Here is a 1109574-nt window from a genome sequence, read left to right as displayed (position 1 = left end):
TAGTACTCTTAATTCCTGATTTGTTTATTACATTTTGTGGTTTTATAAAATGATACTCGGGTCATTTTCGTAAATAGCTTTTCTACTCATTTAATGCTTCCTCAGTCACTTTTTCTACTATTGCATAGCGCAGTCTAACAGTTGAAATGCCTAAGCCTTACTGAATAATGACTGATATTCTCTCTGAGAGTTAAAGCTGTGCTACACATTTACCTGTGCGAAGTATGCCTTCAGGGGCTATGCCCCATAACCTTAGCAAAATTTTAAAATATTCTTATGGCTAGCAATTTTACCTATTGTCATGACTTACAATTTCCTGCTTACCACCCCCATTTGTCTCTCAACCTTGTTGCTGCATTAGCTGTCCATCACTTAAAACTGTTTATTTCTGTTTTTCTTCCATCATTCTCTTTGCAACTACATGTCTTAGACTTTTTATAACCATAATCAACCATAACCAGATTCTTTTTATTTGTGGTTAATGAGTTGACAAACAATAGTGCATTTTATGTAATAATCAGGTGTTTTGCTATTTTTGTCTGGTTCAGCTTAAAATCTCCCTGCTCCCCACTCCCTTTTTTTGTGGGTTTTTAAAATATTATTACTATTTTTTTCTGGTTTTGTTTTGCTTTTTAACTTCTGGGATTGCAGTGGTTCCAGATGGTTGACATCACTAGTAGTGATTTACTTGACGCATTCATGTATTACTGGCATATTCAACTATAATGGAGGGAAATTGGTCAAAGAATTAGGGTTAAAGAGCTCCTATAAAAAGGAGATTTGTAGAATTCTAAAATGTGATTCCAATTCATATGGTCATGACTCTTAGAAATTAGCTACAGGGAGAGAGAGTAACATTGCTATAGTTGTCTTTGCCCTAAGTTTGGAGTTTTATAGTGTAAAATATATATAATAGCTCTAATTATAAATACACTTTTACTCTGGAAAAAACATAGACATTGACATGAGACATTTAAAAACCATTATTTTCTCATCTGTAAAATGGAGAGAATCACTTCATATGTTCACTTATAAGGATTGTATACTGTTCTATTAGTAGTGTTTATTTTCCTCTAATTAGGGGTGGGGGCAGTTTTTGGCATTTTATTTATGGAAGGTTTTTTTTTCCCTAAAATCATTTTGACCTCTCAAAAGACATTTGCTATGTACGTTGGACATTTGCTATGTACATTATAGAGAATACAAAGATAAACAGACACTGAAAATACAAATTTGTTCTAGCATATTAAATATATTAGGGAACAATTTAAGCATAATGTGAATTTCATGTTTACTTAAGATTTCATCCTGAGAAACAAAGGAAAGCAGGAAATTACAACCATTTTGAACCAGCTGTGTAAGAAAATATATATTAGGTGTGCACACATGTACGTTCTTCAGACATCTATTAGTCTCAGTTTTCCACAAGTTAAGAACCACGCTCATCCATATCTGGTGCTAATAACTTCCCATCCAATTTCAGATAGCTGTTTTCAACACATCTGACACCCTCATTTTTTCAAGCAAACTTCAGGTCTTTTTCAAGATAAAGTCATTTATAGTAGTATTTATATATTTCTTAACCATTTAACATGTAAAACTGTGCTGCCTTTTAAGAAATTACTTCTGTCCTTTTTAGTGTCACGGATGAAGATTTTGAGTGTTGTACCCTAACCTTATCATTTTCCTCATAAGTCCTGTGGGGTTTTTTTGTATGATTTTGCATAGTGTGGTAATTCTTGGAAATGCTTACGTTGTGTTATAGTGTAACTGACTTACTGCTTTTTTTTTTTTTTTTTTTTTTTTTTTTTTTGAGACGGAGTCTTGCTCTGTCGCCCAGGCTGGAGTGCAGTGGCCGGATCTCAGCTCACTGCAAGCTCCGCCTCCCGGGTTTACGCCATTCTCCTGCCTCAGCCTCCCGAGTAGCTGGGACTACAGGCGCCCGCCATCTCGCCCGGCTAGTTTTTTTGTATTTTTTAGTAGAGACGGGGTTTCACCGTGTTAGCCAGGATGGTCTGGATCTCCTGACCTCGTGATCCGCCCGTCTCGGCCTCCCAAAGTGCTGGGATTACAGGCTTGAGCCACCGCGCCCGGCAACTTACTTACTGCTTTCAAATAGCTTCTAGTCTGATTCACGCTATGACAGTATACAGTATAGCAAAATAAGGACGTCAGGGAACAGGAGGCTGAGCATATCACCGTTTACCCATGGTAGCTTCAGCAAGGCCCTTCATTTATCTAAGTCCTTTTTCTCATCTGTAAAATGGAGGTGATGATAGTACATGTCTTTTCTGTCTTGTGTTATTTGTAGTTTCAATTTATACAGCATGAAATACGGGGTTGGGAATATCTAGTGGTACAAAAATCACCTTTTGGCCCAATTTTAAGGTGAGATAATTATGAGAGATTTTTCAACCTCAAAGTCTTTGTTCTTTTCTCTCTACACCATTGTGAATAACAGAGTGTACATATGAGATTAATTTATTACCTCGACTTTCCATTTTTGTTTTGTAAAGTAGTTGTTTAATTTTTGGTATCTATAAAGTTAACTGCAGAAGTCTACCTACATTTAACTTTATACAGTTAAGAGGTTGGTTTCAGTTTTAAAGATTGTATGTCAGTGTAAAACATCCATTATTACGCTTTCAAGTAAAATAGCCCCTAAAAACATGGATTACTACCAACTTTCAAGGAAAATAGCTCCTAGAAATACGGATTACTAGCCACATAAGTTGCTAACATTTGCTTTTTTTATTTTTATTTTTTTAGACAGAGTCTTGCTCTGTCGCCCAGGCTGGAGTGTGGTGGAGTGATCTCGGCTCACTGCAACCTCCGCCTCCCGGGTTCAAGCTATTCTCCTGCCTCAGCCTTCCGAGTAGCTGGGATTACAGACACCCACCACCACACCCAGCTAATTTTTCTATTTTTAGTAGAGGCGGGATTTTACCATGTTGACCAGGCTGGTTTTGAACTCCTGACCTCAAGTGATCCACTTGCCTCAGCCTCCCAAACTGCTGGGATTACAGGCGTGAGCCAACGCGCCCAGCCTATTTGCTAACATTTAGCCTCTTGAGACTCATCTTTAATTATTTTGTTCAACAAGTGTTCATTACCTGCTAACTATGTGCCAGCTTAGATGCTGTGGATGAAATATAGGTTGTTGCAAAAGTAATTGTGATTTTTGCCATTAAAATTAAAAAACCACAATTACTTTTGCACCAACCTAAATTACTAAAACTTCCTAACATGGGGCTTTCAGTTCAGTGTGAGATAAGTAAAGAATTATATGGGTTGATAAATTTTCTGGAGGAACTATTGTGTGTTATTACAGCGTACTTAATCTTTAGCAGTTAGGAAAGGATTCTTGAAGGTAGTTGTATTACCTGGATTGGAGGTTAAGTGTTCGGGACACAAGCGTTGGAAACAGAACCGTTTGTTTAAGAGGGTGGGAGGCAGGGGGGAAGGACCAGAATCAAGATTACAGCACCCTGGAGAAAGTTCAGCATGGCTAGGTCATAAAATAGGAGACAACAAATAGAGAAATATGTTTGGATAGAAAAGTCAGATTATGGGCTGTGCTAAGTTGCTTGGGCTCCACTGGGGTTTCTAAATGCAGTTATTGGTAAAATGGACTTAGGAGAGGACAGGGTTGACATGACAAATCTAGTGAATTTATGTACATTAAAATATCCCTTTTGAATTGATTTAGTTTTTGTATGTTTCTTTTTTATAACTCCAAAAACTCATACAAATAAGTTTACTTAAACTTATCCATCTAAAAGCTGCACACAAAACTTGATATTAAATTCTTTTAAAATTACAAAATTAAGACTTCCAAAAGAATCTTGTTGAATAAGAGTAAAAGGAAGACCCTTACTCAGTAAAGCTGCATTATACTTTGCCAGTTTGAACCCATGGCCATGCCTCTCTGTGTGATAAGGATTAGGCAAAACCATGAAGAAACATGCATGTTTTTGAATTGTCTTTCCATGGTAATTTAAAACATTTTTTCATGAAACATGGATATATATCATTAGAAAACTGCAAAACATAAAGCTTGCAAGTTGTAAGACTTGAAATGAGATTTATCTTTGTCGCCCAGGCTGGAGTGCAACAATGTGATCTCTGCCTACTGGGTTCAAGCGATTCTCCTGCCTCAGCCTCCTGAGTAGCTGGGACTACAGGCGTATGCCACCATGTCTGGCTAATTTTTTTGTATTTTTAGTAGACACGGTTTCACCATGTTGGCCAGGCTGGTCTCAAACTCCTGACCTCAAGTGATCTACCTGCCTCAGCCTCCTAAAGTGTTGGGATTAGAGGCGTGAGCCACAGCACCTGGCCAAGATGAAATTTCAAGGCCATTTTAGCCACTATGCTTTTAAGACTACTTAAAGCTGTGCTTTCAGGTCTCCCCAGGAATACTGGTTCACTTTATGCTATTGTTGCTGTTCTGGCTTGAGAATTTTGAGAATCACTACTCTAAGATACAATTTTGAGTTTTGACATGTAAATTATTTTGTTGAGTAGAAAGAATTAATGTAGATAAGGAAAAACCCCTTTATAAAAAATGCTTACCCTTTAAAAAATGTTGAATCCTCACAGTACTATTAAATACTACTTGGAAAAGTGTTTGTTAACCATGATATATTTTTTTAGATAATTTCAGTAGAATTATACATGCAATGTATTCTTGAGTTTGTGACGAACAAAGAAACAGATTAATGATTGAAAATTCACCATACATTACTACCTATGTACCTGCTATCTACTTCAATTTTTTTAATATATAAAAGTCATTTGTAATTGAGTTTATTTTTTTTTTTCTTGAGACAGGGTCTCACTCTGTCACCCAGGCTGGTGTGCAAATGGCATGATCACAGCTCACTGCAGCCTCAACCTCCCAGGTTCAATAGATCCTCCCACCTCAGTCCCCCACAGGCATGCATCACCATGCCTGACTAGTTTTTGTATTTTTTTGTAGAGACAGGATTTTGCCATGTTGCCCAGGCTGGTCTCAAACTTGTGCCCAAGCCATCCGCCTGTCTCGGCTTCCCAAAGTGCTGGGATTACATGTGTGAGCCACCACACCCAGTCATGAGAATTATTTTAAATCAAGTAAACAAAATGTCTTTGGGAATATTGAGCTTTATGATAGATACCTAAGTTTTCCCCAAAATAATTGTGTTAGCATTTCACTGAATCACTATACTTAACCTAGAAATCTAGGTTACTAATAACATAGTCTCTTTCAGGTTTTTTCTTTTCCTGTGTTTTTCCTTTTACTAAAATCATAACTGGGATGACTTATGGAGTTGATATCTTAGGTCTAATCCCAATTTAGAAACTCCCAAAAGCCTGTCAAATTTTGACACACACTTTAAATGAACTGTTATTGAGTAGATAAAGTTTAGTTGTAATTAGTTTAACAAGGTTTGACCTATCAAAACAGATAAAAAGAACTCTCATTTTATTCAATCTGTATTTAATATATTTACTGCATAAATCTCAGACCCTCTTCGTCTAGCACATGGCCCTAATAAATGAAAAATAAGTGGCAAAATTAGTCCAAATTTTGTCTTCACTTGTCATCTATTTTCACTAAGTTTTATATCTAAACACAATATACACAAGTACTAATCTGCCATTAACAAGGTTTTCCTTTTTTTTTTTTTTCTTTTTTAAGAATAGCTAGGATTTTGCTTTCTGCTGGGGCTGGAAAGCTGAAGTATGTGGTTCCTTGTAGAATTGTTGAGGCAAACTATAGGAAGCAATTGAGATTATAAAACAAGACACACAAGAACATAGCAACAGTATTTAACATGTAAGAAGATGATTGAAAGAACGCGAAACTGGTTACGTATGTCCTTTTCCATCTGCACTACTCTCAACAATCAACTTCATGCATTGGGATCTGGAATCATGGTGAATTTTTTTCTTTTCCGCTTCCTTAAAAAAATATATTTTCTAAGGAGCCAATAACAGCTATTTGACAATTTGCTGAAAATTCGAGGTTCAGTTTAAAAAATAAATTTATACTGTTTGATTTGCTGTGATGAAGACATGGCAAAATCAAAATGGTATTCCTGCCCATGGACTTAATCTAGCTTTGTTAGATTTGCAGTGCAAGAAGAGGACATACGCCTTTAACTTGTATATACAACCAACACTAAAAGTAAACCGTCCATCTGGTAGTCCTTCAGTGAAAAAGAGGATGGAGAAAAGAATGTTTTTTGAATTGTATCCTTCTTGGTTCTGGCCCCTTATCTAGCTGTCTTATTTCTGACACAATTTTATATTAACATTTCTTCTGTCTTTTAGATATAAGTCTTACACATTTTTATCATAAGATCTAAATGCATTTTTGCACTAAAGAGCCAGAACTTTCAGCTGTCCCCCATCTTTGTCCTGAAGTACCAGCATCAGAACATCTGTTTTCCTTTTTCAGATAACAAGGGCTTAGTAAAGCTTCAGGAAATGACACTCCTGTTGGAGCAGTGGCAGCAGGAAAACAAATCTGATGTCCAGTAGGTCTGGATTTAAAGGCGTGGTCTTGTAATAAGTAATAGCTAGAGCTTAGAGAATATTTTCTGGCAACATTCACTAGGCCGAACTCTATATGCATTTGCTGATCTAATTCCTGTGGCAAATATTACTTCTATATTAGAGAAAACAGGTTCAGTTGGCGTTAACTATCAAGGTCATAGAGCAGATGGTAAAGCCTGAACCTATATTTTAAACACTGATTCTCCCACTGTCATCCCAGGCCACAAGCTTTTAGTGATAACACTTTATCATATGCCTCCATAAATATGCAGAATTTTCTTTTGACACATTTATTTATCCTGTCTCATTGCCCTGCCTACTTCAGGCTCTAGGGTAGGGGCAAATAAATACAAAGCTGGGCTCACTTTCCAGTGGAGGTGAACCAGTTGCAGAGACCAGGTGATAGTATTCTTTGCTATTTACTCTTCAAGTTGGGTAGGTACACCAGAATCTCGACTCTGCCTAAAAAGCATGTATGTGTGTTCATATATATGTGTGTGTGTGTGTGTGTGTGTATAAAATATAGTCTGCTTCAGTCACGCTAGCTGCTTTCTAACAATATATACACATTGTTTTTCTTGGAGTTAGGTTTTCGCGTTTCTCCCCTCAGCTTGCTTTCTTCTAGCTCTCTGATCTCCACATATCTTTCCAGAGTCATTAAATTTCCCCTCCTTTGTAGAGCACTCTCTGATGTCTAGAGACTGCATGGCTCTCTATACTAAAGCTGATCACTATTCATTCAAAATGGACTTTTTATTAATGACCTCTGATAACCAGGAATACATTTGTAATTAGGGCCTGAATATATGATTCTCTTATTTGTGGCCCTTGGACCAGTATCAGCATTACTTGAGAACTTAGTAGAAATGCATATTCTCAAGACTCACCCTAGATCTACTGAAATACAAATTAGGAGGGGCTCAGCAATTTGTTTTTTTAACAAACCTTGCAGATGACTGATGGATACCAAAGATTGAGAATCACTGGCTTATATAACAAGGCCACTGATTTTCCAACACTTAATGCCTGTGCTGGCTGTGAGGCTCTGATGACCTAGCATGTCTGTTACTTACCCCAGTGTAGTGAAGCCTCAGTCTACTCTCGAGTTTTGCAATACGTTCACCTCCACTTCCACTCGGAACCTATTTGTACTAACTTCAACATCTACACACCTCTGATTTCTCAAGGCGTCAGCCTACACTAGCTTATAAAACAGGCCTTCAGTGACTAGTTCCTTTCAACACTTCCTTTGGCTTTAGCACATTAATAATAGCTTCCATTTAAGAATTGCGGCTGGGTGCGGTGGCTCACGCCTGTAATCTCAGCACTTTTGGAGGCTGAGGCGGGCGGATCACGAGGTCAGGAGATCGAGACCGTCCTGGCTAACACGGTAAAATCCCGTCTCTACTAAAAAAAAAAAAAAGAAAGAAATTAGCCAGGCGCCTGTAGTCCCAGCTACTGGGGAGGCTGAGGCAAGAGAATGGCGTGAACCCAGGAGGCGGAGCTTGCAGTGAGCCGAGATTATGCCACTGCACTCAGTGCAGTGAATGGGCAACAGAGCGAGACTCCGTCTTAAAAAAAAAAAAAAAAAAAAAAAATTTGCTTTGGGTAAGCTCTACATAAAGTACTTTATACGGTTTCCAAAGTCACAGCGTCTATACGCGGTAAAGCTATAATTATTATTTTTTTTTTTTTGAGATGGAGTCTCGCTCTGTCGCCCAGGCTGGAGTGCAGTGGCCGGATCTCAGCTCACTGCAAGCTCCGCCTCCCGGGTTTACGCCATTCTCCTCCCTCAGCCTCCCGAGTAGCTGGGATTACAGGCGCCCTCCACCTCACCCAGCTAGTTTTTTGTACTTTTTAGTAGAGACAGGGTTTCACCATGTTAGCCAGGAAGGTCTCGATCTCCTGACCTCGTGATCCGCCTGTCTCGGCCTCCCAAAGTGCTGGGATTACAGGCTTGAGCCACCGCGCACGGCCTAAAGCTGTAATTCTAACAGGAATTCTGTCTCTAGAACTTGCACTCATCTGCTGCACTATGCTCTGTAACACTTGAGTCAGCTAAGTGCACTCTTAGATCACTGCCCACAATGTGCGTTCCTCAAATCATTTCTCATCTACCTCACACCCATATACTTTTCTGTGCCTTTTTTTCTGAACCAACTTCACCACTGCCACTATCTCCTTGACCTTTTTAGTGGGCCTGTGGGACCCTCGTTCCTCATGCCATGGTAACAAAATGTATCCTCAATGTTCATAAAATGTGTCTTCCTTGGTCTTGCCTTAACCAATACTAACCTAGTTCTTCTCATTTTGTGTGCATCCCACAGTATCAGAAAGTAGTGCATGTTCTTTTCTCTCAATGGCTGTTTCTCTTCGTACTCTACTTTCAAGTAAAAATTCTTACTTCAATGAAACATTTACATCTGACTATGCTCTCTTCTACCCATTTTCATCTTTACAATCCAGCAACTTCCTGTTCACTTCACATTCATTGAAGACTTTTGCACCTAGCCTTTTGTCCCATATCATCCAAGTCCTGATGTCCTGATTATTCTGATTTCCTGTTTATCACTTAAACATATTTTATGGAATATGTTCTCCTTAGAGTTCCTTGTTCTCCTAAACTCCAGGGACCCAGACCTCCACCACACTTGAGTCGTGTGTGGTCATGATGTTTTCCAGAACTAGTTTACCTCTGAAAACTTGAAGGTTAACAAACATCTTGGGGATTTTTGTCTTTCTTTCATTGTCGTGTCCCCAGTGCCTAAAACAGTGCTTGGGACATAGGGAGTGCTTAGTAAATAACCTGTTGGATCCATGAATTAGAACTTTCAATTTTTCAATTCCAGCATATCTGATTTTTGAAAACAGTCTGTGTTCCTTGATTCCTCTCAGTTTTTCTACATAGTCTGGACCCAGTGACAGGTTATCTGAACAATTCACTAAAATCTTCATTATCTTTATACTTATCTGCTTAGGCCACACCTGCCCCATAAATCCCAACCCAGATCAGTATCAAACTCTATATTCTTTGAATTGCTAGGTACAGTTGAACAAAATCTTACATCCTTGCAGATTAGCTCATCTGAGTCTTTAGCAACATCATTTAAACATTTGAAGGATCAGATTCAATTCCCTTTTCCTATTCCCCTTAGCTTATATATACATATTCCCAGCTTTACCACTAGCAAGTACTTATGGATTACTGAACATGACATTTTGTACATGTTTGTCCTTCTGCTGAAATGTCCTCCCCCTTTCCTAGCTTAGTGATTTATATGTACTCCTAAGACTGAATTATTTTACGTGAGTCCTTCCTGATTTCACATCCTAGCCTTGGTAATTTGTACTCTACTAACAAACTCTGCTTATTTGTATCACTGTACTATCCAAATTCATTCAAGTAAAAATTACAAAAATGACCTATAGTCTAGCAAAGAAAACATAAACCATACCAATATATGTAACCATGGTAGTATGATTTATGGTTATAAATATATGATATGTATGTATATAAATATATAGAGATATATATCTATATAAATTGTGCTATGAGAGCACATGGGAAGGATAATGCTACAGAGGAAGTGACATTCAATTAGGGTACTGAAGGTTAGGGAAGCATTTGCCAGAGGAGAAAAGGACAACGTGCACATCTTGTTGTTAGATACAATAAAAAATATGTGCAGTGTAGTAGAAAAACATATGTTTAGTTCATATGAATAGTTCAATATTGATGGCAGGTGGGAAGTGGCAAGAGATAAAAGTGGGAAAGCTGATAGGTCTTGTTTCTATAGATAGAAATAGTCAATATTTAAGCAAGGGCTTTATCTCATCAGATTTATATTAGAAAGGGAACTGGTAGGAATAATGAGGATGAATTACAGTGAAGAGAACCTGCAGTAATTGAGATCAGTCAGAGAAACTCTTGGAGTAGTGCAGGCCAAAGATAATGCTATCAGCTCGGGCAGTGGGAATGGAGAGAATTTGAGAAATACTTCATAGATGGGTTGAAGGATTGACTAAATGAGAAAATGTGAAGGAGAAAGAAGAGCTGGTGACCAGAAGGTTAAACTATTATTTTTTAAGGAAAAAATTAGAACAAGTAGTTCTTGTCTAAGAGTGTGAAAGCTAGTGAATTGCACATTAGTTTAAAGAACTGTTGAAACATTATTGAATTATAAAAGCATAATATGAATCACAGAGAATAGGTGAGAGTGAAGATAATATTTAGAGAGGCTTTGGCATACCATGTAGATAATAGTTTAAGCAGTGGGAGTGGATAAGACAAAACTATCTCAAGAGAGTAGGTAGATATTTATATTTTTATCTATTTCATGTTCTATCAGTTATCTCTGTCCAAGTAGACTGTGTGCACCTTGAGGGCTGAGATTGAGTCAAATTTTGTATGCCTCTAAAAGTGCAGCAGCAGAAAATGATACTTTCAACATGAATGAACATTTGCTTATGAAGTTTTTTTCCCTCTTTGCTCCTTTATGTTTAAAGCTCTTTTCTTTCTTTGCTTATGTACTCTCTGTTCAATTCAGCACAGAGAGTAATTTAGAAAGTAATTTCTGGCAAGGTACAGAATATAATGAAATTCCACCACAGGGAAACATTTGAATGCTCTGTGGAACCTACTCTGGGCAGAGTTTCTTTTCACCTTAGAGATTTTTCAAGAACATAAAAAAAGTCATGTTTTTGGTAAAGTGATGATGATCTAACTTCTATTATTCTGCTTTGAAGCTAAAATATATGCTAACTGGAACGGATACAGTATATAAATAGGGTACTGTGTGGTTTTCACCAAATATATGAAAAGGGGCTTAGACTATCACTGCTTATTCTATAATGATATAAATTACTTATAGATATGCTGTCATAGAAAAATTGCACAATTCTACATCTATACATCTATACTCTATGTCCATAGGCTGACTCTATACTTGTAGATACTTGTTACAATTTTATTCCTTTATATTTGGCATTTTTTCCTTCATATTTTCCTCTAACTGGCTTAGGTGAAGTGGGGGTTTTTTTTCCTTCTTTTCTTTTTTTCCCCACACTCTTTTTGTTCCATTAAAATCTCAGAGTTAAATAAGCAATTTTCTAAGGTGTCCTTGTCAGGCGACATTATGGAAATTATTTGAATATCATTGCTAAGCCAGGTGAGCCTTTAAAAATGTAAATAATTTGCAATACCATGAATCTAGCTGATGAAGAGCAACCTTAACGCTGATTGATTTATTAGAATCTTATCCTGATTAGTAATTGCTTCAAAATCTCTTTTCTATGGTTCAGTTTATAATTTTATTCCCAGATCTTAATATATAGCTGTATAACTATCACATTTGTAATAAGCATTTTACGTCATTAGTTACCCCATACTTTTCAAGCCAGTCATAGATGGCCAATAACTGTACAGTTTTTACATTGATTGACTGCTCACACGTAGTGCTTGGTTGATATTATTAATGATCTGATTCATAAATATTTGAAATCTTTGCATTGGTCCTACTCAGCACTGTTTTCCTTGTGGTATTCTATTTAAAAATATATAGTATAGCAACAAAACAACATTCAGGTCACAGACTTTCAGGCTTACAATCATTCTTTAATATTACTTTAAAAGGTATAATCATGACCTTGAAGCATATTGAATTTGAGCTTTGCCTGAAATTCACAAACATGATTATAATTTCAAGAAGCACTGTCTTAAAGTTGCCTTATTCCTGTAATTAAGCTACTGAAAATTTCATTTATTCTCAAGTTAAATCTCAGGAAACCTATTTTATCATAGGAAATCAGTCAGTACTAAAATACTGCTTTGATTCTATAGGTCAATCTTATTCATGTACCTCCTGAGAAAAGCCTTTCAGTCAATCACAGAAATTGTATTGCCTATTATATTTATTTTTAATATACATTTAAATTTAGCATTCTCTGAGGGTAAGTACCCTGTGTGTTGCTACTTTTATCATGTGTGTGTCTTCTTTCATTTAACTATAGATACATCACGAAGTTTGCCATATTCTACATGTCACAGACTTTGACTGTATAGTGATAGTAGGATTTAAGGACAATACATGTTAACTCAAAAATCTGTGGTTATGGCTGCTCGGTAGTCATCTATTTAATGGTTAAGAGATATACTGTGTGCGCTACAAGAATGTTTTGCACTTTGGAATTAACATGACTGATGTTATTTTGGCAGTTATGATTATCCTAGGAACCATGATTTACTGATGCCAAGTTTAATACTTGCTATGTTCCTGAAAATGTTAGGACAGATCATTTATTTAAATGAGAACAAATGCATATCTCTTTTAAAATGTTCACTTGTAGCTCCAAATCTTATGCATTGATTGTCCCAAAAATGTCCTTTCATGAAAACAAAAGGCATTAATTTTTATCAATTTCTCAAAATGTAACTACTTTTCTTTAAAAAAGCATAGTTATATAAACAATTTTTGTGCTAGTATCTATTTAAAAGTAACTTATCTTTTTTTTTTTTTTTTTGAGACGGAGTCTCGCTCTGTCGCCCAGGCTGGAGTGCAGTGGCCGGATCTCAGCTCATTGCAAGCTCCGCCTCCTGGGTTTACTCCATTCTCCTGCCTCAGCCTCCTGAGTAGCTGGGACTACAGGCGCCCGCCACCTCGCCCGGCTAGTTTTTTGTATTTTTTAGTAGAGACGGGGTTTCACCAGGTTAGCCAGGATGGTCTCGATCTCCTGACCTCGTGATCCGCCCGTCTCGGCCTCCCAAAGTGCTGGGATTACAGGCTTGAGCCACCGCGCCCGGCCACTTATCTGATTCTTAAATTGATACATTCTTATTTCAAAAATCAGGATATAATATTTCAAAAACCAGGAGATAATATACACCACAGAATTGCAGATAAAATATGATTTCTCTTTGTGTATTCTTCTAAAAATTGTTTTTATACCTAGAAGCATGTAGAAGTTTATTTGTTCAATGCTGTACCTTTTCTTCTGAAGTGCAGGCTAGTTTCATTCTATTTATGTTTTATTTAGCAAGAATTTGTGAGGCCTAAATAGACTACTTATTTGAAATAATAGAGTACTAGAGTATAAAATGAACATGTCATTTCTGAAGTCAATAGGGAAGAAATGACAAACTGAAAGGATCCTAGCTAGAGTGAAAAATTAAGCATCTTTTCCCACCAGATAGCTGTATTAAACTGTTTTTCTTTTAGTTGGTTACATAAGATATAGTTCAAAAATGCTACACTGGCTACACTGGAACTTAAAAGTAAATAAGCACTTCTTAAATAAAAATAAGAATTTATCTTTTTGTTGATAGGGAAGCCTATTTGTACAACCTAAAGACTGTGTCGCCTCTGATCCACTATACCTATTTAGTACAATTGTATTTTTTCATCTCGAAAATGCCCATTTTATCATGAAAAATGTTTTGTTTTAAAGCCAAAACTTAATACATAAGAGAACACATTTAAAAGTTTAGGAGAATGAGCCAGTATTGAGAGTGATTTAAATCTGACCTTGAATAAATCATTTAACTATTTAATGGATACATTTTCTCATGAATAGATTTACTATATTGAATTGATAGTTTTAGAGAAACTAAAATATATTTCCACATAGAAAAAAAATCTTTTTTCTATCTTTCCATTTCTGCAGGAAATGCTACACATTTTTTAAAGGATGCTGACAACAAATAATGTTTTTAATTATAAAATAAGTGAAGATTTTATCTCTAGTGGAAGACAAAAATCACAGGATACTTGAAAAAAATCATACTGTGATGTAGTTGAAAAGAGCTAGGCTCCTAAGTAGGATCTGATCTTAACTAGTTTAAGGACTCTGAATAGCAGTGCCTCTATCCTGAAAATCGTGGTTGCCTGGAAGATCTCTACAGGACTTAAAAAATCTAATGTCTTTCGTTAAGATCATCACAGACTGAGAATGTGTTTAATATAAAATGATTAAGGAGAACTCCTTGGAACATTACCACAGTTGTTTCAAAGAGATGGAATCCGTTAAAGAGTACATCAGGCAGGATCCAAATGGCAAGTTTCTCCAAAAGTTACTGCAAATAACAGTTGTTTGGTAGCATGTTTTATCTATACAGTCTATGTAGTCTCATAATCAGACTTCTTCATTTACATATCTGGGCTATGGATCCAAAGATGAAGATAGGCTCACAACTATTATATTGAGGCCATCACTTACTTGGTCCTTAATGCCCCATATCAGTCATTTTACTTGACCTTGATAAACGCCTACTCCCCTCCTCCTCATCACATTTACTCAAGCCTACTGTCTAATAAACATGCACACACACACATAATATGTATGTACACATGTGGTTCTACTCGGTAAAGGATCCTGTGACACCCTTCCTCTCTCCCCACCCCAAATTTGTAATCTAAATAGGAAACATCGAGTGAGACTCCCAAATTCTGTCTGCCAACATCACTGTCACGTATGCACTTCTCTGCAGGCTCAGAGAATGAGCCCATTCCATACAAGGACAATTCCTCTCAAAGCCCTCTTCCTACCCTTTTAAGAATGTTTCTGTGAATCACCCTCTTTCATCCATCTCTAAATTGTTCCTTTGTATTCTGTCTCAGCCTATAAACATGTTCAAATTGCACAGAACAATCACACACACATGCACACCTTCTTTGGTCTTGTTTCTCTTTCTAAATACAATTTAATTGCACCTTCCCGTCTCATTCAAACTGCTTATAGGTATAATCTCTACTCAATATTTCAATGCCTTATTCCTTTTTTAGTCAACTGCAGTCTGACTTCTGCCACCAACATTCCACAGATACTGCTCTCCCTAAATTATTAATGATCTTCTAATTGCCAAATGTACTATGCAAGTGGTTTACATGTATCAATGCGTGTAATCCTCTACCATCCTATTACGTGTATATTCTTATCCTAGTATTGCCTAGGACAGGAGTCATCAAACACTGGCTGGTCCACAGACCAACCTTCCTTTTTTTGTAATACACATTTATTTCTGTACCGTCTATGGCTTCTTTTATGTCACAATGGCAGAGCTGAATGTTGCAACAGAGACCTTACGGTTTGCACGGCCCAAAATATTTACTATCTAGTCCTTTACAGAAATACTTGTCAGCCCCTGGCCTAGGGAGTTAAGCCTGGCTGGTCTTGTGTGAGAGTAGAAGAAATGGCTGCTGTGCTTAGGTTGACGGACGGGATACAACCACTAAGCACATACTAAGCAAATGATTTCCCATGCATTCAGAGTGGCAAAAGAGTGGAGGAAAGCCTAAGACAGACAGGTGAGTTTTTCACAACTTATGTATGGCGCGGATGCAGCAGAACAATGACTATACAGAAATAACTAAGAATACCACCAGGGCTTGGGGGAGCCAGCACAGAAATGAACAAAGGATGGCCCCTCAGTATGCCGCATGATCCAGTGGCCAGGGACCCAAAGGGATGACTAATGTTATAACAGATGCTAGTCTGGACTAAGAACCTACAGCACAGACCAGGTATTCTCAACTTGCCATGCCAATGCACAAAGCCCCTTTAAAGAACTGCAGAGATGGGAGAGTGGAGACCTTATATCCAGTGCTTTATTCATTCATTCATTCATCCATTCATTCATTCAGCCATTTGCCAAATACTCATAAAACCCATATTATCTTCCTAGAATGGATCTAAGAACGGGAAGCACAACATTAAAAAAAAAGAAAAAAAGAAAAAAAAAAAAATTTTTGCTTAATCGTTTTCACTATGAAAGACAGTGTAAGAAGTCTAAACAATGTTGAACTTCCCCAAAATATCCCCAGACAACCTGTTAACGAAACAAAGATAAATTCATTAGAACTTACCGCAATAAAGGAGAACATCACCTTGACAGAGTTTTAAGAATGTCTCAGAAAGAAGAAGTCAAAAGTTAAGCATTGTATGACTTTGAGTTTGAGCTCAAGTAGTTTCAGGCAGGCCTTTCAAAGTGGGCACCTGAAATTGTCCACTTTGAAATTATTATAAAATTGTTCAGGATTAGTGAACACGGGAAATTGAGAATTTTGAATTGAGCTTTGATAACTAAGCTGTGGTTGATGAGTGAACAGTTCATTGTCTCTGATAAATTGTTCTCAGGGGATTTCCTAAAGAAAACAATACAATTATTTATTGGCTAACAGCCTTGCCTTTTCCTCACAAACATTTTCTGTAACAGTTCATGCTGACTGACATAGTAGGTCTGCAGTCATCCACATCACATTACAATCACAGATGCCCTCGATGCTCATCAAAGTCCTCATGGAGCTTCCATTTAGTAAGGGATGTCAGACAGTGAACAAATTATACCTACATCTGTCTATCTAAATCTGTCTATCATCTATCTGCTATATCATCTCAAATAGTGGCAAATGCAATGGACATGAAAACACACACAAACAAAAAGTGGAAAGAGATTGGAATAGAGTTAGGGAGTGCTATTCTGTATCATGTGATTAAGAGAGGCTTCATTGATAGAGGAACATTTGAACAGCATCCTGAAGGGTGTGTGAGGGAGCCACAAAGACTGGGCTAGGAATTGCCTGAGGGTATCTTCACCACTTTAGAAGCAAAGGCTCCACAATTAGTTCAATCAGAGAAAAATACAGTTACATTTCTTTCTCACCTGAGATTGAAATTTGTACCTGCTCTTCCAATAAAACAGCCAGTCCACATTTTTCCTCTTTTTCTGGCCTTCCTGCTTTAGCGGGCCACCATCCTGTCTCAACTGTCGATCTATTTTTCTGAGTATATCTCACCTCCCCCAGGTCTGCGGCAGGCAAAAGCAGCTTTGGCCTTTCAGATCTCCAAGTTTCGCTTCCACATTTCATCATGCTTCACTCCCTTCTTCCACTTGCTGAACTTCCCACACACTCTGCTGCTCAGGAAACGCTCCTTTCCTCCTCTCCCCCTAGGCACAAATAGCCTCCTGGCCTGGGCAGACCACCAGCGGATGCTGGAGGAGCCATGGCACTTGATACTGAGGCACAGATGGGTGAGAGTGTCCCTAGCAGACAACATTAGGACTGAAAGACTCAGCTGAGCTTTCCTGACACCTAGTTCTTACCTGTTGAGCCAAGAAGACTGTCTCAAGTCATGTGTGAAATGTAAGGCTTTAATCTCAGACTCTTAGGTCTAAATTTTTAATTTAATGTAATTATAACTTACACTCCTGTAGCAGTTTGCAATACATTCCTATATTCATTTAGGCTTGATACAAAACTTTCAGAGGTAGCCCAGCCAATGCGGAGGAGGATAATGATGATGACAACGCCTTCAACGATGATAGCAGCTAAACTTTAATCAATCACTAACTGTGGCCCCCTGTCAGAGCTAGGTGGTTTACATATGTTATCATTTTGTTCTCACAAAGTCCCCTATGATTACCATTCCTGCTTATTGGTTAAAATACTGAGTTAAATAACTCATCCCAGTTATTTAGCTGTAGGTGACTGAGTCAGGAGTTAATCCCAATGGTCTGATCAGAGTCTGCACACTCACTACTCTACTGTATACCCCTAGAATATCCCTATTATTTAGGTAGGAGACAGGTTTCGATATCACTGTTCAAGGATGAAACCAGAAGTATAACCCATAGTTTTGTCATCTTTCCACCTCATAAAATCTCCCTTTTAAAACCTAGCTGTTTTTAGCTAAACTCAAAATGGAAGCCATAAGAAGCAGCTTTGTTTAACCTGAAGGAGGGGATAAAAATGGATTTAGCATGAAGATAGTTTTTCACTGTTCAAGACAGTGTAAGAAGTTCCAGACTTCACAATCTACCCCCTTTCATCTTCCCATAGCCTGTGGTAATATAAACTACTGCATTATATGAGCTCAATGTAAGGGTCAGAAGTTCCTTAAAGAAAGACCAATCTCCATGCAATCTTGTCAAAATATTTAAAAACTCTATTCTCATAGACGGAACATGAACAATAATGTTTTCCCTTGAGGACTGTTTGCTCTCTGACACTGAAGATTCTTATTTTCTGCAGTTTCTCTTCTCCTGACTTGTAAACAGTTTGCAGCTAAACTTACAACAAAAAAAGCCAAGATGGATCTATTTAATAGGATCCATCTGGGCATTAGTGGCAGTTTGAAATACACAGCTTCTCCACAAACAACTTTATTTTTAGAGCATTCTGGTTTATTCTCTTGAATATTCTGTTTCTCCCTGTGGTCTGCATGTACTTAATATGCAGCACCCTGAGCAGCTAAAGCAGGGTGAATGCAAAGTATGTAGAATAATGTCAGTATATAGTTCCATGTCTCTTCATGTTCTCTCTCTGCTGAGTCCTTTTGTTCACAGGTAGAATACTATATTTGCCCATTTTCATCCTCAAAGAATTTTTCTGGACAGTCGATGATTAATCTTTATAACCCTCTTTAGAACTGTTTTCATTATCTCTCTTTTATGGGGGAAGAAACTGAGGTAGAAAAGTCAGGAAGTTAAGACACTTGCCAAAAGCTACGGAGTGTGTTTTATGAGAGCTGCGATTAAGATGAGGCCAGATCTTTGCCTCAAGTTCTGCGCTCACAGTTCTGCTTCATGAAAAATACATGCCATTTAAATATTTACATTTTGCTAACAGTAGCAGAAATAATGCCGACAAATGTTAATTAAGCAGCCACAAGATGATTAAAACACTGGTACTGGCCTCCCCAGCAAGAGTAAATCTATTAACATTTTCTTATTGACTCTCAAATGCCTTACTGTGATCTGTCTCCATGAGCTGAAACAAAACAAAATTTCTGATCAAAGGGATTTGTCTCATGGGGGATCAACTTTGTCAGTAGATAGCTCATCACTTGGCTGGTAGGAAGTTGTTGCTTATCTGAGGACAGCCAGAAATGGCAGCATGGCTCTCAGAAAGGATTTGTAGTCAAAACCAGTAACTCTCTGGGTGTCGGATGTGAACAAGGGCTGCTCAGTCCCGACCGTTACTTGCTTCTACTATTTCTTGAACAAAGGGCTATCTCTGCTTCCTGCTTCAATAGATGAGGTCCCTATCACTACAAGCAGTGTTGTGTTCCTCACCCTGCCCAAGGGCCTGCAGACACAAGATGCCAGGTGAGCATGAGGTTGTGTGTCAGGGTGGGGGTGGGTCAGCTTTACCTTTTTCCTCTCATCCAGCAAGTTCTTTCTCCAAAGCTGGGCACTGTCTTCATCACCTTCACTAAGCACAGAGGCAGGCTGGGTACACTTGATTTCCTGGCCCTTTTCTTTGCATTCCAGTAGATTCATATTGACCTCTTTACTGTCCTGCTCTTTCCTGCACTCCTTGGCGAAGCAGCCGTGGGAAGTCTTCCTTTTCTCTTTCAGGCAACTCTTGTGAACATGGCTGGATGAGGGCCCTCTTTATTGGCCACACTTTTCCCCAACTCCGATCTCTCTCTGTCTCTATTTCTCTCTCTCTCAATTTTCTTTTTTCACTAGAGTTCCTTCTTTGTGGACCTGACACTGCCACTGAGAATTGAGGGCTGTGTTTGGTAGACTGGCCACCTCCAGTGTGCATGCTCAGAGCTGACTTCAGCCTGGCTTTGTAGTATCCCCTGAAGCCATAGACACCTGTCCTTGAAGGAAGGGGAGTTTTTCTAACAGAATAGATGTCAGTTACAAACAAGAATTTATAGAAGAAGAATTTAAAAACAAGAAACACCTCATTTATTCAGTCTGAAAATATTCTTAAGGGTTTTCCCCTAAAGGAACTCATGAAATAACAGGAGACATAAGGTAATTAGTGTTCAAAAAGTGAGAGAAGTACTCTGATAAACCTATTCATATGGAGCTTATATAAGGGGCACCAAAATTAGACTGTTGGGTTAAGGATGCCAGCATGGAGGAAGTAATTCTAAAGTTCTAGTTATGGAGGATCAAGGGTAAGTGGAGATAAGACTGTACCTAGGAGGTTGTGACAGTTATCAGGTAATCCAAGTGGACAGATTTTGGCAATTAAGTAGAGGGAATATACAAGATCTGGTGAGTCATTGGCCTTGAGAAGAAGCAGGGTTGCTACTGAGAGAAATGGGAAAATTAGGAAGAGCTCTCTGACTTCTCTTTTGAGTGTCTTGGTTTTTGGAGGTGCCAGTCATTGAGATGGGAATGCAGGAAGCAGACTGTGCTTGTCAGGGAAGAAATATGAGTGGTTTTGGACATGTTGCCTTTGAGGTGCCTGTAGGTCACCCAAGTGAAGATGACATTCTACTTGCCTGTGTGTTTCACAGACCCATCTGCAGACTCGAAGCAACAGACACATTGCCAGGCCCTAGCAGGGCCATTTCCAATTAGCAAGGAGTCTTAGGATATCCTGAGGAGCAGAAAACTTTTCAACATTCTTTATTAATGCATAGATGGTTAGAACTGGAAACACCCTTAGACAACAACAACTCACCTTATTTTGAAGATTGTCTAACCTTAGCAACGTGTGTTGGGCACCATTGGAAAAAAGTGCCACAGTTGGCTGCTATAGGAAGGATGAAAAAGTCCAAAGAAACATTTCTGCTGCCTCTAACACAGAGTGCTAGGAATGATGAGACCTTTCTCTGAACAAGCCTACTTTATTCACTGACGAATAAGAATACAGAAGACATGTACTTACTGAACCATGTCAAGACCAGACAACTTCACCGGGATAGAGACCCTCTCTTCATCAGTACTCTGAGTTGGAAATCCTCATTAGCCTAAGACATCTTTGTTTTTTAAAATCCTCCTGGACAATGTTTGGGAGAACTGGAATCAGAATCTGAATAACAAGGACAATCTCCCTTGACATTTGCTGCTTACACTCAATTCTATAAAATAGATACATTCAAGGCTTATTGAGTTTTCTGTACCAAGTACTACTAAGTACCATGAGTCAGAGACAGAAAGAAAAATTACAAGCTATGGTCTCAACCTTCAGATTGCTTATGGCCTAGAAGAAGAAATACACATTTAAATAAAACATTACAACACAAATTCTTGACTTGTTCTATTGATAGTTTTCTCTCTCAGAAGGTTAAGAAAGCAATGAGAGGAACCAATGCATTGAGTCTATCTGTGAGAGACATACAGGAAAGAAGCATTAAACTCACATTTTACTTTCCTATCAAAGAAAATTATTATTAGCAGAAATACTAGATTTGACATTAGCAAGAGGGAATTAAGGCTGGAGAGAGGGCGACGTTCAAGTGTCCTGGTGTGGATGAACTTCTTCATGCCAGGTTACTCTCAGAATTTACAGGTGCAACTTTCAAATGCTAGTTACTGATTTTTGAGGAAATGAGAAGTCCTGGAGAGGTACCCCCAAACTGAAGGCAACAGTGCAGCTTTTCAAATAAAAAAAGAGAAGCATATGCTTTTCAAACCACAAGCATATGAGTTTTATGACACTGCAGGACAACATTCTAGACTAAATTTGTGTTTTAAAAAACACAAATACTTAGAAAAGGAAACATAATGAACATAAACCACCCTTGTTGAGAATGAATTGTGCCAAACTCACCCTATTTGCCTTTCAATTCGGCCACCATCCTGGCACATCATGAAAACTCAGTCAACATTGTGTATCCAATTTATTTGGGGACACCACATGTGGTTTTAGAGTCAGAATTCCAAAGATACTGCAAGAACATTAAAAATTCTCAGAACATAGCATTTTAGTTCTTACTTTAGGTGTAATTAAATTCCCCTGTATTTGCAGTGTCCTCATGACCAATCAGCTGAAAGCCATCGAACAGCCCAGGAGGCTATTAGAGAGCACCCAGCGGTTACATTTTAGTTATTTATTCACTTTATCTCATGCTATTCTCTCTCAACTCTTCAACCTTTCCATTAATCTGTTAGCCTGTCTTCAGACTCTGTTTGCTTTAAGTTGCTTTTCTCAGGCCCTGGGACTTGATTAAGGAAAATATCTATGCAATTCATCAAAGCCAAAGGAAAACCCAGCAGCCTTTCAAGTTTCAAGTATAATGTAACCTTTTGCTTTGCCTCCATATTTATTAACTAGGTCAAGTAGTGGACATGAGCCCCTGAGGGTCTCTATTTGACCCTGATTTGGGTCAGGCTGCCTTGAGAAAAACAAAATGAACTCAGAGTATAGGTTGCTTTTTATTTTGATGACACTAGATCAATGGCTTTCCAGTTTTTTGGGCTACGACTCATATCACTTATGGCCTTTATATCTGCACCACACTTTCATGGTTATAGCCAGATTATAGGGTGTGGCAAGGATTCGATTGTGGCAGTTTACCTGTAGTTCCTGACAGTTTAGTTTTAAATCCACCTTTTCCTTTATCACTCAAGAGAACATGAGTGAAATTCATGTTATTACAGGGACAATCTTTTTTTTTTTTTTTTTTTTTTTTTTTGAGGCGGAGTTTCGCTTTTGTTGCCCAGGCTGGAGTGCAATGGCTCAATCTCGGCTCACTGCAACCTCCGCCTTCCAGGTTCCAGTGATTCTTCTGCTTCAGTCTCTCGAGTAGCTAGGGTTACAGGCGTGTGCCACCATGCCCAGCTAATTCTGTATTTTAGTAGAGACAGGGTTTCTCCATGTTTGTCAGGCTGGTCTCAAACTCCTGACCTCAGGTGATCCACCCGCCTCGGCCTCCTAAAGTGCTGGGATTATAGACGTGAGCCACTGCGCCCAGCACAGGGACAATCTTGATTCTGCTCCATGTTTATGAAAAATGTGTTTGTTCCTATATCTTAGTATTATTATTAAAGGTTACAAGTTACTTACAACATCTTGTAATTGATTGTTCAGTGCTAGTGGGTTGTGACTCCAGTACCAAGAACTGCGCTAGATAATAGTGACACAGTCAATGGCTTACACTTCAACATAAACTACTTACTATGTTGGGGAAAATTCAGTTTGGGAAGACCTTTGTGTTTCTAATAATTAAGCCTGTTTCAGGCAGATTGGTGAAAAAGGTCAGTCTTTCATGTTTCAGTTAATTATTTCTCAGATTATCACAAAGAAACAAAAAAAACTTTGTCAATAGACTTTCTCTACTTTCAGTAACCAATATCTTTGCTTTCCTTTTCCCCCTCCTATCAAAATCTGCCCTCATCAAAAGGACACCAGTCATTAACACTATAGTATAAATTCAAGTCAATGTACATTGTATTTCCAGAAAAAGTGTATTGCTTGCATTTTTTTGCCTTATTTCAGCTGTAGAGTTAAGAGCATTTCTATCCAGTAGATGTAATTTTAAGTAACTGCTCTAACACCAGATAGCTTGATGCTGAAATCTAGTGGGGAGATGCGTTACCCTTTTCTGAAATCATTAAAACTAAAAAAAGGAAATTGCAAAGCAAGGCAGTGTTGATTTACAGCCTCCTCTGCTGGTACTTTGCAAAATTTGCTGGCTGAGATCAGTGATTCCTCTCCGCTGCTGTAATAATTTCTCTATAAAGGGCCCATTTCCCTGAAATTTAAAAATTATCCTTCTTTACAGGAAAAACAGTTTGATTCAGCCCATTTTCACGAACTAACTTTTTCACGCAGGAGTGTTATGAATTGGATAATAAAACCAGATGCCAAAGAGAAGGGGAAAAAAAGAAAATCAAGGCTTTATATCAACTATAACCCATACATAGTATAGGATCCCTCCTCAGTAATTCTTTTGTAATTTCATCTATACCTTTTCTGATTTAGTTAAGTACACATGGTGGGCAGGTAATCAGGGTTTTGTTTTTTTAATTAAAAATTAGGGCTCGATACTGGGGGCGGGGGGAAATCTCCCATTGACTAATTTAAGTACTCACGCATTTAAATTTCCTTTGAAACAAATCTCATCCCAGATTAGGTATTTGCTACATTTTAATTTCTCTAATTTGAAAAGTCAAATTGGGGGTAATAACAGCCATTTGAAATAAAAGGTCTAAAAGACACCACAGACATTTGTGAAGAAGACAGACACAGCATGGAGTTTGAGGGAGTCGGTAGCAAAGTTTCCCTTCTGGAGTGTTACTCGGGCCCATAGGCCTGCGTTACTTTTGAGGAATCGAGTTAAAGTAAATAACAGCATTGTTTTACTGGCAGGGTTTCTAACCTGTGAAACTCTACTCTCTCTTTAATTTATTGACCAAATATCTTCACACTTCAGCACTGAGGCTGTGGGGAACCCACAAGAGGGTACAGTCCCACAGCTTCTGTTCATATGGTGCCAGTACGAGCTTCCCCAAAATACAAATTCATTCACTGCTTCTGTTAAACCCTCTAGCAAACCTGAGCTGCTCAAAAAACAAAACAGCCATAGACTGGGTGGCTTATGCAACAGGCATTCATTTCTCACAGTTCTGGAGGCTGCAAGTCTGAGATCAGGGTATCAGCAAGGTCAGGCTCTGATGAGTCCCACTTCCTGGCTTGCAGACAGCTGCTTCTTCATTGTATCCTCACATGGCAGAGAGACAAAGCTCCGGTGTCTCTTCTTCCTCTTCTGAGGGCACTCATCCCATCATGAGAGCCCCACCATCCCTACGTTATCTACACCTAATCATTTCCCAAAGGCCCCACTTCGTAGTACCATTTACATTAGGGGTTAGGGTTCAAAATATGAATTTTAGTGGGGGACACAAACATTCAGTCCAGAACAACCTCCTTCCTTCCTTCCTATCCCCACCTGGAATTAGAAACCCTTTCACACACTGCTCCCTGCCTGTCTCTCCCCCGCTACATCTCTCGTCCCTCCCCTTACAGGCTGACCCACGTCTATTCCAAACCACTTGCCATGTACTTTCTTATGGCTTTTTACACCTTGTGTTACAGGCCTGGAATCTCTTCCTTAACATTTTCGACCTGAGCAATTCTTATTCTTTTAAGAGTAGCCAATATAGCTTCTCTCCTCTCCACCATTTTAGCCTGTAGCTTTCCATCATTTAGTCAACTGGGGTATTTATTCTGCTCATTGGCTCAGGAAAAGCAGAAAGCAGAAGACAAGGACATCTATCCTTGACTTTTGAGTTTTTAAAAACCTTAGGCCCTCAGGGAAAGGGAGGCCATGGATTTGAGAAAATAATGAGACATAAAAGCTGCTTTTCCCCTACCACAGATGAAAGCACCAAAGATGAGTTCTCTACTGGTTTAAGGAAGGAGGAGTTGGTGGAGGAGCCAAGAGGAATGAGAAAGCAAGGGCAGTGGGTTGGGGTTGGAACGGGGAGAGGCAGATCTCTTAGAGAGGTGTGTGTTATTGGAGAGCACAGAAGGTTGTGTCTCCACACTAGGAGAAGCAGCCCCATCTCTTATTATTCAAATTAGAATGAGATGTACAACCAGCTTCCCTACCATCTTGAGTTACCTGCAGGAGAGGGAATGGGTTCGTGGTCCATCCAAGCAGACGGGCCTAGAGCTCCAGCCAGGAGACCCCGGTTCAGAGAGCTGTGGCATCTCAGAAGGATCTCATGAAGACAAGTGCCATAGATTTTAGCACCCTTGGTTTTGAACGTGCAGCTGCAGCAGCAGAGAGGAAATTGTTGACTGGAGTTGCTAGATTTGAATGGGCCTTTTGCTGGATGTGAGGGATAACTTGAGTGTGATCTGTGTGGACCACCCCAAGAGGCAGGTGGGATGATGGATGTGCTTGTAGATGCCAGGCCCTCAAATGCTACCATACACACAACACCTGGGCACTATAAACACCCCCAGAATGTAGATACAACCCCAAACTGACTGAGGTGAAAATTCAACCACCTGGCAGAATAGGCACACAAGATAGAAATTGATTAAAATCAATTACAATCAATTCTAATTGCACATCAGAGTTTTTAGACAGGGATTCAAACCCATACAAAATTAGGGCTCAATACGGAGATCATCAATGCAGATTCAATGCAGAGATCATCCTTACAGACCTTCTAATAAACCTTCATGAGAAAGTTAGGGGCTCTTTCATCCTTATAGAGTTAATATAAGGATTAATGATAGCATGTTTGTAAAAGACTCAGCATAGTGCTTCATTTGTAGAAAACCCTCAATAATTTGTGGATTTGATTCCAGTTCATCTTGCTCACCTTTGTTTGCATGATGCCTGACAAAAAGCAGACACTCGTATATGCTCACTGAATTGAACCATGATCTATAATCTAGTTAATAGAAAAGACTGGCACATGTAAAATATGAAAGTTTATAAATTATGTACCTACCACTCTATATTTGTAGAGTAGTATATAACCTATCAGAGCAGTAACTGTACAGAAGGGAGGAAGAGATCATTTTTGTTAGTAGTCTAACTTCCTAAAATCTGAACCACAAAGAAACAAGAAAGTTTGTTTCCCAAATAAATCAAATCACCCCACCTGGAATATGAGAAAAAGTATCTACCATCCACTGGACCACTGCAAATTTAAGCTCTGATTCTAGCTTAAAGAATGTACAATAACTTCCAGTATGACTCTGTCCACACATGGATCTAAACACCCATCAAAATTCTTTTTCTTTACAGCATTTGGTTAAATTTGAAAATCATATTTAGAGAGGCCGCAGAGAAATGCAAGCTACATCACAGTTGGACATGTGAGAGGCTGTTACCAGATGACAGAAAGCAAAAGTTATGTTTCCATAGGAGAAAGGTAAGGGAAGACTGTGGGTCGAAGGAGTCAGGGTGGGGCAGGAAACAGCACCCCTGCTGGCTCTGATTTGCAGAGGCCACCCCACCTCTGGGCATGCGGTGGGAGCATCAAAGCACAGTGCAGGATGTTTGACTCCTTGGAGAGGTCTGTGGCTGTGACTGCTTGGCGGCATTAGGGAAGGTAACACCAGCATTACTAATCAGATACCTGGCAAATGTCTTTATCTGTACGAGGTAGAAAATTAATTGGAGAACAGACCCATCATGAAGATATGAGACAACGAAGAGGGTGACTTGGTATATGCTGTGCTTGGCTGGAAAGAAGTTCTGTAAATTAATTGCCAGCTAAGAATGAAATGAAATGTTTTGTCAGATACAGCAGTCTTCCATTTCCTTTCTCCCCACACCCCACTTTCCTCTCCTCCCGCTCTCCTTCTTTTCTCTTTCTCTCCACCCACCTCCACCCCTTACTAGACATTCATCTGCTGAACAGCCTTGGGATAGCCACAGGTTTGAGAACATTCTTCCAAGTAAGATGTAAAAACCCCAAACCTAGGCTGGGCGCGGTGGCTCACGCCTGTAATCCCAGCAGTTTGGGAGGCTGAGACGAGCAGATCACCTGAGGTCAGGAGCTCAAGACCAGCCTGGCCAACATGGTGAAACCCTGTCTCTATTAAAAATACAAAAATTAGCCAGGCGTGGTGGCGGGCACCTGTAATCCCAGCTACTCAGGAGGCTGAGGTAGGAGAATCGCTTGAACCCAGGAGGTGGAGGTTGCAGTGAGCTGAGATCGTGCCGTTAGACTCCAGTCTGGGTGACAAGAGTGAAACTCCATCTCAAACAAACAAACAAACAAACAACAACAAAACACCCAAGTCTTTAATGGGATCTAGAAGGGAGAAAGGGGAAATAAACTATTTGTGTCAGAGGTCCTGTTCTCAAAGAAATGGAAATAGAGGCGCTCTTAGTAAGGTGTTAGTACTAGGAAAGCTTGTGAATATGTGGAGTGGTGGCTTCTGCTTTCTTCCACTGAGGTCAGAATGAGGATTAATAGACAAACTGGAATAGGGATGGCGAGGGAAGTATTGGGGAAAGAGGCTTAAGTTTATTGTGAGGCACTGAAACCTATGGAGCCAAAGTACAGACTCACTTCAATTGGTTTAATGGGGGCATTTTGGGTTTTTTTTCTTTTCTTTCTTTCTTTCTTTCTTTCTTTCTTTCTTTCTTTCTTTCTTTCTTTCTTTCTTTCTTTCTTTCTTTCTTTCTTTCTTTCTTTCTTTCTTTCTTCTTCTTTCTTTCTTTCTTTCTTTCTTCTTCTTCTTCTTTTTTTTTTTGACTAGTGTAATGTTGAAAAGATATTAGACCAAAGTTTCTTATCACTGGTGTTATAGATATTTGGGGCTGGAGGGCTGCCCTGGGTATTGTAGGATATTCAGAGCATCCCTGGCCTCTACCTGCTAACCACAGGAAGCACTCTCCCATGTTTTGACAACCAAAATGTCTCCAGACATTGTCAAATGTTCCCTTGGTGGCACAATCAATCCTAGTTGAGAACCATTGCATTAGGGAGTAAAACACCGAGACATTCACTGATGCTGGTAGCACTGTGATTCTGGGGTCTAAATCAAAGTAGAAAACTTCTTGATAGAGAACCGATGATGATTCCATGCTGCTCCAAGTTCAGGATAGAATGATCTGAAAATTTGTAACACGTGTTGAGAAGTTTCTTGACAAATTTGGGCATAACACGGATAATAGCATTCACTTGGAGATGCATTTCTGTCTAAAACAATTATTTTAAAAACCTAAGGACAAACAGTGTTTGCGGAGATGCCAGAGATGTGGATATTAAGGGAGAAATAATCATAGAAATAAGAGCAGTTTCATTACTGTTGTCCAAAATTATAAATCAGTCCACAGAGATTAAAAACACCACACAATCCACCTTAATGGCAAACTATACCAAGTACTCCATGGCAGAAAAGTAAGAATGAAAATGATGAAATGCAATGCAGCCACAGCAATACCCAGTCTCAGCCCATTAACTTTCAACCATCCAGCCCTCCATCCAGGGTGAGAGCTCTGCTTTCCACACAGGGAATTCAGAATTGCACATTCACTGCTACCCTCTTTGGAGTCCAAACGCAAAGGGGAAGAGCATTTGAACTGGATTTGAAAACTTAATAAACAATTTGAAATCTGTGATAAAGTGGTGAAACCAGACAGGTGAACACGTTTCAGGAGCAAGACATAGATGAGCATTCACCTGCAAGTAAATCCCATGATGGGCTCTAGGAGAAGCTTAAGTATGGACTTTGGGTTAAAAAAGCAGAAGAGTAGGGTTAAAACACCCAACCCCTGAAGTGGTAGACAAAGAAATCTTCAGATCACAACTAAATGATGTGTGTTCCTATAATACCTGCATCTGAGAGGCTAAAAAATATTTGGACACTGTGTAACACTTTGCACCTTTCCACTTGGTGCTTATGGTAATCCTGATGCATTTCTATTTTCTCTAGGACACTGGACTCCAATCACACATGATATGATTTGACTCTGTGTCACCACCCAAATCTCATCTTGAATTGTACTCTCTTAATTCCCACATGTTGTGGGAGGGACCCAGTGGGAGATAATTTGAATCATGGAGGCGGTTTCCCCCATACTGTTCTCATGGTAGTCAATAAGTCTCACGAGATCTGATGGGTTTATTAGGGGCTTCCGCTTTTGCTTCTTCCTCATTTTCTTTTGCTGATGCCATGTAAGAAGTGCCTTTGCCTCCTTCCATGATTCTGAGGCCTCCCCAGACATGTGGAACTGTAAGTCCTATTCCTCTTTTTCTTCCCAGTCTCAGGTATGTCTTTATCAGCAGTGTGAAAATGGACTAAAACAGTAAATTGGTACCAGTAAAGTGGGATGTTGCTGAAAAGATACCTGAAAATGTGGAAGCGACTTTGGAACTGGGTATCAGGCAGAGGTTGGAACAGTTTGAAGGGCTCAGAAGAAGACAGGAACATGTGGGAAAATTTGGAACCTCCTAGAGACTTGTTTAATGGCTTTGACAAAATTGCTGATAGTGACATAAACAATAAGGTCCAGGCTGAGGTGGTCTCAGATGGAGATGAGGAACTTGTTGGGAATGGAGTAAAGGTGGCTCTTGTTATGTTTTAGCAAAAAGACTGGTGACATTTTGCCCCTGCCCTAGAGATTCGTGGAACTTTGAACTTGAGAGAGATGATTTAGGGTACCTGGTGGAAGAAATTTCTAAGCAGCAAAGCATTGAAGAAGTAACTTGGGTGCTGTTAAAAGCATTCCATTTTAGAAGGGAAACAGAGTATAAAAGTTCACAAAATTTGCAGCCTGACAATGCAGTAGAAAAGAAAAATCCATTTTTTTGTGTGGAGAAATTCAAGCTGGCTGCAGAAATTAGCATAAGCAACAAGGAGCCGAATGTTAATCACCAAGACAATGGAGAAAATGTCTCCAGAGCATGTCATAAGTCTTCACGGAAGCTCCTCCCATCACAGACCTGGAAGCCTAGGAGGAAAAAAATGGTTTCATGGACCAGGCCCAGGGTCCCCATGCTGTGTGCAGCCTAGGGACTTGATGCCCTGCATCCCAGCTGCTCCAGTCATTGCTAAAGGGGGCCAAGGTATAGCTCGGCCCATGGTTTTAGAGGATGCAAGCCCCAAACCTTGGCAGCTTCCATGTGGTGTTGAGTCTGTGGGTGCACAGAAGTCAAGAATTGAGGTTTGGGAACCTCCACCTAGATTTCAGAAGATGTATGGAAATACCTGGATGCCTAGGCAAAAGTTTGCTGCAGGGGTGCAGCCCTCACGGAGAACCTCTGCTAGGGCAGCGTGAAAGGGAAATGTGAGTCAGAGCCCCCATGCAGAGTCCCTACTGGGACACTGCCTAGTGGAGCTGTGAGAAGAGGGCAACCATTCTCTAGACCCCAGAATGGTAGATCCCCTGACAGCTTCACCATGTGCCTGGAAAAGCCACAGACACTCAACACCAGCCTGTAAAAGCAATCAGGAGTGGGGCTATACTCTGCAAAGCCACAGGGTTGGAGCTGTCCAAGGCTATGGGAACCTACCTCTTGATCAGCATGACCTGGATGTGAGACATGGAGTCAAAGGAGGTCATTTTGGAGCTTTAGAATTTGACTGCCATGCTAGATTTTGGATTTGCATGGGCCCTGTAACCCCTTAGTTTTGGTCAATTTCTCCCATTTGGAACAGCTGTATTTACCCAATACCTGTACCCGCATTGTATCTAGGAAATAACTAGCTTGCTTTTGATTTTCCAGGCTCATAAGTGGAAGGGACTTGCCTTGTCTCAGATGAGACTTCGGACTGTGGACTTTTGGGTTAATGTTACAATGAGTTAAAACTTTGGGGGACTGTTGGGAAGGCATGATTGGTTTTGAAATGTGAGGACATGAGATTTGGAGTGTCCAGGGGTGGGATGATATGGTTTGGCTCTGTGTCCCCACCCAAATCTCATCTTGAATTATACTCCCATAATTCCCAGGTGTTGTGGGAGGGACCCAGTGGGAGATAATTTGAATCATGGGAGTGGTTTCCTCCATACTGTTCTCATGGTAGTGAATAAAAATCATGAGATCTGATGGTTTTATCAGATCTTTCTTCATCTTCAGATCTTTTTGCATCTTTCTCATTTTCTCTTGTTGCAACCATGTAGGAAGTGCCTTTCACCTCCTGCCATGATTCTAAGGCCCCCTCCAGCCATGTGCAACTGTAAGTCCAATTACACCTCTTTTTTCTTTCCAGTCTCGGGTGTGTCTTTATCAGCAGCATGAAAATGGACTAATACAACACACAACTCACTGAGAGATTAGAAAAGCATTGTCTGGAGAATATGAGAGTTGGTGGATAAACTTGGATGGCTTACAAAGAGTGGTTATGGTCAGGATAGTACAGGGCTGGGATATGGGTCCTGTGTGCTCCATCAGGATATGGCCTGAGCCCACCACTTCCATGCAATCCTTCTCACCTTGAAAAGGTTAATGCAATACTGACTAAATTTGCAACTAGCACAAAGCTTGCAAGGAGGGGAGATAAAGAAGATGACATATTACAACCCCAGCAGGATATAGATAATTCAGGGCATTGGTTGAACAAATGTGAAATGAGGTTTAATACAAAGCCATGCAAGAAAATATATGCACCTGAGAGAAAATAATGCTCAGCACAGATTCAAATTATGGGGGTATTACTCAGGAAGCTGTCGTGCTGAGTGAGACTTGGGGAGGATGGCGGATAACAAATTGAATAGGAGTTCATAGTGCAATGCGATGTCAAAGAAGGGCAGTGCTATTTTGAGATGTGTAGACAATATAAAGTGATCTTTGAAAATACAAGAGGGGATGCCATGTTGCTTTACACCATGTCGGTAAAATCTCACCTTGAACTCCCTGGTGCCCTGACTTTAACAAAGACACAGTTAGATGGGAGATTTAGCAAAGATAGTCGTTTGAATGCTATTCAACATGATGCACAGGTCTCACTAGGAAAAGCAGAATTGTCTTCTCGTGCTAGGCAAACATATTTATAAAAAGTTTTCTCATGATAAAGTCCTCCTGCCATTATATTTTCTTTAATGTCTTTTTGATTTTCAGGAAGGGAAAAATAACAATTTAGGCAGGAAAAAAGACAGAAATAAGGAAACATCCGTATCAATTCTTTTAGGAAGCAGAAAAATCAGAATAGAATTAAGATAGAATAAAATTAGAAAACATATTCAGCAATAAGCATTGGGATTAAATTCCTGCCTGCTAAAATCTTTGACTCTAACAAGAGATGACAAAATAATCATACAAGAGTAAAGGTGACAAGAACAATGTTAGTTTTCAAAGAATATATGCTATAAAGTTTCAAAAGGAGAGATCTTGTCCTGTGAGCCAGTTAGGGAATTTTTCAAAGAGCTCTCTCTCCCATTCATACTCTTGATCAGTAATGTGGGAGTGGGCAGTGGTTGAATAGGGAGGAACTGGAGCCCAAGAGGCTTGTGAAGGGGATAGATGATAGGCACCTAAGCTGACTGGCAGGAGTATTAGGAATGGAAAAAAAACAGAAGATTCAAGAATTTGTATGAAGGAAAAATAGCAATACTTGGGAAAATGGCTTTAGAATCAAACATACTGGATTTTAATCTGGACTCCAGTACTTAGTAGATCTATACATGTAATTTATTTAATCTCTCTGAGCCTAAGATTTTTTATCAACTGAATTTTAAGAACTCTTTGCAAGATTACTATGAATTAGAAATAATATGTCAGAAGCACTTAGAAGTTAAAATCTGTAGTAAGTTCATGAAAAATGTTTATGATTTTAGTGACTGATTAGTTGCTGAGGGCATAGGGAAAAAAAAAAAAAAACCATGAGATTTTATTCCTGGAAAGGATTTTGGTACTAATTTTAGAAATGCGTAAAACAGGAGGAGGAGTTATTTTCTTGCCAAGGTACTAGAACTGGGTTTTACCTATGTTGAATTTGAAGAGATGATAGAACACCCTGGCTTTGAACTTTGCCAGAAATTACCTCTTTAGGTATTTTATGCACACTCCTGAATATAGTGATAGCGGAGTCTCTAAAGCTATACAGTTTTGTAAAAATTCTGAACCCAGTTTTCTACACCTAGAGAGAGAAATAGAAATGGGTTAGAATTTCTATGGAACAGATTTTTGAATATTTTGATGGGCCTAGGTCAAACTGAAAAAGAACTCAGGGCTAAGAATGCTCAGATCATTTAATTACATGTGTTATTTTTTAAAAACCTAAGTATCTAGCTAAAATATAGGAATTGTTTTTGCTCAGTTTCTAATTCAGACAAATAATTGGCAATTAAAATATCATTTTTATTAAAACAGTATTTTCTATAATTATGGGGTACATGTGAGTGTTTGTCACATGCATAGAATGTGTGATGATCAAGTCAGAGTATTTGGGTATCCATCACCACAAGTATTTATCATTTCTATGTATTGGTATCATTTAAAGTCATGCCTTCTAGTTATTTTGAAATATACAAAATATTGTTGCTAAGTATAGTCACCCTAGTCTGCTATCAAACATTAGAACTTATTTGTTATATCTAATTGTATTTTTGTACCCATTAATCAACTTCTCTTTATCTGTCCCTCACCCACACCCACACTTCTCAGTCTCTGATATCTATCAATCTATTTTCTATTTCCAATTCATGAGAACGACTGTTTTATTTTCCATATATGAGTGAGAATATGCAGTACTTCTCTTTCTTTGCCTGGCTTACTTTACTTAACATAATGACCTCCAGTTCCATCCATGTTGCTGGAAATGACATGATTTCATTCTTTTTTATGACTGAATGGTATTCCATTACATATGTGTGTGTGTGTGTGTGTATATATGTGTGTGTGTGTGTATATATAGTATTCCATTGCATACACACACACACACACACACACACACACACATTTTCTTTTTTCCATTCATCTGTTGATGGACACTTGGGTTAATTACATATCTTTACTATTGTGTATAGTGCTGTGATAAACATGAGAGTGAGTGGTGTTAGCATATAGTTGTTCCTAATAATCTCTGATGATTTTTGTATTTCTGTGGTATCAGTTGTAACGTTCCCTTTTTCATTTGTGATTTTGTTTATTTGGGTCTTCTCTCTTTTCTTGGTTAGTCTAGCTAGAAGTTTAGCAATTATGTTTATCTTTTTAAAGAACCAACTTTTCATTTTGTTGTTCCTTTGTATTTTTACTTTAGACTATATTTTGTTTAGTTCTGCTTTATTATTTTGTTTCTTCTGCTAATTTTGGATTTGGTTTGTTCTTGCTTTTTTAGTTCCTTTATGTGCATTGTAAAATTGTAGCTTTGAAATATTTCTGTGTTTTTGATGTAGGTGCTTATTGCTATAAAATTCCATCTTAGCACTACTTTAGCTGTATCCCACAGGTTTTCTTATGTTGTTTTCATTTTCATTTTTTTCAAGAAATTTTTAAATTTCTGTCTTAATTTCATTGACCCAGTGGTTGTTCAGCAGCATGCTATTTGGTTTCCATATATTTGTATAGTTTCCAAAGTTCCTCTTGGTATTGATTTCTAGTTTTATTCCATTGCAGTCTAAGAAGATTCTTGATATGATTTTGATTTTTAAAAATTTGTTGAGATTTGTTTTGTGGCCTAACTTGTAGTCTATCCTGGAGAATGTTCCATGTGCTGATGAGAAGAGTGTATTCTGCAGTTGTTGGATACAATGTTCTTTAAATATCTGTTAGGTCCATTTGGTCTAAAGTCCAACTTTAAATCTAATGTTTCTTTGTTGATTTTCGTCTAGATGATCTGTTAAATGCCAAAAGTGAGGTATTGAAGTCCCCCACTATTATTGTATGGAGTCTATCTCTCTCTTTAGATCTGATATATCTGCTTTATTAATCTGGGTGAGTCCATATGTATTTAAGCTCATTATATCCTCTTGCTGGACTGATGCCTTTATCATTATTTAATAACCTTCTTTTTTGCCCCGTTTTTGACTTAAAGTCTGTCTTATCTAATATAAGTATAGCTATTCCTGCTTGATTTTTGTTTCCATTTGTATGGAATATCTTTTTTTCCATCCCTTTCAATAAATATGTGTCTTTATGGGTAAAGTGTGTTTCTAGTAGGCAGCATATAGTTGGATAATGATTCTTTATCCCTTCAGCCAGTCTACATATTTTTAGTGATAAATTTAATCTGTTTACATTCAAAGTTATTATTGATATGTGAGGTTTCATCATTTCATTATATTGTTAATTGTTTTCTGGTTGTTGTGTATATTCTTTTTTTCCTTTCCATTTCTCTTATTGTTTGTCCTTGTGGTTTAGTGGTTTTCTGTAGTGATACCATTTGAATCATTTCTCTTCTCCATTAATGTGTTTGCTTTGCCAGTGAGCTTTATACTTTTTTGTGTTTTCATGATGGTAACAATTGTCCTTTTGCTTCCAGGTTCAGGAGTCCCCTGAGCATTTCTTGTAGGACCAGTCTAGTGGTGATGAATTCCTATAGCATTTGCTTATCTGGGAAAGACTTTATTTTTTCCTTCATTTTATAAATTAGTCTTTAAAAGGCTAATTTTGCTGGATATAGTAAAATAGTATCCTTGGTGGTGACAACTTCTTTCTTTCAGTATTTTAAATATATCATCCCATTCTCTCCTGGCTTGTGAGGTTCTTCTTGAGAAGTCCACTGTTGGTCTGATGGGGATTCCTTCATAGGTGACTAGATGCTTTTCTCTTCCTGTTTATAGAATTCTCTCCTTATCTTTGACTTTAGAGAGTATGATTTTTGTAGACATAGTACTATAATGTACTATGGAAAAAACCCTTTTTGCATTGTATCTGGGAATCACTGGGCCTCCAATATCTGAATGTCTTAATCTTTTACTAGACTTGGGAGTTTTCATCTATTATTTTTTTAAATAGGTTTTCAAGCTCTTTTGTTCTCTCTTTGCCTTCTGGAATACTGATAATTCATGTATTTGATCATTTTATGGTATCCCATATATCACAAAGTCTTTATTCATTCTTTTTTCTCTGTTTTTGTCTGACTAGATTATTTCAAGAGACCTGTCTTCAAGTTTCGAGATTTTTTTTCTTCTGTTTTATCTAGTCAATTGCTGAAGTTTCCAAATATATTTTGTGGTTTATTCAATAAATTCCTCACTTCCAGAATTTCTATTTGATTTGTTTTTATAATATCCATTCCTTTGGTAAGTCTCTCATTCATGCCATTAATTATTTTTCTGATTTCTTTGTATTGTTCTTTCAGAACTTTGTTGGATTTCACTGAGCTTCTTTAAAAATCAATATCTTATTTTTTTTCTGGAATTTTGTGAATTTCTTTTGGATTAGGATCTGTTGCTAGGGAATTATTGTGTTCCTTTGGTGTTGTCATATTTCCCTGCTTGTTCAAGTTTCCTGTTTCCTTACATTGATATCCACACATCATGTGTGATAGTCACTTCTTCCAATTTTTTAAATTTACTTTTGTAGGAGAGGGTTTTTTCCTAAAGATGTATCTATGATATTGGTTGAGTAGGGGCCTACTTTGGCTTTGATTCTGGGTGTATTCAGTAGTGTAGTTTCTGTATCGTTTCTTCATCTATAAACAGCATCAGTGGAATCTGTAATTTCCTTAGGGGCTCAGAATGCAGTTATTAGTAGAGGTTGTAATGAAGTTTTTCTGGTGACAGGGATGCCAGGTAGACAAGTCTTCAGGCCTCACAGGTGTCAGGGATAAACTGACTCTGCCTGTCATTGGGGCCCAGGGTGGCATATGCTGGCACTAGTGTTAATGGGTTCAGATAGGTCATTTCTTGGGCCACCAGGTGGCTTTCTCAGATGGCTCTAGTGGCAGCAGTGGGCTGGGCACGTGGACAGGTTTTTTGGCTCCTGGGCAGTTGGTGTGGCATGGGCAATGGCAGTAGCAGTGGCAGGACGCTCTGGTTCCTGAGCAGTGTGTTCTGGTGTTAGTGGTGGCTATGATGGGATGTGAAGCCAGTCTCCAGACTCCCAGGTGGTACATGTGGGTGGGTATGAGTGGTGTTGGTAGCAGATTAACTGGACCCGTCTTCAAGTTCCCAGTGGCAAATGCACAGATGCCAGAGGTGGTAGAATGGGTGGAGTGATGCCCAGATCCTTGGGCAGCATTATCAGGCTCCGAAGGGTAGTACCAGCCTAGGTGGATCTGACCTCAGGTCCCTGGTCATGTGCAGTGGCATAGGCTGTAGTAAACAGAATGGGCAATCTGTGGTGGTGGGTGTGGAGAACCTGACTTCAGGACTTGTGCTAAAGCATAGCGGTCCTGCTGTTGATGTAGGTGGGGTTACTATCAACAGTCTCCTGCAGGCAGCATTAAGTCTCTGGGGAGTTCACACTTTGCCTCTGACAGCAGTAGCGGCTGCCTTGGTATGCCTGGGTAGCCTACATTTGGGATGGCACTAGAGCATAGAGGCCATGATCCTGGAGTGGGTGAGGTTGGCTATCGCAACCCCCGATGGTAGCTCTCAAGTTGTGAGTTGTGCTTGCTTTGGCCCCTCGCAGCTGTGGTGTGCAGAGGCAGGGAGGGATCTTGCCCTCTGTACATGGGCCAGGCACAGAGACCAAGCAGCCAGTGGGGATGTGGTTGTGACACACAGCCCCAGACACACTGCCCTCAGGCTCACCCACCCCTACTCTTGGTGGCAGCAACAGTGGCTGCAGCAGTGTGCAGAATGGGGAAGAAATCTTTCTGTATGACAACCCTGAGCATAGAGGTCACTCCCTCAGTGGGGGCAGGGTTGCTACTCCCAGACCAGACAGACAGCCTTGCCTACCTCAGCTCCCAGTGTCAGCAACTGCTGTGCAACGTGTGGAGTAATGGAAGGGGTTCCAGTCTCTGATAGTTGACCTGAGCATAGAGTCTGTGCAGCTGCTGGAGCGTGGTCGCTCTTCACAGTCCCAGACAGGGAGCTCTCAAGTTCTGGAAAGGCATGTCTTGGTTTCTGTTGTACTAGGTGCCACCTTCTTGGTATGTTGCACCATCCTTTCACTTAGGAGTAGTATTCCATGTGGCCTAGAGTACAAGGGACCCTCAGCACCTTTGGGTTTAGCCAGCACTGTGCCATTGTAGGCTGTGGTATGAACACTGGGGAATGTCAGTGGGGGCTCCTGGGATGTAGATATATGGAGGCTGTGGTTCCCAGGGAAGGATGATGTCCCATGATGACTGGGCTCTCACAACAGTGCCATGCTGCAGTTGCGTGGGTCTCATGGTTGTGTGTGATCCAGCACTGTCACTGTTCCTTATTTAGTGCAATGACCTCTAGAGTGTTCAGATCACTGCCCACACTAGTCTCAGGGCTCATGCGGGTAGAGGAGCTCTCCTATAGCTAGGATTGCGGCAGCTTATTGTGGAGATGTGGACTGCTTAGGGTTTCTCACTTACCCTCTCCCTGCAAGAGAGAGTCCCTTGGGCTCCCAGTTGATCTCGGCTGACCTGGCCGCTCACTTCCTTCTCTTTCTGTAACTCAGATGTTTTCTGTGACTTCTCTGTTGAATTCCAGTGTTCTCACTGAGATGTTCTATTTGATGAGCGATTATCTATTCACAATTTTGGTTCTTCTCTGAAGTGGGTGCCTGTCTGATGTCTCTATTCAACCATCTTGAAGCTATGCCCCAGTAATATTTTTTATGAAAATCAAGAGTATGTGTGATGGGGAAGTTTTCATATGGGGGTATCCAGATAAATAAATAAGTAAAACACTAAATTTAAAATAATCTAAATAGAGGATGTGGCCAGCATATCTACCTTGGGTCTGTGATGCCTTGCTTTAAGGCTTATCTTGTTTTTTTATGTCAGTAGAGTTCTATCAGTTATTCCATTGCCCATAGGCACAAAACAAAATATGATCATCTGATTAAAAGAGTCACTGATGATGCTTCTTTGCACATGTATCTATTCTGTTTTGTCTTCATTCAGAAGTATTTTTATTTCTGTCATTCAAACAATAATTCCTTTTAAACTTAAAATAATATGTTAAAATTAAAAATGCAAGTAACAGCATAATGGGTGAAGTATCTAATTTTATTGATGAAAACTTGCTAATAAAGAAGAGAACGTTAATATTAATGTTTGCAATCACCTTTCTAATTACCCACATTTATTCTTACACTTTAATATTCTACAGCAAGGGTCGGCAAACTTTTTCTATAAAGGAGGAGGTAGTTAGTATTTTAGATTTTGTGGGCCAACAGGCAAAATCTAGGATATTATGCAGGTACATATATGAAAGAGAAAAAACAAATGTACACAAATATTTGAAGTACTGTAATAATAATAACCGAATGTTATTAACCAATATAACTCAGTTAATATATTAATAATTGAATACTTTTTTTGGAATAAAGGTCTATGACTGAGAAGAATAGGATTCTTTTTGGGGGAATAACATTTCACTTAATTGTGGTTCAGTTAGTGTTCCCTGTCATCAGGGTGGAAATGTGGCCTCGTTCCCCTACAAAGCCTTCATGTACTTCTCTGAAACAGAGTGATTTTTTTCAGGGGTTGGGGGAAACACAGCAGAATGTATTGCCCAAGCCCCTCTTTTGGCATTTATGTACTACCCTGATAGTGTTGGATTTTTTTCAGTATGCGGAGACACATTAAGAGCACAGGCTCTGGGGTAAGACTTTATGGTATGAGTTCTAGCAGAACTGAAATTATTAGCCATGTTATCTTTGACTACTTACTTCAATTTGCTTATCTATAAAATGAATAAGAGTATCTACTTCACACAGTTGTTGTAAAGATTAAATGAATGAGTAAATGCCAAGATTTAGAAGAGTGCAAAGTACTCTTCTGAATCTTATAAAAATGTAAAACTATCCATAGCTCATGGGTGGTACAAAAGGAGGCAGTGGCTGGATTTGGATCATGAACTATATTTTGCGGACATTTTCATCTTCCCTTAAATTACCATTATCTTTGTATCAGAATCAAAATGTAAGAGCCAGTCTGGGAGCAGTGGCTCATGCCTGTAATCCTAGCACTTTGGGAGGATGAGGTGGGTGCATCATCTGAGGAGTTCAAGACCTGCCTGGTCAACATGGTGAAACCCCACCTTTACTAAAAATACAAAAAAATTAGCCAGCATGGTGGCACATGCTTGTAGTCCCAGCTACTTGGGAGACTGAGGCAGTAGAAATGCTCAAGCCCGGGAGGAGGAGAGGTTGCAAGGAGCCGAGATCATGCTACTGTACTCTAGCGTGGGCAACAGAGGTAGACTCTCATTAAAAAGAAAAAAAAGAAAAAAAAAGTGGGAACCAGAATGAAGTTTGAGCTATCCCTGTCCTGTCAAAACTATCTCACTCATTATACAGATTAAAAAACTGAGACACAGTGAGGAACTGACTTTGTCTCATCACTTAATTAGTGACAGGTCCTATATTGGAACTCGAGTTTCTGAGACTTCCTACAGTTACAAGCCAAAGGACTGAGATGATGCTTGAGACAGCATGGCAGGAGTCGACCTGAGTTAGAATTGGTGAGTTCAGACATTTAGGTCTTAGTGATCACTTAATAGGAGATCCAGTATTCTGGTCTGCTGCCTGACTCATAGCAGTTGCAAGAGTTTAAGAATTATTCCTATAGGAAGGCAGGATTTGCAATATGTAACTCTTTCTGTTCTAGGATCCAAACTCTCATAGGTTCTGTATTAGGTTGCTAAGGCTGTCTAAACAAACAACCATGGACCAGATAGCATACACAAGAAAAATGTATTTCTTCACAGTTCTGACGGCTAGAAGTCAGAGATCAAGATGTTAGGAGGATTGGTTTCTTCTGGGCCTCTTTCCTTGGAAGACAGCCATCTTCCCTCTGAGTATGTTTGTGTCCTAATCTCTAAGTACTTTGGATTAGGGCCCATCTTAATGATCTCATTTTAGCTGAATTACCCCATCTCCAAATAGTCACATTCTGAAGTCATGTGGGTTAGGATTTCAACATGTGAATTTTAGGGGAACATAATTCAGCTCATAACAGGATACAAATGCTAATACTTAAGTATCTTGTACCTACCTAATTCTGTTACACACCGAGCACTGGAGAGTATATTGGGAGGAAATGGATGGCAATTCACTTCATATAATCTTTTGCCTTTCAGTGTTAGAAGTAAGATGGGCTTTCATGAGCAAGTCTCCCAGATACTCCATGGGTCTTAATTTTCTCACCCATAAAACAAAAATCCTGACCTAACTCACAGAGGCACAGTAGAAGTGAATAGATGTTTGCCAAGTACCTCAGGGTTCTAGAGGAAAGTAATTCCATCTGCCCAAAGCATTCGGTTATGTATTGTTGTTTCAGAATTATATTTTTAACCAAGTAATATTTCACAGGGATAACATAATCACCTAATGAAGTCCCCTTGAATGTTAATTATAGAGAGAAATTGAAATGTACCAACATGATTTATTTTGTCTGAAATATCTTTTACTTTTTTTTTTTACAATATAATTTAGAGCGTATTTTGCCTTCAGCACTCCATTCAAAGTCATCTTGGTCCTTCATAAACTTTTGTCCTGCTAGAAATGCATGTACATTAGTGCATGGTATACAGATTTTTATCTTACGGAAATTTGTGAGCATTTGTGATTAAAAATCAGGGTTAGAATAACTGTTTCTAGGAAAAGCGTCCAAAGGCAAAGCTTTGTCTACATTACTCTATACTTCTGTTTTAATAAGAATCTCTTACTTTTGGTAAAGCACATTTACCTTCATTTGAAGTAGGAGGGTATCTTATAGATGAGGAGATAGATGTTTAGTAATCTGCCCAAGGTCACAGTTTGTAGGTGGTCAAGACTAACTTCCACATTTGTTTGACTCTATTCTAACTCTGTCATTAAAACATATTGCTTTCTCTTTCAGAATCCTTTTCACTGGAAGAACCTTAGTAACCTGAAGTACAAAGAGTTTTATATAATGTATGTTGTATGTCTGTAAGTCTTGAAGTACCCCAAAGACTCTCCACTCAATGATCCTTACTTTAGTAGTTAATCCTCCTGATCATCTTCTCATATTTTCTTCCTTCATCTAATAACCTGCGTTTCCTGCTTATTAATAAGAGCCAACACTTGAGTAGCATTTGATGGTTTACCAAGCACGTTCATGTAATATTAACATCGAAATTGTGAAGTGGATTTCATTTATGTCCCCATTTTGCAGAACAGAAGCTGATGTTCAGAGAGGTAAATATCCTTCAGCAAGGAGGTCCAAGGTCCTTCAGCAAGGAGGAGATAGAGACAAGTCTGTACTCAAGTCTTTTATTTTTTCCTACTTTATGATAATGCTTTTACTCCAGCATCAGAACATATTCTTCAATAGAGAAGAGAATTGTCCTCTGGGCTATTATGGTTGAAAGATATGGAGTGGAGCAAATGTCATGGAAATTTGAAATCAAAGGAAGCTATGCCTGAAAGGTGGTTCATGCCCTCTTGTGGCCTTTTCAGTCTTCTCATGGGAACTCCAGGCTGCATTTAGGCATCCTCAGGAGCCAGGAGAAGAGGATGAACTGGAGAGCCCGCAGGCTTTCCCATCAACCAGCGGAGGTGCACTCTCATCTCTTTTACACATTGAACTTTGGCTGCATGTTATTTTAGATGCTGGAGTCTCCAGCTTAAAAGCTGCTGCTAAAGCAAATAAGCAAAAGAAAAAAAAGCAGAATGAAAAAGTTCTGGTTGTCTTCTAAACTTCAGACAGGTAAATAATTTTCCCCAAATCACACCGCTCATAGCAACATAGAACCAGCAAGGCCATAACCCAGTCCTCCCAAGTTCCATCCCAGGGCTCTTCTACCGCACCATGATAAATGCTACCTTCCTGAAGAAAAGAGTCATTTAAAAATCCATTACAGAAATGACAAACTGGGAGCCAGGAACAAAATCTTAAGAAAAAAGTAGGCCAAGTGCTGTATTGAGGTCTGAGAAGGCCATTTTAGCCTACTCACGCATGATTCAATTTTTCATTTTGGCATGATTTGAGCTTTCTTCTTTCTCATGTTCAGGTACAACTCTTTTTCAGGAAATTCTCTATGGATAATTATCTACTTGGGGAAATAAATGAGACTCTTTTTAATGGTGCTTCTTGCCCTGCTATGCAGAAGGATAAATCAGAATTTATCCCAAAAACAAATTACCAAAGACATGAAAAATATACTTTAATATTTACACACATCCCTGGGTAAATGTAAAATAAAACATATACATAATATGCATGGAAAATACAAGTGATCAAAATTTTAATAAAAATATCATAAAATGCTTACTTTACTAGAATACTCAGGTAATGAAATAGGCATATTAATATAATTTTCTAGTGAACTGAAATAACTAAAAAGTGATTATTTCAGCCCTCACAAAAGTTTTTAATGTAATTTTCCTCATTCTTAAAAATAACTATAATACTCCTAATGTAGATTATTTGACAATTTAGAATATTACAGTGCTTTTGGATCATCATTCTGAATATGAATTCTCATTGAGTCCTTATAAGGTGAAGGAAACTGGACTTAATGAAGCTGACTCCAAAAGGATATTTTAATTTTAAAAATTTCTAAAATTTTATCCTCAAAAGTTTTACTTACTTTTCTATCTGGCTATGACACAAAAACTGATACCTGAAGTGCTCCCTGCTCTGCAACCCCCACAGTAAAAAAACTAGAAAAGTGGACAAAACATATTGAACAACTCTTTTCAGACATTGAGTAACAGGCAGAGCAAGATTGTGACCCCCTAAGAAAAGGAAAACAAATGAGATTATTTCTATAATTGCCCTAGATTTCTGGCTGGAGGCATTTTTCATATGGTGGCAAAAGTAAGATGGACCCAAACAGAGCACAGAGGTGTCACTGAATCATGCAACCAGAAATCAGAGTTCAAGAAAGATGAAGCAGTTGGAATTTGGGGGTCACTGCAGGAGAAGAAAGAGTTTCCCAGAGTAATAGCTGCAGAAATTTGCATAGGAATCCACCGTGTCTTTTTAAAAAAATACTATGCTACATAATCATATGATGGAATTATACTGTAATAATCAGAGACTATAGGCACTATAAACAGATAATTCTGAGACCTGAAACAGGGCTGGGAAATGTTCAAGCTCTGACTAGCTTGATAGAGAGATCTCTGAGCAACTGAAACATTCAGTAGAGAACCTAGAAGGATCACTTTTTAACAGTAGGACTAAACCAAAACTAGAGTAAATGCTGCTCCAGTACTATGTTGAATAGGAGATGTAAGAATGGACACCTTGTTTTATTCCAGTTCTTAGGGGGAATTCTTTCAACTTTTCCCCATTCAGTATAATGTTGGCTATAGGATTGTCATATATTGCTCTTGTTATTTTGAGTTATGTTCCTTCAATGCCTAGTTTGTTGCAAGTTTTTATTATGAAGGGAGGTTGTATTTTATTGAATGCTTTCTCTGCGTCTATTGAGATGATCATATTTTTGTTTTTAATTGTGTTTACATGGTAAATGACAATTATCGGTTTACATATGTGGAGCCATCCTTGCATCCCTGGAAGAGAACCCATTTGATCACGATGTATTCTTTTGATGTACTATTGAATTTGGTTCGCTAGTATTGTTTTTGATAATTTTAGTACCTATGTTCATCAGGGATATTGGCCTGCAGTTATATTTTCTTGTTTGTCTTTGCCTGATTTTTGGTATCAGGGTGACCCTGGTTTTGCAGAATGAGTTAGAAAGGAATCCCTTTTTTTCTAATTTTTTGGAATAGTTTCAGTAAGTGGTACCAGCTCTTCTTTGCAACATCTGGTGAAATTCTGCTGTGAATTCTTCTGGTCCTGAGGTTTTTATGTTGGAAGATTTTTTATTATTGATTCAATCTTATTACTTCTTATTGGTCTGTTCAGGATTTTTATTTCTTCCTCATCCTATCTTGGGAGGTTATATGTTTCCAGGAATTTATCCATTTCCTCTACGTTTTCTAGAGAATTTCATAGTAGTCTCTGATAATCTTTTGAATTCTGCTCCAATCTTTGTTATTTCTTTTCTTCTGCTAGTTTTGGGTTTGGTTTGTCCTTATTTTTCTATGTCATTGAGGTGTGATGTTAGGTAGTGAATTTGAGATCTTTCTTTTTGATGTGGGCATTTAATGCTATAAACTTTCGTTTTAGCATTGCTTTTGCTGTGTCCCAGAGGTTTTGGTGTATTGTGTCTCTATTTTCATTTGTTTAACATAAAATTTTAACTTTTGCCTTAATTTTGTTGTTTACTGAAAAGTCAAGAGCAAGTTGTTTAGCTTCCATGTACTTGTGTAGTTTTGAGAGTTTTTCTTGGTATTGATTTCTAGTTTTAGTCCACTGTGGTCTAAGGAGAGACTTGATATGATTTTGACATTTTTGAATTTGATTAGACTTACTTTATGGTCAAGCATCTGGTCAATTTTGGGGAATATTCCAGGCACATATGATAAAAGTGTTTGGGGGTACAATATTCTGTAGGTATCTATCGGCTCCATTTGGTTTGGAGTCCCTTTAAGTCTAGAGTTTCTTTGTTGATTTTCTGCCTGGATGATCTCTCTAGTGCTATCAGTTGGGTGCTAGCACCCTCCACTATTATTGTATTGCTGTCTGTCTCATTTCTTCGATCTGTAGTATTTGTTTTAAGAATATAGGTGCTCCAGTGTTGGGTCGTATATATATTTAGGTAGTTAAATCTTCTTGTTGTATTGAACTCCTTATTATTAAGTAATATCTTTCTTTGCCTTTTTAAAATTGTTGTTGGTTTAAAGTCTCTTTTATCTGATATCAGAATAGCTACTCTTGCTCACTTTGGTTTTCTATTTGTGTGATGTATTTTTTTCTATCCCTTTTCTCTGAGTCAGTAGGTGTCTTTACCTGTTAGGTAAGTCTCCTGTAGTCAACAGATGGTTTCATCTCGGTTTTTTTTCAAATCCGTTTGGCCATTGTGTCTCTTTTACATAGGCCATTTAGGCCATTTACATTGAAAGTTAATATTTGGTATGTGAGGATTTTTTCTGGTCATAATGTTTTTAGCCAGTTTCTTTGTCTTCTCAATTGTGTGATTACTTTGTAGGATCTGTGAGTTTTGTACTTACATGTGCTTCTATGATGGTGAGTTTCATCCTGTCATTTCCATGTTTAGAACTCCTTTAACCATTTCTTATAGTGTCAGTCTAGTGGTTGTGAATGCATTCATTTATCTAGAAAATGCTTCTTCATTTATGAAGCTTAGTTTGGGAGGATATAAAATTCTTGGCTGACTTTTTTTTCTTTTTGTTTTCTTTAAGAAAGCTAAACATCAATTCCTATCTCTTCTGGGTTATAAGGTGTCTGCTAAGAAGTCTGCTTTTAGTCTGATGAGATTTTCTTTATAGGTGATTTGACACCTCTCTCTAACTGCCTTTAAGACTTTTTTCTTTCAGATTGACCTTAGATAGTCTGATAACTATATGCCTTGGTGATGTTCATCTTACATAGTATCTTCCAGGTGTTCTTTGAATTTCTTGTATCTGGGTGTCTACACGTGTAGCAAGATCAGAGAAATTTTTCTGAATTATTTCTGCAAATACACTTTCCAAATTTTTTACTTATTCTCCCCCAGGAATGCCTATTAGTTGTAGGGTTAGTTGCCTCACATAATCCTGTATTTCTCAAAGGGTTTATTCAGTTTTTAAAATTCTTTTTAAAATCTTTTTATTTAACTGAGTTAATTTGAAAGACTGGTCTTTAAGCTTTGAAATTCTCTCTTCTGCTTTGTGTAGTCTATTGTTAAAGCTTTTGACTATATTTTGAAATTCCTTCAGTGAATTTTTTATTTCTAGAAGTTCTTAAAAAAAAAAAAGCACATCTATCTTGTCTTTCATATCCTGAATTGTTTTTCTAATCTGTGTTTGTTTTCAACTTTCTCTTAGTACTCATTAAGCTTTTTTACAATCCATATTTTGAATTATTTGAATTCTATCATCTCAGAATTTTTATTATTTTTGGTTAGGATTCATTGCCATAGAGCTAGTGTGATCCTTTGGGGGTGTTGAAACATTATATCCTTTGGTACTGCCAGAAAACTTGTGCTGATTCCTTCTTATCTGTAAAAGCTGTCACTTTTTCTTTTTGAAATTTCTATCATTTGGATAAGACTTGTAAATTTTTTATTCTTTTCTCTCTCAGGGGTGTGACTGTAGTGTAGGTTGTGTAAGACCATTTGGCTACTGTTTTGGATGCTGTCAGGGGGCCAAGCTCTGTATGGATTCCTTGGATATAGATAGTTTTTTTATGGTAGCAGATCATATGATCTGACTCACTATCTTCTGTGGGGCTGGAAGTGCAGAGGTCTCAGAAAGCTTATCTTGTATGCTGGTAGGTTTTTATTTGGTGATGCAGCTTGGTATCTAATCCAGTAGGTGGTGCTTAAGAGGAAAAGCTGGCTCACTCTTGAGCACCCTGATGAAGAGGGGAAGCACCCACACTGATGAAGGTGGCAGGGGGAATTTGTGGTGGGATGCACTAAGGTCTTGGGGGCAATGGGAAGGAGGCTGCACCAGCTCCCCATCCTAGGCAGTCAGGGATACTATCCAGTTCCCTATCACCTCCCTGTCACAGAGTTTGTGACCTTCAGTTCACATAGTCAGTGTCCTTTATCTCCAGGCTGCATTATGACTGAGGTTCACAAGAAATTCCCATCTGGCAGCTTACTGCAGAAATGATCTCTGGGCAGAACCTCTTCCCCCAGCCCAAAACAGACAGCTCTGTGGCTGGTCCACTTTCTATTCCAGGGACATTGCAACTGTATGTGGGGAGGGGAAGATGAGCCCTACCCTTGTGTGAGCATGTGCAGGAGGCACACTTTCAGCAGGGATGCAGATGCTGAGAATAGCACTGGAAAGGCTGTCTCTAAGTACACGTACGACAGCCCCCAGTTGTGTGGCAGATGGGGGGTGGACAGTAGGAGGTGACCCTCTCTCTACATTTGTTCCTAGCCACTGATGCTGCCTATCAACTGAGCTGCCACTGTCCCCTACCTTCAGAGAGCAGCACCGTGACTGCATTTCCTTTGTTCCAAGGGGTGTTTTGGTGCCCCTTCTCCTAGAGGCAGCTTATGCTGAGGTCTAGATCACCAGGGATCCTGTAGTTCACCAACAACCTACTGATCCTCTGTGGCTGCCAAAATCAGACCAGATTTTGGGGTATGTTTGTGGGCTATTTGGTGATGCAGCAATTCAAGGGCTGAGATTCCCTGGGCAGGGTAATTGTCCACAATAGATGCACAACCACTTTGGTACCTGTTGCCTCTGTTTGGATCTGGGGTGAGTGTGAATACACCTGCACAAATTTGCTTCCCAGTGCTCTGTCCCCAGGAAGTTCCTAAATTGCCACCAACAGGGTTGCCCAGACTGACAATGGCAGAGGGGCTCTCCAACAATTCCAGCAGTCAGCGGTTTGTTGCAGGGGTGAGGGGAATAAAGAAATACCCCCACATGCCCTTTTCATGGGACTCCAAGTTCCTTGGGGGTCATCTCTGCCAGACTTTTGCTGCCTTCATTCTCTGCACTCCAGCTTCTTCTCATGAGTTCTCCGATAGGTTTCAGCATTCTTCCCTTAGAGTCCTGATAGGTTTCAGTTCTCTTTCCACATGGGCCATGACCATACACCTGTAACTTTTATCTTCTTTCTGAGGAGAGCTGGCATTCAATGTCTTTAGTCAGTCATCTCGAAAAACAAAATAAGAAACAAAACAAAACAAAAATCCAGTAGTAGTTCTTGAATTTTCATTAAAAATAATGCAAACCAGAAGACAATGAAACAATATAAAGTTCTGAAAAAAAATCTGGCAACCCGAAGCTCTACTTATAGTAAAAATATTCATCAGAAATAAAGTGAAATAATGATATCTCAGGTAAACAAAATCTGAGAGAATTTAATTATTAACACATCTGAACTATAATGTGAAGTCTTTCAGGTAGGAGAAAAATGATAAAAGCTGGCAACATGAATCTGTAAAAAAGGAATTGAAGTCCTAGAAATGGTAAATGTTTAAGAAAATAAAAATGACATGTTTTTTCTTAATTAAAAAACATAATTGACTTAGAATAAGAGTTAGAGCAAGACTAATGTTTTCTGGGGTTTATAGCATATGTAAGATAAAATGTATGACAATAGCACAAAGAACTGGAACACTTGTGCATTGTGAGTGTGAATATAAAATGATACAACCACTTTGGAAATTTGTTTAGCAGTAACTTATGATGTTAAACATGTATTTTGCTCCTTATTATTTACCTGAAAGAAATGAAAACATGTGCTTCACAAAGACTTTAATGCACAAATGTTCACAGATGCCTTTTTCATTTAGAACAAATGTGCATAGTAGCCATACAATGGAAACAAACCAAAGGTATATCAACTGTTGAATGATAAACATATTGTATTATATTCATGCAATGAAATACTACTCAGGCCTAAAGGAATAAACTACTCATACATGAAACGACCTGGGTAAATCTCCAAAATACTATGCTGAGTGGAATAAGCTAGAGACAAAAGAGTAAATTCTGTAACTTCCATTTATGTGAAATTTTGGAAGAGAAAAAAACTAATCAATATTGACAGAAAGTAGATTAGAGTTACATGAGGCCAAAGTTTGTAGATTAACTACAAAGGGATCATGGATGAACTTTTGGGGTAATGGAAATATTGTATATCTTGATTGTTGTAGTGGTTAAATGGGTATATACAGTTGTCAAAACTCACCAAACTGTATAGTTAAAATGAGTTCTTTTTACGGCATGCAAATTATAATCAATGAAGTTTATTTTTTTAAAAAACTAACATATAACAATAGAAAAATCAGACACTTCTATTTAATGAACAATTTTCTTTAGAACAAGTTAATGTTATAAAATAGTTGAAATAGAAGCTTTACATTTAGGTTAAATGAGAAACTTTGTGTTCCATCAGCGTTCTTGTCTTTTTCATTAATAGATTTGTCTGAAATGACTCATATTCTGACCTGGTTGTATACCTCTGATTTTCTCATTTGATATACGATTTTCTGATTTATAAAGGAATATTTAAGTCAAAGCAGCAAAATAAATTTAATTATTACATTTTCCTTTTTTGATTGATGTGAACTTTATTCATTCATTCACTTTCTAAACGTTTGAATAAGACAGTATAACCTAGGCTTTGGAGTCAGCCAATCAGACTTGGGTTCTAATCCTGGCCAGTTATTACTTGCATGACGTTGGGTGCCTCAGTCTTTTGTTGCTGTTGTTCTAACACTATGGAGTCAATAGGTAGCAGAATAAGTCATAAAGAAAAAGGCACAGTTATTTCCTTTAAAAAGGTTACGCTTGGAGAGAAAGGCAAAGAAACAATTGTGAAATACTTTGGTCATTGTCAGGATGAAAGAATACATGTGGGCAATGGAAGCTCAGTGAAGGGCCATTTTAATCTTAAGGTATTGGAGAAGGTATCAGAAGTTCATATTTAAGTTCAGAGTGGAAGAATGACTAGTAATTGAATGAAGTTGACTAGTAAAAGAATGACTAGTTGACAAGCAGGCAGAGGCCATTTTAGGTAACGGAAACTAAAGTGCAAATGGAGCAAGCCTTGAGAGGCATGATGTTTTCATGTTGTAGAGGTATAAATGTAAGGGTTGTGGGTAAAAGCCGGGGGAGATGAAGCAGCACAGGCAAACACATACCATATCACAGACGTCATTGCATTCTATCTGTTTACACACACCATATCATAGACGTCATTGCATTCTATCTGTTTGAGGGCTTTATGGGATATGGGGCTAATTCTTAGAAATTTTATCCTCCTTATCTGGATGCAGAGATAATCAGACAGGAATCACAATGCTGACCAGCACAGTAGGCTATTTTTCCTTTGTGTAAATCTGCCAATTCTAGTAAAAGCTTCTACTAGGTTGTTTAAAGTTGTAGTTAATTGTTATAATTTATATTAAATGGTGCTAATATTTTATCCACATATCTACTTTGCCTTTCAATGTGTGATTTTAGAATTTTCTATATTGTTGGATGAACTGATTCCATTTTTCACTTCATTGAGAATAAAGTTTGCCAATTTTGAAATGATAGTTCATGGAAAAAAATGCAGTCTTATAAATGGAAATATAATTTATAAATAATATATGTACATAATAAAATCAAGTTCATGTTTAAAGTAGCTTTGAAGCACCACCTTCCTCATATTTTCCCCAAATATTTTAGAATTTAGTGACCAATAAAAGAAGGTTAAATTAGGCCCATTTTATCTAATGTCCCAAATAAACAATAGGCTTAAAACTCTGTTTTAAGACAAAACTCAGAAGGACAAGAAACCATTGATCAGGGCCATATCTAGAAACAAATAGTATTCACCAAAGTTCAGTGCAGGAAGTAGAACACTATGTATTTCAAACAGTAAGGGGTACAATATAGGGTATTAGAAACTTACATACATTATTGGAAAGGTTGGAGAAGTAGGAGTTGGGAAGTGACTATTCAATTAATGGGTTTAAGGATATATCACCATAACTTCAATCCAGGAGTCAGAAGGATGCTGCTATCTCACCCCCCACCACTGCAACTAATGCTGCCACCTGACTCACATAAAGCCAAAGACCAGACACGGAGAAGTTGAGTCCAGCCACCATAACTGCCTCTGCCCCATAATCATGATTGTCAGCACCCATTAACAGGAAGTTGCTCTCTAATTCTCTTCCACCTTCCAGACCCCAGAGAGTGCACCTAATTAGTACCTAATTGGCAGAAATTAATTTGCATTTATAGTTCTAGTTACAAAGATATCTAAGGAATGAAGATTGTAGTTTTCCTTCCTCAAAGTGCATAAAAAGGAAAACAGATAAAAATGAATGCTGAGGACCTATTAGACCATAGCCAACACCTCCTTTAATCCTTAGAATGTTATATCATTATGAGAAAATGTGATGATTTAATACTGAAATGGAACATAATACAAAGAAGCATGGTATTGGAGACTGATGTCCTACAATGTGAACTACAAAGTAATATCTCCATTAAGACTGTACATGAGCTCCTTGGGGGCAGGGTTACTATCTTATTGATCTCTGTATTTTTAATCTGATTAAAAAATACTTGATGTAAGATGTATTTATTCAATAAGAATTTATTGAATAAATAAGTAGAATAAAATACATTACTCCAACACAGCTGACCAAGGCTGTTCATTTATTTATTAACATTAGTATTTCAACTACTCAGGCTAAGTGCAGTGGCTCACACCTGTAATCTTAGCATTTTGGGACACTGAGACAGGAGGATTGTTTGAAGCCAGGAGTTTGAGACAAGTCTGTGTAACATAGTGAGACCCCATCTCTAGAAAAATAAAAAAATTTATCCAGGCATGGTGGCATGCCTCCCAAGTAGCTGGTGTCATCTCAGCTACTGGGAGACTGAGGCAGGAGTTTTACTTGAGCCCAGGAGTTTGAGGCTGCAGTGAGCTATGATCATGCCACTGCACTCCAGTCTGGGCAACAGAGAAAAACAGAAAAAGAACTTCAAATATCATAGTTCAAGTAAAAAACTTTTTTTTTGTCATTTTCCCTCCAACTTACATATATGTAATCTATACATATGTATATGTATTTATATGCATACACATACATACACCATTGGACAGTTAGTTACTAATATTTTGCTATATTTATCTTCTAAGAATAGAATATTCTTCAGCATAAATAAATTTCAGTTATCAAATTTAGGAAATTGAACTTTGATATAGCACTATTGTTTAATATACAGTCTATATTCAGATTTCCCCTTTTGTTTTAAAATCTAGGATTTGATAAAAGGATCATATATTGTATTTAGTTGTCACTTCCCTTTAGTGTCCTTTAATTTAGAAGATCTCCAGTTATTACCTATCTATCTATCTATCTATCTATCCATATCCATTTATTTTCATCTTTCATAACATGGTCAATTTTTTAGCCTAGGTTAGATATTTTGCAAAATGTCCTTTGGTTTGCATTAGTTTGACTGTTTCTTCATAATTAGAGTCAGGTTTACATTTTTTACATTATGATCAGTAGTACTTTGTGGGTGATGTTGTATTTTCAGTGCATAACATAACATAAGAGGCATTAATGTCAGTTTGTCCTGTTATCAGTCATGTTATGTTTGATCATTTAGTTAATGATTATTAGTAATTTTATTTCGAGGCCTGCATATGTCCTTAATATAGGTGTACTGTCCTTGTGCCAAATGCCTCCTAGCTTCTAGGGACTTACCTACACAAAGGGATATGTTTTAAATTATTTCTCAGCAATATTAGAAAGTGTTAGGGAAAAAACTTCATAAAAGATAATTTTGACAATTTTTATTTGAGCAAAAAATAGCTCATGAATTGGGCAGCACTCAAAACCATAAGAGGTACCAAGAGCTCTGCTCTAGCAGCACGACCAGCAAGATTTTACAAGTTGAACATGGAAGTAAAATGTAATTACCTGATTTGGCTGGAGCTAGATGTTTGCCTTATTTGAGCATGGTGTGATGGAGATCCCTAGTTACATAGCCAATGGCTGATTAGCTGTCTGTGATTGACTAAAGATCAATGCAAAATTAATCAGTTACAAGGAGTGCCTCTAAATTAAGTTTCTGTTTGCTTGTGGAAGAGTTCCGGTTACAGAAACAACCCCAGGCTAACAGCATCCTGCTTATCTTGCTTTAACAGAGATAAATAGAGAATGTTTCTCATCAGCTATTTTCTCTAAGGTGTTTGGCACCCACTTATTACACTACTATAACTTATAAATTCAACAGATAGGAGATTGAATAAAGCAGAAAACACTAATGTGAGTATGAAAGTTCCGAGCAATGCCATGAAAATTATCTCTGTAAACAGATTCTCAAGTAGAGGTGAGTCTTCCTGGAAGCTTGTTTCTTTACTTCGGATTCTGTTCTTTGCCTCAATATTTAAACTGAAATGGTGATCTGCACAGAATTTCCAGACCCAAGCCAGGAAATAGCCAAGGTCTGCAGCATTTCCCACTCACAGGACTTTTCTCTAAATACTCTGATTGTCTTAATCTAGAACTCAGTTTGGATTAGTATTTTTTCCTTTTTTTTTTTTTTTTAACATTTTTGGAAAATAGGTCTCTTTACTAGTAGGAAAAAGACGCTTCTCTGAGATTTACTGTCATACATATAACCCAGTGAACTAGAAGCATTTATGGAATGTTTAGAGCTAGAAACTAGCTTTGTCACAGATGGAAATTTCACTTCAAAGAGGAAGATAGATATAAATTTTTCTTTTTCTCAGATACACTAGTCAGATTTTCTGACTGTGTTTACAGAATGACTTTAAGAATACAGTTTGTGAGGAAAACTTAAATATATAAAGCAAATATTAGCAGAAGTGAAGGGAGAAATAGACAGCCATATCATAATAGTAGGAGACTTCAGTACTCCACTCTCAACAATCGATAGATCATCCAAACAGAAAATCAATAACAGAACAATGGGCTTGAACAACACTATAGACCCAAATGGACCCAAAAGACAAACATAGAACATTCCATCAGTAGCAGATACGCATTCTATTCAAGCTCACATGGAACATTCTCCAGTACAGATTATAGGTTAGTTCACAAAACATGTCTTAACAAATTTAAGATTGAAATCATATCAAGTATCTTTTCCAACCACAGTGATATAAAGATAGAAGCCAATAATAGGAGAAAAATTGGGAAATTCACAAATATGTGTAAATTAAACAACACACTCCTGAACAATCAAGAAGAAATCAAAAGAGATATTTTAAATATTTTCAGATAAATGAAAATGGAAACACAACTTAGCAAAACGTATCAGATACAGCAAAAGTAGTTCTAAGAGGTAAGTTTATAGTTATAAACACCTACATCAAGAATGAAGAAATATCTCAAATAACCTAATTGTGCACCTCAACAAAATAGATGAGATTGGATGTGTCCAGCATGTATGACTATATACCAACAAAATAGAAAAGAAAGAACAAACTAAACCCAGGGTTAGTAGAAGGAAGAAAATAATAAAAATAGAAATCAGAGCAGAAATAAAGATTAGAAAAATAATAGAAAGGATCAATGAAACTAAGACTTGATGCTTTGAAAAGATTAAAAAATGGACAAATATTTAGCTAGACTAAGAAAAAACAGAGAAAACTCAAATAAATTTTATAAATGAGAAAATAGGCATACAACTGACACCACAAAAATACCAAGGATCATAAGATACTACTAAGAACAATTACATACCAACAAATTGTATAACCTAGAAGAAATGAATAATTCATAGAAATATACAGACTACCAAGACTGAAACATACATTAAAAAAATAGAAAATCTGAATAGGACAATAATGACTACAGAGATTGAATCAGTAATCAAAAACCTTCCAACAAAGAATTGTTAGGGTAATGCTGACCTCATAAATAAGTTTGGAAGTTATCCTCTTCAATTTTTTGGAAAAGTTTGAGAAGGATTGGTGTTAATTTTATAAATATTTGGTAGGATCTGATGAACTTTAGGTTACCAGCATTACCTTGTGTATTAGATCGTTCTCAGGCTGCTATGAAGAAGTACCTAAGACTGGGTAATTTATAAGGAAAAGAGGTTTAATTGACTCATAGTTCTGCATGAATGGTGTATTAGTCAGTTATCATGCTGCCAATAAAGACATACCTAATACCAGGTAATTTATAAATGAAAGAAGTTTAATGGACTCACATTTCCACATGGCTGGGGAGGCCTCACAATCATGGCAGAAGGCAAAAGAGGAGCAAAAGCACGTCTTACATGGCAGCAGACAAGAGGGCTTGTGCAGGGGAAGTCCCATTTATAAAACCATCAGCTCTCGTAAGACTTATTCACTATCACGAGAACAGTATGGGAAAGACCCATCCCATGATTCAATTACCTCTTATCAGGTCCCTACCACTACACGTGGGAATTAGGGGAGTTACAATTCACATCTCATGGTGAGATTTGGGTGGGGAACATAGCCAAACTATATCAGCTGAGAAGGCCTCAGGAAATTTACAATCATGGCAGAAGGCATCTATCTCTGAGCAGCAGGGGAGAGAAAGAGTGAAAGCAGAGGAAATGCCAGATGCTTATAAAACCATCATATCTCATGAGGCTCACTCATTATCGTGAGAACAGCATGAGGGAACCACCTCCATGCTCCAATTACCTCCACCTGGCCCCGCCTTTGATGCATGGGGATTATTACAATGTAAGGTGAGATCCGGGTGGGGACACAGAGCCAAAGCCAGACAAAGAAACTGCAAGAAGCGAAAATTACAGGCTAACATTTCTGATAAATATAGATGCAAAAATCTCCAACAAAATACTGGCAAACTGATTTCAACAGCACATTAAAAGGATCATACACCATAATCAAGTGAGATTTATCCCTAGGATGCAAGGATGATTCAACATATGTAAATCAATGAATATAATACATTACATTAATAGAATGAAGGGTAAAAATTATATGATTATCTCAATAAATGCAGAAAAAGCATTTGACAAAATTTAACATCCTTTCATAATAACAATTCTCAACAAAATAGTAGGAAAGTACTTCAGTGCAATAAAGCCATATATGACAAATCCAAAACTAACAGGTTTGTGGGAACATGAATGTACCTGCAAGATGTTATGCTAAGCGAAATAAGCCAGGCACAGAAAGACAAATACTGCATGGTCTCACTTTTAAATGGAATCTAAAAAACGTGAAATTCATAGAAGCAGACTGTAAAATGGTGATTGCCAGGGGCTGTGGGGTGGGGAAAATGAGGAGATGTTGGTCAAAGAGTGCAAAGTTTCAGTTAGGCAGGATTAATACGTTTTAAGATCTAATGTTCCTGTTGGTGATGATAGTTAATAATCTGCTATATAACTGCACTTTAAATTTGCCAGGAAAGCAGATCTTAAATGTTCTCAGCACACACACACACACACACACACACACACACACACACACAACCATTTGAGGTACTGGGTATGTCAATTAGCTTGATTGTGGTAATCATTTTGCAATGTATACACATATCAAAACATCACATTGTGCATAATAAATATATACAATTTTAGTCTGTCAATGGTTCCTAAACAAAGCTGGGGGAAAAGATAGTGAGACTAGTGGACTACATAGAAATTTCTAGCTTTCCATCTTACTAGTGGTGAGCCTGAGTTCCTCATCTGTAAAATGGTGATAATATATACTTTCCTCATGGATTATGAAGATTAATTAGATGATGTTCTTAAGGTGTGAAGACACTTCTAGTAATAGTGTCAGGCACGTGGATACCAAGAATACAGTAAGAATATTATCATAATCACCTTCAATTTAGATATCATTTCCCAAGAATGTGGATGGGGTCATGTCCAGGCTTTGATAACTCAAGCTTCTAATTTGAAGATGTTACTGGTGATGTTAAGCATTAGAAAAGCCAATGATTTGGCAGAAACGGAATGTGATTGTTTAGGGGAAAGATTAGTGGGCTGTGAAGTCTGACAATGTGAGGTGTGATCTTTACCAGTGATGTCTGTGGGCATGTTATGTAACTCTCACCCTCAGTTTCCTAATATCTATAATTTGTAGGCTTGTTATGAATATTTGAACTAACGCATAAAAAGGTAAGAAGGACAACCTCTATGGCTCTGGGTTTTTCTCTTCACAGGGTAATAAAACTTAAGAACCTCCAGTCTCCTGACTCTTCAGACTCTCATGTTTTCCCTGGAAAAGGATTATACAGGGCTGCTCACCACCTCTGTCTTATACTCAGCCCTGTGACAACTCTGGAAAGACAAACAAATAACTTACATAGGGCAGCACTGAACAGATCTTTAGATCTTTCTGTTTTGCTTGATTTCCTATGAAATAATTGTCTTCTCTTGTTACTGTTTATTTATTTAGAGACAGAATCTCACTCTGTTGCCCAGGTTGGATTGCAATGGAACCATCTTGGCTCACTGTGCCTCAGCCTCCCAAGTAGCTGGGACTACAGGTGCACACCACCACGCCCGGCTAATTCTATTTCGTGTTTTTGGTAGAGATGGGGTTTCACTATATTGGCCAGGCTGGTCTCAAACTCCTGACCTCAGGTGATCCACCCGCCTTGGCCTCCCAAAGTGCTGGGATTGCAGGCATGAACCACTGCACCCAGTCTCTTGTTACCTTTCAATGAGGGGAGAAACTTTGCTGAAATATATTGCCTTTTTTCAGTGAATAAAAGTTAATTAAAATAGTGCTTACAAGAAATATTCAAGAGGAAAACAAGATTCCAGGTTTGTTTCTCTGATTTCTGGGTCTGTGGCCAGCTCCTAGTTGTTCAGTGATCTCAGAATACACACACACACACACACACACACACACACACACACACACACACACGTTTTTATTAGTTTTGTGAAAGTTATATTACAGATCTAAATATTTAAATATTAGGATTCCTAGATGTTCAAGGATCTTTGTATATGAAGAATTATTTATAAGCAGATCCCTAATAAAATCTTTTTCTGGATTTTTACTGAAGATGTAGATAGAAATCTACCATCTAAGTATTTATTAAGCGTTTATGTATTACAAATGAATATTCTAAATTCTAAGGGGTAAGAAAGAGTAATGAGACATGAACTCTCTTCTGAAAGAGCATGTAATACAACTTAAAAGAGAAAGCAAACACAGGCAGATAAAATGATAACTGACAAGAGTTCTTGGAAGATAGCCCGATAGATATTCACTACGTTTCATCACCAAGCTTTCCAATCCCCCTCTTTCTGTATATCCAGTTCCAAAAATGGATAACTTACTGTAATCTTTATGATTTCATAATTTATAGACTAAATAAAAACTCCAGTGGCTAAGTTGGATGTAATTAAAATTAAAAACTTCTGCACTGTGAAGTACAATATCAAGTGAATGGGAGAACAAGTCACAGAATGAGAGAAAATATTTGCCAAAGACACACCTGATATAAGACAAAATATACAAAGAACTCTTAAAATTCAACAAAAAAACCACAAGACTACCCAATTTAAAAAATGGGCCAAGACCTTAACAGACATCTCATCAAGGAAGACATACAAATGGAAAATAAGCATCTGAAAAGATGCTCCACATCTTATGTTGTCAGGGAAATACAAATTAAAACAACAATGCGGCACCACTACACACCTACTAGAAAGGCCATAATCTGGAACACTGACAACACCTAATGCTAGCAAGAAGGTGGAGCAATAGGAATTCTCGTTTCTTGCTGGTGGGAATGCAAACTGGTGCAACCACCTTGGAAGACAATTTGGGAGTTTCTTACAAAACTAAACATATTCTTACCTAAGATCGAGTAACTGCACTTCTTGGTATTTACCCAAAGCAGTCACAAATTTGTGTTCACACAAAACTCAGCACATACATGTTTACAGAGGCTCCATTTATAATTGTTCAAACCTGGAAGCAACCAAGATGTCCTTTAGTAGGTGAATGGATAAATATACTGTAATTCATCTAAACAGTGGAATATTATTCAGCACTAAAAGAAATGAACTATCCAGCCACAAAATGCCATGAAGGAATCTTAAATGCATAATACTAGGTAAAAGAATCCAAACTGAGAAGGCTACATACTGTATGATTCCAACTACATGACATTCTTGAAAAGACAAAACTATAGTGACGATGAAAAGATCAGTGGCTGCCACGGGATGGGGAAGGAATGAATAGCAAAACGAGAGGATTCTCAGGGCACTGAAAATACTCTGCAAAATGCTGTAATGGTGGATACATGCCATTATACATTTTCCCAAATGCACTGAATCTACAAAACCAAGTGTGGACCCTAATGTAAAATGGATTTAGGGTGGTTATGACACATGTGTAAATGTAGGTTCATCAATTATAATAAGCGTACCACTCTGGGGTAATGGTGATAATGGGGGAGGCAATGCATGTTTAGAAGCAGGGAGAATACGGGAAATCTCTATACCTTCCTCCAAGGCTGCTCTAGAAAAAGAAAGAAAAAAGAACAACAACCATGGAGGAGTTAAAAGGATGATTAGCAAATTGGAAAAATGTAGTCATATATGTTCAGTGGGGGTGAAGTACTAAAGTATTATTAAAACTGAGATGGCAGCCATGTTAAAAAATATATATGTTCGGAAAACTTGGCAATAAACACAACGCATTCACACACACACACACACACACACACACACACATACCCCACACCCAAATATACCCCAGCTAATATTCAATAGCAGTTGAAAAACAAAACAATTAAACAAAAATCTCACTAAAGGGAGAAAAGATAAGGAAACTTCAGGTAAATACCATATACTAGTCATCTTCTGCATCCTCTGGATCGGATGATAAAGTGTATTACGGGAAAAGAGACATCCACGGGAGATAGTTTATCAGATCCCTTTCTTGGCATTCGAGTGCATTCCCTGGCAGGAAATCTTGACTCCCTGCTCCAGGCTGGCTAGGTAGTTTTCTCTAGCACAGTATTTTCTATAGGTCCCTTCTTAATACGGCACTAGGAATAATTTTAACCATGTATGTATGTGTCTGAATTGCCATAGTAGTTCAGCTGTTGTTGGTGGCAATATCCATTGTACTCTGTCTTAGTTTTAGCGTAAATGACAGATTCATCAGTCAGATGAATCAGTTATAAGCCACTACTCTCTAAGCTTGGGGTTTTTACTGATGTTTCAACCTCTTGAAACCTCCCCATTCACTTTAGAAACTCCATTTAATTTATTAAAAGCCACTTCTAGGGATCTCTGCCTCTCAAGTCATCCTTCCCAAATTCTGTTTACCAAGTTAATTTGTTTGCTTATTTTGAGGATCAAGCCCACTTTCATGGGATTAATCTTTGCTATTTGGGATCTGTCATCCACATTACATGTTGTTCTGTGCTTAATGGCCCTTGTCTCAGGGCAGGGATGAAGGAAAATGGATTGGGAAGAAACAGATGGAGCTTTTTTTGCTTAATTTGGCTTTATCATATTACCAGTCACTGCACTGAAAATCCCAAATCTAGTAGTAGAATAAGGTGGTAGAAGATTACTGCCTATCCACAATTTTCTCTTTCCTGCAGGAAAGGCAAATTGGGTAGAAGGAGAAGATAAATTTAATTTTGCTGGTTTGAATTTGAGCCTGTCAGCAAATTTCCAAGAGAAAATGTTTTGAAGATAGTTTGAAATAAGAAACCATAGTAGATGTAGGAGATTTGAATTTCAGAAATAGTTTTGGAATCTACTTTCAGCAGTTTTACAGTTGGAATTCTGAGTGCACTTAACTTCAGAGAGGAAGTAAATCAATGGTGAGAAAGAGTTTTGGGGAATCAAAGAGGTTAAGTAAGCTAGCATGTATCGTATACACTAAAGTGCAATGAAATATCGGTTTTGGTTTTATGATAATAGCTATTCTTATTAAAAGGAGGAAGAGGATACAGAAATGGATTACTTATAGGGAATGAGGAGAATAATGACAGTTAAAAAGCCAAGGGAGGATACTAGAGACTTCCAATACTGTCTCTAGTATCGAATGTGCCAGAAAGGTCAGTGTCACTGACTGACAGAAATTAATGAGATTTGGTAAACGAGAGAGTCATCAGAGATGATGTTAGGGGTAAGAGTAAGAGTACATGAAATTACAATGAGAATTAAGGCCAGCAATGGAGCATTTGTTTAGATTGTTGGCATAAAAACGGAGGGTGCTGTGGACTGGTAAGTAGAAAGGGCATTAAAATGAGTGAAAAAGTATTATCAATCAGGAGGCATGAATATATTTCAAGATGGAAAGGCAGGGGAGAGAAGGGGGGATGCAGCTTGTAGTGAGGAAAAGATTGAACTGTTCTAGGGTAGGTAATCTTACAAAAAAATAGGAAGCAATGTGGGGGTTCTCTCAAGAATTGCTTCATTCGGAACTCAGCCAGAGATGGTGTGGAGCTTGTTCCACATGAGAGCTTGTTCTCTTTCCACTCTCACTAGGTGATCGATATTCTCTATCTATTTCATAGATTTTGTTTTCTTTCAACATCAATTGAAACTTTCCACCTTGCTTTGGCATTGTATTTATATTCTATTTGCCTACACATCTCACAATATGGCTTGCTTATGCTATACCACATAGAATTGTGTCATAGACACATAAGAAGGGTGAAATAACTGTGCACTTCATGCCCAGTAATGCAAGTGTTTGCAGGAATTGAATGACTACTCTTACTCAATACTCAAATATATATTAAAAAAACAATTCTTTTCATAGCCATCCAGAAAGTCTTCATGATGAATAACTTCAGAATTATGAGTGGATACAAGAAAAAACATATTTTATTCTTTTTAATGTAAGGGTTTTAAAAACAGAATTATTTTTCAGAATTGTATTATCATGTGAAGATTTTTTTGTTTGCGTGTGTGTGTGTGTGTGTGTGTGTGTGTTTTGACTCAGGTTCAATAGACTTCACAAAATCAACTTCAAATTCTGTTATTGCCCTTCTTCACTCACCTCCTAGTGTCAAAATATGTGCAAAGGCTGTGATTTAGGTTTAAAAACATGGATATGCACTTGAAACATCTATAGAGATTATCAGAGGAGAGTGTATTTTCCTAACCCTCTCTGATTTTCGCATACAGTGTGGACATAGGCGATTTAAAGTTGGTGCAAGTACTTTTTCAATTATAATTAGAACTGAACAAAAACAAAAGTCAATAGTTGTTTTTTTTTTTTTTTTTCCTCCTTGGAGCTATAAGAAGTCTGCAACAGGAATTACATTTTGGGACAGCAATGGGAGGAAGTTATTTAGGAAAAAAATAATTAATTATAGCCATTATGATGATTTGATCTGAGCGAAAGAAAAACTTTTAGATAAACTTCTTATTTAATCCACCTGACTCCAGTCTTCTTTTGTACAAGCCCCAGAGGGATATTTTCATGTGGTTTATGTTATTCTCTCATGTTTGTTACTTCACAACTTTGTGGTATTTACGTCAGTGCCAATGACCAGAGAGAATTTGTTCACTCCATTCTTTCTCACACTCTGGATTGATTCACACAAATTGAGGCAGCATGTAGAAAAGGTTTCAGTAATTTCAGACAGGTCATGGATTGAAGAAACATATAGAGTATTAATTGAAAATACTAGATTGTATGCTGTTTTCTTCCTAATTTTCTAGTTTAAAAGCTGGCTGGAGTTTTCTTTTTTGTCACATAATGTATGTCTACTCTTTTTTTACATTGGCTTTGGGTTGTTGCATGATTGAAACATCATATTGAAACTTGTTCTAAGCCAAATTATTATAAAGCATTTGATTGTGTGTCTCATGTGTCTACCACTTCTTTTGTCTCGATTATTTACTTTGAAAAGATAAATTCAAGTTCACCTGGATGTAAGATAATTCTGGAGTAATATACCTAACAGAATGTCACAATCTGTTTAAAAAATATTTTGTTGTACAGTTTTATGAGAAAATATGTCTACAATTTTTCATTTTATAGAACTATGACCTATATTTCTCAAAGATAGCATTGGAAAATCTAAGGCTTCTTGATCAAATGGCTGTCATATTCATGGACCTTATAAATAATCCTGAATATGAGTATGTATAGGGTAATTTTAAACATATCTGTGTAAAAAGCTATAAATGTGAATTTTAAAAAATTATCTATTTTGTTTTTAATTAACACATACTAGTACATAATTGTACATATGTATGATGTTTCTATACATGTATATGTTGTGCAAAAATAAAAGGTATTTAGCATATCCATCACCTCATACATTTATCCTTTCTTTGTGCTGAGAACATTCAAACTTACTCTTCTAGCTATTTTGAAATATGCAATGCAACATTGTTAACCATGGTCACTATACTGTGCAATAGAACACCAGAACTTGTTCCTCCTACCTATCTATAACCTTTGTATCTGTTGACCAGTTTTTCCCTATCCTCTTTTCTTTCTTCCCTCCTAGCCTCTGTTAACTACTATTCTACTCTCTACTTCAGTGAGATCAATTTCTTCAGATTTCACATTTTCGTGAGATCATGCCATATTTGTCTTTCTGCGCCTGACGTACTTCATTTAACATGATTTTCTACAGGTTCATTCATATTGCTGCAAAGGACAGGGTTTCTTACTTTTTTAATGTATGACTGAATAGTATTACATTATGTATATATGTCACTTTTTTTTGTCCATTCATCTGTGGATGGACACTTAGGTTAATTCTATATCTTGGTTATTGTGAATAGCAAGCAGTGTAATAAACATGGCAGTGCAGATATTTCTTGAACATGCTTATTTCATTTCCTTTAGTTATATGCCTAGTAATGAGATTACTGGATCACAAGATAGCTCTACTTTTAATTTTTTTTTGAGGAGTCTGCATACTGTTTTCCATAATGGATATAGTAGCTGACATTCCCAACCAAAGCATATGAGTTCCCCTATCACCACATCCACACTAGCTTTTGTTATTATTATTATTTTTTATAATAGCCCTTCTATTTGGAATGAAGTGATATCTCATTGAGGTTTCAATTTGCATTTTCCTGATGATTAATGATCCTGAGGATTTTTTACAATATATCTGTTGATCATCTTATAAACAGATATGTCTTCTTTGGAGAAATGTATATTGAGGTTTTTTGCTCATTTTAAAATTGGATAATTTAGTGTTTTTGTTGTTGAGTTGTTTGAGTTTCTTATATATTGTGGCTATTAACCACTTGTCAGGTGCATAGTTTGCAAATATTTTCTTCCATTCTGTAAGCTGTCTTTTCACTCTTTGATTATTTACATTGCTGTGCATAAGATTTTTAGTTTGATGAAATCACATTTTTCTGTTTTCTTCTGTTGCCTGTGCTTTTGGGGTCTTATCCAAAACATTTTTGCTCAGATCAATGTTTTGAAGCATTTCCCCTGTTTTCTTCTAGTAGTTTTATTGTTTGAGGTCTCACATTTAAGGCTTTTTGAGTTGATTTTTGTATTTGGTGAGAGATAAGGATCTAATTTCATTCTTCAGCTGTGGATATCCAGTTTTCCCAGCACTGATTATTGAAGAGACTGTTCTTTCTCCATTGTGTATTCTTGGCAACTTTGTCAAAAATCAGTTGGCTATAAATGAATGAATTTATTTCTGTGTTCTCTATTCTGTCCTATTTTTCTATGTATCCATTTTTATGCTGGTACCATGCTGTTTTGGTTACTACAGCTTTGTAGCATATTTTGAAATCAGTGTAATGTTGTCATCTTTGTTCATTTTTCTCAAGATTGCTTTGGCTTTTCAGGTCTTTTGTCATTCCATAAACATTTTAGGATTGTTTTTTCTATTTCTGTGAAGAATGTCATTGGTGTTGTGATAAGAATTGCTTTGAATCTGCAGAGTGCTTTGGGTAGAAGGGTCATTTTAACCATATTAATTCTTCCAATATATGAGCATGGAATATTTTTCCATTTATTTTTATCACCCTGAGTTTTTTTATTCAATGTTTTATAGTTTTCAGTGTAGAAATATTTCACTTATTGGTTAAATTTATGCCTAATATTTTATTTTTTGTAGCTATTGTAAATGGAGTGTTTTCTTAATTTCATTTTCAAATAATTAACTATTAGTGTATAGAAACACTATTGATTTTTGTATGTTGACTTTATTTTCTGCAACGTTTTGAATGTATTAGTTCTAAGTTTTTAGTGGAGTCTCTAGGGTTTCTATATATAAGATCATGTCATTTGCAAACAATTTACCTTCTCCCTTTCCAATTTGGATATCTTTTATTTCTTTCCTTTGCCTAATTGCTCTAAGTAGGACTTTCAGTACTATCCTGAAGAGAAGGATTATAGATATTCCCAATTTAATAACGAGGAGGTTATTAGAGGTTTCAGCATTTCCCCATTCAATATGATACTGGGTGTGGGTTTGTCATGGGTTATCTCTATTGTGTTGAGGTATATTTCTTCTATATTTAATTTATTGAGATTTTTTATCATGAAGTTATTTTGAATTTTATCAAATTATTGTTGTGCATCTATTGAAATGATTATAAAAAAACCATTTTTGTTTTTGGTTCTGTTAATGTGATGTATCATGTTTATTGATTTGCATATGTTGAACCATTCATCCCTTGAATGAATCCCACTTGATCCCGGTGAATGATCTTTTTAATGTGTTGTTGAATTTGGTTTGCTTATATTTTCTTGAGGATGTTTGCATCTATGTTCAGCAGGAATGTTGGCTTGTAGTTTTCTTTTTTATTGTGTCTTTGTCTGATTTTGGTATCAGGGTAATGCTGGATTTGTTGAATAAATTTGGAAATATTTCCTCCTCTTTAATTTTCTAGAATAGTTTGAGTAGAACTGATATTGGGTTGGTGCAAAAGTAATTGCTGTTTTCGCATTAAAAGTAATACAAAAAACTCCAATTACTTTTGTACCAATCTAATATTCTTTCTTCTCTTAATGTTTGGTAGAATTTAGCAGTGAAACCATCAGGTCCTGGACTTTTATTTGATGGGAGACTTTTTATTACTGATTTCATTCTGTTGCTTATTATTAGTCTGCTCAGATTTTCTCTTTTTTCATGATTCAATTTTGTAGGTTGTATGAGCCCATGAATTCACCCATTCCTTTTAGATTAACCAATTTATTGGTATGTAATTGTCTCTTATGCTACTTTGTATTTCTGTGTTATCAGTGGTAATGTCTCCTTTTTCATCTCTGATTTTTCTTATTTGAGTCTTTTTTTTTCTTACTCTGGCTAATGATTTGTCAATTTTGCTTATCTCTTCAAAAAATCATCCCTTTGTTTTATTGATCTTCTGTATTTTTATACTCTATTTTATTTATTTCTGTTTTGATCTTTATTATTTTCTTTTTTCTATAACTTTTAGGTTTAGTTTACTCTTTCTTGTCTAGTTCCTTGAGGTGCAATGTTAGGTTGTTTACGATCTTTCTTTTTTTTTGATGTATAAGTCTTTATTGCCTTAAAACTTCACTTTTAAAACTGCTTTTGCTGTATCCTATAGGCTTGGCAAGTTATATTTCCATTTTCAATTGTCTCAAGAAAATTTAAAATTTTATTTTTAGTTTCTTTATTCACCCAGTGGTTGTTTAGGAGCATATTGTTTAATTTCCGTGTGTTTGTAAAATTTTCAAAGTTCAAGACTCTTAGTAGGTATATTACATATTTCTCAGAAAGTAAAAATTTTAATAAATGTTGTGATTACTTGAACTATAAAATACACAGTTTACTCATTTTTTATCTTCTGAAAATGAATAATTGAAACTGCTACATATTCAATGCTACTTGAATTAAATTGAACCCCTAGGGAACTTAGGTGCTTGCACCTGAAAAATCTATTTGCATTCTAGTTTGTAATACTGTAGTCATTTCAACTAAATAGAGATTACTAATTCATAGAAGACTGATAGAATCTTCTAATCTCCTCAGTCATTTGTCTCATTCAGGGTTGTGAACTTCTAGAAACGATGTTCTTCCATAATCTCTTCTGGCAATGCAAACACACAGAAAAGTATCCCCTCTCCCCTCTTTCTTTGTTCCTTCCCTCAACTTCCTCCTCTTCGCTGGATCTTTGTTAGTACTAGTGGAAATAGTTCTACTTTTTCATTTCCCTTTTCGTATCTACTTTAGATCTAAGTCTCTACTAGAACTTTCTTTAGGGGAAAGGGAGCCCCTAGGGTGACCTTGTTTCCCACTTATGCAACCTACCTTCTTAAGGATTTCTCATGTGGCTGCCACTTTGTTTATTTTCGAAATGAAAACAGCTTTATGTTTTGTTTTAATTATTAAAATAATACATACTCATGAAAAACACATAATGTGAATCAGAAAAAATAAAATTTGCAAAACAAAATGTAATAAAAATCAAAATAGAAAAAAATAAAATGTAAATTACCCAAAGATAAATACTGTTAACATTTTTATAAAAATCCTTAAAAAGCGTGTAACCCAATAACATAATCCCTTTTCTGTAGGAGTGTGTGCCTGCACATATGTATCTCTAGGCATGTACAGACACACATATCTATAGAAGAGGGATTATGTTATTGGGTTACTTGCTTTATCCACTTGACGGTAGGTTATAGACATCTCTCTTTATCAATAAATGTCACTCCATATAATTGCTTTAGATTTCTACTTAGTATTCAAGAGTCCTGATGCACCATAATTTGTTTAACTGAGAAAGATTAAGATTGTTTTCAATTTTCTCCTATTATAGACAATGCTACTGGTATATCCTTGCATAGATATCACTGCATGCATGTGTGATCATCTCCACAAAATACATTTCTACAAAGGGGATTGTTGTGCATAGGGTGTATTTTAGGATCACATTCAGTTTGTGTGTATGAGAAAATATAAGTAACTATAGTTTATCTGAGTACATTATTTGCTTGTCTTTCATAACGAAGTATGGAAGATGAAGTTCAGACTTGGAGCAGATATCCAAAGAGCCAGGTTCATTTTTCTCTTCCTGTTCCACCAATTTAACATATAACTTTTTTCTTGCAATTGCAAAAAGGCTGCCTCATCTCTGAGCATTGCATTCCCATTTTAAACAGGAAAATAGTGGGAGGCAGTGACAAGGAGGAAAGGGAAGGATTTCTGTCTATATCGGGAAAACAAAACTCACAGAATCTCCCATGGATTTCTGTTTATGCTTCATTGACCAAAATAGTCTCACAAGACAAACTCTAACAGCAATGGAGACTGGCATACACACACACACACACACACACACACACACACACACACACACACACAGAGTCTGGGCACATTGCCATTGAGAACATTGCCACTGAAAGAACATTGGGGGTTCTGTTAGTTTGGAGGATGGATATAGACAGGTAGTTAGCGGCATCTGTTACAAAGGCTCTCTGTGTTAAACATTTCCAACACACAATAGTCAACTATCGTGACTCTCGAAAGATGTCCCAATTTACCACTCTCAGGTATTAGAGTGTGCTTCTGCTATGTCTGAAAGTATAGGAGTAGGAACAGAGTTCTTTAGTGAACTTTGTTCTTGAACTTTCATGGGAGGAAACGTTTGCCGCTTGGGGAGGATGATCATTGGTCGCCAGACATGAGGGCAGGTCAGTTTTTACATTGTGTAAATTTTTTCTTCTTAAAGTTTTGGTTATTTATATTAGAAACAATGGCACTGTGTACTCCTGCTTCTAATCATCAGTATCCTTGGTGCAGGCTGCAGTGGAAACCTAAAATGGAACTGAAGCAGAATCAAGGTGGTATGAGCTGCCAAAAACAGGACTTTCTGGGCATATTGGTAAGAAGTTGATGATGGGGAAGGCTATGTGGTAACATTTGGAAAAGTGTTCTAGGGATCAAAAAGGTTGCCCTTCTCACCGATTCTAGACACTGTATTTAGGATTGCATTTCTTTCCAACCATTAAAGAAGCTTACACTTATTTTTTGATTTACTTATACAATCATTTCTGTGTTGCATATAAAGGAATAAATGTGCATGAGAGAAACTATAAAAATTGTAACCACTTTAACATTTTGGTACATTTTTTCACATGTATAAAAACTTATCTGTGCACACACACATATAAACATGCTGAATCACGTTGTATATTTAATTTGGCATCTTACATTTTATACTTCACATTATTATAATAAGAATTTCCCCCAATTCTTATAATTATACTCTAAAAACATGATTTTAATGATTATATATTATTAGTTTATTTCATTATTCTCGTATTGTTTGATTTTTAGTTTTTTCCCCTAATTTTTCTATGTTATTTAAATTTTAATATTAAGCATCATTAAATTACAAAAGCCATTTAGTAGACTATTGGGTCAAAAGATAGAAAACATTCTGAAGCTGTATGTGGATACATTTATAAAATGTTGCATATACATAAACGTTACCAAATCTTTCAGAAACTTTGTGCCAGTTTACTTTTTTGCTAGTAATGCAAGTACCTCTCTTTTTGCACTTTTGCACCCAAATATATCAATTTTAAACCTTGCTAAATTTGGTGTCATTATTTTTCAAATTATAAATTCTGTTGTTACCATTGAGTAGAAGTTTTTTCATTGTTCAACTCCCACTTAAGAGTGAGAACATATGGTGTTGGTTTTCTGTTCTTGTGTTAGTTTATTGAGAATGTTGGTTTCCAGCTTCATCCATTTACTTATTGTGTGAAGTTCAAATGACATATCTAAATTGGGACAATTTTTTTTTTTTTTTTACTTTAAGAAACTGAACACATTTAAATTGTTTATTTGAGTGTAGTTTTATTATTATCATTATACTTTAAGTTCTGGGACACATGTGCGGAACATGCAGGTTTGTTACATGGTATACACGTGCCATGGTGGTTTGCTGCATCCATCAACCTGTCATCTGCATTAGCTATTTCTCTTAATGCTATCCCTCCCCTAGCCCCCCACCCTCTAACAGGCCCCGGTGTGTGATGTTCCCCTCCCTGTGTCCATGTGTTCTCATTGTTCAACTCCCACTTATGAGTGAGAACATGCAGTGTTTGGTTTTCAGTTCTTGTGTTAGTTTTCTGAGAATGATGGTTTCCAGCTTCATCCATGTCCCTGCAAAGGACATGAACACATCCTTTTTCATGGCCACATAGTATTCCATGGTGTATATGTGCCACATTTTCTCTTTTTTTTTTTTTTTATTATACTTTAAGTTCTAGGGTACATGTGCACAATGTGCAGGTTTGTTACATATGTATACATGTGCCATGTTGGTGTGCTGCACCCATTAACTCATCATTTACATTAGGTATATCTCCTAATGCTATCCCTCCCCCCTACCCCCTCCCCACAACAGGCCCCGGTGTGTGATGTTCCCCTTCCCGAGTCCAAGTGATCTCATTGTTCAGTTCCCACCTATGAGTGAGAACATGCGGTATTTGGTTTTCTGTTCTTGCGATAGTTTGCTGAGAATGATAGTTTCCAGCTGCATCCATGTCCCTACAAAGGACACGAACTCATCCTTTTTTATGGCTGCATAGTATTCCATGGTGTATATGTGCCACATTTTCTTAATCCAGTCTGTCACTGATGGACATTTGGGTTGATTCCAAGTCTTTGCTATTGTGAATAGTGCCGCAATAAACATACGTGTGCATGTGTCTTTATAGTAGAATGATTTGTAATCCTTTGGGTATATACCCAGTATGGGATTGCTGGGTCAAAGGGTATTTCTGGTTCTAGGTCCTTGAGGAATTGCCACACCGTCTTCCACGATGTTCGAACTAATTTACACTCCCACCAACAGTGTAAAAGCGTTCCTAGTTCTCCACATACTCTCCAGCATCTGTTGTTTCCTGACTTTTTATTGATAGCCATTCTAACTGGCGTGAGATGGAATCTCATTGTGGTTTTGATTTGCATTTCCCTAATGACCAGTGATGATGAGCCTTTTTTTTTTAATATGTTTGTTGGCCACATAAATGTCCTCTTTTGAGAAGTGTCTATATCTTTCATCTACTTTTTCATGGGCTTGTTCATTTTTCTTTTCTTGTAAATTTGTTTAAGTTCTTCGTAGATTCTGGATATTAGCCCCTTGTCAGATGGATAGACTGCCATAAATTTTTCTCCCATTCTGTAGGCTGCCTGTTCACTCCAACGATAGTTTCTTTTGCTATGCAGAAGCTCTTTAGTTTAATTAGGTCCTATTTGTTAATTTTGGCTTCTGTTGTTATTGCTTTTGGTGTTTTGTCATGAAGTCTTGCCCATGCCTATGTCCTAAAGGGTATTGCTTATGTTTTCTTCTAGGGTTTTTATGCTTTTAGGTCTTATGTTTAAATCTTTGTTCCATCCTGAGTTAATTTTTGTATAAGGTGTAAGGAAGAGGTCCAGTTTCAGTTTTCTGCATACAGCTAGCCAGTTTTCTCAACACCATTTATAAAATAGGGAATCCTTTCCCATTGCGTGTTTTTGTCAGGTTTGTCAATGTTCAGATGGTTGTAGATTTGCGGTGTTATTTCTGAGGCCTCTGTTCTTTTCCATTGGTCTGTATCTCTATTTTGGTACCAATATTATACTGTTTGGTTACTGGAGACTTGTAGTATAGTTTGAAGTCAGGTAGCGTGATGCCTCCAGCTTTGTTCTTTTTGCTTAGTATTGTCTTGGATATACAGGCTCTTTTTTGGTTCCATATGAAATTTAAAGTAGTTTTTTTTCTAATTCTGAGAAGAAAGTCAATGGTAACTTTATGGGGATAGCATTGAATCTATAAATTATTTTGGGCATTATGACCATTTTCACGATATTCATTCTTCCTATCCATGAGTATGGAATGTTTTCCCATTTGTCTGTGTCCTCTCTTACTTTCTTATGAAGCAGTTTGTAGTTCTCCTTGAAGAGGTCCTTCACATCCCTTGTAAGTTGGATTCCTAGGTATTTTATTATCTTTGAAGCAATTGTGAATGGGAGTTCACTCATGATTTGGCTCTCTGTTTGTCTATTATTGTATATAGGAATGCTTGTGACTTTTGCACATTGATTTTGTATCCTGAGACTTTACTGAATTTGCTTATCAGCTTAAGGAGATTTTGGGCCGAGATGATGGGGTTTTCTAAACATACAATCATGTCATCTGCAAACAGAGACAATTTGACATCCTCTTTTCTTATCTGAATACCCTTTATTTCTTTCTCTTGCCTGATTGCCCCGGCCAGAACTTCCAACACTATGTTGAATAGGAGTGGTGAGAGAGGGTATCCTCGTCTTGTGCCAGTTTTCAAAGGGAATGCTTCCAGTTTTTGCCCAGTCAGTATGATACTGACATTGGCTGTGGGTTTGTCATATATAGCTCTTATTATTTTGAGATACCTTCCATTAATACCTAGTTTATTGAGAGTTTTTAGGATAAAGGGGTGTTGAATTTTGTTGAAGGCCTTTTCTGCATCTATTGAGAGAATCAGGTGGTTTTTGTCATTGGTTCTGTTTATGTGATGGATTACATTTATTGATTTGCATATGTTGAACCAGCCTTGCATGTTTCCCAGAGATTCTGGTATGTTGTGTCTTTGTTGTCCTTGGTTTCAAATAACTTATTTATTTCTGCCTTAATTTAGTTATTTACCCAGTAGTCATTCCAGACACTTTTTTGAGAGTCAATGACAGTTAACTATTGTGTTGCTTTGAAAATTGCTTGGCCCATATAATGGGTTTACTTAATTATTACTCACCCACATGCACAGAACCACATCGCCAACACCCTCCAAAACACACACACACAGAGTACCCTTTGGATTGAAATCTAATTTTTTTAATATTTAATTTTATAGTAGCTATATGATATTCTCTTACCTGAATGTTTTTACGAATCTCCTTTGTAATATATTTGGGTTGTTTCAAGTTTTTTCAAATTCTATATGTTACAAATACTGAAGAAAGGAAGATTCTTGTGGTTACAGCTTTGACAGATTTTTAGTTATTTTCTTATGATAAGTTCACAGAATTGTTGAAATCACTTATTTTTAAAATATGCAAAATTTAACCATTTTATATGTACTTCCAGTTATAATACTACAATGATTTTTTTTATAATGTTAGTCACGTCTTTTTCCAGGTAATTATTTATTACATTGAGATTTTACAATGTATTCACATTCTTTTATAATAATAATTATAATAAACACTCTATATTTGTTTCAGTGTCCTCTTTCTCATTTGTCATTCTTATTTCTTTCCTTCTGTTGTTCTACATTGAATTTTTAATAACTTGATTTGGTTTATTCATTTATTATACAGCAGAAAAACTTTTAAGGTTTATTAATTCATTTTTTATGTTTTTAAAATAATTCATTTATACTATTATTTGTGTTTATTTGTATTTTTACTTTCCATGGTGTTAACTTCATGATTTTTAAAAAAATTTTTGTTAAAGCTTGAGTTTTTAGATTTACATATTAATTACTATTTTTCTATTTTAAAAATCATTCATTTATGGCATTATGTTATTTTCTTTTATCTTATATTTTTTATTTCCTTGGGGCTTATTTGATGTTTGTGGTAATGTTGCTTATTCTTATTCCTTGAGTTGAAAACCAACAAATCAGGATTTAATGACCATTAGGTATATGAAATTAGCTAGAAATTAGTAGGGATTCAGTTGCCTCTCATACTTTTGTGTATTTATGTATAAGGTTTTTATTTTTATTTTTTAAAATATTTAATTCTGTATCTTTATTTTCTGCTTGTTCCATTCACTGTTTATGGAGTATGTTTCAAATTCAGTTGTTTAGGATTTACATTAAAACTTTTATATTAATTGTTTAACTTCACTGTAATTGGAGAAAATTGTCATTAGGGTTTCCATACGGGCGAGGTGACATCAGCAAGTTGGTAGACTAGGAAGCCCCAGGCCCTGCTTCCCCCATGGAAACACTGATTCAACAACAATTCACGGGCCCATCTCCTTTTTGAGAAATCCAGACACCAGTTAAGAGGTTCTTGTATACCCAGGAGAGCACCAAAACAGTTGCATTCAGGTTGGTGGAAAAATTCATAGCACTCATTCTCCAGAGCCCCTGTCTCTGGCATAATATGGTGACTAGGAGGAACCTTCCGTCTCTCAGCTTCTCCTGGGAATGGAAAAAAAAAGACTGGAATGTACATCTAATATGAAACTTTTCTGTCTTACCTGAATCTAAGTGGTGACAGAAATGAATGTCAGGTTGAGGGCCACTGAGAACAAAGGTGATATGAACTGGCTACATACTCATTCCCTATTGCCCCTTCCCCTAGCTCAGCGCAAAGTCAACAGGAGAAAACCCCCAACTCGTGGCTTCTTCCTGGTTAGAGAAAGAGTTGGAGCACGTGTCCAACATTCCAACTTTTTGTTGGGGTAAGGGAGTGGCTGCCTGAGGACTGCTTACTATTTTGCCTTACTAGGAGAGCTTATAGGACTTTACATGCCTGGGGCACTCTAAGAACAAAAAAAGAGCTGGAAAGCTTGCTGCTGCTTCAAAAGACTTGTAGTATAATATACAGGCTGATACAGCTTGGTAGCTTCTCCCTTACTTTCCAGCTTCTGAAGGGCATTGCCTGAGGGATAGTATCTTACCTGACTGGTGGCATGACAAAACCGCATACTCTAGATGCCAGGTGGCCAGTGAGAGAGAGAGAGAGAGAGAGAGAGAGAGAGAGAGAGAAAGATCTTACAGTAGCCCCAGGGAACCCAAGAGAGATACTAGGGGGTGCAAGAGATTGCAAGCTGCTAAAAAAGCAACTCTGCAAAACCACTCTAATTTGGAATTTACACATGTAAGTCAGAGAAGAATTATCCACAGAAAAGATTTGAGAGGCTGTCAGAATCTCTAATGGGGCTTATTGGTGAAAGTCTTTCCTTACATAAAGCCAGTTTGTAAACACTGGGAGAGGTGCCTGTTTTTTCAAATGTCTATATACCAACACAAAGTAATACAGCACATAAAGAAACAGGGAAACATGGTCCAAACGAAGGAACAAACTAACTAAATCTCCAGAAGCCAACCCTAACAAAACAGAAGTATACAAATCACCTGGCAACTAATTGAAAATAATTATCATAAAGATAGTAAACAAGCTTAGGAAAATGATGTATGAACAAAATGAAACTATTAACAAAGAAATGGAAAATATCTAAAAGGGGTTAAGAAAATTAAGTTGGGGAATATTAGGGGAGACAATTATTCTTTCCCTGTTTCCCAACTTTACTCATACATAAATAAACTTCCTCTAACAATTAAGGTCTCTTGAGGAAGTTATGGGGAGGGAGATATATAAGTAGTTAGAGTTCTCCAGGGAGAAAGAACCAATAGGAAATAGACATATATATATATTATGTCTAATATATATATATTTGTATTGTGATTATACAGAACAAGACCTTTCAAGATCTACTGTCAACAACGTGTAGAAGTAGGAAAGCAGGTGGTACAATTCAATACTAATACGAAGGCCCGAGAACCAGGAGCACTGACCTCTGATGGTGGGAAAAGAGGAATATCCTAGCTCAAACAGTGAGAGACCAAATTCATTCTTTCTTTGCCTTTTTATTCTATTGAGACCTTCCATGGATTGGATGATCCCCAACCACATTGATGAGCTTAGATCTTCTTTACTCAGTCCACTGATTCAAATACCAGTCTCTTCCAGAAACACATTCACAGACACACCAGAAATAATGTTTTACCACTCCTCAGCTAGTCAAGCTGACATCAGAAATTGCCATTATAGAAGCCTCTCCCTTCTCTATTCTCTCAACTGAATTAACTCATTACTGAGATTGGTAAGAACCTGACATTCTCTGGGTCTCACTTTTCCACTTGGCATTGATAAACTGTTTATGTATGATGCAGACACTTGATTTCTACAACTGGTTTCTTTGGAAGACACATACTTTCCTTATAATTTCCAGGGGGTCAGATTCTCAGTAGATCAAGCTCTGGGAAAGGATGAGGGAGATGACTCTTCTGTCTTTTTGTCTGTCACTAGTGTGTGTGCTTGAATGTGTCTGGGTAGCCAGTGGTTACGAGGCTCTACTCAATTCCCCAATCCAGCCTTACCACTAATAACTGAACATTTCAAGCCCTATTTTCACTCATGTGTCTAATACCTATTGTTTTGAATTAAAAATGTAATTGGCATCCTTAAACTCTAATACGTTGACTGTCAGGACAGGCTTTATAGAGGCAGAGATCTTTAGACTAAGTTTTGCAGGTAAGACAGAGAATGGCAAGGGTGGAAGACAGGTACATATTTCAGGCATAAGGGTACTGGAGTATTTGGAAGTGGCCAATTATAGCATCATTCTTCTCTATCTGGGATTTGGAACAAATCATTAAAAAAGACAATGGAGTAGCAGATAGAGAAAAGAAATATATTTTTTAAACCAATGCATGCCAAGTTGGAGAATGTAGCTTAATATAGGCCTGCTGACCAATCTCCAGAATTATACAGACTTACCCCCATGGTCATAGACAGTGATGAATTGGGGCAAGCCTCCTAACATGGATGTATGTATGTATATTGTGTGTGTGCGTGTCTGTGTGTGTGTGTTTGAAGCAATAGAATGTGTGACTAGAAAGGACAATTGAAAGAGACTTAGCTCCTTAGTATATAGCCTGTATACTATTTTAGATCACTCTTGTGTGTGAGGGATGCTTCGGTAGGAGGGGAGACAGAAAGAAGACAGTAAATTCAATTCTCCTTTTATTGAACTAATTTAGAAATGAAATGATTAGCTTATGAACCAATACAATGGAAGTGAGGGTACAGTGGACAGAATAGGTTCAAGACAAGAGTTTAATAGAATAGGCCTGCTTGGTGAACAGTTAGATATGGAAATATGGGAGACATAAGCAGCCTCAATTCCTTCTTCAAAATTAACTGAAGTCTGATCAGATTTTACTGGAAAGTTTTTGTTTGGAATCTATGACATATTTTCAAAGGAAGAACACTCTTCATAATTATGTTTACTAGCCTCCTGGCGTAGGACCCAAATCTGTTCTGTGATTGCTATGCCGTCTCTGCTTGACAGCAGCATTGATCTTGAGTTTAGACAAACTCAGAAGACACTGTAGGCTTCATCCAGCATTATTTATTTGGTTTTCAGAAAGGCTACAGGATGCAATCACGGCATGAATGGAGTTAGAATTATAATCCTGAGGAGTCTAAGAGACTAACTAGTCTATACAAGCTAAGAGGACCCAGAATTTATGGCTTTCCTAAACTGAGGTTGTCTGCATCTACTACTTCTTAAATAAAGTATCAGAGCAACAATAACATATTTCCTTAGCACTCCTAGAGTAACTTTGGCAACATTCTTATTTAGCTGTAATTCCTTTATAAGCAAATCTTCTGGAAATCAGCTTTCAGAAAGGGAGATCAATTAGGGAGTCCCTTCTAAATTCATCTAACTTTAGGATTAGACTTGGAGGTGAGTAGGGTGCTTTTGGTGAGGTAGATTAGAGATGATTCACTTTATTTGTTCACCACTTGCTGTATATTTCTCTATGTGTGAGCTAAGGTTTTTTCATGTTCATCAGTAGGAATGAGCCCACCAAAGCCGATTAACTCACACCAAGGGTTTAAATGGAATGGAATAAAGATGGCTTATTTAAATCACACGCATTTTGAGGATCATTAGAGCTCTGTGTCCTATGAATAAGGACGATTAAAATTTAGCAGAGTTTTGTGTATTCTTAACATGCATTTAGTTTACACCACAACGTTGTCTTTAACATACCATTATGCGGTGTGCTATGACTACTATTCATAATGGCACACACTTGGTAATATGCATGATGATACAGAATAAGTTTAAGTGTCTTTACATTATTCTTAATATAATAATGATTCCTAGGGCTACATGCAGCTGTGAGTGCATATTAACGGGGTAGCCCACTGAGAATTATGAATCTATAACAAAATTTTCAGAAAAAGTACTTACTGTGTATGCAAAATAGTGACTCTTTAAAGCTTGAAACTTGGGCTGGTTAAAATTGCTCCTAGAAATATTCTTTAAAAGAAAATATTCCAGAGGTAATAAGTGAACTGAATGGATTTGTGGATGATTGCTATAAAGTCTTCTTTTTAAGGTAATAACTCACAAAACTGCAAAAGGAATAGAAAATTATCTTTTTATGCATGTGCAATATGAAATCAATTCAAATGAATTTCAGTAATAAATGTTCTTGATGTTTTTGCCATCTAATGGATCTCACTATTTACCTTTTATTCTTGTTGACTGACTGATAGTGAGACATAAATAATCCTATTTCTTTGCTAATTTGATCTCAATTTCTACAAATGTAGACAGTATTAAGAAGTATTTTTTAAATGGTCATTTTTGACCTTATTTTAGTAATGTCCACTGTTACTTCCACTCCTCCCTAAAACCTCTCTAAATTCTCATCATCCTATAAATCAGGTCAAACACTTGAACATTATACACGAAGCTCATTGTGAACTATCCACTACTCTCCCCCTACTCAACTTTCTTTACCTCCCATAATCTCACACAGTATACATCAGCATTTTGCAATTATTCATTATCTTTTGGTTCTGCACACACTGTTCCTTTATTCTGGAATGTTTGTCTTGCCCTTCTGGACACCATTTTTTAGTTTCAAGACACAGTTAGTTAAAGCCCTATCTTCTCTATAAAATGGTCCTTGACCCTGTGTGTGTTGTACCTCCTACCCTAGCCCACCTCAATCATGCACTTAGTGACTCCCTTTATAATGCCATTGCTGGACTGGATAGACTGACCTCCATCAGTATACTTATTGGACAGCACGGTCACAAAATAGATAAAATAATACTCTTCCCATGGGATTGACACCTGCTTGAAAACATGTGTAATTGACAGTATCTAGTACATAGCATATACAGTACATATTAGCTATATTCCTATTGCTGCTAAACTGAATTTTAATTATTTTAACATATTAGTCTCTTCTACTACTCTGTGAATTTCTTGAGGGCAAGGACTATGTTCTATTCTCATTTTACTTTCAGGACCAAACATAATACTAAGCATAAAAGAGGTGATTAATGAATGCATGTTGAAGAAATACAGTGAATATTTCACTAAAGAATTTCATATTTTATCGAAGTATTTTACATGTAAATTGTTGTATTTCATCTATTTCATTAGTTCTAAGATTCACTTTTTTTGCACATTTAAGTTCTCAGAAATTAGAATGGATTGTCACAGCTTGATTAGCAGCACTCTTCTTTTTATTTTGTGAAACATAAAATGATGATGTGTCTTACATTTGATGATGTCTTAAATTCGAAGAAATATGGTACTTCTGTTTCTTACTAGAGTTAATAAAATCAGTTAAAAACATCTAAATGTCTGTATTAGTCAGAGTATTTTAGTACCACAATAAATAACCAGAATGCCTCAGTGGCTGCTTACCAGAGGTTTAGGTGTCACTCATGTTCCAATCTAATATGGGTCAGAGAAGGGATGAGGGGAGCCCGTTGCCATGCAGCCTTTCAGGGAGCTATGTTTGTTGCATCTGGGGGCTCCCCCATCCTCTGGGGGGGGGGGATATCCTCTGCTAGATTTTCTGAATGAAGGGAAAAGTGAGAGCACAGACAACTTCGCAGCACACTTACCAACCAGTCCTACAAGTGGTACACATCACTTGCTTTCACATTCCACTAGCCACATTCAGTCACATGGCCCAACCTAACTGCAAGAAAGACATGACATGGAATCCAGATATGTGCCAGGGGGGAAAGGAAACTGGGTGTGGTGAGTGCATAAAAATTTCTGCCACGTGTCCAGTGTTGCACAAGACAATGTTGAGAACCCACCTAGAAGTTACCACAGCTCCTACCTACAAAGAGCAGACAATTCAATCTCTATGCTTATTTAGTCAATAAATGTCCATCAAATACCTCCTACAAGCCATACCATGTGCTACATGATGTGAGACATACAGAGCTCAAGGAGATTTGGATCCTGCTGCTGAGGATTTTTATTATCTAAGATAAAATAGGCACATAAATAATTATAATACAAGATAGGAAGTGAAAAGGACCATAAAACAGAAGATGCATCTGACTGGAGAAATCAAGGAATGGTTTTGGAAGAGAGATGTGTAGACCTAGACTAACAGAAGGCTTTGAGCATGGATATTACTAGAAAGGATCCCAGGAAGAAGGATAGTCTTAGACTCAAACTGTGGAAGAGGATGAGGGTGCAGGCTTGATAAGAAGCTTCCAGAAATTCTCTTGGAATAAGAAATGGTGTCAAAGGACAGAAACAAATCTTACTGAATAGAAGCCATCTAGAGAGATGAATTTGAGGAGCAGAGAGTATTTCGTTAGGTAAAGCTCAGGGAGGAAAGAACACAAAAAGTAAATACTCAGAGGCAAAATCTCCATATTGCCCCTTGGTTTTGTCATTTTAGTAGCTGTGTGAACACATATCCTCCTTGGTCCACATCAGTACCACCCAACAAATTTACAAGAAAAAACAAAGACCCCCATCAGAAAAGTGGGCAAATGATATGAACACACACTTCTAAAAGAAGACATTTAAATGGTCAACAAACATATGAAAAAAAAACCCAACTTCACTGATCATTATAAATGCAAATCAAAACCACAATGAACCTCATGCAGTCAGAATGGTGATTATTAAAAAGTCAAGAAACAATAGATGCTGGCGAGGCTGTAAAGAAATAGGAAAGCTTTTACGCTGTTGGTGGGAATGTAAAATAGTTCAACCATTGTGGAAGACAGTGTGGTGATTCCTCAAGGATCTAGAACCAGAAATACCATTTGACCCAGCAATCCCATTACTGGGTATATACCCAAAGGAATTTAAATCATTCTACTATAAAGACACATGCACACGTATGTTTACTGCAGCACAATTTACAATAGCAAAGTCATGGAACCAACCCAAATGCCCATCAATCATAGACTGGAAAAAGAAAACGTGGCACATATACACCATGGTATATGATGCAGCAATAAAAAGGAATGTGATCATGTCATTTGCAGGGACATGGATGAAGCTGGAACCCATCATCCTCAGCAAATTAACACAGGACAGAAAATCAAGCACTGCATGTTCTTACTTATAAGTGGGAGTTGAACAGTGAGAACATACAGACACTAGGTGGGGAACAATACATACCAGGGCTTGTTGGGGAGTGGGGGGCGAGGGAGGGAACTTAGAGGACAGGTTAATAGGTGCAGCAAACCACCATGGCACACGTATACCTATGTAACAAAATGACATATTCAGCACATGTATCCCAGAACTTAAAGTAAAATTAAAAAAAAGAAAAGAATTACTATAACTGGATTAAGAAAATGTGGCACATATACACCATGGAATACTATGCAGCCATAAAAAAGGATGAGTTCATGTCCTTTGCAGGGACATGGATGAAGCTGGAAACCATCATTTTCAGCAAACCATCACAAGGACAGAAAACAAAACACAGCATGTTCTCACTCACAGGTGAGAATTGAACAATGAGAACACTTGGACACAGGGTGGGGAACATTACACACCAAGGCCTGTCGGAGGGGTGGGGGGCCAGGGAGCATTAGGGGAAACACCTAATGTAAATGATGAGTTGATGGGTGCAGCAAACCAACATGGTACATGTATACATATGTATCAAACCTGCACGTTGTGCACATGTACCCTATAACTTAAAGTATAATAAAAAAATTTAAAAAAGAATTACTATAAAGCAATAGTCATCAAGACTATATGGTATTAGGAAAGGATAGACATATGAATCAATGGAACAGAATGAAGTGTTCACAAAATAGACCCACACATATATGCTCAATGGATATTCAGAAAAGGTGCAAAGACAATTCAACAGAAAAAAAAGGATAGTCTTAATAATGTTGAAACAATTAGACAATCATGAAAAAAAGAGAACGCTCAATAGTCTAAATATGGAATAAATGTCATGTTCATTGATAAATGAATAAAGAAAATTTGTTATATATACACAATGGAATATTGTTCAGCCTTTAAAAAAAGGAAATTAGGCCGGGCACGGTGGCTCACGCCTGTAATCCCAGCACTTCGGGAAACTGAGGTGGGCGAATCACAAGGTCAGGAGTTTGAGATCAGCCTGGTCAACATGGTGAAACCTCATCTCTACTAAAAATACAAAAAATTAGCTGGGAGTGGTGGCGGGCGCCTGTAATCCCAGCTACTCAGGAGGCTGAGGCATGACAATCGCTTGACCTGGGAGCAGAGGTTGCAGTGAGCCAAGATCATGCTACTGCACTCTAGCCCGGGTGACAGTGTGAGACTCCATCTCAAAAAATAAATAAATTAATTAATTAAATAAATGAATGAATAAATAATAAAAAAAAGGAAATCCTGTCATTTGCAACAACATGATGAACCTGGAGGACATCACGTTAAGTGAAATAAGCCAAGCACAGAAAGATAAGCACTGCATTACAGTACTTACATGTGAAATCTAAAAAAGTTGAACTAGAAGCAGAAAGTAGAATGGTGGCAGCAGGTGGGTGGTGAGGAGGCCGGTGAAATGGAGATATATGGGTCAAAGGCTACAAAGTTTCAATTAGACAGGATAAAAATCTTTTGGAGATCTATTGTATAGCATGGTGACTCTACTTAATAATAACATATTGTATACTTGAAAATTGCTAAGATATTAGATGTTAAATGTTCTTATTACAAAAAATAATATGTATGTGAAGTGATTGAAAAAAATTCTTTGAGAAAAATAATGTTTTCCTATCGATTGCTGGCAAAAGGAAAGAAATATTGAAGGTGCTTCAGGAATGGAGGAAACATTCTCCAGAATCATAGATTAAGAAACTTCTTACCAATGAATAAAGAAATTGTGATATATATACACAATGGAGTACTATTCAGCCTTAAAAAGGAGGGAAATCCTGTCATCTGACACAATATGGATGAATCTGGAGGACATTATGCTAAGTGAAATAATTCAGGCACAGGAATACAAATACTGCATAATTTCACTTATATGTGTAGTATAAACATGTCAAACTCATAGAAGCAGAGAGTAAAATAAATGGTGGTTACCAAAGACAGTGGGGGAAGGGGAATTGGGGCATTGTTGGCCAAAAAACACATTTCAATTAGACAGGAGGAATAAGCACAAGAGATCTATCACACATAATGGTGACCACAATTAATAATATTTTGTATATTTGAAAATTGATAAGTGTTCTTACCACAAAAAAGTGTGTGAAGTAATGCATGTGTTAACTTGATTGATTGAGCCATTTCACGATGTATACATATATCAAAATATCATGTTATACACAATAAACATATATAGTTTTTACTTGTCAATTAAAGGAAAAACACACTCTTTGTTATGGAATTTATGTCCTTTTGGAGATCTGGAATGATCAGATATCTTCCAGGGTGTTTGGATTTTTATTGGGTGACTGTTCTTTTACCTAAATAAATGCTGACTCTGTAAGTCTTCCTTTAAATATAAAAGATAACCCTTCTTTGTCTTACAGCTATAAAAGCTTATCAGCACCTTAGTAACCTTTACAGGTTTATTTCTATTTAACTCCCTTAATCTGATTTGCATTAGTCTTTTTAAAAGAAGCAATATTTTCTTGTGCTAGACACACTTTGAAATTGATGTGGTTTAAATCTTCCCACACATAACTGAGTGGTGACTTACTGCTTTCCTTAGTTGCCAGCAGACTGAAGAGATGCCAATAATAATGAAAGAAAACACAGGCTTCCCTGCCTCTCCGTCACCTCAAAATTCTATAACTCTGAACGGCTAAAATAAGAAAATATGATAGGAATACCATCTGGGCTCTTATTATAAAAGTTAGCTGCAGAAAAAATTATTAGATGTACACACCTCTCCCTTGACTTGCTTAGAGGTTTCCTGAAGCTCTGATGTTGGTTGATAGAATGCAGTTCACAATTTTAATATACCACATTTTGATATGGATGACAGCAATGATAAGAATATCAAAAAAGTTATACAGACTGAGTGTTTACTATCTGCTAAAAAGTATGATACATGTTTATATGCAATTCACTTGTTCCTCAAAACAACCCAATGAGGTAGGTACTATTATCCACATTTTATAAATGAAACATTAAGCCTTAGAGAAAGACTAAGTAATTTTCCTTAAAGTTACATGCTAGTAAATGGCAAGTCCTTTCAAAGCAGATCTGTTTGATTTAGACTGCATCGATCCCACTTGGTTGAAATGACAAGCTGGCTCGTTCCTTCCCCTCCTTATTCTTTCCTTCCTTCTGTCCGTCCATCCGTGTGATTTCTCTTATTCTTGTATAGATCCATATCGAATACCTTTTCTGCCCTGGATTCTGGCTTATAAACTTTTATAGGCTTATCAAATGCATCCATTGGATAAAATCACTGAGGTATAACGAACCTAAAATGGTATATAAGTGGTTACACTTCCCTCCAGATGCAGTAAAAAAAAAAATCTACATCATTCCAAACAGTTCTAGTTCCACTTGAAACCTTCCAAGCTCCACCTCCCAGGTTCACGCCATTCTCCTGCCTCAGCCTCCCGAATAGCTGGGACTACAGGAGCCCGCCACCACGCCCAGCTAATTTTTTGTATTTTTTAGTAGAGACGGAGTATTACCGTGTTAGCCAGGATGGTCTCGATCTCCTGACCTTGTGATCCGCTCACCTTGGCCTCCCAAAGTGCTGGGATTACAGGCGTGAGCCACCGCGCTAGGCCAGGAATTTAGTTCTTTTATAACAGGCCAGTCTTCAAATTTCAGCCTTAATCCTTTTCTTTAAGTGCCCGTGGTACCGAGGTTTTATCCCCGTGCTCTTGTAGAGCTGCCTGCAGGGGAAGAGCAAGCTCCTCTCCAGAGAAAACAGAGTTGCTAGACTGCTTTGGCTCCCAATCAAGTGGAAAAATGGGTTTAGAAGGGTCAATTCTAGTTGCCTTGATCAGTTTCCAAATCAAGACAGTTTGACTGCCAGTGTCTCCTTTTTCATGTAGAGAACAGATATTTAAAATTTCTGATCTGCCGCCTGAATTTCCAAATTGATTGGGAGGGTATTTCTTTCTCTCCCTCTCCTTTTCTTCACCTCCTCCTCCATTTTCTCTTTGTTATCATCAGAAACCAACATAAAGTTTCCATCCAACTATTTGCCTATTTTATCCACAGTTTCTCTTAGGTATGTTTCTATCTGAAGCTTGTACTCTAGCACAACCTCCAGTGAAGGTAACTCTATATATTCTGATTTATTCAAATCCAATCAGCTAGAGTTAATGAATTCCTAAGGGCAGGAGATCAATCATGTGCTATTTATATTTAATTAAATTCGTGTTACCTCACTTGTTTTTTTAAAACAACTTTAAAGTGTTTGAGAAAAGTATATTTGTGATACACTCTTAGAATAATTTTTCTTATATTTTGATGGATTTTACTGTACCAAATTCATAAAAATCTTACTTTCTTCAGGACTTTTAGGACATGCACACTAATAATACTTTTATTAGCACAAGAGGCCTCCTCACAAATTTTCTCATTTCCTCCAAGGTGGAATTGATCTCATCCCTGTATTTTGGTCTCAAATTAAACTCAATTGTAACAGTTTATTGCATGTGCTTGTTGATCTGTTTGCCTCTCTTTCTGGGCCATGAACTCCTTTGTCTCCCTATGTTTTTGTGTAATATGCTGGTTACACATAATACAAAGGGATATGTCAGATGAAAGAAATTATGGCACAATATAGTTAACTGTGAATAAAATGAAAGTGTGCTATATAATCTATGTTCTTAGGCACTAAGGTTTTAGTATAGAGAAAAAGAAGGGCTCAGTTGGAGGAAGGAAACAGTTTGGTGGAAAAGTGGGTATACCTGTGTATAGAGGGAAGATTGAGAAAACAGAACCAGGGCATGAGAGACTCATGTCTTTGAGAAGTTGGTATAACATGGACACAGGTTCTTTTTTTCATCAAAGACTCTCAGACTTCCCTTTGGTTGCTGCGCCAGTTGCTAATTTTCCTTCTCAACAAAGTAGGGAGACCATCTAGGGCAGGGGACTGCAAACTTTTTCTATAAAGAGCCATATAGCAATTATTTTCAGCTTTGCAGGCCATATTGTCTCTGCAGAAAATTCTCAGCTCTGCTGCTGTGAAAACAGCCATAGACCGAGGCCATGTGTAAGGGGTTTGATTAAACTTTACATACAAACTCAGGCATTGGGCTGGATTTGGCCCACAGGCATCATCTGTCGACTCCCGATCTAGCGTAGCGAGATCATAGTCTGTGCCTTCTGGTTCTCCCTCTGCTCTGTTGTGTTTTCATGGTTTGTCCAACAAATTGGTCTAATGTGAAATTAAGAGCTTTCTTCGTGGAATGAACAAATCACATTTTGCTTGCTTACTAACTAAAATTCCTTAACAGAAAACAAAATATTTAATTTCCAATTGGCTATAAACTATTCACTATTCAAATAACACAATGTCTGAAATTTACTCACTAAAACATGCTATATTAATAAACCAAAAAATTCCAATGGCTGTTATTAAATCTTTTCTAGTATTCCAAAAGAAAAGAGACAAAGCAGAAATGATAGCTTGATATATCTGAGGTTGGGGAAGTGGTAGACATGGAAGTGGTAGGTGAATAAAAGTGGCAGAAAAGATTAATTGGAGGGGAAGAAAATCAACTTTGCTGTCCTCATTATTTGATTGAAATTTGGTCCAGTTTGCCTTAAACTCATCATAGAAAAACAGATGCTGAGTAGGAGGCATTTTTTTGGTCAGCCATGCTCTTAAGACTCTATGACTTTGTTTTTCAAGATTTCTTGAGGGGTGTATAGGGCGATGGGGATTGTTTAAACAATTCGTTTGTCCACAGAAAAAGATAATTGTATTTCTAAGGATTCTAACTGTGGTGCCACTCCATTCTTTGGATTTAAAACTCAGACTAGAGAGGCAGTGATCTGATTGAGGTGGGGTTGAAAGTTTATGTATGAAACTACCTCCCTGCAACTATAAACGTATAGCAATGATAGCTATAAATAATATTTATGGAACCATTGTTGCTCTGGAAAAAATATATAAATGTTTCTTATATAAAAACAGGAAAACAAAACCAAACTGCAGTAAGTTAGGCTAAAGCTGGAGATCTACTGCACTACTGGGAGGCTGAAGCTAGAGATCTACTGTACAAAGAGGCAGTTAAGATTTCAATTTCTGTGGGGAAGTAGAACCTAAGTCTTCCACACTCCAGTCAGAAGCTGGAGTAGGAAAAAAGCCAAAATCATTCTCAGGGACTATAGCCTATATTGTAGTGCTGGATGGCATGGCAGGAGGAAGCAGAGACAGCTGAATATGGCTCAAGCCATATGTTGACTTGGACCCTCAATTTGTTACAGCTCCCAGAATGGTAATTCTGAGCTGCCAATACAAGACTTGTTTCTGACTGGAGACTTGGGTAACCCAAATAGAGGCAACTATAAAAAGACCAGACATATAGAAGTGAGTGCCGAGAGAGAAATAGAAAAAAAAAAAGTTAAAATAAAACACAAGGAAATTGTTAACTTGGTCTTGCAACTAAAATTCTATGAATGAAAACTAAACTCATAATAGCCAACAAATTTCATAAATGGTAAAATTCATTACCCAGAAAATTACAATCTTCTGAACAGGACATTAAAATGTACATGGTTAAAATCCTCAAAATCATATAGGAAAAATATACAGCAAGAGCAAGATGTGAACAAATATAGATGATTCTGAATCAATTACAGGGGATGATTTTTTAAATGTATAGGTTTGAGAAATAAAAAAATGTAATCACTGTAACAAACTCAGTAGATTGAATATAGCCAAAAAAGAAAGAGTTAACTGGAGGAAATATCTGAAAGTTTGACCTGTTATTCAGGAGAGATAGACAAAGAGATGGAAAATATCTAAGTAAAATTAAGAAGCACAGAGGATAGACTGAGGAGCCCAAAATTACACATAACAGTTCCAGAAGTAGGAAAAAGAGGGAATAGCAAAGAAGTAGCATTTCAAGAGATAATAGTTTAGTGTTTTTCTGAACTGAAGGCAAGAAACTTATTGTCACAAAATACACACTGCAAGCTGAAAGGGAAAAATAAAAGTAAATACAATTAAACTCAGAACCAAAAAAAAACCTGTAAACAATGAAAAGGAAATAGAAAATTTTAAATGCTGACATAGGATAAATGACATACTACCTAAAAAAGAGTAAAATTAAATTTACAATAGACTTCTAAGGAGCAACAATAGATGTTATAAGTTGTCAGAGAGGGAAAATAACTCTCAACGTGTAACTATAACTAGCTAAACTATCATTCAATAGTAAAGGCAAAATACCATTTTCAGGTCCTAGGATTAGATGAATTTATTGCCCATATGTAATTGCTGAATGAAGAAATAATGAACTAGTGAATTCATGAATCTCTAGGAAGATATCATTGGAATATGATGCAGCCTAATTACTGACTCTAAAAGGAATATTAATAGTCACTAATTATCTTAAGATTATTGGGAATAACAATATCCTAGAAAAAAGTGTTTGGAGGATAAAACAAAAAAAAAATTTTAGGAGTAAGAGAGAAATAGCAAAACTTTAGGTTTTGTTAGAAAAATATGAAATTAAGTAGGATTGCAAAAAATTTTAATGTTGCCCCTAAAAGAATAGAAATACAAATGATAATTTCTAAGTTAACATAGAAAGAACAAATAAATTTATCAATCAAACAACAGGCTGAAAATGTGTAAAAGGAAACAGTGGAAAAAATATGGTATACAGAAAACATAAAAGAAAGTAGCATAAATAAGTCTAAAGAAATCAGTAATCACAATAAATATAAATGGATTAAATATACCAATTAAAAAGAGATGATCCAATTGCATATGAAAAATAAAAGCAAAACCTAGAATTATAGATGTATCGTTAGAGAGGGTGGTTTGAAAGAGGGTCCAAAGTAAGGCATTTTGGTGCAATTTGTGTTCATTGGAATTTAAATGACTTCAAAGTGATTTAGTTTACACAGAAAATCAAAAATAATGAAAGAAGTTAATACCACTGAATTTGTCAGCACATTATTAAAGCAACTCTGCTTTTCAGGGGTTTTGGAATGAGAGATGCTTAAGCTTAAATTCTTTTTGTACCACTTGGCTTTGTGACCCGGAATAATTATCTAAGATTTTTGTGACTATGTTCACATCTATAATATGTTTTATTGAATCCACCTCACAGGTTTGTGCTTAACATTAAAATGCATGATGATTTAAAGTGTTTATTACAGTTCAGTAAATGTTAGTACCCTTCTTTCTCTTTCCCTGGTACTCTTTAATGTGCTTTAATTTTGAATCAGATGAAATGAAACATTTGGCTTGATTTGTTTCTATAAAGAAAACTTAGAGGCAGCAAAGGCTCATTTAATCTCAGTCTCCAAATATAGATGGTGTTGTACTTGGAAGCTCTACAGGAAATTCAAGATGATACAATATCTAAGAAATGGGGTTTTCCAGCTTGCATTTGCTATAAGTTATAAATTGTGGACAAGATCTTAGTGAACACTTAGTGCATCACCTTCATTTTACCAGTAAGAAAAATGGAACACAAAAGATTAGTGTGCTGAAGCTACATAGAAGAATGCCTCTCAAGCTTTAATAATGTACACATTAATTTCTCAGTATCTTCTTAAAATGCAGATTCTGATTTACTATGTCTGGATGGAGCCTGAGTTTATACATTTCTCACTGGCTCCCAGGTAATATTGATGCTGCTGCTCTCTGGGCCACACTTAGAGTTGTAAGGACAGATACAGATGACAGAACAAACATTAGAACCTAAATCTACTAGATACACATATGCTTTACACTGTGTCACACTTTAGGAAGTTTTTCAGGGAAGCAAACAAGAGGTTGTTTCTGACATTTAAAAAAAACACACAATGCAGTGATTTGTAGTACAGGAAGAATATAATGTATATAGATATATGCTATTCTTGGTTTGTTATTGGGAATCAGGTGGCAACCCTATCTGTACAAATCCAAGTTGAATTGATCAAAAGACTTGTTAGAGGAGAGAAATCTGAATAATGCCACTTAAGAGTTCCCCCTTTGTGCTTTTTTGCTAACTTTTATGGGAAATTTTAAAATCAATCTCTATAAGTGTTTCCATTGAAAACTAAGTGAATTTCAAAGAATCTCCTTCTTGTCATGACTATTACTAGGTCTTTAAAACAGATAGGTGACCAAAATCCAAACCAAAATTCCCTGAAACAAAAGGCATTGAACTGTTGAGTTTGGATTCAGGTATTTTCTTATTTAGGCAATGTTTGTTTCACAAATACTTCTTCCTTCTGAGATTTGAATAAGGTTCTCACACTCTTGGGCTCTATTTCCCTGCCTGTTCTAACACTAATTACTTAAAAAAAAAAAAAAGAAAGAAAGAAAGAAAGAAAGAAAGAAAGAAAGAAAGAAAGAAAGAAAGAAAGAAAGAAAGAAACAAGGAAACATTTAAAACAGTTCTTTAAGTGCTAAGTTCTTAGATTTATGGATTCAATAAAAAACAGTGCCTCTTCATTTTTCAGGGCTTGTGCTGATTTACATAGGCTTTACAGGCACAAAAATTAGATTAAAATTTTTTATTGAATCTTGTCTGAAATGCTGAAACTTGAAGGGAGACTTCAAGAAAGAAAATTCATTTCCCCAATTCTCTCATTAGATTTGGCTTTGGGAAAACAGAATGTGTAAGCATATTAGGCTGCTGGTTTATCTCTGGATGCACCCCAGTCTGCCCAACCCACCAGGGAAGAGGTTTCTTATCCTGTTCAGAACCTCACAAATTACATATTCTGCTTAGTACTTCAAGGTGTGGCACACTAATTACCATCTATGTAGACAGGGGTTTGAATTTTTACAGAATCCCAGCAGTTGAGTAGAACTCCTTTTGACTTGCTCATGGATGAAAAAATTTCAGGAGATTTCTTTAGTGAATTTGAAGGAACTTGTTTGTCAGAACTCAAAATTCAAATTTCTGTGTTGCAGCTTCCTGCAGATCTAATCATAGCTTTTCTCTGCTTGGTCATGATTTTCTTCATTTGAGCTCAGTTTGGTCTCCAGATGTCCAGTAGTGCTTCATGCACCTGGATGAACATTGAATCAGGAGGACAATTAAATAGCTGAGAACAATGAACTCAGGGATATCTGCCTTTCTTCTTTGTTTAAATTCAGGAATTCTTCTGGGCTTCACTTTCAGAAAGTCAAAATTCTTTGGTTTTTACCCATCAGTTGCAGACTACCAGCAAAGTGTGGAATTGGTTTCATTACCTTGTGAGATTGCTGGCAACAGTGACTCATGCAGGGATGGTTATTTGCTTCCTGTGATTTTCCTGCCATGCAGGTGGTTGGTTATAAAAAAAAAGAAAGTTATTTTCAGATATGTCTTGAAATAATATCACCTCTGTCGGGTTGCTTAAGGTAATAGGACACTGAAGGACGAGGGGTACTGGGGAATTGGGACTTGGTCTTATATCAGTGCATCAGAAAGGTGCTGAAATGACAAGGTACCTATTAGAATATCTACATGGAGAATGTAGTGCTATAATTGCTTATGGCTAAAAAAAATTAAAAAACACTGCAATAACATAATTATCTAGTTGGGTGAATTGGTTGACTGTGGTAGTTTTATTAATGTGTTTTTGAGTAATATTTTATTATGAAAGAAATTTTTACCATAAAAATAATTAAGCAGGAATTATGATACCTAGTCTTTGCTTTTTCCATGGTCACTCCACCATCCATCTGATCCCAAGAAGAACCCTCCTCCACCCAGTGTTTCCATTCTCTCATCTAGAACAGTAAAGACTAGGTTTTTGAGACATTTATTTTTAGCACATGAATTGTACATAATGCTTTTGAGGTGTAGGTGTTAAATGGATTTTAAATATTAGAACATTCCTGGAGCATTGGTGTATCCATACTACTAGTGAGTCAGAAATATTAAAAAAAAAATCTACTGTCATCCATGAAATACATAGGTTTCTCATCCTGGCACAGTTAATACTTCATTTCTTAATTTTCCAACTTGTGAATTTAGTAAGTGCACACTAAGCTCAGTTGTCCCTGTAAATTTAACCAATCAACAAATGCTCCTTAAGTACACTTCCTCCGAACTACCATGAGGTCGTGTGGGGATGTTGGCTTCTGTGGTGACAGCAAGGTCTTTGGATGCTATTTCTGTTTGCTAAGATCTCACTCTCTCTCCACCCAGCTTGAAGCCACCCAGGTTCTACATGAAGGGTTTGGAGGCCATTATAAGTCAGGCAACAGCTTTCTCATTGACATGGTCAATGGGATTCTTCTGAGAAACAATGAAGCAATGGCCCTGGCTGCAACCAACAGAACGCCTGCTGCCTTAGAGTTGCCGTTTTTCAAAGCTAATCTTTTTTTCAGCTCATTTTTACACTTAGACTTTATTACTATGTAAAAATACAAATATCAGAAGAAGCATAAATTTACTCTGAGAGGATATGACTGACTTAATCTCATGAGATATCTTGACTCCATACATTTATGTTCAGGTGTTATCAATTGAATATTTCATATTAATCAAGGAGGATATGATTTTACTGGAGGAACCAATTGGTGCTGCTGTCAGTTTTTTCTGTGTATGGTTCTATCATCTTTTTCATTTGAAGGTAGGAGAATTTCTTCAGACTCTGAGCCAAAATAAGATCTACGAAAAGGTGACATGATCTATATTCTTAATTTAAGAACCTGTTTCTAATGATCAATATCTGCATCAAAAGTGCAGTTTTTATGCTTTCACTTTAAATATAGATCAAGCAGCACTTCTCACTCGTGTATTTTCTTCATTAAGCATTTAATTTATTATACTTTTTATTTAAGGCTTGGGATGAAGAAACTATTAGTTTATAAAATAAAATAACTTTTTGACTGAGTTTGAATTCTGCTGAGAGGAGGCAGCAAATTGGAGCTGAAATTGGACAATATGGGCACTTTGGTGGATTTTAGGTGAATAATAAGGTATGCATGTTTGTTTAAATAATCACTAGATCAAATTTCCAAAGAATAACTTGCTTCTAAAGGGATAATTATTTGTTCACTTACAGTAAAAACACAGGGGAAGCAAGGTTAAGCACTCAGTGAAAGTTTCAAATCTATACTGGTGTTAGGACAGCGGTCCTCAACCCCCAGCGTGTTAGGAACTGGGCTGCACAGCAGGAGGGAGCAGCAGGCAAGTGAGTGAAGCCGAGCTCCACCTCCTGTCAGATCAGCTGCAGCATTAGATTCTCATAGGAACATGAACCCTGTTGTGAACTGTGCATGTGAGGGTTCTAGGTTGCATGCACCTTATGATAATCTAATTCCTGATGATCAGTCACTGTCTCCCATTACCCCTAGATGGGACCTTCTAATTGCAGGAAAACAAGCTCAAGTCTCCCACTGATTCTCCATTATGGTGATTATGTAATAATAATAGAAATAAAGTTTGCAATAAAGGTAATGTGCTTGAATCATCCTGAAACCATCTCCCACCACCCCTGCCACCCACCCCCCCGACCTGTAAAAAAAATTGTCTTCCACAAAACCAGCCCCTGGTGCAAAAAGATTGGGGACCATTGCATTAAGGCATAGATAAAAGCCACCCACAGACTGAGTTAAGGTAGGTGTTTCGTGTTCACCTTGTCCTTAGGAATTTAAGCAAGGTTACCATGCACCAAACAAATGGTACTTAAAAAAAGAATGGGAAAGAAAGACACTTTTACTCGTGTCTTTCTCAATAAAAACAGCCCAGTTCCTAACACACTGGGGGTTGAGGACCCCTGTCCTAACGCCAGTATAGATTTGAAACTTTCACTGAGTGCTTAAACTCGCTTCCCCTGTGTTTTTACATAGTTCCTCAATAAAAATAATAGTTCCTCAATATTTATTACACAATTTCTACATCCTAGACACTGTGCTAAGTGAAGGAGCTCTGACTCATTTTGGTAATTGCCCGATACGATCTAGCATGACCCCAACCTTCCTCCTTACTGCTGGTCTACAATGACCAAGTTCCAGGCTCTGGAAAATGTCTTTTGGACGAATTCAGCTTTCCTTGTTTTGAACATCTGGGGGATGTTTTTTGCACTAGCTGTCTGGGTCTTCCTGCTCTTTTTTCTAGTTAGCCATCCATCTGATCAGCCCAGGACCCTAGTGTAGCTTGTCTAAATGGTGCTCTGATAATGGCTGTGTCCCAATAGTTTTGGCAGTGGGATTGTATTTTTCTGGGTGTGGTTGTTCTGCTTCTACAGGACATAATAGAACCTGTGATTCATCAGAACTGTCAGGATAATCAACAAAAACAGATTTCCTCTAGCACTGTATACTTTTTAAAATTTTTTCATTATTTTCAGGCAGAGTTTTGCTCTTGTTGCCCAGGCTGGAGGCCAGTGGCAAGATCTCTGCTCACTGTAACCTCTACCTCATGGGTTCAAGAGATTCTCCTGCCTCAGCGTCCTCAGTAGCTGGGATTATAGGCATGCACTACCACATCCAGCTAATTTTTATTTTTATTTTTAATAGAGACAGGGTTTCATCATGTTGGCCAGGATGGTCTCAAAGTCCTAACCCCAGGCGATCCACCTGCCTCAGCTTCCAAAAGTGCAGGGATTACAGGCATGAATCACCGTGCCCAGACACTCTGTACTTTTTAAACAAATTAACTTGTTAAATAAATACTTGTTAAACAAATTTTAAATTAAAAAAATTTAACTTGTTAAACTTTTTTTCTGAAACAAGCACTTTGCATTTGTTGAACAATACTTTTAGTATCAAAGGCTTATTTCTTCAAGGAATTTCCTAGAGGAAGAGAGACAATGCCTACCTTGATGCAATTTGCTTTTCAGTGAAGATCTTTGCCTTAGACTGTCCCGAGCATAAGTGGACACTAAGCAGGAAAGAATTGTAAGATTTTTTTCCTTAATCCCAGTTTTTTTTCCAACCATTTGTTTGGCAGTGTTCAGAGAAATATGGCCACTCATCATTGCCAAAATGGATACTTTTTTTCTTTTTAGCAGCAAATATTTTTTGAGGATTCTCAGAAACTTTTATGGTTTTTGGTTAAATTTAAAAAAAGATTATAACAATGAATTTTCAACTGTTTACCCTGAACTGTGATAATTAAAAGGAATAAAAGGAATTCAAAATCTGACTATAATATATCAATTATTTATATCTGATATGTGTCTGAGATAAGAAGGAAAAGAGGGAAAAAAAAAGAAAATATTTTTTACTCTTTATTAAGCCACTCCTAAGTAAGTAACTCCTGTGTGTTGGTGTGTTAGTCTGTTCTTGAACTGTTACAAAAAATACCTGAGACTGGGTAATTTATAAAGTAAAGAGATTTAATTGACTCACAGTTCCATCGGCAGTATAGGAAGCATGACTGGGGAGGCCTTGGGAAATTTTCAATCATGGTGGAAGGTGAAGGGGAAGCAGACATGTCCTATGTAGCTACAGCAGGATGAGGGCAGGGGAAGGTGCTACACCCTTTTAAACAACTAGATCTTGTTAAACAACCAGATCTTGCGAGCACTTACTCACTATCATGAGAGCAGCACCAAAGGGGAAATCCGTCCCCAAGATCCAGTCACCTTCCACCAGGCCCCACCTCCAACACTGGGGATTACAATTCAACATGGGATTTGGTGAGGACACAGATCCAAACCATATCAGCCGGGAAAATATAATTAAAACCAAAATTTTCTCCCAGCCCAGGAAACCGCTCCACAAAGGTAGTTTAAAGAGAAAACAGTTTTACAGTTTTATTATTAAACAAGCATAAAAGCAGAATGTGACGTACCTCACAGACAATCCACTAAGAGGCTGCAAAGACAGAAAGAAATCTCATCCCCTTAAGCCAAGTATATACAACTCATTACATATACGTTTTCAAGATAAACAATAGCTATACTCAAGTAAGAGGACTCAACAGTATGAATTGTCAGATTAGTTAATCCTAATTTTACCTGATAACTGAGGTGATCATATGTGTTAGTTAGTTTGCTTTATCCAGAGGAAAAACACATTTCTTCTATTCTTATGACAGGAGGTAGATTTGTAACTTGGAGCAAGGCGCCTACTGAAGTTAGGCACTTACATTTCCACAAAAGCTAAAAGATACATGCCATTTCCCTTGAGGTTTACATTTCAAAGAGAAGCATTTTAAATGTTCCAAGGAAAAGAAGGGGAGAGAAATCTGTTTCCCCATTTTCCACGGGAAGAACTGAGTGGCTTATTTTAAAATTGTATTTGTTCTTATGTGTGTAACCTTGCAGATAAATCATTATTTGGTTTCACAATTGTCTGCTATTAAAATCTACTATGTAAATGTTTATCTCTGAGTATTGAGACCATGTGCAATATTTATAATTTTAACTTTGATGAATGTAACCAGTCTACAAGCTGAGTTCCCTGGAAATTTGGAATCTCTTCCATAGCACAGTCTTTCTCTGCATATTCTAAGGAAATGGAGTTGCTTTGGAAACAAAAGATCTGGCTTATGTGTTTTCTTAAGTGCTATGACCCTTGGTCATAATTCTGTGGCATGCCCAACTTTTGAGATCTTTAATTTGTGTAGAATTAATAATTCTTCTTTTGATCTTCTTCTCAATTTAGTTACTGTTAATGTAGATATTTTTGCCTCATACAATCCCTTTCTTGCTTTCATCTCCAACAATGGCTCTCAACACTAGCTTGATGTTATACTCACCAACAGACTTTCTATAAAATGACAGTGTCCAAAGACTCCACCTTCAGAGATTCTAATTCAGTTGATTTGTGGTGGGACCCAGGCATCAATATTTTTGAAGAATTCTATTTTGCAGCTGAAGTTCAGAACCTCTGATCCAGAACAACAGATTGGTCCAATAAGCCACTAACCAACAATAATAATTACTCTTTGTAAGCTGACCCCATGCTAATCTTTTTGGAATGCTAGGAGCTTTCACTTTACTGGACCTTTCATATAATGGCAGACACCTTATAGAGGAGACCCCATTATCTTCTACACTGTCATCACCACCACCAATAACTATAAATATAAACTATACATTGGAATCCTTGGTACCTTGCACAGAGCCTAATAGGCACTAGATATATCTTTGTTTTTTTTTTTTTTTTTTTTTGAGACAGAGTTTTGCTCTTTTTGCCCAGACTGGAGTGCAATGGCACGATCTCGGCTCACCGCAACCTTTGCCTCCCGGGTTCAAGCGATTCTCCTGCCTCAGCCTCCCGAGTAGCTGGGATTACAGGCATGCGCCACCACCCCGGCTAATTTTGTAATTTTAGTAGAGATGGGTTTTCTCCATGTTGGTCAGGCTGGTCTTGAACTCCCGACCTCAGGTGATCCACCTGTCTCAGCCTCCCAAAGTGCTGGGATTACAGGCGTGAGCCACTGTGCCCGGCAGGCACTAGATACATCTTTATTAAATAAATAACAACTGCCTAGTTATTGAGCAGTATGTAAGAATCAAAGAGGCAGAATATGTACTTCTTAAATGTAAAGAAGATCTCTTCTGACATTCCAATCTTAGCTCTAGGGACATAGGATCATAGTAAAATTCAAGTACATGATTATTTGCTGTTGAGAATAAGGTGTGATCATGGTAAGCTTTAGGCTTTAGAAAAAGGACAAAAACTCAAAGCCAGAATAATTTGAATGGTAATTGATTCCTGATTATTTAAATATTTTAGTTATAAAAGATCAATAAAAAGTTTTCTGCTATAACCTATTTATCTCTCCACTGAGGAAAAAACAAAAACTACATCTGGATGCTTTGTAAAGTTATCTCTATGTCTTCCCATCTTGACTTGGGTGGAAGGGTAATAGAAAGAAGAAAATAGATAAAGGAGAAAAATTAAGGAAATACATCTCCTCCTTTAGGAAGGAAGGGAAAAGAAAAATAAGTGAGTGAGCAGAAAAGGAAATTAATTAAGTGGACTTTTTTCCTCTAGAGAAAGGGATTAGAATAGGGCTTTTTTTTTTTTTTTCTTTAATGCAGCACAATATTGTGTTAGCCTAAAAGACACCTAAACAATATTTTAGAACTTTCTGTCTTGGCATGCACCTCGTGCCATTAGCAAATGTGCTTCCTACCCCCTCCTTCCAGCCCCCAGCAGATATTTAACCTGGATTTTACCTATGAGTGATCCAGAGAACTCTAGTTTTCCCAAATATTTCACATTTTAAAAAAGAACTCCTGGGCAGGCAAGTCTGAAACACTAGGTACTACAGTCCAATGTATACTAGCATATTAAAGGCCCAGAGAAGCCTGCAATAAAGAAATCTGGTGCACATTAACCTAGCATTCTCCCTGAAAGCAGGAACCCTAGAGTTACATAACACTAGCAGCCGTGGAGCAAGAGGTCTGTATTAGACATGTTGGGGATACATTGTTAACCCATTCCACCACATTTTCCATCCTATTACCTTAGTTTTATTATTGTGGGCCTCTATTCGTTTGCATCACAGAATACCTAAGAAAGAGAGGAAAGAGGTTGAATTTAGGAAAACAAGTGGGAAAAAGAGGAAGGTGAATAAATAATAATAATAATAGTAATAATGGTAATAAAAGACTGAGAAAGATCTAGAACAACAATGGTGTTAAAGTGGAAACCCAACCGAGGTATATTACAGCTAATCGAGGACTTTTCACACGTAACATCTGATTAAGGGAGAAGGGAAGAGAAAATGAGGGACCAAGTTGCCTGGGTCACTGCATTTGTGATGACAGGATTCCTACTCTATGCGAAAACAGATGTGATCTAGTCTTCAGACACTCAGCCTGTTCAAAAGAATTGTGATGAAGGTGAGCTGAGCTTAAGATAAGCATTTTTCAAGAAGAGTCAATACAGAGAAAGAAATGTCACATTGCTTATGGTGATTTTAGAAAAATTTCTCTGATTCTTCTCTGGGACATAGTTATGACCCACATTACATTTAAAGGAAAATCTTGTTTGGCTAATATCATCTCTCAACGACCTTGTTATCTAGTGAAAAAATGATCACAACCAAAACTCAACTAACTATAACCTTGCAATAGCTAGAGAACCTTTCTTCATTATGCCACACTTACAAAACCAAATATCAACAAAAGAAGCTGAAAGGAAGGATTTACAAGATGTGCAAAAATTCCTGCAGCATGAGTTTGAGTTCCAAAGTGCTTTCATTTTGAGCACCTAATTTGGTATAGACTGGGCAGTTATGATTATCTCATTTTGCAGATGGAGAAGGTTAAATGGTTTGTCCAAGATCACATCGCTATGATAGCTTTCTTCCAACTCCAAATTTTATTCTTGTTCCAATACATATGCAGTTTACTTTACTATACCCTTGACTTCTATGGTAAATTTATACTTAAAATTCAAAGAAAATGATCAGTTAAAAGCTAAAAGCTAATGATTATTGAGAACTTGCCTTGTTCTAGGCCCTGTTTTAACTTCTTTACACCATCATAGTTAATCCTAACGCTATTCCTAGGGAGAAGGCACTATCATGATTCTCATTTTACTGATGAGGAAGAAAGGCTGGCAGGGGTTGGTGGGTCTGGAACTAAGACTCAAGTCTGTTTAGTATGGGAGCCTATGCTTTGCCACATTGTTGTCTTCATCTTCTATTGCTCTTGTAAAAAATTACCACAAACTCAGTGCTTAAAACAATGCAAATGTATTATCTTACAGTTCTGGAGGTCAAAAATCCAACACCAGTATCACTGGGCTGAAATCAAGGTGTAAGGAGGGCTGCATTCCTTCTGCAGGCTCTAGGGGAGAATCCACTTCTTTGCCTTTTCTGGTTTTTTTAAGGCCAGTCACATTCCTCGGCTCCTGGCCCCCTTCCATCTTCAAAGCCTGCAACGTTTCCCAGGTTTCATGTCACTATCTCTGTTGGGTCTCTCTGATGTCCCCTTATAATGACCTTTGTAGTTATATCGAGCACATTTGATCCAGGCTAATCTCCCTGTTTTAAGGTCTGCTAATTAGCAATGTTAATTCCATCTGCAACTTTAATTTCCCTTGGCCAGGTAACCTGACATATTCACAGGTTACAGGGATTAGGACATGGACATCTTTGGTAGTTAGGAAGGGTGGGGGCATCGCTCCGCCTACCACACTGTTCTTTCTCTTTTTATAGAAGACAAGATTTAGAATGCAGTACTATATCTACTTAGGGAGAAAGTGTTACCCGAATATTTTAGAAAGGCTTTAAAAAATAGATCTGTAAACAAAAATGACTTGGTTGAAAATGAAACAAGAAAATATGATTTTAATTAAACAACCTGGGTTTGCAGTACTGTGCAGTTTACAAAGTGTTTTCACACACATCTGATCCTCGTAGATAACCTTTGCAGTAACTAGGAAAGATCTGACAGTTAACTAACCCCCTCCCGCCCTCCTTTTCTTGCTTTCTTTTTCTTTTTCTTTTTTTTCCCTCCTTTGGTTCACAAATGTTTTTCCTAAAATAAATCATGCTGTGCAGGCCTAGTAAAAATTATAATTTTAACCTAAAATAAATATATTAAAATTTTCCACAGCTTTCTATTACTTTTTGGTTTAGTTTTCAAGGAACTCTGTCTGTGGGAGGAATTCTAAGTATCATTTGCAGATGGCAGTTTCTTGATCTGGTTTAATCACGTCAATGAGAGGAAAATGAGAAGAAGGTATTGTTGGGAGAAGTAAGAATGAAGTTGCTAAAAAGGGGGCACTTATTCATTTGAGAAAACCATATTGAGCACTTACTATAGGCCAGGTACTGTTCTGGGATCTAGGAATATAGTAATGAATAAAACAGTCAAGAGTCCCTGTCTAGGGAGCATAGGCATCAATTTCTAGAAGAAGAGATTGATAATGAACAAATTAACAAGAGAGTGTGTATGTGTGTGTGTGTGTATATATATATACACACATATAATATTTAGCAATGATAGGTGTTGGGAATTCTGGCGGCAGAATTGTTATTTAATATGGGATGGCCAGAAAAGACCTCCCTGGCAAAGTACCATGTGAACAGAGACCTGAAGAAAATAAAAGATACAACCATGTGTTTATGTGGGGAAGAGTGTTTCAAACACAGGGAGTAGCCAGCCCAAAGACGCTTAGGTGAGAATGTGTTTACAATATTGGAAGAAGAGCAAATAAAATGGAGCAGAGGAAGCAAACTGGAGAGAAATAGGAGATGAGTTCAGAGATGTGATGCGGACCAAACCATAAGCAAACATTTGAGGAATTTGGTTTTTAATCTAAGTGTGATAAGGATCCACTGGAGGATTTGGGAGCAGAGGCGTGATGTGATCTGACTTTAGTTTTGAAAGGATTGCTCTGCCTGTTGAGGATGGGGAAGGAAACAAGGGATAGGGAAGAGAGACCAGTTAAGAGGCTATTAAAATATCCTACCTGATGGTAGCAGCCGAGGTGGAGAAGGGGTCAGATTGTGAGTACATTTTGAACGTCTACCTGTGAAGATGACTGATGAAGGGGAAACTGGGTATGAGAGAAAAGGAAGACCCATATATGACATCAAGATTTTTAACCTGAGCAGCTGAAAGACTGGAGTTGATATTTACGTAGATGAGTAAGACTGGGGACAGAGTAAGTTCAAAGAAGCGAATAAGGATGATATCTTTGGACATGTTAGGATTGAGTGGCCTATTGGGCACTTGAGTATCAATATAAAAAAGAGAGTTGGATACACAAGTTTGGACTTCAAAACTGGAAATACAAGTTGGGAGTCATCAAAAGATTGGTTCTTGGTGTGCATTGGTATTTAGACATCGGAGAACAGAGGAAAAGATCAGCTGAGGAGGGACCAGTGGAGACAGGAAGTCAAGTGAAGAAAGTACTTCCAGAAACAGAGAATGAAAATGTAACTGGTAGGGGGAAAAACATAGGGCTGAAAATGAACCATTGAATTTTTAATATAGAGATTTTGATAACTTTGGCAAGAGTTTTTGCAGCACGTGGCATGGTGAAGATGAAACTGATTGGGGTAAGCTCAAGAGTGATGTGGGGGAGGAAGTAAAGACAGCAAGTATAGACATCTTTTAGGAATGATTTCTATCAAGGAGGCAATACAATGGTATAGTAATGGACATCATCATATTTCAAGGGAAATCTTTTCTAAAAATGGGAGGCTGATAGGAAAGAATGAATAGAGAGGAGAAACTGATGATGCACGTGGAGGACAGTTGAGCAGGTGAGATTGCATGGAGGGGCAGCCCAGGGAAGCATTGACCATCCCTAGGACCATGGAAAGCGACCAGAGGGAAGGCATAGGATGCCAGCACAGAGGCAGGTAGATTGGTGGATATGGTAGGGGCATGTGGTACTTCTGAGAACTTCTGATAACTCAGTGAAATAAGATTTAAGGTCATCGGCTGGCAATGAAAAGAGGAAATGGGATGTGGGGTGTTTAAGTAAAGAAAAGCTATCATGTAAGAGAGTAGGAAAGTGAGTACACTAGGAAAAATGTGATTTCCGCTAGCATTGCTGGTTAGATTTCAGCATGAGTCTATTTTTCTTTAGCTTTTCCTGGTAAAGGAGGTTAAAAATCAATCGTAATAACTGGTGCTATAACATTTTTAAATTTTTAAAAATCCCTCTCTCTGGATCCTGATAAAATATTATGAGGGAAGTCTTTAATGTGGACCAATTTCTAGGGGTGTTTGCATTTTCCACAGTAGGAGAAAGCCTTACCTAATACCTGGTGACTTAATAATGGAATTTCAGACTTTGGAAATAAGGTGGTTGGGGAAATATTTTTGGGGAGTGGGTCCAATTCCTGTTCCTCAAATACCAGCATATTGTTATCAAATGGTACACAAATTTGGAGCTTTACAGAAAAGCAGTTATAATTTCTGATATTTTTGATAGAGGCTATTAGTTAATGGTAGCGTGAGCATGCCACTCAACTGCTCTAGAAGCAAAATAATAGGAACAAGGAAAGGTTTAAGGGGGTAGGATGATGGTAAATCTTTGTTATTGTCTCGTGGTTGCCTTTTAAAGCTGTGATTCTTTCCCAGGGTTTCTCACCAAAGAAAATGATAAACATCTCAATGATTCCCAATATTTTCTCTTTGTAGTCCTTTGGCTCATTATTAGGATGCCAAACTTCTAACACCTTTGTAAAATGAGAATATAGTGGTATCCTCATAGCACAAGACACTAATTCTGGTTACTGCTTCCATTTAATAAAGACAAGGAGATGTCTTTCTCTCTCTTAAATGGCAGAGCTAACCTTATAATCTGTCATAGCTTTGCTAAAGCAAGAGAAATCTGAAAAAATCTTCTGACACATTTTTCAAGACTTCTGGAAAAATAGTATATAAAGAACCAAGAGAGGCTGACATAAAATGAAGACAGCTTACTGTTCTGTCTTTTTCCTTAATTGGATATGCTGTTTTATAAGAAGCTCTATTTTATTTTCATGTACTGCAAGGAAGAGCAGCATAGTTTGATTAAACTAGAAAGATCTTCATTGGTGCTTTAACACAGTTATTCTATGTTAGAGCTCATGATGTGGACATAGAAGTCCAGAGAGGTTGAGGGGCATGATAGTGTTTTCTGATCCAGGCTACAATAGGAGTCTTGGATCCTGACTGGACTGTTCCCAAACAGAAACCTAAAGGTAAATAGCATAAAATATAATGCAATACAAAGCGACATTCGTTGTTTTTAACATTTATAATTTATTGGTTTTTCATCACTGAGTCATTATCTCATTTCTTATTTATTTATCCATCTACCCTATTAAACAAACATTTATTAAGTATCTACATGGTACTTAGACTTCATGCTAGATGCTGAGGATACAGAGGTTAGTCAGCGATAGTCCTTACTCTCATGTAGCACACAATCTAATCATCCAAAGTAGCCAACAGTACTGGGATGAATCATGTCCCTGCCAAAGTTCACAACAACTCAGAATCTCAAAGTGTGACCTTATTTGCAAATAAAGTTTTGCAGATATAATCAAGTCAATGTAAGGTCAAACTGCATTAGGGTGGGTCCTAATCCAATGGCTGGTGTCCTCAAAAGAAGAGGAAAATTTGGACACAGATACATACAGAAGGAAGGTGGTTATGTGACGTCCAAGCAGAGATTGGAGTTAAGCTCCACAGACCTCTTGCCAAGGATTGCTGACAACGACCACTAGCTAGGCAGAGGCAAAGAAGGATGATCCTCTAGAGCCTTCAGAGAGAGAGTGGCACTTCCTACACCTTGATTTCAGATTTCCAGCCTCCAGAGCTGCAAGACAGTAATTTCTGTTGTTTTAAACTACTGAGTTTGTGGTCATTTGCTATGGAAGCCTTAGCAAACTAATATAGATACTTATATTTTGATACATTTACACTGATCTCCAAACATCTTCTTCCTTCCCTTCTTCTTTTGTGAAATCATTCCATTTAAATAGAAAAACTTGCAAACAAGTGCTTTGTTACAAGTTGATTTGAGATGCTCTGTGGAGACCCATCCTCTTTTTTCCACTCATCTTCATCAGTACTTTTGTCTTCATTCAGAGTGGATGCTTTTTTTTTCTTTCTTTCTTTTTTTTTTTTAAAGTACATCTATTTGACAGTTTGCTTTGATAGTGAAAGTATTTTTGTGGTGGAAATAAAGGCTGTTAGTAGAAGACTTACTAGAAGCTAAAGGCTTTTTTTTTTTTTTTTTTTTCCAAACAGCATGTGAATGGTTTCAAATTCTTTCCCGAATTTCAAATAACTTTTTGTGAGAAGCAAAGATGGAAGGAAAATGATATCATGGCTTCTTAAAATTAAATGAAATTTCGACTTGGCCACATCTTAATAAACAGAAGCCAGCTAAGCCATATTTCTTTTATCTGCACAAAATGAATGGCATTTCAATCAATAGATCCAACAGCAAAGAGCAAGCCATGGTACTTACAGCTGCCAATGTCAAATATAGTAAGTACTAAAGAATACATTGGCAGGGACAAGTTTTGTGCAAATGCTGTTTCGTGAAAAGCAAATTCTCATAGGAATTGTTGGTGACCATGGAGATCATGTTCTAAATTAACGTTGTACAATTATTGATTTGGAGGTAGGAAATGCACTTATTCCAAAAGCTCACTACCTAGCAACCACTAAGGCAGAGTCACCCAATCAGAAATAATCTTTCTCATAGAACTATGGAGGTCAAATTGTATGTACAATATGTGTGTGTGTGTGTGTGTGTATGTTCAAAAATGGCCATGAATATTCTGTTACATGCAGGTATATTACTTTTCAAACCTGTTCAAAACTAGATTGTTTTATAAAAATAAGAAAAAGCATTAAAAGATCTATTAGGTGCTTGGGAAATGGAAAAAGTATAAATTACTTGCATAGGTTAGATAATTTTTATGTTTTCTTCAGGGACAAACTTCATTCAACTTGTCTTTCCTACTTCCTCTCTTCTATTGTACACATACTCTCTTTTTTTTCTCTCTTTTCTCTCAAGGCTAACCAGGTATAACATCTCAGAACTTAAATATACAGAACTATATGGCCAACACAACCTCGTTTCATGTGGTATTTCTTTTAGAATACTTCTTTGTATGATAGTTTCCTGAGATAATGATACTCAAAATTAATCAGAAAATCTCAACTTGATGTAAAACAAAATGTAACTGGTTTTCCCTGAGGTGAATGATTTCATGAGGTACAGCCATTGTGAGGTGCCAAGTCTAAGTTTACTTGTTTAACTCATGGAATTAAATATTAACCACAAGAAAATAATGTTCTTCAATGATGATAAATGTTTGTGCATCTACTTTAAGGTTCTTCTAATTTTTCTCTTAGATTTTAATGTAGTGGAAAAAATTTGATGTCACTGTATAAAAGTGGATTTTTTTGTTTTGTTTTGGAGATCACAGGGACACGTATCTTAAAAAATATGTTATAATAGACTACCACATGTAAGCCCTGGTCATTTTTTAACCAAATTTTTTTTTGAATATTTGATAAAACATAAGAATAAACTGAGCTTCCACAGTATAACTGTGAGGGTAAAATACTAAAAGATCTTGACCTCCTTTACATAGTACACTCATAGAATTCTTATTGATGTCTGGTTAGTTTTGATCATATCTCAGAAAAGAAAATGGCTACTCACTAGAAAATAATTTAATTCTACCCTAATGCTTTGCAGAGGAATAGTTATGTGAACCACATGTGTAACTATATTCCGAACCCCTAGGAATTGGTCATAAATTTCTCAAAAGTTTATTTTTTAATCTGTTTAGATAACCTTAGCACACCTTTCATCATGTTTAATGTTAAAATCTCTTAGTTACCTGTTGAGTGCCTACATGAATGGTGAAACGCTTGGAGAATTTGGGCTGACAATTTTAGCTATTAGTTATTAAGCTGGTTACGTTTATAACCACTGAAGTAACCACTGAATTAATTCTTTTTTTTTTTTTTTTTTTTTTGAGATGGAGTCTCGCTCTGCCGCCCAGGCTGGAGTGCAGTAGTGCCCTCTCTGCTCACTGCAGGCTCCGCCTCCCGGGTTCATGCCATTCTCCTGCCTCACCCTCCCGAGTAGCTGGGACTTCAGACGCCCGCCATCACGTCCGGCTAATTTTTTGTAGTTTTCAGTAGAGACGGGTTTCACCGTGTTAGCCAGGATGGTCTTGATCTTCTGACGTCATGATCTGCCCGCCTCCGCCTCCGCCTCCGCCTCCCAAAGTGCTGGGATTACAGGCGAGACCCACCGTGTCCAGCCTGAATTCTTTACTCAATTTCTATCTTCTGTTTTAGGCACACTACAATTTGAGATGCTCTATTTAGTTTAAATAATATATCTCTATAAATACATAACTGGAAACACAAGAATATATATAACTTGAGGTTAAGATCCTTAGCTGACATTAGTAATGTGTTCTATAACTCATCCATTAACAAATATTTATTTGTTATTGGCAAATATAGAGGACCAGGCATTGAGAATTTAGTAGTTAAAAAAAAATATTCCTGCCTTTGTGTAGTGCACGTTTCATGATGACTTTAATTGCATTGTAAACTAAATATTTAGTGAAAGGTGTATATAAGTTTGAGCAATGTAACTAGACTTCTTATTGAAGTGAAATTTATATATAGTGTAATGTACAGATAGGAAGTGAACACTTCAGTGAGTTTTGATAAATATATACACCTGTGTTAAGCACAACTGTTGTCAAACTACGGGACATTTCCAGAATTTTTCCTTGTGCACTTTACCACTGAGTTTATACCTCACAGGAGAGATTACCGTTCTAATTTCTATCGCCACAGATTGCTTTGGCTTGTTCTTACACTTCATATAAATGAAATTATAGAGTACACATTCTTTCATGTCTTGCTTCTTTCACTCAGCATGAGGTTTTTGAGATTCATTCATGTTATATCAGTAGTTCATTCCTTTTTATTGCTGAGCGTTATTTCATTGTATGAATATATCACAATTTGTTTATCCATTCAAATGTTGATGGACATTCGGGTTGTTTCCAGTTTTTGGTTCTTATGAATAAAGCTGCTATAAACAATCTGGTATAATTTTTTTTCCATACAAGTCTGTTGTCAGATATATGCACTGTGAATCTTTTCTCCCAGACTGTAGCTTGCATTTTCATTTCTTAACCATGTCTTTTGATGATGAGCAGAAGTTTCTCATTTTGATGAAGTCAATTGTCAATTTTTTTTTTATGATCAGTGTTTTTTGTCTCATCTTTATGAAAGCTTTGCCTCCTTGAACCACAAAGGCATTCTGTTTTCCTCTAGATTTAGAGTTTCAGCTTTTGCTTTTAGGTCTATAAGCCAGTTCGAGTTAATATTTCTGTGAAGTGGAAGTTAAACTTAATTTCTCCCCCATCTAATTACTGCATCATTTTTGGAAGCAATTATTCTTTTCTCATTGAACTGCTGTGGGACATTTGTAAAAAATCCACATACTTGATCATATGTTTCCAGACTCTCTATTCTGTTTCACTGATCTTTTAAAAAATTTTATGCAATACCATACTTTTCATAGTAAACATTGAAATCAGGCAGTGTGAGCTGAAATTTTTTCTTCTTTTTTTTTTCAATAATGTTTTGGCTATTATAGGATATTTTCACATAGATTTAAGAAACAACTTTGTGGGATCTACTTTAAAATGCTCACTGGAAGTTTTATTGAAATCGTGTTGATCAAATTAAGGAGAATTGACATTGTAATAATATTTAGTCTTCCAACCCATAAACGTGGTATATCTCTTGGTTTATGTAGGTCTTCTTTTATTTCTGTCAGAAATGATGTATACTTTTAGATATCTTTTGGTAAATTTATTCCTATTTTCTATTTCTTGGTGCTATTTTAAATGGAATGAATCAGTTTAAATTTCACTTAAGTATTTGCTGTTGATATATGAAAATTTAATTAACTTTGCATATTAATGTTGTATCCTTTGAACTTGGTCAATGTACTTACTAGCTTTGTTTTATAAATCCCTTAGGATTTTCTATGTAAAGATGATATTGTCTGCAAATAAGGACAGTTATAACTAAATTTTCAAAATCTTATTAGGAACTAAAATGTTATTGAGGTACAAAAAATTAGTGATGTAGTTATAAAAATGAGCCACTAAGCCTTCACCATTTCAAGGTTATGTGATGAATTTGAGACAGAGTTTATTTATATCCTTATTTACCTACATAAATTGAGTACTATCCATTAAAAATACAATGTATGGCCAGGTGTGATGGCTCACATCTGTACTTCCAGCAGTTTGGGAGGCCAAGGTGGGAGGATTGCTTGAGGCCAGGAGTTTGAGATCAGCCTGGGCAACATAGTAAGACCCCATCTATACAAAACATTAAAAAAATAGCTAGCCATGGCAACACACACCTATAGTCCCTGCAACTTGGAGATTGAGGAGGAGAATAGTTTGAGCCCAGGAGTTCAAGGTTACCATGAGCTATGATCATAGCACTGCACTCCAGCCTGGGTGACAGTGAGGCCCTGTCTCTAAAACAGAAGAAAAACTACAATATGAACCATATATGGAATTAAAAATTTTCTAGTAGCCACATTTAAAAAAGTAAACAGAAATGAATATCATTTACATTGGTATTGTATTTAACTCAAGATATCCACAATTATCATTTCAACATATAACCAGATGCAAATTATTAACGAAGTATTTTATGGTCTCAGTTTTGGTACTCAGTCTTTGAAATTCAGCATGGCTTTCGTATTGTACAATATAGATCTAGAGGATAAAAAATATATAGAAACAAAGAACTTTTAGTTAAATGACTCTATATTTTGTCTTTTTACAAATGCACAGAACCTGATAAAATAACTTTAAAATTTACTTTCTTAAGGCACATGTTGTGATATTGTGGACACTTTTCGTTGTTAAGTACTATTTTAGGAAGACAATTATGGTAATTAAGAGCCCAAACTCTAAAGCTAGACTAATTGTTTTTCTAAGTTTCCTCCATTACTTACTATTTGAGCTTGGACCAGTTACTTATTTCCTCTTTGCATTCATTTAGAAAATGTTACTTCATCTCTAAAATGGGGACAATAATATTACCTATCACACAGAACTTCTGAGAGTTAAATAAGCTAAAACTTAGAGAAGTTAAAAGAGATCAAACAGTGCCAGTTTGCACTGGCACATAGTAAGCAGTCAAGAAATATTAGCTATATTGAGTATTCACTGTGTGTGTGTGTGTGTATGTGTGTGTGTGTAAACACCTTGTGTATGAGCTGGGTGACAAATGAATCCAGTGGAAATATGTGTTCACTTATGTCCCTTTTGGTTGATCTTATGGTTAAACTGAGCTGCATATATCAGATTGATATATTAAAGTGGAATAATTAGGAACATGACACTTACGAAGAATGTGTCTGTGGAACCGAGCAAAGAAGTAGCTGCCTAGTCTGGTCAGCCAGGAGAGGTTCCATCTAGGGATCTCAAAATCACTCCAAATGGACTTTTCAGACATTTTCTATGGATACATTTGCTCTAATTTCTATTTCTGGTCCCTAGCTGCTAGTAACCTCTGCTGCCTCTGTTGACATCTGGCAGCTCTCTGGATCAGTAACTTAAGTCAAATTACCTTTTTCTCTTTGTTTTAATAACTATTCCCTCTCTTGAAGCCAGAGACAGGACAGAATTTTAAAAAAGAAGCCCCTCTGAGGCAAAGTCTTAGATTTTTGAAAGAATCTATTTTGGACTCACTTTAAAATCCATTCATTTTGATAAATATAATCTAGCATGTGTCTGGAGCCAGACCAGTAAATTTGTGAAGATTCTCAGCTTCATCTCCGTACTCTCAGAGAGACAATAATTCTGTACTTAGGCAGCATAATGAGATTTATTTGCACAACTTCCATGAGTGTATCTATAGAATGTTCTTGTGGGGGAGAAGGGTTATTCAAGTGCTATCATCTGACTTTCCTGCTTTCAGTAAATGTTTGCTATATGAGATATTTTTCTATGTATGTGTCTCTTAGAGTTTCTTTGCTTTGTGATGTGTTCTCCTCTTGGGAGGCTGGCAGTGTAAGTGGTTGACAAAAAAAAGCTAATAAATCTGAGGTTAATAGGGCTCTAGACAGCAAAGTACATAGAATAAGGAGTCTCAATAGCTGCGGAGTGTTGGTGAAGAAGGAGCTGTCAACACAAAGCCTGATTATTGTGAAGGGCAGGACAAAGCTCAGAAAAATTCCAGATCAGTTTTCAATGTGCTGAAGTAGTGCCTCACATCAGCATATATTTCTCCATGGGGTGTAAAGTTGGAGCAAAAGGAGTCAAACAAAGATAAACTCTCTGTGTGATTTCAGAAATCTTCGCTTGGATTTTAAGGTAGTATATGTATGTGGGATACCTTGAGAGGGCAAAATATACAGAAATGAAGAGTGTTCAGACTCAGGTGAACAATACACTTTAAACGTTGTGTAAAGAACTAGTGTATTAGTCGGGGTTCTCTTAGAGTGACAGAACTAATAGGATAGTGTATACATATAAAGGGGAGTTTATTAAGTATTGACTTAATGATCACAAGGTCCCACAATAGGCTGCCTACAAGCTGAGGAGCAAGGAGAGCCAGTCCAAGTCCCCAAACGGAAGAACTTGGAGTTTGATGTTTGAGGGCAGGAAGCATCCAGCATGGGAGAATGATGTAGACTGGGAGGCTAGGCCCCTCTCTCCTTTTCACGTTTTTCTGCGTGCTTTATATTCACTGGAAACTGCTTAGATTGTGCCACCAGATTAAGGGTGGATCTGCCTTCCATAGCCCAATGACCCAAATGTTAATCTCTTTTGGCAACAGCCATACAAACATACCCAGGATTAATACTTTGTATCCCTCAGTCCAATCAAGTTGACACTCAGTATTAACCAAGGCAACTAGCATGGTGAAACCTGCATTTTGTAAGAGTTTGCCATCTGTGTTGCTTTTGATGGTACAGTTTCTCTCTGTACCTGCAGGGAAATTAGGTACATTTAAATATTGACTGCTCGTGGTTGCACAGGCCAGGTGAACCCGCCCATTCAGCTGGATCTTCTGGCAGGAACTTGGCTGAATGTGCAGACAGTGACTGCTGACATCTGACTGTCATGGTGGCCACCTCAATATTGCTTCAGTCACTTCCTCAGGCAGCATGAGGGAAATGTGTTACTGTGGCGGTAGATGTGACTTGCTAGTGGGAAGAGGGTTTCTTTTCTTTAAAATCTGAGCATAGAATCTGTGATGGGGATAAAGAAAAGATCTCACAGCTTCTAATATGGACTATGTAAGAACAGTAAGTGGTTGAAACATTGTATATCTGAGGAGTGGAATCAGGAAAGAGTGCCTACAGTGTACCTCTGACATAGGGGCATACTTCCTGAAGAAGTTAGCTATCTCCGACTTATAACACAGGTGTTGGTTTCCCTTAAACTCAAGAAAACTACCTCTTCAAACATATACATTTCTCATATTGAAGAAAGAAAAGCATCCCATTTAAAGATTGCATGTCAAGAATTGGAGTAAACCAAGGCTTCCATATAAATTGTAAGTCTCTCAACATTTACTGAGTAGGCAATTTATGCCAAGTTTATTTCTAGATACAAGGTGGAAGCAGGGAAGCATTCTAAACAAGCAGGGGCCAAATCCTGCAGTGATCTCCTCCAGCAACAACTCCTGGTCTACTGGGTGTCCAGCTTTGTACAAGGCTCTGGATGGAGAAGAACAGATGGGTAGACCTTACGGAATCCATGGGGGTGACTGACCAGTCCACATACACCTTCTCTGGAGACTGCCATCTCACTCTGAGAGAGAGAGGGAAGAAAGGGAAGTATAATTGAGAGAATAAGTGAGCACGCTTAGCCCCCGATAGCACTTCACCTTCTGCAGCCTGGCAGCACTGCTTGCCATTGGAGTCATTGGATTACAATTCTTTTCTAAGAATCAACTTTCCCTTTTGGCTTATACTGGTTTGAATGTTATCTTTATTTATTTCTTTTTTTTGAGACGGAGTCTTGCTCTGTTGCCCAAGCTGGAATGTAATGACATGATCTCTGCCTTCCAGGTTCAAACAATTCTCGTGCCTCAGCCTCCGAAGTAGCTGGGATTACAGGGGTGTGCCACCATGCGCAGCTAATTTTTGTATTTTTAGTAGAGACGAGGTTTCACCATGTTGGCCAGGCTGGTCTCACGTTCCTGACCTGAATGTCCGCCTCGACCTCCCAAAGTGCTGGGATTACAGGCATGAGCCACTGCGCCCAGCCTGGATATCTGTTATCTTTTGATGGAAGTTGGACATTTATTATTAAACAAAGGAAAAATGAATAAGTATAAAATTGAAATAGAAATAATCCTTTCTACTCTAATTTCCATCTTCTTGCTATACATGCGCGCATGCGTGCGTGTGTGTGTGTGTGTGTGTGTGTGTGTGTGTGTGTGTGTCTTTTTCTGAGCTGCTCAGGGTACCCCTTCTCTTTTCTTTACCCTTTTTCTCTTTTTAATTTTCCTTGATTTCCAGGCCCTCATAATGATGTCCATGTAAATGAGTCCTTATTTTTGTCTTTCATTTCTGTCTTTTTTTTAATATACTTTAAGTTCTAGGCTACATGTGCACAACGTGCAAGTTTGTTACATAGGTATACATGTGCCATGTTGGTTTGCTGCACCCATCAACTCGTCATTTACATTAGGTATTTCTCCTAACGTTATTCCTCCCCCAGTCCCCCAACCCCCAACAGGCCCTGGTGTGTCATTTCTATCTTTTATGGACATTATGATGCGGTAAAATTGGACTATTCAGTGATATGACAGAAATCTATTTTACACGTTAGTGTATTTGTTATTACTAAACAAATATAGCATTTATGTAAACCACAGCCTTTGTCTATCTCAATCTCTGCATGTCCAAGTCCTACCTATTTGAGTCAGCTTAAATGCTGCATCTTCAACATGTCTTTCTTATTCTTCTTGCTTACTTCATCCTTCTTCTCCTCCTCCCTTTCAAAAATATCTACCATGGCAAGTAATGTCTCTCCTTGAATTTCCCACACTATTCTAAGTGTTTTACATGTGATAACTCATTTAATACTAACCATACCCTATCATGTTCATAACCTTGTCATCACCACTATTTGACAGATGAGGAAATTAAACAGCAACAGTCATAAAACTTTCCAAAGTTCATGCTATTAGTAAATAACAGATCCAGGGTTCACACCTAGATGTTCTGGTTCAAGGGTCCAAGTTTTTAACCTTATTCTATAATGCCTAACTATCTCCAGGGCCTTATGCCTAGTAGTGTTGATGAACACTGCCTTTCCTGCTACTTGCTAATCATCTTGAATGTAGAGCAGCTGTCTGACTTTCTTTGTCTCCCACACATTGCCTAGCAGGGTGCCTTGTACATTCCAGAAACTCAATAAATATTGGGCGAAGGATTGATTCTCTTATTTGTTACCGTATCACTTTCTGTGGTTTGGTTGTCCCTAAATTTAACCAAACAACATATTAGTTGTTGGTCAATATGTTGATTTGTCCAAAGCCTTATTAAGAATAGAGTAAACCATCTCCTTTGCATCTTTCATGCCACCTCTCACCTCCCCCGGCTGAAGAAGAAAATGGAATTGGTTTGACATGACAAATTTTGCGGACTGCTTCCAAAGAAGTTAATAACCTCCAGGATTTTACAAATTGATCTTTTTCTTAATGAATTGCCCCAGAAACTTTCAGTTTTGAGAGTTGGACTAACTGCTCCATAATTCATGAGCTAGTACTGATGCTCTTCTTATAGTGTAGGATGAACTGATTAATTTTTTGGACATTTTGGAAAATGTGATATGGATGACTAAGTCCCTGGCCTGTTTTAAATCTTATTTCTTAAGTCCTCTGGTAGGAATTATATTATGTCTCTGACAATAGTAGCCTTTGTAATGAGAACTGAAACAAAACAGGCATTAAACATGTCTGTGTTAGCCAAGGGCTTCATGTGATTTTTTTTAAAAGGATGAAATTATATTCTGAAGACTCAGACCTAATGGAGAGAGGTATTTTATATTTAATGATCATGTATTGATAATAAATAATGATTTATTTGCCCTATGGCAAAAGATTTAGCTATGGCATGCCTTTCCTGCTCTCAGAATCACTGTACAGAATCACTGCTTTTTTCCCCTATTCATTGCCCATTTTTGAAATTCAACCCCAACTCTTGATATTTAAGCAAGTTCATGTTCATTTGTGAGCTGTTTGCACAGCAAAATTTAAACAAATCTTTAATGCACATTTGTCAAGAAAATGGCATTAAAAGTGATTGTGGAGCCCAAACTCTCTCTGCTGATTATGATTAAAGTAGAATTGTGTTCTATTTAAGAGGTCCTGAGACTGATTATGGGGCTTGGGATACTGTAGAGAGGATAGTGGTGGTGGCTGCAAGCAATACGCAGAGCCTCACACCAAGTGAATGGCCAAAATGTTAATGGATGGTAATTCTGACAGTTATGATTCACTAATATGAATGGCCTTTGGGAAAAGTAGCTGTCTTGGACATTTGGATCATGTCTTTGTTTGAGCTGCTATAATAAACTACCACAGACTGGGTGGTAATAAACAACAGAAATTTATTTCTCACAGTTCCAGAGGCTGGGAAGTTCAAGATCAAGGCACTGGCAGATTTGCTGTCTAGTGAGGACCCATTCCTGATTCATAGGCAGCTGTCTTCTTGCTGTCACCTCAGGTGGCAAAAGGAAGGAGAGAACACTCTAGGGCAACTTTTATAAGGGCACTCATTCCATTCATAAAGGTTCTGCCCTCATAACCTAATCCACGTCTACAATCGCCACCTCCAAATACCATCACATTCAGGTTAGGCTTCAACATTTGAATGTAGGGGGAACATAAGTATTCAATCTATAGCAGCTTGGAATACTGGTGTGTTTTTGTTTCATTGGTTTTAAATTTGTTCATAGAATTTGAAAAGTTATTTCACTAGTAAAAAAAAAAAAAAAAAGTCCATGGAAGCAAAAATTTCCTCTAGTCATGAAAAACTGTAATTTTTTACACAAGTCTCAGATCTCATATTTATAAAAGGAGAATCTTGTCATGCAAGGTGTCTTTGAATAGCCTGCTGGGTGGATTTGAGAATTGCAGTATATTATAGGGTGAGGAAAAGAGTAAAACACACAAAGAGAAAAATAGACACAGAGTCTATCTTTAAGGACTTATATCCTAGTTGGTTTTTAAATGTTGAAAAGTAATGAACATATATAGCAGAAACACAAATGCGTCTACAATGAATTACAACTCTAGAAAAGTATCATGATGTCATAATGTTTGGCTTGAAGTGGAAGGAATTTTGTAAGTAGAAGCTATGATCATTTTGCTATCGAGGGATGGCAGGGGGATGACAAATCAAGGCCACAGCTACTACAGATATGATAAAGTAAGAGTCCACCTTTTGAGTCTTGTCCAAAGACCTGAGTTCAAGACCAGGTTCTTCCACATATTGGTTCTGGGATTGTGGGAGGTTTGTTTAAGCTCTGCGCCTGTTTTCTCATATGTAAGATGAGGAAGTCCAATTATTTGTCCCCCGAGGTGCCTCCTAGTTTTAATATTCTTTAACTCTACAAACTGATGGGACTGCCTGAAGGCCCACAGTTTCAGTAGTTTCATGAATCTGACCAAGTGGTTGGCTTACCAGATTCTGTTGGTTGGTTCTGGCGACCATGGTGCTAAGCAGGAATGTAGGTGAGGCAGGGAAAGGAAGGACTTTCTCTATATTTCTTTGTCATTGGAGCTGATTTCCATCTCTACCTCAGTCTTTGCAAACCGATTATGAATGTAGAGTTTCTGAAGCAAGGCTACAGCTATTCATAGGACTGCATCCACCTTAGGTAACAGAGAAAGAAACAAGGCTAGAGTATTCTGGCACCTTTTTGCCATAGAGTCAATGTAGCGCGGTAGGTAAAGCATTGACTGGCTCAGTGAGTTAGATAAATTGCTTACCCTCTTTGAGCCACATTTTCCTCAATGGTAAAACCTGCCTAATAATAGCATCTATCTCACAGAGTAGGCTTAAGGATTTAAGAAAATAATCTGAAAAATGGTATTTATTGAGTGGTACTAAAGCCAGGCACTTTGTATGAGTTTTGAACTCTTACTTAATCTTACTTATTTCTCCAAAAAAGTAATGAGAATGTTGAGTAGAGTCTGAGGTATGCTAAAATAATTAGTTGAAAGACCATTAGACTGGGGCAGCTCTAGTGCCCTGTGTTAAGTAAGCAACGTGAAACCCAAATCAATATAAGCTTTCATATTCTAGGTCAATTAGAACCACCAATTACCCCTAACTAGTGACTTTCCACTATTTAGGCTTAACCAATCAAAAGGTGCCAACTAACCTCTGACTAGAGACTTTCCACTGGAATGATCCCAATAAGGCAACTGCTCCACTTCAACCAATCAAATATTTTCTTTGCCTTGCTTTAGTTTATAAGAGCCTACCCCTCATGCTGCTTCTTCAGTAGAGCTCAAAATGGCCCACAGTCTGGAGCTGCCTGATTCATGAATTGCTGTCTGCTCAAATAAACTCTCTAAAATTTTAATGTGTCTTAGTTTATCTTTTAACAGGTGGTAGAGAGGGAGGAAAGAGAAGCACTAGAAACAATGTTTTTATAGTGTTGTAGCTTCTCCTAGATCTGGCCTCTGTCCCACATATTTGCCTCAGTTTTCTCATAATTCATAGGAAAATTGCTGTCAAATGTGTGACCCCCCCCACCTTTAAATTTCCAGAGGAAAATAAAGAAGCAAGAGAAAGTTAGTGGACATGGATTAGTGGCTAAATATGAATGTGGTTCTATCATTTTATGTTCCAATATATGCTTTTTTAACATTCTCTAATTCTTCTCCACATTTCAACTTGATAAAAATCATTTGCTGTCCTTATGTTCAGTTAGTGGATTTCTTCTGGGAGAAAAAGAGCTTTTAAAAAACCTACTGTAATGACCACAGCACAAGTGAATCCTCTCTGTAAATTCACTTGTATTTTTTCCTTGAATATTGTAATGAAATGTAGGAATGAATTTAACATCCCCGAGAGAAGCAATAGTCTCCTATTCTATTACTTTCAGGCCCACTCTTATATTGTTAATTTGTTTTTGGTCTCCATAGAGGGCAGCCTAAGATAAATTGCATTTAAAGTGAAACAGGAGTGATTTGGAAGACATAGGGTAAAACTGGCTCAGATGAAGATTTTGAAACACTGCGGTGTATTATCTAGAATGACTGAGATTCCCTCCCTTGAGAACTTCGTAAGTAGACTGGCTTCCTCCTTGTTTATATTATTTCAGGGCAGTGATAGCTGAAAAAGTGTGTGTGTGTGTGTGTGTGTGTGTGTGTGTGTGTGTGTTGGGGGTGGGTGGGTATTCAAAGGCCCTTCCAGTCCAATTCTTCACAGTTTAATACCAAAGGGGAAGGGACCTTCACAAAGAGCCTTTATCATTAGAGCCAACTTAATGACAAAGAGCAATTAAGCATTTCTATGGTGGGTAGTATTCTGTGTCTGTTAGCTATTATTAAAACTTATTGAGTTTTTGAAGGGATTTATCTCTTGTTGCCTCTCTTTGCCTTTGGCTCAATAGGGCAATGAAATCGGAATTGCATGCCTGCAACAACATGGGGGCGTTGCCACAGGATGAAAGATGTTACCAATTTAGCCTGACGACCACTTCAAAGTCAAGAGGAGGAACAGATGGGTTGGCATTGGAAAATTCTCCCACTTGCTTAAATAAAAATAACTCGTAAAATACTAAAGATGGAAAATTGATTTTAAAAATTAAGTAAATACAATTCAATTTTTTGTTTCTATTGGTTTTTTTTGGACAATAAAATTGTGTCTGATCTAGGATCAATCAAAAAATAGTTGTTGAGGGCCTAATATCTATGTTATCAACTATGTAATACAAAATTAATGGGTGTTAAAGATGTGGACTGCTTCTGAAGAGAGTATGTATGATTACCTGGACAAGCTACACTCACATGTTTGTATGTGTATATGTGTGTGTATCTACATGTAAAAATATGTGTATATCTATCTATCTATACAATTATATTAGCAGCAGATTTTATATTGGAATTATATGTATATCACATGCAGATAAAACTAAATGTTAAATTGTGAGGTACTATCATGAAAAGAACTATAATCTGTGCAATATGCCATGCAGACACCGTAAAAGAAATTTTTAAAAGGAGATTAATATGAATGGAGGCATCAGGCATGACTTGATCGTGGCATTCAGGTGCATGGAGATTGATGGGTAGATGGGAGGAACAAGACAATCAATCAAATATGACAAAGAGCTTAAGCCAAAGTAGAGGCTAGACTTGGGGAGGCAGTAAAAGGACTTGCTTAATAGAGGTTAATATTTCTTGATTTGAAATTGTAAGAGATAAAATAAACTAAGCACATGGGCTGAGAGAGCCAGACAGAGCTGGAATTAATGTGGTTTCCATTATAGGGTCCTAAATTGGAGATGGCATAAGATTTAGAGGTTGGATGAATTTGGAATTGAAGATAACATCCACCTTCATCACTGTATTGTAAGGTTAGGGACTCACTTAATGGAATTAATTTGGAATGATGGGAACCAAACAATTGTGTAAAATGCTATAATGGAGACAAGTAGAGTTCTAAGGGTGGGAAGGAATGTAATTTGACATAGAAATTGCCACAAGCTTGGTGACAACATTCATTTAAAAACATTTGTTAACACCAACTTTGTGCTAGGTACATCCAAAAGATAGGCTTCCCATTCTTCTGGAGTTTATAACCAGAATGACGTCCACATTTAATACTGTCCAAATTTAATACACACTACTGTTCTTGTGTAGAGGAAAGAGCAGCTTCTTTTTCTGTAACTTATTGCGCATTGATTGTATTCCAGGTACTATATTAAATACTTTACAAATATATCTGTAATCTTACAACAGACCTGTAAGGAGATACTATTATCTTCCTCTTACAAATAACAGAACACAGGCTCAGAGTGATTAAGTGATGATTAAGGTTAAGTGGCTGAACTGATGTGCAAACCCAAGTTATACAATCACATTATTCTATAGTATAGGCATGTAGTGCATTTACACGGAAAAAGGACCAAAAAGTGGTAATGATAGAGAAATCAAGATAAACAAGAAAGATATAATTTGAGGAAAGCCTCTAAACACTTGTTGAACTCTCATCCCAGCTGAATTCAAGACCAGTCAGTACAGTTCATTTGTTACTGGGCTTATCTACCTCACAAGCTCCCCATTAAGTCTTCTTGTGTTCATGCCATGTGTATTCCTAGGGTTGCCACAGCAAATAACCACAAACTTTATAGCTTACACCAAGAGAAATTTATTCTCTCACAGTTCTGGAGGCCAGAAGTCCAAAATCAAGGTGTCAAGTGGGCCGCATTTCCTCTGTAGGCTCTGGGGGAAATCTTTCCTTGCCTCCTCCACTGGTAGCTCCAGGCATGGCTTGGTTTGTGGCTGCATAACTCCAGCCTCTGTCTTTGTCTTCACACGACCTTCTCCTCTTTCTCCCTGGGTGCGTCTACCCTGTGTGACTCCTATGCGGACATTTATCATGGGATTTAGGGCCCACCTGGATAATCCAGGATGATCTTATCTCATGGTCTTTAACTTAATTACATCTGCAAAGACCCTTTTTTCCAAATAAGGTCACATTCACAGGTTCTGGAATGAGGACAAAGTCTTTCCCCACTTAACCATGTGTTTCATTTCAGGAAGCTCCTACTTATGTTTTGGACCAATACAACCGAGAAAATTCAGCTTATTACCAATCTAGTTGTGGCCTCTTTACTCCTAGAGGCAGAAGACCTGCTCAGGGTTCAGCTCTGTTGTAGTTAATGCTTCTGGTCAAGTGTGGGCAGGTGAAAGGTACACAGAAGCCCATGGGTTTTCCCCCTTTCTTAATTGGGGCTTTTGTAATATTACACAATTGATCAAGATCATACAATTTCCCCCTTCCTCCTTGGTAGGGAGAGATATACAAAATTCTCTTTTATGTTCTAGTTTGTACATAGGGCATCAGAATTTGCATTGTTATTGTACCTAAGAGTAAAAAGTCTGTCTGGAACACAAATAATGGTTATGACTTGAAGATTATTTCTTTCTTAATTTGTCAGTGTTACTCCAATAAACCAAAGTGAAAAAGATCTTCACACAGCCCTGAGTTACCATATTCTGTTCTACTCATTCATACGTCAAGGCATAAATGATAAGGTATGATAGTATGTGTCTGGAATGAAGCCCTGTAATCTGACCTGCAGATCAAAAAAGTGCTAATAAGTGGCAATCAATCCATCAGCCAACAAATGGTTTTATTTTCACTCAGTATGGGTTTCACGCTTAAAGGGGAGATAGATAATTAAGACTTCATGTTTCAAAATATTAAATATTGATTTGTAGACATTTAGCAGCAGGCATAAAGCTCTCCTGAGGGATGACAACAACTGTCTAAAAGATTATAAAAGATTTTATTTCTCTTGGTAGAATTTAGCATTTATTTCTTATTTAAAAGATGTGAAATGAGAGTTAGTAAAATATTATATCAAGGAGATAGCTCAGAGCTCTGCAAATGGATGTCATGTCTGTGGTGTGTGGCTAGCCAGAGTTAAAATAAAACCATTTTGCTAGTTTCATATCGGCTTTTGGTTTATTGAAGTGTCAGAAGGTTTATAAGCTCTTCAACTCAAGTTTTGATTGTTTTATCCAACTACTGTCACTTCTTATCAGTATTAAAGGCAAAAATCAAAGAAAAGGCCCAAGGGAGGAGCACTTCCAAATGTTGCTTTTTGCTGTCACTGTTGTAGCACTGATACTCTCTTGACAGGCCCTTTTTCTTGACACCACAGAGTAATTAGGGGGATTTTTATAATAGGCTTCACCAATTAGTTAATACATTTTCTGATTAAACACTCCTTTGTCTCAGCCTAGAGAAACTGCCTAAATGAGTAAGAGCTGGAGATTGGACCTATTGTCAGGGCGAGAAGGGAGACAGCATGGGGAGTGCAAGTGTCACCAGGGCTTTGATCTTCCCAAGACCTTGAGTCAGGAATACTTGTCAGTGCAGGCAATTGGGACATTAGGGCCCGGCACAATATTCAGACCTCACAGAGTAATTTTGCAATCAATAGACTCACGTTATGTGTGGTTTTCTAGCACCTTGAGGAAATTTAGTGTCTTTCAAAAGGTTTATTCTACTAATAAGCTCTTTTGGTTGAGGGACTTTGCAAGGTAGAGAAAATGTCACCAAATTGAATGAATGTGGAGAGGCTGACAAAACAGTCTCAAGGTTCTGGGAACACCCAAGATAAAAGATTTACAAAGCTTGCAGAACTTCCCCATGTTGCCATAGCATTCTCACAGAAGCAATTTGAGTTTCAAACTTATTTGTACTATTTAATATACCTCAATAAAAACAACAATGCTCCCCCAAGTCTTATGCCATTTGGTTGGTTGAATCAAGTTTTTATAGTTGATAAAAGTAAAATGCACACCTGTGGTCCCAGCTACTCAGGAGGCTGAGGCAAGAGGAAGGTTTGGGCACGGGCATTTGTGGATGTAGTGAGCCATGATTGTGCTACTGCACTTCAGCCTGGGTGTCGGAGTGAGATCCAGCCTACAAAAAAAAAAAAAAAAAAAAAAAAAAAGAGTAAAATGCTGAAGTCCCAATTCTTTTGGCCACTTAACGCTGGGGGTTTGTCCGGTGGATCTGAGGATGTGGTGGATGTTGGGTCTTCTCTTTTCCTGGGTTTGCAAGTGGAATTTGGGTTGAAGTTTTTATAAAACCTCTTTTCCATTGAAGATAATCTAATGTTTGAGCATGCAGCTTTAAGCAGTTCCCTCTGTTTACTAAGATTTAGGTAGGTAACATTTCTACGGGCATAAACTATGCAGAGAAATGGGCAGGAGTTTAAAGCTTCCAAATTGTAGCCACAATCTCCCCAGTGGAAGGTGTCCTTGGATCTCCATGCCCAGTGGTCTGCTTCCTGTTGTTGTTGTTGTTGTTTTTGTTTTTAAATCAATTGCTCCATGGGCTTTAGAATTGCTCATTAAGGAGGTTGAGAAAGAAACAAATTTGGTTCAAGTTTTTGTGCTGAAAATTTGTGCTCTCTAAGTCTGAAGTGCCCAGAGCTAAGGCTCTGCAGCTCTTATCTCATGCTTTGATAGCTCCATTGCATACAATCTATGGCAAAGTGGAAAATATTTAATGAACAGCCTTGTTGTATATGAAATTGATTTCTTTAGCAAATATTTGTTTGGGAGTTCCATGTGTGAAACTGACAAGCAATGTCACAGTCCATTTTATTTTGTTTATTGTACAGGTATATTCAATTTTCAAATAAAATATATTTGAAGTTTTCATTTAAAAGTTTGAAGTTCTTATGATGCATTTCAGAGCTATCTTTTTCTGTAATGAAATATTTAGAATTAAAATGCATTCTTTTAAAGGCACATCCTTTTTTTATTAGACATTTGAATGCATCACACCGTTTTATCAGCAGTAGTAAGTAGAGGATAGAATAGGGAAGTGACAGAAAATCCATCTGACAGAGAAAATAGACTCTGTTCATATGTGTATGTGATTGCATGTGTGTGAGTAACATTACAGCAATCGTAATATGGGGATAGATATCTTTTGGCATCATAATGTTGAATCATAAAATAAGATACAATTTTTAAAATGTGGTCTGTTTTGATCACTTGATTATTTCATACTAGCAGTAAATAGAAAATAGACTAAGACAAGAGAATCTACTGTAGTCGATTCTAAATTAAGTCCTAGGCTATATCTCTTTTACAAGTCAAAGGGAATTGGAAAGGCAAGTCATCTTTTTGGGAAAGAAAAATAGACAATATATTTAGAAATACACACTCATATTTTGTTTTAAACATATATTTTATAAAACAAAGAAGCAGCTGTGGTTTCCATAAGAGAATCATAGAGCATACACTAAATGGAAAATTGAGAGCTGTAAAGTTGAAGTGGGAGTTCATACCAATTATCATTGCCTCTAATAATTTAGGTAGTATTTCCTAGTATGCAAGAAAATCTCTAAAGTATATGATCATGTTCATATTTATATTTAGCTTTGGAGAAACAGAAGAAAACAAAGAAAAAATTGTCTTTTTTTTTTTTTTTCTGAGAACTTCCAGGACATTTGTATTAGACATGCAAATTTTTCCTAATTATCAGGTGATCGAGGAAGTATTTGCCATTTCTAAAATAGAAAACGTTAGATTCCGAATATAATGCACCCTGAAGAGGGAAAATCCTGGCACACTTAATAATGTATACTTCATTTACAGTTCTGAGAATACGCATTTTTCTGGCTATGACATTTCCCCCAGTCGTGGTTCTGATGTATTTGGATCTCCAAGTACATTATAACTAGAACAACAACTGAAGGATATACTCAACAGAATTCATGGAGAGGAAATAGACATATTTCAGCATGAGAGAATATTTATGCATTATTTAACAGCAATAATGTTTGAATTCATACATTATGCAAATGCAGTTATAATCAGGAAAATGAAAGAACTTGGACTGCTGCAACATCCTTAAACCCACCATTAGGTACCTATTTGTACATAACATTTGATACTGCGCAACGCCTTATGATGCTACACCATGTCACTTGAGAAAAGTTATCAGAGATTAACCAGATATAAAATGAAAAGGTGATGAACCCCTGATCACTACCTGATATTGACTTCTATAAATTTATCATCAAACATGTGTAAAAGTGTGAATGATAATTAAAATGATTTTGGAAAAAAATGCACTTTACTCACATGTTGCCTACCTCTAAAGATTCTTCATATTTAGTCAGATATGAATGACTTCATCTTCTTTACCAAGAGAGGCCTACCTATGTGTAGGTACTGTTCTAAGAATTTTATAAGAATTACCTCTTTTATTCTCATAAAAATTACCTCCGAACAATGCTATGAGGGAGACACTATTATTTTTCCTACTTTACAGATGAGGAAACTGATTCACAGAGAGGAAGAATAGTTTGTCCAAGGTCACTAAAGTATTAAGTGGCAGAACTTCGGCTTGGAATCCAGGAGATCCAAATCTAGATTCTATACTCTAAGCCAATATGACACATTGTTTACATTACTATGATAGTTATTTGTGTTCTGCTTCCTTCTTTCCATCTGTAAACGAACAGCATAAAAAAAGATAATAATTGAGCATTTCTTATATCCCAGGCACTGTGCCAGTCACAGTGGATGCCAAGATGAGTAGGCATAGCTCCTGTTCTCCAGGGACTCACAGTCCAGCAGGGAAGATAATCATGAACTTATGCTGCATCATAGGATGTGCAGAGAGGGCATTAGAGAAACAAAAGGAAAGGTATCCGATCTATCTGGAAAAAAGGCGGTAGGAAAGTGAGGAAAGCTAAAGGAAGAGTTACTATGATTGGAGCTTCATCCTATCCACCTCATCCCTTCCTTACGCTCTGGCTCTTGGATGGAGTACTGTGCATAGTATGAACAAGTAAATCAATTTAGTATTTAATTTTATTGAATTAAGTCACTCTTTTGTAACACCAGAGAACCCAGTGACTTCCATACTGTTTGTCCCCAGGTGCCATGGAGTCTAGGCAGAGTTTGGAGAAGATACACTCACTCCCTGACTTTAGCTAAAAGCAGTGATTCCTCATGACTTAGAGAACTTTATAAAATTCATGACTCTTGCCCTAGAAAAAAATATACCTGAGTGAAATTCTGTGAAGTTTCATGGTTTTGTGAACTTTCTAAAATTCACTCAGGACCCCACATTAAGGACCCTGTGTCTAAAAGAAAACAAGGTAGCGGAATAATGAGCCTACTAGTATACAATGACAATGAATGGGTGTACAGCAGCAGTTCTCAAACCTTTTAATCTCAGGACCTCTATATACTTTCTAAAATTATTGAGAACTCTCCTGATTTTTTGTTTATGTGGATTAAATCAATCTACACTTACCATACTAGAAATTAGAACTGATAAATCTAAACACATTTATTAATTCAAAAATTACAATAACAAACCCCATTACATGCTAACATAAATGTTGTTATAAAACATAAACAGGCCAGGCATGGTGACTGACGCCTGTAATCCCAGCACTTTGGGAGGCCAAGGCGGGAGGATCACCTGAGGTCAGGAGTTCGAGACCAGCCTGGCCAACATGGTGAAACCCTGCCTCTACTAAAAATACAAACATTAGCCAGGCATGGTGGCAGGCGACTGTAATCCCAGTGGCTCAGGAGGCTGAGTCAGGAGAATCTCTTGAACCCAGGAGGCGGAAGTTGCAGTGAACTGAGATTGCACCACTGCACTCCAGCCTGGCCGACAAAGTGAGATTTTGTCTCAAAAAAAAAAAAACAAAACAAAAAACAAAGCAAAACACAGCACATTTTCAAAGACAAGAAAAGTTAAAGACTAGTGGTATTATATTACATTTTTTTGTAAGTATCTTTTACATCTGGCTCCATAGAAGACAACTGGATTGTCAGGTCTGATTCTGCTTTTAATCTGTTTGTATATGTTACTCCTGTTAAAGCATATGAGGAAAATCTGTTCTCAGCTATGTAGTGGAAACGGGGGCGTACTTTAATGGTCTGCTAAGATCATCATCTGTGTATATTCCTCTTTGATACTTCACCAAAAGTTAGCAAGTGGTTATTTATTCAAGGTTACTTACAATGTCAAAGCTGAAATCATATTTCATACTTTGTTAATTAAAATCTCTTGGTCTGCTTTCAATTTTGAGTAACTGTTTTGCCTTCGCATGACTTTTGTAACATTTTTCAATGGTCATTTGAAAATATAAATTCAGGGAGTTATGCAGATCTTCCAAATGTTGTCGTATTTCATTATACAATATAGAGAATGCACTCATTGATATCACCATCAACCTCATTAAACAATTTTCAAGTACTGGGAAGCAGCAAGCTTATCATTTAGATACAAGTTTCCAAAATTTCCATTTTCATTCAAAACTTTGAGTTTTATCAATGGCAGCAAACATTGTCAGTTGCTTTTCTTGACGTGCTAGGCTTATTTTATTTCTTTTTGGGAAAATGTCCGCCAAATACACAAGATTGAGTAATCATGGCTTGTCGGTTATTCTTTCAAGTAAAAACAGTGTTCCACAAAGTGTCTTGTTGAGCTTGCAACTCAAACAATCACACAAATGCTTTTCCTCGACACGAAACTTGTATCTCTACATGCAGCAAAAGTGCTGCATGTCTTCTTCCTATTTTGTCATCTAAATTATTAAATACTGAGAGTTCAAGACCAGCCTGGGTAACATAGTGAGACCCCATTTCTCAAAAACGGAAAGAAAAGATTTAGCCTGGCGTGGTGGCACATGCCTGTAGTTCTAGCTTGTCAGGAGTGTAAAGCAAGAGGATCCCTTAAGCCCAGGAGTTCTAGGCTGCAGTAAGCTATGATCACATCATTGCACTCCAGCCTATGTGACATAGTGAGATCCTGTCTCTAATAAAAAATAAATAATAATATTATTAAATATTGTACTCAAGGATTCAGTTTTAATAAAATTAATGATTTTTACTCTTTTATCAGGATATTTCTAAGTGAAACGGGATTTTGCGAAAACTGTGTGAGGCAACTGAAAAGCACAATAACTATGTAATACAGTGGATGTCACTGCCTTGATTTTGCTAAGGCACCGGAAGTCTTACCCACCATTGCTTTTGCACAGTCCATGCAAACAGTCAACAAAATGAAAAAGGTAAATGCTTTAGTATTACTGTGAAAAAAGTTTTGACTTTGCAGATGCCCTGAAACCATTACAGGTTCTTAGGAACCCTTAAGATTCTGCATTTCACACTTTGAGAACCACTGGTGTAGATGATACAAAGAGAGAACCAATGAGGGAAGGTCGGAATGTTGGGAAACAGATTTGCAGAGAGAGAAGCAGGCTAATCAAGTCATAGTATGTGCCTTAAGTAGTTTCAGTGCAATGAAAGGCTGCAGACATCTTGGATACCCAATACACCAATTTTAACGTTGGATTTCCCTAGGATAAGGATGTGCGTTTCCTTCGAGAGTCATTTTTCTAACTGCAATTTTTGAACTTAGTGTTTTGAACACAGTGATATCTATTTCTCTGGGCAGAATTTAAAGAAAGAGTGAATAGGAAATGGTGGGAGGGAATTACAGTCATCCAGCTGAAAATAGAGATTTAAAAAGAATCTCGCAAAACAAAGCCTTCTTAAAGAGCGAGCTTGTATTATGAACACAGAAGCTTCAGAGAATCCAGGTTCAGAGTGGAGTGTTGACAGAGGCAGGACTAGAGAAGCAGAAGAAGGCTGTTCTGCAGTAATTAAAACTAAACTGAAGAAGCTGAAAGATGCTTGTAATTCTGTGTTTTCATAGCAGTGGGTTCAAGCTGCCACGGAAGAGGTTCTATTAGCATTTACATTACAAATCTCATTTCTTCGGAGGTCATAGCTCAAGCTGAAAATTCACTTCTAGTGAAAACTCTTTACCTTTTTGTTGGCCAGTGTCACAAATGGAATGCTGCTTAGGTTTATTTTAGTTGTCTAAATGTTGTAGGGTTGCCTGGTAATAAATAAACTTTATGCAATGTTTTTCTGCTATTTATCCGTAATCATCTTGAAACACTAGGGTTTCTTGCATTTGGGTAGAATCCTGTAATATACACAGATCACTGATAAAAAGATAATTTCATGTTGTGAAACAGGTTAATAAGAAAGAATATTACTAACCATTCATCTTTCTGCCTCCAAGGCAAAGCATATCTTCCAGAGAGATAGCCGTTGATGTCTTTTTTAAATGCAGTGGTAATTTCCCCCCCAAGATTATTGCCATATGGATAGAAACTTATGGCAGAAAGTTATCCTAAGCTTCAAATTTCATTCATACTTTGCGATTTTCCTGGCATCACCATTTCTTTAAGCACAGTTAAAGTATATTGTGTAGAATCTTTCATATGGTCCAATATGCAGTTATTTCTGGGACAAAGTTAGCATTTGGTAGTATTTCCTGCCAAGGAATTTTGCAAAGGAAATTGCTATGCTGTGGTATTGCATGAAGGATGTAATTTGCTGGGGTACTGAATACCTACCACAATGAATAAAAATACGTACTCACAGCAGAAAAAAAAGCCTGGACTAGAAAAACCTGCCTTGTTCTTCTTCCCTCTGTGAGTCACAGTCAGGCTGGAAAGAGGACAAGTACACAGCTCTGGAGAGAAAAGTAAACGAGATCAGGTGCTCAGGTCATGATTACACTCGGTTGGAAGAAAATACTTTTCAGGTCTGGAATGTTCTAGACACCCACATGTGGCTTTGTAATTAATATGGTAATTGAACACATTTATAAAATTCCGGGCAAGGAATAGAAGATAGATTAATGGAAGAACTTTCCATTAGTGTAGTCTGCTAAGAAAACCCCAGAGATTTCTCAAAGTTCTTTTTGGAATATCTCATTTAGAAGCTTACATAAGAAGAATCATAGAAAGAAAACATCATAGTGATAAGGGATCTTGGAAATGGTTGATATCCAACCCTTCATTTCTTAGGCAAAGTGTATTTTCAGCATTTTAGAATCATATCAAATGAGAGTGAACCTCTAGGTGAAAAATGGGCCAGAGAACTTGAATTCCTTTTGAGCCCTAAGTTTTCATGTTTTAATAAAAATAGATACAAAAGTACTTTCATTGAAATAAAAGCCCTCCATAAATTCTAGAGATTTTAGTTATCTTAACTGTTGGTTAGATGCTATAGAATGAGATAGTGACAATAAAACCAGATCTACACTGGCTGAAAAAAGGTTGTCTGTCTATGGAGCCTTTCAAGGGAAGTGAAAGCAGATCTGGCCTGCTGATTGGTCTTAACAGGGAGCAGTTGAAAAGAGCTTAGAATTTCCAAATCGACACAAAAGCAGTATAGGTGTCACTTCAATCTCATATAACCTTAAAAAAACCCTTGTTCTCTTTTTGAGTCTGAATGAATATGGCCTAAAAAGAGGCCATGGGAAAGAAGGATGATATTTGCGTACTCACCATGAAGACTGTACTTGTAATATATTCTTAATATTGAAGCCTTTGTTTTTAGAGAGGTGAAATACACCTCCCCCTCCCCTAATACATTCCAAGCTGAAACAGGGAACCAAGAGCTTCATCCTGCACAGTTTCATTATTAATAGTGCTATCATTAATGCAAATGTTGACACATTATCTGCACAACCATTTTCTAGTAAGGAAATCCACAAATAATATTTGACATCTTGTTTACATAGCAGCTACAGTGCGTATTTTTCACTCTTCTTTATATCTTTACTGCATATTGGAGCTCCACATCATTTTGGCCTAGTTCAAAATCTTTTAATATGCAAACCTGAATCAACATCAAAGGACAAATCATATTCAGAATGATTTTCCCCACTAACGGTCTTGTGCATCTACACCAAATATTATCACATTGATTACTACGCAGTTTTAAGATTCCATGGTTTCATAATGCTTTTTTTGGACCATTAATATGATGTGTGGACTTTCACAATATGTTTCTTGGGCATAATTTTTAAATAAGTTTTCATTTTATTTTTTAAAATACAAACCCTTAAATGTACATTTTTTCATCATAATCTAGGCTTTCTAAGATCAGGGTGTTAATGATACTTCAATTATTTTAAACCATTGTTTGCAATGCAATTAAACAAGACATCGTGAATCTTTAACATTAAGATTTACTCTATATGAAGAAATTATATAACCATAAAAGTGCTATCAATTCTGCAGGATTTTAATCAGAAACAATCTTTTAAGAGCTATACTTCACCATAGGATGCAAACATCTTGTCTCCTAAGAAAAGCATTGTAGAGAGGGTTTGCTAATTGATTTTTCCTTAAGAACAATCTGTTTCTTTTCCAGTTTATTATAGGAAACACTGGCATTTGTCATTTTTCCAATATTTGGAGCTTGCTGCCTTAATAAATGCACATATCAGATGATGCTCTCTCCCTGTCTGATGGGCGGATGGTGTTGGGCAGAAGAAGGTCACAATGATGCTAAATTTGTTGCTGAGCAAAGGATCAAAGTGTAAATGGAATCCTGAAAGCTGGGAAATGTGAGTGTGCCAGTGTAAATAATCTATTAATTATTGACAGCTAAGAGACTGAAAATTCCTATTTAGTCATGACATCTTTATTTTCATACTGACTGAATCATTTCTGGCATTTTTAAAATTAAAGGTTTTTTTACTGTAGATATAAACTATTTCAATTTATAGTACATCTCTGCCAGTGCTTTCTTCTTCTTTTGACATTTTTGTCTGATTTCCACATATTAAAACAATATCAGATATGACAAAAGACAAGAAGAGATCCAAGTATGAAAAATAGAACAATGGTATTAGCGTTGCCTATACATTAGAAAAAAATCTGTTCCAACATAGAGGGGAAACAAACCCCCAGGAACAAAGTAAGTGATGTTTGAGAAGCTTCAGGCATGTTAGCTATTTATAGAAAGCAAGTGACATTGAAGGTGCTGACACTTACGAGACCATTTAGCAGATGCTACAGGATTATAAGCCATTTTTCAAACATTTTCAAATATATCTAAGAAAAATACAAAGCAAACATGAAATACGTTAGTGTCCTTGCTGTAAGTTTTTGAAATTATTTTTATAAAGTGAACAATGATAGAATACCTTAGTATGTTCAATTTTTATATCTATAACCTTATCAAAGTTAATTTTATTTTCAGAATTAGCTATTTGTTTAACTGAAGTAACTGACACTCTGCTCGTCACAGTTTAACTGGATAGAGTATAAATTTAGCCTAAAAAAAAAAAAAGGTTGGTACCACGCCAGACATTTGGGGACTTCTGAGGCACAGTGGGTTGGTGCCCCCGACACGTGGGGGAGCAGCTTTTATTAACAGCACACTTCCATTGGCGAGGTAACGTGCAGACCTTTGATAACTATAAAGGCCCTCTCTTCTGGGTTTCTTAACAAACTAAAAGGTTGAATCAGGTTCCCTGAAGTTTGTGAACCCCTTTTTGTACATTTGAGTCAAGTTTGAAGCCCAAATGGGCCAATTTATGTTTTCAGGTTAGTTTTGCTTTGAGTTGAGGAAATATGTTTCAACCTTCCATTCAACAACCAAACTCAAGGGGTGTGAATAACGGTGAACTGTTCACACAAGCCTCTGCACACCTCCACTGCTGTGTTTCCTACTGCTGGACTGCTGGTCCGAACTGGCCTCAAAGGACTTGACACCAGAAGGAGGTCTTTCATGTTTCTCTAGCTTTGATTTCACACTCTCGGCTACTGATCATTTATGATAAACTGGAGCCTTTTGAGGTGAGCAATGTCATGGTTACTGCGTAGATTTGAAATGACACTATATTGATGCATTTTACAACTAGAAAATATATTAAATATATATATATAGAGAGAGAGAATATGTATAAGATACATTCTTTTAAAAAGAAAGGTTTTAGATAATATGTCCAAGATAGAGAGTAAAAGAAAAAGAATAGGAAGAGTTCCCATGGAATACATTTCAGTGTAAGGAGTTTTATATGGTTTGTTTAAAAGAAGGCAGGAAGGGTAAGTAAAAAGAAAATATTATCAGAGGTTATGCAAATTGAAAACCGTTATTCCTAATAGAATCACATAGTAAGAATGAGTCTCTGTATCTTGTCTGTAGTTTGGATTTTTTTTCCTTAGGGAGATGCTGTGTGCTGTGTGTCCTACAACAAAAGCATCTGAATTGGAAAAATACGGATCTATCCCTACTGCCAGTAACAAGGGAGACAGCCCAGCCACAGCCCTCCTGGTGAAATGCTCATTCTGTCCAGCAGAGGGCAATAGCAACTAGTGCACACCAGTCAACACATTACGGTCTTTCCCGTATGATAAATAACCATATTTTCTTTTTTTAAAATTTAACTTAATTTAATTTTAAGTTCCAGGATACATGTACAGGACGTGCAGGTTTGTTACATAGGTAAACGTGTGCCATGGTGGTGAATTACCATGTTTTCATTACATCACAAGCCACAGTAGTGAGAAACACCATTTCCTTTTTTTTTTCTTTTTTTGAGACAGAGTCTCTCTCTGTCACCCAGGCTGGAGTGCAGTGGCACCATCTCAGCTCACTGCAACCTCCGCCTCCCGGGTTCAAGCGATTCTCCTGCCTCAGACTCCCGAGTAGCTGGGATTACAGGCGCCCGCCACTACGCCTGGCTAATATTTGTATTTTTAGTAGAGACGGGGTTTCATCATATTGGTCAGGCTGGTCTCGAACTCCTGATCAGATAATCCGCCCCCCTCAGCGTCCCAAAGTGCTGGGATTATAGGCGTGAGTCACCTTGCCCGGCTGAGAAACCGCTTCTTATTTTTGTTGTTGTTGTTGCTATCACAACATAATCTCTTTCCTTTACCCCAGTGAGCATTTCAGATTCCTCTAGCTTCAATGAAAATATCAATATCCAATTCAAAGCACTCTCTCAATGTCCAGGATGGGTCTATTAAAACAAATCCGCATAGACCTTTCCACACTTCTGAATAAGATGAACTTTCCTGACTTTCCTCACATGAACACTTATGTTCATTTAAGCAGGATTCCAAAGCAGAGAGACAGTATCCGGAATGCCTGAGATCTTCGAGTGAACGGAAGAGGTGCTTCAGAATGTTTAAGGCCCTTGGCTCTGCTACTGCCACTGCCGTAGGAACTTCTTAGGAGGAGACCTGAGCAATGTTAAACAAACCTTGATTTTACAGGAACACTGCAAGGTTTTTAAGTGGCCATATCTTTACATATTTAAATATTATTTAAGTAACCATCATGAACATATTCAAATAATTAGATTTATTTGAAAGTCTGCTGTATGTTGATCAGTATAATTCCTTAGAGAGTGACAAATATTTCAAATATATTGCCACAATATCATTGTAAAAGTTTAAAGGAATTTGGCCTTTTTTATTGCCCTGAATAAGAATGTTCAAAACAAAGATGCAATGGACTGTATATATACTAACCGTTATATTACAGTCTATATTACAGAGGAAACTTACCAATAAAAGCCAATAGCAATATCTCCAGATCATTGGCAAGAAAGAGTTCCTTGCAATATTTTTATACATTAGCATTATTGAATGATGGTTACATAAATATAAATTGTGAGAATGTTTTTATGGAAAGGAAAACTTACAGGGCATTTAATTATATTTAATTTTTATATATTGATATATACACATCTTTAACTTTGGATGTTTGTGATTTTTCTCTATCTTTTTCTTGTGGGGGAGTGGGGACTTAGACCCTATGGAAATGGATGGTGATTTAAAAAAATAAAAGCATGAATGTAAACTGCGTATCCCTGAAATGACAGATTTTACTACAGAATTATACCTTCTATGGCTTCCACTAAAAATATAGAATACATTGGTTGATCGGTCAGAATTTTGAATTTTTTTTTTTTCAATCATTGGTTTATAAATAGCATCCATCTTGCTTTCCATCACAATCATGCCTGAGTGAGTGTAGAAAAAGTTGCATTCAGGAATATAGGAAACTATTACAGGAAGATTTATGCCATTTTGAATGGATTGTTTCAGGTTGCCTGAATTTTTAATACCCCTTTCTTGTCACAGAGAAGAGAACTTTGTTATTTTTGGCTTTCATTAGAGTTCTCACTTCAGAGTTGGTTAGTATGGGTTTCTGCTTTCCAAGCTGACATCTCTTTTCTATTTAGCATCTGTTACATAAACAGGGTGAATAGCTACAGGGTTCCAAAATTGTGAGTGAAGCAGCTAACCCCCTTCTTCCTCACTAGCCAACATAACTGACAGCACTTAGCTCTCTCCATCCCTGCTGTCTTAGCTCTGAAGGGACTCTGTAGCGCTGCCTGCCTGACTCCGTGCCACTGACGGCAGGCAGTGTTGTTGGGAAGAGAGCAAAGGAAGGGAGTCTGGTGGTGTGACGACGAAGATAATAAAGGAAATTATTAATGAGGCTACAGTATTTTCGCATATTTATCTTACTGATCCTCACACCATCCCTCTGAGAAACATGTTATTATTACCTCACATTTTTAGTATTCTGTGTACATATTTTTAAATTCTATGTACATACTTGTAAACAAAATTTAAGTAGAGGCAGGAGAGAAGAAATACTCTAGATAGGAGAATTTTTTTTTCTACTCTTTTGCAGACAGTGTTAAGGCAGGGGTTGGGCAAATCCAAATGCCTTAAACACAAAGGAAAATATTTATCTCACGCAACAAGAAGCTTAACATAGGCGGCTCCGGGGCACAATGATGTCCTCAGTATAAGCACTAGCTGTCATATTTCTGCTCTGCTGTCCTTATAGGGCACTGATTCATCCTCAGCTTGGGTCTTCATAGTCATAAGTTAACTGCGGCAGTTTGGGGGTCGCAGTCACGTTGTCATACAACACAGGGTCTAGCACAGGCTCTTGAAGAGAGCAAAGACTAAAGAAGTCTGGTGTGTCAAATTGAACTGCGCCACCTCTGAGTTCCAGGGTTGGTTTAATTCTCTGGCTCCACATGAGAGCAAGATGGCTCTAGTCTTTCTGCCACTCAGATGCAAGCACATCATAAAACAAACAAACAAATCAAAAATTCCATGAGGCTCAGAGAGTTTAAGTAATTTGTTCCTGGATTTTGAGGCATGTATGGAATATGGTGCCCATTGTTCTGTCTCCAAGTCCGATCCTCTGCCCTGAAAGGTGTTTGGGTTAAGAGAAGACAGCTCTCTCAGGTATCTGTCAGTTTGCACAGGCTTCTTTGTACACAGTAGGCACTCGGCATCAGCTGATTTGATTTTAGGCTTAAAAATGAAATTAAAATGGAGCTACCTTGGGCTGTTTGGCTTTGTTCTCTCTCTGGCATTTTCCTGTGTTAAGTTTAATTGAATTTGAACCAGACTCCACTGTTCTGGTTCAGGACAATGTCCAGAACCCAGATAGCTTTTTCTGATCTGTTTAACTCTCTGCTAACATCCACACAGATGGAGAAAATCAGAATCAGTGGACTCATTCTATTGTTTCAGGATCCTGGACCCACTCTGTAATCAGCCAATTAATCTACCCTTTTTGAGCACCTCCACAGTACTACTCCATTTTAGCTGCTTCAAAGTATACAAGATGTAGTGCTTTTTGTCCATGTACTCACAATGTATTTGGAGAAACATGTCAAGTACATATGAACGATTGGCTAACACTTTTAAGGTGCATTATATGCATCAGATAAATAAGCTCTATGGGAGGTCCAGTGCACAAATAGACATAAGATATGAGCTGGCCCTTGGAAGATGAAATGGTCACAAGGAGAAGCTCTACTCAAATTTTATGATCATGGGAGTTTCTCAGATACTTGCCCACTGCACCATTTGGCAAGACTGGGATTGAGGCAAACCCAGGTGGCCTGGAAAATTGGAGCAATTGCTTAGAGCTATGAACTCTATGCAGTGGGATAGCGATTCAGAGAGTCAGCCTTGAGGGGCAAAAGAGGATTTCTATTTAGGTAAATTTAACTAAGACATAAAGTTTGAGGGATATTTCCAAACAAAGAATCAACCAATATGTGTACTCATTATGCCCATCCCAGAGCCCCCCACAAGCGACACAGCCCTCTTTATGACTTACTTAATGAACCTGATTTTACTTGCCTATAAATCTTATCAGGAGTAGGGGGTCATTGGACTTGACAGCAAGAATTTTCTGTTTTGTTACTGTTTCTGCACAGCCTCTGAAGCTTGGATTAGAAAGAGAGGTGCCGATTTGGAAGTCAACAACACAGAGGTGGCTATTAACACCAGAAGAGTGGATGAGCCATGAAGGCAAGAAATTCCATACAGAGGGGAAGGCTGGAGATAGAACCTAGAGTATCACCAATTTACAGTTCCTCTTAACCACAGATGTGACTCTGGTCTTTGATGCTTCATTTGTAGCGTGAGGACAATGATAGTATCTATCCCATAGAGCCTTTTGAAGGTTTAGTGAGTCAATAGATGCAAAGCACTGGACAATTGCATCATAGATAGACAACACTCAATACTGTTATCAAGATGAATCAAACTCTCACTCCCTTTCTCCCATTCTCTTCTCTCTGCACATTTGTCCTGTGCCCAGGAAGCTGCCCTCCTGCCTGTAAACCCTCGCTGGATGTTTAGAACCCTCTGCCAAACATTTCTTGAGTGATGGGTGGACCTCCAGGCCTCTCTCTTTGCTTTCCACAGTCAGAATTTAACTGTTTCATTTTAAATTCCTCTAACTCTACCATGGGTGTTTGCATTTTAACCAGACAATGCCTTCATGTGAAAGAATGTCTATATTGCTGAGATTTTGGTCTCTAACAGTGATTTCTAGATACAGGATTCTCTCTGTACACCTTCCTCAAAACACACTTGTAAGCAACCTCCTACTCATGAGACCTCGAACGTGGGAAAGGAGACAGCAGTAAGGATGATAAAGAAATAGGCACAGAGAAACCAGCAGGTGTCAAGGATGTCATCAAGTGATTTCCACAGAAGCAAGCATGGATTAAAAGAGAGAAGCCAACAAATTTGTGGTCATTTGAAGCCTAAAGACACATTTTAAAACGCCTCTTAATTTCTTTAAGTTTCTATCTTTTTTCCCACTATGGAAGAAATCTGCCTGATACAACATAAACTACTAATATTGTGCTCTAGGCAGAACATGGTTCCGTGAGCCAATGCAGGCTGGTTTCAGGGAAACTAACAACATTATTGATTTTAGTCAGGCTTATTAGAATCAGTGTTACATGCCCTTTTCCTCTACCAGATTGTATTTGGACTTCATTATGAAATCTCATTACATTAAGAGGAGGCTGCGATGAGTTCTGTAAATAAAAAATTTCCAGAGATGGATTTGTTAAAATTAGTATATCTGTGAAATCTGCTTTGGGTATCAATCTGTCAAGAAAGGGAATCATATATTTTCTGATTATACCTTGCTTTAAAAAAATATTGGGAATACTCACCAATTCTAGCAGCATACAGGAAAGCTTCACTTGTTTTCCTGTTAGGAACTCCTGTGCAACATATTGTTACACAACCTGGGTGAGACATCACATCACATAACGACTACAGACAGCTTGAAGGGATGAACATGGCTTTTTCCTCTCCATGCAGCTCAGTAACACAATAGGCTTGTGAATCCCAAACTGAGAGCTATGAAAATGGAGTCAAGTCTGTAGCTGGCAATGCCTGGGATTTTCAGTGCAGGAATATGGAGGACTGAAAGAGATTTGAAACACTCGACCCTTCCCATTTCTGCTTCAATATGTGGCATATCATTTGGATTAGGCGACTTAAGTGAATTGATAAAATTGATGAAAATGAACTGATAGAGGAAATTACTTTTCCAAAACAAACAATTGCAATATGTACTTTTCTCTTAGACAGTCACTCCTGTGTCTGTTTGTTCAGTATCTGCATGCACAACCTTATAAATACTGAAGAAAATGATGAAAGCTATTTAGTCAGAGAGCTTAGTGCTTTCTTGTCCAAAATTATAACCACAAACTCAACACAAAACCATGTAGTGTGGCTTCACTGAGTACTGAGAGAGCAGGTCTGGGATTTTCATTTAAGAGGCAGGGAATGATGAGGCATCAGAGGTGCTCCTGAACAAGTGCTGTCGCAAACCTCTTCCCTGCATCTCTCTATCTGCTGCCCTGGTAGAACCCTGTACCCCCTGGAGCCCAGAATGTTTCCCTTCCTTCCTCCCACCCCGGTGACATTTAAGACCTCTCTTGCTTGCCCGGCGCTGTGGCTCATGCTTGTAATCTCAGCACTTTGGGAGGCTGAGGCAGGTGGATCACCTCAGGTCAGGAGTTTGAGACCAGCCTGACCAACATGGCGAAACCCTGTCTCTATTAAAAATACAAAAAAATTGGCTGGGCATGGTGGTTCACGCCTGTAATCCCAGAACTTTGGGAGGCTGAGGCAGGTGGATTACCTGAGGTCAGGAGTTCAAGACCAGTCTGACTTGCATGGTGAAACCCCATCTCTACTATTTAAAAAAAAAAAAAAAAAAAAAATTAGCTGGGCGCGGCAGCAGATGCCTGTAATCCCAGCTACTCAGGAGACTAAGTCAGGAGAATCACTTTATCCCAGGGGGCAGAGGTTGCAGTGAGCCGAGATCGCGCCACTGAACTCCAGCAGGGGCAACAAAAGCAAAACTCCGTCTCAAAAATAAAAAAAAAAAAATTAGCCCTGTGTGATGGTAGGTGCCTATAATCTCAGCTACTTGGGATGCTGAGGCAGGAGAATTGCTTGAATCCTGCAGAGGGTGCAGTGAGCTGATCACATCACTGCACTCCAGCCTGGGCAACAGAGCAAGGCTCTGTCTCTAAAAAATATATATATATATCTCTTGTTCAGGGCATTGTTACAATTTATTGGATTCATGCTGATATGGGAGAAAGACCTAAGCATGGAGATGCAGAGTAGAATATTACAGTGTGGGAGAGTCACACAGACAAGTTGGGAGAACTCTAAGGACTCAGATCTCCTGGTGTAGCGTAGGCGTTGCAGTGACAGGTTGATATCTCCCATCTCTTCTGACATGGATTTCCCCATGTGCCACTCCCTGTAGATGAGTAGTGGGGTCACGAATGTACTCAAACCACACTAGCATGCTGGGACAATGTGTGTCTTTGTATTCTATAATTGGTCTGAGTCTCCTTTATGAGCCCCCTCTCTCCTGAATACTTCGAGTTGCCAGTTAACTAGATAGCAGCCCCCTCTGCTTTAACCAGTCTCACTTCAGCCTCTGGTTCATCCATCTGGCCTCTTTCCTGGGGCTGCCTTTGTGCTACTGATCCTGCACCATGGGGACTTGGTTTGGTTTCAAAGGCTGAGGATGTCCTAGAGACCTGGAGTCTCGAATAGCATGCTGGCACTTGTCCCATTGTTCCTGAGTTCCCTTATAACTGTAAGTTTTAAGTTATCATCCCCTCTTGGGATGTGACTCCATGACAGAAAGGGGGCAGAGGAGGAGAGTTGTCTGCATATCTAGATGCACTTGCACTCTCTACTTCTTTTCTTCCTGCTACGCCTCAATGCTGGCAAGATTGGGCTTTTATTTTACTTATTCATACTATTCGATAGGGACTTTTCCTATATCTTGCATTCTCCTAGTAGACCCCAGCATCATAACCTCATTCCCAGTGATATTGTTTGGATATTTGTCCCCTTTATATCTCACCTTGAATTATAATCCTCAGTGCTGGAGGTGGGGCCTCGTGGGAGATGTTTGGATCATGGGAGCAGATCCCTCATAGCTTGGTGGTGTCTTTGTGATCCAGAACTCTGGATCATGAAGATAGTGAGTTCTGACAATCTGGTCATTTGAAAGTGTGTGATATCTCTCCCTACACTCTCTCTCTCACTTGTTCCTCCTTTGGTCATGTAAAGTACTTGCTATTGTTTCACCTTCCGCTTTGATTGCAAGCTCCCTGAGGCTTTGCCAGAAGCTGAACTAATGCCAGCACTATGTTTCCTTTAAAGCTTGCAGAACAGTGAGCCAATTAAATCTCTTTTCTTTATAAATTACCCAGTCTCAGGCATTTCTTTATAACAATGCAAGAACAGCCTAATACATCCGGACATCATTAAGATTTAAAGAGAGAAACCAATTCACCTGTAGAAGATTACAATTCAACAGGTATTTCAAGGACATTAAACACATTGTACACTTATGATTTTCGTAAGGGTGAAACTTTAATGGAATTATAAAATATAGGGGCTTTGTCTTTCCCATACAAGCCTTCTTCAGGATACAGTTGGCCCCTATATCTGCAGGTTCTGAATCAAAATTGGTGAATAATAAGGGCCAACTAAGGAACTTGAGCATCTTCATGGATCCTGGAACCAATTCTCCATGAATACCAAGGGACTGTGGTATTCATTTTCCAAGACAGAATGGAGATGTCCATTGCCCTAGATCTCATATTGTTCAGCTAGATATCCTGACATCATTAGAATGTCTTAAAATTCTTTAAGCCACATGGGCATTTACTTTCATTTAAGTCATTACAGTATACTTGAAAAAGTGTGAATGAAACGGTAACATGAACTATAAAAGGTTATCAATTCGATTGTCATCAGTGCACATTTATATTTATAAAATTTTCTTGCAGTGGTTCATTATAGCCCTTCAAAGCAAGGAAGTTCCTCATTACTAGTTTATAGAGTTATAGGCACAGAGGCATGAGGCTATGAAATTAGTTATCTAAGCTTCTACAAAAGGGAGAAATCTCCTTCTACTTAATACCAGTCAAACATTCTCTGGAGAATATGATATGATTCTGGATACAAGACAACACAAATTACTGCACATCCTCAGAGGGCAACTGGGATTCAATCACTCAACATATATGTATTCAAAAACCATTTCTTGCACTCTAAGTGCTAGCCCATTTTTTAGGTGCTGGGGATGCAACAGTGTGTGTTAAGGTAAGCAAACTCTCTGCTTTGAGGGAGCTTGCATTTTGGCAAGCAAACTAAGAAACAGGAATACAGGCAAGTATGAAGAATCTCTAAAGACCTTCAAGAGTGACTTATCAGAAGAAGAGAAACCTTGGGGAAGGGAAACTATTTGATGATTGCAACTAGTAGAAGGTCTGAATTTTAGAAGAGGAAGGAACTTATGTTTCTACTGGATGTTGCTCTCTAAGACAAAACTAGGACCCATGGGGAAAGTTAGGGAGGCAGAGCTTGCTCAGTATAGAAGAGGACTTACTAACAACTAGAGTTCTACTACATCTGAAAGTTACAAGTTCTTGAGAAAGTGTTCCAGATAAGGCTGGGTAGCCATCTGTCAGAGGCAGTCACAGGAGGTTGCCTGCTTTGGGAGAAGAGTTTGAAGATGGTCTGTGTGGAACCATTCAAATCTATATCCTTGTGATTCTACTCACTTAGGTAACTAATTTTCAAATGTATCATGCTGAACTCATGGCATTTTGAAAAACAAAATATTTCAAAACAAAGACACACACCTAAGCACACAAAGTAATCACAGGTATTTTGGACAGCAGGCTAACACAAGGAGATCACATGGGCCTATCATAAAATCTGGGGTCTAAATGGATCCCGGGGGCTTACAAGAATGGATGAGAAGTAGAATTAGAACCTGTGGAGGATGGAGCAGGGGAGAGGAAACAGTGTCAAAGGGTTGACAGGTCAGGGCCAGGGACATGGGTTCTGTCACTAAATGGCTGAAGCAGGTCACTTTAACTCCCTAGTCCTCAGTTTTCTTATGTCTAAAAGAACATTTTGCATCGATGGCTTCAACTAGATCTGATATTCTGAGATGGGAAGAGAAGTATACATCCCTTTTCCTTGCCACAAAAGTCTCTTGACTAGCAAAGCTGATAGTGAGTTCAGTAGGGAAGTATCCTATGCTATTGCTTTCACACAAGTTTACTCACATATTCATTTACTCTTATCCACAGCTCAGTGTTCAGATCTTTGGGCAGTATTAATAAACTTCTCCTTTTATGGCCATTTGCTAATAAGGTATTACAGTTAGTTATTTGATTCTAAAGTCTACTCACTTCGATGTTACCTTATAATAATGATTAAGATTAAGATATGGTCAACAAGAACAGGAAAAGATGTATGGCATCGCTAGTCATCAGAGAAATGCAAATCAAAACCACAAGATGCCACTTTGAACTGACTAGGATGGCTAGAAACAAAAAGTTAGATAACAGTAAGTATTGGCAAAGACAGGGAGAAATCAGAACCTTTATTCTTGCTGGTAGGAATGTGAATGGTGCAACTGTTTTGGAAAATAGCATGGCAATTCCTCACGTGATTAAACAATTATCACATGGTCAGCAATTCCGCTCCAAAGTATACACTGTGGCGGGCCAAGATGGGCAGATCACTTGAGGTCAGGAGTTTGAGACCAGTCTGGCCAACATGGTGAAACCCCGTCTCTACTAAAAACATACAAAAAATTAGCCAGATGTGGTGGTGTGCACCTGTAATCCCAGGTACGCAGGAGGGTGAGGTGGGAGGATCACTTGAACCCAGGAGGAAAAGGCTGCAGTGAGCTGAGATAGTACCACTGCACTCCAGCCTGGGTAACAGAGCAAGACTCCATCTTAAAAATAAAAATAAAAATATAAAAAATAAAGAAAAGAAAATCTATGTTTCTGCAAAAACTTGTATATGAATGCTTATAGCAGCATTATTCATAAGACAAAAGAGGAAAACAATCCAAATGTCCATGAACTGACAACCAGATAAACAACAGACAATGGAATATTATTTGGCCACGAAAAGGAATGAAGTATTGATATCTGCTGCAATATGGGTAAACCTTGAAAACATTATGCTAAGTGAGAAAAACATGTTGTATGATTCTATTCACATGAAAACACAGAATAGGGGCATTTATAAGACAAAAAGTAGATTAGTGGTTGCTTAGGGCTTGGGGGAAGGGATAGCAGAGTTTTAATACTGAGTTTCTTTTTAAGGTGACAAGAATGTTCTAATATTGTTTGTGTTGATTGTTGCACATATCTGCAAATATGCAAGAAGCCATTGAACTGTACACTTTAAATAGATGAATGTTATGGTTATTTGAATTATATCTCAAGAAAGCTCTTTTCAAAAAGTAATATTTGAATCCATGGTTTGACAATAGTCTCTAATAAAATACTTGACTCCCCAAACCAGGTTGTGGGACAACCCAAATTATAGCTTTAGTTCAAATAAGAAGAGAGAGTCCATTTCAGATTCCATTTGAGCCTTTAAAATCTGTATTTTAGTAAGTGAGGAACTCAGACCTTCAGTCTCTGATGATTTGGGGAAACTGGGTTTGCAGAAAAATAATTCCTATCCTTTTAATGTTTTCTGTGTCATTTGTCCTAGGTTCTCCCTCCTAAAGATGCAATTATAAGATGCAGAAGAGTGAAATATCTAGAAGAGCCCCAAAAATCAGTTGTTACTATACACCCTCCAGTAAGCTATCAAAAAGGAAAAAGTTTTAAAGAAAAATGTTATTTTTCTTTTATTATTTTTAATACTATATTCTTGCAATTTAAAATAAGGAAAAAATATAAAGAGCTTCAAAATGGTATTGTCTCTTGTTACATGACATGACCAAAGTTTTACTTACTGGCGTTAACGAGTACTCTTGTGCCTTAGGTGCTTTTACATGCCTTTAATCATAATCCTGTTTAGGGTTACAGAAGCAGAGTTTAGAGAGACTGCAATGTGCCTCAAATTACACTGTTTTTGGTAAGCGGTAGGACCAGGATTTGAATCTGTATCTTTCAGTCATCAGAGTCTTTTGGTCTAAACTGCCCTTGAAGAAAATAGACCAACACCACAGCTTGACTCCTCCTATTGCTAAGGACAATAAAATAATACAAGACGTAAATAGGAAAGCTGGCTACTCGGAAGATCCATCCACAAAGTTTTCTAACATAAAGCCACCTCCTGAAGTAAGTTATCTTTACTAATTTCTAAAAGGGTAGCATCATTGCCAAAAATCCTCACAATCCAAACTTTCTTACTTTTGTGCTAGCTGAATTCGGATGGCAGCACCTTCCCTCTCTTGTCATTTTCTCTTGCTTTCACCCTACACAAATTGCTAGTGGTTGAACTGCCAGCACACTAGAGCTCCCCTAGTGCTTCTCACACATCTCCAGAAATGATATCAGACCAGCTCGGCTCATGTTCATATTCTCCTTGGCTGATGAAATATTTAAGCCATGCTGATAGCCTCAGATGGCATTTTAGATGCAGAATACACCAGCCTGTTGTGCCTCTTTCCAGAGGAACAGTAGGCTGCAGCGCCCTGCCTCCATTTCTCTCCTATGTTTATGCTAAGAATGATACTTCTTCCTAATGGTATTTTAATCAAAAACAGCTCATCACCAATAATTTTTTTTTTTTTTTTTTTTTAACAAAAAGAAGCCATTTCTAGTAGACTTGGCCGACAGAGTGTATACAATTAGTAAGACCTTTTGGAAAAAGAATGTACAGAAAATGCTCCTTTCGTTGACTTTCAATTAAAAGAAGAGCAACAGATCAACTGAAAGGAAACCTGTTGCCATTCTGTCAACCCTGTGGCAGGCGTGTGGTGGGACAGCGAGGCTGTCTTTGCAAGCACAAGTGAGCAGGTCATTCTGACTGCAGCTTTCACACCCAAGCTAATTGATAAAGACATTCTCATTTTGACCCGATCCCATGGAAAACAGGCAAACAAACCAAAAGCACTTGTCAAACAGCTATGTTAACACAGGTAAGGTTAATAGGTGTGAGAGATTAGACTTTCCTTAATATTAATCAAAAATAATTTAGGCTTTAACACAACGCCCTTGCTCTTTAATTTTGATGGTAAAAATCAGAACGCTTCCCTTCAATGCCATTAATGGGGTCAGCCTCCAAGTCTGAGCTAGTAGCCATGTCGTCAGTCCCATGGAATCCTAAAACCATCATCATTTGTTTCTAAACAGATCATGAGCTATTTACCATCTCAGTGTTTTGTGCACAGCTGGGTGTCTGGCAAGTGTCCAATATCCATTAACATTTAAAAATTAGTCCCATAATGCATCTTTTCTGGGGTTTGAGAAGTATACACAGTGACACATGGTGGGAACCAATTACACTTGCACTACCATTAGTCTGGCTGCATTCAACTTCCCAGTAAATGCGGGCTAATTTAGTTTCCAGAATGGTGTGTCTAAATTCATACAATAATCTTAGGGAAGGCTGTATATCTAAAGATTTATAGTGGAACAAACTGCTCAGCAAGAATATTACTTCTCACAGTGAAACATAAGAGCACATCACAGGACGATTCACTGAATTTCTGCAAGTTTTCTTCCAATATGTCCTTTCTAAAACTTCCAGTCAGGGGATGAGTCGGAGGGCATGAACGGACTAACAGATTTCAGTAACCATTTCTGTTGCCTTGGTCTGCAGAGCTACAATCACTTTGTATGCTAACAGATAACTTTAAATGTGTCTTTCTCATCTTTGGAGTTGTAACTGGGTTACCTTAATCCATTTTTCCAGTGAATGGACAAATTATGCCTTTGAAATACAGTACTTTGAACTCTTTTTGGGCATCATATTACCTTATTGCCCAAGGTGAGCAAAGCAAACCCTATAATTGGTGGTTTGGTAAAAGGTTGAATACAGAGAAATTCAGAAATAAATGCTGTCTAGAAAGTGCAATTCTCCAAACTTCCACTGTCTGGGACAATTTCTCTAATAATATCCAAGGCGAACTAGGGAGTCAGGTCTATTTGGAGAGCAGCCCAAAGAGAACCCCCTTCCTTGCTGGGTATCCATTCCACTCTCAAAATCAGGATGGAGACTGATTAGCTTCTCTGGCTAATGATTCTGGGGCACATACTGTACCAAGCTTATCTTAGCTCGCTCAGTCTATGTCATGCTGCTTAATAAAGCTAAATTGCTCACATAAACAGAACACTGTGCCATGGGCTTTTAGGATTCAGAGGTGGTTTAAAAATATAATTTTTCACTAACATTCAACAGAACAATTTAGCAATAGCTTACAGAAAATTGCAGGAAAGCAGTAATTTTCCAAATGTGCACAAACTGATTCAGCAATTTACAAATTAGAGACTTTGGGGGTGGTTAGGATGTGCAGTGAGCTAGCAAAGTTGTCCTCTCTGAGGGCAGACTTCCCATGCCTCAGGCTGTGCTGGGGAACACCATTTCCTTTTTCTCTAGCACCTTGAAATATTTTATGTCAAAACTTTGTTTGGAGGTTATAACTGTTAAGTTAAAATTACGTTGACCGAATTGATTTAAATTGGAATTGATTCTAGGAAATGCCAAGGCCTCTGTAATTGAAGAGTAATTTTTAATGAGTTTGGGGCAAATACCAGGTCTCTTTCAGTGTGCTCTTATTTTGAGACCGTATATTATGTTTTTTGCTGAGATGCTTGTAAACAGCATCAAAAGTACAAATGCCTCATCAGGACTGTTGATTTGTGCACTTACTGAATTAGGAGTTTGTGGATAGCATTGTTTTCTTATTGTTTGGGAAGTATGAATCACTGCCACTGCTGCAAATGTATAGGATAGGCACTTAGGCACAGTATATTAAAATAATATAAACGTGCCAGTTGAGGAAAACAATGAAACCTATTATGTATTAAAACTGTCTATATTGTATGTTTCCAGATCGTTTTGTAGTGTGATTTTAGTGTAAGGATTAACCCAATTGGTGCAGATTAGATGAGGAGAGGCCTGATTTGAGTGATAATATTTTGTTTCAATAACCTTAAAAGGTATAGATTTTATCTATAATAGTTATTTGGATATGTGTCCTGCTTAAAATAGTTAGTTCAATCAGACTGGGGAAACACGTGCACTTATCTTTTGTATAAAATGCATGCAGGGTTATGATCTCATCACAGATACCAAAAACCCTTTACAACTGGAATCATGAACAAGAAATGTATTTCCTTCAACTTAATTATTTAGTTTCCTACTAAGAAGTTGCTCTGCAGAGGTCAATTATCCTTCAGGGATATCCTGGAAGAAATGAACAATTAGCTTGATTTTCTGTTGAATTTGGAGCTTGAGACTCAGTATGTGATCTATTAAAAAAAGGAGATAATTCCTCTTAAACCATGTCCTAATCTACATGGGAGTCTTACACTGCAGGTAAGAAATCAGCAAAGTAATCCAATCCACCACCATGGGGCCAAGACTGAGTATCTTGATATACAACAATCATGGCTTCAAAACATTAATGGAAAAATCTCTCATGGGGAGCTATGAAGAATAACAGAATTCACTCCTCTTATGAAGTGCAAAGCCTTATGAAAGGGAAATGCCATTTGATTTTTTTTAACTAAACAGAATTGCTCAAATCTGATTAAAGAGAGTAGCAGCAAACATTGTAATTTGGGGTAATCAGAAGAGTGTACAGTTTTATGGAGAGATGAAAGGCATGAGTACGACTTTCATAAGCTTCAGACGATCTAGGAGGCTGACTGTTACCTGGCTCTGCTCTAAAAAAGCTTTCTTGCCCTGAGAAACAGAATTTAAAGTGGGGACTAAATTGAGTTAAAAAGCATCCTGCACAGAGCTTTTCAGAAAAGCACTGAATTCGCCTATGTAATCTAGAGAAATCTAGAGAAAAAATTATTTTCTCTCTAGAAATGTCTTTCTCTTTTTGAGTTATTTTAACATGGGAGTTGTGGTAATACAACATTCTTTTTTATTTTATTTTTTAAATTTGAGGATGCTAGTTTCAGCTGGCTCTATTTCCTCGGAAGTCAGGGCTATGCTTTAAGCTTAATACTATTGGATGACCCTCAAGACCTTTAAATCACCTTCATGTCACTGATTTAGCATTTCCCCTGAGGATGCATTCGTTTGTTCTGTCTCCGTCCTGGGAGTCTGGCTTTAACAAACACGTAAACACACATGCACACACACACACACACACACAGAGGAAAGAGACGAGAATATGCAAAGGGTTAAAGGAAGAGCTCAAAAGTATATTATGGAGTGGGAACTTGCTAGAGTTGTGTCATTTAAAAGATCATCCCAAACAAATAGTTTTATAGCCAGCTGCTGGTTTTCTTTACAACAGAAAGATCTGTTTTATCAAAAACCACTGAGTGGGTGGCAGAAAAAGGTCTCTGCATGGAGATAGGGTAGAGCTCTCTTAAATGGTTGATACTTATGATACCAATGATAATTTGTAATAATGCATAACAAAGAGCTCCCTGAATTCACTTAAACAATTTCAATAAGATTTAAACACTTTTCACACATTTTCAGTTACTTTTTTTTTTTTTTTTTTTTTTTTTTTGCGACAGAGTTTCATTCTTGTCACTCAGGCTGGAGTGCAATGGTGCGGCCTCGGCTCTGAGGTTGCAATAAGCCGAGATCACGCCACTGCACTCCAGCCTGGTGACAGAGTAAGAAGACCCTGTCTCAGTAAATAAATAAATAAATAAATAAATAATATCAGTAATCCTCTGCCTCTCGGGTTCAAGTGATTTTCCTGCCTCAGCCTCCTAAGTAGCTGGGATTATAGGCATGTGCAACCACACCCCGCTAATTTTGTATTTTTAGTAGAGACAGGGTTTCACCATGTTGGCCAGGCTGGTCTTGAACTCCTGACCTCAGGTGATCCACCCGCCTCGGCCTCCCAAAGTGCTGGGATTACAGGCATGAGCCTTCACGCCCGGCCTCATTTACTTTTACAGCATGCTGGAGAGGCAGAGTGGGCAGATCTTACTTCTCCCTCTGCAGTGAAGAGATGTGAAGACCAGAGCTGAGAATATGTGAAGGCGTGTCTGGTGAGATAAGATTAGGTGCTTCTGATTGAACCCCTTTGAGTTATTTTTTTCTAATATATATCCCTTTCAACATTTTTTCTGTGTTCAATTTCACACTGTTTCCCATCTGTCCTAAGTGGATGGGAGGGAAGTCTCAGGATTTCAACTCAATCTGAAAGATATGCTCTTTGATTTTAATCTTCCTTTTTCCTTAAACTCAACTTCTGCATACTACCTCGACATGACCTAGTAACCCCAAGCCATCAGACTGGCATCCAATGTGACCACAAGAGATTTTATGAGGAAATGTATGGTCTGACCACTCAGTATGGACCTGTATCTCCAAAACTAAGCACCAGCCTACTTGGCAGCTGAATGTGTCTAAAAGATTGGGTAAAGCTTTTGGTGTCAGACACACCTGGGTTTAAGCAATGGCTGATGCATGGTCTGAGTCCTCATTTCACCATCTGCAAAATGGAGATAAGATCCGTAATCACCTCAGAGGGTTATTTATTTATTTTAGTAAAGAGGAATGAGATAATGCAAGTAAAACATGTCTGTAATGATAGTAGGCTCTCATCACAGACCCAGCCTGAACCAAGCAACTTATATCTTCATGATCCATATTTGCCTTCAACTCAGTGTTTTCTCCAGCCTGGTCTTTCCTGTGTACACTTTCTTAGTCAAAGCCCCCAAGTTCTAACTTTGTGTTATTCCATGTTGAATGTCACAAAGGAACTTTCCCAAGTATACTCTTTGTTTTGAAAATATATTACCTAACTCCTAAAGTCAGAAAGTTTTATTTGGCTATATAGCTTCTGAGGTTTTTCTGCCCAATTGCCCTCCAGAATGTGTAGGTTGAATTAGGTCAAGCTCACTGAGGAAACCAATTACTAATTTCTTTCCTATGGAGAAGTGAATTGTGCCACGAGTAGGTCTCATATCTCATAAAACTTCCTGTGACGGTGTAAAATGCATCATGGGAGTTTCCAAATGCATTTCTCTGCTTTACTACCAGAATTGAAGCATCAGAGAATATTAACAGCAACTTGGAGCCCCAAAGTCACTGCTCAGCCCATTTTCCAGATGATGACACCGAAACATAAAAAGTCTCGTAGTTCTTCAGTTACCAAAAAGGAGAAGAGCCTTGAACTACTGACCTCTAGTGTTGTACCTTTTGTATCTCAGAATAAAGCACAATCTTCAATAAATTATTTGTGAATTCAAGTTTGAAGGCAGTGTCTATTCATAAAACAACTGACCTAGTTAATCTACGCAATCAAGTTAATTAAACAATTAATTCCTTGGCAGGTGAAAGGAGGGCAAGTTGCTAACAAGCAAAGGACTGCTAAATTGGCTGTTTGGCCAATTGTCTGATGAAATCATTCTCAAGTCAGTCCAATGGTCATTTCAATAGCCTTCTAGATACAAGACAGATCAGGGGGTGATCTGTCTCCACTGCTGTGCTGAGTGAATGGGCAGTGGTGGGCCATCCAATTTAATAGAATGAGATGGTTTTCATTCTTTGGGATTTACAGGATGCATAATTGTGGCTAGTCATTAATTTTAGCTTATTCAAATGGAGGTTAGTTCTTGATGAGCCATCACACCTTTCTTTCCCTTGCACAGTGATTTATTTCCTCTATTCATTTTTCCTTCAGTGACACTTTTATTTCGTATTTTGTTTTTAACTTTAAGTTCCAGGATACATGTGCAGAACATGCAGGTTTGTTACATATGTATATGTGTGCCATAGCAGTTTTTTGCACCTATTGACCTGTCCTTTAAGTTCCCTCCCCTCACCCCCTACCCCCTAACAGGCCTTATTCCCCACCCTGTGTCCACATGTTCTCATTGTTCAACTCCTACTTTTGAGTGAGAACATGCAGTATTTGGTTTTCTGTTCTATGTTAGTTTGCTGAGGATGATGGCTTCCAGTTTCATCCATGTCCCTCCATAGGACATGATCTCATTCCTTTTTATGGCTGTGTAGTAGTTAATGGTGTATATGTACCACATTTTCTTTATCCAGTCTATGATTAATGGGCATTTGGGTTGGTTCTATGACTTTACTATTGTAAACTGTGCTGCAGTAAATACATGTGTGCATGTATCTTTACAGTAGAATGATTTAAATTCTTTTGGGTATATACTTGGTAATGGGATTGCTGGGTCAAATGGTATTTCCGGTTCTAGATCCTTGAGGAATCACCATACTGTCTTCCACAATGGTTGAACTAATTTACATTCCCACCAACAGTGTAAAAGCTTTCCTATTTCTCCACAGCCTCACCAGTACCCATTGTTTCTCCACTTTTTAATAACTGCCTTTCTGACTAGAGGGAGATGATATCTCATTTTGGTTTGCATTTCTCTAATGATCGGTAAAAGTGATGCATTTTCACAAGGCCTAACTATATTAGTCCATTTTGATGCTGCTGATAAAGACATACCTAAGACTGGGCAATTACAAAAGAAAGAGGTTTAATGGACTTACATTTCCACATGGCTGGGGAGGTTTCACAATCATGGCGGAAGGCAAGGGGGAGCAAGTCACATCTTACAAGGATGGCAGCAGGGCAAAGAGAGAGCTTGTGCAGAGAAACTCCCATTTTTAAAACCATCAGATCTCATGAGACTCATTCAATATCATGACAACAGCACAGGAAAGACCCACCCCATAATTCAATCACCTCCCACCAGATTCATCCCATGACACATGGGAATTGTGGGAGTTACAATTCAAGATGAGATTTGGGTGGGGACACAGCCAAACCATATTACCAACAAAAGATGGGCAACTAACTCAAGCGAAAAGTTAAATACAACTGTTCAAAGGCCCTTCTCCAGAAATTAAGCAGTCATTTAAATGACAACCAGAATGACAGGTGAAATCAACAAAAGGTGATTTTAATTTTTTTCCTTTCTCTTTGCTTCTGGAATCATTCATTTTTCCTAATGAACTGAGAGAGGTGAAGCTGCCTCTCTGATAGTAAGTTTTACAACACTCAGAAACACAAGATGGATTTGACTCCCATTTCTGATTTCATCCTGGCATTCCTTTTCTTTTACAGCCCTGTTTTTTTTCTCATCGGTCTCTGAGAGTTAGGAAATGTTTCAAAGGCTATGGCATCCATTCCATATATCTTAGTTGTCCCTATCTTAGTTATCTTAGATGGGCTCTGCAGAATTATCTTCACTAATGTAGAGCCAGCAGTGAGCTCTGTGACAACTACTTATGCACCACATTTCTGGGTGCCTAACTACTCATATCACATGAAAGCCCTAGATCATCCACATGATGGCACATAAACAAGACTACTACCTGAACGTCACCAGCTCAGAGGCACCTCTTGCTCATTTGGGAATCCCAGTTACCCTCCCCCCGCCAACTTGATTCTCTAATTATGTGTGCAGGCCCACCCTGAGATACAGACACGTAGGATTTAGTCTTTCAAATTATTTGCAAGGTGTTTCCCTAGCTTTGGCTGTGTCCTGAGGAGGAAGACTGCTCAGCTCAGCAGTAGTCTTGTAGTTTGGTAGCCTTTAGGGGGCTTGAGCTGCCCAATAATGGGGGTGGAGTGGGGCTGGAGACTCACTAGTGGAGAAAGAAAAGGCCTTCTCCCCAAATCTCTGTTGTGCTTTGTCACCTGGGTTCCAGAGTAACTTAATTTCGGCCCTGTGATGGTTAATATTGAGTGTCAACTTGACTGGATTGAAGGATGCAAAGTATTGTTCCTGGGTGTGTCTGTAAGGATGTTGCCAAAGAAGATTAACATTTGAGTCGGTGGACTGGGAGAAGCAGACCCACCTTCAATCTGAGTGGGCATCATCTAATCAGCTGCTGGGAGGCTAGAATAAAGCAGGCAGGAGAAGATGGAAGAGCAGACCTGCTGAGTCTTCTGGCCTTCATCTTTCTCCTGTGCTGGATGCTTCCTGCTCTCAAACATCAGACTCCGATTTACTTGGCTTTTGGACTCTTAGACTTCCACAAGTGATTTATCAGGGGCTCTCGGGCCTTTGGCCACAGAAGGCTGCACTGTCGGCTTCCCTATCTTTGAGGTTTTGGGACTCAGACTGATCCACCATTGGCTTCCTTGCTCCGCAGCTTGCAAGATGGCCTATTGTGGGACTTTACCTTGTGATAGTGTGAGTCAGTTCTCCATAATAAACTCCCTTTCATATATACATCTAACCTACTAGTCAGGGTCCCTTTAGAGAACCCTGACTAATACAGGCCCAGAATTGCATAACATATCTATGAATAAAGCTCTTTTTGTCCTAAAGTCTCCCTCTCTTTGTGTTCCAGACTGATGTCCACCAGATTAGTGGTGAGAGGAAAATGAGTGGGAGACCCAAAGACTACCATGCCACCACTTCTGCTTTCTCTTTTTCTATCCCAACACCCTTCAAATATACAATAACAACAGCCACACTGCCATCCCCCCAAATGCCTCTTTGAGTAAAAATTCAAGCCTCCTTGAATTAACTCATGGAAATGTATATACATGTGTTGGGGTAGGATGGAGAGGCAGATGGATGGAAACATTCTTACCTTGAAGTGCGTGAGCTCCGTAAGAGACAGGAAGAAAATGAAATGTTGGAGACAGCTGGTTAGGCCCTTCCTATACGGGTGTTCAGCTCTCTCCATCCAATGGACCAGGCTGTTTCCTAGGTTGTCAGAGGGTAGATCCTTTTCCTCATCGGCCAGTCCACAGTGTGGCTGACTCAATGTCTGCTTCATTGACTTCCAGAACAAATACGCTGATGAACGTTTTCAGCAGCTCTTTGTTGAAGCATTCGTGTAATTGCTCTCTAACCACAGAGTCACGAGATGAGGGCAGTGAAATCGTGGCGCTTCTGCACTGCACATAGGCCTTCAAGATATTCCAAGTGTACGTCTTATTGTTCACTAATTCACCCCATTCTCTGTACCCATCCCTTTAAAGCCCTTCTCCATCTGTGTTCCCAGCATCATTCCTATCCCCTTCCATTTTCCTCCAATAGGCCTTGAAATTCAACACCCTGGCCAGAATAATGGAGCCATAGTATCCCTGATACTATGTGTCCAGCAAATTCTAAAACGTTGGGTCTCAGGTCTCTCCTGCCTATCATGGCTTTCTCCTTCTCTCCAGTCTTTCCCAACCTACAGAATAAACTTTCATGTAGAGCCTGCTGGTTCTACTGAAAGCACTTCCCCCTCCCCTCACTGCCTGCCTTCCTTACCCTTCTCAGATGCTTTCCTTTGTAAGACACCGTGCCTAATCTTTGTGGCAGGTTTATATTTCTCTTTCTCAACATACTTTTTATTTTTGAGACAGAGTCTTGCTCTGTTGCTCAGACTAGAGGGCAGTGGCGGGATGTTGACTCACTACAGCCTCTGTCTCCAGGGTTTAAGCCATTCTACCGCCTCAGCCTAATGTAGCTGGGATTACAGGTATGCATCACCATGCCCAGCTAATTTTTGTCTTTTTAGTAGAGATGGGGTTTTACCATATTGGCAAGGCTAGTCTCAAACTCCTGACCTCAAGTGATCCTCCTGACTTGGCTTCCCAAAGGGCTGGGATTACAGGTGTGAGCCCAGCCTCAACATACCTTTGACCCTGGTATATTGTTTTGTTTTTGAGAATGTTCCTGGCCTTATTTGTTAAAGACACACTTGATCCCTTCCTGCCTGGATTATATTCTGAAGTTCTAAATTTCCTTAGATTAATTCACATAAATAGCACCAACTCCAAATTTCTTTTTTCTAGTCCCCAAATTTCTTTCTGACACAGGACTGTGGGTGGAGGAGGGAGGAGGACTCACAGGTCAGTTTTCACCAGATAGCAGTAGAGGCCGTGCTACTGAAGGAGGGTGGGGTGGGATCTGTGACTTGAGAGTGCATGTGAAGTTTAACACATGTTCTTTTGTCTTACGAAAAAAATTACTGAAGACACTAAACCTTAGTCTTAGGTTGAGTCCCTCAGAAGCAGCCCCTGAGACAAAGATCGGAGCATAACTCATTCACTTGGAAGGTGGTCTCAGGAAACACTAACAGGGGAATGAGGAAGTGAGTCTGGAAGAGGATGAAAGGAAGCCACGAAGTGCGCAGGGCTCCCTCTCCTCCCAAACCCTGGGAGACTGAGGAAATTACCACAGAGGTGTCACCCAAGGGCTGGGAAAGGTGGCCATTTTTCTCCTCCTCTATTATTGAGTGCTGTTCCAGGAAGGATTAACTCCCCCAGCATTTCTGGCAGACCCTGCCCTCTGTTAGAAACCAGACCTTGGGGCAGAGCCCTACGTAGTTGAGGTTAGGCGCCAATAGCTTCTATTAGGGCAGTCACAGCCCCAGCGGAGGGGAATGTGCAGGACACTCGCTTCCCCATCTGCTGTGCCCCTATTCAAAGACATGAATAGAAATGCACTTTTATACTTTACTGGTCAGTGACCCAGAATGGCAGAGAACCCTCCTTCCCTTTGGTCAGAAACTACTCCACGCAGCTTGCTGGTGTGATTTTCAAAATGAAAGTGCTTCCCACACCCCCTCCACAGAGAAGGGTCCAGTGAGGAGGGAGGAAGGCTGCTGGAGTTTTGCATCACCTAGTCACTGGTCTTGATAACTCCTAAGAAAGTGGTTAGTGTCAGATTAATGAAAATAAATATTTATTAAATTGAAGAATAAATAAAGAAATTGGGATTGAAGCCAAGAACACCTGATCCCAAGAGCTGTGTTCTTTTCATTTAATTCAGTCTTTACCTTGTTAGGGAGTCCCTGAGCTAGGGAGACTGGCAACAGTAGCTGCCACCAGTGGTGGCAACGAAGTGTCCCTCATTGGGAATTTGCAGCCTTGGCTGATAATGGCTTTTGTGTCTCTATGACTGGGACCTGTGAATTGACCTGCTAACCTCACCAGAATGCAAAAAACTCTGCTCTATTAAGGGCTGTTGAAAAATCAACCAAAATGTCAACACACTTAATAACAGATCTATTAATAATTCAAATGTTTTAGTAACAATATAAGCATTTCCTCACATTATATCAGAAAATTTGACAATGTTTGCCCATATTTATAATTGTGATAGCTTTATTTTTCAGAAATGGTATGATTATTAAGCACAAATGCATTTGTTTCTGCACTGAATAGCCTGGCTTGATGAAAATCTTCCAAAGTCAATAGCTCTTATTTAAATAGATAAAATTTGTCTGGAAAACTTCTGAATTCATTCCAAGAAAAGGGAAGCTGTGTTTAGCATAGAGCTAGTGGTGCTTATGTGTTTTTGTTTCTTATAATTCTTTCGTAATTGGTTATGGATGGTAACATTCTATGCGGGATGCATTCTATTCCACTGGCTGTACTAGGTAAGAGAGTTTCCATGGTGTAAATTTGCATACATGTTATGTAGTTCACATGCATGCACATTTACACACTTACTACGTTTGTTTATTCAACAACTACTTATTTGCTTATTAATGCTTTTGTCATTAAATGTACAAACTTATTTGAGGGCCACAATAAGATAATTGCTCTGTTAAAAAGGAAAATACAGTCTTTGTCTCAAGAAAGACCTAATTCATGAGCTGCTTAACATTAAGTGACTTAAACCCTTCAACTCTCAGTTTCTACATCTGTCAGATTGTGATAGATAATCCTTACTGCATGATTGATGAAGGTTAAATTAGATAATACCTGTCAGTAAGTTAATACTTAATTCTATGAATGACTCTATAAGGTTGATATTACTATGCATATTTTTTATAGAGAAGGCAATCAAGATTCTCCCAAATATCAGTCCTCCAATGTGCACAGAACGGCACCTAGGTAGCTAACACACTGAGGGCACATTCTGATTTTGCCCTCAGTGTGTTATTTAGTGGGTTACTGAGTGAGATCTGACATCTCACTTTAAAGTTTTCAGGGTTATATAGAAGTAGCAAGAAGATTCCTCTTATCTCAGGTGATGCCATAATTGTTCTTATCAGGGAAGAGACATAGAATCTCTTTTTTATCAATTAGATACTCATTAAGGTTAGCAAACTTTTATTGATTAATGAAGGAGTGTGTGGCTGGTTAAAGGCATAGTAGCAGCTTAACTGTTAACTGCAAAGCAGGGGACGCCTAACCACTTCTCTGAAAGTATTTTTATATATTTCTGCTGGGTTTTGTTAAACATCCAGCAGCAAGGCCTAAGAAGGCTGTTTAAATATTTGAAAGAGGATTGATTGTATGTTTTGACATAGTTGTGCTTTTACAGGAGTAGCAATGATCGTATGGATTGATTGTCGGTTTGATGTACTTCTTGCATGAGTGGTGTTGACAAAGTCAGAATATTCCTGAAAGTACATGTTTGGTTTCACCAGCATCATTCTGTAATATTGGGGTAAATATTTTTCTTTGTGTGTGGGAACACATTTCTAAAATCACAAAGGAAGGCAGTGAGCCTACATGATTTTTGTATACAAATATTTATCTTATAGACAACTTTTCAGGAACATTTAGTGCATAAAGCCAAGTAGATCTATATATCGATCAGGCTGGCTGGTTTCCAGAGCAGGAGAACTTGATTCATCTCCCATAAATTCACTATTCTCTTTACGTTTTCAGGATTTTCACTGACAGCATTTCTCCCAAGGCTACAAGGCCTTTGCCACCTACTTGGGCATGGGCGAAGAAGAAGAAAAAAATAATAAAGGAAGAAGGAGGCATGTATAGAATATTTACAAAGCAAAAAAAGTTTACCTTTGATATCTTTTTTATAAGACACCTAGAAGAAATAATCTTCGTATATTTTTCTTTGATTTTTGACCTGCTTTTGGCAAAAGAAAGAGGATAAGGCAGTGATGAGGCGAGTTTGGAGCTTGTCCCACCTGCACTCTCCTCTACCCTTTACTTGTCATCGACGTGGCCTGAAGGAGTTCTCTCCAGTTCTGAGTGCAGGCTCATCCCCTCAAAACTGGGTACAATTATATGCCACGTGGGGTTGTTGTAAAGATTAAAGAAAAGTACTTCGCGAACAGTAAGTAATTAATAATTTTTGGCTATTTTTAACTTTTAACAAGAGTATGATCACCTCTGGAAAGGCAGAATATCTACTAGTTAGAATATAGTATTAGAAGTGGGCAAGTTCCTACATTTTGTTTTTAACCTGACTATTGACTTACCGCATACTTGGCATTAATAATGCAGTTGTTTAAGTTACATAGAAAATTTGATGTTGCAATTTGGTGATGATAACAGGCCCTAAAGTGTTTTCAGAAAGGGATTTGGAGGTAATGAGGGAGGTAACAGGTCACTCAGAGCCTTGTGGACCGTTGTAGGACGTTAGCTTTGATTTTTACCACTTCAAGGCTATAAGAAGAGGTGTAAAATGATCTGAATTAATTTTTTAATGGACTGTTCTGGTTGCTGTGTTGATAGTAGCCTGTGACTGGTGGGAAGGGAAAAGTAAGGGAGAAGCAGAAAGACCTTTCGGGCAGAAAGTACAGTAAGTAACACAGTTGAGGGTTGACGATGGCTTGCATCAGGATGGTTGCAGTGGAACGTTTGAGAAGTAATCACATTCTCGATATATATTCAAAGTAGAGACAATAGCATTGCAGACGGACTTGCTGTAGGGTGCAAGAGAAAGAAAGGAGTCAAAAGTCACTTCAAAGTTTTTAGCCTATGCCACTGGAAGAATCCAGTTGCCCTCAGCAGGGATGGGAACTGAAGTAGAGTAGATTCAGGGTGGAAGATCAGGCGTTCATTTGGTACATACTATATTTTAAAATGTTTATTTAATTCGAGGTAGAGATGTCAAGTAGGCAGTCAGAGATGTGAAACTGCAGTCTGAAAACAAGGTCAGACTGGAGATATAAATGTGGAAATAGCTTGCATACAGATGGCATTTGAAGCTACAGACTGGATGAAATCACCAAGAAATTTGTGTGGCAGGGAAGACAGCACCAAGGGCTGAGCCCTGGAAGAGTTTACTTTCATTAAATGATGTCTCCTGAAGATTAAAGGAAAAGCAGCATTATTCAAAAGAGCCCATATCTATATTTGATCACTTTCTTGCCTTGTGATTGCAAAAGGTATAAGTCCTCCTGCTTTTGCCAGGGTTCTGCTGAAAGAGAGTCTGTAATGGGACTCAGAACACAATACCCCAAAGTATGGCATTTTGATATGCTGAGTACTTTAAACTTAAGGACATTAGAAGGCCTTATGAGCAGGTCACTGTGACCTTCTCTTGCCCTTCTGTCTCCTGCCCCTCCTTCTCCCCAAAAAGGGAGACATAGAAACCAGAATTCCTTTTCCCCAGTGCAGGTCATAGAAATTAGGATTCCTCTCCTTCAAAGCAAACCATAATGTCTACAAAGGTTACCCTCTCCCTCCTCCCTCGAAGCTCTGTATTCCAGAGGCATCCTGCCCCACACCTGAGAGGAAGGAATGCTATGCAAAGAGGTCAAGGAGAATCTGAACAGACAGGTCTTGCTGGATTTTCCTCCTCAGTCTATTAGCACTAGATCATACCTTTATGTGCAATCACATCTCTACACAGCTGTTCATTCTTCATTGAATCTAAGCGTAAGAATCGACAGCTTTCCCTTCAGAAATGAAGATCTAAAAGCCCTATCTTCATTTCTGAAACTCTAAAAGATCCTAGGTCACATAACACTTTGATTAACTACATCTGTTATGTTTTTCTCTTGTTAACTTGCTTTTTGCTACAGGAGTTTTGGCTATGACCCTTACGATGGGTGAGGAAAAGTATTAAACCTTTTGGCCCTTACAACAGTAAACACCAGATATAATTTAATCTCTTTGAATGTCTCTTAACTGTCTTGGACTTGTATCTGGAATATATAAAGAACCATAACAATTTGATAATGATAAAACCAACTCTCAAGTAAAAGATGGGCCAAAGATTTGAACTGAAACTTTTCCAAAGATGGTATGAAGATGGCAAATAAGCACATGAAAAGATGCACATCATTAGTCTTTATGGAAATGCAAATAAAAATCACAATGAGACATCATCAACTAAAATGGTTAAAAACTAAACACGCCCCTCCCCTGCCAAGAAAAGCCAGCAAAAACTGATAGTACCCAATGCCAGGGTGGATAAAGAACAACCAGGACTCACATATTGTTGGTTAGGAATGACAAAAGGCACAGCCATTTACACAGGCAGTTTCTTTTTTTTTTTTTATAAAGTTAAACACATACCATATGTGTGTAGCTTTATAGAGTTAAACAGCAATCCATATTTAAACAGCAATCCATATTTACCCAAAGTGGGGGTAGAAACATGATCATACAGAAACCTGTACACACATGTTAATAGTGGCTTTATTCATATTTGCCAAAAACTGGAAACCACTCAATTATCCTTCCACTGGTGAATGGTTAAACTGTGATACATCCTTACGATGGAAGACTACTTAACAAGAAATAGAACAAATTACAAATACACACAGCAATGTAGATGAACTCAAATGCATTATGGTAAGTGAAAAAAATCAGACTTAAACAGCTATATAGTGTATAATTGCATAAGGATAATCTAAAAAGACAGAGATGTGGCTGTTGAGGACTGAGGTTGTGGAGAGGAGTTGATTACAAAGGGCACAAGTGAATACTTGCAGGAAAGGGAACCGTTCTACACCTTGATTGCAGTAGTTATATTATTGCATACCTTTGTCAAAACTCATGGAATGATACACCAAAAAGGGTGAATTTTACTATATATAAATTATATCTTGGCCAGGTGCGGTGGCTCACACTTGTAATCCCAGCACTTCGGGAGGCCAAGGCGGGCAGATCGCCTGAGTTCAGGAGTTTGAGACCAGCCTGGTCAACATGGTAAAACCTTGTCTCTACTAAAAATACAAAAAAATTAGCCCAGCGTGGTGGCCTGTGCCTGTAGTCCCAGCTACTTGGGAGGCTGAGGCAGGAGAACCTCTTGAACCCAGGAGGTGGAGGTTGCAGTGAGCCAAGATCACGCCACTGCACTCTGGCCTGGGAGACAGAGCCAGACTCTGTCTCAAAAAAATAAAAAAATTATATCTCCATAAAGCTGATTTTTAAAAAATCAATAGCTTTTTTTTCTAAAACAATAAACAGCTACAAAAATATAATAAAATATCAGAACAAACAAAAAGCCACATGGCTTTTAGTGCTGAACTTTTTGAGTTAACTACGTCAAAAAGTCAAGAGAAAGCGAGTTACCATGCTGAAGTCTTTCCCAAAGGATGGGCAAGAGGTGGAGAGTTATTGTCCTCTTTCATTTGCAGCATCCAGGAACACTTTGAACAAAGCCAGTGATACACTTGCTGTGGACCTGTTGGATAGCACATTCGCCTCAGTGAAAAATGACCCCGCCTAATGTACTATAAAGTGTCAGCATACAACAAGCTTGTTGTATTTTTAGATCCCAGACTCAGAGACTCCATGTATGGTATTTTCACACGGGGTGAGGTTGACCCAAAACACCACAGGCAGATTCTCTGGAGTAAAAGATTTTTAACTACATGTCAGCAATGATTAGTTACAAAGGGAAAGAGAACTTGCCCCACTTGACACTAAATGACAGAACAATTTGACAAAAGCTAAAAACAGGAAAAAAATCAGTCCTTAAGACAAGAGGCTCATCCCCAGTAGTGTTAGGGACAAGTCTTTTGATGACATCTTTTGTTCCACGAATAATAAATCCCTACCCTCGAAAGGCTTTCTAGGCTGGTCTCCTAGATTTTGGCCCGGTGACCTCCAAAGTATAATTTGCAGAGTTAAAGGAATCTGACCTGCATTTAATATTTAGTTCCTATATATCTCCACAAAGTGTATTCTGGAGAGGGAGCCACAGAATTTCATTATCCCTCTACAAATCAGGTACAGCACAGACAACACGTTCTACAGTTTTTTAAAGACCTGGGTAACCAGTTAAAGCCACGAATACTGAAGATGCTCTTTAAAACCTCTTGACTTAGTCTTCTAGCCTGGTTGTTATTAATAATTGTGATGCTGACTTTCTATGAAAGCTCAATCACAATATTTAGTGATAGTGTGCAGAGGACATCAGACAGGCCCCTGTCATCAGGGCTGGCATTGGGGAGGGAAGAAGAAGGACTTAAGAATAAAATGATAATCCTCATAATGATAGTAATTCGAAGTAGCATATGCCAAATTTCAAATGTGTGGTAGGAAGAGCAAACACAGTAGAGAAGCAGCACATCATAAACAGAGGTTTGAGAATCAAATGGCTCTGCCCTTGAGTCCAGGTTCCATTCCTTTTTAGCTGAAACACTGGACAACTCACATAACCTCTCTAAGCCTTTGTCTCTTTATCTGTAAAAAACAGATACATAAATTTCACTGCTTAAACCTGTAAGAACTAAAGGGGATCATGCCTGTAAATGTTTAAGGACAGTGCCTGGCGTGGAAAGCACTCAGGAAATGTTAACTCTTGGTGGTAGAAGAAGCAGTAATAGGATTTGAAATAAGCAGTGAGTTCTGCAGTGGTACATGGTGTGCACTTCCGAGGAGGTCTTAGGTGGAGCTATACATTTGGGAGTATAAATAGTACTTAAAATGATGGGCTGGAGGGAGATTATTCAAGGAGAGAAAGTAGATGAAAAGGAGGATAAGGTCTCATCTGCAGCCCTTCAGCATTCCAAAGTTCAGCATTTTGGAACTGGAATTTTTTCCTCCTTTTTCCTTTTCATTCATTTTAGAATATACTTCTACAACATTTTATGAATTCCCCACAAATATCACAATCGTGGAATTAGAGCTCTCTACCTAAATCCTGACAGGCTTCTCCACTCACTTTCATTTCTGTCACTATTAGTGGAACGTGAAAAAATAAGTTACATAAACTTCCTTTGGTTTATGTCATTTTCGTCCAGGTCTCCATTGTCAGGTTAAAGGTTGAAGCAATTATCTGGATAATTCAGGCAGAACTTACCAGGCCTTTGGGACCCCTTTCTCTTTCTGCTACTTTTGCCTGAGTAACCAGGGAATCACTTCAATCCTTTTTCTGCTCATGTAACTCTGGTCTGACTATGTCTTTACCCACAGGACCTTGTCACTGAAATAAATATATCATATTGGAAACAAATACCAATGAGGGTAGGCACGCTCATTTCAAATGTGGGTGTATTTAATTTCCATATGGACTATGCTGTGAGCCAGTGCAAAAGGCAGATCTAAAGCGTAAGGGATAAATGAAGGCAGACAATCAGGAACGGAGTCCTTGTCGGAATAAAAGGAAATCAAGCTCACAAAAGGTAAAGGAGATGAATTTTCTTGACAAGAGCCTGTATTATCATTTATTGTTATTTATGGCTCTTTGGGAGAATAGCTAGAATACTAACATAAAGAACATTTTGACCCATGTCACAAAACAGCATGTGAATTTATAGCCTCCTCGTTAGAGATATTTTTCTAATCAAGAGGCAGCACATCACCCTCATGAAAAAGGATGTGGCGGGGAGGAGGGCAGAAAAGAGATTTTTGATGGAAAAGTCTGGAAAATGTTACTTGTTTAAATGCTTGGGTTGGGATAAATAACAGCAGAGTAAATGAAAATCGCACCAGCAAAGGATACCCTCCCGTTTGTGTGACTGAACATAAGTCCATGAAACTTACAGTGGTGCCCAAATAAAGAGAAGCCACCAGCCCTAACTCAGCATTGACCGAGCCTGTCAGATCTTATCTTAATGAGCTACAGATCCTAGGACAGGAGAGGAACAAAACGAAGCTGTGTGATAAGGTACACAGTGCCGTAATTGGATCAAGCTGAGGCAGCGGTGGTCCTCAACAGCAGCTGTGGGTACAAATGAAAGGGCTGTCACTCGCAAATAATTTGCTATGTTTCAGTTTTCACTTTTGTCCATAGAGTTGTGTGTCAGAAGCAAAGTCTAAGAGCATAGCTTTCCCTTCTCCATTTGCCTGCCAGAATATTCTATCTACACTTCAGCAAATTTAACAACATGACAAATCTCGAGATGTTTGAAATCCTTTATTTACATGAATCCAATATACGTCCTCAGATCTTACAACCTCACTCTGCATCCAGTAAATTCCCTGTGTTGCTAGTGCAGTGTTGCAATTTGCATTGCATTTTCCACGATATGCCAGTGTTCCCAAGAAATACTCGGTAAATACTGATCCTGGGCGCTGTGAAATGAGCCCTTCAGAGTAAACTGAGGTTTTGTTACAAATGAACAAGCATTTAGCCTCCCATGATCCACAGCAATTTTATGACAATTCCATGGGCATTGTTTTAGTAATCTAATGTTGCGTAACAAACTACCCCCAAATTCAATGGCTTAAAACAACAGTTGATTATTTCTCATCATTCTGTAATCTGGATTGGGCTTAGTGATGCTGTTCTTCTGCACTCTGTGGTGTCTGCTGGGGCTGGAACCTGTAAGATGGCTTCTTTACTCACACGTCTGGCACTTCAGCTGTGATGCTGGGAACAGGGGGTGGCTGGGCAGGCATTCCTCTCCACATGCCTTCTTCATGTGGAGAGCGTGGTCTCAGAGAGTTCTGATGTGTTACATGGTGGTGGCTTACAGGAAGGAGGAGGCAGAAGCTTCCAGTACTCTTAAGGCCAGGGCTTGTCCCAGTATATCACTTCTGACATATTGTACTGATTCAAGCGAGTGATGGGGTCAGCCCCGATTCAAGGGAGGGGAGATAGGTAGCGGTAGGGATAGATCCCCACCATTAAGGGGACGAATGAGCAGGGTGTGTGTACAGGGAAGGAAAGAACTGATGGTGGCCATTTTTAGAGGCCTCATAGATGCCTCTTGGACTGCTCGGTGGGGACTGAGGAGGACTGGAATTGGATTTGTTGCTTGTAACCGGTTTGTTTCTTGTTTTGAGCATATTATCTCAGAGGTATGAGGAACTCTAGACATTTACACAGGGATTCTCAAACAATTTTGTGGTAATCCACACTGGAAGTTTTATGAAACAATGTTGACTCTTAATCTGTGCGTTGAATTCTGAAGTCCTTTATTCTGTTTCATTTTAAAGAAAGTTTGTCTTGACCCATGACATTGATTTCATTACTTACCAATGGCATAACACTGTGATTTGAAAAATACCAGTCTAATCCTCTCTACTCATTTTACAGATGAGGTGGCTAAGGATTAATGAGGTTGGGTGACTTTTTAGAGGCAGAACTAGTATGCAGGTCTCCTGACTCAGAGGTGATTAAATGCCCTATCAGTTTTCCATACTGCATTTATAAATACAGAGTCAGCAGTCATCTAATGTGAGTTACTAATTTTGTTTAATCTATACTTACTCATTATGGTCGTCACAAAAGTATAAATGAGGGATTGTTGGTTTTTTTAAATGTATTTTTTTCTTATTCCCCTACAACTTTACTGTGCTTAATGTAATTTTTCAAGCATGAGCATTAACTCACAGCATTTCTGAGCAAGTGTATAATGTATAACCTATTCTCTGCCCTCAGACTGTTTTTTTTTTTTCTTTCCTTTTTGAGGTGGGGAGTGTCATTTGCCTACTTCACAACCCCAGGAGATATAAAAGAAATAAAAACCTGTAAATATAATCATATTTAACATTACAGTCAAGGGGAAAAATTTTCTGACTTTCATATCATGAAAAATTGGAGTAGTTTTCTAAGGAAGATGGTGGAAATGTCCACAGGAGATTTTGAGGAGCAGGACTGTCTTCCAGGAAAAGTTTTAGTGTATTTCTGCCTGGAGTCATAGATTGACTGGAGGACCTACAAATCCATTTTGGTTTAGTGGTGTTATGGGGCTTCATTAACTGATGGTTCCATTAGATTTCCAACAACAAAACTGCTTTGTAGGTAAACTAAACTACCTTTAAACTTGGGGCTGCAATTGATAGTGAAGAATTGGATGGATGTTACTTTGGTTCTTACTGCAGTTTGATGGTCTCGTATAGCACTATTCAATAGGAATATAATACGAGCAACACACATGGCATTTCTAAACATTCTAGAAGACTCATTTTAAAAAGTAGAAAGAAATAAGTGGAAGTACTTTTTTTAAGTTTGTATTTTGAAGTAAGTTTAGACATTAAAAAGTTGCAAAAATAGTATGGTATTCTAGTATATCTTTCACCTAGCTTCTTTTAATGTTAGCATTTTGCATAATCACGGCAAAGTTAACACTAAGAAATCATCATAGATCCATTATTCTTAACTAAATTACAGACTTTATTTGGACTAGTGAAATAATTAACTCAATAGATCCAAAATATTATCATTTCAACATGTGATCAAAACAAAAAATTATTAAGATACTTTACATCCCCTGTCTTGCACCAAACATTTAAAATCTGGTGTGTGTTTTACTCTCACAGCACATCTCAGTTTAGCCAGCCACATTTCAAACCCTCAATCACCACATGTGGTTGGTGGCTACTGTATAGGACAGTGCAGTCCTACTGTCACAACTCAGAGAAGAGTAGTCTCAACAATCTACTTATTATGCATGTGAATTATCTGTAGGGAACCTGAGCACACGCAATGCTGATGGGGCCTGAGAGCCAGGCAGAGTGGAATTCCAACTCTGCAATTTATCATTGGTTGTGTGACCTTGACATGTAACTCAAATTTTCTGGACCTCCTTTTCTTCATCTGTCAAAAGAAAAAAAAAAAAGGAAATAGAAAATAAAGAAGATAGCACCAACTCATGGGGTAATCAGATGGACTGAATGAGATAACACATGTTAAATGTGAACACAGCACCTTACCTGGAGTCGGTACACATCAAATGTTAGCTTCTAGTGGTCATCTATGTCACTACCAATAGATCAATTTATGTGCACTTTCTTTGGGTTAAGTGATATGAACAGACCAATTAGGGCTCCGGTTAATATTTTAGAAAGGCTCAACAGATGCTTATTGCCAGACACTGGGCTGACTGCTAGGAGTATAAAGATGGGTAAAAAGCACTTCAGGAGTTTACTATTTAGTAAAAGACAGATAGCATTTAAATAAGAATTCTGCATTTTCTGTGTATATGTGTTTGTGTATCTGTGATGGGGTGGAGGATAGAAATTGTTGTGGCAATTTAATTAATTTTTAAAATTATAAAACAAATATACCTTTAAGAGTTATGAAAACCGTTAAAAATATTAAATATTGGTGAGACACGGTGGGTCACACCTGTAATCCCAGTACTTTGGGAAGCCGAGGTTGTGCATCACAAGGTCAAGAGATCAAGATCATCCTGGCCAACGTGGTGAAATCCCGTCTTTACTAAAAACACAAAAATTAGCTGGGCATGGTGGCACATGCGTGTAGTCCCAGCTACTTGGGAGGCTGAGGCAGGAGAATCGCTCGAACCTCGGAGGCAGAGGTTGCAATGAGCTGAGATCACGCCACTGCACTCCAGCCTGGTGACAGAGTGAGATTCTGTCTCAGTAAATAAATAAATAAATAAATAAATAAATAAATAATATCAGTAATCCTGTCATCTTCACAATTGGCTTTTTCTGTCTTTTAAGATATTTATTTTAGAGTTTTTTCATTTGATTAACATTGTGTGTTTGTAATCATAGTGTAGGTATAGTCACTTAACTTCTATATTGCTAGATACTTGCTGCAGAATCTGAAAGACTATTTGTAAAGAGACAGTTACCTAAGGCATTTTTAAATAAATGATTTAAGTGGCATTCATTAGCAGGAATAATTTTTATTTATTTCTTATTACAGAAAGAGGTGGTGAACTCATGGAGGTGGTTAGATGTGTTTAAGAAAGCTATCAGTGATAATGATAAGGAGAGCTAATTTTTCCTGAGCACAAGTATTGTGCAAACCCAGCAGTATGACTCCAGAGCCCTGTCTTGTCTAACAACCTATACTGTCTTCAAAAAAACTTGTGTGTTTGTTTTAATCTAAGTGTAACATATGTTGATTTCTTGAAGTCTGGATATATGTAGAGAACTAGAAAATCACAATAATGACTACCAAATGTGTAATTGTCTTTGGGAGGTTACACAATGGACTATGCACTTTCCTTCCTCCCTCCCTCCTGCCTTCCCTTCCTTCCTTCCTTTTCTATTCTGCATTTACTTTGTATTATGTGATCAATAATTTTAACTAAATTTTCCTTTTCTGTTATAGATACAATTTGAGAAATGAAATATCTTGAACTTTCAGAACGAGAATGAAAATCTCATTGATTTTTTTTTTTTTTTTTTTTTGAGACGGAGTCGCGCTCTGTCTTCCAGCCTGGAGTGCAGTGGCACCATCTCAGCTCACTCAAACTCTGCCTCCGGATTCACACCATTCTCCTGCCTCAGCCTCCCAAGTAGCTAGGACTACAGGCGCTCACCACCACGCCTGGCTAAGTTTTTGTATTTTTTAGCAGAGACGGGGTTTCACTGCATTAGCCAGGATGGTCTTGATCTCCTGACCTCGTGATCCGCCTGCCTTGGCCTCCCAAAGTCCTGGGATTACAGGCGTGAGCCACCACACCTGGCCTCACCGATGTATTTTTAAATATTCTATTCATTGTGTACTGGTCACAAGACACACAGATCTAGGTCTGAATTCTGGCTCTTATATTTGCTAAATATATTCCTTTTGGGCAGCTTATCTTCTTTGAGACTCAGTTTCCTTACTTGTGAAATGAGAACAAGAAAAATGCCTTTCTTCCAGGGTAGTTTTGAGGTTTAAAAAAGATAATGTATGTAAAGCTTGTACTATTACAAAATACACTTCACACACATTGACCACAGAAAGTGTTATAAATGGTTGCATAACAGTCAGTCCAAGATACCATAGTTAACTAAATGTGATCTTTATCTCACAGCAGTCATTTTGAAATCCAGGCTTTTTTTTTTTTTTTTTTTTTAAGATAAAACTGCTTTGTTTTGCCTCCATTCTCTTATTTCTCATTTATCTTTTCAAGAATCAAATATAGAGGATTTTAATCAGGATGTTTCTTTTATTACTTAAAGAGGACTGCTCTTCTAACTCTAACAGTGAGGCCATGAGGCTTGCGGCCCTGGCATGGAAGGAAACCATGAGGAAATGGAAATGGAAAGCCAGAAGTTGGTCCCTTCTGTTCCAGGAGGATGTGGGGAAGAGGCAGACAGAGAAAGAGTGGTGAGATCTATCTGCCCTTTGGTTTGGTCAGCATCTCATTGGCACACAGGAACTTTAGAATCATCCACATAATTTTGGGATTCTGAGAATGTGAGTGCTAGTGGTGTGGTATGTGGGGTGCAGAGTCCAGGCTCTTACAACAATTCCAATCTTTGCTATAGCCCAAATTGGTTTAGGAGTGATAGTGCTGTGGCTCTGAGGAATAAGCTTGAGTGAGCACTCCTGGCTCTCCTTGGCCTGTGGAAGGCCTGGAGGAATTGGCCTGGTGAGGAACTACAGAGGCCACAGGATCCCAAGATGGGAATCAAGGAAATGAATTTAAATGGTTGGGATTATGAACTTTAGCAATAAACACCAGAATCTCACTTTCAGCAAAATGTGGGATAGAAACATTATACCTCTACAGCACAAGCTCACCACACCATTTGTAGCAGAAAATACTGGGTGAATTTTTAGACTCTGCTTCCCCAGTGCCAGCATTAGGTCACATTAGCTACGTTCTTCCACATGACAACATTTTGACAAGTAGCAAGGAAAGGATAAGGTTGTTCAAAATCCTGAAAAGACACTGTTAGATCAGAAGAGGTTGCGCTATCTAAAGAGAATAAGTAAACTATTGGATCTGACTAAGTTTATCAGATTGGGTTAAAATTTATTTTTTCCCCTATCAACTGGAGGTGTGAGTGTATATGTTTGCATAGTTAAAAAGGATGGGAAGTTCCTTTTAATGAGATGGGTAAGATTCTGAGAGCCCATTTGGTGACAGGGAGATCAAAGGTTCCATTTCGAACGTACTAAATTTGAGATGCCTGTTAGATATCTAAATGGAGAGAATGGGTAGGATTTTAGGTATGTTAGCCTGATATTCAGAAAAGAAGGCTGTGGTGAAGATAAAGATGGAGTTACAGCAAATAGATGGTGCTTTTGTGCCAGGTCATGGCTGGCCCTTGGCAACTTAAGTGTTTGGAGAACATATACCTCCCATTTGTTTCTTTTGGAAACCACTGCATGAACAGCTGGGGCTGGGAGGATGGAAGCTTAACTTATTGTCCCTTCATCTTCATCATAATCCTAAGGAAAATGGAAAAGTGGCCATGGACTGCACTGGCCTGGAGGGTGTGTAATGCTGCTGAGTATGAAATTCTTAGTCATATGCAGGGTTGTCCGTACAGAGGGGACTAAGGCAGGCCTGCCGACACTCCCATGTACTTCATGAAAGTAGTAGTGAGGACACTATTTGCACATCATCCAGGTTGATATTTTTAAAGGAAAGTCCCATTCTTTCGTCACTTCATGGTTTAACATGAATGCATGAGAAGGGATGACATTACGGGTCCTTTGCCTCTGACTGAACACTAACAAAAGCCACTTACTTTCTACTGTTTCTTCCCAATAACTTATGATCCGGGCCTGAATATCCTTCCATCTGTCTATTGGGGTTTTCACCATCCTTGTGCCATGTTCATGCTTTATGATATGGCGACATTTAAGGCATGTAACTCTCATTTCCTTCCTTCCATTTGTACTATCCATGTTTACCTCTACTTCACATATCCATCTTCTCTAAGTGTGTTCAGATATGACGGTGTGAATACGTGCTCTATTTCACGTCACTGGAGAGGGATGCTGTCTTTCCAAGCAGATGGATTTGAACCAATCTTCTCGCCATCACTGGCATAATATACAACTCCTACTCTGTTGAGGTGTCAACAGGTCCACTGTCATACTTGACTTGTTTTGAGTTGCTGATTCTGTGGAGTCCATCTTCTTCTTGAAACAAATGAAGTCTCCTTTTCTGAGTATCCCAAACAAAGTATAAGACAAAGGCTAATAATTACCATGGTATTAATAACATTAATTATAATATTGATAGATAACACTTGTTAAATATTTTTTTACATACTGGGTTACTGGGTTCATTTTTTCACAAGCGCTATCTTAGACACAGGTGAGGTAGGGTATGGGAGGCCATGTACAGAGTGGTTAGGACCCAGGATCTGAAGCCAAACTGTGTGGGTTGAGATTTTGGCAGTATCACTTATAAGTGTGTGATCTGGACCCCCTTTTGCCTTGAATTTTTAATATGGAATAATAATAGTGAGGAAAACAAGAATACCTACTGCACAGAGTTGTTTCATGGACTACATTTGGAAACACAGCCAAAAAAAAAAAAAAAAAATCAGAAAAAACACTTGGCACATAGGGATCCATAAATATCAGCTTTATAAGTATGAGAATGACATGTCCTCCTGTCAAAAATGAGAAAAATAAATATAAGCGATCGTAAACTGTACCATGATAGGTGGAATATTCAGACTTAAAGCCAGGTTTGTGTAAGGTGATACATCATCCAGTAATCTAGGGGCCAAGAGGCCCCCGCTAAGATACTTCTGATACTTGTATATAACTAATGAACATTGCATTCTAATGTGAGCTAGTGGTAAACCTGTCACATGCTGTATCACATGAGTACCTGTTATATCACCTTCAAGACAAGAACACAGTACTTCCATTTTACTGGACTTTCTCACCAGTTGGGATAACTCTGATCCATATGCAAACTACAAAAATAAAAATTACAAAAACAGCAGTTGTGTGGATATACCTGACTACTACCACATCAGTTCTTGGCCTATATATGTAAAAGCATTTTCTAAACTTTAAAGCTCTTATGATTATTATCCCAGGATGCCTATTGTGTGGGTACCAATACCTAGGAATATTTGTGCCATCTGGATAGAAATAAAAAGGCCCTGAAAGTTGATGCTATAACTCTCAATGCATTTTTTTCCCTCTATTTTTTTTTTTCTAATGTTGACAACCACCCACATGGTATCCACTGGTTCTCAGTGCAGCCCACAGAAATGCCAGCTGGTTGCATGCCAGTGTCAGGGGGATGAGATTGTTGAGCGCTTCCTCATAGCAAAACCCTGTCAATGACAAGCATTGTTTCTGAATCTGAAATATTTTTCTTTTTCTGTCCCTTTGGTTTCTCTTCCCACTGGGGAATGGGACTCAGAATGGGTAACTAATTATATCATGGTAGCTGTGATGCCTAACAACACCAGTTCTCATATTTATGCAGCATCACTCACTTGGCTGTACCAGCTAATGTGTGGAGATTGGGTGAAGCTGTCAGCATCCACGTGCAGCGTCGCCGGCAGCTCTGGTGTGCCTCCTTGTAGTTCCATGCTTGCTTTTAAAAATATGATTTGTTTCCTCCAGGCCTGTCCAATGCACCACATTTAGAGAGAAACACGATGAAAACACAATTATAACAATCTTTTTCTTACATGAATAGAAATACCAAATTTTCCTGTTTGAGAACAAATGATCACCAAAATTCAATCACAAGCATTTGTAAACCAAAAATCTTTCTTCCATCCAGATAACAACTTCTCAAGTAGCATCACAGGTTCACTCTAAGGAATATTCTTTATTTGGAATCTGGTCTTGTGCACATTGGATTGCTGATTAGAGCAATAAATGAAGGAAGCTTGGAGAGCTTCACAGTACTTCCTAGACTGTATAAAAACACATTACCTTTTACTCAACAAGCATAATGCTTTAAAAATTGATCCTCAGTGGCTTAAGGACTTTTGTTGGCCTCTGAAATCTCTCATGCAAAATCTAAAGGATTCAGACCGTATGTATTATGCACACAATGAAAATTGGCGAGCCTTCAACAAGTGTATGATTTCTGCATACCATTTTAATAACTTTATATGTTACTGTGCTTATATTAGTCTGCCAGGAATGAGATCAGTTCACCAACTCGAGGTTTCTTTAGATCATGATGGAGCTAGGATTCACAGGCTTATCATTCAAGATACTCCTGTTTTACATTAGGCACTGTGACAGTTCAGAATATTGTGTTATCTCTTATGGAGGACAATCTCCTACCAAGGCTCCTAGAGACTGCCAAACTGGATTTCAAGTAACTCTAGATTTGAGTATAACAATAGAAGAGAATGATTGATTGATGATTCTCTTCTGCCATAAACATGAGGTTTCTTTGTGTCTGCAACTTCTGACCAAGTGATGTCCAGTAATTATGTACAATGCAGCTATGGTTTGGGATATTTCAGTTGTCCTTCTACGTATGTGCATATTGTGCATTTCTTTGGTAGAACAATAGATGAATTAGGGTTTACTGAGCACTATGACTAAGCATGTTCTAAGGGCTTTACATGTGTTAGTCCATTTAATCATCATGCAGTCCTATGAAGTGACATTACTGTTTTTTAATTTTTAGACAAGGACACTAAAACACAGCAAGGTTAAGTGATTTTCCTAGGGTCACACAGTTGGTAAGTGGTGGGAGGAAAACAGACCCAGGCACTCCTATTCCAGGCATAGTGCTTTTAGCCTCTCTGTGCCTATAGACTTTGAGAGACAGCCTTTTTTTTTTTTTTTTTTTTTTTTTTTTTTGTAGAAGTAGCAGTAAGGGAATTTTTCAATATTAGGTGAATCCAGAAGAGAAGCAAGGACCCTCTGATTTCTGATGCATAAACTTCCTGGCTTGTTAGGTTTCTTTGCCTGATTAGTAACAGCTTGCAGGATTCCTTAATTTGGGGAAAATTCTAAGTCTACTGTAGCTACACAATTTCCCCTTAGCAAAAAAATTATTCTGAATGGGTAACATACTGAGAGCACATGAAGGAACTGCAAATTGTAAATGGTATGAGCATAAAGATTTCCTCAACACGTGGCTGTGGTAGGATAGGCATTTCCAAAACAGGTACATCCACAGTTCCAAGATTTCCCTAAGAAAGAAATAGGGTTCCACCCAAAAGGAATGTAGTGCTCCCAATAGTCAAAGTATCTGGTCATGTGCCCTCCTATCAGAGGAAGTGTGAGCATCACATTTTCAAGCTACATACAAAGTTATAAGACATTTTCTTTAAATGCACTGCGTGGTGCATTTGATTAAGGACTGGACTTTCAAGGGATTCCTTTAAGTAGAGTGTTTTGATTCACTCCTATCAGGCCTAGCCCTGCCTCATAAGTAATGGAACAACTCTTCTATGCCCCTGAATTCTGAGCTGTGGCAAGCATTTGAGGAAATACTGAGTCACTGAGATTCTCAAGAGTCCTAATGAAATGAGGACCAGTTGAAATTCTACCCTTGGGAACCTTTGCAAAGACTTTACTTTGGTCCGTGGCTAGGACACAAGAGGGAGGTGACCCATTGGTTCATTTGTTTTCAATCCATACCATATTATTCCGTATAACACAAGCCACTTCACTCTGGTGTAGTATCAACTGCATTCTCTCCTTCTTGGCCTTAACCAGACCATGAGTCCTTTAGTGTCCCCTCCTGATTATATTCTCTGTTGCTCCATACAAAATCATTAGCAGCACTTGTGCATGATTTAGTTGATTCTCTTGCCTGTTTGGCTGCACTTAGAATCCTAGAGCAGTTCTGCAAATGAAAAAGTGTCCAAGTAAAGGCTCTACATGTTAGGATAATTCAGTAACTAATGGTTGCACTGTTAATTTGATTTTGCTGCTGATCAGAGATAGGAAGAGAATTGTAATTGAAATGCATTGCAACCGATTTGTAAATGTTGGTACACATTATCCGTCATTGTTATGCTATTATGCTATTAACATAAATTATCACATGGAGGTAATTTGAAATTGTGAACTGACACAGGTATATCTCATTTCTGGCAATAATTACACATAAAGGAAGGAGGTCAGGCTAAATGTTGCATAGTATTATTGTGTGAACTACTGATGGACAGTAGTGATGAAGTGATGTTAGCATTGAAAAATTAATTTGTTCATAGCATTTCTATTTTTTGTCATACATAAATTTTATGTATCACATTCAAATGAGTAATAGATTTTTTTTAAGAACACACTTTTAGGGCTAACTTTACTTTTTCTTTTTTCTTTTTTTTTTTTTTGAGATGGATTCTTGCTCTGTCACCCAGGCTGGAGTGCAGTGGCGCGATCTCAGCTCACTGCAACCTCCACCTCCCGGGTTTAAGCCATTCTCCTGCCTCAGCCTCCCGAGTAGCTGGGATTATAGGAGTGTGCCACCACACCCGGCTAATTTTCTTTGTATTTTCAGTAGAGACAGGGTTTCACTATGTTGGCTAAGCTGGTCTCCAATTCCTGACCTTTTAATCCACCCACCTCAGCCTCCCAAAGTGCTAGGATTCCACCCAGCCACCAAGCCTGGACAGGAGTAACTTTTCTAAAGTCACTTCTGCTTTACGCTGATATTGATTTTAGTGAGTTTTTGTTTCACATTTTTTTTTTTTTTTAGTTTTATACATAGTGATAGGACATTTTCTTTAAAGAATTAGAGGACACAAGAAGACACTGTTAAAAAGAGAAGTTCTTTAACAGTGAATTCTTGGTTGACTATATGAACCACCAATTCATTTGTGTATTGATCAAGTGCCTTCCCTATTCTTAAAGCAAGTTAGGACAAAAACAATAAGCATATGCTTCAGGAGACGAGTATTCATTTTGACTAAAGGAACTGTGTATGCAGGCAGATTCCATGTTGACTCTATACTGTGGAGAAATACTTTCCGTTTTCCAGTGTAGTCTATCAGATTACATACTATATTTGGTCTTTGGGATCGACTAATGAAAAGAAAACTAAGATCGATTATATGATGGGAGACAAAGCCAGATGAGAAACATTGCATTCCTCAGATTTAGGCTTTGAAAATCTCACATGCTCGAAGCCTCTCTGCCAGAGGTTAAGTTGTCAATGGATACTGCAATGAAAACAGTAGACAGGTGTCACTGTGAGATCTTGCCACAGCCAGATGTCAAGAAAAAAAAAAGTAAAATGACAAATGGACCCTTCACAGAATAACGTGCTATCATCACATCCCCTCCCAAAGAGTCCCATCAGTTCTAGGACTGTTGAGTCTATGAGAGTCATACAATACAACTATTTATGAGATGGAGATGACACAACACCACCTGTGACATTCTGGAGCTGTGAAATGAGAGGCCTAAATGGGTTCCTTGAGGCTCAGGTGTGGAAGTAGCTGCACATAAACTTATAGAGAACATGCCACAACAATTCTTGGTTATTCTCAAATGTGGCATGCTAAATGCAGAGTCAGGACACAGGAGTTTTTTTTCTAAGCGATAAGTTCTACAATAATCATGAAGGATGAAAGACATATGCCATCAAAATTACCCTTGGAAATCTCAAGAAGATGCCATATTGAAGACTGAGACAGTCTCTCAGTGAATCCTACACTGCCAGTTTTATTCCCAGGTTTGATAAATCAGTACATATTTCTGTGCACCAGTTGTAGTAGGTGCCTTTCCTTTAGGGCCGTAAAGTATGAGAAATATATATATTTTTAAACACTAGAATCTGAGTCAACATAGCACCGACACTTGCCTGATGAGGGGCACGTGAGAACTGGGACTGGCTTGAGGAACAAATTTTCATATTCTCACATTCCACCTTCAATTCTCTCTGGGACATACACACATTGAGTGAAATGACCAAAATTGCGGTCTGTATTGCTTTCGTGAAATTTTTCCCTTTCACTCTCTTCCTCTCTTTGCACTGCCTCTTGTTCTTTTCCTCTCCTATCCCCTTTCTTCCTTCCCGTCCCCTGTGAACTCTCAGCAGTTAGTATTATTTATATTTCCCCCACTAACTCTTTGAGATGGGGTAGAAACATTAAGCCTTAAAAAAAAAAAAAGAAAAAAAACCAAAAACTTATATATGGTCTTTTCACAGCTCTAAGTTTTCTAGTTTCAATTTCTAGTTTAAAACCTGTATGTCTTATTTTCTGTTAGCAGGATTTCTTAACTTTTTATAGGCCAGGATTTTTGAGTAGTTGATGAAAGCAAAGGGCCCTTCCCCAGAAAAATGTACTATTTGTATTCAAATTCAATTTTTCAAAAATCAAGGTAAACTCATGGTCCTATAATCCTTAACTAAGATTCTCTAGAGTTTCTCTTTCACCACAAGTTTCTTTTTGTAATAGCAAGTGTCCCATGTTCTTGTAATCTAATATTCTATGTTTTAGAGGGAGACTATAATGATAATAATGATGATTATACTAGGAATAAATAGGTAACATTCATTAAGAGCTTAAATCTGTATAGGCATTAGGCCAAGTTAACTCATTTACCCTTTACCAAAACCCAGTGATGAATGTGTTGCTGTTCTCATTTACTGTTAAGAAAACTTAGGGAAGCTAAGGAGTTTGCTCAAGATCACACAATTAGTGAGCAGCTGAGTTATAATTTGAGCCCATTTGCAGTCTGGTTTGAGAGGCCAGTCTATGAACCATTCGGCAATACTGCTTTGCTATATATTAAAAGACACTGGGTTTCTTTCCTACCTGGTTTGGTAAAAAAGAGAAGAGAAGATGAGCATGGCCATATTGTACCATCAGATCGTGACTCTCTAACACTGGTCCTTTCTAATCAGGAGAGCATCCCTCTTTAAGGAGAGGATGTGCCTTCTCTTAGTATTTGATGCTTGCTCTTGACCTACAACTACATCTATCCAGTCTTAACGATCAGACCTCCTGGTAAGCACTGGAGTCATTTCAGCAGTTTGATAGCCTGATTTTGGATTCTTAAAAATATTATGCCTACTTTCCAGAATAACTTAATCTCATATTGTAATTTCAGAGAATGTTTAATTAAAAAATATATTATTGAGGCTTCAAGCATGTAATGACTTTTCATACATATCAGAAATCTAACCTGCAGTATCTTAAGGAAGAAAACAAATTTATTGGATTGTGGTGTCCAAAGAACTACTGAACAGTGAAGTCGTGGGAGGAGTAGGGAGGCCACAAGGCCTCAGGAACAACTCAGAGAAGGAAGCAAGCACTGATAGGCCCCTCTGGTTCTAATCTGCTGTTCTTTGCATTTATTTTCTCTTACTGCCAACTCACTTTTTTCAAATGGCAGGAAACATGAATGACCATAGCTTACAAGTTTTATATTTTACATCTTATCACAAAAGGGTGAGAGTTTTGTCATTGTCTTGACGTCAAGTTAAAAAATCCAAGCAATTTATTTTATTGACCTAACTTGGGTTAATTTCCCACCCCTAGAATAAATCAAATGTGACTTAAGATGGAGAAATAGGATCATTTGTGAAAACATGTCAGTCTCATAGAAATATGTGAATGGAATAGAAATGGAGAAGTTCCCAGGAGAAGGGACAGGGTGATGAATAGACAATACTGGTTTGCTGAAAGTAAAACTCAACTAAATTTATTTGTTTGAAGTTAGCATTAAATTATAGAGGTAACTATTAGACAGGGGGCTTGAAAACGTATTTCTTGCTTTATACAATTAGAATAATATACTGGGAAAATGGTGTGCAAATTGAATTTTGTTAATTTAATAAATAGGTAATTATATGGAAAAATTTCATTATGTCTTTCAGGAAAAGTAACATTATTGTGAAGTAAATAATATTATCGTTAATTTGGATTTTTAGATGAGTTCATTTAAAGTGAGATAAACTTGCAATGAGGAGCCAATGGGAATAAGAAGCATCTATCTTAGAATAGCTAGGACCTTCGACTGAATGACTTCTGGAAGAATCTAGGACTATGATTAAGATAGCTTTAAGCAGAGAATGAAAGCATACATGCAGAGTTCAGTGACTAAATTGTCAAAGTTTTTGATGCTGTACCTGTCACCTGGTGCATTTTAACAAAAGGAGAAAAATAGAATTAGTATGCACAGGACATTGTGTAAAACAATTCTAAGATGTAGACCTGGGTCAGCTCTTAGAGGAATCTGAAATTTGCAACTGGGAAATATCACTGGTCTAGCTACAGTTGCCTTACATTGCTATAGTTCTGCTGAGTAAAAGATCGTTCTGGATAAGCGTCTATTTAGGAATTATGTCATTGAAAAAGGTTTGCATTTTGTAGAGATCACATTTTCAGCGTTGAACTAGAACCAAGATGGGAAGGAGAAATTTCTTTCTCATTCTTTTTTATCTGCATTAAGTGAGAAAAATACATTTACATTTGGGACTTCACATATTTGAAAATATGTGGAAGTCAGGTTGAAGATTTTCTTCTTGACTAGCTTCAGTGAGTGTGAGAAATAGTGTTGTGCTGGGGATGGGTACATGGGCAACAAACCCCATTATTTGGAAAAATGAACATCAACAATTTTAGCTCAAATACTTCTTTTTAAAAGATGCTTTACATATAGATTTATATTTGATATTAACAAATCTCTTTTGTCTAGCATGAACTCTGGGAACGTGATGATAATACTAGGGCTAATTTGTAGTAATGCTTCTTGCACCTGGGAATAAATGTGCATTTGTACAGAAAGTTGAAAAAACAATTTAATGTTGAATAAATATAATCTCTAATTTATGGTGATAGTAGGCTATCCTAGTAGCTTGAAAGGACAAGCTGGCATATATGGGGAAAACAAGGAGCAGAAGGATAAGACAGGGTGGGACAAATGCAAGAAGGGGGCAAAATTGACAAGAAATGAAGTGTGCTTACACGGAATGTAATTGATCTAAATATATGCTCTAGCTGATAGACACCCTCCTAAAGTTGCCACCCTGGATAAAAAAAACACTCTTCGTTAGTTTTATCCTTGTCCCACTTTCCTTCCAAGTCCTTCAGGAAGAACTTTCAGGCTCCCTTTCTTCTGTGCTCTAGACACTAGGACAGGGGCAGGAAATCTAGAAGCAATGAATCATGTGTTATTTGGAACTGATTTGAACGTAGAGTCTGACCCTTTGCATCTTTTGGAAATATTTCAAGAAATACATAGCCAACTCCAAGGAAAACACATTTTTACCAAATCCCTCAGTAATAGGACAGAAAAGAACTTTAGGAAGAACTTAAGTGCAGTTCTAATTTTTATTATGTCAAGAACATAGGAGATGAGGTGGAGCCTCCAGACTGTCTTTATAACGGAGATAAAAATTCCCAAAAACATACCTTTTTACCTCCTGCAAATAATGACTTAGGGTTCAGCTAGAAACTTATGTCCAAACTAAAGGTTTTCTATCCATTGTGGAATAGTTTATTTCTTTTGGAAAACTTGAAAACCATCTCTCCATATGCAAAAGAGTGGCACAATGGTAGACAGAAGGGAATAGAAAAACAAGGAACACTTTGTCTTCAAAATAACACATGGTTATTGGAGTACTGGCAAAGGGATAAGAAGATGCAAAGGACAGGGTGTGTGAAGAGAAAGAAGAGAACCACAGAAGGGTCAGACTGCCAGCTGTCTACCCCCTACAAACCTGTTAGGGCAGAGAGAGATTGGGAGAGGACTCTCTTCTTCATCCTAGCCCAAACACTCCAGAGAAAAAGGCAGGTCTATTAGTCTTCTAGGGCTCCCATAACAAAATACCATAGATTGGGTAGCTTAAACACCAGAAATCAGTTTCTCACAGTTCTGGAGGCTAGAAGTCCAAAACCAAGGTGTTAGCAGGGTTGGTTTGATTCTGAGGTCTCTCTCTTTGGCTCGCAGATGGCCACCTTCCCATTGAGTCCTCAAATGGTCTTTCCTCTGTTGGCCCACACCCCTGGTATCTCTCTGTGTGTCCAAATTTCTCTTCTTATAAGGACACAACTCAGATTGGATTAGGGTCTAGTCCAATGGCCTCATTTTAACTTAATCCTCTCTTTAAATCCCCTATCTCCAAATGCGGTCACACTCTGAGGTACTGGAGGTTAAAGCTTCAACATACGAATTTAGTATGGGTTAGGGGGACACATTTCTGCCCATAACAGCAAGATAAATCATCAGCCTGTCAGTCTTATAAATAGGCATCATTACAGAGATGAGCAGAAGATTTTTGTTGTTGTTGTTTAATTGGAGCAATATTTCTGTAAGGTAGGGTAATGCAAAGTGTGGTCATCATTTACTTTCAGCTATCAAGACTCTGGAGACATAAGGTAGACAGTGAGTAAACCGGCTCTTTGACCCAGGTGTGGCCTGACTTTTGCCTCAGCTCTTTTCATAGGAGACTGAAGTATTTAGGGACAAAATATTATCTGTTTGCCTGAGAATGGATTTCCTAAAAGGCTACCAATCCTGCTACAAAGGCTTTGCTACCATATACCTCTCATTGCTGTGTTTACTCACCACGGTGGAGCGTCTCCAATCCTGTCAACTTGCCTTTGATTTTACATTTTTTATCGTAACTTTCTAGCCAAATATCAATGCTGCTGTCTATCTTTTATATGTTCAAAATAAAAAATTGCGCAGTGGTTATGTTTTTATTTTATTTAAAGATTATTTCTATTTTTGGCAATCTTTCACAACTCTTTTCAGCACTGATGCTACAATAAACCTTTTGAAACTCTGGCTTTTATGAAGAACAAAACAAGCCAGAGAATTATTTCACCCCACAAAGTTGGGAGACAGATTTTATTTGTACCCTTTAGTGTTCATAAATCCTATATATCTCCATTATAGGTTTACCTTAAGAATGGAATTTTGTGTCTTGCTTGCATTTTATAAATTTTGGAGTCTTTCACATAAGGAAGTACTTTCATATTTTTTATTTAAAACCAAGACATCTTCTGGGCTAAAGAGGTGACTTTTAGAAATGGAGTTAGGACATGATAGTCTGCCCCAAATGAGAGACAAATCTAAAGTATGCTGAGCTAAGAAGCAAGACAGGTTTCAAAAACCTCTTACCATATTTATTTTTATACGTACATTTTATCTTGTGTTTATTTCCATATGATCTGCCATCAATTACCCAATAGTAATGAAAACCTCTATGTTTCTACAAGGTAGAGACACAATAAAACTAACTGGAGGCTGGCAAGGCCGCCACTTCAGCTTCTTGTCATATTACCTGTCCCTGCATACCCCTGACTCCTTTCCTGTGACTTTCTTTCAAGTTTCTATATATATATATATTTTTTTCCTTTTCATCTTTTAAAGTTTTTTTCTCTCATTTATTTTATTGGGAAAAGCATAATGTTGTATATCAAAGCACCTTGGACTCAGACTAACCAGAAATTGAAATCTCGGCTCTATACTTGCTGCATACACTTGGACAAGTTACTTACCCTTTCTCTGCCTTAGTTTCCTCATTTCTAAATTGGTGCAAATATGAAAAATAAATGAGACTGTACTTATAGGGCACTGAGTCTAGTGCTACATAGAATAGGTAGTCTTGGCTACATAGTGTGAATGAAAGCTATTTTAGTATTTCTTATTCCCTCTCCTTATTGTCCTCTTCAAGTCTTTTCCTTTCTTTCCTTCCGTCCCCCTATCTCCTACTCTTCTTTATTTTCTTTTTGGTTCTTTATTGTCTCCAGTCTTTTCTTTCTTTCTCTAACAATGACAGAGTATACACACTTACATATATACAGATATATATGTAATCAGATTATCATGTCCTAATCCATTTCTAAAAGTCACTTATTTGGCCCAGAAGATGTCCTGACTTTAAATAAAATGCATGAAATTATTTCCTTATTTTATGTGAAATACTCCAGAAAAATTCATAAAATGCAAGCAAGACAGAAAATTCCATATATACATGTAATTTCCTGTGACCTAATCCAATGAGTTTCAAATAATTAACTATATTGGGAATCCTTATGGATTTTTAATTATTTCAAGAGCCTGAGGGAAGCCTTAAATTGATCTGCAATAGCACTTCATTGTTTCTTTTCTTTTGGTTCCAATTAGGTCAACTCAGTATAGAGAAACTGTCTGGTTCATGCTGATCAGAACCTCTGATGAGGAGTTATAAATGTCTTTGGTTTTAAAGAAGAGAGAAAGTGGGGGAAATGATCAACTTATACTTTTTCTGGTAATAACATCTTTCAACATGTGACGTTCATGGGTACTGGAGAAGCAAATGAACAAATTAAACTCCTTATAGCTCTCTTTTCTTATGTCTAAAATTAAAGAGGTGGACTAGATACTTTTATCTTTTCTGAATAATAGTGGTAGAATCATGTCAGAGTGATTCTTTAATTGAAACATGCTTTGGTGTTTAGGCCCTCAGCCTTTTCATTATGGTAAGACTATAAGAAAAGGTTTATAAATCCTATCATTGTATTAGTTATTTAGGAATATTATTGAGGACATTTTCTAACCACATTATTCAATGTGGCTCTGGTGTGAAACCCATTTCACTATTTCACACTGGAATCCAGAAAGCTCAGAGTCAAATTCAAATCTTAACCACAGGCATTGAAGAGGTCATTTTAGGCTAACTGTACTCTAATATCTCTGGTCCTGGAGTTTAAAAAACAATTCATTGATTTCCAGTTTCTGGTTTCATACATACAAAACTTAGAGTTGCCACTCTATCCTAAAAACAAGTAAAAAACTGAACAGACTGACAAATCAACTTTTCTTAGGTCCGTCAGAGAGGTGAGGACACAAGGCAAACTGCTAAACCCAAGACTAGAGAGACAGGCAAATGCAGGCAGTCAAGGCCTGTCAGAAAAGAGACTCGGGAGAGGAAACAGACATGGGAACAAGATCTAGAGTAAGAAAATCTGAACTGTAATTTGTGAATTGCTAGAGGCTTAATGTGGACAAATTTGAGTCAAAAACTCCAAGGACCCCCCCCGACGTTTTTGTGTTTCACCTCTAGGAGTTTAACTAGGTTTTCACAGTAAATATCAGGGAAAATGTCCTTGTGCTTCTCGAAGGGAAGGGGAAAAGAAGCCATTTTGAAATATGCCAGAGCACTCCATTCTTCTGAATAAGGCCCACATGGGAAACTAGTTAATCAGAGCCCAACCTGCTGGGCTATTATCAGAGCCTAACTGACCTGGGGGAAGGCACGTACTCGACTCCAGTCAGCTTTAACTTTTCACATTAGAAAGGAAAATACCCAAATTTAGCCCACTTTAGCCATCCTGTCCCACCTAAGGGAGATGGGAAATGAAGAATCACTAGTAAAGTGCCTAGACCAGAGACACAGACTTATAAAATACTGAGACTTGATTATAAAACTATAGAATGCTTCCCCTTGCCCATACCTTATCACTACATTACTAAAGGCCTATGTACAATGGTTTCTGTTGCCTGGTTCATCATGCTTAGCTATCAATAAAAAATTACAAGAGAAGGGAAATAAAGCCTAGCACCACAAAAAAAAAAAAAAAAAAAAAAAAAAAAATCGCCAAACCACAGATGTAAATAATGACAGAGGATCTAAAGACAGATCCTTTAAAAACCAGAAAAGGATTAACAAAGTTATAACCTCAATAATAACCTTTATTGCAAATGAATCAAGTTATTCAATTAAAAGTTAAACAGTGGCTGAATGGATTTTTAAAGAAGACCCAACTATATGGTGCCTACAAAGGAATCATCTCACTATTAAAGACAAACAGACTGAGAGTGAAGAGATGGAAAAAGATATTGCATGCGAATGGAAATCAGAAGCGAACAGGAGTATTCATACTTAGATAAAATAGACTCTAAGGTAAAAACTATAAAAAAAGACAAAGGAGACTATTATATAATGATAAAGGGCTCAACTCAACAAGAGAATATAATAATTATAAATATATATGCACAAATATTGGAGCACCCAGATACATAAAGTGAATATTATTAGATCTAAAAGGAAGAATAGAGTGAAATACCATAATATTAGGAAACTTCAACACCCCACTTTCAACAATGGACAGATCATTTAATCAGAAAATCAACAAAGAAACATCAGACATAAGCTTCAAAACAGACAAAATAGACTTAACAGAGATTTATAGAGCATTCTATCCAAAAGCTTCAGAATACACAATCTTCTCAACTGTATATGGAACATTCTACAGGATAGATCACAGCAGAAATAAACAAAATAGGGACAAAAAATCATTCACAAAAATGGAAAAATCAATCCTAAAATTCAAATGGAACCACAAAAATACTGAATAGCCAAAGCAAACCTGAGTAAAAAACAAAAAGTTTGAGACATCGTACAACCTGATTTCAAAATATGCTACGAAGATGTAGTAACCAAACAACATGGTATTTGTGTAAAAACAAGCATGTAACTTAATGGAATAGAATAAAGAGCCCATAAATAAATGCATGCACCTACAGTCAACTGATTTTCAACAAAGGTGCCAAGAACACAAATTGAGGCAAACACAGTCCCTGAAACAAATGGTGCTGAGAAAGTTAAATATCCACATGCAGAAGAATGAGACTAGACCTCTACCTCTCACCAAATACAAACATCAACTCAAAATGGATTGAAGACTTAAATGTAAACCCCAAATTATTAAACTACTAGAAAAAAACATAGGGAAACACTTTATGACTTGGACTGGACAGGGATTTTTTTTAAATAAGATCTAAAGACCACCGGCAACAAAAACAAAAATAGACAAATGGGATTAAATCAAACTGAAACATCTTTGCGCAGCAAAGGAAATGACACAGTGATGATACAGCCTACAGAATGGAAGAAAATATTTGCAAACTATATACCTAACAAGGGGTTAACACCCAGAATTCCAAAGTATTTAGGGGACTTAACTGCAGAAAAATAAACAACCAAATTTTAAAAATGGCTAAAATACCCCAATAGATACTTATCAAAAGAAGACATTCAAATGGCCAACAGGTACATGAAAAAATGCTCACCATGACTATTCATCAGGAAAATGCAAATCCAAACTATAATGACATACTACTTCACTTCACTGAGAATGGCTATCATAAAAATGACAATAGAAACAAGTGTTGGTGAGCATGTGAAAGACAAGGGAACACATACACGTTGTTGGTGGAATTGTAAATTAGTACAGTCACTATGGAAGACTGTATGGAGATTCCTAAAAAATTAAAAACAGAAATACCATATGACCCAGCCATCCCACTACTGGGTATATATTCAAAGGAAAAGAAATTAGTATGTCAAAGAGGTATCTGCACTCCCATGTTTACTGCAGTGCTATTAACAATATGCAAGATATGAAATCAACACAAGTGTCCAGCAATCCAACAATGGATAAAGAAAATGTGGTGTATGTATACACAACGGAATGCTATTCCATCATATCGTGATTGAAATTCTGTTATTTGCAACGACATGAATGAACACAGAGGATAACATGTTAATTAAAATAATCCAGACTTAGAAAGACAAATACTGCATGATCTTACTCATATGTGGAATGTAAAAAAACAAAACAAAACAGAAAACCCAAAACTAGATATCATAGAGAGCAGAACAGTGGTTGCTGGAGAAATGATAAATACATGGATTTAATAGATATGCTAATGCTCATGCTAATACATGAGCTTTCTGGATCTATGGGTAGATGTCTGACATTAATTTGTTAAAATCCTCTGTTATTTTTTCAATGAATGTCAGACACTTACCCATAGATCCAAGAAGCTCAAAGAATGCCAAAAGGATAAATACCAGAAAATCTATACCCAGGCATATATCTTTCAAACTACAGAATATCAAAGATAAGGAAAAATACTGAAAAAAGCCAGAGGAAAAAATATCTTATTTATTTATTTATTTATTTATTATTATTATACTTTAAGTTCTAGGGTACATGTGCATAACATGCAGGTTTGTTACATATGTATACTTGTGCCATGTTGGTGTGCTGCACCCATCAACTCATCAGCACCCATCAACTCGTCATTTACATCAGGTATAACTCCCAATGCAATCCCTCCCTCCTCCCCCCTCCCCATGATAGGCCCCGGTGTGTGATGTTCCCCTTCTCGAGTCCAAGTGATCTCATTGTTCAGTTCCCACCTATGAGTGAGAACATGCGGTGTTTAGTTTTCTGTTCTTGTGATAGTTTGCTAAGAATGATGGTTTCCAGCTGCATCCATGTCCCTACAAAGGACATAAACTCATCCTTTTTTATGGCTGCATAGTATTCCATGGTGTATATGTGCCACATTTTCTTAATCCAGTCTGTCACTGATGGACATTTGGGTTGATTCTAAGTCTTTGCTCTTGTGAATAGTGCCACAATAAACATACGTGTGTATGTGTCTTTATAGCAGCATGATTTATAATCCTTTGGGTATATACCCGGTAATGGGATGGCTGGGTCATATGGTACTTCTAGTTCTAGATCCTTGAGGAATCACCATACTGTTTTCCATAATGGTTGAACTAGTTTACAATCCCACCAACAGTGTAAAAGTGTTCCTATTTCTCCACATCCTCTCCAGCACCTGTTGTTTCCTGACTTTTTAAAGATTGCCATTCTAACTGGTGTGAGATGGTATCTCAGTGTGGTTTTGATTTGCATTTCTCTGATGGCCAGTGATGATGAGCATTTTTTCATGTGTCTGTTGGCTGTATGAATGTCTTCTTTTGAGAAATGTCTGTTTGTTCTGGATATTAGCCCTTTGTCAGATGACTAGATTGCAAAATTTTCTCCCATTCTGTAGGTTGCCTGTTCGCTCTGATGGTAGTTTCTTTTGCTGTGCAGAAGCTCTTTAGTTTAATGAGATCCCATTTGTCAATTTTGGCTTTTGCTGCTGTTGCTTTTGGTGTTTTAGACATGAAGTCTTTGCCCATGCCTATGTCCTGAATGGTACTACCTAGGTTTTCTTCTAGGGTTTTTATGGTATTAGGTCTAACGTTTAAGTCTCTAATCCATCTTGAATTAATTTTCGTATAAGGAGTAAGGAAAGGATCCAGTTTCAGCTTTCTACTTGTGGCTAGCCAATTTTCCCAGCACCATTTATTAAATAGGGAATCCTTTCCCCATTTCTTGTTTCTCTCAGGTTTGTCAAAGATCAGATGGCTGTAGATGTGTGGTATTATTTCTGAGGACTCTGTTCTGTTCCATTGGTCTATATCTCTGTTTTGGTACCAGTACCATGCTGTTTTGGTTACTGTAGCCTTGTAGTATAGTTTGAAGTCAGGTAGCGTGACGCCTCCAGCTTTGTTCTTTTGACTTAGGATTGTCTTGGAGATGCGGGCTCTTTTTTGGTTCCATATGAACTTTAAAGCAGTTTTTTCCAATTCTGTGAAGAAACTCATTGGTAGCTTGATGGGGATGGCATTGAATCTATAAATTACCTTGGGCAGTATGGCCATTTTCACGATATTGATTCTTCCTATCCATGAGCATGGAATGTTCTTCCATTTGTTTGTGTCCTCTTTTATTTCACTGAGCAGTGGTTTGTAGTTCTCCTTGAAGAGGTCCTTTACATCCCTTGTAAGTTGGATTCCTAGGTATTTTATTCTCTTTGAAGCAATTGTGAATGGAAGTTCATTCATGATTTGGCTCTCTGTTTGTCTGTTACTGGTGTATAAGAATGCTTGTGATTTTTGCACATTAATTTTGTATCCTGAGACTTTGCTGAAGTTGCTTATCAGCTTAAGGAGACTTTGGGCTGAGACAATGGGGTTTTCTAAATATACAATCATGTCATCTGCAAAGAGGGACAATTTGACTTCTTCTTAGGAAAAAATATCTTACCTTTAGAGGAGAAAAAACAGGAATTACATTTGACTTCTCCTCAAAATCATGTGAAGAAGAAGATATAGAACAAGCTATTTTAAATAATCTTGACCGAGAATTCTGTCTCCTGCAAAATTATCTTTCAAAACTGAAGGAGAAATTAAAACTTTCTCAGACAACCAAAAATTGAGGAAAGTTGTTACCTAGTAGATCTGCCTTGAAGGAAATGTTAAAAGCTCTTTAGAGAGAAAGAAAAGTAATATAAGTCAGAAATAAGTCTACATAAAGAAAAAAATCATATCAAAAAAGGGATGAATGAGAGTAAAATGAAAACTTTCATTTTTCTTATTCTCAATTGATCTTACAGATGACTGTTCAAAATGATAATAGCAACAATGTATTTGAATATGTATGCTTACATATATATCTTGAGTGTGTATATATTAATATAATATACACACATATATATGTGCTCACATAGAAGTGAAATAATTGACAAATGACAGCAGTGATGCAAGGGATGGGAGGGAGGAATTAGGATTATTTTATTATTACAAAGTATTCACACTACCCTACCTGTGAAGTGGTATGTTATTTGAAGGTAGATTTAAATTAGTTGTAAACGTATAGTGCAAACTTTAGGGCAACCAACAAAAAAAAGTAAAATATGAAGAAGAAGAAGAAGAAGAAGAAGAAGAAGAAGAAGAAGAAGAAGAAGAAGAAGAAGAAGAAGAAGAAGAAGAAGATGATTAAGAAGAAGAAGAAGGAGGAGAGGAGGAGGAGGAGGAGGAGGAGGAGGAGGAGGAACTAATATGTAAGAAAAAATAGAAAATGGAAAAAATGCTCGAATCACAAAAGGCAGAAAAAGAGTGGAAGATAAAACTAGGAACAAAGAATAAGATCAATAAATAGAACATAGTAATAAATATGGTAGATATTAATCAAACTATATCAATAATAATTTATAGTGGCAATGATATAAATGCAGCAATTAAAAGACAAGGATTGTCAGAGTGGATTAAAAAACAAGACCCAGCTATATGTTGTCTATAAGAAACACACTTTCAATATAAACTCACATACTAATTAAAAAGTAAATGAATGGAGAAAAATATACCATGCTAACATGAATAAAAATGAAATAAGAGAAGACACATTAATTTCAGACAAAGCAGCTTTCAAAGCAAAAAAGTTATTAGGGATAAAGAAGGGCATTACATAATGAAAAATTGGCCAACTCTCTAAGAAACATAATTATTCTTAGTGTGCATGCGCCAAACAACAGAGCATCAAACTAGATAAAGCAAAAATTGCTAGAAATGCAAGGAGAAATAGCTGAATCCATTATCATAGTTGGATAGCTCAACACCCCTCTATCAGAAATGGACAGATCTAGCAAGCAGAAAATAGGTAAAAACTGAGTTTAATTCAATAACACCATCAATCAACTGAATATAATTCGATTTCCATAGACTATTTATTTCAACAACTGTAGAATATATATTCTTCTCAAGCTCACATGGAAAATTCACCAAAGTAGAACATACTCTGGACCATTAAATCCACCTGAATAAATTTAAAAGCATAAAAATTAATGTCTGCTTCTGACGACAATGGAATTAAATAATAATCAATAGCAAAAGTATAATTAAAAAATTTCAAAATATGTGGAGATTAAGCAATATGCTTCTAAATAATACATGAGTCAAAGAAGAACTCACTAGAGAAAAAAATGTTTTGAATGAAATAAAAATAAAATCACAATTTATCAAAATTTGGAATTCAATGAAAGTGCTTAGAGGGAAATGTGTAGTCTTGTGTGAATATATTAGAAAAGAAAAAAAGATCTAAAATCAATTACCTAAGCTTCCACCTTAAGACACTAGGAAAAAAGGAGCATATTATGGTCAAATTAAGCAGAAGAAAGAAAGAATAAGAATTGAAGAAGAAATCAATGAAATTGAAAATGGGAAATCAATAGAGAAAATCAACAAAACCAAAACCTGACACTTTCAAAAAGTCCATAAAATTTATAAGCCCGTAACCAAGAAAACTAAGAAAAAAAGGAGGATACACATTAATAGTATCAGAAATGAAAGAGTGGATATCACAACAGGCCCTATGACCATTAAACGGATAGTAAAGAAATGATAAGAGCAACTCTATGCCTACAAATGTGACAATTTAGATCCATCAGACCAATTTCTCAAAAGATACAATCTGCCAGAACTCACACTCACACAGAAATGAACAATCTTAGTAGACCTATAGCTATTAAAGAAATTGAGTCAATAATTAATATGCTTCCAAAACAGGAAGTACCAGGACCACGTGACTCCACTGGTGAATTCTACCAAACATTCAACGAAAAAACATGTCAATTACTACAACCTTTTTCAGAGAATGGTGTTTTTTCCTAATTCATTCTACGAAGCCAGCATTACCCCAATACCAAAATTAGGCGAAGACATTCCAAAAAAACAAAACTACAGAGAGAGGCAGATCAACATGGTGAAATATAAGGTTCCGCCAACTATCTCCTCTGCAAGGACACCAATTTAACAACTTTCTGCACACAAAAATAAACACCTTCATAAGAACCAAAAAAATCGGGTGAGCACTCACAGTACCTGATTTTAACTTCACATCACTGAAAGAGACACTGAAGAGGTTGGAAAAACAGTGTTGAATCGCCAATGCCACCCCTCCCCGCATCCTCTGGCAGTGGCAACGGTGGTGCAGAGACAATTTCTGGGAAGCAGGAGAGGGAGCGCAGAGCAATTGAGAAGCACTGAACTCAGTGCTGCCCCATTATAGCAGAAAGGAAAACCAGAACAACTCAGCTGATGCCCACTCACAGAGGGAGAATTTAAACCAGCTGTAGTCAGAGGAGTCACTGATCCCAGCAGTTTTTTTTTTTTCTTTTTTTTTTTTTTTTTTTTTCAATCTGTAGCCTAGGCTGGTGTGCAGTGGCATGATCCCAGCTCACTGCAACCTCTGTCTTCCAGGTTCAAGCGATTCTCCTGCATCAGCCTCCTGAGTAGCTGGAATTACAGGCACCTGCCACCATGCCCAGCTGATACTTTTATTTTTTGGTAGAGGTGGGGTTGCTCCATGTTGGCCAGGCTGGTCTTGAACTCCTGAACTCAGGTGATCTGCCCACCTTGGCCTCCCAAAGTGCTGGGATTACAGGCATGAGCCACCGTGCCCAGCTGATCCCAGTAGTCTTAACTTGAGTTCCCACAAACCTTGTCACCTTGGGCTAATAAACTGGAAAGGCAGTCTAGGGGACAACGACTGCAACTCCTATGTGAATCCTAGTGCTGAACTGGGCCCAGAACCAGTGAACTTGCGGGGACACATGACCTATTGAGATATCAGCTGGGGCAGCTCAGGGAGTGCAGGTATCACCCCTTTGCAACCCCCAGGCTGCACAGCTTGTGCCTCCAAAAGAGACCTCTTCCTTCTGCTTGAGGAGAGGAGAGGGGAGAAGTTTGTTTTGCATCTTGGATACCAGCTCAGTCACAGCATGATAGGGCACTGGTCAGAGTCATGAGGCCCCCTTTCCAGACTCTAGCTCCCAGACAACATTTCTAGACATGCCCTAGGCCAGAAATAAACACACTGTCTTGAATAGAAGGACTCTGTCATGGCAAGATTCATCACCTGCTAACTGAAGAGCCCTTGGGCCCTGAATAAGTAGCAGTAATACTAACAGACTGCACTGAGGGCCTTGAATGAGACTCTGAGAATTGCTGGCTTCAAGTGAGATTCAGCACATTCTCAGCTGTGGTGGCTATGGGGCAAGATTCCTTCTGCTTGAGAAAAGGGAAAAGTAAAGGGGACTTCATCTTGCACCTTAGATACTAGCACCTTAGATACTACCCACTGAGGGTAGAGCACTAAGCAGACCCTTGAGGTCCCCGATTCCAGAACTTGGCTCTTGGCTGGCATTTCTGGACCTGCCCTGGGCCAGAGTGGAGCCCACTCCCCTGGGATTCCCTGAAGGGTGAATCCCAGGCCAGGCAGCGCTCACCGGAAGCTGACTTAGCTCTTGGACCTTAAGGGAAGATCAGCAGTAGTCTGGCAGTGCTCCCCTGTGTTCTGGTGGTGGCAGTGGCCATGGGGTGAGGCTCCTCTGACTTTGGAAAGGGGAAGGAATAGTAGGAAGAACTGTGTCTTGTGATTTGAGTGTCAGCTCAGCCACAGTACAATAGAATGCCAGGTCAGCTTCTAAGGTTTTTTACTTTAGTTCTTAGCTCCTGGATGGCAGTTCTGAACCTGCCTGGGCACTGAGGGAACTTGCTGCCCTGAAGGAAAAGGCACAGACATGGCTGGGTTTGCCACCTGCTACTTGTAGAGCCCCAGGCCTTAAGTGAACATAGGTGGTAACCAGGGAGTGGTTACAGTAGGCCTTGGGTGAGACCCAGTGCTGTGCTGGCTTCAAGTCTGATCCAGCACAGTCCTAGTGGTGGTGGCCCCAGAAGTACTTGTGTCACTTTATCCCCAGCTCCAGATGGCTCAGAACAGAGTGAGAGATTTTGGTTCTTAAGAGAAAATGAAGAGAGCAAAAGTCTCTGCCTAGTAATCCAGAGAATTCATCCATATCTTGTCCAAGACCACCAAGTTGGGACCTCTATTAGTCTACAAGAACCATAGTGTTACTGGCCTTGGGACACCCCCTAAAGCAGATACAGTTTAGATCACAACACCTAAGTCCTTTTGAATATCTGGAAGGTCTTCACAGGAAGGCTAAGTACAAACAAGCACAGACTGTGAAGACCAGACAGACACAGACAAACATCTACAAGTATCAAGTCCATCCAGGAAAAAATGACCTCACCAAATGAACTAAATAAGGCACCAAGGACCAATTTTGGAGAAACAGAAATATGTGTCCTTTCACACAGAGAATTCAAAATAGCTGTTTTGAGGAAACTCAAATAAATTCAAGATAACACAGAGAAGGAATTCAGAATTCCATCAGATAAATTTAACAAAGAGGCTGAAATAATTAAAAAGAATTACACAGAAATTCTGGAGCTGAAAAATACAACTGGCATAGCGAATGAATTAGAGTGTTTTAATGGCAGAATTGATCAAGCAGAAGAGAGAATTAGTGAGCTTGAAGACATGCTATTTGAAAATACACACTCAGAGAAGACAAAGGAAAAAAAGAAAAAACAGTGAAGCATGCCTACACGATCTAGAAAATAGCATCAAAAGGGAAAATCTAAGCATTATTAACCTTAAAGGGGAGGTACAGAAACAGATATCAGTAGAAAGTTTACTTGAAGGGATAATAACAGAGAACTTCTAAAACCTAGAGAAATATATTAATATCAAAGTATAAGAAAAATATAGAATACCAAGCAGATTTAACTCAAAGAAGACTACCTCAAAAGTTTTGATTCAACAAGAACAGCTCACTATCCTAAATATTTATGCACCCAATACAGGAGCACCCAGATTCATAAAGCAAACTCTTTGAGACCTACAAAGAGACTTAGACTCCCACACAATAAGAATGGGAGGCTTTAACATTCCTCTGACAATATTAGACAGATCATCGAGACAAAAAATTAACAGATATATTCAGGACCTGAGCTCAGCTCTGGATCAAGGGGACCTGATAGATATTTACAGAACTCTCCAACCTAAAACAATGGAATATACATTCTTCTCATTGCCACACAACACTTTCTCTAAAATTGATCACATCATAAGAAGTAAAACACTGCTCAGCAAATGCAAAAGAGCTGAAATAATAACAAACAGTCTCTCGGACCACAGTGCAATCAAATTAGAACTCAAGATTAAGAAATTCACTCAAAACCACACAACTACATGGAAATTGAACAATTTGCTCCTGAATGACTCTTGGGTAAATAATGAAATTTAGGCAGAAATCAAGAAGTTCTTTGAAACTGAAGAAAACAAAGAGACAACATACCAGGATTTCTAGGATGCAGCTAAAGCAGTGTTAAGAGGGAAATTTATAACAAGAAATGCCCACATAAAAAATCTAGAAAGATCTCAAGTTAACAACCTAACATCTCAAGTAAAAGAATTAGAGAATCAAAAGCAAACAAATCCCAAAGCTAGTAGAAGACAAGAAATAACAAAGATCAGAGCCAAACTGAAGGAGATAGAGACATGAAAAACTCTTCAAAAAGTCAACAAATCCAGGAGCTAGTGTTTTGAAGAAATTAATAAAAAAAGACCACTAGCTGAGCTAATAAAGAAGAAAAGAGAGAAAAATCAAATAAACAAAACACAATCAGAAATGAAAACAGAGATATCACCACTGACCCTACAGAAATACAAACAACCATCAAAGAATATTATAAACACCTCTATGCACATAAACTAGAAAATCTAGAAGAAATGAACAATATCCTGGACAAATACACCCTACCAAGACTGAGGCAGGAAGAAATTGAATCCCTAAATAGACCAATAATGTGTTCTGAAATTGAGGCAATAATAGCCTACCAACCAAAAAAAACCTCAGACCCAGACAAATTCACAGCTGAATTCTACCAAAGGTAGAATTCAAAGAGACGGTGGTACCATTTCTACTGAAACTATTCCAAAATATTGAAAGGGAAAGGAATAGAAGGAATCTTTTGGAAAAATTCCAAAAAATTGAGGTGGAGGGACTCTTCCCTAACTCATTCTATGAGGCCAGCATCATCCTGATACCAAAAGGTGACGGAGATACAACAAAAAAGAAAAACCTCAGGCCAATATCCTTGATGAACATAATGCAAAAATTCTGAAGAAAATACCGGCAAACTGAATCCAGCAGCACATCAAATAGTTTATCCACCATGATCAAGTTGGCTTGATCCCTGGGATGCAAGTTTGGTTTGACACACAAAAATCAGTAAATGTGTTTCATCTCAAAAACAGAAATAAAGACAAAAACCACATGATTATCTCAATAGATGCAGAAAAGCCCTTTGATAAAATTCAGTATCCCTTTATGTTAAAAACTCTCAATAAACTTGGTATTGAAGGGACATATCTCAAAATAATAAGAGCCATATATGATAAACCCACAGCCAATATCATACTGAATAGGCAAAGCTGGCAGCATTCCTTTTGAAAACTGGCACAAGATAAGGATGCCCTCTCTCACCACTCCTATTCAACATAGTATTGGAAGTCTTGCCCAGGGCAATCAGGCAAGAAGAAGAAGTAAAATGTATTCAAATAGAAAGAGAAGTCAAATTATATTTGTTTGTAGATTACATGATTCTATACCTAGAAATCCCCATAGTCTCAGCCCCAAAGCATCTTAAGCTGATAAACAACTTCAGCTGATAAACATCTTAAGCTGATAAACAACAAAATCAACGTGTAAAAATCTCTAGCATTCCTATACACCACCAACGAGCAAGCAGAGAGCCAAATCATAAATGAACTCCCATTCACAATTGCTACAGAAAGAATAAAATCCTAGGAATACATCTAACAAGGGAAGTGAAGGACCTCTTCAAGGGGAACTACAAACCACTACTCAGAGAAATCAGAGAGTATACAACAAATGGAGAAACATTCCATGCTCATGGACAGGAGGAAACAATATGATAAAAATAGCCATACTGCCCAAAGCAATGTATGGATTCAACGGTATTCCCATTAAGTTACCATTGACATTCTTCACAGAATTAGAAACAACTATTTTAAAATTCATTTGTAACTGAAGAAAAGCCAGAATAGACAAGTCAATCCTAAGCAAAAAGAACAAAGCTGGAGGCATCATGCTATCTGACTTCAAACTTTACTACAAGGCTGCAGTAAACAAACCAGCATGGTACAGGTACAAAAATGGACACATAGACCAATGGAACAGAATAGAAAACTAAAAAATAAGACCACATACCTACAACCATCTGATCTTCTACAAACCTGACAAAAACAAGCAATGGGGAAAGGGTTTCCTGTTTAATAAATGGTGCTAGGAGAATTGGCTAGCCATAGGCAGAAAATTGAAACTGATTTCATTTTTATATAGGGTGAGAGATGGAGGTCTAGTTTCATTCTCCTGCATACGGACACCCAGTTTTCACTGCACCATTTATTGAAGAGATTCTCTTTTCCCTAGTAATTGTTCTCAGCAGCTTTGTCAAAAAATTAGTTGGCTGTAAATATGTAGATTAATTTCTGGGTTCTCTATTCTGTTCCACTAGTCTTTGCATCTGTTTTCATGCCAGTACCATGCTGTTTAGGTTATTACAGCTTTATAGTGTATTTTGAGGTTTGGTAGTGTGATGCCTCAAGCTTTGTTCTTTTCGCTCAGGATTGATTTGGCTCTTCAGGGTCTTTTGTGGTTCCATTTGAATTTTATGATTTTTTTTTTTTCTATTACTGTGAAGAATGTCATTGGTATTTTGAAAAAGATTGCATCAAATCTGTAGATTGCTTTGGATAGTATTGTCATTTTAACAATATTAATTTTTCTGATCCATTAGCATGGGATGTCTTTACATTTGTTTGTATTCTCTTCAATTTCTTTCATCAGTGTTTTGTAGTTTTCCTTGTAGAGGTCTTTCACTTCTTTAGTTAAATTTGTTCCTAGGTATTTTGTTTTATTTCATTTCATTTTTTGTAGCTATTGTAAATGAGATTGCCTTTTTAATTTCTTTTTCAGCTAGTTTATTGTTAGTGAATAAAAATACTACTGATTTTTGTATATTAATTTTGTATCCTGCAACTTTACTGAATATCAGTTCTAAGAGGTTTTCTGCTAGAGTCTTTTGGTTTTGCTACCTATATAGTTGACTTTCTTATTTCCAGTTTGTATACCAGAAGAAAACATAGGAAAACACTTCAGGATATTGGTCTAGGAAAAGATTTTATGAATACAACCTCGAAAGCACAGGCTGAAATAAACAAATGGGATTATGTCAAACTAAAAAGCTTCCACAGAGCAAAGAAAACGATCATTAACCGAGTGAAAAGACAGCCTACTGAATGGGAGAAAAATATTTGCAAGCTACTCATTCAACAGGGGATTAATATTCAGAATATGCAAGGAACTCAAACATCTATTTCTTTTTTCCTTGACAGAGTCTTGGTCTGTCGCCCAGGCTAGGGTGCAGCAGTGGCACAATCTCGACTCACTGCAACCTCCGCCTTCTGTGTTCAAATGATTCCCATGCCTCAGCCTCCTAGATAGCTGGGATTACAAGCGTGCACCACCTGGCCCAGCTAATTTTGTATTTGTAGTAGAGATGGTGTTTCACCATGTTGGCCAGGCTGGTCTTGAGCTCTTGACTTCAGGTGATCCACCTGCTTTAGCCTCCCAAAGTGCTGGGTTTACAGGCTTGAGCCACTGCACCTGGCCATGGAACTCAAACATCACAACAACAAAAAAACAAACAATCTGGTTTTAAAATAGTCAAATGATCTGAAGAGACATTTCTCAAAAGAAGACATACAAATGATCAAAATACATGAAAAAATTATCAACATCATTGATGTTTCAGGGAAATGCAAATCAAAACCATAATGAGATGTTATCTCACCATATGCAGGATGGCTATTATCAAAAAGACAAAAAAAGTGCTGCTGGGGATGTAGAGTAAAGGGAACTCTTATACACTGTTGACGGAAATGTAAACTAGTGTGGTCACTATGGTGAATAGTATGGAGGTGCCTCAAAGAACTACAAATATTGTTACCATAGGATCCAACAATCCCACTACTGGGCATTTATAAGAAAAGGAAAACATTATATCAAAGAAATACCTGTGCCCACAAACTTTATTGCAGCACTACTCACAATATCCCAATAACGAATCAATCTAGGTGTCCAACAACAAACAGACAAATGGATAACAAAAATGTGATATGTATACACAATGGAATACTATTCAACTGTAAAAAAGAATGAAATCCTATTATTCATGGCAACATGGGTGGAACTGGAGGACATTATGTTAGGTGAAACAAGCCAGGAATAGAAAGTAAACACTGCATATTCTCATTCATATGTGGAAGTGAAAAAATATTGATCTCAAAGAAATAAAAAGCAGAACAGGGGATACTAAAGGCTGGGAAGAGCAAGAAGAAGGGAGAGATAGAGATTAAAGGACATAAAATTGCAGCTAGATAGGAGGAATAAGTTCTAGTGTTCTATAACACTGCAGGATGATGATAACATATTCTGTAGACTCAAATAGCTAGGAACAGAATATCGAATGTTCCTAACACAAATAAATGATAAATGTTTGAGATGGAAGATATAATTACTTTGATCTTTTCATTATATATTATATGTGTTGAAGCATCACTACATACCCCATGAATATGTACAATTGTTATTTTTCAATTAAAAATAAAAATAAAAAGACATGCAAAAAATAAATGAAAAAAGAATAGCTGAAATCCAGGACAACACCAAAAGCAGGCAAATATATGGAACAAGATATATGGAACAAAATGAACTCTCATTCATTGCTTATAAGAATGCAACATTGTATAGACATTTGGAAGACACTTTGGCATTGTTTTACAAAACTAATCCTACCATACAGTCCAGCAATGATACTCCTTTGTATTTTACCCAAAGGAGTTGAAAGCTTCTGTTTCACTCCTTTACACAAAAACCTGCACACAACATTTGTAGCAGGTTTATTCATAATTGCCAAAACTTGGAATCAAAAAGTGTCCTTCAATAGGTCAACAGGTAGATAAACTGTGGTTAATCCAGACAATGGAATACTATTGAGAACAAAAAAGAAGTGAACAACCAAAACTTGAAATGATATAGAGGAAACTTAAAAGCATGTTATTCAGTGAAAGAAGCCAAACTGGAGAAGCTACATACAGCATGATTCTAACTATATATGACATTCTGGAAAAGGCAACACTATGGAGAGAGTAATAATATCAGTGGTTTCTAGGAGTGAGGGTAGGGCAAGGGATGAATAGATGGAGCACAGAGAATTTTTAAGGCAATAATCATTATGGTACTATAATGAAGGATATATATCATTATACATTTGCCCAAACTCATGGAATGTCCCATATCAACAGTGAATCCTAATGTAAACTACGGAACTTGGGCGATTATGATGTGTCAGTGTAGGTTCATCAGTTATAACAAATATACCACCCTGTGGGGGATGTTGATCACAGGGGAGGCTATCTATGCATGTGTGGGGGCAGAGGCATATGGGAAATCTCTATACCTTCCTTTCAATTTTGCTATGTACCTAAAATTGTTCTTTAAAAAATCCTTTAAGGCAATAAATAAATAAATAAATAAATAAATAAATAAATAAATAAAAATAGAACCAAAAAACTCCAAAACCAAATTTATTCAGATTTTGATTTTATAATATCTACCTTAAATCCTCTGTAGAAAAACTAAGAATATACATTAATAAATAATTCTCATCTCTTCCTCTGATTTCTCTAACTGCTTAGCACTCAGATATTTCCTTCAGATGTCATTTTATTCACATCCCTTCTTAGGCTCTGTTTATCTCTCATGGCAAAATCGTTGATTAATAATTTGTGCACATATATAGAAGGGAAGGGAGGTCTTTTCTTCTTCCTCCTATCATGACCTCTAATTTTTGCATGTAGATTTTGTTTGGCTTGTAGATGTTATTTAAGAAGAGCAAATCTACTGTGGTAACTCGTACCCCACATCATACATTATTTCTTTCTATTCATGGTCTTCACTTTGCTGGTGAGAACTCTATTTTATGTTTTCTGTATTTCTCTTTTCTTTTGTCTGCTTTACTCTGGAATGTGCCATATTTTACCTTGTGGACATGAGTTCCAAACAGAATTCTTCCTGGAGGACTGTGTGTGTGCCCTACCTAAAAGCAATTAGTTATTGCAATCCAAATTACCAACTGGATCATGCTAATTTTTGGTTTAGTAATTTACTGTTGGTTATTGAAATTGTTTGGCATTTTAATTTTTCAAAATGCTTCAGGAGGATTTTGATCACTTTATAATAATACTTTATTAAGCAAGATACACATATAGTATTATTTTATAGAAGAGCTGAGACACTGGCATGTGGTTTAGTATAACAGTGAAGGCCATGGACTCTGAAATGGGACTACTTGGGTTTGAGCTCTAGCTTTTCCACTTAACTACTATGTGAGTTTGAACAAATTACTTAATCCTTCTGTATTTCAGTTATTGATCTTGTTTTGTAATCTGTAAAATGGGCATTAAAATAGTATTTTTAGCTCACAGATTGATGCAGATGTATTATTGCTTTGGTGATTTTTAACTGTCAGAATAAAACAGTCAAAACTAGCCTGTAATAAACTTGTACATAATTACATGTAATTGCTGTATCTTCTTGCCTCATGGCTCTTTGTTGTTGAATTTCCATTATCCAGAGAGAGCTGTCCCTTGCTCCCCAGCTCTTTACTTGGACTTTAGAGAACAACAACAAAAAGTTAGCATGTATAAAATGAAGCTAAAAAGAAGTTGATGATTTAAATAAATGAGCATGTTTCTTATAAAATTCAGGAAGGAGAAAGAACTCCACTCAGTTCATTAACCAGTTACTAAATGGTGTTTGCATTATCCACATGAATACTAAATGAATTCATTATGATATGTGCTATTACAGTGAATAGCAAATGAACTCATAACTATGGGCTCCATAAAAATATTCCTAATGGAGAAGTTATGCATTGTCAAGCTGCTTTCTAGAGTAACTGGGGCTTATATTGAAATGGGTGAAATAAATAATACTAGGCACAACATTGGTTAGTTGGAGTTATTTTAATAGGTTCTTTAGAACTGAAAATACAGTTTATGTCTTGATAAAATGTCAGCGGCCTCAGATGACTCCATTATTTGTTTCTGTCCTTTATTACTGATGGCTGATGTCTAGCTTTGTCTTTGATTCAAAGAGAAAGATATAATTATATGCAGTTGGTCAACAGGAAAGCTTTGGTCTGTGATTAGATAGACTATGTGAAAAAGTCTTGAAGAGTCTGCAACCTTTTCTGCTCAGAGACTATCCAAAGAAATGGTTATCACACTTCATCAATCTCAGGTCAGTTGCTACACATAAAATCCAGTGAACCCCCTCATCTGCCAACTTTTTCTCAGTATAAGAATAAAATATATTTTAGAATTAACAGCATGATTGGTGTACCCTTGAAGTAATATTTGGATTTTATTGACCATCATAAATAGATTATGAAATCATGGCAGCAACAAAAGCACAGATGGTGTCTTATAAACCTGCAAACTACACGTGATGAGCCTGAAGACCAGTCTGAGGGCACTCTTGGGCCATCAGTGGTCTAGAAACCACACTACACACTATGATAACCTCTCATTTAAATGCAGAATTAATTTCTTAGGACAAAAAATGACACAACTTCTTGGTTTCATGGTAAAATTAAAATACTTCCTGTGCTGAATTTTCAAGAATCACCAGTTTTATAGGTAATACTAATCTATGGATTACATTTGAGCCTATGAGAGTAAAATTTAGCAAGAAGTATAAACAGTAGAAATAGAAAACAAAACTTCACCAGTTTAACAATCCAGATGACATTACTTGCAGGCCTACAATGCCCAAGGCATTATGGGGAATGCACAAATAAGACACTGTATTAGTCTTCAAGAAATTTTTAATGTAGTCTATCATGTACCTATTTAACCATGATATAAATTAAACTGGAATAAGACTTAGAACCAATATACACATATGCAGTGTGAATAATAGCAGCAAAATAATAGCAAACACGTATATAGCACTTTCTATGTGCTGGGAGCTGTTCTAAGTAAGCACTGTACATAAATTTACTCATTTATGATACACAATAAGCCTGTGCTGTGGGCACTATTATTATCCCCAATTTACATGAGAGGATACTGAGCCGCAGATGGTTAAGTAACTCAGAGGTAAGTAACTGACCACAGCATTGTCATGCTTTACTTCCATGATGGAGGATTGTTGCTGAAAAGTAGCTGCTGCATGTAAGAATGATGAGGTTGTAGAAGAGGGGAGAGCCACAAAACTCATGATACCATGAGAAAGAATTTTTGCAGATTAGAGAGATCATGGAGTCTAGAGACGGATTTTCCAAAAAGGGTTTTTTTTTTTTTTTTTTTTAATAATTAGAACATCGTGGTGTTATTAAGTAAGTGGTAAATGGAAGTAGTAGGACATGGAAGTTATTTCCAGATTGTTTCTAGTTAAGGAAATACTAGGGCATAAAAAATTAAAGATGGTCTTCGAAGCCTTTTTTTTTTTTTTTAAAGAAGTTTGATCTTGAGGGCCAAGGGAGTAGGGATGAAATTAGTTTTTGGGTATTAAAAAAGTAGAAGGAGGCCGGGCGCGGTGGCTCAAGCCTGTAATCCCAGCACTTTGGGAGGCCGAGACGGGTGGATCACGAGGTCAGGAGATCGAGACCATCCTGGCTAACACGGTGAAACCCCGTCTCTACTAAGAAATACAAAAAACTAGCCGGGCGAGGTGGCGGGGGCCTGTAGTCCCAGCTACTCGGGAGGCTGAGGCCGGAGAATGGCGTGAACCCGGGAGGCGGAGCTTGCAGTGAGCTGAGATCTGGCCACTGCACTCCAGCCTGGGCTACAGAGCGAGACTCCGTCTCAAAAAAAAAAAAAAAAAAAAAAAAAGTAGAAGGAGAGCTTTACAAAATAAGCATGAAGTAGATTTAAGAGTTATCATCAGAGAAGAGTCAGTGGAGGGAGAGAGATTGAAGATAAAATCATCCTCTATGAAATCATATGCATACCTTCTAAGCTACTGGTAGCAGAGAAAATTGATCAAAAATACTGGTTTTTGGTTAATTACATTGCTTGGATATCACCATTTTGTGAAGGTCCATATGGTGTGTGGGTCATCTTCCCAGCTCAGAGTCGTCAGGTGGCCAAAGGATCAACTTTATTTTTTATAATGATCCACAGAGGAAAGGAAAAGAGATAATGACCAAGATAGAGAAAGAAGTGAACCCAGGGAAAAGCTTCAGGGAATCTAAGAGAAGAGTTTTTTAAAGTTTTTCAATGTGTAGACCATTTTAATATCGTGTCAATGTTTCCTGAAGAAGTTGTTGGCAATCTTTAAGATTCCTGCACTTAAAAAAAAAAAAAAAAATTCCTGGACTTTCACCAAAGAGAATCTTAAAATACACACACACACACACACACACACACACACACACACACACACACACACTCCTCCAATCAATATTATAAAACGCAAGAGTTGTAGTTTCAAACAATTTCCTCTATTACTTAAATACATTATATGTATTATGGTTCAAACACATTTGATTATTCTTAACTTTGTGAAAACATGGCATTAGAGCCCATCTAACTTAATAATGACACATTTCAGGAATGAGAAAGCTTCTAACACAGCACCTGGTAAAGTGTTGAATGAATTAAACACAATTAACTAAGATTTGACATGCATTATCTCATTTAACATTCACAAGACTCCTGTGAAGCAGATGTTATTATCCTGTCTTACAGTTGAGGAAACATGTTAAGTGGCATGCCTAAAATAACAGAGGGGTAAGAGGAAAAGCATGGTCTTGAATAGATTCTACATATCCTACTAGTATTTTCTTATGCATTATATTTGTTTCATTTGTACTTAAAATTGAAAGTGTAAGGCAAGTATAAACCTCACAGTGCTATTTAAAATTATGTTTTTTAGTGTAATGACATCTAGAAATTGTTCACAAGTATTTTACTATGGCTTACACCTCAGCAGGAATAGCTCTCAGCACTTTCGAAGTGGGACTATTTTATATAGTCTAAAAATGCTCTCCAATAAGGCTTCTTAGTAGCACCTCCACTGACAACTTCCTGAATGTAATGTTAAGTAAGACAGAATCTAGTCCAGGCACAGTGGCTCACATCTGTAATTCCAGCACTTTGGGAGGTTGAGGCGGGCAGATCATGAGGTCAGGATATCGAGACCATCCTGGCCAACATGGTGAAATCCTGTCTTTACTAAAATATATATATATATATATATATATATACACACACACACACACACACGTATACACACACACACACACAAAACTTAGCTGGGTGTGGTGGCGAGTGCCTGTAATCCCTGCTACTCAGGAGGCAGAGGCAGGAGAATCCCTTGAACCAGGGAGTTGGAGGTTACAGTGAGCAGAAACAGCACTACTGCACTCCAGCCTGGGGACAGAGCAAGACTCCATCCAAAAAAATAAAAAATAAAAAATAAAAAGGACAGAATCTAAATGGAAAGAAATGTTTTCCTGGGAGAAAAATGCGATTATCATCCTTTTAGTTATCATGTACATGCCATGGTATCTGAAGAAAAAGCAATGATGTGGTTTTATTGATACTGGTCTCTACTTCCCTCCTGGAGGTAATTGACAATCAATTGTTTAATTGTTCTCAGTATCTCTTCTATTTCTGCCATAAATGTCAAAATAACAGCACGAATGTACTAATACAATCATTCATTCATTCAACAAACTCTTTTTGAGTAATTATTAGTTGCTAGGCATTGGGATTATCATTTTTGGATACAAAGAAAAATAGAGTACAGAATCCATTACCTCAAGGCTCTTGTTCTCTAGCATGTGTGTCTTAGGTATTTAAACATATGTTCACAGGTACCAAATATTGCACATAGAATGTTAAAATGCATAACAAAAGAAATCATATTTGTGATAACTTAGTATTATGCTCCAAACTAACAGTTGTCCCAGATTATTCAAATTCTAAACCTTTCTGTGAAGAACTGCCATATACAGCACTTCTCTCCCATCTTCGCATCTCCCTTCCCACCAATACAGTGCCTTGGGCTTAATGAGTGGCCGAAAATACTAGTTAAATTATTATTTGATTGGCCTTTTGGGAAATCTTCATTTTTTTAAGGTTTATATTTGGCATTTTTCTCATGGCAATTATGAGTTTTTGATTATCAGTTAGATTGATTTATTCTTTCATCAAACTCTAATGAATGCTAGATATCTTAGGTAGTTGCCATTGAGTTCAATTTACATCTAAACAAGTCTTGATGTTCCAGGGTCACTAAAGATGATTTGACCTCATGTCAAAATTATTTCTCAAATTCAGTAAAGCAGGCAATGTGTATATGATGCTACCCACCATTAAGCGATCTAATATTTAAATTCACATGATTGCTTTATGTTTGCCAATCCAGGGGAAGAGAAAAAAATTGAGGAAACCAAAACTGTCTTGGTCATAGAAGGCAATTCATGCAGATAATGTCCTACCTCTCTAGGAAGCTGTGGCTGAAAATCAGATTGAGCGTAGCTAAGCTGATGATGTGGCTGATACTTCAAAATCAAAATGAAAGTCAGAACCCGATGAATCCCTTTATTTAAAAACAAAACCAAAGAAAGTTAAGTGACTTTAAGGGAAAAACATTTGTTTAGCAACCAGGTATGTACCACATGGAGTCTTGTGGGAAATTGGGGGTGAGAACTTGCCTTGCATAATCAATCCCCCTGTTTTAATGGATGATTATGAAATCCAGGAAAATCATATTGTTGTCTCATTTTCATCAGGGTGTAAAGTAATAGAGTGGAACAAGTGTAAACAGCTCTAGGAAAACTGATGTCTACTTTTTAAAAATTATAACTAAGCTATTATCATACAGTTTAGATGATTTTTTTGTTTATTTTGATGAAAATTACTGTATTTTGTATCCATTAGGGTTTACTCATTCCTGAGAAGTCAGAATTATGTTGCCCCCAAAGTTTATGTATATTTACAAAACAACAAAATTGGCCTGAAGAATTTAAGGTCCTTTCATGATTAATTACATTTTTAATTAGCACTTCTTATGAAGGACACATTGTGATGAATCTCACAAATAATCTTGAGTGAGTTAGAGAGACAGAGAGAGAGAATAAGAGAGAGAGAGTCTGTGTTCTCACCTTTGCCCCATTTCTTTACTGTGACTCCTTAGGTTTCTGCCCCAGGTCCCTTTTTTATCCCTCCCCATATGTTCCCTGAGTAGGCTCCATGAAGATGTAAAAGAAAAATAGACTCGGCCGGGCGCGGTGGCTCAAGCCTGTAATCCCAGCACTTTGGGAGGCCGAGACGGGCGGATCACGAGGTCAGGAGATCGAGACCATCCTGGCGAACACGGTGAAACCCCGTCTCTACTAAAAATACAAAAAACTAGCCGGGCGAGGTGGCGGGCGCCTGTAGTCCCAGCTACTCCGGAGGCTGAGGCAGGAGAATGGCGTAAACCCGGGAGGCGGAGCTTGCAGTGAGCTGAGATCCGGCCACTGCACTCCAGCCTGGGCAACAGAGCGAGACTCCGTCTCAAAAAAAAAAAAAAAAAAAAAGAAAAATAGACTCGCACGCAGGACTCCAAAGTCACTATGCGAAAGGGAAAGTTAAGCTTGGGAACTAAGTCATGCATACATGCATAAACTGCCTTCCTTTTGTTCTCAAACAAATAGCTGTAATTTCACATGCTTACTTCATCTTATGTAAAGTGTAGATTTATTGAGTGCCAGACAAATGCAAAATTGGCTTTTCCTCTGCTCCATTCTTTTACATGTAAAATGTAGATTCACAAAGCTAATCAGACCCTCACAAGAATGTAACCACTTGTCTCATTGCTTACCCACTCTCCTTTTTTTCTTCTCCTCCTGCTTGCTCTTTCCCCTTTAAATATTGAAGCTCCCAAAACCATCTTTTGAAAAAGCACTGGTCACATATCCTGCTACGACTTGCATTTCTTCTTCCCAGGAGTGTCTTCAACCTTGGCAAAATTAACCTCTAATTGATTGAAATTTGCCTCAGTCACTATTCAGTTTACAAAGTTACCCAGCTCTTCTGCTTAAATCTTTCTCTTAAGCTCTCTTTAACTGCCTTTACTGGACTTTTCTACCTTGTTGTTTCTTAGACATCTAAAGTTCAGCATATTAAAACCTAATGTCAAGGATTTTTTTTTTTTTACATAATGATGTCCCTTTATTACTTCAAAAATAAAATACATACTTTATTAAGAAAATAAAACACAGCAAAGCAGAATTGAACATTTGAGTACTCTTTGCTTTTTCTTTTTCTCTAACCAGAAACCATCTAAAGAGATAAAGAATGGTAATAGTTTTCTAGATATGTTGAAAATATTTTTTTCTTTTCTTTCTAACTTTTATTTTAGTTTCACTGGGTACATGTGCAGGTTTGTTATGGGTTTACTGCATGTCGTGGGGGTTTGGTGTGCAAATAATGTTGTTATCCAGGTAATCAGCATAGTACCCAATAGGTAGGTTTTCAGTGCTCACCCTCCTCCCAACCTCCACCCTCAAGTAGACCCTGATGTCTACTACTCCCTTCTTTGCCAAGAAACTCAAAGTTTAGCTCCCACTTGTAAGTGAGAACATGTGATATTTGATTTTCTGTTCCAGCACTAATTTGCTTAGGATAATGGCCTTCAGATCCATGCATGTTGCTGTAAAGGATATGATTTCACTATTTTTTTAAGGTTGCATAGTATTCCATGGTATATATGTATCATGTTTTCTTTATCCAGTCCACCATTGATGGGCATTTAGGTTGATTCCATGTCTTTGCTATTGTGAATAATGCTGTGATGAACATATTCATCCATATGTTTTTATGGTGGAAAGATTTATATTCCTTTGGGTATATATCCAGTAATGGGATTGCTGGGTTGAATAGTAGCTTTATTTTAAGTTCCTTGAGAAATCTCTAGACTGTTTTCTACAGTCACTGAACTAATTTACATTCCCACTAGCACTATATAACTGTTTCCTTTTCTCTGCAACCTTGCCAGCATCTGTTATTTTTTGACTTTTTAATAGTAGCCATTCTGACTGGTTCAAGATGGTATCTCATTGGGGTTTTCATTAGTGATATTGGTTTCAGTAGTGACACTGTGGGTTTCATTAGTGAAATGTGGTTTCATTAGTGATAGTAAGCATTGTTTTCAAATGCTCAATGGCCACGTGTACGTGTTCTTTTGAAAATTACCTGTTCATGTCCTTTGCCCACTTTTTTAATGGGGTTGTTAGTTTTTTGCTTGTTAATTTCCCTATAGATTCTGGATATTAGACCTTTGTTGGATGCATAGTTTGCAAATGTTCTCTCGCTTTCTGTAGGTTTTCTGTTTAGTTTGTTGATAATTTCTTTTGGTGTGCAGAAGTTCTTCAATTTAATTAGATGCTACTTGTCAATTTTTATTTTTGTTGCAGTTGCTTTTGGAATCTTCAGCATCAAGTCTCTGCCAGGGCCAATGTCCAGAATCCTAGGTTTTCTTCTAGAGTTTTTAGAGTTGTAGGCTTTGCATTTAAGTCTTTAATCCATTTTGAGTTGATTTTTGTGTATGATGAAAGGGAAGGGTCCAGTTTCAATCTTCTGCATATGGTTAGCCAGTTATCCCAGCACCATTTTTGAATAAGAAGTCCTTTCTCTATTGTTTGTTATTGTCTGCTTTGTTGAAAATCAGAGAGACATACTAAGTGTGTGTCTTTATTTCTGGGTTCTCTAAACTCTTCTATTGGCCTATATGTTTGTTTTTGTACCATATCATACTGTTTTTATTACTGTAGCTTTGTGATATAGTTTGGACTTGGGTGATGTGGTGCCTCCTGCTCTGTTCTTTTTGCTTAGGGTTGCTTTGGCTATTTGGACTCTTTTTTTCTTTCCAAATGAATTTTAGATTTTTTTTTCTAATTCTGTAAAAATGCCATTCATAATTTGACAAGAATAGCACTGAATATATAAATTGCTTTAGACAAAATGGCCATTTTAACAACATTGATTCTTCCCATCCATGAACATGGGATATTTTTCCGTTTCTTTGTGTTGTCTCTGGTTTCTTTCTGCAGTGTTTTGTGATTCTTGTTGTAGACATCTTTCACCTCCCTAGTTAGCTGTATTCCTAGGTATTTTATTCTTTTTGTCGCTATTGTGAATGGGATTGCACTCTTGATTTGGCTCTCAGCTTGGACATTATTGGTGTATAGAAATGCTAATGATTTTTGTACATTGATTTTATATCCTAAAACTTTACTGAGGTTATTTATCAGATCTAGGAGTTTTTGGGCAGAGACTATGGGGTTTTCTACGTATAGATTCATATTGTCTGCAAAGACAGATAGTTTGATTTCCTCTCTTCCTATATGGATACCTTTTATTTCTTTCTTTTGCCTGACTGCTCTGGCTAGGACTTCTAGTACTATGTTGAACAGGAGTGGTGAGAATGGGAATCCTTGTTTTGTTCTGGTTCTCAAGGTGAATACATCCAGCTTTTGCCCATTCAGTATGATGTTGTCTGTGGGTTGTCCATAGATGGCCCTTATTATTTTGAGGTATGTTTCTTTTGTGCCTAGTTTGTTGAGGGTTTTTAACATGAAAGGGTGTTGAATTATATTGAAAGCCTTCTCTGCATCTATTGAGATGACGAAGTGGTCTTTATTTTTAGTATTGTTTATGTGATGAATCACATGTTTTGATTTGTGTATGTTGAACCAATCTTGCATATCAAGGATAAAGCCTACTTGATTGTGATGGATTAGCTTTTTGATGTGCTACTGGATTCAGTTTACTTGTATTTTGTTGAAGATTTTTGCATCTATGTTCATCAGGGATATTGCCCTGAGGTTTTCTTTTTTGTTGTGTCTCTGCCAGGTTTTGATATCAGATGATGCTGGTCCATAGAATGAGTTTGGGAGGAGCTCGTCCTCTTTGAATTTTGGAATTGTTTCAGTAGGATTGGTACCAACTCTTCTTTATATATCTGGTAGAATTCAGCTATGAATCTGCCTGGTCAATGGCTTTATCTTGTCAGTAGGGTTTTTAAAAATTATTATTACTGACTCAATTTTGGAACTAGTTATCGGTCTGGACAGGTTTTAATTTCTTCCTGTTTAAATCTTGGGAAGTTTAATGTTTCTGGGAATTTATCCATTTCTTCTAGATTTTCTATTTTGTGTGCATAGAGGTGTTCATAGTAGTCTCTGTTTTTTTGTTTTGTTTTGTTTTTGTATTTCTGTGGGGTTAGTCTTAATGTCCCATTTGTAATTTATGGTTGTGTTTATTTGGATCTTCTCACCTTTTTTCTTTATTAGTCTAGCTAGCAGTCTGTCAATATTATTTATTCTTTCAAAAAAAACCCAACTTACGATTTTCTTGATTTTTTATATGTTTTTTTCTTACCTCCATTTCATTCACTTCAGTTCTGATATTGGTTATTCCTTTTCTTCTGCTAGCTTTGGAGTTGCTTTGTTTTCATTTTTCTAGTTCATCTAGGTATGATATTGGGTTGTTAATTTGAGATCTTTCTAACTTTTTCATGTGGACAGTTAGCAATGTAAACCTTCCTCTTAACATTGCTTTAGCTGCGTCCCAGAGATTCTGGTATCCTGTATCTTCGTTTTTGTTAGTTTCAAAGAATTTCTTGATATGTGCCTTTGTTTCATTGTTTACCCAAAAGTCATTTGGAAGCAGATGTTTAATTTCCATATAATTGTGTAGTTTTGAGAGATCTTCTTTGTATTGATTTCTATTTTTATTGCGCTATGGTCTGAGAGTGTGGTTGGTGTGATTTCAGTTTTTCTGAATTTGTTGAGAATTGCTTTATGGCTGAAAGCATGGTCAACTTTAAAGTATGTGCCATGTTCAGATCAGAAGAATTTATGTTCTGTGTTTTTGTGGGGGTGAAGAGCTCTGTAGATGTCTGTTGGGCATATTTGGTCAAAGGTTGAGTGTAAGTCCCAAATATCTTCGTTAATATTCTGCCTTGATGATCTGTTTATCACCATCAGTGGAGTGTTGAAGTCTCCCACTACTATTTGTGTGGTTATTTAAGCCTCTTTGTAAGTCTCTATGAACTTGTTTTATGAATCTGGGAGCTTCAGTGTTGGATCATATATATTTAGCATTGTTAAATCTTTTTGTTGAATTGAACCCTTTATCATTATGTAATGCCCTTCTTTGTCCTTTTCGATCACTGTCGGTTTAAACTCTGTTTTGTCTGAAATAAAAACAGCAACCCCTGCTCTTTTTTTGTTTTCCATTTGCTTGAAAGATCTTTTTCCATCTCTTTACTTTGAGCCTATGGGTGTCCTTGCATGTAAGATGGGTCTCTTGAAGACAGCATAGAGTTGGGTCTTGCTTTTTTATCCAACTTGCCACTATGCACCTTTTAGATGGGGAACTTAGCCCATTTATATTCAAGATTAATATTGATATGTGCAGATTTGATCCTGTCATGTTTTTAGCTGGTCACTATGTATACTTGATTGTGTAGTTGCTTTACAGTCAATCGTCTATGTACTTAAGTGTGTTTTTGTGTGGGTGGATAATGGTCTTTTATTTCCAAGTTTAGCACTCTCTTAAGGACCTCTTCTAAGGCAGGTCTGGTGGTAACAAATTCCCTTAGTATTTGCTTGTCTGAAAAGGATTTTATTTCTCCTTTGTTTGAAGCTTAGTTTGCTGGACATGAAATCCCTGATTGGAGTTTATTTTCTTTAAGGTTCCTGAGTATAGGCCCAATCTCTTTTGGCTTGTAGGGCTTCTGCTGAAAGGTCCACTGTTCCATTTGTAGGTGACCTGCCTCTTTTCTGTAGCTGCCTTTAAATTTTTTTCTTTCAAGTTTACCTTGGAGAATCTGATGACTACGTGTCTTGGGGATGGTCATCTTATACAGTATCTTGTAGGGGTTCTCTAAATTTCTGAATTTGAATGTCAATTTCTCTAAAGAGGTTGGGGAAATTTTCATGGATAGCCTTTTCAAATATGTTTTCCAAGTTGCTTGTTCTCTCTCCTTCTCTTTTAGGAATGTCAATGAGTCATAAGTTTGGTCTCTTGACATAATTCCATATTTCTTGGAGGTTTTGTTCAATTTTAAAATTCTTTTTCCTTTACTTTAGTCTGAGTTACTTCCAAGAACCAGTATTCGAGTTCTGAGATTCTTTCCTCAGCTTGATCTATTCTGCTGTTAATACTTTCAATAATACTATGAAATTCTTGTGATGAGTTTTTCAGCTCTATCAGGTCAGTTTGATTCTTTCTTAAAATGGCTATTTCATCTTTCATTTATTGAATCATCTTACTAATTCCTTACATTCCTTATATTGGGTTTTAAATTTCTCCTGAATCTTGAGGATCTTTGTTGTCATCCAGATTCTGAGTAATTTCATTCTGGTCAAGAATCATTCTGAAGCCATTTCATTCTGGTCAAGAATCATTGCTGCGGAGCTAGTGTGATCATTTGGGATTAAGAAGACATTCTGGCTTTTAGAGTTGCCAGAGTTCTTGTGCTGGTTACTTCTCATCAGAGTGGATTCATGTTCCATTAACTGTGGTGAAATCTGAGCATAGTCAGTTGGTTTAGTTTCTGGATGTTTTCAGAGGGCCACAGCTTTGTGCAGGATCTTTGTGGCTGATTTCTTGTCCTTGGTTTCACATATGCATATATTAGCAATGTATTTTTGGTGTTGAAGTTTGGACTGTGGTCCAGTGGATGGTGCTTCAGCATAAAGGCCCCTAGAAAGACTCTTACTCAGCCCCATGTCTCCTCTGTATTTTCTTGTGTTTGCATCCATGCTACCTCTAAATGCTCTGAAATTGTGGGCTCCTCTCCCACTCAAGTGCTGGCCATAGATCTAGGGTTGGCACTCCCAGGCTTCCACTACATCCCTGGGGTGAGTTAAGGCTTTATGTTTCCTCCCCAACTTGGTGGCACCAGGGTCAGGGACCTTTGCAGTGGCAATAGCAGAGGACATTTCAGTTATCTCTTGGGACGACATTTCAGTTATCTCTTGGGACACCATTTCCACCCCAGAGAAATGCAGAGCCACTGCCAATTAGAATGATCAGCTGTGGGTGGCAGCTGTCCTATGAACCCAAGCTATGGGACCCTGCCTGGTGAAGAGCAGGATGGATGGGGGTCTCATGGGGAAGACAGTCTGGCCTCTTCTCCATATGGTGACTGCAATGTGCTGGAGGTATGAGTGAAGAACCGGCGGCTCTTTGTTCCTTCCCCAGCCCAAGGGCAGCAAGAGCCAGTACCGCTGCAGCAGCAGTGGCAGAAGAGTTATCCGTTGCCTCTGGGAACTCCACTCCAGAGAGACACAGAAGGGCTGCCAATAGGAAGGTTCAGCCAGGGGTGGGCCTGCTGGAGCAGGGGGTCAGGGGCTCACAGGAAAGAGAAACTGGGCTCCTGTCTGTACGGTGGCTGCAATGTGTTGGAGGTGCAAGCAAAGCAAGCAGGTTCTCTGTTCCTCAACCCAAGGGCAGCAAGGATGGTACTATTGCAGCAACAATGGCAGAGAAAGTCTGTGGGTTTTCTCTGGGTATTCCACTCCAGAGAAATGCAGAGTTGCCACCAACTGAAGTTATCAGGTGAGGGCAGGGCAACTGGGCTGGAGGCTCAGGTGAGGAGGTCCTGCCCATTGAAGAGTAGCAGAGGCAGGAACCCTCATGGAAAACGGTCTGACCACTTTTCCATAAGGCAGTTGCAGTGTGCTGGAGGCCTAAAATAATAGTTTTTAGCCTTTCTGTTCCCTCCCCAGCCTGATGGTAGTAGGGGTGGGGCCTGCAGCAGCAACAGCAAGGGCTGCAGTCCTGTTGGTTACCTCTGGGAGCGCCAACCCACAGAAATGCTGAGCTGCAACTAGTTAGTGTGCTCTGAGGAGATAGAGTAGCTGTGCTGGGGTTCTAGGGCAGTGGCCTTCGCCTGGGGAGATGCAGTGGAGGCAAGGCCTGCAGTCTGTCCACTCCTCAGCACTGTGGATGTGGCCTCTGTCCTAAGGGTGTTCATGAGAGCCTGGCCTCCCTTGTTGGTAGGGATATGGCCACAGGTGCCAGGGTGCTAAGGGATCCAAGTTCCTTGGGGCTGTACGTGGGCCTGTGCTGCAGCTCTGCCCAGACTCTATCCGGTTCTTCGTTTCAGTCTGGAGATACCAGGGAGAGTCAGTTAGGAGGTATCTCCTGTGCCCAGGGTTGCAAAGGTCCATGGCAGAAGTGTAGGTCCCTGGGTTCTCTCGCTCACTCACCCTTTCCCTACAGTGGGGAGCCTCCATTGCCTGCACACCAATCCCAGATGGGTGGCTGTACTGTCTTGTTCCTCTTTGCTCTACATGGGTCCCTTGGCTTCCCTGATGAATCCCAATGTGTCCCTAATGTTGTTATTTCCCTCCACACTTTTCCCTTATCCTGTGCTCGTGATTATTATTGAATACTTGCTCCCCAAATATCACTAGCACAATGTGTTGATAATATAAAGTTCAGTTCATTATTTACCAAAGTAAGAGAGAACACCATCCTGATAGAACTTTGGCAGTGTCTGGGAAGTGGGAAAGCAAAATTTGAACATGTTGAGACTTTTGGTTTAAGATGGGTGTTTTAATGTGGAGACCTGATTAGGATTCGGTAAGGGTCACGATACAGCTGTTTAGGATTGGTGGAAACAGCAAGGTGAGGATTTTTGAGGGAAGGAATTTAAAGAATTCTAGGGTACAAACTGTTGATGCTTTCCATTGAAAAGTTTAGTTGCTTCCAGAAAGTTTTCTCATGCAAAATCAAGTCATTTGTCTGAACTAAATTCTCCTGGAATCGTAAAGTCTTAATAATGATGACAATAGAAAAGTCATGCTGATATTGAGCATAAGTTAGGTTTGGAGGTGGAAGTGGATAGTTTCCATCCACATTGATATGGCACTTCTAGTTTCCAGAACAGGCAGACAATAAATTTCTGTTATTTTGAACCACCCAGTTTGTAATACTTTGTTACAGCAGCCATAGGAAACTACAACTAAAGTTAATGAAACAGTTGTCTACACATTTTTTTAACAACAACAAAAAGATTACCTCTTATTAAGAATAACCACAAAATCATGAAACTGGATTCTTTCAACATGTATCTATTGAGCACACACAATGTCCAATCTGTGTGTGGAGGTACATGGTTTGTGTTCTCCTTATCTACAAACTTGCTTTAAGCAACTGGGCAGCTGATGGCTATGTGAATGTACACTTGCTTCATATATTCACTGTTTAAGCCTTAATAACATTAGACCTCTCTTGCAATTTCTTAGAAGAATTCATTCACAAATGATCATTGCTAATAAAAATTCCTTTTAAGACATATTTAATTGGATGATACTTATCTTGAACACCTAACAGTGATTTATATACAACCCCATTTGTGATCTTCTCCATGCACAACTCTTTGATCCCCCATTTACTTCAGGTACCTAACTGTATAAAACTATCCATGACACTCCAGGGCACCGCTTTACCTGTATTTCACATGGGCATTTTCCGTGATTGGCTGAATAACCTTTGAAAGCAGTTTTTAGCTTACTAGCTGCAGAACAGACAATAGGAGCTTATTAAATACATGTTGAAAGAATCCAGTTTGATGACTTTGTGGTTATTCTTAATAGGAGGTAATTTTTTTTTTGGTTAAAAAAATGTGTAGTGACCTCTTTCATTAACATTAATGGTAGTTTCCTATGGCTGCTGTAACAAAATATCACAAACTGGGTGGTTCAAAAAAACAGAAATTTATTGTCTTCCTGTTCTGGAAGCTAGAAGCCCAAAATCAAGTTGTTCGCAGGACCATACTACTTCTGAAACCTGTAGGTTTGCCTTCTCCTAGCTTTTGATAGATTGCTGGCAATCCTTGGCATTCATGAGCTTGCAGCTGCATAACTCCAATCTCTGCCTTTGTCACCACATGGCATTCTCCTTGTGTGTGTCTGTCTTCATGTGGCCATCTTCTTATATTGTCACCAGTCATATTGGATTAGAGTCCCACTCTACTCCAGTTATGACCTTGTTTTAACTTGACTGATCACATCTGCAATCAGCCTAGCTCCAAATAAGGTCACGTTCTGAGGTACTAGTATTCTGAGGTACTTTCATGCATCTATTTTTGAGAACCAATTCGACCTATAACACTGACTTATAGGATTCACTTTTGAACTAGAATGACAAATTATTGGCACCTAGTGGGTGCCACAAAATGATATTCCTTTCCTTCCTTCTTCATGCTGGGTTATAATTACAGTGACTCTTCATGACTGATTTCTGTCTATCCCGGTGCCTTTATGCTTGTCAGAAAGTGTGCACCCAAGGTGGTGAAAATTGGGTCACCCATTTACCTGTTGATCCTCATCAACTGGCAGGTGATTTCAGAGAACCTGGGCTTTTTAATGCTATTTGGCGATTTTGCTTAGAGAACCATCAGTCTGCCCCTCATGCAGTATGTAGCCACTGCTGGTTTCTTTCTTTGTCATTTTTTACAGTCTTGCTGCACTCCCTCCTACACCACACCACAATATGCTTTTGTGCAAGGAGCCAGCTCACTTCAGGGAGCGGAGAGGCGTCCAGCTGCCCATGGACCCCACCAGCACCAGCTCTGACATAGGAGGGGAAACAACCCTGAGAGGTGCGAAGTATTCTAAGTTATGGATGTTCATAGAAGGGTAGTTTGTTTTATTTGTAATTCTTTACTTTTGGCTGTGCTTGCCTCCTGCCAGATTTCTAACTCCCTTAACATTTAAGATTGCCAAATCAGGCCATCTGTAAACATGAAAAGTTGTAAAACCGGGGTCTTTCACCAAAATGATAGTTTTAATATTCTGAACAGAAGAAAAACTAGTATTTTAGGTCTGAAAGTTCCAAATAATATAGTTTGGAGTGGGCATAGCCTCGCTGTTCTCCACCCTCTGCAATTCTCAGGGTTTTCTGAATGTGGGTGGATCTTAGTTTGACGGCCATCTTTTTCTTTCTCTCTGTCAAGAATGTGCCTTGGCAACCATTGGAGAAGCCCAGCACAGCTTTTGTGAGCCAGAAAGGTTAAAACTGAGCTGACAGGACAGCCCCAGCTCTCTGCTGTTGGTGAGTTATTCTGTTTATTCTACATATGTTTCCTTTTAATTAAAATGTCATTTTTAATTAAAAATGAAATGTCAAGAAGGAAAAAAATTGGCAAAGTCTGGATTATTGCAATGAATGCAAGCAGGAAAAGTCAGTAGAGAGAAATAACTTTAAAAGGATGAGACAGTATCTTATTCACCATTTTGGTTAAAAAGAAAAAAAACAAAACAAAACAAAAACAAAGAGAGCCTTGGAGGGTTTTGAATGCTCTCCGCTGTTCATGGCAGACACACACACCCCCCCACACACATCTGCTTTATAGCTTGTTCCCATAATTAAAAAATATATATTTGATGTGTGGGCACATGCTTTAAGTTAATGAAGGATGCTGATGGGTGCCACATTTTTCATGAGTGACAGAGCCACTAATGAGATGTAGCATTGACTGCAGAGGGCACCAATAAATTGTGTAAAGCACCCCTGCTGGCCATTTATTTAATTTATTTTATGGAAGCATAATGCCTTATAGTTTAATATGGAGCTTTTATTTTGTTATAAAGACCCAAGTCTACAATGGAGTTTTCAAGAATTATGCATCATTTATGCCTCCCATTTCAGCATGGCACTGATAGAGAATATTCTACATTATGATGAAATCCTCAAAGGGATGCTTCTATAGGCAAAAGCAACTGCACTAGAGTTCACATTATCTTTTCTGCAGAGTGGGAACTGACACGTGGTTAGGAAAGTGGTGGGGTTTATAGAAATCAGTTGCGGAAGAACGACAAAAGGTCGTTTTGGGATTGAATAAAGGAAAGACCAACGGGAAGTGAGTCTCTCTCCAGCAGGTAGTGTCTTCATTGGGTCTTCCATCTTTATCTTCTTATGCCTTTTTTGCTCTTTTGATCATGCTGAGAAACTTCCTCTCCGTCTCCACATTTGACAACTTTGCCTCATTTTCTTTCCTGTATGGTGCCATTCTTTTCCCTGACTTAGGTCTTTGCTTATGTTCTGTCCTCTGAAATGTCATCATCCCACTATACTCTCCATGACCTCCCTGCCTAACTTCTCCTACTAGCTCTCTGAAGCTCTGTTTATAAAATCAATTCTGAATGTCAATGATTTCTGTCCTGTAATGGCATTCTTTTCCCTCCCATCAGTAGGTCCTGTGAATATTATTTCGTAACTCCCTGGACTTCTTCCTTGTATCACTTACAGCACCTGTATTGAAATGCTTATTTGCCAACTTAATTTGGTTACATTTTCTAGAATGGAAGCTCCAGGAAGGCAGAAGCAGTGCCTATCTTGTTTACAGCTACATCCCTAGCACCTGGCATGATGTCTTGTACCTAATAAATTTCAGATAAATGTTTGTTGTTGAATAAATATTTACTCTCAGTAAAGACTGTAAATATTTGGTTAGTATGGTTTGCTTAAAAGCAAGTGGAAAGTAGTATGGGTTCATGTCGATTGTGAAAAGGCTTTATAAACCATTATACATATCTCCAGTTTAGCTCTCTCTCCAATCCTCCTTGCAGTCTATGAAACTGAAACTAAGACTTAGAGTTTGATCCTCATAATGATACAGAAAAACTGTAATTTTATGGAAACATAATTCAATAAACCTAGACTGAAAGTCTACTATGTGCCAGACAGAGTACTTGGCACCTAATGTCCCTACAGTTAAGGAGCTTTCAGTTTAGTAAAATTTGTTGAGCAAGTAAGAGTTGAAAAACATTTTTATCTACATTGGCTGTCTTTTGTATTTCCCCACCAGTAAACGTTGTCTAAAGAAAGCCCAGTTCTTACAATATATATGACAAAGTATACTTGTGTCTATCTACAAAACAAAAACCTGAAGGAAATTGAAATGCTATTCCTTGTTTACCCTATTAGCTTATTCGTATGAAAGTATTACTTTATTGAAAAATAAAATAAAATGGTTGAAATGATATCGTGTACGCATTATTTTCTGTCTAGTACTCAATTTTGCAAATATGAGTAATAAAAGTAAAGACATCTCTTATCCATTTCACTAGATTTTTTTACATTTATCTTTAAAAATTTATTGAAAAGATTCCCCCATTTTTCTTTATCTCCATAATAGTCAAGAAGTTCTGCTTTGTGTCCAATTGAAATCTCTCCTGCTTTATTAAACCAATTTCTGCTTGTTTGCACCTCTGTGTCCATGGAGAACAACTGATCAGCATCCTTTATATAAAACCTTTTATATTCTTGGAGACAGTAATTTCCTGTGAAATGTTTTGTTGAAAGTTCCATAAACTTGAAGAGAAAAAAGGGTTGTGGTTACTTTATACGTCATGAAAATATTGTTCCAAAGCTTTGAATGTAAAGACAGTTACATTTATCTTTCTGTGTGACAAATTAACTTTAGCCCCCCTTTTAATTGCATTTTAGTTTCATCATGATACATTTAAATTATGTATTTCCTGTCAAATGTGGTTAATTGTTTTGAAAGTGTATGCATATAGCAACTCTCTTTGGCTTCTCTTAATTTCTTGGTAAATCTTTTTGACTGTATTTTACAATTTAAATTTATAATTGTACCAATATGAATTGATTTTGACAATTTGATTCTAAAACCTTGAAATCTAATAATGGATAACCACTAAGAAAACATTCTCATGAGATACAGAAAAAATAAATTTATTTTAGGGTTGAGTGATTTAATTGCATAAATAGGTTTTTTTATTTAAAAAATGTACTATCCCCATCATTAATTTCAATAGTCCATAATTGTCCACAGTAGTTTAAGAAATTCAAACAATATTTATGTAACGTTAAAGGCAAAATATCACTGAAACTGCAAACATTTGTGTGGCGATATTGAGGTCAGACATTTTCTGGGATTGACAGCACACGTGTACATGGTATTAACTATCTCATAATTTCTTCATTCTTTATGTCAAGGGAGCTCTTCGTGGAAGTTCTATGATTGGAGGGGTCTCTATATACATTAGCACAGTTCTGCCCAAGGTTTCCTTGGTTTTGGTGAAAGGCTGCCCTCTTGTGCAGAGATGAGAAGCAACTGTTAAAAAGCCTCATTTAGCCTATTAGCTGATGCAATTTCTGCTGGATTCTAAAATGGAAGTTAATGCTATGCTTGGAACCCACAAGTCATCATTAAGAAATATCAAGAATTTACTCTGAACCTTCCTCTGGACTCTTTGTACCTTAGCAGGGATTATGGTTCTCATGGTTCCTCCGTGTGATTTAGACGGAGATAAACTCTCACCTTCAATTCAAGGAAACAGCTCCCCATTAGGAACAGCCTATAGGGTTTTGCTCTCAACAAATAAATGATGTGTTTATTTCTAATTACAAAATATTCTGATCTATTACTGAATCATATAACTTAATGGAAAAAAAACCAGACCCACTCCTTTGCCATCTATTGAAGTCTAGGTCTTGGCTTTGTCACCATTGGAAGAGAAGAAACTTGAAGAATCCTTCACAATGTTAGCACTGAAAAGTGAAAAATAGAGTACCACTTGCTTCTATTGTTTTAGGTCTTATCTATCTAAGCATCTAGTTGAATTGAAGAAGTAGTATTTCAAAAATGTATATTTGATAGGTAGGTAAGATCGATTATTCTATCTGAGACTTTAATAATAAGTGTTATTTTATGTAAATGCTTTCTTGTACTTTTTAAATTTAGGGTTTTAAAGAACTTCAATAATGAGTTGAATATCCTGCGAAAGTTGTAAGAGTGGCTAAGAACCCTGAGCAATGGTGTCTGAATTAATCACTCTGTCTCTAATGTATAACTCACAGAATATAAAAGTAAAGCTCTGATGTGATTATAGTTTAGAATTCCACAAGGTCTTTAGTCACCAGAGTATGTTTGAGCCCTACCTTTTTATTAGATAAGGATAACCTAAAACCAAACAGAGTCTCAAGGAAAATGAAAACATGTGTCCCCACAAAAGCTTGTACACAAAAGTTCATAGTGGGACTGTTCGTAATAGCCATAATAGCAAAAACATGGAAAAAACCCAAATGTCCGTCAATGGACAAAATGTGATTTATACATACAATGGGTTCTTATTCAGCCGTAAACAGAAATGAAGTACTGATACATGCCATGGCATGCATGAACCCTGAAAAATATTACACTAAGTGAAAAAAGCCATACACAAATGGTGTATAATGTATGGTTCTATTTTTGTGAAATGTCCAAAATGAACAACTCTATAGAGATACGTAGATTAATGATTTCCTAGAGTTGGGGTGACGGGGAAGGGGAGGAGAGGGGAAGAGAAGAAAATGGTGACAATGAGCACAAAGGTTTTTTAGAGAGGAAGTGATAAAAAATGTTCTAAAATTGATTGTGGCAGTGGTTGTACAATTTTGTGAATATACTAAAAACCATTACCTTGTACTCTTTAGGTGAATTTTATGGTATTAGAATTATATCTCAGTCAAGCTGTTATTAAAAAAAACTAAAAAAAAAGTAAATAAAGTAAAAATAAAAACCTACTGTGTTCTGTAAAAAGTCTTTTCCTTATTTCAATGGTTGCTACAAAGTCTTTATTCAGTACTGAAAATTATTCATATGTGTGCAGTTAGCCTCACCAAACCATTCTTGGTTTAAAGATTTTATGTCTGATTCAAACCTGCATTCTTGTTTTATGAGTTTAATTATTATGAATAATCTTCTCTCAGACTTCCCCCCCCTTCCCAGGACAAAATGCCTTGGAGGGAATGTAAATATTTTAAGTGTTGTTACAATATTTATATGAGCAGAAACAAAGAGTCGAGGGTGGTACTTTTCCCTAATGAATGCCAGCACTGGCTTTGGGATCAGATCTATTAAGATTCAAATCCCACTTACTCATTGTGAAATCCTGTACAAGTTCTCTTTGAATGTCAGTTTCCTTCGCTATAAAATGAGGATAGCAGTACCTTCTTCATAAAACTGTTGTTTTGTGTATTAAATGAGATAACATATTTTAAGTACTTTGCAAATTTGCTTAAACATGATAGGTGTTCAAAAAATATAGAAATTAATAATAATAATTTTGAAGAAAATAATTCAATTTATTTAAAGATAATCCTTATTTAGCTAAAGTGCATGAACAGAAAACAGAGTTAACAGATTCCTCAAACCATTTCAATGTTAATTGGGGAATTTTTGCATGGGTCTTTAGAAGTATGAATATTTATAGAGTTCCTTATTAAGAATCATTTTTTTTCCTTCAAAAGAAAAGCTAGATACAAACAAGTAGGGAACCATTGTAGCTTTTGGGGAATGGGCAAAATTATTATCTTGAGGCATTATTTTCAAAATAATGGATTTTACTTGTCGTAGGACACTTTTTTCTGCCTTTTCATCACAATTGCAATCAGCACACTACCTGCTTTCAGCAGCAACAGAAACAGCTGGATCACCCATTTTGATGAGGGATTACTCTTCAGTATTTATAGTAACACCCATTTCACCAAGTGGGGCCGAAAAGAAGGAAAAAATAAACAACTGACTTTTCTTATAACAGGTAACTGTTTTCTTTTGTACTAAATTTTCTTTCCTATTGCTTTCACTAGCTTCAGATTCTGAAGCTCATTTCGCCACTCAGGGGACACTTAAAAGCAGCCAAACCAACGCAGCCAATAGAAATTTAATTTTAAAAATATAAGGCTTTGCTTTGAAAATCCTGTAGAAACATTAAGCAAAAGATTAAGGAATAAAAACAAGTCCAAGAGCATGCCAAAGGTCTTGAAATCTGAACAGGGACTACATTCTAAGTCAGACACGAGTAAATACGTGTCTTTTCTCACTGATATTAATGAAATGGTTAATTCTGTTGTCATGGCAACAAAGAACAGCTGTGATAAAAAGCTAAAGGTCTACACATAATGCCCAATACAAGGTCTCTAATTCTAAAGCTGATTTTCTTAGCTACAATAGAAGTGATGTGTTTTCAATATCATTCTAAGCTTTCACATCAAATCCTTCTAGTTAATCCAATAAATAGACCAGTAGCATAAAAAGGAATATATGTTTGCACATTATAAACCTTATAAAAGAAGTTTACCTATGTCCAATGTTAAGAGGGGATCTGAAAAGTAAATATATGCTCCTTCAAAATAAAAACCTACTCTGAGTGAAACCCTAAAAAATAGAATATGTTTGAATAAGATATCAAGGTAATTATCAAATGCATTATTTTCTAGCTAGTAAGTAGAAATGTTTTACATTTGAGATAACAACATCACTGCTACTATCAACAGCAACACAACAGCAAAAATAATTCAATTTTAAAAACCCACTAGAACATAGTATTGTAAGTGGCAGAGTCTGTTCTACAGGCCTATTAATGTTGTTTATAGGTCCACTGCAATTTGCCAAATGTATTATACCAGTAATCCAACCCAGGTTGTAGATGAGTTTCAGGTTCTGATAAAGACTCATGTAATATTTCAGCTTCATTGATAAACTTCTTCCTTACCTTCTTTTTGGCCCTGCAAGGTGACCTAGATTTATTTGTCTTCCTCATCTCCCTTCTGCATAGGTGTCTATGAGAACTGTCCTCTTTATTCTATATTCTTAGCTCAGGTACTCACAGTTTCTCTCCCGGATTACTGTGATCAAACAGGCCTCCGATCCATTCTCCAGCCAAATGTCAAAGTAATCTTTCTAAAACATAAGTGAAATCATGTCCTTTCTCTTAAAATCTTTTAGATTTCCTCCCTTTCCTGTCTGTGAAAAATCCAAAGTTCTTAGTATGGCTTAGAAGAGGCTTCACGTGAACCTTAGCAACTTCACCCTCATCTCCTCTGATGCCCCACTTGCTCTCTAGTCAAAAAGACCTTCTGAAGTTTTCTGAAGGGGCATTATGTTTACAATTTCTGTATCATTTTATAGTTGTCTGTCCTTTACTTTGAATGTCTCTTTTTGCTTTTCCATGTAATGATTTCCAATTTGTAGTTGTAAATTTAACTCACATTTTCAAGGGTGAGCAATATATTGCTTTATATATAATAGTTTTTAAAAAGGTCAAAATTAAAATATTCCACAAAGAAATTGTAGCACAGTCATAATATCAAGTCATTATATACCACTCTAGAGATACACATGTAGTGATATAAAAAACTATTTGTTGCTCTCTTTTAAGGTTATTATTGGGTTAAAATCAGTATATTCAAGGTGATTCAATTTTTTAAAAATTAACTTTATTGATGTGTAGTTTACATACTATAAAATACTGACATTTAAAAAGTACAGTTTGATGGTTTTTTAAAAAGTGTATACTACCATGTAACCACAATCACAATCAATATATAGAATACTTTCATTACTCAAGGTTCTGCTATTCCCTTCTGCTATTCCCTCATGTTCATCCTTGGCCCCAGGCAACCACTGATTTGACTTCTGTCACTATAGGTTGGGTTTTTTTTTTCCTGGAGTTTCATATGAATGGAACCATAAAGCATGTTTTTTTTGTGTGTCTGAATTTTTTCTTTTAGCATAATGACTTTTAGATTCACCCATGTTGTCCTGTGTACCAGTAGTCCCTTTACTTTTATTGGTGAATAGCATTCGATTTGGACATTCAGTAATTTATTCACATGTTGATGGATGCTTGGGTCACTTCCAGTTTTGGCCTATCATGAATAAAGCTTCTATAAACATTCAAGTACAAGTCTTTGCATAGACATTTGTTTTCATTTCTCCTGGATAAATATGTAAGAGTGGAATTGCTCAGTTGATTGGTGTCTTCGTCCATTTGGGCTGCTATAACAAAAATAGTATAAACTGGATAGCTTAAAAACCAAACATTTATTTCTTACAGTCCTGGAAGCTGGGACGTCGAGATCAAGACATCAATAGATTTGGTATCTGGTGAGAGCTCTCTTTTTAGTTTGTAGATGGCCATCTTCTTGCTGTGGCAAGGGACAAGGTGGTCTCTCTGGGATCTCTTTTGTTAGAGCATAAATTGCATTCATGAAGGCTGATATGGTTTTGCTGTGTACCCATTCAAATTTCATCTTGAATTGTAGTTCCCATAATCCCCATGTGTTGTGGAAGGGACCTGACGTGAGGTAATTGAATCATGGGGTGGTTACCTCCATGCTGTTCTCATGATAGTGAGTCACTTGTCATGAGACCTCATGGTTTTATAAGGGGCTTTTCCCTTTTGCTCAGCACTTCTCCTTGTTGCTGCCTTGTGAAGAAGGGCATGTTTGCTCCCCATTCTGCCATGATTGTAAGTTTCCTGAGGCCCCCCTAGCCCTAGCCCTTTGCAACTGTGGATCAATTAAACCTCTTTCCTTTTAAATTACCCTGTCTCAGGTGTTTTCTCATAGCAGCATGAGAATAAACTAATACAGTAAATTGGTACTGGGATGTGGAGTGCTGCTGTAAACATACCCCAATCTGGAAACGACTTTGGAACTGGGTAATGGGCAGAGGTTGGAACAGTTTGGAGGGTTCAGAAGATGAGAAGATTTGGGAAAGTTTGGAACTTCCTAGACACTTGTTGAGTGGCTTTGACCAAAATTGTAATAGTGATATGGACAACAAAGTCCAGGCTGAGGTGCTCTCGGATGGAGATGAGGAACTTGTTGGGAATAGGAGTAAAGGTCACTCTTGCCAGGCAAAAAGACTGGCAGCATTTTGCCCCTGTCCTACAGGTTTGTGGAACTTTGGACTTGAGAGAGATAATTTAGGGTATCTAGTGGAAGAAATTTCTAAGTGGCAAAGCATTCAAAAGCACGCAGAATATAAAAATTTAGAAAACTTGCAGTCTGATGATGCAGTAGGAAAGAAAAATCCATTTTCTGGAGAGAAATTCAAGCCAGCAGCAGAAATCTGCATAAGTATCAGGTAGCCAAATTGTAATCACCAAGACAATGGGGAAAATTCAGAGGCATGTCACAGGTCTTCATGGCAGCCCCTCCCATCACAGACCTGGAAGCCTAGGAGGAAAAAATGGTTTCATGGGCCAGGTCCAAGGCCCCCGTGCTGTGTGCAGCCTTAGGACTTGGTGGCCTCTATCCCAGTTGTTCCAGCCATGGCTAAGAGGGGCCAAAGTATGGCTCAGGCCATGGTTTCAGAGGATGCAAGCCCCAGACGTTGACATCCTCCATGTGGTGTTGAACTTGCATGCACTGAAGTCAAGAATTGCGGTTTGGGAAGCTCTGCCTAGATTTCAGAGGATGCATGGAAACACCTGGATGTCCAGGCAGAAGTTTTCTGTGATGGTGGAGCCCTCAAGGAGAACATTTGCTAGAGCAGGGTGGAAGGGAAATGTGGGATAGGAGCCCCTACACAGAATCCCCAATGGGGCACTGCCTAGTGTAGCTGTGAGATGAGGGTCACTTTCTTCCAGAGCCCAGAATGGTAGATCCACTAACAGCTTGCACTGTACACTTAGAAAAGCTGCATATACTCAATGCCAGCCCATGAAGTCAGCTGGGAGGGGGAGGTACCCTGCAAGGCCACTGAGGCAGAGCTGCCCAAGGCCATGGGAACCCACCTCTTGCATCAGTGTAAGCTGGATGTGAGACATGGAGTCAAAGGAGATCATTTCAGAGCTTTAAGATTTGACTGCCCCACTGGATTTTGGACTTACTTGAGTACTGCAGCCCCTTTGTTTTGGCCAATTTCTCCCATTTGTAATGGGTGTATTTACCCAATGCCTGCACCCCCATTGTATCTAGGAAGTAACTAACTTGCTTTTGATTTTACAGGCTCATAGTTGGAAGGGACTTTCCTTGTCTCAGATAAGACTTAGACTTTTGGGTTAATTCTGGGAAGAGTTAAGCCTTTGGGGGACTGTTGGAAAGGCATGCTCGTGTTTTGAAATATGACGACATGAGATTTGAGAGGTGTCAGGAAAGGAGTAATGTGGTTTGGCTGTGTCCCCACCCAAATCTCATCTTGAATTGTAGTTCCCATAATCCCTATGTGTCATGGGAGGGACCTGATGGGAGGAAATTGAATCATGGGGGCAGCTACCTCCATGCTGTTCTCATGACAGTGAGTGAGTTTGCACAAGATCTGATGGTCTTATAAGGAGTTTTTCCCCTTTTGCTCAGCAATTCCCTTTGCTGCCACCATGTGAAGAAGGATGTGTTTGCTTCCCCTTCCACCATAATTGTAAGCTTCCTGAGGCTTCCCCAGTCATGCAGAACTGTGAGTCAATTAAATCTTTCCTTTATAAATTACTCAGTCTGAGGTATTTCTTCATAGCAGCATGAGAACGGACTAATATAAAGGCTCTACCCTCATTACCAAATCACCTCCCAAAAGCTTCATCTCCTAATACTATCTCATTGGGGGGTTATAATTTCAACATACGAATTTTGGGAAGACACAAACATTCAGCCTATAACAATTGGAAAGTATACGATTACTTTACAGGATACTGTCAAACTGTTTTTTAAAGTGATTGAGTGATTTTATATCTTCTTTTGGTTAATGTCTGTTTAAATCTTTGGCTACTGTTAATTTTCCTTTTTCTGGAGTTGTAAGGTTTTAGAATTTTTTTTTTCTGAAAATAAGTTCTCTGTTTTATGTTTGTATCACTCAATATTATGTAATATTTTCTCCCTGTCTTTGGCTTCCTCTTTACTTTCTTAATACTTTCTTTTAAAAAATAAGAAGGTTTTATGTGATTGTATTTTTGTAAAAAGTAAAACATAGACATGCACACACCCCTTTGAAATACAGAAAAAACCTGGAAAGATGTACACATGGTACATACCTCTGGGTAATGAAAGTGATTACCTTTAGGTGGTATAATTATAGTTCATTTAAAATTTTCTTTTTTTCCCCTAACTTTCCATAATATACATTAATTCCTTTTGTAATTCAAAAAATATTATATATGATACATGAATAACATTATAATAATTATATATATATATATCATTAAGTGATACTCCTCCTCTTGTTGATATTCTTAACGTGTCTTTCTTTCATCTTTGTATTCCTGTTGACTCTCTCAGTATCTGATAGAGCTGGTGCACAATACAATTTGGTCAAACTCATTTAGCAAATATTAATTGAAAACCTACTATGTGCCAGGAATGTACTGGGTACTGGGAATGCAAATTATATATGAAACACAGATCTTGCAAATAAGTAATTTATAGTTGGATAATCTCTCTATTGTCTATTCCTACTATAATGCCTTACTAGCTACTTGAAAAATGTGTCAATGAATGAAATGAAGAGATTATAATTGAGTCTTGTATTTCTTAGCACGATATTTTTTCCCAGTCATGTAATTGATTTATTTGACAATGATTTTTTGGCTTATTTATTAGGGTTCAGCACGAACAATTCAAATAAATTGTCTGTACACAGGTTTTTGCCTGAAATGGCTGAATCATGTGGGCTATTATTCTGAGGTCTCTGAAGGGCTGATGAATTTTAAAAGGAGAGGTATAGGGTGGAGTCTGGAAGATGAAAAGTTTTTCATTATGTTTTTCTAGGTGAGCTCATCTTAAATAAAAGTAGAGTTTGAGTCACCTGCCTGGCATGGTAACATTTTCCTTTTTATTAGAAGTGGTCAGATCAGATCTCAAGTCACTTAAGATTATCTTAATTATTAACACAACTACAATCATTCTTTACATAGATGTTGCATATGTATTACTTGGTCATTAGAATCAGGACAACAGTGTCATACACATAATCAAATTGAATGATTTCATTCTCTGGCTCCAATCTCATGATACCATTAAATAATATCCTGTGAAACATAAACTTCAAAATATTGGATATATTTTTGTTGGTTACTATGTTTGGTAACTGAGTATGATATTGTCAGCTATGGTTACTGTGTTTGAACCTTTTTATAATAAGGACAAATAGAAATGGTGATTGCAAGAAGTCTCAAGACCTGTGAATAAGGAAAATAATTGTTCTTTCAGTGGATACATTCTAGTTACCTAGCCATTTGTGTGTAAATATAAGAAATGAGGGGCAGAGAAATACTCTTGGATAAATTGAACATTGTCTACCTTTTTAGTAGTGGAATGTCTTTTTTTATAAGCTAATATTTGAAGGGCAGGATTTTTGCATGTTAAGCATTTATGACTGGAGATTAAAGCACATTTACTTTAATTTTATGATAGCATTCCACAGGGTGAGAATTTTTGCAAGTGTTAGTTTCATTCTGAAGTTTACTTCTATCTTCCGTTTTGAGGATAAATCATTACCTGTAGGTGGAAATATGTATCTTAACACATTTGGTAATGACTTTGGAGCAGGAAAAAAATATTTTTTTGAGTACAAACATAAAAAATTCTCATAATGTTTAGCTTTTCTAGACAGAAACATGTTTCTAGGAAACACAAGAGAGTTGTCTAACTATTGGTGAGTTCTGAACTGTTTGTTAACTTATGTTAAATTGAACTAGGGTAATCCTTTAATCTGATCAATAAATTGCCCAATTACATTTACTAAACCTTTTTATTAGAGGTTTAGAGCTAGCTTGCTGGCTAGCTCATGATCACTGCTTTAGTCCTTTTACAGGGCAACTGATTATAAAGTTCCTTAAAGCAAGAGGACATTTCTTACACTTTCCAATTTCATCCAGTAGTTGATGGGAACAGTGAGAGAAAGTCTGTGGAGACACCAGTGAACTTTGTCTGTTTTAGATCTATATAAGAGAACTCTGAAAGGGAGACAAATGTTTTTCATATGGTTAGAAATTGCTGGAATAAGTCAATCAACCACTTGGGGAAAGGTGGCTTCTATTGTTCTGCTATAGCTTCCTCTAAAACTTAATGATTGAAGAGAGTTCTTGGAGGGAAGAAGGAGTGATGTAGATTTCTATCTTCAATAATTAAAAACCAATAAGCTGGGACCAAAGTCTAACCCAACTGTAACATTACCATCTCACCGATAAAGTCAGGATTTGTTTAAGTTTCTAAGCTTGTAAATTTGTAAATTAACTTATCACTACCTCAATATCCTTATTTATAAAATTGAGATAATCCTAGCATCTATGTCATTGACTTATTTTGCAGTTTCATGAAATCATGTAAATAAAGCTGTCAGGACAATGGCTGACACATAATGGCAGAATAAGTATTAATAATTATTATTACTATTAGTACCACTGTTACTGCTATTATTTCCCACTTTTATTATTATTACTATTACTGATATCTCACCAGTTCACCTCTGGGTCCCCATAATGTTTGGCAGTAAAATTTGTAAAATCAACAATGCTCACTCTTCATTATTGAAGAAAATCAAAAGGTAGCATTTCCCTTCTGGGAGAAAGCATCCTCAAACATTAGAGAATGTTGAATCTCACTAAATGAGTAGAGGAAAACAGTTTAAGCCTTCTGGGCCTGCGGCTTGGAGGCAACAAGTGCCGTGGGAACCTGTCTGTGCCTGAGCCAAGGTCCTGAGGCACAACAGTGTTTCCCACTGGGCTGAGATAGTACTAAAGATGAGCTAAAGTTGGTGATAATCAATTTATATATTTATTTGGAAGTATAGGTCCATGATCTCTTTTCCACAATTCTGAAATCTAACGAATCCAAAAATAAAGAGGGTTTTTGGGGATAGGGGCAGACATTTATCAGTAAAACTAACTTGACCAGCCCTCATTTGGGGGCAAAATCTGAACTGATGTGAGTGTACTGTACAGTCTTCATTAGCCTTAAAGTGAATACTATATGCAATGATTCAGAAGCATCAATGACTTTGCATATGGAGTGCTCCCCTAGACCCCACTGGAGGTATATATAACATAAAGCATATGCATTTTTTCCCCTAAAGTGTGAAAAATTCTGAAGTTGGAAACACATGTGGCCCCAAGCTTTGTGGGTAGGAATTAAGAACTATCCCTATTCACAGATTTACTTTGTTTAGTAATGTGAGCAGACCCAGTGTCACCATTATTTCCTCCTCCAGCCTCCAACTCTGAATGCCTGCTCCTTGAGAGGCTGTCCCTGATACAGGTAGAAGGCAGACAGATGCCTAGGCAGATAGGTAAGGGTCCCTGGCAAAACCCCACCTTCAAGCCTGAAACAGCCTGAAGGCTGAAAGACCAGATGAAACCTGTGACCCAGAGGAAGAACTGCCCCTGTTTGCTTGCTCTTTCCCGACTGATTCTTTATGAATAGTCCCTTTCAACCAATTGAATGTTACCTTTTTCTATACTAACTATGACTTCTCTGGGAGTGCCTGCATGCAAACTGGGAGAATAGGGTAAAGCCACCAGGAATGCACACCTTATGCTGGGGAGGAGCCTAGCCTCTTCAGCTCATATGTGAAAGTCCTAGCACTCCCCTGTGAGATGGGAGGCTGCTGGCCAGACCCCTCTCTTTGTTGAGAGCTCCCCCTTTACTTAATAAATTCCACCCTCCTCACCCTTCAATGTGTCCATGTGCCTAATTCTTCCTGGTCTTGAGACAAGATCCTGGATTTAACTGAGCTAAAGAGCAGAAAATCCTGCACTGTCTTTCACCTCTATGCAGAGCCCTGATGGGCTCCCAGAGAAAAGGAAGGCCATTGAACCAAGGTCAACAGCCATGACAGACTGTGACTTTTTTTTTTTTTTCTGCACTAGAGAAAGCAATCCCTTCCTACTTTTTCGAAGCCAGGGTCAAAATTTAGAGACTGTTTGGATGATTATGATTCAAACCGAAGGATAATCTCCCCAGTGAGATTAGACTATGAGACCATGGACCTAGCATTTTTGGTTCCAGCAGGCCTTTGCATGTTGGAGATTTGGTTTCTTCTCTCTGGTTTTCAGTTTGGTGTTCAGTTTAGCTGTCCTAGTGTGCTGACTCTACCTTGTCCTACTTCAGTTATGCAGCTAGCTTTTGGTATAGCTCTGGGGTAACTCTCTGACATTTCTTTCTGCTCATCTTGAAAATTAAATACCTCTGAGATTTAGGTTGGAAGATCAGTATTTACTGATCAAACCAGAGATATAAGGCCATGGTAAAGAGACAGAAGTTTCCTAGGCCTAATTAAGGCACGGATGCTAACAATGACATATTTTACAAAAGAAATATTACACTGGAAGGGCATTCATTTAGTAATGAAATCCCAGAAATAATTTCAAATGACAGAAATTGTTAAAATACCATGGAGGAAGGGAACCTTGGTCATGGGAGGTGACTTGCCAACCTCAGTGTTCTGTTGAAACTGATGTCAGAAAACCATCTAACCAATTTCCCTTGCTTTATTGCTGTGTTTTTTCTGCCTAGAGGAAAAAAATACACTGGTCAGAAGATGTAAGAGTCCAAGCTCCTCGGTTGTTCTAGTTCTTGTTTCACGTTCTATTTATATAACCACGTTTGTGAATTCAGGTAGTCAGAGTTTCCCCAAGGCAGGGAGCTAGTCATGGTGTGTGTGTGCTAACAAGCCCTCACAACTGAGAGGCTGAGGCTGTCACCCAGAGAGTACTTTTTGCAGGCAGACATGGCTTCTCCTGAAGCAACCTGCCCTTGCTTCCAGAGGGTAGATAGGTGGTCAGGTAAAGCAGACAACAGGTAACTCCTCTTGTTGTCATCTTCTACTAGAGTTTTTCTTTCGGAAGCAAAAACATCTATTTTAATACTCTTTATTTGTTTCTGAGGTTAGAGTACATCAGGTTGACAACAATAAGTCAAATAAAAAATATTTACTAAGTATCTACTATTTTATCCACATTGCACCAGCCTTAGGGGCATGCAAAAGAAGCAAAGAAATGTTCCTGCCCTGGAGAGACAAATCTAACAAACTTTGCACAGGAAGAAAACATTTCTGCAGCAAAACCAGGGCAGATAAATGTGGTTGTTTTGACTGACAGTGGGGAGAATCTGGGTCTAACTCGGTTAAAGGAGAGAGAAAGAAAAGCATGAGTTGACATGTTAAGAGATTCTAAAAACTGTAAACAGAGAGGAAACTTCCAGGTCTACAGGGGACAGGCAGGCAATTGGAGATATGACTAAGGCTTTGCGTAGGTGGTGGGATGGTCTGTTGACCTGGAGAACTCACGTCCTACTTAAAGGGGCAGTTGCTTCAGGCCTAGCTCAGGAGTTGGCAAATATTTCCTTGTAATGTGACAGATAGCAAATATTTATTCTTTTCAAGACTCTCCTGTCTCTGTTGCAACTCAGCTCTGCAACTCTGTTACCTACGGAAGCAGTCATTGACCACATGATTACTGGATGGGTGTGACTGTGTTCCAGTAAAATTTTATTTACAAAAACTAGAGGCCATGGTGTGGTCACCATAGTTTTCCACCCTCTGCTCTAGAGCTTATGGCTGTTGGATCTGAGTTTTCAAAGGGATGTAGAAGTCAAGATTGTGATGTGAAGTATCTTGATTTTAACATGTTGAATTAAAACATGTTTAATGTCATCTGATACAAGCAAAATCCTTTCTATGACCTCATTTGCAATTAATTTGCATACTTTGGGTAAGATTTGATATGTATTTTAAAGATAAGTAGGGTTTGATAACTGAAGAGGAGAAAGGAGGGTTTCTGAGAAGGATGAATAGCATGATATTTAAATTAGCTTAAATTCATACTGACATTGTTTGATTACCACAGCACCAATAGTTCAGCTTCTCTATCCATCTGAGCAGCCCTCACTAAAATCCAGCCCTTCTTGCAATAGCTTTAACTATGCTTTGTTATTCTTTGGATGAGGTTTTCTAAGAATCTATTGTATTAGGGAGCCCCAAATCTGTAATTTCCTTCTAATGAGGTCTGTTAATTTGATGATAGCATAATCAAATATAAACACCACCCTTCCTTGGTCTGTAGGGTGCTTCATAATGAGATGGATCCAGAGGGGCAGAGAGTTGCCAGACACATTAAAGAAACTGGTGTCCCTAACTAAGGAAGGACTTATTAATGATTTTAGTCCCAAAGGAAGAGACACACAGAAAATCTTCAGAAAAGAGAAATGGCGATGGTGAAATCAAAGCAACCCAGATGGCCTATAAACAGGCTAATTATGTGGAAGACCCAAAAGCAGCTCTGAAGTTTCTTTCCCAGCTGCCTATGGAGTCTGCCAGGTAGCCAGATGCTGGCAGGGAAAACGTCTTCCACAGGTCATCAGCAAAGTGGTGCTCCACATTAAAGCAAACGATAACCCCAGTACTTTCCTTTATGCCACAAAAGAATATTTCAGATCTTTACGAAAAAAATTTTAGAGAATTTATAAACCTCCATATTATTCAATGAATAAGAATTATGCTGATTGTTTTTGTTGCTGGAAAAACACAATTGCAGAATACCACATATGTTTTTGTGTATGTACATATACATATTATCAGAATAAAGAAAGAAAATGATTCTGAGGTATCTTGTTAATACATTGTAATTTAGAGATAAACGGCAAAATATTGACGAATAATGTCATTTCATGTCAGTATTTTCTTTATCATCTTAGAAATACCAAGCTCAAAGCTCGGGTCAGATGCTGAAATAAGATGCTGTGATTGAAAACTCTGCTCGTTCTTAAGCCTTCCTTATAGCCTTTGGGACACCTTCTGCCAGACATCTGAAGTTAGGTAGTGTGGGCCTTTGTTGCTAATTGAGTATGGTGATTTCAGCAATATCTGCGGAGAAGCCAGGTACTCAGATTCAGAATGGAAAACAAGATAGAAGAGTAAAAAAGGGCAGTGTGGTGGCTTTTTATTTAAAGCTAAAAAAATTAATTTAACTATGACCAGGATAATATCATAAAAGATAATGGGACTTGTGTTTCAAGAGTGATAGTTTCCTAGCTATTTTTTATTTTTAATAACACTTAAGATTTTCCTCTTTTTAATTGGAGGAATCTCCATCTTCCTCTGTGCTTTTATTCTTGATGTCTATTAATTATTGAGAATTGCATATGAGTGGAGACACTACAGGCATTATGCAGGTGTCATTTTAATTATATATCATAGGAAGAGAGAATCACTGTTTGTAGTAACTCTATGTTCAATATCAGGACTCTGTTTGGAAACTTGAAGAAGACATTACTAGCCAGCTCTTGCACTCTTTCAGGCTCACACATTGTTATGTTGCATTGACACTTTCTCATGTATCTACCAGTCTCCATCACAGTACTATGCATTCCCTGAAGGCAGAGGCGGGGTAGTATGGAGTTTAATTCTAAATTTCCTTATGAGGAAGATTGGTCTTTTCATCAAATGGGCTGGTATACCTGGAAATCTACATGCAAATGAATGAAGTTGGATTCCTACTCACCATCTAAAAAAAATTAACTCAAACGGATCAAAAACCTAAATGTAAAGGTAAAAATATAAACAGAGGAAAGCCTTGGTGTAAATTTTGTGAACTCTTATTAGCTAATAGTTATTTAGATAAATTATACCCAAAATAAAAGTAACACAATTTAAAAAGTAGAGACATTGGGCATCATCAAATTAAAAACTTTTGTACTTCAAAGGACACTATCAAGAAAGTGAAAAGACAACCCACAGAATGTGAAACATTTTTGCAAATCATATAGCTGATAAGGGACTCGTGTCTAGAATGTACAAAGAACTCCTGCAACTCAATAATAAGAAAATATAATTAAAAATATGCAGTCAATATGAGTAGACATTTGTCTTCAGAATGGACAGAAAAGCCAATAAACACATGAAAAGATGTTCAGCATCATAAGCTGTCAGTAAAATGCAAAACAAAGCTACAATGAGATACCACCTCAGGTCATTAGGATAGCTATGATCCAAAGTACAGATAATAATAAGTGTTGGCAAGGATGTGGATAAATCAGAACACTCATTCCCTGTTGGTGGCAATGTAAGTTGGTGTAGCTGCTTTAGAAGACAGTTTGGCACTTCCATAAAAGGTTAAAAAAAGTTACCACATGACCCAGCAATTTCACTTTTAGGTATATATTCAACAGAAATGAAAACAAATGTCCATAACAAAATTTGTACATTAATGTTCACAGCAGCTTTATTCATAACAGCCAAAAAGTAAAAACAACCCAAATATCCATCAACTGATGAATGAGTAAATAAAATATGTCATATCCATTAAATGGAATATTATACAGCCACAGCAAAAATGAACTATTGATACATGCTAATATATGAATGAGCCTTGAAAATAGTATGCTACACAAAAGAAGCCAGTCACAAAGTACAGTGGTGATATACACACTATACTGCATGATTCCATTTTTGAAATGTCCAGAATAGGCAAATCCATAGAGATCAGAAGCAGATTAGTGTTTCCCTAGGGTTGGGCAGAAAGGAATGGGGAGTGATTGCTAATTGACTTTCTTTTTTCGGTGTCATACAAATGGATTCTGGTGATGGTTGCATAACTCTAAATGCACTAAAACCTATTGAATTGTACACTTTAAATGGCTGTTACATGAATTACATCTCAATAAAGCTGTTATAAAGGATAATTTATTATGTACCTAGGCTACTACATGCCAGACTCTGCACCTGGCTCTGGGAATGCAAAGATGAATATGACAACTGCTTGTAACCTGATGCACTAATAGGCATATGCACAAGGAGTAGAGATATTACCAGGAGGAAATGATTAATTCTTGCAGTTGGGGATATCCTCAGAGAAGAGGTACCAGCTGCTTGAGGTAATATTTGAAAAAAAATTTCCTCCAAGTGTGGCATGATTAAGAGCAATGCATTATGAGGAAGTAGCACATGCTAAGACATGGAGGTATTTTATACATTTATTTTGATATAATTTAGTTTTGAAAAAATCTATGCTACAAAAAGGAAAAAAAGAAGTTTTTAAAAGCACTTTGTTGGGCAATTGCTTTAGTATTGATGAAAGGTGGCAAGGACGCGAGCTGAGGTCACACATGTGGGATGGTGTGGAGAGTTGGGAATAAGCAAAGGGCACATTTATAGAGCCCCTTCCTGTTCCTACAGGTCTTGCCTCTCTTTGTCTGCACACAACCCTATAAGATCTGCTTACTCTTCTTCATTTTATTGACAAGAGAAATGAGGCACAGAGAGGTAAGGTGACTTCCCCAAAGTCTCAAATGGCCAATTGGCAGAGTTAGTATTCAACCTGGAAAGTCTGTCTCCAGAACCTGAACTCTCAGCCACTAATCTTATTTTGAAGGCATTATTCCAGTTTTGTATTTCCTGTGAAACCTGGCCCAAGGCCTGGTCCGTTGCTGGATCTTGGAAAATGATTATTGTTTGGATAAATCCATGCTCTCCTGTCTGTTTATTTCAAAGATTCCATGCTAAGAAGCATGAAGCATAGGCATGAGCATAGGCAATCCCACTGCCTACAACTAGAGAAGCTGGAAATGGAGGTCCTGGCTTTCTGCTTCAGGACAGCTGCTTTTTTCCCTCCTTTGTACCCTTTATAATGTCTAACCAGCAGATCCTACCACTCAGTGACACCAATCTGAAGAGTCAATATTTATTAATATTTAATGTTACATTATGAGTATAAAATTAAGCTAACACTTATCAAGCAAGTTCTACATGCAGGCACTGTGCTAAGCACTTTACATGCATTATCTCCTTTATATTTCATGATAATGGTGAGCAGTCGATCCTTGGGAAAGTGTCATATTGATCAACAGCCTGGATTTGAGAGCTGAACTGCATGGGTTCAGATCTTAGCTCTGCCATTTACCAGCAGTGCAGTGTGTGAAATCTTTTTAATATATCAGTACCTCAGTTTCCTCATCTAATAACAGTACCTACTTTATAAGATTGTTGTGATGGCTAAATGAATTATTGGCTGTTGAGTATTTGGAATAGTACCTGACCTGGTGACTGCTAAGTGTTAGCTGTTATCAGTAATTTTCTTTCTACATCTGTTTACAACAGAGAAAAGTGAGGTTTAAATTATTAAGTACCTTCCACACAAAGACACAGCTAAGAGGCAGAGTCAGGATTCAAACACAGGGAATTTGATTCCAGAATCTGCATTCTGAACCACCTCCAGAAGATTCAGCTACCATGGTGTATAACCTCTGTGAAGCATCCTTTGTCTTCCCAGACGAATTTAAGTATGGCTTTATCTCTACCTTCATAGTTGCACGTTCAACATTTTATTAGAAGTATAGAACACGGTATTTCTATATTTTCCCTTTACACAGTGGCTGGCATCTAGTAGGCTCTTAATAAATATACATTGTTAGTCTAAACCCTATTGCTAAATATTTCTTCAATCCATTCCCTCCTCCCTAACCCTATTACTGCTGCCTTATTAGTCCAGGCACTCAAAATTTCTTGCTTGAGCAGACGTAGCAGCATCCCAATTAGACTTTGTGCTGCCATACCCTGCACCATACCCTGTGATATGAAATAATCTTAGTGAGTCTTTTTTCTGTGCAACCAAAAGAATCTACAGTTTCCCAGCTGATAAAATTGATCCAAAAGCTAAATGTTTATACATATAGCCCAATAATTTCATGATAATTTGGGCAGCCTTGCCACCTGAAAGTCCTTAATAATTGCTATTTGTTGAGTGTAGAACTCTCTGCTATTTAAAGCATGGTGATGAAGAGTGTTGATTTGTAAACACCAACGTAAAAATAGCTGACCTGATAGTCATATGCAAAATATGATTTGTTTGTTTTTTACTGCTGCTGTACCAAATAAGTCATCTTAAAATTTTAACTATATGACAAGTTCCATGTGGGTCTGTTTATGATCGTGAACATCCTCTTTAAGGACTCTGTCTTGGTCCATTCAGGCTACTATAACAAAGTGGCATAGACTGGATGGCTTATAAACAACAGAAAGGTATTTCTCACCATTCTGGAGGCCGAGAGGTCCAAGATCAAGTTGCCTGTAGATTCTGTCTGGTGAGGGCCTATTTCTTGGTTCGTAGATAGCAACTTCTTGCTGTGTTCTCACACCTTGTAAGGGGTGAATAAGCTCCCTAGGGCCTCTTTTATAAGGGCACTAATCCCATTCACGAGGGCTCTGCTCTTATGACCTAAGCATTTCTTAAAAGGCCCCACTTCCTAATACCATCACCTTGTTGGTTAGGATTTCACCATGCGAATTCCCCCTTGCCATGGTATTTAATATATTCACAGGTTTCAGGGATTAGGAGATAGGTAACTTTGGGGGCAGTGGGGCGGGGAGCATTATTCTGTCTACCATGCAGAACAATAAAGATAATATGAACTTTCAGCTACAGGGGTTACATGTGGCCTGAAAATAAAGCCGCATAAAGAAGAACAGAGAGATGAAGAGAAACAGTTCTGATGATGCCACTGTTTGAAATTCTGAATTCAGTTAAAACTTCAGTGAACTCTATTCCTGGGCTTTTAAGTTATGTGAGGCAATAAAATTCTTTTTTCTTTTCCTAAACCAGTTTGAGTTGGTTTTCTGTCACTTGAAATCAAACATCCTTACTGATATGGGGCAGGAAAGAAAAGGAAGAGGTAGGGGGGAAAGAGAAGAAAGAGTTCATTGCAAATTTAATGATCAATCCTAAGCAAATGCGAGAAGGCTGAAGCGGTTATACATGTAGAAGGCAGAGAAGATATGAACTTAGGAAGAGATAGAGTAAATTTTAGACATATTGAGTTTAGGGTTTGTATACGAATATACATTGTATTTGAATAAAATATGCATTTGTATTCAAATATATACATATAGGTTTGGGTTTCAGAGAAGTCAGGATGAAAGAAAGATTTGGGAACGTCTAATATTTTTCCCTTTATCTTTAATATGTATGTTTTTATCTATGGTGTTCTTGGTTTTCTAGATCCTTGGATTCCTATACTTCCACGTTCAGCAGAGGAGAACATAAAGATATCATATTCTTGTCTTTAAGAAACTTTCAAAGTTTTAAGGGTTAGCTCATATTTATACCGTGATGGAAAGCATTGTTATTGGCCATAATTGTTGGCAAGACTTTGTAGTGTGATAAAAATTACTCATGCTCGTAGTCTCAAAAGAGAAAGAGAAAATGAGGTTACTGTTTCCCCCCATTGCAACCACATATGCTGGTTGAAGTCTCATTGAAACATCCTAGCCAATAAAAAAGAAAAGCAAGATGTGGTCTCTCAAATGTTGCAAAACTGAAGTGGAGTGTAAAAATATTATGATTTGTTTTCTACAGTCCTATCCCAAATCCCTAACCCCTTTCTACCTATTTTCCTCAAAAGCTGCTCTTCTAAAATTGAGGAAATAAGCATCTTTGAGTTTCCTGCCTGAAGACATAAATCAAATTGAAAGGTTCTTATCTTCCACTCAGGTTCTTATGCTTCCAAGAAAAAATATGCAGACTTAACCTTTTCATTCATCTTAAATTTTAACATACATGTATGTATGCACACTCATGGATGTGTATATGCATATATATTAACATATTTGGTTTTTTATTATTGACCAAATACCTAGATTTCATAGAGATGGCTACCATAGAAGGCAGGAAAGATGAATAAGCCAACACAATTAATAGGCAGGTAGATCTCATTTTCAGTAGAAACACATAAAGGAAAATTACTGGTGAGAGAGGAGGTCTTGACCCATATGTTGATTAATGCAAATCTTTGAAAACTGCCAGCAGCGTATAAAGTTGAATGCATCAATGGTAGTGGAATAAGGAAGGCAGGGCCACAGAAAGACAGAAACAGACAGAAACAAACACCAAGGCTCTTGGTGCTTGCAGAATACAGCATATGAAAAAGCACGATATAAATTCTGTAAACAAACAACTGCACAGATTCATAAATCAATATGACTCACTACTATAGACTATTTGCCAGTGACAAAATAACTTGGATTCTTTTATCATGTAGAAGTTTATAGTGCATACTAGAAGAATAGTAAATGAAAGACAGCATCAAAGTTTATAAATGCTCTAGATAAGCTAATGAAAGGTTAACACCCTCAACAAGACAGTCAGCCATGCTTGTTTCCAATGCAAATAGCACTATCCAATTTAAAGACGTCATCTGTAATTTTAAAAATTTAAGCAGAAAGTCCATAGTAATTAATAAAAGATGTGTCATATTAATTAATGCTACCATATTAATTAATAAAGGGGAAAACTACAGACTACAGGAACTTCCCAGAACCATTAAGGGTCCAGTCCAAATTTTCACCCAGCAGGCAGTTTGCTGAATTGTGTGCATATGAGAGTAAGTGGAAAATGTTGCAGCTTTGGGTAGATAATAGTGTGTCTAATGGCTTTCCTATTAATTGGATTAACTTCATAGGATAGAAGCAGAGCAGATCCTGCCAGGTAACATACTCATTCCTAAGGGCAGTACCTTTCAGACAATATTATTACATGATTTTGCCAGCCCATTTGCTGGTAACCTAAGACCATGCAAAAGTGAAAAATGCATCTCCAAATATCCATGTTACAGCAAAATATCTAATGCTCAGAAAGATTATCTGACAAAGGGCATTGCCTGAAAATCAAGTCAACTTAGCTTCATTTCCAAATACAGTTCCAATTAAACATGCCGATTTATGTAAGTCATTTATTTGCTTTGTCTTTTAATATCCTTTTCTAAAAATATAGAAATAACCAGCTTATAGAATTATGGAGGTAAAATGAGATCATTTAATATTTATATATTTTCATATTTGTATACAAATATATAAATAAATATGTTCATTTTAATCACAATCACCTTTTCAATTATATGTATGTTATATTTTATTACTAAGCTCTTTTATTTTTGACAGAACTGGTTAACTTACTCGCTTTTTTTTTTTTTTTTTGAAGCAGAGTCTCACTCTGTTGCCCAAGCTGGAGTGCAGTGGCTCAATCTTGGCTTGCTGCAATCTCCGCCTCCCAGGTTGAAGCAATTCTCTTGTCTCAGCCTCCCAGGTAGCTGGGATTACAGGCATGTGCCACCACGCCCAGCTAATTTTTGTATTTTTAGGGGTTTCACTATGTTGGGGTGAAACATACTATGTTTCACTATGATGGCGTTTCACTATGTTGGCCGGGCTGGCCTCGAGTGCCTGACCTCGTGATCCACCCGCCTTGGCCTCCCAAAGTGCTAGGATTACAAGTGTGAGCCACCGCGCCTGGCCAGTTAACTTACTCTTAGAAAAAGTCTTGATCTTTTCATTGCATGGAATGAAAATCTTTTTTTCATGGAATGAAAATCTTTTTTTTCCAGATTGCCATTACAAATGTTAGTCTAGGAAGTCATACTATCAGTTACTACTATGACCATCTGACTTTGAGTCTAGCAAATGTAGATTTTAGTTAGTGGCCTTTTATCTTTTAAAATTGTATTTGAAATTTCTATGTTCCTGAACAACAGTAATTATATCTAACTTATTAAGTGTATGGCTATTATCTTCTCCATTTTATAGATGAGGAAATTGAGCCTGAGCACTGTAGTTAATGTATCCAAGGTCAGCAAGTGACAGATATGGATTCTACTCTCCTGTGTGTAAGGTGAATAACTATTTTCATATTAGTAGGAAGTTTTAAGAGACTCCAGTGAAGACAGGGATTATGTACTGTGGACTGTATAGTGAGTGATTGGAGTAACAGGTTTAAGTATAAACTCTGCCCTTGGCAATGTATAGTTTTGGGAAAATCACAGAAATTCCTAAGCCTTGTTTTTTCATCTGTGAAATGGGGCTAATAACCTCTACCTGACTACATTTCTGTGCAGTTAAATGAACTGTTTCATTACATTTCAATTTCGGCATTTTTTTTTTTTTGGTCAATGAAGTTTTAAAACAAAGCTAGACGATTTTTTTTCCTGCATTATAAACATAGGATTTATATAAAAATTCTCAAGTATCTACAAGTAATTTATTTCTTGACATTATACAAAGTCAGCATAACATTTTAAGCCATTTCATCGTGTTGACAAAGCTCTACCATAAGTATTTTATAAGATAAACTTGTGATGGTGTCATAGGACAATATAACATCTTAGTTACTGTTTTCTTATTATTGAAACTATCTATTTGTTATAAAGTATAACTTGATTAGATGAGTTCTGATATAAATATTTTTTAACTGAATACATATTAAAAATTGTATTTAACTCATTATTAATGAAGGAACCGTTAAGATTTACAAATAGTCCCAGTATGAACATTTTAATCTTAAAAATACATGGGACAAAATATGAAATATATTCAAAACTTTTTTTTAAAGTGTTTCACTATAGGATGTTTTTAAATAAGAAAAATAGTAATTGAATACTTATTCATTGAGAGTCACTATTTCATTTTATCCGCACAATAACCTTAACTTTAGGTGGTACAAACTATTTTAATATCCACTTTACAGATTAGGAATTTGAGGTTTGGATGTCTGAGGTGACAAGCAATTAAGTGGAAGCAGGGTATCAAACTCCAAGTAGATACTAATCCTCAAACTTTGGGGGTAAGAAAGGTCACATATAGTTGGAATAGTAGTGAGAGGCCTTCCTAGGAGGGTCTTGAATTCCATTTTAATTTGTTAAAACATGGAGAAATCTCGAGGGTTTTATATCATGGAGAAATATGATAGGATATGCATGTTGGCAAGCAATCTAGGAGAGTGCTGGCATGAGTGGGAGTGAGATATTACTACAAGAGCTGGATAATGCATAATGGAAGAATGAATCATGGCAGTGTGTACAATGGAAAACTGGAGAAAGCCTTAGGAGATGTTTTAGAGGTAAAATTGTTAGACATGGTAACTAAATGGATGTGGGTATGGAACAGAAAAAGTAGGGAAATAACTATTTTGATATTGGAATTAAGCTAAAAATATTTAAATACAGCAAGTGCTCAGGTACTCAGAAGTCTAACTTAAAGGTATAGATGTTGGCATTAACTGTACAGAAAAGGTGATAACACCAGTCAGAGTGGGAGGGGGGAAGACATCTTAAGGAACATCTTGCAGATTGCTTCTGGCTCATGGTTTCTATAGATTTTAACTATTGTCTTTTACTATCCTACCTCAGTTTACCTTTGTAGTCATTTAAGTAACTCAGGCTCTCCAATCTCTTGACCTTTGCAATTGCTGTTTCATCTCTGGAACACACTCTCTATTTTTCACGTGATTGGTTCCTTCCCATCCATCAGGACTTACCTGCCCATGCTAGGAGGAATAAGTGCCTTCCTCAGCTCCATCTCAGGAGCTGTTGTTACTGTCAGAGCACTTACCATAGTTTGCAGTTAATTTATTTGCTTGACTTTTGTATCATCCACTAAGACGCACTCCCAGTAAGGCAGGAGCCACGTTTGTCTTGTCCATAGTTGAATCACTATCAACTAGGAAGTGCTTGGCATAAGGAAGATACTTAATATTTTTGAATGAGTGAACAAAGTGCTGATTCTGATTTCCTGAGGGATTCTAGTGTGATCCAAACCTATCTCTCTGTCTCCGCCTTACTTCCAACCACATGTTCCTTTTGTCCCAGCTAAGTCAAGCTTTTGTGGTTTTCCGAACATTCCAGACTTTTCAAATCTCTGTGCTCTCTCTTGTTTTCACTGCTTGAGGTGTCCTTCTCTTGTTACCTATTTAGGAAATTCCTTTACGAGCTCAAAACTTGGCTTGTCACCTGGTTAAGAGAGTATGCCTTTGATGCCCCTGCTCTCGGGATTGCTTTCCTAGCATTCAACACATGTTACATACTATTTCCCCTGTACATTGTAAGCACCTTGAAGCTAGGGAGTGCCATGGTCTGAATGTCTGTCTCCTCAAAATTCATATGCTGAAATTTCAATATCCAAGGTGATAGTATTAAGAGATGGAGCTTTTGAGAGGTGATTAAATGAGGGTGGAACCCTCCTTAATGAGATTAGTGCCCTCATAAATAGGCCCAAGGGAGCCTGTTCACCCCTCTACCATGTGAGGACACAGCCATAAGGTCCAATCTCTGTACCATAAAGCAGGCCCTCACCAGACCTCAAATCTACTGGCAACTTGATCTTGGAATTCCCAGCCTCTGGAACTGTGAGACATATTTGTTGTTGTTGTTGTTCGTTTGTTTTTTTGCTGTTTATAAGCTACATAATTTATGATAATTTGTTACAGCAGTCTTAACAGATTAAGACAAGGAGCATTCATCATTCGAGTTCACATCCTCAGTCCTTAGTCCTGTGCTTGGTTCATTGTATAACAGTTGCTTCATAAATATTTGTTGAATGAATAAATGGTTCCTTGAAGAAAAGAATGAAGGCACATAGCATATTAGACATAACCAAGGGCATCTACAAACATATCTAAACAGTTATATGACCTGACACAAGTTAGACTCTTTAAGCCCCTATGTCTTCATTTTTAAATGGAAAAAAAAATAGCACTTACCTGTGATCCTTACAACATTCAAATATAATAGTATTAGTCATGTTGTATTAGTCATGATTGTCCAGAGAAACATGACTGATACATTTTATTTATTTAGTTAGTTTAAAAATTCATTTATTATTTTAAGGAATGAACACACATAAGTTTGGAAGCTTGATGAGTCCCAACTTTGATAGGGGAGGCCTGCAAGCTGGCCTCTTAGAAAAGAGCTATAGTTCAAGTCCAAAGGCAGTCTGATATACAACCAGAAAGAGCCAGTGTTGTAGATGAAGGCTGAAGGCAGTCTGCTGAAGAATTCCTTCCTGAACGAGGGAGGTCAGCCTTTGTTCTAGCCAGGCCTTCCAATGGTTGGATAAGGCCCACACACATTATGGAGGGCAATTTACTTTACTCAGAGTTCACTAATTTACATGTAAATCTAACCCCAAAACACACACCCTCACAGAAACATGAAGAATAATGCTTGATCGCTTGATCAAGTGTCTGGGTACTGCGGCCCAGCCAAGCTGACACATACAATTAATTATCATATATGTAGAACATTTAGTACAGCTTCTCAGACATTCGTTAGGAAGTGCTCACTAACCACACTCTCTGGTCTGGTCTTATGTCCCCAGTCATGTCTGCAGGTAAAGTGCCATGAGAATAATGTGTGTGCTAGGGTCAATGGCTCCTGGTGTCTTGCTGGATGGGAATCATATGGTTTTCATTCTTCCTTATTCTGAGTCTCTCTGTAAACAACACATGTAAAATTGAGTTCTGTTTTCTACAAACAACATGGATAAGAAACACTTCTTGGTATGAAGTAGAAAGTGAATACAACAGAAAGAAATGTGTGTAAGGAAGAAACTTGTATAAAATCATGGATTGCCATGGCCTAACACTGGTCATTTGTAGTTCCCCAAAGTAGTTAAAGAAAACAGCTAAAGCATTTTGCCCTTTCTTTCTCAGAAAAAAATGCAAAGGTCACAATTATTTCTTTAATCTCAATCAAGGAAATTTCTGCCTGGCATTTGGCATTCAGTATCTTGAAGAGGATTCAGGTGTGTACATGCATGGGTTAGCTTTCATAATATTCCCAGAAGGCTACTAAACTCCCAGAGTGAAAAACTCTCATCAGATTGAGGTAGGGGGTAAGACATTATGGCATCCACGTACCCCTGGCAAATCTCTTTTCTAGATTACTGGAACTGTTTTCTAAGTGTTGCCAACTCTAAAAGTTAAAATCTCCCACCATGACAAGAATGCAAAGAGAGTAAGTTTATATGAGTCAATAATATCACATAACTATCTAAGCAGTAATATTAAGTGAGATGTGTACTTCCTATAGTGAGACTGGCACTTTCAGGCAGGCAGACAGGCTTCCACTTTCCATTTGTCCCTGCCCATGGGCCATTGCAAGAATCCTGGCCTGTTCCCAGTAAAAGATGCCTTTTGGCAGAGTAAAATCTAATTCAGTAGGTAAAGCTGGGTAAGAAGGACAGGAAGTGAAACATTTGAGTAATTACACTGTCTTCACCCTCATTTTACTTAAACTATCATGGGTTTTATATTTGGATGGAATGCTCTATAGGACTAACCCAAAACTGCTCTATTTCAAAATCAAAATTGTTTATATGAAATTGCATTTGCAAAAGAGGCAGCAAAAGACCATGTTTAAAATGCTTTATGATATTTTATTTGATATTATTCAATCACACAGGTTTTGTGGCAAATATGCATCTCTAAAAGTGCATAATCAAACATTTATTTTTCCAGCTCTTGAATTTGTCATAGAAATAAGCCATAGATTGTTACTTTCTGATTTACTACTTATAGATTCATATTGAAGTATGCCATGAAGAGGAGATAAATGAATTTATATGACACTATTTACTGATTACGAAAATAGAGAAATACAAAAATGTTATCTAATAATAACAGAAAATATATTTCTTTTTTATTTCATTACTTTTGAAATTAAACATAAACACTAAAATAGAGAGTAGTCAAACTGATTTGGCACATTTAATATATATTACCAATATTATATTTTTCATTCTTGAATAATGAAGCACATGATTCAGCATTGCATACTTTGGGCTTTGTTCAAACAGTAGTCGCTATAATCATGAAGGTGACTATTAAAACCAGTCAGGGCAGGTGTGCGCACAGCAAAAGAGTGGCTTTCACCAGGCTCTATCCTATAATCTCATTTTGTTAGGAACATAGTTTAAAGAGAAATGCCATTAAAAGAGGATGAGTTTGGACACCCATCTCACGCATGAGTAGTGAATGGTATTTAGTTAGTAAATATTCTCACTATCCTCTATCCAACACCAAAAAGAAGCAATTTCAGCGAAGGGGATTTTACTCAATAAAGTTCTACAAACCCAATCTGAGGCTTTCTTTTCCTGTCATAGCAAATAATTTTTTGACTTTCTTCCTTTGTACTTTATGGAGCTAATAACATTTTCCTGGAAACAGCATTAAAATTAAAGGTAATTTTTAATGATAAAATGTTTCCTTGGATAGATTTTCTTCTATGCTAAAGTGTACTTTGTTTCAAAATGCTTAATTTCATTTACAATTAGAAGTCAAACATGGAGCACAGCATAGGGCAATTTGGAAATTGTCACACTAATTGCCACAAAAAAGTTAATTTTTCACATAAGACAACTGGCGGTGAACATCCAATTAACTGCCACACAGTTATTTAAATACTATCCTCAGAAAAGAATTATTCTATTTTATGACCATTAATTGAATGGTCACTTACATGAGACATTTTTTACACTTACAGATGTATTTTGAAATTACATATTTTTATTTAGAAAATATATATTTGTTTTAATTTGGAAAGAGCTGAACACAAGGATCATGATTTTAAAAGATCAGCGTATGTAGGTGACATGGAAGTTCACGGCAACTGTTTCACAAATCACCTTAACACACCGGATCCACAGATAAGGGTACGCCTCTCTTTGGTTCATAAGGTGTTGTCCTGGAAACCATTTTGATGCAGTCGACAATAGGGCAGACACTGAGACACAGAGTACAGCCTGTACAAGTGTCAGTAATGGTGGGCAGGTGGGTTTCTGGATCAAACCGTATAGCCTGCAAACAGAAGTAGAGGGTATTGATGTCACTGACCACAAAGGTCAAGAATGTCCCCATTTTAGCATCAACATTTTTCTCTGCCGCAGTGGAGCTGCACTGAGACAACGACGTCCAGCTCTGTGGTGCAACTATAGCAACAGTTGAGCTGACAGAGGAGCAAAAAAAGAGCCAGAAAAGAAATCCTTTTAAATTAAAAACGCAATGTTTAAAATTCCTTAGGGGTATTTTTCTTCATTGTGTGAGGAAAATATGTCATAACATAGTCACTCTCTAGTTTTCTTTGTTCTGTGCAAAGTTCAGGTCTTTCCAGTTCTACCAGGATGGGGCGTCTTCTACCTGTGGATTTTGGGGGACTTTCACACGTCCTCCTCTTCCTCTTCACACTCTTTTTTCTTGACAGCGGAAAAGTGTTACTGTCAGATATGAGGCAATGAATACATTTGTTTGGATTTCAAATAATGCATGTAGTTCTTAGAAGAAAGCAGCAGAAAAAAATTAGCTTAACAGTCAGCTTTGAGTTTTGAAGATTTCCAAGCTGACTAGTCATTGTCCACCACGAAGGGGAAAAAGCACTGAATGGAGAGCCAGTAAAACTGGTGTCCAGTCCTGGCCCTGACACTACTGAGCCCAGATTACCACAGCCAGGCCTCCAGCTCTGAAACGGCTTAGGATTTTGAGAAATTTTACAATTTTCCTTCCCCCGTCTTCCTCTATTCCCTCCCTCCCTTCCTCACTCCCTTCCTCTCTCTTTCTTTCCATGAAGCAATGTAGAATCAGCAATTAAAAATACCCAGTGTGAAATTCAAGATTGAGATTTTTTTTTAAAAAAGATATGATGATTATTTTCCCATTAAAGAGACACATATCAATAGTGAAAAACGACATGTAAGACCTCAGCGGAAGTTACAGAATTTCTATCTAAGACAGATTTCAGGGCAGCTATGTAGGGGTGGATCATGGTGTTGGAGGGGATTTAGGAAACTTGCCTGGCAGTCTCACTTGCAAAAAAAAAAAAAAAAAAAGTTTTACTCAGACTGTGTACTACTTTGAGGTGACTAAGTTGGGCCTGAGGAAATTATAAGGGATATTAAGTGTCTCTCCACCCCCAAGGTACCCCTTGAGGCCAGGTCTACAAATCTTACATTTTCAAGTAATTGCATTACTCTGATTTTTTTTCCTGTCTCATTCCTAATGTTGTAATTCAATTATATGTGTGTGTGTGTGTATATATATATATAATATATACAGTTGTTTAAAAAATTCCCTCCTCCAAATGAAGCTACATGCAACTATATTTTTTCCTCTTTTATGCACATATAAATGAAAATAATATTTTCACAGTAAATCATGATAGTTGCTTAATATTTTTTAAAAGTCTGATCTTTAAGGAAATAAACATATATTTCAATAAGAACTATAGCTATAGCAAGTCATAAGAATATTTGTCCACACAAATTGGTGTTATGTTTTGCAAAACAACATTTTAAGGTATTGTTTGGATGAGTAAAAACGATTTCTCTTTCTTATGTACTCTTTCATATAAATGGAAACTCAATGAAGTAACATAAAAATTAAGACTAATGCTTAGAAATACAGTTTGAAAATCTGCAAACATATAAAACTTTATGTTCAATTAAAAATTTTGGTTTTCTATTTTTATCTTCTGAGACAGAAGAATCAAAGAACTAAGTCTTTTAACATCCATAATTGTGATTTTCTTTCTCATTACTAAGAAGGTTTTTACTAAAGTTGTACCAACTCTAGAATTCCACGGTGGGAGCCATAAGTTCTAAGATTTAAGACATTAGAGAGCTGATGCTATGATAGTTATAGGACCTTCTGATTGATCTCTGATTGGTTAATTAGAAAGATGACATGAAAGTAAATGTGATATGGTTAGCACTTTCAAAATAACTGTTAAGACACCTTTTAGCTAGAAAAAAAAGTGATGAATTGAGTAAAAATTTGGTGCAGAACTGCGAAACTAGGAAGAAAAATTAATAGTTTTTTAAAAATTAAAATATGTCTGTCATAAGAATATGCAAAATACCACCATGAGCAGTATGAGATCTGCCCCTCAGTTGAATAAGGTACATAAACTTCTCTTTTTTAAAATGGGGACATTTCATTATGAATTTAGAACATTCCATTGGTCATTTCTTAAAAAGATCTGTTTTTACTTATAGCTTGAAAAATACAATGAAAATAATATTGTATAGTTTTTAACAACTTTTAACAGTTTAGTAGTTTTCCAAAACTTTAAAATTTGCTTTCTCCAAACTCTTTATCGTAAGACATTCTTTTACTTTCACAATAAGTCAGGGTTTTGAGAAGAAACTTGTGTTTAAAAGCATTGTTACGATCATTTTTTTCATCCATTTCTAAAATTCAACTAGTTAAAAGTCATAGTTGTGGCAAACTCTTTAAAAAATAGCAGGTTATAAATATATAGGAAGTAAATGAAGAAGCAAATTATAAGTCAAAGAGAAATTCACAGAATGTGTTTTCAAGAGAATAGCCCACTAGAAGGAGTCAAATCCCCAATTTCTTTTCTTTTCTTGTTTTTTTCCCCTCCATGGTAGACGCTCTGCTGAGGACTGAGGAGTTGGAAAGTAGCTATGGCTCTCTTCATGAGGGAAGAATACATCTCTTTGGCTTTTCTAGCTTCACAGGAATTCCTGGGACAAACCACACAACTAGTTGGTGGGAAAGTGCTTCTTTCTGACTGTAGTAAAAGCCTAATCAATACTGAATGGAAGAGAACTCTCTTTTGGCAAAAGGAATCATAGCCTTTCAGAGTAATGGCCATAAGTGGTCATTCTTTTCCCTTTCCTCTGTGTTAAAGCATAATGCTTTCCTAGTATTCATAATTTTGTGTGCATTTCTCTTTTCAGTTGGATTTTTCTCTCTAATGTTTCTCTCTAATTTTTCTCTCTAATGTTTTCTCTCTAATGATGATGAAATGATATAAAAATAATTCTGTGCATTAAATGCTGGCATAGTTAGTAAAAATTACAACTTTCCTTTTAAAAAAAGACCATATTACAAGAGTGACAGGACAGAAAGATGTACTGTTGCAGAAGAGCAATATTTGGCACCACCGGTTTAAATTTCACACTTAGCAACAGAAAATGCTTTCTGCCACAAAAACCGGAAGAAACAAGTCTCATAGCATGCTAATTCCAGCAGGATTCTTACCTGGTAGCCCGAATCATTACAGGTCATGTAGCATTTACCACAGTTAATACACATTTCTTCATCGATCATAGCCACAACTTGCTCTACGTTGCTCAATTCACCAAATGTTCCAAGGTACTGCAGTGCTTTTCCTATTACATCCTAAAAATAGCCACTGAATTACTTAGCAAGCTCATTTTAAAACATTTTCATGTAATAATTAATATCACTCAGCATTTTCCTGTTTTTTTTTTTTTTTTTTTTTTTTTTTGAGACGGAGTCTCGCTCTGTCGCCCAGGCTGGAGTGCAGTGGCCGGATCTCTGCTCACTGCAAGCTCCGCCTCCCGGGTTCACGCCATTCTCCTGCCTCAGCCTCCCGAGTAGCTGGGACTACAGGCGCCCGCCACCTCGCCCGGCTAGTTTTTTGTATTTTTTTAGTAGAGACGGGGTTTCACCGAGTTAGCCAGGATGGTCTCGATCTCCTGACCTCGTGATCCGCCCGTCTCGGCCTCCCAAAGTGCTGGGATTACAGGCTTGAGCCACCGCGCCCGGCCGCATTTTCCTGTTTTTATACAATGTTGCATTATATTAACTTGGGAGACTTTGGATAGCATAATTCTCATAGATAAGCTTTTTATGATAATTATAGCTTAGATGTTTGTATTCTGAAAGATGGGCAATATGCATGCCTAGCTTAGAAATACGAGACCTAATTAACTGCATTCAATAGGTTTTTGACTGGATAATTGAAAACAGCATTTCTGTGGACAGAAAGAATAAATGACACCTGTTTGAGTTGTTATGGCTTACTTTTTTTCATTCTTGGACCTTGAAGGACTAAAAAGTAACGCAAAGTAACAAAGGGTAATACACTATGCTAGAAAATTAGACTGCTCATAATGAAGGGAATACGAGTGTGAATGTTATGTATTTATTTCACTGTATGTGGATTTTAGATTTTAATTTAAAAAGTGCTTTGATAGAATACTCACCTGTCATGTCTTGAAGAGTATATAACACTATTTAAAAATTCTAATTTATGTTAATTGATTAGGTTGATCCAATAGTTAAGTCAGATGCTCTTTTACTTTTAAAGAACTGGAATTTTCTTCATTCACCATTGAAGATCTTTCATGTGGTTACACATTGCTTTGTTCTTCATACTAATTGGGAGTGTGCTTAATATGTGAAGCACAGAATATGTTTCATCAACGATAAGAAACACTTTGCTTCATAAAACAAAACAAAAGAACGTAGCAATGTCAAATTAGCATGCTGTCAAGATTTTTGCTTTTGTTTTTAACTATTAACATGAGAATCTTCTTTGAATTCAAGGTCCATGTTCAAGGAGGTTTGACTCTTACTTAAAATCATCTTTCCATATTCTCTTTGGCATTGCATTTTCTGCTCTTCTTTTTATAATCTTGCTTACTCTTCTTTACTTTTTTTTTTCTATTTGATCTCTAAATTACAATATACTCATTATAATGGAATTTCAAACTGAGACAAAGTTTACATTTTTATACAGTTCCTTTGTGTATCTCTCAAGTGATAAGATGCTGGAAAACTTCCAATATTGTCTTCCCTATTTTCTTTATAATGTGATGAAGTCATAATTTCAACTACACTGCAGTCTGTTTGTAGGTGGGCACTTGATATCCAAATCAATATCTCCATTTTGAAATGCTCCCATAAACTCAAGATCTACATTTATCAGCTGCATAATGAGCATTGTGATTAGAGATTGGTACTTCAAATTCTCTACTCACTGAACTTATCATCAACACGAACTGGGTCTTCCTTTGTATTTCTTTAGTTTTGTGAATAGTGTTAGGATTTTTCCAATCATGGAGTCTTGGAATTTCACTACACAACTTGCTCCAGTATCTCCTATTTGTCGTCAAGTCCGGGTTCTGGATGTGCAATATCTTTTGAATCCTTTCCATGTTTACTGCCATCTTTAAACGTTATTAATGAATTTCTCATTATTTTTGATGCAATTGTAAGAGACTACTTGATAAGTTTCATCCTCACATTCTTCCTTTCCCATTCTACCCTGTGCAATGCCGCCACCTTAAACTAGAATGTAAGACACAGACTAAATTTCTCACTACCTTATTCAAAAATCTGTTGAATTAGGCACAGGCTTACCACACTGGCATTTAAGGCTTTCTGCAAACATGTCTTTTTCTGTCTTATTTCTCAGTTTCAAACACCATGCACTTCAGCTTCACTGGAGGACACACTTTTCAACTGACCCATCTGAGGTCGAACATTAGGTTAAGTCCCCTGTCTAAAATACCTTTCATTCCTAACTCCACTTTGCAAAATCCTAAGCATCCTTCAAAGACATCTCAAATGCCACTACTTCATGAAGATTTCCTTAATCCTTCCTTCTTCTTTCCTAACCAAATGTGAGGATGTGATCTCTCTTTCTTCCTCTTTCTCTCTCTTCTTTCTCACCTTTTCCCCTTTTCCTCCCTTCCTTGCCCTCTCTCCTCCACATCCTCTTTCTTAAAAATTTTTTTTGATGGCCTATGGTATTATATCTATTATGTGGAACTAATGACAGCAGATAACTTTTGAGTCCTTAATATATTTCAGGCCAGTGCCATATTTTTTACACATTTTCTCACTTAAACCTCATGCATTTAATAGTTGATGATGTGACTGAGATTTAAAGTATATAATTAAGTAAATGATGAAGCAGGGATTCAGAACCAGTGTTGCCTGACTTTAAATACCATGATCATCAGCACTCTGCTATGCTGACTCATTTGTTAGTCTCTATTTAGCAAATTCTAGTGCATGTTACGGATATTTTCTACATTTAGCTTCCTATGTTGTGGTCTCTTAGTAGGGTTTTATTCATCTTTGTATCTCATGTGGTGCATCGTGTTTCTGGAGATCACTGAAACACAACGGGTACTCAAATATTTGTAAAATAAATACAAATTTTATGTATCTATACACTAAACATATAATATGGTAGTAGGTACATAGTGGGATGAAGTAATAGCTACTTTACTGAACATTTTTATTGATATGAGTACTTTAAATACAAAATAATCATAGTCAAAGTATCTGGATATGTGTAATATTTCCCTGTACTATTTTAAAATAATAAATTCAAGAAGTCACTGTCTGGCTGTAAAAGGCCATTTATATGTGATCGAAAATAATTTTTTAAACCTAGTAAATAAATCAACCTAAAGAATTGTTTCACTGAATCAGATCATGATGACTAAAATCATCAATAAATATTCAAAAGACGATTGTACAAGAAACTCCGTAGGCAGTCAACAAGTGTATAAACCTTCTTCAAAAGAAACACTGTATACACTTGAGAAATTTTATGTGGAGCAAGTCCACATTCTGTGTACATTAAATATGCCTTTTCCTCTATATCGGAGATATGCTTTTGTCATTTATTAAAACATCATTGTTTAATGTCAAACCATTGTGGAGCCTCTAGAAGTTATTAGCCCATGGTGTTAACAATTCATCCCTTATTAATTGCAATTTTTAAAGAAAATTATATTTATTTCTTCATCTGGAAGAGCACAAAATAGTGACAACTATTTTAAATCATTTTGGGAAAGAGTAGCAAAAAAAAATTATTCCACGTGGCTAAGAATGTGGACATTTGTTTTAATCCCAAAGCCTCCAGGTAGTACTACCAGCTTATGAATACCCTTGAGTAGACACCTTGGAATCTGGAGTTGGCTGAAACATGCATAAAATCAATAAATCACATATAGCTAGTCTCCAGTCCCTCTTGGACACACATTTGTGGAGATCAGGGAACCCATATTTATCATTCCAATTCATGATTACATCCATTTGGATGTACAAAGGTTCAGCAGTATGTTGTAGCCATCCTGGATTAGTGGAAATGTTTATATGTAGATATGTATGTGGAGAAAGCAATGTTAAATCTTTTAAATTATAGATGATAACATTTAATTTTAATGTAGGTGTTCAAGGAACTGACGTTGCAAAGTACTACAGAATTCCAAGATCACATTATTATCAATTTATTACTAGTTTGAAATAATTAAAAGTTGTTGTTGTTTTGTTTTTTTTGAGACGGAGTCTCACTCTGTTGCCCAGACTAGAGTGCAGTGGTGTGATCTCGGCTCACTGCAAGCTCCACCTCCTGAGTTCAAGCGATTCTCCTCCCTCAGCCTCCCAAGTAGCTGGGGCTACAGGCGCAGGCCACCACACCCGGCTAATTTTTATTTTTAGTAGAGCCGGGTTTCACCATATTGGCCAGGCTGGTCTCAAACTCCTGACCTTGTGTCCACCCGCCTTGGCCTTCCAAAGTGCTGGGATTACAGGCATGAGCCACAGACAGCACCCTGCCAAGTTTTCTTTCTTTTTTTTTTAATAGACTAGTCAATGTTTCTGTTTGATATAAAATTTAAGGCCAAAGAGTGAGGAAGTAGGCAGCCCTGATTTCATCCCTGATGTTTCATTCTGAATTTATTATGACTAATATTAATTTATTAGTTTTGGCCTATTTTTAAGAGCTGATGGAATTATTTTCAAATTGTGATTATCTGGCATGTCAGCTGTTCTTTCTAGCTTCAAGTCTTCATATTTGATTAGCATGTATCATATCACTTTCTATTGCATGCCTATGGCTCTCACCCTATCTTAAAGTAAAAAAAAGTCATAAGATGAACCATTGTAAGTCACACTATCGTAAAGTTAAAAAAAAAAAAAATCATAAGATGAACCATTAAGTTCATAAGATGAACCACTGTAAAGTCAAAAAAAAAAAAAAAAAAAAAAAAAAGAAGAAAAACCATTGTAAGTCAGGACCATCTGCACTTTGCACAATTTCTGCAAATAAGTGTCCTTCGAAAATCAGGACCCAAGACAGCATGCTGTGGGCAGTCATTATGACTTCTAAATATTGAAAACATTCAATATTGAAAACATTCAATATTTACATTATTTGGATGTAGCTATTTAATCATTTAACTATTTCCTTATCTGTACCATTACCAGTGTCATATCTTTTTATGGTATATTCACTTCTTGCCTAATAAATCTTTCAAAATAGAAAAATGAGATAATTTAGTTTGCTCTTACTGAATTTATGCTGATTTTTAACTTCTTCCTTTACTAATGATCCCAAATCAAAAGCTGGATGACCTTTGTAGGATTCCTTTGCGGTTAAATCTCAATCTTTCTGGTTTGTTTCCATCTTCTCCCTACTACCCCTACCACATCCACCTTTTTCTTTGGTAAAGAACCTGGAGCAACATTTATTTTTCATCAGTATAGTATAGTAATCTCTTACAAAAGCAATTAAAATATAGCAGGCACTTTATTCTGGATATTCTACATATGCCCTCTGAGCAGAAGGCAGAGACAGGTACTGTACAGTAAGAAAAAGACATCTTGAGTTTAAATTTGGTAGAACTCTAATAACTAAGGACTCAGCTTGAATATGCTGAGAACAGAGGGCAGAGACAAAGTATGATCCAGAAAATGAAGTAGTAGATTGGCCAGCGAGGGTGAGAGAAGCAAGTAAATCAAGAGATGGAATAGAAGCAAGTGAGACTCCTGGAACTAAAGTAGTGAGAGAGGGTTGGGTGAGAGGGAGATTATTCATGAGAGAGTCAGATGGGTAAGGATTGGCTGGGAGCAAAGTTGGTTCAGTACATATCTGTGGCCCTGATCACTGTATTTTTTTCTATCTGGGATGAGCTCAGGCTTTAAAGTAGTAATGTCTTGCAAGACACTTTGGATTTAAATTCATTGAATGAAGGTAAGTGTGTTTTTACAATATCCTTAGGTATCTTAGGTTTTTAACTCTCAAATATATTTACTCTTTTCAGTTCTGATAACATTGTTTACCAGATTCTAGAAAGACAATAAGAGTGAAACAGTTCTCTCTAATTATAATTTAACAATGTACCACCTGCTCTAACTAGTGAGTATTAATAGACAAAATATATCTCTGTTTTTCCTAATATTTTCTCCAAACTCAGATCATTTGAGACTTTAGCACTTCTGACCCATCTTTAAATCCTGATGCCACCCTTTTATTTTCATCATTGGTAATGTGGTCTGTCTTTTCTCATATGAGCACCAAACACTGAGTTATCTAAATGCATAACCTTTTTTTCACTTCTTAGAAAACGTGGTGATCATGTCATCAAATCTATACTTGTCAGCTTCTCATTTTTCCTGATCCATCTTCAGGTTACAGTTGCTGACTATAAGATAATATCTATTGTTTTCTCTGAACTTCCTGAAATTAGGTTTACTAAAGGTGGGATACTTGCATTTCTAAGCTCAGACTTCCTTTCATTGGCCTAATAAACTCTAAGTTAACGTGGAATTGTTACTTTCCTTGAAGATTACTTTAGCTGCCATTTTCCTCAAACAGACATTTTCAGCCGGAAATAAGCCAAAGCAGCAAGTCCCCTCATTGCTTCTCTCTCTTTTGTGAGATTAAATTTCCAACAAGGCAATTCAATAATTTTTCCGATGTTTTGCCTTTAGTGGAGTGGGATTTCCATCTGAAGTTTGCAAAGGCTTTCATCGCTCCTCTGTCTTGCCTGTCCCTATTAACCATCTGGTTACAAGGGCTCTGATGCAGTCCCAGGGTAGCATTTCTGTTTTTGTTTCATTTCACTCTCCTGCAGCTGCTTCCTCCATACTCCACCCTCAGGTTTGTGAATCTCCATGCATGTGTATACTTTTTTGATAGATACTGCTTCTCCCCCAACCCTTCCATCAGACCTATTTATTCCAAACAAGATACACCTTTCCATGCCATAATCTGGTCAGGAATCACATTTCTACAAATCCCCATAAGACTTAAGGGATTATTTCACCAAATTCTCTTCAGTTTTTAAAGTTCAGTTTGATAATTTTCATCTGCTATTTGTTGGTACAGGGGACAATTGAGAATATTAACGTTGTTCCCTGCCCATTTCTCTGGTACCTTTTGGAAATTGCTGGGCAAGTCCTCCACTATTTTTCTTTCTGTTCCCTCCTGTTTATGCTCCATAGTATCTAATATGGTCTTACAGTTTTATCTGAGTACTCTTCTCCTTGCTTTCACAATTCAATTGAAATAATAAAGCACTCGATCAGGCTGACTGGTGTCCTGCCAACACTGTCTTGCCAGTCTTATGAGATGCAGTCCATCTCTTACTAGAAGCAGCAGGAAGAAGACATGAAAACATCACTAGTGCCCCTAAACCATTCATTTTCCTACCCAGAAATTCAAAGACGTTAGAGATACATTCCTGGCTTCATAAAGAGAATGAGAATTCATTCTCATATATATCAGCAGAAGTGGAAAGCATTCAGGGACTTTATAAGTCTTGGCAGACTCTCAAGTCTCTGTTATATGCTGCCTGGGAATAAAGCACGTTTCTCATTTAACTGGGCCAAATGTGCACACTGTCACTTCAGTTCTCTCGGCAAGGAAACGAAACTGCCTCCTGTAGGAGGCATTGTCTGTTTTCTTTTCTCTAGCACAGGTGAACCTGTAGAATATGTCAGGAGCTTCTTCAGAAGGTCCTTCTTCATCTTTTAGAAGGAAATCTTTATACTCATTGCAGGAGGCCAGGTTTCTTTTTCTTCTTTTATCTCATTCTTCCCCATCAGCCTTCCAGTACTTTTGATACCCTCTTCTTCCTCAGAATCTTTTTCTTTCTGCTTCCTTTATGGAATTGGTAGCTTCATAATATGGCAATACGCACGGTAAATACTATGCTCTTATGAATTGGAAATGAAGATGCGGTGTTGATAAAAACGAAATCATGCAGATGCCAGGCTGTCCCTGGGGTCCCACATCATTCCCAGGGGTAGGACGGAGGGCCTCTGAGGCCATTTTTTTTCCTTTTTCCTTTCAAGGGGTTAGGGGAATCAGGATGTACATTGTCTAGCAAAGATTTCTGGTTCTCAAGGACCCTCTAGTCCCTGGATAACACTGGGCATAACCACGCTTGATGTTCAGATGAAATTCATAGCAGTTTAATCAGTTGACCTCATTGCTTTTTATATTGTGTTACTAATACTGATTTATAAAACCCAGGTATTTTCCTCATTATTGTTTCTCAGTTCTGTGCTTTCTATGAGTTCCAATTGAACAAAAGAATGAGTTTACCATTTTGATGTCACTATCTGCTTGATCCAAGGATTGTGTATTGGATTTAAGGTCCCATGGTTGTCGGTTATTACAAGTATGTTTGAATACTGTGCTTTGCAAACATACTGATTTGCTTGAAATGCCACCTTCCTTTTCTTTTTTATTTCTATTTTTCATGAGAGACAGCAGAGGACAGTGCTTAAGGGCCACGTTTTAGAGCTACCTTTTGGAATCAAATCTTGGCTTTGATATCTTCCTAGCTGTGTGACCTTAGGAAAGTTATTTAACCTCTCTGTTTATCAGCTGCTTACTCCATAATAGCAGAGGGTTATTGTGAGGATTAAATGAGCTAATTCGCAAGCACGTAGCAATGCTTGAAACCTCATAAGTACTCAATAAATATTAGCTTTTATTATTAATTCTCTGCTTAATTAACACTAATTTATTAAACTCCACTTTAAATATCACCATCTCTGTGAAGCTTTCCACAATTACCCGAGGCAGAACTAATCCCTTTCACTCCTCTGTTTTCCCAGAGCATTTTGTACATATTTGATTGAACTGTAAATAATTTTTAACATGTGCCTTTCTCCCTTGCTAGACTATGAGCTCCATAAGGATAGACGTCTTTCTTTTTAAAATTCACGTTGTATTCCTAGTTTCTAGCACAATTTCTGGATTGCAGCAAGTGCATAATAAATATATGTTAGCACTACATCTCCATCGAGATTGCAAACATCCCTGAGCCTTGGACCATGCAGTGTCTGTTTTTTTAATCTCCTGCAGTCCTTAGCACATTGCTGGTCACATAGCAAATACTAAACACATACTTGCAATGGACTGATATTGAAACTGCCTACCTCTGAAGAAACAGAATGTTAAGTCATAGCAGGCATTTGAAAAGAAAAAAGAACAAAAGATGAGATCTACTGAGCATAGCTTGCTTAGAAATATTATTGTTGCATTACTAACCAGGGAAGATGGGGTAGATTAGAAACTTGAATGCATGACTGAAAAACTTGTTCAAACAAGAGGGGCTTAGTAAACTTTGTGGGACACTGGGGTTCTTTCTACAGCAGATGGGGAATAATGTACTGCGGAAGCTGAGAGGATAAACAAAGCAGTGTCATGGAGTTTAAACTATCGAACAGAGGAATCTATAAAGAGGCCAGCAGAGAGGAGGGAAGAAACAAGCTAAAATAAACAGATGGGTGGACAGAGAAAATATAAAGCATGAAAACAGATAACCCAGGTCCTCCAGGAAAAAGGGAAGTAGGAAAAATGGTATGTCAAGAAAGAAGAAACACTCTAGGGAAAACACTGAAGTAATCGTGTAGCAGCAATTACATGGCGTGCCTGGGTGTGTGCTAAAAAACAGCAACAACAACCACAATAAAAGGACAAGAAGCAATGTCTGATGCATGTGCAGACAGAAAACGACTCTTAAAGGGAATGTGGCCGTTAATATCAATGTGAACTGAAAAACCACACAGCCACATCATCCAGATGGGGTCTGAAATAATGGGCAAAAGGGCAAGGACTTGTATAAAAATGACAGTAACTGTGGCTCCTAGCATTTGAATAGAGCTGTGCTGTGTATAATACTTTCACACACATCTTTTCATTTAAAACAATGGAGTTGAGGCCTTCTGACATTATCCAGTATATATTTTCCCTCCTGTCAGTCCCTTGCCTGGATTGTTACAATAGCTTCTAACTGGTCTGCTTGTTTCTGCCCTTGTCCCTCTAGCATACTGTATCAACACTGTAGCCAGAAAGATCCTTTGCAAAAATAAGCCAGATCATATCAGTATTCCTTTCTAAAAGCCTTATTGGTTTCCTGCCAAGGACTTTGCTATTTCAGGGTCTTTGCGCTTTCTGTTCATTCTGAATGGAATGTTTTCCCCCCGGATACCCACATCATTCATTCCCTCACTTTTTTAGGTGTTTGCCGATATGCCATTAAATAGGCAGGTGTTCCCTGGCCAGTCTCTCTAGTAATTTGTATTCTCCTAAGCTTGTTCTATTTTCTCCATTACACTTGTCACCATCTGACATATTATGTATTCATTTGTTTATTTGTCATTGTCTGTTCCTCCCTACTAAATTGTGAGCTGCATGAGAGCTGGGATTTTCACTACTGGATTGTGCCAGTGACTGTTATAGTACTGGAACATAGTGGTTGCACATTAAAGATTATTGGATAAATGAAGAAACATACATGGATGAATTTGACAACTGTTGCCAACTAGAGGTGGAATTTCATTGATTGCATATGTGAGACAAAGTGAAACAACACAAAGTATTGGTAGAACAATCGGTGCTTTCTGATCTTGTGGACCACTTTCCTATTCTTAAGACTTCCTTTTTGGATTTCTTCCACACTATCATTTTATTTTGGTTATCCTTCTCTTTCTTTGATCACTTCTTCAGATTTGTTCCTCCAGAACTCCCTACTCCTTCACAGAGTATTAGGTTAAGTAAGAAATAAGAAAATACATGTGTAGTTTCTATCTTGGTTCTGGAACACAGTGGGCGTTGGAAATGTCAGTTCTTTCTCCTTTATATCCTCGAGCATAGGCCCATAATTCCTTTGAGTTTATCAGTTTCAATACATTCAAATCTAAGTTTTTCATGCTACACCCTAAAACCCCCTCAACCTAAAACACTAACATCAAACCCTAACTCATTATCTTTTATTTTTCTTATCTCAGCGGAACTATAAAAAAGCTGGACATCTTAGTCCTTTTATTATCAGCTGTTTACTATACCTATGCCTAATATAATGGGAATCACTGACTCTTGGAGGAAGAATTAATAAGACTTTATTAATTTCATCTCTGTTTCCATTACCATGGCCAATTACCAAATCCAGGACCCCATTATGGCATATCTGAAATACTCTCAGTTCCCCATTTCCTTCTAATCTCTACCTAGTCTGGAGGGCTCCTTAAATGTCACTTCCTCAAGGAGGCTTTCATTGGCCCCTTCCATCTAAATTAAGTCTCACTATGAAAACAGATTCTATATATCTTGCATCTTTTCTATGTAGCTCATATCAAAAAATAATTTTATCTTGTTAGTGTGATTCTTTAATATCTGTCTCTCTATATTCTGTATATTTTATGAGGACAGAAGCTGTGTATGTTTTATTTATTGCCCTGCAGATGCTCAATTCCTGGTGCATTGCTTATCTCATGGCAGGTATGCAATAAAGATTTCCTAAAAAATATATAAGCTTCTTCAAACCTTTCAACTTCGTTGGCCTCCAGAGCTTTATGTATTTCTATTTTCATTCTTCAGTTCATTTTATTGGACAAAATGGAAATGAATAGTCATCTTAACGTGGATTTCTTTCAACCTATTCATTTCAAATATTATAGCTAATAGTAACATTTATTTAGGACATATTTGGTGCAGGCACCATGCTAAAAGCACTTCACACATCATCTAATTTATAACTCTATGAGGCAGATACTTTTATTATTTCCATTTCACAGATTAGTTAGCTGAGGCAAGTTCACACAGCTATGAAATGGCAATGCCATAGTTTGAACCTAGGCAGTGTGACAGAGTAGTCCCATGCCTAATTCAGGAAATTCTTTCACCATAAATATAATCTAAAATTTTACAAACTTTGCTTTGTATTTCAATGAGGGCAATAGTTTCTGAAGACATTTTTATGGTCACTTTCTTTAAATATGTCTGCTTGCTAAAATGACACTGGGAAGTCCAAATTCAGCTTTATGACACGTCTCTCCTCTTATGCAAGATATCTTAATATATTGTTTAGACTCCTTTCCCTCTCTGCTTGCCAAAGATGTAGTTTCCTTAATCATGCCCTTTCTGGCAGCTTCAGCTATTCTCTTCCAAACATATGAAAGCATATGCAAGCCTGGATCATTCTCATATAAACAAAACAGTCTTTTCCTCTATTCCATTCCTCTTCTTATCCCTTTCTTACTGACCTTTCTCAAGTTACCGAAAGTGTATTCTGCACACTTTGTTGTTACTTTCTCAGTCTTCATTCATTCCTCAAATTATCACCTCCTGGATTCTACTTTTCATCATTCCATTGAAGTTGCTTCTTGGGACAGGGAAAGCTAAAATGTGATTGATCTGAAGGTTATGCTAAGGAGCTTACCTTAGGACTATGGTTATGATGGGAAAATTTTAAGCAAGGGCTAAAACAAACAGACCTGCATTTTTAAAAGAGTCCTTCATAATAGTTGGAGAATGGATTAGATAAGGAGGACAAAAGAAAGCAGGACAGTTAATAGAATGTTTTAGGGTTCCAGGAAAGAATACGTAAGCAACACACTGAGGCCTCAGCAGTATGTAAAGAATGTAAGAGGAGGGAGATGTAAGAGATAAGAACAATAGTCATTGCTGACTAGCTTGTGAATAGGATGAGTAATAAGATGACATCCAGGCTGAACTGCAGCTTTTTGAGTTAGGTAAGATGGGGTTCATTGAGACAGAGGACTCAGGAGGAAGAGCAGGCTTGGAAGGAATGGGAATCAGTTTAGTTCTAAATATGATGGCTACTGGGTTCTTTGTTCAGACGATGCAGGTGGAGGTGACCCTAAGATAGAGTGACACAAGTCTGAAGCACAGAAAATATGTCTGGGATGGAGAAGAGTTGAGTCATTGTGTAGGAAAAGTTTAGATTTATCATAGAGAAAGATTCTACAAAGAGAAGGAAGCAGAGAGGTGAATACAGACACTAACATCATGTTCTTTCAATCCTTTTCTACTTTCCCCAACCTGTTCCTCAGTTTCCATCATGAGGCTACACGCTGCTCTCTGAACTCAGTGATCTTCTCAAGGCCCACCTTCCCCTACCTTTTCCATGAGGTTAATATCAGAAGGAAAAAGGAATCATATTAAACATATTTCAAAGTAAAAGATCAACGCTGCAGGACAAGAAAGAATTTTGCTTTGTAGAAGTGTAAAAGGGGTATCTTAGGTTTTGGTATTAATTAAATAAGGAGTTTAGAACCCAGAATTTTGAATTTAATTAGAAGTTTCCATTTATAAATATTTAAAAATTGTTTATTATTGGACAAATAATTACTTATGGCATAAAACTTTTTTTCTAGAGATTGACCATCTTTATTGGAACCTTATCTAATTCATTTTTGATTTGCCCTTGAAAACTTTTAGAACATTTTGAGAGGCTGACAATTTGAATGTAAAGTAAATGATGCAATTTATGGTACATTTTTATCACTGAATCACAATTTGAGAGATGAAAGGGATCCCTTTAAAATGCAGATATTGAGGTCTTGGAACAACTGTCTATTTGGAAAAAAATAAAGTTATAACTGTACCTGATACTTTAGAGCAAAACAATTTTAGAGAAATTCAAGTAAAATACAAACATTAAAATCCTAAAACAACTAGATGGGGTAAACATTGATATAATCTTATCAAGGTAGAAAAGGCTAACCTAAGCAAATAAAGAAAGGGCAAAAATCACAAAATCAGCCTTTGCTAGGGATGATTACACAAATTAAAACTTCTGTATGTGTGTGTATATGTGTATATATATGTGTGTGCATATGTGTATATATATACACACATATACACAGTTTTATAATAGAATATAAATATAAATATATATACACAAAGTTTTATATTTATAATATAGTTATTTGTTATAACAAATTTAATCTCTAATTTTCCAAAGAGATATCTGCATTTATAAAAACTGAAAATGCTCCCTTCCCCCAAAACCTCACCACTATCAGTCACTATTTTGTTTTTTGACAGGGCACAGCATCTGCCTAGAAATGACAACAGGTGGAATGAGTGTGGACATTCTGGGGAGAAGGCCAAGGTAGTGGAAAATCCACCAGACATTGAGAAAATCTACCACAGCTGCCCATTAAGATGTTGACACTGATAAGGTCTAAGATGCTGGTAAGATGGTATCTACAACGTCTTGAGGCTTGTGTAACATGTAACACTAAGGACATTCCACTCTGGATAACCTCTAAAGTAAGGAACCTTAGTGGAGGAACATAAGCTTGCACTATTTTTAATAAGATGCGTTATCTCTCTTTGATACTTTTGAAATCTTTATCTACATCCAAGACTTCACATTTCTTTGGTTTATTTAATTCTGAGTTTGATTTTTTTTGATTAATTATCTACAAGCTTTCATTCAACCACAGTAGATTTTTTGTTTGTTCTGTTTTGTTTTTTGTCTAGGTTATCAGTATTTAAAATATAATCCCTGAAAGATTTGAGGGCTAGAAAAGGTCAAAATGCTTTCATAATCATCTTGTACTTCTTTTATTTCAAATATAAATAATATCTTCCTTCAGAAATTTTTACACCTAAGGAAAAGATGCCTAGAGATGGAGATCGTACATTTAATTCAAATTGATTAAGAAGAGAAAGCTGAGAAAATTCCTATTGAGAGGTGAAGTCAACTGGACTTCTTGGGTTGAGTGGTGACTTGGAGAACTTTTCTTATAAGAGGATTGTAAAATGCACTAATCAGCACTCTGTAGCTAGGATTGTAAAATGCACCAATCAGCACTCTGTAAAAATGTACCAATCAGGGCTATGTAAAATGCACCAATCTGTGCTCTGTAAAATGCACCAATCAGCAGGATCCTAAAAGTAGCCAATCGCAGGGAGAATTGAAAAAACAGCACTCTGATAGGACAAAAACAGAACAAGGGAGGGGACAATAAGGGAATAAAAGCTGGCCACTCCAGCCAGCTGTGGCAACCTGGTCGGGTCCCCTTCCATGCTGTGGAAGCTTTGTTCTTTTGCTCTTCAGAATAAATCTTGCTGTTGTTCACTCTTTGGGTCCGTGCCACCTTTAAGAGCTATAACACTCACCACGAAGGTCCACAGCTTCATTCTCGAAGTCAGCGAGACCATGAACCCACTGGCAGGAACCAATTCCGGACACACTATATCTCCAAATCATATAGTAGTCATAGCCACAGATGGGGGAAAAAGGCTCATGAAGGGTTGTAGGTTCTGGCCTTCACATTCCATCAGTGTTCAGTTTGTTCAGTTCATACTTTCAGTAGCACAAAAATAATTTAACATGAACTCAAGAGATGATTTGGGGCTTTTATGCTGTTAAAAGTCCCAAATGTTCATTTTATTTAGAATGATGGCATTGAAGTGTTGGTACGCTTTGTGGTCAGTCACTCCCTTTGCCCTTGCAGAACTCTGTATTGCTTGGAACACTGAGTCTAAACTCCACTGTTTTTAGCATGAGACACATTTTTTTTTTCTTCATAGGTAGAGGGAATTTTTAAGGGTTCCAATCTCCAGTTGACTGCTAAAGATGAATTTCAGTGACGTCTACTTGCGAGCACATAAAAGCAAGCTTTTCAGCTGATGTTTCAAACAGAAAATGGCAATGTAGGAGTAGAGTGTCATCAAATACAGAAGAATGAATTTCAGTAACTGCAAAGTACATTTTAGTGATGATTTCAGAGAGAATGCAATAACACCTCCTTTTTTTCTCATTATGACGGCCTGGAAACAATACTGTCTTGAAGAGGGGCAGAAAAAAAGAAGGTGTGGTTACAAAAGGGCTACCTGAGGCATCCTGGTGGTGATGGGACTGTTTTGCATCTTGACTGTGGTGGTGGATACATGAACCTACATACATGACAAAATTGTACAGAACTATATACAACACACACATAGAAGTAAAACTGGAAAAACTTGAATAGGATTGGTAAATTGTGTCTGTGTCAATATGCTGGTCGTGCTATCATACTACAGTTTTGCAACATGTTACCATAGGTGAAACTGGATAAAGGGTACACAAGAACTCTCTGTATTATTTCTTACAACTACATGTGAATCTACATTTCTGTCAAAATGAAAAGTTTAAGGAAAAAAATCAAGAAAGGTAACATATACTCATAATCCCATCTTAATTATAATTTTTGTTATTACCAGAAAATAATCTCCTGAGAATCAAATAAATGTCCAGGCTTTCCAGAGGCCAAACCAGAGAAAGTTTTCCCAAAACTTTCAAGGGATCACACTGATATTGATGTGCTTATTGATAACTGAGTTGTGCTACATACATGACTAACATAAGATCTGTTGGAGTTAATTATAGATTAAAATAATTTTTAAATGACCATAAGAAAACAAGGAATTTCATCTTAATATCTCCTGACACATTTAAGGTATATAAAAATTTCCAAGAAAGGCATGCTTGACAGTGTTCTAGAAAGTATAAAATATGCAAATAAAAGGGATTATTTTATAATTTAAATGCAGTTTTCACCATGGACAGATTTTTTAAAAAAACTTTCATTGTATTTCTAAAGCCAAATTAGTGATACATTTAAGCAGTAAATAAACATTTTAGCTATATTGGTATAGTAAAGTAGGCATACTTATATAGTTGGCATAATTTTTACCTTGATGGTAGGAACAGGCCATTTGGGGATAAAACAGTTTCTCTTAAGTGGTGAAAAAGCTGCATTTTGTTCTTTCAGTCTAATCTTGTTTTCTGCTATGATTTTCTTGCGCTGTTCAAGATAAGGTCCAAAACTTGGCAGTTTCTAAAAGGAAAACACACAAATAAGAAAGCATGTTAGCTCAGAGAAGAGAAAAATGGGAAGATATAAACATATAAATATTATCAACAAACAAATGTGTGTCTAGGGATTGTTTCATGTATACTGTAACTAGGTCTTCACTCGTTGTTGTGGACCACTAGTCTTCTAGGTATCAGGTTCCATTAATTATTAAAAAAGAACACAACAGTACAATACTTTTACCAAATATGTGTGTATTACATATACAAATGTTAATTAAAATACATTTCTAAATGGAAAAAAGTTCACAATGGCAAACCAAACCCATTCACTTAAAACAATAGCTATTAGTTAAACCATTTGTTTGGTTTATATAGACAGAAGGTGAAATCTATTGATGCTTTTTTCCCCTTCATCAGGTTTTTAGCATGGTATAGACACAGTTGTAGTCCCTGACAAATGCTTTTGTCAATAGCAAAGGTACTTTGCCAAAGTTCTCATCTGGATCTCTATTTTAGTGTGTTCAAATTCTTACTACATCTCTTTAAAGATTGTAACTAATGTTGATTGCAATTTACTGGAATAGCTGAAAAACAAAATGGTAAAAATATTGATTTCTCTATACAGAAAATAAATTTTACTTTGCATGGAGGCAACAACAGAAATGAAAAGGAGAGGAAATACTACAGTGCTTAAACAAACTCCATCAGTATTCAAAATCACATCACGGAGCTTTAAATTTCAAGGTTATTCAATTGTACTTTACAAAGTTCATTTAGAAAGATACCTGGGCGTCATGGAAAAATGCTAAGTGGTTTCAAGTTAACACGAAAATGCCCTCATACCATTCATTATCCCACAATTATTTTCTCTTCACTTTGTCCTTCCCCTCTTCTAGAACCTTTGATCTTCACTTTTACTGACACATACTGCTGGTGATAGACATCACTGAATTCTAAATGTTTTGTGTCGGCCTGTAACCTGGAATTGCTAGGTCTTTTTCATAAGACTGCAAAAATACACTCTCTCTCCTACAGAATAAAGCCCATTTATCTAGCTGATGGAGGTTTGGAAAACTACAGCACTCCAAGGTCATCCTGATCTCTGACCTAGCAAGTATTTTGGTGAAAAATCACACTTGTTTCAAAACACTGGCCTCCACATTTCATCTTGCATAACGCCCGAGGAAAATGAGTTCTCTGGTCCTCTAGAGACCTCAGTAGAGTAGGTAAGCTAAACTTAAACCATGTTCCAATTAAGCCGAAGTGCAAACTGCAACTGTAATTTATATTAGTGAAGAACATATTTATGTGGAAATATCTAAGATTGTTACTTCCATTATCAATTCATTATAATGATGTCAACAAGTCAAGTAAATGGAAACAATGTTATGAATGCCAAATTAATTTATATACAATTAGACTAGAACTGAGTACTTCATCTCTATACCTTAATGCTTTCCTAAATTGTAATATTTAATGGTTGCAGTAATATGAAATAATATGGAGGGAGATAGTATTTTGTATCTATTTTGCTATAAAACAAGTGATACTGACTTGCTAAAAGCATAAAATAAATAAGAGTATAAAACAAGTCCTCCTTATCACATATAGAAGAATCCTTAATATAGAAAAGACAATACTTTTTTGAAATGTCCTTTTATGAAATGGCTTTTTCTTGGGGCATATGAGGTGTTAGGGATTACACCTGGTGCCAAAGACATGCCTTTGGGGTCTAGAAAACACCACGTAAGGTGGTGAGCACATGTCCACATGATATAAATCTTCAGAATGTCATCCCCTGCATGTTTCTCTTATACCTCAAGGCCATCTCAATCCTAATCTCATATACTCAAAGACCATCAAGAATGGTTACGTGTTGAAACCTATGACCTCTGGTTCTAGCAGATGCCTCATGTTAGCAGGCTCCATGAAAATCAGAACCATTATTTTCCCTGCTGGGGTTTAGATGATTCTCTGTTTGGGCTTTACCTTACTCAATATCGTCTAATGTCACCTAAGAGTTTTGTAAAGGCCATTCAAAATAAATCATTCTTGGAACTTTCAAATCTATCTTCCTTTAAGTGTACATCAGAGGATAGCATTTTTTTTTTTCATTTAGATGATTCTTTATCCAAATGCAGACAATGAATGTAGTTAAATTTAAACCATAATGATTTCAAATTGTTTCAACAATGGTAATAACAACAATAAATATTTGAAAATCTTTTGATGCTGAATATAATACAGCCTGTGTAAATATCCAACAGCCTGACACTTTCTGTCATTTTTTGCAATGATTGACCACATTTGCCATACATAAATTATGTTACACAGCCTTCCCCTGGCTAACATGCTAAGTTTCTAATGTGCTAATTGGTTTTATAATTAGTCCTAAAGAGAGAATCTCAATTTAACATAAAGATTCCTACAGGATTTTCTTTGTGCATTGGTTAGAAGAATTAATGGACTAAAAGGAAAACTTGCCAATTTTTTTTAATTGAAAGCAAAAAAATACCAAATATCAGTGACTGCTCCTTCAACCTTCCACCAAGCATCTCCAAATCAAATTGGGTTCATTTTTGTTTAATTCCTCACTGCTACGTGGAGCTCTCAGAGACTATGGCATAGTACCAGCTTCCAAAACTTCAAGGCTGCCGTAGACGTTTTGCTTTCCTTATTAGTTTGAAAATTTAAGTGCTTTAAAATATGTTGTATATATTAAAGTGGTCCTAAGGATATTTGAGTATTGAACATTTTAAAAATTAAGTTTTCTGAAAACAGAAAACATCAATTCCCTCCTGCACCAAAGGAACACCCGATCACCTTTACACATACCACATTTAGGCATATGTTTGTGTTCTGATCTTGCAAAAAAAAAAAAAAAAAGGAAAAAGCAAGCAAGCAAAACAAAGCTAAGAAAGAGTGAAGATGAATGCATAGTTGGTCACTGTGTGTGTGTGCAATCAGTGATGATTAATAAAGCATTTAGTTCAAATCTCTGCCTGAACATATAGTTAATTGATTTCCTATTGCAGGAGGAGAAGCAGCAGGACCTGACAGTGCCAGCAGCAGGAGCTTTTCCTCTTTATTCATTATTTTCTTACAGAAAAGTTGTAGCCTGCGGTAACTCAAAGTGAGAGGTTTTGAGCGTCATGCTATATTTCTTAAACAAAGGAAAAAGTTCTTTAGGACTATCAAAAGCTGCTTTGTAACTGATGAACTGAACAAAGCTCAGAAATGGTGTGATTTTTGTTTCAATAGTTTCTCCAGGGATTCATCATTGATGAATTTGTTCTCACCAGAAAGGCTAAATCCTACTCATTTAAAGATAACAGTATCTTACACTAAAACTGTCTCTATCCAGATATAAAAAGCATTACATTGCCGATAGAAAAGTGACAACATAATGAATCAACAATGATACCTTAAGCCAGCAAAGCTTTAGGTAAAGAAGTCTATTTGGATTATAATTTATTCATGGATCAATCTAAAGGTAATTGAGCATATTATGAAGTAGAAAAAGGTTCTTGTTTGTAATAGAAGCAAGCACTTGCATCTTCCAGTTTAAATTGCATAATTTTTATGAGAATGGCAGCAAGTTGCCTAATAGCACTAGTCTATAGTACTGTAATGGATCAACTCTATTTTCTTAATCACACTCTCTTATCTAATTGGAAACAATAACAGAAAGACAAGTAATTACTTGGATATCCAAATTGTAATATGTGAAAGATGAAAATATTTCAGGCTTATATCAGAATATATCACTCAGTATCAGATATATATGTATATATATGTATCTCATTCAGTATAAACCTGAAATCTATCTATCTATCTATCTATCTATCTATCTATCTATCTATCTATCTACCTACCTATCTCCTTTATACCTATTTTGTGTGTGTGTGTGTGTGTGTATACAACTGACAGACTAAAGGATAAGTTACATGTAAAGGATATCTAAAAGTTGACTTTTTTTCCCAAAAGACATGTTTGCTTATGACATAGTTCTATTATTTATCAGTCTTTTGATATTTATTCAACAAATACAACATTTAATATCCACTCTGGGCCAGGAACTGTCCTGTGATACATTAAAGGCTAAACAATTTCCATATAGTGCAGTACAAAATATAATTGTTATTAATTTTATAAGTATCTTTTGCTATTCATGAAGGGCTAGTGTCAGATTGAATTATATGTCGAATATACCTGGTTATTTCAGTTATCTCAAGGAATAATATGCCAGACTCCTTGGAAAACTGTTTGAACTCAATAAAATAACCAATAATTGCAGAGAAAAATGAAGAAAAAAATGTTCAAAGAGTTGATCTTTAAAAACTCAAAAAGCTAATTGAAGTAGTTCTTGGATACCTAAAATCAAAAATATGGGAGCAGTGTGGTATAATGGTTCAGAGCATGGGTTCTCTGAGTCTGTTTCATTATCTATAAAATGGCCATTTTGAGGTTTAAATAAAGTAATCCATGTAAAGTTTCTAACTCACCCTAATTCCAGTCTCTGTGTGCTCAGCATGATTCAAGGTAGCACAGGAGATAGAGATGAGAAGTCTCTCTTTTGTTCTGTACTTTCTGAATTCAATTACTTTTCTTCTTTCCTCTTTTCAATTATGAAAATAATCAGTTACTTACATTTGATGCTGTTTTTATTTCAGAATAAGTTTTAGCATGGTTTAGAATCAGAAGCTCAGATTTTCCCATGTGTAACTGGCATGTAATGCTTAATCACTGATATAACAGTACGCAATGTTTCATGATATTATCAAATTTGGACAGTGGAAAACAATAAAAAGACAGAGACAGAAAGTTCATCAATGTATTACATGTTACCATAGTGCTATGTGGTGCCAATGATGCAAATCAGGACACTGGCATTGGACATGTAAAATATATAAAATATGAGTATTAGTTTAACCTGATAAATGTAAGCATACAACTTTTGATCAAATGTATGATATCTAAATCGGTTAAAAGAGATAGTTCATGTTTCACAGTGAAAGTAGAAAGTCAACATTCACATAGTGATTAAGGAAATAATTTAGAAGTCAAATTTGCATTAAAATCAGTTTTGCACTCATTAGCTGTGTGACTATGAGCCAATTACTTAACTATTCTGCCACTAATTTTCCTTATCAATGAAATGAGAATGACAGTATCAAACTCACGATGTTGGTGTAAGCATTAAATAGAATAATATTTGCAAAATGCATGCCTGCCAATTTATTCCCATAAGCCTTAACTGCTTCTATTGCATTGTGTACTGTGCTCTGTGTTTCCATGTTTGCTCATGCATCGCCTCTGCCAGAATACCCCATCCTGTCTTTTTCACCTAGTACATGCCAATTAAGCTATTTAGTTTCAGCTCAGTCTTCACAACACCTAAGTAATCTCCTTTACCGATTACCCTCCCTGCCCAGTGGTTTAGAATATCCTGGGCATATTTTCATCTCTGCACCTACTACACTGCCTTATCATCATTAGCTTATGCGTCCATCTGCCCAGCTTGAGATCCTAGACAGGCAGCTTTGATCCAGCACATAATAGGTGCTGAATATAATGTTTCAGAGCTTAATGAATGAATGAATAAATGAATGAACGAATATCTTGAATATATTTACAAAACCTTTCTGGTTGTTTGAATTGTCAAACAATCCCAAACAGTTACTTTCAGAAGCACATTAAAGTATATAAATAGGTTTTTAAATATGACATGAAGTAAAAAAATCATACGTACAGAAAAGCTGTGTTTCATACATTCAGAAAACATTTATAAGGAGCCAGACACTTGAAATTTATACAGAAAGGATAGTGTGTGACCTTAAAGAGCCTATATTAATAACAATTGCAATACCCTGTGACAAGGGCTGTGGCAGAAGTGACACAAACCATTATATGAGCAGTGACAATGTGTATCTAACCCAGGCTGAGGGGTCAGAGATTTTCTAGAAGAGGTGTCATCCGAGCTAAACTCTGAAGGATAAGGTGAAGGCAGGACGGCAAGTGGTGCAGGTGGAGGCGTGAGGTCAGGAAAGGGGAAGAGAATCCTCCAGGTGGAAGAAACAGCGGAGGGAGAAGGGTGACAATTTGGAAAAGGCACCAGGGAGCCATTGGACTGCTAACCCTCTGCTCCATCGTTCATAAGCTACAAGAGGGTGAGGCACTTCCCCTGTGAAAAGCAGGCAGAGCGCATGATGTTGTGAAGTGATGAAGTCAGATCATGAATTAGGAATAATGTCAATCAAGAGAAGAAAATCTAACATTCATGGAATGCTAGCAAAGGATGATGGAAATAAGACTTGCTTCTGCTAAGTGCTGTGCAGGTGCTGGAGCCTAGGCCACAAAGAGGACCAGGAGGCTGTTCCTTCCAAAAGCAGTTCTTAGCCTTATGAAAATGATTGAGTCATATTCAAAGGAACTGAGATAAGAAAATTATTATTTTAATATTGAAACAATTTAAATAACTCACATCAGGTATCTCTTTACAAACTGTAAAGAGACTTTTTAAAGTGAGGATTTTTCAAGAAATACCTCTAGGTTGGGATTTAGGAAATGTGGTATTGATGGCATGTTTTAGGAGAAACCAGAACAAAGAGCTGGTCCAACCATTATGCATGGAGAAATGTAGAATTCTGAAGGAGAGGGGGAATAGAAAAGAGAGGAGAGGGTAAAAGAAAGTGTGAAAAGAGAGGGCAAGAGAGAGGGAGCAAAGCCTATTGTTATGAGGCTGAAGGACTTTTATAAACAGGGAGAGTCACTATTGAATTTTAAGATGTTTGCATTGCTCCAATCTAAATCCTCCTCCATAGCCTCTATCTAAGAACATCTGCTACACACTTACATGCCTTGGTGAGAAATTTGGAAGAAAATCGGGGAAACAGGGTTGAGTTTCATGGGTGGGTTGGCATATAGCTGAAAAGAATAGAAACCAACAGGAGGGAGATTTGAGGGAGATTCAGAATTTATTGATAGCTGGAATTTATAGCCAGAAGTAATCTAGAGAACAGAATCTCTGGGGATTTTGTAGCAATCTCCAGAAGGACAGGACTGGATGAAGTCAGCTGACATCTGGCTTACATACTTCATTGTAAGGAGAAATAAGATAAGTAGAGGACGACATGCACAATCTGACGTAACCCAGATCCAATGAGCAATTAATTCCAACTCAGAGGTTAATACAATCTTTACAGTGAAGGAGGAATTTAAACTATGCTGAAAAATTCTGAAAGGGGAAAACAGTGTCGAGTTGTAGGAGGAGAAGAGAAGTAAGGGAATGAAGTGAAGAAACTATAAGATGAGCTTACCTTTATACGGCTAAAATATAGTAAGTGACAGGGAGATAGTGGGGGACTAAGCTGGAATATCTATAGATAGGGCTCTGAATTTTGGGCAAAGTGTTTGGATTTTATTCTTTAGGGTATATGGGAACACCAGATATTTGAAAATGTGTGACCAGATCCTCATAGTGGCAGAAGGAAGGGTGGACTGTGGGATGATGGTGGTAGCAGAAAGGGAGAATGATCCAGAATGTTGGAGGTGGGATTCTGGTAGTGGTAGGAAAGTGAACTAGATGAGTTCTAAGTTTATCATTATTTCCCTTTTTTTTTTTTTTTTGAGATAGAGTCTCACTCTGTTGCCCACGCTGGAGTGCAGTGGCATGATCTCCGCTTACTGCAAACTCCACCTCCCTGGTTCAAGTGATTCTCGTGCCTCAGCCTCCCAAGTAGCTGGGATTACAGGTATGTGCCACCCCACCTAGCTAATTTTTGTATTTTTAGTAGAGGCGGGGTTTCACCATGTTGGCCAGGCTGGTCTCGAACTCCTGACCTCAGGTGATCCACCCACCTCAGCCTCCCAAAGTGCTGGGATTACAGGCATGAGCCACCACGCCCGGCCAGGTTATCATTATTTTAAAAGCTGTTATAGTAGAAAATTTAAAAAGGTTCTATGGTGTAATGGTTAATTTTATGAATCATCTTGACTGGGTTAAAAGATGATGCCCAGGGAGCTGGTAAAACATTATTTGTGGGTGTGTTTGTCAGGGCGTTTCCAGAAGCGATTAGCATTCAGATCAGTAGATCAAGTAAAGAAAAATATGCCCCGAGTAAAGAAAACGTGGGTGGGCATCCTCCAATTGGTTGATGGCCTGCATAGAACAGAAAGGTGGAGGAAAGGCAAATTCTTTCTTTCTTCTGGAGTGAGAGCTACGACATCCATCTTCACATGCTCTTGGATATCAGAGCTCTAGGTTCTGGGGCCTTTGGACTCTAGGACTTATACCACTCGCCTAGCCATCTCCTCTACCACCTGCTGCCCCCTCACCTCCCAGTCCTGAGGCCTGCAGATTCAGGCATAGAGTTAAGTACGCCATTGGCTCCCCCAGTTTTTAGGCCTTCAGAGTCAGACTGAATTACACTACAGGCTTTCCTTGTTCTCCAGCTTGCAGATGGCATGTCATGGGACTTCTTGGCCTCCATAACCATGTGAGCCAATTCCCATATTAAATTCCCTTTTATATACCTATATATAACCAATGGGTTACACACAGATACAACCTATAACCTGTTATATATGCTGTGTTACATGCTATAATAACATAACCAATAGGCTGTATATAGATATATGAGGGAATTGAATATGGGTTATCTATATATAACCTATTGGTTATGGATATATAAGAGGGAATCTATTATGGGAATTGGCTCTGTTTCTCTGGAGAACTCTAATACACGTAGTATTCAGGAAACAGAGACCCAACACTGACTACCTGTGCCCACACCGTAGATCCAACATTGATCTTCACTCCCACACTGCCTGTTGACTGCCTCACTGTGACTCACAGTGGCTTCTGCCCTGAAACTCCTGCATGCTGTCATTCTTCCTGACAGACTTCTATTTCTCTCTCTTTGCTGGTCATCTTACTGTAGATGACACCTCCTTTATCACCATCCCCTGCTCAGTCAGATTCTTAACTTTTAAAATTACATAGGAACTTTGTTAACTGGGGGATGCATAGTCTATGGGCTGCCAAAGAGTTACTTCTTAGTCAAAAGGAACATAAAGCAGTGTTGCTGGACGACCTGGGAAGGGTAAAATGACTTAGTTTTACTTTCCTTGCACTCTAAAGAACCTTTGCTTGTATTTTGTAGAGATGACGAGGTAGGGGAGGAGACACAGGGAAAATCAAGTTCCTCAAAAATAGCTGAGAGGGGATTACAAATTTAGCAAGGGAGATGGAAGGAATTGCACCATCATCATCACCTTCATCAGCTTATTAACTGATCATGGCTATATACCAGACACTTTGCAAAGCACATGAGTACATTATCTCTTCCTTATTGCCAAGAAGATAAAGAATACCCATGAGGTGGGTATTCTAGTATCCATTTATACACAACAACACTGAGGGGCAGAAAGACTAAGGAACTTGCTACAATTCTGCCCATTAATAAATGGCAGAGCCAGGAATCAAATCCAAATCTGCCTGATGTGAGATTCTGTGCTATGCTGTCACTCATATTTCTTTGTAGTCCTTACAAAGTTTTGTATAAGGTAGGTGTTTAATATACTTTTTATTTACATAAAGAAGCATACTACCTACACACTCCATTCCCTGAAATCGATGCTTCCTGTTTTTCTTATTCCACAAATTGTGAAGGGAAAATGTTTCACACAGCAGAAACCATTAAAAAAATGCTGAACACATACCAAGCAACATATCTGAATTAGTTTGGTCCTGTTTATTACTGGCCTCAAGTTTAATGAGCTCAACTTAATACAGGTGAAAGGCCAGGGTGTTACATGCAGAAGTTAATGAAATACCATAGAGCTGCTGAGAAAATGATTAGCAGCCAAATGTGAATTTAATATACTTCATCTTCAAGAAGCAATGCCCCGTGGGAGGCATCTTGCTGGGGGAGGTAATGTGGCATATTGGAAACAGTCCTCACTTGGGAATGAGGAGATGAGGCTCTGATCTTAGCTTTGCTGTCAGCTGGTTTTGTGACCTGTGGCAGGCTGGCAACTCTCTCATGTGTCTCAGTTTTCTCACCGGTAACATGAGGGGGTTTGACTACATGATCTATGAGGTCCCTCCCAGTGATGCGATCTGTTTTGTTTTCAAATTCACAATTAGAAATCCTTAGGGTTTATGCCTAGGTGGCATCACATTGTCTGTGAATGAAACATCGGATTGAGTCATAAGTTATAACTCTTTCCATCCTACTTAACTATAGAACATTCTGAGTCTATTAGGCTATAACATAGGGATATCATGGATCATGTTTATCAAACTTCCAAGATTGGAGGGGTTCATAAACTTCATTAGTAAAAGGTAAAACTAAAGATATTATAGCTATTTTACCTCATTATCAAATAATGAAATCTGTACAGAAAATTAATAGAACTAAAAATATTTTAATGAAAGCTATTATAAATCTGTATGAATTGGGAAATTCATAGTTCATAACTAATATTACACTGTAATTATCTTGACAAAGTTTGATGTCTACTTACAAACTCATCTGAGACGCACTCTATAGAAAATCAACCACAAATATTAGAAGTGAATATAAATGATAACAGGCATGAAATTACTAAAGAGATAAGAATAAAATATAGATACACATGTGGTTGCATTTGCTATATATTAGAGTTTTAGGATTTGGGAGAAAAATAGAACCTTCTACTAAAATAATGTAATATGCAGAATGATCATGGATCTTAGGATGCAGAAACTAGCTGAATGACCTGGGGCAAGCCACTTGCCCTCTGTAAGCCTCAGTTTTCATCTGTATAAAACAGAAATAACAATGATCACCAAGCCCATTTGTTCTTCACCACAACTATTTAAAATAGGAAAAGCATTAATAGATGATTAAAATACAGCTGTTACTATTTTGAAAACTCAAAAACATTATAGAACCAAAGTACTATTATATTGTGCATAAATCTCATTTATGCACAATGTAATACATAATGTAAAGATGATGTGAGTACTCTGAATTATAAAAATGTCACAGAGTATTAACAACACATAAAGAAAGATTTTCTCAGCAACAGTCCTTCCAGTGCCTTAGGAGTACTTGGATGAAATAATTTGCTTCTGAAATCCACCTTCAAAATGCTACTGCTTTCATGGCTAAATGTTGCATAGAATGTCAAGGGCAAAAACCAATGAGGGAAAATGGAATAAAAACTGCCTTGCACAATGGAATGGAAGCAAAGGAAAACAGAAAAATGAGGTGATGAGGAAAATGGGACTGCTATAAATACGGAGTAAAAAGTATACAGGATTCAGGCTATATTCGGAGCAAGAATAGGTTAATCAATTTTCTTCCACATTTATGCAATATGATACCTAATATCCTCCAACGCAGAAACACCTGGATGACTGTTTTAATCCCTTTTACAGCACAGGACATAAAGTATCACATTTTGATCCATCTAAAACCCTATTTAGAGTTACAGTTCAAGGCATACTGGAATAAAATGATCATTTTGAAAGTCAATTTTTTAGTAGTTCTACGCTAAGCAGATTTATATTGGAAAGAAAATAAAAGCAAGTGCAAATTTTTTAATGTAAAGACAATATCTTTCTAATATAATTATCATATATGTATGAAATATTAAACTTGGGAAATGTATATGTTATACGTTTGGCAAAGTGCTCCACAAATAATACCTTCTCCATGCAACTACAGAATACAGTAACAAACATCCATAAATCAGAATTCATCTCAAATCTAGGTCTCCCAATTCCAAGCCTAGTGCCGCGCTCTCTACATTGGCCGTGAACTTCCTGAAGTTTTTGGGCTACTGTTTTGCCCAACAATATCAAAGTTTTTGGTGTTTTAGGAAAATATACTGAGGAAAAGACCTAATAAACTACATTCTTGGGAAAGGCTCCTTCTTTCAGCTGTATTTGTTGAGTATTTACAATTTGTCTAGCACATGCTATGGGCTGGCCATTGAAGACATAATGGAGAATAAAACATAAATGTGATCTCTTTCCTCAGGGAATATGTAATAACGTTTAGTGCAACAGGATTAAACATAAATCATCCCACCCATCTGCACTTTCACCTCTGTCTTCTCTTCTACTACTAAGAGAAGTATCCTATGCCCTTTTAAAGACTTCACTCGTGGACTCCATCTCACATACCCTCTGATCATATGAAGGAATTTGTTTCTGTTCTTTTTATCTTTGAGTATTCAACAATTTACCCTCATTTTTACATTATTTTCATTAGCACATAGATATACTTTAATCTCTCTCATCCTAAAAACAAATATACTAAGCATAACAAAACAATTCCTGTGACCCTACAGCCACTTTCAGGCATCATTAATTTACTTCCCTTCAAACTTCTTTTATCATTTTTAATAGTGTCTGTCCTCACACCTTCACCTCCTATTCACTCCTGAACATACCCTTTTCAGGAATTTGTCCTCCATTCCAAACAACTGAAATGCTTCCATAATGAAGTTAACAACAAGCTTTGTTGTGCAAATCCTGTGGCCACATTTTTGTTTGTGCTCATCTAACTTTATCTCTCAGTGTCATTAAACCTAGTTGACCCTTCTTTCCTTCTTAAAACACTATCCTATGGCTGGGCACAGTGACTTATTCCTGTAATCCCAGCACTTCGTAGGCTGAGGTGGGAGGATAACTTGAGCCTAAGGGTTTGAGACCAGCCTGGGCTACATAGAGATACCCCATCTCTATTTAAAAACAATAAACAAAACCCCCAACTATTCTGTTTTTCATCCTACATCACTTCTAAGTGTCTCCTTTGCTGGGTAGTACATACACCTCAAATTTCTCTACTTTTCACCATTTCCACTGATATGGCCATAGTCCAAGGCTCAATTGCCTCATCCTTGGGCTACTGCAATAGCCCCCTAACCAATCTACCTGCTTTCTCTTTTGATTTGGTATAATGTATCCTCCTTATAGTATCCTGAGAAGTTGTCTTAAATAGAAACTATGACAGATCATTCCTCTGCTTAAAATCCTTCAATGATTTCATTGCTCTTAGAATAAAATCAGAAAACATCACCATGACTGTAGGTTTATCTGGCCCCTGCCTATCTCTTCAATATAATTTAAGCACCATCCCCTTTACTCACTACACTCCAGCCATACTGTTCTTGCTATTTTTGAAAAGTCTTATAAGGTCATATGACCTTAGGGCCTTTACATTTACTGTTTTTTGTTTTTTGTTTTTTGTTTTTTTTTTGTCTGCATCCGGATCTTTGCATGGTTGGATCCCTCACATGTTTTAGGACTCAGATAAAATGTCACCTCCTCACAGAGGCACTCTTTGACCACCCAGTCCACAGTAGGCCTTTCAAATCACACTCTTCACATCTCCTTTTAAAAAATATTCACATCGTTTATTTGCTTATTTTTAAAAATCTCCAACCCCTCTAAAAGGTATGAGCTACGAGAATAAAATGTTCACTAATCTTATTTACTAATTTCCAGAACCATGAGCAATGACTGGCTCATTGTACACTCTTGAATGAATGAAGGTACTGGGTACATTTATACACAGAACAGTCTTGAACTTAGCTTGGCTTCCAATTCTGGCTCAATTTTTACTAGGTTTTTGACTTAGTCGTGTTTTGCTTAACTTTTGTAAGATCTCAGTTTCCTCATTCATGAAATGGGAAAAATATTTTATAAGGTTGTAAAGATTATATAATTTATATAAATTGTATAGAGTGAAGCCAGAGCTTAATACAGAGTAGGCACTTAATAGGCCTCTTTGCCATCATTATAGAAATTCTTATCAACATTATTTTTGTTATAGAAATTCTAGCAATGTCTCATAGCTTTCTATTATTAACTTTGTGAATTACTCACGCACACAATGACACTATTTTAATGTATTTATTTTTTAAAAAGTGCTTTTAAAATATTTTGCTGTGTGCTTAATATTACGATATAGTAAACATTTCCCATTCCTTCAGAAAACCATTTCTCCAGCATTTATAAGGGAAGTCAATGGATTAAGCATGTTGTACGTGATGGAGAACTGCTTATTTCACATTTAGACTGCATACACTGTATAAAGTCAGGATTGCTCATACAGTTGTGTAATTTTGTGCTCCACATGTTTAAATAAGTAAAATTAAGAAAATGACGATTTGATAGTTGACGAGTAAATGTAAACACTAGTGCTTAAAGAATGAAACCAAGACCATTCTGTAGCCTAAACTAGATGCTGTCATCTGTGGGGGTTAGGGAAGATGCTAAGATCTGAGCCTGCTACCATGCTACTTCACGAACATCTGGCAGTCTGTCACTTCACAGGCAACAACATCTTCTCTAAACAGCGGAGACTTGAATTCATCAGGGATTCCTGTAGTACAGTATATGCTTAACTTAAGTACCTGCTTTCCCGTGATTTCCATAGATTATCATATTCATGACACTGTGGAGTGAAAGCATTCTTCTCACTCTCTAACCAGAACATGAAAAAGAAATTAAAACATTGGCAGGCACTTTGTCTCCAGTTTGTTGGACAAGTAAGAAAAGGACTTTCCACCCATTAATGTAAATGAAATTCTGTCAACTTAGAGCATTTAAACAAAGATGACAGCAGCCTGTCTATTAATAAATTCCTGACAGGGTAACAATTACATTTGTAGTTGACTGTTTTTCTTTCAATAAATGTAGGTCAGTGGGTATTTTTAAGGAATCTGTTTAAAATAAATTTGCAAACCCCAATAACTTTTCTTCTCATCTCTATTAACCCAGAAAGTAACTTTAACATGCACATTCTTGCTTATTAAGAATGGGTTTTAGAACACTGTGGTCAAAGCATTTTTAACACCTATAACTGTGTAATTAAATATATGTGTGCCTACTGTGCATATACACATACACATACATATAATACATATATATAATACATATATGACATCTATATTCTACCCCAATATTTTGAGTTGAATCCTATAGAAAGATTTAAAGCACAGTGGGCTCTCTGTTATCCAGGGATGGTTTTTCCATTTAGGGATAATCTGGGCCCTTGCGTTACTGCTTCTGACTATGTGCATTTCTTTCATTACTGACTATCAGAAAGGAAAGGTAAGGAAAGGTAACAAACTGATCTAGCTGGTTAGTCCTCTAGCCTTAGGAGCTTAGGAATCTATTTTGTAGAGGAAGAAGAAGTGAATTTAATGAATAAATTCAGTTTGGGGGGATTATGTGTGGAATTCACTAATCCACTGGCCCAATATCCCATTAGTTAGAGTTGAGAAAGTAGGTTTCTAAACAGAATCAGGATGAGATTTTCAATTTCCTTTTGTGGAAGGTCTTTCCAAGAGAATGTGTTTTGTCTGTCTAGGGGAGTTTTGGAGATGGTATATGTTGATATATTTGAATATCAGTTATAAGTACTATTACCTTCATTTATTACAAATTAAAAGCACAGCTCTATATTTCATCACATTTAAGATGCTATCATACATTGTTTATTTATACAATAAAGAAGAAAATATAAGGAAAATACATTGTTTAAAACATTACTAAAACTTTTTCACATTCAGCAGCTGGTAATTTGAAGATATAATCAACTGTAAGACAAAATGATTCAGAGGTATTAAAAATGAAAAAATGCCTGTCTCAGATTTGGTAAAATGCATTGGGTTTTCTAAATACTTACTGGCTCAGTTCTAAGTCTCCTCATCACTGTTGGTAGCCATAATACAGTAATGGCACCTCATTACTCCTAGGGCGATGCTACATGCAAATTACATCATCATTCCTAAAACCCTATTTATAAGTGAAAGTCCAAATTTTGGATGAATAAAACTTCAAAATTTACCATCACAGAAAAGCAAAGAATAAGCTTTGTTCTATTTCCGGCATTATCCCAGAAAAATGATGTGTGACTATCGCAAAAAAGAGAGGTGAGGGTGGACATTACTGTGTGTTATTGTCCATAATTTAACTGCGTTAAGTCCATACCTGAAAACTTCTGAGATAGGTGCCTTTATTGTTTCTTGACTCCATTTTCCTATCCATATCTCTTCTACTCTTCTAGAGGTATGTGGTGCTAAAGTTTTTTTTTAAAGTTAAAGACTATGTACATTATATATTTGTATTTGTAACTTCTAATGTGAATTCAAGGATAAAATAGCGTAAGCAGTATTTGTTCCTTCAAAGAAACTCAGGATGTCCTAACTATTTTATACGAGAATGATTTCCCTCTTGTATTCCTCCATGAATGTCTTTGCATGAGTTAAATATTTGAAAGGTTGACAGACTTAGTTATTTCTAGAAGAAGTTTCTGTTGATCAGTGTGCAGGGGTTAATTCTGGCACTGCCCCTTAAAGATACTCTCTCTGTGGCAGAATGAGCCACAGAGAGAAAGATACATAGGACAGTGTCAATACAGCATCGTTACATCATTTAATGGCTGACGGTGCTTATGGCAGCCAACAGTCTGAGGAAAGCAGGTTTTCCCTGAATGATGAAAAAAAAAAAACCACATCATATTCAATAAAATCTTAAACAAATGCCATATATTCCTGTTAGTCATCCAACGATGAAACTGTATATGCGAATACACTAATGCATTCCTTAAATGCAAATTACTGCTAAATTCCTAAGTAAACTGTCTTCCACTTCAGAGCCATTGTAATCCATCTCTTATGTCAGATGAACTGTAAGACTTATCCTTCTGATCGCATAGGCTTTACTGCTTTTCGTCATTCATCTCTCACACTTGGTAATCCTTTTACCTCTCCCTTCCAAGTTTGTAATTTAAATGCAATCTATTCACAACTGAAAAAAGGACCCTAGTGTAAATAGGATGTCTTTAAGTTACGACCAAAGAAACCATTACTGCTCATACAATGGTGTGGGTTCTATTACACAGAGGACAATATGGGGAGGCTCACTCTTCACTTGCTTTCATCAATGTTTTGTGTCAACACACAGAATAAAGGGTGGGTGCTGAATTTGGGGTCTTCTCTTGCTTTGACTTGTTTCTTATGGTATTGCAGCATTTTGTGTTTGAGAGAAAAGTCTTTGAGTACCAGCATTGGCCCCCATGAGTTCTTCAGTTTGTCATCAACATGGATTCTGATTTTATTGTTTAAAAGTTCTAAAATAGCAAATTGACAAAATTGGTATTCACTCAAAATCCTACATGGCCATTTAAAAGAGAATCACGTTTAGAAGAATTAAAAGGTGCATGTAAAATGCTTCCATAATATATTTTTAAGTGAAAGAGAAAGCAGGATTAGAGCAGCACATACAGTATGATCCTAATACACTTTTTATTATACTTACATATTTTCCTAATTTTCTACAGTGAGCACATACTACTTTTATAATGAGGAAAATGTTCTTAAAAGTATTGTCTTAAACGGCACACTAGCAGAAATTGTTATAAAAACCTATGCAGGAAGAAAATTACAATCATTATTATGGTCACAATTGTTACCTTATATGTTTTTAAAATATGAATCTCAAATCATAATTTAGAATGGTAGATACCAAAGAAATGTATGCTGTGGGAGGATGCATATGTAATGACTACACAGACAGAAATGTGATACGTAGACCTCAGGCCCACTTCTAAAGTATGGTTAAATACATAGTAAGTAAGAAATGTCCATTCAGTTCAGCAAAGCACTGCATATGTTTGAGGATATAGATTTTTTTATTCCTGAGAATACGAAACTCCTACATTTTAGGTCTATATGGGGTGTTGGCAAATTAATATTCTCCAAGAATTAAACTGCAATGCTAACATCCCAAGAATTAAAACTATAATGCCAGCTTTTATTAGAGTGAGTTCTTTTCCATTTGTAGCTCTCAAATAAGAAGTACATTTAGGTAGATAAACATATGAAAATATTTATATACAAAAACACAGATTAAAAGTTTGTCTTTCCAAATAAATTAAGTTAAACATTTAACTTAAACCAATGTTTGCTGAGTACCTACAATTTTTTAGGTATTGATCCCTTTAGCTGGCTCCCTATTCAATGAGGACACCCAAACTGCCTGCACCACAGCTGCCTTTTAATGGGAGACTACAGTGCATCTTACCAAGACACAGACTTAGGAGGTCCAAATATAAACTATAGCTGATGTAAAATGACAAATTGGTTATGCACAGTGGCACACACCTATAGTCCCAGCACTTTGAGGGGCCAAGGAAGGCAGATTACTTGAGCCCAGGAGTTGAACACCAGCCTGGGCAACATGTTGAAACCCATCTCTACAAAAAATACAAAACTTAGCTGGGTGTGGTGGCATGCACCTGTAGTTCCAGCTACTTGGAAGGCTGAGGTGGGAGGATTGCTTGAGCCCAGGAGGTCAAGGCTGCAGTGAGCCAGGACTGTGTCACTGCACCCCAGCCTGGGCAGCAGAGCAAGACCCTGTCTCAAAATAAATAAATAAATAAAAAATAAAAATATATAAATAAAATGACAAATCATGGATTTACTATGGAAATGGGTAGCTTTTCTTACAGGATTAACTTTTGTACACAATCTCCTTTATGCAGTGTTTTATGGTACAGACAGATTCGAGTTGTCTTCAGATATCTACCCCTGAAAATACTTAAAAAGGCAACTCCAGGCTGGTGACTCACACCTGTAATTTTAGCACTTTGGGAGGCCAAGGTGCGTGGATCACCTGAGGTCGGGAGTTTGAGACCAGCCTAGCCAACATGGCAAAACCCCATCTCTACTAAAAATACAAAAAAAATTAGCCAGGCATAGTGGTGTGTATCTCTAATCCCAGCTACTTGGGAGGCTGAGATAAGCGAATCGCTTGAACCCTGGAGGCAGAGGTTGCAGTGAGCAGAGATCATACCACTGCATTCCAGCCTGAAAACAGAGCAAGACTCTGTAAAAAAAAAAAAAGCAACTCCAGACCCCTGGAATAAAAGTATATGACAGGTTGAATGTGCTAACAGTACAAAGTTTCCAAAATAAAATCTTTATTGATTGATTGGCTGAATGCCTTGTAATTATCAAGTGTCACTCATTTATCTGCTGCTTTCAACTATATGTGAATGTACGGATGAAGAAAGACTTCCTCAACAATCTTCACTAGAAGATAATTTCAGAACCAGACGCTAAAGCAAGGCTTTTTTATTGCTGTAAAACTGCAGAGGACATTCACAGGAAGCTGGGTCAAGCACTCTTACCATGTATCTCATATACCAATTCAACCTATTTCCTAAGGTTTACTCACATTCATTCTATGAAGTTAATACAGGGACAATTAGGAGACAGATAATCCATTGTATACATATTGCAAGAAATTTTTAGTGTCACTAGAATGTCGAAGATGCAATTTTTCATACTTTGTTTAGAACTTTTACATCTTCATTCATAAGTGCAAACGGTCTATAATTTTGGTCTGCAATTTTCTGGGTTGTACTACTGTCAGGTTTTAGTATTAAGTTGGTCAAGGTTCATAAATTTATTAGGGAGTTTTCTGTACCTTTCTATAAGCTGTAATTGTTGAAATAACATAGAAACCCTGATAAAACTACTAGCTATTCAGATGTGAAATCACTTGTGCCAACATCTTTTTAATAATAAATTTTAAAATTTGCTTCCAGTTCTATGGAGGATTGATTACATAATCAATTTGAGTAGTTTTTATTTGACAAGAAATTACTCCTCCCTCTAGATTTTCTGACCAAATAATTATATGTAACACTTTTTCACTCTTTGTCTCCTGTGTTTGAGGTAACAGTAGAGAATTAAAGAATTCTGTTTTCATTCTTATAGAATACATTTTTGCTTCCTTTTTGCTTGAGATTTTATTGTAATTGTATATATCTATTGCTCTTTTCTTTTCAAATGTCACCTTTTGTTTTATTTTACTGTTCTTTTGGTTCTTCCCAAGACTGACCTTGCCGAAGCAAGGGGGAAGAGACGTCCCTTAGAGACCAGCACATCTCCTCCCAGTCCAGGCTGGTCTTCCATCTGGACTCTGGGTACCCTGAGCTCTCTTTATAATCTTTAGATTTTATTCTGATAACACCTTCTTTTTCCCACTTTTGTTTCCCGCCCTGTTCTTAACCTTCTGCTTAAACGCTCTTTCCATTTCTCTTTCTTTTTAACATATTTTTTTCTAAGCCAGAAACTTTTCCAACATACAGAGCCATTTACAAATACACAGGTAGAAAGCAAGAGATAACTGTAAAGCAGATTCCATGCTTCCTGGCTTCTGCACGGGGCAGGAACTGAGGAGGGCATCAAAAAAACAGGGTCCAACAATATAAGCTGCATTGCTGTTTAAGTGCCTGGAAACAGCAGTGCCCATTGAAGAGTACTGAACGTGGAATCAATACTTAATAAGGAGATTCGGGTTCTAGGGCTTTGTTTAAATTATTTTTTCTGCCAGATTCAAAAATTAACTCTTATCTAAGGGATCAGTCACCAAATTTCCCCTTTACTGTCAACTCAGAAGTTTAGAGCACTACATAGAACCAAACGGAAGAAAAAAATTCTAAGTTTTATAATCACATTTATTTGCTTCAAAACTTTAAAAAAAAACTTGTTTGTTTGTCTTTAATAACTCACATTTTGGTGGTTTGGAGCAGATCATCTGAGGACTGATGTTTAATGAGTAAATTACTGTGCCAGTTGCAAACAGGAAAGAAAAAAATAATGGAAGGGGATATGATAATATAATAACATTTAGTGATGAAGGGAGAAAATCCCTTATTTTTTTTTTTCACAGGCTTTAGGGACAAAAGGTTCTTTCCTTCAGGTATTAGAAATTTTGAACAAAAAGCATTCATTAGAAAGCATACTAAGTGTGTGATTTATTGTGACTTCCAGTGACATTACAGAGCTTAAACAGAACAATATTTGAAAAAAAAGCCATGCGCCAGTGCATTCATTCTACAATCCTGGCTTATAAATGTTAAGAAGTGAATTTTTAGGCCATCTACAGTGGGTCTCAGCACTTCAGTATGTCCCCAGAAGTCAGGTAACAGCTCTCCGTGCTAGAAAACCATTCAAAGCAATGACATGGAAATTAGCACACGAGTGTCCCGCTTTGCAGCCCAGTCCCTTGATTTCTGTGATTTGACAGGAAGATGATATCAAAGACTACAGGAAAGTGTTAAGGGACAGCTCAAATGCTGGTGTGTGTGTGTGGTGGAGCAGGTGAGCAGTTAGGATTGTGTGTCACGGGCTGACAGGAGAGGGAGTGTCAGGCTACCACGTGGGTGAACATGGGCCCTATCATAGGAAATATGCTTTTTGTTAGGACTCTCAATATCTAGAAGGAGGGGCAACCTTTCTGGCATGAATGTGCTACTGCTGTGAGGATCCAGTAAAAGGTCTTCTCAGGGTTTGTTTAAAAAGGTCAGCTCAGGAACTACTGACCCCTGTGACTTCATCCTGACAGTTTCAGCCCTCTCACAAAATCACTCTTGTCACTTCTAGCCTCCTGTGCTTTTCTGAAAACAAAACCCTCTACCACCTGCCGTCCATTATTCCACCAGCGAGCAACATGCGCTCTCTTCAGCTGATATTTCAATTTATTCGTGGTTAGATGTGCAGTAATCCTCTGACTGAAGCTGAGGGAGCAGTTTAAAGATTTAAAACAAAACAAAGCCAGTGCTTCAAACATCTCTTCATGCAAAGCTTACCAGATGCAGAAATGTGGCTAATTCTCATCTACACAAAAGCGAAACGAAGACCCGCAGATGGTCAGTGCCTGCCCTCTGCAGAGGGAGAGGCAGGGTTGGTTCCAAGTAACAAATAATTATCCAGGCCCTTTGTAAATCAAGTTGTACCACTTCTCCTGTGAGCATCCACAAAGACGGCTGCATATATTTGCTATTAGCTCCTTCTTTGTCTGGGGATTTTGTTAATGCCCTTTCTTCATATAAGTTTGTGTCGCCTTGTTCTCACATTTGACACCAACTGAAATAGCCTTGCAGAACCTTTGTTTCTATTTTCTTCAAAATGTGTATTCCTCAATGAGGTTTCATCTTAATCTCTTCTTTTCAAAAGGATATGAATTGAACATGCAGAGAATCAGCCTAACAGGACCGATTATCAATTTCCATTTCCTTTCAGCGCCTTTGCCACCCGTGGGCCACCTAGACAGCTTTCCTTGAAGACAAAGGGTGTCTGAAATGGACAACTTTATTTTATACACCAGTCTCTTAGTGGATGACAGAGACTCATCGCACATAATAAATCCTTCCCCTGACCCTTTTATATAATGCACAGCTGAGCTAAAAAGGAAATCAATGTTGCAATTTTAATTTAGCACTTTCATTCTGTTAATTTATCTAAAAAATCCTATGTCACGACTTTCCCTTGCCAAAACAGCCAATTCGTGTCAATAGGAAAATGTGAAAATGCTCTGAGTCTCTCCTCTGCATCCCCAACCGTGTTTTTAGTAGTATGGCTGTAAAAACCATGGGTCACATGCTAAGCCCTCCATGTTTTCCTGTAAGTGCAAAGCTTCTTCTGCAAACAGTGTGAGCTCAGCAAGTTGAAGAAATATGGAGGGTCTTTAGGGAGAAAAGAATCTGGGACCACATTGTTTGTTAGTTTTGCTAAAGATGTTTGTGAAACTACTAAAATGGAATGCCAAGTGTCTACGTATGTATTAATGGTGATGCCTGAGCATATTAGTCAACTAGGGATATTAAATGGTGATTAATCTCTGGGGAGAGTTCTAAGTAATAAATGACACTGTGTTTTCTGTCAGGGCATCATAAAATAACTCTGGTTTTACTCTTTTCTCTCTCTAGCCCACTTCCTTTGTAGATGTTTGCTGGAGTACAGATGAAAAGAGATAATCCTAGAACGATAGGTAACTATCATATTAGAGGCTGGGTTTTACATGTTGTATTATTTTATTGGGGAAGCACGAATAGCTCTTAAAGAGGAGACAGACTTCATTCAGAAGCCTGTGCTGTAGGAAGAATGCTTTATTTTGTTTTTGTGGCAGTGATGGGGCTAGGGATAAATATTCTTAGTAAAGTAAATAAGTATTTAGAAGTACTAGGCTATAAAGCTTAAGAACTATGAAATCTATCCAACTTATAACTGTAAAGCAGTAGATGTAGAATATTCTAGAATAAAGAGTCATACACTTATATTTCAAAGACTTACCATCAGAGACTGCAATTTTGCTCCTTATTCTTTCTAGTATTCTTAATCTGAATGGTTAAGAATTCTTCAAATGAAACCTCTTTAACTTAATTATAACTAATTTTATCTTATTTCTTCATATATGTAGGTAGATAATTACCATATGGCATTGCCAAAAGTCAGCCTGTTACATGCCTGACGATACTAAGCAAGTCTACTGTTCTTTAAAGGAATGTTGCTTTAATCTTTCCTTATATCACTTACTTTATCCCTTCAGTTAAAAAAAGAAACTCCCCTCTTTACTCCTTGGTATCTTTATTTTTTTTTTCCTGAATATTGACAATAAAACTGGATGTTGACCTGAGAAGAATGTGACTACTGGAGAGACTAGTGGATGATCATTCCATGACTCTTATGCAATTGACTTTTTCGTTCTCAATTGCACTGCTCTGATTAGTCAAATTAAATATAAGGTTGCCTATAGTCTCAGATATTTTTCTTCTATACTTGGATCTCGTTGGATCAGACCATCCTCTATTATCTTTAAAGTAAAGGTTAACTACCATGTGGCCAGGGAATAGTAAAACATGATGCTGACACATTTATTTCAGTTTTAAAGGAAAAACCTCCGTTTTTAGCTGATGAAACATAGGCTGAAAATCCTAATGCTAACCATAACATTGTAGGTTTTCATTTGAATTCCAAAAATTGGGTATTTTTATATAGAAGAAACATACTTACTCTGTATGCCCATCAGTACTAATATACACACACAAACAGTTTACCACACTTCCTCTAGATAAAACTTATTTTTTTCTAATAAATTCTGCTTCTAACATTAAAGTTAAATTTAACTAGTTCATTGAGACTTGGTTCTTTATTGTCCTCTGAAATTGGTATTATACTATCACATAAATATGAGAAAAACAGTAAAAATTCATCTGAGTAGGGTTTGAAATATAGTACCTTCAATAGCCCAGAGGACTCGCTTACTTTTGAATCTGATAAACAAAGTAAATATATGAAGAAAAATATATATGCTCCCTGGCATCACATTTATATACTAGCTTATTTACAAAATTTTTCTTTATTGGTCCTTTGAATGTAAGAAAATCCACAATTGAGATGCTTAAAAAATGGATGAGAACATTTATTAAGTAAGAAAATATACATGGACACATATATATGAATGCATATCAACATTTACTTTTGGTTTTAATTCTGTCATTTATCTTTCCCAAATTTATTTTATAGTCTATATAATCTTTAACAGATTTTTTTTTGTTGTTGTTAGCTTCATTACAACATCTGAAATATCCAATTTCCTCTATAGTGGCTGCTGTGTTTAGGCAGACACCTTTATTGAGTTATCAGAGGACTGTGCAGGTTCTGAGCTCTGCAGCATACAGAAGTAGCCTGGGTGATTCAGGTCAATGTGCAATAATGAATCTGGGTCCCTGCCAAATATGGTCTGCCATTGTGAAGTTCTCTCTCTCTGCATTTTAAATAGTGATGGTTTTTTGCATTTCACTTTTCCATGGATTTTGCTTCATTCAACAACTTTGGAAGGCGTATTTTGCATTCTCAATTTTTGCGTGAAAGTCACTGATTAACTGGCGAATTTATGGTTTGAAATGACGCAAGGCCTGATCTGTAGGAACCAGAGGAAAATTTCCTAATGGACTTCTTCCTGATCACTTTACCAAAGCAAATGCTCTCCACCTCCGCCCTGCTCTAAATAGCACAGATTTCTGGTATTTTAATGTGTCATTAGTTTGACCAGACAGATTTTAGTCCCTAACAAAATAATTCTCTGAACTCTTAGGTTATTTATTTCTTAATACTTTGCTGTGAGATCAGGCAGAAAGACATGGTAACTGGGCTGCAATGCTTCAACATTATGACTTTAGGAACTTTTCTGAGTAATTTTAAAAACATGGAGAGCTCCAGTTACCCAAAAAAAACAGTTCAAGGAAACAAAAGGACTAGGTTTATTCCAAGCACAGGTTCAATAGGTCAGCATCCACATAACAATCTGTACTTTGTATTTTCCATTATTTGTTTTGACATGCTTTAGTGTCTACCAAGAATGAAAGAATATAGCCTCCATTGTCCACTTGGAATCTAACCTTCCTATTTGGCCAGTTATTAGGCACAAAATGTTTGAGTTCAGTGGATATAAGTCAAGGATGAAAGAAGATAGCCTCCATTGTCCACTTGGAATTTAACCTTCCTATTTGGCCAGCTATTAGGCACAAAATGTTTGGGGTTCAGTGGATATAAGTCAAGGATGAAAGAAGATAGTCTCCACTGTCCACTTGGAATTTAACCTTCCTATTTGGTCGGCTATTAGGCAGAAAATGTTTGGGTTCAGTGGATATAAGTCCACTGAGGAAAGTCAGATGCTACTAAAATTTTCCTGCATCTTTGCACACCCCGGATGATCTATCCCATCCCAAATATTTTTGCATCCACACAGTGAATAGTTTATCTGATCTCCTCATAGTGATTTTCTGGATTATCTTTGCTTTATGAATTTAAGAAAGTCACTGACTTCTTTTTATCTGCTAACCAAGGGTTCATAAATATTCTTTAAAAACCTGTGGGTTCTAACATGGCATGTTAGAGAGTACATACTTTTCCTAGTGGGTATGAAAGAAACACTCTAGGTTCACCCTGAATAGCATCTGCAGGGACTGAATTAATAGAGTAAAACTGCAACTTCAAAACTTTTTTTAGAATGTTAATTTAATTTTGAAACCTTTTTAAAAGGCTTAAAGGATTCTTTTTTTAGTAAACTAACAAGTGGGGAAGAAATAAGCCACTTCTTTTGGGAAGTTATCAGTGGTTTCAGGACCTTGCAGTGGCAACTGGATTTTCAGAAAAGAGGAAATATTTTAACATAATCCCCCATTTTTGACTAAGATAAGGACTGTTTGCTTGTGAATGGAGACTCAACATGTACAACTATGTCTCCTATTTATGTGGATGAATCTTGTTTTCAAAAGACTATCTTGATCACGTGAGGTCATTTTTCTCAACAAGAAAAAAAAGCATTACATCATAGATGTTCTGATGCATCTTCTGCCACTCATATCCAACATCTCATTTGTTATAGAAAATTAAATAGATTTTGGCCGGGCGCGGTGGCTCACACCTGTAATCCTAGCACTTCGGGAGGCAGAGGTGGGCGGATTACGAGGCCAGGAGATCGAGACCATTCTGGCTAACATGATAAAACCCCGTCTCTACTAAAACTACAAAAAATTAGCTAGGTATGGTGGCGGGCGCCTGTAGTCCCAGCTACTGGGGAGGCTGAGGCGGGGAATGGCGTGAACCTGGGAGGTGGAGCTTGTAGTGAGCCTAAATTGCACCACTACACTCCAGCCTGGGTGAGACAGCAAGATTCTGTCTCAAAAAAAAAAAAAAAAGAGAGAAAATGAAGTAAGTAGATTTCAGTAAAAAGGTGTTAAAAAGAAATTCCAGTTTTATGACTTTCTAGTACGTACAGTTATTGTAACTATGCTGAATACTTGTAAAGTCCTGGAGAATGAGATTCAATTTACTGAACAGGCCAGAATAAGCCACAGAAGGAATTGCTATGGTCTGACTGTGTCTTCCCCCAATTTTTATATTGAAATCCCAACCTCCAAAGTGATGGTATTAGAAGGTGGGGCCTTTAGGAAGTGATTAGGTCATGAGGGTGAAGTCCTAAAAACAGAAATTAATGCCCTTATAAAAAAGATCTTAGAAAGGCCCCTTCCTCTTTCTACCATGTGAAGTTATAGGGAAAAGATGGCTGTTTAGGAACCAGATAATCAGCCCTCACCAGACACCAAACCTGCTAGCACCTATATTTTGGAATAAATTTCTGTGGTTTATAAGCCTGGTTTGTAATATTTTGACATAGCAGTCTAAACTACTAAGAAAGCAATAAATTATTTTTACATGAATAGGTACTTTTAAGGTAGTTAAAATGGTTAATTCTGTTTAGTTTAGAAATAATTCATATCATTTCTTTCTTTTGAGATGATTACGGGCTAAGGACAAAAAGTAATTTCAAAAGTAAAACTTTTGAGATTCATAGTACAGTGATAAACTTCAGCCATGCTCTTGTCTGATTTGTCAGAGATTCCAAATTTTTAAAAACGAATGAAATTTACTGTGCATGTGAGGCTCTTTCCAGAACTGTTCTTTTGGCCTTCATTCTTATTCATGTGGTATTAAGTGGTGAATCCAACCTCTACACATGAGTATTTGATAAATTTGCTCAAGTAGAACTTCTAGATGTATCTGACACTTGTTCCTGTCCTAATTGCTTTTTAATTATCTATAGATTATAAGGCATTTTTATATACATGTCTTATGGAAGGCTCTGAATCTTAACAAAGCAAGCACTTGCTTGGATTTGCCTCCCTGGTCCCTTTCTCCACTAGTTCACACTCAAGCTCCTACCAAATCAAATTCCTTGCAGGCCCCTAATGTTCCATTACATATCATGCCCCTCAGTCTATGCACGTGCATGCTGGGTCTCATATACCCTTCCTCCAACATAATATAATAGGTGAATCCTTACTATATCCTAGGTCCCACCTTGATATGGCCTTCTCCAGGATGCACTCCCTGCTGACACTCACTTCTATCACACCTGAGATTAACCCATTCTTAGTATTTACTACACTATACTGAGTACCTGACTTTCCCTCAGGTCTAGGACAGAATCTTGTAATATGAATAGCATACTGTCTGTCAAAGAGAACCGTCCAATTACATTAGTTGAGTAAATGAATGGGTGAATGGTAGCTAAAACTTCATTTTCTCTTTAGTGCGTTTTTTGCACACGATTTCCACATTTCAGTTTTTCTTAAAATTCCCTGGGAACAGCATCTTGAAATTTTCTCAAATTTTATATTGTCTTTAGGACTTTTGAACCTTGCTCTGCCTGGACAGTCCTTTATTCATTCAACAGATATTTTTGAGTTGTGTTTACGTACAAAGTACTTTGCAAGGTTTTCCAAGGAACACAAAGATAAATAGTACTTGGATGTTGCTCACGAAGGGCATACAGTCTAATTGAAAACGGAAGACAAGCATAAACGTAGAAAACGGCAAGTTTCATAGAAAGGAAGTGATACATTCAGTTAGAGGGATAAGGCAGGCCTTCTTGGACATGAACAAGGCCTGATAGCATGTGCAAAGTCTGGACGTCACAGCATAAAGAGAAAAGACATTCCAAGCCATGAGATGATGTGTGTGACAAAGAAAGAGGAAAACAGAACACGGAAACTACAGATCAAAGCCTGATTGGACCTCAGTGTTTATGAAAAAGAGTTACAATGCTGATGGTATGTTGAAAATGGAGCCTGGGTTGTTGGTCCAGGTAGGGGAGGGTCTTGGAAGTTACATTTGTGTAGGCAAAGGGGACTAGTAAAAGCTTCTGTGCAGAGTTGTACATTTCTCATTGGCTAACTCTTGCTTCATCTTCCTACGCAGTACTTCTGTATTTAATTCTTTTTTTCTATGAAGCTACAGAAACACCTCGTATCCCATTCCACCTCCTGTTCCTATTATTTTATGACATTCAAATTATAGAAATTCCAACTTGAAGGTTGCTAGAAAGGTTATTATCAACCCGTTTTCCCCCATCCTCATTAAGCTCTATTACTCACATCAGGCTCAAAATCCCAACAATTAGTTTCTGCAGTAGTCCCCTACTGGCATCTTTCCAGTACTAATATACCTGCTACAGATTAGATACTTTTTAGTTATTTTGAGACCTTTGACATCAACATTTCCATTTCTGGAGCCATTTCCATGTTTTACAACTCCTGTATTGTTTCTTTTTTGAAACACCAACTCATGGCCAAACTCCCTTGAGCATCTTCTTGGATTATGGGAAGAGTATACTAAACAGAGGCCATTATCTTCCACACATGGTTCTATGTACTGCAATAATAAACCATGTATGTATTGCTAATCTTGCACAGACCAAGTACATAGCAGTTGACACTCAATAAATTTGTTGAGTGCTTAATAAATGTGTGAATGAGTAAGCGTTGGTTCACGCTGGAGTGCAGGCTCCTCAGTATCGAGGATGAGTATTTCTGTTCTGTATCCTTAAACACTCTCATTGAAACAGGCACTAAATAATTCTGATTAAATGAATGCATTAATCCCTTCAGAAAAAGGATGCCTGTAGAAAAATCCCAAGGAAATGCAAACAAGATGCAATGCAGTAAGTTTTCTCACCTCAAAATATGTAGAGCATCATATATATTATTTAGGCTATTACATAAACATACATATTCTTGAGTTCTCATTTACTGATGCCTGGCATATATGCTTTCAATAAAGTATAGCCATTGTTGATTTTTTTTAAAGCCTGACTCAAAGCCTTCATGTCTTTGAACTAAACAAGAGTTCTGGATTTTTATGACTTGCACAAACAAACAGAAGCTGAGTGTGGTTAGAGTTATCCGTGCCTAATATTTTAATTCCATTGTTCAATAATTCCCATTCCTTTGCATTAGTTTTGCTTTATTATACCCTTATAATACTCTCAAATATATCTATAAAACTTTACAGCCCTTTTCCAATGGCATATGGTGTGTGTTCTGAAGAGAAACATGTTTATGAGCTGAAAGATGGGAAGAAAATGTAAAGTGCTCTTACGGGACTCGGGGAGGGATTGCTGCCTGCCTGCATGGCAGGAACACTGCAGTATATCAGACTCTTGCAGACTGAACAGAAGCCCTTCTATTTCAACAATGAGCAGAAGTCTGGAATTGTGCTATGCTAACTTTGATGCTACTAGAGCATTTTTTGGTTTTTGCTTTTTTCTCTCCTAAAGATTAAAGTCAATAGTTCCTGAAACAAGATTTGAATACTGTATGTTGTAGAATAACATCAATTGAGATGGAGGGAAGGAGAGAAAAGTAGAGTGTGGATGGAGGAGTGACAAAAAATACCATTTTACTGTCCCCTCCCACTGAAGCCCACCTAAACCTTGTCCAAGCTGGAGTTTGCAACATTTTTCCTTACAGAGCTTATTTGTAGTTATTCTCAGAAACATGCAAATACTCATTCTAAAAGGTCCTGCTGTACTTTTTTTTTTTTTTTTTTTTTTTTTAATGGAGTCTTGCTCTGTTACCCAGGCTGGAGTGCAATGGCATGATTTTTTTCGGCTCACTGCAACCTCCACCTCCGGGGTTCAAGCGATTCTCCTCCCTCAGCCTTGTGAGTAGCTGGGACTACAGGCACGTGCCACCACACCTGGCTAAGTTTTTGTATTTTTTAGTAGAGATGGGGTTTCACCATGTTGGCCAGGCTGGTCTCAAACTCCTAACCTCAGTTGATCCTCCTGCCTCGGCCTCCCAAAGTGCTGGTATTACAGGTGTGAGCCACCACACCTGACCCTGCTGTATTCTTTTTTTGTTTTTTTGTTTTTTGTTTTTCTTTTTTTTTGAGACAGAGTCTCGCTCTGTCGCCCAGGCTGGAGTGCAGTGGCTGGATCTCAGCTCACTGCAAGCTCTGCCTCCCGGGTTTACGCCATTCTCCTGCCTCAGCCTCCCGAGTAGCTGGGACTACAGGCGCCCGCCACCTTGCCCGGCTAGTTTTTTTTGTATTTTTTTAGTAGAGACGGGGTTTCACCGGGTTAGCCAGGATGGTCTCGATCTCCTGACCTTGTGATCCGCCCGTCTCAGCCTCCCAAAGTGCTGGGCTTACAGGCTTGAGCCACCGCGCCCGTCCCCTGCTGTATTCTTAAAATGGTCATTTGTTGAGTGCTAGATTCACATTTTCAGTTGCCTCATATATTCCGTCTTGGTCTTCCTTATCACGATCATTGATCTATAGTAACACAGCTGCAGAGACTAGAAATCTTCATGTGACCTCTGACTTCTTTGCTGTTGCCCCTTGTTGGTCACCAAGCACAGTCATTTCCCTCCCCCACTTCTCTCACTCACTCTTCCTCTTCATTTCCGTGGCTCTTCCCCAGGTTTCCGGTCTTGAACTTATCTCACTTGGCCTATTCCAATGGTTTCTCAGCCAGTCTCTTTTAATGCTAGGCTTCCTCACTCAAATTACCCTCTAACATGCCACCACAAGATGGTTATTTCTTTTAGAAAGTCTACTGTCATTGCATCCTATTGCAGAATTTTTATTCTGCTTTTTATCATACTTTGCAGTTTTAACTCGTGTTTGCACCCAGTGACTGTAGACTGCATCTTCATGTCATCTTCAACATCTCCGTCACCCATTTCACAGTGTGTTTTAAATAGACTCAGGAGTATCTTTACACAGAATGTTGGTTCTACTCATGAGGATTCTCCTGGCCCATATCCTATTTCTAAATGCCCAGCCTTTCCTATATTCTATTAAAAGGTAAAATAAAAAGGCACTGAACTATCTTTAAATAGCAATGTAGGAAAATTTCACTGCAGGTCAGGGAGGGTACTCTCATGCTGTCTGCCACCCAGTCTTGATCAAACGTAGATGTGAAAATGAAATATTTAAGGAGAATACTTTGAAGGATCCACTTTTCTGAATTCTCTAAATTTTACTTTTAGGTGTTCTAAATTTAAGCTAGATCTTTAGAGATCTGGTTAGCTGGAGAGTCCTTTGCAAAATTCTTGCCAGGGTTAAGAGTGAAAAAAGAAAGTATAAAATGCTACATTATGAAACCTGTTGTTGTATGTGTATCAGAGATGTGGTTCTAGAACAAAATATCTTCTTTGTATGGACACATCAGACATTTCTTGAGGGTTTCCTACCAGAAGGAGATGCTCTTTACCTCTTCTATTGGTTTACACCTGTAGGTTCTGTGGTCTGCATGTGATCTATATGCGATTGCTCCACTTTTTGCATTACTTGCTAGGCTGTTCAGTCTTATTTTTAACCCCCCTTTATTAGGGATATAATCCTTACTACTGATAATAGTTTATGACTTACATACACATAGATACTAACTCCATTCCAACCCCAGTTTATTTTTTTCACCCTAATTCCTACCATCTGATCTTTTTCTTTTCCTCTCCTTTCTCCTTTTCTTTTTTGTTTTCCTTCCTTCCTTCCTTCCTTCCTTCCTTCCTTCCTTCCTTCCTTCCTTCCCTCTCTCCCTCTTTCTCTCCTCTCCCCTTCCTTCCTTCCTTCCTTCCTTCCTTCCTTCCTTCCTTCCTTCCTTCCTTCCTTCCTTCTTTCTCTTTCTTTCCTTTCTCTCTCCTTCCTTCCCTCCCTCCCTCCCTCCCTCCCTCCCTCCCTCCCTCCCTCCCTCCCTCCCTTCCTTCCTTCCTTCCTTCCTTCCTTCCTTCCTTCCTTCCTTCCTTCCTTCCTCCTCTCCCTCCCTCCCTTCTTCCCTCCCTCCCTCTTTCTCTCTCTCTGTCATCTATCTATCTAACTTCTACAGGCCCAGTTATTACTTAATTACTGAAAATCATTATGACAAGTTTTAAGTATGAACTGTGTTTGCGAATAAATGAACACTCTAGTAAGTTCTATTTCCTGTAAAGTACCTAAGGCAGCACTGTACACACAGAAGATACTCAAGAATTTCCTGACTGAATTCCCCAAATTTCAAAGCACTAAAATATACCAAAAAAAAAAAAAAAAAAAAAAAAAAAAAAAAGGGGAAGGCCACAGGTCAGACGTAATTAGTCATCTGAAATAACCTAAATTGGCTTTTGGTCAAAGTTGAGCACAATAATATGGTACTCATTCTTATTGGCGTTCATCTATTCTTAGTGAGTTATATTTCGTAACTTGAGGTAAAAAGAGTGAGGTAACATATGCGGTATGTTTCCCTGCTATAATCCTCATACAGAATATCTGAAAGAGAATGGTACTTTTCATGCATGTAATAATACCCAGGCACCACTATATCAGCTAACTTTGCTAGACAGCAGTCACAAAAAGGCCATTAATATCTCTCTTACCTCCACCTGAGAAAGGTTAGTGCTATGGGAAGTGCACAAGAAGAAGGTCAAAGAGCATGGATTGCTGGTCCCTGCTATATGTCAGAGCAAGACAACTAAAATACACTGAGAAGGTCAAGAGCAGTGGAAGCTGAAGAGACAACTATTTGTGTGTGTGTGAATGTTTATAGGATCTGAAGAAACCTGAGCACAAACGTCAGTCTTCATGACCTGATCACATATGACTCAATACAGAGGTGAAATCAAGGTGCTCCTACTGAGGAGTTCAAAGTAGAGACTCCTGAAGAATGAGACTGCAATACATCAGGCATCCAGGTCCTAACAGGAAGAAAATCTGTGAACAAAACCAGCAACGAAGAAAAGATCATTCAAAATGGAATAATTTTAGTTTCTAGGGTTACCTTTTTTTTTTTTTTTGGTATTTTTTACATAACAAAAACTTTTTGTCACTTATTTTCTTTTACTTAAATGATTTTAAAATGAAGATAAATGGTTGCCAGGGTGCCTACAATTTAAAATATGTCTGAAAAGATTTCTGTGGCAGTCCCAATTACTGAGCTATTAAAAGTAAATACAACTAAAAATGTGAAGAACATGGGGAAAGAAGCCTAAGAAAATGTTGATTTTGAAAAAACATAAACAAACCACAGACAGATATTTTTAAAAACACACATACACAATGTAATTCCTTTATGATCCTCATCATATCTTCCTACATCTTAGCATTCTTTAGGTCAGTCAGTCAAATCACCGCTAAAGCTTTCATCAACAGGAACATCGTTCCTGGCGTTAATACTTCAGTGTAAGAACTGTTATTAACAATGAAATTTTATATACTAAAATTTTTTTTCCTTAAATGATATACAAATATCCCTATAGATAAATACAATGTTGTATCTTATCACTAATCTATTCTACCCCACATTCGTTAACATAGCCACAGTACAGTGTACAGGGTTAGGAAATGAATGAGATGGAGGAAATCTTCACAGCTCCATATTTCTAATATAAAATAAGAATTGTACATAAAAATTTTGTCTATATATATATACACACACACACACATACATATATATATATTTTTTTTAGTAGAGAAGGGGTTTCACTGTGTTAGCCAGGATGGTCTTGATCTCCTGACCTCGTGATCTACCCGCCTCGGCCTCCCAAAGTGTTGGGATTACAGGCGTGAGCCACCGCACCCGGCGTCTTTATATTTTTCAAATATAACAGTAATAACTATAGAACATTTGACAAATGGAGAAAAGTAAACAACAACTACTACTACATAAATTTAACACTCTAAAAATTCTGTCATAAATTATATCATTCTTATTGGTCCTTATTCCATCTTTTTCATGTGCAAATCATCAAGATGAAAAATGACTTGCATATGCTTGCTCATTTTGCATTTTATCATTAAAACACCTGATTCAATAAATTTACTGTAATTTAATCAATTATTTTCCATATTGCTCCCAAGTTTTTATAATGACTACTATTTCATTAGTAAGTAATGATGAGGAGAACTTCTATATGCACATTAAAAATATATTTTGGATTATTGGCTTAGACTTAATTCAAATACTTTAGATTATAGAATTTCTTTTCCAAAGAGCTGAACCTATTTCTAAAGTCATCAATATTTATGAGATCAACAGTTTCAAACCAATACTTGATATTTCTTAATATAACATGAATATTATTTTTTTCTGCTCTGTTAGTATGTGATGAAAAAGTGAGGCCTTAGTTTTCCTTTCAATTTTTTAAAAAACTAGTTAGCTTGAACATTTTCTATGTTCTTTATTAGATGTATTTCTTGTTTTGTAAATTGTCTGACTATAAATTACTAGGATATTTAAAAAAAATTTTAGCTTAGCCTTTTATAAAATAAAAGCATTAATTTTGCCACACTCATTATATTTTTCCCTAAATCTGTTGCTAGCCTTTTTGAATTTGGGTTATATATTACATACATAACTTTTACAATTTATGCAGATAAATCTATTTGTTGGTCTTCTCTTTCTTTTTCAATTGCTTTTTGATAGTGATAACATACAACGGTATCATAGCTTTACTTTATTCTACATTTTTTTGTTTGCAAAATAACTTTTTTCTCTAGCTTACGCAGGGAAATCTGCTTGTTAGTGTCTTTTTCCTTTTTGTTGCTTTTAAAAATTGATTACCTACAGAAGCTTGATAAATATTCAGTTTTATTTCTTCTACATGTACTTTGGTTTGTTTTTATATCTAACTATCTAATCCTTTGAAATTTGTTTTGGTATGTGGTATGAGACATTTTTGATCTTTTTCCTCTGTAATTGCTATACAATATCACAGAGCACATTGCAATTAAAAAAATCCTTTCCCACTGTTGCATGAAACCTTCTATGATAGACATTGACCTACTCGATTACATTTTTTATTTAAAATTATATTCCAGGCCTGGTGCGGTGGGTCATGCCTGTAATCTCAGCACTTTGGGAAGCTGAGGCGGGCAGATCACATGAAGTCAGGAGTTCAAGACCAGCCTGGCCAACATGGTGAAATCCCATCTCTACTAAAAACACAAAAAAATTAGCCAGGCATGATGGCATGCGCCTGTAGTCCCAGCTATTCCGGAGGCTGAGTGGGGGGAATCGCTGAAACCCGAGAGGTGGAGGTTGCGTGAGCTGAGATCACCCCACTGTACTACAGCCTAGGTGACAGAGCAAGACTGTTTCAAAAACAAGAACAAAACCAAAAAAACATATATACATGTATGTGTGTGTGTGTGTTTCTATATATGTGTGTAATGTTTATATATGTGTATACATATGTTTATATATGTGTGTATATATATGTTTATATATATACATATTCTAATCATATTAGATAGAGACTGTTATGGTGTAAGTGTGGGCGGCAATAATAAGCTGATAATAATTTCTTTATCTTTTAGGTAATGACTTATGGCCAAGCTAGGGTTTTATACAGCTGGCTCTAGGCTGACCCTAAGTTTTCCAAAAATGGGAAGAACATCACTTTCAACATTTAAATTGAGTTATTAATCTATTTCCATAATGAAAATAACTCGATTAAACCTGAGTATACATATTTACTTTCCTTTGAAAAATGATCAGTTTAAAATAAGCCAGAATTTTGTATCCTCACATCGTATATATGAGCATGAGTTCTGAAACAGATTGCCTGAGTTCAGCTCTCTGGTCTGCTACTGACAGGCTGGATAGTTTGGCAAATTATATAGTACCTTTGTACGCTACTTTCCTCATAGGTGACAGGATGGTAATAATAGTCATGATTTCTTGCAGTTGTGATAGGATTAAATGAATTGAATTAATATTTATGCCATTTTACCAAGCTTGGGAAGAGGAGGAAAAGTGTCAACAAAGGCTTCCTTAAAGAGGGTGACCATTTGGTTAAATCTTAAAATATCAGTAGATGTTCACTATTTGAATGTTCTATTTTGACACGACTTTCTGAAGTTGGTGGTGGCCCAGTTAGCAGATAATTTTTACTACATACTTTTAAAGGTTCAGCCCAGTTCTGCAGGGCCATGTGGGATGCTGCTTCTTATCAGTAGCCCTCGGCCTAATGATGAAGTAAGTTAACGTTGCCTTTGACACTTACTTCCTCTCAGTGAAACCAAGGTATGGATTTGAGAGTACCTCAGTGTCAAGAGTTTAAATAGAAAAAGATCTGATAAAATAATTTACACAAAGGTGAACAGTACCTAGTGGGTTACTCTTTCTAGGTTACTCTTTCTATATATATATATATACAATTTAAAAAGTGTTTTGAAGATAATTGATATTTAAAAAAATCATCCTAAAAGACAGTTTAATCCACCATTTTTCTGACTTTCTCCAAGCATTAAATTTGGTCACCAAGGAGCAACGTTCCTAGATTTTATTAGCTTAGCTTCACTCGAGCATACTTCTTTTGAGTTGATTTAGCTAATCCTTGGCTTTCACTAAAAATTGATATGGTATAGGTATTTGAAAGACATTTTTGTATCTTTCACAAAACCCCGGTTATAGGCATTGTACAGTAAATTATTAAGTGTTCATTAAATATGGATCCATGTAACAAAATTTTCCCAATATTTACTGCCCGGAGCAAAGTGTTGTCTCTTAAGACAAACCTAGACATCCCCTTTTATCAGACCATGAGAGCTATAAAACTCATGAATTTCCTTAGTTTCTTGGCTACCAATAAGTTCACAGCTAAACACGGTGTCCTGTTTTAATAATATAGCTTATTTTTTGTTTCCCATACAAGTACTTCTTGCTTTCTAAATAATTTCTGATTTGTCTTAAATTTTAAAAATTTTATTATCTTTAATGTTTTAAATTGGTAAACTACTTTAAAACGCATGTAGGAGCATGAGTGGAATAGTTGTTGCCTGTGTTCCTCATTTGACCCTTACTAAATATTAATTTTTAAAAACATTGTGGTTTGTTTTTTCTTTCCAAGTGGCTTTCAAGGTCTTATGGTAGAACAGGATTTCTTGTTTTCTATCTTCTATACTCACCCCACATAGGTACTCAATAGCTAAATTGATTGCTTGATAGCTGTCTTTTAAAAGGGGATGTCTAGATAGGATTTTTAATGATGGACCTCGTTAAAAAACGATAGACTAATAGTGGAAATACTAGGCTGAGAGAGTCCTTCTGTTATTTTTTAAATTCCTCCACAATGGACTATGGTTATTTTCTGTATGCAAGGAAGAACACAACCAGGATCACCGTTCTTTAAACCAGAAAGGACTTTGATAGAGTCCAGTTCCCTCAGTCCAAATGAGGAAACCAAGGCCCAAGGAGTTACTATCATTCCCAGAAATAGCGAGCTGAGTCATTATAAAGTTAAGACTGAAATTTAGGTCTCCCAGTTGCCAGTCTGATGTTGTTTGATGCCAATCCATTTATTCACTTTCTGCTTCCACACAAGAATGACTTGCATAATTTTAAAGGTTTGAAATTCAGCATGATCCTAAATCAGGTCCCCATTCATAAAACTCTAAGCTTTAAAAATGCTAGGAATCATGACACAAATAATATCCTGAGCACTCATTGTGCTACGTCTTGTGCTAAATGTGTTTATTTTTCTCGTATAGTCTTCACAATCACCCTATGAGGTCAGTACTAATATGATTCCTGTTTTAAAGAAGAGAAAATGAGAGGCAGGTCTCATGTCGAGCACTGGGATCCAGTGGCACTCTCTTATACTGTGTGGACTGCCTCGCGAATCCAGCCGTGTATACACATGTGTGTGTTTTTCCTTTTGGACATGTAATGAGATTTTTTTCCCACGCCAGACTGGGGTATCTTAGTATCTCTCTCATGGATTTCTCAATTCCTACCCATCTGGGTTTTTCCCTGGAAACTTCCTGCCATCAAAGCAGGAATGATATTTAGTGCTTCAGTACTAGAAGGTCACTACTTGTGCTGGAATCCAAGGGAGAATCATGTATTTGGATGAATCATGAAGGAATAGTCTGAACCTCCCCAAAAACACTGTCAGGAAAAATAAGGTGCTGCCATTAAATGACACCTTCAAGGAATGCAAGAACGCAAATTTATGACAAGAAGAAAGAACTTCTGAGCCAAAACCAGCTAGATTTTTTTTTTTTCAATGCCATCCTTGACACTGGTAAAGAGTAGCAAGCTGGGTATTTGTCGACTAGAAAGAATAGTTAAAATTGACAACTAAAACTATCATATTTACAAGTGACACAAATCAGAGAAATTGTTGGCTAACAAATCTCCTTATTCCATCACTGTGACATTTGCTAAAGCTGACCACCTATTAATTTTTCCAGTGGCGCCTAGGGATATAGCAAATGCCATGTAAATAGTTCAATCTGAACCAGGTTTATTGTTCAGCTGCTGGTGCTGTGGTAGTGTGCCGTGCTTGTGTCTTTTGTTGCCGTGGAATAGCAGGCCTTCCGGGAATGCTAAGAATACAGTGTCTTCCCAGAGCTCATTACACCAGACACGGGCCTCAAGGATGCATGGACTAGCTAACACGGTGCCACATAACCCCACAACGCTTTCAGCATATTCAGTCATCTGCCTCGGAGAGACTGAAAATATTACTATTGATTTGGCTTGGTGTTTAATGTGGTTGTTAAATTTTAAATCCCTGTACAATGACCAATACTTTGGGTAGTAATGTAATTCTTCCAGGTTTATCATCTCTCTTGAAACTTGACTATTTAGTACATTGTGTAGCATTAAATTCCAGACAGGGGAATAGGTTTTAATAACACAAACACTTAATAAAATAACTTTCCATGAGCTTTCTCATAATGGTATTAACAGGAAAAGACAATTTCTCTCATCGTGCTTCGCTGCAGACATTCTGTCGGCTCTCTATATCCATCAGTTTTTTCATAATGTGCTCTTGGCACACTTACTTTAATATTGCTGGTTTGAGAGCACTGTCTTTTTTATCCTTGTCACCAAATGTGATATTTTGAGCACTCAAGATGCGCTGCAAGCAGGCCTAAACTATTTATATTGAAACTACAATGGCAAAGCATGTAGGATCATCTACCTCTCTGAAATGAGCCTTTAGGAAAAACTTCATCTTGGGAACATCTCTGGCTATACAGTTGTAAAAATGAGCTGATAGTTAATGTACCAGGGAACACTCCTTTCATATTCACTGCTTATAAGCAGAGTGGTCGTGGTGGGTGCACACCTTAACATAAAGGAAGTAATACTTACATCTTGCCTTTGTCACACCGAGGCTGATCTCTCCACTATGTACACATCCCTAATCTAAGACGTTAGCAAACACATCTCTTATCAGCTGTATGGCTTTCACAGGCTTTTTTCAGTGTCCAACAACCACTTTCCATTCTGGATAAAGGATATTAGCTAGGTAAGAGGCTAAGCACAGTTGCAATCTGGATATTCAAGCTGACCTAATGGTAGATGCTGGATGCACACTGAACCTGGCCTGGCGGAAACCTGTTCCTATATGAGAGTGGCATGTGGAAACAGGGACAGATGGTGGGGTCGGTAATAAAGAACTTGTTTGTTGTTGCTGATTGGAGGCCATTTCTTCTGCCAGCATGACTCCACAGATTTATCCTGGCATTGGTGACCAAGGGGAGACAAACAATGTTGTTCAACAAGCATTCTGAAAGCTAGCATATGGCCAGAAGGAAATCTCTGGAGAATACCAGGATGTGCTGTGTTGTGCTACACTGTGGTAGTATTGCTCTTAAGCAGTAGGGGGCATGGTGAGTTCACCCGGTTAGAAGTATAAATAGAAGTAACTGAAAACAGCAGGAAATATAATCCGGTGAGCTTGCAAGCTGGTAAGCAGTTGCGTTGTGGGCTGCTTTTAAGATTATTTGCTTAATAAACTGCATTAGTTTCATTCTTTTGCATTTTACTCACAAAAAATTGTTCATAAAGGTTGCGTTCTAGGGTGACAAAGTGTTGGGAAATTTTGTTGATTTAAAAAACATAAATATGAACTAATAAGAGAGAAGAATTAATGTTAGTCTAGAAGCTTAGTTAATTGGGAGTCTCTGGAGGAGTCACTCAAGACAGTGTTTGCTAATTAAGGCAATGCATTTTCCAGGGATTTGGAGAAGCAAGAGCTCTCCTCTGGCTTTCTGTCTGCTTGTGAGTTACTGTGCGGCACCAGTGACGAGCTTTCACTGATTCTAGTTACATGACTGACTTGGGTAGATGGATTCCACTCTCATAACAAAGGCTCGTGGGTAGTAAATATTAACTATCAAATAAAACACCAAGGTAATTCCATGTTAACTCTTTTCAGGAATTCTAAAATTTTGTCATTGAGTTTGGTCCTTTCGAAAAAGAAGTCTGCCAGAATTGGATATTTCTTTTTAAGTTTTTGGGTTAGTAAATCTTATCCGAAATGTAGATTAATTTCCTATAATAGCTCCAAATTAAGAATCCTGCATTTCTGTTGATCCTATTCTGATCGATGCCAGATTTGGTTCATTGGTGAGGAACAAGTCATGGTGCCTCAGATTCCTTCCATCTCATTTCTGATGCTGTTGCTGGATTTCTCTAATTATAATTGGATCATGCCAGTGGGATTTTTAGAAAACTGCAAAGTGTTTTTTGTTCTTCTGAGAAACATGTTATAAAAATAAAAAATTATGTATTCTCAAAATGACTTCAAGAGATGAATCTTTTAAAGAAAAATCAAAACATTGTGAAAAACCTAATAACACTTATAAGTTTAGATATGCAAAAGAAAATGAAACAGTATTAAACCCAAAGACTGGGTTCTATTCATGGATTTAAAAAAATCTTGGACCTGTAATATTTAAAATCTCTATCTCTATAAAACTTGAGTTTAACCAACTGAAGTATCATTACATCCTTGGTTTTAAACGTTATTACCACACTACCAGATATTTCTAGACTGAAAAGATTTTTTATGTTTACGAGCAACAGATTAAAGGCAAAGGCAACATTATTGTAATAGGATGTCATAGGATGTTTCTCAGTCTTAGATGAGGCCCCAACAATGAAAAGAATGTTGGCAAATCTTCTTTCTAAAGGTGGATCAGGCAGGACTTGGTGAGATGTGATTCAAATTTATTCTGTAGGTCTGGGATCTTTCCCTGTCACCCATATCCTGCATAGCTCTAAGGAGAGGCAGAGAAGACACTGGAGAAAAGATTATGTATTGATAGCCTAGAAAAAGTGCTGTAATATACTCTGCTCTCTCCTGTAGAATGTCCTGTTTCCGCTACCTCAAGCCAAGTGACAGAAGACACTCGGTAAATACAATCAAGAGTGGGCTACTTGCCTAAAGAGGCAACCGACTTTTTTTTTTTTTTAAACTCTGGGTTACCTATTCGCTACTTGGAAAAAATCTGCCTTTATGGGACACTTACTGACTGTAGTGACACCAGTCTTAGCAAACTGAACATGGACATGCCCCTGGATGTTTGGATGGGTAGCTGCGGAGGGTTAAAGTAAGGAGGCTGGTGTCTGACCACTGCTGAGAAAGGCCTGTATGTTAGAGGTTGGTTGTCAGGGTTCCCTGATAGTAGGGTCAGTAGAGATGTCTGCATATGATGACAGAGATGGGAGTTTGTTTTGGGGACACTCTGAAAAGCTGCTGCAATATCTTGAAAGCCCTGCCAAGGAGATGTAATCCCAGTAGAAAGAGACTTGAAAGGTGAAATGCTGAAGCATAGGAAATCATAATGGGCAGAGCAGAAGGTATCACCAGGGAGAGAGAATTGGAGGCTTTGAAGATCCCACAGAGGTATCCTTTAAGAAAAAGAGTCGGCACCTGCTCTGCTTGTGTCGATATCAGTACCATACCATAAGAGCACTACACAATCATATTTTAGCCTCACATACTTTCTCCTTTCCCAGCACACTGGAGGAATCAGAGGTGACTTGGAGAAGCAAACAAGAAGGATGGGAGAGGGATGCAGAAGATAATCACAGACGACCTAAGCATCCGGCCTTTTCTCTACTGCTGCCATAGGCCCTAGTGCAGGTTAAAGCAGAGACTCTCTAAATAAGAGGAGAGCTACAAGTTTCCTGGCTGGACTCTTTATTATTTGAGGGTGTTCTAATGTCTGGAAGTGATCAGAAAAACTCTGGGATTTTATCCATAGCCAAGAAAAGGAGCTTAGTGGGTTTTAAGAGAATAAAGATGTTTGTGGCTTGTTTTGAAAGTGCAGCTCATTCGGTACACTATAATACTGTTTTTCCCCCCAATAATCAAGTAATTAATTTTTGTGTGATGACATGAAGCCAAATTTAAGTGTGAGCTGAGTGGGTTATACGTCAAATAGATCTGTAAACATGTGGAGGTAGGGAAAGCTTACTTCTGAGTACATATTACCTCTGCAAACCTTGTCATAGTGATCCAAAATAGAATGGGCAATACTAAAGATGTATAATGATCTCACTTCATATAGGATTGTACTTGCATTTTCTAGCACAGTCCTTGGCACACAATGGAAGCTTAATAAGTGCATGCCAGAACAAACTGGGAAGCTGGGGAGACAAAGCGAGGCAGGAGGTGCACAGAAGGTGACTAACAGGTTCTTGAATGAGAAGAGAACTAAGAGCATGAGCATGGCCACTATTCCTCTACTCTACCTTACATACTTCCCTGACTTTGTCTCTAATTACTCCCCCTATCTACTCTACTTCAGACATCCTACTCTTGGCTGATCCTTAAGGCTTTTTTACTGGCTATTCCTTCTGCCTGGAAATCTCTTCTCACAGACATCCACAAGGCTTATTTCTCACTTCCTTCACATCTTGCTATAAGACTTTCTCAAAAAGTTCCATACTCACTGCTCTCTAACCTTTAAACTGCAACCTGTCTCCTGACTCCCATACTTTTGAACTTCCTTGTCTTCTCCAATTTTCCTGTTTACACAGCCCTTATCACCAAATATACTATCATTTATTATCTTTATTGTTTGTTCATTTTTATCTCTCTTACTTAAATATAAGTTCTACAAGGGTAGACCCCTTTTTTAAATGGATAAATCCCAAGTGTGTAGAACAGTGTCTGACATATGGTAGGAATTTCAGTCATCATAGCTGAATGAATGGATGGCAATAGATGCCCAGAGGCCTCTGTGTCATGTTAACTGGATTCCATTTGAGGCATCACAGAACCCTTCAAGGTCAGGGGAGGAGTTACTGACTCCTTTACCAAGTAGCTGCAGTACATATCCACAACCTTCTACCACAATCAGCATTCTGGGTATTCTAGAACCACACATAAGAACTGCTCAGGAACCTAAAATCAAGTAGTAGGTCAAAGAGCTCCTTTGATTTACTCTTTGTTAGGCTGTTTGGAGTGGGATGTACTAATTAGATTTGGAGGCACTCAAGGTTTATACTTTGAGCTTTATCCGCATAGAATGCAGAGAGAATAGAAATGTTAACCCTAGTAAAAATCTTAAAAAATTGACAGAATCAATCTAGATCGCTTTTCAAGTCAACTTGCACTCAAAGAGTATTGGGCCTTTTTTTTTGGTGCAAATAATCATATTTTACAATAGGGATAAGTAAATCTATCTTCAGTTAGACTTTGGCAAGCATTTCTGCTGTTAAATGTGAAAAGTCAACTTGAAAATTCTGATAAATACATTTTATAGAAAACTTCAGGTAACATTAGAAAAGCAAAAGAAACTAGTTTCCTTCATATGGTTCTATTAGACATATAGAATTATCAATACATGCGAATCTGTCTTTTTCTCAAGGACCAAAGAAGAGAAATGAAGAGAAAAGAAAAACAAGAAAAAAGAAACAAAAGATTCCAGAGATGTTGTCAGTCTCTTTCAAACAGCTCATTCCTTAGAAAGTATATCTCCATCAGATTTCATTCTTCATACTTGTTTCACTTTCCTTCAACAGTAGTAGACTTAAAACACTGTTACTCTCTTTATAAAACTTTACATGGTAATCTGTTTTTTTTTTGTTTTTTGTTTTTTTTTACAGAAAAATAGCAATTCCTCCTCAGCCATTCTTTGTTGGCTAAACTAATTTAATTTATTCTGTATGTTAAATAATGCCAGCTCTTTATGCCCTTCCTGACTTTCCTGCTTGGCACTTGAATAGTCTTGATTCTTTTAAATTTGGCTCTTCTAAGGCTATTTTGATGAAATATTTGATCAATAATTCTTTAGAGACTTATACAAAACTTTTGAAAGCTATTGCTTTCATTTTTAGTCTTTCTCAGTATAAAATAAACATTCCTTAAAGAAAACTGAGGAAATATTGAAAAGAAAAAGAAAGAAAAATTACCAAGAATTTCTGCTTTCAGAAATGTCTGGTAATACATGGATATTATCATAGCTTTTTTTCCTGTCCACAAATGCATGCTTTTTTTTAATAACAAAAGAGGAATTATATTTAGATATCGCTATATTTCTTTTTTTTAACTTAATAACATGAGCATTTCTAAGGGCCATAATATACTATTATTAAAATTATTATGCTTATTTTGAAAATAAGTTGCTTTCATTCTACCAGGGATGTTTGGAACAAGGTATATTTTGGAATTCCTTCTTGCTAGAATGGCTATATTGGAATCCTGTAGGGTGTCTTGACATCTGCTTTAAGCACACTGAAATGTTCAATGGCAAGAGTATTTAGGACTGAGAACATCAGAGTGAATTATTTGAACTTCAAAGTGAATTAACCCAGAAAAATGACTTGATAACCACTAACTAATAGTGATAGAGTTATCGAAACCACTTGTCCACAGGTGGAAAGAGTCTCCAAGATAAGTGAATCTAGATTCCTGAGTAAGGAAATTTAGTATTACCCAGTGACTGTACCAATTAGATAGACCTTCCACCTAGATACTCAGTGTCAACCTCTATAAAATAGTAAATATAATCCTCACCTCTTTTCACACAGGAGTTTCTAGAATTTAAGTTTGGTAAACACTATAAAAAACAGCTCTAAGTCATAAGAAATTACCATATTGCCAGGCTACTTAGCTATTCATTATCTCACACTTTTAGTGTCTGAGGTGAGTCAGCTTTAAACCAAAAAGCATTTTGAAAACGGATTTTACAGCCCATCTTCGTAAGCCCATTTCTTATATCTCATCTTTCAAATTTCATTTGACCAGAATTTGGGCAAAGAGAATTATTCTTAATACATGTATAATGGCTGCTTTTCTGTGTCATCAAGAAGAGTCATTCACCAGCCAATGGTAACTGACTCTTCTAGTGTATGCTTTATCCCCAGTTACAGACCTTGCCAACAAGGAAATTATTATTCTTGCCATGGTCCTCTGGTCATCAAACCCCACTATGCCTCATCATGAAACAAATATCAAATAAAGGATAAGTCTCAGGAAAACCCCAGAACCAGATTTCAGTGATCCTGTAAAAGTATTCTCTGATTTTAAGACATTTGCTGATTCAAGTGACTTTATAAAGCAAGAAGATAATAAATGGGTGCACTTCCTTAATGCAGAGACATAGGCAAACGCCTTTCTTTCAGCTTTACGCAAAAATAGAAGAATATCTTACATTCTGGGCAACCATCTGGAACTCTATTAATTGGTATATGAAGCAAGCTAAACTATAAGCTCAAATGTAACATGGAACAAACACACTCAATTAATGGAAAGTAAAATCACAGTCCCCAAATGGAAAGAACTACAAGTTCTCTGGTCATTCTACATGAAAAGTTCATTTTGACATTTCAGTTACATTAACAATCTGTTCCTGCTTTGGTGGTCTTGAAAGAATGAACAGTAATATTCGTCATCTCTACTATCAACTTCGCTAATTTTTTTTCCCCAAAGACCATCTTTATTACCCTGCAACTTTCACTACTTGAAGCGTTCTCATTTCTACAATAAATAGATTAAAATCAACAGAGAAAAGCTTCAAAAAGTGACAGCGTTGTTGGAATTTTTCTTGGGAGTGTTATGACTACTTCTTTATACACAGGTCATCTGAGTCATAGTGAAACATCAACTATTCAGAGTCATACGCTGTGCTTTGTGCCTTTGGTTGATCAGAAAAGCAGAGAACTTGAGCCCATCACTATAATCTGATGTAGCAAGGAGGAGTGATAACAATTATTCTTAGCTATCATTTTTCCCTTACAAATTACTTTCTTATGCACACAGAACTGCCAAAATGGCATTAGTTCTCTCACTAAATCTTACAAATAAAACAGTATACCTTTCAACGTGGTGGCTAAGATTGTGTGATGTGGAGAAAAGGAAGATAGGCAGAGATGTTAGCATGGCCACCGGGTGACGGTGGTGGTGGTGCTGGGGCAAGTGTGCACTACTAATAGGAGAAGATGTCAAAAAAAATGAAGCATAATAATAGTGCAATTTATCCTTGCTAAACGTACTGCAGTATGCTATAATTAAATATGAAAACCTAAATTTATCTCTATGTTCGGTTGTCATTAATTTAACAGGGAGTGCACATGTTCTAATCTAATGGTTGATTTTTTTTTCTCCATGTGCAGCATATTAAAATGTATATTAGCCTCAAGGTGCATAAACACAAAATAATAGACCAAAGGTTTTGGCCTGTGGAGAAAAAAAATCCATGCTCAAAGGCCGTCAAGTAGCTGTGATGCAGGGGAGACACTCACTTAGCCTCATTAAGCCAAAGCTCTCTTTTGCTTGTCTTTTGTTCTGCATGACAGCAGCCTCTTTGTTGTATAATAATTCATTCCAAGTTCGTTCCAAGCTACCGAAACTGGTGAACTGTGGCCATTTTAATGAGAAGTATTGGTGGTATGCATAATCTGGAAGCCACGTGGGCCAGACAATCACAGAGCACTGCAGCCAGCAAAATGAGATATTGTCGAAATCACAAATTTGTCAAGTTGTTTTTGGACAGGGTATTATAATAAGCACTAAAATATGCATCCTATTACTCTGCATCTGCCAGTCAAAGATCACTGTAATGAATGCATGCTGCAGGGTATAACCAGGCCGTTTTCCTAAGTAAAACAAACCACAGAGTACAGAAAAGAATTATGTGGTTTTTTTTTTTTTTTTTTGGCATTGTTTGACTTTTCTTTCCCCCTAATCCTTTTGCACCAGGAGTCAGGTTCTCCTGGCATGGTGTCCACTGCTAGCAGTGAATACACAGATCCTGCTGGTGCCAGGGAGTTAACATGAATACATTGCTTTTTTAATAGGTGTGCTTATCATCTGAGAATACAAAACCTCAAACTCAAGGCTTCAATTGAGTCTAATAAAGAATTCCTGGGAGAGAAAAGGGAAAAAGGAGGAGAAAAAAATATTTCTCTCAATGATCCTAGGCCTTATGTTTTATCCTTTTCTACTTCAAATGGCTTAGCCTTTGGGACTTGTTTTGTTGTTTGTTTTTCTGTTTGTTTATTTTTGCTTTTTTGTCTGTCTGATGATTTATTTGCTTTTTAGATGAACCTAAAGCTTTGGGAAGAAATGGGTGAGATGATAATCTATCCCAATTCTATAATATTAATAGTTTGTATAAGAAAACTAATACAATGTTGACAAGGAGGGAGAGTCTTTTCACTTGCTCATAAAAATGGTCCTTAGGGAGACTGACCATATACTTTATCATTTAAACCAGAACTCTTTTGAGAGTGAAAGGCAAAGTATTATCGATAATTACAGGCACAAAAATCAGGACTGTCAGAGATAATCCTGCCTATATCCTGGCCTATATGACCATCCCAACCATAAGCTCTTGAATTGGCAAATGTAAAGTAAGTGCACCATGACCAAAGGCAATACAATACATCCTGTTATTCTGGGCAGTCTCTATTAAACATTCAGGGTTTGTGTGTTTGTTTGTCTGTTCTGTTTTCAGCCAATGGACTTTCCATAAGGTCTGGATGGAAATACAATGATTGTTAAATCTAAGAATACGGAGAATACTCTTCCATTCTTTTCTAGCCATTTTTAAAACCTTACTGAACCTTTTTTTTTTTTAACGATCAGGAGGCATGATGTCAGACAGAGACATATAAAAGTATGGTCCATATGGTACTTATAATTGGGGCTGCAGAAGAAAGATAGATAAAACCAAGTACAATCACTCAAATAAACATGGATACGGATGGTAAATATGAATATATGTACATAATAGATGCTTTCTTAGTTTAGAGGAGATAAATATATCCAGTGAGAAAAATAAACAAAGCTTCCTGGGGTGGGTAATGACAGCACCTTGAAGAATTAGTAGAATTTCAATAGGCAAGGAACATAAAGAGTCAGAAGAACTGCATGCCATGAGCCAATGTATTGAGGCTGTTATAGGAAGGAGGAGAGCATGTTTGAAAACCACTTTACTCGAAGATGATTTACATGGAAGGAAGTAACAAAAGTAAGACTGGCAAAATAGGCCAGGCACAGTGGCTCATGCCTGTAATCCCTGCACTTTGGGAGGCCGAGGCCAGCGGATCACGAGGTCAAGAGATGGAGACCATCCTGGCTAACATAGTGAAACTCCGTCTCTTCTAAAAATACAAAAATTAGCTGGGCATAGGGGGTGGGGGTGCTCCTGTAGCTCCAGCTACTCAGGAGGTTGAGGCAGGAGAATCACTTAAACCCAGGAGGCAGAGATTGCAGTGAGCTGATATCACGCCATTGCACTCCAGCCTGGTGACAGAGTGAGACTCTGTCTCAAAAAAAAAAAAAAAAAAAAAAAAAAGGAAAGAAAGAAAGACTGGCAAAATAGGTTGCAGTGAAATCACAAAGAGCCTTGAATGCCAGATGAAAGCATCCCTTACGTTTGTTGGTCAAGAAGTATCACTGAATGCTCTGAATCAGAAAATGAGCTTTGGAAAGAATAAACTGGCAGGTCTGGAGAAGGAGATATAAAAGGTCTGGAGAAAGGAGGAGAAGCTGGGAGGAGAAAGCCTACAGTTACAGCGCAGAAGAGAAGAGAGGTCCTAAAAGCCTAAACTAGGATATTGATATTTGAGATAAAGATAAGACTATCCAAAATGCTCCTTCCTCTTCCTAAGTATTCCAACTGTAAGACTTACACATATTTCTCAAGTTGTATCAAATCTTCTCAGTGTCTTCTATGTCCTTAGCCCATCAGTCCATCTTATTTTCATGTTAAACTCTTCTGTGCGTCATGTCAGGCTCAATGATTGCGGAGCGAGTAATAGCTCTCTTTTACTGTACTTTCAGAATCGGTAGAATCAAGAGGGTGAGTGCAATATTGGTTTATACAACTTGGTATAGCCTAAGTTGGTAGGCATTTTCTTTTACCCTAAGTTACAAAGTGTGTGCGCTTTGGATAGATACATGACTACTTTATTGTATAGACACAGGTTTGAAAAGGAAGATAAGTGTAAGGCAAGCCAGAGCCCTGAGTAGGTCTCAGGAGATATAAACTAGAAACTCTGTCCATAGCCTAAAACATGGAAGCCTGCAACTGTAACAAATGTCCTGGGATGAAATGTCTGGAGCCTTAAGCTGTCATGCATGACAAGAACAGCTCTTTACTGCCAGAGGTCTCTGTCTCTGGGGCACTGGTACATCCCTCCATTGCCCATGTGTTCTTCTGTTTGGTGTATGTGTAGGGTGTGTGTGTGCGTGTGTGTGTGTGTGTGTTCTTTTGGGATATCTGCTTTGCAATTTCATCATCAAACTAGGCTTTTCCCTGATGAAAGTTCCATACTACAGAGAAAACATCCACATTTGCTTGCAGTTTGTGCAACTTAAACTGAAGACAGATGCGTTATGCAGCAACCAGTATATTTTCATTTATCTCTTAATAGATTTTCATCTAGGAATCAAAAGTCTGATTTTATTTTTCAACTCTGATGATGAATACTAAGAATTATTTTAATTATAGATCTATTTCATTCTGCAGGAAATAAGGAGAGGCATTTTGAAGTTTTTTCTTTAAAGACCTCAATAATATTTATCTTCTAAATGGGATTTTCATATATACCATGACAATCTTATGGATTACTACATATTGGAAGACATCTACTATGGAATCCCTGGCAATATCTAGTTTTAATTAAAATGAAATGTCATAATAATGTCATCCACATTCTGGTGTCACGACAAACATCTTTGAACTCCTGTGATTAAATAAGCAGAAACACTTGATAAAACTTTTAATGATTCTTCTAAAGAAATGAAAAATTTTACAGTTCATATTTTGTATCTCCTTTACAAGTATATCCTTTCTCATATTATAGCTATTTAGATCTTAACTTTATACTCAATTATAAGTTCTTAATAGAAAATACCTGCACTATTCTAAGTTTACAACAGTCTTTTGTATGCTTTGGGCTTGATAGGTATTAATGAAATGGAAAGGTAAAGTTAAATGTTCCACGCTCTTTGGAATTCATCTCTATTATACATATATAACATGCAGATGCACTAACAGAAGATGACAAAAATTAGCAATCTTTTGAAAACTAGTATTTACTAAATGGATGTAATATGTGTTGATTATCGTAAGTTAGGATTGAATAAACAATTAAAATGCTCTACATGGACCAAATTGAAAGCCTATATTACTGGCAATCTGATACAGATTTACAGCTGTGTTTCACCTGTGAAACAGAAATAACTTTTTTTCTTTTTCTTTTTTTTTGAAACAGAGTCTCGCTCTGTCACCCAGGCTGGAGTGCAGTGGCATGATCTCGGCTCACTGCAAACTCCGCCTCCCGGGTTCAAGCAATTCTCCTGCTTCAACATCCCAAGTAGCTGGGAATACAGGCATGCACTGCCACGCCCAGCTAATTTTTGTATTTTTAGTAGAGACAGGGTTCGCCATGTTGGCCAGGCTGGTCTCAAACTCCTGACTTCAGGTGATCTGCCCACCTCGGCCTCTCAAAGTGCTAGAATTACAAGCCTGACTCACTTCGCCCAGCTGATAACTTTTGTCTTTCTCCAGTGTCAATATCCTAGTTTATAACATCATCTTGCAACTAGATTTCCATAGCAGACAGTATTAGCTACATAATTTGGGGACCCAATGAAGAGTAAAAATCCAAGCCTCCCGGTTTAAAAATTATTATGAATTTCAAGATGGAGTTGTCAGAGCATTAAGCCAAGAGCAGGACCCTTCTGAGAGGGAAGCTTTGTACTGTGGCACAGATTACATACCCACAAAGCCAGTCCTGCTAACCACCTCATAATGATGTCTGTAACTTCATTGCATCACATCTCCTACATATTTTCACATAGTAGCATGATGATGTCTTTGTATATTTTCACCATTTCTGTGTAAAACCATTTGTCAGTTTCCTTTTGCACATTTAATAAAATCCAAATTCTTCGTCATGGTCAATAAGCCTCCACATAATGTGGCCATTGTCAACCTTTCTAATACCATGTGGTGTTACTTCCACTTTTTTCCTTGAACTTATGCTGCAAAGGCTGTCTTTCAGGTTTTTGCACACCTTCACAAATGCTATTCTCACCAGTGGAACGCTGTTTCCTGGCTCCTCATCCTTAACATCTCATTCCAAATATCTCTTTCTCACAGAACCCTTCCCTGATACCCAGATTAAAGTAGCTCCACATTCCCTAATTTTCTTCTAAGAATGCCTTTTCAGCCTGCAAATGTTTAGTACACACTGTATCTTATAAAAAAAGAACGTAGTTTCTGTCCATCATTATTAGACTGTAATCTCCAAGAGAACAAGGACCTAGTCTCTCTTCTTCACTACAGTATGACAGTGTTGTCATACTGCCTATTCCAAAGTAGGTGCTTAATAAACATTTGTTGAATGGATGAATAAATGAATGAATGAAAGCATCATTCAAATGTTCAATAACATTTTTCTCACTATTACTATTATTTTCATGTAGGTAAAATATAATCTGTTTGGTCAACAAGAACTATAATAAGCTCACCCAGGCATTTTCTTATGGGCACTGGGCTCTCTCTGGGTTCTCCTCTGAAGAAGTCCTTTGCTCAGATATTCTATATTTATTAATATTTATTTCTTTTATACAAAAGAGGACCTCAGAGCTAGATACATCACTGCATCATCTTCTTTCATGACTTCTGGATGGAGTGAGATATGCTTCTTTCTAGGTCCTTCTCTTTTCCATTTTCTATTTTACTTAAAGAGAATGAGCTGTTAACATGTTGAAACTAACCACCCTGTTCTTCTTTAGCTTCAAATAGAACTAAGGCTGTTTGTTTGTTTGTTTATTTATTTATTTATTTATTTGAGACAGAGTCTCGCTCTGTCGCCCAGGCTGGAGTGCAGTGGCGTGATCTCGGCTCACTGCAAACTCCGCTCCCGGGTTCACGCCATTCTCCTGCCTCAGCCTACAGAGTAGCTGGGACTACAGGCACCCGCCACAACGCCCGGCTAATTTTTTTGTATTTTTAGTAGAGACGGAGTTTCACCTTCTTAGCCAGGATGGTCTCGATCTCCTGACTTCGTGATCCACCCGCCTGGGCCTCCCAAAGTGCTAGAATTACAGGCGTGAGCCACTGCGCCGGGCCAAGGCTGTTTATAAGAAACTACACACAAATAGGGTATATTGCGTCTTCCTGGAATTCTAGCACATTATAATGACAAATGCTTTTCATTGCAATATTCATTGCATTATGTTCAATTGTTTTTGTTGTTGTTCTGGAAACACCAGAAGTATAATTACTAGCTTTGATAAAGTAATAAAGTCAATGGAATAAACTATGCTTGGATTATGGTCTCTTGTTATAAGATAAGCAAAGCTAAGTCAATACCTAATAAAAATTAATATTGACATCAAATCCAGCTATCTTATATTCAAAATGAGAAATCATTACCTTCTCATAACGTTCTTTTATGAAATGTGTTCCTTTTAAAACATTAAAACTGTAAAAACATTAAAATACTTTACACATATTTACATATACCTTACGGTATTTGAGAACATATATAGAGATTATACAGATATAATCGTATATACATATGAGTTCTTTTGATTCTTCACAACAGTGCTGTGAAGTCAACTGGGAAGATTTAATTATCTCCAGTTGCTAGAGGAGAAAACAGAGAATCAGAAAGATTATCTGGGGCTGGGTGCAGTGGGGCTGGGTGCAGTGGGGCTGGGTGCAGTGGCTCATGCCTGTAATCACAGCACTTTGGGAGGCCGAGGTAGGCAGATCACCTGAGGTCAGGAGTTCGAGACCAACCTGGCCAACATGGTGAAGCCCCCGTCTCTACTAAAAATACAAAAAATTAGCCAGACGTGGTGGTGGGTGCCTGTAATCCCAGTTACTTGGCAGGCTGAAGCAAGACAATCGATTAAACCCGGGAGGCGGAATTTGCAGTGAGCTGAGATGTTGCCATTGCACTCCAGCCTGGGCTGCAAGAGTGAAAGTCTGTATCAAAAACAAAACAAAACAAAACAACCCCAAAAAAGACAAAAAACAAACAAACAACAAAAAACCCCAAAAAAAGGAAAAAAGAGAAAAGAAAGATTATCTGTTACTATGCAATCAGCTATTAATACAGACAGAATCCAAATCTTCAAATACCGTTCTTTCAATTTTACTGTTAATATGTTCCAAAATGCATTTTAAATTAAAAACATACTAATGGTCATACTCTACTATTCCATGGAAGAAATTAAAAATGGAAAGTTATTCATGTAACAATTTTGAAGTAGTATATTATCTGAATTTGTCTAGTATATTTTATTAAGCTCTCTTCAGCCTGTCCTCATCAAAAATAAGTATTACATTAACATTATAGTTATTTTAAAATTAACCTTTTCTAGGCTGGTTTAATTTTATGGATAATGTATTAATCAACATGGCTTGAAGTTTCCTATCAAAATGCAGTCAAGGCCATTTACACTGCTATTTCCGGGAATCTCCTTCTGCTAACTTTGTAAAGCATTTACTTCATAGGAAGCATTTCAAACACTACTAGTGGAAAAATACACTAGGCAATTATAGCCAAAGTTTCTAGGGATGTGGCTAATTTATTTCCTGGTTTAAGCCATCTCTAAATGAGATTTAAGAGTTTAAGAGCTGGGAATGAATGGACAGTTGGGTTATTTCATATTCAGAAGAATGAGATTTGCAAAGTCAATGTCAGTATTAAATTAAATCTAGGTGTAAAATGCAAAGGTGGGAAGTTTGAATGATGCCTCCACTTTGTTAGGTGATGGCTGAATCTCACACACACACACACACACACTCTTACATAAACACATTGAATATATACACAAATATATGCAGATATAGTTAATATCTATATCTATTAAATGATAATATTGATGTCACATAAAAATACACAGATACCCATATTTAATAACTATTAAAATATACAATACATATAGTACTCATATTATATATAACATATATGCAAGGCATACATGTAGATATTGCTGCATATATTCTGTAGACTAATATATTTATATATAATTATCATATTTATACAATATTATCATCATCATCAATGTTTTCATCAAATTGTCACTCTCTCAGGTATAGCATACCTGAGAACTGAATACTTTTCAAGTTGATGTTTAGATGGTTTTCATGGTTGTGTTTTCCTACTGGTAAAGTAGAATTTTAAATATAACTTGTCTTATTTTTATCTGTCCTCAACTTGAGTGTGTCCTAGTTCATTAAATTTAGAAATCCCTTCTCATTGCCCCTCTGCCATGTAGTTAATGGTCTGTAAAACACTTAAAAACACTAGAGGAGGCCGGGCGCGGTGGCTCAAGCCTGTAATCCCAGCACTTTGGGAGACCAAGACGCGCGGATCACAAGGTCAGGAGATCAGACCATCCTAGCTAACATGGTGAAACCCCGTCTCTACTAAAAAATACAAAAAAACAAAAACAAAAACAAAAACAAAACTAGCCGGGCGCGGTGGTGGGCGCCTGTACTCCCAGCTACTCCGGAGGCTGAGGCAGGAGAATGGCGTAAACCCGGGAGGCGGAGCTTGCAGTGAGCTGAGATTCGGCCACTGCACTCCAGCCTGGGCGACAGAGCCAGACTCTGCCTCAAAAAAAAAAAACAAAACAAAAAAAAAAAAAAAACAAAAAAAAAAACACTAGAGGAGTTCATTTTTTAAAAGGAGCTCCATGGAGAAGCCTGCTGAAATGTAAGAATCTTTTGTAATCAGCTATTTATTTACTTGTACTTTAAGTTCTGATTTTCATCTAGTAGAGGCATTCTTTGGTCAAGGCAAAACTGCAGTATGCTCTGTAGCTTAATATGAGTATAGCTGATAACATCATTTTTTTTTCCATTACTACTATACTAAAACTAGTCTGGAACCTAATGAACTGAATTGCTATCCAAAGGAACAGGATTTAGGTTCAGATGGGGAGAAGAGAATAACAGCTATGTCCATACTCCCTCCCACATGATCGTGTTAATGAACAATACGATGATCTGGCATTACATGCAACTTTAGGTCTGGATCTATAGCTCCAGGAGAACATGGCGAGGACAGTATTAAAAACGTGTCTATCCGATTCAACAAATGGTGCTGGGATAACTGGCAAGCCACATGTAGAAGAAGGAAACTGGATCCTCATCTCTCACCTTATACAAAAATCAACTCAAGATGGATCAAAGACTTAAATCTAAGACCTGAAGACATATAAGTTCTAGAAGGTGACATTGAAAAAACCCTTCTAGACACTGGCTTAGGCAAAGACTTTATGACCAAGCACCCAAAAGCAAATGCAACAAAAACGAAGATAACAGATGAGACTTAATTAAACTAAAAACTTCCTGTATAGCAGAAGAAATAATCAGCAGAGTTAACAGACAACCCACCGAGTGGTAGAAAATCTTCACAATCTATACATCCAACAAAGGACTAATGTCCAGAAGCTACAAAGAACTGAAACAAATCATCAAGAAAAAACAAACAATCCCATCCAAAAGTGGGCTAAGGACATGAAAAGACAATTCTGAAAACAAATGGCCAAGAAGTATATGGAAAAATGTTCAGCATCACTAATTATCAGGGAAATGCAAATCAAAACCACAGTGCAAAACCACCTCACTTCTGCAAGACTGGCCATGATCAAAAAGCAAAAAAAAAAAAAAAAGATGTTGGCATGGATATGGTGATGTGGTGAAAGGGGAACACTTTTGCACTGTTGGTAGGAATGTAAACTACTACAGCCTCTATGGAAAACAGTGTGGAGATTCCTTAAATAACTAAAAGTAGATCTACCATTTGATCCAGCAATCCCACTAAAGGGTATCTACCCAGAAGAAAAGAAGTCATTATACAAAAAAGATACTTGCACAACCATGTTTATAGCAGCAGAATTTGCAGTTGCAAAAATACAGAGCCAGCCCAAATGCCCATCAATCAATGAGTGGATAAAGAAAATGTGGTACATATACACCATGGAATACTACTCAGCCATAAAAAGGAATGAAATAATGGCATTCATAGCAAGCCAGATGGAACTGACTATTAAATTCTAGGTGAAGTAATTCAGGAATGGAAAACCAAACATCTTATGTTCTCACTGATAATTGGGGGCTAAGCTATGATGATGCAAAGGAATAAGAATGATACAGTGGGGCCAGGTGCAGTGGCTCACGACTGTAATCCCAGTACTGTGGGAGGTTGAGGTGGGGAGATCACTTGAGGCCAGGGTATAAGACCAGCCTGGTCAACATGGTGAAACCCTGTCACTACAAAAAAACAAACATTAGCCAGGCGTGGTAGCATGCTTCTGTAGTCCCAACTACTCAGAGATTGATGTTGCAGTGAGCCAAGATTGCACCACTGCACTACTGGGTGACAAAGTGAGACTGCAGCTCAAAAAAAAAAAAAAAAAAAAAAAAAAAAAAAAATTAATACAATGTGGTCTTAGGGGAAAGGGTGAGGGGGGGTGAGGGATAAATGACTACACATTGGGCACACATTGGGTACAGTGTACACTTCTTGGGTGATGGACACACCAACATCTCAGAAATCACCAGTAAAGAACTTATTCATGTAACCAACACCACCTGTCCTCCCAAAACCTATTGAAATTAAAAATAAAAACAAAAACATGTGTCTAGGTAGCGTACATGGTAGGTGCACTCACCCTAAGTAAGTTAATGTGTTTTACTTGTGTCATTGCAAAAATGAAGCAAGGTAGAGTTATAAAGGCCGTCTGAACTTTTCTCAAGATCTGGTGGTGGGGTGAGGAGTCAGCTACAACTGGTTATTTTCTCTTTGCGGGGAATGTATATGTGGCCTGAATAGTTGAGCAGACAGACTTGGGCTCAGTGCTATTAAATATGTGTGATGTGTGTTAATATTCAGGACATATTTTTTCTGTTTGATTTCACTACTATACTTCAAATTTCATGCCTCCTAAAATCAAAGGCTTTTCACATTTCATATTTCCAAGTGTTGTCATAAGTCTGACTTTGGAATCATCATTTACACTATTCATAGTTCTTTTCATCTATCAAATGTTATAACCTGTTGTTCCCTGGATTCTGTAGGAAGCCAGAGCTCTTCTGCTTTTGTGTCCAAATATTCTCTCTGAATTTTCACCCGAGTCATTAAAAAAGAACCATTATCTGCCTCTTCCATGATTTGTCTCTGGATAGGAGGCCCCAAATTGTATTAGTTGTTTTTATTATCCTAATACCCTGAAATCCTGATTTTACTATAATTTGTTCTTCACTTTCATCCCAGCTCTAGGTCTCCTGATAATACTGCTTTCTAAATTGTGTCTATTAAATGTCTTATTTGATATTATTATTTCACAGATTCATATCATACATTTACCCAGGTTTCATTTCATTTCTTCTTTGTAACCTCTTTAGATTCTTTTTGCTAGTTATCTTTTTTTCTGAGAATTGAAAGTAGTTCCCAAATTATAGCCATCTACAAATTTCCTTAGTGTTCTTTTGACCTCACTTTCCAATGGTCTCACTAAATAAGTCAGACGTGATGCTTCTTACATTGAGATTTTATTTTATTGTATTATCGATTCTAGTACGTCTCAAACTGAAACCTACATATCAATCACCTGGGGATCTTTTTAAAATGCAGATTGTGATACCATAGGTCTGGAGTTGGGCCTGAGACTCTGCATTTTCAATAAGCTCTGGTGATGCTGATGTTGCTGGTTTTGGTACCATGTTTTGAGTAGCATTGATCTAGATAATTCCAGTTGGTGCAAATAAATAACTTGATTGATTTCAAATAATGCTTTAAAGAAAATGTTTATATTTTTGGTCACAGAAATTTTTTAAATCGGTAGTTATTTGAAATGAATAATTTTTTTTTGACCTTGGATTAGAGAATCGCACTTTAATATTACCTAAGAAGGAGACAGGAACTTGGTTTTCCCTTCTTCAGGCTCCAGGGTTCTATTCTTAGGTAGAAAAATACAAACTGCATTCTTTTAAAACCGCTTCTTGGTAATAAGTTATATCACCTAGTGTTTGCCCGCATTCAAACGCACATCACCTTTTCTGCCCATGCACACTGTTTTAGAGATCCCTTTTCAGTGTATTACCATCATCTTGCCTTTTTCTTATTGAGAAGACTTATCTACTTATGTGGGATTTTATTCCTCAAATAAGATGGGTTTTATTACTGACCCCTGAGGAACACAAATGCCCAGTTATCCCTATATGGAGTTTCCTATTATTAAGTCAGTTCTCTATCCAAGACAACAAAGTCCTTCTCATTTCCATGGTGACTGAATGGGGAAGCAATGATTATAAGGCATCAGCCAGAACATATGCGACAGAAAAAAGGAGGCTTGAAATTTCTCCAGACTCAGGAAATATGTATTCCATGGCACACAATAGAGTATTGCTTCTGAAATATTTCAATTTCTGTGAAATACAACTCTTGATGGATATATTTTCAAGTTGTACAGACATTCCCATACCTGTAATATGTGTATAAGCTCTCCTTTACTTTTGACACTTTTATTCACCCTTAATGGTACATGGAGCTAAAAGTGATCTATTTTCCAGACATGGCTTGATTTCAGGTGATATATATCTGCAACTAAAGAATAAGATCCTTTACAATGAGCAGTGCTGAATAGGTGCTTCTATAATAATCAGGCATCACATATTTGGACTTGACTGCTCAGGGTAACCATATATATTCTTATTGAAGTACTGGGTGCTTAAAAATGTTTTACTTCATTCCTCAGTTAACAAAAATGACCCTGAAAAGTACACTGATAGCAAGTAGTATTGCACCAATTATACCCTTCACTGCATTTGATTGTAGGGTTTTCTCTTTATTAGCTTAAAAGTGAGCAATACCAAGTCCAATTCCCCAGGGCTTTTTGTGCTTCTACAAATCATGTCAAGTTGCTCACAACCAGTGAATTCATTACTCTGATTTAGCGATGGCAGTACACAGGATGGGAATTTAAAAACAACAACAGCAAAAAACATTTAAGTCTTCAAATGTTACAAGTTTGCAATTTGAAAAAGTTTTATATCTAGGTGAATGTTCTTTCTATAAGGATTCTTCATACTTTTATTTATGATAGACGATTTTTGAAGATTTCAACTTCTGTAATGGCAGAATACCTCCTTTGGGCTTCTCCTGCAGGTAACTCATGACACACACACACACGCGCGCACACATACACACACACAAACACACACACGCACGCGCGCGCGCGCGCGCACACACACACACACACTATCCAAATGCACTGAAGAATGTCCAAAAAAGGGCAAAAACTAAAGGGGAACTGGCACCTGGGAGAAGGGAGCGACACTACACTATCCTTTTTGCCTGAGAACAGGCTCAGGGGGTGGTACCAAGCAGGGAGGTTAAAATTCAGAGAGAAATTCGCCTTCTGACTGGCTGAGAAATCAGAGTTGGGGCCATCAAAACATCTAGAAACTGGGGAGATATCCAAGAAAGAAAGATACAGAGAGGGAGCATCAGATTCTGCATATGTATTCTACCCAAATCACTGGCTGACATCTGAGCTATGCCTGTGCTTGGCAGATGCCAAGCAGCCCAGCTAAGATTCAAATAACTGTACAGATATTTCAGTCAGTTGCTAACTGCAGAAGGGGCAGAGTTTTGGGGTTTGCATTAAGATAAGTTAATTGTCTGTTAAAACAAACAAAAATCAGGACTCTTAGGTGTGGAGAGTCCAGAGTCTCTCTATAATGTATCATTTACACAGTCCAGTTACAATACAAAATTGTCAGCCATAGGAAAGAGCATTTTGACTGCTCTCAAAATAAAGGGCAATCAACAGGGATCAGTCCTGAGATGATCCAGATATTAGAATTAGAGGTCAAGGATTTTTAAGTTAGTTATTATAACTATGCTCAGGATGTAAAGAAAAATACACTGATAATGAATGATGAGATAATGAATATGGCAAAGAAATAAATGAGAAACATGAAGCAAAAAGAAATTCTAGATTTAAAAGATGTGATACTAAAATAAAAAGTTCACTAGGTGGGCTTAACAGCATAATGGAGATGGCATGAGAGGAAAGACTCAGTGAACTTGAAGATGGATCAATAGAAATTGTCCAATCTGAAAAACAGAGAAACCATTAAAAAATATTGAAAGAGCATCTGGGACTTGTGGAACAATCTTTGAAGTTCTAGTATATATTCACTTGGAGACTCAGAAAAGAGGAAGAAAGAATGAAACAGAAGAACTATTTAGAGAAATAATGACTAAATATTTCCACAACTTGTTAAAAAATAAACTCACAAACCATACATTTACTAGTTTAAGAAGCCACAGAAACTTAAGGTAGATAAATAAAGGGTTCTAACATTTTGATAATATGTAGGAAGTAAGTTGCAGAAACTACTCGGGGGCAATTTTGAGACTGAATTTGTGGTATGTTTGTAGAAAACTGTAGCTAAGGAAATATGAAAAAATGGGAAAATAAAAATTAATTAGAAACGTATTCTGTTCCTTTTAATCTTATTAGAATGTTAAATAGAAATATTAAAGGAATAAATTCATCCATTAGCTAACTAAAGAGACATATTATTCAGTGACTATGCCGATAAATAAATCCTATGATATTATCTTCCTTCCTTCTCTCCCTCCTTCCTTGTCTTCTTCTCTCCCTCCTTCCCTCTCTCCTGCCCTTCTTTTCTTTTCTCCTAGAGAAAGACGAAGGAATCTTCTTAGTCTTTCTTACTGATACTATTATCATTAGGATACCATTATCATTAGGAAGACATGCTGTTTTACTGTTTGGGTCAAGAGTCATTGTAATAACCAATAGTTTTATATTTACAGTGTTATATATTCAACTAATTTACCAATGATTTCCGTATAGTGTGGTGCTAGGCTTTCCAAGATAATTTTAGAACAATTCCTATTTAAAGGGCATGGAATTAAAGTAGAAAATTATTTTATAAAAATAGGTGAAAAAGAAAAATAACAACAAAGACAACTTTTCTTTCTTATCCTTTCAGAATATTTCAGTAGAATGGTAAGCCACACTTGAAATGCAAGATGGAATATTTTCCCTAAGCTCCTCACAATAAAATGTTGGTTATATATCCTTAACTAAACTAACACTGTATCTTTTCTGTAGTACTGATAAGAAAATTGAAAATGAACAACTCTTTAATATACTACCCGATAAATGTGAGATTAGAGAGTGCAGCAGAATTTTGAAGGCCAAGTAAGGGGTTGTTTGATGCTGAGAGATAAGCTAACTCTTTGAATAGAAGGATTGTAAGAGATTTACTCTCTGCTATTAGCTCCCCTCTAGTTCCCAGGGTTTAAAATCAATTACAATTTCATTGGTACTTAAAATTTCTCTTATTGTCACATAGATTGAATATCTGAATTTCAAAGAGAACAGGACAGACTTACGCATAGAACCAGTCAGTGGGGAGCAGAAAGTGTACAACCTAAATTATTTACTTCATCCAAAGGAGACTGCACTATGACTGGGATTCCACAATGTGATATCTGAATAAAGGCCTTACTTTACTTACTGACTTATTTTTCAAAGTTCAGTTCTTAACAAATTTTGAAAACAGAAATTCAGGCCTGGTCACTATTTATTCTTGAGTTAATTTTTCAAATAGTTTCAGGATAGCCTTAGTTAACTTGGCAAAATGCCCTGAAAAGTGAATTAGCATGTTTAAAACTTGGCTAATCACTCCCTCATTCCCATCCATAGCAAAGCCTGCTTAATTTTGAGCCGGCATTTTAGCATACAGTGGTCTAACTCCATCCTGCGCACATATCTTGAATTGGCCGATTTGGAAGCAGGCAGACTTCCTTCTGGATCTCATTCCATTTAGAAACAACAGCAGATTAGCGATTAAATCAGCTGAACAACTTCTGGCTCATATCAATTAATTTCTTCAAGGATTTTCCCTTAAATAAAGCGTCTTACACAGCTACAGGGAATGTCTCAAACAGCCTGACTATATACACTACTATTGTTGAATGTTTTCATTTTTAATGTTAAAAGCTCTGTCACAGAAAACAGCCTGGAAACTCTGTGGGGCAATGTAACCCATCATTCTATCATATTGATACAAGTAAAACAACAATATCGATGTTCTAATACATTAGGACCCTTTATAAAGAGTTCTCGCCTTCTAAAAGCATCAGCAATCATAACGGAGCTTTGGGTATTTATAAGCCAATTAGCAAACAGCCATAAATATACTTGGAATATACAGAGGCATTCTCCTACTTCACTTTTAATTCAACATGAAGTTTAAACCATGTGTAGTTACAGTGCTTTTCCAAATGGAAAGAAAACAATCTACTACCCAAATCAACACATAGTTTTTGGTGAACCATATCAGAAACTAATAGGATGATCCTGTCTTAGTCCATTTGTGCTGCTATAAAAAATGCCACAGACTGGGTAATTTCTAAACAACAGAATGTTTTTGTCTCAGTTCTGGAGGCTGTGAAGTCCAAGATAAAGGTGCTGGCAGGTTTGGTGTCTGGAGTTTGGTTTCTGCTTCCCAGATAGCACCTTGTTGCTGCATCCTCCAGAGAAATGAATGCTCTGTCCTCGCTTTGTGGAAGGGTCAGAAGGGCAAGAAAGCATTCCCTTTTCCCTCAAGCCCTTTCATAAGGGTACTAATCTCATTCATGATGTTGGAGACCTCATGACTTAACCACCTTCCAAAGACCACATCTCTTACTACTGATGCACTGGGGACTAAGTTTTGACATCAATTTTACAGGGGATGTCGTCATTCAAACCACAGCACCCTCTTTTACAAACAAGATTGAGAGGCAACTTTCTGGTATTCACTTATTTTTGGTTCATAGAGTTCATTGAGAAAAAATAGGAAGTTGAAAAGTTGTGTAGTAACAAATAAAGAAATCTTCAGGCCGATATCCTTGATTAACAATAATTCTAAATTCTTCAACAAAATACTGGCAAACCAAATTCAGAAGCCCATCAATAAGTTAATCCACCATGACCAAGTAGGCTTTATCCCTGGGGTGCAAGGTTGGTTCAACACATGTAAATCAATAAATGTGATTCATCACATAAACAGAACTAAAGACAAAAATCACATGATTATCTAAACAGATGCAAAAAAGGTCTTTGATAAAATTCTTGTTTTCTTATTTATTTATTTATTTTTATTATACTTGAAGTTGTAGGGTACATGTGCACAAGGTGCAGGTTTGTTACATATGTATACACGGTTTCTACATCCCTTTATGCTTAAAACTCTCAGTAAACTAGGTATTGAAGGAACACAGTTCAAAATAATAAGAGCCATATATGAAAACCCACAGCCAATATCATACTGAAAGGGCAAAAGCTGACAGCATTCCCTTTGAAAACCAGCACAAATCAAGGATGTCCTCTCTCACCACTCCTATTTAATATGGTATTGGAAGACCTGGCCAAAGCAATCAGGCAAGAGAAAGAAATAAAGGGCATCCAGATAGGAAGAGAGGAAGTGAAACTATCACTGTTTGCAGATGACATGATTCTATATCTAGAAAATCCCATAGTCTTGCCTCAAAAGTTCCTTCAGCTGATAAACATTTTCTGCAAAGTTTCGGGATACAAAATTAATGCACAAAAAACACGAGCATTCCTACACACCAACAATAGTCAAGCCGAGAGCCATATCAGGAAGGCAATCCCATTCACAATTGTCACATAAAGAATAAATTACCTAGGAATAGCTAACCAGGGAGGTGAAATATCTCTACAATGAGGATTATAAAATACTGCTCAAATGAATCAGAGATGACACAAACAAATGGGAAAACATTCCATGCTCATGGATAGGAGGACTCAATATCATTGAAATGACCACAGTGCCCAAAACAATGTACAGATTCAATGCTATTCCTATTAAATTACCAATGATATTCTTCACAGTACTAGAGAAAACTATTTTAAAGTTCATATGGAACTGAAAAAGAGTCCAATTAGCCAAGGCAATCCCAAGGAAAAAGAACAAAGCTGGAAGCATCATGTTACCTGACTCTCAACTATACTACAGGGGCTACAGTAACCAAAACAGCATGGTACTGGCACAAAAACAGACACACAGACCAATAAAATGGAATATAAGCCCAGAAATAAGGCTGCACACCTACAACCACCTAATCATCAACAAAGTTGACAAAAACAAGCAATGGGAAAAGGCTCCCGGTTTGATAAATGATGCTGAGATAAATGGCTAGCCATAAGCAGAAGTTTAAAATTGGCCCTTTCCTTACCATATACAAAAATCAACATAAGATGAATTAAAAACTTAAATGTAAAACTCTAAACTATAAAAACACTGGAAGACAACCTAGGCAACACGATTCTAGACACGGGAATGGGCAAAGATTTCATGACGAAGGTTCCAAAAGCAGTTGCAACAAAAGCAAGAATTGACAAATGGGAACTAATTAAACTTAAGAGCTTCTGCACAGCAAAAGAGACTCTCAACAGAGTAAACAGAAAACCTATAGAATGGGAGAAAATATTTGCAAACTATGTATCAAACAAAGGTCTAATATCCAGAATCTATAAGGAACTTAAACAAATTACAAGAAAGAAATAACAGCCCCTTAATAAGTGGGCAAAAGACATGAACAAATGCTTTACAGAAGACATACATGTGGCCAACAAGTATACGAAAACAAAGTTCAATGTTTCTGATCATTAGATAAATGCAAATAAAAACCACATTGAGATACCATCTCACACCAGTCATAATGGCTACTATTAAGAAGTTAAAAAAAAATTAACAGACACTGGCAAAGTTGCAGAGAAAACAGAACATTTATACACTGTTGGTGGGAGTGTCAATTAGTTCAACTATTGTGGAAAGCAACGTGGAAATTCTTCAAAGAGCTTAAAAAAGAACTACCATTCAACCCGGCAATCCCATTACTGGGTTTATACCCAAAAGAATGTAAATTATTCTACCTACCATAAAGATACGTGTACACATAACATATGTTCATTGCAGCACTATTTACAATAGCAAAGTCATGATATCAATCCAAATGCCCATCAGTGGCAGATTAGATAAAGAAAATATGGTACATACACACCATGGAATACTATGCAGCCACAAGAAAGAATGAGATCATGTCCTGTGCAGGAACATAGATGGAGCTGGAGGCCATTATCCTTAGCAAACTAGCGCATGAACAGAAATCTAAACACTGCACGTTCTCAGTCATAAGTGGGAGCTAAAGGATGAGAACACATGAACACAAAGAAGAGAACAGACACACTGGGGCCTACTTGAGAGTGGAGGGTGGGAGAAAACAGATAATCCGAAAAAATAAGTATTGGGTACTAGGACTAGTACCTGGGTGACAAAATAATCTGTAAAAGGAACCTCCATGACATGAGTTTACCTAAATGACAAACCTGCACATGTACTAAAATAAAAGTTTTAAAAACATTAAGATGAAAAAAAGTAACATTGTATAGTAAAACTTAGGTGTCATGCAAATGGGAAAAATTCACTTCCCTTTTAGGATTTCCTTAAGACACTTAATAGTTTATCTTTACCTTCTCTTCAGCCCTTGGCAGCTGCCCAACACAGTTACCTATTCCTTCCAAACTTCCCCTTCTCTTAATTCAGAGGTATAAATGCTTTTATGTGCCAGAAATTATATTTTATGTTATGAATTCTCCAGACATAAGCAAGAATTGCCAAACTTGCCAGATGGCCCAATACTTGTATTTCAAAGTTTAAAAAAGCTGAATTTAATGCAGACACAGGAATATTATCAAAGTACCATATTATTTGAGCATTTTGGAAAATATTTTTATTTTATTTTCAATAGTTTGTATTACCACTAATGTTGTTAATCACTTCAGAGAGTATATTAACGCTAAATTCAGAAATAGAATTTTTTTATAGCCAAAGTTTAGATTTATAAAAAATATGAGATTCTGCTTTAGATGAGATTCTTCATGAATAGATTTGTATTTCAGTTTTCCTGGTGGGAAATCTTGTTCTTTCCCTTTCAGAAGATATCCCATAAAAAGTGTATATTTTTCAAAAGTTTTAGTGTAGTTTAAAAACATTTTGGACATAGGAAGAGCACAATATATACTTCTATGGAATATCTACCTCATATTCATATACTCTCTCGATTTTATTTAGTGTGCTAGCATTTGATTTAAAAATTAAAGCACATATAACTCCATTTCCTGAAAGTTACCACTTCTTGACACTGTACAATTCTTGGACATAATTACTTTGAGTCTCTAGAGTAAGATCAGTAAGCAACTAATGAAAAATTCCTGGTAGAAGCAGATAGAATGAGACAATGACTATATAAGTGAGATCAAATTATAACCACAGGGAGTAGGATGCTTTCTGTATTCTACAAAAGTCTACAGTAAAAATACACTAATTTGGATGAATTGTGTGAAGAGTCCTTTTGAATTGGTGAAAAGACTGAATTACAGATTATTGGGAAAGAAATGCGTTTTTTCAGGTACATCCAATGGGAAGAATTGCTAACAAACATTCATTTAAAACAGCACATTCATTGTTGATTTTCATATGAATTTTGATAGCGTACTTGAAAGCTGTTAATTATCTTAAGTAGGTTAAACAATTTCTTGAAATGTGTTTATATTAATAATTCACTTAGTAGAGCTTTTTGTCTGATAGCCTAAAGGTATATTATAGCCTAGAAAGAGTAAACAGCCTGCATTTTTAAGTAATTATTTCTAAAATTCACAAGTTTGTAGTTTTTTTATTACCAATCTTGGGAAAACTTCTAGACCTTTCTTTCAGAGGTCGACTGCTCTCATTTAATAATCATAAGAATATTATTTTAAATAAAATAACATATCCTGATGGAGTAATGTTTTCTAGTTTGGATGACGGATTTCTATAGTGGATGATAAACCTGAAGTTTTTATTCCAGTCATATATTCACAGATTCTAATTATAAATCTGAGGAACTCTAAGAACATAAAATCTTTTTTTAAGCGTGATATTCTCCAAACAAGTTAAGCTTTTCATAGGGAAATCAGAATATTATGAGGCTTTCTAGCTCTGTGATCCAACTAACAATCTTCTTCACAGTGTGTAACAGGCTATCATAGTCAGCTGTCAAATGCCTTCCAGAAAGCAAGATATGCCTTGCTGGCAGCAGCTCTTCACTCTATTGAGGGGATATGGAATGGTTTGGAATTTGGGCTTTCATTTCCTGTTGTCTGGGTTCAAATCTCAGCTGAACCACTTGTTTTATCATCAGCTAAAGCACAGGTATCAGGAAGACCTACTTCACAGGTTGCTCTGAGGGTTAAATGAGGTAACTAAACAAAAGCCCACTGCAAGGTATTAATATTTAGTAAGAGTTGGGTGAAAATTGTTATCTATTCCCTAGAAACATATTAAAAGAGGACAGTATGTTCATCTGGTATGAGTTATTCTCATTGAATTTTCATTCTCCCTATCCGTATTCACATACATTGCTTTACACAAATCCTGCTTCTAAAGGTACATTGCTTACTTTTCCTTATTTGGATTTTTTTTAACCAATGATATACTCTAGATGATATACTCTAGATGACCAAATTGAACTTCAATATTCATAAATTTTCAGAATTCACACTTTCCCTTTGATAAAAATGCATTTAACGTGATTAGGCACTACACCTGACTACGCTTGCTCACATAGATATAGGGCTTCAATTTCCACTTAGTAATTTTTTTTTTGAGACAGACTCTCACTCTGTCACCCAGGCTGCAGTGCACTGGCGTGATCTCAGCTCACTGCAACCTCCGCCTCACGGGTTCAAGCAATTCTCCTGCCTCAGTCTCCTGAGCAGCTGGGATTACAGGCACCCACCACCATACCCGGCTAATTTTTGTATTTTTTATAGAGATGGGGTTTCACCATGCTGGCCAGGCTAGTCTCGAACTCCTGACTTCAAGTGATCCACCCACCTGAGCCTCTCAAAATGTTGGGATTACAGGCATGAGACACTATACCCAGCAGTGATTTTGTTTTGCTCAAGAAGAATAATCAAACTGATGATTCTTCTTGGTGAAATATTAATAGTTCTACTTACTTTGTGTTACCTATAAACATTTTACAGTTTTACATTTACTTCTCTACGGAATGGTCTAATCATTACCATTTTCATCAGAGTGTTCTAAAATGTCAATATTTACCAATGATATCAGTCATCCATAATGTATTCTTTTCTTTCCACTCCAAATGTTTACATATTAGCATTCTCTTTACATTTTGTCTTAGAAGGAGCATTTGTTTCTTTCCAAGGCGAAATACTTGAGAGAAAATGCCCTTAGTATGAAGATGTGCTTACAAATGCCCATGATAATTGATTAGATTTTTTTTTTTGATGTATTGGGCTAATTTTTATTTCATTTTTATTTTTTGGAATAGAGTTTTGCTCTTCTTGCCCCGGCTGGGGTGCAATGGTGCGATCTCGGCTCACCAGACACTTTCCTCTTTTAAGAAACTTTACTAGCAACCTGTCACATTTGATCACTACCGAACTAGCCATGTTGTTTTAATCTGCATGCTATACATATTTAGCATAATAAATGAAAACTTCAAAAATCCTCTGGTAACTCTTGCTGTATGCTCACTTATGCTCTGCCTTGGATTGCTGACATTCTATGCTCATGACACTGGAATCGCTCAGAAACATCCGTGGAGCTTTCCATCTCCACCTGCATCCCTTCTGCTGCCTCATCTCACTTCACCCCACCCAGGTATTTATACCCTGTGACACTCAATAAATAACTAAGGAGTAGATAAATATTTAGATCATTATTCTGGGAAATCTTCTTTGGTGCAAGAGTATGAGGCCAGGTATCCTCTAGGGAACTTCCAGAGAGAAATACGCAGGCATACATACAGAAAATATATTAGCATTACAAAGGCAGGGGAAAGAATCCACATACAGATCTAGAATACTTTCAGATGCCCCTCTTAAGTTTTCTCTTGGTCCTTTGCAGAACTGCATACATTATAATGCTTGAGTAAGGACTGTGCGAATGGAAACTTCACCCGCAGTTGTGATGAAGACACTTTAAGTTCCCTGGCAGGTATATCTAGGGTTTTTCTTGCTATTAAGTGTAAATCATTCAGTCATTGCTTGGTACCCTGGACAGTAATAAGAATTATAAGCCAGTTGAAGGTTGCTTCCTATAGTGGAATCTGAAGCCCATTCCAGTACTCAGTTACTGCCTAGATAGCTGATTTTATATGAAATTGAGATGACTGAAGAGAGACAGAAGGCAATGTTCACATCAACAGTTTGCTGGGCATGCAGCCAGGCAACCATACACATCTACATAGGCAATGCAGCTGATGAAGGGAAGGCCCAAAGCTAGAGAGAACAAGGCAATTCGTGGGGATCTATGCAGACCTCAGGATCAGGTTTCTCCCCATTGCCTGAAGGTCTTCTCTTCTTCATTATTCTCTGGCTCTCTTTATCTTAAATACTTTATTCTTCTTCTTCTTTTTTATTTTTTTTTATTTTTTTTTTATTTTGAGTCAGAGTCTCGCTCTGTGGCCCAGGCTGGAGTGCAGTGGCATGATCCTGGCTCACTGCAACCTCCGCCTCCCGGGTTCAAGCTATTCTCCTGCCTCAGCCTCCTGAGTAGCTGGGATTACATGCTCGCGCCACCACACCCAGTTAATTTTTGTATTTTTAGTAGAGACGGGGTTTCACCACGTTGGTCAGGCTGGTTTGAACTCCTGACCTCATGATCCACCTACCTCGGCCTCCCAAAGTGCTGGGATTACAGGCATGAGCCACTGTGCCTGGCCTATCTTAAATACTTTCAAAGACATAATCAATAGACCAGAAAAACTAGATTAATTGAGGCATTGGTAGGGAAAATATATGCATATAAATAAATACATGAAGTCATAACCCAAATTGGATTTGTTGTAGAAGAGCTAAAAGTAAAGTAATATAACATGTACAGGCAGAACAGAAGGAGGAAGACAGAGTTGGACCTGTGATCTCTGTCAGTGAACAGAAGGTCCATGGTAAGGATCAGCCCAGGATGGCAATGTGACTTGATGCCAATAATGAAAGGTTGAGGAAAGAAGGTGGCATGCCTGCAAAAGCAGTAATTTATCCTAAGTTCACTGAACACAGGTGAGTGAGCGTTGTATTATTTCTACTACAACTGACTGCCATAGGTCACTGGGAAAGAGGTAAAATGTTCAACAATCTTGCCCACAGATTAGTAAAATCTTAATCTGCTCTCTGCCAACTCAGAATCAAATCCCAAGCATTAAAAACAATGATTCTCTCTGGACAGGATGACAAGTAGAGGTGGTAGAATGTAGTAGTCAAGTGTGGAGGTTCTGTGAGCACACAGATCAGGACCACAATGCTGCCTCTGCTCTTTCCAGCATGGGACCTGGGGCAACTTCCTAATCCCTCCAAGCCTTCCTTTTCTCAACAGCATAGAGAATAACAATTCATACCTTACATAAATCATTGTAAGATTAAAGTAGATTACATAAAATGCCCTCAAATAACAACCATGGAAGGTTTTTAATTTGTATTATCATTATCATGATTATCAATTCTACTTTTCCTTGGACAAATAACCTTATACTCATAAACTGATTCTAACAGTTTTGTCTGTTTTATAGGATGAAAACATACATCATTGCATGGAAAAAGCAGAACTTAACCTGGCTGTGCATTCTGTGGGTGCAGTTTACAGGCATCACCTGTCACTAGAATAGTAATATTAATTGTAATGCTAAGATATGGAAAGACAAAGATAAAGGTGTAAGATAAAGCTCACTAAAACAAAGGGATCTTGATATGAAAATGTTAGTATTTAGACAAAGCATAAGGATGCAAATAAGCAAAAAGAATTTTTGTGTTTATGACCATGATACAAAGAGTTAAGAAATCCAGGTGAAAGTGGATTTTCCCTCCCACAGAATTTGAACTGCCCTCATTGTCACAAGTGTAGGCATCGCTGAAGGTGTTATCTTTCTTCATAGGCTTTCTGGTCTCTAGCCAGTGGGGAGAAGGAGATTTCAATTTTATAAACTCCAGAACGCATATATTAATGACTAAAAAATGCTTCATAAGCTGGTCAACAGTATTTTTTGTCATCCTTCAAGTAATAAAATACTTAAAACTCCTATTAGGTTCTGACGAGTCCAAAAATGCCAAGAGGAGGGAAAGACATGATTTGATACAAAGTATAGATCTGATTTCTGTGTACGGGAATTCATATGAATTTGTTTTTATTGCACTGATTTTGATAACCTGCCATAAAACTTTTGTTAATGCTAAGAGGAAAGACATAGCTAATGCTATAAATTCACTTAGATATCTCTGCCTTACATATTTTGGTATCAAATTAAATTTATCACTTCATTATCCCTTCCTGGCAGTTGGAAGTTGTAGACTTTAATGGAAGGTGCCAGGGTTGCTAATAGAATCTTCTCGTCACAGATGAAGGAAATGTAAAAGCAAAACTCACAAAGATTTGATAGGATTTATGCTAAAAGACAACGACACCCAAAAGCACAAACTAAGAATGAAGCCTGTGCCCTATCGGGAGAAGGAATTAATTATCTAACAGATTTGTAACTCTTTCTCTACTATAAATAAAAATGTAGCAATTTTCACAAATGATCATTTAGCCAGAGCCAGCCATTGCCTATAGAATGGAATTAATGAGGACATTTACATAAACCTTATAGTGTTTTCATCCCTCAAGACTCAGTTCATCTGTTGCCTCCCAAATGCTCCTGATGCCCCAGGTTGAGATGGACACTTGTTTCCTTCTAATTCCATAACTCTGATAGCATAATAGCAGTTATGTTGAGGAGCGGTAATTGAATGGTTACAGGCACAGCGTTTGCAATAAACAGAATTGGGTTTGCATCCGGCTTCCACTAATAAATAGCTAAACCTCTTTAACCTCAGTTTTTACCTTTGTAAAATGAGTATATATAATATATATATACACACACACACATACACACACACACATATATACAAAAGATATATACAATTATATAAAGTATTTAGAGTTTATTACTCTCTCTATATATATTTTTTACCATTGATCGTCGATGATAGTTTATCTTATTCATCACTCAATCTCAGTTATCTACTGCAGTGCCTGGCATGGAATACTCAATATTTATTGAATGCATAGGTGTTTATTTAAATGATTAAAATCCAAACACTAAAGTTTCTGAGGCAGGGATATGTAAAATAAATTCTAATTAGTACCAAAAACCAAAATCTGTCCAGAATTATGTGAGTTCAGAAAAGATGTGTGATACTTGTTTCTAGTTACAGTTTTTTAGGAGTGGCATCCTAGATAATAGGAAGTACAAAGGCAGAAATCTGAATACAAAAATATAGGCAGAATGAAAATACAGTTTTTGACTCTTTACTAATTTGCAATACTAATGCCCTACAAAATGCACGAAGTGTACCCAGAGTGAATGGGAATTCAACCTCGAGTGTTTTGTCTTCAGTTCTATAAATGTTATGATTTTATTATCCATTAATAATAATGCTATTACAAGACAAAATGTCAATGCATATATTAAAGCATTAGAAATGTATTTGATTTAAAGTTTCCAGACAAATTTCCCACTGGGTTTGTTTGTATAAGGGTAGGTAGGACGTTAGGGCAAGAGAGTCCAGCCCTGCATGTAATATCCTATCAGCAATCAATTTAAGGTTCTGTTCTGGAAGCTTTGGCCTCAGGCAAGGCCAGCTTTTGTTAACAGAGGCTGCAGGCACTGGCTGATCCTACAAAGCAAAGCAAATGGAAGGCCTACCAAAAGACCTAATCAAATTTTCCATTTTTAAGAAGCAGCTTCTCCTTTGAGTTGTGATACCACATCCACTACCTACTCCGCTCCTCAAGGAGCAGATGTGCCCCTTCTCCGTTTCTAAGTTCTAGCCAGCCTCCCTGATGTGAAAGGCCGAAAGTCTTCCAACTCCACACCCAGCTGCTGGCAAGTTGGCAGAGTAAAATGCATTTGTTTATGCCCCTAGCCATTCATTTTCTTTAAGCTGGTTTCCAGCCAAGATTTTTATCTAGGTACCAGCTATTCTTTTCCAGTGGTTAACTTCATAAGGTTTTTAGTTCCCAAAGGCTACCTGATTAAAAGTAATTTGGGCATAAAAAATGTCTTTAGTATTTCTTATATGATATGTCTTATTTTGTCCCTAGAAATATTACCAAATGCTTATCCTGTAGTTTCTTTCAGAGTGAGTTTGCATTTCTTGAAAAAATTAACAATGTATTTATAATATGTATGATTTATAATATGTATTTATAATATGCAGTATTTATAATATGCACACATTTTAAGTATACAGCTACATTTTAGACAAATATACACATTCACAAAACTACCACCCCAGTTGAGATATAGGATAAAAATATTACTGGAGAAAACTACTGTCTTGATTTCAAATAATGTAGACTTGCTACTCCCATTTTAAACTCCACATAAATGAAATTATTTGGTAACTGCTCTTTTATTTCTGGTTTCTTTCCCTCACATGTTTGTGAGATTCAATTAACTCAAAGCCTTATGGATATGTGCTTTTATTTCTCTTGGAAAGATACCTAGGAGTAGAATTGTTGGGTCTTATAAGAAATTGCTAGAGAGTTTTCCAAAGTAGTTGTACCATTTTATATACTCATTAGCAATGTATGAATTTTCAAGCTGCTCAATATCTTTGCCAACATTTGATGTTTTCAGTATTTTGAACATTAGATATTCCAGTGGGTGTGAAGTAATATCTCATTGTAGTGTTCTACTGTACTTTCTAATCTCATCTAAGCATTTTTCTCTCTTTTACCTAGGTTGTCAGTTCTTGTTCAGTGCTTTTCTTCATGTAAGAGAATACTATTCCCAATCAAAGGACAGACTACCAAAATTATGGTGATGTGCAAGGTCACCTGTGTGATGAAATATAAGCTGATTATGTCAACAGATGCATCTACCAAAACATTTCCTTGATCTCCTCCTGTAAACTTCCTTTGGGTTTCTCAGGAGGGGCAGAATGAACCACTATTAACATAGTACCACAGACAGCTTTATCAGAATCTTGGTGAATTCATTCAACAGAAGTCTTCTCCATTTTGGTGCCAAAGCAACAAAGGAAGAATAAAGGCAAGGGTCTGCTTCTCAATTATACTTTATTTCGCTTATTCAACTGCCACCTTCTTCTATAAGCCTTAGCTCCTACCTAAACCAACGAATCCGTACCTCTTAGCCCAAAAAATCATCCTTGAAACTCATTAGAATCAAGTGCATCTCTTATTCAAAAGTGGGAAAAACCATTTCATATAATTTAGGCTACATAAAATTTTTAAATACAGTGCAAATCAATTGAACTGTCCTTTCGTGTTGCATCTTTCAACAGCTGAATATTCTATATGGCATTTCACAGAAATATGATTTGATTTGAGAACATCTGCAGCAGTCTGGAACACATTTTCCCCTGTACTTGACTTTTAGCTCATTATAGCTCTCAGATGTTCTCTCGGCAATCCTGTGACATATTGGAGTGTTACTGAACAAACATCAGTGAAGCCTATGTCTTGAGTAGTGTCAATCTCAGTTGAAAATATTTCAGCTTTCTTAGCATCAACACTAGAAGAATTTAATTAACCCACTGAAACTTTCAAAATGATAGTTAATGCATGGAAGAAATGAGAAATCAGAAAAGTGGGGCGAGAGTGGATAAGCGCTTAACCTCCCACAAGCTGATGCCTACCACCATCAGCCTCTGCTTAGGCAGGCCATGAGACACATTGCTGCTGTGTGTAGCCTCCTGTATTCTGCCATGAAACCTCTGGATTGCTCTATTGCCCCTATGGAGATGGAGAAGGTGGAGGTGGCAACTACTGCTGTCATGCTCCCCTGGTCCCCACACAAGGTCAGCTTCCAGGCTCTAATCAGCTCTCATCCAGATGCTCTCATGTTTTTAGTAGGTGGGGCTGGGAGACCAAGGTCAGAAAAGAGCTGTCGGCAGTGACACGGTTTTTTGCCCACTGCTGCTATTACATTAAGGAAGCAGCTGGTGAGATAATGTATGCCAAAGTGCTTTGTAAATTATAAAGTGCTTATATAATTGTCAGGGATAATCACTACTGTTGTTTTACTCTGAGGTTGCAGAAAGAGCACTGAACTGGGATGTTGGGTATTAAAATCCATCAGAAAGCTGGATATAGGAATGTGTAAGGTCCACAGGGAAGTCTTTGGTGAGAGTACAGATTTGGAAGATAACAATAAAGAGAGTCAAATTGGCTTCAGGGGTCAAATGAGCATATAGTAATATGAGAGCCACAGATGGAACAAGGGAATACCAGTATTTAAGAGACAAAAATGTGTGCGTGTGTGTGTGTGTGTGTGTGTGTGGGCGGGGGGGTGTCCTAAAAGATTAACTCCAAGAAGTTTCTCTTTACACACAGAAATATTGTTTATCTCCAGGCCTTTGCCAAGTTTTATGCCTTATCCTAGAGTATTTTTCCCACTCCTACTAGACTTTGTTTCAGGTTATCCTGGAGAACATTCTCAAGCTCTTCCCCTGCTGTCTGTGTGTATCTCTATAATTGCAATTATCACACTATATTATAAATAACTATTTAAGTGTCCAATTTCCACACAGTCTGTGATCCTTTTAAGGGCACAATTAATTATATTATTATTAATGTTTGCATCTATAATGACCAGCATATACTAGGTACTAACGATTGTTTCCTTGAAAAAAGTAATAGAGACATAGGAGAAAAGTGTGTTTAAAAGTCAAAGAAGACATTCCATGTATGAAGGAGTAGTCAGTTGTTGAATGTAACACAGATTTTGCAGAATAAAGACTGAGAAGTATCTACTGGATTGGGTGATCAGTAGTAAACAACTCAACTTTAGCAGGAGCATGTTTAGTGATTTTGGGGGTTGCCAGTGGGTAGAAATCTAACCTTGATTAGCTGAAGACAGAAAAGCAAGTAAGAAATGAAGGACAGTGAGTAGAGATGACATTTTCTAGAGCCTGAACTGTGAGGGGAAAAAGAAATTTGGACTATTATTTCTTTTTTTTTTTCTGACATTTCTATGAGATATATTTGGATCAGGAAATACGGGCTAAGAGAAAGTATGTATATTGTCCAAGGCTTACTGCTTACAAGACAGAAACCAAGAGTAAGGTGCACACTCTTCTTGGTTCCACAGTTGGATGAGGCCAATTGCTGGATATCCTTCTAACTGATTTAAAGTCAGGCTGTCTTACTCTGTTCAGGCTGCTACAATAAAATACCATAAACTTGGTGGTATTAAACAACAAACTAAACAACAAACATTTATTTCTCACCATTCTGGAGGCTGGAAAGTTCAAGATTGAGACCCTGGGACTTGGTATCTGGGAATGGCCTACTTCCATACAGATGGCACCTTCTCACTGTATCTTCACATGGTGGAAGGGGCAAGGGATTTCTCTGGGGTCACTTTTATAAGGACACTAATTTTAAGACCTTCCAAAGGCCCCACCTCCTAATAGCATCACCTTGGTAGTTAAGATTTTAACAAATGAATTTTGGGGGGACACAAACATTCAGACCATAGCATAGGCACAATGAGGGAATAAACATCTTAGCTATATGTTATGGAAAGAAAGGCTATGTGGTAGCCTGGAGCACTCTGACAGGAGAGGTCAGACTACTAGTGGAGTGATATAATGGGAAACTGCACTACAGCACCAGCTACTTGCAGATAGGAAGGAGTGCAGAATAGGAAGTGAAGAACACAAAAAATGAGTGTACTAGTCCATTCTCACACTGCTATAAAGACATATAACAGAGACTGGGTAATTTATAAAAGAGGTTTAGTTGACTTACAATTCTGCACAGCTGGGGAGGGCTTGGGAAACTTACAATTGTGGCAGAAGGCGAGAGGGAAGCAAAGGCACATCTTACATGGTGGCAGGCAAGAGATGAGTGAAGAGGGAAGAACCCCTTATAAAACTATCAGATCTTGTGAGAACACACTCACTATCACAAGAACAGCATGGAGGAAACTGTCCCCATGATCCAATCACCTCTCACCAGGTTCCACCCTTGACACATAGGGATTATGGGGGTTACAATTCAAGATGAGATTTGGGTGGGTACACAAAATCTAACCATATAAATGAACTTTCACCAGGTCCCACCCTTGACACATGGGGATTATGGGGGCTACAATTCAAGATGAGATTTGGATGGGGACACAAAATCTAACCATATAAATGTACTTTCACCAGGTTCAACCCTTGACACATGGGGATTATGGGGGTTACAATTCAAGATGAGATTTGGGTGGGGACACAAAATCTAACCATACAAATGAACTTTTCCATTTCATAATGTTTCACAGGGCTAAAGAGCCAGCTACCCCTCTGGAAACAGTTACAATTTATCTGGAATTCTATATTAATCCTCATAGGTTGGTTGTACTGTGGTAATAATAGACCCTTAAATCTTAGTGGTTTAACAAAATAAAAGCTCCTTTCTTACTCAAAAAAAGTCTGCTGTGTCTCTAGCTGTGCTAATACATAGTATCTGACCATCTAGGCCATCTATTTTATGTTGCCACCATCTCAGCATGAGACTTCAGTGTTCATCGTGGCAGAGGAAGGGAGTAGGGGGAACTGAGTTCTAGTGCTTAAATGCTTCCAGCCAAAAGAGTCATACACTACACTTTGCTCACATTTCATTGACTAAAGTAAGTCACTTACTTATATGGAACACCAAGGGGCAGGGAGGTTTGCCTGTCTTATAAAACCAGAGGGGACAAAGAATAGAAAATATTAGCAAGCACTAGCAAAATCTACCACAAATGCCAAAAGCATGCAGAGTTAGATGGCCTTCCAGCCTTACTCTATATCTCAGTGAAGATTATACACATTAGCACTGGAATCATTTTATTTTCCTAGGAGGACTGGATTACCACAAATACCATGTGTTTGCCTTTGTTTGTTTCACTTGGGACTTACATTAAGTGGAAAGAAAGACTTGGTAACATTTAGGGTTTGAAAGACGCCCAGATCGATAGCCTGATCATGGGTGTGTGACATTCTTCAGCTCAGCTGGGCTGGGCTGAGCAAATGAAGAGACTAACGGCCAGCACAAGACCTAGAAAATGCTCTGTAGTTTGAGATGAAATGGGATAAAATTGATAAGTAGGGAAGACAAGCAAAATGCTTTAAAGATGTATTGCAACAAATCTTCAAAAGGCACAGTCTTGACAGTGAAACAATCCACAGCAGACTGGCCAGCATGGTGTAAGGGCTGGGAGTGAAGGCTTCAGGGCACTTCCAGTCTATGAGGCACTTCACAAACAGTGCCTGAAGCTGCAAATCAAAGGCTTCTCAGTGTAACATTAGTCACATTTTCTGTGCACGTTGTAGTCACATCTTCTCAGACACATTTCGAGGGGTCACCTGTGACTAAGAAGCACAGAACTATTACAGGGCATGGATTTGAGCTACCAATAACATTGCTTTTTAAGATTATACAGCACAAAATAGAGTGGATATTTGATAATTAGGTGGTTAACTAGATCAATATGGGTAACCAAATAGAGTAACCAGGTTTCTAAGAAGAAAAGGAAAGGAGATTGATATTTCATCTGAATGTCTAAACTGATTTGGTTAAGTGTGAGAATGCCAATTATTCAGGGCAACGGAAGATATCCTCACCTATTCTTCCTAAGCTCCCAGGGTTTGGGTAAAGCGGTTCAATATCAGTTATGATCCATATCATCTTGAAGCTAAAAATAAATTTAATTATGGTTTGTTTTGTTTGACTTTTTTTGGTAAATTAAATCCCCCTTTTATTATTCCAAACAGCAGACATTTCAATTTTTTCCCCTGAAATCTTAGATGAGGACAAATTGGCATAAAGCTCAATATAATTATAATTTCTGTTGACTCTTTACATTATCAAAATGACTCCTTTGACTCCTATAATTACCAGAAAATTATATCTTCAAACTAATATTCCCTTTATTCAAGTGAGCAGATGGGCTTAACGGGAGATATAACAAATACATGTTTTTCTCAGGAAGAGTATCAGGGGCATAGCTCAAAATTACAGAGAGGTATTTTCTTTACTCCATAAAATGAGGATTGGGAACAAAGCTAACTGGTTTGCTATACATGTCCATTGATTTTGTAAAGATCATAGAAGGAAAGCTATGGCATGAATTCAAAGCTAGAATTTGAATTCAAGTTTTAACTTACACGGATATAGTAATGATTTCTTTTTAAATCTTCAATCTCCACCCAGAACAAGAACAATCCTCATTTTTTTTTTCATGGTTTAAAAGTAACACCAGAATTAATGTGGACAACTTGCGTGGAATATGAAAAGCACTTTTATACAAGTTTTAAGTATATAATTAATATTAATAAGGTGCATTCTGATTAAAGTAGTTATATTGGATGAAGTATGAGGAATTATACCTAACCACCTCCATGGATGTGACAAAAGAAGTAATTGCATTTGTATTTGGCAATTAGATATCAATTTGATGTAGTAAGGAGAAATGCAGAATCATAATTTGTATATGCATGATGGACAAAAGGAAGGAACTTACGGGAGAATGACAACACAATGAAAATGTTGCATGGTTTACATTTTATTTCAGGCATGCAATGATGGATTGTGATAAGGCAGTTGTAGTGGCTACAGATTCAAAAAGCACATTGCTGCCCAAATTCCTAGACCCGGTGACCTGTTGGTACTCCACACTCAGACACGGAAGTAGAAATCCATGTTCTGTACTATCTCATCCTATATCTCAATGTCCGTGCAGGCACTGACAACTGATCACACACCTCTGCTGGGTTAGGCTTTGCATCACAAGCTTCCTCTATACAGGGCTCCCAGCAGGTACTACCAAATGATTAGAGTTGTGCTGTAAAATGAACCAACTGACCCCTGGGATGAGAGAAACCAAGCTGGGGAGGCTTATAGGACTTCACAAACTATTCTGGTTATAAGCAGTGCAAAACTACCTCTTCCCATAACTTGAGGGACTCCCAACAGCCCCTCCACTAACGGTTCATGTTAAATTCAGATGTTAACTTTTGGCAACAGCAGTAGACACCTCCTTTCTGCCTATTTTAGGAAGAATGATGGACTACTTATGACAGTTCACTGCCCAAACCTAAAGTTAATTAATTTATCTCCATTTTACCTGGAAAGTGAACACTTCTGAATTATTTAGAAGCTTTTCGTGATAGGAGGTGCTTCAAAAGACAAAGATGCTAACTTTTGATCAGATTAAACAAAACTAAGGTAGTAAAATCATGGTATTAATAGGTTAAGAGAAGTTCTAAAAACAATTTGTAAGTACCACCTGAAAAATCTGCACAAAGGAGAGAAGAAATCAACTTATAAGTATTGCTGAAATGTTTCTATATACTCCAATATTACCAATATATTTTGGATATGAATATATCACATATTCAGAATTACCCCAAATTGCGTATCTATCTATGCATCTCCATGTTACGAATACTTATAATAACAACTGCCATGTATTGATTGCTTACAACTACATGCTATATGCTTTAGATACAGGATTTCTCTTTTTTATCACAGAAGACTTCTGTGTACATATACGATTTCTAATCTTTACAAAGTACTGCAAAATAGCTATCATCATCTCAGTTTGCTTTTACATAAATGGAGGATTGTGGGATCCATGTAGCTGTTCCAAGCTCACCCGGTAGTAAGGCATCACGCCTGGATTTAAACTCAGACCTGCTGGGTTCCAAGCACTCTCCTTCTGTGGTAAGCTTTTGACTACAGCACATTGACTTATTTGTGGGATCATCACACACTGATGAGATGATCAGAAGCTCAGAACAAGATGGGGCTGTCAAATTTTATCCAACATTTTTTGCTTCTAAGGAGGAATAATCACCATTTATAAAACAGGTGTCTATCTTATTTTTACAGGATATTTGACACTCCAGCATCCTACTTAAGATATTACTCAAACCATCTGATGATATTGAGATGTAGATTAAGTCTCCATAACATGTATGCCATACATTCTGATCTGATAAATTTGAACGTTTGAACTTTCAGGGACTGGTGTTTTGCTTTTTATTCTCCTTCCTCCTGCCCTATGAAATGAACTAAAACAATAAAAAATATTTAGCCTCACGTGATCTGACTACAATCATAGAAAGTGACCTCAATAATATATTTTATATCAAATCATTACCCAAATAACTGATAGAAATGTAAATATCATCTGGAACTTTTCTAACAATATAATGTAACTGTCTGACAGTCCCAGGGAGAATAACTGCGGGGACAAAGCTGCAATGGGAGAAGATAACATGGACAAGAAATACACGGCCATACAATGAACTTGAAGAAAAATGTTTTTCATCCCCTTCCCTTCTCCTCTTTTCTGGGTTAGCTCCAAGAACAGTCATTACGGTAAAAAAAAAAAAGTCTCCCAAAAACGTTATCATAGACACATAGGAGTAAACTGCAAGAGCCTACCAGCAGGTCTTCATCATAGATTTTCCATTTTAAGATTATATATACTCATCGATAAAATTAAATTTTCTAATGATTAAAGTTTACATTTCGAAAACATTATCATACATTTATTCTGGGTGCAAGTTCTTCATGAGATATAAGTATATGAATATTTTCTCCCAATCTGTGACTTGAGTTTTCATTTTTTAAATTGTATCTTTCGATGAGCATAAGTTAATTGCGACGAAGCATAATTCATCTATTTTTTCTTGTATGGTGAGTGTTTTTTTGGTCTCCTGTCCAAGACATTTTTCCTTTCCCCAAGGTTATAAAGATATTTACTTAATGTTTTCTTTTAAAAATGTACAGTTTGAAGGCAAGGAGTATATGCCTTCTGTTCAATTTTGCTGTGAATCTAAAACTCTAAAAAAAAAAAAAAAGATTGTATAGTCTTACCTTATAAAAGAGTTTACTTTTTTGTATGATATATTTAAAATTACTTTTTTGTCCTGTGAGAGGTAGATATGAGGTTCATTTTTTAATATGGGTATCCATTAATTCCAGTACTATTTATTGAAACAGCTTTCTTTTCTCCATTGGATTGTTTTTGCAACTCTGTCAAAAATCAATTTAGTGTATATGTGTGGGTTTATTTCTGGACTTTCTATCCATTCCATTGATCTATTTGTCTACCCTGACACCCAAACACACTTGTTTGATTACTGTAGATTTATAGAAAATCTTGAAGGCAAATAGTACAAATTCTCCCACCTTCCACTTTGTTCTCCTTTTTCAAGATTGTTTTGGCTATTCTAGTTTGTCTGAATTCCAGTGTAAATTTTAGCATAACTTGTCAATTTCTAAAAAACACATGTTGGAATTTTGATTGGGCTTATAATGTGTATACAGATCAATCCAGTGAGAAATAACATCTTAATATATCTTACCATTGATTTCAGTGTTCTTCAATTTTTCTTCAGCAGTTCTTAACTTTTATTTTAGATGCAAGGGTACATATGCAGGTTTGTAATAAAGGTAAACTTGTGTCATGGGGGTTCACTATACAGGTTATTTTGTCACTCAGGTATTAAGCCTAGTACCCAGTAGTTATTTTTTTCCTGATCCTCTCCTTTTTCGCACCTTCCATCCTCAAGTAGGCCCCAGTGTTTGCTGTTCCCCTCTTTGTGTCCATGTATTCTCATTATTTAGCTCCCACTTATGAGTGAGAACATGCAGTGTTTAGTCTTCTGTTCCTGCATAAGTTTGCGAAGGATAATGGCCTCCAGCTCCATCCATGTTCCCACAAAAGACACAGTCTCGTTCCTTTTTATGGCTGCATAGTATTCCATAGTGTATATGTACCACATTTTCTTTATCCAGTCTGTCACTGATGGCCATTTAGGTTGATTTAATGTCTTTGCTATTGTGAATAGTGCTGCAATAAACATACGTGTTCATGTGTCTTTATGGTAGAATGATTTATGTTCCTTTGGGTATATATTCCACAGTGGAATTGCTGGGTAGAATAGCAGTTCTATTTTTAGCTCTTTGAGGAACCAACACACTGCTTTCCACAATGGTTGAACTAATTTGCACTCCCACGGACAGTGTACAAGCATTCTGTTTTCTATGCAACCTCACCAGTATCTATTATTTTTTGACTTTTTATTAATAGCCATTCTGATTGGTAAGAGATGGTATCTGAATGTGGTTTTATGTGCATTTCTCTAATGATTAGTGACACTGAGCTTCTTTTCATATGCTTGTTGGCTTCATGTATTCACATGGCTGTGAAAGCAATTCTTCTTTCAGTGCAGATACTACATATATTTTAATTTGTTCCTAAGTATTTTATAGTTTTTAGATGCCATTGTAAATGACATTTAAGAATTTTAATTTTCAGTTCATTGTTCCAATTGTTCATGTAGAACAGAACTATTTTTGTATATTGTTTTTGTATTATGAAACTTCGTTAAATTCACTTATTATTTTAATAGTGTATTTATAGGTTCTTTAGGATTTTCTATGTACACAATCTTACCATCTGCAAATAAAGAGAGTGTAAGCCCATTTTTTTCCAATCTAGATATCATTTTTTTATTTTTATGATCTTATTGCACTGGTTAGGACTTCCAGTACAATACTGAATAGAAGTATAGATGTAGAAAGAATGGACATTCTTGCCCAGCTCTTGATCTTAAGAGAAAATAATTTATCCTTTCAACATTAAGTATGATACTAGCTATAGAACTTTTGTAGACGTTTCCTTCTATTAATGTATTGCTGAAGGCCATTGTCATGTTTGGATTTTGGATTTTGTCAAATGTTTTTGCTGATCTAAGGACTTATAACCAGAATACATTAAGAACTCCTAAAAGTCAATTAAAAAATTAAAAAATGGGCAAAATATTTGAATAGACACTCCACAGAGGAAGATACACGGATGGCCAATAAGAACATAAAGAAGTGTTACATCATCTTATTAGGGAGATGAAAATTAAAATCACAGTGAGAGACCAATACATACGTACTAGAATAGCTGAAACTAAAAAGACTGAGAATATCAAAAGGTGGCTGGAATATAGAAGAACCAAACACCCACCCACAGCTGGTAGGACTGTGAAATAATAAAGCCACTTTGGACATCTGTTTGGAAGCTTCTTGTAAAACTTACGCATCCACCTTATGACTGAGAAATTATACTCCTATGTACTAGCTAAGAGAAATGAAAACATGTTCACAAAAAGAGTTATGCAAGTATGTTTATAGTAAAAATATTCATTACACCAAAAAATTAAAAACAGCCTAAATATAATTTTGAGTAAATAAATTGTGGTATTTTAATAAAATATAGTATTATTTACCAACAAAAATAAACTAATACCTACAATAATATGAAAAAATCTCTGCAATGTTGTAGCGAATGAAAGTTGCCACACACAGAAAAATACATATTCTGTAGAATTTCATTTATGTGATGCTAAAAAACATGAACCAACTAATATATGGTGACAGGTGTTAGATGGTGTTTGCGTCTGGTGGTAGCAAAGGAAGAGGTAATGGCTGGAAAAGTGCACAAAGCATCTTCTGAGGTGTTGGCAATGTTGCATGCTTTGGCAGAGATGAGGATTTCACGGATATATGTGTTTGTCACAACTTGTCAAATGGTTCATTTAAGACCTCTGTATTTTTCCTCTATGTAATTTATATTTCAATAAGGAAAAATAAGTGGCATAGAAGATACAAAACTTTTAAAGTTGTAAATAGGAAATTATAGTATCCTCTTGTGAGACTGTCATTACGCATTTGGTAAGGATCTTGCTGTTGACATTTATCCATTTCTTTGGACACTGCTTTATTCTCTGTGTTGAATAACTTGCCAGAAAAGAAAAAAATTGATAATTAGATATCTACATATAATATTACCACAACAATATAACAATAGTTTTATGAAATTGTATTATTTCAGTTTTATTTTTTTATTAGTATAAATTTAAGAGGTACAAGTGCAGTTTTGTTACATGGATATATTGCATAGTGGTGAAGTTTGAGCTTTTAGTGTAACCATCACATGAATAATGTACATTGTACCCATTAAGCAATTCCTCATCTCACATCCTACTTCTACCCAATTCCTCATCCTACACCCTGCTTCTACCCTCCCACTGTTTTGAGTCTCCAATGACTATTATTCCACACTTTATGTGCATGTGTACACATTAATTAGCTTCCACTCACAAGTGGGAACATATTTGACTCTCTTTTCTTGAGTTGTTCCACTTAAAATAATGGCCTCCAGAGGGCGCAGTGGCTCATGCTTGTAATCTCAGAACTTTGGGAAGCTGAGGTGAGTGGATCACTTGAGGTCAGCAGCTTGAGACCAGCCTGGCCAACATGGAGAAGCCCTGTCACTACTTAAAATACAAAAATTAGTTGGGCGTGGTGACAGGCGCCTGTAATCCCAGCTACTTGGGAGGCTGAGGCAAGAGAATCAGTTGAACCTGAGAGGCAGGGTTACAGGGAGCCGAGAACGTGCCATTATTGCACTTCAGTCTGGCTGACAAAGCAAGACTGTGTCTCAAATACATAAATAAATAAAAAAAATAAGTTAAAAAAGTTAAAAAAAGATAATGGCTTCAAGATCCATCCATGTTGCTGTAAAAGACACTATTTCATTCTTTTTTTATGGCTGAATAGTATTCTACATTTTCTTTATTATCTGTCAACGTACATTTAGCTTTATTCCATATCTTTGCTATCGTGAACAGTGCTGCCATAAACCTATGAATGCAAGTATCTTTTTGATGTAGTGATGTCTTTTCCTTTGGATATAAACCCAGTAGCGCGATTGCTGAATTGAATGGTAGTTTTATTTTTAGTCCTCTGAGAAATCTGTATATTCTTTTCCACAGGGTTTAAACTAATTTACATTCCCACCAAAAATGTATAAACATTCCTTTTTTTTCCCCCACATCCTCACCAATATCTGTTATTTTTTGACTGTTTAATAAGAGCCATTCTGACTGGTGTAAGATAATATCTCATTGTGGTTTTATTTTACATTTCTCTGATGATTAGTGATGTTGAACAGTTTTTCATATGCTTGATGGGGTTTGTCTTCTTTTGCAAAATGTCTGTTCATGTCCTTTGCCTACTTTTTAATAGGGGTTATTTCTTTGTTGTTGTTGACTTGTTCGAGTTCTTTATAAATTCTGGGTGACAGTCCCCTGTTGGATACGTAGTTTGCATATATTTTCTCCCATTCTGTAGGCCCTCTGTTATCCCAATTATTTCATTTGCTGTGTAGAGGCTTTTTACTTTAAGTCCCATTTGTCTATTTTCAGTTTTGTTGCATTTGCTTTGAGGTCTTTGTCATAATTATTTTTGCCTAGATTAATGCCCAGAAGAGTTTTCCTTACATTTTTTTCTAGTATTTTTATAGTTTCAGATCTTACATTTAAATCTTTGATGAATGATTTGGGTGCATTTTTAAATATGGTTAGTGATAGGAGTACAATTCTATTTGTATGCATATGGCAATCCAATCATCCCAGCACTATTTATTGAAAAAGGTGCCCTTGTTCTAGTGTATGCTTCTCGTCAACTTTGTCAAACGTCAGTTGGCTGTAGATATGTGGCTTTATTTCTGGGTTCTCCATTCTGTTCCATTGATCCATATATCTATTTTTATACCAGTACCATGCTGTTTTTGTTACTACAGCCTAATTGTATCATTTGAGGTCAGGTAATGTGATGACTCCAGCTTTGTTCTTTTTGTCAAATTTGCTTTGGCTATTTGGACTCTTTTTTGGTTCCATATGAATTTTAGAATTGTTTTATCAATAACTGAGAATAATGTATCTGGTCATATGGATATAATTTTGGTTTCTATTATCAAAACAAATTCTTGTTTTCAGAGTTGCTGTACAACCACCATGACAGCATTTCTGATTTTAACCTAATGAGAGCCTCTTAATGAGCACAGATTATGTTCATTTATTAATATCACCAATATGTATTTCATCATTTTTAAATACCTACTGAAAGTACAGCAATTTGGCAGGTTTATTGTTTTCTTCTAAAATGACTGCTGCTATTCTTAAAAGGATCTAGCTGGAATTTTAATTATACATTGGCTTTCTTTTTTCCTCCTAAATAAGGACACAACAGGTAATTCATGCAATTTAATTCTATAAACATGTAGCATTGTGTTAGGTGCTTCAAAACTCCAGTATGAATAAGATATTATCTTTCTTTCAAAATGCTTGTAATGACCTGCAGCAATGGACAAGAAGATATACAATTAAAAGAAAATGCAGTACTTGCAATACTAGCTATAGGAACCATGGGCTGTAAGAAAAAGGAAAGGAGTGATTTGACTTTCCTGGAGGTCAAGGAAGAGGGTCATAGACAGCCTTACAAAAGAAGCAACATTTAAGGTAGATCCTAAAAATACATTAATGATTGATCAGTATGTTCAATTCAGCTACCACGCCATTACTCCTACATGGTAGACATTGCGTTAGGCACTGGCACACAGCCTGGGTTCTAGGCCCTCAAAAAGCTTATAATCTAGGCATATTTTGCCAAGCCAAGAAGGCATAAAGGTTGCTCACCTGTCTATCTCACTCCTTCTATTCTGACTTTTTCCATGTTATTTTTACCAAACTAGACTCACACATAAAAAGGAACTTCAAATTCAAAGGTTGTTTCTTTACACATTCTTTTCATTTCTGATGTAACGGAAAAAGTAATGGCTTGGTAAGTCAAGTGACTACTAATTCTTAATGTTACCAATAAGCTTTTTTCTTTCAACATTCATGTAGTCATTAATTCACTTCTTCAATCAATGTTTATTAAGGCATTACCGTGTTCAGTGCATGTCTAGGGAAGTAGCATGCAAAGATAGATAAGAAAAGTGAGGTTATTTTCTAGTAAATGAAGAGGACTTACAAAAATACAGCTGCAATGTGATACTGGTTACAACTAAGGTTCAAAAAGAGAAGGAGACATTAATTCTATTGTAAAGGTCAGGGGATAGCTCAAAGAGAAAGTGATGCTTAAGAACTGGAAGGCCATTCCAGATGTCAGGAACAGTGTGTAGAAACACATGCAGATCCCAAGTGATCATTAGTTTTTGGCCTCTGCTGTTTTTCTTTCACAACTGGTATTTAGGAGTCCTGTTCTCATCCCAAGCACCAAACAGTGAATACATTTTCTTCCATGCTATTCCAGTTGTAAAATTTGCTGTTCAAATATTGGACTGTTCAATTTCTTTCATGTTTCTTAGCAAGAATGTCAACATAACTCTTATTTCCCATAACTAAAAGTTCCAAATACTAATATTTTATTTTCTAAAATCACTAAAATAAATACATTGCCTCCAACTCTATAGATGCATTTCTGGATAAAGTTATATTTGCAATTATATTTTCATTTTAGTAATCTTCACAAGCCCATAGTTAAAACCTTTGGAGCCAGATGTATGGATTTAAAAATATCTTTTGGATTTTAGAAAAGTAAAATGGTACATATACCAAATTTTAACAAACACTCCCTCTCCAGCCCCAGCAAGGTGTGGGGTAACAATCTGGAATCAAGCACATTAATCTCTCTGTAGTAAACACTTAAATGTTCTCTAAGAGGAATAAAGATTATAGCAAGTCTCACATCAGTTCAGACCAGGTTTTCTGCCGAATGAATTATGTAAAACCATTTGGTTTCAGCATTTTTTGAATTTCAGAATTGTTAATGAGGGATTATGGAACTGTATTGTAATTATTTTCATTGTACAGTTTTATAAAAAAGGTTTAGAGAGATTAAGTAACTTGCCCAAGTTGTCTAGCTAATAAGGAAGCTTCACATAAACCCAGCAGTCTTACTCTTTGCTAATAACTGCTGTCCTACATGCAGTTTCTCCATTGGGTATTTCCAACCCCTGGCCATTCGGAACCGAGTGTGATGCTTCTCTGGCATTCCTCTCCTGCCTCTTTTATTTCACTTCTTTTCCAACTCAAAATTATTTATTGTTTACTTTCTCCATCAAGAGAAGCTTGTGTTCTGCTCATTGCTGACTTCTCAATCTCTCACTTTTCTATTGCTATTCTCTTTTTCATTCCTTCTGACAATGCAGATTTTTTGATCCCTCCATGAGAATTACGATGTTAAAATGCAGATTCTCAACACACCTCTGACCCACTGACTCAGGGTCAATGCTGGTGAGGCCTGGGAACCTACATTTCTCACGAGCATGCTGCATGGTTTTCAAGCACCAAGAGTTTGACATCAACAGCTCTGTGTTGTGCCAAAGCTGATGATGGTTCTTCTCAGGAATTTGCTCTTCTTGCAGGCACAGATTACAATGGCTTGCATCATAAGTCTACTAAAACCTAACTACCTGCCCTTCAACAGCCACCTGAAGAAACACTGCTATGGTAGTTTGATCAGTTAATAAGTAAGGTAAGCATAAGGAGAGTACATTAATATGTTAATTACTTGAAAGATAACATGACATACTTGGCCAAATCCTTGTTTCCATAGCCCAAGTCTCGTTTTCTCTCCATTGTCAAATGCTGCACTGTAATGGGTTTCTTCTAAATATCTATTCTGGTTTATTGTAGCCTGACCTATGAGTGAATATCAGGGTAGCAATTGTACTTTCCAAACAAAATTTTCCTGCGTAAAGAAGCCAGATACTTCTAGAGTGTCTTTCTACAAAGGGTCTACATTTTCTCTCATCTCCTTATAGTATGCAGACACTGTGAGGACCAGCATACTATTCTTTAGCTAATGAAAGGACAATATGAGTTATTTTCAAAGACACACACACACACATACACATGCACATACACACACACACACACACACACACACAAGCAGCAGCAACATTAAGGGAGAACAATTAGGAAATCACCTGTATCCTAGATCCAGAGTACTTTGATTCACTATTAGGGATATTAATCTAAAGGGAATAATCATCTATTGTTTTAGTCTTGTCAGCCTGCATTGGAGAATCCAGAAGCATAAATCTATTACCAGACCATCTGCTTATTCCTCAAGTTAGTGTTGAGAAATGAATCACTAATATAATCACATAGAAAAATCTTGCTTTTTTTTTTAAACAAATGATAATGCTGAAAATTACACTTACAATTTTGATGAAAGCTGAGCTTGACAAAATAAAGTCTGAATCTCGATTCAAACTATTACCAAATCAATTTCCATTTATGTCATTGACATAAGTGCCTTCATCATTACCCATCTTTTATTTGAGTATGTAAGTTTTGAAATGAGTGTGAAAATCCTTTAAAGACAAAACATGACAGTGCAATGCCGCTACTTACATTTCAGCTCACATGACAACCACCCAAATTTGAGACAATGATTTTATAGATGGTCATAAACTATCATGTCAGAGACAATTTCCTTGAGATATTTACATTGAATGAATGTAAAGCCATTTGTGAATTTTTTTAGTTATAAACAACCTTAGGATATTGATAGTCATTGATAAAGGCAAGAACATTCACTGTCTAAATACTGCAGAGTCAGTTTATGATAATATGATTAGTTACACTAATAATGCTGCTTAGGCACTATCTTGCTAATTACAATATTATAAATATTAATGTCACAGTCTTTCTGTTTGATTGCCACTCATGGAGTCATTCGTCATGACATTTTCCTGGAACCCACATTGTAAGATTTTATTTTTTTCCTCCTTTTTTTTTTTTCATTACTGGACTTGAAATCATACACATTACTCTTGAAGAAGGTTTTTTTTTTTTTTTTTGCTATCTGTTAGGAGAGGGTTTCTGCTAAAGCTAGCCAAATATAAGTCAATTATATGATGTTTCTCTTATTCTTTCTGAGTCCCTAACCCAGTCATCCAAGGCAGAGTACCCAGGGCTTTTGTTTTCCATTCTTTTTCATGTGACCTGCTTCAAGTTAAGATTCATTTGAATTATTAAATGCTTCCTTAAAGAATCTTTTTATACTGCCTCTCTTTTTTTTAAAGTTAATTATTGATGTAGTGACAAGCTGAAAAGACTAAGAATTATAATTTTTTCCTCCCTTCATTGAGGGCTCAAGAAATGTCTTCTGACAATGGTTGTCTATTTAGAATAATACAAAGGAAATACAAAGGCAAAATGCTGAATGTTGTTTTAGCACAGTTGCTAAAATCACTGTATTATAGAAAATGTAAATGTAGTGTATATTTCTTGGAAAATAGCAGTTAGTGAGAAAGTTGGGACATAACCTTTTGAGCCCAGGTTTAACAACACAGCAGAAGGAGTTACAAAAGATACTGATTAGATTTTAATTTTAAAAACTTCCTTACATTATTCAAGACTACAGTGATTTGATTGTCTTGAAAACAGAAAGGTAATATTATAATTTCCAGAAAGCATAAAGAAATCTCCAGACTCCCACTGGAAAGAATGCCAGTCATCACCACAGTAAGCAAGAATTCGGAGGCACTTTACCCTGCAAACTTCAGTCTTTTCCTTTTATATAATTCTGTGTTGTTTTGGTTTTATAAAAAGGTAACTCACAGACCCATCATACGCCTATAATCAAGTCTCCCTCAGAAAGAGTACACTGAGGAAATCACATCCACCAGGCACTGTGTTTCCTTTGTTAGTGAGAACGTGAGATGGTAAATAAGATCTGAAATAGAAACTGACCAAGGCTGAATTCTCAGGAATAACAGGAGATTTAAGCACATACCTTGCCCATGAGTTCAGCTATACGTGGAACTGGTTTCCCTTTCTGGTGACTCACAGTAGCTGGACTCTGTCCATCCCAGTCTTGTAGTTCTTCAATGCTTTTCAGATAAAGCAGGGCTTTGAGGCCAGTGCAGTAGTCTTCGATCACAGTGAAATCCTGATTCTGAATGGCACTGCATACCTAGAAAAGACGGAGCAGTCAACCAAGTGTCAAACCAAGAGATAATTCTCCAAACAAATTCACTTTTATTTGATTCAACAAATATTTATTTTATGTCCCAGGCACTGTTTGAGGCATGATGGATCAGTCGCTGTCTGGAGGTGGGGGTGGTGGGGAGGAATGGACTGAAAAGGAACACAAGGAAACATCCAGGGACAATGAACATTTTCATAAACTTGCAATGGTAATGGTGTCACAGGTATATACAAGTTCCAAAATTTATTAAGTTGTATACTTTAAATAGATACAGTTTATTGTATGTCAGGCTCAAGGAGTCAAATTTGGCACAACATAATAAAGGACAATTTAAATTCTCATTGTCCCTCCATTGGGATGTGCTGCCTGCAGGCAGTTCTCATGTCTGAAGGTGGTCAGACTGAGGCTGGACTGCTGTTCATTCATTTAACTTGACCATCACTTACCCCTGCCTCTGTCTCCCTCCTCATCTGCTATTGTTCTCCTTGTTGTCAACTATGATCCAGTCACCCAAGTCTTTCCTCTCTTCCAAAAAAAAAAAAAAAAAAAAAAAAAATGCCATAGTCTTTCCTTGCCTTAGGATCTTTTCACAAGGCCTTCTCACTGGCTAGAAGGCCTTTCTTTTCCACACATGGCTAACTACCAACCATTCCTCAGGTCCATGGTAAATGTCCCTTCTTCAAGGAGGCCTCCAGGAGCCCAGAATAGATTATGGCCTTCTTTTAATCAGACATTTTTAACTTCTAATTATTGCATGATTATTTAGTTGACAACTCACTTCCCAATTAGACCAAAGTTTCAGAAGGGAAGAAATGCATTTATTTTGGCCACTATATTATCCCCAGTGACTAGGACAGTGTTTGTCAGTTAGTCTGCTCTCCACAAATATATGATGAGAGAATAATGATGATATGGTTTGGCTGTGTTCCCACCCAAATCTCATCTTCAAGTATAGTTCCCACAATCCCCACGTGCAGTAGGAGGGACCTGGTGGGGGTAACTGAATCATGGGAGTGGTTATCTCCATGCTGTTCTCGTGATGGTGGGTGAGCTCTCACACAACCTGATGGTTTAATAAGGGGCTTTTCCCCTTTTGCTTGGCACTTCTCCTTCCTGCCACCATGTGATGAAGGATATGCCTGCTTCCCCTTCTGCTATGATTTTAAGTTTCGTGAGGCATCCCCAGAAATGTTGAACTGTGAGTCAATAAAACCTCTTTCCTTTATAAATTACCCAGTCTCAGGTATATCTTTTTTTTTTTTTTTTTTTTTTTTTTTTTGGAGTCTCACCCTGTCACCAGGCTGGAATGCAGCGGTATGATCTTGGCTCACTGCAACCTCCACCTCCTGGGTTCAAGCGATTCTCCTGCCTCAGCCTCTCGAGTAGCTGGGATGACAGGCACACACCACCACATCCAGCTAATTTTTGTATTTTTAGTAGAGACGGGGTTTCACCATGCTGGCCAGGATGGTCTCAATCTCTTGACTCTGTGATCCACCCGCCTCAGCCTCCCAAAGTCCTGGGATTACAGGCGTGACCCACTATGCCTGGCCTCAGGTACATCTTTATTAGCAGCATGAGAATGGACTACTACAAATGATTAAAAAGAAAAGAAAACTAAAATAAAAAATTCTGGAGTTAAGGGAGTGTGAATCAGAGAAATTAAAGTTCTTCCACTAAAAAACCCCTGGGGATTCTGTGATTGTGGCTGGGATTTAAGTTAAAGCTTGAAGAATGTGGATTTAGATAACTGCTTCTAGGTTGATTATTTCCAAAGATATCCCTCCAATTATGATATCACATGTAGACTCCAGAGATTCATTCACAACTTCTCCTGTAGAACCTCTTCATCAACATGGCCCAACATCACATCAAATTCAAAATTTACAACACGGATTCAACATCCTTCCTAATTTATATTTCAAATTCAACCAATGAAGCAACCATTAAAACAACACTGAGCAAAGAAAAACTCATTTCTATCCTATTTTCCCAGGCATTGAATATCTGGTATATACCAGAGTGTCTGGCAATGGTATCCAACAAAGAAAAATCATGTCATGCATGAATGAAAATGAAGGAAATGCATGAAAACAGAATAATAAGATTCTATTTCAAAGACTCTTAAAGCCTTTTGGTTCTTTGATTAAATACATTTTCTTGTAAGCCTTGTGCCTAGCATGCTACCTGACACCTCATTGTTGCTAGGTTGGTTGAGAGAATTTATTGAAAACATACTAGGAGGTATGCATACTAGGAGGGGTGTGTGTGTGTGTGTGTGTGTGTGTGTGTGTGTGTGTGTGTGTATATATGCGCCTAGGAGTTCTCAGCAAGGAGTGGTAAGTGATTCCATGATATGTACCTTAAAAAAAAAGGCCAGGTATGAAATTCTGGGAATGCTAGCACTTAAAAGGAAGGTTAAGGAAGATGATCATGAGGGACACCAAGCAGAAGAGATCCAAGAGAGTTAAGTCAGGTGCTGCAGATGCAGAAAGCACAGGAATATCAGAGCTTAAAGTGATGACTGGATGTAGCACTCGGCAATATACCAGATAACGTCTACCTTTCTAGGAGAGATCTGCAATGGAGTAGAAGCCGGTTTTTTTTTTGGTAGGCTGAGGAATGGATGAGGGATGATGAACTACAGATATGCAGCGAGGTCACGTTTATAAGAAGTCTGGCTCCTGTAAGAGGAAGAGGCAAGCTGGGGGTATAGGTTACAGGGTTTTGCATTTTGCTTTTTACTTTTATTTCTGAGACAGAGACTTGCTCTGTCACCCAGGCTGGAGTGCAGTGATGCAATCATAGCTCAGTGTAGCCTCAACCTCCTGAGCTCAAGCGATCCTCTCACCTCAGCTTCTCGAGTAGCTAGGACTACAGGCACACACCACCATGCTTGGGTAATTTTTTGGTATTTACTTATTTATTTAACGTTTTTTTTCTTATAGAGATGAGGTTCTGCCATACGGACCAAGCTATTCTCAAACTCCTGAGCTCAAGCTATCCGCCCACCTGGCCTCCCCCAAATGCTGGGATTACAGGCGTGAACCTCCATGCTTGGCCTGCATTTTATTTTTTTAAAGAATGAAAATAATTATGTTTTAAGGATATACAGTTATTTTACATTTCAGAATAGGACAGACTGATTTCTGTGTATGAGATTTCTGTCAAAATTGGCTGAATGACTATGTGATAAGAATGAAATAATGCAATATCTAACATGATGTGGGCTCTTCTTATGGGCCAGGCACTTTGTTAGCACTTTTAAATATATTATCTTCTTTAGTCCTCAAGATAACCCTAAAAGATAGGTTTAATTTTCAGCCCCATTTTACAGATGAGGAAACTGAGTCTTAGGAAAGTTAAATGACTTGCTCCAGGCCCCATGGTTAGAAAGTGGTGGCACCAGAATTCCTGACCATACAATACAATATGACCTAGATAACAGAGGAACAACTTTTAATATAACTACAAATACCTTTCTACACCTATTGCATGGACCAAACACATATGTTTTTAAAAATTTAATCAGGTTATCTTCAACTGAAATATAGCTCTGGTTTTGAAAAATCCATGCTTTTAGAAAAAAATTGTCAGTGTTTTCAATTTACCTTCTTACTTGTACAGTATGAGTAAGAATAACAGCAAGCCAAAACCAAAATGCAGAAACAAAAAAACCCTTCATTTTCTATTCTCAAGTGCTGCATGTTAGTACAATGTAGAAAAGAGCATAGAATAACTACTAAATATGAACAAGAACATTTTCTAGGAAGCCCATTTACATTAGAAAAAAAGTCTGTTTCTCAGGAGGAACAATTCGAACATTAATTAGGCCTGTTATAACTTTCTTAGAGTTGGTGGTAGGTTTTTTTCTCACAACAATTATAAGGAACATCATTATCATTTCCTCCACAGGGGTATTTTTTTTCTTTTGACTATAAAAGTCAACTGATGCTTTACTTAATCCTCTTTGCTTACTCTGAGATCCTATTTTTTGTAGTATATGCTGATGGGGATACTTTACTATAGTCTTAAAATAGTTCACCATGTGAACATAAGAAATCAGATTTTGAAAATCACATAATGTCATGTACTTTATGGGATTTTCATGATTATTGTGAAATCCTGCTGCTAAAAGGAATCTAGAAATACTCTGCAAGGGATGAACAGTAAAGTATAATCTAAACCATCCCTGATGTTTCCAGGAAGAAGATACAAAAGCTATGAATTCTCTCAATCCTCAAACATGGCACAATTTGTATATAGTAGATGCAGCCAAGGAGTGGAGTGATCAAAATGTAGACTTGGTGTCTTTTAACTGTAGAAGAACATGGGAGGACCCAAGGCTAAGAAAACTCCCTCTTTCCCACCCACTTGTAGGCTCTTTATCATACATTGTTAGTGTTCCACATAATTGGGAGTTACACTGAGAATGTGAACTGAATGCAAAACCTGAAAAGCGGGGAGAGACTACAAGATACTTACTGAGCAAGACTGGGATATTGTGCAGTGCTGGAAGCCCTAGAATCCACCATGAGACACAAGTGCTGGAGGGGACCACTTCAGATATACTTAATCACATGGCAAATGTCACACCATTTACATACCTTTCTGAAATGAGTAGTTTAATTTTTACTTCTAGTAAGATTAAACCTACTAATTTTCCTGATAGAATTTCTGAAAGTAGGAACTTTGCACATTGGTATTTTCTTTTAAAATCTTATTGTACATACAAATCAGGTGGGGATCTTTTTAAAATGCAGATTGTGGTTCTGTAGCTTTGGAGTGGGATCCTGGAGTGAGATCCTGCATTGGCCAAATTTTCAGGGGATGCTGCTGCTGCTGCTGCTGGACCACACTTAGAACAGTAAAGTCTTAAGCACTGGCAGGGGTGAATCTCATCTCAACTGAAACGCTAACTGCAAAAAAAAAAATTCTTCTAAACAAATAGGTTTCTTCTTAATTTTTACTATTAGATTATATCAACATTTTCCTAGCCTTTTAAAGAATGCACTACTTATAATAAGAAGTCATGTTTGAAGAAACAAGAATAATTTGCTGATTAAATAGTAATAAGACTAAAAATAAATCTTAAGATGCAAGTGTACCATTGAGAACAGCTTTGCCCATGGATTTGATCTTAGGAAATGGAATTACTCAGAAAGATGCCTTGTCCTTGCCTAACCTTTATACTCCATTGAGGGGCTTATCTCTATCTCAAAGGTAAACGGTTCCTGTTAAAACTCCAAATATGTAGCTGCTATGTCTAAATGGGTGTATTTTATATGACATCTCTTAATTGTTTGTTTAATAGCTCTGATTAGGACTCTTAATAGCTGTTAACATGTTTGCTTCGTATAATTTGTAAGTTCTTTATGGTGAAGACTAGTTTATCTTTCCTCACAGCAGGGCATCAGGTGCCATTATAAGGATCGTTGCCACCATTAATTATTTCTATAAGCGTGAATATCCCTATAGTGAGCTATTTTAAAGAGAGGCCCCTAGATTCTCAGCAGGACCAGCCCTATGCAGGAGCTGAGTAGGTGGTGGCCCCCTGTGCAGTGTGATTTGACGTGTGCCATAAAGCGCCTAATAGTCTCCTCCAGGGGTCTGACACAATGCCCTGAATTTTTACTTTAGGTGCAGGCGCATTTGATCGAGGCCTGCCTGTGCATAGCAACTGTACAAATACCTGGATGGTGACAGAGGGTTGTGGGGAGCTATTCTTCTCTCATTATTTCTCATAAAATGAGATTAGCTAGATTATCAGTAAATTGCCTATTTACGGAGATTTACGTCTTCCAAATCTTCTTTACATACATTATTTCTTTCAGTACTCAAAATAAACCTGACTTAGGCAGGAGAAGGAGTAATATTCTTACTTGAAAAATGGAAAGAGCTTGGACTTGAAGTCCTGTTTCTTAAAGTCACATCTTGCAGTTTCTATGCCATATTAAGTTAAGAGGCTGAGAGAATGCACACAGAAGTCAAGCAGAATCGAGTTCCAATTACATCTTAGCTGCGTAATCATGAGCATTTTTTTTTCACTTAAAAATGGAGATTAAATACTTAGCACATAGGAAACTAAAAGGCAACATACTTAAATACTTAAAATAGTAGCTTGTACTCAGCTAGATTGGCACCAAAATTAAATTTCATAATATGAATAAATCATTAGGGCATGAATTAGGCAGGATATAATTTTTTCAATGTAATAAGTTTTTGGTCAAATGTTGCAGAGGAAGACCACGGACCTACTTTTTTTTTGCATTAAATAATGATCTCAAAAAAAAAAGCTTGGGTTTTGTTGTCAGAAGACTCAGGTCTGACACCCAACTCTGTCCAATCTGGCAGCTGTGTAACTAGGGCTAGTCATTTAGCTTGTTGACTTTCCTCTCCCTCCTCTACATCTGAAAAAGGAGGATGATAACGTCTTATTGTTGTGAAGATTAAATTATATCATGAAGGTAGAAGTCCTGTGGAGATTATAAAGCTTAGACAGAATGGAACTAAACCTCATAGGTATTGTAGAATTTCAGGTAGTCTAGAATTTAAAGTGCCTGGTAGAGGCCAAAATGGGAAGTTTTGCCTGTTAAAAAGAAGCTAACTTAATCTGAAAAGTAAAAGAAATTTCCAAAAAGCTATCAAATAAAATCTAAATTAGATTCAAAATATTTATCCCAGGTAAATAATCTGGCAAAGAAGAGTTCTACAAAAGCAGGAACATCCTGAGACTGGCGCATGTTTTTGTGTAATCAAACAGCACATTTTTCAAATGCTATTTTAAAATATAACAAAGTTTAAAAATAGAGATCTTGATCTATTAAACACAACTCAGATAAACCCATGACCATAATTATCCCCTTTTACTTCTTATCACACAGGTGGACTTCTTATCACACTTTTATTTATGAAAGTAAAATATACGTTTACAATTTAAGTCTAAAGTTGTCTCAAAGTTACTGTAAATTCATTAGTAAAAGTTCTATTGGAGAATTACTACATTTAAGCAAAAATGGAAATTCTTCTGCAATGGTTATCACATTATAAATTGCATTAATAAATGAGTTGTATGTATCTGGAAGAGGTTCAAGAAGCCTCCCATGAATGTGGTTCATATATGAAACATTGAATAAGAAGGGTTGTTCATCCAATTCTTAAAGCTTTTTCAGGAAAAAGAAGATTATATTATCTCTTCTTACTAACCTACTTTGATAAGCACATATTTTGTTTAAACATATTTTGTTTAAACTATGCAAAACATCTGCAATATTTTATATAGCACTTTATAGTTTTCAAAGCATGCTGTCAAAAAGAAATATCTATAGAATAATTTACAGTTTTCAAAGCATGGTGACAAACAAGATTAAAGGGAATTTAGCCTTTTTTTCAGACCAGCCTCCTCATTTCAGAGATTAGGAGTCCAGAATGGCTAAATGATCTGTCCATGGTACACAGCTAGTTGGAGGCAGTACTGGCAGACCTGCCTGGTTTGAAGCTCTTTCTGCTACAACACTGCCTGTCAATATCATCGTACTTATTCCATACATCAGTTCTAAGAGAAAGAGAAGGTGCTATGAATTGTTTAGTAAGTGAGGAAACTGAAACCAAACATTGAATGCAATGCCCAAAATCAAGATTAGTAACTGGGAGGGCCAACGTAAGACTCAGAACTTCTGACCTCCACAGAGCTTAACTTTTCTTTGTATTATTATTTCCATAAATTTCAAAGTCTTAAATGAGATGAAAGTCTTACATATATAAACAAGCATATATTTATAATTTTCATAAAAAGAAGCAAAGTGATTTCATATTTATTATTATGACAGAAATCCAGATTTTTTTTAACATTTAAGGTTTTAATATTTGGACGACCCACTTAAAATTTCCTATGTTAAATGGAAACTAAATTTGTGCTGTCTTCAGATGGAAATGCAGTTTCTAATTCTATCTGTCCACACCGACTGGTTAAAAACATCAGATTTTCTGAAGGCACGGAATCAATAATTACTCACGGAATTGAGTTCTGACCAGTACTGACAAACAGATGTAGGAAACTACATTGTACTTTAAAAATTGCTGTACAATACATACAGATAAAGTAAGAATTCAGAATAACAATATCCCCCTATGAGCTTTTGGTACTACATAAACATGGCATTCCTTACTAGAACTCATGAATAAAACACCAAAATTATAATTTTATAAAAATATAGGTTAAAAGACAGCCCCTGGAGATACATAGTAAATAGGGAACTAGATGGGGATATATTTGTATATTCACATATAACCACAAATCTTAGTTGTTCTATCATATTAGTTTCCATTTGTTGGAGCTGTACAACATCAAAGTCATGATGTCCCTATATATTGCATTTAGCAGTAATGTAACGGACTACGTGAAGAAATCAAAGTGAGAGTTTCTAAGTAGTTTCCTGGCAATTGAGACAGCAGGCTCTTTCATCTGCTCTGTAACTGTGGCAGTGCATTGATTTAAACTCCTTCTGAGATCTCAAATGCTTTTATATTCTTAGGTCTCTCAAGCAGCTTTTTTTTTTTTTTTTTTTTTTCCCAAAGTGATAAAATTCCAGCATTCAGCAGAATACCATCTTGTTTCCCCCAAAAGGAGAGGGTTATTTCAGCTTTGCTACGAAACTGCACAGGATCACTAAGTAAAATAGCTGTCCAAATGTCATTCTACTAAGAAATCTGGCTTTGAGTTCAGCTGCCTATGTTCTGACCACAGCAAATAGGATTGGGAAAAATAGAACAACAAATGAATAGCCCCAGAGATGTTGTTTTTCAAAAGTTCAGTTCAGAAAAGTTGCCTAAATGGATAAGTAGTTCTGCTTATTAAATATTTTCAAAGTTGTTTTTAATTGCCACTCATTGATCAGTCCAAATGGTATAGGAGTCATTTATTTCGTAAATCATATATTTCTTCTCAGTACATTACTTATCCTCTTAAATGATAAATGATAAATTTTAAGTATATAAATTTCCCCCTTTTCTTCCAATTAAGAAAGAACTTTATGGAGCTTGAAAGTCTATTTTTCAGTGTCACTCTGTGGTCATTCTTTAATTAATTTCTTAACCCAAGATCAGCTAAAGACAGACTGAAGAGAATAAAACGTTTTCAAGGTATATTATACTGAGATCCAAACCACATTTTGCCAGCCGGAATATAATCATCAATTCTCCAAGTATTTTCTCAAAGGCAGCATAGGTGATGGGCCACCCACTCGACTACTATTCAGAAGAGCATTTGTGAGACTGAGCTTCTCTGTTGCACTTTGTTGATGACACAACTTCACTGAAGATGGCCTGGGCTGATTAGTCAAAGGGCTGTGCCCTGCAGGCGAGACTGCCCCTGCCCCCTTCCTTGTATCTGTCCTTTACAAAGTGAGCTCCAACTGGACTCAGATCTCAATAATGACTGCAACCAATAATAATAAGAACCATACAGAGACACAGCACCTCTGTCTGCCTTTTATGCGACACTAGAGATAAAATGGGTGAGCCAGGTACAACATGTAGGGCCAAAGAATGGTAATTACTGTTCTGTCTCTTCAAAGATATTGCTGTTGATGGCTCTGCTTCCCAACGGGCATAAATACAAGACTCAAAAGACTGAGGTAACAACTGGAGTCTTCTATACACCAGGATCCTATGCAGTCCATTCTTTGGTTAGGAAGTGTGGCTGCAGTTTGAGGAAGCTTGGCCACTGTGCTTCAGAGGCAGTAGGATTTTTCTATTAACATGGTTTCTCACCATCAGGCTTTGGCGCTACATGAATTACCACAGCAATTTTCAATTACGCTGCAGTAACACAGGTGGTGGTGTAAGGGTTTGCATGGAGCACTATACATGCTCAGCACCTCTCATGATAAGAGTGGGGCAAGAAAAGGAAACTAAACATCCAAACAATAGCTGTCAGATGACTCAAATCCTTAATTTTAGGCAATCTTTCTTTTTCAACAGAGTCAACACAGCTGGGAAAACTTGATTTATCATATCATTTGCTAAAATACCACATAGAGTTTGATCACAGAGGAGAAGAAGTCATAATGCCTAGAGAGAAAAAGTCTATAGGGGAAAATTAACGCATGGAATTTTTTTCTGAACCCTGAAGATGGATGAAGGTTATGTGGTCACTCAATAACTAAGCAGACATTCACATTCCAAAAAAGAACAATTCGCACACAATGAGAGACATTTGTTAACATGAAAATAACATCTCAAATAGCCCTGACTGCCTCTTAAAGCATTCACAATTCAGTAGTTGGTGTGATGGTTAATCTACAATTGATAAAAACACAAATTTGTGAGAGAGTACAATTTGGCTGTTATCAGTGAGTCAACAATTTTGACTGAGTTGCCAATGTATTCTGGGATACAAAAGTTAGAGTTCGGTTGATTAAGTGTGAATAAACTATGTAAGAGTTAAGCGCTATAGGAAAAACAAAACAACCTTACCAATGTTGAAGTTAATATATGGTAAACACAGTGCGTATTTATGGGAGGGCAAGAGAAGCAAAGCAATAAGGTTTGCATTTGTTAAAAGGAACTTTAAAAAATATTAAACTCATTTTTAATTCCTTTACCGTATATATGGAAAAATAAAAGCTCACAAAGTTTGCGGTTTTGCGGAAAGACGAGGAAAATAAATTGTATGCTAGTATTTTTTTGGCTTTTTGTTTTAATGAAGACCAAGAACCTAAAACTAAAATGCCTGGTCTTCAGCTACAAAAGATGAATCTACTGGAACATGGTTACAGACGCAAATGCAATGCCCAAAGAAGTAGTTTTATTTATGCCTTCTCACTAAAAGGGCACATATTTTATGATTTGCAACTATGACAACCTGAAGAAAGATTACAAACACCAGTAAAAGTTCTAGGCTGAGGGTTTTAGAAGGATGCTTAGAGATGAGCATATAATTTACCATCCAAACTGTGACACTTTAAATGGGAAACTATGAATGAAAATACCAGGAGTAGCAGTATAAACTGGGATTGTCCTGTACCACTAGGACTTGTGATTTTCTTACTTAGAGGGCTTTTCTCTTTCTGCCTTTCTATTGGAGGGAGACTTTCACTTATCCTTCTGGAATGCATTCCAACATGCTCTGTCACTTTTGGTTTAGTTTAACATTCTGGTCTTTCAGATACTTATGCAGGCCACAGAGCATTAACACTAGATCTAATTCACAAGGCTTTTATTACTTAGATGGGGATTTGGAATCTTGGAAACCTGACTTGATCCAATAACAGGACCCAACTTGATCCTGTTATTCATCCAGATAATCTTAGATGTAAGCGTCCCTTTTGGCCTCCAACTGAAAAAAAAAAATTAATAGACTTTGCTTTTTAGTACACTTTTAGATTCACAGAATAATTGGGCAGATAGTACAGAGAGTTTCATATGCCCACGCCACCCCCACACTCAGCACCTTCCCCATTATTAATATCTTGCATTAGATAGTACATCTGTTACACTTAAAGCATCAATATTGATATGTTATTATTAAATTTCATAGTTTATATTAAGATTCACTCTTTACATTGTACCTTTCTATGGTTTTTGACAAATGTATAATGACATATATCATCATTAGAGTTTTATACAGAATAGCTTCACTGCCCTAAAAATCTACTACGCTGTACATATTCATCCCTCTAACCCTCACCTCCCCCATCCCGTGGCAACCACTGATCTTTTTTTCTGTCTCCATGGTTTTGCCTTTTCCAATATGTCATATAATTGAAATCATATATATGTAGCCTTTTCAGATTGACTTCTTTCACTTAGCAATATGCATTTAAGGTTGCTCTAGGTTGTTCTGCAGCAACAGAATCCATTCACTCACAATTTTTCAACTTTAGTAAGAACTTCGTATCTTTTAAAATATAAAATCATTTTTCTATATAGCCAAAATAATATTTTCACAGTTAATAAGATAAATAATTTCTTAGTGTAATCCGATATCCATAGTACAATTTCCATAATATTTTTATAGCTAGTTTATCCAAGCCTGGGTTCAATCCAGGACTGAATGCTGCATCCAGTTGCTCTGTCCCTCGTTTCCTTTTATCTGGCACAGCCCCTTTTGCATTGCACCAGCCTGCTGTAGAAACTCTACTGCTGGGGTCTGGCTGCTTTGCAACAGTGTTCTTTACATTTCTTTTCTCTATCGATAGCTTGCATCTCCTGTAAACTTGTACTTGTCTTGAATCTTGCTGAACTCTCACACAATGTGTTCACGGGAATTGGGTCCTCAAAGGGCATCTTGAACGCTTAATGGGAACGGGGTGGCAGGGAATGAATGGTGGATATTGCCTGTGATCATGGGCTTGCTCCGCTGTCCCACTGGACTTCAGTTTAACTGTTTATGATAAAGGATACAACTCAGGAACAGTCAAATAGAAAAGAAGCATAGGGCAAGGTATGAGGGAGGGGTACGGAGGTTCCACATCTTCTCCAGACACTCATCGGAGGGTCTTTCAGCCTTAAAAAAAAAAAAAAAAACTCAAAGGGGACAGGAGAGGCAAGGAGCTACTGAAAATCCATATCCTTTAAGGGTGGAAAAATCTGGTACATTTTAGCAAACTTAATATTCTGTCCTTTTGTAACTTATTTCTTTATGCTTTACCCAAATTACCTTATGATTACAGCATTTTCTAATTTACTTGGGTTATTTATTATGTTTTAAACCCTGTTCAAAATATGTCTACATGTAGCACCACAATTAAACTCACAATAGCACCTTGGATAAGTATTATTATTTTCTTCAGTTAGCAGATGGGTAAATATGGTGTCAGAAATTAAAGGCTTTGATTAAGATCACACAGCTACTAAATGGCAGTACAAAGATAAAAATTCTGGCTCAGTTTGCCCACAGGATCCTTCCTTGTAACCATAGTGCAATCCTGCTTTCTGTTTTGACCACTACTACAAAGGTAACTGGCTTTCATGTGAAAACAGGGAGATTATATGTGTGTGTGTGTGTATATATGTATGTATGCTTACAATGCATATGTGTATACATGTTTATATGTTTATGTTAATGTACATGTTTACATATGTATGTGTGTATGTTTATATAGGTTTATGTATACACATACATACACACAAGCATATATACACACAATATTGTAGATATGTATATACAATATATGTACCTATATTTATACATAGACACACTATATATACATATATATCTATGTATATGTAGCATAGATTTCCTATAAGTATTATATCAAATAAAACATAAATAATTATCTACTTCAGTGCCTAAATACATATACAACAGGTATCATCATTTGGATCTCATTCACCAGATTTCAGAGACACAGCAAAAAGGGCAGAGACTATATTTCTTTTGGTTACCATTGTACACCCAGTATTTACCACATAAGATCTTTGCCTGGCATATGACTTATTCAATGAATGAATACATGAAGGAAAACACAAATATTGTAATAGTATCAGTCAGTGACAAACACAGTTCCCTTTCATTCCCTGTCAAGAATACATTTTTCTCTCCAATTATACAAATATATCATAATTAAGAATTCACACGAATCCACAAGAGAATACTTTTTCTCAACTTCTGCTGCTGCATTCTATATCACTCATTGCACCATTTATATATTAATTTCTTTGCATTATTATTTACCTATTCTTTGGATATGCCAATGTATTTCAAGGATGCAAAGAAGTAGCTCTATTTCTTCAGTGTTCTTCTCGATATTAAAAGTACTATTTGTCACAGACAAAATGGACAAGGCCTGTATATAGATTTTTGCTTCTCTGGTGTTCCCAGTCTGGATACCTGAATCTTAACAGCAATTGCCATTTGATTATGTTTTCTCTTCTGATAGTTCCCTGTAACACTAACTGAAGGAATGTGTAATTAAGAATCCTATAAAGAACCCATTTAACAATGACTGAATTCATACCATCAAATCCAATATATACAGTGTTCTGATTTCACACATATATGTTAAAGCAATCTGGATCCTAACTATAATACAGGACAGACAAAACAGAGCCCGGAGAGGCTAAGGAAAAGGTCCTTCATCTTGTTTTGTGTCTGGACTCTCTTATCTAATTTTTTTTGGGTTTCTGCATCACACACCAAGAAGTCAGTCCAGTATTCTTGGGGCAGGACCAGTATTTTTATTTTAAAGAATTCCCTCTCTGTCTTTAATTATTTCAAGTTTATATTTTAAATTTAAAGTTCAATACTTCATCAAATTACTTTGAAATAGTTCAAAGTAAATGATCAAATGTATTACTGAGAAAATTTGTACAAATATTATTGACATTGTAAATGATTTGCTCCCTCTAATATAGGTCCTGCAAAATGACTGCACATGCTGAGTAAAGGCCTTCTCTCTGTTTGCTGGGAATGGAGCCAGGAGTGTTTAATAGGTTATTCTGAATTATCACTAGAAGAGAGAAATTTTGTTTATTTTCCTTTTCCTTTCTTTCTTTCTTTCTTCCTCCCTCCCTCCCTTCCTTCCTTTTTCTTTTTCCTTCTTTTTTCTTTTCTCTGATACAGGGCCTCACTCTGTTGCCTAGGCTGAGTGCAGTGGCATGATCATAGCTCACTGCAGCCTCAAACTCCTGGGCACATGCAATCCTCCTCCTTCAGCCTCCTGAGTAGCTGGGACTACAGGTGCCTGCCACCATGCTTGGCTAATTTCTTAATTTTTTTTTCTAGAGACAGGGTCTTGCTATGCTGCCCAGGCTGATCTTGAACTTCTGGGCTCAAGCGATCCTCCTACCTCAGCCTCCCAAGGACTGGGACTATAGGTGTGAGACACTGCACCCAGCCAAGACAGCAATATTCAAACTCATCATTTCTTCGAAAACTTTCTCTATTACTCAAAAATTACCTACTAATTAATTTATTCTTTCATTCAGCACATATTAATTTATGCACTAATCCTCTGGTTTCTTCTCACATTTTATTATCAAACAAAACTGTTGACTGCAGCAGCCTGAGGTTATGCTGTTTGTTTTCTGCAGAATGAGCTTTCCATGCAGAGCTATTGTGAGGACCAAATGAGGTAAGAATTATTAAGTACTATATAGCAGAAAGCTCTGCCTTGTTGGTATATGTGTGACACAATGGGTTTGATTCAGAGGTAAGAATAACTAAGTGCTGAATTTTGTATCTGAGTGTGCAATTGGTGTCTTTTGAGGTAGGGGGGTGTGTGTGTGTGCGTGTGTGTGTGTGTGTGTGTGTGTTTATACTGACTAATTTCTAAGATGAGTTGCTCCATTGAACTCCAGGACAAAAATGATCACATCTATGTTGTAAACAACTTAATCACACACAGATAAACACGTAAGAGAATTTTGAGACAAGGAAATGACTGATTTTCAATTGTTATGCTTTGAGAGTATAAACCAGAATCATATTACCACTGCCTACCCGTAAATCAATATACTACGGGTTTTATATCAATTACTGAATATGAATTGGGTCAAAGAAAAGGTAAATAAGGTAAATGTAGGTAAGTTGGGTTTTATGTGTTTTATATTCCAATTTTGTCTATAAAATGTCACACTCTGCTTATATTCTGAATCTGCTTATAATCAACATTATCTAATTAAATAATGCTCAGACATGTATCCGAATTGGCTTTTTTTTTTTTTTTAACTCCCTCCAGGTTACTCACATTTATTTTGTGTGTTTTAGAGACATCAGGTCTTATAAATGTGCAACAGTGTTCTTACTGTAGCTGTGTAAGACCAGGCGTGTGTAATGTGTGATGTATTTGGCCATACAAATTCACCAGTGATGAAACTGATTTTTTGCTTGTGTCATTGTTTTTAGGCTCAATGATGAGTCATGAAACTTTCCTCTCACCTCATATTCATTACTACATCTGGTGCCATCCAGACAGAGTTAATATCTACAATGTACTGATTGATTTAGGAAGATGATAATGAGATTATTGCTCATGCCCTTAAAGCATGACAACTGAAATCCTATCATTTTCCACATGAGGAAATATGCTAAATATTATAATATCTGACATGTCTATCACTGTGGGATTAAGCCAGCTATCTGAAACAGAGGTTTGATATTTTGATCTTTAGACATATTATCTTCTCTTGTCTTACAAACACAGAATTATTGATTTGGAGATAATGGCAGTTCATATTTGCATGTCTACATCTTTAATTCCACAAAATGTTAAGGTCCTCCTGGTTCATATCTGTGAAAAGAAGCTAAGAGCAAGCAATGTTCTTTCCTCTGATTATGTGGGGCATGACCATAGAATAGGGGAAGAGAGGTGTTGAACTTGGAGCATTTATATTTCAGGCCAGGAGAATCCAGTTTAAAAGTTTTCAAAAGACTGATGAGTCACAAAAATATTAAATGTGTGGGAAATCTGACCAGTTAAACAAAATGAAGAAGGAATGTTTCCTGAATATTCAAAGAAGGCAAGTTATAGAATTGGATGAGCATGTTTTTAAGGCTAATAAATGTACAGCGTTTTTTTCCCTCCCCCTTGGAGGGAAATGTTTTATAGACCATTTACTTATTTTATTTTAAAATGTACATTTGATGTGAATTTCATTTCTTTTACTCTTTTCCTCAAAGATTCATAATCTTCTAAAATTTAGCTTCAGGAACATTCTTCTGAGAATGACAAGAGATTACTGAAACTGGCCTCCGAACCATTCAATACACAGGTGCTTATTGTCCATTTTTAGACATTCACTGGTTGAGACTTACAGTAAGCCATTCCTCTCTCCTGTTAGCATCTGTCCACAAGCAAGTATGCATATATCTGCTTTGTGCCTAATATTATTTCAATTACTATGAGACATTCTTAAGAAGTGAAAATGCACATACATCCTAACTAGGAGATAAGACATACATTCACTTATCTGCATTGGCTTGTACATGTATTTTCAGGCTTGACACATGTCTAGAAAGTAGGATAGAAAACAAGAGATACAAGTGCCTATCTGACATTTTCACAGAGGTGTTTTCTAGGCATCTCAACTATAGCCAGAATACCATTCCTAGTTTTTCCACTCACTGCAGCCTACCACTCCACTAGTCCAAAATCTAGAAATCTCTGTTCCTTTCTTTTCATGTCCACAGCCATTCATTCAATCTCTCAGCAAATCTCATAGCACTACCTCCAGTATATATTGTGAATCTGTCTATTTGTTGCCATAACCACTGATTCTTGCAACTGGAATCAATCATGATATCTCACTTGCCCTACTGTAATACTTTCTTTATTCACTCTTGACCCTCCTTAATTAATTATCGACACAACAGCTAGAATGATTATTTAAAAATATTAATTAGATCATAATTTACCACTGCATAAGACCAACAATGCCTTGCCTCACTTTGCAAAAATGGGAACACTTTCTACAAAGCACTGCGTGATCTGGTCCTGCCTTGTTGGCCTTCCTTGAGTATGTCAAGCTTATTTCTGCCTTAGGAGCTTTGCTCTGTCTTTCTGCAATGCCTTTCTCGATACTTTCCCATAGCTGGATTAATCTTCTCATTCAGTTCTCATCTTAAATATTACTGCTCTAGAGATGACTTCTCCAACCAGACAATGTATCCTCCCAGTCACTATCACACAGTCTAATTTAAATTCTAAGCTAATTTAAAGTACTTATCACTACCTGACATTTTTCTTATATATCTGTTTCTTACTAATGTGCCTGGTACCCATCAGACACTCAATAACTATTTGTTGAATGAATGGAAATTATGACTGCTACATAATACAGTTTGATAACATGAACCTTATAACTGAGCTTCTCAGCAGATACTAGTTATTGACAGCTTCAAAGCCAATCTCTTCTTGATATATTTAACTTTTCTTAAATAATATGCAGTTTAAAAATTTAAATAACTTGCACCATTCATAAACATTTATACAAAGTATGATTAATGCTTATTTGTAAGGAAATACTCTAATTTTAATACTTTAATACATGGAACACACGTGAGAAATCTAGAAATGCTTCCTACCTAGGATGCCTTAATTAGGCAGACTTACTTAAACGTGCTTATTTTTAAATTTGGCAAGGTTCACAAACATTAATTTTGTTACACTGCAGATACTAATAGTATTATAAATATCTTAAGTAAAGGTATTATGTCATTTTCCCATAAGACTGAAGAAATAGAACTCCTAAACATGAGTGAAATCCCCCTTACTTGCCTGCAGATTTTTCTCCATTATGAATTGCTCCCAATTCAGATTTCAAAATTTCAGTATTTAATAACTTCATTACACATATTATTTAAGCTATCTCTAAGTATGTGGGTTTTTAAAATCATCATTATGGTACAATTTACATACCATAAAACTCACCCCCTACAAGTGTTTAAGGCAATGATAATCTGTAAATTTACAGAGTTATGCAGCATCACCACAACCTGGTTTTAGGATATTCCAATTACCCAAAAGTTTCCTTGCCTCCTTTAGCAGCCACTATTCGCCACCTACCCAAGCTTCAAGAAACTACTGATTTGTTGTCCTCATAATTTTGTCACATTCAATCATTTCATATAAAGGGAATTTTATAATAACAAATAGTAGTATTTTGTGTCTTTTTACCTTCATTTAGCATGTTTTTATACACGTTGAAATATTCTGTGCTTTATGGTGTTAGTCTATTTTATTGCTGAATTATATCCCATTGTATGGATGTACCACCACATTTTGTTTACCATTCATCGACCTGCTAGGGATTTAGATTGTGTCCAGTTTTGGGGTATTAGAAGCAATGCTGCTATGACCATCTGCATACAAGTCTTTTTTTCTGGATATATATTTTTGTCTTAGATGATGTGGAGTAGAATTTTCAGATTGTATGGTACATTTTTGTAACATTATAAGAAACTGCCAAACTGTTTTCCAAAGCAGGTGCACCATTTTATATTCCAACAAGTAATGCATGAGGATTCCAGTTTCTCCACATTCTCATTGTCATTAATTATTGTCTATATTTTGATAGTAGCCATTTTAGTGGGCAGAAATGTCAACATAGTATATTGGTTAAAATAACAGATTCTGGGCCAAATTGTGTAAATTCATATCACAACTTGCCATCCTGTAACTTAACATTCCTATCTGTAGAATGAGGACAGTAATAACACCTGTCTTAGCCTGTTTGAACTGCTATAACAAAAATGCCATACACTGGGTAGCTTCATTAACAAACATTAATTTCTCACAGTTTTGGAGGCTAGGAAGACCAAGATCAAGGTGTCTGCTGAAGACTTGCTTCTGGGTTAATAGATAGGCATCTTTTTGCTGTCTTCAAGTGGGAGAAAGGATTAGGCTCTCTGGAGTCTCTTGAATAAAAGTAAGGGCACCACCCTCTGACCTATCAAACCTTTGACTTATCAAAGGTCTACCTCTTAATACTACCAGATTGGGGTAGTATTCCAACATATACATTTTGAGGGGACACAAACATTCAATCTATAACAGTAATTATCTCACAGGATTACTGGAGGTATAAATAAATTATTATAACTTTTAGCTTACAAAAGTTGTCTCATAGCAAATTTTATATAAAAGTTAACCATGATAATTTTTTTATTATCATAATTTGCAAAGTTACAGCATACTTAACCTGTGTGGATTATAGTTAGGCGTTGGAAAACTGTTTATGTTCTGTTAATGATCGGCTCCTTATGTGATATCAGCTTAAAATAGTTAAGATAGTTATCACAATGTCCAGACACTAGAATGTTAGGTACTGTGAAAATCAAACCACAGATTTTAAATGACAATTAGAATGGTTAAAACTTCTAAATTGCCAGATTGACCTGCCAGACTACTTCAGTCAAATATGGGACTTTGAATGAATGATTGAACCAGTGGTTTAGTTTACTCATAAAATGTACCTGTCCATGGGGACAAAAAAGGAAACTGCTGTAGGTAAGCTGTTTTACTTTACAAAATTGTCAATTGTTTGACCATAAGGACCTTCGTCTTCCGTTTTCTTTACCCCATTTATTTGTTTCCTTGTCTTCTTTCTCCTTCGCTTGACTACATGGATGATTAATGGATCACTGCTGCTTTGACCAAGGAATAAATGGAGAAAGAGCAAAAGGATAATATTCCCCCTCTCGAGTTACTAAAATGTCCATTTTAGACACTTTTCTAGAAAGGCACATGTCCCATCTGCTTGTCAAATCCCTTTCTGATTAATAGCTTTAGATGTTTTGCATGCATGCTTGCCAGTTTTTAAAGCACATTACTGAAAGCATTTCAGAGCACTTCCCCAGGGTTTCCAGCAACAAGTAGGGATCACTTCTCCATGCTTAGGTCACTGCGGTACTAATTTCTCCAGGTTCCAGCAAGTCTTGTGGGTACCAAAAGAATTCCCTAACAGCAGCCAAATTTTACTGAGATCACCCAACTTAGCTTTCTGTATCGCATCCTGGGAGTGACTTGATTTAGGTTACGATATAGTAAAACTATTATAAAATTGCACACTATTTTCACTCACCTGTGTACCACTCATAGTCATATGAATATAACATTCAACTATTTATGGACTGTCAAGGTTTTCTCCATTTCTGAAAGTCTCTGTTACTCTGAAAATAGCATGGATAGATTCTATCTAGTTTTAAAAAGAAGTAGACCAATGAATAAAAGATATATGAAGGCACATTCTGTCACTATGAATATTCAACCACGTTGGATAATCGCAAGTGTGGAAGAGAGTAATATAGTGGATTAAGTGTCATACTATGCCAGACCACAGGGTGTTGGAGAAGCTTTCACTAGATGATAAAATCCAGAAGGATTGGGAAGTGGACTCTTCAGAAGGAAGAACTTCAACCAATGCATGACAGAAGGCAGAAGGGGATAGAAGATATATTTCCTCTCCATTTTTTCCTGTGATGGATTACCCCAAGGCAGTGCTTTCTAGCTCGTCTATCAGGAGTTGTCCCATGTGGCCAGTTGGCTGTCTGTGTCTCATTGAAGTTGTGAAGCAGTGGCTAACTCAGTAATGCATTACCTTGTATTCAAGTCTCATCTTTCTCTGTCTCATTTCCATTTTCTTTTACTCTTGCTACCCTAGAATTTTATCTCCCAATGAAACATTAACACTTGACCCTTTCCTTGGGTTCTGTTTTCTACCACCCTGAGCTAAGATACATACTAGTCAAAAGCTAGAATAGAGGGCTGTACATTTTATTTTAAAACTTGGCAGAAATGCATGAAACTACTAGCAGACTGGATGATGATGATGGCTGATGATAATTAATATCATGCATCTGCGGCATACATACTTTCTTCCAGATACTGTATGAGGTGTTTGCATAGGGTTGTGAATCCTCACAACCATACTATGAGGTAGGTAGTATTATTATCTCCACCTTACAGATAACAGAATTGAAGTATAAAATGTTCATACATCTAGTAAGCCCAGGGTCATCTAGCTAATGAGCAACAGAGCTGGGATTTCAACCCAAATGATCTGATGCTTTTTCATTTGGGTTGAAGCATTCATGAATAAAGTGGAGTTCTCAGCGACCTCCTGTTCTTGTGTGGTGATTCTGAGACTGATATTACTACCTGCCCAGTAGCTTCTGGAAGAGGTCATCTGAGTCCTTGCCATATTACTTATGATTACAATAGGGTCTCTAGAGAGCTGAAGTCCACTTTCTTTCAAGAATGTGTGGTTGTTGAGGCATCTGATTCTCTACCTCCCAGGCTACTGAGATTGTATGTTCAAAAGGAGGCAATGAAAAAAAAACACACACTTAGTGGAACAAAAATCTCTCATACCTTTCCCTGTAGAGGAGGTTTATGAAAGGTCTACGTTATTTAACATTTAATTGAGGGCACTTGTAGTTTCATCCTTGAATCACTTTTACCCACTATCACACAGTGCATACCACATTCTTCCTGCACACAAACAGGCACGCCCATGCTTAGGCCCAGGACACTCATCATGTGACTGGCACTAAAATACAAACATTCCCATTCTGTGTGGTATAAGATACTGGTGACCGAAAGTGACTATACATGCTTTTTGCCTTTCTGTTGCTCTATTTAAAATAATCACTACAGACTCTCTTTCAACAAAAGGTCATTTGTGTCAATGGACAGAACAGAGGATCAGATCACCTGCGGTAATTGCAAATTAATGCTCTCCTGGTAATGCATTAACTACACACTATTGATCTACAGTTGAATCATAGAGGCTACTGATAAGTGATTTTTAGTTTCCTGCTTTTTTGTGTGTGCTTTTACTGCTTTTTCCATAATGCATTTTTCTTTCAATTGGAATTTCCTCTAATTGTCTCCATTTTTAATTTCCCACAGTGAGATGACTTCTAACTTGTAATTAGAATCTGTAAAAATTCATGTCTTTGTCTCAAAAGCCTTTCAGAAATCTACTGAACTGTAACTTTGATGCCATAAACCACATATATGATGCACAGATACATAGTTTTAGAAAGTCAGGCTTTTGAATGATTTTTTATTAATATTCAGATAAAACAGAAATCCATTTGGTCCTCTATACAAACTAGCAATTTGTTGAGCAGTCTGCAGTAAAACATTCAAAAGTTTCCCCTAAAAGCATTTTACTTGAAGAACATTGATGACGTGTTTTTCTTTCCAAGAGCAAACTTTTAAAATATGAGTAAACAGTTTATTCCAGAGATAATTTTTTAAAAAAGTGTATGAGAGAAGTGGGGCACAGTGGCTCATGCCTGTAATCCCAGTACTTTGGAAGGCCGAGACAGGCAAATTACTTAAGGTCAGGAGTTCGAGAACAGCCTGACTAACATGGTGAAACCCATATCTATTAAAAATAACAAAAATTATAGCCGGGTATGGTGGCGGGCACCTGTAGTCCCAGCTACTCAGGAGGCTGAGGCAGGATAATTGTTTGAACTTGGAAGGCAGAGGTCGCAGTGAGCTGAGATTGCACCACTGCACTCCAGCCTGGGTGACAAAGCAACACTTGTCTCAAAAAAAAAAAAAAAAAAAAAAAAAAAAAAAAATGTTTGAGAAGAGGATGCGAATTTCCAATTGAGTAAATATTTATACACATCTTCACAGCATATTTTGACAATGTTAACTTTTCTCAAGTTTATGTCAAAACCTTAATTGAGGGCCTGGCGCAGTGGCTCACGCCTGTAATCCCAGCACTTTGGGAGGCTGAGGTGAGCTGATCACCTGAGGTCAGGAGTTCGAGACCAGCTTGACCAAGATGGTGAAACTCCATCTCTATTAAAAACTTAAAAATTAGCTGAGCATGGTGGTGGGTGCCTGTAATCCCAGGTACTTGGGAGGCTGAGGCAGGAGAATCGCTTGAACCTGGGAGGCGGGGGCTGCAGTGAGCCGAGATTGCACCACTGCACTCCAGCCTGGGCAACACAGCAAGATTCTGTCTCAAAAAACAAACAAACAAACAAAAACAAAAAACACCTTAATTGATAATAATTATTCTATTTGGTGGGAATGAACCCAAGTTTGTATTTCAGTGTTGTACTTGATCACGCTCCCTCGTCTAGATAGAGGTCATTCAGCCTAAATCTTGTTTCTGAACTGTGATCTAGAAATCACCTAAAATGGAGAGATAGTCTGACAGTAATTTCCTTCACTACTATTTGTAAACTTTAAGCTTATCATTGTTTTTCTATATTTCTAAATAAGAGACATAGTTGTGATTTCTAATAAACGTATTTACAAAAGTGTTTTCAGGCCTGTAAGAACTTTGATATTTTACTGTAATATCTTTTACAATCATTATTTGCAGCTAGTCACAATTAAATATCACCAAAATAAATGTGTGCCCAAATTGTTTGCTTATTTTTTATTCCTCAGTAAATCATGATTATCTGTACCCAAAAAAAAAAAAAAAAAAAGTAATAAATGTCATCTGCATGGCTAGAATTACATAAGTCTGGTACTCTTTCTTTTATCATTTTATAACTAGAAACAGATACAATTAGAGTTGATATTTGTTTTACAAGCAGTCTTAGGGCTGGACCAGAGTGCTGATGGCTCCCTGATGTGCCAATCATTGTTGGATCATGAAAAGTGGGGAAGCACCAGGGTGGTTGGAGCAGGAGGGAGATACTCGGAGGTCTGAGACTCTTATATTAAATATCATTTCTGTCTTATTACAATTCAATAAGATAGGTAGTATAACTTCCATTTTATAGATAAATAAACCAAGGTTTATAGAGCTTAAATAATGAGCCCAAATTTATCCAGCTAGTAAAAAACTTCAAAGCTCCTTCTCTTAACTACCATAATATACATGACAGTAGAACCACATCTGTATACATAATGATAGCACATAAATACGGTAAAGAATCTTCAAGCTTAGGATGAACGGAGATTTTTCAAAAATGTTAAAACTAACAACAGGGTTTCTTAATAGGTACAACATACATTAAAAGACTAGACTTCACTATGAAATAAATCCATGTAACAAAACTTTACTTGCAATTCTTAAATTTACACAAATATAAAAGTGAATGCATTAAGAATGAGGAAATTGAACATATTGATTTATGAAGAAAAAACAAAAAATGACCAAAAATACACTTGGTATTAGGTATATAGAGGTATAAGGTAGAACAATTCGGCTTTAATTTTATCTCACTAATAAAAGCTACCCCACTTGCCTTTATACAGAGGTTCTCAGAGCGTGGTTATATTTTTGGTCTAGAGCTGGAGTCATTTTCCAGTCTAGCTACTGTCTAACATTGTCTTCCTCCCTCTTCCTCTTTTCCGTTCTGCCTCAACCTTTAGACATCCTAGATCAAACCCAAAAAGCCAATAAATAAATCCTCAAATTTTCTAATCTTGGAAGGTGGTTAGGAATGGGAACTTTTCAAATCTACTCCATAAACAATAAACTCAGAAGAAATCAGAAGTACACCAACACAAGGAAAAAAGGAAAAGAAGAATAAAATAATGATATGCCAAATCGAAAGTGACGAGTGGACTTTCTGAGAAGAAGATAACATCAGAGGGTCTAGTTTGTTGTGAACACATTGAAAAGATGGTGACCAAACATGAGACTAACTGTAAATAGGCCTATATAAACACGAATGTAGGTGTTAGGAGGATAAGAGATTTTAAAGTTTGGTTTGTTAGTACTGCAAAGAGAAACTGCCTTTTGAAAAGGCAAAGGTGCATAAAAAAATTAAAGGTACCAGTCTGAAAATAGCCCAGAAAAGTCTAAATTTGTTTTGAACCCTTTAGAGGAAAGATAGTAATCATCAGGTAGAGAGAGAAGTCCTTTAAAAAGGAGAGTGACCATAACCCATGAGCTTCATTTTTATAATAAGCTTATAATTCAGTGTCATTTAGAAAATGTAATGAAGAAAAGTTATAAAGAATTGGGACAGTACACACAAAGCAAAACAATGGGGTACAAAACTGAATGTCGTGATTGAAAACTCTTAGGGAGGTAGATGCTTATGAGGGACCAACGGTGAAATGTATTTTTGTGGTCTGTATTTTCATTTTCTGTTGCAAGAGAAATACTTAGAGTGGCACAATCTATTCTCATCTGAATCCTTGGGAAAAATTGTAAATATATTAAGCACATGATAGAACTAAATGATTCTGGAAAGGGATCTGCGTAAGTCTGATTTTTGGATTAATATTTAATAATGTTTTCCCTTGTATAGAAAGTTAATGATGATGTCCTACCATTAACAGAACATGTGCTTTAGAGACATGTTTCCTCTACAAGTGATGAATTTGAGTTGATAAAGGCACACTTTTGGGGCCTGTCACCCTTGAGAGTAGTAAAACATATTTATAAGCAGCTAACCAAGGGTGAAGGAGGCAATGAGTAGCCCTAGACAAGAGGAGAATTAAAATTTTGGAGGATAAAAACCATTAATTAAAAATGAACACGATGCCCTGGAAGTACAAAGTAGAAAGGGTTCATTGAGCATTCGCTCTGGGATCTGAGGAAAGCGACAGCGGGTGTGCTGTTGGCTTGTGAAAATGTAATGACCTTGCCACTCTTTGGAGACACGTCACTCTCCAAGTGCAGAATAACATCTAAAATCATTATCACGACCTGAAGTACTCCACAAGATTCACCTCTGCCCATGTCTTTCACTTCATCTCCTATCATTCTCACCTCTGCTCAGTATGTCTTGCCATGCCTGAAATAGGCCATATTTGCTCACACCCTTGTATAACTACGCCTTGAAATTTATGCTGTTGCTCTTTCTCTGGCCAGGGGGACACTCTTCTCTCAGTTCTCTGAAAGGCTCAATTATTTTATCGTTGCTATGATTTGAATGTCCCCTCCAAAATTCATGTTCAAACTCAATCTCCAATGTGGCAATATTGAGAGGTGGGGTCTTGGAGAGATGACTGGATCATGACAGCTCTGCCCTCATGAATGGATTATTCCATTCATAGATTAATGCACCATCATGGGAGTGGGATTCATGGCTTTATAAGAAGAGAAAGGCAGACCTGAGCTAGCACATTAGCAAGCACAGGTCCCTCATCACGTGATGCCCCGCTCCACCTTGGGACTCTCCAGAGAGTCTCTGCCAGCAAGAAACTCACACCAGATGCAGCCCCTTGACCTTGGACTTCTCAGCATCCACAACTGTAAGAAATAAATTCCCTTCTTAAAAAAATTGCCCAGTTTTGAGTACGGTGTTATAAGTAACAGAAAATGGATGAAGACATCAATCCTTTGAGGGAGCTTCTAGCATGCAAGCTTCCTAAGGGCAGGTCTCAGATGTCTGAGAACATCCTTGTATCCTTGATGCTTGAGCCCTGCCTGGGATAGAGTAGGGCTCATTAGGTGATAAAGATGTCATTTTATGATAGTTCATTGAGGATATTATTTTCCTTTTGCTAGATACCACATTTCAAATGTAACTAAGATCAACTTTTTAAAGGAAGCTATACTGTTTATCTTACTGTCAATTAAATCCCTCGATGGTTTTTCCACAAAATCTTCTCTTTGCCATGGTTGTCTCTACTTCAGATGTACAGTTAAGTTTTTGTACCCAAGAATAGGACCTTACTTTCGTCAATAATTAACTGTATCTTCTCATATTAGATCAATCACACATACATCTCCTGATTTTTTTGAATCTACTTTGCTCTTTATTCCAATTTTACTCTTTATTCCAAATTTACTCCAAATTTCATGTTATTCAAAAATGTGATCAAATAGATTTCTCTGCTTCCCCCAAGCAGAGCCCAGTAGCCCCAGAGTAGTCAGTCTTCTAGAAATCTCAGCACCTGGAAAGAATGATCAGAATTCAAAATAATTTTGGAAACTGAAGAAGTCAGGCATAAACTACTTAATAAAGACAAAAGCAAATATCTCACTTAAAAATTATATGATTGGGTGTAAACAAACTACTCACGGAGAGAGCTCAAGAACTGCAAATGAATCAGCAATTAATAAGTAAAAGACCAAGCTTTCACATATTTTTTATGTTGAATTCCTCTTTCATTTTGCTAGCACATAATTCTTGAGTATAGTACAGGAAGGGTGGGGGATGTAGAGACAAGTTATAGAATAGAAATCAGGTAACATGGTTTCTAGTCCTACTGGAAAGTCAACTGATAAACTCAAGGAAATTACAAACTGTGAATATGGAAATCTATAAATGGGGTTAAAAATGCTTATTGATATACCCATAGCTTTGTAAGAATTACATAAATTAACATATGGAAAAGGCTTTTTGAAAAAATAGAAGGTAACATTCATTAGATTATTAATACTCTTTATAATACATTTTGCTATGGTCTAAGAGCTCTCTAAATTCCCTACGCAGTCTAGGATTTCTAGATATCTAACCTAGTACCAGAGTCTGTAAAACATTGAGGAAATTTTAAAACAAATGTCAAATTATATACATCAAAATTAGGTGGTCTTTTCAAAATAATCACCTGGGAAGATGTTGGCACTGCTCAGAACAATTTTGGAACATTTCTCTGTAAACTAGTAATTAAAATCAATTTATGAACTAACAGAAAAAAAGACTCATGACTTTGGATACCTAATTCACTGAACAACCAACTTTGATCATTCATCTTGGCTCTCTTTAGCTTTTTAAAATGGGAAATGAAATCCATTCCAATGCATAAAAAGTAGTTACCACATTACCTCTCCAAAAAACTATTTTTAATAGTCATTTGGATGAACAAGTTAAGCCACGGTTATTAAAAAATCAGATGTCTGTCCAATCACAACTCGTTTCAAGTGACACTGATAAACCAGAAATAAAGGAAAGGAACAAAGATAGTCAATGTTTAGAAAATAATATGTGAAATAAGAATATCTAAACAACTGAGATTTTCTTTTAAAATGAAGAATAAAAATAGTAGTTTAAGACTTTGGTCAAGCATATGAAGACTCTTTGAAAAAGAAGTCAGACCGTTATTTAGCCACATCTCTACATACAAATTCAAACAGGAACGGACAATATAAAGGATTTGTCAGGGACAATAAAAAATTTAGGCAAGGACATTTATATAAGGTCAGGAATTTTCTGTAGCTATATGCCTGCAAACATCTTAGCTAACTCATGATTATTCTCTAACTTGAAATAGTCACTGTGTAATACTATTATATTTTTTTTAAAGTAAGACTATCTTTCAAAAATATTAGCTTGAGTTTCAATTAATTTCTCTTGAATCTAGATATTAATCTTTCTATCAAGTGGAGAACGTGTAGTCACTCAAAGACGTAGTTAAGTTTCCATTTAATTTATTCTCTTTTCTTACAAACAACATTTGTTGCACTAGAATCAAGATGCTTTTTAAAAATGAAAACCTCTTGAAAATAACCTTCCATTAAAGTAATTTAAAATAATGTGATAATTGACACAGCAATTAGAACATCATTGAAAGGATAAACTAAAAGCATTTTTTTCTTATATATTATTGTGAGACTAGTGAGTTTCTATTTTTAAAAATATCTACTTACATATTGTTCTTGAAGTTGTAAGGGAAACATTCATTAAAGCCAGGACACAAGAAATTGCATAATGGAAAGAAAAAATATTTCCCTTTTAACCAGTTATGTGAAATAGTTCTGATGCCATTTCAAATGATTTTGAAAGTTGTCAACTATTTTTACTACCATTTATTGTCCTCTGGCCTGAAACTGAATGATTATGAAATAAAAAATTAGAAGTTATTGAATAAATATTTTCCATCTACCCAATGAAAATCTGTAATATAGGATGCAAAATTTTTATCATCTAAAGACACCTGTCAGTAAAGTTGAAGCAGTGAAGTCTCTGTGTATATTATGACCAAGAGATAATATGGGTAATGCATCCATCTGCACTCATGTGGAAACACTGTCATGGTGCTGCTTCAATTACTTCTTTTTCTCTAATTTTAATAAAATAATACATTTCCTGATCACATTAAAAAATTCCATTTAGCTTGAACTAGCTCTATCAGAGCAGCTTTGATTATTGTTAAAAATTGATTTGGTTATCTGAGTCCAGCGAGTGGCCGTCATGTGATCATGACTTTCCACAGCAAATGCCCACTATGCTTCATCTTTCTGTTATATTTCAGGATTTTCTATTAACCTTAGTGACAAACCCATAGAGAAAAAATAGAATTAAACACACACACACACACACACACACACACACACACACACACCCCCCAATACAATCTCAATGAAGGCTCAGGTCATAATTGTTTGTGAATTAACAGATGGTTTCCTATAACTTTTGACGTTCTGAATCAAAGTCCTTAAGGTAATGAATTGTAATGGCAATATCATTAAATTAAATTATAGAAACCTATAGTCATTCAGTGAAAAAAGTCACATGGTACTTATATTTCTTATCTATAGAGGAAGGTGAATATTTTATAATGAAACCTATCACTGAAAGCAACTGACTCAGTCTGAGCTTTGGTTGTAATACAAATCCCTAAACAGTTTTTCAACAGAAATTGCAGTCTAGTACTTAAATACTAGAAAGAGGATACAGGACTCGACAAGAAGATAAGATCTGGGACTAACAATAAAACCAAAACGTAAAAAAGCCAGTGTTAATTTATTAAAGTTCTCCCTTCAAACTGTTCTGAAGGTGAATTACTAGTTATTTATTTATTTTTCTCTTCATGAATAAATAATTGGCGGTCAGAAGCAAACTTCTCTTTTTCAGAGTAGCCCTCAAAAAGATTTCAAGACCTCAAGAGTTTATGAATAGTCTGAGAATATAATTTAACAGGAAGGTTTTTATAAATATCAGTACCTGAAATTTACTGATAATTTTCATCTGTCCTTTTCATATTTCCAATGTGCATATTCTAACTAATGAAAGCCTGTCAAATAAGATTAAAAAGTCAGGGATTTCAAAGACACTGAAGTTCACTTAAATAAATTAGAAGTCAGTTGGGTTGTCTGAAGAACTTATAAGAGCAGTTACCCAGTAACGCAAGCCTGTAATCGGTTTTCCATCTCATCTCTAGGCCACAGTGTTACATCTGGTTCTATTGTAATAGTCATTTTCACTCCAAAGTTGTACTAGGAAAATGATCTGGAGTACCCAGATTACTTTCTAGCTAATTCCTTAGTTTTTTTTTTTTTTTTTTTTTTTTTTAATTTATTTATTATTATTAAACTTCAAGTTGTAGGGTACATGTGCACAACGTGCAGGTTTGCTACATATGTATACTTGTGCCATGTTGGTGTGCTGCACCCATCAACTCGTCATTTACATCAGGTATAACTCCCAATGCAATCCCTCCCCCCTCCCCCCTCCCCATGATAGGCCCCGGTGTGTGATGTTCCCCTTCCCAAGTCCAAGTGATCTCATTGTTCAGTTCCCACCTACGAGTGAGAACATGCGGTGTTTGGTTTTCTGTTCTTGTGATAGTTTGCTAAGAATGATGGTTTCCAGCTGCATCCATGTCCCTACAAAGGACACAAACTCATCCTTTTTTATGGCTGCATAGTATTCCATGGTGTATATGTGCCACATTTTCTTAATCCAATCTGTCACTGATGGACATTTGGGTTGATTCCAAGTCTTTGCTATTGTGAATAGTGCTGCAATAAACATACGTGTGCATGTGTCCTTATAGCAGCATAATTTATAATCCTTTGGGTATATACCCAGTAATGGGATGGCTGGGTCATATGGTACATCTAATTCTAGATCCTTGAGGAATCGCCATACTGTTTTCCATAATGGTTGAACTAGTTTACACTCCCACCAACAGTGTAAAAGTGTTCCTATTTCTCCACATCCTCTCCAGCACCTGTTGTTTCCTGACTTTTGAATGATTGCCATTCTAACTGGTGTGAGATGGTATCTCATTGTGGTTTTGATTTGCATTTCTCTGATGGCCAGTGATGATGAGCATTTTTTCATGTGTCTGTTGGCTGTATGAATGTCTTCTTTTGAGAAATGTCTGTTCATATCCTTTGCCCACTTTTGGATGGGGTTGTTTGTTTTTTTCTTGTAAATTTGTTTGAGTTCTTTGTAGGTTCTGGATATTAGCCCTTTGTCAGATGAGTAGATTGCAAAAATTTTCTCCCATTCTGTAGGTTGCCTGCTCACTCTGATGGTAGTTTCTTTTGCTGTGCAGAAGCTCTTTAGTTTGATGAGATCCCATTTGTCAATTTTGGCTTTTGTTGCCGTTGCTTTTGGTGTTTTAGACATGAAGTCTTTGCCCATGCCTATGTCCTGAATGGTACTACCTAGGTTTTCCTCTAGGATTTTTATGGTATTAGGTCTAACATTTAAGTCTCTAATCCATCTTGAATTAATTTTCGTATAAGGAGTAAGGAAAGGATCCAGTTTCAGCTTTCTACTTATGGCTAGCCAGTTTTCCCAGCACCATTTATTAAATAGGGAATCCTTTCCCCATTTCTTGTTTCTCTCAGGTTTGCCTCCAAGACAATCCTAAGTCAAAAGAACAAAGCTGGAGGCATCACGCTACCTGACTTCAAACTATACTACAAGGCTACAGTAACCAAAACAGCATGGTACTGGTACCAAAACAGAGATATAGACCAATGGAACAGAACAGAGTCCTCAGAAATAATAATTCCTTAGTTTTTATATTCAGCATTCATTGAAACATTTCATCCATTTTACAATTATATAGATTTAAGTGTACCGCATGATGTTTTGTTATACAAATACACAGTCAAATGATCACTACAGTCAAACCAATTAACATATCTCTCATTTCACACAGTAACTTTTCTTTTGGTGGTAAGAGTGTCTAAAATCTACTCTCTTAGCAAATATCCAGTATATAATACAATATTATTAACTAGATTCCTTATGCTGTGCTTTCAATCTCCAGACTCACTCATCTGACATGACTGCAACTTTGTATCCTTGAACTGCATCTCTTTGTAACCTTCCTACTTCATGCCCCCACATATGATAACCACAGTTCTGCTCTCTTCCAAGTATTCAACTTTTTTTTTAGATTCCACATATAAGAGAGATCATACAACATTTTCCTTTCTGTGTTTGGCTTATTTCATTTGGTATAGCATTCTCTAGGTTCATTTATTTTGACACAAATGGTAGGATCTTCTATTTGGCAGCTGAACAAAACTCCATTGTGTATGTATACTACAATTTCTTTATCCATTCATCTACTGATAGACACTTTAGATTGCTTCCATACCTTGGCTATTGTGAATAATACTGCAAAGAATATGGGAGTACAGATATATGTGTATATATATATATACACACACACACAGTGCTGATTTCATTTCCTTTGGGGATTTACCCAGAAGAGGGATCACTAGGTCATATCATAGTTCTATTTTTAATTTTTTGAGGAACCTCCATATTGTTTTCCATAATGGCTGAACCAATTTACATTTCCCCCAACAATGAACAAAAGTTGCCCTTTCTTTATACCCTCATCAACACTTGTTATCTTTTATCTTGTTTGATAATAGTTATTCTAACAGGTGTAATTGTAGTTTTGATTTGCATTTTCCTGAAGATCAGTGATGTTAAGCATCTATTCAAATATCTGTGCCATTTATGTCTCCTTTGGTTCATTATTTACTCAGGTTCTTTACTCAAATACATTTACTCAAGTTCTTTACTCAAAGAATATTAACGTCTACACTCGACACATAACTCTGATTCATTTTTCTATGATTTCACATTTTTTTCTTCAAAGATCCTGAGTAAAGCATTTTAAAATCATGTTATTTGTTTTTTTTTTGCTTTTGAATCGTGAGAGCTCCTTATCTATTTTAAATATTAACCCCTTAAAAGATATATGGCTTGAAAATATTTTCCCAAATCCATAGGAAGCCTTTTCATCTTATTGTTTCATTTTTTTGTACAGAAGTTTTCAGTTTGATGTAGTCCTACTTGTTTATTTTTGCTTTTGTTCTAAGTCTTTTTGTGTCCTATTCAAAAAATCATAGCCAAGGCCAATGTCTAGGAGCTTTTCCCCTGTATTTTCTTTAGGAGTTTCATGATTTCAGGTCTTATGTTTAAGTCTGTAATTCATTTTGAGTTTGAGTTTCAGTTGAGCCCAGTATTACGCTGAAGCCAAACCCAGAAAAGGGTACTACAGGGAAAAAAAGTATAGGCGGTATCTCTGATAAACATGGGTGCAAAAATCTCCACCGAAATAATAACGATCTGAATTCAACAGCACATTAAAAGAATCATTCACCATGATCAAGTGACAGTCATCTTAGGGATGCGAGAACGATACAACCTATGCAAACCAACAAATACGGCAACACCACATTAACAGAATGAAGCGCAAAAACCATATGATACTTTTAATAGACACAGAAAAAGGATCAGACACAATTGAACATCCTTTCTTAATAAAAACTCTCAAAATCTAGATATACAGGGAATGTACCTCAGCACACTAAAGGCCATATATCACAAGCATGCAGCTAACATCATACTCAATAGTGAAAAGTTGCTTTTCTTCTAATAACAAGAACAAGACAAGGATGCCTACTCTCCTCATTTTTACTCCACATAGTACTGGAAGTCCTAGCCAGACTAATTAGGAAAAAAAAGAAATAAAATCATCCAAATCAGAAAGAAAAAGTTAAATAGTCTCTGTAGATACCATGATATTAGATGTAGGAAACTCTAACGTCTCCACCAAAAACCAGAACAGTCAGAATAAATGTATTCAATAAAGCTGCAGGATACAAAATTCACATGCAAAAATTAGAGGCGTTTCTATAAATTAACAAAAAATTACCCAAAAAGGAAATCAAAGAATGAATCTCACTTATAGTAGCATAAAAATAAACACTTAGGGATAAATTTAACCAAGGAGGTGAAAGACCTGTACACTGAAAATTATAAAACATGGATTAAAGAAATTGAAGAAAGCACAAATAAGCGATAAGATATCCCATGTTCAAGAACTGGAAGAATTAATAGTGTTAAAATACCCATACTATCAAAAGCAATAGAAATATTCAATAAAATCTCTACAAACATTCCAATGGTACTTTTCATAAAAATAAAAAAAAGTCACTGAAGCATTTTTTAAGGTAAGATGATTGCATGCTTTACCATGGAAATGTTAACATCTTGTCAAAGCACATTATAGAATAAGATCATAGAAATAAACAGTGCCACTGAGAAACGATACATTCTAAGAAAATTCGCTCAAAAAAATTTGAAGCAAATTTTGGTTTGAAAAGCAATAACTGGGCCGGGCATGGTGGCTCATGCCTGTAATCCCAACCCTTTGGGAGGTCGAGCGGTTGGATCACAAGGTCAGGAGATCGAGACCATCCTGGCCGACATGGTGAAACCCCGTCTCTACTAAAAATACAAAAATTAGGTGGGTGTGGTGGCACGCGCTTGTAATCCCAGCTCTACTCGGGAGGCTGAGGCAGGAGAATGGCTTGAACTCGGGAGGCTGAGATTGCAGTAAGCCGAGATTGTGCCACTGCACTCCAGCTGGGGACAGAGCGAGATTCCATCTTAAAAAAAAAAAGAGGAAGACCAATAATTGCCCAATAAAATGTAATCTGAAACCCTAAAAGACATTTCAGTCTATAAACTGTGAGGTGGACCCTATTTAGCTGATGTGATTACTATGCATTGCATGCCTATATTAAAATATCTCATGTAATCTATAAATATGTACACTTACTACGTACCCACAAAAATTTTAAAGAGTTTTAAAAAAAAGTATATGCCCTTTACTGATCAATTACATTATACTAAAATATATTATGAAATAATTAGCGATAAATGCAACTTGGTTTTCTCAGCACTGCTTAAACTAGTAGTGAAGAAGAACCCAAACAATGGATTTTATAAATAAATTTCAGTGCATTTATAATATGGGATAATATGTGACCACTGAAGGTAGCACTATATACAGAAGTATGTTGACATGCAAAATGTATTTTGGTATATCAAGTAAGAATAAGGTTCAGTTAGATTATACATATGAAAATAAATAAATGAAATTAAAAATAAACTATGAGATGATACACAGTATTTTGTGAACTTACATTTAATTCCTCAATTAGCAAAAATTTAAGCAAGTGATGCTGTAACCTAAGATTTTTCTTCAATAAAAATTTTCTAGGATTCACAACTATCAATTTTTTTTTTTTTGAGACGGAGTCTTGCTCTGTCGCCCAGGCTGAACTGCGGTGGCGCAATCTCGGCTCACTGCAAGTTCTGCCTCCCAGGTTCACACCCTTCTCCTGCCGCAGCCTCCCGAGTAGCTGGGACTACAGGCGCCCACCACCACACCCAGCTAATTTTTTGTATTTTTAGTAGAGACAGGGTTTCACTGTGTTAGCCAGGATGGTCTCGATCTCATGACCTCGTGATCTGCCCGCCTCAGTCTCCCAAAGTGCTGGGATTACAGACAACCATCAATTTTTAATAAAAATATTATCTTTACAATGAAGTCTGTTGTATCCCACAGCACTTATCATCTTATGTTAAATACCATATACTTATATTTACCATTTATTGTATATTTTTCTGTCTCCGCTCACAAGAGTGTAAGCCCAATAAGGTAACAGACTTTGTTTTTTTTTTAATTCACAGAAATATTCCAAACTTCTGCAACAATGCTAAGTATATAGTAGGGTCTCAATACATATTTATTAAAAAACGAATGCATGAATTATTCTCTGTGACGCATATAAAGCAATAAGGAAGTCATGCTCTATCACACTTATACAACTTATGAAAAAAATTAGCTTTCCATTCTTGAAATGTCATTACTCTTCTTAATGTCAGTCATATGGCTTAATTTACAAACACAGATTCATTTGGAACAGATTTTGAAATTACTAATTTGAGTGTAAATCTTTATTTTAGTAGGGAACTCACTTATCTACATAAGATTTTGAAATTACTACTTTGAGTGTAAATCTTAATTTTAGTAGTGCACTCACTTACCTACATAGTCTATATACATGATGGATAGTGTATGAGAAAAACCAGAATCAAAATATTTATTTATATTGCTATTTCTATACCTATTACAGGACTTCTATTTCTATACTCCAGTGTATCAGCACCATAACCTAGGTATTTAAATAAATTTCATTTTTCTGGTGATATCTGCTATAAAGAATTCATTTTGTTAGTACACACTTCACTTGAGAATAGGAATCATTAGAAAGGTGGATTTAATAAATATTGTAAAACCAGAGAACAGAACTGGGTTGGGCAATGAAAGCCAATGAATAGATGATATGAGAGAAATGGAAGGATGACGATCGAGAGGCTAAGGGCTTTGAGCTATATGAAAAAGATTCGAACTAACTGCAAGAAAGAATTTGAGGCTGGGCGCGGTGGCTCATGCCTGTAATCCCAGCACTTTGGGAGGCCGAGGCAGGCACATCACAAGGTCAGGAGATCGAGACCATCCTGGCTAACATGGTGAAACCCCGTCTCTACTAAAAATACACAAACAAACAAACAAACAAACAAAACTAGCCGGGTGTGATGGTGGGCGCTTGTGGTCCCAGCTACTCGGGAGGCTGAGGCAGGAGAATGGTGTGAACCCGGGAGGCAGAGCTTGCAGTGAGCTGAGATTGTGCCACTGCACTCCAGCCTGGGTGAGAGTGCCAGACTCTGTCTCAAAACAAACAAACAAACAACAAACAAAAACAAAAACAAAACCCAAAGAATTTGATGGGAAGTTAAAAAAAAAAATAGACGAACAAAAACAAATACTGACTAGTACCCAAGCCCCAGCAGACATTAAACACTGTGTATTTGGAGTAAGCCCAACTGCAGAGTTACATTAATTTCTCTAATAATATTCAACAGCTTAAAAGTATACTGAATGAAAGGTTAGGTTAACCCAAGATTAGGGAGTGGAATGAAGTGAAATTCAGTTAGAATGGAAGAAAGATGGAAATATATATTCTCTACCCTCCATTGTACTATGAAACTAAAACAATAAATTCAAATATTTCCCACCTTATGACCATTCTAAGTATATATATCTTAATACTGATTTTAGTTCATATTTTAGCTAATATTGGTTAAAAAACATGATCTGGCTGAGTTAAAAATCTGACTCAAGCTAATGGCAGAGCTGATAAATAATCTTTAAATTTCTACAGATTAGATTGTCAGTTCTCCAAGCAATAAATTCTCTTAGGTGTTTTTTAGCTGAAAATATCTAGATTTCCTCTTCATTTCTGAAGTAAAAGCCTATGTGTGAAACTTTACATTTTTAACAAAATCATTTGGGAACCAATATTTTAATAGCTGGAAAGTCTCTGGGCTATTCCCAGCTAGAGCTAAAGAGGTAATGATTTTTTTTATACCATGTGAATCCTTTTATCCCCTCTTCACAATTCTGGTAAAAACAGAACAAAACAAAACAAAACAAAACACCCATAACCAAGCACATTCATTTAACAAATTCATTCAACCAAAATTTACTATATTTCTGCTACACACCAAACAGTCAATATATGGTGTAACCAATGGCTTATGATGGGGCCTGGCATAAAAAGATAAATTTAGGCAAACAGATATCCTCTCTTAGCAGTCTGAGCTATACCCAAAAGAATATAAACCATTCCATTATAAAGACACACGCATATGTATGTTCATTGCAGCACCACTCACAATAGCAAAGACACGGAAGCAACCTAAATGCCCATCAATGATAGACTGGATAAAGAAAATGTGGTACACGTACACCATGGAATACTATTCAGCCATAAAAACGAGATCGTGTCATTTGCAGGAGCGAGCTGGAGGCCATTATCCTTAGCAAAGTTATACAGGAACAGACGACCAAATGCTGCATGTTCTCACTTAGAAGTGGAAGCTAAATGATGAGAACACATGAACACATAGAGGGGAATGACATACTGGGGCCTATCAGAGGGTGAAGGATGGGAGGAGGGAGAGGATCAAGAAAAATAACTAATGGGTACTAGGCTTAATACTTGGGTGATAAAATAATCTCTACAACAAATCCCATGACACAAGTTTACCTATGTAGCAAACCTGCCCACATACCCCGAACTTTTATTAGAAGTTAAAAAAAAGAAATCCAAGTCAACAGACAGTAAGCTAGTGAGACATGTCACGGAGAAATGAGAGCTAAAAGGCTACAATGTGGAGTGGGTCAAAGGGTCATGACAGCTATGTGAAAGAAGTTCAGAGGAGGCAAGAGTAAGTCATGGAGAGAACAAGAGTGGACAGAATTTAAGTTTCTTCTGAAGAAGAAATAACATGGCCCACAAAAGAGAGTCGGCAAAGGTCTTGCCCCAGAACTGTCCCACTGGTTCTTGCAGTTCCAGTTCCAGGGTCCTTTCATGTACAGAATACAACAGGCTTCATGTGCATAGTCAGTGAGTTTCTGATTTTCCATCTAAGAGGAGCCTAAGTAGAAGCTGACATTTGAATAATTATCTCACCATTCATTTCTGTGAGGACACATGGTACTCTATTGTAAATTTACATACAAGGCTCTGCATCCTGAGTACACATCCACACGCAAGACATATAACTCTCCTTTAGTTTTCTATGATTTCACATTTCTTCTCTTCACAGAATCTTGACTTTAAGAGGTAAGCTACAGTCTGAACATGTAAACTTTGAGTGGGCATGGAAGACTTGTGTATTACTAATATTTCCGTCTTACAGATTCTGTGAGGGAAGACAGGCCATGTGTCCAGTTGGAAGAGTATTTGTTTTGTGGCTGTGAAACTCTAGATGGGAATTCTGGCTCCATTGCTAGTCATGTGACTATAGTCTGTTCTCATGCTGCTAAATAAAGACATACCCGAGACTGGGTAATTTATAAAGGAAAGAGGTCTAATTGACTCACAGTTCCACATGGCTGGGGAGGCCCCACAATAGTGTGGAAGACAAACGGGGAGCAAAGTCTCGTCTTACATGGTGGCAGGCAAGAGAGCATGCGCAGGGAAACTCCCCTTTATAAAACCACCAGATCTTATGAGACTTATTCACTATCAGGAAAGCACATGAAAGACCTGCCCCCATGATTCAACTGCCTCCCACCAGGTCCCTCCCACAATATGTGGGGATTATTACAATTCAAGGTTAGATTTGGGTGGGGACACAGAGCCAAGCCATATCCACCACTTTTATCCACCAATCCTTAGTTGATGTCAATTAAAAAATATATATTCAAAAATTTCACTCTCAAGTAGGTTGTGGAAATACTGTATGTAGCAGCAGTTACTAGCAGCACGTGGTAGAAAGCCAATAATCTTTACTTCCATGCATGACTTGCTCATGGTCACACCTGAGCATGAGCAAGAGTCTCTTCTGAAACCCACTCATAACTCAATTGTATCCTTCAGCCCAAGCATTTCTACATGTTCATGAAAATAAATTCAGGTGATATTCAAGCCTGGATACTCTTATCTTCCAGATTCTTTTTGAAGACACTGCTCCATATTCTTCCTTCCTTCTTGATATCCTAAGGTGCCTTCTTTTATCATTTCCTTTCTTCTGAAAAAGCTTCCTTTAGCCATTCTTTCAGTTAAGGATTCCTGGCAATACATTCTGTTAGTTTTTCTTCAGCTAGGAATGTCTTGATTTCTCGTTCATTTCTGAAGGATACAGGATTTTGAGTTGACAGTTCTTGTTTTAGCATTTGAAAAATGTCCCGCTTCCTTCCAGACTCCATGGCTTGTGATGAGAAATCCACTGTCACTAGAATTGTTTGTCACCAATAAGTAAGGTGTCATCTTTCTCTTGCTGCTGTCCAGGTTTTATCTTTTTCCTCAGTTTTCAGAAATTTGACTATGATGGATTTTGGTATGGATTTCTCTGAAGCTGCCCTCTTTGGAAGTTTACCTTAACTTCTTGAATCTGCAGATTTATGTCTTTTGCAAAAATTGGAATATTTTCAGCCATTTTTTTTTCCTTTCCTACTTTTTTCACTTCTCCTCTGGGACTCTAAGGACATTAATGTTACATCTTTTGTTATAGTCCCACAGTTCCCTGAGGGCTGTTTTCATTCTTTTCTTCAGTCTTTTTTTTCTCTGTTTTTCATATTGGTCAATTTCTATTGCTCTGTCTTCTAGTTCTCTGATTCCTGATTCTTTCTTTCTTTTTTTTTTGAGATGGAGTCTCGCTCTGTCACCCAGGCTGGAGTGCAGTGGCCGGATCTCAGCTCACTGCAAGCTCCGCCTCCCAGGTTCACGCCATTCTCCTGCCTTAGCCTCCCGAGTAGCTGGGACTATAGGTGCCCGTCACCACGCCCGGCTAATTTTTTTGTTTTTTGTATTTTTTTTTTTAGTAGAAACAGGGTTTCACCGTGTTAGCCAGGATGGTCTCCATCTCCTGACCTCGTGATCCGCCCGCCTCGGCCTCCCAAAGTGCTGGGATTACAGGTGTGAGCCACCGCGCCCGGCCCCCCGATTCTTTCTTATGTTCTCTCATTTTACTATTGAACACATCAATTGAGTTTTGTATTTAAGTGACTGCAGTTTTAAGTCCAAAATTTCCATCTTTATATCTTCTACTACTTTGATGAGACTTTCTGTTGTTTCATTTGTTTCAGTCACACCTGTAGTTGCTTAATGCAATTTTACAATGGAGGCTTTAAGATCTCTGCCAGATAATTATAGTATCTCTGTTATGTTAATGTGGGCATCTATCAATTCTTTTTTAAGATCCAGCTTGAGGTTTTCCTGGGTCTTGGTATGATGAGTAATTTTTAATTGAAATCTTGACAATTTTGGTATAATATTAAGAGACTCTTGATCTTACTTAAACTTTCTGCTTCTGCTAGCCTTCCTTGGTGTCAGTCTGGCAGGGGAAGTGGAGAACGCCACCTCCTTAATGCCAGACAGAAGCCCAGGTATCTTACTTGGCTTTCTTGGACACCCGAGGGGCATGGCTTCTGGTTACTGCTGGAAGGAGGTGAGAATTCTGGCTCTCCAGTAAGCCTGCACTGATACACCCCTGGCTGAGAGGTGCAGGCACGCCTTGTTGCTGCTCCCTAGTTGGCCTTCACTGACACCGTAAGAAGGGGGAAAGGAGAGTCGCCTTATTACCACATGGTGATGATGAAGGTCCCGAGTCTCTTCTAGACCTCCTTTACTACTACTGCAGAAGGGAGGAGGAGGGACACCTCATTACTCTCAGGTGAGGGGAGAAGTCCAGGCTTCTCACATGGGATGGGGGTGACAGCTCATTTTTCCCCAGTGGGGATGTGAGACTGCTTGGCAAGGGTGGACATCTAAGATCCCTACTTGTCCTTTGCTTGCATGGATGGGTGTAGGGATGGAATATTTATCTGTGGTGTTGGGTGAAGTAGAGGATTTATGTCTAAGAGTTTTCTCTCTTGCTAGGCTGCCCCTTTCCTGGTTCTTTGGTTAGAGAGAGCAGGCTTTTTTTCTGTGCCTATTGTTGTTTCTGGGTTGTTGGGCTTCTTTGGCTCTAAGTGTGAGATACGTGATGAAAAAAATCCCAGGTAACCCACCACTGTGTTGTTTCTCGGGTCTCGAGATCCCTAGCCAATCTGCCTTCTCTCCGCCTTTCAGTCTTCTTATATGAGTTTTATATATAAGGGTCTTTAGTTGTATATTGTGGGAGGCATACAGAAAAGTAAATCTATTCCATCTTCTTGGAAGCAAAAGTCTGCCTCCATTAGCTTTCTAATACATAGTATTTCCACCTTAGATTGTAGGTATTTCATAGGACAATGTTAATTCTGATTGTCAAATTAGCAACATGAACTCTTTACACTCAACCCTTTTGCCAGAGAATATGTGATGCTAAACTTTCTGCTTTCCAATTACCATCAATGCTAAGTAGTGAGAAGTCATTATTAATGGAGTATTACCAGAGAGTTCACAGTCTAGTCATACAGAAAGTTTTGTCCGTAGGTCAATTCAGACTACAAAACCTGAATGAGAAATTCTTATGCTAAAATGTGCTGATAGTACTAAGCCCATGTTGAGCAACATTATTTTTAAAAAGCATATGAATAATTTTTAAAGTCTAATTTTTATTATTTTAGGGGTGTTTATTTAGAATACAATTCACTACATCTCACAGCATCCCTTTAAGAGGACAAGGGAAGAAATTCCCTCAGCTTTGTACTACAAGAAGCTGAACAACCAATTTATTTTAATATTTTAAAAGTTATAAAGCCAATAATTTCCTTCTTTGGCTGCCAGGAACCTCAGGATCAAATTCGGTAATGACATAGATTTTCATACCCTTGATTTCATTTTGTTTTTCAATTGAGATTTTACTTTTACCCAGATTTCCTCATGTGTTGTTTTTCCAGTAGGACAGTATGCATTTGGGTACCTGATCTCATTTATTTCAGAAACACATGGGTGAATAAATATATTAGAAAAACACAGTGGGTTCATAAGCCCTCAACAGGGCAGGAAATAAACTTCAGGTCTCTTCTTAACTCATCAGAGGAACTTAATACATGCTGCCATTTTGATCCCAAATGTCCTCCTTTTCAAGAGGCCCAAAAAAGAATCTATTTTTTTTTGTCACATAACTTACATTGTATTTGTGAGATGGAGACTTTTAAAAGGGACAAACACAACGATTACCTGGAGGACCGAAGCACCACTATGGAGAAACTGAAGACCACTTTCAGCAGAGTCAATTCCACCAGTAGCCAAAATGGGAAATCCAGGCAGAGCACGAGCAATGGAGGTCACAGCTCTCAAAGCAATAGGTCTGATTGCTGTCCCTACACAAAATCAGAATAATCAATGGTTAGCACACTGATCACTTGAGTATACTGTCTTATATTACTTCTATTACTATCATGTGATGACAGTGTCATACCGGACAAATTTCAAATTACTTTATCTCTGTTTAAGATGTGTACATATGTAGTGTATAAATGCTATGTTTTAAGGCATGTTAATTTGTCAATGGATTTTTTTTTTAATTTTAAGGACTTTGATACTAATATTGAATTTAGACATGTTATACAAGTAGGTGTAGCAAACACAGAATTCTCTATGCACGTATATCATATGCATATTACATTTTGATATGCAGTAATGTGTAAAAGACTGCATAGAACATTTGAGCATCAGTGGCTCACGCCTGTAATCCCAGAACTCTGGGAGGACGAGGTGCGTGGATCACCTGAGGTCAGGAGTTTGAGACCAGCCTGGTCAACATGGTGAAATCCCATCGCTACTAAAAATACAAAAACAAAAATTAGCCAGGCGTGGTGGCAGGTGCCTGTAATCCCAGCTAGCTGGGAGGCTGAGACAGGAGAACAGCTTGAATCCAGGAGGCAGAGGTTGCAGTGAACCGAGATCACACCACTGCACTCCAGCCTGGGTGACAGAGTGAGACTCTGTCTCAAAAACAAACAAACAAAAAACAAGAAGGAACAGCAGATTTTGAAAAGAAACATAATCACATATAGTGCATCAATAGACATACAGCTATGTTGTTTCTGCAGAGTACTAAGCAGCTGTTGTGAACAGAGACTCTCTGAAAAAAGGCAAGGTGCTGATGAACTTACAGATTCCATGTTGCTTTTTATATGTACTTCCCACAATTTGAAAAAAAAACAGGGAGTCTAATTCAATTTTTCACATATTAGAAAGTTTTAATCAAGTTAAAGAGAATTAACTAGAATCCAGTAATTAGTGTTTGCATTTAGTATTTAAATATTTAATTAGCCAGACATTACCAGTATATTATTCCCTAATAGTAATAAAAATTGTATGGATGGAAAGAATACTTTGGGGCTATTTTTTAAATGAATATATTGTACTAAAGCTACTTTGAATTCTCAAATGTTAAATATCCCAGAGTACATTGATGCTTTCATAATAAAGGAATATAATTTGATATTCCTGGTGTTCCCTTATAAGTCAGGGGTCCTTTAAGCATTTTCTGAACTAAAGACAGTTCAATTTATGCAAGAATATGACATTGCCTTAAACCAGGGCTCCACAAACACCATAACCAAGCAACTGGTTCAGCCTCATGTGGTGAGTTCTTTGTCATCACCTCCACCACCACTAGTCACCAGCAATATCAATATGTATTTACTGGAGTGCTTACTCTGAGGTAGCACACAGTTTTCCTTTAAAAACTGGCCAGAACTTAAAATTAAATTAAATTAAATTTAAAAAATAAAATAAAATAATTAAATAAGAAAAGAAACAAAAAGTTAAAAAAACAAGTTTTCAATCTGAAAGGGCTAGATACCATATGATTCCAACGATATGACATTCTGGAAAAGAAAAACTGTGGAGACAGTGAAAATATCAGTGGTTGTAAGGAGTGAACAGGAGGGATAAATAGGCAGAGCAAAGAGGATTTTTAGGACAGTGAAAATACTGTATATACTATAATGGTGGATGCATGTTGTTATACATTTACACACACAAAAAACCCACTTAGAGAATTTCACTCGTAGAATGCACAACACCAAATGTGAAACCTATTGTAAAGTTTGGACTTTGGGTGGTTAGGCTGTATATGTCAATGCAAGTTCATCGATTATAACAAATGTATCACTCTAGTGGGGAATGTTGATAATGAAGGAGGTCATGCATGTGTTAGAGTAGTGTATATACTGAATATCTGTGTACCTTATTCTCAATTTTGCTGTGAACCTAAACTGCTCTAAAAAATAAAGTCTAAAAAAGAGCCTGGGAGTGGTGGCTCACACCTGTAATCCTAGCACTTTGGGAGGCCGAGGCAGATGGATCACCTGAGATCAGGAGTTTGAGACCAGCCTGGCCAAGATGGTGAAGCCCCATCTCTACTAAAAAATACAAAAATTTTCTGGACGTGGTGGCACGCACCTGTAATCCTAGCTACCTGGGAGGCTGAGGCAGGAGAATCGCTGGAACCCGGGAGGCAAAGGCTGCAGTGAGCTGAGATCGCGCCACTGCACTCCAGCCTGGGCAACAAGAGCAAGACTCCGTCTCAAAAAAATAAAAATAAAATAAAATGAAATAAAATAAAATAAAATAAAATATAGGTGGCTTTCTTTTTATCCTGTTCATATCTGTTTCAGATAAAATCGAATCTTTTCATGACTAATGCTTTTGTACTCAACACAAAAATGCTTGTGGAAATGTCTACTTGTGGCTCCCACACCTAAAACATCTTCCTCTACATATTACTATAGTATTTCTTAGTCAGGAATATTGAGTACTGACACTTCAAAAATCATAACAGACATTTTGAATACAAAGTGTTAAGTTGGGCAAATTAGAAAATAGACATTAAGATTCGAATTCTATATTATCTATCAGTGATTCCTCACAGTTTTTATGTTTTAACCATAAAAAGGCTAATAGTGGACAGAATTTATAGTGAGAATACAAAAACACACATATGTATATACACATCTTTAGTTATACTAAAAAATCTACATAACAATAAAAGTTAAAGGAAGGCATTTTTAAAGAAATCTATAACAAACTTTTTGATAGACACACAGCTATCTCTGCACAAGATAACTGACATAGTCAATACATATTAACCCAATGGCTTCTTTACATACACACTACTTTGAAGTAATAAAGAAATATTGTTTTTTTCCCCCTTATTTAGTTGACCCAAGAGAGTAAATTTGAGCTAAGTAGATAAATAATTTATTTCTACCTCCACTGTTAGAAGACTATCATTAACAGTAAGGGGTAAAATTTCAAAGTGGTATACAGGGATTTGGCCACATATTCCAATTGATATTAATGGACATAAAATGGCAACATAGCTTTGAAAAATCAACCAGTGACACTTAAAGGGCAACATTACTACACAGGTGTTAAAAAAATCAGCAAATTCTTATTGGCATTTGAAGATGTTCAATTAGGTCAATAAGACATTTTCTAATTTATGTTTTTATTCCTTTCTAAGGATTTTTACAATGTACCTAATGAACAGAAAAACAATTCAAAAATAAAAATATTTTTTAAAACTTAAGAGTAACTATGTTCTCTGAGGAAATGAGATCCAAAAAATGAAGAAATGATCTCTCTGTTGCTGGACTATAGTAAAGTCAGTTTTTATTTCCATTATAAACCCAATTTGATTTTTTATAGCTCAACTGATTTAATATGAAATATAATCTACCTGTTCTCAGCATTTTTATGGGGAATAGGTTTTAAGAATGACTTCACCCACTAAGAATGGTTTCTAGAAGGAAACTGAAGGTATATAAAAAGATCTTTCTAAATTGTTAAACAGAATTTATTTTTAGTTTTAAAATGACAAATGAAATAATAATAGGTTCAAGATAAAAATAAAACCTTTGGTTTAAAAGAAAATACATATATCAATGCCATACAAAATTGTACATATGCCAATTAAAATCATAAAGACTTCCTGAATTACATTTATTGAGATAAAGGTCTTTTAAAATTCTGTCACTGCTACAGCGATTAATGATTTTAGACCAAAGACTAGGGAGGAAGAAGCCAGTGTGAGAAGTTCAAGGAATGTGTATACGGGCTCTATCCTTAAGGAAACAACAAGGTTTAAATCAAGAAATTGAAATCCTATACACTTAAATGAACTAATAGGTAACATGCAATTTAAATTAAGCCCTCATCTACATGGGGTGGCCAGTTGAACCTAATGGGGAATTCAGTTACATCAAATCATTCTGCTTCAACTGTGTGGAATCCTCCAATAAAAATCAAGCCACTCTGAGTTCCTACGTTTTGAAACAAGCTGCAGGTTCAAACAAACAAACAAAAAATAAACTGGACTTATGAGTTGCAACATTGCTACCAAGAACTTTGATTTGCATTATGTGGCTCTCCTGGCGGACTAGACTGAACTGTAACTTTTGGTCTCTAATCAATCTAGGCCCTCCATGTACTCACAATTTAAAATACAAATCAGTGTGTTGAATTCATAGATTGTCTTAGATAAACTTTACAGAACATCTTTGGATTGATTCATGTTTTAGAAAAACATTTTAGTAATCCAGAGATTTTGAATTGTTAATCAATCTGATTTTGGTGAAAAGTATTTTTCTTAAGAAAATGAACTCCGTTTGTCAGATATCATTTTAAATACAATTTCAGAAATGCTATCATTGGCTATAGTATTATATATCGATATCTGTGTATTAATGTATTATGAAAATCAGGTTCCTTACTCAGTCTTCATTTATCCATTCATCTGTCTATCCACAAAATATTTTTTAAGCACCTATGGCTTTTTTTTCCTGGTTCATCAGTTTGTGTCCTAACTACATATCTACGCTTGACTCACAAAACACCAGGTCTTACTGTTGTAGTAGGTTATTTCAAGGTAATAATTTTAATCCAGTTATTCATTCTCTACCAGTATTCCATTAGAAACAATTCACATTTGTTAGAACATTATACATTTTATAAATACTATTAATATGAATTCTATCAAGAAGGCAATTTGAGGATGAACTAGCTACCAACATCAGACAACTGGGTCAACTGCTGAGGTTCAAATCTTAAGTTCCATTTATGAGCTGTGTGACTTTGTGAAACATGTTAAATCTCACTGAATCTCAATTTTATCATCTATAAAATAATAAAAATTATAATAACATCTTCATAGAACTGTTTTGAAGAATAAATTACATAATATATAAAAGCCCATTTACTATTATAATAAAATTATTAAAAGGCCATTTTTATTATTTTACATAATAAAAATTGTAGAAGTGTTTGCTGTTATAATTTGTACTACCCTCAAGGACAATTGCTTTCAGAGGCAGCATTTATGTAGTTTACTTTGACATTGCCTTCTGTATTCTTGTGTGTTCAGTGATGCAATTAAAACCAATTTTTAAATTGGAGACAAAAGCATGATGCCTATGATGACAGAACTTTATCCTCTGAAACCTTAAGAGGACCACACACATCCCCTCCTTTTTCTCTTTTCCTAACAGCTGCCATTTAGCAGTGTCATAATGTTGAAGAAGATTACTTTGACTCCAAAGGAAAAAAGTCTCAAAGGCTAACATCAATATATTTAAGAATTTTTTTTTGAGAAGCAAAATGTACATGGATTTTAATGACAATATCTGAACTCAAGTTTATTGGTGAAAAGGAGGCAGAGATGTACTTCGCATGACTAAATCCTTGAAGAAGAAAGGATTTTTTAATGAGCAAGAGAGTGTGGGACATATGCTAAATAACTGGAATTTTGAATAATTGAGTTTAATTCTGTTTGTTTTTTTTCCCCTAATCATTTGACTCCTAGGACAGCGACGGTTACACAATTAATTGTTAGAACTAAGTCCACAATAAACTCCCTGATAATAGCTCTAGTTGGCAATAAAACAGAAATTGGGTTATAATACTCATTCGTGCTCACTGTGTATGCAAAAAGAAAATGTAGTTTTAATTTGCTTACATTAATTAAAATATAATGAATTAAGTGGATAACAAATTCATTAGAAATTGAACCTTGACTGTCTAATTGTTAATAGTTTTAGCATCATCCAAAAGAAAAAAAATCAGTAAATCAAGAATTTCAAGGATTTAGGAGGTGAGAGATCGATTTTTATAAACTAAATATAAATGAAGCACCAATACATTTATGCTTTACTAAAACAAGTGTAAAATGTTAATGAAGTTAATATACTAATAAATACATGAGACACAGCTATTTAAAAATAACATCTTTACACATGGATTAGAGTCCTCTGAGAATATTTGCATAATTCAACCAGAAACTGAAGTACTAAAAGGATCTAGGGTTATATGTAGAGATATGTAATTTAAAGAGAAGAAAGGGAAAAAATAAAGTTGATTATTTGATGTTATTTTAGCTTTTTTAGAAAAGCTAAAAATTTTCTTCTGAAAATATTTTAATTTTAGTTGAATTTTTCATATTTTCTCCAAGTCCTCATATCTTCATAGCTATGTTTATCCGCTTCATAATGCATTCAATATGTTCCTAGTGGATTCATATTAAATAACTCAGTACCTAGCATGTGCCAGGCATTTAGTTTTAGCAAGAGAATTAATAATATTCACCAAAGAGAGCCATTCTCCATTCTGAAAGTGTCAGCTACTGTTAGTGGAATAAGTAGGATCACTCATTCATAGAGTGATTTCCACGTGCAGACACTGAGGCAGGGGTTTCATGTACACTGTGTACTTTAATTATAACTCTAAAGCTAGGGGCTGTCCTCTCTATTTTGTACATAAAGAAGGAGAAGCTCAAGCTGAATGAATAACTTGCCTAGTGTCACAGAGTTTAAAAAGGATGTAATATGATTAAAAATCAAGTCTCTGTGACCTGAAAGTTCCCATTTTCAGTTATTATTGAGAAGTAACTATGTAGCAATTACAAAAAGGACCATCTTTGGATTGTTTTTGCCTAAGAAAACTAGTATCAATAGGGCCTGATGCTATGAGAACACAGAATAAGTCCAACCAATTAGGTATAAATCTCAGACCATTTGCTTTATATAATTGTGGCTTTGACAAAGCAAGCTCCTCAACTGCCTAAAACACCAGTTTTCCCTAATTGAAAAACAGGGACATTAATACTAATAATATTCCAGGGAGTTGCAATGTATTAGATGATACAACTCATGGGAAGGACTTGGAACAGTGCCTAGCTTATACTGTATATAAGATAATATTAGTGTCAAAGCCAGAGAAAATTGATCAGAAAAATAAATATTCAGCTATAACCATATAAAAATAAACACTTAATTTTTAAGGGTTGTTAATATTTATTCTTAGATATAACATTTGGGGATCCTTTTGTAATCCATATGCTATTTCATTGGTTTTAAAATTATGAATATTCGTAGCTTGAGTCTATGGTAGTAAATGTGTGCATCTGTGTGAATAAATCTTTATTAGATTTTTAAGTGTGATTTGCAACGTGTGTGTGTGTGTCTGTGTATAATATATATATATTCTAAGTCTTTTTTTCAGAATCTGTTCTGTTAGGGCTTAGACAGAAAATTACATATACACTATGTTTCTGGAAGTATTATTTTCTGTAGCAAAATAGTGAAAAACAATCTAAAGGATCACGAGTAGTTACTCTATTAAATAAATTATAGTTTATCAATGTATGATATACTAGAAAACATTTAAAATTGAGATGCAAATAGCTCTAATTTATAATGTTAAGAATTAATTACAAGTAGCAGAGCAATATATACATGGTATGGTACCATTGTTGGCAAAAAGTATGTGATTACATTTATTACGTGTGCATGTAAATGCATATAATGTTGAATTTCATATTGTTCACAGGTATTATCTCTGGGAAAGGGGGTGAATCCCGCAGTAAAGGGGTTGAAGACCTTTCAAGTATATATATATATATATTTTATTGTTGGATTCTTTTTGATAAAACAGTGTTATAATTTACTTCTGTAGTAAAAATATCTATTTTTATAATGTCCCTAAAATTCACCTTACAAGAATCATCAGAATATATGATGTGACATTTTTATATATGGGATATACAGTGATTCTATCCTCTGTACATTACAAAGAACGTGTTTGGTTCTGTGTCCAATATTTTAGATAAAAGATCTACAAACACAACAGAGTGAATAGGATGATCTCTTTTGATCTGTCTTTCTTACACACATATCATATACATCTATATGTATTAAAAGAAATCCTATAAACAGTCTCCAAATATTTGAAGGATAACCATGAAAAAAAAGGGCTTATCCTATGTAGAAAATTGGAACGAACATTTCAGCATACATGATTGATTTTATTATTCTTATTTTTATAATTAATTTATTGTAAATGCAGCAATGAAAGCAGCTACAATGGGAATTCCCTGTTCCTTGAATCTTGATGGCTACTTGACAGCAAGATGCAACAGAAAGACTTCTCTGTACTATAGGAAATATTGGATTAGTTTTTCTCTTCCAATTCAAAATTTGGGGATACTATAACTTCTTCTTGGTAGTTTAAGAGCAATTTTACATGCTCTATAGTTTTCCAATAGATATCAGTGATTGACTTGGAAAAGAAGCAAGTATGAGTTACAATGAACTTTTAAGATTAAATATGTTAAATATAAATGCTCCTCTTTTGAATATTTTCTAATTGACAGGTATTTTCCTATTTATTTTTGCATACATTGTGCTGGTGACATTACTATGAAATAGGTATTTCTGTCTCTATTTTCATAGATGTGTAAACTGAGATTCAGTAGGGATAAATGCCGCATGCTCAAGATCACTCTGTTAGAAAGTGTGGGTCCAGTATTTGAATCAGGCCTACCTGACTCCCAATACCATGCTCTTAACCACGATGCTATGCTGCTTCCTGATTTTAAATGTCTGGATATAAATTAAGCTTCAGAAAGAAGAGTTAATAATAATAATTGTTATAATTAATAAAGATATATTATCCAGGTATGATAAAAGCATAAAAATTAACATTATATAAAAATAGGCATGATATTAATTGTTGGATAAAAATTAAATTAGAAGTAGAGTAGTTAGTAATTGCACAACCAGAGAAACCATATAGACCGGTTTGCCCAGGAGAGTCCCAGTTTATTATACCCATATTTATTTGTAATTACATGATGTAACAATAGCTATCTACCTTTGGTCTAAAAGTATCCAAGTTCAGATGATAAATTATAAAATCATAACAGCTATAACTAAAGATAATTATGTCCAACAATAGGACAAAGACAATTACAGAAGCAAAGTGAAATTTGTTTTAGATCCAAAACCAAATTTATCAGGAGCTTAGAAACTCACTATACTGTCCAAGTCTCAAAAGATGGCATGAAGAGCTAAACGTCTTTAAATGTCACTAGAGAGAAAAATATACGGCATTTACTAGGCATAATTAGTCTATATGTATGTTCTTTCTATTTTCAACCTGTAGGTGGCCACCACAAGCTACACTTATTAAACAACTCATTAGTAGCATTTTCAATACTGTCATCTTCAGATAATTAGCAATTTATTTAAATAACCAATTTCTGTAAAAATAATTGCCATGAAATGCCCTGAACCTACTTTTTATAAACTATAATAAAAGTGTTAAGATAATCCCTGACATTTGCAAATGCCATTAGTTCACCTTTCCTTTTGATAGTGCTATGGCATTATGTTTAAACAATTACCCGATAACACAGCAGTTTAATGAAACAGTACAGTAAGCACATTCTTCAATATGGCCAGAGAGGACACTCAGATTTAGAAAGAAATCCAGTGTGCAGACATGTTTACCCAGAGGAAAAACACAGCTAAAAGAAAAAGAATTACTGAATTAAGGACATTATTGCTATTTCCAAGTTGGTTTAGTTTCCATGGTAGAGGCCATAACATATGTACTCTCTTTGGAAACAAGAGAGTTTTTACAAATTGATTCATGTGATAGGCTGGTGTAAACTATAATCATATATATCTACGAATATGTATAATACCTTCATTGTATTATTTGCTCTATAACCTTGATGCAGGAACAAGTAGTAAATTTTTCTTACTATCAATCTTAAATGTGCTTTTACTTTAAAAATGGTGTGCACTTTCAAAGTAGAGTTATTGAGGAAACGCATAAATGGTTTTACATCGCGGTTAGTATTTATCATTTAAAATAGACCAGAGTTCTAACTCAGTTTCTTCCTTGCTATTCAGTTCCTTATACTACGAAGATCCATTGATGTGAGATTATACAGTGTGTCTTGGTTGCGAGTAGTAAAACTATTTGAAACCTTTATATTTTTAAGCTGTTGTCCACTTCATATGAAAAAATGAAATTAGAATTCAAAGCCAGTGGCAATATTATTTTTATGGTTAGACTGAAATAACTTGAGAACCTATTAAGTACCAGTTGCTCTGCTAAATTATTCACTCGTTATTTATATCCTCACAACATCATTACAAGTCACATATACATTATCTCCATTTTACAGACAAGGAAATTCAGGCTCAAGGAATTAAATAGTATGTGCATGTAAGAAAGGCAGGGCTGCATGGTTAAATAATGCATTACAACAATAAAACAATTAGTCTGCAATATCACCATAAAATTCATTGCTGGGTTTGAATATGAGGGTTTTTCTTTATTTCCAGATTAACAAACACATGCCTCAGTATCTCCAAATGAGAGCTTCTGGCAGTGCTTTCTGCTTACAAATTCAAAGGTTTACCTGTAAGTATAAATAGAAGAACTATTAAAAAAAGACATATTTCCCCTGCCAAGAAATTATTCTCACCTATGACAGACTTAGTGGACTTGAAGTAACATTTCTCATGTGGTTTTGCTTAAGGATGTCCAGAGCAAATGTTACACAGCATAAAAACTCACCATTCTATGTGTTTTAAAAAACGATTATTTGCGTAGAAGAAAGAGGAAGATTATAATGACAATGATAATGCCGATGACCACAGTTTCATTTTACTCTTGGGAGAATCCAGGATAACAAGTGGGCATTATTCTGAGAACATACAGAAAAATAACAAAAAAGAGGTTCCACATCCATTACGATCCTATTACTTCTTCCCTTGGAAAATCACGATTTCTTTTCTCTTTGAAATCCTGTGCTCTGTTTACTCTGTGGGTGGTTCTATGGCCAGGGTGTCCATGGCAGCACTTGCTGTACTGTAAAACCATTCCTTTCACTCTCAGCAACGCATTCTCTTTTCACTTTACAAAGAATTACATGTGTTAATCTCTATGCCCTGTGATAAGGCTGTGTCCCTCAGAGTCTACTGAAACACAGGCTGTACAGCAGTTGATGGCGTTTTGTTCTCTTCTTCAGCCTGGACAACTCTCAAAGATGTGGTGTGGACAAGGACCTGGGCCCTTATCTGAACCCTCTGAATCAATGCTCACTCTAAAACTGACCAGGCACTTTGAAAAAGAGAGGTTCTACTGTTTAGTTGCTCTCTCAGTTAGTTGACAATAACATTTCTTTCTAAATTTCAATAGGGTAAAAAATGAAAAATCATTTTCAATCAAAATTATTTCTTGTTCCCAGCACCATGGCTATTGCTCAAAGGCAGCAGAAGAGACGTCTCTTCTCAGCAAGCTTATAAGGCTGGGTCAATGAGATAAAAACATGGACAATTCATATTCACATGCCCGATTTTGTGGGTCAGACAACAGACACTGCTGAAACTTAGAAGACAAGGAGAGCCAGGAAATCTGAGGTGGTCTAGGAAGGCTTTGAGGAAGATGCAGGACTTACTTCAGCTGGACTCTTGAAAGCTAAGTGGGTAGGTCTGGGGCTAAAATCAGGATATTTCAAACTGTGGCAGAGGTTGGGAACAAGGTGAGAAAAATTGCAGATACAGTAATGAGCAAATCATATTTATAAAACACGTTAACAGCAAAACCGAAGTAGCCTCTCAGGTTGGGAAATGGTACACAGTGCATTACATAGTGTAGGGATGTTGCCTCTTAGGCAGGAAAACCGCCTACCCCCAGCTCTCACAGCTACCAATATCAATTTCTATATGGTATTTTACTTTTCAAAAGGCATTAAAAAATATTGACCTAGTATAAGAAAAAACAGGTTTAAATTTAAACAAAAGATCAAATGAGGGAAGTTCAAAGCTATTTACTGTTAATAAAAATATTGCTATTTAAATAGCAATTGTTAATTATTAATAAATTAATAAATATTGCTATTTACTGCCAACAAAAATATTTCTCAGGGGAGACTGAAGAGAATCTATACTTTTTATACATGTCACTGTCTGTAGCCTTTCTAGAGATCATAAGGATCTTTCTAGTCTGATGAAAAGTAATATTAGGATTTTTATCAAACAGAAGAGATAAGAATTACAACTAGAATAGTATGATCCACTTTTTCAGAATACAGAGAGCTTATATAATGGAAGAGAACAAGTGTTCCACTGCATTTAACCATTCGGTAACTATTGCCAGTGATGTAAATCATCATTTTCACAGATGCATCTATACTTTTAACAAACATCATAAATACTGCAGGAATCTGTAGCATGTATTAAAAAGAACATATGACCAACTAGGAAAGGAAAAAGAACTTAAGACTACATTACTTCAGACAAGATCTCTTAAAGTATTACCTAAAGGAACTGTAATAGTACCCTAGAGCATGAGGATATAGAGCAGTCTGGCAACCTCTCAACATACCACAGGTCAGCTACATGCCAAAAATGGGAAGCTAGTTTCAAGTTGTGCATATCTATGTGGCCCCTGGGACCCCTGATGTTTTAGGACTTTGGACTACCAGTTGGGGATGTGCCTCAGTCAAATGGATGATAAAAACTAGTAGTGATTTGTATAGCCACTGAGTAGGCATGAATTTCTAATGTACCTAACACAGAACCAAATAGAATAAAATAGAATAATCTACGTAAAGCAGGCAGCACAGTGACAAGCACATAGTACATGCTTTAAAAATGCCATCACTACAGCTTCTAAAAATATAAAATGATAATAATAGAACAATATGAACAATGTTATACAATAAACTCAACAGTTGAAGTGAAATGGAAAAATTCCATGCAAAACACAACTAACCAAAATTGAGACAACAAAAAACAGAAAGTCAAAATTAAAAATAGATTCATAACTATTGCAGAAGTTGAATTCATAATAAAAAACATTTTCACAAAGCAAATTGCAAGCCCAGATGGCTTCGCTGGTAAATTCTATTAAACTAAAGGAAGAAATAATACCAATCTTACACAAACTCGAAAATCTTACACAAACAGGAAAAACGAGACAATCTCAACTCATTTTATAAAGCCAGCATAATCCTGATATTGAAACCTGACAAATAAATTAAAGGAAAGTAAAATTATAGACCAATATCCATAAACCCAAATATTTGTATTAAACAAATTCAGCAATATATAAAAGGTGTAGAGCATCACGATCAAATAAAGTTTATCCCAGGAATACGGACGTAATTTGATATGGTTTGGTTGTGTCCCCACCCAAACCCTGTCTTGAATTGTACCCACAGTTCCCACATGTTATGGGAGGAACCCAGTGGGAGGTGATTGGATTATGGCGGTGAGCCTTTCCTGTGCTATTCTTGTGATAGTGAATGAGATCTGATGGTTTTAAAAATGGGAGTTGCCCTGCACAAGCTCTCTGTTTGCCTGCTGCCATCCATGTGAGATGTCACGTCACTTGCTCCTCCTTGCCTTCCACCATGATTGCAAGGCCTCCCCAGCCACATGGATCTGTGAGTCCAACTAAACCTCTTTCTTTGGAAATTGCCAAGTCTCGTGTCTGTCAGTGTGAAGTGGTCTAATACATGCTTTAACATTTGAAAATCAATTAACGGAATTCACCAACGAACTGAATAAAAGAGAAAAGCCATACGAGTATCTCAAAAGGGTACAGTAAGTGCATACAGGAAAATCTGAAATCCATCCATGATGAGAACTGTAAGGAAAACAAGGGTGAGACTATCCTCAATCTGACAAAGAACATCTATTAAAAAACCTATAGCTAAAATCAGATTTAATGTTAAAAAATTCTCTCTCTATATACTGTTTATACTTTCTATTCCATATACTCACAAGAAGCAATTCGAAAGTTAAAAAATAATACTCCCAATAGCACCAAAAAGCAACAAATAGGAGTACATTTAGAAAAGATACGTAAGATCTCTACACTAAAAATATTTTGTAAAATATTTCTGAGAAAAATTGATGATACTTAAGAAAATAGAGAGACATATCATATTCACAGACTTGTTGACTCAATACTGTTAAGATGTTAAACTTCACCAAATTGATCTTTAGATTCAACACAACCCAAAACAAAAATCCAAAAAGGTTTATTTGAAGAAACTGATCAGCTGATTCTTAATGTTATTAAAAAATACAAAGGATGTAGATTAGCCAAAACAATCAGGAAAGAAAATAACTCAAGGACACGATTTCACTTTAGGACTTGCTTTAAATTTATAATAATAAAGACAACGACATTAGAATATATGACAAGTAAGTGAAAGAGAACGGAGTCCTGATGCAGTCCCACAGATAAGGCCAATTAATTTTGGACCAAGGGAGGAAGTCAGTTCAATGAGGGGAAATCATTCTAACAAATGGTGTGAGAAAAGCAGGATATTTGTAAGAGGAAGGGGAGAAAAAGAAAAGAAAAGAAAAGAAAGGAAAAGAAACGAAACCATGGCCTCTACCTCGTTTCATACACAGTTTTTTTAAAGATTCAAGATGAATTGTAAATCTAAATGTAAAACTTGAAACCATAAAGTTCCTAGGGAGAACAGAAGGAGACTATTTCTGTAACCCTGAATTAGGCAAAAATTTCATGGAAAGGATGTTAAAAGCAATGACTAATTTTTTAAAAAATCGATAAACTGGACTTCAAAAAAAGACATCATTAAGAAAATAAAGAAGCCAAAGTCTAGAAAAAAATATATTCACACATATTTTAAAAAGAACTCATATCTAAAATATATAAAGAACTAGAAACCAACAGTTAAAAGATTACAATAGACAAAATACTTGAACAATACTTTAAAAAATGACATACAAATGATCAGGGAACTCAAAATTAAAATCACCATGAGATACTATTTTAGGTCCACGGGAATGGCTAAAAATCCAAAAGACTGATAACAGCAAATGTTGATGGCAATGTGGAACAAAACAAACTCTCATATGCTGCTGGAAGGAGTATAAAATGATAAATCACAGCCAGGCACAGTGGCTCACGCTTGTAATCCCAGCACTTCGGGAGGCCAAGGCGGGCGGATCACGAGGTCAAGAGTTTGAGACCAGTCTGTCCAATATAGTGAAACCCTGTCTCTACTAAAAATACAAAAAATAAGCCGGGTGTGGTGGCACACGCCTGTAATCCCAGCTACTCAGGAGGCTGAGGCAGGAGAATCACGTGAACAGGGGAGGCGGAGGTTGCAGTGAGCTGAGATCATGCCATTGCATTCCAGCCCAGGCGACGATGCAAGACTCCGTCTCAAAATAAATAAATAAATAAATAAATAATAAATTAAAAAATAAAAAATGATAAATCACTTTGGATAATTGTTTGACAGTTTCTATAAAAAATCACATACACCTATCCTATCACCCAGCAATTTCTTTCCTAGATATTCACTCAACAGTGAAAACAAGACTAAAAAAGTATATGCACAAAAATGTTCATGACAACCTTACCCATAACAGCTCAAAACTGGAAACAACCGAAATATCCATCAACTGGAGAATGGATAAACAAATTTTAGTCAATTAATAGAATGAAAACGACTACCAATAAAAATGAAATTTCTACTGATAAATGTGACATTATTTTAAAAATTATATTGAGCAAATGAGGCCAGACATGTCCCCTACTCACACACACACGGAGGTAAGCAGGGAAGAAAGGTAAGAAAGAGAAAGACACACATGGAGGTAAGCAGGGAAGAAAGGTAAGAAAGAGAAAGAGAGAATCAAATGAATACTATTTATATGAAGTTTTAGTACAGATAAAAAGAATCTATGGTGGTAAAAGTCTCAGCTGGAGATGGAGAAACTGACTACCAAGCAACCCAAGAGAACTTTCTGGTGTGAAGGAAATATCCTCTATCTTGTTTCACATTGTGTCACTACAGATGTGTACCATTCTGTAAGCTAACTTAGGTGAACAGATATAATATCATGCCACTGCACTCCAGCATGGGAAACAGAGCGAGACTCCATATCAAAAAAAAAAAAAAAAAAAAAAAAAAAAGGAAAAAGAAAAGAAAAAGAAAAAGAGAAAGAGAAAGAAAAGAAAATGAATCTGTGGCAGGGCGCTGTGGCTCATGCCTGTAATCCCAGCACTTACGGAGGCCAAGGCAGGTGGATCACCTGAGGTCAGGAGTTCAAGACCAGCCTGGCCAACATGGTGAAAACCCGTCTCCAGTAAAAATACAAAAATCATGGTGGCGGGCGCCTTTCCAGCTACTCGGAAGGCTGAGGCAGGAGAATGGCTTGAACCTGGGAGGCAGAGGTTGCAGTAAGCCGAGATCACACCATTGTACTCCAGCCTGGCTGACAAGAGCGTAACTCTGTCCCCCCGCCGCAAAAAAAAAAGAAAGAAAAAAAAAAAAGGAAAAAGAAAAGAAATGATGAAGCTGTGAGCTTATATTATAGAGGTGAATAGTACATCATGGAAGGTAAATCAATGTCAACTTAGATGACCCAGTGAGAGCAATTTTTATGGTGGTGTTGCCCTTGTTAATGTTTGTAATCTCCATGAAATTTTCTAGAGAGCGATGCTTTTAAAGAAGCCACATATATCACATATAAGCACATACACACAAACATACACACACACACATTGTCAGTGATAAATCACTAGTTACTGAGAATGAGGATACATGGAGTACAAAATGATGCACATGTAAAGACAGGTATTATGGTTAGACTATACCTCTAAATCATAACTCTTGAATTAGCCAGGCATGCTAAAAATCACTCTATTCAGAAAGGCACAGCTTCAGCCAGCCACAAAAGCAGTTTGGCCCTTTGCTGACTATAGTGCTAAGTAAGACCCCAGAGCCAAATTTCAAAAAATGCCATCAACCGATCACAAATATTGTTAACATATAATGAGAATGTCTGTTTCTACACTTTATGCCCAAACTGGTATTTGAGTGTATCTTTACCTTTCCAAAACAAGAGAGGAGGCACTCAAGGGTGTTATTCCTATTAAAACCTTGTAGTCATAAACTTAACTTCCCAGCTGAATCTTTAAGGAATATTTGGCTCATAGTTATGTCAAGTCTATGATGGGTCTGTAATGAAATATCCTTTCTCTATTGGCTACTTTTCCAATCTTTAATGTTTTCTGATGAAATTTCAGGCTCTTGTCAAATTGAGGTCATTACTTTGTCTACTGGCATGGATATGCAGGCAAATTGGCCAGTGTGCAACCCTGGATGACTCAACTGATTGCCAAATGGTTCCATTTGCAAGAAGAGGAGACAGTCCATTGTCAGGACCAACTTGGTAGGGAAAGGATATATAGTCTGTATCTACTGCACATATCTAAGCAAAATGTGATGCATATATTTTTCCACATTCATAGATGTTCTTCCTTGTTTTTGTTTTTTTCCAATTTATATTGTTGACATAAGTGTCTCATCGTCCAAGTGCTTAAATTGTGTATAATGATTCCAAACAGCATTCGACCATTCAGATTTGGGCATTCGGCAGCACAGATATGTTAAATCTAGTTACAGAGGCAGAGCTAGAGCATGGTTTCCATGCCTCGAGGGGAGTGACATATTTTAGTAACCTTTGCCAAAATCGCTATATACTGTTTTTCTCAACAGAGCTCAGAGACTCTTTGTAATTGTGCAGAAGTCAACAGAAATCATATTAAACTATAACACTTTCGGATTTTTTCAAGTATATTTACAATCCAGTGTAAATAGGGCCAACAGTCACAATGTATTTTTTTTGGAACACTAATATTTGTTTTACTCTAGGCAAGTGTTTTCATAGCCAGTAACTGGTATGAAAAAAGATCTGTTTTCATTCTAGAAGATTATTTATTTATAAACTTTGAAATACAAATCATAAGACTCCCAGAATTCTAATTTACTAAATGCTGAATATATTATGAAGCAGTTCTTAAAATTTAAAATTTGCAAATGGAAATGTATTGAAAAGTTTCAGAAAAAAAAGATGTATTTCCCATATCCAGCAGAAACTGAACTAGAGAAACATATTATGATTGCCAAAAAAGGGCTATCACTCTAAAGGCTGTAGGCAAACAAAATACTAACAAGTTTAATTATTCACAATGGCACATTTATGGAGAGTATAATGTCACAATCAATGATTACAAGCCCACACAAATAGCACTGTAATAATTCTACAAGGCGTGTTCAGAAGTGAAATAATTTAGAATTTGAAATCAATAGCATTTATAGACATTGGAAAATGTCAAATGGAAAACGAATGCCAATATTTGTATTCTTTCTGGAGCATTTTTACTTCTCAGCTTTTAATTATTCTTTAAAAGATTTTTTAGTACCTGAAAGCAAAAGCAAACATTTGCCCTTTCATGTCTCAACTAAGTCTTTCAATAAACTTAGATATATGAGGGTATTGTTTTATGTATGGAAAAATGAGAAGTCCTTGTGAGAGCTAAGGTTTTGCTAAGTGTTTCCCTTTAATTTCCCTTCTCTTGGCATCTTTCCCTTGTGCCATTCTCATCCTCCATCTCACAATGTTTTTGTTCCATTCATTTCCCATCACTATTAGCATTTAAATTCAGGTTTTGGCACAAAAACCTTTCCAACACAAGGCATTACTTTGGCAAATTCTTAAAATACTCCTTGTAATTAGACAGGGTAAATTGGATGAGAAGTATATAGGGATTCTCTACACTACCTTTTCAACTTTTCTGTAAGATCATTCAAAAATAAACCTTTATTTTTAAAAGTTTCCCCTATATAACACTCGGATTCTTCCTGCTCTTACAAAAATATCAGTTTACCTATATTATCTGGGAAAAACAAGGCCACAAACTTCTGAATATTGAAAATAATTCTTAAAAATATAACATTAGTAGCTGTTTTAATTAATTGCCATTTCCTACCAACGAGTAATAGCAATAACAATAACTATCCTTTGTTGAACGACCTAAATATGCACAAAGCACTCTATTAAGCCTTTTTATTAATATTACTTATATTATTTTATCTAAATCTCACAGAATCTCCAGGAGCGATCACTTTTTATGCTAAAAATTGTTAAATATCTTGTCCTTATAAGAGTAACTGTAAGGTCTCAGATTCTACCCCAATATGTTGACTCCCAAACTAGTGCCGTTTTTCACAAACTTTTTGCCTTCCTTAAAGAAGTTGATATTTGTATGTACCTATTGAATGCAGGCATTGCACTGTATATATGCTTTTTATATACATACTTATTTGTATGAATGCTCAAAAATAACCCTGCAACAAGTTGCTATTAATTCTAAAAATGAAAGGAAAAATCCTGACATTTTCTAGTAAAAGCTGTTCTAGTTAAGAAAGCATTTAACTGTCAACTCTGGTCTTTGTTGACACTTTTTTAGATTTCTGAAAAAAAAAAAAAAACTGTATTTAACCATTTGTCCATTAATGGAGTGATGTCCAATCACCTTATGTACCATCAAATTGCCTATCAACAGAAAGAGAAAGAGAAGAAAATTTAATTTCAGGTTACTCCAGAAACTATGGCAACCAGGCTGTTTGGCAGCCAAAGGGTGTAAAATCCAGATTAGATAGATGGATGTATTTACATATTCACTTTTACATTAAACAGAGTAGATGACACATCCCTGTATAAAACCTATTATTTAAACACTTCAAGTGAAAAGTGTTAAAATAAATGGCTCATGACTTATGAAGTGTTAAAATAAACGTTTATTTCAACGCTATACATGTCATAAGCCATTTATTTCAACACTCTCTACTTCAGAAGACTTACCCAGACAAGAAGAAAAGATCTCATTTGCTAAGTGTATGTCAAGAGGCCAAGACACAGAAGATAAAACCGAAGTTTTGATGCTAGAGCTTTGGTATGTGGAAGTTCAGATCAGAAGGTAGAAGAGGAGGTTTGATGCTTAACATCTGGTAAAAGCTCTGTGAATGTGGTAAACTGTTCGTCATCACCACCTACATTGACTTCATTTAGACATCACATTTATCTTAAGTCATTCTGAGAGTTTAGGGCATGCCTGAGAGTCAAATTATGAATGAAATGCACTGTTTGGGGTATTTCTGCAAAGATAATATATGTTTTATTTTATGTCTCCACTTATTAGAGAAGCCTCATGTAACCAAAGTCTTCAGGGAGCAAAGCTTCAGAAACAAAGGCCTAGTTTCGTAAGTGTAAGTGCATACACTTATACAGTGCTTCCTATATGACAAACTCTAGTGTAAGTGTTATACAAATATTAAGTAATTTAATCTTTGCAATGTTTAGGAGGGTGATATGGTTTGGCTGTGTCCCCACGCAAATCTCATCGTGTATTCCCACATGTTGTGGGAGGGACCCAGTGGGAGGTAATTAAATAATGGGGGCAGGTCTTTCCCTGCTATTCTCATGATAGTAAGTCTCAAGAGATCTGATGGTTTTATAAAGAGGAGTTCCCCTGCACAAGTTCTCTCTCTTTTCCTGCTGCTGTTCATGTAAGACGTGACTTACTCCTCTTTGCCTTCTGCCGTGATTGTGAGGCTTCCCTAGCCACATGGAACTGTAAGTCCATTAAACCTCTTTCTTTTGTAAATTGCCCAGTCTTGGGTATGTCTTTATCAGCAGTGTGAAAACGGACTAATACAGAGGGGTAGATATTTTTATTTCTGCCTTTTTTTTTTTTTTTTTTCAGATGGGAAAACAAATCCAGAGTGGCTGAGTAATCTAACCACGGAAAACTGGTAAGTGGTGGCACCAGGATTTTACCCCAAGTAGTTAGTGCCAGAGTCCATGTTCCTCATCCCTGTGCTAGGTTGCAACTTTCTGCAGCAGAATAGCAGACTGTCTCATACTCTAGAAGTCATGCGGGCTTGAGAAGTCGAGTTCATCATTTCATTTTCAGGCAGGGTCAGCCCAAATGGGTAACAATTTCTCTCCTTTATAAACAAGATCTCCTAGATGAAAAGAATTAATGCTATTTCTATAAGAAATTGGTATTGACTAATGACTGTTGATAGTTGATTATGACAGCTTTCAGTTTTGCCTATTTTAAGACTTCATGTTCCTACCAAAAGCTAAAGGCCTATGGTTGAAGTGGGAATGTCTGAAAGTGACTGAATTATTTCCCTCCAGGATGTCTTTTATTGCCCCCTAATAAAAGCGCTGGTAAAACATTTCCATTGTTAAACATACCCAATAACAGCAGTCTTTATATTCTGAAACAATGCTGTATTGCTCTCAAGCTTCTCTCTCCCTCCCTTCCTCATCCTTCCTTCTCTCTTTCTTTTATAGTTCCCTCTTCATATGGTTTGGCTGCATCCCCACTCAAATTTCATCTTGAATTGTAGCTCCCACCGTTCCCATGTGTTGTGGGAGGGACCTGGTGGGAGGTAATTGAATCATGGGGGTGCATCTTTCTCATTCTGTTCTCATGATAATGTATAAGTCTCATGAGATCTGATGGTTTCGTAAGGGGGAGTTCCCCTGTATAAGCTCTCTGTTTGCCTGCTGTCATCCATGTAAGATGTGACTTGCTCCTCCTTGCCTTCCACCATGATTGTGAGGCCTCCCCAGCCATGTGGAACTGTGAGTTCATTAAACCTCATTCCTGTATAAATTATTCAGTCTCAGGTATATCTTTATTAGCAGTGTGAGAACAGACTAACATACCTCTCCTCTTATTTCTCTAACATCTCTTCTTTCCTTTATCTCCCATCTTTATCTTACCTCTCCCCTTTCCTCAGACATCTTAGCACTAAGAACAAAATTAAGTGTGGATTGCTTAAAGTCCCTCAGTCTTTATAATTTTATAAATATGTCAATAATTGGAACATATGATGTAAAATCATGTAGTCTATCTGTAATACACATCCTTGTCCACAAACCAGACTTTAAAATATCTACACCCTTCCACTGCCCACCCACCTTCCCACTTCATACCACACAATGATTACCAACCAGTTCCTTTGGAAATCACAAAGCCAAAAATCGGTAAAAGGAAATCAGAAGACTAAGTGCACTGTGACATACACAAAAAGTGCTTTTAACATACCACAATGGAAAGAAAAATTCTGAGATAATTTTTTATTAGAACATTTGGCATTTCAAAGGAGAAAACTAAATTGTTATAAAATTATGGAATGTACAGAACAAAAAAGTGACATAATTAAAAAACTAATAGGTTGGATAATATTAAAATATACTATATACTCACATATTTATAAAATCTCTATATTTGCTATCTTGTTATTAGAATCCAAACTACTCCAACTAGTAAAACATTGATATTTATTTATACTACATAAAATGAGACCTATATTTTTATAATTGACATCTGAAATGTATTTTCTGAGAGCATATTTACTACTGGTACTAAAGTGTGTGTGTGTGTATACATATATATATATAGAGAGAGAGGGAGAATTATGTAAATATACATATACCATATCTTTATATAGTGTGCATATGTATATGTGTGTATATATGTATATGTGTATATATATGGTTGTGTATGTATATGTGTATATATATGATACAGATATATCTTCCCAGTTGTTTTTTCAACTTAAGAAAAGTTTCATACTATCAATTGGAAAAAAGTCTAAATTTAAAATTAATTTTTATGCAAATTTAAACTACATATTAAAGAAATATTTTCATTCATTAAATAAGTAGACATTTATTGAATGCCAGCTATGACGCTGCCATTATGTTTGGAGGTAGTGACATAAACAGGAGTTAGACATTATCCCTGTCTTTAAGAAATTTACACTGTAGCTAAATGAATATATAAATAACTTATTATAATGTATATTAATGACTCTGGTAAACCTTAGAAAATGATCATGACGAGTCAGATAAAAGTGTATTATACTTTGTCTAGTTGGGTCATCTTTACTTGAAGATGAAATATGAACTATGTCTTAAAGGATAACTAGTATTTTAGAAGGCAGAGAAGGAATGGAGGGAATCACAGATAACTGCATGAGCAAAAGGATAAAGATCTCGTTGGAATGTTAGGTGTGTAGTAGGGCCCAGAGTAAAGATGGATTAGGAGGGAGACGAAGGAGACGAGCTAGATGGAGAGTGCGGCAGGTGTTTCTGGGACACACACCACAGCCTCCCTGACCACCTCTAATTCAACAGCAGCTGTCCTAGTCAGTTCCATGTTAGCTCTGACTGACCCCAAGGAAACAAAGCCCCGGCTCATGCTTTGCTAAACTTCTTTGTAACCCCTGTCCCAGGGCCTCTGCTGCCACCACAAGAGCCTACTAAGGCTGTGTATCCAAGCCACAAAAGTACAGGCGAGTGAATACTTTCAGGGACAGCCCTTAGGCTGCTCCCGCCTTCCATCCTTCAGGGGGACCATTCTGTAAGGCCTCTGCACACTTCCTAGGAGTTCATAATTGTGATCTCAAAGTAATACCGGCTTAAGTTGCCTTTTGCTCCTTCTTTGTCTCGTGTTTCCTCCTCCCTGATGTTTATTTCCTGAGATCAACTCTCAAATAGGCCACTTGCATCCAAGTCCTTGTCTTCAGGCTTTGCTTTAGTAAGAACTCAAACTAAGGCAGAGATACAGTGAGGCCTGTTTGTGAAGGGTCCTATACTCTGCATTCAGTATTTTGGACACTTTCTTACAGAAGTGAGAGGGCCTCTGAGAATCTTGAGCAAGGTAGTTACCAGATAAGATTGTATTTTAGACTTTGTATATGACGGTGGTGTTGCATAAGGACCAGAAGGAGAAGACAGTGAAAGTGATTAGCAGATGGTCATTTAAGAATTATCTATAAAGACAACAGCTTGGACTAAGTCAAGCCTATATAAGATAGAAAATGACATAAAAGATTTCATTCACAGTCAGAGATGGACTATATAAAGCTTTGTGACTAATTAAAAATACAGAGTAAAAGGGTCCACGGTGTCAAGAGGACTCAGGTTAATGCCATTTACTGTGATACTTTTTAAAGAATTTAGAGGATAACAAATTTGAATTTGGGTAAATACCTGAGGTTAACCAGATGGAAAACAGCTGAGCTACTTAAAAACATGAATATAAAATTCTCTTTTTTTGTTGTATCTCTGTCAGGCTTTGGCATCAGGATGATGTTGGCCTCATAAAATGAGTTAGGGAGGATTCCCTCTTTTTTCTGTTGATTGAAATAGTTTCAGAAGGAATGGTACTAACTCCTCCTTGTACCTCTGGTAGAATTCGACTGTGAATCTGTCTGTTCCTGGACTTTTTTTGGTTGGTAGGCTATTAATTATTGCCTCAATTTCAGAGCCTGCTATTGGTCTATTCAGGGATTCAACTTCTTCCTGGTTTAGTCTTGGGAGAGTGTAAGTGTCCAGGAAATTATCCATTTCTTCTAGATTTTCTAGTTTATTTGAGTAGAGGTGTTTATAGTATTCTCTGATGGTAGTTTGTATTTCTGTTGGGTCGGTGGTGATATCCCCTTTATCATTTTTTATTGCAGCTATTTGATTCTTTTCTCTTTTCTTCTTTATTAGTCTTCTTAGCGGTCTACGAATTTTGTTGACCTTTTCAAAAAACCAGCTCCTGGATTCATTGATTTTTTGGAGGGTTTTTTTGTGTCTCTATCTCCTTCAGTTCTGCTCTGATCTTAGTTATTTCTTGCCTTCTGATAGCTTTTGGATGTGTTTGCTCTTGCTTCTCTAGTTCTTTTAATTGTGATGTTAGGATGTCAATTTTAGATCTTTCCAGCTTTCTCTTGTGGGCATTTAGTGCTATAAATTTCCCTCTACACACTGCTTTAAATGTGTCCCAGAGATTCTGGTAGAGACTTAAATATTAGACCTAAAACCATAAAAATCTTAGAAGAAAACCTAGGTAATACTATTCAGGACATAGGCATGGGCAAGGATTTCATGTCTAAAACACCAAAAGCAATGGCAACAAAAGCCAAAATTGACAAATGGGACCTAATTAAACTAAAGAGCTTCTGCACACCAAAAGAAACTACCATTAGAGTGAATAGGCAACCTACAGAATGGGAGAAAATTTTTGCAAACTACTCATCTGACAAAGGGCTAATAGTCAGAACCTATAAAGAGCTCAATCAAATTATCAAGAAAAAAAAACCCCATCAAAAAGCGAGCAAAGGATATGAACAGACACTTCTCAAAAGAAGACATTCATACAGCCAACAGACACTTGAAAAAATGCTCATCATCACTGGCCATCAGAGAAATGCAAATCAAAACCACACTGAGATACCATCTCACACCAGTTAGAATGGCAATCATTAAAAAGTCAGGAAACAACAGGTGCTGGAGAGGATGTGGAGAAATAGGAACACCTTTACACTGTTGGTGGGACTGTAAACTAGTTCAACCATTGTGGAAAACAGTGTGGCGATTCCTCAAGGATCCAGAACTAGAAATACCATTTGACCCAGCCATCCCATTACTGGGGATATACCCAAAGGATTACAAGTCATGCTGCTATAAAGGCACATGCACACGTATGTTTACTGTGGCACTATTCACAATGGCAAAGACTTGGAATCAACCCAAATGTCCATCAGTGACAGACTGAATTAAGAAAATGTGGCACATATACACCATGGAATACTATGTAGCCATAAAAAAGGATGAGTTCGTGTCCTTTGTAGGGACATGGATGCAGCTGGAAACCATCATTCTGAGGAAACTATTGCAAGAACGGAAAACCAAACACTGCATGTTCTCACTCACAGGTGGGAACTGAACAATGAGATCACTTGGAAACAGGAAGGGGAACATCACACACTGGGTCCTATTGTGGGGTGGGGGGAAGGGGGGAGGGATAGCATTAGGCGATATACCTAATGTAAATAATGAGTTAATGGGTGCAGCACACCAACATGGCACATGTATACATACGTAACAAACCTGCATGTTGTGCACATGTACCCTAGAACTTAAAGTATAATAATAATAGAAAAACATGAAATATAACCTATTATTTATGTTTTGGTTTGCCACGCACAGTGTCTCCATTACTGTAGAAATGGGATTCTCTAAATGCCTTATTTATAAATAGGATCCTAAAGCTCAAAAGGTTGTGACAATGCTGACTACTAGAAAGAGTTTGCTAAAATGTTATTCAATTGAAAACTGTGTGAACTTTAGGAACATAAAAAGCTTGGTATACATTCTCCTTCCCTCTCTTAATAGTAACCACAAACTGGGTTTTACTGACTAAAAATATTATTATTATTTTTGAGTCAGAGTCTCGCTCTTTCACCCAGGCTGGAGTACAGTGGTGCAATCATAGCTCATTGCAGCCTCGAAACCCTGGGCTCAAGTGCGCCTCCTGCCTCAGCCTCCTAAGTAGCTGCGACCACAGGCAGCAGTTGAAAGACCAGTGACCAAGGACCAAAGTATTCAATCAAGGTTGGGCAGTGACTTAGGATTAGTGGATGAGATCAGGTGGCATAATGGGAGGCAAAGTCAGTGTATAAGATCAAGATGGTATAATGGAGGCAAGAACTTCAAAGAATGGTGAATGAAAACTGTACAATAATGATTTGGAAGAAGCAGTGAAATAACAAAACAATTATATTAACATCACCAACTTTGCTTAAATACAACAGGATTTTTATTTTTGCTTTCAGTTTACATCATTCTTCTATATCTGTACAAGTCAGACTAGCCAAACTGAAATTGGAAGATGATATGGACAATGGTTGACATAGACAGATAGATATGTACACATCTCTTTACATATAACATAAAGTTACCTTTCACCACTGTCATTCTTGGCAGATAAAACACTATAATCACTTTATAGTTGAATGGCATATAATGCAATGAAAGGTCTTCACAAGAAAAAAAATTTATGTTTTCACCTTTTTACTTTCTTTAGCAGTGATTAGTTCCAGAAATATAAGGTATCATCACTTCTCAAAAAGCGCTGTAGGTTATAAGATTGCTCTTCTGAAGTTGGCAACATGTAATAAATGTGCTTTATTCCTAAACATCAATCAGTTTCAAGAATGGCACTTGCTTGTAAAATGGTAATAATAGAAATAGTCAGCTAATAAGTACTATAGGCATTAAAACACTGGATGACAGATGTGAAGACTTCTTGTTATAAAAGAACACTCTCTTATATAATTATGGTTTTATAACTAGTTACATCAGTTTCTAAATATTTAGTTTTTAAGATTTCTGTATCTTTTCTGGTAATGAAATTTCTATGATAGTATTCTGTACTATCATATTTATAACAAATAAAATATAGAGATGTAGCCAAAAGCGACAATGAAAGTATTCTGGAGAGGTGTGATGGCTGAAGGTCATTTAATCTGAAGAGTAACAAATTTAAATAATTACTAAAAGTGTTGCTTGAGAAGATATTAATTTATTGTATAAGTATAGAATTGAAAAATATTTGTGTAAGTCTTAAAATTACCATAAAATTAGAATGTTTCAGCAATTTGTGAAATAGCTACATGGATAAACTATTGAGTGTGTGGTTTAGTAGAAACAAACAAACAAAAACACTCAAATACAAAACAAAAGAACACATGGCGATTTTCATTTTCCAAAGCAAAACTTCACTCTGTGTCAAATAGATAGAAAAATCAGGTTCCTAACCTAAATGGAGTTATATTTTGCTGGAGAGAGTATCTGCAGACTGAACATAACTATATAATGTACAAAATCTAAATGCCAGGGGAGTGTAGCAGATAGTCCAGAAGGAGTTCAGAGAGAAGGCAAGTTCCAGAAAGTACATGGAGGCAGTAAGCATTTAAAGTACAAAATCAGATAAATGGACCACAGGCATATCCAACTTCAGAAATGTTTTCAAAGAAGCCATGCAAGTGAGAACACATATATTGTTTTCACAGAACAAAAAGATAATCGTTCATCATAAGTAAACAGTTTGCAAATTATCACTGATTTGTAGATGGGGGTGCAAATAGTTGCTGGATTGTAAAGACTTAGTCTAGAATTGTGAAGAAGTATGACAAACACATGACAAACAAGTCGTTGGCAAAATGTCTGGAGTTCTCTTTCCGTGTAGATTTTCGAAGTAGATTCAGAAAAAGCTTTTAATATAAATTTGAAAGGAAAGAAAGGGAAGGGGAGCTAATGAATGCCTCTATGCGCTGGGCACTGTGATGGACACCTTTGACTTTAGAATACATTATTTTTATGACAGATACTTTATTGTAAATATATGTATCTGCAATCACATCTATCCAAAATTAATTTAGAGATCCAACTGCACAAATAGGAGAAAATTAAGTATGAAGTGACACTTGCTAGTGTGGATGAAGTTATGATGACTTTCTCTGAGAAAAAGATAAAAGACTATGCATCTTTTAAAAAGACCAATTTGTGTCTCTCTCCTAACTTGCCAAGCAGGAAAATTAGGAGGGAAATTGTTCCACATGGCTATTTTACTTAAAGAAAATAGTTTGAGAAGGCAGTTCCAAAATTACTTCTGAAGGTAGCAAAGGGTATGAATTTGCTTAAGAGATAAAACTGCGTTTTTAGAATTGAGAACTTAGGCTAGGCAGCCATTTGGCATACATCAGCTAATTTATTCCTCATAATAGCTCTATAAAGTCTGATTTTTGGCATTATCTTCCATTCACAGTGAAGTTACAGAGGTCACCAGCTGGTGAGTGTTGTTTCTGACATTTAAACTCAGTAAGATTTTTTCATCATTCATGTGACTTCTACCTGATAACTCCTTAAACACTGAAGTGTTTGCTGTTTCTTGAAAATTTCACAATTATTCACACCTCTGTGTGATTTCTCCTGCTCTTTCTACTGTCTGAATATTTTTTTTTTTACCTTCTTCTCTTTGTTTGTTAAGGCTAATACCAAATATTACATCCTTTGGGGAGCACTCATAGACCATCTTCAATCACCAGATTCCTTTCTTTTGTTCTCTCTAGCATGAGTGGGAACAACACCTTGAATAATAACAATACCCACCTGCCTCATCTTTTAAAGTGTGAGCTCTCTAAGGGCAGGAGAAATGTCTAGTTACTACTTTGACTGTAGGTATATACATTGGAAAGAAAATAAAGGTAATCTTTAGGCAACACTGGAAATGACCAGATAAGCTCCTTAAGTTCTTTGAGCCTTGGTTTCCTCATATATGAAATGAGACCAATGGAAGTATCTATCTCATATGAGTTAGATGAGTGATTGCATGTAAAATGCTCCACAGAGGGTTGAACACACTGTAAGTCCTTAACACATGTTAGTTCTTATCACCATCATCACCTTTATCATTATTATTCCTAGTAATTAACAATTCATCCTTCAACTTCCTGGACAATAAAAATGGGTTACATTTTCCACTAAAACTTGAAGACAATTAATTTTAACTTTTTAAAATTCTAAAGTTTTGAGAGTAGCAATGAAAAATAATCTTTATTTCTTTTATGGTCTATATTTTGTTTTAACTTCTGAACAAAGCCTCTAAAGAATTAGCAGTTTGGGATACATTTTCTTTTACCGGAAGCTATATAAAGAACAATATAATTCTTCTTATTTCTTTTTCTTTATTTTAGGAGGTGAAAATTATAAGACATTTTCTGATAGAGAAGATAATATCAGACTTAGGTCTACAGCAGTTTCATTCTGGGTCCATGCTGGGAGAGAAAACAATGAATGTTACATTTCATTTATAATTTCCACCGTGAACATGATAAGGGCTAGTATATTCTCAAATCAAATTAATCCACAATTGTAGCATTTAAGATACAGTGCAAATCCCTAATTCAAGTATACAGTATCACCTATAAAGCCAAAATAAATGGGGTAAGATAAGAGTTCTCAGTGTTGGGTTATAGTGTCAATGCAAGACTTGAGCTGTGTTAATTCAACAAGCTTGATCTTGATTGCCAAAGCATGCTTGTCAATATTTAGCTCCCAGGGGGCATGTCAGGGGCCTTTACAGAAACTAGCTTAAATACAAAATACTATAGCAGGATTTGTGATCCTTTTCCTAATACTCAGATTAAACTGCTGATTTTTTTTTCTTGTAGCTTTTTAAACGAAGAACGTGTTTTCCATACTCCTATGGTAACAAGAAGAGAAGAAATTGCATAGAAGAATTGTAAATGCTATTATAAGAGTTCCTTGAAACCTAGATAAAATTCTGTCACATGAAATCACTATAAAGCTTTTATCTGAGGTCTGAAATACCATTTCCCCACTATGATTACAATATAGAAAAAGGCTTGGAAAAAAAATGTTAATCTTTATTCAAAAACAAATGTAATACAGATGAGATGATGGGTAATGATTCCCATAAACTTAAAAACTAATAGTTCGCAGTTTTAATAACTCTGCACTTAGAATCTTCTGCTATAGGCCGGGCGCGGTGGCTCAAGCCTGTAATCCCAGCACTTTGGGAGGCCGAGACGGGCGGATCACGAGGTCAGGAGATCGAGACCATCGTGGCTAACACGGTGAAACCCCGTCTCTACTAAAAAATACAAAAAAACTAGCCGGGCGAGGTGGCGGGCGCCTGTAGTCCCAGCTACTCGGGAGTCTGAGGCAGGAGAATGGCGTAAACCCGGGAGGCGGAGCTTGCAGTGAGCCGAGATCCGGCCACTGCACTCCAGCCTGGGAGACAGAGCGAGACTCCGTCCCCCCCAAAAAAAAAAAAAAAAAAAAAAAAAAAAAGGAATCTTCTGCTATAAGGATGCTGTGAGGTTTCGAAGCTTACATAGCCATTTTTATTTATTGCTTAAGTGTTGAACCATTAAAACAATTACACTTAAGAAAATATAGTGGGAATCAGTAGTACACTGATGAAAACCTATGCCCTCTATGGTGATTAAGTATAAAACATGATGTGAAAAATAGCATTTTCCAAATTAACACATTTCTGTTTGCCTCCTAACTTTTATTCCTCATTAGATATGAATTAATTAGACACCTCCATTCTCCTTTTAATTGAACCTGAGAAAACATTCTATGAGATTGGGTATGGTGAGATTCTGACCAAAATATTTCCAAAACAAACAAAATAAACCCTACCACCACAACAAAAAACATGTTAAACACATACCTCAGATAATGGAGAAATTATCCCCTTCATTTGATGATCAAAATTTTAATATATATCAAGTACTTATAACATGGCTGAAAATAGCCCTTGATATTATCTATCTGTTTTTTTCCTAAAATAATGGCTAAAGATAAAATCAGATCAATGCTGCAACAATGAGAATCACACTGAAATGGAAGAGCCAGATTATGATCTAGATACTTTTGGTACCTACAGATAGTTATGATGGCCAATTCCGAATCCTAATAGCAAAATTCTGTTTTTTTTTTGTTTTGTTTTGTTTTTTTTTTGAGACAAGGTCTTACTCTGTTGCCCAGGCTGAAGTGCAGTGCTCATTGCAGCCTCAAACTCTTGGGCTCAAGTGATCTTCCTGCCTCACCCTCTCAAATAGCTGGGATTATAGGCACACGCCACCATGTCTGCCTAGTATTTTTTTGTTTTATGTTTTTTGTTTTTAACTTTTAGTAGAGATGAGGTCTTGCCATGTTGCCCAGGCTGGTCTTGAACTCCTGAGCTCAAGCAATCCTCCTTGCTCGGCCTTCCAAAGTGTTGGAATTATAGGTGTGAGCCAACCCTTCTCTTCCCACTTTATACTTCTGAATTGAAAATTCCAATGATGTGTTGAAACAATACCGTTTCCATTAATCATATTTGTTTTACTAAACTAAGACAAATGCATAAGCCACATCCCTAAATTCTATTTGAACTTTTACCCAGTAATAAATTTTTCCATCATTGTCCCTAACTTAAGCTTCCTAAATGTCAACCGACCTTCACAATTATTACCATATTTTGTAGATAATAAGTTGTACTCAGATGGATCAAAACAACATAATTCAACACCACAAGGCAAAGCTAATTTATATTTAAAGCAGGACTCGAACCTGGGTCTGCTGATTCCAATCTTTTTGCTGTCTTTATCTACACATCAGATATTTCTTGATCAAGGCAAAGCTTAAATATAAAATCACTATGACTTCGAGACCTGAAAGTGTTTTTGTTTTCAGACAAATATTATTCCTCAGCACGTGTCAAACATATGGTTATGGGAAAGACAAAACTTTATAGTTTTCAGTTATATTTTGCCTTGTACCTTTAATTTTACCCCAATAGATAATAATAGAAAGACTGTCCCGTTCATCCGTGGACAGTGCCATTATTAGATACTGGGAATCCTAATTATAAATTACATCATACCACTTTCACCTTGTTTATCATACTCCTGCCTCACTGATACTTGTTGTTTCTTAAATTCCCAAGCTCATGGTAGTAGGTCCTTTGCATGACCTTTTCCCTCTTCCTGGTGTTCAAAATCCATATTATGGCATGATTGGCACTTTTCATACGAGTCTTAGCTCAAATGTCATTTCTCAGAGACACCTTCTCTGATCCCCAATCTAAAGTCCCATCTCTTTTTCTATCACAACTTTATCACCTAGATTTGCTATTTTCATAACAGTTAGAGGTATTTGAGATTATTCTTATGTATTTTTTTATTCTCTCCTCCCCACACCAACCCCTGCTTCCTGTCTGCTCAATGCTCTATGCTCAGAATTTAGAACAGCACCTGGCATATGGTAAGCTCTTTTACAGATACATGTTTAATGGATAAATAATTGAATCAGAGAATTTTAACCTCCAGATGTAATATATCCTACAAGAACTGTTTTAAGAATACAATTTGCCTTTATCAGCCCCACCTGTGGGAGTTTGAATGTGGTAGAATTTGTGTAATTGTGATGTACAAACAATCTTATCATCTGTTTTCTATTATGTAGTGTATAGTTTTTATATCAACACTGTTTGAGATAAATGTGACCTTTCAATCTTCTTATTAAACTTTTAAATACAATTTTTTCTTTAATAATTCCAGGTCTCTGACTAACATGCTCAATTTCAAACATGCACTCTATCTACTCATAAGTTAGAACATTTTGATAGTCTCCACTTAGGTGACTAAGTGTCTAAGAAAACCCCACCACTCTATTGTGGTCTAAATTTGATTCCTTTACTCAGAATTTTACAAATTAAACTTTCTTTATGAGATGCATTCTACAGTATTTTGATTGAGAAATATATTGTGCTCTAAGTAAAGGTAAAAATTACTTTTAAAGTCACATGAATTTAGACAAATAGTATTACGGAATAAAGTTACTGCTGATCACCAGATTTTTTAGCTAACAGCGACATCCAGAAATAAATAAACTTAATGTAAGTTTCACAATAATTAGCTCATAATATTTTTAGTAGAATATGAATTTCAGGGATATCCTGTGTTATAAAGTCTGTGTCATTTGTTCATTTGAGTTCAGAAGGGTATTAATAATTGCCCCTAGGCAGCAATATCCAATTGGCTTTACATATTCAGGGAGAATACTAACTAGGGAATGAAAAATAGCACATTAGTGTTCAGAATGCTTGGCTATTAGGAGAAGATACCTCTGCATCATGGAGAGAGGGTACAAGGACATCAAGACAAAATCTAGGAGTGCTATCTAATATCAATTAAATAAATCATTGCTGTGTCCTGCAGTTCAGGGTTCTGCATCTTTAGTGTCTTAATCTGTTTTATGCTGCTATAACAGAATACTATAGACTGGGTAATTTGTAACGAACAGAGATTCATTTCTTTTTTTATTATTATTATACTTTAAGTTCTAGGGTACATGTGCACAATGGGCAGGTTTGTTATATAGGTATACCTGTGCCATGTTGGTTTGCTGCACACATTAACTGGTTATTTACATTAACTATTTCTCCTAATGCTATCCCTCCCCTATCTCCTCAACCCACGAAAGGCCCTGGGGTGTGATGTTCTCCACTCTGTGTCCAAGTGTTCTCATAGTTCAGTTCCCACCTATGAGTGAGAAAATGCGGTGTTTGGTTTTCTGTCCTTGTGATAGTTTGCTCAGAATGATGATTTCCAGCTTCATCCATGTCCCTGCAAAGGATAGGAACTCATCCTTTTTATGGCTGCATAGTATTTCATGGTGTATATGTGCCACATTTTCTTAATCCAGCCCATCATTGATGGACATTTGGGTTGGTTCCAAGTTTTTGCTATTGTGAACGGTGCCGCAATAAACATACGTGTGCATGTGTCTTTATAGTAGCATGATTTATAATCCTTTGGGTATATACTCAATAATGGGATCACTGGGTCAAATGGTATTTCTAGCTCTAGATCCTTGAGGAATCACCACACTGTCTTCCACAATGGTTGAACTAGTTTACAGTCCCACCAACAGTGTAAAAGTGTTCCTATTTCTCTACATCCTCTCCAGCACCTGTTGTTTCCTGACTTTTTAATGATGGCCATTCTAACTGGTGTAAGATGGTATCTCATTGTGGTTTTGATTGGCATTTTTAAAAGTCTTTAATGTTTTTATTGGTCAAACTGTCCTTAGTTCATTCCATCCCAATGGCTTTAACCCATTCCAGCACGAACTCATAAGTCCAAAGTCCAGAATGTCACCAAAGTCAGATATGGGGGAAACCCAAGGCACAATTCATCTTGAGGCAAATTCCCATCAGCCTGAGAAATCGAACAAGTTATCTACTTCCAAAAACACAATGGTGAGATAGGCATAGGATAGACATTCCCATTCTAAAAGAAAGAAATAGGCAAGAAAAAAGGAGTAACTGGTTCCATGTAAGTCCAAACCACAACAAGGAAACATTAAATTTTAAAGCTAGAGAATAATATTTTCGACCCTATGTCCCACCTCCTGGATACACTAGGGCAGGGGTTGGGCCCCTAGGGATTAGGCAGCCCTGCCCTTATAGCTTTGATGGGCTCAGTCCACTCAGCAGCTCTCACAGTTTGGTGTCTTACGCCTGCAGCTCTCCTGGCTACAGTTGCATGCTGTTGGCACCACAGTTCTGGGGTCCCAGGGACTGCCTCACTCACATGGCTCTACTAATTAATGTCAAAGTGGGGATTCCCTGGTGTAGTCTCACTCTGGCACTCTTCTGGGCATTGCCCCAGTAATAGTTCTTTGCAGTGGCTCTGACAAGTTTCTTCTTAGGGACCCAGACTGAGAGATCCTTTGAAATCTAGGTGGAGGGTGCCATGGCCCCAGAGCTCTTGTATTCTATACGCCTGAATAATTAGCACTATGTGGTCACTGCGAAGGTTTACAGCTTTTACCTTCTGGAGTGATAGATCAAGGTGCACCTAGGCCTGCTTGAGCCACTGCTGGGGCAGCTGAGGGTGATGGACCAAAATTTAGAGAACAAAGTCTCAAGATAGTGCAGGACACCTAATGCTGAGGTCCGATATAAGCCCCTCTCTAGAAACCCTGCCTTCAAGGTACTAACTTGCCTTGAAGATCTCTGAAATGCCTTCATGGTCATTCTCCCATAGTCTTGACGAATAAAACCTGGATTTCTTCTAGCCATGTTAATCTCTTTAGCAAACAGTCGATTAGCCACACACTTAGCATTCCCTCCTGAACACATTCTTTTATTCTTTACATGGCTAGGTTGAGAGTTTTTCCATTTTTTTCTGTTCTGTTTCCCTTTTAAGTTCCATCTTTAAAACATTTTTCTCTCTCATTTTACTGTAAGCTACCACCATATAGCACCTTGAATGCTTTGTTGCTTAGATATTCCTCCTGCCAGATGTTTATCATTCTTAAGTTCTGTCTTCTAAGAAATCCTAGAACATAGATACAATTCTACCACATTTTTTTTTGCAACTGCACAAGGATAGCTTTTTACTCAAGTCTCCAATAGCACATTCATTATTTCCATCTGAAATCTTATCAGAATGCCCCTTACCTTTCACATTTCTGCCAATATTCTGATTATGACCACCTAAGTAATTCCTAAGAAGATTTAGGCTCTCCCTGTAGCTCTTGTCTTCTTCTGAGCCCTCACCAGGATTGTCCTGAAATCCTGGATTGTCCTCATTCATGGAAATCTAGGCCTTTTCTAACCTTCTCCTCCAAACAGTTCTGGCCTCTACTCATCACCCAGTTCCAAAGTCATTTCCACATTTTCAGATATTTGTTATAGCAGCAGCCACATTTCTCAGTACCAATTTCCTGTCTTAGTCCATTTTATAGTGTTACAACAGAATATCAAACACTGGGTAATTTATAATGAACAGAGATTTATTTCTTACAGTTTCAAACGCTGGGAAGTCTGAGGTTGAGGTGCTGGTTGATTCAGTTCCTGGTGAGGGGTCTCTTCCTAGCTTGGAGAAGGCTGCTTTCTCACTGTGACCTCACTCACATAGCAGAGAGCGAGTTCTGGTGTCTCTTCCTCTTCTTATAAAGTCACTGGTCCTATTGCATTAGGGACCCGCCCTTAGGACTTCATTTAACTTTCCGAACCTCTTCACAGGTCTTATCTCTAAATACAGTCACATTGGAGGTTAGGAGGTTAGGGCTTCAACATATGAACTTTAGAGGGAGGGACTCAATTCAGTCCATAGCGCTCATTATCTTTTCAGGTAAATTACTTCATCAGCAAATTTACGATAAGATTTAATTGCCCAAATTCTGACTGAAAAGCATATGATATTATGTCACATCATTTGGCTCAAATGAAGAACTGTAAACTCTTCCATATTTCAGATGCTTTTCAGAGAGACATAGGTTATAAGCACCATGAAGGCCTGGGGCCATGTATGTTTCCTTCATTCCATTTCAGCAGAGTGGCATATAGAAAGCACTCTATTTGTTACAGGAAGAGAGGAAGGAAGAAAAGTACTAAAGAAAACAGTAGAATCACTAACAATCTCCAATTAGGAGTCTAAATTCATAAACAAAAGGAGAATGGGTTTAGTCTTCCCAAAGGAAAGATATATGATCATCTTGTGGATGAGAGGCATCATAATATTCCAGTAGAATGTATACAGACTATATTTTTTTGTTCTTCCCTTCCCCAACTCTGTGTCCTTGCAATATCTGAATCAAGTGCTGATATTTCTCATATTCAAGCTATTCCTTTGTGTTAAATCTAGAAAATCTAATTATACACACACACACAGACACACACACACACACATTTTCTGTGAAAGATGATTAGCTACAGCATGTACACCATTCCCCATTCGTGTGGACCTGTGCTCTAAAGGTTGTGAGAGGGTAAAACATGGGGCTGGTAAGTTCTGCTGCAAGTGTGGGGCCAGAAAAATTTCATATATAAACAGTTGCTACCTAAGGGTAGAGTTGGGGAGAAAAATGTTTGTCTCAAATGAAGAAAGGTGCCGTGAATACCGGGAATTTGTCTGCTAAAAGAGGAAGTAAAAGTGAGAGGGATAAAGATACACTTTGTCCAGTTATGTTCTTCCAGAGCCATCCTTACCTAGTTAAACAGTTTAAGGAGAACTTGGTTATGTAAGTTATCTCACAAACTCTTACATATTTCGAGTAAATTTATTCAGGAAGATTTCTGCTCTTAATATCTGCCTCTTTTGTTCATCCCCCAAGTGTTTATTGCATGCCTACTACTATATACCAGGTACTTTGCTAATTCAAGATTTAAAAAAATGTCCAAGAGGACATTTCTGTGCTGAAAGAACTTTCAAACTACTAAAAGAGAAATGCAGTAACCATACGAGATGATAAGTCGTTTGACAGAAACACACTGAAAGTATGTTTCCCATCAGAGGAAGCATCAAATTCAGCTAAAGAATTCATAGAGAAGGTTTGTTTGCACGTTGAAGGAAGCTGGGATTTCCCCAGACAAGAGATAAGGCATGGGGCGTGGGGAGCATGGTGCATTGGAGAGTAGACCAGTTCGCTCTGACTGGAGCACAGCTGAGCCTGGGGGCAGGCAGGCAGGGAAAACTAAAGATAGAAAGGTTCTTAGGAATGAGCTTGTGGGCATCATTAACAAGGATTGTGAAAATAAAAGAAAATTAAATGTAGTGTAAAGAATGGACAGGAGAAGGGAGAGAAATAAAATAAAATCAGGAAGACGTTAATTGCAGTATTCCCAGCGATAATCTTGTGGAATTAGAAAAAAAAGGACCAGCTCAGAAAAACTTTACGCAAGTAGGTTCTTTGGGCTTTAGAGATCAATCAGATATGGCGATACTTATCAAAGCCTCACCTGTCCTCTTAGAAGAGGTAATGTGCACTGGAGGAAAAATTGTAATAAAGATCAAAGAGAGACTGCTATTTTAAATTCAATCTTTTTCAAGAAATCTGCATATTCTCCATACTCTGCCAGATACTATATTTTGAAAACCCCATAAAAGCATGTTTTGTTAATGCAGATTAAAACAATAGAGAGAAGAAATTACTAGGGCATAAATATATAGATCATTTTCAATTTAGTCCCTATTCACTACTGTTGTCTACCTTACCACATCCTCAAATAGCTGCATTCTCCTTTCTCCCACTTGGTGAACTATTGAATCACAATATTCGAATGGAAGGACTTCCACACTTTGAATAATTGATCTCAAGCATGTTCCCTGATGATTTGACATTCACTCTGTTCTTCTCCCTGAAGTATATTTATATCAATAACTGCAGCTTCACTTGCCCTTATATCACAGTGTTCCTTTTTAAGAGCAAACTGATACCATAAGATAATTGCTAGCCTCTTTCTGAAAAATTTTATTCTTTCTGCAATTTGAACTTAGGGCAACAGACTTTGTCAAAGGCAAACCAGCACATTTTTCTCTTTTAAAAACTCAAGTTTTGAACACCTGTGAAAGGTCTCGATTCAATTTGACACCCAGCCAAGTCCTAGGAAAATAAAACTCACAGTCTTGTTTATTTTTTCTCTACTTTTTCTCCAACTTCCTCTATATTTTAAAAAATATTTTCTGGCCTCATGAATAAAAACAAACAAAAATATGGCAGAGATCACAAGCATGAAAATTAATTTTTAGAATCGGCTGCATTTAGCTATTCTGTTGCTTCTAGTCTGAATCTTTATTTGCACAACAATCAGCTTTGGTATATCTTTTAACTGGGTAAACGATCATCAACCTCTCCTAAACATGTTAAGAAGTTCATTTCCATCTGAATTCTCCTGACAAATACTAAAATAGATAACCTTAATAAGGCACTAATGAGATCATTATAACTAGTTTTGTCTGTATTTAAAGTACAGATTTAAGATCTTCATTAATGATTAACTACTGGAAAACTTTGTTCAATCCCTTGAGTTATTTTTAAATCTCTATATACTATAATTACATACATTCAATCATAAAACTTTCCATGGTACTGAACACAATTGAACTTTGAATAAGAACAAGTATGTTACAAATCTTGGCTGTTTAAAAAGGTTAATCTTTAAGTAGATTAATGACATAGTGATCTTCACCCATTTCAAGCTTTTTCTCTTTTTGACTGAGGAAACGATACGTTACTACAAGCCATTTCATATCTTTCTGATGGAACTTACATGAATGACTCCTTTAGAATATTTAACAACCAGAACCCTGAACTTTCTATTATAAGGTGTCTCTGAGATCAGATAAATAGGATGTGGCCTATCACTGGTCTTTATTTTCAGCTGTGCTAAAATAAAACAAGTGTGTTTTCAGTTTCAGAGGACAGCGACAATTAAATGTTAAATTATATTTAAGCTGAAGTCAATGTGCAACACTTTCAACCCTAAAGTTGCCTAAGGGAATCAGAAATAAGGGCATTTTACAGGTGGTACTATAAAATTAAAGAAGAGACAGAAATGTGGGATGTTTCCTTTCATTAAATGCCAAATAGTTATTTCAAACAACTTGGAGATGACTGTATTTTAATGTTATGACATACAATTTTCACAATTAAATGTGTTTTAAGTCAAATTTGTTAATAGTATTCAGCAAAAAGATGAATTTTAGAAACATAATTCTCTAACTGTTCAAGCCTTTCAAAATGTAGTTTGCCATGGGCCCAACAAGGCCAAGGGTGAAACTCAGTATTTTCTGATCCTAAAATCTTTGCAAAAAAGGAATGCAGAAAATCAATACAGAATTATATAAACTATGTTAGAGGCACAGACTAGCTATTCATCTATACTCCAACTAAACTACTCCCTCTCACAAGATACCACTTTTTAATATAGTACAATTACCTCTATACTGACTGCAAAATGGCAGTTAAACCTTTAAAGTGTAAATCTTTGCTTTTGTGTATTTACCTGCCAAGGACTTTAAACAGTGTGGAGAGAGGACTAAGGAAGGTGGTAAGCTATTTATAAATTGGAAAGTCTTTTTGCATTTATCTAGGAATATAGATATTGTCAATATGTGATTAAATTACTGCACCAGTTTTCCTGGAGGATTTGTATGTTTATTGCTTTTTTTGTAAGACATTTATCCAGCTCTCTCAATCCCGTTCTCTTTCTTGCATGAGTTCACACATATTAAAATGCAAGTGTCTTGCTTGTCTGATATGTCATTTGCATTATTTGAAACCCTGAAGCCCCAATATTTCTTGATATCTGTACAATTCTGAAACAAAATTATTTAGTAATAATTTTCCAGGGATAAGGCAATGTTTAATGAAAGGTATATATGACAAAAAGTTCACAAGTCATCATTTCAATTTTCCTGTTGAATTTTCAGGGTAAAGTTGAAGGAAACATTTACTTTTGAAGAAAGAACAAGACCCTAAATTATTATCATCACAGCCTGTGAATTATTCTTTGATGCCTATTGTGCCAAACAGGAGATTTTATACACCATAAAGTTAAGGCAATATTTACTTTAGCAGCTTATATTTTAAATAATAAAAATGAGAAAAGTAAATATTAATTTGGATATATACATCTATATTCAAGGAACCTGGAACATGATACTGTTTGTATATTTGTTCCCTCCAAATCTCAGGTTGAAATGTAATCCCTGATGTTAGAGGCAGGGCCCAGTGGGTTATATTTGGGCCATGGGGGCAGATCTGTCATGAAGGACTTGGTGCCATCCCTGTGGTAATGCATGAATTCTAGCAATCTATTATTTCACACTCGAGCCGCTTGTTTTAAAAAGCCTGGCATCTCTCTTGTGCCCTCTCTTGCCATGTGACACACCTGCTCTCCTTTTGTTTTCCCCCATGATTGGAAGCTTCCTGAGGTCCTCACTAGAAGCAGATGCCAGCACTATGCTTCTTTTAGAGTCTATAGAACCATGAAACAACTAAACCTCTTTTCTTTATAAATTACCCAGCGTTAGGTATTCCATTATAGCAAGGTGAAATGGACTCATACAAAACAATATGAACCAAAGTATAAATACTCATTCATAATGGTAATAACAGAAACAGAAATCCATTGAGCATTTACTATTATGTTGGTGCAAAAGTAATGGCGGTTTCTGACATTACTTTCAATGGCAAAACGCGCAATTACTTTTGCACCAATATAATATGTTCTGTTACACAGGAAGTTGCTCTAGCGTGTCAAGAAGTGATCAGTGCTGGTAACCATTGTATCCTAGTGTGTGGGTCTAGGCATCAATTATATGCCAGGCAAGTCCCTTATCCCTTGAAGTTCACAGACAAGAAATTATATATGGAATATGATATAAACATGAGCGAGATGCACAGGATGCATAAGATGCATGGAATCAGAGGGAGAGGCTTCTAAAGTAGTTTGCAGACTGTAAGGAAAATATTAGACTGAGAGGCTGGTTCTAAAGGTAGAAACGCCTCTGTGTCTAAGGGAGCAGTATGTTTGTAGGTATCATAGGTATAGAAGCAAGAGCAAGCTTGGCATTAGGTAAAAGTGTGAGTAGCTCAGTAAGGTTGATCATGGCCTGGGGCAATGGCAGGGGATGGCAACAGATAAGGGAGATGCAAGCTGGGACAAAATCATCCAGAGCACTGAATACTATGACTAGGTAATTTTCATCCTGGAATCATATTCCTTCTTCAAGTTTTAGTTAATTTATCTCTCCCACAAAGTCTTCCCTGATCCTTCCAGTAAGAAGTGATCACTCCCTCCATGGAGCTCCTACAGATCTTTGAATTGCTCCTTTGACAGGTATCAACTTTTCTATTGCAATAGGTGGTAGAGTGAAAAGAATAAGAATCTAGGATTCAGAAGGCAAGGGGTTCTACTCCCAATTTTGTCACTTTGCAAGGGTCTATTTGCCTTTGGGCAGATTTGTTTATCTTATTTTCCTTTACCTGTATACTCTGGGTAATAGTATTCACAAACATTTGTCACTCAGGGCTATCACGAGTATGTGAAAGTGGCTTTAGAAATTTTGAAATTTCTAAAAATTGAGTTGTTTGAGTAGATGTCATCTATTTCCTATAAGAATGCACACCCCTTTAAAGGAGCAAGATTTAGATTCTAGAAGAGGTGGATAACAGTTTGCCAATTATTTATAAGCCTAAAACCTTGAAGATTAATTTATCTCAATCCTTCCTCTTTCCAGGAAACATTCCTTCAGTTCTTTTCTATGATGAGTCAGCTTCCTCTTAGCTTCCTCTCTCCTTGGGGCATAGACATGTGCATAGCTATCTCACTGCACATGCCTTATCATGCCTTCTCCTGATCTTCTTCCTCTCAGCTTCTTTTGCTACATCTTCTTACTCATCCTGTTCATATAATGCTAAAATAGTCATTGGACCTCTTTTTTTCTTTATCTGTATGCATTTCTTAGTTTATCTCAACAGGTTCCATGACTTTTTATATCATGTTTATGGCATGAAGGTTCAATTTGTGTATTTAGTTCTTTCTTCTCCTTGAACTTCAGGGTTAGATATCCAACTAGTTAATCTGTATCTTCATTTGGATGTCTGATAAGATGTCTTAAGTCCAACATATCCAAAAAGAACTATTCTTTCCCAAGGCTGATGTCCAGAATGGTGTTTCCCAGGTTTTCTTCTAGGACTCTCATAGTTTGAGGTCTTATATTTAAATCTTATGACTAAGTTCTCAAAAGCAATTGCAAGAACAACAAAAATTGACGAGTGTGACCTAAGTAAACTAAAGAGCCTCTGCACAGCAAAAGAAATTACCAACAGTTTAAACAGACAGCCTACAGAATGGGAGGAAATATTTGCAAACTATGTATCCAACAAAGGTCTAATATCTAGAATCTATAAGAAACTTAAACAAGTCAACAAGCAAAACATAAATAATTCCACTAAAAAGCTGGTCAAAGACATGAACAGACACTTCTCAAGAGAAGACGTACAAGTGGGCAACAATGAAAAAATGAAAAAATGTTCAACATCATTAATCGTCAGAGAAATGCAAATCAAAACCACAAAGAGTTACCATCTCACACTAGTCAGAATGGCTATTAAGAAGTCAACAAATGCAACAGAGCAAGACTCGGTCTCAAAAAAAAAAAAAAAGAAGTCAACAAACAACAGCTACTGATGAGGTTGTGGAGAAAAGGGCATGCTTATATTTATATGCTTATACATTGCTGGTGAGAATGTAAATTAGTTCAGCCACTGTGGAAAGCAGTTTGGAGATTTCTCAAAGAACTTAAAACAGAACCAGCATTTGATGCAGCAATCCCATTACTGGGTATATATCCAAAGGGAAATAAATTTTTCTACCAAAAAGACACAGGTGCTTCTATGCTCATCACAGCACTATTCACCATTGCAAAGACATGGAAACAACCCAGGTGCCCATCAATAGTGAATTGGATAAAGAAAATCTGGCACATATACTCCATGGAATACTATACAGCCATAAAAAAGAATAAGATCATGTCCTTTGAAGCAACCTGGTTTCACCTGCAGGCCATTATCCTAAGTGAATTAATGCAGGAACAGAAAACCAAATATTGCACAGTCTTGTTTATAAGTGGAAGGTAAACACTGGATATACATGGACATATAGATGGGAACAACAGACACTTGGGACTACCAGAGGAGAAAGGGAGGAAGGAAAGGAGGTAAGGGTTGAAAAACAGTTTACTGGGTACTATGCTCACTACCTGGGTGACAGGATCATTCATATCCCAAACCCCAGCGTCACACAATTTACCCATGTAATAGACCTGCATGTGTACCCCTGAATCTAAAATGAAGGTTGAAATTAAAAAAAAGAAAAAGAGAACACAAAAAACACAAAACAAATATACAAACAAAGAAAATGCCCCTCAAATCAGAAATGAACTATTGATCCCCCTCTCTTACTCTTTTGCCATGAAGCTGTTCTCCAGAGTTTACTTAAAATGGCACTACTGTTTGTTCAAATGCTCAACCCAAACTATTTGAAGTTATTCATAATTCCCTTTCCTCTCGCATCACACATTCAACCCATCGGTTAATCCCATTGACCTTCTCTAAAACATACTCTGAACACAACATTCTCCCTCTTCCAGTTCCTCCATTGCTACCACACTGGTCTAAACCATAACAGTCTCTTGCTTAGATTCCTGAATTAGCTTTAAAAATAATTACCCTGTCTCCATTATTATGCTGTATAGTCTGTCTGCTACACATAGTCATGGTGCCCATTTATTTAGAAATTGAAATTAGATCATATGAGTACCTTAAAAATTAGACTAAATCCCAAAATCCATGCAGGGCCTACATGATCTCTGGTTAGTCCTCCAACCTCATTGTCAATTGTTCACTCTCCTATTCAACTTACTTCACACCATGCATCCTCATTGCTGTTTCTAAGCATTCTACTATATTTAGCCCTTTTTCTTTGAGATTTCTGATCTATTTATTTAGTTTGTGATTGCCTAGTTCACCTTATGTGACTAACTCTGACTAATGTGCCAATGTAAGTGTTTACTGTCAATTCATTTCATGACTCAGTCTGTTCCAGGAAATGCAAAGATTAAAAAGAATTTCCTTGATTGTGGTTTAACATTTTCATTATTCTGAAATGTTTCTTTCTGCCTTGAGCAATACCTAACTACTAGTAACTACCAGAAATGTTAATGAAAGTTTGCCTACTCAGGGGCTTCATCTCATAATAAAGTACCAGAAAAGCCCAAGGTAATGTGCCAATCTATAACAAATCTGTGTTTCCTGATAATCTAATTTTTAAAAGTTACGTTTACTGTCTGGTTGCCCCTTATCACATTAAAGTTAAGGGCAGAACAACCAGAAACTACAGAAGGTAAATGGACAGGGACAGAGATGTGCCATTGTTGTTGATAACGTGCCGGCACATGACTACGCTGTTATAGTTCAATGTTTCTTCATGTTCTTAACTCAATGCCTACACTTAAAAAGTCACAGATCAGAGCTGCAATTATGTCAAATTACCTGGTGGTTTTATTAAACCCCCAAACAGATTTCCTGTTGTTTCTCCCGTCTAAAAGTTTCAAAAATGTGCAGAGAAAAATGAGGACAGCCGAATGAGGATAATCTGATGTGTATAATTGAAAAGAAAGCATCATTTAGGAAGAAACAAAGTTTTCTGTTATGTGGTAATGATGTAAAGGGCTAGAGAAATCTATAACCCTGAATTCTGACAGTACAGAGAATAATCTGCTTTTCTTGCACAATGAAATTTACTATCAGTATATCAATTTGAATTGTGTGTAGATACATACGCACGCACTAACACATATACACAAATATATATTACACTCTTACTGAGACAATGGTCTCTCATAAAAATTATTTTTTTACACAGCTCTTTGTAGACACTAAACTCGAGCTTCTGAATGGCAGAAATTGACTTTTAAAATATGCAACTTCTTAAAAAAAGTCAACTGTGATTCCAGATTCAGGGGATGGACATGCAGATTTCCTCCATGAGTATATTGCATGATGCTGAGGTTTGCGATATGAATGATCCTGCCACCCAGGTAGTGAGCATAGTGGTGAATCTGTAAGACATTAGATTCTGATATTACAATTTCCAAGGGATTGTTCTTTAAATTATATTAAGCATAACCCATACTTTGTTTAAGCATGGCAGATTCCCCACACGTATATGAGAAGTTTTGGAAGATGAAAAGCAGACTGTAAAATGATTACTGACTTAGCAGAAAAAAAGAACATTCAACACGTAGAACTCCCAAAAAGGCAGCTAAAGACAGGGGAACGGAGAGTACCGTGCAAGCAGGGAGGCACAGTGGGCAAAATGGGAAGATTGTCTGAAGTTGGTATGTAGAGCCAACTGGATCCCAGTTCCCACCACAACCCTGTGCAATCGGGTTTCTAGTGGTCCACTGGAGACAGAGATTTGTTTGTTTGTTTGTTTATTTATTTGAGATGGAGTCTAGCTCTGTCACCCAGGCTGGAGTGTAGTGGTGCGATCTTGGGTCACTGCAACTACGACTCCCAAATTCGAGCAATTACCCTGCCTCAGCCTCCAAGTAGCTGGGACGACAGGTGTGCATGACCATGCCTGGCTAATTTTTGTATTTTTAGTAGAGATGTGGTTTCACCATGTTGGCCAAGCTGGTCTTGAACTCCTGACCTTAGGTGATCCACCCACCTCAGCCTCCCAAGATGTCAGGAGTACAGGCGTGAACCAGAAATTAATTTTTATAGAAGTGTACTAGAGATATCAAACTAGTGGAAGGCTGTAATTGAGACAGGAAACTGAAAGCAGGGAAAGGAAAGTCTGCATATTGAAAGCTGGGACTACCATTCATCCCCCTAACTCTTTTTTACAGAAATGCACATTGCTTTCATGATAGGAGATCTGAGGATATTTCTAAGAAAGATCTGAAAATACTCACATTGTTAGCCACAGTGAAAGAAAGAGCTTACCACTCAATCTCCTCTGCAATAAAGCTCCCTAGCTGTTAAACTTCACTCACGTACTCAAGTCTTCCAATCAACTTTTTAATGTCTCACACTTAAAAACTAAATTGAGGATGTCTTGAATCCCCAGACATTTCAGAAGTTTTTTTTTACATGAACTAGAGAAACCAAAACAAATAATCAAAATAAATAAATGAATAATGAGGGAGAAGATATAGAGATTTATATATGCATTGAAGAGAAACTGTAAGAAAAAAAACAAACATAGTTAACATCTTCAGAGACAGTATAGAATGCATTGCCTCCAAAAGATAAGAGTGCAATCAAAAGAAACCACCAAAGAAAATGATATCAATATGCTGAAGAGATATCTGTGCTCCCATGTTTATTGTAGCACTATTCACAACAGCCAAGATATGGAATCAAACTAAATGGCCATCTATAGATAAAGAAAGAAAATGTAGTATGTACCCAATGGAATACTATTCAGCCATAAAACAGAATGAAATCCTTTCATTTGTGGCAACATGGATGAACCTGGAGGGTATTATGTTAAATGAAATAAGCCAGGCAGAGAAAGACAAATACTGCATGAACTCACTCACATGTGGAATCTAAAAAGGTTGATTTCATGAGAGTAGAGAGTAGAAAAGTGGCTACTAGAGACTGGGGAGGGGTCAGGGGAGCGGGGGCCTGGATAGGTTAGTCAATGAATACAAAGTTACAGTTAGGAAGAAAAATTTCTGTTGTTTCATTACACAGTAGGGTGATTACAGCAAATAACGATATAGTGTCTATCTCAAGATAGCTAGAAGATTTTAAATCTTATCTCCACAAAGAAATGATAAATGCTTCGAGTGATGGATATGGTAATTACCCTGATTTGATCATTATACAATGTATTTGTGCACTGCAACATCACCACACACCCTATAAAAATATACGATTATTGTTCGACTATAAATTAAAAAATTATTTAAAAAACGATCAAAAAGTAGAAAGAGTTGTACAAAAGTTAAAATATAACAATCAATAAAAAATGTTACAGGTATGATATCAAAGAAATCTCCCAAAAGAGAAAGCAAAATTCACATAGGAGAAACAAAACAAAGGAAATTAGAGGGGAGAAAGACTAAAAGAAAGAATGGAGAAAATGGAGAAGAAAAAATGATAAAAAGATAAGACTAGAAAATTTCCAGACCTAAAAATAAAATGTTCCACATAGAAAAGACCTGAGAGTAAAACAAGAAATTAAAAGGAAAATCCACGTTGTGAAAACCAGATCACAAGAGATAAAGAGTAGATCCTACCAAAAGGATAAAATAATTTGAAAGGGAGAAAATATACAAATATATATATATAATATATATATGCGCATGTGTGTATATATAATTTAAATCAAAGAGCAGATAACAGATGAGATCAGCCCTCTCTATAACTGATAGAAGAAACTGGAATACTGGCTATAAATACTTAATTAAAAATTGTTTTCAATATAAAATTTTATACCCAAATTATTAAGTATGAGGATAGAATAAAAACATTTTCAAATATGCAAATTTTATCTAAAGTTTCTCAGAATGCTTCGAATAGCTCAGGAAGTTATCAAACTAAGACCCAGAAAAATAAGTAAATATGCTAAGGGTGAGAAATGTATGGGATCCAGAAATAGAGAGTTTAATACAGATAAGCTAAGGAACATTCCTAAATGACATCAGTTAGGCCACACAGGGAATAATTTTAATTTTTTCCCCCATGATGTGTAACAAAGTGCAACACCACGAGTAGGGTATAAAATTATCTACCCCATCATTATGTTTGAATTACACATTGCCTTTGAATATTTTACCAATTTGATACTCAAAAACAGCTCACCAATGCTTCACTTTGCATGTCTCTGCAAACTGAGTTTTAAGAGTTTTTGCATGTAAGTTATTGGCTTTTTTCCATCTATTGCTGAAATAACTTTAAAAATCTGTCTCTATTTTAAGCCAGAGCAGCTCAGAGTTGCTTTTATTGACTTATCACTTGATATTATGCTTGATATTAAACCTACACTGAGGGATGTTATAAGAGAAAACTCACTGGTGTTACTGTGTTGACTACAAAGCTTTTGTTGAGGATACAGCTATTTTATGACATGATACTCTCTGAATGAGAAGTCATAGACCTTGATTCTGAAGCAATTGCATTATGGTTGTCTTATGAATACTGTTTTATATTCATCTTATAATTTTGTTTGTTTTTTTGAAATATAAAAATTTTAAGATAATATGAAGTCAAATATTTGCAATATTTTCACTGATTTTTTTTCCATTTATTTCATCTTTACAAAGCTTTCCTTTACCACTTTCTTTTTTTTTCAGGGATGCAGAGGTTGTTTAATATTAGGAAATACATTAATACCATTTTATGACTCCAATAGACAAAAGCAGAAAATCATATATTTTCTAGATGCACTAGTTTATTTGACTAGACAGAAGCTAATTTGCTAGTATAAAATTTTTAAAATAAAATTCAACTTTTTTTCTTGCCAACATTTATTTTAGGTTCAAGAGGTACACGTGCAGGTTTGTTACAATGATAAATTGGATGTTGCATGGGTTTGGTGTATAGAGAATTTTGTCACCTAGGTAACCATCAGAGGTAGTTTCTATCCTCACCCTCCTCCTTACCTCCTCTCTCTGAAATAGGCCCCAGTGTCTATTGTTCCCTTCTTTGTGTCCATGTGCACTTAGTGTTTAGCTCCCATTTCTGAATGACAGCGGTATTTGGTTTTCTGCTTCTGTGTTAATTTGCTTAGGATAATGGCCTCCAGCTTCATCCATGTTGTTGCAAAGGCCATGATTTCACTTTCGTATAGCTGTGTAGTATTCCATGGTGTTTATATACCAAGTTTTCTTTATTCAGTCCACTGCTGATGGCCAACTAGGCTGGTTCCATGTCTTTGCTATTGTGAATAGTACCGTGACGAACACATGTATGCGTGTGTCTTTATGGTGAAATGATTTTCAATTAGGATAAACATACACTTATCTTTTTTCTCACTTTTTTAATAGTTTAATTTAGTACAATTGTTAAAATTTTAGTCTATAATTTATTTTGATATAGAGTATGAAGGAAAGTTAATACTTAGGCTTTTTTCTAAATAAATAGCTAGTTTATCCATTGATTATCTGTTTAATAAAACATCTTTTTCTTTTCCCTGACAATTGGTTTGAACGTCTTGTTTTACATGTGATATTCTTGGAAATATCAAGACTATTTCAGAGTTTTCTGTTTCGTTGGTTTAATCTACTGGTTCTTGTGCCAGAAAACATTGTCTTAGTTATTATAGTTTTGAAATTGGTTTAAATAAACTGCTATGTATGTCCTTTTCCACCTTTCATCTAGTTGAAAAAGTTGCTTAGTAATTTTTTCCTTCCCCTCTTGCTCCTAAATTTTAAAATAATTTTATATATCTTAGAAAAAAACCTCATTTCAATTTTGTAATTGACTTAATTTGAAATAAATGTCTTATTTATTTCTTAATTTGAACTAAATGCCATATAATATAACTTAATTTGAAATAAATGCCATATTTACTATGAATCTTTTACTATAAGAACATACCATGTTTTGCCATATATTCAAAGCTGCTTCTCCATGCTGAAGTAGTTATGTTGTTTCTTTCAGTACCATATATTATTTAAGGATGAGTGTTTTATACTACGTTTTTGCTAGTTTGAATGCTGGTGTATAGGAAAACAATTGTTTGTATGTGTACTGTACAGTGGAACACTGGGTCCAAGAGTATAAGCCTTGGAATCAGTCAGATCTGACCTCAAATACCAATGAACCTCAGGCCTTAGTACCATTTTTCTCATTTATAAAATTCTTTGTGCAAGCTGCCTAACTCAGAGCCTGGTACACAAAATCTCCTTAATAAAAGGCAGCTGATATAATACCTTAAGCATTACCATTATCATCTCATTGTCTTATATTTTAATTAATTCTGAGATTTAAAATAACTCTTTACATTTCCTAGGTATATGAACAGAGCATCTCTATTAACAATAATGGTATTTTCTAGAAAGATATGTCACTTCTTTCATGTTACATGTGTCAGACATAACTTTCACAACAATATTAAATAACAATATTCATGGTATATATCTTTGTCTTAACTTTTATTTTAATGGAACTATTTTTAATAGTAAACTCACTCATTAAGTGTGAGTTCGACTTTTGGTTTAAGATGTATATCCTCAATATTAATATTTATCATAAACCACTTTTAGTTTTCTAAGATTTTAAACAGAAACTGATATTGAAATTTTAGGATGAGTTTCCAGATCATTTCAAAGGATTAAGCTTTTTCATATTGAATACAACTATATAGTATATTATTTTAATAATGTTCATAATATTAAGCCATCTTTGCATTCCTGGAATATTCTTCTTTGGTCAAGATGGTTATATCTTTTAATGTGTTGTTGAATTTAATTTCCTAGCAATTAATATAAAATTAATTGCTAGCCAATTTTTAAAGCATCAAATAAAAGTTTTAGATCAATTTCACTTATGAATATAAATGTATATTAATTATACTGCTCCCCCACTCCCATCCTGGAACTTCATCATGAATTCATTTTGGGTTGTCTGATCGTCACCTTCTCTTTCATAATTTTGATTACTCTGTCTTATTTTTCTACGTTTTGTGGAGAAATTCCTATGGCTATCCTTAACAACACATTCAATTTTCCATGATCTCAATTCTGCTCTGTCACAACAGCAATGTGTGTTTTATTTGTGCTACTATATTTTTGATTCTGTATTTTCTTTCCATTTCCCACATATTTTCCTATCTGTTCTGTATCTTCTTATTTCAACCCAGTGTGAATTACCCTGCTTTTCTGTCTGCTTGTTTGGGCTTTTCAGGACTAGAGACACACACAACATTGATGCTAATGGGTCTGGATCAAAGCCAAATTGGCAGAATCTAGAAGACTTTCATGGAACTCTACAAGACTAAAGGTGGAGGGTTTTAACTTTTCCTCCTTGCCTTGACCTCTGACACTGTATAGAAGGGATATATGTAAACTACAAAGTTCACAGTAAATAGACAGGAATCTTGAAGTCTCTGATTCTACTTGAGGATCATGGCTTCTGCAAATTAGACCTCTTAAACGTTAGGCATTGCTTCCAACAACTGCTTGCTCACAGAAACGAAGAGAAATGAAGGGGCTTCCTTCATAGTAGGTTCTATCCTATGGCATCAGAACAAGAGCAATTCTGCTTGCCTTAAAGTAGGTATAAAAGTGCCAAGTGCTTTATTTCTCTATTTTTATCTATTCGTAGTTTAGAAAACAAACACAAAAAACTAAACCTGAACCACTTATTATAGTATCCTTTTAATTGCTCTTTGATGCATATAAGCATCTATACACACTCTCAGAAATACCAGAAATTAGGAATAGTAAAGAAGGACTACTACTGCTGAATCCCATCACTCAAAGTTTAAATCCATATGTGAAGTTCACGAAATAGAATATTTGTGAAAATTTCTTGGCCATTCTGACAACTGGCTGAAAGTCAACTTTTTGTTGTTCCTTTAATTTTTGTTTTTTGAGACAGGGTTTCATTCTGTCACCCAGGCTGGAGTGCAGTGGCATAATCTCAGCTCACCACAACCTTTGCCTCCTAGGCTCAGGCAATTCTCCCATTTCATTACATTTTTGTTTATTCTCTATGTCTTCATATATTTTAGTGAGACTTTTGGAGAGTACACCTGAGTGTCCAATCACTTAAAACCTAAATTCCTGTATTTGAATTACTAGTACTAGAATGATCATTGACTAAATTTAACCTACCAAAGATACATTTTTTCATTTCATTCTCCTTAAAACAAACCTCTTAAATTTTCATTACACAAAATTATATTACCTTATAATGTGTCATACCCCAAATTAGGTTTTATTTTTTTTTTCCTTTCAGAGTGGGGACTAAAGTTGCATGTATCAGAATCCTCTGAGATGTTGATTGAAAATATATGTGCCTGGCCTTAACACAGATCTACTGAATTAGATGCTCCAATTCCAAGAATCAGTGTATTTGAAAAGCTCCTCAGGTGACTTTTCACCTCTGCTGTAATCAGTACAACTGATGTACTGATTCAGTGACCTCTGCTGTATTATAAGCTGTGTTGGTCTGTTCTCACGCCGCTATTAAAAGCATACCTGAGACTGGGTAATTTATAAAGGAAAGAAGCTTAACTCACTCACAATTCTGCAGGGCTGGGGAGGCTTCAGGAAACTTACAGTCATGGCAGAAGGGGAAGCAAACATGTCCTTCTTCACAAGAAGGGGAAGCAAACATGTCCTTCATCACACGGTGGCAGCAAGGAGAAGTGCAGAGTGAAGTGGAGGAAAAGCCCCTTACAAAACCATCAGATCTGGTGAGAACTCACTCACTATCATGAGAACAGCATGGAGGTAACTGCCCTCATGATTCAATTACCTCACTGGGTCCCTCCCATGACATGTGGGGATTATGGGAACTACAGTTCAACATGAGATTTGGGTGGGGACACAGCCAAACCATATCACAAGCCTACATAAAAATGGTGAAACTAAAGAAAGGTCTTTGGGAGTGATTTCAAATAATGTACAAGGAACAAACAACCACACACACACACACACACACACACACACACACACACACAATTTCTACAAAATATTACCGCACTTTCATCTAGCATAAACTTGCTATTAAAACAAGGGTTTGGGGAACTGGGAACACTAGGGTGAAAATATATTTCAACGACACAAGGCATTGTTGTTGGCCTAACTCATTTCTATTATGTTTTCATTTTAACTACTTAATAGAGAAATTTATAATTCCATTTTAGTATTGGAGTAAACTAAAGAAAAAGACCAAATGTTTGGAACTATTGAATAAAAATCCAACACAGAAATAATCTGATCCATTAAACCTTTGGCATCTGCCTTGAAAAGTACATATGTTTCTTTGTGTTATTTCTCAGTATATTAATATGAGAAATGCATGAAGCACAGAGGTTAATAAGAATATGGAGAGGTTTACTAGACCACTTACAGTGTAATTGTGACCTGTCATTACAGTGAATTTTTTTAAAACAGTGATTAATCTTAGTGTTATATTTATAGATTGTTTTCCATCAATTCTTTTGTTAAGTACAAAAGTGACTATATATTTTCATCCTACAATATGTTAAGACATTACAAAAGCTTAATAGAATACATTAATACAGAATGAGCAAGGCAGAGGGGGCAGCTGAAGCACAGCGGTTAAGTGTACAGTATGAAGAGTCAGACAGTAGGGATTCCAATATACCTGGATACCAGCTGTGTGATGTTATAGAATTTACTTGACCTTTCTGTGTCTCAGTTTATCTTTCAATAAAACAGGCCTCAATTTTTGCCCACCTGATTGGTTTGCTGTACTGATTAAATAGCATAATATGTGAAAAGCTCCCAGCATCTGACACATAGTAAAATGGCCTATATTCTATTAGTTAGAATTTCTAACTAAGTTTCCAAAAGCTCAACAGCAAAATCAAGATGGCTGGCAAAGATTAAAAATCAGTCCAGGCTGGGTGTGGTGGTTCATGCCTATAATTCCAGCACTTTGGGGGGCTGAGGCAGATGGATCACCTGAGGTCAGGAGTTTGAGACCAGACTGGCCAACATCGCAAAACCCTATCTCTACTAAAAATACAAAAATCAGCAATTAACCGGCATGGTGGTGTGAGTCTGTAATCCCAGCTACTCGGGAGGCTGAGGCATGAGAATCGCTTGAACCTGGGAGGTGGAGGTTGCAGTAAGCAGAGATCACACCACTGCACTCCAGTCTGGGCGACTGAGTGGCACTCTGTCTCAAACAAAAACACCAGTCCAATCACTAAATCCTTCTGCTTGTATGCAGCTGAATATTAAGAATAAAATAGGGTTTCTTACATGTCTACTATGTGCCCAAAACTTTCACAAATTCTGGAGGAGTTGATATGAAAGAAACAATGGCTCTTGCTTTTAAGATGTTTATAATCCAAACAGGTCAGTCATCAACCAAATGTGCTAAATGAACTGAGACTAATTAGGAACATTCCTTGGACTTGTGGTTTCTGTTCAATACAATTCTTTTCAAATTAATACATACTAATTAACATTTCTCACACCATATCATGACAGATATGAGCTAAGACAGTTTAACCTTCTTGTTTATTTTTGTTTATTTATATTATATCCTGTTTTGTTGTCAACCAGGGGAAATGAAAAATAGTGTGAGCTCCTTTTTCACTTCAGAAAGGACTTAGTATAGGTTTTTTTAAATTTCAATTTCTTCCCTACCTCGCCATCTTCAAAATGTCCTTCTTTTTCTCCTCACCTAATGAAAAGGTAGCATATCTGAATTACTTACTAGGCTTTTGCAAGCTCAGTTGAAATTATAAAAGAGATGATGCTGTTTTGGGGAAAAAAGATGAATCTGTTCAAAAAGAAGGTGAGACATACGCAGGAACACAGGTATTTGTAACTTACTCAGGATTACAAAGAAGGACATCCAAAGTTGCTCTCGGCATCACAGTTAGACTGAGTGCTCAGACGGTTTATCCAAGGCAGTAAGAAATAAGATTTTTTTATTACTATATTGATGGCAGCTTCATTTCTAGCTGCATGCTTACACTTCAAGAAAAATGCCTGAATGATGCCTCTCATTTTTGTTCCTTGAAACGAATCCAAGAATGTTTCCCTAATTTACCTATCTGACTCAATTTTCCAAGATAGAGACTGAGTGAAACAGGTAATATGGGCCCATAATTTTAACAAGGGTCACAGAAGACTACACTGGCAGCTTTTCAAAACCAGAGAGAATAAATGTTAGATTAGTAAGTGACACTTGTAGACTATTAGAATTTAATGAGTATACTATATTTAGACAGATATGACAGATGTTAATCTCTGACATTAATAAAAATGCCTAAAAGTTCATTTTGGAGAAAGATCTGAGTATGAACCCAGACTATGAAATGTGGTTATGTAAACTCTGGCAAGTTTCTTAAGTATCTAGACTTGAGTCTCTAAGTCTGCAGAATGGGCCAAATGATATCCACCTCCCAGGGTTATTTAAATAAGAATGCATATAAAGTGTTCAATAAAGCTCTGGGCACATAAAGATTGTATCATTCAAAGGCCTTGATATTCCCACACAGCTGTTATGCATTGCTTGAATAGCCAGTGCTGCTGAGGAATGCAGAAATGCTGATCAATTTTCTAGCAATACATAAGTCTGTCAACATAAATTTCCAAATACCAAAAGAGCACATATTAACTTAAATACTGAGATTTATAAATCCGTAAATCACTTTTTTTTTTTGGGTAGGGTCTCACTCTTTTGCCTAGGCTGGAGTGCATGGGCGCAATCTTGGCTCACTGCAGCATCGACCTCCCAGACTCACTCACTCCTCCCACCTCAACCTCAGGAGTAGCCGGGACTACAGGTGCATGTCACCTTGCCAGGCTAAGTTTTGTATTTTTGGTAGAGACAGGGTTTCACCATGTTGCTCAGGCTAGTCTCAAACTCCTGGGCTCAAGTAATCTGCCCGCCTCAGCCTCCAGAAGTGCTGGGATTACATGTGTGAGCCATCGCTCTCAGCCTAACAATTTTCTTAAAATTGCCAGTGTTACTGTAAGAGACATAGTTAAGTTTATATAAACAGGAAAACCAAGGTATTGCTTAGTTGTCATAAAGTTGTGTGAAGATTAAATGAAATACGTTAGTGGTTTTCTCAGACAGTATACACACTCAGAGTTACACTGTACACAGAAATTTATATATCCCACAAGTAAACTGATTTTAAGGGAATCATTTTCTAGTTCCCCAATTTCCATATGTATGATTTCTTAAGTTTTATATGCTTGAGAAACAATGCAATCAAGGCATCCCACTGGTTCTTCTGTCTCAACTCCTTTGTTTCAACAGTCCTTCCCCTGCTTTCTAAAAAAACCATATTTTTCATTGATCTCAAATATTAAAATGACATATACATAGAATATAAAAATTTGGGGGTACCAAACAAAATAATCCAAAATATTGGTGTTGGTTTTGAGAAAGTGATTGATTCTAATGATTCAACGACAAAAATTCTTGCAAGTCAGGTAAATCCCAGGTTTCTGATTTCAATAAAATAGAAAGAGCAAGTCATCAAGTTGCCTAATCACTTTTGGTGAAGATTGCTAACTAATTTTAGGCTTACAATGGGGAAGGTGCTCAAATATTTAGGTAAAATAACTATAATAAACTCCTTCCAGTTTATTTATTTAGATAAACAAGGATTTTCAGTGTCCACATCTAAAAAAAAAAAAAAGAATAAACCTGATGATAAACTCTATTTTTTAAGAATAATATGTCTCGATAGATACATAATCAAATTATTTAAAAAGCCATACATTTCTCATTAATAAATGGATCTTCAATAAAATTCACTTTTATTTTGAATAATTATCAATAGTTATGATATATTTATGTTGTTTTGATAAAGTGTAAATTATAAATTCTAACAAAACAGGAAATAATTTATCATTTAAAGACTTAATCTAGGAATTTTTAAAATGTAAAAGTCCATTTATGCACATATATTTTGTTAAAGAGTACTTCCAAAGAGGATCGTTAAGATGTTCAAGCATTAAAAGAAAACATAAAAATAGGATAAAATTTGATGGAGAAATTGATTGAAAATATGAGTTTCAGGAGAAAAAAAAAGATGTAAAACTCCCACTCTTTGTTAGAGCATGTTTATGAATTTTTAAATGGGCGATGATAAATATAAAAAAGCACAGTGGTGCTGTTTATTCCTAGTATGTATATTTAAAAAAATGCAAACAATTTCATTTAAAGAATTCATATTTGCAAAACATGGGGGATTATGTCTTTTGCTAGCACTTGAACTTACTGCTAAAATTCTCAAGTCAACTAAAATGAGTGAGGAGTATATAGTTTATAAAGTTTTAATGGTAGGGTGTTTGTAAGCATAACAATTTGAAAACCACAGAAATAATGTACTGTATATAAAATCTACAGTACACTTTCCAATCCAACATTTCTTCACTGAATTGAGCTGACACGTCAGACTCTCCAAAAGCATAGCAAGTAATGTTAAGCTGGCCTGACTAAATTCCTTTCTCCTTTCTATTTTGATACCAACTCTTATAATCACTCCTGTATAACCTTGGCAGTCTCCACCTTCAAGTATCAGATACCGTGTAGTGTCTCAAAGGTTTACTGTGCCCCACACTTAAGGATCTCTTGGAATTCGAGGTGTTTTCTACCAGGCATTCACATGGTACTAAATTGTTGGGAATGCACATCAGGACATTTGTCTGTCAGAAGAAGGTTTCAAGCAGCTTCCAGGATTGATGAATGATATCATGAACAGTCTATAAAGAGGACCTTGGAAGAGCTCAGTGCATAGTGTAACAGTGCTAACAGCAGGGACACTGCATTGAAATAGTGTATCTCCACAACATTGGTTATCTCCTCCCTTCCACTAATAAGAGGATAGCATTGTTTGGGGATAGCAAGAAAGCAGTAAATTAAGAGAGAAGAGCAGTAAGCTACCAGTACTCTTGTTTCCCACACTTTAAGGGTTTGAGAATACAACTAGGTAAACTGTCCTAGAAGACAGCTGTTATTACTCAATATGCTAGTGTCTATACAAAGTTAAGAAGAAAAACATAATATTTCACAATCGTGAGCTTAATTTTATCCTTGTCTGACTCACACCTGTTTCCTTTTCAAAGGACTAGTGATATCCATAAATTGTCTTCAATGGCACTCATAATAAATTCTCTTCGCATAAACAATGGTTTCCACTCAACATTTAATCTTAAATAGAGTGACATGTTCTTCTCTACTCTGAGACCTCAAAGACTGTGTTCCACTTTTTCTAAGAATTCTGATTTCATTTACTATAACATGTTTCAGATACTTAACTGTGGGCAGAGATTCTTAAATCAAATACTAATTTTACCATTGCGTAAAGCATTTGACATTATTTTGGAAATAAGATATTCTAAGTAAAATGCTCAATGATACTAATCTTTCTTTATCTACTGTTCTCAAAGTGTGGTTCCCAGACCGGTAGCAAAAGCATCACCTGGAACTTGTTAGCAGTGTACATTCTCAGGCCCTCCAAGCCTTATGTATCAGAAACTCTGGGGAAGAGGTCCAGAAATCTGTGTTGCAACAAGCCTTCCAGTTTCTGATGCATGCTAAAGTTTGAGAACCAGTGATCTACTGGAATCTCACCTCACCAAGAGGATGTGGATATGTAAAAATTGGCTACAGTTTACAAGTTAAATAAAAATATTTTTCTTTACTAACAGAGATGAATCCTGATCCATAAAAGACTCATAAATATAAATCTTAAATCCCACAAACTAAGAGTTAATCTATTTTCTTCTTATGTAATCAGACATTTGCTTCCAGCAGGTTTCAAGATCTTCAACTACTGAGAGGCAATGACATTTTGATAGTCCTCTAGATGTGAGGAATAAATGTGTTGGCTGTATAGTCAGAGTAATGCTAGAGAGTTTGGTCTGATGCTTAGGGGTTTAGGACGACGAATGGATAAAGATGGTGAGGAATCTCATTCCAGTCATGCCCTCCTTTCCTAATTTCCCTTTTCACTGTTTGGTCTTCTTCCCCTTTTCCTTAGGGAGTCGAGTGATTGATAGCCTAATCCAATGACTGTATTACAGCTGCCTCAACTAGGACTCTTTTCCTTATCATTAGCAGTTAGCCTATGGTTAAATTCACAGCTCACTGCTTGGTACAGCCCCTGAGATTTAAGGGTCTGGCCTTTAGAAAATATTTAACATAAAACTGAAATCTTGACATACTGAGAACTCAGTTCTCTGCAAGGCTTCCTTAATTAATCCAATGTACTGTACCATTGTTCTGTATGAGACTGTGACACGGTGAACTGTTTCTGAAGCTTACAGAGATGTGTAGTTCTAAATTAAACAGCCACTGACGTGTACCTACACTGATTTTTTAGTACAGTAGATATGCATGAATCTGTGAATATTTAAATTCAAGCTCAAACAGTGACACAATACTCTCTAGTTTTACTTTCATAATAGAACATTTTTTGATTAATTTCAAGCTTGAAATCATTCTTTATGAAAAAACACACACAGAGGAAAGAAATTTAATAATTCATTACCACTGCTGCAAAGGTAAGTTTTCTTAATATGCTTGTCAGAATTCTTTGGTTTACAAAGTCTATCAAATATTTTCTTAGGAACTGGAACAGACATTAATTTATTTTCCTAATTTTGAACCAAAGGAAAATATATATAATATCCAGGTACCCATGAATTTGTTGGCTCTTAAATACTATTTGGTTCTACCATTTATCTGTAGGACAATAGTTATTTTAAAATACCTAAGGAAAGGATGTAGACCTTGATCTATGCTTTAAACCTTTGCCCTTGCTCCAGTCTGTCGATGAGCTGTAAGCGTCTATGAATATGGCAGCTGAGTCCCAGATGAAAAATTATGCATCTCATAAACTGCTATTCTGCTGAAATGTCAAGCCAAGGCAAGGCTGTACCTCAGACTCAGCACTTGGCATTTTCCTTCTGTCTGCTTTGTTGCCATGAAGCAAACATGAACAGTGAGGATTTGTGTAGGGCAGGTAGCAGGCGAGCTCACTGTCAAAAATCTATTATTAGGGCTCTGATCTCCTGCACAGACCAACGATGGCTAAATAGTGAGATGCTCAGGTTCCAGGAAAGCCAATATAATAAAAAAGGTGATTCTTTGTCAATCTGTACATGAATATATTCAAATGAACATTATTTAAATGAGAATATTTCTAATGGTGAGCCTCTCTCAACCAAAGTGATAACTTATAATAAAAATTGCAATCTAGCATCTTTATTTGAAATGCTTACTTTTGACTGTTCTGCAAATATAGTACATACATATTTGTATAACAAGGTCTTTAATAGTTTGATCAGTTAAACTTGTAATAAGCTAAGAATGTTTTTACATAGGTGAATAACAGGCCAGATTTTTTGCATTACTTTTGTACACACACAAAAAAGGAAAAAGATAAGTGAGTATAAAAAGGAAGGCTCTCCTTTTAATTATTCTTTTTGGCATGAATTACCACATTTTTATTCATTTAAATTCTATCTTTATCTATCAGGTTACTTTAGCTCTTCAATGTTAAAGCCTAAGCTCTTATCGATAAAGATGATTACAATAGATAGCTTAAATTTTATGACAGATAATAGGCGTGTTTTTCTAGAAGCAATTTATGCATCAATAATCATGTGATTGACACATAAAAAATCCAGCACATTAAAAACCTTCCCAATTAAAAAAATACCAACACTGTATTTTATGATGGAATTGTAATGTGTGGTGTAAGAACTTAAAGCAATCCTGCCAAAATCTTCAGTTGCTGGCATGTGTGAAAATAGTTATTTAAAGAAAAATGTAACTAAAACTTCTGAGTTTCTAATCTGTTTTGTTTTGCCATCTCTCTGATTTTACATAAATATTCACTAATAAATACAACAAAATAAGTGTATGATTAGAGTGGGTTACACTGGATTTGTGTTTACGTAATGCCCAGTAGCAGAGTGTATGCTGCCAAGTTATTATTGCATTCTAACAATTCACGCCTAAGTAACTATCTTAAAAACACCCATAAACTATGCGATGTGAAGTCGATGCCTAAAATTCCTTTCTAAGCTACTATATTGATTCACATTTGTGCAAGTTTTCTAAATTACACACTTTGTACTCACTTCTGGCCCTACACTGACACAGATCTACAAATTACTAGCTAAATTTCTAACTTGTACCTTCTTTTATTAGTATTTCCTATGTCGGTTTTACAATGAAAACACCTTTAGGAAGCTTGTAACCATACCAAGCCAGTGTCCAGTAGCTCACATAGCTAGATTTCAAATCATTCATTATTTACTTGTAAACTCTAAGAACATTCATGGAATATTCCACTATAATTTATTTAGAAATACACAGTCATTTACTGGATTCTGTAATTACCTCTATGAGAGGAGTAACTCTGGGCTGAAATAGAGAGAAAATCTTAAAAGCCATATTTTATGAATTATTCAGAAATCAATAATAAAGTTTATAAGTCTTAATACTGAACAAAATGTGTTCTCTTGTTGTAATTGTGTAAGTCAATACATAATTAATAACTTCAAACAAGCATTCAAAATTTGAAGTTCAGAACAAGAATTTCCTTTCCTTTGGTGAAAACAGAACAAATTTGGCAAATAAAATAACTTAAAACAGTAAGTTAGTTTTTCAAGCTCATGGGAAGTAAATTGTATCGAGCCTGAAGTGTCTGTCTATCATTATTTCTATTTAAGTGTCTTCTGCACTCTTTCCTGTGTGTGTGAATGTGCTTGTGTTTGTATGTGCAACACAGGAAATATATACAGGGCAATGAAATTCATTCTCCATTAATAAAAAACATTAAAAACACAAGGAACAACAACAAAAACCTCAAATGAATTTACTCCATTGAAAAATGAATGATTACTTTTTCTCCCGAAGTACCTGTAAATGAATAAAGGTTATCCTCACTAAGTCAGCTGCAAGAAAGACATCTTTAGTTTATGCCATGCAGGACTGATTCTTAACCAGCTCTGAAAGAATCTTACCCACAGGGAGGATTTCATGTGAAAATGTCACACCACAGCTGGATAACACCATTTATATAGGTGATAGTAATCACTGATTTGGGGGCTATCTTAAGATGCCCTCATTATTTGGGAATGAAGTCAGAAAAAAAGGTCAAAATTTGAAACTATAAACAGACAAAAAAGAACTTAAACTAGGAAAAATAATGAGTCATGTACTCAAGGATGGAGTTTATAATTGTTACTGAGATTAGAGTTTTTTCCAACCAAATAAGTCAAAGAATTTCTTCTTCCTTTCCTCTCCCCAAACCCAATAAACTATTCAACTGTGTGATGATACATGAATTAACTGCTGTTTGATACAACAGAAGTTTTCTGGGTGGATTCCAGAAAAAGGAAAGTTCATAACAACTTAGTATTAGGTCTATACTGTCCAAAGAAAGGTACAGAATTCTTTAGAATCAATGGTTTAGATGGAGTACTTACATGGTGGACAGCTGAATCAGCCATCTTTGTTTGATAAAAAATATTCCTTATGGATACCAAACAAGATTTCCTTTTATACTGTTCTCACTATGAAATCATCTGGTACATAATTCAACTTTTTAATGGAGCAATACTATGATGTATTTCTCCCATAATTGAAATTCAGGTTTATAAATCACTTTATTATGAGTTTGTTTCATATATTTAAGCACCCCCCAAGAGTCTAAGTGTCTGCAGATGAATTAGAAAAATAGTTTCTAAAATAGCAAAGCTGAGGATAAGACCTTGGAGTGGGGTCCTAATTTGCTCTCTTGATGTAACTTGTAAGCTACAGCAGGTAGAAGTTATCTTTCTACAGTCTTACTGACCTCTTTTATTTAACAAAAGAGACCTCCCTCTGAAACAGTAACTCTCAAAATATTTTGAAGTTAACTAAGTAAAAAGTGCGTTTTACATTATGGCATATATAAGTGTATATTATGTGTATAACTGAAAAAGAAGTTTGGTCAAACAATGCTTATCCCAACCATGTGCAAAGCATTCTGACAATTCTTATTCTATTTCATTATTTAAAATGTTGATTGCAGTTAACTAAACTTGATTGCACAGTATACTCATGAATTGGGAACCAACCTTTGAAAGATATTGCTCTCAAATCCAGGATACTTATATCTGCAGTCATTCAATTCACATTCCTTAGCTGAGATCCTGTTTTCCCAGGGCAAGTCATTGTCCCTTATTAGCTAATGCATTTTCTCTAGAAGAACATTCCTGAAATGTGCCCATTTTTCTACAGCAGGTATACTACTCCAGGTGCCTCACTATTTCCGTATTTAAACAAAACATAATCTTCATTTCAAAGAGCAGAAATCTTATTCTGAGAAAAAATAACAACAATTGAATAAACAGCTAAAGAATATACTGAAAGGGGAAAATATTCTTCACTGGCAATGAAAAGTATGTGCTGTGTTCAGGTGGCTATCCAAAATTAAGCTCTATTTAGTTTTCACTTTTCAAAAATCTGTGATTCATGCAGTGCCTCTGAAAGAAGACATTGCCATGCTCTGAGAGAACATTTGAGCAGATAGTAGCACTGTGCTATGGTAAATTTTTAAAAAATCTTATAAGAATATCTAGCTTATTTTGTGTAATTTTCAGTATTAAAGCAGCATTTGAAGTCCTGACAACCATATTTGATAAAACTCTCAAAAATTGGAAACCGTTGTTATTTAACACAATTTTGCTAGGCTGTTTTGCTATAACTCATACTGAAGGTACTCTGTTATAGAACTTGCTCTGTCCTAAAATATATTATCATTGCCTATTTAAACTGCTTTTCAGATTCTATTACCTTTAAACTTAAGCAAGCATTGCTTTAAAGGAGGGAAACTATATTAATTCTGTCAATGTGGAGAAAGGCTATTTTCAAAACAGATTGTTTAATGTGAAGAAACTTAATATAGAACCTATTAGAAATGAGGTACAAGTCCTTTAAAATGTTAGGGATTTTTTGTTGTTTAAAATGAAAGTTCCACCCAGGCTTAGCTAAGCTTATAGCCCAAGTGAATATTTATATATGGATTTATAAATCTTAGCAATAGAGTTTTATGGAAATGCTAACAGACCCTAGGTACGGCTGAACTTGTTTTCAGGTACTGCTATAATTTCTAGTGTGTGTATGCTTAAAGACTGCAACACAAAAGAGTGTTTCTAATGCTATAATTTTGTAGTTTTATTAGACTGAGTTATAGTATGGAAGAATATTCAGAAATTGCAGCTTAAATGAGAAAACGTGAATGGTGTTACTTATATAAAATACTACTGCAATAGTTCTTTTATTAATTTTTAATGTTCAGCAGCCTCTGCGACCTCCTTTATTCTCTTGCTGTCAACATGGCAGGCTGGAAAAATTGAAATGGGCTGACAGAAAACATAGTGCATGTTACAGCCCAACTCTGGAGTCTCTTGACTCTCTTTCTGTGGCACTTGCTAGCGCGGTCCACGTTATTCTGCATTACAATAATATTTAAGGCCCTGTTTGATAGCTCCTGATAAAAGCGAGTTGTGTCTGGAGCCTGAGCAGGTGCTCCTCGTCAGCCTTCTTCTTTCTGACATTGTGGGAATGGCATTCAATTAAAAGCAGAATATAATCGTTTTTGTTCTTCATGGCTCACAGGCATACTTCATACTCTCAAAACAGAATACCTCAGCATGGATAGAGCTTTATTTGTGTCTGTCCAGCCTCTTCCAAAAGCACATTTTGGTCTGATTCAGCAATGCTTTTCTTGAACAGTGGGGCACTGTTATGTTATGTATATTTACCACTTTCTCTATCACCAAGGAGACTAATCCCCATACCGGTACAGTCAAGAACCTTACAGCATTGTCTTTGCAAGCCCAAGTTCGTGTTGTCACAGTTACAGAATGCACAGGGCAAAGACACTGAACAGGACCTTGAGATTAAAACCTCTCTTTCTTTTTCAAATTCAAGTGTATGATGATGAGAAAGAGTGTGCAAAGGTGTGAGGTCTGCAAATGTCTTGTCAGCTGATGCTTAATTCAGTGTTTTAATGGCTTGTTTAGGACAGTTGTGAAAGCAAGATTTTTGAAGATGGTAGATGTCTAAATTCCAGGAAGAATGAAAACTAGTCCAGACTATGAAAAGGATATTGTAATGAGGGTGCCTATATTTTTCTCTCAGAGGGCCCTCATATTAACCCTTACTAATAAGTGGCAAAAGAACTGAGAGACAATGAGAAATTCTCAGGAAAGCATGGACCACAAGAGAACAGAATTTGTGCAAGACTTTATCTTGATATTCTCTCATCCTGTGCTGTCACTTGAGCTTTCACATTCAATCTGTTCTGTCATAACTATTATGAATATTGATCAGCTATGAGTTATAAGAATTTGGGATCATAAAAGATACAAAACTCTTGCAACATGACCTCCTGATTTTTCAACAACCTCCAAGAAAGCACAATGCAAGAAGTGGGCAACACCTACCAGACACTCCTCCATAGGTAGTTCGCTTTGCAATCCCCACTGCTGGCCAAGGTGTGCCATCAGATTTTAATCCCATCAGACCTGAGACAGTGTTGGTGGCTGTAACGCCATCGGCACCACCTGTGAAAGACACATCAACATTTTCATGCAGCTCTTATAAGACATGATAGTTAAAACCCATTCAAATCCTCACAACCCAGAAAAATGCATTCTACTTTATCTTGAGAACATGCTTTCTCCTCAAAGTTCTTCAGTAATTTAACCCCTACATTTATGTTTAAAATTTGAAACACTAAAAAAGTTTTAATTACCACAACTTTATTTTCTCAATTATTACACAGACTTGTTGTTACCAAATGTTTTGTACTTAGTGACATTTTCCAGGTAATTTACAATGTCTTTGCAAGTCAGGGTGCAGTTTTCCTGGGATGGAACACAAGCATGCATGATTTATGTATTCAACAAATATTTATTGGGCATGTATTTAAGGAAGTCAGCTAGGCCCTATAAAATATAAAGAGAACTCATGAGAAATTTCACATTGTGGAAACTGAAATTTCTTTTTTTTTCTATTTTACTTCATTAAAGGTTAACATATTGAATTGTTACCATATGAGGTCATTTAGTTTGGGCAGGATTGCTGTGACTGTGCTTTTTGTTCTTATAATGTGTGAAATAAGTGTTTATTAGGAAAAACTATAAATGATCTTGTGTTTCCAGATCAAAGTTCATGGTCAATTTGCTAGCGTGAGACCAGGTGTAAATCTCCTGTGTTTGTGGGATCGAGTGCTCAATTGGAAACTTTTAAAATTGAGACAAAAAAATATACACATGTTTGTATGAAAAGACATACTTGAGTATGGCTACATAATGTGAGTGAATATTTATAATAGTGGGCAACTGATTCAAGTCAAGTTCTTACCTTCCTTTGCAGCTCTTGCGATGCTCACAATATCAGTGACATTTGGGGTCAGCTTGGCAAAAAAAGGAATCTGAACAGCTTGCCTAACCCAGCGGCAGATGTTACGCACCAGCTCTGGATCCTGTTCAAATAGGTCGGTTAAATATACAACATAATTAAAGAATTGTGATCAAAATGTGTACTGGAACAACAGCAAAGCTGGAGATGTACAAGACAAATCCAACTTGACAATGAGCTACATGATATATTTCTCAAATTCCTCCTCAGTATTACACCTAGACTCATTAGGGAACTAAGGTTAACACACTTCAAGTGAACTGCAAAATCATCACATAAAGGTTAAATTCCTCAAGAGAGCCTTTAGAAAATAAAATTTCAAAGAACAAAATGGAAGACAGTGTTTCCTGCTTTCAGTTAAATATTATCAGGAATGGAACACAAACTTTCGATAGTAAATACAGGAAACATTACAAAATTTCTAGTGATCTCATTGGTTTAAGCAAAATAAAAAATATTTAAACTGCCGACTCTCAAGTGAATGATATTAAATCTAAAGCTTGTTGTTTTCATTATTAGACTTAGTCTTGATGTGTATTCAAAACAAAATCTATTACTTCATCATCAATCTACATGTGATATGTAGCATTTGCAAATATGGAATAATTCAGCCTTGTATTATAATGAACTGATCAGTGACTTTAATTTACTTTTGTAAATGTTACCAAGATCTGTGCAGCATTTTTCAGCACTCACGTACTTGAAAGAATTGATCAAAATGACAAAAATGAAATAAAATATCAAATGCTTATTTTAAAAAGCAAGAAATAGACATTTCCCTGTGCCTATTTTCTGTGATTTTCCAGGCCTTTATTTTCTCATGGGGCAAGTATCATTTAGAGGGCAAACACCTATCCTTTCCATTGAATAACTCAGCTACAGTACAGTAATGTTCTTTGATTTCAACACATACAATAGTCCTTTTTTTCATTACTTTTAGTGCGAAATTTATTCTGACAGGTACTGATAATGTGCTTTGATAAATTACCTTAAAGTATGCAATAGCAATTCATTATTGAACTGGGTAATATTATCTTAGCAAGTTAAAATGTTTTTGAATAAAAGAAAAACCCAGACAAATACAGTCATATATTTAAACTATGAAATAGTAGGGAAGCATATCATTTGTAATTAATATTTTTATATGTAAGAAAGTTGCTCTTTGCATTTTAACCTTTCGAATTCCTTTAAGATGAGATTTGTAATGTTGTAACCTTTAGAGAGAACCTTTTCACTTAGGTTTAATGTGTCTTGATCCATCATCCTGTATTACTCAAAAAGTTATGCATTTTTGTGCTAAGATACTGCAATGAGGTAATTTCTGTTGATTGTTATCGTCTCTATTAAGCAAAACTTAATACTTTTAAAAAGAAGTCTTTGGTTTGGCTTGTTCTCTTTTTAGAACAGTAATTTCTTCATTAAACATAAATATTAAAAAAGTACTGTATGGAATGCTCTACAGGGCATACTATGCATTATGAATAGTAAAATGTGGAGACTTAGCTATACAAATTCTAACTCATGAAAATGGAGATCTGCCCCTGCCCATGCAATGCTCATGAAATATTTATAACCACTGCATTGGTATTATGAAGGCAGTTGCATCTTTGTGACTTTCATTTCTAAGTTATGAATTTCCATGGGACTTAGCCTAGAAATGACAGTAACTCTAGATGATATGAATTGCATGTCCTTTGTGGAAGCTCTCTTTAAGGTAGAATTTGACAATAATTTAAAGATCACTTGAATGGCATAATACATGGAATGTATCCTGGTAAGAATTACTGAAACAAATTTGAAATATTATTTAGTTCCAATAGAGTAAACACTAATAATCTGACATAGGCTTCTAAGCGGCTTTCAATACTATTGACCCCCAGGCCATACTAATTTACTTTGAACATCTGTCAGACTTTTTTTTCTGATTTTCACTAGGTGACTGCTTTAAATGACTGCCTCTTACCCCATTGTTTAACAATTCGGAATTTGTTCAAAGTTTTTCAAATTCTTAGAAATATATGGGGTTTTTGGTTAGCAATGTGTACTTGAATCATCTGTCTCTATTTTGCGATAGCATAATTTGACCCTCCCATAGTTCCACGAGTAAAGTTGACGGTGTTCACATATATTTTTCTCATCTTCATACTTAGCCAAGCCAGCTGTTGACTAATCATCATAGTCAAGTGTAAGTACAGTTTGGTTACCTGAAAATTTTAAAAACAACTTCTACCCAAAATTATCATAAAAATTAATGACTGTTCTGTAAATTGCAATGTTTTGTTTGACAGGTATAATAGAGAATATTCTAATACAACCAGAAAGGTGGTGAGGTCAGTAACATCATGAAATGAATCTATATGCTTTGGAGAATTAAAGAATAGACTATAACTGTTTACATTTTCCTGGTTTCTTCACAATTTTGATATGAATGTTCAAAATCTAAAAGCAATTAATAGTTGTAGTTTCTACATCTTGACCTTCTCATTTTCTAGTGATAGCATCAGATGGCTTTGCCTTTTGTAACAAGACAGTTTTTAGAATCTTATTGAAATAAATAAGTTTTAGACAATTTCCAATTCTTCTCCAAATCTTCAGGATCAGAAATATACAAAAGTACTCCTATCTCTCAGAGAAGTCGAGAGTTTACCATTACCAACACATACAAAAAGAAGAAGTAGTAGAAGGAGAAGGAGAAGGAGAAGAAAAAATTATTGACTGCTCCATTTCTGGGCACTAAAAAATATCTGTTGTGTCAATGAATGAGGAATGAGTGAAAACTTGGCAACTTGGCATATTTTCAGATTATTTCCTTATATATCCATCAAAATATAAACCATGTCTAGATTTAAGAAAAACCCAGATATATTTTATGATAATGTCTAAAAGCATGAAATGTAGGAAGACTATTTTACAAATCAGTGGTAATTCTGTGAAAAAGTGATAGATAATTAAACAAAATAGAATAGCTTAACAAATTTTTAAAAATGTCTAATACACAAAAACATCTACCTAGATCACAAAGGCTTTATTGGTGCTTTCTAAAGGCATTAATAATGCTTCTCCCTGAACATGATTTGCAATTTCTGTCACAGTAGTTGCTTGTCTCTCTCTCTCTCTCTTTGTGTGTGTGTGTGTGTGTGTGTGTGTGCATGTTCTTCAATACCTGTTAACTCTTTTGTTATTCAGTGTGATCCCCAAAGAAAGCTCTGAAGCAACAAAATGATTTCCTGTGATGGAGGTGCATGGCGTTATAAGCAGAAAGACACTTGAAGCCCCTAAGAGAATGAGTGGCAGATCTAGGGGGTAAACGATGGTCTTGAGGATACTATGTAAAGTGAAGGTACCAGACCAGACTTGTGAAGTGCTGAAAAGAGTTTTGATAAAAGCAAGCTAGAGGCAAATTTGGCCAATTTGAAAATTTTGATGAGGTACAGCCCAGTGTCTGCCTGCAACTAATCTTATCAGGAATAGATTCCTATGAACATCAAACAACGGTGACAACACAACTAGAAAATGTAATGCTGAGGAATGCAGATTACTTGCTGCAGTAATGTCCATTATGCAGAACTGGTTGTTTTTAAAGCTTAATTTCTAATCTGGGCCACAAGATAATAATTTTTAATTCTAGTAACTACTCTGTATTTAGTAACACATTAAGGGAGTTCTATAAATGACCCATCCTGCTGCTTCTGAGACCCTGAAGATGACCCCTTCATTGTAGAGCAGGCATTTCCACCAATTACTTAGGGCATCAAACCTCACTGGTTTCACGTCCTCTGCAAAGGAAGAAGCACTACAGAATGAGACTGAGAATTTCCTGATAAGCTAAATTACAAGTGAAATTTTGACTTGAAGAAACATTCTCTCCCATTTACCTAGCAATTTTCACTCTGTACAATTCTTTTCAAAATGGCTTTCTTAGAAGGTGGCATTTCAATGAATCCACTGAAAAATTTTACCAGTTATAAAATGTTTTTCACTAAGCAACTCTTAAGTCTTAATTCATATGACATGCCAAGAGGTGGCTAGAATTTTCATTACATCCATGTTTCTGATGGAAAGAACTGGGGCCCAGAAGATCAATCTCACTACCAATTTCACCTTCTTAATTTTCTTTCCGATTATCATGTCCTAAACCATCATCTTCTTTAGCAAAATTGCTCCCTAAAGTGAAATTCAGCCATCAATTGTAAACTAGAACTATAAAAGGCTTCTACTTCACTTATTCCTGTAAGACTAGAAGTAGCTGCAAAATAATGAGCAAAAGTGATGTATTATCCACCTGTGTCATTAAAACAGGACAGGCAGTCAACTATTCCAGGTACAATTATAATATTAGTGAACGCAAAGATTATGTGTTGAAATGGAGATGTTTTTATTTATTTATTTTTTTTAGCATGTGTCCTTCTTGCATCTGTTTTCCTGACTTAAGTATTCTAATAGTGGTCCAACCACTTTGGAAATTAGTTGTGCAGTTTCTGAAAAAGGTAAACATGGACTTACTAATCAACCCAGAAATTGAACTCTTAATTATATACACAAGTGAGATGAAAACATATTTCTATATTAAAACTTGCACATGAATACTCATAGAAACTTTTTCAAAATAGGTCCAAATTTGACATAACACCAATATTCATCAATATGTGAGTGAATAAACAAAATTGTTGCATATCCACACAATGAAATATGATTCAGCAAAAAAAAAACTAATGAATCATGCCACAACCTGGAATAAAACAAAATGATGCTGAGTTAAAGAAGTATACATTATATGCATACATTTATTGAAATTCTACAAGAGGAAAAACTATAAGTATGGAAAGCAGAGCAGTGGTTGTTGAGACTTGAGAATTAGGCATGCAGGAGGAATTAAGTGGAAACAAGTGTAAGAAAATTGTTGAGGGTAATGGAAATGCTCCGTTTTCTTTAAAGGAAAACTATTGATATATTTGAAGATATTAAAATTAAAATGTTAATATATTTAAAAACATTGTAAAAAGACAAGGCACAAAGTGGGACAAGATTCTGCAGCACAACCCATAAAGGAGTAGTATCCAAAATATATAAAGAACCACCTGCAAATTAACGAGAAAAATGGGCAAAACTTTAATATACTTCATTCAACATAACATACTTCATTGGATTTCATTCAAGATGAAATCCAAATGGCCAAAAAATACATGAAATGTGGTCAGCCTCATGAACACCTTTCATGTTTTTTTCATATAAGGACAATGCTCATTTAAACCACAATGTGATGCCATTATATACCAACCAGATTGGGGGGTTGGGGGAAAGTCAATACACCCTGGGGAGAATGTAAATCAGTACAAGAATCTTTGGGAAACAGTTTGGCATGATCTAGGTTCCACTCTTATGTGTATGTCCTTTTAAAGATGCAAACTCCAGAATACATGTTCAAAATATCCATAGTAGCACTGTTTGAAATAGCCCCAAAGTGGAAAAAATCCAAATTGTCCATCAAGAGTAAAATGAAAAATAAATGGTAATACATTCATACAATGGAATACACACACTAGAGCTACATACAATGATAAGGATGAATCTCATAATGCTTAGCAGAAGAAACCAGTCTCAAAAGTATACAATATAATTTGATTCACATAAACTCCTTAAACAGAAAGTAAATATGGTTTTTAGAGACATGTACACAGGGGATAAAACTACGAAGAAAAGCAAAGCAAAGAGTAGGGATGGTGTTAAAGTGGACAGAGAGGGTTGTGTTAGGGAGGGACATATAGGGAGCTTTTGAGGTGTTGGAGATGTTCTATTTCTTGGCCCGGTGGTCATATGGTGTGCATATTATGATTTGTTAAAAAATATATATGTATGTGTGTAGGTATCTGTTTTACATGCACACATATATGTTTCATGTACATTGTCTATATTCCACAATAAGAAAATATACAAATGATCAGCAAATATGAGAAGACATTCAATCTCGCTAGTAATTAGAAAAATAAAAGAATAAACATAATCACCTATTGTGATTTGCTGAAAATGTAAAGACTGATAATATCCCTCTTTGCTGAGGTTGCAAAGAAACAGGCGTTCTCACAGGCTCTCAATAGGAAAGTCAATTAATAATTCCTTTTTGAAGAACAATGTGGCAATATGTATAAAAATGTAAAGCTCATCTTATAAGTTTTAAATTCCAATTCCAAATATCTATCCTAATGAAATTCACATGCATGTAAGGTATGTGTACAAAGATATCTGCCATTCACTACAGCATTGTTTGCAGTAGTGAAAAAAAGAATAAATGTCAATAAGGGAAGATTTGTGAAAAGTATTATAATCCATACAATGAAATACTATACAGCCATTAAAAATAAATCTTCATAAACTGACATGAAAAGATATCCAAAACACATTAAGTGAACAAAAGCAAGATACAGAATAACACATACATAGTATAATCCTGTTTTAAAAATATAAATATGTGCATATATTTATATAGAGGTATGAAAAACAGACTACACATTTATGCTGTAACCTATTAGCAGTGATTACCTCTGAAATGTTCTGTATTTTGAATGTGGTATAATCGGGTATAGACATTTGCCAAATCACATCAAACTCTACACTTAAGTGTGTTCACGCTAATGCAAGTAAATTATTTCTAATATAGATACATTTCATCTATTATTCTAAAAATAATTCTAAAGGCATTCAAATATAAATAGAAAAATGAAAGAAAGTGGCATTGTAGGTAATGTGGGTTCTACCCTTTTGGCAAATATTTATTGACCATGAGCCACACTACAATTTTTCCATGCTGAATACTAAGATGGATGAAACTAGAGTCTGCAAGGAAATGCAAACCAGGCACACAATAAAATGGACATTTGATATTAGGTGTCACAAAAGACATCCTGAAAGTGTTCTATCATTTCAGATTATTTCAGAGTGTGTAGCACAGAACCTGACACACAGCAGGCATTCAACAATATTGTTGAACTGATAGAGCCTACACCACACAAATTGACACTGACTTTCTTATTTCTATGTACTTGGAGAAAAACTAAGAGTATAGTATACTGGGTCCAGGATAACCTAATAGACCACTGTTTTAGTTACTGTATTGGATAATACAGATTTAGAGACGTGTAATATGCTATTCCTGTTCTTTAAACCAAAAATACTTTATAATCTAGGGGAGACAAATGCATACAACAAACACATAATGTGATTATAAAATGTTGTAAGTGTATATGCCTGGAATGTGTACGTGTGTACGCGCGTGTGTGTGTTTGGCCACTTCCTTGTGCCTTAAGTAGATGACATAGACCTGCTTGTGTGTCCTCTTCTCCCCAGGCACATAGCCTTCTCCATTCTGTTTCTCATTTCAAGTTTTTTATTTCTTTCTCTCTACCTGGAATGCCCTTCATTTTTTGTCCCTTGAATAACACCCCTCAAAGCAGCCCTCCATGACAAATCCTTCCATCCCACTTCAGCACAGGATGGCTTAGTAAGTGACTGCCTCTTTAGTGCTCCTTTAATATTTCTTTATTACTGCATTTATCACAGTGTTTTATAGTCATCTTCTCTGTTTAATAATCAGTTTCTTTCTACTAGACTATTTAAAGTCTTTTAGGGGATGTATTTTACTCTTTTATCCTAGGAAAGAGTCTGGTACATGAAAGACAATAAACACCATGTTGAATGAAAGAATAAAGAAATTCTGGCCGGGCGCAGTGGCTCACGCCTGTAATCCCAGCACTTTGGGAGGCCGAGGTGGGCGGATCACGAGGTCAAGAGATCGAGACCATCCTGGCCAACATGGTGAAACCCTGTCTCTATTAAAAATATAAAAATTAGCTGGGCGTTGTGGTGGGCGCCTGTAGTCCCATCTACTCGGGAGGCTGATGCGGAAGAATTGCTTGAACCTGGGAGGTGGAGCTTGGCAGTGAGCTGAGATCATGCCATTGCACTCCAGCCTGGGTGACAGAGTGAGACACCATCTCAAAAAAAAAAAAAAAAAAAAAAATTTCTAATTGCATACCAGCTTTCCATCATGAACCACAAAACATTTGCATCTCCTCTTCCATGGAGCCAAAATAAGCTGGAGACAGGATATTAGTAACTCTTACTCCAGGAGCCAACTGAGTTTGAAAACAGTCTTTTGATGCTCTCTATCAGCGAGCTAAACTACTTCGAGAGAACTGTCCCCTACTGTGGCCTGGGAGTCCACGAGAACCCACCTGAGGGCCCGGGATGACCATGATCCTTTCTGTCTGAATTTTTAATATATTGAGGGCTTTTCCTGAGTTTGTACCTCTGACCCTGACCCTACCTCAACTCCCAGTCTTCAGTCCCTGGGACCTTGAAGGGAAGGGAGGGGCTGTCCATATTTTTATCAGCTAAAGGGAACTACATTCCTGTTTTGTTCCTTTAAATATGATTTCTGGTGAATATAACTTAATGATGTTTGTTTTCTTCCTTTCAGACAAAATTTCCCTAGTGTACCATTCCTCTGACATTCTTAGTGTCAATGCTCCCCATTTCACTTAGTCTCTAAAGCATTTTTTTTTTTTGTAAGAAATGGACAAGAATTGCCATACACTACTCACTGTTTAGTTAATTCCTGACTGCCAGCATTCTTTCAGGCACCATTTTAATTCTCTGTGAGGACTCTCAGATTCTCCCCAGCAGCTCACTTCTTTACTCTCAAATGGCAGTGTTAATTGTAGAGATCAGCCCTGAAAGCTGTTCAAATTTCAAATCTCCTCTGCCACAATTTGTCCCTACAGAATCAGATTCAGATTTCATAGAATTATCTTGCTTCTGCTGGCTAATCCCAACAGGAAATCCACTGCCTCACCTGGTCATGGTAACGAAGTTTGAGAGGTACCTGCCCAAATAAACAGATCAATGAATACCTTCTGCCCACAGTTTCATGTGCTATTCTGGACACTGAGCCTCTCAGGGGCACTGTAGCACTATTGCTATCTTATTATGTAAATACCTTGTCTCTATTCCAGGAATCCCATATTGCATCAAAGAAATGGAAGCAGGGCTCAGACCCTGCATGGCAGAGGGTCTACCCTCTACATAACTTTCTGAAATGTTGAGGAGTCACATAACCTTTCACCAGAACTGGTGAGTAGATATGCTAAGGTAATTAATTTCTGAAAAGGTCTTAGAAAAATACATGCAGAAGCAGGCAACTGCAACAGACACAGACATGAACCACTCAGATCTACCTTCAGGAACAGACTCTGGCCCAGCTGCAAGAGTGTGGTGAGAGGACTGCCTCTAACTGCTTCCTCCTTTAGGTATGCCTCACTTCTAAACTGGGGTCATGCTCCTTTCAGGGAGACCCCAGTGAATGACAGCAAAACTGTAGTACAAGGGTCTAGCTATTTCTGGTGAATGTGGGACTCCTCTAATAGGCACTCTTTGTCCTGAAGCTCCCTACTGGGCTGGCAAAGATTTTTCCTGTATCTGTATCAGGGTCCGATGGCTCCCCTTTTCCAATTCTGCTTCCTCTTTTTTCCTTTCACAAGCATTTCTCTCCAATAAACCTTTTGCCCTCCTAATTCCCTCTCTGTGTCTGATTCCTGGAGGACTCAACTGACACGACAGTTCTCTACTTGAATGAAGAATTCTCCCTGTAAAAGGATTAGGCTATATTCTAGGAAAGTCAAAGAAGAAAAAAACTTGCCCAAGTGACCTCAGGATATCTCACTGAGAGGAATTCAGAAAGCTATGCTGAATTTCTCAAGTTTCTTCTGAATTCGAGTTCTACCTTTGCCTTGACAGAACAAGGTCTCTTAGAATGTCCTGAATACAGTTGAGCCTTGCTGGTGACCTACCCAGCAATAGCCAATATATGCTCAGGGGAAAGAAAAGGCCCAATCCCAGGAAGCAGGGCTATTTTTCTTCTAGAAAAAGACTGCTTTTAGGGACATGGTAGGAGACAGTGATTGAGTGACCTCTGCCAAAAGACAACTCAGAGACATCCCTAAAGAGTTTGGACACCTACTTGCTATGTAGATTCAGAACTTGCTCAAAGTCATTATTGTGATGTGGCACTCGGCTACTGTGCAGAAGCCCGTGGATAAAGGAGATGATGATACCTTTGTGTCCACAAGACAAAATTATCCATCAAGGGAGGATGGCCAGAGAAATCAGTGTATATACTAATCCTCATTCCAATTCTTTGCCTCTTACAGATACAATCAATGACAAACCTCTTAAAAACATCATTGAGAGGCTGGGCACATTGGCTCATGCCTGTAATCCCAGCACTTTGGAAGACTGAGGAGGGTGGATCACTTGAGGCCAGGCGTTCCAGACTACCTTGGCTCACATGGCGAATCCTTGTTTCTACTAAAAGTACAAAAAAGAAAAAAAAGAAAAAATCCAGGCGTAGTAGCACATACCTGTAATCCCTCCTCCCAGGAGGCTGAGGAATGAGAATCCTTTAAACCCAGGAGGTGGAGGCTGCAGTGAGCCGAGATTGCATCACTGCACTCCAGCTTGGGCAACAGAGCAAGACTCTGTCTCAAAAAATAAAATAAAATAGAATGGAATAAAATAAAATGAATTAAAATAAAATTTCATTGAGAGGTCAGATGAAACTTCTTCCAGGTGTGTTGAGCCTTCAGTGCCCTCTGTTCTGAACTGTACTCCATTCTAATGTCTGATTTAGCTTTCATAATCCATTCTGCTTGTTTGAAGTCTAGTTCTCCCTTCCCACTATCCGTACTCTACATTTCTAGACTTTATCCATTGTTCACTTCTTTCTGGACTGGATCCCTCTGAGCCTCCGTGCCTGCCTGAATTGACCTGAAGTTGCCCACCTTGCTCCCATACTTGATCCATGACTTGTCTGTCACTTAGGGGCAGCCATTCCTTTCGGCTTTTTAAAGTTTTTCTTTACCTATGGTGTATATTTCCAGGTCTATTTCCCTTGTCTTAGCTTTTATTATGTTTTATTCTAAAACCAAGATTGACACAGGCTCCAAAGGCTTATCTTCACAGGTAAACAAAAAACTCTTCGAGAGCCATACATTGGCCATATTTCGCAGTAATTAGGACACCTCCAAATTCTCTACATTAAAGCGTTTCAGAATAGTTTATTCTTTTGTTGAATCCTTTATACTGAGTAAAAAAGGAGCTTGAACTTTTCTTATGTGTGGGATATTATTTATCTTTAAATTCAAATGCTAGTTTTATCTACCATACAAAAAGGGTGTTATCCATAGTTTGTTTATTAATGAGGGTATGCAGCATAATTTGGAAGGTCTTAATATATGGAGAAACAGGTCATGCACGTATTTTCTTGATACCACCAGTAGGTGTTCAAAATTGTGGACCAGCTGAGCTAAAATGAACCCCAGCAGGTTTCCTAATCATTGCTTAGAACACATTAAAAAGACCTCAGTGGGTTATGAAATACAGGCAGCTGCTTGCCCTACTATGTATGGATTCATTTTGGATAAGGGCAAGTGTGTATTTAAATGTATAATAAGGAGTTTTTATTCTTTGCAGACTTCAAGCAGCTTGGCATTTGTTTTCTTAATGCAAAGCATTAGTGTAAACAGTATAACAATTGATATTTTATACATCTGTTGGTCTATTCAGTTAGCTTATGTATTTCAGTGCTAGACTTATAAAACAACCACAAGCACAAAACCTCAGTATTTTTATAATCCCATATTGAAGTGAATGATTAACCAACACAGGGAGGAAGCTAGTGTGAGGCAGCATTCTGCCCTGGAGCACCCATCATGCTGATACATTTAGGATGAAGAGAGTCTAGGGAAGTCGTGCTTCTGTCCTGGGAATGTTATGAAATCCAAACAAGAAAGAATTACTATTGAGGCAATTTTAAATAACCTAGCAGAGAAAAACTGCAATCCCTTGGCAATGAATGGTTCCGACTAAGGAGAACTCATCCATAACAAGTTGGTGTAGTTCTTTAAAGAATTTCTTCCCACTGCTGCTGTAGGAGCTAGAAACAAATATCTAGGCCATTTTGTTTGTTTTTGCTAGCTCTGTGGACTGATATCCCTTTTCGAGCTAAATACTCAAAACTAACTACTAAAGGAAAGAATACTACTAAGGAAATACTAAAGTGGGTGACTTTGGTAGAAGTCTTCGGTGAAACTGTGGGATAGAGAAGGCTTTAAACATGACCTTTTATAAGTGTGGTATTCACAAATTCAAAATGAAATTCATGGAAACTGGATTTTGTCTAAAATCTTCAGCAATCTTGAACCTAAAATTCCTTATCAATGTATTTATTACACTCACGTGGTGGATTATAAGCATACATGTCATAAGGGGTGCTTGTGTGTAAAAAGAGAGTTCTCTATTTTAATCTTTCAGGTGTCAAGGAAAGGAAACATGGCGAGGTTACCCCATTTTGGGGAGTTTATTACAACTATACCTGGAAAAATAAAAAAGTAAGCGAAATGTTTTACGTAAAGGAAGAGCTAGGCCTCTGAGGATTGGGACACCAACACTCATTTTGTAAGATGCGTAGCAGCTCTAAAGAGCAGCTCTTGTTTTCTTGTTGTTCCTTTAGGAATGGGTGTCTATTGTTTTAAAGATTAAAAACTTTGCAATATGAATATATCTGCTTTTATTTCTCAGCATCTCTTATTTCATTTCTACTTCTATTCACGTTCTCCATTTTCCTATATTACCTTTTTGGCTCTCCAACTCAATTTTTTTTGGAAATTGAATTGAATTTGGTTTTCCAATTCAATTTTTTCACTATTTTATATATATATATATATATGTATACACACATATATACACATGTATATACACATACATATACATCAATATATACACACATATGTATATATAATATATACAGACATATGTATATATAATATATACACACTTGTGTGTGTGTGTGTATATATTTAAAAACAAATCCACAGAGAAGAAGACTCAGTACAAATAGTGTTCTTTATATTTCGGCTGTCTGACATTTCACTTCCCTTCCTATTTGTAGGAAATTTAAACCGTATGAAGCATTGGTAGGACACAAGAACTATCTGCATTTTGCAAGCGTTTGAAAAGAGGGTCTTACTCTTTCTACTCTCTTGCAACCAAAAAAAACCAGTATATGATCTAGGCCTAGCCAACTGAAGATCTAGCCCAAAGTTTTAACCTCACAATCAGAAAAGTGGTTAAAGTGTATTTGTGGTAGTGTGTGGTGCAGCATCTCCTGACAGTATCCGATGATGGCAGTAGTGGTGGATATCAACCCTGGTAGAGGCTGTATTAGCCGGACAACTCTTGGTGTCCATTCTCCGGCCCTTTTTTGTTTTTTTGCCCATTTTCTAAGCCTGCTATTCCTATCTTCTTTGATTCCATAAGCCATCTTGTATCCTGCCAATAAATCTCCTTTCACTTCTGACAGCCAGTCAGTTTCTGTGGCTTGCAATTATGAGTGTTAATTGATACAGGCAGTGGACCACTATCCAGTGTGGAGAGACATTATTGCCTGGGTTATGGCGTCACACTTCCTGACAAGTTGCTGACCTCTTTTTATTTAGTCTCCAAGTGGTTGCTTTTTGCTCAGGATACAATATCTGGTCCAATAAATCGTGGTCAAGGTAGCCAGGACACACACTTTTACGGCAGGTGTATGCCAAATACTGCTTCTGGTTACTTTTCTTTAGAAAGGAGCTACTGGCCTGCTGAGCAGGCCCTTAGTTTCATGGACTATGTGGAAATTACAAGAGTAAGGCATCAACTTTGTCCTCAAAGAACTCACAATCAAGTTATAGTTTCAGTTATGACACTTAAACTATGTCAGGGTCAATAGAATATAAAAATGGCCTATAGAATTACAATATATCTCTATTTTTCTATAAATCATTCAGTATTTTAATATGTCATAATGAGTAAGCCCTCATATAATTCAGGAGACCCTTGCAGAAAGTAGTGATATATATCACCCAGATCCAGGAAAACTTTATTTGAAATGTATTAACAGTGGCTATGATATCTACAAGATGGATATGTAGACAGAGAACAGTAATATAGTCCATAAGGGAAAATATCTTGAGGCACTGAAGTTAAATTAAAATATGATCTCCCTTTCATTCTCAATACCTGCATGATTACCAATTCGACAAGGATCTTTCATTTATCCCAACTCAACTTTACAGAACTGCCTGAAGCCTACATTGTTGATAAAAGAGTTGATGAAGTTTTCATGGGGGAAAAACACTTTAAACTGCTTGATATACAAAATCATATTAGTACTAAAACAGATGGGTATTTACTTGTGCAATATTCAACAAATGCAGAGTACCCAAAGGACTGCTAAATTTAGACAGTTTGAAACTTTGCTTTTCTTTTTTTCACTTAAAAAGAAGCATACTATGGTGAACTTTGCTGGTTATGTAATTAACATCTAGAAGCAGTAGCACCTAATTAGATTTTTACATCATCTGGGCAAAGGCAGCATCCAGCACTATAAAGAAGTCTTTATCTCATACCTTTCCAATTGCTACTATTCCTAGAACTTAACATAAAACTGCTAAAATCACAAATGCAACTCACAAATTTCCTACTGCTTTTTCCTTTTTTGAAAGTGAATAATTTTGGGAATACTGAAACCTTTTGAATCTGGACCAATGTCCTTAAATGTAAGAGCACTTGCAACCATCCTGCATCTAACCGTGAAAGCTTTACAGTCTTCATGGTTTAGGCCATTCTTGGTTTGGTAAAATAGACAGACATAAAAACCATCCAAAACAATCTGTTCTACTTGAAGTGTCTATGAAGTGAATGGAAACTTAGCAGTGGAGTGATTACTTTTATTAACTTCTAGAGTGTGTGTGTATGAGAGAGATGTGAGGAGACAACAGTGAAGGTGATTGTGGTTTGGAATCTTGAGGGATTCACAAAATCATTTGCTGGAGTAGAGCCTATGAAACAGTGCATGACTAAAAAATACTTAAGAAAAGGCTCACAAGTATAGGAATTCATGGTATCACATGAAATGGGAAGGAAACTAGTGCCTATGAAGGAAGTAGTGAGGAGACATGTCTACATGGTTCAGCTAGAGTTTAGGGTCAGTTTCTGAAAGGTTTTGTGCCTTATCCTTTCAGCAATAAGAAAACATGGAAGGTCATATGTTTAGATCCATGTTTTAGAAACTTAACTCTTAAGTATGTCTGTGGGATGAGAGTGTCAGATAAGAGTCCAAGCAGGAGACCAGTTAAAAAGAGAACGTATGGCTAATGTAAAGCAATGTCAGTGAAAATCAATCATTTCAAGTGGACTAGGATGTTATTTTAAAGATGAATGTTAAAATCTTTCAAGATAAGGACAAATCAGAGTTGGGGAATGAAAATTTAAAATTTTGTAGATCCCAATTGTTGGAGGATAGCACTGTCATCAACCAAGTGAGGAGACAATAGGCATTTAGAAGCAGGTTTTGACAAGGGCTAGGGAAGGGTGAATGAATTTTAGATACATTGAGTTTGAGGTCTCTATGGGACATCTACCTGAAAGAATCTGGTTGAGAGTTAATAGAAATTTGGATCTCAGGAAAGGATTTTTGGAAACATAGATTTGAGAGTCATTAGCATAACTCTCAAATTAAACTGTAATTAGTAGATGGCGGTTGAAGGCTTGTGAACGGATGAGAAGACGGAAGGAAAAGGGCTTAAGCTTTGGGATCATTAATATTGAGCTGCAGAATCCTTATAATGGTCAGAGAGAGAGGAGAACAACCAGGAAAAACAATATAAATGAGAAGACCACTTCCCCTAAAAAAGATGTGGATGAAATTATTGAGGTGCAGAATCCTTATAATGGTCAGAGAGAGAGGAGAACAACCAGGAAAAATAATATAAATGAGAAGACCACTTCCCCTAGAAAAGATGTGGATGAAATTATTGAGGTAAAATACTGCAGAGAAATTAGGTAGAACGAAGACTGAAATTTAAGTAATAGAAAATACCACTCAGAGTTATTGGCAACTTATGGGAATGTAGTTATAGACACCTAATAAGATGGAAGGCAGATTGCAAGGGGTTAAGGAGTTAATATTTGCAAACATGTAGTCAAAGAAAACTAACAATAAAATTAATCTGAACTATCAGAACCTGTAACTGTGCTTTACATAGAAGATGTATACAACAAATGTATCATTTAACTATCATTTTACAGTTCTCACAATTATAACTAATGACATGATGAAAGAGATCATTTGTTATATTACAAGGCAATAAATGTATGTAAAGATAAAGAGTTTATAAGATATTTTAAAATAAATCAATTGTGGTTTAAACAACATCCCTGAATTCTTACAATTTGAAATCAGCAACTGTCTGAGACACCAAAAACGAACTTTGCTAATTAAACACATAATTGAGATCACAGGCCTAAATAGGATCTGAAGAAGTTCCCAGACAATATTAAAACTAACATATATACCACAGTTAATGATTTACCAAGTCCTCTCACATATTAGCTTTATGGTGCTTAAATCATTCTAGCTTTCTTATTTTCTTTCAAATTATCCCTAGCAAGAGATACAGTAGACTCTGCTCCTCATAATATTTGTAATCATCACATTCCAATGAATATCTTTCTTATCCTGCTACAGATTAAAATCATATCTACTTGTCTTACCTTGAATGAGAAAAGAAACAACTATTTGCCATAATTCATTCAATATTCCTACATTATATTTTTCAATGTTAAAGAAGGTATTTTCCTGATTATAAAAAAAGTTCTCAATTATTGTGGAAGCAAATCCCAACTTGAATAAAGAAGAAAAAACTAAAATTACTAATAATGAAACAACTAAATAGAAACAAAATTAAAAAGGTCTATTTCCTTTGAGTAAGAAAATTTTACTCCTTTATTGAGTAAATACACTGTACTCAAAATTTAATGTTCACATTTTTAGTTGTATAGCCTTCATTTTTATAGAATGTGCATTCCCTGTGTCACTAAGCTTCTTTAAAAATACAATTTTAATAGGCAAATATTTCATATAATAATTTATAAATCATATAGATACATCCTGTTTTACTTATTTATTAATTTTTGGATGTTGAGATTATTTCCAGGTTTTATTATAAATAACACGGCACTAAATCTCTTCTGCTGGGTGGTGCTCATAAATTGCCTTGCTTTTGATGCTAGGTGCTGTGTTTGTAGGCAAAACTTATATTATGAAAAGCAAATACATAACAATAGGCATTTAGAAGATGTAACTTCTTAGAAGACCTGGGTAATCAATAGCTTTGGGCCTGGCACAAGTAGGAATTTCGATGCTGTACGTTAACACAGGGGCAACTGATGATGGAGATAGAAGTGGGTATTTCAGTTGATACATGATAACCAACCACAATTGGTCTTCAAATCCCCTCTGTCCTCTAAGAGAGAGTAGAGTATACAGGGCTTCTATGTCTCGCTTACATACAGATCTCCTCAGATAGCACATGCATAAATTGATTCATCCACAATGTATATACTATCCTTATGTTATTCGTAATAGAATTCTCTAAACCTTATATACCATAGAGATGCCTCTTAAGAAATAAAACAGTAATGCTATTATATTATAGCCATGGTTATTTTTAAATAAGAAAGAGACAATAGCCTATATAATACATCTAAACCATGGCATTCAGTGAAAATCAGTCACTATATAGTATGTTAGGAAAGTCATATTAGTCTACTTATGTTTAACTTCCAGGTCAGAGTTTATAAATGTTGTTTTCTCCATCCACAATATCCAGCCCATTCATATCACACACACTTGCTCCTCCCTTAAGTGAATTAACTTACTCATTTACCTTTCCTTCAGATTTTATTCAGATTTTAATTTTTCTCAATAGAAATGTATTTAACAGATGAATAAATGAATACTACTTGTTATATAACTGGATACTATGATAAAATTATTTGAAAAAAGTATCAATAGTGTTATAGGTATCCAAAGATACATTAGTTAGAAAAGATAACAGAACTATATACTACTAGAAAAGGGAAAAATGGTCAGACTACATAAAATATAGGTTTACTTTTACAAAGTATACTTAAGTAGTATTTTGTTAATCATTTCAGAGTTATATATTTACTTTTATGCAATTAAATGTACTTAAAGTGTGCTGAAATTTTACTGTGATTATGTTGCAATCAATTATTATAGAAAAGTTGTGAATATTCAATTTGGTCTTATTGTATCAGCTCTTTACACCAAAGGGTTTTTTTATCATATGCTTTTGTTTTCTTTCACATTTAATTAAAGCTAATAATTTGTTTAAAGTTTGATTAGAGAAAATATTTTCCAAAGTGAGTGAGAAACAACTTCTGAATATTACTTCCTAGATTTTTGGGCGATTTGGTATGATGAACTTAAGCCTAAAGCACCTATTAAAGCAGAAGGAAAAGAAGAATAACAGTAAATCTGAATTTTGTTAAGATTTCATGAATAAAAATGAGCATTACAAAAATATATTTTAGGATGTAGAAATGCTACCAATTTGAATACTGCATAAATTCATTGTTGTGGTGATGTCACTAACTTTGAATTATCCATGTTAGAGTGGGAATAGCCATTTATATTACAAGCATATTCAAAATCAAGTATATTTATCTTTGGGATGTACTCAGAGTTACAAATATACACTGCTAACATTCTTTATTTCCAGTACTTAATCCTGTATTAAAGTGATGTTTGATGAGCACTCTGTGGCTACTAACGGGTAAGGGTAAGAAATAATTTTGAGCCTGGGCGCAGTGGTTCACACCTGTAATCAGCACTTTGGGAGGCCCAGGCGGGCGGATCACCTGAGGTCAGGAGTTCGAGACCAGTCTGGCCAACATGGTAAAATCCGGCCTCTACTAAAAATCTAAAAAACAAAATGAGTTGGGCACGGTGGTGTGTGCCTTTAATTCTAGCCACTTGGGAGGCTGAGGCAAGAGAATCGCTTGAACCCAGGAGGTGGAGGTTGCGTGAGCCGAGATCGTGCCGCTACACTCCAGCCTGGGCAAAAGAGTGAAACTCCATCTTAAAAAACAAAAAAAGCAAGAAAGAAATAATTTCGAGTCCCCATGCATGAATGGCACACTAGATAAATGTCTTACCCTACGTTTGAACACAAATTCACAAAAGAATGACTATCAGGTCATTTTTACCATGTCTGTGACTTTTGATAAAGGTTATGATTTATAAAGAATAAAAATATTTTGATATTTTATTTCTATGATATTTCTGGTCACTTCTACAATACCAAAATATGCAACATATTTCCATCTAAAAAAACTTCAAGTCCAAACTTGACTACAACTTTCATTATTATGTGTGTGTATATATATGTGTGTGTGTATATATATATTTACATATATATAATATAGATAAAATCCTAATATACAAGAAGCATTTTACTTATATTCTTTAACTCCTAATTAGATAGTGAAGAACTGTTTGGACATTAAATTTCCTGTATTTCGCCCTGACACAATATAAAGTGAATCAATAAAAATAAATACTGAGTTTCCTGGCTTTAAAAGAAATCAGGATGAGCTCAGAAGCAGCCCTAAAAAATAGAAAATTGAAAAGATGATCAGTTTATTCTCTTTTATATCTCTCCTTGTTGTGGTTCATTGTTATAACTGCTGTTTAATGAATATCTAAACTTGCATAATAACTAAGGTATATGCATGGTAAACAGAAAGGTATCATCAGCCATAATTACCTTATTTGCCTAGTAGTGGGCTGCATGTTGTACAACCAGTCTGTAATAATCCTTATTTGGTGATACTCGTTAATTCATTCACTCCACAAATATGTATTCAACTGCTACTCTATCTGCCAGAGCTTGACAGTAATAAGACAAAGCTACTTTTCTCATGAAGTTTTCATTCTAGTGGAAAATACAGTAAGAAAAAAAATAAATACGTAATATCATTTCAAGTAGGTGATTTTAAAATATACAAAAGGGCAAGGGATGAGTGGGTAGAGAGTGGTTGTAAGGCTGTGGTACACTGGGGATGAATTACCTTGGATAACCCTTTGGGAAAGTCACAGTTAACTCTGTATATATTAACTCTCTATAACCGCACAAATTATCCATTTGCTTTTATAGTTACCTTAAAATTATTTTAATTTCATGAACTTAAATTTCGTCTTTGCTTAAGATTTTGAGTTGTTCAAAGTTAGAGATCATGTATTTTTTCATCATGCAATATCATCCACAGGGACAATCATAATATTGGTACATGAAAGACACAGTAGATATTTTTGTTGACTTTGAATATTAATTATTGACTAAAGATTCGTTACTTAGACAAAACTTTTAAAAAATAAAGCCGGGCGCGGTGGCTCAAGCCTGTAATCCCAGCACTTTGGGAGGCCGAGACGGGCGGATCACGAGGTCAGGAGATCGAGACCATCCTGGCGAACACGGTGAAACCCCGTCTCTACTAAAAATACAAAAAATTAGCCGGGCGAGGTGGCGGGCGCCTGTAGTCCCAGCTACTCGGGAGGCTGAGGCAGGAGAATGGCGTAAACCCGGGAGGCGGAGCTTGCAGTGAGCTGAGATCCGGCCACTGCACTCCAGCCTGGGAGACAGAGCGAGACTCCGTCTCAAAAAAAAAAAAAAAGCAACTGCAAAGCAAATGTAATGCTGAAATATTTTATATGATCATTGCCTGTCCACATGATCCAGTTCTATATATAACACAGTAAGAGGAAACTGAGATACAGGTGTGAGAAAGCTTCTAAGAGTTAGGATAACTCTTAGCCAAGTCACTGGCTCACACTAGCCTCATGATTCAAATTTTTTGCAAACCTATGTATTGAGGATGGGTGTGGTGGCTCACGCCTGTAATTCCAGTGTTTTAGGAGGTCAAGGCAGAAGGATTGCTTGAGGCCAGGAGTTCAGAGCCAGCCTAAGTAACAAAGACAGACCTCCTCTCTACAGATAAAGAGGAAATAAAAAAGTTAGCCAGGCGTGCTGGTGTGTGACTGTAGTCCTAGCTACTTGTGAGGATGGGGCAAAAGGATAGCTTGAGCCCAGAAGAGTTCGAGGTTACAGTAAGCTATGGCTGTGCGACTGTACTACAGCCTGGATGACAGAGCAAGACCCTGTTTCAAACAAACAAACAAAACTCTCCGAAGACTGAGTATTGGTATATTTTATACAAGTTCATTCACCAATAGTTGAAACTGCAAATGTTTGCACTGATGTTCATATAGGTTATGGGTACGTAGTGAGATTTTCTTCACAAAGGAGAAAAGGAAAGAAGGAGGAAAGAAAGACTAAAGAAGACTAGAGTTAATAAATTAAATTATTAATAGCTCCTCTAAAGTATTATAACATTTAGCTTTTGCTACAAATTATATGATGATGCCATTTGTGTAGGGCAGCTTAAGAATAAAGAATAGTGTTTTTGTTCAAACATGGATACAGGATAATATAAAGAATGCTAGTGCTTTTATTAAGAAAATAACTGTTTAAAATTCCACTTGGAAGCTATATATGTTTAGTTCAGGATGAAAAGTTCAGAGAAATACAGATCTAATGAGAGTATTAATGGGATATTCTCATCACTGTTTTATCTATTATCCAGAAACTTTTACCTTGGAAGAAAGAATGCTTTATTTCTCTCATATTCAAGGTTTATATTTCCAGGTCCTATGAATTCCATCTGAGATGCTATTGAGTTGATCATTGTTACCTTCTAATTGTGTACCTAGGAACACGGACAATTCCCGTGGTATCTCTGAGCCTAGATCTACTGTCCAGAGTCATACACCCTTCTTGCCCAGCTCTGCAAGTGGTAATCTGAAGTCTGAGCTGTTTCTCTACAATGAGGCACACATCCTGTCTATTCCTGTAGTCTCTGAGCTACTTCTGCTTCTGTTTTACAATTTAACTACTTTAAATGGGCCAGATTGCTTTTGGAAAATTTAAAAGCGCTAAATAAAAATGTACATGTATAAAACAGAGTTATTTCAAGTTTCTCACACATGCATTCAATTTTTATTAAACACATACACATACGTGTATTTTTAGCAAATATAAGGGTGGTAGTAATATCAAAGTAGAACTAGGAATAGCATTACTGTAGGCAAATTATTGAACTAGGAATTCTGTGGTTGAAGGCTTGATGATTTCATTGAGTTCTGTGTCCTAGAAGCATCTTCATCTGCTCCAAGCCAAGTACTCTGTCTTCATACTTGGGCATGAATACAATTCAAGATAGTCATCAACAAAATGATAGTGGTGCCTCGTCATGTGATAGAAACTATATTGCAATTTTTTGATTCCTGACATAGTATGAATAGTAATATAAATCACAAACTCTGGAAAAATGAACAAAATGCATAGTCAAGTAAGTAAATTCTTTATTATTGTTGATGGATACATTGAAAAACACAAAAGAGGCTGAAATTAAAGAATCTAAATCTCTGAGAGTCATAGACCAAACATTTGCCATTTCAACTATTTGTGAATGGTTGTAAAGAACATATTAATATGTAATTCTGTAAGAAACTTGAATCATGCAGTGAGGGTATGTGAATGACTCACAAGGCTAAGAATGAGCTGAACTTTCAAGAGCTTTTCCAGCTAGCCCCTACATTAAAAGATAGTCTTAATTTTTTTTTTAACTTAGTAGTTTAATTTTGTGAACTTTTATTTAAAAGACCCCCAAAGAAAGCCAACTGCCAATTCTCTCTTTTTTTTTTTTTTTTTTTTTTTTGACAGAGTCTTGCTCTGCCACCAGGCTGGAGTGCAGTGGCGTGATCTTGGCTCACTGCAACCTCCACCTCCCTGGTTCAAGTGATTACCCTGTCTCAGGCTCCCGAGTAGCTGGGACTATAGGCGTGCACCACCATGCCTGGCTGAATTTTTTTTTTTTTTTTTTTTTTTTTTTTTTTTTTTTTTAGTATTTGGTATTTCTGGGCCTAAATCTGCTGTCCAGAGTCATATACCCTTCTTGCCCAGCTCTGCAAGTGGTGGTCTGAAGTCTGAGCTGCTTCTTTACAATGATGCACATTTTGTCTATTCCTGTAGTTTCTGAGTTCATTCTAGAGATTGAGTTTCACCATGTTGGCCAGGATGGTCTTGATCTCCTGACCTCATGATCCGTCCTTCTCGGCCTCCCAAAGGGCTGGGAGTACAGGCGTGAGCCACTATGCCCTGCCCCAATTGCTAAGTCTTCAGATGTTTTTGTTTTTTGTTTGTTTTGAGATGGAGTCTTGCACTGTCACCCAGGCTGGAGTGCAATGGCACGATCTCAGCTCACTGCAAGCTCTGCCTCCCAGGTTCAAGACATTCTCCTGCCTCAGTCTCCCAAACAGCTGGGATTACAGGTGACCACTACCATGCCCAGCTAATTTTTTTGTATTTTTAGTAGAGATGGGGTTTCACTATGTTGGTCAGGCTGGTCTTGAACTCGTGACCCTGTGATCTGCCTGCCTTGGCCTCCCAAAGTGCTGGGATTATAGGCGTGAGCCACCGCACCCAGTTGAAATTTTTTTTTAAGTGAAACAGTTTTTAAAAGTTGATGGTCTTAGCCAAAAAAGAGAAGTTCTGGATAAATTTGATGGTGACTCAGACAAAAATGAGCATACCATATGTTCTATATGGAAACAAGAAAAAGTGATGTTTGGAAATGTTTTAGCCAGTGCTCAGTTCAGAATTTATGTTAATAGCATTATAAATGACTTTAGTTCTGTTTCTATAGACTCATTAGGGGTCTACAGGGATCATTTAAATATTTCAGTTATACTTTACTGCATTTTATGAGGAAAATTATATATTATAGTGATACTTGGGGATTTCAGAAGGTCGTGGGACATATCCCTCATGAATATCTAAGTCCCAGCACTAGCAGATTTTCTTTTCCCCTATAATTTCTCGTTAATTTTTCAGTAATTGGAAAAGTTTGGCTTACTTAGCTTTTTATGGAACTCTACGTTTTTTGAAGATGCAGAGTTTTCTTGCAAGTTATTTTAAATTTGACAGTAAAATGACTAAAAACTTAAGAATTAAGACACCAGAAGAGCTGCAACTGCTCCAGATGTACAAGTGCTAGCACGGGGTATGGCTGAAGTTATACCCCCTGCTCTTGCTAATTCCTGCTACATAGTCTTTGTTCAACTAATCTGTCTACATTAAATAGCAAACAAACAAACAAACAAACAAACAAACAAAACAATAGCAGACATTACAGGATTTGTAACATGCATATTGTGTGGTATGTGACCAAAAGTAGCTTTCAGGCTGGGAGCAAAGACAAAGTCCAAGTAATCAAAGTATGAATAGAAGGTGGTACAGAGTAGGGGCTGCGACTTGCAAAGCATATGAAAAGAATGTTGGCTTTGGATCAACTAAGCCTCTGTTTTCCTGGCTCTGTTAGATAGCAGCTGTAATATAGATGCTGACCACATAGTAGGAGCTCAATAAATTACGATTACAAGATCAGTGTCACAAACTACAGTAGAACTTAGAGGAGAGAATAGTCATTTTGGGTATCAGTGCTCAGTAGAACTATTTACATTTGTCCTTGGAGAACAAATAGACTTGATGAGGCAGGCATTAGAGGGGAATTTGTGCCGCCACCTAAGTATGAACAAAGGAGACATAGGCAACAAGAGAGCCTGGCGCATATTGGGAAAAGCACAGCGTGTAAGTGTGGTACCACGGAGGTTCTGTGTGTGTCGGGGCAGTGGGGAACAGATCCAAAGAGTAGGTTTTTAAAAAACGACAGAATGCCTGTCACTGTGACAAACTTCTAGAGAAAATATTTCCTGCATTTTTCATCATGCTTTCCTTTGCAGCCTGCATAGAAAACTTTGCTGTCAGCTTTTGTAGAGGCTGCTTCCTAAATTTAATTAGAAGATGTTTCCTAACAGGGAAGCAGAGCCTCCCCTCTTCTTTCCATGGCTGCAGTTTATCTAATCAAACTAAGCTCATCAAATTCCTGGCTTAGTTGTTCTTCACACTGGCTATGCATCACAATCATTTATGGAGTTAAGTACACACACACACACAAACACACAGGATGCCTGGGATCCAGAACTCCTGAAGAATCTCAGGAAAAAGGCAGTCCATGCATCTGTTTAAAAGAGCTTCAGATTCCAATATTCAGAAATGATTGCAGGAGAACTTTGAGCTCATATCACCTTTCTTAGAAATTCTTTAAAACATGGTGTGAAGGTGGAATCTGTTTAGATATGATAATGCCCTGTTTCTCCATGGGATCACTGTCTATTTTTCCTTAAAACAACTGAATACATCATCATCAGGCATTAATTGTAAAGATGCCAAAACTCAAAGAGTTCCATTTACCACAGCTCTCTCTAACTTGGTTGGGTCCCCATAGCCCTCTGCATTACCTATTCCACTCAGCCAATTCAACAGATAGGTATCAAAATAACTCTAAATTTCTTGCATTTTAAAATAAAATATTGGCAAAAAAATAGCACAGTTGCTGCATTACTTCAAAGAAGTCCACCCGCCTTTTGAAAGCAAAGACAACAGACTCAATTTACTCTTTCATATTTTTTGTCCTTCTGTTCTTCCCCCTCCGTCCCAGTGTTCCAAGGCTACCCAGACCTCCTTCTCCCTTTGACTCTTGTGGGCATTTTCCTTTGCTCAGTGTTTTGTATCCTTGTCCTTCGTGTCTTTCTCTCTCTCTTCAAGTCTCTCTTCAAGGTGACTGGTTTCATATTTTAGTCAGGAAGTTATAAACAGCTTAATAGTTTTTCCTTATAAAGAATACTCATATTTTAAAAGAAAACTCCGAAAAAGCAACAATGTGACAGAGTCTCCACCTCACAGAATGACTCAATAATAGTGCATAATTCAGACACCATGGCACAATAGAAAAGATACATTTGAGCAAGTAAGCCTTTATGGAGTGCCTCTTGAATTACATGTGGTAGGCTATTCAAAGCCTGACCCAGAACAGGTAAATGCAGCAACAATGAGCCCAAATCAATTTTGAAAGTTTTACAGCAGTTTTTAAAAAATAACAGCAAAGATTTTTTAAAGAACTAAGTCCAGTAAAACCACCAGTCATCAAACCTGAGGTGTTGATACCTCATAGGTACTCAGTAAGTGTTTGTAGAATGAATGGATGTGCTAACATATTTAAATCATATCAAGGAAAGATGGCTGGGTGTGATGGCTCATGTCTGTGGTCCCAGCACTTTGGGAGGCCGAGGTGGGCAGATCACCCGAGGTCAGGAGTTCAAGACCAGCCTGGCCAAGAAGATGAAACTCTGTCTCTACTAACAATACAAAAAATTAGCCTGGCACACAGTTACGTGCACATGTAGTCCCAGGTCCTCAGGAGGCTGAGGCAGGAGAATTGCTTGAACCCAGGAAGCAGAGGTTGCAGTGAGCTGAGATTGCACCACTGCACTCCAGCCTGGGCCACAAGAGCAAAACTCCATCTCAAAACAAACAAACAAATCATATCAAGGAAAGAGTCATGAACCAGGAGCTAGGAAAGCTGAGTTCTACTTCTGATTTAGGAACAAGATGTGAAAAGGGAACAGCATAGGGTAGAAAGTGAAGTGGTCACAGAGATGGCATTGAATGGAAAAATACAATGTTAAAGAGGTTTCAAGGAGAGGCTATAAATAAGGTCAAATTCTATGCAGTACATGAAAAGGGAGATGACTGTGAAAATGTGACTGGTGACATTTCTGATAGTGTTTTGAGCAGAGTAGGAGAAAGGACAGACAGAAAGAGTTTGGAGAGTGGAAGCAAAGAGTTTTCCAGGTGATTAGAAAGGAAGGAATGATGAAAAATTGACAAGTATATTGAGAGGGTGGTAGAATCAAAGACATTTTTATCATGCATGTAGGAGAATGGGAATGGACCGTGAAGAGGGAGAAATGAAAAACGTAAAAACTGAAAACAGAGTAAGATTTTTAAGAAGTTGATGAGGCTCAGAGTAAGTACATAAGTAGGGAAGTTTGTCTTGGAAAGGAGAAGTTCTTCTATCTGATACTGAGCTTAAAGCAGAATGCTGAGTAGAAATAAATATTCCCAGGTGAGTCAGAGCTGTGGGGAAGCAGAATGCCTCGGGACTCTATCAAATACCTCCTGTTACGCTTCCTGTCCAAACATAAGCTACTAATTTCCCACTCTCCATCCCTCTGCCCTGACCACCACATGCTGGCTCACCTCTGTAGTGTAACACATCCCATTCACCTAGGCCTCCTGAGACAGCCCTCTGATTTCCACTGTTCTATGATAGAAGACCTTCAAACGAGATCTTAGCTGATGACTGACTTCCTAGGCCTTTTGCTAAGAAACTACCAAGGCTAAGTTGAAGGCTCATGACTTAACACAATTTTTTTTTTTTTTTTTTTTTTTTTTGGAATTGGTTTCCAGTAAGGAGACTGTCTCAAATGAAATCAATACAGATCTGAGTGGAATTCTTAAAAAGCTGTATTGCCAGAGACACTGTAAGTCTGGCAGAATGGCATGGGACTGCTTAACAGTTGAGCACCATTTAACTATGTTAACAGTTATGACTGTGCCAATACTGGGCAAGGCTTATTTCCCAGCAACAGGACCTGAAGCTATGGCAGCCAGACTGGCTACACAAAGAACTTACTTTATTTCAAGGGAAGTGAGTTTCCACTAAATCTCCCAGGCAGAGTGGGCTCTGTACTTAGTACCATTGACAACTTATATCTTGATTCTCTCCTTCTCCTTTTCTAAATGTAGTGGTTCCTCCATTACTGTTTACTAAATGTATCTGTTATTATATAGTCTATATGTTACAGAGTTTTACATATGAAGTAGCAAGACATTATGGTGTCATTATTTTCACTTGCCACTTTAACGCCACAGATATTTTTACTGAGACACTGGGAAAATTAGATTCATTAGAAATAATCTAAGCAAAATAAAGGTGAAAATAAAAAATTGTATGCGGTAAGCCTTTACACTTGGTGGCAATATTTAAAACTGTGAAAATGGATTCTAGGAAGATGGGAAGATGCCAGGGTAAGTCAACACTTAACTAAGCCAAATAGTACCACTGCAGCATTGAGTTTCCTGGAGAAGACAGCAAGTGTGAGGATTCATTCATCTGGGGAAGGGAGAAGAACGGAGGTCCCAACAGGTCTGAAGCTAATATACAGCAGATTCCTTGGCCACCGGAGAGTGCCCAGCTACATATGCCAGTGGAGCTTCCATCGTCCGAAGAAGAGCACATCTGCCAAAGTCTCACACAGTCCTTCAGGAGGCTGCCTCATGCTGCTGGTAGGCAGTCCTGGGAGGGCAGGGGTGATGTAATAGGTGGGACAAAATGCTACAAATATTTATATTTTAGAAGGCACTTTGTCCCACTTGGACCTAGAGAGTCTTAGGTCCTGGTCTTACACCTGTCCCAGTGAAGGGGTTCTGGTATGTTAGGGTGTAATCATTAGCTCACTAGACAAAATTGCCATTCCACCCACAAACCTCCAGCTTACCAGTGCTCAAGAAAACCTCAATCTTAGTCTGTTTCGTGTGTGACAAAATCTACATTACAAGGAAGTCAAAGAAAAATTGCTACCTATTTTCTGTACTCTTAAACTCGTGGGAGGGAGGTCAAGCTTGAACAGGTAACTACTATTAAGGAAGAGCTAATGAATGAGGTAGAGGAGAATGTTAGTTTCAATGTAATGAGTATTTTCAAAGAGATACAATTATAAAATAAAAATAATAATTACTTGAACTAACAATAATGATTTTCACAGTTCTAAAATCAAACAGAGGAGGTAAAAAGAGAGTAGCTACTGCTGAGAACTGAATTAACTGTCTGGATGACCAAAACAAAGGGACAAAGAAGGAAATCAGTGATAAAATAAGTGATTTAGAGGAAGATCTAGGTGACATAACATGCAAAGAGAAGTAGTTCCAGATGGGGAAAAATTCAGCTTCTATCAAATAGAAGTCATAATCATGGAAATAACAGAATAAAAATTCTGTTGAAGAAAGGCTTGTGCCTTTTGAGAGAATGGGCTCACTAAGACTCAGACAGGATTAATCTGACAAAAAGCCACACACCTAGACGTAATCAGGGGAAATGTCTGACCTCCAATGCTAATGATAAAAATGCTTTCTTCTACTCAGAACAAAAAATAGTTTTCTTACAAAAGAAAGATTATGTGAGTATGTTATTAAAAGAAAATGACTGTGACCCAAGAATCTTTAAACCAGCCAATATAATAATCAAATGTTAAGAAAAAAGGCACAATGGTTTTCAACAATCAATAATTCAGAAAATATGTCACCCATGTACTGATATCTTATCTGAAGAAACTACTCAAGGAAGTACTCCCAATTTCATAAAGATTCTACCAGAAGCAAATCTCTTCTTTACAAGAGCAAAGCACAATACAGTGCTAATACAGTGAATAAACACTGTTAACTTGTTTTAGTTTATGTGATCATAATTCTATAACTAAGACTTAGAATAGAAATTATAAGACAGTGTTCTTAAAATTTATGTTTGTGTGTATGTTTAATTAAAACCCGTAACAAAGAGTTTTCAGCACTCAGCAAAATCCAAAAATTGTGGAGAAAAGAAGGAAGAGGAAGTAAGGTAGAAAGGAGTTTAAAAGTCTCTAAAAAGGTACAGGGAGTAGAGGTTCAGGAGTAAAATGAGCAAGTAGGCTGTCTTAGTGTGGTCATTGTCATTATTGAACTGGATATACTAACCGAGAAATATTGCTTCACATATTATTGTGAATAGCAGAAGAATGCAATTTCCAAATTAATAGAGTTTTTAAAAAGGAAAAAGCACCCAACAAAGTAAATAAACAGTAAACACAAAATATTAAGAAATAATAAGTAAATAGATCATTTACCACTATATACATTAATGGGATGAATTATGAAAACAGAGAAAAGAAAAAAAAGAATGCAGGAATGGCAATATTAATGTTATGAAAACTCAGGTCAAAAGCACTAATGAAGATAAGGAGTGATATTATATAATGATTAGAGGCATAATTCCCAAAGCTATCTGCATAAACTATATATCAAACAAGAAAAGACATATATGAAAAAAGTGGGAAATGATATAAAAACACAATGATGGCCAGGCATGGTGGTTCTGCACTTTGGGAGGCCAAGGTAGGAGGACCACTTTAGCCCAGGAGTTCAAGACCAGCCTGGGCAACATAGGGAGACTCTGTCTCCACAAAGAAAGTAAGAATAAATTAGCCAGGTGTGGTAATGTGTGCTTGTGGTCCCAGCTACTCTCAGGAGGCAGAGGTGGGAGGATCCCTTCAGCCCAGGAAGCTGAGGCTGCAGTGAGCTGTGATCAGGCCACTGCACTCCAGCTTGGGCAACAGAATGAGACCCTATCTCAAAAAATACAATACAATACAATAAAAACACAACAATAATGGGAAATTTTAATAGGTATCTTTTAGATTTTGACTTATCAGTCAGATTGAAAACAGCAAGTATGTAGCTAAGTTGAGTGACACAATTAATTTGCTTGATTTAATAGATAATTGTAAAATTGTGTTGCAACATACGTAGCACATGTATTTTTCTCACATACTCATGTGAATTACTTACATACAGTTGGCCACAATAATACCTTGACAATTTCCCCAAAACAGCTGTTTTATACATTGGGTTCTTTGACTAGAATTTAATAAATCTAAATCTAAACCACCAACAGATGACCTACCTCACCCCTTTATCAATTGCTTATATTTGCAGGGAAGTGAAAATAAAGGCTAGCTACCAAGAGAAATTTATGGAGGAGTACCATGACATTAGGTCCTTGTCTCTGGTCTTCCCCATGTCAGGAGTACTGCCATTCCTATGGTTTGGCTCTGAGTCAACAATCTGTCTCACTAGGCTTAGGCTAGTTTGTCTTCCTTTCTGTTTCATCCCCAAATGAGCTAATTAACACAGAGTTCTCTCTTTTTCTCTCCCTCTGTCTCTGTCTCTCTCTACATATACATGCAGACACGTATACTGAATTCATACAAATACCTTAAATTATATCAACTTGAATTACAAGGACTCAAATTTACTGCAGATATGCTTAGATTGATATTTCTATGCATAAGACTTGACAAGTAAGATTTTTTCTCATGAATCCTTCTCTCTCCTAAAATAATATCATTTAAGGAACAGATCTTCTGAATACAGGCTATACATAGGAACCCATGGAATTTTCATCTCTCTAAATTTGTTACTGAACCACACCATTAAAGAGGAACAATTTGAGTTCTCTAGGTTAGCATTTTAAAAAGGTGAAATTTATATGAAAAACTTTTTAGTATTACCTTACCAAGTTAAGGATCCTTATTTCCATTATATCAAAGCAGATAATCACAATGACCTGATAAGAACAGCTGGCTTTCTGGTCAGCCATTTTATCACTCTATTTTTCTCTTTAAGGAAGATTAGCACATCCTTTTCTATTGTTAGTGTTCTAGTCATGCTAACAGTGGCTGCAGAATCGTCTTTCCTAGAGAAAGCCTAACTGTTTCACTGTTGTCCCGGAGTCAGTTCCATGTTGAGTGACAACAGGTTGGTAGCTTGAAATTGGCTATGGTAAGAGAATTCATAACATAGAAATCAGCAACAAATGCTACAAATAGATCTGTTTTCAGGAGAACTGCTTTACCAGCATAGTACTTGTTTTGTCCCAGGTAGGTGATCTGACGAAGTTTAGAATCTCATACTTTAGTGAGAAGAAATAAACTAGAGAAAAGAAACATTAAAAATTGATTATGTTCCTCTTGAGTAAATGAATTTCAGAGAAGTATTTTTTTTAGAAAAATAATGGAGTCCTTAAACCAATAATTTTGGAATATGTTAAGTGTGAAAAATTGTCTTATAAAATTGTAAGCTGAAAAAAAATAGTACTTTTGCTTAAGGCAAGTTAGAAACATGATCTTTTCTACTTTCTTCTGTTTAATCTCCTCTATTCTTGTAGTATTAAATCTTTCTAGTTTCCACTTCCAAGAACAACTAATTTAATTTTCCAAAGGAAGGTTGGAATGGCATTTCAGTGAATGAGAATATTTCATATTATACCTTCATAAAACTTGGAAACCTGTTATTTATTATAAGAAAAAAATTACTAAGGTTTTTTCTTTTTTTAAAATTATTATTATACTTTAAGTTCTAGGGTACATGTGCATAACATGCAGGTTTGTTACATATGTATATTTGTGCCATGTTGGTGTGCTGCACCCATCAACTCGTCAGCACCAATCAACTAGTCATTTACATCAGGTATAACTCCCAATGCAATCCCTCCCCCCTCCCCCCTCCCCATGATAGGCCCCGGTGTGTGATGTTCCCCTTCCAGAGTCCAAGTGATCTCATTGTTCAGTTCCCACCTGTGAGTGAGAACATGTGGTGTTTGGTTTTCTGTTCTTGTGATAGTTTGCTAAGAATGATGGTTTCCAGCTGCATCTATGTCCCTACAAAGGACACAAACTCATCCTTTTTTATGGCTGCATAGTATTCCATGGTGTATATGTGCCACATTTTCTTAATCCAGTCTGTCACTGATGGACATTTGGGTTGATTCCAAGTCTTTGCTATTGTGAATAGTGCCATAATGAACATACGTGTGCATGTGTCTTTATAGCAGCATGATTTATAATCCTTTGGGTATATACCCAGTAATGGGATGGCTGGGTCATATGGTACATCTAGTTCTAGATCCTTGAGGAATCGCCATACTGTTTTCCATAATGGTTGAACTAGTTTACAATCCCACCAACGGCGTAAAAGTGTTCCTATTTTTCCACATCCTCTCCAGCACCTCTTGTTTCCTGACTTTTGAATGATTGCCATTCTAACTGGTGTGAGATGGTATCTCATTGTGGTTTTGATTTGCATTTCTCTGATGGCCAGTGATGATGAGCATTTTTTCATGTGTCTGTTGGCTGTATGAATGTCTTCTTTTGAGAAATGTCTGTTCATATCCTTTGCCCACTTTTTGATGGGGTTGTTTGTTTTTTTTCTTGTAAATTTGTTTGAGTTCTTTGTAGGTTCTTGATGTTAGCCTTTTGTCAGATGAGTAGATGGCAAAAATTTTCTCCCATTCTGTAGGTTGCCTGTTCACTCTGATGGTAGTTTCTTTTGCTGTGCAGAAGCTCCTTAGTTTAATTAGATCCCATTTGTCAATTTTGGCTTTTGTTGCCATTGCTTTTGGTGTTTTAGACATGAAGTCCTTGCCGATGCCTATGTCCTGAAGGGTATTACCTAGGTTTTCTTCTAGGATTTTTATGGTATTAGGTCTAACATTTAAGCCTCTAATCCATCTTGAATTAATTTTCGTATAAGGAGTAAGGAAAGGATCCAGTTTCAGCTTTCTACTTATGGCTAGCCAAAGGCTTTTTCTTTCTAGTAAATCACTGAAACATTCTTATTACTTTAGACAGCTTCACAATGCTAGGCAAAGTCGACTTATGTTCTTAGTGGAATTAATCAATGTACAGCCAATTATAACTAGTATTAGGTTTAGAGTTGACAAATATGCATATCGAAGTCATGTATGGAAACTGGAACTGAAACCCCTTAATTTGCATTCCTCAAATGTCCAGAAGAATAAAAAAAGCAAAAACAAAGTCAAAACTGAGCACTGAAAGTTTAGTACTGATGAATGTGCAGAAGCCTAAAAGATACATTTGTGTTGGGAGTTGAAGTTGTGGTAACAGTGCTGTCAGTGTCATGCAGGGACCTGGCTTCAAGGATTTTGAATTGCTTTTATTTAGTGGCCTTTGCAATTACTGGCCTTGCCAGCTCATGAAGGAGCTTATCATCACTCCTTTACCACTTACCATCACCACCACTTTGAGAAGACCAATTCAATTTATTTTTATGACAGAGTCCAATTTTTGAGCTCTGGATGAAGTTGGCTACATCTCCTGTATTTGACTTAAAATTTCAGGAGAAAAAACAAAACAACAAAACAACAAAAAAAACAAAACAACAACAACAAAAAACTACTCAAAGAAACAAACCAAAAAAAAAAAAAAAAAAAAAAAAACACTGAATCAGTACATTTCCTTAATGTTATAAAAGTCTTTTGAGATTCTTGTGTGTGTGTGTTTAATTGTCCCAGCTATCTTCTATGAACTGAGAAAGGCCTTCTTTTGTTTGAATGTGACAGATCAGTTAGAACTGTGGCAACTACCATTTACAGCTATTGATTTCAATGTGACATTAAAGGCCCCAAATTCAACCATTATTCTCTTCAATTGTCACAAACAAAGGTTAATAATAGTTGAGTTTGGACTGAAGGAATCAAGTAAAGATTGCCAACTGAAATTACATGTTGTTTATCTCTGAGGCACAAGTCAGTATGAGGGTCTCCGCTCCCCAGGTTGCGTGTGTATTATCATTATTTTAAAAATATGCCTTTTGCTAAAAGTAATATTTAAAATACAGAAAATGAAAGTGTAGTATAAGAAAGCATGCTATTTAAAATAAATAATTTAAAAAATATACTTGTCCTTGCACAGAGTAAACACATTTTGTTTTCTTGCTTCTATAGCAGCAAAATAATGTTTCTCATAACTGTAAAAAGTGGTTTGTAGCATGATTAAACAATATTTCAACTCTTTAGTTCATGCAGAGGTTACCAGCTAGAGGGTAGAAAGGTTTGATTAGGTTTATGTCTTCCATGAGAAATTTTTTTAAAAAGCATACAACTCCCTTAATATATGAGTGCTAAAGCTACAAATGGCTTTCTTTTGTGGTCAGGTATGAAAGAACAAAGTCCCTTTACTGCAATAAATACGTAGAAAAATAGCTAGTGAGCTATTATAAATCTTCACAAAAGCAATGCTAAGTTAAAAAAGTCTGTAAGTCTTTAAAATTTTAACTCGTTTATATTTATATCATCATTTACTACCTCTTTACTCCAATGGTAAATGGTAAATAGTTTCATGTGCGGTTTCCATGGTAAAAATTCTTAAACAAGCATCTTATTTTTTAAAAATTATACCAATAATTGTAATTATATTAATTAATACATCATCATTCAATATTTACAGAGAACTGTAGAATTATAGTCATTAGTGGAAAATAGCTATTTTAAACTATTTTATGAAAAGGAACCATAGATTAAGTAAATGAATTGATGATAATGTATTCTTGGTCATTATCTCTTAAAAATAAAAAAAAAAAGAGATAGAGATAGAGAGAATCTTGCCAAAAGTACTCGTTAGTAGCCATTCTAAGGAATTCTAGAAGTAGGGCAGTATGATTCCAAATAAATATGGTTTATTCTTTGAACAGGCAGACCAACATTCACACCTGACTTAATTCTATGCAGTACCATTTCATAACTCAGAAGATAACAAACAATCAAACACAGCAGTGTTAAGAATTGTTCCTATATAGACAATTGTACAAAGAAACGAAACTTCTGCTTTCCCAGTACCAGAGGTTCTAAACACTAGTAGTGCTGGTGTCTATTCTTTTCATTCTTTTAACCTTATGTTTATATATGTACATCTTTATATGATATAATACATGTATTATTGTTATTTTGACATTCGATTGTTTTCTCTTTACATCATATATAATTTATATATATCACACACCACACACACACACACACACACACACACACACACACACACACACACACACCACATTGATACATGTGAAAATGGCTTTACTTTTTCCCTTTCATTAAAACATAGAGATCCATCTTATTGTTTTTTATAGTGACAGAGTATCCCATTGTTTATATGCCATAAATTACTCAACGTTCTTTAAGGATGGACATTTGTCTCCAGCTTTGTTATTAAAAATAGTGCTAACCTGAACTACATTAAACATGTTTATGTATGTACTATAATTTTTATAATTTTAGAATTGGCCTGCTGGGACTAAAAGTATATGCCATGAAATATACTTAGATGCTGCAAAATGCTTTCCCAAAGGGTGGTACTGTTTCACTTTCCACTAATAAAATATGAAAGTGACTGCTTCCCCACACTCTCTATAGCACTAATGGTAATCACTCTTTGCCAAATTAGTTGGTGAAAAATGTAATATCTGTGTTGGTTTAATTTGTATTTCCATTCTGACCAGCTGGGGTGAATATCTTTTCATGTCTACTGGCCGTTGGCAATTTTGCTTCTTTGAATTGTTTATCCATTTTAAAAAATCTGGATTGTTTGTCATTTTCTTAGTAACTCGCTAAAAATATTTTTTCCTAATGTCCCATTTTCCCCTGCTTACATGAAGAGTGCATGATCATTTTAGAAAATACATATGGACATAAAGAAGATGAAAACTGTCCATAATATTTTTGGTGTATACTCTGACATTAGTGTTAATGATGAGATGGAATCATGCTGCCCATTCTATTCGTCTCTGTTTTTCTTCACTCAACAAAATAGGCTCTACATTTTTCGTATACCCTTAAATGTTCATTCACAACTATGTTTTTCAAACTTTGTCATCAAGACAAAACAAAAGTAAGAAAACGTTGAAATCCTTTCACCAAGCAAAATTTCATTTTGAAAACACAAAAATGGAATCAAAGTGGAATGGCTCAATCACCTTTCCCTCATAACTCATATCCTAAGCTGGATAACGGTAACTGTCGGGATGCAAGAAAATGCTTTTTAATTGACAGGTAGAAAATAGCAGCAAGAAAAGTGATGGGTACCTCACTTGCAATTCTGTGTGTAAAAAGGCTTCTAGTCTTCATTACAACTCCATGAGATGAATGCTGCTATTAACCCATTTTACAGAAGACAAAATGAGTGCAAAGTCACTTGCTTTATATGATAACATATAGTATGCACAGCATTTGAATTCAGCAATCCAGTTCTGAAATATGTGCTCTTAATCACTATGAAACTTGCCTGATAGAAGTACAGAAACAACATTTACATTTGGGTCATATTATTTTAATGATTTTTTTAGAAGACTTTCCCAACACATTGCAAGAATTGTAAAAATAGGTTTAAAATTGTGCTTAATGCAGTAAATGCAAAAGAATATTTATAATACATATGTTATGTGAAATAAGTTTTTATTTCTCATTCTTTTGCTTTTAAAAAAGTTTTACCATATACATTTATATCTCCAAAGAACATATAATTTAGTATTAAATGTTTTTATCTTCCATATATATGAAATACTCTTCCTTATTCTTCAGCAACTTCCTTTGTCAATTTGACATTGTATCACAGAGATTTATTATGTTTTCCATATAGCCATATATCATTCATTTTTTATTGCTACAAAGTATTCCACTGTATAATTACAAGTCTTTTTATCTCTTCTACCATAAATGGGCATTTGTTTTTTTCTAGTTTTTATATTATTACTATATCTTCTCTTAAGTGGTTGCTTGATCCTTTGTTTTAATTTTTATATCGAGTTGTCTTTCGCTTCTGAATTTGAAGAAATGCACATATTCTAAATATCACTCCTCTGTCACTTGTTTGTAGAACAAATGTTTATTCCTAATTTATATCTTGTCTTTTCATTTTTCTCATGGTGTTTTTTGATTAAGAAATTTTAACAAACTTTTATGATCTGTGTATTTTCTGCTTTGTTTAAGGAATCTTTATAGATTATAAGGTCCATAAGGCATTTTTCAATATTGTTTTTGAAACATTTACAGTACTGCCTATCACATAAAAGTCTATTTACTTAAACTTGATTTTTATGTATAGATAATGATTGTCTTACTACTGTTTAGTTAATAGTCAAAATTTTCTCATTGGTTTGTAACGATAGCTCAGACAAAAATCAAGTTTCCATGTCTGTCTGGGTATCTTTATGAGTTCTGTGTTCTGTGAGTTTGCTCAATCTATCTAACTCTGCGTCAAAACGCCTATCTTAAGAGCTACAGCTTTATAAGAATTGTTGAAGTTGTTACGGCCAAGTTAATATATGTTAAGTCCTTAGAACAATGTCTAGCATAAATGCTATGTAAAATATTTTCTTTTATTATTATTATTGAATGCCTTGGTGATTTGGGGCCTTTTAAACATCCATATAAATATATAAATCAGTGGATTCTTTTGGATATTTTTTATAGATTATCAGAAGGTATGGGAATAATGTCATTTTTCCCAATCTTGATATTTTCATTTTTTATCTCTTTATTTTACATTCATTTTTCAAGCCTTACTGTATTGGCATTTTATATCTAGTACAATGTAGAATGAATATGCTAACAGCAGGCACCCTTGTTTTATTTCTGATTTTAAAGACACGCTTACTACATTTCACTATTAAGTTTGATGTTTGCAGCAAATATTTTGAAAACATCTTTGATCACTTTAAGGAAGTTCCTTCCTATTCATAATTTTGTAAGATGTTTTTAAAACTATGAATGAATCTTGACTTCTACCAAACATATTTTCGGCATCTAGTGAGATGATCATATAATTTTTCTGCTTTAACTTGTTAATATGATGAGTTACATGACATGATTTTTTTTTTTTTCAGTTAAGCCAACCTGGATTTACTGAGATAAGCTCCATGTTGTCATGCCATATTCATCTTTTTAATCTTTTAATATGTTGCTGGATTCAGCATGTTAACATTTTGTTTCGTATCTTGCATTGATGCTTGTGAGTGAGACTGACCTATAATTTCTTTCCTTACACTAATCTTTCAATATCAAGTTTGTGCCAGGCTCATAAATTGAGGGAGTATTGTGGTTTTTTATTGACTGATTGTTTTTTTCAATTGACAGACAAAATTGTATGTATTTATCACGTACAACGTGATGTTCTGAAATATATATACATTGTGGAATGGTTAAATTGAGCTACTTATATGCATTATCTCACATAGTTTTCATATTTTGTAGTGAGACCACCATAGACATTCTCAGTATTCTCAAGAATACTATATATATATATATATATATATATATATATTTTTTTTTTTTTTTTTTTTTTTTTTTTGCTTTTTTGCTATAGTCTGTAACAGCTTAAAACCTTTCCTCCTGCATTTCTGACTTTTTAAAGCCTGTTTGGAAGCCCAGCTTTCTCTTGTGTACTGAAAAGCAATCTCACTGGAATGTTGGTCAGCCTTTCTGCAGTTAAAATGGAAATTAGGAATCTTTTTGACTAATTAGGTTTCAAACAGCTTTTGCTTGTACAGTATATTCATGGATGTTAAGAAGGCATTGTCACAATTAAAGTTTTTGAGAAAATCCTTTCCAAGAGGATGTTTTCCATCAACAAACAGAGAAAAATTAAATGCCCGATTAACAAACATAATGTCCTCTTTAATAATTCTCAGCACTCTGGTAATTCTGTTAATATTACTGTGCTATCTACAGTTCTTTCCTTTTGTTTCATGTTCTGAATAATTCAATTAAAAGTCTGACGAAGCAATAACAAGGGATTGAATGTTGTCGAATTGTAATTTGAAATAAAAACATAAGCTCTTTGGGAACATTTATTTAAAATTCTGTAAAACCTTTTCAAGTATCTGAGATTGTTGCATTCTACAAAAGAAACAGTTAACTACTTAGCCAAGTTATCCTGCTTCCTTTTTTGTACCCAATTTCAGTAAATAAGGAAAACACAGTTGTGTAAAACAATGAAGTTCTTGCAAAACAGACCACTTTGTCTGCACCTGGCTTACATGGAAGGAAGAACTATTCCTTTTTCCTGAAATTTGAGGAAAAACAGTGGCATAGCTTGAGTACTGAACAGTAGAATTGCCTGGAAGGCTCATTCACAAGGGCCTACAATTTCTGTTCTTTTATCTGGAAAAAATTATTAATATACAAGATAATGTGAGGGAAATGAAAAAGAATGTGACAAAGACCTTGCCCTTAGAAAGTGGCCACTCTAGTAACAGAGATAAGAGTTGCCATGTGTGACACAATCTCATGCAGCTGGTGGACAGAAGGGAGCCAGAAGGCATGGCAAGGAGAATATTGATCCAGATGTTAATGCCATAGGCTTCAACTTCCCCTCCCCCAGTGTAGACACTATTCGGCTTCAGTTCTCTGAACTGTCATCGGAATTCATGATAAGGAAAGACACAGTGAGGAAATCACTTACCCTGACATCAAGATGAAAAGCAAGTCATATAATCTGGTGTCACTTTACAGAAAAGCTATGGAGTAGTGATTAAGTGTACAGTCCTGTAGTACAGAAACCTGTGGCCAATTTCCGGCTGCAGAATTTTGGCCGAGTTGCTTAACTTTTCTATCCCGCAGTTTCCTGATCTAGAAAGTAGGAATAATAGTAGTACTATCTCAGAGGGTTGTTTGAGGATTAAATAATACAATCTTCTTAAAATGTTAACCATTTCCTGGCATATAATAAACTCTCAAAAATGAGAATCATTTTATAATATCAATGTGAGCCAATCCCACAAGTTATTATTAAAGAAAGTGGCAATGATTCTAAGAGAATAAAAAAAAAAAAATTCATGGTGCAGACTCAAACAAGAAAAATGCTAAGTAAGCAAAAAGAGAAGAAATATATAATTAAATAAATAGAAAGACAAAGTCAATTTTTAAGCAATATTCCGTGAGAGAAACCAGTCTCAGAGCTGAAGACCACTCCTCTTGTGGACTGGGAAACAGCTAGAGTGACAAAGAAGGAGACCAAAGAAAAAGAAAGGAAGCTATGGGAAAATTGAAATCTCCTTTTTAACTAAAAAGAATTAAACTTTATTGTAACACTGGCTGGGATATAGCTGTTAAGGAGGAAGATATTAAATATTCAAACCATAGGCTTTTGTCCAAAATGCCTTATTTAAACAGTTTTCTAAAATGAAATTTAGTACTATATACAACTGATACCTAAAAATAATCTAGTCATTCAAATGTACTTACATTCTTTCTATGCTTACAATTTAAAATGGAACGTGGGCTGCTCATAACATTTTTATATTTACTCCTCCATATGTAAGACTGAATTTTTGTAGGCAGCCATCCCATTTGACAAATCCAAGGTGATCTAAAAGTTTAGGTTACAGGGGTCAGCGAAATAAATTAACTGATATATTAATGGCTTATTATTGGAGCAGTTGTGTTTAAATATGACAGGTTTTGTTTTAAAACTGTCACTAGTTAAGCACAGCCAGAATAGAGCTTCAATTATTAATAATGCTATGAGTCACAAAATCAGAACAAAATTAAAAACATTCTGACATAGTTGTTCAGGGTTGTTTTACATACTGACTTTAAAATGTAATCATTTACTCAAGTATTTATGTTACAACTGGAATCTGGTCAATAGAAATGCAATATGAGATTCAACAGCAACCGACGCTGTGTGCTTTTAAAAATGAATGTGACATGTCAAAGACTTGTAAAATGGGAGCAGTGTCTTACCAAGGCTGAGTCTTTTAGTAATGAAATGAATGAAACTCTATATGGTGAACTTACAGAAAAGCCACTATGTTTGATGGAATTGGTTATAGGAAGTCGTGGCCTTCAGGAAAGAATCTGTGGGAGGTTTTCTGAATGTTGTATCTCTATTCATTCACCATAAATAATTTCCCTGTGACATTCTCTAACGATGCAAGTGTCTCCATTATCACATTTGCTTATTTATTTTCAGTTTATTGTCTCTCTTTCATATCTTCACAGCTCTTTATATCTGTTCCTCCCTCTTCTCCAAACCAAGAGTAATTAAAAATTGGAAGCTTGAAATATGTAAGATCTAACACGAACATTCCACTGCATCTGGAAGCTGACAGAGCAACTGACTTATTCTTGCAGGTGCTTAAAATGAACTATATGACAAGTTGGAGAGTTTACTCTGAAAGCCCGATTAGTAAAAATAAAATAAGAGAAGATGTTCCCACGGCGTTTGCAAAATGATATTAAAAGAACCAATGTTCCTTTTAAAAATAAGCCTGATATAGGAAAAAGGTAAGGGGCAGAATTCAAAGCAGTAAGAAAAGAAAAAATAAATCATGGAATGAAAGAAACACTGAACTGGAAATTTAGAGATATGAGGTCAAGGAGAAAGGTTAAAATTATAAAGGACATGAATACAGAGATAGAAGAAATCATGTCCGTGGTAGAAGACAGTACACTAACTTTTTTGAGCTACTATACCCAATCTTATTTAAAATAATAACAACAAAAATAAAAACAGCATTAACCTTAGAATACAATAAGGCAAAAAATGGAGAATTAGCAAACACAATAGGGAAAGAAACAAAATCAAACGTGTTTCAGGAGAAACAGGATTAGAAAAGAGAATGTTTATAAAAGAGGAAACCAGTCAGGCAAATAAAAGCAAATGGAGAAAAACATTTAAAAGTAAGAAGGAACTCAATACTGTCAAAGAAGAATTGAATTGCAGATTTTGATGTGACTCACTTATATTTCATAACTATACACATCAATTCAATTTAATTCAGCTACTGCAAGTATTACAAAAATTTGTAGCCATACCAGAGGTAGCGGTTACTGTTTTTATTTAAGTGTGACACAAAAAATGGGGTTAAATAATCTGGCACATTCTTTGGTATTCACTGCCAAGGAAGGAGGTATGAACTTTCTAATATGATGCAGTGAGATTTTCAAGCAGAAAAATTGGAAGTCCTTCTCAAATAACTCTAAATAAAAAGAAGGAGCTCTAGATCCAAAGGAATCAAGGAAGTGAAAGTGGAGGAGTTCAGACAGCAAGTGCCAATGTGACATGTCCACACAAAGAGGAAAGAAAAATTGGGAATCATGGACATGGCCAACTAAGGAATGTAAAAGATTGAAGGAAACCTAAACTGATGATGCTCAGTGTCCCTAATATCTACATGAGGCCTGCTACATAATAGTTGCTCAATTAATAACTAGTGAATTAAATGAATCAGTGAATTAATTGAATTCCACTTAGTGGAACTATGCTTTCAGGCTGTACTCATCAGTGGGAAACAATGAAAGAATGAGCAGATAGCTGGATTTATAACAAATAGTGTCAAAAAACTGTCACTTTGGAAAAGACTTGCTCTTGGAGAAAAGATGAAAATGTTGAATTACCTGAAATAGTAAAAAAAACAAAAGTACAGATTCTATGTGAACTGATCTACAGGGGAGAAATAGCTCTGCCCTGTTTTCCAAAAAAGAAAAAAAAAAAAAAATCCAAAAAAAACTATTCTGGTTGTTTGATTTTTTTTTTCCCTTCCCTACTTTGTGGGATGATGTTTGATTGTTTTTTATTGCCATCAGTATTGGCACTCCTCTGGACATGTGTTTGGGATTCTTGGAACCAAAATGAATAGTACATAGAGTAAAGTGCACCTTTCGTGAAGGGAAAATGACAACTACATAACACCATGTAAAAGAATGCAGACAAAAAGAGAATTTGTTTTTCTGTATTATATGAGACAATAAGGCAGAAAGAGAAAGAAAAGTAAGGCAAACGACGCATGACAGAAAGAAGAACAAGGCTCAGAACACACAAGATCAAGCAAGGGGGGTGGGGGAGCCCATGAAGGCAGAAACAAGGTAACAAAAAGGACAAAACCAGCAGTAGAAAAGAACTGTCAGACACAAAACCCTCAAAACAATAGATACGAAAAAAAGGAAGAAGATGACAGGAAAAGAGCAGCATGGAATCTAGTAAGAAAAAGAAACAAAAATTTCAAATAATGGATTTTCTAACACCCCTGCTGTTCCTCCAGTGCATTGTGTCACAGTCTCACAGAGCAGTGCATAATTTATTATGGTCACTCGCTGCCAGGCTGCTATAAAGGGCAATAGCTATATGAAAATACTCCCCACCGCCTGGATGGCTTAATGATCTACCCTTTGTAGAGGGGCAGGGCTGCGGAATGGCAGGCAAGGGCAGGACGAGCACTTATGGCGCTGGATGGTGCTCTGCATATTTAGTGCTTCCCACCATTTTAAGAAAGGGTGTATTAACTCTCAAGACACCTCGGTGGGGGTTTTTACCCCTCTTAAAGCTTTTCTTAAATAATCACCTTCTGTCCAGAGCAGTTTCTTAATCTGATACTACACAAACCCTCCTTTAAGGCAGGGGTCATATCAAAGTAAACCACCACCAAGAGATGGATTTTAAACATAAAATCTGACTTGGACAATTAACATTAATAACTGGAAAACTGCATTCTGTTTGCATCATGTCTGGACATTTTTCTATGCTAGAGTTTCTCTTTAGAAATGAATTTTGGATGCAGAAAAACTTAAAAGTCTCAAAAAGTAGAGACCATACAAATCATTTTCAGCAATCATTTTCCAGAAACTGGACTTTTCAGTAGTGTTTATATAGAAGAACTTTCATAATGTCCATAAATAGCACGATCTTCAAACAGAAATGCATCATTAAGATATGTATCAATGATTTCTGTGATTGATAAAGTCAGGGATTACATCTTTAAAATCCTTCTTCGAGAGGCAGTCATGTCTGAGGGTCAGGAGCACAGGCTCTTGAGCCAGATGGCCAAGATTTGGGTCCAGATGAGGCCACTGACTTGCTGTGTGACCCTACCATGTTACTTACACTTTCTGAGTTCCTTCATCTGTAAAATAGGAACAATAAGAGTAAATATATCATAGAGTTGCTGTGAGGATTAAATGAATTAGCCCTTGGGTGACAGCCCGGTAAACAAAAAGCATGGCAGGTGTCAGCTGTTGTACCTGCTCTCAACAAAGCATCATAGGACATTAGGGCATTTGTAATCCAGAACCATTCGCCGTTTGGTAACAAGCGTAGAGACAGGTGAAAAGTGCATCCCTTAATTCCACAGAAGGCCAGGCTAGGCAGTGTACTTTCTCTCTCTCTTCTCTCATCTTTGGATACAACCCTTGCTTATATAGGATAATAGATGTGTAAAAGGAAGTCACAGTCAACTGTTTTGACATCTTTCATCCTCCAGACTCCTATAGTAAAATGCAAAATGCAAAAAATGCTCATTCTTAAACAAAATGATTTCTGAGTTCCAAAGATAAAATATTTCGAAAAAGATCACAGAAAATTGTTAATAATATGCATATATAAGTAGTATGTAATTCGGGACAAACATATTTAGGTTGGAGAAATCAGACATGTGAAGCTTAAAATAGTAGAAGGTGGAAGGATAGCGAAAAATCAGAACAAGTTATGGAGAGTGGTCACAGAAAGAAGAAAATTATTTTGAAATGTAAGTTCTCAATTAAAAAAAATCAAGAGCTACTTTCCTGGGTCATACAAGAACAATCCTGCTCAGGATCTTCTCACTGCCAGTGACACAAAAAGACATTTTGTGTCAAAGGTGAATTCATTCAATTATCCACTCATTCATTCATTCATTCATTCATTCATTTGTCCCCAAATTATTTACTGAATACCTGCCATGTTCCAGAATCACATTAATCCCTGGAGAGTCAATGGGCAACAAGTCACTCTAGCCTCAGTTTCTTTATTTGTCATGTGGAGAATATTCTATCTTCCCCCTCAAAGTTGATAGAGGAATGAATGTGATCCCATGTGTAGAAATAGGCACTATGCCTAAAATACAGTGGGAACTGACTGAATAAAATCAGTTTATAATCACCATAAAAATAATTTATGAATTTATTATTTTGGGATACATTTACATCATGATAACTATACTTTTTTTGCAATCACCTTAAAATACACTTATTTACTACCTAAAGGGAAACTGTATTTCACTCTATGTATTCTAAATCTGTCATCTCTATAGGAATAATAGGTATATGTTTAATAATCAAAATCTTTCATCTTTTTAATTTTTATTTTTTAATTATGATTGAAAAATTATAGCTGTATATGTTTATGAGTTACCAAGTGATGTTACAATTTATGAATACAATGTATTCATTAAAATTAAATCAAGTTAATTAACATATCTGTCACCTAAAATACTTACTTTTTGTGGTGAGAACACTTGAAATTTACTCTCTTAGCAATTTTGAAATGTACAATAAATGATTATTTACTATCTTCACCATGTTTTACAATATATCTCATAGTAAAAATAACTCTTATTATTCCTGTCTAATTGAGGCTTCACATCCTTTCACCATCTCCTCTCTATTATTTGTCCATTTTCTCCCTATTCTTCCTACTCCGAGCCTCTGGTGACCACCATTCTACTTTCTATTTATTTAATTTGAGATTGTTTCATCGTTTTAGAGTCCACATATAAGTGAGAATATGCAATATTTGTCTCTCTAGGCCTGCCTTCCTTCACGTAACGTAATGTTCTCTAGTTCCACTCATGTTGTTGCTAGTGACACAATTTCTTTCTTTTTTAAGGCTGAATAGTAGTCCATTGTGTATATATGCCATATTTGCTTTATCCACTCATCTGTTGATAGATACTTAGGTTGATTGTGTAAGTCACCTATTGTGAACAGTACTGCAAGGAACATAGATAAGCATGTAGACATTTCTTTGACAAACTGATTTCAAATCTATTGCATAAATACCCAGAAGCAGGATTGTTGGATTATACAGTAATTCTACTCTTAGTTTTTTGGGGAACTTTTATGGTGTTTCCATAACAAGTATACTAATTTACATTTCCACCAACAGCATGCCAGGGTTCCCTTTTCTCCGTATCTTCTCCAACACTTATTATCTGCTGTCTTTTTGATAACAGCCATTCTGACAGGTATGAGTGATATCTCACTGTGGTTTTAATTTGCATTTCCCTAGTGATTACCAATGTTGAGCATTTTTTCGTATGCCTATTGGTCATTTGTGCTATTTCTTTTAAGAAATGTCTATTCAGTTCCCTTGCTCATTTTTTATTCAAATTATTTGTTTTCTTTCCAAAGAGTTGTGAAATCTCCTTATATGTATTTTATATTAATCCCTTATCAGATTTATGGCCCAAAAATATTTTCTTCCAATCCATGGGTTGCTTCTTCACTCTGTTAATTGTTTCCTTTGCTGTGCAGAAGCTTTTTATTTTGATGTAATCCAATTTGTCATTTTTGGACTTGTTGCCTGTGATTCTGAGGTCAAATCTAAAAAATCATTATCTAGACCAATATTGTAAACTTTTTCTCCTACATTTTCTTCTAGTAGGTTTACAGTTTAAGATCTTACGTTTAAGTCTTTAATCCATTTGATAAGATTTTCATTGATATTTCACTGATTGTGTAGATTGCTTTGGGAGATAATATGGACATTTTAAGAAACCAATTCTTCTAATCCAGGAACACAAGATATATTTGTTTTTGTATCTTGTGAAATTAAATTTTGTATTTAATTTCTTTCATTAATGTTTTACAATTTTTAGTGCATGGGTAAGTTTCTCACCTCCTTGGTTAAATGGATTCCTTTCGATTTCTTTTTATATAGTTCATTGTTAATGTACAGAAACATCACTTATTTTTGTTTATTGATTTTGTATGCTGCAACTGTACTATGGTAATTTATTAGTTCTAACAGTGGTTTTTTTGGGTGGAATCTCTAGAATTTTCTACATATAAGATCATGTTAGTAAACAGCAACAATTTAACTTATTTTCTTATATGCATGCATTTAATTTCTTTCTCTTGCTTGATTAGTCTGGTAAGGCTCTTGCTTGTTGGTCTGGTAAAGACTTCCAGTACTATCTTTTAAAAATAGATTTAGGGGATACTAATGCAGTTTTGTTACATGGATATATTGCATAATGGTGAAATCTCGGTTTTTTGTATAGCCATCACCCAAATACTGCATATTGTACCCATTAAGTAGTTTCTAATAACTTAACCCTTTTCTACCCTTCCACTCTTCCGAGTCTTCAATGACTATTTTTCCACCGTCTATGTCCACGTGTACAAATTATTTAGCTCCTGCTCATGAGTGAGAATATGTAATATTTGACTTTCTGTTTCTGAGTTACTTCAATTAAGATAATGACCTCTAGGATTCCATTCCAAGATGGCCAAATAGGAACAGCTCCGATCTGCGGCTCCCAGCATGATCGATGCAGAAGACGGGTGATTTCTGCATTTCCAACTGAGGTACTAGGTTCATCTCATTGGTACTGGTTGGACAGTGGATGCAGCCCATGGAGGGCGAGCCGAAGCAGAGCGGGGTGTCACCTCACCTGGGAAGCACAAGGGGTCGGGTGATTTCCCTTTCCTAGCCAAGGGAAGCCGTGAGAGATGGCACTGGAAAAACAGGACACTCCCACCCAAATACTGTGCTTTTCCAATGGTATTAGCAAATGGCACACCAGGAGATTATATCCTGCACCTGGCTCAGTGGATCCCAAGCCCAAGGAGCCTTGTTTACTGCTAGCACAGCAGTCTGAGATCAACCTATGAGGCAGCAGCCCGGCAGGTGGAGGGGCATCTGCCATTGCTGAGGCTTGAATAGATAAACATAGCAGCTGGGGAAGCTCGAACTGGGTGGAGCCCACGGCAGCTCAGCAAGGCCGGCTGCCTCTGTAATCTCTACCTCCAGGGGCCAGGCATAGCTGAACAAAAAGCAGCAGAAACTTCTGCAGACTTAAATGTCCCTGTCTGACAGCTCTGAAGAGAATAGTGCTTCTTCCAGCACAATGTTTGAGCTCAGAGAATGGACAGACTGCATCCTCATGTAGGTCCCTGATGCCTGTGTAGCCTAACTGGAAGACACCTCCCACTAGGGGCTGACAGACACCACATATAGGCAACTGCATCTCTGGGATGAAGCTTCTAGAGGAAGGATCAGGTAGCAATATCTGCTGTTCTGTAATATTTGCTGTTCTGCAGCCTCTGCTAGTGATACCCAGGCAAACAGGGTCTGGAGTGGACCTCCAGCAAACTCCAACAGATCTGCAGCTGAGGGATCTGACTGTTAGAAGGAAAACTAACAAACAGAAAGGAATAACATCAACTCAACAAAAAGAACATCTACACCAAAACCCCAACATCAAAGACCAAAGGTAGATAAAACCACAAAGATGGGGCGAAATCAGAGCAGAAAAGCTGAAAATTCTAAAAACCAGAGCACCTCTTCTCCTTCAAAGGATCACAGCTCCTCGCCAGCAGTGGAAAAAAGCCAGATGGAGAATGACTTTGACAAGTTGACAGAAGTAGGCTTCAGAAGGTTGGTAATAACAAACTTCTCTGAGCTAAAGGAAGATGTTCGAACCCATCACAAGGAAGCTAAAAACCTTGAAAAAAGATTAGATGAATGGCTAACTAGAATAAACAGTGTAGAGAAAAACTTAAATGACCTGATGGAGTTGAAAACCATGACACGAGAACTACATGACGCATGTAAAAGCTTCAATAGCTGATTTGATCAAGTGGAAGAAAGGGTATCAGTGAGTGAAGATCAAATGAATGAAATGAAGCGAGAAGTTTAGGGAAAAAAAAGTGAATAGAAATGAATAAAGCCTCCAATAAATATGGGACTATGTGAAAATACTAAATCTATGTTTGATTGGTGTACCTGAAAGTGACAGGGAGAATGGAACCAAGTTGGAAAACACTCTTCAGGATATTTCCTAGGAGAACTTCCCCAACCTAGCAAGGCAGGCCAACATTCAAATTCAGGAAATACAGAGAACACCACAAAGATGCTCCTCGAGAACAGCAATCCCAAGACACATAATTGTCAGATTTACCAAGGTTGAAGTGAAGGAAACAAAGTTAAGGGCAGCTAGAGAGAAAGGTCAGGTCACCCACAAAGGGAAATCCATCAGACTAACAGCAGATCTCTCGGCAGAAACTCTATAAGCCAGAAGAGAGTGGGGGCCAAAATTCGACATTCTTAAAGAAAAGAATTTTCAACCCAGAATTTCATATCCAGCCAAACTAAGCTTCGTAAGTGAAAGAGAAATAAAATCCTTCACAGACAAGCAAATGCTGAGAGATTCTGTCACCAGCAGGCCTGTCTTACAAGAGCTCCTGAAGGAAGCACTAAACATGGAAAGGAACAACTGGTACCAGCCACTGCAAAAACATGCCAAATTGTAAAGACCATCAATGCTTGGAAGAAACTGCAACTAACGGGCAAAATAACCAGCTAACACCATAACAACAAGATCACATTCACACATAACAATACTAACTTTAAATGTAAATAGGCTAAATGTCCCAATTAAAAGACACAGACTGGCAAATTGAACAAAAATTCAAGACCCATCAGTGTGCTGTGTTAAGGAGACCCATCTCACGTGCAAAGAAACACACAGGCTCAAAATAAAGGAATGGAGGAAGATCTACCAAGCAAATGGAAAGCAAAAAAGAAAGCAGGGGTTGCAATCCTAGTCTCTGACAAAACAGACTTTAAATCAACAAAGATCAAAAGAGACAAAAAAGACCATTACATGATGGTAAAGGGATCAATTCAACAAGAAAAGCTAACTATCCTAAATATATATGTACCCAATACAGGAGCACCCAGATTCATAAAGCAAGTCTTTAGAAACCTACAGAGACTTAGACTCCCACACAATAATAATGGGAGATTTTAGCACCCCATTGTCAATATTAGACAGATCAATGAAACAGAAAATTAATAAGGATATCCAGGACGTGAACTCAGCTCTGCACCAAGTAGACCTAATAGAATCTACAGAAATCTCCACCCCAAATCAACAGAATATACATTCTTCTCAGCACCACATCACACTTATTCCAAAACTGACTACATAGTTGGAAGTAAAGCACTCCTCAGCAAATGTACAAGAACAGAAATCACAACAAACTGTCTCTCAGACCAGAGAGAAATTAAATTAGAACTCAGGATTAAGAAACTCACTCAAAATTGCACAACTACATGGAAACTGAACAACCTGCTCCTGAATGACTACTGGGTACATAATGAAATTAAGGCAGAAATAAAGGTGTTCTTTGAAACCAAAGAGAACAAAGACACAATGTACCAGAATGTCTGGGACACATTTAAAGCAGTGTGTTGAGGGAAATTTATAGCACTAAATGCCCACAAGAGAAAGCAGGAAAGATCTAAAATCGACACCCTAACATCACAATTAAAAGAACTAGAGGAACAAGAGCAAACAAATTCAAAAGCTATCAGAAGGCAAGAAATAACTAAGATCAGAGCAGAACTGAAGGAGATAGAGACATTAAAAAACCTTCAAAAAATCAATGAATCCAGGATCTGGGTTTTTGAAAAGATCAACAAAATTGATAGACTTCTAGCAAGACTAACAAAGAAGAAAAGAGAGAAGAATCAAATAGATGCAATAAAAAATGATAAAGGGAATATCACCACCAATCCCAGAGAAATACAAACTACCACCCGAGAATACTATAAACATCTCTATGCAAATAAACTAGAAAATCTAGAAGAAATGGATAAATTCCTGGACATATACACCCTCCCAAGATTAAACCAGGAAGAAGTTCAATCTCTGAATAGACCAATAACATGCTCTGAAATTTAGGCAATAATTAATAGCCTACTACCAAAAAAAGTCCAGGATCAGATGGATTCTACCAGAGGTACAAAGAGGAATGGTACTTCTGAAACTATTCCAATCAATAGAAAATGAGGGAAACCTCCCTAACTCATCTTATGAGGCCAATATTATCCTGATACCAAAGCCTGGCAGAGACACAACAAAAAAAGAGAATTTTAGACCAATATCCCTGATGAACATCGATGTGAAAATCCTCGATAAAATACTGGCAAAGCAAATCCAGCATCACATCAAAAAGCTTATCCACCACAATCAAGTCAGCTTCATCCCTGGGATGCAAGGCTGGCTCAACATACACAAATCAATAAACATAATCCATAACATAAACAGAACCAATGACAAAAACCACATGATTACCTCAATAGATGCAGAAAAGGCCTTTGACAAAATTCAACAGTCCTTCATGCTAAAAACTCTCAATAAATTAGGTATTGATGGAACGTATCTCAAAATAATAAAAGCTATTTATGATAAACCCACAGTCAATATCATACTGAATGGGCAAAAGCCGGAAGCATTTCCTTTGAAAACTGGCACAAGATAGGGATGCCCTCTCTCACCACTCCTATTCAACATAGTGTTGGAAGTTCTGGCCAGGGGAATCAGGCAAAAGAAAGAAATAAATGGTATTCAATTAGGAGAAGAGGAAGTCAAATTGTCCCTGTTTGCAGATGACATGATTGTATATTTAGAAAACCCCATAGTCTCAGCCCAAAATCTCCTTAAGCTGATAAGCAACTTCAGCAAAGTCTCAGGATACAAAATTAATGTGCAAAAATCACAAGCATTCCTATACACCAATAACAGACAGAGAGCCAAATCATGAGTGAACTCCCATTCACAACTGCTACAAAGACAATAAAATACCTAGGAATCCAACTTCCAAGGGATGTGAAGGACCTCTTCAAGGAGAACTACAAACCACTGCTCAACGAAATAAAAGAGGAAACAAACAAATGGAAAAACATTCTATGCTCATGGATAGAAAGAATCAATATTGTGAAAATGGCCATACTGCCCAAGGTAATTTATAGATTCAATGCCATCCCCATCAAGCTACCAATGACTTTCTTCACAGAATTGGAAAATCTACTTTAAATTTCTTTTGGAACCAAAAAAGAGCCCACATAGCCAAGACAATCCTAAGCAAAAAGAATAAAGCTGGAGGCATCATGCTACCTGACTTCAAACTATATTATAAGGCTACAGTAACCAAAACAGCATGATACTGGTGCCATAAAAGATATATAAACGGTGCTGGGAAAACTGGCTAGCCATATGTGGAAAGCTGAAACTGTATCCCTTCCTTACACCTTATACAAAAATTAATTCAAGATGGATTAAAGACGTAAATGTTAGATCTAAAATCATAAAAACCCTAGAAGAAAACCTATACAATACCATTCAGGACATAGGGATGGTCAAGGACTTCATGACTAAAACACCAAAAGCAATGGCAACAAAAGGCAAAATAGACAAATGGGATCTAATTAAACTAAAGAGCTTCTGCACAGCAAAAGAAAAAGGCAGTCTACAGAATGGGAGAAAATTTTTGCAATCTACCCATCTGACAAAGGGTTAATTACCAGAATCTACAAAATTTAAACAAATTTACAATATAAAAACAACCACATCAATAAGCTGGCAAAGGATATGAACAGACACTTCTCAAAAGAAGATATTTATGCAGCCACAGACACATGAAAAAATGCTCATCATCACTGGTCATCAGAGAAATGTAAATCAAAACCACAATGAGATACCATCTCACGCCAGTTAGAATGGTCATCATTAAAAAGTCAGGAAACAACAGACGCTGGAGAGGATGTGGAGGAATAGGAATGCTTTTACACTGTTGGTGGGAGTGTAAACTAGTTCAAAAATTGTGGAAGACAGTGTGGCAATTTGTCAAGAATCTAGAACTAGAAATATCATTTGACCCAGCAATCCCATTACTGGGTATATACCCAAAGAATTATAAATCATGCTGCTATAAAGACACATGCATATGTATGTTTATTGTGGCACTACTCACAATAGCAAAAACTTGGAACCAACTCAAAGGTCCATCAATTATAGACTGGATTAAGAAAATGTGGCACATAGACACTGTGGAATACTATGCAGCCATAAAAAATGATGTGTTCATGTCCTTTGAGGGACATGGATGAAGCTGGAAACCATAATACTGAGCAAACTATCACAAGGACAGAAAACCAAACACCGCATGTTCTCACTCATAGGTGGGAAGTGAACAACCAGAATACTTGGACACAGGGCAGGGAACATCACGCCCCGGGGCCTGTTGTGGGGTGGGGGGCAGGAGGAGGGATAGCATTACAGAAATACCTAATGTAAATGATGAGTTAATGGGTGCAGCACACCAACATGGCACATGTATACCTATGTAACAAACCTGCCCACTGTGCACATGTACCCTAGAACTTAAATTATATATATAAAAAAAGATAATGACCTCTAGTTCCATCCATGTTGCTACAAAAGACATGATTTCATTCTTTTTATGGCTGAGTAGTACTCCATGATATCTTTATCTATATCTATATAGACATTAAAAGAGAAGAGATACTATTATCCCTTCATTTATCAATTTCTTCCATGTTACCCAAAACACAATTACAGGAAAAACAGGAGTGGCAAGTCTGCCATGTTGTTTACGGTTTTGGTGTGGCCAAGGAAAGCAAAAAGGTTAGCAAAGGAAAATTGCAACAAAGTTTTCCATTCACTTAAAAGAGGGTTAGACATTTCACAAATAAGAGAAGAAAGCTGCATGTTCTTTTCTGATGAATCATGAGCACATATTAAGGTTAATGGAATTTGCAACCTATCTATGAGGACTTTCAATTCTGAATAGATCCAGTAGCAACAAACAGGGAGAAACGGGCAAAAACTCAGGCAATTAACCCTAGAAAAAATAAATAACAAATAACATGAGGAAAGAGTCAAAGATGTTTAAGACATCTCAAAGGGAGTAAAATTGTAATTCATGCTTTAAATTGATTTCTCCTTAAAGATAACTTTTTTTGTAGAGTACGTATATTCACTATGCATAATGATACTTAAAGTGGTTTTTGGTGAGAGAACAAAAACAAAGTTAGCTATAAAACAAAATTGTCAATAAGATCTCTGCGATATAAACAATGTCATGTTTGTATGAAATCTGTGATTATCAATAAGCATCACCTCATGTTTGTCTGGGGTGTTGTAATAGTTCTCAGAGAATAGGGCTTCCCCAACGATCATGACAAAAGCCACAGAGCCTTCAGTGCTCAGCCAATACTCTTAAGTTGTAAAATGCCATCATTTTAATACATTTATTTTCCTTGACTTACCTTATCTCCTTCTCTAGTCAGGCAAATCCACACGCCTCCTTCCTGACAGCTCACCCATCCCGGTTGGAAACCTTAAACTGACTGCACCATAAAAGACTGACTCTACCTCAGCAGGAAGTGTGTACAAATTTCTCTCTGAGGTAGAAGTACCTTAATTTTAAGGTCGTTGTGAAGGTAGTGCCTCTGATGACTTCGTTTAATTTGTCTTATTCCTTATCTTCTCTCTTGCCTTATCTTGAACTCTGTTGCCTCTATTCTCAGCTGCTGAGTGCGTACCAGTTTTCTGGTCCAATATTGCTTTTTAGCCTGATACGCTTCAGCCTCCTTTACTCTCGAGTCTTTTGTGGCTTCTAATACATGATTCGGTCTTGTCCACCAGTTCTTCCAATATTCTAGGCTCGTTGGATCACATAACTAAACCCTCCCTTTTGCTGCCAATATTCATTTCTTAGCAATCTTGGTTTCCCACCTTGTCTTGACTCTGCCCTGACAATCTCTATTATCCTTCTGTGACATTACATTACTTGAACTCTTTATGAAATCATGAACTAAGACCATAGCCTCTCCTCCATCTCACCTCTGTCTCTGTCTCTCTTTATGACATTTTTAGTTCATCCTTATGCTATAGTTAACAAATACGTAGAGAATTCTGCTATATTTCTCAAACTCACGGTGATATGAACAAATATTTGAGGGTGATTTTTTAAAAACTTAAAAAAATACTTTTGCTGCTTATTTCTGGAATAAAACAAATGATGAGAACAATTAAAACCAAAATAAGTTAAAAAATACATAGGTAGCTGTTTTTCCTGTAACATTCACCAGGCTGGAGTGCAGCTGTGTGATCTCAGTTCACCGCAACCTCCGCCTCCCAGGCTCAAGTGATCCTCCTGCCTCAGCCCCCCAAGTAGCTGGAACCACAGGTGCACACCACCACATTCAGCTATTTTTTGGGTGTGTGTGTTCAGCAGACACAGGGTTTCGTCGTGTTGCCCAGGCTGGTCTCAAACTCCTTAGCTCAAGCAATCTTCCTGCCTCAGCCTCCCAAAGTGCTGGGATACAGGCATGAGCTACCATGCCTGGCCTATATATAATGTTTTATTACTGCCACATAATGGTTGGGCTACACAGAAACAACAATATTTCCTGATCTAGAACTGATAATTCAGTTAGATTTAAACGGTGTTGCTTTTGACTACAAAAATTATAATTTCTTAAAAGAAGCAAACATTTTTATATCACTACAAACGTTAATAGCTATAATTGAAAACCTCATAGAAAACCAGCTGTAGGCAAAATATTGACAGTTATATAAATGTCTCTTACAGATCTCCTGTAGTTTATCTACTTATGTAAGCACCCACGTCTATTCAAATGGCTGAAAATTAAAATCAAATAAAAAGTTGGGCAACATAATATAGTATAAAGCAAATATTTTTTTATTAGAGATAGTTTTTCTCATAAACAAATTGATAATTTATTTTAAAGAACTTCAAAAATTATAATGCTATGAGGAAAACCAAAAATAGAATGAATCCACTGTATATGGCTAATATCAGATTTTAGTCACTTTTGCAGAAGCTTATACCATGCAGTCATTTCTCATGTTTCTTCACAGAACTATGTTCTTTCATGGTGCAATGATTTTCAAACCTATAAAAGTGATGTCTCAGGGGATCATCCCACTGAGGCCAACCTAGTCTATCCCATACTTATCCAGTCAAATCATAGACCTGGAATTCCAACTCTCTAGCCCAAACCTACATGTGTCCATGCTGATTATGGCATAAACTAAACATCACATTCAGGATAATTCTCCACATACATAGCTCATAGAGGCTGAAGTCACAAGGAATGAGAGGAATCAAGAACCTGCAGAGGATGTCTCAGGAGCACATACCTAAGCAGTATCAAAAAGCGAACGGAACTCAGCAGTGATCCTCATCTTAGATTCCCCATGAGAAGCCAGGGAAGTTACTGTGGCTTCAGTTTGTTGCATTTTACAAGTGCTGGGGATCCCACATTCTTTTCTCTAACCTTTGGGATTTCTTATACTCCCAAACTCCTGAGTTTCAACTCTGGGAAATATGGAAAATACTATGACTTCTCAGCTGTTTTGGCTTTAAAAGAGTGTCTTCATATGGTCCCCTCCACAGACATCGATGGGGGTCTGATCCAAGCAGGGCTGTGGTCATTGCTCCCTGGACACTGCATTGCATATGAGCTAGAGGGTCTGTTAACCCAGCTGCTGAAGGAAGACTTTATTTCCCAGGGGAAATTCTAGCACATCTAGGGCACTGTGGTCCTCACACTTGGTTTGGATTCTCTTCCTGATGACAGACGTCTGCTTTCTGGCAAGGGTAAGGGTAATAATCTGCGGTTAATGTCTAATGAAAAAATGTTGGCATGTTGAAACAGAAACAAAGCCTCTCTCTCTTTTTTAAAAAATAAACATACAGTTTTGTGCAAATTAAGTTTGAACACAGAACAGATCATGAAGGAATTATTAAAGTATTGCTCTGGGTGGTATTTGGAGCAATAATCTTTAAAACTCAATTTTAAGGTTTATCACTTTTAAACCTTTTATTCTGGCTTAGCTAAATCATCATGAAAGCAGGACTTCATATGTCTCTCTGATGACAAAACTAATGTTTGGACTGTTTGAGTTGAACATTCTAATATTTAAAAATTCTATGTATAGAATTGAACAATATGATTAAATGCAGGAAGGGGAACGTGAGTTGGCAAGATGATAACAGTGTTATTGCCATCTTTGTTCAGGTCCTTACTCTGCCTGTAAAGCTACAGAAGTCTTCTCTCTGATTATACTATCATTTTTGAACTTTCTATCCAAAGAAATCATTACTAAATTAGTGTACACTAAATAGTTGTGCACTTTTTAGCAATCATACCCACAATGAAGGCATTCAAACCACTGAACAATTGGGATCCATCGAGGGCTAGAGTAATAACATCTTTGTAGCCTCTTGGAACTACTGGGTAAAGAAATAAAATTCTTTGACAGTGATTCAAACTCCAGGTCACTACAGATTCAGATGTGAGTATGCATTGGGTTTCTACCTTTAAACCTTTCACATATATTACTCTTCCTTCCTCATGGAAAGTTTGGTTGACTGATAATATACAACCAGCTCATGAATTAGAATGTCATTTGAAATAGAAGGTGATTTCCATTTGGATAATTTCAGCTGAGAAGGTATAAACTCCAAGCAGAAGGAATAATAATTGTATGCAAAAAGTTATAGTAGGGAGTAGCCAGGGTAGTACACTGACTTTTTCTGCTTGACTAGAAACTTTTGATACACCAAAATAACACAGTTGGGAATACTAGACAGAGCACCAGACAGGGGTCAGTAACAAAGGCACTAAAGCTGTGGGACTTGCTAGTTGGTTACCTTAGGCTAAGGCAGATTAGGCACTTTTCTGGTCCTTCATTCCTATCCTGTATATAAGGGAGATGAATTGGAAAATCTTTAAGGTTCTTCTCAGTCACAAAATTCTGTGCTTTACTACGCCCCATCATCAACTCAAGGAAAAGAAGTAGGCAGCTTTAGGTTTTCTGATGGTAGCAAAAAGAAAATCATTCCAAGAGGATTATATGACTTGTACTGAGAAGTCCTGTGGAGCATGCTGCGTCTTGCTCTTCTTTATTGCCACATGGAAGATAAAACAGGAAGGCAACGCCTCTTACCACATATCTCACTCCACTTACAACTCCTGGGCAACTATTTTTCTTTTGATAGCTGAAGGTAGGTCTAAGAATTAAAGGTACTGCCGGCCAAAGAAGGCAGCCCAAAGACAACAATGTCAGGAACTCAGAGGTTCAGAAAAACTCCTGGGGAAGGTTGGTCTTGATATGTAAAGGTGAATCAGAAAGAAATAGACTGGTCAAATTCATGTTTGAGAATGAACACATATTCTTAGTCAAATGTTTGATACTATTTACATGTACCAGAAACAGTGTCACAGGAGCCTAATTAAGGTCTACCTTCTTATTGTTACATGACAATGCAGGCCAGGGAAGATCATATCTTGTCATTATTTTAACAGAAATAATAGGATTTTTTTGCCACCTATTGTTGGCAATAGTTTTAAAAACACAACAACACAAAGGCCTACTCGAGGTCTATTCAGTACTAGCCTGAACTGGGTAAGAAGGTTCTGCAGGATGGAAGTAAAAAAATTTAATGTAATTTTAGTAGGCTAAAAGAGGGTTAGTACTCAAAGTGATAAGAACATGTAGCATGTAGGAAAAGGGGAAGACCTCAAAAAGGTGTCCTTTCGGCTGAATTTTATAGAATTGGTTATAATATAATTACATCTATTAAGTAATATGCTGTTACAGAAAATGGATTTATATAAATTGCATGTAGACAACTTTAAATCTGAATGCTAAGACACCAGAGAAACACCTTTAGTTGCAGGAGACAGAACCTAAATAGTGGATTCACGTTTGCTTGTAGTTTCATATATTTAGAGAAATGAAATTGAATTATAAACAAACTTTAGAGCTTATATAATCCTGCACTTAATTTTCAGTTAATAATACTGATACTTAACATTGATATTGGAATACCTACTTATTAGGAACTGTTCTAGACAACTGCCCTTTATTCAGGCTACTATCAAATCAAAGTGCGGGTCGGGAAGCCACTGACCAGATCTTTGACCTGGGAAACTTGAGGGCCTCTACTTTATGAAAAATGGAATAAAAACTCATCCGGCTTCAGAGGGTTGTTGGGAGGGAATGGAAGAAGAGTTGTATTTTATTTTTCACGCTGTAATACAACTTTGACTCTTTGGAATGAACACAACCAAAACTGAATGATATTTTCACCTTTGCTTGAGCCTCAGGGTTATTGACACCATTAACTAAAACGGAAGTGCAGCCTCTAGTATAAAAGACCAAGGGTTCTATCCTAGCCATTTTAAGTACAAGATGTCTACTTAAGCAATCATAGCTTTTTTGAGCAACTGCTGCTCAGATTCTCATTCGTCAAAGTAAAATATACCAAAAAGCGAGCAGTATTAGTTAGAGTAAGCATTAGTAAAAACAAGAATCACAAGTAAAATACTGCCTTAATGCAGGCTAAGGAAATGTTAGTGTTTTTAAAAAAAGCAACATATTTTCTTAATCCAGTCTATCATTGATGGACATTTGGGTTGGTTCCAAGTCTTTGCTATTGTAAATAGTGCTGAAATAAACTTACGTGTGCATGTGTCTTTATAGTAAAATGATTTATAATCCTTCGGGTATATACCCAGTAATGGGATTGCTGGGTCAAATGGTATTTCTGGTTCTAGATCCTTGAGGAATCGCCACACTGTCTTCCACAATATACACCATGGAATATTGTGCAGCCATAAAAAAATCAAGTGTATGTGCTTTGCAGGGACATGGATGAAGCTGGAAGCCATCATTCTCAGCAAACTAACACAGGAACAGAAAACCAAACACCGCATGTCCTCACTCATAAATGGGAGTTGAACAATGAGAACACATGGACACAGGGAGGGAAACATCACACACCGGGGCCTGTTGGGGGGTGGGGGGCCAGCGGGGTGAGAGCATTAGAACAAATACCTAACGCATGCGGGCCTTAAAACCTAGATGATGGGTTGATAGGAGCAGCAAACGACCATGGCACATGTATACCTATGTAACAAACCTGCACGTTCAGCTCATGTATCCCAGAACTTATTTTTTTTAAAAAAAGAGCAACATAATAGGTGCTTGTTTATTTCTTTAGTTGTTTTTGTTTTAACAATGCTCTTTAAAGGTAGTTTAAAAATAACAGTGGCCTGCTATTTTTAATGTTAACATTATCAGAATATTAAAGCTTAAAGGCGACTTCGAGATCATTTAGTTCAAATCCCGTATTTTAGAGATGGATACTTATCCTTCAGGAGAGCAAGTGGCTTGATCAAGGTGACACATGGCTGATGGAATGAATACATGAGACTACTTTTAAACACTCAGCCATGCTGAGGTGTTTTAAGATTTGATATGAAGCTTTGATTTGAAGGAATATACAATGCAATTTCCCAAGGTCAGCTTGAGATTCTGTTTCTATAAATTTCATAAATAAACATGGAACCTATAATGTTGTAGAGTATGGATTATGGCCTTTCCTCTTCATAAATTTCATGATTTTTAGTCACTTATTTTACATATATAGGTACATATATGAGCCTATATATATGTGTACATATATCAGTGTTAGATCTATATAATGTTGATTACACATAAGCAAATTAGGTGCAAAGGCAGCATTTTTCACTCATTAAATATTTGTGAGAAAATATTTGAGATAAAGGAGAACAAAATCAGGTATTTAGAGAGGAATGTGTACTGAACAAGAAGGTGTCTCTGGCAGATAAATATTTTAGCCATGGAACCAATAGCATGTCTAATTCTTGAAGCAAATATTGATCAGGCTCTGACCATGCATGCAGCTCTGTGCTTAGCACATAGTAAGTTTTCAACAGATGAAATGCAAGACCACATAGCAATGGGGAAGAGGGACTAGAATGACTCTTCAGTCCCCCACCACTGAGTATAAGGTCTCCATCCCACCAACTGGCAAGTGTTCAAGACTTTGGAACTTAGGGAGGTAAAAGGAGAAGCAATGGGAACAGGAGGCAGAGAAGGGGTAAAAGGAACTAGAGGAAAAGATGAATAAGCCCGAGTGTGTTAGTGCTCACTTTGGGAAGTCAGAGTCACAGGAAAGCATTTTTTAAAAAAATGCACTAATATTCTAACTTCTCTTTATTTAAAACATGGAACATTCATGTGTCCTCAGGCAGAGAAATCATTTAAAATATGTTGGAACAAAAATGATTAAATTAGCTTTATTCTTCAATTATATAATGTACATGAGAATATCATTCAAAAGAAAATTTCTAAACTTGGCTGATAGGAAGAATTGGTTTCAGTTTTAGAGATTATAACTAATAAGTGAAATGGAAACGTTCCTAAATTTTCTTCAGCCAAGATATCATGGTTTTTGGAACATGTGTTTTCCAAGAGTTTTCAGAAAGCTTAATGATATCTCTGACTGCAAAGTTTTAGCATTTGGCATTCTCATTCAGCCAAAGGCTGTGCAAAACTTTATGTGGCTAAATAACTCTCTAGAAAGGATATACCTAAGACACTTAAAGGCTGAAATTCAGATATGCTCATATAGCAAAAGCCTACTCCGAAAAATAAACTCAGGTGGGACTGGGGTAACATTTTCAAAATAATTGTTATATTTGTGGCAAGAGAGAAATACTGAATTGCATTCTCCCCTAACAAAGCAATCAATAGATTTAAAACCTCCATAGCTGTTTCTATCCATGTAACTAAAAAATATTTCAGTTCTGAGATTCAGAGACTGTGAAACGAGTGGAGGGACAATCTTGACTTGAGATGGGAAAAGAATACTAACTCAGCCCCCATTCCAGGTGTCCTTTAAGGAATCCTTCTCATTGTAATCACATTACCCATCTTAACATGCTAATATCTAATCATGTGACTCATAAAAGTCATGACTCAATGTCATGATATTTTCCCTATACTGGGTAGTTCTGAGTCTTGGTTCTGTTAACATATATCATAGTTACTGATCTTCTGGGCAACCTGTTGTGAGTGGAACAGAGAATAGACTTGAAGAATATTTGACTAGACCTTCCTTTACTGTTGTTACATAACCACGGTTTCTCCTTAAGTCACAAATCTATTCTGCATGTTAAATATTTACAAAGTACTTTAAAATTCTTCCTGACTGCTAATACAAAGATAGCAATCTATGTTCATTTGAATAAGCAGAAATGTTTGTCCTCCCAAATTAAGGGCCTCTGAGTTTAATTCAAATCAATTTGATGACTAGAGAGAAAAAAAAAAAAAGCTGGGCATCTACTAAGTACAAGGCCCTGTGCCAGACATGGAGATAAAAGTAAACTTTCCAAGACTAGAAAATCTGTCAGAAATTACTACATGTCATACTATTTAATTCACACCATTTCCTTCTGGGCTTAAAAGCTAAATTATGAGATGCAAAATACTCACCTTTTTAGTGTTAAGTTTTTACAATGCTCCTTAACATCCAACATTGTAACTAGTTACATAAAGATGCAGTGTTTTCTATATATTAACATATTATTTCATATTGTGTTCATTAGGCTTTTGAAAGTATTTTAGTATGAAGGTTCCATTTATTGTATCCAAAATAAAAATAGCATCAAAGTCTTTTTGCAACTCCCCAAACACAGTTAGTGAATAATGATCATATGCTAAAAAATGTAAAATGCAATTTGTGCTGTGCCCCATTTACTACAAAATCACTACGAACAATGCATTTTGTACAGTATATTGCTCCAGGGAAACTGGATCAGCATCAGGAATGAATAAAGAACACTGCATTTGAAATCAGCTAATTCTGCTTCAGCGCTTTTAAAAACTATTTGTTATGATATTACTTCCTGTCAAGCACATAATGTGATATTTTCCTCAATAAAACTAAACAGTTGCTATAATTTCAGCTTCCCTCATTTTCCACTTTTTAAGCACTAAATATTTAAACAATGCAGACCTGGAAGTCTCTAGCCAGTCATCTGATCCATGCATCTCCTTGCCTAAGGTATAGTAACTATCCAAACGGGGGCCTATTATGTCACACTGACATACTTAGTGGCAGCTGTCAAGGTCCTTACCTGCCCACAGGCCAAGCCCATTCCTCTTTCTCCCATGCCATGTGGACACGATAAATTTAACTCCAGGGCATCTGCTCCAGAATCCTTTAAACAAGAAAGGAAAATTAAAGAAAAGGCAAAGCTTTATTTATATACCAATAGGCTTTCACCATTGATAACAAAAGTCACATTTGTCAAGTGTTAACTATTCTGTTTTCTGTATCACAGCTATCTTGTGAGGTATATTCTAACTCTCTCAAATTAAGGTCTATATAGCAACCACCACCACCACAACAAACACACACCAAATATTTACTGAGTGCTTATAAGGGGCCACTCACTGCTCTGTATGCTTTATGTTTGTTACCTCTAATTCTCATAATCTTTGTATTATTATGATACCAATTTTACATGCAACTGAACTGAAGCATAGGGAGGTTAAATGACAAGCTTGGTTATTAGGTGACACAGTAGAGATTGTAACTCAGATCTGTTTGATATCACATTTATTCTTTCCTAAACAGCTTCTATTTTTATGGACACAAATCTTACTAATTTTGAATAATCGACACTTGGAGTAGGCATACAAAGAAAAATGTAGTGGGCTAGCTAGAATGAATAAACAAAATGTAAAATGTTTTTAACTGAAAATCAACATTATCATATTTTAAAATAGTTTATCTAAGAAATAGGAAGTATTGATAGTTTTGTCTTAGTAGTAATAGGAATCCTTCTTGTTTAAATCATTAATTTCTTAGTATACAAATAGATCTTATATAAATGAACAACATAATTCATTCTAAGTATTCTTAGAATATTTTGAGAATCTTAGAATGTGTGGGAAGTCTTCTGTAAATAACTTGAAGAATAAACAAAACACTTTTAAAAGTTATTACAGGCTGGGCATGGTGGTTCACGCCTGTAATCCCCAGCACTTTGGGAGGCCGAGGCAGGAGGATCATGAGGTCAGGAGATCGAGACCATCCTGGCTAATATGGTGAAACTCCGTCTCTACTAAAAATACAAAAATTAGCTGGGTGTGGTGGCGGGCACCTGTAGTCCCAGCTATTTGAGAGGCTGAGGCAGGAGAATGGCGTGAACCCAGGAGGCGGAGCTTGCAGTGAGCTGAGATCACACCACTGCACTCCAGCCTGGGCGACAGAGTGAGACTCAGTCTTAAAAAAAAAAAAATGGTTATTATAGTGGCCGGGTGCAGTAGGTCACATCTGTAATCTTAGCACTTTGGGAGGCCCACGTGGGAGGACTGCCTGAGCTTAGAATTTTAAGACCAGCGGGGCAACACGGTGAAACCCCATCTCTACCAATATATAAAAGATTAGCCGGGTGTGGCGGTCTGTGCCTGTAATCCCAGCTACTCGGGAGGTTGAGGCAGGAGAATCGCTTGAACCTGGGAGGCAGAGGTAGCAGTGAGCTGAGATCAGGCACTGCACTCCAGCCTGGGCAATGGAGCAAGACTCCATTTCCCAAAAAAAAAAAAAAAAAAAAAAAAAAAAAAAACTAGCTGATTCAAATTTTATATTCTTTTACCTAACTTCTATAATTTTTCCAGTGCCATGGTTTATTTTTCAGTAAGGCCAACTAGAAGCTTGAACTGGTTACAACAGTATTTTAACAGGTTTATCACATGCAAAGGCTTAAAAAATAGTTCACTACTTTCTACGTACACTAGACCTTTCTTTAGGGCAACAGTTGTTTCTTCTTTCTCTTTCCTTCCTAACTGTTTAAGATTTTAACCTATTTTTTCCTGCTCTATGAATGTTAAGTAGGACCTCAACAAACTTAGGAACTCCAGCTAGTCATTTCTCAGTTTATTTTCTTGCCTATCTTTATTCATTAGTGAGTCTGCTTTTTATTCTGCACATTTGTTAAAGTCCATTTGATCATTGAGCCTGTTTTTTAACATGGTTTCATTATGGTTTTGCTTTCCTAATCCGATTTTAAAAGTCTTCATGTTATTTGAGAATTGCTGAAAACCATGCTACTCTTTCCTTGATGGTTTGGTAGTGAGCATGGATGAGCACAGCCTGCTGAACCCTAAGTTCAAATCTTATGCCTGTAGCTAAGGAATTGGGGATGATGTGTACAAGTCAGTCAACCTTCTTTGTCTCCAGCTGCTCAAGTGTCAACTGTGGATAATATGACCTGTCTCAAAACCATGCCCTGCAGTAATTACCAGCTTAGCGAAAAGACTGTATAGTGCAAATATATGCTTATAACATGTTTCTTATTATTTCCTGGTTACTTCAAATATTTCCTTTAGACTTCTCTATTTAACTGAAATGCAGCAATTAATAGCAAATCAATTCAACATCATTTTGGATTAAATAAGGCTTTGCAAGGTAATTGTATACATATTTACATTATGCATATTCCATTTCAAACTTACACCTAGCTACCATATTACATAATAATAGCTAACATCAATTCAGCATTTACAACATGCCAGACACTTTATTATGTCCTTTGTATGTTTTATCTTACTTTACCCTCACAGCAACTCTAAGAGGTAGGATATATCATTATTTCTACTTTATAATTGATAAAAGTAAGACTTAAAGAGTTCAAGTGATTTATCCAACATCCCACAGCTTATAGCTGATAGTAGGGTCTTTAACCCAAGCATTTTGAGTCCAGGACCTGCATTTATGCCCACTATTATAATTTACTACAAATCACTTATTTTATGGCTGGAGTTGTCATAGCATGTTACAAAAAACATAACAGCTCGATATCCTCATAGCTTCCAAGTTTGAAGCAAAAATTAAAACATTTTAAAATCATCTGTCCAATATAAAAATATTTCAATGACTAATTATTATAATTTTCCCAACATTATACACATATACAAATGCCCACTCACCAAACACACCTGGAAAGGCCTTTGAAATGTGCATCCAAGTCTCAAAAACAGACAATGCTGTTCAAGGTGACACCATGAGAACAGGAACATTTATGTGGCCTCTGCTTGAAAATTCCTGTCTCAGGATGCACACCACCTTAAAAGGCAGTTAATTCCATTTCCAAGCAACTCTAACCATTCAAAAAGCCTTAATTGCTGAATTAGCATGAAATGTTAAATTAACTGAAATTGGGCATGCATTCTGATTCTTGTTAGTCACAAGCTTTTTAGTTTAGTCACTTACCCAGAGTTGATTCTACCTCACCTAAATGGTTATAAAATGAAATAGCCTAGTGATGGCAGTGACATAGGAAATACACTGTTACTAATTTCCTACATTATCTATTTATCATCCACCTACATGCAGTAGAGTGTGTGTGTGTGTGTGTGTGTGTGTGTGTAGTGTGGACTCTGAGCCAAACTATGGGTTTGAATCCCACTTTTACTCCATCCTATCTGTGTGAACTTGAATACATTATTTCACTACTTTTGGCCTTAGTTTCCTCAAAAAAAAAAAAAAAAGAGGAAAACATCAAGTCAGTGATACGTTAGAACTCCAAAAAAAAAATTAAAAATAAAAATATATTAAAAAAGTGGAACTAAGTCACAGAGTTGTTGTTATAAGGTATAAATAAATTTCATATTTGCACAGAAAAATTCTAGGGAGATGTATTTTTAAATGTTTCCAAGGCTAATACAGGAAATGAGAAGTGCCAAAAGAAAGTTTATTTTTTACAGTTTTAAGTCAACTGAAAAGAAAAATAAGAGCTTTAACATATATAAAAGTTTAAAGAGGAGTGATAAAAAAAGTAAGTAAATGACTTCTGGAATATAGTAAATACTATAAAGGTGTACACTATCTATCTAAATACTTTATCTGTCGATCTACCTACCTATCAATCATCTATCTATCTAAATACTTATTTATCCATCCAACTAGACCTCTGACTTGTCCTTCCTCTGCCTTGATATGAAAATGATTTAAGATAACTCACCTGGTCCTACATTGTCTCTACTTCAGGAGGGAAAGGAAAACTATCCTGAGAAATTCTTGGAATATGGCAGTGGTATAATTGTTAAAATTCTCTGAACCACTTTATAAAAATACCCAGAGAAGCTAAGGTGGCAAAACCACAAACCCTTGTGCAACATATACAACAAAATCAGGCACAAAGCACTTCTCCTCTCTTCTCCTTCTTTCCTTACCTCTTCCTTTCTTTCCCTTACCTTCCTGATCACTAGAGCTCTGAAGTCATTGGTCAGGGCAAGGTAAGGCAGGTGAGCATGACCATTTGAGGAGCAGCCATGAGGGCCCAGTGTGGGATGTCACAGCCTACGCAGAGCAGAGCCAGAAGGACGTCTACATGGCCCGTGGCATGGTGTGGTGTATCACAGCTCAAGTGGGAAGGGAAGACTTCCATGGGTGACAGGGGCTGGCAAAGGACATCAGAGCTCAAGTAGGGTGAGAACAGTGTACTGTAGTGGGGCATGAAAGGCACAATTATTGGATCCCTCTTAATTTCTTCCATTAAATGAATACATGGGGTCAGATGTTGACTTTCTAAGTAGCAATGCTATCCTCTAGTCTCAACTATCCAAAACTGGAGTTAAAGTTCTCCGGGATCTTAAAACTCTCTGAGATAGACCTTGGAAAGGTAAAACACTCTTGGCTTGGGCCCCACTGGACATAAAGTCAGTTACTATCTCTCATCTCCAGCTGTGTGTCTATCTCCTGTGATTCCATTCTGTCCTGTTTACTGTCCCTGTTCAGAAACTTATATCCAACTGGTCCTACATATTTCTGTAATGTGCCTCTGTCTGATTTTTACCTCAAACTATTTGAGATTTCTAACTCTCACAGCTTTTAAATTCATGACATATTGCTGCCCAGATTCAGGTAAAAAAAATACTGATAGGAACCTGGCTTGTTAGTGTTTTATTTTGGCTCTGTTGGAATAGTGTGGGAACTTGGTTTTAGTGCCCGTGCCTTTCTACCGGATCTTCCTTGTCTCTTTCTACCAAAGGTGGTCAGAACCTTGGCAATCCCTCATCAGGTACCTGACTTAAAATCATCTTCATTGGATTTTAAACCCTTCAAGTTCATGGGTGCCAAATAAAATATCACTCTTCCATTTATTCTGTAATGGCTTCCTTTTTGTTTGTCACATGGCAATACTCGAACTGTATACTTCTTTTTTACTTCATTCAACAAATATCTGCTGGTAGAGAAAGCCTTGTGCTTGGAATTGAGGATTAAGCAGTGAACCACACAGGGGTCTCGATCCCCATGGACATTATTTCACTACTTACATTACACAAATAATGTATTTCTAACAAGCAGGACAGAGGAACTATTAGTAATGACTAATGACACAATTCTTAATCACCATTTTATTATATGCTACAGAGGAAAAGCACAGACAGAGGTAGATCCAGATTTTGGGGAGCCTAATGCTTAAGTAATTTGGAAAACCCTCTTTAAGGAAAAAATGATAACCAAACATTGTAAACACAGAGTTAGGTACAGGGACTTGGAAATGCTCCATGCAAGTAAATGCCCTGAAGCTTAAGCTTCATTAACTATCTGGTCAACTGGCCTCTGAAGACAGGGGCTTAGAATATAGGACAGGGAGGTTTAACCTATGTGGTTGGAGGCTCAGGGTTGAGGAAGAGAGAACATTGCAGGCCAAGGGAACAGCAAACGCTCTGAGTTGGGAACATGTTAGAGGAGGAAAAGAAGGCAGCAGGATCTGGAATGCAGAAAACAGATCCCTTGACACTGGAGAGAGGCAGGCAGGGGAAGGGCCAAGTAGCACTTAATGGTCAAGTCAAGGGTTCTGAAATTAGGAAAGATGGAAAGAATTTGGATTGGTTGAGAGCAAGAAGATTAGTGGAGCTATTGCTGATAAACTTGGTAATGATGCATTTTGGACCACAGCCAATTATATGTTTCCTCAAATTTGATGGCACTACTTGTCACCCAGGAATTTTGCTGCTAGTTCAAAGGGGAACCGAGTCCCTGTTGCTATCTTCACATCTCCTACAGTAACTGTCCACTCTCACAGACTCCCTCCAGATGAGAGTGGGTTGTGTCACAACCTCCACTGAGCCTGTCAAAGTGAGAGCTCCAGGAGCACCAGTGCCCACACCCGATCAGGAGGCTCTGGCCTTTCCCTTCAATTCTGGGTTTGGATGAAGCATCACACCCCATGCTAGGAAATCTAGCTTCCCTATGGAGTGAAATGGGACCCGTGAGAGACAGGAGACTGAAGGAGCCAGTAGACTCATTCCTTCCACTTCCTTTCCTAGAAAGTGATGTGAGAATGGGTGATTCTATCATCTTGTGAGATTATGTGCTATTCCCTCTCCCATATAACCGAGCAATTGGCTGCATTTCCTTGTGAAGTTGTGGTCAGCTCTGGAATGCACCATATTGTGCTTGTTTTCCCTTCTCCCCATCTCATTTTTCTTTTCTCCTCAGTCTTACTGCTCTGAGATTGCATACTTCAATAAAGCTTTTTCACATTAACTTTGACTCAGGCTCTATTTTCAAGGCTAATTACAAATTAAGAAAGAAATTGATTCAAGATGGACTATACTGGATTAAAGATCCATTGACAAGTGAATACTGTGAACCTTCAGCAATGGCTCAATTTGGCATATATCTGATTGCTCCCTATTGTTCATCTTTGCTTTGGCTGGTCAGGGACTTTATACATAGTAGGTGTTTCATAAATCTTCTTTTGCATAAATTTGGAGTATACTACTAAGGTTCCAGAAAAGCAAGAGAACCTGTGGTCAGGTACGTGGACCAAGAAAACTAACCAGATTCTAACAATGTTACTGATTTGACACAAGCAGTAGAAACTTCTTTATGGTGCTCAAAAACATGATAAAGTCAAGCCAGGTTGAAGAAGACAGAAGACAACATGAAACAGGTATGCATTCTAAGGTTCTACTGCTCCATATGTGTCATTTCTGTTTCAGATAAAGTAGCAAAAAGCTGAGAGCAGGTTTCCTCAGCTCTCTATTGTGTAATTCAAGAATTAATCAGCCATAAAGAGGGTTTTATAAACTTAAGATTTAGTATACATCATCACATCACATCATTAGCTAAATTTAAAACAGTTGGCATGCAAGAGTGCTGGTGTGGTGTCTCTGATTTCTTACATCCCTATGCCACCACACCCAAAAGAAATGTACATGTTAGGTAGTACAGTAACTTTGACTTGAATATGTTTTTGTTGGTTTTGAAGATTTTAATGTCGATTTTTCCATTGTAAGGAAATCTGTTTTAACCTGTTTTGAAGCATATTCATAAAATCAAAACCAAATACTGATTCTATAAAATGTTATTGGGTGCCTACCATATGAACTGTGATAAAATCATGCTGCTTAATATTACCCTCCTAGAAGCTGTGAAGGCCTGGGGGATACTTCCTTTATGTGATATCTCCTGGGCTAGTCCAGATTTAGGATTATAGTGAAGATTTTTATTTTTTAATTGATATTATCATACCTTCTTGTCATGCAGACTGCTCTCCTATGGGGAGATTTTGCAGACCGTTTTGATTGAACAAAAGGCATACCTTTTCCTCCCTTCTTTCTTTTTTCTTTCTTCCTTTCTTTTTATTTATGTTTTTGCTATAGAGTAATTAGAAGGTGATATTAAATAAAACTGAAATTAAAGAAACATATGAAATGTGAAAGATATCTTTAGGTTAGCCAGTTTGTTTATAATTAAAGGCTTTTGACTTATAAAAAGTAATCTTGCCTATTTAAAAATTAATGTCTAATATTGAAAAAAAATTTTTGAAAAGTATTTTGTTCTTACAGAAAGGCAGAGAAGCAAGCGGCATGATAAAGCCATTCATCATAGTCAGCTTAAAATTGGCACAGCTCAAGCCAAGCACGGGCTCTGTGGAAGATTTCATGGTCAATTAGGTAAATACATGTATCAAATGAACCCAGCACGGAAGATCACGAGGCCAATTACTGATCATGTTTAATTTCACCCCTCTAAGTCCCAGAAGTAATTTTTTCCTTTCTCATTTTTAAAATATCCAAATAAAATGTATAATCAACATTTTTGAACACTATAGATAGCTTTGCAGTATTTTATAATGTAGCCTCAATTAGTTCATCGGTATCGTTAGATTTAGTCTTCTATATTACTGAGAGGTTTTCAAGAAACCCCAGCTAAGACTCTCCAGACTATTTTCCATGACAGCATGATGGACATAAGTGTATAATTTTAAGTATGTATTTTTCTATTTGAAATACAAATTTGAGGCACATGGTTACTTGTTTGCATTTGTGCAGGATTCAATTTATATTATGGAAAACCTGCTGACTAGTGTTCCATTCAGGAGCATTCTGTCCCACTCTTTTATGCATGTCTGTATTCAAACTAGAATAGTATTAAATGAACCTTTTATACTTTAAATATTCAAGAGTTTTATATTCAAAATTTCTTCTCTTACTGTCAAACTAGTTTGCCTAAAGGCAAGGTAAGATCAAGTTAGACTCTCAAAGGTAGAATTAAATTTTATCATGGCATCCATCATAATATACAGTTTGCTTAACATGCAAATAAAGAGTGTATGGATTCAGAGAATAAAGGATTTTTAGGTAGTGAGTGAAATCCAAGGGACTGCTTTTATAGAATAAATTCCTTTTAAATTTACATTTCCATCATTTTAATGAAAACACAGGGTAAACAAATTATAATAGAAATGTTTTAAGTTACATTTTCAATTCAATTTTACTTCTACTGTATTATTTTTCATGGCAGCTCTTTATTTAAAACTAATAAAAATAGGAGAGAAGAAATGAAATAAATATATACGAAAGTAACCATTACCTCAGACTTTTTGGCAAGTTCCATCCAGTCATTTTTATTGTAACTGCACATGATGCTAGCAATCACAATCTTTAAAAAGAAAAAGAATATAAGTTCAAGTAGTTATGCAGTTGTACACAAAGATACACTAATATTTATATACATTTATAATGGTACACTATATTATAAAATTAGTTTTCAAACTGTTAAAAAATAAATCATTAGAAAACAGCAGGGTATGATAGCAAAACACAGGGTGACATTTGGGGCTTTGGAATTACATTAGGAGACTTTCTCATTTAGTACCTGTGAACACGAGGGCAAGTTACTTAACTTTTCTGATCCTCAGCATTCTCTTTTTCAAAATAGAAATGATATTACTGACTTTGCCATCCTCTGAAAGTAGCAATGTAAATACATGCATGTATCTGAAGGGACTGTCTAATTATACAACGCCGTTAAAATGCTGTTTGTAATTGCTGGTCTAGTGAAAAGGTTTTAAGTGATGGAAAAGAAAAAAAATTACTGTTTCAAACATAACTCATTATAGTATACATAATACCTTAAATATTCATAGTGCATTATAGTTTTAAATTTTATTACATATTATTTAACTACATTATTACCAAAATCCCATAATGGAGACTGTATAGAGTAGTAATTACTAGTGCCTCCTCTGAAACTAGGATGCCCAGGTTAGAACCCTGACTCTGTCACTTACACGTGGCTCTGGTCAAAGTATTTAGTTTCCTGATTGGTAAAATATGAATAGTAGTGCCAATTATTAAGAAAAGTAATAACAGAAATTGGCCAGGCATGGTGGCTCACATTTGTAATCCCAACCCTTTGGGAGGCAGAGGCGGGTGGATCACTTGAGGTCAGGAGTTCGAGACCGATCTGGCCAACATTGTGAAACCCCATCTCTACTAAAAATACAAAAATTATCCAGGCATGGTGGCATGTGCCTGTATCCAGCTACTCAAGAGGCAGAGACAGGAGAATTGCTTGAACCAGGAGGTGGAGGTTGCAGTGAGCCAAGATCACGCTGCCACTACACTCCAGCCTGGGCAACAGAGCGAGACTCCATCTCAAAAAAGAAAAGAAAAGAGAAGTAATAACAGAAATTTAACAGAAATGGCTAAGACTTATATAGCTCTTACAGTGTGCTTGGCACTGTTTCAATGGTTTTTTACTTTATTAACTTATTTAATCATTCCCAGTATTATTCTCCCCACTTTACAGATGAAGACGCCGAGGCAATGAGACCTGACAGTCATATAGCTGATAAGGAGCAGAGCTAGGACCCAGAGCCAGGCAGTGTGACTGACTGAGAGTCTGTGCTTTTAACCACTAGGTTTTGCTAGCCCAAAGCAAATACTTACATGTAAGTAATTATTTCCTATCATTATCATTTAAAGACTATGAAATTGAGGCTGGGTGCGGTGGCTCATGCCTATAATCCCAGCACTTTGGGAAGCAGAAGCAGGAAGATCGCTTGAGCCCAGGAATTCATTACCAGCCTGAGAAACATAGCAATACCTTGTCTCCACAAAAAAATAGAAAAATTAGCTGGGTGTGGTGACCTGACCCTGTAGTCCCAGCCACTCAGGAAGCTGAGATGGGAAGATCACTTGACTCCAGGTGTTCAAGGTTACAGGGAGCTATGATCGCGTTACTGCACTCCGGCCTGGGCAACAGAGCAAGATTCTATCTCTATAAAGTAAGAGATTGAGACACAAAGAGTTTGTGCCAAGCTTAAAGTTGCAGAGTCTAGTGTTAAGAATCCTCTAAAAGCCATTATGCTCTCACTTCATAGAGCTTTTTTATTTACGTTGAAAAAAACCCAAAGATATGCTGTAAAAGTCAGATAAATGTTTTCATCAGGAGGATACAAAATTGTGACCATATTGGAGAGAGTTCTAAAAACCAGGGAGAGAAGTCTGTCTTTAAAGTTTTTCTTTTTTTTCTTTCCGGATAGACTACAAACACCATGAAAGCTGGGGCTGCTCTGCATTAGTCATCATTTATCTACAGTAACTAGCATGGTATTTGGCACGTATCAAAGACTGAAAGAAAAAATGAATGAGGTCACCAGAGGTTTAGGAGCAAGGGGTTGCATTGTCAGCTTACCCTTTAAAGAAGATTAAGTAGAAAGGGATATCATAAGTTAGAGAAGGGAAAAATAAACAATTGAAAACTGCTGGCGATGATATGAGTAAGAGTGAAGAGTGATTAGGGCTGATGAAGGTACCTGTCTTGGTGATGAAAAAATAATCAGATATTAAAATACACAGGACTAATCAACTAGAGAAGCAATTAAAAAGAAGGAAGCAAAAGATCTGAGAGTCTGAATCAAAGCCACTGAGAAATTCGCAGAACATTGGTCACATAAAGGTTGAACAACTTTCCGAAATATGGAAGCCAGGAGAAACAGCAATTTTGAATAGATCCCTTAGAGAGAGGAACAAAGAGAAGAAAGTAAAAGTAGATGACGGATAGAGAAAATTAAGCATGCCAAATTATTATTCATTGAGTTTAGGATTCAACTTTTTTCGTCTAGTGAAACTACAGCTTTTCAGAATTGGGGAGAAAAATGTAAGAATGCTTGTTCCATGGCCTTTTCTCTAGGGGCTAAAAGAAGTGAAAAGTCATACTCCAAGTTTCATTTGCAACCATAAAAGGGTCACCATGTAATTATGCAGTTTCAGTTAGAGATGCTTTCCACCCTTTCCAAGTGATCTAAGATCTTGCTCAGGGGTGCTATACCCTATTCTCCAGTTAGAAAAAAGATGAAGGAGAAATATCAAAGAGGGCACCAGATCTTCCAGGACTAGACCTAACACCTCTTGGTGTAGGCATCCCTTGCAAAACAAAGCAAAGCAAAACAAAACAAAACAGAAAGAGAGAGAGAGAGATTAAGGACCTTATTTGAAATGAAAAATCAACTGGGATGATGCCTGGGGGCAGGTGACAGCATTCTATTGTCTTCAGTGGCCACAAGGCAGAGGTCAAGTAAAAAACAGTCTGTTAATCTAAGGATTTAGGGAATGAGCAGAGCCCTGAGGCTTGTTGCTAGAACTTCAAGGGCAGAGACAGTACAAAGATACAGACTGAAGAAAAACAAAAAAAATTAGCTATTAGATACTAGTTACCCTGTGGTGAAACTGATAAGCAATAAGCATACATTTTTAGAAAATTTTTTTCTTAAAACAAAATAAAACAACCACCACCACAAAACCCCCCACCTCCTAGCATAACAAAATAATCCCCTAATTCACATTCCCATGCAACTATGAAGTGGCTGCTCAATCAGCACAGTCACAGCATGTGCACCCCTCTCTCCAGCTCCCCTCTCGGGGTTCCATGGAGGACAAGAAAAACCTTTCAGGGGGGCTGAATCTAGCCAGGCAGATGGGTTGACCAAAGAAATCCACACAAGGGAAGCAAGGTTTACCAGCCTTGATATGATATGTGTTCTCAACTAGGGACTAACACTGTTTCTCACTTTTACATGGCAATTTTAATTTTAACAGAGCTATTTTTCGCTTCAAATTTATATTGACTGTGCCAGTGTTAGTTAAGATAATTGTTTGCCCTGTAGGTTGCTGAGAATCATGAGGCACTACAATTGGGCTTGATGAAGAAAAATAAATATCATCCAGAGAGTTGTTCAGGATATTGAGAGAATCATGCCATCAAATGCTGGTGGGCAGCCTCTGACTGAGGAGGGGTGGCCACCGATGGGAGAGATATATTATGGTAAGCGGAGGTTTCCATTGCATGCTCTGAGCAGCCAAGTACTATCCTGTTCTCCTTTCCCTATCCGTTGAAAGCAGACTCTACCTTCTTGCCCCCCGCCAAAAAGAGAAAGTATCCCCACTTGCACTAATCACAGGAATTGGGTACTCTGCTCCTATCAAAATCCTTCAGTGGAACTGGGAAAGCTAAAGATTTTTTTTTTTTTTTTTTTGGTGAAGTTTGTTCACAGCTGCTGGTGATCACTGACTCCTCAACCACCTTCCCACCCCAAAGCTTACTACACTGGGAAAAAAAGCAGAGACAGTGCAAAGTACACAAATACACGAGATGGAAAGAGATCCCCTTTGCAGCCACTTTTAAGGCCAGATGGCTCACTAACATATCTGTGTATTTAAATTAATAAATACCACATTTTAGCTTAAGGAAATTCTATTTTTACATTCTTGCTTTATGATTTAAAAGTCTTGACAATTACTACATGCTAAGCTACAATTGTCATGTTTCAAAGCAATTTTTTAAATCAAATTTCAGGAAAAAATAACTTCATATTTATTTTAAAAATGTGAAATTGTCTAAGGATTTTAAATATCCTTATCTAAAACCAGAGGATGGTTTGTGAAAATATGTGGTAGCATTCTATTTCTGAGAAATAAAGATGACCAAAAAATAATTTTACTTTTTATTAAAAGAGATAGCAATTTTTCAGAGTCAGGCTGAAAGACATTAACGCTAAAAGGACACTGGACACAATTTAATATCTATTTGATGATTACAAGGCCCTTCAGTGTTTTGCTGTATTACGTTTTTAATCAAGCAGGAGGGAACAGATTTTTTTTCCTATGAAAAAAACAGAATGATGGATATTTTATATCGTGAGACATCATGCAATATTATTAGAAATAAATACCCAATGAAATATATTCTTAAAGCAACCTTTTTCTATATCAATATTTCACTTAATTTATGCCATTTCTAGTGCTCAATTTTTACGGCTCATATTTTAAAACATTATTTGAATGAGTAGATAGTGAAACCCAGATGCTACATAATATTTGAACTTTGTCTCCCCCCATCCTACATTTTATGTTACACAGTCTGGTGGGAGATTCAATGTCACCTAATTGATTAGTAAGCAAATTGAGCATCTACTATAAGAGGAATTAAATGGCACACAAAACGGAGCTTAAGAAATTGACTTAGCATCTTCGTGCATTCAACTTCTAACCAATATTTCTTGAGTCCCACTATGTGCCAATAGCTGTTCTAACTCAGAAGTGATGAACAAGACAGAAAAAGTCCCTGCCCTCCTGAAGCTTACATTTTAGGGAGGAAAATGTCATAATGATTAAAAAAGAAAAGATACATTAATTGGACCATTTCCAGTTCCAATTGTTAGACCTATTTACAATATTATTGTTAGGAAGACAGTAATAGAGGAGGAGAGCATGACAGAGAATCACCAGAATACATATATGCATATCAGATACATAGTCAGTAAAAAGCACCCTAAGTTGAAAACTGAGAGATGAGATGGCACCTCATATTAAATAAAATGCAGAAGTGAGTAAAAGCAGCCAGGTATGTAGAAGTAACTACAGGTGCAAAGACTGAGTTGGGAATGAGCATGGTATGTTCAAGGGGAAAAAAGAAGGCTTTTGTGGTTGTAGATTCATGAGAGGACAGGAATAGTATGAAAGAAAATGAGAGAAGCAGGCAATAGCCAGATCTCTGGGAGCTCTGAACCCTGTGGGAGATTGGGTTTTATTGTAGGTGTAATGGCAGGCCACAGAAAGGTTTAAAGGAGGGTGATAAAATAATCTGATGTACATTTTCAAAAGATGCTTCTTACTATATGGAATGGGATAAGGGGGTTAAGGGTGAAAGCAAGGAGTCTGATTATGTAGAAATAATGTGGCTTTCATGATATCCATGGAGATATAGAGAAGTGGATAGCTCTGAGGTTCTAGTTGGCGAATGCTCAGATTTAGAGAGACAGAGAAAAGTAGAAATTAAGAATGATCTGAGATATTTGGCTTGAACTACTGAACTGTGAATGTAAATAATTTACTGAGATAGAATAAAGTCTAATGAAGAAAGTAGTAGGGGAATATTGCAGAGGTCCAATTACAATATTTTACATTTAATACGTCTAAGTAAGCAGAGCATTAGTGAAGACATCAATTGTGCCACTGGATACATGAGTGGAGAATTCACTAAAGAGGTCAAGGATAAAGGTGCAAGTTTTAGAGACTTCAAAATATAATGGTATTTGAAATCACCAGGCTAGATGACTTCACAAAAGGAAGAAAATAATACAGGGAAAAAGAAAGGCCCTAGGACTGACCTGGGGGCACAAGAGAGTGTGATGTCGTGCCAAGAGAAGGAAGTGTTCCAAAAAGTAAGGAACAATCAACCATGATGAATGCTTCTGAAAGTCTGCGTCAAAGAGCAGAAAAGTGTCCACTGGATTTGAAGAGAGAAAAATCATTCATAACCTTTATAAGAGGGGTTTCAGGGAAGTGACAGGGACAAAAGTCAGGCTGGAATGAGTTGAGTGAATAGAATATGAAGAAGTAGAGGCAATACACAAATCTCCCTAAATGTTTTCTTGGGCTAGCTGAAAGACAAATGAAGGCAGCCTGTACAAGGTCATGGGAGGACTAATAATTTTTTCTTAATGGACTATATTTGAGTATGTTTTTACACTGGTGAAAATGATTTGAGAAAGAGAAAGAAGCTCTTGAAAAGGGAAGAGGGGATGATGAATCGAGAGTACAAGTGGAGAAAGTGGCCTTTAAGAGAGGCAGAGGCATTGTTTCTATTTAACAGGATAAAAAACGAGTAGAAAGAGAAAAATAACTATGGATACATTTAGGTTTCTAAATTCGATGTGGAAAAAGTAAAATCTCTCTTCCTGGTGTCTACATTTTCATTATGAACTAGGATGTAAGGTCTCTTGCTGAGGGTAAAGAGAACTAGTTACGGGTTTGTGACTATGAGGAAAAGATGAAAGTATGAAATAGTCTCTAAAAATGGGCCAAGCATAGTGGCTCATATGCCTGTAATCCTAGCTACTCAGGAGGCTGAGGCAGGAGGATGGCTTGAGCCCAGGAGTTTGGAGGCTTCAGTGAGCTATGATTGTACCTCTGCACTACAGCCTGGGTGACAGAATGAGATTTTGTCTTTGGAAAAAAAAAAAGGAAGAAAGAAAAGAAAGGGAAAACAAATTTACTAAGAATATGGCATGATTACTAGGTTAAAAAGGCAGATGTATTTAATCAGTGTTGATAATATTTATGAAAATATGATTAGTAAAAATAAAAGGACAAGATGATTTACAAAATTGGAACACAGATTACAGTCCTCTTTATATTACTGAAAACATAAAATTGGGTTTTATAGATTGTCTTAGAGTTGAGGTCCATTTTATCAAGACGCTTTTAAGTGCTTCAGTCATTAAAATTTGATGTGCTCCTGAAAAGTCATTCTTTTAGTGAATTTTGCTTTGTAGAAAACACTTTTAAATTGGAGTATTTAATAGTTTTGACTTTCATTTTGACTAATTAATACAATTTAAGAAAATGTACATATTTTTTGTAAACATCTAATTTATATGAGACATTAACATTTTGAAGCATATAAAATGCAAAGTATAATAATTTACTAATCAAATTTGCATATTTCTTTCTCTCTGAAAGGTATCTCAAAGGTGAAAAACAATGGGTAGATGCCTACTTGGCAAAAAAAAAAAAAAAAAAAGTAGTACTATATGGCTTCCATTGTCATCCTTTGAATTTTTAAATAAAGGAATCAAATTTAATGGTCACCTTTTTTTTTTTTTGTTTTGACAATTCTATTTCCTTAGGGAATAAATAAAATTATTTTATTAAGTAGCTTTTAAAAACTGAATATCATTAAAGCTTACACATTAAAAATTAAAGTAGAGAACAACATAAAACTTGCAATCTTGTCTTGTCAAATTCCCATTGACTTCAAGCCTATGCTTTTTAAAACACATTGACAATGCTGTTTTGGTATTCTGTAACCATACTGTGAACTACATAGGAAATCCAGTCAACAATTCAGCTTCAAGACAATCTAAATTTTTTAGTAGGGAAAAAGTGCAAAGTGACAGGGGTGAACAACTATAAATTACAAGTAGCCAAGTCAGGTTTTGTCAAACACTTTAACAAAATCATTGCTAAGACTACTGGGATTATATTGATGAGGGAAAACAGCATGAGACATTTGATTTTCAAAGACATTTAAACAAAGAAAATAAGTTTATTAAATGTTAATTAACCATACAACATTCAAATTTTAGATGTCCTTTATGTCTTAATTCAAATATAGTGAAAGTGAGATTGGTGCAATATTCCTGAAATAGACACATTAACCATAAGACATTTAAGGTGAAATTAATAAGCTTTTCAAATTTTATTTGCTCATTGCTTATTTAATGGTCATAAATGAGACTAGTATGCTTACAAGCTATCTTTTAAAATTATTTAGAAATTCATTTTTTGGTTTATTTGGGGGCTGACAAATGCCTTATTTATGAAACTATTTCAAATCTAGAAAAGTCAAATTTAAAGTTAAACAATATACAAGATTTTCTATAAAAAATCAGAGATGTTTTCCAACACAACAGGAAACAACCACTGTACCAGTCCAGGAGCTACAGTAACTTGCTTTTTCCTCCCCTTTTGATCACTCCATATGTTTTTATTTAGTTTCTGTCCCCAATGTGCTTAGGAATTGATGTCCCCAAGGTTAACAGTGACCTCACCAAATATATTAGATACTTTTCAGCCCAGATCTGTACTAAACTCTCTTCAGCATTTAAGACTACTAACCACCTCCAGCTTCTTTAATCCCTCTTCTGAGCTTCAGAGATACCACTTACTTTTCCTTTTTTTTTTTTTCTTTTGGTGTTCCTTTTTCTATCTCTGCCAATTTCTCACATGTTGATGCTCCCAGGGTCCACTCACGGTCCTCTTTTAGTCTCATTTCACATGCATTCACTAGACATCATATTTGCAATGATTATGAATAATATCTATTAATACATGCAGAAAATCTCAAAAATGTATACCTCTATACTGCCTATTTTTCCTAAGGGCAAGAATTGCATATACGACTACCTGTTAGTACCAAATTTCCATTTGTTCAAAACCAAACTTAAATTTCTCCACTCTAAATTTGCGTATTTATCCACACTAAATATGTTTATGTTTCACTCTTTTGTCCCAGATTAGAAAATCAGGAATATCCTATCTTTGTCACCCACATTCAATGATTTACTAAGTACCGGTTTTCAAACTTGGCTGAGCATTGAAATTATCTAGTGAGTTGAAAAATGATAACAATCCCAAGGATTCTAAGTTACCTTGAATGGAGTGAGGTGCAGGCATCAGAGTTTTTCAAGGCTTTCTAGGTGGTTTTAAAGTACACGGAAGTTTGAGAAGTACTGCTCTAGTTTATTTCTCAAATATCTCCAGGTTCCTCATTGTGACTGTATTAAGATCCTCACCATTTCTTCCCTGAATTACTGCAGAAGTTTCCTTATTAGTTGCCCCATATCTGATTTCAGCCTATGCTATGTGCCAAATTATTCTAAAGAGACAAACCTCCTCATATCACACTTTGGCTTCAAATCCAACTTCAGGATAAAATAATAGGCTATACAAGACCACAGTGCAACTTTTGCTTTGACCACACTGAATTACTTTGCTTCCTGAGTGTAATTTGCATGCTGAATTCTCTTGATCGTATTTCTGTTCCTTTTGTTTAAATGTATAAGGAACGGTCAAAGCATATCATAATAAAGGAAACATGAAAATTGATACAAAAAATAACACTAACCAAGATAAAATAAGAGCAAAAGAAAGGGTAATCATTTGTAGCTGTGTGAATCAGGGAAAGCACCATACAACAGGAACACTTGACCAATTATGAAATCACCCATGGACATTTAGAAGTATACCTCGAAGACACTGCAGGTTTGATCCCAGATCACATGCATAACAATAATGAAGAAATTTGAAATATTGCAAGAATTACCAAAATATGAACACAGAAACATGAAGTGAGTTCATGCGGTTGGAAAAGTGGCACCAATAGACTTGTTAGAAGCAGGATTGCCACAACCTTCAATTTGTAAAAAAACACAATATTGCAATAAAATGAGGTATGTCTGTATAGGAAATTGATTTAAAAATCCAAGGAGGTAGAGTACTCCAGGTAGAGTGAACAGCAGGAGCAAAAGCAAAGGATGATGTATTTAAGGAATATGCTGTGTTTAAGAAATCTCAGGTAGTTCAATTTGGCTGACTTAGGGAGAAACAAATGGTTATATTTCACAGAAAATGAAGCAAGATACCTAAATAGGAACCTGGTTTATGCAGGCAAGGGACTAAACAGTGGTTTCTAATCAGCTAAGCATTTGGATTTGAATTTTCAATAATTTTCTCTAGTAAATTCGTGCTTCTTATGCAGACATTGCCTTCTGGGATACCTCTCCTGTGCCCCATTGCTCCCCTGACTTCCTTTGGCACCCCTCTTCTGAATTCCTCAGTATCCTTTGCATTTTTCTGCTATGACATTTGTTATGTTGTATTTGTTTATATATTTTATATATTTTTTAAAATATATATTTTAATATATATTGTACTTTCTACCGTCTAGAGACAGAATAAGAAGGACACATAGATGGTAAAAGGTAAAGGGTCCTACATCCTTTTATAATTTATAAAGTACATTTTATATCAAAAATAATTATCCATTATATTTGTTTTTATATTTACAGTTTAGTACAGATTTTCACATACATTATCTCATTTATCCCCCACAACAATCTTGAATTTAAGGAATCTTATACTGATAATAATGAGGCACAGATAATTTAAATTACTTTACCAGGGTCAAGTTAATCAATAGCAAAGGCAGGGATTAAGCTCAGGTCTTTTGATTCCAAGTTCCTCTCTACTACATCAAGACTATACCATATTGATTTCCTATCCTTTCAATTTACATTAGAGATTCTAGTTGATTTTATGCTTCAACCCTCTCATGGTAGATTGTTTGAAAACACTGTTACCTCCCTGTTTCCATGCCCCTTCAGAAGGACTCCCATCAAGTGGGGGCATTTATCTACCCAATCTTTGGGTGAGGACTGATTTTGTGACTTGTTTTAATCAACAGAACATGGTAGAGGTGATGTTGTGCTAGAGTTAAACCAAAGCTTGAAAGGGCCTAGTGCTTTTCTGCTTCCTCTCTTGAAATCCTACCAAGCCAAGTTGACAAGCCAGTGTAGGCTGGTGAAGGATGACAGACCACATGACACAGAGACAAGTCATCCAGCTGAGGCTGACCTAGATTAGCCAGCCCCTAGCCTACTTGGAACTTGACCACAGATGGAGTAAGACCAGGTAAGACCAGAAGAACCATGCAGCATAGCCCAGTTAAGCAAATTGCTAACATCCAGAATCATGAACTAAATTAATAGTTATTTTCAATCCTAAATTTGAGATGTTTTGTTATGTAGGAAAAGCTAACTGATGCCACTTTTACTGAGTACCACAGTAAGAACCATTACATGATGTGTATTTGCATATGCTGAGCACTATCTTTAGAATTTCACATGACTTATCTCTAATCCTTAGAACAACACAGCATAGAAATTATTAGCCCCACTTTACAGACAGAAAAAGAATCCTTCAAGAAGCTAAATAACTACTTACAGTGGCATGGCCAGTAAAAGTAGATACAAAGCTTGATCTGTTTGACTATAATATTTATACTTTGAATGATTTTTCTGTGCTCCTTATACAACCTTTATAGAAAATGTGTTGGTTTACTTTTATAGATGGTGAATTTTATTCAATGTGTGTCAGTTTTTATTATATTCATTCTCAGAGGCTAACCGTATTTCTATGATCTTGGCCAATGAATTAGTTTACTATAGCTCTGTATACCATCTAAGCTAGACCACCAGATGAAACTGCCTAAGAAATCATAAAATTAGAGGAAAGAACCAGTGAGCAGGAACCAATGGGATGATACACAGCCTCCCGACCATTAATGCATGTTAAGGGCTGATGATGGAGTAGTATTGGCTCTTTATAATCTGGCTCCAAATCACCTTGCTGCCCCTTATCTTGACATACCAAACTGAACCTCTTTTAATTTTTTTTGAGACGGAGTCTTGCTCTGTCACCCAGGCTGGAGTGCAGTGGCACGATCTCAGCTCACTGCAAGCTCTGGTTCCCGGGTTCACACCATTCTCCTGCCTCAGCCTCCCAAGTAGCTGGGACTACAGGCGCCCAACACCACGCCCGGCTAATTTTTTGTATTTTTTAGTAGAGACAGGGTTTCACCGTGTTAGCCAGGATGGTCTCGATCTCCTGACATCGTGATCCGCCCGCCTCGGCCTCCCAAAGTGCTGGGATTACAGGCGTGAGCCACTGCGCCCGGCCTGAAGCTCTTATATATACTGGCTACCACATACCACATGTACTTTTAGATTTCCATTCTTTTCCTCATGTTGGTCCTTCTTGTAGTGCCATCCTAGATGTCTGACTGTACATGTCCTATCTACTTCTCAAGGTTTAACTCAGAGCTAACCTCAACCATATCATCTTCAATGATCTCAGAGACAGAATCACTGTTTTCTCTTGGTATTCAAGTGTGCTACACCAACCACTACTCAGTTCCTGTTGGACTGTGTCAGATAGACGTTCATTTATATCATTCTCTTCTCTTGTCCCACTTCTCTTACCTCACTCAATAGGAGAACATGCTAATTATTATTCACCTTTAGTTTCTTATCATTTGATGCAGCATTGCCTAGCACCTAATGTAATTTAGTAAATGTTGCTGGAAAGAAAGATGGCCTATTATTAATAAATTTTTTGAAATTCTGTTTCATCCCTATGAAGACTGTAGTACTTGCTCCAAGTAAAAGTGCTTGCATGAAACTACCGTGACTAATATATATGTATGCATAAAAGACCACGACTACTACTGTGTATACTATAGTAGTCATGTAGTCATGTAGTAGTAGTAGCAGCTGTTATATATGTATGACATATATATATATATATATATATATATATATATGGTATATCTTATGAACTTACATTGACACAGCATCATCAGACAAAGTCCACAGAGTTACATCAGAGTTCACTCTTGCTGTTACACATTCTATGTGTTTGGACAATGTATAATGACATGTTTGCATTGTTATAGTATTATACAGAGTATTTTCACTCTCCTAAAAATTTTCTGTGCTCCACCTATTCATTCTCTCTCATCTCACCCAATCCTCCTGGCTATCACTGATTTCTTTACTGTCTCCATAGTTTTGTCTTTTCCAGAATATCAGACAGTTGGAATCACACAGTACATAGCTTTTTCATTATGGCTTCCTTCAGTTAGTAATATGCATTCAAGGTTCCCCCATGTATTTTCATGGCTTGGTATTTATACCTTTTTAGTACTAAATAATATATCACTGTCCGTATGTACCAAAGTTTATAATTCACCTACTGAAGGATATTTTGGTTACTTCCCAGTTTGGGTAATTATGAATAAAGCTGCTGTAAACATCCATGTGCAGGTTTTTGTGGAAATATAAGTTTTCAACTTCTTTGGGTTAATACCAAGGAGTGGAGTTGTTGGATCATATGGTAAGAGTATTTATAGTTTTATAAGAAACTGCCACATACTGTCTTCTAAAGTGATCAAATCATTTTGCATTCCCACCAGCAATGAATGAGAGCTCCTTTGCTCCAGACCCTCATCAGAATTTGATGTTGTCACTGTTATGAATTTTGGCTATTCTAATAGATGTGTAGTGGTACCTCATTGTTGTTTTAATTTGCATTTCCCTCCTGACATAGAGTACCTTTCCATATGCTCATCTGCCATCTGTTTATCTTCTTTGATGAGGTGGCTGTTAAAGTCTTTGGCTCATTTTTAAAAATCTGGTTTGTTGTTTTCTTATTGTTGAATTTTAAATGTTCTTTGTATATTTTGGATAACCGTACTTTCTCAAATGTGTCTTTTACAAATATTTTCTCCCAGTCTGTGGCTTGACTTCTCATTCTCTTGATATTATCTTTCACTGAGCAGAAGTAAGTTTGTTTTGTTTTGTTTCGTTTGTTTGTTAGTTTGAGACAGAGTCTTGCTCTGTCTCCCAGGCTGCAGTGCAGTGGCACAATCTCTGCTCACTGCAACCTCCCCCTCCCAGGTTCAAGCGATTCTCCTGCTTCAGCCTCCTGAGCAGCTGGGATTCCAGGCACCTACCACCATGTCCAGCTAATTTTTGTATTTTTAGTCAAGATGGGGTTTTGTCATGTTGGCCAGGCTGGTTTCGAACTCCTGACCTCAGGTGATCTGTCTGCCGTGGTCTCCCAAAGTGCTGGGATTACAAGTGTGAGCCACCGTGTCTAGTCAGAAGATTTTTATTTTAATGAAACCCAGCATATCAATAATTTCTTTCATGAATATTGTCTTTGGAGTTATGTTTAAAAACACATATGTCGTCAATATATTCAAGATCATCTAGGTTTCCTTCTATGTTATCTTGTAGGAGTTCTATATTTTTGTGCTTTACATTTAGATCTATGATCCATTTAGAGTTAATTTTGGTGAAGGGTGTGTCTAGATTAATTTTTTGTTGCATGTGAACATGCAGTTGTTCCAGTACCATTTGGTAAATGACTAGGTATTCTCCATTGAATTGTCTTACTGCTTTGTTAAAGATCAGTTGATTAAATTATGTGGGTCTATTTCTGGGCTGTCTTTTTCAGTCGATTGATCTATTTGTCTGTTCTTTCACCAATATTACGCTGCCAGATTACTGTAGCTTTATAGTAAATCTTGAGGTTAGGTAGTGTCAATCCTCTAACTTTGTTCTTCTCCTTCAATATTGTGTTAGCTATTCTGTGTCTTCTGGCATGCCTTTAAACTTCAGAATCAGTTTGTCAATGCCCACAAAACAACCTGTGAGGATTTAAACTATGATTACATTGCATCTATAGATCAAGCTGGGAAGAACTCACATCTTGACAGTACTGTCTTCCAATACATGAACGTGGAATCTCTCTCCATTTATTTAGTTCTTGTTTGATTTAGTCCATCAGAGTTTTGTAGTTCTCCTCATACAGATCTTGTCATATTTTGATAGACTTACACCTATTTCATTCATTTTGATTCTAATATAAATATTGTTTCTTTTAATTTTAACTTCAACTTTTTCATTGTTAGTACAGAAGAAACCAAATGACTTTTGTATATTAACCTTTAATCTTGCCACATTGCTATAATCACTTGTTACAGGATATTTTTTAGTCAATTCTTTCTGATTTTCTATGCACACAATAATGCCATCTGCAAAAACAGTTTCATTTTTTCCTTGCTAACTTGTATACCTTTTTCCCACCTTTATCTTGTCTTATTGCATTAGCTAGAAGTTCCAGTATAATTGTGAAAAGAAATGGTGAGAGGGGAAATCCTTTCCTTGTTCTTGGTCTCAGTGTGAAAACTTCTAATTTCTCACCATTAAATGTGATATTAGCTGAAGGTATTTTATAGATATTCTTTATCAAATTCAGGAAGTTTCTCTGTATTGTTAGTTTACTGAGAGATTTGATCATGAATGGGTGTTGAATTTTGTTAAATGCTTTATCTACATCTCTTGATAAGATCATGTGATTTTTTAGTCTGTTGAGGTGATTACATTAATTGATTTTTGAATGTTGAACCAGCCATGCATGTCTGAGATAAATCCCACTTCACTGTGGTGTGTAATTCTTTTTAAACATTGTTGCATTCAATTTGCTAATATTTTTTTGATAATTTTTGCATCTTAAGAGATATTCGTCTATAGTTTCTAGCATGTCTTTGTCTGGTTTGCTGTCAGTGCAATTATTAGGTATTAGGGCCTCATACCATCATTGAGTGACGATGGGGTTAAGTCCCGATAAGCCTGTAATAAACTGGAAATATTGTAAGTCAAAAGTGTGTGCTTCAACTTCTGAGATTTTCAACTTACAATGAGTGGAGTTATTTGGACATACCCCACTGTAAGCTGAGGAGTGTACTGAATGTATATTGCTTTTGAACCATCTTGAAGTTGAAAGTTTCTAAGTTCAAACCTGATAAATTTGAGACTATATGTATTCCCTCTGTTCCTGAAAGATATTGAGAGAATTGGTAGAAATTTTTCTTAAATGTTCAGTAGAATTAATTAGTGAACCCATCTGGGTCTTTTGCTCTGTTTTGGAAGGTCGTTAATTATTGATTTGATTTCTGTAATAGATATAAGCTGATTAAGATTGTCTATTTATCCTGTGTGAGTTTTGACAGTTTCAAGGAATTGGTTTATTTAATCTAGGTCATCAAATCTGTGGGCATAGAGTTGTTCACAATGTTCTTTATTTTCCTTTTAGTGTCCCGGGGACCTGTAGTGATGTCCACCCTTTCATTTCTGATATTAACTTACGTCCTCTCTTTTTATTCATTAGCCTGGCTAGAGGCTTATCAGTTTTGTTGCCTTTTTTTCAAATAATCAGATTTTGTTCATTTTCTATACTAATTTTCTTTTTTTGATTTCATTGATTTCTGCTAACTCTTATTATTCATTTTCTTCTGCTTTAGATTTAATTTGCTTTTCATTTTCTATTTCCTAAGGTAGAAACTTAGATTATTAATTTTAAATCTTTCTTCCTTTTAAATATATGTATTCAATGATATAAACTGCCCTTTAAGTACTACTTTTGTAGCACCTCACAGATTTTGATAAGTTTTCTTTTAATTTTCATTTAGTTCAAAATATTTTTAATGTTTTTTGACATTTTGTTTTTGGCCCATGTGTTATTTAGAGGTGTGTTGTTTAATCTCTGTGTATTTTGGGATTTTTCAGATACATTTTGTTATCAGTGTCTAATTTAATTCCATTGTGTTCTCAGATCAGAGACTGTATGATTTCTGTTCTTTTAAATTTTAAGGTGTGTTTTATGGTCCACAATGTGGTCTACCTTGGTGAATGTTCCATGTAAACTTGAGAAAAATGTGTATTCTGTTATTGAATGGTGTTGTCTATAGATGTCAAATTATGTCCAGTTGACTAATAGTGTTGTTGAGTTTAACTACGCGCTTACTGATTTTCTGCCTGCTGGATCTGTACATTTCTGATAGAGAAGTGTTGAAGTCTCCAATTATGCTAATAGATGCACTACTTCTCTTTGCTGTTCTATTGGTTTTTGCTTCGCATAGTTTGATGCTCTGTTATTAGATGGATACACGTTAAAGATTCTTATGTCTTCCTGGAAAATTGACCATTTTATCATTATGTAATACCCTTCTTTTGTCTCTGATAACTTTCCTTGCTTTGAAGTCTGCTTTGCTTGAAATTAATATGGCTACTCCTGCTATCTTTAGATCAGTGTTAGCATGATACATTTTCTTCATCCATTTACTTATAATCTATGTGTTTTTGTATTGAATGTGCATTTCTTACATGCAATACATAGGTGGGTTTTTAAATTCACTTAGACAATCTTTGTTTTTTAATTGGTGTATTTAGATCATTGATACTCAAAATGAGTATTGATATAGCTGGGTTAATATCTACTATATTTATTGTTTTCTATTTTTTTCTCTGTTCCTATTTTTGTCTTCTATACTGTTTCTGCCTTTTGTGGTTTTATTTCATTATTTTATATGATTCAATTTTTTTCTACTTTTTTTTAGCATATCACTTGTTTTTTTTTTTAATTTATTTTTTATTTTTTTACTTTTTGTAGTGGTTGCCCTAGAGTTTACAATATACATCTATAGCTAATCCAAGTCCATCAAGTAACCCTGTACCACTTCACAGATGATATGAGCATCTTATAATAAAGAAAATCGTATCCTTCCTCCTGTCCATTGTGTCACTGCTGTCATTCATTGGACTTATATATAGGTATACATAAGCATATATATTATATGTAAGTATACACAATCAAATATATTGTTGCTATGATTATTTTGAACAAATTGTTATTAGATCGATTAGGGGTAAGAAAAATAAACATTTTTATTTTACCTTAAATTATTCCTTCTTTGATGTTCTTCCTTTCTTTGTGTAGGTCCAAGTTTCTGGTCTTTATAGTTTTCCTTCTCTCAAAAAACTTCCATTAACATTTCTTGCAAGGAGGTTTACTCTGAACACATTCTTTCAACTTTTTTTTGTCTGAGAAAGTGTTTATTTCTCCTTCACTTTTGAAGAATAATTTTGCAGAGTATATAATTCTACATTGATGGGTTATTTTTCTCTGAATACTTTATTTATTTGTTTATTTATTTGTTTATTTTTTGTTTTTTTGAGACAGAGTCTCACTCTGTTACCCAGGCTGGAGTGCAGTTCCGTGATCTTGGCTCATGGCAACCTCTGCCTCCCAGGTTCAAACAATTCTCCTGCCTCAGCCTCCCAAGTAACTGGGATTACAGGCATGCACCACCATGCCCAGCTAATTTTTGAATTTTTAGTAGAGACAAGGTTTCACCATTGTGGCCAGGCTGGTCTCTTAAACTCTTGACCTCAAGTGATCCACCCATCTCGGCCTCCCAAAGCTTTGAGATAAAAGGGGTGAGCCACTGTGCTTGGCCCTCTTAATACTTTAAATATTTCATGCCAGTCTATTCTTGCTCTTTAGGTCTTGTTAAGAAAAACAGAACGCTCTGCTGTATTTCGAAATGGATCTTCTTCTCTTCTCCCTACCAGAAGCAGCAGGGGAATTTTCTCTAATACTCACTTTGAGAAGTTTGTGAAGCTTCTGTAGATAAATCTCACAATATCCTTGGTGTTCCCTATGCCTGGGCCCTTCTGGAGTTTTTAACTCTAAGACTTGTTTGCACCGATCCTCCAGAAATTCATCAATTATAGTTCAGGTTTTCCTATGCTGGTCATGGTTCCTGATGTGGTTTCCGCTAGTGAGTCTCTGCTTCCGTAAGCCATAGTTCCCTATGTTTGCTTGTCTGTCTCTCTAACCTTGCGGTAGTAGTTTTTCCCTGAGTCCTCCCATCTCTTACAATCTAAGAAAAGCTGTTGGTTTTTAGTCTCTTTAGTTTTCTTTTTTTAAAATTATTTATTTTTTATTTTTAAGTATATCTTATTTATTTTATTATAGAATAAATAAAACCTATTTTAAAATATTCTTTTTTTCAGACAACAGGTTTATTTATTTATTTATTTATTTTTATTATACTTTAAGTTCTGGGGTACATGTGTAGAACGTGCAGGTTTGTTACATAGGTATACACGCGCCATGGTGGTTTGATGCACCCATCAATCCTTCATCTACATTAGGTATTTCTCCTAACGCTATCTCTCCCCTAAACCCCCACCCCCCGACAGGCCCCAGTGTGTGATGTTCCCCTTCCTGTGTCCATGGGTTCTCAATAGGAATGCTTTTACACTGTTGGTGGGGGTGTAAATTAACTCTTTCACTTTTTACTTGTTAGGATGGAGTGGCAACTTCCAAGCACCTTACATGTGTAACAGGAAACAACCTATCATATATTTTTATGCCTATAAGCCATTCACTGTTTTAACAGCATGTGGTACTGACATTAATCTACAATAGTATGTTTGATATTGACATTAATCTACAGTGTCCAACTGGATTTGAGTTGTTCTATCTTTTGAGCTCTCATTGAGACTGTTAATAAGTCAACTAAAGTCATGAGATTTGAATGCACTATACACAAACAAAAAGGTGTATTTTCCACATAAAATTTGGCATGATATTTTCTTTGCTTTTATTTAAAAGGTCATGATATAGTACCTGCATGGATATGGTTCATTTAGGAATAGAGCTTTTCAATGGCACATAAAGAGGTTGATTTAAAATGTGTTATTATGTGTTTATATTCCAATTATAAACTTCCTATCAGAGGCTATAACAAATATTCACTTAATAAACTACCTTTCTAAGTTAAAAACATTAATAATTAATGTAGTATTAAAATGTAACATAGGAATAAAAAAAGAGGTTAAGAATAAAATAATGAAAACTCCTAAAATAATTATATGGAATGATGAACAACATCAAACAGTCTGCGTACACTTTCCAAAACCATACATTTAAGCACATGGGTATTGTAAAGATTACTAAAACATTTTCTTTAAAGATTTTAAATTCCCAAAATAAAATTTTATGTAAATACTGTTATTGTAATTATTTTATGAGATTTAGCTCTTTGCTCTCATTAACTACGATTGCATGTTTAATGCATGTTCAATTAGATAATCCTGGTGGGTACATTAGTGGTACTGTGTCTTAGGCAATGGATAGCAAACTCGTAGAGGACATGGGCTATGTCTTCTAGCTCATCATGTCCCTGTGGCCAGGAACTCATCAGCCTGAAGCAGCTGGATTAACAGAATGGTGGAATGATCTTTTGAAGTCACAATTACAATGCCAACTAGGTGACAATGCTTTACAGGGCTGGGAAAAAGTTCTCCAGAAGGCCTTGTATGCTCTGAATCAGCATGCAATACACAGTACTGTTCCTCCCATAGCCAAGATACATGGGTGCAGGAATCAAGGGGTGTAAGTAGAAGTGGCACCACTCACCATCACCCCTAGTGAACCACTAGCAAAAGTTTTCCTTCCTGTTCCCACAACATTATGTTCTGCTGGTCTAGAGGTCTTACTTCCAGAGGAAATAATGCTGCAACCAGGAGACACAACGATTCCATTAACCTGGAAGTTAAGATTGTCACCTGACCATTTTGGGCTACCTCTAAGTCAACAGTCTAAGAAGGGAGTTACAGTGTTGGCTGGGATGATTGACCCAGACTATCAAGATGAAATCAGTCTACTACTCCACAACAGAGGTAAGGAAAAGTATGCATGGAATACAGGAGATCCGGCATCTCTCAGTATTACCATGCCCTTTGATTAAGGTCAGTGGGAAACTACGACAACCCAATCCAGGCTGGACTACAAATGGCCCAGACTCTTCAGGAATGAAGGTTTGGGTCACTCAACCAGGTAAAAAACCACGACATGCTGAGATGCTTGCTGAAGGCAAAGGGAATAAAGAATGGGTAGTAGAAAAAGGTAGTCATCAATACCAGCTACGACCACGTGACCAGTTGCAGAAACGAGGACTGTAATTGTCATGAGTATTTCCTCCTTAATTTAAAAACATGTTTGTGCATGTACACACATGTACTAGAAAAATATCTTCATTATATTTCCTTTTTTTTCTTTATCATGTGACATAAGATTTATTGACTTCACATAAGCATTTAATTGTTGTTAACCTTATGTAATAGCATTTAGGGTAACGACTAGTGTGCTTCTGGTTGTGTGAAGAATAGCTGTATTATGTTAGGCATAATTATGACCTTATTATTGTCTTTTCTGGAGATTAAGTATGATTTCGGGAGATGTGTATGGGTTCATGTTGACAAGGGGTGGACTTGTGATGGTGAATACTGAGTGTCAACTGGATTGGATTGCAACGTATTGTTCCTAATTGTGTCTGTGAGGGTGTTGGCAAAGGAGATTAACATTTGATTCAGTGGACTGGTAGAGGCAGAGCCACCCTCAGTCTGGGTAGGCACCATCTAATTGGCTTCCAGCATGACTAGAATAAATCAGGCAGAAGAAGGTGGAAAGAGCAGACTTACTGAGTCTTCCGGCCTTCATCTTACTCTGGTGCTAAATGCTTCCTGCCCTCCAACATCAGACTCTACGTTCTTCAGCTTTTGGACTCTTGGACTTACACTAGTGGTTTGCCAGGGGCTCTTGGGCCTTTGGCCACAGACTGAAGGCTGCACTGTCAGCTTTCCTACTTTTAAGGTTGTGGGACTGGGACTGGCTCCCTTGCTCCTCAGCTTGCAGACGGCCTATCGTGGGACTTCACCTTATGATCATGTGAGTCAATACTCCTTTATAAACTCCCCTTCATATTTACATCAGATATACATCTATCCTATTAGTTCTGTCCCTTTAGGGAATCCTGGCTAATACAATACATATAATCACATTGGTGTTGTAAACATTATTAAAACATTTTCTGTAAAGATTTTAAATTCCCCAAATAAGACTTTATGTAAATATTATTATTATAATTATTTTATGAGATGTAGCTCTTTGCTCTAATTAACTATGATTGAAAGTTTAATGCATGTTCAATTAAATAATCCTGGTGGGTATGAGAGTGGTAGTGTGTCTTAGGCAATGGATGGTAAGCTTCTAGAGAACATAGGCTATGTCTTCTATCTCATCATGCGCCTGTGGCCGAGAATTTGCTGGTCCTTTTTATTGAGGTACCTGATACATAGTAGGAACTGAGATAATATTTGTTGAATCCAGAACAAATGAAAGAATCACTGAGATGCAATTAATGTTTGTTAAATGCAGTGCTTTAAAAAGTCAAGGACTTGTACAAACACACAACTTGCTCTTTTCCAACTATGTCTACCCTATTACCTCACAGAAATTCGCAGTGAAAGCTTAGATTCATTCACTGTGAAACATGTTGCACACCCTCCCACTTGAGAGACTCTACCTTGGCTGTCTCCTCAACCTTACATATTATTCCCCAGACATAGACATGGTGCTTTTCCATGTCTCCTTCAAGTCTTTGCTCAAATGCACTGTCACAGTGGCACTCTTTAAAACTATAGGGCCAGGCGCAGTGGCTCACACCTGTAATCCTAGCACTTTGGGAGGCCGCCAGCACTCTGGGATGCCGAGGCAGGTGGATCACCTGAGGTCAAGAGTTTGAGACCAGCCTGGCCAAAATGGTGAAACCCCATCTCTACTAAAAATACAAAAATAAGATGGGTATGGTGGTGCTCACCTGTAATCCCAGCTAAGGCAGGAGAATTGCTTGAACCTGGGAGGCAAAGGTTGCAGTGAGCTGAGATAGTACCACTGCACTCCAGCCTGGGCAGTAGAGCAACACTCTGTCTTAAAAAAGAAAAAGAGAAAGAAAGAAAGAAAAGTAAAACTACAAACCACCTCCTCCCAGCTCTATTTTATTTTCCATAGAACTTTCTATTATATTATTTTCTTATTTACTATATTTATTGTCTTTCTCTCTGCAGCTGGAATGTAAGCTCCAATAAAGTGAGAATCTTTGTTTTGGATACAGAATACTGCTGGCATAGAGTAGATGCCCTGTAAATACTTGTGGAATGAATAGACACTAACATATCATTTGAATGTCTTTTGCATCAGCTACCCGATATATACAATGAAAATAATTTGGTTACCATATTTATTTCATAGGGACTGTTCTGAGAGTTATATTGTATTATATATTTGACATTAAATAGTTTTCAATAAATTCAATGATTATTTTTATAACTGAAAGAATAATGTCATATTCAGATTTGCCTTTTTTCCCACAATTTAGTTAGAGTGCAAACAATGACATTTTGAAATAGCAGAATACTTTGGTTTTAAACATCCAGAGATAAGACTTTTAAAAATATGTCACTGGAAAGGGTAAAAAGCATCATCTTTATGTGCTCCTTTGATCTTTCTGTAGTGTCATATTGTGGGCATATGATATTTGTAAATTAATACAGTTTAAAAAAGAGGTAGAGCTATAGAACCAAAGTTTAGAGATAGATTTACATTTTATAAATATTTAAAAATTATTTTTAGATTTAGCCAAAATGCTAGAAAATTCACTCATATCTACCACCACTTTTTAGTAAATTATGTTTCCTAGTTGACATTGCTTGAGCAGAATTAATATTAAAATTTTTTCAGACCATCCAGGCTAACACAGCGAAACCCCATCCCTACTAAAAAATACAAAAAATTAGCTAGGTGTGGTGGCGGGTGCCTGTAGTCCCAGCTACTTGGGAGGGTGAGGCCGGAGAATGGTGTGAACCCGGGAGGTGGAGCTTGCAGTGAGCCAAGATCGCGCCACTGCACTCCAGCCTGGGTGACAGAGTGAGACTCCATCTCAAAAAAAAAAAAAAAAAAAAAAAAAAAAAAATTCTCCTACTAACACAGAAAAAGTTCTTAGAACTATAAGTCCCAGACATGTGGGGAACCCATAGAGGGCCACTACTGCAAACAGATGCCATGCCAAACACAGAATAGTGAGCTGAGATTGGCTGCAATGTTGGGTGAGGAAAGAATGGACAGTGGGGTTGAAACTAGGAATCATGCTCTTTACCTGAATGGTCTAAAGGGCATGCATTCTGATCACACAGCTGGATGATTCTTTTGCAATCCAGGCTCTAGATGAGACATAAAGATTTTCATTGTCCTTATCTGTCTCCTATGCTTCAACAATACTCATCCTCTTTTTCCCCATGAGATCATCTCCTTCAGTACTGCATCTTCAATGCTCATCTCTGAGCTGGCACAAAAATGAAGCTCAGTGTAAATATTCAATGAATAAACTAATGATCCTGTGTACTATTCCTGCACACATCAAGTCATCTTCACTGTTTTTTCTGCTCTCCTTCCTCCCACTTTATCGTATTCCATCCTCACTACAATCTCCCTCATCTCTATAAGATCTTTTTGTACAAGAAGGTATTTCCACGGTGAATTCACATGCTTCCACCTCCATTTTGAGCTGCCAATTCTGCTAACAATGGGCACCTTGGTAAACAGTAATTGAAAAAACAAAACAAAAACAAACAAACAACAACAAAAAAAAACCCAAAAAAACCCTCTAATACATCTCACTACTTTGGATAATGATTAATGATGCTAAAATAATAAAACATTCATTTATCATTGAATACTGATAAATCATTCCTTTGCCTTAATATGCTGTTGATGCTTAGGGATCAACCAAAAATGTTTCCCACATTTTTAAAACATCACAGGGTTTAATCTTCATTACAAATTTCAGTTCAAAATGTTTCTTCTCAGAAGCATGACAAAGTGATTTACAGGAGAAGTAGTGAAAGGACCTTTTTCAAAGTGATTGGAACCTTTCCGGTATAGACATTAAACAGCATAATGAATGTGTTGGCATTTGTTTCTTATTTGCATACTATAAAAATAAAACAGAGTGTACAACAAGTTCCTGTTAAATTCACATTACCTGTTTAAATAAGGATATTCAAAAGGCAATGCGATCTAATTAAAATCAATAAATGGTATTCAAGCCATATTTATATACTTCTATGATAATACATATACACTAATATTTACCATGCATGCAAAGGGTATACACTTCATCAAGCATATCGGGAGGAAAATTCCCCAATTCCTTCAATTTAACTAGTCATTTCATAATTTTTTTCTAATGTGAATGTTAGCTATTTCAAGTGCTGAACTAAAGTCACATTTAACTACAATCATCAATGCATTAGCAGTTGTAGTCCAAAGCAAACTCTGAAGGACCTTCTCAGAGTCTAAAACTTGATGCATTTTCATGATAATACACTGAAAGCTTGAAAACAAACTATTTATTCTCTAAATGTGCCTTTTTCTCATTGTTCATACTTTCCAGCTTGCTCACAAATGCCCAAATGTTGATATCAATGCTGTTTCTAAGAAACTACAATAAGGTGTTTGTGTTGCAATCTTTTTTCTCCCTTCTCCCACACATAATTACATGATCTTTGAAACTTACAAAACAAACAGGAGAAACGTATCCTTTCAAAAGGAAGTAATTGTATGGGTTTATAGTCCTCTAATTTAAGAGTAGATTATGCATTTTTCTACCATAAAAATTTGCCAATTTGAAAGTTTGTTTAAAATATAAATGTATAAGCATATCTTTGTCTTAGAAATTATTACATGAAAGTATGGACAATTAAGTTTTAGGAAAAAAGTGTACGACTGCAGTTTTGGGTCATTAAACGCATCCTGTTTTGAGAGTTGCTATGCATTTTCAAAGAGCATTATAAAACCTATAGCACTGATTGTTTTCATTAATTAGAATACAGCAAGAACAGCCTCTAGAATCATTTGATTTAAAAGACAAATTCCGGTTCAGAACCTTTGGATTTATTTACAACCAATTCCACTTGGTCTATCATTTAATGAAAGAACAGAAAGGTGTCCTTCTCCCATGCCATCCTAAACAAGTCATCATACTAGAATGCCATAAAAGCCTGTGATGAGGATTTTAGTCTCAGATGTAGCCTATGTCCCCACATGTCTCATAAATTCTTCTAATGCATTTTCACATGCATGATCGTGAATGCCTATTCAATGAAAGGGTTTACCATATGCTACACTTTTCAACTACCAAGAACAAAGGGTAAATGGTCCCTGGCCCTGTATTTGGAACAAAAAGTATGAAAGCAAAACAAAAAACCTCTTACATTTTTACTAAATAAAAGAATGAATGCAGACTGTAAAGGCTTAGTGGAAACTTCTTTTGGCACCATGCTGTTCTTTCTTGAGACCATGCTGCTTTTTCTCTGCTCAGTGAGGGACAGATAGAAAAAAAAGGAGATACAAATGTAGTTGACCTCATGTGTCACTCAATCCATCTTCTCTCTAGTAAAGAACTATTCACTACAGGATAGCATTAAATGTTTCCTTCAGTATGCTTTAAGAGTAATGAGGGTTTTTGCTATTTATTTAGGAAGAATTCACAACATAGTAGAGGTAGTTACTGTCAAGAGTTTTTTGTTGTTTTTTTGTTTGTTTGTAGACTGGGTCTGGCTCTGTCACCCAGGCTGGAGTGCAGTGGCTCAATCTCGGCTCACTGCAACTTCTGCCTCCACGGTGCAAGGGATCCTCCCACTTCAGCCTCCCAAGTAGCTGGGACTACAGTCACTACAGGCCCATGCCATCATGCCCACCTAATTTTTTGTATTGTTTCTGTAGAGACGAGGTTTCCCCATGTTGCCCAGGCTGGTCTTGAACTTGAGCTCAAGCAATCCTCCCGCCTCAGCCTCCCAAAGTGCTGGGATTACAAGCTAGTTTTTGTCTTTCAATTTCTCCCTCAAGCTACACGTAATTAGGCCCCAGTATCAGGCTAAACAATTTCTTATCCTCTTTTTTTTCAACATATTTTCATGACTTGGAGTATTACTTCTCATCAGATAACTAGTCAGCCAAGCCAGAGAGATTTATGCATTTGTTAAGTGCACAACATACTCGCACCAAATTATATGTAAATAATACATACATATGTATATATAGAAGCTATATGTAGATTATAATATATACAAGTGTATATGCACTTTTCCTTCAGCCAACTGCCCCAGTGACTCCACTCAGAAATAGCCACCTATGAGACAAAATTACCCAACAAAAAGAAATAAAACAAAACAAGAAAACTAAAAGAACAGTAAAACAAAACAAAACAAAACCCCACATTAAAATTTCTACAAGTTGGAAGGAGATATGCCAATATAGAAATTTGATGGTAAATTTTTGTCTAGTCTAGGAAAATGCCTTCTTTTTAAATTATAATTTATTACAATTAGTCTTTCTATCAGTTGGTTATCAGCCTTGGTGGAGTAGACAATTTCCATTCAAGGACTCACTGAATCAAAATACCATTAAAGGCAAATGTACTGCAGATGCTGTGAATATAATATGGGATATTATCCCTATCTTATGGTCTTGAAGAAATCTCACAAAAATTATCATTCAAAATAAATGAGTGGCTGCATTTCATGTATTATAAGACTTGTACAGTTTTGGTCGAGCAGTGGTTTCGTGGTGCCATTTTTTTGATGCTCATCAAAGGGGACTCAGAATAGAAAATTCATTTGGGTTTTTAACTATAAATGTAGGATGCTCACCTTCTAAAAATACTCTTGCCTTAACAATGTTTATTCTTCTCATATAGAATTACTCTGTCCCACTTCATTTCTTACTGGACTCTTACTTATTTGTAGAAGAGATTTTATTCTTCACTGAATGTGCTGTAGTTAGAAAATGTTTTAGTTAAGTCTTTCTAGGTGAAACATAGGATCACAGCCTATATCTTACTAGTCGTCCTAGCAGTAAGCAGTATTGAAGCAATAATATTGCCTGGCTTTGTTTTGGCTTTTAGTTTGGCTTGCAGGGACAGCTTCCTCTGATCTATTCATCCGAAAGAACACTGTCAGCAAATCTTTTTTTTTAAGGCAACTGCAAATAATTTTTATTAGACTATCTCATTCTTTTTTTTTTTTTAAAGTCATTAACTTATTTCACTTTTAGCTAATTTTCTCTTTATCAAATGAGTTTCTGTATAAGTAGCATGGCTGTTTTTACTTCCTATGAAGCTACCCTTCCTAAAGCTATAAAAGAAGAAGGAAAAAAACTTTCCTTATGGGAAAAACAAACAAACTAAACCGAACAAAAGCAAACAAAACTCTATAAAACCAGAATAAAGGCAAACAAAACTCTAGGGCACTGGTAGAATGAAAAGCTGGGAAAATTACTATCAACGTACATGGTTTTCAGAGACTGTCTTAATTTAAGCAAGTGTTGTAGGATAGTCATTGATCCTATCTAAATGAATCAGGGTGATCTTTCTCACAATCTCCAGCCTCAATGAAATAACACTTCATTTACAACTCTTACTATTATTATTATTATCAGACACTCACAGTGTCACCTAGGCTGGAGTGCAGTGGTGTAGTCTCGGCTCACTGCAGCCTCCGCCTCCGGGGCTCAAGCGATTCTCCTGCCTCAGCCTCCCGAGTAGCTGGGATTACAGGCGCCCACCACCACGCCCAGCTAATTTTTGTATTTTTGGGTAGCGATGGGGTTTCACGTGTTGTCCAGGTTGGTCTCAAACTCCTGACCCCAAGTGATGCGCTCACCTTGGTCTCCCAAAGTGCTGGGATTACAGGCATTAAGCCACTGTGCGTGCCTTTCATTTACAATAATTAAAAAATACTATGCTTCCTGAGTTGTCCATATTTGAATGAGATACTTATGAGGAATGTGGCATTTTCCATGCTTTATTACTGATAAAATTGTTTGGACATTTCTGCTGCATCATCCATTCTCTGTGATATAGATTGTGGTACACTAACAGGTGTGTTTACTCCTGTAGCATGTGCAGCTTGTATAGGGTATGGCTTTTACGAAGTAATATCATTTTAAAATTGATTGTTAATTTCTATGTGTTTGTCCTGCCTTCCCAACATGTTTATACTCCTTTGATGGTGGGGTCTCTTTCTTATAAGTTTTATTTTCTCATGTATAATGTCTTATACGTTTATGAGTTGTACTGATTAGTAGATATGGTAACTATTCAATAATACCTGTCTTACAAGAAAAAAGATGAAGGAGATGACATGTCTAGCAAGAGAAATCCAATAACATTAATGCTTAAGAACCATTGATGTTTTGGTTCTCATTTGTCAGAATTTGATATTAAATCGCTTTTTGTCAAGATTCTGAAAAAAACATGTCATAATATAGAATCCTTTAAAAAAAAAGGGCAATCTAATTCCCTATAGCTCGGAAAGGACTTCAAACTGTGTCATTCCATTTGCCAACAAGGAATAAATTCACATAAATTAATCTCTCATTCATGTAATGTGGTACAGAAACTTAGAGTCTTGTCAATAGTTCATGAGGAGCTGTACTTTGGGATAGGTAAAGGAAATGTATCCAGTGGCTGTGTATGGTGCTATATCCCTCCAGAATCAATGACTGAGAAAATGTTTTACTCTCTGATTTTCTTTATCTATTAGATATCAAATGTTTGGACTTCTCTCATTTTTAACTTTGAAAATGCTATTCTGTTTTAGCTCCAAGGTATACAGTGACATGTTTCCATCAGAAATGGATCCTAGAATACTTTGAAGCTACTGATATATCACTTCTCTTGAAGTATTTCTGTGGTAGTCAGCAGTTGGCATTGCCTGTGGTAGAAAGCTTCACATTATTCTTGGTGAAACAGAAAAGAATTCTATCTGGAAATCATTAGGGATCCATGACCTATAAAGCTCTTTGCAAACACCACACAATTTTAAACAAATGCAAAAGTCTTGCTCCACTCATCATTGAAAAGACAGGATTAATTAACATCCTCCTGAGATATCCTTAACCCAGAGGTGCTCATCGAATCCCCTTTTAGGTAGACCCTGGCTTCATGTGCAGCCTTAAGGATTGGTTGTCAGCATTTACTCTTAAATAAAATATAGTCACACAAATATTAATTACATAATTTTAATTTTCTGAAGAGTGTCTGGAAAGATCTGGAGCCAGATATAGGGAAGTCTGACTACTAGTTCCCCTGCTTGCTAGCTGGAGAAATATGTTCCTTTTAAAAAGTATTACTAATGGAGGCACATTATTAGTTATTTAAAGATGAACATATTTCCCTAAACCCTACAAGGGAGACCATATAATCCAGTAAAAGAGCGTGGGCTTTCACATTTACTAGCTGTGGACCTTGGGTAAGCTTCACAACGTCTTGGATAAGTTAACTAACCTCTGTGAGCCTCAGTCTCTTCAGCTGTAACATGAGGTTAATAAGAGTGGTCTCAGTGAACTGTTGAGTTGGTTTTTAAAGCATTTCTATTTGTTTGTTTGTCTATTTATATCTCTGTCTCTATTGATATCTCTATCTCCATTCCTTCTTTTATATCTGCATTTTAAAGTGAAAACTTAAAAACATTCAACAAATATTAGCTACTACTTCTGCCTCTGTAATTATTTAAAATTATTATATATTTCTTGTATTCAAATAATCAACCAAATATGTAAATTTCAATTTCAACAAATAACATATCATAATACACGCTTTATACTGTTTAGTAAAATTGACCTGAAAGATTGAAGGAAATGTACATTTCTTTTCAACAAAGCTACACACAATAAGCAAAATATTCTTTAAATAGCCACACTGTGTTGCCTGATATATTTGATTTTGAATTTATTTTACAATGTTGTTTTCACTTTAATTTTTTTCAATATTGAAATACAAATAAGCTTCTTATTAAAAACTACCTAGAACATCGAGCCCCATACAGTAAGAGTGTTAACCATTGTAAACCCTGTCATGTCTCTGAGAAGCAGAGGAATTATCTTGTTATCAATTTAATAATGCAACATTGAAGTAAATGATGCCATCCACTGCCACCAGTAACACTGTCTCTCTGGGGAAATTCATATCTGTGAGAACTGTCAATCTAGATAGATACAGACATATTAAACATACTCCCTTCAATCCGTAAATCTACCCTTTCTAGATTGCTTTAATAAAAAGATTCCTTATTTTGATAAAGACAAGCTATGCAGAATATCCTGACATTACTGATCTATAATCCCTCTATTTTAAAAAAGTATTTTGTGGAAGGAGTTAGTAAATAATTTAACAAATTTTCATCTACTTCCTTTTTGTGCTTTAGCATAAGTTACATGTAAACATGTAGGTTTTAAATTAATAAAGTATTAATAACTACATAGAGATGTGGGAAATAGATATAATGTATTTATTTCCACTATTTGCTTTGGCAAGCTTTCTTCAAAACACAGCTTACCTTTTTGTTTTGCATTAAAATTGCCTCTAGTTCTAACTGAGATAGATACAAGATGATTTTTTTTTTTTTTTTTTGAGATGGAGTCTCACTCTGTCACCCAGGCTGGAGTGCAATGGTGCGATCTTGGCTCACTGCAACCTCTGCCTCCCAGGTTCAAGTGATTCTCCTGCCTCAGCCTCCCAAGTAACTGGGATTACAGGTGTCTGCCACCATGCCCAGCTAATTTTTGTATTTTAGTAGAGATGGGGTTTCAGCATGTTAGTCAGGCTGGTCTTGAACTCCTGACCTCAGTGATCCACCCTCCTTGACCTACCAAACTGCTGGGATTAAAGGCGTGAGCCACTGCACCCAACCTAAGATGATTTCTTATATTAAAAGTATCACACATTTTCCCGTGAGAAAATATGACAAAAAAAGTAAAAATTATGAACATAAATATATCAACGAAATATACAACAGTAGAACATAATGAAAATCTTCTCAGTGTAAAAATACACTGTATTATAGAACAAGCAAGAACCAAGAAACAAGTTGAGCTGCATTGTTAGTTACCAAAAGGTGTTGGTTTATCTTAGTTTGCTAGAGTAGACTAAATTCCATTAATGGACACAGGTTTCAGCCAAAGCCTAGAAGCAGTGACACCCTAAAGACTGAAAAAGGAAAAATAAGTATATTGAAAAAAGGAAAAGAAATCCAAGGTGGCAGCAGGGATTCTAAAAAGGGCTCTTACAACCTCTAACTGATTTTGAACTCTTACTCCTAGACAATGATGTTTCGGGATAGAGAGGGCCTACTTGCCATGAGATCATTTGACTTTTTCCTATCTAAGTGCTTCCTGGACAACCCAATGGATATCCCACAGGCACCAGAAACTCCATTAGGCAAAACCAAACTCTTCATCTCCCTTCGCAAATCTCTATCTCCGGGTGCACTTCACCTTTAGTGGATGGAGCCATCCAACATACAGTTGCTTAAATGATAACTGAAAATCACTGTATAATACTTTCTTCTTCATATGCAATACATGCCCTACTCTTGCTACTTGAATAATCACCATCTCTGGTAATTCCAACTCCTATACCACTCAAAAACTCATCACCTCTTCCACTTCCATTACTCTGCTGTAGTTCTGGTTATCCCCACTTATTACCCTACAGGTCTTCCCATAGACCTGCGTAATCACTATAATAATATATTATGATTTTTGTTATTCATAACAACCCTGTGGAATAGGCATCGATACTCCAATTTTAATGATATCTTTGAAAATTAAAAATAATTTTTGTTAAAAGTTAATTGAAACAGTTTAGAAGAATTCAATATGATGAGACAAAATCCACCTAAAACCCCACCCTCTGCGTCCAGGCCCTTTCCACTTATGTGAACACTATCAATGTTGTTTATCTTTATAAAACATATATTTTATGCTAAAAAGATAATATTATGCATACAGTTCTGCAATTGCACTACATTAAAAAAAAGTAAACATTGGTTTACACCTATGTTGGCAATTTTATCCACTGAGTGAAATTTTAATTGAGAGATTTCCAGGTCAAAGAGTGCATGTATTCAAAAATTTTACTGCTATGTTCAAATTGTTCTGTAGAAACAATGTACAAATTTATAACCCTACTAACAGATTCTGATAATGCCTATTTTCCTTTATGCTTGCATATTCTTCAGAATCCTAGCAGGAAAGAGAAAGGATAGTCAATTGTGGATAAAATGAAAAAAATGTTATGGAACTACTTACAAAGATATAGCCTTGTGCAGGAAAACCACAAGGAACAGTAGACGACACTGGGAGTGGCAGTAAGGACCCAGGACCACCTTAAGACCAGAGGATGGCAAAAAGGGCCACCAGACATGAGCTGTGATTTCAGTGACATCCACAGCTACTTCACAGTGACCCTGCAGGAGGCCCCCCCCTCCTCAGTCTCTCTGATCTGTCCTGACTGAGTCCAGCTGGAACCTAGAGGGCAAAGTGAATAAACTGAAGTAGATCTGTCTTCCAGATGCAGATACTGCATGGAAGAGAGGAGAGTGGATCTGAGCAGCAAACTGAAAACATTAAGAACACTTTGTAATTTTCTGGGGTTGAAGATGAAAGAGTCTGTGTTTAATATGAAAACCTGTAGATTTTTTTACCTTGCCATATTCATTTCTGAACTCTCATATGTTCCTTGGCTAACTGGTTTTGTCGTCTCCATCCTTGCTTTCCCATCCATCAAGTTTCTGCAAAGCCACTCAGAGATCTTTCCAAAATGTAAGCAGGATCATATAATTTCTCTGCATAAAATCTCTCATTAGTTCTCCATCTCTCCAGGGTAAAGCTGAAACTCCCAGGCAAGCATAAATGGCCCTTCGTAATTGGGCTCCTGCAGTCTAGGGATCTCTTTCCAACCATCATGTCTGCTAATCTCCCATCTGTATTCGGCACTCAGGCAGTAAGGAGCCATTTGTAGTTCCCGGTTGTGAAACATTTTCTCAAACTTGCAAGGGACTGCATCACTCTGCTGGTAATGCCAGTGCCTCCTCTGCCCACAGGTTGAACTTCTAGTCATTCTTCAAGATGTCAATCAAGAGTCACTTCCTCTGGAAGGTCCTAATCAACTTGCTCTTGTGGTAGAGTTAGGTATTTAATACTCTTAACTACTATGTGACATTGTGTGTTTCTCATCTGCACATAGTTTTCTGAACCGATTTAGTTGCTGCCTTCCCCCTTGAGATTGCGAGCACTGTGACAGCAGGGGTTTGTTCCTTGTTCACTTTATTCCTTTCTCTCTTCAGTATTCAGCACAGACTCTGATATCTTACGGACTATATATTATCTTAGTATCTCCACTAACTTGCCATGTGTATTTGGTAAAGCCCCTTCATTTCTCCAAGTTTCCTAGCTATAAAATGGATGCAATATTAGTGCTAAGGGTTTGGCAAATATTAACTCTTTTAACTTTCACAACAACCTTAAGAGTTAATTTTAGTTAAGCTCTTAGCAGTATGTCTGGCACCTAAGTGCTCAAGAAATGTTAAATCTTCACGTATTGTTTCAAACCACCAAGAATCCTACTTCCAGAGATTAACTATTTGCATGAAAAGCCATTAGATTTCCCTAGAGAAATGTGAAAAGTTTTGGGGCCTCACACACTAAGACTCTTGAGGTTATCAAGCTTACAATTTCTGAGAAAAAAAAAAAGTGATTGTCCAGAAACTTTGGGTGTTTGAGAAATATAAGGATGGGTTTTTGGTCAGCTTCTGTTCATTGCCTAATCCAGAGTACACAAGACTGCCTATCCCATAACAGATGACAATATATAATTGTTGGAAGAATGTATTGTGTGTGCTTTAGTTTGGGACACAGTCGCTTATCAATATGGACCACTACTGTGGCCCAAGGTGAGATACAGGCACCCTGTCTCCATGCCAGGGGATATTACTGCAACTCCTCAGAGAGGTGGAAACACACCATTCAAAGAGCAAGGCAACACTCTGAGCATCTTAAAGACATTATCTCTGGTGGAACATTCTCAGCTTCGAAGACTCCATGGCAAGAGCATTAGGAAGAATGTTTCCAAAAACTGATGCGGGGGAATTTCTGGCAGAGGTGAGTTTCTGAAATGGCAGGAGTGAAATAGTCAGGCATATAAAGCACCAGCCCCTGAGGATGGGAGCAGAGAAATGCAGAATAAGGGCAGTGGGGATTGGAGTTCTGTATTACAATACCCCTGAAATTGTTGTTTATTCCTATACCTTGTGTTTTCCCTCAGGAAAGCAAGAGATATGGAATTGTTATCACCAATAGTTGAAAGTGATATTAGGAATTAAGTTTTTTAAAAAAGCAAAGACCTAACAATCTTTTAGTTATCAGTATTGGTTTTGGGAAGTATTTTTAACATTATTATATTAAAATATTAATATAGGTAGCAATATTTGAATATGGAATTGTTTACAGTTTAGAAAATGTACATTTCACATAAAATAATGCACTTATTAGAGAGAGTTTTACAATTAAAGGGAAGAGAGCTTTCACAATTTAATTGTTTAGTCCTTACCAAGGGACCATGGAAATGACTGGAGAAGCCTTCAGAGGGCAAATGACTTTGAATTAGAGAGCTAAGGTCACATGTACAGACTTACTCTGATAACATGTTTGCTGCTGACTAGAGATTGTGGTAGACTGACCTAGGAGAAGACCATGAATGTATGAAATGAAGGAGAGGTAAAGTACAGTAACCTTTATTAGAATGTATTTTTCTGGTCTGGATTTCAGATGTCTCATTTTCTACCTCCATGGGCTATTGGGTCACTGGTATTACTTCATATTGTACAGGTCACAGCAGGGACCTTGAGCACATGACAAGGTTGGGGATTCTGGGAGTTCATTCCCTGAGCACCTACTATGGACCAGGAATTGGACTAGATTCTGAGAATATAGTATTCAAGAAAACTATGTGACACCTGCATACTTCAAGCTTGTGATTTAGTGGAGAAGAGAAACATTCAAGGAACATAACACAATGGTGTACATTACAAAATGTGGTAAGTGCTACAAACAAGATGCTATCCAAAATAAATGAATGAGTAAATAAATAAGTGGTCTGCAATACAGTTCGCCCTTTCAGGCAATGACTCCATGTAGAAGTGACATGCAAGTGGAAATTTCACAGATGAGCTGGAATCTGTTTTGGGTGAACAATGACTCAATTCGAGTAAGGGGAATATCATACACCAAGGTCCACATGCGGTGAGAACTAGCCATGTTTAAACACACAGAAAAAGCCAGTATTGCTGGATGTTAATGACTGAGCAGGGAATGGAGTGAAGTGCTGTCATGGAAGCAGAGAGTAGCCACATAAAAATGTTGGTCCTAGCAAGAGAAATCATATTGTAATGATTTTACTAGGAACGAGGTAGAAAACGCTCCAGTCTCCTATGCTGCCCACATGCCCATTTTCTTTGACTTGAAGATGGAGTTGAATAGCACTGAATTCTTGATTTTATTCAAGTCTTTGAGTAACCACACAACCTCTGAGCTCATTTTCTGTCTGGTTCACAGTCTGGCCAAGTGGAAAGAGGGGCGTGATTATGGCTAAGTAGGGTAGGTGGAAGGAAAGCAACAACTTCCTTTGTTCCTTCCCTTTCAGACCTGATATTATCCTAAAGAAGAGAGTACAAAATGACATTGCATCCCTCCTGCTGGGGAGAGTGCAGAATTGGTCATGGGCAATTGCGAGCACTGAGCTGACATAGTACCCTGGTGACCCGAATGAGTTAATGCATTGTCCTAAAGCTCTAATTTACAACCAGGAAGAATTTGGGGCATTGAGAGGCAGATTGAATAGGTCCATTTTTACCCATTGTGATTTCAGTGACAGGACCAGTTTGCTCTCCTCTAAACTGGCCTACCAAATCATGCATTCAGACAATTGAATCACCAACCCCCTGACATACTGCAGAATCTCTGCAATGTAACACAGCACTGTCACTTCAGGTTCCAGCTTAACGTACCCTTTCCTTTCTAGTCCTCTTCTCTCTTTGGACATTTTGCACTGAAAAGCTTCTTTGACACTGATTATAAAATAAGAAATTAATATTGTCATTCATCTTTCCACTAGCCTGTGAGTGCAAAATCTTGCCAAGAAGCCCACTATAAAACCAAATATGCAACCAAAAATACAACTAGTCCTCCTGATTCTCAGATTTGCACCTCTAACACACCAACACTATGATACATCTGTTTGTCTTTTTATGTAGAACTTTCTTAGTATATAATGATTATATTTATTTTTATCTACTAATGATAACAAGAGACAATTCCAACAAAATCTAAAGCCAGACAATTAAACAAAACTACATTAAAAGCTGTTCATAAGTCTAATAAAAATGATATCTTGAAAGCTCTGAATATTCTTCAGATCAAAGGATATGTGGAAAGGATATGTGAAAACCCATTACACCTATAGTAATGGGTGTTCCATGGTTACATGGTGAGGCTCTAGAACTTTTGATAGGGTAGTTTATGCAGAAGTAACCATAATTCTACATGATGGAAATAGGGTAGAAATGTCTCTTTCACCTCCTGAGTAGAAAAGACAACTGAGAGTGGTGGTCAGAATACTATTGGGAAAGAAAACATAGACATACTGTTCAGGCAAGACACAGTAACATAGTGTGAAAACAAGACCTGCTAGAATATGAAAGAAGCATTCTTTACTCCCATAGGTTAAAGAATGTCACTAGAATCACAGTAAGGAGAAAATGAACACTGATTATAGTTGCTATGTGTCTTTATCATTTCTTATGCAAATATTTACAGTGATATTCTCTATAACATTCATTATATAGTTTGGGCACAGTAATTCTTATAGGATACCTTTGTCACCTTTGTAAGACTGATGTTTCTCCAGACACTGATACTAGCATCTGAGCTAGTATGAATCCTTTGAATATTATATTTTGGATTCTTCTGCCCACAGTGAACTGAAAACAATCCTTTTCTGAATGCTGTTTCATTGAAGGTTAAATTTTTCTCAGAGTTTTCCACAACATATAAACCCAAGCAATTAAAAGTTCCTAAGCTGGTCATTGTCAGCTTCTCACATTACCTTTATTTTAGTATGTTCTGAATTAGTTAAGCACAGGCTTAATCAATTCAGTTTTTCAGATCTGAAAATTTTTTTGTGTTAAAAATATATGAAGTTATAACAATAATATCACATCGATTTCATACAAATTGCACAGACTCTGCCCTAGAAAACCTAGGGCATATGATGACTATGCTTAGGGTATCGCATTATAAAATATTGATAAACATTTTTTTAGAAAGGATTAATTAATTTGAAATCCCCAGGTGATAAATATGTGTGCTTCTGGCATCGATATTAATTTTTAAGTCTATAATAAAATCAGCAGTATAAATAGATGTTACCACATTTCAACTCAAGAAAAACAAAAAAAATCTGCCATAGGTCTCCTTCTTACAACAATATAATATAACAGATTATGAAAGTGATCTCTGGTGATTTGCCTATTTAGAATCTTTTGGTAGAACACAATTAAGCAAATCGAGATATTTCAGCATAACATTATAAAGACAAAAACCATCAAAGTAGACCGAACAATTATTATTCTATTAAATATTAACCAAGAATATTGTTACTAAAACTGTAAAAATGAAGAAAGAAGTGAAACTTAGAGATTTCTGCTTTCCTTTTATGACTACAACTTTTCAAAATTTTAGTCTCCTTTACTGACCCAGCACTTCATTACTCCAGAGGAAAATTTAGAAAAGGTCTTTTATAGAAACAGATGTCTATGAAGGCATCTATAACGATTCATATATGGTTAGGATCCTACACCTATAGTTGATCTTCAGAGTGAGAAAAGTACATCTGACATTTTGCAAATAGACTTTATCCAATTATGCTATGGCTTCACCTAAATCCCCCAACTCTGGTCAATTCCCCTGCACAGGATTATAAACAAGTTCTCATTTGAACCCTGACAACATTCTTTTCATTAATGCCTTTTTCACAAATTTCACTTATTTGCATTTTAGCTGCACAATTTCATGCATATTATATATTTCAGCTTCGGTTTACCAAAAAAAAAAAAAAAAAAAAGTCTGCATCTTAACTCTTTAAAACTATAATCAAAGAAGAAAGTAAAGTAAACATTTAAAAAAAACTTAACATTTGTCAGTTCCGCGTGGTTCTATGCAAACATGTTATTACATTATTATTTTATGAACATAATTTCCTTTATTTTTCATTTTTTCAAAATTTAAAGAAAGACATTAGTTGTCATTAGTGTTCATTTAATACGGGCTGGAAAACGAGGGTAGCAGAATCAGAAATTGGCTGAGAATTAGAGCAGAAAGGAGGTACCAGGCAAGAGGTCATGAAATTGTCAAAAGTCCACGTGGTGGGAGATACAAAGATAAGGACTTTGGTTCAGATGACAGAAACACAACTTTGAAGACTGCAGAGGTGGCAAAATTCTTTGGGAAAAGAAGGGCAGGAGCTGTCTATGGATGAAAATGACATGATGGCAAAAAGTAACTAGAGGATGATACGTGGTAACAAAGACCATAAATGCTGACAGCAGACAAAGATTAAAAGTAACATACCAAAGGTCTCATGAATATTTGGGGGTAAGGAAGAAGAAGAGAAAGAAATGCAGAATAATGACCCATGAAGCTGAAGGACAGAAAGAGTGTGGCTTAGTCTCAGAGAATATGGTTTGGTGACAGAATGCTGACTCAACCTCTCTCCAAGTGGCACTGGGAAGCAGGAAGAGTACTGGATGCAACTATTGGCTTAAAAAAATAGAGGAGTGGCTCTATAGTAGGGTGGGATGAAGGGTAGGAAGGGAGAATGGAAAATAGTGACTTCTATTTGAGAGATTTTTAAGGAATGCTACTCCTTTTCAGGGCTAATAGATATTTTAGTAAAGGCAAAAAGGTAGATACTAGGATCTAGACAAAAAATTTAGGTTATCAAGAGATGTTAAGAGGATATGTTTCAGAGAGCTGAATCAAAAGGAAGGTGCTCTAGCAAAGAGGAAAGTTAAGCAATGATGCATGATTTTTATGATGTCACTAACTTTTTAGACCATAATAGAATTTTATTTTATCTAGTGTCTCTGCAAATTTCTATGGCATAAGAGATTTAAGATTCAGAATTGGTAGAAAAAGGACTTTATTTTTATGCAGCATATGTTAATTAAGTGGTTTTGAACCTATAGTATTTCTTAGTTAATCTTCAAATAAGTCCTTTAAGAAAATTCCTATCTGGCCGGGCGCGGTGGCTCATACCTGTAATCCCAGCACTTTGGGAGGCCAAGACAGGTGGATCACAAGGTCAGGAGATCGAGGTAATCCTGGCTAACACGGTGAAATCCCGTCTCTATTAAAAATACAAAAAATTAGCCGGGCGTGGTGGCGGGCGCCTGTAGTCCCAGCTACTTGGGAGGCTGAGGTGGGAGAATGACATGAACCCGGGAGGCAGAGCTTGCAGGGAGGCAGAGCTTGCAGTGAGCCAAGATTGTGCCACTGCACTCCAGCCTGGGCAGCAGAGCAAAACTCCATCTCAAAAAAAAAAAAAAAAGAAAATTCCTATCTACAACTACTAACTCGGGATACTATGACCCAAAAGGAGGGCTATATAACCAAAGATTTATCTTTTACTGTTTGTTTTTGAGATTAATTATCTGTTTATGAAGTTAATTATTTGTTGGTACTATCCATCAAAAGATAAGTTTTCTGATATTGGAAGTCTTAAAGATCAGACAAAAATGACTTTCACTTTTTTTTTTTTTTCCTAATTATTATCTCAAGAGCCAACATAAACCTACTTTTATTTCTGCCTGGCCAAATGACTGACATTTTTGTTTACCTAAAGATCTACACCTTCAGCACATACAGGCGATAATACAAAACTCCTGTTTGTCTATTCTAGGAAATTACTAAAAAAACGTAACCCCAATCCTTTACTCTATACTAGGTACCAAAATAATTTCACAGCTGATTTAAAACTCTTACCCTAATCTTCATGCCCCAAGTGCAATGTGACCTGTCTAGCCAGGAAACTAACAGAGCATTCTCTCCCTTCCTCTTTCGGCCTTATGTTCCCCAGCTCCCAGCAGTGGTCTGTTCCCATAGTTAACCTCACAGAACAAGATAAAGCTTTCTTGCTCAATGAGGCAAGAAAAAAAAAAAAAATCTCTCCCTGAAAATGCACCTCCATCTCAAACATTTTTTCCAGAAATAGATATTAATCCTGCCCCTTTGCCCACTCAGCCAACAGTCAAAGAACCTCAGAATATAAAAATTCTCAGTAATTTTCTATGTTGCTCCCATCAAACCATTTCATTACATATGACTAAAATGAAGTAGGGAATAGAAAATAGTATGTATTCACCTCTGGAATGATCTCATATATTTTCCAAGCATGAGATCCCACTGGTTTCTCTTATGTGCAATTCAAAGATGCCTAAAAAATGGCTAAGTATTTATGGTTCAGTTAAAATATAAAAGCTTTTTCTTCTACTATTCAATACACACTGTAACAATACAATAAAAGTTATACATTACGAAAGTGATTTCTGAGCCTCAGTGAGAGGTCTATTTAATCAAATCACTGTCAGAAGTGTAGTATCTTTAGGAGAGTGACCTTGCCCAACCTCTTTGTTTATAGATGAGATTATGACTTGCCCAAGTTCATATAGTTGGTGACACAGCCATGAAAGGCTCTGGTTCTTCAAGATCATGGTACAGTATTTAGTCATTTATTTTAATATGCTCCATGATTTTCCCCCATAACATCAACAATCCCACAAATTACAGACTTCCTAATACATGAGTCAGTTTTTTGAATCGATTTCTGGAAAGACAGGCAGTTCTTCAAATTCTAAACATGAAAAAGAATTTTTTAAAAATTTAGTACCCAGTGAGTACGTATGTAAATGAATATAATGAATCAGATACTATAGGACAAATTAGTAAGATGGAAGCAATAGAGGCAGGAAAGTAGTAGGTTTTGTTCTTGGGAAGTTTCAGAGGTTAAGCTCATTATTTAGAAGTAACAGGGAGATCCTATGCTAGTAGGCAGCTAATACTAAGAAATCCAATCATCCAGCCAAGAAACAACCACCACTAAAAGCAAAACAATAACAACAAAACTTATTTGAGACTTTTAAAAATTAAACTTCATAACATCTCTTACAGACACAAATTATTCAGGTAAATTGAAAATGAACATGTTCAAAATTCAGCAAGTCTTTAAATTTTCCTTTTTTTTTTTTTTTGAGCATGTGTAGGTGTTTTTGTTTGCTCATGTGAGTAACAGTAAGAAAGATTTCAAAATGTGAATATGATTATGATTAAACTGTAGTGTTAATTTAGCCTGAGAAAGTGGCCTTTTTGTTAACAGATTATTTGGTAAATAGGGTATTAAAGTTTTTAAATCATTTAAAAAGTTTTATAAGGATTCAAATAAAATCAAAATATCTGTTCAGGAAGATTTAAGAGCTTAAGTGGTAAAATAGTGTGAGCATTTTTAGAAATGAACATTAGACATGAATTTGGACTTGAGGAGTATTATAAATTACAACACAAATTATTATGTAGTCTTAATAATTGTGTGGAGATAATGTTAAATATTTATCTCAAACTATTAACCAGGGTAACCTGATATACATCTTGGTAAATCCGAGTTAATGAAGAATTATTATTTGTTTTACTAAATAGGATAATATAATTGCACCATATGTAGGAGTAGAAATAATTTTATGCTTTTTAAGTTGTTTTATTTTGCATAATTTGATTTTCTATTTTACTTAAGAAAGTGGTATGCTTCTTAAATTTAAATCAATAGTGTATCTGTAAATAAATTTTTACTTAAGAAACAACTTTAGCATACATTTGTCTGCCTTAATCATAAACAGAAAGAAGTATCTTATTTTCTTTGTATTTTTTTTTGGAGGTCAAGAAATATGATTAGGTAGATATTACATTTAACTGTATTGTATATATTAGAGACTGAAAACTTTGAGGTCCAATTCTTGGGTTTGCCACTTTTAGTCTTTTAATCTTGAGTAAGATACTTCTTATTTCTTAGGATTAGTTTCCACATTTGTAAAGTAAGGATAATAATACCTGCTGTCTAAAATTGTTCTGCGAATTAGTGATAAAGTATGTCTATTACTCAGTCTAGTAACTGGCACAAAAACAAGTAGCTTCTACTAATGAATTTAATCATCATTAATTATGATACCCTGGCTAATTGATATTGGCAACATATAATTCTAAAAGATGTGCATCTGAAATTTAATGCTATACTTTTGTGTTTTCTCTGGATTTAACAGGAACAGGGATGTGGAGAAGGGGGTTGTGGAGAAGGAGGGATAATCAATAATCAAAAACATATTTAAGACAAGTAGTATGATGTGCTTAATAAATGTGGACAAACTGAACACTAGTTTGTACAAGTTTGTTACCAATATCTTTAACCCTTAGTTTTTCCCTTGGTAAACAAACAGACTAAGTCATATCATGCTTGATAATTAATTATTCAAAGTTTCTCTGGCATTCAGTGTCTCTATGATTAACAATTCAGTTACGTTTATTGAGAATATTAAATAATGGCAACTCACATTTTTCCTACTATCATTAAGACTGTCATGTTCCAGTGATGGCTGGGAGTAAATCTGAACATAAATCAGAAAATCGCAGGAGATGTGTAGTAGTTCCTTAGTTAGAACTATGAGAATGAAGTCATACCCTTGGAGAATTCTAGTGTGTGACTTGAAATATACTTAGTAATCAGTCACTGAAAGACTGACAGATTTGGTCACTGGTTTTTCAGATTCTGCCTAACAAGGCCTACGGGACATAGATTCTAAATGAGAAGAATAATTTTTAAAAAGTATTTTGACAGTTGCCTTTTAAAAAATAGAAACATTTTATGGCATGTGTCCTTTATTTATAAGACTGATTTTTATAGATTATTTAGCATGCTTGAACCCAGAAGGTGGAGGTTGCAGTGAGCCGAAATCGTGCCACTGCACTCCAGCCCGGGCGACAGAGTGAAACTCAGTCTGAGGAAAAAAAAAAGATGTCCTCTTTCATGTGAAATTTAATAAAATATTATGATGCACATAAAAGAGAAGCAGTTGAACTGTGCTAAGCATGGGGCTTGGCCCTAGGAACACTGTGAGACTGCTCTCTGGTAATGAAGCAGAGTCTTACATGCACATAATTACAAGATGCATTGATTCATGCATTAATAGAAGTATGATTATCCTTCCCCAACATCTGACTCCTCTTACTGAAATACTAGTTTACATTTACATACTTTTTATATCTATCTATATACCAATTTGTAAGCATTGCCTATATGTGAACCAATCCTACTGAGAATTTAGTAGAAGTGGAGCCTGAGTTTAGATGGGGAAAACAAAAACAAAAACAAAAACAAAACAAAACAAAAAACAGATAGCAGAAGCAGAACAGGCTTAGCAGTTTTTTCCAGACAATCCTGGGGGAGGAAATTTAAAAATGGGGTTTTAGAATTGACCTGCAGGACAATTAATTAATTTATTTTTTCTTAAGAAATATTTATTGTGCTCCCCCTATGCACCAGCCATTCTTCAAGGAGGTAAAGATTTAGGGTAAATGAGAAAACAAGGCAAAAAGATTCTTACACATAGAGAAAAAATAAGTTTTGTGAGAAAAGAGACTCCATCTGTCTTGTTCAATACTAGGTTCCAAAATAATGTCTGGCATTTAGCATGCATTCAATAAATATTAGTAGAATAACAAGAAAAAATAAAGGAAGAATTTATACAGTAATGAGTATTATGGAGGCACTAAAACCTAGCCATGTGATAGAGAATGACTGGAGTCTGGCATAGGGGCCTGCTTTTAAAATGATGGCCAAGGAAGGCCATTGGGAGATGGTACCAAGTGAATTGATGATTTCTGCTCCAATCTCTTTCTTATCTCTTTATAACATTCAATTATATGAATGTTAGAACTTCTGATACTGTTCCAGAGGTATTAGACACTGTGGCATATTTTTTTTGTCTTTGATTTGTCAGTTTGGCTAATTTGTTTTAATAATTTTTATGGTTATATAATAATTGTACGTTTTTATGGAGTACCTATGATATTTTGACACAAGCATACAATGTGAGTACACATTTACGGACTATCTATGATATTTTGATGCAAGCATACGACGTGTAATGATCAAATCAGGGTAATTAGGATATCCATCACCGCAAACATCTGTCATTCTAATTCCACTCCTCCAGTTATTTTGAAATAAGCAATTATTATTAACTATAGTAGCCCTATTATGTTACTGAACACTAGTTCTTATTCCTTCTATGTAACTATATTTTTGTAACCATTAACCAATCTCTCTTTATCCTTCCCTTCCCCTCCCCACTACGCTTCCCAGCCTCTGGTAATCTCCATTCTACTTTCTATCTCCATGAGATCAGTTGTTTTCTCTCTCATATGTAAGTGAGACCATGCAATGTTTGTCTTTCTGTGCCTGGCTTATTTCACTTAACACAATGTTCTCCAGTCCATCCATGTTGTTGCAAATGATAGAATTTCATTCTTTTTATGGCTGAAAAATATTCCATTGTGTATCTATACCACTTTTTTTAGTCCATTCATCCATTGATGGACACGTAGGTTGAATCCATATATTGGCTATTGTGAATAGTGCTGCAAAAAACGTGAGGGTGCAGATATCAATCTGATAAAGTGATTTCCTTTCTTTTGCATATATACCCAGCATCAGGACTGCTGGGTCATACGGTAGTTCTATTTTTAGCTTTTTTAGCGCACCCCCCCTCCACCCATACTGCTTTCCATAGTGCCTATACTAATTTACATTACTATGTCTTCAACTTCACTGATTCCTTCCTCCATCTTGTCTAGTCTCCCTTAAGCCTGGCCAATGAATTCTTCATTTCTCATAAAGTTATCATTCACTTCTTTTATTTCTCTTTGGATCTGTTAAAATATTTATTTTACAACCCTCTGATAAAATTCCCCATCTTTTCATGACTGTTTTTCCACTTCTTCCACTAGATCTTTTTTCCCCACATTTATCATGGTTATTTTACGTCTCTATCTGATAATTCCAATTCTATCTGTGGATCTACCTCTATGGACCACTCTCAAGAATATTCTGTTGATCTTGGGCCACATTTTTGTTTTTCTCATGTCTTATAATTTTTTATTAAGTGCCAGATGCTTTCTATAAAAGAGCAATAGAAATTTACAGAAATAATAGCCATCCCCAGAAAAGGGTACACCACTTCTCTTACCAGGCTGCTAATTATGAGACTGAGTGGATTAAGTCTATAGTTAAGCCAAGTCTGGGTTGTGCCGTGGCTTTAGTTAGATTCGGTTCTTCATTGCCTTCAAATGTGTTGAAAGCAGAACCTTCTCTTCAGCAGGACTTGGGACCCGAGTCCCAGAAAGACTCTAGAATCTCTTAATTTATTGTTAGTCCAGTAAGCAACTTTCTGAACCAAGGGATATCTCTTGCTGCTTTACAGGTCAGCTCCTACGTTTTTGGGTTGCTCGGGAGTTCTCTCTGCTCTCTAGTTTCACCATGGCTTTTTGTGCTTCAGGGTATCTTCTACTGATCTTCCCTTCCTCTAGCCTTCCAAAGAGTCACTGCAGTACAACTAGTGAAGGCCTGGAATGCACTGGGGGGATTTCTCTCAAGGCTTTTTCCCTGCCTTAGCCTTCAGCAGACCCCTTTTAACTGGAGGAGGTCCTGCTTGCCTTAGGGGGGATCTCTCTCAGCTTGGCTGCCTTGGCTTTACATTTCGTTGACAATTCAGTGAAGTCCCATGAGACAGTTGGTTGGTGAGTCAGAGATGGTCTGTGCCTGGGTTTCTTGGAGTTCTCACACATCATGCAACTCCAAACACATTCATTAAAAGTTCTTTACAATTTTAACTGGTGTCTCTATGGTGACATCTTCCTTTCACCGTTTCTCTGGGGAGCAAAGCAGTCATGAGTTTCTGCTCTCCTTGTCACTTTCTGAAATTTAGTTCATTTAGGTTTATTTGCATTTTCAGATTTCAGGTAAGTTTTTTAAAAGTCTAATTTTGTGGCTTATATCTTTTGTTATGGTTACTAGGGTAGGAGTAATAATCTCTCATAGCTTTCCACATCCTTACTAGAAGCAGAAGTCCTGCCTGAATTTCACAGCCATAACCTAACCATATGGTATCTATTATCCTAGCAATGTGCGTTTGAGTTGGAAAGGCCTTGGAAGGTTTTAAGCAAGAGATTAGGCAACAACTGTGAGTCATAAAACATTTCATACAACTGTGCAGTTGAATAGTATGTATGAAAATATATGAAATGTAAAGCATTTGAGGAATAATTATAGTCGAGGTAACAATAATAATTACTATTATATGGTTATATGTCATTTCTCATATTGATTGCTATAGTTTCCAGTAATTTATTTAAAAACTTATTGTACATATAGCCATTCCAGCCTATAATTGTGTTCATTTCCTATATTAAGATATCGCCCCACCCATACTTTGTAACTCAAGAGCCATAAGTAAATTTACAATTTAAGCTAAATCAGGCACAAAACAGTCACTGATCATTTTAATATTGAAGGTTTTAAAGGACACATTATGAAAAAATTAAAATGCAAAAAGCAGCACAAAGTTAAATTAAATTATTTATTATGGAAAGATTAGTCAATCTGGTTACTTCCCTAAATTTTGCATGAATAAAATATTACAGAAAATTTCCTTTTGGCTGATCAGTATATAGATCAGAAACTCCCCAAAGAAGATGTATTAATAAAATTAACTCATTCCTTATTAAAGCTCTAGGCATTTTAACAACATGCAAAGTGAAATATCTACCTCAAAAATGACTTTAATGATAAGTTTTTTTTTTTTGCTTCATGTACACAATGGATAATTAGTTCAGGAAAAGAATCTCAGAGGGAGAAAAAATAGCCAACTGTGAAATTCACAAATACTTTCCTTGGATTGGGTACAAATGCTATTCAGGCTAATACCAGGGATGCATAAATTCTTTCTATCCTATTTACAATCCGGTCTTGATTAGTTAGAAGCTCATTTTCCAGTTTGTGAATTATCTAGGTCTTTGATTCTTCTCTTCCCTCTGGCTGATTACCTTTCCCATTTCTCTGCTCATTAGCACCTCCACCGAAGGAAATGAAAATCCAGGTGAAAAAGAAAAGTAAATCATTCATAGATAATTCTAAATAATCTCATGTTTGGCTTTAAAAAACAATGTTTTTATTGTGAGTAAGGATATATGCATAGTTTTATTTAAGATAATATAGTTTCTTAGTAGAACAGTGGGGACTGTGTGGTCAGATGTTCTGTTATCAATTTGAAATTCTACCGCTTACTATTTAAAAACTATCCTCAGGAAATTCCTTACCTTCATCCAGATATCAGTCTTATGCGATCGAGATGATATTCATATCTTTTTTGTGAGGTTATTGTGAGATCAATTCAGAGAAATACACATCTGTATTCTATAAATGACTATACAAAATTAAGAAATTGTTATGTTTTCAATTTGTAAAACCCCTTTGTCAATTCTTGTTTCCTTTATTTTCCTTAAGAATCAGTTTGCTTTGGGGAAAAGGCTCATTGTCAAAGTATATTTCTTTTTTTCTTCTTCTTCCTTGCTCCTCTTTAAAAAATCGTACCTTTTCTCTCTAACGTGGTTATGAAATACACTGGTAGAAAGGTTGAAGAGATTGGTAAAAATATGGTTACATCTTTACCAACAAATTTCATTCACTGATTCTTCCCTGCCTCCTATTAAAATGGATGACTATTAGTTACCTGTATTAGTCTATATTCTTACCAAAATGGCCCTCATTCTAATTTGTACTTTTATAAATTTTGGTTATTAAAATGAAGACATATCCCACAGAGTAAAATTTTCAGTAAATTAGAGAGTTCATTATACACATTTAACTGCTATAGCAAAGTATTCTTCATTTATCTTATTTTAAGGATGTCTGGTTTGCCTGGTGATTAAGCTAGTAGTCCAATGTCTCCCATGAACAGTCTCTTCTTAATTGATTTACAATTAATTGGATCATATTTGTGGATCACAGATATAGTTTAAACTGAATCAATTACCTAACCAGAAATAACGATTAAAAAAGAAAAGCAGTCATTAAAATACAGTACATGAACCCTTAAAACAATAATGTGTTAAGTATTTGTTTTTTAAAAGCTATTTTAAACAATAAAGAGGATGCTTTCAAGTAAATATCTTAGAAGACCTCAGGGGGAAATGTGAAATTAGTTCTTTGTGAAAAATAAATATCTAAAGAGTATTCCCTGTAGGGTACAATGTAAAAGTATAAACTAGCTACTGGCAAAAAAGGAAGCTGGGGGAGAAAAAAAATATAGTTATCAATAAGCCCCAAAAAGAGTAAAATGAAACGAATAGTTTGTAACAAAGCTAATGCAGCACGAATACTTGTAGCATATTCTGCAAAATAAAAACTTTATATTGCCTTCTACATTTAAACCTCTCATAAAACAGTTGTGCATTTTTCTAAAATTGCTTACAAATTAGCAGATTAAATGGGCCCTTTGAGACCAAAAAAAAAGGTACATTTTAAAGACTTGAGGGTATAAGTAGGAGGAAAACAATTGTTACAGGTTTCACATTATCCTTTCTTTCTCCTTCTTTCCCAGGTCCTTTAAGAGAAGATTGCATTAGAGTTGAGTTCTCAACACTGATTTTTATGAAATAGTACCAAATTGATACTAAGTAAGATGACATTAGAGTTGAGATCTCAACACCAATTGTTATGAAATATTACTAAACTGGTATTAAGTAAGCGAGCCTACTGAACAAAGCTCTTCAGCTCTTTGAATATGAATTTTATTTTCATTTTTTGACATGAAGTGGGTATGTGACAAACATATGCGATTTATAAATTGTTTCCATTGCCTCTCTCATGAGCTAGTTTATACCAAGAAGGAATCTACATTCACTGCATCATTGCCATCCCTAGGGTCTCTTTCACACGGTTCAGTGTGTTAGATGCTATACTTCCAACCTGGAAAGACAATATTCTCACCCAAAAGGCAGCCTGACAAATTACAAAATGAAGGGGAATTTGAGAAAGAGTATGTTGTAGCCAGTAATGCTGTATAATGACTCTCTTAAAAGGTTTGATGGATTTTCTCAAGATTCTTCTTTTACTGAATGACATGAACCACCAGCATTTTAATCTTCAGCAAAGCCAAAGCTTAAAAATCCAACCAATATTTCTTTTATTTCTTAATACTATATAAGGTCATTTTTAACTTCATGTTAATTCCCATGATTCAGTATCAAAGTGAGGATGATCAAAATGCTAGAGGGTGTTAATCGACTAGTGTCTTGAAGAGTCGGGTAGGGACTGAAGAGCTAGGTAGCCAGGCTTTAGCGATTCAACCCAACCTAAAAGTAATTCCCAAGATGCATTCCAGGAAAAGAGCTATAATAATTTTAAGTTAAACTAATTTTTAAGCAGATTTATGGAAGCATAATTCTATATATGTTATATAAAGTATAAAATAAGAAATCATTATATAAGGTATACAATAAATTATACATTCTTAAAAGTATACAATTTTATAAATTTTGACATATGTAATACTTTGAGACCATTATCACAATCAAGATAATGAACATATCTATTTTACCCAAAAGTTTCCATGTGACTCTTTATAACTCCTCTCTCCCACTCGTAACCCCTCTGTCCATGAGGCAACCATTAATTTACTTTGTGTCACTACAGATCAGTTCACATTTTCCAAAGTTTTAGGATGACATAATAATATATGTATTTTTGTGAGATTTTTTTTTGAATCTGGATTCCTTCACTCAAAATAATTATTTTGAGATTAATCCATTTTGTTGTATGTATAATAGTTCATTCTTTTTATTGCTAAGTGATATTTCATAGTATGAAATATCATAATTTGTTTACCTTTTCAGTTGATGAAAATACGAGTTGGTCCCAGGTTTTTGTTGTTGTTGTTGTTGTTACAAATAAAACTTCTATGAACATTCTCGTACAAGTCTTTGTATAGATACATGTTTTGTTTTTTCTTGGGTATATATCTAAAAGTGAAATATCTGGGTCATATGATGGGTATATGTTTAACTTTCTAAAATAAACCTGCCAAAGTACTGTATCAGATATATGATTTGCAACTATTTTCTTTCAGTTTGTCATCTGTATTTTCATATTTCTTTATAATGAGTTTGAAGAGGAAATGTTTTTAATTTGTATCAAATCACATGTATCATTTTTTTTTTTTCTCTTTCAAAGGCAGTAATTTTGGTAGGTTTCTGACAAATACTTACCTAACAAAGGTCAAAAGTTTTCCTCTTTGTTTTCTTCAAAAAGTTTTATAGCTTTAGGTTTCTCATTTAGGTCTATGGGTATTTTAAGTTAACTTTTATATATCATGTGAGATCTGAATCAAGGCTTACTTTCTTGTTGTGTAAGAATACCCAATTTTTCCAGCATATTTGCTGAAAAGACTATATTTTGTCCACTGAATTGCCTTTTTGCATCTTTATAAAAAATCAGTTGTTCATACAAATAATTTGTGGGTTGTTTGTAGGACTCTCTATTCTGCCACATTAATCTATTTGCCTAGCTTTATGCCAACACCAGACTATCTGATTACTGTAATTTTAACATATCTTGATATCAGAAAGTTTTAGACTTCCAACTTTGTTCTTTATGAGTTGTTTTGTAAGCCCTTGGCACTTCAATATGAATTTCATGATCAGCTTGTCAAACTCCACGAAAAAGGTTTGCTAATATTTTGATTGGGATTGCACTTTATCCATAGATAGAAATGGGAAGACTTGGCATCTTAACAATAGCGGCCCCTCTGATCTATGAATACAGTATATTCTTCCATTTATTAGGTTGTCTTTAATTTCTCTCAGAAATGTATTGCTGTTTTCAGTGTTCTTGTCTTTCACATCTTTTGTCAGATTTATCTGTAGGTATTTCATGATTTGCTGCTACTGTAAATGATATATTTATTTCAATTTCCAGTTGTTTATTGCTTGCATATAAAAATACAATTAATTTTTACAAGGTAATCTTATATCCTGCAACCTTGCCAAACTCACTGATTATGTAAAGTATTTTGACAGGGCCAAATCTACGATAGGCAGGTTAGGTATTTATCTCAGGTGCAAAAATTAAGGGAATGGCAAACGTCGCAGTAATGATGGTGTTTTACCATAATAATAATAATAAAAAAATCTAAAAACAACAGCTTGTGGGCTATCTGCCTGTTCCTGTAAATTAAGTGATGTTTTTTGGTTGTTTATTTCTTTGGTATATTCCATGGATTTTCTACAGTTTTACTTCTTCCTTTGCAGTCTTATTTTTTTCTTCTAATTGGACAGGGCAGAATCTCTAGCACAATGTGGAATAGAAGTTGGTGAAAGCAGATATCCTTATTTCACTTAGGAGCATAGCATACAGTCTTTCACTGTTGAGTATGATATTAGTTACAGGCTTTGTTGTACATGCCCTTCATCAAGTTAAGGAATTTTCCTACTATTAGTTTGCTGAGATGTTTTCCATTTTAACTAGAAATAGATTTTTAATTTTTTCAAAATTTTTTTCTATTGGGCTTATTGAGATAATATATTTTCTGATGATTATCACTATTTAGTATGTTACTTTCAAATACTAACCCTACCTGGAGTTCCTAGGACATGCCTCATTTGGTGATGATGCATTTTTAACATATATTGTTGACTTTGATTTGTTAACATTTGTTTAGAATTCTTGCATCTGTGTTCATGAGGTCCTCAGTTTTCTTTTCTTGTACTGTCTTTCTCTAGTTGTGGTATCAGGGTGTTGCCCATAGAATGTGTTGAGAAGTATTCCATCTATTTTACATTTCTGAAAGGTAAGTATAGAACTGGCACTATTCTTTTCTAAATAGTTTAGCAAATCTACTTGTGAAGCAATCAGGGCCTGAAGTTTTATTTTCTCTAATGCTATCTATTGTTTCTTAAATAAGCTTTTATAGTTTGTGTCCTTCAAGGAAATTGTCCAGTTCACTTAATTTGACTAATTCATTTACATAATGTTGCTCATAATATGATGTTATTTTCCTTTTAGTATCTGTAGAATCTGCAGTGATGTTATATCTCTCATTTTCTATATTGTTAATCTGTGTTTCTTCTTTTTGTTTCCTGATCAGTCTGGCTAAAGTTTGGTCAATATTTTTGGTCCTCTCAAGGAATCAGCTTCATTGATTTTCTCTATTATTTTTCTTTTTCCAATTTCACTGCTTTCCCACTCTGATATTTATTATATCATTTATTTTATTTACTTTGGGTTTAAACTGCTCTTTTTCTAGTTTTTAAAGTAAAAATGTAGGTCATTAACTTGAGACTTTTTTCATTTTGATATATGCATTTGGTACTATAAATTTCCCAATGAATAATGCTTTTATGGCACACAAATTTTGACATGGTGTATTTTAATTTCCATTTAGTTCAAGGTAACTTCTAATTTCTTTATGATTTTTTCTTTGATCCAAGGGTTATTTAGAAGTCTATTTTCTAAGTATTTGAGACTTTTCCAAATAAGTTCCTGTCATTGATTACTAATCTAATTCTACTGTGGTAAGAGTACATACTTTGTATGATTTGAAATGATTTGAAATTATTGAGACTTATTTTATGGCCAATAATATGGTCTATCTATCTTACTAAATATTGTCTATGTATTTGGAAAGACTGTATTCTATTGCCATTCAACAGCATGTTCTATACATGCCAATTAGATAAGTTGGTTGACAGCATTTTTCAAATATTTGATAGCCTGACTATTATCTTATTCCTTTTTTTTTTTTTTTTTTTTTTAAATGGAGAAGGAATCTCACTACATTGCCCAGGTTGGTCTCAAAGTCCTGGGCTCAGCAATCCTCCTATCTTGGCCTCCTAAAGTGTTGGGATTACAGGTGTGAGACACTGTGCCTGGCAGTTATATTGCTTATTGACAGGAAGGTATGGAAATCCCCAACTATAATTGTGGCTTCTTCCATTTTTCCTTACAGTTCTATCAGTTTTGCTTCATGTATTTTGATGTTCTGTTATTAAATGCATAAATACCTAGGATTGTTATCGGAAGAAATGACTCGTCATTATAAAATCATTTTTTTTGCCCCTGGAAGTACTCCTTGCTTTTATATCTACTTTGTCTGCTATTAAGCAGACAAATATAAATACAAATATAGCACGTTTTATTGGATGACAGTTAGCAGGGAATATATATTTTTTGATTGCTTCAATTTTCTTCTATTTATGTCTTTATACTTAAACTCATTTATTATAAGCAGCATACAATTGACCTTACCTTTTAAAGATCCAATCTGAAGGCCAGGAGCAGTGGCTTACGCCTGTAATCTCAGCACTTTGGGAGGCCAAGGCAGGGGGATCACCTGAGGTCAGGAGTTCAAGACCAGCCTGACCAACATGGAGAAACCCTGTCTCTACTAAAAATACAAAATTAGCCGGGCGAGGAGACACATGCCTGTAATCCCAGCTACTTGGGAGGCTGAGGCCTTGAACCCGGGTGGCGAAGGTTGTGGTGAGCTGATATCACACTATTGCACTCCAGCCTGGGCAAAAAAAGTGAAACTCCCTCTTAAAAAAAAAAAAAAAAAAATCCAGGCCGGGCGCGGTGGCTCAAGCCTGTAATCCCAGCACTTTGGGAGCCCGAGACGGGCGGATCACGAGGTCATGAGATAGAGACCACCCTGGCTAACACGGTGAAACCCCGTCTCTACTAAAAAATACAAAAAAAAAACTAGCCGGGCGAGGTGGCGGGCGCCTGTAGTCCCAGCTACTCGGGAGGCTGAGGCAGGAGAATGGCATGAACCCGGGAGGCGGAGCTTGCAGTGAGCTGAGATCCGGCCACTGCACTCCAGCTTGGGTGACAAAGCGAGACTCCATCTCAAAAAAAAAAAAAAAAAAAATCCAATCTGAAAATCTCTGCCCTTTAATAAGGGTGCTTAGACCATTTACATTTTTCATGAGATTATTGAATGGTTAGGTTTAACTCTCTCATCTATATACTATATGGTTTCTATTTGTCTCGTCTCTTTTTTATTCATCTTTCTTCTTCTGCTGCTTGCTTTTGGATTAAGTACTTTTTATTATTCCATTATATATTTATTGTTGGTTTTTTGGCCATAACTCTTTGCAGCATTATTTTAGTGATTGTTTTAGAGTATCTTTAAGATACTCTTAGAGCATCTTTGAATTATCACAGCCTACGTCCAAGTAATAGAAAACTTTATAAAAGCTGTTAGAACCATAAAGTAGTATACTTCCATCTCTTCCCTCACAACTTTTCTACTATACTCATACATTTAGCTTTATATATGCTATAACTCCCACATTATCTTATTTTTTTGTTTAAACAAGCTATTTTCTTCTAAACTTAGTTAATGGGAAAACATCATATATTTACTCACGTAGTTACAAATTCTGGTGGTCTTTATTCCTTTGTATAGAACCACAGTTTGACCTAATATCATATTCCATCTGCCTAAAATAGTTTAACATTATGTAGTATAGACCTCCTTTTACTGTGCTTGAAAAATTATTTATTTCACTTATATTTTTAAAAGGTATGTGGCAGGATTTTGAAATCTAGGTTGATATTTGTCCTTTTCTTCTTTCAATACTTCAAAGATGTTGCCCCTCTGTCTTGTAGCTTAGATTGTTTCTGACAATTAATCACATTAGTAACTGTTATATGTGTTTCTCTCTACAGAGCACGTCTTTATTCTCTGGATGCTTTTAAGATTTTCTCTTTATCACTGGTTTAGTTAATATGATTACATCATACTGCCTGGTATAGTTTTCTTAATGTTTCTTATGCTTGGAGTTGATGAAGTTTCTTGTTTTTTTTTGTTTTGTTTTGTTTTTTTGTTTTTGTTTTTGTTTTTGTGGAGGGGTGTTTTGGGGGGTTGGTAGTTTTAGGCAAAAGTGGAAGATTTGCACTATTATTTCTTGAAATTGTTTTCTGTATTTCCACAACTTCCTTTGGGAACTCTAATTACACATATATTAGGCCACTTACTGGCACCAGCTCCCTGATGGTATGTTTATTTCTCTCTCTCTGTGTGTGCATGTGTGTGTGTGTGTGTGTGTGTGTGTGTGTGTGAGATTTTGGATAGCTTTTATTGTTATATTTTTAAGGTTACTAATCATTTCTTATGCAATGCTTAATGTGCTGTTCATAGCTTCCAGTGTACCTTTCATCTTATTCATTGTAGTTTTCATTTCTGGAAGTTTTATTTAGATCTTTTATCTATCTTCCATGTCTTAGCTTTTTGAACATAAGGAATATAATTAACAGCTTTATTGTACTTGTCTGCTAATTCTAACATCTTTTCAGTTCTAGGATGGTTTTAATCTATTAACTTTCCTCCTATAATGGCTTATGTTTTTCTACTTGTTTACATAACAGGTAATTTTTTTTATTGAATGCTGGATATTGTGAATCCTACCTTGTTTGGCACTAGGTATTTCTGTATTCCTATAAATATTCTTCAGCTTTGTTTTGAGTTGCAGTTAAGTTAAATGGAAACACGTTGATCCTTTCAGATCTCACCTTTAACATTTGCTGGGCATGACCAAAGCAGTGCTCAGACTAGGGCTAATTATTTCCCAATACTTAATTAAGAGTCTTATTTATATTCTACTTCAATGCTTGTGGTCATAGAGTTTTCCAGTCGGGCTGGCAAGAACAGTCACTATTCCCAGATATATGTAAGAACCAAGGAGTAGTCCATGTCATTCATCCTTTTTTCCAGTCTCTTTGTTTACTCACATGCATGAGCTGATCTGTACTCTGCTGCATACTCAAGAGAAAACTTGCAGATCTCTGGAACTCTCTTCATGCAGCTCTCTGCTTTCTGGTACTTTATCTTGTGAATTCTAGCCACTTGCTCCATCTCCTCAACTCAGGGTCTGGGGTAAGTCCTTTGTTTTCTGTCTATCAGTGACCACTCTCCTTCATTGCCTGATGTTCCAGGTCTTAAAAGCTGTTGTTTCATGCATTTTCTAAGATTTTTGTTGTTGTTGTTTCCATTGGGAGGGTAAATCCAGTCTCCATTTCCATCTAGGATGCACTAACATTTTATTTTAAAGAACTACAAATGTCCTATGTCAAGAAAATACTTGGCTACATGGAGTCGTAAACTAATCACAGAACTGTAAGCCATATTACATATTCTGATTCATTTTTTGCTACCTTTGTTTTGTGAAATTACAAATATTTTATTTTATTGTCTGCTTCTATGATGATACCAAGAAAATAGCTGTCACTATTTAAGTGTTTTAATGAGAAGCTGTTAAGTGAAATGAATGAATGATATTAAAGCATGAGAGTATAGTAAATAAAACATTAGACAAATAGTCCAAAAACTTACATGATACCAGGATATATAATGAACTCAAATTGAAGGAATCACTGAAAAACATATTTAGCCAGTTAGTGTTTAATTTTTAAATTGGTAACTATTTCTGAAATGAAGTTTTTTGTACAAAACCACTAGTTCACCAAGTTTTTGAAAATCAATTGGGCAACGCACTTTAAAGCTATACACATGCTGTTACCTTTGACTTGCCAAATCTCACTTTCACAACATATAAAAATATTATTTTAAAAGTAGGGATAAAAACCAAATGCACAAATATTCTATGCAATCTAATTTATGGTAGTGAATAATTACCATGTATTGAAATGTTATACACAATCTTTCACAATGTTTACAACCACCTCTGAGGGTCACACAGACGAGGAATTGAGGCTGAGAGTGTCATAAAAAGCAACTCAGAGGAGATGTTGAGATTCAAATCTGTTCTGACTCTAAGCCCTCTGTCTTTAGTTCCTAGACTACAACAACTCTAGAAAAACAGAATTTTGTTAGGATAAGTGGTCATGGATGTTTTCACTCCTAACCACTCATATTTTAAATTTCCACTACTATTATGATATATTCTTATTTTTTTTTGTAAATTAGAATAATATTTTTAAAAGTCCACAAAATAATGTCACTAGATAATCTGAGTTAAAATTTGCCCCAAAGTTTGGCAATTTCTTTCTGGAGGATGGTATGTGAAGTATATATTGACTCTAAAATTCACGAATATCAGAAAATCACTACGTAAGCTCTAGTGCAAAAAAGTGAACTGTTTCCTGGGGGTTTACTAGTCTTCCCTTCAATAGCTGCTTCAGCAGTTTCCTAATTTATTTAAAATAAATCAGCATGGGACTGTGTAGAAATCAACAGAAACAAGGACTTGACACGCTCAAAAAATTCCAGAGGGAGAAAAGGAGGAGTCCCTTCAGTACAGAGACTCTTAAATTTCTCTTTGTGACTATTCTCTTTGGGGTACAAGGCAAAAGAACTAAGGTGACGTTCGTGCTCTCTAAGTTCTTTGATAAGAAACAAAAGTATATGTGCCACATTTTCTTAATCCAGTCTGTCACTGATGGATATTTGGGTTGATTCCAAGTCTTTGCTATTGTGAATAGCGCTGCAATAAACATACGTGTGCATGTGTCTTTATAGCAGCATGATTTATAATCCTTTGGGCATATACCCAGTAATGGGATGGCTGGGTCCTATGGTACTTCTAGTTCTTGAGGAATCGCCATACTGTTTTTCATAATGACTGAACTAGTTTACAATCCCACCAACAGTGTAAAAGTGTTCCTACCAATATGGCACAAGTATACATATGTAACAAACCTGCACGTTATGCACATGTACCCTGGAACTTAAAGTATAATAAAAAAAAGAAAAAGAAACAAAAGTAATTATCCTGTACTGGCCATTGCTGGCCTGACAACAGATGTATTTTCACCTGTTATTAAATTTTATTTTTTTAAACAAGTTGTGTGAGTAACAAAAATCCCCCTATTTCTAATAAGTGAAACTTTAAAAACTTCAAAGAAATGGAAGTCTACTTTTGCTGAGGGAGTCTTCACGGAGATGGCAAGAAGACTGTACAGGGACTGTGGGCCAACGTACACCCATCAAATAAGCAATAAGCATCCTCCTCGCTTGCAGGACACCTAAATTTGACTCAGTTCCCTGACTTCCCCTATTTTGGAATATAGAATTTCAGATGAGGCCAGGTAACAGCTCAAATCCAAGTCCAAATTGAGTCCCACTGACCCTATTTTCTATAGACAGCTACATCCTAGAAAGCAGTAAGAGCTGGGCATAGAATGTCTTTAGTTGGGAATAAGAGCAAGACAATGCTTGGCTGATAACATAACTTCTTTCTTTGTCAAATCATTTGTTTTCTTTTGTGAAAGTTTATATTTAAGAATGCCCATTTAAGAGGGTGGGAAAGGAAGGATTGGAATAACATATATTTTTAATTTCTCAGGCTACTTAGGGCCAAATGAAATATTTCTTCAAGGTGTAATGGAAAGCCTTCCCGGTCTAGTGCTTTCACTCACTAGCTGTGTGACCCAAGATAGTCAATGGAATATCTCTAAATGTCAGTTTCATCATGTGTTAAAATGGGGAAAAAAAAATCTCTGCTTCACAGATACATAAAGCCCTTAGCACAGTGCCTGAAACATATAAAGCACAGTGCCTGAAACATATAAAATGCTCTTAATAAATTGTTCTGATATAGGAGTTTTAAGAATGTTTAATAATATAGGGCAAGAGCCATAAATAATGCTAGCTGTGTACACAGTAGAATCAATTGATGAACTTTATAAAAAATACACACACGTATATACACACACATACACACACATACATACATATGTGTATACATATACACACACACACACACACACACACACACATTCATTGTATCCATGGAGATTTCTGAAATGATTGAACAGAATAGGGCCTAACCATAAATACCTTTTTTAAAGCTTCTCAGGAGATTCCAATATCCAAACAGAATAGAGAGCTAGTGGACACAGGTTCTTAACCTGCGGTCCAGAGACTATAGAATACAGAAATCCATAAACTTGGGTGAGAAAACATGTAGACCTTTATTTTTACCAATCTTCTAAACTTTGGCATTTTTCAATCATGAATGTATAAATTAAAAACAAAGCCCCTCAGGCCCCAGATGAGACAGAATGGACTCTTTGTGTCAATAAGATACCAAATTATAAAGGAGACCTGAGGCCATGCCAGGCAAAGGTAAAGTCAAGCACCTCGGCACTTAAAGAATAAACTATTCTCAGTGCCACAAGGATTTTTTTTTCCTTTTCTCTGGCAGTTAAACAAGCGCTGGCCTCAAGATAAGCAATATAAAAACAATTACAGCTCACTGATCACCAGACGCCGACTGACTTCCCCTGTTCCACAAGCCATAACTACAGGTTTGATTGGACAAGAGATGGATTTTAGCAACTTTCTCCTGATAAGGGACTACCAACCATGGACTGGCTCTGGCCAGTTTATAGAGGCTGTGCACTGAGTGCCTTCATGTCTCTGCTTCACCTTTTGATGAATAGAGACCAACTGTAATACATTCAAATGTTAAGTCTCCACTACAAAGTGAACATTACATGTATATAACACGGATGTTTGTTCAGTACACATGCATTACGACCCCTTCATGAATATTCATAGCTTCTCCTATAACCTAATATGAAATTTAGATGTTAAGGCCCCTTCATGAATATTCATAGCTTTTCCTATAACCTAATATATAACTTAGATGTTAAGGCACCTTCATGAATATTCATAGTTTCTCTTATAACCTAGTATGTATACTTAGCCAACCCCTTCACCATAAATTCCTGTCTCACCTTTCTTCTCTTGAAGTTTCTGTCTCTGGTTTTGGCCAGCGGCCTGCTTCCTAGCCGATAGGTAGTACTACTTTCTAAGACAAAAAGCTCTCCTTTCTAAATGTATAAATTGCCTGATTTTTTTTTCTTTTGGAGATTGAGTTTCACTCCTGTGGCCCAGGCTGGAGTGCAGTGGTGTAATCTTAGCTCACTGCAACCTCCACCTCCTGGGTTCAAGCAATTCTCCTGCCTCAGGCTCCTGAGTAGCTGGGATTACAGGCACTTGCCACCACGCCCGACTAATTTTTTGTCTTTTCAGTAGAGACGGGATTTCACCATGTTGGTCAGGCTGGTCACAAACTCCTGACCTCAGGTGATCTGCCTGCCTTGGCCTCCCAAAGTGCTGGGATTACAGGCGTGAGCCACCACATCCAGCCAATTGTCTGATGTTTTTAAGATAACAAATGCAATAAACCATAGTGGCACTATTGATATCTGTCACTTTGCATCAAAAGAAGTCACAGAAAATCACAGTAGAGTTGCTGCAGAAATCTCAAGTACTTATACTCACCACAACATCAAAATTTTAGTAGTTATTAGACCCACCACTAGATTGTTACTTAGTGCCCTAAAAAAAAAATATATATATATATATGTGTATACATATATATAGCTATATTGTATATTTTAAGGGAGATAGTGAGAATCCTTTGTAAGCCTATGAATTTTGTTTTATGCCTTCAAAAATATTCTGGAAAGAGGCTCCTAAGCTTCACCAGAGTGCCTAAGGAGTCCGTGGTACACATAAAATGTTAAGTACTCAATATTTAGAGGCTATTTGTCAGTTAAGCACCTTCAGGAGTGCTGATGTAGATCAACTTCTTTGGAGTCACTTTGAACCTAATATGTACAATGCTGATCTCTCAGTAATTAACTGAGAAAGTGTTTTCTACAGAAATGAGGTGTATTGTAATAGATGTATATTTACATATCAATTGTTCTTCCTTATTAATTTCTCTAACAAAGCCATCATTTCCTTTTCTATCTTCACTAGCTGATTCACTGCTGAAGCCCTACCTTTTGCTTCCTACTTTAGCTGCCACAAATGATAAAAGAAAATTCAGTCTTTGCTTCCTAATTCGGTGCATTCAAAGTGTAGCATGTATTTTTTGTTAAAAATTTTTTTCCTCAGCCTGAAATATATGATTCATAAAGATTTTGCATTGAGAATAAAAGGATTCACTTAAAATTGACTTCTGCAAGCCCTAGTTATTCTGTACATTTAATAACAAGCATTACAGAATCTCAACTTAGGAACAAAAAGCTCTTAGTCAGTAATAAATTGTCACTACAATGATCAATGTGCCAAATTTAATTCACAGATAAATAAAAGGAAACCTTGAAAGCCAAGCAGAAGTCTAGTGTGAATGTAGGCTTTGGTATAACTGTGACAATTCAGAGATGAGCCCTCACAATATATTTCAGAGGTCTCTCTGCCTTTACATTCAAGAAGTTCATCAGTTGTCTCCTCTGGTTTATGGTCAACTGGTGCTCACCCTCTGAAAACAGAGACATTAGCTAGTGATATTAGCTGACCTATATCCACACCCAGCACAATTCTTTTTATCAGAAAAGTTAGCTTTTGCTTAGAAGCTGCCACAGTGGGTTGAATTGTCCAGTCCCTGTCATTAAAGGTGGCAGCCATGCAGTCGAGAATGATGTGAAAAAACTCCAGCAAGAGTGATAATTAAACTTGGAAAATGAAGGGTCACCTTCTTTCATTCAGCTCATTGGGCAAACGCATCAGAATAATTCCAAAACAGCGGGGGACTGTCTACTCTCAGCATGACAATATCTAGGTACACACACATATTTCTAAGGGTTCAAACGGGAATGCCATTTTAATTGTATTTAAAATGTTAACTTCAATATGAGGAGTAAAAATGCTAGAAATTAGTTCTAGGAATACAGAAAAAGAAAAATGTGTATAATCTAAATAGGGAAAGAATCAGAAACAAGAAAAGTATGCATTGTTTTCTCAAGAAAAAGCATTGTAAGAGAAGAAAATTATCACCAGGGAAATTGAAAAGAATATTAACTACATCTCTTCTTTCTACTTGACTGTAGAATCACAAAACAAGGGTTTCATCTCAGTTTTCTTGTCCACTTACTGTCATTTCTTGGTGGTCATTATTACAACTTACTCCTACCCAAAAAAGAGAAAAAGTATCACATGAAGTTAAGACAATCCATTGGTAGGAGTTATTTTCCAGGAAAATATTGTTTTTCAGACACATTAGCTTACCTAGATACTATTGAATCAGTATTTGGGAAATTATATTTCATACCATTCTCATGAGGCATTAAAATGTAATACTAGACTGGGAACAGTGGCTTACACCTGTAATCCCAGCACTTTGGGAGGCTGAGGTAGGAGGACTGCTTGAGTTCAGGAGTTCAAGACCAGCCTGGGCAACACAGCGAGACTTCATCTCTACAAAAAATTAAACAATTAGCTGGGCATGGTGGCAGGCACCTGTAGGCCCTGGGAGGCTGAGGCGGGAGGATCACTTGAACCTAGGAGCTGGAGGCTGCAGTGAGCCATGATGGTGCCAATGTACTCTGGCCTGGACTACAGAGTTGGGGGTGTACCCAATCTCTAGTTAAAAAAAAAAAAGTAATACTCAATATTTAAAGATAACATAGGCAAATGCACTGGACCAGAGGACACTGTTATCAGACAGAAGCATGGATGGTAAAAACAAATTTCAAGTTCAAATTCTAGCTTCACCATATATTAGGTGTGTAATGATGGACATGGTACTTAATCTCTGTGTGCCTCAGTTTCCTCATCAGTGAAATAGAGACAATAATACTACCTATCTCATAAGGTTGTTCAAAAAGATCAAATGAGTTTAAAATAAATAAAACTTTTATAACAGTGCCTAGCACAGAGTGAGTGCTATATGAGTGCTCATAATATATTATTACCATTACTATTATGTTGCATGTTCAGTACCTGGCAGAGTATTTAATACTGTACATCAGGTTTACAAACATATTATTTCTTTTTATAGTTGACCTTTTTTTTTGTCCTTATCATTCTGAGAACTGCCTCCCAAAAGATGTAGGTCCTTTAACAAACAAATAGCCCAGCATACCTCTTATATAGAGTGTTATATAATGTGAAAACAGGGATAATTTTCACAACAAGTTCAGGAAGGGAAAGATTCCTAATAAGCAGAAACTAGAGATTTTAGATGCGTCTTGATAGTTCCCTTCACATCTAAACGACTGTCTTGAGGAAGATAAATTATATTTGTTCTATGTGCATGTATTTTATTTCAAATTAAGAGATAATTTTGAAATAATTAGAGCTGTGTAAAACAGAAAAAAAAACTTGATGGGCAAGGCAATCGTGTGATTCTATATTCCTTTGTAAGAATTTGCAATTTATCAGTTTGTAGACAAACATTCACCAGTTTCAATAGATTTTAAAAAATATCATTAGTATACTTGAGTGTTGTTTTTGCCTTTGAAAGACATATGTAGGTAGAAAAATATTTTCGATGACATAAACACACGTATTGCCTCAAATCTCAACCTCCATTCACTACCAGTTCATTGAAAGAAAGAATGAAAGAAAGAGATATAAGTTGTGTGTATTTGAAAGAGACAGAGAATTGAGGAAGAGGGAGGGGAAAAGGGAGGAAGGAAGAGAGAGAGAAAGAGGGAGAGGGAGTAGGAAAAAAATAGGAAGTGGGAGAGGCAGGTGGGAGGGAGAGGGACTATAAATGAATGACATTAAGGATAACCCTAACCAGACTATTGAAGAGAAAATATTATCTATTATATTTAAGCCTGATTTTACTGCAATATTTATGCATGGTTCTTTAAAAGAAAAAAAAAGATTTTATAAAAGATAGTTGACTCATTTAGTATAGGAATGCTAAAATTATTTTGTGAATTATTTCCCACTGAAAAAATATAAACTTCATAGGAAGATATGCTGCTTCTAACTCAGGTTCATATTTAAAATGATTTATAGTCTGCAATTTCTTCCCAAGGTCATCACCTTCATAAATACCAGCCACATACAGCGAAAACCAACTCAATAAAATGAGTATTTCATTTCTCTTCCTTCTGCTTATGTAGATACTTCTTCCATCTTACATGGCACCCATTTATAACAAAGCTTCACATTGTGTGGATTTTTATGAGTTCTTGAGCTTTTCTTTCTTTTTTATCTTTCTATGCATCAGCAAAGCAACTGGCAGATTCTTTAATAAAATATACACATTAATATTTATAAGCCTATGAATTGGATGTTTAAATAAACATTCACCAACTTATGCCAATTCTCTTGTTTTAGATGTTAAATCACACTTACGTTGTCTGGAAAGTCAGCCTTTAGTTCAGTGACACTTTGACACCAATATGCAGCCGTTTTCTCGCTGATGAGCTCGATATTCAGAAAGGAGCTTTGTCCAGGGCCATACATAGGGCCAGAGGTGGTTCCCCGGATGATTCTGGGGGAAACATTTGTCACGATGTCCTGATGAAAGAGTAAAGATACTGAGTCTCCTTTCGACAAAGAAAAGCTATAATCTTTATTATCTGCTCATTTCCACATGACAATATTTTATGAAGTCTCTTCTCACATTTTTGCAGAGGAATTTTTAATATACATTAAATTAGAATTGAACATAAACTACTTGCAAATAAAAAAGGTAAAATAAAGTATTTGTTAGCTTTAGCTAAATTACTTCTTGTAATTCTAGGTTTAGAATAGTGCAAAAATAAAAATATTTATATTCATTAACACTGATTTAGGGCATACACACGTTAACTTGTTTGTGATTAAATAATAAAAACATGATAGGTAAAATGCAAAAGTTTATCATTTCTGTCTATTTAGTCTAGGTATCTCCAATCACAGTTTAACTCCAATAAGAATTAATGTTAGTAAAAACTTTGTTTTTTTCCTAAACAAAGTAATTCCAATATAAATAAGTGAAGGAATACATATTAGTATTACTGGCTCATCAACCATTAACACATATTTTAACAAACTGGCTAGGTCAAATTACTTATAGGATTATAACTATATATTCACATTCAATGAGAAGAAAGTCACTTTCTTCAAGACTGAAATGAGTATATCAATAACTTCCTGATACCTATAAACAGTAAACAGTAAAATTAACTTGCTTGTTAAGTGTAATTAACAATCCACAACTGCTTCTAAAGCTGTATTAACAAAGAAGAATAACATTCTTCCATTACTTAAACCTAAAAAGAAACAAAGAAGGAAAATGTTTCTTTTGCCAACTTCCAATTAAAATTAATTTTGAGTAAAGGTCATTTCGTTAAGGATTTATCAGAATTAGTCATTTAAGTACCCCTCCTCACCATCTTGTCACTTTTAGTAAGATAACATGAACCCCCATTAGTATATAGCAATTAAGGTCAATTTACATATTTTAATTAAGAACCACCCCATATAAAACAATTAGCGTAATAGGCATACTAACTGGATTTCATAACATTTGGACGTTTTTCCAACTAGATAGACAGGAAACCTTAATTAGCATTAATTAGTGCTGATCTGCATATGTTTGATAAGGCATACCCTTGCCACAAAAGATTATTTATTCCTGAATCTGCCAAATGCTACAGTTGCAGAGGATAAAAGGACTTTTCTTCACATTGCATGTTAATTTCTGGTAATTTACATTCACTTTTACATTCGAATTAGTATATTGTAAAATAAATGGTATAAATGTTACAATAAGCCTCCTTAAATATGTACATTTTAACTTATAGGAATTATGCCAGTTAATTTTTTACTAATTAAGTCATTCCATTTCTATTGTAATTGTGTGTAACATCTCCAGTTTGCTTTGATTTGCTATTGTGAAACCATGTTTCACAATCTTAATGGGTAAAATGACAAATAGAGTTACTTCAGTAAGCTCAAGCCTAGTGCATCAATTTCCATCTTGGCAAATGCTTAATGTTCTGCCTCCCTACAGGTGGCTCTGTGAAGCTCATCCAGTGGGTACTCCGGTGTTTTCACGGTCTGAGAAGACAATTCTTGAAATGTTTCACTCAGATGAGGCTGGTTTTCTTCTATGTTCCAATTTTCAAGAGCCATACCCTTTAAGCCTTGAGATCGTCCTTTCCTCTACTTTACTCCCTACTCTAAATGATCTTCACCTAAGTCAGTCCAACCTAGGCCACAAGTTGTTCTCTACACAGGATTTCTTAGCCAAGGAGGAGTGAAATCTGTATTTAGTTCACCAAGTCAAGTGCCCTGGTACTGTGTTGGTGGGCAAATAATGGGGCATCTGGTTTTGAAGACCATTTTTTAATTTATTGGTCTGGAAGCAGGTGCTTCCTGCTTATTCAACAAAACTGACTCATGTTAGCAGCATCCCTACTCCTGATCCTTCTCCATGTCTTCACTTAGACTTCAGTTCCTTTGAGTTTTTCTTTTCTGTCCAACTCCATTGAGTCTTAGTAACACGCTCTGACTCATGCCACCGTAACAATACATACCTTCCCCAATTGGCACTCTTACTACCATTTATTGCGATTGTCTATATTCCTGACTGTACCTTCCACTACAGAATAAGACTTGTAAAGAAAGAAACTATATTTTGTTTACTATTATATGCCCAGCTTCCAGCCTGGACTTTAGTGGTGCTAAAGTATTGTATCTTGAATGAGTCTAGACTAAAACCATAGGCACTAGAATCAGTCTTGTCCTGAGGTATGAGAACCAAAGATATTTATTGCTGGCTGCATTCTGCTGCTGAATAGACCAGGCTTTGATATAGTTTGGATGTGTACCCCACCCAAATCTCATGTTGAAATGTAATCCTCAGTGTTGGAGAAGGGGCTTGGTGGAGGTGATTGATTGCATCATGGGGGAGAATTTCTCATAAATAGTTTACAGTCATCCTCTTGGTACTGTCCTCATGAAAATGAGTGAGTTCTTGTAAGACCTGGCCCTTTAAAAGTGTGTAGCACCTCTCCCCTCTTTCTCTTGCTCCTGATTTATCATATGATCTGACTGCTCCCCCTTCACCTTCACCTTCTGCCTTGATTGGAAGCTTCCTGAGGCCTCCACATTAGCAGATGCTGCTGTGCTTCCTTTAGAGCCTGCAGAACCATATGCCAGTTAAACTTATTTTTCTTCATGAATTTCCCAGGCTCAGGTATGTGTTTATAGCAAAAATAGGCTTTTATTCAAAGTTCAGGATTTATTACTATGCTTAGATCTTTTCCTGCTAGTCCATTTCTCTAGAATTGGGGTTCTTGCTTGCTTCTTCTGATCCTTCAGGGACCCCTTTTTCTACAACTCAGAACACCCCCTCCCACGGCTAGATCCCTGAACCAAGTGCTGTGATACAAACCACCCACTGCTATAGGCCTTCTCACACAGCCTACTGTGACGACTGGCTGACAGAAAGCAGGCTTGAACTTCACCACACTGCAGCTTCTAAGACCTTCCTGATTGCTAGTCCTTAACTGCTGGGTATAGCTGATCTCTAGGATTTAAATAGAATGCCCCCATTCAGATACAATCCAACTCCCAGGCTTTTTTGGTTCATGTGGATGTGAATTCTTAACCTGATCCATGACCACCTAGGGTATTTCCTAGCTAATGAGCCTGTCCAACTACAGTTGTCTTTTATGTTTGTCCTGTATGCTAAGAACACATCTTAACAGTATATGTAGGAATGTTTAAAATATCATAGAATATAAAAGACACAGAATGGAAATTTCACCTATAACTGATAAGGAAAAAAACCTTATGGTTCAGAAATTCTAAGATATATGCTATATGCTATTTACAGTAACCCTACTAATAACCACAAGGCCAACATCTTACATTAGCCAAAAGGATCTATAAGTTGACAATATTTAATTGGAGGACTGTCAAGAAAATGCTTCTTTCTTAAGCATTTCCCCCTTCAGTAATAACTCAAAACCTACAATTCTACCTTTAAGAAATTTTTCTTTGTGTATTATGAGCAAGTTTCTTATTAATGTTAGAGCTGGTTTATTTTTCTCTTCTATGATGTGGTGTTAAACTGTAAATATAGCATAGGAGAGTTATCAATGATCTCCTTAATCAAGATAATGAATAGGAAGTATAAACCAAATCAAAGGAAAATTTATCTACTTTATGATAGAGAATGCTTAATCATTCGTGTTGATTTATAATAGAGAATGTTTATTTAAACAGGTCAATTTTCTCATTCCTTAATTCAACCAAACGTAAAAGGCCCTTTATAACTTCTCAAATTACAGATGCCTACTGTTGTAGAACGGGTTAACTATCTGTAAGGCATTTGTTAACATGATAGAAATTCAACATTTTCCAAATTCAACTAAAGTGGCAAAATTCCAATGTATTCATCCAGTAATAAATGGGTAATATAAATTTTATTCTAGGTTTTCTTTCCCAAATTCAGCCATGTTTGCCATTGTTTTGCCAAAAACCTTCTCCACTGACTTGAGACTTTTAGAATTTTTAAATTAAGTGAAAGATGAATGAAAACACAGATATAACCAATTATCTTTGGTTATATAACTAGAGTTAGAGTTTCAATAATTGGACAATAACTTACTAAAGCTTTTGACCTGGGAAGACTAGAATTTGAGCATGATTTCATAAGAGAATATTTTGCTTTAATATTTAATGGCTAAGTCTTATTAGCATTGCTTAAGGGAGTTAATACAACAACATAAACATATTCAAGAATAGTTAGAGTAGATAAGAGTTCATTCTCTATAATAAAAAAGACAAACTGCTATAGCTCTAATCTTCAGCGCATTAACAATATTCAGATATTTTAAAAACAGATGTATATAGAAAAGGAAGCGTTAGGTAATATCTTAGCTTTATGTAATATTATAACTACCATTATAACATCAAGTATTAGTGACCTTTTAACATTTGAAGTGATGATAGTGATTTTTTCTCTATCAGAAAAGAGATTTAAATGGTAAACTGACTAATCATATTTGTTTAGGTTCATTTACTTGACCTCTCTTATTGTAAAAACTTATGATGTTTCCATGGTTACTACTGAATTAAAACAGTCACAATTGCCACAACGAACAGAAAAAGAAAACTTTGCAGAAATGTCTGAATAAGAGGCTAGAAAAAGAATGGGGTCAAGCAAAGTTGGATGAAAACAGGAAATAAAATTTGCAAAGTGAATCATAGCTACATATACCACAGTGGATTAATTTTATAAACATCTTGTTGAATGAAAAGGGCACATTCTAGAAAAATATATAGAATATGACACACAACACAAAGCAATATATTGTTTAGTGAAACATACTGATAGGATAAAACTATAAATATAAGTAAGGTAACAACTAAAAATAATTCATGATAGAAGTTACTTGTTGGAGTAGGTAGATGCTGGGGGAGAAATAGGAAATGGTAGAGCAAGGAGGCCTTTCTGAAAGTACTAATGATATATAATTATAAAGAAACTTTACTCTTGAACTGCAGAAGTGTGGTAGAACGAGAAATCTGTTCAATGAGTTATGTGGTAGTATAATGTATAGTGTATGAGTATAGTGTATACTGCAATGAGTTGTTGATAAAGTTTTATCAGTTTACCTGAAAACCTGTAACTGAAATCGAAGAAACATTTGTTTTGTTTCCTTAACTTCCAAGATTCTGCTGTAAATATTTTGTCAAAAATATTTTAATTATTTGGTTTTATAAATTAGGAGTTCAAAAATTAAATGTACTTCCTGACAAACTGTTTTCTAAAACATATCACTTTCCTCATAAAATCCTACTAAGTACAACATAACCATACACTATTCCACAAAAGAGGAAAACCACTCTGCAAACAAGTCTAACAACAAATATCTTGTTACAGAGTCAGATTCCATCATTATAAATCTAACATACTGCTACCCTGGGAATAGCAAAAAGTGAAATAAAATTCAAGAGTGGCCCAGTTTCTAGAACAATTGCGCTACTATGAAAGAACTCGCTAACATTTTATTTTCTTCATGAACTACGTATATTAATATTTGATTCCTCCCCAAAATAAACTTTATAATGGTCAGAATAATCTCTACTTGGTTTCCTCAGAGGGACAAAGTGAGCAGCAAGATGAGTATTTGTTCTCAATAAATCATTTTTTTTTCTCTTGTAATATCTTATGTAAAGATAGTACTCAGTATCTGAATTAGTGACAGAATTTGCCCTTTTGTTATCAGGAACTTCAGACCTATCTACATGGAAAACACAATAAGCAAAAATAGCACTATTATCCTAGAAATAAAAGATAAATTATCAGAGAAGTTGTAGCACTGACATTGTAGAAATAATAGTATTTTAGACATGTATAGCACAAATCTTTCACATATATCACTCTTCTGAAATTATCAGGACCTATCCATGGTTGCATATCTAGTAAGCATTAGAGATGAGACGGAACTCAGGTGTGCTTATGTGATATGGATAATAATAATGTTGTTAGTGACCTCTTAACATTTAATATACATAATAATAATTAGAACTTATTTCAGTTGCAAGAAAAACAAATCAACTTGAATAAGTTACATTTTTAAAAAGTGGGGTGTGGTCTATTTAAGGAAAAGGAGAATTTCACATAACATAGACAAATATGCAACTATACCTCAGCTAGGAATGATTCTTTGTCTCCTCTCTGCTTCTGTTGGCTTATTTCTTCACTTTTCTTTCTGTCTCTCTACAGAGAGCTTCCTCTGTCTCAGTTCATAGGATAGAATATAACTCTCCTGACAAGTCCCAAGTTCACAAGTTGTAGGGAAAGACACTCCTCCAAACTTGTAATCTCTTAGGCCAGATTTTAACCCCTGGTGACAGGGCCCTAATGGGCTTAAGTTGCATTAGTCAGTCATCCCTTGTTTAATGAACTATGTCTGGCAGGATAAATTTAATTAGGATTCACACAGATGCTCAGGTAAACAATGATGGGGTAACTGAGAACTGGGCAACTATTATTACAGGAATCTGTGACACCAGGATCAGTAGATTTAAATTCACCTTAGAAACTTTAGAAGAAAATATACAGACACTGACAAAGGATAATTATCTAGGAAAATGGTGGTCAGACAGGCAAAATAATTATCATTTAGTGAAATAAAAACTCTCCATAGTCTTGAACCAAACATGATGATCCATTTCCTATTCCTGTGGCCCAAAACCTTGCAAGATCAAAATTCTAAGAATGCTTTGACATTCTCCAGTGTTTTAGACTACACTGGGAATCTCTCATTATCATGTGTTAGTGTGTTGAAGATGTCAACACAAAATAGCATGGTGTGGTGCACTTGATCTCAGCCTCGGCCTAGGCTAAACTGACGGAATGATAGATATTCTATGTAAGAGGGGAGGACAGTGGAAGAAGTAGGAAAGGAGGAACAAAGAAGAGCACATTGTTCTAAAATGAATAAGAAAACATGTATGACCTTATTAGGCTTAAAAGAGGGGAATAATAAATGAAAACTGACTAGACTGAATGTCTGCTATATGTCAAGGAAGGAGTTTTACTCACATTTTCTCCAGTGCTCACCCAACACCAAATGTTCCTCACTCTTGGATAGTGTGTCACATATATAAAGCATGTGGCGTCTTATACTGTAGAAATATGGAGATTAATTTTCTGAATTTTATTCATGTCTGACTGATAAAAATACTGGCTCATAAAATCATGTAGCCTTTTGTTTTTCCTCTTGCCCTTTTTCAAAGAGCTTATGATTTTGTAAACTAGACACTAAAAGTGGTTTGTTTTGTTTTTTGACCTTCTCATCTGCCGATCCGGATAACCATCACTCTGTCACAGAGAAGATGTAGGATATTAAATGAAGCAATACGGCACATGACTGGCATGTGGTATTTGATAAATAAATGTTTATTCATTCACCAACTTACTAGCTTCAGAAACAGTCAAAACAAAAGTTGTGAGAGTTCAGGTGACTGATTTTAACTAGCTCACGGCTAAAGCTGGGAAATAAACCGGAAATGAGGATGGGAGGATTAAATAGAGTTGGGTCAGATTGCAGAGTCTTGAATGACTGTTTTAAGGAGTTCAAACTTTTTCTGCAGGCTTTGAGAATCCATTGTGTTCTGTCTCCTATTCAAGTTATTAATACCAATAGCTCACAGCAGCTGTGCATTCACAGAGATAAGTTTTACAAGAAACAGATGAAGGGCTTTTTTAGTGCTGATATCAGATGGATTAGAACGTGATTAATCAACAGACAGACTGATTAAATTATTGGGTTCACTGTTCAGATAAGAGGTTTTGGATACACTCTGCCAAACTGTAATTAACTTAGAAATTTCTGCTGGCCTGCTTATAAGGTAATCATGTGATATGCTTTGAAGAAATCTTTTAAGGCCCAGAATAGCAGCTGTGAAGGTGTAAGCATGAGTCAGTTTTAACAATTATTAATTATCTTCAAGTATTAGAACAGAATTTTCACTGGAAGTGATAAATACTTTTTAAAATCTTTACTTTTAAAAAAACTTGTGTAAATCTCTGGCTCTACTCTACCATCGACTGCAAATGAAATGACTACTATTGAAAGCAGTATCTAAAAGAGTCGAGAGGAGTTTTCCATTTCTACAACATGGCTAACAAGATACTGAGAGAAATCCCTTGCAATATAACACACATAAACTTACTGGATAGAATTTTTTTTTTTTTTCTAAAAGATGCACAGCTGTACTGGTATCAAAATAAGGAAATTTCTGAGACATCAGAAATAAGCACAAAGCAGAGATTCACAAGGGCAAACTAACTATTGGGTGGTGTTTACCCTCAAGGTTTTTGCCTATCCCTGGTGGCCTAGAAACTGAGTTACAAACACCTGAGATAGCAGACAAAGTCTGGGACTGAGCACGTTGTGAGGTAGAATAGAAATCTCCACATAAATATAGGACCAAGAAAGAATCATGCTCTCACTAGAAAATAACTAGAGAGCAATGGCAGGGCATGTGCCAGTTTCAGCTTTAGTAATCAAGGAGATAAATAAGTCTCTTCTAAGAATCTAAAACCTGTGTGAGTGCCAAAATTTAAACTGCGAGGTTAAAAATTTGGTTTAAAAGTGGTTCCTAGTCATGGTGTCCTTAGATAACTAGTAAAAGCAATCTCAGACCCTCTCTGGAAGAATTTACTTTACTTCAAATATTTATAAATTTCCATAAATACATTTTCAAGGAATGTGAGCCCACAAGAGAAGGAAACCACTAATGACATGAGAAAAAAGATATCATAGATGGGAGCCAGTGCAAAGAGAAAGCTACAAAATCAGATCTACCAAAAAATGTATATAATGGGATTATCAGATATAGAATATAAAAATTTTAATATGCTTAAAAATACAAGAGAGACTTGAATGTATAAATAATGAGAAACTAAAAGCTTATCATGAAGATGTGACATATGACCAAATAGAATTTCTAGAAATAAAAAAAAAATAGGGAAAATTAAAACCTAATAGTTTGGGGATGATATGATGATATATCTGGGAAAGTTTACCTGAAAGCACAAACAAATGTGATGTAAAACATGATCAAGAGATTAAGAGAGATGGAGAACAGATTAACAAAGTAAAGGAAAAATCAAATTGTAGTTCACAAGAAGCAAATGGAGAGAACTGGGAGAGGCACTATTTCCAAAGATATTTTCAGAAGTTTAATAGAATTGATGAAGGCTACCAATTCTCAGATTCCAGACACCAACAAACTAAGGAAAGTAAGTTTTTAAAAGAATTGATATCTAGATACTTTGTAGTATATAAAGCAACAATAAGAAAGGGAAGAATTAAAAAATAACCAGAGGTAAAAAAGACTACTCCAAAAATAAAAAGCAGATTGAAAGCTCACTTCTTGGCAGTACCAATGAAAGCCAGAAGAGAGTAGAATATTTCATATGAATAAGAAATGTTAACTGAGAATTGCATACCTAGTAGACTTATAACTCAAGGATAAAGATAAAATAAAGACACTTCCGACAAAAGGAATGGTGAGCAAATAGTATATGGTAGAGAAAATTAATGAACTGATGCTAATTCTGCAACTAGGATTGATATGAAAAAACAAAATAATGAATAATAACAAGAAAAAAGGAAGCTGTGTAAAAATATAAATGTGTGATTATGTTTATATGAAGCAAAAAAATAAACAAAACTAAACAGTACACTGTTTAGAAATACATTATGTGTAAAACATATGCAAAAGCAAGAGGATTATCATAAAATCTAAAATAGTCACCTTTCGAGAGAAGCAAAAGGAATATAATTGAGGAGGTATACATAGAATCAAAGGTACAGGAATATCTTATGTTCTCTTATTCTGTGAAATGAGAAAAAAGTATTCATTATATTTTAAACTATATACTTTTTGTAGGTATGCAATTTTTATAGTAAAAAATGAAAACAAAGTTATTAGCAGAAAAAAAAAAAACATGTACAAATCTGAAGCTAACAGTATTTGATGACTCTAAGATTGCATGTTTTGCCTCAATATGACTGCCTCTGTTGACATATGGTTCTGAATGATGTTTTAGAAAGAATATTGATTCCAGGCATTCCTCTAACAAAATGATAAGCTTGTATGACATCATCCTTTGGGATTACAGATCCCTTGGTGGATCCCTAATCTACCACCGATGAGGATTTCAAAGTCATTTATCTACACAAATACAAAACATACAACCTGGAAACATCTCAGATTGGAGATACTGCTATCTGAAACCCTTGGCACAAATTTATGATTTAGAGGCTTTGGGGCTCAAAAACCATACCCCAAAGTATGGTGCATTGATAAGCTGAGTACTTTGAACTAACGTAACAGCCTCAGAACCAAGGTGTCTCTGGCCTTCTCCCAGCCCTCATCTCTTGATCCTTTCTCTCCTGAAGTGCAGGGGAAGGCTTTCTCAGAAGTTTCTTTTATCTGACTAAAGGAAATCCCTCCTGAAGAAATGTCATTGTCATGAAGTCCTTGCCTGGAATCTACATAACCAGTGAAGACTAACTCCTTGCAAAAGAAGAGACATGGTGGCTCATGCCTGTAATCCCAGCATTTTGGGAGGCTAAGGCCAGTGGATCACCCGAGTTCGGGAGTTGGAGACCAGCCTGACCAACATGAAGAAATCTCATCTCTACTAAAATACAAAATCAGCCGGGTAATCCCAGCTACTCGGGAGGTTGAGGCAGGAGAATCGCCTCTCCTGAGCCCGGGAGGTGGAGGTTGCCGTGAGCTGAGACTGCACCACTGCACTCCAGCCTAGGCAACAAAAATGAAACTCCATCTCAAAAAAAAAAAAAAAAAAAAAAAAAGATCACACTTAGGCTTTTCACCTATTCTTAAGGCTACTACCCAGGAGAATTCATCTGCATAATAAGACAACCTTTGTTTGCAGTTCATTTTCTCCTTTCACCCTTCTATTGCTTGTGCTGCCACCTCCCCTCAGAAGCCCCAATCCCCTACTTCATTCTGTAGCTCAAAATGTTATTTAGGCTTCTACAATTTGGCCCTCCTTAGAGTCTCATATTTTGTGGGACTTCCGTGTATATGAAGGTGATAAATTTGTATGCCCTTTCTCCTGTTAAATCTGTCTACTTTCAACTTTATTCTAGAGATTCCAATCATAGAAATTTTGGAAAACAGGGAAAGCTTAAAACTTCCCTATAGAGGTAATTTCAAATTCATATTAAAGTCAATTCAGGCAACACACACCTCTGTTTTGGCTACCTTAGGGAACCTTCTGAAAATAGACTTAGAAACTTAGAAACCTTTAGAGACTTAGAGACCTATAGACTTAGAAACTTAGAAACCTTTAGAGACTTAGAGACCTATAGACTTAGAAACTTAGAAACCTTTAGACTTTTAGACTTAGAGACTTAGAAACTTAGAAGCTTAGAAAAGCCACACCAGGTGGCCATCTAAAAGCCCCCACCCAATGACCAGGTGGCCATCTAAAGCACCCACCCAATGACCAGGTGGCCATCTAAAGCACCCGCCCGATGTCCGTGTGGCTATCTAAAACACCCACCCAAATTCCTGGAACTCAAACAGAAGAACAAGTCCGGGAAATACCCCGCGCGGGTTCAAACCAGGTTCAAACCAACCAATCAGAGTAAGACACCTTGCTCAGGCCATAACCTGCTCCAATCATCTTGCGCCTCAAGCTTTGTGAATTTTTGTGGTTTTTGCCTTTATAAACTGTCTGTAACAAGCATTCGGGGTCCTGTGGCCAACTTAGGACATAGGACCCTAGCGCGCTAGCAATAAATCTCTCCGCTGTGACTTCCGTGTCGAGTGGTCTCTCGCGGCGATCCCTGCCCAGGAAGGAATCTAAAAACTAGGTTCCAACACTTCCTCACCAATATCCTACTGTCTAAAATGGAAAGAAAAAAATGAGGAGAATAAAAAGTTTGTTTCTGCCAAGAATCTATGAAACCATTCAGCTAATGAAAAATCATTCATTTGAGCATATATACAAAGTCAAACTACCCTAAATATAAGTTAAGCAGCTATGAGATATAATAATGAAAATAATAAAATTTGAAGTCTGTTTTCTCATCATTCTACTCAATAGCATTCTTTCATATATTAGGCCATAAAGATGCTTGTATTATAATTACAAAACACCATTAAAAAATGTATTATGTCCTACAGCACTTAGCCTTGACAAACAATTACTGGATCTCACATTCAACTGAATACAAAAAGCAATCTTTATCACAAGGTTAAAATTAGCCTTGGAACAATAAATGCTTTCAAAGCTATTCTAAACTCCAAACTGCTTTGCATCAGTCTCTTTTGAGGAACTGAAAACAAGTAAACTGAAGGACATTTGAAAAACTTCCTGTCTGTGTCCTCTCAATTTTTTTTGAGTTTTTTTTTTTTTTTTTCTTTTTAGTTTTATAGGAGACAATCATGTTATACCTGAAACGTGATCCATATGGCCCTCACAGGGAAAGGTTTCATAAGTTAAAATCAAAACCAAACAAAAATAATTAACCAAGCAAACAAAGAAACCCTGAGAATTCTGAATTTCACAATGTGTTATTCACAATAGTACTCTAATTATCAGCACTACTTTTCAGGCATTACTATAGAAAAAAAAATGAATAAATTTGATTCATGGAGGAGGGACCTGAGCAAATAGATTTGTTAGTTAGTTCAAACCCAGAATTCTAAGATAACACACTTATCAGTTCATCCTTCAGAAGACAATATGATATGTAGAATTTCATCATTTAAATTACTTAGCAAATTATTTTAATCAGAGTAGCTTCTCTTTCTGTAAAAGGTGTTGTAAACTAAAAATAAAATTCTAAGCCTCCCAATCATATGAATAGAACCCCTCCTCTCAGTCAAGGGCATTACAAAGTTAACCTGAAAAACTAGTTCAGGCCATGATGGGAAGGTGGGGCTGGACATGCCTCATTCTACTCTCTTCCTTTTGAAACTCAGGCATAACTGTCCACTATTAACATTAAAACAGAGATCTTAAGACTGATGAAACAAACTTTTCGTGCAATAAGACACCAAATTCCAGCCTCACTCTAGTATAGCATCACATGACAGGCTCTGAAAGAAATTGAAGTATTTTACCCTAAACTATATTTCTTTAACATATTTTGAAATGGTCCTGCAAAGCTGTCTCTTGTGGGGAAAATCTACTTTCTGTGGAGAATCCCCTTCCTTTTCCATGTTTTTTCCCTGATCTAGGAGAGAATTAACTAAGAGTCTGGCACATTTTTAAGTCTGATAAGAAACATTTACTATCTATTCTCTCTGTAGCCTGTTACCTGGAGGTTTCATCTGCATAATAAGAATCTTGGTCTCCATAACCCCTTATCTTAGCCAAGAAACTCCCTTCTATTGATTCCAAGTCTTCAGCTAAACTCTTTCAACCAACTTCCAATTGGAAAATCTCTGAATCTATGACTTGGAACCCTTCCCCACTGCAAGTTGTCCTGCCTTTCTGAACCAAATCAATATACATCTTATGTGTATTGATTGATGTCTTATGTCTCCCCAAAATGTGTTGATGTAATTTGGCTGTGTCCCCACCCAAATCTCATCTTGAATTCTCACATGTTGTGGGAGGGACTTGGTGGGAGATAACTGAATCATAGAGCAAGCTTTCCCGTGATGCTCTCGTGATACTGAATAAGTCTCAGGAGATCTGATGGTTTTATAAAGAGGAGTTCCCCTACACAAGCTCTCTCTCTTTGCCTGCTGCCATCCATGTAAGATGTGACTTTGTCCTCCTTGCCTTCTCCCATGATTGTGAAGCCTCCCCAGCCATGTGTAATTTTAAAGTCCATTAAACCTCTTTATTTTGTAAATTGCCAAGTCTTGGGTGTGTCTTTATTAGCAGCATGAAACGGACTAATATAGTAAATTGGTACCAGTAGGGTGGGGTGCACATGAAAAGACACCCAAAAATGTGGAAGTGACTATGAAACTGGATAGCAGGCAGAGGCTGGAACAGTTTGGAGGGCTCAGAAAAAGGAAAATATTGGAAAGTTTGTTACTCCCTAGTGACTTGCTGAATAGCTTTGACAAAAATGTTGATAATGATATGGGCAATTAAATTCAGACTGAGATGGTCTCAGATGGAGATGAGAAAGTTGTTGGGAACTAGAGGAAAGGTAACTTTTGTTGTTTTAACAAAGAGACTGGCAGGATTTTGCCCTTGCCCTAGAGATCTGTGGAACTATGAACTTGAGAGAGATGATTTAGGGTATCTGGCAGAAGAAATTTCTAAGCAGCAAAGCATTCAAGAGGTAACTTGGAAGTTGTTAAAGGCATTGAATTTTAAAAGAAAAACAGAGCTTAAAAGCTTAGAAAATTTGCAACCTAGCTGAGCATGGTGGCTCATACCTGTAACACCAGCACTTTGGGAGGCTGTGCTGAGCAGATCACTTGAGATCAGGAGTTCAAGACCAATCTGGCCAAGATGGTGACACTCTGTGTCTACTAAAAATACAAAAATCAGCTGGGTGGGGTGACAGGCACCTGTAATACCAGCTACTCAGGAGGCTGAGGCAGGAGAATCACTTTAACTTGGGAGGCGGAGGTTGCAGTGAGCTGAGATTGCACTACTGCACTCCAGCCTGGGCACCAGAGCAAGACCCTGCCTCAAAAAAAAAAAAAAAAAAAAAAAAAAAAAAAAAAAAGAAAGAAAGAAAAGAAAAGAAAATTTTCAACCTGACAATGAGATAAAAAAGAAAATCCCATTTTCTGAGGATAAATTCAAGCCGACTGCAGAAAGTTGCATAAGTAACGAGGGGTCAAAAGCTAAACCCCAAGACAATTGAAAAAATGTCTCCAGGGCATGTCAGCGACCTTTGTGGCAGCCTCTCCTATCACAGGCCCAGAAGTTTAGGAGGAACAAATGGTTTCATGGGCCAGGTCCAGCGTCCCTCTGCTGTGTGCAGTCCAGACTTGGTGCCCTGTGTCCCAGCAACTCCAGCCATGACTAAAAGGGGCCAAGGTACAGCTCAGGCTGTTGCTTCAGAGGATGGAAGCCCCAGGCCTTGGCAGCTTCCACATAATATTGAGCCTGCAGGTGCACAGAAATCACACATCGAGGTTTGGGAAACTTTACCTAGATTTCAGAGGATATATGGAAATGCTTCAATGCTCAGGGCAGCAAAAGTTTGCTGCAGGGGTGGGATCCTCATGGAGAACCTCTACTAGGGCAGTGCAGAACGGAAATGTGGCATCAGAGCCCCAGCACAGAGTCCCTACTAGGGCACTGCCTAGTGGAGCTGTGAGAAGAGGGCCACCGTCCTCCAGACCCCAGAATGGTAGATCCTCTGACAGCTTGCACCATGCACCTGGAAAAGCTGCTGACACTCAACACCAGACCATGAAAGCAGCCAGAAAGAGGGCTCTAACCCTGCAAAGCCACAGGGTGGAACTGACAAAGGCCGTGAAAGCCCACCTCTTGCATCAGCATGACCTGGATGTGGGACATGGAGTCAAAGGAGATCATTTTGGAACTTTTTAAGATTTGACTGCCCCGCTGGATTTCAGACTTGCTTGGGGTCTGTAGTTCCTTTGTTTTGGCCAATTTCTTCCATGTGGAATGGCTGTATTTACCCAATGCCTCTACCCCCATTGTATCTAGGAAGTAACTAAGTTTCTTTTGATTTTACAGGCTCATAGGTGGAAGTGACTTGCCTTGTCTTGGATGAGACTTTGGACTTTTGAGTTAATGCTGACATGAGTTAAGACTCTGGGGGACTGTTGGGAAGGTATGATTGGTTTTGAAATGTGAGGACATGAGATTTGGGAGAGGCCAGGGTGGAATGATATGGTTTGGCTGTATCTCCACCCAAATCTCGTCTTGAATTCCCATGTGCTATGGGAGGTAATTGAATCATGGGGGTAAGGCTTTCCTGTGGTGTTCTCATGACAGTGAATACATCTCATGAGATCTGACGGTTTTATAAAAGGAGTTCTGCACAAGCTCTTTCTTTGCCTGCTGTCATCCATGTAAGTAAGACATGATTTGCTCCTCCTCGCCTTCTGCTATGATTGTGAGGCCTCTCCAGACATGTGGAACTTTAAGTCCATTAAACTTCTTTCTTTTGTAAATTGCCCAGTCCCGGGTATGTCTTTATTAGCAGCATAAAAATGGACTAATACATGTGTAAAACCAAGCTGTAGCTTGATTATCTTGGGCACAAGTCATCAAGCACTACTGAGGCTGTGTCATGGGCATGCTCTTAACCTCACCAAAATAAATTTTTAAATTTACTGAGCTCAGGAGTTAAGACCAGCCTGGGCAACATGGGAAGCCATGTCTCTACAAAAATTAGCCGAGCGTGGTGATACATGCCTGCAGTCCCAGCGACTTGGGAGGCTGAGGCGGCAGGATGGCTTGAGCCTGGGAGGAAGAAGCTGCAGTAAGCTACGATGGCAGCACTGCACGCCAGCCTGGGTGACACGGAGAGACTCTGTTTTTAAATAAATACATAAATTGATTGAGACATGTCTCACATACACTCTGGTTTACAGTGTAATCAAAATTATAACAACAAAACAAGTTGGCAAATAGAAAATCTGGACATATCCATAAAATATTCCTACTGGTTGACCTAAAAATAAATTGATTCCTGTGGAAGGTTCTACAGTCAAAATCTTCCTATCACTTTGGTTAAAATACTGATTGAGGCCCTATCACTAGCTTGCTGAAGTAGCTTTGCAAATCATTAGGTGGTTATAAGGAGCATTATCATGGTGGCAGTTTTCTTTTGGGCTGTAATCACAGTCTGACTTCAAGAATATATTCAAAATTAATTAAGTAGCAACAGTAACGACGACAACAAATACATTTTAAGTAACAATGGAGTCAGTCACTTAGATGCCTGTCTGGGTGCCAAGGTTGATAAAAGCATCTCCAAATGATAACTGATAGTTTTATAGTGCTCTATAATTATCATTTGTGCTTTTACACATGCAATACAATTTAACATTCTGAAACATCCTATGAAATGAGAGAACCTTTTTCAAAAATGTTCTTTGAGATATTGGAGGCTAAATGGGAAGTTATGTGACCACGTTATTTTGGGGAAACACCAAAGAGACCTCCTTCTGGTGATTCACAAGGTATCTAAGCATATTAAAGGCCTTCAGACATCCAGTAGTAAACCTACCTGCATAATTTTCTATAATACATTATCCTTCAAACCTTTTGGATTCTAAAAGGTTTTTTTTCATATATTACCCATAAATATCCCAAAGAACACTAACATTTTATAGAAAACAGGTTATTGAGATAGAGAAAGAACCCCCTTTAGGGGCCGTTGGTGGGGCGAAGGGTGGCAGCCCAAGCCTGGAAATAAAGGAAAATCTTGAGATCCTTCAAGAAAAATTCCAGGTACTTCGCTAGCCTTGAGAAGTAAATAAGCAAACTGAAAAGCAAGAAGGTAATAGTAGCTTAAAACAATAGCCAAGGAAGCTATAATCACAGGATGTTTGGTTCTGCCATAGAAACCAAAGATAAAATACATCTCTAAGTTGTTTTTCAGAAATCTGTACCTCCACCAAATGGATCTGCCTCAGATAAGGGAGAACTGAGGGCTGAACTTTGACCAAAGTTCTTTGTTCTACATTTCTTTCTGAGGTACCTAGAGAAAATCAAACCCAAGAGCCAGAGCTAACATTCTTTTTGCTGACCACAAATTTTAAAACAAAGTTCCTCTTCCTTAACTGATTGCAAATCAGAAAATATCTGAATCTACCTATGAACTGTAAGCTCCCTGCTTCATGATATCCTGCCCTTTTGGGCCAAAACCAATGTGAAACCTCCATGTATTGAATTATAATTTTGCCGGTAACTTCTGCTTTCCTGAAATTTACCCTACTTTAAAAAATCCTCATCTGTAAGCCATCAAGGAGGTCAACATTTAAGTGTGAGTTGCCTGATGTTCCTTGCTTGGCACCCTGCAATAAATGCTTCACTTTCTCTCACTGCTATCAGGTTGTCAGTGTTTGTCCTTGCTGAGCCAGGTAAGCAGGCTTCTGATGTATTTACGCAGGTCAATGGTCTCTAAAATTATTTGATCATGTACTCCATCAACAAAGCAAACTTTTGACCCGCATCTCCAATGGAACATTTACAAAATAGAAATCAGAACAAAAGAGAAAAATAACATAAAGATTTTCATACTTTCTTGCCATATCCCAATGCTTTAGGGATATCTGATCCACAATGGGCATTGAACAAGATTTTTCTGGAGTGCAAAAGAACAGAACAGATCTAGAAAAGAAGCTATTTAGTTTAGTGCAACCTCATAAAAATCTGCCCTGACAAGGGAAGACTGTCCAGAACAGCGATTGACAAACTCCTATGGTAAAGAGTCAGATAATAAATATTTTAGAGTTTACAGGCACTATAATCTCTGTCACAACTATTCAGCTCTGCTACTGTCACAGGAAGGTAGTCATAGACAAGATTAATGAGCGAGTGTGTCTGTGTTCCAATAAAAAATTATTTATGGACACTAAAATTTGACTTCCATATGTATGTATATATTAATCAGCTGTTGTTTTCTTACTGCTACTTATATTAATTTCACATTATTTTCAAATGTAACAAATCTTCTAATTTATTTCCAGCCATTTATATTATGGTCTGAATGTTTTTGTCCCTTCAAAATTCATATTTTAAAACTGAATTACCAATGTGATAGTTTTAGAAGGTGGGTATTTTAGAGGTAAGTAGGTCATGAGGGTGGGGTCCTTATGCATGGAATTAGTGCCCTTATAGAAGAGATCCCCAGACCCGTTGTCCTTTCCATCATGTGAGGACACAGGTAGAGGGCATCATCTATGAAACGAAAAGTGTGCTCTCACCAGACACCAAATCTGCCAGTGCCTTAAACTTAGACATTTCAACCTCCAGAACGGTGAGAAATAAATCTGTTGTTACTAGCTAACCCATCTATGACATTTTGTTATAGCAGCCCAAATGGACTAAGGCAATTTACAAATGTAAAAATCATTCTTAACTCATAGGCTGTACAGAAACAGGCAGGAGTCGGTCGGGTGCAGTGGCTCAAGCCTGTAATCCCAGCACCTTAGGAGGCTGAGGTGGGTGGATCACGAGGTCAGGAGATTGAGACCTTCCTGGCTAACACGGTGAAACCCCGTCTCTACTAAAAATACAAAAAATTAGCCGGGCGTGGTGGCGGGCGCCTGTAGTCCCAGCTATTCAGGAGGCTGAGGCAGGAGAATGGCGTGAACCTGGGAGGCGGAGCTTGCAGTGAGCTGAGATAGTGCCACTGTACTCCAGCCTGGGTGACAGAGAGAGACTCCATCGAGAGAGAGAGAGAGAGAGAGAGAGAGAGAGAGAGAGAGAGAGAGAGAGAGACAGAGAAGAAACAGGCAGGAGGCTGGATTTGACCCATGGGGCTATCATTTGCAGACTCCTTGTCCTAAGAATGAAGGAGCAGATTAAAGAGGAAGACAATGAGATACCATCTCACACCAGTTAGGATGGCGATCATTCAAAAGTCAGGAAACAACAGGTGCTGGAGAGGATGTGGAGAAATAGGAACACTTTTACACTGTTGGTGGGATTGTAAGATAGTTCAACCATTATGGAAAACAGTATGGCGATTCCTCAAGGATCTAGAACTAGAAGTACCATATGACCTGGCCATCCCATTACTGGGTATATACCCAAAGGATTATAAATCATGCTGCTATAAAGACACATGCACACGTATGTTTATTGCGGCACTATTCACAACAGCAAAGACTTGGAATCAACCCACATGTCCATCAGTGACAGACTGGATTAAGAAAATGTGGCACATATACACTGTGGAATACTATGCAGCCATAAAAAAGGATGAGTTTGTGTCCTTTGTAGGGACATGGATGAAGCTGGAAACCATCATTCTTAGCAAACTATCACAAGAACAGAAAACCAAATACCGCATGTTCTCACTTATAGGTGGGAACTGAACAATGAGATCACTTGGACTCGGGAAGGGGAACATCACACACTGGGGCCTATCATGGGGAGGGGGGAGGGAGGAGGGATTGCATTGGGAGTTATACCTGATGTAAATGACGAGTTGATGGGTGCTGACGAGTTGATGGGTGCAGCACACCAACATGGCACAAGTATACATATGTAACAAACCTGCACATTATGCACATGTACCCTAGAATTTAAAGTATAATAATAAAAAATAAAAAATAAAAATAAAAAATAAAATTAAATTAAATTAAAAAAAAAAAAAAAGAGGAAGACCAAAGATGACTACAGAGGGTGAGCTGAAACACCGTTTTGATTTTCCTGCTAAGTTTTAAAGATGAAGGTGATTCAGTTTCTTAAGGTTAGGAGGGCATAAGTCTTGAACTTATTTATAATAAGTAGCAGTAAGAAATTAGCAGCTAGCCAATGCATAACTGATTTTAAAAAATAGTTTCTTGAAAGAGTTCAAAACATTATTTAAAACATGATTGCACTTTTGACAAGTTTTTAGGAAACTCCAGAATTATCAGAGCTGGCTCTGTGATCCTAATGGCCCTCCGTAGATAGTCACCACTAATGTTTATCAGCAGGAATTGTTTCTGCAAAAATGGTATAAAGGAACAGCCTTTTAATATATCAAGCTCATTAGTAACAAAATGTAGTCCTAATAGCTGTAATGTTTGATAGCACTATATAAAATTATTTTCAAATTTAGGTGAGGGTTACACAAACATCATAGATCTCCAGAAGCCTTTTCTCTGATAAATCTAAGTGTAATAAAACCTCATGGTTCTGATAACCAAAGGCTAGAGAATGAGTGATTTATATACACTGCAGCCTTCCAGAATTCCAACTTGTTAGCTAAAGTAGCCCTAAGGGAAGCTAAAATTGAAAAAAAGAAAAAAAGACAGATAAATAAAATGCCAGTATTTCCTCAGAAACCTTTTTGGTTGTAGTTGGTTTTTTAAAAAACAATTATAATATTACCGATTTTTCTGGCAGTGAAAATAAAACAATAGGTATAAGCATCATTGTTTCATATTAGCTATACAGAAGAGTATGTTGAAATTCACTTGTTAGCATATTGATAAGTTTCTGTTTCTCTGATAAAATTAAACTATACTAAAGGTTCCCAACTTAGAATGCAGATACTAACCATAACACCATATTATGATCTTATAATAGGGTTATGATGTCTTGGATCAATGTTGTAATGGAAGTAATTTCAAAGTAATCTTATTTTTTTTTTTTTAAATTGCTACAAATCTAATATACAGAGAAATGTGAAAGATTCCAGGTATCTGAACAATTGCAAGCAAGGTATCTGATTATTTACTTAGATAACATGGAGGATATGGGCTAGAGGAAAAATACTTAAATGATTGTGCATTCACATGGAAAAGTGCTCCTACTATGTAAAAGCCCTCAGTCAGGTCATTTTCATTGTTCTTGCAAATAACAAATGGATAGCTAAATAGACTTGAATACAGACATAGGGAGATCATATTTACTAAATGTGTTGATGTTATTGAGAGGAATCAGGAGGTGCTCCAATGAACTGAGGGACCAGATTAAGAGATACAGGTAGATATTGATTCTCATAAACCTCATCTGTTCCCCCTGCATTTTCGGAATCTTTTTTTTTTTTTTTTTTTTTTTTTTAAGACGGAGTCTCTCTCTGTCGCCCAGGCTGGAGTGCAGTGGCCGGATCTCAGTTCACTGCAAGCTCCGCCTCCCAGGTTCACGCCATTCTCCTGCCTCAGCCTCCCGAGTAGCTGGGACTACAGGCGCCCGCCACCTCGCCCGGCTAGTTTTTTGTATTTTTTAATAGAGACGGGGTTTCACGGTGTTAGCCAGGATGGTCTTGATCTGCTGACCTTGTGATCCGCCCATCTCAGCCTCCCAAAGTGCTGGGATTACAGACTTGAGCCACTGCGCCCGGCCCTTTTTTTTTTTTTTTTTTTTTTTAATATGATGGGGCAGTATGGTGTATTGTTTAAAAAAGAATGAAGTTAAATTAGCTGTTTCACATACTGGTTCTTTTACTATCTATCCCACCCAGACAAGTAATCGGCCTCTTTCTATTTCACTTTCCTCATTAGTAAAATGAAGATAGTCAGAGATAACACCTCAAAAATTAATTGACACAGCCATTAAATAAGGTAAAAGAAATAACTGCATTTAGTTTGGATAAGGGATATTTAAAGTGCTTAAAATAATGTGTGGCACAATACAAATGATTATTATGATTTCATGGTCTTCCATGCATTAACATTTTTACCCTCTCTATGGATGTAATATGTGCAATATAATACTGATGTATACTTTATCTTTGGTGAATGGATGCTGGGTGTTTCAGAGGTTGTATATACCTGTACGCAGTATAACTGTATGAGGATACCGGGAGAACTTTGATCTTTAGGAGGGCTTCCAAATGCTATCTTGCTGAAGCTGCCCATGTTAGTGATACAGTTAGAGCTACAAAAGAATTATAAGGTTTCTAAATTAGGGTCAGGGGCAGTGGCTCACGCCTATAATCCCAACACTTTGGGAGGCCCAGGTAGTCAGATCACCTGAGGTCAGGAGTTTGAGACCAGCCTGGCCAACATGGAGAAACCCCATCAAGTGCAAAAATTAGCTGGGCGTGGTGGCAGGCACCTGTATTCTCAGCAACTCAGGGAGCTGAAGCAGGAGAATAGCTTGTACCCGGGAGGCGGAGATTGCAGTGAGCTGAGATTGCACCACTGCACTCTAGCCTGGGCGACAAGAGTGAGACTTCATCTCAAAAAAAAAAAAAAAAAAAAAAAAAAAAAAAAAAAAAAAAAAAGTTTCTGATTTAGTTCTCCACACTGCTTGATCTGGTAAAGGGAAAGGATTTGAGCTGGAGATTGTGAGTGCAGAATGCAGAACAGCAATGCAGAATAGGTCTAGGCCATATATCTTTTCTGAAAATGTAATGTAAGACCAGAGCCTTATATGCCTACTTCACTGACGCCAGTATGTATAATGAGATCAAAGAAGTTTCCCTCCAAGTTGCATATTGCATTGTCTGTATTTTCAATATGTTTTAAAGGGGTCAATAGGGAAATTATAAAAATAAAGATGGGAGTCCTAGGACAGGGAATAAAGAAAACCCTGAAAAACAAAAACAAAGAGGGAGGGAGACCAAATATCTTGGATAGAGAATTAAGATCCAAAGACATGCTGTGAGGGACCAGAGCAATGGACTTACTTTAACAAATTAACATGTAACTTGGGGTCTAAAACTGCAACCACACAACTACAAGATAGAGACAGTACTGTTTATCAGCTGAAAACATTAACAAAACACTATAGAGCTTATATTTCAATACAGTCAAGAGAGAAATTAGTACTTTGGTAGCAAATTAGTATGGGATGTGATTGTCCCACTTTCTTTCTTTCTTTTTTTTTTTTTTCTTTTCTTTTTTGAGACAGTTTTTCTCTGTCGCCCAGGCTGGAGTGCAGAGGCACAATCTTGGCTCACTGTAATTTCAGTGTGCCAGGTTCAAGAGATTCTCCTGCCACAGCCTCCCAAGTAGCTGGAATTACAGGTGCCCACCACCATGCCCAGCTAATTTTTGTATTTTTAATAGGGATGGGGTTTCACCATGTTGGCCACCCTGGTCTCGAACGCCTGGGCTCAGGTGATCTGCCCACCTCGGCCTCCCAAAGTGCTGGGATTATAGGCATGAGCCACCATACCCATCCCATCCCACTCTTTTTCAGAGATACTCAAAGTAGTGCCTCCAGTTTTGGGCAAAATAGAACACTTTAAGTGGAAAATGTAAAAGAAGAGACAGGTTTAGAGACTTAAAGTCAGGTCATATGAGAAACAGTTAAAAGAAACAAGCATATTTAGCTTGGATAAGGAAAAGAAGAGACATACAAAAAACTATTATTACCTATCTGAAGAACAGTCATAGAGAGGGAGTTTAAATGTATCTGAATCACCTTAAGATGGGATAATGGGCACAATAATTAGAAACTACTCAAAAGCATTTCAATTGTACTTTCGAACATCCAAAGCTATTTAAAGAAGCAATTGCCAGTCTCTGAAGAGTTCCTCTTAACTAAAGTGTTTGAGGATAGTGTAGTAGACACCTACTAGATTAACTACCCAGCACTCCTTTTCTGAGAATTGCCTTTTCTCTCCTTCATCCACCTGGTTGCAGTCTCTGCCACACCTTCATCTCCCTCATACACATCACTTTTGATAGGTTCAGGGGCAACAACCTGAGAAACAGTCCATATACGGTTCCAATTTTTAGTACACTTCCTTCCTTATGCAAGTTGCTTTACTGTCATTGGGATGTGAGGGACATCCCCTTATATTTTTTTCAGTTGGATTTCTGTTGTGCAACCAAAATAAAACTTACATGCATATTAACCAGGGCAATAATTGTCAGCAAGATGGGGAATACAGTAAGCAGATGGTGGCCAGCAAGCCTGTAAGTTCACTTCCAACGGATACTTTGTATTTGTGTGACTACTCATTTTTAGTAAACATCTATCTTTAAGGGCAAGATTTGGGAATTTGATTATAAAACCATAAACTTTTCTCAAATTATATTAGCCTAAATAGCCATAATGAGAGAAAAATATAGGATCAAATGTTCCCCTAATTATTTACTGAATTTTTAAAATAGATTTTTTCAGCTTTATTGAGGAATAATTGGCAAAACGTATATATTTAAGATATGCAATGTGATGATTTCATATATCAAACATTGTGAAATGATTACTATAATCAACCTAATTGACATAGCCTTCACCTCACATAGTTGCCTTTGGTTTTTTGTGGTGAGAATGTTTATGACCTATTCCCTTAACAAATTTCAAAAATACAATATATGCCATTATTAAGTATTGTCACCATCCTGTATATTAGATCCCTGGAACATATTCATCTTAAAATTGTAAATGTGTACCCTTTAATCAACGTTTTCCAATTTCCAATCCACTTCCTCCATCTCCTGGCAACTACCATTTTACTCTCTGCTTCTACAAGTTCAACTTTCTTAAATACCACAAGTAAGTCAGATCATACAACACAGTATTTGTCTTCCTATATCTGGCTTATTTCACTTAGCATAATGTCTTCTAGGTTCATCCATGTTGCCCCAAATGTCACGATTTCCTTCTTTCATGGCGGAATAATATTCCATATGTATGAATATATAACACATTTTCTTTTTATATTCATTCATCAATGGACACTTAAGTTGTTTTCCTATCTTGGCTATTGTGAATAGTGCTGCAGTCAACATGGGAGTGCAGGTATCTCTTTAAAAATGGTCAAATGACACGAATAGAGATTCTTCTAAAGAAGATGCACGAAAAGCCAAAAAGTATATGAAGAGGTGCTCAATAGTTCCAGTCACCAGGGGAATGCAATCAAAACCACAATGAGACATCACCCCACACCTATTTGGATGGCTAGTATCAAAAAGTCAAGAGACAACAAGTACTGGTGAAGGTGTGGAGAAAAGGGAATCCTCATACACTATTGGCAGTAATATAAACTGGAATAGCTATTATTGAAAACAGTATGAGCCAGGCACAGTGGCTCACACTTGTAATCCTGACACTTTGAGAGGCTGAGGCGGGTAGATTGCTTGAGCTCAATAGTTCGAGACCAGCCTGGGCAACATGGAAAAGCCCCAGCTCTACAAAATATATATATATATAAAAAAAACTTAGCTGGGCATGGTGGAACATGCCTGTAGTCCCAGCTACTCAGGAGGCTGAGGTGGGAGGATCTCTTGAGCCCAGGAAGTTGAGGCTGCAGCGAGCCATGATCATGCCACCGCACTCCTGCCTGGGCAACACAGTGAGAACCTGTCTTAAAAAAAAAAAAAAAAAAAAAAAAAAAAAAAAAAAAAAAAAAGGAAAGAAAAGAAAATAAAAAAAGGAAATACTGTATAAAAGTTTCTCAAAAAATTAAAAATAGGTTACCATATGATCCAGCAATTGTATTTCTGGGTATATATCAAAAGAGAATGAAACCATTTTCTGAATTTAAAAAAGATGTTAAATACTTATGCAAGGTAATCAAAATGACACAAAGTCTACAATAAAATATTCTAACGATAAACAATGTTGTTTACCCAGAAATGCAATTAATTTGCATTCTAAATGTAAATATAAATATTAACACAATGAAACGTAAATGTCAACATAGCCCATTATACATACTCTAACTAAACGTATGAAAACATACCAAAGATATATTTACAATTAGATACAGATCAAGTGTTCTGTCAGACATATTTCACATTTAAAATTTCTGGGGACTGCCTCTAATAATGTTTAAATATTTAAAATCCTTTGAAAAGAGAGTTTAGGTGTTAAATCAACTTAATACAGACTTGCAGATTAATGTTACTCCGAGTAATTGTATATTTGATATTCTGAATATACTTATTCATTCATTCATTCATTTAATAACAACTTAAAGTTTAGTTTTTCTGTACCAGTTTAAGATTAATGAAGAAACAAAAAATAAATGATAAACACAGGAGCTATGTGTTACTCCTATCTACGAACAAACTTGTGGTGGCATATAATGTAGAACATGCATGTAGACATTTAATTTTGGCATTTTGAATATTCTTCCTGATTTTATTTAATCTGAATGAGATATATGTTATAATTATAACAAATGTTTTATCTAACTTTTAGATAGAATTCTATAATTAATAAAATGCAATTCCAACATAAATGCCTATCATTGACTTTTGGAATTATAAAAATATAATTCCAACTTTTATCTATAACAATTATATCTTATATCTATAAAAGTTGCTAGAAAAGTTAAGAAAATATAAAAAGAAGAATACAGGTCAATAATATATGTGAAAATGTAATAAAGGTTAATAATATATATTAGCACATGGAATAAAAATCAGTAATTTAAACAGTATGGTTATGTTACAAGAAGAAACTGGAAGACCAATGGAGCAAAACAGCAGGACAATGATTGTGGGCATCATTTTTGTGGACATTCATTTATGTTTGAATCTGATATATAGTTAGGCTATAATATTCAATTAATGGGGAAATATGAGTTATTCATCTATTGACATAGGATAATTGATAAATAATTTAGTGAAAAACAAAGTTAAATCATGATGATTTGCTATATACCAAAATAAACTCTAGATACATCAAAAACATAAAGATAAAACAAGAAGTAGAAGAAAACATATGTTAACACATGCCTCAACTTTAAATGTTTGAAAACTTTTAAATATAAAAACAGTAACAATAAATGAATAAATAAATGTCTTAATAAATAAGTAAAGGAACAAATTGATGAGTAAAAGACGAATAGACTAAATAAAAATTCAAAATAGAGCTAGTATGGATTAATATTCTTGATATATTGGGAGAAAAGGATTAACAGCTGAGTTGTGGCCTTTCCTCAGCCCTGAGGTAGGCAAATTTTATTTGTAAAGAGCCATTTAGCAAATACTTACTCTTTGTGTATCTGTCTGTCACATCTACTCTGCAATTGTAACACAAAATCCACCATAGACAATATAAACCAATGGGTATGGCTATGTTCCAGTAAGGCTTTATTTACAAAACTAGACTGGAAGCCAAATTTGGCCTGTGTACCTTAGTTTGCTGACCCCTACTCTAGTCTCAGAGATGTGAAAAACTGGACCTTTGGCCTAATCCTCCTTGGCCTAATCTTCTTTGAAACAATAACTCAAAAAGTGAATACCTGATCCAAGATAAATCAGAGTCCTGCTGAGGTTACACTCTAGTAGCTGGATAGCTATACATTGTTGAGTTTGGTTATTAAGTAATCTACAACTATGGAGATACAGTTACATCAGGGAATTAACACTAGATTCCTACCCCTGAGTGGAGTCATGGGCTAGCAAGGTGATGAAGAGTAAATACATCCCAGAGCTGATGGTTTCCCTACACTGACAGATTACATCAACCAGTCCCTTTCCTAGTGACCATGGAAGTCTACGGTGCAGAATCATTTGGGGACACTGAAAGCGGTGCCAGAGTCACATCACTTCCACTTTACTAATACTGTACATGCTGTAACAGACACATCTCAGATCCTTTTCTAAGACAAATAAACTTGATGCTACATTTCTGGGTTTGACTATCAATCAAAATCCAAAAATAACTGCTGCTGGGAAGAGTAAAATATATGTGTTTATAAAATGTGTTCAAAACCAATGAGAAAAAGATGACCCCTTTAGTAGAAAATGTTAAAAATATGAATAAACAGTTCACAAAATAGAAATTTATATGAAAAAGAGCAATGAAAAATGTTTTTACCTCATTAGTAATCAGAGATAAAATGATCCAATTTTATACTTATCAAGTCAGAATTTAATGATAAAACTATATACTGGTAGCAGAATAAGGAAATAAGAATCTTTGTGAACTGTTAGTGGAGTTTACACTGGAAAACTTGAAAGTAATTAGGCAATAGGAAGTACCATAAAATGTACCTTTTGAATTACAATCCCAGTTCTAGGATTATTTCATAAATGAGTCATAGAACATATAAATATACGTGTACATGGATACCATGTGTAGCATTATTGCAACAAAAATATTTTTAAAAAAAACTGCTTAAATGTCAACTACTGGCACACCTAGGAGATACTGCAAGAAAGTGAATCACACAATTATTTTTTGTTTCCCAGTATATACAATATATACACTGTGCTGTAGTCTATTAAGTATGTAATAGCATTAGGTCTAAAAAATGTACATTCCTTAATTTAAACAATCTTTATTGCTAAAAACTGCTAATGATCATCTGAGCCTTCTGAGAGTCAAAACCTTTCTGCTGGTGGAAGGTCTGGCCTTGATGTTGCTGGCTGCTTACTGATCAGGATGGTGGCTGCTGAAGATTAGGGTGTCTGGCAATTTCTGAAAACAAGACGACAATGAAATTTGCTGTATCACTTGGCTCTTTATTTCACAAAAGATTTCTGTGTAGCATGCAATGCTATTTGGATAGCATTTTACCCACAGTAGAACTTCAGTCAATATTGGAGTCAACATTTCAACAATGTTCACAGCATCTTCACCAGGAGTTGATTGTATCTCAATAAACCACTTTCTTTGCTCATCCATAAGAAGCGATTCCTCATCCACCCTCATTTTATCATGAGATTGCAGGAATTAAGTCACATCTTTAGGCTTCACTTCTAATTCTAGTTATCTTGCTATTTCTAAAATACCTGCAGTTACTCCCTCCACCAAAGTCTTCAACTTCACTTGAACTCAGTGAGAGATATGCAACTCTTCCCTTCACTTGAACACTTAGAGGCCACTGTCGGGTTATTATTTGGCCTAACTTCAAAGTCATCAATGATTATTGGAATCAACTTCTTTGAAACTCCTGTTAATATGAAGATTCTGACCTCCTTCCGTGAATGTTCTTAATGAAATCTAGAATGGTAAATACTTCCCATTCTCCACTAAATGTTTTCAATTGACTATGCTCAGATTCATTAGAGGTATCACTACAGCAGTTATAGCATTAATGTATTTCTTAAATAATAAGACTTGAAAGTCAAAATTACTCCATGATCCATTGGGTGCAGAATGGATATGTGTTAGAAGGCCTCAACGCATTAATCTCCTTGTACATCTCCTTCAGAGCTCTTGCATAACCAGGTTCATTGACAATAAGGAGCTAGTAGGTCTCAACCTTGGGTTTAAAATATTCAGTAAACCATGCTGTAAATAGATGTGCTGTCATCCAAACTGCATTGTTCCAGTTAAATAGTACAGGTAGAGTAGATTTAGCATACTTCTTCTTTTTTTTTTTTTTCCTTTGAGATGGAGTCTTACTCTGTTGCCAGGTTGGAGTGCAGCGGTGTGATTTTAGCTCACTGCAACCTCCGCCTCCTGGGTTCAAGCAATTCTCCTGCCTCAGTCTCCCAAGGAGCTGGGACTATAGCCACGCACCACCATGCTCAGCTAATTTTTGTATTTTTAGTAGAGACAGGGTTTCACCATGTTGGCCAGGATGGTCTCGCTCTCTTGACCTCGTGATCCACCTGCCTTGGTCTCCCAAACTGATGAGATTACAAGCGTGAGTCACCACGCTCAGCCAATTTAGCATAATTCTTAAGGGCCCTAGGACTTTCCGAATGGTACATGAGCATTGGCTTCAACTTAGAGTCATCAGCTGCAATTAGCCCGTAACACGAGAATTAGCATGTCTTTTGAAGCCATTCATTCGCTATTCTACTTTAGCTGTAAAAGTCCTAGATGGCATCTTCTTCCAATATATGGCTGTTTTGTCTATATTGAAAATCTGTTTTCCAAAGTAGTCACCTTCATCAATTCTCTTAGCTGGATCGGGATAGCCTGCTGCAGCTTCTACATCAGCACTTGCTGCTTCACCTTGTACTTTTATGTTATGGAGATATCTTCTTTCCTTAAATTTGAGGAGTCAACTTCTGCTGGCTTCAAACTTTTCTTCTGCAGCTTCCTTACTTCTCAGCCTTTACAGAATTGGAGCACATTAAGGCCTTGTTCTGGATCGGGCGTTGACTTAAGAGAGTGTTGTGCTGATTTGATCTATCCAGACAACTAAAACTTTCTCTAGAGCAGCAATCAGGCTGTTTTGATGCCTTGTCATTTATGTGTTCAGAGGAGTGGCACTTTTAATTTCCTTCAAGAACATTTCCTTTGTATTCACAACTTAGCTAACTGTTTGGTGCAAGAGGCCTCGATTTCAGCCTATATCAGTTTTCAAAATGCCATCTCCACTAAGCTTAATCATTTATAGCTTTTAATTTAAAGTGAGATGAGTTACTTTTCCTCTCACTTGAACACTTAGAGAACACTGTTGGATTATTAATTGGTCTAATTTCTATATTGCTATGTCAGAGGGAATAGGGAGGCCCTTGGAGAGGGAGACAGACAGAAGAACAGTCGGTTGCTGGAGCAGCCAGAAGACACACAACATGTATTGGTTAAGTTTGCTGTCTTATATGGGCATGGTTTGTGGTGCTCCAAAGCAATTACAATAACATCAAAGATCATTGGTGTAATAGAGGACCATAACAGACACAATAATAATAAAAAAGTTTGAAACATTGCAAGAATTATCAAAATGTGGCACAGACACAGAAAGTGAGAACAAGCTATTAAAAAGAATGACATCAACAGACTTGATCGAAGCAAGGTTGCCACAAACCTTCAATTTGTAAAAGAAAAAAAAAAAAAAACACATGTGAAGAGCAACAAAGCAAAGCACAATGAAACAAGGCATGTTTGTAAGCTATGTTTGGAATAAGGTATTAGTCATATAAATTATGGTGAAATCCAACTCAACAGTTATTTTTCATTGCCTGTCCAATATCCAGTCCTATATTTGTTCTTACTAAAGGGATCATGATATTATTTAGGGGGCAATGTGTCCAATTTAAAACTTGCCTTTCTAAATTCCCTTGCAGCTGGGAGAGACCATTTGACTTACATCTGGCTAGTGAGAAATAATCTGAGAATTTCTGGGGAACTTTTTCCCTAATATAGAACTTGCACCTTCCTGCTTTTCTTCCATTTCTTTCTGCCTGAAAAATATATTTCTCAGTAGCAGCACTAAATGCTAGAAAGTAAGGTGTAATATGTTCAAACTTTTTAAGAAAAATAACGTTTTTTTTTTTTACTATAGAAATTTTAAATCTATAAGGATACTAAAAATACACCTACTATACACGCTTTTTGAAAAACCTCTGGATGACTGGTTTTAGGAAAACAAAATATCAAACTGAGAAAAAAAGAAATATGCCACATGGAGAGTGGCATAAAAGTAATTTGAGTACTCAGAAATGAAGCACACTTCTAGAATACAAACGACTTGTCTCCAGATGACAGATGGAAACTGACAGAATCTTTGGAATTATGTGTAAAAATACGTATACACTTGTAACAAATCAGGTAAAATGAAGAAAAAACTAATGATAGTTATGTATAAGAGGAAGTCAATAGAAAAATGTTTAAATTGGAAAAAATGAAGCATAGTTATATTCTTCGGAAGCATAAATTTACAAATCTAAACATAGTAAGAACTGCAAGTATAGTTTAACAAGATCAAGGAAGAAGAATGTGAAAAGATGAGGCAGGGAATTGCTGAATTTCATCAAAATATTTTTGGTATTATTTAATGTTTAACCTCATGTACCTTTTACTTTTCTGGAAGTGAACTTTTTAGTTTTAAAATATTATAAAAAGGCTGGGCACCGTGGCTCACACCTGTAATCCCAGCACTTTGGGAGGCCGAGGCAGGCAGATCACCTGAGGTCAGGAGTTGGAGACCAGCCTGGCCAAGATGGTGGAACCCCATCTCTACTTAATAATACAAAATTAGCTGAGCATGGCGGCATGCGCCTGAATTCCAGCTATTCGAGAGGCTGAGGTAGGAGAATTGCTTGAACCCGAGAGGCGGAGGTTGCAGTGAGTCGAGATCACGCCCCTGCACTCCAGCCTGGGGCGACAAGAGTAAAACTCCGTCTCAAAAAAGAAAAAGAAAAAAAATTATAAAAAGCTGAAAGAGAATGTAATATGAAAAACTAATTTATTAAAAATTACTATCTTCTATGTATAAAAGTACTCCTTAAAATGATAGAGGCAAATAATTCAATAGAAATGTAGTCAAAGGATTTGCACAGTTTCATAGAAGAAAAATATAAGTAACGATTTGAGAGGGTGCTCAACTTTACTAATAGAAAAATGCACATGTGAAACAACCATGAGATGCCATTTTTTTTGCACATATTATTTGGCCAATATGACAAAGATTTTTAAAAGGTTGATAACATCCAGTGCTGGAGGTTGGAGGTACAGGCAGGGAGGGATGCTATCTTATATTACTTAGTGTGTGAACTGTTGAGACACTATAGGAAATTTATCTTCAGTTTCTCTCAAAATTGAAAACATATATATTTTTAAATGAATAATTCCACTTATAAGAGTCTATTCTAGATAAATTACAGTATAGGAAATAAAATATGAACATTTCATATTGACAAAAATTGTAAAACCCAAATGTTCATCAAGAAAGTAATGGTTAAGTAAATAATACTGAATCTAGTCCATACTATGAGAATTATACAGCTATTGAAAAAGTGAGTTAATAATACCAAAGGGCTTTCCTTTATCGTTTTACATTATATTATGAGAGAGAGAAAATAAACAGAAAAATAAAAACCAAATATACTAATACAACTTTTAAATTGGAATATTAAAAATGACAAAATTCAAACTATTCCTTAAAAGTCATGATTCCTTTGGTTATAATGTTTCATAACTGATAGCTGCATTGGCATAGATTTTTACCTAACATATATATTTTAAATTACCAGTTCTTCAGAAAATTATAATCTCTACTATCTCTCTCTCTCTATGTGTGTTCATTCACACACACATATATTTAGACACACATATACAAACATTTCTAGATAAAAATATAATGCACTGATAGTAGATTATAAACCATCATTGCATTGAAAGTATCTTTTTTTTAGATTGCTTTTACTAAAGTACATGCATTATCTGCTCCTATGGGAGTGAAGAAGAAAGGTCTATCACATTAAAAGTTATAAAAAAGCATATTACATGTCAACTTGACAACAATTGAACAAGTGTAGTGCTGGTATTGAAAGAGGAGTCTAAGGGGTATATATAACAAATCCTAGATATAAAGACTTCCTGTCAATCAGTGAACTATACAGTTATTTAATATGTGGATGTATCCAGTTCTTCCCATTGCATTAAACTGTCTTATTCCTCCTTTAAAGTGGTGTTATCCATCTGAACACATATTCAATTACATTTTCCACTAAGGATGAACTGCTAAAATCAATGTCACATTGTAAACACCTGCATTTTTCTTTCTCCACTAGAGTTTAAGATTGCTACAATTCTATAAGTATTGACTGACATCATTAGATTATTTAGGATGAAGAACTTGAAGGAAAGATACCGTTTCCATGTGAGTGCTAATGTAGAAAATATATACTTAAATTCTACCTTTTTTCTTCAAGTAAGGGCTGAATCAGGTTCAGGTACACATGGCTAAAGAACTTGTTTGGATAAAATGATACATCCAGGCCAGTTTCATTAGTGATAATAAGGAAGCACTTTTATTATTATATTGGGAATCAAAGACAGCAAATTTAGTTTTTATATGAGTAGCCATTAAAGAGAACAGTCAGCATTTCTGTGTTGATTGTGGATACTGAGAATAGGCCAGTTACTTTTGTACAGAGAATGCACTCCCACCCCACCTCACCCCACCTCTGCCTTTGCCCCTAACTCCCTATGATGGAAGCTAAGATTTCAGCTCTTTCATACAACCTCTCAAGCACATTTATTCTCCTCAAACTTCCTAAAATATTTAACACATTTTCAGTTAAATCTAAGCTCATTATATTTTATGTTTGTAGCTATATAAATATTGGTCACAACAGAACCAAATAGCAGTCTGTAATCTCATTTCTTGTACTGCTCTCTCATTTCACTCTCACCCCAACTTAAATGTTCTTTCATTTACTTGGCTTTTCCTAAATCACAGGCTGTCTTCCCACAGACCATGGTAACTTCATAAAATGGCTCGTAATCTGACTTTCCACAAAGTCAACGCTATCAGATAACTGAGCAGTTTCCTCTGTTTCCTGAGAAATTCCTTCTAGCTCTTGGTTACCTGATCCCAGACTGCTCTCAAGGTATACTGCATAATTCTTAGCCTCGAATTTCTTTTGCAATCCTATCAGAATTTCTTTTTGTTGCAGTCCAGTGTTGGCTTTCTTCATTTATTTGCTCGTTTCAGATGAGCATACTCTCCAGGGCTTCCTGAGAAAGGGCTCATGGAAAGTAAATGCATTTATCTGCGCTTGCTATGGTTTGAATGGGTCCTTTCCAAAATTCAGGCGTTGCCAATGTCATAGTATTTCTTGTAACTGGAAGTTGAACAATGAGAACACATGGACACAGGGAGCGGAAAGAAACTGACTGGGTCCTGTTGGGGGAGGGTCAGGGTTGGTGGGGACAACATTATGGGAGATATAGCTAAAGCATGCTGGGCTTAATACCTAAGTGATGGGTTGTTAGGTGCAACAAACCACCATGGCACAAGTTTACCTATGTAACAAACCTGCACATCCTGCACATATATTCTGGACCTAAAAAAAAAGAAAAAGAAGAAAAAGGAAATGTAGCTTTTAAGAAGCGATTAGGCCAGCAGGTCTCCTTACCCGTGAATGGGATTAAGGCTCTTATAAAAGAGACTGAAAGAGGCTTCAAGCAGCATTGGGCTAGCTAGCTTGCCTGCCCTTCTCTCTTCTGCCATGTAAGGACACAGCAAGGAGGCCCTCACCAGAGCAGATGGTGATTTCTTGATTTTGGAATTCCTAGCCACCAGAACTGTGAAAAAAAAAAAAAAAAAATTCTCTTCTTTATACATTACCAAGTCTCAGATACTCTGTTGTAGAAGCACAAAGTGAATGAACTAAGACATGACATCTGACTGATATTTTGGTTGATATAGAATTTGATATTAAAAATAAATTCCAACCGAGCCCCGTGGCTCACGCCTATAATCACAGCACTTTGGGAGGACGAGGCGGGCAGATCACCTAAGGTCAGGAGTTTGAGACCAGCCTGGCCAACATGGCAAAACCCCGTCTCTACTAAAAATACAAACAGTAGCTGGGTGTGGCGGCTTGCACAAGTAATCCCAGCTACTTAGGAGGCTGAGGCAGGAGAATCGTTTGAACCCGGGGGAGGTGGAGGTTGCAGCGAGCCAAGATAGCACCACTGCACTCCAGCCTGGGTGACAGAGTGAGACTCTGTCTCAAAAAAAAAAAAAAAAAAAAAAAAAATTCCCTTAGATTTTCAGAGGTATTGATTGTGTTCTAACTTCCAGTGTTGCTTTTTTTGGTTTTTCCTTTCTTTATCAACGGCTTGCTTATTTTCACTCTAGAATTTTCTAGGATCTTCTGAAATCCATGTTTAGAAATCTGAAGATGATAAATATTGGTGTGGGTCTTTCTTATATCATTGTGCTCTTGTGGCCACCATGCTCTTCATTTCTAGGACATCTTCTCATTTTATATTGTTGGAAATTCCCTCCTCTATTGGCTCTGACTTCTCCATGTAGCACAACTGTTTTAAAGATATGGAGCTATTATTCACAGTCTCTACTTTTCCTGTCTTTTCTTTCTTTCCTACTTTCAGTTCTGTCATTTCGTTCTTCTTTCTGAAAGATGTTCACAACTTTCTCTTTCAACTCTTAAAATACATATTTACTTTGTACTGTCACAGTTGTAATATTTCTTCTTTGATTTGTCAATTTTAATAGAATTATGTTTTTATTCATGGAGTTAGTATATCGTACTATTTCTCCGTACTGATTATTATTTTTTTTGCTCACTGTATTCACTCAGGTAACTATGAATTCATTCCTTATGTCAGACTGTTATGGTCTTTGTCTTTATGTCAAGGAATTTCCTTAAGCCATCTCTTTTCTCTCTGGCTACTTTTAAGGTCTTTTCTTTGTCTCTGATTTTCTGGTATTTCACTATGATGAGTGTAATGAGGAGTTTCTGTTCATTTATTCTGTTTGAGATTCATTGAGCTTCCTCAATGTATACATTAGGTCTTTCAACATTTCTAGACAGTCTCAGCTAATTTCTTTGTATTGGATCTTCCCTATTTTGTTTATTTACTAGAACTCTGACATACTCTAAGTTTATTTATTTACTTATTTAGACAGAGTCTCGCTCCGTTACTCAGGCTGGAGTGCAGTGGAGCAATCAATCTTGGCTCATCGCAACCTCCACTTCCCGGGTTCAAGCAATTTTCATGCCTCCGCCCCCAGAGTAGCTGGGACCACAAGAGTGCACCATCATGCCTGGTTAATTTTTCTACTTTTAGTAGAGGCGAGGTTTTGCCATGTTGGCCAGACTGGTCTTGAACTCCTGAGCTCAGGTGATCCACTCACCTTAGCCTCCCAAAGTGCTGGGATTACAGGTGTGACCCACTGTGCCCAGTCTGACATACTCTTCTTTAGAACTTCTCATTGTATTTTCCATGTCATTTCATATTTGATTCATATTTTATGTCTCCTTTCTTCAGATCACTACTTTTCTCTTTAGCTATTTAATCAGTTCATTGTATTTTTAAATTAATTTTGATTTCTAGTTTTATTTTGTTCATTTGCAAATACATGTGGTCATTTTTCGGTTTCATTTTCAGGAATATAATTGCTGATCCTCTGCAAAATTCTTCAGCTAATATTGACTTGAAGCAACTACAAGGCTGCCCCCAGATAGTTTCAGATATCCTCAGTCGGCTAAGTAACTTATAATTAGTACACTCATTTTCTGTCTTCTAATATTTTGTTGGCATCCTTTACTATGTTCAGTCTCCTGGTATGTCTGTCATTGTGAGTTTGCATATATACTATAGTTTTAAAAAAATTTATTTAAATGAATGATATTGCAATATTGAAATGGAATAGAGATTAGGAGAATAAGTATGAAATATGATAAAACTACTATGTTTAACAAGAAGTTAATACAATGTATTAGTTAAAAGATAGTTAAAACCCCAAATATCCAGATTATGTGACAATTCATAATTTTAAAGAGGCACATCATAACGTTGTTATTGTCTATCCAGTGACTAATTAATGTATAATTTTTTTTTTTTTTTTTTTTGAGACGGAGTCTTGCTCTGTCGCCCAGGCTGGAGTGCAGTGGCCAGATCTCGGCTCACTGCAAGCTCCGCCTCCCGGGTTCACGCCATTCTCCTGCCTCAGCCTCCCGAGTAGCTGGGACTACAGGCACCCGCCACCTCGCCCGGCTAGTTTTTTGTATTTTTTAGTAGAGACGGGGTTTCACCGTGTTAGCCAGGATGGTCTCGATCTCCTGACCTCGTGATCCACCCGTCTCTGCCTCCCAAAGTGCTGGGATTACAGGCTTGAGCCACCGCGCCCGGCCATGTATAATTTTTTTAAATGCTTGTTTTTGAAATTAAGTTCATGGATAATATAACAGTGCAGTTGTGATTTACTTGTAAAATAGGTAAGGACAGAATCTATTTAAGTACATTAATAAGTTACATTGGCTTCCCATTTTGCAGTTTTTAAGGGCTGAAGAGAATACTCAATTTTTCATTTGTACTATACTCCATTATGTATAAAATAATAGACACACATTTTTGTTGTTGAAAATTGGGACCTCCAGGCCGGGCGCGGTGGCTCACGCCTGTAATCCCAGCACCTTGGGAGGCTGAGACGGGTGGATCACGAGGTCAGAAGATCGAGACCATCCTGGCTAACATGGTGAAACCCTGTCTCTACTAAAATACAAAAAAAAAAATTAGCCGGGCGTGGTGGCAGGTGCCTGTAGTCCCAGGTACTCGAGAGGCTGAGGTAGGAGAATGGCGTGAACCCGGGAGGCAGAGTTTGCAGTGAGCCGAGATTGCGCCACTGCACTCCATCCAGCCTGGGCGACAGCGAGAGACTCCGTCTCAATTAAAAAAAAAGAAAGAAAAGAAAAGAAAAGAAAATTGGGGCCTCCAAAACTTTATGACAAATCGTTCATAAGTTTCATGGTTCTAATGATTGGAAAAATAATATAGAACTTAAGCCATGGAGATTATGGTTAGAGAGTATAGAATTTATATTACATAAATCAGTATAAGATGGTGTTTTAAGAGACTTTTACTCATTCCATATCCATTACCCAGATACATCACTTTAATTTAGAATTCTTTAAATTTAACATTTCTGTAAAGAATGGGAAGGTATATCTCTGTTAGTGCTATCCAATTCAAATTTTATATGAATTTATAATGAATTCAGAATTTCTAAAGCTCCAAAGGCATTGGGATATTTTCATTAATACATTTACTTTTGTTCTTATTTATTACATGTATTTATAACTCAGTATTTAAAACACTAGGCTACTGAAAATTCCTAGAATTGAGTAAAGTTTTCTTTTTTATATAAGCTATTTCTAAACATAAATACAGAATTTCTCTCCCTAAGTTATCAACTTGATTATTTTTCAAAGTTACTAAATAGCATTATTAAAATAGCAAGCACTAATTAATGAGTAAAAAAAAGATAAAACAGAAATAGCCATGCAAATATTAAAAATAAGGTGTTTTGGAGATTAGTCATCTTTGAATCATTTTATCTGTATGCTTAGGTCTTATTTCACACACTTTATAAGAAATAAAAAGCTAAAACTTCATTAATTTTCTTAAACAAGGATATTTATTTATTGAACCACCTGAAATTAAAGATGACCAATTTGGCACATAATTGATTATAGTATTTTGGTATATCCACACAATGGAAAATTATACATCAGTGGAAACAAAGACAAAGAAATATCTTCATATTCTATTAATGAGTGACCTCTAGGATATTTACTTAAATAAACAAAAAAAGCATATGGAGAAAGATGAATTTTACTAAGGAGGATATACAAATGGCAAATAAGTATGTGAAAAGATGTTCAATGCCATTACACACTAGAGAAATTCATATTAAAACCATCATGAGGCTGGGTGCGCTGGCTCACGGCTGTAATTCCAGCACTTTAGGAGGCCAAGGCGGGTGGATCACGAGGTCAGGAGATCGAGACCATCCTGGCTAACACGGTGAAACCCCATCTCTACTAAAAATACAAAAACTTAGCCTGGCGTGGTGGCGGGGGCCTGTAGTCTCAGCTACTCGGGAGACTGAGGTGGGAGAATGTCATGAACCCGGGAAGTGGAGCTTGCAGTGAGCCAAGATCTCGCCACTGCACTCCAGCCTGGGCACAGTGTGAGACTCCATCTCAAAAACAAACAAACACAAGGAGATATCATAACATGCATATGAGAACAGCTAAAACAATTTTTAAAAATACTGACAAGTGACAACATTAAATACTGGCAAGAATGTGGAAAAACTAGATTACTTATACATTGCTTGTGGGAATATAAAATGTCACAGCCATTCTGAAAAACAGTTTGGCACTTTTTAATCAAACTAAACATATACTTACCATATGACCTATTAATTGTACTCCCTTGTATTTATCATAGAGAAATGACAACTTATGTCCAAACAAAAGGAGTACACAAATTTTCATAGCAATTTATTATCTGTAGTAACAAAAATCTGAAAATAACCCAGATATCCTTCAACAGGTGAATGGCTAAGCAATCTGTGGTATATACATACCATGGAATACAAATCAGCAAAAAAAGGAACTAGCTATTGACATATGCAAAAACTTGGATGCATCTCAAGGGTATGATGCTGATTTTTTTTTTAAAGCCAATTTCAAAAGTTTACACATGTATAAATCCATTTATATGACATTTTTGAAACTAGAAAATTTCAGAGATAGAGAACAGATTATGGTTTCCAGGCATTAGGAATGCAGAGAGTGAGGGGACAGAAGTAAGCGTGACTACAAAAGGTGATGTGAGGGTTGCTTGTGATGAGAGAACTGTTCTTTATCTTGGCTATGTGGTAAATACATGAACCTACACGGGTGATAAAACTGCATATCATTATATATACACACACACATCCACAAAGCAATAAAAGTAAAACAAGGAAATCTTCATGAGATTGGCAAATCATATTAATCCAATCCAATATTTGTGCTCTTCTAAATTTAATCTGTACTTCATAAGCTAACCTCAAAGTACCATGAACCTACAAGTGCAAAGTCAGAAGAATCATGGCTATAACTAGGTAACACTGAGGTAGGAGGCAGGACTCAACTCTGGAGGCAGGGTTCAGACGCCAGACCAAATTGAGACCTAGCTAAAACAGGGCCAGGGCAGAAGCAGCTTTCCATAAGACAAGAACATGTCTGCCAGTGTGCCATGTCAGTTTACCATTGCCATAGTAACAGCCAAATGTTACCGCCCCTTTCCATGGCAACAACCCAACAATCCAGGAGTTACCACCCTTTTCTCGGAAATTTCTGCATCATCTGCCACTTAATTTGCATGTAATCAAAAGTGGGTATAAACATGACTGCAGAACTGCCTCTCAGCTGCTGCTCTGGGCACTGCCTATGGGGTAGCCCTGCTCCACAACGAGTTGTACCTCTGCTGCTGCTGTACACTGCTGCTTCAGGAAAAGTTGCTAACACCTCTGGCTTGCTCTTGAATTCTTTCCTAGGCAAAGCCAAGAACCCTCCCGGGCTGAGCCCCAATTTAGGGTCTTGCCTGACCTGCATCATCACCACTATTTGAGTACAAAAAATGTAGCTGAAGAGACAACCCATAGCTTTGTTAAACTATTTACACTCACTGATATCAGGAATCCTGCTTTTAGGAGTAATCGTTGTGAGGAAAAATATATTTTCAGGGAACCACAGAATTTTTGGTATGTGCTACAGCAAGCACACCAAGTTTAAAACCTGAGCTCATGTTCCTAACTTGAACTTAAGGCAAAAAGCTCAAATCTAAAGAATGGATGAATTTAGCACAGCAAAGGTAGGAAAATGTTGACCAGTCATGCTCACCTATACACAATACTCCTAGAGGGTTCCATCCTCATTATCACTACATGTGATAAAACTGTCTAGAACTAAATATACACTGTCTAGATCTAAATACACAAAGGAATAAAAGTAATACTGGAAAATTTTCATAAGATTGGCAAATTTTATCAACATCAATATTTGTCGTAGACAATACACATGGTACACTTACACCAGGACACACCACAGCCTTGACCTGTGGTTATTGTCCTGGTTACTCCTGTCCTATTAAAATGAGAATGAAAAGCTACATTAACAATAATAGTCTTTGTTGAGTACTTACTATGCCCTGAGTACTTGCCAAAGTTTTACTTTTGTTACATGCTACAAGAGTACTTGACACATGCATGAACTCAGTAAATTACAATATTCCTATTTGATTATAATAATTTTACAAATAAGAAAACAAACTTAGCATTTTAAATAAAACTGGCACAAAGTCCTATAGCTAGTAAATTGCAGAGGTGGGCTTTATTCATTAGTTATTCATTCAACGAATATTAATACTCGATTATTGCTCTTTAACATTAATACCTATAATATTTTTTGAGTACTCACTAGAGGTTAAGAAATGTATTTAGTATTTTCATCATTACACCAAATAAATATGTGTTACTAGTTGCACAAGTCACTAACCCTTTTGTGACTCAGCTTCCTTCCTGTAAAGTGTTAATAATTATACTACCTCTACTCCATAGTGCTACTGTGAAAACTTACATGAAATGGTATATGAAAGATGCTTAGAATACTGCCTGCCACATAATAAGTGCCCCATAAGCTGTCACTGTCATCATCAAATCATTGAATATTGACAATTCCTTATAGTAGAAATCTCATCTGCTATACCACTAACAGTTTTATCAAGAACAATCATTCTGTCTCATGCCTTCATCCTTTATTATACTACTAATAATATAATGTAGAATAAATATATTCTACATTATATTATTGTATAATTATTATTATATACTGTATAATATATATTACACAGTATATTATATTAACATATATTATTTATATATATTACAATTATATACATTAGCATAATGCACTAATTGTATAAGTATATAACATACTAATTTTATACTATAATAGTACATTGTATTATAATATACTAATAATTAGTAATTATAATAATTAGCATATTAGTAGTATATTATAATATACTATATATAACATAGTATATATTATTTATATTTAGAGGCTGCAGAGAGAAGGCAAAACGAGGATGCATCTCAGGGAATGTTGGATGTTTAATCTCTGGAATAAAAGAGAAAGAAAAGAAAAAATAGAAAAGCAAATTGCTACATCTGGGCCCCCACCAGAAGGTGAACTTAGGTGTACAGTTTCAAGAAGCATAACATGAGTGGAAAAGTCTACTGCCAACAACTGTTTAATATCTGCAATCAAGTGGAATTCCTCAATTTAATTTCTTCTCTGAATAAATTAAGATTCAGACTTCGTAATACTATTGCCTTGAAATGTAATGCTAAAAAAAAAACAAACTTGATTTTCAATCTTAGAAGATGGCTAGACCTTTCACTAAACACTTATTTTCCTATATTTGCTCTTCTTCAGTAAGCAGGTGATTTGCTATTTTTCTTAGTATTTAAAAGATGTAACTAAATAGTGAATATATACATTGCATATAAAATTCTGCATATAACTCTAAGATTAAAATTTGCAATTGTATTTCCATCTCTTATAAAATGATCTAACGACTTAAAATATATATATAATATATAAATATGTAAAAATTTATTAATATATATTAACCTAATGATATATTATTTAATAATATAGATACTATATAATAAAATATATATTATTTGTAGTATACTATATATAATTATATTACTATTAGTATATTTTATACCACTAATAATATAATAAGATATGATAATAAGATGAATAGAAGATATATTGCATAGATTTGTTGCAGAGGTTCAGTGAGTTAATTCCTGCATGGTGCCTGGGACATAAGCGCACAGGAATAGTTTTAAATCAGGGAAGCACCTGATGGACGGAGGAAGGGAGCAGATAGGAGTGGCTTCACCCTTGAAACTGAAAGGTAACTAAATTTTGTATACACTGTGTAACCGTGAGGGCTCACTGCTTTTCCACGTCTTCATTTTCTTTTATAAGCTGCTTTTGAGGCCAATTTTAAGTGACATCTTTAATGAATAAGAGGAGACAGAGTTGTGTAGTAGAAAAGCATTGGCTCCGGAATTACACAAACCAAGGAAGAATTATATTATTAATAGTACATTATAATATACTACTAGTATGTTAATTATTATTACCAATTATTAGTATATTTAATAGCTGAATGATGCTGAATAGTTTACTTAATTCTCTGGGCCTCCGTTATATTAACTATAATTTCAACAAATAACAATATAAACAATATGAAAATATTTAAAACTTCCATCTCTAAAGGCCGTTAAAACTATTTTAATCATGTTGTCTATTAAAGTTTTTAGATGAAAAGGGGGTTGCTTTACAAAAAGATTTGATCTTACGGTTTTGCAAAATCATATTAAACATGTTTTTCCCCAATTGTAGCAAATTCAGTCAATTCTCCAACCAACTTTCATGGTAGCACTGCCATTGGAAAGGCATTTACAAGTTGGTTTAAATGTTACAGGGTTTATTATGGATACATCTCATGTATTCTGTGGCAGGTTTCCCTTTTATGTTTCAATGCCTCAAAAAGATCTCTTCTGATAATGTATTTTTAATTCATTTCCACTTGTCGAAGGGGGATATCAGGTTTTATTTCAAATTTGTGTCATCCCATTGCTACGTGGTATTTGACATTACAAAATATAATGCAACTCTCCACATATTAAGCTCAATACACTCATAAATTTGCACTCCAAACCCTCATTGACTTCAACAGGGCTTGGACTTGTGGAATGATTGCAGATCAAGGCATTTTGATATAATGTAATTTTTTTAAGTAGCTTTTTTCCATAAGGAGAAACATGCTGCGAATAGCAAACTACCTGCACAGCACACACACAGCAGTCAGTACTCCTGCTCCTTGTCAAAACATTTTCTGTTCATATGTAAGTATTGACTGTGGCGAGAGACTTAAAATGACTTCAAGGAAAATCTCTGTGGCCACACTCTACTCCCTATTAGCATAACACAATTTGAGGAGCTTCATTAAAATCCATTTTTATAGAACCACGCCTTGCATGCTTTATTACATTAAACTAGCTATCAATTGGACTACTGACCTTCTATGTATGCAAATCATAGTATTTTTTCCATTATTTTAAAATGCTTTTGTTTCTAAATGAAGATTTATTTTGCCAGTTGATCACCGAATGAGCATGCCCGATAAATCATGAAGAGCACAGTCTGCAAATATGTTTCAAGTTCAAGCAGCAATGATCTGCTACTTACAATCCTGAAGATAATAAACATTTTTATCCAATCATCCAGAGTCTAAAGAAATTCAAAAAAATGGAAACTCTTTGAAATATACAGGCTTTTGGGTATCAAATTACCTCTGAAACCCCCCACCCAGAAGTATCTCTAACAAAATCCATTTGAAATACTGCTTCAATATTCTAAAAAATCAATAATTTAAACCACAGGTTGAACATTTTTACTGCTTCCACTGCAGACTGTCATTTTTCGAAATGAAAATGCTAATGATACCGAAGGGGAAAGCACTAAGCCGAAGAGATGCATGAATGAAACGTTGGATTGGCTAGACTTGCTGGTTTGATCTCTTTCTCCCTCACTCATCTGTGACAAGATGTCTTTTAAAATCAGCAACTTTCATTTCAGTGTTTCTAAAAAATGCACTTCTCTGTTGTACATTACATCCTTCTCTATAGGAAGTTAAGGAATATGCTGTAGCAAGACATTTTATAGTAAATATGAATACAGAATGTAATACCAAGTAGGCTGTATTATTTCAGTGCAATCTATAATGTTGGGACACCTTTAAAATATTGCAGAGAGCACTGGAGAGAGGATAATCCCCTAGTACTAACGGTTTTCATATTCATACCACTGTACTAAAACATAAGCCATGAAGGAAGCCATGGAAATCCAGAGCCCAGAGGAGTTCAACTCAGAAAAAACTTTTTCATTGCCTTTGAAATTTATTTGTAGTCTTTAAAGATTTAAGAAGTAAAGGTCTGAGATCAGGGTCATTGCCTTCTCTGTAGGGTTCCTGGCTTTGAATTTGCTCTGCCTAATATAGGATCTTGCTAGTAAACTTGGTTAATGTCCGGGGGAGTAATTTTCATCCAAGAACTGGGAATTATGATTCATGGGATGTAAAACATCTTACTGGAGGGAAGACTAGGGAGGTGGAGAAAACAAAACAATGATTGCCAATAAAGAGCCAAACATGGTCCCATGAGCTATGGGACTCATAAGGGAGAAAGTTGGTCCCCTAAAATAATGTAATTAAAAAGAGGCCCATAGCAAACCTTTTAACAAGTTTCTCATTTCTTTCCTAAAAACCTACAGAAAACTAAATTCTATCTGCAGCAAAATGATGGCACCAAAATATTATTGATCAATTTCTATCATGTGATAAATCACATTATGTTTCCCTCTGGAAGCAAAATATTCTAACAAGACAGAAGAGGGCAATTCAGTCTTTGTTGAGCATCTGCTGTGTTCAAGGAACTGAGATATGACTGTAGGGACAGATAGAACAGAGGAATTAGAAATTATTAAAGCTCAGTTTATCCATGCAGTGGAGATTATGACATCTACCACAGTGAGTTGCTAATAGTAAAAGAGAAAATGTAAATTATATGGCTTTCAGAATGCTTTACGTATAATATACACACAATAAATACCCAATACTAGTTTCACGGAGGAAAATTGACCTGGTATACAGATAACTCTAAAATAAATTAAAATGCTTTAATTTTTTTTGTTTTAAAGATAGGATCTTGCTATTGCCCAGGTTGGAGTGCAGTGGTGCGATCATAGCTCACTGCATCCTCGAACTCCTGGGCTCAAGTGATCTTTCTATCTTAGCCTCCCAATTAGCTGGGACTACAGGCATGTGCCACCATGCTCAGCTTAAAAACATGAATTAAAATTCAGCATGATAGAATTGAAAAGAGTTGTCTGATAGCTGGTTCACCTATCTCATTTTAAAAGGCTTCAGAGTGTGTTAGTGGCAGTTTTGGAATTTCATTGCAATTTCTGTCTTTTTCCTCTTAACACAGGTGGTTCTAGGACTTCAACAGTTTATAAGAACACAACTTTAAGCCTGGGCAACATGGCAAGACCCCAACTCTACAAAAAATACAAAAATTAGCCAGGCGTAGTGTCACACTCCTGTAGTTTCAGCTACTCAGGAGGCTAAGGCAGGTGGATCTCTTGAGCCCAGGAGATAAGGCTGCAGTGACCTGTAGTCATGCAACTGCACTCCAGCCTGGACGACAGAGTGGAAGTTTGTCTCAAAAAAGAAAACACACACACACACAATTTTCAGATAAAAGAAAGCTTCCAGGGTGGGTGACATCTAAGCTGACTCCTGAGGATGAATTATATTCTCAAAAGGCAAGATACTGGGCAGAGCTCTTCAGATACGAGCACACTGCATGCCCAAGTGCTGGGGCAGAAAAGCACAAGCCATCTTCAGAGACTGTGCATGGCACCCACAGGCAGCTTTACCTTCAGTAGTGAGTGGTCTGCACATCCATGTGCACAAGCATAGTTTGTGGACTGAATAATAAAAACATCATGTGAAGTCTGCGAAATTCTATCAGGTTCCAAAGGGACACATATTTTAAACATGTTAAGGCTTCTGTTATTGTATCTCCTTTACGGGAAGAGGTTGGTGGGAGGAATTAAGACTAAGAGAAAGTTAAGATGGGAGAGGGCATTGTAGGCACGCTAAGATTTATGGCCTTTCTCCTACAGATAGGCAGGAGAGAGAGACGTCAAAACATACTTTGGGGAGATAAAGTTGGATGAAAATAAGTACATTAATGTCTGTAATGTCCAGAAAGACTACAGAAATCAGACTTTTAAGAGTTTCAGGCAGTGTCCTTTCTCTGTGCTCCCTCTTCCCTTCATTGAATGTTAAAAGTCAAAATGTAAATACAGACTTAAAAGGGTAAATCATTGTTTTTCAACTTTATTCATGTGAACTCAATGTTTTAATAAATTTCTCTTTCCAAGCCACATCAAAATGATTTGTTACAGTGTTGATTTTATTGTTATTGATTATATTATTATTACATTAGCATTTGAATCTGTGAAGTGCTGTAAGACAGTTCGTTAACAATTTGCCATGACACCTCTGCTGGGTAGGAGGATGACACACATCATTATCATTATGATTCAGATTTTCTTTTACAGCTGGTACCATGATAAATGATTTACAGATAAACATAGCAATACTCAAGTTATTTATATCAAGTTAATTAATCACAATGATTTAACATCCTGTTCTGTTATTTAACTTTTCCCCTTTCTATGTTAGTTTTAGATCTAATTTTAGAATAATTAAATTGAATTTTAAATTTAGAACTCTGCATTAGTACCTATATCACATCTGAAAAATTATTAACATTTTCAGATCAATTTTAATAACTGCAGTTCCTTTATTAGGTTGACCTTTTCTTTCCAAATATTTGACATCATTATAGTTGCAGAATAAAAGTACTTATTGACAGTTTTCTTTTGATATTGAAAAGTCCTGCTTCAGTGACTGCACAGAATATAGTAACCACGTTTTTCTCATCTTATGTTCACTTCCTTTGCAAAACAACAACAAACAGCTGGCAAGTCAGAGATACCAGAGTTCTTCCTAACTTCTCTCTTCTCATATCTAGCCTCACGCAGTCAGTCACCAGGACTACTACTTTACTCTCTTTTACATATGTCAAATAGGTTCACTTTGCTCTAGATACAACTTTGAACCAATATGTTTTCTTCCCTACTGTATTTCACTGCAATCTCCACGAATACAGGGCCTTATATTCCTCTCCACTCTATCCTCCACACCCAAGCACACTGCCTAGAAATACAATAGTTGGCTATCAGTTACTTGTGCAATGAACACGTTCATCTGTTGTCACTCTTGTGACTATTTTCTACACTATTATCAGAGAATCCTCTCTAAAATGCACATCCAAACCTGTCTTATCCTTCTTTGCATGTAGTTCATTATCCTTTAAGATAAAGTTCAAACTCTCTTTGGTGAACAAACAAGAGCGTTTATTATGTAGTTCCATTCTAACTCTCATTCTCACTGCATCATCCTTCCAGTGAAAGTAAACACCCATTTTTACTGGGCTTTCTTTTTCTCCCTGACATCGGTCATGTTATTCATCCATAATGTATTTTCCATTCCTTGGACGGGCACTATGCATGCAGGGCAGCTGTTTGGTATTATCTTTTTTCCGATGGCATCCCTTGCTCTAGTTTGGTTTGGTGCTTCCTCTGTAATTTTATAGCTCTTCGTTTCTAATTCTCTCATAGCATGTTTTCTCATGCATATCACATCTAGATTTTAGGTTCTCTGAGAACCAGGATTGTATCTTATCATTATACAATACATGATCCATAAAAACAAACAAACAAACTACACAGAGTATAAAATACTATAAAAAATACAATGCTAAGAGGGCCAAGTATGTTAAGAGCACCCTATTGCCATCCAAATGAATTTGAACAAATCTTTTAATTAAAGACTAGTTTTCATTATCTGTAAATGAAAGCTCTTAGACTCAAGATAGATCTGAGGCAAGTCTTTTTTTAACACTCACAGTCTGTGCTATTATATCTAGAATGATAAAATTACCAAGCAGGGCAGAAGTGAGCAGGGAACGACAATTGATTTGGACTCCTAGAATAATAATCTTTCTCCTTGCTAGCTACAGTATATTAAACGCTTTCCTTTTGGCTTCTAATTCTGTATGTTTTGCTCAAAATTTAGCTGGGAATATTTATTCATTCCTTTGAAACATATATAAACAGTAAGAGACTACTCTTTGAATATAGAAGATCCTGTAACACTTTCTTCCAAAGGCAAAGAACCTATATAACTAGCTATTCTTCGGAAGTTGTCTGTACCTCCAAAACTCTATTTTTAGATTTGCTATTACACCATGCTTCTAATAGAACTGGGTCAAACTGCCCCTGATGACCACACTTTCTGAACAAGGGAAAAGAAGATGGAAAGTGGCAACTACTTTAACTGTCAATTACATTAACCAGTTGTCACAATGATTGTTAATAAGAATATTAAGGAAATTATTAGGGCTTCATATTTTTACTTTTTCTAGTTATCAATAACACTAGGAGTCTATATCATAAGGGGAAACAACTTCATACCCACTATGAAGGTTATGATAAAAAAGATGAACAACAATGCTGGCAAGTATGTGAAAAAACTGGAAATATCATACATTGCTGGTGAGAATGTAAATTGGGGCAGCTGCTTTGGAAAACAGTTTAGCAATTCCCAAAAAGTTAAAAATAGAGTTACCATATTACCCAGAAACTCCACTCCTAAGTATGTTCCAAAGATAGATATATATATATATAGATATATCTCCACTCAAAAACTCACATATGATGAAATATTTGTAATAGGTAAAAGTAGAAAAATACCCCACAAAGAGTAACCAATGAATGGATAAACAAAAGTGGTATATCCACAGAAAGAAATGAAGCATTACATTGATAAATGCTACAACACAGGTATACCCTGAAATATTATACTAAATACATAAAAGAAACCAGACACTGAAGTCATATATTATATGATTTTGTTTATATCAATTGTACGCAATAGGTAAATCCATAGAGATAGAAAATACATTAGGCTGCGGGATGTGGGGAATGGGGAGTAACTGCTAAAGGGTATGGAGTTTCTCTTTTTTTTTTTTTTGTTTTTTTGAGAGGAAGTCTCCCTCTGTCGCCCAGGCTGGAGTGTGGTGGCGCATCTGTGCTCACTGCAAGCTACGCCTCCCGGGTTCACGCCATTCTCCTGCCTCAGCCTCCCGAGGAGCAGCTGGGACTACAGGCATCCGCCACCACGACCGCCTAATTTTTTTTTTTTTTTGTATTTTTAGTAGAGACCGGGTTTCACCGTGTTCGCCAGGATGGCCTCAATTTCCTGACCTCGTGATCCACCCGTCTTGGCCTCCCAGAATGCTGGGATTACAGGCGTGAGCCACCGTGTCCGGCCTGGAGTTTCTTTCTTAGGGTGATAGAAATGTTTTGAAGTTAGATAGTGTTGATGGTTACACATTTGTGAATATACTAAAAACCATGAAAGGGTACACTTTAAAGAATGGATTTTATACATAAATTATAAAAACAAACAATTCTGGACTTTAAAGAATGGCTTTTATACATAAACTATAAAAACAAATAATTCTGGAGATGAAGTTGATGGTTAAGAACAGTAAATATTATATTTTCTTATCCTGAATTTTTTAAATTATAGGGATAAAGTTTTCCAAGGGATTAAAAGAGAAACTATCTTTACACTAAATAATCACACACAGTACTTTGCCTCTCTCTCTCTCTCTGTGTGTGTGTGTGTGTGTGTGTGTGTACTTATTTAAAAGACAAAGGAAAGTATTACATGAAGTTCTCAACAGATGATTGCATAAAATCATGATATACAGAATTCACTCTTGTGATGGCTATATATTAATGGAAGCCAGCTACATTTAAAAAATTATTTTACATTTTTTATATATTGACAAATTATAGTTGCATATATTTATGGTACACAAAGTGATGTTATGACTTTTAAATACAATACACAGAAAGATTAAATTAAACTATTTAACATATCCATCACCTCAAATATTTAACATTTTTTGTGATTAGAACATTAGAAGTTTATTCTTAGTGATATTTAATGTACAATGTATTGAAATAGATGAAAATTTAATAGAAAATAACACTGAAATTTATTTGTAAACATAAAGAAATAACTTTTCTTGCAAGTTATGATTTATAAAAGTTATTCTCTAAGACCTTAATTTCAGTGATAGATCTACTTGATATTTCTTTTATGTAGACCTTTACTACTTATAATAAATAACTTTAAAAATTATTTTCAAGAGGCCTAAGATGAAAAGTTGAGTGGATCAAAATATAGATGGGTTGGAGTTACAGCACTGACCTCTATCTGATTTTTCTTCCTCAGGAGATATATCTTTAAATAAACAATTTCAGTGTTTAGCCTTGTATTCCTTTGGTAAATTTGGTAAATTCATTTTTCTGCTATCTTGAACACTTTGTTTAGAAAGTCCTCCAAGACTTTGTAACCTACACATCAAATGGAATGAATATAATTTTTCTATATTCTTGAAATAAATATTTTTATTTTACATCCATTTTTATGTCTGAGAACTAGTATTTTAAAACATTGAAAAACACCTTTTGTGTTAAAACAGTAAATATTTTCATTTAATATGCATATATCTCCAAGATTAATGCTAAGGCAAAGACATTTTAGAGACTGTATAATGTGTATTTTTCTCAATCTAAAAACATATATAGTATATATACAACTTCAAATTCTCCTCGGAGAACAGGGGGAACAAAAAAATATCCATATCTATCTAATCACATACAGACATACATTTTATTTAATAAGAAAGTCACAACAATTTTTGATACTATAATTTAATTTAGGCCTTCTTATTACAAATACAATTTTTATTTAGTAATCTAGTTTGGAAATGCTGAAAAGTTTTTCATGTTTTATTTACACAAAAGTGTAAATCAATCCAAGGGTCATCGTGAACTGTGGTCCTTTGTTACAACTGCAACCTAATGTTCTATTCAAAATCTTATTTCAAAATACTCAAAATATGATAGAATCTGACTGGCAAATGGTAATAGAGGCAATCATTTACATTCAGGTCTCTTATGAAGAGGCAATGTGTATGTACCTAACATCATCTATAAAGGACCTATATTCTCCAATGGATTTGTTTAATTTATTTGTCAGTATTTCAGCCATAGGTGACTTATTGAAATGAAAAGTTAAACTTCTTCAGCTACAAAGAACAACCAAAACAACAAAACAAACTTCTAGGCTTTTTATTTTTAAAGGCACTCAAGTTTTACAGGTAATTCATCAAACACCACTCACATCCACAAAGAAATCAAATACATTTAATTATGTATTGAAATATTTTGTTCTTACATCTTAAACTATAAGCAAAATCCACTTGCATGACAAAACTGCATAAACAGTAAAACTAAAATGCTCTCATTACAATTTTATTTAGTCAAAATATCATCCAAACTTATATTTGTATCATGTCTAATATTTTTATGATTCACAGTGATATATAAATTAATAATTAAATAATGAACTCAAAGCTCTTATTGCAAATGTCTTCTCATCAGTCATGTTGTTATCTTATATATTCACAAGAGAGGCATTGTTTTAGATGCATGGGATTATCCTTTTCAATTTTTTTGCCAAATATATATGTTAAAAGGAGGAACTGTAGAAGCACACAATGTGTAGATTAATATAATGTGAGATAGTGTATCAGAGGTGATACATGCCATGCAAGCAGCATATTTTACATTCTGACGCACATTTTAAGCCTTCTCTTACTCACGTAATTCAGGCTTCAGATGTATTTCTCAATTGCTCACTGCAGAATAGCTGCAGAACTGAAACAAAACCTTCAGTACAAAAATGACAACCCTTTTGTTTCCACTAAATCCGTATTCTGTCATCCACTGGCAGGGAGTTTTCCAGTCATGTTCTCTGCCAGTCCTTACCAGTTTGCCAATTATACAAGCTGCTTCCCAGACATCAGACACAAATTCCACAAGACTGCTGTGCAAGCGTACCCTAATTAACCATCAGCTTAATTAGACAATTTACTGTGTAATTAGCAGGCAATTAGTCAACACCTCTCAGATCTTATTGACTGCTGTGACAGCCTTTCAGTCTTTGCACATTCCAACATTCCAATACACAACAGCGACCACGTTTCTAGCACTCTCAAACCCTGTACGACATAGTTCTGGACGGAGAAGTGGGTAATATTATATAACAAAGGAAAAAAATCAATATGGACCCTGTCCAATTATTGAGCTGTTTATAAACTTGTCTTTAATACCAGAAGTCCAACATTAAAAATACTTTAATATCTGCTCCAAAATGGTTATAGAGCCAACTTCTTAATATGTTCTATTTCATGTTTTAATGTAAAACACTTTAAATTTACTATGAATTATACCCCATGATTGGCTATGCCTATAGTAACTTGAGTAAATTTTCAATCAGTGTGTCAGAGATCTACTCAATTAAATATCGTTAATGCAGCTTGGTGCAATGACTCACACTTATAATCCCAGAACTCTGGGAGGTTGACACAGGAGGATCACTTGAGCCCAGAAGTTTGAGACCAGCCTGGGCAACATAACAACACCCTGTTTTCAAAAACAAAACCAAACAAAAACACATTAGCCAGGTGTCATAGCGCACACCTATAGTCCTAGCTACTGGGGAGGCTGAGACAGGAGGATCGCTTGAGCTCAAGAGTTCAAGGACACGGTGAATCTACACTCCAGTCTAGATGACAGTACGAGAGCCTGTCTCAAAAAAAGATATCTTACTCATGTTAATAGCAGTTGTAGACACAAATCCTAGAAATACTGATAAAAAGTGCTCTGGGGTAAGGAAGCATTTTTTAGTTTTCTTTGACTGAGCTACGAAGAAATCACACCTCAGCATTTTAACGATTACGTTAACATTTTATGTGCGTTACATGATTTTAACATTTAAATTAACACATTAATTTTACATGGAAAAGCATGTTTACAAATGTATTCCTCTAAGGTTATGTATATGTCATATAATACCCACTGCTCTTTGTAATGCAATTTCTGACCCATATAAAATACTTTCCATTATCTCCAGATTTCATGACTTGTAACTAATGAGATCCCAGCAACTGTTAACAAAGAATGATCCGGTATCACTTTTCTTTTCAGAAATATTACAGAAGAGGATAAATTCTATTGAATAACTTAAAAGTCATAAGATCTTCTGTTAACCAAAAAGAACAGGAAGGAAGAATTTGTGACCACTCCTTCATAGTTTAATTGGTTAACTGCCACGTACATTTTCTAACACCTGATAAACTTCCATAAGTATAAAATCACTATGACAACAGAATTATTTCTGCATTACCTAAACTTTGTCATTAGTAGCAATTGTCTTCTTCTTTTTGAATGTAAGGGCCTGAATATTACCAGCAAGAACAGTTATCGAAAGGCCACAGGTTGGGGGAATCTAGAGAAGTCCACTGTGGCCTTATTGGTACAAGGTAAAGTAGAATGAGATGACGACCGAGAGACAGGCAGGAGCTGTTTGATGACATGATTTGTACAAAGATTCTGGATTTTATTTCAAGGGTTAAGAGAAGTCATTGAAATGTTTTAAGCAAAGAACCATGATCTGATTTAAGATGTCAAAGACCACTCTGGCTGTGGTGCGGAGGCTGGAATTTAGGATAAAAGTAGAAGCAGAAAGACTCTTTTAGGAAGCTGGTATAGTATTCTGTGAGAAATGATGGGTGCCGTGATGTGGGTGGTACCAGTGGAGATGGGAAGCGACTTTTTACCCTTTAATAACTGATTATATAACCATTAATGCTTTAGTCTGGCATACAGATTATGGCAATAAGAATTGTAAGTTTTATTGACAGGGTGTTTTACATGTTACGAATCATTTTAATATCTTTATTTTTTTAAAAAAAATTCAATCTAAGCCTCCCTAGAATATTGTTAAAAGGCAGAGCAGGTATTATGGTCTATTTTGTAATTGAACATGTGGAAGTTTAGGTAAGTTTACTAATTTATTAACAGTTAAATTACTTACAAAAGAGGTGACCCTCAACACTTTTCTCAAAACAAAGGGAGACAACTGTAACATTTCAGTAATAACTAGTATGATTCACTGTGAAAACCATAATTTAAAACTTAAGAGCGTATTGTGCCTCCCCAGCTTTCTGCATGCAAGCTTGTTTTTCTCTTTTCATATTATAATACTTAATAAGATAATATTTGTATACATTTTATTTACCTGTGGATCTCTGTTGTCTATACAATAATATTTCTCTTTATATTGATCAACAGGAGATGTCCAAAAATCACGCCAATGTTTGTTTATTCCCCCCATTTAAAAACCATATACTAAGTGGCTGCCTACCTTATGCTGAGTATTGTAAAAGATCCAAATATCCTTGTGGCAATCTCACATAACTCCAACTACCAGGAGTATAACTGAGCAGGGACCCCAGCTGCTGTGCTGCGAATGAATCCACACCTGCATTTTTATTGCAGCCATGCTTCCTGTGGCTTAGCCAATGACTGAGCAGGGCAGAGATACTAAGCAGGCCCCTTCCTGAGAGACAGGAAGACTCCAGATGGGTTTGTGGAAGCTTTCTTAGTCTGCAAGGCACTCTATGATGCTCCTACTCAACCTTTCTTTCTTCTCTCCCCAATTTATGGCTTGACTTCTATTGCTGTCTTATGGCTCTCTCAGTCCTCTTCAACCCCCTCCATACTGTCTCCCACAGTTATTTCACCTAATCAAATCCATGCATGTTTAATCACATCTTGGCAACTGTTTCTTGGAAGATCTGGACTAAAACCTGCTGCTATATTAAAAAATTACATGTTACTGACAAAATCCAGAAAAAAAAATAGTTGTATGAAATTTAAGGGTTTTTAAATAATGCATTTTCATATACTAAATGTCCATAATTAAAATTCAATATAGATATTATTAATGCAACAGAATATTAAAATATACACTTTGGGTGAGACCTTAAGGGGCATTGAGATAAATCACAAAAATAAATTTTCCCCTTACAGAAATGTTCAAGTAGATGACAAAAATCTGCTTAGGGAACTCTTACACCCTTCACTCCAATATGGAAACAAAATGTTAACAAAAAGTTAGGGGTGTTGGAGATTATGACGTAGTTTCTTTGGAGCATGCTTCTGGGATTATATGAGTCCCACTGTCATCCCAGATCCCAAGAGACAGCTTTTAAAAGGGACCCCTTAGAGCACTTTATATGTGTTCCTTGCAGTTTTATTTTCTCTTTTGGAGGTTGGTGCACCATATACAGCGTCCCACTCTGCTTGATATATCGAAAAGGTCTGAGTTGTATCTTGCTAAAAGATGAGCTAAAAGAGATGCAACTGTACAACAACTAGCCTGTATTCCTAGAATTTGTCAGGGGAAAGGGAATGTAAGATTTTCCTGTGGACCAATGAAGGGACACATATTTAAATAAGGAATGTGAAGTCACCTTAAACTCTGTTCAATATGGTCCCTTGGAAGGTCAAATGTGTTGCAGCAGAGAAAACCTAAGTAACTCAAGAGCTTCCTAGGAGTTTCCTAGAGAGTAAGCTATGACCAAAGATTCAAAAGCACCACAGGGAAGAGTTCCCAAGTGATGGGAAGTATTTTTGAAGAATTTTTGAAGAATGATTGGAGGTACAGATGAGATAAAAGTTAGTCTAAACAAAAGTATGTCTCCTAAGGAATATTATAGCTGTACAAAATAATATTTATCCATGAAAGTGAAAATACTCTTCAGGAGGTAATAATATTTATCAATTTAAAATTCATGATATTGCTGAACAATGTATTACATTCCAAAATAAAACTGTCTGGTTGATAAAAGGAGGGAGGTAGTCAGCAGGTTCCATTTGCAGGGCCTAGTGGTCACAAGATCTGATTTCCAAAGGCTTCCATTCAGGAAAGGGGCCAGGGGGTGGGGTGGAGTTTAAAAAGAATCCATCCCCTCTTGTGTCTGTTGAGTAAAATTCTATAAGAGCTCAGACAATGGAGAGAAGATAACCATTGGTTCATGTAGCTCCACGGGACTTGGGTGGTCACTGGCCTTTTAATATCTGAATAACAATAAATGTCTTCTTATGGATAAAGAATGGTAAAATTAAGGTATATATGATGCAAACATAAACCTGGTGATAAAACCAGTTTTGTCAGAAAAGGGAGTTTGTATGAGGAGAGAAGTGAAAGTTATTGTTGAAATGATGAACAGCAGTTGTATTATAATTAATAGTTTCTCCCAAAGTGAATTATGCAATTTCTTTGCTTAAATCTCTTAACAACAGGTTCCCTGTTTATACAATAATATTTAAATTCCTAACCCCACAGGCCTTTCTCACTGTCTCTACAGCTACTTACACCATTTCATGAGACATTATGCTGCATCTTAAATATGCTTGTCTCTCTCATGACCACGAATATCCATGTGCTAGCCCTTCTCCCTAGAATAAAGACAGTTCAAATGGGAAGAAAACAAACAAAAAATATTGAAAATGAAAAAAATCATAAAACAATTAAAATGATAAAGTAACATAAAAAATAAAATATTGCATATTAAGTAACATTTTAGTATAAGTAACATTTTAGTCTAAGAATTCCTGTGGTCTTAAGTCATCTTATATCTTTTGGTGCATATATTTTCTGAACTACCGTTCAAATTTTCTAAAGTAAATACCATACATACACACACACACACACACACTCGAAAAATAGTATATATAAAAGGACATTAGTAAGAGCTCTCAAAATATATCAAGTCTTGCCCAGATACCTAAAAATGGTACTCTTTGTAATGACATTTTAAGCTAATTTTTCACAAAAATAGAGGGTACATTTGGCAGCATAAAAGTGAGAAACTGTTTCAGACACATGAGATATCATAGAAAAACATGCAAATGAAGAAAGCAGGGCAGGATGAAAAGGGCAATGGGCTTAGCTGAAGTGAAAGAAGCAGATGCAGCAGTGGGGGTAAGAAAAGGTAATTGGTGTGTGATAGGGCAGTCTGAGTGAATATTTCCCTAACAGACCAGTAACTTCCTTGAGTTAGTGACATTTTATTTCTTACGACACCTCATTTCAGAAATAGTGGTACTTGGACATTAAGCACATTGCTAGTCCTTTAAGAAAAAGGAGCATACAGAGAACTGTAATTTTACGAAAACAGAATCAGTCTTGTAACAAAATAGCCAACGTATGTATGCTTTAATAAATCTTTGACAGCAAGGTAATCATGGTATAAAGTATTTAAAACGGGTTTAAAGAATATCATTACACAGTAATGACTAGAATCTTTTTAAAAAGCAATAAAGAAAATACAAAGGAAGGAGAATATTATGGAATTCAATCCTAATTTCAATCAAAGATTGTATCATCTAAACATACCCAGAATATAGAGGTTTTTAACTGGTTAAATTTACAATTCACAAAAGAATTACATGAGACAGAATAAGGGTAAAATCAGTTTCTCAAACAGCAGGACTGTACTTTAAGGAAATTTCCATTAGCCATAATTATAAGAATTTTCCATTAACCTTGACACCAGTTGCTTTTTTTAAAAAAGGAAACTGAATAAGAGGTACTTTCTATTACAAGTTAGATTCATGTACCAGCTAATCCAGATCAAAATTGTACACGTCAATTTATACTGTTAAAAAGTCTATTTGAGTTTCACTTTGACCACTCTACCAAAATGATTAACTAATTAACAGGTGTGAAATCACAGCCTGAAATGGGAAAGTGGTGAAGATGTAATTATATTGGAAAATTGATTAGTCTGCTTCATGGTTAAAAATATTACTTTGTCTATAATTAAAAGATTTTTACTTAGTATTAGAAATACATGCATTAAATTGTATTTGAAAGCATCTTAATCTATATTTTCTACTTAACAGACTAAGTCTGGCAAACATGGTATGATTGTGAACAGAGACTGATTCAGAACTTGAAGGAGAGACAGTGGTGTATTCATTAGATTCTAACTTGCAAGATTTAGCTTCAATATTGAATGTGTACACATGAGTGTGCAAGCATATATACACATTCTTTTGTTGATGAAGAAATGAAGTTTATGTCATAGAAGAGCTTGCTAAATAGTCTTGAAGTGAACACTTGGATGAAATCTCCCATAGGACTACTATATGTGAACTGTAGCAATTTAATAGACAAATTCTTTATAATTTGAGGATGAGTCGATTTTATGAATTTCAATAAAATAAATCTAAGTTATAAGAACCTAGCCAGGTGACAATCAAACCATTAGTACACAGAAGTCATCTCAGTTTTTAGCATGTTAAAACTTTCCCAGATAAAAAGCTTATATTGAATTTGTTTAAATAATAATAACTCCTACTTAACGTATAAGTATATATCAGGAAAACAATATTATGCAATAATCATATAAAAATGGGAAACTAGAACTATAGCAGCAAAAATAATGCACTGGACTACTGTTAATTTATTGTTTCATAGACTTTCATGATGAGGTAATATAGAAACTCTTAATAATAATTAAGTAAATCAGTTTTATTTAATCTTTTTTAAAAATCCAGATCTTGGCTTTCCAAAATGAGTTACAAAAATAAATTGTGATGTACTGTATCGTAATCCATAGAGAATTACCCAGGCTCTAAAATATTATTACATGACATGTTTGTGAAATTTTCAACTTTAAATATTATCTTTAGCATTTATAGTCCTGACAGTGTTATTCCTCAATTCTCATCTCGTTGATAGGTGCTAGCAATTTGTGCAATTTGTGCAAATGCAGGCGCAACTTCCTCTCAATTAAGATAATGTGGATTGAAACAAGTTTCTTGGAATCCACATGGGAGAACAGACAACCTATATGGTAAAAAGTCTGCAAACCTTATTATGAGAAGAAAAACAGAACTATTTAGAAAGGAAAAAGAAAAGGCTTATATGGATAGGACATGAGAGCTGTCTCCAAGTAACTGAAGAGCTGTCATGTGGAATTGTGGTTCAAATTAGAATACTATAATTATTCATTCATCTAACAAGTATGTATTGCATCCTTTCTATCTGCCAGACATTGTTCTTGGCACTGGGCATGCTGTGGTGAGCAAGAAAGACGGTATCTCTCTACTTACAGAGCTTACTTCGAGTGGCTAAAACAGAATATAAATAAGCAAACAAATAGATGACTAAGAGCATGGCAATTTCATATGGTGAAAAGGGCAGTGAAGAAAAAAACAACCACGGTAATGTGGGATGGAAAGCCTGAGTTTTGAATGGTTAATAAGAACTTCTCTGAGGAGGTAACTTTTGATCCGTGAACTGATTAAGAAGAAAGAGCCAGTCATATAAATATCTGAGAGAAGAGAATTCCAGGCAGATCAAACACCAAGCAAAATGGTCCTAAGACAGGGAGGAAGTTGCCATATTGGAGAATTAGAAAGGGGGCCAGTGTGGCTGGCAAAAAAATTGGCATCTGATGACAGCAGATTCACAGAAGCTTTTAAATCAAAATGCTCTCTTGTGTTCACTCTGAAATTGCACAAAGAAATATAAAATTTCTGTGCAATTTATATTTCTCAATAGAAAGATAAGCATAGGTGCCACTCTGTTTGAAGCACTGGGTAGAAAGTCCTCAGCGTAAATGCTCAGGCTGAACTGTAAGTCTCTGAAGAACATGAATACAGTCAAAATTCCTTCATTTTAGACATAAAGTAATGTGGTCCAGAGAGGATAAATTATGTAAAAGCATGATATAGTGGAAATTGCAGGGATTTGTATCAAATAGGCCTTGGTTCAAATCCTGACGTGGTGGATTTCAGTGTTTTGATGGCAGGAGCCATTTCCATGCTGCTACAACCTGATCTGGTCTTGTGATGTGCCCTAACAAATGGAACACAATGATAATTATGTTGTGCAACTTCCAAGCCTTGGCGTCAAGAGGATTTGCAACTTCTCCTCCTGCCTTTTTTGTAGCACTGACAACCTGTGAACACGTCCAGTGTAGTCTTGAAGATGAGACCATATGGAGATACAGGCCTAGTCATGTCAGCTGAGGACCCAGGCATGTGAATAAGATCATCCAGGACCAGCCATCAGCCAGCCACCAAACAATCTGTCAACTGATTGCGAATCCATGAGTGAAAACAACTAATATCATGTGGAGCAAAGGCAAGTCAACCCAGCTAAGCCTTGGCCATATTGCCAAACTGTAGAAACAAGAACAGAAAATGTGTTACTGTTTTTGGTAAGGTGGTCTGATATGCAGCAATAGGTACATGATGCTGAAATAAGTTACGTTTGCTAGTATAACAAAATATAAAACATGTGGCCCTGGCTTCGGCATTGTGAGGCAGGAAGAGCCTTGAAAAACCAAGAGTAAGTTCTTAATAAATGCTGGAAGAATGGTGAACAAACTGTTAGCAGAGGCCTAAAATATGGTATGAAAATTGCTGTTGGAGGGTTGGAAAAGTGGCCTGTATTATGTGGTGACAGAACAATTGGCAAGAATGTCAGCAGTGATAATTTGAAAAACAGAAAGTGAACATAATACGTCTCTAGAGAGAACACTGAACGTGTTCAGTTGAGTGTTTCTACCCAAGTATGATAAGGTACTATAAGAGAGAAAAGAGCTAAAGAAGGCTATATTTAAATTTGCCATGCAAAACAGACGGAATCCAAGGGACCTACGACACCCTCGGTTGGAAAATAAACTATTCTTTATATTTGGTCTCTCCTAGATGGAAAAAAGCTTCTCAAAATAAAGTACCTTAAAGATCCCCTCAAGAGTGTTGCAGTAAGAGAGCTTGTTAAGAATTTAGAAAGACCTAAGGCAGGTCCTAGTAGATTATCTCAGGGCTTCTAATATTCCTAAAGACATTGTACCACAACAGCAAGGCATATCCAAAAATAAAAGAAATCTGTTTAAAAAGAATTATGGATGTGACTTTGGGCATCAGTTTAGTCCTAAATAGAGTCAAAATTATGTTAAGAGAGTTTTATGATGGTATCACCATGAGTTAGGATTAAAAGAAACAATTCAAAGAAAAGAGAGGAATAGGGTGCTATAACTTTATTTGGGCAGGACCAGGCTGAGAAAGCTAATGAGCTGTCATCAGGAAACACCAATAGCCATTTACAAAACAATCAAACAAAGAGCAAAACAAAACAGAAAAACTTAGAGGAGAAAATCAGTAGCCCAGAGAAAATCAGTGGCTCAGAGGGCAGAGCCAATAGTAGATAGGAACAATGGATTAGGGCATCCTTACCAAGGAGCATAAATGGACCCTGATTCTCCATCCCTGGAGCAAGAGGCCCTGAAAACATGTGCCAAACTGAACTTCAAAACTGCTATGGACAAGTGATTGCTATGTGCTTTCCATTTCTCCTGCTTCTAAAGGAGATTTTATCTACTGTGGTTCTCTTGACTGTATCGTTTTGTGTTGGATGTATGGAAGATAGAAAACATGTCTTTCTATATCACAGAATCCTCAATAAAAACAAGCTAAACCCAAATAATCTCATAGGCATTTGGACTTGATGTAGATCATAAGACAATGAACTTTAAGCCTAATGTCATGATTAGATGATATTTTGGGTGTCTTGGAAAGGAGTGGATGCAGTTTACATTTGGGAGGGATGTGAATTGCTCTAACCAGATGGCAAGTTAGGACTGTTCGGAAAGATGGCTGCAATAATCCTTCCCTAGTCATATGCATGTCCCTTTGTGATGTGGTTTTGCAGTTCTTCTCATCAATAAGTGGATGGTATTTACCTACTTAATGAACATACGTTGACTTTGTAACATGCTTTGAAGAAAATACGGAAGTAACACTGTGTAGACTTTGGAGTCTTTGTGCCAAGAGATCTTTCAGCTTCCACTCCTGTCCTCTTGGAACACTGCTAGCCTTATGAAGTACCCTTATCAAACCTAAACCAGCCGCCTTGATAAGACATTGTGAGGCAAGAGAGATTATGAAGAGACAGAGAGAAGGGCTTGGCCATCTCCGCAATTACAGCAATCCCACGTGAGGCTCCAGACACATTAGTGAGAATATCTTGATCCCCCGGGATCCCAACAACCAACTGTAAATGCATGATTGAGGCCAGCAGATACCCTGTGAAATAGAAGAACTGATCATATGTGCTGAACCCAAATTGCCAACCCACATGACTATAGTCAAATAGATAATTGTTGTCTTAAGTCCTGGACAATTTATTTAACTTTTTCAGACTATTATTTCATCTGAAAAATTATTTCATCTATCTTATAAGCAGATTGTGAGGATTAAATGAAATAATGTATAAAAACATTTAGTCTATACATCCTAAGCACTGAATATAGGGTAGCTAATAATATGAATAATGATAACAACTATACCAATGACCTATAATATTATACATGTCCAAGATTGTGATTTAGGAGCAGCTTTGGATTAAGACCAGGGCCTCCCAGGCCAAAGCACTTTCCCCCACACTATACTGTTTCTCCATATTTGTTGGACTTTCTCTAAGGTATTTATTTACTTGTGGAAAACAACAACAACAATATTTTAAATAAACAATTCATTTATATTAATGTTACTCTCATTTATTCCATGATGTATCAGAGGGCAGGACTATACATAAAACACGGATGCAACTTATGAAAAGGCTGATGTGGCATCAATAAAAGGAACATATTTCTAAAACAGATCTTTCTACAGTCATACAGGTTGCATTGCCTTAAAGTTGTAGTATATTCCTTGTCACTAAAAGCATTCAAGAACAGGTTACATTTCTTCTCTCAGGACTACCAACACATGCAGTCAGAAAGTTAGGCCAGCCGATTTTTATGTCTCTTCTTAATATTGTGGGATACTTGTCCTGTTTTCTCAAAAATCTTCTGCATTTAGAGGCTTATACAACAACCTAAGTCTTAAGCCACAATCTATACATTTAGAAATTTCACTGACATTTTCATTTTTAGACATGTATAGATGCACTATAGAAAGCAACATAGAATATGAAAATTTTTAATTGGCCTTTTCTCCTTTGATTGAGATCAATACTCAAAACAGTCAATTGTTTTATGTGTTAACTGTCTGTTCATATACTGGGAAAAAATAAACTCAATATGCTCTTGCCAAAAAATTCTATGTGTTCATTTATCCAGTGAATATTTATGAAACATTTATCAAATCTCTCCTATACATTAAGCTTTGTGCTATGTGGTATAAGGTTGTATTTTACAGAAAGAGCTACAAGAAATACTTTGATGCCAAAAAAGAGCCTTAAATATTTTAAGTTTTTACTTCTTATCATTTTATAAGAGAGACCTATTATATGAATACTTATTTACCTAATTTGATACTTATTAAAACAAAATCTATTCATTTGAGATATTTTCATAATAAAAGTTAATCACAAGTTAATCTATGTGTAGAGAGGGCTTACAAGTGAAGTGAACTGTTGCTTGGGTTTAGATTTGATTTAGGATAGAAATAAATACTTCTTAGTTTATTTATCTGTGTAGTAATAAAGCTATGCAACTTGCAGTTTCATGTTATAGATTTGCAGTATATAATATGTAGCTCTCCAAGAGAAAAAAATTTATGGACAAGATTAATGAAAACAAAATGTTTTTATCTACTTCCTATCAATATAATATGAACACAGGTCAAAGGGTTATTTTATGTGAAGTCCAAACCATTTCTAATATTCCCTCTTAAACAGATCACTTCTCTGTTTTGTCATGATAATTTAGCTTTAATCAAGCTTGACAGATCGATTTCTCTCTCACCTTTCAAAATTTAAACTTGGAGCCCATACACACTTATATAGAAAAATGATTTCATAACTATATTTTAAATATGACTTTACTATCTTTATAAAACATAAATAGAATCTCAAGAAAAGCAATCTTGTTATTTTGAAATATTCTTGAAAAGACTGATTTGAGGAGGAAGAATATAGTTCATAAAAGCCATTTTTGATGTTATTTAACACAAAAGCAAACAGATCTTTTTATATTTGACATTAAAAATCTGATCATTTGCCTTTTTAAAGAAAGCACATACAGCTTTTATATAGACTGCACAGTAAAGAATAATAATATTTCTGTTTACGGAGATATCAACTGGCATTTCACTGTAAGTCAATGGTCTATCGGTGCTGCAGCATATTAGACCTCAATCTGGCATCTACAAATGTCAAGAGTATAAAAAATATATATGTAGGATGAAAATCAAAAGCATGTTCCAAACTCCCAAAAAAATAAAAATAGGGAAACAAAGTTCACATAAACATATTTGCTGCAGAAATCAGTGCAATATTCAGCTGTCAATCCAGAAAAACAACGAGGGAGCCACACTGTCAGTAGGACAGGATAATAAAATTTCTAGCAGATGTTCAGTCAGGGCTCTAATTTTTATTGAACTCCCTTGGTAAGCATTTAATTTCTTTATCATATGCAAGCTTGGCAAATTGTACTTCATCAAAACTGTATTGTGAAATATTAATATTTCATATGATAACAAAACCCCATAGAATAATCTTTGTCATATTAAGAGCATCCAAATTTCACATGTCAAGATTCTGAATTTTAATACATTTTAAACAGATTCTTCAATTGCCATAATAAATTATAATACAGCTAATCTAAATTGGTATACTATAATGTCACAGAATGTATAGTACACGTAACACTTTAATAGACGTCTTTAGTAAAAGGCTATGGGGAAAAAAGTATGTTCATACTACTGAGTTGTATATTACCAGCATTTCATCAATAGGAAAGCATAGAAATAAGCACATAAGATGTAATTAAAAATTCACAAATTTAATCACTAATTAGGAACCAGATAAGGAAACAAAAAAAGTAGACCTCTATGAGGCAAACGGACTACTTGGCAAAATCACATATGGAAAATAATCTTTTTTAAAAATGGCATTACATAAGCTCAAGGTGGCTTCATTATTTTTGTCATTGCAATTTGCACAAATATGTTTAAAATAGTCTGCACAATATTTTGTTGTACCCACCATCAAAGTAAGTGAAATAGGGTTTCCAAAAAGCCCCGCATGGTTACATTTCATGTGCCAAATTTAATTTCCATTTGTTCATAACTCCCCTTTTGAACCAGCATCACAGACTTCTAAATTGATAGATTAAATTCAAATTGGAGGTTTAGAAGGAAGTTAGCTTCCACATTTATTTCTGCTGGTGATCCTAATAAAGACAAGTGCTACTAGGTTACTGAAAGACACAGCATCACAAATCAATGCATGTCACCAACAGCGTAAAGACTGATGTCTCTGATTAATCAGAATTCAATTATTGCAAGCAAAGAAAACATCAAATTCAAAGCAACAAACGCCTTTTTTTCAGCTATAATTCTTCACTTGTGCCCAATTAGCCACCTATTTCGGTTTACATATATATATATTTTTAATAGCATAACTAATATAGTCAGTAAATGGTATCTGAGACTCAGTTTTCTCCAACAGATTAAACATTTGACTATAGCTTCTCAGTAATTTTTAAACAATCAATTGAAACAAAGACAAATATACTATCAATATTCTACAAGGTTATAAACAACGGATTCATGCTATTCTAAAGCTGAATCTAGTATATTCTGTTAATTTTTGCACTTTGTTTAATAAACTATTCAGTTGATTTATTTGAAAAAATAACTTCTCTTTAGATATCTAAATATAAAAAATCTTTATGAAGCATTTTTTCCCTGCACTGTTTTTTTCCTAACTTTTGAGAATTCTCTAGATTTTTCCTGACCACACTTACACATTGCATCTTGTAAAGCTGTCAGAATCAGACAGCCTTAATGTTTTAGCCATAATAATGCCAGCTATTGATCCTAGTAAGAGGAAAAAGAAAGAGAGAATGTGCTTAATGGGGCATGTTTTTTCTCTATTATTTTCTTTGCCTAAGGATAAAGCTGATTCAAATAATGATACTCTTTTCTTAGTCACTAAATTCACACATTCATATACATTAATTATTACTAACTACCAGTTAGTATTAAATATATTGAGAGGTTTAGTATTTGTAATTTATCAACAAACAGTCTAAAAATGTTAAAGTGTGTTGCTCTTTTCGAATTCAAAACCATATAAGGATGCAACCCTTTTGTTGTATAAAGCATCCTACTTTAAAAACATGCATTTATATACTTTGTGTACTTTAAAGACTCAATCTCAATTTTAATACGTAGTTTATTTCCTACTAAGTATAAGATGTCCACTTCCGGGTAAGTAGAAAGTCATACTGTTAAATGAAACTCAGGGTATTTGTTTTTGAGAAAGGTTTCTGTATTCCAAATTTGGGAAGAATCTATCCTATTACCAGTACCAATAAATTACACCGGGATTCTTTTTGACATAAATTGAATCCTAGAATTTCATGCAAACCAAATCAATTATGTCCCTATCTTTGAGCTGAGGCATCCAAAATAATGAAACAATTAATAATACAAAAATAAGAGTTTGTGATTATTAAATGAAAAACTCACTTTTGTAATATTTATATCTTTGTTGCTTCCTAGACAATACAAATGAGAAATGTATGCCTCCCCGTCCTTCCATGGGACAGAAAGGAAGGAAAGAAGCTAAAGACTAATGTGTAATGATAGGTCTTGTCAAATAGTTTAGTAAGTTTCTTAGTAAAAAAAATTCATTATAATATTTATACCTTAATTAAAATATATGATAGATATTTCTATATGACTTCAATAATATTTTCTTACCTTATCAAGAGAGAAAGTTTTGGTCAGGGCAAAACCCCATCCAGCTTCAAAAGCTCTTCGAATCATTGATGTGCTGGTAGCTGGAGTTGCACTAGCAAGACCAAAAGGATTTATAAACTTCAATCCGGCCATTTCTACACTAATGTCCACCAGATCAATAGGAGTGTAAAAGAGGGGTAGTTCAGGCTTGGCAGAAATGGAAGCTCCATATTGTGACTGCAAAATACAAACCAATAATTGGTTTCATATTACATCTAAATTGTCCATAATAATATTTTACAAAAATCACTTCAACACAGCATCCGAATTAACATAGATTACAAAAGTCTGTTTACAATGAAAAAAACTGGCAAAAAGTCAGTTAGCAGTGAACTGAATTCATATAATATCCTATTTTAATTTCAAAGGCAGTATGAAGAGTATTAGCAGAAATAAAATCAATTAAATAAACAAACAACTGTATTTAAAACATACTGAGATTCAAATACAAAAGGGAATAATTTTAGAATTTTTCTCCCTGGTCCAACCCAGTCTATTTGTACTTAATTTATGAAAATACATTTAGTACTCAGAGATATGGGCAACAGCAAGTCAGGGGGCCTAAATTCAATTTCCAGTAATCTCACTACTGTTTAGGTGATTTTAGGAAAGCCAACTAATACGTCCCTGTCTTTTCTTCTCTATCGTTTTCAGTATAGCAGCAGGAATGCTGCTTGCCTAATTTCTACCTCACAGGAAGATTGGAAAATTCAGAAAATCATAAGCTGCAGGGAGATATTTAATTTGGAAAGTGGGTAGTGTACTCATGTGTATTATGGGGGTTTGTTCTTTTTCCTAAAACCAAATAGGTTCCAAACAGTTTATGTCAAAATCTTTGGCACTCAAAACTGTAAATTTACCTTTGTTAAATGATCACTGTAATAATGCTTCTTTGCAGGATTATTGGAATGTTTTAATAAAAACACTTATTCTTAGCACATGGCACACTGAAACATCCTACATAGGTGATTGCTAAATGTTGTCTCCTTTTCTGACTGGGGAGGTTATTAACGATTGCATCAGGCCTTTTGTTTGTAAAGTCTCTCTCTCTCTCTCCATTCCTCCCTCCCCTTCTCTCTCTCTGTTTATCTCCAAAAGACAAATAACACTGGAAAATATAAAAAGGATGAATTTTCTCAGCCAAAGCGGTTACTGAATGGACAGGGCTAGTTAATTCAAAAGTAGAAATCCTTTCTCTTGTGAATCATCACTCAAAAGAAAAGTTATTTGAGCAGAACTTTAATTTTATAGGAGTGTGTCTTGTGTAGATAAAGATTGCCATGACTTGCATAGAAATTATTTCTGGCCCTCCACCACTTATAATGCAAAGCAAAGTTCACTTAATATGTAAAAAGGCATCAAACTTGTCAATTGAAACACTAATGTGTCTCGGGTACATGTAAAGAGATGCCTGATGGGATCCAGGCTTCAGTTATGGCAGGCGCCTTCTCCCAGGGATGTTCTGGGCTTCAAGGCATATTTCTGAATATTGGTTAGTCTGGGTGTGAGCATAATTTTTCTGTCCTCACCTAGGATTGCTATACTATTAAAAGGATTATTAGCAAAGACAAAAACTACAATGTAAAATATAGGAAATTGGGGGTTAATTTGAGGTGTGTGTATGTATGTGTGTCCACACATGGATGTTTACAATGACAACAACCGGCAAAAAGTCAGTTAGCAGTAAACCGAATACATACAATATCATTCTTTTTAAATTTCAAAGGCAGTATGGAAAGTATTATCAATTAAATAAACAAACAAACAACTTTATTTAGAAGATGCTGAAATTCAAACACAAAAGGGAATAATTTTAGAATTTTTCTCCTGGTCCCACTAACCAGCCTCTTTGTGCTTAATTTATGAAACCTTGCTTGATGGTATTTTCTTAGCTTTGTGTAATCATAATATAAATTAAACCAAGCAAGTTTTAGGGATAGACTAAGGAAGAATTTCCTTACATTACAGGTTGATTAATATAGGTAAAAGTATAGAAACACTTTCCCTGTTTTAGAAACAACATTGAGCCAACTTCCTTTGATTCCAATAGCAGAACTACACGTGGTCCCACATACCTGTACTTTACAAGGTGAAATAAATGACCTTATAAGTATTCTTCTCTTTTTATGGCTGTGTGTTGAAATATCTATTTTTCTCAGTCTTACAGATGAATTTTGGTTTGTTCAGAATTGTAGCTATATATGGCATTAGGCAACAGCCCAAGGAGGCAGATATGTATGTATAGTTCAACTTGCATTGCTTAATTTATGTAGTTTTAAATAAATAAGTAATTGCTTTGAAATTCTTACAAAGGTTGCTGCCTTAATACTTAGAAAGAAAATGATTTGGACAAATTTTGCAAGATTTTCTCTAAGCTTCAAAACAAAACCAAACACATCAAAGCAAACAATAAAATACACACATACACACATACACACACACACACACAATTCTTTCAAATGAGAAATACAGCTTCTTATATATTTTTTCTTTTATTCATAAAAGTGCTACTATGTATATGTGTTGTAATATAATCTAAAATCTTCACATGCCATAGGCAGTCTTTTTTCATACTGTGCAACACAGGGCTATTTTTAGCTTTGTCTTTGTAGTGCTATAGCAACTCAGTCTGTTCAACTTCATCATACATCCATGCCCTAATGTACACCTCCTTTTCTGAATTTTAAAAGCCTGTTCCCCCTTTGTACCCTTGCTCAGCAAACTCAAGCATATCTACTTTCAGTTCTCATCACAAGGTTAATTCCTCCCAAATCTCAATTGCAATCTCCAAACTCAGATTTCCAAAAGACTTCAAGGTCTTTGGATGTAGATGCTTTGCTCTTACACTTTAATATCAACTCTTCTATCTCATCATATTCCCTCCTAACGAATATGTTATCTAGATTTTCAATTTTAGACAATACTGTTTTCCCATTCATCCAGTAGTGTAGTAAATAACAGATATAAGGAAACAACCTAGGTGTTGAACAATGGGGATTGGTTCCATAATGGTTCTATTGTAAAAAGGAATGCTATGCTAGCATCAGAAATGATACAGAAGAAAATAATTTATTGACATGAAAGACGGTTTATTATGTACAAAGTAAAACAGTGAGTTAATATTATAATATGGTATGTAAATTCCAAGTTTTTGATGGAAAAACATGTATATCTATTTTGCTGTATGTTTCCATTTACCTATCAATCACAAAAGATAAACATCAACATGCTAGGAGAATTATATCTCAGAATCAGGGTTTTAGATGACCTTTAATTTTTAAATTTTTGCTTACTATAATTTTCATATTTTCAATGATAAATCAAGTTAATTGATGAAATAAATAGATTTGAAGGTATACTAAAACAATTTTTAAAAGAGGCCATGTGTGTTAGTTCATTATCACACTGCTGTTAAAGACATGCTTGAAACTGGGCAATTTACAAAGGAAAGAGGTTTAACAGAACTTAAAGTTCCACATGGCTGGGGAAGCCTCACAATCATGGCGGAAGGCAAGGAGGAGCAAGTCACATCTTACATGGATGAAATTAGGCAAAGAGGGAGAGTTTATGCAGGGGTACTCCTCTTTTAAAAACCATCAGATCTTGTGAGACGTATTCACTATCATGAGAACAGCACGGGAAAGACCTGCCCCCATGATTCAATTTCCTCCCAACAGGTTCCTCTTCTAACACATGGGAATATGAGATGAGATTTGGGTGGGGACACAGCCAAACCATATCACCATGATACTCTAAAATCCATTAAATGAAGCTCAAAGTAAAGAGTTTGCCCTTTAGTTTCCTCCATAGACTGTCCTGAATCAACTATTTCAGTTCTACTTATTACTATGTAGAGCTAGAACAATCAAAGAGACTACTTTAAAAGCTTTATTTTACAAACAGAAAACTAAAGCCAAAAGAGGCTAAATGAATATCTGTAAGTTGCTCCGTTACTGGTAAAGCCACAATAAAATATACAGTTTGCTGTCTTGTTGGCTTATGTTCTTAATCCACCCTCAGAAATAAAATGTTTCAAACATTCCTTCTCAAAAATACTTGGTGCCTCCCTATCTCTGCACTTTTCACATTCCATCTTTCTTCTCCACATGCTGAAAATTACCCATTCTAAAGTCCTTCCCTTGTCATTATAGAGAAATTATTTTATCTGAGACACTCATAGGTCACAAAAAGTATAAGTATTTTAATTTATTGATTACATTGAAAATATTTGGTTATACGTTTAAGTACTAAAATGCATTAACTTCCCCGTATTTTTCAGGAAACCAACTTAACATTTCTTTGCATGGCATAGTCTGATGTTTTTTTTATATGTACTGCCAATATACCTGTTAGACTCAGTTACTAATGTTCCTATAGAACTATTTTCGTTCATTTATTTATTCAGCAGGTATTTGTTAAGAACTTGGGGTTAAAAAGATGAACAAAACAGACAAGGTCCCTGACATTTAGATGCAAAACAATACAAATAAATTTACCACCTACCACCAAACAAACACAAAATTTACTACCGATAGTTCATCACACTGTTATGTCTCCATACATTATTTTATGCATTTTTTCACCTGCTTAAAATACAAATAAATTTAAGACTTTCCTCATGCATTAAACTCTTCATAATCCTTCCAAACTCAACTGATTCATTCAAGCATATACTTGTTAGGACATTTCCTTACTACCATCTATACACTTTTCTGAAGTAGCTACCTGTTTTTTATTTACTATTCCACAATTTTACTTTATTATTATTCTTTAAGTTCTGGGATACATGTGCAGAATGTGCAGGTTTGTAACATAGGTATACTGATGCTATGGTGGTTTGCTGCACGCATCAACCCATCATCTACATTAGGTATTTCTCCTAATGCTATCCCTCCCCTAACCCCCCACTCCCCAACTGGCCCCAGTGTGTGATGTTCCCCTCTCCGAGTCCATGTGTTCAACTCCCACTTAAAAGTGAGAACATGCAGTATTTAGTTTTCTGTCCCTGTGTTAGTTTGCCGAGAATGATGGTTTCCAGCTTCATCCATGTCCCTACAAAGGACGTGAACTCATCCTTTTTGGAGACTGCATAGTATGCCATGGTATATATGTACCACATTTTCTTTACCTAGTCTATCATTGATGGAAATTTGGTTTGGTTCCAAGTCTTTACAATTCTGAATAGTGCTGCAGTAAACATGCGTGTGCATGTGTCTTTATAGCAGAATGATTTATCATCCTTTGGGTATATACCCGGTAATGGGATTGCGGCAAATGTTATTTCTGGATCTAGATTCTTGAGGAATCGCCACACTGTCTTCCGCAATGGTTGAACTAATTTACACTCCCACCAACAGCGTAAGTGTTCCTATTTCTCCACATCCTCTCTAGCATCTGTTGTTTCCTGACTTTTTAATGATCGCCATTCTAACTGGCATGAGATGGTATCTCACTGTAGTTTTGATTTGCATTTCTCTAATGACCTGTGATGATGACCTTTTTATCATATGTTTGTTGGCTGCACAAATGTCTTCAGACAAACAGAGAGCCAAATCATGAGTGAACTCCTATTCACAATTGCTACAAAGAGAATAAAATCCTTCCAAATACAACTTACAAGGAATGTGAAGGACCTTTTCAAGGAGAACTACAAACCACTGCTCAAGGAAATAAGAGAGGATACAAACAAATGGAAAAATGTTTCCATGTACAGAAAGAATCAATATCATGAAAACGGCCACACTGCCCAAAGTAATTTACAGATTCAGTGCTATCCCCATCCAGCTACCATTGAATTTCTTCAGAGAAGTAGAAAAAACTACTTAAATTTCATATGGAACCAAAAAAGAGCCTGTACAGCCAACACAACCCTAATCAAAAAGAACAAAGCTGGAAGCATCACGCTATCTGACTTCAAATTATACTACAAGGCTACAGTAACCAAAACAGCAAGGTGCTGGTACCAAAACAGATATATAGACCAATGAAACAGAATGGAGGCCTCAGAAATAAAGCCACACATCTACAAACATCTGATCTGTTTGACAAACCTGACAAAAACAAGCAATGGGGAAATGAGTCCCTATTTAATAACTAGTGTTGGTAAAACTGGCTAGCCATATGCAAAAAACTGAAACTGGACCCCTTCCTTACACCTTACACAAAAAATAACTCAAGATGGATTGAAGACTTAAATGTAAGACCAAAAACCATAAAAACCCTAGAAGAAAACCTAGGCAAATACTATTCAGGATCTAGGCATGGGCAAAGACTTCATGATTAAAACACCAAGAGCAATGGCAACAAAAGCCAAATGTGACAGATGGGATCTAATTAAACTAAAGAGCTTCTACACATCAAAAGAAACTATCATCAGAGTGAACAGGCAACCTACAGAACAGGAGAAGATTTCTGTAATCTATCCATCTGACAAAGGGCTAATATCCAGAATCTACAAAGAACTTAAACTTACAAGAAAAAAAAAAAAAAAAAAAAAAGCAACCCTATCAAAAAGTGGGTGAAGGATATGAACAGATACTTCTCAAAAGAAGACAAATATGTGGCTATCCCACAGTTTAAGATATGCTGCTACTCAGCTGTCATCACAGTCGGCCATACATGTTAATTTTCTCTTCATATATAACATAAGCTCCTTGAGGACAGTGACCAAACATATCTTAACCAAATTATTATCTCCACAATTAAAAATATGCACTATGCCAGGCGTGGTGGCTCATGCCTGTAATCCCAGCACTTTGGGAGGCTGAGGTGGGCAGATTATGAGGTCAGGAGATGGAGACCATCCTGGCTATGGTGAAACCCTATCTCTACTAAAAATATAAAAAATTAGCCAGGCATGGTGGCAGGCACCTGTAGTCTCAGCTACTGGGGAAGCTGAGGCAGGAGAACGACATGAACCCGGGAGATGGGTCTTGCAGTGAGCCGAGATCATGCCAATGGACTCCAGCCTGGGTAACGGAGCGAGACTCCATCTCAAAAAAAAAAAAAAAAAAAAGCATCTGTATAAAATATTTACTCTTGAAGGCAATTCTTTCCTCTGTAGAGATACAGATAGATAAAATCACCTTTTCACATGGCATTCCTCAAGTATTTTTTACAGAACTAACGTATACTTCCTACATCTCCATTTTTTCTCTAGGCTAAACATTTTTATCTTTAATAATTACATTTAATACAAAATGCTCTCAGCATTCTAGTTATCCTTTGTTAGGTATCTCATTTACCTATATGCTATGAAATTGAGGAATCCGCTAACATAGTTGAAAAGGTGAAAAATGAGAACTTGAATTTTTGTCATTTCCCTCCTTGCCTTCCCATTGTAAAGCAAGAATAATTTTATAACCTGGACATCACCATGACCTCTTTGATTGTTCAAAATACACTCAATGAAAACTAAAGAAAACTACAAAAGCAAAAGAAGCTGAAGTCCTAAAGAACCAAGATGAGAATGGTAAAAATGGAGATTAAGGAAAAGCTAAATGTCTAAGTTTTAGAGTGTAAAGATAAAGAGTAACCTTTCCTTTTTAAAGTCCTTCCTAGACATAAGAGAAATTGAAAATAACAAGGATGTCTAAAGACTATTTTTTTAAAGTTTGCTTTTTTCACCCTTAGAATTTTTGGGAAGAGACTGAGTAAAGGTTTTATCCATTTACAATAAAATTTCTAAAAATTAACTCCATGACAAGCATAGACCATGAGGAGTCCAAAATATACATGCATGACACTTAATTTTTCTCATTTCATTGTCATCTGCAAATTCCTTCAAGGTTGTTTACTGCACACAGAACAAACCATAACCTCAGCATTATATAATCCCAACTGTGATCTGGGCCCTTCTCCCTCCCCAACCTTTCTAATCTCATCTCCTACCTCTCCTTCAAAATATTTTATGCTTCCACTTATTGAACTAGTTATAATTTCTCAAATAAAACAGTATCATTAATGCATCTTTGCATTTTGCCTTTTGTTTTTGCTCAGAATGTTCTTTCCCGCTGGTGATAATGCTTTGAAAATTCCAATGAAGCCTTCAAAAGTCAGTCCTGTTGTCATTTCTACTAAAAAACCTCCTTGTGTGTAAAAAAGGGAGACAGAGGGGGGAAATGATAAACTACCATTTAATGAGCATAGTGTTTTAGTTTTGCAAGGTAAACAAGTTCTGGAGAAACATGATACATGTGCTTAATGCCACTGGAACTGTACACTTAAAGATGTCTAAGATGGTAAATTTTATATTATGTACGTTTTATCACAATTTAATCCATGAATAATTATTTTAAGCTAAAAAACAAAAAAGTCTAGGAAGACTCTTGACAGAAGATATTGTGAAGGTATAGTGAAGGCCAAAGGTTTAACTTTTAAAACCTAAACTGTGTAACAGGCCCTGTAAAGGGGTTGAAAGCCAAGAAACTTATGGTCAAGTTGAAACTCTCAAACTGCAGGAGTATAGTCTGGGGTCCCTTAGATGCAGAAAAGAAAATTAATTACAGTGAAGTATGTTTGTGTTCCACATAAGAAATAATTTTGAAATAGAGTTGTTCATTAGGGGAAGGGTCTGTCCTGGGAGATGTGAGATCATTTCCATTGGATATGACTCAAATTACCTATTAGACAAGCCATGGGTGTGAAGTTGGAGCTAGATAAACTTTAAGATATTTTCCAAGCCCTAATTCCATGGCTTCGTGATCATTATCATGATAAACTCCGAAGTCTTGACTGGGCACATTTTCCACAAGGGGATTGTTGGTAAAGTGTAGAACAATGAACTCAGAAAGGGCCTATTCAAAAATCAGAATTGGTCATGTTCTAGGATATAGTCCCACAAAGCTCTCAGACCAAGATAACTTACCAATATATACCCTAGAAATACTTCTAGATGTTTCAGTTACTGAGCATCCAGGAAGCCTCACCTCTGGACATTGTGTGCTAATTAGCTCTTCTTTTTCCCTTTTTTGAAAATAGTCTGTATCCATCATCAAACACCCCTAGTATGCTATCTCTTCTTGATGGACACATTACAGTTTATTCGGGATATAGTTTACACTCCCAAATTTCTATCTCTAACTCAGACCTCTCCTCTGATTAGATTGTTGCAATCAGTTGGATATTTCTGACTTATATTTTAAACTTCTCACACTTGAATATCTATTAGGCTTTTTAAACTGAAAACCCCTGATGCGAATTTTCTGCCACCAAACCTGCTCCTTCTACAGCTTTGCCCATTTCAAAGAATGACAACTGTATCCTTCCGATACCTTTGGCCAAAAACCTTACAATCGTTTGTGCCTTTATAGGCAGTCTGTCAGAAAAATCTATTGTCTCTTTTTTCAAAATATATTCCATTTCTCACCTATACTACTACTTCCTGGTCTAAGCATGGTTATCTCTCACTGAATTTACCACACTAACCTTTTAACTTGTCCCACTGCTTCATGTCTCAGTCTTTCCCAGCAAAGGAACCACAGTAGGCTGATGGTTCCTACTCAACATTTATGGTGAGTGATTATGGTGATGGTTACATGACTCCATGCATCTGTCAAAACTCATCAAATGCTACAATGGAAATTGGCAATTTTATTATATACAAATTATATTGCAGTAAAACTGATGAAAATGAAAAAAATACCCAAAAAAACAAAAACCACAACCTCTTCAAGTTCCCACAAGCAAAGCTGCTTCCTAATCATACTTTGTACTTGTTTGCTTACATATATGCTATCTCTTGCTTGATTTAACTTCAGCACTTAGTATAAGACTCGGCACAGAGATACTCAACATATTTACTGAATGTATTAGACTAGTGACCTTGGGTACTCAGTGTCTTTTTCAAATTAGTTCCCAGTAAAGTGATAATCAGTTTAGATGAAATAATCATTAACTTTATTCCAAATCTATAAAAGTCCATTATTCTATGATTCTAATGTAGAGTGGCATTCAAGCCCTGGAAGATTGCTGATTTTAGGCCAATCTCTCCAAGAACCATCTAGTGTGAATAGTAAGTAATTGCCCTGGGTAATTAAGTATCTATGTGTGTATGTGCGTATATATATATTCTATAATTCAGTCACATTAAATGACATTAAGGTTCACCAACATCACACTTTTGCCAAGGTCTTGCCTAAAATAGAGCATTTTTCTTCCTACTGGAATTTCGACTTCCAGTTTAGAATGAACTTTGGTGGCAAGTAACAAACTGGCCTTACCATGAGGTCCAGGAGGATCTCATGAAAATCATGCAGAAATGCAGCCAGGCCTCCAGGAAGAGCTGGGAATTCTCGAGGAAAGTAAGAAGATTCTTCATGCTTTGCCCTTTTTCTTTCTATGTACAGCCACTTTACTCTTCTCCCTCTTCCAATTGGCTTCCCCTACTTCTTTATCCAGAATGATTAATATTGTATAGGTCTAGCCCAGTCATTTTTTTACTCTACTTATTAGAAATACGTAGAGAGTTTTAAAAACTATGATGTCCAGGCCAGGTACCTTCCTACTAATTATATCAGAATCCCTTGGAGGAGGACTATTAATAGTATTTTTAAAAATCCCTCCAAAAAATTACACAGAGCATTCAAGGATGAGATCGCCTCTCCAGTAATACGAGTTCTCCTCCTAATTCCTAATTCTCAAGTAAGAGATTCGGGCTTGGCCAATATTGTGTTAGGTGTCTACTTTATTCAACTATGTGGCTACTGGGGGTCTGTTCAAGAGAACAAAGACTCTTTAAGTTCGGAAGATAGTCTAAAAGGTGCTCATGTGGGCCTCCCATCTGCTAATAAAGTGTCAGCTCCGACAAACATCAACACATTGTCCAAATGTTAAGGTCTACTGTAAAAACAGGACACTTTTAAATTTTTTTCTCTTTTATTCTTAAGATCAACAAGATAGTTGTTCATTTGCAAGTAATATTTATACCAGACCCAGTGATAGGTATTTTTTAATCACAATTTTTAAGGTATGCATTATTCTCCTATTGAAGATGAGGAAAATGAGGCTCAAAGAAAGTAAACTGCTTGTGTAAAGATTAATAAGTGGTAGAGCAAGATTTGAATTGAAAGCTTACACTAACTATATTATATCAAGCTGCCCTCATCTTAAATACATTTTCTAAATTATTAATGTCCTCAAAACAAGAAACTAACCTGAAAGTTATTCATGATGGTTTGATTGATCACAGAGAGTACATATACACACACACTGAGACATCGTATCAAAAATAAAAACCATATACTGTTCAAATATCATTAAGACAATCAATCATAATGCCATTAATTCAAGAATAGAAATAAAAATACAGTCTTAAGCTACAATAACCCATTATTTTATTATTAAATTATTACTCATTACCACTGGTTTCTTCTGTTATACCTGGTTGGATCATGGAATTACAGCAGAGACATTTGGATGTATAATGATTATGTTGCTGGGGAAAAGCAACTTACATGATAAGTATGTATCCCAGTTGTATTTTCTCCTAATTTGTTTTGCTAGAATGAAATTTGAAAAAAAAAAAAAAAAAAAAGGAAGAGAAAAGCACTACTAAAAGCAATACTAGTGGTAGTGTTTGTTATATTTGATAGAAGAAGAAATCACCATCACTATGTTCCACCTAATTCAAAATAATCAAACAGCTTTCACTTACTCATTTTGTTTATATTTCATTGTGATATGCTACAATGGATCCTATCTTGGAGTACAGTTGCTATAGAAATATCCATTCTGAAATTATTTTAAGGAAAAGAATAAATAACATTGTGTAGCTGCTTGTGGCTAGATTAATTCACAGAATGGATTAATGCATTAATTAACTCAAGCTCAGTTACTTTGCTCTTTGAAGAAATACCTATTGAGGGAAAAATCTTACAGAGTAGAAATTAATTTGGATTAGCTGTTTCCATGATGGAAAGGCCTAGCTCCAGTGATTACAATTATAACATAAAAACAGACTTCATTTCTCCATTTTGAGAAATTATTATTTATAATAAAATTTCTTTGATATAAAATCTTTTCTGATTTGAAGCTTCAGAAGTTTCTACAAAATAATGATTCCATTTTACTCATTTCTTTAAAAGACTATATTTACACCTCTATACTTGTAAACGGAGCATAAAATAAGACTACAAAATTAAATAACATTAATTGGCTCCATGGAATAATGGTCAGCATATCTGGACTCTGAAAAATAAATGATATTAATTCAAATCCATGTGCCATCTTTCTCCATCTAAACTCTACCTCTACCCCCAATTATCAGCTCTTTAACAACTTAAAACTTAATGTAGTATCATGCAAAAACTCCTCCTCCTTCAACCAAAAATAACTATTCCTCCCTGGTTTTCCCCCATTTACTTTATAACACTACCATCCATCAAGCTTAAGTTAAAACTTGCTAATTGTATTGTTTTCGATATTTCTTCTCTCTCAACTCCCATTTCTATTCTACAGCAAATCTAATTATTTTTGACTCTATTCTCTTTGCCACTATTATCTCTTACTGAGACTTTTTCTTACTGATTTCTGCATTCTCCTTACCTCCTACTCAAATTTGTTCTTTACTGTATACCAGAGTAGGGTTTTTAAAACAGAATTTGATTGTGATATGCACCTGCTTAAACTTTTCCTTAGTTTTCCATTGGATTTTGTTGATATTCAACTTTTCATGATAGCCTACAGCTCTTTCATGATATGGTCCTCTCTACCTATCCATAATTACCTTATGCCAATCTCTGTAAATATACATATCATAGTCACATGTGCCTTCTACCAAACTCTGCATTTAACTGTACATTTACACTTGCTGTTTTCTCTTTCTGACATATTATTTTTCCATGCTTCTATTTCCATGTAAACTCTTCTCCCACTGCCACGTACCAGCTCTTTTAGCAACCTGAGGTTGTATCACCAATGAGCTAAGTGAACTTGCAAAATATGTTTCCTAAAGCCCATTTGTCCCATGATCTAAAATATTTCCTTAGCATATAAAATGTACCTATAATATCTATCAAGTGTATTCTACATGGCAGGCATTCTGTTCAGGAGCTAGGAGCACAACAGTTAACAGAGTACTTTGTCTTTCTTTCTTTTTTTTTTTTTTATAGTAGTCTATTTTACTTATTAATGGTTCAAAAACTGCTTCACTAAACATTGTTTTGTTATTATTTATATATTAATATGTTGAGAGCAGTATTATTACACATCTTTTTTCCACAGCTTTATTGAGTTATAATCAGTCTACAATAAGCATAATTAATGTATAAAATTCAGTGCTTTGGATATATGCATACACTCATGTTACTATCACTACAATCCATGTCATAAACATATCCATCACATTCAAAAGTTTCCTTGTGTCGCTTTGTTATTGTTGCTTGCTTTATCTCTTATTTCCTTCCTTCCTTCCTTCTTCTTTCTCTTTCATTTTCTTTTTTTTCTTTCCCTCCTTCCCTTTTTTCTCTCTCTTTTTTTCCTTCTTTTTCTTTTTCTTTCTTTGTTCCTTTCTTTTTCTTTCTTTTCTTTTTTCTTTCTTTCTTTCCTTTTCATTTCTCTTTCTTCTTTGTCTTTCTTCTCTACTGTCCTCCCTTTCTTTCCTCTTTCCTTCTCCTTCCTTCCTTCCTCTTTACTTTTTGTTTCCTTCCTTCTTTTCTTTTCTTTTTTTCCTTCTTTCTTTCCAATATACCCAACATCCCTCTCACCCATCTCCTGAAAACCATCATTCTATTGTCTACTTCTACACATTTGACTACTTTAGACGCCTCATATAGAGGGAATCACACAGTATGTGTCCTTCTGTGATGGCCACTTCATTTAGCATAATGTCTTCCAGTTCTATCCATTCTTTCACAAACAATACAATTTCCTTCTTTTGTAAGTCTGACTAATATTCTCTTGGATGTATAAATCGGAATTTCTTTATCCATTCATCTATCAGTGGACATTTAGGTTATATCTTGGCTATTGTGAATAATGTTGCAGTGAACATGGGGATGCAGATGTCTCTTTGAGACAATGATTTCAGTTATTTTAGATATATACCCAGAAGTGGGATTGTTGGATCATACGATAGTTCTATTTTAAATTTTTTGAGAAACATCTATGCTGTTTTCTACAGCAGTTCCACCATTTTACATTGCACCAACAGTTGAACAAGGGTTTCAACTTCTCCAAAAACTTTTCAAACTTTTGTTTTTCTGATAATACTCATTGTATCAAGTGTGAGATGATATCTCAATGTGGTTTTGATTTTCATTTTCCTGATGATCTGTGATAAGAATTTTTTCATATACCTGTTGGCCATTTGTATGGCTTCTTTGAAAAAAATTACATTCAAGTCTTTTGCTAATTTTTTAAATTGGACTATTTCAATATTTTGCTACTGAATTTTAAAAGTTTCTTATATTTTGTGGAAATTAACTGCTGGTTAATTAATGGTAAATATTTCTTTCCATTCTAAAGGCTGCTTTTTCACTCTGTTGATTGTTTCCTTTGCTATGCAGAAGCTCTTTTAGTTCAGCTAATATAATAGTGTGTAATCCCACTTCTCTCGTTTTGCTTTTGTTGATCACATTTTTGGTGTCATATCCATGAAATCATTATCAAAACCAATGTCATGAAGCTTTTCCCATATGCTTCCTTCTAAGGAGTTTTACAGTTGAAGGTCGTACATTTTAGTCTTTAATTAATTTTGAGTTAATTTTTGTCTGTGGTGAAAGATAACGTTCCAATTTAATTATTCTGCATGTGGATAGCCACTTTTCCCAATGTAATATTTATTGAAGAGACAATCCTTTCCCCACTATGCACTCTTGACTTTTTATTGAAAGTCATTGTATATGTTGTATAGTTGACTGTACATGGCATGGCTGTAGCATATAAGTTCTCTATTGTTCTAATGCTCTACATGTTTGTTTTTACGCCAGTACCGTACTGCTCTGATTATTATTGCTTTGTAATTGTTTTGAAATCAGGAAGTATAATGTTTCTAACTTTGTTCTTATTCAAAATTGTTTTTGTTATTTGGGTATTTTGTGCATTCATATATATTTTAGGATTATGTTTTCAATTTCTGTAAAAAAGGTATTTGGAATTTTGATAAGGATTTCATTGAGTCTGTACATTGCTTTAGGTGAAATGGATACTTTAACATTAGTTTTTCCAATCTATATTCCAAGAATATAAGATGTCTTTCCATTTACGTTTGTCTGCTTTACTTTCTTTCAGTATTTTAGAGTTTTTATTTTAAAAGTATTTCGTGTCCTTGATTCAGTATATTCCTAAGTACTTTATTCTTTCTAGTCTTATTGTAAATGGATTTTTTTCTTAATTTTTTGGATAGTTTATTGTTGGCATACAGAAATATAACTGCTTTTTGTATGTGGATTTGAATCTTGCAACTTTACTGAATTTGTTTATTAGTTCTTCCATTTTGGGGGGCAGTCTTCAGGGTTTTGTATGTATGAGATCATGTCCTCTGCAAACAGTTACTTTTTCTTCTTGTTTTCTGATATGGATGCCTCTTTTTTTTTTTTTTTTTTTTTTTTTGAGACGGAGTCTTGCTCTGTAGCCCGGGCTGGACTGCAGTGGCCGGATCTCAGTTCACTGCAAGCTCCGCCTCCCAGGTTTACGCCATTCTCCTGCCTCAGCCTCCCAAGTAGCTGGGACTACAGGCGCCCACCACCTCGCCCGGCTAGTTTTTTGTATTTTTAGTAGAGACGGGGTTTCACCGTGTTCGCCAGGATGGTCTCAATCTCCTGACCTCGTGATCCGCCCGTCTCGGCCTCCCAAAGTGCTGGGATTACAGGCTTGAGCCACCGCGCCCGGCCTGATATGGATGCCTCTTATTTCTTTGGTTTGACATATGGTTTTTGCCCATCATTCTGTTAATGTGGTGTTATTACATTTATTGATTTGTGTATGTTGAACCATCTTTTCATCCTAGGAATAAGTCTTGCTTTATGGAGATTTATAGGTGATAGAATACAATCTTTTTAATGTGCTGTTGAATTTGGTTTGCTAATATTTCATTGAAAGTTTTTGTATCCATATTCATCAGGAATACTGGCCTATAGTTTTCTTTGTTTGTGGTATCTTTGGATTTAGTAACAGTGTGATGCTGACCTCATAAAATGAGTATGGAAGTATTTAATCTTCTATTTTTTTTTTACAAGAGTTTAGGAAAAAAGGATATTAATTCCTCTTTAAATGTATAGTAAAATTAACCAGTGAAGCCACCTGGTCCTAGGCTTTCCTATTTGGATTGGTTTTTGATTACTGACTCAACCTCCTTATTTTTTATTGGTCTTTTCAGGTTTTCCATTTTTTCTTAATTCTGTCTTTATAAGTTGTATGTTTTTAGGAATTTATCCAGTTCATCTAGGTTGTCAAATTTGTTCACAATAGTCCCTTATGGTCTTCTTTATTTCTCTGGCATTAGTTTTAATGTCTCCTGTTTCATTTCTGATTTTATGTTTGAATTCTCTCTTTTTTTTCTTGGTTCAGATAACAAATTGTCAATTAATTTTATCTTTTGAAAAACAATTTTTAATTTTATTGACTTTTTTCTATTGTATTTTTATTCTTTATTTCATTTGTTCCTGCTCTAATCTTTTATTACTTCCGTCCTTCTGCTAACTTTGAGCTTAGTTGTTTTGTTGTTGTTGTTGTTGTTGTTTTGTTGTTGTTGTTGTTTTGTCGTTGTTGTTGTTCATCGATGTTTAAAGTTACGATATTTATTTCAGATCTTCTTTCTTTTTTAATGCAGACATTTACTGCTATAAAACATCTCTTAGTACTGTTCTTGCATAAGTTTTTTCTTTTTATTAGTCTTTTGGTATTTTGTGTGTTTGTTTTAGTTTGTACTAAGACATACTCTAATTCTGCCCCCATGATGCAATCACCACCCACCATGCCCCACCTCCAACACTGGGGATTAGAATTCAAAATGAGATTTGGATTTTTTGAATTCAATGATGAGATGAGATTTGGAATCTCATCTCTCCACCATGAGATTTGGTGGAGACACAGATCCAACCCATATCACTGAATTATAGTAATACATTGGTTTCTTTTACATTCTACTAGTTATAATATTATCTGTTAATATAAGAGCATGTAGACTATTATAGTCTCTACTGCATACAAACCAAAGAGTCTGTTCAAAGAATAAAACAGTAAATGAACTTAAAGAAATGATTTTAAGTTAGAGATCCCCCTAAAATAATGAATAACATGTTGACAAATTTTCAAAAGTGTCAATCAAAAGAGTAACAATTGCCATATTGACAGGCCCAGGGGCAAAGGTGGTGATACTGCTGACAAGATGTCAATGACTAAAGTAATAAAAGCATGGTGACCAGCTCACGGTGGTGCCTGACAGCAAATCCATGTAACATAAAGGAGTCAGTATGATCAAGGTGAGAGTGACGAAGGTAAATAAAAGAAGCTGACATTTAAGAAAGGTGACAGCAGTAATGTTAAATAGTAAGCCTTAGAATAAGAAGCTCAAAATTGTAAGTCAACAACATATCAGCCAATACTTGCTCTTGTGTTAACCTATTACCCCTCATATTTCTAGAAGGAGAATTCTTTGAAATAGACTAAGGTGAGGATAGAGTGTGAAGAGAAAACCAGTGTAGTTGCCCAGAGGTCACTTCAAAATAGAAATAACAATGTCTATAGGGAAGGATGGTTGTGAAGATCAAATGAGAAAAACTACAAAGCCCAAGCATGCTCATTTGTATCCTTCTGTTTCCATGGTAACTCTACCCCACCATCAAGCACCAGATCTTTTAGTAATCTAAGGTAGTATTTATCACCAATGAGCTATGTGAACTTACAAAATCCATTTCCTAAACTCAGTGTCCTCATAATCTAAAACATTTCCAAAACCTACCCATTGTTTCAACTGTATTTATTAAGTGCCTATACATGGCAGGCATTTCATTGGCCAACCATCAATGATAAGGTAACCACTGTTCTAGGGATACAACAGAGAACAAAACTGACTAAAAATCTATTTGAAGGCTACATTCTCACAGGATGTTGTCTGCTATATAGTGACTGTTCAGTACATGGGAAGTGATCTAAAATGAAATAAGATAAACTTTTGAGTATTGGTTCTAAGAATCACAAAAAGTCCAATACTTGTCCCCACTCTGGAGCAGAGTTCTCTGATAACTGCTAGGAACTCACTTATGTGTTCTGACTTCCACATGCTCAGCTGGAGCTCAGAAAAAGAGAAAAGAACATCATGAGGAAAAAGCAAGCTGGTTATTGAAAAGAACAGTAGAACTGAGAACAGAAAAACTTGGGTTCTAGCCCCAGCATTGCTATTAACTAGTTTTAACACCTTAAGAAAGGCATTACATTTTTTTCTGTTTTTTTTTATGGATGTTATTCTTGTCTTTATCTCTTCGAGGATATTTAACATTTTTTTACAGCCTTTTCAGATAATTCTATTATTGTTGTATTCTTCTGAGTAAATTATCTTACTACGTGAATTTACTCTTTCAAATCCTGTTCCTCAGCTTCCTAACTCATGGCCAACTACATCTCAACCAAATCCAGCACAGTTCTCCATTTTTTTTAAATGGGGAAATGGTTAATCCAGAGGTAATTTTGAGTATAAAGTGAATGCTAAACCTCTAAAAACAATCAACCATAATGGGTATTCAATAAATTAGATATTAAATTTTTATATATATTATTTAGGTTTTCGAACCATATAAAATTACAATTCTTCCCCTCCCATGAATGAGAATAATGAGGTTCCAGATAACGTACTGGAGATTTTAAAAGTTGTTAAGTCCTTGAGCTGGGAATTCCACCTCTATGATGACAATGTTCTGTCTCAGAGACATAAGTGAGAAAACCAAAAAGGCAACATGGTATTCCCAAAAGTCTGAACGCAGAATTAATGAGCAATTAGTTCAGGACTTGAACCCAGACTGCCTGACTTTCAGGTTGCCATTACACCATCCTGGATATTTTTTGATCTGATCCTTTACAACTTGTTTGAGATTCAACTTTACTAAATCACTGAATTCAGAAGACCACAATTCTGGTCAAAATTTACAATGATGTTAGTCTGTATTTAAATTTTCCGCAGCAAACCAAAGGTTTTGGGTGTTTTGTTTTATTGTGCTACATTGTCATTAGACCCAGAGGGCTCCATGCATTAGAGCGCTGAAAATTTGGCATGGGATGCATAACAGTTCTAGTCCAGCTGGACCAGTTGACACTACAGTGGCTAATTTCTTTCATACTCCATCAACATGAACTAAGGTTAGATTCCCTATGTATTGGATCAGATTTTTCAGTTATTTATTTATTTTTTTTCTGCCCATTCTAATCTTCGGTTATCTCTGCCTGAAGTAGCAATCTACTGTATACTGGCAAGGAAATATTCTGTCTTTACAGAGACAATTTCATTTTAAATTACTTCTCAGGTCAAACACTGCCATTTAATAAAAGTTTGGAACCTATACAAAGTCAATAAAAGGCATTAAAATTACATATTAGTCATGGTATTTTCTTCCTCTATCACCAACTAGATAGTTTTGTTTTGATAGCTCCATTAGGTACAGCCTCATTGCTCATTTTTTCCTTGACTTCCTTTTAGAACATATGGACGTTACAAAAAATAAATTCTCGTTTATACACAAAAAGCTTCACATTACTAGAATTTTTAATAGAAAACGTGTCAAGTCTCTGATGCATAATAATTATTTTTAAATATTAGCTAAAGAACACATCACAATTTAACCTGAATGTACTATCAAAGAGGAAAATTATGTGGAGAGTACTACAGGGTTTAATGTATGTTTATTTATAAGCAACTGAAGATGACTTCATTTTTCAATAACTGTAAGCAAATTTGACTTTACTACTTGCCATTGCAAGAAATAAAGATGAGGTCACATACATTTCTGGTACCAGTTAAGCTAAAGGCTCAGTTTCCCAATGAGACTGACCTGAAGTCATCTCAACACTATGATCCTGACCCAGTGGAAAAACTTAGCATGGAAACAGCATTTAGCCATGACATACTTCAATATTATTTTTTGGAGGCTATCACTATCTCAAACTGAATCCATTATGATTTAAAACTGTCTTTTTATTGATATTCATTGTTTTTCAACCTGACAGTGACCAATGATTTATATCAATCTTCTCTTAACACAGGAATTAAAGAGACTGCAATATATCTTAAACTGAAGGACACTTTTTCAATAAGTCTCAAGATTTTAATACAGTTGTCATTTCAAAAGCCTACCTCTTCTCAGTTGGAAAGGGGTTTAGAGAAGAAGAAGGCAGCTCTGTTGATAAGATTGTTTTTATCTGCAGCAGTAGAGGATTCAAAAATTAGTATGACATATCGATGATGCCATTTTTTCAGCCATTTTTATTCTTTAAGTGCAAGAACACTGCAGCTGGCTGTCAATCATTAAACCACAAAATGAAATCCTTTGCCTGGCTAGGAGATTTGCAACTATACCGATGCTGGTAAACTAAACACCAAATTATAGCCTTTTCTCCCACTTCACCCAGATTTCACAGGGGCTGCACACCCAAATAAATGCCTCTTGGCTACCCATTCATCTAACAGCTGGAAAGATGACACTTGACATTTGGAAACTTTCCTGTGAAGATTGCTGCAAGGCTTTCCCATTAGCTTCCTGGTGAGACTGTAAGGTCGAATAAGCTGCCTCAAAACCTGCAAAGGGTAACGGAAATACTCTAATATTAAGCCTGTGCAATTTAAATTTCTAATTCTCAAATCATAGTTCTTCAGATAGTGTAGAAATCACTGGTATATTTCAGGGCAAAAAAAATGCCTTTGAAGATGTGGAATTAAAGTGATATTTTAAGCAATGATAATGATAACAAGTATCTTTTATTTAAAGTTGGGACTGAAGGTCTTCTAAGTAACAGGGACTTCAACACAGAGAAGTTCTTGTAAGTTTGTTTTCTAAAATCCCTGACTGTCATATTTTCAACAACTGTTCATTTTTGTCCAGAGCAGAAATCTTTAACATGATGCAGAGTTATTATCATTCTTTACGTTTTTTTCCCACATCATAAGCATTATTCAAGGTAGCTTTAAAATTCTTACAATCCAGCATTGTGGATTCATTTTGAAAATCACTGACCCCAACATAAAATAAAATATAAATATGCCATTATTAAAATGCTGTCATCTTATAAATTTTCAGGTGTAAATATGTCTTTTTCCTCTTCATAAAGATAATTCCTTTCAAATGTCCCCAAATCAGAAATTGTTAATAAAATGACAGTTTATTAAAGATACCAGAAAGACAAATTTCTCACATAATATCAACCCAAAAAATAACAGAAGGTAAAAAATTTCATTTATTGATATGAATGCACACAATTCAATTAGATTTTATCACAATGATCTTTTTGCATGGTACTCAATTTGGAATTCCATATCTTTAATTGTCTTTATAATTGTCTGTTCTTGTTTGTTAACTAAGTATTTTTCAAGTGAAAGATTAACAAGAATGAACAGGTTTCCCTAAATGTTCAGTCATATGTCCAAATTAGATGAAATTAATGTTATGATTAAAAAAGGAAAATGAAACCTTTAAAAAATATACATGGAGAGCATTGAAGAAATGGGAGACATGAATGATGTAACTTTCAATCTTGAATTCAATATCATCTGAGTCTAAAATCACTTTTTAAAAGTTCGAGACCAGCCTGATCAACAAAACTAGCTGGGCATGGTGGCGCATGCCTGTAATCCCAGCTACTCAGGAGGCTGAGGCAGGAGAATCGCTTGAACCCGGGAGGCGGAGGTTGTAGTGAGCCAAGATCACACCATTACACTCCAGCCTGGGCAACAAGAGTGAAACTACGTCTCAAAAAAAAAAAAAAAAAAAAAAAGTCAATTTAGTGATGCTGAATTGTACCTCATTAGCAACAATGACAGACAAAGATTCCTATGGATGGGCACCTCTTGGCCCCAAATTACCGCATAAACCTAGTTTTCTCATGCCATTCCCTTAACAAATCCACCAAAGGAAGCTCAGCTCACAGAAAGAAGATGCAATATCTAGCAATGACTGGACTTCTCATTTCTCTTCAAACTAAAATCACAGCTACCATTTGTACTCACTCTACTGCAGGTCTATGGTATGAATTTGTCTCCACTAGGTCTTGAAATCACAAATTCGTTTCACAGAGCCTACTGAACTGCCATCAGATGGTAATGACTTTCTGTCACTCTTGACCTGGGGCAGATTTGAACTAGTGACCAAGAGGTTAAAGGCTCTGTATCTCATTACCAATCCCCTGAGATACTTAGTTCCCTCAACTACTAGTGATTTTTTTGTGCCTCAGTTGAACCAGAAGAAAATACCCACAGAAAAAATCATAAGCAGTAGAAAAGCAGGTCACCAATGCAAGACATCTATGATAGTTTTGATGAGCCTAATAAACACCTATTTCAAAATATACCCATATACTACATGCACCTGAGTAGAATCACAGTAACTGTTAAAGAACTTCAATATAACTTTGAATACTATATCACACAAGCTACCATTAAGCTGAAAAAACCCTGCAGAGAAAGAAACTGAAGATACTTGTGCTTCATGAGCTTACAGGGTTAAGGAATGTATTTTAGATTCAGTATCATTCCAAAATATTTGTGTGTGTCTTGTGTATTCTAAAATAATTCTGCCTCACAAGTTAGTTTCAGAAGGGGGTTGACAAACTGGAAGACATAATATAGATTCCTAAATGAAACAGTCAAAACATTTTCAAACACCTTAACATGGATACTTACTACAGGAATACAGCATATTTTAATAAGGATAAAGTTTGCTGAAGAAAACAGAAGAATAGTATTTAGGAACACGTATTTAGGCAAAATCATGTATATACAGTAGTAGAAATATTGAAGCTAAGCCAACAATGAAAAAATTAACTTTTTGTTTTTTTTTTTTTAATTGTTGTTGAAAGTTGACTTCAAATGCTGGCTGCCAATAAACAATATTCTGTAACTATCCAACTGCAATTATTCTGTATGTAACTAAGTAGGCAGTGACTCCTGAAGGCACTTAGAAATGCCTACTCAAATTTTTAAAAAATTTATTGCCCCGATGCCTCCGTCCTTACACTTTGCATTTTTTTCCTTAAATGTTTGATTTTCATGGAATGAATCCTACCTGAAAGAAAAGAGATCTTTTCCTTTTCATTTCTTACCTATATTTAAAATGATGCTCTACACAAATTATTTTGTTTGGATTTCTCCCTCAACCTGTTGATTCGTATTTATCCTTCTATTAATAACTCTTATTTTTTGTCTCTCAATATATATATTTCTACTACAACTGCTTTTGTAGCAGCAACATGTACATTTAGTTATTCCCTTCTACTACTGGTAATAAATACTGTGGTTTTTAAAATGTCGCATCTAAAATATGGTGAATTGAAAACAATTCTTAACAAAAGAATAATGACATGGCAAAAATAACTCTAATGATACATCAAACCAGTGAGTTTCGTGATTATAATTTCTATATAGATCAACTTTATTTGACAAAATGTTCCATGTTTATAAGAGCTCCTTCTCAGGACTACCATGACTACTGCAGGGACAATGAGCTTCTGATCTGGGATTATAATTTAGAATAATTAAGTTTGTGTTCTATCTCTAAATTTTCTCTCAGTGGCAGGATGAGATATCCATATAGCCTTTTTCTCTCCACTTTTTGCAACCAAATCTGTTTATATGCTAATACTAGAACAAAGTGCTCCACCTTCTGAACGCTGTGTGAGTGGATAAAACAAACTCAGTTTCTCTACTAAACTCTCACAACACGCTTCTGACACCAGGTGTGTGGGAATTTCTCCCTACCAGCAAACAAGCAATCAATTCTGTAGCGGACACAAGCTGAATGTCTTCTAATTCGGCTCAATTCTGACACCGTCTACCTGATGATAGCACCAGTTCCTACAGGTTGAGAGCTCAGTCCCCAAAACTGCCCCCTACTACTTCAAATGCCAATCGCAAGCCCCAGGTTATTTCACCTGTGATGCTGACCAACCAGTTATAAACTGGAATTCCCAAAACCCCCTCTTTGGGTTAGATTAACTGGTTAGAGCAGCTTACAGAACTCAGGGGAAAAAACGAAAACAAAAACAAAACAAAACAAAAACCAACCTTTTACTAGTTTATTACAAAGGGTATTTTAAAGGATACAAACACAATAGTCAGATGAAGAGACACATAGGACAAGGTCTGAAAGTGCCCCCAGTGCAGACTCTTCTGTACCCGTGGAGCTGGGGTGTGCCACCTTCTTGGCACATGGAAGCGTTCTAGTTAACTTTCCTGGAAGTACCCCCATCACCCATATTTGGCTATTGGCAAGTTCTCAGAACCTAGTCCTTTTGGGTTTTTATGGAAAGTTCATTACATAGGCATGATTGATTAGATCATTGGCCACTGCCGATTAACTTAACCTTCAGCCCCTCTCCTCTCCCTGGAGGTTGGGGAGCACGGCTGAAAGTCCCAATCCTAATCCTGCCTCAGTCCTTCTGGTGACCAGCCCCTATCCTGTAGCTACCTATGGGCTGTCAGCCATCAGTCAACTCATTAGCATACACACACACACACACACACACACTCATCACTTTGGAGATTCCAAAGATTTTAGGAGTTGTATGCCAGGAAACAGGGTAAAGACCAAAATTTCACAATATCACCATGTGTTTTTATAAATTAATAACATTGGATATTAAGTCAGTCTTCTATTTGGTGCTTTTGTAATGAAGAAACTGAGGTCCTCTACATGCTCTCTTAACCAAGTTGGTTGCATCTGACAGATTTACTGGACTATTTCCTTCCCTTGTTTTCCTCCCTATGAGACACAAAAGATGTAAAGATGATTCTTTACAACCAGTAGGACACCCCTGTATACTACGAACGTTCTGCTTTTACTAGTTGAGTTGTCTACATATCAAGAGTCAGTTGTATGTTTCTCGCCCTGTTTCTGTTGGTTATAAATGTAAATAAACAACCATTAATTAGTTATATGAAAACTATATATAGCAAAAAGAAAGAAGGTTGATTCTATGAAAACTAAGTTGACAGTTCTTAAAGGATATAATAAAAATGAGTTACTTAAAAAATACTGCTGTCAAATTAGGTGTTGGTCAAATAACTGGAATGACTGCAGGACAAACATAAAAATCTGGAAAACTGCATTGTATGATTCTTGAAGGTCTTGTACAACTTTGAAAAATGAAAATGGTAGACAATATGTTATAGATAGATTTAGGCAAGATACATAATAAACCACTGGCTATTTTATTTAAAAATATCTTGGCCCTGGATTTTGTTAAAAGAAAAAGGCAAATGAGAAAATATCTATATGCTTTAATTAAAATTATAAGCTTTGGTCATGTGCTTCTCATGTAATAAAAAATAAAATAAAATGATGAGGTTAATGTATGTGTATACCCTTTTTACAATTTCCCATTTTAACTTTTTCTGATTAACCAACAAATTATTAATTTTGGTTTCACAGGAAAAGAGAAATTAAGGAATTAAACTAATTAAGGAATTCATTTAGCTATAGTCATTCTTTCGGTTATAAATTCTTTCTTTAGGTACACTGTCAAAATTATCCTACATATTCAGTAATTCTTATTCATTTGGTAGAAGAAAATAAATATGTCTGGACTCCACTAATATCACATTATGAACAATTAAGGTGAAGTCATATTGAATTATTAGTACAAGTAATTTAAAAAGAGTAAATTTAATATTATAACATAATGACACTTAAAAAGGGAAATTCTGACAAATTGGAAAATACTTTTCTTCACATTAATACCAGATCTGACACTATCACTTCTATAGGTAAACAATTCCTACCACACTACCTACTCCAAATTAAAATCCTAGCTAGGCAGTCTAGCCCTGGTATAATTACTGACCTTTATCTGATTTTTCCTATATAATCTCTATATTCAGAGCTTCCATTAGTCCCCCCTATGCTTTTTGATGAAATAAAAAGGAGTGCCTGCACAGTGCAGAACTTACAGAGCAAGCGAAGAACATCTTTGTGAAAATTCAAGGAAGGAACTCCTTCCTCTGTATAGAAGCAGCACAACAAAAGGTTTTATTGTTTGGTTAGTGGAGCTTGGTCTGGATTTCAGCCAGCTTGTACCCTGGTCTGGGTACCCTTGTGGAGTGGGCAACATATAAAAACTTATCCAGCAGCCTTCTTTAAATCTCAGCAAGTCTAATTACTCAGTATTATTCTAATTTTTCTTATTCTTTTTAAAATTTGTACCTTGTTGTTTGTGATGTCCTTGCTGATTCCACATCCTAATATCCACATCCAGATTGAATCAGTCATTGTCTTTTCCAGGTTACCTCTCTAACTTTATGTTTTTTATTATTGTGTTAAATATACTGTATTAGGCTTACATTACACAACTCACTTCTTTACTAGACAATAGGATTCTTAATTGCAAATTTAAATCTAATATTTGGGGCCATCTATTATATCCACTACTTTTGAAAATGTATTTTTTGAATGAATGAATGAATGAATTCAGGCATGGATGACTTGGATTGACAGGTGTATGTGGATGAATAAATTAATGGATAAATAAAATGCTTTTGTAATTATCTAAAGTATCCTATTTCAATATTCATCTGTTAAGACTCTATGCATCAGATTTCTATTCAAATTTCCTATTTGCCATTTTTTTTTCTGATCTCATTTTAACAATCCAAGGTGAATGATTTCTAATAACCCACAACAATGGTATACACAGCAAATAGTCACAAAGCTTGGTCTATACCAAGAGCTTTCCATACTTTCTCTCATAATCTTCTCCAAGACCCAAGAGGACAGCAGCTCTAATTATTACTATAAGTAATAATAATAATTTATAATTGCTTATTCACCCCACACCCCGGAGTGCTGAAGTAACCTGTCCAAGGTAATATGATTTGAAAGTGTTGGAACTCCATCTGATGTCTTCTCTGTAGTTCAGAGCCCAAATTTATAACCACTATATTATACTGCTCTTATTTACGCATTTTGGTACTCTACCAAAGTCAAGTGTTGGGCCCAACAGCTATTACTTAATAAGTGGTAATTGAGCAAATTAACTAATGAAATTTAAGTGAAGCTCTCCTCAGAGAAATTGCCTTCACTTTCTCCCAACATGGATGTCTTCAGGTAATCACATTTATCTGAAAAAGCATATTACAAAGAATTTCTAAACACCCAGTTGCAAGGATTAATACTATAATCTGTTTATAAAATCATATTTTAAAACAAGCTATCCAGTGTTAACATTTTCCCCTAAAACAAACTAATGTAAAATATAAGACAAGATGTCATACGCCTGAGCTGTGAAACATACTGCAGACATTACAGAAATTTTTCTTAACCAATGCTACATTTGTGAGAAAACAATATTATAGTGCTAATGAACTTATCATATAACAAACTCATTAGTTTTCTTAACTCCTCCTTAAATGTACTGAAGATAAATGATTTCTGTATATTTTTCCTATTTAGTAGATAAATAGTTTGAGAATACAGCAATACATAAACATGGTTCCTGGCTTGCGAAGAGACAGACCAGTAAGTAGGCTTCAAACAAGCAGCACACAGGAAGTTCATGTCACAAACTCTCTGGACGAGGAGGAGGGAGCCAACCCTGAAGGACAAATGGGACTCAACCAGAGGGAAATGAGTGGAGTTGGGGAAAGGCCCGGATTCAGGAGAAATCTCCGGTATGCTTGGGGACATTCAAATCAGCATCACAAAGCTAAGAAGTTTGGCCTTTACCTTGAGTGTGAGGAAAAGTCATTGCCATGTTTTTTCTGATCTCATTTAAAGGGTTTATAACCCCCATGATCGTGCCACTTGCATTTAAAACCCTCATGAAGGGTTTTAAATGAGCAAATTAGGATTCAACTGATACTCTAGAAAGATGACTCTGGCTGCAGTGTAGGGGTATTGGATTTGACAGGAGAGAAAGTGGAGGCAATTTCAAGAGAGGTGACAGAGACCAGAACTAAGTTAATGACAATGTGGAGAGAGAAACATCCCACTTTGTCTATATGTACCTTGTTAGCCTTATCGCTGCTTAGCACTTTGCATCCAACACCCTGGCAGGAAGGTAGAAATGCTGATTTTACTTGACAGAAATTTTTACCTACCTTCCATCTCTACTCCATTTTAAAATGTAATTCAACACTTAGTTTGACAAGTCTGAATCCTTCAGCCAAATCCAAAACTCTTACATGGCACAACTTTTATTTTATATTTCAAACACTATCATTCCTAGCAATATGTGTTTTTAAAGCACATGCATGTTTTCTTCATTATACCTAAAGGTCTGTTTCTCTCCTTTCTCTACACATCAGATTTCCATTCAAATTTCCTATTTGTCATTACATGGAAGTAAAATAATTGTTCTTTTTTTTTTTTTTTTTTTTTCCATCCAAGCCCCACACTACTCAAAGATGCCAAGGAGGAGGTGGGAGTAGGCAGGTGAATCAAACTTTTAAAAGATGATATAATCAGTGTCAAGTCCAGGCCCTACCTAGCAAATAAGTACGTCCTGCGTTAGTTACACAAACATGAGAAGGACAACTAGAATAGACAAAATGGTCATGGAAAAGAGGAATAAATTAAAGCAAGCATTAAAGATAAAATGAATTTTGTTAGCATGTGGGAAACAAACAAGAGAACCAAAACAAGAGTGGTAAAAAGGCATAGTGTGAGCAGTCTTCCCTGAATAGAAAAGAAGGAATAAAAATTTTATTAACAAGAGCAAATTTTTCAGGAACACAAAGCATTTAGTCAGAAAGTAAGTTACTGAGATCTGACAGTTACACCTTTCTTCCTCAAGACCACAGTCACTGTGGCAAAGTACGCTCAACTTCACATCTCATCATTTCACATTCTGTATTTCATCATAAAACTAAGTTGTTTTTAAAAATTACAACTGAAGGGTGGGCATGGTGGCTCATGTCTGTAATCCCAGCACTTTGGGAGGCTGAGGTGGCGGATCACCTGAGGCCAGGAGTTTGAGACCAGCTTGGCCAATGTAATGAAACCCCATCTCTACTAAAAATACAAAAACTAACCGGGTGTGGTGGCATGCACCTTTGGTCCCAGCTACTCGGGGGCTGAGGCATGAGAATTGCTTGAACCCAGGAGGCAGAGGCTGCAGTGAGCCAAGATCATGCCACTGCACTCCAGCCTGGGCATTAGAGTGAGACTCTGTCTCAAAAAATAAAAAAATAAATAAATAAAATTAAAAAAATAAGAATTGCAACTGAAATTGCAATTGCATCAAACGTTTGTCTTCTTTCCATTTAGGTGCATAGAGTTTGGAAAATAGATAGGACCTTATTGGGTCCAAATGAACAGATCAAACCATTTTTGGACTATGTAAGACTACAATTAATGTAGATTCTAGTATATGTCCTATAATATTGTATACCATCAGATTTGATAAGTGTATGATCTATGTATTTAAGGCAATAATAAATATTTTGAACACAACAGGACTAATGACTTCACAGTACTCAAATGGTAGGAATGCATAATACATTTTCTTTCTTTCTATTTTTTTTTTGAGACAAGGTCTATCTCTGTTGTCCAGGTTGAAGTGCAAGTGGCATGATCATGGCTTACTGAAACCTTGACCTCCTGGGCTCAAGTGATCCTCCCACCTCAGCTTCCCAAGAAGCTGGGACCACAGGCATGTGCCACCATGCCCATCTAATTTATTTTTTGTAGAGATGGGATCTTACTATGTTGCCCAGGCTGATCTTGACTCCTGGGCTCAAGCATCCTCCCACCTCAGCCTCTTAAATTGCTGGGATTATAGGCATTAGGTGGCACACCTGGCCCAATTTTTAATCAACTAAACAGTTCTACTACCTAGTCTACATTTTAAAATTTTTATCCAAGTAAGTATGTATGTGACATATTTTATATATGCCGTATAGAAATGCTCTTATAGATAAGTATCAAAAATAAATGAAGTATTTATCCATTGGAAAAGAATTAAGTGGAAATGATGAAAAATGCCTACCTGTATATATTTGTGAATGTACCAAGAAGCTTGCTTTCCATCATTCACTGATTCCACTGTAGTGTTAGCCAAACCAATGACATCGCCACCTGCAAATACCCATGGTTCACTGGTTTGCATAGTTTCTGGATCTACTTCTGGGAGACCCCATCTGTTAAATTTTATAGGGCTCAAGGCTTCTTTTACTGGAAAAAAAGTGAAAAACAATAGACAATGACTAATCAACAGACAATTCCATAACAATAATTTTAAAATTAAGAAAAATTATGGTTTAATTATTATTCCAGGGATTCAAACAAGTTTTTAGTAAACTGTAAAAATGAAAAGCTAACAAAACATTGGCGTTAACAACACATTTGAAGTGCACTGACTTAACTTTACACCTCACATACAGGAATTAAAGACCACAGATTTGGTCAATGTTTCAGAGCAGACATTTACGTCTACGAAGTATGGATCTATAAAGAAGGAAAGTACAACCTTTTAAATACATACAAAATACGTTTTCTAAAACTTCATTCATAGCCATCATTTTTACAGATCTCTTACTACTCATATCATCCCAAACTTGTTCATGTGTGTCACTTTTGAAAGTTACATCATGAATTCAGGTCAATGGCTAATCTCCTTTTTACAACAAAACAGTTTATAAAGCAAAATGAGACAAAATATTTAACGTTTTCGTTAAATTATTTGCACTTACTATTAAGCAATTTAATGGATCTAGTATATAGTTACATTTAGCCAGCAATTTCTGCTTTGTTTTGTTAAAAGCAACAAATGCAAACATTACCATTAATTCCTTGTGGAAATTGCTCTGTAAAGTAGTTTCGCAATTATTTGCTAAATATGCTGCATTCCAATGATTTTAAAAGAGTCATGGAAGAGGAATGAGGTTGTGCTTCTTTAAGAAAAATATCTAACGAATATTTTGAAAGCATAATACTGATATTTGGAAGAGATCAATGGATGCAATTTAGAGAAAGGGTTGAACAAGAGAAGAAATGAAGAAAGGTGGACAACACCCCATTTGATGGAGTAAACTGAGTAAGCCAGTGTTTAGGATAAAATGTTCTCTCCAGGTAATGATGTCATAATTTTTAAGCAAAGCATCTCAGACTAAGGGCCTTATTCTTTACTCCAACTCAAAAGAGAAAAAATTAATCACAACTTAAAGTAAAGGAGGAGAGCTTGGTAGATTTTGGAACAAAAAAGTTAGTTGTTGAAATGATTTATGAATCAAGTATAAGGCAAAAGAGCCAAATATAAAAAATGTTATTTTGACACCTAAAACCAGTTTCTTCTGAGTAAAATAGAGAAAAAAAAAGAAATAAAATAAACATTGGTATATATTTGTAGCTTTCTATTTAAAGAATGTTAGTGTTGTAGAAAATTATTGAGGGATTACTGTTGATTGTGTTTTTCCCACAAGACCACAGGTTCCATGAGAACAGGAATGTGTCCACACTGCTTGCCTCTGTTTTACAGAGCACACTACAGTTCTTGAAGCAGAGGACACTCATTGGATTGATGGATGAATGAATGAATGAGTAGACGGGTCAGTGATATCATACTCAGGTTTTTATTTTAAAATCTTCTACTGTTTCTATTTGTTTTTTCATCTTTCACTGAGAGAAAAATTAAATATTCATGCAATTACTTTCAAAGCAGAATGGCATTTTGAGGAAATTTTTCTAATGTTTTTAAAGGTCACATGAAAACAGACCTTTATCATTTGTTCCCCATTGCATAACAGATCATCACTATCATCTGTTGACAGTTACTTGAGTTGTAAGAAAGTCAATAGTGAGTATGGCTCATCAATTCAACCTATTTTAATAATGGCAACTGTAACACACCATCACTGAATGATGTATGTAATGAGCTTTATAAATAGCAGCAAGGGGTAAAAATAAATTCTGTTCTATCAGAAATGACTTTATGTTTCCAAAACTTTGGCCTACAAGAGATATGAAATAAAGATAATTATTAAAAAGATTAGAAATTCAAAATTTTATCACTAGGAGATAAAAGCTTTTTTTTTTTTTTTTTTTTTTTTTTTTTTTTTAAAGTACAGATTTCACTCTAAGCTTGAGCAGGATAGGAATAATTCCTTAGTTATCTCTGAGTCCCACGACATCAATTAGAGTCAAAGATATGTTTACAGTTGGCCCTCTGTATCTATGGGTTCACATCTCTGGATTCAATCCACTGTGCATTGAAAATATTTGGGAAAAAAACAGAATGTTTATGTCTGTACTGAACATGTACATACATTTTTCTATTATTCCCTAAACAATATAGTATATCAACTATATATACAGCATTTACATTGTATTAGATATACCATAAGTAATCCAAAGATGATTTAAAGTATATGGGAGGATATATGTAGATTATATGCAAATAATACACCATTTTCTGTAACAGACTTGAGAGCATAGATGGATTTTGGTATCCACGGGGGATCCTGGAACCAAGCCCCCATAGATGTGAAGGGATAACTTTATTGTGAAGTTACTGAAGCTCAAGTAGGGTCCCTCACTTGCATGGGACTCTTTCAAAGCCCTGTGCCTAATTTCAGATCTCTAAATTTTCCTTTTCTTAATGAAGAGCTCTCAAATTGTATAAGCTTCAGGCTTCATAACATTTGAATGTTCACTTGAGCACAGTGAATTGTACACAGGAGGTGCTGAATAAATGCTTCACAAATTGAAGTTCTTGAAGAATGTGCTTTACCATATTTTAGGATGCAAAAAATGCACATAGAACAATTCACTTTAACACTCCACCTGTCACAAACTCGGTTAATAAGTAGTCAGGAAATGTTACTCTGAGTTTAATAAGTAACTTTGCATTTCTTAAAATATTTAGCACCAACATCATAAGCCACCCTAGGGGCATTTATTTGTGAATTTAAAAGCACTCTTCTGTTCACAGGCATTTCTATTGTATATGCATTGTGTTATTATGTGTCCCTAAACATTCGTAATACTCATGTATACTTCTAAAAATAAGCTTTCTTTCCTCAATATATATTTACCCTTTGAAGTCTTAAACCTGAATATCAACTGTTTTAATTATTTTATCATTTGTAATATCCAGCTAACCTCATTATAAATCAAACAATTCTTTGATACTCTATTCTAAAATAGAAAAAGGATCTTCTTTCATATTAAAAATCATCTCGGCCTCCTTTTGAAAATTAACTGCCAAATTTCCTCCTGCATATTTTGGAGACCTTCAAGTTTAACATGTTCCTAATTTCATTCCAGAAATAAAAAGAAAAACCAAGAGATCACACAGCTGGTTATGAGGTTACTAACATCAATCAAAATAGAGATCATCTGTATATATTTTAACGCCCAATATTTGGCTCATCAAATATCTACAAAAAGATCACTAAGAAAGTAGAACATGGACAACTTTTATAAATATAAGCAATGCTACAGCAGGTCAGAAATGTTTTCTTTCAGAAGCACTAAGCACCAAGAATGACTGTATCACAAGCACCAAGAATGATTGTATGACCAAGAATGACTGAACATCAAATGGTTAGGATCATTTCCTTGTACATACAGTGGACTCTATTTAAGCAAACATAATATTCATATATGATTCATACTGTATATGAATTTACTGAAACTTTGTTAAATCTGATTATGGAGATAAATACTTTTCCTAATTTCAACAATTCTTTTAACATATAGCCATTATTTTAATTATTTGTTTTTTAAGCTTAGAACTAAAATCAAGGATTCAGTGAAAAAATCCACGTGCATGTTATTCATAATTTCTCAGAAAGGAATTCATTTATTTAGTTGCTCCTTATGAAGAAGACGCTCACCCTCATCGTAACTGTTCTTCTATGAACTCCCCACAGCTCTTTTACATCTCTGCTGATACATTTAACTTGGAATACAATAAAAATAAATCTCAGAAGCAAATCTTCTGTTCTGTCTTTACCCAGCTTGGAAGGAGTGAAAGCATAAGTGGATGAAAAATGTATATTTACATTTGCAAACCAAATAACTGCTTGCCATTTTCTCTGAAGTGTTAAATGAATATTAATAGAAGGATTGTATTATTCCTTTCTTGTTTATAAAATGGGGAGGGGGATTTTCTGTTATGTTCATGCACAGTTTTCTCACAGATTTCCATGAGATTGCTTCTTGATGGAGACTGTGGCATATGTCCCAGGAGCTCCATAGTTGAACAGAAAAAGAACTTGAAAAAGAATCCCAAAACATGCTTATTCACAGTCTATATTATTCTTCAATTGGGAGAGAAATTTGTTAAAAGATATGGTGCCTGGAATTTTATGCAGTCTTTATAAAGAATGAAAACGTCCTTAATTCATACCAAACATTCAAGATTTATGTTAATTTCTGCTTTAATTACTACTATGTTCAAATGAGCTTATTTAAAAAACAAAGACACTCTGAGGTAGCTTTATAACAAGAAATGGTTTTGAAATTGGAACTTTTAGTCAATTTAATGTTATGCATGAAATGATTTTTTATACAGACTTAATGGTATTGTGACACACAAGTTCTTCAATAAGCCACAGCTTAAAATTGCAGAAACCGTCCCTCAGGGACACATCACTGGCAGATGCAGATTGCCAAGGTCAATTAAACTGATGTAGCTGTGCTGTCATATATGTAAAAGAGAAACCCACAAGCATATGACAAGTATATTTCTCAGTGTTTATAAAAAGATGTCAAGAATGTTATATTTTAGTACACAAATATAAATTAATTCTCCATACACAATAAAACAATACAACAGATATCATAATGAAAAAGGATTATTAGTATTCTTTGGAGAGTTTGGTGTGTTATAAAATAATGGGGAGAATAAAAACTTTCAACATTTACAATAAAATGATACCTTGAAAACATAGATGAATTCATCTATGTCCTTGTTGTTTAATTTTTACATAACCTATTACTGAGTAGGACCAAAGCACAATGAAACTAAAAGGCGAGCTGAGGGAGTAATCTCAGTAAGGCAGTGCTAAAAGCAAAATCTCAGCAAGATCAAATAAATTCTAATTACAAGGCCAGGATATCAGGGTTCTGTTTAAATAGAATAACCTGGGGTAAGGAAGGGCCAGAACCAGAGAATGCCTCCAACTAAGAATATCAAGTCTGGATGGTTTGAGCTTTGTCTTCACATCTCCCTTCCACCTCTCAGTACTTTAATCAGTATGCTCTCCACAATGAAGATTCATCGTTTTCCTTCTGCCAGTCTCTCAAAAGGTAACCTTGATTCTGCACCTTCCTGCTCCTGCAGGTCCTCAAATACTGTCTCTTACTCATTTTAGTAGATTGTATTTGTCATTTTCTCCTCTCCTATTTAAAAAAACTTTGTTTTTGACATGGTTATCTTTTCTCACTGACATCCTTATATCTTCCTTTACCAATTTCTCAGAGTCATATACTTAGACTGCTTACTTGTCTAACCACCAAATTATTCCTCAAATGAAAGTATGGTCTCCATGGTCACCAAATTCTGTGACCTTAGTCTTCGGCCCTTTTGCCTTTCTGTAGCATCCAACAGCTGAATGACATTAATTTGATCTCCTTCTCTGATTTGCAGAATGCTCTTCTACCCTGGCTCTGCTTATCTTTAAATGGTTCTTCTTGGGCTCTAGCCCTTCCTCACCTCTTCATTTTCCTCTTCTCAGCTCTCAAATATTCAGTCCACTGCACTTTCTCTGTCAGAAATCATAGTCATTTAGGGCCTTCAATTTCATCTCTATAAAGATGGCCTCGAACTCTCCCTTGAGCTCTTCCTTTTATTCTGGAACTTCTGGATGCCTGTTTAAGATTATAACTTGTATGCTCTAATGTCCCTTCCAAATCATCGCATCCAAGACTCAGTTCACATGCTTCCTCTGGACTTTCCCATCTCATGATTTATTATTGGTGACCTTAGTTTTTCACCTCCTCTACTCATTGTGAGCACCAGTCTTACCTCTGCTTCACTCCTCAAACCTTCTACAGACCCGACTCCTTTCTCTTGCCCCACTGTCAGGAGAAGACCTTGTCCCACATTTCACAGAGAATATAAAAGCTATCACATAGGAACTCTCTTGTCTTCCCATCAGCAAAACTACAAACCTACTGGATCTATACATTCACTCTCTCTCTTCCTTTTTAATACCACTAAGGAACTCTCCCTCCTAGAAACCAGTCTCTCCACATGGGCCTAAGAATCCTCTCCTCTTACCTGGTAGGAATTTTGCCCCCATATGCTATATCCACTCTCTTCTCCATTACCAGTCACTCTCTGCAAATTAGAGGTTTCCCATATGTAGGTACATACATGTACAGTAGTACCTCCCAACTTAAAACCATTCCAGATCTGCATTTGCCTCCAAAGTTTCACTAAAACTTTTTTCACTGAGATGATTAATTGGTTCCAGGTTGCCAAGTTCAGTGATTCTTCTCAGTGATCATCTCGCTTCAGTGCCTGAAATAGGGTGAGGTGAGGAGGCAGCCAAAGAACAAAATTTAAGGAGGTCCTTACTCTCAGGGTCATGCAAAGGCAAAGCTGGACAGGCACCTAATGTTCCTCCCCCTTGTGTTCCTTGATTTCTCAGGAAAATTCAACAGATAACCACTTCTTCCTCATGAAAGTCTTTTAGCTTTGCTTCCATGACATCATACTTTCTGCTTTTCCACCTGTCCTCATGATGAGTTTTTAATCATCATGACTGCTTTTTCCTATTCCCTTTTTTTCTTTTCTTTTCTTCCTTCCTTCCTTCTTTCCTTCCTTCCTTCTTTATTTCTTTTTTTTTTTTGAAGGAGTCTCGCTCTGTCGCCCAGTCTAGAGTGCAGTGGCATGACCTCCGCTCATTGTAACCTCCACCTCCCAGGTTCAAGTGATTCTTGTGCCTCAGTCTCCCAAGTAGCTGGGATTACAGGTGCTTGCCACCACGCTCAGCTAATTTTTGTATTTTCAGTAGAGACGGGGTTTTACCAGGTTGGCCAGTACCACTCCTGACCTCAAGTGATATGCCACCCTCGGCCTCCAGAGGTGCTGGAATTACAGGCATGAGCCATCGCATCAGGCCCCAATTCCCTTCTTCAAAACTAAAAATAGAACTCACAAATCTTAGTATAATCCTTGAATCTTGTTTTCAAATATCTCAACATTCAGTCAGTTAACATGTTGTGCCAATCCATCCAATGAAAATTTTATCCTAGTTACTTCTTACATTCCATTAACGTCACTGTCAACTAAAGAAGAATGTTAGAAAAAATAATCAATCAGCACTTACGGATCTCTAGTACATGGCAGGCATACTGCTGCATATTTCCATAGAATATCTTATTAGATCACAAAAGAACCCTTGAAGGTGGATATTATCATCCTCAATAAAGCCAAGAGGTAGCAGAGGCAGTATCTGAATCCAATTATTTCTGTCTCCAAAGTCCTGCTGCTTCTGACTTTGGGTGCGGGGGCAAGAGAAAATCAGAATAAATAGACTCACTACAGTCTCTTAAAATTCAGCATTGGGGATCATGGGAGTAACTAAAATGAAGATAGGAATAGCAAAGAATTCTAGTCTTGGCTAGCTTCACAGATTCAGCCTTGAGAGCATCCTTTCCAATGAAACCTTTTTCCCCCTGCTTTCTGGTGAATTAACCACTAACGACTTTCTGTTACACTAGGCACTATGTGACTTTATTTCAATTATTTGTTTTACCTCTACTACTCCTAAGTTCAGATGATATATTTAAGTCAGCTACTTCCCCAGCATCTAGCAAATAATTGGCACATAAGCGGAATCTAATATATGTTTTTTGATCTAAAAATGTAGTATTTGTCCGTTCTATTTATTTAGCACTCATATTATTCTGTGTTAGTTATTTTTCTTGTAGGTCTTATTTTCACAATTAGAGAGTCAGTTCATTGTGTGGAGAAAAAGTGTTTCTACAGTGACAAAGAATGGGCACACACTGACTTTCTTCTGATCAATTTAACTATTTGGTTTCCTGACTGCTATGGTTAGATAATTTTCAGTTCAAATATGCTGGTAGAATTCAGGCAGGGTAAAGTATAGATCTGATATTCTCCCTCACCCTGTTCAGAATAAACTTAGGCTCCCTGAGTTGAATGGAAAAGATATATGTCAATAATAGCCTATAGCAACTCCTTTTGTGTTATTTGTATTCTATTGGGATTTTCATTTCCATTTCCTAAACTGACCAACAAACCGATTCAGAATTAAAACAGTCTAAGCACTTCACTTTGATTTGCTTATTTCTCTGAAATAATTCTAAGACACTGAACTCCTTCAACATTGGATTTCATTTTACCTGGAAGAGATCTCCTCCTTGAAGTTAAGTATACAGGAATTGTTTTCCAATTCTCTGTTGGATCCCCAAATGCTGTACTTTGATTTGCTTATTTATATTCAATGATACCATCTATTTAAGACTGCAAACTCCTTGAAGGAATAGATCATCCTTTAATCCGGTTTGGACCATAATCATTATAATTCTATGCACATTTGGGTGCTTAATATTTCTTGATAATTATGATACAGTGAAAAAATAGAAAGGGTATTGAAAATTTTATGTATACTTCTCAGTGAACAAAATTTTTAAATGATGAATTATGTCATCAAATGATATAAACAATTACTGAAAGGGGTTAAGAAAAATGTTTCATATAAAATCCCCATTTGCTGCATTTAATGGAAAAATAAAAACAAATAGGAAACCAGCAGTAAATTATACTTGTGAAAATAATATTATTAAAATATAAGTGAACACTGAAAAATATTTTAATTAACAAAATAAATCAAATGGAAAAGATTGCCTAAATAGAGCTTTAAAAGTAAGTCTATGTGTGTCTGACTGCCATGACTAATTATGTATCCATGTAATGTGTGTTCAATTTGGGCTTATTTAAATAGCAGAAATGCTCATTAGCTGCAGTATATCTGTGAAGCTTCAGTAAACAGTTTAATGGTTTTTATGTTTAACCAATTTCATAAGTTCCTGTAATTTTAGCTTTAGCAGCTCATTAATGTTATTTTTTGATATCCATCTTACAGCTTTTTTTTTTCCTTGTCAATCGTCAGTAGGCACACTCAATGCAAACTTAAAACACACAGTAGAATTTTGTTTAAACAATTTTAGTACATAAGTAAATGTGCAATTCGAAAGTATAGTTTCTTTATATAGAGAACTAACTGTATTATCAAGTACTCAAGAAATATCAACATTGGCAAAGGCTGTATCTAATAGGGATAAAACTGATAATAATGGAAAACATTTATTGAGTGCTTTCATCAGCATGTAGCTGGTTCTGGGCTACGCATTGTATATACTATCTCTTTGGATCCTCACAAAATAGGTATATCTCAATTTTATGGTTGAGTAATGTGAGATTGAGATAAGTTACCAAGGTCACACCCTTAGGATTTAAACCTTACTAGAAATCAACTACATATGTAGTTGGAAAATGCCTGAAAAATCCACAGAAGCATTTGGAGATACACACCTAGACCTCAGATGAGGGCACTGCACCTTGGGATTAAATAAATCACAAGGCTGGGTAAAGTTGCCAAAGAAAGAATACAAAAACAGGTGAAAACAGAATCACCCACTTATTTTTAAAGTGTCAGCAAGCATAACCTGAGCTAAAGCTAGAGAATGATTCCTCGGAGTTACATGAGAATTAAAATATATCTGAGCCACACAAGCCAAGTAAAGAGGTAATTTCAACAAGTATCAAATACAAAAGAAATATAATGTAGGTAAATAGATTGATGACCTGGAGGTCAATGAACCATAAAAAGGTGACACTTGGAGTTAAATGGTAAAGGCAAAAAACAGAATTCTGAAAGGGTTTAAGGATAAAGTATCTGGTAAAGACATAAGACTGTGTATACAGGCTATTCTTCCTAGGGGTTTGATAATTTTTAATAGGAAAAAAAGCAAGTCATTACCTTGCCTTCATTCATTCAATTAGCAAAAAAAAAAATTTTTTTTTTGATCCCTCATGTATTAAATCCTGGTGTAGGCACTGTAGTAAACCACAGATAAGAGACCTGTCCTTGTGTGTGTAAATTTCATCTGGCAGAAGACAAAAAATGAAAAGTAAACAAGTAAGTGAACTATATGATAGTGAAAATGGTTATGAATAGGGTTACATGAAAGAGACTAGTATAAGATAAGGGAGGTGAGAAGCAGAAGGGGTGCTTTAGATCATAGCAATTATGGAGGGTCAGAGAGTGCCTCTTTGATGAGATGACATCAGAGCTAAAACATAAAGGATAAGAATAAACCAGTCACGTTATGACGTAGAGGCAGATTATTCCAAGAAACGGGAAAGGTGGCAAGGGTATTAAGGATGAGATGCAGTTATAGCACGTGAGGAGTTGAAGGAAGGTTTTATGTGGGTTAAGGAAAGCAAGGAAGACAAGAGAGGAAGTCTGAGAAATAGGCAGGGGCCAAACCAATGAGCGCGTTATAAACTGTGGTAAGAAGTCTATTACAATAAAATAGGACAGCATTGGTGGGTTTAGAACAAAAACATGAAATTAAATAATATCTGTTTAGAAGCTCATTCTGGTAAGATTATATGGAAGTGAGAGTAGAAGCAGGATGACCAGTCTTAGGAAACCATTCTCAATGCAAAGTGAAAGCATCCAGCGTCTGACCATTCCCTCAACAGAAGGAGGGTTGGCTGGCCTTCATGACACCTCACAAACACAACACTTTCATATGCTTTTGACCTTACTGTTAATTTTCAGTACAGACATTTAGAATAAGTCACTTCATTCTTTTCATTCAACCATTTATTCATCTCTTCACTCATTCATCCATTTGGTGAATATTTATTGAGTTAAGGACTGTGCTGGATCTTTGGGTTAAAATATAAATAAAGTACCCTGCAGTGGTACTGTCAATATACTTTAGAATATATAAGATATACAGAGTGAAATAGAAGAGTAAGAATCAAAAAGGAGAAGCATATTTAACTACATGATCCCTATGTGTGTGTAGGAAACATATTTAATCTACATGCCTCTTTATATTTCGAGGACCACAATTCTGGAATAAAATTCACATAGCTAAACACTAAAAACATTTCATGAATTAGCAATGATATGTTTTTCCACCCCTACTCTATTATTTCTTATATACTTTATAATCTAGACGAAAAAACTCCCCCATGTACTTATCCAGCCTGTTTAACTATAACTGGAATGTGCTTTCAATCCCTCTCTCTCTTCTCCTAATTCCTACCCAATCCTCAACTATTACAAATGTCACTGCCTTCATAAAACCTTTTAATTCTTGCTGCTGGAAGTCATCTCTCTACCCTGTATGTTACACCAGCAATTTATCTGTTTCTCCTGAGTCACTTTCTACCGAAAGGTAACTTCATTTGCATGCATCTTTCCTCCTTTATTAGACTGCGAGCTCCTGCAGATGGGGACAATGTACTTATTTTTGTGAACTTTAGAGAACCTAAAAGAATCTTGTATAATTAATACAAAACACATATAATAAATACAGAATGAAAGAATGGGAAGTAACATCCCACAAGTATGTAGGAGGGCAGATTAGAAGGATGTCAAAATTAAATTGAAGCATTTGGTTTTAATCCCACCATCAGGGAAGAACAGTTTTAGATTCCAAAGTATGAGAGTAATGTGATGAGACGGGTGATGTAAAGTTCATTTGGCAACAGTATGCAAATATAGGGAGAAACGCTGGGTCACGTTAAACCAAACGAATTGTAAATACACTTTGAGGAGGGCTTGGAAGATCACTGGATATTTGGCAAACACATACTATATAATATGCTTGTCATTCTTTCACATACTTGTATGGAAAAAATGGTTAGGTAAGTCTTGAAAACAATTTAAAGAGCTTCAGAATTACAAAATATAACAAGTATGGTTGTTAAAGGGGAAAGAAAGGTTAGCACCAGATAGCATTAATCCACATACTGTTGGGCAGGATCCCCAAATGGATGTTAAAATGAATACCAGTTTCCTCCTCCAACAATGGCAGTATATTACATTTGAATTGAGTAGCTTCCGTATTTTGGGAGTACATATTAAATAAGATTTAATGTAATTTTCCAATTTATACAATAGCATACATGCAGGTTAATGTCTTCTTGTTTTGAGACAGAGTCACTCTGTTGCCCAGGCCAGACTGCAATGGCATGATCTTGGCTCACTGCAACCTCCGCCTCCTGGGTTCAAGTGATTCTTCTGCCTCAGTCCCCCAAGTAGCTGGGATTGCAGGCGCACGCCACTACACCGGGCTAATTTTTGTTTTTTCAGTAGAGATGGGGTTTCACCATGTTGATTGACCAGGCTGGTCTCAAACACCTGACCTCAAGTGATCCACCCACCTCAGCCTCCCAAAGTTCTGGGATTACAGGCGTGAGCCACTACGCCCGGCTAAATGTCTAATTTAACCAGCGTATTTTAGATAGGGATGTTGTCCTATTTATATTGTGCTTTGAGCCAAGAACACAAATGCAAAGTAATTAACAATAATAATCTCATTCTACAATACAAAATACATATCATTAAGAACCTTAGTATAATTTATACTATCATTGTATAATTTAATTAAATCTTACATCTTGATTTTACATCTCAGAGCGGCTTAGTTTAGTTTAACATTTCACCAGCATATTAGGTTTCAGAATAACCTTTTACTATACTATAAGCTAACTAATATTTAAAAGAAAAATATTATAGGCTGTGGTCAATAAAGCTCAGTTTATCTGTTACACTGTCTGTATCTATTACATTAAATACATCTATTACACTCACTGCATGTTCAAAACCATTGGCTATGTTTTATGATTTCTGTTCGCTGAAACAATTACGTGATTTTTGTTTCCATTTTCTACCTTCTTTCCCTAACAAAACTTGTTACATGCCACTGCTCTACTTCTTGTATGTAATCTTTGATTTGAGGGAAAACCACTGATTTATCCACTGTCTCCCTGTAAGAATGCATATGATATCAACCACTAGTGAAACCTGGAAAATAAAGATAAGGAAAGGCTCTGAACAGAGCTATTCACTGGGGAAACAAACCTATTCCTATGCAGTTATTAGACGGAAGTAAAATAATTACAGAAATATCATGTTGTGCTTCAAATGGATATCTAAGGCAGTTGTAAGTGATGTGATGTTGATTCCAAATCACTTTCAACACTGTTATCAGTTTGACCTCCCTCCTCATCACCTCCACCCTTTTAAAATAATTCCAAAGAAAAACTGTGCAAGGATTCCATTACTTTGGATAGTTATTCTGCAGAAATGCTAGTACTTACATTAGATTCCACTATTTCATCCTCACCCTGCACAGTATATTTCATAACAGAAAGATGAATAATCTTTCAACCAAGGAAAAATATTTCTGATAATAAGAACAATTTTTGAAACATGTACAGTGTTCCAATTAGGTTCCTGAAAATTCTTCTTGCCCAAAATATAATTAAAAGCAAGGCAATGTACAAAGAAGACAAAAATAGTTCATTTTCATCATTTGGCAATCGATACAAAGGATCTATCCATGTTATTATTCAGGCATTTTAAAATAACACGGCAGCACATGAGGAACTATGTGTATTAGTAAAAAGCGGACAGGAGGTAGAGAGAGTAACATGGAATAAAACTGTCCCTTGATGTCATAACCTCCTTAAAATATTTACCATCAGAAAATCAACAGTAACAAAAGCTGACTTTTTTTCTCTTCATATTATGGAATATGAGAGGCTTTTGGATTTCCAGAATCAATGCCACATATACTCTTTTATCACACTTTTAAGAAGCTGTTATTTAAATGATAGGCTATAACACCTTTCATTAATTAAATCAATGAATAGCTCCTGTTGTAGGCATTAAGATACAGCAGTGAAAAGACAGGAAGATGATGTATAATAAATTCCAATGTATGCTTTCAGTCATTCTCTATTTCCTTAGTTCTTGTCCTCTGCTTCAGTTGTTCAACAGCAAATCCAAATTCAACACACCATCCTTTCACTCATATCTCTTCTATCTGCTACATTTGTGAGTTCTGTCAGCACTATAAACACCTGTTTACCTCCCAGCTACCTACCCCACATCCAACCCCTTTATCAAGCAGATAACCAAATCCTGACTATTCCACTTAAGAAATATATCTTGATTCCGAATTTTCTGCTATATTTCCACTTCCTCTAACTTAGTCATGGTAACTACTGAAAAAAATTATTTTAATCATTTAACTAGTCTTTCTTAATTCCAGGCCATCTTTCCCAAAATTACTGACACTGTGTAGTTCCACACTCCTGATGTTGCCTTCCATGTAAAGAGACAATCATTTGTATAACATTCAGGGTGTTGCATTGCACCTTTCTCGCCTCTCTCCAAAACACTAAAATAGAATTCAAATTAGTGAATCTGGAAGAAGAAATGAGGCGTATATAATCCACTCTGGTCAAACCTGTAACTTGAGAGCTGCCCATCTGAACATAGGTTCTCTTTCTCCCCTTATACTGAAAATGTTGCTGGCCAGCTTCTCATAATGGCATTTACTGTGTGGGATCATACCCTGTGACTGAATAACTCTACCTAATTCAGGAACCAAATTTAGAAAATGCATTTGCCGACTAATATGAACCATCTCAAAATGTGGTTGCTTATTTTCTAACCCCCAACTATTTGAAGATTATTACAAATGGTGCAAAATCCAAGCAGAGAGAGAAGCTCTAACACCTGCTAGAATTACCTCATTCAAGACAAAGAGCTCTTCCTTATTTAAACCTCCTCATTTGTCACCTGCACATCTACAGCATAAAATTCAAAATCCCTACTTTAGCATATAATCCTTTGACTCCACATATATTTTAGCCATATTTCCTGCCATCTTATCCCTACCTGCTCCCTACCCTTATGTAACCACACACCATCTGGTTCAGCAAAACAGAATGCCTCTCCATTGTCTGGGCATATGAGGTCATTTTGTCAGCCCATACTTCTGTATATGATGTTCTCTGTAACAGGGAAACTCCTACTCAAGCTCTAAAACCCATTCCAAATGTGATCTCAAATTAGCACACTGTGTTGCTATATATGTATTTACATGTCTGTTTCTCTCATTAGCTTATAGGTCCCTGAAGGGCAATGACTCTTTTACTTATGTCTGTATTCCTAGTGCCTGAGCAGTGCCTGGAACACAGTCGTGCATCAAGAAATCTTCATTGCATGGTGAATAATGAGAGAATGAATAGTAGAAATCATAAAATAAAAAGTTCTATTTTAGAAATACAAATGAAAAATTCAGACCTTCATTTATGAAGATGAGAACATGCATGAAGTAAGTAGGCTGATGACAACTTTGTAAAGACATATTTTTTTTACAGCTTTTTAAAATGACTGTAAAATGACTATTTAATCTAACAGTGTGGTGTTGAGCAAATTGCATAATCTCCCTGTGGCTTCCCTCCCTTCCACCCCCGTTCCACCTGGAAACTCCTACACATCACTCAGACTTCAATTTACAACCCACTTCCTCTAGGAAGCTTCCCTGAACGCTTAGACTCTGTTCTGTGCTTCCTTGGGAATCTAAACTTCTTAAAGTACAATTTATTGTAATTATGAGTCTCCCCCGTTAAAATGTGCATTCTTGGAGGCAAAGTTTGCATTTCTCTTTTCACTACTTTATCCCTGAAACCTACCTTAAAAGAGAGCCTGCACTAGCCATCATATGTTATTTAAAAACCTGTGAAGTGTAGAATATATGATCTCTTAGGTCCCTTCTAGCACACTTAGAAATATAAATAAGGAAAATCCTAATGGAAGCTATTATATTGTATCCAGTGTATTATACCAGACTGATTACTTTAGTTCTTAATGTTAAGAATGTCATTCATTCTTTCTTAATCCCTAATAAGTCCCTTCCTCTAATGTTTTGCCATTAGTCAAAAAGATATCCTAACTAGCAATATAGTGCAGTGTTCTTTAATCTGTTCTTTGAAACTTCATTGCAAATATTTGTTCATTAAAATGCATGCAACAGTGAAAATTTGACCAATTATGATAGCTTCTCAAATTAGTATTCCATTTCCCTCTTCCCCTTTATTTTTGATATGAGGAATTCTGTAAGCTGAAGGCCATAAAGAGTGGATAGCTGTTCAAAGAAAATTTTTGCCACCAGTAGCTTCTACAACAGATGTTTTGTTGTTTGAAAAACAGAACATGATGGTAACCAAAAACTGGGGTTTCTTAAAATGTCCTAGCTTTCTCAATTTCATTATAAATTACCAAATAAGTTACATTTTAATAAGGAGTAAATCAAATCAAACATATTGATTTCGGGTCTTTTAAAGCATAGGTAACTACCATTTCTGAATACCTAACTCATCTAGTGCTAACATTAAAACATTTTTCATAGGTTTTTCCCAATACCTAAACAATTGAGAAAAGAAAAATGGACACATTTGAAAAATTCTTGACTTTTTGCATCATCAGAATCTTAGCAGGCCATTCCTTAACTAACTGGCAATTTCAAGTTCCGAGTTAGGCCAGAACAAGGCAAATTAACCCATGGCCTGCACCTTTTCTCAGTATGGGGGCAAGTGAATCAAAGCTACACTCAAAGCTGCTATTGACAGAATGTTTGATTTACCCCATGAGGCTTTCAAAAACTTTTCTGAGGGCCTTCTAATAAGAGGAACTGATGAGTGATTTAAAAACCATTTTTTTTTTTTTTTTTTTTTTTTCCTGAAAACACTCCCTTATGGAACTAATTGCAATCAATGTTATCAAGGGAGTTGATTTTTGAGAGTTGCATTAAAGATTCAGAATTATCTAGGTTTTGTGTTTCCTTGTTATCTCTAGTTCCCAGTGAGTGAGCAGAAAGAAAATGAAGGCAGTGGGTGAAGTATATAAATTCCTTTCCTAAGAGAAAGGTCGTATCTTCCCTGGCTGTGCCCTGAGCTCAGTCACCTTGTCTCCGCTCTGCTGAGCAATGTGGTGCAACATGATGGATGCTGAGTCCATCACTATTCATCCTAACGTCTTCCTTCTGAAAACATGGGTTTTTAATCTTAGTTATATAATCCCATAATTTTCAAGCATTTAAAATCTCAAACTTAGCTGAAAATTCAAAACTGCCTTTCTTTCCTTAAAATACAAATGAATAATCCTTATACTAAACAAACAAAAAAATTTGGTCCAATTTCACCATTTCTAAGAGGAAGAACCAAAGTCATTTAAAAATATGTGCTTTTTACATATTGTATTTTTAGAAATTCAAAATGGAGATTTCTAACAACTAAAAAAAGTTGAAAAATTGTTTCAATGGCATGAAAAACATTAGAATTGATAATAGTTTAAAAATATATAATACAGTTACAGACTGTTCAATCTTTTTTTCAGGAAAAAAAACAATATATTGAACATTTTCTCATTAAAAAAATCATGAATGTATGAGCATCTGCTTCATTTATTTACAAAGTCATGTTGACAGAGCCTCCAAGATTCCTGATGAAGTCTTGATATTCAAATGATTTTATTCCAAAATAACACGAATAGCTACATAAAAGTTAATATAAATCAATTTAATGACTAAAATGTGGTTTTGTTATAGATTAATAATAACATCTGTAACTTAAGCTTACTATATGCTAGGCCTATATGTAAATGCTTTACATATATTTTTAATTCATTTCTTCTAAATAACTCTAGCATGTTGATATTATGGTCATCCCCCTTACACCATGAGGACCATGAAGAACAGGGAGACTAAGTAATTCTTTAAGACGATGAAGTTAGAAGGAGAGCCAGGTTTCCAGCTAGGCAGCCAGGCTCCAGAGGCCCTGCTCTCAGCCACTATACCAGGTAGACTCTAATTCATGTAATATTTATTGTATTATGAAGAATGCAACAAGTTATGCCACAACAAAGGAAACATTCATAGCAATAGAATAATAGAATTATTTTTCTAACTTTTACATTTTCTAAGAAAAATAAACAAAGCAGACCCCATCATAGGAAAAAATAGTAACTCATAATAAAATTAATACCCTAACATGAATCAAGTCAAGTCAAATGCACTAATATTTCTGTGGATCTATTACAGGCACACTAATACGTCAGTTGCTATTGTGACTCCAGTTTAGTATAAAGGTACGCTCCTTGCCCTCCTTGGAGTTTATATGATAATTTGAAAATAAAATAGATTCTGGAAGATCACAGAAAATAAAACTTCACAAAGTCAAGATTTCAAATAATGAAAGAGTGGTTGTGGTACAATGTATGGAAGAGGCACAGAATCACAGAATGAGCTAAAGTACATTCGTTCAGTTGTCTGAAAGCATATTCAACAAACTGTACAATTAGGTCATCCAGATCTCCTAGGAATGTGAGGACAAGGTCAACCTTATTGCCTCAGTTGTAAAAATGAAGCCATGAGATTAGTGAAAGGGGGAAAGAATTCTTACTAATTCAAAACTAGCAGAAATTTGGGCCCACTTAACAACTGGCAGTTTGGTTCCTACAAGAAAAAGAAGGAGAGATACACTGTAAAACAAACAATAAATCAATTAAACCTGACATTGTACCAACAAACAAAAAGAAACATAATTCAATTCAATAAATACTGACAATAGTGTTTAGCAGAAGAGGAAACATCCTATATTAGGAATTATATCTATTTATATCTTATATATAAATATGTATTCATATATTTATATATTTATATTATATATATAAGTATAAATAAAATATACATATACATATTTTAAATAAATGTTTAGAACTTTCCAGTGAATGGAGAATATTTGTAAAGGAGAAACACAGTTACAGAAAGTTTGTGCTTAATCTCCTGATGGCCTTTACAGTCCATCTAGAAAAATAAAATCCCAAGTTAATGTGATAAGATCTGGAATTGTACATTCCTAGAGGGAATAGAGATGACTTTTTTTAAGTGGAACCGTTTTGAGTTTTTCACAAGAAAGATATGTAAGGCTGAGGTTACATCAATTGAGTCAGAAATTAGACACCATTGCTTTTAAAATTTGAGCTAGTGTTTAATGAAGTATTCAATTAAATTATGCTGATCAGCACATATATATTCCATGCACACGGATTTGGAATATGTAGTCTTTTGTTCCTACTTTCCACTCCCTAGTACTATCCAAAAAGTGATGGATGAAATATAATTATGTAAAGTAATGATGATTATTTATCACTCTTATTATCCTTAGTGGCAATGAAATAATTAGCAACTATAATCCCAAAATCTTATCCAAGTTGATTTTATAAATTTGATATACTTATCTTTTCCATAAGCTCTTGAGGCACTTATCATTTTATGACAGGAAATGTTTATTACAGATACATTAGGTGCATAACACTAAAAAAGTTATTTTACATTCTCCATTGTGAAACAAATTTAGAAACTTACAAAGATTGTGTAATATTTCAGAAAATACTGACATTAAAAATGTAATCTCCTTTCAGTTTTCCAATTAGCTTACCTTTTCAGGTTCTTATTATTGATATATTTGAGATTTTTAAAGTATTTTCATTCAAAATATTATTGTAATCAGACTGCTGAGAGTGCAATTTATCGCTGTACTTTATATGTACTCTGTCAAGTTTACTTCATTACTTGAATTTTTCAGCACGCCTTTATGTAATGCATTTAGCAAACATTTTCTGTTTTACCACTATGGAATGTGCCCTTTGTTGGATGCTGGGAGGAATAATTCAACAGGGAATGGAAGAAAACATAGCTGGATACACAGAATGTATATAAGGCCAATTGCTGATGTTCTCAAGTGTTGTGAAGTGGAAGCTTTATACTATAGTGTAAGATAACATTGGTACATTTAATAAATACTGTAATTAGAAATTTGAACTGGGGTAAAATTTTAAACTTTGGCTATGGGGAGTACTAATGGTACCATTTGCAACAATAATGAAGTTGAGAAAAGAACTGTTTTAGGTAAATCTGCTAAGGTGAACTTTTTTTTACTTTGTGCAAATCTCTCTTAATGTACACATTCCTCATGTTATAATAAAATTAATTGATTGCAGATCTGCCTCCACACCTAGTCTATGGAATTTTTAATTCCATGCAATGACTTGCTCATTTTCGTACTCTCTAGAATACATTTTGGTACTTGACATTCATTAGGTACTCAGCAAATGTTTGTCACATGCAGGAACAAAAATTTAGTATGAAAAGAGAAATGGGGAGTGGAAAACTAGATTTCAGAGTCATTTTTACACAAACAGGAAATAGTGCCTACTGTAAGTCTAGCCACTGTCTGGCACACAGAAGTTCATTTATATATCTTGAGGAATGAATGCACATACGAATGGACAAATGAAATAATGAACAAGACATTCAGTTCACTGAAGAAACAAATATGTTAAGGAGAGAAAATGAACAAATTCTGAACTTAGGAAAGTAAAAAGCTAGAGGAAGAAAAGCAGTCAGTGATAGGGTTGGAAAGGAATAGTTAAAAGATGAAACAAGGAAATAAAGTGTCACAAACAAGAATGTGTTCTAGTTTTGTTTCCAAGTCTTTTACATTATTTCATTTTAATTCTGACAATAGTTCTGAGAGGTTGAAAGATAAGGTATTATTATGTTTGTTTTTTTAGTAGATAAAGAAATTGAGCCTCAGGAAGTTTAAGTGACTTGGAGGAGAGCATTTTAAACAGAATTCTTAACATTATCAATTATAAAATGTAGAAAATATAATAAGGACTGAAAAAATGTCACTGCATTTGACATGCAGTTCATTGAAGTCTGTGCAAAGTGAGGTTGAAAAGGAAAAAAAGTAGAGGGATGGAAAGAGAAGTAAACATTTTAAGAGATGAATGCATTAAAACAGATATCACATATGTGATAATCACTAGGTACCATGCAGAAATGATATCACATAGTGCTAGGATGGGGCAGAATTTATGGTTGAAGACAGTTAACATGAATATCTTTTCTTCTTACCCAAATGGACAGCTTGCTTCCAATAAAATGCTTTTCATTGTATTTTACATATATGTGTGCACATGACAGTTTTCTGACTTTGAAACTTTAAGATTTTAAATTTATTGAGTAAGACCTTCTTGATCAAATTCTAACAAATACTGCTTCTGTGACTCCTTTCTTTAATGTTTTCCATCCAAAAGAACAGTATCGAAAACATTTGGATGGGAGTCCAGGAATGAATGATATCTCACACTGCAGCTCTGCCAGCTCCCCTCTCACTTGGAGAATAACGTCTTATTAATGTAAACATTGAAGGCTCCTGGTAAAGTTAGTAATTCTACTTAAGGATAATTTCTACAGGCAGTTTATAATTTCAAATCAGAAGTGGAAAAAAAAAAAACATAGCGAAGAAACATTTTTTTCCTTGACTTCTCTAAATGTGTAAGGGGTGGCATATGTGAAGTACTAGAAGAAATATACACAGTAAATTCTGTAATAAAATGCATAAATTGTGAAATGACCTAGTCAAACTTTAATAGATGAAATTTTCTCCTTCATATTTTATATGCTAACTTAAATCTTTTATTCTTCATACATGCATACACAAATACACATGCCCGCGCACACACATACAAGCACAAGCTTATAAAATTGTATCTGAGATTGCAAAAGCTGTTTTCTGAGTCAAATCTGTTTAGGTTTGTTTAGGAAAAGATAATTTTTATTAATATTAGGATTGTCAATTATGAAACATAAGTTTAAATAGTTAAGCTAACCTTTTTGGATAGGCAAATAATCAACAGAATTGCTAGTTAAACATGATTCAACATTTTACTCAACTTTTGGTGATGTACATATTATTTAATAGTTAGAAGAATGGGATTTTTAAGATACTATAAGCACTTTACATATTGTTCTTTTTTCCTTCCTGAATTCAGTTAAATAAATAAACCATACTCTGACTGTGTCTACATACCACATAAATATCTACATAAAAAGTGACAAATTTAGGCCATCATCCAGCTATTTGAAAACATTTATCTTGATGACATTAAACATCTGGATGTTTCCAAATACCAAGATGTTTGATGTCCTGCAGATAAAATATCTGATGACTAGTTGAATCCTTTACTTATCTGTGGCATAAAAATATACATTTTCATGTATATATCTCTTCCAACTTCAGACAAAAAAAATGTCATTTTAGCATGGATATAGTAGGAAGTCATAGACAGGAATCATCAGGTTTAGAGAGATTTTTGATATGGTTGTTCTTAATGAATCTCTGACCTAGAAAAACATATTTTATTTTCCCTTCACAGAATGACAGAGTTAACTGTCATTTCAATAATATGAATTAAAAGGTAAAAGGATTTGTAAAATGAAGGTACCTAGATACATAAGCTTTCATCTATAATGACCTACAAAAACACTGTATGTGGGAAAAGTGTAATGTAAAGTAGTCTTACTTGACTGAATCATTATTCAATTGAAATGTTATATAAAACATTTCTTTCTCTCATTATCTTTTTAAAAAACATTTTGTTTTTTCTTAGCATATTCACTCATGCCATCCAGGTGAAAACGACAGACATTTAAACTTTCTAATTTGATAATTCTGACGTCTGAAGTGATGATCTGGCACAAGGATGGTAATAAACACAAATTCTATTTTTGGCCATTCATTAGATTTTAATTTGTCTGAATCATTGAAGACTGGCTGTTCCAACTACTCTGCCTCATTTTCTTACTCTAGTCTAATTGAAGAAAAAGCAATTCTTCTATAAGAAACAAGGCAAATACTGTTATAGAGTAGAATATGTGTTTTAGTTATAAAAGAAAGATTAATGTTCTTTTCAATTCTTGCCACTTTAAAAATAATTCTGTATAAGCATTAAATACCACTTCTAAGCCTTTTGAATCAAGATTGCTTTTACTTCTTAACTAGAAAGAAAAATAAATGTTAAAGTGAAAAACAATTCCCTGAAAGCTAGAAACTATTATAGCACTAAAATAACAGACAATTGCATCACACATTTCAGCTCCCAGCACTGTACCTTTAGGATCACTCAGAACTGAACCAAAGGCACTGATGACCACATCGGCTTTCAGATGGACCATCTGATCTTCATCTTCGTTCCAGTTTCCAGTTTCATCTTGCTCTGTCCGAACAAATTGCACAGCAGCAATTCTCCCACCTTTTACTATAACCTTCCGTGGGGACAGGAATGGCAGAAATTCACACTTTTCTTCCTTAGCAAGTTCCATCTAAAACAAAACAGAACAGAAAAGAAACTTGAAAATGTTTTTTATTCCATACAGTATTTGATTTCTAATTGAATTATACATGCTAAAGCTTATGATAATAAGTCAATATGCAGCTTTTTCTTTCACCAAATCTGAGTTTCAGTTACCAGTTATTTGCATTTTGTAAATCACTGACTCAGGGAGTCTTGAATTGGAGTAGTAATGTGGACATTTATAGATCACGGCATCATAAGGTATTTCTCAAGTTTTAAGTACTGCATGCTCTACATTTGGTAGTTTGTGAGGTTTCTGACCATAGTAGCCTATTATTTTTACGTTTTCAATTCAGTAGATAAAGCTCTCTTTTTAAATCATGCTGCATATTAAAATAAATACTTCTGTTTATTACCAGGCTGCATACATCCAAGCTGGAAAAAAGTCAATAAAGTGGGTGAGCCAATCTGTGCAAGTACATGATTAGAATGGTAGGTAGGAGAAAAAGACTAGAGAAGCTCTGCAGAACTAAGAAATAAATTTTAAAAAAAATTTCTTCCTTTTATAAAACAACAGAAGCAAATACTATAAATGAAAAATTGAAGACAGTGAAACAAGTATGTCCTCCTGATGAATCCCCAGTTCTTCCCCATTTCCAACATAATTCATTCTGCCATAAAATCTGGATACCCTGGTTTCTGTTTGTTTTCACATGCATAATGGAATGTTCATTGAGACAGAATATTAATATTGACTCATTTGCTTATTTTTCCATTAATTGCTTTTGGAGCAATCCAGACCTTTGTCAATGTAATCAGAAGTTCTTTTTTAAAAAAATGCAAAAATGTCCTACTGAAGTGTTTTGGGATGTTCAGTCTTATTATTTTCCTTCACTCTGAAAGCCAGGCGGATTCTCAATAGGATCCCTGAGTAATGTTTCCACTGAGGTTGTGTGTATGAGGCTTCAAACTAAGAGTTATCTGGGCTTTGTCAAGATGGAAAAACTGAGACATAAAGTAATTAACTCAATGCTGTAATCAGGTCATGGGTCCATTTTTCAACAACCTATCCAGAACTAGTGCCTTGAATCACTACCACCTGGAAGGCTCCTTAAACCAAACTGCACAGGCCCGTTTTCAGAGTTTCTAATGAGGTTTAGGTGAGGCCTGAGGATTTGCATGGCTAACAAATTCTTCAGGTGATGCTATGCTTCTAGGGCACAGAAGATACTTTGTTAACCACTGTCTTTATTAGATTATAGCTGACTGGCTCAGAACTTGGTCTCTATGACGCATTTTCAAAGACAGTAATATTGCCCCTAGGGAGCAAAAATTAATTCTTAGGGAAAAGAAAAAAAAATCCTTAGATATCATAATGGTGTGGTCCCTTCAAAGAGCTGAAGTATATAAACAGTTATACAGTATACCTATGGTACTAAAATTATAGCAGGGAGGATTAAGAAAAATCTAAAGATACTCCCAAAAGGGGTAAGAATAAAATGGTTGGGAAACACTAACCTATACTATACATTATTATGAAGCTATTCAATCTATGTCTTATTTAGGATTTTGAAAAATATTGTCATTAAAGGCTTAAAAATTGGACCCACATACAAATTATTACACAATCTTTCCCTTGTTATTATGAAAATCAAGAAATTAGCAATATAAAAAAATAACATGTGGGATGTTATGGTGGTAAATATACAAAACAGTTGATATAAAACTGCTCACTCCTCAGAAAGGAAGATTACAGGTAAGTGGAATCGAAAAAAATTTGAAATCTGCTCTGCTGTTTCTTTGGGATAGTTTCCTTATATATGAAATGGGGAGAACACCATCTCATTAATTGGTATGTGCGGTGTTACTGAAAACAACTCCAAAATGTAAAATGCCTAAAGCAGAACTTAGTAACTAGAAGGCTATGTATTCATAGTTACTATTTTCTGAATTCACTTTTTTTTTTTCTCTGAATCATTCTTCAGCTATTCAATATCACTTAGAAATGAGATTGTGATTTCAAGAGAGAGGTGGCCCAATAACAAAGGTTAGTACCTTAGACTCCTCTTTCATTTTCTACAAAATAAAAATGTATGATTTCTAGAAGGTAAACTATTCCTTGAATAATTCAAATTACAAAATAAAGATGATTCCAATATGTAAAATATGTTTTCTGTATCACTTTTGTCACATTTATGCCACATATCACCTTGTAACTCAACAATATAAACCAGTTTATTGTGTTTCAAAATGGCAAGTGGTGCTACGTGTTAATGATAATGCCACACTTGATTGAATAACAACTCCAAATGTTTATGGTTTGAATAAATCAATATACAATGTGTATCTCTAACAGTACTGTTTTCTGTGGAGGGCAGAAAGGAAACACTGCGCTATGCCGTACCCATTGGGAATATGTCTCACTGATTGACTTAGGATCTGTTTGGCCCCACTCTATCTTTGCTATCTATTAATACTTCTACAGTATTTACTATGACATAGAGATAATCTCTTATACATTTTGGCAAATTTGGCATTAAATTTGGAAACAAAAATTGGACATGACTTACAAATCAAAAACTTCTATGAATTTAAAATAAATATTATCCATCACTGAATGCCTCAGCATGTTTTAGTAATGTTCGCACCATCGTTTTGATTTTTGAGGACTTTGTATAACCATACATAGATATAAACATAAAAAAATGGCTTTAGTATATGCTCATCTCACATCGTAATTTTCTATGTGTACCAGGTTTGATTATATGTATTCAAATATTTAGCATTCTTACCAATTATCCCACAGTACACTGGGGATGGCACGAACACTGGACTCCACAGAGATTCGTCTGCATTTTTTTGCTTTTCAAACTTTAGAGATTTTCTTCACTCACTAATACATGTAGAATTAGACTATTAAGCAACAGACATAAATCACACCACTTTCTGCTATTTTGCTACTTGATAGCTAGATTTTCCATTTTACATAAGAAAGGGAAAACTGTTTAAAGAAAAAATGGTTATATCATTTGCATATATATATATTTGTTTGGAAAGTATTAATATTGGGAGAGTGAGATAATGTTAAGATTTATCTTGGGAAATAGGGAAATATTAGGACAATGAAAATACAGGGTAAACTTGTATAGTGAATGCTTATAATTTTATGCTGCCTTGACATCTATTTTAAATATAAGTTGGACTTCGTTATACCAGAAAAAAGATTCCGTTACCCTTGACACACACAGTTTCCAATTCTATACTCTACCTCCCTGCAGCACCCCCATTTCTCAGTGTGGTGCATCAAGATATTGGCCTTATACACCTGCTCCCTGATCACCACTTCCCTATGAAATGAGTAGATGCAGCCTGCTGGATTGGTCCTGCTGACCCTCCACCCTGCATGGACTGTGCAGACACACCACAATGACTGACTCTCAGTCACTGCTTGATGTCCTGGAACTTGTGCTTTGAACCAATCAGTTAAAATTTCCCACCCACGAGAAACCCGTTTGTATAACGCCCTGGATCCACAAATAAAGGCACTGGCCTGCAAGTCCCATTTTCTCTCTTTCTTTCTCTCTCTCTCTCTCTCCATGCACCCCTGACCTCCGTGTGTGTGACCTCTGTGCATAATGTGTTCCCCTTCAGGAACTGTAAGTAATAAAATCTTTATTTCTATTTTGAACCTATCCCAATCACTGAAGGAGTGCTCTCATCTTAAAGAATCCTAAATTAAAATTGTGACATTATATGTGAAGTGAAATATACTTTGAAATATTATTGGACATCATAAAGATTTACTTTCACTATTTAACAAATCTATTATTTGTCTTGTTATAAATCTTGTTTTATTATTTTTATTTTATTTTATTTTATTTTATTTTATTTATTTGAGATGGAGTTTCGTTGTGTTGCCAGTTGCCCAGGCTGGAGTGCAGTGACACGATTTATTTATTTATTTGAGATGGAGTTTCGCTCTGTTGCCAGTTGCACAGGCTGGAGGGTAGTGGCAAGATCTCAGCTCAGTGCAGCCTCCGCCTGCCTGTTTCAAGTGATTCTCCTGCCTCAGCCTTCCAAGTAGCTGAGATTACAGGCACCCACCACCATGGCTGGCTAATTTTTGTATTTTTAGCAGAGACGGGGTTTCATCCTGTTGGCCAGGTTGGTCTCAAACTCCTGACCTCAAGTGATCCACCCAGCTTAGCCTCCCAAAGTGCTGGGAATACAGGCGTAAGATACCACGCCCAGCCATAAATCTTGTTTTATAACAAGATAAATAATAATAATAATAGGTATTTATAACACTTAAAAGTATTCCTTTAAGTGCTTTACATGTAATTCACTTAATCTTCATACAGAAAATACATATAATGGTTTACATGTAACTCAATCTTCAAACAGAAAAATGTTATGACACCCGTATATTTGTTACAATAAAAGTACTTAGTTTCAAACTGATTTGTCTCCCTGCTGTGCTGCAAAAAGCCAAAAACCACACTGGGCATCAGCATGATTTTACACACTTAGCATACAGCCTTAGGCACACTGCTGCTTGCTGGCTTCACAAAGAAAAAAAATAAATAAAATCTGTGGACAAGCATTATTTTCTTTCTACAGAGGAGAAACTGAGGCTCATAGAAGCCAAAAATACACTAAGGGATGAAAAATCTTATCTGAAATTAGGATTCAGCTGAAACTACATCCTACTTGGTCTTCATTATGTTCAAGAATAGCAACTGTAGTATATGTGAAATAATGACACTGTATGATTCTAACTGCTGAACCTCAAACAAAGCAAAGTGGAAAAGGAAAAGCTAAAGTCAAAGATGAAGGGCTAGGCTAAATAAAGGTCCCTTTGTGGGAAAAGGAGACTCAAGCTTCCCAGTCTAAGCACATTTACAAGTACTATAAAATCATGAAATACAGGAACCACGTGATGGACTTATGAACCCAATATTGTAAACGAGTTAATAGAGACACCTTGAATCCAGATAAAGAGTAAATTTAGAACAAAAAAAAGTACTATTTCACAAAGTGGATATTAGATACACAAAACAGACTATCTTAAGATACAAAATTGAAAAACTAACATACAATTTAAATAAGTTTGTTCAATAGTAAACTCGTTCTCAACACTCTTTCAGTAGAGGAAGAATATCTTATTGAACATTCTATCCTTTATGCCCAAGAGTGATATTAAAATAGTCAACAATTGATAAGTATAAGCCCATGAACATTAAGATAGACACCCAGCAAATCAGAATGCAAGCCAGTCAATAAGTCAATGAAGGGGTATCAAATGAATGTCACATGGAAGGACAGGGCATCAAGACTGGTCACAGCCCGATCTGTGTCTATCAAAATGATTGGCACACAATAGACCCTGAATAAAGTTTTGTTTACTAGAATGAATGACGAATTATTATGAAAATCTGAAGGACATTCAAATTAAGGAAAGTACAACCAACTAGTAGTATACTGAGTGAATGGCCATTAAAAACCCATCTCAATGTAAGTAACAGGACACAGCAGAAGACATGCTACCTGACCAGATCATCCTATGTTGCAAGGTTGAAATAAAAAACCAAATGGTGTTCCTCCTCAGTTGTCATTTATGCTGCTATCAGAAAACATGGACCAAACTGACTGGTGGTCTAACCATATGCAGCGTTACTGTTCAAAGTAACCAGCCTTCTGTGACAAGTAATTCACAGATCTGAGTGTTAGTGCCTTTTAACACCTAACATTTGTCAATAACCTTTAATAATCAGTAACTCTGAATCTGGATATGAATGCTTCTCCTCATGGTACCCATATATATTTATTTGATGGAGCATGTCCTTATGAGGGACAATTGGTATATCAAGCAAACATGCCAACCTCTCCTTTCCTAATCTCCACCAATAAAGTAGTAAGCAGCTATAAGGGTCCATTTCTTACATTTGACAAATCAGGTTGTCACTTTCTTTTTACACAGTAGAGGGAAAGTTAAAAAAAATTCTCAACTTTGATTTTCACCTCCATATTCAGGAAAGATATGTGGCTGATGCTGAGTAAAATAAAAATAGCATGCTATACGCATGCAATAATGATCATCATTTTAATGATTAACTTTATGTAATGTGATGATTTGGTCTGATTAATATTACAGGCATCATACTCTAGAAATTACGAAACAACTTAATTTTCTGTAATTAAAAGCATGATGTCAACTCACTTTTAGATTGCACATAGGCAAAGCAAGAATAGGTTATAAACTATAATGAGCGAAGCTCAAAACCAGCATACATTAAATTCTGGAATAACTTCTAATAAACTGACGTTTGAGAAGCAATATGAAGAAACAACATTCTTTGTAAAGATTACCCTCTAATACTAATTGACGATTTATCCATTCTATATGAACACAAAAACCTAAAAATATTATTTAGAAGCAAAATTATTTAGTAGTCTACTTTGGCGAGTGATAAACCTAGAAAATATCATCTCATTTCATCACTGTTAAATTATCGGATGTACAAGAAACATTCAGAGCCATGTGGTAAGAGCACCAGCCATCTAACCAAACATTTGTTAAATATTATGTACAAAAACAGTGCTGTGATCTACAGGTAAAATAAATTCTGCCTTAAAAATCTCATAGAAGCAGAAAACCAGCATCTATAGGTAATAATGTACAACAAACATAATTTGCTTGACCCAAATTTAGTCAGGTTCTGAACCTTTTCCTAGGACCACTTCTGTGCTTTTTTGTAAAATTCAGATTTAGCAAGAACCCTGCTAAGTCAGTTTAGCAAAATTCCTCACTCTTGATATTTAATAATCTTCAATATCTCATTATGTACCTCATCCTCCACTATGACCCACGTGATGTCTGACCCTGGCCTGTCTTCTGCAAGAATCCTGTTAGATTGATTTAGCCAACAGGATAAAGCCTTACCCTGATGTTTCCTTTCAGTAATATTTTATCTACTGACTCACAACCTACTCCTTGGCTATTAATTCCTATCTTTCCATTCTGTTTTTGGAGTTTAACTCTCATTTGGGGGATAAAAAGTGTCATCAGATATTGAGAATGGAGGGTTCTTGCTAAAACCGGACTTTACAGGGAAGTACACAGGTGGGCCTTGGAGAAGGTTCAGGAGCCTAATTGAAGTTTGGCCTTTGGGAGGCCAAGGAGGGCGGATCACGAGGTCTGGAGATCGAGACCGTGCTGGCTAACAGGGTGAAACCCCGTCTCTACTAAAAACACAAACAAACAAAAAAAAATTAGCTGGGTGTGGTGGTAGACACCTGTAGTACCAGCTACTCAGGAGGCTGAGGCAGGAGAATGGCATGAACCCAGGATGTGGAGCTTGCAGTGAGCCGAGAGCACCACTGCAATCCAGCCTGGGCAACAGAGCGAGACTTGGTCTCAAAACAAAAATTGAATGAGTTAGGAATCTTTGTCATGTGTAAAGGCAGTATACTCGAATGGCACATAAATGGGCATTTTGCCTAGCAGTAGTGCAGATCAAGGAAGGGCACCATTGCTGGGCACGGCAGCTCAGGCCTATAATCTCAGTATTTTGAAAGGTCAAGGTGGGAGAACTGTTTAAGGCTAGGAGTTCAAGACTAGCCTGGGTAAAATAGAGAAACCTCATCTCTACTAAAACATTTTTTAAAAATTAGCCAGGTGTGGTGGCATCTGCCTGTAGTCCCAGCTACTTGGGAGACTGAGGTGGGAGGATCTGTAGAGCCCAGGTGTTAGAGATTGCAATGAGCTATGATCACGCCACTGCAATCCAGCCTTGGTGACAGAGCAAGATCCTGTCTCAAAAAAAAAAAAAAAGGGAAAAAAAAAGAAAAAATAAAGGGCAGCATGGAAAAGGTGCTATATAAGCTAATCTTGAAGGAAATGTAAGAGTTAATCACTGGAAAGGAATTAGTTATTAGGAAGTTCTTGTATGGAATCCATTCTCTCTCTTTGAAGAAGTGAGTGTGGAAGGGTAAAGGAGTTTATCTCAAGAAGAAAAGAAGGAAAGCAGCTTGGTTTATGTAAGCATCCTACTGGGAAACAAACTACTGTCATTTATAAGTGGAAGAGTCCTTAGCAATGGAATGCTTTTGGCATGGCCTATCTGTTAGTTTAGGATTGCTATAGTAAACAAACCCGGAAAGGTGAATTTAAGGGACACAGATCACTATGAAGAGTAATGCAAGTTACATAACTATCTGAGTATAAATTAGATGTCTCATAAGTGAAACAACTTTCTTTGATCTAAGTGATGGAGCTACTTACATGACCACATGTTAATCCGGTTTAGAGCAAATCCTAATGCAGCAAGATAGAACCTCAGGAATTCTGTTGGTGGCAGTCCTGCACTTCTTGTTTACCTGACAGTTTGTTTTTAACTGTATCCTCGAAGTTAATAATCAAGTTTGATACAGAGTGTCATTTAATTTATATGAGTTTGATTTCACAATCCAATCTTCTACTTATCTTGGTTATCAAGGACTTGAAGGAGGGTAAAAGAAGAGGCATCAAACTTGGCCCATTCACACTTGATCTCATATTCTTTAATTTACTAAACAGTTTTTAAAATATTTATCAATTTTTGACTTATACATATTTATGATGAGTGGTGAAATGTAGAACAATTTTTATATGTTAATTAATCTCTGGCCTGTACAAGCAAATTCTGCAATTATTCTTTTAATTAGGCAAAAAAAGTTTGCTGAGACCACAAATTGACATTCCTTCTTTTAGTACCTGGTCTTCATTTTAGGCTTCATTCACACATAGAATGTTTTCATGTTAAGTTTTTTAAAGTTGAAGAATCTTGAACATAAAGAAACATTTCTCCAAATGAGAGTTGTACTACACATTGGATAAATATAGTCGTCCCTTAACTGAGTCCTTACTAATTTTATTGTGTCACTATTGTGCTGCAAAACCCAGATATGCAATGTAAGGAATAATTTAGAGGCTTTAGAGGCTTAAAATGCCTTGGCACAACTATCATTAAATACATCTCTTTTAACAAGTAAAGAGTGTTTTTGTTGTTGTTGTTGTTTTTTGTTTATTGAGATGCAGTCTCACTCTGTCACCCAGGCTGGAGTACAGTGGCGGGATCCCCACTCACTGCAAGCTCCGCCTCCCAGGTTCATGTCATTCTCCTGCCTCAGCCTCCCAAGTAGCTGGGACTACAGGCGCCCGCCACCACACCCGGCTAAATTTTTTTGTATTTTTAGTAGAGACAGGGTCTCACTGTGTTAGCCAGGATGCTCTCGAGCTCCTGACCTTGTGATCCGCCTGCCCCAGCCTCCCAAAGTGCTGGGATTACAGGCGTGAGCCACCGCACCTGGCCAAAAAGAGTATTTTTAAACACTATTCAATTACTATTGATGACATTTTCTTAAACTTGACTAACACTTATTTTCTTCATCTTAGATTTTGATGGATTCAAGCCTTCCTGGCAGCCGTTGGAATATCTCACAAAACTCCATTCTGTGTAACTTGGTGCCTTTGTAGTTCCTCCTTTAATCTTAAAATGCCTCCATATACAAATTCTTTACAGATCAGGATCATCTGCTTTCTGCCACTTGCTAATACTCTCGGATTCTAGTAATCTTTATTATTTTTTGCTTTTTATATATTACTTGCTTGTATTTCCTTCTTTTTTTAGTTTTCAGCTATCTTTTAAGAGACTGAAAACTAGGGATAATTTATTTTTTTCAGTCTACTTTTAATGTTAGATTCACATAAAAATGTGATGCAATAATATTTTTTAACAGTTTAAAATAAAATGTGTACTTATTTAAAAGCTATCAGAAATAATTTTGAAGTTACATGTATGTATGTAAAATTATATATTTTGAAAATTTCATATGAACTTAAAGTTTTCCTAGGAAGTTTTCAATGCCTTTAATATATTGGTTAATCCAACATGCCTCACTGGTCTGCCACCTTGAATCAAAGAATGCACTATATGTTGAGTCAGATACCAAGTTGAATTCATCAATCCAATAAAGAAGCTTCTATTTCAGTTTGTGGAATAAGTATAAAGTAATAAGTACCATATGTGATAAATTCTGTTAACAGCAGGAAGCATAAAGGGCTATAAAAGTCCACAGAGAAGAGAAGTTAAATTGGTAGGGAACTAAGGAAGCCTTCAAGAAAAAAATGACATTTGGAGTAGACCTTGAAGGATGAGTTTTTGTGTAGTAGTTAGGGGCTCCCCTGCTACTAAGATATTAAGTACACCTCTAAGACTTTTATGATGACAGGGGGATGACATATTCCAAGGACCTGTATATGTTTATCTTTTTGAAACTTGTGAAAATTCAGTATAGTATGAAAAGGTAGAATGGAATTTTAGAATTTAGAATTTTAGACAAAAATGTTTAAAATTTTTAACAAATCACTTTTTAAAAGAATGACAATTCTGTTTTTATGTTAATTCATGTGTATTTTTCATTTATTTTTGTCTTTCAAATAGCATATACATTGACTAATGTGTGTTTAATAGACTATACAAATTACTTTTTAATATTTTCATGTTATAGGACAAGAAAAGATATTGAAAAGCTGAAGTGAATATTTTTAAATGAAGAGGGGCTTCTAATGTTCACCTAAAAATGAATGAAGTAGAGCATATAGATCTCCTCCTACTTTCAGCTATTGCCAGGCAGTGGCCAAAGGGAAGTTCAACTCCTTTGTGACTTCTGACAGCAAGAAAGAGCCATAAAAGGTATTTCAATACACCTTCCCATGTTCACAGAACAATTATGTCTTTCCCTCTTTCCAAAGAGCTGAGAAAGAAGTACAATGTTTGACCCATGCCCATCTGAAAGGATGACGAAGTTCAGGTTGTGTGAGGACACTAAAAAGTTCAGCAAATTGGCAAAGTGGTCCAAGGTTATAGGAAGATTTAGGTCATTTACATTGAACGGGTGCGGCAGAAAAAGACTGGACTAATAGGACAACTATTGGTATGGGCATTGCCTCAGCAAGCTGGCTATATTAGGCTGGAAGTGAACAAAACTCACAAAAGATCCTTGAATGGAAAGCCAAATCTCACCAAGTGGGAAAGGAAAAGGACAAACATAAGGAAGAAACCATAGAGATGGTGCAAGAATAAAGTAATCTTATACACAACTTTCATTATAAGCTACTAAAATGAAAAAAAATACAGTAATAACAATGTATTGTTACTAAATATGGCCTGACAGTGACACACCAGGTAAAAATGTTCACTTTTAATGAATCTGTGCGCATATCTGTGAATACACACACACATACACACACACACACATATGAGAAAGAAGATTAGTAAAGATTTTTTAAAAGCATATAATTTTCAGTTCTACAGATATTCCTGGTCAACATAACACATCAACCTCCCTCAGAATTTTGAAAATAGTTATGCTTTTAAAATATGTAATCTTAAACGGGCACAAGCTTTTGTTGGCTCTTGGCCTATTTGCAGTCTTCTTTTTTTTCCACTCACCATCTGAATTATCACATGTACTATAGAATTCTGACAATTTCACCTGTCAGTTCTTTATACTCATGTCTTGAATATTGTAGATTTTACCTCACCAATTGGCTGGGGATACATTAATTGCAATTTATTTTAAGTGTAATGTTTATACATATTGCTAAAATTTTCAACATAGAGTTGTCACACTGTGAAGAAATAGAGCCTTCCCGTCCAGATTCCACATCATTCATATATATTTCTCTGAATGTTAAAAATATAGAACAAGGAATGGAAAAAAATACTTTAAGAAGCATATAATTACAACACTAATTTTATAGATGGGCATACTCAGACTAGGATGTAAATCAAGAACGAAGTGCTCCAAATGTAATTCCTTTTTGACTATTCCACTCTACACTGAAGTTCCACAACTTTCAAAAGGATACACGTATACAGATCCTTGGAATGTGTCATCCTCCTGTCATCATAAAGTGTTCAAGGTGTACTTTAATATTTTAGTACCAGGGGAGCCCTTAGCTACTATTAATTAGCTTTTTGTGCCAAGAGAAGATTTTGTGTGGCTGTTTGTTTTCAGCTACCTTCAGATAGCAAACCATGTCAATATGTCTCTGATTACTTTCTATGAAGAACAGGAAATCAAATGATATACAGGTGCCAAACACTGAAGAGTTGCTGTAAGCATCACCCTTAGTAAATCAAATTAAATTTGTCAGCTTCTGGGGGCTATTTTCTAAAAATAGTCCCAGATTCATATTTCTTCTAATTAAATTAAAACTAGAAAGCATCAGTTACTTGTAGAAAATGCAAGTTTACACTGGGCGCGGTGGCTCACGCCTGTAATCCCAGCACTTTGGGAGGCTGAGGCGGGCAGATCACAAGGTCAGGAGCTCGAGACCATCCTGGCTAACACGGTGAAATCCCGTCTCTACTAAAAATACAAAAAATTAGCCAGGCGTGGTGGCAGGCACCTGTAGTCCCAGCTACTTGGGAGGCTGAGGTGGGAGAATGGCATGAACCCGGGAGGCAGAGCTTGCAGGGAGGCAGAGCTCTTGCAGTGAGCCGAGATTGCCAGGTGTGGTGGTGGGCACTTGTAGTCCCAGCTACATGGGAGGCTGAGGCAGGAGAATGGCGTGAACCCGGGAGGTGGAGCTTGCAGTGAGCTGAGATCGCACCACTGCACTCCCACCTGGGAGGCGGAGCGAGACTCCGTCTCAAAGAAAAAAAAAAAAAAGAAAATGCATTTTTAGCCACAAGACTTAGATGACAAAACTATCTATAGACATACCTTTAACATGGTCATTTGATATTAAAAATATCTGAGAAGAGGCCTATAGGTCATGACACAAAAATGATCTATTATGGGGTATGCTGTGTGATGATGCAAAAAATCAGTTAAAAGGCTCATTCTTTTAAACGATGTGCTATTTCAAAGTTGTAGTACCAGATGAAGAAAATTTTGACAAGCAGACTGAGCAATCTGGTATTGTTATTTTTCTAATTAAAATAATAAAGTAGCATTAATTATCAAAACAGTTAACCCTCTCAATAGCTAAAACACGTAAAAACTGACATATCAAAGTTAAATCAGTTACCATCTTGACAAACAAATAAAGGGAAGCCAAGGCACCCCAGGGAGTAGCATGTAGACCCCATAAAAATGTAGCAGAATTAATGATCAATCATGTTTTGCTGCTATTGGAAAACTGAATATGTGAACAACAGATTTTTGAAATACACTTTATGTGTGGGATTGTGCTATTAAAAGTAATTTTGAAACCATACTCTTCTCAGTAATAATTAATAAGAACTATAAAGTCCTTCCCTAACCTTACCCTTTAAATTTATCAACTCAAGCAGGTCTGTTGAGTCCTAACCTTCATGCCTCCTTTTAGGGATTCCCAACTGCCTAAAGCATTCTTGCAGTTCTATCTGATCTGTCAACAGCTTTTAATGCCAGCATTTTGGGGGATTCTGTTATCCTGTGAAATTTAATCTCACCTATTTAAGCTTGCAGAAAGCACTGGAGGGAATTATTAACAGATTTTTCCTCATCTTCTTAGAGGATAGTGCCGAGTGATTGGCTGGTTTCCCTAAGGACCCATGGCTGAGAAGCACTAGTTTGTCAGTAGCATCCTATTTAGCATGTGTGTGAGGCCACAAGGGAGCTGGAAAGACATTTGGAATCAGAATTACATCAATATGCTGATGATGCCTGCATATCTTCATTTCATCAAACCTATGTCCTTTAGTATTAATGCTTTCTTAGCCAAGATGGAAAGTACCTCCACACAGCACACTGTCTGTGACTCTAATTAGACAGCTGGAAAGCACATTGATGATACATCAGAATAGTGGACCAGCAACCCCAGCATCACAACGAAACTTGTTAAAAATGCAAATTCTCAGGCCCACCCCAGACCTATTGAATCAGCAACTCTAGGGACAGGGCCCAGCAATCTGTGTTTAACAAGCCCTCTAGGTGACTTAATGCACCCTAACATTTGAAAATCTCTACAACGGGATGTGTTTGTCACCACAAGAGTCTGTTAGATGATGTCTCCTACTTTTGTGGATTAAAACATTCCTGAGTCTAATTATATAGTTCTTGGTTACTAACCACATAATATACATGATCTCAAACAATTCCATGTGATATGGTTAAGCTTTGTGTCCCCACTCAACTCTCATTTTGAATTGTAATCTCCATAATCCCCACCTGTCAACGGAGAATCATGGGGGTGGTTCCCCATGCTATTCTCATGATGGTGAGTGAGTTCTCACAGATCTGACGATTGTGTAAGTAGCTCTTCTCTTTTTGCTCAGCACTTCTCCTTCCTGCAACCTTGTGAAGAAAGTACCCTGCTTTCCGTCATGATTATAAGTTTCCTGAGGCCTCCCCAGCCATGCTGAACTGTGAGTCAATTAAATCTCTTTCCTTTATAAATTACCCAGTCTCAGGCAGTTCTTCACAGCAGTATGAAAATGGACTAATACACCATGTTAAATGTAACTGGCTTCTGTCATAATTCATATTTGTCACTCAAGGATAAGAAAACTTTGTATTTTTCTGTATTTCCCTCACTCAAAGAGTGAGAATTAGACTGCACCATTAGACATATACATGCTGACATGCCTAATGGTGAGGCATTTTATTGACAAACCATGTTATTTCCAAATTACACTGAAGAGTCCATGACCATTAAACAACACACATATTTGAGGAAACCTCTAAATGTCCCTGTTCCTCAATCTTCACTGACTCTAAAGTAACCAAATGTGACTGAAATTTGTACTAGGGGAGACAGCATAGGAGAAAGAAAACAATTACCCAAGAAATTAGGTCCAATATTAAATTCTTCATGTTGGCTAAAAAATATGTCCGAGACCTAACCTTTCAAACCCTGTATCTTGAAGTAGATACATGATATTGGACCTCTACTCTCTTGATTTTCCAGTTTCATGAGTGTCAGCACTGCAATATTGTGGCTCCTCTTTTGATGCATACAAAACCAAGCAACGGCCATAAAGGATTAACACTGAAAGGTCTATGAATGCCAAAGTTCCCAATTCTTACATGGTATTAGCACTGGTAAGTGAATCAATCCTGAAAATTTTGCATAATCTAATCATATATTACTTATTATTCCATCTCTTTGATAAATTTTGCCTAAACTTATGAGATAAACCTTCAAAGGCCTACGATTATAATATTTATCTAACTTGGAAGGTATTAGCCCCTGTAATGCTAGAAAGCCTTGGATGCTGATTCCCTCTAGTAAATGTTCATTCCACAATTATTTGTTGAATCTTTTATAGGTAGTACCCAATGTGCTAAACAGGGGGAAGGTAAATGTGACCCAGAGAGATGATCATGGCCCTTTCTCTCATGAAGCTCCAAGTCAATTAGTTTTAATATCATATAAAATTTTGGTTAATTGTAAGCTAATAATAAAATAATTCAAACATTCAAACATTTGTTCTTCTAGTTTTAAATAAGACCAGACCCATTTGAGTTCTACTAAGCTCTACTGCAGGCAGGTTACCTATTATCTCAAGGATCTGTTGCTTTTTAACACTTTGGTAATCAAGATTCAGGCAGCTGAGCTCTGGCCTTATAAGGTGTTATGTCTCTACTCTGATCCTGTGCTTCCTGTAATCTACTCACATTAACCAATAGCTCACTGTTTTACTTAGCCCCTGACTAGCCTCTCTGCTTCTGACGCCACCCGACGACAGTCAATTCTCAGCAGAGTAGCCATTTTAAAATTTAAATCAGAGCTTGGCACATCTCTGTTCAAAGCAGCCCAGTGATTTTTCTCTTTCAATAAGAGTAAAAGCTAAAGGTCTTATGAATGCCTACAATACATCATCTGGTCTGTCACATTTTCTGTTCTCTCTTACTTTATTCTGATGATACTGACATTTTTTCTATTCCACAAATCCAGAAGGCTTCCTCAATAAAGTGTGAAGGCATTTAGCTTGGCCTGCAATGTTTATCTCCTGGATGCCTACTTTCCCTCAATTTCTTCATCTCTTTGTTTAAAAATCATCTTATCAGAGAGGTCTTCCAGGGCCACCCTGTTTAAAATGGCAAACCCTGCCTTCTCTTCCACCATACTCCTCTCTCACACACTCAGTATAGTCCTATATTAATTTTTCTCCACAGTTCTAACTACATTTCAATATACTATTTATGTGACAGTTTATTTGTTTAATTATTGGGTATCCTCTCTCACTAGGTACAAAAGCCATGAGGGCATGAAATTCTAACTGGTTTGCTGACTGTTGTATCTAATTTGCCCAGAATAATACCTGGTACATAACAGATGCTCAATAAATGTAATTTGAATGAAAGAATGAATGAGTAAATAAATTCATACCACTACCCTCTTCTTATCAGGTCTCAGCTTGTTTGCGTCTTAGTTCTACCTAAGACAGAAGAAATAGCCACTATTCATTTCCAGTGACCCTTGCAAATGGAAGATGACTACGATATAAAATACGAAGTAAATTGATATTGCCAGTCAGGATCATCTTCCCCTTCCAACCCTCAAGAAGTCACCTTTGGTAATGAAAACTTTTCTAACACTGGAATTAGAAGGATAAGACTTAATATTTAAAATGTTTAGCTCAAAACCTATTTCTGAAGTACAAATTACGTGCCAGGTCCTGTGCTATGCACTGGAATACAAAGACCTAAATGTTTCTTTCTATGTGTAAAGAAAACATGATTATACTAATTATTGCCTAAGACAGAATTCCAGAAAAAAAAAAAACCCTATGATCATAAGACTACCTTGGATTTTATATATTAAAAAAAAGTCTAAAAAGGGTAGATTGGATGGAGAAAAGTCCAGAGAATAAACATGGCATTTGAAACTCAGCCATGAACCAGTGGTGACCCTGATATTTTGGTAAGATTAATTTGTAATGTGGGTAATCTACATATGACAAATTACCTATTGACTACAGCTATAATTCTTGCCTAGTACAGAGATTCCAAACATGTTCAGGCATTCCGAAGTAAGTCAAGTTCATAATACTGATTTGATTAAAATGAGTAATTTATCTTTCTATAAATACATTTGGTTCTTGTTCTCAGAACTAATATTCTTTATAAGGTATTATATTTCTCTAATAGCATTAAAATTTGAGAAGTCTGTAGTACATGTAAATAGCTGATAACTCACCCAAGACTAGTCACCAGTCACTGGTAAGAATGAAATTATTTTAAACAAGTTATTTTTAGTGTGTTAACCAATTACTAATTTTGAGTAGTGCTTATCTTAGAGCTCTTTAAAAATATACATGACACCCTTTTCTTTCTGTTTGCTTCACAAATAATGAACTGACTGAAAGTATGACCAAGGTATACATCTTAGAATGCAGTTTGTAAACTGGCTTACGGAAAACCCTGAATATGTCTTATTACCACATTCTTCTAATATGCATATATTTTGTGAAGAGTACCTACTATTCAGGTTATAGAAGACTTAGCACTTTCCATTGTTACTAGTTAAATAGAATACATTTCAAACACATTAATACTAACAAGAAGCACTTGAATATTGACAAAGATTAAATTTCTCATTTTATCCAAATCACTATTACAAATTTTCTTTTACTTGGAATGTCTGAATTAGAAAAGAAACAATTATGTGTAGCCCCGAAATTTTTAAACTTGAATTTGACAATTCAAGATTCTAGCGATTTAAGCATTAACAGTTTAATCTCCTAAAATCTGTTGGAGTACAACTCCATATTTTCTGAAGGTTCCATTTTACCTCCTCAGGGACAGCTCTTATATTAACAAAGCCTTTTCTGAAGACGATGAACACACGGCGAGCTCCACAACGTAGAGCGGATGTTGCACAGTCAAAGGCAGTGTCTCCAGCTCCAAGTACAATCACGACTCCCCGTATCGATGGCAATGGAGAGTGACAAGCGCACATTCCTGAATGATGAAAGGAAAACCCCATTTTCAAGTAGAGAAACCATTTCTGCATGACAGCTCAAAAGATACTTGTACTCAAAGCAGTGTAAAATTGCATCTTGCAGTTTTCCAGGATGAAGTGTCACTATCAAATTATTCTGCTTCATTGAAAGACAGTTTTATTCCCATTTTAAAAATATGCTCATATATGTAATTTCATAGTCAGTACCTTTAGTTTCTTTTTTCTTCTAGGATTCCTACAACACATTTCAGGAGTTTAGGTCATAACAGACTGGAATCAATCAATTAAAACTCTCTTTGTCAAACTTGTGATATCTATCTTTACCTTAGCATGATTAAGTTTCTTTTTGCTAGAAGTAAAAAGTGATCCTTATGATCTGTGTTAACAGTTTGCAATATTTCATTATAATACATTTTTAATACATTACCTCATATAATTTCTAACACATACCTCTGTTATACATTTTGTTAACTTTGAATATTAACATGCTGAATAAGTATCCTTTATGTAACTGAAGAATTTCTGAGAACTATTTTCTTGAAATAGTTCAAATAAACCTTTCTCCCTTTCACTGCTTTCCTCAGGTTCTGTTTGTGAAATTGGGCAGTAAAAGAAATATGACTTTCTAAGCATCCATTTCTCAAAGTCATCTCTATTAAGATTTGGTGTCCATATGAAGATCCTTGTAAAAAAAGTAAAATACAAATATTCTTTATGTGTTAGGTAGCACTGTATAATCAGATTAAATAAAACTGTTCATAAGATAAATTACTATAATTTTTGAAAGGTACCAAGAATAGAATAAACCTATAATTTCAATAAGTGTAATCATTTTGCTCGTAAGATTTTGTACTTGGGACACTCTGTAATTTTCAAATATAAGCTAGGTGCACTATGACCTTCCTCAGAAAGAGTTTCAGACATACAAACATCCAGTTCTACTGGGAGGAAGAAGGTGGAGAGGGCATGCATCTTTAGCTGTAAACTTCTGAAAAATAATTTAACATAGAACGTTTCTTACTGTTTTAAGTTCTGGGAGAAGCCTCAAAGTTTGCATCATTTCTACATGTAATTACTGTAGGAATAGCTGTGGCTCAGACCTCTTTAAAAACATATGTTTGAAGGATTTAGATTATCTAGTTTGGATAAAATATTACAATTTTCCCCTAAGACAATGACTCTGGTCAAGCCAAAGCAGGGTACAGCCCTCATTCAGGTGGTTCTTCTTGGGGTGTATAAAGTGATAGGGTGTCTCTCAAAGTATTTTATTTTAACTTCATAAAATAACTGTTTAAGACAAGACAGTCAAACTTTCTGCCTGTGTAGGTACAAATCATGTAAGATATGTGATGATTCATCCTATTTTAAAATAGTTCCCAAACTGAAGGTAATGTCATTTCTTTGAAAAACATCTTCCAATGTTTGTTAAGGACTTGCTTACCTCGAAGCAATTTTTCATGATGTAGTTTAGACATATATATATTACAGTGAAAACTCCTTATGATGATGCTTTATTGGAAGAATGAACAAACAGATGCTTCTGGCAAACTCTTATATCTGGACTTTTTTTAAAAAAACTTTACATTGGGGTATTAGGCAAGGATGGGTGTGAGATCTGAACAATGTGCATCTGAGCTTGATCTTGATATTAATTTATAATACATAAAACAGCATACTCACAATTAAGCATAAAAGACAATATGTTATACCTGCTTTACTGCCTTTGGCTACAAGTGGCAAAAAGTCTTTGGATGTGTAAAACCCCTGGTCCCGCGTCAGGCCTTGGAAGATGGCATCTTTATTGGGTTCTGGCAAACCTAATTAATCAAATTTATAAAATATCATTAACAGGAGGAGGAGCTTTTCCTACTAGATATTAAAACAAAAAAGAAAACTTTGATCTTTGAAACAATGTTGTTCTTACAGGAAAACATCTGTAAGCAAATCTAAAATGTACATAAGACAGCCTAACAGATCTCAGAGTATATCTCATATATCTTTAATACATAACCAAGTACACATCATAAATCACACATTAATGTATACCTATAAATATATGGAAACATACCATGTATATACACACATAAACATATATAACATTATAGGGAAAATCAGGTTATATTCTTTCCTCATGTCATAAATAAGTCAGTTTCAGTTATACTAAAGTACTAAATATAAAAAATACTTTAAAAATGGGTACATATTTATCTAATTCCTGAATAAGTAAAATCATTTCTTTTTTAAAGAAGGAAAAAAGTTAAAGGAAAAAATAATGTGTTTTGCCACAATAATTCAACCACTGCTAAATTTCAAAAATATAAATGAATTAAAATGAAAATTATTAACCAGGAAAATGTTTTAATAATTAAATGTCTTTACTGTATAAAAAGTTTCTCAAAATCAGTAAGGAACATATTAGCTTTTAAACGGAAACATAAAGAATAATAAAAATTGAAGAGGTCCTTTACATCCCTTGTAAATTGGATTCCTAGGTATTTTATTCTCTTTGAAGCAATTGTGAATGGAAGTTCATTCATGATTTGACTCTCTGTTTGTCTGTTACTGGTGTATAAGAATGCTTGTGATTTTTGCACATTAATTTTGTATCCTGAGACTTTGCTGAAGTTGCTTATCAGCTTAAGGAGATTTTGGGCTGAGACAATGGGGTTTTCTAAATATACAATCATGTCATCTGCAAACAGGGACAATTTGACTTCTTTTCCTAACCGAATACCCTTGATTTCTTTCTCTTGCCTGATTGCCCTAGCCAGAACTTCCAACACTATGTTGAATAGGAGTGGAGAGAGAGGGCATCCCTGTCTTGTGCCAGTTTTCAAAGGGAATTTTTCCAGTTTTTGCCCATTCACTATGATATTGGCTGTGGGTTTGTCATAAATAGCTCTTATTATTTTGAGGTACGTTCCATCAATACCAAATTTATTGAGCGTTTTTAGCATGAAGGGCTGTTGAATTTTGTCAAAAGCCTTTTCTGCATCTATTGAGATAATCATGTGGTTCTTGTCTTCGGTTCTGTTTATATGCTGGATTATGTTTATTGATTTGCGAATGTTGAACCAGCCTTGCATCCCAGGGATGAAGCCCACTTGATCATAGTGGATAAGCTTTTTGATGTGCTGCTGAATCCGGTTTGCCAGTATTTTATTGAGGATTTTTGCATCGATGTTCATCAAGGATATTGGTCTAAAATTCTCTTTTTTTGTTGTGTCTCTGCCAGGCTTTGGTATCAGGATGATGTTGGCCTCATAAAATGAGTTAGGGAGGATTCCCTCTTTTTCTATTGATTGGAATAGTTTCAGAAGGAATGGTACCAGCTCCTCCTTGTACCTCTGGTAGAATTCAGCTGTGAATCCATCTGGTCCTGGACTTTTTTTGGTTGGTAGGCTATTAATTATTGCCTCAATTTCAGAGCCTGCTATTGGTCTATTCAGGGAATCAACTTCTTCCTGGTTTAGTCTTGGAAGAGTGTAAGAACTACAAACCACTGCTCAGTGAAATAAAAGAGGACACAAACAAATGGAAGAACACCCATGCTCATGGATAGGAAGAATCAATATCATGAAAATGGCCATACTGCCCAAGGTTATTTATAGTTTCAATGCCATCCCCATCAAGCTACCAATGAGCTTCTTCACAGAATTGGAAAAAACTGCTTTAAAGTTCATATGGAACCAAAAAAGAGCCCGCATTGACAAGTCAATCCTAAGTCAAAAGAACAAAGCTGGAAGCATCACGCTACCTGACTTCAAACTATACTACAAGGCTACAGTAACCAAAACAGCATGGTACTGGTACCAAAACAGAGATATAGACCAATGGAACAGAACAGAGTCCTCAGAAATAATACCACACATCTACAGCCATCTGATCTTTGACAAACCTGAGAGAAACAAGAAATGGGGAAAGGATTCCCTATTTAATAAATGGTGCTGGGAAAATTGGCTAGCCATAAGCAGAAAGCTGAAACTGGATCCTTTCCTTACTACTTATACGAAAATTAATTCAAGATGGATTAGAGACTTAAATGTTAGACCTAATACCATAAAAACCCTAGAAGAAAATCTAGGTAGTACCATTCAGGACATAGGCATGGGCAAAGACCTCATGTCTAAAACACCAAAAGCAATGGCAGCAAAAGCCAAAATTGACAAATGGGATCTCATTAAACTAAAGAGCTTCTGCACAGCAAAAGTAACTACCATCAGAGTGAACAGGCAACCTACAAAATGGGAGAAAATTTTTGCCATCTACTCATCTGACAAAGGGCTAATATCCAGAACCTACAAAGAACTCAAAGAAATTTACAAGAAAAAAACAAACAACCCCATCAAAAAGTGGGCAAAGGATATGAACAGACATTTCTCAAAAGACGACATTCATACAGCCACCAGACACATGAAAAAATGCTCACCATCACTGGCCATCAGAGAAATGCAAGTCAAAACCACAATGAGATACCATCTCACACCAGTTAGAATGGCAATCATTCAAAAGTCAGGAAACAACAGGTGCTGGAGAGGATGTGGAGAAATAGGAACTCTTTTACACTGTTGGTGGGATTGTAAACTAGTTCAACCATTACGGAAAACAGTATGGCGATTCCTCAAGGATCTAGAACTAGAAGTACCATATGACCCAGCCATTCCATTACTGGGTATATACCCAAAGGATTATAAATCATGCTGCTATAAAGACACATGCACACTATGTTTATTGCGGCACTATTCACAAGAGCAGAGACTTGGAATCAACCCAAATGTCCATCAGTGGCAGACTGGATTAAGAAAATGTGGCACATATACACCATGGAATACTATGCAGCCATAAAAAAAGGATGAGTTTGTGTCCTTTGTAGGGGCATGGATGCAGCTGGACACCATCATTCTTAGCAAACTACCACAAGAACAGAAAACCAAACAACGCATGTTCTCACTCATAGGTGGGAACTGAACAATGAGATCACTTGGACTCGGGAAGGGGAACATCACACACAGGGGCCTATCATGGGGAGGGGGGAGGGGGGAGGGATTGCATTGGGAGTTATACTTGATGTAAATGACGAGTTGATGGGTGCTGACGAGTTGATGGGTGCAGCACACCAACATGGCACAAGTATACATATGTAACAAACCTGCACGTTATGCACATGTACCCTAGAACTTAAAGTATAATAAAAAATAAATAAATAAATAAATAAATAAATATATAAATAAATAACCGGAAAAAAGAATAATAAAAATTGGGAGAAGAAAAAATATAAATCACTTATAAGCACTAAAAATATTAACTCCATTAAGTCATTAAAGTGCAAATTAAAGAATAAAATTATAACTTCCCTATAAAAAGAAAAATATTTAAGAAAATTAAACTATACAGCAAGGGTAGACATGGAACTTTTCATCCTCTTTTGGTGAAAATATACATTGGTATTCAATATCTAGAAAACAGTTTTAAATCTATTTTTAGAAAAGACTGACACATGCAAAAAAAGGTTTAATGCACAAAAATGATAATACAGAAAGAGTAAAATAAGATGAGAGAATACCAGAATACCAGGTGAATGAAGAAATTAGTTTTACCATATAAAAGAAAAAGACAACAGAACAGCAAATATTCGAGAAACATGGTATAAGATTGTAATCAAAATACAGTCTTAAACCTGCAGGATTCAAAACTCTGTATAACTCAAATTTTGTAAAAAGAGTATTAATATAAACCATGTAATCGAAACAGAGATCATTTCTGGTGGGTATTAAGGATATTCCAATTTTTATTATTTCCTTATTTTCCAAATTTTCTACATTGTGCATATATCAACTATAAATTAGTTAATTCTTACCAAAACCTCGAAAGGAAAATGAGTAGCAGAGTAAATTTTTTCCAAAGTGTAAATGAAGCAAATCTTATAGCAGTCACCCCATCCAAGGCAAGTAGAGAAATAATTCATCTCAATTCCATAAAAGCAGGCGAAAATACGTAGTTTTATTTTATTACTAAGACTCATTCTACCAATGGGTCATTCTAGAGAGGTAGGAGTTTATTTTACAATGAAATGAACAGCAATGGACATTTGCTGGTAGATACAGAGTAATAAGCATAGCTCAAGGATGACTTTTGTCATATGAGATAAGGTGGATGCCATATCTGATCTGAAAGCTAAAGGTTTTTGCGGGTTGTATGTAATCAGCAACAAACTACCATTGTCTCTTCAGATTAAACCAAACATTTTTCTTCCCCATCCAGCACCCCCTGAACCTCCTTTTCCAGAACATTTGCTTATAAATTATTTTAAAAGACCTTTTGCTTTCAAAATGATTTCCATTATGTAATAGGATAGTTAGGGGAGCCACCTCACCTGCCTTTGCCTCAGCTTCTCTGTAAAGGAAATGGGGATAAGAACGTTTCTTCCTTTTATGATACAAAAAGGTATATTAGTAAGAGAAATGATTATATAAATGGGTGGCTGTTCATGTGATTCTTTTAGAAAACCTGAGGTGGAGGGATGGGGTTGGTAAAAATAGCTGAATATGTTCTTGAAGGTTCTCTAATGACAAAATGATTTCTTCTCAAATCTATTAAAAGAAGACTGAAATAAGGGCAACATTTGACTATCCAAACCAACATATACATATGGTACATATGATTAGTTTTTCTTTGCAGGTTATTTAGCCACACCTCAGGTCACTCATAGAGCTTCAAGGTCCATGGAGTCCTCTTCCTCTACCTGGGTGACAGGTCATCCCTTCTGGCCAAGGACAGTGCATCTGAAGGTCTCCTTGTGGATACTTTGATAGCCTATGCTAATCATAATGCTGTGGGACAATGAGAAGCAGGGATTTTGTCAGCAGACAGACTTTGGTATGAATCCTTCCTCTCTCATTTACCAGTTCTGTGATCTTGTATAAGTTCCTGTGAAGGTTAGGTTTAGGTGTCAACTTGGCTAAGCTATAATACCCGTTAATACTAAGGTAGGTGTTGCTGGGAAAGCCTTTTGTTGATGTGATTAATATCTACAACCATTTGACTTTAAGGAGATTGCCTCAATAATATGGGTGGGCCCTATCCAATCAATTAATCAAAAGGCCTTAAGAACAAAATTGTGGTTTCCCTGAGAAAGAAGAAATTCTGTCTTAAGTCTGAACAATCAGCTGCTACTTGGGAGCTCCAGTCTCCTGTTCTGTCCTAAGGAGTTGGACTTACCAGCTCCCACAAATAAATAGCCCAATTCTCTAAAATAAGTCATCTCTATCAATCCATCTGTCCATCCTACTAATTATGTTTTTTCTGGAGAACCCTGAAATTGAGTTTCTTAATCTGATCTGATTTTCCACTACTTCATTTATAAAAAGAGAGATAATAATTATACTTCTCTCATGGATGTGAGTTTTTTTAAAAAAAATACTAAAAATATTATAAAATTATAAAAATATTAAAAATATATCTATATGGATAAATCATATTATATATAATTGAGACCTGGCACATCGTGAATACTCATTAAACATTAGCTATTAAGATAGGTTTATTCTGTAATTTATCAATTATTTCATACCTCATATTGCATGGCAAGGAAGGAATAAAAGCTTATATCAAAATAAAGTATTAAACCTTAGCAAATGTAAATAAAGTTCTACAAGGAAAGAAAAATGAGGCAACCTTAAGTGAAATATGAAAGAAAATGAAACTTGCAAATACTCATCTATCAAAGGAAGACTTCTCTGGGAGGAGGTGGCATATTAATAAATAAGGTATGTGTCTATACCAGGATGATTTCAAAATGACACTGAAATGACTTTTTAATTCGCCTTTCAGTGTGAAAAAGAGAGTTTATGAATAAACATGAATTGACAAAGATTTGACAAACAAAACAGGTCAGTGTAGTAGATATGTATAGTTTTTGTCTTTCAAGGAGGCCAGATAGTTTGTTTCTTTAGAATAGTTATTTAAGTTGTTGGTGTTTTAGCATGGATTTATACAAAGGAACACCTCCTTAAGAATTATTTTTAAATGGTGATTTTCAAGTTCTCTGAAAAAGAAGGGAGGGAGGGTGTGAGGGAGGGAGGGAGGGAGGGAGGAAGGAAGGGAGGGAGGGAGGGAGGGAGGGAGGATCCTGCTTATGTTACAGAAAACTTAAATTAACTTTTATTGACTACAGACACTACTCTAAATGCCTGGCCCTCAGGTGATTATTATATAACCCATTTTAATTCTCAAAATAATTGTATGAGACAACTGATGTTATTATCCACATTTTAAATATGAGGAAATTGAGGCATATAGAGATTAAATAACGCTGCTGAAGGATCACAGAACATGTAAGCAGCAGTGCCAATTTCTAACACGGACACTGGTTGTAGAGTCTATGTTATGAGTTCAAAATGGCTGCTTTTTTCATGTGTAAGGTTATAACTAGGCCAGATTATAAAGTGAAGCTACATAACCAGTCGTATCTAAAGTAATCATTCAACAAGTATGTATTAAGTTTCTCTACGAGGCTGCAGATATGCACACCTCACAGGATGTGCCTGCAGCCAGGTTCCAATCTAGTGACAGAGAAAGACCGGCTGCTTCTCTTGTGGGCATTTTTGTTTGGTGATTATTTTCTCCAGTACAATTCCTTTCTGAAATGTTTTCCTTCTTAAGTGAACTCCTCTTGGGTATATGCTGGTTATTTTTCACTATTTGATATTCTTTGAAATGTGTATCCTTGCTTTGTTGCCAAAGCACCTCCCTCTGGAACAACTACAGAATAAATAACAGCAGTATATATAGTAAATTCTTTCCTTGTGCTCACATAAAGTTTTGTACAACTTCGGTTAATATGAACAAGATATTAGATGTTCTGTTACATATTAAAATCTAGTAAGTAACAAAGGAGAAAAAAAGTTTTTAAGGCTTGCTTTCATAGCTATGGTAGGGCATGTTTAAGAATTATTCAGATTCTATAATGTTTGCTTGTGTTACTTCACCAAGCCACTGGTTTAGTGTTAACTGAATGATGCAAGCACTTGTGCAATGCTTCTTGTTCTTGAAAGGATTCACTTGAATGACAGCTAAGCCATCATGAGAAAGACAGTCATCTTTGGAGACAGCCTCACAAATCCCAGGAGTGAAGAAGATAGCACAGACCACTGAGAAACTACCTCAGGTCCCTGGCCAAAGGTTGTGGATCACAGAAATGAGTGGTGCTGGCCGGTCACGGTGGCTCACGCCTGTAATCTCAGCACTTTGGGAGGCCAAGGTGGGTGGATCACTTGAGGTCAGGAATTCGAGATCAGCCTGACCCACGGCGAAAACCCATCTCTACTAAAAATACAAAAATTAGCTGGGCGTGGTGGCTCATGCCTGTAATCCCAGCTATTTCAGAGGCTTAGGCACAAGAGTCGCTGCACCTGGAAGGCGGAGGTTGCAGTGAGCTGAGATTGCACCACTGCACTCCAGCCTGGGTAACAGAGTGAGACTCTGTCTCAAAAAAACAAAAACAAAAAGAAATGGACAATGCTCTAGTATACTGAACTCTAAAGGAAGACCAATTCTTATTATTTCACACAGGGGCTTTTTCAATGAGACTTTGGTAGACAAAACAACACTGATTATGTCACTACTCTCAAGTTCTCTGGATGAAATCAGCAAAATGTAGCAGATGGCAAATATCATAAGTTTTTCACCTTCCAAAGTACTTTTGTATGTGAGATCTCACATGTTATGTTACTCAGTCCTTATTTTCTAATGCTGGCTTGGGAATGGTGCTGCATTAGGGACAGTATTAAAATATACAGATTACACATGTATTTATAGAATAAACCAGGCTAACTTCCCCCTCTGTCTTAGTAAAAGAAAAATCCATGTAACAATTTTTGCCTTTATTTTTGTTTATTAAATCTTATAAAATATCTTAAGGCCAACTGACCTATTTCTACAATTATTTGTAAACAGTATACTGGATAGAACTAAAATTTCTGAAGTTGGACTTCCTGCATTAAAATTCTAATTCCAGCACTTACTAGCTATTAAGACCTTGGCCAAATAAATTACTCTTTCTGGGCAACAGCAGCCTCATCATAGAACTGTTGGGAGAATTAACACAAAAAACAGGTATATAAAGCTCTTTTCATAGATGTTAAATAAATGTTTCCTTTTATTTTCATTTGCTTCCTTAAAGCCTTTGCTTGATTTAATGAAATGATACATTTGAGTAGATATAAGTTAAATGATCATCTAATCCATGATATACACAGTCAATATTATTACACATTTAAGTGGTCAGCATTAGATAGGCAGTATCACAGTCCATGAAACTTAGCATCTTTGGCTAAAATGAAAGGCTATAGCCACATAAGAGTATTATTCTAACTTCATTCATTCTATAGACTACAATGAACTCTAACTACAAGAGCATCAAAACAAGGAAAGTATTAATAGCAAGATAAAGCCCACTCCTGTTCAAAGTGTCATTCAAATTGGAGCATTAAGAACAAAACCATGTCTCAGACAGCACTGACCTAAGAGTCTAAAGAACTGGGTTCTAATCTCATTATTTCCATTTTCTAACTGTACTTGAATAAAATTGCTTAATCCTGTGGCTCTCAAATACCTTGATTTTAGAATGCAGACAACCCTGCTTACTAAATAGGGTTCTTCTGAAAATTAAGTAGAAAAGTACATATACAGCATTCTGGCAAATCTAAGATAACATTAAAATGTAAGTCATTATTACTGTCTTGGGTAAAATATAAGAACTATGGGGGAAAAAGGCTTACATGATAAAGAGATTCATACTAAACACTTTCAAATAAAGAAGATATTGCAATTAATCATAAGAAGCCATTTGGGTGGCTAGATACAGGATGTGTAAAAGTAGGTAGAAAATCATAAATATATGTTATCTATGTATGTATGCATTTATATATGTATTAGAGAAGATAAGCTATTTCTGATTCAAGCGCTAGCAGTTGAGATGACAATATGGAAGTAAAATATTCCTTTCAAGGGCCTAACTAAGCATGTTGCAATTCCACAATGGATTATAAAATGTTTCATCTGTCACTTAAAGATCACTCAAAGGATTTATGTCTTACTTCTAAGGGACAATAGTGCCATATGGGTTATCATACTAGGATCTATATATTGATAAGAAAGAGACTAGATCAATGATGGCCTATTGTGGTTCTTTTATCAATAAAACTCCCCATCTTCTTCCCTATGTGCCACTGTAAATATGTTTAGTACTGAGTGTTCAGACTGAATTTAGAAAAAAAAATGGAGTGATTCAATATAATACATATGAAATTAGATCACCATGCATCACAATAATATTCATTTCATTGATTTTTGAAATCCCCATTAAACATCTGTTTCATATAACTGATGTCTATATTTTCTCTAAATGTGACCACACACATTAACTGTGTGTATCACACAATTGGTTAGAGAATAACAAGAAGATTTTTTAAAATGTTATGAATGGAGACACCATTTCAAATAATTTTTCCCATTACACAAGATTTTTTTTGTACAGCAGTTTATAACAATAAGTCCAGAACAAAGTGGACTATGGAGTATTATTATATAATATTGAAAATCTGATGCATGTTGAACTTCTATTTGTATTTAATGGATAAAACAGTACAATTTTAAAAAGCACTAGAAAACAGAAAATAACCAAAGAATTTTTATGAAGTTATAAAGTATTTCAATTGGCTTCTATACTTCATATAGAAAACACACAAATTCTATCATGCCAATGTAATTACTTCATATAACTTCATATTAGAATTTACTATCAGACTCCAATTTAGAATATCTACAGGTGAGAAAGGATATGAACATATTCTTTACAACAAAGCAATGCATGTATTAAGAAGTGTAAGTACACATGAAATGAACTGAATTTGAATCGTTGAAATTCTTATAGAGGATTTTTTTTTATCTGTAATAAATGTCTAGTGATCTAATATAAACAAAATGAGAGTATTGGTTCACCATGCATTTTCGGTCTCATACTTTATACATCTGGAAAAAATATACACAGAGATTTTATTTTGTTTAATGAAATAATGGTTTTCTTTACAGAGATGGATAAAATATCCTTGAGTATACTGTAGTTTCATAACAAATCACGTGTATACTTAGGATCTGTTGCAACTTTTCTTCTATCTATAGGACGTTTTGACACAATCAGAACAACAAACCCTTTGAACAAAAAAAAAGTACATTTTGTTTCATTATTATTTTATAATATTCCAATTTGCTTATAATTAGTAGAAGTTATTGTAATAATTGAAATTATACTTTAATGCAAGCATTTGGTTTAGTTAAAACGTTTCTAGAAAAGATGTTAATGTAATTTCATTTTCAGCCATACATTTATCCTCATTACTCTGCTTTATGTTATTATTTATTAAAGTATACTTTGTCTCTTGAGCCTTTTCTCTTTTCTTTTTCTTTATTTCTCTCCCTTCTATTTTCTCTGTTTCTTTTTCTCATTTGGCTTTTGTTATAAAACACTTTCCTTAAATTTTAATCTCCACATTGTGAAGTAAGGGTAAGCAAAAATCTCAAACAATATGCCTCAGGCAAATATGTTTTTCCTTAATGATTGGAGTTCTTAGATAGTGTTAAGAAATTACTGCTTAGGACTGTGTAAGTATACTATATCCCAAAGTAAAGAAATCATTAATAATAAAATACTAAAAAGGAACAGTTATATTACAAAATAAATCTACCAGGCTTACAAAGAAAACAAATTTGCAACAGCCACCTGCTGTGGAGATGAGGCAGTAATCTCAACAGCAGGAAATAAAAGGGAAGAGAGGAGAAAAATACAAAAGCACAGACATTAAAAAAGTAATTAAAACACTTATCTCCATCAACATACATAACGGAAAAAAACCCTCAACCAACCACCTAAAAACATACTCTATTGAACTGCACAGTAGGAAACAGCATTAAAGCTGCCACCATAAACACACATTCTGTAGAAGGAAGAAGACCCCTTTAAAAATGTAATTTCAAAAGTATTACTAATGTGTTAATCACCAGTAAATGTACCTCACATTCATTGTATTAGTTACTTTCTGGAAGGTGATTTTAAAAATTGTACTTTCACATTTTTTACTCAAGTAAATTCTTAAAAACAGGCACTGAAAACCCCTTTATCAGTAATTGTTCTAGCAAATAATATAATCACATTGTGAGACTGAAATATTCTCTATTTGAAAAACTTTATGTAATAATTGTTAATATACCATGCATTTTGATAATGCATTTAAACAGTTTCCTTTGAAATAAACTGGCCTTTGCTATAGTACTGGAATAAAATAAGGTGAAACACAATGTATGAGTTAGGGTCATGGATTAAAATGGAAATGAAAGCTAAAAATCGTTCTGAATTACTCGTGTATGCTCTGGTCTTCAGAGCTCTGCAAAGTGAAACAATGCAAGACTGAGGAAGCAAGTGGCAGGCTTTAAAATAAAGAACATGTAGCCAGTGCGCTTGTGACTCTCTTAGCTGCTGGAACTTGTTTTCTACATCTATGCGATTTTCTCCAAGCATATATGTGAAACAATGGAGAGCTGCTCAGTTCAGAATGATATGATCTCTCTAGTGAGCTCTTGACTCTGTTACTTATATAGCTATAAATAAGCATAAATAATTAAACTTAAAGCCTCAGTTTCCTCGTCTTTAAAATGAGAAGTTACAAAACCATATTTCCATACTGAACTGCTATGTGGACAAGTAAACATAAAATAGCTCTGTACTACTGAAAGAACTTAATTTTATAGGTAGAAAATTTAATTCACAAACACAGATATTTGTCATGCTACCATATAATTATTTTATCTTGTGATAATATTCAAAGATCAGCGTCATTTCAATTCTCCATTTTCCTCTTTAAATGATAAACTTCTGTGCAAATTTATTTTATTTTACTCTAAGTCATTACTGTAATTTTATGTTTTCCAAAAAATTACTGTTCTCAATACATTTTTACAAAAAGTATGTTAGATATTAGAAAATGTTAAATTATTTTCATGCATAAATATACTTGGAATATAGTATTACTGTCACATTGCTGAGACTTAAAATCACAGTACTTTTCTAGGAATTCAGAAAATTCCACAAGAAAATCATTTTCTAAAGGGCATTCTTGACGGATGCACTTGGTCAACAATTCCAGAAACGTGTTTGACCTTTTTGCACCTCAGTTTCTTCATCCATAAAATAGGTAGATCATCTAGAAATGGAGTTCTGGGCCTTGTCTACATTTTGTAGAGACTTCAAGACTATATAAAAATAGAGTAGCTTTTGTAAGTATGCATTTTACTGTGTACAGAGGGCTCATACATTTCATGACATCTTCCTAGGGTCCTGTGACTCAAAAATAATTAAAGAATCACATTTCCCCACTCTAATATTAAATCAATTACACTATACCATATCCAAATGCCTTTTCAAGCGTACAGACTATGGTTGTAAATGACAAAGGCACTGCAATTTTCCATATCTAACAATCACTACATACCTGTTTATAAAAGAAAGAATACCTATTTATAAAAGAATTTGTTAGAATATTGGGTCCAGCGTAAGGGTAAGCAATAGTTTTTAACATCAGACATCCTTATGTTCACATGGATATGTGATATGGTTTTGCTGTGTCCCCACCCAAATCTCATCTTGAATTGTAATCTCTGTGATCCCCATAATTCTCATGTGTTGTGGGAGGGACCTGGTTGGAGGTAATTGAATCATGGGGGTGATTTCCTCCATGCTGTTCTTATGATAGTGAGTGAGTTCTCATGAGATCTGATGGTTTTATAAGCATCTGTGATTTCCCCTGCTGTCACTCACTCCTTCCTGCCACCTATGAGCCAGGTGCTTGCTTCTCCTTTGCCTTCTGACATACTGTAAGTTTCCTGAGGTCTCCCCAGCAATGTGGAACTGTGAGTCAACTAAACCTCTTTCCTTTCTAAATTATCCATTCTTGGGTATTTCTTCAAAGCAATGTGAGAACCAACTAATATACTACTTCACTGTAAATACTAGCTGTGTAACCTTGCATAATCCCAGTTATTTAAATTTTAAGTCTCAGTCTCCTTAACTATAAAACCTGCTTTGCTGGAATATTAAATGAGATAATATATCTCAATAATATGATAATGGCTTAGCATACTGACTGGCATATGGAAAATGGTAATAGATGAACAGGTTTTTATGTACTTAAACTTAAAAACTTATTATTTTCATATGTATACCTTTCTTGATATTTTTTCTTCCTTGATATTTAACACAATTATTATATAAAACACTATAACAACAACTTTAACAACAATGAAAACTATGGACACTTTAAAAAATTTAGTCCCAACTGAGATTTCCTTGAGTATTGGTGATTAAGCATAAAAAACTTGGCAGTTTCAATGTATAATCATTATGTATCCAGTTCTGAAATTTTTGTTACATAAAATTATTTTAAAATAATCTATCATATTCAACTTTTGGATTGGAAACCAGCTTGATTTTTTAAAAATTATGAGTATGATTAGTCGGAAATACAAATCCTAGGTATTTAGTTTATTTAACCACTTATTAATATTTACTGAATGCCTACTATGTGCTAAACACCATATTAGGTGCTGGGAATATATAGATAAATAACTTCTGGGGTAGTAGGAAGAAGAAAATGTAATAAAAAAATTTAGAATAGAGCAACACACCTGTTATGAGAAAAGGATGTACAGGTTACCACAGGAGCAGTCACGAAGGCACTTCACCTGGACTGGAGACAACACTATAAAGTTTAGTCTTAAAAGATTAATGTTTCCAGTCATAGAAAAAGGGGGAGTATGAGTTTCATATACAAGGGCACGACAGGGTATAAGTTCAATCTGACAAGAACTGGGGTATGATGAGGGGAGCGGATAAGAGGAGACAGGAAGAAGCAAAATGCGAAATTTGACAAATAGGCAGGGTCCAAACTATGAGGGGTCATTCAAGTCACACCAAGATGTTTGGATTTTACACTGAGGAAATATTTTAGGAAATGATATAATCAGCTTTGTATATTAGCAAGGACAAATTGGTAGCAGTATACAGAAATAATTTGCAGAAAGTAAGAATGGAAGAAGATGGATATAAGGGGATACTGCACAAATCCAGATAAAAAAGGAAAACTTTTCTTCTTCTTAACCAGGATTACTAGTAACCTCCACTAAAATGGCATTGCAGGGGGTATCCCCAGCTTAGTATAAACACAGCTTACCCTCCTGGGGCAATAATTTCACTAAAGATAAGTAATTTAAATTATAGTGTTTATATTAAGACAAATGTAGAGAGACTGAGAAATGAAATGCAAATTTTGAATGAAATTTTAATACTTCAAAGAAATTCTATATATGGCATTCAAAACTGTGCCTCCAGATTCCCTAGAGGTATGTTTTCATTCTCTTCTCCTATTACAGTAACTTAAATGGGAAAACATGGCACTTATACTAAGATACTGACAGTGGGGATGCAGAAGAATAAAAATATAATCCCAATATATTTAGGAATTAACTTCATAGGATTTGGTCCCTAGTGGTTATAAATGGCAAGGTCAAAGCTGAGTCTCAGCTTTCTGTTGTATCTCAATAACCTATACATCCTTCTCTCATAGCACATGTCTTGCTCCATTCTATTTTTTTTTTATTACATGTCCTTCTTCCTACTACACTGTGATTCAGTATAGCGGAAGAAGGGCAGATTCTAAGGGAAGTGTGTTGTTCCTTTTTGGACATATTTAATAGAGTGTGGAACAAATGTCTGAAGCTCGTGAGGGAAATTTAGTCTGGATAAACAGATTTGAAAATTATTAGCAAAAAAAGAATGGTGCTGGGAGTCAGAGATGCTAATGAGCTAATCCAGGAAGAGTGTATACAGTAATCAGAAGAGAAGGCCAAGAGGGGAGCACAAGATAACACACATACTTTAAGGAAGGAAAGAGGAAAGAAGCTAAAGTAGATATTGAGGAAGGACCAATCAGTTAGGAGGAGGGGTACAAAAAAACGGTATGCTGGAAGTCAAAAAAAGAGACATATCAGTGCAAACTTTCTTGTTATCACAGAAGAAAAAAATTTAAAACATTATACAGTGTATAACACTGTGTACACTGTAAAGCACAAAGGAACAGTGTTCAAAAGAATACTTTTGATTTTAGGAGTCATCTTTCTTGATTTTTCAGTACAATACAAGGCCACCAGCCTACAATTAATTTTAGAAATAATATAAACAAAAAAGATTGAAAGAGAATATTGAACAGAGCAAAAGCAACAAAACACAAATACATATACTGTAACTATTAGAATCTATTTAAATTGAGCAAAATCAGAAGAGGAAAGGGGAAAACTCTCTAACAGAGTACACATGGGGAAGTAGTCTAGTAGTAATGTCAGACAAAGTATGAAAAGAATGAATTAGCCAGAATGAGAATACATCACATGCCTTCCCAGGAATCAGGATAATGGAGAATATATTCGCACTGGAGTGCTTTCTCAAGAAGTAAAAATTAAGTCAGTAATGGCAACTGCACATCAATTATATTCTGAGTAAATAATATAAAAGGGACATAACTTAATTTGTATAATATTTATTTGATTAAAAACCACATGTAGAAAATCTGATCTTACAATCTTAAAGAAATACATCAAAACTAAAGCCCTGAACAATGGAGATGTTGTTTTTCTGTTAGTGGGTTTGGAAATCCTACAGAAGGGTACACTCATGCCTGGTTCACCCTACCACAAATTTTCTGACCTCCGAAACCAAAACCACATAAAGACTCCTAGGCAGGAGAAACATATGGCTAAGGTAGTGACACCTAGATTTGCTCTCAGTTTCCCCAACTAGCTTTGTGATGTATGGCAAATTAGCTTACTTCCCTGTGCCTTAGTTTCCTCACCTGTAAAATGGAATGTTTAGTACTTCCTCACCTGATGTGTTTTAAATGCTCTTGAATTATGAAGCACTTAGATATGAGAAATTTAAAAATAATGAAAATTATTTTCATTTTAATTGGAGCACATTAAAATGCATATTAATGTGCATTTAATAAAAAGTTAATAATACACATATGTGTATTAACGTGCAATAGGCAAACAGTCATGTTTTCATTTATCCCACTACTAGGTGAATAATCTATAGTAATTATGGTGGTTTAATTAGGGAGATCAAATAGAAATTCTCGGTTGCTGTTTAGAAACTATTTAAATTCACTGTAAACTATATAATATATACCAATTCACAAATTATACTAATATCTGAACCACTCTAATGATAGTATAGAGAGCATATATTTTGATAGAATCAATAAAAATCTCACATTTTTTAAGTCAATGTAAAATATCGAATTACATTCCAAATGCCTTTGGTTTAATAAACTGAGCAGTCTGCTTTGATACTTTCTTTTCAGTTTCTGAATAGGTAATTTCTGTGATGACATATGGTTTTAGGGCCATTTTTAATCATTTGTAACTACGTTTACATTTTTTAAAGAAGGCATATTCTAATGCTAAGCTATGTGATTCGTCCTCTTAGACCATGCTGTATAAAGGGCCACTATCGACAGTGGAGTCTAGTCCAATCAGTTTATATTCCATTCACAATCTAGACTCTTTTGAAACCCTAACTTGCTGTTTTGCCAATGTATTCTACAGAAGATAAAGAAAAAGGGAGAGAATCTAGTTCAGAAGGTCTTTCACCACTAACTATCTTAAATATAGGCTCAACATTATACAAGCTCAGTAATAATAAATATTTTAAAACTCTGCATTTGTAAAGTGATTTATTACTTAAAAATATTTCCTATATATTTGAGTCCCACAAAAACACTATGGGCTAGGTATCCTTATGCTCATTTATAGATGACAAACTGAAGTTCAAGGTAGTAAAAAAAGCTTTCTATAATCTCACAGACAATAAGTGGCAAAGACAGATTTAAAATAGCAAAAACTCTTAAATACATTGTTTCTTCCATCATTTCATAAAATATACTTTAGGGCAGCATTTAATCTTTATTGTTAGGGAGGAAAAAAAGGAAGCTTAACCTAGTCTGAAAATTTGGCATACAATGCTATGTGGTGCCTGAATGTTAATATAGCTATTTTATTCATAAGAAAGAAAAAAACATGCTTTAAAGATTGGTGGGTAATTATTCACCTATCATCCCACCTACACTACATTTTGGAATGATTTTAGGTAAACTACACCCACTTAAATTTAAATGACGTCTGGTAAAAGTATCTTCTAAGCCCTATTCATTTGCTTAAAGCACAGATCTACAATGACAAACATCATCAATTCATTTTGAGAAAGAGGTAATAATTAAAGGGTTATTTTTCTTCTTTCATTGCAAGTCATTTGACCTATGTTAAATCAACTATCAAATTTTCCTTCATTATTTCTACATGAAGGATTTTGCCAGCTCAAAAAAGTATAAATCTTCATTTGTCAAATTTAAACTATAACTGTCCCAGATGTTATCAGGCCTCATAGTTCTTATCCCTTAAAAACAGCAAAATATTGTCAAGCCACACCACCTCCCCATACCCTCAGATGACCCCTGGAATCAATAATATTTGTAATTTGTAAGTGCACGGTTAAGGAGAAAAGAAGGCAAGTGTTGTCCTCGTTAACCACATTGAGCTGTGATACTACAGCCGACTCCCTTGTGTGGCCTGTGATCAATTTTAATCTCCTGACCAAGAATAAAAGAATTCAGACTCCTGATTCTGGATTCATCTTGAAAGGAGATTATAGATTTGTATGTCTGTAGTGGGAATGAAAGATTTAATTCAACTAGCTTTTCAGGAAAGAATACATCTAAACTATCATTCCTCCTCATTACCCTCACTGCTTCCAGGTCCTCTACTGACAGAACCAAATACTGAAAAATGTGTACGAAATGGGTTAAAAAGCAAAGCTGTCTTCGTGGACATATGATCAACTAACTACAGAAACAGACTCCATAGTGGTTTCACTACATGGTTTCAGATGGAATCAGATTTTTGTATCTCAGATTTCTCTATAAAGATTACAATTTTTTGCCCAACTTCTTTATGTGAAAATCCTATTTCTTAAGCAATTTAAGATTTCATTTTTTACTCAAATCATGATTAGCTGCTTACAAAATACATATATCCAAGTACATTGGTACATTTGGGGAGCTTTACAATGCAAAGCAACTTTGATATCAGAAAGAGAAAAGACACTACCAGTTTAAGTATTAGTTTCATATCTCTATCTGTAACTATATATCCATGTGCGCGTGTGTGTGTGTATGTGTGTGTGTGTGTCTATGTATGCACGGACATACATAAAATAGATATATTCATCCATTTTCACACTGCTCATAAAGACATACCAGAGACAGGGCAATTTACAAAGAAAAGAGATTTATTGGACTTACAGTTCCACGTGGCTGGGAAGGCCTCACAATCATGCCAGAAGGCAAAGAGGAGCAAGTCACATCTTACATGGATGGCAGCAGGCAAAAAGAGAGCTTGTGTAGAGAAATCTTGCTTTTAAAACCATCAGATATGGTGAGACTCATTTACTATCAGGAGAACTACAGAGGAAAGACCTGCCCCTGTGATTCAATCATTTCCCACCGGGTTCCTCTCACAACACATGGGAATTATGGGAGCTATAAGATGAAAGTTGGGTGGGGACACAGAATTTCATTTGGGTGATAAACCATATCAATGAGTTTATACAAAAATGCACAAATCTTATTTTTCTATAGAAATGAAAAATAAAATATCTTATTGTTGAAAGTTGAGTAAATATAAGGTGTTCTAGGAGGTTACAGGGGCAATCCATGCAACTGTAATTTGAAAATTCTATAAGTAGTATTAAATAACTTTTTCAATACATCAGATAACATTTCTAATTCCACATCATCACCACCATCATCACAGCAGTTTTCGAACATTCACAATGCATCATGTACTATGCTAGACAAATCTGAGCCAGAACCTACGTCTGAGTACTAACTCTGCTACTTTCCAGCAAGCTAGTTTACCACCTTTTACTACAGTTTTTTTTCATCTGCAAAACAAGAATAAGATCCTTAATAGCACTGAGCTTATTAGGATTTTTGGTAATGATTAAATGAGATAATATAAGCAAACCTAGAAGTAGTGCTTGTGGCAATTAATAGTTACTACACAGGTGTTAGTTGTAGTAAAATGTATTCTGATTCATTCATTCATTCTTTCATAAACATTCATCACTCCCCATGTTGCAAGGACTGCGTTAGGAAACGAAGAAGAGCCCAACACTCAACAATCTGACCTTGGCAAGTTGTTTTAATTTCTTCTAGGAAACAGCCTTCTCATTTGCAAAATTAAGATACTAAAATTTATCTTGGTGTACTGTTGTGCAGATGAAATAAATGAATTACATAAAGTGCCTACCATAGCACCAGTTACATATAGAAATGATCAATCAATGTTTACTGAATAAAGGAATACAAAACAGAATGAATGGATAAGTGGATGGATGGAAGGATGGGTATATGCTGTGCCTTAAATCAAATAAAAATAAGTGTGAATAAATCAGGTATCAGCTCAGGGCACCAATTTACAGGTAAAATTAAAATATCATTATACATTAACAATGAAATATAACAGGTAAGGAGTTTTTACATGAACCCCTGGTAAAATGTAAATGTATCCTGTTTTCTCCAACACAGAAATCAGTGTCCAGTGGAAATGTCAAGGACATGAATATAAAAACACACATTTATATGAATATATTTCTTTTACAGAAGCTAACTTATTTCTCTCTATTAATTGTCAGATAGATTTGAGGCTCAAAAAGCCCAAATTTGGCAGTAGTAATGAACTAATATTATAAAACAAGTATGACAATTGATGGTGCTGTTTACCCGTCAGGGGTTATTATTTTACCACTTGATTTTAAAACCCTTAATGTAGCCCTCAAAAAAAATTGATTGGTTTGAAATGTCCCTGAAAAGAAAACAAGAAAATATAGAAGTGGGAATCCTTTAGACATTTTGATTTTAAGAGCAATGACTCTACCTTAGACAACAGAAGTAAATTAGTAATGAAATCTGTTTCTTTATGCAAATGTTAGTAAATGAAAATTATATTTATTCTGTTTCAAATTGAACATAATCAGATAGTTTAAAAATATGAATTCGAAAGAATAGTAACATTTTAACCTGTCCATTTTAACTAACCTGATAAGTTTTAAGGAGTTGTCAGTGATGAAGATAATACTATTAGCCATTCATTTTTTTCCATAGATAATGTCATGCTAAATTTAGTGGTAACATGGGAAATCAGGATTCTGCCAGCATCTTAAATGGTAAAGATATTTTTGAACGTCAGACTTAGTCAAGTGAAAAGTAGAAAGATAAATCTAATTGCACTGTGTTCAAGTACAAGATACCAAGGGTCAAGTGAAGCCGCACGAAATTAAGAGTCCAGAGCTGGCACAGATTGACAAGAAAGCAGAACAGAGGGAAAGAGACTGGACTCCAGAATAAAACAAAGCAGCTCTTCTTTTACACTGAGTGGCTCAGGGAAGCTTTTATAAAACTAAAAACAATTATTTTAGATATCTTTGTCACTAACAAAAAGAATTGCTAGAGATTTGCTAATATAAATTCCATATTATGGGTGAACCCTGGGAGAGGGAACTCATGAGTTAATTGATGACAAACTTTGCATATGTGTGTATGTATCTCATATATAATATATGCATGCACATATTCACAATTGTAGGCCCACAGGTAAGACCTACATCTATCTGTGCATGTATATGTGTGTGTGTTTTAGAAACACTTATTAATATAAAATTAGTGTAACTTTATCAAAACAGCCAATTAATTGACTTATATGGATCTCACTAACAGCTCAAAAATCACTCAGAAGAATCAGTAGCCATAACTACTTCAGACAGAATGACCTCTCTCCTCTCCAATTTTTCTTAACTCCTACTCTCTCTTAACCTTCCTCAGGACAGAAATCTCTAAGAATCTTTGACTATCATTATCCAAGGTGGTTCAAGTACCCATAAAAATTAGGGATAAACCAGCTACAATGTCAGGCTAAGTTTTAGCCAAAAAATTAACTGGTTCATTACCAAGTTGTTTATAGTTAATGCACTACCTTATTGGTCTGTGCCCATGCTCTGCTTGTTATTCAGTATTTGAATGTCACTCCCAGGATCCATTCAAATTAAGAACATGCAAATGAGAGGCCAATAAATAGTTCCTATGCTAACATGGAAATAAGGTGGGGGTGAGATGGGGTAGGGGAAGGAGTCACAGAGAAATGAAAAGACACAGAATTATTATGCCTTTCCAAAATATTTAACAAAATCTTACAGTGCATCTATTTTTCACTGACTCCTGGAATCCTCTTCTAACAAATAAAAGCAAATATTGTCATAACTTTATTGTTAACATAACCTTAAAGCATTAGTTTATGACTAGAAGATGCATAAATGGCTCATGTGCAATCTGGACCATAACGACAAATATTTAGGATGTATCCTATTTCCACAGATCCTCTTATGCCCCATATTGATAGTAAGTGGTATTAAAAGTAGAAAGAGTGAAATAGACCAACTTAATATGGTTTTGCATTTTTAAATTCAGCATATAATGCAATATACTATTGTCTCTGTGGAGTTTCATTTCACATGATAAAAGAACCAGGAGGGATCTGATCAATAAATAGAAAATCAAGTTGCATGTTCCCGTTAGGTTGCTCTAACAAGGATTAATCTCAGAAATGTTGGTGAATGCCTAATGCTGTGGCTTTTAATCTTCTCACACCAGTGGGTCTAAAATACTTGCTATTAGCACTAATGTAAAAAAAAATTAATACTTTACATATGGCAATCCACTGTACTCAAATGAAGGGGTTAATGGTAAAATAAGCCTTTAAAGATGTAAATGATTCCTCCCATGTGGCTGCAAAATAGCTCAAGTATTTGCCATCTAAAATTATTAACATATAGAAACATTATTATCTCTGCAGTTAATATGCACCTCAATGAAAATCTCATGGATGCAACAATTAAGGAAGGTACCATCCTTAATGAAGTTATAAAACATATATCATTTATTAAGCAGCAAATAATATCTTTAATTTTGACTTTAATATATCTTTAATTTTAGCTTTAATGATTATATGCAAAATGTCTTCCAAAACCCCAGGACAAATTATACCATAGCAGTTGGGCTTGTTTCTTCAATCCCTCATCCTTTACGCTGCCCCCAGTGCTGAGCAAGAGTTGTCATTTACCTGAGGCTTCCTTTCTATGAGCATGCACTTCTCTGAAGTACTGAGATAATCAAGGTCAGGGCAACACTACATAGATGTTTTTCCAGTAAGAGTTTGTATCTAATTTTGACATTTTCTTATTGATTATTACAGAGTTTTGAATAATCTAGAGGGAATGTAATCCATCAGATTTTTATTACTACCCTAAAATGCTAAATAGTAGCATAAAAATATTGCAACCAAGTTGGGCAGACATGTTTTCTCCCTCTCTCTCCCTTGCTCCCTTTCCTTTCTTCTGTCCTTCCCTTGATTCTTTACTTCCTTCAATAAATATTTATTAAGCAGCCTTTCTATAACAGGCATTGTTCTGTAGGCAAGTTATCTAAATTTGTTTAAATCATATACTAATTGAATGTAAAGTCTATTTGTACAGTCAAAAGATAATTTTAGTTGTTAATAGTCAATTGAGTTTAAGTCTGGGAACCCTCTTTCCTAAGGAAAATATTTCCTTTAGCACACTCTTTGTTCAGTGTGCTCATAAAAATCAACCAAACCTCTCTGAAAATGATTAGAAAAAAACAGTGGACATGTCACTAAAATCTTTAATACATTTTTTACTCATCTGCATCCTCATATTTATTATCTGTTTTACATAAGCTGCTGGGTGGTTTCACTCACAAAAAGCCCTTAAATGCTCACATCTAGAAATCTGGGGCATACCGAATATGCTGATGAGACTTTCCAAAACACCTGTTTTCAGTGCATGATCTGCCAACATGTGTTTAAATTTGCTCAATTGTTCAATATATATTTACTAATTATAATTATAAATGGAAATAGCTAGAGTATGAATATAGCATATATGTAATAAAATGAATCCTAATGTATAGATTTTTAGGCACAAAGGACATGACAGAAATAAGATAGACAACAATGAGTATGATTATGTAGCCATAAACATCGACAACTAGTAAATGCACAAGTAGAAAGGATAATGTCATAGTGGCAGCAGCTACAGAGACTGTAAAAGTGGCAGTTCTACCATGTTATTTTCCTTTGTGCATATACACAATATTATAATGGTCTTTAAATTTCCTTTACTAGCTCATCCTTTTATCTAATTATCAGGCTCATGAAGAGCCAGGTGGAGGAATGGATCTAGGAATGGATCTTACTTGTAATCTCAGCAGTGTATCTCATTGAGTTGATATTCAAATAAATGAAAAATGGAAATTTTATATAGCAGCTACCGCAGTTCCACACATGGTATTGAGATACAGTGACTTAAAACTTAATATTTTTAAATAAAGCAAATCTTTAAAGTTTATTGAATTATTTTAAAAAGTTTTATGACAGGGTATGTCAAACAGAATCCCTACAAAAATAGATGTCACACTTAAATTAGGATAACTCCAGGTATTATTTACAAAAGAATAATTACATAGGTAAGGTGTTAAGGTACTACAAGAGTTAGAGACTTCAACTAGAAGAATTAGTTTAACATCAATGTTTCTCATGAATAATTTAAATAATTTTAGTCTGTGTTTTCAGTAGATAAAGTGTTGCCTTAATAGATATTACAGCATGTGATATTTACAAAACTGAGATGATTTCCCCCATAAGTTTGAGAGGATAAAATCAAACATAAATACTTTTAATAAAACCATAGTAGACTAGAGATAAAAGGTATGTCAAGGATGACTGGCCCCTAGAAGGAGATTAACAAGCCCAAAATTTTATAGCTAATTATTGACAGAGATGAAACCTAACTAAATCCAGTTAGTTAATTCTAAGTCCCACTTCATTTGCAATAGCAATGGAGGGAAGCATCACGACTACTCACTAATGTAAATCAACTATACATCCTCCCCACCCATCAAGATGCACACTTTTCAATATGTATTTTAAAATCAGGTTTGAGTATGAATATACAGGATTATTTAATGTTACTGGTTGAAGAGACATTGGATACCATGAAATATCATTGTCTCATTTTAGTATTGAGGAAACTGCAGTCTAGAAAAATTTACAATTCTTAGTGACTAAAATCTAGTTAACAGCAAAGTTAAGGCTTACAGATCTTCTAATTCAAAAATCAATGCTCTTTCCACAATCAAAGCTGCCTCTTTTCTCTGCCTTATTTATTCCTTAAGACTGCAGGCTTTTAAAATACAGGGCAATACCTAGTTGTTCATACATGCCTAAAAGATCTAGCTTACTGTTAAACTATGCAACACTATTTGAATACTAGTGCTAACTATGATTAAAGTTAGCACGCATTTGGAGACTTACATAACACTGATAAGGTCTCTAATCATGAAGAAGACATAATTCTTGTTTACCAAAATAAAAATTCATAAATCCATATATCTGTATGTCCAACTGCTTACTGAACATCTCCCACTGGTTGGGCTAGTAACACGACAAATTCAAGATGTCCAAAATGCAATTCTTCATTTTCTTCTCCAAGGGTTCTATTATTCCCACTTTCTGTCTTATTGAACTATGAGATGATCATTGATTCAAAATATATTCATAGAGCACTTACTATGAGCTAGACACTATGCTGGGTGTTGGGAATCTATGCTGACCAATGGTGGGGTGATTCTGACCTTCATGTAAAACATGACAAAATAATTGCTTAGTACAAACTACATACTAGCTATGCAGATTACCAAATAACAAATGGAACCATCCTACACATCTCCCTCTCCATCAAACTTCATTCCTATAAAATGACCAAATCCTATTCTTTACACTTAATAATCTTTCAAATTAATCTCCTCAATCTCACTAATATTGCTCAGGCCCTTATCATTTCTATTCTGGCTGACAAAAAAAAAAAAAAAAAAAAAAAAAAAAAAAAAAAAAAAAAAAAAAAAAAAAAAAAAAAACCTCCCAAACTGATCTTCCTGCTTCTTTTCTCTCTGTTGGTATCACTTCCCCATCATGCTGGTAGGTAAGTTTTTCTAAAATGAAAAATTCGAGGGACTCCCCAGTGTTTCACTCCTTAGCATGGAATATAAGGCCCTGCATTATTTGAACCTCAGTCTCATCTCCCGCACCCCTCCAGCAATTACATTTTATTTCTGATAAATCAATTTGAATTCCATCCTATAGTGCACTGAATATAACATTCGCTTTCATTACCCCTGAGGTAAGATTCCCTCTGATTAGCATGCCCCTCCTTCCCTCCTTTGCCTGGCTTCCTTTTACCTTGATCCTTATGAAGCACATGATACATTAACTCCTCTGAGAAGACAGACCACTGTCACTCCCTACCCCAAACAGAAATAGCAGATCCCTACCATGTGTTCCTCCTCTTCATTATCCTTACACCCAGGATTTGAGTCTATTTTATTGGTATTTACACTGCACTCTAATAAATGATTTCTTATTTTTTTGTCTGGGAACTCTTTATGGAGTTTCTGCTTTGTTCTTCTCTGTATTCTTTCTGCCTAGGACATACTAGGTATTCAATTAATGTTAGTCTAATGAAGGAATGGTAAATTCAGTTTTCATTTGTTCATTTTTTATTTACTGTCACACTTTTCTCAGCATCATAAAAGAAAGGTTCCACACATATGTGAATAAATCATCCTTTCCTTTTTAAATATCCAAGGATCCAAATGTAATTTTAGGATAATGAGATTGAAAATTATTCTAAGTCAAGAAGAAAATTCTTATTCAAAATATTATCTTTTTGAGACAGATAGGATTACATTCAAAGACCAGAGGGACCATACAGAGATGCTGGATACTTACCTATTGTTCACTTAATTATTCATGCAAACTACTTGGACGTTTTACTAAAACCAAGATTTGCAAGCATATTAATATTATAAACCCAAGAATCACAAATATTAAAAACCGCCTCTAACCATGTAGCTCAAATTACTTAAGTGCTTAGATAACTGTGATAACACAAAAAATAGAGACCTAGTTCATACAAAAAAGAAGAAATATAAATCCCAGGTGAATGACTTGTACAATACGAAACACAGCAATTACAATTTTTAATTTCAATTGTTTATGTTACATACAAAAAGAAAACCTGAAGAATGAATATTCCACTATTGCATTAAAATTCCTAAGATTATTAGAGTAGTGATTTGTCCTAAAATTAAGGCTATGAAAGTTTTCTTTCTTTTTTCTTTCAGACGAAGTCTCACTCTGTCACTGGGCTGGAGTGCAGTGGTGTGATCTCGGCTCACTGCAACCCCCACCTACAGGGTTCAAGTGAATCTACTGCGAGACCATCCTGACCAACATGGTGAAAACCCATCTCTACTAAAAATACAAAAATTAGCTGGGCATGGTGGTGTGCGCCTGTAGTCCAAGCTGCTAGGAAAATTTTCTTTCTTTCTTTTGTAAATGATCCAAGGTCCTAATTCCCACACATTCAGATGGGACATAAGTATGAAGAAAACACATACACAAACACCTACACATACACACACACAAACACCCAGTTCATGTTTACAACCTCCAAATATTCTTCATCAGAACCACAAGACTTTTCTAAAATGTCTATACAAAAACACTCATCTATCCATGCCCAAATAAAGGTAATTGGCTAGGGACTACTGATTTCAGGCAAATATACTTTTATAAGAGTTACAAAACACTAAGCAACAGTGGCTGTGTCAGACAAGTCAGCCTGTCCTACTCATATGTGTAAGTTAGTAATTTAAAAAGCTATTTGGCTTAAATAAAATTATATGTACACTGGAGTTCTTAGAACTTTAGCTTTGCTGGATCTTTGGCTTCTGGTGGTCTCTAGGCGCAGTGAAAAACACCAACATTGAGAGTAAGTCCAGGGTGAGGATAAATCATCTCCTACGAACTAGGGAGGGAGAGCTACAAAATATTTGCAGGGAGATTCTATCTCTGAGAGAGGTGCTGTGCAGGGGTTGGGGGTGTCTGCTGACAAGCACTAGGTGGAGTGCATACCTGGGAAACAAGACTTGTCAAATCATCACTACCAAGCAAGGTCTGCAAATCGGCACCATCAGCACCATGTGAAAAATGCAGAAACTCAGACTCCACCCCTCTTAGAGATGGATGCCCATCTCCAGGTGATTCCGATACACATTGAAGTTTAAGAACTATTAAACCATGAGATATCACCTTGAAATAAGCAGAAACTTTTATGAAAAGAAGGAAAAAGTCTCAAGCTGCCTTCTCTTTTAAAACTCTCCTAGTTTCTCTCAGTTTGCCACTTGGCTCCCCAAAATGTAAGTCACACCAGGGTCAGATCTAATGTAGGTCTGATAACTACATAAGAAACCAAATGAGCAACTGTGTAGAGAAATAATTTTTTTATGGTACAGTAGACTCCTTTAAGTGTTGTCACTTAAAAGGTATAAAAATAATTGCCCTGCCTAGATTTTTGTCCAATTTTAATGATAAGGACATTAAAGTTTTGCCTTAGTACTATTCTAGATCAGTGTTTCTCAGACTCTCCATGGCAAGGGACTGGTCTTCATTCATTCCAATCCTTTCCAATTATTTTTTAAGAAAACACAAATAGATTACTAGAAACATAAATTGACAAAAAAATCACAGGCAAAGCATGCCCTGATATTTTATAACTTGATTCATTAGGCATGTAATTACTCTGTGAAAGGTTTTTTCGTTTTTTTGTTTTTTTTGGATGGACTCTGGCTCTATTACACAGGCTGGAGTGCAGTGGCATGATCTCGGCTCACTGCCACCTCCACCTCCCGAGTTCAAGCAAGTCTCCTGCCTCAGCCTCTCAAGTAACTGGGATTACAGGTATGTGCCACCACCCCTGGTTAATTTTTTTGTATACTCTGTCAAGTTTCTATACAAGTTTCTAAATACAGTGTGTGAGCTTATCTCATTACAGACCAGTAACAACCAGTTCATAGGCTGGTACCAGTCTATGGACACACAACCAGCAGCATTGCTATAGATGACGCAGAATTTGAATTTAGGGAGATGATACAGAATTTGAATTCAGGTAGTCACACTTTTGAAATAAATGTAGAATTTTAATCCAGGCAATCAGGCTTCAAAACTAACAGTTTCAGCCAAGGTACCATCACAGATTAATGAGACTAATGAAGGGCACAGGGCTCCTTGCTCATAGCTTAATATGGAGTTCTGGTGAGTTCACCAGATAAAATCGAAAGCAGTATAGATAGAAGAAATAATAATACACTAGAAACATCCAGGATGCAGTCTTGTATCTCATTTCTGCAATAACAGTAAGTAAGCTTGGTGAAGATGTTTTTATTTATCCTCATTCTTTTTTTATGACTTTTTTTGTTTCTATTTGATGTGGATATCCACCAGACTGTAACTGGGGATAATATACCACATAACCAGGTTGTTATGAGGATTATATACTTTGGTAAAATTTTGTTGTTTTATTTCATACAGATTGGTAAAATTTACAATCAATTGGTTTCAAATCAATTAGGTAATCATAAAATATTTTCCTTTCTTTTAGGATTGCTAGAGATTTCTAATAACATTATTCCTACTTTAAACAATTTGTACCACATTATATTTAAGCATCTTATTTATACCAACCTGACAACTACTAGCTTATGATCAAAATGGAAATGCTGGTTGACAGGATAAAATACCATGTTCTGTTTGATTCACTTGTCTTTAGCATGTGGTAACATATAGAGACAACAAGTTAGCAACTTTCCATGAAATTGGACTTAAGCATATGTTTGTACTTAATTGTTCAGAATGTCACATGAGAATCCTGAAGGAATAATCTGCTTTTCTTTCAAACGTATTGCATATATTAAATTCGCATCCACGCTTTTATCAATGCAAGGGAAACACTGGTTACTATGTTAACAACCATTGCTTCTATTTTCATAATACTGACTAGAATCAAAAATCAAGCAATCATGTTTCTTACAACTTTAAAAACGTTAGATTTTCATTGCTCTTGGTATCTTTTGTGATTTTACCATTATACAAACTATCCAATTTCACTTAGTTTCTAGGAAATTTGAAGGTAACTTTTAAAAATGGATATATTTAATAAGAAAACACTATTTTCTGGGCTTAAGGCCTTAAAGTATTGCCAGTGGCATTTGTGCCTATACTGTTTGACAGCTTTTTCTCATGTTGAAAAATAGATTTGAGGAAGTTAAATCAAATTCAAACATCTGTGATTGCCATGACTGATTCTAAATACAAAAAAGCTGAAAGCTGTAAGAACCGTTTTTAGCTATTCTTTTTTATTTAATTTTAAAGTTCGGCAAAATCTCCTAGTATAAGTGAAAAAAAAAAAATAAGCACTTTGGAATTATTAGCCTGGGTTACACTCAGATTCCAGTGAGATTTGGTTTCAATCACTATTCCAATTGATACACAGGGCATTCACCTTAATGTTCTGCCATTTACTGGTGTTTCCATACCCATTTTGAAGGCATTTATATTTTCTTTTTGTCCTTTTAAAAAAATTTTTTGAGACAGTGTCACTTTGTTGCCCAGGCTGGAGTGCAGTGGCATGATCATAGCACACTATAACCTCAAATTCCTGAGCTTAAGCAATCCTCCAGCCTCAGCCTCCCTCCTAACTGGGACTATCAGCACATGTCACCACACTCCGCTATATATTTATTTATTTGTAGAGATAAAGGTCTCCATATGTTTCTCAGGCTAGTCTCAAACTCCCGGCCTCAAGTGATCCTCCCCGCTTGGCTTCCCAAAGTGTTAGGATTACAAGCATGAGCCAAGGCACCCACTCTCACATTTAGATTTCTTACTGGCAACATCTCATGGGTTACTAACCATTTGCCCTTTTAAAATTAACTTTTTAAACATAGTTGGCCAAAATTTATTTCAGTGAAGTTTCAGATAGCTTAAAATTTCTGATATCTGGCCAGGAATCCACATTTACCTTTTATATTGTTCATAATTTTATAAATTCTATTAGTATATGTTCTTTCATTCTTCACTGTCCCAACATGTGAAAGTCCAACCTTCTTAGCCTTCCTTCATACACCTGCCCCCATCTAATCATTCCTTTAGCAACTTCTGGTTCCATTTTGATGATCATTTTTTAATTTAAAAAATCAGCTTCCTACTTGTAAATGGATTAGAGCTTTATTTAACAATTCGATAATTAGATAATACTTTCATCCTCAAGAGATTTATCATGAAATAAAAAACAGTTTAGCATTTCATTCAAACTCAGCTGTCTAACAATCAGCATATTTGTACATACACTGTACAAGTCTGTCTAATTTCATAATGATGGCCATGTCAGCACTGCAAGAGGCCATAATGTCTTTAGAATATCAAAAGAAATTTAGATTTGACTGAGTATAATATTAACTATTTTGGAGAACCATCAATAGCATATAGGACTTACTACAAATTCATCATTATTCTAGGTCCTATCAGAAGTACAAAAACATGCTAAGTATTTGTCACTTTTATATCATTTTAAACAAAATGAATTGGAATGGTGGTATGAATTAATAATTTTAATACATGTAAATAAGAACTGAATAATTAAGTAAACTGATGGTAGATTATGGGAGTCAGGTGTTTTCACTGTTGTATTGGGATGTTAAATGTAAATAAGAAGAAAAGGATAGAAAGAGGCTACAATGGTCTATGTGGTGGTGAATTAGAGTGGAAGACATCAGTATATATGCATGTTTAGTTTAATATAGATACATATGGTAAAGAAATATATATGCATAGCATTTTATTCAAAATCAGCTATCTAATAACGAACATATTTGTACATAAATAATATAAGTCTAATTTCACAATGATATCCACATATATGTATATGCACAGTTTAGTATACACATATATGCTCCCTTACTCATCAGCTAGGAGGGCCTAACAAGCAATAACATCGCAGTAGCAATGAGCACACTTAGCTCCCAGATCTTGATTTCTAACACCATTATCCAATTAAAGAAATCAGGGCCCCTTGCACATATACACCATGGGATACTACACATCCATAAAAAAGGATGAGTTCATGTCCTTTGTAGGGACATGGATGAAACTGGAAACCATCATTCTCAGCAAACTATCACAAGAACAGAAAACCAAACACCGCATGTTCTCACTCATAGGTGGGAACTGAACAATGAGAATGCTTGGACACAGGAAGGGGAGCATCACACACCGGGGCCTATTGCAGGGTGGAGGAGGGGGGAGGGACAGCATTAGGAGATATACCTAGTGTAAATGACGAGTTAATGGGTGCAGCACACCAACAGGGCACATGAATACATATGTAACAAACCTGCACATTGTGCACATGTACCCTAGAATTTAAAGTATAATAAAAAATAAAAAAATAAAAAGAAATCTGGGCCCCTTGGAGAAACATCTGATTCTAGGACTTAGGAAGGAAACACACAAGATAAACCTAGAGCATCTTGCAGGGCCAGAAATTAAGTACTAAAACACACACACACACTAATGCATGCACGTGCACGCACACACACACGTAGCTATATTAAAGGGACACAGGGGTAAACTAAAAGAACTCCCAATGGACACAGCCAGAACAATTTGAGCAACAAAACAAAGTAATATTAGTTTACAGCAAAAAGTAAAAAACAGATATCCATGAGTCCATCATACTTATATAAATAAATGACTGAATAAATAAATGGGCAGAATAGACAAATTCCCATGCAGATGAATCCCAAATGATTTATGTAGATATGCTATTCTCAAGGAAGTGGAGCATAATTCCCAACTCATTAAGTGTGGCCTGCTCATAGTGGCTTTCTTCCAAAGAACATGATATGCAAAGAGTCATAAAAGAGTAATTTTTTAAGTGGAGAAACCTGACATACACTATGTTAGTCATGAAATCAAGGTTAACATTAATCATGACAAAGCATAATGATAGTACATAATACAAGGTGATTTAAATAACCCTTTACCTCTGTGGTCTTCTGACCCAAAACCCATAACCCCAGTTTAATCATGAGAAAAAACACATATAAATGTCATTTGAGGAACATTCTAAAAAAATACTTGACTAGTAACCCTCACAACTGTCAAGGTCATCAAAAATAAGGAAAGTGAAAAAACCACTGCAACCAAAACAAGCATAAGAAGACATGGCCACTAAATATAACGTGGGATCTTGGACACATTTTAGGTAAAATCGACCCTAGGTAAAAACTAAGGTAATCTAACAAACTTATGGACTTTAGTTAATAATAATGTATTAATTTTGGTTCATTAACTGTAATGAAAACATACTATATTAACATAAGCTGCTAACAATAGAGGAAACTGAATGTGGACTCCAGCGATTCTGTAGTGTCTCTAAAGTAACTCTGTAAATCTAAAACTGTTCTAAGATAAAAAAGTTTATTTAAAAAGATACTGAGGAATAAAAGACTAAGTTGCATGAAGTATGAGTTTCTATACAAGACTATATATAATTAGATGTTATTTTATGCAGTTTCCAGTGTGGTGAAAGTGAAGAAGAAAGGCAGGCAAACAAGATCTGAAGGAATCAGGAAATAGTTTCATGAAAAGAATGGCGTTTATACAGAATAAGGAGAGCTAAGATTTGCATATGTGAAGTTGAGAAGGGAATATGATACTGAAGGGCAAAACAGATGCAAAGACGTCAGGCAAAAATTATTTAAAACCACTTCTCCAGAAAGTGGGTATGAGATAGAACTCTGGTCATTCTAGTTTCCATCAAGCTGGGCTATGTTGAACATGAATGGAGTTAGTCCAAGTATGATATCGGCAATGACCAGTGACTCAAGAAGCAAAGGAATGCCCTCAAGAATCATGACCAAAGACTGTAAAGCAGAGAGGTAAGAATTAGGTGCAAACTGAGAGATGTCCCCCACAAAAAAAGCAATATGAAGAAAGCAGTCTGAATAACAAAGGCAAGCCAATAAAGACTCCTCATGAATTTGCCCCACAAAGGAGAAAACACATAATCTTACTCATAAAGCTAGAGCTGGCTGCTAAATGTTGTCTTTTATGGAAAGTAAAAATGATGCTCAATCTTCAGCAAAGATAATTCACTGCAGAAAACCAGGAAATAAATTTGGGAACCCAGTGTTCAATTCTTAACAAGCTCTCCAGGGAGTCAGGCATAGGTGATAGAAACATTTTAATGAGGGGGTTTTGATCAAAGTCATAATATAATGAAAATAACTACTGACCAAAGGAATCTACAGATTCAATGCAATCCCCATGAAAATTCCAAATTTAATTTTCATAGAAATAGAGAAAACATTACCAAAACACATATGGAACCATTAAAAAATCCTGAATAGACAATGCAAGCATGAGCAAAAAGAACAAAACTGGAGGTATCACATTACCTGATTTCAAACTATACAACAAAGCTAGAGTAATTAAAACAGAATGGTATTGGCCAAAAAAAGTAGACACATCAACCAAGGGAACAGAGTAATAAACCCATGTATATATGGTCAATTGATTTTTGACAAAGGTGCCAAGAATAAGTAATGGGTAAAGGATAGTCTCATTAATAAATGCTATTGGGAAAACTGGATTTCCACATGCAGAAGAGCAAAATTTGACTTCACACCATATAAAAAACCAACCCAAAATGGACTAAATACTTAAACATAAAACCAGAAACTCTAAAAATGTCAGAAGGAATGGGAGAAATGCTACATGACGTTCGTCTGGGCAATGATTTATTGGATTTGATCCCAAAAGCCCAGGCAACAAAAGAAAAATAGAAAATGACGAGTTGATGGGTGCTGACGAGTTGATGGGTGCAGCACACCAACATGGCACAAGTATACATATGTAACAAACCTGCACGTTATGCACATGTGCCCTAGAACTTGAAATATAATAATAAAAAAAAAAGAAAAATAGAGAAAAGGGATTACAATAAAATTAAAAGGCTTCTGCATTACCAAGGAAGCAATTAACAGTCTGTAGAGACAACTTACAGATCAAGAGAAAATATTTGAAAGTTGTACCTCAGATAAGGAGTTAATATCCAAAATACTTAAGAAACTCAACTCAATAGCAGTAAAACAAAAATCCCAATTAAAAATGGGAAAGGGATCTAAATAGACATTTCTCAAAAATGACATACAAATGGCCTAGAATATATGAAAATTATGCTCAACATCACTAATCATTAGCGAAATACAAATTAAAACAATGAGATATCTCACACCTGTCAGAATAACTTTTATCAAAAAGATGAAAGACAGCAAGTGTTAGCAAGGATGTGGGGAAAAGAAAACACTCTTGTTGGTGAGACTGTACATCAGTAGAGCCACTATAGAAAGCAGAAAGGCAGTTCCTCAAAAAACTAAAAATAGAATTACCATGTGATCCGGAAATCCCACTTGTGGGTATTTATCCAAAAGACATGAAATCAGTTTGTTGAAGACATTTCAGCATCCCCAAGTTTATTACAGCACTATTCACAATAGCTAAGCTTTGGAATCAAACTAAGTATCTCTCAACAGATACATGGATAAAGAAAATGTGGTATATATACAGTATGAAATACTATTTGGGCTTAAATAAGGGAAATTTTATTGTTTGTAACAACATGGGTGGAACTGGAGAACATTACACTAAATGAAACAAGCCAAGCATAGAAATACAAGTACTGCATATTCTCATTTGTATGTGGAATCTGAAAAAATTAAACTCGTAGTTGCAAAGAGTAGAATGGTGGTTACAGAACTTGTGTGTTGGGGAATGGGGTGATGATGGTCAAAGGGTATAAAATCTCAGGCCAGAAGTATATCCTTTTTTCTTTTTTTGAGTTATGCTGCACAGCACGGTGAATATAGTTAGTAACAGAATACTGCACATTTCAAAATTCCTAAGATATTAAGTTCTTATGCTCTTACCACAAAAAAGTTAAGTATTTGAGGCTATGGGGATGTTAACTAGCTTGATTTAATTGTACCACATACTATTCGTAAAATTACAACATCATCTTATGCCCCATAAATGTATACAATTATAAACTGTCAATTTATAAGAAAATTTTATAAATCAAGAAAAGAACTATTGAGAAATAATTCTAATTGGAAGGATTAAATGTAAGAAGAAATTCTGAACAAGAGGCTGTCTTTAAAAGAAAACACTGTTGTTTATAAGCATCTGGATTAGAGTAGTATCAGCAGCAATAGAATAAATGGATGTAAAATGATGACAGAATGATTATAGATGACATATCAGTCGGTAACTGTTGTGAACTGAGTAGTATCCCCCTGAAATTGATATGTTGAAGTCCTAACTCTGAATACCTGACAATGCATTTGTATTTGGAGATAAGATCTTCAAAAAAGTAGTTAAAATTAGGGTCATTAGTCAGAGTGGGCCCTGATTCAATATGACTGGTGCCCTAAAAACAGGAGGAAATTAGGACATAGGCATATACAGACGTGACAGCATGTAAACACACAGGGAGGAAATGGTCATCTACAATGCCAAGGACAGACACCTCAGAGGAAAAGCCAACTCTGCTGCCCCTGTGAACTCAGACTTCCTGCCACCAGAACTGTGAGAAAATAAATTTCTGTTGTAAGCCACCCTGTCTGTGATACTTTGTTATGGCAGCCCTGGCAATCTAATAGGATGATAAAGTACTCAGTTTTATTTTTTGAAGCTTTGCAACCTTATACAGTAACTGTGACATCACTGACAGACACTGGACAAAAGAAAGAAAAGGTCAGGTGGGCTTTGGCAGATGATGAAGCTGTCAATACAAATAAATCATTGCTCCTTTTGGGTCATGTCAAGTATCAAGGGTAGGGAAGCTTGTCCTCTTGACTCTGGTACCTACTAGGCTACGGGCAAAGTGAGGTCAGAGACCACTTCTTTCTTAATTGTTCACTCTATCTGTGATGCTTGAAATACAGCATTAAATATTTAACTATTTGTTAAATAAATAAACTCATATTTCCCACAGTGCAAAGTCCAGAGTCTCTTGCATTTTCTCAGTGTTTCATTAATGTTTGTTAAAACAAATCAATGGGAAAAATATCTTAAGCTCTAATCTAAGTTGTAATTACTCTGAAATGTCAATGATACTAATAAAAATGAGAAAACCATTAATATAAACAGAAAATTCATATAAATATTCAGTTACTTCAAGTATTTTGTTTTAAGAAGCTTTTATTCTCAATTTAAATTGGAAGTAAATATTTCCAATGACTACAACTGGTTACTCCAAAGACAAGAAAACAACGAACAAACAACAACAACAACAAAAAAACACACACAATGACTTCCCATTTCCTCCTAAAGGGGGCAAGTTCCTCTGCCTAGCTGAAAATTGGTTCATATTTGGCCTCAAATTTCTACTCCCATCTATAGTTTCTGAATGTGATGTATACATTTCACAAAATAAACACTGGTCTTCTAAAACAATGTAAAATAAATATCAGTTATTATTTGCCTGATTATCATAGGTGGGAAATATAAAGTCTCAGCATGTCTTCCTTCTGTATTAGCCGACCATTATAAAAATAAAAAACATAGTAAGGAAAGAGAATGGAGGGAAACTTTAATTTCTGAAATACATATTACATGTGAAGTATTTTCTCAGTGACTTAAACTACAATCCCAAAGCATCTCAATAAAATATATTAATAGTTTTCTTTCTTTCTTTCTTCTTTCTCTTTCTGTTTCTTTCTTTCCTTCCTTCCTTTCTTTCTTTTCTTTCTTTCTTTCTCTCTCTCTTTTTTCCCTCCCTCCCTTCCTCCTCCCTCTTCCCTTCCCTTCCCTCCCCTCCCCTCCCTTCCCCTCCCCTCCCCTCCCCTCCCTTCCCCTCCCCTCCCCTCCCTTCCCCTCCCCTCCCCTTCCCTTCCCTTCCTTTCCCTTCCCTTCCTCTTTTTAACGAGGGAACTAACTAGAGCTTGAATAGACTGAAGTACCTTTCCATGGTGTCTTAGTCAGTTCCGGCTTCTATGTCAAAGTGCCATAAACTGGGTGACTCATAAACAGCAGAAACTCATGTCTCACAGTTCTGGAAGCTGGAAATCTGAGATCAGGGTGTCAGCATGTCTGGATCTGGTGCAGGGCCTCTTCAGGCCCAGCTCTTTGAGGACCCTTTTATGAGGGCACTAATTCACTTCATGAGGGCTCCATTCTCAGGTCCTCATCACCTCCCAAAGACCTCACCTCCTAATACCATTACATGAAGGGCTGGGATTTCGACATATATAGGGAGACATAAACAGTCCATAACACAAGGTAAATCATCTGCTGAGATGCAGATCCAGGATTTGGATTCATATCCTACATAATTTAATTTACAACATATTGCCTCCAGGATTAATAACATTTTATATGTAAATATTACCAACAATAATTTAAGAAACATTATTTCTAGAAACAGAAGAGTTTTCAAATATCTCTTCCAAGTAAGAGAATTGATGCTACCGCTTAATCTCCAGTGTTCCATTGTGCACTAAGAGCACGAGGAAGTCAGTTTGTGGCAACTCACTGTGTTCCAGGTATTTTCCCTATGGCAACCTCCTGCTCTGCAATTCCCCAGGTTTTCTAAGAACCAAAAAATGTATGCTTCTTTTTCATTTCTTGTTAACAAAGAACAAGACACTGTATTAGGATGCCTCTATCATACCCACTTACGCTATCATCTGCCATAGGGCCAGCAACTTGTAAAATTCCTCAATTTTCACCTTGCTTTTAATGGAAAATACTGCTCTAAATAATACCGACTCTCTTCTCTCCAAGTATTCTATCTTGAAACATTTCTCCAGCCTCGATGACCTAGAGGAGTTGAACATTACTAGCATATTATCATCTGATATAACATTACTAATAGTATTATATATTAATGTTATACAAAACACATATATTATACATGTACAAAAAATAACATTATAATACTATTAGGTTCAGGAAGGCAAAATTGTAAAGGGCCTTTTGAGCCATGCTAAAGACTTTAGATGCTATCCTCAAGAAGACCATTTTGCAAGCTGAGTTGTAACTATCTACTAGCAAAAAGACAATTGCATGGACAAAGATAATGACAGTAGGAATGAAAAGGCAGGTTCCTATTTCAGAGACATTGAGGCACAGACTCTCCATGATATGAAAACTGCTTGGATGTTGGGGGAAAGGGAAAGAGTCTTCCAAATCTTGATCACTTTCATGGACCAAATCCTCCTCTGATAAGTACTTGTTTCCTAGCTCTATTCATTCTATTGCCCGGGCTCTCCAACACCCTCCATGTATATTCTAGGAACCCAGTGGACTCTTTGCTGTAAGGACCTATTTCTAAATTCTTTTGACGTGTCCTCATCATTCCTCCCTATACCTTGATTTCAAGGCAACTCAAACTTTGAATAATACATACCATATTCCTACCTACCACTCAGTGTACACAGTGATTTTTCTTGTTGTGTGTGGGAAACAGAAAATATTCTCAGACATTAACAGTTAAATTATCATTTGTAAATCAGTTAGTGAAAAGAGAGATGCCTTTGGCATCATATATGTTTTGTCTGTTTTAGGTCCTGCAATCAAGCATGTAATAATATTTTCCAATAATTATATCAAATAACAGTTAATTATAGAAAATTCAGTACAACTTAGAAATCTTGCCAATAATAATAATAGTAGTAATATTACCTCTTAATTTTTATGAGAAGGATCATGATTTTTGAAATGATAGCCAAGTCCTACTTAGACTTACAAAATACTTTACACACGCATGCATGCAAAAAAAAAAAAAAGTGGCTACAAGAAACATTCAGCACTACCTCTTCATTACATGCAAATAGAACTAGTAAATAGGAATGTAGTATATACTAGTAATATGTCTGGATGTATGTAAATATGAATGTATGACCACGCTGTTTTATAGCCTATGTACTATCTGTGAAAAGGACGACAGTGGTTATGTGCTCAGACTTTAAAACTAGATACCCTGAGTTCAAATCCCAGCCTCTACACGCTAAGTAAAAGAACCCAGACTCATAATGATGGAGCTTTAGGGATAACTCTCATGATTTAACACGTGCAACGGGAGTAGATGAGTGCCTGGCAATTAGTAAACGATCACACAAGTTGGATGTTATTACGGCTCCTTTTAATAGTTACCATTTTTTTTAAAAGTCATTTATTTATTTGATTTTCTGTTTTCCTCCTACCCCATATCTAATCTATTAGTAAATCTTATTGGTCTCTCTTCTACACGGCATGCTGATTCTGATGAATTCTTACCACGTACATTGCTACCACTCTCTTAGCTTGGGTTCTTCCAGAAGCAGAGCCTGAGTCAATAAATCAAATGCAAGTATTTATTTGGGAGATAATCCCAGGAAACACCAATAGGAGAGTGTGCAAGTGAGACAGGAAAGGAAACAAAATAAAGTATGTGTTAAAAAAAGTCATTCTAAAAATTCTAGGAGCCAAAGTAGGACACACACCTCAAAGCTACCCTACCCCAGTGGTCAGGCAGTTGGTACATGAAGGCGGCATCATTCATTGTTTGAAGGCTGCTCACAGAGGCACTAGTTCTTTCAATACACCCTCCTCGAATGCTGTCATCTCTTTTGCCCCCTTACTTAGTTTGATATAGCCATATTTTATCAGAATACAGCCAACAAAACTGACACCCTCACTTCTTTCAGTTACTCAAAGTCCCTCCACAGAGAGGCCATTTCTGGTAATCCTATTTAAAATAGTGTCTCTCCAAAAACTAAAAAAAAAAAAAAAAATGCACAAAATGCTAGAAATTTTTGCCCTATATCAATATATTCAGCAAATTCTATGAGTGTGTTTTAGAAATTAGGATTTAGACAATGCCATGATCTATGCAATCATTTTAATTTTATTCACCTACATAATGGGGGTAATAAAATTTATACTGGGGGTTGTGAGAATTGAATAAAATAATACAAATATAAAGCCCTACATAAATAAAATACAAATGTATTATTCTTATATTGGACATTTTTTATATTTTGCCCTGAAGTTTTCTGTGCAATTTGTTTTCTTTCATTTCCAATTTTCCTTCCTAACCAGTTACTTTTGTTTTGCTTTTTTACCTCCAAAACTCCTTGAAGTACTTTATGTGCCTCATCATCTCTCAGTGTTTAATTTGGTGTTGCTCTATTTCTCCATGCTTTCTCTCTAACGCTCTTTCTAGCCTCCACATCCCCCTCTTGGGGGGCCCACGCCTTCCTCTGAGCACTCTGCCAGTGTTGTCTTTCCTGCAGCTTGAAGCTAACAAGACCCTGAACTGCTGCTTCTCTAGGAGCTCAGAGCATAGTGTTTTGTCAGCTTCAAGCTGTTTTGGAGAAAGTGTTGGCTTATTTCTCAGCTGTAGCATTGACTTAGCAAGTCTTTCTTCTAAACTTGTAAATAATTCATTTCAGGTCAAGTTTTGCTACCAGAAACTTTTCCCGGTAAATAACAAGTTTCTTTATCTCCAGTAAGAAAGTATGGTTTTGTGGTAATAGTGGTGAGCAACTTATTAATAAAAGATAAGTTCTATAATAGGAAGGGATAAGCCTTCCACTTTGGTACAACTCTTATTTTGCTACTATTTTTTGATAGAGAGCAAAGTAAAGAATTACAGTGGTAATACAACTTCCTGCCCTTTACAAAGCCCATCAATAGGAAGTATTATCAAAAGCTTCAAGAGATAAGCCAAACCTCAAAAGGACACTAATACTCCTGTTGTCTTGATTTGTTTCATTCCAGGTCCTCTAATAACTTAAATAATTGAAGAAATGGAGGTAGTTGAAACAACAAAAACATAAGCACATAACAGGCTTCTGAGAGGAAGCTTACTGATTTTCATTTGCTGATACTACGCCAAATGTGGGCTATGGCATCTCAACAGGATTTCCCAGTCACTTCAAACTGTCATTGTCTGAGCTGCCCCAGTGACTGGATTGAGATCAGGAGTTTCAGGCATTCTGTTTGGGGAGTGATGGCTGCAAGGCATAAAAGGGTACAGACTCTCTGTGACTAGCAAAATTGAAAGCCCAGCCAGCCACAATCAAGCTGGCTTAAAGCATAGTTTATTTTCTCTTGTCAATCTCAGCAAACCCTATTTGTTGTTGGCATTTCAACAAGCAAGACTTATTAAGGGTGAAATGTCAATCTTGAGCCTTGCTCCACCTTGTCCCAGGTCAGTAGGCAACCAAAGTGGTCATTCTAGCAAGTGGCATTTTGCAATCATAAGTGCTTATGTGAACCCAATCTGAGAAATGATTTATGTTGACAAAAGAGTATGAGAGCAAATGCATAAAGCAAAAAAGAGATGGACAAAGACAAAAGTGCTTCAAAGGAATATTCCATTCAGAACTAAGCCAGAGGAATTTCATATATAAAAATATATATGAATTAATTTTTATATGCTTTATTCAGGAAAAGACACATATACATACCACAAAAATGTAAGAATAATTGAAAATACAGTCTTCTTGAAACATATTTAGGAATTTGAACAAAGGTCTGTTCTTTAAAGTTACAGGAGTGGGTCGAGTTTTATAACACTGTGCAGGGATATGGGGGATATAGGAGTCATAGAAACCATAACATTAAACAGATGCATAAAAATAATATTAGAGTATTTTATGGATGACACAGTTATAGTTTTTAAAAATGATTTTTAAAGACCCCTTTGAAATTGAGATTTGAATTATACATAAATATAGCCACAGGGCTGGACTTCTAAAATTCTATACCACCGTTCGATTGTAATCTAAAAGTGATGCCAAGAGTGCATAAGCAGAAGCCCATGTAACTTCTTCCACAGTAAAAATTACTAATATAACAGGGACTGAAATGAAAAGAGCTGGCAATGCATTTCCCCCCCAGCATATCAAGCAGGTTTTCATAAGGAAGCTGTGGTCATCAATCACTACCTCATTACCAGCCCGTCATCTGGGCTTAGGCTAAATGTATTCTGGCTGGCTGCCATACTAAATGTTCAATGAAACATCCTTAAGGCTCTCTACAAGTTCAGCTGAAGTCGCACATGCTATACATCAAAGAGGAACATTAGCGTTATCATAGCTTAATAAATAGTGCCATTCCAGCGATGTAATCCTGTGTTCTAGAGCTATCTACCATCCTCAGTATTCTACTGCTTAAGTAAACAATCTTTCTGTCTCCTGTGAGGTTTATTTAATGATAAATACATGTAGAGATAATTACTCATACTACTATATACAAATGTACTTCTAAACTTGCTAAAACCTGGACATGAATGGGAGTAACAAAATATTTTAAGACACACAATACATTTACAAAATCTGTCTCGGAATATTAATATACACGTACATTGCTATTCATCATTGATATTTTGACTCTCACTGGAAAAGTTTTAAGCCAAATAATGACCCCAATCTTACTTGTGACTTCCCCAAGTTCAACTGTTCAAGAAGTTGTTATGCAATAAGCAACCATTTCCTTACTGAAATGGTCAATAAGGACCTCAGTTAAAACAATGGTCTCAGGATTTTTAATATATTTACAGGTGTCACTACCTTCATTTGTATAAACTGTATCCTCAGATAAAAAGGCTAAAAGATGGATTTTTTAAAAGATAAAAACATAGACGAAACTGTTTTAGATCACTCAACATTTTTACAATTGTTGGTCTATCTTAGATTGGTCCTTAGAGCCTAAAGATAGAGCCAACATTCACATTACTAAATAAAATGTCCCTGGCTTCTCTCCAAGTTTCAAAAACACATGTAATCTAACGCAAAATAGTGGGGCATACTTTTTAAACCGTATCAGATTTGCTCAGGCCACATGGCTTTCTTTAGTTTTCCTGCTAATTACATGCTATTGATTAAGAGTCTCCAAAAAATAATATTTGAGAGACCTGAAAGGTGAACCTAAAATGTGAAGTAAACCATGTTTATAAGAATTTTGGGTCAAGATAGGATATGACAACAATAAGTTATATTCAATAAGAAAGAAAAATATAGAATTAGGGTCAACTATGAGATAAAGATTATTTTGGGCCATGAAATGAGACAGAAATGTAAAGCAGCAAGCAATCTTAAAGCCCCTATAATGTAAAGGGTGCTAAAAATGACATGGGGATCTGGAACCAGGTTTTCCCTGCAATCCTGGGCCTAGGGTAGTATTAACCTGCCAAAGATAAGTGGCCAAAACTGTTGCCAACACACTGACTGGAACTTTGACTTTATTTTAAAATGGGAACCTAGAGATAGTGGGAGGGCATAGACACAGTCTCTTCACTATTAATCAGACCAAATCAACCATTTTAGACACCACTGTGGGAAGAAGCCCCCCAACACATTAAGATGTCAGGCGAAAAAAAAAAAAAACTTTTCTTGTATCTTCATAGGTTCTGTCAAGGGGGACTGCAAATTAAACTAACAAAAGATAGGTAAGATAAAAGGTCTAAACTTTTTATTAATGTTTACAGGGATAGGAATTCACAGAAAAGAAGTAAAATTCAAGCAGTTAGAGTCAGGCGTTTGTATACTTTTTAAAAGGGGGCATTAGGCTTCAAGGGATGATAACTCATGGGGAAGTGGCTAGACAATATATGGGGGGAATTAATGGAATATAAGGGTTATATTACTAAGGTTTGTTCATGCAAACTCATTTCAGCACTGACTCCCCATTCTCAGTGATGAGTTGTTCTTCCCTTCTTGCTGCCAGGCTAGGGAGGGAGAGCTTTCACAAAGGAAAATTTATGCCCTGCTTTTAGACAGATAAGGGGAAAGCAGATAACTCTTCCTGCATCTTCTGCTTCTCAACTGGCCTTCAGCTCAAAATCATCCTTATGCCAAAGTGGGATATTTTGCAGTAGATTCTTCTTGAAGACCTGATAAGAACTAGAGTCCTGAAGGAACAAGTGAAGAAACTGCTAAACCACTAGATAGGAAGGAGTGTTTATAGATGAGGAGAGAGAAGAAAGTAAAGCCAACATGAATTTACAAATTCCTATTAAAAATAAGCCTGAGAAGCCAAACTCAAATCCTGTAGAAGATTCTAATGCTAAGAACAAAAACCAAGTAAGTCAATAAGTGAATCATGAATTCACAGAATTTAAATTAACTTTAAGGAACACCAACAAAAACTTTGAAACAAGTATGTCAATGCTTAACATGGAAACTGACATACTGGCTTTTCTCAAAATGAAACATCAATTTATGACACAAAAAGAAAAATAATTAAATATAAAACAACAGATTTGAAGAAAATAATATATAACAATAGAAAAATATATAATCATCAAAATAAAAATAACTAAAAAGATAACTCTTGTGCTGAAGATGTCAAAGCAGTAACTAGTGATGATATTGAGAAATTCATACACAAGGTAGAGGCAAAAGGCATGAACAAGTAGGCGGAAGATACAAAATATATCAACAGCTGTCTTATAAGCCCCAAAGAATAAAATAGAAAGAGGAGCACCATTTGAAAAAATTATAGGTGAGCATTTTGCAGTATTCGACACTGGTGGCCATAGTAGGCACACAAGTTTCTGCAAAGCTTATAGAATAGCATCAGAACAAAGTCTATTCATGTCTGGATATAGTAAAACTGACAATACCAGGAGTTTTAGGGACAAAGAGAAGCCCCTCAGGACCAAATCTAATCTTATCCATCTAGTTGCAATTGCTTGAAATTCCTTTAACTGGAGACAAAGCCTTTCAATCTATAGCTAAAGGGCTTAAAATGCAAATAACCAGGGGGAAAAAAATGTGTTTAGTCCATGTTCTGTTTACTTAAATGGAGTGTTCAAAACAGTGAGGAGGCACAGAACTGCCATTGAGAGTGATGCCTCTGAAGAGAAAGGCTAGCTCAGGCTAGCTTGATCCTTGGCTCCAGAGTTTAAAAAGCACTGATCATAGAGGATATTGCTCTTTTTTCGCTGTATCTCAGGATGAGGAATTCTGTAGGTACTGACACATACGCCCACCTCAAGCCCACACCTTCTTTCCTCCCATTTAATGGTAGGAATTCCATTCCCAAAAGGCTGAACCTGTTTCCAGGGCCTTTGTGAGGCACAGCCTATTCCTTAGTGTTCCATCCCTAGAGACACATGTCTGCATACCAAGAGCTAGGGGTGGCCAGGGTGCAGCTCTTGGGATGGGAGTTGGATGTACTGCCTACTTCTCCCTCAGTGCCTCCACCATGGGATTATGTGTTAACAATGTAATTGGTATCCACAGTTTAAGACCACCAGTGTGGTTTTTGCCTAAATAATGAATTTACTTACAAAATGCACTGAAATTATCATCTAGCTATTAAACGCATGGATGTGTTTCTTAATCAACTAGCATGGAATTCTTCAAGGGCAAGGAATATGTCTCTAAAATCATTCAACTATCCTCAGTGTCTATATTGTACACATAGAATGTATTCAAAAATTAATATCAAACAATTTAAAAGGAAAGATACTGATATTACCATTGACTCAACTCATCATGTCTAAAGTTGAAGAAATTGTCATCCTTCTCAAAAACTCGATATTATTCTGTCCCTCATAATTTTGCTTGTTTGTTTGTTTGTTTGTTTTTGAGACAGGATCTTACCCTGTTACTATGGCTGAGTGCACTGGTGTGATCACGGCTCACTGCAGCCTTGAGTTCCTGGGTCCAAGCAATCTTCCCACCTCAGCCTCTCCAGTAGCTGGGACTATAGGCATGCACCACCATGCCCAGCTAAGTTTTGTATTTTTTTGTAGAGATGGGGGTTTTGCCATATTGCCCACGCTGGACTCGAACTCCTGGACTCAAGTGATCCACCCACCTTGGCCTCCCAAAGTGCTGGGATCACAGGCATGAGTCACTGCACCCAGCCATAGTCCCTCATAATTTCTGTAAAAAAAAAAATCATTAAGCCAGGCTCACTTAGCATCATTTTTGGCTTCATTCCCATCTCTCACTCCAAGCATATAGTAGTTACTAAGCCAATCATCAAAGTAAAAATATCAAAGTAATAATACCAATTAATCAAGTCATACTGTTGATCCCATTTCATCCCTTTTTTCCATTTTAATTTCTATTTCAAATGGCCCCACTTTTCTCCAGGTCTCTTATTTCTTACACCTAGCACAGATTAGAGTCATCATATCTGGGTCCTACCGCTTACAGCTGTGTGACCTTGGGCAAGTCACCTGACCTTTCTAATTTCATGATCTTTATAAATAAACTATAGATAAAAATCCACCAAATAGAATTGTGTAATAATTAAGTATGATTTATTTACATTTCTTAGTGCCTGACAAGAACACTTTTAGGATTGATTGCATTCGTCATTTCTATATGAAACAGGACATGAGCAAATGAAGACATAATATATGAATTATCATTTTTATCATTATTAAGAATCATCATTAATAACAAACTGTTGCTTCCCCACTTCTCTGAGATCAACACGGCTTTACAATGTTATTTTCTACTGAAGAGTCTTGAATGCCTTCCCAGTAATGTCTGAATTCTTTAATTTCTGTAACAAGTGAAAAGTTCATATTCATATTATCTTAACACTAGAAATGAGAAGTCCATTCAGTGAATGAGGGCATTGTCTCTCCCATGAAATGCCTTGACAAACCTACCCAGGGACAGTAAGAAATCCTGTGAGCATGGATGGCAGGCATACCACGTTGCAAAATGCCAGGGACCTTGATTCACTGTGTGGGAACCCACTCAGGTCCCCAGAGTTGGTATAAGAATTGAAATTGAAGGCATCTGAGATTCAACCAATGCAAGAAAAAAAAACATTGTTGGAGCTTCCCCAATTTGACTAAAAGCAGAAACTTCTGGGAAATAAGGCTGCCATAAATTCCCTCTTCTGGGTGGCTTCTACTCCCAGGAAGAAGACTAAGAGTAAAGCTACCACAAATCCTCTCTTCGGGAGAGTTTCATGGCCATGAAGAAGAAGGAAAGATCACACACGCCTCATAAATGAACATTATCACAAACTTTATCTCCCCTCTGTTCTCCTCAAAACCAATTTGTCTTTCCTAAAGAAACCTACTTGTTATTCCCATAGAAGACTTCCCCCATTCTCCTACTCAGTTGGGCATATTAGGCTTTAACTTTAACCATTTATCCAGCTACCTACTTCTTTTGTTAGCTCCTTTACTTATATGAATAAACCTTTTCTCCTCCTGATAATATGTTTTGGCGGTTGATTTTATAGACTCTCCAGACACTGAACATAAGAGAATATAGGAAAAGTTTTCCCTCCCCAACAACACAAAATGCCCTAAGGTTGGCAAGTGCCCAGAAAACCAGTCAAAGGGCTAAAGACTTTGCCTGAGACCAGGAGATATATATATATATATTCAAAACAAAAATAACTTAAAGTTAATCAGACATCAGAAAATCTATCTATCTAGTCTTCATATATAACTGACAACTTATTAAAATGTTTAAATACATACGAATGAAATCAAGTTACTTAGTGACTTACAGACTTAAAGGGCACAAATTCTTCGATCTGTTTTTAAGAAAAAAATTCTATCTAAGAAAATGGCATTTTCCAAATCCAATTGTCACATTTAAATGTTTTTTTTTTTTAGTATTGCTTACAGCTTCTTGTAGAAGCATTTTTAATTACATATTTTATTTTATTTTATTTTATCTTTATTTATTTCTTATTTTTTGACGGAGTCTCTCTCTCAGGCTGGAGTGCAATGGCACCATCTCGGCTCACTGCAATTTCCACCTCCCAGGTTCAAGCAGTTCTCCTGCCTCAGCCACCCAAGTAGCTGGGATTAGAAGCACCTGCCACCATGACAAGCTAATTTTTGTATTTTTAGGAGAGGCAGGGTTTCACCATGTTGGTCAGGCTGGTCTCAAACTCCTAACTTGAGGCGATCCTCCCACCTAAGCCTCCCAAAGTGCTGGGATTACAGGTTTGAGCCACCGTGCTCAGCAATTTATTTAGTTTCTGTTAGATTATTAGAGTCTGCAGTTGTAACAGTTATGTAACCACACCATGGATTTACCAGCTTGAGGGCTTTCCCTGAAAGATGGGCAAAAGGTGGGACAGAGCCTGAGCTTCCTACAACTGCTACTGCCATGAAGTTCCTGCCCCTTTACACAAGCAGTCCATCATAAAAATTTCCCCTGGGTGAAAAAAAATGGTCACTTCAATAGAAAAGTCACAGAGGCCAAAACAGTGATAGAAGAAAAGCATGACTCATACTTGGCCCTGTTGCTTGAGGCACCAAGATATGACACTTAGTATAAATAATTTGTTTATTCTTGCCTGCTATGACTTTAATGGGTGGGCCTTCTAGCATAAAATGCTTCTAGCATAAACTTTTTCTCTTCAATTTGAAAAGGGAGCCATAGGCTCCCAGTTTTTCTTAGATGAAGGATATGACTACCTGTCTGGCACATGGATGGAGTGTAAAAGCTCTACTGCACCGCTGAGACTGTCCTCAGGCTTGCATGAGGGAACATACCAAATGATCATTTCTTACAGCTGATTAGATGGGAGATGAATGCCTAATTTAGTTCCTGATTTCTGACAAATCCCCCCAGATACTGTACACAGTGAGTAGTGGGGAATTTGGTTGAAATCTCATGCAAAGTACAGCACTGAGAACTTCTTTAGGAGACCTGTATAATGAGCACATGTAAGGTGCAGAAGAAAGCAAGGGGATGGAGACAGAAGAAACAAAAAGTGATGCATCAGATATAAAAGACTTTTTGACCACCAAATAATGAAGGATTTTACTTCTACTCCTGATATTTTCCAGTTCCTTTTTCATTTCCTATGTAATACATCACATAAACAGAACCAATGACAAAAACCACATGATTATCATAATAGATGCAGAAAGGGCCTTCGATAAAATTCAACACCCCTTCATGCTAAAAACTATCAATAAACTAGGTATTGATGGAACATATCTCAAAATAGTAAGAGCAATTTATGACAAATCTATAGTCAATATCATACTGAATGGGCAAAAGCTGGAAGCATTCCCTTTGAAAACCAGCAGAAGACAAGGATGTCCTCTCTCAGCACTCCTATTCAACACAGTATTGGAAGTTCTGGCCAGGGCAATCAGGCAAGAGAAAGAAATAAAGGGTATTTGATTACGAAAAGAGGAAGTCAAATTGTCCCTGTCTGCAGATGACATGATTGTATATTTAGAAAACCCTATTGTCTCAGCCCAAAATCTCTTTAAGCTGATAAGTAACTTCAGCAAAGTCTCAGGATACAAAATCAATGTGCAAAAATCAGAAGCATTCTTATACACCCATAACAGACAAACTGAGAGCCAAACCATGAGTGAACTCCCATTCATAACTGCTACAAAGAGAATAACATACCTAGGAATACAACTTACAAGGGATGTGAAGGACCTCCTCAAGAACTATAAACCACTGCTCAAGGAAATAAGAGAGGATACAAACAAATGGAAAAACACTCCATGCTCACGGAGAGGAATAATCAGTATCGTGAAAATGGCCACACGGCACAAAGTAATTTACATATTCAATGCAATCCGCATCAAGTTACCACTGACTTTCTTCACAGAATTAGAAAAAACTAGTTAAATTTCATATGGAACCAAAAAAGAGTCCGTATAGCCACACAAAGAACAAAGCTGGAGGCATCACGCTACCTGACTTTAAACTATACTACAGGGCTACAGTAACCAAAACAGCATGGTACTGGTACCAAAACAGATATATAGAAAAATGGAACAGAACAGAGGCCTCAGAAATAATGCCACACATCTACAACCATCTGATCTTTGACAAACCTGACACGAACAAGCAATGGGAAAAGGATTCCCTATTTAATAAATGGTGCTGGGAAAACTGGCTAGCCATATGCAGCCTGTATTCCTTCCTTACACCTTTGACAAAAATTAGCTCAAGATGGATTAAAGACGGAAATGTAAGATCTAAAACCATAAAAACCCTAGAAGAAAACCTAGGCAATACCATTCAGGACATAGGCATGAACAAAGACTTCATGACTAAAACACCAAAAGCAAGGGCAACAAAAGCCAAAATTGACAAATGGGATCTAATTAAACTAAAGAGCTTCTGCACAGCAAAATAAATTATCACCAGAATGGACAGGCAACCTACAGAATGGGAGAAAATTTTTGTAATCTATCCATCTGACAAAGGGCTAATATCCAGAATTTACAAAGAACTTAAACAAATTTACAAGAAATAAGCAAACAACCCCATCAAAAAGTGGGTAAAGGATATGAAGAGATAGTTCACAAAAGAAGACATTTATGTGGCCAACAAACATGAAAAAATTGAACATCATCGCTGGTCATTAGAGAAAAATAAATCAAAACCACAATGAGATACCATCTCATGCCAGTTAGAATGGCGATCATTAAAAAGTCAGGAAAAAACAGATGCTGGAGAGGATGTGGAGAAAGGAATGCTTTTACACTGTTGGTGGGAGTGTAAATTAGTTCAACCATTGTGGAAGACAATGTAGTGATTCCTCAAGTATCAAGAACCAGAAATACCATTTGACCCAGCAATTCCATCACTGGGTATATACCCAAAGGATGATAAATCATTCTACTATAAAGACACATGCACATGTATGTTTCTTGCAGCACTGTTTACAATAACAAATATTGATCTCTGTACAATAATTTTGAACCCCAATCTTACTAAAGTTTTTCTCTAACAGTTTCACTAAGAACAGTCCCCGAAAAACAATCTTATCTGAGTTCTGAGAAATTACTTGTAGATTCTGTATTTGAAGAAAATCTTAGCTGAATATCAAATACTTGACTCACACTTTATTTCTCTAAATATCTTGAAGGTTTTGTTTCAGTGTTTTCTGTTACAGAATGATGCTGTGAGGAGTGTAAAGCCAGTCTAATATTTTCTCTTCAATATGACTTGATCATTTTCCCTGTATGTCCAAGGAAGTTTTATTTTTTTAAATCCAATAGTTTTTCTAGAATATTTCTGTCCTAAGCATCCCAGGGCAAGTCTTTTCAAAGTATAATTTCAAACATTTCATTTCACACAAAAAGATTTTTTGAATTATAGTTTCAAATATTTATTCTGTTCCAGCACAGAGAGAGGTAATCCTCCTGAAGTACTTCAATTATGCATATGTTGAATCTGCTTTGATTGTTTCCTTTGGTTATTATTTTCTCTCCCTATTCTTTACTTTTATTTGTATCTATTTTTTTTCATTTTTCTCCTTTCCATATCAAATATCCTCTACAGGGCTTTATTATCTTTATCCATTCTTATGCTTCTTCCATTTTGTCTTTATTTTAGGGATTGTGTTGTTTTAACCCACATCTCCTTATATTTTGTCAACTCACTTTCTATCTCCTATTTTTTCTTATTTTGTTCTGAGTCTTACGCTTTATGGTTTTCAAAAACACTCATGGTAATACAACATTAAGTTTTCTTATTTTAAATAAAGGTCAAAATGTTTGTTATTTTCTTTATTTTTCATTGCATTTTTTTTTTGGAAAGTATGCTTATCTATTGGTAAATTAATTGCCTCTTTTCCATAAATTTTCAATAGTAGTTTTCTTTTAATGCCGTGAGAATATCTTATTACTTATCATGTAATGAGTTAACTTTGCTTAATTGGTTATTTGCAGGATGTTCCTGCAGTGGTGTCTATGGTGAGGGGCAGAGTTCTCTCCTTTTTTGCTGCCACAGGGATAGGATGCTACTTGCAAATATGGCTTATTTGTACTGGATTACTTGAGTAGTTTCACCTACTCTGTCTTTCTGAACAAAATTAAGTTCAGAAAGCTCTTCGCTGTTCTTGTTTCTTCCCCCAACCAGCATTACTCATCTCAGTTCCCACACCCATCCATTTAAAGAAGAGTAAAGTGCCCTTCTATCTGAGATATACCATTCCTGGGTTTCCCAAGAATCTAAAATACTTATTTTCACTTTCTCCCCTGTAGTTATTGCCTGATATCATCAGCTGCGGAAGCTCCTAAATTACATCAGAATATACCACTTGTATTTGTTTCCCGATTTCCTTAAAAAAATGCATTTTTTTTTTTTAATATGGCTGTTGACTTTAGGGAGAAATGAGAACTAGCTTACTAGAAAATATAAGTTTAAATACTTTGATGTCCTTTCCACAAATAAAAACTTAAATACACATATATTCTTAAATTTTAACATTTATACATTTTATTATAAGTAATCTCATATTTGGTGGCCCAAAGTGATGGGGAGATGAGTACAGAGCCAAATGTCTATCTGACTAGAAATGAAAAATAAATTCTCTTGGGTTGAAATAACATGTAGGAGATCATGAAGAAAACAATAATAAGAACAATAACAGAACCAGTATAATATATAGTTTTTATTCTAATGTAATAAATACCTATCCAGCATGAATGTTTCACTAAAAGTGGACAACTTTAAATCCAAAATCACATATGCTTTTGAAGGGAAATATACATACAACGTATAATAAAATAATATTGAGCATACTTTCATTCAAAAACACTCTATCTTTACAATGTCTCTAAATGAGCTAAGAAGATTATCTCTAACTACTGGCTTGTTATCAAACAATATTATATCTGCAGAGTATCTTTGTATAATTATATAACTTCTGAGAAAACAGATATATAAAATACTTCATATTTGAAGTTTTTCCTAATAAAATATTAAGATCACTAAATGTCAAGACTGTATGATAACCAAAATTATGTCCAAAAAGGAGGTACTAAAATAAAAAGTTACTAACTGCAGAATCTCCTCTAGTTTTTCCCAACTCATACATCTGATATTTTGCCAATTACTGATGACTCAACTCTGCCCTTTCTCTCTCATCCATCTTCTCATATTCATTCCTGCTGCTACTACCAAATCAGATTTTCATTAACTTTCACCTTGGCTACAGCCTTACAGAAACGCAGAAAGTTATTATCAAAAGAAACCTTGTAGCCATAATAAGCCTACTGAATGTCAAGTCTGGATTTAAGTGCAAGTATTATTAAGTGGTAGTTTGAGACAACCGTTACAGTTTTGGTCTGGCAATCAGAAAAGTATACTGATAGCCTCACTATAACCATGGTAAGGAATCTAGATAGTGAGATTAAATATGGATTCAATCAAGCAGTCATTATCTAGAACATCTAACCTTAGAAAGTATGACTGTGGAAATTACTCTGGGGCTAAGAGTAAACGTCTAAGGAATTATAGGCAAACTGACTTAAAACTAAGGTAAAAGTGAACCCAGTCATGTAGCCCATGTTAACATAATAGGAAAAGGAATTACAGAGCTGAAACCTACAGGCAATTTGATGTTTGTGGATCATCTCAATAGATACTATGTCATGTGTTTAATAGGAAGCTAAACAGTTGGGGAATAAACTTTGATTTCCTCTTGTATGATTACAGTTAAAATTAGTATTTTGACAATGAGGTTTAGAAATAGTTACTAAAAGAAAACACTTTATAAAAAAACAAGATAAATCAAGTAAAAGCGTAAACAGAATTAGGAAAGATACTGATTTCTGCTATAAAGACACATAGTTTTAGTCACTATTGAAAGGTGTGAATACATTATAATAATAGCTAACACACGTTAAGCATTTGTTTTATGCCAGGCATTATTCTAAGCATTTTCGCTGTGTGAAATCATTTAATCCTCTCAATGATCCTGTGAGGCAAATTATATGATTATTCATAACTTTAAAAATATAGAACAAAGAGTCGTTAAGTAACTTTTTAATCATAATCACTTGGAATGTAAGACTCTTTGAAACTATATATAAGCATACGACTACTGTTACTTCATTTCAGTCAGAGAAGATTCCCCTTAGAAGATCCCCTACAGACCCTCAGTGTCCTATATTGAATCTAAATTCGTATTATATTTGTAGTAAGTACACCCAGATCTTAATTTTGTTTTACATATGTTATATCTACATAATTAGTAGGAAGAACAAATCTCTATATGTCCTTTGATGTTAAGCATGTTAGGCTATATTAATATTTAACATCTAAGCAAGGAGCTGTAAAAAACTCCTAAATCAAGAAGGTTTATATTTTCCTATGTTTGCCTACATATTGCAGTATAATTAAGGAAGCAATTTTTAGTCTTTAATTAATTGGAACTGTAATTATTCAGCCTAGAGAAGTAAATACTAAAAATCAATTTAATAAAGATTTTCAGCTACATAAGGAGCTCTCAAGATGATCATGACTATTTCCACTTAAAAACTGGATTTATATGATAGCACAAAAGATGAGTGAAATATTCCTGACAGTGAGGGTTAGCAAAGTTTAGAAAATAGAAAGGCTGTAGAAATTCTTTCTATAAATGTGTTTTAAAATCTTGTTCATATTTATCGTACTACTTATGATTCTATCTGCACATGAATAGGTTAGTTAAAATATGTTTCTTTTTCTATTTTGAATGATTTTGTGGTTGGAAATAACAATCAATGTGCTTAAATCTGCTCATACTACAATTAGTCATGTATTTCTCTTTGATAATGAAAATATTATTATTTTACATTTTAGTGAAGTCAAAATTTGGAAAACATAAAATCTTATTAGAACTGTGTTACTGCCAGAAGAATACCACTGTGTTTAACTTAAATGATAATTAAGACTCACATACGGGCGGATCACGAGGTCAGGGGATCGAGACCATCCTGGCTAACATGGTGAAACCCCGTCTCTACTAAAAATACAAAAAACATTAGCCGGGCGTGGTGGCAGGCACCTGTAGTCCCAGCTACTCGGGAGGCTGAGGCAGGAGAATGGCGTGAACCCGAGAGGCTGAACTTGCAGTGAGCTGAGATTGCACCACTGCACTCCAGCCTGGGCGACAGAACGAGACTCCATCTCGGGGAAAAAATAAAAAGAAAAAGACTCGCATACTTGTAAGTTTAATATAAGAAAGGAAAGTAGGAAATTCCAAAAAGTAATGATGAAAGACACTCTTATTTTTAAGCCATGACCATTCCTGGAAGAAAACAGAAACTGGGACACAGGCGAAACACTGAGGTACCATAGCTGGCAAAGATTTGTGTGCCTGGATAGATTAGAATCAATGCATTACCTCCTGTTCTTATTGACAGCCCCCCTTGCTAAAGCCTCTTAAAAGGTTTCTCACCTCTACTCTGCCATCCACCGAGGCCGACAGAGTAACTTTTTTTCCAAATGCAAATCTGATCATTTCACTTCCCAACCTAGCTATCTACCATCTCCTGCCACAGCCTCCTTTCTTTGTTCTCTCCAAACTCAGCTTGCAGGATCCCTCCTCCCTCCACTTAGGAGAGGTTCCCTTGGAATGCGCCCTCATGGGCCCTTACACTTCTGCTTTTCAAAAGGTTTCATTATGTGATGTGGTATACTGAATGTCTGTCTCCCACAAGCTAGAAGCTCCTCTAGAACAGGGACTATATCCATCCTCTTCACCATTATATTTCAAGTGCAGCCCATTTCCTGGCATAGAACAGGTTCTCCATTACTCCAGTAGAAAAAGAAGCAAAACTGCTAAGAAAAATGTTTCCTCTTCTAATCTTGTAATGTATTCAATCATTCAACAAAACATTTAGTGAAGATTTAGTTTTACGCTAAGACCTAAGGCTACAATGGTCAAAAGAGATACATAAACCTTGCCCCAATTCAGTTTCTAAGTTATTAACAAATACACATGCAGTTTGAAAGTTTCATAATTTTTAAAAAGACATGTTTTTCCCATAGATTTTAGTTTCTGACGTTGATTATATTTTCCTAAATTCTGTTGATCTGGAGTGGAGCTGCTCATAATTACAACACCCAACTTCACAAAAGTGCCTTTTAGGGGCAACTTAAACAATCCAGATAGATACATCTCATAAACCACAAAAGAAGGAATTAGTAGTCCCTAGGGCGTAACTCTAATATAGATTATTCCAAGTTTATTTTTATATTCTTTATCATTCCTAGTATGAATATTATCAGTTTACTTGTTTCTTGAAAAAATTTAAATCTTATCTGTTTCCACAGTGAATAATTCAAGATGTGTATACACACACACACACACACACACACACACACACACATACACAGGAGAGCTTAAATAGTAGTACTTAAGATAGTACCTTTCCCTTCATTATATTCTATTATTTGTCATATAACATGTCACCTAACTAAAAATTGTTCAATCATAAAGTGATAGATTATTCAAATGTCTAGCCACAATAGCTGCAGTGAAAAGCCTTAGCTCTGAGTATTTGATGAGCGTTCAATTAAGACCTCAAACTTTGTTTCTCTTTGGGCACTGTTATTTTAAGTAGCTACAATTTATTCATCTTTATACATAAAACATGTACAATTTTAATAGTTGTATATGATACAAAATTTGAACATTTAAGGAATGTTACACCACATTAAGTTTAACCCTCATTTATGTCTTGGATGATAGATGCAAGAATTCCAACTGAGGCGATTTTATGAACCAGTTAAATGATTTGTATTCAGAACAGCATTAAAAATCCCCATGACAAAGTGTACTTGAACAAAAATACCCTGCTTGTGACACATCCTTTACAAGTAATGTGTTTTCATTTTTCACATGTTGCATCTCATTTATTTTATTCAGGCACACATACTTAAATCTGCAAGATACCGCAAGCTTCCAATACCTCTGAAATAATAAATCACTTCTTGCAGATGTTTTCACCCGCTGCAAGGCTGCCGTTCATTAATCAAACATTATCATTTTCTATCAGTGCCCAGAGTTAAACAGAAAAGGCACTTCATTTTGAGTTCTGACTTTCATTCACTGGTTATACCCTGACCCCACAATACTTACTGCTTGCATTTTGGAAATGTGAAACCTCCTACAGCGTAATAGATTTTGCAGCAAAAAATCCTAAATGGTATTATATTTTCTGAATTCAATATGCTTTATCAGGAGCTAAATCAAATCAGCTTTTAAAAATGCCAAATAAAAGCAGTCATAATAAGCATTTAAAATTAGGTCCACAATAATAATAAATTTATAACATAAGCTCTTTTTCTATGAATATATTTAATATCTAACACATCAAATTGCTAGAACAAAGATTCAGAGATATATTTTTTTAATTTAGCTTAAGCTATTAAAATCATTTCGGAAGCCAAAGAAAGGCAATTTATCTATTCACTATAATTTTTAAGCCCACAAAAAGAAAATGGAACAAAGTGAGAGACAACTGTAAAATCCTTCTCAATTTGTTTTTATTGTCTAAGTAAATAAATATTAGAAAATGATCAATTTATAATACAAGAAATCACAGATGATCTTACGGATCATGAGTCACTATATTCATTCTACAAATAGTCATACAACCTAAAGAAAGGACAACTGATTTAATCTAGATTGCTTTACTGCCTTAAAAACAGCTCAAGAGTACAGATGTTGTGAAAGAGAATTTTAGAAATCACTCATTTTCTCTTAAAAAATTCTCATGTTATTCATCCTCTTTGACTAACATCTCCTAATCTATAAGAACATAAAGCCAACATTCACTTCAAAATCTGACCTGGTAATGAATTCATAAACTAGAAATGGCCATGCAATTGAATAAAAAGGATATAATTTTTAAGTATTTTGTTTCATCATTATGAATTAGTATCATTACTGATGATTCACAAAGTGTCTCCCATTAAAGTGTAGTGCTAATAACTTTACACATGGATATGGCCCCCTTCTCAGTAAATTTATAATAAACATTATGTGAATTTGTACAGGAGAATTTTCCAGAAAAAGATCTGAAGAATTCAGAGTAAATAACAAAAGCTAAAAGCAAAGCATATTATTATGATTTCATTCAGGTCTCAACAAAACCCACATAATTTTAATTTGAGGGCAGAAGGGTGAGGCACATTGCTATTGCAATATTTTATATGGTGAAAATCCTGAGCATGGTAGGCCTAAGGCAGTTTCCTATGATATCAATCACGAAACTCAGATGTTTTTCCACTGTCTCTAGGATAAATTTAAACTCCGTAAACTTCTTTACCTCAGACATATGACCCATAATTTTTTATTTGTTTCCTACCCCCATGTCCTATCTACTGTTATTTACTCTGTCCCTCCCTCAGCATGCTTCCTAGGCATATGTCATCCCATAAGTATCACAGTTTTCAAAATTACCCTCTTCTTTCAAGTCTCCGTGTTATGGTGGACACCACTTTATCTGCCAGTGATGATCTTGCTTCAATTTTTCTATCTAACATACTTCCACCCCTCCAGATTAAAGACTCAACCCTCTAGATGGTCATTTATCTATCTTCTCTGTCCTCCCTTTGTACTTCACTACAATAATATTTTTCCCCTTAAACACCAACGAGCATCTCTGGGAAGAGAGTATGCCTAAAATCATAGGACAAGTACAGTGCATGGACAAATAATACCTTTCAAAAATATGACAAATCATTAAATAAAAGAATGGAGTCAGGTAAAACTGGCTTTTCGTAGTCAGAATTTCCATTTCTTTCTTTCTTTTTTTTTTTTTTTTTTTTTTTTTTTTTGACACAGTCTTCCTGTCGCCAGGCTGGAATGCAGTGGTGCCATCTCCGCTCACTGCAATCTCCAACTCCAGGGTTCAAGCAATTCTCCTGCCTCAGCCTCCTGAGTATCTGGGAGTACAGGCATATGCCAACATGTCCAGCTTATTTTTGTACTTTTAGTAGAGATGGGGTTTCACCATGTTGGCCAGGATGGTCTCTGTCTCCTAACCTTGTGATCCGCCCGCCTTGGCCTCCCAAAGTGCTGGGATTACAGTCGTGAGACACCGCGCTCGGCCAAAATTTCAATTTCTTAGTTGTCTTACATTGTTGTCTTTGTATTCTCATAATTTTTCTTGTCTTTTTATATTTTCATGAGACCAGTGTCCCCCTTTTCCTTCTCTTCTATTCTCCCCACCTTCTCCTCTCACCTCTTTATAGGAAAGAGTCTGCAATATTTTTGTACTAAGTGTTAAATGAGTAATAATGCTAAAATTCTATCCTTCCAGACACACACACACACACACACACATACACACACACATTTAACAAATAATAAACATAAGGTATTATCCTTATACTAAATAGTAAGCCTTTAATTGTGAAACTTTGGGTATAGACTGAAGAGTGATGGAGAAAAATCAGAATCAGATCTCTATTGAAGTCTGAATTTTGTATCTAGCAATGATCAATATTGTGTGTGTGCTCACCATACACGTGCACAATAACTTATCAAGGTGTCATCTACAGTTTACAACCCCCATCTTATCTTAGCTAACCCAACAATCTCAAAAATTAATGAGCTAAGTAAAGATGTCATTCACAGAATTGCACAGGACCAAATAGATTACAGAATAGGTAGCTATAATATATGCTTTCCTGCTTCCATAACACATTTGAGATAATCTAATACAATGGATAGATAATTACAATGATTGAGCACTGAAATTAACCCTCAGATTTTTGCACTGAAGCAAAATGAAAGTATTACAAATGACATAGATATCAATATCTGATGAAAGAAAGCTTACTGACTCATTAGGAGCCAAACTATTTTCCTATCACGAAATTCTTTAAGGAATTCTATGATATCAGCCAATATATAAAGACTTACTGACCAATATAATTTTTATAGTGATTTCACAAAGATAGAAGATTTCATTATGTGACCCTTTAATATTAATAAAAGTTCAGAGAGTTATAATAAAGTAATATCTATTTCCATATATTTTCACGATTATGTGAGGTATTTTACTGTTTATACTCTTTCTGTATAGAATCTCCAATATGTATTACTTGACATGAGCAGCAAAAGCATACCATTAGAAAGAATAACTTGATCACTACATTGATCTATTCATCAGAAATGTCCTTTATAAAAATAAAGACATACTATTAAATGGTAAATAATAGTAAAAATAACGTGAAAATAGTCAATAAAAATCAAATATGGGCTAGGTATTAGTCTGCTATCGTGCTACTGATAAACATATACCCGAGACTGGGTAATTTATAAAGAAAAATGGACTCGCAGTTCCATGTGGACTGGGTTCGCAGTTCCATGTGGCCGGGGAGCTTCACAATCAGCAGAAGATGAAATGTATGTCTTACATGGTGGTGGCAAGAGAGAATGAGAGCCAAGAGAAAAGGGTTTTCCTTATAAAACCATCAGATCTTGTGAGACTTATTCAGAACCACAGGAACAGTATGGGGGAAACTGCCTCCATGATTCAATTATCTCCCACCCCATCCCTCTCACAACACGTGGGAATTACGGGAACTACAATTCAAAATGAGGTTTGTGTGGGAACACAGCCAAACCATATCAGCTACCATAACAGAAATAGTTTTCTAACTGTCGTGACCTACTTGAATATACACAAGCATACTTGACACTTGCATTTCCTAAGAAAAAAACTTTGGCAATTAATTTAGTGATGAGGAATTTTGAAAATGAACAAAATCCTCTGTGATCCCACAAAGAAGTGTCACAGACCTGATTTTAAAATTACTGCACAGCTCACACAAAAGTATGTACATCTTTTTCCTTAGAGGCTAAGACATGGCCTCTTGAAGCTTAGCTCTCCTACTCTGTTAAGCCTCAAATAGAGCGAGACACATTTGTGACTGCTGTTTCGGCTCTCAGAAGATGCTTTTTTCAAGTTCCTTCCACTGTTGCCTGCTGAAATACATCCAGCTTCCCAGATTCAAAGTAATAGAAGTAATTTCTTATGGAGTTAAATTTGTTTTGTTTTGCTTTGCTTTTTCTTAAACAAGTTGATTTCTAAAATTCAGCTGGGACAAGGAAAATAAAATTTTGGTGACAACAATAAAAGTTAAAATACTTAAAAACAGTCTTTTTATAGCAGAAGCAATCAAATTAGAATAACAAGCATAGGAATACACAAAACACTGGTGCAGAAGACTCTGCCTCCACCCCGCCCCAACCAAGGGAAACAAAAGCTTTAAAAACTGTACACATTTGATATAAATTTGAATGAACTCATGTTAGCTTGTGTTGTGAGCCAGTTAACAGAAATATTGACTTTAAAGGTTCCTTTTGAGTCATTTAGCTTTCACTGTTTTGGGGGAAATCAGGATGAAAAGGGGTTAGCCTGCCTAGGAAACTAAAAAGAAGGACACATTTTACTTTTTAATTTTTAATAAAAATAACTGCTAAAGAACATCACTATTTATTATGTAAACATAAGGGCTTAGAAGACAGGGACTTTTCAAAATACCTACATTTTCTGAGCTCTAATGTTGTCATATTTCCATTTTTATTTGTAAATCTAAATGTACCATTTTCCAGTAACTAGCAATCTTATAATTCACAACAACACATCTTATGCAACAAATAACCAAGCCAAACTGTCATATTCTACCTACGGAGCAGTTGTTCTGGCAGCCCAGCAAGAAGGAGGAGAATAATGTTCTCCACTTGTAGCATGCAGAAATTCATTAATCCCCTTCTTTTCATGGAAGATCTTTCTCTCTTGTGTCCTCTGGTCTACAAATTGGGTTTATCCTCTTTACTGAACAACAGACATCTCAAGCTACTCAAGATGAAGGAGGGAATCAAGGGGTCTAGCTACTTTTTTAATAGACTCTTCACAAGTCCCCCAGTTTTTGGCCTTGTCTTCACTCTTATTTCCACAGCTACCTGGTATTACCAATCTTGAAACTTCAAGTAGGTCCAGTAGTACACATTATGATACTTCTCCAGTCTGGTTAAGGATTCAGCTTTCTTCGGTCTGCTGAGTCCAACTTCATGCAGCCATCTGTTTTTCAACTTCCAAAATGTTGTCATTTCCGCTCCTTTCTATTATTTTTTCCTTCTGGGCTTATGATTTTTGACAAATCCTGTGCTTTCATTTTTTGTGACAATCCAGGAGAGGATATAGAGATACACTTGCATTTGGTCTGCCATTTTTAAATGAAATCCTCATTTAACTAATTTTATAAAGAAGAATTTCCATTGGTAAATTGTATCTTACTTTGTCTTAATACTTAGGAATTTTTAATTGTTTTTTTTTTTTTTCCCCAAAAGACTAATTGGGTCGATGAGATTTATTTCCAGGTGTGACTTTGCTTACTATGAATGGTCAATATTTCAAGAATGAACTTGAGCTTGATTCAAAACTCTACTACAATTTCTTAAGTCTGCTGCACAATTGTATTTATTTATGTATTTATTTTTCTTTTTGATGAAGTTTCGCCCTGTAGCACAGGGTGGCATGCAGTGGCGTGATTTCCACTCACCACAACCTCCACCTACCAGGTTCAAGCGATTCTCCTGCCTCAGCCTCCACAGTAGCTGGGATTACAGGTGCAAGCCACTGCACTCAGCTAATTTTTTGTATTTTTAGTAGACACAGGGTTACACCATGTTGGCCAGGCTGGCCTTGAACTCTCAACCTCAGATAATCCACCCGTCTCGGCCTCCTGAAGTACTAGGATTACAGGCATGAGCCACCAAGCCCAGTCAGGACCTTCACTGTTCAATTAGCCTGCCAGTAAGCAAGGCTTACGGAAAACAAAATGAGTTATAACTTTCTGTAGATATTTATTTACTAAAAATTCTAAAGAATATTAAAATTTTTATTTTTAAATTAAATTTCCAAATTCTAAAACAGGCAGTCTTGCTCATCAGTTACCTCACTCTTATGACTTATAAAGTTGTCAATATTTTTTATGGGCAAATGTAATATAAAGCAAATTATTTTTTGACAGTGTTGAATGATCTCCTCTCAATCAGTGAAAACACATTCTCTTGCCATTACTGACTAAGCAACTGGTTTTATTTTTAATACATTGTGTGTAAATGAACAACCATCCATCTTCTTGTAGTCACAAATATATCTGATAAAACATGATTCCCTAACAAAGGAACCATGGGAGTCTAGAAATAACAGTTTATGCTGCAATTTTTATCTTAATAACGGTATCAGAAAACTGATAATTCAACATCAATAATATGTTCCAATTAGAAATATATTTATTATATAACTAGCAGAAAATGTTGAAGACTGGTAGTTTCTGAAATTCTTCTCAGAGATCATGCGCTAGAAACAATCGAACCACAGATTTGCTAATCAGAATTATTCCTGAATAATCATTAAAACAGAGAGCAGCTTTTGTTTTTGAATTTCACATGAATATTCAAACACTTTTGAGGCCAACAGATAGTTGAAATAGACCTATAGGAACACACCTACAGAAATTAAAAGGTATTCAGTTGCTTGTTTCTATTCATGAGTACTAGTTATATTCTATATATAGTACCTACAGTTTGCAGCAAATAAGCCAAAAGAACAAGAAAACATCTTGTTTGGTTATACCGGAATTCAATGGTTGTTAATGCTCGATTACACCCTTCAATTAGTTTTATGTTTTAGTTTTATAAATTAGTCTTCTCTACATATCTAAATATATATTTCCTAATGAGGTTTAATATTCAAGGAGATAAATATGAGAAAATGCTTTGAAACCAATTGTAGGAATAATCTTATATAATCTGCAAATGCTGATCAAAATACATCATTTCTACAATATCAATACTGGGAAAATATAGTTTTATTAGGTTGAAAATAATTATTTTGACTTTTATGATAATGGTTAGATTTTATTACATGTACACAGAGATAAATTCAACATTGAAAACACTAAGCCACATAAATTTAAAACACTGTGTAATTTGAACAGCTACTTACTAGTGGTTAATTTTTAATGTTCTCATTAAAGTTTCTCATATTAAATTATAAGGAAAAAAGATCTAAGAATTTAGACTTAAATATTAATTAATTACTTCAGCATTTGCCCAAGTTCAATCTCTAATCATCTCTCTCCTGCACTGTGTAACCTCTGCCCAGCCCATCTCCACATGTCCAGTCTCATCACTTTTAAATTGTCTACCCAGAAAGCCTACACTGCATAAAACCTTTTCATCACTTTTCATATTCAGTAGAATAAATGCCCAACTTCTCTAACCTACTAACAATCCCTCTATGATTGTATGACTTGCTTCTTGCCTAATACTTCAGCCTAAAGACTCAAAAATGGGAGTGTCACAGACTCCAGAAACACTAGAGGTTTATAATGCTAGTTCACTGAACACCTGACTCTCTGGAACTGTCTTTCAGAAAAAAAAAACCTTCTCCCTCTAACTTCTCTTTTCCTGCTAACTCCTAATCATCTTTGCAACTCAGTAAAGACACCACTTCTCCCAGGAAGTTTTCTATGGCTCTCCCCCTGACCCCAATACACATCCTCACACTTAAAAGTCATCCAAGGAATGTTGGACCTACCCATTGTGCATCCAAAAATCTCTGGGAATCTCTCTATCACTACTTACGTTATTATCATATTTTGTTGTAATTATGTTACTTTACACCCAATGAATCTTTGATGAAGTCAAGGAAAATGTTTTCCCCTTCATCGAATGCTTAATAACAGGTACCTATGGCAGATCATGGTAAATGTTGTTAGAATTAATATATAAATTTGATATAATTACATAAGTCCAACCAGACTGCTTATAAATTGGCTGTCTGGAAATTCAAGGGAAAGCTTTCAATGATAATTATTAGATTACAAATACAGTCTGCACATTTGTATAAGAGTAGTATCAGCTCAACATATTCAGTGATGGATGTTATTTGGTTATCTGTATTGCTCTGAACAGTATAATTTAAAAATATCAATCCATAACGGGGAATATTTTCCATGCCATCTATATTAAACTATTGTTCTTTAATATATGGCTAATTAAGTCTTTGATAGAAATCAGTACTCACTTTTTCCTTCAACTAAAGTTGAAAGCTTAGCTTAAAATGAATTACTTCATTCCTCATGTAACAAACCTGCACGTTATGCACATGTACCCTAGAACTTAAAGTATAATAATAATTTTTAAAAAAAAACCTAAAACAACCCAGCAAAATATTTCAACTTGCTATTTTTTTCATGTAATGCTATGAAGTTTACCTGAAATTTTTTAAAGTGCACATAGTATAAGAACTCAAAAGTTTTTGAATGAATGCTAAATTACACTTCCCTTCATTGAATCTCATATACATTTTCTTGCTCTCTTTTGTTTCTCCCCATTCACCTTCATTTCTTCAATTTCCACCTCACTATATATGAGTATTGTATATTCATATGGTCATCTAATTCTGAAATAAACCCAGTGTACATAGCATAATATGCTTATGGGTGAATTCATCTTCAACTTTCAACTTAGAAAATGCCCTATATTCTTTCCAATAGTAATACTCTGTACTGGCACAGTGGTTGGTTCTATCGCTATAGTTAAGCAAAATAAAAGTAGCTGCTAAGGACTAACAATTTGCTAAAATGCCACTGTCCCTGTATTTTAACAACTAATATGCTTGTCATAATAATTTACTAAATGGGGCTATTTAATGACCTGATAGGATTAACTTCTTTTCAAAGCAATTAATTACAACCTGAGTATTATTATAGCTCAATAAAACTGGCTCAAGCCAGTTTTGTGTGTTTGTTGATCTTATTTTTGTATGCTTGAAGGGATGATAATTTTGTAGGTTTCCTAGAATATCCATTTGATAAATAATCACTAATTTCACTGTAAAAAGTACAAAATATATTACTTTTATCTTAATTATAAACAAAAAAACCAATGTTCAATAAAGGTATCATCCCTAGTTGTTCCCTCTGTTATAATAAAATGTTTTATTTATTCTTTGCTTCCTTCCACCCCATAAACGTAAACTAGTATTAAGACCCATCATAAATATAAAATTAATTAAGAAACAATGTAATGTTCCTTGTCTATACTTCTCTACTATGTTGTACAGTTTCTTCACCCCACTTATCACTTTCTGTTCTGTGTGCTCCTGGAGATGACTCAAGGTTCTTTTTCTCTGCCTCTTCATCTCTCCCCACCAACCTTTAGCTTCTAGTAAAGCCTTCCTACTCAAAGGAGTAAATAAAATCTTACTACTTCACTAAGAGACTAAAGGAAAGTGAACTCACTTGGCTGACATGTTCCACCTTAGAACTTTTTCTGTCTTCACCAAACGAGTTATGTGTCAATGGGGAAAAAAAACATCTTTTCACCTTTCAAAAGGGAACATTTCTGTCTATGTTCTTCTTTTCTGGTCTCTTTCTGTTTTGTTCAATTCCTGCTTAAATTTAATTATCATTTCAAACATCTGTTTTCTACTCACTTCTTTATCTTGCCATAAAATGTGTTCATATTTCTCTATTAGAAAAACAAAACCCATACAACAAACTCTCACCTCTTCTTCTCCCTTAAGCCACTGTATCAGGATGTACCTCTCCATGATTATTGCATAAGGTACAACGGAAGGTTGAGAAAACCACAGGTTTGGGTTTCTGGTTCCCTCCTATTACATATTAGGGGAGGGATAGTTTAGCATAATGCCAGTTATGTTTAAAAATATCTGCTCATTTAACATATACCACATATGTAGGTATAAATATTAGAGTTGTAATGAACTCATTATTATAAATTCATTTGAAGAAGGTAAACATAAATCCGAAGATCAAAGACTTGCCTACAATGTTCTCCACCTCCTTCCCCCTCATTTTCTTGTGTGTATACCAATTAGCCTACAATGGTAGAGACCATATGTTCAATTATTCTGCATTATGGAAACATATAGAATTGAGGAGGACTGATGTTATGTTTCCATAATGCATAATGCATATTTTCTTCCCCTACTTTAGGAGAATACAATATTTAACTGTGACTATGGGAAAAAGTTAATTTTAGAGACCCATCTAGTTGATACTCGCCAAAATAAGATAATTTTTAAATGTGTTAAGACATATACTACTTTGATACAACAAAAAAATATAGAAATCCAGGAACAAAGTTCTATGGAAGAAGCAAACTTAAAGTCAATCAAATTGCAATAAATATTGAAATTTCTCTTGCAGAATAACTTTATTGGTTCGTAAGAAGAAAGGAATGAATTTACATCTCACTTTTATGATGAACATGTCTCTGTGAAATAAATCATCAACTTTTATAAAACATGCTATATGTTAATTATTATTGAAGAAATTTGGTTTTTAAAAGGCTCCAATCTAATATTTCTAAGTAAAAGATTTTCTTCCCCCATTTGTCTCCTTTTAAATATGTATATACATACATGTGTATATATACATATACACACACACAATACCAAGTTTTCTTTTAGAAGCTATATTTTTAAACAAAGGAAATATTTACTATTTCCAAGTCAATTCTTTTTTTTTTTTTTTTTTTTTTTAACAGGGTCTCGTTCTGTTGCCCAGGCTGGAGTGCAGTGGCACCATCTTGGCTCCAGCTCACTGCAACCTGCACCTCCCAGGTTCACACCATTCTTCTGCCTCAGCCTCCCCAGTAGCTCGGACTACAGGCGCCCACCACCACACCTGACTAATTTTTTTGTATTTTTAGTAGAGATGGGGTTTCACCATGTTAGCCAGGATGGTCTCGATCTCCTGACCTTGTGATCCGCCTGCCTCGGCCTCCCAAATTGCTGGGATTACAGGCGTGAGCCACCACACCCGGCCCCAAGTCAATTCTTTAGCAGGCTCAATGGTATTCATGAATACTGGCTGTGTACATCAAACAGCTGATATTTAAACATGGTGCTCACTTTGGGAGGCTGAGGCGGGCGAATCATGAGGTCCAGAGATACAGACCATCCTGGCCAACATGGTGAAACCCCATCTCTACTAAAAACATAAAAAAATTAGCCGGGCGTGGTGGCATGCACCTGTAATCCCAGCTACACGGGAGGGTGAGGCAGCAGAATCACTTGAATCCAGGAGGCAGAGGTTGCAATGAGCCGAGATTGTACCACTGCACTCCAACCTGGGTGACAGAGCAAGACTCTGTCTCAAAACAAAAACAAAAATACAAAACTGTGCTAACAAAAGTTAATCATCATGTGGACTAATCTTTTTTGCCCTATTATCATGAAAATCCCTCTAGCCACACAGAGTTATCTAATATATGATCTGGTGAAAATAAAGATGGGGCCAATGGCAACACCAAAGCACACTATGAATAAATCATGTTGAGATAATATTCTTAGATACGGAATTAGAGCATATTCATTTCAGTGTATGAATATCACACTCTGTGGAACTGGTAGTCACACTGTTTCACTGGGCTGTAATTTTTTCTCATTCAGAAAAGGGTGGTTATGAAAACCAAATATGTAATCTCATCAATGTCATGGCATCTTACTGTGTGCCAATTTCAGTGAAAACGTAGTTTATATTATTTCTATTACTCCCAACAACCATGAACTATAATATACTGATAGAATTTAACTAGCTTCAAGATTCATACTATCAAATACAGAGGAGATACTGCCCCTAGCATCATTTGCTACAGCCAAGGATACCAAATCTACCTCTCCTGCCCACACTTCTCATATGACTTCCCCAGAACCAGTCAGGTACACCTAAGAGCTTCCTGGATATTTCCACCAGGTTGTCACAAGGAATCTCAAATATGTATATAAGACATCAGAAAAGATCTCATAATCTCCCCTTATTTTATTTTATTGGGTAATTGTCACCACCATCCATTTATTTCTTCAAAAGAAGTGTTGAAAACATCCCCTGACTTGTACCTATTTCTTAGATCTTTACCCTGCCCTTCTCGTTCTGACTCCTGTCCTTCACTAACAGTATCTAATCAGTAACCAAGACTCATTCATTGTATTTCCTTATGTTTGTTTCCTGCTCTCAGCTCTTGCAGCCCTACCTTAGGTACTCAATTTTTTCTTGCTTGAATTAGTCCAATAGCCACAATGTAAAAATCACCCAGTGCTGGTCTTGCCCTTCTGCAATCCATTTTCACAGTGCAACCAAATAAATCTCTCTAATCTCTTACCTCTCACATCAAAACCCTTCATTTTCCACAGCACAAAGTAAACATTCAATAACTACAGATAACTAAACACATTTGCATTACCATGTGAAGTCTCCTGATCTGGCCCTGGTTTATCTGTTTGTCGCTATTTGTCAACATATGTCTCTGGAAGTGAAAACTCTAGCAAGAACACAGACCTGTTACATATGACATTCCCTGTATCTGGGTACACTCCTAATCCCTGCCCCAGCATGTCTCCTGAATTACCCTTTTCCTACAGAGGTTATAGTCTAGGATGAATGAATAGAATTATACACATGTAAGTAAACAAATATTTTTGGATGCTTTCATATTGTCTTATATATTGTGGGAAAAAAGGAATAAAGTCACCAATCAGAAAATATTTACATGTCTGTCTCCCCCTAAAACTATATGCCTCTTGATAACAAGGGCATATCAATCACAGAGCAGGAACTTGGTATTTACTGAATGAATAAATGAAGTTATATAAGCAATAATGTGAGTGAAATCCTTAGCATTATTAAAATTATGAGAATGAAGATGATTTATTACTATTTTAAGCACACGGCTGTTGATATTTTATCAATGATAAAGTTGGATTCTAAGGATAACTTATAAATATTAGATTTTTCAAATAGGATTTTAAGGTCATGAGGGCATATATATGTGTGTGTATGTGCATATATATGTGTGCGTGTGTGTATATATAGCTATAGGTATAAAACTATTCAAAACGTGTGTGTGTGTATATATATATATAGCTATGAGTTTAGTATTTTAAACTATAGCTTAAAGTACTATTTCAAATAGTATTTTAAGGTTGTGAGGGCATAATTAAGTAAAACACACATACAAATATACATGTACATATCATCTATCTACATAATATGTATATAACTATACATTAGTTTTATACCTTGGGTATAAAACTATTCAAAACTAATGTTTTTAATATATGTTAAATCAAAAGTTTTCTCAATCACTGCCTTATTTTACTTCCTCTTATTAGAAGTCTTAGTAGTCAAAAACTTTTAACTTCTTTAGGGAATTTTGCTTCTCATGTAACTTGTTGATTTCAGGCTGCTTTCTGATCCTACAGAAACAAAGGTCTTTGAGTGAAAATAACTTTAAGATTGTAGTGCCTTTATGAATTTTAGTTTTTCCTTACTCTGCCACCTCAAGTTTCCAGTTTTCAGAAAAATGACTATAAGTTGTAAAAGGCTGGAAGCTAGAACACAAGCACGCACACACACATACACAGGGGAAAAAAGAGCATACTTAAATATAGTGGAAAGCAGTTGTAGAAAAACATAAGATTGCTTTACCACTAAAAGTCTAACACATTTCAGTCTCTACCACTGTAACAGAAAACCTCACAGATAGACCAATCACTAGAGACTCATACTCAGTCTTTTCTAAGCCCCATATGATCTCATATTATCGCCCAGAATGTTTCTGTCAGAAATTCTGGTAATATAGCTACCAAAACCACATTAGAATGGGAAAGAAAGGCACAAACATAACACTGATTCAACTTGCCCTAGAGTACTCCATTAACCAAATATTTCTACAGTCAACAGGAGAGGAAAACAAACATACACACAAAATCCCAATAATGTGTTTACTTGACTGTGCCAGAGTGGTTTGCTTTAGAAAATAATTTGAATCCATATACTTAAAATGTTTATATTTTAGTAATTACAAATAGACATTAATATAATAAGTGATTATGCCTCCCATAAAATAAAAATAGTATTCTTCATTATCAATCTTTTTTCACATTGTTTTTATTTTTGCTTTTTCTATTTGCATTTTCCTAAGTAGCACAAAGGCCAACTTGCATCCAGTTTAAGACAAAAGGAATAAAAGACTGAATTAGTCAGTCTTGAATTTAATATATTTTTACAACAGATCAAACAGATTTTGAATTAACATGTTTTGATCCACCATAAAAGAATGCATTTATACCTAATCACATTATCTTCTAAATGAAGAAAAATCACAAATTCTATTCAAATATCCAGGTATTTTTCTTATTCAGTATTCAGATGAGTCTATCTTTAATTAATTTATCAGTAATACTTTTCCTATGGTTTTTAACAAATTTTGCTACATAACAAATGTGCACTTATTTGTCATTTATAGCAAGATGATGAATATGTTTGCATAAAAAGTTAAGGACATCTTCTAAAATAATTCCAGCGTACTGCCCTGAGCACGTTGAATAAAAGGAACTGTGGTCTGGATGGCTTTTTGTTATTTTCTGGCTGAAGTCAACAGCTGCTAATTGTTAGAATTCATCATGAAGAATCCAGAGACAGAACAATAAAGTGAAAAGGAAAAGTTAAAGAGGTTTTATAGAAGAAGTCCTAGCCTAGAGGCAAAGATAAATTTTTTTGTATATGTATATTTTCTTTTTTCTTAAGTTATCAAAAATTGGTAAGAAAAATAAAACCATTCATTGTGTCTAAGATATACTTTTAGAACCACCATCACTTCATAGAAACTGACTAATTTCAGTTCTCATTTATTCCTTCTGTGATTTATTTTATTTTTAGAACCAGAGTCTCACTCTGTCACCCAGGCTGGAGTGCAGTGGCACAATCATGGCTCATTGCAGCCTTGACCTCCGGGGCTCAAGTGATTCTCCCACCTCAGCCTACTGAATAGGTACATGGCACTGTGCATGGCAATTTTTTTCTTTTTGTAGAGAAAAGGTCTCACTATGTTGCCCAGGCTGGTCTGGAACTCTTGGTCTCAGGCGATCCTCCTGCCTCACCCTCCCAAAATGGTGGGATTATAGGCATGACCTACCCTACCTGGCCCCTTCTGTGTTTTAATTCTTGGTCGCGTGTGTGTGTTTTCTTTGATTACAAAATCAAGTATGAACCTATTTATTGAAGATGTACTTTAAAAGGATAAAACATTATACTTTAGAAATAAAAACAGCAGCTTTACTCATGTTAGTAATATTTTTAAAAAATTAACACAAGTATGGTATCAGGAAAACATATTTTTGGATAATTTTTGGATACACCTTTCAAAATAAGCTATTTGCTAAAATAGTAATTAAGCTGTGAGAAACATGGTTAGTTTCATGAACACCAAAATGTGGGGATTCACAAAAATTCAGCTATTTTAAAGGCTAGTACACAATAATCAGTGATAGATATCTCTTCTGTTATCTATGTTGGCGTTCTTAAGCGATTTCCAAAAACAGATGCATGCACGCAAAACAAGTTACGTTCTATTAGATAAAAGTTCACTTGATTTATATTTTAACTAGACTTCCACGTAAAATGTTTTTTCTTAAAATGAAAAGAAATATAAGCAATTAATGTTCTTACGTAATTTTTTGGTGCATCATCTTTTGAGTAAATCTGCTCCTCTATTCATTTCTTTTTTTTTTTGAGACGGAGTCTCGCTCTGTCGCCCGGGCTGGAGTGCAGTGGCCGGATCTCAGCTCACTGCAAGCTCCGCCTCCCAGGTTCACGCCATTCTCCTGCCTCAGCCTCCCGAGTAGCTGGGACTACAGGCGCCCGCCACCTCGCCCGGCTAGTTTTTTGTATTTTTTAGTAGAGACGGGGTTTCACCATGTTCGCCAGGATGGTCTCGATCTCCTGACCTCGTGATCCGCCCGTCTCGGCCTCCCAAAGTGCTGGGATTACAGGCTTGAGCCACCGCGCCCGGCCTATTCATTTTTTTAATAAAGTTTTATTGGCACATAGCCATATTCATTTTTTTTACATATACTCTAAGGCTGCTTTCACACTACAAATGTAGAGAGCTGAATATCTACAAAAGAGACCATACAGCCCACAACATATAAAATATTTGATATCTGTTCATTTATAGACAAATTTTGTAGACAAATCACTTGTTTTGTTAGAAATTTAAATATAAGATATTCTGCTATCTCTTAATAGTCCTCTCTACAATTTGCCACTTCAAAACTGATCTTCCTACTGAATTTGTCCGTCTCTCTTCATCCTTTTGGCATATAATCTAATTGAGGCCCTCAAAATATCAAAAAATATGAATGCCATTTAATTTTTATATGAGAGGTTCTTATTTTCTAGTTCATCTTGCTGATTAATCATATATTTGCACACTTTTTAAAATTTTGTCTATATATTATCACTGCAAGTTTCTGTTGGTAACAAGCAGGCTGCAAATGAAAAGTAAATGAACAATCATTATATACTACTTACAGCCATTAGGAGATCTACTATCAAAAAACACACAAAAACAAACTAGCAAATGTTGGCGATGATGTGAAGAAACTGGAACTTTTTTTCACTGTTGGTGAAATATAAAATGGTGTAGCTACTTTGGAAACAGTATGTTGGCTCCTCAAAAAATTAAACAGAGTTGCCAAATTATCTAGCAATTCCACATATGGATGTGTGGCCAAAAGAGATGAAATCAAGGACTCAAAGAAATATTTCTATAACCTATGTTCGTGGGAGCATTATTTCCAATATCCAAAAGTCAGAAACCATCCAATGTCCATTGATTGACGAATGTTAAACAAAATGTGATATATACATGAAAGAATATTATTTAATCTTAAAAAGGAATAAAATTGTGACACATGTTACAACATGAAGGTTGAGACATTATGCTAAGTGAAATAAGCCATTCACACACAAAATATATAATGTATGATTCCACCGACACCCATAGGACCATATGAATAGTTAAATTCATAGATTTGTTGCTTAAAAGGCATAGTTTCAGTTTTGCAAGATGAAAAGAGTTCTGTGGATGAATAGTGCTGATGGCTGCACAACAATGTGAATGTACTTAATCCCACCATTCACTTAAAAATGATGAAGATGGTATATTTTATGCTATGTGTACTTTACCACAAATTTTAAAAAAGAATTAATTTAAAATATTTTTAAGAAAACATAAATAAATTTTAAAAAATGATTATTTAAATTCTGCCAACTTCATGTATTAGCCAAGAGTAGGGCTTTGGTCTCAGAGGGGCCTCAGTTAAATCCAGGTTCTAGTACTTGAGAAGGTTACTTAATATCTGTTAGACACCATTTACATAAATGTGAAATAGAGATATGAATAATACCAATCCAAAATTACTTTGTGAGAATTAAACATGACTTTGCACAGAACTTCAATAAATGCAGCTACTCTATTTATTACATTTATATGCACAAAGTTTGTATTTTTAAAATGCATTAGTTTAATTACTTTTCTAAATATATCATAACCTCTTTAATTTTTCTGTAATATATAATTGCTAGCACACTGCTAGGTATATTGCAGAAGCTTAAAAATACACTTTAAAATGTGATCAACCTGGCCGGGCGCGGTGGCTCACGCCTGTAATCCCAACACTTTGGGAGGCCGAGGAGGGCGGATCACGAGGTCAGGAGATCGAGACCATCCTGGCTAACACGGTGAAACCCCGTCTCTACTAAAAAAAATGCAAAAAGCTAGCCGGGCGCAGCGGCGGGCGCCTGTAGTCCCAGCTACTCGGGAGGCTGAGGCAGGAGAATGGCGTGAACCCGGGAGGCGGAGCTTGCAGTGAGCCGAGATCGCGCTACTACACTCCAGCCTGGGCGACTGAGCGAGACTCCGTCTCAAAAAAAAAAATAAATAAATAAAATAAAAAATTTGATCAACCAACGGTGGCATTAAAAGAGTAAGAGAAGTGGAAAAATACCTGACTGTGATACAATCTCCATAAAAGACAAAAGAAAGGCTATTTTTTTCCTGTAAAATGGAAACTTAACCAGAGAAAAATTAAATAGCAACCAGTTTTAAACTACAATATTCTAGGAATGATAAATTTATCAGTAAAATATAGATAAGGCTCAACAGACAAAACTACCAAGTAATTTTTTTTGAAAAAATAGAAACACAAAGACCTGAAAGATCCAAAGAAGCAATTTTCCAATTAAATATTACTTTATTCTCATAATGGATATGTTAATATAATCTTTGATTAACCCATATATCAATATCTTATTCTCTAAATTTAACTTATGAATTAAGAGTTGGATGCACAATTTATCTCAGTAACACAAGCAAAATGAACATCTGTTAACTTTCTGCCATGTAAGTTTGTGTATGGTGGGGGTGGGTGTGAACAGAGCCTCTGATGTGTAATGTTCTTTCCATCTGCACACCAGGTGGCACTGCATGGTTAATCAGAAGATGGTAACACACATCAAGATTCCTTACATATTTGGAGATAGGAAAGCAAATAAATCAAAACGCCGTTTCAAAAATAAAACTTTCTTAGATGTCCACAGTATTAATGCTTAATAATGCATTTAAGAGTTTATGTTTCCTGGCCGGGTGCGGCGGCTCACGCCTGTAATCCCAGTACTTTGGGAGGCTGAGGCGGGCGAATAACGAGGTCAGGAGATCAAGACCATCCTGGCGAACACGGTGAAACCCCGTCTCTATTAAAAATACAAAAAAATTAGCCAGGCGTGGTGGCGGGCGCCTGTAGTCCCAGCTTCTAGGGAGGCTGAGGCAGGAGAATGGCATGAACCCGGGAGGCGGTGGAGCTTGCAGTGAGCCGAGATCACGCCACTGGACTCCAGCCTGGGCGACAGAGCGAGACTCTGTCTCAAAAAAAAAAAAAAAAAAGGGTTTATGTTTCCACTTCATATTGTAATCATTCTTGTAGTATTGTTTTCCCCATATATTAATTCCTGGCATAACTTATAATAGTGCTATGTAATATGAGTTTAAGAAACAGAAAAAGTAATATAACCAAACTAGACTGTATTTGGGAAGTTGGGAACAATATGACTGTTTTGGACACCCCTTAAACCATTCAAAGGCAAGATCTGAAGGAAAACTGATTTGATATAAATTTCAATTTCACTGCTTCTAAAATAGATTTGTTATTTAAAATATCTAATGCAGTCCCTTAAAAGTTTTGATCTTGCTTTAGAGTATATGGGTATTAAGCATTTAGAGTCAAAAAAGCTGTTTAAATGACAAAGAAAGAGATTATTAGATCACTTTATCGAATCCCGCTAATGAAAGATGGCATAGCTTAACTTGTATGAACAGGAAATAAGGAATGGATAGAACACAAATTATCCTCCAAAATTTCACATTTCTGTACTTTGGTGAGATTTTTCTAGAAAGAAATATATATCATATATGGAAATATGCCTAGTTTCCTCCAACTTGTATCAATTCCTGCCATTTCCACACCATTTTCCTTTTCTCTTACTAACCCCTCTTTCCTTCTGTGTATGTATTCTTCAGTTCACCAAACTTTACATAGCAGCAATTTGTAAGATAAGAGCTATGTGGTTTGTAGTGTGAAAATAGCTATCCAATAGTACATCTCCTAGCTCTATTTGAAAACCACTGTGTACTATGCACATGAATACAATGTAGTCTTGAATTCTCCACATTCAGCTTCATTGAATTGTGGGAAGTGGAGGGGAAGGGTTGTGTACTGTGATGTTCCAAAGGTCTTCTTGACGATATTCACTATCTCAGTAACTTCTAATTTTGTTAAGTATTCTAAAATTTATCCTTCAACATCAATATTCTACCCCTAAAGGACAATGCAGACCTATAGTATGATTATAAAATGGAAAACAAAACAAAACATCATGATGTTCCTAAGGACAAATGTCACATGCTGAAGCCCTAATCTCAAATGTGATGGTATTTGGAGATGGGACCTTTGGGGTGTAATTAGTTTTAGTTACATTCATGAAGGTGGGGCCCCTATCATGGTATTAGTGCCCTTATAGAAAGAAGAAACGTCAGAGGTCTTTCTCTTTCCATGTGGATAAACTAAGGAAAGGCCACATGGGAACACACAGGGAGAAGAGAGACATCTTCAAGCCAGGAAGAGGGCCTTCACCAGAACCCAGCCATGTTGGCATTCTGATCTCAGACTTATAGACTCCAGAATTGTGAGAAAATAAATGTTTGTTATTAAAGACACCCAGTCTATGCTATTTTGGCATAGCAGCCCAATAAGACTAAGATAATACCTATAGTATATGTTCAATAATAAACCCTTCCAGGTTCAAATGACAATTAGCTCCCACAAAAAAAAAATGTAATTGGCAGCCATAAACAGCAGTTGAAAGACAACATTTTGCTTAGTTCAGTAATTTTCCAGTTCTCTTATCAACTTCTCTTTAAGAGTTAATTAAACCATTGGAAACTACTAAAATTAATGCTTAAACAATGAAAACACCGAAAAGAATTGTTTTACTTCTTTAATTTAGGTAACTACCATAAGTATGTTTTTATTCCATGAAACATATATAGAAAAATATAATAAAAATTCCTCCGTGTCTCCATCCAAAGAAATACAAAGATAAATGCAAAGAAGGTAAATGCAAAGAAGATAAAATATGTTAAAATATAATTTGTGCTTTTTAATAAAAGGTCCTTTAAAATAAAAATATAAGCTATAGAAAGTTAAAATAACCTTATTGATTAATAAATTATCTCCTTTTTACAATAATATGGAAGACATAATGAGTTAATAGAGTTAATTAATCATTAATTAATCAATACTTCAACAGATATTTATTGATCATCTACAATATGTAAAGACTTCTACAAGTAAAAAAAGCCATGATATTTAAAAATGTTTCCTTATATCATCATCTTCATCACAAAACGTTCATTAAATACCCTAGCGAGTACTATCATTAAAAATTAACCAAAAATACTTAAAGAAAATATCTGATATTCAGCACAGTAATGTAATACTTGACATAATTATAAGGCATCAAAGTAAGAATGACTTAAGAGTGCCTTTGAGTCACTAATCAGAACTAATGAATATGTCTTTGCATTTTGTCAAAAACAAAAAAAGATAAAAGAGGATGCTTGGAAAGATCCATGAATTTTAAGCAGTGAAGTAATCATGTATAATCTCAAATTTCTCAACAAGTTATTACATTGCTTTTCATTTCTTCAAATGTTTCTTTTTTTAATTTTCCAATTATTTAACTTCAAAAAACTTTATTTTCTATTATATGTTCAGAAATGTGCTGAAATATGGAATTCAAGGATAAAAACCAACACCAACTCTCATAAATGTGTAATATACTGTGTTTGTGTGGGTGACAGGGGAGGGATATATGCACACAACCAAAAATAACAAAAGGAAAACTATATTCTTTACTATAAATGACATATATTTCATTATATATGAACACAGAATAAACTTTTCCTTTCTTTTGTCTTCCTTTCTTTTCTTTCTTTCTTATTTATTTATTTATTTTGAAACAGTGCTTCACTCTGTCATCCAGGCTGGAGCTCAGTGGAACCATCTCACCTCACTGCAACCTCCCCTTCCCACACTCATCTCCCATAATCAAACTATTTAGGAATCAGTAGCAGTTTGGTGAGCTTGGAATCAGAACAAGGAGATTCAGAGGTCTTTAAAATGGACTTCTCTGTTTATGTTATGACCTGGGCTCAAAGAACTCCCGGTCCATTGATTCAGGTGCCTTAAAAGAGACACTGCCAATATTTCTGATATTTCTGCAGGTTCCTTTTCTTCCTCAACACTTCTAAAGATGACCAGCCCCCACTGCCTGCTTCTGCAGATTAATATGTGCTTTCTATAGATATGTTAATATGATCAAAGAATAATTGCCCTACATCTATTTTATCTCCTTCTGGGGCTTTGCATGAACTCATTAAGTAATGATTTAATGAACTCTCAGCTGGAATTCTATTTCCCTCATTTCCAAATTCTTGGGAGCCATTTTACAATTATACCCAAGTACTTACAAGTGACACTAGATTAAAAAATATTACAAATAATAAAAGTAGATTGGCAAAATACTCAAGACTTGCTTTTTGCTTACAATTAAGTCAGGTTTATTTTTTAAAATAATCTATTCATAGTTGCGGATAGTGACTAAACAATCTACATTTTTATCTGGGGATAGAAGTAACGTGAATGGTCTAAAAACTTTATTGCATTTTCCTCTAAATAAATAGAAAGTATACACAACTATGTACAATTTAGAAATTCCTGATTAAGAAGCCAATTAAGAGTAACTTTTATAGAGAAGAATTCTGGCTTTGTGAAGGCATGAGAGATTTAACTAAAGGCCACTCTGTAGCAAATTTAATACCACAATCTCTCAATGGATTTTCTTAATTATAATGATCTCTTCTTTGTCTGTTACAATATTTGGGAATCTCCACATTTAAAAAATATTATTTTCTGATGGTAACTAAAAGAAAACCAATTTGTGATAACAATGAGAAAAATGAGGCTAAATATAAAGATTAATTCTTCTTGAGTATGAGCTTACCCTCTTTAGAATCTTAAGTGAGATGCTGAAATGTAGACAGAGTCATATTGGCTTAGAGTCACAACTGAAGTATGGATATTTGCACTTGTTTTTTTTTTTTTTTTTCTTTCTTTATAAAACTCATTTTCCATGCTTTAGTTGCCATTAACTTCTTTTCTATTACCTTTGATAGTCTTAATTTTCTTATCCATAAAAGAGTGTTAAGAATATCCACCTCAAGGACCATTTTAAGAGTTAAAAGGATAGATCATGTTAAGAATTGAGCCTGGAATAATATTCACTATTACCGCTGTTATTAACAATATCACCACTTCTAATATCACTATTCCTATTTGTTTATTTCATTAATAGTGTAATACCAAAATTATAATAATGTAAAATGTATTCCCCCTGGGTTCGGGCAATGTTATAATCCTCCAAAAATTGCCAACTTTGTTAAACCACCTATAAATTTACTTTACAGTCAAAAGAGTTGCATTTTAAAATCAATAATTAAAAATACTTATAAAGTTCCTACTATGTGCCAGCCACTTTGCTAAGCACCAAACATTTGTCAATGAAAAAGTCAGAGAGAATCTACAGTCTTTAAGAAGCTTAACTTCTAGTGGTGGAAACAAACATGTAACTAGTCAATTATAATAAAGGTGGTGAAGAAGTGCAATACTATAGTAAAAGTCCAGTCTGAACATGTAGAAAGAGAGCAGGAACATAGGGTTTGTGTGGGGCAGGGGGTGAGGAAGATGATTCATTAAGCCAAGCTAAAGTATGAAGGTAGAGAGTAGATCATTACAAGTAAAATAATTGTATCAAATAGAAAAAAAGGATCTAAGTCAAGAATATAAATATGAAAATAAAGATAGCTCTAGACCCATGTCCAAAAATGGAGGTTAAAAAAACTTCAGATAAGGTAAAACTACAAACAGTTCAGAATGGCTGAATCGCATAATTTAATAGGAGAAGTGACTAGAGACATAGCTGTGACCAAATCAAGAAGAGCCTTGAAAACCTTTGTGGGGACTTTTCTTTATCTGGAAGGAAATACAGAGTTATGGAAGAGTTTTAGTGAGGAATAATGATCAGATCTGATTTCAGCATGATTACTACTTTTGTTGTGTAAATAGTGGTGGCCAAAGAGACTGATTGAGGCCACAGTAGTATTCCAGTGGCATTAAGGGAGGGGAGTGGTGGTAGCAAGAAGTAAGTTCAAGGGAAATCTTTTGGGTAGACACAAGTAAAGCACTTGGTGTTGAAAAAGTGACTATTCATCTCTATAACATCTTCCTGTAGTTCCTGCTTCACAGTGACTATCATAATGGATTTTACTGCATTTTCCCTTTAACCCCTTCTTTCTCATGCACTCTAAAAACAAAAATTCAAAGAAAGAAAAACTTGTCAGAAGAATATATAAAGTTTGATCAGTTACCTAAATGGGTCTTACTGGATGTTCTTTCCCTTGCATGCTTGTTTAACCTTTTTGGTACTATCATGTTTTATGAGGCCATGGAGAGGAAATCTATCAGAAGATGGACAATCAGAAAGAGAAAAAGAAATGGGCTCCTTTAAAACAAGGACCAAAGGTCTGTCTCTTCAGTTATCTATAACAGTGATTCTTAAACTTGGCTCTAGAGTAAAATTACCCACAGAACTTCAAAAATAAAAAATAAAACAAGGAATTATACCCATGTCCAGTCCGTCTACCTAACTACGTCCCACTCCTGAAATTGTGCAATATGGTTGTTCTTTTTGAATGTCTTATGATATTTCTGACTCAATTTAATACAAACCTAAACACTTAATTCAGATTTCTTTATTGTTTTTTAAATTCTTAGCACAGTGTTTGGGACACTGATTGTAGTCATTCAATACTTATTTAACTCACTAATAGCTACTTACTGATAGGTGTTGAGTATACTATGGGAAAAAGGTGTTTAGTCCATCAGGGTCCTCACATTGCATAGCATTGACTATCAAACTTTAGAGCCACATTTAAAAAATGCATTCTATTTTATTGCAGTGTGTATGTGCAAGCACACACATCAAACACACACACACACAGCTGAAAAACATTTTTCACAAAATAACACTTGCCCTAACCATAGCCAACACACTTTGATATTTTCTATTCTATTATTTTCTGGTTATTTTTATAAAATAAAAAGGAAGAAACAATGGTTGTAACCTATTATGTCAATTTCAATACCAAACAAAGAAAGCCATCCAATATTTTTAAAAAGCCTTGTATAGTAGATGTTCCAATTCTACTTCTCAATACTGTCAGTAACACGCTGTCCAGGTGCTTTGATTTCAGTAAAACTACCAAAATTTTAGAGTCTTTAAAAAAGACTCCATTATTGTGAAGATAACAGACTGATTTTGAGTAAGACATAGGGCTTTATCTTAGAAGAAACTAAACTTCTCATGGCTCAAGAGACATAAATCTTTAGAAGTAACAATGACGTACATTCAACGAGATAATTTCCTTAATGAACTCTGGTAGTATTAGTTAGAGAAAATTCTAAAAGTGAGAGACTTTTCATGAGCAATGTCACACACAATAGTTAAAATCAGGAAACATGCAAACAGACTTATCTTAATACAGTGGGCTTAATGAACTATCTTCATTAAGTCATAGTTAATTAAAAATATTTTTTATTTTACACAATGTAACATAGAACAAGATGGTAGTTATAAATACACAAGATCATTAACTATGGCATTTCCAACTACAGAAAGAGAAAGCATCTCCTTTTTTTTTTCTTTTTTTTTTTTTTTAGACGGAGCATCACTCTGTCGCGAGGCTAGAGTGCAGTGGCAAGATCTCGGCTCACTGCAACCTCCGCCTCCCAGATTCAAGCGATTCTCCTGCCTCAGCCTCCTGAGTAGCCGGGACTACAAACACATGCCACCACGCCTGGCTAATTTTTGTATTTTTAGTAGAGACGAGGTTTCACCATGTTGGCCAGAATGGTCTCGATCTCTTGACCTCATGATCCGCCCACCTCAGCCTCCCAAAGCGCTGGGATTACAGGCGTGAGTCACCATGCCCGGCCTGGCATTTCCATTTTTAAAAACAACCTATGTAACCAACATGTATGCACCAGGTACTAAGAGTGTTTTCTTTGCTACTAAGTGCTTTACTGATCTCATGTGTCAAACACTAATGATGATGCACACCTGTAACAGAGACTTTTATTTCTATCCTCTCTCAATATCTGTCATCCCCTTTCCCTATGATTCTAGACATATGATGGAGATTATGTCCACCCAGCAAAAGGCAACACTTCCCGGCACCCTCTGCTGTTGCCATGCTTATATGATCAGTTTACAGACAATGAGATAAAAGAAGAATTGATTTGTGTCACTTCTGGCTCATAAATATAATAGTAAAGGAGCTGCTTCCCTCTTTCCCACTTCTATTAGCATGAATGTGAACATGGTAACTACCCATAGACCAAAAATGAAATTCAGGTTTGAAAATGACTTACACTGTTACATGAGAAAGAACTAAATGTTTATACTGTTTTACCCTCTATTGCTTTCTGAAAGTGCCCAAACCTATATCCTAAATAATGTGGAATTCCTATTCTACATTTCCTCCTACAAAATCAGTGAGAAAGGGTAGATAAAATAAGTGAGTAAAGTTTAATTACAATATGGAAGCAAGGTTAATGAACAAAAGCATGTAAGGTTGTGTGGCTGTCCAAGTAACCGACAGTTATATGGTAATACAAAGGTCATAAATTCCCAAATCGACACACATGAGTGTCAAATAAACATTTCCTAGAGAATACGGCTACTTGTCTTCCACAGACTGAAGCTTTTCTTTTTTGACATGATGAATTTTTTTGTGTATGTTTCATACAAAATACTGAAATAGAACATAACTGCATTCCTCACATCACTACACCAAAATGTCAAAGATTCACTTCTCAGCATGAAAATGCACAGCACATAAATATGAAAGGACTCTACATTCCAAATGCTGTATTCACACCTCAGTGCAGAATCAAATGGAGACAACTGTATGGTGAACCAGTACAGCATTATCAAATAATATATTTATGGGGATATAATAGAATAAAATAAAAAAGTTGAAACTATTGATTGTTTCAGTTAGAAGGTATTTCATGGTTATAACTACTCAGAGTGATGAACAATTTAATTATTCCAAGTTTTGGAATAATTTGCTTCTTATGTAATTCATTTGGATATTTCAATGTATTGGTTACTTTATTGGTCCACATTTCTTCAGTACAGAGATCCTTTGTAGATGAAGTTCTTACAGATACATGTAATAATAATTGTATTAGTATATACTCAAGTAATGGAAAACATATCTCTTAGTATAATGGTGAATTTCAAATAGTTATTTGATAACATTATCAGTATTGCAGACCTAAAGCCTGATGAAATTTTCCACTTATTACTGACCAAGCATTTTTGATCATGTGTTTATTGACAGTAATTGGAACTTATAGACACCTGCCCAATTTCTTTACATTAAATTCTCAATACAAACGTAATGTTGAAAAGTAAAGCTAAAGTCAAATATAATATGCCTAAAAATAGAACCTAGGGAAAATATCAGATCTTGCCTCCTTCCTACTATTGATATACACAATAATTATAATATTGTAATTAAGATCATATAATAGACAGATACTAACGGCAATAGCACCCAAAATTTTCTGAAAGGAAGGAGGTTCAGTTGAGACATTTAGGAGCTAGATGACAGTGCAAATTTATATTGCTTTCCATAATTTTTCACCTAAAAAATGGGGCTGACAGACATGGTCTCAGATACGACATTCTGATAAGAAAAGTTTAGTGGACAAAGAAGCATTAATAATGACTGCACTCCAGAAAGGCAATAAAAAAGGACAGCTGCCAAACGAACATTACTCAGTGTGTGATCACTTAAAGTGGTGATATTTAGAACTTCACATTTTGGGTGTGAACTGCCAAAGAGACAGACAAAGTAAAATACAAGACGAAGAGTTTATATTAAAAATGAATAACAGTTTAACACACTGCTCCCAACCATTTTAGTACCAAGGTCCAGTTTCATGGAAGAAAAATTTTCCATGGACCAGGTTGGAGAAGAAGGATGGTATCGGGATGAAACTGTTCCACCTCAGATCATCAGGCATTAGTTTTACATTCTCATAAGGAACATGCAACTTAGATCCTTCGCATGCCCAGTTCACAATAGAGTTGCACTCCTATGAGAGTCTAATGCCATTAGATTCTAATCTAATCTAATGCTGATCTGACAGGATGCAGAACTCAGGCAGTAAGGCTCACTTGCCCACTACTCACCTCCTGCTGTGTGGCCAGGTTCCTAACAGTACAGTACGACTTCATAGCCCTGAGTTTGGGGATCCCTGATTTAACATACTCAATTTATATGCCATAATTTCCCATAGTACAAATCATATCAGAGAATGAATATGACATGCATGAGGCAAAGACTAAGTCAGGTCAACTCACTTGTTCTCTTTGGTCTCTCAGTAAACACTAAGTGGAAGAAAAATGTTAGAAAACTCATTCCCTATAACAAATTTAGGCAAAATATGAGAAAACAGTATACATTGAGTGCTTCAGGAGTAATACACTGTCTATGGGACTTTCAGAACACTGATGGAACATTTAAACAATTCAACCAAATAAGAAAAGTCTTTAGAAAATTTTGAAAAACGAATAGCAAAAGGGAACCAGCCAACTCTGTCCTTCATTATCACTTTAGACAATTGTTGTATCATAAAAAGAAAGCTACAGCCTCTAGACAGATTCTGAGTTTCCGGTGACATGACTTGAAAATATTTTCTTCCTAGAGATTCTCACTGGTGACAATGGTGTGGTGAAAGAATGGGAAGATTAAAAAAAACATCTTGCCAAAATCTCTCCATAATTAAGGTGAAACAACACAACTACTTGTAAAATAAGAAATTTAGTTACTTGGCCAACCATTTCTATCTGTTATTCCCTGAATAAATAAAATTTCCATCATGAAAATGTCTGAAGGCAGTCATTCTTCTGGATATTGCTAGGAAATAAAAAATACATTATAAATAAATATATTTAAGAGTAAACTACTCACCTATTCCAATGAAAGCAGCTTTGTAGCCTTTTTCTTTCAAAGTGCTAAGAGTCATTTCATTCACTGAAAGGCTTTTGCCGCAAATTATCTATAAGAAACAACATTTTGCATAAGAAAATTTGGCATTTGATTAATTAAAATCTTAATATCTAATATCAAAAAGAATGAAAAGTCTGGCAAAAATTCTATGGGATTCCATACAAAATGTGACAACATTTTTGTCTTCTAGTATACAGGTTTACATACACAAAGTAGCATATAAATAGAACAGGAATATGTTCTATTAAGGGCTAAATGCAGAAGAAAAGCCAGTGTCATTAAAATCATCAGTAAGCTTCCATAGCTTGCATAATATGTTCAAAGCACGACGTGTGGCATTTAAATAATAAGATGATAAGACAACATTTCCAGCATCAATGTACAGTCAAGTAGGGGCAAATACATACACAAATAAATATAATATAAAACAGGCTATGATCACCACATGTGTATGAGAGTTCAGAGGCTGGGGACATTCATTTTACCTAAGCTTAGAAGATCAAGAATACAGAGAAGTGGAATTTCAAATAAGGCCTTTAAAAGGAAAATACAGGATTTTGATAGGGGACATTGTCAAGGGAAAATGAACAAAGTCTGGAAGCAGAGGGTAGTCACCCCCATTAAAGTCACAATACTTGGTCAGTTCTCAGACGAGACAATTTTCACTTCTGGAACCTGCTAACCAAAGAGGTGTCAGGGTCCCTAGGAATAAAGACCCTGAAACAACCCGGCAAGTCAATACTGTGATTCCCCTAGTCCTTTCCCAAAGGAAACTATGGTCATTTATCCAGGCAACTAAGCCCTGGAAAAAGGGGAATAATCAGACATTTCAAGGACTGCCAAGCACTGGTTCTTCAGTAACATTGATACTTGGAGACATAAGAGTGGGTACCTATGGGGCAAGGCAAAAAATGGAGCCTGACTGAAGTATAGTTCACAGTGGACCCCCTGAAACCACAACCCAGTCAGTGATCATTCTCCTAGTCTCTAAGAGCATAATTGAAATTGTTACGCTTGTCAATTGAAGTAAATCCTACACTGGGTCTGTGGTCTGTGAAGTAAGAGCTATAAAAGCTATCGTAGTTGGGAAGGTCACATTAAAATATGTGAAAATCCAGCCAAGAGATTAAATCAAAGATAATATCCTATCCTGGGTGCAATAGGATGAGGAGAGATGGTAGTGGTCCCTGTCATATCCCCATTTAATCCACCAGCCTATCCCCGGCCAACACCAGAGAATTTCTGGAGGATGACTATAAACGTCTGCAGGCTTAACTAAAGAGTAGTCCTGATTGTAGTTTCTGTTACAGATGTGGTACTATTGCTAGAGAAGTTTTATAAGGCCACACATACACTGCATGTGGCCATTGATTTGGCAAATGCATACTCCTTCCACTCCAATTAGAGAAGGAGATTAGAAATAGTTCAGAGTCACAGAGTATAGATAAGAATATTCATTTACAGTTTTGCCTCAGAGATATGTCAACTCTTTTCAGTAATAATATATGTAATCTGAAGCGATCTGGACATCCCACAGAACGTCACAGTGATTCATTACATTGACGACATCATGCAGATCAGACAGCATGAACAAGAGGTGGTGAGTATGCTGGAAACTGTTAAGATATCTGCCCTCCAGAGGGTGAAAGATGAACTCTATGATGAGGGACTGGTCTCTTGAGTGAAGTTTAGAGATCCAGTTATAAGTATGTGCCAGTAAGTCCCCTTGAAAGTAAAAGACAAATAGCTGCATCTCACATTTCCTGCCATATAAAAGGAAGCACAATGCCTGGTAGGTTTCTTTGTGTTCTGAAGGCAAAACGTTCCTAAAAACAAAGTCTCTAAGCTGAGTCATAGAAGAAGAGCAATGTATACCCATGAAATGATAATTACAGCTACACTGAATAGTGCACCTAAGTGTACAGCTCTCTTCTAAGTACTGCATATACTGACTCATTTAATCCTCACAGCAGCCCCATGAAGTGTTATCAGTATTTTCATTTTACAGATAATGATACTAAAGGACAAGAGAGCTTACATAACCTTTATTGCAGTCACATATATAGTCTAATTTCAGAGCCAACATGCATAATTGCTGTGCTCTTGTGCCTCTTGAGGTTAGAGGGCAGAGCTGGCACCATCCTCAAGGGCAAAGAACAGCATATTGTATGTGAAGACGTACTAAAAAGGTTGTGTTTCAGGAATATAAAGTGCAAAGCAAGCAATGGAGCAAGAAGCTGGAGAGGAGAAGATGACTGGAACTGGATCATAGAGGGTCATGTTTTGTTTTCCTAAAATAGTAATTCTGTTTTTATATTGGCAGATATGGTAACTGTCAGAAAGTTTATAATAAGGGGACAACCAAGGTGAGATTAATACCTAATAGTGAGAACTCTGGAAGGTATCAAACAACATTAAACTGGAACATTAATTAAATATGTATTATTCAAAGCATTTTATAGTAATTAATAGTATTACTATTAGAATTAGTAGACTTTGATGCCATTAAAATTATCTAATAGTGAGGCTTTAGAACTTTAATGTATTCTAACTTTTAAATAATACATATTTTATTGGAAAAGGAAAAGAATTCTGCTGTTTGTTTTATGAATCAAATGCCCTTCATACCAATATATAATAAAGGTTAGACATAAAAGAAAACACCAGGTCCAGACATGCTAATAAAGACCTCCCAACCTTTTTGAGATGGGTATTTGTGGGAGAAGGCACAATAGTTTAGTTTAATAGTGACTTTTTGTGATTTACCAAAGAGGAATAAAGACATCCCAATCCTTCCACCACAGCAGAGTGAGCATGTCTTTGATTTTGTAACATATAAGAAAGATGCTCAGACATTTTATATTTCTACAGTCTGATTCTACTGTAATACATAATAGTGTGCAAATGGGAATGGAAAACAGTTGAGTTTTCCTTTTGTGTATGGAAAGCTGCAAAGACAAGTATCTTGACTCTTGATATGAATCTACTGGGAAGGAGACCAGCAAGACGACTTTACCATGGACAGACATTGTGGGAAAGACGGAGGATCGTCATCATTGGGCAGCAGATCCCTGGTAGAAATGAGGACAAAGCAATAACAAGAACATTCCATGGAGTGACAGGCACCAGACTTCTTTCCTTTCTGTGAATGAGAAACTATTCAAATTTCCCTTTCCTAAAAGCCTGAGGCCCCAAATATTTGCCATGCAATAAATGATCTATTCTTACAAAGAATTAGAAGAAAGATTCCTTGACAACAAAGGTAAAGCTCTGCTTACATTATGCCTTGGGAAATTGAGATGAAATGTGTGTTAACTAAAACTAGAATTGCAAGACAACTACAGCTATCAGGAACATCACGTTGGCTGATAAGCTATGAAATCTCAATGCTATTTGTTAAATAGATATGATGCTAGAAAAATCACATTATGGGCATTTGTTTGGTGTTTTTGTTTCTTTATTCCTGGTACTTTTACATATGTAATACTTTCCATCTTGATTTTCTTAGATACGGATATCAGTATATATTCTACCTTCCTCTAATAACTTTAGTAACATATTATTAGATATTTCCTACCTAAATTCGGAATACAAATTCAATCTATTTCAAGTTCAGTGTAACAGTCACTACTTTAGTCCAACAGTTCTCAATGTCATGTACCCTGAGCCAAAGTTCCATCTAATAGTCTCCTAGGGATTTGATGAAAACTTTCTTTTAATACTATAATATGTATTTATACACATAGTAACATTTATTATGCAGTATAAAGGCTTACAACTTTTTTTGTGTAGTATAAATCTTCAGATAAAATAGGTGATGCCCATTATTTTTAAAAATCAAATAAAAACATATAGACTCTTCATGGTTTTCTAATAGAAAATTTGGTTAAATAGACCAAATATTTCCAGATGCTCTAAGATAAAAAATAAACTGAAGAACTTTTGAAAGTATTTTGCTTTCTTTAGAAATGAAAATTTAGTGTACATGTTTCCTTGTAGGAGAGAAATAATATGATTTTATATTTATTTTCTAATACTACCTCACAATCACAGATATTCTTGGTTCAAATAACCATAGTGAAAAACAAGATGTTATTAGAGGTTATCAAGAAAAAGATAATACCTGTATTAGATATTTCATGTCAAACTATGAAGCAGAAGAAATGTATAGAAATTACAAATTAAGTTAATCAATTAGAATTATATCAGAATACTTTGGGAAATGACAAATATACATATTTTAAATATGCAAAAATACAGTATCTTCATTAATATTTTATACTTTTAACTTTGAAAACTTAGAATATAAAGACCATGAAACAAAAATATGTATTTCTACTTAAATTCTGAGTTGCATTACAAAAAACAAAGAGTATTTAATCTAAGTGATTTGTAACATTGACACAAATATCACAAGAGATTCTACTGAAGTGCATCTTAGCTTAAAAATAATTTGTAGGGGTTTATATTAGAATTTTTATTACAAAATTAAGAAGTTTTCTAAAAATAAACATCAGCTAAGAAGCCATTTCTCCTAAAGGGAATACACAATTTTATTACACTATAAATGATCCTTTGGTGTGAAATCAATTGAGAGTATACCTGGTAAATTAAAAAAATGCAAATATGCTAATAAAGTGAAAAAAACACTGAATTCTACACAAGAATACAGAAGCAAATGAAAATACTATCCTACATAACTGTTTTCTACACAGGGAAAAATATACTACTTTCTGAAGAAAAATAAAAATAATAAAATAATGAAAACACATGGATGCTGACAAAGATTTTACTGAAACTAATAACTTTAAATGTTTTCATTATTCAATCTATAAAATGAAAATGAAATAAGTATACAACTCAAGATTTTAAAAGAAATAACAAATAAGTTCCACTCTGATCTTGGTTATTTCTCTCCTGCTAGCTTTGTGAATATTTTGCTCTTGGTTCTCTAGTTCTTTTAGTTGTTATGCTAGGGTGACAACTTGAGATCTTTCTAGCTTTCTGAAGTGGCATTTAGCGCTGTAAATTTCCCTCTTAACACTGCTTTAGCAGCATCTGAGAGATTCTGGTACATTGTCTCTTTGTTCTCACCGGTTTCAAAGAACTTCTTGAGTTCTGCCTTAATTTCATTGTTTACTCAGGAGTCATTCGAGAGCAAGTTGTTCAATTTCCAATTGTGTGGTTCTGAGTGAGTTTCTTAATCTTGAATTCTAATTTGATTGTGCTGTGGCCTAAGAGACTGTTAGTTATTATTTCAGTTATTTTGCATTTGCTGAGGAGTGTTTTACTTCCAATTATGTGATCGATCTGAGAGTAAGTGCCATGTAACTCCAAGAGCGGAACTGAAGGAGATAGAGACATGAAAAACCCTTCAAAAAAAAAAAAAAAAATGAATGAATCCGGGAGCTGCTTTTCTGGAAAAAAAAAATATATATATATATACACACACACATATATGTGTGTGTGTATATATACCAATAGGTAGACTAATGAAGAAAAGAGAGAAGAATCAAATAAACACAATAAAAAATGATAAAGGGGATATGACCACTGACCCCATAGAAATACAAATAAGCATCAGAAAATACTATAAACATTTCTATGCAAATAGACTAGAAAGTCTAGAAGAAATGGATAAATTCCTGGACACATACACCCTTCCAAGGCTGAACAAGGAAGAAGTTGAATCCCTGAATAGACCAATAACAAGTTCTGAAATTGAGGCAGTAATAAATAGCCTACCAACCAAAAAAAGCTCAGGGCCAGATGGATTTACAGCTGAATTCTAGTGGAATTACAAATAGAAGCTGGTACCATTTCTTCTGAAACTATCTGAAACAATTGAAAACAAGGGACTTCTCCCTAACTCATTTTATGAGGCCAGCATCATCCTGATACCAAAACCTGGCAGAGATACAACAAAAAGAGAAAACTTCAGGCCAATATCCATGATGAACATTGATGCAAAAATCCTCAGTAAAATACTGGCAAATGAAATTCAGCAGCATATAAAAAGCTTATCCATCACAATCAAGTTGGCTTCATTCCCTAGGTGCAAGACTGGTTCAACATATGCAAATCAATAAGTGTAATTCATCACATAAAGAGAAATAAAGGAAAAAAAAACACATGATTGTCTCAATAGATGCAAAAGTCCTTTGATAAAATTCAATGTCCTTTCCTGTTAAAAAATTCTCAATAAACTAGGTATTGATGAATATACCTCAAAATAATAAAAGCCATTTATGATAAACCCACAGCCAATATCATACCGAATGGGCAAAAGCTGGAAGCATTCCCCTTGAAAACTGGCACAAGACAAGGATGTCCTCTCTCACCACTCCTATTCAACACAATATTGGAAGTTCTGGTGAGGGCAATCAGGTAAGAGACAGAAATAAAGCGTATTCAAATAGGAAGAGAGGAAGTCAAACTGCCTCTGTTTGCAGATGACATGATCCCATATCTAGAAAGCCCCATTAATCATCCCAATAGCTTAAGTTCATAAGCAACTTCAGCAAAGTCTCAGGATACAAAGTCAGTGTGCAAAAACTGCTAGCATTTCTATATACCAACAATAAGCAGACAGCCAAATCATGAATGAACTCCCATTCACAACTGCTACAAAGAGAATAAAATACCTAGGAATATAGCTAACAAGGAAAGTGAAAAACCTCTTCAAGGAGAACTACAAACCACTGCTCAAAGAAATCAGAAAGGGCACAAACAAATGGAAAAACATTCCATGGTCATGAATAAGAATAATTAATATGAAAATAGGTATCCTGCCCAAAGCAATCTATAGATTCAATGCTACTCCCATTAAACTACCACTGACATTCTTCACAGAGTTAGAAAAAACTACTTTAAAATTCATATGGAACCAAAAAAGAGCCCACATAGCCAAGACAATCCTAAGCCAAAAGAACAAAGCTGGAGGCATCATGCTATCTGACTTCAAACTATACTATAAGGCTACAGAAACCAAAACAGCATGGTACTGGAACAAAAATAAACACACAGACCAATGTAACAGAATAGAGATCTCAGAAATAAGACCACACAAACCACCATCTGGTCTCTGACAAACCTGACAAAAACAAGCAATGGGGAAGGGATTCCCTATTTAATAAATGGGGTTGGGAAAGCTGGCTAGCCATGTGCAGAAAATTGAAACTGGACCCCTTCCTTACACCTTATACAAAAATTAAATCAAGATGGATTAAAGACTTACATGTAAAACCCAAAACTATAAAACTCTAGAAGAAAATCTAGGCAATACCATTCAGGATATAGGCACAGGAAAAGATTTCATGATGAAAACGTCAAAAGCACCTGCATGAAAGCAAAAATTGACAGATGAGATTTAATTAAACTAAAGAGCTTCTGCACAGCAAAAGAAACTATCATCAGAGTGAATGGGCAACCTACAGAATGGGAGAAAATTTTTGCAGTCTATCCATCTGACAACGGTCTAATATGAGATTCTACAAGGAACTTAAACGACTTTACAAGAAAAAAAACCAACCCCATTAAAAAGTGGACAAAGGAGGTCAGGCACAGTGGCTCATGTCTGTAATCCCAACACTTTGGGAGGCTAAAGCAGGCAGATCACTTGAGATCAGGAGTTCAAAACAAGCCTGGCCAACATGGTAAAATCCCATCTCTAATACAAATACAAAAAATTAGCCATGTGTGGTGGCGGTCACCTGTAATCTCAGCTACTTGGGAGGCTCCAGCAGGAGAACAGCTTGAACCCAGGAGGTGGAGGTTGCAGTGAGCCAAGATAGTGTCATTGCACTCCAGCCTGGGTAACAGAGAGACTCCATCTTCCATCTCAAAAACACAAACAAAAAACAAAAACAAACAAACAAACAAAAACTTAGGCAAAGGACATGAACAGATATAAGAAATAACAGATAAGTGAAATAAGACATTTATGTGGCCAAAAAAACTTATGAAAAATGCTCAAATTCATTCAATCATTGGAAAAAATGCAAATCAAACCCACAATGAGATACCATCTCACACCAGTCAATATGGTGATTATTAAAAAGTCAAGAAACAACAGACCCTGGTGAGGCTGTGGAGAAATAGAAATGCTTTTACATTGTTAGTGGAATGTACATTAGTTCAACCATGTGGAAGACAGTGTGGTGATTCCTCAAAGACCTAGAACCAGAAATACTATTTGACCCAGAAATCTCATTATTGGGTATATGCCCAAAGGAATATAAACCATTCTGTTATAAAGATACATGCATGTGTATGTTCACTGCAACACTATGCACAATAGCAAAGATGCGGAATCAACCCAAATGCCCATCAATAATATACTAAAGAAAATGTGGTACATATATACACCATGTAATACTATGCAGCCATTAAAAAAATTAGATCATGTCCTTTGCAGGGACCTGGATGGATTTGGACGCCATTATCCTCAGAAAACTAACACAGAAACGGAAAACCAAACCCTGTATGTTCTCACTTACAAGTGGAAGCTGAACAATGGGAATACATGGACACAGGGAGGGGAACAACACACACTGGGGTCAGTTGAGTGGGGCAGGGAGAGGGAGAGCATCAGGATAATTAGCTAATATATGTGAGGCTTAATACCTAGGTGATGGATTGACAGGTGCAGTAAACCACCATGGCACATGTCTACCTATGTAACAAACCTACACGTCCTGCACATGCATCCCTGAATGTAAAATAAAATAAAATAAAACTAAATTTAAAAAAAGAGAATAACAAATAAGAATAGCAGGGGACAGCATTAAAAAGATATAGTCAGCAATTAAAGAATAAGAAAACAAAACTTTGATAACTGTTTATTTTAAAGAAAATATTAACTAGATAAGAAAACACAAAGTAAATTTAGAGATGCAAGAGCAAATATAATCATAGGCACAGATGAGATATTTTTATAGTATACTGAAATAATAGTCTTAAATTTTTGCTAATAAATTCAAAAGTCTCAATGAAGCAGAAATTTTTCTAGAAACAATATATTGGCAAAATTGACAGAATAAAATCAGTGGAAAAAACTTATAGAAGATATGGAGAAAAATGGTCATAGTTCTATTTCATAAGAGGGCGTGGAGAAGATGACAACTTCCAAATTTAGTAAAAAAGATGTGTCAGGATAATATTCTTATCAATGAGAAAATAATAAAATGCTTGGAAGTTTAATTTTATAAGGCTAATATAACTATCATGAAAAATTCACAAAATAACAAATAAAAATAAAGCAAAACAAAAATAATCTTTGAACATTCAAAACTTGTAATGAACAATAATATTTGACTGTTCCCTGCTATATTTCCAGTTTTAATATCCATTACATAAATAAATGAATGCAAAAGAAAAAATTTTAAAAATACTAACAAATTGAATCTGAATTACATGTACAGAAATAAACATGATGCCAAAATTGATATATTCTAGAAATTCAATGATTAGTATAATTCAACATACAAACTTAACATAAGTATTTATAAAGGGGAATTAAAAAATTTAACACACTTTTTATTAACTTTTTTAATTAATAAAATTTATTAATGTAAGACTAGAAAAATATTTATTCAATATGATTAAAAATCCTATTTCAGAGAGAAGAAAAATTATTCCATGTATTATACCTCTTTTGTTAACATGCTAGTTATTGAAATCATGGAAGAAAAAAATACATACAAATAAAAAATAAAATTATCTTCATTTTCTTGTAACATGATATTTGACTTGAAAAAATGAATCTTAGAACTAACAAGGACTGATTGGCTAATAAGTATAAGACAAACTGAAATTAAGATATTCAATAGGAAATGCAGCTTAAAAAGATAGTTGGGAGTGAAGATAATGTGATGAAACTGAACTGGGTTCTGGATATAATCAGTTTATGTTAATAATATGCTTATTAAACTACAAAGCATACAGGACTGGATTTCAAAAAAAGGATGGATCTACATAGTTCTAGTCCTGGCATATTACTTGGCAAAAATAAGTTCTGAACAATTATTTGTTGAGTAAATGAAAAAACCTATTTGGGAAGTAAAAGAAAAAGTAGAAGAATAAACAAGATAATGCTAGGCCCATGAAAAGTCAAAATACATACATACGTATATAAGAGAACTTATATATCACATGCTACATGGGAGTCAAATAGTATGAACCCACAAAAATAGTTCACTTCATTGCCAGGAAATCACTGTTGACTTTAAAATATATAATACTAATTGAGAGGGACAAAGAGAAGGCAAATTATAAAAAGAACCTCGGTGATGACTTTTCAAAAGGAGGTAACAAGCATAGACCACTTTTTCAAAATGTACCCTCTTATGGCTAAAGTTCATAAGTCATAAAAGCTGCAAGAGTATCTCATCAACGGATACAAATCCTCAAAGTGAAAAAGAATCTCACTGCTATCTTTCCTCAGAATTGTATATACAGTTTATTGTTTACAAAGCAAATTTGAAAACACCGTTTCCTTCACATCTTAAAACAGCCTGAGAGATGGACAAGACAGTACTATTAGCTTTCTAATTTAGGTTCCATTTTTTTCCTCAATAATGTAACAGATTCAGAGTTTAAAATTCAAGTGTATAAAATGTTGAAAAAATTTTCCCACACCTTCTCAAAGGCGATCTGTGCTATCAGATTCTTGTAACTTTCCAGAGATATTCTTTGTATACATAAACAAATATTTCTCTATTTTGTAGAAATATTAGTAGCATACTTTTTATTTGAGCAGATTTTGACCAACGTTCGAGATATTAATAGACTTTGCCAAAGATATCTGACAAGAAAATAAAAAGTGGCATGACTATAGCTAGGATACTTCTTGGCACTCAGTATATTGCCTACTACTGCGCCTTGATGAGTTTTCAAAGAGTAATGGGTACGGTCTAATTTATGCAATATATCTGGTCCTGTGAAAACTGAATGCAATTTTGCAATTTTATATAAGGTAAATGTAGAAATAAAGCCTAATTTCTTTTTTTTTTATTTTTTATTAACACATAATAATTGTACATATTTATGGGGTATGTGTGATATTTTGATACATGCATACAATGTGTAATGATCAAATGAGGATAATTAGGATATTCATCACCTCAAACATTCCCCATGTCTTTGTGTTGGGAACATTCATCTTCAATTCAGTCATAAATACCAACTCTAATACTTGGAAATTTCAATCATCATTTCCTTATTTATTGAGATTTAGAGAAGAACTTGTATTCAAAATGAAAGACATTTTAAAACTTTTCAGAATATACTTCTGTAAAATAATCACCCCTCAATTATCTATCTTGAACACTGTAATTTTGAACATTAAGATTTTATAAAGTTGCCCAAATCCACACTGTGTGTTTTTATTCCCAGACATCTTGTTTAGTCGTTATGTGTGAATGTTTCATCACCCGACCACTGTCAAATAAAATGTAATTATAAATATAAACCACAAAATACTGTTTTGAGTGTCTTCTCTTTCATTGATTCATTTTAAGTTTTACTGGTAAATGCAAACGGTATGAGTAGTTTGTTAATCACTTTTCAAAATATCTTCTGCATATACTTACGGAATGTATTACATAAATCACAGTACATTACTAATCTATTTTGTTATATCTATTATGAAAAATTAACATTTTTGAAACAAAAATAGCAGTATGTTCAAGTGGAGAGCTAGAGTATAATGCTCTTAACAGAAAAGAAGAGAAATATTTAAAGCTATATGCTGAAAATAACAATGTGTCAAATTTTCAACCATCTCGAAAAGAACAACACAATATTTATTTCACAAAATAATAAAAAATACGAAGCTGTTGCTTTCTATCCCACTGATTTACTCCTTGTGTTGAGAAAGGATTATCACATTCACACTACTGACATGATGAATATAATAAATAAAATAAATCTCCGTAAGAAATTATGTTCCAAATTGTGAAATACTAATGTTTCAGAGTGCACACAACTTGCATGAAAAAACGTGACTAAAGAAACCAAATCTTTCTATTAGCTGCACTGAACCCCTAAAGCAATTTAGGAATTTGTTTCTTACAGACAATTAATCACATGCAGGCATGCCAGATGAGAACTATTGATTGCCCTTTTCCAGGCTAGTGGCATTCAGACAGTAGACAGACAAATGCCCTAAGCAAGGGGAAGCATCTTTCTGCTTCTGCCTGGTGTAGCTTTTAATTGTTCTTTCCTAAAATGCGTGACATTTGCTGTTAATCTTTGCGTAGAGCTTACTCCTCTCTTTTTGAGCAGTATACAGATAGGTGTTTTTCTCATTTACCTTTACACCAAGGTCCTTCATTAGCTCAATCTCAAAATTCACTACATCATATGGCAGCCGGAACTGAGGGATTTCAGAAGTACTGAAAAAAAAAAAAAAGGAAAAGAAAGGCATCAGTAGAAAAATGAGCAATCTTAAAAAAATGTAACATGTCTTCACGGACTAGTAGTAAATAAATATCTCTTCTAAGGATATTTATATATCACATAAGATATGCATGAGGACATCTACATTTTTATTGACATAAAAACATTACATGGAGTGAAGATACAGTAGAAATTGATATGAAAATAACTAAGTTACAGCAATAGAAAATGATAAACATAAAACTGGCCAAAAGAAATTTCAATACTTTTAAGTTCAATAAAGTGTTTGGTTGATTTATTTAATAATAATTCTATAAATACCTAAGATGAAAAAAAAATCTTAAAATCTATTAATAAAGCTAGTTGGAGATACAGATTTTAATATATGTGTACACATATATACTAATATTCATACACATATTCTATAAATATACTTCTAGCTTGCTCAAATGCAAATGTGTAACTGTATTATCATACTGTTTAGAATATTACAAAATCAGTTCCATGTGATCTACAGAATATTTTTACAATAAATTAGTCTTCTGTGAAAGCAAAGAGTATCCCAAAAGGTTCAGTCATGAAAAAACAATCCTATTGTATATTAATGCCTATTGCCTTCATTTAAAAAAACAATCATGAGGTCTATAGCACTATTATTCTAGTAGTATAATAAAGTATTAAAAGTAAGCTCAAGACACTTTCCAATGTTTTGCTAACAATTATAAAGCTATGTATGTGCATGAATACACAGCAATCCATTCATTCATTCGCTGATTCATTCATTCACCTACTCATTAAAAGTGAATAGTGCCAGGCACAGTGTTTACAAAGTGCCAGGTAAGTGTAAGCTGCAATGATTTGATGGTGAATTGTACCAAATTCTCACTGTTAATAAGTTATTTTTTCTGATCAGGGAAGGATACATAAAAGATAACTACATTTAGAATGTGGTATGCACAATGAGAGAAGTATAGCCATTATATCTTTAATGTGTGTGTATGTGTGTGCGTGTGTGTGTGTATATATATAAAAAAATAGCAATTATATTTTAAATATTACAAAGATTAATTCGTTAAATAAATAATTGTTGAAGATGAATCTTCTGGATCAATTGAAAAGTCTTACAAAGTACAGCCTTTTCATTCTTTGATGACTTAAGAACTTGATTATTCAATTAATTTTTATATATCAATCAGCAAGACATCATGCTCAATGCTATAGAAAATGCAAGGTATCAAACACTATAAAATCAAAGCTGTACACTAAAGGAGCTTCCCTCTAGTTAGAAATATAAGATTATGTTTAAGAATGAATTCAAGCATAGGGAAAAGATAAAAATCTCTTAAGATGACTTGTGAACTCCAGTCACATTACCTCAAGGTAACGTGAATGTGCCAGAATGCTCTGGGCACCAAGAAGGCTTCCCCTTCAAAGTCTAAGTAGAAAGGTTCTTAACAACTATGGACGTATGTGGACACAAACAGATACCCAGACTTGATAGACATGCGGCTCCATGAGAGAGAGATTAAATATGGACTAAAATCAGGCACTGATGCAGATCCTCAAAAGGTCGAACAGGAAAGCAAAAGCAATGGACTATGAACAAAGAATTACAGCCAAATAAAGCAACTACAACAAGATGAGAATCTTAAATACATCCAGATATATCGTGAAGTCAAGAACCTTGCAATGAGTCAGGTCAACTCTTGGATTTTTATGGGATATAAGTAGAAGCACATAGAATAAAAGGGGAAGAAAAATGGTATGAGTGCAAGCCAGTGGTTCTGACTTAAGAAAAAACTCTGAAGGAGCATGTTAGAGAAAATAGGGACAACTTTTCTGTTGGCCAGAGAAAAAGAAAGGAAGGAACACCTAACCTAGCAGTAAAAAATGCTCATCATCACTGGCCATCAGAGAAATGCAAATCAAAACCACAATGAGATACCATCTCACACCAGTTAGAATGGCGATCATTCAAAAGTCAGGAAACAACAGGTGCTGGAGAGGATGTGGAGAAATAGGAACACTTTTACACTGTTGGTGGGATTGTAAACTAGTTCAACCATTATGGAAAACAGTATGGCGATTCCTCAAGGATCTAGAACTAGATGTACCATATGACCCAGCCATCCCATTACTGGGTATATACCCAAAGGATTATAAATCATGCTGCTATAAAGACACATGCACAGGTATGTTTATTGCAGCACTATTCACAATAGCAAAGACTTGGAATCAACCCAAATGTCCATCAGTGACAGATTGGATTAAGAAAATGTGGCACATATACACCATGGAATACTATGCAGCCATAAAAAAGGATGAGTTTATGTCCTTTGTAGGGACATGGATGCAGCTGGAAACCATCATTCTTAGCAAACTATCACAAGAACAGAAAACCAAACACCACATGTTCTCACTCATAGGTGGGAACTGAACAATGAGATCACTTGGACTCGGGAAGGGGAACATCACACACTGGGGCCTATCATGGGGAGGGGGGAGGGGGGAGGGATTGCATTGGGAGTTATACCTGATGTAAATGACGAGTTGATGGGTGCAGCACACCAACATGGCACAAGTATACATATGTAACAAACCTGCACGTTATGCACATGTACCCTACAACTTAAAGTATAATAATAATAAATAAATTTAAAAAAAAAAAAAGAAAAGAAAAGAAAAAAAAGAAACCTGAGAAAGGAGGAAGGAGCAGGCACCACACATGGCAGTATAACTTTGAACAGATATAGGCACTAGAGAAAATGGAAACCAGGCTGCTGGGGTTCAGCAGCTCTGCTTAAAAACCCCACGCTGCTCTGAAACCATTGTCACCAACACTTAGCACAGTGTTAAATGAATAAGTGTGAGAGAATCCATTTCCCAGCATCTCCTAAAGTAAATCAGATAAATGTGAAACACTGAGAAATGTTAGTTAGATTTAGTTACACTTAGGAAGGTGGGGTGGGTGGAAATTACTGATTGTGAAAAATGTGATGTATTTATATTCATTAATAGATGAAGTCTGCAAATAGGTGAAACACATAAGCACATACATAAGCAGAACAAAATGACAAATGTAAAACACCGAATCTGAACAAGTGTTTCAAAGGAGGGAAGGCTTATTGTGGGATGATATAAGTGGGTAGGAGAAATGTCTTAGGACTTTAAAATATCATCAGTGTGTGATGGCTTCCACATTTTTCTTCTTAAATTCCAGACTTTTACGTTCACTTGGGTGTCTAACAGGTATTTCATATTTATCATGCCTAACAGTAAGCTTTGGTTCTTGCATCCCAACACTGGTCCTCAGTCAACCCCATTTTATGAGTTGCTCAGGCCCCAGACTCAATGTATCACACACTATTCCCTTTCCAGCACCATACCAAGCCCAGATGCAGGCAGTAAGAGAATGTGTTCTTTTTAGAAAATTTAAAAACCATTATAAAACTTACTAAAATGGGCCTGTTTTATATTATTTTCATCAGCTAGTAATTCTAAATAATATCACTAATATCCTAAACAATGTCTCTGCCAAAAAAAAAAATTCTCTGGTGGGTCTAAATTCTAAATAATAGCCATAGTTGCTTTTGAGTTTTAGTAATATATATGTAAGCTTTCAATGATCCCGTTTTTATTACCAACTCTTTAATAAACTGTGTTCTACAGGAAAGTTAACTTGCAGAACTACAGTTAAATAGAGGCCATCAGCACCTGCTGATTCAGCTACAGGCATTCCTCATTCCAACTCCCCGCGGGCGACATATGCCTCCACTCTGTGATACTACAGATTCCAATATGTGAAAAGTTGATTTGGAATAGATAAAATGATAGGACATGAAGCAATATGAATTACTTCAATTCTGTCATTTTGTATGATCACACAGAATTTTTGTGTTTAAAATTGAAAATAGCTATATCTTTAATATTAAAATAATTTGTTTTAATCATTAATTTTTTTGTTTTACAGGAATAAATTAAAAATAATTATTACTGGTTATTGTATGATTCTTACGGAATTTTATTGTATAGACCAGAGGATAGCATGTTAAAAAAATCTATTGTGAGTATCTAGTATACTAGGTATACCACTAATCCATCATTTTTTAAAAAACTTCTTCCTTTATCATCACCTAATATATTCTTTATTTGGTTTATTGTTCGTTTATTGTCTGTCTCCCCATGACTAAAATATAGGTCCCATGAGAAGGCACTTTACCTTGTTTACTTTTATGCTCTAAATAGAGCCAGAAATCATGACCAGCTCATAGTCAAGTGTTTGACATATATACTGAAGGAAGGAATGGAGGGAAGGAGAAAAGGGAAAATACAGGTAGATATCAGGTCTTGGAAGGGTTTTTATGCCAGGCCAGATCCGTTATCTCTGAGGTTAGGAGGAGTTGTTGAAAGATTTCAAGTGGAAGAGTAATAAAATCAGATTTGGAAACTAAAGGAAGAATGAATCTGAAAAGACAAATCAGGAAGGAGATTATTGCAGTGGTAAAGAAAGTGAGAGGTGGCCCGGCGCAGTGGCTCACACCTGTAATCCCAGCATTTTGGGAGGCCAAGGCGGATAGATCGCTTGAGGTAAGGAGTTCAAGACCAACCTGGCCGACATGGTGAAACTCCATCTTTATTAAAAATACAAAAATCAGCCAGGTGTGGCAGTGCAAGCCTATAGTCCCAGCTATTTGGGAGGCGGAGTCAGGAGAATCACTTGAACCCGGGAGGCAGAAGTTGCAGTGAGCCTAGATCTCACCACTGCACTCCAGCCAGGGTGAAAGTGCCAGATTCAAAAAAAAAAAAAAAAAAAGGAAATGGAAATTGAGAGGTAAAGGATATCAGAGGACATTTTTTTACAGTGTTTGTAAAACGGAATTGCCAGGATACTAAAGAGCAGCCCAGATAATCCCCATTTTGGTGATGCCATCCCCTGAGATGGCAAACTCAGGAAGAGAAGCAACATTGATCATTGATATGAAGTTTGTGAAGAGATATCTAGGATTTGAATGTATAAATCTGTTGCTCAGAATGGAGAAAGAGGTCAGAGCAGATAGGGATTTTTAAGAAATTTGCATGTAGGTGGTAATTGAAACTATGAGAGTAAATGAGATTACTCTGAAGACTGCATGGTGAGAAAGGAGATAAAAGGACAGAAGACAGAATTTCATAGGAATGATTATTTTCTAAGTTTGTTGTGCTTAGGAAAACAAACTTTTCTATCTCTGATCCTGTAACAATCTAAGGTTTTGAAAAAAAAATTTCTTGCAATCATAAATCCTTTAGTATAGTCAGTGGAATGTCAAGACAACATGAAAAAAAATCTTCTATTTTCATGTTTCTTTCATGTAATGAAATGTATCTATAACAACTTTCCATTCTTTTTAAAGCACAATTCTCATACTCTGACAGAGGTATGCTTCAGTTCATTACCATATGGATAACAGACTTTAAATTTGTATTACATCACACATTCTTAAAATATTTCCTATTGCTATAACTATTTCACCTAGACTCCATTTCTCTTTACTGTCAATCAACAAGAAAAGTAATAGGCCTAATAAAAACGATATAAAATTTGAAAGAGGTAAAGCAAAGGGCAGCATTAGCCTCACTATCCTTCCTAAAAATAACGTCAAAATTCTTATATATTAATTTATAAACAAAAAATCAGAAAGTATAAATGTGCATACATTCTTAAAAATCTCAACACTATTTTGTTTATCTTTGTTATAATATCATACCCTTTTAACCCTGTTAAACTCATGCCCTGATAAAAGAAGCCACTGTTAGAGGAAAGTAAAACTACTGATTATTTTATAAATTTGTTGCAACATTAAAAATAATTGATGTGCTCAATGCAATTAATTATTAATTAATTGCATTAATCCTAGATATTTTTCACTGATTCTAGTGATTTCTTTAAAAGTTGTTGTGATACTAATTCACCAGGGAAAAAGAATCTGTTTGGATGCAAAGCAGAAAGATAGATAAAACTTGACATTACTTCCTTAAGCAATTGATTTCAAATACAAAGCTAATTTAATCTTTTTTAGCCACTTTGAAGACACAAGAGAATAAGAGGCAATCATAAGTAGAAAATAAATTAACAGGAAAGTTTTGTGATTGTAATTCTGGCTAAATTCCAGCGTCAGTTTTTATAATCCTGTAACAGTGACACAGAATGTCTTTACCATGGGACAGTACAAATGAGATTGATTAAATATTTCATATTGTCTCTACACACTGAAAAGATTCAAAGCCAAAAGAAAGAATTTAACAACTTTAAAAGAAAAACCACCATGTTTGGTCATGAATCCAAAGAAGTCTGTCTCACTAAAACATGTTCAGCAAATAAATTTAAAAAAACAAGTTTAGTACTAACTTATATTAATTACAAATATCTATCCTGCATTTGAGTTAAAAAAGAGATAGGCTAACAACAGTAATCTTCTACCAAAATTGGCAATACAGAGTAATTGATAAACAGGGTGGGTTCCATTTTAGCCCTTTTGTGAAAATGCAATCAAGTGGCAAAGAGATTTTTCCTAGCTTACCAGGGTGCAAAATTAAGTTCATATTTTAAAAGTTAACTCAGATATTCACTGATGTGTATAACGGAAAAAAAACATACAATGCTTATACATATATTGTTAATAGACTATGTCTTTTTCTAATTAATAAAGCTGTGGTAAATGCCATTAAAATGATAGTCTAAATCTTTCCAGCGAAACAATATATAGGACATTTTACTTTCCAGAAAAATAAATTCATAAAATACATGTAATCTCTTGAAATTCAGAGTAGTGGAACATCAATACAGAAGAATAATTATTTCTTAACAATCAGGTTGTTTATGTTTCATATCCACACTAAAGGGTCTTCCTAGTATGTGATATTTTTGCTTGATGATTCAGTCAAGTAAGATTATATTAATGATAGCTTATACATCAATATTTATGTCAATAAACATATTAACATATTTCTATCAATGATACAAATAATTGATAATTTTGTATTATCTTAGGCTTAGCATATTGTTGTTTGAGTAATATTGAAATTTATACATTTATTAACATATATTCAGAGGTGCCAAAAAACATAAGAAACTTCACAAATTTTAGTAACAACTTGATTAAATTTATCCTCTGTGATTATTGGGTATGATTAATTTATTGGTTACACATAGGGCAGTAGCCATAACAAATTTAAATGTTAAGCATAGAAACAGATTTTTATAATCCACGATTTTTTAATAGTATATGCAGGGAAAATAAAAATCAATTGAGTAATATTCAGTTACTATCCAAATTCTTTACTTTGTATCAAATGTTTTAAGCAATATCTACTCCCTAATCATAATAAATTTTATTTCTTTATGATAATGAAATATATGTCTAGTATAGAGTTCTGTTTATTTTCAACATATATTCCCATTCCCATGTATAAATCTTCATGGGAATGATATGATTACATGATTTTTAAAATGTTACATTTAAATACATTTCTAGTAGATGCTGACAAAATTTTAAAAAGACTTAAGAAATTTTAAACTGAAAATATGTAAGACAACATATCTAATTAGACAACACAATGAATAGTCCAATATTCCACGGAGCTAGGTTTTCCCCATCACTAATATCCATGATTTTCAGGTATATCTCCATTAAAAGAAATATTCACAGGGCTAAAACCATCTTTCATATGGTTGGTTCTTATAATCAAAAAATAATTTGCAGAGATTTCTCTTAAATTCACAGAACTAGAGAGAAAATTTCTTAAATAAATATTGCTTCAAGCCAATTGCAAATTTTAAAGTGAATAATGTAATCAAAATGTGAACATTTGGAAAAAGAACATTTAAAATACCATCTGTGAGCCTGAAGTTTCTATATGATCATGAACCAACAATATTCATAATTGTTTTGCTCCCTCATTTCTGACACTATAAACATGAAATAAATGTAGGCATTACCTTAAACCACCAACATATTCTTGTTTTTCAAATATAGTGATGTCAGAGTACCCCAATCGAGCCAAAAAGGAAGCACAACTTATACTTGCAGGCCCAGCACCAAAAAGAGCAATCTTTGCAGAATAGGCTTCAGACATTTTTTCTGGGGGAGGCAGGGACGGATTTCTGATCTGTGGGATACTCATTGCCTTGAATACCTATGGAGAAATCAATTGCCATCGTTAAAATTGTGAAACTAGCATACATCCCCAAACATATTTTTAATGTTTCAAATTAATTCTTGTTTTAAATAGCAATGAGCAATACATTTTCAATATTAATATGGTATACTTACAACTTTTATTGTGTCAAGTAGATGAGAATTTATGGCTCTCAATCTTTCCTTTCTAAAGTCATGCCTCCTCTAGGAAACACTTCTGGGGCACATTCCCTACTCCCACCTAGAGGGTAAGTTAAGTGCATCTCCTCTAAGCTCCTACAGCATGATCCATATGTCTCTACAATAACCACTTACCAACCTATCTGTGACATGTATTATGTGTCCATGTCAGTCAGTAGAATGTTAGTTCCTTGAATCAGAAAACATGTCACATCACATGTAAACACATTACCCTTGCATTACAGGAGTTAGCATTACTATGGCACACAGTAGACATTTAACAAATAATTTCTTGAATTCTGCTTTTGATGATGATAGATTAACTTTGGGAGAATAATGATTTAAAAAAAATAGTTGAAGCATTCAAGAACTACTGACGCAGGCATCATGGAAGGGCTAACATCTCAGAGAGAAAGTAAGAACGAAGTCAGGTGACCAGAAGTCACTTTTCCCCTGAGGGATTTGCCACTTCTTACCAAAGGGAGGAAGGCTAAGAATCTTGAAGAGAACCACAGCTCAGAAAAGAGATGTTGGCAGTCTTTTGAAACCAGAGAGACACAGAGTTTTGGAAGTGTAGGAGGCCATTAACCTGGAGCAAAATAAAGTGCAGAAAAGTGAGCTTAATTCTTAAAGTGCATATGACAAAAACCTAAGGAAATAAAGAGAAAACCAGATCCAGGAAAAACAAAAACTGGAGTGACTAAATAAGCAAGAGCCCTAGTAAATACCCCAGTGTACAGCTGAAGCTTCTGGAATGCTACACTCTATAAGTAGGGCAAATGAGGGGTAAATAGCCAACCCAGCCTTGTCAACTCGGCCCTGGATTTAAATGACAGTGATCAGTCCTCACTCTAATCTGTCTACCAAATGATAGAAAACACTTTCTGTGAATAATAAATCGACCACAGTTTCTACAAATTTTTTATAAGATGTTTGGGTTTTTATTTTAAAAAGTCCAAGCCTGCAAGAAAAATAAACCTAAAAAAAATTGAAAGAGATACATACATAATCTAGTAAGTGTGGTTATCAAATGTAAATTTTAGAATAATTATGATTCATATGTTCAAAAATATATAAGAAGAATGTAAACTTCAATACAAAACTGGAATTTGTTAAAAATAAAAAAAATTAAATTTATGAAGTACATTTAGTAAAATATATTTAGCAAAAATCATAACTAGCTAATGTGGAAGGAAGGAGTAGGATTTTAAAAATATATTATCAAAATGTATTAATTAAAATTATTATAAATAGGTGGTAGAGGGTAGGAAACAAAAAAATGGTAAGATGATAAATATAAACATAAACATGAGAAATTATATTAAATGTAAATGGACTAAAATTCCAATAGAAAGACAAAAGTTATGGAAGATAAACACCTTAAATATAAAAGCACAGATAGATAAGTGTAAAGTTATAGACAAAGTTATACAATGCAAACACTAACCAAAAGAAAGCTGGTACATATATAAAAGCTGGTACAATATTAGAAATATTAGACTTTAAGGCAAGATGCACTACTAAATTTAAAGAACATTTCATAGCAAGGAAACGGTCAATCTTTCAACAAGATTTTATAATTCTAAATCTATAGGCTCTCAATTAAAATTTTAAATATATAAAGGGAAATTGATAGAACTAAAAGTAGAAGAAATAAATCACAATGGTCTCAATATTCTACTCTCATCAAAACTTGACTACCAATAAAAGTGGCCAATGAATAAATTCATATTATAGGTAAGTTATTTATGCTATCTAATGGATTGGCTCACAGAGTTGTTTGCATTTAATAGGTCAAAGCAGTAATTTTCTCTCTGGAAACCCAGAGAGAGATTGATAGATATAAATATAAGTTTTCTTAAAAGTGAGGAATAAAGGTGACAGGACTTTACATTTTCTTAACCTCATCCCACATATACCACCAACTACTGTAAATAAAGTCAAAACACAAAGCCACATCCAAATGATCTTATTTAAAAAAAAAAATTAAAGAGGGTATTATCAACAAGTATTATAGGGTCAATTTCTCAGCATGAGATGAATGGTGCTGATAAACGGTCTCATAATATTTTGTCATTTTCATTCTAATAATTTGTCACATTTTACTGGTTTACTTATCTGTTTCCTCTCTTAGACGATAAATTATTTAAGGGAAGGCAATATCTTTGAATTCATCTTTTAGTATTCAGTGTTTTTATATATAAGGGGGAATATATGTTAATTAATGAGCTTAAATGGATAATATAATTTATTCCCAGCTACAATTTGCATTATTTACAAATTATTAATATGTGTTCCTTCTCATCCCTGTGCTATCCAAACAGCACAGATTTTCTTACATATTATTTTTGAATCAACACATATTATCTTTTATTCCTTTCTAAGCAACATGAACAGGAACTAAATTCCAGTTCTAAATTAATAAATAATTTTATATGATCATTAATTAAAATGTAGTTAAAATATATTTTACATTTCCCCAAAGAAAGGTTTCACATACTTTTCATAAATATTTATTTTATTAGATCATTAATTAAAATGTAGTTAAAATATATTTTTTATATTTCCCCAAAGAAAGATTTCACATACTTTTCATAAGTATTTAAAACATACATTTAACGTGATCAAGGATCTCTGATCAGGAAACAGAGATACAGCTAATTTCATTTAGGGATTAAATAAATACTAATTTCTTTCATATTTAGTTGAATAATTTTAGCTTTGTGAACTAATAATTAAATATTAAACTTTCCCATGTTAAAACCTGCTAACATTTACAAATAACACTGCATTTTAACAAATCTTAAATGAAGACATTCATGATTTAAGTATCATTTATATATGACATCTTTTACAATGGAAGCAGATTTAATATGACTACTAAGAATTGTTTTAGGCTACAGCATTCATTATAATGTGAAGTTATAGTGTGATAACCAAATGGAATAGAATTTGTGCTCAGCATTCACTCAGAAGCAAGAAATAGGTAAGTTCTGAAACACCTAACATATCTGACACAAATTCTAGGTAATGGCATGCAAATAATAAAGTAGAAATTACCAAATAATACACAATATGTATGTATCTTCACCTAAAATATTTTAATTTTTTGAATAAAACTTTTAAGCCTTCTTTTAAAAAAATTATCAAATGCAAACATTGAATTATTTTAAAAAATGTTTACTGAATCCCTACTAAATACCCAACACAGAGTTAAAGACTCTTAAAGTGTTTTAAGAAATGAAAGCAAGCACACTCTTCAGTACACTCAGTATCATGAGCACATACTAGAATGTAAATTGTTAGCCCCTGATTTGCTCAGCCCCAGGCACCGCAGCTTAAGAGTTGTTCAATACATGCTGATTACATTGCTTGGCTCAATAAACTAATCTATCAATTGGTATCCCTTTGCCTGCTCTGTTCTGGGATTTTTTCTTTACAACCTTTTATCGCACTGGGTTTTCCCCCTGAGTTTTACAGGAGTTTGGATTAACCTTGATGCAATTTTTAAGGTAGTAAATAATTGAATCACACTTTTGTGAATTTCAGCACAACAGGTGGTATATTTTTAAAAGTATGGCATTGAAACTAGACTCTTGGGGTTGAGTCTTGACTTCCATCATTCTCATGATGTATGGAATTGAACAAGTCCTTTAACATTTCTACACCTCAGTCTCCTTAATAAGGTGGGATTAATAAAATATATTTCATAGACAGGCTTTGAGGATTTAATGAGTTAATTATATCTTGAAAGTGCTTTAGGAAACTGCCTGCCCATACAGCAAATGCTATTCTCATTTCACCTAGCGTTCAAATTCCATGAGACAGAATGTATCTAAACTCATAGTGTCCAAGACGGAATCCACTAGCCACATTTGACTAAGTTCAAATTAAAATTAAAATTAAATAAAATTAAAAATGCAAAGACCTCAGTAGCACTAATCATATTTCAAGTGCTCAATAACTACATGTGGCTAGTGGATAATACGCTGAACACATCCATTACTGCAAAAATTAAAATTTCAAACATATGATGCAATAGATATAAATAATCTCATGAGCATAATTAATGGGAAATAAATAATTTAGAGGCAGTGAGTGTGTAGTCTTTGTTATAGTTATTTTAATATGATTTTTTTGACTACATGTTTATATACTTTAATTTTTCACAATTACTGTGTTTCACAACCCATTTACAAAATTCCTAAAAATTTAATCAGCACTAGAGCTGGTCCAAGCTGGCTTCAGCACACTATTGCACCTAGGTAATACGTCAGCACTCATTCAATGTTTTTTTAGCCACTAATATTCTTCTATCATCAACCCTAAATTCTGAAATATATAAGTTACATTTTCCAACTTAATACAGACCTGAAGGCATAAGTGGCCCTCTACCCCTTTAAAACATCAGCAACTAATTCTTTTTTAACTGAATACAAATAATGGATTACTTCATGTATACACAATATACTTCCATGAATGTAGCCTAATTCTGACAAAATGAGAGCAAATGGACAAAAAGCCAAATAAATCACTCCAAAAATATTTTGTAGGTGAATGGGGGGTAGTGATTTGTATTTAAGTATATTATGAAACTATGAAAAGGGAAATCAATTGTAAATCTAGAGTTGGCATTTTATGAAAAATATTAATTAAAGTAATAATGTAACACTTTAAACTGCCAATGAATAGATTGTGTAAGTTAAAAAAAAAACAGAATTAACTTAATTTTGTTAAAATTTAAAATAAAAGTTTGGAAAAGTTAATTAAAACAAGTCATACAACTCAAAATGTCCATAAATATGAATAATATTTTTCAAAAATAATATTTTTCAACCTGTTTATTAAACTACATCAGTCTTCAGAGAAGTGTAACATAAAATTACAAATAAATTATGCATAAAAGATACATTAGGTCCAGTTATTTACAGTATCAAATTCCTAAGAGATACATCTTAGAATATAGTTCCCTGTTGTTTCATAACATAACAAAAATATTCTAAAATAATTTGGCTCTTTTGGTGAGAAAGACACCTCTCTTTTTCTTTTAAGCAAATGTCAGTTGTCCATCAACTGACTAATATTCTATGATTTAATTTTTAAGTTGAAGGGTCAACTGCCGAAATAATATAATAAATGAAATAAACTTGTTAACATCAGAAGAGAGTAACTGAAGTATTTAAAGATGAATGAAAAGTATACTTAATATGTATTTTCCCCACAATAATAAGAAGGCCAATATTTTTTGAAATATATCCTATGTTCCAGGCTTTATGTTAAATCTCTATCATTTAGTCTTCAATCCTCCTTTTATGGAGGTACAATTATCAGATCCATTTCCTAGATGAAAAAACTGTAGTCAGGTTCATATGCAAAAGATTTTATCCTAAGGCTACTTGACTCCAAAGCCTGAACTCTTAAATGCTGTTATTATCATATTTTCACAGTAATTGTTAAAAAGTTCATTATATATCTCTAATTTTCCAATAAGAAATGTATAACTGAAATAAATATATGAATTCGTCATTCCTAACCCACTTTGAATGTGTTGTATTTTAATATATTAAATTCATATGTTCCGATAAAATATATTTTGATATAATATACTCTAGTCAATCTAACAAAAATAGCTGGTTATTATAATTAATAAATTAACTTTACAAATCAACAATTGTTCATGAAGTGTTTAAAAAACACTGAACTACCTCATCTTGTTTCCCACCACGCTACCCTGACACCAGAGAACTAAGGTAGTTGGTATATTAAGAGAATTGACTCCCTATTATCAACGTCCTCTCCAGAGTGCTACATTTGAGTACATTTATTACAACTGGTGAACCTTCAATGGGTTTGCAAAAATTTTATTATGAAAATAGCATCATAGGACTACAGCATCATACACAATAGTTTCTTTCACTGTCCTAAAAATCTTCTTAATCTCCATATGCATCCCTCTCTCACCTTCTCCCCAGCAACCACTGGTCTTTTTAGTGTCTCCATAGTTTTGCCTTTTCTAGAATGCCATACAGTTGAAATCATACAATATACAGCCTTTTCAGATTGGCTTCTTTCATTTAGTAACATACATTTAAGTTTCCTGCATGTCTCTTCATGGCTTTATAGCTCCTTTCTTTTTAATCCTGAATAATAATGCAATATCTGTATGTACCGTAGTGTATTTATGCATTCACTCACTGAAGGATATCTCAGAAATTTTGGTGATTATGAATAAAGCTGCTATAAATACCCAAGTGCAGGTTTGCACGTTAATGTAAGTTTTCAATCCTTTGGGGTAAATTGCTAGATCATATAAGAGTATGTTTAATTTTGCAAGATACTGTCAAACTGTCTTCCAAATTGTCTGTACCATTTTTCATTCCCACCAGGAAAGAATAAAGTTCCTATTTCTCCTCATCCTCTCAGCATTTGGTGTTGTCAGTTTTCTGCATTTTGGCTGTTTGGTCTCCTCTGAATGTTTGTGTCCATACCCCCCCACTGCAATTCAATTCATATGTTGAAAACTAACCACAAATGTTAGAAAGGTGGGGTTTTCAAAAAGTGATTAGGTCATGAGAGCCTTAGGAGGTGATTAGGTCATGAGGAGCCCTCCTCAATTAGATTAGTTCCCTTAAAAACAGCCCCAGGGGATCTACCTTGCCCCTGCCACATGTGAGACAGGCACAATAAAAAGCCTTTACCTATGACCAGAAGGCAGGTTATGAGCACATTATAAATCTACAAACACTTTGATTTAGGAATTCCTAGCATCTAGAACTGAGAGAAATAATTTTTGTTGTTTATAAGCTATTCAGTTTATGGTATTTTGTTATAGCAAACTGAGCAGACTAAACATTCTAATAGTATAGTGGTATCTCGCTGTTGTTTTATGTTGCGTTTCCCTAATGACATATGTGAAGCATCTTTTCAGATACTTATTTTCCATCTGTATATCTTTCTTGGTGAGATATTGCTGAGGTCTTTGTATCATTTTTTAAATGGGTTGTTTTCATATTTTGGGGTTGTAAGAGACTTTTGGACATTTTGGATAATACTTCTTTATCAGATATGTCTTTGGCAAATATTTTCTCCCAGTCTGTAGCTGGTCTTTTCATTTTCTTTCAAGAAAGTTTCCTGCAGAATAGAAGTTTTAATTTTGTTTCTGTGTTTGTTTCGAGATGAGAGTCTCACTAAGTTCCCCAGGCTGGTCTCAAACTCCTGCACTCAAGCAATCCTCCCTCAGCCTCCTGAGTAGACAGGACTACAGGTACATGCTACCACACCAAGCTCAGAATTTTTATATTTGATGAAGTCCATCTTATCAATAATTTATTTTATAAATCTAGCCTTTGATGTTGTACCTAAAAAGTCGTTGCCTAACCCAAGGTCATCTAAATTTCCTCCCATGTTATTTTCTAAGAGTTGTGTAGTTTTGCATTTTACATTGAGGTTTATGATCCATCTTTAATTATTTTTTTAATGGGTGTACGTACGGTCTGTTTCCAGATTCACTTTTTTACATAAGGAAGTAGGGTGGTAAAAACATCATTTGTTGAAAAGACTATCCTTTCTCCATTGTATTGCCTTTGATTTTTTGTCAAAGATAAGTTGGCCATATTTATGTGTGTCTATTTCTGGACTCTCTATTCTGTTTTAGTGATCTATTGTCTATTACTTTAACAATACCACACTATCTTGATTACTGCAGCTTTACAGTAAGTCTTAAAGTCAGTTAGTCTGAGTCCTCCAAATTTGTTGTTCAATATTATGCTCTTTTGCCTCTCTATGTAAACTTTAAAATCCATTTGTCAATATGTATAAAATAGTTTCCTGATATTTTGATTTGGGATTGCACTAACTCTATAGATCAAACTGGGAAGACCTGACATCTTGAAAATACTAAGTCTTCTATTTGGAAACCTGGAATATGTCTATATGTCTCCATTTACTTAGTATTTTTTATTTATTTCATCACAGTTTCATAGTCTTTCTCATATACATCTTATACATATTTTATTAGATTGATATCTAAGCATTTCATTTTTAAGGATGCAAATGTAAATGGTATATTTTTAATGTCAAATTCTAATCATTTATTGCTATCGGAAAGGAAAGTGGCTGACTTTTGTATATTAATCTTATATCCCTTTTTGTCATAATTGTGTATTAGTTTCAGGGGTTTTTCTGTTGATTCTTTGGAATTTTCTACATAGACAATTCTGTCATCCGCTAACAAAGACAGTTTTATTTTTTCCTTCTCTGTGTATATTTCATTTCTTTTTCTTGTCTTATAACATTGTATTTGTGTTCTTTTTAAGGTGTTCCCTTCCCCACAAATATTGTATCATGTGGACTATTTTAAGATTATTTTAATAGGCACTCAAGATTTTGATTAATTTCAAAATTCCTGGACTCCAGTGATATGCTTAAACAAAGTAGTAAAAGTCACCAAGGAAAATAGTTCTACCTTAGTGATAAAGAAGAATAATTATTTAAAAGTGAATATCCTTTTTTAAATTTTACTTTTTATTTTTTTTACTTTGTAAGTACGTGATACATATTTTTTTAATTTTACTTTTACATTTTTTAATATTGTGGGTACACAGTACACCCTTGAGGAAAATTTTTAATATTCATTTTCTTGCATATTCATTCTGTGATTTCTCACCTTTCATTCATCTAGAAAGTGCATTTATTTCATCAGTCCAAATTGACTTTACCAGTATTTTCTCTATAATTTTCACATTACTTTGAAGCAAGGGAGAGATTAAACTGATACTTAAAATGGAAAGATTGCAATGCAGAGAGGAGCCCTAAGTCTCCTCACCTTCTGGAGACAGAAACAGTATAATTTTCTGTAGTGCTCTATAAATGAAAAAGGAGAAAGCATTGTAAATAAAAGTATATTTACCAATTCAAATTTGAGGGTAACTCTTGCTCGTTTTAACCTTTCTTGTTTTCTAAAACAGTACATAATGAAAATAAACATAAATGTTTGATAGCTGTAATTATTCTTCAATTACTCTGTTTGTTCTAATTAAACAAACAATAGCAAATACATGCTATAGGGAAGTCATGAGAAGTAAAATATTCTTGGAAATTTTAGAATATCTCTGCTAGTTGAAGGATGAATTGTAACAGTATGGTAGTATTCTGCATACCTCATAAGAGGGTTATACTCTTGCAAGTGTTTAGCTTGATTTCATTATAAAATAAAAATAATTTCTGGTAATTTCTAAAGGAATGTTATTTCATCAGTGTAGGTCTAAGATAAATCTTAATAAAAATATTACATCAGTTTTTCTTTTGCTGGTTTCAGTTTCTTGAGTTACTTAATTAGTGGGATGAATGTCTCATTACCTTTTGAATGCCTGAATGGGGAAAGATTGCTATTTGTGCATCCAAAAGTAAGTTACCTGAAATTACATACCTTCTAGGAGATGCTTCTATGTAATTTTCTTTGTTATTTGTTTCCTTTTGTAAAACAAGTCAAAGGAAATACTGAGTACATACTAATCACTGCATTCATCCTTTGAAAAGAAATATACTTGGGCTCCTTGACAAATAGTTTTCTTCACAACAATTAGACCAGGAACATCAAAAGTGAGAACTGTGTTTCAAATGTATTAGAAATGATAAAAACTTCAAGTCATGTCAAATTTTTAGTTATCAAAATTATTACTGTATTAGTAATTCTCAAAAATTTTTTCCATAATTTTCATATTATTAAAATAGACATTGAGAGGTACAACTGACAGGTTAAAAATACTGTGTTAGTTGAAATCAGAATATTCTTTCATTCAATTTCCTTTTCAATTTGGTAGGTATTGTTTATGTACCTTCTATGTCCTAGACACCAGTATGAATAAAAACATAGACTCTCCAGTAAGTAGCTCCCTGGATAATAGAGCACTAATACGTCTTATTTTTAATAAAATACATTACTGTGCAGCCTGTCTGGTACAGGGTTAATTTTCACAAATGGTGCTCTCAGAATATTCGAGAAGGTAAAACCTACCCAGAAGAGAAATTGACACATAAGTCAAATCTTAAAAACAACAACAAAAAAATATATTATATTAGAGAGTACTTTGCCTTTCTAAATACCAACTCTGAAAATTAAAAGAGCAATGATTACTTCAGCAATTTATTGCGAGGGTTAGAGTCAATGGTGATAGCTTCTTGTGATGAATGTCTTCTCTTTACAAGGCACTCTCTGGGGAACTTAACATTTATAATTCCAATCCTAAAAATCTTTGACTTTAGGTATCATTGTTCATTTTCTATACAAAGGAACTGACTCACAAGATTATTCTAACATTAAGTCCATGTTATTATGACTATACAAAGGTTATATTGGGGATTTGATAAACAAATTGAATAAAATGGTTTAAACTGACCAAATATAGTTGAAAACGTAAGTGTTTATAGTTTGGTTATGACAAACTTTACTCATCCAAAATCATATGTTCAGGACACATACATTAGCCCATAGATAGGCAAAATCGTCTACCACAAAGCCTGTTATAGAATAAAGTGCTGAATATTTCATGTAATTTATCAAATACAGTACTGAAAGTTAAAAATAATGTAGTTGAATGAGTATTTGAAGTTAGTTTTCTACTAAATGTGTATCACTTTTACACCATTTTAAAGTCAAAAAATCTTAAGCTGAATCACTGTAAGTTGGGGACTATCTGCACACTTATAAGTCACTGTTTTTTAGTACATGGTCAGTTTTGATAAATGTTCTGCAAGTGCATGGAAAAGATGCACTTGTTCTATGTTAGTCAGGCTCAGAAAACTATAGATTTCTTAAATCAATCTAATAAACTTTATACAAATAAACCTTACAAATTTTGAGGAAGGTTATGTTGTCATGTGTATAAATGTTTATGAATATTACACCTTTTGATTTTTTCTTTTTATTATTTTTATCTTCCAAAACACTTCCTTGTCAATATTATAAAACTTTTTTTCATATATTTATTTTTAAAACCTCAAAATAAGTTATTATTATTCTGAGATCAATATTTAATTATATTCACAACCATATTTTTACATATTGTTTTTCTTCTTTTTTCCACATTTGTTTCCTTCCTTCTAAAGAATAACTCTTAGTAGATGCTGATGAGAAATCTAAGGTCAGAGTAATTGTCATTTGGTTTTTCAAGTAATCTGCTGTCCCTTTATCTTGAAGTTCTGATTCTCATTATCTTTAGTATTGCACAATATTACCACAACCCTGTGTCTAGGTGAAGACCTTTCATCTTTCCTTTCTTCTGGAAAATTTTCCACCATAACTGCTTTAAGGCTCCTCCAGTGTCAGTCTCTCTCTCTACTTTAAGAACTCCCCTTACATGTGTATTGGAGTCTTAGAAGCTTCTGAACTTCTCTATTAAACTTTTCATTTATTCGTATCTCTTTATTGTGTTCTGGTTGAATACTCAGATAATATTTTTATTTTTTATTTCTTTAGTTCTGCAATTTGTGCCTCTATCCAGCCCAAAACTGACCTTTTCTATTGAGTAATCAAGTCAACTATTTTTTATATTAAACTCACTGCTGATTTCTTTTTAATTTATCTCATTTTAGGATATTAATTTATACATATTAATTTTAAGGGCCTGATTATAATACTATTTGTGTTTCATTAGAATAAAGTCAGGTACCATCAGGTAAGTCTTTAAATTATCACTGATAAATTATCTTTCCTAACGTAGTTTCCACCTTTTTGTTTCTCATTTACACTGAGTGAATTTTTTCTCTTTCATTGCACTCCCCCTATGGCTTCATATCAGGTATGTGGTGGCCTTCAATCAACAATACTCCTATCCCTCTCTCCCACTGCAGAACCAAGTTTCTTAAAGTCCAGGGTTCCAGTTCAAGGTATTAGAGGTATCACAGAACCAAATCACTGTGCCATAGACACATGCCCACAACACCTGCTGTACAGCTGTCTCTGCTTCTTTCTGCAGCTTTCTACAAGCCCCAGCTCTATACAGCAGTTGCACCTATTTTTTTTAAACTTTCTATGAGGTGGAGTTGAGTCCCATCCTCTACCATGCAAGATGTTTTGGGCACTTATTACCCTAGACCACTCCCCAGCAGAAGTTAGCAGAGAATAACTTAGTCTCCATGTTTTTATACCATTTCTGGCGCAAAAGGTATTTATATTTCCTTTTCATTTCACCTCTTTTTTTTTTTTCTACTTTCATTAAATTTTATTTATCATTGTTATTTGGAGATAAATGGTGGCTTTAAATGTTAACTTAAAGCATCATGCCTTTTACAAGTGATTCATGTTGATGCAATAATATTGCTTTATACTACTCTATATTATCATTCATCAAATATTTTTATGAAAGCATATGTTTTTAAGTTGTTGAAGCTTAAACCAATGAATCTTTTAGAACTGTAAATTGCCCATGAAATTGTATATATTTACATTTATTTTTAAAAACTAACCTAGAAAAAACTAACAGCAAATAATTTTAACCATGCAATTTTGGTAAAATTTAAAGTTATTACCCCCAAATCACTGTAGCTTATTTTTAAGCTCTGAATATTAAGATACAGTTTTAAAGCAAACTAAAATATTGTGATGAAAATCATCTAGCAATTCATCTGGCCCCATAGTTTTATTATAAGTCATTGTGCCAGTAAGGACTATTTTAACAGATTTCTAAAGATTTCTGGAGAAGAATGTCAGATATTTAGTGAATTCTATCAAGACATTATTCTTTCTATTAATCACTTCATTAAGAGAAAAAGGAGAGACACAAATCAAGTCTTGAAAGATGTTATTTGTATTTGCATTCCAGACAGACACATTTTACCCAGGTAAAAAATACTTATTTTATTAGTGCTTAATGCATATTTTTCATCTATATCTTACTTCCCTCAGAAATAATTCACCTTTGTGTTTGAGGGTTGGGTGTGGGTGAAAAACATTCATAAATAATTGATAGAAGTAGTATAGAGAAATCTATATTAAATCTATTTTAAATAGAAGTAGTATAGAGAAATCTCATTTAAAGTGATAAAACTTTGGGATAATAGGGCAAGTGTGACATACAATCAATCTAACAAACTATAGTCTAATCTATATCCTATTTATAAATGACCTGCAAAAAGTTATTAGCTATATACATTAGTAATTTTTCATTAGCATGATAATTTTTCTTGGTTTTAGATTACAAACATGAACTGATAGATTTTATTGATCAGTTTGTCAAACTGTATCATAAATGTGCCAGGTTTATTCCTAAATTTACTTGTATACCACCTTTCACAAAATCACACTTAGGCATTCCAAAATAAAATAAAACTGCAGATAAACACTTTATGCTTCAAAGTCCCTCGTCACACAGACCTCCCTATTTATTTATTTATTTATTTATTTATTTATTGAGATGGAGTCTCACTCTCTCGCCAGGCTGGTGTGTAGTGGTGTGATCTCGGCTCACTACAACCTCTGCCTTCCGGGTTCAAGTGATTCTCCTGCCTCAGTCTCATGAGTAGTTGAGACTACAGGTGCACACCACCATGGCTGGCTAATTTTTTACTTTTTTTATTTTTATTTTTTTTAGTAGAGACAGGGTTTCACCATGTTGTCCAGGACAGTCTTGATCTAACCTTGTGATCTCCCTGCCTCAGTCTCCCAAAGTATTGGGATTATAGGCGTGACCCACCACGCCTGGCCTGCACAGATCCCTTTTAAGGCCTTGTATTTACATTTTTCAGTAGTGCTATAATGTGATTTCTAAAGAAGGAACCCAACATTTTGTTATCTGAAGCACCATAACACTTAGATTCACTCCTGGCTACAGAAGTTAAAAAAATAAAGAACAACAACAACAACAACAAAAAACACTACTAGACCATATGTGTTGGTCTTACCCAACGTATTTCAATGTAGTTGCTTCTTATCTAACAGAAAAACAAGGACTTGTGAGGTATGGTGACTAAGTATATTTGGCTAGCCTAGGAGATGCAACTGTCGCCTTACAGCTAGAAAACCAGGGTTTACAGTGAGGCTCTGTCTTTGACTAGTAACATTATCTGGGGCAAGTTAGAGTTTGCGAAATAATGAAAATTAAACCACTAGCCTTGTATTCTAGATTTGCCTCTCACTAGATGTGAGGCTGTGGAAGTTAATTAATTTCATGGAGCTTTCTGTTACTCATATGTAAAATGGAAATAACAACATTACTTTGGAGAGTTATTTTGAGAATTAGTCAAGCTCTAAATAAAGTACTTAACATTGTGCAGGACACTGGGAGTTTATTTAACATTAGCTGTGATTTTGTAATCACTTGTAATCACTTCAATTTTTAGTTTCCTTATGTCCAAAATGGAAAAAACATTACCTGGTTTGCATGCCCTCAAGCACTGTTTATCAGCATTTTAGAGTGAGATATTACAAAAATGTACCGAAGCACTATGCAAATACAGTATAACTGCATTTTCTCCCTGCCTGATACTTTCATTTGCACTAAGGTCTAATCACCTCCTAAACCATGTGACAAAAATTAATGAAAATTGGACTATAAGTCCAAGGACGCCAATGTAAACATATATGTCTTATTGCATTTACCATATTATTTCAATTGTTGGCTTTGATTATTTCCTGAGAAACTACAATGTTTCCTAGGACTTGTAGTAAAGAAGCAGTCTACAACAACACATAGTGCTGATCGATGCCCAATCAATGTTAGTTTGATTAACTGAATCCTTACCTAGTGGGCTCTTATTACACTGGATATTCACATAAGCCAGTTTGCCTGGGGTGGTCTTAGTTTACTCCTGCTGTACTGGACTGATTATTAATAATGTCCTGATCATTCTCTAACCTATCTCTTTTATACAATAAAAGTATAAAATCTAAATAAAAGTGCTAAGAGGTATATACCATAAAAAGGTATATTTCATAGATATTAGAAAAATCTTAAAAAATGTTTTGTGAAATAAATTATATATTTAGATGCCAATATCATAATCCAGTATATTCCTAAAAATTCAGTATTGAGGTGGTAATTTTAAGTATAAATTTTCCAGCTCTCATTCATTTTGACATAGAAATTCTGGAAAATTAGAATTTTTTAATTTTAATATTTCTAAATTGCCTCCATAACTTTTTAATCAGCAGAAGAGAACTGACTGACATGCAGCTAAATTTCTATGTAAAATTTTTTTTTTCAAACTTTAGGCAATGGGTAGAAAGATGCATTCTGATTTCCTTCTGCTTTTCCAACAATTCATTAATTAAATTTCAGAGGCAGTGAGAGTCTAGGTGGTCTATTCAATGTAAATAATATATGATTCTTTCAAAATTCCAATAAATACACACATTTCAAAATAAAATTGTCAAGGGTTATATTTGTGCAGAGAAGTTTAAAAACCATCATGAGATTGATAAAATCTATACCAAACTATTATTTCCAAGTTATTTTATTGAAACAATGTTATGATAGGATTAAAATATTACTAGGAAAAAAAGTGCCTCCTAGAGTGAGTCACAATCACCCCAGTCGCCTGTTTATTGCATGAACACACCAGTGTGTGAAGGAAGGTTGCTTTTTCACACTGCAAATGTGGAAACAGCAAAAAGTTGAATAGTAATGACAAAACAGGATCCACAAAAAACCCCGCAAAGAAGAAAAAAAAAAGCAGCTGGCCTCCTGATTCTATGGCAGGCTATATGCATCATGTGATGTATTCCTTTTCCCCCAAATCACGTGCTCATGTTCAGCTGGAGAAGAATAAGGTAAGTACCTAACCAATAATGACAGACTACTGAGTTGGTATTTTTAAAATCACTTATGAAGTCACAGGAAAAACAATTTTGAAAAATACCATACTGTTTTAATCTGCTTTCCTAACCTTTGCTTAATTTGGTTGAAAAAACAGATTTGTATTTCCTTAAAGGTCAATAATCAATCATTGTTTTATCAAACAATCAAAACATAAAATTATTTGCATCATGTTGTACTTCAACTTAAATACTCATGTCAATAGTTTAGTAGTTTGAAATAACATTGTGCACTTTGTACATTTTTCCATGAATATTAGTGAAAAACGAGTTACTCGTGTTGTTAGTTTTTTACTTTCCTAACAACTTTGAGAGTGGGGTAAATTTAAGTAAACCACACACTGACCTAGGGAATACAGGACTTTCTAAAAACAGGCACCCTAATCGGTCAACCCCAAAAGAAGGACAAAAAGATTTTCTCAGTAGTTCCCACAAGGACATTTTTTATTTAAAATTTGATACTGAAATCACAGTTACACAAAGTATAACTGGAATTAAATAGGCAGACACATTCCTATTCTAAATTCCTTGATGCACTTAAAATGCATCTATCGCAGTCCTAATCTGTGCATAACTCTTCATTAGATGAGACTTATGGCAAGACCTAAGTAGGACCACTCTCAAATTTTACTGAGTTTCTAATAAATTCTGTACTGAGGGCACATGTCTCTGTCTTAAATAGACTCCGCTCTGGGAATGAGTGGTAGAACCAAGCAAGGGTTCCCAGAGGGATAGTGTTCCCAGAGAAAAGAATTAAAACCATGTGGGAGTTTCCAGAGGAATGGAATAATGTTTCTCTCTCTCTCCCTCTCACTCTCTCTCTCTCACACACACACACACATATACATCCTTCTCATGACCAGATCAATGACAAACTAATGATATCATTTTAATTCATTTTGTTTTAAAATGCTGTGATAGTTGATGACCATTCACTTACTGCATCCTGTGAAAGCCTGCCCCTGCCCTGGTTTAATGAAGAGGCAACGGGTCCCCAAAGAAAGATCAGGAGGAATTCAAGTGAATCTTCTCCATCAACTAAGGATTTTCACAGGTTGTAAAGATTATACTCCGTACAGATCAGGTAAGCCTAATGCAATTGTGAATTTGGTAAGAAAAAAAATTAAATCCCAGAATTTATTGCAACAATTCACAACCTCGAATTGTTTCTATTTTCTTATTCCCAGGAGCTCTTCTTTAGAATTAACCTGTCAGAAAGCACGAAGGGAATAACGCTGATTTATTACTAAAAGCAAAGTGAGACCTAAGCTTGAGGAATATTATGGGAAGGGTCCTAAAATAAAAGAACACATTGTGTTTATGTTGACAAAACCAGATCGGTAAGTCATTAACTAAAAATCTAGTGTTGACAGGCATTTAATTTGACTTTCTAGCCAACTACTCCCCAAAGATTATAAAGTCTTACAATATCCTTCATATAAGCTGATCATTTAAATGATACATGGGAATTAACCTGCTTGTTGACTCCAAATAGGAGACTTCAGAGAGCCCAAGAGTGTCTGCAGAATCAAAGCCCTTTACAAATGATTCATTAAAGAGAAAGCCAGGATCAAAGTCTATGGGATAAATAGAAAAAAAGTGCTTTCATTTTATTTCATTATACATTTTTTGTCCAAATAAAAGACCTGCTTCCAATCTATAAGTTCACAAAATCTAATGACATTATTAATGTTGCTAAATAACATTACTCAGTTTCAGGGTTTTTGAAAATTCTCTAACCTTTATTTCCCAAAGAATGCAACAAAATACGCTGTATCTCAAGCTTTAAGGAGATTAAGGTGAGTTTTGGGGAAAATAATCCATTAAGGAAGATAGCCTTTTCATAAGAGGGTCTCCTTGCCATACTTCCATATAAAGTTAATGAGTAAGTTCTATTTTCAGATCATCTAATTTATATAATTTCACTGAAAGTATTTTAATAACCTGCTGGGATTGCAACTAATTTGACATATGGTTTTATAAACTTCATTTTTGTAGCCAAGCTGCTGAACAAAAATAAAGTTTGTTGTATAAAACATACTTGAGCTGTGTGTCACACTAAAAATGTTGGGTATCAACAGAGCACCAATGATTAAAGTTATTTTAAGATACTTGTGCATGATGATGGTAGTGGGGGGATGTCATGTCTATATCATACATACCTCAGTAGCAAATTGCTGCAATCCACCAATATTAATGGGTCCCTCTTCAGTGGCATATAAATTGCATCCACCTACACAAAGATCAGAGGTTGGACATACCATTCCACAAGTCAGACCAAGTGGGTTGTCAGAAAAAATCATCTTAGCAGCTCCATAATAGTTCTGCAAAATTGATACAAAATAAAATTTTACTACTTAAAAATATACTTTAAACAGCCAAATTATGACAAACATTATTTCTTTTACTAGGTAATCAGATCGAAGAGAATGATGTGTATAAGATGCATAGGTTTCACTACCACTATCAGGAACCATCAATTAAAACTTAGCAGAGTATTTGACACAAAGGAATATTCAAAGCACAGTACGTTGATAAATGAATAATCAATTTTGGAAAACTGAAGTTTAAAATACAAATGTTCTATAAATAGTTTACATTTATAAGTCATCTAACTGTATCTTATCACAAATTATTCATTTCATTTTTTAACAAATGTAAATTAGATGGGATTGTTTGAAGAAATTCAAAACCTAAACTTTAAAACAACAACAAAAATAGTTGTACTCAGGTTATCCTCCATTTAACTAAATTAAAAGTAGCCAGAGCTTTCATTATTTTTGGAACATATTATTTCCAGAAAAAAGAATGAATTATAAGCTGAATATCTGGGAGAATGTTTTCCTGTAATCAAAAGGAAGAATTGCATCTGACCAGTACTCTTGAAAACTATCAAGTACATCAAAAACAAGAAAAGTCTGGCAAATTTTAACAGACAAGAGAAGCCTAAGGACGCATGACAAATAAATGTATAGTGGTGATTTTTATGATATCCTGGAACAGAAAAAAATGTAAAAATTAAGAAAATCTGAATAAACTAGGAACTTTAGCTAATAATCATGGATCAATATTATTTCATTAATTGCAACAAATGTACCATACTAATGTAGGGTGTTAATAATAGGAGTAATTATGAGTTCATACAGAAACTGTCTGTACTACTGTCACAATTTTTCCATAAATCTAAAACTGTTCTAAAATACATTTTAAGAATAGAGTTGATAGAATACACTGAAAAATATACACATAATGCATTTATTTTTCCTTTGGCTTTTATTTATAATAATTTTGAAGGTCTTTGAAAGCATAGACATTGCTTCTATGAAAAGCCTCAGACATAAGTACAAATTCCTTGTGATTACAGAATACTGATGATAACAAAAAGGAACAATGACATTTACTATTTAATGACTGTTTAATATATCCCCAGCACTTTTTTAAAAGACTTTTATTTACTCTTATCTCCAATTATTTTATTTACTGTTATCATCTCTCACTATATAGGATGCCCATTGCTTGATCAAAAATTCCTAGATGAAAGAAGAGACAGGACCAAATGTCTGATAATAAGAAGAAAACAATAAATAAAAGAAGCAAACTTCTAGGTAATCCAGAAATTTAAGTCAGAAAAAAAAAGACTTAAAAATAACCTTGATGAAAATTCAGGAAAAGAAAAGACCAAAAAAAAAAAAAAAAAAAGAAAAAGAAACAATTAAAAATAGCACCAGAATACTGGAATCTGTTTGAAAAGAATCAAACTGATATTTTAGAACTAAAGAAACATTTTAAAATAAAAGCTAATGCACAGCTTTCACAGCATTTGTGGTGGTTTAACAGTATTTGTGTTTTTCAGTGTACCTTCAGCAATGAACAATTACGTCTGCCATGTAAGAATGGTTCTTCTACATATATTTTCTGAATATATAGTAAGAATGTGGTATGAAATTAAATTCATGAGTAATAAAACTGAAATATAAAGGGCAAATAATTAGCAAGCAAAGGATCATAAAACAGATAAGTGGCAAAGGCAGGATTTATACTAAAGCATACTGTTCATGGCGCAATAGATTACAGAATCTAGTTACAGTGATCTTATTCAGCTATGGTCCATATCTTGATGTACACACACACACACACACACACACACATTCATACACATACAAAAGTTCTTTTCAATATAAGTTGGAGGACACATAGTTAGTCCATTAGATTCATTACACTTTATATTAAGTAGTTTTTATTACATAGTTCTTTTACTTGTGGTCTTTCCATCAGTTCAATGAAAAGCTTAATAAGTTAAAAGTCTGTTTCTTTTAATCAAGAGATTAGGATCTGTTTCTTCCCCCAGATTAGATCAGATTTATCACTGTGTTTGTCAGTCTTTGGTAGTGTCTCTAAACGAAGTTAATAATAAATCATTAAGCTGTCAAAGTATAATATCCAAAAGTCAACACAGAAATATCTTATACACACAGAAGAAAAATGTGTGAAAGATTATATTTACCTCATCAACAAATAAAGAATAAAGATAGTAAAATCTGAGTCAAGGGCATTTGAGGCTGCCATGGCTTAATTGGTGAATTCTATGAAACACATAACAACAATTTTAGCTAATTTCTCACAAATACTTCTAGAACATACAAGAGGGATTTATCTCAGGAATGCAAGGTTGGTTTACATCAAAATATACCGTATCAGTAGAATAAAAGACAAAAAAAAATCACACAATCATATTAAAAGATGCAGAAAGGGCACTTGACAAATTCAACATCCCTCATGACAAAAGCTCTCAACCAACTACAAATAGAAAGAAACTTCTTCATCTTAATAAAAGGCCTCTACAAAAACCCACAGTTAACGTCTCACTTTACAGTGAAAACTGAATGCTCTCCTCCAAGATCAAGACAAGAACGTTTACTGCATTGGTCAAGGAGTCAAAGTTCCCCAGAGACCCAGAACGAATAAGATGTATGTGGGGTGTGTGTGTGTGTGTGTGTGTGTGTACATATGTGTGTGTGTGTGTGTGTATAAAATATGAGATTTATTATAGGAAACTGGTACACAATTAGGAACCTGCAAATTTCCAAGATCTGCAATTTGAGTCTGCCAGGTGGAGATACAGAAGAGTGAATGTTTCAGTTCAAGTCTCAGTTGGAAGGTCTGAGAACCAGTTAAGTTTTAATTTTAGTTCTAGTCCAAGAGTAGGGGAGAAAGCCAATGTTTCACTTCAAAGGTAGTCAGACAGGAAGAATTCTGTATTTTTCAGGACACAGCTAGCCTTTCTGTTTTATTCAGTCCTCTAACTGATTAGATGAGGCTCACCCACACTTGGGAGGGCTATCTGCTTTACTAACCTGATTTAAATGTCAATCTAATTCAAAAACACTCTCACAGAAACATCCAGGATAAAATTTCACCAAAATACTTGGGCACACAAAGGTTCAATCAATCAGACACCTAAAATCAGCCATCACACTAACTTTTACAACTTCTATTCACCATAGCACTTGAAATGTTTACTACATAATTAGGCATAAAAGGAAGGAGGAAGTGACAGAGTGGGGAGGGATGGAGACTGAGAAGAAGAGAGAGGGAGGGAGGGAAGAGGGAAGGGAGGAAGGGAGGAAGGGAAAAAGAGAGAAAGAGAAAGACTGATTGAGAGAGAGAGAAGTTATCCAGATTGGAAAGGGAAAAACTATTTCTATTTCCATGTAAAATGAACTTGTATATACAAAACCCTAACTAATCCACTAAAATACCATGAGAAGTAATAAAAGTACAGCAAACTTACAGGATACAAGATTAAGATGCAAATTAAATGTATTTCAATATGTTAGTAAGGAACAAATGAAAAATAAATTAAGACAATTCCATTTACAACAGCAACAAACAAATTATTCAGAACTATATGTATTAAAAACTGTAAAAAGTATCAAATTTATACTCTGAAAATTATAGAAAATTGTTGAAAGGAACTAAATAATATCTAAATAAATGAAAATGCATCCCATGATCATGGGTCAAAAGACTAATTACTGGGATGGTTATACTATCCAAATTTATCTAAAATTTCAATACAATCCCTACTAAAATCCCTGCTGATTTTGCAAAAATTGACAAGCTGATCTTAAAATTCGTATGAAAATCCAAAGGATCCAGACTAGCTAAACTGAAAAATAAGAATGAAGCTAGAGGACTAACACTTCCTGATTTCAAAAATTACTGCAAAGCTAACATAACCAAGATAGTATGGTACTGACATGAGGATAAACATGTAGATCAATGTGATGTAAGTATGAGTCCAGACAAAAGCCTTCACATTTATGTTCAATTAATTTTTGAAAAGGGATATAAGACAATTCATGGGAAAGAATATTCATTTCAAGAAATGGTGCTGGAATATCTGAATATCCACATGCAAAAGAATGAAGCTTGACCCTATCTCACACCAAATACAAAAATGAACTAAAAGTAAATAATAGATCTGGGGGTCTGAGAGGGAATGGACAATAACTGCTAATAAGTATGGAGAGTTTTTTTAGGGGTGATAAAATTGTTCTCAAATTGACTGTGGTGATGGTTGAAACTGCAAACGTACTAGACATCAGTGAATTATTAATTTCACTTACATGAACAAGTATATAGGAAGTGAATATATCTCCTAAAAGCTGTTATGTTTTAAATCATGCATTTAAAGGAGGGGAAATATATACTCAATTTAATAAAGGAATAATTGCATAAAACAGCTAGATTACATACAAAACTGGGCAATGACCTGTAGGGCAATAAAACATAACTTTTGGAGTTATTTTTCTTCTGAACAGAAATTGCATCTCTACTTGACACAAATCTACTAGTTAACATGTATATTCATAGGTTGAATTTTTAACAAAGAATAAATACAGAAGTGAGCCAATGGTTCTTTCTGCTAGAAAACTAAATAGTACTTAGTTGTTCCCTTGTATTTAAACAATACTTTAGTATGATAATAAAAAGAACTATATGTATTAATAACTATTTCTATTTCCATGTAAAATGATCTTGTGTTCATCTCCTTGACGTTACTTTCTGGTTTTGGATAATTTTACTTAATAATAATGAAAATGAGCAATTACTAACTTAGAATTAATCAGTCTATTCCTAAGCAAACATACTTAGTTCCTGCTGAAGCCCACTGATCTCTTCACTTAGTAAAAGCAACTGAGCAGGTCATCACTGTTAGAAATAATCTCAAAATCACTTTCAGTATTCTTTCCTCGTCTTTCACGACACAGAAACACTTGATGTGATTCATTAATAAATATTTGTTGACTGCCTTCATGACTCAAAATTCCCATTGTATAATTAGAAGAGTCTTTGTAATATAAAAACAGTATAATGCAAAAAAAAAAATGTGATCTGCAATTGGTAGACCACTTTTAAGGATACTTAGGGTAAAGAAGCACAGAAAAAAAACATAATCCAATTAAACACCTAAGTATCTTTCCACAAGAATATTGTTTCATAAGCCCCAAATTGGTTTCAAGATTGCACACAAAACGATATCACAAGAAGAAAAAGAGACACATTTGAAAAATTGCAACAAATAAAATATTTAAAATTATACTTATGGCTCATGATTTTTCTATATCTGTCAAACTACGAGTGCCAGATCTACTACTGCCATGAAATTGTCTAATAATTCTTAACACGCTCATGACTCTTAAACGTAACCTTTTCACCAAAATAAAATTTGTAGGCGGTTAAAAAATTGTTTTAAGTTACTAAGGATTCATTGAATGTCTTCTAAATATAAAGCATTATGTATATGTTTATTTTTTTTGAAAAAACAAGTATATGCTTCCTGATATCAAGATGCTTTAGCATCAGAGTAAGAAGTCATTTCAGCTAAGATGTCCAGCATCAGCTTTAAGTGGGTGACAGTCACAATGATTCTGCATGTGACTTGTCTAAGATAAGAGAGAATCATAGCCACATCACTCTTGATTGATATGAGTAAATATTCAAGAAAGTTCACAATAGGGCGTGGTGTAATGACTTGGCAATTTGGCTGAGGTAATTCATTCACTTGGGAAAGATTATTAGAAGATGTATTTGAAAAATATGCACGAACTAAATTATGGAGGATTCTGACTGGCAAGCTGAGGGATTAGTATTTAATTAAAGCTTTTTAATAGAAGGGTTCCAGTATTAAGAAACTAACTAGGAAAAATATTGAATAGATGATGTGGAAATTCTCAGAAAGGAAGGGGAAAGGTAGGGAGCCTGAGAGAGGTTACACAATGATGCCCAGAAAGAGGAAAGCATAGGCATGTATCATAGAATAAAGAAGCATGATTTTGAAAATGGGTTGAACCAACATTAAGCAATGATTCAGAAGTCACCTTTGCAATCTTTCTATTACAAATAACTTTGAAGAAATGGTAGATCACTCCATTGTTTAGGGATCTTAGTACTGAGAGCCAAAGACACTTAGAAATCTATTAGAAGGGGAACACCTCCTCAACTCTTCCCACAGAGAATGTCAAGATCAGTATCAATTTTTTTCTCTCATAGCAAGTGGGAAGATTTCTTGAGGCCCTCCTTCTACATGAGAGGTTTGATTTCTATTCTGTGAGCTCTTCATTCTTCTTAAAAGTAAAAGCTAGAAAATTTAAATTTAGAAGGGTACTTTATAGACACCCCAGCAGTCTCCTTCTAGAAAATACACACTACTTCAACTGGTTCATGTTATTCAATCAGTTACAAGCATTTCAGTGTTCCATCATGTGAAGAAAAATGTACAGGGCTATGTCAGGAGGGATACAAAATACATACCTGATTTTTTTGTGCATAGAGATATTTTATGTACAAAACATTAGGACTTTCAATCCTTCTAACAAACATCTAAAGACAAAAATAATATTTGAAATGTTTGTTGTTTTCAAATCAACACATTAGGCATTGATTGTTCTTTGGCCCACTAATTTACCCACAATTTGCAGGTGTTGAATTTTCTATTAGTCCTTGGGGTTTTTAAAGCATGTTCATAAGCACAACACGTGCCATTTAGGTGAGTTAATTTTAAAATAATTTAACTTCTATACTTTGCTTTTTATTTTAAAATTACAGCATGAAACTGCATTAGTGTCATTCCTCCACAATTTAATGATTTCTAAAGTCATTATCAAGAAATGGAAAACTCACAAGCCGCTACCCTGTCATATGGTATAACTAATTTAACAAATAGTCCTATCATATTCAAGTCTTCATATCACTACAAGATTATCAATACAGCTGGTGGATTTATTTTAAAGTGTTCTTCCTTCTTCCAATGACAGTTTTCACAGATGGAAGCACCCTTCCAAGATAAACTCCAATCTGCTGCATTTAAAAAAATACTTGGGCTAAACTTCAAGAAGTTTGCATGTGTGAGAAGGGTGAATTAACATTACTTTTATTTCTGGCTCAAGCTGTAATGGTGAATGTACTGATGTACATTAATTGAATAGAAAATGTCTCTAGCACCACACACAGAAAGTACATGCACACAGAACACTCTTTCTGTCAAGCTATCACCTTCTCTCAATGAACAACCTGTGGGTCCTCAGATATTTGGCAAAGGAGAATGCAGATGTATCATGAACAGAACACATGAAAATTCCTGCCCTCATCATACTCATACTCTTATAGAAAAAAAAATGGAGATAGACGAATAGGTTTGACTAGCTTTATTCTGAAAAGTTCTCTTTTCATATCTTAGATATACTACATTTTAGATCAGTTTTATACAATATGATTCATTTTTAGAACTATACATTTAGTTCAGTGAGCCTCATTTAAGCCTATACATGTAAGGAAATTAACAATCATTCTTATAGAAGATAAAGTTTTTATTGATCCTGAGACATTTAACTGGAACAAAAACACAGGCACATACAAGCGAGCAGGCGTGCGCACACACACACGAACTTCGCAATCATCAACTGAATTTGAATTCTGCTTATACTATGCACAAGCAATACGACTGGGGAAATGTCATATCTCTAAGTCTCAGTTTCATCACTTGAGACATGAAGATCAAAATTCTTTGTCAGGCATATTTATATTATGTATATTTTTTTTTAACTTTGCATGGATAAGATGCCTATTCCATTACTACTATAGAATAGATTCAATGAACTTACGTCCCCACTCTATCCCTTTAGGCTTTCTGTACCTAAAAAGATTTTGTTAAATGTTAATACTGTGAGTTTAAGATTTTAGTATTTATTAAATAAAACTCGTGTTCGGAAGTAGAATAAGAAACATAGAAAGAAAGAAGCAACAAAGTATGTAGAGAAAATCACCAATCTACCAAACCATAAAAAATCAATGACACAGGGGCATATAAATGGTGATGTAATTTTTTATATAGAACCTATATAAATTTTAAGTCACTTCTATTACTCCTATTTTCTGCAACCTATCCTCCCTGCTTTATTTAATGAACTTGCGAACTTACAGTTTTCCCCATGAGTTAGTAAAAATAACTAAGTCTATGTGTACACATGTATTCAATTCATTATTCAACAAATATGTGAAAGCGGTTTTGGTAAGCACTAGATAGGAATGAAGGATCAATATTGTTGCCTCTATATTGTTCCAGCTAAATGAAATAAAACTTTCATCTGTATCAAAACCCATTCTTTTCATACTTTATATCAGGTAACATTTCTTTTAAAGACCTTTATCAATACTTCAGCTTTTTTCCAATTGGAAGCATAATGCCAGAAAGCACTTCGTACAACAGAATTTTGATGATTGTGTTTGTTAATATATATTCGTGATAGTATTATATTTTTTATGACATGCCTTATTTTTTGTTTTATTAAGGTCAGAGATCATATCTAATCAATCCCTTTTGGCTGTAAGCATGTAGTCAACTACATATATAATACTAGAAACTGAACTACTGATTACTTCTTATCGTCTTCTTTTTAGACAGAGTCTGGCTCTGTCACCCACGCTGGAGTGCAGTGGCGAGATCTTGGCACACTGCAACCTCCACCTCCCAGGTCTAAGTGATTCTACTGCCTCAACCTCCCGAGTAGCTGGGACTACAGGCATGCACCATCACGCCTGGCTAATTTTTGTATTTTTTTAAGTAAAGATGGGATTTTGCTATGCTGGCCAGGCTGATCTTGAACTGCTGACCACAGGCAATCCAGCCACTTCAGCCTCCCAAAGTGATGGGATTACACGCATTAGTCACTGTGCCTGGCCTACTCATCTTTTAATATTGAAAATGAACATCTCTATAAAAGGCAAAAATAAGAAAGTGCTTTATAGTTTTTCAATTACCAATTAAAATTAAGTAACATGAATATATGTTCTAAAATTATAAAAGTCCCACTTTATCCAGGGAAAATAATTATAAATGCAATAAATTTTATAAGAAATTTAGAGACTTAAGATTTTCATTTCCAGTAAGTTATTAAGAAATTTGAAGAGAGAAATAAAAAGATGAACTATTGTTTAATTTAGTGTAGCAGAGTTTGTATAATTTGCTTCAAAGAGATAGGATACTTTTCTACATCTAAACACTAATACAAATACAAAAACAAAGATGTCAAAGCTAGCCATCATTAGAGTTGAAAAAAAGCATTGGGCATTGAAAGAATTCTACAATTTCATTTATGAATATTACACAGCTTGCAAGCAAATGAGAATGTTTACGTTTGAGAAATTATTGAAAGGTAAAGATTATTATTCAAAGAATCTCCCATGTTAATGTAAAATATATATATATTCAAACATATATAACTTACATATAAAATGCCAAAAACTTTTTATTTAATGATTATTTATGCCATGCCAAAAGACACATGATTATTTATGCCATTAAATCTAGACTGTAATATCACACCATTTGTTCGATACAAAAAATGTCAGATTATAAAGTGAGAGTTTGCTCTTTATTGATAAGAATATGAGTAATTCCTTAATTGACAGACTGCTGTGATGCATAGTATAGTGTGTTAATTATATTCTACAGTGGACATAAAAAGGTTTTTCAAAAAAGTCTCCATTCTAAGTACATTAATTTAAACCCATTAATAGCTGCAAAATATAATTAATATCGATTCTAATAATTTACTTTAAAAATTTTAATTTTTCAAAGTAGTTTTCAAAAATACTAAACCCAAATTTCTTTAACACGAAGTCTATTACATTATACTTTTTACCCAACATTCAAGATGTTAATAGCACTTATAAAATTCAGTCATGATAGCAGATGTTCCAGCCTTTTATATTTTAATAATAGCTCATAATCTGCATATTTGTTAATATCGATAGTATAGCGTAATACCAAGGCACACTGAACAAGAAATCTAGAAAATTCAGTTATACTATCAAGCAGCTGTGTGATTAGCTTTGCTGGGTTTCAAATTTCTATACAATGAGATGCCTAGTTCAATTACATTTTCTTTTGGTCTATATTCTGTTATACTGATTTTTACTTACTAATATTTAAAAATACCCAAACTAGTATCCTATGTGTTTCTTTATACAGAATTTTCCCTGTCTTAATATTGTAAAAGAAAACAGTTGTGATTCCAATTTAATTTACATATATTTATTTAGTTTTTATGTCATTAGTGTGTTTAAAAATAATTTAAATTTTATCAAATATTTACAAAAGCATATGTTTAAATTTGTCTATACTACACACAACTACAAACAATATGTTACTTGTTTCATATAAAATTGGCTTAAGATGTATAATGAAAATCCTTTCTCATTTATACTAACATGACTCTTGGATCTTAAGTTGTTTACATTTTATAACTTACAATTGACTAACATTTGCTTTGAGCTACAGGCTTTTCAAATCTGAATTTCCTCTATTAAAGCAAAAGTGAATAAAATCAGTGACCATTATACATTGTATCAGCTGTGGTTAAAAGTAAAAATGAACCAGGAGCCATAATCCCAGCACTTTGGTAGGCCGCGGCAGGTGGATCATGAGGTCTGGAGATCGAGACTATCCTAGCTAACACAGTGAAACCTCATCGCTACTAAAATACAAAAAATTAGCCAGATGTGGTGGGACACACCTGTAGTCCCAGCTACTCAGGAGGCTGAAGCAGGAGAATCGCTTGAACCCAGGAGGAAGAGGTTGCAGTGAGCCAAGATTGAGCCACTGCACTCCAGTCTGGTGACAGAGCAAGACTCTGTCACAAAAAAAAAAAAAAAAAAAAAAAAAAAAAAAAGGAAAAATGTAACCTTGTAAAGTTTATATATATATATATATAAAAACAGAAACAAGATAGATTTTATATAAGCATTAATAATTCAATAGATAATGTTATATCCATCTATCCTCTTCACACCATATATTAATTAAGATGTGCTATTTTAAAAATAATACTCCAGTCCTTTGTCTTTAACTCTAGTAAATTTAGTATTCCACAATTTGCCAGATTCAAGACTAGGAAGTTATTTATTAAAATTAAAGTCTGGATTCTGGAAAATTTTGTTAATCGTTACATTAACTACAGTAACATTAGTGATGAATGAGTCAAAGTGTGTATACATTTACATTAATAATTAGAAATTAATATTTCATTATAGTCTGAATATTGTGCTCAATATTTATTCTGTAGAACTCTTTTTCAGCTTACAAAGCTAGTTTTACATGCAGAAAAAAGCTAGGATACTTTGAAAATAAATGTAATATCAAGGAGATACTTTTAGTTAGTAACAAAATATACTACACAGCATAGGAATTAAAAAAGCTTGGTCCTGTTACATATAGATAGGTAGGACAAGGAAGATTTGAAAACAGATCTAAATAAATATGGAATTAAATAGGCAATAAAGGTGGCATTAGTATACTAGAACAATTATTCAAAAATCATATTTGGAACTATTTTAGCCATTTGAGGGAAAAATCTTGATCTTTCACTCACTCTTTATACCACAATGAAAACTCAGAATAGGGTCTGTCATGTGCTATTGTAAAACCTCTCAGTTTTATTTTATTTAATTTTACTACTGAATTTTAATATATTATTTTTATTATAAAATATATGTTCATTATAAGCAGCAAAGTAATTTAGAAATTTATAAGGAAAATGTTAGAAACCTAGCTTCACCCTACACTAACCTCAATCAAATGAAGAAACTAAAGTTAAATTACATCCTCCCCTTTTTTGTTTATATACAGATGAACTTATTTTCTAAAAATACTGTCATGCTGTTCACATTACTATGCATTTTGTCCTTTTTCACTTATTACAAATATACTTTTAGACCAATAAATACAAAATGCACTTTTAAGAATTGCTTCTTAACCTTCCATAATATAAATATAACCTAATAGATTGAGCTGATATTGAAGTCTTTACCAATTTTTTATTACTTCAAACGATGCTATAATTGCTTTAAACAAAATCCTTGTATATGTGTCCCTTTACGTTGTAATTACTTTATTTCTCTAGGTAGAACGAATTAATAAAGCATGCTGGTGAAACAGTACATATATTTTTAATTCTCAAATATATATCCACCATATAAAAGTCCTTTCCTTCCACCTGAGTAATATAGGGGTTTACTTTCCAACTTCAACAATTTGATGAGAGAAAACTGGTATCTCATTTTTTCCCTTACATCTTGCTGACTAATATGCAAGTAGGCTAACTTCAATATGATTAATAGTCACTTCTATGACTTCTATAATAGTAAAATCTTTGCCCATGCCTGCACTGAGTTATCCAAATTTTCAGGAGCTCTTTGATTAACGAAGACGTTAATACGTGGACTGAAATATGTATGGCAAACAATTTTTCACTTGGTTTCAAGTGTGGTTAGTTTTTTGTTTTAAAATACATTTTTAAAATGCAGGTAGTGAAATTTGCTCTCCTATACTTTATAGCTGAATGTAATTTAAATTATACTTAAATACTTATTTTTAATATGTAGAGGTTAGTCCACCTGAAAAGTATTCTAGGAGATAACCTATGAACGACTGTAAAAGTAAAGTCAAAATTATCCCAGAACTACTTATTGAAGTCATTCATTTTCCACTGAATTGAAACGTCCTCCTTATTCTATATTACATACTCATATTTACTTGGTTATATTTATAGATTCTCATCTGTTTGAGAAATGTATATTCCTGCACCAATACTACATTGTTTTGATTACAGTAGCTTTATAGTATCAGTATCTGATATAATACATATTTTTGTCTTATTTTTTAAAGTTTCTTTCTTCCATATATCTCCCCAATTACTATTCCTATATTTTCCTACAAAACCTCTGGATTTTTATCGATCTAGACTATCCACTCATTCTTAAATATCTATTGCACTTTTCCAGGGCATATTCAGAACTAGTTATCTGCTATGACTCTTCTAATTAGAAATTAAAATTATAGGAAAATAGCTTTTAAGTCATCTTAAATGTACCCATGAATAGGCATGTCCAAGGACTGAAAATAACAAGGCAGTAAGTAGATCAGAGAAATCAGTGGGAATCATCTTAAAGGCATTTGCCAAACTATGTAAACAAAGGCTTCTGTTTTAAGGGTCTCTGAGAACATACGTTTTTTTAAAAAAAAATCCAAGGTCCACCTAAAGTCTGAGTCTAACATAAGACTCAACGATAAAGCTAGGATTGCATAAGTCCACATCACCAGAAAGAGAAATTAAAATTAATCCTACCTAGGTCCCACCAGGAATTGCACAGAAACTTTTCAGTCTTTTTTTTTTTTTCTTTTTTTTTTTTTTTGAGGCGGAGTGTAGCTCTGTCGCCCAGGCTGGAGTGCAGTGGCCGGATCTCAGCTCACTGCAAGCTCCGCCTCCCGGGTTCCCGCCATTCTCCGGCCTCAGCCTCCCGAGTAGCTGGGACTACAGGTGCCCGCCACCTCGCCCGGCTAGTTTTTTGTATTTTTTAGTAGAGACGGGGTTTCACCGTGTTAACCAGGATGGTCTCGATCTCTTGACCTCGTGATCCGCCCGTCTCGGCCTCCCAAAGTGCTGGGATTACAGGCTTGAGCCACCGCGCCCGGCCACTTTTCAGTCTTAAACTTGAGTACACAAGAAAACGAGGGAAAATCATGTCCTTAGCAAATTAAATTTATAATTTTTATTTTTGGCCTTATTCACACAATCTTGGTGACTTGAAAAAAAAAAAAACATCAAGTGTGGAATTTAGTTTAAGGTGGTCCCAGAGGACTGGCGGTAAAGCCACTGCCTGAGGGAAGCAAATATAAATCCCTTGTAAAGAAACATGCATTCTTCACGGTTCTCGGAGAATTTCTCCAATAAGGCATCAACACAAATGAGCAGAGTAAAAAATTATAATAATAATAATTCAACGAACGTACAAGGCAACACAAAGCACTCAGTGGAGGCAACAGATAGCACAGACAGTATCATCAGACTCACAGGGACTTTGAATAGTAAAATTGACAGAATATGAAAATGAGTATTTTAAGTTTTAAGAAATAAAAGGCGGCCAGGCGCAATGGCTCAGGCATGTAATTCCAGCACTTTGGGAGGCCGAGGCAAGAGGATCATGAGGTGAGGAGATCGAGACCATCCTGGCTAACACAGTGAAACCCCGTCTCTAATAAAAATACAAAAAAATAAAATAAAATAAAATTAGCCAGGCGTGGCGTGTTGGCGGGTGCCTGTGGTCCCAGCTACTCGGGAGACTGAGGCAGGAGAATGGAGTGAACCCGGGAGGCAGAGCTTGCAGTGAGCAGAGATCGCAACACCGCACTCCATCCAGTCTGGGCAACAGAGCAAGACTCCGTCTCAAAAAAAAAATTAAAATAAAAAAATAATAAAAGGCTCAAAAAGATTAATAAACAGCTGGCAGATTAGGGGAAAAAAGCACCAAAAAACTCTCAGAAATGAAAGATATAATTGTAGCTCAAAACTCAATGGACCATTTTAACAGCATATTTGAAACTGGTGAAGAAATTATTAGTAAACTTCCAAGTAGAACTGAAGGAAATTATCTATAATGAAACCCCCACATTATAAATAAAAAGACAAATGTATGAAACATAAGAGTCCTTGAGAACAAAGTAAAAAGATTTAACATGTATCTAATAAGAGCGTCATAAAGAAAGAGAGACAGTGAGTTATTTCCCAAAATGATGAAAGAAATCAATCCAGTTTCAATAATTCCAAAGAAAAATAGGTCGGACAAGTAAAAAGAAATACGGACTTAGATAAATCATGATAAAATTGTTGAACATCCAAAACTAAAAGATCTTTAAAACAGCACACCAAAGGCATATTAACCTCAAATGAACAGTAATTAGACTTCCATTCATTTTTCAATAGTAGCATTGTATGATAAAAGGCCCCAAAATGGTAAGTTCTATGAGGTGGAAAAATAATAATCATCACTGCCAAGTCTGAATTCTACAGTTAGTGAAAAAACTTTTCAAAAGTAAAAAAATGGAAATAAAAATAGTTCAGAAACAAAAATTAAGATAGTCTGGCAACAACAACAACAAAACCCTTTCTGAATAAAATTTTATTTATTCCAAGTAGAACTGCTTCCACATGGAAATTGCGACATTGAAAAAATGGACAAAAATGTGATTTATTCACATTTAGAATTAAATTATTTAGAATTATTTAGAATTAAATTATTCACATTTAGAATTAAACCTTATTCTATGACACAAAACCCACTCACATTGATATTCTAAATGACACAAACCAACCCGTAATACATACGCCAAAATTGGCAGGTCATCTGTAATGAAAACTGGCACATGAGTTCAGAATTACTGATTTAAATCACATGGCATACTCAACTCTGCAACTCTGAAGGATTATGGCTTGTGTACCTTCTAAGAATGTAACAGAGATAGAGGTGGGTGGGTGTGTGTGCATGCGTGTGCATGTGGAGCTTCATTAAGATATAATTCACATATCATATGTATACCAATTAATTTAGAACACTGATTTTTGATCACTCAAAACAGATACTCCATCACCACTGGTAGTCATTATCCACTTTTATAAATACTCCTCACCTATTTTTGCCCAAATCTCCAAACCAAGTCCCAGGAAATCACTTATCTATTTTCTGTTTCTATATACTTGTCTATTATGGATATTTTCTAAAATATTCCTCCTAAGTGTAATTCTGTAACTTTGGAGACATGCTGGTCAAAGGAGATAGAGGTTTTCTTTTGTTTTGTTATAAAGCTTTGTTCTCTTGAGCACCATCTTATGGCAGATAGATAAGTCAATACTCTTAAAATGGATAGAGGGGTAAATACCTATTATCCAACAATAAAGATGGAGGAACTGACCTCGTGTACCAAGGGAAACCTGAAATCTTATCACCACTTTTTGTTGCATATAACTAAATCTTTACATTTTTAAAAATCACTGGGTGATAAATTATGAACTTTCTAACATTTTTTTCTTCTACTTCCTTCTTTAATAGGAGAAAACTCAATCAACTTACATAGTAGATTATGTATTTGGACATTAGCTTCTAGGCACTGGGGAGCAACTACAGTTACTGAGCAAGGAAGTCAGAATTTCAGCAAAGCTTTAGAAAATTATTCTGGAAATGATCAATACTTTGTTTGATAAGAGTATAAACCATTCAGCCATTGAAACTAAAAGGCAAACTGGAAAGCAAAAGGCACCAAATCTATGGGTTACATTTCTGCTTACATTTCTGCTTTTTTGCTTTGTAACAGCTGTAATACGTGTGTGTGTGTGTGTGTGTGTGTGTGTGTACAATACATATACAATATAGATCCCTCTCGATCATACATACATACGTACACACATACAAACACAAACATATCAAGGTAACTTTCTTATAAATGCAAACATTATTATCAATAATTTCTGCTACTTTGATTTTGTTATTCCTTTAACTTCCAGTTACTTTTAATAAGGACCTATCACAAATAAAAAACTTTTCTTTTACATCATGTCATTTAGTCAGCTTTTCTGTAACATATACATTTATTTATCTATATACAAAAGCCACACTAATCTGAGTACACAGATTTTATAAACACATGCAAAATCATGGAAAATCGATGGCTTACAATTTGATGTAAAAGTTTTAAAGAGAACATATCTCTATTGTTTTAAATAAAGGATCATGAAATCAAGGAACACTGTTTAAAACAGCCATTTATTTCACTATATTTATAGACTGATCGCATGCATTCTCATATAAAGTAGTGTTTTTAAAAAGAAAATCTATCAAGAAATATAACCCAGTATTCACAGTTTGATGAATCTGAAATGTGTACTTCCAATTGAGAGATACAATTGCAAACAACAGCCTGCACAAACCAAACAGAGAAAAACTGACTGAGGGGGGACAATAGCATTGAGTGTACCTTTCAAAACTAGAGCTGTAATCCAGTTTGCAAGAAAATGAAGAATGGAAGTATTGGCCTAAACTCCACTGAATCTCAGAAGCCTAACACAATACAAAACAAGTGACATCCTTTTCTCAAAGAGGCGCAAGGCTCATTGAGTCTGGCGATTCAATTACCCTCTCAACCTGGAAAGAACCCCCTCCTGTGTTGAGGTCCACTGGCAAAGCAATGTGGGACAGACTACATTGTACACAGCTGGTAAATATCTAAAAAGCTGCAGGCTTTAAAGAACAACAATTTTTGACCTTTTATGATTGCTACAGTGATTCTCCAACAAAAAATTATGAGTTTTTTTTTTAATGTTTAACAACATATTATCCTCTCAATTAATCATCTTCAAATATCTCATATTCATATAAAATATTTTAAATAGATATCTAAGCACAATGTTCCATTAGGCAAAGAATATGAACAAATTAATGAAACAGAAAGTGGATTTCCAAAAATAGAGATGACTGTGATCTTGCTTAGACGTTTTATAAACTTCTCTAAGAATCCCTTTTGTCTTTTTTTCTACATATTGTGTGGACCCTGAATAAACGAGTGTGTACTCAGAATAACTACTGATTCCGAAATAACTATGAAAAATTTCGGGAAGCATGGATCTTCTAAGATTGTCCATCATAATTCTCATATTTCCTCATGCTTGATATGAAGAGTGTTAACTTAGATATATGTTTAGTGAAAATACTTTAGACTTCAAACCTTGGACACTCCTTTTCTGATGAGATCTTTATTAAAAATATGATTTTATAAATGGCAATTTATTTCAAAAACAGCAATCACTTCTATAGTATTTACCATATTGAATGACTAGGGAAACTAATAATTCCACATAAAAATTGTTGAGTAACCACTATATTAGACATTTTCATATAAAAATATTATTCAGTTTATACTGCAACTCTGTAAGTTAGATGCTACCTTTCCCTTCATAAGTGAAAGTAAGGAGGTAATTTTCCCCAGTTTCACAATAAGTGGTTTATCTAAAAGTTCAAACCAGACTTCAAATCCTAACAAATCTGACAATTCAGATTTAAATCTGACCATGCAGGAATAATTTTTAAATTCTTTCAAAACCCTAAATTGATATAAAAGTATTTATCACTTTTTTCCTAAATTAACTATTTTAAGTACTTGAAATATTAAGAAAAAATCTTTATATGTAAAAAGGTACCTGGATGTTGAAGGAGTAGGAGTTAAGGTATCTTTACAGCATTTTAGAAAATTAGTGTTAAACGTTGTGAAAGGATTCTCTGTATCTTTATTGGAGACTTTCTTCAGCCTTTGCTCATCCTTAAAGGATTAGACACTTGGGCAAGAGCTCACAATGCCCTCTTCACAAAAACAATAGGTATTATTAATTATTCAATCAACCATTCACTTCATGAATGAAAACTGGACTTAGACTTACATTGAGTTTTTAAAAAATTAAAGATCAAAATTCCTTTTGTTCTTCTCAAGCCCACATAAGCCCTTTTTTTCTAATTTTTGTTGTATTTTTTTTTTTGCTACAACTCTACGAGTCATTATGAATTATTTCAAATCCTAAACAAATTAACTGAATTTTATAGATAAAGTCTATTCCCTTGATATATCTGTGTGCTAGACTTACTATCCAAGCATATTTTCATAGATATTTCACAAATCATAAATGTGTTTTGATGATCAATGACAGTTCCTGTCTATGAGTATTTAGCAAGCATAAACTAAAGTGAATCTATTCAGGGTCCTGAATTTTAAAAATCATTCATTTTAACACAAACTAATTTTCAAAACAGAAAACAATGAACATGGATTTTCATGATAAATCACAATTTGGAAGTGCTTAATTAATAAATGTGCCACATTTTTAAATACCTATAGAAGTCATATTTAATGCTTTAACTGGATTTGCTAAGACAAACTGTATGTTGTATTAGCTGTTATTATTTTCCTTTGTGGAGTTAAATCTGAATTTACCTTGTTTGCAATACTTGTGATGAATGATTTAATATCAAGATTAGTTGGACAGCTCTTCTGACAGGGGGCATCTGCACATTTCAGGCATCTAGGAAATAAAATAACTATGTTAAGAAACTACAAGTGAGGTGATCTATATATTTTCAACCTTATACTCATTCAGAGTTCGTGTCTAGTAAGATAAATAAAATTATATCATTTTTAGGTACAAACATTTTTAAGCAATAAATACAAAGTTTCTGTGTTTCACCTTCGGCACTCCTCCTGGGATGCATAAATGAGAATCACGCTGGCTAGTAACTGCCCCTCCTCTCAGAGTTCCTTCTTGATTTAAGAGAATCACACTTATTTAGGACATACTATTCCCTCACTCTAACAGTTTTGTTTGATCCTTCACTATGCTGACAATACTTGCATGCAGTTTTTTATGTTAAGGTTTGTAATTCTTTCAGACCAAAATTATTATACAAATGCTTTTTTTTGTTTTTGTTTTTTTAAATTTATTTATTTATTATTATTATAAGATCAAAGGTAAAGTCTTATTTTACCACTTGAAATATCCTTTCTTCCACACTTCCTTCCTTCCAGCTTCCATCTCTACCTCTCTCTCTCTTTCCGATCTTCTGAAGTCTTTCAGCCTCCATCCCATTCACATGACAACTGAGTTCTGTAATAGATGCTTCAAAGCATAGCCCAGATCCACCCCCTTCAGGACCAAAGCTTTATTCCCACAACTGCCTTCCCTCTGCTGCTGAAGAGAATGGGCTCCAACAAGGTCAGCCTCCTTTCCAGTAGCAGCACGCATCCAATTCAAGGCCAGTGAGTGGGGTTAGAGGATCGCTACCCATTCCCATATTTGGGGAACTAGTCTGCAAGGAGCCACTGAAGCATTTATTGTGACTATTTGCTCAATCCCACTTCCTTCACTCTTCTACAGATGTTAACCTTCATATAAACTTCCTGCATATTAATCTCATCTCAGACTGTCCTTCCTGGGGAACTGGTCAGAGATTACATTTCAACTTTGTTGCTCCTAAGAACCACCTGGGAAGCTTGATAAATGGCACAGACTTCACAGAGGAGCCCCTACTGAGTCCAAGTTACTGGCCTGGGAATCTGCATTTTGAAAAGGGCCTCTGAAGTGATTCTAGTGTTCATAGTTGGAACCACATTGTTAGAACCACATTCTATAATTATTCATTCAGGACAACAAACCAATGGCCAGACTCATCCTTTATGTGCACATTAACTTATATGTGTTTTTCTTCATTTATTCATTCATTTAATACATATTTAATAAGCCTCTATTACATGGCAGAACCTGGGATATGAGAATATAAAAGTGTTGGAAAAAGATCACCATGGTCCTGATATCACAGAACATGCAGTTTGAATGAAGTACAGACACAGAAAAAGCCACACACTGTTCAATATGGTCAATGAGAATCTGGGTGAAATATAGCATGTTAAGGGAACACAGATGAAAGACAGTAGTCCTGGAGGGAGATAGACAGGACACGCTTCTTGGGAGGAATAATACTGAAATAGAAGCTTGAAGAATGAGTGGACATTAGGAAAGCAAACGACAGTGGGATTCTGAGTGCAGGGTCACTCAGGATAATTAACCAAGAATAGAAAAAGTATGCACCAGTGCCTGGAAAGAAAAGAACGTGACAGGGTAGGTAAACTAATGAATTTGGTTTAGTATAAAGTGAGAGTGGAGTAGAAAGAAATGAGTAGTAAGGAAAATATACTACTGCCACACGTGTCCGAAAAACAGCATTCTCCAAGAATTTCACTAAGAATGAATCCTACATTGCTCAGTGACAAAGGTGACTAGCTAGCTCATTTTCTATACACTTCCATGTGTAAAGACCTTGGTTCATTTCCTTCATGAAAACAATACCAGTCTCCTTGTCATTCTTTTGTGAGCAAGAGAGCCCTCTTCATTGTCTGAACCAATTTCTCAGTACCTAATTAATATCTTGTTTTTAAATCTGATCTCTTTTCTCTGGTTTGTGCCCTTAGCCTTCTCTCTAAATTAAATTTTACACAATGAGTACCAAAGGCTTTTCATAATCAATTGTCCTCTCTGAAATGTAGTCATTAAACCTCTCCCCTATCATTTCTGTAAATGCCATTGTTAGATTCACATCTATCATTTAGTTGAATTCCTGTCTGCTCATACTTAACGTTTTTTCCGCGAAACACCATGGTTGAGTTCAAAATAATTTCTTCAAAGTATAATCTGCAGCATACCTTGCAAACAATACAAAAATCTCCATAATGTATGGCCTATTTGGTCCTTGATGTTAAAATGAGGTAATATTTATATGTATAACTGTCATGTGGATAAATACACTGAGCATTAATAGTGGTTTGAAAGGATTTTCTTTAACGCTGCAATATAAAATAGCTAAAAAGAAATAATAAGCCAACTTAAATATCATCTTATTATTGAAAAAAAGTCTTTTCAACAGTTGTAAAAATATCTGCCATTACACAGGAGTAAGCGCGCGCACACGCGCGCACACACACACACACATATATATATATGGCACATCACATGGATTCTGGTTATCCCTATGAAGTCACAAGTTTCCTGCTTTTCTTTTTTCTAACACCCAACTTGAATAATAACACAATCTAAAAATAAAGTTACAATGTCAGCAGGTATAAGTGCACGAAATTAATGTGTAGTGTATTTTTCTGTTCTTCCAGAGAAATCTTATATTCAACATAAACAGATTCACTTAACAGCATTGACAATGTAAGGATTTTTAGTTGTGGTTATTAAGCCTCTTTACCAAATAATTCTCCTTTTATTATTGAGCTAGTTCACAAATAACAGCTGTTGAAAATGTCAGATGTTAATGAGGCAGGGCCACGCAAACCTGAATTGTAGCATTCTTTTTTCCTTTGGTGTCATGAATATGCCAGAATGGGCAGACTCTGATAATAATACCATCTTGCAATTCTCTAAGCGCTGTGCAGACTAAAGTGCATCAGGCTGCCATTAATCCCACTTATCACTCTGACAGCTCAGTAATTACACTACTGCTATAGCCAGGTAGTCCTAATAAAATATCAACCACTGCACTGGAATGCATACTGGTGAGATGTTTTATTAAACTTTGAGGGGTGGGGGTTGATCATCAAGTGACATTAGTGTTGACCTATTTTTCTATTTGACAATAAATTATCCTTTGACCATGCCATAATAGATATTACAGAGTGCATTTACTGTACCAAATCAGAAAGGTACTGCATTACAATGATATAGGCAAATGGTGTAAATAAAATAGCAGAAATGCATGTCAGAATGTTATTACCTAAATTGCTTTAAATGATTGATACCATGAAAAATCACAGACACAGTACTTAGGGGAATATGTCAACAATTATTGTAAACCACAGTTCCACATAAATTTCTCCTTAAAAGTAAAATTCAAGTTACACTTGTTTTCATCTTTAGTCATTTAATTCCCCTTTTACCTTTCAAAGTTACTCTCTTATAGTGCTGTTTATTTTTAAATGCATAAGCAGCAAAAATTAATTCAGATAAACAATTATGTCATACTTTTTCCCCAAATAGCTGTTATAAAGTTAAAGAAGTGTATTCAATTTTTTTAAACTACAAGGAAACAACTTAAGAGTTTTCACTAGTCATACACTTTTTAAATTTTCGTATTTAATACAAAGCGTAACAATGAATTTCCCTAAGAGCAAAATATAGAATACTTAATCAATGTTAATCTTTCATGATTCGACATGACCATAAAAAATGTATGAACACTTAAGTACTGTTACTTAAAGGCCAAAAACTATTAAAGATATATTTATCCATGATCTTTCTCTAGAGAAAGAGAAATATGATTCCTCTTTCCAAATATCAGTGAGGCTAGACAGTTTGACTCCATAGTATGACACCAAAAATATTATAGTGAGTAATGAAACAAGCGGCATTTCATTCTTCACACATCTGAGAACAGATGCCTGCTTCTTTTATTGGTAACCATCCACAGCATTTGGGATTGTAACCTATGCTTGTTAAAGAATTTTCTACTCATGAGTTTAAATATCTGAATTAATTTCTTTCTCAGTTAAAAAATAATAGTAATGATAAAGCACATACACACAAATCTATCTGAAACCCTTAAAACTCCCACTGCATTGTCTTAGCTTTGCTAGAGTTTGGTTTAATTGAATCAGCACTGTTTCATCAGGCTATGTAAATATACATTAATCGATATATAATGGCATTAAGCAAGAAAGTATTTACATTAAAAATTAAAATATTTTCCTAATATTAATATTGCATTTCCTTAGATATTTAATGTTCAATATAATCATTTGGAAAGTCTACCTAATTTAGATGTATCAGATGGATTTAAAACCATGTTTCCCGACCCTATAAGCACCAGTGTAGGAAAACATATAGTTCAGTATCTTCCCCAATGGTGCAGTATGTCTACTGAAAACTGGGCAGAATCAACTATCAAGTTGAAAAGAAATGTGAATAAAGAAATCGAAGTTGGAAGTGTCATACATGTATGAGTTCCACAACTTCTATCCTTTGCTTCCAGACCCTATCATAATAAAAAGAGACAAGAAAGATGGCTGATATCTTTAAAACATGATGGGACTAACTCCATGTTCTGATCCATTAAGCAGTCAAAACAGCCAAAAGCCATCCTCAGCTTCCAATAATTATCTGTCTATTTATACCTCTGTGCTTCTCTTAATAATCCATTAACAGCCCTTCCTATGTACTTCTGACTCTGCTTCTCTGATTACACCACAGGTTCTTAATAGCTTAGGGCTATCTGGAACTAACTTTGAATATTCTTAAATATGTATCTTGCCCCAGCCTTTATTATACTGAGCTGGAATCTATGATAACATCAATAAAAATAACTGAATTTTTAATGCTGTGCAGCATTCCGCCTTTTAACCACACCTATGATGTTCGTGTTTTGAGGTTTTTAATATTTATTTACATGTATAAGTTAATACCAAACATAATTTTAAATAGCTATTTATCTACTAGAAATTTCCTTCTGCACATGGGTGCTTCAAAACGATTCAAGAGAAGCAAATTTAGAAGAGAACACAATTCACACAACTGATGCTCAAAATTATTTATTGGATGATAATAACCAGGAAGCTGGAAATAAAACATAGTTGAGAACTTTCCTACAAGTATTTTCTGAAGTCTATGTCAGGGCATTATTGGTTTTACCATATAAAAGCTTTAAAATGTATAGTTTATACTTTTTGCATATTTTGAATTAAATGAAGGTACTTACATTAAATTCCATACTCCTTATTTATCTTCATCCATAACAGATTCCTAAAAATTTATAAGACTACTTCTATCTCTACCTGATAGATGAGGCTCCAGTCATCTCCCACAAGCACAAAAGACCAGTGGTCAAGGCAGTGGAGGGAACGACTAAAACACATTTAGTATCTTACACCCAGGACTATCCCATCTTCGTATAAAAACAGGTTAGAATTTTAAAAGGTGGTGTTCTACTGACCCCATCTCTTGATGACATCAGTGCTTCCTTGCCAGAGTAATTTGAAGACTGAGAAAAAAGCAGTTAAGAAGTCACAGCTAGAAAAAGACTACAGTATTATCTCTCCTGGAGTCCAATTTTAGTTTAGGAAAAAAAAAGTAAAAGGTAGTCTTGACTGTCTCCTCAAGAGGTTTCTCAAGTCCAGATGAAAAGGTTGGGTTTTACAGTATCACGCAGTTTTGAAGGCTTACCCAACCTTAGTAGTCATTGAGGCACTATGACTCAGAGAAGGAAAGTGACTTATCCTAAATCTTCCTCAGAGTTTATGGCAAGCTTTTCTAACTCAATCCATTGTCTGTTCTAGTCTGTAACATTTATTTTCTTCTAATTCATGTGCGATTATTAGGAAGCTAGTTTTCTTGCAATTTTAAGCAACTGTGATTTAGCCATTTGTGTTGAAAATATACTTTTATTAGCATATCCTTATTAAAAACTTAAATATGCTACAAAAATCCTCAATAGCATAAGAAACCACAACCTCAATCAAGTCCTTCATGCTGTCTTACAAGCAAATAAAATATCTTCATAAAAACTTAGTACATATCACCTTTTATAAAATTTTAAACAAGGATTGCCCTGTTTTACTATACAGGAAAAAGATATCTTTATGATTGTTAAAGACTGTTGCTCTTAAATGTATTTGTTTTGCCTTCTTACCTTGAAAGAGATCTGGACAAAGAAGAAAAAGATTCAAAAATAGGCTTTTGGCATACAGTGGTGGAACAAGAAAGATGTGATGGAAATGGTATACATTAATAACCGCAAAGGAGTCACTGGGAGAAAATACACACATCATGAATACAGGTACAGACAGTTATAACCAGGAATGAAAACAGAACAGAGCCCATATAAAGAAAGTAGCGTCAGTACTTAACACCTCTGCATCTACTGGGGCTCTCATTTATTGGAAATAAAAGCGCTATATAAATGAAAAGATTTAAACAGTAACACTGAACAACAATGATCAAAAGGCCAAAAGAAAACATTTTTTTTTGTTTTGGGTTTTTTTGTTCCTAAATGAATGTACTGATAATTATGCTGAAAATTATGGGACTGAATGAAATTACTGTAGGTTGCAGCATGAAGGAAAAGTGTCCCAATTCTGACTACTCCCTGTTAGAAAGTTATTTATGGAGCATAAGATCGTGGTTTATAAACTGAATTGTTAAAATTGAACAAAAATAAGTTATTAATTACAACTATTAGAAGTAATTAAATATTAGCTATTCACCAGTTTTTATATATCAATAATACAGAAACAGTAAAGTCAATGAATACAGGAAAAAATACTTAAAAGCATTCATTAAATGTTTTCCTGCCCAGTAGGTATCTGAGCACTAAAATAGCTGATATCATTTGATCCCTGTCACCTGCAGCTACAAGTGAGGTACACTTTAATCAAGAAAACCAGAGAATACCATAGATAAAAGCTCAGCTTTATGTCCTGGAGGGACGGGCTTGTTGGCAACCCTCTCCTAGGAAGCCATTCTTTATTCACCTTAAAGATGGTGGGGACTGAGAGTATGTACTTAAAGGGATTGAGGAAGATGGCATGATTCAAGAAGATCAAAGTTTCCTCTGTCCTGTAGTAATGAGGAAAATAGCGATAAGCCATGTACCTAGGATAGGATGCTCTATAGAATCTGTCTATATTTAGCATAAGTCAGTCAGATAATACATAGCATATATGTATTTAGTGTGTGCATTCACCCAGACTTTCATGTATGCTAATATTAAGTGCTCAAATGTGCTTGCTCATCCAAAGCCTTTAAGTGTATTAACTCAGAAAACGTAACATTGAGGTTAAGAGTACAAGCTCTGGTGCTTGATTGCTCATATTTAATTGTTGACTTCACTTTACTGGTTTTAAGATGTTAGGCAAAGGACAAACTCTCTGAGCATGAGTTTTCTCACTTGCAAATGGGGATAACTTGTACATCAAATTGTTGCAATAATTTTTAAAGATTATACCCTTATATGCATTTCTTTAGTAACAGGTATTCTCTATAATCTTCAACATATTCTGATAGTCATATATTGCTTTATCTTCCTTAATGTGGAAGGAGGTAGTGAAGAGTCAAGGTATAATGTTTTATAATTATTTATGTACAGTTAACATAGCAGACATCTGACAAACATATATATATGCTCTAAGTCTTCATTTTCTCCATACAGGATTTCAGAAGAAGGAAAAGTTATTTTCCTCTCAGGAGAACCACAGAAGACTTCTTAGACAGAGAAACTTATGCTGACAGTTGAGGAACAGGTAGGATTTGACCATGTAGAGATTAGTATAATAGAAATGAATACTGAGACCAAGTTATCAATGCTATACGGTTCTTTTTATTCTACACAGCAGCTGCCACCACACCATGTACATTTTAACTGCTCAAAAATGTGAAATGAATGAACAAATGAATGAAAAAAATACAGGGAAAAGAAACTATTGCCTAATGCAATCCATTAAAATAGATTATGCCGCTGCCAGTACACCATGTACATTTAACTGTTCAATAATGTGGAATGAATGAATGAATGAACGAATGAATGAAAAAACACAGGGAAAAGAAACTATTGCCTAAGGCAATCCATTAAAATAGATTATGCCGCTGCCACCACATCATGTACATTTCACTGCTCAATAATGTGAAATGAATGAATGAATGAAAAAAATAGAGGGAAAAGAAACTATTGCCTAATACAATCCTTGAAGATAGATTATGGCTTCATCCAGGAGGAAGACTATAATTCGGCCAGGCGTGGTGGCTCCTGCCTACAATCCCAGCACTTTGGGAAAGGTCATGGTGGACCTTTCCAAAGATTACCAGGTCAGGAGATTGATACCATCCTGGCTAACACGGTGAAACCCCGTCTCTACTAAAAATACAAAAAAAATTAGCCAGGCGTGGTGCCACACACCTGTAATCTCAGCTACTCGGGAGGCTGAGGCAGGAGAACCATTTGAACCCGGGAGGCGGCGGTTGCAACGAGCCGAGATCGTGTCACTGCACTCCACCCTGGGTGACAGAGCGAGACTCCATCTTAAATAAATAAATACATAAATAAATAAAACGAAAGACTATAATTCATCTTTGGTTCTCAGTGTATACCCTAGATGGCACATGTATAGGTGCTCATGTGTGTTTGGGAAACATTTCTCAGTCACTATACTTCAGGAAATCAAACAACAAAAATACATGTCAATCTCATCGGTGGTCCAATATTATTTACATTGTACTGTATATGGAATCCTTTCCTGTTGAGGCTTTTGGTTGTTTCCCTATGGTAATGGTATGATATAAAAAAAATTCTCCTAAAATAATTAAATTAAAAATGATACGTTGAACAACATAATGTACTGTGAAACTTGTACTGTTGAAAATGGCTACATTCTAGCTAAAAATGTGACTGATCTTTATTATGGGTTTGAAAAGTATCTGAAGGATGCAACTGGTAAGTATGAGGATATATGTGACAAAAGATGCTTTCCTTTATTCCTGCTCCACACATTATCTCCTAGTTATTCTGTACAGCCTATCTCCCTTCCTTTTTTAATTGTTGTCATCTTATGATATGGCAACAAAATATTTCTTATGTTCCAGGGTAGGGTAGCAAATTTCCCTGACAAAATAGGCTATCCATGTACAAATATGGTCTGTCTTTCTGTAAGTTCTGAAAGTTATATATTGCTTTCTCTTCTTTAATGTGGAAGGAATTAGTGAAGAGTCAAAGAAAAATGTTTTACAATTATTTATGTACAATAAGCATAGTACACATCTGACAAACATATACATATGCTTTAAGTGTTCAGTCCAACAATTTTTACATTTTGCACTGGTCATATGAATTAACCAGGCAAAAGTAAACCAATGATACTCCCATATATGCATTTCGTTTCTCAAAATCCTTCCAGAGTCTTACAAAGAATTCAGTTAAGAGTTTTAATAGAGAAGAGTTTTAAAAGAAAAGTTTTAAAGAGTTCAGTTCACAGTTTTCATAGAGAAATACCTATATCTTATATACCACATTAATTTGAATATGTTTACATAAATGCAACCACATATATCCATAATAGACAATAGTTACACATTTAGTTAACATGTAGCCATATTCAGAAGCCCAAGGTTCAGAGTAATTTTTATAATCTCATCATTTTATAGTTACTATTTTTAATTTAACTAAAACTAGCCATATGTAATTATTTTTTGGAAACCAAGATATTGTTGCTTGCTCACCACCACTACGGTTCCCTTCATATTCTAGATAGCTGTTACATGATGCTTAATATACTTTTGATCCTTCACAGACCTTGATGACAGTACTAACAGTTTTTATTACAGCTTTCCTACTGCACTGTAATCTTATTTCACCTGGACCATTTCCCCATAGTGTCATAAACTCTTTGCTTTATATCAAATAATTACCCAGACTTCATAGAAAAAAAAAAATTTTGGTTGCATATTCACATGCTATGCAAATTATCTTCTTAATTTTTGAAACACCTGTTGCATGTTTATCTTAATTTCAATGAAGCCCCTTTAGAAAAGTTTAAAAAACTAATACATATTTTTCATAGATGCCCTAGAAGTAAACTTTTCATCAAACTTCAAAACTGAGAAAACTCTATATTTTATGACATATTTGCAGACAATTTCAGAAATAATATATTAGTAATAGTAATCTGACATATAGATTTACAGTGCATGTACCCCAGAACTCAATGAAAAATAAAAATTTTTAAAAAGATGTGAAAAAGGAAGTCACATTGTTAAATCCATAAATAAAATAGGTTATTGGTTCCTATACAATTCCTAGATTTATGGAATATGTTTGTTATGAAAAAAACAGTATGTAGACAAATACATAAACCTACCTTAGGGCATGTGGACTAAGATTTGGGATAGATTTTACTTTTCACAATGCTGTATTGTTTGCATTTTTTGCAGTAAGTAAGTATAACTTACACTATTAATAAACAAGACATAGATGTTGACGAAAATCACATTATCTTAAGTAATTTTTACTCTTTGCACTGGTCATATGAATTAACCAGGCAAAAGCAAATCAATGATACTCTCGTATATGAAATTCCTTTCTCAAAATCCCTCCAAAGTCTTACAAAGAATTCACTTAAGAGTTTTAATAGGGTGACCATAATTGATATACAACTGACCATAGGTTTGAACTACATGAGCTCACTTACACATTGGCTTTTTTTTTCAACCAAACAAGGATTGAAAATGCAGTATTTGTGGAATACAACATTTGCCTATATGGAGGGCCAACTGAGGAACTTGAGTATGTGCAAATTTTGGTATATGTAAGGGTCCTGGAAACTCTCTAGCATATACCAAAGGATGACTATATTTCTGAGTATTTGGTGGCTCATACATCTACCACAAAAAAGGGCTGAGGTGGATGTAAAGAATACTGAGTGCAAATGCAAGTTCTGGAGGCACTCATTAATTAAGCTGAAACAATAGTAAAAAAAAAAAATGGCCTTAAAATTAAAAGATAGTATTCATCAATAATAGAATCTTGAAGTAAATAAATGTTTCCACATATTAGTCATCTAGGTATAACTGAATAACAAATAATTCAACTCAAAATTATTAAAAGGTTCTGTGTTCTAAGTCTGTGATGGCAAAAGGGAGGAGTTACTAGAACTTACTTAGAAGATAATAACTTAATATATTGGACACATACTTCATGGAGAGGGCTTTCAAAATATATATATACACACACACATATATACACATACAAACATATATGCATACACAGACACACACACACACACACATATATAGAAGGGGACAGTGGCTCACGCCTGTAACTTCAATGCTTTGGGAGAGTTACTTCAGGTCAGGGTTTCATATCAGCCTGGGCAACACAGAAAGACCCTGCCTGTACAAAAAAAATATATATATATATGAAAGAAATTAGCCAGGTATGGTGTCTCTACTTTAGGCACAGCTACTCTATAGACTGAGGGAGGAAGATTGCTTGAGCCCAGAGGGTCAAGGCTGCAGTGAGCTATGATTGCACCACTGCACTCCAGCCTCGGTGACAGAACACTGTCTCTAAAAACGATTTTTTTTAGATAGAGTCTCTCTCTGTTGCCCTGACTGGAGTGCAGTCGTGCCATCTCAGCTCACTGCAACCTCTGCCTCCTGGGTTCAAGCGATTCTCATGCCTCAGCCTCCCAAGTAGCTGAGATCACAGGCCTGTGCCATCACACCCGGCTAATTTTTGTATTTTTAGTAGAGACTTTCACCGTGTTGGCCAGGCTGGTGTCGAACTTCTGACCTCAGGCAGTCCACCCACCTCAGCTTCCCAAAGTGCTGGGATTACAGCTGTGAGCCACTGTGCCTGACCTAAAAAAGATTTTTTTGTGTGTGTAGTTTTTTTCTTTAAAAGTACAACAGTGATTGCCATTATTATAGAGGCTGAAATAGCACATTTGGAAAGCGATGGCCATATATGAATTGTATTCCTCTTAGAACTGTTGAGTTTTGTGTATGGCGTCCATACAAGTTTATTTGGTAGTTTTATTCCATAAAAATGGTGCCACTCTCCCATTTACAAAAATAAAAAGCAAACCTTCACACGCGCGCGCGCACACACACACACACACACACACACACACACAAAATTTAAATTAAATTTAAATTTAAATATTCATTCATTTTACTTAGCTAAATCTATGTTGATTATGCCAAGTGAAAGGATAATTTATTCAGCACAATTTTTTTCCTAAAGTTTTAATGCAATCCTGGTGATCTTTTTAAAATCCCTATCTGATCATGATATTCTCCTTAAGCGGAGAATCTTGGTACAATATCATCTCTGAGCCTCGGCTTCTATTGCATTTCCACAGCTAGAGCTGCAACACCTGCCCGATGCTAGAACTCTGCTCATAGTTCCATGTGTAGGTCATTTTCAAACTGTGCATTCCACATGCTCTTCCCTTTCCTGAAGAGTCATACTTCAAGTTTCCATCAGAATTCAGCTCAGATGTCTCCTGTGGAAACCCCTGGCTATCATGCTTGGAGTCATTCTGATCTGGCATAGCACCCCGTGGGTTCCTTTATCAAAGCAATTATCACATTGGACTGTAACAGCTGATTCACTTTTCTAGTCCATCTTCTATTTCCTCCTCCAGTGAGAAAATGGTTGGGTTCCTTTGTCTTTGAGGTTAGTCTACTTGGAAATTTGAATTCAGATGAAAAAGTCAGAATTTTGGCAATAATCCAGTTTTTGTACAGTTAATGTTTGGTAAAAATTATTTGTAAATAATTGTTCTTCAAATTTATGTAAATAAAAAACCTTTATAATTTAAACATTATATTTAATTTATTTAGTAGGTATTTATGCAAGGGGTTACTATATACTAGCACTGTTCTATGTGTTTTATGTTAACTCATTAAATTTTCATAATCACTCAATGAGGTAGATATAAATATTAACTCCTATCTTTATAAAAATCCGATGACCTAGGTAGATACTGTTGTTATTCTCATTCTAAAGAAAAAGATATCAAGGCACAAAATTTGCTCCTCTGATTTAGGTTTGAAATATGTTATTGCCTATTTGTATGATCCTGGTAATCATCAAGAAGTTAATAAAGATCTCCTAAAAATCTGTAATTCTGGTTAGTTCCGCCACTTCCTCAGAACAGAGTATGGTGACATCAGGGCTTGTCTCATAGTTTGTGAAAGGCAAATTCAGTAACTCCTATCCAGGTTTGACTTGCTCTACAGACCAGCCTGTGAGGATCATCATTTCATTTCTGCAATAGTTCTCATAATGATAACCAGTAATCCCAGAGAACTTGAGAAAGTTTCCTGAAATAACACATTAAAACCATGCATATCATAGTCATTACTATGTATTTTATAGATGACTGATTTTAGAAACAAGCAAACAAAAACTCCTCATTTATTTACTAGGAACCCAGCAATAATACTTGCAGATCATGTAATTATTTACAAAGCATTTTCTCATATGTAAATTACCTGTAGAAATCAGTAAGACCAATCATTCCAGTAGAAATACTAGACAAAATAAAAGCAATTAGAAACAACATGTATAGGCCGGGCGCAGTGGCTCAAGCCTGTAATCCCAGCACTTTGGGAGGCCGAGACGGGCGGATCACGAGGTCAGGAGATCGAGACCATCCTGGCTAACCTGGTGAAACCCCGTCTCTACTAAAAAATACAAAAAACTAGCCAGGCGAGGTGGCGGGTGCCTGTAGTCCCAGCTATTCGGGAGGCTGAGGCAGGAGAATGGTGTAAACCCGGGAGGCGGAGCTTGCAGTGAGCAGAGATCCGGCCACTGCACTCCAGTCTGGAAGACAGAGCAAGACTCCCTCTCAAAAAAAAAAAAAAGAAAAAAAGAAACAACATGTATAACTCTCAGAAATACGAGGCATAATAGAGACAATGAAAATACATATATAATAGATAAAATAAAAATACATATCCAACCAGTATAACCATGACTCTAAACTAATTATGTCCCTATCCAGCATCTGGAATATTATATAATGTGACAAAAAAGTAGCTAAGAACAAAACTGTCCCCATTAAAACTATTGTGTGGACCACTATAACCTTATGCAAGCTTTTGTATGAAATGGCTTAAGACATGATTTTTTGGACGGGCGCGGTGGCTCAAGCCTGTAATCCCAGCACTTTGGGAGGCCGAGACGGGCGGATCACGAGGTCAGGAGATCGAGACCATCCTGGCTAACACAGTGAAACCCCGTCTCTACTAAAAAATACAAAAAAATAGCCGGTCGAGGTGGCGGGCGCCTGTAGTCCCAGCTACTCGGGAGGCTGAGGCAGGAGAATGGCGGGAACCCGGGAGGCGGAGCTTGCAGTGAGCTGAGATCCGGCCACTGCACTCCAGCCTGGGCGACAGCGCGAGACTCCTTCTCAAAAAAAAAAAAAAAATACATGATTTTTGTTCTTCGGCATTTAATGCCTAAGAATTAATGCTGATGTTGCACATAAAGAATATGTGGAAATTTCAGGAAATTAATGAATATGGGTGAAAAACAGATAAGAATATAAATGTTTAATCTTCTCAATTTAAGTCATATCTTAAGGTAGACCATGTTTTCGGGCAATGGCACGGCTTGGAAAGTGAACTAATATGAAGATCTATTCATTAAGAGAATATTTTTTTGAGAAAATTAGCCTAGAAGCTAAAGGACACAATGTTCAGAAATAATATCTTGAATAACATCATTAAAATTAGCTGCCTACAGCTTAATATGACTTAAACTCGAAAAACAGGAAAATAAAAAAGCTAAGGGTAAATAATACATAGTTTTGTAAAAATGGAAAATTCCCTCCACTATGGTCCTAATGAAATGCATCAGAGCACTGACAATGCTGTCACAGTATGTCACATGCTCCATTAATTTAAGAAAGCTGAATGAAGAATTTGAGCGAAGGTAATAGTACTTAAATGTGTTTGTGTTCTGCGGAATCTTAACATGTTATTTGCATTGTTCCTTCATTCTTTGTTTTCTTCTTTCCTTCAATCAACAAATATCTATAGAGCACTTAACTAATTTCTTGAGATTTTGCTAGGTGCTGGAGATAACAGAATGAATAAGTTACAGGTTCTGCCCTCAAGAATCTCACAGTGGTGGAGTCAGATCAATAAATGCTCATCTTCAGATTATATAGAGGTTGGGTAATAGAAAGATAAGAGATACAGGGTGTCTTTTTCTTCAATACAAACCCAAGTTTAGAGGTACACTCATTTGTTCACTCCTCTATCTTCAAAGCCTAGCATCATGCTAAAGACACAATGACCGTTCAATTTTCATTTGGTGACTAACTGAATGGGGTATTTATTTGTTTCTTCAGGAAGAATGAGAGAGAAAGAGACAGAGTTTGTGTGTGTCTTGTGGACAGGCCAAGTAACACATGGCTTTAAGAAGACACAGAATATGAGGAATTGAAAGCATTTGTTACTATCCTACTGAAAGTGGCATAGAGGTTGCAGGACAGTTCTCTGAATGGCCTTGCACCAACCCGGTTCTCCCCTCTTTCCTGCCTGTAGGTCTCAAGAATAACTATAGCATGTGCTGTAAATGCAGCATCCTGAGCAAAGTAGAACAGATCAAGCTCTGTTCTAGTCTCCTCTAGAAACAGAGTCCTTCAACACATTAGTCCAATATGTCCTATGACCCTGGGGTATAAAATCCAGGGCAGGCTGCTTCCCTGAGTCCCTCAGCTGTGATGCCAGTGAGATGCCCCCATTAGTGATATCATCCACACCTAGGCACCTTTCCTAAACCTTGGAGGACTGGCTCATAATAAGTCTTAGGCTCCTGTTTTCTCCACTGTATATCTGTAAGTAATAAACCTGCTTCATGCAACTTGTTGCATGTAAGCATGTTTTGTCTCACCAGACTCAGACAAGCTGGTAACAGTGCATGACGAATCTGCTTCACAGAGCTTTCTACCCAACTACATTTAATTCACCCTCACTGTAAACAAATCATCCCTTCTTTCAAGTGATCTCTCTTCTTTTATCCACACACCATACATTTGGTACCCACTACAACACAATATCATAAAAGGCAGTATGGTTTAATGGATTCTGGATTTAAATCCAGCTCTATTATTAGCTTTGTGATCTTGAGAAAGTTATTTAAATCCTTTGTGCCCCAGTTTCCTCATCTAAATTGCTAATTATAGTCTAGACATTATACCATTATAGGGAGGATTAAATAAATAATACATGTGGAACATTTGGAACAGTTCCTGCCATTAATGAGTGCTCAATAATGTAAATCATTGTTGTAAATCATTTGTATTATAATCTAGGCACAATGGAGAATACAATGTAGGAAATGAGCGCTGTTTTTTAATAGCTACTGTGAAGTATAGAGCTATGGTGAAAACTGTAAAACAGTGACTGCCACATCAGTTACTGTGAAAATAAATGAGATAATTATGACAAGCACCAACATCATATTTATAGTAGCTGCTCAATAAATGTTAACTAGAAAACATGATGAAAAATATCTCAATCTTCCAAGCCAATCACGGAGGAACACAGAAGGGAAGTAGTATCATGTTGAATAAAAATAAACTGTGTAACCAAAGAGATTATAAGAATAAAATTGTAAATGCCACATGCATCCATTAGGATTATAATGAAAGCAGCAGCCATACCACAAAGCCAAACACAAAGTGATCTCCATAGATACTACACTTGCACGATGAGTTACATTACACAATGACTTGGCAATCATTATTATCTTATTTCTTCAAGTGACCTCTTCCTTAGTTCATTAAAGGTTTTGATGGGACTGCTTCAGTAACAAATTCTGTATTTGGGTAGTGTAGATACATTTTTATGTCAACAGTAGAAAGAAGTACTGAAGCCCAGGGTTGTGGGAGCAGGCAGGGAGGCCAATGAATCTCCCTTTGTCAAACGAAGATCTCTGATGGAAGTTTGAGTTTTGCCTCTTTTATTCCTCACATCTAAAATGGATATTTTCCAAAACATGAATGCCTTACATATGATGAGACAACATTAAAATTTCTGCTTTAATTAAACAGAAAGAAGAAGAGAAACATTTTAAAATAATATTATAGAAATTTTTCTTATGTGCCACCTTTTCATTAAGCTGTGAAATTTCTCACCTGCTCCCTACTTGGCATTTTTGTAAGGTGAACTTTTCAGAACAACCCCACAGAGAGGAAATTGCTTTGCAAGCTAGGAAGATATTAATCTGTTCTCCCAGCATCATGGGTGCATAAATCCTTTTTATCGAAGAGGTGTTGTTAAAGTTCTATATATAAGATGACAGTACAGTATTGATTTTGGTAATGCTAATACAAAAGCAGTATTTTCAGTAAAATATGTTATATTCTTTCAATTTTCCTGCCTTTGCTCTTGCTTTTCCTTCAATACAAAATACGTGACTGCTCATTCCCACTCCCTCTCTGGCAGGTTTCTGGGCATCCTTCAAGACACAGTATTAGGTGTCATCTCCGCTTGAGAAGCTTTCCTCAACTACCACCCCCCACCCCCGACTCCTCCTAAAGGTTATTTTTTCCTTATTCATATCCCCACATTTTTCAAACTATAATATAATTAATTTGTAAGCTAACTGTATCCCCAAATATCCTGATAGGTCTCAGGAGGACATTCATTCATTCAATAAATATTGTTTGAGTACCTGTTAGGTCCAAGGTCAATGGAAAATGATGGCAAGTAAAACAGAGACAGATTTCTTTCTGTAACTTAGAATTAAACAAGTGAACAAACAAGCATTGCATTGTAGACTAAGTTTAAATCATGAGAGCATGGCACAGTGAGATCAGGGTATCAGGGAGGCCTTCCTGCTAAATCAAGAAGAAGCAGGAGTTAGCCAGGGTAAGGAGACAAGTGGAAGAAGCAGAAGAGATGTGCAAATACCATGAGATGGCAGGAGGCCCAGCATTTGGAGGATTTGAAAGAAGGCCCTGGTGACTGAAGCAGGAGGTGAGTCCAGGGAGGCTGATGAGGGCAAGGAAAATGCCAGGTTAGTCTTTCATTTTCAGCAGCAGCTACACCAGGTGTTCAACAAATGCTTTTTGAATAAATAAATAATAACACTAACAAAGATAACTATGCCATTGCTTGGTTTTTGAGGGTATGAGTTCCTATCTTGAAAAAAACTGAAATTTTTAGAAGGTAATTTACCTCCCATTACTATACATAGGAATATTTTTGCCTTGTTAAGACTTTCCCCTTTTCATACACTTAAAAATAATGTAGAGAGCTATAATTCAGTATTAAATACAGAATATAAAGTATTTACAATGCAAGTAACTAGAAAAACACACATCTTACATACATCAACTTCCAGGGCAAGTACTCATATGTAGGAAGTTTCACTTTGGATCCAAGGGGATGTAAACCATACAATCTCTTTAGGAAAAAAATGATCATCATTTTCCACATAGTGTTACCAAATGAATACCCAATAAAGAAGCTTGGCACTAACCATTTCTTTTGTCTGCACTACTGAATTCCCATAATATGCATTGCCTGAGAAATGGAGCTCCTGCCCCTTTTTGATTATCTCATTTATAGACATCTCCCATCACAAAATACTTCAGTCATGGGGCAATCAAAGATACCTAAAAATAAACTCTTAAGGGAAGACAAATTAGAGAATCTAACCCATAATTGTCCTTCTACATTGAAAAAAACACTGGACAAATAGTGCTGTCTGGCTGCCATTCTGTTAATCAACAAATTATATAACCCTGAACAAACTACTTAACCTTTGCTAAGTGAAATCTCAGTTGTTTTAGCTACGAGCAATGGGTGTATGATTAGCTGGTCTTTAAAGTGCCTTCCAACACACAAAGGCCATGACTCCATGTCCTCTTCACATGTGTCACAAGTGTTATCAGATTATGAGAGCAAAAACTTTAAACAAACAAACAAAAAAACATAGGTTCATTTTAGGGGGAAATTGATAATCACCAAAATTTTAAACTCTGAATGTTTCTTTATATGAGAGACATTAATCTTTCAGTAAGAACATAATTGAGGCCTCTCCTAAAATTCCATTAGCAGTGAAACCCTTATTTTAAAAAGAATGTGAATAACTTGAATGAAATCCAATCCACAGCAGTAAAAATGGTAAAATATTTGACAACCCTAATCTGGTCCAAAATATTTGGCTACATTAAGTGATTAGGATACAGAATGTTTCCAGTTTCTCCACCCTGTATTTCTTGGCAACCTAACTAGCAAAATTTTGGAGTAAGTCCTTAAGAGAGTTATATAAGTTCATTTTTGAGAATCAGGCACTGACCTTCACTACAGTCAGCAATTTCCCATTTATTCCTATACCTATCATGTCATTTTAGTCTCCTGCACAGGAAACATCAAGCTTCATTCTAGAAATTATGACAGAATAACCAAAAGATCTGGTCTGGAGCCAGAAAATAAGAGTTTATATCCTGTCACTGCTACTTGGAGGCTGCAGGGCTTGGCTAAGCCACTTAATCTTTCTAACATTCTCCATTTGGGAAATGAGGTAATATTTACCTTAGAATCATGAGAACCCAATAAAGTACACAAAGTGTTGGGGCAAGCAGCTATTCAAGACAGTTATTTATTCACTTACACGTGGTCTGCTGTGTTCACGCCCATTCCACCAACACCTTAACTGCAGTGTACTTCTGTGGGACTAAATTTTTTGGCTTGTGTTTTGCTTACTTGCTTCCCAGTCTGTACACCAGTATGACTGCATCCTACCAAAACAAATCTTTGCTGCACTGGTGTTCAGAAATATTTCACTAAATATCTTAAAGTTCTAAAAGCCCAAGGCATTTGTTGACTAATCATTAGGTCAGATTTCTTATTCCTCTTGCTACTTCCCTTCCTGTTTCTGGTTAATGCTTCTTAAAATTGCTAAAATCTTGGCTTTTGAGTCTTTACTGCCCATTTAGCTTTTAACATTATGCTCACCTACTCTTAGGTAATCCAACACATTTATCCATACGGCTGCTTCTAACCTCACAGCTATCTTTAATATTTCTTTTTCCTGCTAGCCATCAAGTTACTCATAACGGTGGAAAACAGCACTTATCCAAACTAACACTGAAATACTTCTGTTAGAAGACAAGTATATTTTTGTTTATTATTGTGTAGAAACCACTCAATACTGGTATGTTTTAAACTGTGCTTTGTTTTAGATGAATATTTGTAAGACAAATAAATATTACATTCTATTGCCACCTTCTACAATCTTTTGTATATTTTTTATTTTCCTAAATTGATATACTGTTATTAAAGACATGATTCTGATTTAATTCACTTGACAATTACATATTTATTTATTGAACGTTTCCTAGATACTTACAATGGTGCCAACACTATACTATGCACCAAAGTTTCAAAGATGAACAGAATGTGATTCATAACTTACATAATAACCATATTATAGGACAGCAAATATTTAAATATCCAATTATGGATATATGGGATGTGATAAACTAAAAGCATGTGCAAAAGACTCTACAAACACAAAAATAGGAATGGGAAGAAACAAGAGAAATGTCCCATGGAAAGTGTCTTTTGAGATGAATCTTAAAGAACAAGAACAATGTCTTCGACAGAGAAAGGAAGGAGGCATTTTGGTGGAAGCAGCAGAATGGGCAGAGTCATAGAATATAGAAGTACATAAAGCACTCAGGGAAAATCTCTGTTCCTCAGAAGAGTTAGGATAACAGATACGTGAGAGAGGGTAGCTGGAATGAAATTCTAGTCTGTATTGGAACTCAGTTTTACTAGTCCTCTCAGAATTTTATTGTAAAATTTTTATTGGAAGCCCATCTTCATTCCAAATATACAGCCATATTTGAATCTCTCTCTCTCATACATACACAAACACACTCCACATATATACAGTTGATCCTCCTGTATCAGTGGGTTTCACATCTGCAGATCCAACAAACTATAAAGCAAACATTCAAAAATAAACTTCAAAAAATAAAAAATAGCAATACAACAATAAAAATAACACGAATTTTAAGATATAGTATAGCAGCTATCTATATTTGTTTTTACATTTTTTAGGTATATGAGTAATCTAGAAACGATTTAAAGTATACAGGAGGATGTGGGAGGATGTGTGTAAGTTACACGCAACTATTAAACCATTTTATATCAGGGACTTGAACATCAACTGATTTCAGTATCACTGGGGGTCACAGAACCTTGGTGGATGACTGTAATGTCAAAGTACAGAGGGCACCTAAAGAACAACTGAGATACTTCAGGGATCAGAGAAGAAACAAAGACACAGGGTAGCAAGCATAACTGAAGCTACAGGTCTGAAGTGCTCCAGGTTCTGAAGCAAGCAGAGATAGCCTAGAATCAACTCAGCTAGCGTAATTGAGAAAAAAACATCCCCTGCCTCAGGTGGGGGGACTGTAGTTATACTCCTTGCTTAAAATCATGGGCCAAGTGGATAGGACTGATCTTCCCATGCAAGGTGTTAGAACAAGACTGGAAGTCACGCTAATTAGGATAATATAAAACTGTATGCCAAAGAGAAAGGAGGAACCCAACACAAATGCAGCTTGAATCTAAGATGTAGGTCCAGCCACCCCTCGTGCGGTTTCCACAGATAAAAAATCAACATAATATCACTATGGGACCACTCCCAGAGCCACCAGTTTAAGACATGATTCTACATCAGGTGCCTTGATGTCCATGTTGAGGCAATCACAGACTTGTTAGATGGGAAGGAGAAAGTTCGTCAAGATAAACACGAATAAACACAACAATCATCCTAAATGCACAAATTCACAAAATTTATAAAACGATACAAGGAAAAACTAACATCATAAAAAAGACTGCCAATTATAAGAAACAAATTTATTACAAAGTGAAAAAGGAGCAATCTGAAAATGTCTAAAATTACTGTTTAAAATTCTCATAAGAAAATAAAGGAGGTACTACTATCCCTTAATGACAAAATAACAATATATGAAACAAAATGAGCAGAAATTAAAGAGAAATGGAGGGTACTAAAAAAAGCCAAGCAGAAATTCTAAAGATAGAAAATTCTGACATTACAGCTATTACTAAAAAGCCAAAAAGTAACAGATGCTGGCAAGGTTGCTGAGAAAAGGGCACTCTTACACACTGGTGGTGGGAGTGCAAATTGTTCCAATCATTGTGGAAAGCAGTGTGGCAATTCCTTAAAGAACTGAAAACTGAACTATCATTCAACCAAGCAATCTTGTTACTGGGTATATAAATCATTCTACCATAAAGGCACAGGCATGCGTATGTTCACTGCAGCAGTATTCACAATAGCAAAGACGTGTCTTCAACCTAAGCATCAACAGTAGACTAGATTTTTAAAAAATCATTATATATACACCATTGAATACTATGCAGCCATGAAAAAGAATGAAATCGTGTCCTTTGCAGAAATATGGATGGAGCCGAAGGCCATTATCCTAGGCAAACTAACACAGGAAAAGAAAACCAAATACTACATGCTCTCACTTATAAGTGTGAGTTAAACATTGAGTACATATGGGCACAAGGAAGGAAAACAAGGACACTAGGGCCTACTTGAGGGTGGACAGTGGGAGGAGGGTGAGGATAAAAAAACTACCTATTGGGTACTATGCTTATTACTTGGGTGACAAAATAATCTGTAAACTAAAGGCCAGTTTTGCACAATTTACCTAAACAACAAACTTGCACACGGACTCCTGAACCTAAAATAAAAGTTAAAGAAAATTCTGTGATTGAAATGAAAAATAAAAGATGAGGTACATTCCAGAGAGGACATAGTCAGATAAAAATTTAGGGAATTGTAATATGTTACTGGAGAACTCATATAAAATGTACCACAGAGTGACAAGATTAACACCTTTATATCTGAGGATAACAATTTTAGATATTATTGTACAGAAAAAGGAGAGCCATTAAGGTTATTATTCAGAAGATGCTGTAGAAACTCAATTCTGGTGTCAGTATAAGGAATGAGCAGCAGGTTATTGTCATAGTTCTGCCAAGGAATGAGAAAGTCATGAACAAGTAGCTGATAGCAGGAATGGAAAGAGACCCATTATTTCCCCCTGCTTTTCTCTGTAACTTCATTAAGTCAGCCTTTATATTTTAAAACTGCTTAGATTTTGTTAAAACTTGGTCAGTCATTCTCTAAATCCTCTCCTTCTTAGTCTTAGATTCTCTCTCCACATGTATTCCTATCTTCATCCTTTCTTTCCAATCTGCTTAGCAGAGAACTTCAGTATTTCTTGACTAGAATATAATTGTCTTTTTTTTTTCCAAAAAGATGTACACCTCCAATTAGTTTTAAGCATAGCAGCCATAACATTTTCAAAGAACTGTCAAATCAAGCTCACACTCCCGAAATAGGGTAGTGGAAATAGCAGTATCTTAAAAGTAAAATGGACTTAGATTCAAATCCTGATTATTCTACATACTAAATATGCGTCAAGTCGCAACTGCTGTGAGCCTCACTTTCTTAATCTGTATTAACTGGCATAAAAAACTCCTATTTCTTAGAGTTATTATGAGGAACAAAGGAGATTAAGTCTCTACAGAGTCTAGCAGAGTGTTTATAAAGTAGTAAATGCCCAATAAATATTTTGCTATCCTCATTAACACTCAGCATGAAAGGCATTTCCTAACATTCTTAACTGAGAAAGAAAAGATCAACGCCTCCATTGTGCCTTACCTTTCTCTGTTTATATATTTGATTAAACTCATTTATGTACACATCTATCTCCCCCTACTAGATTATAAAATCATTTCAGAGCAGTGCCCATATGGTATTCATTTTGTATTGTTCTATTTCTAGCACAGTGCCCAGTTAATAGGGGGGGGTTTAATAAATGTTAGATTAACAAATTATTGTAGATAAAGTCTAATTTATCTGCCACTCAGTGCCTATACATGCAACCACTTTTTTTTAATTGCACAATACAAACTTCTTAAATTACTGTTACCTTCTCTTCCTCTTTTGTTCTGTTTCTCTTATTCCCTTTAGTTTTCTTCTTCTGGCAAAAGCATACCCAATCTACCTTCATTGTGTCCATCAAAGCTGAAATACCCCTTCTCTGAACTCCTCCATCAAGAAAGGAAAACAAAAGGATTTTAACTATTATATCCAACAACACAGTCTTGTTCCCTAGTCTAGTTTGTTATATACAGTAGGAGCTCAGATTTGTCGAACTCACCTGAATAATCTTCCCCATTGATTAAAATAGTTCTTGCATAGCAGCAAAATGCATCATATAAAAAGGTAATGCACCTTTTAAATTATGATGATTTATTAATTTATTTTTGATTTATGTTAGGATATTTGAAAAGAATATTTTAAAATCCAAAAAGCATCAAAATTCTCAATATTCATCCAAAGATTTGTTATGAATCTTCTTTTTCTCTGAAAGTAAATCTTCATACTAGCTTAATTAGCATGCATTTATTGTGCGTGAAAGCATCCTCAAGGATTTTTGTTTTCTTCCAGTCAGGTCACAATTGTTTGCACGAATAGCTACTATACATTTTATAAATTCAGAATGAACATAAAGTAGGATATCATCACTGTATTCAAAAAATAATAACAACACTGCTGACAGAATCTTTTGTGGTAAGAAGATGGCATGAGACAGAGTAGGAAAGACAAGGTTGAGAAAAAGGAAACAAGGGTGAAAGCAAACTGGATAGGAAAGAATCAAAACTGATGAAGGGGTGAATATAAAACAAAAAGTGAAAAAAGGAGGGAAGATTACATGAAGAGAAAAGAGAAAATTAGAGAATAAAGAAGGAAACAATTTTAAATGCATAGGTAGATCCATAAAATTCTAGCACTAGGAAATTAAAATGTAGTATAAGGTAAAATGACTCATTCTTCCCAACATAGAGCTTTTTAATATTTTCCCATTCCCTACTCAGAAATTCTTGTATAATTCCAAAACACTTAAAAGGAGATCTGTATTTAGATTATAACTATCTATTTTGATTTAGTACAAAGGTGACATTACATCTGCACTACATGTTCAAGTTAATAATAATGAATACGTTTTAGCAGTTGTCATTCAGTTCTAAGCAAAAAAATAAACTTTTAACTTGATCACTTTACCCAAAGTTAACTGTCCAATTTTCAGTTTCCACATTTTATGTGAAAATAAGTAAACTAGTTCTATTCATAATTAACTTACACTTTAAAGAATTTAAATTTAAACTCTAGGGAAAATATTTTTTTCATAAGAATAAACTTTTATGATATTTTATTATGATCTGCAATACTGAATTGTAAATAGCTTTACCATATTTTATGTACCGTATTTGTTTTAGAGATTTATTATGTACTTCTCCTTGTAGACTGAAAATTATTTAAAAGCAATATTAATTTTAATTTATATCTCCCATCCTATGAACAGTGCCCAACAATTTAGACATTCAACGAACATTTGTTGAATGAATTAAGGAATAAATCAATGAGATGTTATAGTTTAAGTATACTTTAAGTTCTATGTGAAGTAATCTTCTCATATGTTTGACATATTTGTATGTATTTCTTCCATTCGAATCTACCTATTACTACCAGACCAATCTTCTTTAAATATTTATTTCATAATGGTATTGCCCCTTTCCTAAACATTAAGAGGACCAATTCTTTCTACAGCTTAAAAATCTAAATGCCTTGACCTTTTCCAGTCACAGATTTTCACGTTCTATATAACACCTTTACTCTTGAGTTTTACTTTTAGTTTCAAGCATTGTCATAAACTCATTGTGGGAATTGTTTATAGAGTTTTGGGGAAGGAAATGCTTTTCCATTTCATTGCTTGGATATCTAATCCATTTATCAACAAAGTGTTTTCAGAAATTTGTTGTTAATACATTTCTTTCGTCTAAGGCTACAGACAGGCTACTAGAGCCCATCAGCCATTAGTCTGAGGCAGATCACTGGAGTTATTTGGGTATAAGCTCACGGGACACAGAACCAGTTGCGTAGGACAGCAGCTAAGAGAGACAACACAATGAATCTACCCCAGGAATTCCTATTTTTACTCAACAGCTCACACCTCCCAGGTGGGTTTAGAAAATGAACAGAATAGTTTGACAGCCTTACTCCTGAGGAAGTACTGGCAACTCATTAGAAAACTGGCTGAGATCAGTTGAGCCCAGTGTAGACCTGCAGGACTGTTCACCTCACCCTTAGACTTGTGAACAGTAATACATGCACGTTGTTCTAGGCCACTGGGTTGGGAGTTGTTTGATCCACAACAATAGCTAGTTGATGAAAGACTGTGCCTACAAGTACAATAATACGTAACAGAAACATAAAATATGTGGCACTGGCTCTAGGATCAGGTAGTAAGCAGAGGCTGATAATTGATGCAAAAGCTACAAAGATGATAAGTGAACTATTATCAAAGGTTGAGTAATGAACTGATTATGTGTGCTGGAAGAATGGTGACCTGTGTTATGCAGCAGCAAATGTAAAACTGTTGCAGCCAGGCGCGGTGGCTCACGCCTATAATCCCAGCACTTTGGGAGTCCAGGGCGGGCGGATCACCTGAGGTCGGGAGTTCGAGACCAGCCTGACCAACATGAAGGAACCCCATCTCTACTAAAAAACACAAAACATTAGCCATGCATGGTGATGCATGCCTGTAATTCCAGCTACTCGGGAGACTGAGGCAGGAGAATCGCTTGAACCCAGGAGGCAGAGATTGCGGTGAGCCGAGATTGTGCCATTGCACTCCAGCCTAGGCAACAAGAGAGAAACTCCGTCTCAAAAAAACAAACAAACAAAAAACAAAAACAAAACAAAAAACTGTTGCCTGTGGTAAATTTAAGTAAGACAATATACCTAATGGATTTATGAAGTATGGTAAGATAATTTTTTAGGTATTATATTTAGAATGTCAGTTGATTTGATTACATGTGATAAGGTGTATTGATAAGGAGAGAGTCAAAACAGCACTCACCCATTTGCAAGCAGATTTTAAAGGGAATATAGAGAGGCCAAGGATTGCTGAGTTGGAAAATAAAATTGTTTTTCCTTATAGTCTTCCCATTTGGCAAAAGATCATCCATGTAAAATGAGGCTTAAAGACTATGATCAAAGTAAGGCTGTGACCGTAAAACCCTCTGTTAACACCTCTGAAAGAATTAAGTGGTGCCCAATGGGGGAAAGGAAAGGGAAAGAGTGCTTCTAGAAATCTTGAAGAGAGGTCCCACAAATGTCAAATCCCTAAATAGCAGTAGGTTAAGTGTGTACAAAGAAGTATTCTTGAAAACAATTGTAGTATGGCTTTTGCAGCAGAGAGTAGAGTACAACCAGACTAAGAGAAAACCCACAAAGTTTTACAGTAAGTTTCATAGGTAAAATAGCCATCAACTAAATTGTCTACAACTTTCTATAGGAAAGAGTAAGTCCAAGAAAACTAATCAGGTGCCAAACAGACCATTTCTTCAGAGGTAGCTCAAGAGAGTGAGAGACCACGAAGGTCATCAGGGAGGGTAGGGCAAAAGGGTGCCATGTGAAAAAATAAACAGGGAAGTTACTCCCAGGGAGCAAAGGCAGGACTTAAGAAACATTTCCTATTGTGGAGAGGAGGGACTTGGTAACATTTTTCTAGCATGATTTCAGAATTACTACTGATCGGTGATTGCTAGGTAGCTCCTGTTTTTCCCCTTTTTGGAGTTCCATCTGAGAAGCCACATCAGAACTTCATGTAGTATAGGAGACCCTGGAACTAACGTGATGTTAGAACTAGATTCAATTTCTGGGTTTGGGCTGAGCATATTTTTCCTTTAGGAGAGACATGTATACCTGAGACCAGGGATGGTAGTCTTTGATAGACTTGAGACAAAATGAGTCCATTTCTTTACCCTTCCCTGTATCCATAACCTTTGCAATGGGACTTTGCGACTCTTCTTATCAAAGGATAGGCTTTTTCCCTACTCTGTGAATTTAAATGGACATGAATTTCTTTGACCAAGAGAATGTGGCAGAAATAATGGTATGCTCATTCTAAACCTCAGCCTCAAGAAACTCTGCATGTTCAGTTTCCTCTCTGGAACCCTGCCATTCCTATGTGAGAGACTCCTAATTTGTCTGATGGAGGATGAGAGACAACAGGGAGAAGAGACCACTTGATGAAGCCAAATCTACCACAGACTACTCTACAGGCAGCAAATCCCAAATGTGTGAAAGAGTTCAGTCAAGATAAGCAGAACTACTTAAACAATTCAGCCCTGACAGGATGTATAAGTATACTCAAGTAATAATACATGTTTATTATTTGAAGCCACTGAGTTTGGGGTTGGCCTTTTTTTTGCAGCAGCAGCAGTTGATACATGCAATGGTCCCCTGCAAATATCATATCAACTGCAGACTAACAAACATCCAAATTTTTAAAATATCTAGAATTAATTTCAGCAATCCTCCCTTTAAGTAGGGCCAGAACTAGATAATCATTTTAGGCTCTTTCAACTCAAGACTCTGTTTTTCCTGCCAACACACCAAGGAAACAATGAGATTTGTCAAAGTTAATACAAAATCCACTACTGCAATAGAAGAGTATCTGATTTTTACTTAAATGTTTCCATGAATAAGTTTACAATGCTCAAGTTAAGAAGGACATAACCCAGAGAGACAACAATCAGGTCCTCAAAACTTTTGGGAATCTGAGTAGTATTCTCATAAATATGTACATGTACCTCTTCCTATTTATGAAATATCTTGAGCAAGCAGCCTCTCATATTCAAATAAATTCTGATTTTTTTCAAATACTTGGAGTCATATAATATACAGATTTCTGAAAGTTGCTGTATGTCTGTATGTATATTTTTGTGTGTATTAAACAAAAATAAAAATAAAAAAAATTTCCATATAATGAGGCCATAATCCTGGGACCCAGGAAACACGAACTCGTGTCCTGAATGTGCCCTTGCCAGAATTTATCTCAATGTTAATTGATTCTAAATACACTTTTTTGCAAGCATGGCCCAACATCATTATATAGGCAAGAATTTGACACAAACCACTGATTGACAGAAAAAGAAATTCACTTATCTCTTTTATTGTCATTTTAGAAGATACATTAAGATCTGTAATGATAATGTAAGGACTTTAAGTATTCTCTCACATTCCAAACTTAGTCATTTTCTTTGTAATTTAGATAGTTGAACAGTTATTGTGATGTGAAACCTGGAATAATTCAATTATAAAAGCTAAATTCCTGTTGCAAGACAGATAAATGCTCCACATTCTTTGCTGTGGCTAAAAACTGACTTCATGCATGTAGGGCTTCTAAACCCAAAAATATTATTTCAAAATGCATCTTTTTCAAATAAGAAAAAACCCACATTAGTCTACCAGGTTAAATAAAAAGGCTAAATGAGAGAGCTCTTAAATACAGCAAAACAAATTTCACAAAATACAATTTTAAGATACAATAAATATTTGTCATATTTTGGCAATAAAAGAAGTGGGAAATAAAATTATAATATTAACCACGATATAATCACAAAATCTTCACAAAGTAAAGAAAAAAACACACAAAAAACTCAAGAGTATTAAATTTTAAAAGTGAAAATTTCATTTGGTTTTTCATATGAGATTACAAAAAGAAAAGCATTTGCTAAGATATAGCTTATAAGAGGCCTTCCTATAGCTAATCATCTTTCTATTGACAGAATATCCCAGATTCTTACAAACTATTTAGAAATTGCTGGTTTTGCCTAGATTTCCATTAAGTAGCAGTTTTCTGCAGAAAGGAATAGGACATTTTGGAAGGAATAAAGTATTATTTGGCATAATGATTTTCATTCCCAAAGAATACAAGAGCTGGATACAATTATACAAATTTTTCTAAGGCAATGGAAAAGCAATAGTCAACAAGGTGGTAACAAGCTCCTTCTTTACCTTGAAAAGACACTGTTTTTAACATTTTTCAAACAGAGAATAATCTCTATCATGTATTTGAGTTATAAAAAACCATTTAACATATCATGCTGGAAAACATGTGTCATTATATAATGATTTCATTTTAAATATTTATAAGAATATTTGTGGTGGTTAAAACACTTCATTTTTTAGATTAGAAAAACAGTTTTGTTTTGCTCTAAACATTTTCAAAGAGTAGGACAAGATTTCAAATCTAGTCCTCAAAATATTTCGTGGAAAATCTGTCAAAGTCAAATGTGAAGTTGATTTAGAAATATTTCTGTTAAAATATAAATACATGTATTATCAACCTTGAACATATTAGCTGTTTATTCTACCTGTACAACAGCTTAAACATTTGCAAACATTATTTCCATAAATTATTTTAAAAATCACTATCCAAAAAAATAAAACAAAATTATAGGAAACATGTAAAAGAAGTTATCCTTCCACTTCGGAACTACCATTTAGGGTGGGATACAAGGTGTGAGGACATGGGAACAAATTAGTGAACAAATGAATAATCGAGATGATTTCACCTGATTGTGCTGTCAAATGAACAAAAAGCTTGGTGATTGATTTATAGAAGCAGAGATCGTTTAGATTAGGTAGTGAGGTTTTTGCATAGGAGGCCACTATTTACACTAAGCCTGAATGATATTAAAAAGTCATTCAATGAAAGATCTGAGAGGAAGGACATTTTGGCAGAAGGAACTGCAAATGCAAAGGGCCAGTGCTTATTAATACGTTCATGCTGTGCATCCACAACTAAACTGCAACCTCCCTAAGTTCGAAGCTCACAAGTCTTAGTCGTTTGCTGTAAAGATTATTATCAGTGGGACTTTACCTTCTCAACAATTAATTCATAAAAGTCTATTATTTAATTAAAACACAAATTTGGCCACTTTATAGGGATATGATATATGACAGCACATACTGATTTTAGCTGTTAGAAATAAATAAGATGTTTTGACTTAGGTTATGTAAACAAAGAAATGCCTAATGTTTTTCAATAAATTAATTCAATAACAAAACTCAAAGCCTTTCAAAAAACTTTTCCATATGTTTTTTTTTCTATGAGTGCCAAGATTTTCCAAATAAGAAAAGGGAAAAAACATTTGAATAGTGAATGCTCTGCACGTAAATGAGAAAAACTGTTTGGAATATAAAGATATTAATAATTGTAGTGATTAACACTGTACAGGAGAACAAACTGTTTTGAGTAACTAGAAAACATACTAAGTTTGCATAAGTGCTTTTTGATATAGATTCCATATAGGCTGACTAGATAATACAACAATTACTTTTATTTCATTAAACTGGGAAACTTCATAATCCTCTTGCAAATAAAACATTTCTTGTAACAATTTATTTGCTGCACAAGTCTCTTTCAAATATTTTATTTTTTAACATTCACTAGTTCCTTAATATATCTTATTATAATCTAAAAATTATATGCATGTGCACACACATACACAGGATGTTTGTGAGTATGTAGCTAAAATAGACAATATCATAAGTATTATAAACTGATCATTGTGAAAAAATTCAAATGTTCATCCAACATATGAAAAAATGTGTAATCTAGTATTTAAGGAAATTAAATCAAAATGTACGTTTTCTCACATGAAATTTGCTAACATTAAAAAGAAAAATAGGCTGGGCACAGTGGCTCATATCTGTATTCCCAGCACTTTGGGGGGCTGAGGCGGGCAGATCACCTGAGGTCAGGAGTTCCAGGCCAGCTGGTGAAACCTCGCCTCTACTAAAAATACACAAAAAAATTCCCCGGGTGTGGTAGCATGCACCTGTATTCCCAGCTACTCAGGAGGCTGAGGCACGAGAATCACTTGAACCCAGGGGGTAGAGGTTGCAGTGAGCTGCACGCCAGTCAAGGTGATAGAATTAGACTCCGTCTCAATTAAATATAAAAAAGAAAAATATTAGTGTTGGAAAGTAAATGAGAAATAAGTATTTTAATATACTGTTAGCGGCTGCATCAACTTTAAAGAGCTATTTAACATTTCTAGTAAAAAATACGTCTGCCTTTTTAACCAGGAATTGATCTCTAGTAATATATCCTATAGAGACATGCATATATGTGCACAAAAAGACATGCATACACATTTATTTCAAATAAATGAAGGAGATGCAATTAACAAAAAAGTATATTGTCACTGTAAAGCAGTATATCTTATTTAAAAGCACACATTCTAAAGAAAGAAAATTAAATCATGGTATGATTCTGAATAATTGTATATGGCATCATATTCTCTTATATCTGTTTGATTCAAAACAGTTAGATGAATGCATTAATCTTCTTTAAAACTAATCATATAACCCATATTTGGGGATTAGGAATGTTTCTGACTTCATCTGTCAATACGTAGACAGTACATTAGCTCCACAGATTTTCTAAATAATTACAAAAACATTCATATTTAATGAATAAGGAAAAAAGCCATTGCTGTTTTAAAATGAATAACTTGTGTGCTTGATTACATAGTCTAATAATTTTAAGCACCTTTTGTTTTATCTTACAAAACATTTTATATTATAAAATATTATCTGCTATAAGGTCTTTTCTTGTGCTCAACTTATTTCCATTTCTTAATAAAACGAAAAGACTATAAAATCTAGTAAGTAGAAAAATAAGTGAAAGGTAAATAGTTTTAGTATTCTTTCTTGTATTCTTTATTGTATTATACAAAAATAAAAATCTTTATTTATCAAAGTCCTCTCACTTTTTCCAATGATATTGATTTAAATGTTTTTATCTCTTTAAACTACTCTCTTGCTTTCTCATTCTCATCAGGGAATACAAGGGAAATGGAGAAAATAAGACAAGATTTTCTCAATTTTGCCACTCAGCATGCTCTGTATTCAGTAACTACTTCTTGAGTGTCCTCCATAGTCTTAGGCACTGCACAAGGTCATAAGGATACAGCGGGGGACAAGTCAAATCCACGTTTGACTTTAAGGAACTCAGAAATTGTACTTCTTTCTTTCTTTTATTAAAGGAAAAGTTAGCTATCCAGACTGCTCAGTTAACAACAGCAGTATTCCACCTCTCATCCTATCTTGTCTCCACAGAGAACTGTAGAGAAGCTACTTGAATTTGGAGAACTCCACGATCATCTATAAAAGTATAATTTCAATAGATTACATTGAAGGCAGAAGTGTAATTTCATGGGTTAGAAGGAAGCATTTGATGAGGAAACAGATGCATTGTTTTCACGTGCAAATTTGTTCAAAATAGGCTGACTTGTGAAAGAAAGAAGATAAGTAGAATGATAACTTGGGAGAACAGCAAAGTTGAGCCAAAGCATATTCAGTATAGAAGAATCCCACACATGCTTATGAATGGAGGAAAACTGGTAAGTAGAGAATGGAGACTCTAGAATAACAACAACAACAACAACATACAAACATATATGTGAGGGAACAAGGTGCTGAAGGAGGTAAAATAGTTTGATTGAAGGCATAGCTTAAAAGTAAACTTACAAAGAATAGAAATATTTCTTCTAAGAGATAAAGTTGAAAAGTTGAGAGGTCAGATTTCTGAAGATGATGGATGGTCTCTGACAGAGCTCTGTGCAGATGATTTTCCATGGCCTCTATTTTTGATGGCCTCTGCAGGAGATTCACTTGGAGACTAGAAAATCAGGAGTCTAAATAATTAACTAGCTAAGAAACTTAAAATTTGTTTTGAACTAACTTTTTTAGAGCCCTAAGGAAGAAATGTGAGAGGTTTTATTCTATCTCTAACAATGGCTCTGAAATAAACATTGAGTTCTTACAATGCCTACACCCTGCTAATTTTCAATAGGGTAACTTATGTATTCTTACATCAATCCTGGGAGGCTAATGCCATTTATCAACTGATTGCACAAATGAGACAACTGAGTCAGAAAGTGGTTCAAGTAAAATTTCAATCTGAGAAGTTTAATTCCAACACTCTTAATCATGAATATATATTTCCTCTGAGCTTATTTCCACAAGACATATTAGGATACTAGTAAATAAGTTTAATTCATATTTACTAATCATACAGGAAAAGGGCAGGGAAGTGCTGGTTACAGAATGGCGTTGTCCCTGGTGAGGGTCCACCCTCGGGCCTGTGCCCACGGACCTAAGTGAGAACAGCACTCCTGTTTTCGCGCCCAAATGTTCCATTTTCCAAGACTACTCTGGCCCACCAGGCCCCCCATCCTGTGCCTATAAAAACTCTGAGATACTAGCAGGCACCCAGACACAGGCAGCTGGACATTAAGAGGAACACACCAGCAGAAAAGCACACCAACAGATGCTATGTTTGCCATTGATGGCAGAATGGCACAGCCATTGATGGCAGAACGATGCAGATGGCATGGAATTTGGCTGAGGGTGGTCAGAGAAGAGCCCAGCCACTGAGCCCACTGAGCTGCCTGACTCCAGGGGAAGACCACCTTCCTACTCCATCCCCCTTCCGGCTCCCCATCCATCTGCTGACAGCTACTTCCACCACTCAATTAAAAACTTTGCACCCATCTTCCAAACCCACGTATGATCTGATTTTTTCAGTACACTAAGGCAAGAACCCAGGATACAGAAAGAAAGCCCTCTGTCCTTGTGATAAGGCAGAAGGTCTAAGTGGGCTGATTAACACAAGCCCCCTGTGGACACATAAGCTGAAAGAGCACACTAACACGTTCACTGGGGCTTTGGGAGCTGTAAACACTCAATCTTAGATGCTGCCGTGGGGTCTATATTCCCTACTACCTGACCATATGCATGCTTCCCCTAGGGGTTTGAGCTTTGGGACAACAAAAAAGTGAGCCACATCACCATTGCACACCCTGTGAGGGGGGAAAAGAGAACTTTTCCTGTTTCACCTGAGGACTCATCCAGGATCCTGGAAGGTGAGTGTGAAAGCACAACTGCAGGATCTGCCTCTTTTCCAAAACACTGCCACCTCTCTCTCTTTCCTGTGAGTAAAAGGCTCTGTTTCCCATCATGGAGTTTTAATCACTCTAACCAGGCTGGTTAAACACCCCAGACTTCATCTCTTGTCTCTCTCTCACTGTTTGAAATGGCTCTTATCTCTTCCTTTATGATATTAAGAGTTTTGTTACAGGCTGCGGCAATGTTACTAAGTAAAATGAGCATTTGATTCAGCTGCCAAAAGTGCAAATCAGACCAACTGTAGAGGTACACTGACAGCCTCTACCCAAAAAGCCACAGGCAAGCACGGCTCCGGGTATCTACGCCTTACTCCTACTCCTCCCAGGTCAGGTGCCTGGGCATGTCCACAGCATGTAAAGGCCATGCCCAACAGCCACATTTAAATTGCTTTGCCATTTTAAGGAACACATGGACTCACACTCTACTGAGAGTTTCAAGTGTGAAATAAGCAATAAAAAGTATCTTCGGGAGAGCACATGGAAACAGCACCTAAATTGTACCACCTTGAAGAAGTTAGTAACTGGAAAAGAACTAGGAAAAAAATTCATGTATATCAGTACTGTGGGAAACAGTTTGACCATTTTGAACATTTTAAAGAACATTTTTGAAAACACGCAAGTGAAAAACCTTTTGACTGTCTAAATCATCATTAATGATTTGCTAGCAATACCATCCTCAAAGGTCACCTCATTGCATGCCAAACTGGAGTAGGGGCAAAAAAAAGGAAGAAGCTCTATGAATGCCAGGTCTGTGACAGTGTATTTAACAGCTAGGGCCAGTTCAAAGATCACTTGATAATATACACTAGAGATAAACCCAACCATTGTACTTTATGTGACTTGTGATTTATGCAATTAAATGAATTAAGGAGACATCTTAGTGATACTCAAATATTTCAGAGCATCTAGTAACAGAAGAAGTTCTTTCAGAAGAAACAGGTGTGCAAACTGAACCTGTAACATCAGTGACTATTATGGAACAAGTTGGGAAGGTGCATGTGCTACCATTGCTTCAGGTCCAGATGGATTCAGCACAAGTGACTGTGGAACAAGTCCATCCAGATCTGCTTCAGGATAGCTAGGTACATGGTTCACACATGAGTGAGCTTTCAGAGCAGGTCCAAGTGAGTTATCTAGAAGTGGGTCGAATTCAGACTGAAGAAGGTCTGAACTGAACTGAAGAAGACTGAAGAAGGTACATGTAGAGGAGCTGCATGGTGAACAGGTAAATCAGATGCCAGTGGAAGTACAAACTGCTCTTCTAGAAGCAGATTTGGACCATGTGACCCCAGAAATCATGAACCAAGAGGAGAGCGAGCCTAGCAAAACAGATGCTGCTGAGGCTGCCAGAGAAGATCACGAAGATACTGAGGATTTACAGACCAAGCCAACAGTGGATTCTGAAGTGAAAAGGTAGAGAATGAGGACAGAACAGCTATGCTGCTTTTAGAATGAAATAACACATGAATATATTTTTTTCATTTACCTGTTTGAGTTTTGAATGGATTATGAGCACTATGACTGTCCTTAAGCTAACAGGCAAATGGACCAATGTTAAGCTGTTTCCTGGTGTGCTGAACTGTTTCTGCTAAAACAAATTGATTCCCCTCCACCCAATTAATGCCACAGAGGAGGACATTTTTCCATAACTGAAGGGGAATTCTGAGAAGTATATTACTAGAAACCTAAATGGATTATATTCTTATTATATAGATGGGTATGAATGTATCTACTTTCACTGTGGTCAAAGTTCTCCCTTTTCTCTTCCCCAGGTCATGTCCATTCTCAAATTTTTCCATACTGTAAAGTCAAACTTAAATCATTAGAATGCAGCTTAATGTATTCAAATGCATGTTAGAAAATTGAATATACAGGAAACAAAAGGCTGCATCATAAAAACTGCATTGTTAATGCACAGTTAAATTTTGGCTTCTGGCTTTCTTTAGTTTGAAAAGACGTTCTTGTCTATCCCAGTAGTCAGAGATGACATCTCTGCAACAGAAAGAGCGGTGGAGGCAAAATTTCTAGAATGTTAAAAAAAAATACACACCCCTGTGCCTTTTCAAAACCAAATAAGTTCTATAAAGCATCTCTGGTTCTTTAAAAGTTTATATTGTAGATTAAACATTCTTCTCAGCACCACATCACACTTACTCCAAAATTGACCACATAGTTGGAAGTAAAGCACTCCTCAGCAAATGTAAAAGAACAGAAATTATAACAAACTGTCTCTCAGACCACAGTGCAATCAAACTAGAACTCAGGATTAAGAAACTCATTCAAAACCACTCTACTACATGGAAACTGAACAACCTGCTCCTGAATGACTGCTGGGTACATAACGAAATGAAGGCAGAAATAAAGATGTTCTTTGAAACCAATGAGAACAAAGATACAACATACCAGAATCTCTGGTACGCATTTAAAGCAGTATGTGAGGGAAATTTATAGCACTGAATGCCCACAAGAGAAAGCAGGAAAGATCTAAAATTGACAACCTAACATGACAATTAAAAGAACTAGAGAGCAAGAGAAAACACATTCAAAAGCTAGCAGAAGGCAAGAAATAACTAAGATCAGAGCAGAACTGAAGGAGATAGAGACAAAAAAAACACCTTCAAAAAAATCAATGAATCCAGGAGCTGGTTTTTTGAAAAGATCAACAAAATTGATAGACTGCTAGCCAGACTAATAAAGAAAAAAAGAGAGAAGAATCAAATAGACACAATAAAAAAGGATAAAAGGGATATCACCACCGACCCCACAGAAATACAAACTACCATCAGAGAATACTATAAATACCTCTATGCAAATAAACCAGAAAAACATAGAAGAAATGGATAAATTCCTGGACACATACACTCTCCCAAGACTACACCAGGAAGAAGTTGAATCCCTGAATAGACCAATAACAGGCTATGAAATTCAGCCAATAATTAATAGCCTACCAACCCAAAAAAGTCCAGGACCAAACGGATTCACAGCCGAATTCTACCAGAGGTACAAGGAGGAGCTGGTACCATTCCTTCTGAAACTATTCCAATCAATAGAAAAAGAGGGAATCCCCCCTAACTCACTTTATGAGGCCAACGTCATCCTGATACCAAAGCCTGGTAGAGATACAACAAAAAAAGAGAATTCTAGACTAATATCCCTGATGAACATCGATGCAAAAATCCTCAATAAAATACTGGCAAACCAAATCCAGCAGCACATCGAAAAGCTTATCCACCATGATCAAGTGGGTTTCATCCCTGGGATGCAAGGCTGGTTCAATATATGCAAATCAATAAACATAATCCAGCATGTAAACAGAATCAAAGACAAAAACCACATGATTATCTCAATAGATGCAAAAAAGGCCTTTGACAAAATTCAACAGCCCTTCATGCTAAAAACTCTCAATAAATTCAGTATTGATGGAACATACCTCAAAATAACAACAGGTATTTTTGACAAACCCACAGCCAATAGCATACTGACTGGGCAAAAACTGGAAGTATTCCCTTTGAAAACTGGCATAAGACAGGGATGCCCTCTCTCACCACTCCTATTCAACATAGTGTTGGAAGTGCTTGCCTGGGCAATCAGGCAGGAGAAAGAAATAAAGGGTATTCAATTAGGAAAAGAGGAAGTCAAATTGTCCTTGTTTGCAGATGACATGATTGTATTAGAACAGAAACCCCATCATCTCAGCCCGAAATCTCCTTAAGGTTATAAGCAACTTCAGCAAAGTCTCAGGATACAAAATCAATGTGCAAAAATCACAAGGAGAACTATAAAACACTGCTCAATGAAATAAAAGAGGATGCAAACAAATGGAAGAACCATGCTCATGGATAGGAAGAATCAATATTGTGAAAATGGTCATACTGCCCAAGGTAATTTATAGATTCAATGCCATCCCCATTAAGCTACCAATGACTGTCCTCACAGAATTGGAAAAAAGTACTTTAAAGTTCATATGGAACCAAAAAAGAGCCCACATAGCCAAATCAATCCTAAGCCAAAAGAATAAAGCTGGAGGCATTACGCTACCTGACTTCAAACTATATTACAAGGCTACAGTACCAAAACCAAAACAAAGACACAGACCAATGGAACAGAACAGAGCCCTCAGAAATAATACCACACATCTACAGCCATCTGATCTTTGAGAAACCTGACAAAAACAAGAAATGGGGAAAGGACTCCCTATTTAATAAATGGTGCTGAGAAAACTGTCTAGCCATATGTAGAAAGCTGAAACTGGATCCCTTCCTTACATCTTATACAAAAATTAATTCAAGATGGATTGGAGACTTAAATGTTAGACCTAAAACCATAAAAACCCTAGAAGAAAACCTAGGTAATACCATTCAGGACATAGGCATGGGCGAGGACTTCATGACTAAAACAGCAAAAGCAATGGCAACAAAAGTTAAAATAGACAAATGGGATCTAATTAAACTGAAGAGCTTCTGCACACCAAAGGAAACTACCATCAGAGTGAACAGGCAGCCTACAGAATGGGAGAAAATTTTTGCAATCTACTCATCTGACAAAGGGCTAATATCCAGAACCTACAAAGAACTCAAACAAATTTACAAGAAAAAAACAACCCCATCAAAAAGTGGGCAAAGGATATGAACAGACACTTCTCAAAAGAAGACATTCATACAGCCAACAGACACATGAAAAAATTCTCATCATCACTGGCCATCAGGTAAATGCAAATCAAAACCACAATGAGATACCATCTCACACCAGTTAGAATGGCCATCATCAAAAAAATCAGGAAACAACAGGTGCTGGAGAGGATGTGGAGAAATAGGAACACTTTTACACTGTTGGTGGGACTGTAAGCTAGTTCAACCATTGTGGAAGACAGTGTGGCGATTCCTCAAGGATCTAGAACTAGAAATACCATTTGACCCAGCCATCCCATTACTGAGTATATACCCAAAGGATTATAAATCATGCTGCTATAAAGACACATACACATACATATGTGTGCACGTGTCCTTATAGCAGCATGATTTATAATCCTTTGGGTATATTCCCAAATGATTATATATGTGTGTGTATTGTGCATATGTATTATTGCAGCACTATTCACAATAGCAAAGACTTGGAATCAACCCAAATGTCCATCAGTGACAGACTGGATTAAGAAAATGTGGCACATATACACCATGGAATACTATGAAGTCATAAAAAAGGATAAGTTCGTGTCCTTTGTAGGGACATGGATGCAGCTGGAAACCATCATTCTCAACTATCGCAAGAACAGAAAACCAAACACTGCATGTTCTCATTCATAAGTGGGAATTGAACAAGGAGATCACTTGGACACAGGAAGGGGAATATCACACACCGGGGCCTATTTTGGAGAGGGGGGAGGAGAGGGATAGCATTAGCAGATATACCTAATGTAAATGACGAGTTAATGGGTGCAGCACACCAACATGGCACATGTATACATATGTAACAACCCTGCACGTTGTGCTCATGTACCCTAGAACTTAAAGTATAATAAAAAATTTTTTTAAAAAGTTTATGTTGTAAGGAACAATGTAGACAATGCTATAATACTTTATATTTTTGCTTATAATGACAACCATCAGTTCTTTCTCACCTAAGATAGGTTGAGAAATTTTATTTAATGGCAGCTGAAGAGTGATTTTCAATTGGGAAAATTCATTTACATCTGTGGTAAACTTTATTTTGATTAAAAGCTGCACTGGTATTTTACCACCAGATGAAAAAAAAAAGAATGAGTATCATTTAAAACTTTATGTATTTAAAATAAAGTACAGAGAAAAACGTTTATATAATTATCAGGCTTTGTTTTGAATGAAATCTTTTCCCCTGATCCTTAATGTAATAATTTTGTGCTATAACTTTTAAAGCCATACAAATAAGAGTGCTAAACTGTGAACTTAAAAGGAGGTGTGTAAATATTTTTAATCAGTATTACTTGGAAAATAAAATATAACAAACACATAAACTAATACACTATTTTCTTTACCTATTAAATATTGGGAGTTATTTACATTTTTAAAGTAAAGTTTAAAATTATGAAAAAATTTACATAATACTGTTATCCTGAAAATAATATATTTTATGGGATATTCTAAGACAGAAAAACAGATAGAAAAAGATGATCAGTTAATAACAAAAATCACTTTTAATTGCCACACAGATAATTTGGGTGTACACTTTTTCTAATTTTTGATGCCTATAAGCAAATACACAAACATATATATTACAAAAAACTCATCTTACACTTTTTTAAACCTTTTTTTGCATTTAAGACATTTTTCTATGTCGATAAAAATAAATGTTATGTCACAATTTTTAATGGCTACTTATTATTACATTTTATAGCATTATGAAAATTAAACAGACTCCTATGTTGGACACATGAATTGTCACTTTCTATTTTGTTATTATCAACAATTATGTAAGAAAAAATCTTTATAATCATCACTATGTATCTGTCAGATGATGTCCCTTATAGTTTCCCTTTATAATTTTATAATACATAAAATGATATAGGTTTTTGGTTCTGCTCCATTAAACTTTATTTTTAGAACTCTGTTAAATTTGTAGCTTTCTAAAATGTTTTATCTTAAAGATTAGTATCTTAATGCCTCACTCATTAGCTTTATTTTTCAAATATTTAATTAAAATTAAACTTTATAATTGTGATTTTTTTGCACTTCCTTAATCTGTATGTATTTTACTTTTAGATTATCAAAATGCGGCTAATAATAACACTTACTAGTTTGGTTTTTGAGAAGATTAAGTGGGTTAATACATTCAGGGGGCTCAGAACAGCTCCTGGGACATAGTCAGCAATGAAATACATATTTATAGTTATACTATATATAGTTATATAAGTATGGCATATATATACACACATACATGTACATATACATGTATTAATATATGTAAGTATATAACCATATAACTATACAAAAAGTTATAACATATATATATATGCGCACATGAACTAATGAATACTCATACTTGATCTGCTTCTAAACATTTTGAATGTCATCTCTGACTACTATTATTCTTTTAATATACTGCTGGATATGATTTGCTAATTTGATTTAAACTTTTTACTAATGTAAGTAAGCTCAATTTTAATGTTCCTTTTGTGCTATTCTATTCAAGTGTTCTTATTGAGTGTTTTTAGAATAAATTATAAATCTCATGTTTTCCCATATTCTAGAAATATTTAAATAACAAAGGAATTATTAATTATAACCGATAACTGTTACTCTTTAGGACTGGCAAAGATCACCTATGAAACAGTGTATTAGTATACCAACTCTTCTGTAGTTAGACTTTTTTTCATTTTCTCTTTTTTTTTCTCCTTCCTATTTCCTCCATGGTTATACGTTTGGTTATGCTTTCCAATTCACTGAATTCATCTAATCTAAGTATAATTTAGAATTCACTTATATTTTCCTAACAGACTTACAGATATTTCAAAATTTTAGTAGTCTAGTTTCTAAAAGGCTATAACCTTTTTTTTTTTTTTTTTTTTTTTTTTTTGCCATCTCTGGATAGATCTGCTCCTCATTCCTAATGCTTTGAATTTGTATTTCATATCATTTACTTTTATTCATTTGGCTTGTCCTATGTGAATAATTGGATAATTGATTTGCACTTTCAAAAAACTAAATAAAAAACCCAATTCAAAAAAAACAGTTTTCAAAAAGCCAATACTTGACTAAATTATCAGTTTTTCATTTTTTTATTTTTTATTTGATAAACTTTTGTTTTTTTTATTTTGTATTTGATAACCATAATTTTTGCTGACTTGCCTACTGCTGTCTCTCTATCACCAGTTTTCTAGCAAGTATTCTTTCCAGTAGTTTTCACATTGTAAGTGCTATGTCAATTGGTGTGTAACATTTTTCTTTATCTGTCTCCCCAATGTCTTACAAGGCACATACCTTGCTTTTAAATTTTCTAGGTGTTGTTTTTGTCTTTTAATTAGAGGAATAAATTAGCATCTTTTTCTCATGGTCAGATAAGAATTGTAGATGTTAACTTTGATGCAAAGTATTTAGCACATATTTACTGTCTTTCATTTCCCTAATCCACAGTTACTCAGTCTTCATTTTGATAGTCTGGGGTTTACATGCAGATTATCATCATTATATTGCCATACTCATATTATTATCTACTATTTTAAGAATATTTGTCTTTTATATTCACTTGTACAAAAGAATTTTACACCATACTCTCGATTTCTAAATTGTTTTCCATTCAAGTGTAAAATATTTTTCAGGGTTTTTTTCCTAATAGGTTAGATAAATGGTATATTTTCTGAACCCCTGAATGTCTAAGAATATATTTATACACCAGCATACATTAACTATCTTGCCTCTACATAAAACTGTCAGCCCACAACATAATTTCTTTTAAAATTCTGCAGACAAAATTTCTATATTATCTTCTGATATACGGAAGTGAATAGGTGAAGCCACCTAAATTTCCCCCCCTGCTCTTGGTAACCTATTTGTCCCTTTAGCCTACATATTTATTGGCAGGACTTTTCTTAATTGTTGTAGTATAATAACTTGACTAGATAATAGTAAACTCGGAAAATAAATCATTTGGAGTTATACATGCAGGTAAAGAAAAAACTCTCCAATGACATCTCTGATTATTGGTTATACTTATTCAACTTTCTCTGTGGGGTATACCTATTTCTGCCGCCCTACTCTCGATTCTTTGCTCTGCTCTGATTTTACTTAACATGTTATCATCTCCCAACATATTATATATATTCTTGTGTCCTAATGTTTATAATCTGTCTCCCTCCTCAGGATGTCATCTTTGTGAGAGCAGGTGTAATGTTTGCTTTGTTTATTGCTGTGTTTCCAGAACACTGAATGATACCATAGCTAGAATGCAAACAGTTTTTGACTGAATTCAAGAAATCCCACATTGGGTCATCATTTATCCTGAATATTACTGAGTTTTTTTTCACATTATTGTATCTTACTTAACATTTAGAATTTTTTAAATATTTTTCTATGATTTGTTTCATTTTCTGTTAATTTTTTCATTTGTATTTACGGTGGGTGCATATTAGGTGTATGTATTTATAGGCTACATGTGATGTTTGATAAGGTTGGGAAGGAAAGCAGGTGGGGAAAGGTGGGGATAGTTAATGGTTACAAAAATATAGTTAGAATGAATAAGATGTAGCATTTGATAGCACAATAGAGTGTCTCACATAATTTTAAGCTTTATGATTTTCATCTGCATTGTCAAGAGCTGATCAAATTTATTCTTTTTCGTTTTACCACTGATTGTATTTTTCTTTAGCTATAATTCTATTCATGAATGCCTGCAAAGTGGAGTTTAATGTTTTTAGATTCTTAATTCTGTCTTATCTCTTTCCTTTGTTTTATCTCAGTCTGTATTTTTCTCCTTTTTCAAAGAAGTCATGCTTTCATGAACTGTGCTAAAGTCCTAAAATTATGCCAAGATGTGTCCACATCTCTGAAGTTATCACAAAGGTTAATATTTTTTGGTATGCTACAGGATGTTAGAAGATAGTGGACAGTAGTTGCAGGCACTGCTACTACTGCATCTGCATCACACAACCTGCAAGTCTTTTTTTTTTGTTTTTTTGAGGTGATCCTCCTAAAAAGGTTTTATGATTGGATTATTTTCCCAAGACGTTCTCTCCAGTTTTTCTATGCTTTTAAAGATCTGCCTGCAAGTAGAAGAAGAAGTAGTGGAGACTCAGGAAAAAGTCCTCTGTTTTGCCCAGACAATCTAGAAAAAGATAGAGAAACTGATACTCAGCTTCCTCATGAACAAAAGTGTAAGTCTTCCAGGCAGAGGCAGAGTATTGAAGCATTTTCCTTCCTTTGTGTTAGGCAGTCTGTGTGTGATGTAAATCTGGAGCACAACAAAAATAGGAAACGTGCTTAAAATTTTCTTATGAAATTATTTTTTATGTATACTTACTATATTTTTCTTTAGGACTTCATTGTCAAAATTAGTTGTCATTGTTATTACAAGGTTAAACATTTTCTAGTGTATCTGAGAATTCATAAAGGCTCAAAGCTACAAATGTAAGCTTTAATTAAAGTGGTATTCAAACTTTTTGACAAAAGTTATGTACTCTAAGTGAAATTATCTAAAAATACTACAGGAAGTGTGGATATCATTTACCATGATGGAACTACTAATAACAGCAATAATTGTTCATCTATATGTCTTTTCTTCTCTGAGTATTCATTATTTACTACCTAACACCTAGCTGTAAAAATTTTAACCGTTTCACTTTTTCAACCAGATCATTTATAACATTAAAATTTTAAAAATTAATGCACTCCAGGCTTTTAAATGTTATGTATGTATATTTTTTCACTTACCTTAGAGACAAGATTATTTAGTCATGAAAATGACTATCGATTCACTTATGAACAACTACAAATCTGTTCCTTGCAAATAAAGCCAAAGAGACTACAAAATAGTCAAGGCCACACTAATTTCCCTTATCTTTGAAAATCTACTGTATGGTGTTTACTTATTAGCAAATTCATAACACAAAATATTCTGTGGATAAAACTGCCAGAAGGGATCCTACAGATGATCAAGTCCAATGTACAAATGAGAGACCGGAACAACAGAGACCTATTCAAGATTTCAAAGCCAGCTAACCCTAGAACACAGGTCTTCCCATTTCATATCTAGTTTTGCTTTTTCAGCCAAACAGAAAGGCATTTAAGGACAGATATCATGTCCTCTGGGTCCTAGTAACCTCCTCCACACATATAATATTGATAGGAAATTTAAAACTGCTTTAATGTTGATACATGATGGATGATGAACAAGACATGCTTTTCGGTTTTCTGCTCTAGCTTGACTGTGTGGTGAAGTAGCCATTATGTACTAATCTCTGGTGTGGCAAATAAAAGCAACAACCCTCAAGTTTTTCTCTTAAGATTACATCAGAAAATACATATAGGAGACAGGTATAGTGGCTCAAGCCTGTAATTCAAGCACTTTGGGAGGCCTAGGCAGGCAGATCACCTGAGGTCAGGAGTTCGAAACCAGCCTGGCCAACATGATGCAACCCCGTCTCTACTGAAAATACAAAAATTAGCCACCAGGCATGGTGGCATGTGTCTGCAGTCCCAGCTACTAGGGAAGCTGAGGCAGCAGGACAGCTTGAACTTGGGAGACAGAGATTGCAACGAGCCAAGACTGCACCACTGCACTCCAGCCTGGGCAAAAGAGGGAGACCCTGTCTCAAATTAAAAAAAGAAAAAGAAAAAGAAAAAGGAAGGAAGGAAGGAAGGGAGGGAGGGAGGCAGGGAATATATTATTGGGTTATAATAATAGTTAGAAAACATCTCAAAATTTAGAAAGCATACCCATAAACATCATCTCATTAAATTCTTCAACAGCCTTGCGTGGTAAACATTATATTCTCTCTAAATTATTAATAAGAAAAAAATCCACAGCCCAAGTAACTAGCTCAAGTTTGCAAAGCTAATGAGTGTGAAGGCAACAAATTAAACTTACTCTATTTCATTAAAAAGTTTAAATTATATTACTTCTCCATAGACCAATGCTGTTTATTAAATCCTGTCAAAATACTTCTGCATTCAATGCTACCAAAGTCAAAGTTATAACTATTACACAACATTCAACAGGACTATAACCTAAAATGTTACATCTTAAAACATGTAAACTCACTTACCACTTAAATTTATCAATGACCATAACAAAAGACATTTATTTTCATTGCTATATCACTATATATAGGCATAGATAGGGTGAAGGAAAAGGTTTTATTTTATGCAGCAGTAAGTAATAATGAAAATCAAAAGAGTAGTATCTTTGATAATTTCACACATATCACCTAAGAAATAGCTGCTCAATTTTCCTCAAAAAAATCTACAGGGAGTTTTCATACAGAGCTCAAACTAGCTAAGGAACCACTTGGTTCAACAAGCTCTCTTTCTATACTGATGGTTAGCATTGAAACATACTGCCACCTTATGACAATTCTTTTTATATCTTAATTTTCAGAATATTCTGTTTTAAAAATAAATCTTCACCAGGAATATGGCCATAATGTCTAGAAATTATCTGGAATTTATTTGAGATTTTTAAGTTATTAGTGCTGTTGAAAGCAACCTGAGAGAAAAACACTACATTTAAAAGATATTTTTAGATTTTGAACAAAACAATAATTTTGACATGGTTTCACAAGGATTTCTAAATCCAAGAATCAGGCATATAACTGATTACATTGACCTAAAATTTAGAATCTATTTTTCCAATAACAGTTTAAGAAGTTATATTCAAGTATTTGCCCTTATTCTCTCTATAATTTTGCAAACACACACACACACACACACACACACAGACTTACAAACTGCAATAGCTTAGATTTGAAGAAAGTACAGGGAAAATAAAGACTAAACTTTAAAAAAGACTGTAAACATAAATAAATACATTAGTGTATGAAATTTACAAGAAGACAAAATAAAACTACTACAAAATAACTACTACCATAAAATAAAGTATCTGCCTACATATAAACCTCTTTTTGAGTGTCCACAGTAGAAATTTCCATTGTACCATGAAACATGAAGTTTTTATACAGGGGCAGGTTTATTTTTCTCTATGGATCCATTGATTCATGTTTGTAATGGGTTCTCTGTTTCCCTTTTTGCATTAGTTGCTAATGTACTTATAGAATAATTTAGTTTTCATCTTTATCAAGTATATAAGAAATCATTACATGCATTTTGTACCGTATTATCACTTCCGGTCGCATCTTTTTTTTCTACTTTGTTTTCACTTTGGCCTGGTAATACCATTTACTTTATGTAATAACTTGGTTCAATGGAAAAATAAGAATTTAGAAGTTGAACAACTAGAACCAACTCTAACTTTCACTAGCTGTAGGGTCATGATCAGTTACTTCGTCTCTAGGATAAACTACAGATTGTATACTCATAAGTTGTGACTAAAAATACCTTTAGAGATATCATATTTATTGGGTGCCTAATATATAACGGATACTTACATAACTTAATTTCTACATTGTTTGATTTCAGTGAAGCTTCTAAAATCAAGTTATGTTTTCTAATTACATTTAATGCAGTTGTGTTCTCCCACAAAAGCAGTTTTTAAATCAATGATGTCTTGGAATTGAGGAAAAAGACTATTAACTTATTGTACTGTACTTTTGTAACCACCTTTGTGTTCTTTTCAAACTAAGCAGAATTACTAACAAAAACATTTCAATAAAATGCTCAGTTGCAGTTAAATCATTCTCAAAAGAAGACATTCATACAGCCAACAGACACATGAAAAAATGCTCATCATCACTGGCCATCAGAGAAATGCAAATCAAAACCACAATGAGATACCATCTCACACCAGTTAGAATGGCGATCATTCAAAAGTCAGGAAACAACAGGTGCTGGAGAGGATGTGGAGAAATAGGAACACTTTTACACTGTTGGTGGGATTGTAAACTAGTTCAACCATTATGGAAAACAGTATGGCGATTCCTCAAGGATCTAGAACTAGATGTACCATATGACCCAGCCATCCCATTACTGGGTATATACCCAAAGGATTATAAATTATGCTGCTATAAGGACACATGCACACGTATGTTTATTGCAGCACTATTCACAATAGCAAAGACTTGGAATCAACCCAAATGTCCATCAGTGACAGATTGGATTAAGAAAATGTGGCACATATACACCATGGAATACTATGCAGCCATAAAAAAGGATGAGTTTGTGTCCTTTGTAGGGACATGGATGCAGCTGGAAACCATCATTCTTAGCAAACTATCACAAGAACAGAAAACCAAACACCGCATGTTCTCACTCGTAGGTGGGAACTGAACAATGAGATCACTTGGACTCGGGAAGGGGAACATCACACACCGGGGCCTATCATGGGGAGGGGGGAGGGGGGAGGGATTGCATTGGGAGTTATACCTGATGTAAATGACGAGTTGATGGGTGCAGCACACCAACATGGCACAAGTATACATATGTAGCAAACCTGCACGTTGTGCACATGTACCCTACAACTTGAAGTTTAATAATAATAAATAAATTAAAAAAATAAAAAAATAAAAAAAAAATAAATGGGGAAAAATTAGAAACTGCTGAACAAATAAAGGCTATGATTAAGACATCGACATTGTTGTTTTGAGAAAAAAGTTGACAATTCACTAAACTTTTCCATATGTCATGAACATTGAAAATTCACTAAAACTTGTTTAAACTTCATGCACAAAGGGACAATAAATTTTTTAAAAGTCGTGCACAATAACATAATGCTTAGTTTAATTACTGATTTGCTGTCTGCCCAAAGTTTTAATCAAGAGAGTTCTTACATGTGGGTAACAATGATGACATCTGTAAAAGTTAGTGCCATGTTTAACTCCTCCAGGCACTAGAGCACCTGGTGACGCCACAGGGAAGAAATCATGGATACTTCTTGAACATACTGCAACAGCTGTCGACTCAGAAGGAGGTATATTCTAAGTTCTACCAAGCAAGTAGTACTCTACAAAACCCCATTCTGTCCCTTCTTTTAACTGAACAGAAGCCAGATGGAAACATGCAACTTGTCAAATTGCAAATGAAGAATTACTATAAATTGTATTGCATGGATCTCTGGGTGTTCACCATTAAAAATTTGGTCGCTCAATTTGCAGAGTAATTTCACCGACATTTAAAGAAAACTAAAGATGCTTGATGCTATTTCAGGTAAAGACATTATCATATTTTTAAGAGAATACACCAAGATAAAGAGTATGAAAACATGAGTATAACTTTAACATAATAGCAGGACAAATAACTAACAGGCATCATTCTGGAAGCTTCGTAATGTCCAGAATGACTACAACTGCAGCTCTCATGAGAGTTAATTGGACAATCTGCTTGGAGCACACAGCCACGGAAAACCAAGAAGATAAGCTGTATTACTCATGATACAGCAGTCTTAGCTCTACTGTTATGGCTGGCTAAACGTCCACCTGTATCTCCATTATAGACTTCTATTTCCATCCATTGTATGTGATTACCATAAATGTTTAAACATTTTGAGGAAATATTCATTGTAAGTGTATACAAAAGTCAAAACTAATATTTTTGCTTTATACTTTCGGTACAAAAATTACCTATGATTTTAAGACTACCATTTGTTTGATAAAATTAGACATATGTAGTTATTTCATATTTAGAGTGTAAGCATTACTATTTCTGAGATGCCCCAGGGAATGTTTTTATTTGCTCATCCATTCTTGAATGTCTACATATAAACATCCATTGAGCATCTACTGTATGACATGTTCCATGCATGTTTAGTTACATAAAGACATCCTTTCAACATCATTAAACCCTTCTTTAACAACTAGAGTCTTGCTTAGGGTAGAAAAAATGACCTGCAAGTTCTGAAACAAAATGATTTATATCAACCTGAATCACATCCTAAATGTATATGTGATCCTAATGATGTGATAAAGATCACTGAGCCCCTGAGAGTATCCATTAACACATCTCCCAAAACTGTGGTACAAGTATTTCCTAGCAGCTTTAAATGATACACATTATTTACTTATCTTCTAAATAAACCCTAAAAATTATATAAATTATTTTAACAAGTCAACTCACATTTTTTCTATACCAATAATGCATTTTAATATGGTTAATCAGCACTAAATAATATTTCAAATGTTTATAAATTTAGATACACCTTAGCTCAACAACCACACCATGCATGTCCACAGAGGAGAAGACTGAGTCTTAGCAAAGGTTGAAAAAGCTGCTTAAGATCACACAGTAACAGGATATGTGGTTCTGACTGATTCGCTTTAGCATCAGGCCTGTGTCTCGTTCCAATCCTTTATTCTTTGATAAATCTCTTAGACCAAAAAGTGCAACACTGAAAGGTATTAGTCCAAGGTAACCATGTAGGGACAGAAAGATAAATTTTAAGTTGTTGAGGAAGTAAACTCAGACACCTTTTACTGCTCTCTCTCTTCCTCATCCTCTCACACTAATAGACATGATTAAACCACTGCAAACAAAGGTCTATGGAGGATGCTTTCTCCATACCGCCTGATTCCCTGTGCATTACATAAATCATGGTGGCAGAACTACTGGCCTATACCAGCTCTGTTATCTTCATTTCTCTACAGATATGCCTTTCTTTCAAACCTACTATCCCATTTTATTCTGTAGCCTCAGACAGCTGTCTTTGCAGCACAACAGACAGCAGTCACTGAGACCTTGCTTGTGGCATGTTCTATGGAAGTCCACATCCCTTGCAGCTGCCTTTCCTGGATCACGGGACCCCATCACAGTGAGATCTTCCCTATCTGCAGGTAGAGGACTGGGAATTATACGTTTGCTGGGGGCATTGCCATGCATACTCACTTTAATTCCCATCTTACCAAACTGTATTCTAATTTTATTCATTTCCCTGTTTAGATTTAAAATGTTCAGTAAAAGCACAGAAAGTAAAAGTAGTATAAAGGCAAGATCAGTGAATGAAAAACAACTCAGAAATTGACCACAAATTCAGTGCTACTTTATATGCCAATCCCTTCTATCTTTAATAGTATTCATCAAATGTCTCAGTCATTTATAAAGAGTAAATTATTTTCCTTTGATACCTTTGACAGAATAAATGGTCAAAGTCCTTTGTTACTTTTGTCTGTAGGAGTCAGGGCTGAGAAAGTTCCCTGGATATCAGGTGGCAGTATCATCAGGGTGATACCATGGTTAACCCTGATGTGAGCCATGTGAGCCAACATAGTAAAGGCACAGTCCTAGGGGAATGTGCAATACTGTGGTGGGCACTGGATAATTCTGAAAGCATGGGGTAGGAGTGTGTTGGAGAGAACCACCAAATGCTAGCTGTTATAATCCCTGTGTTACTCATCTCTCAAATGTCCCCTTTCTATTTCTTACAGAGCCAAAGCTGTTGAACAGAAAAAGATAGAAAGCTGATTTTTAACAAAAGTATTATTCGAATGATCATGACTATAAATAATTGGCCTCTTCCAAAATGAAAAAGAACTCCATGCCCTAGTTGTACAGGAATAGGTATTGATCATTCTACTTAAAAGTAATACTTTTATACAAGATGGCTTCTGACTTCAGGTGATCCACCTGCCTTGGCCTCCCAAAGTGCTGAGATTACAGACGTGAGCCACCACACCTGGCCTTATTTTATTTTTAATCAAAGACAAGGAAGCATCATTTATTAGAGGTAATTTCCGACAAAAAAGTTGCAGATTTGGAAGACAACTCATTCAAAGAAAGGCCACACCTTTCTTATGGTCAGTAATTTATTCTAGATCCCAAGTCTAACCCAATATCATGGTAACAGAAAGCATCAGCTTTTCCCTGCAATCTCTCATTCTTCTAGTAAAACAATGGTTCCCATGACAATAGATGTTACCTCAGCAGAAGCAAGTTCAGAGTAGAGGCAGTAAACATATCTTGGCTTAATAACCAGGGAAGAAACTACACTGGCGTATTATCCTCTCACTTTATTTTTGCTGTTAGTAATAGAAGTAATAGGTTATAACAGATAGTAGTCACATTATCAGTCATCTAATATGCAATACTTGACTTCATTTGATTTTCTATTCCAAAGAGACTATGAGTGTTAAACATACGAGGAATACTAAAAAGCAAAATGGAGGACATGACAATTCCTGCTAATTGCCATTCATTACCTCTCCAAACAACTGTATTTCCTTAGATATAAGCCATGCTTTTCTTTCTTTTTTTTTTTAATTACTCTTACAGTGTAAATAAAACCAATTTCTCAGCTCTTCATACCAACAGTTGAGAGTGTAGATATCTATTTAGTAACCGAGCTTCCCTGGCAAGAAGCTCTAGGGGATATATGAAGTAGATCTCTAGATGAAGAGGACATAAAGAACAGGAGAACACACTTAAGTCTCAAGTGTTTTAAACAAAGGTAAATATATGAAGTTTTACAAGGCTAAACTATCTTTCTCAAGAAGTGTAGTACAAAATGTTCTGGGTGGTTCCCATTTAACAAAATAGGCCATTACTTTACCGAGAAAGTAAATCCAGTTTATATTTCCTATTACTCACATGGGCACTATGGAAGCACTCTCTTTCATAAATGATCTGTGTTCAAATCTACCTACCTTTCTCTTACCTCCTTTTCAGAAGGTCTCTTCTAACTACTGTGAAAAACATGTGAGGGATGCATATTACCAGATTAACCCGAGCTATCCAATGTGACACTGTAATGAGACTGTGATTTTGACTGTCATCTATATCACCTTCTTTAGAGCTGATTTTTTACAGAGTTAAATAGACACTAACAAAGGTAGCCGATACATAAAATTGTACGTCCAGAAGAATTTTAATGACAAACAGAAGCTAGGAAAACAATTCCTGCACTGGTTACTTTTGTGTCAGGATATAATATGCTTAAAAGTAAGAAAGACAATAAGCTATTTGTAAAATATAATTTTTTTATAATTTCATGGTATTCTGTTTTTAATAAATGCAAATACATTTATTCATTTTTTGCTGTCTAATGAGAACTATTCACATCCTGTTGTTTAGTAAAGTCATTAGATTATAGCTAATATAAACTTTAATTTGTAGAAAGAAAAAACATAGCAGCATAGCAAAATATACTTGCATTTTGCATAAGCTTCAAACACCACAAAGTCCATTGAACATTTAATTGAGTAATCATGCATATTTAATTTGTTATTTTGATAATGTATAACATATAAAAGTAATTTACTGAATATGAGAAAGGTAAAAATCTATCTCCCTGAGATACAGTATGCACCACACAGATTTCCTCTATCTGTGTCTTCTTCAAACTGTCATATGAATCAGTTTGGATCACTGTTTTAAGTTATGCATCTTATTCAATTTGAATATATATTTAAAGTGGTATTTTACAAATGGAAGAAAATAATTACTTACACACATATTTGTGATTCGAAGCTTTCAACAAGCAATGACACTCATCCATCAACAGTCTTCAGTGCCATATGTTTTTATAGCAGTTCTCCAAACATGAATAAAACCTAAATATGCAGTGAGTTTCAAGCACATCACACACCCCGTGTTCATTAATAGATCTTTATACTGGCCACAAGAGAGATTATCTTTTCTTTTGGGTCACTGACTCTTCACTGCAAAGATATCTTCCCAATTTGGCCTTTAAATCTTAGGTCGACAATATACCTCACCCAAATACAAAAAAAAAAAAAAAAAGAAAAGGGATTCAACTTCTCTCCCAAAATACTCAATTTAAGACAATCAGAGAAGATGAATGGCAATTAAATCCTATTACTCTAAAAAGAACAAGGGCAAATTTTAGAAAAACATTCCTCTCTATTTTACATGTTTATCAGTAAACAACACTTTACCAATTCTAACAAGCTTGATGATTGGTGCCTTAGAAAATTTACATTTCTAATGAAATTCGTGGATTCCTTTTAATGTACAGATGAAAAAAATGTGATATGTAAAAATGTGGACATTTGTGACTTGTAATTGGCCTTCACTTTTACGCAAAAGACATCACCCTTATAAATGAATTTTTTTTTTTTTTTTGAGATGGAGTCTCGCTCTGTTGCCCATGCTGGATGGAATGCAGTGCCACGATCTCGGCTCACTGCAAGCTCCGCCTCCCAGGTTCACACCATCCTCCTGCCTCAGCCTCCCAAGTAGCTGGGACTACAGGCGCCTGCCACCACGCCCGGCTAATTTTTTGTATTCTTAGTAGAGACGGGGTTACACTGTGTTAGCTAGGATGGTCTTGATCTCCTGACCTCATGATCTGCCCGCCTCAGCCTCCCAAAGTGCTGGGATTACAGGCGTGGGCCACCGTGCCCGGCCATAAATGATTTTTTTTTTAAAGCACAAAGATAAAATGTGCTTAATCCATTCTGAATTATTGTAATGTTCTCATTCAAAAGCCACCATCTATCAAAGATTATCTTACTTTATATCAAAGGAACATCCATTAAATATTTATCCTTCTCATCCTGGAAATGTGCTCACACACAAGATGAGGGCCCTACCTGAGGAGACATTTGTATAAGTCATTTTATTAGCTCATCTCTGAATAAAACAGAATAGACACCGGAAGTTTACACCTAAAGAGCAGCACTCTTTTTAGGCTGAAGAGTGTGATTTCTGAAGGCCAATATTAAATTACACATTCTGAAGCCAATGAGTTAACTTATATTATCTTGGAAACAAGGAGTTACTACTTATTTTGTTTGACCTAAAATTAGCAAACATTTGCAAAAGGAAAGCTTGTTAAAATATAGCATATACCTGAAAGAATTTGGGTGGAAATAAAAAGCTTAGTACATAACTAGTGAGGGATAAAATTGTGTAAACTGTTCTCTTTTTGCATGGAAGTTCCTAACTTCTAGACTAGTTAACCATTGCTTCATATTTTATGCTTTATTTCTCCGGCTTTGAGGGAAAAAAAAAAAAAAAAAAAAAAACACAAACAAACAACAACAACAAAAAAACAGGTCACTATGAACTAAGAACAGTCCTTAGAATATTCATGCATTCTCCTATTTTCTATACAATAGTAACGAAAAAAAGTGAACATTTGGTCAATTACAGAAAATACTACTACAAATTTCAAGTTATATATGCACACAAATAATACCTAAATTCAGAAAGAAAATAAAGCCTCTCATCTTGTTTTACAGATTTCCCAGTAGGATACTTCACATTGACAGTGAAAATATTTGAAAGCATAACTTAATAAGCCATAATTGCATCAACATCTAAAGTAAAATGAAATAAGTGAGACTTTTATCCTAAACAGTGAAATAGAGCATAATGAAAACACTTTGGAAATAAAGAAGTTTCAAGATGCTATATCACAACTGCTGGCTTAAATTGTCAACCTGCATTTCTAGCCTGCATTTAGAATAATGGCAGTCATCCATAGCAAAGTTCCCCTGCTAGTCTGTAATACATGAAGAAGAAGAAAGAGGTCTATTTACAAGATTCAACTTACCCTTAGGCAGAGAAGTAGCAAACACTTTAAAGAACAATTCTTGGCAAAGACTGCAAGTCTAAGGCAAACCATTTAAAATAACGATCCTTCTGCAATTTTTATGATGTCCTCCATTTGTTCAAAAAAAAAAAAAAAAAAAAAAGCTGAATCTTAAGGGAAATTCTGAACAAACAGAAGTTCCGTTGAACAAGGCTATGACAATAATAGAGCACTTTTAAAAACCAAGTTAATCTCAAAATTTTCTTTTCTGAAAAGAGGTGAAGATATTTAAATGTAAGTGCTAAAATATAAGCATATATAAACATTGATACTATCGTAATCAACAGCTTTGACATAGAGATCACTCTACCATTGACCTTTATTGGTCACCTGCTGCATTCATACAAGAGACAAGATTTAGTAATAAAACTTCCTCTAGAAAAATCACACTGTAGTAGAGAGGTAGGTAGGTTAAATTATCATTGCAACACAATGTGAAAACGACTTTATTCATAGTAAGTGGTAGCTTTTCTTCAAAGATGGTGCCAACAATCCCTCCCATCCCTGTCTATGTCCGTCATGTTTATCCCATGAAGAGATACATAGAACCACAACAGCAGCCCATGAGGTGTGTGCAGGAGGTGGGGCAGCTTTGGGGAAGAAACAAGGCTAAGGAGGAACCACACTGACAGAGACTTGGGACCTACATTCCTTTCCCTTGAATCCGGACTACTTTGTGAGTTTCAATGACCAATAAAATGATGGCAGAAGTGATGCTGTATCAGTTTTGAACCTGGTTTTAAAGAAGCTTGGTAACTTCCACTTTTGCTCCTTTAGAATCCAGACCTCTAGGTTGTAAGATACTATTTAGCCTACCAAAGGAGGAGAAGCCATATGAGAAAGAAGAAAGATACCTCAGCTGACAACCAGTACCAACTGTCAACTACATGAGAGACCATCTTGGTCCTGCCAGCATCAGCAGCGCTCCCACATCACTGCAATAGTTTGAATGAGCTCAAGGAAGACCAACGGAACTACCCACTGAGTCCAGCCAATTGACACACTTGCAAAAAATTGTAAGTTGTTATTGCAATAGGCCACTGAGGTCTGGAACGTTGATTATGCAGCAATTGATAATTAACATGAAGTAAGGAAAAAGTGATCAAGGAGTACATAGGCCTATAGAATCTAACCTGATTTTCCCAAGGCTAATCAGCTAATAAAGGGCAGAAAGGCAATTCCCCTGAATTCTCATCCAGGACTGAATAATATTGCAAAGGCAAAAATATAAGCTGTATTCTTTTTGTTGTTGTTGTCATTGTTGTTTGTTTGTTTCCAGGCAAACTCTGGCTGTATGGCCCAGGCTGGAGTGCAGTGGCACCATCTCAGCTCACTGCAACCTCTGCCGCCCAGGTTCAAGTCATCCTCCTACCTCAGCCTCCTGAGTAGCTAGGACTACAGGCATGCACCACCATGCCCGGCGAATTTTTGTATTTTTTGTAGAGATGGGGTTTCACCATGTTACCCAGGCTGTTCTTGAACTGGTGAGCTCATGAGATCCACCGCCCACCTAGGCTTCCCAAAGTGCTGGAAACAAGTTGTTTAATGCAAACACCTGTGGCTGAATGAAACCTTAACCCAAGAAATAACCTGCACTGGGGTACACATTAGTACCTTCATTCAAGAATAAATTCATAGTGACCCAGAATCTGGCTAACGTCCACATAACAGCCCTAATTTGAGTATAAAATTAATATACTAATTACCCAGTATTAAAAATTTGAAAGCACTATCCATATATTACATATTTCAGAAGCAAATATAACTGATCACATGAGCTGACCCTCCCTCAGAAATGCTTTATATGAGACACAGTTTAATGATATGGCTTCTGACTATACCGGGAGCATCAATTATTTAACAGCATTTCTTTCTTTTGCAAAATTGAATCAAAAGCTATTATTTGCATGCTTACTATTGACCAGTAAGATACAAAACCCTGCATTGTAAATTCTAGTAGTTTGAATTCTGGGAAATAGTTTATGAATATGAATTTTAGGCTTTAGCCCTCAGAAAATAAATCACATTATTTATTATAGATGATAAGGAAAATTTTAAATAGCCTTGTTTTTTCTGTGCTTTTTTTCTCACTTCCCACACTTCCCGCCCAGCCCATATGACCTCATGCTGGCCTAAGTTCCTTTGCTATTTCATAATTTTCTCAAAAGCAATATTTGAATAACAAAATTAAGAATAACATAAATATGTCTTCTTATATATACCTCCTGAAAGACTCCATGTCCACAAATCACTCAGCTCCCTTCCTCGAATCAACATGCTCAACCTCCAAGTACAGCTGATCTCAGCTAGTTATTAGCATGCAGCTTTAACACAATATGATTATTTCATATACTGCTTTAAGTCTTTGATAGACTTAGAGAACGATGGTTTTGAAAAACAAAAAAGGAAGCCCTTCAAGATTGCAAGGGAGAAATATCAAGTTAAGCAACAGAGAAAAACCACAATAGCATCACTTGAGGTATCTGTGGGAAGTGGAGCAGCTTTGGGGAAGGAACAAGTCTAATGAGGAGTCACATTAACAGAAACCTGGGACCTACATTGTAAACTTTTCATCTACCTCCCTCGAGAAATCATCTGGAATCCCCACACTGCTTACCATTTTCTAAGAGCGAACTCTTTCTGGTATTGGAGAAAAATGATCAATTCTGTCTCAAAGTTGGCCTAGATTCAAAACGAATATTCTTCGTGGACCCAGCTGACTTCAGGATCACATGCTTTTTACACAGAAAAGTTGCTGCTGAAAGAGGTCACTTTTCTTGCATAAGAAGGAGAGCAATGATACTAATATGTGAGTCTCTAATAGTTCTTTCTTAAACGTACTGAAAAGGATGATACAAAGCCCAGAAGGATTCTACGCCAGAGGACCCTACAGAGAACTGATTTTTCTACAGAATTTACGCATTTCAAACAAAAATACAATGTTTTCATGGAGGGTACAGAAAAGTCTGCAACAATGTGATTTATATGGCTCTCTTACTTTTCTGACATTTGTTTCAGAAAACTTGCTTGAATACATTCTATTTTTCTGCAAAATGTGGATAATACCATATGTTGAAAAAGTAAAAACAGTGTGGTTATTTTCTGTGTTCTCACCATTTGGATATTATTTCTTACTCTCTTCACATCTCTTTTATACTCATCTTTAGAATTCTTCAAAAGACTAGGCTCATGTTAGGTCACATATTGGAAAAAGTAGAATTACTAGAAAGACATTCTGTTGAGTTCAAAAGATTCAATTAAGAAAAAAATCAACAGGTAACTTTAATCAAATTTGTAGGCATGATTAAAGATTATCTACAATTTTCACATGTCCTTATTTGCTTTAGTATAAGCTGCTATCAAAAATAAATTTCCAGTTACCTATTAAACTACTGAAAGACATTTTATGAATAGTTAAGTTATTCTGTTGAGCTTACAGCTTATTTATTAATTTTTATATACTCAGTAAGAAAAAAGGCAGTTGGTTCATCCAAAGTTACGTCTAAGTAAGAGTTTAATACACAAGGTACATAAACACAGATTTTTCTCATAAGACATCAGGATTACCCACAGTTCTCAAGTGGCACGATTCACATTTTTAAGGAATATTTAATGCTTCCCTTTTATTAAATGCTTTCCACAATATTGTGGGATGTATTGTATTTCTGACCCCTACCTACCAAATGTCAGAGAACCTACCAATCATTGTGAGAATCAAAAATGTTTCCATACATTTCTAAATGTCCTCCAAAAGACAGGAACACCCAGTCACCCAGTTAAGAACTACTCACAATATGATTCAGGAAGGAAAACATCTTCACAAAATTAAAACCACTGAAACCTCTGCTTAATTTGGAAACCGTGATTTGCTTTTGCAACTGTAGCATTAGAGTAGTGGAACAAGTTTTGTGGTCTAGTGTATATTCATACTACAGGTGTGCTAAATTTGAATTATGTGTAAATTTTTTGAAGGAGTCAGTAACTTGCATTTTTGATAACGCAGACTGTCTCCAGGGAAGCCATGTTTAAGTCTAGTAACTAAATGTGATGGTCTGGTTGTGAATCAGCTGACCTCAGATACAGTTTCTACTACTTTAAAAACTCCTTTCTTCTGAGAAAAAGAATAATTAAATGACAGTGTATCGACTAACCTAATTTATCCTATTCAGTTTCCCACACTGAGGACAGAGAACAAAACAAGCATTTTATACACCTGTCTAAAGCTATTCTGATCACTAAAATTTGTACACTCAACTATTTAGCTACACCAATATTGTAATGGATCTTTTTTGTGTTACATTGTAGGAAAAGACAAAGAAGTAGAAATATAGAAAAAAGTTAGCAATGGGAAAAAAAGAAAAAAACCAAAATACTGTCAATATCCTATTGCTCTATGAAGCACAGTGCTCATAATATTTTGAGTCTGAGAAACCAATTACAAAAAAAACTATATTTTTAAATGCTTTCGCTGATGGAATGGATTCATGCTTCTTAATTGTTCTAGGTCTAAGAGAACCTTTCACCTGCTAACTTCTATTATGCATAGTCATAATGCAGTACAGAGTGAAGATATTTCCATTAACAACTATTTTTGGTATGCCCATTAGACACGAGGAAGGATAGTGCAGTAAAAAGACCTTAACCATAGATACTCCCGACGCCAAACTAGTCACATGGCCTTGCCCATCTCCCAAAGAGAAAAAGAAAAATACTGGTACTGAGCTCTGTTTTTTTTTTTCTTTTTTTGGGGGGGGATGGAGTCTTGCTCTGTTGCCCAGGCTGGAGTGCAGTGCTGCGAGCTTGGCTCACTGCAACCTCCGCCCCGCCGGTTCAAGCATTTCTCCCTGCTTCAGCCTCCCAAGTAGCTGGGACTACAGGAGGCCGCCACCACACCCAACTAATTTGTATATTTTTTAGTAGAGAAAGGGTTTCACCATGTTGGCCAGGCTTATCTTGAAATTGTGACCTCAGGTGATCTGTCCACCTTGGCCTCCCAAAGTGCTGGGATTACAGGCATGAGCCACCATGCCTGGCCACTACTGAGCTCTTTAGTCTGCATCAGATCTTCTTAATGCTAAATACTTTACACGTATAGTTTTCTCACTTAATGTTTACTGCATGCCATTATCATTATCTCCATTTTACAGATGATGAAACTAAGCCTCAATCATATCAAAATGCCCATAAAATTTCATGAACATAAGAGAATGACCCTTCATCTCAGTGCTTGTCCTCTCAGAACCAGTAATCCCAGTCTAATCATGAGGAAAACATGAGACAAATCCTAAGTGAGGCACACTCTACAAAATACTTAACCAATGCTCCTCAAAAACTGTCAAGGTCATCAAAAATGGATAAGTTGGACAAACTGCCACAGCCAAGAGGAGCCTCAGGAGACATAATACATAAATATAATTTGGTATCCTGGATGGAATTCCAAATCAGAAAAAGAACATTATGTAAAAACTAAGGAAATACGAATAAAGTATGAACTTCCATTAATAATAATGTATCAATACTGGTTCATTAATTGTGACAAAGCACATTTATATAAGATGTTAAAGATAAAGGAAACTGACTTGGTGTAGGTGGGAAATCTCTATATAGTGTACTATCTCTGCTTTTTTTCTGTAACCCTAAAACTATTCCTAAGTTTTAAAATATATTTTAAAAAACTACCATGCTGAGAAAAAAAAATTAAAGTACTTACAAGATGGAAAGATATACTATTTCACGGGTCAGAAGACTCAATTTTGTTAAGATGCTGATTCCCGGCCAGGCGCGGTGGCTCAAGCCTGTAATCCCAGCACTTTGGGAGGCGGAGATGGGCAGATCACGAGGCCAGAAGATCGAGACCATCCTGGCTAACACGGTGAAACCCCGTCTCTACTAAAAAATACAAAAAAAAAAAAAAACTAGTCGGGCGAGGTGGCCAGCACCTGTAGTCCCAGCTACTCGGGAGGCTGAGGCAGGAGAATGGCGTAAACCCGGGAGGCGGAGCTTGCAGTGAGCTGAGATCCGGCCACTGCACTCTAGCCTGGGCGACAGAGCAAGACTCTGTCTCAAAAAAAAAAAAAAAAAAGATGTCGATTCCCCTCAAATTGATGTATCAAGTCAACACAGTCCCAATCAAAATCCTAGCAGATGCTTTTAGTAAAAATAGACAAACTTATTCTAAAATTTGTATGGAATTTCAGGTGACCTAGAATAGCCAAACCTTATAAAAAGGAAAACTTACTTTGAGAACTATAACTAACTGCTTTCAAGACTCACTGTGAAGACAATATGATACCAGTGTTAACACAGAAAAAAGATGAATGCCACAGAATACAGAGTCCAGAAAGAGACCCACAAATATATTGACAACTGGTTTTCATAAAAGTGCAAAGGCAATTCAGTGGAGAATAGAGTCTTTTCTACAACAGTGTTAAAACAATTGGATGCCCATACAAAAAAACAAACAAAAAACAAACAAACAAAAAAACTTTGATCCATAACTCATACCATACATAAAATTTAATGTAAAATGTAACCCAGGACCAAATGTATAACACAAAACTAGAAAACTTCTAGAGGAAAACATGGCAGAAAATTTTTGCAACCCTAGGGAAGACAAATATCTTTTTAGATATGATACCAAAATACACATCATAGCACAAGAAATTGATAAATTTAACTTCATCAACAATAACAATTTCTGTTCTTTAAAACATCTGGTTGTTGTATTTAGTTAGTTAGTTAGTTAGTTTGTTGTTTGAGACAGGGTTTCACTCTAGTCGCCCAAGCTAGAGTGCTGTGGTGCAATCATGGCTCACTGCAGCCTCAACTTCCTGGGCTCCGGTGATTTTCCTACCTCAGCCTCCCAAGTAGCTGGGAATACAGGCATGCACCACTATGTCCGGCTAATTTTTGTATATTTAGTAAGGAGAGAGGTTTCACCGTGTTATCTAGGCTGGCCTCAAACTGGGTTCAAGCAATCCACCCACCTCAGCCTCCCCAAATTTTGGGATTACAGGCGTAAGCCACCAGGCAGGGCCAAAAGACACTCTTAAGAGAATGAAAAGACAACCCACATACTAGGAGGAAATATTTTCAAGGCACATATCTGATAAGAACGTGAATCCATAATATTTTTTAAATTCTCAAAAATCAATAATAACAGAAACAAGTTGACCAAAAAAATAAACAAATGTCCTAAACAGACACATTACCAAAGAAGACATATAGATGGCATAAAACACCTGAAAAGATACTCAACATCATTCACCATTATAGAAAAACAAATTAAAAATGTTCAAGACTGATCATACATGTTTACAGTTAACACATGTTACTTTTGTTTTGTTTTTAAATCTTTATTTTAAAAAGCTTGTTTGACCTATATTCCATTCACCTAAGGGTACATACTATAAACATGACTTACTACCATTGATGTCAACCTTGATTCCCTGGCTGAGGCAGTATTTTTCAGGTTTCTCTTCTGAAAAGTTACTCTTTTCCAACTCTTTACGTATTACACTTTTCGGAAAAAGTCACTACACCTATTTCACACTTAAAAAGTGGGAAGCCATGCTTCACTTATTTCAGGGCAGGGTACATAGGTTTGTAGTACACATGTCTTTCACATCTTTCACAAGTCAGATTTATCCCTAGTATTCTATAATTTTTATGCTATTTTGAATGGCATTGTTTTTAAGTTTTAATTTTCAATTATTTGTTGTGATTAGAATATATTTGATTTTTGTATATCAATCCTGCAATATGTCTAATCTTATTTGTTCTAGGACCCTTTTATAGATCACATTAGAATTTCTTTGTAGAGAACAAATAAGAGTAGCAAATAAAATAATTTTACTCATGTATTTACAAAATAATAATAATAATGATGTGAGAAAGCAGTCTTAACTAATGGGATGTGCAGAGAGCCCAGTTAAAGTCATACTTCTTTATGTAAAGTTACCAGTGTTGGGTAACTTCAAAAATGGGTGGCAGAAAAATTTATGTAAGAAAATGATTATTTTTAATCTCCTACCCTCTCTAAAAAGACATTTAGCAATGGGAGGCAGTTTACTACATATTCACCATATTTCATTCATTCATTCAACAAATATGCATACCTAAAAGTTTCATCAAATTATTTTATTCTATCATGTAGCAATTTTCTAACTGCTAAAAGTGTACGATTTATAGTGTTGGAATGATAAATACACAATCCACTACTCAACATTTAGTGATAGATATTAACTGTTAGCTATATGCTGATCTTACTAACAGAATACATAAAATACATTTAAAAAGCAAAATAACATAGAATGGAGACTAAAGATCATCATGTACATTGACGCAACTAAAAACAAACATTCCTACATAAATTCAACTCATTTCTATAATTTTACCTTTGTCTTAGCAACTCCACTTTTTGACATAGTGAACAACTCATATTTCACATGCATTCACCATTGTAGCTTTTTAAAAAATAATGGACATACTATACACACTCCTTTATTATTATTTTATATTTCACTGCTGAAATTTTAATTAACATATACACATACTCAATAAAAACAGTAAAAAATATGAGTTTCATTCTCTGAAAATTTCATTATTAAAATTACTGTCATTTTACAATGGTAACATCTCATTTTGCTGTGCCCTAGGTATACTGAAACACTATTTTTATTCTAATAAAATGCAATAAAAACAGTTCTTCCCTGTGTTACTGTTATTTTGAAATCTCCTTATAAATTTTCTCCTAATGAGGGTAGGCTGTCATCAATAGATGCCCCCATTAAAATATGACAATGATGGTAATAGCTTAAAACTTGTACTGTACAGTTCAAAATTCACTTTTACACATATCTCTATTCATCTACATACCAATTCTGTTTGGTGAATATACTTATCCCCATTTTACAGATGTATCCCCATTTATATGACAAAGATCATAATAGCTTAAAACTTTTATTGTACAGTTTAAAATTCACTTTCACACATATCTCTTTTAATTCACATACCAATTCTGTTAGGTGGGCATTATTATTATCCCAGTTTTATAGATGTAAGTACTAAAGCTTAAGTTGTTTTCCTTGTCCTAAGCTACACAGTTAATTAGGGAAGTTCATTTTTCTCCACTGCTTTTAATCACATTAAATTGATGATCCCTCTATTCAACATATGGAGTTAATGCTCTATGAAAATAAAACTGGAATCTCTCAGTCTACATTGATCACAAATTGAATGTATCCTCTCAACACACTGTTTTAGTCTTTTATATCTTTGATAGAAGTGAACATCCTAATTATGCCCATGAGTTACATATATGAAATGCCTTCGCCCCACTTTAATAAAACTCTTTCTTAATGCCAATATAAAAAATACTCTACATTAATTGGTAATTGTGAAGAGAGAGTCAGGGAGAGAGTCTGAACCAACAAAAGAGGAAAATATAGGAAGGAAAGGGAAAGACCAAGAAGGAGGGTGAGACAGAGAAGAGAGAACAAACATCCAGGAGTAGTGATGCGAATTATTTGCTTAGTTACCACAAAAGTAATAATTACACTGTAACTCTGTGGGAACAATGGAAATTTCACAGTAGCTCACGTTACTGTTATCACCTTATATCCTGATAACTGTGAAATTAATTTGTGGCACTACTGTATGTGTCGGCCATAAGCTGTTCCCTTGGTAACAGTATTATGCTACCATAGAGAAGGAATGTTTGGCAGTAAAATGGGCAGCAGCAAGCTGATTACACAGGGAAAAGCTTCTATCTAAATACACATAGCATAACAATCACCCCTGGAAAAACTACATGGCTTACCAAAAGAGTTCTCTCTGTTCACTGTCCATTATCTGTTGGCTGAACTAGTTCAAATGAATAACAAGTAATGATCAAATTACCGGTTTATATTTTACAACAGAGTCTTATCTTTTAAAAAAAAATGCAAGAAGGAAATACAAAAATGTAATACATTTCTCTTGCTTTCTTTTCTATTTCCTCCCCTGAAATTATTACTATGCTATTAGAAGCCATGCAAACGCATATATACACAAATATACATATGCTTCAATGAAAAGCAGGCATGCAGCTGATAGCTCGGCAACCCTGAGGTATAAACAAAGATACCAGACATATTTTTTAAAATAATTTTGCTTAAGGAAATTCATTTCAGTAGGAAGATCAGTTACTCTGCTGTCTCCTACCTACAAAGTTACAGAAGGAAAAGTTCAACATTTGGCCAAAAGGATAGTAGCTTGCATTTCTTCTTTTTTTTTTTCTTTTTTCAGCACAGAATTTTGAAGAGAGAATACACTAAAATGGAAGAACACAACTACATGACATCATAAGAAATCCTGAATTAGAAGCGTATATTTGAAAGGTCATGCATCCTGAGCTGCCAACGGCTTAACAACCAGAGGCAGAGGCCAGCTTTGCCAGCTCACTGCTTCTACTCATCTTTCATGATACTACCCAGGCTGAACATAGTTCCAGGATGATAATGAATTGGCTGGGCATGCTGTTTATATTAGTTAGTATGTACTGCCTGTACTAAACCAAGTATCATGAGGCCAGCACTATTTTGCCATTTTTCAGAAAGAAAATATGAACCCTTCAAAACACAGTAAGCCTTTTTAAAAGTATATATTTGATTTTGAGATAATCAAAATGTATGCAGGGATATGACTGCATCCTAAGATTTATGATAAGTTCCGATGAGTAATATTTTCTTTCTACATGCAAGGCAAAGTTAATAGTAACTAGAAAGTCTTTATTTGGCATATCATAGATTTCTGTCGACCAAAACAACTAACTCTGGGAAACATAAGGTTCTGACAACTTCAGAAGAGTTAAGTCACAGACAAAAGTTTATTGGATCTTAGTTGGCTCCTACCCACCAGTTCTTTCTTTTCCAAATAGAACATAATAGATTTTCAATATGTGTTAAATAACTGAAAAAATATCCTCAAAATTCTTTTTTGGCCATCTTCCCAACAAGAACATGGTCCTAATCTATATGTAGAGTCCTTTGCTCTGACATCCATTCCTCCAGAATTATTCTCCTAATTCATATGTCTGGATGGTCTCTCTGAATTGTTATAGAAAACTAAGAATGTGAACTGTGAAATGTATTTTTAAATTTTTATAACAATCTAGTCATACACAGAATAACCACAAACTGAGCTAATAAACCATGGTTTCACAGAATTCCCTGTGACAATCAAGTAAATAGTGAAATAGTTTCTGCTATTATGAATTTTATCACTTATTCAGCATATGACCATGGGCAAACATCTTCACCTCAATCCTGTGAGGTGGGTACTACTATACCCATTTTAAGTATAGATTTCCAAAATTTGTTAAATATTCAACATTTGTTATTATAAAATGGGTATAATAATAGTACCTACCTCATACGATTGAGGTGAAGATATTTGTCCATGGTCATACAAAATGAGCATAATAATAGTACCTACCTCACAGGGTTGTTATTGAGAATAAACAAGATAATCCATACAAAGTAACACATTATTGAAAAATTAAATGATCAAAATAAAGCTTGATGTTATTGTTATACTTTATTTAAGAAATACATCTAAAGTATTTTAAAATGTATTCACTTCAGTTATTTGAAGTTTCATCTGCCATATCACAGAGCACATATATGTTCAGAAACATCTGTTAAGTATCTCTATGTACCAGATAATAAAGGTGGTATTGAAGACAGAAAAGGCATTGTATCAGGCAGACAGGGGGATAAAGTCCAGCCTTGCCACTTTTAAGAGTCCCATATTCAAATTATGGAACCTTTTAATCTCCATTTTCTGTCTATAAAAAGGGGTAAACATATGTCTCTACCTGCTTATCATTAAATTAAAATTCATATTCCTTTCTATGGCAAGGAAACAAGTCCTGTATAGTCTTGTAACTCATCTCCCTCCACCAAGCTTCATCCACACTGCCTTCTTTAGGTCAAGCTTGTTCCTATATCAAGGTGTGCCTGGAAGTCTTTACACTATGCTACAGTGGTACACCTCCTCTAGCCCTATAGAATGGAAAATGGAAGCACAGAGACATTATACAATGGTTAGCCAGTCACATTACATCAAGTAAAAACAACAAGTTCCCATGAAGTTTATTATTATTGGAGTGGCTTTAGTACTTCTTGGGAAGCACTAATGATGACCCTGCTTTGTATGATCAATCAGAAAATTTTCAAAAAGTTTACTGAGTATATGACAGTAATTTCTAGAGGCAAAGATATACCTGCATGAATAAGCTTTCATCCTGAAAAAAAAAAATCACCTTCTGAAACTCCATGCTAGTTATCTGAAATAACAAAGGTGAAGTACAAATTATGTGATCTATCATAACCTGAAATAAACATATGTTGCTACTCTGTGATTTTGGTCTTTATCTCAGTCTGACCCATTTATTGAGACTGTTACCTCAAGATGCTCTCCCATGGAGCTTTCATTGAGAATACTTTAATCCATTTTCTTAAAAATCCATAATAAAATTACTAGGATCTCAATGTCTTATCAAAACTTTTTTTGTCTCAAAAATGATACATGAAAAAGATAATCTTCAATAAATGTAGGTAAAGTATTTTATACCTGCAGCGTTGAATTGTTCCACTGGAGGGTAGCAGGGGGAAAAAAAAGTTCACGTTGCCTAGAACAGAACCTTGTTGTTACCTTAAAGTATGTTCTTTCTGGATTTTCTAATTCAATCATCCTCCTCTTCCAATGCACATCTCCAAACCTCCCATTTCACTTGTTCAATTCCCCCATTAGTAGTGATATTTATGCTCCTCAGGATCTCTGTGTAGCAAAGTCATTTAGTGGAGGCACCAGAACTAGACTATGGAAACATTCAAATCCTATATTTGCCATTTATTTTTTGTATAAATGTAGATGTCTTCATGATATTAACCGTAAAATTAAAGTAAGAATAATACTTTAAATTTAAGTAATAATACCTACTTCATAGGAGTGTCACAAGAATTGAGTAAATACATGTAAAGTATTTAGAAAAGTTGTTTGCACATAGTAGGTGAGCACCAAATTATAGCTATAATTATTATTGATTTCTCTTATTTTTTCTTATCTATTTACTTCATCCAAGTTTTTACCATTGAAATTCTATTTTTCATCACCTCAAATAACTTTTTATAAAGAGCCCACTTGCAGTTCTTCCATCATGCCTTTTTTTTTTTAGAATATCCTAATTCTAGATGAAAATATCCATGTCCACAGTGAAAACCTGTGCAGAAAACTAGCCTCATGGTCTAAACTCTTTTATTGATTGAGCTCTCAACACTGCACAGCAATGGAACTTAACTTCTTTGGTCAAACTCCCACTCTCCCATTCCCCAGAAAAACTCTTTAAAACTTTCTTCTTTCTCTTCCAATTTCCAAGCCAGTCCTATTCCATTCCTTCATCCTCACCAGATAACCTTTCTTTCTACTTCTGTGTCAAAATCAAAGTTTTCCAGTGTCACTCCCAAATAGTGCTGCCACCATCTCTGTGAACCTATTTGTAACTGCCACTGTCTTTTTTTCTGCCTGTTATCATGCTGGTGTTTCTGACCCTCCTAGTAAAGAGAAATCCCTACAAGTGTAATTAGATTCCATCTCCTTCCACCTTCTGTAGAGTCACATGCTTTTAACTTTCATCTCTTCTGTTGTTTCTTGGAGCCTCCTTAATATCATTTAATTATGTTTCATTGCTCCAATCTGGTAACATTTCTCCCTGAGTCTTAACATCTCCTTCCTCCTCTGCATAGACAAAAAGTAGGAAAAAAGTTTGTCATCTATAGTGACAATCTCCATTTCCTTTCTTTGCATTCATCCAGCCATTCATTCTACAACCTATTCCAAATGCTATGGACTGAATGTCTCTGCCCACCAAAATTCACACATTGAAGCCCCAATCCCATTGTGAAGCCTTTGGGAGGAAATGAGGTCATGATGATGGAGCCTACATGGATAGGATTAGCATCCTTCTAAAAAGAGGGCAGAAAGCTAGTTAGGTCTCGTTCCACCAAATGAGGACACAGCAAGAAGACAAAACTGTCTGTAAGTCAGAAAGAGGGCCTTCACCAAGAACCTCTACTGGCTCCTTGATCTGAAACTCCTAACCTCCAGAACTGTGAGAAGCAAATGTTGGTTGTTTAAGCTACCCCACTGATGGCGTTTTGCTATAGCAGCCAAAACTGACCAAAGCACCAATTTGGTTTCTGCTTCTACTCTTCAAATGGATACAGCTTATGTCACTAATTATGGCCCTGCCACGACTTATATTTTACTGGGAGAGATGCATTAAAGATTTTTAAAACGTAAGATAATATAGCATATTAGATAGTTTTAAGTTCTCAGAAGAAAAATAAATTAGGAAAACAGATCAGAAGTGTTAATGCTATAGGTTGAGTTCCAATTTTATATGGTAGCCAAAAAAGGTGAACCTGAGAAGGTTAACATTTGAGGAAAGAACTGAAGGATGAGAGGAAACATCTGGGGGCACAGAAATATCTCGGGGCATGCAAATATCTGGGGGCAGAGGGAACAGCAAATGGAAAGGCCCATTTTTTTCTCCCTCATGTTTCTTTTTTCCTGTATTCTGTGAAACTGTTTTACAGTTTGCCTCCTCTCTCCCTTATTGAAATTTCAACCATGTAGAGTAACTATTCACTGCTCAGCATGTTTTTTTTTCCAATTTCTGTAGTTCTTGTCTCAATTGTTTAATTTAAAATATGTGATAAAGATTATTTATTTTATTATTTGAGTAGTAGTGTCTAATTTTCATACAAACTTAAAATATCTCCTTTTAATATTTTAGAAGTGGGATATAAAATATAAATAACAAATTAAAATTAAAATACATCAGTGTGTCAATTGAGCTTTTACTTTGTAAAGGGCACTATGTCTAACAGAAAAAATGATGCAAAGAAGCCAGATTGTAGTGGGTTGAGGTATGACTGGGAGGTAAAGACGTGGAGTCACGCTGTTCAGATTACATATTCAAAAAGCTTGGCAGTGAAATGCCTTCCAGATAAATTTGTAGTTGGATACAGCACAATTCTGACAGTTGGCTCTAGCAAATTCTTTCAGGTTTTTAAAACTATTTAATTATGAACATATGAACATAAGCCTTAATTAAGACAAATCTTTCTTCTGCCTGAATAAGAACTGCCAAGATGTCAGAGGGCAAGACTAAAAGTTCCTGTCTGAACTCATTTTACAGTCTCCACATTTGCAGACTGTATAATGCTCCATTCTACCAGCAATCACTCAGCACATTCTCATACTGTTTTAGGGTCACCTCTTCTGCAGTAGGAACTTTGGATTTATACAATAAGAAATATACAAGGAACCACAGAGTCAGAAGCAGTTTGTACTACTCAAAGCACAGTTTTCCTTCTGGGGCCTCAGATCTATCCCTCAGATATTTCTTTTACCAAGACTCCCAACTATATCTTTTCAAGATTCACTGTCAAGAGACACCTGACTTGTGAGATCTTATCCTCCCTTAGTATAGAAGTCCCAGTTCTCCCACTTATCCTTCTTGCCTTGGTTGACCTTTCTGAAACCTAGATCTCTTGCCATTTAAAAAAAAAGTGTCAAATTTCCACAAATCCACAAGATCAACCCTTTTTCTCCTGTGCTATAGTCCAAGATGGTGGTCCTGAAGTAATTTCTGATTATTTTTCAAAAGTTCTATTGGATCATATGTCAATTTTTTTTGTACTGTTGTTGTTTGTTTAATTCATAACATCTTTTCCTCAAACTAAACTGAACTGGCAAGAAACAGATACCTGCAAAAAACTGATACAGGCAAACCAGCCTTTAAATGATTCAAAGTTTAGTTCTTACATGTCTTCAACATAAAAGTTTATTAATCTTTCAAAATGAACATATTCTCTCAAACTGAAGGTATGAAATTATTACAATAAAAGCAAACTAAATATATTAAATGCTGTATAATTATCTCATTTATATGGCTAAGGTTATTAGCTTATATATGGTGTCTTTAAAGTAATTCCCATTTGCAGTTACATTTCAAACTGCCAATTTGACGCACCAGTCAGGAGGAATGCCACAACTCCTGCTGTGCTAAACTTACTGAATCAAATAGAAAAAACACTTTATTGTGTTTTGTTCCTGTTTTACTATTTTGTAATTGGACTACCCTACAGGAAATGCTCTTCTTTATAATATATCACTAAGTTACTATAATAATCTTGTTTCATGTTCTTCCTTTATATATATTTCTGAATTATCATTTGTCATGGGTAAAAATAGTATGAGAGAAAAAAATTGAGATATTAATCAAAAAGATGTTTTAAAACTACTGATAATGGTGATTGCTCCTAATTACATGATTGAATGTATATTCGGAGAATGAAAATATGGACACATATACTTCTATCCAAGTATCTATGAAATGGGACTATACAGAGAGATGAGAAATATTTTGAAAAATGTGACTTATCCAATTTTTTAAGAAAAAGATTAACAGCATATATCTCACTACTAAAAGACTATGAAGTTCCCTTCTAAATATTAAATGAAACATGGCTGAAAAATCAAAATTTCCTTGTATATAAAGGAGTCTTGAAATTCACTCCTGTAAACTATGACTTAGGGTTATATTCCATTATGCTTATATATTACCATGCATTACATGGTTGGTTTTGCCAAAGCAAATAACTTTTATGAAAAGTGCTGATATCTTTCTTGATGAATTAAAAGTGTTAATTCAGAAAATACTAGGCAACTCCACCTCATATCTACCTGGACTTAAAATATCAAGATCATTTTTAAAGTGAAAATAACTTTGAAAATATTTTGTCACTGAAGCAGTACAATTCATTTAAATGGTTTTAAATCGAAGTAGTTTTATGAACAGTTGTGCTGAATAGCAATGAAATTTCATTTCTAGTGAATAATGAAAAGTATCATCACGGTCTATTAAAAAAAAACAAAATTTGTCATTATATTAAATGTTATTTTTCTTGTCCTGAATTCTCATTTGTTAGGAATATCTTTCAGGGAAAAACAAGAGCCTATGTAGTGGGATATAACATCCGATTTAGAATTTTATATAAATAATGCCTGTTCTTTATGTATTATCACCACTTACTAAGGATCAAACTACAAGAATACTAAAATATTCTATTTTACATAAAGACACATACAGAATTTTCTCAGAAATAGACACACTTGTGAGTAGTAAAAAAACTGAAAGGAATTAAACATAATCATGCAAATTACTTCCTATAATATAATGTCCTAAAACTATTTGTGAGATCTCAAGATGTTAAGATGCTATACAAATTCATTAAGAAAAATAAATGAAAGCATTTATTTCATAAAACATTAATTAGACAAATTCTACAAAGTATTTTGAGTTTATCTATCCCTACAGTATCTCACTGATATTTATCTTCCTACACCAAAGTCAAAGTCATTTGATTGTGTTCACCCAGGTACAGCATACTCAATGATACAGAACTCTCTCCAGAGAAAAGAAGGAATTAAAGAAATTAGAAGATAACAAGTTGCATATTCTAGCTGTAAAAACAGACACTTTAGGATAGGTAAGTGTTTAAGTGGTCATATAAAAAGCTCAATTAAAACTAATTTAACTTCATCTCTTAGGATTTGTAAACTTATACTTTTGAGCATTGAACTGAGTTGACAGGACAAAGTTATCCTTAATTATTCTTTATTTAACTAGATCAATTAATAACTAATTCTTACCAAAATAATAAATTATTTCATTTATATATGAGGTAGCTGCAATATTCTATTATGGTTTTATAAAAAAGATAAATACTAATTTGGCACTTGATAAAATATTTTGTTTAAACAAGCAATAATCTAGCTACATTTTGATTCATTTAAATGAAATATAAATTGAAAAGCAAGGATCACAGAAATTAAGGGGCTTACTAAAAATTACAGTCAGTCCCACTGACAGAGCCAGAAATAGAACTCTGGGAATGTAGGAGACCAACTGAAAGGCAAAGCAAATGAATTTGGGGATTGAAATGTTGAGTCTGAAGTTCTTGAAGAATAATAAAATATCAAACAAACATTTAAAACTGTAAGTTTGAGAGTCAAGAGGGTGACTAGGGCACAGAATACATACCCGAGAGACACTGATATACAGAGTGGATAAGAGCCAAAGAATAGAACATGAACATAGAGTGAGAATAGGACTAGGCATGAAACTTTCTTACACGTCCAGATTTTAAAGAAAATATAGGGGAAAAAGACAGCGAGTTAAATATTTTGCTTGAAATAAACAAAACGGAAAGTAACTTATTTTTAAAAAACACAGTTCTGTCTTCCTTTAAACATGATATGTAGTTGCTTATATTCAATCAGTCCATGACTTTGATTACCAAAACAATGTGCTGAGTTAGACACAGAAAGGAACTTCACCTTCTAGGCATAATGTAGTAAGTCACAGGAGGCCAGTCAATGTTCTCTCTGCTAAAATCTACAAAAAGCTGGAAAAACCACAACACCATATTTTTTTAGAGGCATAAGAGATCTGAGAAAGCAAGAAGTAGACAAATGAAAGTTCCTAAGACAGGAGAACTTTCTCAAGATGAGCTAAGGAGAAATCAGCAAAACGTTTAGTGGTCACTGGCACAGGGGAAGGGGTGTTATAATTGGAAAATTAAGAGAACAAACACATCTGTTTCCCCACTGGACACATACTGAATTCAAGAGGTTTGCAGGAGGCTAAAAAGAGAGGCTAGAAACTTCCAAAATACAGAAATAAACAAAATGAATGAGGGTTCAGGAGAAGCATAAAATGTAAACTGTCAGGACCCGAAAGAAAAAAATTGACCAACCTCAAATCATAGTTGGAGATTTTAGCAACCCTCTATCAGAATCATAAATAAATAACAGTAATGATACTGAAGAGCTAGATAAATCTATCCATTGCCTGAATTTAATTGATATTTACAGAACACTAAATCCAACAATTGCAAAATAAACATTCTTGTCAAGTTCCCACAAAACATTCACCAAGAATAGACTACATGCAGGGACAAAAATCAAGTTTCAAAAGATTATAATCTTATAGATTTTATTTTCTGGCCGTAATGGAAGAAAATTAGAAGTCAATAACAGTAAAATCTAGAAGAAGATGTTTCACATCTTCACCAAAATTTGAGTTTTGCCAGTGTTCTTAATATTTATCATACAAGTGGGTATAAAATAGTATGTTACTGTTGTTTTAATTTGTGTTTTCCTGATGGCTAATGATGTTGAGCACACTCTCATGTGCCTACTGGATGTGTGTATATCATCTTTTGGGACATTTTTTTACTCAAATATTTTGACTATTTTAAAAAATTGTGTACACTTCCTTTTTTAGAATAGTTTTAGGTTCACTGTAAAATTCAAAGGAATGCATAGAGTTCCCATATTTTTCCTACCCCCACACAAGGAAAACTTCCCTCACCATCAACATTCTGAATCAGAGTACTACACTTATTACAATGATGAACTAACACTGACACATCATTATCACACAAATTTCACAGTTTACATTAGAAATCATTCTTAGTGTTGTATATCCTAAGGCCTTTGACAAATATACAATAATATGGATCTATCAGGATAGTATCATACAAAGTATTCTCACTGTCCTAAAAATCCTCTGTGCCTCACCTATTCATCTCTTCTTCCTAAACCCCTTGCAACCCCTCATATTTTCACTGCCTTTTAAGTTTTGCCTTTTCCAGGATGTCATACACTTGGAATAATACAGTGTGTAATCATTTCAGATCAATTTCTTTCATTTAGTAATATGCATTTAACTGTCCTCTGTGTCTTCTGTGACCTGATAGCTCATTTATTTTTAACTCTAAATAATATTCCTTTGTCTGGATGTACCACAATTTATTTAGGCCTTCATCTTTTAAAGAACATATTGGTTAGCTCAAAGTCTAACAATTATGAATAAAACTGCAGTAAACATCCGTGCGCAGGTTTTTGTGTGGACATGAGTTTTCAACTACTTTGGGTAAATGCCAAAAATGCAATTGCTGGACTGGATAGTAAAAGTATGTTTAATTGTGTAAGAAAGTGCCAAACTGCCTTCTAAAGTGGCTTTACTATTTTTGCATTCCCAGCAAAAAATGAATGACAGTCCCTTTTGCTCCACATTCTCATCAACATTTGGTGGTGTCAGTGTTCTGGATTTTGGCCATTCTAATTGTGTAGCGGTATCTGTTGTTTTAATTTGCAATTCCCTAATGACATATTTTCACATGGTTATTTGCCATCTGTATATCTTTCTTGATGAGGTGTATGTTCAGATCTCTTGCCCATTTTAAAATCAGGTTATTTTCTTATTGTTGAATTTTAGTGGTTCTTTTTATATTTTTATGTCATTTATTTATCTGATATGTTTCTTTCGTAAAATTTTTTAACCAGTCTGTAGCTTATCTTTTCATTCCCTTGACAGTGTCTTTTGCAGAGCAGAAATATTTAATTGTAATAAAGTCTAACTTATCAATTCTTTGGTTCATGGATCATGCCTTGGAGTTGTATCTAAAATGTTATCACCAAATCCAATAACATCTATATTTTCTCTGTTATCTTCTCAGAATATAGTAGGCATGTGTTTTCTATTTAGTTCTATACTTCATTTTGAGTTAATGTTTGTGAAAGGTGTTAGGTCTGTGTCTAGTGTGTCTAGATTTCTTTTTAGCATGTGTATGTCCAGTGGTTCCAGTATCATTTATCCATTGAAATGCCTTTGCTCCTTTGTCAAAGGCCAGTTGATTATGTAGGCCTATTTCTGGGCTCTGTATTCTGGCTCATTGATCTTGTCTATCATTTCAATAACACCACATTGCCTTGACTAGGGCAGTTTTATAGTAAGTCTTAAATTTGGGTATTGTCAATTCTCAGATTTTGTTCTCCTTCAATATTATGTCAGTTATTCTGAGTCTTCTGCTTTTCTGTATAAGGTCTACAATCAGTTTGTGTATAAGCAAGATATAACCTCCTGAGATTTTGATTGTAATTATATTGAATCTTCAGAACAAGTGGGAAAGAACCAACATCTTGAGAATTTTGAGTATTCCTTTCCAGAAACATAAAAGATGTTTCCATTTATTTTTTCTTCAATTTCTTTCACCAGAATCTTATAGATTTCCTCATATAGCTCTTGTACCTATGTTATGAGATTTATTAAGTATTTCTTTTTTTGGTACTAATTTAAATGATACTATATTTTAAATTTCAAATTTTAATTGTGCATTGCTGATATATATGAAAACAATTGACTTTTGTATATTAATCTTGTATCTGGCAACCTTGTTTATTAGTAAGGAACTAATAATTGCTGATTAGTTCTATGAACATTTTTGGTCAATTTTTAGGATTTTCTACATGGACAATCATGTCATCTGTGGACAAATGTAGTTTCATTTATTTCTTCCCAAACTGTATATCTTCATTTTCTTTTCTTTCCCATCACATTAGCTAGTGCTGCCAGTATGATGCCAAAAAGCAGTGGCAGAATGAACATCCTTGCCTTGTTCCCAATCCTACCAGGTCTTAAACTGGGGTTTATATCATTTTATTATTTAAAATAATTATATACCCATAATCTTTTAAAACTATAATAAATATATGGAGTAATTTTATTTTGTAAAAAACTGCCAAACTGTCTTCCAAAGAGGCCATAAACTTTCTTTTAAGTGATTTCTTCACTGCATTTGAAAAGTTTTCATGTTTAACTTCATTGTTCAGTTCAATTTTTTTTTTAATTTCCCGTTATTTATTTTCTGACCTATGGTTATTTTGAAAAGTGTTAATTTCTCAATGTTTAGATCAGTATGGCTAAATATGAGAGATAAATTGAGCTCTAAAATATAAAGTCACGGAGGCAGTAGAGGGGATCAGGATCACATAGAGCATTGTTGGAATTCTGACTTTTACTCTAAGTGCAGTTTGAAATTACTAGCAGGTTTTGAGCAGAAGAGAAATATGATTTGACCAAATTAAAAGATCACTCAAGCTCCTGTGTGAAGAACAGTCTTTATGGATACCAGTTACAAGAGCAATCTTCAATCTTGACTGCATTCTGAAATTATCTGCAATGGGATGCTTCAAAAATACTGATGCTAACTGCCACCTCTCCAACACATACACATACACATACACATACACATACACATACACATACACATACACACACAGACACGTGATTCATACATGCCTGTAATTCTCATTTAATTGATCTGAAGTTTGGGTTAGATATTGGGATTTTTTAACCACCTTCACCACACCTCCAGCCCAAGATGTCAGCTGTTACAATAGCCAGCAATTATGGTGGCTTGGACTGAAGTGATAGTCGTAGAGGATGTCAGTCTCTTAATATTTTGGATATATTTTTAAAGGAGAGTCAACAATAGTTTCTGATTGACTGACTGTAGAATGCGAGAGATAATTTTAAGAAGACTAGAAGAGTCAATGACTACCTAAAATTTGGGGTAAGCTAACTTCTGTAGAACTATAAGATAAATCAGTGGTCGTAAGGAGATGTAGGGTGGCTGAGGTAAGATGTAGTACACACAATAGCACAGAATTAAGTGTCTGAGGTAATTGTGAGAGTAGGTGATGGATTAAGGTGGAGAACCAAAAATACTGGAGGAGAAAAATTCAAGGAATAGAGGTCAGGTGCTGAACGCGTCACCTATGTAGGATATTGAACTAACAAAGAATCAGGACGAAAGTTGGACAAAGTGAGCCCAGAGATAAATTTTAAAGAATAAGGAATGTGACCAAAGGATCCACAGGAGGCTATAGGAAAGATGGGTAACAGGCAATATGATGTAATGGGAAGCACATTTGATAGATTTCCAGAAGAGAAAGGTAAAATAAAGAAGCATCAATGGGAAATAAAAAGGGCACTTACCCACCTCACTTAGTACAACAGATATGAAGAGAAAACAGCATCATGTATTAAATAATTATATAAGATATCATCCTATTATCCCTTTAATTACAGATTAAAGGGAATAAACATTTAAATTTGATATTGTCAAATAACCCTGCAAAGAAACAGTCTACCAATGTACACTCTTACCAATAGTGTTCCCTATCCATTCAGTTACACCGGAGACCTGACAGTTAATTCTCTTCTCCCTCCTTCACATTTTACATCCTAAACATCTATCCAATCCCTGCACACTACTTGAGCTCTAGTATGCATATTAGAGCTCTCATATCTATCTCTTACCAAAACAAACATGAGAGCCTCCCATGCGGACACTCTATATTCATTGTAGATCCTTCTGAACCTTTTTATTTCAACCAGTGATATTTTTAAAAATTCTACAATTATGGTTACATATCTCAAAAGCTTAATTATTTTAAATACTTCCTAGTATACGAAATTCTCCTAATATAAAGACAAAATTTCTCAGTGGGGTTTCCCAAGGTTGGCCCCTATCTACAGCTTCAACCTCATCTCCCACAATGTACTTCCATGCCCTCCATGTTTTAGTCATATTGGTCTTCAGTTACCTTCATCTACCACAGGCCCACAAAAACTTTGTGTCAGACATCTCTCATTTAGGTATTGGCCTATTTTCTTAACCTATATCCACTTACCCTTCTTTCAGACTTCAGCTTGATTTACTCTTTGTTAAAGACTTCCCTGTCAAAATTTCCTATAATTTACACTCTTAGCAACATTTCTTCGTCTTTGTAGAATTATCTTAGTAATAATTTTATATACATTTGTGTGGTTATTTGAGCAATGCCCACCTGCCTGCCCATTATCAAATTTTCATGAGGATAAAGTTCATGAAAATTTGCTCATAACTGTATCCCCAGTTTCTACTTGTACTTTGCATATGTAAGAACTCAATAAATATTGGAAAGACTAAACCAGATGTAAGAGTACCTCCACAAATTTTCCATGCCACTGTGCCTTCAATGGCCTTACACTATAATTCTTTTTTTTTTCTTTTTTTTTTTTTTGAGACGTAGTCTCGCTCTGTCACCCAGGCTGGAGTGCAGTGGCCTGATCTCAGCTCACTGCAAGCTCCGCCTCCCGGGTTCACGCCATTCTCCCACCTCAGCCTCCTGAGTAGCTGGGACTACAGGCGCCCGCCACCTCGCCCGGCTAGTTTTTTGTATTTTTTAGTAGAGACGGGGTTTCACCGGGTTAGCCAGGATGGTCTCGATCTCCTGACCTCGTGATCCGCCCGTCTCGGCCTCCCAAAGTGCTGGGATTACAGGCTTGAGCCACCGCGCCCGGCCTACACTATAATTCTTCAACTAGAGTCATCCATTAGATATAAATGCTAGTAGTATTCACAAATACAAACATTTCTCAAAACAATATTTCAATGTAATAACCCGTCTTTCTTAAAGAAATTCTCTAAATGTCATAGATTAGATCTCAGTCCCTTGCATATAAAAATTACTTCGTTTCTAAACTTCAATTAATTTTACAATCAAACAGTATTCTTAATTCTGTCTTAATACACATACTAAAACTTAAAATTATATTAAAATACATTATCATGTTGCAAACATATAACTTTTCCTCTATTATAATCTCCAAGTTGTAGGTTGAAATTCAAAGTGTATGTGATGGTGCACTGTAACTGTTAGCTACAGATAGTTCTTATAAAGGCTAATACCCTTTAATTACCAATCACAGATACAGAGTCTGAGGTCATTAAATAAATTAATTTAAAACTATAAATAAAAATGTGACACGTACACATTTGAAGGTATCATTAACATTAGAAAATCACTATAAGTGAAAATTTTAGAAAACAATACAACAGTCATCCCTTTCTGGTGGTAACTTCTTTCTTTCCTTATCAGTTATTAAATAGCTGTGGCTATTTTCAGATTTTCCTTTACCCACTGCTTCTTCCCCACTGGTTTTGCTTTAATCTTCTCTCATGATTTTAGAATTAATAAAAGCATGCTGATGACTTAAAACATTTTATGCACATCACTGGCTTCCATCTAAATACTTTCAAAAAACCACCTCTTTTGACAGTAAATCTACCCCTAGGCACTAAGCTTTGAAAGCAGGAATTGAGAGCTGTTCACTCTTATACTCTAGCACCCAGTCTTGTGCCTGGTATTTGACAGGCCTCATAACAAACTGAATTTAAGGATCAAGAACAGAAAAATATTTGCCTTATATTGTTTTTAGTAAACATATATGGTAACTACAATCACTTTCCGTATAAATAGAGATAAACCTGAAATGTGATAAGCCATTCAAAAATACTCAATTTGAACCATGGTACAAGGAATGTGTGTGTATAATATTTATATATGTCTTCAAACACTAAGGATTTTTTTTCCAAAGTGCATTTTTAAGACTGAGTACCCTAACAGTAACACAATAATCTAGATTTAGTCAAGTCAAATTAATCTACTATGTTATATATTTATGAATATATAAAATATAAAACTTGGCTTATGGAGAGGTATTCATGGTCCTAAACTATTTGGCAATTTAAAAAATATTTCTATGCATCATCATATTTAAAAAGTATTTGTTTTTATAAACAAGCAGAAAAATAATCATCACAGGCATACAATGATTTACATGTGTCTAGAAATTATTAGTTTGCTCATATAATTATAGGTTTTAAATAGTATATGTTAGTATTGATATAGTCAAGAAACCCTTCTTCAATAACTATGTCGTCTATAGAAATATGTGTGACAAAAATATCATGCTCTTTAAAAACAGACAGGTACTTTGGTGGAAGTACTGAAAGGAAAATCAATTCTCAAAAAATTTCAGATGAACAGAATATAATCCTGGGTAAATATGAAATGCAGGACAAGCCTTATATTAATGCCAAAGAACAACAGACTGTCATTTTGGTGGAATGCCCCATACAGGGAACAACTTTCAGACTGCAGTTAATGGTAGTGGCTGGATCAAACTGGCTACCCAATGTCTATAAATTATTTAATATAGTTTCCTCATACGCAATCATTTACCTTTAATTGTGTGTCAAAACTAGTAATTATTTTCATTCACAGGAAGAAAATTCTTATCATTTTCTCACTATTAAAAAGAAAAAAAAATCTGATTCCCCAAACAGCTTTTTCATCCAAGCTGTTTAAATTTCAACCCAATTCTTACCTCTGGGTGAGAAATGTCTCGAGCAATATTCCCTCCCAGAATATGAAATTATAAACATCATCTAAGGGGATGAAAGAAGCAATGAAATATGAAGAAAAAATATGACAATGACAAATACAATGCCAGTAAGTAATTTAACCTTATTGTAAATCATTTTTCTTTCCCCATCTAAAAGAAAAAAAAGAATTACTCTAAACTCTCCTGAAAGATAGAGAAAGATGCTAGCAAGATAATTGATTTGTAAACATAGCACAGATATCGACTAAAAGTATTACCTCTGTGGTCCAATGACAAACACCCATCTCCACTAAAAGTTGATGTTATGGAAGATCTCTAAATAAAATTACTACTATTACTTCTTCTATTCTCAAGCCAAAGTAATCGCCCTTAAAATGGGACAGAGCTATAAGCCTGAAGTTAGAAAATGTACTAAATCCAACTAAATTTCCTAGATCCCTTAGGAAATATTAGGAAGACTGATCTTTAAATATCTGCATATAATTCCATGATATCTACCATTTTATTCCTTTATTCCTTTAATGAAGCTTTTCTCTAATATGTGTGTAAAGTGTACTGACAAAGTACTTATATCCCATGGCCTAGATAGGAAACATACTCACACACACACACACACCCCTAAAAATTTCTGAGAGATAATGAGTTCTGCAAGAGGAATGAGTCTGGGTTCAAATTCTGGCTCCTTCAATTTTGTGCCATATGCCCAAATTACTTTACCTCCTTCATTCAATTTTATTCACCTAACATTTACTGATCCCTTTTAGAAAAGATGACACTGAAGCTGAGAGCTGAAGAGCAAGGAACAGCAAGGCATGGAAGAGCCTATGTAAGAAGGAGCCCAGATAAGCATCAGGTCCAAGCCCGGAAAGTTTTAGGGATGGAAAGACGGTTGGTCAGAAACTTTGCGAGCAAGGAAGAAAGAGGTTAGACATATGGTTAATGAGTCAGAGGAAGATCACAAAGGTATTTGCAAGAGAAGTTAGGAATAAGGAATTTGTCATTTATTCTAAGTAAAATAGCAAGCCTTTGGAGAGAAAGGTCACAACTTGGTTCATCTTGGTGATCTGTGGAAAATGGATGTTTAAAGAAAGTGAAAAAAAGGAAATCAGTAGTTCAGATGAGAGGTAAGGAGGGTATCAGGGGAGAAACAAAATTGGACAGATTCCAAGGATATAGCTGTAATAGGAATTTTTATACAACTTCCTTTTTGATTAGATGCAAGTGTGAGAGAGAAAAATTTTCCGTGAATTCCAGATTTGTAGTTCAAATAACTAAAGATGATGCTACTATTCTTTACTCAGATAGAAAGACTAGTGGACGAATTAGTTCAGTGGAGGATTGTGGTGAGAAATCCAGGAATCTCTAGCCTGGCCAACATGGTGAAATCCCATATCCAATAAAAATACAAAAACTAGCCAGCTGTGGTGGTGCGTGCCTGTAGTCCCAGCTACTTGGTAGGCTGAGGCATGAGAATCGCTTGAACCTGGGACGGGGAGGATGCAGTGAGCTGAGATCATGCCACTGCACTCCAGTCTATGAGACGGAGTGAGACCCTATCACAAAAAAAAAAAAAAAAAAAAAAGGAAAGAAAGAAAGATGGACGGAAGGAAGGAAGGAAGAAAGGAAGGAAAGAAGGAGGGAGGGAGGGAAGAAGGGAGGGAGGGAGGGAGGAAGGAAGTAAAGAAGGAAGGAAGGGAGGGAGATCCAGATCCAGATCCAGATATCACCTTTGGATATGTTAAATTTGAGTTATTATTTACATATTGAAGTGGCTAAGTCAAGTGTTTGAAGTATAAAGCTGAAGTTTAGGGGAGACATCAAAACCAGAGACGAAAGTATGACAGTTATCAAATAGATGGTTATTTAAGGAAAGAGTTGATAACTACCTAGGAACAGAGGGGAAAATAGTAGAAACAAGGCATTCCAATACTATGTCCTCTAATATGTCAATATGTAGACATTGAAAAGAAGAAGACATAGCTGCCTAGGAGAGTTAAAAGGAGTGGCCAATGAAGCAGGGGAGGAATAAAATGATGTTGAGTAACTTAAGCCTAGGAGGAAAAATGTTTCAAGAAAGGATAGTCAATTGGAGCAAATGCTGCAGACAAGTCAAGTACAAATTACAGATCTGGCAACACAGAGCAGTCTCACTGAACTGACAGCAAGAGATGTCCAGGTGGAGTGGATTAAGGGAGATCAGAAAATGAAAAACCTTTATTGACAACTCTTTCATTAGGCGTTGAGGGTGAGGAGCAAAATGGAGTGGCACCTGGAGAGGAAAACGTAGATAAGTTTCGTTTATTTGTTTGTCTTTAAGATGCACTATATGCAAGTATGCAGATGGAAATAATCACATAAAAGCAAAAATTAGTGCTTCAGGAGAGAGGGTTATTACACAAGGGAAACTTTTGAAAAGACTAGAGGAAATGGGATCCAGATCACAAGTGAAGGTGTTGGCCTTTGACAGGAGCAAGGCCTTTCCAGCCATCATAAGAAGCCATTGAAATTAGGGTTTATTCCCAGTTCACTGCATATCTGAACACATCAGAACAGCTGTCACCAAATAACATCTTGTACATCAAGAAAACACCAAGAACACTTACATTTTTAATATTTAATTTAATTTTTTAAGAGATGGATTCTCACTGCATTGCCTAGCCTAGAGTGCAATGGCTATTCACAGGTGTGGACACTGCACACTGTAGCCTCAAACTCCTTGCGCCTCAAGTGGTACTCACAACTTAGCCTCCTGAGTAGCAGGGACTACAGGTGCCAAACACATTTTTTAAATGGAGTTTAGAATATCCTATATGGCATCTCCTTTCACCCAAAAAGAGAAAAAAGAAAAAGAAAATACAAAAACAAAAAACCCTCTCTGTAGACTACAAGAAAAGTATTTATTCAAAATTCACCAATTTATTAAATATGCATTGACTAAATTTTTAATAAAAGTAATTCTTTAGATAATTCCATGGGTACAAAACCTACAAAGGCATTAAAATAATAGACCACAATCAATATTTCTTCAATCAATATCAGATATCATAGATGTGCCTGAGTAGGTACCATGATTCATCTACTTAAAAGAATCATAAATAAACTAAAACATCACAATGTTGTCTTTTTAGAGATACTGCACTATAGAAAGCTAATTGTCCAACTAAGAGCAACATTATACTATTTCATAATGTAAATGGTTCATTGGTGGTTATTCCACATTGTAACTATAAAACGTAAACATGAATAATCAAAGCTAATTAATTCAGTGGCACTGGACCTATGTCTCATGTTTGTTGCATATTGGTGATTTCACAAGCTAGATTGTCTGTTTAATTCTTAAGCGCACTTAATTACTTGAATGAGTAATCTAGGAAATGTAACTTATTCAATTTCAAAGAACAGCCTAGAAATTAGAAGATAGGGCCCCTCAGTAAAGTTATAGTCATGTTCACTGATGAAATTGGAAGAACTTCATAGTATTTGTATTAATCTATCAGAAACAATAATAAATTCTTAAAATATTTCTCCAAAAATTGTTTGAAATTTATTCTAATGGACTTAAGTCATGTTTGCTCTCAACCAAGGGTCTGCAAACTACAACACGAGGGTTAAATCCAGATGGCTGCCTGTCTTTGTAAATAAAATTTTATTGGAACACAGCCACATCAACACAGCCACACCCATGCATTCACATGTGGTCTACAGATGCCTTTGTATGACATCAGCACAACTGAGTAGTAGTGACAAAAATTATGTAGCCCAGAAAGCTAAAAATGTATGCTCTCTGGCCTTTTACAACAAAATGTTTCCTTACTTCTACTTGATTTTCAAAAGAAGCAACACATTTTTTAAAAAGAACTTGTCAGAATGGGAGACTTTTTTCCCCAAAATAAAATAAACACAAATACCTTCAATGGAAGTTATTTAGTACACATCACAGTAACCCATAGAAATGCTAGATAAGAAATGGTATTAATTTTCTTCTAAATGTAACAAGTTGATATATGAGAAATCAGAAATATTATAACTAAATGTCAATGTATATCTTCCAGAAGAGATGACTTACAAAAAAAAAAAAAAAAAAAAAAAAACCTAGGGACAGCTATTTTATTATAGTACATTGTGACATATATCCGAAATAATTAGAATGAGCAATAACAAAAAAAAGCCAATGTGCTTATAAACAATAATCTATTATCTGTAAATCTATTCTATTAGTCTTCTTAAGTTGTAGAAAACAACAAATATAATTACAAAATACGTATTCAAAACATGTAAACCACTAATTTTCCACTTGTAAAAGCCTGATTCAAAAAGCAATTTACTTTATGGTTTACTTAAGCTTTGCAACTACATTAAAATATGATAGTATATACACAACAGCTTGTTAACAAGATTATCATAACATTAAAATCATAATGTGGCACTTCAATTATGGATACTTAAAATTAAAGCTAATCCTCACAGTACCAATTTTTATCTCCTAAATAATTTTAGCTATTAGCTGCTCATTCAAAGTCTGTATCTAAAATGATAAGCATTCTAGAGTAACGACTTAGCTCTGCACTTTTCTTTGGTAGCAAAACAAAAGCTGCATCCCTTCTTTCCTAGTCTTTAATACACAATCTTTTGAACCTAAGGGGAAGATGCAATATTTTCCTGACCTTGCTTGGTTTGGCGCTTCTTATTCACGTTGCTGTTGTCAATGCTCTTGTTTCAAATAGATACATTCTGCATATCAATGGTACATATTTTCTTTTTTGGTTTTATCATCCCAAATATATCAAACTGTTACTTGCAATATTAATTTGATTTTTTTCTGCAAATACTGTGTTTGAACAAATGTCACCTAGTACATACTAGGCACCAGGTGGAACAAACCAATGCTTAGATTAATGAGTATCATAATGCATTTCATAAATAAATAACTAATAACTTAATTAATTGTGTTAACCTATTAACTGATTTCATTTGTTCTACTGTTTCACCAGATTTGTACTTGATAATTATGTAATCAATATTTCTCACATTCGAATTCTAATTCAAGTTTAAAGTGAAGAAAAAGATTCTAAATTGACAGAATTCTGTTATTTATAAATGCCAGTTAATAACAAATCCATAAATAATCCAGAAGCATTGTTGCTGACCATATGGTTGATTTTACTAAACACTGGCAACAGCTAATATAATAGTTTTCTTCTATTTCCCCTATTAAATTATATTTGACCATCTAAAACTGAGTGTCAAATCTTGCTTTCATTCACTCCTGAGGTAAGTAAATGGAAATAATAGTCCTAATTTACATGGCAAACAGATAATACCAAATGTGTGTATCCATGTGTGTCCATGTGTATATATGTGTATCAAGACATATACATACATTCGTATTACAAAATGCACATGAAACTAATTATATAAATTACCAAATGTGTGTATCCGTGTGTGAATGTGTATATATGTATATAGACATACATTCATATTACTCAATGTACATGAAATTAATTACATAAATTACAAAATTATGTGAATTCATTACATATATTTTCTGACCTGTATTTCAATGATATTTATTAGGACAGGTGCATGATTATCTAAAGTAATGTTGCACTTTTGTCTTTTGATTTCAAAATATCTGAAAGTACTCATCCTGATTGACTTATTCATGTGTTAGGTGGCATAAACCAAATCAAGGAACCTGCTCTGGGCATGGTAAAATATGTGTTTTTCTATAATAGAAATGATAAAGATAACGGCTTCTCTGTGCATAGAAGACAAGAGTATACTCTTCTCCTCTGCTGATTTGGGGAGTGGGGCTTTCAGGAGGTTCCTGCTGATCTATTTAGTGATAAAAAACTTGGAAAAACATAATTAAGATAGAATTTTACAAACGATTACAATAGAAAAGAGCTGAAAACATTGCTTCTGAATCCAATCTCACTGCTCACAACTTTTCACATAGTTAAAATACACCCTTCTACATGGGCATTTCTGATTATAAAGGAATTTGTTTTTGAACACTTCGAAAATAAAAAAAAGATACAAATATTAAACCATCTATTATTACTTGCATCATTACATAACATTTTCAGAATATTTTAAAAATTATTTACTTTCCATACTATTTAACAACTCTCTAATTTTACTCGAAGTATTTTGTTAATACTTTCTCATTTTATTTATTTGATATTCTTCTTCAATGCCACTTCAATTTTTCCCTAAGAGCTTTATATTTCCTTTGTAAACTACTTAATCAATTCGCTAATCTCAAATACTTAGGGTGCCTTCTCCTTCCCCTCTTCCATTTTTAACTATTTTAAAAGAATTCCATAGAACTTCCTTGTATCTTTGTAATTCTAATGAATACACTTGAAGGGCAAGGGAACTCCAAACTCCAAATGCTGTCACGGTGCAAGTTTTCCTTGACTGCAAAGGGGAGATTTTATAGAGAAATATATACATACATGTAGTATCTATATAATACATACCACATATGGAAATATGCATATACATGCACACACACAAATCTCTAAGAATAAGATAAAGTAGAATAATTATCATATTCTTATCTTTAAATCTTAGACGAACAATATTACTCGGTTCATGGTTTACTAATCACGGCTTACTTGGAGTCATGGTTTGTGTAGAAGTATCAGTTAAAGTATCAGTGTAATTCAACCATTATATTTAGCAACAGATGCAATATTAACATAACCCAAATCATAAACAGTTAAAATAATACCTAGGTTCCAGTAGTAACACAACCCTTAGGTCAGATGGTAGTCAGCACCAGTACTACTGAACACTAACAGAGGAGTGAAATTAAAGATATACATTAGACTATTACACACAGACAGGACATACCTGAAAAGCTGGAAAATTACCTCTTTTAAATGTCTTGGAATCTCTTTTCAGACCTCAGCCTTTCAATAAAAAGTTAGATTGCTATTTATATTGCTTCTACCTCTAAAAGTCCTTGAGTTGAAGGTAAAGAAACAACGACATTAAAGCAATTTTAACCTTTTGACTCAAATAATATTTAGAAATGTTAGACCTCTTAAAAGCTACTTTCCAAGTTTACATGGTTATACTTTCATATTTAACTCTGTATAAATGGCTGTTTATGATGCACCCACAAATACTATTACACACACCAGTAAAAAAGCCAGCACAGATAAACTGTGCAACTCAACATCACCATCTAGTGACAAAATTCTTAACACGTGATGAAGCCAAACGAAAAAGAATACATTTCAGAGACATTATATACTGGTAGTTCATCTTTATGGTACTAATGCAAATATATGGCTCTCACTAAATAAATTTGGCTCTGCAAATAAAATCATGCCTAACTGGCAATGTTAGCACTCCAAAAACAATTTGTATTCTTGCCATAGAGGTATACTCATATATCTATTAACAATCTATATTTTATCCATATTAATTAAGATACTGTAAAAAACTCCCAAAAGCATTTTTACTTTTTTTATTAATGAGTATATGCTATATGTACCTCTTCTTTTTCAGAATCTGACGTCGCCGTGTCTCAAATTATTCAATTCAAATAACTTTCAATTGCATGTATCCATTACCCATAGACCTCTACTGCCTGTGAGACTGAAAAGGGACAAAAAGGCAACACATGGGAGGCCAAGGAGGGCAGATCACCTGAGGTCAGGAGTTCAAGACCAGCCTTACCAACATGGTGAAACCCCGTCTCTAATAAAAATACACAAATTAGCCAGGCATGGTGGCGCATGCCTGTAATCCCAGCTACTTGGGAGGCTGAGGTAGGAGAATTGCTGCAACCTAGGAGGCGGAAGTTGCAGTGAGCCAAGACTGCAACAATGCACTCCAGCCTGGACAACAAGACTGAAACTCCATCTCAAAACAAACAAAAAAGAAAAACTACAACACAATTTTAAAAGTGGCCCCATCTTTCCTCTTGTTGTTCAGGATTTACCACAGGGGCTAAAACAGGTATGAAAAATGATAGTATAGAAATCAAGTCACCTTGGCATGATTACAGAGTTGAATCAGCCAAGATAAACAAAAAGTATGATGAAAAGAAGTTGAGAATTTTACCTCTAAATTCATTATCATAATATAAACCAGAGATTTGACCTAGAGATGATGCACTTTTTTTCCTGTCCTTAAAATGTCTTTTCTTTGATTATCATTTCCAGAAATCCTGTATAAGATTTCCACACTCATGGCACTACAATGGACTATGTAGAAGTTGGAGAAGATACACTGCTTCTAGTGTTCTATATGCTAAGACTGTAGTGAACTTCTCCATTGAATTCCATTATTTATGTATTACACATGTAATTCTTGTAAGCACATACATCATTAAAAAGAAATAATGTATACAAACATATTTTATACCTTATTTTTATTATTTTTCATAAATTACAAAGCATTCTCTCCTATATATCCTAGTTCCTAATATAAATCCTAAGATATTTTAAATTCTATTTTACAAAAAAGTAAGAGTAAAATAATTAATTTACCTAAAATTACAGTTGGAGTCTCAAATTTGATTCTTACTATTGATTCTAGTATTCTTTCATAGTTTCAGTTTTCTCCATTTTTCCTTCTCTATTTTTCTAATTATTCATAATATATTCCCATTACAGAAAATACAGAATGGAAAAGCATAAGCCTCAAAAAATTATCTGTACGCCAACCAGCCAGATGTAACAGCCACATTTCATTCCTATTTTTTTCTCTGAATTTTTTATATTCAGTTGAGATAATATTCCACAAGCAATTTTGTTTCTCTCTCCATATATATACACACACAGATTTTAAATATATGTAAATCTGTGTATATATCTGTAAATATAAATATATTATATCTGCATATATACACAGTTTATATAATTTATAAATTTATAAATATTTTAATATTATAAAAATGAACATATAAATAATAAATATACATTTATATGTAATATATAAATTTGTATATATTTATGCTATATATGTATATAATTTCCTTGTCTATTGCCTCAATGGTAGACAACTAGTTTCTGTTAAATTTGTTCATGGTTATATTTGATAATATGAGTATCACATTCATATTATCCATAATTTCTATGGCTTCTGTATACTATATTCCTAGAAAGTAAATTAATACAAAAAGGTATGTTTGTTTTAAGGCTCTTAGTACTTAGTGACACAATCCTTTCCTTAAATGCAGCAGTAATTTTCAGTCCTCTGAGAATGTGAGAATGGCTGTCTCACCATTCCATCTCTAGCCATCTGTGAGAATGGCTGTCTCACTATTCCATCTCTAGCACTCAAAAACTTCCTTCCCACCAAACTGCATTAGCAGCAATAAGCAAGAGATTGGTGTATTTTTTATGAAATTTACACTTTTTGTTTGCCATTAGAGTTGAATATTTTCAAGGGTTTCTTAATCATACTTTGCCAATTATCTATTGAGCTCCCAATTTTTAAAATCTGTCATACATATGGCAATACAGTACATTGACGTCTTTTAATTTTGCGATTTTCCCCATTTGCATAAGCTTTATAAGTTTGTTTTTAATTGGCACATAATAGTTGCACATATTTATTGGATAGAGTGTGATGTTTCAATACATATTAGATTGCGTAATGATCAAATCATCAAAGTAATTAGCATATCTATCACCTCAAACACTTGTCTTTTTTTTTTTTTTTTTTTTGAGACGGAGTATCGCTCTGTCACCCAGGCTGGAGTGCAGTGACGCGATCTCGGCTCACTGCAAGCTCCGCCACCCCAGTACGTGCCATTCTCCTGCCTCAGCCTTCCCGAATAGCTGGGACTATAGACGCCCGCCACCATACCCGGCTAATTTTTTGTATATTTAGTAGAGACGGAGTTTCACCGTGTTAGCCAGGATAGTCTCCATCTCCTGTGACAACACTCCAAATTCTCTCTCGTTATTTTAAAGTATACAATATATTACCGTTGACTATAGTCACCCTACTGTGCTACAGAACACCAACTTCTCATTTCCACTCCACACCACTCTCCCAAGCCTCTGGTAACCACTATTCTACCCTCTACTTCTATGAGATGACCGTCTTTAAATTCCACATATGAGTGAGATCATGCAGTGCTTGCCCGTCTGTGATCAGCTTATATTCACTTAACATAACGTCTTCTAGGTTGGTCCATGCTGCTGCAAATGACGGAAGCTTTTTTTTTTTTTTTTAATGGAATCAAAGCTTAGTGATTTCTTAACCTGCTTGTTAGTGTATCATCTGCCCCCATCTCAATCTCAAAGAGTCACTTCTATATTCCACTGGACTTTGGCTGTTTCATTTATTTCCTTTAGCTCTGTAAAAATGCATGAAATTTCCTTTGGGCCATGTGAACTGAGACTATAAAGTCTTTTTTTTTTTTTTTTTTTTTTTTTTTTGTCCAAACGGCAAAAACAAACAAACAAACAAACAAACTAAAAAACCTTTTATACCATTTACTGGGGGATTAAACATGTCCTGAATTACTTGGGGTACTTTATCATATAATAACTTCATCAGACCTTTATAGTATCTGTTATCAATTACAGACACTATTTGTTTTAAGTAACGCTTAGAGTAACTTAAGAATTTCCACCTTCATTTTGAATATGATCACATTAAAAGATGTCAAATTCTTAGGGAGGTTTTGTTGTTGATTCTGTTGGGCTTTCTATGTATAAATCATGTCTTTAGAAAATAAGAGCTACCTTGTCTCCTCTATTATCAAATCATACATTTTAGTTTTGGTTTTACATCTATTACCAGGTTATGGATCTACCTTTTACTGTTAGTTTTCCAAGAAAGTAATCTATGTGTGATGTGTGTGAACATGGTTTAGCTTCACTCTGGCCTCTCCATTGTTGAGAACTTAAAGTGAGAGGCAGTGAAGTGTCACATTAGCAACACAAAAACATCCCTTTAGGGCACCACAGACCAAACCACAGCCACTAACCACATATAAGTGTTTAAATTCAAATTAATAAAAATTAAGTAAAATTAAACGTTCAGTTCTTCAGTTACACTCATTGCCTTTCAGGTACTCAGTGGCCATATGTGGCTGATGGCTCTCCCACTAAATGGAGCAGATGGAGAACATTTCTCTCATCACAGAAAGGTCTTCTGGGCAGCACTGGTCTAGATGTCTCTAAGAGTCACAGAACAATGGCCAGGAATTCCATTCCTCTATCCTTTTCTTTTTAGGCACATTATATTTCAGTATAGTCTTACTCTGTTAGAAAAGGTTATTCAGAATTTTAAATCCCGAAATATGTTTTTTCTGGCACATATTTTCCTAAGCCCTGTATTTTCTTAGACATCTGGCTGGACTCTCCTTCTTTCTTATCCCAATGCACTATTCTTGGAAATCATATGCCTTCCCTTGGCTACAACAAGCATCAAAATACTAACAAGTCTTAAATGTGCACATCAACTCTCAGTCTTTTCCTTGAGTTTTTGCATTATATTTTCCCTCTGCCTATTGCACATTTACACATGAGTTAACCTTAGTTATCTTGCAGTCACCTGAAAACAAATTTTCACTAATCCTCTTTTTTTCTCTCTCCCTGCCTCAGTTAATGTATTTATTTAATGTTTCATTTAGCTAGCATATTCCAGAGAAGGTTGTAACCCCTCGTCCTTTTTACACACCAGGGCTACAGGCTCAGGGCATCCTTAAGACTGGGATCAGGAGGAAGCATGGGAGGGATCTAAAGTGATTTGCAAACTCGGATACTGACAACAGACCAGATTCAAGACTGCAGAGCAAAGACTGACCAAAAAGACAGACTGGATGAGGTGGCTAAGAATCCTCTCTTTTCTCTTCTAAGCTCATAGAAATAGTAAAACCCTGATAAATAAGGAGGTACCCAAGATGGTGAAAGGCCCCCCAACACTGCTGCCACAATAGGACAATCTTCAGATGTGGGTCCAGTTCTGTTCCAGTTCCTCCTGGCTAGACACAGTCAGGACAAGAACACCACTGTGGGCACCTGGAGCCACTTAAGGGCTGCTAAAGAGATCAAGCTCATAAGAAAAAGGGATGCTCCCATAGCCAAGCTATGCCACGTCAATGGACTAATAGAGAAGCTACCATGAAATGTTCTGGACCAGGGAAAAGACTGAAACACTCAGTCTGTGGATCTTCACCTCAAGCATATTCCAAACACATTTTAAAAAGCACCTGACCCACCATATACTAAATTGTTGTATGCTATTAATTACAAAATTATTCCACCGTGTTTAATGAATCCAGACATTACCAATAATGTGTGTGTGTAAAATATATAACTTATGCAAACAAGTACATTTCATAGCCATAAAATTAAATCCTCATTGAAATAATCCAGACTACTGCTTTGTCTCATAGTATGGGTGGTTGGGAGGTTATTCCAGTCAGGTAATACTTGTTTTTCTCATCACTTCATCTCTAGTTTTTTTTAAAAACAGGACATCCTGGTATGTTCTAAAATGGTATGTATTACAAAATTTGGCAGAATTTAATAATCTCTTCATATGAAGTTCATTCTTATAATTCAATTTGTTTTTTTCTTGAGGACAAATTTCCTACACTGATTACATATCCTTTCCTTGTTTGTTGTATTTTCCTCTTTCACATCATTTTTCATTCACATTGCCTCTTTTCAGTTCTTTCTGTCTCTCTGGTCTTCAGTTCTTTTATTCAAAGCATAAGAGGTGGCACCCTCTTTGTCTTCCTGTTTGTCTATGTATTTACTTCAAAATAAATAGATACAAAAATATAGAGTATAACTGCAGTTTTCCAAGTAAATATTGACATGCATGTTCACTGCATTTAAACTTATCATAGTATGCATTTACAAAAATACGTTAAATTTATAGCAGCGGTAACTTTAGGATAAACCACTATGTATGGTGAAAATCAGAAACTCATTCATAATTTCTGCATTAGCCTTTTCCAAAACAAATATTTTACATCTTATTTTTAATTTACTAAAATTTTCAATAACTTAAACTTTCTGAGAATATCTGATTGCATTTTATATAGATACAAATTCTCTATTGTATACTCAGTTTTATTTTTCCCTCTTTTTTTATTAGTAAAGACATTAACAATAAAATACGCTCACTTGCTCCAGCTGGTAATTTCTCATACTAGTAATATATTATTCCTCTTTTTGTGACATCATAATCATCTATACAGAAGTACCATGTATCTTTGTGTAGAAGCTACTGTTTCCATTAAATTTAATTACCTCCCCCTGTGGTTTTAAATAGAAGTGGCTTCAAAATGAGGGCAGCTTCTATTAAATTTAATTACTTTCTCCTGCTGCTTGCATGGTAAAAGGAAGGTTACTAAATGAGAGCAGCTTCTAAACTAAAGTATATGGTAACTGTGTGCTGGCAATAACAAAATTGTATCTAAACTACCTTTCTAGGAAGCCTCTTAGGTTTATCCTTTCTCTCATTTTAATCTTTTTAGCCTTAACATCCTTGAGAAATGATCATTAAGATGGAAGAAGGCATATTTTTAAAATCTATTTTAATTTTATAGGCTAAATAAATATAAATATACTATTTCTTTACAAAGATATTGGAAATTATGCTACTCAAATATTCAAGCTCAGAACTTTTAAGACTACTATCATTTGTTGTTTTCTCACTCTAAGGATGATGAATTTTATTTCCCACACATTTTTAATGTCTAGTAAAAAGCCCTTCTGGATTCTGATCAAATAGATTTGAAAAATGCTTCACTAAAAGTTATTTAAAAGGCATCAAATTTGGGACAATTTCATATAAATATTCAGAATTACTGATGTTAAGAAATGAAAAAAGAAACAAGTCAGGGTCATTATAGACCACTGTAGTTGAAAGGAAGTTAATTATATGCTTTGTAATAGTGCAAAAATGTAAATCACTAAAAATACTATAATATAATATAATCCTATAAAATGTTATAGAAGATGAAAATGTAAGTACCTCTCTTTAAATTAAATATGAATTAGGAGGAAATACTACTCAGTTAAAGCACCATTGTACAATTTTTTTTTATATATACAGGCAGAATTTAGATGAACAATATTTTCATTCAATCACACAGTTTAGTATAAATATAAAACAAGACACCCCTTAAGCATTTTAAGTAACAAATTAAACATTTACATTTTTTACTGTGCACTGAGGCTTAACATTTATGCAGCTTCAAAACCAAAGTACAGCCTCAAGGGAAGTCTCTCCACTGACAAATTAATACCTTAGAGAACAGAGCTGAATGGTGGCAATGAACTCATTTGTTCCCCAAATAATGAAGAATGACTTTTTCTTTACCACATCTGTGACTGTTGCTATGGTGACCCAGACTTACCTCATTGCTTCTCGGAGAGCTCCTCGCTCACCAAGAGTCGTGTGCTTGATGTCATCAAAATTATTCTCTAGCTTCTCACAATTCTGTAACATATTTAAAAATTGCATTAATTCTCTAAGATCCTGAGAAAAATTATATCTATGCAGTTATGCAAAAATGTAATTGATTATATTGATCATGGACTCATGAAAAATATGCATACCACTTTAATTGGGTAGGATTCATTAAAATTGACAGTTAAATCCAACAGAAACAAAATAAAAACATTTTATGATACAGCTGTCACAGAAGTCTCGTTATCAATTTTTCAAAGTGGAGTCTCATCAATTTTTCAAAGTGGATAAACACAAGAAATGAATATAAAAGAAGGAAAACTTCTTAAGTTTGGAGGAATAAAAATTAGTTCTCTAAAATAATCTTAAGTATAGAAAATCCAATTTAAACTCAAAAGAGAAAACCATTAGAGTAAGTTTTAAATCACCATAAACAGTATACAATACCAAGTTCTAAACAAGTTAGCACTGACTAAGATGAAGGTATAGAGCACAGATATAATAATAAAAGTATCAAAATTTTTGAATCAAAATTTTATAATCAGATCTTTAAATAACAATGTTAAGTGTAATATTTACAACTGCGCATATACACACACACACACACACACACATATATATTTGAAACTAAATAAGTCCAATGCTTAAAATTAAGTGAAAATTAGATCAGGTTCCTAGAAGAATTTTAAGATTGAGTAAATATGACATAAGAAGTTTACATTTCATAAGTGTTTCTACTTTTTGGTATAATACTATAGCAATACTAGACAGAATTTTCCAAAAGTACTTTAAAAAATTTTTACTACAATTCTCAATATAATTACGTAAACTTAAAACTCACTTAATCTGACAGTACTCAAGTTTTGAGGGCATAAATTGTAGAAATTTTATATTTATATATTATATATTATATATTATATTATATATAATAATATATATTATATATTATATTATATATAATAATATATATTATATATAATATAATATATATTATATATATATGAATCTTTTGGCACCCTAGATTTCTTATGGAATTTACTGGTATTTAGGTAACAAAATAACTGGATTTAGTGTAATAATTTTACAAAAAGAAAAAGTAAATAACAAAATTTTAGTATTAATATGTTCTTTATATTCTTGCATGAGTATGCTGAATTCTACAAAATTACATAAATTATATTAATAATTCCCAATGTATAAGAATTGATTTGAAATATATTGGTATATAAACTACTATTTTTAACCTTGACATTTTTTAAAACTAGGTCAAATTAAGGCAAAGATCCTTTTAACAAACACATACAGTTCTATACTGTTATAATTAAAATCTTTGAAATTACCAAAATTAATCTAAAATATTTAAAATTATATATTTTTCAAGAATCCTTTTTGGGTGTATACATTAAAAATATCCTCTTTTGTTTCTTGTCTTCTCACATTTTTAGAAGTATCTTTTCATGAAGAGAATTGCTTAGCTGAGATCAAATTTGTTATTTTTCTAATTTAAGTATAGTGTATTTGTGTCCTGTTAAATAAATTTAAAAACTTTCTCAAAGTTATAAATGTTGTTGCTTGAGACCATTAAGAAAAAATATATACAATTTTTTGCTTGTTTCTTTTTGCCCCTGAAATTCCCCATCAGCTTTCCCCTCTTTGCCAATCCTACAGCAATTTTTTTATTTTTTATTTTTTTAATTATACTTTAAGTTGTATGGTACATGTGCACAACATGCAGTTTTGTTACATAGGAATACATGTGCCATGTTGGCTTGCTACAGCCATCAACTTGTCATTTACATTAGGTATTTCTCCTAACGCTATCCCTCTCCCAGCCCCCCACCCCCAGACAGACCCCAGTGTGTGATGTTCCCCACCCTGTGTCCACATGTTCTCATTATTCAATTCCCACCTATGAGTGAGAATATGTGGTGTTTGGTTTTCTGTTCTTGTGATAGTTTGCTGAGAATGATGGTTTCCAGCTTCATCCATGTCCCTACAAAGGACATGAACTCATCCTTTTTTATGGCTGCATAGTATTCCATGGTGCATATGTGCCACATTTTCTTTATGCAGTCTATCAATAATGGACATTCGGGTTGGTTCCAAGTCTTTGCTATTGTGAATAGTGACACAATAAACCTATGTGTGTATCCTACTGTAATTTTTAACTTTACTTGGGCCTCCGCCACTGTAGAGGAACAAATTCATAAAATAATTAAAGAAATAACAAAATTAGTGGACATAAATTTTTTAAGATCCATTCCTAGCGTAAACAGCAGGGTTGGAAGATTACTTGACTATCTAGTTTTTCTAGCCACAGAGACAGGAGATAAACACATTCTTGGATTAAAATAAGAGCAAGAAGGCTGGGCACGGTGGCTCATGCCTGTAAATCCAGCACTTTGGGAGGCCGAGGTGGGCAGATCATGAGGTCAAGAGACAGAGACCATCCTGGCCAACATGGTGAAACTCCGTCTCTACCAAAAATACATAAATTAGCTGAGCATGGTGCACGCGTCTGTAGTCCCAGCTACTCAGGAGGCTGAGGCAGGAGAATCCCTTGAACCCAGGAGGTAGAGGTTGCAGTAAGCCAAGGTTGCGCCACTGCACTCCAGCCTGGCGACAAAGTTAGACTCCATCTCAAAAAAAAAAAAAAAAAAAAAAAGAGAGAGAGAGAGAGAGAGAAAATGGACACGTGGACACACAAAGCCTGTAGTAGCCACACTGAGTAGCCACACTGAGCTCTCAGTGATGCCAGGAATGGAAGACAGCCAAATTTCTGATTCAGCTGAAATATCGTGTTCCAGAGTACCTTCACCATAATGAGAAGCAGCCTCAACCTTAATAATAACTTTATCAGGAAGTGGTTAAAATGGCATATTCTGCCTTGATGTGGAATGAGAAACCCAAAATGAGTATTAAGCTAACTAACAGAAGAATGAAAGCTCCATGTTTCACACTTTGTGTCTGCATAAAGTTTATTATGCCCAACAGAACAATAAAGGAAATAAGTAAGCACTGCAGCATTTAAACAGTTAACTATTACCTTGAATAAAAATACTTCTGTATACAAAAATTGAAATCAAATCTATTTTTTATGCTTCAAGAACCATATATAGAAGCACTAAGTAACAGACACATGATTTGAATTATATTTCAGACAATATTAGGCTCTTGCCATATAGACTAAGTATTTCAAGCAACTAACATCTTTATCTGCTCAAACTTCTCCATAAATAAAAGTAAGCATCAAATATCCACTGAGTAAAGGGCAAATAGATTCACTGTCATGTTCACCACCAATAACACTTATCTAACATTAGGGACAACTGTAGTTTGTAAAATTGAGCCAGCGGCCTCCCATCAAAATCTGTTCTCAGCCCAGTTTATGTGAGCATGGATCTGAGAAAAACTGTAAATTATTTATAATCAACAAGTATTAACGTTATTCATTCTTGGGGATTCTATAGGTTAGAATAGGACTGTCCCAGAATACGATTTCAGTGATAAGTATGACATAGCGGACTTACTTTACAGGATAGTAAAATTCACAAAAATTCAAAAAAGTTATCTTATCTGTGGTAGTGGCTTTTGATTTCCACCCTTCAAGTGCCTCCTAATTTCCTTTGACCAATATAATCGCATGAGAAACCTACAACCATCACAGCAGAAAAAAGGAAAAGGCAACGGGTAAAAAGAGAAAAGGGGACAGAGAGAATGAACGAATAAACTACTCCTGAGAATAGCAAGCAGAAGAACAAAAATAATCAGTGATTAGTAATAAAATACTGGAACCAAAAGCAGGCCTGCTAGCCTAGACAACATGCAGCAAGAAAGTGGGAATACACAGGAAAAATGGAAGGTCACAAAGGTATTAAATTTAATGCTGACCGGACATGCCATGTAATATAACAGGCATAGGTTAGCTCTAATTAATTAGTAGCAAACTGAAAATTCAAAAAAAAATTGTAGCAGCAACCATGGTACACATTACACCTTTAATATATAATGTATAGTGTGTGTGTGTGTGTGTGTGTATTAATTATAGTAAACCAGTTAATATTGAGTAGTTACTCTGGGTTAGGTACTTTTTCTAGGAAATCTAACCATTTAATCTGCATGACAACCATATGTATTCCTATTTTACAAATGAGAAAACAACCACAGGGGAGATTAAGATAATTTGCCCAGGGTCATATAGCTAGTAAGGGATAAAGCAGGGATTTGAACCCAAGTAGTCTAGCCTCAGAGCCAGACTCAAACTCCTCACGAGACTGCTTCTAAAGAGTTAACTATATAAGTGAATATAATAAAGTTCTGAATAGGCTTTCCTCTAGGTGTCATCAAATTTAAATACTGGGCTGGAAGGATAATAGTTTACTAGTAGAGTCAAACGGAGCAGAAGCTCTTGCAGGATTCTGTCTTACATCTGTCTGAAAGTGCTATACTTTATAATGTAGAAAAATATGGAATCCAATATACACATTTAGGCCAAATTAATACCCATAAATATTTTGCATGCAACAGTCTTTATTTGGGTCTGTGACACCACCGTGACAAATATAATGAGCAATTAAATTCCTATGTGTTCAGATTTTGGCAGCAATTAAAGTAGAAACTGGAAACTAAGCACCAAAAAGAACTAGTTTTGGTGGCCTCCTGCCAAATGAATCCCCATGGGTTGAGGGAAGGTCTAGAGTTTCAACTGTGATAGATTTCATAGTATTTTATATCTCATCTGTGTTAAGGATTCTATAAAAGTATAATGAAACAAATAAGTAGAACACGAACAGTCATATGAAAGAAAATAATATAAAAGGAAATTTATGACCACTGATAAATTTAAATAAAATTCACTGAGTTATCTTTGCTCAAATTATACCAAAAAAAAATCACAAAATTCAACCAAACATCTACTGATTCTGGAGGCAGAAACAGACGCCAAAAAAAAAAAAAAAAAAAAAAAAAAGCTAGCAAATTAGATTATTAAATAAAACAAATCACTGATAATTCCAAAGGACTTTATTTCCATGGGACTGCATTTTTTATGTTTTAATTATGATAACTAAAACTAAGTCAGATCTAAAATTTATATACTACCTAAATTAAATAAATTAGGAAATCAATTTTAATAATGAAAAGTCACAAAGAGTTAATGGCATAGCTATTGGAGTTTAAGTCTCAGAATTACTAAGTAACAAAGGCTCAAGTTAATGAATTAAATTTCAGTTCAGAAAAAAAAAATCTTGAAAATCTACTACATGTCAGGGATAATACTATGCACAGGGATATGCAGGTAAGTAAGACAAGACCTCAACTTGCTCACATGTAGTAAGAATACAGAGGAGCGAAAGGAAGTAATTCTCTTGGAACAAGAGATGACTATGAGTTTGTTACTTCCAAATGTGTCTTTGAAATGATTTAAAATTTTCCAGATTAAGAGAAAAAAAAAAGCGGGGGAGAGCTAAGGTAATAAAATTGGCTCTAGCCTCAGACCTTACCAGCACTGTCTACCAGCTAAGTCCTCAGGCAAGTTAATTAACTCGGTTTCCTCATCGTGAAATATACTTACCTTCTAGAGCTGTCAGCAAGATTCAATGAGGTAATATATGTAAATCCATTAGGACCTGAGCAATGACATTTTCAATAAAGGTGGAAAAACAGGAAAGAAAAAACAGAAGGAGAGTATCTATGAATCCCAACTCAATCCTAATGGATCAGATTTTATATGGTGAAATAGAAAAAAATGGGCATTTTTCATGTTTACCAGGTGATTTTTATGAAAAAGTAAAAGAAAGAGGATCGTTATGGAATTTTTTTAAACCTTTTGGTCATAAGACTCCTATGAGAGCATAATGAAAACCATGACGCTTTCCCTTAAAAAAATACATTTTCACAAAAGTACATATGCACAAGTACACAATATGCTATGCTATATACAATTTCAGTGGGCCAATACAGCCCCTGAAGCCCATCTATGGCCCAATGTCTATGTGCACCAAATTTTAGTATCAGGGAGGATGATTTCACAATGGACCTAGATAGTTTAGATACGGAAGTTACAAATATAATCAGTAGTCCAAGAACCTTGTGAAACAAGGGGTCCAAAAATTGGCAAATTTTATATTGCTGTTTGGCAATAAAGCATCTTAAGTTCAAATATTAAATTGCTAATTAAAAAAAGATATAAAAGTCAATCCTGTTGCCAAGCTAGAAATGAAAACCAGTCATTCACTCATTCATTCATTCGATATTTACTTAGAACCTAATGGGCGCTAAATAGTATGCTAATCACTGAGACACCAAGGTTTAAAAACTTTTTTTAACTCCTTATTTTCAAAAAAAAATAGCCAATAGAGTAATTGCTGTAAAGTAAATAAGCCTCACATCCATTGCCATGTATTGTGATATATTAGTAATAATTACAAATTTGAGTGGTTGAAAACCCGCAGGAGGCCGGGCACGGTGGCTCAAGCCTGTAATCCCAGCACTTTGGGAGGCTGAGGCGGGTGGATCACGAGGTCAGGAGATTGAGGCCACGGTGAAACCCCGTCTCTACTAAAAATACAAAAAATTAGCCGGGCGCAGTGGCGGGCGCCTGTAGTCCCAGCTACTCAGGAGGCTGAGGCAGGAGAATGGCGTGAACCCGGGAGGTGGAGCTTGCAGTGAGCCAAGATAGCGCCACTGCACTCCAGCCTGGGCGACAGAGCGAGACTCCGTCTCAAAAAAAAAAACCGCAAGATACTAAATTTTGAAGGAATCTCAGAGAATTATCACAAAAGAAACCACCACTCTTATGGAGGCAATGATACATTTCATATTTTAACATATGAGGAATATTTAAGTAAAATGGCACACTCCAACATGTACTGCTACAATTCTAAGGCAGTTCAATGTTGGTTAATATAAAGCTTTTCTTTAGGACATAAAGTAAATTGAGAAAAGGTAATACAAGTACATGCATTTCTCATGTAGTTAGAATTTCCTAAGGTCCAGGTTCCTCTAAAAAAAAAATTGAGTCAATTAGGTGAACTTACTCTTCCTGGAAAATGTTGTATCTTAATTTTTGCACTCAACAAGAAGTCTCAAAATTAGCCCTGCTGAAGTTCTTCACAAGTACCAGTAAGAAATAATTACTATATTCATATTTTTTAAAATTCTAGATGAACATTCTACTATCAATATATGATTTCCAGTTCTAATCAAGAGATTCATATTTCAATAGATAATTGCTTTTCCCTTTGGTGTGTCTTAACTAGTCTAATCCTTTCAGGGCACATTAAGAGGTAATCATATTTAGCTAATGTCATTTCACTAATTGTGGGCAGCTTACAATCAGGCCCTGTCTAGGAGAATCTTACATGAGTCACAGTGAAATACAATATAATGCAATAGGAGAGATAGGAGCTATGCAGAGAGAAAATTTGTTTTTGAGTTTCATCTCTGCAACTAAACAACTCATGTTCTTAGGAAAATGCTTAACCTCTCAGTCTGCAAATAGTCCTTCATAAAATGAAGGTTTCAATGAAGATGATGAAAGTAATATTACCCATTCAAAGTGTTATCATAAAGGTTAAAGTAAATAAAAACATGTATGTAAAAATATACACATGGTTCAAATATTATTCCATATTTTTTAAAAGATAGAATGAATCTCATTTCTGCCTTCATAGTCTGAAAGCATGTTAATTTTATTTGAAATATTTTAAGATTTCATCTCTCATACACAGAAAGAATTAAGTAATATTTTAGTACTTCTTTGAGATAAACTAAAATAAAAAGTTTAGCTACAGTATCCTACCTGCTAATAATTCATTCCTATATCTATGAGGGGTCAAGAAAATTCAGGATAAAGTACTGGCTTTTTAATCATAATTTCATATTTAAAATTGCAATGCATTTGATTGCATAATGTATGGTTATGTTTTGACTGAGTCTCATATGGTTTACATGATAATCAAACGAAACACAGTGTCATTATTTCAACATATATTGTGAAGTTCTATGTCCCAGGTACTGCCAACCACAAACTATTATACAAATATTGATATTTACTATTTTGGAAGCCATTATAATTTACTTATTCACTTAATCTTGACAAGAGGAAAGGCTTTCCAAGAGTAATTTAAAAATGAAAATCTACTATTTCAACCAGCGAAGCCTGTTCACCTTCAAGCTCTGAACAATCTGACCAATCTCCACTAAATTAATTAGCACCACAGGGAAACCACAGCTACACGACTGCTCTCTAAGATATTATCCCTACCAGGATAAAAAATATTATGTAATCTAGATGCTTTAAACCTAAAACAATCCCTTGTCCTTGACGGAGCTTTCGCTGAAGCATCTGGTAATCCCTGCTAGACTAAGTGGTGTCTAAGCAAACGAGGAAAACTTTGGTATCAGGGATAGGGTGGGGGTGGCAAAGTCAAATAAATCCACTGTTACTACTTGAGCATCACTGGTGTTCCTCTATGTCTCAATTTTGGATGGTTAAGTTTTTCATCTATGTTTATAGGACTATCACTCACTTAAGAATATTAAACGAATGTCTCATTTACTCGATCCAATGAGTTTGTTCATGCATTTATTAATAACACAGAAAATATGTTATTCTTAGTCTTTGGAAATCAATTTTTAATGCATGCTTAATTTAGTTAAAATATACAAAAGTCTATTTGGATGGTATGGCTGTGTAATGCAATGCGTGACGTACTGTAATAACACCACACAGTGTGTGTAAGATGTAAAGTTAGACACCAGGTAACCTCCCAGATGTAAACAGTCTTTTCTCTAGGACATACTTAGAAGGATCACTTATTTTAAAAATCTGTTGTTTAAAAAACAATTAACATTTGAATATGTATTACCTTAACCTACCTCAATTCTCTGTTTGGAAAAAAACCTTGAGATCATAATAGAGTGGGTCAGTTCAAACAGAAACAAGGAATTTACTAGATTAGGACTCTAAAAATTAACCATCTTTATGCATCGCGAATTTTAAGTGTACATTACAAAGAAAAATATGCAAGCCAATTTAACATAAGTCTCAATAAATAGTGCCTAAATTGATGAACTGATTTTTGTTTACAAAGAAAAAATATGCCTAAGATTTCCATATACTGTACACAGTTACAGAATGGTTGGTACTAGATAGATATCAAATAAAAAACCTAAAATAGTTATTTCTGATCATTTATCTTTAAAAGCACATGTGTGCATTTTAATACATGAAGAAAGATTAATAGAACCATTTAAGTTTTTGTATTAAGTCAAAATTCAGAGAAGTAATCATTTTTAAGTCACAAAAGATAAAGCCTTCTAATATCCTTCTGGTTTTGGAGGAATAAAGGCTTTTACTTGACAATTACTTACATGAATTTGTATCAAAAAGAGAATTTGGCAGAGACTTCTAAATTCATAACAATTGTCTATTAGTCTGTTTTTAATAATTTTTCTTTGGCATGTAATCCTCTTTAATTAGATTCCACTCTCTGTTGTTTCAAGACTCCATAAACGGGTGTCTTATGTACCAGCTGCTAAAGCAGGAGTTACTGTCTAAATGATATTCACAATGAGTATTTAGAAGGTTTACAATTATACCCTTGCTAATAAATTGTGCTATTTTCCCCAACAATTTTAAGTGCTAATCTTCAGAAGGCATTTTAAAATTAGCTAAAATTCTGTCAAGAGATTTACAAAAATTGTTAGCATGAAGATAATTATGTCACAGTCCTTGGACTCCATCTCTGATTGTGTGCATAAATCAGAAAATGTCAGCTGTGTTTTCCCTTAATAATTATCCTTGCAGCAATATATTATAGTCTAAACTCCTATTATAATTTTTGTTTCTGGTTTCTAAAACACCAGACAGTTATTTCAAAAGTTTGCAACTGAATAAATAATTCATATTTCCCAGAATAATAAGTGATTATCAGTTCTAAAATTGTAAGTATTAGCAATAAATAGATCAATACAGAAAAGATAAACTCTGTTTCCATAAACTCTCCATCTGAAAAAACCAAATGCTTGAATGTGATAATGACTTTTTAAAAATATTAATTAGGTAAAAATCTAACATAGCAGATAGTAGGCAAATAGAAGCAGGGATCTGAATAGAGTTCTAAGGCACCCACTTTTTTTTATTTCAACAGCGCAGACACTTGAAACACAGGTGTCTGAAATACATATCAAGTTGCTTATCATCTGTTACTATCCAATTTTCTATATTTCTTATTAAATATATAAAATTTTGACCCTCATTTTAGAAGATACAAAATAAAAAAGAATTTTCTCACTTTCATCCAAATATCAAAAATTATAAGTATGTTTTGATTTTCTCTGGTTAAACAGATTAGACCAGAAATATAATTTTTATATAAGCTCAGTAATAATATTAAAAACAAGTCTCAGAGAGTAGTCTTTATAATAAATTAAGCATTTTGTTTAGTATGTTTCTAATACTATCAAGCATTTAAGAATTCGCAAACATAAAAAAATCCAGTTCTCTAAATACTTTAATGTTGCAACATATCAAACTCAGGTTTATTATATAAACCATATAAATCCAGATATAATAGTAATTGTATGTGGCTCAGAGTTGTGGGCATTCAAAGACAAATGAAAAACACAATATATTTTCCTAGAACATTAGGTTCACGAAAACTATTTTGGAAAAAGGTTTTAAAATTTTGCTTATCAACTATAATCAACAGAGTCAGATTTTTCAAGTTACTCAGTATTGTGTTATTTCCAATTGTATGTTTCCTTGGAGTAGAAACAGTTATGTAACTCGAAAATAATAGAACTTGAGTTTTACTACTAAAGTTAACATTATAAACTTTTCAATCACATCAAATGAACAGGACCAATGCTAGAACAATAGGGACTACAGGAACCAGAATCAGTGATTTCTGCAGATCCTCATGAATCAATTTTCTGAAAAATAAGTTTATAGCCTTGAATCAGACTTCTTTTACACCTTGGTTAAACCAACCGGCAAACAAAACTTTCTCCTACAAAATACATCCACTTCTTTCCAAAACCACTTCCTTTAAAAAATGTTTTAGTAACAAACACACTATTAACCTGCCTTCCTTTCACAGTATACTCCCCAATACATAAAGCATGTTGAAAATTATGCATATTGTAAATGGTTTAAATTTTAGCTTCAAATCTTAATATACTCAATTACAAAAGTAATATATGCCCTTTTATAAAAACTGAATACAAAGTTATATAACAATAATTTTCTGTCTCCAACCTAACATCTAATTCTACTCCACTGAGCTAGATTACTACCTTTCTATAGTTTTCCATGCTCACACAACACGTTTTATGTTGTGTGTGTACTTGCTGTTTTTCAATGGGGTCCACTTACTTCAAAAAAAATCAGTCAGCAATTCTTTTTTTTTTTTTTTTTGCATACCACAAATAGGTGGATCTACCACCAGGTCAATAAATACGTCTATAAAATTCCAAAAACTTCTTAATATTACATGTTTTACTCAACAATTTTCTTAATGAGAGAAATGTAGCTTTCGTTCCCTAGAATTTTGCTGTTATGAATAATGCTATAATACCTTCCACACGTGTGATGGTGACTTCTCTTATTAGGGGATAAATTCTCTCTAGTGAAAATGACAAGATCTTTTTTTAACAATTTTGATACACATTGCTAGACAATTCACCACAAGTTTGTAGTAATTCACAATCCAGTAGCAATGTATGAAAGTGCTTAGTTGCCTGAAACTTTGCCAGTGCTAGATATTATTAATCTCCTACATATGCCAATTGAAGACTGAAAACCATTTTATAATTCCCTGGATACTAATGAGGTGGAGCATCTTTTCATGTGTTTATCAGCTATTTACATTTTATTTTTAGATATTGCCTATTCGTATCCCTTGCCATTTTTGTCATTTATATTATAAATATATTCACAATAATTTTCCTTTCACTTGTGTAGGGTAACTTTGGCCACACAATAGTTTGATGCTTCTCTTTAAAGGATATTAAGAATAACCAAAAAATGACATAATGTTGGCGACAAAGCTATAGTGGATTTTTAGAGGAAAATGTATAGCATCAAAAATATAAATTAGGAGACAACAATAAAGTATTGAATATTACAAAGTGCTTTTTTAAATGCATGACAAAAAAACCCAGAACGCCCTCTCCCTTGATCAATGAAATAGGAGTAATTTTTTAAGCCCAATGCTGTAATATTTTAGTTGAATCTTCTTTGGGCCAAAGTGAAGCATCCAAGTGGAAAATGGGGTTGTTATTCATCTAAGTCTAAACCATAAAATTTAATACACAGAAATAATTTCTGAATAACTGGTTGAAAATGGAGGTTAACCAGATACCATATTTTTCTGGGATTAAAGCATGAATATCAACAGTTTTCCTTATTCTTTGCCACATTCACCATTTCACATCCCATTATTTTTTATGATGTCTTCATTTCCCAAATATTTAAAGTTAAAATATGTGAAGAAAATTTCAGCAGGGTTTTTCTCTTATTTTTTTAATTATTAAACAAATATATTAATTGCAAAAATGAATGGAGTTATGTGCACAAATGATGTGAAATCCATGAAAGGCAGAAATAGAAGGGGATTTCACTTCATCGAGGCCTGGCCACTTTCCAAATTCCAAGGAGCAACAGCCTCATTCTCAAATTATACTTTGTCTGCAAGACTTTATTTTTTCTCAATATGTTTATTTCAGTGATAAAACAGTTGAATTACATATATTTTAATGTTTGAAGTTTCCATAATTATATCTTTTAGTTCATTTTAATCAAATGGGCATGAATGTGGATAGTTTGCTCTTCTGACCTTCACTGGAAGACAGTGTAGGTATAAGAATTTTTCTCCATGAAGAAAAAATGATGCTCTATCAGAGGTTAAAAACTACAAGTAAAACAACTTAAGTTCATTGTTCACCCTAACACAGACGTTTGCACATTTGGTCCATTTAAGTATTCTTACAACTTTGGGCATGATTCATTTTTTAAAAAATGTAAAGAAACAGTATATTTATGGTACATGACCAAAATGCTGCAATGAAAATGAAATTTGAAAATTGAATGAAGAGAGTTGATTATGTAGATTGCAAGGCTCAGATAATTTACATGTGATGAAAATTACAGTATCAGTGTTAAAATTAATGGCATTATCACTCATCATTATTCCCTGAACTGCTCCTTTTATGAGATTATCACAGAGACAAGAGAAGATTGACCAAAAGATTAGTGACCCTTTCATCGCATCATAATCCACAAGTGGCTTAACTTGTCATCAAAAAATATACTTATCAAAATTTCTATCAACACAGCCTGGAAATATTCCACTGTACTGCTTCTTTGACTCAATTCTGAGTATCTCTTACTAGTGATTATGTTGATACATTTTACAAGCAGTGAAAAAGGAAACTGATGGCATCTCTCCCCCCATGACTGTATGCAATCTTCAATGCTATGACAGCTCAGGGATGATAATCGCCTCATTGCTGAAATGAATATCTGACATAAGTATTTAATTTAAACCAGTTTCCTGAACCTGATAGGATCATAGAAAGAGTATCCCACCAATTTATCCAAACAGAGTAGCAGGGGAAAAATAAGTGATCCCAGATATGGAAAATTCAAATATCATTTTAATGTCAAAATGAAGAAAGCTTATAGGAATCTAACATGCTGAACATTATGCTTATTTTTTGTTTGTTTGTTTTTAATCATTAATTTTATCAAAATAGAATGTAATATGTAGGAGACAAGAAATTTTCCTGTAATTTGTTCACTTCTGTATCTGAAGAGCTTAAACAGAGTCTGACCCATACTAGAAGTTCAAGGAATAAATAAAATATATATGTGGAATACAAAATTTGCATTATTATTAAAATTAAAGACTTCATAGATATTGCCTTTTGTGGGCTCAGGGCGTGGATCTTCTCTAGTAGTCAGAGGCTTGTGTTTTTTTTTAACCATTAGTGGAATTTCACTGGAAAATTTGATATATAGTCTCTTGTTGATAAAATTCTTAAAAACTGACTTGCTACACAGGGAAAGATGTTAAGTATATTTTAATTTTGTTTTTAATCAACACTGGCAACATATAAAGTAATATTTTTATTAAACATATTAAATGTTTCAACTTGAACTGAATAGCTATATTGCTATCCTTGTTAGAATAAATACTGGCTACAATCATTAATAGAATAACAAGTATAATAAAATTAAATTGTCAGTGCATATGTTAATTGTAAAGAGGAAAATATTCTTCTAAACCTTAGTTTCCAAATGGCCTTTCAAAGGAAGATCATAGTAGGTGGCAATTCAAGTTGATTTCCTCTCTCACTAGTATATATTTATTTCTATCAGAAGATATTTTAATACAATTGAATAATCCAAATATTTTAATGCTTTCTACACTTCATACAGGAACTTATATTGCACAACGATTCTACTAAATGCAACTATTAATACCTTTTACTCTTCTACTGATTTCATTAATTATTATAACATCATGATTATTATTTTAAATAGCTTAAATGGTGACTAGTTCTACAACGCTATCAGCCCTCTATTCACTGACACATTGCTGAAATCATTAAACTGGAAGGGGCTTTAAGAATGCAATAAACGTTTGTTAAAGGCAATTGACACTAGTGCCTATTTATAAAGTTATGAAGAGAAAATCTATATTGTTTAAAAGATCTCTAAAAAACAAAATTCACAACCTCTCAAGGAATTAAAATCTTCATCTTAGTATATTCTTTAGTTCTCATCTAAAGCACTTATACTTCCCATCCTCTTGTTCTGCACTTGGTGGAGATGTTCAATAAATATTTGTTAAATCCCATCTTCTTGTTCCGTCCTCACTGGAGATGGAAAACAGCTAGTCCTCTTTCTCTTATAAGAACCCTTCATCCTTAAAGACTGTTATTAACTCCCCACTCTTCTAGTCTCAAGCCTGAACAATCCAATCCTTTAGCCTTACTTCATCATTCTGACTTGTCTTAAGTCTCAATTTATTCAGACGCCTATCTCAGAAAACCTATTCAGGGTCTCAATTTCCCTCCTTATTAATTGAGCTTAAAATTGGAAAAGTTACCCTATGCATTTAACCAATTTTTACCATAATCAACAAAATATTGCTTTACAGCTTCTCACTATAGCAATAACTCCCCCCTACACCTCTCTCTATATATGTTCTTTTGAATATAAATAACACTTCAACTCACTAAAACATTCAGATTTATTAGGAGAGGCTATTTTACCTCACAGCAAATAATATGTTTCTCTTCAGTACAGTCAACAGGATTTTATCTTAATTTCCCTCAGCATAATCTGATTGTCTGGCCCAAAGCCATCATCTATGGAGCCTTCTGAACAATCCCCAGTGGACATTACAATATCGACTGTATGAGAACTTTTATTTCCCTAGACAAGTTAGAAATGTGAACTTGGTTTTCTTTAACACTTATTTAGAGCATACAGTCAGACTGAGCTTGTTTGGTGGAATACCTAGATTAAAGGATAGTCATGTTTCTTTCCATAAGAAGTCAAATGTTCATTAATTTATTGAACAATACTCTAAACACTCCATAATTATTTTCATACGTACAGCATTTGTATGAATTTGATCCATCTGAATTTCCTAGAAAAAAATTTAAAATGCTTTTAGAGTTTATTCTAAATATTCTAGTCATCTGCCCTCATAAGCTTACATTTTAATGAACAGGGGAGAGATTATTTTAAATATATATTTAAAATACCTTTTTTAAAATATGAAAAAAATATATACTTAAAATGTCTACTTTTAACACTATGTGATAACCTCAGATACTATCAGAGTTTATCAGATAGTGTTAAACACTATAGGGAAAGAAAGGAGAATAAAGTGATAGGGAAATAAAGATCTAGTATAAACAGAATGGTCAGGGAAGGCATTTTCAAGATGTTAACAAAGGGAAAGGAACTGCAAAGACCCTAAAATGCCTATGAACTTGGAAAGTAAGAGAATCAGTATGCCTAAAATATGATAATTAGGTACATAATAGTACAAGGAAAAATAGAAGACAGGTTTCAGATCACAGAGAATCTTGCCAAACCACTGTGATACTGCAATATAATAAAAAATACGTATTTTGGTTTTCATCCCTGTTTTCTGGCTCCTATAAGCTTTGGAATCTCAGAAGTCATAAGTGTCTTTTTGTATGCTGATGAGATGACTGATGCCTGGAGGCTCCTGTACAGCTTCAGAATGGGGGATGGTTGCCAGCCAATCAACCATGTAATAAGAGAGTTGGAACTTTTAGCTCCATCCCCTATCCTAGGAGAAGGGAGAGGGGCTGAAGTTTGAGTTAAAAATGACCAACAATTTGATCAATCATGCATCATGAAATCATCTATAATGAAACCTTTATATAAACAAAATAAAGGGGCTCACAGAGCTTTGGGTCAGTGAACATGTGGAGGTGCTGGTGATAACAGCCGTGGACCATCTGGAGTGGCCACTGTGAAGACACCAGCTTCAGCTGGGGAGGTATGGCTGGAGGAAGCATGGCCAGCGCTACATGCTCCATAGGGCCAGCAGGAGTCGTGTACAGGTGGTAGCCCCACTCCCTTCTGAGTTGGCAGGGTGGGAGCCTTGCCCTCTTGGGTGCAGCTGCAACCACCCAGCTGTGGCTCCAGACCTGGGCAATCCTGCCTTCTCAGGGGCCTGGGAAACCCACCACTGCCCCTGCAGGCTCAGAAGTACCTGCTCCCACTACCTGGCCTCTCCCCACTCCCGGCACTTCCTCTGAATTTGGAGCAAACTTGTGGCTGATCCCAGCGGCTGTTGCTGATCCCAGGGGCTGTTGCAACCTGGCTGGATGTGCACACATCTGCAGCAGTGCTAACAGGCCAGCTGCCTCTCACCTTGTCCCCTTCTGGACTTTGGGCACCAATGAGCAAGAGGGTAAAGCAGGGCCTGCTGAGGGCGACTCAGCATGGAGCTGCAGGCACTCTTGGCACAAATAGCCTAGGCACTGTGGATGACATCATCAATGGCAGCAGTACGCAGACAGCCTCAAAAGTGGAAAAGGATGGGTCCCCAGTGAAGCCCCACCTTCAAGCCAGGGACTTCCTGAAGCATGGGGGCTGGACTGTCAGTTCCAGGTGGAGTCCCTGGAGTTAGAACTTACGGTGCTTTTTCCGGACCTGCCCACAGCCACCTATTTACCAATCAGCACACACTCCCTTCTGAAGCCCATAAAACTCTGGACTCAGCCAGACTCAGAGACATCAGGACAACCAGTTGTGGAAAGGAGCTACCCAATTTGGGTCTCCACCACTAATTGGGACAATCTGCCTGCAGAAAGAAGCTACCCACTCCAGGTCCCCTCTCTGCTGAGAGCTGGACACTCATTAGGACGACCTGCCTGTGGAAAGGAGCTACCCACTGTGGGTCTCTTGAAAGCTGTTTTGTCACTCAGTGAAGCTCCTCTCTGCCTTGCTGTCCCTCCAGTAGTCTGCATACTTCATTCTTCCTGGACGTGGGACAAGAACTCAGGACCTGCCAAATGGTGGGACTGAAAGAGCAGTAACACAAACAGGGCTGAAACAGAACCCTCCTACTGCTTGCCATGTTGTGGGAGACAAGAAGGAGAAAAGAGCTGTGGCCCTTCAGGGAGGTCAGACCTAGGAGTTACCTGAGCCAGGGCTGTCACATCTTCTTTGGGGCTCTGTGGTTCCTGACGTCTCCATGCCTCTAGGAACCATCACATTCCCCTCATTCACATGTGGGTGCATACAGCAAAAGCTGTGTGTGGTACATCTGGTCCAGCTACAGCCTCACATGGAGCCAGGACCTGTGCCAGTGCCTGGAGCTGCCCACCCTGCTGCAGCAGCCAGCATCCCTGGCTGTGTGCAATGGGTGGACCCCACACTCACTCACTCACTCACACACCTCTTGTCACTCCACAACTGGCTTGCCCTTGGTAGGTATGGGATCCAGACCAGTGGTGCCAGCCGAGAAGAGTGGGCTGGGCCAAGTGGGCAGAATGAGCCCAGCAGGCATGGACAATACTCAGGCAGAAGGCTCTGTTGAACACAGAGGTTTCTGGCTGGTGAAGTGATACCTCAAGGATCACATGACACTGGGATGGTGGCACAACCAAGAGAGGACATGGAAGCTCCATGTCTTTTATCCCCATACCTTGCTCTGTGCATCTCCTCCAATTGGTTATTCCTATGTTGCATTCCTTTATTTTAAAAAACTGGGAATCTAACAAATAAACTGTTTTCCTGAGTTCTCTGAGCCATTCTAACAAATGATTGAACCCAAGGAGGGTGCTATTGCAACATCAGATTTATAGATAGTTGTTCAGAGACACAAGAGACAGCCTGGACTTGTGTTTGGCATCTGACTCAGGGGAAATCTTGTGGGACTGAGCCCGTAACCCACAGGATCTGAGGATAAATCCAGGTAGATAGTGTCAGAATTAAGTTGCAGAACACCTCATTGGTGTCCTCAGAGAACTGGAGAATTACTTGGGGTGGGAAAACCCCACACATCTGGTGTTAGAAGTGAAGTACTGAGATTGGTATGAATATAAAGAAGAAACAATATTTGTTTATTCTGTTCAACCATGATAACATTTGCATTTATTCAAATTACAATATGAAGTCTTTACAGGAAAATAGTTATGTAGCCTCATTGTCTTAAAATCACAGGAAAAAAATCACATCATACTTTCTATTTTTTAATGACTATTCTTTGTTCACCTATTTTTAACTTCTCAAAATATAGAACTAGTAAAACATTAGTTCATCATATGCTTTGGTAACAGAAATATTCAGTAAGAAATACAGATTTTTCAAAAAAACAGCACTTTTCAGTTGTGAAATTCAAAATCATAAAGTGGAGGGAGGGATGGCTGCCCCAGGTATCACTTTTTGCCATTCACACTCACATCCCACTTACACTTTGGAACTCTTACCTAAGAATCAGTCTTATGTTTCCAGCGGACTGCCATGAATTTAGAACTGGACTACGTGAATTTAGATCTGGATATGGAATTTTATATTTTTCCTCAAAATAAACGTCTTTCCTCCCAGGAACCACAAAATACATTTGGAATACAGTGACTGCTAAAAAATAAGACTATAATCTCTACAAAAACACGTCAAATAATTATTCAGACAAAAACTCTCTCCATTTACATAATTTCTCAAATGGAAGGAATATGTAATATACAAAAAAAAATGAAAAATAAAAGTGTTACAAACTTAAGCAAATGGTATTATGTCTTCAACATACCTATGAAGCTTAATAAAAATATTTAAAATCATTCTTTGAAAAAGGATTCCTAGTGCCAAAAAATAAAAAGTAGGACAGATTTCAAACACAGGCATATCCTAACAAAATAGCAGAAGGTATTGCTAGGCAGGGAATAAAGGCAAGCTAAATCTATCTGCTTAAATGAAGGGACTCAATGGAGCCTGACTATTTATTGACTCTGGTACTTACTGACAATTATAAAAAAAAAATTCAATTATGTTTAAACTTTAATATTAAGTACTTACAGAATCAAAATATGGTGTGTGACATTAATCAGGAGAAAAACTTAAAATTTCGGCAAAAACAACAAAAGAAATAAATACTATAGACGTGGTAGGGGTGGGCTGGCAGCTAATACAGCATTTGAATGCAAGTCCAAATATGTAAATTAAAAATAAGGATAAATGTTCCTATTAAAGGAAAAGATTCTCAGAATCAAAAATAACCAAACAAGGCTTACTCTGTCATATATAAGCTGTATCTCTATATCAAATGCCAGAATTCAAAAATAAAAGGATGGACTAGGTGAATGCAAACACACGATTGTTTTATATTCATAAATGGTGAAACCCACAAAGAACATACAATAATAGGAAACTGAGGTGAAAATACAGCATTTAAAATATTAAAATATTCAATGTCAATGAAAATTATTATACCTCTCTAATCAACAAGAGAAAATATTACTTTTTTTGTTTGTTTGTTTTTGACAGGGAGTCTCACTCGCTCTGTCACCCAGGCTGGAGTGCAGGGGTGCGATCTCGGCTAACTGTAAGCTCCGCCTCCAGGGTTCATGCCATTCTCCTGCCTCAGCCTCCGGAGTAGCTGGGACCATAGGCGCCCAACACCACACCCAGTTAATTTTTTGTATTTTTAGTAGAGACGGGGTTTCACCGTGTTAGCCAGGATGGTCTCAATCTCCTGACCTCGTGATCCACCCACCTCGGCCTCCCAAAATGCTGGGATTACAGGTGTGAGCCACCGAGCCCGGGTGAGAAAATACCACTTCTATTTAGAAAACATTTAAGAGACTTTTAGTGGCTATTTTCCAAAAATGTCATATTGAGTAAAGTAAATTAAATTCAGTACATCTTTCAAGAGGATGTGAAAGTGTTACTTTAGAGAAGTCAGGAAGCTGGACTGTGAAATGCAATTATATTTTATGTTATTAGGGCAACGGATGTATTAGGAGTTTTCTTTTATGTGTATCTAGAATGTAAATATCAAGCACAATTCTTATATACAATATTGCTTAATTTGATACGAATCAGTATTGTGTCACACTTATAAAGGAAAGACTATGTTGTATAATTAAGTATAAGCAGAACCTCCCTCTGCATGGCACCATTAACCGGCATCTTGAGTATTACACTTATTTTGGAGAAGCTCAAATAAAGAACAAAGGTTTTCATAGGAAAACAATGAAGAAAGGTTTCCGGATTTTTTTTCTGTGTATTATAAGGAGATTAGGAATCCTATGTCTCCAAACATTTGAAATTGGATCAATTTCAGCTTGAGTTGTAAGTAATAACTGAAGTTTAAGTATTAGAAAGAAAATCTGTATATATCTTAAGGAAATACTCTTAAATACGTGAAATGATAGTGATTACAATTACACCAATTGAGGCATTGCTTATGATAGCAAAAAACAAAACAAACAAAAAAGCCCTGTATAAAAATTTAATGATCAGCTCTAGAGCATTAGATAATCAAATTACCATATTATTGTGATACTGAAGTCCCTTAAATAATGTGTAGTATAATACAAGATTATGCAAAACATTTGCATATTATTTTAAATGAACAAAGTTACAAACTAGGAATATACACTACAATCTCATTTTTTAATAAAAATACAGACGCATAGAATAAGACTGAACACACTTCAAAATGTTATTGACTCATTTCTGAGTGGTAGGATTTCAAGTGATTCTATTTGCCTTTGTTCTAGGTATATGTATTTCCTAAATTCTCGACGCTAAAAATCCTTTAGCAGTTAATTCTTACTGAGTTCTTACTCTATATTGGGCATTGTTCTAAGCAAGGGCTTTATATGTCATAATTTGTAAACACTTCAACAACCCTGTAGGAGAGCCATTTCTACATTCATTTTTTTTTTTTTCTTGCCAGCTGAGAAAACTGAAGCCCAGAGTTTAAATGACTTACCTAGGTTTCCTGCATAGAAACTGACAGTGCCTAGATGTGAATCTTAGAAGTTTGGTACCAGAACCAGCATACTCCAAGCACTCCACAAATAAGAACTGAATTATCTTTCATAATTTTCAAAGAATCTTAATAATAATGATAAAAGGAATATATTTGATTAAAGTCTGCAACACTTGCCATTCATCACAAAGATCAGTTCTATCGTTATTTCTACAAATTTACAAATTTTATTTCTACAAAATTACAGGAAACAATACTGGCCAATATTCCAGTGTTTGAATAGAGCTTTTCCTAAACACATGAGTGTCTTCTAAACTTTTAATTTTGTAACTTTAACAAAAACAAAATATCACATGTTGTTGTTGTCCTCAGGAGCACTAAGAAAGTTCCTGCCTGAGAAGTAAATGACTGAGGGGAAAAAAATTATAGACCATTATGGCATGCTAATAATCCAAATTAGATAAACACAAGCAATGGAAAGGAAGAAAGAGCAAATGCATTCAGCAGAGAATGGTGATAAAAAGTAATGGACAGCTCGTTCTCCACAGCTAAAATTGCACAAGCTGAGCTGTCTAAGGGAAATGAGTCATCTGTTTCTCAAGTTATAAGGGAATCTTACAGAATATTTTGAGTTTGAATAGCTAACACCGCAGGCAATTGAAATAGGTCTCCAAATATCTGATTAAAGTCATGCATGATTACAGCTGGTATAGAATATTTTTGTACCTTTCTTGCAAATGGTAAAACGTAGGTTAAATCTCCAATTTGCTCTGTTGCCTAACTTCTAAAGTAGGTATTAATTAAAGAAGTAAATTAAGATATGCTTAACTAAATTCTTAGATATGATAATGAAGTATAAAACTTTTTATTAGGATATTATTCACTTTTACAATGCTTCTTAATGAAATATTTGGTCCTTTGATTCAACAGTCCTTTTATATCATATGAATTCTTTAACACAAATGGATTTTCTGGAGCAGAATCTGGTTTTAAACATCTAAAATATCAGCCTCAGAATATCAGAGTGACTGAACAGAAAGAAAAAATGAGAAGAAGAAGGGTGCTGTGCAATCATGACAGATAAAAACACAGGAGATCAAAGTAAAAATAAAACTACCAATGGTGTCATCTATAGGATTCGGTCACCTATATTTTCCAACTTAATTTGATCAAGTAAATTGCCTACAAAAAACCATCCAGCAAGGTGATTTTTGTATTTCATTTTATATGTCTTAATTTGTAAACATAACTATAAACTCCATCATCTGTTCTATAAACAATATATTAAAAATCAAATCAATGGTTATTTTTAAAACACAAGTCCTTTTTAAGAATATGATATATTATCTTCCATGATTCCTTACCAATTTTCTACTTCACAGAAAAACATGAATTGTCCTCTGGTTTCTTAAATTGTCTATGTAATAAAACACAGTAATGCATACTATGAAAAGCTGAGGGTAAAACAGAACTTTAGCGTCTTTCATAAGTTAAATGCCATAGTATTTTATCATTTTACAAAGCAATGATGCTCAAGGAGATACTCTTTGAAAAAGGGATAGCCATAATCTCTATTAATACAAAAACATATATGGAAGGATATTTTCATTTAGACTTTTATATACTATGATAAGTCTCTAACAATTTATAATTTTGGAACCTACATTATCATTGTCTAATTCCCATATATGTCACTTATGTTGTCCTTTATTTAATATTCTTATTCAAATAAGTAAGTGGAAAGTATTGCTTTATGATGAGGTCAGATTAGGATTCTCCTTATATTCAAGCTAGTGTAATATATCACTGCATTCTTTATTCCTTTCACCAACTATACGTATTAAATCTCCTAGATGCACATATGGCATATAAGGTCAAGGTCAAATAAAGGTAAAACACATGAATGGCATACAGCATCACGGAAATTCAAGAAAATATAGTTATAATTTAAATATGCAGGAGCATTTGGACCTCCCCTATGTAGTCTTTTCAAATCTCTACATAATCTTAACATTTTACAAAAAGTTTCTGTCCCGAAGTCCAAATATGATATTTAATCCTAGTCCTCCAAACTCAGCAAGTAGCAGGCCAACTTTTGAAATTTCTACCTTGGCTAATGGTGACAGTAGCAAAGAAAAAAAAAAAAAAAAAGAAACTGGGCTCTAGGCTCTAAACAAATATATGTGAAAGTTTTCTATCAATGATAATGCACTATACCTGAGGATTTTCTGTCTACATATGGCTACATGTTTATGTTTGTGTTTAATTCAGGAAAACCAGGACTGTAAAAAAGAAAATGCTTAAAGCTTGCATCTTTGAACCAGACAGAAGGTGTAGCGAACCAACACACATGTATACCTATGTATCAAACCTGCACGTTGTGCACATGTACCCTAGAGTTTAAAGTATAGAGAGAGAAAAAAAAAAAAAAAAAAAAAAAAAGACATACCAGGGACTGGGCAATTTCCAAAAAAAAAAAAAAAAAAAAAGAAAGTGCAACTACATGATGCCTGAAGGAAACCAAATGAAAGAATGTAGAAATTAAGCCAGTTTTCACAAGCATTCAAGGACCAGCACTAGGAAATTTCAAGTAGTTATTTCCTAGATTTTAAAAATCAGAAATCCTTACATTAAAATCTAATCATCTGAATTCTGTTTTAATTTACTTTCTATTTTCTCTTAGGTGGAATAATCATACCCGAGAGGTGCTATTATAACTTAATAGTGCTTATCATGTGCCAGACATAAGGAGTCACATTGTAATTATTATTTACTGTTATTACTAATATTAGTGTATATTACTTTCATCCTCATTTTATAAATGAGGAAATTGAGGACTAGACAGTTGAAGTAACCTCCCCAATATCACAGAGCTGGTAATTTTCCAAAACTCAGTTTTCCCATCTTTAAACTGGAGAATAAAACATAATAACATGGAATCTATTACAATAATTCTTATTGTATTAATGATGATGCTATCCAAATTGTACAAGTAGAGTGTAGCCATTGAGCAATGAACACTGCATTTTTAACAGTAATTTCCACTGCTAAACTGCTTTGTATAATGCCAACTATTTTTCATGTTACTCAAATTCAACTGATCTGATGCTCGTATAGCAACTTTCTGAATACAATTTGACTCTCAATGCATTTTCTTTTTCAGGGATGATGATTTCTCAGGTTAAATCAACAACATATTTATAATGATGATGTGTTACCCCATGAAGCTGAAACACAGGCAGAAAATGATGTTCATTGCAATTCAAATACTCATACATATTTTCCTCATTATAAATTAGTAAGCTGGCACACTGGAAGCTATTTTAGCAAGACGTATTCAGATATATTTCCCTTAGAGATACTTCACCAATTTATTATTGAAAATCAATTGGCTGTCAATACCCAAACCCCTTTGTATCATGACATCACTTCTAGGCAGAAGCCTCCCTTGATACCCAGAGAGTCCATTCTGAGAAATAATTGCACAGAAGGGCACCCTAGCACTTGGGCATCTGTCAAGTTGTTTCTCTTGTTTTACTGTAGCATTCTGTAGGTCTCCCTCCTGCACTAAACATTATGAGGGCAGGAACTGTCTTCTATGTATAAATGTCTGGTGCATAACCCAGTGCTTGTTCTATTGTAGTTTACTATATGATAATATCAGTTTCCTGAATTAATGCTCAATATCAATGTACTGAATTAATGATTGATTTATATTTAAATCAATCCTTCAGAAACTCATATGCTGTTAGTTCAGTTATGCACAGTCTTAAGCATATAAATTCAATAAACTCTCTGGGTATTGTCATACTAAGTTTCTGAAGCAGGTGAACTGCTCTGATAAAAACAATTAAGATTGTGTTGCCAAATGTGGGCTAATTTGATGAGCATCAGTGTTTATGGTGTTGCTGAGCACAACCTCAAGGCTGATTTTGTTCCTAACCAAGTGTGATGCATATTACACTACATGTGGCCTAGAGTCTATAACTAGAATATTACCCAAATGAAGACTGTTAGTAAATCTATTAAACCGTATGAATAAATTAACAGCTATGGTTTATTTAACATTTAATGTTTTCCAAAATGTTTTACACATCATCTTCAATTATCTTCAGACTAACACTTTTACTAGGAAGTAGACAGAAGGACATGATCACATAACAAGAGATGATCAGATAACGCACAGAAGTCAAGTGACTTGTCTAAGATTGAGTAGTTAACATAAATAGTGTTCTCCCACTTTCCAGTATTGTTTTGCTTTACAAAACTATACTCAGACAATTAAAAGAAAATGTTATAATAAACCAGTCCATGTGGAGGCAAATCTGTCTCATCCTTGCAAAAAATACTTATGGCCAAAAAAGAATCTCATATAAGAAAAAAAATGAAAAGGCATTTCTTATAGCAACAGAATTAAAATATTGCTTTGTCTCATCTTCCTGTCTGTTGCTCACACATTTGACTACTGATTATATTGTTAACTCTTGAGAATAAAAAGGAAATACTAATTCATCATTTCTATTATTCAGAAAATATGTACATAAAAAGAAAACATTCATGTTATTTAATTGTTTGCCTTTTTTTCTTGATTTTTCAAGCCTCTATGCAAATACGTTTTGGAGCAAAGAGAGAGATGTACAAGATTCTCTGATAAATTTAGAAACACAAGAGATTTCTGCAAAGGAATTCATGAAAATATCTGTATTTGCAGATTTTTTTTACAGATGTTGAGACTTTAATAAGCAGCATCTTTAATATCATACATCAATTTTCCAAAGTTTATTTAGCTTACTGCATATTCTCTAATCTGTCTGATAATCAATAGTAGCTAAAAATAACATAAAACACATTTATGCAATATGTGGTTATAGTTTGAAGGGCCATCCGCTACACTGAGAAGCAGCTCAGGTGCCCCAACATTCCTACCAAGAGAGCAGAGAGAGTTCTATTCAGTATCAAATGTCCCAAGTTTAAGATTCTGAACACTAGCATGTAGAAAGGTTTTTGTGTCAGAAAACATTGTATCACATTCAGGAAGAGTTTGAAAATCAACTTAGATAGCACATTGTTGATAATGTGAAAAGTTTGACAATTCTACTGAATACTTCTCTTCTGTAGTTTTGAAAGCTGGTATTAATGAAGTAAGTTGAAACTCTTGGTTCAGTCTTCCAGACCACTCCCATACCCGCTGCTTATGTACATTCAAGGCCAGCCAAATACAGACAAAAGAGGGTACAGTCAGGAGATTCTTGTGTCTATCATGAGCGGGGTGAGATATCTATGGCCACAGAATGAAAAGTTTATTAAGAGAAGGAGGAGCACTGGCCAAGCCTAGGAGCTGCAAATCCAACACAGTTTAAGCTTCCCAACACAGAACCCATGAATGCTTCATGCGTACGACAAGACCTTGATCCCATCAGCTAAGCCCATCACCTCAGTCTCCTGCATATCTCAGGGGCCACGTGATTCTATTATAGTCTCTGAGTGCCAGGAGGTGAAGGAGGTGGGAAAGCTGTGTTCTACTGTTTGCTTCCCCTTCCCCACCCCCACTGAGTTCTGTCCTCATTGCCAAGCACTTGTTTGGTTCAGGGAAGAATAGTATATGTGTGTTCTCAAAAGTTCATAGTGGTAGGCAGGCTTCTGGTGACCTGAGATAGCTCAGCAGTGGCCTCAGGGGTCACAGAGAATGTGTTGTTGGCCATGGTGCTGTGTGTCAAGCTGGTCCTAGAACTGCTATGACAGGTGATGGTAGTGCTGCTAGGGGCCCTAAGCCCAGGCACAGGTCACTGCAGATTGCTGGATGCAAGTAGGGACAAAGAACAGACTACTGGAGTTTTTGTCATTTTGAAGGAAAAGACCTGTTTATGAGAAGATTTGTCTCATTCAGGAAAAAAAAAAAAAAAATGGAGGCCTTAAATCAACTTTAGTAGAAGACAAACTCAATAACAAATTATTAGAAATTCACAAACTGGAAATCTTTAATAAAGCACTAGAAAGCCCCAACTCTTTACTTGAGTTTATATTAGAGACTCTCAGAAAGGACCAAAAAAAATCTAAATGTTTAAAACAACTTATGTTGATAGTTTAAGGACAGAATGTTTCAGTTTTTAGGAGATTCATCCAAACGCAATTCATATAGCTGCAACCAAAACAGCCTTTGAAATACATCGGAACAATGAAGCACAACTTCAGACAGCATTGAAAGGCACTTCAGATAAAAATTCCCATCTTCAGGGAAACACAGAGCTGCTTTCACAAGAGGCTGAAGAGAGGAAAAGGGAAGACGGAGCAAACATACTAAGCAGAATAAAATGCTAGAAAATCCTAAAATGTGTAGGAAACAAGTTCTAAAACATGACAAATTGATCAAGCTTCTGTGTGAACACTAGTTAAAGGTGAGAGATTGGGCTACTGTTCCTGGAGAAGATAACATGGATGGTAGGAACTTGGATATAAAAATGCAACAGAAAATGGAGACATCTTAGAAGATGAATCAAAATTTTGAAGAATCTTATTAATGCAGCTGAGTTACGTATTTAGAAAATCTTGATTCAAAAAACACGAATGCTCACTAAATTAATTGAAAGAGGGAAGGTCATATTAAAAATCTGCAAACTGGGAAAGCTTCACTGTACTCAGAAACAAACTAACAAGAAAATGCACACAGAAAGGAGAGGCAAAACTGCTGGTGGAAATTTCAAGTCCTTCTTGAACTGAATCAAAGAAATGAAATGTATTTTCATAAAATATCCTATTTAGACTGTGTTTACCCCAAAAAGATAGAGGAGAATCTTCCCAAGGGAGGTGAAAAGATCAGTCAGGCATGTGAAGAGATGGATATCTAAAAAATATAAGCCTAAAAGTTTTTAGAGAAAAAAGTCATTGGCTAATTATCAAAGCCAGATTATTTCCAATGAGCAAAATACTCAAATAACAGGTTGAGAGTTCTGTTGTCTAAGTGAAACCTTAATCACGTAAGAAAACAAAATGCCTGCATGTAAGACAAATTATCAACAATTTACATATTTCAAAAAAATCCTAATATCCTTGATATTCCAAGTGAAACATTTAGCAGAGACTTCTGAGGACCACCAGGGCATGCTCTGGCTGACCAGATCTCTGAGGAAGGAGGAGTATCAAGTTGTGAAGGTGTGCAAATGCAACGCCTCATGCATGATACAGGCCACCCACTACCCAGCACAGGCTCAGGACCTCATAAGCAGGGTCCTTCCAAAAGACCACTCCCACTAACATGGGGGGTCCTCCATAAACGCAAAACTTAGTTTCTCCTGGTATCCCTGGCATTGGCAGATGCTGCAGACCTCCTTTGGGCCCAACTCTCCCACTGATGTGGACTTTCTGGTTCAGGTTCTGGTGCTCTGAATCTACCCTATCGTTCATTCCGTTAGAAGTCAGCTATTATAAAGGGATCCCCAGGGGCAGGTACTGAGAAGAGGATCCTCTCTCCAGCCTCCTATTCTATAAAGATGAACCTCTCCAAGAACCCTATTTCCCAGAAACTTGCCTCGCCCAGTACATCCTCCCCTGACAACAAGAAAGGTCTCAATACCAGCACTGGATTTTGTCTTCAGACCCCCATAGCCTGAAAAATAGAAGTGAGTCAATTTCCTAGCTATCATGGAGTATATGTCTTCCTCCATGTTTCCTGGCATACAACTCCTAAAAGCCTTAGAATCTCCAAAGTGCTGTCTTTTTGTAGACTAATGTTGACTGATAGCATCAGGATAAGGCTGGTTACCAAAAAGACCAAGCCATGATTAAAGGATTGGAACTTCCAGCTCCACCCCCCAACTTCCAAGGATGGGAAAAGGAGCTGAAGGACAAGCTGATTACCAATGGCCATAGTTTAATCAGTCACGCCTATGTAATGAAGCCTCCATAAAACCCAAAACGAGAGGATTCAGAGAGCTTCTACACAGCTGACCACATGAAGTTTCATGGAGGGTGTTCCCAGGGAGGGCATGGAAGCTCCACACCCCTTCTTCTGTAGCTCACCCTATGCATCTCTTCATCTGTATCCTTTGTAATATCATTTACAAGAAACAGGCAAATGTAAACAAGTGTTTCTCTGAGTCCTGTGAGCTGCTTCAATAAATTAGTCAAACCCAAAGAGGTGGTCATGGGAATCCCAATTTGAAGGTAGCTGGTCTGAAGTTCTGGAGACCCAACTTGACACTAGTGTCTGAAAGGGGTGCAGTCTCGAGGCCTGAACCTTCAGCTTGTGGAATCTAACACTATCTCCCGGTAAATAATGTCAGTCTGACTAGGAAGAGACTCAGCTGATGTCAACTGCTGGGTGTATGGGGCTTCTTGGTCAAACAAGTCTTCTGTGTGGATGATTGCTGTGTTGTATGAGAGCAGAAAAAAAACAAACATTGGTTTGGGAGTTTTTCTGAAACATAAGTTGTTCCTCTTCCAATGAGTCTGTTTCTAAAGATTCAGAATTAGAGCAAAACGCTTTTCTCCTCTGTTTACTAAAGGAATTTTAACTTCTCCCCTTTTATTTCTTCCACTATTAAGTGATTATACAGTGGCTCAAATGGAAGCTTGATAGGACTGGAATCTGTAAGATAAATTTTGCAACTTTAGATGATTATTTATATATGAATTGTATAATGAAATTGCTTCAATCTTATTTGATTTGTAGGCCATGAATTCCAGTGTTTTTGTTAAGTCTGCTAAAATAATCCAGAAACACAGCAAGCATCTTCAAAAATAATTATGATTTTTTTGTTTTTTTGTGTTATGGCTATTTAAGTGATTATGAAAACTTGATAAGATTACAATTTTAGGATACTGTTTTAATATATTCAGCTTATTTAAAAGTGAATTTTATGAATCAATTGCTTCCTTTCTTCTACTTCCAGATATTATAAAGATAGTACATCTGTTTTTGCTGTTTGACTAGTCCCATTAACATTGGCTGTAATAAGAATTTTGTCAGAGAAATCTTCAGTTAAGATGCTTGAAACTCAAACCTTATATCTATATACCAAAGACTAAATTTAATCAAGTTATGAGACTAATATATTTACCAAAATAAACTGGTTTTTAAAAAATGAAACTACATAAACATACAAGCCTTTGGGGAAAAAATAGATATTACTATCTAGTACTTCATTCAATTAAGTATTATCAAATCTTTGCTACTGTCAAAACAATTTTAATAGTAGTCATAATATATGCTTAATGAATATATACATGAAATCTTTAATCCCAAATGCAGAATGTGTTTGACAAATATTATGTAGCAGTAGTACTTAATTTTGATTCAACATAACATGTTACGTTACAGTTCTATGAATTTACGTTTTACATCTACTATCTAATTTTACTTGGTTTTCAAATTTTTCCTCAATTTTTTCTCCTCTGTTATTTCTAGTGGTGATTTTTGATAATTTCCCTCCTTTTTGAATCATTTCCTTCTTTGTTCTTGAAAAGAAATGATTTTTTGTTATGTTTTATTCTTCAGATTTAAGATTTCTATCTGTTTGCCTATTACACAAATAACTCTAAGCAATACTCTTTTTAAATATAAAATATGTAAGCTTAAATAAAGAATCTCCATGGTGGGATTGTGTTGTCTAGCAACACCATTCACCACCCTTTTCAATAAAGAGCAGTGTATGGCAGATGCATCTGACAGCAATAACTAATGTTTATTTGGAGTTCCGAGCTAAGGAATCCAGCAATGATCAACCTGGAGATTCATTCCTTATCTATAAAGAACATCTGAACCTGGCCCCTCATGGGGAACATGGGCTGTACAGGGGATCAACGCCCTTTGTTTCAGGTTAAAGATTGTCAGATGGAGGATGCTAGGGGGAGAATGCTAAGTGAAAATGCTATATAAACTTCATGTTTTTTTACAAGCAGTAGCAGTTCTCCTGTCTGGCCCGCCACCACTGGACCACCCTATATGTAAGTTCGCTTGGTAAACCCTATGTGTCCTTCACTGGCTCCAGTTCTCTTCTTTGGTCTCTTGAAAATGGTGCTATCACTACTGAAGTCAACAGGCTCCAGCAAGACAAGCAACAATAAGGATTCCTTTCTTTAAGTTTCTTCAGTATACTGGTATGCAAAACCTTTCTTTTACTGTGTATATTTACTCATTATAAACGTAAACAAATATATAAATGACAAAAATAGTTTCTACTATGAATATATATATCTGTAACAATTTAATAATTTTTCCATATTTTTCTCTGATGGGTCAAATGAGATGCCTTAGATTTTCATAAGTATGGGAGATAGAAATTCTAAATATTAGGCTGGGTGCGGTGGCACATTATGAATATAAATATTTGTAACAATTTAATATTTTTCCATATTTTTCTCTGATAGATCAAATGAGCTACCTCAGATTTTCATAAGTATGGGAGATAAGAATTCTAAATATTAGGCTGGGTGCGGTGGCTCACGGCTATAATCCCAGCACTTTGGGAGGCCAAGGCAGGTGGATCACTTGAGTCCAAGAGTTTGAGACCAGTCTGGGCAACACAATGAAACCCTGTTTCTACTAAAAATACAAAAATTAGCTGGGTGTGGTGATGCATTCCTATAGTCCCAGCTACTCCAGAGGCTGAGATGGGAGGATCACTTGAGCCCAAGAACAAGACCCTGTCTCTACACAGATAAATAAAATCCTAAACATTTTTTGAGATCACATTTAAAAATATCTTATTTACTACTGGAAAACAATTACAAAGAGATATAAACCATATTTGTACTTAAAAATATAAAAGAGAAAAATATAACAAAATTAGCTTACTGTGGAACGTAAGGTATTATGAAATTTTCTAAAACAAATGAAATAAAACATATCTATAGTGGAAACCAACACATAGCAGAGAATTATGCACAAAGTAAAAAATTAAATACATAAATTCCAGTAAATATGAGGCACCTAAGTACTGGACAAATATTTACGTAAAAAATAAAATATAACCAGTGAGATTCTCAATGCACAATGACATTCCATACAAATGACAAACCAGAAACTGAAATTTGCAACTGAAATAATAGATACAAAGTCAGTTAACAAAAAATGGGTGAAACTATTTCTAACCTGAAGTACTGAAAAAAAAGCCATATGAAAACAACTGTAGTAATAAAAAATATCTCATTATATGAATCATTGGAAAGCATTACTCTAAAGATAATTAATACACAAAGAAAATGTTTTGTCTTCTCAAACGACAAAAAGCTACAGGTTATAAAAAAGGAAGGACTTAAAAAAAAGATAAGGATAAAATTTTTTAAGGTTTATATATCTTTTGAGATAAAATCTAGCTAAATAAGATGCAGATGGCATGAGAGAAAGGCACTTATAGAAAACTAAAATGCAATAATAGTAACACAAATCCATTGTAAGCATTAGAAAATAGAACTGACGTTACAGACAGAAAGACAATTTACTAGTATCACAGATCAATTTGAGATCATTTTTCAAAATACACTGCAAAAAACAGACATAAAATAAATTAAGGGAAAATGATAACTATTTTGTACTAGTAAAAGAAATTCAATATATGGATAGAGGATATCGTAAAAGCATAAAACATAACAAATGATGCAGAAACAGTAAGCTGAGTATAGCAAAAGAAGATGCTCCTTAACTCAGGAGGAAAAAATGACTTTGTATCATTGTAAAGACTTACCAAGTTTTACACAAAATTAGTGGGAAAACATCATTTTGAGATATAACTTCAATGAATTTTAAACAAGAAATGAAACAATAAATGTAAAATAAAAGGGTGATAAATTCAACCAAATTAAAAATAAGAACATTTATTCATCAAAATATAAAAAGAGTGAAAAGATATGCCACAAACTGAGTGAAGATATTTGCAACACATAAAGGTAAAAATTATATAATTTATGTTATATAAAGTGCTCTTCAATATCAATAATAAAAAAATAACAACAAAAAAATGGACAAAAGACATGGAGTTATGGCACACAAGATAAACATGCAAAGCCCTAAGCATAAAACGATATTCAAACTCATTAGATTCATCCCTTACTAGTAATTTGGGAAAAGTCAAATTAGGAATGTATTGACATGAATTTTACACATCAATGTGAACCAAAATTTAGAGGCTGACAATACTAATTGTCAGAGACAATGTGGAAAGGGATTAGGATTATTTCTAAAATGTTGCTGTGGAAGTATAAATAGCATAAACAATTTGACATTCTGCTACAATGTTCTACATCTGCAGCCTCTATGAGCCCCGTATACTCTAAAGAACTCTTTTCCACATATGTACCAGGAGAAATGTATGAACGTAAATAAAACAAAGATGTCATAAAGAAATGCAAAACAATGCAAATATTCATGAATAGAAGTGTAGATACTAAAATCCTTACTATTATTTACTGCCTTAGAAAATTAGAACAATCTCAGTTTAAACATAGTTAATAAGGTCTTAAAGATAACCACTATTATTTTTTAAAGGGGAATTTTCCTCCCAAATCACTACAGAAGACAATAAAATATACCACAGTATATGTACAAGAATATAGAAAACAGTGAAAATATTTTTAAAACACTCATAAAAGCACTGCACTTAACACTTGATAGAAAACACATTTATCATTTATTACTATGTGTTTAAATGGTTTACAGTCATCAATAATAGACTACATTTTTCACCTTGAATTATGTTTAAATTCAAACATACACTAAGGAGAAACAAGTCAGACACATGCTGAGAAATCGAATTACAGATAAAAGCATAGAGAAAAAATATATTAAATAAGCAAAAACAAAAGCCACAATAATATACACCTAAGTAAAATACAATACCAAAACTTGAAAGAGTTTTAACTATGACAAAAGATACCTCTTTGGAGACCACCCAACCTAAATTCCCTGACCAGTCAACAACTCTTACTTCTCCCTACTTTATATTCACCAGTATCTAAAATTTTGTCTATTTATTTCTTTATTATTCATCTTCCTTATCTAGACTGTGCACACTATATGATCTGACTTGTTCACACAGAGACCTGACAGTATTGTTTAAACAATATAACTCAAAAATTCAAATTAATTGGCATATGTCAAACATAATATCCCACAATTAGGGGATATACTTTACTCTCAATAAACATTAGAACATTAAAAAATAATGACCTAATATTATATCAAATTAAAAACATTTTATAGTCAATTTAAAAAAGGCAATTATTCTATACTTTCTCACTACCATGTAAGTGAATGAGAAAATAACAAATATAACAACAGGAAAAATATGCCCATTTGGACAAAATCATCACATCAGTCTTGAATATCTACTAGGCAAATCTGTAATAATAAAAATACTTTTCAAAAAAATAAAATGAGAAAATGTTTATACCCAAGACCTATCCAAGCTGTAATCATTATTTTTTCAATTTTAGTGGTGTTTTTTACTCAAGAAGTTAAGATTGTTAAAGCAAGAAATGATAATAGTGAAATATAATAATGATATTAATAATTCGGATAAAATTATATGTGATACGGTATGCAAGGAAGGCATCCAGCAGAGGAACATGACCTAGGCCACAGATTCAGAGGTTAACGACCCCTTCCTTTGATAAAGAAATGCCATATGATCATCAGAATATGATTACACACACATAACATTTATATCTATAAAGGAAAGGTCTGAAAAAGGGAAGGGAAACAGCTGTTACTATTTGGGAGATTATAAATTGGTAATGCCTTTCTAGAGAATACTTTGTCAGCATTCACTGTTTAAACCAACAATTCCACTTCTATGAAGCTATATTAGAGAACCATGCAGATATATACATAAGAAGATATATACAAAGAGGTCACATGGTTTGCAATGGTAAAGACTCAGAAGTATTAAATGTTCTTATAAAAAGATGATTAAATATATAATTACATATGTATATTATAGAATATTATGCAGTCATTAAAATTAATGGAATAGATCAATATGTACTGCCCACAAATCAGTTAAATTCTGCCTTGTATGTAGCAACTAACAGAAGACTTTTCTAGAAGTCTTAATATGATGAACAATTCATTATAATACTATTACAATGTGACATAAAATTATATATAATATTGGAGGGCAACCAATTAAAAAACCCTGAAAACTAGAATAAAAATAAAATAATTAACACATGTAACACAGTAATATAGATCTGTCCAGAGGCAACTTATCTTTAGAGTCTTAATAAAGCAAGAAGGTGACATTGGACTAAAGTTAATTTATATAAAACCCTGGAATACAGACCAGCCTAATTTGGCAAGAGCACTCACTGATTAGTGTGAAAGGCAGATTCCAGAGTCAATAAATATTTTTAAGCATACAATAAAATGCCAGGCACTTAGTAGGTAAAGGAACTAATATCCTTGGGAAGAAAGACAAGTAAATGAGCAATATTAATACTATGTAAGTTTTAAAACTGTATAATGTAATTTTTTATAAGTGTCTGTTGTCTGTCTTTCCGTGACTAGAATGAGTCTCATGAAGCAAAACTTGTGGTCTATTTTGTTATTTTCCAAATGGTAAGGCAGTGCTGGTCACTTAATACGCCCTCAACAGAGATCACTTAATTGAAAGAAAAAAGGAGAAAGAAAAGCAGAAGGGGGCAGAGTGGGCTATATTAGAGGGAGGCTCAGGGGGCTGGGGACCTGGGAAAGATTCATTTTCCAGAAGGTATGAAATCTTTGTTGAAGCCTGAAGGTCAAGATTGGATTCAGTAAACATATTTGAACGGTGATTGTTTTCAGGCCTGAGTCCCAGAGATGACTCTAGGCATTAAGGAATGGAACTGATTTGGAAGAAATGAAGTTACATCTGAAATAAGTCCAGTAGGCATCTCTCTCTTTTCTTTCTTTCTCTGTCTCTCCCCACCGCCCCGCTCCCCAACCTCTGGAGATAAATCTTGATAAGAGAAAGCTTAAGAGAGATGTTAGACAAAAACTGAGGCTAAGGAAGAGATGGGCAGAAGGAATACTGAATGGTGAGGATGGTGACTCGAGAAGCTGTTCTAAGAAGAAAAATACTCCAAGAAGGAGGGAATCCACAGTGCCAAATTATACAAAGTTCTGGTAAGGAAACACCTGGAAATATTTTCACTGGATTTATTAATAGTAACAAAGAGGTCATTTGTAACCTTCGTAAGGGCAGTTTCACTAGAGCAGAGGAGGGGAAAGCCACATTATGGTGGGTTTAAGAGTAAGATATTTTCTAGAGAATGGAGAGTGTTTTTGAAGCCTGATTCTAGGTGAGGGCAAGAGATTTATTTAGCTGCTTATATATCTGTGAATGCTTCTAGTTGTAATAACATAATTTCACCAATTTTTTTTGAAGTAACAAACCTAGGCTATGTGTTTGTTTGTGGAGGAGGAAATATTGTTGCAGAAGTAGAGGGAAAAAATGTCTACTGCATTGTACATGTCTGCTTCTTCCATAGGCTTTGGGACATTTTCACCAGGGGGTTTGAGAATCAAACAATATACGACCACTTACACAAGTTGGTCAGGTAAGGACTTGTCTGCCTATTATTGGGATTTTACAAGAAATTTAAAATAAACAGTTCTAACAAGCAGAGTAAGCTTGTTGACTGAGCCACATGAAATGCATTTAATTTTTCTCACCACAGGTGTTCTCAAGTTTCTATATACTCTGTGCTTTTGGTTGTTCTAAGACAGTATTTCTGAAAATAGGGAAATATCTCTGGAGATATTTGAAAATAATTTATTTCAAAGAATATGGAATGTTAAGACCTAAAAATTCATGATTTATTCAATACTGGGTATTCATTCATTTATGTGATGGAAAATTACCATAGACTTTCCATCTACATGTTCTTATTCCATCTTGTTCTGTTCCTTCAAGTCATCCTCCTTTACCCTCTGATTAACCACATGGTTCCATTCTTCTCACAATATAAACACAGTAAATTTTTTTTCTAAAAAGAACAGTAAATGTGTGTGTTTAACAGTATAAGAGGTAGATCTCAAATAAGCATAAAGATCAATAACAATTATGTGCCAATTATACTATGAATATGTAATTGGCAGAACTGTATGGGCAGACCAAGAAGACTGTGAGCAACCACGATTCTGATCAAACCATGCCCTAAATGTCTCTACATAAAACCCCAGGTTTTTAAAAGAAGCCTAATACAAACAGATACCTAAAATAATTGAAAATATCAACACTGGAATACATTTGAAATTAATATATACAAGACAACTTCTTTTTTTCATTATTCATTAAACTATTGAGCTACAAGTGGTTACATAAGTGAAGCAAAGAAGACTAAGACACAATTCCTACTCTCTAGTAACTCAAATTATCTTTGAATCAACAAGAGTTTACTACATTGTGAGGTTTTCTCTAATCTGATAATAGAAGAGATGGAAATGCATGCAGTTACATGGCCACAGATAGAAAACTCTCTTACTTAGCATTGGGATAAATCCTCAAAAACTAATTCCAAAAGTATATCTAAAATAAACCTTTATTTTCCGTTCATTCTCCTAACCACCTTGCTATAGACTTTGAAGTGGAAGACTTTTGGTTCAGGTGAGAAATGCCATAGGAGGGCTTGTGCAGAGCAATTACACGTGGTGGCTAAGTATGGCTTCCACAATAGAGTTTCTTTACTGGCCTTCTGTTAATGAGTAGAGGTATGACAACAGATACTGATGGATGTGTTTAAAGAAGCAAATGAATTTGAAAAACCAAACTTTAAATGTGAACTTCAATTATTATATTGTGTGACTGTATTTTTTATATCATTGATTAGATTTGAGATAGTAGCATAATTTAGTCTCTAGAATCTTCGTTTCATTCATTTAAGTAGCCACAAGGTACTAGGTATTGTTCTACGCCCTGAAGTTAGAGTTGTAAACAAAACTGATTGAGCCACTGCTCTCAGGAAACTTGAACCCTAGAGATGGAAAGAAGCATTAGGCAAAACAGTAAAGACAGAGATGATAAGAAATTCTGTAGAGAAAATAAAATGTAGTCAGGAGTAATAAATAAAATGTGATTAGGAGCAAAAAGGAATGCTGGATGGGGCATGTTACATATGATGTTGCGTGTTAGGAAAATTCCCATTGATTACCTAGCATATGATGAAAGTAAGGAAGTGCAGTATGTATATAACACGAAGCATAAAGAAAAGGTAGTGCGCAAATGCCTTGAGGCAGAAGGCTGTGGGAAGTGTTCCTAAAAAATCAAGGAAGCCAGAAGACAGTGACTAGGAGACTGGGAAAACAAGCAGCAGGAGATAAGGATAGGGGCTTGTAGGCTATATAAGGACCAGGTTTTACTCTGAGTGACACAGGAAGACAATGGAAAACATAATCTATTTTGGGTTTCAAAATAACAATACAGTTGGGTGTTTTTTAATGTCTGAGGACAAGGGGAGAGGCAGAGAAACCAGATAGGAGAATATTAGCATTCAATACTGTCATTAGACATGAGCAACAGAGGGTGACTTTGGAGAACCTCCATATCTCAAACATAAACACAATAAATTTATTAAACAAGTGCCTGCTTCTTCAGTCTGATATTGGTATTAAGAGCTCACATAGCTCTAAACTCTGTCCTAACTCTGGACCTCAGTTCTCACAACCAACCGTTCAGTCTGCAGTGAACACTCCTCTACATCTTCTGTCTTATGTACTCAAAAAAGGAAGAACCATATGAATAATTATGGATTATGCCGCTGTTGACATGAGAAGAAAACTGCTTTGAAATGAAGGAAAGATTTGAGTTGTAGAAGACTTTAGGTAAGTGCAAAAGCAAAAATTAACTACTCAACAAAACACTAACAAACCAAACTCATCAGAACATTAAAAGGATCATTCACCATAGTCAAGTGGTATTTACCCCCAGGATGCAAGGATGGTTCAACATACACAAATCAGTAAGTGTGATATACCACATTAACAGAATAAAGGACAAAAACCATAGGATCACCTCAATTGACGCAGAAAAAAACACTGGACAAAACTGAATATCCTTTAATTACAAAAATACTTTAAAAATTAGGTGAGAAAAAATGCACGTCAACACAATAAAAGCCATGTATCACAAGCTCACAACTAATATCATATTCAATGGTAAAGAGCTGAAAGTTTTCCTCTAAGATCAGGAACAAGACAAGGATACCCACTTTTACCATTTCTATTTAACATAGTACTGAAAGTCTTAGCCAGAGCAATTAGGCAAGAGAAAGAAATAAAAGGCATCCAGAATGTAAAGGAAAAGGTTAAATTGTCTGTTTGCAGATGACATGGTCTCATGTATAGAAAACCCAAAAGCCTACACCAAAAATTAATTCAAACTAATACATTCTGTAAATTTAAAAGATACAAAATCAACTTACAAAATTCAGTAACGTATCTATACATTAACAATAAACCATCCAAAAAAAGAAATCAAGAAAACAATCCCATTTATAAGTAGCTAAAACATATATAATTAAGAATAAATGCATCGAAGGAGTTAAACTATTTATATCATGAAAACTATAAATCTTTTAAGAAAACAATTGAAGAAGAGAAACAAAAAGTGTAAAAGTTGCCAGAATCTAAATGGAGTCACCTGCATTAAATACCTCGACAAATGGGGCCAGAGTAGGCCATAAAGGAAGGGTTCTCACACACACTCTTGATAACAAGATACTATCTTGATAACAAGAACTATCATGAAAGACTTCAAATAATATCTGTAATTTATGACTAAAAGATAAAATATTATTCAAAGAAATCCAAGCTAAATGCTTAATCATCTGAACCAGAAGTCATTCCCAATATTTAGGCAAAACTAAAATATTAATAATGAAGAGTACTACTTAGTGAGCATTTACCATGTGCTAAACTTTGTATTACACCCTTTTTAAACTCCTTAGTTCTCAAAATAATGTAGTTAGATTTCCATAATTATCAATATTTCTATTTAACAGTGAAAGAAACTAGAGCTAGCTAGTTAAGATGAAGAATCATACCCAAGTTCAAGTTAGTAAATGTAGAGACGATTTCAGTTTGGGCATGTGTGTCTGAGCCAGAGCTCTGATTATATTATACCCTACTGCCTCACACAACTTAATCGTAATTTCAACGTATTCCATAAAAATAAAACACCTCTAGCTAGGTCATTAAAACTTGACATATAGCGCTGTGCTCCTTAGGATTTTTTGGTTGTCTGTATCTCAAACTTGATTTACATAGTTTAAGCCAATAAAAAGAGTCTATCCAAGAGTATCTCACAAAACATGAAGTTGCAAAACTCTTCCTACGCAAAGATATGAGAAACCTGCGTAGCTTCTTTCTCTACAACTGCCTCTGTCTTCTCTCTCCTCAGCGTGGCCTTTTCTGATTTTTAGTACATGTCGCAAGTGGAAAATGGCCACCCTGCAGCACCAAGCTTTCATTTTTTTCCTGCTCAAACAGTCCAGAATGAAAAAGGATCTCTTGTCATAGATATCTAGGAGAGAACCTGATTTACCCAGCCTGGGTCAGTTCTCTCCATCAGATTCAAGTGGTCAGAATCAGGACCAGTTAGGTGGTACAAAGAAAGCTTCAAGGGTGTATACCAATAAACTTGTGGATTTCTCAGGCAGGTCCCTTCAGAACTATATATCACAGTCAAATTTATCCAGAATTTTTGATAAATATTCATATCTTGTAGGAAAGAATCCTATAAATAAGAAACATAATAAAGGAAACAATCCAAAGAGGCTGTACATGAGGGGGTCAGAATACGTCACCCCAAAATATGCCACCTTGGCATAAGGACCATTTTGACCTGAAAGCACTTAAGAAATAACAAACTGCAAAAAGAGCTCTTTGCTCTTGGCTCTCTCCCTATCTGCCTAAAAGCAGACATAAATTTCCTTTTGTGAAGGTGTTCCCCTCCCTTCTCCCATACCAGGAGGAGAACAACCCTTATCACTCGATACAGAAAGTTGGCACCAAGATGGATTTGCACAAACAACCCTTACTAAAATAGCCCTTATCTTCCATTAGTATCCCTCATATATTTATCTTCCCACAATTTATCACCCCTAGAATCCCAAACCCCTTTTCCTTTGTGTTATCACTTCTGCACAATTTATCTCTCTTTATTAAAATGGTATTGTAAGCCCCTGGGTTTAACTGCTTCTTTCTGTCTTCATTTCTTTCATGTGAAGGCTTTGTGCACATATCAATTAAAATATGAACATCAAATAAAACGTGTATGCATATTCTCCTGTTAATCTGTCTTTTGTCAGTTTAATTCACATGCCCCAGCCACTGAACATAAGAGGTTAAAGGAAAAACTTTTTCTTCCCCTACATACATGTATAACTGTATACATACATGTATAACATGTATAGTTATTGATATACCAATAACTGTGCAGTTACTGATATTTGGAGCTCCATATTCAAATATTGACATAGAAATTTTAACTACTGATTCAATTTGCAAATGTTGAATAGATACTAACATTTTTAGGGTAAATCACATGACATATTCTGGGGAACAGGTTAGCAAAATCTAAATAGATATTAGAAATTTGAAAGAAAAGAGAAAATAAAATAATCCATTCTCTCTAACGACTACTGAATCAAAGCATGACCATGCAAATAGGGTATAACACATTTTTTTTTTTTTGTAATTAAAGCAACTTCAAGAAAGGTAACATTAAAAATATCCTGGCTTAATGAAAACAAAAATATGAAATGCAGTTAGGATGTGTGGATCTTTATCATGTTATATAAAAATACAAATATTTCAAAATTCATAAACTTCAATAATGGAGAGCTATGACAGCAGAGTTCCACATTTTTGTTCATATTCATTTTAAGTGCATGACTGCAGGAAGGTGTTTCTCATGTTATTTCTCTATGGTCCCTGATATTCAAAGTAGTACATGCAATATTAATGATCTCACTTTTGTGAGTATACAGCATACACCACATTCCCACCTAAAGAAAAGCTCCTCAATTCCTAATCATTTCAATAGGCTCTAATGTAATATTTCCTACACTGGAAATCACAGCACTTTATTTAAGGAACTCAGTTTGGCCAAGTGAGCTCTGTGGAGTGCAGCCTGCACAGACGTCAGTTCAAAGGATCAGATGTCAAAGTGCTCCCTCTAATGTCCCTTAATCATCACTCCGATTAGTGCATGAATAGGACTGTGATTAAAAACGCTGCTGCCATTGTCTACCTATTCAGGCGTCTAGCATTCTACGTGGGTTCCAGCGATTAGTGTTTGAATAGAGGAACGATTAGAAAGACAGCTGCCATTGTATGCCCATTCGGGAAAACAGCAAAACTCACATATTTATTTGCTATGAGCACCAAATAAATGTTTTACAAAGGTAAAATATACCACTAGACTCTAAAGACAATTTTGCTGATTTCTTTTGTTCAGAGCACTGTATTTTCCCATATGCAAAGACATTTCTTATTTGCAAATACTGTAATATGCTTCATTAATATCTTTTAAAATATACATATTTTGTTTTTATAGAAATAGTCTTAACACACATCTGCTTTATTATATACTACTTATTGACCTATAATACATCATAAAATTCCAGCTTAATATTTATGATTATGCAAAGAATTTCTGTGTAAACAAATTCAATCTATTTGGTTCCAGATCTTTTGGACCCCTTCTCAATATTCTTGGATTAATATGTAGTCTATAAGAACAACTTATTCTCCCAAGAGAAATTTCCTTGTCAGACACGGAGAATAAATATTTCACTCTTGGGCCATTATAAGAGAGGGAACACATTTCAGGTTAGCAGTTAGTAGCCCCGCAGGAGCTCACACAAGAGAGCTTCAGCCAGAGTGGAATTCCCCATGACAATACACACCTCTAGCCTATGATAAAAACTCTCCAAGACCAAGGCATCATGTTGAGGCTTTTTGGAGAAGGGAGAAATACAGCCAAAAAAAAAAAAATCACAGAAAAAGAATCTATCCATATGCACATATAAGACACTGCTCAAAAAAATTTTGTGGCTGTTTCTCTCTCTCTTCTTTCTGTTTCTGCCTGTCTCTGTAGAAATATGCTACTAGGAAATTTCTGGGCAATAGAGGAAATACTCTGTCTTCCATTACCATCCTCAGTATCTTGCTGCTCAGTACTTTTCCATGGTTTTTCCATACACATTGTTCTTCTCTATGCACTATCATGTTAGGCTTCCATATGTAGTAACAGAAACCTCAGAGCATCCCCCTTAAAAATGCTGATAATGATAAGCAATAATACTTATAGAAGGTTATATATATATGCCAGCCACGATTTTAAGAATACTATGCATACTCATTTACTCTATCAGGTAGATATTATTATCTTCACTTAAAGATGAGGAAATGGAGACAGTAATGGAATTACAAATTTACTCAAGGTCATACTCTACTAAATGGCAAAACCAATAATTTGAGCTAAGCAGTTTATCTCTAAAGCTAACTCTCTTAACCAACCTCTCTACTGACAACTGAGCTCTTTAGGTTCTACTGCCTTCCCTCATAAAAACTCAACCTCAAAGATAAGGAAGCTGTGAAGGAAAAATTTTCCTTCTTTTGCAAATAAAGCTAATTGAAATACACCTTACTTAGGGGAAAGTTTTTTCCAGTTCAATTTAAACCCTGAGTAGATAACTATACTCCATTAAACATAAAGTTGTTTAAAAAAAATAAAGAGCACTCTGCTTAACCATTATTAAAATTTCAAACAAGTGAAGAACAAAATAAAAGTAACAAGGCTGATGGCTGACAATTACAAACGAGTTTAATTTGTGTGTCACATGGATGTAGAGAAAGTTGCAATCAGTCTGAAATAAATAATTAAAGCAAAGCATTTTTGTAACAGCCTCAGGAAATTAAGAGTTAACACTTTTATTCTTTTTAGTCAATTACCATCTTATTACATATTTCTGCCTGGAGAATAAATCTCTGACAATACTAGTCCATGTGTGGAATGAAGCACTAGGAAAACACATACTTTTAAAGAGGGATACTAATATATATAAAAACTCTAAATTACAGCATATCACAAAGAATGTGTCTTTTAAACATATAGTATACACTTATCAATGAAATAACCAGACTATAGAACTTCTCTAGAAAAAAATATTTATCATCATCATCATTGTCACTACTCTGTGGAGAGGTCCTCAGCATCATCTCTTGATACCTTCCTTCATGCTCCAGTCTATGACTTCAGCCATGCAGTACTGATACTGTTTTAGTACTTTAACTTCAATCAGTATGCTCCCCCATCTTCAGACTTTCAGATACAAGTTTTCTACTCTGGTGAAATTTCTCTTTTTCCCTCCTTTCTTCCTTCCTTCATCTTTATTTTCAATTTAAATTCTGGTTTCTCGGGAAGGCCAACCTTGAATCCTGAGACCAGGCTATGGTACTTCAGCTATAACTCCCAGGGAAGGCTGCACTGACAAAACCTGATTGTGGGATTGCGAGGTGACAATGTGCTAGCAGCCCTCACTCTCAGCACCTCCTTGGCCTCAACATCCACTCTGGGGGTTCTTGAGGAGCCCTTCAGCCCACCACTGCACAGTGGGAGCCCCTCTCTGGGCGGGCTGGGGCTGGAGCCGCCTCACTCTGCTTGCGGGGAGGCCTGGAGGGAGAGGCCCAGGCCGGAACTGGGGCTGCAAGTGATGCTGGCAGGCTAGTGCGGTTCTGGCAGGCGTGGGCGTGGGATCGGAGGGCGTGGGCGTGGCCGTGGGCTCGCCGGCTGGGGCAGTGAGGGGCTTAGCACCCGGGACAGCAGCTGCAGAGGGTGCACCGGGTCCCCCAGCAGTACCGGCCTGCTGATGCTGTGCTCAAGTTCTCGCAGGCCTCAGCTGTCTTCCCACAGGGCAGGGCTCCAGACCCGCAGCCCATCATGCCCGAACCTCCCTCATCCCCCCCTCCCCCAGCAGTGGGCTCGGTGGGGCCCGAGCTTCCCCGATGAGTGCAGCCCCCTCCTCCCTGACACCTGGTCCTATCCAGAGCCCAAGGGCTGAGGGGTGCAGGGGCAGTTGGGGACTGGCAGGCAGGCAGGCAGCTCCGCCTGCAGCCCCGGTGCAGGATCAACTGGGTGAGGCCACCTGGGCTCCTGAGTCTAGTGGGGACCTGGGGAACTTTTATGTCTAGCTAACAGATGGTAAAGCACCAATCAGCACTTTGTGCCTAGCTCAGGGTTTGTAAATACACCAATCAGTACTCTGGGTCTAGCTCAAGGTTTGTAAATACACCAATTGGTACTCTGTATCTAGCTAAGGTTGTATCTAGCTAACCTAGTGGGGACTTGGAGAACTTTTCTGTCTAGCACTCCCTGTCTAGCTCAAGGATTGTAAACTCACCAATCAGCACTCTGTGTCTAGCTCAAGGATTGTAAATGCACCAATCAGCACTCTGTCAAAACAGACCAATCAGCTCTCTGTAAAGTAGACCAATCAGCTCTCTATAAAATGCACCGATCAGCAGGATGTGGGTGGGGTCAGATAAGGGAATAAAAGCAGGCTGTCCCAACCAACCAGCAGCAACCCACTTGGGTCTCCTTCCACACTGTGAAAGCTTTGTTCTTTTGTTCTTTGCAATATATCTTGCTGCTGCTCACTCTTTGGGTCCATGCTGCCTTTATGCGCTGTAACACCGCAAAGGTCTACCGCTTCACTCCTGAAGCCAGGAAGACCACAACCCACTGGGAAGAATGAACAATTCCAGATGCACTGCCTTTAAGAGCTGTAACACTCACCGCGAGGGTCCCTGGCTTTATTCTTAAAGCCAGCGAGACCATGAACCCACCAATTACAGACACAAAATTAGGTTAACACCTGTGCAAATGCCCAGTTAGTTGTCTGGGCAAAAACCGTTTTGTCCCTTTCCCATGACTTATCACAGCGGCTGGCGCATGTTAGATCTTCCATTAATATTTAGTAATTAATATATATGTACAATTTAGATTCAAATATTTATACTATATAAGTCTTAAAGTGAAATAATTTATATGTAGTGGTGTTATAGAAATGAAAAGTGTGATGCAAAAAATTAATTCTTTAAGTGGGTTCGTTACTCTGGAAGGTAACATTTCCAGCAATTGAATTAATGCCCAAAATGTTCAGGAGATGATACTCAGAGTTCATACTTCATACATACATGTATATATATAAACAATGGAAACCAATCAATAGCTTCATATTTTACTTGCTATTTCAGGGTACACTTTTTTTTTTGTTTGTTTGTTTTTTGAGGTGGAGTCTCGCTCTGTCTCCCAGGCTGGAGTGCAGTGGCGCGATCTCAGCTCACTGAAAGATCCGCCTCCCGGGTTCACGCCATTCTGCCTCAGCCTCCTGAGTAGCTGGGACTACAGGCACCCGCCACCACGCCCAGCTAATTTTTTGTATTTTCAGTAGAGATGGGGTTTCACCATGTTAGGATGGTCTCAATCTCCTGACCTCGTGATCTGCCCACCTCGGTCTCCCAAAGTGCTGGGATTACAAGCGTGAGTCACCACGCCCGGCTACACTTTGTACTCTTATAGAAATCTAGGTGTATGTTAGTAGAAAAAACTTACATAAAAATTCTTCAAAATAATATCAAAATACATTTTTATATATGTGTAGATTGAGCAATTCACTTATCTCCTCCAAGCTTCATATTTCCCATTAATAAAAAGAGGATAATAATTATAATAATTAACAAAATAACAGTAATAATTCTCATCCACCAGAATATAAGTTCTGGCAGAGTAAAGTACATGGTTGTATTCTCAGCACCAAAAGCAGTATTTAACGTACACTGAGAACTCAGTAAATATTCAATTAATTATTATTTATTGCATACTTACTATATGTCTGGCACTATTTCAGGAGCTGACAATATAGTTGTGAACAAAACAGGTCTTCATAGACCTTACATTCTCATGGGGAGAAAATAACTAAACAACCAAACAAGTAAAATATGAAAAATAGTATGTTACATGGCAATATGTTCTATGAAGAAAATTAAAGCAGGAAAGGGAATATAAGGCGCAAATGTATGAAGTAATACTTGCTTCATAGAGTTGTTCATCAACTAATTTAGTTATTATAAAGAGCCTGGTTCACTATCCACCATCCTCATTGTCTTCATCATCACCATTATCATCATTATTACTTGAGATACTGTTACAGAGTATAGCACTGTGTCACACAGCTTAATCCTTTGTTAGATGCACTCCCTAAATTATAGAACTTCAGAAAAAATAAGTGAAATGTATTTGCTTCTCTGCACAGAGATGGAAAGAATATATGAGAAACTGAATCATGTAATCTAAATTAGGCATTTATATCAGATACTCAAAAATGCTTTGTGTACAATAAATATATCATAAATTCATAAGGAAGGAGAACTACAAATATTTTACAGATCATGAACATTTATGCCACTTATGTTTACATAATTTACTTGCAGAACTAGGTGCATACAGGGTTTTTCTCAAATCAAGATGCCATAAGCAAACAGATCTTTCTACACAAATGTCTACCAATTTTCAGTTAAATTAATTTGGGACATGGAAATAATATATTTGAGAATCCTTAAAAATGATGTGATTCAGATCTCAGAGGAATTGCTTTTTATTCTGTAATTTATTATTACAAGAGAAAATTATCCTAAACTAAGTTGAACTGCATTCTTGCAGTTACTAGGACCATTGTCCATATACTATGTTTTTATTTTCAATGAGTTTCCTTTTCATGAATTTCCAGCGCTATGAAAAGCTATCAGATCTACCAACAACATTAATAAAAACTGGAGAACATTTGCTTTAGTCAAAATATTTTCTGCCTTCTCTCCATACATGCTTTATTTTATAGCGCTAAGACAATACAGACTGTTAAGAATGTCATTTTATATACTAACAACAAAAAATACTGCTAAATAAACTGATACAAACTTTCTTATCAGATTAACTATAAAATGAATCTTAATTCCAGAGATGTGAAACTGTGATAAAATACACATCAGAGAATTGATCAAACATGGTAAATAGGGCAAGTTCCAAAATGCCATACTGATTCATTGTTCCATGCAGAAATGAAATCCAAATGGCATGAAAACATTAAATGAATGCATGTTATACATTTAATTGTCTTCTTTTATTTTATGTTAGTTATAATACAGTGTTGTTGATAATAGCATTTTTAGTGTCAAGAATTGCCCTGAGTTTTCTTGCCTAGATGACAAAGTGATTATTTTGCTACCAACATAACAAAAGAAAATCTGGGCAGGAACAGGCATGAATAATTTTGTTTTTGACATAGTAATAATGAGAAACCAATACAATATCCAGGTGGAACTATCTTAAGAAGCATCTGGATACAGACGGGATCTTGGATGGAGATATTCATTCAGCTGTTAATAAACACATAGATGGGCATTAAAACGAGTGAATGCAGTTATCAAGAGAGGCATAATTGAGATTTTCCACTGTTCCCATCTTGAAATCTACAACTAGACTCTAAACTTTCTACCCAAAATGCCTTTGTATAAGCAGCCAGTTATTATTTTAAAATAACTATTTGTTATATGTCAGAATTCATACAACGAAAGACTCCACCTCAACTTCAAAATTACAAGGTCTACAATATGTGTAAATGACTACAAGGTAAGGTTTTAAACTCAGCATCCCTGTTCTACTTAAAGCTTTATACTTTGAAGGGATTTCTAGGTACTCACTTTTCACAGTGTATTTTTCCCTAATTTTTTTCCTTCTGCTGAAATTTTAAGCTTGCATTTTCTTTAAAGTGTTATTTTCTTCAATTTTCCATATGCAAAATTAATTACTAAATTTCACATTAATAACATCTAACATTTGTTAGAAATAAGAAAGCTGTTGCTCGGTAATGATCACTTAAAATATATTTACTTCAAAATAAACTTTTATTTTTCTAATTCATTGCAATGTTCTCAACAAATGCCACAGGACAATTGTTTTTAAAATGTATGTATGCCATTTATGTTTACACAATTTACTTGTAGAACTAGTTGAATACAGGGTTTTTCTCAAATCAAGAGGCTATAGGCAAAGTGATCTCTTTATTCAAATGTCTACCAATTTTGAGTTAAATTAATTTGAGGACAGGAAAATAATAATATATTTAGTAATATATTATTAACAGTAAAATCATACCATATCAAGCGTTCCAAAACACCCAATAATGTGTCATGACTGGTAGTGCAATTTAGAAGTTAATGTAATGACCACGAAATCCCACGCAGTGAGCCAGCAAGTACTTCTGACTCAACCTGGACATCCAAATCCATCTGGGTCCCTACTGTGGTTTTGCAGTTGCTACTGAAGTTTAAAACCTGCAGAGACATTACTGGGTCCTGAGGCTGGCTGGTACCTCAAGAACAGTGGAAGAAGCCCTTTGGGCCAGTAACATGGTGAGGTAAGTGCGGCACTGTGGCACTAAATTTAAGTTGGCCCTCAGTTTTAGGATCATGCAAGCAAGTAGTGTCCCAGCTTCCCAACATGGGGTTCCTCGGGCATTGCCTGCCTTCGTCTACCTTTCCATAATCTTTCCCATCCCAAATAGGAACTTACTCTGCCATCTCTCCCTACTCCACCAGCCTTCATTTGAGAACTTACTGGATGGAGGGCAGGAGATGATCATCATTCCTGATAAACTCAAATTCAAAATCAGTCTTTATGGGGTGGTTGTAGTTTTGCTACCATCCCTTCCCATTCCTCCTATAAATTTATACCTATTAGGCAGAGAGGCCGCGGGGTTTTCATTTCTTGAAAGAAAGAATACAACTACAGAAAGCAGAGAAATAAAGGGTGTTTCTTTTGGGCTTAGAATTTTAGAAGTCACGTTTTCAGAAAAATTGAAAGGACTTCAGTGATTGACAGTGGATTTAGGAGGAAATGGGTGATAAGTTAAAAGTAACTTTTTCTTCCACTCCCATCCTTCCCAGTCAGCCTATATAAATATTTAACGGACAGAGAGGCAAAATGAGGACCAAAAGGAAAGGGAAGGGCCCAGAGATATTGGCAGATCTTGGAAAAAGAGCATCAATGCCCAGCTCCTTAGGCTACTCTCAGAGGGCTGACAAATACCAGGTGTGGGAAAATCAAAGATGGAGAATCTGTGACTCATCGACAAATGAAGCCCTAGGAGAGCAGATTGAACCATGAACTTCCCTAAGCCCCAGTGTTGAGTGGAACATCAGAATGACTGTCATCTTATCAAGAACAGCTTCAAAGTAGTAGAGAAGCGAGGGATAGAAAGGGATCTAATGAATGAAAATGAAGGATGACTCCAAAGTCCCCATGATGGTGACCAGTGGGAAGATGGCATGAAAAATCAGCTGGGCTTACCTCACAGCCCACACTTGCCAGCAACCCTCGTAAAACTTAGATATCCGCCCAGAGAAATAAGGGGTGAGGGGGACAAGCAGGGAAAAATGAATCCTACAAGTGACACACAGGTTTCCATTCTCACAAATACTCACAGTAGAATTAAGTTCAGTTACAAGAAAATAAAAGAGGTCATATTACTTGCACGCATGAGTTTCTAGGTGGATATCTGTATTCTCTACACAAACTCTGCATTTTTCACATACTGAGATATTTAGTTGCAAATAATCTGTTTTTATTTTTTTATTTCCAAAACTCTTTCAATTATTGTCTGTTTTTGGAAGAAAATAATTGTCAACAATCAAAAAAAAAACAAGCACATGCTTGAGAAAGTATTTTCAAACACACAACAAGAGGCAAGGGTAGAACAGGTATTGCTTTCTCACTGGGTATCTGGTGAAAAGTTTATTTACTTTGGAGCTTAAAAATAAAAATTCACATTGTGAATATGATATGTCAATGGAGGAACATATATTCTCCATCAACTTTAACAGATCCCAGTAGCTGGCTATCCATCAAAGAGTGAATGAGATTGAGTGCTAGTTGTAGTAACTAAGTGGATTTCATCTCTTAATAGCCATGTAAACTTGAGAAGGAAAAATGGTGCCAACAGACAAGGCAAACCTTAAGTATAATTTCCAAAAGTATAAAAATCAACCATATTTGGAACATAAGAAATAATATATTATTAGAAAAACATATTAACTTATCCTTCCTCCATGGAAGTCCCCCACTATGCTCTTGCGGTTCTCATCTCACCTCTCAAAGTGCTTATTAGCTAAATTCTCATCTCTGCCTGCCTTTTCCATGCTATGTTCAGTGCCATGCTGAGCCACACTGGAGCCTGAGGCAAAAGGAAAAAGGTGTGTACCTATATATATTATTATTGTTATTTTTCTTGATTACTGAGTCTTTTGTTAGCCCCTTATATTTTACACCTCAGGCCAGTGCCTCACTTGCCTCACCCTAATTTCTGCCCTAATCCCAAAGGTCTAACCTGCACCCTCTTTCTACTTTACACACTCTTCCTGGGTAACTCTCCCCCTAGGCTTTTAATTATTTATGTATATCCTGATGATTCAAAAATTATTTATCTCCATCCCAGACCCTTTACTAATCTACAACTTTTGCAGTGATCCACAGGCACAAGGATCTCAAATAATCCAAGAGTGAGTGTAGTATTTACCCTCAATTTATGCTATAAACAAGTAAACATACACATAAAGTCAACTCCCAAGTCATATGTGTTTTATCTCCTAAATAAATTCAAGCTCATCCTCCCTCCTGGTCTTCATCATCTGTCTTCCAACTTTTTAAATCCAGTCCCAGAGACCTTGCCTCCCATCTTTTCATTAAATCCATCATCCACACTGAAAGCTAGACTGATTCACTTAAAGGCAAATATGATAAACTCACAACGATCATTAAAATTCCTTAACTGTTCTTCCTTTGAAAGAGTATTATTACTATTTATTGGTATTTCAGCCTTCTTCAAAACAACATGAGAACTTCTTGGCAAGGCCTGTGTCACATGAATTCCAATGTGGCAAGTGGCACAGATAATAAATGTGAAACAAACGAGTGACTGAGATTGTGAAGCTCATGCAAGAAAAAAATATTTATCAAAACCCATATATCATTTAGTTATTTTCATTGTCTACAAGGAAAATAAGTCAATGATTTTCTTTTATTTCCTTATTCAAAAAACTTCTACTAAAAGAGCTCTCTGGTAATTGCATGGGTTCAGTCTCTAGTTCCACCATTCAGTTGTGGAACTGTGAATAGGTTTCTTAGGCTTCCATGTGCTTCAGTTCCCTCATCTATGAATGGATGATAAAATATAATATCTACCTGACAGGGTGCTTCTGAAGCTTAAATGAATTACTTCACAACAAGCATTGAAAATTTTTAATGTATATTATAGCTTATTCTCATTTTATTTTTTTATAGTGAGCACCTTGTATGTGTCATGCATTTAGAACAAATTTGCTAAAATTCTTTTAAAAACATGTCTAATACTTGGCTAATTGGCTGTCTTTAACTGCCTTTCCTTTTAATTTTCACCCAGCATAAGTTTTCTGATTTGTAATATTTTCTGGTCTTCAAAAATTGCTGAGGGAAAATGAGTGCAAAATATTTATATAATTAGGATAGTTCAACATTTTCAAAAATGGCAAAAATAAACAGCAGTTACGGAACACCTGCTTAAACTATACTGGAAATAACTGCTTCATGCTTCATTAACCAGTATAAACATGTTTGCCAGTTTAAATCCCCTACTGAAGTCAGAATTTCCAATTAGTACTATAAGAGTATTAAACTACCAAGTGAAGATATTCCTGGGCAATAATTTCAGAACTGTCATTCTTAAGGCACTTTTACAGGTCAAACAGATGCTTATTTTCTAAGAAGCCTATAATTTACTTATTAAGTCAAATTTGTGTCTATTTTAATACGATTTTAGACTACTTATTTTTCTGGATTTTATTCGCCTCTGAGAAGCATTCAATACAGTGCCTGAAATATAGATGCTTCAAGCACCAAATAAATAGAAAAAAGGAAGGAAGAAGGGAGATAGTAAGAGAGAAAGAAAAACTTTTCCAATTGTTGGGTCCAATTATAACTCTGTTTTTGGTAAGTAAACATAAGAAATATATAGCAGATATAGATATAGATATAGATATAGACATAGATTGAGAGACAGTAATGCAGGCTAGAAATATAAAGGAATCTTCAATCTAAAGATAGTATTAAAAGTAAGGAGATAATAAGATAACCAATGTAGTGACTATTTTAAAAGAAAGAAAGAGTTTGAGCTCTGGGCACTGAAATATCTAAGGGGTGAGAGGAGAAATAATCAACAAAGAAGTGAAGAAAAACAAGATAGGAGATGTCAGTGAGGTAAGAAGAAAACTTTTTCATATCTCATCAGTTACTGGTCACTGGCTAGCTAGTGGGGATAAAAGTTCCAACATCCTACTTGGGTCTTTATGAATTGAAAAACAAACCACATGTTTTGGTGACACTTTCATTCAATTCTTTACGCCAGCATGAAGAGGATAATAACAAATGGGAAAGGAGCAGAATTATTTAACCACACTGAGAATAACTTTCAACCCTAGCTTCATATTTCACTTTTGGGAATAAACCTCACTGCTCTGAGAAATTCATGAATGTCACAGAGAGTCTTCAAACTAATAGACATCAGTGCAATAAATCTGATCTTATAAATTGAGATGATCATTTTAACACAGATCTAAAGTTTCCATTTTATTTTTATACTAATACTCATAGAAGACCTGAAATATACAAAAGTGCCAAAAAATACATAATCAATATTAACATTTCAGTATTTTTTTTGTTCTTTGTGGATATATATATATAAAGGTATGGTTATGTGTAAGTGTACACAATCACTATTGAATAGTGATGTTAAATCCTTTTACCAGGTAATGCAGACAGAATTTATCCAGATTATTTCAAAAACATTTTAATGATTGCACAATGTACCACTGAATTAATTTACTCTAATTTGCTTAACCATGACCCACTGGTTGGAATTCAATGGGATTTCCCCTACATTTGTCTCCACTGAATAAATAATGCCTAAGATAATCCTCTTTGTACTTAATTCTTTACCTACATTCCTAATTCTTTCCTTCAGATATGTTATTAGAAAATAAATTACTGGTATAAGTGATAATTTAAAATTATTGTTATGAACTGAACTATATCTCCCCAAAAATCTTATGTTAAAGTCCTAACTAACCCCCACTGTCTCAAAATGTAGCTATATTTGGAGAGAGAGTCTTTAAAGAGGTAATTAAGTTAAAATGAGGTTATTAGCCTATGTCCTAATACAACATAGCTGATGTTCTTATTTGGACACAAGCACACCCCAAGTGAAAACTCAGGGAGAAGACACCATCTACAAGCCAAGGAGAGAGGTCTCGGAAGAAATCACCTTGATCCGGGACTCCTAACTTCCACAACCGTGAGAAAATAAGTCTCTGACGTTTAATCCACCTAGTCTGTGGTATCCTGTTATAGCATCCCTAGGTATAAATAGCATCCCTATGTACAGCATCACAGGTACAAATGAATATTGTCAAAGATACTGTCAAATTGCTTTTATAAATATTTGTGTCAATATATATTTGACAGAGAAAACTGACCTCACTGTGCCTTGGTCATTATTTTTAAAACGATAAAATAACTTCAATTTATAAGATCACATTATGAGATACAAATGCTAATTTCCATAAAATAACAACAACAGCAATCATAATAAAGAAAGCCTCCATTTCAAAATAAAATCCTGACCATAAACAGTTTGAAAACTTATAAATGTGAGGCATTAGGGAAGTCACAAAGTGTCTCTTGATCATAGTTCTCAGACCTTTAAAAATTAGAGATTTAGGCTTGATAGTCTTTAAGGGCTTTCAAGTTTAAAAATTGTAAGATTCTTTTTTCAGTGTTCTTCGGCACTATTCACAATAGCAAAGACTTGGAATCAACCCACATGTCCATCAGTGACAGACTGGATTAAGAAAATGTGGCACATATACACCATGGAATACTATGCAGCCATAAAAAAGGATGAGTTTGTGTCCTTTGTAGGGACATGGATGCAGCTGGAAACCATCATTCTTAGCAAACTATCACAAGAACAGAAAACCAAACACCGCATGTTCTGACTCACAGGTGGGAACTGAACAATGAGAACACTTGGACTCGGGAAGGGGAACATCACACACCGGGGCCTATCATGGGGAGGGGGGAGGGGGGAGGGATTGCATTGGGAGTTATACCTGATGTAAATGACGAGTTGATGGGTGCTGACGAGTTGATGGGTGCAGCACACCAACATGGCACAAGTATACATATGTAACAAACCTGCACATTATGCACATGTACCCTAGAACTTAAAGTATAATAATAATAAAAAATAAATTTAAAAAACAGAATAATAACTGAAAAAAATAAAATAAAATAAAAATTATAAGATTCTTTTTTCAGTGTTCTTCAATTGTTCTTATCATTATACTGGGTCATGCCTTGTAAGCGGCCTATTCCTTGAACAACCTGAATCACACTGTTTTCCTTTTAGAGACCTCTACTAGAAGCATCATGGTAGAAAGCAAAGCTCCCAAAACTGGACCAAGAAAAACTGAATTCAAAATCGAGGTCTGTAATTAAGTGTCTATGGGATCTTTTCATGTAATATTGTTTCTCTGTTTCTATTTTTTTTTCATTCAAAAAATTTGCCCAGTGGCTGGTGACAGAAAAACTAAAAATTAGATAAATACAAGCACACATGAGCACACACCCTCAATTCCCATCCTCAAAGAGTTCATGATATAAGAAGGAAAGAAGTACATAAACTAAAATCATACATTCTATAAGAAAGTATATACAAAGTTCCAATAGAGCTAATGTTAAGCTAATACTACTGTCTCACTCATTAATTTGGGCATATTAATTTGGGGTAAATTAACTTGGGGAAATCAAGTAAAAAGGCATTTCTTTCAAAATTCAAAAATGTATATAACCTTAAGATGGAATTTCTAACATCGCCTTTAAGGTTGTACTTATATCCCATCTATGGTCTCACAGTTCCAGCTCTATAATCACCTTCTAGATACAGTTAAACAAAGTTCTAGCAGTAATCTCAGAGAAATGCTGTTTTGCTCCTGTACCTCACCTGGAAATATTAGGTGTTCATATTATTAGATGTTCATAGAACATCTAATGTTCATATATTCTGTAAGAGTGTATTTTTAAAGTCCACAGATACCAGTGTATCTATAACTTCCTTCATTTAGACTATATCATTAATATGAAAACTCTTCTGTATCATTGTGTCAACAGGCAAAACAATTTTGAGACAAATTTTAAAGATTTTGAGAAAAGAAATTTTGGCACCAAACTAAATTTACAGGTTGCATATCTCTTATCGAAAATGCTTAACACCAGAATTGTTTCAGATTTGGGTATTTTGAATTTTCATATTTGGGTTACTCAACCTGCATATAATTTGTTTTCAGGAGATTTTTTTAAAGCAATGTAATTAAAAATACACTTTCAAACCTGTTCAAATATTAAATATTTAAAATATTTTTTAAATCACAGCTGTACTTTAATACCTAATTGTATTCCTAAGTGCATGTAAAATCTTGTCTTACAATGTGTGGAGTGAGATAATTGTCAGCATGAAATAGTGTGTTGTGGTACTTACAAAGCAGTTCTTATCAGGATTTCTTTTCCAATGTTTCTTGTCTAATTTCTTGGCCGAAGTCGAACGCAGAGTTGCATGAGTTTGTGTTCGAGGATTTAAAGCCAGGATGCTCTAAAGACAGCATAAACAATGTGTAAATATATTGAAATATGTTGGCATTCATTTAAACTTATTTTTATTTTATTTTATGTTTTATTTTGAGACACGGTCTCTCTCACTTTGTCACCCAGGCTGGAGTGCAGTGGTACAATCTCAGCTCACTGCAACCTCTGCCTTCCAGGCTCAGGCGATCTTCCCACTTTATCCTCCCGAGTAGCTCGTACTACAGGTGCATGCTACCACCCCTGGCTAATTTTTGTATTTTTAGTAGACATGAGATTTTGCCACGTTGCCCAGGCTGGTCTTGAACTCCTGGACTCAAGTGATCCACCTGCCTCAGCCTCCCAAAGTGCTGGGATTACAGGCATGAGTCACCTTGTCTGGTGGCATTTTTAGAAATCAAACTTTATCTAGGATTTCCTCCTACAGGCCCCTAAAGAAAGGGTGAGAAAAAATGCTCATCATCACTGGCCATCAGAGAAATGCAAATCAAAACCACAATGAGATACCATCTCACACCAGTTAGAATGGCAATCATTAAAAAGTCAGGAAACAACAGGTGCTGGAGAGGATGTGGAGAAATAGGAACACTTTTACACTGTTGGTGGGATTGTAAACTAGTTCAACCATTATGGAAAACAGTATGGCGATTCCTCAAGGATCTAGAACTAGATGTACCATATGACCCAGCCATCCCATTACTGGGTATATACCCAATAGGATTATAAATCATGCTGCTATAAAGACACATGCACACGTATGTTTACTGCGGCACTATTCACAATAGCAAAGACTTGGAATCAACCCACATGTCCATCAGTGACAGACTGGATTAAGAAAATGTGGCACATATACACCATGGAATACTATGCAGCCATAAAAAAGGATGAGTTTGTGTCCTTTGTAGGGACATGGATGCAGCTGGAAACCATCATTCTTAGCAAACTATCACAAGAACAGAAAACCAAACACCGCATGTTCTGACTCACAGGTGGGAACTGAACAATGAGAACACTTGGACTCGGGAAGGGGAACATCACACACCGGGGCCTATCATGGGGAGGGGGGAGGGGGGAGGGATTGCATTGGGAGTTATACCTGATGTAAATGACGAGTTGATGGGTGCTGACGAGTTGATGGGTGCAGCACACCAACACGGCACAAGTATACATATGTAACAAACCTGCACATTATGCACATGTACCCTAGAACTTAAAGTATAATAATAATAAAAAATAAATACAAAAAAAAAAAAGAAAGGGTGAGCTAGGAAAGAAAACTTAGGAATCACACACACACACACACACACACACACAAAGATTATATGTAAATCAGAAGAATTACCCCAAATTTGCAAGATCGTGTTTAATAAAATCAAGTGAGAAATCCTATATTTGGTTTTAAAAAAAAGTTCAGTATGGGAAAATCCTAATACAATGAAAATTTACATGGAAAAAGTGAGAAGATATACTTTTCTTAGGAAAAAATCTAATAATGTTATCATTGATATAATGTGTATCATTATACATTGATAAAAAGCTAAAATATATGTTTAAAAGGTTGCATGGATCTCCAATAGCTTACATTAATAGACTAATACTGGGCAAAATATGAATGAAGTAATTTCTATTGTATTTTCTACTAATTAGACAGAAGCAATTCTTGACCAGAAAAAAAATTCTTCACGAAAAACAAATAAATATCAACAACAACAATGAACAACATACTGTTGTTTCACCAGAGAGGAGAAACCATGGTAGCAGCAAATGCTTCTGTTTAACCAAATTAACATTATTACCTACCATCTTTCAATAATGATTACGTGTTGAAAAGTTAGATGCAACAGCTGAAGAAAAGCCTGGAGAAAAGATCTGGGAGAGACACAGTGTACTTCAGTAGGTGAAGAGCTTTCACACAGAAGAGAGATTTAATTTGTTTTGTATTAATACAGAACCAACGCTGTGAAAATTAATGGAGGAAGATTTGGATTCAGATATAAATTAAAAAATGACAGTTGAGATTGCATTAGAAATCATTCTAGCTGACATTACTGCAGTCATTTTAAATGATGTTCGTTTCAAAAGTCTTCTTCTTCCATGAAGTTACCCCTAAATAATATAGATCCATTTTCTGTTCCAGATCACTGAAACATCTCTACCACAGTATTCCAATCTAAACAGTAACCGCTGCTTTAAGAATTTTTCTTCCCTTCTAAACTGTGTATGTTTTGAGCTGAGGGATTCTTGACTTTTAAAAAATCTTTCAGTTTATGATATACAGCACCAGGTAGGTTGCATATGCTTATTCCTGTAAAATAGTGATTCAAAAATCATGAATCTAATTTTTAATTCCTAGTAGTCTTATAACTTTGAGTAAACCATTGATCTTTTTGATCTTTGATTTCCTCACATGCGAAATACAGCAACACCTGAATCGGAAGTAAAGAATAAATGAAAAGCATGATACAACATGTTTTCTAAACTACCAACACCCTAAAAATTGAAGGGTAGTGAAAATGGAATCCAGCGGCTATGTGCAACAGTAATCCTCTGTCCATGATTTCTTCATGTAGGGGACAGGTAAGAATTTGACAGGGGACCTGAGAATGCAATTCCTACTAGATTTGACCAAATCCAAGATCACCTTCCAAATCTAGATTCCATGATTCTTTAAAGATTATTGGATCATGTTTTTCACATATAAAAATGAACTCTAATGGAGATCCACCAAGAACTATCAAAAAGACCAAAATAAATGGACAGATAAAATAATTATACTATTAATATCAGACACAAGCTAAAAATGTTATTTTCCCCCTCTACTATTGAAATTCCACAATCAACATATCTAGAGTAATCATTTTCTAGGTGATATCTTAGCTGATTTTATAAGAGTATCACATGCTAATATGAAGAATTTAAAAATCATAAATGACTTTCTAAAATAAATGTCATACTTAGTATTCGTAGACAAGAATAAAATCAGAAAAAGTCACTTCATTTCATTCTGCATTTGATTTAAAGTGGTAATAACAATCCTCTGTGTTTTAAGTTTTTAGAGTTTAAAAGTTCAAAAGCTTTCACATCCATTATGTAATTTAACTTACAAACAGCTACTACTATCTCAATACTTAGGATGAGCAAATAAATTGAGGGTGGTTAAGTAACCTGCTTAAGATCTCACAGTTTATATGCAAAAAGAATTGAATTGGAATTCTGTCCGTCTGAGTATGGGACTTATATTGAACCTGATCCATATTTAAAAGTCACTTTTTGAGATATAAGGTAGGAAACATTTTTAACCACATGTTTAAATAATATCAATTTGTACCTGAGTAGCTCAATGAAAAATTAATTTCAAACCCTGTTTTGAGCAAGCCAGTAAATATGACCATTAAGAAGTCACCTCTGGAATGTTAGAGTAAGGACCTCTGCAGACTGACACCCATAAAAATAAACATAACTGCAAAAATAGTAAAAATAAAAACCCTTTAAAGTCTCTGGAAATTTGCCTTAAGACAAACAGCAAATGAAGAAATAATAATACATGAAAACCGACTAAAACTGGTAAGAGGAGTGAAGGTCTATGGCATCTGAAGTATAACCCACACCATTTCAGTCCAGTGTGACAGTCATTCTACCTCAGATGGGTATAGCTCAAAACACAGAGCTCGCTCCACCCCAGCCACCAGTTGAGGGCTACGGGATCTCTCAGGCAGGGGTAAGATGCCAGCATTTCTCATTTTCTCTCTCCCCCATTCTACACAAAGACAAAACTGCAACTGAGTGCAGCTGAGACTAAAGTGCAGCTGACAGGTCCAGAGTTCTGTTACTCATTCCAGCCTCCACTCAAAGAGCCAAGTTTTACCTCAGGAATATCAAGCCAATAACACCAGGGCCCTGATTATCCTTGTCTCATCTCACTTACTGCGTAGAGTTTGCACACGAGGCACACCAAGCTGAGAGAACTAGAGGCTATTGCCTATACCTAGCACCTTGCTCATAAAAGCAGAAATGTAACTCTGAGAGAAGTGGGCCATTGTCACTACCCTCAGCTCTGGAGCGGTGGCCCAGGAAATTTTTCCCAGAACACACAAGTCATAAGAACAGAAAGGTAGCCCCAAAGGAACTGACTTTATTTGAACCTGTATGCAGGGAAGTTCAAACCTAAGAGTACTCTTACACACAATAAAAACCTTCATGTCAAACAATTAAGAAGAGGGAGGTAGCTTCCTGAAAACAATAAACTAAACCATAAGGCAGAGAGTTCATAAGGGAAAACCAGGGAAGGAAACATAAGATGAGTTCTCCTGGAGTTACAAAAAACCTCAAGGACTCGCTTCAAAAACTACCACTGAAAAAGGGCCCAAATTTAACTGAATCACACAGTGGAACAATTCATATTCCACAGCAAAAGTAATAAAGAAATCAACCAGAAGCCATTGGAACTAAGATCTGGGTGTGACATTAATACAGGCAGACAACTTAAGAGAGAGATCACAGAAAAAGGCAAAGAGACACCCGATATAACCATGGACACCCAAGAATGACTACACATATCCAAGGCTGCACCCTGTGAGAATGATATCAGTGTTTCATACTAGAGGAAAACGTACATCCCTAAATAGTATATCCAGGCCAGGCATAGTGGGTCATGCCTGTAATGCCAGCACTTTGGGAGGATGAGGCAAGTGGATGGCTTGAGGAGCTCAAGACCAGCCTGGGCAACACGGTGAATCCCCGTCTCTACAAAAAATACAAAAATTACCCAGGCATGGTGGCATATTGCCTGTGGTCTCAGCTACTCAGAAGGCTGAATCAGGAGGATCACCTGAGCCTGGGAGGTCAAAGATGCAGTGAGCTGTGACCATACCACTTTACTCCAGCCTGGGTAGCAAAGTGAGACTCTGCAAAAAAAAAAAAAAAAAAAAAAAAAAAAAGTATATTTAGTCGCCAATAACAAGTCACCCTCCTCTAGAAGGGAGTTAATGTCCAGTAAGAATAGCTACATTATGTAAGATGTTCCGTCTTCAACTTATAAAAGTATGAGTCATGCAGAGAAACACAATTGTGTTATCCATATAGATACACAAAAAAAGCAGACAATAGTAACACCCATTAATAGGACCCACGTGTCAAATTTAACACTTTGATACGGTTTAGCTGTGTCCCTACCCAAATCTCATCTTGAATTGTAGTTCCCATAATCCCCATGTGGTCATGGGAGGGACCCGGTGGGAGGTGATTGAATCATGGGGCCCGTTACCCCCAAACTGCTGTTCTCACAGTAGTGAGTGAGTTCTCACTATATGTGATGGTTTTATAAGCAGCTTTTCCGTCTTTGCTAAGCACTTCTTCCTGCTGTCATGTGAAGAAGGACGTATTTGCTTCCCCTTCTGCCATGACTGTAAGTTTCCTGAGGCCTCCCCAGACATGCAGAACTGTGAGGCAGTTAAACTACTTTGCTTTATAAATTACGCAGTGTCAGGCAGTTCTTTATAACAGCATGATAACTAATGCACACTTCAAACCAGCCATTACAAGGAAAGTATACTGACAATGTCTTAGAGAGTACAGAATATCCATACAGAGATATAAATCATTTAAATCATTTTAACAAAAACAACAAGCAGGCATTCTGGACTTGAAAAATACATAGCTAATATGAAACATTCACTAGAGTTCAATAGTAGATTTGAACTAGCAGAAGAATCAGCAAACTTAGATCAAGAGAGAATCTTGAAGACAATCTGAAGATCAAAGAGAAAAAGAATAAAGAAAAATTAACAGAGCCTCAATGATATGTGATACACCACTGAGCAAACCAAAATACTGTAATGGGACTGCCTGAAGAAAAGACAAATGAGGAGAAAATACAGAAGTTATACCAGCTTAAAATTTGCCCAATTTAATTTTTTTATAAAGCAGAACAAAATATTAAACTATACCTTCAGGAAGCTCAATGAATGTGAAGTATGCTAAATGTAAAGAGATCCACACAAAGAACATTAGTAAAAGTGCTGAAAGTCAATGCCAAAAAGAAAATCTTGAGTATAGCAAAAGAAAAAATAATTCATCATGTACAAAAGAATTTCAATAAGTTTAACAGTGAATTTCTCATTATCAACCACAGAGACCAGAAAGAAGTGGGATAAGACAAAGTACTAAAAGATAAAAAATGTAAGCCACAACTCCTATACCCAACAAAACTATCTTTCAAAAAATGAAGGTAAAATAAAGCCATTCCCAGAAAAACAAACAATGCGATAATTTGCTATTAGCAGATGCGACTTACAAGAATTACTAAAGGAAGTTCTTGGCCAGGCATGATGGCTCATGCCTGTAATCCCAACACTTTGGGAGTCCAAGGCAGATGGATCACTGAGGTCAGGAGTTCAAGACCAGCCTGGCCAACATGGTGAAACCCTGTCTCTACTACAAATACAAAAATTAGCCAGGCATGGTGGCAGGTGCCTGTAATCCCAGCTACTTAGGAGGCTGAGGCAGGAGAATCACTTGAACTCCAGAGATGGAGGTAACAATGAGCCGAGACGGTACCACTGCACTCCAGCCTAGGCAACAAGAGTGAAACTCCATCTATAAATAAATAAATAAATGGTGAAAAAAATAAAATTAAAGGAAGTTCTTCAGGCAGAAAGTAACCATAACTTCCTATTCACATGAGAAAAACAAAGGTCAATAGTAAAGTACAGGTAATTATGAAATTATAATAGACAGTATATGTATACTGTCAGACTAGATAAAAAGCAAGATGCAACTATGTGCTGTCTTTAGGAGGCACACTTTAAATTCAATGACACAAATATGTTGCAAGTAAAAGATGGAAAATGACATATCATGCAAATAGCAGCAGCATGAAAGCTACAGTGCCCATACTAACATCACAACAACAAAGTTTTAAAGAAACAAAAAAATTTACTAGAAATAAAGAGGAACATTTTATCACAATAAAGGCTCAATCTACTAGGAAAATATAACAATTATAAACATATATGTGCCTAACAACAAGGCCCAAAATACAAACAAATTTATAAGGGAAACAAACCTTTAAACAATACTGATTAAAGACTTCAATACTCTGCATTAAATAATGGATAGAACAACTAGGCAGGAGACCAAAAAGGAAACAGAAGACTTGAACAACAACTATAAATCAACAAGACCTAATATACATTCATATAACACTTTAAAAGAGCAAAATACACATTCTTCTCAACTCTATATGGAATCTTCTCTAGGATATATTGTATGCTAAATGAAAACAATGTCTCCACTGACTTAAAAATATTAAATCATACAAAATAGTTCTCCCTCTTCATTGGAATGGAATTAGATATCAATAACAGAAAGAAATTTGGGAAATTCAAAAACAATATGATGAATATTATAAACATTATGGTAAGTGAAAGATGTTAGCTACAAAATATGACATATTGTATGATACCATTTATATAAAATGTCCAGAATAAGTAAATCTATAGAGATAAAAAGTCTATTAGTGGTTGCTCAGGCTGGCAGATTAGGGAGAAACGAGACAGCTACTATAAAAAGGATATGATTTCTTTTTGGAGTGAAGAAACCTGATTATGGCTATATTGGCATAACTCTGAATACACCAAAAAATACTTTGAATTCTATATTTTACATTGGTGAATTATTGATTTGTGAACTGTATATATCAACAAAGCTGTTACCAAAAATAAAATCCTATTAAAATTCTACATTCAGTCAATTTAGCCACATACTTTATCCACTCTAATAAAAAGCACTAAAACTTCCTTTATTAGCTCAATATAAATGTAACAAGATTATTTTTAGTAACTCCTAAATATTACAGAAATCATATTTCTTTAGTCTCTCAAGTTAGATATCTGTGTCTTCTTGAAGAAAAATATACAATAAAGCTGTAATTTTAAATGGTATATTCCTTATGATGAAATAATAATAAAACAACCTATTTTAGAAAGCCAATATTAGAAGATTCAAGTAATCTCATGCTTATACAAAAAAGTGAAAACATTTTCTTATTCCAGAATATAATGTTTGCTTATCTATTCAGCTTTCAACCATTGCTAATTTCATCTATTAATTCAAATTGAGAAATACAAAGATACATTTTTTTAAAGTAGTTATTGTAGCATTTAAAGCAAGCCAACCAGGTAACATGCAAGAAAGACGGCTGCATTTATTTGAGTTTTCATTTCCATAATCCATATTGTGATAAATGATCATGTTTATCTATGTCAGCATAGTAATATAACTTTTGAGAATAAACATTCTGAATGTAATTTATTGGCTACTTATCACAGCTACTTTTCTTTCACATAGCATAAGTAGAAAGCATAACATAACATGAAATATTGGGTTAACCTTTTGCAAAAAGGCAGTGAGTTGAATTCAATGGATCTTGGGTAAAAATAAATTGGATTGTGGAAAACGGTTACCAAAGATTTGGCTTAATAATATCCCAAATGAAATGTGATATAAAATAAAAATACAAGACATGAGTGGTTCAGAGCTGTTAAAAACAATTTTCCAAAGCAAGACTTTCAAAAACTAAAAGTCAATATCATCAATAACTAAGCAGCTGGCAGATAATACAGGAGAGTTCTAAATTGCATTTTTCCTGAGAAATGGCCAAAGCCAGATTCCAACAGGTCACAGGGTCCCCTCTCCGGATAAATTGAGCGCTTTAAGCAGCCCATTAACCCTTTCAGATACAGGGTATATTACTTATACAGGGAGATTTTTCTCTCATCAAAGAATGTGACCTTTGACTTTACCAAACATTTTCAGTAACACAATAAAGAAATACTGGTTATTCTAAAGGCAGAAAAACAAAATTAGAAAAAAATTTAACTGTACTAATTTTACTTAGTTTAAGAAATGATAGAATATTATCCAGAGCCAAGTATAAATTAAATCAAGTGAGAGTTATATACTGTCACTGTTTGGTCTGTTAACACTATTCTATGAAGCAGTGGAATGCCGAAACATACAAACTAGAATTACACATCTAAAGAGAGTTTTTCTGTATTAGCACTGAGGGCAAAAAAGAGAAGCCTGTATTGATTACAATCACAGGCCTTCATGTCACAAATAAAACCACCAAATCTTAGGCCTAAAACATTGGAGCTTCGGTATTATTCAAGAGTTTGAATTCCAATTGCAAGAAGCCACTTGACCAACATGTCTTCTTTCTTAACATGTGGTTTTGTTTTACATCACAATAGTAATTATCCAAACATAGTATACCATTAAGCTTCCTTTATCCTTTGCATTTGAAGTTATAAACAAATTTTTCCTATTCAATACTGGTAATTACTTACTATAATTCTGAGCTATTAAAACGATACGCATGTTGCTGACATTTTGTACTTACATGCTTAAGATGATAAATTAAGTTTTGTCTTATTTAAATTATGCTTAAATTTTTCTTTAATGGCTTATTCTGAGTTCTCTATAAGTTATTTCCTACTTTCCAATGCATCAAGTAAACAATAATAAAAAACATGTTTTTCCCATTTCTTTCATAATTGGGCATAAATACTTTGATTTCAGTATAACATTGTACTGTGCCGCCAATTTTTTACCAATAAATATTCTCAGCTAACAGAAAAACAGAAATATCTATCGATTAATGTTTTTGATGAGTATTCATTGCCTTATCCAGATAACAATCTAACAAAGCCTGGTCAGTGGAGGACTAAATTTTTCAGTTTATTTGCTTAACAGTCTCTTGTGTAAAAGCCCCAGTCTCAGCCAATTATCCAACCCTTCTCCATGTCTCTCATTAGTCATAGTAGTGTAGAGTGATTTAATTAATATCTTAGAAATTCACAGAGGTACCTTTGGTTCTTGAATAAGCTCAGAACTGATATGGCCCATCTCCTGCTAGGTAGGGAACAGAAGAGAGAGAATGTGGCTTTATTTTGCATCCTAGGTTTACACTGGAGATACAATTAACCTTAGAGTCTACAAATTTTAGAAATGCATGGTAATCAGTCCTGGTCAAAGACTTACATTTACCTAGTAATTTTTTTAATGTACTTCCATTCTTCACCCAGACACAGGTTTCTAAGCCCCTAGGTTGTTCTACTTTTCCAAGTAACTTATCTTACTTTTTTTCCCATTTTACTAGCTCTATACAAAGGCTAATTTTCCCTTTATGCACAGTGGGTAACTCCCTGCTGTTTATTAAAAATGTATGAAGGAAAGAATCTCTGATAGTCCCAAATCTTACAACTTTCATTTTGTGAAGCATTCACTAAGCAATATGCATAGTGTTTCAGATTAAATTTGGGTTTCTATCTTAGCACTACTATTCTTGTTGGTTATTTAAACTCTCAAGCTCTCTACTCCTTCAACTGTAAAATGGTGATTAGTAAGAGTACTTACCCCATAGGGTTGTTTTGATGATTGAATAAGATAATGTAAAAGATGTTTAGAGTGGTGCAGGCAGTAAGTGCTTACCACATGTTAGCTATGCATGAAATAGAACTAGGTTTTAGCCACTATTAACCCAATGTATATTCATATTCCTATATTGTCAATTCTGAATGTATACATGGGAATCATTTTTAAAAGTAGAGGAATATAAAAAAAGGATGAAGACAATAGGTGAGAAAGTATCTATAAATAAGGTTGTACAAAAAATAGAGATGTATCTCAGAGGAAACCAAATCACCAACTGAGTCATGGGTCTCGGAACTTATCATTGCCCTAAGCCCTGCAATTTCAAAGGCAGACTGCCTGAAAATACAATATGCTTTTCACAAATTAATATGGCAGTGTGGAAGGGTCATGAAATTCAAAAACAGATATTAATACCCATTGCATATATACAGCAATGTAGGTATCATTTTATAATCCATAGAACTGTATATAACTCATGGGTCTTTGGTCCCAACATGTTTAGGTAAATTTACATTACATTTCCTTCCCAGGAAGGGCATGTCAGATGAAAAATGACAAATTTGTAAAACATCAAAAAATGTTATCAACTGAAAACAAATGAATCCCTTCAGAATGCTCGTCATATTGCCTGCAATATTTGATTCACTTCTACTGAGCATATAGTTAACACAAATAGTTTACACATTTTAAAATATCATGTCTATTATGTCACTCTCACACTCAACAAGGTAAGGTCGGCCAGACAGAGGAAGCTCTTTGTCTGTCTTTGCAAGGCCCAGTGTGTGACTATCCTTCACTTCTAAAATACACACCACACAACAGGTGCCAAAAAAAGTCTTTTTGTTGTCTTTCCGAAAAAATTGACAACTCAAACATAAGAATAACAACATCTGATATTAACTTCACAATTCTTAATACAGAATAGAGCATGCCAAAGGTAGTAACTAATTCTGTAGATAATTTAGTCTGTTCAGCCTTTTATAATGGAATACCGTAAGTTGGGTGGCTTAAACAACAGATCTTTATTTCTCACAGTTTGAGGCTGGAAAGTCTAAGGTCAAGATGCCTGACAATTTGGTTCCAGGTAAGAATCCTTTTCCCTTTTCTGACTCACTGACAGCCACCTTTTTTGCAGTGTGATCATGTTGCAGAGACAGACAGCGAGAATGAGAGAAAGCTCTCTGTAGTCTCTTCTTATAAGAAGCACTAATCCCATTATGAGGGTCCCACCCTCATGACCTCATCTACCCCTAGTTACCTTCTAAAGGCTCTATCTTCAAATACCACACATTGGAAGTTAAGTCTTCAACATATGAATTTTGAGGGAACATAAACAGTTCATAACAGACAAGGAAAGGATTCTACCACCTGAGGAAGTATGCAAATACTATTAATATTGGGCATCAACTTAAAGACACCTTTAGCCTAAGAGTTCAAATGGTATCATGTTGACTGTATCATTTTATTTTATCAAGAAGAAACGTCAGAATAACCAAAGGAGATATTTTAAAGTATTGCTTAATTTAAGAAAAGAAAAACAATATTACCAAATGATTTAACACTAGCTATTAATTATATATCTTTAGTCTTTAAGCAATTTAAATAGCAAAACATTAATAACATATATACTTTATACAGTTTGCATATTTTTATTATAGGATTTGAGAAATACAGTGTCAAATGAAAACACTTATAAGGCGATATCAAAAATATATAAAATGTGGTAACGCATACTGTATTTTTTTTTCATTATACCTCAAGTTCTAGGGTACATGTGCACAACGTGCAGGTTACATATGTATACATGTGCCATGTTGGTGTGCTGCACCCATTAACTCGTCATTTACATTAGGTATATCTCCTAATGCTATCCCTCCCCTCTCCTCCCACAATAGGACCAAGTGTGTGATAATCCCCTTCCTGTGTCCAAGTGATCTCCTTGTTCAATTCTCACCTATGAGTGAGAACATGCAGTTTTTGGTTTTCTGTTCTTGCAATAGTTTGCTGAGAATGATGGTTTCCAGCTGCATCCATGTCCCTACAAAGGATATGAACTCATCCTTTTTTATGGCTGCATAGTATTCCATGGTGTATATGTGCCACATTTTCTTAATCCAGTCTGTCAGTGATGGACATGTGGGTTGATTCCAAGTCTTTGCTATTGTGAATAGTGCCGCCACAAACATACGTGTGCATGTGTCTTTATAGCAGCATGACTTATGATCCTCTGGGTATATACCCAGTAATGGGATGGCTGGGTCAAATGGTGTTTCTAGTTCTAGATCCTTGAGGAATTGCCACACTGTCTTCCACAATGGTTGAACTAGCTTACAGTCCTATCAACAGTGTAAAAGTGTTCCTATTTCTCCACATCCTCTCCAGCACCTGTTGTTTCCTGATTTTTTTGATGATGGCCATTCTAACTGGTGTGAGATGGTATCTCATTGTGGTTTTGATTTGCATTTACCTGATGGTGAGTGATGATGAGCATTTTTTCATGTGTCTGTTGGCTGTATGAATGTCTTCTTTTGAGAAGTGTCTGTTCATATCCTTTGCCCACTTTTTGATGGGGTTGTTTTTTTCTTGTAAATTTGTTTGAGTTCTTTGTAGGTTCTGGATATTAGCCCTTTGTCAGATGAGTAGATTGCAAAAATTTTCTCCCATTCTGTAGGCTGCCTGTTCACTCTGATGGTAGTTTCCTTTGGTGTGCAGAAGCTCTTTAGTTTAATTAGATCCCATTTGTCTATTTTAGCTTTTGTTGCCATTGCTTTTGCTGTTTTAGTCATGAAGTCCTTGCCCATGCCTATGCCCTGAATGGTATTACCTAGGTTTTCTTCTAGGGTTTTTATGGTTTTAGGTCTAACATTTAAATCTCTAATCCATCTTGAATTAATTTTTGTATAAGATGTAAGGAAGGGATCCAGTTTCGGCTTTCTACATATGGCTAGACAGTTTTCTCAGCACCATTTATTAAATAGGGAATCCTTTCCCCATTTCTTGTTTTTCTCAGGTTTATCAAAGATCAGATGGTTTTTAGATGTGTGGTATTATTTCTGAGGGCTCTGTTCTGTTCCATTGGTCTGTATCTCTGTGTTGGTACCAGTACCATCCTGTTTTGGTTACTGTAGCCTTGTAGTACAGTTTGAAGTCAGGTAGTGTAATGCCTCCAGCGTTGTTCTTTTGACTTAGGATTGACTTGGCTATGTGGGCTCTTTTTTGGTTCCATATGAACTTTAAAGTAGTTTTTTTCCAATTCTGATTCTTCCTATCCATGAGCCTGGTATGTTCTTCCATTTGTTTGTGTCTTCTTTTATTTCACTGAGCAGTGGTTTGTAGTTCTCCTTGAAGAGGTTCTTTATATCCCTTGTAAGTTGGATTCCTAGGTATTTTAATCTCTTTGAAGCTATTGTGAATTGAAGTTCCTTCATGATTTGGCTCTCTGTCTGTTACTGGTGTATAAGAATGTTTGTGATTTTTGCACATTGATTTTGTATCCTGAGACTTTGCTGAAGTTGCTTATCAGCTTAAGGAGATTTTGGGCTGAGACAATGGGGTTTTCTAAACATACAATCATGTCATCTGCAAATAGGGACAATTTGACTTCTTTTCCTAACTGAATACCCTTTATTTCTTTCTTTTGCCTGATTGCCCTAGCCAGAACTTCCAACACTATGTTGAATAGGAGTGGTGAGAGAGGGCATCCCTTTCTTATGCCAGTTTTCGAAGGGAATGCTTCCAGTTTTTGCCCATTCAGTATATTGGCTGTGGGTTTGTCATAAATAGCTCTTATTATTTTGAGATACGTTCCATCAATACCGAATTTATTGAGAGTTTTTAGCATGAAGGGCTGTTGAATTTTGTCAAAGGCCTTTTCTGCATCCATTGAAACAATCATGTGGTTTTTGTCTTTGGTTCTGTTTATATGCTGGATTACATTTATTGATTTGCATATGTTGAACCAGCCTTGCATCCCAGGGATGAAGACCACTTGATCATAGTGGATAAGCTTTTTGATGTGCTGCTGGATTCTGTTTGCCAGTATTTTATTGAGGATTTTTGCATCGATATTCATCAGGGATATTGGTTTAAAATTCCTTTTTTTGTTGTATCTCTGTCAGGCTTTGGTATCAGGATATGTTGGCCCCATAAAATGAGTTAGGGAGGAGTCCCTCTTTTTCTATTGATTGGAATAGTTTCAGAAGGAATGGTACCAATTCCTCCTCATACCTCTGGTAGAATTCGGCTGTGAATCTGTCTGGTCCTGGACTTTTTTTCATTGGTAGGCTATTAATTACTGCCTCAATTTCAGAGCCTGCTATTGGTCTATTCGGGGATTCAACTTCTTCCTGGTTTAGTCTTGGGAGAGTGTAAGTGTCCAGGAAATTATCCATTTCTTCTAGGTTTTCTAGTTTATTTGCATAGAGGTGTTTATAGTATTCTCTGATGGTAGTTTGTATTTCTGTGGGGTCAGTGGTGATATCCCCTTTATCATTTTTTTTATTGTGTCTATTTGATTTTTCTCTCTTTTCTTCTTTATTAGTCTTGCTAGCTGTCTATCAATTTTGTTGATCTTTTCAAAAAATCAGCTCCTGGATTCATTGATTTTTTGGAGGGTTTTTATGTCTCTATCTCCTTCAATTCTGCTCTGATCTTAGTTATTTCTTGCCTTCTGCTAGCTTATGAATGTGTTTGCTCTTGCTTCTCTAGTTCTTTTAATTGTGATGTTAGGGTGTCAACTTTAGATCTTTCCTGCTTTCTCTTGTGGGCATTAATGCTATAAATTTCCCTCTACACACTGCTTTAAATGTGTCCCAGAGATTCTGGTATTTGTATCTTTGTTCTCACTGGTTTCGAAGAACATCTTTATTTCTGCCTTCATTTCGTTATGTACCCAGTAGTCATTCAGGAGCAGGTTGTTCAGTTTCCATGTAGCTGAGCGGTTTTGATTGAGTTTCTTAGTCCTGAGTTCTAGTTTGATTGCACTGTGGTCTGAGAGACAGTTTGTTATAATTTCTGTTCTTTTACATTTGCTGAGGAGTGCTTTACTTCCAACTATGTGGTCAATTTTGGAATAAGTGTGATGTGGTGCTGAGAAGAACGTATATTCTGTTGATTTGGGGTGGAGAGTTCTGTAGATGTCTATTAGGTCCACTTGGTGCACAGTTGAGTTCAATTCCTGGATATCCTTGTTAACTTTCTGTCTCGTTGATCTGTCTAAAGTTGACAGTGGGGTGTTGAAGTCTCCCATTATTATTGTATGGGAGTCTAAGTCTCTTTGTAAGTCTCTAAGGACTTGCTTTATGAATCTGGGTGCTCCTGTATTGGGTGCATGTATATTTAGGACAGTTAGTTCTTCCTGATGAATTGATCCCTTTACCACTATGTAATGGCCCTCTTTATCTCTTTAGATCTTTGATGGTTTACAGTCTGTTTTATCAGAGACTAGGATTGCAATTCCTGCTTTTTTTTGTTTTCCATTTGCTTGGTAGATCTTCCTCCATCCCTTTATTTTGAGCCTATGTGTGTCTCTGCATGTGAGATGGGTCTCCTGAATACAGCAAACTGATGGGTCTTGACTCTTTATCCAATTTGCCAGTCTGTGTCTTTTAATTGGACCATTTAGTCCATTTACCTGTAAGGTTAATATTGTTATGTGTGAACTTGATCTTCTCATTATGATATTAGCTGGTTATTTTGCTCACTAGTTGATGCAGTTTCTTCCTAGCATCGATGGACTTTACATTTTGACATGTCTTTGCAATGGCTGGTACCTGGTATTCCTTTCCATGGTTAGTGCTTCCTTCAGGATCTCTTGCAGGGCAGGCCTGGTGGTGACAAAATCCTAAGCATTTGTTTGTCTGTAAAGGATTTTATTTCTCCTTCACTTATAAAACTTAGTTTGGCTGAATATGAAATTCTGGGTTGAAAATTCTTTTCTTTAAGAATGTTGAATATTGGCCCCCACTCTCTTCTGGCTTGGAGAGTTTCTGCCAAGAGATCCGCTGTTAGTATGATGGGCTTCCCTTTGTAGGTAACCCGACCTTTCTCTCTGGCTGCCCTGAACATTTTTTCCTTCATTTCAACTTTGGTGAATCTGACAATTATGTGTCTTGGAGTTGCTCTTCTCGAGGAGTATCTTTGTGGCATTCTCTGTATTTCCTGAATTTGAACGTTGGCCTGTCTTACTAGGTTGGGGAAGTCCTCCTGGATGATATCCTGCAGAATGTTTTCCAACTTGGTTCCGTTTTCCCCATCACTTTCAGGCACACCAATCAGACATAGATTTGGTCTTTTCACATAATCCCATACTTCTTGGAGGCTTTGTTCATTTCTTTTTACTCCTTTTTCTCTACACTTCTCTTCTCATGTCATTTCATTCATTTGATCTTCAATCGCTGACACTCTTTCTTCTAGTTGATTGAGTCGGTTACTGAAGCTTTTGCATTTGTCACGTTCTCATGTTATGGTTTTCATCTCTATCAGTTCTCTTAAGGTCTTCTCTGCATTGATTATTCTAGTTATCCATTCATCCATTCTTTTTTCAAGGTTTTTAGTTTCTTTGCACTGGGCACATAGTTCCTCCTTTAGCTCTGAGAAGTTTGATCGACTGAAGCCTTCTTCTCTCAACTCGTCAAAGTCATTTTCCGTCCAGCTTTGTTCTGTGCTGGCGATGCGCCACGTTCCTTTGGAGGGGGAGATGCACTCTGATTTTTTGAATTTCCAGCTTTTCTGCACTGCTTTTTTTCCCCCATCTTTGTGATTTTATCTGCCTTTGGTCTTTGATAATGATGACATACTGATGAGGTTTTGGTGTGGGTGTCCTTTCTATTTGTTAGTTTTCCTTCTAACACTCGTAGGTCTGTTGGAGTTTGCTTGAGGTCCACTGCAGACACTGTTTGCCTGGGTATCAGCAGCGGAGGCTGCAGAAGATAGAATATTGCTGAACAGCAAGTGTTGCTGTCTGATTCTTGCTCTGGAAGCTTCGTCTCAGGGGTGTAACCTGCCATGTGAGGTGTGAGGTATCGGTCTGCACCTAGTGGGGGATGTCTCCCAGTTAGGCTACTCAGGGGTCAGGGACCCACTTGAGCAGGCAGTCTGTCCGTTCTCAGATCTCAACCTCTGTGCTGGGAGATCCACTGCTCTCTTCAAAGCTGTCAGACAGGGGTATTTACCTCTGCCGAATTTCATTACTTTAATTATAAACTATTTTCAATTTAATATAACATGGCATAGCATCTGTGTATTACATATTTAAATTAAAACCAATATGTAGAAAATGTGTATCTATGAAAATACATGTTGGAATATCTTGTGTTTGTAAAAGTTGAACATATGTATAAATATATACAAAATCTCAAGACAAAATTCTGTGAAAGGAAAGTTGATAGGGATTATATATTTTAAAAAATTCACCAGTTCACTGGGTAAAAAAATCTATATTTTAGCATTTAGACATTTTTTCATTCAAAACAAATTAGTCAATTTACCTCAAAACTTGCTTTACAGAAATTGCCTGGTTCCTATGTAAAATTGGCCTTAGAGGGCCTTTTCAAATAGTATGAAAGGTATTATGATTTACTTTTAATCTAATAACTTTTGTGTATAAAATACACTCATTTACAAAAGACACTGCTCACTAGACCAAGGGTTATTTAGTTCAAAAGAGGATAAGTGTACACCAGCATGCTAAAATTAAATAACACCAGTCAACAAATAGAGAAGCTGGAAAACAAGACTTCAGTGGAAAGATGAAAGCAGAACCTGGGCTAATTGAATTTAAATTTTTTACAAATTAAGTAAATAGAGCAAGTAGCATGATTTTCAGGTTCACAAAACTGTAATAAATCATAGCTTGACTAGTTGCCCTTCATCTCTATGGCTAACAGCTAAAAGGAAATATATATATGGGCTGGCAAGTAACTTATGTTAAAAATCAGAATGGATATGATAAAAATGAGTTTGAGTTTTCATTTCTGGATTTTATTAATTGAAGGATTATCATAAGACATCTATTTTTTGAGAAGGATCAGAGTAGAGCAAGGAGCTAAGGAGTTAAGGAATTGGGTGAGTTGCAGAGTTGGACTATTTAAAATCATGAAAATGCCATATTTTAAAACGTGCTATTATTATGCTATTACATCTTAGTTTAATTTACAACTCTCCATGATTTTTATGCAGTATTCAATACTGTTGATTCTTCCTTCTATCCAAAAACTCTCATCAGCTTTGATTTCCCTATCATCATGGCATTAAGACTCCTCTTTCTCTTCACTGGCTTTACTGTTGTGACTTGCACTATCCCTCTCAATCACAATTCTGGGTTCTTGAATCTTTACTGCATGCCCCTCTGCTCTTCTTCCTTGGAAACAGTCAGTGCTTGGCATTAATGATTACCTTTCTGCAGTTAACTTTTACATATACATCCCAAACCTCAAGACACTTTCCTTGATCTACTGTCATCCACGCCATTGAAGGCCAAATACATAACCTACTTCAGTGTGTTCTGTCATGACCTCAATGTCTTCACATCAAAAAACAACATTCCCCTTCCCCATGTCCCAAACTTTTAACTCTTGTTGATTTCTGTCAATGATATCACCACTTCTTTGACAAATTAGGTCTCATATTGTGGTCAATCTATAGCTATTACTTCTCCTATGTTCCTTGAACCCACATAAAAGTCCATGTTAGTCACATCTGGCCGGTCCTTTGTATTCCCTACTTCTCTAACCTATGGAGCATCCTTCTTGCAGTATGCCAGGATCATAATACAATAGTACTCTCCTAATTAGACTACTCACTTTCTCTCTCTTATTTGACAGATATCCTTCATAAATGCACACATGTGCATACACACGTGCACACACGTGCACACACATGCACACATACACAGAGTTGAAATGGCTCCCCATTAAATACATCATACTAATAAAAACTATTATCTTGCAGGGAAATCTGCTACCCACTTGCCACTCCAACCTACCTCCACCCTAACCTATTTGTTGTTTGTTAAATCTATGTACACTTCTATTTCTACACCTTTGTTTGCATCATGCCCTATGTCCAGGATCCAATCACTCTATGTTAGTCTAAATGCTAGTTTTCCTTAGGCTGTAAATAAAAACCATTTCATCCAGAAGTTAAGAGGTGGCTCTTCCTCTATGTTAGACTGTACCCAGGAACTTCTAGAGAAGTTCTTGCCACTGCCACTCATTTGACATATAGGATAAGATATCAAATAATTATTAATATATATGTCCTTTCTCATTAAACTGGTCAGTAAAACTCTCAAAAGCAAGGACATATTTTATATATGCTCCTGTCTAGAAAACCAAGCAAAATACTTTCCTAGAGAAAATATATTTTTTTAAGTTGTTAATGAGAAAAATTCCTTACCAAGACAGTCAAAAACACAGCAAGAAACTTCTGTTGGAGAGTAAAAGGACTGTAAAGGACTGTCATGGCAGCAATACAAACAGAATTCTGTTTTCTTCTTGGTGGTCTTTCTATTTCAGAGGACAAAGGGAACACCATGCAGTACTTGTCAGTAGTTACAAAGATTTCAAGCCATATAATCATTAACTGCTCAAAAATGTGAGGTCAGTGTTCTCCTCACTTTCATTTGGAGGTTTAATCATGCAACTGACTTGCTGAAGCAGCAGTGAAACACTTCAAACAGAACATCAGCAACAAGTTCTGTCAAGAACACAAATGAATCACTTATTATTCACTCTTAAAGTGTTACAGGATCAAAATTTCAAACTTGAGGCCAGGCGCGGTGGCTCACGTCTGTAATCTCAGCATTTTGGGAGGCTGAGGCAGGCAGATCATTTGAGGCTAGGAGTTTGAAACCAGCCTGGCCAACACAGCGAAACCCCGTCTCTACTAAAAATACAAAAATTAGCTGAGTGTGGTGGTGCATGGCTGTAATCCTAGCTACTTGGGATTCTGAGACACAAGAATCATTCCAACACAGGAGGCAGCGAAGGCTGCAGTGAACCTAGATCACGCCACTGTATCAGATAAGCCTAGGTGTCAGAGTAAGACTGTCTCAAACAAACAACAACAACAACAAAAAATGGACTTTATTGTACAACACATATACCTCAACTTATGAAAGACATGGTCCCTGCAACAAAAGAAGCTGCAGGAGGCAATCATAACAATAAAAACAAAGTGGCTAAAGTATGTTCATAAAGTAATACACAGGTGCTACGTGAGCCCAGAAGGGAAGTTTGAAAAGGACAGATTTAAAGGATGTGTTATTTTACAAGGACTTCTACAGTAATCTTTAGAACAAGGAGAAATCAAATTTATATCTAAAATAAGATCAGTTCTATTAGAAACATAATTTAATGTATTAAATATTTTAAATAATTTTAAAATTCATGCATACAATTACAGTTTAAGCTACTTTTATTTTCTTAATACGTAATATTTTGTATACTTAATTAATACACTTTGTTTGAATGCCTAGAGAGAATGCTCTCCATTTAAGCACAGTATTAGCTAGTATATGCAGTATGGAGTCACATCAAGATATCCCAATTTTTTACCAAAAACAACCTAGGAATTCCAATTTAACAGCACAAATATCTCACTTAAAATAATTTAAGTTTATACCTACAGGAAAATATAAAAATACAATGTCCAATCTTACACTGTAATTACATACTAGTTGACCTAATCTAGCTTCTTTCCAGGGATTAATAACTTTAAATCTGCATCTTTTTTGGGTCCCTAGGATTTAGTATATTACAGTTGGAATAGACTCTTAGAGATTAACATTTGATTTCACATCCTATTTAGGAATCCTGTTCCAAACACTCATTGAACTGTATCAATCAAATTCATCAAAAATGACATAGTGTTAGTCTCTAATATATACAAAGCTCACACAAATTGATAAGGAAACAGAAAAATGTTATCAGATAAGCAGGAAAAGGGCATGAACAGATCACAGAAGAATGCATACATATCTCCAATTTAAGAGTGAAAAAGAGAAACATTCAGCTACCCACTGAGTCTTCACTTTCCTACCACTACTGAAAATGCTCTTGTCAAGTCTCGCTGATGATGTGCATGTTACCCAACACTCTTCGTGCATTGTGATATTTTACTTCTCCCCATCCCATATTTGAGTGACTTTAATTTTTTCTTCATAGGTAAATTATTACTTTTTTACAATAGCTTTATTGAGATATAATTCACTTACCACCTGATTCACCTATTTTAAGTATATAATTCACGAATTTTAGTATACCTATAGAGCTGTGCAACCACCACCACAGCCAATTTTAAAACATTCCATCAAACATATTCCTGCCAAAAACATGTATCCATTAGCAGTCACTTCCTGTTTTCCCCAAACCCCCAGATTTAAGCACCATTAATCTACTTTCTAACTCTTTGGATTTGTCTGTTTTGGACATGTCATATAAATGGAATCATACAATATGTGGTTTTCTGTAAATGCTTTCTTTCACTTAGCATAATGTCTTCAAAGATTATCCATATAGCATTTTACTCATATAGGTATTATAAATCCCATACTTTACTGTTTAATTTAAATGACCAATTCTCTTAAAGAGATTTAAATAGTAAGTAAAAATCATATATCTACCTATGTAGTTACCATTGTTGCAGTTATGGAATCCTTGGTGCAAACCCCTATTTTTACCTACTATCGTTTCCTTTTGCCTGAAGGATATGATTTCCTTTAACACTTCTTGTAATGCGGGTCTGCTGTTTCTAAATATTTGCAACTTTTGTATGCCTGAAAAAGTCTCTACTTTGCCTTGGTTTTTGAACGCTAATTTCACTGGGTAATAGAATTCTACATTGAAAGTTTTTGTTCCCTGATACTTTAAATGTCTTCTCACTTGCATTATTTCCAACAAGAAATCTGCTATTGCTTTATCTTTGTTCTTCTGTATCCAGTACACGTGTTTTTTTCTTCTGGCTGCTCTGAAGATAAACTCTTTCACTAGTTTTGACCAATTTGATCATGATGTGCCTCGGTGTCGTTTTCTTCATATTCCTTCTGCTTAGGTTTCATTGGGCTTCTTGGATTTACGAATTCATTTTTACAAATAGTTTCTTCTTCCGTCCTCCCACTGCTTCACTCTCACCTCTTTGGGGAAATTCCATTTACATGTATATGAGGCCACTCGAAGTTGTTCCACAGCTCACTGATAGTCTTTTCATTTTTCTTCCCTCTGTGTGTGTCATTTTAGAGTTTTTATTGCTATGTCCTCAAGTTAACTATCTTTTCTTCTGCAATGTCTAATCTGTCTTTAATATTATCCATGTTTTTCATCTCCTTACAGCTGCCATCTTTAGAAGTTCAATTTGGGTCTCCTATCTATCTTGCACACCTTTACTTCATTTTTTGAACATATAGAATACAGTTTTAATGACAGTTTTAATGTTCTTCTCTGCTAATTTAACATCTGTATCAGCTTTGGATTTGTTTTGATACATTAATTATTATCCTCATTATGGGTGGTATTTTCCTACATCCTTTCATGCCTGGTTATTCTTAACTGGTCGATAGACATTGTGAATTTTACCATATTGGGTATATGATATTTTTGTATTCCTTTATTTTTGAGTTTTGTTCTAGGACATAGTTGAATTATTTGAAAATGATTTGATCCTCTCAGGTCTTGGTTTTAAGCTTGCAAATCAAGCAGCATTTGCTCTGGGGCTAATTATTTCTCACTACTGAGGCAAAAAAAAACACTTCTGATTACCCAATGTCCTACGAATCATGAAGTTTTCCAGTCTGGCTGGTGGGAGGAGGCATTATTCTCAGACCCATGTGAGTGCTAGTTCTGTTGGACTGTTCTTTAAGCAGCCATGGGTCATTTTCCCACATGCATATGCTAATCATTACTCAGTGGGGTACTCAAGGGGAACCCTCTGCAGATCTCCAGGTTTCTCTCTGAGCAGCTCTCGCCTCTCTGTTGTTCTGTTCTACAAACTCTAGCTTTCTTGGTCTCCCTAGATTTTCAGCTCTCTCTCTCCAATTGAGGGATTCTACCAGGCTTTGTGTAGTTTCCCTAAGTTTCAACCTATAAACTCTCTCAAGAGGGTAAACTAGAAAAATATTAGGGTTCCCTTTATTTGTTTATATTTCTCAGGGAACACTCTATTTCATTGCCTGATAGCCAGTATCTTAAAAATGATTGTTTCATATATTTTGGGTTTTTTTATAGCTTCAGCTGGAAACACGTACAGGAAAGAATTAACCTGATAGGCCAGAGTTGCTCCAATCCTGAGTGGGAGTCTCATTAAAGAGAGAGGTATACCTTGTTATTTCTGTTTTTCTCTGCTTTTGGAGCTCTAGCTTCTAACTTCAACAAAGAGGTGAACTTGATCTCAGAATAGAAAGACAGAAACCTGTTAACAACCAAAAGGTGCTACACGCACTCTAGTATGTATATCTGGACTTCTTTTACATGAGGAATAAATAAAATTTTGTCTTGCTGAAGCCACTTTTAGCAATTTTTTTCCATGTTACACCCCAACACCTCGTTTTTACAGTGCCCAAGGTGATTCTGGTGGCCAAGTAGGTATGGGAAGCACTGACAGTCCAATCAACAAGGCAAAATATTCAGAACCAGGGTGCATAGAAACTTCAAAATAAAAGCATTTGGCTTATGTATTGTCTTGTGGGAAATCACATCAGTTTAAGTATTTTTCTTGAAATCCATCAAAATGTCAAAAATCCTAAACCAAAAATTACTCATTTCAAAGAATGATCAATGGAAATTTTATCGTGCCAGCACAAAAAAAAGTAATTCATTTTCATCTCCATTCATTGACTGCTAATAGCTTTCTCCATTTTAACTGACATAAATTTTTTACCATATAGCATAATGATGTGAATAAAATATATCCAATGCTCCTCCGTAAACTGTTTTTTGAAAATCTCCCATGCACACAACTCCCTCCCGAAAACCCACACTTCCAACCTATTGATAAATCCCTCCTATCAAGCCATAATAGATAACACATTTCTGTGCTCCCAAGATATACCATGCAAAACACCCTATCTCTATCAATATTCTAACTTAATTTCTGGATGTGTTCTCAGTCTAATATATACTTCAACAATAAGACAGTTTAGCTACTTTCTCAAAATTTTATAATGTCTTTTATTTGAAAAAAATAAAGTTAGACACATTGTTTTAATGTTCCTGTATCAGACGACTGTTTGGTAATACCTGGTGTTGAATGAGACTTTATAGTATGCCAGGCACCTCTTCAAGTGTTTTTCAAGTCGATCTTCGCAATATGACATTAGTATTATTATTGCCAGTTTACAGATGAGAAAACAAAATCACAAGGAGATTGAGTAACTTCCCCAGGAAGTAACAGATATTCTTAACCCACATATCTTGGCTTCAGATTATGGACTGTTATTCACTACTCTGTACTTCTTCTATGGGCAGCTGATGTTAGTTTAATTTTACTTTTAATGTAGTAACTCAAGGATTGCTGCATATTCACTGTAAATACTGAAATCAGTTTTGCGCTGGTGCAGATAACTACAGAAACAAGACCTGAAATAAGTCAAGACTTGAAGAAAAGTCTATTATCTGCTGATTAAGCCACAATATATACCAAACTTCCTAGTGCACACTGGTTATATAGTGTTACTTGAAATGAAAAGAAAGAGACAAACCACAGAAATATTGTTAAGGAAGCTCTAGCAGGACTTGATGACAATGCATATAGGTTGTAAAGAGACAGAAAAGTAAATACACCCCCCATATCAACAATTTGTGATTATAAAGGGAATAGTATCCACAGAAAATAAAAGTTGGGATAGAAAACTGGCTTAGGAAAAAAAATATTTAGTACTGTTTGGCTCATCACTTGAATATTGGTGTCATCTTACAAATGACATATAAGCAGCAACAACAACAAAAAACTGACAGTGAAATACAGCATGTCTCCAGTGCCTTTCAATTAATTGCTGGATTTTAATTAAATTCAGACATCTTGTCTAAAAAGCTAAGATTTTTCTTTAATTGTAAAAAAATCACAGAGGCTCTGGTATCAAAAATACATTTACTATTCAGAAATGTCAGGCAATTCTACTTCCATTAAAATAGAAATTCTGGGTTTAATATTTATCAATTTATAAAATAGTTTACATATATTATTAAACCCTCAAATTCTTGTATTCCAATTGAAATCCACACAGTCTAAAATTCTCTGCTTATATGCCTGTCTGCCCCACTAGCCTTTCAGCTTACTGAGTATGATGACTAGCTATTACCCTTCTCAGAATCTCCAGGAACTTATATAAGGCATAAATACAGAGACTTGCAATAAATTGAATTGTATCTCCTTAGAGTGTAAGAGTCACAAGGGACCTCTAATCACAGATGCACCTAGTGAAGTAAAAGAACAGCCCACATTAAAGACTGAGTCAAGATTAGAACCAAGTTTCCTAACTCTATTACATCAGCACACTCACACAAAAATATCACTACAACAAGGCTCCCGAATATTTTGAATTATCCATGACTTCACATTGCCTATAAGCCTACTTCTCGTAAGAATCCAGATAGGAAAGTAGCGTAAGAGCAAGAATTAGAATATGTATACATAATATAGACCAGTGAGAGGCATAAGAGGTCAGAAGTTCAGTGTTTCAGATTTACTGGGTAAAATGGATTTCTTTTATTTCCGTAGGAAATATTACATGATCCCTATATGTCAAGTAATTCTTTAATCATTAAGTTTGCTGCTTCCACTGAAATATTCTTCATCTCAAAGATAAGTAAATTATCATCATCACTTTAATACAATGCTTCCTACACTTTCTCTGTCACTTTACCAATTCAGACTGAAAAAAATTTAAAGCATGGGTATGTTGCTACATAATAAGTGGTAATTTCATTAAATTAGTAACATTCAGATTCTAATGATATTTCTTTATTATTTTATTCATAGAATATTTTGTAAAAGGAGCATGCTAAACACAACAATCTACCTTTTAAGACTTTTCTTAAATGGAGCATACCACTAGGAAACAATCAGCTATTATTTCCCATTTCAATCTAAATAACTGCAATAACTTCCAGGTGTTTAAAAAGAGGCACCTCCCATCACTGCACAGTTCCATGCTTTCTTTAAACCTTCCTAACACTTAAAACTTACTCAAAGATACAAACATTATTCCAAAGGGTGATAAATATTACATCATAATTAAGGTTATTGGACTGGCATGCAAGAGAATTTGACTTAATAGAAGACTTCTGTGATGGAAATTAACAAGTTTGCCAATTAATTACAAACAGTATGGGTTGTGAGCAACATTCATAATATTTACACACTTAAGATTTAAGAAAAGACTTGATAATTAATACATCGCTTATAGTATTTACTATGAAGCAAAATTAAAACTTAAAGAACTAGAAACAATCTATGTTTAACAATATCACAAAGAATGAAATAGCTTCGATTTCTTTTGCTTTAAAATGTGTTTTACTGAACATAATGCATTTTTATTTTTAAAAGTTTTAATGCAAATGAATGATAACCCCCTAAAATGCAGGTTATAGAGCTGGATGAAGCATGTGAGAATTTTAGAAATATATGTAAATGGTGTTTCTCACAATTTATGGATCAGTTCTGACTATCAAATCCAAATTCGAGTTTTTGCCATAACCAGAATCTTGAAATGAGTAAAACATGTTGGTCTAGCAAAGTAATATCTAAAATGGACAAGGATGAGAAAATGTCCTTGGTTATTAATTATGTATTAACATATAAATATGTTTAGTATCAACAGTATCTTTTTAAAACTATTCCTTGGAAAATTTTTGTTGATACTACGTTACAATTCATCTTTTTTCACGTTCAGGCCCACTATTTGGTAATTGTAAATTACTTCAAACTATACTAGAGGAACTAGGAAATCCAAATATCTAGAGTTTTAAAATGTTAATTCAAACTTTAGGCAGCCTTTTAAAAAGCTGCCTTTCCAAGACTGCTAGGCAAATGGCCAACAACAACAGTTTAACTGTCCAAAAATCTGACGGCTGAATAAAAATTTGAATTTTACTAGCAAATGAATTAAAAGAGAAATAGCTAAAGTGTTGCTTCTAGAAAGGGAAACAGGAGAAGATGGAGAGGGGTGAGGAGAAAGCTAGACCCAGTGGGCACTGGAGAGAGGATTGCTAACATCTATTTCCAACTCCATATTCTTAGGGAGGGCTTAAAATCATCAACAGAGGCTGCAGTTACCCCAGAATGATCAGGAAGGGCTACAAATCAGGATGTCCCTTCTCTGCACCATCCCTCCCCCAACTCCCATTTACTAGTTTACCATCATGTCACTGGGAGGAATAGAACTACTATTCCTTAAAGTTGTTTATTTTTAAATGTTTAAGATATGCATGTACTATCATGATGGAAATTAAACACGCTTAAAGATGTCATTATTAAAACAATGGAATAATTCAGAAATGATTACACAGGATCCACCGAGTGACAAGGTAATCATAACATTTCAGTGACAATATCTTAATCACAATGGAAGTGTGGGAGACCAGAATATACCTTCCCAAAACATGAAGGGTTATTGCACTGAAGGCAGTTAAGAAGAACCATAGGAGAGCTCTCTGTCCTCCCTTTATGTGCCTAAAAGCAGGAGATAGATTTACAAAGAAAATGGTATCCTGCGCCCCTCTCTACCAAGAAGAAAAAAGATTAACCACCAAAGACAGCTTTAGACCATTATCAGCCTAGCAATAGTACCAGAGGAATTTATATTAACAAGTTTTACTAACTTTTGTCTGCCATGTATTTGCCTTCTCCTCAAATTGCCATCCTTTGTCTTTTCAGTTCTCTAAAAACGTACTGTTCTTTGTCAAAGGTGCTATTTCAAAACCACTTCTGGGAAAACTACTCATTCTCTGGGTATCTCCCATGTAGTTGTGAAATATACATGTTAATCAACTTGTTTATTTTTCTCTTGTTAATCCATCTTTCATAATAGGGGTATTTTCCAACTAAGAACCTATTGAAAGTTGTTATTACTCCTTTACAGTTTGTATTCAAAATTCCATATTAATCCAAATCAGTTGCCATGGGTATTAAAAGGCACTACTGATCTTGAGTAATAGCATGGGCACTTGCATAGTCAATGTAATTTAATTTCTCCAGGAAAGTTGACTTAAACAATTAAAGCTACCAAACCTAAATTTATATTTATTTTTAAGTCCAACATATGTTTTATGGAAGTATACTATTTTAGAATTGATAAAGAATGTCACAGATCCTGGATTTATTTCACTTTCAGATTAACTGAGAACTAGACTAGAAATGCTTTGTTTCAAACACTGTAGTGCAAATTATAATTACCCAATATGCACCTCTAACTATTTGTTCCTGGAGTATAATTAATTCAAAATTATACAGGACTAAAGATAAAAAGGGGGCAAGGGTTAGGCTAATATAAAATTAACCTTAGATCATACCCTTCTCATTATATTTTTTTAGTCCTCAATATGAACTGGTTGTCTTGACAGTGACATCATTATCGTTATAAAGTAGAAAGAAAAATGTCCTTCAGTCAAGGGCTCCAGTGAATCAGTTTTATAACACATCTAAATGTACATGGACTTAAGAAAAGAAAACACGATATACAATCCCAAAACCAATTCCAGTCCAGTAATTAATTTTGCCTATTTCTTTTTCCAAATTTCCCCAACAAATAAAGATTCTATCCCATCAGCCGCCAAAGTAGCTGGCAAAGGACAAAACTGGTCATTTGACATGATGTAGAGAAGTGATTGATGATATCTCATCAGCTCCCTCCATTCCAACCATCTGGCCTGTGGATTAGACACCATTCATACCTTGCTTCATTTACACATGTGAAGGACTCCTTGAAGAACCGAATATTAAACATCTTATTGAGAAACTCAGTGAATGCATACGGTCAGGAAAAATGAGGTAACTTTTGAAGGACTTCCCACTACTATACCTCTATGATTCCTAATTTTCATGTCATGTATTTTAATGTCTGAATAAACAGCAATGTAAAATTGAGTTCATATTCACAGATTTTAGTTTTCAGTTCACTACTGACTTTAATCAAACCATTTAACCTTTCTTTGTCCTTGGTTTCACCACTTCTGAAACTGATACATCTTCCTAAGATTGGAAACATATTCTTAAGTAAGGAACAAGAGAAAAAAAAATGCTCTGTACAAGAAAAAAAAAATGCTCTGAGTGCATAGATCCACAATGATCCCCATTAACTCTAACTCTGCCAGCTCCTGTACTTACACTTGCCTTGCACCTGACCCATTTCAGCCAGGACAGCCTTCCTCCACCTGTCCTTGGAAAGTGATCACCTAATTCATTTTCTGGCCCCTAAATTACTGGATATTGAGGTAAAGGGAAACTGTAACAAAACTTATATGAATTTCTTTATCATTTATTAAATATAATCTAAATAATGGTGTAAAACTAAATTATTAAGTTGCATGAATGTGAATTTATAACACGCATATTTTAACTCTTACACCATAATTCCGAATCATCATCCCCAAGTACTCAGGACTTTCTGTCTTGATATACAATTCTTGGTGAATTTGCCTCATCTTCTGTTCTGTATCAAAAGCACAATTAGAGGAGATGCATTTATCTTTCTAACCAGACTCTAAATGGTACTTAATATAGTTCCCAAAATACAGGAAGTACTTAAAAATTACTTATAAAATTGAGTGATTGAATAATATGTTTTGTTGGTAACTTAAACTTTGGAAAAATATATACAAGAGTCCACCCTAATCCACGGGGATATGTCCCAAGACTCCCCAAGTGGATGTCTGAAACTGTAGATAGGACTGAACCCTACATATATATTCTGTTTTCAATGCTTTTTCCATCATAACTGAGCACTTCTCATGAACTGTAGCTGTAACTTTTACAGCCTGTGGTACAACTGCAGAACTAGCAAGATTTTCTTTTTCCCTCTTCACAATTTCAGGGACAGAAGATTCATTCTTACCAAAGATCTTGGCAATCTCTGTATCTTTCCTTAAGAACTTTCACCTTTTCACTTAAGGAAGCACTTTACTGCTTCTCTTTGGCATATATGAATTGCCTCCATCACTACTCTTGCACTCTAGAGCCATTATTAAGTAAAATACGAGTTTCTTGAACACAAAGGACTCCAATATTGCCACAGTCATCTGAGAACTAGGATGGTGACTAAGTGACTAGCAGGCAGGGAGATTACACAGTGTGAAGACCCTGGCTGGACAAAGCAATGAGTCATGGGCTGGGCAGGAAGGAGCAGGACAATGCAAGATTTCATCACAATACCTAAAATCATGCAATTTAAAACTTATGAATTATTTATTTCTGGAATTTTACGTTTAATACTTTCAGAACTAAAACTACAAAAAGCAAAAATTGGATGAAGGGGAACTACTGTGTTTAATTTTTAGTGTGGGTTTTTAAAAATTATCTACTTGGTTCTTTTCCATATTTAATAACAAACATATTTTCCCTTCATATAAAGACTGTGCATATCTGTAAATTAAGCAACTTCATAATAATAACAGCTTACATTTGCATTTGTTCTTAATGTATTTCTACCAAACAACAACACTGTAAGATAAACAGAACAAGGATCATGATTTCCAATTTATAGCTGGGGAAATAAGCTTAAGTTCACAAAGCTCAAAAGTGCCAGAACTAGGGAACTAGGATTTTAATAGCATATTTAGGAGTCTTCATATTTAGGAATAGTCAACTTCAATTACTTCCTTAAACTACGAATTTGAATTTAATAAATACTGTCTCTTACAAATGTTAGTTATCCCCAGTCTCATTTGTTCCTACTATCAAAGTATCTGAGGTCCTCCCCTGCTTCTTCCTCCCTCCCTTCCTTACATTCTTTGTCCTTCCTCTTTCGTTCTTTCCTTCCTTTCTTCCTTCCACAAATACCCCAGCTCCTTTGCAGTTCACATCAAACTTTGCATTCATTTTCTTAGGCTGCCATTAAAAAAAAATTACACAAACTTAGTGGCTTAAAACAGAAATTTATTGCCTCACCCATTCTCAAGTCTAGAAGTCTAAAGTAAAGGTGTCAACCTTGCCATATTTCCTCTGAAATCTGTAGGGGAGAATTCTTTTGTTGCCTCTTCTAGGTTCTGGCAATCCTTGTTATCCTCTGGCTGGTTGATCCATCACTCCAATCACTGTCTCCATAGTCATATGGCTATCGTTGTATATTTTTCCCCTCTTTCTTTTTGGAGACAAGGCTTCACTCTGTTGCCCAAGCTGGAGTGCAGTGGTGCAATCATGGCTCACTGCAGCTTCCATCTCCCAGGCTCAAGCAACCCTCCCACCCCAGCCTCCCAAGTAGGTAGAATTACAGGCATGCACCACCACACCAAGCTAATTTGTGTGTGTGTGTTGTAGAGATGGGGTTTTGCCCTATTGCCCGGGCTGGTCTTGAACTCCTAAGCTCAAACAATCCACCCCACTTGGCCTCCCAAAGTGCTGGGATTCCAGGCGGTGAGTCACCGTACCTGGCCTGGCTGTCCTTTCTTATGTATCTTCCCATCATATTTCCTCTGTGTTCTACTTCCTATAACTCAGTGCTTCTGTCATCTACCAACCCAAGGTGGTTGCCACCACACCCTCTACCCAAATTCAGTGAGAATTTAACATCTAATTCTCTATGTCTTCAACTCCATTCTATTTTGTACACCAGTCTTAGTGACTTCAACAGACTCTTGGCTCATTTAGCACCTGCCTCTTTTTACTCACCATCTCACCACGAATAATTCTTGTTTTTCCACCCCATTGCAGCCACCATCACCCTTGGTTATAGTCTTGACTTTACCATGATTATCGCACTACCACTAAAAGCTTTCTTTCAAACATACCACTCCAATCTGTACCTCCAACAACATTCCACTTTCCAAGAATTATCTGACCTTACTGAAACCATCAATCCATGGAGCATGTCACTGGTGTTTTCAGTAGTCCTCTCATTCTCCTATGCTGACTTCCCTCAGATCAGCTTCCAGGATACAATGTCACGACTTCTTCACAACATCCTTAATTCCCTATTCTTCTCTCACTCCAACTTTGTTGCTCAAGCAAAACTAATCCACTTAAACCTATCTCTACATCTTCTTTGCCTGAACCCAAGCAGTGAAAAGTGGATGGAGAATAATCCACAATTATGTTCACTGCTCTCATGTTCAATTCTTGACTGCAAGTATCAAGTAGAAAACAAATACTGCCTAACAATCCTACTATACTTCTATACCTCCTTATTATTTTCATTATCCTACTTTCCAGAAAATCTATTCATACTTTCACCTGTTCTTCAAAATTTTACAGCCTGTTTTCCTCTCGCCCTCAGTTGGAAAATCTGCCTCATACTCTTACTGAGAAAATTAAAACCATCCATCAGAAGAGGGAACTTATTTATTGTTCCACCACCCAATGTGTCACCTCTCTGTCTCACCACCTATTCTAAAACTTGTATTATCAATCCTGTTCCCTCTCACCAAAAGAATCCCTTTATACAAGTAATTATCCCCTCTATGTCCTTCAACTCTAGTTTCCCTACGGCAACTCTCCCCTTAACATATATACGTGCTCTGTTATCCCTCTACAGCTACTTCCCTATTTTCTGTTCCCCTTTACAGGAAAACTTTTCTCTAGCATTTCCCAATGCCATTGTCTTACTTCCTCATATTCAATTTTCTTCTCAACCCATTTTTATTAGGCTTCTTTCCCCAGTGGCTATTGTCAAGCTCACACTTTTTCAATGTTAACAAGTTAAAAGAAACCTTTATGCCCTCAACTTATCCTCTCAACAGCAGATAAGAAGGTTGACTACATACACATCCTTCCTCCTTCCTTGGTTTCTTGACTATCTTCTCCTCTTCTCAATGCCCAAAGTCCTCAGTCCCTTGTCGAGCTATGCTGTCTTTAAGTATTAAAGACTTTAAATACATCTTTATGTCAATAATTCCTCAATTTCTATCCCCAGCTATGGCTTCTTTACAGACCTCTAAAAGCTTACTCTCAACTGCCTATGTGATATCTTGACTGTGCTATCCAATAGTGATTTCAAACTGAATGCCATTACATACTACATTTGTGTCCCCCACACCTGTTACTTCTTTTTGTTTACCAGACTAAGTTCAATCCCACTTCTTTGATTTACTTTCATTTTTCATCAAAAGCCCCTAGCACACTTCTATTGATCTTCTAGATTTCAGTTCAAAGGTCACCTCTACAGGGAGGCCTTCTCTGACTACCATGTAAAAAAAGACCCTACTAGCCATTCTGCATCACATTTTCTTTGTTTATTTTTACAAAAGCTCATGAATTATCTGAAATTACTGTAAATTAAAGAATTTTTTCTTACTATTGTTCCTCCATTAGTATGCAATTTTATTGACTGCAGAATTCTTTTCCATCTTGTTTGAAAATGTGTTTCCAACATCTAGACCAGTGCCTAGCACATTAGGAAAAAATTAATATTTTAGATTTAAAAAAAAGAGTAAGGTTTCTGTGTTTTAAAGAAGACTAAAATAACATTGTCAAAGAGATTTAAAAAAGTCACTGAAGTCAAAACAATAGGTGGTAGCCATTATTAATAATTTAATACTTAATATTAAGTGCATACTTGACACATGCTAGAACTATTAAAAAGGACGAATCTGTAGTATTTTCTTCAACCACACAACAATCCTGTGATGTAGGTATGATTTCTATCCCCACTTTTACAAATGAGGAAACTGAAACATAAAATGTTTAAGTTGTTTGCCAAGGTCAAAACTAGTAACTGGCAGAGCTAGGATGTGAACGTTAGCACTCTAATTCCAGAGCCTATACTCTTAACCACAAATCTATGCTGTCCTTTCACTATAATCAGAATAAATATTAATTATCTATTACTCATTATCAATAAATATTATAAGGGACTGAGGTTATCAGTGTACTGCTGTTTCTGAATTTATCTGAGGTTAGTTTGGGTAGATTTTATGTTTCCAATATAACATTTATTTTGTTGTGATTTTATGACACATTAGCATCTAGTTTTCTTAAAATTTGTTATACTTCTACTTTTCTTATTTGTATTCTTATTTACTTTTTTCTTATTTTACTCTTACATTAAAATATTGTTAAAAAATAATTTGTTTAAAAGAAAACCCAAAATATTTTAAAATGTGGAAAAAATGTTTAAAATTTACCAATATTCAAACAAATGCAAATTAAACCAATCAGACAAAATTTTCACCTAATTGTTTATTTTAAAAAAACATAATTCTTATTAACACTTGAAAGGGTATCATTTTATACATACTCATACAGCTACTAGCAGTTCTATGAATTAGTACCATGTAGACATCAACTTGAAAATATTTCAAATCCTTAAAGCAGTCATACCTACCATTGATGATTCCCTTCTAGGATCCTGTAATATTGTGATCTTAAGTATAAAGGATGTTTTAGTTTTCTTTCTTACTGTCCAGTCTTGGAATGGAAGGGGTGATGGGCAGTCATTTTCATGAGCCACATACCAATTTTTCTCTGCAAATGTTTTTATCTCTTTCGGAAAAGACGGAGCCTTGAGCATACCAATGTCTGGAGTTTGGGCTGCAAGTAAACTTTAGCTTTAAAATGTAGCAAAAATCAAGAGTCATTTTGGATAACACAGCAGAGGAAGAAGTATGTTTTGCTTCATTTAATTTGTATGTGGGAGAAAAAAGTGTTGAGTCAAAAGTAGTTACACTCATGGACCCTTTCTTCTCTGAGTACCAGGAAGGAAAAAAAGGAAAATGTACACACACATGCTTGTGCATATGCACATGCACACACATGACAACCCATACTTCTAAAATAAAGGCAGGCTAGGATAAAATAATTCTTTGAGAATCTGGTCTGCCAGAGTGGTCTGTTCTTGGGGTGAGGGTGGGAAGGCTGGGATAATATAAAAGTTTCCATCACATGATGAGACAGCTGCAGTTAGTATTACATTTACTCATTCTAGATAACAACCTGAGATTTATCCATTCACGACCACAATCTGAGATTTATGAATGTTCCATCCAAGATAACAACCTGAGGTTCAACCGTACTCTTCCTTTTCTCCAGGGCGGAAAAAATAAGGAACCATGCAGGCTGTCAAGCCATTCTCTAGAAAGAAATGCTTTTATCAGCCCTGAGTTAAAAGGAAATCACATCCCTATCAAAGGGAACCATATCCAGATGCCTGCCTGTTCTATTACCTAGAATCAGTGTTAGGAAGATGAGGCAAATGAGTAAATTGGTTCCATTTCTATTTTGCCCTTTCTGTCTTTGCACTCCAAAGTGGCCCCCTTTTCCTTTTTTAAAACATATTTTCAAAGACACTTAATTCAGTTGAAGCACACAGGTGAGAAGGGCAGAACCGAAATGCACTATATATCATTGAGCCAACACTCTCAAGTGTATTTCCAGCACAATGCTTTAAGCAAATAAAAAAAATTGTGCTGAAACATTGTTCTTAATAACTGACTACTAAAAAACAAGGTAAATGCCTGATAGTAAGAGGGAGACTTGAATACATTTTGATATCTCCACCCACAAGGAATGTTATGCTGCGACTTAAAACCGAAGTTAATAAGAATGCGAAGAAATGCTTTTGATAGGACAAGAAAACAAATATCAAATTATGTATGACTAAAAGTATTTAGGGAAAAATTACCCGGTGCACAGGAAAGAAATGTACTACAACAATATTACACGGATGACTTGAGTGGGATGACTGTGTACTTTTGGGGTCAACTTTTGATTTTAGTTTTCTGCATTTTTTAAATCTTCTGTAATAATCATGAAAAATAATTTAAAAATCAAATCGGGGAAATAAAGCATAATAAAAGTTAATACCTTTATTACACTAAGGTTACACTAAAAGTTAACAGGAATGAACATTTTGTGGTGAATGGTAACACGCGTTAGCCCTAGGGATCTGTGAGGGGAACTGAATGCCTTTCTTCTTTGAACTGTGAAGAAGTTTAAATTTTTACCCCAGCACTCTTCAATGTTTGGCATAGAGAGACATCTGAAAGAAGTCCCCGCAAAGCTCTCAGGTCCACTGTGGCACAAGGAGTCAGATTAGTATAGCTTGAATTCTGGGGACCCCATTGCTTATGCCACGGTTTTCATCTACAATCATCAATCAACAAACACACTGAAGAAATTGGCATAGAGTCCCATCTCCTTTTTTTGAATCTCTGGTATTAATTTCTAATTAAAGACAGCATAATCCAAAACATACAAAATGTAAATTTATTAATTCCAGATCACCCTTACACAGAACTCCAGCCATATAAAGTAGGATTGAACTTTTTTTTGTATTCTCAGGTGAAATATAGATTTAGCTTGTTCATTAGATTAAAAAAGAAAAGGCAGCAAGCAGACATTTAAAAAATTTAAAATCAGGTGAATAAGTATATCAAATTCACATAGCTGATATAAATAGTACACTCAGACCTACCAAGTTTGTAAATTGAGGAGCTAAGATCTCTGCCTTTCCTTAATATGATCACACACCAGGTCACATTTCCAAACAATTTCACCATTGCCATGTTTTATTTCAAACCATCCTTAAAAGACTCATCAATACGAAACTCACTGAAGAATCAGCAAACTTCACAGTGGCTGAACAATTCCCACAAGGTCAGAGAGCAAGGCATCTATGGCATGAAGAAAAATTATCCCCAGGCTTATCCTGTATCTTGGGAAATGTACTCATTTTAATTGACAAATAGTAAATACACATTCTACTATTTTGCTGGCAATTTTCACATGACCTTTTCATTAGGCATGGTAACATTTTTATAAATTTTATCATACTACAATTTTTCATGTCAGTCTTAAAGAATTTCATAAAAATTAAGATCTAGCTGGTGAGTCAATCTTGGGTAGGTACACTGAGTTGTAAGTTGGAGGATAAAGTTTTTGGAGAGCAGTAAAAGTGCTGGGGGTTTTGAGGAGTGGAGGCGGAGGAGAACCAGCAGAGAGAGGTGAGGGATAAAACATGGGGGGAGGAGGAAGTGCAGTCAGAGCTTCATCCATGATCACCTCCTATATAAATCAGGCCAGGAGTTGACATGTAATTTTGTGTGGGTCCCCTGAGAAGTGGCCCTCAGGGATTAATTATTGATGAAGAGATTTTTCTTCAAAGTGGCCCAGTCAAGAGTGCCTCAAGGGGACATTCATAAGTGCTTATAATATCAATTTCCAAGCACCTGGGAGGTAGGGATACAGATTATCTCTTTAATTATTATGATGGAGGTAAAGTCTAGCAAAAATGCTGTTACGTAGCCAAGGTAAAATTCTCAAAGAAATGAAATTATTATAACTAGTATAAAAAGTTTAATGTATGAGCCATCTCTAGGTAAGATCACACTTTACCTTTTCCTGGTGCAAAATAGGTTATCTCCAACCAACTCTTTCCTTTCCTAGGAGCTAAAAGAGTTATTCATAAGCAAATGCAGTGTGTTTAGGGATGTTTAAAAGTTTAGAAAAAAATTGTGTTTGAAGCTAGTATGCTTGCTTAGAGAGAAGATAAGTTTACTCCAGTTAGCACACGGAAATACAGGGGTTTGTTTTAATTATGTAGGAATTTCTTTTCAGAAAAAATTAATGTCAACTGCCTTCTACATTTCTATGAGAATGCCAAAAAAAAATATATATATATATGTCACTTATGCACTAGCCCTGACCTAGTCTCAAAAACACTCAGAAAAACACAGAAGAATCAATCCATATTTATGTCACAGTAAAAAAAGTAAGGATGGGGCCAGCCTGGATTTGAATATTATTAACCTATGTAACAGATGTGAATAGTCTTGTATAAACAAAACCTAGGCCATATAGTTCCTTTGTATCACCTGAAAATTACACCAGTGGGCTGGCAGTACAACCGGTACCAAAAACATATTTTTAAACAGAAATGAAATGAAATGGGTCTCTTTAAATTGATCTGAATTTCAGAAACTCCCCAATCTCCCTCATAATATTGACAAATGTTAATTCAGTAACTTTTTCATAATAGATACATGCAACATTTATGAATCTACAATGCACCTCTTTCATAATTCTTTTAACTTCATTAACTCTTCCCTTTCTCATAGATTCTAACAGACTTCAATACCACTAGTTGATTACTGGAGTAAAAACAAATTCTTGCCAATTGATGTTCATACAGTATACATGATAGACGCAGTAATAACATTTAAAATAAGTGTAACCAATTTAAAAAGCATATATTTACGTGACAAATGCTGTCTGAAGCATTTTGTGTATGTGACTCCAATTAATCGTTACAGCTATTGCATGAAATACATAGGATTAAATTCAATTCACAGAAGAAGAAATGACAGTCCAAGAAAGAAGTTGACCACAGTCATACAAGTAAAATAAGATAGTGACAGGATTTTAACCCAGGTGTGTTTAAATACAATGTTTTCTTTCTGTACTAGCCATGAAATGAAGCTTGATTTGGGGAAATACAAAATAAATAACTTCATACAAAAGTACTCAATTCCTGACATCAATACATATAAATACATATGTATTCATGGTGAACTGGCTAAAAGTTATATGTTGAGTTTAAATGCAGATGTTTCATATCTACTAGTGTAACATTTTAATTAAAAGCAATGGAAGCAGTAATAATTATAAACCACAGGAAAGACATAATCCTATTAAGAGTTATCTCAGTAGTATAATTGGCTCCAGGATATCAGTGAACACCCACACGATTGATATTTGAGGCCAAAAACACCTTCTGTCTTGATATGGAGGATTATGAGCAAATGAAGTCCAGAAGGTAAACATGTCACATTTTAAAATCAAAGTCTCAATTATAGATAAAGGTATAATCTTACAATGCTTTATTAAATATTTTTAATTAAGGTAGAATATAAACAAAATAAAATTTTCTTTATAGTTTTAAGGACTGAAGGGCTCTGCAACATTATTTGTCATGCATCCATACAGCTGAGAGGCAGAAAAATAAATTGGCCAATCCTACTTTTTGATCTCCTCTTTAGCTGTACTGAAGCCTGGATTACATCATATCTCTCATCAGATTTTCTTTGTCATGATCTTCTATGACAATCTTTTTTCAGTCTCACTGTCTTTTAGTTTTAGTGTTCCAAACCATCACTTACATTTATGCTAATTATTAGAATTCTCCCACAGTGATCAGACATCTTTATTTTACTAGGAGTTCCAGCTTTCAGCCCTTGTGTTGTTGCTAGTTTATACAGAGTTCAGTAAGATGCTGTATTCAAAGAATTAAAGAAAAGTATGATTGCTTAAAGATCTTCCATAACTGAATCAGTATTTTGACTCTAGATCTTCTTAGTGTCCTTATCAATTCCTTACTGTTAATATTCATCTTTTTTAAAGTGAATTTTTCTTCTAGAATGTAACAAAGGAGGCTACTGAATTCCAGCACTTTACAATTAAGCAATCAGTCAACATCATTTGTTATCATTAAGACTAAGCAGATCCAATCTAAAAATCACCCTCCATCAACATCCATCATTAGTCATTAATCTCACAGATTTTAATTGAACTACCAAAACTGTTCATCTGAATTCATGTTCAAGGGATAGAATTTTTCTTTAAACTACCCAGAACTTTGATGGGCCAAGCTGAAAGGTTCGCTTGAGCCCAAGAGTATAAGGCCAGCCTGGGCAATATACTGAGATCCCCCCATCTCTATTTTAAAGAACTGCACTGAAATACATATCAACACGCTCAACTATAGAAATATGCAGTACCTTAAAACTACAGGAAGCTACCATTAGAATCAGTGACTCCTCAAATCAGATAATCAGAAACATTTCTACCGTCCAGCTAAACTCCTAAGAAAGGAGAAACACTTTAAAGTAAAACTATGTCCCACAAAACAGCTTAAAGTAGGAAGTACAAGCATGTTTTCAACAACTCTAACTCACAAAATAGGTTTAAAAAGTTAAAGCTTTAAAAGTCTTAATTATTTAAGAATACATTTCCATAAGATCTGCAGTGCCCAATCAATAAAAGGAAGGAGAAAAGAAATGACTGTTACTTAGAGATTCAGTAAAAACATTGCTATTTAAATAAACAAACAACTCATGGCTTTCTGTAAAGTGGAATCTTTATTATCTTTTTTGGATCCATTCTTCTTCTTCCTCCCCAGCAGCAAAGGCAATTATGATAAAGGGTGTTCTGAAAATTTTTTTGCCATCTCTGCCAATTCATAACCCGTGACTCTTCTTGTTGCAAAATTTGTAAAGTCCACTTTCTCCAAGTCTTTCCCATTAGGCTTCTATTTTCCAAATTCGCTATTTTTAATCTCATTTTCCCAGTTAATCATACAGAAAATTCCCAATTACCTTTTCAAAGAATAGAAGTCATAGTATCAGCAATTCAGAAACCATTTCTGTTTGACTCAAAATGCATTTGATTTTGTGGACAATGGACTAAAATCCCCTTTTCATTCAGGGTAAATGTGAATTGAGTTTATAACCCTCTAACATTCACTAACTGATAATTCAAGGGATGGACCTTGTGATTGTGACTGTGGGAGCAGTAGAGTAACAGATAGCAACTTGGTTTGGCTATAAATATTTATCAAAATTACTAGTATTCAAATAGTTAAAAGTTTGCTGCAGCTGCATACATTTTCGTTTAGATATATGCTTTCAAAGTCTATTCTCATTATCCTTGCCAGTAGAGGGGAACAAGGTCTTGAACAAAAGAGAACTCTTTCAAAATAATTCTCATTTCCTTTCAAATGTGCAGATATTCACAATACACTGGTTGTCAATTCAATCTGAATGAAGTACTGTGAAGTTACTGCTGAGGCCTGGGAAAGTGACCAACGTCCAACTCTAACCTTCTTTGAAACAATCCCAGGAGAGTCTGTATTAAAGTCATCGTTGACAAAATTCAGACTGTATCCAAACAGCATGCTCACAAAGCAAAATACCTTCTAAAAGCATATAAGTACTATTAATGGACTTTAAAATGCTAATCATTTCATTGGAAGTGATTTTCCTGAGAATAAGATATATTTTTCTGTTATCTTTATTTTTTAACATGTTGGCCTTTTTTTCCAACAAGATGTCAACTTATGACATTTGTTGATTATCCTTACTATTATTATTTTCCTTAGCAGATTTTCCATGTGCAGTTCAGAGAGGGTAGGTAACTTGCCCAAACACACAGCTTAAAGTTAGACCTCAATCAGAGGCAGTCGGTTTCAGAAGCCAGGCTCTGAACCACATTAATATATCTGAAAAAAAACTTGATTTTTCATGCAACTTCTATGATTACAACAATAACAACAATTCTGAGTAGATGAGCTAGGTCCTATCAACAAGTAACACATCCTATCCTTGCCTATCTCCCAGTCCATGGATATTCCAGCTATGGAGTTTGGTGATCTGATTGTTTTCCATGTTCCTAACCCTCAAATCCTGATGGAATATTAGATTCAGACTAGAAATTATGAAATAGGCACACAAAGCACCTTTATATATACCTCAATAACTTTTCCCCCAGAAACAAAGATATTTCTTGGCTGTTTCACTGAAACATGAGGTTCTGTAGTTAGCTCATAGGGAAAAGTCAGTTACTATTAGAGTAGGTTGTTATCACCTTCTGTTCTTTTAACAATTGTCAAGTACTTTTCACATTTATCAATGTGTTCTTATCACATTCATTAATTGCTTCATACCAATATTTTAAAAATATTACTTGCTTATCCATGTATTTGAAGCTAAAACAATGATCACAATCAGATCAATCTCTAGACAATGGTTGTAATGAATTTGTTCAAGAAAAGCATTCAAATTTGATGGAAAACTGAGCCTTTATAATTCATTCTACTTCTTCAACACAAAAATGAACTTTGGTGAGTCAAGAGGATCAACTGAGGCATTTATGCTTGAATGTGCTCCCCTAGGCTTAATGTATTTTTCCTCACTGCATTATATTTTAATGATTAATTTCATGCTCTTTCATGGTGTTTCAGCTCATGAATCACGGGTATTACTTTGAGGGAAAAGTAAGGTGCTGTGAGTGATGAAAGATGTTACTGATTAAAGTGTTGCACATATGAACTACATAACAGCTGAAGGTGTTTGAACACCAGGAATCTAGACTAAAAGTAGTATTAGGCAAACTGGCCGTGTGGACTAAAGTTGAATTCAGTGGAGGGAGTGGAAAGGATGTGATTCTTAAATGTTCTTAGTTGAAACAATATATGAAATCAAGCTGGGCATTCAATGTTTCACTGGCATCTTTCTCCTCAGTAGAATGTAAGAACTGATTTCAAAGACAACTGCAGAGAAAGAAATCAGTTAAGAAGATAACACACTATTCTGAAATTAAACAGCCAAAAGCCACCCATCCTAAGACAACTCTGATATCTGAAATCAATACTGCCGTAATACTGCCAAAAGTTTGTTTTTCAACTTATTAAAAAAAAAAAGTTAAGTCAAAGTCACAAGGACCAAAAAGGAATAGACTACCCTAAATGAAATACAGAAAAAGACAAGTATCTCTTATCCTGCACACAGATGAACAAATATCTGCTAAATATATCATATTGCTCAATATCAAAAAGTAAACTCTCCATAACAGAAACCAAAAGTAAACTAACTAGAGATGTCTACATAATACACTTTGGCTCTTGTTACTAAAATGATGTTTCAAACCAAGTTAGGGAGCCTGGAGAAAACAGGACTACCTCCTCCCAGAATATAAAGTTTCTTCAACCACAGAGGCAAAATGTGGCCAAAGCAGCTATTTTGCAAACAGGTGGTTTGCAAAACTTTTACTTAAACCGCCAAAAGGACTGACGAAAGGAAAATTTTGTTATTTCTAAAGAAAACACACACACACACATAATTTTCTACCAGAGTAGAAGACTCAAATAAAGAAAAGCCCCAAACAAAACGGAAAACTAAAAAACAGTTTGTCTTAGCTCAAAAGTGCTGACTTTGGTTTAGTATGTGTAAAATCACTGTTTATAATTAAATCATTTTCATCGCATGTATTAAGGTACTAGAGAGAAAGGCAATGCCATGTCGTTTCAGGTAGGACCTTATTTACAGGAAAAAAAAAAAGGATGATTTTTTCTTTTTAACAGAAACGGAGTGCAAGAGGGAATCAAAAACCGTTGAGAGGAGAGAAAAATACAATTTGTTTTTCTGAAGGCACTGCATTTTTCATGTTCTGAATACTTTGTTCCACTCTCTCCATGTTAAATTATTTCATAAATAATACTATGGCTAGAGGCGACTGCTACAGCTGACACACAGATGTTTTATTTCTATACTTCACCTTTGCAAATAGCAGGATTCAGCTATTGGAGATGGGGGCAGTGGAGAGGTGTCCAGAAACGACATACAGGAGGTGAAGGGGTAGAACGTGTGGGAAACGGGAGCTCCTACCCCCTAGAGTCCACCTCTCTGGAATTCCGGTGCTTCTTCAGTCACTGACATTCAGGGCAGGACAAGACATGATTCCTGAAATCTCTTTCGAAGTAAACAGGTCCCGACGCAAAGGGCACCCCCTCAGTTGCGGAAAGTCCTCCCCTTCGCTCCCCGCCTGCCCACGCGGGTCTCTGGCTCCGCGCTCTTCCGCCTCCCCCGCAGATCTCCCACGGGGGAAACTTTCCCGCGTCTCTCACTCTCCAGGGCGCGGTGGCCGCGGGGACCTCCCCGGCACCGACCAGCAGGGCACCCCCCACCATCCCGCCACCACCGACGAACCAGGCGAAGTCCGTACCTCGATGTCCGCCGAGTCCTTACTGAGCACAGGGGCCATGGCAGTGCCTACAATCTCGAGTCTGCCAGTGACAGACCCTCCTTGCGTCCTCAAGCTCCAGCCAGAGAGCCAAGTGACAGCAGCCAGAGCGCGAGAGGAAAATAGGCAGACTAGGGCCGGCCGCGCGGGGGCGGAGCGGGCGCGGAGCGGGCGCGGGGCGGCAACGCCCCCGGGGCGGGGCTGCGCGCTCGATCCTGCGGCTCCCGCGCCAGGCACAGCAGCCGCAGTCCGGCCTTCCCAGTTCAGCCCGCTCCGCGCCCCAGCCTGAAAGCTTGTTTTCCTTCTGCAAGCGGAAGGGGGAGGGAGGGAGTACAGCACCCGCTCCGGGGACTGGCCTTTACTCTCTTAACTGCTAAAAACTGAGCTAGGCAGGCGGGGCCAGATACCAGGGATCCCCGGGATTAAAGGTAAAAGCAGTCCGCGCTCCAAGCAACAGCTTGCACTTTTTCTTTTCTTCGGCACAAACCCCGCGAGATGTAGATACATTGTCTGGGGGCAAATGCATCTTCAGGAACTCCTCAGGGATGAAGTAGTAGATGTTCCTCCATCCATCCACCAAGTAGGCGGGCGGGGTTTGAACTGCAGTGGAGGATAACAGAGCACGGGTCTTCAGAGAGTTCACAGTCCCTGCGGGGAGGGGAGGGAGGCGAGCAAAAACATCCACAGCCCGCGGCAGCATACAGGAAGTGCCGCAGGTGGTACATAATCAAGGTTGTCGTTTTGCAGGAAAATCCCATTTTAATGGTCATTTTTAAAAATATATTTTTATTCTAAAATGTGAAACTCTTTTGAAAAGTTGCTCTTCATTTTTGCTCTAGAGCTTGCTGAGGAAAAGGGAGAGATTTCCTGTAGAGTTGGTCCCAATCCAGAAAACATTCACCTCGTTTTTGAGGATCTCTGTACTCCAGACCTCTCTCCTTTTCTTCCCGTCCCACCCCCGTTAGATGCATCCCACATCTCTTCTACCATAACACTTTCTGTTAGGACATTTGCGGCACTCCTTCATGCTTTTGGCTAGACAGTGACACCTTGGAGTCAGGTATTTTTCCCTTATCATTATTTTTTCATTAGGTCATTCATCGTTTTATTCAACAAATATGTTTATTGAGCATTTTCAATATGCCAGTCACAGACACTGTGCTAGGTTCTCCGGATATAATCTTCAGGAATACACATCACTCTCATGGAGATTATACTCAGAATAAGCAAGTAAGCAAAATGTGATGCCTGCTTGTAAGATGAAAGAATAATAGGACAGAATAGCTAGGGCATGGGTACCTTGAGTGGTTGAGAAGGCTTCTCTGAACTGTCAGATTGCCTTCCAGAACCTGGAACTTACTAAGAGATGGATACATTTTTCTTGAATCAAATATTAAGTGACACTAGAAAGTTAAATGGAAACCTTAGAATCATCTTTGACTCCTTTATCCTCATTTGCCTCATTTAATCTATGCCCAAACTCTCAGCAGTCAACCTCCCAAATAGATTTTGAATCATTAATTTCTCCATTTCACTGCATCCACCATGGTCCAAGCTACTGGTATTCCAGTTTCTATTATGACCTCATCTCCACACCAGATTGAGCTTTAAAAAGTATTAACTGGCTCATGCCATACAAAGATACATCCACACACCCAGGTACCCATGGTATAAATCCTTCAATGGTTCATTGCAGTCAGAATATAATACAAACTCCCTAGTGACCTCTGAATGACCTGCTCTACCTCTCTTCTCTGCCACTCTAGCCCTGACTCATTATGTTCCAACCACAAGGTAATCTTTTCATCCTCCATCTACTTCTCTACCTTTGCACATTGCCCTCCACTTGGAGCTCTTCTTCCCCTTCTACTTATCATTTAGATCTCTCTGAAGTCTTTCTGATCTATCCCCATCACCAACAGAATCACACCCACTCTGTCTTTTTCATTCTATTTCGTCTTCATAGACGTCTCAAATGTTTAAATATGTATTTGAATGTCACTTGTTTATTGTATGTCTTCTGCTTAGAGAGGAAACTCCAGAAAGAGGGGGCCTATGTCTACTTTTGTTGTTTACTGGATACTCAGTTCCTAGCTCAGGACTGTAACATAAGACACCAAGAACACTTGGTGATTGAATGAACAGAGTACATTCGTGTATACACTGAGCAGTTCATTTTAGAAACTTAGTTTCACTACATCACATATTCTCTTTGTCCTGCTTATTGCTAAGAAATAGGTCACAATACCTATCAATGAACTTGTAGTTAAAATGGGTCAAAATAACTACTTACCTTTTCATGGAGTAACGTTCCAAAGTCAGATGTTCCTGCATCTCCCTACAACCACACCTTACCCACTTACTCTAGATCCTCCTGGAGAGAGAGAGAGAGAGAGAGAGAGAGAGAGAGAGAGATGGATATCTATTTCCCTATCAATCTAAATATATAAACACACATATAAACACCCAAATACATACATACATATACACACATATGTATATATTGAGAAAAGATATGCACATATAAACATATATAAATTTACAAATATGTATAATTATAATACACATGATTTCTTCTCCAATTTAATCAGTCAGGTTCAATGTCCAATTTCCTAACCTACAGGGAGGGATTATTGCTTATTGTTTATTGCTCTTTCAGGTTACACTTTAACATAAATCTTATCAGTTAGCAGTTGATCATTTATGTGTACAAGAATCCGATTTATCTTTAAGAGTTGTACAGTGTATTTTCATATTTGTTTTCTGTTATTATAATTCTCCTAAGCAACCGTGGAGGATAAGTCCAAAATATACTGGTTTTCCAAAGATAAGAGTTTTATCGGTGATAGTCAATAATCGAATATAAAATTCAAATGCTATTTACCATCCCCCCAACTTCATCAAACAGATGTATCCTGTTCTGACATATTAATTAAGGCATCTAATCACATTGCTCATGTGCCACACCTATGCTCTGTGATCAGTGATTGAATCTAATAATATTTTAAATTCATTGAAATTGCACATTAAACACAGTTGTACCTGTAAATAATCCAAGCTGTTTAAAGTTTACTGCAAATGCATTTGCACCACACTTTTTAAAAGTTGTAAATTATGATGGCATTTGTCAAGCTGTCCCTCCATCTGGAAGCACAGTGAAATATCAGGTGTTCCACATTAATTTTTTGTAGGCTTTGGAGAGACAGCTTATCTTTCGACCTAATAGTTTACAGTACATAAATGAATATTATTACTACCAAAGTCAGAAGTAGGGCTTATGAGTCATCTTTAATTTCACATCTAAAAAGTTATTCAATATTACAAATTTAGAAACACAATAATAATTTAGATTTCCATATGCCTTTATTTTCCCTTTGCAGTCTAGCATTAAAAGATTTTTTTGGGGGGGACACTTCTTTGAAAATGATTTCCTCTCAAAAAGTCAGAGGCCGAATGATCATGAGATGCATTTTTTCCACTATCTGATTTTCAAGGGCCAAATTAATTCCTACCCATATTGACCAGTAGGATAATGACTAAAGATCAGTTAGGCCCAGATATTTCCAGCATTCCTGTTAAAAAGACCATAAGGAATACGTTGGTTCATATTTCATGGAACAAACAGTATAATGTGCTCAACAACATGTGTATCATATTGTATATATAGCTATGCAATATATCAGGATGTATTATGTAAATGCCATAAAAAGCACAGGTAACATGGAGAAACTTCAAACCTCTCCCATAAATTTATTTAGCAATTATTTATTGAGTGCAATTGTTTCAGACACTGTGATAAGCATCAATGACATCTCAGTGGACAATAAATACATTGTGTCTATTACCACAAACCTTTAGCCACTAAGTGAAAAACAAAAATTGCCGCTTAGTGATTTTGAATGAGTGGTTTAGCTGAATGGATTTTTATTAGAGTCAGATGTCAGCATGTATGCAATAGTGTTTTGTAAATTGCACAGTGTCATATAAATCAAATATTACAAATTTAAAAATATAATCTTTCAATGCCCACGTTCTAGAAAAATGCTATTAATGCATGATTGCCTATGAAAAATTTTGGGTAAAAAGGAATGTCAGTGGGACGTTTATAGACTTACCTAACTTAAATTGGTGGGGAAACCATCCTTTAGAATGAATGTCCCCTGAAATAATTTGCCTCACTACTTAGAGGTCTTTTCCTTGGCCTTGTTGGTTTCCTCTCACCATCAAAAATTGACGTAAATCCAAGAGCTGGTATTTAAAGTGGTTTCTTGTTTTATTGCTGGAATTTTATTGTTTTTTAATTTCTAGTTCATTTACATCTGAGCAAGTTCTTCATATCCTTGCCTTAAAGTATATATTGTCCCTTTTGGTTATCTGTAGCAGATGTTATGATGTGCTTCACAGATCACCACCCATCCCCCAACCCATTCAAAACTGAGGCACTCATTCTCTCAGCTCCCCGGAGTGTTAGTGGTTGACAGCTGTTGGCTGAGTCCCTCTCTGGAAATTGCCCCTGGCTAAGAGAGCCATCTCACTCAAAGTTCAAGCCGTTTCCTGGGGTAGCAGATATCCAATTGCAGCTGATGTGGGAATTTAAAGGCTGGGCCCTTACCTCAATTCAAGACACCCTTTAGGGGCCATCCCACCTTCAGAGGTCCCTCAAGGGATTAGCTGGGACATATGTTGGGACTTCAGTAGAGTTCAGCTTCTCCCTTTGTCCATTCTGCTTTATTTCCTTGCTCTCACTGGGCCTCATCCAGACAGCATGACACAATGAACATACTTCCTGCACACACATTTCTATTGCAAAGTCTGCTTCCTAGTGAACCTAAGCTTCATTGTTACCGTTGTATGTTGATTATTGAATAGACTATACTGCATGTAAAATGTACATGCTTATTTATCATCATGCCTCGACATAAAAATTAACTTATATTTTAAAATCTCATCATTTATTTCATTGTTATGAGATATTTCTATATTTGTTCACTCATTCTTATCACTGATAATTATGTGCCGAACACATGCTAGGTTCAATGAAAAACACTAGAGGTACCGTGATGAGCAAAATAAAAGTGAACTCTATTCTCCTGCGCTTTGCAGATGAGTTGGGGACATGGACATTTGCAAAATAATCACACAAAAATATATTTACTGCAAATAGCAACATCAATGAAAAAAGGCTGTTATAGTAGAGGGTCCTGGGAAATCAGTGGAGTCCTTGAGGGAATGGCCTTAATGCTGAGACCTAAAGGACAATGTAAGAGTTAAAAGGGCAAAAGGAGGTTATTAAAAGACTTCCAGGAAAGGAGAGCAAAGCCTAAAAGCTCCAGGGTCAGAGATATCCTGATAACACGGAAAGAAGGCCCTGATGGCTGGAGTTTAAGCAACTAGTGCAAGAGTGACCCAGGGTGAAGCTGCAGAGATAAGCATGCCATGTTTTCTTTAGTCTTTGTTTAGGGCTTTGAACTTTATTCTCTAAGAAATGGGAAGCCATGGAAGTTTTTTAAAGCAGAAGAATAGTATGATCAAATGTGTATTTCGCAGTATTACTTTGATTGCAGTGTATGTGTAATTGCATATTCATATACTCACTTGGTTGAATGTGTGAAAATCAACCAAGGCAAGTGATTTCTGGAGATGGGCTCAGTCATTTCCTGGGCATGCTAGCCTGGGTGGTAATCATAAGTGCCATTAGAAACCAAAATAGTGCATTTCTACCATATATTAACACCATTGCTATTTAGCATGTTGTGGCACTTAAAAGGCAGATCTCTGTTTTTAATCAGAGGCCAGAAAGAAAACCTTACACTCCAGAAGGATTCCCGTCTCTCAGTCAGTGGGTGTCTTTCTGTTTTCCTATATAAAATTATAATCATCAATTTTTAATCACCTGAATAATGAATCATGTGCTGTTCTTGTTCTGCAGTTTGTTTTCATGATTTCCACTACCCCTACCCCTACACTACCCCTACACTGTAAGATCCTTGATAATTTTTAGTGGGTCTTATCTTTTTATCCTCTGTGCCTAACATAGTACCTAGTACATGGCAGGTAAATAAATATTATGAATAATTATCATATTTTTATCTTAAAACTTCAATGCAGATCATTATTTAGCATTACTATTTTTCAGCATGACAGAGAGTATAGAAAGCCTAAGGGGAAAAGCTTTCTAGTGATATACAAATAAATAAAGGGCATCAATGGCCAACTCACAAAAAAGGGAATACAAGCAGTTAATGAAAATGTGAAAATTGAGTCAACTCAACCAGTAATCAAAGCATTGTCAAAAAATTATAATGACATAGGGTTTTTCACACATCAAACTGGTAAAGATTTTTTAAGGAAATGAGGGTGTAATAAAATTAACAGTTTCATAAGATTCTATAATGAGTAAAAACTTAGTACAGTATGTAGGTAGGGCAGTTGAGCAATACATAGCTTTCTTAGTCCATTAGACTACTGTAACAAAATGCCATAAAGTGGGTGGCTTATAAACAACAGCCATTTACTGCTCCCAATTCTGGTGGTTGGGAAGTCCAAGATTAAAACATGTGCAAATTTGGTGTTTGGTGAGCATCCACCCTCCAGTCCATGGATGATGCCTTCTCGATGTGTCCTCAGATGGCAGAAGGGACAATGCAGCCCTCCAGATCACTTTAATAAGGGCACTAATCCCATTTATGAAGGTTCTGCCCTCATGATCTAATCACCCATCAAAGGGCCCACCTCATAATATCCTCACATTGGTGATTAGGTTTTGACATGTAAATTTTGGGAGGACACAAACATTCAAACCATAACCAAATGGTAAATATGTGCATTCTCTGAGTCATCAACTTTATTTCTGATTTTTTTAAAAAAACAATATTTTTGTTTGCAAATGTATCCAAAAATATGTTCATTCTGAAGTTGCTCATACAAAAATAAAACAACATATATGCCCTATAACAGGTGATTGATTGATAACTGATGATTAATAACTGACATTGGCCAAGCATGGTGGCTCACACCTGTAATCCCAGCACTTTGGGAGGCCAAGGCAGGTGGATCATGAGGTCAAGAGATCAAGACCATCCTGGCCAACATGGTGAAACCCCATCTCTACTAACAATACAAAAATTAGCTGTAGTCTAATTTTTAGTGTGGTGCCACATGCCTGTAGTCTCAACTACTCAGGAGACTGAGGCGGAGGTCATAGTGAGCTGAGATCGTGCCACTGCACTCCAGCCTGACAACAGAGCAAGACTCCGTCTCAATAAAAAATAAATAACTGACATTAATCTGGTGAATTCATAATTCAGCTTTATGCAGGCATTAGAAATGATGTTGTAGAAGAATACTAACAACAGAAAAAAAACATGGGTATTTTTATATATATATAAAAAAGAATATATCTCAATAAATCAAATAACATGATATAAGATCTAAATATTCATGGACAAGTAACAAACACATATTAGTTAATTATACAAAAGAGTAAAAGTTATTTTACAAGCTCAATTGCACTATGAGCAGGTAGACCAATACACATACCTTTTATAAATGTGTATGTGTGTACATGCAGGGTAAAAACCTCATGACTTCCACCCTTGGCACATATTAGGTCCTCTGTAATTTTTTATATCTAGTATTTTATATGAAAAACTGAATACCAAATTTGTCTATATTCTGTAGTCCATTCTTTGCAAAATTATCATCAGTCTGGGGCAAATTATTTTTAAGAGTTATAGAAACGGGCAAGTAGCACAAACTCCTTAAGCTTTATCTAACTAGGCAAAATAATCTGAATATGTGGAGAATGTCCTATTATAAGATAGTTGTTTGAATGTTTTGATGTATTTAATCTATGAAACAGCAACCCTGTCATTCTCTCGCTCCAAACCCATCATGTCTTCCCATTTCACTCAGTAGGAAAAGGTATGTACAATGGCCTGCAAGGCATGTATGTATATATCCAGCTTTTTGTTTCTCCTCTCCTCCTCATTCCTGATATTCTTGTTTACTCCAACTCCATCCACAGAAGTTTTTCCACTTGCTGTTCCCTCTGTCTGCATTGATATTCCATACTAGGTATTTCAACAGATAGCCCTTCATCAGCTTCAAGAATTCGCATAATGACCACCTTCTCTGTAAGGTCTTCTCGAATACCATATTTAAAATTGCAGCTCAAATTTCTCACATACACTGTCCCCCTTTTACTATTTTATTTTTCTCCCTAGCAATTGAATACAAATGATATTCTGTTTATTTTAATGATGTATGCGCTCATTGCCTGCCTTCTCCTAATAGAATGTAAGTTCCCTGAGGCTGTTTTGTTCACTGCTGTATCATCAGTGTCTGAACTAGTGCCTAGCATATTGTAGATGCTCAATAAATGTTTTTGAATAAATTAATGAAACAGATTGTAGGTTATGGTCTCTTTTCATACTTACATATTAACATTCAATATTCTACATTTATGTGTCTGTCTCATCCACCAGAGAGAACGTTCAAGGGCAAGGACTACATCTTATTAATCTTTGAATCCCTCAGCTTAGACAGTGTCTGGATTTAAGTAGATGTGCTCTAAATACATGTTGATTGAACAAGCAAATGGAATAAAAATCAACATGTTTGTATACTTTCCCAAAAGCACCCACCTCAGTGCCTCTTTAGATATTCAAAAATTGAAATTTATCATGTATGTCAATCAGAGAAACTCTAAGCTAAGAGCTTGCTCTGAAACACATTTCTCATTCTTAACAACTCACTTGACAATATTTGATAAATACAGTCATTCATGCAAAGGACTTTGGTATTTCCAATAAATTTGAAAATATTTCCAATTTCCTTGTATCTTTTCTTCAACACATTCAAAGAGTTTCATTTGTTTTGTTGTTTCAAATATTCTGAGCAGTTTGTTCTCCATTTATTAAAAATTTTATTAAATTTTAAAGAGTAGTCACATCTTATTTGCAGAATTTAAGGGAAAGATTATTTGGTACTTTGTATCTTAGACAGAATAACCATTCTGAAAGTATTTTGACAATCATTTAGAAGAACCAATATATTACATGTTTATGCCATTGTATGTGTTGTGTATATATAGATATATACATGCATGGGTGTATGTATATTTTAAATCATTCATCATACTTTTTCCAATTGTTGCTTTAAATGAGTCATCACTGGATTCATTAATTCAACTATCTTGTTTTAGGCTTCAATTAAAAGAGCTTATAGATTTTTCCTTTTTTTATTTATTTTTCTTTTCTGGGGGTTGGTGTTGTGGGGTGCTGATTAGTATCACTCTTCCAAGTAGCACAAATACATTTCACAATGTGAACTTTGATAAATGTCCAAATGGATTTTAAAACTAAGCAAATTGAACTGCTTTTTGAGTCCCATAATTTATTCCAGCCATCTGTGTCACACACACACGTTTGTTTCTTAAAGCCTTTATTTTATTTTATTTTATTTTTTATTTTTTGCCTATCTTCCAAACCAGCACCACCTTAGGATATAACAGCATTAACATATTTCAGGATTGACTTTGGCCCCCTGAAGAATATAATTTATCTTTCCATTGAGAAACATTTTTCATCTTAACTATTTTCAATTTGGAGATTAAAAAGTGTAGAACCAAAAACATTCTTTTGGCATGATACTTTCTATTTAAAGGCCACCAAATGTTTCTTTCTGAGAGATTGTATTGAGCGGTTAGGATCTTGGCATCCACTATTGTTCTAGGGAAAGATTTTCCTGGCCCACACTTGTTGTTCCTGGATAATGAATGACTAAAGTATATGGACAGAGCCACCTTCCCATCTGTACTAGCTTTAACTACCATCGATTGCTTGTTGCATCCTCTGTTGAACCATGCATGCTTAATCATTAATTTTACTTAGAGCTAATAAAAATAGCTGACTTTATTGATCATCTACTGTATGCCCAAGACATTACACATAATCTTGGATTTAATTATCACAATAATCTGAATTTAAAATATAGAAACTGACACTTATGCATTTTATTGGCATTTCTGATACCTAATTTCTTTCTTGGGGGGAGTAGGTAGGAGTTATTGAAACACCACCACAATATTGTGAATTTTATTTATTTATTTTAAATGCAGTGTGCTTTATAAAGAGCATTTTTTGGTTTTATAGATGTCCAAATAGATTTTATTTGGTTTTATTCATGGAACTAACTTTTAGAGTTCCTATTTTGCTAAGCCATTTATTAGACTTTGTATATTAATTATCATGTAGTTAAGAAAATTGAGGCTTCACAACGTTAACGCTGTATCTTCACAAGACTAATGGGTGGCAGATACTGGATTCTTGCCCAGGACTCCTTTACTCAATACCTTCTATTTTACATTTCTGCATTGAAATAGAGTAATATGTTCCCTTACAGAATTTTTCTATTTTGCTGTTCTATTCTAGTCTAATCTGTGACCTATGAGAATCCTGATTAAAGAATGAAAATATCTATTTCATGGCTTTTCCGTGTTACAATAAGAAACAAACATATGTATATACATATTACATATGACTAAATATATTTATCACCCACATCCTAAATAAATATGTATAGTTGTAGTTGATACGTGTAGTAAATCCATGCCTAGGAGATGAGTTGTATCACAGCTCACAAATATAATGTGTTAAATACTTTGTCATCTTCCTCCCATCATTTTAACTAAGCTAAATTGCTAAACATAGAACATAAATTTCTGATCAACTCATATGTGCTTTGATACAAGAAGCAATTCATACTTTAAAGTAGATAGTTCTGGGCATAAGAAAAATTGGACTAAAGTGATAAAAATAGGGAATGATTAAAGAGTTTCAGATCCTTTAGCTTAGAGAAGACAAAGCTGGCTACGTTTGAATAAATTGTTGTATTTAAATAGTTTTTATCAGATTTGTGAGCAATTGTTTTCTATTTTGACATCAGGTCATGAAATAGGTTTAATAAATTGAGATAATTTAACTGGATATAAAAAATAGCTTCTTTATGTCAAAGATAAAATATTAGCAGGGACCACCAGGGATGATACGAAGTCTTTATCCTGGAAATCTGAACAAAGAACGTAAACAGCCATTTATCCCAGCCTCAAAAAGCAAGCTGATGGACAATGTGATCCTTAATAGTCTTTTCTAATATTTTGTTTTTATAGACATCATAACTTTTTCTTTGCTTTCCTTTCACATATCCCTGCCTTTTATGATAATAGTACCTTAAAGCAGGAGCGATTTCTGATTTTTTAGTTTTAAACGTATCTGACTATAAGATATTAACTGCAATTTCTCTTTTACATTAAATTTTCAATAAGTGAAAATGGTAATATATTAGCCAGTTCTTCTGGAAAAATGCAGATTTCAAGGTAGGTCACATTTCTATTATCTACCATAACATACATACAGCAACTAGATTGATGGTTGAAAAACATATTTACCTCATAACATTCCCCTGTTAACCTATCAATGGATTCTCATTAAAATTAAAGTAAAGCACACATTACTTAGATTGGTCTACAATGACTATACCTGTGTGTATCTGTGATCTCATGTCATCTCCATTTTACTCCAGCTTATACCACATCAGCCACCGTGGCTTTACTATTTATCCAGCATATTAATTCTAAGCTCTTTCTATTCTTTGTATTTGGATGAATATGAAAATGGTATAGAGCAGGCAACTGTTCAATGATGTTGGATCAGGATATTACATAAGTAGGAAAAAGCAAGTGCAAAGACATTGACTTCCCTTTCCATCATTTTCCCCTGAATATGCATAGGTACATATACACATCAGTGCCCATCAGTTTCTCCCAATCATTTTCTTTATTTTATATACACTGTATCTATATCTGTATACTTGTTTATTGTCAACTTCTTCTTCTCTACCATGAGTATTGTGTGTTCTTTGCTGTATTGCCTACACCTAGAATGGTGCCTGGCACATGATAGACGCTTAATAAATAAACCTTTCACTTCACTTTCAATTTAAAAGTAGATATTATTTCTGCAATGTCAAAATATGATGAAAAATATTGTTTATAGTTGTGACTATAGCCGAAGTCTATATATTTGTGAGTGCATATTATACTTTCCATCCATATGGTTTGTCATCCTGGAAAGAGAGTTGTAGTCTAAAGGTGAAGTGGGAAGTACAATTTGCAGAAATCATTACCATTCCTTTCTAAATCTAAATCAAGGCTTGTTGTCTTTGGGTAAAGACGTATTATTTTAAAAACTTGTACTGAAGTTCTTATCTCCATATAAGAAAACATTTCTGTTAAAAAGATGTGATTCTAACTCTGATGTGAGGAGAATTTATTCCATTCCTTCTTTGAGAATTTCATTGCCATTTGCATGTTGCCTGGAATACAAATTGTACTGAGTAATCAATCATTGTTTAATTGCCGCTCAAGTAAACCCTTGTAATCAGACTTGCTATAAAAATGTTAAGGTGTGCAAAAAGCATAAGGTGGCATTTTCCCCTCCTTCTTATTATGCCTGTGTAACTTCCATTAATACTAATAGGAGGCACAGCTGGTCGTCAACAGGAGATTACAGGTTGCTGTTTAAATCGTATTTTATTTTTATACCTTGGCAAGATTTATGTATTGAAATCAGGTGGCCAGATTTTTGCTGTTGTTAAGAAATCTTTTACTCTGAAAGAATGAGATTGGGGGGTGGGAATTGGGTCTCACATTTTTTATTTTAGGAATATAAAGACTCGAAATCCAAGCAGCAGCTTGTCCTTATACAGCAAGTCTGTCTTATTCTTTAGCACCAGCTGGAGTCCCGTTTCTAATTTGCTGTGAAGAATTAAGTGATTTGAGACCCATACCCTGGAGTATTTGACCTCCAGTGTCAACCAGCTAGCTTGCAATTCCCTTGGCTGGAAAGTTTCTCCAGAATTGATTGGAACTAACATCAGTTAAAATACTCTGAAATATGGTAGTAAATATCATTGCAAATCTGAGTATGACTTTATACAGCCATGAAAATAAACACACTGTAGAATATTAAAGAAAAGAGTTTAGGAACATGGAGAGCCTTGAGGATCAGAAATGTTGTGACAATAGAACGTTTCACCTCAGGGTCATCAGTTTAAGTCTGGCACAGTTGGTTGGCTACACTGTTTGAAGATAGTTGTTCGTAGCAGATGTGAACTGTGCCAGTGCTCTCAAATTCATTTCGTAGGGTTCAGGTCCATTTGTCATAAAACAGTTATTCCTGTTATTTTCAATTGCCACAGTGTTGACAATCCTAGAGGAGAACAGAAAGACTAATAAGAACAAAGTTAGTGCAGTATCTTCATTACCCCAAGCACAGGCCAGTCTCCTTTCTCCCAATCTTCATTTTCTCATCCTGTTGCCCTCATCCAGATTGTCTCCATTTTTTTTCTCTATACCTAATCTAGTCCTTTAAATTGTCTAATGCATTCCTTCTCCCTCTCCGTGAAACTACTCCCAGTTATTCCTGTTACTGGTAGATTTCTCTCATTCCTGAACTTGGTTGGTACCAACAACTTGAAATTGGATGTAATACCACTGCAAGTAAGTGATAAGGTCAATAGTGCTAGAAGGAATGGTAGGTAGAAGGACACTATGGTAGCCAGAAGAATAAATATCAGTGTCCCCATAACTCTTCTGAAACTCCTCAGTCCTTATTCTCTCTTCATTTTTTCTTTTTCCACTTTCACCTCATTTAATTAACCACATCATATGAAACCGTATCCTGCTCCTCACCCTGAAATCTCTGGCTTCGCACCCTAGAAACACCGCCTGCTAACAACCTGCAGTGCTGTTGTCCATCTTTGGCCACCACCTATCCTAACTCGCTGGACTAGCACCCTAAGTCAAGAAGCGTACAACAAACTTATGGGGAAGTAAGTCCTACCCACATGAGACAATAAAATGGATGGATGAGAAAGTGCATAGAAAGTGCCAGGCATGAGTTGAGATCAAAACGTGTTAAGTGCAGCTGGGCACAGTAGCTCACATCTGTAATCGCAGCACTTTGAGAGGCTGAGATGGGAGGATTGTCCAGGAATTCAAGACCAGCTGGGGCAACATAGTGAGACCTGTCTCTACTAAAAATTTTAAAAAGTAAATAAATAAGCCAGGTGTGGTGGTGCATGCCTGTATTCCTAGCTCCTGGAGAGACTGAGCCAGAAGAATTGTTTAACCTCAGGAGTTCCAGGCTTCAGTGAGCTATGATCGCCACTGCACTTCAGCCTGGGTGACAGAGAAAGACCCTGTCTCAACACAAAACAAAACACCCAGGTGTTAAGTGTGCATTCTGGTTGGAAAATTAAATAGCAATTACCTTTCACAACCAATGGCCCACATATATTACTTTCATATGTTTATTGGGGTACTTGGTACATCTGATATACTGTTTTTCAAGTACACTGTGAGCTAATTTAGCCTTATGATTTTGTGTAATTTCCAACCTTGAACTTGCATGTTTTTTTTTTCCCATGAGCAAAACTATGCGATGGGACTGAGTAATAAAAATAGCCACCTAGCCACCATTTACTGAGAGATTATGTTATGCCACACACTGCTTTAAGTGCATGATGTACATTATGCATACATTATACGTACTCATACAATACTTAATTATCAATCCAGAAGATATTATTATGCTTATTTTACAGTTCAGGAGAATGGGCCTCTAGGAGTTTAAGTTCCTTGACCCAAGACACTACGTAGTTAGGCACATAAAGACCTAGCCTGAGATTCTGCCACAATTTATCAAATTTGCTGCAAGAAAGTATTATGTTTGTGCATTTAACTCAGTACTTTATCATATATAGTGGAAGAAAGGAAGGCAGTTTATATGCTATTGTACACCAATTCTTGCTTGTTTAAGTCTTTCGTTACTAGGTCAGATTTTGAGTGTAATATTCCAGTAATTGATATATGCACTTCCTGTTTGTCCTTGACATTGCATGACACCTCATTATGCACTGAATAAATATTCAACGAATAAATACATGTAGCTTTGATTTGATGTTCTGATAAAATTCTGGGATCCTGTTATTCCTTTTATTTTCAATTGCCACAGTGTTGCAGCCCTAAAGAAGAATTGAAGGGCTAATAAGGACATAGTGCAGTAGCTTTCAGGGAGGTGAGGTTTGAACCCCTTGGTTTAAAATTGAAAGAAAAATTTTTCCTACCCCTACTACAGTACCGAAGACTGTATACAGTACACATCCTGGTTTTCTAGTAATGAAGTTTTAAGAGATATGTGATCACTTTCATTCACATGGTTTTTTTTTCTGAATATGTGATAAGAAAATCATAAAACACAAAACATTAAAGGGGAAAAATACAAAATACTCATAATTGTACTATCAACATTTTAATTTATATCAATTTACGGAAATTTTGACTTGTCTTTTTTACTTAATGTGAAATGTGATTTTTAGTAGATTCATATTATTCTAAATGTAGGATGTTCCCTAACATGTTAGTATGTATAGGCTAAGTTATGCTACAATAACAAATTACTCCAGAAATTTCAGAGGCTTAATGCCACAAAGATGTATGTCTTGCTCACGTTACACATCCCATGTGGGTTGGTAAAAAGCTTCTGCTCTATACAGATACACAGGGATTGAGCTGCCAGAGGTTGCAATTTCTTTTGATTACACCTTCAGGAATATATGGCCTCCTCAGTCCATAAAGATGCAGAACTTTCTCACCTCAAAGTAAAATACTTAAATAAGAAATGACATTTGTCACTTGTGGCCAGAACAAGTTACATTACTGTGCCTAATTGTAAGGCGTCTGCAGACTGTAAAGGAACACATGGGATATTTTATGTAATTAACCCTCCTCAATTTCTTTCTTAAATAGATGTCCCTCCGTTTTATATTTAGCAGTGTTTTCTCAAAGTTCAGGGTATAACGAAAGGCATCGTTCCTTTTTTCAACTATTGATAAATCTGTAATAGTTACTAGCCTTTAGACTTCAGACTTAGTTTCACTCAAAAAATAACTTACCTGTTATAATAAAAGTTAATATCTATTTTGAATTCTTAATCAGCCAAGCGGCAAAAAAAAATCTCAGCCAATCTAATACTTCTTCTCCCATTCGCCTAGAGTTTCTTCTAAATTTAGGCACCTGGGCCCAGTCCTTTGCATGTTCCTGTGTGGTGACTGATGAGATGAGCATCACGCATTCTATTTGCTGGTCCATTTGCATGAGTACAAGAAGCTTCTATTTCCTGAAGACAAGACTCTCAAAGCATTATGTTCTCTCTCAGTTACTGCTGTGCCAGTGTGGGCCTCATATTCTGCTCTGAATGTGTCAAATATGGGGTGCAGGCAAGGGGATATAAAACATCAGGGCTGA

At 35.8% G+C, this 1109574-nt stretch overlaps 1 protein-coding gene and 1 pseudogene across 3 annotated transcripts; one reads left to right on the top strand and one right to left on the bottom strand.

Moving 5' to 3' along the window:
• Positions 1–248409: 248409 nt before the first annotated feature.
• On the bottom strand, positions 248410–1093347 carry DPYD (dihydropyrimidine dehydrogenase). 3 transcript variants are annotated; one of them, XM_007977863.3, is made up of 23 exons: positions 1093188–1093347; positions 1048798–1048908; positions 991584–991666; positions 894900–894987; positions 875689–875850; positions 857337–857533; positions 849276–849357; positions 836924–837011; positions 751075–751182; positions 749195–749364; positions 731239–731449; positions 708189–708373; positions 678033–678248; positions 609699–609863; positions 544727–544795; positions 535965–536048; positions 472496–472616; positions 471574–471693; positions 405678–405820; positions 362418–362597; positions 269572–269715; positions 253054–253194; positions 248410–249852 (listed from the first exon to the last, which is right to left on the bottom strand). In XM_007977863.3, exons 1-23 carry the CDS (start codon positions 1093224–1093226, stop codon positions 249682–249684), a joined length of 3078 nt encoding a protein of 1025 aa, XP_007976054.3. In that variant the 5' UTR covers positions 1093227–1093347; the 3' UTR covers positions 248410–249681. The 3 variants fall into 3 exon arrangements, with proteins under 3 accessions (XP_007976054.3, XP_007976058.3, XP_037838396.2); XM_007977867.3 differs by lacking the exons at positions 894900–894987; positions 1048798–1048908; positions 1093188–1093347; XM_037982468.2 differs by lacking the exons at positions 875689–875850; positions 894900–894987; positions 991584–991666; positions 1048798–1048908; positions 1093188–1093347 and adding an exon at positions 858192–858278.
• LOC103225843 (zinc finger protein 131 pseudogene) lies at positions 930296–932174 on the top strand (annotated as a pseudogene).
• Positions 1093348–1109574: the final 16227 nt, after the last annotated feature.

The sequence above is a fragment of the Chlorocebus sabaeus genome, chromosome 20 (genome assembly GCF_047675955.1).
Source record: "Chlorocebus sabaeus isolate Y175 chromosome 20, mChlSab1.0.hap1, whole genome shotgun sequence".
Lineage (NCBI taxonomy): Eukaryota > Metazoa > Chordata > Mammalia > Primates > Cercopithecidae > Chlorocebus > Chlorocebus sabaeus.
This window is presented reverse-complemented; position numbering and strand designations above follow the sequence as displayed.

What these genes read in the sequence shown, in the direction of transcription:
- DPYD (XM_007977863.3), bottom strand. Translation starts at nt 1,093,226, where the DNA reads ATGGCCCCTGTGCTCAGTAAGGACTCGGCGGACATCGAG. An exon ending in TACCTATGGAGGAGTGTCTG is followed by an intron (nt 405,821 to 471,573) that starts GTAGGTGTTGCC and finishes GATTTTGTGTAG; the next exon opens with GGACAGCAATCAGACCTATT. An exon ending in TAGCTGAACTCATGGGCAAG is followed by an intron (nt 269,716 to 362,417) that starts GTATGTGCTTAA and finishes TTTTCCTTTTAG; the next exon opens with AAACTGCCAAGTTTTGGACC.